Source organism: Mobula birostris, chromosome 3 (assembly GCF_030028105.1).
Source record: "Mobula birostris isolate sMobBir1 chromosome 3, sMobBir1.hap1, whole genome shotgun sequence".
Lineage (NCBI taxonomy): Eukaryota > Metazoa > Chordata > Chondrichthyes > Myliobatiformes > Myliobatidae > Mobula > Mobula birostris.
The window spans coordinates 215,057,636-215,933,954 of NC_092372.1; the positions used below are offsets into that span (position 1 = coordinate 215,057,636).

The 876,319-nt window shown below is 43.1% G+C and overlaps 6 protein-coding genes across 14 annotated transcripts; 3 read left to right on the forward strand and 3 right to left on the reverse strand.

Annotated features, from left to right (window-relative positions):
- The first annotated feature begins 325 nt into the window (after nucleotides 1-325).
- Nucleotides 326-509,204, forward strand: prkag2a (protein kinase, AMP-activated, gamma 2 non-catalytic subunit a). Of its 3 annotated transcripts, none has more exons than XM_072254087.1 (16): nucleotides 326-422; nucleotides 156,803-156,874; nucleotides 210,602-210,878; nucleotides 332,010-332,224; nucleotides 380,887-380,938; nucleotides 399,847-399,953; nucleotides 402,821-402,902; nucleotides 432,923-432,981; nucleotides 460,454-460,499; nucleotides 466,440-466,494; nucleotides 471,745-471,871; nucleotides 474,186-474,351; nucleotides 490,443-490,480; nucleotides 496,163-496,309; nucleotides 500,390-500,483; nucleotides 507,540-509,204. In XM_072254087.1, exons 1-16 carry the CDS (start codon nucleotides 369-371, stop codon nucleotides 507,569-507,571), a joined length of 1,623 nt encoding a protein of 540 aa, XP_072110188.1. In that variant the 5' UTR covers nucleotides 326-368; the 3' UTR covers nucleotides 507,572-509,204. The 3 variants fall into 3 exon arrangements, with proteins under 3 accessions (XP_072110188.1, XP_072110187.1, XP_072110190.1); XM_072254086.1 differs by lacking the exon at nucleotides 326-422 and adding an exon at nucleotides 46,519-47,189; XM_072254089.1 differs by lacking the exons at nucleotides 326-422; nucleotides 156,803-156,874; nucleotides 210,602-210,878 and adding an exon at nucleotides 285,612-286,023.
- Nucleotides 509,205-536,772: 27,568 nt separating this feature from the next.
- On the forward strand, nucleotides 536,773-629,629 carry rheb (Ras homolog, mTORC1 binding). The gene is made up of 8 exons (XM_072254090.1): nucleotides 536,773-537,204; nucleotides 573,473-573,544; nucleotides 613,490-613,557; nucleotides 616,182-616,264; nucleotides 619,033-619,089; nucleotides 619,174-619,221; nucleotides 620,780-620,861; nucleotides 628,255-629,629. Exons 1-8 carry the CDS (start codon nucleotides 537,153-537,155, stop codon nucleotides 628,345-628,347), a joined length of 555 nt encoding a protein of 184 aa, XP_072110191.1. The 5' UTR covers nucleotides 536,773-537,152; the 3' UTR covers nucleotides 628,348-629,629.
- A 46,132-nt stretch (nucleotides 629,630-675,761) lies between these two features.
- On the forward strand, nucleotides 675,762-683,592 carry LOC140194789 (gamma-crystallin N-like). Its single transcript, XM_072252072.1, has 4 exons — nucleotides 675,762-675,898; nucleotides 678,221-678,469; nucleotides 679,717-679,862; nucleotides 683,387-683,592. Exons 1-4 carry the CDS (start codon nucleotides 675,815-675,817, stop codon nucleotides 683,520-683,522), a joined length of 615 nt encoding a protein of 204 aa, XP_072108173.1. The 5' UTR covers nucleotides 675,762-675,814; the 3' UTR covers nucleotides 683,523-683,592.
- Nucleotides 683,593-718,581: 34,989 nt separating this feature from the next.
- Nucleotides 718,582-768,513, reverse strand: LOC140195560 (NEDD8 ultimate buster 1-like). 2 transcript variants are annotated; one of them, XM_072254091.1, is made up of 13 exons: nucleotides 768,458-768,513; nucleotides 767,358-767,456; nucleotides 761,435-761,499; nucleotides 760,645-760,718; nucleotides 757,246-757,377; nucleotides 749,369-749,448; nucleotides 748,503-748,609; nucleotides 741,598-741,784; nucleotides 730,406-730,513; nucleotides 728,437-728,589; nucleotides 727,095-727,205; nucleotides 723,737-723,845; nucleotides 718,582-722,412 (listed from the first exon to the last, which is right to left on the reverse strand). In XM_072254091.1, the coding sequence occupies exons 1-13, from the start codon at nucleotides 768,476-768,478 to the stop codon at nucleotides 722,252-722,254; spliced, it is 1,407 nt and encodes a 468-aa protein (XP_072110192.1). In that variant the 5' UTR covers nucleotides 768,479-768,513; the 3' UTR covers nucleotides 718,582-722,251. The 2 variants fall into 2 exon arrangements, with proteins under 2 accessions (XP_072110192.1, XP_072110193.1); XM_072254092.1 differs by lacking the exon at nucleotides 768,458-768,513 and having other exon boundaries at nucleotides 761,454-761,499; nucleotides 767,358-767,400.
- Nucleotides 768,514-775,216: 6,703 nt separating this feature from the next.
- LOC140195561 (NEDD8 ultimate buster 1-like) lies at nucleotides 775,217-818,719 on the reverse strand. Of its 6 annotated transcripts, none has more exons than XM_072254096.1 (15): nucleotides 818,567-818,719; nucleotides 811,018-811,150; nucleotides 806,394-806,552; nucleotides 803,285-803,352; nucleotides 801,745-801,815; nucleotides 799,806-799,988; nucleotides 798,414-798,493; nucleotides 795,861-795,967; nucleotides 793,520-793,706; nucleotides 793,226-793,333; nucleotides 786,340-786,492; nucleotides 782,892-783,041; nucleotides 781,388-781,477; nucleotides 779,442-779,613; nucleotides 775,217-777,035 (listed from the first exon to the last, which is right to left on the reverse strand). In XM_072254096.1, exons 2-15 carry the CDS (start codon nucleotides 811,144-811,146, stop codon nucleotides 776,872-776,874), a joined length of 1,821 nt encoding a protein of 606 aa, XP_072110197.1. In that variant the 5' UTR covers nucleotides 811,147-811,150; nucleotides 818,567-818,719; the 3' UTR covers nucleotides 775,217-776,871. The 6 variants fall into 6 exon arrangements, with proteins under 6 accessions (XP_072110197.1, XP_072110194.1, XP_072110196.1 ...); XM_072254093.1 differs by having other exon boundaries at nucleotides 811,018-811,166; XM_072254095.1 differs by having other exon boundaries at nucleotides 811,018-811,166; nucleotides 818,609-818,718.
- Nucleotides 818,720-825,213: 6,494 nt separating this feature from the next.
- LOC140195563 (uncharacterized) lies at nucleotides 825,214-855,225 on the reverse strand. The gene is made up of 2 exons (XM_072254122.1): nucleotides 854,767-855,225; nucleotides 825,214-826,304 (listed from the first exon to the last, which is right to left on the reverse strand). The coding sequence occupies exons 1-2, from the start codon at nucleotides 854,996-854,998 to the stop codon at nucleotides 825,706-825,708; spliced, it is 831 nt and encodes a 276-aa protein (XP_072110223.1). The 5' UTR covers nucleotides 854,999-855,225; the 3' UTR covers nucleotides 825,214-825,705.
- Nucleotides 855,226-876,319: the final 21,094 nt, after the last annotated feature.

Consider the following 876,319-nt stretch of genomic DNA (forward strand, 5'->3'; position numbering starts at 1 on the left):
AAAAAAAGACCAAAAATTAGATGAAGGAGAATGTTGTAGAACATAAACATATAATTTGGTCCAAATGACCAGCTTCAGCATAAAATTTTCAGATAGTATTCACCAAAATAACTTTACAAGGCAATATTTTCAACCATGTTATTCACAATGATATTTTTAAAAGGAACCCTGAATATGTAGTGGTTTGACAGTCCTGCGCTGTTGTTTGCATTAAGAGCCCCCCTACCTGCGTGTTTGTCTTTTCCCGCCCACGGCCTGAGGGAGCTTTGCGCCTGCGCTCTGGCGCCTGGGACTCTAGCTGTCAGTAACTATGTAAGAAGACTTTACAACAAAGAGTTTTCAGGATTGCTGTTTCTGCAGCGTTCATCATGGAACACAAACGTGGCTCAAAGGGTGTTCTTCTGGAAGGCGACTGCAACCAGGTACGTTCGAAACTTGTGAGGCGTAAAATAGGAGTAGTTTTTGAGTAGTTGTTGCCTGAGGAAGTGAGTGAACCACTGTCTCTGTGAGTTCGCTTCGGGGTAATTACGGGGATGATTGCAAGTCAGCATTTTTAGGTTAATATCTTTGGGGCAGGCAGCTGCGGAGTTAGAGCGCCGATACATTGAGTGCAGGAAGCACCCAGACGGCACTTGACTCCATCGGTGGGTCAGTCGATCTCATGGAGGATCAAACGAGCAAAAAAATCCTAACCGGTGCTGGATCCTGCAGTCTGTTCTCGCGGAATTCGGCAATACTGTTCACTGCCAGGTCAATAAGTCTTTTAGAGAAGAATAATTTTTTACCTCAATCACCAAATGGTGGAAAAGGATTTTTCTTCCATCCATTATCATTCAGTCACTGTCGACCTCTGTCGTTTCTTCGATGCACTTTAATCTGTCGATGCACAGTTATCCAATATCTTCACGGCTGAGGGGTCATGGCAAGAGTTAGCCCGTAATTCCAGGCTCTGAGTAAAGTGGAACAGGAGGATATTCAGCTTTCCAGCACCGTGGGGCGATCGCTTCAGTACGGTTGAACCATATAATAACTTCATTTTACCCGCTTTGGCTCATATTCCCCAATATCTACACAAGCAAATATATCTTATAGCGTTGGTCATGAAAGCACACATTGTCTGATCATTCAGAGTCTTTTGCAGGAGAAAATTCCAGATTTCTACGCTAAGTTGCATGACATGTTAGATAGTGTAGTGGTTAGCACAATGCTTTACAACACCAGCGACCTGGGTTCAATTCTCGCCACTGCCTATAAGGAGTTTGTACATTCTCCCCAGGGCCCACAATCCAAAAACCTTCTAGTTGTTAGGTTAATTGGTCGTTTTAAATTGTCCCATGATTAACCTACAGGTTGCTGGGTGGCTGAAGGGCTGCTTCTCAATCAATAAATAAATAAAAATGAGCCTTTTTTTTCAGGCTGGCAAACTAGTGTGATGCATGCTAGGGCCTCAATGATTTGCTATCTAATTGGGGACTTAAATGTAGAGGGCAAGATAAGAGGGAATTTTAGTTGGGATACTGGAAAGCCTCTCATCAACGCCTTTCATTGTAATATTGTTTACAAGCAGATTTTTAAAAATATAGACCAAAAACAAAGAGGGGGAATAAATGATTTTTTTAAAGGTTGGCAGAATGTGCTTTGTGGCGTATTGTAGGGACTATACGCTGTTACAGTTTATATAAGCAATTTGGGTGAGGGGACCAAATATCATGTTTCAGGTTTGCCAATGAAATAAGCTAGCTTGTTTCAATGTGTAGGAATGAGAATGTAAAGAGACGTTAAGCGATTATATTCTTGCAAAGTGAGAGGATAGGGATATAGCAGTTGGAATGTGTTGGGAAAATGTGAAGTTGTCCAATTCAGTGCACACACAACGATTTAGGAATAGCTTCTTCCCCTCTGCCGTCAGATTTCTAACCACTACCTCACTACTTTGTTTCTTTTTGTACTACTTATTTCATTAAAATATATATATTACTGTAATTTACAGTTTTCATTATTATGTATTGCAATGTACTGCTGCTGCATAACAACAAATTTCATGACAATATGCCAGTGATATTACACCTGAGTCTGATTCAGTGCACAAAACACAATAGATCTCTTTTTTAAACATGGTGACAGACTGGGAAATGTTGAGTTCAAGCAGACTTAGAACATAAGTGCCTTATACCTGCCTTAAAAGAGCAGCTATTTATTCTGACATAGTGCACTCTTCATTGCAGATACTTGCACTGTTAGTAGGAAAAATGTACTTGCAGCATTTGCCTTGTTAATCCTAAGATTTTTGTGTTTCATTAAGATGACCTCTCATTCTTCTAAACTGCAAGAAGTGTAGACTCAAAATGCTGGAGGAACTCAGCAGGTCAGGCAGCCCACTTGATTTCCTCCAGGATTTTGTGTGTGTTGCTCAGGATCTCTTCTGTTTATGCGTATAGAATAGACACCCTCGCCTATCAACCAGAAATTAATGCAGTGAACCATATATGTACTACAGGGAAAAATAGAAATAAAAAGTCTTCATTTTGATTGACAAATTAGATTAGTGTCTTCTCCGTGGATTGTCACCTTGTCATGGTGGAGAAGCTTGTGTGGTCCTGTGATCCCGAGAGCAATGCCGTCTGGAGCTATGTTCCTGGTAGGGTCCCCATGGCGGTAAGGTCGAGGGTGAGGTCCCTGACAAAGAACAATCCAAACAAGACCTCAACGGTGGAACAGGTGGACGAAGTTACTTCGAACTCAACGGCTGTGTAGGCGGATGAAGGCTGCAACAAATCCATCAGCTCCAATTGTCGTGGTTTCCATGCTGTTGAAATCAGTTGGTTGATTTGTGAAGTATCGTGTGCTTCTTGGAGTGCAACGTCAAGCACACGTTAAACAAATACACGCACAGGCGTCTTCGCTCTGTACGGAACGAGGACCATTATCCTTGACCTCGAGGGATAGCCACAACGACGAGGAGATTAGTGTATGATGGCAGTGGTGAAAGCACATCTTATTGATGAATGCAAGAGTGGGTGTTGGAGGTGAACCTGTGAATGGTGGTATCTTCAATATTTCTCATTCTCAAATCCCTAGTCTTTCTTACTGGCAGAGTTCATGGCTTTGGATATTTTCTACCGTTGGGGAGTCTAGCACAGCCTCAGAACAGGAGAATGTCCCTTAGAACAGAGATGAGAAGGAATTTCTTTAGCCAGATGGTGGTGAATCTGTTGAATTCATTGCCAGTGACAGCTGTGGAGGTTGATAAGTTCTTGATTAGTAAGGACATCAAAGGTTCTGGGAAGAAGGCAGTTGAAAGGGGTTGAGAGGAATAATAAATCAGCCATGATGAGATGATGGAGCAGACTCGATGGGCCAAATCTGCTCCTATGTCTTATGGAAGGTGCTGTTAAAATACCTTTGGTGAGTGGTTGCAGTGTATTTTGTTGTGGGCGCACACAAGATATGGTGCAATGATGTTGATAAAGAAAAGTGTGACATGTTAAATAGAGGCCTAGAATTTATAATTGTGTTCAGCCAGAAGTAGCAAACAGGTGATCCATCTCAGCTTTCTCCATCACAGAAGTCAGTCTGTAGCCAACTGGATCCTCTTGATATCACATCAAGAAGCTACTGAGAGCACTGGACACAAAGGCCATGGGTCCAGACAACATCCCTGCAGTTACACTAAACACCTGCACTGCAGAACCACAAATACAGGAGATTCTGCAGATGCTGCAAATCCATAGTAACACACACATAGAATGATGGAGGATGTGGGCCGAAGGGCCTGTACTGTGCAGACTGTTCTAAGTTCTATGTTCTATTTCCTTCCCTGAAGGACATATTCCAGTAGTTTTATGATTGCATTACAGAGACTAATTTTTATTTCTATTTCATTAACTACTTGAATCTGAATTTCCCAGCTGTCATAGTTCAGGCTTGTGGATGTAAACAATCACTGTGCTACTGTAACCTATGTTTTTGGATAATAGTATTATCCAGACTTTCAATTCACGATTTTATGTTGTATAAAAACAAATCTGGAACGGTATTGTCATCTTTATCATCAAATTAAAGTTAAAGTTTATTGTCATCTAACTGTACATGTATATAACCAAATAAAACAACATTCCTCATGACCATAGTGCACTCACAATACATATATCACACGTAGCACTTAGAACATGTAGAACAAAGTGCATGTAGTATGTAACACAGATAAACAGTACAGTAAATAGTAAACAGCTTGATGTCCTGGTCACAAGACCTCAGTGGCGGCAGGGTATTCATTAGTTTCACAGCCTGAGGGAACATGCTGTTACCCAGTCTGGCATTCCTCGTCCTGATGCTCTGCAAAAGGCTATGCCTCAAAAAAGGCAGCACCAGTCATTAAGGAACCCCACCACTCTGCAAATGCCCTCTTCTCATTACCACCATCAAAGAGGAGTTGCAGGAGCCTGAAGGTATACGCTCAAAATTTTAGGAACAGCTTCTTCCTCTCTACCATCAGTGGAGAGTGAACCAATAGTGAACCTCACTATTTTTTTTTCTCTTTTGCAAGTAATAAAGAAAAAATTTTTATTAGCACAGCAGCTGATTATGTTGTCAGTAGTAGTAGTGGTAATATGTTGAATTTCAGTATGTGAAAGGAGCTGGTTAAGTCTCTTAAATAATTTGCAGAGGTGTGAAGGTTATGTTTCATTAGGAGTTTGAGGAGATTTTGTATGTCACCAAAGACTCTAACAGATTTCTACAGATGTACTGTGGAGAGCATTCTAACTGGTTGCATCACCGTCTGGTATGGAGGGGCCACTACACATCTACAGAGGGTTGCATACTCAGCCAGCTCCAAAAGGGCACTAGCCTCCCTGGCATCAAGGACATCTTCAAAAGGCAATGTGTCTAAAAGGTGGCATCAATCGTTAAGGACTTTCATCACCCAGGACATGCTTCCTTTTCGTTACTACCATCAAGGAGGAGGTATAGGCAGGGCCGGATTAGGCTAGTGCGGGGCCTGTAGCATATGTTATAAAGATGCCCTAAATTTTAAAAATGCATGTAAGTATTTATTTGTCACTCATGGTTACCAATTGTGTGGAGAACGCTCATTTTCAAAACTGAAAAGGATTAAAAATGTATCAATTTCAAATGTCAAAAGTAACAAAACTACAATTTAAAAGTTACATTTTCTAGATTTAGCATGAGCAAATTTGTTGGTGATACTGGAAATGTCTGTTTCACGCAGAAGTTCACGTTCAATGCTCATTAGAGTGAGATTGTTCAATCTGTTTTGACCCATGGTGCTCCTTAGTTCATTTTTAATCCTTTTCAGTTTTGAAAATGAGCACTCTCCACTGCAATTGGTAACCATGAGTGACAAATAGATGCGCAAAGCATTTTCTACCTTTGGAAAACATGACTCCAAAGAATTGTCAGTTATCAAACGGTACAACTGTAACTCTACAAGGTCTTGTTTGGCGCCAATTTGAGAAGCAAGATCAGTTTTCAACAGTTCAGTAAACTGCACAAATTCTTCAGCAAGACTTTCTTCCAGATCTTCCGGATATGATTTAATAAGGTTTGATGACCTCTTTATGATCTCTTCAGGTGTAAATGACTGTAACTGATGAAGGAATCCAAAAACACCATTCACCTTTAGATAAGCTTTCTGCCTTTTTGGATTAATAGATTGCTTGCATTTTTCCAGTCATTAAACCCCTCTTCACTAAACTTTGATGAATATCCTGAAGTCATAACCTTGCATGGGAAACAGAATAGGCTTCCTTTGCTTTCTGAATAGCATAACCAATTTCTTGCATGTTGCTTGTTTGTAGGTTTATGAACATATGTAAAATAAGACTTCTGACAGGGCCAAGGTTTCTTTTCATTGTCATACAATTGCACGGATGAAGAGAAACCACTCTCAGCATGTTGACATTCATCACTTCCTTTGGCTATCCAATATTCACAATCACAATCATCTAGATTGTTTGGCCATTCACCAATATCATTAGAGTACTTGTTCTTTTCAGTTGTTCTTTCTCATTCAATGGACGCTGGCTGTTGCTGTGTCATGCCTTCTGCTGCACTAGTACTAATTGTTCCTATATTTCCAGCTTCAGCCGTTATAGCACCATCACCATCTCCATGAACATCAAAATATTCTGTCAACTTACGTGTTTTTGATATCACAAGTTGGTCTCTTCTTTCTTTTTCTTCCTTCGCTTTACATAGAAACATAGAAAATAGGTGCAGGAGTAGGCCATTCGGCCCTTCGAGCCTGCACCGCCATTTATTATGATCATGGCTGATCATCCAGCTCAGAACCCCGCCCCAGCCTTCCCTCCATACCCCCTGATCCCCGTAGCCACAAGGGCCATATCTAACTCCCTCTTAAATACAGCCAATGAACTGGCCTCAACTGTTTTCTGTGGCAGAGAATTCCACAGATTCACCACTCTCTGTGTGAAGAAGTTTTTCCTAATCTCGGTCCTAAAAGGCTTCCCCTTTATCCTCAAACTGTGACCCCTCATTCTGGACTTCCCCAACATCGGGAACAATCTTCCTGCATCTAGCCTGTCCAATCCCTTTAGGATTTTATACGTTTCAATCAGATCCCCCCTCAATCTTCTAAATTCCAACGAGTACAAGCCCAGTTCATCCAGTCTTTCTTCATATGAAAGTCCTGCCATCCCAGGGATCAATCTGGTGAACCTTCTTTGTACTCCCTCTATGGCAAGGATGTCTTTCCTCAGATTAGGGGACCAAAACTGCACACAATACTCCAGGTGTGGTCTCACCAAGGCCTTGTACAACTGCAGTAGTACCTCCCTGCTCCTGTACTCGAATCCTCTCGCTATAAATGCCAGCATACCATTCGCCTTTTTCACCGCCTGCTGTACCTGCATGCCCACTTTCAATGACTGGTGTATAATGACACCCAGGTCTCATTGCACCTCCCCTTTTCCTAATCGGCCACCATTCAGATAATAATCTGTTTTCCTTTTTTTGCCACCAAAGTGGATAACTTCACATTTATCCACACTAAATTACATCTGCCATGAATTTGCCCACTCACCCAACCTATCCAAGTCACCCTGCATCCTCTTAGCATCCTCCTCATAGCTAACACTGCCACCCAGCTTCGTGTCATCCGCAAACTTGGAGATGCTGCATTTAATTCCCTCATCCAAGTCATTAATATATATTGTAAACAACTGGGGTCCCAGCACTGAGCCTTGTGGTACCCCACTAGTCACTGCCTGCCATTCTGAAAAGGTCCCGTTTATTCCCACTCTTTGCTTCCCGTCTGCTAACCAATTCTCCATCCACATCAATACCTTACCCCCAATGCCGTGTGCTTTAAGTTTGCACACTAATCTCCTGTGTGGGACCTTGTCGAAAGCCTTTTGAAAATCCAAATATACCACATCCACTGGCTCTCCCCTATCCATTCTACTAGTTACATCCTCAAAAAATTCTATGAGATTCGTCAGACATGATTTTTCTTTCACAAATCCATGCTGACTTTGTCCGATGATTTCACCGCTTTCCAAATGTGCTGTTATCACATCTTTGATAACTGACTCCAGCAGTTTCCCCACCACCGACGTTAGGCTAACCGGTCTATAATTCCCCGGTTTCTCTCTCCCTCCTTTTTTAAAAAGTGGGGTTACATTAGCCACCCTCCAATCCTCAGGAACTAGTCCAGAATCTAACGAGTTTTGAAAAATTATCACTAATGCATCCACTATTTCTTGGGCTACTTCCTTAAGCACTCTAGGATGCAGACCATCTGGCCCTGGGGATTCATCTGCCTTCAATCCCTTCAATTTACCTAACACCACTTCCCTACTAACATGTATTTCACTCAGTTCCTCCACCTCACTGGACCCTCTGTCCCCTACTATTTCTGGAAGATTATTTATGTCCTCCTTAGTGAAGACAGAACCAAAGTAATTATTCAATTGGTCTGCCATGTCCTTGCTCCCCATAATCAATTCACCTGTTTCTGTCTGTAGGGGACCTACATTTGTCTTTACCAGTCTTTTCCTTTTGATATATCTATAAAAGCTTTTACAGTCAGTTTTTATGTTCCCTGCCAGTTTTCTCTCATCTTTTTTCCCCTTCCTAATTAAGCCCTTTGTCCTCCTCTGCTGAACTCTGAATTTCTCCCAGTCCTCAGGTGAGCCACTTTTTCTGGCTAATTTATATGCTTCTTCTTTGGAATTGATACTATCCCTAATTTCTCTTGTCAGCCACGGGTGCACTACCTTCCTTGATTTATTCTTTTGCCAAACTGGGATGAACAATTGTTGTAGTTCATCCATGCAACCTTTAAATGCTTGCCATTGCATATCCACCGTCAATCCTTTAAGTGTCATTTGCCAGTCTATCTTAGCTAATACCTTCAAAGTTACCCCTCTTTAAGTTCAGAACCTTTGTTTCTGAATTAACTATGTCACTCTCCATCTTAATGAAGAATTCCACCATATTATGGTCACTCTTACCCAAGGGGCCTCTCACGACAAGACTGCTAATTAACCCTTCCTCATTGTTCAAAACCCAGTCCAGAATAGCCTGCTCTCTAGATGGTTCCTCGACATGTTGGTTCAAAAAACCATCCCGCATACATTCAAGAAATCCTCTTCCTCAGCACCTTTACCAATTTGGTTCACCCAATCTACATGTAGATTGAAGTCACCCATTATAACTGCTGTTCCTTTATTGCACACATTTCTAATTTCCTATTTCCTTTACGTTTTGCACTTCCAGAAGCATAATGACGTCCAATATCTCTGCCTCTATTGCTCATTGCTATCTGCAATGGAAAAAGATCAATGAAATATGCATCGAAAAACAAATAGTTTATGTTACAAAAGCTAAGTAGCAGTATCAACAAAGACTAGTGAACAATAACAAACCTATGTGACTGTTGTGGCTATGAGCGCGTGTGGATCACATACACTCAACAACCAACTAAGAATAGTGTTCTGAAAATTATCTGTTTAGTTGCTTATTGAAGCTCATTTCAATTGGGAAATACAGGTTGAAACTCACAGTCTAATCTGATCTTGTATGTTCTTGAGCTGGTTCGGACTACCTAAAATCAGGAAAAAAATGAGGAATCATGAACTGGGTCACATGAAACTGTTGAGTCGCACATCCCTTGTCGCAGGCTCACCGCGGCATAGCACCCTCCAGCGGCGTAACAGCGCACGCTGCAGTGGCTTGGGAGCGTGGGAGACAGCACAAAGGTCACCACGACACAGCAAGGAGCCAGCACATGCCTGTACACACATACCATGCAGCATGCAGCTCCCCCGACATGAAAACAACAGCGTTGCCAGATCGTCGTGAGAATACGGTGAGATGCCGATTTGACCAGACTGCAGCTTGCAAGCATTTAGTGTGGGGTCCTCGAAAATGCGAGGCCTATAGCATATGCTATTTTTGCTACTAGGTTAATCCGGCACTGGGTTTAGCAGCCTGAATATGCACATTCAATGTTTTAGGAACAGTTTCTACCCCTCTGCCATCAGATTTTTGAATGGACAGTGAACCAACCCATGAATACTACCTCGCAGTTTTTGCTCTCTTTTTGCAATACTTATTTAATTTTAAAAATAGATTTCTCATTGAAATTTATAGTATTTTACGTATTGCACTGTACTGCTGCCACGAAACAACAAACTTCACGACATACGTCAGTGATATTAAATCTGATTCTGATTCTCGGACAGGATAAGTGAGATGAGTTGAACACTTCTACAAAGTGTCATGTAGACTTGATGTGCCAATTTGGCCCTACCATGCTTTAAATAGATCTGTAACTGAAAATTAGTCTAAACTTGCTGCTTTTTTAAAAAAAAAATCAGTATGTTAGACACAGTAATGTCACATGTATGCAGAGTAACTGTGTGCTCTGGTTTCCTCCCGCATTCCAAAGATGTACTGCTCAATGGGTTAATTGATCACACAGGTGTAATTGGGTGGCGTGGGGTTGTTAGGGTAGAAAGGCCTGTTACCATACTCTATAAATAAATAAATAGCAAATAAGTTCAATTAACTGAATAATAATTTTGTTTAGAAGATTTTAGCAGATGATCTTTTTGAGACCATAAGACATAGGAGCAGAATTAGGCCAATTGGCCTATCGAGTTTGCTGCACCATTCCATCGTGGCTGATTCATTATCCCTCTCTACCCCATTCTCCAGCCATCTTCCTGTAATCTACGACACCCTATCTAATCAAGAACCTATAAACCTCAGTTTTAAATGTACCCAATGACTTGGCTTACACAACTGTCTGTGGCAACGAATTCCACAGATTCACCAACCCCGACTAAATAAATACCTCAAACACAAGAAAATCTGCAGACGCTGGAAATTCGAGCAACACACACAAAATGCTGGTGGAACGCAGCAGGCCAGGCAGCATTTATAGGAAGAAATACAGTCGACGTTTCGGGTCGAGACCCTTCGTCAGGACTAACGGAAAAAAGAGATAGTAAGAGATTTGAAAGTGGGAGGGGGAGATTCTAAATGATAGGAGAAGACAGGAAGGGTAGGGATGAAGCCAAGAGCTGGAAAGTTGATTGGCAAAAGGGATACAAGGCTGGAGAAGGGGGAGTATCATGGGACGGAAGGCCTTGGAAGAAAGAAAGGGGGAGGGGAGCACCAGAGGAAGATGGAGAACAGGCAAGGAGTTATTGTGAGAGGGAAAGAGAGAGAGAGAGAGAGAGAGAGAATAATAAATAAATAAATTAGGGATGGGGGAGGAGGGGTATTAACAGAAGATCAGGCATGAACATTGATTTCTCTAACTTCTGTTAATGCCCCTCCTCCCTTTCTTACCCCATCCTTTATTTATTTATTCATTCATTCATTCCTCTCTCTTTCCCTCTCACAATAACTTCTTGCCTGTTCTCCATCTTCCTCTAGTGCTCCCCTCCCCCTTTCTTTCTTCCAAGGCCTTCTGTCCCATGATGCTCCCCCTTCTCCAGCCTTGTATCCCTTTTGCCAATCAACTTCCCAGCTCCTGGCTTCATCCCCTCCCCTCCTGTCTTCTCCTATCATTTCAGGTCTCTCCGTCCCCCTCCCACTTTCAAATCTCTTACTGTCTCTTCTTTCCGTTAGTCCTGACAAAGGGTCTCGACCAGAAACGCTGACTGTACTTCTTCCTATAGATGCTGCCTGGCCTGCTGTGTTCCACCAGCATTTTGTGTAAATAAATTCCTCCTCATTTCTGTTCTAAATGGACATTATTCTGAGCCTGTGCCCTTTGGTCCTGGACACCCTCAACATAGGAAACATCCACTCCATGTGCACTCTATCTAGGCCTTTCAATATTTGATAAGTTTCAATGAGATCCACCTTCATTCCTCTAAACTCCAATGAGTTAAGGCCCAGAGTCATCAAGCTTGATGACCTTCGTCTGGTCAGGGAAAGTGAGGAGGTGATAGAGAGGAGCTATAGGCGAGTAGTCACACCGGGGCCTCGAGAGACAGATAAGTAGGTAACAGTCAGGAGATGGAAGGGCAAGAGTCAGATACTAGAGAGTACCCCTGTGGCTGTTCCCCTTAATAATAAGTACTCCTCTTTGAGTACTCTTGGGGGAGGTGCTGGGAAACAGCCTACCTGGGATAAGCAACAGTGGCCGTGCCTCTGGCACAGATTCTGGCCCTGTGGTTCAGAAGGGTAGGGAAAGGAAGAGGGTGGCAGCAGTGATAGGGGACTCTTATAGTTAGGGGGTCAGATAGGCGATTCTGTGGATCAGGAAAGAAGCACAGATAGTAGTTTTCCTCCCAGGTGTCAGGGTCCGGGATGTTTCTGATTGTGTCCATGATATCCTGAAGTGGGAAGAAGAACAGCCAGAGGTTGTGGTACATATTGGCACCAATGAAATAGGGAGGAAAAGGGAGGAGGCCCTGAAAGCAGACTACAGGGAGTTAGGAAGGAAGTTGAGAAGCAGGACCACAAAGGTAGTAATCTCGGAATTACTGCCTGTGCCATGTGATGGTGAGTATAGGAATAGAGTGAGGTAGAGGATAAATGTGTGGCTGAGGGATTGGAGCAGGGGACAGGGATTCAGATTTCTGGATCACTGGGACCTCTTTTGGGGCAGGTGTGACCTGTACAAAAAGGATGGGTTGCACTTGAATCCCAGGGGGACCAATATCCTGGTGGGGAGGTTTGCTAAGGATATTGGGGAGGGTTTAAACTAGAATTGCTGGGGGGTGGGAACCAAACTGAAGAGGCAGAGGAAGGGGCGGTTGGCTCACAAATAGAGAAAGTTTGTAGACAGTGTAAGAGGGAGGATTGGCAGGTGATAGAAAAGGGACACGCTCAGACCGATGGTTTGAGATGTGTCTATTTTAATGCAAGAAGTATCATGAACAAAGCGAATGAGCTTAGAGTGTGGATCAGTACTTGGAGCTATGATGTGGCCATTACAGAAACTTGGATGGCTCAGCGGCAAGAATAGTTACTTCGAGTGCCAGGCTTTAGATGTTTCAGAAACGACAGGGAGGGAGGCAAAAGAGGTGGGGAGCGTGGCACTGTTGATTAGAGATAGTGTCACGGCTGCAGAAAAGGAGGAAGTCCTGGAGGGATTGTCTACGGAGTCTCTGTGGGTGGAAGCTAGGAACAGGAAGGAATCAATAACTCTGGGTGTTTATTGTAGACCACCCAATAGTAACAGGGACATCGAGGTGCAGATAGGAGAGAGGTACAGAGGAGATGTCAGGGTTAAGTTTTTTTACACAGAGAGTGGTGTGCCGGTGACTGTGTTGGAGGTAGGTACATTAGGGTCTTTTAAGAGACCCCTGGATAGGTACATGGAGCTTAGAAAAATAGAGGGCTATGGGTAACCCTAGGTAATTTCTAAAGTAAGTACATGTTCAGCTCAGCATTGTGGGCCGAAGGGCCTGTATTGTGCTGTAGGTTTTCTACGTCTCTATAAGTTAATCCTTTCAATCCTGGAATCATTCTCATGAACCTCCTCTGGATCCTTTCCAATGCCAGCACATCCTTTCTTAGGTAAGGGACCCAACTGTTATTGACTGTACAGAGTCAAATATATCCATAGCCCTGGTGTTGAGTTGCTGACTAGTCTGAGTTTGTTTCTTGTAGATTGCTGATGATCCTGGTTGATGATGGATACAAATGCTGTGGCTCTTACTTAAGTTTGTGTGCTCAGTTTCTGTAATTGTCCCATCAGGGATCTATCACAGATAGGCTGTTTCTTGACAATGGATTCTGTAAGTCTGGCAGAAGCAAAAACTAGCTGAATTAGACCATAAAACATATAAACAGAATTAGGTCACTCGACCCCTCAAGTCTTCTCTGCCATTCGTCAAGCTCATTCTCCACATAACCTTTGTTGCCCTTTCTAATCAAGAACCTGTCAACCTCCGCTTTAAATATACCCAATTACTTGGCCTCCACAGCCATCTATGGCAATGAATTCCACAGATTCAGCACTTTCTGCTAAAGAAATTTCTCCTCATCTCTGTTCTGAAGGGACGTGCTTCTATTCTGAGGCTGTGCCCTCTGGCCCCAGGCTCCCCTATTACAGAAAACTTGGTCTCCATTCATTTTCTATTCACTGGAGGAATTCTTTTGAAATTCAGTTTTGATTGACAAATTCTTTCATGTTGGAAGATACCTTTTGATTTTGTTTGCACTTCTTGGACTTTGAATGGTGGGGAAGCAAATAATTTATAGAACAGATTCTTCTTGATGTGGGAATATATTTAGCTCTGAAGGGCTGATGGAGTGAGGTCCAGGGAGCTTGGTGCTGAGCAATATGTTTAGCCCTCATTGAAGCGTGATAAGTATTTCTGTGGCTTTGGGGTTATTGCCTAGAAATTATCATATGTTAAATATATCCTATACAAAATGCAAATACCCGAGAGGGCACCCTGGAGATCCTTCCCTTCAACTTAGCATCTAACTCCCTGAACTCCCTATCATGATGAACAGAAAATGGTCACTGATATTGTGCATAGCTGTCAAAATAAAATGCATTATCAACGTATGTCTATATGTATGTTGCCATATACTATCTTGAGTTTCATTTTCCTGCAGGCAATTGCTGAAAAATAAAGAAATAAGTATAATTACAAAACCTTATACATAAACAAAGACTGTCAGCAACCAATGTGCAGATGAAGACAAATTATTATGCAAAAAATATATAATAATACTGAGAATGTGAGTTTTGGAGTACTTGAAAGCGAGTCTGTAGGTTGTAGAATCAATTTAGATTTGTGGTGAGTGAAGTTATCCACATTTATTGAGTATAAGAGCTGGAATGTTATGATGAGGTTGTATAAGGCATTGGTGAGGCCGAATCTGGAGTATTGTGTTCAGTTTTGGTCACCAAATTACAGGAAGGATATAAATAAGGTTGAAAGAGTGCAGAGAAGTTTTACAAGGATGTTGCCGGGGCTTGAGAAACTCAGTTACAGAGAAAGGTTGAATAGGTTAGGACTTTGTTCCCTGGAACATAGAAGAATGAAGGGTGATTTGATAGAGGTATATAAAATTATGGTGGGTATAGATAGAGTGAATGCAAGTAGGCTTTTTCCACTGAGGCAAGGGGAGAAAAAAACCAGAGGACATGGGTTAAGGGTGAGGGGGGAAAAGTTTAAAGGGAACATTAGAGGGGGCTTCTTCACACAGAGAGTGGTGGGAGTATGGAATGAGCTGCCAGACGAGGTGGTAAATGCGGGTTCTTTTTTAACATTTAAGAATAAATTGGACAGCTATATGGATGGGAAGTGTATGGAGGGATATGGTCCGTGTGCAGGTCAGTGGGACTAGGCAGAAAAATGGTTTGGCACAGCCAAGAAGGGCCAAAAGGCCTGTTTCTGTGCTGTAGTTTTTCTGTGGTTTCTATGGTTGCTATTGGTTCAGAAGCCTGGTGGTTGTAGGGTAATAACTGTTCCTTAACCTATAGCTTCTGTACTTCCTACCCGATGGCAATAGCAAGAAAGGAGTATGGCCGTGGTAGGGGTCCTTGATGATGAATACTGATTCCTTGCAGCTAAATAGTGAGGAGGGCTTTGCCTGTGATGGACTGGGCTGTATCCACCACTTCCTGTAGTCTTTCCCATTCCTGGACATTGGTGTTTCTGTACCCTGACACAATCAGTTAGGATACTCTTCACTATGCATCTATAGATGTTTGTCAAAGATTTTGGTTACATGTCAAATCTATGCAGACTTCTAAGAAAATAGAAGTGCTTTTGTTCCTTTTTTGTGACGGCACTTATGTGCTGCTCGCAGGAGATGTATAACATCTTTGTCCTTATCTTGCAATGTGCTGTCCTGCTGCTGCAAAATACTCCGTGCATATATGCCTATGACAATGAACGTGAATTTGAATCAACTCAAAAGAAGTCTCCACATGTCAGAAACAAAACAACTTTGGAAGGAGTTAAAATGAGAGGGGGAAATATTGCAATCTCCATCGTCAGTCACCGTGTATTCCTATTTCCCAAATGAGTTTCAATCCATGAGTGTCTCCAGAGCTCTTTGAGATGTCCAATTATCAAGAGGCCAGAGAACACAGCACATGTGGAACGTGGTAAATTGAGCTCTGACCAGCGACCAATCCGGACAGCAGAAGTTTGAGTGAAGGGGGTTTCAATCAGGTTGCTGACCAAGTAGAAAAAGGCAGCGAGGGATTGCGGTAGCGTAAATTGAGCTCTGACCAGTGACCAATCGGTGTTTGGGGTTAATCAGCAAGAGCAAATTAAGGGAAAGAAGGGTCATGCGCAGCGGCCTTCGTTGCAGCTCCCAACGTCTGATTGGACAGAGTTAGAATGGAATTACGGAGGCTTCAGCAGAGGCTTCATTCAGAGAAAGCAAAGAAAAGTAAAGCTCAAGGTTATATTTTTTCCTGCCCTTCTTTATATCTGCTCAGCTAAGACAGTAGAGATGTCAGGGAGGATAGTTGAATGCTCCTCTTGCAAGATGTGGGAAGGCAGGGAGACCTCCAGTGTCCCTAATGACTACATCTATGAGAAGTGCATCCAGCTACAGCTTCTAACAAACTGCATTAAGGAGTTGAAGCTGGAACTGGATGAACTTCTCTCTCTATCACCCCCTCATTCAGGAGGCTGAGGGGGTGATAGATAGGACATATAGAGAGGTAATTACACCCAAGGTGCAGGACGCAGGAAACTGGGTGACAGTCAGGAAGTGGAAAGGGGTTAACAGCCTGTGCAGACTACCTCTGTGATCATCCTGACGACACTTTTGATACTATTTGGGGGATGACCTAACAGACAAAAGTCACAGTGGTCGGGTCTCTGGCATTGTCTGCCTCTGTGTCTCAGAAGAGCAGAGAGGAGAAGAGGTACCCTGTGGTGAAAGAGGATTCATTAGTTAGGGCAAGGGACAGGAGGTTTTGTGGATGAGAAAAAGATTCCCGGATAGTATGTTGCCTCCCAGGTGTCAGGGTCCAGGATATCTCGGATCAAATCCTCTACATTCTTAAATGAACAGCCAGCAGTCGTGGTCCATGTGGGTACCAATGACATGGTAAGACGAGTGACTAGGTTCTGCGTAGGGAGTTCAGGGAGTTAGATGCTAGGTTAAAGGACAGGACCTCCAGGGTTGTGATCTCAGGATTGCTGCACGTGCCACATGCCAGTGAGGCCAGAACTACAAATATTATACAGTTGCTAAGGAGCTGTATAGGGGGGAGGCTGAAGATTTTTGGATCATTGGACTCTCTTCCAGGGGAGGTGGGGCCTGTACAGAAGGGACATTTTGCACTTGAGCTGGAGGGGGACTAATATCCTAATGCTGCATGGTGGGGTTTAAACTAGAATTGTAGGGAAAAGGGAACCAGAGTGCTAGAACAGTTAGTGGACAGGTTGTGGAAGCAGATGTTGTAAGACCGCAGACAAAATTAGGAATCGAATTGTTGAGCATGGTGTGACTAGTGCCCTGAGCTGCATTTGAAGAAGCAAGCATTCAAACTCTTCATCGTTATCTTGGCATAACAAGCAGAATATTCTACTATTTAGAATATTTTTGTGTGTGTATATGGTACTCCATCTGTTACACAAGAAATCATGTTCCTAATCAAAACGACGAACTACAGAATTATCATTCAGAGGAATTGATTTTAAAGTACTGGTATCTGTTTGGAGAACAGTGACGCACACTTCTGATACAGCAGGTATTACTAATCTTTCACCAGTTGTATGAGATTTTCCACACTTTGTGATGACGAGTGCTCACCGCCTGCAGAGCTATGGTTTTTCCTGAGTTCTAATGCCTCATCTTTTTTTTTTGTGGAAGTGCCTGCTGTACTGATGGCTGGTCAGGTCTCGTGCCTCAAGTTAGGGTGCCAGTTACTGCCCCCCACCCCGAAGAATATACTAAATATTTGGCTGGCATGGACATCCTGTGCTGAATGCCTGACTTCTGTTAATGTAATTAAATGAATATTGTCTTTTGGATTGCTACAAAACCACACAGCAACTTGTTTTTTTCTACTACATCAAGAACTCAGAATCAGGTTTATTATCACTGGCATGTGACGTGAAATTTCTTAACTTAGCAGCAGCAGTTCAATGCAATACATAATATAGAAAAGAAAGTAAATCAATTACAGTATGCATAAACGTAAGCTGTAACTGGGAAGTATAGAAGTCTTTATTCATGACAAATCTCCAGAAGGATCCAAGAGAGTCTCACTGTCTTGACATGATGTTTAATACTTCTTCAACACAGATAACAATAAACAATTATCTACAGTTTCAACTGCTGGAATCACCTACTTTAACATTTTGAATACTGATCAATTTATATACAGTATTTACAACAGCAGCCCATCCCAACCAGCAGAACCACTTTGAATATTCAATACTGGTGTCTGTTCCAAAAGCCAGAGTGCAAACAGCAGACACCAAAATATATCCCTTTTGATTCTCTGTTGATATTTGTTTATAACTTTTTACAAAAGAGAATTTCTTCAAAAACTTTTCCACTGTTGATAAACTGTACATATACCATTAGCAATGCCTCACTTTCTCACATAGTTGACTCATCCAGTTGTATCCCAAATACTGTTTCTCGTAGCTCTGTGCAAAGTTGATACTCAATGTCTTCAGTCATTTTCAATATGACAAGGAATTGATTTTAAAATACTGGTATCCATTTTGAGATCAGTGATGCGCACTTCTGATACAGCAGGTATTATTAATCTTTCACCAATTGCATGAGATTTTCCACCCTTTGCTATCATTTTGGAAATGCAATAACAAGCAATGAGGCTACTATCAAGGTCATTTTTAGCTTTCTTGGCAAATGACTTGGAGTGTGTGCAACGCTTTTCAAATGCTTCTTTCATCTTCTGGAACCGAGTAATACCATAAGTAGCCTTTTCAGGGTGTCTGTTATGGAAGTATGGTTTCATGGCTTCATTAGACAGTACAGTATTACAAGTAAGACACATGGGGCATCGCTGGTCTGACGAGAGTGAAATAAATACTCCAGGTATGTAACATTGTATTGACACACTTTTCTGCAGTTTCTTTTTCTCAGCAGGATTAGAATTCAAGGCTTCACTGCCTTCAGATTCATAGAGAGCACGTATTTATCCATCATTAATGGGGATATATCAAAATTAAAAATTAACACAAACTGGGAATGCCTGTCAGATGTTGATGATGGCAGTGAGTTGACACGGATGGAATGATGGTAGCGGCACGCAAAGGAACGGCAAGATGAAGACGATTACAACAGCGAAAATTATGTTGACCAAGATTCAGATTGGAATCTTAGTGCTAGTCAAGATAGAGTTACTGTTCGGCAAGTGACCTTTATACTATTCCAGTTAGCGCAATTGACCAATCGCGTAAAGTCTCATAATCCCCAAACATGGTTCTTGACTACACATATGAAGCCGAGGTCACTTTGAACACCTCAAGAAGAATCCTCAGGGTTGGCAGGTTCAATGATTGGTTGTATTTCACTCTTTGGTTTAGCCAGCGCTGTATCGTTACACGACCTGTTTTCTATAGACCGGTAGAGAAAGTTGAGAGGGTGTACTTGACATACCAACTGTTAAATTGCATGAACTCATTCCATGCCATGAGTCAAGGGGAACTGTTGGGCACCCTGGTTGCTAATTTATGCATCCCCAATAACGTCTGTTTGGTTGGTAAGGTCGGATGAGATTGCTGAGTTTCAGAAATGTTGCGACGACAAGTGCTCACTGCCTGCAAAGCTATGGTTCTTCCTGTGTTCCAGTGCCTCATCCTTTTTTTTTGGAAGTACCTGCTCTACTAACGGTCGGTCAGGTCTCATGCTTCAAGTTAGGGTGCTACTTACCACCTCCTACCCCCAAGAATCTTTGAACGCCCCCCCCCCCCCCCGACGACTTCTATATTCCCTAACCCTCCTTAGACACATAACTGTCCCCTTGCGGGGCGGTACCACCCCCTTTGGTATCACTGGGATAGAGTTTATCAAATGTGTTTGGTAAAGTTTCCTTCGTCAGTACATAGAAGTCCCAGCGAGAGAGTGAGCGATACTGGATCTGCTATTAGGGAATGAGACAGGGTAGGTGACAGAAGTTTACATCCAGTGACCACAATGACATTAGTTTCAAAGTAAGTGTTCAGAAAGATCCGGGTCCGTGGGTTAAGATTCTAAATTGGAGAAAGGCCAATTTTGATGGTATTGGAAATGATCTGGCAAATGTAGATTGGGACAGGCAACGGTGCATTTAAATGAAATTTTGAGAATACAAGGCTTGTATGTCCCTGTCAGAATAAAAGGTACGGATGTGTGGGGAACCTTGGTTTTCAAGAGCTGTTGAGACACTGGCTAAGAGAAAAAGAAGGTGCATTGTAGGTTTCGGCAAGTAGAAACAAATGAGGTGCTAATGGAGTACAAGTAATGCAAAAGAACACTTTAAAAAGAAATCAGGAAGGCTGGAAGAAGGCATGAAGTTGCTCTAGCAGACAAGGTGAAGGAGAATCTTAAAGAATTCTACAGATATGTTAAGAGCAAAAGGATTGCAAGGGGCAAAATTTGTCATCTGGAAGACCAGAATGGGAATCCATGTGTGGAGCCAAACCAGATCTGGGAGATCTTAAATGAATTCTTTGCATCTGTATTTACTCAGGAGACAGATACAGACTCTAGAAGTGAGGCAAAGCGGCATCAACTTCATGGACCCTGTACAGATTAGAGTGTTTCCTACCCTGAGACAAATTAGGGTGGATAAATCCCAGGGCCTGACAAAGTGTTGCCTTGGTTTCTATGGCAGGCAAGTGCAGAAATAGCTGGGGCCCTAGCAGAGATATTTAAATCATTCTTAGCGACAGAAGAGGTACCAGTGGATTGGAGGATAGCTAATGTTGTTCCGCTGTTTAAAAAAGGTTCTAAACGTAAACCAAGAGATCATAGGCTGGTGAGTCTGATATCTGTACGAAAGTTATTGGAAGGTATTCTATGGGACCAGATATATAAGTATTTGGATAGATACGGACTGATTAGGAATAGTCAGTATGACTTCATGTGTGATAGGTCATGTCCGACCAATCTCATAGAGTTTTTCGAGGAAGTTACCAGGAAAGTGGATGAAGGCAAGGCAGTGGATGTTGTCTACATGGACTTTAGTAAGGCACTTGACAAGGTCCCGCATAGAAGGTAGGACAAGAAGCTTCACTAGCTTGGCATTCAGGATGAGGTGGTAAATTGGATTTGACATTGGTTTTGTGGGAGAAGCCAGAGAGTGGTAGTAGAGGGTTACCTCTCTAACTGAAGGTCTGTGACTCGTGGTGAGTGACTGGGATTGGTGCTGGGTCTTTTGTTGTTTGTCATCTATGTCAATGATCTGAATGATAATATAGTTAACTGGATCAGCAAATTTGCAGGTGACACCAAGATTGAGGATGTAGTGGACAGTGAGGAAGTTTTTTTTATTAAGTGCAATCGTGAACAATAGCCAGATAAGAAATACTGATCAAGTCAACTAGTTCCCAAAGAGAACTCTCATAGGCCAATCAGATGGTTCACTGCTGCTTAACGATAACATGCACAAGGGTCGCTAGCCTCTGTACCCCAGAAACACATCTGAACAGTGCAGCGGAGGTATGTGCTATGCATGACCTGGTGTGAAAGCATCGTGTTGACTCATAACAGATCGTGTTCACGGTGGAACAGCTTAGTCAAGGGTGGGGTGATCAGCACAGATGGATAAATTATACCTCCACTACCCCTTCAGGTTATCATGGCTTGCAGAGATCTGCATCAGCTGGAAAAATGGGCTGAAAATGGCGGATGGAATTTAATGCAAACAAGTGCGAGGTTTTGCAGTTTGGTAGGATCAACCAGGATGGGTCTTACAAAGTGAACGGTAGGGCACTGAGGAATGTGGTAGAACAAAGGGATCTGGGAATACAGGTCCATAATTCATTGAAGGTGGCATCAAGGGTAGTAAAGAAAGCTTTTGGCACATTGGCCTTCATAAATCAGTATATTGAATACAGGAGATGGATGTTATATTGAAATCATATAAGGCATTGGTGAGGCCTAATTTGGAGTATCGTGTGCAGTTTTGGTCACCTACCTACAGGAAAGAGGTAAACAAGGTTGAAAGAGTGTAGAGAAAACTTACAGGTATATTGCCAGGTCTGGAGGACCTGAGTTATAAGGAAAGATTGAATAGGTTAAGTCTGTATTCTTTAGAACATAGACGATTGAGAGGAGATTTGATAGAGGTATACAAAATTATGAGGGGTATAGATAGGGGAAATGCAAGTAGGTTGGGTGGGACTACAACCAGAGGTCATGGGTTGAGGGTGAAAGGTAGGAAGTTTAAGAGGGACAGGAGGGGAAACTTCTTCACTCAGAGGGTGGAATGAGCTGCCAGTACAAGTGGTGCATACAAGCTTGATTTCAACATTTATCAGAAGTTTGAAAAGGTACATGGATAGTAGGGGCATTGGTCCACATGCAGGTCAATGGGAGTAGACAGTCTAAATGATTTTGGCAAGGACTAGATGGGCCAAAAGGCCTGTCTCTGTGTTGTATTTCTCCATGACTCTATAGAACAATACAGCGCAGGTGAAGTGTCTTGGCCTGAAATGCCGATTGTTTATTCCTTTCCAAAGATGCTGCCTGACCTGCTGAGTTCCTCCAGCATTTTGTGTGTGTTACTCTGCATTTCCAGCATCTGCAGAATGCCTTGTGTTTAGAGCGTAGCACAGTAGAAGCCCTTCAGCCCACAATGTTGTGCCAACCCTTTAACCCTTTAACCTGGGTTTCATCTCCTAAATTACAGAGAAAGGTTGAACAAGTTAGGTCTTTATTCTTTGGAGCGTAGAAGGTTGAGGGGGGACTTGATAGAGTTGTTTAAAATTATGAGGGGGATTGATAGAGTTGATGTGGTTAGACTTTTTCCATTGAGAGTGGGGAAGATTCAAACAAGAGAAAATGGGTTGAGAGTTAGAGGACAAAAGTTTAGGGGTAACATGAGGGGGAACTTCTTTACTCAGAGAGTGGTAGCTGTGTGGAATGAGCTTCCAGCAGAAGTGGTTGAGGCAGGTTCAATGTTGTCGTTTAAAGTTAAATTGGATAGATATATGGACAGGAAAGGAATGGAGGGTTATGGGCTGAGTGCAGGTTGGTGGGACTAGGTGAGAGTAGGAGTTTGGCACGGACTAGAAGGGCTGAGATGGCCTGTTTCCATGCTGTAATTGTTATATGGTTATATGGTTATACTCTTGGAATCAAAATCAGGTTTACTATCACCGGCATACTGCATGTCATGAAATCTGTTGTTATGCGGCAGTGCATTGTAATTATTAATAGCAAAAACTGTAAATTACACTGAGTACATATGTCTCTATATTTTAAAAGTTAAATTAAATAAGTAGTGCAAAAAGAGAAAAAAAAGTAGTGAGGCAGTGTTCATGGGTTCAATGTCCATTCAGAAAGCTGATAGCAGAGGGGAAGGAGCTGTTCTCGAGTTGTTGAGTGTGTGCCTTCAGGCTCCTGAACCTCCTCCCCGATGGTGTCAATGAGAAGAGGCCATGTCCTGGGTGAAGCAGGTCCTTAATGATGGATGCTGCCTATCTGAGGCATTGCTCCTTGCAGATATCCTGGATGCTGGGGAGGCTAGTGCCCATGATGGAGCTGACTGAGTTTGCAAGTTTCTGCAGCTTATTTCAATCCTACACAGTGCTCCCATGGCCCACCAGACCAGATGCAGCTGGTTAGAATGCTCTCCACAGTATATTTGTAGAGCTTTGCGAGTGTCTTTGCTGACATAACTAAATCTCCTCAAACTCCAAATGAAATATACCTGCTGTCATACTTTCTTCGTAACTGTATCGTTATGCCGAGTAATGGATAGATCCTCAGAGATACTGACACCCAGAAACTTGAAATTGCTCACACTTTCCTCTGCTGATCCCTTGATGAGGGCTGATGTGTGTGTCCTCGACTTACCCTTCCTGAAGTCCACATTCATTTTTTGGTCTAACTGATGTTAGGTGCAAGGTTGTTGACACCACTCAACCTGCTGGTCTATCTCACTCCTGTATGCCTCCTCATCACTATCTGAAAATCTGCCAACAATAGTTGTGTTGTCAGCAAATTTAGAGATGGAATTTGAGCTCTGCCTAGCCACACAGTCCTGGGTGTAGACAGAGTAGAGCAGTGGGTTAAGCACACATCCTTGAGGTGCACCAGTGTTGATTATGAGCAAGCTGGAGATGTTATTTCTGATCTACACAGACTGTGGTCTTCCAGTGAGGAAGCCAAGGATTGAGTTACAGAGGGAGGTACAGAGGCCCAGGGTCTAGAGCTTTTTGATCATCACTGTAGGAATGATTGTGTTAAACGCTAAGCTGTAGTCAATAACTGAAGTATTAGTATTGTGCAGGTGTTCCAAGGTCATGTGAAGAGCCAGTGAGATCACATCTGCTGTAGAGCTTTTGTGATGATGGTCGATAAGCAGGAGTTGATTGTAGCCATAACCAATCTCTCAAAACACTTCATCACCGTATATGTTAAGGCAGCTCACCCTAACCCTTCCATCCCCCATAACCCACTATTTTTATTTTATCCTTGTGGATATCTAAGAGTATCTTTAATGTATCTGACTCTACCATCACCCATGGCAGTGTGTTCCATGCAGCTACCACCATCACGTTTAAAAAAAACACCTACTTCTGACATCCCGCTTTACATTCCTCCAAACACCTTAAAGTTCTGCCCCCTTGTATTAGCAAGATCATACAGATCATAAATAGCAGGACAGCATAAGTAAAGCACTGGGGGAGCTCAGCAAATCAGGCAGCATCCTCCAGCAGTTTGTGTGCCACAGATGCTGCCTGACCTGCTGAGTTGCTCCAGCATTTTGTGTATCAGGATAGGATGCTTTCTGTAATGTGCTAACAAAAGTTGGTGATGGTCAAGGAAAACGTGCCGAATATTTTTAGCTGAGGAGGTCGAGGCGCTGGTGCACTTTCTTGGCCATGGTGTCTATGTTGCTGAAGCAGGGCAGGCTGTTGGTAATGTTTACTCCCAGGAGCTTGACCCACTCAACCATCTCTACCTCAGCACTATTGATGTATTGTGTGCACTGTACCCCTCATGAAGTCAATGAACAGATCTTGTTGTTTTGCTGATATTGAGGGGAAGGTTGTTGTCATGTCGCTAGGCTCTCTATCTCTTTCCTGTATGCCAACTCACCATTACCTGAGATCTAAGATCATAAGTGGGTTCTATAATAAGGCAGCAAAATGGATGTAGCAATCAGTCATTGGGTTTCGAACACTGGAAGTGTATGCAGCGTATACAAAACTAATCTCAGTAGAGCTTCTTATTGGATTTTTAGTGAAGATATTGGTTTGTACCTATGAGCTTCGATTTACTTCATTAAGTATGTTGTGTAACTTGTGACTTCATTTGCTGCTTCACAAGTACCAGCTCTACTAAGGTAAATTGCACCTGGGAATGCCTGCTCCCACTGGACATAATTTTACCCAGAAGTAACTCATTAGCTTTGTCTAACTCAGGCAAAGTGAATTTTTAAGTGCAATTTATACATGAGAAACAGATGCTGATGGATCCAAATTCTCGGCATCATTATTTTGTAGCATAAGCCACTCACCTGCCTCTGGTGAAGAGTAAACCTGCAACCTTGAGGACAGTGAGGAAATGGTCGGAGGAGGCTTATGAGGCGCTCCAGGTTTGTTTTGAGGTGATGGACTGGCAGGCACTCTGTGAGCCACATGAAGAGGATATTGAGGGGCTCACAGAGTGCATCACTGATTACATCAACTTCTGTGTGGACTGCAATGTTTCGACAAGAACTGTCCTTTGTTATTCAAATAACAAGCCATGGGTGACAAAAGACATTAAGGACATCCTGAACGCTAACAAGAGGGCGTTTAGAGATGGAAGTAGGGAGGAGCTGATGGCAATACAGAGGGACCTGAAAGCCAGGATCAGGGAGGCTAAAGACAGGTACAGGAGGAAGCTTGAGTGGAAACTCCAGCAGAACAACATGAGAGAGATCTGGAGTGGGATGAGGACCATCACTGGGTTCCAGCAAACTAGCAACAGAGGAGCTGAAGGCAGTGTGGACAGGGCCAACGAACTTAACCAGTTCTTTAACAGATTTGACATAGTGGCCCCTGCCCATCCCCCACATGAGTCATCTGTTGTCGGCCCCCAACCAACACATATTCCACTCTCCCCTCCTACCCCTCCTCATAGTCCCCCACCCTGCTCTCATGACTATACCCCTTCCCCAAACGAAACCACCACGGTGGGCTTCACAGCTGAACAGGTGAGAAGACAGCTGAAACATCTCAACCCAAGCAAGGCTGCAGGACCGGATGGTGTCAGTAGCAGGGTGCTCAAACCCTGTGCCCCTCAGCTATGTGGAGTACTTCGCCATGTCTTCAACCTGAGACTGAGGCTCCGGAGGGTTCCTGTACTGTGGAAGACGTTCTGCCTCGTCCCTGTGCCGAAGACGCCGCGCCCCAGTGGCCTCAATGACTACAGACCGGTGGCATTGACCTCCCACATCATGAAGACCCTGGAGAGACTTGTTCTGGAGCTGCTCTGGCCTATGGTCAGGCCACACTTAGATCCCCTCCAGTTCGCCTACCAGCCCCGACTAGGAGTTGAGGATGCCATCATCTACCTGCTGAACCTTGTCTACGCCCACCTGGACAAGCCAGCGAGCACTGTGAGGGTCATGTTTTTTGACTTCTCCGGTGTGTTCAACACCATCCGCCCTGCTCTGCTGGGGGAGAAGCTGACAGCGATGCAGGTGGATGCTTTCCTGGTGTCATGGATTCTTGATTACTTGACTGGCAGACCACAGTACGTGTGCTTGCAACACTGTGTGTCCGACAGAGTGATCAGCAGCACTGGGGCTCCACAGGGGACTGTCTTGTTTCCCTTTCTCTTCACCATTTACACCTCGGACTTCAACTACTGCACAGAGTCTTGTCACCTTCAAAAGTTTTCTGATGACTCTGCCATAGTTGGATGCATCAGCAAGGGAGATGAGGCTGAGTACTGGGCTACGGTAGGAAACTTTGTCACATGGTGTGAGCAGAATTATCTGCAGATTAATGTGAAAAAGACTAAGGAGCTGGTGGTAGACCTGAGGAGAGCTAAGGTACCGGTGACCCCTGTTTCCATCCAGGGGGTCAGTGTGGACATGGTGGAGGATTACAAATACCTGGGGATACGAATTGACAATAAACTGGACTGGTCAAAGAACACTGAGGCTGTCTACAAGAAGGGTCAGAGCCGTCTCTATTTCCTGAGGAGACTGAGGTCCTTTAACATCTGCCAGACGATGCTGAGGATGTTCTACGAGTCTGTGGTGGCCAGTGTGATCATGTTTGCTGTTGTGTGCTGGGGCAGCAGGCTGAGGGTAGCAGACACCAACAGAATCCACAAACTCATTCATAAGGCCAGTGATGTTGTGGGGATGGAACTGGACTCTCTGACGGTGGTGTCTGAAAAGAGGATGCTGTCCAAGTTGCATGCCATCTTGGACAATGTCTCCCATCCACTACATAATGTACTGGTTGGGCACAGGAGTACATTCAGCCAGAGACTCATTCCACCGAGATGCAACACAGAGCGTCATAGGAAGTCATTTCTGCCCGTGGCCTTCAAACTTCACAACTCCTCCCTTGGAGGGTCAGACACCCTGAGCCAATAGGCTGGTCCTGGACTTATTTCCTGGCATAATTTACATATTACTATTTATTTATGGTTTGATTACTATTCAATTATTTATGGTGCAACTGTAATGAAAGCTAATTTCCCCCGGGATCAATAACTATGACTATGACTAAATGCTTGATGTTTTTGTTTATTAAAGATCAGAATCAGGATTAATACAGTATATAGCTAGGGTGCCTGAGTGCCCAAGACTTTTGTATAGTACGCACTGTATTGTCAACATGGCGCGAGAGGGGTGTGGGACAGGTGGCAGAGAAGGAGAGCTCAGGTGGGGGGAGAGGAGGGGTAGCGCAAGTGCAACATGCCCAGCCCTGAGACACTGGGCAAGGTTACTTGATTACAAACAGTTGGTGTATTGACCATCATAGAATGTCTCTCTGGTGCTTCCCACTCCTTCTCCCCTCCCTTCCCCTTTTCCCAACCATGATCCCCCTCTCCCTGATCCCTCCAGTACACAGCTTTTTGCGGCAGCAGTACGGCACAATACATAAAAGACAAACTATAAATGACAATAAGAAAGACATATAATTAAATAAATAGCGGAAGTAGAGAGCAAGAATAGTGAAGTGCTCATGGGTTGGTTCGTTGTCCATTCAGAAATCTGACAACGGAAAGGAAGAAGCTATTTCTAAAACATTGAGCGTGTGTCTTCAGGCTCCTGTACTTCCTCCCTGATGTTAGCAATGAGAAGAGGGCATGCCTTGAGCAATGGGGGTTCTTAACAATTCTTGTTGCCTTTTTGAGGCATCGCCTTTTGAAGATGTCCCTGATGTTGTTGGGGAGGCCAGTGCTCATGGTGGAGCTGGTTGAGTTTGCAATTTACTGCAGCTTTTTCCGATCCTGCGCAGCCCTGGTGCAACCAGTTAAAATGCTCTGTATGGCACATCTGTAGAAATTTGCTGGAGTCTTTGGTGACACGCCAGATCCTATTGGAGTATTTCTGAATCTGCAAAGTGCTTTGAAGTAAAGAGAAATGGGGAAAAAAATGTATAGTGGTGTGTTGCTATGGTAGCTGTTACATAAAGTAGTAATGAGTAGTTAGATAATCTACTTTCAGTGAAGCTAACGTTTTAAAAATCTGTTTTTTACACATATGCGGAACCTGATTGATGGTTATTTTGCAAATGAATCATAGGGTTACTATGGGTTCATAAATTATTCTGTTTTCTTTAATGAACCAGTTGGGAGGGAACAAAAATTTGGGTTTCTGGGGTAAAGAGGGAAGAAAATGCATCTTAGCCCAAACACAGTTGAATGACGAAAAATTGGGTAGTACTGAAGTAGGCCATCAGTCTATTGGAGACTGAGAGGTGATTTCAGAGACATGGCAGGATCCTGTTTAAAACAGGGAAAAGAGAAGAAGCTTCAAAGCATCACTGGCAGCAGCTTAGTTGCCATCAGGTGCTGGAAAAAGGCCAGCAATACCATGAAGGATCCCACCCACCCTGCTCATGGTCTGTTTAGACCATAATATATAGGAGCAGAATTAGGTCATTTGGTCCCAAAACTTTATTCCATGGATGCTGCCTGACCTGCTGAATTCCTCCAGCATTTTGTGTGTGTGTTGCTTGGATTTCCAGCACCTGAAGATGGTTCTCTTGTTTGTGATTCAGCCTGCTTTGCCATTCCAACATGGCTGATTTATTATCCCTCTCAATCCCATTCTCTTCCCTTTTCCTCGTAACCTTTGATGCCCTAACTAATCAAGAACCTATCAACCTCTGCTTTAAGTATACTCAATGACTTGGCCTTCAGTAACAGATTCACTACCCTCTTGCTAAAAAAATTCTTCCTTATCTCTGTTCTAAAAGGATGTCTATCTATTCTGAGGCTGTACCCTCTGGTCCTAGACTCCCTCACTATAGGAAACATACTTCCCACATCCACTCTATCCAGACCTTTCAGTATTTAATAGGTTTCAATGAGATCCACCCTCAAACATCAATCCTAATGCCTCCTTAATCTCTTCAGCTACCTTTTTCAGAACCTTGGGGTGTAGTCCATCTGGTTCAGGTAACATATCTACCTACAGTCCTTTCAGCTTCTCAAGCACCTACTTAGTAATAGCAATTACACTCACTTCTTCCCACGACACTCTTGAATTTCTGACATACTGCTGATGTCTTCCACAGTGAAGAATGGTGCAAAATACTTACTAAGTTAGTCTTCCATTACTTTGTCCACTACCTCTCCAGCATTATATTCCAGTGGTTTGATATCCACTCTCACCTCTTTTTTTACTCTTTACATATTTGAAAAATCTTTTGGTATCCGCCTTCTGTTTATTTTTAAAAGCTTCCTAATCTTCTAACTTCCCACTAATTTGTGCTATATTATATGCCCTCTCTTTTCCTTTTATACTGTCTGACTTCTCTTGTCAGCCACGGTGGCCTCATCTTCCCTTTAGAATATGTCTTCATCTTTGAGATATATCTGTCCTGCACCTTCTGAAATCCCCCCAGAAACTCTAGCCATTGCTATTCTGCTCGTGTTCACCTCGGATTAACTTTGGCCAGCTCCTTTCTGATGCCTCTGTAATTCCCTTTACTCCACTCTATACTGATACATGTGACTTTATCTTCTCCCACTCAAACTACAAGGTAAATTATATCATATTATCATCACTGTCTCCTAAAATTTCCTTTACCTTAAGCTCCCCGAGGAGTTTACCCCACTCCCATCAGGGAAGAGGCTTTGCAGCATCCACTCCGGAAGCAGCAGACTCAAAAACAGTTACTTCCCCTAAGCTGTCAGGCTGATCAGCACCCCTAACCCCTCCGCACTCCCTCCCACTACTATTTCATCATTTTCTGTCTGTAACCTTATGCACAGATACTCCTGTACCTAGCATCACTCTATGCACATAAGCTAATCTTATGAATTTATATTTATTGTTTTTCATCATGTTCCTTATGCTTGTTTTTTGTGTTGATGCTGCATTGGATCCGGAGTAACAACAATTTTGTTCTCCTTCACACTTGTGTACTGACGAATGACAGTAAACAATTTTGAATTTTGAGTATATCATCAAAGGACTGGAGATGCAGATTTAAAATTCTGGGTAAAAGATACAAGGGGGATGTGAGGAAAACACTCTTATACATGGAGAGGACTTAAAATTTGGAAGTGTGCTAGAAATAAAGTCAATCAGAAATTTTAAAAGGCAGTAAGGGGAGTCATTTGCAGATTACGGGGAAAGGTTGAGCCGTGGGATTAATGAGATCTTTCTGCTTGCAGCCAGTACAGCGTCAATGGGCTGATGTCTCCCTCCCCTGCCGTAATGATTCAAATTTTTAAAATTTCTTATTTTATTTAGAGGTACAGTGCAGAACAGGCCCTTCTGATCCAATGAACTGCACCATCCAACCACCCACCTTTTTACCCTAGCCTAATTACAGGACAATTTACAATGAACAATTTACCATGCTAATGCTACTAACAAGCCTTTACACTGTGGGAGGAAACTGGAACACCCAGAGGAAACCCACATGTTCATGGGGAGAATCAACAAACTCCTTATAGGCAGTAGTGGAATTAAACTCTAAACTCCCATGGCCCAAGCTGTAATAGTGGTGCACTAACTACTAAATCAATGTGACACCCCAAATTGTTCATCATTCAGAATCAAAATCAGGTTTACTATCACTTTATTATACTTTATACGTTATTGTCGCCAAACAATTAGTACTAGAATGTACAATCATTACAGTGATATTTGATTCTGCGCTTCACACTCCCTGGATTACAAATATTAAATATTAAAGATATAAAAAATAGTGAAAATTAGTAAATATTAAAAATTTAAATTATAAATCATAAATAGAAAATAGAAAAATGGGAAGTAAGGTAGTGCAAAAAAACCGAGAGGCAGGTCTGGATATTTGGAGGGTATGGCCCAGATCTGGGTCAGGATCCATTCAGCAGTCTTATCACATTTGGAAAAAAGCTATTCCCAAATCTGGCTGTTCAAGTCTTCAAGCTCCTGAACCTTTTCCTGGAGGGAAGAGGGACGAAAAGTGTGTTGGCTGGGTGGGTCGTGTCCTCGATTATCCTGGCAGCACTGCTCCGACAGCGTGCGGTGTAAAGTGAGTCCACGGACGGAAGATGGGTTTGTGTGATGTGATGTGCTGCGCTGTGTTCACGATCTTCTGCAGCTTCTTTCGGTCTTGGACAGGACAACTTCCATACCAGGTTGTGATGCACCCTAGAAGAATGCTTTCTACGGTGCATCTATAAAAACTAGTGAGGGTTTTAGGGGACAGGCCAAATTCCTCTAGTTTTCTGAGGAAGTAAAGGCGCTGGTGGGCCTTCTTGGCAGTGAACTCTGCTCGGTTGGACCAAGTCAGGTAATTTTTGATATTGACCCCGAGGAACTTAAAGCTTTTGACCTGTTCCACTTGCGCACCACCGATGTAAATTGGGTCATGCGGTCCGCTACTCCTTCTGAAGTCAACAACCAATTCCTTTGTCTTGCTGATGTTGAGGGATAGGTTATTGTCTTTGCACCATGCCACCAGGCTCTTAATTTCCTCTCTGTACTCAAACTCATGATTACCCGAGATACGGCCTACAATTGTTGTGTCATCAGCAAACTTATATATTGAGTTTGATGGAAGCTTGGCTACACAATCATGGGTGTACAGTGAGTACAGCAGGGGGCTGAGTACACAGCCTTGTGGGGCACCGGTGCTCAGAGTGATTGTAGAGGAGAGCTTGTCCCCTATTTTTACAGCCTGGGTCCTGTCTGTGAGGAAGTTGAAGATCTAGCTGCAGATCTGAGTGCTAAGGTCCAGGTTCCGGAGCTTAGGAATCAGTTTATTTGGAACAATGGTATTAAAGGCAGAGCTGTAGTCAATGAAAAGGAGCTTTACGTATGCGTCTTTATTCTCCAGTTGTTCTAAGGAGGAATGTAGGGCCAGAGAGTTGGCATCTGCCATTGATCTGTTGCTCCGGTAGGCGAATTGCAAAGCGTCAAGGTTGACCGGTAGGCTGTGGTTGACGTGTGCCATAACCAATCTCTTGAAGCACTTCATAGCAATTGATGTCAGAGCCACAGGTCGATAGTCATTTAGGCATGCCACCTTGCTCTTCCTCGGCACTGGGATTATCGCTGCCTTCTTAAAACATGACAGGATCTTAGACTGAAGCAAGGAGCAGTTGAAGATGTCAGCAAACACTCCAGCTAGCTCGCTTGCACAGGCCCGGAGAACCCGTCCTGGGATGCCATCTGGGCCCGTCGCCTTCCTTGGATTTATCTTCAGGAAGGCCCATCTAACATCCTCCTCGGTGACGATGAATCTCGATGCCACCAGGTCTGGTTCATCTGGAGGGAGCGGGACGCTCCTCTTCCATTCGAATCTTGCGTAGAATACGTTAAGTTCGTCAGGAAGAGAAGCGCCACAGTTATTGATATTCCCAGCCTTTTCCTTGCGCCCAGTGATCCCATTTAGACCTTGCCATAGTCTACTGGCATCCCTTTGGTTAGCCTGGGCTTCCAACTTGGCTCGATATTGCCTCTTGGTGCCCTTAATGGCTTTCTGGAGTTCACGCCTGGATTCCGTGTAGCGACTGGTATCCTCGGACCTAAAAGCCACAGCTCTAGCCTTTAAAAGGGACTTGACCTCATAATTCATCCAAGGTTTCCGGTTAGGGAATACCTGGATCGTCTTGCGAGACACACAGTCCTCCGTGCATTTCCAAATAAAGTCCGTGACAGCTGAGGCATACTCATCAAGATTAGCTGCCGAGTCCTTGAATACTAACCAGTCCACCGATTCAAAGCAGTCATGGAGGACCTCATCCCTTTCCTCTGTCCAACGCGACACTACTTTTGACACCGTGACCTCCCGCTTCAGTTTCTGTTTGTAAGCCGGGAGGAGGAGTACGGCCTGATGGTCTGATTTTCCGAAGTGAGGTCGTGGGACGGAACGGTGGGCAACCTTGACTGCTGTGTAGCAGTAGTCAAGTATATTAGGGCCTCTAGTGGGTCAGGAGACATGTTGGTATAACTTTGGCAGTGCCTTTCTGAGGCTGGCCTGGTTAAAGTCCCCAACTGTAAATGATGTATGCTATGAAGTTTGTTGTTTTGCAACGATAGTACAAACAAATACGTAAAAACAGTACTATAAGTTACAATAAGAAATGTAAAAAAAAACGTAAGGGTGCAAGAGGAGAGAAAAATATTGAGGTAGTGTTCATGGGCTGTTCAGAAATCTGTTGGCGATGGGGAAGAGGCTGTTCCTAAAACACTGAGTGTGCGTCTTCAGACTCCTGTACCTCCTCCTTGATGGCAGCAATGAGAAGAGAGCTGGTCTTTCAGTTTGGGTTATGATGCCTTAAAATGGAAATCAATGTTGCTTTAGTCTGATCCACCACCCAAAGCAACTGATTCCTTTGGAGTCAATGGTTCAAGTTGGTTCCAGTGCTGGACTGTAATAGGTTTGACCCCCATGCACAGACTTCAACTTGCTTCTGAACAAAATTATTAATTGGAATGTCTTTCAGGAGTTCCAACTCCATTTCTGAGCTTCAGCATATTGACAGGTGTTGTAAGGAATAAATTGGATTTATTACTTAAAGACTTCTTGCATTGAGATGACTGCCTTTTTCATATGCAAAGGAAAAACCACGCCCAGAAATGTGGTATTTAAACAGCGTTGAACTTATAATCAATGACCAAGAAACTGCGATTGATCAATAGACCCCTTCATTGTAATGTTAACTGGGACAAAGCATCCAAATCTAATACTAGAGAGCATTCATTTAAGATGAATTGGGGAAAGTACGAAGGAGATGAGTGAGGCAAGTTTTTTTTTACACAGAGTGATGGGTACCTGGAACGTACTGCCAGGATGGTGGTGAAGCAGATATGAAGGAAGAATTTAAGAGGCTCTTGTATAGCAGTGTGAATGTGCTAGACATGTGCAGGCAGAAGGGATTAGTTTAGTTGGCCACTGAATTAGTTTCTTAATTAGTTCCATACAACATCGTGGGCTGGAAGTCCTGTTCCTGTACTGAACTGATCTACGTTCTTTGATTTGCTTTGTAAATCAGAATTATACATCGTCTATAAATTTGTCAGGGACACCACTCTTGTTGGCAGAATCAGATAGTGACAAGGAGATGTCCAGGAGTGAGATCGGCTTGGTTCAGTGGTGTCGCAAATTTTCACTCAGTGTCAGTAAGATCAAGGAATTGATTGTGGACTTCAGGAAGAGGAAGTCAGGAGAACACACACCAGTCCTCATTGAGGGGTCAGCACTGGAAGGCGTGACCAACTTCAAGTTCCTGGGTGTCAACATCTTAAAGAGTCCATCCTGGCCCAACATATCAATGCAGTCACAAAGAAGACATCTTAGCAGCTATATTTCGTTAGGAGTTTAAGAGGATTTGGTATGTCACCAAAGACTCTAGCAAGTTTCTACAGATGTACTGTGGAGAGTATGCTGACTGGCTGCATCACCATCTGCGATGTAGGTTCCAGTGCACGGCATCAAAAAAAAGAGCACTTTTTCCAGGTGTAATGGTGCGCTAGGCCACTAGAGGGGGATATCCTACTTCAGGAAAAATTAATCATCTTTTATCTTCTTGCCTTGTTTTTGGAGATTAATTAGATTCTCTGTGTATGTCTGTGGAGAGCCGTGTGGCTTAAATTCTTTCAGCCATGCCAATTATTAATTCTAATAGAATACTTTCAGTCTCAAAGAACTATGCTGGCTAACCTAAACTAATCCCTGTTTAATCCTGCTTTAAATGATACTACAGTTGTTTAATTTCCATAAAACAATAACTGGGGATAGACATTGCAGGCAAGTTCAAAATTTATTGTCATTATGAAATAATGGTATAAAATCCTTGGAACTCATCTAGTGAAGGGGTTGCCACTTTCTATTAGAGGGAGATTTACAGAGATTTCATATATAGAATGAAAGAATAGGATATATTTCCTACAACTCATGTACTGAAGCCATTGCCTCTGTTTATTAGCGAGAGATTTACAGGAATTTCATTTATAGGATGGAGGGACAGGATATACAAACAGTGGCCGCTTTATTAGGTACACTTGTACAACTGCTTGTTAATTCGAATATCTAATCAGCCAATCATATGGCAGCAACTCAATGCATAAAAGCATGCAGATATGGTTAAGAGGTTCATTTGTTCTTCAAACCGAACATCAGAATGGGGAAGAAATGTGATTTAAGTGATTTTGACTGTGAAATGATGGTTGGTGCCAGACAGGGTGGTTTAAGTATCTCAGAAACTGCTAAATACCTGGGATTTTCATGCACAACAGTCTCTAGAATTTACAGAGAATGGTGCGGAAAACAAAAAAAAAATCCAATGAGCGGAAGTTCCGTGGGTAAAACGTTGTGTTAATAAGAGAGGTCAGAGGAGAATGGCTAACCCCGGGTTCAAGCTGACAGGAAGCTGACAGTAACTCAGATAACCACACACATTAAAATAGCAGTGCATGGAAGAGCATCTCTGAACTTACAGCACGTCAAACCTTGAAGGGGATAGGCTACAGTAATTGAGGGCCACAAATATACACTAGTGACTACTTTATTAGGTACAGGAGGTACCTAAGACTAGGTACCTAAGATAAATCATAATGTAAGAGACTAGTCTTCTGTTTTCTCTTCTTGTTCCAGGAAGTGATGAATCAGCTTTAAATGTCGCAGTGATAATGCTAATCCACACAAGATAGCTTCTTAATAAGTCACATGGGATATTATGGTGATGATCTAGTATTGCTAGTGAGCTATGCGTTCAGCTATTCTCTTAATTCCCATTCACCAAACTGTGGACCAGGGTACTGATTTGGAAAACAGTGATTGGAAGTATTATATCATTTCACAGTCTTTATAATCTAGACCTCTCTGGTAATTGCCTCAGTCTCCATCATTCACAGCAAACTGTTTGTCCCACTCCCATCAGGGAGGAGGCTGCACAGCATCCACGCCAGGACCACCAGACTCATAAACAGCAAGGATGAGCAACAACTCCACCCACGAACCCACCCCTCCACACCCCCAACCGCTACTTTATCATTTCCTGTCAGAGTCACCTTATGTACAGACAATCCTGTGCCTAGCCTCACTTTATGGACATACATTCAATCTATGGATATAATCTTATGTATTTGTATTTATAGTCCTTTAAAAAAAAATTATCTTATTTTTTGTGCTGCTTCAGATCCAGGGTAACAAATTTTTTGTTCTCCTTTATACTTGTGTACTGGAAATGGCATTAAAAACTCTTGAGTCATGAATATATACCTGATTAATCCACAAAATGAAATCTTGCTATATCCTGTGAGCCTCAAATTTTTATGATTTTAGGCCTTCCCTATAACAGGTAACTGTTTATATGTAGTTTTTCATTGATTCTATTGAGTATCTTTGTTCTTCTGTGAATACATGCAAGAAAGTGAATTTCAGGGTAGTATACAGTGACAATAATAAATTTACTTTGAACTTTGATCATTATATGTCTGAACATCTCTCCCTGACCTCTTCTACAAATAAGCTTATTGATTTCTCTTTAAACTAAAGTCTCTTATCTACCCAATGGCTCAAAACACTGCAACACACAAGTGAAAGTTTCCATGCAAGAATATTGAGTAATTATTAACTTCATAAACTGTTCACGATACTCCAAGTGGCTTGTCATCACATTGCTGGTAGTGCAGTTTCAAATTGGGAAGAGATTAATTGCTAAAATAGAGCATTTAAGCTTGGGGCATTCTGCACTGTGCTAGCAAACAAACCTGAAAAGAGATCTCTACGGTAACGTACAGCAGGTGAACCTATGGACTGTCATAGCTACTTGGACTATACCTCCTCCCACCCTGTTACTTGTAAAAATGACATCTCCTTCTCTCAATTCCTCTGTCTCCGCTGCTGCTCTCAGGATGAGGCTTTTCATTCCAGAACAAAGGAGATGTCCTCCTTCTTCAAAGAAAGGGACCTCCCTTTCTCCACCATCAATGCTGCCCTCAACCACATCTCTTCCATTTCACGCACATCTGCTCTCACCCCATCCTCCCGCCACCCTATCAGGGATTGGGATTGGGGTCCTCTTGTCCTCACCTACCACCCCACCAGCCTCCATATCCAGCACATAATTCTCTGCAATACCCACCATCTCCCAACGGGATCTCACCACCAAGCACATCTTTTCCTCTCCCCCTATTTTCTGCTTTCTGCAGGGATCACTCCCTACATGACTCGCTTGTCCATTTGTCCCTCCCCACTGATATTCCTCCTGACACTTTCCTTGTAAGTGGAACAAGTGCTACACCTGCCCTTACACCTCCTCCCCCACTACCATTCAGGACCCCAAACAGTTCTTCCAGGTGTGGCAACACTTCACCTGTGAGTCTCTTGGGGTCATATACTGTGTCCGGTGCTCCTCGTGTGGCCTCCTATGTATCAGCGAGACCTGACGTAGATTGGGAGACTGCTTCACAGAGTACCTGTGTTTCGTCTGCCAGAAAAAGTGGGATCACCCAGTGGCCACCCATTTTAATTCCACTTCCCATTCCCATTCTGATATGTCTGCCCGTGGCCTCCTCCACTGTAGTGATGAGGCCACGTTCAGGTTGGAGGAACAACACCTTATATTCCGTCTGGGTAGCCTCCAATCAGATGGCACGAACATCAATTTCTCAAACTTCCAGTAATGGCCCCCATCACCATTCCCCATTCCCTTTTCCCTCTCTCACCATATCTCCTTGCCTGCCCATTGACTCCATCTGGTGCTGCTCCCCCTTTTCTTTCTTCCATGGCCTTCTGTCCTCCGCTATCAAATTCCTCTTCCAGCCCTGAATCTGGGCTACAAATTACAGCGGGAGATAGAAAAGGCATATAAAAAGGGCAATGTAGTAGTCATAGGGGATTTCAATATGCAGGTAGATTTGGAAAATCTGGTCAGTGCTGGACCCCAAAAGAGAGGGAATTTGTAGAATGTCTATGAGATGGCATTTTTAGAGTAGCTTGTGGTTGAGCCCACAAGGTGGAAAGGTAAATCTGGATTGGGTGTTGTGTAATGATGGGTGGCAGGATGGAGATAGGTCTGTACCAAAGGAGGAGTACGGCATTCCTTCCGTCTGCTAGTCTGCAGGTCACCCTTGGGGAAGAACCACGAGAAGACATGGGAGCAGGTGGTGGATGGTCATGTGAGCAGCTGGTGCATATCACAAGTCCTGGTTATGTATTTCAAAGTTTCAAAGTGCATTTACTATCTAAGAATGTATAAGTTGTACAACCTTGAGATTTGTTTGCTTACAGGCAGACGCAAAACAAGGAACCTGAAAGAACACTGATGCCAGGCAGACAATCTCCAAAGAGTATTAATGATGGCAAGGCTCACTTGTCTTTAAAGACACTGCTCAGAAGAAGACAATGGCAAACTATTTCTATAGAAAAAATTGCCGTGAGCAATCATGGTCACGGGATCATGATCGCCTGTGTCATACTATACAGCATATAATGATGATGTTGTGTACTGAACGAGTTTGACTAGAAAGCTTAAGGTGAAGGAAATGCTGGAAGGCAGTGATCATACTATGATAGAATTCACCTTGCAGTTTGATAGGGAGAGATAAAGTCAGATGTACCAGCATTATTGTGGAGTAAATGGAATTCCAGAGGCATGAGAGAAGAGCTAGACAAAGTTCATTGGAAGGGGACATTAACAGAGATGATGGCAGAAAAGCAATGGCTGGATTTTCTGGGGGCAACTTGGAAGGCATTGGACTGGAGAGACATATCCCAAAGATGAATAAGTATTCTGAAGGAAGGAAGAGGCAACCGCAGGTGACAAGGGAAGTCAGTGACAGCATTAAAAGCAAAATAGAGCAAAAATTAGTGGAACGTGAGAGGATTGCAAAGCTTTTAAAAACCAACAGAAGGCAACTAAAAAAACTTTAAGGAGAAAAGAGATGAAATATGAAGGTAAGCTAGTCAATAATATAAAAGAGGATACTAAAAGTTTTTTCAGATATATAAAGAGTAAAAGAGAAGGAGGAGTGTATATTGGACTGTTGGAAAATTATGCTGGAGAGGTAGTAATGGGAGACAAAGAAACGGTGGATGAACTTAATAAATACTTTGCACCAGTCTTTACTGTGGAAGCTGTGTGCCAAAAATTCAAGAGTGTCAGGAGGCAGAAATAAATGTAATTGTGTTACTGAGGAGAAGGTGCTTGGGAAGCTGAAAGGTCTGAAGGTAGATACGTCACCTGGACCAGATGGACTGCACTGCAGGGTACTGAAAGTGGCGGCTGAAAGAGCTTGTGGAGGCAGTGGTAATGATCTTTCAAAAATCGCTAGATTTTGGAATGGTTCTGGACGACTGGAAAATTACAAATGTCACTCCACTCTTTAAGAAAGGAGGGAGGCAGAAGAAAGGAAATGATAGGCCAGTTATCCTGACTTCAGTGGTTGAGATGTTGGGGTCCATTAGTAAGGATGGGGTTTTGGGGTACTTGGAGGTGCATGATAAAATAGGCTAAATTCAGAATGCTTTCCTTAAGGGAGAAATCTTGCCTTACTAATCTGTTGGAATTCTTTGAGGAAGTAACAGCAGGATAAACAAAGCAGAGTCAGTGGATGTTGTTTACTTGGGTTTTTAGAAGGCCTTTGACAAAGTGCCACATACAAGGTTGCTTAGCAAGATAAGAACCCATGGTCTTACAGCAAAGATATTATCATGGATAGAAAATTGGCTGATTGGTAGGAGGCAAACAGTTGGAATAAAGGGGGCCTATTCTGGTTGGCTGCTGGTGATTAATGTTGTTCCGTGGGGTGAAGGGGGTGTTGGGCTTGCTTCTTTTCACAATATAACCAGTGATATTAATCCTGATTCTGATTCTGGAATTGATGGCTTTCTGGCCAAGTTTGCAAATGATACAAAGATAAATAGAAGGACGGGTAGTGTTGAGGAAACAGAGAGTCTGCAGAAGGACTTATAGAGAGAATGGGCAAAGAAATGGCGGATAGAATATAGTGTAGGGAAATGTATGGTCATGCACTTTGATAGAAGGAATAAGGCATAGACTATATTCTAAATGGGGAAAAAAATTCAAAAATCTGAGTTGCAAATGGACTTGTGAGTCCTCGTGCACGATTCCCTAATGGTTAACTTGCAGGTTGAGTCACTAGTAAGGAAGACAAATGCAATGTTAACATTCATTTTGAGAGCACTAGAATATAAGAGCAAGAATGCAATGCTGAGGCTTTATAAGACATTGGTCAGATCGCACTTGGCATATTAAGCAGTTTTGGGTCCCTTTTCTAGGAAAGATGTGCTAGCATTGGAGAGGCTCCAGAGGAGGTTCATGAGAATTATTCTGGGAATGCAAGTGTTAATACATGAGAAGCATTTGAAGGCTCCGGGCCATTACTCATGGGAGTTTAGAAGAATGCTTTTGGATCTCATTGAAACCTACCGAATATTGAAAAGCCGAGATAGACTGGATGTAGAGAGAATGTTTCTTATAGTGTTTCCTATAGAGTCTAGGACCAGAGAGCACAGTCTCAGGATAGAGGGACATCCCTTTAGAACAGAAATGCAAGATAATTTCTTTAGCCAGAGGGTGGTGAATCTGTGGAATTCATTGCCACGGACGGCTGTGGATGCCAAGTCATTGAGTATATTTAAACCAGAGGTTGTTAGGTTCTTGGTTAGTCAAAGCATCAAATGTTATGGGGAGAAGGCAGGGCAATGGGCTTGAGAGCGATAATGAATCAGCCATGATGGAATGGTGGAGCAGACTTGATGGATCAAGTGGCCTAATCTTGCTCCTATGTCTTATGGTTTTATGGTCTTATGATGGACAGTGTTGTCAATCATACTATTCAGCAGTAGCTATTCACCAATAACTTGTTCAAGTTGCCCAGTTTTAGTCTACCCAAGATCACTGGCTCCGGCCCTCTTACAGCAATAGTTCTTATAGAGTCACAGAACACTACAGCACAGAAACAGGCTACTTGACCCATCTAGTCTGCACTAAACTATTGTTCTGCCTAGTCTCATTGACTTGCATCTGGACTATCCCATCCATACACTAAACTTCTAGATGCTGCAGTCGGACTTGCATTGACTAGTTCTGTTGGCATCTCATTCCACACTCGCACCATTCTTTGAGTGAAGAGGTTCCCCTTATATATTCAACTTCCATCTTTCACCCATGATCTCTAGTTCTGGTCTCACCCAACCTCAGTGGAAAAAGTCTGCTTGTATTTACCCTATCTATACCTCTCATACCTCTTTCAAATCTCCTCTCATTCTCTTATGCTCCAAGAGAAAAAAGCCCTAACCTATTCAACCTTTCCCTAGAACTCAGATTCTCAAGACCCGGCAACATCCATGTAGATTTTGTCTGTACTCTTTAAATATTATTGGCATCTGTCCTGTAGGTAGGTGACCAGAACTGATCACAATGCTCTAAAATAGGTCTCACCAATGTCTTAATTTTATTTATTTATTTATTGACTTACAGCGCAGAATTGGCTTTATCAGCCCTCTGAGCCACACCGCCCAGCAACCCATGTTTTAATTCTAGCCTAATCACGGGGCAATTTACAATTAACCTACTAACCGGTATATCTTTGGACCGTGGGAAGAAACCGTAGCACCTGGAGGAAACTCGTGCAGTCATGGGAAGAACAGAGGAAGTCCTCACAGACAATGGAAAATTTTATCTAACTCTGGTACCCAATATTTTGATTTATGAAAGCTGTTATTCACATATATTAAGAAAAGCTTTGATCATTGTATCAACCGTTGGAGAACTCAACTCAGTAGTGACTTCTAGTCTAGAAAATCAATTTTCCCCTGCTGCTCTGTTTCTTGTTTCTTAATCTATTTTCTATTCATGCAGCCACAACATCTTTTATTCCATGGCTTTAAAGTTGATAACATTTTAAAACATGTTTGGATTGTTACATGGATAGATATGATTTAGAGCAGGGGTTCCCACCCTGATGTCAACGGACCCTATGGTTAATGGTATGGAGCCATTAGTTAAAAAAAAACTAGTGGGATATTGGCCAAATGCAGGCAAGTGGCAGTAGCTCAGGTAGACAACTTGGTCGGTATGGACGAGTTGAGCCAAAGGAGCCTGCTTTCTGTGCTGCGTAGCTCTACAACCCTATGACAAGCCTATTGTGTGGAAACCTAGAGAAGTCCATAATTCTCTATCAAACACAATTTGCTTATTGACCCTTACAAGGTACAGTAGGTAGAATTGATTTACATTTAATAAAGTCTTGGTTGCTTTCTCTAATCAACCCCCAAAATGATATTTACTCAAAATCAGTGATAATCTGATTCTCGTTCACTATTGCATTTGCTGTCTCCGCAATTTAGAATCAGGGTCATTATCGCTGACTTGTATATCATGAAAAGACATAGAAGTGCAAAGACATAGAATTACTGCAGTTAATATGACACTATATTAGACCCAACTTAGACCCTACCTTACCTAGTAACTACAGACCTATTTCTAAATTTTCATTCCTGTCAAAGGTTCTCGAAAAGGTTATTCTCAGTCAATTGCTGCCCTACTTACACCAAAATAACATCTTGGAAAGATTTCAGTCAGGTTTTAAGGCTTATCATAGCACAGAGTCTGCCCTGCTGAAAGTGTACAATGACCTGCCCCTCTCAATTGACTCGGGTGACTCTGCCATTCTAATTCTTCTTGACCTCAGCGCAGCGTTCGATACTGTGGATCACGCCATTTTAATAGACCGTCTCCAATACGGGGTTGGTGTTGATGGCACTGCCTTGAACTGGTTTATATCCTACCTCAAAAATAGAAGCTTCTCTGTCAACATAGACAAATTTTCTTCTCCCCCAGCTAGTCTCTCCTGTGGGGTCCCACAAGGTTCCACCCTAGGTCCCATTCTTTTCTCTATATATATGCTTCCCCTTAGCCAAATTATTCAAAAATACAACATTTCTTTCCACTGTTATGCATAGCTTTATCTCTCCCTGAAACCAAATGACCAGTCAAATCTATCCAGCATCATGAACTGCCTTGAGGACATAAAGTGTTGGATGGCACAAAACTTCTTACAGCTGAATGAAGACAAGTCTGAAGTTGTCCTAGTTAGCCCCTCTGACTCCATCAAAGTGATTACCAACTATCTTGGTAACTTGTCCACCCTTGTCAAACCCCATATTAAATCCCTTGGTGTGATATTTGATTCCACCTTTAAGTTTGACAAGCAAGTTAGTGCAGTAGTAAAAGCCATTTTTTTCCAGCTTCTTTTGTCAAAATCAAGCAGTTTCTCTCTTTCAAAGATCTCGAGAAAGTCATCCACGCCCTTATATTCTCCCGCTTGGACTACTCCAACTCCCTGTATGCTGGGATTAGTCAGTTGTCCCTGTCCTGTCTACAACTGGTCCAGAATGCCACAGCCAGGCTCCTGACAGGTGTCCAGAAGAGGGACCATATTACTCCTATCCTGGTCTCCCCCCACTGGCTGCCAGTACGGTTTAGAATTGATTATAAGATTCTCCTGTTTGCTTATAAAGCCCTAAATGGGCTGCCCCCCCCACCTTATATTGCAGACCTTCTAACCCCTTATTCTACTTCCAAGTCCCTCAGGTCGGCCGACTTGGGGCTCCTGGCTGTCCCACGATCTAAACTTAAGCTCAGGGGTGACTGTGCCTATGCTGTTGTAGCCCCTAGACTGTGGAACAGCATTTTCCTCCCTATCAGATCTGCCCCCTCCATCGACTCTTTCAAGTCCAGGCTCAAAACTTACTTTTATTCACTGGTGTTTGAATTCTCCTGATGTGGCTGAATTTTGGATTGTGCCTAGGCCCTTGTGTTGTTTCCTTTGAGCTTATAAGCTGTTTGCCTTGTTGGTTATGTCTGTGTTTCTTGTATTTGTGATTTTATCTATCTGCTCTAATCTGTACAGCACTTTGGTCAACGTAGGTTGTTTTTAAATGTGCTATATAAATAAATTTGACTTTGACTTGACTAATAAAGCTCGGAGTTGTCAGAGTTTGGAGTTCAATTCTGACGTCATCCATAAGGAATTTGAATGTCCTACCTGTGAACCCGCAGGTTTCTTTCAGGTGCTCTGTTTTCCTTCCACAGTCCAAAGGTATACACATTCGTAGGTTGTGTTTTTCACTGTAAATTGATCCTAGGCTTGAATTGGAATTGGCGGGTTGCTCGTGTTGTATTGCTAAGTAAATAAATGCATTAATCAATAAATTGTTGGGGTGGGGCAAGAATAATAAAGTAACATTTATGAGTTAACAGACTGTTCAGAAATCTGAGGGCAGAGGGGAAAAGGCTGTTCCTAACAAAAAAAGTGTGAGTCTTCAGACTTCTGTACTTCTACCCTGGTGGTACTAACAAGAAGTGCTTGTGTGGGTCCTTAGTGATGGATGTCACCTTCCTGAGGCATTACATATTGAAGGTGTCCTCAGTGGTGGGGAATATTGTGCCCATGATAGAGCTGGTTCAGTCTACAACCCTCTGGAGCCTTTTTCAATCCTGTGAATTGGAGCCTTCATACCAGGCTGTGATGGAATCACTCAGAATCCCCTCCACTGTATATCTATAGAAATTTGTGTCGTTGTGGCATACCCAATCCTCTCAAACTCCTAATAGAGTAGAGCTGTTGGCATCCTGCCTTCAAGATTGTATAAATGTGTTGGGACAGGATAGATCCTCAGAGATGTTGACGCCCAAGAACTTAAAGCTACTCACCCTTTCCACTGCCGACCCAGCAATGAGGGCCAGTGTGTTTTCTGTCTTCTCCTTCCTCAAGTCCACAATCAATTCCTTGGTCTTGCTGCCACTGAATGTGAGGTTGTTGTTGTGACACCACTCAACCAGCTAATCTATCTCACTCCTGTACGCCTCCTTGTCACCACCTGAGATTCTACTAAATATGGTTGTGTCATCCGCATATTTATAGATGGCATTTGAGCTCTGCCTGGCCACACAGTCATGGGTGTAGATAGGTTAGAACAGAGGGCTAAGAATAGAGTAAACCTTATTGTCTTTGCTCAAGCCAATGAGGTTGCGGTGCACAGATCCTTGAGGTGCACCTTCTGTTGATTGTCAGTGAGGAGGTATTTCCACGCAAGTGTGCTGTCTTCCCTTGTCTCTGTTCCCATTGGGCAGTAGATTCTAAATACTGAGAGCATGAACCACCAGACCCAAGGACAGCTTCTATCCCATTTCTCTGTTACTACAAAACAATATTCTGAACTCTGGTTTCTTTTTACTGCCTTGGTGTAATTATGTCTGGTATGATCTGTCTGGATGGCTTTTTCACTGTTTATGAGACAATGATAAATCATCAGAATTTCTTCAGCATCTTTTCCACTAGTTGGTCATAGTTCCAGTCCTTGGACAGTTCTCCCTTGACAGCAATTTATCCAGGCAATAATGAAACTTCCCCTCCTGAAACTCTTCCTTCTGTTCTATTCTCCCCATCACCCAGTTCTGCAACAGGACATATTTTGGTGGCGGGGGAGAAGCATTAGCCTAGATTTTTTGAAGACTGGGTGAGTCTGTGGTGCGCCTCTCACATCTGCAGTGAAAGGTTAGAGACTGCAGAAGCTGGAATCTGGAGGGGCGGGGATAAGAAGAAAAACCCGAGTTCCTCCAGCAGGTTTGTGTGTTTTTTTTTGCACGTTAGTTAACAGTTTTTTTTTCTGCACTCTGTACAATTTAGGATTGGGGATAAGGTTTCCAACTAGCTGTGTTCATGATTTTTTATGTAGGAGGTGTGTGAAAGATAGGAATGTGACAGCATGGTCAGGAACACAAACTGAGCGATGAAAAGTTTTACCAAACATATCTCAGAGAGATGATGGGGAGGGGGGTGGTAGTGCGATGAGTTGCGCTGGGAGAAGTTGGTAATGGTGGTGAGGGGTGGTGTCCCAGCATTTATGAAAGTGTTTCAGATTTCTTTAAGGGTTATTAAATACTGTAACGAGTGGCGCCTCCCATTAATCGCTACGCTTCTAACATTGTAAGGATGGCGAGAAGGTGTTACGTAACGCAGGGGGTCGAAATACTAATGCGGCAGTGTTTGTGTGTTAAGGGAAGGAACGTTCTAGTGGTTTGAAATTGGCTTACAACGTTGGACTCGTCTACCGTCATTTAGTTAAAATCCACGTTGTGACTTTAAAAGGGATATTTGTTTTCTTTTGCACATTGCCCCTGAGCGTTGAGGTGATGTCGGGAGGGGTTACAGCCGGGCTGATTGGGTTGTGGAGGTGTGCCTGAATATTGGGACATGACGGGGCTTGGATAGGTCGACACCAGCCTCACCCGTTGTCGAGCGGAGAGTTCATTTCCTGAAACTTTTTTTCTCTCTCTTTCCTCCCACCGGACTGACGGATGTTTACAGTCAATTTAGACCCAAGTTTCAGCAGTTGCAATCTGTGCTGTGACTTCGCAGTTACCGATTGACAGGCGAGCGAATTCGAAAACATTAGCTATCTCTCTCTCTCAATGTGCATTTGTTTTTTTTTGGAGAGCCTCTGGATTGGGGACTATATTCACGTGTGCAGTGCGAGGAGATATTAATAAACATCTCGTCGGCGTGGAGTTGGACAGTAGGCACGGAGCTCGCACTGGGCTACGGGTCGCGATCGTGGGCAGCAGGGAGCTCCGAGACGGATGGTTGCTGCAACCCGGATTGGTTTTAGAAGTATCGTGGGACTTTCGGAAGGGGGGTGGGAGGCAACTTAGGAGTTTCCTCCCTTCGTAACCCCCGCCCCTGACCCAAGGGGTGCGCGGTGCAGCTGTCAACAAGGACGCAGGTTCAAGGCTTGGACCGTCCTCTCCGGCCACCAGGACACCTCATGGGAAGCACCGCCCTGGACAGCAGCAAAAAGAAAGGGGGGATGAAGAGAAACAAACGGCGCATGTTGCGCCTGAATATCCCGGTAGGTTTCATGTTGCCGAGCGAGGAAGGGTATTGGGTTGCGAGTCGTGGGTTTTGAGGGCTTAGGCCGGATCTCCACGGGGGCGGGCGGCGCGTCGCTGAAATAAAGGGAAGTTGCTGCGAGATGCTGATTGGGGGAGGAGGGTGCGAGAGCAACGCGCCAAACACTGGCCGCTGAAGCCAAAGTCATGTTAAAGGGGGCTGCCGAAACACCTGGGCAAAGTGCTTCACGCCGGACCCAACTCCGTCTGTCCGTTTAAGACAAATAGAGCGAGAGGTCCATCAAAACAACGACATCAGTGCATGAAACGGAATTAAGGGGACCACATGGTGGGGTTCAAATTAGCTCCCCTAATCCTTTCGCCGAAAACCAGGGGAAGACGGAAACATTAAAACAGTATTGAAAGGTGCTGAAATTTAGCAAATGGTATTTGAGAATAACATAGAGGAAATCTGATAATTTTCATTTTCTTACAGAAAATTGCAGTCTTAATTCCCTCTAAGGAGGGCGTCTTAATTCACTCTAAGAGCAGACGTTCCCAGTATGGGGTCCACGAACCCCACTGTTAATGGTAACGCTCCATGGCATTAAAAAAATCTTTGGGAACCCCTGCCCTGGAGGGAAAGGGGTATTTTGCCTTGATTGCAACGCCTCTCTTGGGGATATACAACCTGCTGAGTCCCGTGCAAATCTTAAACAAGAGAAGATTTCCAGATGCTGGAAATCAAAGTAATACACACAACATGCTGGAGGAACTCAGCACGCCAGGCAGCATCTATGGAAAAGAGTAAACAGTAGATGTTTCGGGCCAAGACCCTTCATCTGTTCTGATCTGTCCCAGCCCAAGACGTCGATTGTTTATTTTCCATAGATGCAGCTTGGCTTGCTGAGGTCCTCCAGCATTTACTGTGCAAATGTTGGTGGTGTGTAGGTGGGAAGGGCTTATCCCTTACAGCTTTCATGTTAATAGCAGATATTTAAACCAAATGCCCCTTGGAGGGAGGCAGAGAAGAAGCCCAGCGTGTTGAGACAACAGGGTTAACACAGTGACCTTTACTTTAAAAAAAATTATTCCTGATGTGTTGCATGATGCAAATTGGGAGGGGGGACGGAGTAGGAAGCTGGGAAGGAGATGGACGACAGATGGTGTTATTAATTTTCTTTCCAAGACATATCTCCATTCGCAGTGGAAGATGTATCATTCTGATTACATAGAAGATTTTCAATCCATCAGTGCATCATTGGTTTTCTTTTCATGTATGCTCCAAGAGCAATAATATAATGCTGAGGCTTTCTCGGACAGAGCACACGGAGTATTGGGTGTGCCAGAAAGGATGTACTGGCATTAGAGAGGATCCAGAGGTGGTACATGAGAATTACCCCAGGGATGAAAGGGTTAACTTATGAGGCGCTTTGGGCCTGTACTTGCTGGAGTTTAAAAGAATGAGGCGGGAGCTCACTGAGACCGCTCGAATATTGAAAAGCCTACATAGAGTGGATGTGGAGAGGATGTTTTCTATAGTGGGGAGAGTCTAGGACCAGAGGGCATAGCCTCAGAATACACGGATGTCCCTTTAGAACAGAGATGAGGTGGAATTTGTTCAGCCAGAGGGTGGTAAATCTCTGGAATTCATTGCCACAGATGCGTGTGGAGGCCAAATCACTGAATATATTTAAAGTGGGGGTTGATAGGTTCTTGATTATTAAGGGCATCAGAGGTTACGGGGAGAAAGCAGGAGAATGGGGTTCAAAGGGATCATAAACTAGCCATGAAGGATTGGCGGAGCAGACTTGTTGGGCTGAATGGCCCAAATCTGCTACTATGTCTCATAGTCTTGTAAGTCTGAGAGGTTTTGAGGCGTCTCTCTTTGCAAAAGGAGAGGGTTGTAGAGCTGTGGCCTTTCCCAATGGAGCCTGGGCGACAGCTGCACCAAGCTTTAGTGTATCCCTCAACAACAGGTGGTCTTTCGAGGGTGTGAGACTGCACATTCTGAAGTGGACAGCTTGCTGTCGCTGACCAGAGGGCAGCCTCCAGAGCTGATGACTCTTCAGCAGCAGCGCATGTTTGTTTCGGTGGGTGTTCATGGGAACAGCCTACAGAGAGCAGGAAAGCAATACAGCAGGACTTTGGCAGAGGGCAGCATTTCATTTTATTTTAACAACAATATTTATTTTCACAATCAAATTATAATCAACTTGTATTCAAAGCTCAGGTCCTAGCCACATCCTCACAAATTTCCTCTACACTCTTTCCAGCTTAATGGCATCTTATAGCAGATTGACCAAAAACTGAACACAATATTTGCAAATGTAGCCTCACAGATAATTTGTACAACTGCTTCCACACTTAGTACTCTGACTGATGAAGACCATCATACCAAAAGCCTTCTTCCCCACCCTGTCTGCCTGTGGCACTAGTTCTGGCAACCGTGGACTTGTACTTCTCTTGTTCTACAAGACTCCTGAGGGTCCTACCATTCACTGTGAAAGTCCTGTCTTAACTTGTCTTCCCAAAGAAGCAGCATCTCGCACTCCTTTGCTATTCCTTAACCAGCTCATCACTGTCTATGACACCATCTATTTCACTGTCATTTGCAAATTTACTAAACATACACTGTGCATTCTCATCTAAATTATTGATACAGATGACAAATAGCTGCTGTCAGAGATGCAGTGCTGTTTTGTTAACTTCATGTGACTGATATCTTACTGGTTCGTCACTGAAATATTTTCCATATATCATATTTTAAAATTTAAGGTAGTCAAAACTGTCCAATGCATCACTGACACCAGCCTGCTTGCCACCAAGGACACGTATATGGAAGGGTTCTGGAAATAGGCCAGCAAAATCATGAACGAACGAACCCACCTTGCTCATAGACTGTCCGCCAATCATTAACCTACCCCAGCACACCCGCACCATCGCTACGTACACATCACCCAGCGTCACTTTATGCACATAAATCTGTGTATATAACAGTTACAGTACTGTGCAAGTCTTAGGCCCATTTTCATAGTACTATAGTAATTTTATGTATTGCACTGTACTGCTGCAAAAAATAACAAATTTAATAACATATGTGAGTGATGATAAACCTGATTCTGATATGAGTCTGTATTGTCACCAGAGAGTGGGAAAAGGGCAGGAATAGAGGAATCATGGTTGGGTAAAGGGCAAGGGAGAGGAGAGGGAGCGGGAAGCACCAGAGAGGCATTCTGTAATGATCATTAAACAGTTAAATAGTTTGGAATCAACTGACGTTGCCTGGTGTCTCAGGACTAGGTGTGTCTGTACCTGTGCCACCCCTCTGCCCTGGCACTCTGCCACCATTCCCACATCCCTCCCACAGCGATCACTCTTGCCATACCCAACATCCTTTTCTCCCGCCAAATTTACAAAATTCACTTGCCACTTCATGTTGACAAACACAGTACTGTGCAAAAGGCTTAGGCATCCTAGCTATGCATGTGCCTAAGTCTTTAGCACAGTATTGAACTTGTACATTGTGTTTTATAAGATTGCTTTTATATGTATACTTATTATGTTTTGTTTTTATTGTGTTCTTTATGCTTATTGTGTTCTTGCGTGTTAGTGTTAGCGAGTTGTTAGCGTACTGTGTTGATGCTGGAAGTGTGGTGACACTTGCGGGCTGCTCGCAGCACAACCCTCGGACTCTGCTTGTTGATGCAAAGCTGCTCATTTCACTGTGTTTCAATGTACATTACAAAAAAATCCAATCTTTAATCTTTAACTATTCCCAGAGTGAGAACTAGAGAAATATAGAAAAATAGAAAGCAGGAACTGGTCGCGCAGCTATTCGCACGAGCTCCATTAGTCAGAATAATCAAGGGTGATCCATTTTTGCAGAGGCTAACTATTTCATATGCAGTGGATTTCAGTTAATTGAGCCATTAGTTAATTGGGCAGCCTCTTATTTGGGACAACTCTTAAAGAACAAAAACTAATCAAGAAAATAGTCACACAGTAGCATAGTGGTTAGCACAATGCGTCTTAGTGCCAACGAGCTGGGTTCAATTCCTGCCACTTTCTGCAAGGAGTTTGTACGTTCCTCCCATGACTGCATGGGTTTCCCCTGGGTGCTCCGGTTTCTTCCCAGAATCCAAAGATGTGCTGGTGGGCGGATTAATTAGTGATTGTAAATTGTTCTGTGATTAGGCTAGGATACAGTCTGGCATTGCTGGGTAGCGCGGTTCGAAGGGCCTATTCCACACACCAACTAGCGGGAGTATTCAAGGACATTTTCAACCTCTCACTGCTATGGGCAGAAGTTCCCACTTGCTTTAAAAGGGCAACAATCATACCAGAGCCTAAGAAGAATAATGTGAGCTGCCTTGATGACTATTGCCTGGTAGCACTCACATTGACAGTGATGAAATGTTTTGAGAGATTAGTTATGACTAGACTGAACTCTTGCCTCAGCAAGGACCTGGACCCATTGCAATTTGCCTATTGCCACAATAGGTCAACGGCAAATGCAACCTCATTGGCTCTTCACATGGTTTTAGACGACCTGGACAACACAAATACCTATGTCAGGATGCTGTTCATCGACTGTAGCTCAGCATTTAATACCATCATTCCCACAATCCTGATTGAGAAGTTGCAGAACCTGGGTCTCTGTACCTCCCTCTGCAATTGGATCCTCAACTTCCTAACCAGAAGACAACAGTCTGTGCGGATTGGTGATAACATATCCTCCTTGCTGACAATCAACACTGGCGCAGCTCAGGCGTGTGTGCTTAGCCCAGTGCTCTACTCTCTGTATACATATGACTGTGTGGCTGGGCATAGCTCAAATACCATCTATAAATTTGCTGATGATACAACCATTGTTGATAGAATCTCAGGTGGTGACGAGAGGGCATACAGGAATGAGATATGCCAACTAGTGGAATGGTGCCACAACTACAACCTGGCACTCAACATCAGGAATTCGAAAGAGCTGATTGTGGCCTGCAGGAAGGGTAAGACGAAGGAACACGTACCAATCCTCATAGAGGAGGATCAGAAGTGGAAAGAGTGAGCAGCTTCAAGTTCCTGGGCGTCAAAATCTCTGAGGATCTAACCTGGTCCCAACATATCGATGTAGTCATAAAGAAGGCAAGACAGCGGCTATACTTTATAGCAGCACAACATGCAGGTGTCCAACCTGGTGTGATGAAGAAGGTGCCAGGCCCAGAGTCACCCCATAGTGCCCAGAAGCTCCAAGTATTGCAAACTAATCCCTCTAACATCAAGTCTAACAGGAGGCAGATCAAATTGCCTGCAGCTAACATGACTTCACTGAGGAAGCAGTTTGATGAAGATGTCAACCAAATTCTGGAAGCAACGGCAAAGGGAGGGGCCAATAGGAAGCTGCAAGCCATGACAACAATCACTGTCAGCATCGCAGCTGAACGGTTCGGAGTAGAGGAGAAGGAAGGCTTCAAAACACCTTACTCGAAGCAGCCACCTCCCTGTGACCAGACATTGTCCTTGTGTCTGAGTCGACTAAGTAAGTGGTGCTGCTGGAGCTGACAGTTCCATGGGAAGATTGCTTGGAAGAGGCCTTTGAAAGGAAGCTCTCCAAGTACGCAGGACTGGTCAGCAACTGTCAGCAGCCTGGATGGAGAGCGAGGTGTCTCCCAGTGGAGGTTGGTTGTAGGGGATTTGCAGCCCGTTCCTTAGCTAGAGCCTTCAGCATTTTGGGCATCGAGGGAGAGAAGAAGAGGAGAACCATCTGCAGTACCACTGATGTGGCAGAGAGGGCCTCAAGATGGCTGTGGCTCAAAAGAGGGGAGCCATGGAGTCATAAGTAGCTAGCCATCTGGACACAAGCTGGGGTCTGATCAGCCCCGGCTGGGTCACCTGGAGGAGGTTGTATGATGTTGAAAGACCCGAAACACCCGATGATTCCAGGAACATCACTGAAGATGTGTCCAGAGGCATCAGTAGATGTATGTACACAGGAGTTTGAAGAGATTTGGCATGTCAACAAATACACTCAAAAACTTCTATAGTTTTACTGTAGAGAGCATTCTGACAGGCTGCATCACTGTCTGGTATGAAAGGGCTACTGCACAGGACTGAAAGAAGCTGCAGAAGGTTGTAAATCCAGTCAGCTCCATCTTGGGCATTAGCCTACAAAGTACCCACGACATCTTTAGGGAGCAGTGTCTCAAAAAGGCAGTGTCCATTATTAAGGACCTCCAGCACCCAGGACATGCCCTTTTCTCACTGTTACCATCGGGTAGGAGATACAGAAGCCTGAAGGCACATATTCAGCGATTCAGGAACAGCTTCTTCCCCTCTGCCATCTGATTCCTAAATAGACATTGAAGCTTTGGACACTACCTCACTTTTTTTTAATATACAGTATTTCTGTTTTTGCACATGTAAAAAAAAATTCGATATAGATAATCGACTTGTCTATTATGTTTTATTTTATTTATTATTATTATTTTTCTCTCTCTACTAGATTATGTATTGCATTGAACTGCTGCTGCTAAATTAACAAATTTCACGTCACTTGCCGGTGATAATAAACCTGATTCTGATTCTGATAAACAAGGCGTTTTCCCTCACAGAACTGCCACTGTCTGGATGCTTTTTGTTTTTCGCACCATTCTCTGTAAACTCTAGGGATTGTTGTGCGTGAAAATCCCATGAGATCAGCAGTTTCTGATTTACTCAAACTACCCATCACCAAAAATTATTCCATGGTCAAGGTCACTTATTTAGATCACATTTTTTCTTTCCCATTCTGAAGTTTGGTCTGAACAACAATTGAACCTCTTGACCTTGTCTGCGTGCTTTTATGCATTGAGTTGCTGCCACATGATTGGCTGATTAGATATTTGCATTAACAAGCAGATGTACCTAATAAAGTAGTCACCAAGTGTATGTCATTTGTGTGATAGATCATACCCAGTTCTCAAATATCTTTCTCTCCTATTGCATGATGATTTCATTTATTGTACAGTTGTTGATTTATTGCTGCATTTGTATAAGTAACATTGGCTGCAATTCAAAGTCTTTCATTTTGGCTGAAGTACTTTGAGATGTCCTGAAAATTCGAGAGAGGCATCATGAGCATCTCTCACACATTTGTGGTTGGGAACAAACAATATTCCTGGGCCAGATGCCATTTATCCTATGATGATAATGAGGCAGAGGAAATCTGCAGGGTGCAGGCTGCAGTAACAACATATTTATTAGCTCTGGTAGTTAATCTAGATTCGAAGCTAGCAAATGTAATTCCAGGTTTGGTTTGTCATGTTTTGTTTAAAACCTGATAAATAGGACCTGGTCAACAATAACTGGAAAGAAATCATAGAAACTATGCAAGGAAGGAAGTTGCATGAAATTCTGCGCACAAATGACTTGGCAGAATGAATTTTAGAAACTTGTGTTTGACAGATCTTTCACTACTGGGTATGTCATAAAGTTGCAGCGATATCAGGACTTGCAGAAATCCAAACAAAAAGCTTTGTTAAAATAAAAACAATGGAACTATCAGAAACTGGATTAAAAGATTTGGGCGGTGACTGAATGTGCTGATCTGAATATCATCTTGATGCACATTTGGACTGGATATAGAAACAGGACGTTATGCTAGTATTGCCAATGATAGTAGTTGTCCTGTGAAATTCTAAAGCCTCAGAACAATTGGGTTCACAAGACCATAAGATATACAGGCAAAGTTAAGCCATATGGCATATCGAGTCTGCTACATTCAATCATGGCTGATTTATTATCCCCCTTAACAGCACTTGCTTTTGGAGACTCTGCAGCTCATGTTCTCAGTATTACTTGTTTACTTTTACTTGAAATTATTTGCACGATTTGACCTCTTTTGCTTACTGGATGTTTGTCAGTCTTTGGTTTTTCATGGATTCTATTCTGTATATTTCTTTGCTTTCCTGAGGGTGGCTGCAAAAATATGAATCTCAAGGTTGTATATGGTATAGATACTTCGATAATAAATGTACATTGAACTTGAATTGTTTCCATGGTATTACATCACATCTGCCATTTAGGAGATGATTTTTTTTTTGTCAAATCATGGTTGGCAAAGGCAATTCTATTAACTTCATAGTTTTTGTCAGGTCTAGGAACAATTTTCGAGTTGATGGCTTCTAGGTTAAACTATTTGCTTTTCCTCAGCCAGTCATTATTATCCCGAATTTCTGATCAAAGATGGAAGCTATGCTCTCCTATTTAAAGAGGAAGAATTTCTGCATGTACTTTTAAAATTCTGGTATTTTGGCGGGACAGAAACTTTCATGTCTATTGCCTTGGCTTCCTTGTTCCACAAATTAGCTCTCTGGTTCTATCCCTCCTGTTGGTTCAAAAGTGTAGCTGGTAAAATACACTGGTTCAAGGTTCAAAATATCAAAGTAAACTTATTATCAAAGTACATATATGTCACCATAAACCACTTTGAGATTCATTTTTTTGCAGAAATTTACGGTGGGGGGGGGTGAAATACAATAGAATTTTACAAAAAAAAGCTACATAAAAAACTGACAAATATCAATGTGCAAAACAAAGCAAGTTTTGTAAATGAAAATAACACTTGCGTACATGTAAATGCAAGCAGGCTTTTCCCACTGACATTGGATGGACCTACAATCAGAGTTTAAGGAGAACATGAAGGGAAGCTTATTCATTCAGAGGGTCATGCAAGTGTGGAATGAGCTGCCACTACAAGTGGTGCATGTGAGCTTGATTTCACTGTTTAAGAGAAGTCTGGATAGGTACATGGATGGTAGGGGGATGGAGGGCTTTGGTCCCTGTGCAGGCTGATGGAAATAGACAGTTTAAATAGTTCAGCATGGACTAGGTGGACCAAAGGGCCTGGTTCTGTGCTGTACTTTCCTATGACTCTACATAAGTTGTAAAGAGTCCTTGAAAGTGAGTCTGTAGATCGGAGGATCAGTTAGAGTTTTATCCTCTGACTCTGTGCTCACATTCACGTGCCCATTCACAATAATCCTACATTAATCTCATTTCCTTTCTCCCCACGTAATCACTCAGGTGATTAACCACCCAACTGTACATCCTCAGGATGAGAAAGGAAACAAAAGCACCCTGAGGAAACCCATATGGTCAACGTACAAGCCCCACACTGAGAGTGTCGGGTGTCAGGATTGAGCCCTCATCGCTGGAGCTGAGGGGCAGCGGCTGTACTAGCTGTACCACAGTTCTGCTGAGTGCCCAGTGTGCCACTCCTCAATGCATGTGAATGTGAGAGGAGCAATTTAGCTGAGACGTTTTCAAGCCACGTTGAATGCCACACATGGTACAGTCTCACTGTGTTGTTATTCCTGACACTACCATTTTTCTTTTGTTGGTGGGGGGGGGGGAAGACATGATTTTTTTTTTGCTTGTAGTTAAACAGTTCATTAACGTCAAATTAAAAGAAAACTGGAGTAGTAATGCACTGGGTGTGGGGTGACGGGAGGAGGGGGAAGAAGCTGTCTTGGGGAAATATTCTGCCAGCTGTTACCACTGCTGGCTTTTTCCTTTGGGAAGAAACAGCAAACTCTGACCCTGAGTAGACGCATTGAAGCAGCAGTTAATAAAGAGAATGAGTCATCCAACCTATTTTCCTTCACAATCTTTTCAGCAATCACTCAGTTTATTCAATTATTTTGCTTCTGCGTTCTCCACAAGGTCATCGTGTTTCAGTGGTCAGCTAAGCTATCTGATTGTAAGTACACTCAGTGGCCACTTTATTAGGCACATAAGTGTCCACTGAGTGTATATTCGTGGTTTGCTGCTGTTGCAGCCCATCCACTTACAAGGTTCAGTGTGTTGGGCATTCAGACATGCTCTTCTGTGCACCACTGTTGTAACGCGTGGTTATTTGAGTTACTGTCGCCTTCCTGTCAGCTTGAACCAGTATGGCCATTCTCCTCTGACCTCTCTCATTAGCAAGGTGGTTTTTGCTCACAGAACTGCCACTCACTGGATGTTTTTTTTTGTTTTTCACACCATTCTCTGTGAACTCTGGAGACTGTTGTACGTGAAAATCTCAGCAGTTTACCACCCCGACTGGCACCAGCATTCTTCCATGGTCAAAGTCACTTAGATCACATTTCTTTCCCACGATGTTTGGTCTGAGGAACAGCTGAACATCTTGACCATGTCCGCATGCTTTTCAACACTGAATTGCTGCATAATTAGACATTTCTGTTAACCAAGTATGTGTACAGGTGTACATAATAAAGTGCCACTGAGTGTATGTTAGTGTTTTCCAGGTATATAATTTTCCTTCTATTTGGCATCTCTGTAATCTCCTCCAGCCATATGATCTTCAGAGATTTCCACTTTTGACCTTGTGTGCTTTCCAAGGGACAATTTACAGTGATTAATCAGCCTACCTTTTGGATCTGGGAGAAAGTTGGAGCACTTCTAGGAAACAGTTGTTCTACCTTTGTTGGCCCTACCTCTTGTTTTGTAGTCCTGCTGCTCTGAAGCTTCCTTCTCAAACCTCTCTGCTCATCACCCATCTCTCATTTAGAAAGACATTGACTAAACACCAGCAATTTATTTAAACTTGATCATAAAGTACATTTGTGTCAGCATATACAACTACATATCAAAGTACATATATGTCACTGTATACAACTTTGAGCTTCATTTTCTTGCAGGCATATTCAATAAATCCATAGTAGAATCAACTTGGGCATTCAGCCAGTGAGCAAAAGACGATAAACTGTGCAAATAGGAAAGCTAACCTACCAGAAAAATAACAATTCTATGCCCTAATCCAACATTTGTTTGGTTCATTCTCAAAATTTCTTGGTTAAGTATCTTTGTGAAGGGCATTGGGATATTAAAGGTGCTATGCAAATGCAAGCCATTGCTGTTCCTGAGTTTAAGCTGCTCTATTATTGCCATATTTTAATGTTTTTGGAGTTGTATCGGATGCACTATCTGTTCATTGCCTCTTCCCACATTCCCACTACTCAGTTAAAGTTAACCTTTGTAAGAAAGAATAGGTAACTTTCCCTCCCTGAGTTGGGAGGTTTTAGTGTCAGAAGCCCCAGTGAACAATCTAGGCTGTTGTAATGAAGCATGTCTAACATTAATTTGTGTGAGCTATTGGTATTACTGGCAAGAATAGATTAGATTAGATTATGAGGACACTCAGTCCTTCTTTATTGTCACTCAGAAACGCATGCGTTAAGAAATGATACAATGTTCCTCCAGAGTGATAACACAAAAAAAACAGGACAAACCAAAGACTAACACTGACAAGACCACATAATTATAACATACAGTTACAGCAGTGCAAAGCAATACTATAATTTGATAAAGAGCAGACCATGGGCACGGTAAAAAAAAGTCTCAAAATTCTGATCGACTCTCGATAGTCCTGATGGCAGGTGGCAAAAGGGAGAAACTTTCCCTGCCATAAACCTCCAGGCGCCGACAATTGGCGATGCATTGGAAGCACCCGACCCCAGCTGACTCTTGAGTCCATCCGAAAACTTCGAGCCTCTGACCAGCCCCTCTGATACAGCCTCCCGAGCACCGTCCTCTGCCGAGCGCTTCGACCCCGCCCTAGCCGCCGAGCAACAAGCAAAGCCAAGGACTCGGGGCCTTCTCCTCTGGAGATTCTGGATCACACAGTAGCAGCGGCAGCGAAGAAGGCAGTTCAGTAGTTTCTCCAGATGTTCCTCTGTGCTCTCACGTCTGTCTCCATCAAATTAGGATTGTGTATGGCACCCTACTTGACAGGTAACAGATATCATTCACTGGAGTGGCTGCTGCACACTGCATTGCGCTGCCATCTTCTTCTCCTCCAGATCAGTATGTATTGCCCATTCCAATAGTCTTCAAAATGATGGTAGTGGCATTCCTTTTCATTGATGACAATCCATGTGTTTTGCAGTGGCACAGCAGATGAAATGCTTGTTTCTATGTTGTATGACTCTATTTCCATAAGTTCTTAGGATGTAGAAAGAGGCCATTCATCCCTTTGAGTAGATACTGGCTCATAGTTCAATGCCATTATCCCATAATTTTCCTCTCATGTCCCCATATTAATTTCAGTTCAACCACACACTCTACACATAAGTCAAGTTCCAGTATGTTGCATTTACCAGGTATAAATGTCATGAAAATTAGCTTTTGTTTTTGCAGAAGCAGCACAATGCACCATGAGTTTGACAAAGAGAAATTACATGATCTTAAGCAACACACACAAAATGCTGGAGGGACTTAACAGGCCAGGCAGCATCTATGGAAAAGAGTAAATAGTCGCTGTTTCGGACTGAGACCCATCACCAGGACTCCACTCCTGATGAAGGGTCGTGGCTCAAAACGTCAACTGTTTACTCTTTTCCATAGATGCTACCTGGCCTGCTGAGTTCCTCCAGTATTTTTTGTTTGCTGCTTGGGTTTCCAGCATCTGCAGATTTTCCCATGTTTATGATCTTAAGTAAACTATACAGAACATTCATGATACCATAAACAAAATAAATTATAGTGATCAATTAACCTACTAACCCACACACCTTTGAGCTGTGGGAGGAATCTACTTCTTCGCATATGGTCACAGTCAGCACATGCAAACTCCTTGTAACAAGGAGCACACAAATTGCTGGAGGAACTTAGGAGGTTAGGCGGCAGCTATGGAGAGGAATAAAGAGTTGACGTTTTGGACCAAGACCCTTCATCAGGACCTTGTAACAAGCTCTAGAAGTCAGGACAGAATCATTTTTTCGGTGCTGTGAAACAGTTGTGTGCTCCTGAGATCAGTTCTGGCTGAGATGATAAATATGTTCTGACTGCCATCTTAAAAGATTTTGAAGTGAAGGGGAAGTGTCCCATGTTATTCTTTGGTCCTCCACTTGTATATTTTAAATTCACAATCTATTTGATATAAGTACATATATATACTTAATGTATTTCAGTTTTTTTCCCCCTGTGTTATTATGTATTGTGTTATACTGCTGCTGCAAAGTTAACAAATTTCACAACATATGAAATGGCTAGCATGAGAGGGCACAGTTTTAAGGTGCTTGGAAGTAGGTACGGGGGAGGTGTCAGGGATAAGTGTTTTACGCAAAGAGTGGTGAGTGCATGGAATGGGCTATCAGCGATGGTGGTGGAAGCAGATACGATAGGGTCTTTTAAGAGACTCCTGGATAGGTACATGGAGCTCAGAAAAACAGAGAGCCATGGGTAACCCAAGGTAATTTCTAAGGTAAGGACATGTTCGGCACAGCTTTGTGGGCTGAAGGGCCTGTATTGTGCTGTAGGTTTTCTATGTTTCTGTATGCCAGTGGTATTAAACCAGATTCTGATTCTGAAATGCAAATCTTTTTTAACTTGTAAGCCTAATATCTCAGACTGTGTTGGTCGTTGACACAAACTACATGTTTCACTGTATGTTTTTAAATGTTGTGATGTACATGTGACAAATAAAGCTAATCTTTAAATCTTCATCTTCCACCAGCAGTTTGTGTTTTATTTGCTTTCCAGCATCTGCATCGCCATCTTGAAACTGATATTTCCTATTTCCTAATCATTTATTGTGTCTTTAGATGTTGCCGCCTCAGGCACTGCCTGCATTTATTGCACATCTCTTGTGACATCATCTGTATGTTACAGATCCCCAACTGCTCAGAGGGTAGTTGAATCAATCCTCTTGCAATGGGCGTATAGTCACATTTAGACTTAAAGAAATATGTAAATAGTGTTCTTTTTTTTGCCAAGAAGTGGTTTGCCATTGCCACCTTCTGGGCAGTGTCTTTACAAGATGGGTGACCCCAGCCTTTATCAATACTCTTCAGAGATTGTCTGCTTGGTGTCAGTGATCGAATAACCTGGAATTGTGATGTGCACCAGCTGCTCATACGACCATCCACCACCTTCTTGCATGGCTTCATGTGACTGATTGGGGCAGAGGGGGTGGGGGGGCTAAGCAGGTGCTACACCTTGCCCAAGGGTGACCTGCAGGCTAGTGAGGGGAAAGTGTGCCTTGGTAGAGATGTATCTGCACCCTGCCACCCAATGACGGTATAATCCCCTGCAAACAAAAAATAAAGAGAAAAGTAAACAGAAAGTTTAACAATCTTCTTGGCAGAAAATCAGTGAGTGGAGAATGAATCAAATAACATAAATTAATTTGGCATAATACTATTACAGTGTCAGCAACCTGGTTTCATTTCCTACCCTTCTGCCACACCCATCCCCTGCTGTAATGAGCTTGCACAGTATGTTCTTCCTGATTCCTCTGGGTGCTCCAGTTTCTTCCCACATTCCAGAGATGTACCGGTTAGTAAATTAATTGGTCACATAGGTGTAATTGGGCTGCGCGGACTCCAACTTTTTTACCAGGCTGTATCTCTAAATGAAAATTCACTCTGTCACTTGGAAAATGTGGTCGCCAAGTTTGATTGAGAGAGGACTTACCTATCTTTCTCCACACTGACTACAAGCCCAGAAATAAAAACCCTACTGCTTCTTGAACTGATTGACTGCTCCATAATTCAGTACTGATGGAATAAAAGGAGATGAATTTTGTTTGTGTGTCAACTTGCAAAACAAATATCCACTTTCACTTGTGTCAAACAGAATTTGAGGTTAATGCTGCATTTGTTGATGGATATCACAAACTGACAGGCCTAAATTCTGTTTGTAAGGGATATTTTAGATATTTAAAGTTGGCAGTAACATGGGTTTTAAAATCCAATAATAAATTTGAAGCACAGAGAGAAAATGGCTGAGTAACATGTAGTGATGCAAAAGATGCACGTTAATTTTAGATTCTCATTTAGAGGGCTAATTTGATCTTGAACTTTCCTTGGATTGATTGCGATTAATCATAGCACTGATTTTTGAATACCATTTATGATATACTGTTGGTTCAGTGTGTGTGATTTCTAGTTGTAAGATTAGCAACATTTTTATGGCATTTGACTGTTTGCTTCTGCAGCTTGCATGTTCCCATCTCTTATTTGTAGCATTCTAAATGCTAATCTCTTTGCACCTTTAATCTTACTTGCTGCTCATTACACCACTTGCGTTTGGGGCCGCAGTGAAAGTCCTCCATCTCTGGTGGTGTTCAGGGCTTCCTTCATCGTGTCAGTGGCCTCCTCATGATTTTCACTACTGTCAGTCATGCATGTCCTGGGTGGAGACTTGGGGTTACTGTCCTCATTGCTGTTTCTGTAACAATTTTGTTTTACCAGTCAGGGTTGTTAGCCCTGAGCTGAACGGAGACACCTCTTTCTCCCTTATTAGGGAGAGAGAGAGCCTGCCTCTGGTATGTTGAATGCCGGGTGAACAATGTGGTCTTTGGGGTAACTGCAAGTCTGTGCCTTGCTCACGCTTGAGTGCTCGGTGGTGGGTGCCGATCCTTTTTTTTTTGCCAGTGGGGGGGAGGGGCAATAGTTGCTTGCTGCCACTTATGCGCGGGAGGGAAAGACTTTGGGGTTCTAACATTTAACTGTCATTTATTCTTTGGGGGCACTCTTCTGTTTTTGTGGTTGGTTGTGAAGAAAAAGCATTTCAAGATGTATATTATACATTTCTGACATTAAATATACCTTTGAAACCCCCGAATCTGGAAGATGGTGGACCAGTCTTCGTTTGGCCTCTTCCCTTTTGGCATGGGTGACCCTACTATGTGCCAAACCATAAAGCCCTGACATCAGCCAACATAGCTGTCTGGATCTTTGAGGCACTTGCACCTCCAATCCATGACAAGGTTGTGGTCCTCTTGGAGGTTTGCACCTTTAAATACAAGTTTAATTGTCATTCAACATTACAGATGTATACAGCTAAATGAAACGGTGTTCCTCTGGGGCCAGGATGCAAAACATAGTTCACACTATCACACACAGCACACATAGTTATAATAGTACATACAGTCACAAAAAATAATTAGCACAAGTTCCTGAGTGACAGGACCTGAAGATTGAAGGTGCATGGTATGTTATTCTGGAGCCACATTTCTGCAAGGACAAGTAGGCAGCAGTTCTTCAACTTTCACACTAGGGCCCGGTCCGTGTAACAGCTGAGCACACAGCTCCAACAGGGTCTTGTGATCACAAGAAAAATGATATACATTTGCACCATATGTTACACCCAGAAAGACCATTGTGACCAAGCGCGCTGCCATCTCACTGGATTTTAATTTAAAATGATTTAAGGCACATGAGATCCAATTGGATCCAAAATTAGAGTGGTCATAGAAGGAAGTGGGTCATGATGGAGGGGAGGGTTATTTAGACTGGAGACCTGTGACTAGTGATGTTCTGCAAGGGCCTCTGTTGTTTTGTGACGTATTATAAACGATATGGGTAAAAAAGTGGGTGGCTGTTTACTAAATTTGCAGATGATCCTAAAAAAAAGGTGAAGTTATGGATCATGAAGGAGGTTGTCAATGGATAAAAGAGTTTAGCTTAGTTGGAAATATAAGAGGATGAATGGCTGATGGAGTTTAATCCAGCCAAGTGTGATGTGTTGCACTTTGAGAGGAAAGTATGGAGTAAATAGCAGGATACTTAAATGCATTGATGAACAGAGCAATTCCGGAGTGCACATCACTGGAAGTATAAATACAAGTAGATTGGTACAGAAGGTGTATGGCACATTTGCCTTCATCAGTTGGGGCAGTGAGTTTAAAGGTTTGCAAGCCATGTTGCAGCTACATATAGGCTACATTTGGAATATTGTGTGCAGTTTTGGTGTCTGCATTATGGAAAGGATGTGGAGGCTTTGGAGAAGATGCAGAAGAGGTTCCTGGTTTAGAGAGTATTATTTAATAATGAGAGGTTGGACAAAGTTGAAATTGTTTTTCCTCGAGCATCTGAGGCTGAAGGGAGCCTGATAGAAATATATAAAATAATGAGGGACATAGCCAGGATTCTTTTTCAAAAATGGAAATGTCCAATAATGCAAGGGGTAAATTTAAAGTGAGTGGGGTAAAGCTTAAAAATATATTTACAAGGGGCCGATGTGCCTGAACTATTTTGTTTGGTTTTTTTTTTGTTCGGGAGGAGTGATTTGGGGGCCAATGTGCCTGATCCGTTTTGCTCAGTTTTTGTGCTGGAAGGGTGAATTGGGAGTTGATGTGCCTGATCCATTTTGTTCATTTTTTTTTGTTGTGTGGAAGGAGGAATTTTGGGGTGATGATTGTGATGCCTTTCTTTCCTTTCTTGGTTTCATGGCTACCCGGAGAAATGAAGAATTTCAGAGGTGCATACTTTGATAATAAATTAACCTTTGAATCTTTGAAATAGTTCATGTATTATTTGAGGTGTCTCTGTTCTCCTTATGATTTCCATTCAACAGTCTTTAGCTCATGACTAAGTGCAAATTAAGAAGAATTTGAAGTTCAGAAACTTTCAATAATACAATCAGAAACTGCCAGAAAGGAACTCAACAGATCAGGCAGGATATGATGAAAGAAAATCAGGATAACTTTTCACGACCTGCCATTAGAAGTGTTCTGATGAAAAGACATGGCGGATAGCATGGTGGTACAGTGGTGAGTGTAATGCTATTACAGTGACTGGGGTTTGGAATGATTAGGGTTTTAACATTGGAGATCAGATAATTTGCCATTACACTCTTAATGTAAAGCTTGTCTAAGACATCAACAAGAATCGTTCTCTTTCTTCCTGGTCTCCTGAGACTTCTCCAATGGTTGGATTTGATTCCACAATTTGTGGGGAATTGATCTACCAGTATTTCCAGCATTTTCATATTTCAGTATTCCAGTCTCTGTACTACTTTGCTGTTTGCTTTAGAAACATTCATCTAAATGCTTCTAATCAGTCACAAAAAAAAACACTTTTTTAAAAAATGCATTTTATTTCATGGAGATCTCAGAATGTGGCAATGACTTTTCAGTTCATAAAGGATTGTTTGTTACCTGCTTGATGGCTTTGAGCCATTCTGCCAGGTCATTGTGACTTCTTGGCTTGCGATTTCCTGTGCATCTTTTTTTAAAATAAATTTGCCAGCAGAAGAATAACTTGTTTGTGATAATATTGGGAATTTGCCTAAACAATAGTTGATTGAATGTTATGGCAGTCAGGAGGAAAGAGCAAGATCAAGGAACAAATTTCTTGCATTACAAGCAAGATGCATTGCTGAACAGATTGTCTGTTGGCTTTAGGATTCACTTTTTGGTTTAGCTAGCCCGTGTCAAGTCCTGGAGGCACAAAGAGGCCACAGTTGCTGGAATCTGGAGAAACACACAAAACACTCCAGGATCACAGTAGGATAGATAGCATCTATGGAAGAAGTGGAGAGTTGATATTTGGGTCAAAACTCTTCATCTGGACTGAAAGATAGAAGGGAGAATAGAAGGGAGACAAGATGACCTGGATAAAAAAAGGCTGGGTGTTATAGGGGTGGCCCTTCTATGGTTGGTGCTGTCCTACAGAATTATCGCTATTGTCCTTGCCTACTTTCATTTAACCTCCAAATTTAGGGATCAACCATCTAAAATGGAGATAAGAAAGAATTTCCTTAAATTATATTAAATCCTCTGAACCTCTGTACCCCAACTAATATATCCACGTACTATTACGCATGTCCGTCTTCACAATTCTTCATTTGCAAGTTCAAAGTAAATTTATTATCAAAGTACATTTAAGTCACAATATACAACCACGACAGTCATTTTCTTGTGAGCATACTCAATAAATCCATTGTAGAATAATAACCATAATAGAATGAATAAAAGACCGTACCAACTTGGGCATTCAGCCAATGTGCAAAATACAACAGACTGTGCAAATACAAAAAGAAAGAATAAAAAAGCAATAATAATAATAAATAAGTAAGCAATGAATATTGAGAACATGAGATGAAGAGTCCATAGTTTGTAGAAACAGTTCAGTGATAGGACAAGTGAAGTTATCCCCTCTGTTTCAAGAGCCTGAAGATTGAGGGGTAATAGCTATTCCTGAATCTGATGGTGTGGGTCCTGAGGCTCCTGTACCTTCTTCCTGATGGCAGCAGTGAGAAAAAAGCATGTCCTGAGTGGTGGAGGTTCCTGATGATGGAGGCTGCTTTCCTGCAACAACAGTCTGTGCAGTACCTTGTTTTGAGGGTTTGATCTTAAAGATAAAGATTAGTTTTATCTGTCATATGTACATCCAAGCAAACAGTAAAATGAATCTTTTGCATCAAATCAAATCAGCAAGGATTGTGCCGGGCAGCTCACAAATATAACCATGTTTGTATCACCAACGTAGCATGCCCGCAATTCACTAATCCAAACTGTACATCTTTGGATTGTGACAGGAACCCGGAACACCTGGAGGAAACCCATATAGTCACAGGGAGGATGTACAATCTCCTCACATACAACGGAGGAATAGAACCCCGATCTTTCTGCTGGTGTTGTAATAGCTTTAGGCTAATCATTATACTACCATACCATCCATACTTTGATTATTTGGTGAAGATTAGACAATTGTAATATTGTGTGTAGAATAACTTGCTGGAGGTTCCCGGTGTGTAGAGCAGCATCTATGGGGTGGGGAGGGAGAGGAGAGGGAATAGTCAACATTTTTGGTCAAATTTGCATCAGGACTGAGGATGGCAAAGAAAGACAGCTGGTATAAAGATGAGAGAAAGAGTGCTGAGGCACTGTTGTAGGATGTTGGCATGTAGAAAGATCTGGATGTCCTTGTCCATGAAACACAAAGTCATATAAAGATTCAGAAAAGTGGAACATTTCCTTTTATTCTTTTGAGTTCAAGGGCCATGGGGTAATGTTGCAGTTCTATAAAACCCTGCTTAGACCACACTTGGAATATTGTGTTCAGTTCTGATCACCTCATTATAGGAGGGATGTGGAAGTTTTAGGGAGGATGCAGAGGAGATTTTCCAGGCTTCTACCTGGACTAGAGAGCATTGTCTTATGAGGATAGGTCGAGTGAGCTGGAGCATTTCTCTTTAGAGCGAAGGAGTATGAGTGGTGACTTGACAGAAGTGCATAAGATGATAAGAGGCATAGATCAAGTGGATAGCCAAAGACTTTTTCCCGGAGTGGAAATACCAGGGGTATAATTTTAAGATGATTGGAGGAAAGTATAGGAGTGATGTCAAAGGTAAGTTCTGTACACAGAGTGGTGGGTGCATGGAATGTCCTGCCAGTAGTGGTGAAAGAGACAGCTACATTAGGGGTATATAAGAAACTCTTGGATATATTCATGGATGATAAAAAGAAAATGGAAGACTATCTAAGAGGGAAGGGTTAGATTCATTTTAGAGTAGGTTAAAAGATCAGCATAACCTTGAGGACCGAAGGGCCTGTACTGTGCTGTGAAGTTCCCTGCCACATCTAATGACTCTGTGATCTCCATCTGAGAGGTCGATGTTAAGCTGTCAAGAGAGTGAACCCTCGTAAGGCGGAAGGTCCCAATGGAGTAACTGGTAAGGCTCTGAAAACCTGCGCCAACCAACAGCCGGGAGAATTCAAGGACATTTTCAACCTCTCACTGCAACAGGCGGAAGTTCTCACTTGCTTCAAAAAGGCAACAGTGCCTAAGAAGAATAATGAAGGCTGCCTTAATGACTATCGTCTGGTAGCATTCACATCAACAGTGATGAAATGCTTTGGTCATGACCAGACTGAACTCCTGCTTCAGCAAGGACCTGGACCCATTGCAGTTTGCCTATCGCCACAGTAGGCCAACGGCGGATGCAATCTCAATGGCTCTCCACACGATTTTAGACCACCTGGACAACACAAACACCTACTTCAGGATGCTGTTCGACGACTATAGCTCAGCATTTAATACCATCATTGCCACAATCCTGATTGAGAAGTTACAGAACCTGGGCCTCTGTAGTTCCCTCTGCAATTGGTTCCTCAACTTTCTATCCCGAAGGCCACAATCTATGCGGATTGGTGATAACATATCCTTCTCGCTGACAATCAACACTGGTGTACCTCAGGGATGTGTGCTTAGCCCACTGATCTACTCTGTGTATACACATGACTGTGTGGTTCGGCATAGCTCAAACACCATCTATAAATTTGCTGACGATACAACCATTGTTGGTAGAATCTCAGGTAGTGACGATACACAGGAGTGAGATATGCCAACTAGTAGAATGGTGCCGCAGCAATAACCTGGCACTCAACGTCAGTAAGATGAAAGAGCTGATTGTGGACTTCAGGAAGGGTAAGACGAAGGAACACATACCAATCCTTATAGAGGGATCAGAAGTGGAGAGAGTGAGCAGCTTCAAGTTCCTGGGTGTCAAGATCTCTGAGGATCTAACCTGGTCCCAACATATCGATGTAGTTATAAAGAAGGCAAGACAGTGGCTATACTTAGGAGTTTGAAGAGATTTGACATGTCAACAAATACACTCAAAAACTAGTATAGTTGTACCGTGGAAAGCATTCTGACAGGCTGCATTACTGCCTGGTATGGAGGGGCTACTGCATAGGACCAAAAGAAGCTGCAGTAAAACGTTGTAAATCTAGTCAGCTCCATCTTGGGCACTAGCCTACAAAGTACCCAGGACATCTTTAGGAAGCGATGTCTCAGAAAGGTAGTGACCATTATTAAGAACCTCCAGCACCCAAGTCATGCCCTTTTCTCACTGTTACCATCAGGTAGGAGGTACAGAAGCCAGAAGGCACACACTCAGCAGTTCAGGAATTCTTCCCCTCTGCCATCGGATTCCTAAATGGACATTGAATCTGTTTTTGCATGTTTTTTTAAAATCTGTTCAATATACATAATTGATTTACTTGTTTGTTTATTATTATTATTTTTATTATTATTATTATTATCTCTACTCGGTTATGTATTGCATTGAACTGCTGGTGCTAAATTAACAAATTTCATGTCACATGCCGGTGATAATAAACCTGATTCTGATTCTGTTCTATATTCTTATTGTCTGAGGTCTCTGTTGGTGGGAGTTGACCATGGATGTTGCTTCCAAGCTGTCTAGATACACGAGCCTGGGCAGTACAATATGGAGATTAAGTTGTTACCCATGTAGCAAGGTCCCCCTCTCCATGCATCTGATGAACCCAAAGGAACAGCAGAGATTGATACAGTTTGGCACCGGCAGTGTCGCAGGACTTACTGCTCACTGTTGACCGGCTTGGGGGACTACAGTTCTGGATTTATCCCTTGAGATTTACTTCCAAAGCCTTCCCCATGAATGGATATAACCGCAAGGCAATGAAGGTTTGAGATCAGAGTTTCCCTTCTCCTAAATGAGCTGCCAACCACGGCTGAGGAACCCCATCTGCCCAAAGCAACCGGTTTTAAGGTTCCAGTTACCTGCCTTTGCCCCCCCCCCCGGTTAGTAGAAATGGTTCCACTGTGCTTTGTAGCTCAGCCAGACGTGAAGGTCAGGAGCTGGAGCTGGTCGTCAGAGACTATTTGAGGTGCATGTCATTGGGAGCATTTAGGAAGTAGTGGGACCTTATCCCCATTACCACCCCTGGCTATGACAACCTTAAAGAAGCAAATTGTAAAGAAAGTCAAATTGAAAAACAAAGACGTCTTCAGCTGTACAGACATTTGTGATACTGCACCTACAGTAAAACATTTACTTTTGGTCTTGGGGCAGTAGTTTGGAGACAGGTTAGAGAAGACTTGGTTGGTCTCTGGGATGAGAGGGGGGGGGGTAGCCTTATGAGAAAATGGTGAAGTTGGGAAGATGGATGCAGTTGAAATTCTTGATATTCAAAATGGAGATTACAAGGTGGTTGCTGAGAAAATGATTTTCCTAATTGGAAAATCTGGAACTATGAGGTCTATTTCATAATAAGGAATTGCCCTTTTAGGCTGAGAGAAAGTTACTTAATCCAAAAGAGCCTTGAATCAGAGTTGTGAAGGCTGAGACATCAAATGTGTTCCAGGATGAGATAGGCATATCTCTGGAAAAGCCTAAGGTCATGGAAAGACAGGGTCTACTCAGGCATGAGGAACCAACTGGAGACCTGATTGGCCTACCTCTGTTCCAATTCTTGGGTTCTTGTGTAACTAACATTAAACTTATTAGGAAATGTATGCCATAATTTAAACCTTACATAAAAATTAACACTTGTGCATAAAAATGGATTGAAAATAAATGTAGTCACTTGGCATCAAAAGCTGATGAATTCTCAGAGTGGAGTTTATAAACCAAGTGCTGGAGGAACTCAGCAGGTCAGGCAGCATCTATGGAAATGAAGGAACAGTCGATGTTTCAGATCCTTCATCAAGGCTGGAAAGGAAAGGGAAAGAAACCAGAATAAGAAGGTGGTGGTGGGGGCACGGAGGGGGAAAGAGTACAGTCTCAAAGGTGATGGGTGAAGTTAGGTGGGTGGGGGGGGGGAGGGGGATGAAATAAGCTGGAAGGTGACAGGTAGATAAAATAAAGGACTGGAGAAGAAGGAAACAGATAGAGTGTATCATGGGAGAAAGGGAAGGAGGAGGGTGAGGAGAAGAGAAGAGATAAGAAGGAAGCCAGAGTAAGGAATGGAAGAAGAGGGAAGGGGGGAATGGAAATATTACCAAAAGTTAGAGAAGTTGATGTTCATGCCATCAGGTTGGAGGCTACCTAAACAGAATATGAGTTGTTGTTCCTCCGATCAGAGAGTGGCCTCGTTGCGGCAGTAGAGGAGACCGTGGACCAACATGTCGGAATGGGAATGGGGGTTGGAATAAAATTGGTTGGCTACTAGGAAATCCTGTTTTTTGCAAGTGGAGCAAAGGTGCTAGACAAAGCGGTCCTCCAAACTATGTCAGGTCTCACCAATGTAGAGAATGTTGCTTCAGGAGCACTGGATACAGTTGGTGACCCCAGCAGATTCGCAGGTGAAGTGCTGTTTGGGGTCCTGAATGGAGACAAAGGAGGAAGTGAATGGATAGGTGTAGCACTTCTCTTGCTTGCAGGGATAAGTGCAGGAGGGAGATTAGCGGAGAAGGATGAATGGATGTGAGAACCAGGGAGGAAGTGATCCCTGCGGAAACTGGAAAGTGGGGAGGAGGTAAATATGTCTTTGGCGGTTGGATCCCATTTAAGATGGGATCTTACCATCAAAAATAATCTCCCTCCTTGCACGTATCACCTCTATTCAGGGCCCCAAATAGCAACACTTCTCCTGCAAATGGCAGCTCCTGTTTTCCTCTCCATGAATGCTGCCTGACCTGCTGAGTTCCTCCAGCATTTTGCATGTGTCACTCTGCATTTCCAGCATCTGTAGAATCTCTTGAGTTCATAACCAAGTGGAAGGAAAGGGACACACACAACATGCTGGAGGAGTTCAGCAGATCAGACATCATCAATGGAGAGGAAAAATGCAGTCCATGTCTTGGCCCTAAACTACTACTACTGACATCTCCCCTGTGCTTTTCTTGTATCACCTTAAAATTATGTCCACTCATATTCGCCATTTCTGATTTGGGTGAAAAAGGCACTGACCCAATCTATTTTTCTTATCATCTTACACACCTCTGTCAAGTCATCTCTCATTCTTCTCTACTCCAAAGAGAAAAACCCTAGCTTGCTCAACATATCCTCATAAGACATGGTCTTTCATATCAGTCAGTTAATGTCAAGCAAGGATAATTGATCAGACTAGAGATGATCATTCCCTTGCAGTAATGTTACTTTCCACTTATCAACTCCTGCCTGAATGTTGTGCTAAATGTGTGTAACGTTGTGCTAAAGTGTAATGATGTTGCCTGGTTTAGAGGGCCTGTGAGGTTGGACAAATGTGTGTTGTTTTCTGTGGAGCAGCAGAGACTGAGGGGAGATCTGATAGAGGTTTATAAAATTATGAGAGGCATAGATAGAGTGGACAGACAGTACCTTTTTCCCAGGGATGAAATGTCAAATACCAATTAAGGTGAGAGGAGATAATTTTAAAGCTGTTTGGAAGGATTGGACATTTTCTCGGCAGAAGGGATTAGTTTAGCTGGTCGTTTGCTTATTAATTTAATTGGTTTGGCACAACATTATGAGTGGAAGGGCCTGTTCCTGTGCTGCATGGTTCTGTGTTCTATGACTGCTTCAATTGTTGAGGAAATGCAAATGGAAATAAGCACAATGCAAAATCATCAGTAAACATCTTGACTCCTGACTTTACGAATGGAAGGAAGTTCACTCATAAAGCTGTCGATAATCATTGGGCCTGAGAAACCATTGCAGTGATGTCCTGGGGGTGGGATGATACAACTTTGTTAATCACAACCATTTTTCCTTGCGCGACACGTGACTCAAACTATTGAGGCATTCTCTCCTTGATGCTGGCCTATTTCACTTTTCCCTGGACCACAGCTTCAAATGCTGCCTTGACATCAAGGGCAGTCGCCTCATCTCTGGAATTTCAATCTCATGTTTATCTAAACCATGGCTGTATTGAACTCGAGTACCATGTGGTTCTGGCCAATCCCAAGCCAGGCATTGGTGTACAGATAACACACATCAAAGTTGCTGGTGTATGCAGCAGGCCAGGCAGCATCTCTAGGAAGAGGTACAGTCGACGTTTCAGGCTGAGACCCTTTGTCCTGACGAAGGGTTTCAGCCTGAAACGTCCACTGTACCTCTTCCTAGAGATGCTGCCTGGCCTGCTGTGTTCACCAGCAACTTTGATGTGTGTTGCTTGAATTTCCAGCATCTGCAGAATTCCTTGTGATTGGTGTACAGGTTACTGGTAAGTGCTGCCTGATGCGTGTTTTGACTAATCCAACCATGACTGGGAAAACTGAAGGGGCCTTTCCATGTACATTGACTGTTACTAATGGTGTTAAGTATTTATGCGTTTCCTCATGTGAAGAGAAAAATCTTGCATGATACCTCACGCGACCACAAGAAATGGCTTCTATCGTGCTGAACCAGTCTATTGAACTGACTGCTCATGTGTTAAAATAATAACTCCTGATCTCCCCAGTCTACCTTGACATTTATTATTTGTCTGCTTTCATGTAGCTTTCTCTGTAAATGGAACACTATATCCTGGGGTCTGTCTTGACTTCTCTGTCCTACCTTGATATGTTTAGTCATGACATAGTAAGTCTAGATGGAAAGGCAAAGCTTTTCACTATCTCTCAGTACATAAAAACATATAATGTACTGATATAAAACATATAATGGCAATGTGCAGGCCCTTCAGCCCACAATGTTGTTGCCAACCTTTAATCTACTTTAAGATCAACCTAACCTATCTAATATCAATCTACACAGCCCTCCATTTTTCTTGCATCCAGGGTTCTAATGTATCTCCCTCTACCACCATCCCTGGCAGCGCGTTCCACACATCCATCACTCTGTGTTTTTAAAACAAACTTCTGAAATACACATGACATTGATAAATATCCTAAAGTGCCTTGCAGCCAGTGAGGCGCTTTTGATAGAAAGTCTCAATTAAAACATAGCAACAGGGGCTACTAATTTATGCATAACAGGAGCCCCTGAGCAGCAGTGCGATAAAGAGCTGGTGATCCATTTTAGTTAAGGAATAAATATTAGCCAAAAGACATTATAATTATCCTTGACTATTAAAAGTTTGCCCTTCTGATTTTGTTTACCCGGAACTACTCTTGATCCACCTGTCTATGTTACGAAGGACACGAGCACTTTTTAACACTGATGCCATCAAGAGGCAAACTCTGACTCCATTAAGAGACTGAGTAAGTTCATCTGCAATATTCATTCATGTACCCACGTTCTAATTTCTCACTTGCAGCTTTCCATAACCACAGGAGGTTTTGCAAACGCTGGAAATCTTGAGGAACTCAAGTGTTGGAGGATCTTAGCAGGTCAAGCAGCATCTATGGAGGGGAATAAGCAGACAACGTTTCGGGGCTGAGAACCATCATCAGGGCTGGAAAAGAAGGGGGAGGAGGCCAAAATAAGCAGGCGGAGGGGGGAGGGAGAGGAGTACAAGCTGGTAGGTGATAGGTAAAGTGAGGTGAGAGGGAAGGTGGATGTGTGGCAAAGGTGGGGGGAGGACAAAGCACAAAGCTGGGAGGCGAAGAGCTGAAGGAAAGGGAATCTGATGGAGAAGAGAATGGACCATGGGAGAAAGGGAAGTAGGAGAGGCAATCGGCAGGTGAGGAGAGAAGGGCAAAGGGGGAGCTAGAATAGGGAATGGAAGGAAAGAGAAGGAGAAGGGTGTAGAAATTACCGGATGTTAGAGAAATCGATTCATTCACTATGATGCTTCTGCACAGTGGTGAGAGTGTGTACCATCCACATAATGTAAAAGGCTAGTAAATTCAGCTGGGTGACCCCAGCAGTACCTGCTAACCCATGACCTCTATCACCAAGGCAACAGGCACATGACATCACCTCCCAGCACCCCCGCCCCCCCCCCTCCACCACCGTGTTACACACCATTGTATGGCTGGTCCTTGATTGCCGCTGGGTCTGAATCCTGAAACTCCCTGCACTGTGGGAGTACCTTTACCAAAAGAACGCCAGCTGTATAAGAAGACACAGTAGCATAGCGTAACTCTCTTACAGCGCCAGTGACTGGGGTTCAGTTCTGCTGCTGTCTGTAAGGAATTTGTGCGTTCTCCCCTTCTGACCATGTTGGTTCCCCCCTACGTTCCAAAGATGTATGAGTTGGTAGGTTAATCAGTCACACGTGTAATTAGGTGGTGCGGGTTCATTGGGCCAGAAGGGCCTGTTACTGTGCTGTATCTCTAAATAAGATAAATAAATATTCAAAGGCATTTACAGATGGGCATAAATTCTTGTCTTGCCCACATCCTGAAAAATGAATTAGGTTGTGTAAGATTATTTCTTCATGCTTGTCATCATAAGGAATGAACAGCTGGCCATTCTATGTCAGCATGCTTTTAGATTTGGAAAATATGATCTGAGTAATCAATATATTGGCTATTTTAGTTGCTGCACCCTTGTCAAGTCAATGATAGCTGATCATTAAGGCTATGAAATCCATTTTCTGTTGAAATATAATGCTTGGTATTTTTTGTTATGGGACCCTCTCATACTCGCATGAGGGAAAATCTGTCAGGATCACTTGAGGCAAGTGGTGGTTATTCCAGAAGGTCAAATGCACCTGGAAAATTGATTGTGGACAGCTGAATGTCTATGGATGTTTTTCAGATAGAATTCCAAAAAAAAATTATTTGACAGAAGGTCCTTATAAGGGAGTCCACCACTCATGTCCGGTTAAGATGACACTATTGAACCATAAGACACAGGAGCAGAATTAGGCCATTCAGCCCATTGAGTCTGCTCCACCATTCCATCATGGCTGATTCTGGATCCCACTCAACCCCATACACCCGCCTTCTCGCCATATCCTTTGATACCCTGACCGATCAGGAAATGATCAACTTCTGCCTTAAATATACACATAGACTTAGCCTCCACTGCAGTCTGTGGCAGAACATTCCACAGATTTACTACTCTCTAGCTAAAAATAAAAATCCTCCTTACCTCTGTTCTAGAGGGTTGCTCCTCAATTTTGAGGCTGTGCCCTCTAGTTCTGGATACCCCACCATAGGAAACATCCTCTCCTCAGCTACCCTATCTAGTCTTTTCAACATTAGGTAGGTTTCAATGAGATCCCCACACATTCGTCTAAATTCCACTGATTACAGGCCCAAAGCTCCTCACATTTTAACGCCTTCATTCCCAGATTCATCCTCGTGAACCTCCTCTGGACCCTCTCCAATGACAACAATCTTTTCTGAGAGATAGGGCCCCAAACTGTCGACAGTACTCCAGGTGCAACCTGACTAGTGTCTAATAAAGGCTCAGCATTATCTTCTTGCTTTTGCATTCTATTCCTCTTAAAATAAATGCCAACATTGCATTTGCTGCCTTTACCACAGTCTCAACCTATAAATTAACCTTCTGGAGTTTTTGCACAAGAATTCCTAAGTCCCTCTGCACCTCTGATGCTTGAACCTTCTCTTCATTTAGACAATAGTCCACACTATTGTTCCTTTTACTAAAATGCATCATCATACATATCCCAACACGTATTCCATCTGCCACTTTTTTGCCAGTTCTTCCAATTTGTCTAAGTCCTGCTGCAATTGTTTTGCTTCCTCAGCACTACCTACCCCTCCACCTATCTTTGTATCATCCATAAACTTTGTCACAAAGCCTTCAATTCCATTATCCAAATCATTGACAAACAGTGTGAAAAGTAGCGGTCCCAATACTGACCCCTGAGGAACACCACTTGTCACTGGCAGCCAACCAGAAAAGGCCCACTCGCTGCCTCCTACCTGTCATCCATTCCACTATCCGTGCCAGTATCTTTCCTGTAGTGCCATAGGATTTTATCTTGTTATGCAGCCTCGTGTGGCACCTTATCAAATACCTTCTGAAAATCCAAGTCAATAACATCTGCTGCCTCTCCTTTGTCTACTCTGCTTGTTACTGATTTCTATTGATGTGACTGTTCAGGACACTTTCAACAGTGCATCTGTAGATTTTTTTTAGAATGTAAAGTGGCAAGCTGAATCTCTTTAATCTCCAGAGAAAGTAGCATGCTTTCCTAATGGTTGCATCCATATGCAGATCCCAGGACAGGTCTTCAGGTGTATTAACTCCCATGCATGTACAGCTGCTGACTATCTCCGCTGCCAATCCTCAAATGTAGACTAGCGCATGTTCACAGAACTGGAGTTAAATTTTTGTCCCGTGAAATAAAAGTGATTGAGGAAAATGGGTGGGCATTCACTGTTCAGAATGAAGTAGTGTCCCTCAATTATCCTTATTAGGGATATATTCCGATAGAAGGGGAAGAGGACTATGTATTCAAGCTTAATGATGACAAGACAAATTGGTGGTTTTATAAATATAAGAGATTCTGCAGATGCTGGAAACCTTGAATAACACAAAATTGACATCCTGATGAAAGTTATTGGCCCAAAACTTCGATTGTTGATTCCCCTCCATAGATGCTGCCTGACATGCTGAATTCCCCCAGCACTTTGTGTGTGCAGGTGGTTTTATAAGTTGCAAGAGGATACAAATAGATGGAGTGAAGCACAGTAAGTGGGGGAAAAACAGTGACAACTTTATTGCAGTGATGATGAAGTCCATTCTGGTCCTAAGTTGATTCAGATTTTGATTTATTTATCACATGTATATTGAAACATACAGTGAAATGCATCATTTGTATCAACAGCCAACTCATCTAAGAATGTGCTGGGGGGGCAGCCCGCAAGTGTAGCCACACATTCCTGTGCCAACGTAGCATGTCCACAGTGCTTGGCAGGACAACACAGAACACAACAAGCAACAAAACAACAACAGCAAAACAAGCCCCTTTCCTCTCACCCACCCACCCACATGCAAATACAGTTCTCCAGGATTCCACCTTCAGTCTCCAGGCATTAGCCATTGGGCTTCGACTTCTGGACTTCTGATCGTCATTTGACCTTCGATCTTGGGTAACAACCCCCACACTAGCCAATGATTGGACTCCGAACTCAAGGTCCTCGTGCCTTCTAGTGTATACTGCTTGCATGGACATCCAATCCTGGGACCCATCAATCTGGGACAGCCGAACATCCACAGATGTACTTCATGCTAGAGGTATCTGCATTTAGAGCAGAGATGAGGAGGAACTTCTTTAGCTGGAAAGTTGTGAATCTGTGGAATTTGTAGCCTCAAGTGTAAAGGTTGCTAGATTCTTGATTAGTCAGGGCATGATGGGAGACAAGGAAAAGGCAGGAGATAGGGGCTGACAGGAAAATGGATCAGCCATGATGAAATGGCAGAGTAGACTCGATGGGCTAAATGGCCTAATTCTGCTCCTGTATTTCTGGTCATGATAAGACAGAATCATTACAATATAGTAAAAAAGTGGACATACAGGCAGTTGAAAGAGGTTTGAAGAATTAAGTATGTTGTTAAAATACCATGGACAGACATAAAAAGTAATCTTAAAAAATCAAATGGACACAAAAAGTTCAAAGTAAATTTTTCTATCAAAGTACATAAATGTCACCAACAACAACTTGAGATTCATTTTTCTGCAGGCATACTCAGCAAATCGATAGAATAGTAACCAAAACAGGGTCAGTGAAAGATCAACCAGAGTGCAGAAGACAACAACCTGTACAAATGCAAACCTTTTTACCGGGCATCTCTAGAAACATGTCCTGATTGGTGGCACAATAATATCAGCGCCGGACTCTGGAGTGAAGGTCCCGAGTTCAAATCCAAGTCAGGTTGAGCATCGAGATAGCAACTCGGCCTCGTAAAATCAAGAATAGCTTGCTACGGAAACACCGTCAAAAGACGGTGCCCCGATAACTCCACTGCTGAGTTAAGGGCTATTCTTCTTCTTCTAGAAACATGACCAGTTAGCCCCTAGCTAACAAGCCAGTGGACTCAGCGGTGAGAAAACCACCTTTCTTGAAATCCGTACCTCTAGGGTCGATATGACTTGAGTCCCACCAGACTGGGAGAGCCAAGATGTTTTGACCACCTGCACCCCAATCTGAGTGAATACTTTGTAAGTGCTGCCCACTTGCAATTGCCCATTGGCAAGAAATAGCGTCATACACTGCATTCAATTATAAAGAAAGTATATTTACAAATTTCAGTTTTATCGAACAGTTAGTAGGAAAAAGAAAAAATAAAAATAAAAAGGCCTATTACAGTTAACCCAGTCCAAATGTGCATATAAGTTGGAGCTCATCTTAAAATTGTTTTTAACTCAAGCACTGGATCCACAGTCTGCATGAAAGCTCATATCACCTTTAGAATGTCGCTGGAAATCCATCTGGAGCAAATGGGCTCCCCCATGGGAGTTTTGGTCCTTCCTCCTTGAAGCCATTTATCTGCACAAAGCCCCTTATGCAATAGGAACAACATCCTCAGCCATTTTCCCTCCTGTTCTCTCCCAGCTTCCGCCAAAAAGACCTCAACCCACACCATTGAGTGTCACCAAAAACATCTCTGCCCAGTGTTCTTTCAAACCTTCTCCCAATTCCACCATCCTGATTGGCTGACACAACATTCCTAAGTTGAACTACATAGCTCCTTAACTTCAGCTCAAACTCAAACATGCTAAAAGCAGAAGAGGCTACTTTTACAGAACTGCTAAAATGAAAAACCTATAGTATAGCAGTAAGAATCTTAACCAGAGTGTTACATAAATAAATAGCAATAAATAATGAGAACATGAAATATCTAGATAAGGAAAAAGGACCTAGTGCTTTCCTGGCATATATGACAAATAAACTCTTCTCAGGCTTCAAGTCAGGTACAGGTATCGATTTTCACTGATGTTTCGATAACAAACTCTGCCATTTTTATCAGGGATCATGCTAGATAAGAAGTCCTTAAAGTGAGATCATTGGTTGTGGGGGACATCTCAATAGATGGGCAAGTGAGTATAGTTATCCCTACAGGGAACTGAAATTTAAACGTGTGGAAGTTTATCACCACTATCCAAAGGGCTGTGTTGACTACACCCAGAAAACGCCGAATAGTTCTGGGCATTTTGCCTTTGGAAGGTTACCTTCACATTGGAGAGACAACTTGATAGAAGATTTCGAAATGTTAAGGAGAACTGATTGTGTCTGCTGCTTGGAAATTCTTCATCTAAAAAGCCAAACCCTTAGAACCTGACCTTTCTGGAGTAAAGCTAGGAAACCTGCTACAGAAAGGCGGAGATAGAAATTTGGAACACTTTTGGAAACAGAACTGATGCTGGATTAACTTCTAATTTCTAGTTTTAAAACTGAAATTGATAGGTAATTAATGACTAGAACTTTCTAGCAATAGGTGGCTGTAATGACCCCAGCATGAGCTTGGGCTCTAGGTCATCTGCTATATGTGTGTTTTCATCAATTGGTGGAACAGGCTGCAAGAGAAAAATCTCCTGGTCAAAAATTAAGTTTTATTGCTCTTGAAAAATCCCAGATATATTCTGAATTTTCTTTTTTTTTGGTTTGCAGAGTATTCATGTATGGTTCCAAGAACCTGTGTGTACATTGTCAGAAAATCTGTTGGCATGGCTCCCATCAGCATATACTTGTAAGATAGAAAAGAGGGGGAAAAGAAAGATTTCTATGTGTGAGATTTTAGATGGTGTCTTGTTGCGTCCAAGTGTTTCAGAATGCTTCCCATAATGCACTGCAGGTTGCGACTACCCTGGCTGAGGATGTGGCTGAATCTGGGCCCTAAGGACCTATCTCTAAAGTTAGGGCAATGACCTAATTTGGGCACCCTGTTGTCCTGGGCATAGTCTGGCTGGACTACTGCTAACTGCCTTCTGTTCCAGTCATTGATTCCCCCCCACCCCCAATCACTAAGGCTACTCTAAGCCAGCAGTGTGACAAGTTTATCCTTTCTTGGAATCCAGTGCATTTGTTAGGTTCACTTCCCCTACTAACAAACCTGAGGAACATTCTCTATAACATGAGCTTATCTGACCCAGTTTAGCAATTATTCTTTATTTATTTGTGGGACATACAGTGATGCTTGAAAGTTTGTGAACCCTGTAAAATTTTCTCTATTTCTATGTAAATATAACCTAAAATGTGATCAGATCTTCATGTAAGTCCTTAAACTGGATAAAGAGAACCCAATTAAATAAATAACACAAAAAAAAATTATACTACAAGCAAGAGAAAATCTGCTGATGCTGGAAGTCCAAGGAGCATGCACAAACTGCTGGAGGAACTCCGCGGGCCAGGCAGCGTCCATGGAAAAAAAAAGTACAGTCGACGTTTTCGGGCTGAGACTGTTCTTCCGGGATGGAGGAAAAAAAGATGAGGAATAAGGTGAAGTCCTGCTGACACTTGCCTCCCTATCATCGAGGACATCTTCAAAAGGCAATGGCTGTAGAAGGCAGCATCCATCATGGAGCACCCCCACCCACCACCAGGATATGCTGTTTTTTTCCATTGGTATCAAGGAGGAGCTACACTCAGCATTTTAGGAACAGCTTCTTCCATCACATTTCTGAATGGTCCATGAATGCTACCTCACTGTTTTGCTCTCTTTTTGCACTATTTTTTTTTATTTCTTATTGTAAGTATAGTACAACTCTAAGGTCAGCAAGACCTGCGCTCTCCCTTGCCACAAGGAAGGCAAAGCGTAAGTACGCTCAGAAAATCCGCTGACACCCTTGTGACATCAGGGACATGCAGCGCGCATGACAATGTGTACAAACCATAACTGATTACAAATCCACCCTGCATGTCAACGACAGTGACTCCTCCGTTCCTGATTGGCTGAGTGCCTGTTGTGCACGATTAGATGCAATGAATGATGTGATATCGAGGAAAGTCCCCTCTGTTCCTAAGGAACAGACAGCCTGTCTGGCCGCAGCTGAGGTGAGGAGGACTCTTGCTAGGGTACACCCACACAAGGCTGCAGGGACGGAATACATATAGTACCTGGTCAGGTACTGAGAGACTGTGTGGCCCAGCTAACAGAGGTCTTAATGGACATCTGTAATGTCTGTCTGAAACAGTCCACTGTCCCTGCAAGCTTCCAGCAGCCACCATCATTCCACTGCCCAAGGGAGCAATGGTTACCACACAGTGGCACTGACGAGGTGCTTTGAGCGGCTGGTAATGGATCGTATACCATAGAGGTAGAGAGGCTTATCAAATGGTATGAGAACAGCAACCTGAGTCTCTTTATGGACAAGACAAAAGAGAAGGTTGTGGACTTCAGGAAGGCGGAGGTCGACCACTCTCCATTTGCACATCAACGGCTCTGCCGTGCAGAAAGTGAAGGGCACAAAATTCCTTGGTGTGCACATAATGGACGAACTAAGCTGGACCTACAACACCTCCTCATTAGTCAAGAAAGCTCAGCACCATCTGAACTTTGTGAGGAGACTGAGACATGCAAGGCTCCCTGCCCCCATTCTATCAACTTTCTGCACAAGCACCATCAAGAGTGTCCTGTCTGGCTACATCATTGTGTGGTACAGAAGATGCAAGGCATTGGAATGCAAATCCCTACAGAAGATGGTTTAAAAAAAAACTGCCAAGAGAGAATCATCGGGGTCTCCCTCCCCCCTTATTTGTGACGTTTACTAGGAACATTGCAGCCCAAAGCATTGTTGAGGATCCCTACACTCAACCCACAATCCCTTGGCCCCATCACCCCAGTAAAGAGGTGGAAGATCATCAGGACTAGGACTGCCAGGCTGGGTAACAGATTCTTCCCTCAAGCTGAGAGACTCATGAATACCCTGCCTACACCAAGATCTCGTCACTAGGACAGCAAGTTGTTTACTGTTTACTGTACTGTTTACATGTGCTGCAAACGACATGCATTTACATTGTATTTTAGTAGCTTATTTATCAGGTGGCTGTGGAGGCCAAGTCATTAGGCATATTTAAGGAAGCTTTAGTCAGGGCATGAAGGGATACAGGGAGAAGGTAGGAGATTGGGACTGAGAGGGAAAATGGATCAGCCATAGTGAAATGGCAGAGGGCCTGATTCTCCTATATCTTATTGTCTTATTGTGTGCTGTGTGTGATAAATGTTGTGTGGATATACTGTGGTTGGAGGAACATTATTCCGTTTGGTTGTAATATGTGCAGTCAGATGACAATAAGCTTGAGCTAGAATTTTTTGTTTAATATGCCTTGTACCGCTGCCACAAACAACATATTTTGCAATATATGCCAGTGATAATGTACCTGATTCTGATAACTGAAACCATTGTTGTGGCTAAAGACAGATAATGCAGCATCTTTTGATCTCCTCATTGTCCAAGGTCAGGCTGTTCAGTTAACCTTCTTGCCAAGGCCACCTCAGACGTGTTGCATTGTAGCTATTCGTGGACTGGAGGCTGCTAGATAGTCACAAGAAGGAGATAATGATGAATTTTTTTAGTCATGGATGGTCAACAATAAACTATTGTTAAACGACGTGGCTGAATTTGCTTAGGAAATTAGAGACCCAAGTAGTTTTTTTTTTCACTATTAGTTGAATAGGATTTTCTTTTAAAACAATTTAATTTAGGAAGGCACTGGGATGTTGTAGAACAATATGGAGTTCAACCCAGATAAGTGTGAGGTGGTTCATTTTGGTAGGTCAAATATGATAGCAGAATATAGTATTAATGGTGAGACTCTTGGCAGTGTGGAGGATCAGAGGGATCCTGGGGTCTGAGTCCATAGGATGCTCAAAGCTGCTGCGCAGGTTAACTGTGGTTAAGAAGGCATATGGTGTATTGGCCTTCATCAATTGTGGGATTGAGTTTAAGAGCCAAGAGGTAATGTTGCAGTTATATAGGACCCTGGTCAGAACCCACTTGGAGTACTGTGCTCAGTTCTGGTGGCCTCACTACAGAAAGGATGTGGAAACCATAGAAAGGGTGCAGAGGAGATTTACAAGGACGTTGCCTGGATTGGGGAGCATGCCTTATGAGAATAGGTTGAGTGCATTCAGCCTTTTCTCCTTGGAGCAACAGAGGGTGAGAGGTGACCTGATAGAGGTGTATAAGATGATGAGAGGTATTGATCATGTGGATAGTCAGAGGCTTTTCCCCAGGGCTGAAATGGCTAACACGAGAGGGCACAGTTTTAAGGTGCTTGGATGTACGTGCAGAGGAGATGTCAGGGGTAATTTTTATATGCAGAGAGTGGTGAGTGCGTGGAATGGGCTGCTGGCGGCGGTGGTGGAGGCGGATCCGAAAGGGTCTTTTAAGAGATTCCTGGATAGGTACATGGAGCTTAGAAAAATAGAGGGTTATGGGTAACCCGAGGTAATTTTTGAAGTCAGTGCGTGTTCGGCACAGCATTGTGCTGTAGGTTTTCTATGTTTCTAATAGCCTTTACAAAGCTAGAGCAATTTTTTTTCAGCTGGAAGCTGACGATTTGATGACTCACTAGGATTTGAGACTCCTGGATTGCTGGTCTGGCAATAATCACTGGGCAGGGATTCTGTACCTTTGTGAAATTTTCTGCTTGGGACACCACATACCCTATTGCCCTATTGTTCAGACGAGCAGTTTAGTGCTTGTTTGTGCTAAGTGAAAGTGGGCTTACACTGGGGGGGGGGGAGGGGGGGAGCGGGTGGATTTGGAAATTGGCCAGATTTACTTTGCTGTTACCAAAGATGAGGAAGTAAGCATTTTGCCAAGTGGCAGGAGACTGGAGATGTAAGTTTCATTACTTAAAATAAAGTTTTGCCTTTATGGAGTCACAGAATTATACAACATGAAACCAGTAAAAATAATACCAAGGACATGAGTTGTAGAGTCCTTGAAAGTAAGTCAGCAGATTGTGGAAACAATTCACTATTGAGGTGGGTGAAGTTATCCATGCTGGTTCAGGAGCCTGGTGGTTGTAGGGTAATAACTGTTCCTGAACCTAGTGGTGTGGGGTCAAAGGCTCCTAAACCTCCTTCCTGATGGCAGCAGTGAGAAGAGAGCATGGCCTTGGATGGGAGGGTTCCTTGGTCAGGAGATGGTCCATGACACAGGCTCCTGTGCACCCATCTCCTTGTTTATATCCCAATTTTTAAAAAATTAAGCAATGTCTTACACTTGCTGGAAATTGAAGTCCACAAATCTCTGCAAACTGTTACGCTCAGGTTTTACAAAAGCCCTAGTGAAAATGGCACAAATCCCTAAGAATTTTTTTGAAATAAATCTCATTTTTTTCACTAAATATCTTCACTTGCAACCAAAGTAATTTTTCTCATGCCCGAGACTAAGATTAACTTTATTTGTCACATTTACATCGAAACGGTGAAACATACAGTGAAATGCGTTGTTTGTGTCAAGCGTCCATCATTAGACCCAAGCCATGCCCTCTTCTCACTACTACCATCATGTCGGAAGGGCAGAAGCCTTAGCTCCCACAACACCACCTTCATGAACAGTTATTACCCTACATCCATCAGACTCCTGAACTGGCATGGATAACTTCAATCATCACTACTCTGAACTGATTCTATGACTTAATCTCACTTTCAAGGACCGTTTACAACTCGTGTTCTCAGTATTTTTTTTGTATTTGCACAGTTTGTCTTTTTTTGGCACTTTGGTTGTTTGTCAGTCTTTGTTTGACAAATGGGGAAAACAAAAATTTGTTTCAAATCGGGTGTTGAGTTGAAGTCGTGAGACTGGGGGTCAGATCTGAGATGGACTAACAGCGTACAAGTGCCAGTCATGGCATAGTTGGTTGCAGTCTCACCCAGGTCAGAATATAAAGGATTCCCTTGAGCGTAAAATCTTACAAAAAGTAGTGGATTCAGCCCAGTACATCATGGGTAAAACCTGCCGAACCATTGAGCACATCTACATGAAACATTGCTGTAGAAAAGTAGCATTCATCATCAAAAATCCTCACCAGCCAGGCCATACTCTTTTCTCACTGCTTTCCATCAGGTAGAAGGTATAGGAGCCTCAGGACTCACACCACCAGGTTCAAGAACAGTTACTACCCTTCAACCATCAGACTTTTGAACATAAGGGAATAACTACACTCACTTAAGGACTCATCTATCTTGTTATTTCATGCCCATTATTTATTGCTATTTATTTATTATCTGCATTTGCACTGTTTGTTTATAGTTTACAGTTCTTGATGTTTACAGTTTATTTATATCGCATTTGCAGAAAAGCATTCTAAACTCCAGGCAAAAAGATAGTTTGAAATTCTGGAGAAGCACTGTGTGGTGTCTGTAATGCCAGGGTGCCATGTTTAGGAAGGGATATGATACAGTGGTCCCCTTTGGAGTTGAACAAAGGAGCAGAAGGAGCTTTGTTTTGATCCAGGCTAGAATTTATCCTTCAACTGACTCATTAAAAGAATGCTTAAGATAATTTGATCATTATACTTGTGGATATTTGTGATGACATGCACAATCACCCCAATCACTCACCCGAACTCTGAACTGATTTCACAACTTATGGACACACTTTCAAGAACTCTGCAGCTCATGTTATCAGAATTAACTAATTAGTCAATCAATCATTTATATTTATTTATTGTTTGTTTGCACAGTTTGTCGTCGTTTGCACATTCGCTGTTTGAAGGAATGGAACCAAATAAAGCAGGAAATAAAGTCTGGTTGTCTTTTCTATACCTTTTCATAATATACTCGTGGTTTATGGTCATGTGTCAATCGGAATAAACACTGATTTTTATCTTTGGAATGATAAGGTCTTTGTGGTATTTTTGTTGTCTTGATGCTGTAGGTTTAAACCTTATCAGAATTGCCCAAAGCTAGAATATTTTATATACTTTGCTTAGTTCAATGTGGATGTGGTATAACTATTCAGCTCATTAAGTACAATAATATAACTGTTCAGCTCCCTCTATTAGAGGCCTGATGAACACGGATTGCCAATCTTCCTAGTAGACTTTGAGGTGGACAGTGCAGAAACAAGGCACAGCTCCAAAGTACCTGGTTCGATCCTGACCTCGGGCACTCTCAGTGTGAAGTGTTCCCAACTTGAGGAGCAAGTTTATTTACAATCTACACTCAGAGGCCACTTTATTAGGTATACCTGCTTGTTAATACAAATATCAATCAGCCAATCATGTGGCAGCAACTCAGTGCATAAAGGCATGCAGACATGGTCAAGAGGTTCAATGTTGTTCAGACCAAACATCAGAATGGAGAAGCAATATGTTCTAATTGACTTGGACCGTGGCGTGATTGTTGGTTTGAGTATTTCAGAAACTGCTGATCTCCTGGGATTTTCACACACAACAGTCTTTAGAGCTGACAGAGAGAGGTGCAAAAACAAAATAAAAAATCCAGTGAGCGACAGTCCTGTGGGCAAAGACACCTTGTTCAAGAGAGAGGTCAGAAGAGAATGGCCAGACTGGTTCAAGCTGACAGGAAGGGAAGGGAACGGTAATTCAAGTAACCGTGTATTACAACAGTGATGTGCAGAAAAGCATCCCTGAATACACAACAGGTTGAACCTTGAAGTGGAGAGCTACAGCAGCAGAAGTCAATGGACGTGGGATCAGTGGCCACTTTATTAGGTACAGGACGAACGTCATAAAATGGCCACTGAGTGTACATTTACGTGTCTCCATGTGGTGTTAATTCCATGTTCTGGTTTCCCCAGTTTCCTCTCGGATGCCAAAGACCTCAAATTAGCTACTGGTCGATTGTCTGCTGTAGGTTAGCCCTGGTGTGTGCATCTGTCAGGGAAACACAGGGACAGGTAAACTCGTCTCGGGCTTGCAGCCGGGTGCAAATATTGATTTTAACTGACGTTTCAGTGACAAGCTGCCATCTTCATCAGGGATGATGGCTGGGCATGTCCAGTTCAGTGATATTTATAACCCTGTAGTCCATCCCTCCTGATTGGTTAGTCCTCATCCAATCAGGTTTCCGCTCTCCCACCTTGTTTACAATCCAATTCTAGTTCTTACTTGGAGTGAGATCTTTGTCTTTGTTAAAATTCTTTTCCTTTAGTTTTATTTCAATGGCTTCCTTGACCAGGCAGTCCCAAAATCCATTGGTGCAGCACAGTAGTTTTGTGCCATCGAAGTCAGTCCTATGATTATAGCGAATGCAGTGTTCTGCTACCACCGATAACTCTGGATAACCCAAACAGATACGCCTCTTATGCTCCTTGATGTAGCTTGGATGAGGACTAAGCAATCAGGAGGGACAGACTGCTAGGGTATAAATATCACTGGATTGGACATGCCCAGGCATCATCCCTGATGAAGGTGGCAGAGTTTGTCATCGAAATGTCCGTTATAATCGATACCTGTATCTGGCTGGAAACCCGAGAAGTTTATCTCTGATATACGCCAGGGAAGCACGAGATCCTTTCTCCCAGGGACAGGTGTTGGGATGAAGGGGATGAGAGAAGGAAAATGGGATTAGTGGCTGTTTGAGGGCTATTAAGCCTTGTTTCTGCACTGGCCGGTTCTATGACTGGGAGATTCTGGGAATGAAAGAGTAATCTTCCAGGTAGAGCAGGTTCTCCAATGGGAGAAAAATCTTCCTCTCGCTGTTTTTAAAAATAAAGTTGTTTTATATTTAGTTCTCTTTGAAAAGTTAAGATTCATCTTCTTTGGGGAAACAAAACTGTTTGATTAGATAGAGGAAAATGCCTAAGACACACTGAGTGAGGAAGAAGATTTGGAAGGCAGAATTTTTTCAGAAGACACACATGAAGAATATAGAGCATTACAGTATACTACAGGCCTTGTGGCCCATAATGTTCTGCTGACCTTTTAGCCTCTTCTGAGATCAACCTAATCCTTCGTTCCCACATCACCCTCCATTTTTCTGTGGCCATGGATGCAATATACGACTCGGACAGAATATTGGACAAAGATTGTAGCAGCTCCTATGTATTAAGTTAGGATTAACCCAAATTATTTAATGAAACAGTGTGTTATAAATTATGTATATTAATATTAAGTATTTTATAAAAAGTATTAGAAGTTCCATAGTAAATAATAAACTTGAGAAACTCTGCAGGTGCTGGAAATCCAGAGCAATACACATAAAATGCTGGAGGAACTCAGCAGGTCAGGCATCATCTATGGAAATGAATAAACAGCCAATGTCCTGAAAAAGGGTCTTGGCACAAAACGTTGACAGTTTATTATTTCCGAAAATGCTGCCTGACCTGCTGAGTTTCTCACAAACAAGAGAAAATCTGTGGAAGTTGGAGATCCAAGCAACACACACAAAATGCTGGAAGAATTGAGATGGTCAAGCAGTATTGATGGAAAAGAGTGTAGTTGACATTTTGGGCCGAGACTCTTCATCAGCACTGGAGAAAAAAGATGAGGAGTCAGATGAAGTCCTGCTGAAGGGTCTCGGCCTGAAACATCAACGGTATCCTTTTCCATAGATGTTGCCTGGCCTGCAGAGTTCCTCCAGCATTTTGTGTCTATTCCATAGTAAATAGTTGTAAGCATGCTTCGCTTTGCTTTTGAAAATGCATCCACCCTGCACTGCATGGCATCAACCCAGAGAAATTGGGACACATCTCAACTCTTATTCTCAATGCGAAGATCACAAATCTCACATTAAACGCACAACAAATCTGACACAGGCAAGCACAGCGGAGAAAACAATGCACATTAATCACAGTTTCACAGCAACAAAACTGCTGCAAAAATCCAACTTCTGTTCAACATTTTACCAGCTTCAGGTTAGCATGCAAATCTTTACCAGGTCTTCGATCTTCCATCAGTGCTTGGAAAGTGCTGGCATGATGTTGTGTAGCACATTTCCAAGAAATGACACAGTAGGGAGCATTCAGCACACTGAGACCATTCTGGCTCCCAACAGAGCAGTCTCCTCAGTGTTATTCCTTTCTCTTTAATTTCTCTGTATTTCTACAATTTATTTCTTAACAAGCCCACCAAGTCCTCATTCACACTCAGTGGCCAATTCATTAGGTACCTCCTGTACCTAATAAAGTGGCTACTGAGTTTACATTTGTTGTCTTCTGCTGCTTTAGCCCATCCACTTCAAGGTTCGGCTCGTTGTGCATTCAGAGATGCTGTTCTGCGCGCCACTGTTGTAATGCGTAGTTAGGCGGGTTACTGTCGCCTTTCTGTCAAGACGAACCAGTCTGGCCACTTGCCTCTGACCTCTCCCGTTAACAAAGAGATTTTGTCCACAGAGCTACTGCCCACTGGGTGTTTTTTGTTTCTTGCACCAGTCGCTCTAAACCCTAGAAACTGTTGTGCATGAAAATCCCAGGAGATCAGGAGTTTCTGAGATACTCAAACCACCTGGTCTGGCACTAACAATAATTCCACAGTCAAAGTCACTTAGATCACATTTCTTCCCCATTCTGAACAACAACTAAACCTCGGCAGAAAACAGAGAGTGGGAATAAAGGGATCCTATTCTGGCTGGCTGCTGGTTATCAGTGGAGTTCCACAGGGGTCAGTGTTGGGACCGTTACTTTTTACAATGTATGTCAATGATTTGGACCATGGTATTAATGGATTTGTGGCTAAATTTGCTGATGATACAAAGAAAGATGGAGGAGTGGGTAGTGTTGAGGAAACAGAGAGCCTGCAGAGAGACTTAGATAGTTCAGGGGAGTGGGCAGAGAATTGGCAAATGAAATACAATGTCAGAAAGTGTATGGTCGTGCACTTTAGTGGAAGAAATAAATGGGCAGACTATTATTTAGATGGGGAGAGAATTCAAAATGCAGAGGTGCAAAGGAACTTGGGAGTCCTTGGGCAAGATGCCCTAAAGGTTGAGTTAGTTGTGAAGAAAGTGAATGCAATGTTGGCATTAATTTCTAGAGGTATAGAATATCAGAGCAGGGATGTGACGTTGAGGCTCTATAAGGCACTCGTCAGACCACACTTGGAGTATTGTTTGCAGTTTTGGGCTCCTTACTTTAGAAAGGATATACTGACGTTGGAGAGGGTTCAGAGAAGATTCGCGAGAATGATTCCAGGAGTGAGAGGGTTACTGTGTTTGGAACATCTGGCGGCTCTTGGACTGTATTCTCTGGAGTTCAGGAGAATGAGGGGGGATCTCATAGAAATGTTCCAAATGTTAAAAGGCCTGAACAGATTAGATATGGCAAAGTTATTTCCCATGTTAGGGGATTCTAGGACAAGAGGGCACGACTTCAGGATTGAAGAACAGAGATGCGGAGAAATTACTTTCGTCAGAAGGTGGTAAACCTGTGGCCTCCTCACGAGCGGCTGAGAAGGCCAAGTCATTGGGTGTATTTAAGGCAGAGATAGATAGGTTCTTGATTAGCCAGGGCATCAAGGGATATGGAGTGAAATCAGGGGAATGGGAATGACTGGATAAAGTGGATCAGCCCATGACTGAATGGCAGAGCAGACTCGATGGGCCGAATGGCCTACTTCTGCTCCTAAATCTTATGGTCTTGACCATGTCTGCATGCTTTTATACAATGAGTTGCTGCCACATGATTGGCTGTTTAAATATTTGCATTAATGAGGTGTACCTAATAGTGGCCACTTTATGTATACATTCTGCTACCTAACTACAACGAGGAATAATTTACAGCAGCTAATGAACTTATCCGTGCATCTTGGGATGTGGGAGGAGACCAGATTGTCCAACAGAAACTCAGATGGTGGAGACATGTAAACTTACTACACTCGGCACTAAAGGCCAGGTTTAAAATTGGCTCACCTCCCAATCTTCTGAACTCCACTGGGCATGGATTGATCCTATGGTCTCCTAGTAGGAATTTCTACTTAATCCAGGAGTGAATTGTTAAATCACAGTCAGAATCAGGTTTATTATCACTGACATTTAATTGAATTCCTCCTTTTATTCTGAGGGTAATTCTCAAACTTATTTCTCCAAGAATTCAAAGTTCAGGAACAGTTATTACCCCTCAACCTTCAGTCTCTTGGACCAGAGGAGATAACTTCACTTGCCCATTATTGAACTGTTCTCACAGCCTATGGCCTAATTTTCAAGGACTGGCCATCTCATGTTCTTGATATTTCTTGTTTATTTAATTATTATTATCTTTTTTTTGTATTTGCACAGTGTGTTGTCAACTGCACTCTGGTTGAATACCCAAGTTGGGCAGTCTTTCATTGATTCCGTTATGGTTATTATTTTATTGTGGACTTATTGAGAATACCCACAAGACAATGAATCCTAGAGTTGTATTTGGTGATGCATATGTACTTTTGTTCTAAGTTCAAAGTAAATTTATTATCAATGTGCAAAAGAAGGCAAACTGTGCAAATTCAAAAAAAAGAAAGAAATACTGGGAACTAAATAATAAATAGGGGATTTACGACAAAAGCATACAGATGCCAGAAATCTGAAATAGTTGGTCAGTAGGATTGAGGAGAGGGAAACACGTGACAAATGTTTCCGATCAAGAACCTTGCACAAAGCACTGAAAATAAATGAAGCCATCTTTGGATTAGTTCTCAAACTGAATAATAAGCTTTCAGTCACTTGGAAGAACCTGTATATCAAGCTTTCAAAAAGGTTTTTCTTTTATTCACTGATGGGATGTGGGTGTCCCTGCAAGGCCAATTATTTATTGGCCTGTCTACTGATGATAGAAAGCCAGGCCATTTCAGCGGGCGGTTAAGGGTCAATCACATATCCTTAGACCAGCTAAAGAGAGCAAATTACTCTTCCCTGAAGTACAACCATGAAGCAGTTGAGTTTTTGTGCGCCGACACCACTGGGTTCAGGAATTGTTATGAGCCCTCAACCATCAGGCTCTTGAATCAGTGTGCATAACTTCATTCAACTCAACACAGAACTGATTTCACAACCTATTGGCTCCCTTTCAAGGACTCTACATCTCATATTCTCAATATTTATTTATTTATTTACAGTTTGTCATCTTTTGCACATTAATTGTCAGTCTTTGTGTATAGTTTTTCATTCATTCTATTGTATTTCTTTGTTCTACTGTGAAGACCTGTAAGAAAATGAATCTCACGGTGTATATGGTGACATATACGTACTTTGATAATAAATTTACTTTGACTTGCAACAATCCAGAATTTCAGTGTTATAGTTCCCAATGCTAGCTTTATGTTCCAGAGCCATTTCTTAACCTCAAAATTAGCTTGTTGCCATGATAAGGTGTGAACTCTTGCCTTGAGATCAGTAGTCCAGGTCTGTGAATTATTTGATGTATATTAATGCATGTATATGAATGCAAGCCCCATAACAATTAAGGAGGCACAGCATGGTACGATAGTGGTTTGTGCAACGCTTTGCAGCACCAGCAATTAGGGTTCAATTCCTGCAGCTATCTGTAAGGAGATTGCACATTCCTCTCTTGACCGCATGGATTTCCTCCGGGTGCTACAGCTGTCTCCCACATTCCAAACAAAGTGCGGTTTGTGGACAAGCTACTTCGACACTAGAAGCATAGCATCAATTGCACCAAGTACATCCTGAGACTGTGCTGGTCACTGTGTTTTGATTTACGTGTGACAAATAAAACTCATCACATAAAATACTAGTTAGGCCACACTTGGAGTATTGAGTTCAGTTTCTGGTTGCCTCTTTCTAAGAAGGATGTGGAAGCTTTAGAGGGTGCACAGGAGATTTACCAGGATGCTACCTAGATTAGAAAGCATCTTTTATGAGGAGTGGTTGAACAAGCTAGGGCTTTTCTCCTTGGAGTGAAGGAGGATAAGAGGTGACGAAAGAGGTGTACCAGATGATAAGAGGCATAGACTGAGTAGATAGCCAGAGACTTATTCCCAGGGAAAAAATGGTTAATATCAGGTGGGCATAATTTAAAGGTGATTGGGGGAAAGTATTTGGGGATGGAGGTTTGTCAGAGGTAAGTTTTTTTTTTACACAGAGTGGTGGATGTGTGGAATGCACTGCCAGGGGTGGTGATAGAGGCAAATATTTTAAAGAAACCGTTAGGTCGGCACATGGATAATAGAAGACGAGGGCTGTGTAGGAGGAAAGGGCTAGATTGATCTTAGAGTAGGTTAAAAGCTTGGCACAACATCATGGGCTGAGGGGCCTGTACTGTGCTGAGGTGTTCTATGTTCTCTGGAAGGGTCTGTTTCTGTGCTGTATGACTCTGACTTTTGCTGTATCCTTGGCCTGCAAGATACTACAGGGAAGTGCCAACTGCTAAGTGTGAGGGAATTGCTGTCTTGTGGACCCTGTGTGCAGTTCCTCTTTTTCCCTTGTCCATCTCCGTGTTGTCTGTGCTCACCCTCCTTGTCTGTTACTGCTACATGTCTGATTTTTTTTTTTGTAGAAGCCTCTTCAATCTGGATGAAGTTCATCCCCACCCAGTGCACCACTCCCTGTAGACTTCAACAACTTTAAAGGAAATTTGGAAAACACTAAGCAGTAGCACTATGTGCAGCAGCTAAGTTCAAAGTAGTTAACGATTCTAGTAAACTGAGCTGTTGAGGGATTCTTCCTGTTGTTGTTCAACCCTGGTTGATTAATATTAAGTGTTAGCCGGAACATTAAGTTATAAACTGGAACCACTGATATTATATTCGTCAGTGTTATGATCTGGCTTCTCTATGTTCAGCCTGAGGATAATGGCTTTGTGCCCTTGCTAAAAATGGGGCAGTGCAGTAGTGTAACTGTTAGCATAACACGATTACAGCACCGTGACCTGGATTCAATTCCACTGCTGTCTGGAAGGAGCTTGTACATTCTCCCCATGGCCGAGTGAGTTTCCTCCAGGTGCTCCAGTATCCTCCTACATTCCAATGATGTACGGGTTGATAAGTTAATTGGTTACAGGGGTGTAATTGACTGGCACAGACTTGAAGAAGAGGATTGAAGAATTATGATGTAAAGAAAACCAAATGTCTGCCTTCAAGTTGTTGCCTAAAGAGTGTTGTAGATAAGGTTCTCTTGGTGTTGAATGGTTTAGTTAAATCCACAGAGGTGATCCTGATGGCTGATTTTGTTTTGTGTTCTTTTCTCGTTGGCATGGAAAACATCACGTCTGTAAGTGATCTTCCTGCACTTCATGTGCCTGTCCAAATGCCTTTTAAAAGCCTACTTGAAGGTCTGTACTTCTGTTAAAGCACTACATCGAATCTCTCTGTTTAGATACAGCAGCTTTCTTCTATCTACAAATATTCCATTTATGAAATAATGCCATTAACTCTAGGATATCAGATTCAGGATCAGGTTTAATATGTGAAATTTGTTGTTTTGCAGCAGTAGTACAGTGCAATTCATCATAAAGTACAATAAAAATACTGTATATAAAAATTAAATTTAGTGCAAAAAAAGAAAAAAATGAGGTACTGTGCATGGATTCATTGTTCGAAGAAGCTGTTCCTAAAACACTGAGTATGCGTCTTCAGGCTCCTGCACCACCTCCTTGACGGTAGCAATGAGAGGAGGGCATGTGCTGGGTGATGGGGGTCCTCAGTAACGTATACCACTTTTTTTGAGGCATCATCTTTTGAAGGATGTTTGGGAGACTTGTTCCCATGATTGAAATGGCTGAGTTTACAACTTTCTGCAGCTTTTTCTGGTCCTGTGCAGTGGCCCCTCTCCATACCAGACAGTGATGCAGCCAGTCACATCTGTAGAAATTTGCAAGTGGTTTTGGTAACGTACCAATTCTGCTCAAACTCTGAATGAAATGAAGCCACTGTGTGGCTTCTTTGTAATTGCATCAATATCTTGAGCCCAGGATAGATCCTCAGAGTTGCTGACACCCAGGAGTTTGAAACTGCTCACCCTTTTTACTTACAATCCCTCAATGAGGACTGGTGTGTGTTTCTTTGACTTTCCCTTCCTGAAGTCCACAATCAGTTCCTTGGTCTTACCGACATTGAGTGCAAGGTTGTTGTTGCGACACCACTCAACCACCTGACCTATCTCACTCCTGTAAACCTTATCATCACAATCTGAAATTCTGCCAATAGTTGTAGCATCAGCAATTTTACAGATGGTGCTTGAGCTGTGCCTAGCCACGCTCTATCTCTTTGATTTACAAATCTGTATGAAATTCCACTTGTGTTTTTTTTTCAATTTATAAAACTTTTGCTTAAGAAAGCCAGGTATTGCTTTCATAAAGTAGCCTTTTACTTCCTTCTCCCTTGCATATTTACCCCACTTCTCCATAAATCAAATCAATGGGGTAATGTAGTTCACTCTCATAGTAGGTACATAAAAATACCTCTAAATCAGATACTGCATGAATACTTTATATCTGTCTGCTCGATATTTTTTGGGCTGAGCATTTGGTTTTGGCCACAGTCAATAAGGTCTTTCTTACCTCACTCATAGGTGTAGTTGATCCTTAACCTCAGTGAATCTTTACCACTTGTACTGCTCTTACTAAATGGTGATTGTTGACCAGAGTAGCAGCAGTGATGACCATTATACTCTTTGTAAGGGGTGCAGTACTACTGTATACTGGCTATTGGGCACATGATCCAGGATCTTGTAGTATTGACCCAGGGGTAAGTTTGTAGCACTCTTTTGCAGCTGAGGCATTTAAATTTGCTAAAGTATACCAAACTGTAATATCAAATAGTTGGTATCTGTGACAGTAACTCCAAATGGCACAATTATTGAAAGGCCCAGGAAGAGAGGATGTTTCCAACAGTGGGAGAATCTCAGTCCAGAAGGCACAGCCTCAGAATAGAGGGACATCCTTTTAGAACAGTGAAGAGGAGGATTTTTTTAAGGTAGAGGTTGATGAATCTGTTTGATTCCTTGCCTCAGACAGCAAGCCACTGGTTGTATTTGAGGCGGAGGTTGATAGGTTCTTGATTAGTCAGGACGACAAATGGCAGAGCAGACTCAGTCAGCCAAATGGCCTAATTCTGCTCCTGTGTCGTATGGTCTTATGGGCCAGGCAGCGTCTATGGAGGGAAATGGACAGTTGATGTTTGGGGCCGAGATGCTCCTTCATTGACTTCTGGAAATCTTCTGTCAAACCACCAGTGTTGAAGTGCTTTTAGAGAAAGCAAATGAATTCTTGCCAACAATAATTTGCAATGAATTATCAAAAGAAATTTGCAAATGTTGTATGATTTGTAATTTCTTTCTGACTGGGGTGACTCCAGATTTTATCTTGGCTAGGAAAGTTGTGGGAAATAGATGTTCAGTTGTGTTTAAATCTCAGGCAGACACCATTTCAAAAGGATTTGGCAGTGAAATAAATAGATAAACTGGCAGCTTTTTAATCATAGAGAGAACTGAGAAGTGTCCTTGTATAAAGACTTATTGCCATAGTAACCAAATGAAGCGGTACTACGAGACGGCAAATCTTCTTGATGTGTTTCTGTGTACATGCAGATAAAGGTGCTTAATTATTTTTTATATGATGTTAAATAAGCCTAATCCTGCCAATGTTGTAATCAACACTACTTTGTAATCTGGCTGTTTGATCATTCAGACTAATTTATTAGGTTGTCATTGCTCTTATCTGAGATTACAGCAACTGGAAACAACAACATAATATATATCCAGAAATTCCTTGTAATGTGGTTTAATTTTGTCACATGTGCCAAGCTACGATAAAAACCTTCTTGCCATCCACATTTTATCACGTTAGTGCATTCAGGTAGTAGTATGAGGGAAAATGCTGGATATGCTGTTACAGTTACAGAGAAAATGCAGTGCAGGCAGACAGTAAGATGCAAGACCCTTGACAAGGTAGATTGTGAGGTCAAGAGTCCACCATAATCATACTGGGAAATCATTCTGTATCTTATAACAGTGCGGTAGAAGCTGTTCTTGGGCCTGGTGGTACGTTATTTCAGGCTTGTGTATCTTCTGCCTGATGGGAGAGGACAGAATGTCCAGGCGGGGAGGAGTTTTTAATCATGCTGGATGTTTTACCGAGGCATTAAGAAGAGTAGACGGAATCCATGGAGGGGAGGCTGGTTTCCGTGATGTGCTGAGCTGTGCCCACAACTCTCTGCAGTTTCTTCTGGTCTTTACCCACAGTTGCCATCCCAAGAAACGCATCCAAATGTGATGCTTTCCATGGTGCATCAATAAAAATGGGACAGTTAGTATAGATTTGTTAGTGGGAGAACCTATCGGAGTAAATAAGTTGAGTTTTTTCTTTGAACATACCTACTTACTGCCTGCTACGGCAATGGTGCTTAGGGCAACAATGAAGGTCCTCCATCTCTGTCTGTCCTTGGTCGCACACAGATATGGAAGCATTCTTCATTGCTGGTTTCATAATACTTTTTTTGACCATCAGGGTTGTTAGCCTTCAGCTGAACCTCCGAACCTGGAGGACTGGTGGCCCGCTATTAGTCTGCCGTCTACCTTTTGACCTTTTTGGTATGGGTGACCCTACCAATTCCATAATCTTCAAGAGCGATAATTTGTTCTATTACTAATTCGTCAGGACCTGCTGCCTTTCCTTTCTTCATCTTATTTATTGCATTATGAACTTCAGATGTTAAAATACATAAATTTAATGAGTTATATCACCAAGATACTTCTAAGAATTTTGATGACAAGAGCTAAAAGTAAGATACAAGCTGAACTAGGTAAAGAACAATGTGGTTTTGTGAAAGACAAAGGTACAAGAAACGCAATATTGATGTTAAGGATACTATCAGAATGAGCTATTCAAATGCAAGAAGATTTGTTTGTTTTATCGACTACACAAAAGCATTTGATAAAGTGAAGCACAATAAGTTATTTGAAGTATTACAGAAAACTCTAGATGTAGATTCGAAAGACCTCCGCCTAATCAGAAATCTGTACTGAGAACAAACTGCTGCTGTAAGAATAGATGGACAAATGAGTCAGTTTACAAAAATCAAGAGAGGCGTTAGACAAGGGTGTGTTTTCTCCCCTGATTTATTTAATGTGTACAGTGAAACAATATTACAAAAAATAAGAGACATCTTGGGAATCAAAGTTGGAAACATCAGTAATTTCAGATATGCAGATGACACTGTGTTAATTGCAAGTACGGAGGAAGAACTACAAAACTTAGTTGATATAATTGTTGAAGAAAGTGCAAAAATGGGTCTGTCTATCAATTGCAAAAAGACAGAATGTATGGTGATATCCAAAAAGAAGGAGAATCCTATCTGCAGGCTGAGAATAAACAGGGAAGACATAAAACAAGTACAGAACTTTAGCTACTTAGGAAGTTGGGTGATATCAGATGGCAGGTGTGACATGGACATCAAAAGAAGAATAGGGATGGCAAAAGACACCTTTATGAGAATGAAGAGTATACTGACCAGTACTAAACTAGGCATGACAATCTGCCTCAGAGTTCTGAAATGTTACGTTTATCCAGATATGTTATATGGCTCAGAATGTTGGACAATATCTAGTAACATGAGGAATTGAATTGAAGCAGCAGAGATGTAGTTTTTGAGGAGGATGCAAAGAATATTGTGGACGAAACGAATATCTAACGAGGATGTAATGAACAGAGCAAACACAAAAAGAGAAATAATGTGTGAGATCATGAAACGGCAACGTGACTTCATTGGACATGTGATTAGGAAAGAGGAGTTAGAATGCACGGTAATTATGGGAAAGATTGAAGGGAAAAAAGCAAGAGGAAGACAAAGACAAATGATGATGGAGACAGCAGCCAGAGAACTGGGAATGAGTACCAATGAATTGATCCACTTGACCTGAAACAGGAGTGTGTGGGTCATGGCAGTCAAAGCTCAAACTGGGCACGGCACCTGATGATGTTGATGATGACCCTACCAAGAGCCAGTGCACAAGACCCTGACTCTAGCCAGCATAACTCTCCGGATAATTGAGGCATGCAAACCCTGCAAGGTTGTGGTCCTGTTGGAGGATTTTTTTTTCTTTGAAGAGGTAACAAAACATTTTGATCAGTAAAGATCTGTACAGCACAAAAATGGGCCCTTCGGCCCACCTACACTAATCCCATTTTCCTGCATTGGGTCATTTTCATTCATGACTGCTGTCTGTGTAATGAGTTGAATAAGGGAGGGTGTGCCTTCAACACTTAGGCTAGGGTTAAAGCGGGTGCTGCTAGAAGGTATGGCTCAAAGGGCTTATTCTGCACTGTATCCCAATAAATAAATAGATTGCTCAGTCAGTCAACCATATGAAAAGCTATTGTGGGGCATTCTAAAGGGGAAGGATAAAGAGCCAGAGGTCCTATTTAACATTAATGGCATAGGGAAAGGGAGAATAAGGTCCGGCAATTTTAATCTGCCAACCAACTCCTTAAGTGAAAACACTGAATTACTTCTGGTTGATTTCACTAACTTCCAGTAATTTTTGCCCCTCCCCCTTTTTTCTTTTTCAATTCCCCATTCTGACTCCCCTTTTACCCCTACTCCTCTCCTCGCCTGCCCATCACTGCCCTCTGGTGCCTTTCCTCCTTCCCTTTCATGTATGGTGCACTCACTTCTCCCATCAGACCCCTTCTTCTTCAGTCCTTCACCTCTCAGCTGCTCACTACATTTGTGTATGTTGCTCTGGATGTCCAGAATCTGCAAAACCTCTTGTGTTTGTGACAGAAAGATCACTTTGCTAGTGATCTTCTGTAGTCAGCAGGAGATGGAAGGGCAAATATGTAGACAAATGTAAAACGTAAAAACAATGTAAAATAATTAAACAATAATGGACCTCCTGACATTAACTGAAATTATCATTGTGTGGGAGAGGGTGGAAGTTTTCTGGTCAGATTATCTGTAAGGTGGTGGCACGCTTGGTCACAGCAGCCTCTCTGGATCCTACAAATGGTGTAAATGTTTGCCCTAAATATCTTTCTTATTTATCGCAAGATATTATTAATACAAAATACTGTAAGTCCAGTTCATTAGCAAGACTGACGGCAGAGGATCTGTGTAGCCACTGGACTAGGCCCTCATACGATGGCGTTGCCTGTAACAGTCACCCTAGGAGAAGGTGCCAGAAGCAGTGTGAGAGAAAACAGAAGCCATGCTTGGTTAAAAGTCCCTTCAGGGCAGCTCTCCCATCAGTACTGCTCTCCAGTGTTCACTTCCTGGAAAGCAAACTGGATTACCTTCATCTTCAACTGACCCAGTGTGAGATGAGGAACTGCTGCATGCTGCTTCTTACAGAAACTTGGCTCCAGCACAGCATCGCACGTACCATCAATCTTCAGGCTATGCCACTCAGGGACCTGAGCTAATATTGAGCTGGATTGTAATTATACGTGCAATGTGTGACTATATGTACTGTGTTTTGCACCTTGGCCTCAGAGGATTGATGTTTGAGATGTGAGGGGCGTGCTTTTTATCAAGGGAGTGGTGGATGCCTGGAATGCACTGCCTGGGGTGGTGGTAGAGGCAGATACGTAAGGGACTTTTAAGAGGAGTTTAGATAGGCACATGAATGTGAAGAAAATGGAAGGATATGGACATTGTGTAGGCAGAAGGGATTAGATTATTTGGCCATTTGATTACTCATTTAATTGGTTGAAAGGCCTATTCCTGTGCTGCACTATTCTTTGTCTGTTTCATTTAGCTCTAAACGTGTATGATTGAACATCAATAAATAGGAACTTAAACTCTGGAAGTAGAGGCCCATAGTCTGAGAATCTTTGCGAGCCCACTAGAGATGTTGAAAGCCCAATGCCTGTAACCTGCAGGTCTGCTGGAGGCCAAAGAAGATGGCCTGTCCTGGGGTTGGAAGACTGTGTATGTGCGTGTGTGGGAGGGAGGATAGGGGTTTGTTTTGCTGTTGTTATTTTGTCGCTTGTTGTGTTCTGTGTTGTTAACCCATAAGACATAGGAGCAGAATTAGGCCATTCAGCCCATCGAGTCTGCTCAGCCATTTCATCATGGCTGATCCTGGATCCGATTCAACCCTATATACCTGCCCTCTCACCATATCCCTTGATCCCCTGACTAATCAGGAATCTACTGAGCATTGTGGACACGCTATGTTGGTATTGGAGTGTATGGTGACACTTGCGGGCTGCCTACAGCACTTCCTTAGGTGCGTTGATTGTTAACACAAACAACATACTTTTCTGTATGTTTCGATGTACGAGTGATAAATAAAAGTGGATCTGAATTTTTATAATGGGTCAAAGAGAGCTGTTTGAGCCCAAGTGCAGATATTCAGAGGTTCTCGACATAGAGTGGGTGTCTACTTCTCTGAAGATCTGTCCTGGTCCAACATATTGATGCACTTAAAATGAAGGCAAGACAGCAGTCAGGACACTTGGTATGTTATCAATGACTCTTGCAAATTTCTACAGATGTACTAAGGAGAGCATTCTAACTGGTTGCATCAACATCTGGTATGGAGGGCCACTGCACAGGATCGGAAAAAGCTGTTGAGGGTTGTAAACTCAGTCAGTTCCATCATGGGCATTAGCCTCACCAGGACACCTTCAAAAGGCGATTCCTCAAAAAGGTGGCATCCATCAGTAAGGACCACCATCACCCAGGATGTTGCTACCATTGAGGAGGAGGTACAGGGGCACTCAACATGACAGGAGCAGCTTCTTCCCCTCTGCCGGCAGATTTCTGAATGGACAATGAACCCATGAACACTACCTCACCATTTTATTTCCTCTTTTTGCAATTCATAGTTTTTATTTTTATGTATTGCATTGTACTGCTGCCACAAAACAGCAAATTTCACGGCATATGCTAGTGATAACAAGCCTGAGTCTGAGAGAGAAATAGCATGGAAATGGGCCCATTGGCCCATAGATTCCGCACTGACCATGAGGCAGCCATTTCCACTCCTCCGACGCTCAGTCCACTTCTCAATTCTCGCCACCTCCTCATCAACTCCTCACAGCTGTTTTAAGACTCCCGATGTGTGATGGGATATGAACTTCACTTTCGGAACCAAGCACAGGAAATTCATACTTGTGTTCTCATACAGCCCCTGCAGTTTAAACATACATAAAAATGCTGGTTTGTTTTTTGGTTCTGGGGAATGCGAGGAATTCCATGAAGCAGCTGCTTTGAACAGTTCTTCTGTGCCCTTTTGAGAGCACTCTGTAAAAAAACTTGAGTTTCCCGCACTCCAAAGAAGAAAGTCTTGGGTTCTGTAGACTGTGAAAGCAGTCCGAGAAGTGAGCTCATGGGCACGGGCTGATCATCAGTGGCTTTTAAAAGGGCACAGCCTTTTCCCAGTATCCTCCAGGGGTTGCTTTAAAGTACTTTGAGCAGTTTTCATACAGGATTGTTAATTGCTTCTCTCTAAACAAAACTGAACTTGACCGCTTCCATGGTAAGTTCTCACCGAAAATTAGTCGTACAAGTGGCGCAACTTGCAAAGTTTTAACTGGTGGTTGTTTCTGATTCTCGTTCTGAAAATCTGAATAGACGCGGCTGTTTGGATGGCACGTTGAGCAGTTCAGCTGGTTTCTTGTGGTTTTTGCAGTGTGCGCCGAGTCTATTTAGTTAATCTGCCAAACTCTTATTGTATTTATGTACACATTCTGAATGATCAGCTTTCACATCATGGCTTGTGGTGCAATTGGTCCCATTGACCCTTTGTTTTGCAATAGTTGCTTTTCTTTTGCTTACTCAAAACAGAAATGTGAAGTACTCATCTGATAAGTGGATTACTGAAACTTTGCACACACATAGTAGGAACATACCATTCCCAACAACAAAAAAAAGTGTCCATATTGCATAGGCCTACTGCGAAGGTTGTGCAATGTTTTTTGTTTGGTTCCAGTCAAGGTTTTTGTTCCAGCTATGAGGTGGGTGTGTGTTTGTAGGGTTGGTGTAATGCCAACGAGCATGTGGTGTGCTGAGTTATTCTATTACAGCTCTCTGTTCAATGTAATGAGCATTCATTTTATGCAGTGGCTTTTGCAGAAATGCAGATTGCCTCGAACTGAAGAGAGTGGGAAAGCACTGAATTCCATTGCCACATGGATCACTGTCTAGAATTTTTAATTTCCTAAATTAGAAGTCATAGAACGCTACAGCACAGAAACAGGTCCTTCGGCCCATCTAATCTGTGCCAAAATATTCTGCCTAGTCCCATCGACCTGCACCCGGACCATAGCCCTCCATACCTCTACCAGCCATGTACAGTACCATGCAAAAGGCTTAGGCACATATACACTGTATTTGTCAACGTGAAGAGGCGAACGAGTTTGTAAATCTGGCGGGAGCAAAGGGTGTTGGGAATGGTGAGGGTGGAACACTGTGGGAAGGGTGTGGGACAGGTGGCAAAGAAGGAGTTCCAGGGGCAGGGGCAGACACACCCAGAGACACCAAGCAAGGTCATTTGATTCCAAACTATCTAACAGCTTGCTGATCCTTACAGAATGTCTCTCTGGTGTTTCTCTCTCCCTCCCTTCTTCCTTCCCCTTTTCCCAACCATGATTCCTCTCTCCCTGCCCCTTTTCCACTCTCAGTCCACAATACAGACCTATATCAGGATCAGGTTTATCATCACTCACGTCATTAATTTTTTTTTTTTGCAGCAGTACAGTGCAATACATAAAATTACTACAGTATTGTGCAAAGTCTTAGGCACTCTAGCTTTATACACGTCTAGACTTTTGCACAGTACTGTACCTAAATTCCTCCCACAGTCCAAAAACATACCAGTTAGTAGGTTAATTGGTCACTGTAATTGTCCTTTGATTAGGCTAGGGTTAAATCAGTGGGGTGTTGGGCGGCTGGGCTTGGTGGACCCGAAGGGTCTGTTACCATACAGGGGGCCTACTAATTGTGAAGGTGTCTGAAAAGTTAGATCGATGGAAGATCTTAATCCAATTGGTTAATTGGTAGGTAAATAGTCCAGTGATTAGGTCAGTGTTAAATCAGGGGTTGCTTGTAGGGCAAATTCTGCACTGTTTCTCAATAAAATAAAATAAAAATAATTTTTTTTGATAAATCCTATGAGGGAATTCAGAAAGAACTTCTTTAATCATTGTGGGACATGCTACCACTTGGAGGTGCCAAGCAACATTGTACTAATGCCCTCAAGGGAAAGCCTGATAAATAACATAAGAGAACGTGAAAAAGTGGAACAGGAATTAGCCATATGGCCCCTTGACTCTTCTCCATTATTCATTAAAACTCAGATTGGTTCTCTGTCTGCAATACCATTTTCCATCCAATTCTGATATAACTACATTTATTGGTGTTCAATATCCTTAGTCATGAATGCACAAACCGAGTGAGCAGGCAATACCTCTAAGAGCAGAGATTCAGAATGTTTTCAGCAAAGATATTTCTCTTCACTTCTACATGGCTGACTCCTTACCCTATGTTGCCTAGTTCCAGACTCTTCAAATGGGGAAGATGACTTTTTGGGAATAGATCCATTTACTCCTCTGAGTCGTTTTGTGATTCAAACCTATCCCAAGCATTCATAAGAAGCTGCAGGACCTGAGCAGCTCTGACCCGCTGAGTCCCTCCATCATTGTGTATGTGTTGCTCTGCATTTCCGGCACCTGCAGAAACCTCTTGAGTCTATCACAAGCACTGATTTTTTTTCCAAGTCAAGTCAAGTCACTTTTTATTATCATTTCAACCATAAACTGCTGGCACAGTACACAGTAAAAACAAAACAACGTTCCTCCAGGATCGTGGTGCTACACGAAACAACACAAAACTACACTAGACTGCGTAAGACAACACAAAAACTACACTAGACTACACTACACAGGACTACATAAAGTGCACAAAACAGTGCAGGGCAGTACAATAAATAATAAGACAATAGGCACAGTAGAGGACAAATTACAATATAATAATAAATGATATGCTTTATACTTTATTGTTGCCAAACAATTGATACTAGAATGTACAATCATCACAGCGATATTTGATTCTGCGCTTCGTGCTCCCTGGAGTACAAATCAATAGTAAATATTAAAAATTTAAATTATAAATCATAAATAGAAAATAGAAAAGAGAAAATAAGGTGGTGCAAAAAAAAATGAGAGGCAGGTCCGGATATTTGGAGGGTATGGCCCAGATCCAGGTCAGGTTCTGTTCAGCAGTCTTATCGCAGTTGGAAAGAAGCTGCTCCCAAATCTGGCTGTACGAGTCTTCAAGCCCCTGAGCCTTCTCCTGGAGGGAAGAGGGACGAAAAGTGTGTTGGCTGGGTGGGTTGCGTCCTTAATTATCCTGGCAGCACTGCTCCGACAGCGTGCGGTGTAAAGTGAATCCAAAGGACGGAAGATTGGTTTGTGTGATGTGCTGTGCCGTGTTCACGATCTTCTGCAGCTTCTTCTGGTCTTGGACAGGACAACTTCCATACCAGGTTGTGATGCACCCTAGAAGAATGCTTTCTACGGTGCATCTATAAAAATTAGTGAGGGTTTTAGGGGACAGGCCAAATTTCTTCAGCTTTCTCAGGAAGTAAAGGCGCTGGTGGGCCTTCTTGGCAGTGGACTCTGCTTGGTTGGACCAAGTCAGGTCATTTGCGATATTGAACCCGGGGAACTTCAAGCTTTTGACCTGTTCCACTTGCGCACCACCGATGTAAATTGGGTTGTGCGGTCCACTACTCCTTCTGAAGTCAACAACCAATTCCTTCGTCTTGCTGACGTTGAGGGATAGGTTATTGTCTTTGCACCATGCCACCAGGTTCTTAATTTCTTCTCTGTACTCAGACTCATCATTACCCAAGATACAGCCTACAATTGTGGTGTCATCAGCAAACTTATATATTGAGTTTGATGGAAACTTTGCTACACAATCATGGGTGTACAGTGAGTACAGCAGGGGGCTGAGTACACAGCCTTGTGGGCCACTGGTGCTCAAAGTGATTGTAGAGGAGAGCTTGTCCCCTATTTTTACAGCCTGGGTCCTGTCTGTGAGAAAGTTGAATATCCAGCTGCAGATGTCAGTCTAGACACTGGGTATTAAGGAGTCTGATGGTTTGCGGGAAGAAACTCTTGCACAGTCTGGTCGTGAGAGCCCGAATGCTTCGGTACCTTTTGCCAGATGGCAGGAGGGAGAAGAGTTTGCGTGAGGGGTGTGTGGGGTCCTTCACAATGCTGTTGGCTTTATGGGTGCAGTGTGTGGTGTAAATGTCTGTCATGGCGAGAAAGGAGACCCTGATGCTCTTCTCAGTTGACCTCACTATCCACTGCAGGGTCTTGCGATCTGGGATGGTGCAGTTCCAGAACCAGACAGTGATGCAGCTGCTCAGGATGCTCTCGATACATCCTCTGTAGAATGTGGTGAGGATGGGGGGTGGGAGATGGACTTTTCTCAGCCTCCACAGAAAGTAGAGACGCCGCTGGGCTTTCTTGGCTATGGAGCTGGTGTTGAGGGACCAGGTGAGATTCTCCGCCGGGTGAAGACCAAGAAATTTGGTGCTCTTAATGATCTCAACGGAGGAGCTGTCAATGTTCAGCGGAGAGTGGTCACTCTGTGCTCTCCTGAAGTCAACAACTGTCTCTTTTGTTTTGTTCACATTCAGACACAGGTTGTTGGCTCTGCACCAGTCCATTAGCTGCAGCACCTCCTGTCTGTATGTTGACTCATTGTTCTTGCTGACGAGATCCACCACGGTCCTGTCATCGGCGAATTTGATGATGTGATTCGAGCTGTGTGTTGCAGCACAGTCGTGGGTCAACAGAGTGAACAGCAGTGGACTGAGCACACAGCCCTGGGGGGCCCTGTGCTCAGTGTGATGGTGTTGGAGATGCTTTCTGATGCTTCTTTTAGAAATAGTCAAAAATCTTACAAAACAAATTAATATTTAATAGCTTTACTTTAAGTAACATAGTGGCTAGCATAACACTTTACAGAGCCTGTGACCCAGGTTCAATTCCCTCTGCTGTCTGTATGGAGTTTGAACATTCTCCTTGTGACCATGTGGCTTTCCTCCAGGTGCTCCTGTTTCCTCCCACATTCCAAAGTTGTACAGGTGACTACGTTGTGGGCATGCTGTGTTGACACCGAAAGCACGGCAACACTCGCTGGCTGCCCCCAGCACATTCTCAGGATTGTGTCGGTCTTTTGAAGTAAACAGCACATCTCACTGTTTGTGTTCACGTGGTGGTGTCTGACGATGACTGGAAGCCTATGCAGAAGCTTTTAAAATGGGGCAGTTCCACTTTCTCGATCATAGAGTTCCCGGTCCAACAGTACGAGCAAGTGTCACAAACTGGGGTCTTCCTCGGCCGCAGTGGATGTCCATGACGTCTTCTGTGCCTTGTCATGCCCTCTGCTCTGCACGAAGCATTTCAGTACCTAGTCATTGTACCTCGCTGTAGATCTCAACCTCCCAGTCCTCTGGGGCTGACTTCGCATGCTAGGACATCCTATCTTACCGGGTTATGAGGCCTGCTGTCTACCCTCACCTGGTTTAGCTGGCCTGTTGAAGCGGTGTACCAGGCTGTGGCCGCTGTCACTACTTGGAGCCACAGGTGAGAGTTGAGTGTCTGGTGGGGACCAAAGGTGAGTGAGCTGCCCCAGAATGGACATATCAAGCCCCTTCACCAGAGGTGCTACCCGTCCTTGGACACCCCATACACCCCAAGTGTCTGTGACCATGTGACAAATAAAGCAAATCTCTAATCTTAAATTGCTTTACTGGATACTTGCTCCTTGTTAGCCGTTCCTCTTCAAGTGACAGTTGCCTGGCAATGGTATGGAGAATGTTTCTTTCAGAATGAGTCATAGAGTTATCCAACATTTCAGCCGTTTGTCAGACAGTGCAGAACAAATGCCAGTGTGTAAAGAGATGCACTTGTCATTGCTATCCCACCTGCTTCATCCATGCTGAAGGTCACACTACTCCAGAATGTAGCAGCCGAGCATCCAGTAACTCCCAGGGTAGAGAACGATGTTTAGCTGTTGGGCAGTGCTTATCAGTGTAACCTGGAAGGGGAGACACGGCGAACAGGCTGGAGCTAATTTTTCCCGGCTCTTTCATAGTCTAGCAAAATGGGCAAGAAGGGAGATGTTTACAGTGATTTATTGCTTCTGTCTGGTTGTTCCAAGACTCCTGAATGGATTCATATTCAGATTCAGATTTATTGATCACATGTACATCAAAACATGCAGTGAAATGTGTGCCATGTGTGTAAACAACCAGCACAAACTGTGGATATGCTGGGGGGGTGGGGGGGAGGGGGGCAGCCCTCAAAAACATCCCGTTGCCAACATAGTAAGCCCACCATGCCTGGCAGAACAACGCAGAACACAACAAGTAACTAAACAACAGCAAAACAAGCCCCTTTCCTCTTTTGCACCCATATATCCACACAGACAGTCCTCCAGCCCCAGGGCAGGCCTCCGGGCCACCAGTGGACTTGTGGACAACAAGCCTCCCACTTCCCAGGTGCATTTCAGACTTGCAGGTCCAGGGCTTCAGGTGCTGGGCTTTGACTTCTAGACTTCTGATTGAGCTGCAAGCTTCAATCTTTCATATCAACCCAGGACTAACCAATGATAAGACCCTGAACTCCAGGCCATGAACGCTGGACTCACGGACTCACATACCAAGGGGGACACCGGCTTTGCCTGGATGGACATCTGATCCTAGGACCCACCAGCCCTTGTCCTCATCCGTAGCATTTGTTAGCCTGACATCCACAGCTATCCTTTGTCAGACCTTCACGCCGCTGGCCTAAAGCTCTAAAAGTGAGCCCTTAATCTCTCAACACACATAAAATGCTAGAGGAACTTAGGAGGTCAGGCAGCATTTATGGAAGTGAATAAACAGTCGATGTTTTGGGCCTTGATCCTTCATCATTTCCAGCATCTGCAGAATCTTTTATGTTGTTGATCTCTCAATCTACCTTGTCATGGACCTTAAACCTTATTTGTCTTCCTGCACCATACTTTCTCTGTAATTTAACACTATTCTCCATTCTGATTTTTCCCTCTTAATACTGCCTTGATATACCCATGTGTGGCACAATCTGGATGGTATCCAAACAACAAATCTCCCTTCTGGAAAGTACTATAGAGATATTAAAACAAACACTTCACACCATCTTAAAAGTTTCTTCTGCAGACAGTGAACCTGATTAGTCATTCTAGTTAGCCTCTCCCACTCCTTCTATCTATAACCCCGGTCTCTGCACTGTAACCACTTTGAATCACGTTTTATAATGTTGTTTACATTCTAAATACATGCTGGTATTGTTGTATTTATGCACATTTTATTCACTATCCATACTTTAACGTCAAACTTATTTTTAGAGTTATAGAATGTTACAGCAGAGAAACTGGCCCTTTGGCCCATCTAGTCCACGCCACCGAGTATAATCGACCTGTAGCTGGATTATTGATGTCTATAACCCTCCCATCCATTACTGATCCAAGCTTCACTGCAGTGTTGAAATCAAACTGGCATCCACCATTTTCGCTGGCAGTTCGTTCCACACTCACACCACCCTCTAAGTGAAGAATTTCCCTCTCATCATCTCCTTAAACATTTCACTCATGGCATCTAGTTATAGTCTCACCCAACCGCCTATATTTTATTTTACATAATTATTATGTACAATTGTTTTTTCATGTATGTCACATTAACACACTGCAGCAAATTCCTAATGCACTGGTATACAGTGAATGGCATACTGGCTCGAAGGGCCAACTGGTATACAGTGAATGGCATGCTGGCTCGAAGGGCCAAATGGCCTACTCCTGCACCTATTGTCTATTGTCTATACAGTACTGGGAAGGGGCAGGGAGAGGGGAATCATGGTTGGGAAAAGGAGAAGGGAGAGGGGTGGGAGTGGGAAGCACCAGAGAGACATTCTGTAATGATCATTAAACCACCTTTCTGGAATCAAATGACCTTGTCTAGCGGCTCAGGGCTGGGTGTGTCTGCCCCACCGCTGGCACTCCTCTGCCTCCTGTCCCATGCCACTCCACCTTTGCCATTCCCAACATCCTTCGCTCCTGCCAGATTTACAAACCTGCTCTTTGCTCCATCTTGACAAATACAGCACTGTGCAAAAGTCTTAGGCACCCGAGCTATACATTTGTGCCTAAGACATACCTGTATAGCAAATAAAGTTGATCCTTGATCCTTGAAACAAAAGCTTTTCATTGTTTCTCTTCGCACATGAAATCAATAAACAAATTGCCAACTGATGAGTTCAGGTTGTTAAACATTTGGAAATGCCCCTGCTGATATCCCAGAACCAAGAAACCTTGACTTTGCCAAGATGGACGCTATTTTCTATTTACAAATACATATCCTAACAGAATGAGTGTTCTATTTTTTTTAGAGATGCTAAGGGACTTGGCTAACCTTCTAGGCTGATCTGATAGTTGAGAATGAAATCAAAGGAGGCAGGATGCCTGAAGATTTGTTGCTTATTCTGGAAAACATTTGGGTTATCTTGTCTGGGAAGTTCGTGTAACAAACACTAATTGTTCTGTAGATACCTGCAGAAGAATACAAAATAGACACTGTACACACAATTGCTGCTGAATAATGCAAATCTTACTTGTTTACTTAATTTTAATTTCACACATTTTGTACCAGGGCAAAGTTGTTCTGACCAATGCATTGTTGGTTCTTGTTTTAGCAACTTAGAACACGACTTTGCATTGTGGCACTTTATTTTGTGCTATGCTATTATTTGATCTTGTACTAGTTCAATGCAGTGTTCTAATGAAATGATCTGTATGGACGATATGCAAGACAAGTTTTTCACTGTACCTCAGTACATATGACAGGAATAAACCAATCTTAACCAACTTTTTAATCAATTCATAAACCTAAGAGATTTTACAGATGCTGGAAATTCAGAGCAACACACCCAAAAGGCTGGAGAACTCAGCAGCCCGAACATCGATGATATTTTTAAAATGATTTCTTTTTTCCATTTCCTTCCAGTGAATCTTTTACAGATGAGATGGGAGTTGGGGAAGGAGGTGTGACAGGATTGTGGTAGCCTTTTGTCGTCAGACTTCCACTTATGGCACACTTGGTTTGAATTTATTCCCATCAAGTACACTTGGACTCAAGCGAATCATAATAACTACAAACAGTAGTCCATTCGATCCCTTGTTGCTACTCTACCTTCGGTAAAGATCACAGTGAACAGCAGTCAATCATGGACAGCTCCTTTAGTTGGAAGTTGTTGTTCCTGGTTTCTTTGTGATGAAACTCAACCAAACCAGTGCACCTCTCTCCAAACCTTGGCAGTTTACAATGGTGAGTCTGTGATCATGCAGACCAGGAGGACCAGTCTCAGTATCAGTCAAGCCATGTGTTTGTACTAGAAATCTGAAATAAAAGCTGTACTGTTGAAAGTTTTTGGACACAAAATGTTCGCTGTTTTTTTTTTCCTCTCTGCTGTCTGACCTGCTTAGTGTTTCCAGCATTTTCTGTTTTATGTTGCGACACCTGTCACATTTTTTGGTGATTTTTTTACTTTTATCCTAGCTGATTTGCTTCACTCTGGTATTGTAGTTTCTGAGGTAACTGATCACAGCAAATATAGACTTTCCACAAATACATGTTGGAACGAGAATGTGGACAGAGTATGGGGTGGTGTGCTCCTGAAACTTCTGATGAGCTTCTGCATTGACTCAGTGCACTTGATACCATCTCACATGTCCTTTCTCCATTTTCAATGGATTCCCTGAAGTCTATTAAGACTGGAAGACATAGGAGCAGCATTAGACCATTTGGCCTGTTGAGTCTGCTCGGCCATTTAATCATGGCTGAACTTTCCTCCCGCTCCTCAGCCTCACTCCCCGGCCTTCTTCCCATAACCTTTGATGCTGTTCTGTGTCCATTCAAGAATCTACCAAGCTCTGCCTTAAATACACCCAATGACCTGGTCTCCACAGATGCCTGTGGTAATAAATTCCACAAATTCACCACCCGTTGGCTAAGAAATTTCTCCGCATCTCTGTTTTAAATGGATACCCCTCTATCCTGAGGCTGTGCTCTCTTGTCCCACCGTGGGAGATATCCTTTCCACATCTACTCTGCCTAGGCCTTTCAACATTCGAAAGCTTTCAATGAGATTCTCCCCCCCCCCCCACATCCTTCTAAATTTCAGCAAGTACAGACCCAGAGCTATCAAGTGTCCCTCATATGATAACCCTTTCATTCCCAGAATTATCCTGTGAACCTCTTCTGAACCCTTTCCAATGCCAGACATCTTAAATGAGGAGCCCAAAACTGTTCACAATACTCAATGCGAGGCCTCATTAGTGCCTTATAAAGCCTTAGCATCACATCGCTGTGCTTGTATTTCAAACCTCTTGAAATGAACGCTAACATTGCACTTGCCTTCTTCACCACCGACTCAACCTGCAAGTTATCATTCAGGGTGTTCTGCATAAGGGCTCCCAAGTGCTTTTGCATCTTAGAGTTTTGGATTTTCTCACTGTTTAGAAAATAGCTCCTCCCCAGGGGAATGGGAACCAGTATAATAGAGCTGAGGATGAGCCAGCAGGTTTACAAGTAGATGATGTAATATGTAATATGAATGCAAGGCAGGACAAGCCAGTGATTGGGTACAACTGCAGATAGAGCAAAGGGTTAAATTGTACCACAGAGACAAAAATTCAAAAGGGGAAAGAAAGCAGGACTGAAGGTGCTGTATTTAAATGCATGTGGCGTTCGATATGAGTTGGACAACCTCATGGTGCAATTAGAGATTGGTATGACATTGTGGCTGAAAGAAGGGCTTAGTTGGGACCTTAACATCAAGGAATATACTCTGTATTGAAAGGACAGGCAGGAAGGCGTAGGAGGTAGTGTGGCTCTGATGGTAAGAGATGGAATCACATCTTTAGAACGAGGTGACATAAGGTCAGAGGATGTTGAACGTTTGTGGGTGGAATTAAGAAATTGCAAGGGTGAAAAATCATTATGGGAATCATATATGGGCCTCTAAATAGTAGCCAAGATGTGGGTTTGAGATTGCAAAGGGAGCTGGAAAAGGCATGTAATGAGGGTATTGTCACAATTATAATGGGGAACTTCAATATGCAAGGGGATTGGGAAAATCCAGTTGGATCGAAAGAGAGGGAATTTGTTGAATACCTACAAGATGGCTTTTTAGAGCAGCTTGTGCTTGAGCCTATTCGGAGAAAGGGGGAAAGACTATCTTTGATTGGGTGCTATGTAATAACCCAGATCTTAATAGCCAGCGAACGTAAAGGAACCCTTAGGAGGCAGTCACCATAATATGATTGAATTCATACTGCAATTTGAGAGAAGTAACATGTATCAGTATCACAATGGATAAAGGGATTTACAGAGGCATGAGAGAGAGGAGCTTGCCCAGGTGGTTTGGAGGGGGGTACTGGTGGGGATGACGGCAGAAGAGAGGTGGCTGAAGTTTCTGAGAATAGTTCATAGGTTGCAAGATAGATATGTCCACAGAAGTTGTTCTCAAATGGCATGGGTAGGCAACCGTGGCTGGCAAGGAAAGCTAAGGACTGCATAAAGGCCAAGGAAAGGGCATATAAGGTAGCGAAAGTGAGTCGGAGGTTTGATGATTGGGAAGCTTTTAAAATCCAACAAAAGGCAACTAAAAAAGATATAAGAAGAAAAAAGGTGAAACATGAGGGCAAACTAGTCGATAATATAAAGCAGGATACTAAATGATTTTCCAGTTATATAAAGAATAAAAGGGAGTTGAGAGTTGATATTGGACCACAGGAAAATGATGCTGGTGAGGTAGTAATGGGGGACAAGGAAATGGCAGATGAACTTAATAAGTACTTTGCTTCAGTCTTTACTGTGGAAGAGAGTAACTGTATGCCAGAAGTTCATGAGTGTCAGGGAGCAGGAGTAGGTGCCTTTGTTATTACGAAGGAAAAAGTGCTTGGCAAACTGAAAAGTCTTAAGGTGGACAAGTCACCAGAACTAAATGGACCACATCCCAGTATCCTGAAAGAGATAGCAGAAGAGATAACTGATGCATTGGTCATCATCTTTCAAGGATCTCTTGATTCTGGCATAGTCTTGGAGGACTGGAAAATTGCACGTGTCATTCTACTTTTTAAGAAGGGAGGAAGACAAAAGAGAGGAAATCATAAGCCAGTTAGCCTAACCTCAGCGATTTGGAAGGTGTTGGAGTATATTATTAGGAATGAGATTTCACGGTACTTGGGGACTAATAATAAAATAAGCCAAAGTCAGCATGGTTTCTGTCGAGGGAAATCTTGCCTGACAAACCTGTTAGAATTCTTTGAGGAAGTAGCAAGCAGGGTGGACAGAAGAGAGGCAGTGGATGCTATTTACTTAGATTTTCAGAAGGCATTTGATAAGGTGCCTCACAAAAGGCTGCTTCACAAGATAAAATCCTATGGCTTTACGGGAACTAGACTGGCGTGGATAGAGGAATGGCTGACAGGCAGGAGGCAGTGAGTGGGAATAAAGGGGGCCTTTCCTGGTTAGTTGCCAGTGACTAATGGCATTCCTCAGGGGTCAGTATTAGGACTGCTACTTTTCACATTGTTTGTCAGTGATTTAGATAGTGGAAATGATGGCTTTGTGGCAAAGTTTGCAGATGATACAAAGATAGATGGAAGGATAGGTAGTGCTGAGGAAGCATTGCGATTGCAGCAGGACTTAGATAAATTGGAAGAATGGGCAAAAATGTGGCAGGTGGAATACAGTGTTGGGAAATGTATGATAATGTGGGTCAGTATTGCAAACCAAATGTGGAGAAAGTTCAAACATCAGAGGTGCAAAGGAACTTAGATGTCCTCATCCAAGACTCCCAGAAGGTTAATTTACAAGTTGAGTCTGTGGTAAAGAAAGCAAATGCAATGTTGGCATTTATTTCAAGGGGAATAGAATATAAAAACAAGTAGATAATGCTGAAGCTTTATAAGACACCAGTCCAGCTGCACTTGGAGTGTTATCAATAATTTTGGGCCCCGTATCTCAGAAAGGATGTGTTGTCATTGGAGGGAGTCCAGAGGAGGTTCACGAGGATGATTTTGGGAGTGAAGGGGTTAACATATGATAAGAATTTGGCAGCTTTTGGCTTGTACTCACTGGAATATGGAAGAATACGTGGGGATACCATTGAAACCTACTGAATGTTGGAAGGACTAGATAAATTGGATGAGGAGAGGATTTTTCCGCTGGTGGGGGTATCCAGAACGAGAGGGCACAGCCTCAAAATTAAGGAATGGCCTTTTAGAACAGAAGTAAGGAGGAAATTTTTTCGTCAAATCTGTGGAATCTGTCGAATGCTCTGCCACAGACTGCAATGGAGGCCAAGTCCGTGGGTGTATTCAAAGTGGAAGTTGATAGAGTCCTGATTGGTTGGGACATCAAGGGATATGGCGAGAGGACAGGTGTATGGGGTTGAATGGGATCCGGGATCAGCCCTGATGAAATGGCAGACTAGGGGCGATGGGCTGAATAGTCTAATTCTGCTCCTATGTCTTACAGTCTTATAGTCTGCACATTTATTTCTATTACCAAAGTGCATGACCATGTATTTTCCAACATTGTACTTCATTTGCCACTTTCTTGCCCGTTCCCCTAATCTAAGTCATTCTGCAGCCTACCTGTTTCCTCAACACTACCTACCCCTCCACCAATCTTCATATCATCTGCAAACTTGGCAACAAAGTAATTCTATTCCATTGACTAAGTCATTGATATACAGCATAAAAAGAAATGGTTCCTCCACTGACCACTGAGGAACACCACTAGTCATTGGCAGCCAATCAGACAAGGATGCTTTTATTCCCACTCGCTGCCTCCTACCAATCAGCCAATGATCTAACCATGCCAGTAACTTTCCTGTAATATCATAGGCTCTTAACTTGGTAAGCAGCTTCATATGTGGCACCTTGTCAAGGGCCTTCTGAAAGTCCAAATATACAACATCCACTGCATCCCCTTTATTTATCCTACTTGTAATCTCCTCAAAGAATTCCAACAGGTTCATCAGGCAAGATTTTCCCGTAAGGAAACCATGCTGACTTTGTCCTATCTTGTCGTGTGTCACCAAGTACTCCATAACCCCATCCTTAACAATTGACTCCAACATCTTTCCAACCATTGATGTCAGGCTAATTGGTCTCTAATTGGACTTCACTGATTTTTGAAAGATCATTACGAATGCTTCCATAATCTCTACAGCGGTTCATCTGATCTGGGTGACTTATGTACCCTTAGGTCTTTCTTTTTGAGGACCTTCTTCTTTGTAATAGTAACTGCTCTCACTTCTCTTCCCCCATACCCTTCAATACCTGGCACACTACTAGTGTCTTCCACAGTGAAGACATGCAAAATATTCATTTTGTTCATCTGCCGTCTCCTTGGCCCCCATTATTATTTCTCAAGCCTCATTTTCTAGCAGTTGTATATTCACTCTCATCTCCCTTTTATCTTTTATGTACTTGAAAAAGGTTTTACTATCTACTTTGATATTGTTGCTAGCTTGTTTTCATAGTTCTTTTTCCCTCCTAATGATTATTTTAGTTGCTCTCTGTAGGTTTTTAAAAGCTTCCCAATGCTCTGTCTTCCTGCTAATGTTTGCTTTGTTGTATGCCCTCTCTTTTTGCTTTTACATTAGCTGTGACTTCCCTTGTCATTTGACTATTTCTTCATTGTCACTGGGGATATTTTCTTCTTCACTTGCGCTTTGAGTACATCCGTAACTTACGAAGCTGAAGAGAGTTGTGAACCAAGGACTCTGTCCACATTTCTTGCAGCCTCATTAAAGCCATCAACATAAGAGTAAAGTCGATGTTTTGAGTCCTGATGAAGGATCTCGGCCCAAACCATCGACTCTTTACTCTTTTCCATAGGTGCTGTCTGGCCTGCTGAGTTCCTCCAGCATCTTGTGTGTGTTACCTTGTCACTCGGTATGTTCTGTTCCGCTGTGTTCCACGTTGTTTTGCCGAGCATGGCAGTATGCTATGATGGCGCTGGAATGCGCAGTGTTTTGGTGGTTAATGCAAACAACACATTTCATTTCATGTTTTCATAGTCATAGTCATACTTTATTGATCCCGGGGGAAATTGGTTTTCGTTACAGTTGCACCCATAAATAATAAATAGTAATAGAACCATAAATAGTTAAATAGTAGTATGTAAATTATGCCAGTAAATTATGAAATAAGTCCAGGACCAGCCTATTGGCTCAGAGTGTCTGACCCTCCAAGGGAGGAGTTGTGAAGTTTGATGGCCACAGGCAGGAATGACTTCCTATGACGCTCTGTGTTGCATCTCGGTGAAATGAGTCTCTGGCTGAATGTACTCCTGTGACCAACCAGTACAGTATGTAGTGGATGGGAGACATTGTCCAAGATGGCATGCAACTTGGACAGCATCCTCTTTTCAGACACCACCGTCAGAGAGTCCAGTTCCATCCCCACAACATCACTGGCCTTACGAATGAGTTTGTTGATTCCGTTGGTGTCTGCTACCCTCAGCCTGCTGCCCCAGCACACAACAGCAAACATGATAGCACTGGCCGCCACAGACTCATAGAACATCCTCAGCATCGTCCATGTACACGTGATGTACACATGATGAATTAATTTGAATCTGAATCTTTTGATCTCCAGATAAAGTGAAGGATGGGGAATTATTAGGGTGTAGAAGTGAAGTGCAGTGTACAGGAGTTGGCACCTTGTTCCAATTATTTAAGGCATTTAGGGTTAATCCAATCCAGTTCTTTTTCAATTAACCTTTGCTTTTCTTTGAGTTTATTATTCTTTTTGTTCTCATACCTGCTTTGTCAACACTGCAGTAAACTACTCTGATAGATTTATTGCATTATGAAAGGAAAATTGTTACCATTCAAAGCATGCATTGTGAAGGAGTGAGCTGAAAGTCCATGTAATTGGAATGTCACTGTCTAATCTGCTGTTGACAATCTTGAGTGTATATGGAAAAATAAATGTAAGACGGTACAAAAAAATGAGAAGGGCAGGTACAATGCCAAAGCAACTTCTAGCAGAGATATTTAATGATATTTGTTGACAAGTTGTAATACTTCCTTTCTAGGTGTATCTGACTGAAGGTCCAAAATTGTTTTCCTTTTCAGATAGGTAGGGTTGTAAAGAGAGCTTTCGGCACATTAGCCTTTGTAGATCAAGGTACTTGGTATCAGAATCAGAATCAGGTTTATTATCACCGGCATGTGTCGTGAAATTTGCTAACTTAACAGCAGCAGTTCAATGCAATACATGATATAGAAGAAAATAAATAAAATAATAATAAATAAGTAAATCAATTACAGTATATGTATATTGAACAGATTAAAAATTGTGCAAAAAACAGAAATAATAAAGATTTAAAAAGTGACATGGTGTCTAAGGGCTCAATGTCCATTTAGGAATCAGATGGCAGAGGGGAAGAAGCTATTTCTGAATCGCTGAGTGTGTGCCTTCAGGCTTCTGTATCTCCTCCCTGATGGTAACAATGAGAAAAGGGCATGCCCTGGGTGCTAGAGGTCTTTAATAATGGACGCTGCCTTTCTGAGACACTGCTCCTTGAAGGTGTCCTGAGTACTTTGTAAGCTAGGACCCAAGATGGAGCTGACTAAATTTACAACCTTCTGCAGCTTCTTTCAGTACTGTGCAGCAGCCCCCCCGCCCCCATACCAGACAGTGATGCAGCCTGTCAGAATGCTGGGATCTTATGTTGAAGCTGTATAAAATGTAGTTGAGGCCTCATTTGGCATATTGTGTTCAGTTATATTCATCTGTTCTACAGCAACGATATCAAGAAGATTGAAAGGGTACAGAGAACATTTTCAAGGATGTTGCCAGGACTTGAGAAAGGTGGAACAGGTTCGGACTTTATTCCCTGGAGCGTAGGAGAATGAGGGGAGATTTGATTAGGGTATACAAATTATGAAGGGTATAGATAGAATAAATACAAACAAGCTTTTTCCACTGAGGTTGGGTAAAACTAGTAGAGTTCATGCCTTAATGGTGAAAGTAAAATGTTGGGGAACCTTCTTCACTCAGAGGGTGATGAGAGTGTGGAACGAACTGTCAGTGGAAGTGGGTTTGATTTCAATATTTAAGAGAAATTTGGATAGGTATATGATTGGAGAGGTATGGAGGACTATGGTCCATCTCCAGGTCGATGGGACTAGGCAGCATAATAGTTTGGGATGGACTAGATGTGCTGTAGTGCTCTATGGCTCTTAAAACTAGATTTATCTCTATCCTCACATTCTGGCACCAAAGTACTTTCACTGGTGTTTTCCCTTTTCCCTGTTCACTTTTGATTTGAAATATGACCCAGTATCATGTTAACTGATCAGTTATGAATCAACTTGAAACGTTTTCTGGACAGACTATATAGGGGAGGCTGTTCCTGTTGATGGGGGAAGGCAGTCAAAGACTGCAGGTCCCTGCTATAAGGTGAAGGGGAAGAGAACTACCAGTGATGTGAGAAAAGAAGTTTTTTTTTAAACAAGGTGTGTTGGAATTTTGGAATGGAGATGCACTGGAAACAGGTTCCACTGCAGCCTTCAGTAAAGGATTAGATAAATCCAGATCGAGGAAACATTTGCAATACTGTGGGGGTGGGATGGACTGGGCAATGAGACTGTTGAGGAGCTGTCATGGGCCTCTTTTGGAGCCGTAACCATCAGTGATAAACAGAAGAGATTCTGCAGATGCTGGAAATCCAGAGTGACACACACAAAATGATGGAGGAACTCAGTAAGCCAGGCAGCATTTATGGAGAGGGAAAAGGAGTCAACAAAGTTTTGGGCTGAGACCCTTCTTTGGTAACCCTTCAATGATTCTGTATATTTGTGTCCTGTGAAAGTAAAACCTTTCAAGATCCTACTGTTCATGGCTGAAAGTGACCTAAATCTACATACTTAGCTTTTCCCCTACTGCTGCCCCTTTCCTCAGTATCTCAGAATAACTTGGTTATCAAGTTGGTTGCTGTTACCCAGCACACATGTACACCCTGTCTGAATGCCCCGCAGCCCCAAACCACATCGCTCACCCCACTCCCCAACTTACAGACACACTCTCACCCTGCACTGGTCACTTATTATTTCTGCTGTTTCACGTATTGATGTGACTTTGTTTTATTATAATAGTGCCAGTAACATTATACTGTCTTCCAGGCATCTCACACTTTATGTCATTCTCCAAGCCATGCTACTCAGGGACCTGCTAGAATTATTTTGTGGCTATATGTGCTAAGCGTGACAGTATGTACTGTGGTTTGAAACTTGGCCCCAAAGGAATAATGTATCATTTAGTTGTATACATGGGTATGGTTGAATGAAGACAAGCTTGAACTAGAACTTAAAAAAATATCTAACGCCTCAGATGTAGCATTAGCAATTGAGTCATCATTGACTGTGGTTTACGGAAGAGAGCTCCCAGCTTCAACCATCCTTGGATTCTCATACAGGACATGTTGATTCTCCATCTGTGCTGTCTGTTCATTTTAACAGCCTAAAGACTGAGATTAAATTAAGCCTTCATATTTGACTTGTTTATGCCTGGGTGGGCTGTGGCACTTAACTAGTAGCCAGCATTGAATTTTTAAGTGGAATAAGGTTAACGGTGGGGGAAGAAGCTAAATATTTTCCAAGGCCATCTGTAGAAGACCTCATTTATTTAGAGATACAGCACAGAACAGGCCCTTACGGCCCAAAAGTGTGGCATGGTAGTGTAGTGGAAATTATAGGCTGGTGAATCTGACATCAGTTGTGGGAAAGGTATTGGAAGGTACTCTTAGGGACTGGATATACAAGTAGTTGGATCGACATGGATAGTCAGCATGGGCTTGTGTGTGGTGAGTCAAGTCTAACCAATTGTGGAAAGGGTTTGAAAGTATGAATGACCTGATACTGTTCCAATGAGGACTAAAGAAAGCATATAATGGATCATTGAAGTTCATTTCTAATTGTATTTTCCTGCATTATGCACTAAATAATTCCAGCTAAGACCTTAGGCATAGGTGTAGGAGGAGGTACATTAAGGCAAAGGGAGAGGAGTGGAGGAACAAAGGGACTTCAAGTGTCTATCGATGGATCTTTGAACCCAGTAGGGTGGTTAGAAAGGCAAGTGGCATTTTTTTATTAGCCGAAAAAGAGAATAGAAGAATAATTTGAGTTTATGCTAGAACTAAATGCAACGCCAGTTAGACCACAGCTTGAATATGGTTCTGGCCACCACATTGCAGGAAAGGTGTGTTTACATTAGAGGAGTTTAGTAAAGAATTATGAGGATGTTGTTAAGACTGGTAAATTCTAGTCTAATGGAATGATTGGGGTTACACCCAAATGCTGGAGGGACTCAGTAGGTCAGACAGCATCTATGGAGGGAAATAAACAGTCGAACTTCAGGCTGAGATCTTTCATCAGGACTAGAAAGGTAGGGGGTTAGTCCTGATGAAGGGGCTCAACCCAAAGCATAGATTCTACCTGACATGCTGAGTTCCTCCAGCATTTTGTGTGTGCTTTGCTCAAGATTTCCAGCAGCTGCTGACTTTTTACAACACACATCCTCAGTTTCATTTTTTTATCTTCAGTTTCTTTTCAATGGTTGTCTGCCAGTCTTTGTTTATGTATAGTTTTTCATAAATCAAAGTTCAAAGTAAATTTATTATCTTGTCACCATATACTACCCTGAGATTCTTTTTTTGTTTTGTATTTTTTTATTTTCCTGCAAATCCCTGCAAGAAAATGTATCTCAGGGTAATATAAGGTAACATGAAATCTTGAATTTAACCCAGACAAGAAAATGTTGCATCTTGGTAGGTCAAATGTTAAGAGATGGTACACTTAACCCTTAATGGTGTTGATGAGCAGAGGGATTATGGAGTCCAAGTTCATAACTACGTGAAAGTGGCTGTACAGATTGATAGGGTGGTTAAGAAGGCATTTGGCGTGCTCACCTTTATTACTCAAGTTCAAAAGTCAGGAAGTTACCTTGCAGCTTTATAAAGCTCTACTTAGGCTGCATCTGGAGTATTGCATACAGTTCCGGTCACCCCATTATCGGAAGGATGTGGAGGCTTTGGAGAGGGTGTTGAAGAGGTTTACCAGGATGCTGCCTGGATAGAGGGCATGTGCAATGAGGAGAGGTTGGACAAACTTGGATTGTTTTCTCTGGAGCGGTGGAGGCTGAGGGGAGATCTGATAGAGGTTTATAAGATTATGAGAAACATAGATATGTAAAGTAGGCAGACAGTATCTTTTTCTCAGGTTAAAATTGAATTGAATTGACTTTGTTACTTACATTGTTCATATACATGAGGGGTAAAAATCTTTATGTTACGTCTCCGTCTAAATGTGCAATATGAAATTTTTAGTAATTTGTAGTAACTAGTATGTACAACAGGACAGTCAATGTAGTACAGAAATACAATTGTATCAGCATGAATTAATCAGTCTGATGGCCTGGTGGAAGAAGGCCATCAAAATGGGCATACATTTAAGTTGAGAGGGGGTAAATTTCGAAGGAGATATGATGGGCGAGTTTTTTTGTACACAGAGTGGGGGGAGCCTAGAATGTGCTGACTGGGGTGGTAGCAGAGGCAGAAACATTAGAAACCTTTGAGGAAAATGGAAGGATATAGGCATTGTGTAGGCAGAAGAAATTAGGTTAGTTAGCCATTTGATTACTAATTTAATTGGTACAGCTCAACACTGAGGGCCAAAGGGCCTGTTCTTGAGTTGTACAGTTCTATGCTGTATGTTGTGTGCTTTGAAAATATATATAGAAATATACACAGAACATAGAACAGTACAGATCCTTCAGCCCACGATGTTGTACTGGCATTTCAACTTATTCTACTGGTTCTTTGACCTCTACAGTTTAAATCCCATAACTTCCTACCTAACAGTACAGTGGGAGCACCTCACAGGAAGGGCTGTAGCAGTGGAAAGAGGCAGTCTGACACCAGCTTCTCAAGGACATTTGGGGATAAAAGCTCACCTGATCACTGATGTCTGCTTCCCAAAGAATGAATAAATATTTGGGGGGGGGGTGGGGAGGAAGAATTGACTTTGAAAAAACCTTCTCTGTCACCTGTCACCTGCCAGCTTGTACTCGATCCCCTACACCAATATTCTGGTTTTTGCCCCCTTTCTCTCCAGTAATGATGTAGGGTCTTAGAGTAAAATGTTGATTATTTATTCATTTCCACAAAGTATCAACTATTTATTCCCCTCCATAGATGCTGCCTGACCTGCTGTGGTCCTCCAGCATTTTGTGTGTAATATCTTTGAAAACTGCTTCAGTTTTAAAAATGTGAACACTCTGCTACTCTAATTAAAGATTCAAACCTCAAGAGAGCTCTTGGGACTGTTATTAACTTGTCAACTCCGACAAAGTGAGAGCTAAGACAAAATTACAGTGCTGGTAGATTTCAGCTCACCTCATCGGGTGTCATTTATGCCTGAGTCAGAGGATTGTAGTGTTGGGTCCCACTATATATATTCTCAAACACATTATTTATGTTGATATTCTATTGCAATTTACACTCTGTGGCCACTTTTTTTTAAGATGTGTCCTGTACCAATAGGCTGGTCCTGGACTTATTTCATAATTTACTGGCATAATTTACATATTACTATTTAACTATTTATGGTTCTATTACTATTTGTTATTTATGGTGCAACTGTAATGAAAACGAATTTCCCCCGGGATCAATAAAGTATGACTATGACTATGACTACCTAATAAAGTGGCCACTGAGTATATATTCATGGTCTTCTGCTGCTGTGGCCTATCCACTTCAAGGTTCAGCGTGTTGTGTGTTCAGAGATGCTCTTCTGCACATCACTGTTGTAACATGTGATTATTTGAGTTACTCTTTTCTTCCTATCAGCTTGAACCAGTCTGGCTATTCTCCTCTGACCTCTGTCCAAGGCATTTTTTACCCACAGAACTGCTGCTCTCTGGATGTTTTTTGTTTTTTGGTTTTTGCACCATCCTCTGTAAACGCTAGAGACTGTTGTGTTGAAAATTCCAGGAGATCAGCAGTTTCCGAGATACTCAAACCACCCCATCTGGCGCAAACAATAATTCCACGGTCAAAGTCACTTAGATCACGTTTCTTCCCCATTCTCATGTTTGGTCTGAACAACAACCAAACATATCTGCATGCTTTTATGTACTGACTTGCTGCCACATGGTTGCCTGTTTAGATATTTACATTACCGAGCAGGTATACCTAATAAAGTGGCCACTGAGCCTTTAGTAATGAATTGTTGGTGGCCTGGTCTTTGGAATGAGATATTCATCTGAGGTTGCACCTTTTAACATGTCCTTGTGGAAATCGATGTTCTTCCAGTTTGAGTAGGATAATTTCCCCAGAGCCTTGGATAATGTTTAACTCTCAAAGGGCATCACTAAAACCATATTATCTTATCATTATCTCATTATGTGTAGACCATTGTTGAGTGCAATATTCCACGTTACTTATTACATCAGTGACTGTCAATCAACAGTTGTAAATTGCTTCATAACACGTAAAGATACATTACGATTCCAAGTTCTTTCACTGATTTCTGCTGGTTATTGCGAATGATATGTAGGTATGAATGAGTTCAAGGTGATAAAATGTATCAGGGTGTCAAACTGCGCAACAGATTAAACTGTTCAATGTTTTGCTGTTTCATGCAGCAATCAATCGTGTACTGCATGATTGTCAGCAGGCAGTGAAAGTAAACATCTGTTGGACTCAGAACCATAAATGGATCACAGGATGACACAAGGTGGCAAATGTTGATTTTAGAGCTTCTGTTTGCATTTTGCATGAGGAGTTTGGCGTGGAAATTTGCAAATAACATTGATGTTAAGAAATTTGAGACAAAATGCAGTAACACATCAGTAAATCTACAGAAAATGCACATGAATTGTCCATAGCAAATTAATCACTTGCTGCCTCAGTAAAGCAGCCAGGATAATCAAAGATCTCACCCACCCTGGACATTCTGTCTTTCCCTTCCCTCCATCGAACAGAATAAACAGAAGCCTGAAAGCACATATCCCAGTCCCCAAGTCTGGATCCCTCATGAAGACAGATAACTACCGTGGTATCAGCTTGACCTGCATCTTAGCAAAGTTATACAATCGGATGATCTTGAACAGGATTCGCACTGCCCTTAGCTAGGGTTCCATCAGAATGGTTTTTGGCAGAAGCGCACAACAGTAATGCAAATACTTGCTCTCCGTAGAATCATCGAGGAAGTCAAGAAGAACAACCTACCAGCCGTGCTTACTTTCATCGATTTTCGCAAAGCTTTTGACTCCATTCACTGAGGTAAAATGCTGAAGATCCTGAAAGCTTACGGAGTGCCAGACCATCTACTGAGAACAATAGAGTCCAGCTATACCAAAACCATGGCGAAAGTTGTATCACCAGACAGAGAAACAGCAGTGTTTGAGCTCCTAGCTGGTGTGCTGCAAGGAGACACTCTGGCACCCTACATCTTTATAATCGTCCTTGATTACGCTCTGCGTCAAGCTACCAAAGATCATGACGAGCTTGGTTTTACCATAAACCAGGGCAAACCAAAAGGGTCAGACCAGTTACGCTCACAGATCTCAGTTTTGCAGATGATATAGTCCTGCTCTCTGACCAGATGGAGGAAGCACAGCAGCTACTGACAAGAGTGGAAATTGAGTGCAATAAAGTTGGACTTCACCTAAGTGCTAAAAAGACAGAGTACATGGCATTTTACTGCGACGAAGGTACTTTCAAGACCGTAAAGAATGATACCATTAAGAAAGTTTTTGACTTAAAGTATCTCAGGTCAAGAATGATGAGTTTGGAGAAGGACATAAACATATGGAAGGCACTGGCGTGGAGGGCTACGAATGACATGAAGGAAATCTGGAAGTAGAACCTGACCAGAGGGCCTAAAAAGAGGATCTTCATAGCAGTCATAGAGTCCATTCTCACATACGGATGCGAGGCGTGGACACTCACCAAGACTATGCGAAAGTCTCTGGATGGTTGCTATACACGAATGCTCCGGGTGGCTCTTGAAGTGAGTTGGCAACAGCACATGACGAACGTTGAGCCCTGTAACGACATACCGATGCTCACCACTAAAATCGAGGCGAGAAGACTGCAACTAGCGGGGCACTATCTACGCCACCCCGAGCTACCTGCCAGCCTAGTCACCATATGGGAGCCCAAGCATGGGAGGATGAACCCTGGGCGTCCTCCCAAGATTATGGTCAACATGCTCCTAGAACAGGGGTCCCCAACCTTTTTTGCACTGCTGACTGGTTTAATATTGACAATATTCTTGCCGACCGGGGGGGGGGGGGGGGTGGGATGGGGTGTTGTTCAAGTAGGGTTAAACTCACCTCAACTTGTCTTTTACAGTTAGGGTTGCCAACTTTCTCACTCCCAAATAAGGGACAAAAGTAGCAGTCAAATATGGGACACTTGTGTTTACCCCGAGAAAGACTACCATGACCATGAAGCCTTGTGCGGGCACCTGTGTGCGCATACGCGTATGTGCTGATTTTTTTTTTCCACAAATCAGTTTTGGCTTAATCTTCCCGACTACACTGTACATACATTATTTCTACTTTATATAGGCTGTGTATTTATCATATCATTCTTGCTTTTACTATATGTTAGTGTTATTTTAGGTTTTATGTGTTATTTAGTATGATTTGGCAGGTTATTTTTTGGGTCTGGAAATGCTCTAAAATTTTTCCCATATAAATGAATGGTAATTGCTTCTTCACTTTACGCCATTTCGGCACGAAAGGTTTCATAGGAACGCTCTATCTTAGTGGGGGAAATACGGGACAAGGGCGATCCCATATGGGACAAACCAATTTAGCCCAATATACGGGATGTCTCAGCAAATACGGGACAGTTGGCAACCCAGTGTTCAAGTTCAACAGTGTGTGACAGGGAATGTGGAAAGGTGCAGCTGACTCATATCGTTTCCTCGCGGCCCGGTAGCACATGCTTTGCGGCCTGGTGGTTGGGGACCGCTGTAGCATGGCTAATGTAGATGAACTGAACACACTGATGAGGGAGAGGGAGAAGTGGAGAGTCTGTCATCATGCCCAACGCTGGCCCCCTTGGCCTGAGTTGACGTAGTAGTAGTAGTGAAAGCACATACCACCGGGATAAAGGACAGGTTCTAACCCATTGGTACAAGACTGTTAAATGGGTCCCTAGTACAATAAGATGCACTCTTGACCTCTTTATGATCTTGCACTTTATTGTTTACCTGCATTGCACTTTCTTTGTTGCTGTTATACTTTTATTCTGCATTGTTATTGTTTTACCTTGTTCTACTCAATGCACTGGGTAATGATTTGAACTGTAGGAACAGTGTGCAAGGCAAGCTTTTCACTATATTTTGGTACATGTGACAATAATAAACCAACTCCATTTCTAATTTCAGCATAGTTAAGTGTGAGGTGATGGTTTTGGTTTGTAAGATGAGAAACATCCTCCTCCTTGGAAAATGACTGTCTAAGTTAGAAAGTGGGTAGGAAAAAAATCCAGAAGATGAGATTTACAATAACAAAACATGTTGGCATTAAAGTACCAACAATGCTATTATGCTTGCTTAGTGAAGAACATAATTTAAAAATCCATATATTATAAACTAATAAGGAACCTTGGTGAAGACACTCTTACAATACTGTGTCTGGTTTAGTTCCTCACATTATAGACAAGATATAAAAGCACCTAAGAATGGTTGTTCTGGATGATGTCAAAGTGAGATGATACCGGTATTTGGAAAGACAAGACAGGCAGTCATCTTTTGTTCTTTGGAGGACATAAGACTGAAAAACATTGGTTCTTAAATTTCCAAGGCTAATATAGAGAACATTTTCCATTTGTGGAATAGTTTATAACAGGCCCAAAATCTAACAAGGATTTGGGAGAAAGTGTGGCATGAGGCTAAGGATAAATCCAGGCATGAATTGCTTGGACCAAGAAAATTCATTTGTCTCGTAATTATTGTGATTACACACATTGACTCTTGATCCCTGAATTTGACTGCTGCAATATTGGTCTCTTCAATAGCCAAGGCCATAAGATCTAATATTCCCTTAATAATCCTCCTCTTCTTACAGCATACACTTTTAGATTCGGAAGACAAGTGATTCTGCAAATCTTGAACATACACAAAATGCTGGTGGAACTCAGCAAGGCAGGCGACATCTGTGGAGAGTCCTATGAAGGATCTCGGCCTGAAACATTGGCTGTTCATTCCCTTCCATAATGCTCCCTGACCTGCTGAGTTCCTCCAGCATTTTGTGTGTGTTGCTTGTACATTCTGGCCTGCTCAGCATGTTCCAGCAGCTCAAATTGTACAGCATCCTCAGAGACTTCACAACACTAACAACACATTGCATAGGCAAAGGGACTTAAACTGGATGTTCATGGCTACATCATTTCACTCTGTAACAGACATTATGCCACCCATTGCACTCCCCTACCTTCTTAGATTGAGCAACTGGCTTTCCTTGTTTCTCAGTTCTGACCTCATTGGAATGGGTCCCCCAGGTTCCCCTTATATTTTCACCTTTCACCCTTAACGTGCAACCTCTAGTTCTAATCTCACCCAACTTCATTGAAAAAAAAGCCTGCCTGTATTTATCCTATCTGTACCGTTCAAACTTTTGTCTACCTCTGTCAAGTCTCCTCTTACTCGCCTGTGTTCTTGAAAATAAAGTCCTACTCTATTCGACCTTTCCCTTTAACTAAGGTTCCCAAGTCCCAGTAACATCCTGTAAATGTTCTCTGTAATCTTTCAAGGTTACTAATATTTTTCTTGTGGGTAGGTGACCAGAACTGTATACAAATTGTGTTAGAAGGGCAGCCAAATGAATGGTTTTCAAAATCTGGAGATTGTAACTGGGCTCCAAAGAGTTTCTGATCCTATCATCATCATTGTTATGTGCTGTGCCTTATGGCAAAGACACATAATGAACTCAAGCAAGTTATTAATATGCACTGTGGACTTAAGAAATTTCTGGATGTTAAAGGAACAGAGGAATTCCCACTGGTTGCGGAATACAGGTAATGCATGCCATCATCATCACTATGTGCCATGTTGTATGACGTGGGCGATCATGGTCCCATGACCATGATTGTTCTTGGCGAATTTTTTCTACAGAAGTGGTTTACCATTGCCACCTTCTGGGTAGTGTCTTTACAAGATGGGTGACCCCAGCCATTATCAATTTTCTTAAGAGATTGCCTGGTGTCAATGGTCGCATAACCAGGAATTGTGATTATGCACCAGCTGCTCATACAACCATCCACCACCTGCTCCCACGGCTTCACGTGACCTTGATCGGGGAGCGGGGCTAAGCAGGTTAGTGGAGGGAAGGAGCATCTTACACCTCCTTTGGTAGAGATGTATTTCCACCCAGATACAAGGTGGTGGTCCTATACAAGATAGTATTCCATAGGTTGCTGTTCTGCGTGATAACGCATTCAAACAATGTGCGGCTCAATGCGCATATGTAACATTGTAATTTGAAAAGAGCTACAGGATATTCTGTTTTACTCCTAAATCCTCCTTTTTGCATGTAACTCTTACTATACAATGAACTATTTGCCTGGAATGACCTTGCTATTGATAGAGATTTCAGTGAGGCCATAATACACAGGAGCAGAATTAGGCTATTTAGCCCATCGTGTTCTTTTCACAAGTCAGGCAGCAACCTTTATGGGAACTCAATTTTTTTCAGAATTGGATTGTGCAAATTCTGCTTCCATTTCCCTGAGACTTCCTTATTGGTGTAAATAACAAGAATCTTCTTCAAAGGTTTCAAAGGTACACTTAATGTCAGAGAAGTATGTACAATATACATCCTGAAATGTTTTCTCTTCACAATCATCCACGAAAACTGAGGAGTGCCCCAAAGAATGTATAACAGTCAAATGTTAGAACCCTAAAGTCCCCCCTCCCGCGCGTGAGCGGCAGAAAGCAACAATCCCCCTTGCCTCTTCACCCTTGAGAGGATAATTATATTCACCCTGTGTTTATTTGATCAGGATTGAGCACAATACTCCAAAGATAGATAGATAGACATACTTTATTGATCCGAGGGAAATTGGGTTTTGTTACAGTTGCACCAACCAAGAATAGAGTATAAATATAGCAATATAAAACCTTAAATAATTAAATAATAATATGTAAATTATGCCAGATGGAAATAAGTCCAGGACCAGCCTATTGGCTCAGGGTGTCTGACCCTCCAAGGGAGGAGTTGTGAAGTTTGATGGCCACAGGCAGGAATGACTTCCTATGATGCTCTGTGCTGCATCTTGGTGGAATGAGTCTCTGGCTGAATGTACTCCTGTGCCCACCCAGTACATTATGTAGTGGATGGGAGACATTGTCCAAGATGGCATGCAACTTAGACAGCATCCTCTTTTCAGACACCACCGTGAGAGAGTCCAGTTCCATCCCCACAACATCACTGGCCTTACGGATGAGTTTGTTGATTCTGTTGGTGTCTGCTACCCTCGGCCTGCTGCCCCAGCACGCAACAGCAAACATGATAGCACTGGCCACCACAGACTCGTAGAACATCCTCAGCATCATCCGGCAGATGTTAAAGGACCTCAGTCTCCTCAGGAAATAGAGACGGCTCTGACCCTTCTTGTAGACAGCCTCAGTGTTCTTTGACCAGTCCAGTGCTTCTCTGTTTAATAATGCATTAAAATAATAAAAGGAGTAATTTGACAATCGTGCATTAGCAAAGTCCCTGAAGATTAATAAAATAATTTCAAAACTTAGAGCTAATGTTTAGAATGTATTATTAAGTAAAAAGTAGCAGGCAATTCAATAATTTCATACTTCAAGGTCTCAAATTCATGACCACTGTCTCCAAGTTTGAGGGCAGAATGTTAATTAGCAACGTTGTTATGCTCTCCGCTCCTCATGCCGCATCGGGCAGCAACCTTGCAGTTTCTTTAGCATTGTGAGTTTTTTTACGAGGCCGAGTTGCTAGCCTGATGCTCAACCCAGCACAGATGGAAAATATGCAAGGAGCCGGCTGGATTTGAACCCAGGACCACTCGCCTCGATGTCCGGTGCCGATGCCGCTACACCACAGGCTGGCATCTGGTTAGGTTATTTGCTAATATTTATTTATAATCTTTCCACTAATTGCAGACATTTGGATCTTAAATTGATGCCCTGTAGAAGACTTTAGACGTAATTTAAAAGTGCAAGCTACATTTCTAAGAATTCATCACAAACGTATGCAGTTCTTGTAATGTTCATGGGCTATACATATGCTTTGAGGAAACATCTTCTTTGCATTGAGATTTTTTTTTGGAGTTCAAGGTAAATTTATTATCAAAGTACAAAAATGTCACCATAAGCTCTCCTGAGATTCATTTTCTTGCAGGCATTCACAGCAGAACAAAGAAATGCCTATAGAGTTAATGTAAAACTACACAGAAAGACTGACAATGTGCAAAAGAAGACAAACTACAAATACAAAGAAAATCATAAATAAATAATTCTGAGACATGAGTTGTAGAGTTCTTGAAAGTGAGTGCATAGGTTGTGGAATCAGTTCAGTGTTGAGGTGAGGTTTTCAGTAGGATATGGGTTTAACATTGGCAGATGGAACCGGCATAGATGGGAATCGTGGTTGACAAGGTCCACATGTGCCAAAGGGCCTGTTCCATTTGTATGACTCTATGACCAGCATTCTTCTAAATTTCAGGACCATCTCCAAGACCCTGGGAGTAAACACCTCCCTCTGCAAATGGATCCTTGACTTCCTGATCAACAGATTACAGTCTGTAAGGATAGACAGCAACACCTCCACCATGATTATGCACTCCTTCTGCAAGTTTGCAGATGATACCCATAGGCTGACTAAATTTTAGTCATTCAAATGAAAGCAGGCCCTTTGGCCTGTCTGTTCCATGTGGACCAAGATTCCTGTCTATGCTGGTCCTATTTGCCAAGGTTTAGCCCATATCCCACTGAAAACCTCACCTCAATGCTGAACTGATTCTGTAACATATGGACACACTTTCGTGAACTCTACAACTCATGTTCTCAGTGTTATTTATTTACGTGTTTAGTTAAGTTTTTTTTTGTATTTGCAGTTTGTCTTCTGCACATCGGTTGTTTGTCAGTCTTTGTCAGAATCAGAATCAGGTTTATTAACACCGGCATGTGACATGAAATTTGTTAACTTAGCAGCAGCAGTTCAATGCAATGCATAATATAGAAAACCAAACAAGCTAACAAAATAAGATAATGAAAATAATAAAAGTATATCAATTATTATATATGTAGAATAGATTATAAGTTGTACAAAAACCCAGAAATGATATATATTAAAAAAGAGAGGTAGTGTCCAAAGATTCAATGTCCATTTGGGAATGGGATGGCAGAGGGGAAGAAACTGTTCTTGAATCACTGAGTGTGTGCCTTCAGGCTTCTGTACCTCCTATCTGATGGTAACAGTGAGAAAAGGGCATGCCTTGGGTGCTGGAGGTCCTTAATAATGGACGCTGCCTTCCTGAGACACCGCTCCCTAAAGATGTCCTGGGTACTGACTAGTGGCCAAGATGGAGCTGACTAAATTTTCAACCCTCTGCAGCTTTTTTTGGTCCTGTGCAGTAGCCCCCCCCCCCCATACCAGACAGTGATGCAGCCTGTCAGAATGCTCTCCACGGTACATCTCTAGAAGTCTTTGTAAGTAGTTTTTCATTAATTCTGTAGTATTTCTTTGTTCTACTGTGAATGCCTGTAAAAAATGAATCTCAGGATACTTTATGGTGTCATATGTGTACTGTGATAATAAAATTTACTTTGTACTGTGTAATGATCTAATCTGTATGAACAGTATGCAAGACGAGCTTTCCATTGTATCTTGGTACGTGTGACAATAGTAAATCAATTCCAGTTCCAGGAATCACTCCATGGCTAGTGGACTGAGATCAAAACTGCAAACATTTCTCTAAGTGATGTCTCACCAAAGCCCCGTGAAATCAGGGGAGAATATCCCTGTAGTTAAAGTGCCTTGCTTCCGGATTCCTTGCTTTGACTGCATGTATAGTATGCAGTTAAGATCACAACCACTTCAAAGGTTGCACCACTGGGCCAACTGCACTAAAAACCTGTGGATCAATAAAATGTCAAAGAAGTGAGAGAGGGAATGAGTTGGCTTGGTGACAAGGTCATGCCCAGCCAGTGTTCAAAGCTGCACCCTGCCCGTAACCTGAAGAATACACTCACCTGGTTTAAGCTTAATTGATTTTTACAGAAGCTCCTGTTTGAGCTTTGTTCATAAACCATTAAAGCACAATGCCTTTGCTTGAGCTATGAGCCACTTCTCAGTCCAGATTCTATGGCTACTTTTATGTTTATACTTGACGCTTAAAAGGAGTCTTTATGTCTCCAGGCATCATCCAATCTGGTAGATTGTGGTTCCAATGAGGCAGTAAGTCAGGAAGGAAGCATTAAAGATTAAAGATAGCATTTATTTGTCACAAATATATACAGTGAAATGTGTTGTTTGCATCAAATCAAATCAGCGAGGATTGTGTTGGGTAGCCGGCGTGCTTCCAGCACTGACATAGCAAGCCCACAACTTATTAACCCTAACCTGTACGCCATTGGAATTTAGGAGGAAGCTGGAGCATCCAGGAGAAACCCACGTCGTCACGTGGTTACAATTACTTGCTGACAGTGGCAGGAATTGAACCTCAATTTTAGAACTAGCGCCGTAAAGCATTGCGCTAACCGCTACACCTCCATTTGCCCAGATGTTTATTTATCATGACTCCTACACTGGGAAGATGTAGTTGTTGGGCTCTCGTATGAGTAGGTTCAATTCCTTCTCTTCTCCACACCTCCTATAATTGTACAGATGCTGGAATCTGCTGGAAGAACTCAGCGGGTTGAGCAGCAACTGTGGGAGGAAAGAAATTCCTGTGGGAGGTAGGGCATTCTGAAAGGGGAGGGTGAGCAGCCAGCTGTCGTGGTACATGTAGGTACTAATGATATAGGAAGAAAGCAGGATGAGGTCCTACAAGCTGAATTTAGGGAGCCAGGAGATGAAGAGTAGGACCTCAAAGGTAATAATCTCAGGATTATTACCAGTGCCATGTGCTAGCCAGAGTTGGAATAGCAGGATGGCTCGAATGAATATGTGGCTTGAGTGGTGGTGCAGGAGGGAGGGTTTCAGATTCTTGGGGCATTGGAACCGCTTCTGGGGGAGGTGGGACGAGTACCATCTGGATGGTTTACGTCTGGGCAGGGCCGGGATCAATGTCCTAGGGAGATTGTTTGCTCGTGCTGTTGGGGAGGTTTTAAACTAATATGGCAGGGGATGGGAACCAACACAGAAAAGAAGAGGGAAGTGTTGCAGAGACCAAAGCTAGAGTTAGTGTAGAAAAAAGTAAGAGCAAAGTGCATAAAAGTAAAAAGCAAAAATCGAATAGGTCACTAGATTCTAAAAGGACAATGAGTATAAGGGCACTTTATCTAAATGCCTGTAGTATTAGAAACAAGGTTAGTGAACTTGTGGCACAGATCAGTACCAAGGCATATGACTTAGTGGCCATTACAGGAACCTGGTTGCAAGGTGGAAATGACTGGGAATTAAATATACAAGGTTATCAGGTAATATGGAAAGATAGGCAGGAAGGCAAAAATGGTGGGGTGGCACTCTGAATTAAGGATGAGATCAGGGCGATTGTGAGAGACGATATAAGATCTACAGAGCAGAATGTTGAGTCCATCTGGGTAGAGTTTAAGAATAGCAAAGGGAAAAAAAAATCACTGGTGGGAGTTGTCTATAGGCCACCTAATAAAAATATTGCAGAGGCGATTAATCAAGAAATAACTGAGGCTTGTAAGAATGGAACAGCAGTTATCATGGGGGATTTTAACTTCCACATAGATTGGGTGAATCAGGTTGGTCAAGGAAGTCTTGAGGAGGACTTCATAGAATGCATCTGTGATGGCTTTCTTGAACAGTATGTTAGTGAACCTACAAGGGAAAATGCTATCTTAGATCTAGTCCTGTGCAATGAGACAGGTAAGATTAACAATCTTGTAGTCAGGGATCCTCTTGGAAAGAGTGATCATAGTATGATTGAATCTCACATACAGATGGAGGATGAAATAGTTAGATCTAAAACTAGTGTATTATGCTTGAATAAGGGAGACTACAACAGGATGAGGGAGGAGTTGGCTAATGTGGATTGGGAGCACAGGCTATTTAGTAGGACAGTTGAGGAACAGTGGAATACTTTCAAAGAGATTTTTCACAGTGCTCAACAAAAGTATATTCCAGTCAAAAGTAAGAACAGTAAGTGCTGGGAGAACCAGCCTTGGATAACTAAGGAAATAAAAGATAGTATCAAATTAAAAGCTCATGTGTACAAAGTCGCAAAGAGTAGTGGGAGACTGGAGGATTGGGAAAACTTTAAAAAGCAACAGAGAACAACTAAACAAGAAATAAGGAAAGGGAAGATAGAGTATGAAAGTAAATTAGCACAAAATATAAAAACAGATAGCAGAAGTTTTCATAAATATATAAAGCGGAAGAGGGTGGCTGAAGTCAATGTAGGTCCCTTGGAAGATGAGAAGGGGAAGTTGATATTGGGTGATAAGGAAATGGCTGAGGCATTGAACGACTATTTTGTGTTGGTCTTCACGGTGGAGGACACGTCTAATTTGCCAAAGAATGATGTTATGGATGAAGGTGGAGGTGAGGACCTCGATAAAATCACTGTCACTAAAGAGATAGTGATGAGCAAACTAGAGGGCCTGAAGATAGATAAGTCCCCTGGTCCTGATGGGATGCATCCCAGGGTGCTGAGGGAATTGGTGGAGGTTATAGTAGATGCATTAGTAATCATTTACCAAAATTCTCTAGACTCTGGGCAGGTCATAGAACATAGAACATAGAAATCTACAGCACATTACAGACCCTTCGGCCCAGAGTGTTGTGCCGACCATGTAACCTATTCTAGAAACTGCCTATCGCATAGACCTCTATTTTTCTAAGCTCTTTGTATCTAAGAGGCTCTTGAAAGACCCTATTGTATCCGCTTCCACCACCGCCGCCAGCAGTGCATTCCATGCACCCACCACTCTCTGTGTGAAAGTGATAAGAAAGTAAGATGGTGACTGTATTTCATTAGGAATATGAAGTGATTTGCTTTGTCACCTAAAATACTTGACAATTTCTGCAGATGTACCATGGAGTGCACTCTGACTGGCTGCATCACCATTTGGTATGGGGGTGCTACTGCACAAGTTGTAGCAAGCTGCAGAGGGTAGTAAAATTAGTAAGCTCCATTATACTAACCTCCGTAGTTTCCAAGACATCTTCAAGCAGCGGTGCCTTATGTAGGCAGCTTCGATCATTAAGGAACCCACCATGTAGGACATGCCCTCTTCTCGTTGTTACCATGAGGAAGTAGGTTTAGAAGCCTGAAGAAACCCACACAGTAATTCAGGAACAGCTTCTTCCCCTCTGCCATCTGATTTCTAAATGGACATTGAACCCATCAACAGTACCTCAATACTTCTTTATTTCAGTTTTTGAACTATTAATTTTAACTTAATTATTGGATAGACATATATATTTACTGTAATTCAGTTTTTTTTAATCATGTATTGCACTGTACTGCTGCTACAAAGTTAACAAATTTCACAACATATGTTGGTGATATTAAACCTGATCCTGATTCTGCTCTCAGCAGAGATGGAATAGTCATAGTCATAGTAATACCTTATTGATCCTGGGGGAAATTGGTTTTTGTTACATTTGCACCATAAATAATAAATAGTAATAGAACCATAAATAGTTAAATAGTAATATGTAAATTATGCCAGTAAATTATGAAATAAATCCAGGACCAGTCTATCGGCTCAGGGTGTCTGACCCTCCAAGGGAGGAGTCGTAAAGTTTGATGGCCACAGGCAGGAATGACTTCCTATGACGCTCTGTGCTGCATCTCGGAGGAATGAGTCTCTGACTGAATGTACTCCTGTGCCCACCCAGTACATTATGTAGTGGATGGGAGACATTGTCCAAGATGGCATGCAACTTGGACAGCATCCTCTTTTCAGACACCACCGTCAGAGAGTCCAGTTCCATCCCCACAACATCACTGGCCTTACAGATGAGTTTGTTGATTCTGTTGGTGTCTGCTACCCTCAGCCTGCTGCCCCAGCACGCAACAGCAAACATGATAGCACTGGCCACCACAGACTCGTAGAACATCCTCAGCATCGTCCGGCAGATGTTAAAGGACCTCAGTCTCCTCAGGAAATAGAGGCGGCTCTGACCCTTCTTGTAGACAGCCTCAGTGTTCTTTGACCAGTCCAGTTTATTGTCAATTCGTATCCCCAGGTATTTGTAATCCTCCATCATGTCCACACTGACCCCCTGGATGGAAACAGGGGTCACCGGTACCTTAGCTCTCCTGAGGTCTACCACCAGCTCCTTAGACTTTTTCACATTAAGCTGCAGATAATTCTGCTCACACCATGTGACAAAGTTTCCTACCGTAGCCCTGTACTCAACCTCATCTCCCTTGCTGATGCATCCAACTATGGCAGAGTCATCAGAAAACTTCTGAAGATGACAAGACTCTGTGCAGTAGTTGAAGTCCGAAGTGTAAATGGTGAAGAGAAAGGGAGATAAGACAGTCCCCTGTGGAGCCCCAGTGCTGCTGATCACTCTGTCCGACACACAGTCTTGCAAGCACACATACTGTTGTCTGCCAGTCAGGTAATCAAGAATCCATGATACCAGGGAAGCATCCACCTGCATCGCTGTCAGCTTCTCCCCCAGCAGAGCAGGGCGGAGGGTGTTGAACGCACTGGAGAAGTCAAAAAACATGACCCTCACAGTGCTCGTTGGCTTGTCCAGGTGGGCGTAAACACGGTTCAGCAGATAGACGATGGCATCCTCAACTTCTAGTCGGGGCTGGTAGGCGAACTGGAGGGGATCTAAGTGTGGCCTGACCATAGGCCGGAGCAGCTCCGGAACAAGTCTCTCCAGGGTCTTCATGATGTGGGAGGTCAATGCCACCGGTCTGTAGTCATTGAGGCTGCTAGGGTGCAGCGTCTTCGGCACAGGGATGAGGCAGGACGTCTTCCACAGTACAGGAACCCTCCGGAGCCTCAGCTTGTACATAATAACTAACCTACCCTAAGCTAACTTTATCACAACAACCCCACACCAGTTGCAGTCCAGCACCATCAACAACCATCCTCCTTCATCTAACCAACTCCTGCCATACAGTTGGCTAAATCGAGCCATGCCAACTGAACCTGACCTAATCACTTGTATATTACTCAAAGGTTCATAGGGCACCACAACAAGGAAACAGGCCATTCAGGCCATCTAGTCTGCGCTGAACTATTCTGCCTAGTCCAATTGACCTGCATTGGGACCATAGTCCTCCGTACCCCTCCCATCCATGAACCTATCCAAATTACTCTCAAATATTGAAATTGAACCCACATCTACCACCACTGCAGCTTGTTCCACACTCACACCACCCTCTGAGTGAAGAAATTCTCCCCATGTTCCTCTTAAACGTTTTACCTTTCACCCTTAACCTCTGACCTCCAGTTTTAGTGTTACCTAATTTCAGTGGGAAAACCCTGCTTGGGTTTATCCTTTCAATACCCCTCATAATTGTGTACACCTCTATGAAATCTATTAAATCTCCTTTGCACAAATAGAGTCAAGATTCCAGATTTTTCCAGTACACGTGGAACAAAGCAATTGTCACTCCGGATCCAATGCAATACAAAAACGTATACACAATAAGATAAACAGCATAATAATAATAATAAATGTAAATATAAATACATAGATTAGATTGATTGTATGTCCATAAAGTGACACTAGGCACAGGAGTGTGTACGTAGGAGGCTGACAGGAAATGTTAATGCAGTGGTGGCTGGGGGTGTGGAGAGGTGGGTTAGTGGGTGGAGGTGTTGATCTGCCTTACTGCTTAGGGAAACTGTTTTTGTGTCTGGTGGTCCTGGGGTGGATGCTGCAAAGCCTCCTCCCTGATGGGAATGGGACAAACAGCCCATGAGCAGGGTGGTTGTGATCTTTTACTACCCTTTTCAGTGTCCTGGGTGAGAGTTCCAGTTCCTCATCCACTCCTTTATTGAGAAAAAAACTTCTCTGCCAATCCACAGCTGCACCAATTTTTATAAACTTTAAACAGAATTTAGTATTTTATTAATTTTACAACCACTTTATTCTTGCTGGCGCAAACGAAAGTGAATTCTCTGGTTTTAGTGTTTTTCTTTAGGTTGAGGTTACCAACTTTTATGTAATAAAAGCTCAGCACATCAAAAAGTTTGTTAACATTTCATGTCTGGAACTCTCAAATTATTGTTGCCTTTGGGAGGCAGGGAGATTTTGCAGCTTGAATTGCCGTGCTGGGATTACTGTGAGAGGTGATCCGTAAAAAGCAAATGAGAGTAAGCGACCTAATCAAAGTTCAAAGTAAATTTATTATCAAAGTACACGTAAGTCACCATATACAACCCTGAGGTACATTTTCTTGTGGGCATAGTCAATAAGTCCATAATAGAATAATAACCATAATAGAATCAATGAAAGACCTGGTCAACTTGGGTGTTCAACCAGTCTGCAAAAGACAACAAACTGTACAAAAAGAAAAAAAAAGAAATAATGAATAAGTAAGCAATAAATATCGAGAACATGAGATGAAGAGCACTTGGAAAAAGAGTCCATAGGTTGTGGGAGCATTTCAGTGATGGGACAAGTGGAATTATCCCCACTGGTTCAAGAGTTTGATGATTGAGGGGTAATAACTGATGGTGTGAGTCCTGAGGTTCCTGTACCTTCTTCCTGATGGCAGCAGCGAGAAGAGGGCATGAAGGGTCCTGGCCCGAAACTTCCCCATAGGTGCTGTCTGACCTGCTGAGTTCCTCCAGCATTTTGTGTGTGTAATTGAGAAGAGGCAACAGAGTTCTGTGATGTACCAGCACTGACCCACTTCCCTCAGTAAACAGAATTGTGTTGGGGGGGACATCAGCAGCAAGTTTCATTTCCTGTTTACTGCTGACTTGCAAATATTATTTGAAAATTCAGTGAATAGTGGGAAACTGTGAGAGCAGAACCAAAATAAAATGATTTGTGCTTTCTCCTGGCAAGCATGATGCCTGTGGAGGTGACGCAGTGACACGACCAGTGGGGCTGCTGCCTCACAGTGCCAGGGATTTGGGTTCAGTCCCGACCTCTGCAGTTGATGTGGAGTTTGCACATTTTCCCTCTGACCGGAGATCCGATTTCCTCCTACATTCCAAGAGGTATAAGTCAGTGAGTTAAATTGCCCCTTGTGTGCCAATACCTGATAGGCGCCAAGTTAGCGTGCTACTACTAGAGCTTGGGGCATCAAAGTTTGGAATTAAATTCTGATGTCAGCTGTAAGGAGTTCTCCCCTTGACCACGTGGGCTTTCTCCGAGTATACCGTTTAACTCCCACAGTCCAAACACATACTGGTTAGTAGGTTAATTGGTCAGTGTAAATTGTCCCGTGATTAGGATTGAATTGGGGGTTGCTGGGTGGTGCGGCTCGAAAGGCAGGAAGGGCCTACTCCATGCTGTATCACAAAATAAATAAACGAAGAGAATCTGGAGGGAATTGCTGAGAATGTGGGAAGAATAAAAATTGGAACTTACACTCAGTCATCATTTTGTAAACCATACCTGTACACTGGCTCGTTTTTGCACTTATCTCAGCAGCCAATCATGTGGCAGCAACTCAATGCGTAAAAGCATGCAGACATGGTGAAGAGGTTCAGTTGTTGTTCAGTCCAAACAGTATAATGGGGGAAGAAATGTGATCTAAGTGACTTTGACCGTGGAATGATTTTTGGTGCCAGCAGGGTGGATTCTGCAGTATCAAACTTGATGAGTCAGATGAATGTAAGGACACTGGTTGTGATAAAGAGGTTAGTGGAGGTCACCAATATACTAGCGACGTGACATGAAAATGGGATTTCACCAAATAAAGATAGCAGTTTAAAGCCTCAGGTGAACCTAAACAGATAAGTTTAAATATTTATTTAAAGATTTTTAAATTCTTTTTGTTTAGGTACAGCAAGGTAACAGGTCCTTCCGTCTCAACGAGCCTGTGCCACCCAATTATATCCATGTGACCAATTAGCCTACTAACCAGTGCGTTTCTGAAATCTGGGAGGAACCCCTTGAAGTCACAGGCAGAACACACAAATTCCTTAGAGGCAATGGTGGAAATTGAACTCAGGGTGCTGGCACTGTATTGGCATTACGTTAACTGCTATACTGCAGTGGTGCTCCCTATTATTTTTGTTTTAAATTATGAAAATTTCACGTCCCATTTTATAGGATGAAGCTTGTAGCCTACTGATTTATTAGTCTTATTGACCAGAAGTAAAAATAAATTTTGATCCTAATTTCATATTTGTAACAAATTTCACGACATATGCCAGTAATGTTAAACCTGATTCTGATTCTCTACTTGATTTCTTTCTTGGGTATTTTCCATCTCATTGTTGTGTGTGCTGCCTGGTGATTACATGAATGAACAATTTACTTGTCAATCTGGTACTGTACTTTGAAAGAAGGATTTCATGCATCTTTTCTATTTCTGAAAAGCTTTTTATTTTGTTCTACACAGCTGAGCTTTTGTTATCTCACTGCTATTGTTTCAGGCTGGATTTTGCACATTCAAATTGTTACTCTTGTTCTTTGTGTCCAGTCTTGCCAAAGCTTGAAGGAGGTGAAGGAGGCCCACTTCATTCACCAGCTTCTCCTTCCAAGTTGTCATGAGAACCTGTTTGACCACATGCTGGTTCAGTGGCCACTTTATTAACTATAGGAGGTACCTAATAATCTGTATGTTTCTAGTCTTCTGCTACTGAAGTCCATCCACTTCAGGAACCTCTGTCTACTGTCCTGCCTTTTGGTAAACTCCTGAACTCCAAGAAAACTTCACCAAATTCATAAGATGATTTCCCACCCATCAAGAAGTTAAGTTTTGTGTGTTCAGAGATGCTCTTTTGCGCATCACTGTTGTATCACATGGTTATTTGAGTTACTGTCGCCTTCCTGTACACAAGTTGAAACTTTGTCACCTCCATCATGTGCACTAGCCTCTGTAGTATCCAGAGCAATGCCTCAAAAAGGCAGCATCCATCATTAAGGATCCCCATCACCCAGGACATGGCCTCTTCTCATTCCTACCATCAGTAAGGAGATACAGGAGCCTGGAGACACAAATTCAGCAATTCAGGAAGAGCTTCTTTCCCTCTGCCATCGGATTTTTGAATGGACATTGAACCCGTGAACACTACCTCACTACTTTTTAAAAAATTTTGCACTACTTATTTAATTTAATTTTATATATATACTTCTGTAATTCACAATTTTTTCTCTATTATTTTGTTTTGCGTTGTATGCTACTGCCGCAGAGACAGCAAATTTCACAACATATGCCTGTGATATTAAAACTGATTCTGATTCTGTCAGCTTGAACCGGTCTGGCTATTCTCTTCTGTCCACTCTCAATAACAAAGGATTTTCATCCACAGAACTGCCACTGACTGAATGTTTTTTGTATTTCACACCATTCTCCGTAAACTCTAGAGACCGTTGTGCATAAAAATCCCAGGAGATCAGCAGTTTTCTGAGATACTCAAACCACCCCATCTGCTACCAACAATCATGGTCAAAGTCACTTAGATTGCATTTCTTCCCCATTCTGATATTTGATCTGAATAACAACTGAGTTTCTTGACCACATCTGTAAGCTTTTATGCATTGAGTGGCTGATTAGATGTTTGTATAAACAAGCAAGTGTACAGGTGTACCTCATAAAGTGGGCACTGAGTGTAGTTGCATTATTTATGTGTGAACGATGATACCTTTTCAGCACTAATTGTCCGCATCTTGATGGGTGGGAAATCACCTTATGAATTTGGTTAGGTTTTCTTGAGGAGTTGACCAAAAGGCAGGGCAGTAGACAGAGGTTCTTGAAAAGGTCCTGCTATGATAGGTTGGTCTGGAAGGTTAGAACACATTAGACTCAGGGTGGGTTAGTAAACAGTACACAAAATTGACTTGGTGATAGGAGTAAGTGTGTGCTAATTGAGGACACCTTTCAGTTTGGAAGCTGGCGATCAGTGGAATGCCACAGGAATCAGTTGTGGGTCCCCTATTGTTTGTCATAAATATGAATAATTTGGCTGCAGAATCTAGGTGGCATGATTCGTAGGTTTACAGATGACACCCAAATTGGTGGTACCATGGACATTTAAAAATAAGGTCGTCTGTGGTTACAACAGGATCTCAATCAGCTGTGAGATTGGGAAAGGGAATGAAAAAGACAGTTGAACTCTGACAAGTGTAAATTGATGCATGTGAGGATTTAAACCGAGACGGACCATACACAGTGAATTGAAAAGCTCTGGGTAGTGTTGAACAGAGTGACCTCAGAGTGTATGTATGTTGTTCCCTGAAGATTAGAACACCGGGTGATGTGAATGGTTTGTGGTATGCTTGAGTTGAGGTACTGAGTTTAAAAAGTGGGATATCATATTCAAGTTGTGCAAAGTGTTGATTGGGCCATGCTTGTGCAGGTCTGGTAGCCTAGAAAGGATGTGGAAAAGACTTACAAGGATATTGCCTGGATTGGAAGCCTCGAGTTATTTGGTCAGATTGGATAGGCTATGTCTTTTTTTTCTCTGAAGCAAAGAAAGCTGAGAGGTAATATGATAAAGGTATATAACATTGGGAGGCATGGAAACAGTTCAGCATAAGACAGAATTAGGCCATCAAATCTGCTCCACCATTCCATCATGGCTGATTTATTATCTCTCTCAACCCAGTTGATCTATGCCACAGAACAAAGCTGTTCAGTGTAACTGGCCGACAGTTGAACTGGAAAACCAACAGGCAGCAATAAATTCAGTAATAATCATTGCATTTATACTTGATGCCATTTGGACTTTGACGTCATCAGGTACATAGACTATTCCTAATTGATAGCATAGAGAGATGCAGCAAGGGAAACCCTCTCTTCAGGCCTTTGAGTTTATTTTCATTTGGAGATATAGCATGGAGGCTTTGCTGCACAGTAACATCCATGTGACCAATTAACCTACTAAGCTATATATCTTTGTACTGTGGGAGGAACCTGGAGCCCCTAGAGGAAACACACATGGTCACGGGGAGAAAGTACAAGCTTCTTACAGACAGCAGCAGAATTGAACCCGGGTCATAGCATTACACTACCATATACCTCTGTTCTCTGTGTATTCATGTGTCCTCCTAAATGTCACTATTGTATCTGCTTCCAAAGGCTGATGACGGTTTATACCGCAGATGATGGAAATCTGAAATTTAAAAAAAACAGAAAATAATGGAAGCACTCAGTTAGTCAGACAGCACCTGTGGAAAGAGAAACAGAGATGACAATTTGAGGAAGAGACATTTCATTAGAAGTGGGGAAGGCAGAATACAAAAGGCTCGGAAGGGAATGGGTAGGATAGAGGGAATATCTCTGAGAGGATGGGGTGTGGGTTGCTGTGGTAAGCTGTTGATAGAAAGAGAGAACCTAAAATAAAGGGCTATAAAATGCAGGTTATATGTGGAGGAAATGTCCAGCAGATTTGACGGTGTCAGTGAAGAGAGAAAATGATTGGTCAGCCACAGAGGAACTGTCCAGATTTGGTGCAAATAGAGAAATTGAGTTGCCTGAAATTGTTGAATTCATTATTGTCTGGAAAATTGCAATGTGCCCAGATCAGAGAGGAAGATAGGGGAGTGGGGGAATCCTAGGGCACAGCCTCAGAATTGAAGGACATCCATTTAGAGGGAATTTCTTTAGCCAGAGGGTGGTAAATTTTTGGAATTCGTTGCCACAGACAGCTGTGTAGGCCAAGTTATTGGGTATATTTAAAGGGGAAGTTGATATTTAAAGAGAGATGTGCTGATCAACTCTGATCATGCCCTGATCAACCAGAGTAACACACACAAAGTGCTAGAGGAACTCAGCAAGTCAGGCAGCAAGAAATGAGACACTTCGGTCTGAGCTGCTTCATCAAGACTGTTCCCTGCTCAGCCAAGTTGACAGAGTGCAACCAGGGAATGCTGGGAATGTTGGCCCACGAGAGGATGTTGGAGTAGAAGTGCTGGATGCTGGTTTGATTGCAGTATTTAAGAGAAGTTCGTATAGAAATTTGGATGAGAGGGTATGGATGGGTCTATAATCCAGGTGCAGGGCAATGGGACTAGGCAGAATAACAGCTTGACATAGACCAGATGCCTCCAGCAAGAGAACAACCTTATTGTGACTTGGAGGCTTGTGTGCCTCAATGATCCAGAAAACTATGTTGGCTGGAGTCAGGGATTTATGCTTTGGCTCTTGGTAGGGTCATCTATGCCAAACAGGTCAATGGGGAGAGGACAGACTAAGAGTGGTCCAAAGGTTGGGAGTTCTGCTCAGGGCTAATAACCTTGACTGGTAAAACAAAATTGTTTTGGAAACAGCAATGAAGAATCCTTCTACATCTGAGTGTGACAGTATTCCTGCGTTTCATTTGGGACTTGCATGGTTGACAGCATTTAAAACCTTTATTTATTCCCTAAAGGCCAGTGGAGTAACAGGCGTAAAGGACAGACCAGATGGATCAAAGGTCCTGTTTCAGTCCTACAGTGCTTTATGACTCTATAACTCTTAAGTGTAGAGGTTTTTCTAGTGGAGTATTTAAACACTTTGACATAGAGTGACATTTACAAAGTGATATTCATTAATGTTTCGCACTTCTGCGTTTGTTGCCAGTGACTTGGTACAACACGTTTTATTGATGATGTATACCCTAATTATGCGAAGCAATTTATTAGCAATATAAAATAAAGTTTCTGCCTAAATTATCAACAGCTTATTTACCCTAATTTGATTTTTAAAACTTTAATACTGATAATTGTTTTTCAATCATGCCACATGGGTACCAATACAGTCTCCACAAACTCTGCCAAGTTTAGAGGGAAGACCAGTGAGTCAGCACCAATGTCACCTGGCGGGCCAACATTCCCAGCATTCCCTGCTTGCACTCTGTCAGCTCGGTTGATCAGGGAACAGTGCTGATCAGGTGTCTGGGCCCGAAACATCTCATTCTTCTTCACAGATACTGCCTGATGTGCTGAGCCCCCCCAGCATTTTGTGCGTGTTACTGTGGTTGATCAGGGCTTATCATTCATTCACATGCTTGAATCCAGTTCCCTGAAGCAGACGCTCTGTTGCAACTTCAAAAGGATATGGTCAAAATCTGTTTTGAAGAAGCTCATCATCCCCGTTGACTGCAGGGACCCTCTGGCCCATGACCATTGTAAAAGCAAACAGAACGTTGAACCCGTACATCATGAGCATGTGGAAATGGGAGGAGTATGCCAGTTCTCAAACTACTCACCCCACTGGGCACCTCCTTCCCACTTCTGATGAGACTGCAATATACACTTTGGCCTTCAGAATGCATAGAACTGGAGTGGAAGAAGATCATCACCAACTTAAGGATTTCTCAATAGCCAAACCTAAAACTCAAATTTCAAATTATTATCAAAGTATGTATCCATTGTACAACCCTGAGATTTGTCTCCTAACAGGGAGTCACCAGACAAAGAAATCCAAAAGAATCCATGAAAAGCCACGTGCAGAAAGAAAACAAATCATACAAACAATAAATACAAGCAAATAGTCCACAGAGAGTCTGACACCAGGCCATTAGTTGAGCACAGAGCCGAGTAACCATCGCAGAGCAGCGAGCTGAACCAGCCCATCCCTCGCCTCAACACCCTGACTTTCCAATCTGGCATGGTGCCTAAATCATTGTCCAAACAGTGGGTTTAGCCACTTCGATGCGTTCTGGGGCTGGACCCCATTCCCTCGATTCGGCCAGGTGCTTAAATTTTAGTCCAAACATCAGGATCAGTTGCTTTGGTATACTCTGTGGCCTGGACCCCACCGCCTTGATTTGGCCTATACCTGTCCTTTCCAATTCAACCTGGTGCTTAACTTCATCAAACATTGAATCTACCTCGCTCTCAGTGACTGTCTCGCCTTGTCTCAGTTCTGCCACATCGAATTGCCTCCAAGTCCAAAGGGAAGTAACAGACCATTGCTTGCGATGATTGTTTACCAGAAAAAGAGCGATTAGCAAAGTATTTAATTGTTTTCCTTGTTTCATTGGCCACCAGCCAGAAGTCCCTGAGATTCAGCAGCAGCTTAAAACTTATTTGTCACATGTACATTGAAACATACAGTGAAATGCATCTTTTGCGTTAGTGACCACTACAATCCGAGGATGTCCTGGGGGCAGCCTGCAAGTGCTGGTATGCTTCTGGCACCAATATAGCATGCCCATAGTTTACTAACAACCTTAACTTGTACATCGTCGGAACATGGGAGGAAAGCGGGGCACCTGGAGGAAACCCGCATGGCCATGGGAGAACGTATAAGCTCCTTACAGACAGCAGCAGAAATTGAACCATGATCGCTGGTGCTGTAACAGTGTACACCCACTGCTACGTTACCATGCCACCCTGCTACCATTTGGGGTAACTAATACCCCTCTGCCTGGTTCAGTTTCTAATCAGTGAATAGATGCAAAAATGAAGCAGGGTTGCGACTGATGTGAAAATGCTTGGATTTTTTTTAAATCAAATAAAATGTGATGGACATCACATTTCCAAAGGCATGACTTGAATTTTTAAATGACATTCTTTGGTAGTTGGTTTTATTGACCAAAACTAGATGTCATTATATTGTGGTTCCCGTCAAAATACAGCCAACTGTGTACTTTGTCAAAGATTACTCTAACCTTTGAATATTTTTTTGTCTAGGATTGATTCTGTTTTCATTATCTTACCGGGAGTGTCTTCACTTTTGTGTGGGCTTGTGTTGTCGTGAAGGACAAGCTGTTCTGTTATAGAAACAAAAAAAGTAATTGTTTGGGTGATCTTTTTTCCAGTTGAGCAGAGTTTGTTGTCTTTTACTTCTATTTTTTAAACCCTATACATCTCACACAGACCATGATCTCTCTGTGTGTTCTGCACTGTTTGAGTAGAGGCGGAGCGTGATTGTGCACGGGGCCTGTTGACAAGTCTGGTGGGTCTGGAGGGGTTGTGAGACACAGAATCTGAGGACTGCTGATCTGGTGGTTACTTTCCCCAATCACTCCACCCTCACCCTCACCGTCATCCTTGAGCAAAAAGGTAATAGGTACTAAACAGGAACAGAAATTAAATTTACAGAAGAGCAATTAATGCATCTAGGCTCAATTATTTCGAGATTGGTTAATGTACAGCAATGAGACATTAAGTAATCCAATCACGATCTCAATGCTGAAAGACGACGCTGCATCACAGCAGTGGGGAAGGCTCCCAGTTGTCTTGCATTCCATACCACTGGACCTGACCCCTATCTGTTGACCACTGTTTGGTGACTGCTTTCGTATCAACTGCCCAACATTCAGCAAGGTCACGCACAAGCATTCTCTACTAAGGGAATAAACCCTTGGGAGAACATCATGCTTGACTCGTGATGGCACAACTACTAATGGGACAATAGTTTAGTTAATGTAATATTTAATGCTCTGCCCTAAAGTACAAAATAGTTTGCAAGTTGTGTTTAATGATCTCTTTGGCAATGAAGATAAATTGCCAGCGATGTTTCTGCAACAGTTGCAATTAAATATGCTACTAGACGTCGAGTCATAGAGCACTACAGCAAAAAACAGGTCCTTCAGCCCATCTAGTCTGCCATTGCTGTTATTCTGCTCAGTCCCATTGACCCACACCCAGACCATAGCCCTCCATCCGTGTACCTATCCACAATTTCTCTTAAATGTTGCAATCAAACCAGCATCCAGCATCTCCACTGGGAGCTCTATTCACTCTCGCACCACTCTCTGAGTGAAGTTCTCCCCCCACCCCCACCCCTCCCCCCAGGTTCGTCATAAGCATTTCACCTTTCACCCTTAACCTATTACTTATAGTCCTAGTCTCACCCAACCTAGTCTAATGGCAATCCTCCTTACAGAGGTCAGGCAGCACTTACATCATGTTTAATGTAGCAACACATCCTTGGCAGTAATGAGAATGGACAGAGAAAGACTAAGAATAGGATTTGGGAAAATTAGCTTTGATGTTAAAACACGTGGGCATTATGTAGCTTGAGGAGCAGAGTTCTCCTCAACACAAGAGGTTCTGCAGGAAATCCAGAGCAACTTTCTCAAAATGCTGGAGGAACAGCCCTGATAAAAGGTCTCGGCACAAAACGTCGACTGTTTATTCCCCTCCATAGATGCTGCCTGTACCTGCTGAGTTCTTCCAGTATTTTGCGTATGGAAAGGAATTGAAGGTGGAATGAGATATAGAAAAACAAGAGGGTTGAGGAAGAGAGCTCAGGTCAAGGGAATGAATGGCTGAATGCTCTGCCTCTGATGGGATGAGTAAAAGAGAGGAGATGGGCATGAAATCTCAGAATATAGTGCAGACTCTGAAAATCGTGGGGCAGCATGATAGTGTAGTGGATAGCACAATGTTATACAGTACAAGCAATCCGATTCAGTTCCCGCCGCTGCCTGTAAAGAGTTTGTACGTTCTCTCCGTGATCACATGGTTTTCCTCCCACAGTCCAAAGACATACTGGTAGGTAGGTTAATTGGTCATTGCAAATTGCCCCGTGATTGAATGGGGTTAAATCGGGTTTGGTGGGCGGCTTGGCTCGAAGGGCTTACGCTGCACTATATCTCAATAAATAAATAAGCTGTGCTGGAAATGGGTAATGGGCGAGAAACAGGTAACATATTGGCCAATGACCGAGAGTCTGTGAGGGGTGAGAACAAGAATTTGCTGAAGAGAACCCTGGTGTGATTGAACGAGGATGAAGATATTAATATGAAGACAGTTCCAGGCTATGAACATCGTCAAACACAGGGTGACGATGTAATGGATCTTAATGTTACATGGAGTTACAATGCATGTATCAGAGATGTGGAGGAATTGAGACTTCAAGCCAGTCAATGTGGGAGGCTGTCTCAGATGTGACAGCATAACCCAACATGAGTGAAACTCATCTAATCCACGTCGCTTATGCTAACAGGACTGTATTGTCATCAGTTGGTGTTCCAGTTCAAATCTATTTTCACAGGGAATTCTGAAGGAGACCGGGGCACAGTATGCATTTCCGTTCACACTACTCTTGCATTTTTTCTCGCATTTCAAATACAAATCTGTGTGTGCAATGCGCTGTGATTCACAGAAGTAAATAAGCAATTCTATAAAGTCTCATTGCCATGCCTTAGTCCTTAATTGCTGTGTGTGTTCCGACTGTGGCATTTTTGCTTTTCTGCCCCATTGCAAAAGGGTGTGAAAGCAGGTGAAGGACCAGGCTAATTTTGGGGGTGACTACTGAGGCTTACGTGGGAATGAAGTGTAGAGAATAGAAATAATATACTAATGTAGGTGGGTAACAGTGAGGAGAGATGAAAGCTTACATTGAATAAAGCACTGCTTTAGGATTGGAATGAATTTAAACTCTTCTCAGACCTTGCATGTGTTTTGAACCATAAGACGTAAGAGCAGAATTAGGCCATTCAGCCCATCGAGTCTGCTCCACCATTCCATCATGGCCTATTTATTTTCCCTCTCACGCCCATTCTCCTGCAACTAACCTTCGACTAATCAAGAACCTGTCAACCTTTGCTTTAAATATACCCAATTACATGTCCTCCACAGCCGTCTGTGGCAATGGTCTCACAGGTTCAACACCTTCTGGCTAAAGACATTCCTCCTCATCTCTGTTCTGAAGGGACATTATTTTATTCTGAGGTAGATAGTGAGGTCAAGTGTCTATGATCATAAGAGGGAACCGTTCAAGAGCTTTATGATAATGGACTAGATGCTGTCCTTGATCCTGTTGGAATGTGCCTTTGTATCTTATGCCCGATGGGAGGGAGGGGATTAGATAATATCTGGGGTGGGTAGGGTCTTTGATTATGTTGGCTGTTTCACCAAGGCAACAAGAAGTATTAGCAGAATCTGTACAGGGGAGGTTGGTTTCTGTAACGTGCAGAGCTGTGTCCAAAACTCTCTGCAGTTTCTTATGGTCATGGGCAAAGCAGTTTCCATACCAAGCCATGATACATCCAAATAGGATACTTCCTATGCTGCATTGGTAAGGATTGACTGGGACATGTACCATTTCTTTAGCCTCTTGAGGAAGTAGAGATGTTGGTGAGCTTTCTTGTCTGTGGGTTTACATGGTTTTATCAGGACAGGCTGTTGGTGATGTACACTTAAAGCTCTCAACCCCCTCTACCATAGCACTGTTGATGTAGGCAGGAGGATGTGCACCGCCCTGCCCCTTCCTGAAGTCAATGCCCAGCTCCTTTGTGTAGCTGAAATTGAGGGAAAAATTGTTTTCATCGTACTATGTTACTAGCTCTTTATCTTCCTCATGAACTCATCTTTATTTGAGAACTGTTAAGATGGAGAAGTTATCATTTTCAAAATACAAATTATTTTCTTTGGAGTACCACCTGTAAACTAATAAAGTGGCCACAGAGTGTACGTTCGGGATCTTCTGCTGCTGTAGCACATCCACTTCAAGGTTCGATGTGCTGTGCGTTCGGAGATGCTCTTCTGCACACCAGTGTTGTAACGCGTGGTTGTTTGAGTTATTGTCACCTTCCTGTCAGCTTGAACCATTCTGACTATTCTCCTCTGACCTTTCTCATTAGCAAGGTGATTTGGCTGATGGAACTGCTGTTCACAGAATGTTACCACAGGCAGCTGTGGAGGCCAGGTTGTTAAGTGTATTTAAGACAGAGATTGATAGGTTCTTGATTGGCCATAGCATCAAAGGTTACAGGAAGAAGGCTGGGGAGTGGGTCTGAGGAGGGGAAAGACGATGATCAGCCGTGATTGAATAGCAGAGCAGACTCAATGGACCAAATAGCCTGATTCTGAGAGGAGATTTGATAGAGGTATACAAAATTATGAGGAGTATAGATAGGATAAGTGCAAGCAGGTTTTTTCCACTGAGGTTGGGTTGGACTATAACTAGAGGTCATGGGTTAAGGGTGAAAGATGAGAAATATGAGGGGAACATGAGGGGAAACTTCTTCACATAGATGGTCGTCAGAGTGTGGAACAAACTACCAGTGCAAATGATGCATGCAAGCTCGATTTCAACCTTTAAGAGAAGTTTGGATAGATACATGAGTGGTAGGGGTATGAAGGGCTATGGTCTGGGTGCAGGTCAATGGGAGTAGAGAATTTAAATGGTTCAGCGTGGACTAGATGGGCTGAATGGCCTTTATTATGACTTTATGGGCTGGATGGTTTTTATTTCCAGGACTGAGAGTTGTAAGGATTTCAAAATTAAAAGAAAATAGTCAGAAATGCAAGCACGTCAAATTTGGCTTCAAAAGCGGTGGTTCAGAGATTGGGCAAATCACTTCATGGTTTAATAAGCCTGTCTGCTTTTTATTTTGTCCCTACATTGAATTTAACACTGGCAGCTTTGTTTTCTAAAGCCTTGGGAAAGCTAGACAAAAGCAAATACCCTGATGGCTTTTGAGGGCTTGAAATGTCTATTGCTCATCCCCAACCCAATGACTGATTATGCCCCAATCTCTTACCTGCCTCCCAGTACAATTTTGAACACTTGCATAATACCTGTTTTTACTAGGACTTCTGAGATGCCTACATGTCAGGATTTGGCAGACTGGTTTATTATTGTTACAAGGTGCAATTTAAAGCTTGATTTGCATACCTGTCTAAACCCAACCCTCATATTCTGCTCTCTGTAGCACACTTCCCACTTTGTAGTTTTACTTAAGAGCATAAAGAATGCAGCGTTGGAAATTATCCACCAAAGAACCCAGTGTTTCTCATTTCCAATCTGACTTTTATTTGACATGAGCCTTTATCTTAAGAATGCAGAGTAATTCGATGAAGAAATACAAGGCATTGTGGTTTACCATTCAACAGCATGATAGTACATTATAGGCACTGTTTACATTATACTGTATGTACTCAGTGCCACTTTATTAGTTACGTCCGGTAAACTAATAAAGTGGCCACAGAGTGTATGTTCGGGGCCGTCTGCTGCTGTAGCCCGTCCACTTCAAGGTTCGATGTGCTGTGCATTCAGAGATGCTCTTCTGCACGCCAGTGTTGTAGCATGTGGTTGTTTGAGTTACCGTCACCTTCCTGTCAGCTTGAACCGTTCTGACAATTCTCCTCTGACCTTTCTCATGAGCAAGGTGATCTGGCCGATGGAACTGCTGCTCACAGGATTTTTTTTTGCTTTTCGCACCATTCTCTGTAAATTCTAGAGACTGTTGTGCATGAGAATTCCAGGAGATCAGCAATTTCTAAGATACTTAAACCACCCTGTCTGACGCAGACAATCATTCCACGGTCAAAGTCACTTAGATCACATTTCTTCCCCATTCTGATGTTTGGTCTGAACCTCTTGACCATGCCTTCATGCTTTTATGTATTGAGTTATGGCCACATGATTGGCTGATTAGATATTTGCATTAATAAGTAGGTGTACTAAATAAAGTGGCCACTGAGTGTAGTGTGTACTGTTGAAATTGGTGGGTCTGATCTGAGAGTAGCAGTGATGATCTGAATTAATAGGTTCATCAGATTATCTGATTTCATCTTGACACCAGTCCAATTACAGTGAGGAGTCTAATTAGGTGGGAATCCAGTATTTAAAACCATAAGACATAGGAGCAGAATTAGGCTATTTGGCCCATCGAGTCTTCTCCACCGTCAGATCATGGCTGATTTATTATCCCTCTCAACTCCACTCTCCTGTCTTCTCATTGTAACCTTTGACACCATTGCTAATCAAAAACCCATCAACCTCTGCTTTGAATATACACAATGATTTGGTCTCCACAGGTATCTGTGGCAATGAATTCCCCAGATTCATCACCCAAGTTCTTCCACATTTCTGTTCTAAAGGGATATGCTTGTATTCTGAGGCTGTGCCCTCTGGTCTTAGACACCCCTGCTACCTAAAGTGAGCATCTTTGGTCCTTCGTGTGCACCTTGTTCCTTAACCACCAGCTCAGTTTATTTTTCTCACCACTGTCTGGAGCCCAATAGTTCACAGCCTTGGAATCCAGTTTGGGACAGAATGTTGATTCCTTTCCACCACCCATAACTCCAGCCTCCATCTCTGTAATGGGGCCATTTGCTGCTCTTGTCATACCTCACCTGCTGCTGAAAGCATCATCCTGCTCTTGATGGTAGTCTCCAACCTCATGGCATGAACATCGACTTCCCTAATCTCCAGTGACCATTCCCTCCCCCCCCATATCCCACTGACCCAATCACTTCTTCTTTTTCCCCATCCCCTGCCTCTTGATCTGTCCATCACTTCCACAATGCTCCCTCTAATTCCCCGTCTCCTTCCCTTTATTCTGTGGTCCACTCTCCTATCAGATTCTAGCTTCTTTAGCTCTCTGTCACTTTCACCAATCACCTCCCAACTTCTTACCTTATTCCCACTCTCCCCCCCCCCCACCTGACTGTTGTTTCCTCTCCTCACCTGGATCTATCCAGCTCTTGCTCCACCCTTTTCACCTCAGTCTTTTATTTTACTGGTTATCTCCCCTCTTTCTTTCCAGTCCTGATGGAGGGCACAACCTGCAATGTCGATGGTCCATTTCCCTCCCCAGATGCTGCCTGCCCTGCTGAGTTCCCCCTGCATTTTCTGCTGCTACCATCCAACCCCTTGTTACTTTTGGACAAGACTCCTCTCCCCCTTTACATGCTTTAATACTTTAATGGCTTATTTTACTTATTTGACCAAAGGGTATTTTTCCATCCTGTGTCTCTGACATTTATAATTTGTTCCCTTCCTACTCTTACTCACACCGCTCACCTCTGAGCTCACTGACCTGCAGTGGCTGATATATGAAAACAAAAAGAGGCCAGAAACACTCAGGCAGAATCATTAGCTTTAGCTAACAGGATTTCAAACAGAATTTGTCAGCGTTTCGCTTAATATTGTGAGTTTTGCCAGCAATTTCATCAAATACTCCAGTAAGTTTAGATAGACCTCCCATCGCAGAGGTTTTTTATGTTCTTGACACTGTCTCCCTTTTGCCATCTGTCCACTTCTCATTGTTGTGCTCTGGCAGATATAGTTGTTGCTCTGTGACACACGCACTCCGAAGAAGCTTGACTTAATTTTCAGTTTGTTGCTAGGCAACCTGAAACCATGCTGTGACTGGAGGTGAGCCCACTGTTTGTCATTGTCTATATGCATCTTTCTTCTCAACAGGAATGTCTTGAAGTAAATTATGTAACAACATTTCTACTGAGAGTTTGTGCCCTATTGTAAACATGAAATAAAAGAGAAGACGCAAGAAACTACAGCTGCTGGACTCTGGAACAAAAATTTTTAAAAAGCTGCCCATTCCCTGCCTGACCCACTGAGGAACTCTGGGCCAGGCAGGGAGTGGACAGCGGAGTCCCTTCATCTGGACTGAAAGACAGAGGGGAGGCAAATGAAAATAAAATAAATAGAGGAAAATAATCCATCATCGGTTTTGACTGCGATGTCAGCCCCCCACACCCTCTAATCCAGACATGCCTTGCATACCATTTGTAAGCCCCTCTCCTATAGCAACCACAGTGAACAATCAAACTGAGGCAGAGATGTGATAGCTGGGCCCATTCCATGGAGGTTTGGTGAGAATAAATAGTGGACCAATGGGCAACCAGTCTTTCACAAGTGGGATTGGTTGATTATTGTCACATGTACCGAGACGTTTTCATGCCATGTCGGCAGGTTGTACCATACATAATCTTGTAAAAAAAAATAAAAGGAATGTAGCTACAGAGGAAATGCATAGCAGGTAAACGAATAAATTTCAAAAGCCAAGCGAGGGAGATTGAGATCAAGAATTCAACTCCAGCATGTGAGAGACTCGTTCAAGTGGGCTTGAAGCGGTCCTTAACTCTGGTTTGGGATACACTTTCCAAAACTGTGTCCAATCAGTGTTTAATGTGCTTGAAAAATAATTACGTTATGCACACATCATAAAATATTCTTCTTTTGTGTTTATATTACAAGTTTGTTTATTTATTGCTTCTACAATTTCCTAATTTGAGCATAGACATGGTCAAACTAAACATTAATTGTATATTCGTGGATACATCTGTGAAGATAGTTGCCAGAAGTTGCTATTTTTTGAGATTTTTTCTGCATTCAAATATAATCGTAAAACTAGCAAATTTGATTTATATATTATTTTATATTGTGTAAAGTAAGGTGGATTAATATCTATATGTGATTTTTATGTTTTTAGGATCTCAGTTCATTTGCTATGCCTTTCCTGGACGGAGATGTGGAATCCTCTGACAAAGATGTTTCTCAAAAGGTATGATTACCAGTGTTCCAGTGCCTCTGTGCCTAATCATGGAAGAGGTGTCCTTAAGCACTGAGATTTTCACTCAACATTTTATGGACCACTGAAATTTTTTTTTAAACGCTGCAAGTTCTTAATAGGTCACTGAGAGGGAAATGGCATTAATGTTTCACATTAGTGCTCTTTCATCAGAACGTGAGAAATGAGAAATGGAATATTTTAAATTACAGAGAAAGGAGGGGGTTAGGGGAATGGAAGGAATGTCTGTGATAGGGCACAGATTGAGAAAGACTGATTGACACAAATGGTAGCATTGCTGGCTGAGAGAGGATGGGAAGAGTTGTTACTTGTAGCTGACCTGTCTGGAAGAGGTATAAATAGAGGTAGATGAACAAATTCAGAGGAGGGAAAACAAAACACTTCTCTCAGGGCAGCATAGCAGTTAACATAATGCTATTACAGCACCATAGATCCTGATTCAATTCCTGCTGCAACCCGTAAGGAGTTAGTACCTTCTTCCCGTCACTGCGTGGGTTTCTTCTGCATGTTCCTGTTTCCTCCCACAGTGCAAGGAAGTATAGGTTCAGGTTAGTGAGTTGTGGGGACAGGGGACACTGTTTTTGCACCAGAAGCGTGGCAACACCTGCGGGCTGCCCAGCACAATCCTCTGACTGTGTTGGTCATTGATGCAAATAACACATTTCACTGTATGCTTCGATGTACATGTGACAAATAAAGCTAATCTTTAATTTTAAAAAATGCTGCGACTGTGAGATAGAAAACGTTGCAGCTGCTGGAAATCTGAAATAAAATAGAAAGAAGACCAGACGTAATAATGGTGTTCAAGTGACATGTAGACAGAGACATAAACATGAAAGGAATGGAGGAGATATAGATCACCTACAAGCAGGTGGGATTAGTTTCATTTGGCATGAAACTAACTACAGTCATGATGGGCAGAAGTGTGCTGTACTCTTTTGTAGTTTATGTAAATAGTGTAAATACCCATCGGGTCAGGCAGCAGTGGAGGAGAAGATCAGTTATGCTTTGTTAACCTGCAAGCTGCCATATCCATTGATTTTGATTGCTAATTGTTTGTTTATTTATTATTTCATTCTTTTTGTACTTGCACAGTTTGTTGTCGTTTGCGCACTGGTAGCACACCCAAATTAGTGTGGTCTTTCACTGATTCTGTTATGATTATTATTGTATGGATTTATTGAGTATGCCTGCAAGAAAATTAATCTCAGGGTTGTATAGGGTGACATAGATGTAGTTTGGTAATAAATTTGAACTTTGTACACTGCAAAAGTACATTATTAGCTACAAAAGACCAGAATGTTTTGTAGTCCTGAATCATAGAAACATTACAACAGCAGCAGATAACTGTCCAAACCGTCAACCTATCCGAGAAAACTCTTTTATTCTCATTTATGCCTTGTGAGTATCGCATATTGTTTATTTGGCTTAACCTTCATGGCTAACCTCATTCCTGTGGATCTAAGTTCTAACAACGAAACTGTAATATGAACTGGAAGGGCTGGTTATCTGAAACTGTTGAACTTGTTGAATCCTGAAGACTCTTAACATGGTTAGTTGGAAGATGAGAAGTTGTTCCTCAGGTTATAAAGGAGTTTCATTGAATAGTGTTGGAGGCAAAAGTAGAGATTTAGACCCCTTCTCATAGCAATGATTTAGGTGCGTGTAAAAAATTTTATCCTGGTTTTAAGTTAAAAAAACAGACAACATTGCTAAAGAAACTGCAAGGTTGCCACCCGTTACACCACAAGGCACAGAGAGGAACAACTAATTAAAATAGTTTTAAATTAGATCAGGTTTAATATTGCAAACATGAGGAAATTTGCAGATGCTGGAAATTCAAGCAACACACACAAAACGCTGGTGGAACGCAGCAGGCCAGGCAGCATCTATAGGAAGAAGTACAGTCGACGTTTCGGGCTGAGACCCTTCATCAGGACTTGGCCCGAAACGTCGACTGTACTTCTTCCTATAAATGCTGCCTGGCCTGCTGCGTTCCACCAGCGTTTTGTGTGTGTTGCTCAGGTTTAATATCACTGGCATATGTTGTGAAGTTTGTTGTTTTGTGGCAGCAGTACATTGCAATACATTATAATAAAAACCTATGAATTACGCTAAGAAATATATAACATTTAAGTTAAGTAAGTAGTGAAAAAAGAGTGCAGAATAAAAGTGAGGTAGTGTACATGGGTTCATTGTCCATTCAGAAATCTGAAGGCAGAGGGGAAGAATAAGTTCCTGAAAAGTTCAGTATGTGTCTTTGTGCACTTGTACCTCCTCTTTGATAGCAGCAATCAGAAAAGAGCATGTCCTGGGTGATGGTGGTCCTTATTGAAGGATAGCACCTTTTTGAGGCCATTGCCTTTTGAAGGTGTCCTCAATACTCGGGAAGCTAGTGCCCATGATGAAGCTGGCAAAGTTCACAACTTTCTGCAGCATTTTCCGATCCTTCATAGTGGCCCCTCAGACAGAGATGCAACCAGTTAGAATGCTGTCCACGGTACATCTATAGAAATTGGTGAGAGGTTTGGTGACATACCAAGTCTCCTTAAAATCCCAATGAAATATAGCTGCTGTTGTGCCTTCTTTGCAATTGCATCAATATGTTGGACTCAGAATAGGCCTTTAGAGATGTTGACACCCAGGAAGCTGAAACTGCTCACTCTTTCCACTGTTGATTGTCAGAGAGGATGAGATGTTAGTTCTGATCTGCTCTGATTGTGGTCTCTTGATGAGGAAATCAAGGATCCAGTTGCTGAGGGAGGTACAAAGGCCCAGACTTTGGAGCTTGTTGATTAGAACTGAGGGCATGATTGTATTGGGATGCTAAACTGTAATCAGTAAACAGCAGCCTGACACAGGCATTGCTATTGCTCAGGTGATCCGAAGCCAGTGGAAAACCAATTACCTTGCATGCTCTGTAGACCTATTGTAGACATAGACAAATTGCAGCAATCTCATTGTTATACTATTTGAACAAGGAATTGTAGCTTGTTGCAAGACTCCTGCCTGAATAAGGCGTCTTTGTAAACTTCATTTAATGAAAGTAATTGCAAACAATTAAATAGCAATATAGTCTTCTGGAATTAACTTACTATTTGCTATATAATTTATTTGTGGTAGCATTACTCTTGTGTATTCTGTGTGAGTTATATCTACTGTGTTGTGCACCTTGGTCCTGAAACATTGAGTGTGTGTCTTCAGGCTCCTGTACCTCCTCCTTGATGGTAGCAATGAGAAGAGGGCATGTCCTGGGTGATGGGGGTCCTTAATGACAGGTCCTTAATAATGTGTCCTCATCTTTTGAAGGTGTCCTCAATGCTGGGGAGGCTAGTGCCCAACATGGAGCTGGCTGAGTTTACAACTTTCTGCAGTTTTTTTCTGATCCTGTGCCGTGTCCCTCCATACCAGCCAGTGATGCAATCAACAATCATGCCACGGTCAAAGTCACTTCGATCACATTTCTTCCCCATTCCCCAGTCTGAACAACAACTGTACCTCTTGACCATGTGTGGACTTTGAGTAGAGAGAAAGTAAAATTAGGATAGGCAAACTTTAGATATAGAGATGGGAAAGGGTCATTTTGGAATATTTTAAAAGGAAGGATGTGGGGATAATTGATGGAGCCCTAGAGTGAATTCCCTAGGAGTGACTCTCAATGGTGGAGCAGAAGGATTGACCAGCAGCAGTGGCTCAGTGTTAGAGTAGGGCATGGTGTCTACAGTGAATCAGAAACAGGTTATCACTTGAGTCAGAAATAAGATTATTATCAGGTTTATAACGTCATGAAGTGTGTTGTTTTGTGGCAGCAGTACAGTACTATGCATAAAGCAATTACTATAAATTACAATATGAAATATATAAAAATGTAAGTTGTGCAAAAAGAGAGCAAAATATTGGTGTAGTTTTCATGGAGTTCATGGACTGTGCAGAAATTGGATGGGGGGTGTGCATTCAGACAGTGTGAAGAAGAGGAATGAGGCTGCTGGTATAATGACAATCATCCACTTTTAAACCACATCACCAGCTAGAAACAGCAGTCCAGACCTCAGTTTCCTGTACAAATCTGTTGATGTGAAGGAGGACAGGATTTGCACACAGACCAGACTGATTCTGCTATAACAATCCAGCTGTTTCCTTGGGGCACTGGTACTGATCAACAAATAACTATACCCGTTCATCTTTGACTGCGCAACAAGCATAATTCATTAAGTGCAATATGTTCTGGAACACTCTGTGGTCCTGAATCATGGCAGCATCACAGCACAGAGGAAGGTTTTCCAGTCTGTCAGCCTCTGCCTTATTTCCATTCACGGCTTGTCAGCATTACAAAGTGACTTGCTTGAGTAATTGGATAAGATTAGTGACCCTACAACTCATGTTCTCAGTATTACTTACTTATTTTTATTTGCAGCGTTTGTCTTCTTTTGCACATTGGTTGTTTGTCAAACTTAGGTGTATATTGATTCTATTCTATTTCTACGTTCTACTGTAAATGCTTGCAAGAAAATGAATCTCAAGGTAGTAAATGGTGACCTATAAGTATACTGATAATAAATTTACTTTGAACTCATGGTTCACCTCATTGCTGTGGATCTAAGGTCAAATAGAGAATTAGGGCAAAAGTTAAAGGGAAGAAGGAGTAAGGATGGTCAATTTCCTTTCCTGAAGGTCACTAATAACGCAGATCAATTTTAATTTTTAGTAGCTTAATGGATGTTAGCAAAAATGTGAGCTTTTCCATTATTATTTATTAATTGAATTTAAAATCTCTAGCTCTTTTGATGGGACTTGTGCTCTCTTCATATCAATAGTCCAGACTTCTACATACTATCGAGTAACAAAACCGCTATGTGAGTGTGTCATTTTGTATCATTTTCCCATTAGTTAGACAATTTTTTTCATGAAAGACGAGCTTGCCAAGACCAGCTGAAATACTAGATGACTGAGGAATGGACTGGAGGGCTTGAGTTATCAGGAGAGAGTGGACAGGCTGGGGACTGTTATTCTTGAAATGAAGGAGGCTGAGGGGTGACCTTGGAGAATCAGAATCTATCTGTGCCTCATTAATCTGTTAAGGCAAATGTCATTTTTTATAACTCCAAAATATAAAACTAATTGAAAGAAAAACATGGAAACCAGGAGAATGTGTCTTCGTTTTGTTTTTACTTTCAGTGAGGCACTTACTTATGACGTGGTGGGGTAATGATATATGCCATTTGTCTACTTTCACATATTACCGGAAATGAATTATGTACACAACAAAGAATGCTTAATCAAACAATCTATTTACAATGTTACTCAAATTTACTGATGTGCAGTGGCATGCAAAAGTTTGGGCACCCCTGGTCAAAATTTCTGTTACTGTGAATAGCTAAGCGAGTAAAAGATGACCTGATTTCCAAAAGGCATAAAGTTAAAGATGACACATGTCTTTAATATTTTAAGCAAGAAAACTTTTTTATTTCCATCTTTTACAGTTTCAAAATAACAAAAAAGGAAAAGAGCCTGAAGCAAAAGTTTGGGCACCCTGCATGGTCAGTACTTAGTAACACCCCCTTTGGCAAGTATTACAGCTTGTAAGTGCTTTCTGTAGCAGCTAAGAGTCTTTCAATTCTTGTTTGGGGGATTTTCGCCCATTCTTCCTTGCAGAAGGCTTCTAGTTCTGTGAGATTCTTGGGCCGTCTTGCATGCACTGCTCTTTTGAGGTCTATCCACAGATTTTCGATGATGTTTAGGTCGGGGGACTGTGAGGGCCATGGCAGCTTTTGCGCCTCTTGAGGTAGTCCATTGTGGATTTTGAGGTGTGCTTAGGATCATTAATCCTGTTAAAGAAGCCATTCTCTTTTCATCTTCAGCTTTTTTTACAGACGGTGTGATGTTTGCCTCCAGAATTTGCTGGTATTTAATTGAATTCATTCTTCCCTCTACCAGTGAAATTTTCCCCGTGCCACTGGGTGCAACACAAGCTCAAAGCATGATTGATCCACCCCCATGCTTAACAGTTGGAGAGGGTGTTCTTTTCATGAAATTCTGCACCCTTTATTCTCCAAACATACCTGTGCTCATTGCGGCCAAAAAGTTCAATTTTAACTTCACCAGTCCACAGGACCTGTTTCCAAAATGCATCAGGCTTGTTTAGATGTTTCTTTGCAAACTTCTGACACTGAATTTTGTGGTGAGGATTCAGGAAAGGTTTTCTTCTGATGACTCTTCCATGAAGGTCATATTTGTGCACGTGTCGCTGCACAGTAGAACAGTGCACTAGCACTCCAGAGTCTGCTAAATCTTATAGACATAGAACATAGAATAGTGCAGCACAGTACAGGTCCTTTGGCCCACAATGTTGTGCCGACCCTTAAACCCTGCCTCCCATATAACCCCCCCCCACCTTAAATTCCTCCATATACCTGTCTAGTAGTCTCTTAAATTGCACTAGTGTATCTGCCTCCACCAATGAAGGTCTTTTGCAGTCAAACAGGGGTTTTGATTTGCCTTTCTAGCAATCCTACGAGCAGTTCTCTCGGAAAGTTTTCTTTGTCTTCCAGACCTCAATTTGACCTCCACTGTTCCTGTTAACTGCCATTTCTTAATTACATTACGAATTGAGGAAACGGCTACCTGAAAACACTTTGCTATCTTCTTATAACCTTCTCCTGCTTTGTGGGCATCATTTATTTTAATTTTCAGAGTGCTAGGCAACTGCTTAGAGGAGCCCATGGCTGCTGATTGTTGGGACAAGGTTTAAGGAGTCAGGGTATTTTTAAAGCTTTGAAATTTGCGTCTCCCGGCCTTTCCTAACGATGACTGTGAACAAGTCATAGCTCTAACAAGCTAATTAAGGTCTGAGACCTTGGTAAAAGTTATCTGAGAGCTCAAATCTCTGGGGGTGCCCAAACTTCTGCATGGTGCTCCTTTCCTTTTTTTCACTCTAAAATTGTACAAAACAAAATGTTGAAAAGAATGTTTCATCTTTAACTTTATGCCTTTTGGAGATCAGTTCATCTTCTACTCACTTAACCATTCACAGTAACAGAAATTTTGACAGGGTTGCCCAAACTTTTGCATGCCACTGTATGTACATGCTCAAGAGGAAAGGAAAGAGTAATGATAAAAAGCCAGAGAAGTCCAAAACAACACACACAGAATTCTGGAGGAACTCGGCAAGGCAGGGAGCATCTATGGAGAGGACTAAGCAGTCCAAAGTTTTGGGCCAAAACCCTTTATCAGGAGTGGAAAGGAAGGGTGAAGAAGCCAGAATAAGAAGGTTGGGGGAGGCAAAAGAGTACAAGCTGGCAGGTGATAGGTGAGACCAGGTGAGGGGAAAGGTGGGGGGAGGGGGCATGAAGTTAGACACTTAGAGGTGATAGGTGAAAGAGGTAAAGGACTGAAGAGGGAGAGTGCATAAGTCAAAGGTTCATTTATTGTCAAAGTAAACGACTCTGAAACTCTTAAATTCTCCAGGTAGCCATGAAAGCAAGAAAGAAAAGAAAGGCAACACCATCATCAACCCCTAAATCCCACCTCTCCACGAGAAAAAAAAACAGAACAGGCACATTAACCCCCAAATCCCTCCTCCTGCACAAAAACCAAGCAAAACGGATCTGGTACATCGACCCCCAAATCCCTCCTCCTATACAAAAAAATGAACAAAACAGATCAGGCACATTGCCCCCAAATACTGCTCCCCGAACAAAAAAAAGCTGAGAAGATCGGTTGGAAAAACACAGAATATAACAACTCTAAGACTGAATAAAAGAGTGTATAGTCCAAGTCCACATCCAAAATGCAGAAAAAACCTGAGCAACACTCTCCGGGTGTAATGTCAGGCTCTCCCCTCTCCAGTACAGAGCAGCCAATCAAAAGGCAAGCAGCTGGCACTCACCCTCTGCATTTGCTTCTATGCTTCAGTCTCCCTCATCGCTTTAATTGGCAAACAATGGAAGCTTAAATCAGTAAACTGGAGCCAAACATCAGCTTGCAGCCTGCGCACTGTGACGTTCGCGCACATTGCCTCTGCCTCCCGGAATCCTCTCGGAGACTGCAGAGTGCTGGAACACCCAAACAATCTCCAAACTTCTGCCCTCACCTTGATGTTCCAGTGTCCAAAGTGAAGTGAGAAAGACAAAATCTTTGAGACATTTTGCTGATGGATAAGAGAGCAATTTTTCGACCAGGCTCAAAACTTGGAGGCAGTTGATATCAAACACTAACCAAAGTATCTTACAAATAAACTTTATGGAGAAATTCAAAGAAATGTTCTTTTCCACTGTTTTCCTCAAATAAGGTACCATTTTATTTATGTTTACTCATAATTTTGTTCTTTTATTTGGTTTACTTGCCACAAGTGTGTGCAACCACACACACAAAACCAAGACTGCTGTCTGATGATACACACAGGAAAAAACGTTTCTACTTTGGAGTCCATAGCTCACAGTCATGAATTTCAGAGACTCAATAGTAGATGCAGCAGAGAATTTTGGAAGAAATCCTCCTTGACGTACAATGTGAAAACATATGAGTGAGACAAGAATCAAAAGTTATAGTAGGTAAAGGGGGATAAAGAGTGATCTGGGGAGCAAATAGGCCTATGGGTTTGTAATCGTTTAGTTACTGGGACGATGCTTCTAGGTCAACAGTCCAGGCCTCTGGACATAAAGTTGAAATCCACCATGCCATCTGAAGGATTAATTCTATCTGAATTAAAAAGACCGTAAGACGTTGGAGCAGAATTAGGCCATTTGGCCTGGCAAGAGTCTGTCAACCTCCACTTTAAATACACTCAATAACTTAGCCTTCACAGCTACCTGTGGCAACAAATACCACAAATTCACCACCATCTGGCTGAGGAAATTTCTTCTTCGTTCTAAATGGACATTCCTCTATTCTGAGTTTGTGCCTTCTGGTCCTCGACTCCTCCACTGTAGGAAATATCCTCTCCACATCCACTCTATCTAGGACTTTCAATATTCAATAGATGTTAATGAGATGCCCCCGCCCCCACCCCAGTCTTCTAAATTCCGCAAGTACAGTCCCAGGGCCATCATATGATACACCTTTCAATTCCAGAATCATTTTCATGAACCTCCTTTGAACCTTCTCCAATATCAGCACATCCTTTCTTAGATATGGTGCCCAAAACTGCTCACAATATTCCAGGTGAGGCCTGGCCAATGCCTTATAAAGCCTCAGCATTACATCCTTGTTTTCATACTCTAGAAACTTGTGTCAAAAATGTTTCAATGAAGTAAGCATCGCTGTAAACATACAAAAAATGTGGAGGAACTCAGCAGGACAGGCAGCATCTCCAGAGGGAAATGGACAGTCGACGTCTCAGGTCGAGGCCCTTTGTCAGCACTGGAAGATTGTACCACTCTGGCTCTGGCCGTATCTAGACCAAGACCTCCAATGCTGCTGTTAGGTCTTCCTGCTTCTCTTCTAGCTCCACCTCTTCCCACCCACCCTGGTCTCCTCACTCATCACTGTAAACATGCCACCTTGCTTTGTCTGGGACTTATAAGACTACCAACGGAGTTGACTGATAACTGCCTCGATTGGGGATGCATTTGCTGTCAAATATCCTACTATCTGATTGAACTTAAAGAGAAACAGATGTCCTGGTCAGACATTATTGTGGTTTCAGATTCATCAACATCCCTGACTGTTAATTGTCCTCTACAGTAGCCTACCAAATAACAGAGTTCAGGGGATGATTAACGCCGGACAACAGGTTCAACCCTTGCCGATGATGTTCACGTCCCATAACCAAGTGAACAAAAAGTAGAATAAATAAAGTCAGTCAAATGGCCTTTTGTTTGCAATTCTGATTGTAGTGATGTTGTACTCCATGATCTATAGACCCAGACCAGGTCCATGGATAGAGCTCACTCAAACTCATCTCACATGCATACCACAGCAAGCCTCAGAAGGAAAGAGATTTCAAATCCATCATAGTGTGAGCATGAAGGAGAGGCACACTATGGTTGAAAAGTGGAAAAGAGTATGAGGTGGATAAGTTGAGGAGAGGTGACCTTGAACAAAGTTGTTGGGTTTGTGGAGAGTTTATAGGGACTGAACACAGTGACCCTGCAAGAGACATGGAGGCACTAACGTTGAGATGCCTAACAGGAGAAAGTGAGAGAGAGACCGTTACATGCAGGCAACCTTCCTCCGGCAGCAACAAGCAAAAGGCTGGGAGATGCCTTCCACACTTATTAATCTTCTTTGGTGCTTTAATTGGTGAATTTGGTGAGAAATGGAATCGATCATGGGCTCCGGCCCCGTCTCAAGGCTGCACACTTTGCTTGAAGCCTCTTGGTACCCTCTCAGAGACAGCAAATCACCAAATTGTTCAATTTGCCGGAAAACACCACAAAATGTAGATCACAGGCTTCAACACTAGCAGAACCACATTCGAAAGAAGTGAAAGTGATTTTGTGAACCGTTGGGAGGATGTTGCACTTGACCCCGTTGCTTGCTGGTGCTATCCTCTTCCGGAATACCTCTTCTGCAACAAATGGAAGCAGCAGTTGACCATTAGACCATAAGACCTGGGAAAAGAATTAGACTATTTGGCCCATTGAGTCTGCACCACCATTTCATGTGGCTGTTTTATTGTCCCTCTCAACCCCATTCTCCCCATAACCTTTCACACCTTGAAGGAGGTTTGTTAAAGGTAGGGAAAAACCTTTGAAAGTTGTGGGGAATTGAGGGTTATAGGGAACTGGTACAGAAGAGGAATTGAGGCCTGGGACAGATGAAGCATACAAAAAACTGATAATAACAAAATATATTAAAAAAACAATTCCGCATTCCCAGGACATGTTTGATATATAAGTGAAATAAATGTTGTAGTTCCAGGATACTTGTAGAGCATGGCTTCCCAAACTTTTTTATGCCATGGACCCCTGCCATTAATTGAGGAGTCTGTGGACCCAGGTTGGGAACCCCTGTGTACAGTTATTTTATTTTCCTGATGCTGTTCAAAGATAATTATGGTCATTGCTTTGAATAAGTGCACAGAAGTCTCTGCTTGTCTGACCCAACAGATGTTCTTGCATCAATGCTATGTTTAAATTTTCGAGTTTCCCACTCAATTCCGCAGTGGGGTGACTTTTTGCCAGAAGAACTGCAGTGGTTCAAGCTCAGCTTTGAACTGCATTCAGCTCAATGCCACCCCAACCTTCTCAAGAAAATTATATATTCCTTACCAGAGCTCTCAAATCCCAGGGATGAATACTTTTGTTTTGAAAGGTGATTAAATGGCAGCATCTCTAATAATCCATTTGCCACCAAGATTATATGCTTGGGTCTTTGGAACAGGTCTGAATTCATTACCTTCTGACTTGCTGGTGAGAATCGTGAAAATGGAGCCAAGCTGAGATTTGATTATAATGCATGATTGGATTGCTTTTTAAGTAAGGTCACTCTACCACATAAAACACTTTTACTATAGTCATTAGCTCTAATCTGCATTTATTGGTTTAAGGCTCAGAGTTTAACTTTTTAATTTGCTCTTGCACATTTAAGAAGGAATCAAAGGTTCACCCTTATGCAATTTCTGTAATTGAAATTCATTAAGACAAAGCTTAGAGTCATAGTGCATTGAAACAGCCTCTTCAGCCCAACTGGTCCATGTCAGTAAACCATAAAAAATAGGAGCAGAATTAGACCATTCAGCCCATCAAGACTGTTCCACCATTCCATCATTGCTGATTTATTGTCCCTGTCAACACCATTCTGCCTGGCCTGCTGCGTTCACCAGCAACTTTAATGTGTGTTGCTTGAATTTCCAGCATCTGCAGAATTCCTGTTGTTAACACCATTCTGCTGCCTTTTTCCTGTAAATTTTGACATCCTGACTAAACAAGAACCTATCAACCTCTGTTTTAAATATACTCAGTGACTTGGCCTTCTGTGGCAATGAATGCCACAGATTCACCACCTCATCTCCTCATCTCTGTTCTAAAGGAATGTCCTTGTATTCTGAGGCTGTTTCTGAAAAGTCCAACTGCCCGTAAGTCAGTATCCTGGCAAAAACTACATCATGAAGACAAAAGAGCACTCCAAGCAACTCCATGAAAAGGTTATTGAAAAGCACAAGTCAGGATATGAATGCAAGAAAATTTCCAAGTTACTGAATATCCTTTGGAGTGCAGTTAAGTCAACCATCAAGCAATGAAAAGAATATGGCACAGCTGTAATTATTCCTAGAGCAGGCCATCCTCAAAAGCTGAGTGACCGTGCAAGAAAGGGACTAGTGAGGGAGGCCATCAAGAGACCTATGACAACTCTGGAGGAGTTACAAGCTTCAGTGGCTGAGATGGGGGAGACATTAACTGTTGCCCAGGTGCTTCACCAGTAGCAGCTTTATGGGAGAGTGGTAAAGAGAAAGCTACTGTTGAAAAAACACACATGAAATCTTGGCTAGAGTTTGCCAGAAGGCTCCGAAGTCAGCTGGAAGAAGGTTCTATGGTCTGATGAAACCAAAATTGAGCTCTTTGGTCATCAGACTAAATGCTATGTTTGTCATAAGCCAAACACTGCACATCATCAAAAACATACCATCCCTACTGTGAAGCGTGGTGGTGGCTATAGCATGCTGAAGAGGTGCTTTACTGCAGCAGGCCCTGGAAGGCTTCTGAAGGTAGAGGGTAAAATGAATGCAGCAAAATGCAGGGAAATCCTGATGCAGTTTGCAAGAGAACTGCGACTTGGGAGAAGATTTGTTATCCAGCAAGATAATAACCCCAAGCATAAAGCCAAAGCTATACAGGAATGGCTTAAAAACAACAAATATCCTGGAGTGGCCAATTAAGAGTCCAGACCTCAATCCAATTGAGAATTTGTGGCTGGACTTGAAAAGTGCTGTTCACTCACGGTCCCCATGGAATCTGACAGAGCTTGAGCAGTTTTGTAAAGAAGAATGGGGATAAATTGCAGTGTCCAGATGTGTAAAGCTGATAGAGACCTATCGACACAGACTCAAGGCTGTAATTGTTGCCAAAGGTGCATCTAATAAAAACTGACTTGAAGGGGGTGAATACTTATGTAGTGAATTATTTTGTGGTTTATATTTGTAATTAATTTAGATCACTTTGCAGAGATCTGTTTTCACTTTGACGTGAAAGAGTCTTTTTCTGTTGATCAGTGTGGAAAAATAAAGCCAAATTAAACCCACTGTGATTCAATGTTGTAAAACCATAAAGCATGAAAACTTCTGGGGGGAGGGGTGAATACTTTTTATGAGCACTGTACTTTAGACACATTTTATAGTCTTCAGCACAAACATATAGCCCATTAATATCCTGTAATATCTGTACCTAACTTTCTGTTGCTATGTAAAACTTGTGTCAAACATCTGTGAGCGGATTACAGATTTAGTGCTCAATTTCTAATAGTGGACAGCTGATAATCTGCATGACACAGCAGCGTAGTGGTTAGTGCATTGCTCTCCAGCACCGGCGATTGCCGATCGGGGATTCAGTTCCTATCACTTCCTGTGAGGAGTTTGTACATTCTCACCGTGACCATGTGGGTTTCCTCCAGGTGCCCTGGTTTCCTCCCACATTGCAAAGACGTATGATTAGGTTTAGTGAGTCAGAGGCATACTATGTTGGCACCGAAAGCACGCGACACTTGCAAGCTGTCCAGCACAATCCTCCCTGATTTGATTTGATGTAAACGACTCATTTCACTGTATGCTTTGACGTACAGTACATGTGACTAATCTTTAATCTTTATGTAGCCCTTTAACATCCTGTGTCTGACCTTCTGCTGCAATGTAAAGCTTGTGTCAAATTTCTGTGTACACATTACAAATCTAACACTTAATTTTTAACAGCAGCTGATTGATAATCTGCATGAGTCAATCTATGTTTATATTTGCCTTAGACACATGATCCAGCAAACCTAATTCTTCTTGACTGCAGCGAATACATTCATGTATTGTGCAAAAAGGATGGGCTTTAATTCAGCCAGGTTGGCTTCTGCCACATTTTCAGGCTGCTTGAGTGGGTAGCTGCTGGCAAGATGAATCCCATAGACCATAAAACATAGGAGCTACATTAGGCCATTCAGCCCATTGAGTCTGCTCCTAAATTTGATCATGGCTGACTTATTATCTCTCTCAATCCCATTCTCCTGCCTTTGCTCCGTAGCCTTTAATGCCGTTAAGGAAAAAGTGCTTGGCAAGCTTAAAGGTCATGAGATGGATAAGTCACCTGGACCAGAGAGAGGTTGCTGAAGGGATAATGGATACATTGGTCATGATCTTTCAAGAATCGCTTGATTCTGGCATGGCCCTGAAGGACTGGAAGATTGTGAATGTCACTCCACTCCTTAAGGGAGGAAGACAAAAGAGAGGAAATTATAGGCCAGTTAACCTGACCTCAGTAGTTGGGAAAGTGTTGGAGTCCATTGTTAAGGACGAAGTTTCGGGGAACTTGGAGACTAATGATAAAATAAATCAAAGTCAGGATGGTTTCTGTGAAGGGAAATCTTGCCTGACAAATCTGCTAGAGTTCTTCAAGGAAGTAACAAGCAGGGTGGACAAAGGAGAGGCACTGGATGTTATTTAGTTAATTTTTCAGAAGGCATTTGATAAGGTGCCTCACATGAGGTTGCTTAATAAGATAAAATCCTATAATGTTTCAGGAAAGATACTGGCATGGATAGCGGAATGGCTGACAGGCAGGAGGCAGCGAGTGTGGATAAAAGGGGCCTTTTCTGGTTGACTGCCAGTGACTAGTGGTGTTCCTCAGGGGTCAGTATTGGGACCGCTACTTTTCACGTTGTTTGTCAATAATTTAGATAATGGAATTGTTGGCTTTGTGGCAGAGTTTGCAGATGACACAAAGAAAAATGGAGAGGTAGGTGGTGCTGAGGAAGCAATGCGATTGCAGCAGGACTTAGACAAATTGGAAGACTGGGCAAAAAGGTGGCAGATGGAATACAAGTGTTGGGATATGTATGATATTGCATTTTTGTAAAAGGAGCAATAGTTCAGACTATTATCTAATTGGGGAGAAAATTCAAACGTCAAAGGTGCAAAGGGATTTAGGAGTCCTTGTGGAAGACTCCCAGAAGGTTAATTTACAGGTTGAGTCTGTGGTAAAGAAAGCAAATGCAATGCTGGCATTTATTTCAAGGGGAATAGAATATAAAAACAAGGAGATAATGCTGAAGCTTTATAAGATACTAGTCAGGCCGCACTTGGGGTGTTATCAACAGTTTTGTGCCCCCTATCTCAGAAAAGATGTGCTGTCATAATAGTCCAGAGGAGGTTCACAAAGATGATTCTGTGATTGAAGGGCTAACATATGAGGAGCGTTTGGCATCTTTGGGCCTGTACTCACTGGAATTTAGAAGAACGTGTGGGGATCTCATTGAAACCTACCCAATGTTGAAAGGATTAGATAAGGTGAATGTGGAGAGGATGTTTCCTCTGGTGGGGGTATCCAGAACTAGAAAGCACAGCCTCGAAACTGAGGGGCGACCTTTCAGAACAGAAGTAAGGAGGAACTTTTTAGCCGAAGAATGGTGAATCTGTGGAATGCTCTGCTACAGCCTGTGGTGGAGGCCAAGTCTGTGGATATATTTAAAGCTGAAGTTGATAGCTTCGTGATTGGTCGGAACATCAAGGGATATGGTGAGAGGGCAGGTGTATGGGGTTGAATGAGATCTGGGATCAGCCATGATGTATGGTGGAGCAGACTCGATGAGCTGAATGGCCTAATTCTGACCCTATGTCTTATGGTCTTATGGCCCTGAATAATCAAGAATCCGCTTTAAATATACCAAGTGACTTGGCCTGCACAGCTTGTCTGTGGCAATGAATTCCTCAGATTCACCACTCTTTGGCTAAAAAGTTAATAAATTCTTCATCGCTGTTTTAAAGGGATATTCTTGTATTCTGAAGCTGTGCCCTCTGGTCATAGACTCCTGCACTATTAGAAACATCCTCTCCACTTTCACTCTATCTAGGCCTTTCAATATTCAATACGTTTCACTGAGATTTCACAACCCCCACCCCCCATATTCTTCCAAACTCCTGTGAGTACAGACCCAGAGCCATCAATCGCTTCTCATACGTTAACCCTTTCATTCCTGGAATAATTATTGTGAATCTCCTCCGGACCATAAGGAAAGCCCTTGTGACATTTACATAGCAACACGAGTTTCAGTGTGTTTCAAATTGAATTGGTGTTGCCTATAAATAGTGGGTATCAGCTAGACGGACCAAACAACCACCTATAATGTGGCTTCAGTCTATGATCTACTATGCTTTTTATTTTTTGAGTTTGCTTTCTATTTAAAGCAACCTCCTTTGAAGGGGATATTCAGCCTTAATGCAGTGTGACCTTCACCCTTTGCAGCGCGCTGTCAACAATTCATTCTTTAAATAATGATTGTTGGATATCAATTAGGATTTTACATTTCACCTGAAGAATTCCATTCTGCCTCCACAGTATTTAATTTTAATCATACCCCGAGATGTGGGTGTCAATGCCAAGGGCTGTACATTATGGTTACATCTGAAGGCTCCAGAGAAGATGGGGGTGGATGGTGGGCTGTAATCTTGGACTGCTGTTGTTATTTCACTACTGGATAGAGATTTCAGGATTCAGAAAGTTAAGTTTAAGGACTTGCTAGGAGAGGGTGGCGTGTAATTTGGAAAGAAAATGTTGTTGCTCATGGGGATCCTATGAACCTGCTATGTTGTGTATTTAATAGTTAAATAATATTTGAGTGATCTTGTACATATGTTGATTGATTAAGCATATTTGTTCATTTCAATAATTCATTATGGGTTATATGTATAAATATGTGAATTGCAGACATCATCACGGTACCACATGATACACGTGTGCCTCGCTTAAAGTAAACTCAAAGTTAGACCCGCATTTTCCGTTACCGATTCTTCCTTTGAATGAGTTTAATGTTTGAAGTTACAAAACATAACCTGTTACCTTTCTCCTCCTTGGTGGTTTGGGAGGTGTTAACAGAATAGCTGGAAGAATCAGTGCAAAACTACAGGGTGTGTTGATGTCGTAGACCAGGCATGGTCAGAGTTATCCAATCATGTGGCAGCAATTCAGTGTATAAAGCATGCAGACTTGGTCAAGAGGTTCATTTGTTCTTCAGACCAAACATCAGAATGTGGAAGAAATGTGATCTAAGTGACTTTGACCATGGTGCCAGACATGGTGGTTTGTGTTTTCAAAAACTGCTGATCTCCTAGGATTTTCATGCACAACAGTCTCTAGAGTTTACAGAGAATGGTGGAAAAAGCAAAAAAAAACATCCAGTGGGTTTTAGACTGCCCTACTCTGGGCTAAAGACTATGACCCCTCAAGCTTCTATAAACCTCCACAAGGTAACACCTCAATCTCCTTATCTGCATTAAAATATTCTATCTAGACAATCCAGCCTCTTCTTAAAACTCAAGTCTATCTGTTATGTTTTGTAACTTCAAAACATTAAACTATTCAAATAAAGATGGAGTCTAAAACATGGGTGTAACTTTGTCTTTTACTTTTAAGTAAGGCGTGCACATATCATGTAGTGTGATGATATATGCATGCAATGTATTTTACATATAACCCATAATTATTTAAACAAACAAGAATGTTTAATCAAACAATATATATATAAGATTACTCAAATATAACTGAAATATTAAGTACACGATACAGTGACATCTTGTAAATTTTTTTCTGCAGCCTTTCCAGCTTAATGACTTTGTTCCTTTAGCTGGATGACCAGAAATACTTACAGTACTCCAATTCTGACTTTACTGTCTTTTACATTTGCAATGTGATAACCCATCTACTGTCTTCAGTGCTGTGACTGAAGAAGGGAAATGTGTCAGATGCCTTCTTCCCCATCCTGTCTACTATGTTCAGAGTGATGGATGTGGTAAATGAAGTGAGCTGCTTTGACGTGACGTACTGAGTCTATCAATGCTGTTGAGGTGTATTCGCCCAGGCGAGTGGAGAATCCTTGAAATGCTTTATAGAGTTGGGAGTTGAGTTGGTCACTGCAGAATAAACAGTCTCTGACCTACTCTTGTAGACGCAGTATTTATTTGGCAGTTTCAGACAAGGTTCTGCTCGATAGTGACTTGGAGATGATTAGTGTTGGAAAGATTAGCCACGATCATGTTGAATTATGGACCAGACTTGAAGGGCTGAATGGCCTTTTCTACAATTTCGTAATGATAATGCCATTTACAGTATATCAAGAATTTCTGATGGTCATTGTGTGGCAATTGAATGGGGGCAAATGCTGCTTGCAACATTCAGTCATGGGTTGATTAAGTAGCCTGGAATTTGCAGCACACCTGCATTGTCCACTGAATACTGGAGTGATGGAGTGAACACAGAAAGGATGTTTCCTATAGTGTGGGAGTCTAGGACAAGAGGACACAGCCTCAGAATACAGAACAGAGATGAGGAGGAATTTCTTTAGTCAGAGGGTGGTGAACTTGAGGAATTTGTTGCCGCAGGCAGCTGTGGAGGCTGAGTCATTGGGTAAACTTAAAGTGGAGGTTGATAGGTTCCTGATTAGTTAGGGCATCAAAGGTTACGGGGAAAAGACAGGAGAATAGGGTTGATCAGGATAATAAATCAGCCATGATCGACTGACTAGCAGAGAAGACTCGATGGGCCAAATGGCCTAATTCTGCTCCTTTGTGTTACGTCCTCAGTAAACATCTGCACATGGTGACAGGAATGCTATTGATGAAGCAGCTGGAGATGTTTGGACCTGAGGAATTCCTGTGGGCAAATGGGACCAGCTCCCTGACCAATGCAGTGGGCATGAATGAGTTGGACTGAAGGGTCTGTTTACATACCATGTGCCATAACAAGCTTGCAGCATATGCTGCATGCATACATTCACACAGATGTAAGATCTATAAAGTCTCTGTTCTTTGTTTGACTGATCATTTTATTTTAATCTTGTTTGTTTTCTTTGCTCAAATAAAGAGTGCTATTGTGTACTAAACTGACTTGGTACTATTGGCGGCTGCTCAGAAGAAAGTGACAGAGACCAATCCATTGCATAAGCCACTGCCAAACCCACAGCTAAACAGACTTAATTCAACCACAGCAACCAGAAGGCAAACTCTATGGGGCGGAAGAACTTCCCAAGTCCTTGAATCTCATGTCCAACCCCACCCATCACCACAACCCGACAACTCCTTTGTGCTATGAGAGCTTTCAGAAAAGCAATGAACAAAAAAAGGCAACCTTCTAGTGAAAAGAGAGAGGATTTCAGAGGACCAGCCATGCTCTCTTATTGCTGTTGCCATCAGGAGAAGGTACAGAAATGTTAAGTCCCACACCACCAGGTTTAGGAACAGTTATTATTCTTCAGCCATCAGGCTCCTGAACCATCGTGGATAACCTTACTTGCTTCAGCACCAAACTGTTTCCACAACATATGGACTCACCTTCAACGACTCTACAACTCTTGTTCTCAGTACTTTTTTGTGTATTTACACAGTTAGTCTTCCTTTGCACATTGGTTGTTTGTCAGTCTTTGTATGTAGTGCTTCATTGATTCTATTGCAGTTCTTTATTCTACTATGAATGCCTGCAAGAAAGTGAATCTCAGGGTAGAGTGTGTTGACATTCACTTACAGTACTGTGCAAAAGCCTTAGGCACATATGTATAGCTAGGGTGCCTCAGACTTCTGCCCAGTACCGTGCTTATCAGCGTGAAGCAGAGAATGAGTTTGTATTATGGACGTAGGATGTTGGGAAAGGTGAGAGTGGAGTGCCATGGGAAGGAGGCGGAATAGATTGCCGAGAAGGAGTGTCGGGGGGTTGGGGTGGTGGGCCCAGATACACCCACCCCTGAGACACTAGGCAAGGTCATTTGATTCCAGATAATTGGTTTATTGATCATTACAGGATATCTCTCTGGTGCTTCCCTCTCCCTTCCCCTTTTCCCAACTATGATTCCCCTCTCCCTGCCCCCTTCCCACTCTCAGTCCACAATGGAGACCAATATCTGATTGGAGGAGAAGATGGTGGTGCGACACAGCACGCGCGGCCTCTCCGGTGAATGATGTCTGTAATCTGTCAAGTAGGGTACCATGCACAATTCTGATTTGATGGAGATGGACATGAGAGTACGGAGGAACATCTGGGGAAACTTCTGAAATGCCCGCTAAATGCCCGCTTCGCTACTGCCACTACTGTGTGGTAACCAGAATCTCTGGAGCAGAAGGCCCCGAATCCTCGGCTTTGCTTGTTTCGGTGGCCGAGGCTAGGTCGAAGGTGCTCGGCAGAGGATGGCGTTCCAGAGGCTGTATCGGAGGGGCTGGTCAGAGACTTGAAGTTTTCGGATGGACGGACTGGGTGTCGGCTACTTCCAATGGATCGGCAGTTGTTGGTGCTTGGAGGTTTATGGCAGGGAGTTTCTCCCTTTTGCCGCCTGCTATCGGGGGTTCAGGAGTGGATCGGGACTTGAGACTTTTTTTTTACCGTGCCCATGGTCTGTTCTTTATCAAATTATGGTGTTGCTTTGCACTGCTGCAACTATATGTTATAATTATGTGGTTCTGTCAGTGTTAGTCTTTGGTTTGTCCTTTTTTCTGTGATATCACTCTGGAAGAACATTGTATCATTTCTTAATGCATGTATGCATTTCTAAATGACAATAAAAGAGGACTGAGTGTTCTCATAATCTAATATCAGAATCAGGTTTATCATCACCCACAGATGTCATGAAATTAGTTTTTGCTGCAGCAGTAGAACAGTGCAATACATAAAATTACCACAGTACTGTGCAAAAAACTCTTAGGCGCCTCAGCTATAAATGCCTAAGACTTTTGCACAGTACTGTACTCTGATAATATATTTACTTTGAACTTTGATATGTCCTTGATAGTAGGTAGGCTGGTTTTCATAGAAACTACAGCAGCCTTGAAATAGGCCCTGACACTCAGCTCTGCAAAACACAAGGTTAATAAGTTGGCTTTTTTCCCTCCCAAAGAAGCTATTGATTAATCTGCCAGACAAGCCAGCAGTTTGTTTGCATGAGGGAAAACAATTGGCTATGGCTATATTTTTAGTAGTAAAACTAGAAGAATCAGATTTGGCTGCAGCCACTGGTGGAATAATCTTCTTGGATTAAACAAAAGAAACAGGAGCATCTGGAAACAGCAGCATAACAGCTCGGTACCCGTGGGACAGAATTTCTGGTGTCAGCAGAGCGTTTGGTACCAGAAATCCATAATCGTAGTCCAGAAACACCAGGAAATGCCAGAAGTGGCATTTATTCAGCATGTCAGGCAGCATCTGTGGGAAGAGAAACCGAGTTAATGTTTCAAGTTGAAGCTCTCTGTCAGACCCGCTGAGTGATTCCAGTATTTTGTGCCTCGTTTCAGTTTTCTGGCATCTGTAGTTTTTTTTAATAAATAGATTTCTATTTAATAGGTTGTGGGTTTGCTGTGTTGGTGCCGAAAGCGTAGTAACACTTGCAGCTGTCCAACACAAAATCCTTGCTGATTTGATTTGACGCAAACAATGTATTTCACTGTACGTTTCAATGTGCATGTAACAAGAAAAGCTTTAATTGGTCTCGGCCCGAAATGTCGACTGTACTTCTTCCTATAGATGCTGCCTGGCCTGCTGTGTTCTACCAGCATTTTGTGTGTGTTGCTTGAATTTCCAGCATCTGCAGATTTTTCGTGTTTGTGTTTTCTTTTTTTTTCTGTGTTTATGATCTATGTGAACTTACTTCTGCTCTTACCTGCAACTGTCACCACCTACTTTTATTCTCATTGCAAAGTCAAAGTCGATTATCATATGCACAGGTAGCAATGAAAAACTTACTTGCAGCAACAGCACAGGCGCCTCGCAGCAGATACACAACATTCACATGAAAAGCACGAAATAAGCGTCAATTATACACAATTTTTGCAAGATTGCAATTCAAACAAAAGAAAATTCCATTGTGGTGTAAAGTGGTCATAGTGTGCAATACTGAGATAATAATTTGGATTGTCTGGGTTGCTTTTGTTCTGATTCAGATTTATTTAACACAAGTACTGTACGTGGTGGGATGGAGATATGTCTCTGCCAAAGGAGATGCGCTTGGGCAAGGTTTGGCACCTTCTTAGCTCCTGAATAGGGTTATGTGAGGCTATGGGAGCAGGTAGTGGATAGTCATACGAGCAGCGGTTGCATATCATAAATCCTGGTTGTGCAACCACTGATTCCAGGCAGGCAATCTCTGAAGAGTACTGATCATGGCTGGAATCACCCGTTTGTAAAGGCACTGCCCAGAAAAAGGCAATAGCACACTACTTCAGCAGAAAAATTTGCCAAGAACAATCATGGTTATGGAGAGACCATGATTGCCCACGTCACACAACAAGGCACATAACAAACGAACGAACTGCACATGGAAACATACAGTGAAATGCAACTTTTGCGCTTATACATCCAAGGATGTATTGGGGGCTGCCCGCGAGTGCCACCATAGCGTGCCAACGTAGCATACCCAGCCAACATAGCACACCCACCATACTCAGCAGAACAACACTGAACACAACAAAACAGAGCACAACAAGCAACAAAGCAAATCAAGTCTCCCAGCCCCATGCACTCGCACAGTCTCCTAACCCCAGAACATACTGTCTTCTTCAGCACCCGGCCTCCAGTGGACTCACAAATTCAACTTCCCCAGTAGATTCATGTCTTTTCTCAAGTGGTCCTTTCAGAAGCACAGTTCCTAAGCACAACTATGCTTTGGCTGTTCCTTGTGGTTGCAGAAACCTCCAGTTCATCACTCAGTGGTAACAAGGTTTCTTCTGAATTCTGTTAATGCCTGCTTTATATCTATCGTTCCTAGTTCTGAATACCTCTATGCCCACTTCCCTCTCACTTCTTACTCTGCTTGTCAGCAGACTGAAACTGCAGCATTTGCTGTGACGACTGCACCCTCACATCCCTGGAAACATTCTCTGTAACAGGGAGTTCTCAACATCTATGAGCAAGTGGTTTCCTTCCCAATGGTCCAGATGCATCTGCTTGTCATAACGTTTATGGGAGCAGGAAATATTCCTTGTGTGTTCAATATTAATGTCTGCAAGGTTGAGCAAAAATAATCATACCAAAATGAGTTGTTTTCTTCTGGAAAGTTCTGTTTGAGATTCTGTAAGAGATGCACAGAAGGGGAAGCAATATGTGGGCATGTATGGATGAGTTGGACCGAAGGGTTTGTTTCCTTGCTGCATGCATCCATGACTATGTAATAAGCTATCAGAATAGGTCGTAGAGCCATATACTATTACGAAACCTTAAAAGGTGTTTGGGCAGGTACTTAGCACATCAGGCATCATCTGTACCAGGGGTTCCCAACCTGGGGTCCACAGACCTCTCCGTTAATGGTAAGGGTCCATGGCATAAAAAAGATTGGGAACCTCTAATCTATGGAAAGAAGTGATGACTAGACGTCTTGGGCCGAGACCCATCATCAGGACTGGAAAGGAAGGGTGATGAAGTGAGAATCTGGCTCCCTCCCACTTCCTTTCCAGTCCTGATGAATGGTCTCGGCCCAAGACGTCTAGTCATCATTTCTTTCCATAGATGCTACCTGACCTGCTAAATTCCTCCAGCATTTTGTATGTGTTACTCTGGATTTCCAGCACTTGCAGAATCTCTTGTGTTTATGAGCAGGTACTTGTATAGAAATGGCATAGAGCGATCGGGCCCGAATGCAGGCAGATGGGATTAGCAGAGATAAGCATCACAGTCGGTATGGATGAAGCTGGACAGGGGAGTCTGTTTCTGTGCTGCGTTCCTGGGTTTCTATAATACCTCATTGTATAATCTAGATTTAAGAGAGTTTACTTGGAGCTTCATGGCAGTTTATTGGATTGAAGGTTTGCTTTAGCACAAATTGGTACACTGGAATATAAGTCGTTTATGCAATGTAGTCACCTCTCTTAATACTGCAGCATTTGCACTGAGAGTTTAATGCAACCACTTGTGAAATCTTTTTGAGTAAATCTACTGATCTGTTTTTGAAAAAGGTGGGTCGATGATGAAAGTGGTTGGCAGTGGAGGTTTTTACACTTGTTCATCATGTAAACATGGATATGGAGCAATGCTTTGCTTTCAAATGTTTTTATTGTGAAGCAACATCAGCTTAACCACAACCGACAATGTCCTAAAGTACAATGTTTCGTTTTTCTTTTCTTATAACAACATAATGAAAGTCAAATGAATGTATGTATAGTAAACAAGCAAAAAGCAAAGGAAACCTTACCACCCCGTCTCCTTTCCCCTTCCCAGCCCTCCCCTCCCCTCACCCATCCCGTATGTACTGTTTAGGTCCTACCGCCCCCCACACTTAGTTCAGCTGTCTGTCTCTTCTAAATACAACAGTAATGGTTGATATGGAGCAATTCTAACTTTATTTTTCAAAACACCTCATTATTATCTGAATATTGATGTCTGTTCATATTTACTGAAGCAATAAAGTTGTAAAAGATAACAGTACATTAGAAATTAAATAAATAAAAATTCAAGATATGATTTTTTTGTCCTTCTGAAGGTTATAAGGAAAAAGCTAAATGTATTTTAAAGATAACAGAAGTGTTTCCATAAAATTGAAGTTGTCAAAACAAGGCAAGCAGGTTGTGTACCAGTGTGATTTGTACTTGAGATTTTATAACCCAATACAGTAAATCTTATGAAAAGGAGTGTAGTTGTTTGATAAGTGGTGGGAGGACCTTGGAATGTCTACTTTGCAGTGTTGATCCTTTCAAAAGCAAGTAACACAATAAACAACTTCGATAAACATGAAATCCCAACTGGACTTTCGACCAGTAATCATTCTGGAATGAATACTCCTAACCTTGGCTCGATGTTGGATGTTAGACAATTTGCACACTTTTTTTTTGGAGATCAGAACTTGTTGTTCCTTTTCACACCTCGATCGGCATTTTTTGCCATTTCTGTAGCATTTGACTGTCTTTTTTAGGAGCCAAATTGTTAGCTCAACAGTCAATCCAGAATGGATGGAAAATGTGCAAGGAGCTGGCAGTATTCAAGCTCAGGACCAGTCCCCTCGAAGGCCGGTGCTGATACTACCGCACCACCAGCTGGCAGAGATCAGAACTTGCTGATAAAATTATGACATTTGGACAGCGTTGTGAAATTCAACACTGGGGAGAGGTGAGGAAGAGAATCTAGTTTATTGCTCACAGAGGGTTGCTGAATGATTTGTGTTGTTTTTATTCTGGCGTCTCACGGGTATCTGTCCCTAGTATGCTTTTTGTTGGCATCAATTCCTAATCTGTAATTTTGTATGGTTTTTTGTTGCTTTAAAACTATTTTATTAAAATATCAGCTGTAATAAAACCTATTGTCCTCCTTATCCTGAATACCTCTGTAGTGTCCACAGGTTCTGGGGGAGATGGGATTGAACATTAACTTGGGGAATGGGTCAGGCATTTGGTGTTGACATAGCCCCCTCCTAACCACCAGCCTTGCCTGTGATTGGTCAACCTAGCCCAGTATGGCGACAGATCCACAAGGCTATAGACCAGATATAAATGTGGACAGAGAAATGGCAGCATTTAGTCCAGGCAAGTGTGAGGTGTTGCACTTTGGGAGATCAAACGCAAGGAGAAAGTAGACCCTAAATAACCAGACCTTTAGGAGCACTGAGAGACCTTGTGAAAGGTCATAGCTCCCTGAAAGTGGCAATGCAGGTAGATAAGGGTGGTTTTAAAATAAAAAGGCATATGGCATGCTTGCCTTCATTGGTCAGGGCTTTGAGTATAAAAGTTCGGAATTCATGTAGCAATTGATAGTCCATGTTTGGAGTAATGTGTGCCATTCAGTATTTCCATATTGCAGGAGGGATGGCAAGGCTTGGAGTATTTTCTCTGGTGCATCGAAGTCTGAGGGCAGAGGCACGGTAGTTTATCCTCCTTCGTTCCATGGGGAAAAGCCCTAGATTGCTCAACCTATTCTCATAAGACATGCTCTGTAATCCAGGCAGCTTCCTCGTAAATCTTCCCTGCAACCTCTAAAGCTTCTGCATCCTTCCTATAACCAGGCAACCAAAAATGAACGGAGCCAAGTTTCCCCGGATCCAATGCCTCCTGTCTTTCTGAATAATCCTGCCATGGGGAACCTTATCAAACACGTTAATAAAATCCATATACACCACATCCACTCCCCTACCTTCATCAATGTGCTTTGTCACGTCCTCAAAGAATTCAGTCATGACCTGCCCCTCACGAAGCCATACTGATTATCGCTAATCAGTCTATGCTTCTCCAAATGTGTGTAAGTCCTGTCTCTAACAAACTGCTTCAAAAATTTGCCTGCCATTATAAACTCACTGGTCTATAATTCCCTGGGTCATCCCTATTCCCTTTCTTGAACAAAGGAATAATATTTGCCACCCTCCAAACATCTGGTTTCACTCCTACGGCCAGTGAGGGCAGAAAGATCGTCGCCAGATTACCATCTTCTTCCTTCGTTTCCCATATTAACCTGGCATATATCCCATCTGACCCCAGTGTTTTATCTGTCCTAGTCGTTTTCAAAGTTCTGGCACATCCTCTTTCTTAATATCAACATATTTAAGCATATCAGCCTGTTTTATGCTGCGCTCACAAATATCAAGGTCCCTCTTACTGATGAATACTGAAGTAAAGTATTCATCAAGGATCTTCCCTACCTCCTCTGACTCCAAGTGGGTGTTTCCTTTTCTATCCCTGATCGGTCCTAATCTTACTCTCATCCTTCACCCATTCTTCACATATGTATAGAACACCTTGGGATTTTCTTTAATCTTACTTGCCAAGGCCATTCTTAAGCTTCTTCCTGTCTACCTTCTCAAGAGCCTAGACTGATCATTGTTTCCTAAGCTTTAAGTAAGCTTCTTACTTCCTCTAATCCACTATGGTTCATTCACCCTACCATACTTTCCCTGTCTCAATGAGACAAACCTATCCAGAATCCCATGTAAGTGTTCCTGAAACGACCTCCAGATATTTGTTTTGCATTTCCCTGAGTACATCTGTTCCCAATTTATGCTCCCAAGATCCTGCCTGATAACATCGTAATTACCCCTCCTTCAATTAAATACTTTACCATACTGCCTGGTCCTACCTTCTCCAAGGCCAGGGAGTTGTGATCACTGTCTCTGAAATGCTCTCTTGCTGAAAGATCTGACACTTGACCTGGTCTGTTGCCTAGCACCAGATCTCCACTCATGGGCTTGTCTACATATTGTGTCAGGAGTCCTTTCTAGACAAATTCTTCCCCTTCTAAACCTTTTGCATTAAGGAGGTGCCAATCAATTATCGGAAAGTTGGAATCCCCCATGACAACAACCCTGTTACTTTTGCACCTTTCCTAAATCTGCCTCCTGATCTGTTTCTGTGTCTGTGTTGCTACTGGGTTATCTATAGAATACTCCCAATAGTGTGCTTACTCCCACCCTGTTTCTAACTTCCATCCACAGTGACTCAGTAGACAATTGCTCCAGGATGTCCTCCCTTTCTGCAGCTGTGAATTAGGAGCGATAACCCAGAGCCTTTCACCAGTTAAAATTACCCCCTGCACTGCACACAGCCACTGGAACAGTAAACTTTTTAATTACTGAATGAATAAATTGATGATTTCTGTCATCTCAAGTTCAAGTTCAAATTTATTGTCGTCTGACCGTACGTATATACAACTAAGTGAAACAATGTTCCTCTGGACCACAGTGCACCCATTTTATATATATGTCACATACAGCCATAAAACTAAATATTGCCACAAAGTAGCTAATAAAATATAATTCAAAATGCATAAAAGTGTGGAGCAGAGGTAAACAGTAAACAGCTCACTGTTCTAGTGATGAGACCTCGATGGTGGCAGGGTATTCATTAGTCTCACAGCCTGAAGCTGTTACCCAGTCTGGCAGTCCTAGTCCTGATGCTCCTGTACCTCCTTCCTGATGGCAGTGGGTCAAAAAGATTGTATAATGGGTGGCAGGAACCCTCAACAATGCCGTGAGCCCTTTGTCTACTACACTGACAGTAAATGTCACAAGTAGTGGGGAGGGAGACACCGGTGATCCTGTAATCCCTTTGTCCTGTCACTATTGACACTCATGCGGCCGAGAATGTTAAATTAGTCATTGTGCAATATTTGTAATTAGATTAAAAAGAATGACAGATTATAAAAGTTCATTCCTTTTGGATTCATTTCGACAGTTGACAGAGCAATTTCCCTTTTAAGCTTAATCTTTGTTAGCTGTGGACAAATTAATAACTGTTGTCTGTGGGTATTGCGGTTGAATATTTGTGCACCTAATTAGGGTGGCTGAACTAGCAGTCATTTCAGGAGTGTGATGTACTTTTAAGAGGAGTTTTGAAATGAGTGTTCTTGATGAAGCTGTTAAGTGACTCACTGTTTTCTATGTATTAGGTAAATGTGAAATCGTCCTTGTTTGGGACTATTAGCAGGATATAGTCAACAGTGGATTAATCAGTCAGGAGTCGAGGTGTATGAGCCTGAAGACACACACTCAACATTTTAGGAACATCTTTTTCCCCTCTGCCACCGGATTTCTGAATGGGTAATGAACCCATGAATATTATCTCTCTATTTTTTGCTCTTTTTAGCCCCACTTAGTTATTTTCTTTATACGTTTCTTATTAGAATTTATGGTATATTTTGTGTTACTCTGTACTGCTGCCAGAAAACACCAAATTTCATGACATATGTCAGCGATAATAAACCTGATTCCAATTCTGATCATTTCTTTATTTAGAGATACAGAATAGTAAGGGGTCCAATGAGCCTAATTAACCTACTAACCCATACATCTTTGGAGTGTGGGAAGAAACTGGAGCATCTGGAGGAAACCCATGTGGTCATGGACAGAACGTACAAACTCCTCACAGACAGCGCGGGGAATTGAACCCCGGCCACCAATGCTTGTAATACCATAATGGGTAACCACTACAGTATCATGCCGCCCTAAACTTCGATTTTCTTCAGCATTATCTGCATGCTGAAGAAAATCAGTTCAAAGTTGTTGCTTTTCTTTGGTTCTTCAACACGTTATCTTTCCCCGTCTCTTTGGTAACCCATGTTTCCCATGCCATCAGAGACACTGCCCAAGTTAGTGTGGACTTTCATTAATTCTATTATGGTTATTATTCTATGATGGATTTATTGAGTATGCCAGCAAGAAAATGAATCTCAGGGTAATATACTTTGAACTTCTTAGTTCTTTGCTTCCAGTGAATTACCTCACACAGAGATGCATCAAATTTCTTCTATCATGAGAATCAGAATCAGGTTTATCACTGAAATATGTCGTGAAATTTGTTGTTTTGCAGCAGCAGTACAGTGCAAGGCATAAAAAATACTATAAGTTACAATAAGATAGATGGAAAGAAAAAAGAGAGAGAGAAAGAGAAGAAAGAAGAGTGGGGTCGTGTTAATGGGTTCATGAGCTGTTGAGAAATCTGATGGGAGAAGATGCTGTTCCTAAAATGTTGAGTGGCTGTCTTCAGGCTCCTGTACCTCTCCTTGATGGTAGCAATGAGAAGTGGTATGTTCTCAAACCACAAACAAGAGAAAATCTGCAGATGCTGGAAATCTGAGCAAAACGCTAGAGGAACTCAGCAGGCCGGGTAGCATCTATGGAATAAAATATGTTCGACGTTTTGGGTCGAAACCCTCTGGAAGGACTTTTTTCCATTGATGCTGCCTGGCCTGCTGAGTTCTTCCAGCATTTTGCAGCTGTGTCCTGGATGGTGGGGATCTTTAATGAAGAATGCTGCCTTTTTGAGGCATTGCCTTTTGAAGATTTTTAGCTGGAGGATGGTAAATATGTGGAATTCGTTGTCACAGGTGGCTGTGGAGGCCAAGTTGTTGGGTATATTTAAGGCAGCATTTGATAGATGCTTGATTAGTCAGGGCATGAAGGGATACAGGGAGAAAGCAGGAGATTGGGGCTGAGAGGGAACTGGATCAGCCATTATGAAATGACGGAGCAGACTCCATGAGCCAAATGGCCTAATTTTACTCTTATGTCCTCAGTGTTGGGGACTTGGTGTCCTTGATGGAGCTGGTTAGGTTTACAAGCTTCTGTGCCACTCCACTCTGCAGCTTTTTGAACATCAACATGTGGCCTCCAGGTCCCCTTTATAGTGGGCTCTCTATTAGCCAGCAACTGATTTACAGCTTCAGCTTAACCGTACAGTGTCTCAAAGCCCTGCACTGTCAGGCCTGGACATCCTCACTAAAAAGCTTGTCTCCAGACAACCTTCAGGCAGTAAAGAGGATGGTGATGTATTGACTGGAATTCAGTAAGAGTGCATTAACTACTGGAAGATTACAGTAAAAGGGCATTAATGGCAGGTGCAGTAAAAGTGTATTAAGAAGTGGTTAAACCTTTTATGTATATCAAGCCAGCAGAGAAGTAATTCTGTACAGTTAATATGTGAATGGGAATTTTGAATCACTAAAAAGAAACTTGGAATCCTTTTAAATCTGGGAGGAGAGTATCCCTGTAAAATAATACACACACACACACACACACACACACACACACACACACACACACGCATAAAATAGTAAGATAATTTTCGTAAAAGTAGCTAGAACTGCAACACATTTAATCCATTTTGCTTTCCCTCCTCACCCATCTGGTTCTGTACTCAGTGGCCACTTTATTAGGTATCTAATGTACCCAATAAAGTGGCCACTGACTGTCTGTTTATGGTTTTCTGCTGCTGTAACCCATCTGCTTCAAGGGTTGATGTGCATTCAGCACACCTCTGTTGTAAAGTGTGGTTATTTGATTTACTGTCGCTTTCCTGTCAGCCATTCTCCTCTGACCTCCCTCATTAACTAGGCGATTTTACCCGCAGAACTGCTGCTCAATGGATGTCTTTTTGTTTATCGCACCCTTCTCTGTAAACTCTGGAGACTGTTAATCATGAAAATCCCATGAGATCAGCAGTTTCTGAGATACTCAAACCACCCTGTTTGGCACCAACAATCATTAGTCATTCCACAGTCAAAGTCACTTAGGTCACATTTCTTCCCCATTCTGATGTTTTGGCTGAACAGCAATGCCATGGTAATGTAACAATAAGCGTGATGCTATTTAAGCTTGGGGCGTTCCAGAATTCAGAGCTCAATTCCAAAGCTGTTCTGTAAGAAGTCTCTGTACTTCCTCCCTGCAGATGGGTTTTCCCTGGGAGCTCCAGTTTATTCCTACAGTCCAAAAACGTATCGGGTAGGTTATTTGCTCATTGTAAGTTGTCCTGTGATTAGATTAAGGTTAATCAGAGTTGTGGATTTGCTGGGTGGCGTGGCTCAAAGGGCCAGAAGGGCCTATTCCATGCTGTATTGCTAAATAAATCAATAAACCGAAACTCTTGACCATGTCTGCATGCATTTTGCATTGAATTGCTGCCACCTGATTAGATATTTGCGAGAATGAGTAGGTGTACCTGAGTGTACCTGCCCATCATTCACACCCCTCCCTCTCCCAGCCTGGTTCCACCTATCCACTCCAGTCTCAACCCTTCCTCTCTTCTCTTTATATTGGCTGTCTTCCCTCTACATTCTGTCCCAATGCAAGGTCTCAGCCCCAAATGTTAACTGTGCCTCCACAGATGCTGTTTGACCCATTGAGTTCACGCAGTAGTTTGGTTTATTGCTCCAGCATCTCATGGTTCAAAGTAAATTTATTATCAAAGTATGTGTGTCACCATATACTACCCTGAGGTTCATTTTCTTGCATTTATTCACAGTAGAACAAAGCAATACAATAGAATCAATGAAAAACTACACACAAAGACTGACAAGCAACCAATGTGCAAAAAAAGACAAATTATGCAAATACAAAAGAAAGTAAATAAATAACACTGAGATTATGAGATTCTCAGTGAGATATAGACCTTGAAAGTGAGTCTCTACGTTGTGGAATCAGTTCAGTGTTGAGGTAGTGACATTTTCCACACTGGTTCAGGAGCCTGATGGTTGAAGGTGATAACTGCAGTGTGATGTGTGTCCATCTTGCATTATCCTTGTGGTACATAGGGACTATCAGTGCTGTGCATTGTGCATGAGACACCCCTTTCCTTAACCTTGGACAATTGAGAGTTCAACTGCACTCTCTGTATTTCTGTCAATGTAAAGAACTCTGTCTGCTAATGCAACAACCTTTGCTCAGCCTCTACCCACAGCCTTTGTTTGCTTTGTGGTCACTCTACAAGATTTCATGCAGCCAACTGTATTAGTATGCCAGCACTGGACTTAGAGTCGAGTAGTCCCGGGTTCTAACCCACCCAGCTCCTTGCATACTTCCATCCGTGCTAGGTTGAGAGCATCAAGCTAGCAACTTGGCCTCATATAAAGAAACGGACGGAAATGCTAAAAAAAAACCAGCAAGGTTGCTGCCCGATGCACCACAAGATGCTGAAAGGAACCCCAAGCGCATTGGTAGCAAAAGTAAGTCTACTATTTATGAGGGGAAGGAGAGAGATATCAGAACTATAACTTTAAACACAACAAAGTCTGCAGATGCTGGAAGCTCCAGAACAACAAAATGCTGGAGGAATTCAGCTGGTCAGGCAGCATCTATGGAAATAAATAAACAGTTGACGTTTCGGGTTGAGACCCTTCCTCAGGACTGAAAACAAAAGAGGAAGACACCAGAATAAAAAGGTGGGGAGAGGGAAGAAGGTCAGCTGGAAAGTGATAGATGAAGCCAGGTGGATGGGAATGGAAGCCATGTGGAAGAAGATGGTGGTGAAGACAAGCTCCCAGGAAGGATAGGTGGCCTATGTGGCCGTGGTAGCAGGCCTGGGTGAGTACGCGGTTGAAGAATTGGAGGGCAGCAGAGATCACAGAGGAGGAACGATGAGAGAGGGTTTCACTGAACACCCATTTAAGTGAAGACTGTAACCTGTTTGCCTGACATCTTTGATAAGAAAAATGCAAGAATCTACTATTAAAGGTAACAGAAATCTTGGAAAATAATAATGGGGTTGGCAGAGTAAACATAAAAGCTTGAAGGGAATTTGCATTTGATAAAACTGGTAAGAATGAAATTGTGACTGACAGGATAACGAGGGAGAGTCAGTTGGGAATAAAATGGTGTTGAATTCATGTAAGCGTGTGTGTTCAGTGGTCAGCATGGACTCACTGGACCAAAAGGTCTGCCTCTGTGTTGTATGAATGTGGAACTCAGAACGAACAGTACAGACTAGACGTGACATTAGGCCCAAAGTGTTGTGCTGATCTTGATGCCAATTTACACTAAATGTCCTCCTCCTGTGTATCATCCATATGCCTCCATTCCTTTCATTTTCATCTGTCTATCTAAAAGCCTTTTAAACTCCACCAAACTGCCTGTTTCCATGACTACATCCCTAACCCATTCCAGGTACCTACCACTGTTTACATTTTAAAAATTCTTGTCTCTCATTTCGCCTTTTTAAATTCATACTTAGATTTTGATTATTTATCAATCCTTGTTTATGTGTAGTTGTTCATAAATTTAATTGTATTTCTATATTTTCAGGTAAATGTCCCCAAGTAAATGAACCTCAAGGTAGTAAATGGTAACATATACATACTTAGATAATAAATTTTACTTTGAACTCTGCCTCTCCCCAAAATCTTAAAAGCACATCTTCTGGTGTTTGACGTTTCTACCCAGTGGAACAGGTTCTGACTCTGTCCTGTCTCTGCCCCTCATTGTTTTAAAAACCTCTATCAGGTATCAGATCTCTCCTCAGCCTCTGATACTCTTAAGGCTGTGCTTCCCAACCTGGGGTCTACGGACCTCTCAGTTAATGGCAGTGGGCAATGGCATAGTGGTCCATCCTTTCCAATACCAGCACAACCTTTCTTAGATTAAGGGGCCCAAGACTGCTCAGAATATTCCAAGTGTGGTCTGACCAATGCATATAAAGCCTCAGCATCACACCTTGCTTTTGTATTCCAGTACTCTCGAAATAGATGCGAGCATTACATTTGCCTTCCTTACCACTAACTCAACCTGCATGTTAACCTTTGGGAATTCCTGCATGAGGACTCTTAAGCCCCTTTGCACCTCTGATTTTTGAATTTTTTCTCCCTTGAGAAAATAGTCTATCTCTTTATTCCTTCAACCAAAGTGCATGACCATACACTTTCTTTCAATATATTCGATCTGCCACTTCTTTGCCCATTCTTCCAATCTATCTAAATCCTCCTGCAGATTCCCTGCTTCCTCAACACTACTTGTCCCTCCACCTACCTTCATATCATCTGCAAACTTGGCCACAAAGCTATCATTATGTTATTCAAATCATTGACAAATAACATGAAAATAAATAGTTCCAATACCAACTCCTGTGGAACGCCACTAGTCACTGGCAGTCAACCAGAAAAAGCCTCCTTTAATCCTATTCTTTGCCTCCTGCTCGTCAGCTAATCTTCTATCCATGCTAGTATGTTTCTTGAAATACCATGGGTTCTTACCTTGTTAAGCAGCCTCATGTGTGGCATGTTGTCAAGGGTCTTCTGAAAATCAAAGTAAACAACATCCATTGATTCTCCTTTGTCTATCCTGCTTGTTATTTCCTCAAAGAATTCCAACAGATTTGTTAGGCAAGATTTCCCCTTAAGAGAACCATGCTGAATTTGACCTAATTTATTCTATGTCTCCAAGTACCCCAGAATCTCATCCTTCCTAATGGACTCCAACATCTTCCCAACCACTGTAGTCCAGCTAACTGACCTATAATTTCCTTTCTTCTGCCCTCCTCCCTTCTTAAAGAGTGGAGTGACATTTGCAATTTTCCATTCCTCCCGGAGCATTCCAAAAACTAGTGATTCTTGAAAGATCATTACTAATGCCTCCACAATCTCTTCAGCCACCTCTGTCAGAATCCCGGGGTGTAGTCCATCTGATGCAGGTGACTTATCTACCTTCAGACCTTTCAGCTTCCCAAGCACCTTCTCCTTAGTAATAGAAACTGCACTCAACTTCTGCTCCCTGACACTCTTGAATTCATGCTTACAGTCTCTTCACTCAACTCAGGCTTGCTGCATTGCCCCTTTCCTCTGCCAGTATTACCGTCTAACTAGCCCAGTGTTACGTTTAAGCTAAACCAGAAAATAAGAGAAATATTCTATTGGTCAGTCTGTATCTGTGGAAAGATGAGCTTTATTTGTCACATGTACTTTGAAATACACAGTAAAATGTGCCTTTTGTATCAACGCCAAACACAGTCCAAGAATGTGCTAGTGCCAGCCTACAAGCTGGTAGTAGCATACCAGGCCCACAGCTTCCTAACCTAAACTATATGTCTTTGGAATGTGGGAAGGAACCGGAGAACCTGGAGGAAACCTGCAGGGTCGGGGGAGAACATGCAAACTGTGGTGGGAATCAAATCTCGATTAATGATCGCTGGTGCTATAAATTAACTGCTACGCTACTGTAACACTAACCAGACTCTTTATTAAATCTGAGGTGTGAACTCTTTCTCATCCCACAGATACAGCCTGAGTTGCTGAGTATTCCCGATGTTTTCCTTTTTTGTTAAGGATTTCCAGTACCTGAGGTTGTTTTTATTTTCATTGAGGTGATTCATTGTTACCCTTGTTGAATTTAGATGCTTAAAGAATTTGTGTACGTGTTTATTATAAGAAACTATCTTTTAAATGTTTCCAAATGCAAGAGGGGATGGAATTACTTGCTCAGTATTATTTATTTATTATAATTATTTTTGTATTGTCATAGTTTGTCTTCTTTCTTCTTCTCCTTCTTCTTTTTCCCCTCTGCCATCCGATTCCTAAATGGACATTGAACCCTTGAACACTACCTCACTTTTTTAGTATATATTATTTGAGTTTTTTGCATGATTTTTAGTCTATTCGACATATGTATACTGTAATTTATTTATTTATTTATTATTGGTTTTTATCCTTCTAGATTATGCATTGCATTGAACTGCTGCTGCAAAGTTAACAAATTTCATGACACATGCCGTTGATAATAAACCTGATTCTGATTCCTTTCACATGGGTTGCTTCTTGGTCTTTGTGTGTAGCTTTTCATTGATTCATGTTGTATTTCTTTGTTCTATTGTGAATACCTGCAAGAAAATGTATCTCAGGATAGTATATGATGACTTGTCCGTACTTTGAGTTGCTGCCACACGATTATGCATTGAGTTGCATGCCACACTGACTAGATATTTGCATTAACGAGCAGGTACACTTAATAAAGTGGCCACTGAGTGTACATTTCTCACGTTGTAAATGTTCATGTATAGCAACTTGAGGGACATACTGTAGGTTGTTAGCAAAACATACATCTCCGTCCCTTTCTCCTGGTGGAGCTTTATTTACTTCCCACAAGTTCAACGTACATTTATTACCAAAGTATGTATACTATATGTATACAAAGTATGTACTATATGTATACTAGACAGAGTAAACGTGAATAGGCTCCTTCCACTTAGATTAGGAGAGATAAATATGAGAGGACAAGGCTTTAGGGTGAAAGGGGAAGGATTTAGAGGGAACATTGGGGGAACTTCTTCACTCAGAGAGTGGTGGGAGTGTGGAACGAGCTGGCACCTGACGTGGTAAATGCGGGCTCACTCTTTAAGTTTTAAGAATAAATTGGATAGAAACATGGATGGGAGAGGTCTGGAGGGTTATGGACTGGATGCAGGTCAATGGGACTAGCGGAATAACATTTCGGCACAGACTAGAAGGGCCAAATGGCCTGTTTTCTGTGCAGTAGTGTTTTATGGTTTTATGGTTCTATGGTTCTATATACAACCTTGAGATTCATCTCAATACAGGCAGTCACAAAAAAAGCAATAGAACTCATAAAATACTTCAATATTTTAAATCCCTATTTTATATACCCATGAATACTTTTATGATTCATTTATTTGCTGAAATTATGCCTTGCAAATTCTCTGCTGTGACCTTCTGCTCAAGTTTACATTCCAGGGCTTAGGTACCTTGGTTTATGTTTACATTGCTCTGAACTCACTCCTTTTTCCTGGGAGGTAGCTCTGGAGAATTGGGGAGGAAAGGGTACCGGTATTTTGACAATGCCTACAGGTTTACTCGGTGCAAGGTATTAGAAATGGTCATCTTGTCACACCAGTAGGGTGTGCTGAGTGACAGAGCCTTAAAACAACTGTAGGTTTAAAAACAAGGAATTAGTATAATATTGTTAAATACCCATTTAACAATTGATTAAATACCAAGGCCTGCTGTATGTGTTGCTTCATATTGTTAAAATTGTGCATGATAGGAATTACTTTGAATTTTTGAACCCTTTGGGCTCAATATTCCGCCAGCAATGAGATGACTTGTTCTTTTGTTTTTAGACCCAAGAGTAAATCAGTTGAAATAGGACATGCAAGTATAGATTATATTGATCAGAGAGATTTAAAAAATAAATGCTTTAGTGCTATTTTCTCTCAGAAAAGGCTGAGGAATGGCCTGAAAGCAATGAGCACATTCCGTTATGGTGCTAGCAATCACTGATTGGGGTTCAATTCCAGCTGCTGCCTTTAAGGAGTTTGTACGTACACCCTGTGACTGCGTAGGTTTCGTACAGATGGTTGGGGCCTCCTCCCGCATACCAAAGATGTACAGTTAGTACAGTGAGTTGTAGTTATGACACTCATGAGCTGCTCAGTACAATTCTGCTGATTTGATTTGACACAGATGATGCATTTCACTGTATGTTTTGATGTACCTATGACAAATAAAGCTAGTCCTTTTTTAAATCTTTATCACGTAGCACAATGTAAACAGCAAATTCATATGTCAATGATAATAAAACTGATTCTGATTCTGAAGGGTTTGAATAAGAAACAAATCAAGATGTTGTAAGTGAGAAAAACGCACAGTGATGTAGTGGATAGCACAATGCATCACAGTACCAGCGACCTGGGTTCAATTCCTGACGCTGCCTATAAGGAGTTTGTACATTCTCCCTGTGACTGCGTGGGTTTTCTTCGGGTGCTATGATTTCCTCCCTCCGTTCAAAGATGTACTGGTTGGTAGTTTATTTGGTCATAGTGAATTGCCCTGTGATTAAGCTATGGTTAAAATTGGTGGTGGTTGCTGGGTGGCATTGTTGGGAGGTGTGGTTTGAAGAGCCAGAAGGGCCTATTCCACGCTGTACCTCAATAAATAAATAAATAAATACATACATACAGAAATAAAACTATCAAACATAAAAAATTAAAAGAGAAATTTGGAAATTCTCAGCAGGTCAGTCAGCATCAATGCAGTAGAGGCTTGCAGACCCACCAAGTTTTGTGTGGCGGGTAAGTTGGTGACTGGAAGGTGCAAGACAAATCATGAAACAATGGTACCTATCCATCCATTTAATTAATTTATTTATTCATTATTTAGCCAATCAGCCAGAACAGGCCCTTCTGGCCCTTCGAGCCACGCCACCAAGCAACCCACTGATTTAACTCTTAACATAATCACAGGAAACTTTACAATGACCTATCAATCTACTAACTATAGTCATAGTCATAGTCATACTTTATTGATCCCGGGGGAAATTGGTTTTCGTTACAGTTGCACCATAAATAATCAATAGTAATAGAACTATAAATAGTTAAATAATAATATGTAAATTATGCCAGTAAATTATGAAATAAGTCCAGGACCAGTCTATTGACTCAGGGTGTCTGACCCTCCAAGGCAGGAGTTGTATCATTGACATATGAATTTGCTGTTTACATTGTGCTACATGATAAAGATTTAAAAAAGGACTGTTACATCATTGGACTGTGGGAGGAAACCAGGGCACCTGGAGGAACCCTACAGCACCAGCTATAAGATCAGGTTTAATTCCCACCGCTGTCCGTAAGGAGCCTGTATGTGGGTTTCCTACGGGTGCTCTGTTTTTGCTCCCACATTCCAAAGGCGTACGGTTAGAGTTAACAAGTTATGAACATGCTATATTGATGCCGGAAGCTTGGTGACACTTGTGTGTTGCCCAGCACAGTCTCTGCTGACTTGATTTGCTGCAAACAACACATTTCATTGTATGTTTTGATGTTTGTGTGACAAATAAAGCTAAGCTTTGATTCTCTATCGTTAAAATGGGTGATTGATAGTCAGTGCAGCCTTGGTGGAACAAAGAACTTGTTTCTGTGAAGTATCTCACTATGACCTCCAAGAGGACCACAATCTTGTCATAGGGTTTGGAGGCTTGCATGTCTTAGTGACCCAGAGAGCTCTGTTGGCTGGAGTCAGGGCTTTATGCTTTGGCTCTTGGTAGGGTCACCCATGCCAAATAGGTCAAAGCCAGGCTAAGAGTGGCCCACTGGTCTTTCAGGTTTGAGGGTTCAGCTCAAAGCTAACAATCCTGACTGGTAAAATAAAACTGTTACAGAAACAGCAATGAAGAATCCTTCTACATCTGAGTGTGGCGGTATTCCTGAGTCTCCACCCAGAACTTGCATGACTGACAATAGTGAAAACTGATCTACTGACACGATGAAGAAGGCCCTGAACACTACCAGACGCCTTTGAATCTCTTCTGTTGTCCGCCTCTTTTACATTTGGCTTTTTTAAGATTTGTTTCGGCCGAAGTTTGTCTTTCATCCTAACAACATGACCGCTCCATCTTAGTTGGTTCTCGATGATGTAGGCTTCAATGCTTGTTGTTTTTGCTTCATTTAGCACGCTGACGTAGGTTCTTCTATCTTCCCAGCTGATATTTAAGATGTTGCGAAGACAGCTTTGATGGAACTTTTCAAGTGCCTTCAGATGTCGTCGGTATGTTGTCCAGGTTTCTGATGCATACAGGAGCATTGGGATTACCACTGCTTTGTAGACTAACATTTCGGTGTCTGTTCGGATGTCACGATCATGAAAGACTCTTGTTTGGAGACGTCCAAAAACTGTTCCAGCGCATTAAGGTCAACATTGGAGGAGAGGTGACTTCCAAGATACGGAAAGTGGTCCACGTTTTCCAGGGTTATTACACCAAGTTGAATTGATGGTTCTATCCGATTTGTCTCAATTGGTGATGGTTGATAGATGATCTGAGTCTTCTTGGAATTGAAGTCCAAGTTTCATGTATGCACGGTTGAAGGCAGTCAGAATCTGTTGTAGGTGGTTTTCTGAAAGAGCTGCAACACTGTTGTCATCTGCGTATTGGAACTCAATGAGGGAAATCGTGGACGTCTTCGTTTTGGACTTGAAACAGGCAAGATTGAAAAGTCTGCCATCTGTACTGTAGACAATTTCGATTCCTGGGGGTAGGTCATCCTTGATAATGTGGATGATTGTCGCAATGAAGATGATGAACAAAGTTGGGGCAATCAAGCATCCTTGCTTTACTCCTGATCTAACTTGAAAAGGCTCACAGTTACTGTTGCTGACCATGACTGTGGCAAGCATGCCATCGTGGAGGAGTCTCAGGATTCGAATGTACTTTTCAGGGCATCCATAGGTGGATAGGACATCCCATAGGAGTTCCCTTGATACCGAGTCAAAGGCTTTGGTGAGGTCGATGAATGTCATGTACAAAGGTTGAAGTTGTTCACGACATGTTTCTCATAGTTGTTGCATTGTGAAGATCATGTCGATTGCTCCACGTGATGGTCTAAAACCGGCTTGTGCCTCCAGAAGGATCTTCTCAGCTAAAGGCTTCAGCTGGTTGTTCATGATGCGGATAAGGATCTTTCCTGCTGTTGCTAACAGGGAAATTCCACGATAGTTTCCGCATTCGGATCGATCACCTTTTCTTTTGTAGATGGTAACAATTGCTGAGTCACTAAAGTCTGCTGGTACGTCTTCATTTATCCAGATCTTGATGAGAAGTTGATGCAGTTGATAATGAAGTGGGTTACCTCCAATTTTGTAGACCTCAGCTGGTATTCCATCAAGTCCAGCGGTCTTGTTGTTTTTCAAGGTTTTGATGACTTCCTTGACTTCTTCAAGTGTTGGTATTTTGCTTAAGGAGTCGTCAACGTTTTGGAACGTTGTTAATCACATTCCTGTCAAATGAGACGGTTTGATTTAGAAAATCTTCAAAGTGCTTCCTCCATCTAGAATTGATGCCAGCGGTGTAACGGGCAGTAGGATCTCGCTATGTCACTTTATTGGAAAATTCTTTGATAAAAAGCGATGATGAAAATCTTGGTCCAAATCATGGGTTGAAAAGGAGCTATTAGAGGATAGGAAGGCAGAGATGATCATCCAGGCTTAGTGTGAGAAGCCATAATTGTATATCTACATACAGGTGTCCCCCCCGCTTTTCGAACATTCGCTTTACAAAACCTCGCTGTTATGAAAGACCTACATTAGTTACCTGTTTTCGCTAACAGAAGGTGTTTTCACTGTTACGAAAAAAGGCAGCACGCGCCCCAAGCAGCCAAGCTCCTCCCCTGGAACTGCATTCTAGTCGGCATTGCTTAAACACGTGCCTGTGAGCAGCCATTAGCAAGATGAGTTCTAAGGTATCGGAAAAGCCTAAAAGAGCTCGTAAGGGTGTTACACTTAGCGTAAAACTAGACATAATTAAGGGTTTCGATCGTGGTGAACGAAGTAAGGACAAAGTAAGTTTGGCTTGTGGAAGTTGGTGAAGATGATGTTGAGGAGGTTTTGGCATCCCATGATGAAGAACTGATTAATGAAGAGCTGATGCAATTGGAACAGGAAAGGATAACAATTGAAACCAAATGCAGTAGTGAATGGACCGAAAGTGAAGTCATCCAGGAACTGAACATGAAGCAACTGCGTGAGATTTTCGCTGCAATGATTGCAGAAAAGTACGACTTTAATTTTGAAAGGGTACGTCAGTTTAGGGCATATTTGCAAAATGGTTTGAGTGCTTACAAAGAACTGTATGATAGAAAAATGCGCGAGGCTAAGCAGTCAAGCATATTGTTGTTTTTCAAGCCTTCCACATCAGCCACAGCAGATGACGAACCTCGACCTTCGACATCAAGGCAGGCAGACATGAAGATGACCTGCCGGTCCCGATGGAAATAGACGACGATGAGATGACACCCCAGTGTCTCACCACCCCAACCCCTGGGCCGCGGAGAACGCAGTGGTAGCCGGGATGCACCCAACACATCTTTAAGAAAAAAAGCCGAAATAAACAAGCTAATTAATTAGGTGCTGCTCGGCAAGTAATTGTCGGCCCAGATCAGAGGCGATTGCCGATTTCATCGCCTCTGATCTGGGCCGACATTTACATGCTAGCTGGCACCTAATTAATTAGCTTGTTTATTTTGGCTTTTTTCTTAAAGATGTGCTGGGTGCATCCCGGCTACCGCTGCACTGCTGCATTCTTCACAGATTGGTATCAGTTGGCAGCCTGGAGGATGGGGACCACTGCACCACCCCAACCTCCGGCAACTCAGTCTAACACACCATCATCAGAGTGCTCGGCGCTGTCTTCCCAATTCCGGTAAGTGATACTACACTGGACATACATTATTTCTACTTTATATAGGCTGTGTATTTTTATGTGTTATTTGGTATGATTTGGCAGCTTCATAGCTTAAAGGTTACTGGAGAGAGTGTTTCTGCTGAGAGCGCTTGCATGAGATTTTTGCTACGGAGAACAGTGCGGCAATGATTGTAGAAAAGTATTTCTACTTTATATAGGCTGTGTATTTATCATACCATTCCTGCTTTTGCTATATGTTACTGTTATTTTAGGTTTTATGTGTCATTTGGCATGATTTGGTAGGTTATTTTTGGGTCTGTGGATGCTCACAAATTTTTCCCATATAAATAAATGGTAATTGCTTCTTCGCTTTACGACATTCCGGCTTACGAACCGTTTCATAGGAACGCTCTACCTTCGGATGGCGGGGGAAACCTGTATAAGTTTGGCAGAGAAAGGTAGACTGCAAGTATCTTGTTTGCACTACTGTCTATCAGCAGAATAGATTAAATTGTGCATTTGCAGTTAATTTAGACACTACTTGCAAAGCCTTCGTTTATGTTTCAATTCCTTTTATGCATTTCATGCAATGCTTTTATGCATTGAGTTGCTGCCATATGATTGGCTGATTAAGTATTTAGATTAATAAGCAGGTGCATCTAAACAACGTGGCTATTGAGTGTGATACCACTCACCCTCTGGCTCTACTAGCTTTACACCTGTGACTGTGTGGCTAAGTACAACTCCAACACCATGTTCAAGTTTGCTGATGACACCACTGTTGCGGGCCATATCAAAGTTGGTGATGAATCGGTATACAGGAAGAAGATTGAAAATTTGGCTGAGTGGTGTAATAACAGCAACCTCTCACTTGGTGTCAATAAGGAACTGACTGTAGATTTCAGGAGAGGGAAACCAGAGGTCCATGAGCTGGTACTCATTGGAGGATCAGAGATGGAGAGGGTCGGTAACTTTAAATTCCTGGGTGTCACTTTCTCAGAGGACCTGTCCTGGACCCATAATACAAATGTAATTGCAAAGAAAGCACGATATAACCTCTACTTCCTCAGGAGTCTGCAGAGATTCAGCATGTCATCAAGAACTTTGATAAACTTATATAAATATGTGGTGGAAAGTGTATTAACTGGCTGCATTATGGCCTGGTATGGGAATACCAATGCCTTAGAACAGAAATCCTACAAAAGTGGTGGATTTGACCCAGTTCATCACAGGTAAAACCCTCCCAACCACTGAGCACATCTACATGAAACGTTGCCGTAGAAAAGCAACATGCATCATCAAGGATCCTCACCACCCAGGCCATGCTCTTTTCTCGCTACTGCCATCAGGTAGAAGCTACAAGAGCTTCAGGACTCGCACCACCAGGTTCGAGAACAGTTACTACCCCTCGAACATCAGGCAAAAGAGGATAACTACACTCATTCTATTTCTGGTGTTCCCACAACCCATCATCTCATTTTAAGGACCCTTTATCTTGTTATTTCATGCTCTCCTTATTTATTGCTATTTATTTATATTTTCATTTGCATATATATGGTTTATGTGATGACATGTATGCACTCTAAAAATAAATTTTACTTTGAACTTTGTGCCAGACGTGTGGCTGGACGAGTACCATACCAGCAGCGGTCTGATCAGCTGATATCAGACTTGCGCCCAATGCATGGTGTTATTAATATTTTATCATGTAGAGTAATTGGGTTCTCTCTCTTCAGTTACTGACCTGTACTTTTGGGTTGTGGTTTAATGGTCTGAGCAGGTAACTGTTGGGATCAATGGTCATGCAAGTATGTGACTGATGCTGGTGATTCCTTTACGGTTAGCTCCCCAGAACAAAGCCGTCAACCTTAGCCTGTCAGCTTTGTATGGACTCACTTCTGTTCTGAATGCTATTTGCTTTTTTATTGTTCGCACAATTTGTTTTTTTTCTCTCTGCACATAGGGTGTTTGAAGGTTTTTTTTAATATACATTCTTTTGGGTTTCTTGGTTTTTTGTGGCTGCCTGTAAAGAGATGAATATGAACGTTGTTTAATATAGATATACTTTGATTATAAATGTAATCTGAACTTTGTGCAGTCAGCCTCTCAGGATTTTCAAAGTCATTCATTGTCATGTGCACCAGTACGTGTACACACAGGTGCAGTGAGAAATTTGTTTGTAACAAGGGCATAGAGCATCAGAGTGGACATATTCACAGAAAAAAGTCTATTTTAGAGCTAAGTGATCAAGTCGCTGAACTACAGTTGTGCTGTTTGGTTCAAGAAATTAATGTTTGAAGGGAAGTAGCTGTTCTTGAACCTAGCAGTGTGGGACTCAAAGTTTCTGTACCTCCTGCTCAATGGTAGCTGTGAGAGGATGGCATAGCCCACATGCTGATGATCTTTGATGAGAGATAAACACGAGAATTTGCAGATCCTGGAAATCCAGAGCAACACACTCAAAATGCTGGAGCAAATCAGCTGGTTAGGCAGCATCTGTGGAGGGGAATAAACAGTCAACGTTTCAGGTCGAGACCCTTCAGCAGGAGCCAGAATAAGAAGTGGGGGTTGGGGGAGTGTGGAAAGGAATACAAGCTTGCCTTCTTGAGACAGTGCTTCCAGTAGATGCTACTGATGGGGAGAGGAGGGGAAATATTTTCCTGTGATGTATCGGGCAGGGTCCACTACACTCTGCAGCTTCTTGTGCATTTGAATTGCTGTACCAGACCACGATGCGACCACTCAGGATACTTTCAAGTCAAGTCAAGTCAAGTCGCTCTTTATTGTCACTTTGACCATAAACTGCTGGTACAGTACTCAGTAAAAACGAAACAACGTTCCTCCAGGACCATGGTGCTACATGAAACAACACAAAACCACACTAGACTAAGTGAGACAACACTAGGCTACGTAAAACAACACAAAAACTACACTCGACTACAGACCTACACAGGACTACATAAAGTGCACAAAACAGTGCAGGGCAGTACAATAAATAATAAAGAAGACAATAGGCACAGTAGAGGACAAATTACAATATAATAATAAATGATGTAGATGTCAGTCTAGACTCTCAGTATTGAGGAGGCTTGGGGGAAGAAACTGTTGCACAGTCTGGTTGTGAGAGCCTGAATGCTTCGGTACCTTTTGCCAGATGGCAGGAGGGAGAAGAGTTTGTATGAGGGGTGCGTGTGGTCCTTCACAATGCTGTTGGCTTTACGGGTGCAGCGTGTGGTGTAAATGTCTATAATGGCGAGAAGGGAGACCCCGATGATATTCTCAGCTGACCTCACTATCCGCTGCAGGGTCTTGCGATCTGAGATGGTGCAATTTCCAAACCAGGCAGTGATGCAGCTGCTCAGGATGCTCTCGATACATCCTCTGTAGAATGTGGTGAGGATGGGGAGTGAGAGATAGACTTTTCTCAACCATCGCAGAAAGTAGAGACGCTGCTGGGCTTCCTTGGCTATGGTGCTGGTGTTGAGGGACCAGGTGAGATTCTGTGCCAGGTGAACACCAAGAAATTTGGTGCTCTTAACGATCTCATCGGAGGAGTCGTCGATGTTCAGCGGGGAGTGGTCATTCCGTGTCCTCCTGAAGTCAACAACTATCTGTTTTGTTCACATTCAGAGACAGGTTGTTGGCTCTGCACCAGTCCATTAGACGCTACACCTCCTCTCTGTATGCTGACTCGTTGTTCTTGCAGATGAGACCCACGACAGTCGTGTCATTGGCGAACTTGATGATGTGGTTTGAGCTGTGTGTTGCAGCACAGTCGTGGGTCAGCAGAGTGAACAGCAGTGGACTGAGCACACAGCCCTGAGGGGCCCCCGTGGTCAGTGTGATGGTGTTGGAGATGCTGCTCCCAATCCAGACTGACTGAGGTCTCCCAGTCAGGAAGTCTAGGATCCAGTTGCAGATGGATCCTAGATTGCAGTTGCAATCAGGTGCTGAGGAATGATTGTGTTGAATGCTGAACTGAAGTCTATGAACAGCATTCGAACATACGTGTCTTTTTTGTCCAGGTGGGTGAGGGCCAGTGGAGGATGGTGGCAATAGCATTGTCTGTTGAGCAGTTGGGACGATACGGGAACTGCAGAGGGTCCAGTGAGGGGGGCAGCAGGGTCTTGATGTGCCTCATGATGAGCCTCTCGAAACACTTCATGATGATGCATGTGAGTGCAACGGGACGGTAGTCATTGAGGCAGGACACTGAAGATTCATTAGTAAATCTGTAGCTGTTTAAGAGTGTTTGGTAAGATTTTTTTTCTGAAATTTGTAGAAAATGTATAATAGAGATGGAAGCCACTCAGCCCATCTTGTTGTTAGATTTCCACTTCCTGGCTCTCGATCCTTAGAAATCGCGAAAATGGTAGCAAGTGGACCTTAGTCCTCTGAGACTGCAGGCTTCCCAACTAAGCTCACTTGTTTATCATTTTTTATGCCTGTCATTTATAACTTAATGGTAAAGAGAAATTAATGATTAAGTAAATGAGATGAAATAAAATCATACTCCATAGTTAATTGGTAATTGGTTTATTCTTGTCACAAATGCTGAGGTACAGAGAGTTTGTTTGCATTCCATTCAGACAGATCATGCCACTCAATAGAAAACCACAACAGAATGCAGAAATGGTACTGGTCTATTACTGTCACATGAACCAAGATGCAGTGAAAAGCTTGTTTTGCACTGTTCATACAGATCAAATGATTACACGATGCATTGAGGTAGAGTAAGGTAAAACAATAACAGAATGCAGAATATAATATAAGCACTACTAAAAAAAGTAGAGTGCAGGTTAGCGATAAAGTGCAAGATTATATCGAGGTAGATTGTGAGACCAAGATCCATCTTGTATAAGAAAGTCCCCATTCAAGAATATTAGAACAGTGGGATAGAAGCTGCCTTTTAGCCTGATGGTACGTGCTTTCAGGCCTTTGTATTTTCAACTCAGTGGGGAAGAGGAGAAGACAGAATGTCCAGGGTGAGTGCCATCTTTGATTAAGCTGGCTGCTTTACTGAAGTAGTGAGAAGTATAGACAGAGTCCATAGAGGGGACGTTGCTCTCACCTGTGAATGTTACTCTGTCTGAAAGAGCTGATTGTGGACTTCAGGAAAGGTAAGATGAAGGAACACATACCAATCCTCATAGAGGGATCAGAAGTGGAGAGAGTGAGCAGTTTCAAGTTCTTGGGTGTCAAGATCCCTGAGGATCTAACCTGGTCCCAACATATTGATGCATTTATAAAGAAGGCAAAACAGTGGCTATACTTTATTAGGAGTTTGAAGCAATTTGGTATGTCAACAAATATACTCAAAAACTTCTACAGATGTACTGTGGAGAGCATTCTGACAGACTGCATCACTGTCTGGTATGGAGGGGCTACTGCACAGGACCAAAAGAAGCTGCAGAGGGTTGTAAATTTAATCAGCTCCTTCTTGGGTACTAGCCTACAAAATACGCAGGATACCTTCAAGGAGCGTTGCCTCAGAAAGGCAGCATCCGTTATTAAGGATCTCCAGCACCCAGGAGGCGTACCCTTTTCTCACTGCTACCATTAGGTAGGAGGTACAGAAGCCTGAAGGCACACACTCAGCGATTCAGGAACAGCTTCTTCCCCTCTGCCATCCGATTCCTAAATGGACATTGAACCCATAAACACTACCTCACTTTTTTTTTATATATCGTATTTCTGTTTTTTGCACTATTTTTAATCTATTCAATATATGCATACTGTATAAAGCATACTGAATAAGATTTATTTATTATTATTACTATTATTTTTTTCTTCTATCTTATGTATTGCATTGAACTGTTGCTACTAAGTTAACAAATTTCACGTCACATGCTGGTCACTGATTCTTGAGAATTTGGATAAAACAGGTTTTAATTTTGAAAAGAAAAAAATTTAAACGTTAAGAAATCTAAACTATATGTTCATAGAACAAGGTCTCAGCAATCAAACAATATTTCAGTGCAACCTGATTTTGTAATTTTTCCATAAAATGTGTGTTTTTCCTGTCATTACTTAGTTTTTGTCAACACAGTCAGACACAATAAAAAGCTAATTATTCTTATTTACTTAGTCTTATAAAGATTTAGAGGTTTTAAATCATTGTGTCTACACCATTCAACACATATATGCTGTTAAATGTTGAATATTCACTTTTGTTCATTTTTTATACTATTTCACATGTACTCCTTTAAAAACTCTTACATCTTGCAACTTTTATCATTAGCATTAAATATACAACATAACAATTTTGGACGTTAAAAACACATTTTTAATTTCAAAGAGACAATTACTTTAATAAATCAGCTGTTTTGGAGGAACAGATTGTAAGCATATTAATTTAAAACAAGGGAAGTTCCCTCTGACGGTGCTGACTGAGACCTGACGGTAGTGGCAGTGGCCTAATTACAACAACCTCTTCACCACTCAAGTCAATGCTTCCTTGTTTAACAACTTTATTTAACAACTTGGTACAACAAATGAGAATTTGTCATGTACTTTTTATCCTTCTGTAAATATTAACGGTAAACAGCAAAATAAAAACTACAGTACAACTGCAGTGTTTAAGCATAAATATCAGAAAACACACCAGGAACTAAAAAAAAAATTCCATTCATTTCTGGGCTTGAAAATCTTCGAAAACATTCAGTCAGCTTTATCAGGAAGTAGACGATTAATATGCTGCTCCTCTATGACGTCCATGACTTCAGCAGACAGGTGGTAGATCTCCCTCATCCTGCTTACACGACCCGGTCATGATGGCTCCATCAGTTTGACCAGAATATCTTCAACTGGTACGAAGCACATATCCTTTCCACCTGGTTTTGGATGGAAGTACGTGTTGGGCCCATGAGGGTGGAAAAACTCCACTTGAACATCTTGATGATGAGCATCCACAGTGACAGTCTTTGCTAACCACCAATTTTGGTCATAAATGACTGCAAGCTAATCTCCACAATTAATGACACCAGCAGATATATCTGTCGCAGTCCCATCAGGACCACTCTGGGGTTCCTGCTCCATTTCCTCCATCAGCATTGCCGAAGGCCCTCTGTTTTTTCCCATTGTGGTAGGGCTATCATTCTCCTCAGCCTGTACCCTGGCATGTGTATTTTCAGTCAACTGAAATGCTGTTGGGCTGAAACACTGGCAAATCTGTGGCTCACTGCAGAAACATGACAATGATCTGCGATGGATGCTGTTTCCATAAGGTATGACCTGATGGATTTTCCTCGTTGCTAGTACAGGTTTTAGTGGTTGAGAAAGGAGTGCATCCTATGTCTGTATGTCACCTTCAGCAATATGATAGAGTTGAGTACTGCAAAGGCTTCTCCCAAATCTTGCCATCCACAATGTGATTCCCCCGTAGTACAAGGCTGTCTGCAGTCCTTTTCACAGTTCCCCCAATGCCATCTGGAGCTCCCTTCCCATGTGAAGTGGTGAAGAAGTTCCAGGTTGTTCTCTGGAAACCCAGTGTTAGAGGTACGTTGCAGAGGAGAGAGAAGTTCTTCTTGTTTTTATACTGCTTGCTGGGGCCATCTGAACAAAATTGAATGGTATCAACTTTTGGAAATTTTAAACAAATATCTCTGAGGACTGGGTCCATGTGAGTCCAAATGGCAGAAGCATCCTGTCGCTTGGATTCTAATACTGTACAAAATTCTGCTTTCTCTTCTTTTGTGTAGTACATGCCAATGTGCAGATTGAGTTGTGGGAGGTTCTGACTAAAATGGCATGACTGTACCTCAGAACTATATTTGCATTTCCATGCCTCAGAAAAGTCCACATGCACAATTACAGTGCTTTCATTGCAGTTCTGTATCATGCTCCTGTATTCCCTGGACTGGTTCTGAACTAAGCACACATGTGTTGTTGTTTCACTCCGGTTTGTCTTCAGTTTGATGAGCTTTGGCAGTGTGCCATTGTGCTTCACAAGTCTTGTAGTGAATTTCATCTGCTGTTTGGTCCTGAAATCATTCCCATTGCTGCCACTCAACATCGGTCAACTCTTGCTGTGGGATGGGAAGTGTGTGCTTGTGGAGACACAGGGTGCAGGAGCGCAGAAGACATGCCTCGCTTGTCTGAGAACAGCACACAAGTTCAAAACTATCCTCCAATTTGCTAGACTTGACAACACCATGTGCTCTTAGGACCTCAAACATCAGCTTTGCATTTTCATGGTATTGGCATTGGCGTGTCTTTCGATCTGATGGTTTTGGTGCTGTGACATAGAATGGACGTAAGGCACAGAGGGATGAATAACTGAGTTTTACATTTGGTTCCTTTTTGATGAACTCCCTGTGGAGGTTGAATATTGTGTCAGTCAGAATCATTCTCCAATGCTTTATTTTCTTCCGTGTTATCGTGTCCTGTTTGTCAGTCGTCATTCGTGCAGCATTATGGTAGAAATCCCGTACCATCGGGGTTATTGTTTGAACGTAAGTGGGTTTTTTGTCAGTAGTCCTTCTCTTTCGCAGTGTGTTGTATGTCAGCCCGGACTGCTTTGTCTCGTGCATTAGGCGATATTTCTTTAGAACCCTGCCTGAGAGTCAAGTTCTTTGATTTTTGAGCAGACTTGTGGGGTGACTGTAAATTATTTTTGTTTTGATTAAATTCTTGAATGAAACAGTTGTGGAAGAGCAGGGTTTTCTTGATGGAGGGGTTTTTGAGTTTGCTTCCCTGTAGCATCTGCTCTATTTTTTTTGGTGACTTGTGTTTTTTGTGTTTTTCTAGTTTGCTCTCGTCACCAACGCTTTTTCAGTCTGTTCCTATCTTTTATTATCTCTTGAAGTTTATTTTTCAAAGCTTTCATCTCTCTCAAGTATCTTGCTCTTGTTTTCTTTTTTTCCCTTTCCCCTGCTATAGACTGTGTACTGCGAGCTAGCTCCTATATAGTCTGATCCAGTGGACTATCTGAAGGAGTTTCTGGATGTTCTCTTGCACTCTCTCGACTCTTGCTGTCTACGTTTCCACGCCTTTCTGTTACTCCTCTTTTCCCATTCATTCAAATCACTGATAGTTTTTATCTTCCCATCCTCTACTCTCTTCTTCCATCTTTGCTTTTCCTTTCTCAGGTATTCCTCCGTTAACTCTGGCTCACTATATATTTTCTCTCTCCGCTTTCTTAGTATTCCATTACTTCTCCTTTGCTCCCCACTGATAGCTGCTGCCTAGCCATAACTTCCTAAAATACATAAAAGGAAGGTCAGAATTTAATAGAATTACTGTGAAATTGTGCAAAATTACTATGAATTTAATTATGTTTAATTTGATGAAATTTTAAAGTGATTGGGTGGTGCAACTAAATTCATTTATGGTTTTAGTCATTGGGGATACATATAGTAAGGAAATATTGTAGGCCTGTGTGTGGAAGAAATAAAGGGGAAATTATGTGTATTATAAATAAAGAGGTTAATGAAACATTACAAGCCATATTACTATTTAGTTTGATTATAAATTATATTCAAGCCTCCATTGAGGATGATTTGGATGTTTTTGTCAAAACCGTCAAACTATGTGTCACCACCATCAGACAGAAAACCTAACAGTTTTAACATCTGACGGTGGTCACAAAAACACACTTTTTTACATGACCTGCATGAGTTGTATACAGGAGCCATCTTGTTTTCCCTCTGTTGCTTGCTGCCTCTGGCCTCTACTTAAAATGCATGAATTTATATCATAATTTACAATAATTCTTTCTATATAAAAGAGACAGCGTTGACACGTCATGGTTGTGACGGTAGCAACATCAATAAATATGTAAAAAATATTGAAAAGATAGCAAACTTACAGGAGGTTGTTTGACCTTGTTGCATTTAGCAGATGTGGAGGGTGGAAAGGGGATCCTCAGGAATATAGTTGACCATGTGGTTGCCTGATTGTATTGCCTTTTTTTAAATAAATATCTGACGGTGTTGACAAAAACTTGGGACACATTTTGAGCAACCACAAAATAAGAGTAAATATTGTTGAAAATTCACTGCTTTTAGTTTTAAAGAGGTTTTTCACTCTACCCTTTCATCAGGGATAAATATTATACATTTTAAATGATTTTTTCACACTTTTTATCAATTTGAAATGATAATCTCTTGTCTGAGGACAACTAATTTTGTGGGTATTGGGCTATCATATAATCATATAATTTATAAAATTAAAAACAAACATATGAAAAAATGTTGCATTTGTGCAAAAGACCCTCAGATGATCAACCCTGATTATTTTAAATAAGAAAATGTTATTCATTTTCAACGGAGTTAGTACGTTTCTTAGTGGGACATATTTTCGTCCAGGTGTCAAGAATCAGTGACGTGATAATAAACCTGATTCTGATTCTGACATGGTTAGAGCATTGGCTGATTGGTAAGAGGCAGCGAATAGGAATAAAAGGATCCTTTTCTGGTTGGCTGCCAGTGACTAGTGGTGTTCCACAGGGGCCAGTATTGGGACCGCTCCTGTACCTCCTCTCTGATGGTAGTAATGAGAAGAGGGCATGTCCTGGCTGGGTGGTGAGATTCCTTAATGATGGATGCCACCTTTTTGAGGCTAGTGCCCATGATGGAGCTAGCTGAGCTTACAAGCCTCTATTTTCCAGATCCTGTGCAGTGGCCTCTCCATACCGGATGGTGATGCAACCAGTTAGAATGCTCTCCACGGTACCGCTGTAGAGATCTGCTAGAGTCTTAGGTGACATACCAAATCTCCTCAGATTGTTAATGAAACATAACTGCTGGTGTGCCTTCTTTTTAATTGCATCAATGTGTTGGGCCCAGGTTCAATCTTCAGAGATGTTGGCACCAGGATTGAAGCTACTCACCCTTTCCACTGCTGATTCCTCAACGAGGACTAGTGTGTGTTCTCTTGGCTTTCCATTCCTGAAGTCCACAATCAATTCCTCTGGCTCCAAACCCCTTGATCTTTCCAGAGTGTTGGCCCATTTCAGAATTTTTAAAATTACTCATTTCAACCCTGTTATCTATTTGAACGATTGTTGTCCCTCTCAGTTTTGCAGCTTGTTCTTGTAATATGTGCAGCTTCACAGTAGACTTGACTGTAATCAGTTCAAGCTGTGCACTGAAGTTTTTCTGTTGTACTTTGTTGCCTTTCCCTGCTCTCAGTGTCCTTCTGAAGTGCGTAGAAGAAGTAGAAATGTTTCAGAGTATCATCTCCTCAGTGGACCTTTGTGCTATGATTTGTGCTCCTAGGCCTGACTGTTGTGCCTCTCCACAGGGAGAAGACAGTTTCCACACCTGCGGCAGCCCCTCCAAAGGATTTTTTTCCCGGAATTTTTACCATCGGCCGTCCAGTCCTGTCTCCGCCCCAGTGAGAGTGAAGCAAAGCCCAGGTTCCCCCAAAACAGTCTTCCCTTTTCCCCAAGACTCTTCGCCAAGGTCTCCCCGACGAATGAGCTTCAGTGGCATATTTCGCTCGACGTCAAAGGATTCCTCTGGCAGCTCAACCTCTACCTCACCTGTCTCAATGAAGTTCTTCTCCAGGTCCAGGAAAGGTAAGACATTATTACTGATAGACATTGGAATAGGGAACTGGGTGGCGGGATCATATTCTGTCTCCTCCTCTCCTGCACTTTCTCGATCCCCACAGTTCAACTTTTTCTCCTTCACAAATAATTTCCAACCTCTTGTACACCAGCTCCACTTCTGTCCAGAACAAACTCCAGCTTCTCAACATTCAAAATTCGAAGAAAATTTATTATCAAAATATGTATATGAACCACATGCTACCTCGCGATACATTTTCTTTTAGACATTCACAATAGAACAAAAACACACAGTAGAATCAGTGAAAAGCTAAATGCAAACACCTGACAATCTGCATGCAAAAGACAAAACGTACAAATACAAAAAAAAAAGAAATAATAATAAAATAATGCCGAGAACATTGAGTTGTAGAGCCCTTGAGAGTAAGTCCATATTTTGTAGTAGGATCACAAACAAGAGGAAATCTGCAGATGCTGGAAACCCAAGCAACACACACAAAATGCTGGAGGAACTCAGCAGGCTAGGCAGCATCGATGGAGAAGAGTAAACAGTTGACTTTTTGGGCTGGGACCCTTCAGCTGGACATTCCACAGTTTGTAGATTCCCCTTTCAAATCTCTTACTAACTCTTCCTTTAGTTAGTCCTGACGAAGGGTCTCGGCCTGAAACGTTGACTGTACCTCTTCCTAGAGATGCTGCCTGGCCTGCTGCGTTCACCAGCAACTTTGATGTGTGTTGCCACAGTTTGTTGAATCAGTTTTGAGTTGTGAGTGAATTTGTCTACACTGGTTCAGGAGCTTGACGGTTGAAGGGTAATAACTGTTCCTGAACTTGGTGTAATGGGACTGGATGGCAGCATCGATAAGAGAGCATGGCCTGGATGGTCGAGGTCCTTGATGATGGATGCTGCTCTCTTGTGGCAGTGCTCCTTGTAGGTAATTCTTTGTATGAACTTGTTACAGTGGAGGTGGGTGATTTCCATCATGTTAATACTCGCTATCCTTTTTGTTTTCTATCTTGCCACACAGGCAATCTTCTTCTTTTTCTGAGGTTTTTATGGCAACTGGCAAACAGCTTTAAAGTGCATTACTGCCACCTTCTGAACTGGAGTGTGGGTCAGGATATCTAAATCCTATGTATTTTATATTAGTATCAACTTCTATAAAAAAGACTTGTGGCTTTAAGGAAATGCACTAAAACAATAATCTTGTGTTCCTTTCTGCAAAATATCATTAATATTAAATTGTATTCTGTGAAAACTTTAAAGTCAACCACCCCCTCCCTTGATTATATCTTGGACACTTCACCAATACGTGCTCAACCGTTTCTTGCTGATTACAATACTCACACCTTCCATTACTGTGGGGTGGCACGGTAGCATAGTGGTTAGCACAACGCTTTACAGTACCAGTGACACGGTTCAATTCCTGCCACTGCCTGTAAGGAGTTTGTGCATTCTCCCCGTGACCGTTTGGGTTTCCTCCGGGTGCTTCGGATTTCTCCCACAGTCCAAAGACTACTGGTTGGTAGGTTAATTGCTCACTGTAAGTTGTCCTGTGATTAGGCTAGTGTTAAATAAGGGGTTGCTGGGTGATGTGGCTCACTGTATCTCAATAAAAAATTTTTTTTTGTATTTCTTCATGAAAAGCAATGTACCATTTAACCCTGTGTGTCTAAACCTTAATCTCTGTATTATCACTTTCTCCCTCCTACCCTTTCCTGCGTTCCTCAAATATTCCACTATTTTCTGGATATTATAAAGATGTCTTCCTGTTCTGTCTTTATCCCATTGTTTTCTCCACAATTGTTTGATTTCACATCTTTCATTTCTCCTTTACTGTAATTTATTTGAATGTCTACTTCTGCTTGTCTAGTTGCCTCCTTTACTAACTTATCTGCTTGTTCATTCCCTCCAATACCAACATGTGCAGGAATATGCATAAAACATATACAGAGTCCCATCATTTAATTCTAAATAAGCTTTGTATTATCTCATACATAATGTCTGATCTTGCCTCTGAATGTAAATCTTTTAGACTCCTGATTGCTGTGCTTGAATCAGTCAATATTACAACTGTCCTTGGTCTCACTTCCACCACCCACTGCAAAGTTAGTAGAACAGCTGTCATTTTACCTGTATACACGGAGAAATCATCATTTATTCTCACTTGCTTTTTAATGTTAAAATCAGGCACTACCAATCCTACCCCAATCTACTATTACCATTTTTTAGCAACTGCTGTCTACTCCTTGTTGCAAGTAGCCTAACCCCTGTGGAACGCTACTAGTCACTGACAACCAACCAAAAAAGGCCTTCTTTATTCCCATTCTTTGTCACCTGCCAGTCGTCCAATCTTCTAGTCATGCTGGTATCTTCCTTGTAATACCATGGGCTTTTAGCTTGCTTAGCAGCTTCATGTGCGGTACCTTGTCAAAGTCCTTCCAAAAATCCAAGTAAACAAAATCTACTGACTCTCCTTCGTCTATCCTGCCTGTTATTTCCTCAAAGTACACTGGTAGTGCTGTGTCTGCTTCTTTCAGCTGATCCCTAAATTCTTTCATTAGGCTCTTTGGTGATATTGTTCCAGGGCTTTCAGGTGCCTACTATAGGTGGTTTGTGATTCAGTTCCACAAAGAAACGTGGGAAGGACTGCTCTATAGACTAAAAATTTTGTTTGGAGCTGTACCTCACGGTCTTCAAAGGCACTTTTCCATAGTCTTACACAGGCTCCACTACTCAGGCTGTGGTTGATTTCTGAGCCAGTGTCTGCCTTTGAGGAAAGAATGTTGCCATGGTGGGGAAAGTAGCTTCTGTACCTCCATCCTGGTGGTAGCAGCGGGAAAAGAGCATGACCTAGATGGTAACGTTCCTTGATGATGGGTGCTGCTTTCTTGTGGACGTGCTCCTTGTGGATAGTTCCTTGGAGAACCTTTTTTCATTGGAGGTGGGTAATTTCCATGATGTTAATACTCCACATCATTTCCTTTTGCTATCTTCCAATCATTAGCAGCTGCTGTCCGCTCCTTGTTGTACGTAGGCATTGATGGAGAAAGTGAGACTATGACTATGACTGTGTGACCCTGGGTTCAATCTCACTGCTGTCTGCGAGGAGTTTGCAGCTTCTCCCCGTGACCACAGGGGTTTTCTCCACCTATTCCTTTTTCCTCCTACATTCTAAAGAAGTGTGGTGTAGTAGTTAATTGGTCATATGGGTGTAATTGGTCACAGTTCTAGCTCGTTGGGCCAGAACTGTGCGGTGTCTCTAAAGAAACTAAAAATGGAATAAAAGCTCCAAAGGTTGTGAACGCAAGGGATGCTGAAAGTCCAGAGTAATACACACAAGATGCTGAAGGAACTCAGCAGGTCAGGCTGCATTCATGGAAAGAGATAAGCAGTTGATGTTTTGGGCTGAGGCTATTCATCTGTATTCAAATCCGTAATCCAAAGATTGTGGATTTGAAAGCCATACTTAAATATATCCATATCTAGAGCACTCATTAAACATAATGACCTTCATAGAAGCAAGTTAACACAGAAATAAAAGCATTGTACCAATTGTTTTTAGGTTCTCTTGTTACGTGATCCTGGAATTGCTACATACTTTGTGCTGGACTGCACGGATAAGATTATCTCAGGTCCATAGAGCACTGGTAGTAGGTGGTAGGAGTTGGAAGGGCACCCATTCCTTTTGAAGTCACATGGGAGTCCCCCACCAGTCTTCTTATCACACAAAATAGACATGAAGGAGGTCCTCCATCTTGATAGTGGGCGTGCCTCCTCTGATACACCCTAAACATCTCAGACCATTCTATCCTTCTTCCCTCCCTCTACTGATAAAGTTCCACTCTTCTTCCTCAGCCTACACTTGGAGTGTTGTGAGAAATTTTGGGCCCCTTATCTAAGAAAGAATGTGTTGTCATTGTAGAGGGTCCAGAGGAGGTTTATGAGAATGATCCTGGGAATGAAAGGGTCAACGTATGAGGAGCATTTGATGGCTCTGGGCCTGTACTTGCTGGAGTTTAGAAGAATGAGGGGAGATCTCATTGAAACCTATCAAATATTGAAAGACCTAGATAAAGTGGACATGGAGAGGATGTTTCCTATAGTGTGGGAGTCTAGGATCTGAGGACACAGCCTCAGAATGGAAGGACAACCCTTTAGAACAGAGATAAAGAGGAATATCTTTAGCCAGAGGGTAGTGAATCTGTAGAATCCATTGCCTCAGGAGGCCAAGTCATTGGGGTATATTTAAAGCAGAGGTTGATAGATTCTTGATTGGTAATAGTTACAAGTAGAAGACTGGAGGATGGGGTTGAGAGGGATAATAAATCAGCTATGATTCAATGGCAGAGCAGACTCGATGGGCCAATTGACCTAATTTTGCCCCAATGTCTTATAGTTTCCCAAAATCCCAAATTACCAACAAGAAACCTTTTTAACTTTGACATTCTTTTCATAATTAAACCCCTTGTGGATTTGTTAGCTGGCCCGGAAATAGAAGCAAAGCTCAGGTGTAGCAGAAGTTCTGTCTGTCCAATGTGCTGAGCAGCAAGCCTAAAAAGAAAATTGCCTACATGTCATATCAGATTCCATTTGGGAATATTTTTACAGCCTTCCCTGGGCTCTAAATTAAAACCCTTTCCTCTTTTCAAAGCTGTGCAAAAAATCTGGATGGAAAGGAATTTGAAAAAAAGTTAACTGTTTTATTAACTCCAATCGCCTCACTCTGGCTGAGAATTTTGACATGAATTGTCTAGTCTTGACTCTGATTACATGGTTGACTTCAGCATGTTTCATCTGAGTTATAGGGAAAGGTTGAATAGGTTAGGACTTTATTCACAGGAGCACAAGAGGGCGAGGGGAGATCTTATAGATGTATACAGAATTATGAGGGGCATAGATAGGATAGATACTTTTTGACCTCAGGTTGGATAAGGCTAGAACTAGAAGTCATAATTTAGGATGAAAGGTGGAATATTTAAGGGGAATCTGAGCGGGAGATGCAAGTTGGAATGAGCTGCCAGTGGAAGTGGTAGATTCGAGTTCCAGTGTAACATTTAAGAGAAGTTTGGATTAGTACATGGATGAGAGAGGAATGAAGGCCTATCATCTGGCTGCAGGTATATGGGAAAAGATCGGGCTGGCGTGGTCTAGATGAGGCATTGGGCCTGCTTCTGTGTGTAGTGCTCTGTGCTGAAGGAAATTATGTGTTTTGGAGGCATTCCTGGATGAAGCCCATGTGTGATCTTACAGTTTCAGAGAGCAGAGTTTAAGATGTTTAAAATATGAGGTGACAAATGGCTTAATGGAGCAATTTGCCCTAATTGAGACTGGTATCATTCAACATTGCTTCTCTCTTGCAAACAGCATGCCAATTAGCAATTTGTAATTAAAACAAGTCACAAGTAGTGGTACCCATGCCATCATCTTATCTCTGAAGATAGGGGATCTGCAGTTGTGTACACCGCCTAATGAAGACCTGAAGCCATTCCAGTGATTTATCATATAATCACTGCTGGTCCATTCCTCTGGGGGATCGATGTAGCATTTGGTTCCTGCCTGTCATTGTAACTGAGAAAATTGCTGTTCCCTGGGGAACAGGGCTCTCTGATGTATTCATTACATCATTTAGAAGCCAAGGAGGAGCTCCTTTTTAAGGTTGTTATATCTGGGCTTGCTTTAGCTAAAATGAGCATTTTAGAGTATTAGGATGTTTAAAGACTCAAATGGATTATTGATGTTCTTTGTAGTAGAGAATTTTTCTCTGCTTGGTCAGGGTTATGTGGTAGATCCTTAATGTCCTTGGGCAATGAACGGGAGGCATTCACTTGTTTTACCCTATCAATATAATATTAAACTTCCCCCCATAAATATTCTTGGTTCCAAGTTAGGGTCTTCCAATTTTTTAAGTTGCTCTACATAACTGAAGTCTTGTAACCTAGTGAATCTTTAGGATGTGTGAGCTCAGAATTATTCAATTGCATGTGGTCTGTTGACCAGAAAGTCAAAGATCCAGTTGCTTAGGGAGATGTTGTGTCCCAGGTCAAGGAGTTTGGAGATGAGTTTATTTGGAACTATGGTATTGAAGGCCATGTCTATCTTATCTCTGCTCACAGGACAAACTGCATCCTGCCATGGTAGACATCTGTTGTAGTTCTCCTATTGCAAATATGTGTTTCCTTAGATAGAGAGAACACACCTTTAAGCAATACACCCAATGTGGTCTCACCAGGGTCCTTTGCAATTAAGGCTTTACCTTTCTAATTGCCAACTTGATGAACCTACATAGAGCACTACAGCACAGAAACAGGCCCTTTGATAGATCTAGTCCATGCTGAACTGTTATTCTCAAGTCAAGTCACTTTTTATTGTCATTTCAACCATAACTGCTGGTACAGAACATAGTAAAAATGAGACAACGTTTTCCAGGACCATGGTGTTACATGAAACAATACAAAAACTACACTGAACTACATAAGAAAAAATACAAAAACTATACTAGACTACAGACCTATCCAGGACTGCATAAAGTGCACAAAACAGTGCAGGCACTACAATAAATAATAATAAATAATAAACAAGACAGTAGGCACAGTAGAGGGCAGTAGGTTGTTGTCAAGCCAGGCTCTGGGTATTGAGGAGTCTGATGGCTTGAGGGAAGAAACTGTTACATAGTCTGGTCGTGAGGGCCCGAATGCTTCGGTGCCTTTTTCCGGATGGCAGGAGGGAGAAGAGTTTATATGAGGGGTGCATGGGGTCCTTCATAATGCTGTTTGCTTTGCGGATGCAGCGTGTGGTGTAACTGTCTGTGATGGCGGGAAGAGAGACCCCGTTGATCTTCTCAGCTGACCTCACTATCCGCTGCAGTGTCTTGCGATCCGAAATGGTACAATTTCCGGACCAGGCCATGATGCAGCTGCTCAGGATGCTCTCAATACAACCCCCGTAGAATGTGGTGAGGATGGGGGGTGGGAGATGGGCTTTTCTCAGCCTTCGCAGAAAGTAGAGACGCTGCTGGGCTTTCTTTGCTACGGAGCTGGTGTTGAGGGACCAGGTGAGATTCTCCACCAGGTGAACACCAAGAAATTTGGTGCTCTTAACGATCTCAATGGAGGAGTGGTCAATATTCTGCCTAGTAACATCAATCCACACCTGGACCATAGCCCTCCATATCCCTTCCATCCATGTACTTAGCCAAGCTTCTCTTAAGTATTGCAATCAAACCCATATTCACTACTTCTGCTGGCAGCTAATCCCACACTCGAGCCATTCTCTAAGTGAAGACGGTCCTCCTCATATTCCCCTAAAATATTTCACCTTTCACCCTTAACCTCCAGTTGTTATCTCACCCTAGCTGAAAGGAAAAAGCCTGCGTGCATTCACTCTTTCTATATATCCCTTACATATTAACTTCCATTCGTGTACAAGGTCACCAAGTCTCTCTGAATACTGGCACTTTTCAATTGCTACTTTCACATCTTTTACAAGGTGATGCCAGTGAGGCTGCTTAACTAGATAAGAGCCCACTGGATTACCAGAAATGTACTAGCATGGATAGAAGATTGATCGACTGGCTGGAGGCAAAGAGTAGGAATAAAGAGGGCCTTTTCTGGATGTCTGCCAGTGACTTGTGCTGCAGGGGTCAGTGTTACGACCACTTTGAATCATATGTCAATGATTTGAATGAAGAGTTGGCTTTGTGTCCAAGTTTGCAGACGATGCAGAGATAGGTGGGGGGGGGGTAAGTATTGTTGAGGAAGCAGGATTTTTGCAGAAGGACCTAGACAGATTGGGAGAATGGGCAAATGATTGGAACAGATGGAATACAGTGTCGGAAAGTGTATGGTTGTGCACTGTGGCAGAAGGAATAAAGGTATGGACTATTTGCTAAATGGGGAGAAAACTCAAAAATGAGAGCTGCAAAGTGACTTGGGAGTCCTCATGCAAGATTCCCCAAAAGCTAACTTGCAGATTGAGTCAGTGGTGAGGATGGCAAATGCAATGTTCGCATTCATTTCGAGACTACTAGAGTACAAAAGCAAGGATGTAATGCTGAGGCTTTGACTGCAGTTGGAGTATTGTTAGCAATTTTGAAGCCCTTATCTGAGGAAAAAGTGTGCTGGCATTGAAGAAGGTCAAGAGGAGCTTCCCGTGAATGATCCCAGGAATGAAAGGGTTAACATTTGAAGAGCGTTTAATGGCTGGGCCTGTACTCACTCGAGTTTAGAAGAATGGGTGGTGGGTGGGGGGGGGGAGGGAAGATCTCACTGAAACCTATGAAATATTGAAAAGCCTAGATAGAGCGTATGTGGAGAGAATGTTTCCAATATTGGGGGAATCTATGACCGGGGCACATCCTCAGAATTGACGCACATTCATTTAGAACAGAGATGAGGAAAAATTTCTTTAGCCAGAGGGTGGCGAATCTGTGCAATTCATTGCCACAGATGACTGTGTAGACCAAGTCATTGGGAATATTTATTGTAAAGCAGAGCTTGATAGATTATTGACTAATTAGGGTGTCAAAGGTTATGGGGAGAAAGCAGGAGAATGGGGTTGGGAGGGTTAATAAGTCAGCTGTGATGGAATGCCTGAGAAGCCTTGATGGGTTGAATGACTTAATTCTGTTGCAACACCTAGGTTCTGATGAGAGATAACTTAAGGTTGGGTTTCTTGGCATGTAGGATAAGGTACTCAATTGGATTTAATGCAACACACACAAAATACTGATACTGCCTGACCCTCTGAGTTCCTCTAGCATTTTGTGTGTGTTGCTTTGGATTTCCAGCATCTGCAGATTTTCTCATGTTCGTGAATTGGATTTAATGTTGGCTTAGTGAGAGAAGCCAGAGAGTGGTAGTAGATGGTTGCCTGTCTGACTGGAGGCCTGTGACTGGCGGTGTGCTGCAGGGATCAGTGCTAGGTCTGTTGTTGTTTGCCACCTACATCAACGATCTGGATGATGATGTGGTAAACTGTAAAAGCAAATTTGTGAATGTCACCAGAATTCTGGGTATAGTGGACAGTGAGGGAGGCTGTTAAAGCTTTCAGTGTGATCTGGACCAGTTGGAAAGATGGGCTGAAAATGGAAGACAGAATTTAATGCGACAAGTGTGAGGTGTTGCACTTTGGGAGGACAAAGCAAGGTAGGACTTACACTGTGAGTGGTAGGACACTGAGGAGTGTGGTGGAACATAGGGAGCTGGGAGTACAAATCCACAGTTCCTTGAAAGTGGCATCAGAGCTAGATAGGGTTGCAAAGAGAGCTTTTGCCACGTGGTGTGACCTAATTTGGAGAACTGTGTGCAGACTTGGTCACCTACTTACAAGAAAGGTATAAATTAGATTAGATTAGATTATGAGGACATGCAGTCCTCTTTTATTGTCGTTTAGTAATGCATGCATTAAGAAATGATACAATATTCCTCCGGTGTGATATCACAGAAACACAGGACAGACCAAGACTGAAATAAAACTGACAAAAACCACATAATTATAACATATAGTTACAACAGTGCAAAGCAATACCGTAATTTGATGAGGAACAGACCATGGCCACGGTAAAAGAAAGTCACAAAGTCTCTCAAAAGTCCCATCATCTCATGCAGACGGTTGAAGGGAGAAACTCTCCCTGCCATGAGCTTCCAGCACCGCAAACTTGCTGATGCAGCATCCTGGAAGCACCCGACCACAGTCCGACTCGGAGTCCGTCCAAAAACTTCAAACCTCCGACACCGAGCACCATCTCTGCCAAGCACTTCGACCCCAGCCCCGGCAACAGGCAATAGGCAAAGCCGAGGATTTGGGGCCTTCCCCTCCGGAGATTCTCGATCGCACAATAGCAACAGCAGCAAAGCAAGCATTTCAGAACTTCCTCCAGATGTTCCTCCGTGCTTCTCACGTCTGTCTCCATCAAATCAAGATTGTGCACGGCCCCATATAACAAATACGATATCAATTCAGAGCGGCCGCGTGCGCTGCGTCGCGTCGCCATCTTCTCCTCCCCGATAAGATTGAGAGAGAAAATTTGCAAGGGTGTTGGTGGGATTTGAGGACCTGAATCATAGGGAGAGGATGAATAGGTGAAGACGTTATTTCCCTAGAACATAGAAGACTGAAGGGAGATTTGATAGAACCTGCAAAATTATGAGGGATCGAGATAGAGTAAATGCAAACAAGCTTTTTCCACTGAGGTTGGGTGAGACTAGAGCTAGAGGTCATGCTTTAAGGGTGAAAGGTGAAATGTTTAAGCGGAGCATGAGGGAGAACTCCTTCACTCAGAGGGCAGTGAGAGTATACCAAGTGGTGGATGCGGGTGCGTTTTCAACATTTAAAAGAAATCTGGATAGTCACGTGGATGGGAGGGGGATGGAGAGCTACGGTCTGGGTGCAGGTCGATGGGAATGGGCAGATTAATGGTGTGGCACAGACTAGATGGGCCGAAGGGCCTGCTTCTGTGCTGTAGTTTTCTGTGACTTTAGGACTGTATGGAAGTTTGGATAGATACACGGATGAGAGCAGTATGGAGGGCTATGATATAGGAACAGGCAGATGGAACTGGGCAGAAAGCCAGATCACAGCAAACTAGATGGGCTTAAGGGCTTGTTTCCATGCTGCAGTGCTCTACGACTCTATGACTCAAATTGAGTCTGTTTAATAAGGTTACCAGGCATTAGGCGCTCCTCTGACAATGCTATGGTTTCTGTGTACTTCCCCAGGACAGACAGCCCAGCTGTTGATCTCTGGTTTCTGGAGAGGACTTGGATCCACAATGTGACTCAGAATTGTGAGAGCCACTCACTGAACCACAGCCAAAACTTAAGCGCTTCAGATAAATAAATTGCTTTGTCTCATGTGGCAGAAAGAAAGTGAACGTCTCTGTTGCAAAACTTCTTTTGTCCTTTTTTGCTCCATTATCTATCACCACTAGGAGGTGCCTCAGGGTGAAAACTTGCTGTGGGGGTAAATGGGGTCACCAGAGCCAGAGTCAGTGAAACACAGCCTGATGCAGAGTTTGGGCCTAAAGTGTTGACAATTCCTTCCCCCCTCACCCCCATGGACACTGCCTGACCCACTGTGCCGATCAAGATTCCCCTGTAATCTTGTCCAGTTTGCCTGCATTTGGTCCCTGTCCTTCTCAACCATACCACTCCGTGTACCTGTCCATGTACCTTGGAAAAGTTGTTCATGTGCCTGCCTTAACCACTTCCTCTGGCAGTTCATCTCATATACTGCCACCCTCTGGCTGAGAAAGTTTCCCCTCAGGTTTCTGTTTCCCCTCTGACCTAAACCTTCACCCCCTGGTTCTTAATTCCCTGACCTTGGAAAAAAATATGTGCTCATGGACCCTCTCTGACCCCTTCATAATTTAATACACTTATTTTTGTTGTCTTGTTTTTGTTCTGCATGCACAAATTTTTATCTACATGAGTTTATCTACTTGATTTTAAATGCTCCCGGATGAAATTTGAATCAGCTCACCACTGTAGATACAGCCAAAAACCTCAGCGTTTTGTCGCCACTCTCTGTTGGACGGGGTGGTGAGGCTTGGAGCCACTGGAGGAAACTGTGAATCATTGGGCTTGACAGCTCATGAAGCAGCCCATCACTTGCCACGTAAAGAACCTACCTACAGGGAGCAAATAATGCGAGAAGAGGGGTTGCACCTAAGCCAGGGAGCCAGTTGTACACACTGACATCAAACATAATGCTGTATTGACGACTTAAGGGAAGAGGAAGTTTCCACAGCCACAAGACATCTTCACTTCCTCCCTAAGTGCAAAAACAAAAGGCTTCTGGCTTTGCATTTTATTTTTGCTCGCACTTGAGCTTGTTTTTGCAATCACTGCCATTTGTCATTGCTGCCATCAGGGAGGAGATACAGGAGCCTGAAGACACACCCTCAGTGATTCAGGAACAGCTTTTTCCCCTCTGCCATCAGATTTCCGAATGGGCAATGAACGCATGAACACTGCCTCACTAATTTCTTTGTCTGTTTTTGCACTATTTACTTGATTTAACTTTTTAAAAATATATATACTTCTTACTGTAATTTACAGTTTTTATTATTTTGTATTGCAATGTACTGCTGTTGCATAACAGCAAATTTCACAACATATTAAACCTGACTCTGATCCTGATTTTGAATGTTTGGAACTGTTCGAAGAATGACCAACAAAGACTGGCACAACTGATTAATTCTTAAAAAGTCACATAGCTGGACGTTGCCACAAATGATGGTAAGACTCAAGCATCTATGGAAAGAGAAACACAGAATATAGAATAGTAAAAGTCCTTTGCTCCATTATGTTGTGCTAAGCTTTTAACCTACTCTGAGATCAGTCTAAACCTTCCCTGTCATACAGCTCTCTATTTTTCTTTTATCCATGTGCCTACCTCAGAGTCTCTTAAATGTCCCTAATGTATTTGCCTGTGGCACCACATCTGGCAGGGTGTTTATGCACCTACCACTCTCTGTGTAACAAAAACTTACCTCTAAAATCCCCCCATACTTCCGCCAATCACCATAAAGTTATCCCCCCCCAAAAAAATAGTCAGATTCTAAAAAGGTGTTAGAATAATTTTTTTGTGTGGGAGGAGGGATTTGGGGGCCGATGTGCCTATTCCGTTTTTGTTTTTTTTTGCGGGGTGGTGGGATCTTGGGGGCTGATAATCGTGCTGCCTTTCTTTTCATGTGCAGTTTCATGGCTACCCCTAGAACTGAAGAATTTCAGAATTGATTAGTTTGATAATAAATGAACCTTTGAAGGTGTCACAGATCTGAAATGTTACCATTTATTTTTTTATAGGCGTTCTTAAACCTGCAATTTTTCCAGCATTTTCTTTCTTTACTTCAGATTTCCAGAATTGGATATTTAATTTTTAGAAACACAAGAGATTTAGAAACACAAACACAAGAAAATGCTGGTGGACGTCAGCAGGTCAGGCAGCATCTATGTAGAGAAATAAAAAGTCAATGTTTCAGGCAAAGACCTTTTACCAGGAGTTCCTCCTGCTTTTTATGTGTGTTACTTTTTATCTTTATGAATTTGAATGACAGAAATTTGAGCTCTATGAGTGGAGCTCGCTCATTGGGCAGCACAGTTAGCATGGGTAAGTCGAACTGAAAGGTCATTCCGTTTCCATGCACGGTGACTCTATGAATTTCACCTGCATATCATAGTACAGCGGGTAAACTTTCTACATCTCAGTTCCAGTGACCTAGGGTTTGCGTTGTCCCTGTAACCACATAGGTTTTCTCTGTGTGCTTTGGTTTCCTTCTACATCATCTGGTTGTGAACACACATTGCCTGTGGCTGTGAGGTGAGAGGTAGGACCAGAATCAGAGTCACCAGCCTGTGACGTGTTATCTTAGTAGCAGCAGTTCAATGCAATACATAATCTAGCAGAGAAAAAATAATAAATAAAATAAAAACAATAATAATAAATAAACAAGTAAATCAATTACGTATATTGAATATGTAACTCTCAGTTTGGCTAGTGGCTTAATATAGGGGATGATAGCCGCCCGGCCGGGCCAAACTGAAGAAATCTCGTTTGGGTGGATGCTGCATGATGTGTCCCCTGTTACAAATCAGTACCATGAAATAACAAACAGTACACAATATGTGATTAAACGATTGAGCTTTATAATTCTTAATTTGACTATATGGTTAGTAAAGAAACAAAAGAAGAAAGGGTCCATTCTCATGAAACAGTCTAATGCGCAGACGTCGTGCGTATATAGAGAGTAGAGCAGTGGGCTAAGCACACACCCCTAAGGTGCCCCAGTGTTGATCGTCAGCAAGGAGGATATGTTATCACCAATCCGCACAGCTTGTGGTCTTCCGCTTAGGAAGTCGAGGATCCAATTGCAGATGGATCTTCACACAAAGGGTGGTGAACCTGTGGAATTCTCTGCCACAGGAAACAGTTGAGGCCAGTTCATTGGCTACATTTAAGAGGGAGTTAGATATGGCCCTTGTGGCTGAAGGGATCAGGGGGTATGGAGGGAAGGCTGGTACAGGGTTCTGAGTTGGATGATCAGCCATGATCATACTGAATGGCGGTGCAGGCTTGAAGGGCCGAATGGCCTACTCCTGCACCTATTTACTATGTTTCTATGGAGGTACAGAGGCCCAGGTTCTGCAACTTCTCAATCAGGATTGCTGAGGGAGTTGATGTGTAAGTCAAGAGGATGAAATGCGATTAGCGCAAGTGGGTGTTTGATGATCAGCGTGATCTTGGGGAACTGAAAAAGCACAGTACAGTATGATTGTGGGGATGAGTCTTTCCACTGAGAAATGCAACGTGTGAAAGGGTTGAAAATGTACAGTACATAGTGGAATCATTTGATAGGTGTCTGGTGTGTGTGGGTGTGTGTAGATTAACTGCTACAACACCTGCCTCTCCAAAATTAATAATAAAGCATGCACAAAATGCCTATGAACTTACAGACCAGTACAGCACAGTATAGGCCATTTGGCCCATGATATTGTGTCAAACTTTTAACCTACTCCCAAGATCAATCTAATGCTTCTCTCATGCACAGCTCTTCATTTTATGTTCATCCATGTGTTTATCTAAGAGTCTGTTAAAAGTCCCTTAAGTGTCTGCTTCTACCATTACCCTGGCAGTACGTACTCTGCACCCACCACTCTGAAGTCACCCCTATACTTTTGTCCATATCCCACCATATCTTAAAGTTATGCCCTCTTGTATTAGCCATTTCTATATTCTATTTTCATATTCATATGTGCTTTGTGCTGTGTAAGACTGTTGGTATTGTGTTTTGCACCTCGGCCCTGGAGTGACACTATTTTGTTTGGCTCTATTTATAGGTAGTCATGTATGGTTGAATGACAATTAAACTTTAATTGGTTTGAATTGAATATCTGTTTTAACATAATGAACTTCCACCCTGGGGAAAGGTGTTTGCTATCCACTGTATCAAGACTGGATAAATCAGGAAGATACTGTGTGATGCAGCATCTTTGGGGAGAGAAACAGAGCTAATGCATTGAAGATGTATCAATGAGACTGAGAAAAACTTGAGATGAGGTATGCTTTAACTTAGAGAAGTGGGGAGGAGTGGAGAGAACGAAGGGTGGGGAGAGCAAGAGGGATTCAAGGAAAAGGGATGTGCTCTGGAAACAACAAAAACAATGGAGGGAAATGGAAAGCAATGTGGATGAAGGAATGGAAATGCCATCGGAGAAAGGAACAGAGCTTTCATAAGGGGATGAACTCAGCAGGTCAGGCTGCAACTATTGAAATGAATCAACAGTCGACGTCTTGGGTCGAGACTCTACTGATGAAGGGTCTCAGCCTGAAATGTCGACTGTTTATTCATTTCCATAGATGCTGCCTGACCTGCTGAGTTCATCCAGCATTTTGTGTGTGTTGCTTTGGATTTCCAGCATCTGCACGATCTCTTGATTTCCACAATGGGATAGCTTTTAAGTTTTTTTTAAATTTAGAGATACAGTGCAGAATAGGCCCTTCTGACCATTTGAACCACGCCACCCCTGTAAAGCCCCACAACCCTGATTTTACCCCTGTCCTAATCATGGGACAATTTACAATGACCGTTATGTCTTTGGACCTGTGGGAGGAAAGCAGAGCACCCAGAGGAAACCCATATTTTCCACGGGGGGGTATGTACAGAGACTCCTTACAGACAGCGCCAGAACTGAACTCCAAACTTACGATGCCCCGAGCTGTAAAAGTGTCACACTAACCGCCACGCTACTGTGGTCTTCATGTTAGGGTAAGGTATTGGATAAGTTCTTTATGTCTCAATTTTTAACCAAAGGCTGACTGTTTAATGAGTTATTTAAAAGAACATTCTAGAAGCCTTAAACTGAAAGCAGAATTAATTAGAGTTATTTCTAGAAGGTTGACTGACAAGACAATGTTTCTATACAACAGGATTCCCAGAGTATTAGCCTTTATTTATTCATTTCTGAATAAATTTATTAAATAATTTATTCACTTTCCCTGTTGCAGGCAAAGCTGGTGTTGATTGCTAACTTCTAATTGCCCATGAGAAGGTGGTGATGAGCTGTCATCCTGAACCAGTTCTGGTGAAGGTACTCCCATGGTGACGTTAGGCAGGCAGTTCTAGGATTTAGACCCAACAAATGGTAATGCCTTTCCATGTCAGAATGCATAGGAATAGTTTAAAAGTTTATAAAACCATAAGGAGCAGAATTAGGCCATTTGGCCTGTTAAGTCAGCTCTGCCATTTTGTCATGGCTGATCCACTTCCCCCTGTCAGCCCCAGTCTCCTGCCGCCTTCTCGTATCATCCATGCCCTGAACTAATCACAAATCTATCAACCTCTGTCGAAAATATACCCAATAACCTGGCAACAAATTTCACAGGTGTTTGCTGGCATACAGAGTTGCAGTTCCTGTTGGCCAGTGGTGGAGAGAAGGAATGTTTAAGGTGTGGATGTCCTGGAGGGTAACAGATTTCACGACATTCACCTAGGCAAGTACAGTAGAGAATACTCTATCGTAGTCCTGTCTGGCTTGTGTCTGGAGCGGTCCTGGAATACCCAATAGGTTTAGTCTGTCACTGCGGGGTGCACAGCATATTATATGTGGCTGGTTCAGATGAGTTTCTGGTCGAATGGGAGAGTTAGCGTAGATTATTAATGCATGCATGAATCCTGAGCTACACCAGAGCACCAGCAACAACAGAAGTTAAAAGAAGAAAGTTAATCTGTTGGAAGGCTCCAGGTATAATCCCATCCTCACACCCTATGACATAAAAACTGAATTTCATTAAAATTCCATTTTGAGTAGTTTTCACTTTGGAATGTCTGCCCTATTGAATAAGTTAAAAAAGGTTTTAGGTTGGGCAAGGGTGGTGTTGGTTAAAAAAAAAATAAATTACACACAAAATCCACAGTCACTGAGAAAGGGGAGTTGTTTGGCCATCGTGCAATGACGGGACAAAGGAGCGGATGGACAGGGGGGAGAAAGGAGAGGCAGTGGATGTCATTTATTTGGATTTTCAGAAGGCATTTGATAAGGTGCCACACATGAGGCTGCTTAATAAGATAAAATCCTATGTCGTTACAGGAAAGATACTGACATGGATAGAGGAATGGCTGACAGACAGGAAGCAGTGAGTGGGAATAAAGGGGGCCTTTTCTGGTTGGCTGCCAGTGACTAGTGGTGTTCCTCAGGGGTCAGTATTGGGACCATTACTTTTCATATTGCTTGTCAGTGATTTAGATAATGGAATTGATGGCTTTGTGGCAAAGTTTGCAGATCATAGGAAGATAGGTGGAGGGGTAGGTAGTGCTGATGACTTAGACAAATTGGAAGACTGGGCAAAAGAGTGGCAGATGGAATACAGTGTTGGCAAATGTATGATGATGCATTTTGGAAAAAGGAACGATAGTGCTGACTATTGTCTAAATGGAAAGAAGGCTCAAATATCAGAGGTGCAGAGGGACTTAGGAGTCCTCGTGCAAGACTTCCAGAAGGTTAATTTACAGGTTTAGTCTGTGGTAAAGAAGGCAAATGCAATGTTGGCATTTATTTCAAGGAGAATAGAATATAAAAGCAAGGAGATAATGCCGACCCTTTATAGGACACTAATCGGGCTGCACTTGTAGCATTGTCAACAGTTCTGTGCCCCATATCTCAGAAAGAATGTGTTGTAATTGGAGAGAGTCCAGAGGAATTTCACGAGGATGATTCTGGGAATGAAGGGGTTAACATATGAGGAGCATCTGGCAGCTTTGGGCCAGTACTCACTGGAATTTAGCAGAATGAGTGGGGATCTCATTGAAACCTACCGAATGTTGAATGGACTAAATAAGGTAGATGTGGAGAGGATGTTTCCTATGGTGGGGTGTCCAGAACTAGAGGGCAAGCCTTAAAACTGAGGGGTGACCTTTTAGAACAGAGGTAAGGAGGAATTTTTTTGGCCAGAGTAGTGATTCTGTAGAATGCTCTGCCACAGACTGCGGTGGAAGCCAAGTTCATGCGTATATTTAAAGCGGACGTTGGTCAGGACATCAAAGGACATGGCGAGAAGGCAGGTGTATGGGGTTGAGTGGGATGCAGGATCAACCATGATGAAATGGTGGAGCAAACTGGATGGGCTGAATGGCCTAATTCTGCTCTTATGTCTTATGGATTAGAACCACTCTGGTTATATGTAATTTGTATGGGCTGGGCTGGTCTTTACAGATGGCTGGAAAGGCCAGTCCACCCTATGGGGCTCTCCATAGAGTGACACAGTAGTGTAGTGGTTAGCATAACACTTTACTGACCTGGGTTCAATTCCCGCCACTGCCCGTAAGGAGTTTGTACGTTCTCCCCATGAGCATATGGGTTCCCTCCGGGTGCTCTGGTTTCCTCCCACAGTCGAAAGACTAAAGGCTGATTTATACTTGTGCGTACTAGCTTACACCAAAGCCTACGCAAGTGGGCTATGCTGTTGTGAGCATTTATACTTGTGCGTTGGTGTGTCTGTGTCTCTCTGCAATTCACCGCCAAAACGCTAGTTGGCGGTGGAGTTTCTATGCCACTGTGTTGAGTTTCTTCATGTTCAAACTTCAAACAATGGCGACTGAAACTGAAGGAGGGTGAATTTTCTGTGTTTGTCCAGCCACTGAGAGACATGGACGAGGAAATGCATTTCAAGTATTTTCGGATGTCGGCAGGTAGATTTGACGATTTGGTTCATCGTCTCCAACCATTTATTTCGCATCAGTGTACGCACAGTTTACTTTGAGACTGGCAATCACCATTTGAGTTTTAGCTTCAGGTGGAAGTCAACAGGCTGTAGCAGCTACAAACTGGTGTCAAGCACAGGCTCCTCTATAATTGCGGAGGTCTGTAAAGCTTTATGGAAAGCATTGCAGCCAGAGTTCCTTCCCTGCCCTTCAGTCGCCCAATGGGAAGCTATTGCAGCGTAGGAGGAAATGTGATGCTACCAAGCGGACCAATCACAGTTGTTCGGTCTGCATCGCCGCGACGCATAGTTACATTTTGGGAGAGGTGCGCATTAGGCTACGGTGTAGAGTACAGTGTAGGGTATGCAGCTATGCCGTACCTATGGCATACATTTGACACACATGTATAAATTGGCCTTTACTGGTTGCAGGATTAATTAGTCATTGTAAACTGTCCTGGGATTAGGCTAGAATTAAGTCAAAGGATTGTTGGGTGGTGTGGCTCTTAAGGTCAGAAGGACCTATTCCGCCCTCCATCCCAATCAATCAATAAGTTAGTTAGTCCTTCGGCAGTGTGGACAAAAGATGGCAGTCACGTTGGTTTGGGGGGGTTGCTGGCTCGGCCTTTCCTGGCCAGCCTACGTCTCTCTGCTGCAATTGTCCTTCCTGCCTCCTGTCACTGCACCCTTACAGAGGGAGGAGTGCCTTTCAAACCAATCCTGAGAGGTATGTTCCCATGTGTCTGGGTTGATGCCAAAGTGAAGCTTTCCAGGGGTCCTTGTACCATTTCCTTTGGCCTCCACGGGAATGCTCTCCTTTCTGTAGTTTGCTGTAAAGCAGGCAGCCGATGGTCTGGCATACAGGCTATGTGGCCTGCCCAGCGTAACTGGGACTGCATCAGGATGATGTAGATACTGGGCAGGCCTGCTTCTGTAAGTAGCTTAGTGTCAGGGATTCTGTCTTGCTGCTTAATGTGGAGGAAAGGGGAAGGGGGAATAGCTTCTTGGTATCTACAGTGACTTTGTGCCCCCTTGTGGTCAAAATTCAAAATTCAGATTTAAATTTAAGTTTAAGTTTAATTGTCATCCAACCATACATGAACACCCATGCATCAGCCAAATGAAACAGTGTTTCTCTGGGGCCAAGGTACAAAACACAGTACCAACAGTCATAGACAGCACAAGGTACATATGTCACATATAAGGTAGCAAGTAACCATATAGTCAGACAAAAAATATATGTATATAGCTCAAGTCCCTGAGTGTCATGTCCTGTAAATTGATGCTACATGGGTGTTATTGGCAAGGACAAGCAGTTCTCAGCAGTCCACATATGACCATTGGCACGCACGTGTATGTATGATTTATTTATCACATGGAAATATTGTGAAAAATATCATTTGGTTAATAACTAACACACCCGAGGATCTGCTGGGGGCAGCCTGCAGTTGTAGCCGTACATTCCAGCTCCAAAGTAGCATGTCCACAATGTTCAGCAGAACAACACAGAACACAGCAAGCAACAAAATAACAACAGCAAAAGAAGCCCCTTTCCTCCCTCCCACCCACACACATAAACAGTCCTTTAATCCCAGGACAGGCCGTCTTCTTCAGTCCCTGAGTCCAGCAGACTCGGACTCAGGCCTGCTGACATTGGCTCTGATTTCCTTCACAGACTCGGACTCAGGCCTGCTGACATTGGCTGTGATTTCCTTCACAGACTCGGACTCAGGCCTGCTGACATTGGCTGTGATTTCCTTCACAGACTCGGACTCAGGCCTGCTGACGTTGGACTCTGATTTCCCTTGCAGACTCGTTGGACCACAAATTAAATTAGTTTATTTTTGTCACATGCACTGAGATATGCTGAAATACTTTGTCTTGCAGGCTGACTGTACAGATCATTTCATTACATTGAGGAAAACAACGGAATGGAGAATGTGTGTTACAGTTCTAAGTTTACCACTGTGTTTTAGTGATGGAAGAACAGAATATTTAGCTGGTAGATGGGGCACCAATAACATGGGCTGCTTTTTCCTGGATGGTGTATAATTTTCTAAGTGTTATTGGAGCCGTGCTCCTCCAGGCAAATCGAACGTCTTCCATCAGATGCCTGATGTGCCTTGCAGATGGTGAATGTGGTTGTGGTATCTACAATACATGAGTTTATTGTTCTTGGAAAGTATTTCTACCAAAGTGGTTTGCCATTGCGTTTTGCTAGGCAGTGTCTTTACAAGACTGGTGACCCCAATTCTCTTCAGAGTCTGTCTGCCTGGTGGCATAACCAGGGCTTCTGATATGCACCAACTGTTCATACAACCATCCACCACCTGCTCACGTGGCTTCACTTGACCCTGATCGGGGGGGAAGGGGGGTTTAGCAGGTGCTACACCTTGCCCAAGGGCGACCTGCAGGCTAGTGGAGGGAAGGAGTGCTTTGCACCTCCTTTGGTAGAGATGTATCTCCACCCGGCCACCCAATAGGAAACAAGATGTTCTCAGTAATATTTTTATTTACACAGTTTGTCTTCTTCTGTACCTTGATTGTTTGACACTCCCTCTTTATGTATTGTTTTTCAGAAATTCTGTCGTATTTCTTTATTGTCCTGTAAATGCCTGCAAGAAAATGAATGTTGAGGCTCTCATTTTAACATACAGTATACGTACTTTCCTAGGAATCTCATGATAGCATAAGAACATAAGAAATAGGAGCAGGAGTAGGCCATTTGGCCGACGAGCCTGCTCCACCATTCAATAAGATCATGGCTGATCTGGCCATGGACTCATCTCCACCTACCTGCCTTTTCCTCATATCCCTTAATTCCCCTACGATGCAAAAATCTATCCAACCTTGTCTTAAATATATTTACTGAGGTAGCCTCCACTGCTTCATTGGGCAGAGAATTCCACAGATTCACCACTCTATGGGAAATGACACTTAAAGGATTGACAGTGGATATGCAATGGCAAGCATTTAAAGATTGCATGGATGAACTACAACAATTGTTCATCCCAGTTTGGCAAAAGAATAAATCAAGGAAGGTAGTGCACTCGTGGCTGACAAGAGAAATTAGGGATAGTATCAATTCTAAAGAAGAAGCATACAAATTAGCCAGAAAAAGTGGCTCACCTGAGGACTGGGAGAAATTCAGAGTTCAGCAGAGGAGGACAAAGGGCTTAATTAGGAAGGGGAAAAAAGATTATGAGAGAAAACTGGCAGGGAACATAAAAACTGACTGTAAAAGCTTTTATAGATATGTAAAAAGGAAAAGACTGGTAAAGACAAATGTAGGTCCCCTACAGACAGAAACAGGTGAATTGATTATGGGGAGCAAGGACATGGCAGACCAATTGAATAATTACTTTGGTTCTGTCTTCACTAAGGAGGACATAAATAATCTTCCAGAAATAGTAGGGGACAGAGGGTCCAGTGAGATGGAGGAACTGAGGGAAATACATGTTAGTAGGGAAGTGGTGTTAGGTAAATTGAAGGGATTAAAGGCAGATAAATCCCCAGGGCCAGATGGTCTGCATCCCAGAGTGCTTAAGGAAGTAGCCCAAGAAATAGTGGATGCATTAGTGATAATTTTTCAAAACTCGTTAGATTCTGGACTAGTTCCTGAGGATTGGAGGGTGGCTAATGTAACCCCACTTTTTAAAAAAGGAGGGAGAGAGAAACCAGGGAATTATAGACCGGTTAGCCTAACGTCGGTGGTGGGGAAACTGCTGGAGTCAGTTATCAAAGATGTGATAACAGCACATTTGGAAAGCGGTGAAATGATCGGACAAAGTCAGCATGGATTTGTGAAAGGAAAATCATGTCTGACGAATCTCATAGAATTTTTTGAGGATGTAACTAGTAGAGTGGATAGGGGAGAACCAGTGGATGTGGTATATTTGGATTTTCAAAAGGCTTTTGACAAGGTCCCACACAGGAGATTAGTGTGCAAACTTAAAGCACACGGTATTGGGGATAAGGTATTGATGTGGATAGAGAATTGGTTGGCAGACAGGAAGCAAAGAGTGGGAATAAACGGGACCTTTTCAGAATGGCAGGCAGTGACTAGTGGGGTACCGCAAGGCTCAGTGCTGGGACCCCAGTTGTTTACAATATATATTAATGACTTGGATGAGGAAATTAAATGCAGCATCTTCAAGTTTGCGGATGACACGAAGCTGGGCGGCAGTGTTAGCTGTGAGGAGGATGCTAAGAGGATGCAGGGTGACTTGGATAGGTTAGGTGAGTGGGCAAATTCATGGCAGATGCAATTTAATGTGGATAAATGTGAAGTTATCCACTTTGGTGGCAAAAATAGGAAAACAGATTATTACCTGAATGGTGGCCGATTAGGAAAAGGGGAGGTGCAACGAGACCTGGGTGTCATTATACACCAGTCATTGAAAGTGGGCATGCAGGTACAGCAGGCGGTGAAAAAGGCGAATGGTATGCTGGCATTTATAGCGAGAGGATTCAAGTACAGGAGCAGGGAGGTACTACTGCAGTTGTACAAGGCCTTGGTGAGACCACACCTGGAGTATTGTGTGCAGTTTTGGTCCCCTAATCTGAGGAAAGACATCCTTGCCATAGAGGGAGTACAAAGAAGGTTCACCAGATTGATTCCTGGGATGGCAGGACTTTCATATGAAGAAAGACTGGATGAACTGGGCTTGTACTCGTTGGAATTTAGAAGATTGAGGGGGGATCTGATTGAAACGTATAAGATCCTAAAGGGATTGGACAGGCTAGATGCAGGAAGATTGTTCCCGATGTTGGGGAAGTCCAGAACGAGGGGTCACAGTTTGAGGATAAAGGGGAAGCCTTTTAGGACTGGGATTAGGAAAAACTTATTCACACAGAGAGTGGTGGATCTGTGGAATTCTCTGCCACAGGAAACAGTTGAGGCCGGTTCATTGGCTATATTTAAGAGGGAGTTAGATATGGCCCTTGTGGCTACGGGGATCAGGGGGTATGGAGGGAAGGTTGGTGCAGGGTTCTGAGTCGGATGATCAGCCATGATCACAATAAATGGCGATGCAGGCTCGAAGGGCCGAATGGCCTACTCCACCTATTTTCTATGTTTCTATGTAAAAGCAGTTCCTCCTCATCTCTGTCCTAAATCTACTCCCCTAAATCTTGAGGCTATGTCACCTAGAACATATACACTCTTTGACAATAAGTTTATTTTGACTTTAACTTTGACATTTGATCTCCAGTCTGCTCTCGTAGCTGTTCTGTTTTTGCCATTGATCCCGATGAGTGTCAGCTCCTTGACGTTGATACAAGGGATTTATTGACCCTGAAGTCAGTGATTGTTGGAGTTGCTTAGTTCCTGGCAGTGAAGTGCCAATGGACACCATTTGTCACTTGTCAACCCAGAGTTGAGTGATATGTTCAGATTCAGAATCAGGTTTATTATCATTGACTTACTTGTTGTTTTGTGGCAGCAGCACAGTACAAGACATAAAAATTGCTGAAGTTACAATAGCACAAAGGAAGAATAGTGAGGTAGTGTTCATGGGTCATGAACCATTTAGGAATCTGACGGCATAGGGCAAGAAACTGCTTCTAAAAAGTTCACTGTGCGTCTTCAGGCCTCTGTACGTCCTCCCTGATGGTAGTGTTGAGTAGAGGATATGTCCCGGATGGTGAGGGTCCTTCAGGATGGATGCCACCTTCTTGAAGCACCGCCTTTTGGAGATGTCCTCAGTGGTAGGCGGCTTATGCTTGTAATGGAGCTGGCTGAGTTGACTTCACTTTATGAAGGTTTGCAGACAGAGTTGAACAATGTTCAGTCATCAGCACGTATCATCGCCCTGACTTCATGGTAGTAGGAAGATCATTGTTGAAATAGCTCAAGATGATTGGGCCTAGGACTCTGCTCTGAGGGACCCCTGTAGTGTCATTCCAGGGCTGTGATGGCTGACCTTTATAACCATGGCCAACTTTCTTCGTGTCATGTAGAACTCCAGCCACAGCAGTGTTTCTCCTCTCCCCTGTTAAATTCAAGATTCGGCAGGGCGTCTTGACCACAATCATGGGAAAGTTGCACTGATAACAAGGCCAGTCACGCATAACATACCTCTAGATCTCTGCTCTTTAGACCAAGGCTATGCTGAGGTCTGCAGTGCTGCCTTCGAGGTCTGGTGACTCCTCAGCATCAGGGAGCGAATGAAAATCAAAGAACTGCAGCATCTGGAAACAGGAAACAAAAGGGGGAGATGCAGCAACTGAGAGAAGAGAAGCAGCTAGTGTTTCACATCAAAGGAAATATTTCATACCTTTAAGCTGAAAGCTTAACTTTCCACTGATGCTGCCATTTTCAAGCAATCTCTGTTTTTAATTTTCAGTGAGCAAATTCTGATGAGGAAGTACCAGCCTCAGGAGTGAAGGGGGCACCTTGATAACACAGCAGTTAGCGTGACGCCATTACAGCTTGGGGCATCAGAGTTCAATTCCGGTGCTGTTCGGAGTTTTTACACCCTCCCCGAGAATGCATGGGTTTCCCATGGGTGTTGCGGTTTCATCCCACAGTCCAAAGATGTATCGGACAGTGTAAATTGTCCTGTGATTGGGCTAGGGTTATATAGGTGAGTTGCTGGGCAGTGTGGCTCATTGGGCTGGAAGGGCCAGTTCTATGCACTATCACTAAATCTATATAGTCATAGTCATACTTTATTGATCCCGGGGGAAATTGGTTTTTGTTACAGTTGCACCATAAATAGTTAAATAATAATATGTAAATTATGAAATAAGTCCAGGACCAGCCTATTGGCTCAGGGTGTCTGACCCTCCAAGGGAGGAGTTGTAAAGTTTGATGGCCACAGGCAGGAATGACTTCCTATGACGCTCTGCGTTGCATCTCGGTGGAATGAGTCTCTGGCTGAATGTACTCCTGTGCCCACCCAGTACATTATGTAGTGGATGAGAGACATTGACCAAGATGGCATGCAACTTAGACAGCATCCTCTTTTTAGACACCACTGTGAGAGAGTCGAGTTCCATCCCCACATCACTGGCCTTATGAATGAGTTTGTTGATTCTGTTGGTGTCTGCTACCCTCAGCCTGCTGCCCCAGCACACTGCCCCAGCACACAACAGCAAACATGATAGCACTGGCCACCACAGACTCGTAGAACATCCTCAGCATCGTCCGGCAGATGTTAAAGGACCTCAGCCCCCTCAGGAAATAGAGACGGCTCTGTCCCTTCTTGTAGACAGCCTCAGTGTTCTTTGACCAGTCCAGTTTATTGTCAATTCGTATCCCCAGGTATTTGTAATCCTCCACCATGTCCACACTGACCCCCTGGATGGAAACAGGGGTCGCCGGTACCTTAGCTCTCCTCAGGTCTACCACCAGCTCCTTAGTCTTTTTCACATTAAGCTATATACTGTAATACTAAAACTCTCATGCTCTGTTTGTCTGTTTGTGACCTCCAATTAGCGCAAAATGGTGCATTACAGCGGCACTTTTTTTGGCTAAATCAAATTAAAATGCGCTAACTTACAGAATGCACGCAAAGTTCAGGGTTATATATTCGTATAAAATTGCTCATTCGCAAAAATCAACAGGCGCCCTTTCAACCCGAAAGCCAATCTGCCATCATACAAATCAGGACGCGACAGCCCCACGCATGTGCACGGCCAGCCTCAGCAGCGATACCTACCGGAGCAAAAGGGCAGGGCAACTCTATTTGAAGTGGTTACATTCTGCTAATCACCATCAGCATGTGCAGGATTGGGACAGATCTAACTGCCACCCATTAATAAGAGATAATTAAATCTTATTGTAATGACGTACTTTGAGACACCTATAAAACCCTTTGCTGCAGTCAAAGGACAGCGGTGACTATTATCACGTCCATTTAGGAGAGCGCCAACCACATCATCAACAATAATCAGCATCCTTTGGTGTTAGTGCTTCGTATCTTCTATCCAGCATTAGGGTAAAAAAAATGGTCAGCCTAATTATGCCACGTGGTCAAGAGATGATGCCAAACATCGTCAGGAAGCGGCAAGGAGAGGGAGAGAACAAGAATCGGATGAGGCCAAGGCCGCGCGACTCCAGGATCAAAGAGTCAGGACAAAAAAAGATGAAAGAAGAAGAGACAGAGAAGGAGAGGCATGCACGTCTCCAGGATCAGAGACAAACAACAAACAACAGAAGAGATGAAGAGATGGAGGATGAAAGAACTGCAAGTTTCCAAAATGACAACGAGATACACAAGGGTGGCAGATAAACCAGAAATGATGCCATCAAAAGTGTCCTTCGTTAAATGAGAAGCAGCTATATTTGCTTTGCTATGTGTCGTTCTTCTTTAATAAACTGAGGTTTTCTACTTCAGTTTCCAAAGCAAAGCGATACCAGTAGCATTCAGGAAAATTTAATGTTCATTCTGGTCACATCAGACTGCACTACCCTTCTCTCAAAGGGTGCCCCAATGGGTCACTCCGTTGTCTAGTAGATACATACAAATACAGTGTATAGTATCCTGGCTGATAAGCGTTTTGTGAACTTCTGAAAGGGACACAAAAGAGAAATAGAAATGTAAATTTCTTGTGAAATAGCAGCATATCAGCAGAATGTTGTAATGCACAGAAAGAAACAGCTTTCTATTTTCTCTATCCATGTTAACAAGCAAAGATTTTTCCACAATGGAGTAAGGTGAAGCATTTTGAGACAGCAACGGGATATCGATAGGGTAAATGTAAGCAGGCTGTTTTCACTGAGGGTGGATAAGACTAGACTAGTAGTCATAGGTTTGTCACATACCCCATGATGGGAATTAAGAACCAGCAGAGATGGAAAACACTTTGGGGTCCAGTATTGCTATTAACTAATAATATTTATTAGTAACTACGCAATACAGTAATATAAATGTAGATAAATCAAACAGGTTAGCAATGATATATATAAGTACGTATATCAGTAAGTGTGGAAATATATATATGGAAAACCAAGCTTCTTTAAGTCTAGGGGTAAAAAGATACAGTCTTACGATGATGAGTGCATAGAACATAGAATAGTACAGCACAGTACAGGCCCTTCGGCCCACAATGTTGTGCCGACCCTCAAACCCTGCCTCCCATATAAGCCCCCACGGGGTTGGTGGGAGAGTTTTTAATTGGATTAAAGATTTTTTGTTTGGTAGAAAAATTCAAGTTCGGATTGGATCAGAATTATCAAAACAGTACATAGTGGAAAATGGCACACCTCAAGGTAGTGTGATTAGCCCGTTACTTTTCATCATTATGATCAATGGTGTCTTCACAAAGGTACCAGTGGATATAGGTAGGTCACTATTTGCGGATGATGGGGCCTTGTGGAAAAGAGGCAGGAACATGGACCATATAATCAGGAAACTACAAGAAGCAATTGATGAAGTGGTGGAGTGGGGTTATGACTGGGGATGTAGATTTTCAGTAGACAAAACTCAAACTGTATTTTTTACCAGGAAAAGGGTTGAGGTAGGGAAGAAGTTAAGGATGTATGGGGTTGAATTAGAAAGGGTTGCATCATTTAAATTTCTGGGAGTTATATTTGATTCACGATTAACATGGGCAGACCATATCAGGAAAATTGAGAAATGTAAAAAAGTAATAAATGTGATGAGATGTTTGACTGGTAGGGAATGGGGAGCAAGTTGTTCAGCTTTGAAGATAATGTATGTGTCTTTAGTAAGATCTGTATTGGATTATGGAAATATAGTATATGGATCAGCAGCTAGGTCTCTTATAAGGAAACTGGATGTGATTCAGGCTCAGGCCTTGAGAGTGTGCAGTGGGGCTTTTAAAACATCACCAGTGTCAGCCCTACAGGTAGAAATGGGAATAATGCCTTTGGAACTAAGAAGGATGCAACTGATGGCAAACTACTGGGCTAACTTGCAGGGGCACAATGACTCTCACCCTACTAAAGGAGTGTTGCAGGAGTGCTGGGAAAATGGGAGGTTTCAGAGGGATACCTTTAGTCGGGTAGGGAATGATATTGCGAAAGAATGTGGAGTATTTGATCTCAGGGTAAGTCCTTCAGTAGTTTATCCGGTTGTAGTCCATGGAAGCTTGTATGGCTTGACATAGACTGGCATTTGTTAGAGGTAAAAAGGAAAGAAAGATATAAAACAGATTTGGTAAATGCGTTTAACTGTCATGTGATGGAAAAGTATAGTGATTATACTCACATTTATACGGATGGTGCAAAGGAACCTGAAACAGGAGTGACAGGGTTTGGGGTGGTAATACCAGCAAAAGAAATTGGAATCAGCAGAAGAACATCTAATAAGTTAGGGGTGTTTACAGTGGAGATGCTGGCAGTGTTGGTTGCGTGGCAATGGGTGCAGAAAGCCAGACAAGCCAAAGCATTGATATGTTCAGATCCATCCTCAGTTCTAGCAAGTTTAAGGTCTTTTCACACAAACAGTCGGCAAGATGTACTTTATGAAGTCCTTCAGTTAGTTACAAGAATTGCAAATCAGGGAGGTCAGGTAAAATTTCTATGGGTTCCAGCACATGTAGTCGTGAAGGGGAATGAGAGGGTGGATGAGTTGGCAAAGAGGGCGTTAAAGAAAGAAAATGTGGAAATGCACATTAGTATCAGTAAAGCAGAGGTTAAGTGTGTAATCTGGGAAAAAGTCAACCGAATGTGGCAAGAAAGATGGGACAGGGAGGGGAAAGGGAGGCAGTTATATCAAATACAAAAGGGTGTTGCAGTTACTAGGGTAGGTAATGGAAACAGAAGAGAGGAAATTGTGTGGACTAGGTTAAGGCTGGGGCATTGTGCATTAAACAAAACATTGAAAATGATAGGGAAACACCAGACAGGGTTGTGTGAGGAATGTCAGGAAGAGGAGTCAGTAGAACATGTAGTTTTGTGTTGCAGGAAGTATGGGATACAGAGAGAGATGATGAGAAATAAATTAAGGGAGTTGGGGATGCAGGAATTCACATTAAAAGGGTTGCTGGGCATGGGTGAGAGAGCACAAGTCCGGGTATTTTTAGCATTTTTAAGGGGTACAAGGGTTTTTTTTATAGAATATGACGAATAAACAGGAATAGGATGGTCAAAGATGGGAGGGTGAAGTGTAGGTTTGTGTGTGTGTGTGTGTGTGCGTGTGCGTGTGCGCGCGTGCGATTGGGTGAAGGGATTTAGAATGTATGTCTAGTGCGCATTCTGGAGCAGAGGGTGGCAGTAATGCACCATTAAGCTGGATGCCAACCGCCGTAAAACAAGATATAGACAGACAGACAGATATAAGCCCCCACCTTAAATTCCTCCATATACCTGTCTAGTAGTCTCTTAAACTTCACGAGTGTATCTGTCTCCACCACTGACTCAGGCAGTGCATTCCACGCACCAACCACTCTCTGAGTAAAAAACCTTCCTCTAATATCCCCCTTGAACTTCCCACCCCTTACCTTAAAGCCATGTCCTCTTGTATTGAGCAGTGGTGCTCTGGGGAAGAGGCGCTGGCTATACACTCTATCTGTTCCTCTTTTATTATCTTGTACACCTCTATCATGTCTCCTCTCATCCTCCTTCTCTCCAAAGAGTAAAGCCCTAGCTCTGTTAATCTCTGATCATAATGCATACTCTCTAAACCAGGCAGCATCCTGGAAAATCTCCTCTGTACCCTTTCCAATGCTTCCACATCCTTCCTATAGTAAAGTTCAGTTCAGTTTGTAGTATTGAGTTGAGTAGTGATGGAGAGAGAGAGAGAGAGGGAGAGATTTGAGTCTTCAGGTGAGCTGACACCGTCGATCTTCTCATTGTCCTTTGAAATCCTTTAAAAGTCACCAACTGTGACCACAACAAAGGGGACCGGTTTTCTATGGTGGAGCTATCACTCAGGCGAGGGTGGACACATGGACAACTCCCCACCAGTCAACCCTTTTCCTTTTCACTGCAAGAGTGACTGATCGACCTGCCTGATTGATCCTCCAAAAACCCACTTTTTCTGCGGGCACAACAAAGTTCATTCCGTATCCATAACATGTGTCTGAGGTCTATCGTCTGACCTCCTATTTTATCTTCCTGTGCTGAGCTCCAACTGACACTCAAATAACTCCTCCTTCCTCTCTCTCTGTAAGAAAATCACAAGCAGGCGTATGTCCTTGGGAAGTATCAACACACTGCCGGAAATCATACCATCAATTGTCCATTAAGTAATGTCACCTTGGGTCACCATAGCAATTTATGAGCTGCTCGGTGCCATCTCTCTCTCCAACTCAGCAGAAATCCAGAAGTTACTTCCAGTGCCTTAAAGTGACACTCCAAAGTTAGTCTTCGTCACTCTCCCTCTTTTCAAAACAAGATATCGGTAAATACCTCTCTCTCTCTATTTCTATCTCTCTATCTCTCTATCTCTCTATCTCTCTCTCTATCTCTCTCTCTCTATCTCTCTCTATCTCTCTCTCTCTCTATCTCTCTCTATCTCTCTATCTCTATCTCTCTCTTTCTTTCTTTTCAAAAGCAGTTAATAGGGGTAAACGAGCACAGTTCATAGGGGTAATTCAGGACCCCGTCACAGGTTAAAATGAAAAGTGAAATATGTAAGAAGGCCCTCTTCAGACAGTGGTGAAGAGTGTGGAACACGCTGCCAGCAGAAGTGGTAGATGTAGGTTCGATTTCAACATTTAAGAGAAATTTATATCAGTACATGGATGGGAGAGGTATGGAGGGCTATAATCCAGGTGTGGGACTATGAAGGATAAGTTTGGCACTGACTAGATGGCCCGAAGAGCTTATTTATGTGCTGTAGTGCTCTACAACTCTCTGAAGTGAATATTCCTCCTTCAGCAAGCTGCAGTTAAATAATTGAACACCAGGGGGAGGTCTTGCTCCATGTGTGGTGAGCATTCTAACTGGTAATCTTTGAGCAAGTTTTCTGTGCACTTTATTTGTAATGAATGCTTCAACAGGATTGATCAGAACCACAAGATGAGTTACCTTTACCTGATGTACAGTTATTGTAATGCTGGTGACCGAGGATGCAATTAGAATTAAATTCCTTGTTTAAAGGCAAGAAGAGCCCCTGTGGAGAAGTTTTGTTGCTATCCTTCTGGATCACATTTTATAGCTGCCAAGTTATCAGAGGGACTCATGGAACTTTGGTCATTCTCTTGAGGCAGGGGACATGAACTTGGGATTTGAGTCATTATGTTGGTTGGACTGTACTTGGAGTTTCATGTGCAGTTCTGGTTGCTGCACTACACAGGAAGGATCTGATAAAACTGAAGTTTCACAGCTGCAGGATAGATTCACAAAAATGTTGCTAGGGCTGGAGGTGAAATTAAAATTCAGAAGGTGAAATGAAAATCAAAATCAGATTTATTATCACTGACATACAGTACTCTGCAAAAGTTTTAGGCACACATATATAACTTGGGTGCCTAAGATCCTTGCACAGTACTCTGGTAGTTTTATGTATTGCCCTGACCTGTTGTAAAAATCAAATCATGACACGTGAGGGATGATAAACCTGATTCGGGTATGGGTCTCTGTTGTGGACTGAGAGTGAGAAAGCGGCAGGGAGAGGGGAATCATGGTTGAAGAAAGGAGAAGGGAGAGGGGAGGGAGCAAGAAGCACCAGAGAGATGTCCTGTAATGAACTATAAACCGCTAAATAGTTTGGAATCAAATGACGTCGCCTGGTGTATCAGGGCTGGGTGTGTATGCATGCACGCCAACCCCCGTCCCTGGCACTCCTTCTCTGCCACCTGTTCCTCACCACCACCCCCCGCCACACTGCACCCTCGCCACTCCTAACCTGCAGCACAATACAGGCTCTTCGGCTCACAGTGCTGTGCGGAACATGTACTTATTTTAGAAATTACCTAGGGTTTCCCATAGCCCTCTATTTTGCACCTGCCAAATTTGCAAACTCGCTTTCCATTCCACATTGACAAATACAGTACTGTGCAAAAGCCTTGGGCACTCTGGGTATATATATGTGCCTAAGACTTTTGCACAGTGCTGTATGTTGTGAAATTCCGATTTTGCACAAATTATCTTTTACTGCATTTTTTGTGTCATGCACTGTATTGCTGCCAAAAAAACAACAAAGTTGTGCAAAATTGGAATATGGAGGTAGTGTTCACGGGTTCATGGATCGTTCAGAAATCTGATAGCAGATGGGAAGAAGCTGTTTCTAAAATACTGAATGTGGGTCTGATGGTAGTAATGTCCTGGATGGTGAGGGTCTTTAATGATGGATTCCATGTGCTTGAGTGTACAATTAACTGATGCCTTTAAGATTTTAACCAGAACGAGGGGCCACAGTTTGAGGATAAAGGGGAAGCCTTTTAGGACCGAGATGAGGAAAAACTTCTTCACACAGAGAGTGGTGAATCTGTGAGAATTCTCTGCCACAGGAAACAGTTGAGGCCAGTTCATTGGCTATATTTAAGAGGGAGTTAGATACGGCCCTTGTGGCTAAAAGGATCGGGGGTATGGAGGGAAGGCTGGTACAGGGTTCTGAGTTGGATGATTAGCCATGATCATACTGAATGCCGGTGCAGGCTCGAAGGGCCGAATGGCCTACTCCTGCACCTATTTTCTATGTTTCTAACCCCTGCTTGTGTGTGATATTAAACCTCCACATCTCTATCAGAGAATTCACCAGGCTGAAGTCAAATTGCATTTGGTGAGTTGCAGGAAAGATGAATTAACTGCGTCTGTCTTGAGAAACAGGACTTGAAGTTGCCTTTATGGCCACTGAAGTGTACGACTTGCACAGGGATGTGATGTGGTGGAGGTTTGCCAAAACTCTATGTGATCCATCAGATCTTCCATTAATAGCAAGAGATTACTGCCTGTTCAGTAATCTTGGGATTACTGCCTGTGCCACGCGACAATGAGTAATAGGGTGAGGTGGAGGATAAATGTGTGGCTGAGAGATTGGAGCAGGGGGCAGGGATTCAGATTTCTGAATCATTGGGACCTCTTTTGGGACAGGTGTGACCTGTGTAAAAAGGATAGGTTGCACTTGAATCTGAGGGGGACCAATATCCTAGCAACACACATAAAAGTTACTGGTGAACGCAGCAGGCCAGGCAGCATCTCTAGGAAGAGGTGCAGTCGACGTTTCAGGCCGAGACCCTTCGTCCTGACACGTCGACTGCACCTCTTCCTAGAGATGCTGCCTGGCCTGCTGTGTTCACCAGCAACTTTTATGTTTGTTGCTAACATTTCCAGCATCTGCAGAGTTCCTGTTGTTTGGGACCAATATCCTGGCAGGAAGGTTTGCTAAGGCTACTGGGGAGAGTTTAAACTAGAATTGCTAGGGGGTGGGAACCAAACTGAAGAGACGGAGGAAGGGGCAGTTGGCTCACAAACAGAGAAAGCTTGTAGGCAGTGTGAAAGAGAGGATAGGCAGGTGATAGAGAAGGGATGCACTCAGACTGATGGTTTGAGATGTGTCTATTTTAATGCAGGGAGTATCATGAACAAAGTGGATGAGCTTAGAGTGTAGATCAGTACTTGGAGCTATGATGTTGTAGCCATTACAGAGACTTGGATGGCTCAGGGGCAGGAATGGCTACTTAGAGTGCCGGGCTTTAGATGTTTCAGAAAGGACAGGGAGGGGGGCAAAAGAGGTGGGGTGTGGCACTGCTGATCAGAGATAGTGTCACGGCTGCAGAAAAGGAGGAGGTCATGGAGGGATCGGCTACTGAGTCTCTGTAGGTGTAAGTTAGAAACAGGAAGGGGTCAATAAATCTACTGGGTGTTTTTTTATAGACCACCCAATAGTAACAGGGACATCGAGAAGCAGATAGGGAGACAGATTCTGGGATGGTGCAGTAATCGTGATGTGAGATTTTAATTTCCCCAATATTGATTGGCATCTCCCTAGAGCAAGGGGTTTAAATGGAGTGGAGTTTGTTAGATGTGTTCAGGAAGGTTTCCTGACACAATATGTAGATAAGCCTACAAGAGGAGAGGCTGTACTTGATCTGGTATTGGGAAATGAACCAGGTCAGGTGTCAGGTCTCTCAGTGGGAGAGCATTTTGGAGATAGTGATCACAATTCTATATCCTTTCCCATAGCATCCTAGAGAGATAGGAACAGACAAGTTAGGAAAACGTTTAATTGGAGTAAAGGGAAATACGAAGCTATCAGGCAAGAACTTGGAAGCAAAAATTGGGAGCAGATGTTCTCAGAGAAACGTACGGCAGAAATGTGGCAAATGTTCAGGGGATATTTGCCTGGAGTTCTGCATAGGTACATTCCAATGAGACAGGGAAAGGATGGTAGGGTACAGGAACCATGGTGTACAAAGGCTGTTGAGTCAAGAAGAAAAGCTTACGAAATGTTCAAAAAACTAGGTAATAATAGAGATCAAGAAAATTATAAGGCTAGCAGGGAGGAGCTTAAGAGTGAAATTAGGAGAGCCAGAAGGGGCCATGAGAAGGCCTTGGTGAGCAGGATAAGGAAAACCCCAAGGCATTCTACAAGTATGTGAAGAGCAAGAGGATAAGACATGAGAGAATAGGACCAATCAAGTGTGACAGTGGGAAAGTGTGTATGGAATCAGAGGAGGTAGTGGAGATACTTAATGAATACTTTGCTTCAGTATTCACTAAGGAAAAGGACCTCGGCGATTGTAGGGATGACTTACAGCGGACTGAAAAGCTTGAGCATATAAACATTAAGAAAGAGGATGTGCTGGAGCTTTTGGAAAGCATCAAGTTGGATAAGTCACCGGGACCGGATGAGATGTACCCCAGGCTACTGTGGGAGGCGAGGGAGGAGATTGCTAGCCTCTGGCAATGATCTTTGGGGACGGGAGAGGTTCCAGAGGATTGGAGGGTTGCAGATGTTGTTCCCTTATTCAAAAAAGGGAGTAGAGATAGCCCAGGAAATCATAGACCAGTGAGTCTTACTTCAGTGGTTGTAAGTTGATGCAGAAGATCCTGAGAGTCAGGATTTATGAACATTTGGAGAGGCATAATATGATTAGGAATAGTCAGCATGGTTTTGTCAAGGGCAGGTTGTGCCTTATGAGCCTGATTGAATTTTTTGAGGATGTGACTAAACACATTGATGAAGGGAGAGCAGTAGATGTAGTGTATATGGATTTCAGCAAGGCATTTGATAAGGTACCCCATGCAAGGCTTATTGAAAAAGTAAGGAGGCATGGGATCCACGGGGACATTGCTTTGTGGATCCAGAATTGGCTTGCCCACAGAAGGCAAAGAGTGGTTGTAGATGTGTCGTATTCTACATGGAGGTAGATGATCAGTGGTATGCCTGAGGGATCTGTTCTGGGGCCCCTTCTCTTCGTGACTTTTATAAATTACCTGGATGAGGAAGTGGAGGGATGGGTTAGTAAATTTGCTGATGACATCAAGGTTGGGGGTGTTGTGGATAGTGTGGAGAGCTGTCAGAGGTTACAGCGGGACATCAATAGGATGCAAAACTGGACTGAGAAGTGGCAGATGGAGTTCAACCCAGATAAGTGTGAAGTGGTTCATTTTGGTAGGTCACATATGAATGCAGAATATAGTATGAATGGTAAGACTCTTGGCAGTGTGGAGGATCAGAGGGATCTTGGGGTCCGCATCCATAGGACATTCAAAGCTGCTGCGGAGGTTGTGGTTAAGGAAGTATATGGTGCATTGCCCTTCATCAATCGTGGGATTGAGTTTAAGAGCTGAGAGGTAATGTTACAGCTATATTGGACCCTGGTCAGACCACACTTGGAGTACTGTGCTCAGTTCTGGTCGCCTCACTACAAGAAGAATGTGTAAACTACAGAAAGTGTGCAGAGGAGATTTACAAGGATGTTACCTGATGAGAGGCATTGATTGTGTGGATAGTCGGAGGCTTTTTCCCAGGGCTGAAATGGCTGGCATAAGAGGTCACAGTTTTAAGGTGCTTGGAAGTAGGTACAGAGGAGATGTCAGGAGTAAGATTTTTATGCAGAGAGTGGTGAGTGTGTGTAATGGCTTGCCGGCAACGGTGGTGGAGCTGTATATAATAGGGTCTTTTAAGAAACTCTTGGATAGCTACATGGAGCTTAGAAAAATAGAGGGCTATGCGTAACCCTAGGTAATTTCTAAAGTCAGTACATGTTCGGCACAGCATTGTGGGCCGATGGGCCTGTATTGTGTTGTAGGTTTTCTGTGTTTATATGTTTCTAGAATACAATTAGTGGAATTGTGCGGAACTTCTCACCTGCAAGGTTGCACTCAGTTCTGGTCGCGTCATTATAGGAAGGATGAGGAAGATTTAGAGAGAGTGCAGAGGAGCTTACCAGGATGCTGCCTGGATTAGAGAGCACATCCTATGAGGATAGGTAAAGCGAGCTTGAGCTCTACTCTTTGGCGTGAAGGCGGATGAGGGTGACTTGACAGATTTGTAGAAGTTGATAAAAGGCATAAATTGAGTGGATAGGATAGCCAGAGACTTTTTAACCAGGGCAGGAATGGCTAATGCAAGGGACATAAGTTTAATGTGATTGGAGGAAAGTATCGGGGGGATATCAGAAGTAAGTTCACCACACAGAGGGTGGTGAGTCCATGGAGTGCCTTGCCAGGGGTAGTGGTAGAGGCAGGTACATTATGGGCAGTAAGGAATACTTAGATAGACACATGGATGAAAGAAAAATGGAGGGTTATGTGGGAGGGAAGGATTAGATTGATTGCACTGGTTTAAAAGGTCAGCACAACATTACCTGCTGAAGAGCCTACACTGAGTGTACTGTTCTGTGTTCTAAATTGGTTACTCAGGGGTGTGTACCATATCAGATCGATTGCAAGAATGTAGCAGGTGAGATCGCACGGTAAGTATTGGGCCTTCTCGGCGTGGGATGCACTCCCTTTCGGGCGCGGGCTTTCGTGTGTGCATGTTTTTGTCTCTGCGGGCCTGGTTGTCAGTCCCACACTGTGAATTGCCCCACGTGTACCATAACTAACATGACTCAGTAAAAAATTTTAGTTATATTACTCTGGCATCATTCTCGTTCCATGGGTAGATAACAGGGGGAAGGCCATTGCATTACAAGTGCACACAGTATTCCTGCTGCTCTTGGCTCTAAATATCTATTGTAACCTGTGCTGCATTTGAAAGAAGAATCTCTCTGTCCTCAATGTTCACATGCTACAGAAAAAAAAACTTCCAATATTTGTAATTACATTTTATTGAGTTTAGGTTTATAAATCTGTGGTATAATTTAGAGGCTGACTGGTCGTCAGAGAAAACAGTAAAGCCAGACACTTGGGCTTTAAAAGAAAGACTTGCATTAAATTTTCTTCACAGTGCTTCCTTCTTTTCCCAGCTTTATTTCCTTTAATTTACAAGGGCTATCACCACATGATGGTTAGATTTGTGAGTTCAAATCCCACAATGGGAAATGGGGAATTTAAGCTCAAGTAATTAATTGAAATGAAAATAGAAGCTATATCATCATTAATCATTACCACAGAGCTGCTGGATTGTTTTATGCACTCATTTAGTTTACTGAGGTCCCTTTGGCAAGAGGATCTGATGTTGCTCTATTGCTTGGCTCAATATGTCACTTCAGTCCCAAAGCAGTGACTGTAGCAACGAGCAATCTGATTCAGATTCAGATGTTTTAATATCACGTGTACATCGAAGCTTACAGTGAAATGTGTCGTTCGTGTTAACAACATGTGCTGGGGGCAGACACAGGTGTCGGCACACATTCCAGCGCCAACATAGCATGCCCGCAACGGACAGCAGATCAACACAAGCAACAACAACAACAGAACAAGGCAAGAAAACAAGCCCCTTTCCCACCCTCCTACCCACCTAACTCCTCGCACACATAGGCAGCCTTCCAACCTCAGGGCAGGTTGCCTCCAGGCCCCAGAACACACAGACTTGCAGACATTGGGTTTCAATGTGACGTCGCTGGCCCAGATTTAAAGACTCGACCTTCAGGCCTCTACCTCCTTGCTCACTGACTTTGGACTTTGACCTTTGGCTTTGCTCTCCATTGCTCACTGAACTCTGAGTATCAACCCAGGACTCATAGATCATGGTTTTGATCTTTGGGCCTCGACATTCGGACTCACACAGACTACAGACCTTTGACCCCAGTGACCTGAGGGGTGGTCATAGGCACTCGTGATTCCCCTACCCCCCCCAAACCCCATATAGGCCTCTGCTTCCGGTCTCCCCTGACCAGTGGATTGTTGGTCTCCTGAGTACCTGCCGACCTGACCTTCGACTGCAGAGTGCTCAGCGGATTGAGCAGCATCTATGGGATGGCAGCATCTATTGCCAATGTTTTGGGTTGAATCTCTGCATCAGGATACCCATTGTGTCCCCATAGTTGTATTAATGAGTAAGTGCTGGAGCCGGCACTGTTATGGTGAATATCATCAAACTCAATCTGATGCTTGTGTTAAATCTTCATTTAATTTCTGATCCTTTGTGTTTTTCTGGGAGTCAAAAATGACGAGCAGGCTCAATTACAAGATTTCAGTTTATTTTAGAGGGCAAACAAACATACAAATACTAAGCAAACTAAATAAAGAGCTGAGAAATGATGCTAAAGAGGCACTTCTGAAAATCTATCACCTTTATAGATAAGACAAATTCCTTAGATAGGAATAAATCAGTTCATAGGATACATAATTAAAGCAATCACATCACGTGGGTAATGTGCTAATGCTTAGTCAATGAAAAATGAGAAAGGTGATAAACCGTTAGTTTAGCTGCCATACCGCTTTCTGCCAGTGAGTGTGAAAAATGCACAAGTTTGTTAAAAAGTACAAATCTTACAAAAAGTATTATTTATAAAACGGTGGTTTCTACCACTTGTCAAAATCAATACAAAACTGCAGATACATGGAAACAGACCCTTCAGCCCAACTCATTTATGCCATCTATGTCGAGGTTCAAAGTAAAATTATTATCAGAGTACATAAATGTCACCACATACAATCCTGAGATTCTTTATACTTAGCAAATCTATAGAACGGTAACTGTAAACAGGATCAATGGATAACAAACTATTCAAACGCAGATTTAAATAAATAGTAATAAATAATGAGCATGACATAACAAGTTAAAAGACTCCTTAAATGGGTGCAGTTATCCCCTTTTGTTCAAAAGTCTGGTGGTTGAGGGATAGTAACTGTTCTTGAATCTGGTGGTGCAAGTCCTGAGGCACTTGTACCTTCTACCTTCTACCTGATGGCAACAGTGAGAAAAGAGCATGGCCTGGGTGGTGAGAAATTTTGATGATGGATGCTGCTTTTCTATGGTAACGTTTCATGTAGATATGCTCAATGGTTGGGAGGGTTTTACCTGTGATGTTCTGGACCAAATCCACTACCTTTTATAGGAATTTCTGCTCAAAGGCATTGGTGTTCCCATACCAGACAGTAATACAGCCAGACAGCACACTTCCCACCACACATCTATAGAAGTTTGCCAAGGTTTTTGATGACATGCCAAATCTCTGCAGACTTCTGAGGAAGTAGAGGCACTGTCGTGCTTTCTTTGCAATTATATTTATAAGGTGAGATGGTGACACTCAGAAATTTAAAGTTACTGACCCTCTCCACCCCTGATCCTCCAGTGATTACTGGCTTGTGGATCTCTGGCTTTCCTCTACTGAAGTCCTTGTTTTTGCTGACATTGAGTAAGAGGTTGTTGTTATTACACCACTCAGCCAAATTTCCAATCTCCCTTCTGTATGTGATTCATCGCCACTGTTGATACAGCCCACAACAGTGTCCTTCTGTCTAAGTTTACACATTCTCCCTGTGTCTGAATGGTTTCACTATGGTGTTCCAGCTTCCTCCCACATCCTAAAGGCGTGAATGCTGTAATATGTCCATTGTGCACAGAGGTGCTGATGAGAATTTGCAGAGGTTTAAAAAACAGGATTGATGTCAGATTAGTAATGTAAATAGATGGTTGATGGTCACCATCAATTTAGTGGGCCAAAGGGCCTTTTTTGTTACTGTGTCTGGCTGCCTGAGAGGTCAGACTGGGTCTCTGCTTAATATCTCATCTGAGAGAGGTGCTTCTAACAGTGTAGCCCTCCCCTCACTACTATGCTGGAGTGTTCACCTAGATTCTGGCCTCAAATCCTGGATCTGGATTTGAGCTAACAATCCAACAGTGTAGTACTTCCTTGGTACTGTGCTGGAAACTGCCCGCACATTCCTGGATCTGGACTTGAACCAGCAATCTTGTCTCCAGGAGGAGAGTCTTTACAGGAAAAGCGACACACACAAAATGCTGGAGGATCTCAGCAGGTCAGGCAGCATCAATGGAGGGAAATGAACTGTCAACATTTTGTTCCAAGACCCTTCAACTAAACATGACACAAAAACTTCTTCCAAAGAATCTATATTTGGATGAGTATTTGGTGAATAATAAGAAGACAGTCATTTGGCTGACTATACCCTTGCTAATACCTATGGAGAAATCCCGTTAGTTCTACATGCACAATATCCTGGAGGAACTTGGCTGGTCAGGTATCAGCTTTGGAGGAAAATGAACAGCCGACATTTCAGCCCAAGACCCATTATCAGGAAGATCTCCGCAGGTCAGTCAGCATCTACAGAGAGGAATGAACAGTCGATGTTTCAGGCTGAGACCCTTCATCAGGACAGGCCAGCCAGGCCACTGTTGATCTTCTTGTCCTTTAAGATGCACCTTCATTCCTGCCATTCAGACACCCTGTCCTGATGTTTACTATAATGTCCAGTTACATTTTACATTTGTGTCTAAGTTGCTGCCCTACACCCAACCCTGTACCCCCACACATATAACCTCTTTTGGGATCCCTGTGCTTCCTCAGTTCTGCCCCTGAATTTATCATCCTTAGCTCTATAATTTCCTGCCTCCATTGAGGAAATGACCTCTTCATCTTTCTAAGATATACCTTAAATGCTACAATTTTTGACTCAGTCTGCCCTGATGTTTACGGTAACATCCAGTATATAAGTTACATTTGTGTGTATGTTGCTGCCAAGTAAGCCTCCCAACCTTTTGGGGACTATAACTATAGGGGAAAATATTTAAGACCATAAGGTAGAGGAGCAGAAATAGGCCATTCGGCCATTGTGTTTGCTCTGCCATTCAGTCATGGGCTGATCTAATTCTGCCAGTCATCCCCACTCCCCTGCATTTTCAACGTACCCCATGATGACTTGGCTAATCAAGAGCCTATCTATCTCTGCCTTAAATGAACACAATGACTTGGCCTCCACAGCCGCTCATGGCAACAAATTCCACAGATTTACCACCCACTGACTAAAGTAATTTCTCCGCATCTCTGTTCTAAATGGACTTCCTTCAATCCTGAAGTCGTGCCCTCTTGTCCTCGACTCCCCTACCATGGGATTTGCTGAGAAATCCCCCTAATCTTCCCAGTGGAGAGTATGCTGACTGTTTGCATCACGGGCCTGCACAAATGTTCAAGAACAGAAAAACCTGCAACAAGTGGTGGGTACAGCTCAGTCCATCACACCAGGTTCCTCCCCACATCTGAGAACATTTATGAGGAATGCTCTCACAAGAAACCCTCTTCTTGCCACTGGCGTCAGGCAGGAGATACAGAAACCTTAGGTCCCACACCATCAGTTATTACCCTTCAGCCATCAGACTCCTGAACTGATGTGGATAACTTTATTCACTGTGACTCTGAATTGACTCTATGACCTACAGACTCACTTTCAAGGACTCTTTGTTTTTCATAAAATTATACTGTACTTTCATTTTTCCTGTAAATGCCTGCAAGTAAATGAATCACAAGGTAATATATGGTAACTTATCCATATGTGAATTGATAATAAATTTACTTTGAAAGTTGAAATATACAGTATTCTCTGTTACTCTGCTGACGGCAGATTTTCTTTCTCGACAACTCTTGTCTGTGATTAGTGACGTTGAAGTTGATGAATAAACACAGGTTGTTGTGGGTTAGTACCAGTTGGAGAAGCTCAATAACCCTGCTGTTTATTAAACAGGGAAGGCTTGTAGCGTAGCTAGCAGCCACTGACAGGTGGCCTCTGCTGTGTGACGCCACTGTAACCAAACAAAGCCAGCTAATGCCAGAGGGGCGAACGTGTTTTCAGGTATCAGCTCTCTCAACTGCCTCAACCCATTTACAGCATTCCCTCTAAGTTTTGTAAATCTATGCAGAACAACCATTGCTTTGAGCAGGAAACGTTTACGCGGCCTGAAAACTGTGTGGCACTTTAAATATGCAAATTATGAATATTTAAAATGAAAATTGAAAAATCCCATACTTTTGATTTTATTTATTAATTAAAGTGTATAATGAAATACAGTACAACAAAAAAACTTTCACGTTTTGTGAACTTTTTCTACCTGCATCCAATTCCAGCTGCCCAGCAACAAACACTATGTACGCGGGGGCATTTCTCTTACCACTTGGCCACGGACCCATGCACCTTAGAGGAAACAGTGCTTGACACCGGAGTACTTATTAAAAAATGATTGTTTGGAGATGCAGCATGGTAACAGGTTAGTCTGGCCCAATGAGCCCAATTACACCCATGTGACTAATTAACCTACTAACTCGCATAATGTTTGGAATGTGGGAAGAAACAGAGGACCCAGAGGAAACCCACAAGGTCACAGGGAGAACATACAAACTCTTTATGGACAGCAGCGGGAATTGAACCCAGGGCACTGGTGCTGTAATAGTGTTCAAAGTTCAATTTATTATCAAAGTAAATGTGTGTCAGCAGGAGGAAACTGGGGAGAACGTGCCATCTCCTTATAGACAGCAGCAGGAATTGAACCCTGAAAAATGATTGTTGGCACTGTAAAGCATTACACTAACTGCTACACTACAGTGCTGCAATATCCTTTGAAGGACAGCAATAAATTTTTGGAGAAAGATCTCCTGTTTTCCTGATGGAGATTCTGCGTATGCAGCTGAGGGAGCAGATGAGCCTTCATTTAGCAGGTCGAATTCCGCTGGAATGAGTCATAGAGGAGTACAGCATAGAAACAGGTCCTTCCACCCATCTAGTCCGTGCTGAAACCATTTAAACCGTCTACTCCCATCAACCTGCACCTGGTCCATAGCCTTCCATACCTCTACTATCCATATACCTGTCCAAACTTCACTTAAATGTTGAAATCGAGCTCGCATGTACCACTTGTACTGGCAGCTCATTCCACACTCTCACAACCCTCATGTTTCCCTTAAACTTTTCACCTTTAACCCTTAACCCATGACCTCTAGTTGTAGTCCCACCCAATCTCAGTGAAAAAAGCCTGCTTGTATTTATCGTATCTATACCCCCTCATAATTTTGTATACTTCTAGCAAATCTCTCAATCTTCTACATTCTAAAGAATACAGTCCTAACCTATTCAATCTTACCTTATAACTCAGGCCCTCCAGACTTGGCAACATCCTTGTAACTTTTCTCTGCACTCTTTCAACCTTGTTTACATCTTTCCTGTAGGGAGGTGACCAAAACGGCACACAATACTCCAAATTAGGCCTCATCAATGTCTCATACAACTTCAACATAACATCCCATCTTCTGTACCCCATATGTTGATTTATGAAGGCCAATGTACCAAAAGCTTTCCTTACCACCATGCCTACTTGTGACGCCACTTTAAATGAATTATGTACCTGTATTCCCAGATCCTTTTGTTCTACGACATTCCTCAGTGCCTTACTCTTCACCTACCCTGGTGGTCCTACCAAAGTGTAAAACCTTAGACTTGCCTATATTAAATTCCATCTGCCATTTTCTCAGCCCATTTTTCCAGCTGATGCAGACCCCTCTGCAAGCCATGATAGCCTTCCTCACTGTCAACTACTCTCCCATTCTTGGTGTCATCTGCAAACTTGCTGATCCAGTTAACCATTTTATCATCCAGATCATTGATGTAGATGACAAACAACAGTGGACCCAGCACCGATCCCTAGTCACAGGCCTCCAATCAGAGAGGTAACCCTCTACTACCACTCTCTGGCTTCTCCCACAAAGCCAGTGTCTAATCCAATTTACTACCATATCCTAAATGCTGAGTGACTGAACCTTCTTGACTGGTTTCTCATGCAGGACCTTGTCAAACGCCTTACTAAAGTCCATGTAGACAACATCCACTGCCTTGCCTTCATCCACTTTCTTGATAACTTCCTTGAAAAACTCTATAAGATTGGGTAGACGTGACCTACCACGCACAAAGCTATACTGACTATCCTTACTCAGTCTATGTCTATCCAAATATTTAGCTATCTGGTCCCTTAGGATACCTTCCAATAACTTTGCCACAACTGATGTTGGACTCACCGGCCTATAATTTCCTGGTTTCTGTTTAGAGCTTTTTTAAAACAGTGGAACAAGATTAGCTATCCTCTGGTACCTCTCCTGTCACTAAGGATGTTTTAAAATCTCTGCTAGGGCCCCGGCAATTTCTGTACTTGTCTCCTGTAGGGTCTGAGGGTATACCTTGTCAAGCCCTGGGGATTGAGCCACCCCGATTTGCCTCAGGATAGCAAACACACCTCCTCCTCTGTAATTTTTAGAGTCCATGAAGTTGATGCCGCTTTGCCTCACTTCTATAGACTCTGTATTCGTCTCCCAAGTAAATACAGATACAGTACAAAGAATGCATTTAAGATCTCCCCCATCTGTTTTGGCTCCACACATGGATTACCATTCTGGTCTTGCAGAGGACCGATTTTGTCACTAGCAATCCTTTTACACTTGACATACCTATAGAACCCCTTAGGATTCTCCTTCACCTTGACGGCTAGAGCAACTTCATGCCTTTTTTTAGTCTTTCTGATTTCTTTCTTAAGTATTCCTCTGCATTTCTTGTACTCCATAAGCACCTCATTTGTTCCAACTTTTTCTCTGAACCAGAGGCTCAATATATCTTGAAAACCAAGGTTCCCTACACTTGTTATCTCTACCTTTTATTCTGATAGGCATATACAAGCTTTGTGCTCTTAAAATGACTTTTTTGAAGGCCTCCCACTTTCCAAGTACGTCTTTGCCAGAAAGCAGCCTGTCCCAATCCACATTTGCCAGATCATTTCTGATACCATTAAAATTGGCCTTTTTCCAATTTGGAATCTCAACCCACAGACCAGACCTATCTCTTTACATCACACATCAAAGTTGCTGGTGAATGCAGCAGGCCAGGCAGCATCTCTAGGAAGAGGTACAGTCAACGTTTCAGGCTGAGACCCTTTGTCAGGACTAACTGAAGGAAGAGTTAGTAAGAGATTTGAAAGTTGGAGGGGGAGGGGGAGATCCAAAATGATAGGAGAAGACAGGAGGGGGAGGGATGGGGCCAAGAACTGGACAGGTAATTGGCAAAGGGGATATGAGAGGATCACGGGACAGGAGGCCCGGGGAGAAAGAGGGGGGGGGGAGAAACCCAGAGGATGGGCAAGGGGTATAGTCAGAGGGACAAAGGGAGAAAAAGGAGAGTGAGAGAAAGAATGTGTATAAAAATAAATAACGGATGGGGTACGAGGTGGAGGTGGGGCATTAGCGGAAGTTAGAGAAGTCGATGTTCATGCCATCAGGTTGGAGGCTACCCAGACGGAATATAAGGTGTTGTTCCTCCAACCTGAGTGTGGCTTCATCTTTACAGTAGAGGAGGCCGTGGATAGACATGTCAGAATGGGAGTGGGATGTGGAATTAAAATGTGTGGCCACTGGGAGATCCTGCTTTCTCTGGTGGACAGAGCGTAGATGTTCTTTGCAGATTTACTTTGAAACTAATGGCATTGTGGTCACTTGATGCAAAGTGTTCCCCTACACAAACTTCTGTCACCTGCCCTGTTTCATTTTCTAATAGCAGATCCAGTATTGCACGCTCTCTCATTGGGACTTCTACATACTGAAGAAGGAAATTTTCCTGAGCACATTTGACAAACTCTATCCCATCTAGTCCTTTTACAGTATTGGATTCCCAGTCAAAATGTACAAAGTTAAAATCATTTACTATAACAACCTTATATTTCTTGGAACAATCTGTGATCTCTTTACAAATGTGTTCCTTTAAATCCCTAGGACTGTCTTTAATATAGTCCCATTCACATGGTGATACCTTTCTTCTTTCTCAGTTCCACCCATTAACGAGGTCCTAACTTTCTTCTTTCTCAGTTCCACCCATAACGCCTCACTAGTCAAGTTTTCCAGTCTGTCCTGATGATGCGCCGCCATGATATTTTACGTGACTAGTGACGCCACTCCTTCTTTAATCCCTCCAGCTCTGTCACATTTAAACAGCAGAATCCCGGAATACTGAGCTGCCAGTTATGCCCCTTCTACAATCAAGTCTCACTAATTGGTACAACATCATAATTCCAGGTGTTGATCCATGCCCTGAGCTCATCCGCTTTCCTACGGTACTTCTTGCATTGAAATATACGCAGCTCGGGACACCAGTCGCACTATGTTTTTGATTCCTAATTTTGTCTGAGGTCTTAATGACATCTGTTTCCACAACCTCTCCACTATCTATTCTGGCACTCTGCTTCCCATCCCCTTGCAACTCTGGCTTAAACCATCCCATGCAGCAGTAGCAAACCTTCCCGCTAGGGTATTAGTTCCCTTCCAGATCAGGTGTAAATCGTCCCTTCCGTACAGTCCCACCTTCCCTGGAAGAGAGTCCAATGATCCAAAAACCTGATGTCCTCTCTCCTACACCACTCCTTAGCCACTTGTTAAACTATATATTCTTCCTGGTTCTGGCCTCACAAGTCTATTTTGGCTCTTTCCCCTCTCCCTCCCAGTCCACACTCCTGTCTTGTCCTGATATTAGCTGACCGATGATAGCTGACACCTATCACCTACCAGCTTGTACTCCTTTCCCTCCCCCCTTATTCTAGCTTCTACCGCCTTCCCTTCCTGTCCTAATGAAAGGTCAGAGCCCAAAATATAGGCGTTTTATTCCTCGACATGGATGCTGCCTGACCTGCTGAGTTCCTCCACCATTCTGTGTGTGTTCCTCTGGATTTCAGGTATCTGCAGAATCTCTCGTGGTTAAGACCAATGTTACCTGTCTTTAATTGCTCAGTGAAGTAGAACAATTAAGTCAGCTCAAATCAATTTTATATCAGTGGCTTTAGCAGAAGATCTGGTGTTTTCTTGGTCAAATGTACACTAGAATCCTGTTCTACACTGTACTACTGTCACAAAATAAAAAATCACAACATACACCATTGATTATAAACCTGATTCTGAAAATCAAGAGAGTCACACTCTGTGTGTAAATTGCTCCTCCTTTTTGGGACTTAATTATGGTTGGCAGGGTAGAGATATCTCTCCTAAAGGAGGTGTAAGGCGCTTCTTCCCTCCATTAACCTGCAGACCAGCCTCAGGCAAGATGTAGCACCTGCTTAGCCCCGATTTCCCCCCTCCCACCTGATCAAGGTCACATGAAACCAGAGGGAGGTGGTGAATGGCCGTGGGAGCAAGTGGTGCATCTCACAAGTCCTGGTTATGTCACCACTGACACCAGGCAGACAATCTCTGAACAGTATTAATAATAGCTGGGGTCATCCTTCTTGCAAAGACACTGCCCAGAAGAAGGCAATGGTAAACTATTTCTGTAGAAAAATTTGCTTAGAGCAATCCTAGTAATGGAAAGACCATGATCACTTTTGTCATATGACATGAAACACATTGTAACCTATTGACATTAATTTATTATTGTCACATTGTACCAAGATACAGTGAAAAGCTTGACTTGCATATTGTTCATACAGATCAGATCATTAAACGGTGCATTGAGCTGGAATAAGGTAAAACAATTACAATGCAGAATAACATGTAAAAGCCAATGAAAAAGTGCAGTGCAGGTAAATGATAAAGTGCAAGATCATAATGAGGTAGATTGGTAATACAGGAGGTCCATTCACGAGTTAGATAACATTGGGATAGAAGCTGACTTTCAGCCTGGTGGAATACATTTTCAGGCTTCTTCTACCTTCTGCCTAATGGGAGAGGGGAGAAGAGTATTTCTTACAAAATCCTTGCCATCATTTCTTTTTCTTTTTTGTCATGCGTGCGAGCGTGTGCGTGCGTGTCTGTGCATGTGCATCTGCATGTCTGTGCGTGCATCCGTGATGATGGATTTTTCATGGCTTTTTCCAAGGCGCAGAGCGAGAGAGAGAGAGACTGTGTGGCGCACCACTCCTCACACAGACATTTTTGCAGTATTTTCCCTTTGTTTTACGAGGTCGAGTTGCGGTCTTGACACTCAACCCAGCACGGATGGAAAGCGTGCTCGGGGGTGGACCCGACTAGTTTCGGACCTGGGAACCTCCGCTCCCGGGTCTGGCGCCAATGTCCTTGCGCCACCAGCCGGCCCCCTTGCCATCATTTCAAAGATTATTTCCTGTTCATGTGGCCGGTGACCTGGGCTCCATCCTGAACTTGGTGCTGACTGTGTGGAGTTTGCATGTTCTCCCTATGACCACGTGGGTTTACCCCAGCTATGCAGTTTCCTCCTACATCTGAAAGATATGCAGGTTAATTAGGCACTGTAAATTGGTTCTTTATTGGAAATAACTCAGAAAATATGTAGCTCGGGTGGTTGGTAGTTGGATCGAGCTGTTCTCTGATCTTGGCAATCCATTTGCAAGCATTTTGTCACCATAAAAGGAGACAGCATCAATACACTGTTAATTTGTGATGTGTCCTCCGAATGCTTGGCCTTTATATACTTATCAATTAGCTGATTGGTCATCAGTACAGAAACTCAATTGTGATGTAGGGAGGGTGTCTCATCGCTGAACTGGTTGCGTGACAAACTCCGTTGTGTTCAGGAATGTAGCCTGCATTGCCTTATAAATAGGATCGAAGTCTACATGTCTGTTTACAGAATTGTTCACAGAAAACCATGCTTCTGGGAATTCTCTTGCATGTTACATATTTGCTTTGTGATATGTGAGTGTTAGAATTTGCGAGGAATTGATGCAAATAAACATAGAACATAACAATACAGGCCCTTCGGCCCACAATGTTATGCTGACCTTTTAGCGTACTCCATGAGCAATCTAACCCTTCCCTCTTACACAGCCCATAACTTTTCATCTTTCGTACATCTGTGTGTCTATTTAAGAGTCCCGAAACGAACATAGATGAATTATCCCGGCTCTGTGTTTTTCTTTTAATTAGTTTAACATTTTGGAGTTACAAAACATAATACCATACTCTATCCAGCTCTATGAAAGGCACAACTTGAAACTGCACACACGTATGCATGTGTGTGCACACATAAAAACAAATAACTCTAGTGTCCTCCAAATAATCTTCAGTCGATGCCATCGTGGCCCTTGCACCTTATTTGTCTACCTGCACTGAAATTTATCTGTAACTGTAACACTATATTCTGCTTGTGCTTTTGCTTTTCCCCTGTGCTACCCTCGATGTACTTAAGTTTAGAATGATCTCCTCATCGTTTGTTATTATTAACCTATTCATTCCTTTTTTTGCTCTATTATTTGTTTATAATATTTTTATGTTTTTGCATTGTACTGCTGCCTCAAGGCAATAAATTTTACATTGTGGGCAGCATGGTAGCATATTGTTTAGCACAATGCTTTACTATACCGGTGACCCAGCTTCAATTCCCAGGACTGACTGTAGGAGTTTGTACGTTCTCCCCATGACCAAAGTTGGGCCCTTGAAGACGGAAATGGGTGAAATTATTATGGGGATCAAGGAAATGGCAGACGAGCTGAACAGGTACTTTGGATCTGTCTTCACTAGGGAAGACACAAACAATCTCCCAGATGTAATAGTGGCCAGAGGACCTAGGGTAACGGAAGAACTGAAGGAGATTCACATTAGGCAGAAAATGGTGTTGGATAGACTGATGGGACTGAAGAGTGATAAATCCCCAGGGCCTGATGGTCTGCATCCCAGGGTACTTAAGGAGGTGGCTCTAGAAACCGTGGACGCATTGGTAATCATTTTCCAGTGTTCTATAGATTTAGGATCAGTTCCTGCGGATTGGAGGGTAGCTAATGTTATCCCACTTTTTAAGAAAGGAGGGGGAGAGGAAACAGGCAATTATAGACCAGTTAGTCTGACATCAGTGGTGGGGAAGATGCTGGAGTCAATTATAAAAGATGAAATAGCGGCACATTTGGATAGCAGTAACAGGTTTGGTCTGAGCCAGCATGGATTTACGAAGGGGAAATTTCTTCTGGAAGTTTTTGAGGATGTAACTAGGAAAATGGACAAGGGAGAGCCAGTGGATGTCGTGTACCTGGACTTTCAGAAAGCCTTTGACAGGTTCCCACATAGGAGATTAGTGGGCAAAATTAGAGCACATAGTATTGGAGGTAGGGTACTGACATGGATAGAAAATTGGTTGGCAGACAGGAAACCATAAGACCATAAGACAAAGGAGCAGAAGTAGGCCATTCGGCCAATCGAGTCTGCTCTGCCATTTTATCATGAGCTGATCCATTTTCTCCTATTTAGTCCCACTGCCCTGCCTTCTCACCATAACCTTTGATGCCCTGGCTACTCAGATACCTATCAATCTCTGCCTTAAATACACCCAATGACTTGGCCTCCACTGCTGCCCGTGGCAATAAATTCCATAGATTCACCACCCTCTGACTAAAATAATGTCTTCGCATTTCTGTTCTGAAAGGACGCCCTTCAATCCTTAAGTCATGCCCTCTCGTACTAGACTCCCCCATCATGGGAAACAACTTTGCCACATCCACTCTGTCCATGCCTTTTAACATTCGAAATGTTTCTATGAGTCTCTCCTCATTCTTCTAAACTCCAACGAATACAGTCCAAGAGCGGACAAACGTTCCTCATATGTTAACCCTGTCATTCCCGGAATCATTCTAGTGAATCTTCTCTGTACCCTCTCCAACATCAGCACATCCTTTCTTAAATAAGGAGACCAAAACTGCCCACAGTACTGCAAGTGAGGTCTTACCAGCGCCTTAAAGAGTAGCAATTAACGGGTCCCTTTCAGAATGGCAGGCAGTAACCAGTGGGGTGCCACAAGGCTCGGTGCTTGGACCGCAGCTATTTACAATATACATTAATTATTTTGATGAAGGGATTAAAAGTAATATTAGCAAATTTGCAGATGACACAAAGCTGGGTGGCAGTGTGAAATGTGAGGAGGATGTTATGAGAATACAAAGTAACTTGGACAGGTTGGGTGAGTGGGCAGATGCATGGCAGATGCAGTTTAATGTGGATAAATGTGAGGTTGTCTACTTTGGTGGCAAGAATAGGAAGGCAGATTACTATCTGAATGGTGTCAAGTTAGGAAAAGGGGAAGTACAACCGGTTTTGGGTGTCCTTGTTCATCAGTCACTGAAAATAAGCATGCGGGTACAGCAGGCAGTGAAGAAAGCTAGTGGCATGTTGGCCTTCATAACAAGGGGAGTTGAGTATAGGAGCAAAGAGGTCCTTCTGCAGTTGTACAAGGCCCTGGTGAGATCCCACCTGGAGTATTGTGTGCAGTTTTGGTCTCCAAATTTGAGGAAGGACATTCTTGCTGTGGAGGGAGTGCAGCGTAGGTTCACTGGGTTAATTCCCAGGATGGCGGGACTGTCATATGTTGAAAGATTGGAGCGACTGGGCTTGTATACACTAGAATTTAGAAGGATGAGAGGGGATCTGATTGAAACATATAAGATTATTAAGGGATTGGACACGATAGAGGCAGGAAACATGTTCCCAATGTTGGGGGAGTCCAGAACCAGAGGCCACAGTTTAAGAATAAGGGGTAGGCCATTTAGAACGGAGTTGAGGAAAAACTTTTTCACACAGAAGGTTGTGGATCTGTGGAATACTTTGCCTCAGAAGGCAGTGGAGGCCAATTCTCTGGATTCTTTCAAGGAAGAGTTAGATAGAGCTCTTAAAGATAGCGGAGTCAAGGGATATGGGGAGAAGGCAGGAACAGGGTACTGATTGTGGATGATCAGCCATGATCACAGTGAATGGCAGTGCTGGCTCGAAGGGCCAAATGGCCTACTCCTGCACCTATTGTCTATTGTCTATTGACTGCATGAGTTTCCTGCAGGTGCTGAGGTCTCCTCTCACAGTCTAAAGATGTACAAGTTGGTAAGCCAATTAGTCATTTAAATTGTCCCGAGATAATTTCGGTGCGCTGCACCGGGGGAGTGTGGTGCAGTGTCCAGGCTGGAGTCAGTGCTGCCCCCCAGTGCCCGCTTGGCAGAAGGTAAGCTGTTTTGTGGTCGACTGCAGATTTCTGCGGCATACATGGACTCAGTTTCTGGATTATCTTTTTTGTGCGGCTGTATTTTACTGATATCGTACATGTGCTTGCTACCTTATATGTGCTGTGTGTGACTGTTGGTATTGTGTTTTGCATCTTGGCCCCAGAGTAACTCGGTTTCATTTGGCTGTATTCGTGGGTATTCATGTATGGTTGAGTAGCAATTAAATTTGAATAGAAATAAGGCTACTGTTAAATCGAGGGTTGATGGATGGAAGTGCTCGAAGGCCAAAAGGTCCTATTTCATACTCTATCTCAGTAAATACGTAAATAAAATGCATAAAACTGATTCTGAACGGTGTGTAAAACAGGACTTCTTACTGTATCTTGGCCCATGTGACAATAATAAACACTTCAATGTAAAATTCCAACAAAAATGTGGATATACACGGACTTCTTTGGGAACAGTTGCCATGGTGGGATTCAGAATGTCTCCAGATCTATAAATAGTCCGTAGCTCTGGATGCTCTTTCTTAACTTCTACCCTGCTGTATTTTAATGAGGATCTTGATATTTATTGCATACATAACTAGAAACATCCATTGCATAGAGACCTTATTGAGTTAGTTGATAATTTTTAACGGCTCTATTCAGTATTCCCAGGAGCCACGCCATTAGAATTACGAGCTCCGTCCAGCAATTTTATTTTCTAAGAGCCAAGGCTCAAGTCTCCGGCAAATTGAATGAGATGCCAATATTCATGCTGTTTGCTTCAAAGAGTTGTCAGTCTCTTTGACAAAAGTAAATCTACTCTTCTTTTAAATTGAGACTGTTGGTATCAATTTAGATCCACTATTCCACTGTGAGCCACTACATTCCATTACTGGAATTCTTTCGGTCTCGAAAAAATTGTAGCCATGGTGTTGCATATGTGATCACTGTCTATACTTATCCTCAAGTCCCTGTCAGTGCCAATGTGCCCATTGTGGTTCGATTCTTGTCCAGTGATTGGGTAGCTGAGAGACTGACACCACTGTTTAATCTGCTGTTGTAGCGGAAACGTGACTCTCCCCATGCTGCAGGGGATAATGGATGTGTGAAGGTAGACCTTTGCTCAAAGTGCAGCTCTGCTGAAGTGCATTGTGTTCAACGCTGCTGACTTCCAAACCAGCATTTCAGTAGTTCTGTTATTACACGTTCAGCTCTCCTTTTCACAAGGCTGCTAGCCAGCGGTGAAGCTGAAAGTAAGAGCGACAAGCACTACCCACTAGATGCATCACAACAAACACTTGACACATTGTGGTGTTACAATTACAGAGAACATACACTGCATGTAGACAAGTAAAGTGCAAAGGCCAAGACGAAGTAGACTGAGAGGTCAAAGATCTTTTCTTTCTCTGCAGGTGTAATTGTTGAACAGGAAAATCCTCAAGTATAAATAATTCACAAGATTGCTACATTCTACATACTTAGCATAGTTTATAATTCTAATAATATTGCCGGATTTCTCATCTGTCAGAAGTATGGTGAAATGCGATTTTATTTAAAGTGCTCATTAGCCTGCGGGAGTGTAACATTTTACAGCACCACTGAATCTTCTCGACATCCCTTCATAGCTGATTAATTATCCCTGTAAACCCAATTCTCCTGCCTCCTCCCTGTAACCCTTGAGGCCCTGACTAAATAGAACTATCAACCTCTGTTTTAAATATACTCAGTGACTTGGCCACCACAGCTGTCTGTGACAACGAATTCCACTGACTCACCACCCTCTGTCTAAAGAAATTCCTCCTCCCCTCTGATCTAAATGGATATCCCTCCGTGTCCTCTGGTCCGAGACTCCCCCACTATAGAAAACAGCTTTTTATTGATCGATTGATTGATTGACATGCAGCACGGTGTAAGCCCTTCCAGCCCTTCAGGACCTGCGGCCCAGCAATCTCCCAGTCTGATCCTAGCCTAATTAAGGGACAATGTACAATGACTAATTAACCTACCAACCAGTATGTCTTTGAACTATGGGAAGAAACCAAAGCACCCGAGGGAAATCCTCACTATCACGGGGAGAACTTACAAACTGCTACAGGCAGTGATGGGAAATGAAGCCAGGTTGCTGGTACTGGAAAGCATTGTGCTAACCACTATGCTACCATGCCACCCCAATCCTCTCCACATTCCTTCTATCTAAGCCTTTCAGTATTCGGTAGGGTACTGGCCTCGCTCCTTACATGTTGACCCTTTCATTCCTGGAATAATTCTCGTGAATCTCCTCTAGACCCTCTCCAGTGCCAGCACACCTTTTCTTAGATAAGGGCCCAAAACTGCTCACAATTCTCCAAGTGTGGTCTGACCGTTGCCTTAGCATCACATCCTTGTTCTTATGTTCTGGTCCTCTCTTAATGAAAGCTAATATCCCATTTGCCACCAATTCGACCTGCAAATTAACCCTTGAGGAATCCCGCACAAGGACAGCAAAGTCCCTTTGCAGCTTTGATTTTTGAATTTTCTCTCATTTAGAAAATAGTCTACGTCTTTATTCCTTCTACCAAAGTGCATGACCATACACTTCCCTCCACTGTATTCCATTTGCTACTTTGCCAATTCTCCCAATCTGTCTGAGTCCTTCTGTAGACTCATTGCTTCCTCAACACCACCTGCCCTTCCACCTATCTTTTGAATCATCTACAAACTTAGCCACAAAGTCATTAATTCCTTCATCTAAATCATTAACATACAACATGAAAAGAAGTGGTCCCAACACCGACCCCTGCAGTACACCATTACTCACCAGTGGCCAAGTGGAAAACGCCCCCTTCATTTCCACTGTTTGCCTCTTACTAGTCAGCCAATCTTCTATCCATTCTAGTACCTTTCCGGAAATACCATCGACTCTTAATTTGTTAGCAGCCTCATGTGCAGCTCCTTGTCAAAAGCCTTCTGAAAATCCAAATCATCCACTGACTCTCCTTTGTCTACCCTGCCTGTTGTTTCCTCAAAGGATTCCAATAGATTTGTTAGGTAAATTTTCCCCTGAAGAAATCATGCTGACTTTGGCCTACTTTATCATGTGCCTTCAAGTACCCTGGAACTTCATCCTTAATAATGGAGTCCAACATCTTCCCAACCACAGAAGTCAGGAAAAAAATAAATAAATAAATGATGTGGATTGAACAGCTAGCACAGGAGTGGCTTGTGCTGATGATAAAAACTGATAATGGAAGCCTAAGGTATTTGTGGACTAAGCCACATATGTCTGGAGTTGGACAGATGTCTTTGTGGCTCCAGTTTTTTTTAAAGATGAAGATTAACATGTGCCTCAAAACATACAGTGAAATGTATTGTTTGCATTAACAACCAAGACAGCCTGAATCTGTGCTGGCAGCGCCAACATTGCATGCACACAACGTACTAGCCCCCAACCCGTACATCTTTGGACTGTGGGAGGTAACCAGAGTACCGAGACAGTCACGGGAAGAACATGCGGGTAACAGCAGGAATTGAACTCTGATCGTTGGCACTGTAAACCGTTACACTAACTGCTGCACTGACATGCCACCCCTTTATAAGGGTAAAGCCAACAATTTTGAATCTGGAGGGTCATGAGAGTCACGCAACTGGAGTTAATGAATGCATTAACAGGAGGAATGATGGAAAGGTCACTTTCTGGAACAAAATAATGCAAACTATCATGGGATTGAAAGGGTTAACATATGAGGAGCATTTGATGGCTCTGGGTCTATACTCACCAGAGCTTAGAAGAATGAAGGGGGAGGTCATTGAAGCCTATCAAATATTGAAAAGGCTATACAGAGTGGACGTGGTGAAGATTCTCCTATAGTGAGGGATTCTAAGACTGGAGGGCACAGACTCAGACTCAGAATCAGAATCAGGTTTATTATCACCAGTGTGTGTTGTGAAATTTGTTAACTTAGCTGCAGCAGTTCAATGCAACATAATATAGAAGAAGGGAAAAAATAATTTTACAACTTTCCGTAGCTTCTTTTAGCACTGCTGTGGTTCCTCCCCCCCCCCCCCAGATCAGACAGTGATGCAGTCTGTCAGAATGCTCTCCACAGTACATCCATAGAAGTTTTTGAGTGTTTTAGCTGACAAACCAAATTTCTTCAAACTCCTAATGAAATATAGCCGCTGTCTTGCCTTCTTTATAGCTGCATCAATATGTTGCGACCAGGTTAGGTCCTCAGAGATCTGGACAACCAGGAACTTGAAGCTGCTCACTCTCTCCACTTCTGATCCCACTATGAGGATTGGTATATGCTCCTTCGTCTTACCCTTCCTGAAGTCCATAATCAGCTCTTTCGTCTTACTGATGTTGAGTGCCAGGTTGTTGCTGCAACACCACTCCAGTAGTTGGTAAACCTCACTCCTGTACGCCCTCTTGTCTTCATCTCACTTTCTACCAACAATAGTTATATCATCAGCAAATTGATAGATGGTATTTGAGTTTCCCTCTAGAACAGAGATGAGGAGGAATTCCTTTAGCTCAAGGGTGGTGAATCTGTGGAATTCATTGCCATAGATAGCTGTGGAGGTCAAGCCATTGGGTACATTTAAAGGAGAGTTTGATCGGTTCTTGATAGTAAGGGCATTAAAGGTAACAGGGAGAAGACAGGAAAATAAGGTTGAGAGGGGAAAAATCAGCTATGATCGAATGCCAGAGTAGACTTTAGGGCCAAATGGCCAGTGTCTGTGAGTCTGGCACACTGGCTCAAAAAATTCTGCAGGATGCATTTTAAAAACAGAGAGTTTCTTCTAGCCCTGTTGCATGAAGGTGACCTCAACTGATGACAGTTGTCCTTTGTGGATTTATGGCTGTAACCCGAAGTTTTAGAAGAGGTAATTGTAGGGGAGGAGTGGTCCCCAATCTAAGCTGCTGAAATGGAGGAAGGCCTTTTTCAATATCATAAGACACGACCTGGTGGTAGTCGTAGTCGTAGTCATACTTTATTGATCCTGGGGGAAATTGGTTTTCGTTACAGTTGCACCATAAATAATAAATAGTAATAGAAATAGTAATAGTAACACTACTATTAGTAAATAGTAATAGTCATGGAAATAATAAATAGTGATAGAATAGTAATAGAACAATAGTAATAAATAATTAAATAGTAATATGTAAATTATGCCAGTAAATTATGGAATAAGTCCAGGACCAGCCTATTGGCTCAGGGTGTCTGACCCTCCAAGGGAGGAGTTGTAAAGTTTGATGGCCACAGGCAGGAATGACTTCCTATGACGCTCTGTGCTGCATCTCGGTGGAATGAGTCTCTGGCTGAATGTACTCCTGTGCCCACCCAGTACATTATGTAGTGAATGAGAGACATTGACCAAGATGGCATGCAACTTAGACAGCATCCTCTTTTCAGACACCACCGTGAGAGAGTCCAGTTCCATCCCCACAACACCACTGGCCTTACGAATGAATTTGTTGATTCTGTTGGTGTCTGCTACCCTCAGCCTGCTGCCCCAGCACACAACAGCAAACATGATAGCACTGGCCACCACAGACTCGTAGAACATCCTCAGCATCGTCCGGCAGATGTTAAAGGACCTCAGTCTCCTCAGGAAATAGAGATGGCTCTGACCCTTCTTGTAGACAGCCTCAGTGTTCTTAGACCAGTCCAATCTATTGTCAATAGACCGGATTCAGCTACAGGCAGGTCAACTTACAGAAAGGTGTTGGAAAAAGGCCAGGAGTATCACAACAGATCCCACCCACCCTCTTCATGGACTGTTTGTCTCACTCCCATCAGGGAAGAGACTATGCAGCTTCCACACCAGGATCACCAGACTCAAAAACAGTTACTTCCTCCAAGCTGATCAATACCTCCACCCAGCCCCCACTGCCACATCACCAAGTGTCACTTTATGTATATACAATCAGTCTGTGGATATAATAGTTACTTGTACACTGTATTTTATAAGATTGCTTTTATGTTTATATTTACTGTGTTTTTTAATGCTCCATCTGATCCGGACGAACAATCATTTCGTTCTCCTTTACTGAAGAAGGACAATAATCAATCATGAATCTTGAGTCTTGAAACAGACAAAAAGTGAGGAGCAAGATTTGGCGTTGTCGGAGCTTGGCCTCCCTCTTACACCTCTCTGCAATTTGCCTGCATGTTCTGCTCTTCTGTCTCCTGCAAACAACTTGAGGAACTTGTAGTATACAATCAGTAACATAATTGTACATTTTTATTACTTCTGAACTCTAGCCATACAGGCAGCCCATCATCCTTACTCACAGATCCAGGCTCACAAATGCCATCTGATGTGGTTTAGCAAGTGACTCACCAAAATTATTTAACTTCCTGAATATAGCCAACCCAACTGCTGCTGTGGGACTTGACCATGTTTCAGGATCAATCATTGAGACCCTTGTATTTTAGTCAGGTGACCAAAGCACTATCATCCCACTCTGCTACTGTTAAGGAGATTATATGGAATACGCTTGTGGATTAAGGCTGTAGGGAATAGCTTTCATGGATTGAACATAATGCTCTTGATCTTAATCTTGCCCCCTGGCAAGGATTTTTTTTAAGATTTTAAGATTATTGTAGAAGTCAAAGTCAAGTCTTTCTTTCTGTGCAATGCAGAGCCACAACCACAGAGAGGGAAAGTTAACATTACATACACATAGTAGCTTTCAGGACTTCAAACATCTCAAATGATTCAGCTTCAGATTTAGTTATCACATGTCTATGGAAGCATACACTCAGAGGCCACTTTTTGAGGTACACCTGTACACCTCGTTAATGTAAATATCTAATCAGTCAATCATGTGGGAGCAACTCAATGCATAAAAGCATGCAGACACGGTCAAGAGGTTCGGTTGCTGTTCACTCTAGACATTAGAATGGGGAAGAGTTGTGATCAAAGTGACTTTGACTGTGGAATGATTGCTGGTGCCTGACAGGGTTGTTTGAACCTTCTGCTCACCTGGGATTTTCCCGCACAACAGTGTCTCTAGAGTTTAGAGAGACTGCTGTGAAAAACAAAAAAAAAATCCAGTGAGTGGCTTTTCCATGGGCAAAAGCACCTTGTTAATGAGAGAGATCAGAGGGCGATGGCCAGACTGGTTTAAGTTGACAGGAAGACAACAGTGGCTCAAATAATCGCATGTTACAACAGTGGTGTGAAGAACAGCATCTCTGAACACACAACCTTGAAGTGAATGGGCTACAACAGCATAAGACCATGAATATACCCTCAGTGGCCCCCTTGTTAGGTCACAGGAGGTACTTAATAAAATGGCCATTGAGTGTACAGTGAAATGCGTTGTTTGCTTCACAACCAACAGGTGCTGGGGGCAGCCTGCAGGTGTCGCCACACATTCCAGCACGAACATAGATTCTCACAAAACTCAGCAGAACAACACAGAACACAACAGTCAACAGAACAACACCAAAGCAAGCCCCAGTCCTCTCTCCCACCTAGGTACAAGGACAGTCCTCCGGGCCTGCAGTCTCCAAGTTTTGAGTTCCGGACTTCCAACTGACTTTTGGGCTTTTTAGCTTACACCTGCCATGTTCCCACAGGCACCAACTTGGTAATGACCAGTGAATGTAGTTTGTTAAAGATAGGCCCTTTGGAATGAGGAACCCCATGTGCTCACACAGGTGTGATTGGGTGGTGCGTTCTGCTACCGTGCTGTATCTCTAAATAAAGGCGTGCAGAGGTGTAAGACCGAAAATGTGACAGTGGAAGTTGTTTCAGTTCTCTCCATGTCAGCTGGGGTCACCTTAACAAAATAGGCCTAGAGGGAGTGACATTTTTTAAATGCAAGCTGGAGTGCCTTCTGGGCCACTGTGTTACCTGTCTTTCTGGAGAAGGAGAAGTATTGGATCTATCCTGAGGGAATGAAGCTGGGTAAAGCTTTGAAGTGTTTGTAGATGAATGGTGGGAAGGAGATGGTGTAGGATCTAAGCTGTTGAATTGGATGAAGGCTGATTTCAGTATTACAAGACAGGATCCGGTAAAGCTTCTAGCAGGTAAATCCACAACCGGCAAAAAAGTGAAAAGTAAAATTGTGAGACTTGCAGGACCAATGTGTCATTGTAAAGGTGAAAGGTTAGGAAAGTGGGTGTAGAGAAATACTAGGATGTCAAGGGATATTAGGAGCAAGACAGTTGGGCAGAAACTGCCGGGTAATCAGTGTTCACAAAACCAATCAAATCTAATTCAATTTTAATTTTCATTCACGGGGCCAAGGTACGAAACATACGCAGTGCATTCAAAATAACGAGCAAAAAAAAAAGTCATGCAAAAAAAACATACTTCATGCCCAGCTACGTGCCCAGCGACCCCAGTGCCAACTCCGCCCCCCCCATGCTGCTCAACAGGCTGAGTTCCATCAAATTCCAGATTCCAGCATCTGCAGTCTCTCATGTCTTCAGGGGGTATTAGGATTTGATAAATGGAAATACATGGAAGCATATGGCAGATATGGAGAGCTAAAGAGGGACCAAATCTGAAGAGGGATGAGAAAGCTCACCCTGAGATTTGCTGCAATCTGGAATGTCAGGAGGTGGTATCAGGTACTCTCGCAACATTTAAGAATCAGAATCAGCTTTCACAGGCATATGTCATGAAATTTGTTAACGTTGCGGTAGCAGTATGCTGCAATGCATGATAATACATTGGATGGCAGAGGGGAAGAAGCTGTTCCTGAATCACTAAGTATGTACCACCTTCCTGATGGTAACAGTGAGAAGAGAGCATGTCCTGGGTGGTGGGAGTCCTTATTGATGGATGCCACCCTTCAGAGACTCTGCTTCTTGAAGATGTCTTGGATGCTATAGAGACCAGTGCCCATGATGGAGCTGACTAATTTTACAACTCTCTGCAGTTTACTTCGATTCTGTGCAGTACTCCCCCCGTGCCAGATGGTGATGCACTTGAATCACCAAGGCAATGGACAAAGTGTTGATGAATAAGGATGAATACAGATGGGAGCCTGATGGATATTCATTGACTTTCAGCTGTTCATCACAGTGCGCAAGACAAGTACTTTGCAGCCAAAGAAAGCCTTCTGAACATTGTCCTGAAGAAGGGTCTCGGCCCGAAATGTCGACTGTTTATTCCTTTCCATAGATGCTGCCTGACCTGCTGAGTACCTCCAGCATTTTGTGTGTGTTGTTTCAGATTTCCAGCATCTGCAGACTTTCTCATGTTCTGAACATAATGTTATGATGAAGGTGTCAAGCAGGATAGGAACAACGGGCAAATGGTACATTTCTTTGCTATGATATTCATGATTTTATTGATATTCTTGTGGTGGTTCCAGTAATAGACTTGTAATTGGTTGATTATTGTTACATGTACTGAGATCATTATGCAGCGCATTAAGGTAGAACAAGGTTCTATGACCTTATCTTCTTGAATTTTCTCTCTAAATCCCTTTCTCAGTACCTTTAAAATTTCCCTAAAATCATCTTATCCCTTGTCACAATGTTTGGCTTCTTCTTTGACAATATTCTTGCAAAACATTGTGGGTGGGTTGGGTGGCAATTGATTGGTATTTATTACTCTTAGGTAAGTTGGTAAATTGGTGAATTATTTCTTACGTAGTTCAGTGTAGTTTTTGTATTGTTTCATGTAGTACCATGGTCCTGGAAAACGTTGTCTCATTTTTACTATGTTCTGTACCAGCAGTTATGGTTGGAAATGACAATAAAAAGTGACTTGACTTGTTACATTTACTGAGATACTAAAACCAACTTGACAGGGGGATGGGAACCAGAGTGAAGGGACTCAGGTTAGGATGGATGGTAAAAAAGCAAAGCTTGCATGCAGGCTGACTGTCAGGAAGGGAAGGCAGATGATAGGACAAAATTGCAACCAGCAGGGTGAGTATCAGTACATTAGGGATGCAGAATCAAAAAGGGTAGCAAATACAGTACTCAAGTGTTGTATCTCAATGCACGGAGTATAAGAAATAAGGTGGATGATCTTATTGCACTATTACAGATTGCCAAGTATGATGTTATGGCCATCATTGAATTGTGGCTGAAGGATGGTTGTATTTGGCAGCTGAATGTCCAAGGTTCACCTTGTATCAGGCTCCTTTTACCCATGCAGTTTGGAGGGATATTGGAGAGATGGAGAGATAGGAAGATAGGCAGAGGGGGTGGCATGGCTCTGCTGGTAAAGAATGGCATCAAATCAGTAGAGAGATGTGACATAGGTTCAGAAGATGTTGAAACCTTGTGGTAGAGTTAAGAAACTGCAAGGGTAAAAGAACCCTGATATAAGGCAGTTATATACAGGCCTCCAAACAGTAGCTGGGATGTGACCCACAGATTACAACGGGAAATAGAAAAGATGTGTCAAAAGGGCATAGTCTTGGGAGATTTTAACATGCAGGTCGATTGGGAAAATCAGGTTGGTAATGGATCTCAAGAGAGCGAGTTTGTTGAATGCCTACGAGGTGACTTTTTAGAGCAGTTTGTCATTGGGTATCAGCTGTACTGGATTGGGCATTATGTAATGAAACGGGGGCAATTAGGGAGCTTAAGGTAAAAGGACCCATAGGAGACAGTGATCACCATATGATTGAGTTCAACTTGAAATTTGATAGTGAGAAAGTAAAGTCTGACATAGCAGTATTTCAGTGAAATTACGGTGGTATGAGACAGAAATTTGTCAAAGTAAATTGGATGGAGTGGCTGGCACGGATGACAGTAGAGCAACAATGGCTTCAGTTTCTGGGAAGATGAGAAAGGTGCGGGATAGATGTATTCCAAAAACGAAGAAATAAATGGGAAAATAGTACAACCGTGGCTGACAAGGGAAGTCAAAGATAATGTAAAGGCAAAAAAGAGGGCATACAGCAAAGGAAAAAATTAGCAGGAAGATAGAGGATTGGGAAGCTTTTAAAACCTACAGAGAGCAACTAAAAGAAGGATTGGGGGGAAAAGATGAAATTGAAAGCAAGCTAGCTAACAATATCAAATTGGATAATAAAAGTTTTTTGAAGTATGTTAAAAATAAAAGAGAAATGAGAGTGGATATAGGACAGCTAGAAAATGAGGCCAGAGAAATAATAACGGGGACAAGGAGATGGCAGCTGAACTAAATGAGTATTTTACGTCTGTTTCACTGTGGAAGACACCAGCACTGTGCCAGATGTTGAAGGGTGTGAGGGAGGAGAAGTGAGTTCTGTTACTATTACAAGGGAGAAGGTGCTCAAAAAGCTGAAAGACCTAAGGGTACATAAGTCACCTGGACCAGATGGACTGCATCCTAGGGTTCTAAAAGAGGTAGCTTTAGAGATTGTGGCAGCATTAGAAATGATCTTTCAAAAATCATTGGACTCCAGCATGGTGCCAGAGGACTGGAAAATTGCAAATGTCACTCCACTCTTTAAGAAAGGAAGAAGGCAGCAGAATGAAAGACCAGTTAGCCTGACCTCAGTGACTGGGAAGATTGGAGTCAATTATTAAGGATGGGGTTATGGAGTACTTGGTGACACAGGACAAGATAGGAAGAATTCAGCATGTTTTCCTTAAGGGAAAATCTTCCTGATGAACCTGTTGGAATTCTTTGAGGAAATTAGATTACATTAGATTATGAGGACACACAGTCCTCTTTTATTGTCATTTAGTAATGCATGCATTAAGAAATGATACAATGTTCCTCCAGTGTGATATCACAGAAACACAAGACACCCTAAGACTGAAAAACTGACAAAAACCACATAATTATAACATATAGTTACAACAGTGCAGGCAATACCGTAATTTGATAGAAGAATAGACCATGGGCACGGTAAAAAAAAGTCTCAAAGTCTCTCGAAAGTCCCAACATCTCACACAGATGGTAGAAGGAAGAAAACTCTCCCTGCCATGAGCTTCCAGCGCCGCAAACTTGCCAGTGCAGCATCCTGGAAGCACCCGACCACAATCCGACTCTCAGTCCGTCTGAAAACTTCGAGCCTCCGACCAGCCCTCCGACACCGAGTACTGAGCACCATCTCTGCCGAGCACTTCGACCCCAGCCCCGGCCGCCAGCAACAGGCAAAGCTGAGGATTTGGGGCCTTCCCTCCAGAGATTCTGGATCGTACAGTAGCAGCGGCAGCAAAGCGGGCATTTCAGAAGTTTCTCCAGATGTTCCTCCGTGCTTCTCATGTCCGTCTCCATCAAATCAGGATTGTGCACGGCCCCTATTTTAACAAATACAATATCATTTCACCGGAGAGACCGCACGCGCAGCGTCGCGCCGCCATCTTCTCCTCCCTCAATTACAAATAGGATAGATAAAGGGGATGCAGTGGATGTTGTATATTATGACTTTCAGAAGGCTTTTGACAAGGTGCCACGCATGAGGCTGCTTACCAAGTTAAGAGCCCATGGTTTCACAGGAAAGTTATTTCTGGGGTGCCTAGGGGCAACTCGAGTAGCAGCAATACTCTCCGTGGATACGATTAAATATTCTCGTTTCAGCCTGATACAACAAAAAAGCATAACTGCTTCCAAGGTCAGTACAGTCAACAAAGATGTCTTAATGCGTTTAAATGAACTATTGCTGCTTAAAGCTGATGGAAACAACTCTAACTGTGGATGGAAGAGCCCAGGGAAGAAGCGTGGCCGTAGATCGAGGTTACAAGTGCGTTTAAGGAAAGGGGGTTTTAAACTCCAAATACCAACTACCTTGCTAGCAAATGTGCAGTCTCTGGTGAATAAATTGATTATCTCAGAGCTAGCGTGCTGAATCAGAGGGACATTAGGACCATATGTGTCCTTTGTTTCACGGAATCCTGGTTAACCTGTTTCGTACCAGATGCAGCTATTCAGATCGATGGGTTTACTGTACACTGTCAGGATAGATCTATAGAGTCTCTCAAAAGCAGAGGTGGAGGAGTATAACTCATTATCAACTCTTCTTGGTGCACAAATATATCAGTGCTGTCCCAATTCTGCTCACCAGAACTGGAATATCTAGCAGTTAGGTGCCATCCTTTTTACCTACCCCAGAATTCTCCAGTATAATCTTGGTAGCAGTTTATATTCCACCTCAGGCCAATGTCAATCAGGCTTTAGATGATCTGAGCAATGGGATCAACTTGCACGAAACAGCGCATCCTAACGTCTTCACCATTGTTTTGAGAGATTTTAATCAGTCTAGTCTGAAAAAAATCACGAAGCAATTACTTTATACTTTATTGTCGCCAAACAATTGATACTAGAACATACAATCATCACAGCGATATTTGATTCTGTGCTTCCTGCTCCCTGGATTACAAATATTAGATATTAAAAATTAGTAAATATTAAAAATTTAAATTACAAATCACAAATAGAAAATAGAAAAATAGAAAGTAAGGTAGTGCAAAAAAACCGAGTAGTAGGTCCGGATATTTGGAGGGTATGGCCCAGATCCGGGTCAGGATCCGTTCAGCAGTCTTATTGCAGTTGGAAAGAAGCTGTTCCCAAATCTGGCCGTACCAGTCTTCAAGCTCCTGAGCCTTCTCCCAGAGGGAAGAGGGACGAAAAGTGTGTTGGCTGGGTGGGTCGTGTCCTTGATTACCCTGGCAGCACTGCTCCGACAGCATGCGGTGTAAAGTGAGTCCAAGGACGGAAGGTTGGTTTGTGTGATGTACTGTGCCGTGTTCACGATCTTCTGCAGCTTCTTTCGGTCTTGGACAGGACAACTTCCATACCAGGTTGTGATGCACCCTAGAAGAATGCTTACATCAGACCACTTGCAATACCAGAGGAAACAACACACTGGACCATTGATACACCACCATCAAGACTGCCTACCATGCCTTCGGGAAGTCTGATCACCTGGCTGTGCTTCTGCTCCCTGAGTATAGGCAGAGACTGGAGACTGCAGCATCAGCAGTGAGGACCAAGAAGGTATGGACAAGGGAAGCACTGGAGCACCTACAGGACTGCTTTGAATTAGTGGACTAGATTGTATTCAGGGATTCATCTTCAAACCTGGGTGAGTATGCTGCAGTTGTTACTGAGTTCATTAAAACCTGTGTGGATGAGTGTGTGCCTACAAAGACTTACTGTACATTCTCAAACCAAAAGCCGTGGATGAACCAGGAGGTATGTCATCTGCTGAAGGCTAGATCTGTGGCATTCGAGTCTGGCGATCCAGGCCTGTACCAGAAAACCAGGTATGATCTGCGAAGGGCTATTTCAAGGGCAAAGAGACAATTTTGAACGAGGTTGTAGGCAACATCAGATGCACGGCAACTCTGGCAGGGTCTGCAAGACATTACTTCCTACAAAACGAAACCCAACTGCTGCGAAATAAGCAAGAATACATGACTTATTCCCCTTGCTCTTTCCATGCGCCCACTAATGTGACTAGTTACCATAATAAATGTGCAATACGGATTAAGGAGTAAATACAGAACAGATACGTGGCTCCTACAAAGGTGAAACAATAACAATGCCGAACAAAGTGTAACAACCGCAGAGAAAGATAACAGCTACGGAGAAGCTTGAGGATGTGTAGATAGGAAAGAGAATTACATAGAAAGAGCAATTAGAATACCCTGCAGCCCATTGAGAGTTGCAATTAGGAACATGTGCAAATGATGAACAATAGTCATCTATCTGAGCCTAACAGACTTTCACTGTGTGAAATTTACATGATTGAGTTCCCTTCCATTTACAGTACCTTCCCCCTCAGGCACATCGCTCAGCACAGTCAGATTACCAGGAGCGGCAATCACATGTCTCACTTCATGCATTCCAAGAATTCTTGCTTGTCTGCCAAAAAGACAAGATTGCGCATTGGAATCACGTTGGTTTGGGGCGATGTGGGAGTGGGAAGGGGGTGACTGTGCCGTGTGATGTAGACTAGGAAAATCATCTGATGCAAGAATGCATCATCGCTTGGGCACAGTGAAAGGTCGTTGCCTTCAGCTGCTCAGTGCCCAGTCTCCTGACTGTTGGTTCAGCAGCCAGACAGAGGCTTTAACTGATAAAATAGTCTTGAGCATCAAACAATCCGGTCCTGATGCGGTGTTTCGATCCGAAACGTTGACAGTTCCTTTCCTCCCACAGATGCTGCTCAACCTGCTAAGTTCCTCCAGTAGAGAGTGTGCACTCCTCGTTCCGGTAGAGTGTGCGCATTCCTCATTCCAGTAGATAGTATGCACTCAACACACATCAAAGTTGCTGGTGAACGCAGCAGGCCAGGCAGCATCTCTAGGAAGAGGTACAGTCGACGTTTCAGGCCGAGACCCTTCGTCAGGACTAACTGAAGGAAGAGTTAGTAAGAGATTTGAAAGTGGGAGGGGGAGGGGGAGATCCAAAATAATAGGAGAAGACAGGAGGGGGAGGGATGGAGCCAAGAGCTGGACAGGTGATTGGCAAAAGGGAATATGAGAGGATCATGGGACAGGAGTTCCGGGGAGAAAGACAAGGGGGGGAACCCAGAGGATGGGCAAGGGGTATAGTCAGAGGGACAGACGGAGAAAAAGGAGAGTGAGAGAAAGAATGTATGTATAAAAATAAATAACGGATGGGGTACGAGGGGGAGGTGGGACATTAGCGGAAGTTAGAGAAGTCGATGTTCATGCCATCAGGTTGGAGGCTACCCAGACAGAATATAAGGTGTTGTTCCTCCAACCTGAGTGTGGCTTCATCTTTACAGTAGAGGAGGCCGTGGATAGATATGTCAGAATGGGAATGGGATGTGGAATTAAAATGTGTGGCCACTGGGAGATCCTGCTTTCTCTGGCGGACAGAGCGTAGGTGTTCAGCAAAGCGGTCTCCCAGTCTGCGTCGGGTTTCGCCAATATATAGAAGGCCACATCAGGAGCACCGGACGCAGTATATCACCCCAGCCGACTCACAGGTGACGTGTCGCCTCACCTGGAAGGACTGTTTGGGGCCCTGAATGGTGGTAAGGGAGGAAGTGTAAGGGCATGTGTAGCACTTGTTCCGCTTACAAGGATAAGTGCCAGGAGGGAGATCAGTGGGGAGAGTGGGGAGGGATGGGGGGGAACGAATGGACAAGGGAGTCGCGTAGGGAGTCGTGCAGAAAGCAGAGAGAGGCGGGGAGCGAAAGATGTGCTTAGTGGTGGGATCCCATTGGAGGTGGCGGAAGTTACGGAGAATAATATGTTGGACCCGGAGGCTGGTGGGGTGGTAGGTGAGGACCAGGGGAACCCTATTCTTAGTGGGGTGGCGGGAGGATGGAGTGAGAGTAGATGTGCGTGAAATGAGGGAGATGCGTTTGAGAGCAGAGTTGATGATGGAGGAATGGAAGCCCCTTTCTTTAAAAAAGGAGGACATCTGCCTCGTCCTGGAATGAAAAGCCTCATCCTGAGAGCAGATGCGGCGGAGACAGAGGAATTGCGAGAAGGGGATGTCATTTTTGCAAGAGACAGGGTGAGAAGAGGAATAGTCCAGATAGCTGTGAGAGTCAGTAGGCTTATAGTAGACATCAGTGGATAAGTTGTCTCCAGAGACAGAGACAGAAAGACCTAGAAAGGGGAGGGAGGTGTCGGAAATGGACCAGGTAAACTTGAGGGCAAGGTGAAAGTTGGAGGCAAAGTTAATAAAGTCAACGAGCTCAGCATGTGTGCAGGAAGCAGCACCAATGCAGTCGTCAATGTAGCGAAGGAAAAGTGGGGGACAGATACCAGAATAGGCACGGAACATAGATTGTTCCACAAACCCAACAAAAACGCAGGCATAGCTAGGACCCATACGGGTGCCCATAGCTACACCTTTAGTTTGGAGGAAGTGGGATGAGCCAAAGGAGAAATTATTAAGAGTAAGGACTAATTCCGCTAGACGGAGCAGAGTGGTGGTAGAGTGGAAATGATTAAGTCTGGAATCCAAAAAGAAGCGGAGAGCTTTAAGACCTTCCTGATGGGGGATGGAAGTATATCGGGACTGGACATGTATGCATTCCTCATTCCAGTAGATAGTGTGCAATCCTCATTCCAGCATCTGCAGTCCCTTATCAGAATCACTCTTATAATCACTGACATAAGTCGTGAATTTTGTTGTTTTGTGGCAGCAGTTCAGTGCAGGTATAACAAATTAACATAAGTTACAATACATAAGTAAGTGTTGAGGTAGCATTCAGGAGTTCATGGGCTGCTCAGAAATTTGATTTCAGAGGGGAAGAGACTGTTCCTAAAGCATTGAGGTAGGAGAAAATAATACCGGAATGCAGAATATAATGTTTCAGTTACAGAGAACGTGCACTGCTGCAGTGAAACCAATGCCATGAGAAGGTAGACTGAGGTCAAGAGTCCATCTTATCCTACAAGATCCCTAACTTCTGCTTGTTGGGGGGGGGGGCGGGGAGAAGAGAGAATGTCCAGGGTGGGAGGGGTAGGGGTCCTTGATTATGTTGGCTGCTTTGCTTTTTAATTTTGTTTTGTTTTATTGAATACAGCACAGAGTAGGCCCTTCCTGTTCTTCAAGCCATGCTGTGCAGCAACCCCTGATTTAACCTTAACCCAGTCACGGGACAACTTACAATCACCATTTAACTTCACAACCAATACATCTTTGGACTGTGGGAGGAAACCCACACAGCCACAGGGAGAATGTATAACTCTTTATAGGCAGTGGAAGGAATTAAACCTGGGTTGCTGGTACTGTAAAGCATATTAACCACTAGGTTTATCAAAAGAGAGCCTGTGACTGGTTTTCATGATGTACTGAGCTGAGTTCATAACTCTCTGTAATTTCATAGTCATAGTCATACTTCATTGATCCTGGGGGAAATTGGTTTTTGTTACAGTTGCACCATAAATAGTAATAAAACCATAAATAGTTAAATAGTAATATGTAAATTATGCCAGGAAATAAGTCCAGGACCAGCCTATTGGCTCAGGGTGTCTGACCCTCCAAGGGAGGAGTTGTAAAGTTTGATGGCCACAGGCAGGAATGACTTCCTATGACGCTCTGCGTTGCATCTCGGTGGAATGAGTCTCTGCCTGAACGTACTCCTGTGCCCAACCAGTACATTATGTAGTGGATGGGAGACATTGTCCAAGATGGCATGCAACTTGGACAGCATCCTCTTTTCAGACACCACCGTCAGAGAGTCCAGTTCCATCCCCACAACATAACTGGCCTTACGAATGAGTTTGTTAATTCTTTTGGTGTCTGCTACCCTCAGCCTGCTGCCCCAGCACACAACAGCAAACGTGATAGCACTGGCCACCACAGACTCGTAGAACATCCTCAGCATCGTCTGGCAGATGTTAAAGGACCTCAGTCTCCTCAGGAAATAGAGACAGCTCTGACCCTTCTTGTAGACAGCCTCAGTGTTCTCTGACCAGTCCAATTTATTGTCAATTCGTATCCCCAGGTATTTGTAATCCTCCACCATGTCCACACTGACCCCCGGATGGAAATAGGAGTCACCAGTACCTTAGCTCTCCGCAGGTCTACCACCAGCTCCTTAGTCCTTTTCACATTAAGCTGCAGATAATTCTGCTCACACCATGTAACAAAGTTCTTGCGGTCCTGGGCAGACCAGTTGCCATACCAAGCTGTGATACATCCAGATAGGATGCATCAACAAACTTGTATCACAGTACTACAACACTGATCTCAGTGTCCAGTCAGTTGCTTGGCATTATTGAAGTTTTTGCTCACTGTAAATAGTAACATTTATAAAAATGCACATGAATCTAATGAGTTAAAAGTTATTGAGGTATAGTGTTTTAAACTGAGAAGTCTTTGATAAAGAGACAGTTGGTCTGATGATTTTTTATTCCTGTGGATTCAATCTGCAGTTACAGGGCGGCAGTGATGTGAAATGCTGCAATGGCTCCTGGAATGTGAGAATCAATTTCTGTAGTCTCCATTCAAGTGGCCAAACTGTTTGTTGGTCAGAGGTAAAACTTGGAGCTTTACTTTTGGATTTATATAAAAATTTGTTATTTGAAGGCTAGTGGGGAAATAGCCCAGGATATCATTGTAACATTTCAGCAATATCACAGAAATCCTATGTGTAGAATGTTAGGAGAGTGCTGTTTTTTGGAATGGCTAATGTACAAAGACGTTTCTGGAACTTGAGAACTTTGGAACATGATGCTAAAGGAAGAAATTATCAAATTTTAGGAAATTATGTATCAGAATCAGGTTTATTATCACTGACTTGTGTCATGACATATGTTAACTTAGCAGCAGCAGTGCAATGCAATACATGATAATGCAGAAAGAAGGGGAAAATAAATAAATATCAGTAAGTATATATGTGTATATTGAATAGATTAAAAATAGTGCAAAAACAGAAATAATAATATATTTTAAAAAGTGAGGTAGTGTTCATGGGTTGAATGTCCATTTAGGAGTCACATGGCAGAGGGGAAGAAGCTGTCCCTAAATCGCTGAGTGTGTGCCTTCAGGCTTCTGTACCTCCTTCCTGATGGTAACAATGAGAAGAGGGCATGTCCTGGGTAGTGGGGGTCATTGATGATGGAAGCCGCTTTTCTGAGGCACCGCTCCTTGAAGATGTTTTGGATACTACGGAGGCTAATACCCGAGATGGAGCTGACTAATTTTACAACTTTCTGTAATTTCTTTCAGCCCTGTGCAGTGGTCCTCCCCTCCCCATATCAGACAATGATACAGCCTGTCAGAATGCTCTCCACAGTACGTCTATAGAAGCTTTCGAGTGTTTTAGTTGACAAACCAAATTTCTTCAAACTCCTTATGAAATATAGCCACTGCCTTGCTGCATCGATATGTTGGAACCAGGTTAGGTCCTCAGAGATCTTGACACCCAGGAACTTGAAATTGTTCACTCTCTCCACTTCTGATCCCTCTATGAGGATTGGTTTGTGTTCCTTCATATTACCCTTCTTAAAGTCCACAATCACTCTTTCGTCTTACCGACGTTGAATGCAAAGTAGTTACTGCGACACCACTCCAGTAATTGGTATATCTCGCTCCTGTACGCCCTCTCGTCTCCATCTGAGGTTCTACCGACAACAGTTGTGTCATCAGCAAATTTATAAATGGTATTTGAGCTATGCCTAGCCACTCAATCATGGGTATAGAAGGAGCAGAGCAGTGAGCTAAGCACGCACCCCTGAGGTGCGCCAGTGTTGATCGTCAACGAGGAGGAGATGTTATCACTAATCCGCACAGACTGTTAGGAGGTCAATGATCCAATTGCAGAGGGAGGTACAGGGACCCAGGTTCTGAAATTTATGAACAGCGTAATGTAAGCCTCATTATGGGGGAAGCACATAGTCTCTCCAGCCAGATCAGTCTAACACTTTCCTCCCGCTCAATTTTCTTTCATCCATGTGCCTATCTCAGATCATTTTAAACCTCCTGAGTGCCTCTACCACCACCCTTGGCAGCACGTTCCATGCAATTACCACTCTCTTAAAAAAATCCTACCTCTGACAACTCCCTATAATTTCCTCCAATCACCTTAAAATTAAGTCCTTTCGTATTAGCCATTTCCATTCTGGGAACAGGGAACTAAGTGTTCTCTCAATCTATGCCTCTTATAATCTTTAACACCTCTATCAAGTCATTTCTCTTCCTCCTTCGCTCCAAAGAGAAAAATACTTGCTCACTCAAGCTATCCTCATAAGACTTGTTCAATAATCCAGGCATCCTCTCTAAAGCTTCTACTTCTCCATATAATGAGGTGCCCTGAACTGAACACGATAACCTAGTAACACAGTAACAGATTGCAAGGAGCCATTGGATGGTGCATAGTGGGAGCGAGATTTGAAAACAGCAAGTAGGGTCATTTGTGTCCTTCTGCGTTCCACAGATTCCGAGGAGCTGTTGAAACAGCACAGAAACAGGTCCTTTGGCCCATCTCATCTGTGCCAAACTATTATTCTGCATAGTTCCATTAACCCACACCTTGACCATAGCCTCCATCCCCCTCCCATCCATATACTTATCCAAATTTCCTTTAAATGTTGAAATAGAACCCACGATTCTTTCCTCTGGCAGTTTGTACCACACTCTCAACGCCCTCTGCATGAAGAAGTTCCTGCTTATGTTCCCTTGAAATGTTCTATCTTTCACTCTTAACCCATGACCTCTAGTTCTAGTCTCACCCAACCTCAAGCCTACTTGCATTTACCCTGTCTCATCTCATTTACCCTCATCATTTTATATACCTCTATCAAATTTCCTCTCATTCTCCTGTGCTCCAGGAATAATATCCTAACCTCTTCAATCTTTCCCTATCGCTCAGGTTCTCAAATCTCAGCAACATCCTTGTGGATTTTCTCTGCACTCTTTCAGGTTTATTGAGAGCTTTCCTGTAGGAAGATAGCCAGCACTACACACAATAGTCCAAAATCGACCTCACCAATGTATTACACATCTTCAACAGAACATCCCAACTCCTGTACTCAATGTTCAATTGTTTCAAAAAAGGTTTTATTAAGAAGGAACAAACACAATCACAAAACACAGTAGTTAGTTTTGGACAGATGTTTTACTCCTCAGGGTGTTCCACTGATTTTTAGTGGTTGAATACCGTAAATCAAAAGCAATTTTTATTACGAGCCTTGGGTATTTCTTTTTAACATCCCGCAGTACCTATTAATTTTCCAGAGAAAAAAAATTGGTGCTTTGTGTTACTGTGTTGACACATGCTGATTCCTACCAAACACTGACAAAAGTAGCCAGCAATCCACAGATTGCTGCGCAGGCAAGAGGCATTTTCACGGAGCTAGGCTTTGAACAACTTGCTGTCAGAGCAGCAAAAGGCTTTGGCTGTCTACCACTTGGAGCTTTAATCAAAATAGATGTGATGTCATGCCACAAGGAGGAGCGGCTACGACCAATCATCACCAAGAGTTGTCAACACAGGGAGGTTTCCTTTTACAGTCTAATCCATCCCAGCTATTTTAAAGCCACACCGTGCACAGCTGCACTTGACGATCAGCTGCGGGAGTCTCGTAACTACATTTCTGCATTTACTGTACCTTAGTCAAGCTGAAGAGTTGGAGCTATTGAATCGGATACCTTCTTCTGCCATCCTGGATGATGCTTGCTTAATGAGGTGCACTTTATTTTGTTAGCTGGGATTTTTTTTTAATTAGCACGTTGGCTGTCCTGGATCACAGCTGCGAAGATCTGCAACTCCTGAGCCAGTGCCCAGCACTTCTTGCCGGGAGTGATCCCATCATCACCTGAAATCTGGCATGACTGGCTGCCACACCTAACGAGCCCACTGCTGCTCATGAAGCGTTTTGGTAGCCTCAGAGGGAGTAAGAAACGCAAGGACCAGGAAGGCAGACCAGAGGGATGGCAGTCAGAGCCTCATGGTCTTTTAGGTAAGCATGTAATTGTCATGGGCCGTGCACCAGAAAGTTTATGACTTAAGGACACAACAATTACTCTGGTTTATCTCTGTCCGTGGGCTCCTCTACTGCCGTGATGAGGCCAGACTCAGGTTGGAGGAGCATAATCTGCCTGAGTAACCTCCAACCTGATGGCATGAACATCAATTTCTACAATTTCTGGTAATTTATCCTTCCTCCCTTTTCTCCTGTTTTCCATTCTCCAAACTGGTTGCTCTCTCTTCCCCCCTTCTCTTCTCCTCACCTGCCCCTCCTTCCCTTTCTTCCATGGGCAACTGTTTTGTCCTATCAGGTTCCTTCTTCTTCAGCACTTTACTTAATCCTCCTATCACGTCTCAACTGCTTACTTCATCCCCCACCCATCTACCTTCCCTTTCACCTGTTCTCACCTTTCAACTGCCAGCTTGTACTCCTTCCCCTCCCCCACCTTCCTATTCTGGCCTCTTCCCCCTTCCTTTCCAGTCATGATGAAGAACCTTAGCCTGAAGCATCGAATGTTTCCTCTCCATGGATGCTGTCTGATTTACTGAGTGTCTCCAGCATTTTGTGTGCATTACTCAAGATTTCCAGCATCTGCAGAACCTCTTGTGTCTCGGTCCACTCATTTTAACGGGTTGCGAAGCCTCCTTAGCTCCCCAGCCCTAATGTTAAAGCAGCATGTAGAGTTACTGAGGAAAAATCTGTCCACCAAATGCATGGTGCACAACCCTTTGTACAGCGCATTCCTGTAATCCACTGTTTGCAATGGAAGCAAATTTCAAAGTAAGGGTTCTACACACCCGTTGGCCAGTATTTGCATGTTTAGCAACCATGTTACTATACATTTAGCTGTTTTAATTTGAAGGACCTTTGATTTGCATTTCCTACTTTGCAACTGTGGCACATTCTGAGAATCACTGATATACAGTAGGTCACAAAATGTGTTGCTTTGCGGCAGCAGGACAGCGCAAGACATTGAAAAATTACTCTAATTTGCAATAATAAATAAATAGTGTGAAAAGAGAGCGTATGAAAGGAACCCCATAATGCAGAGCTTTAAAAATTCTTTAAAAATTGTCGACAAGGATCAAGGACCAACTTTATTCACCATGTACACTTACATGTATTAGGAATTTGCTGTGGTGTGTTGGCCAGGGTGCAGCATACAACATTCAATAATGATAAAGAATAAAGTAAAAAATAAAGTTAAAGGTTGAAGTTTGGATATGGAATAAAATGTGTATAAATACATAAATACCGCATATATTTACAATGTGAACAGCATTATATAAAGTGATATAAGGTGTTTACCATGCAGTACACAGCAACGGGTATAATAGAGAGCAGTGAGGTAGCTAACTAGAATGGTTGATGAGATTAATGGCTTAGGTTATCTACAATGGTTTTAACAAGTTCCAATATTATAGTTAGGAGCAAATAGACAAAAGGTAGCAAATTGGTAGCTGGCTGTGGCTGGTAAGGCTTCAGAATAGAAAATATAGACTCTTTGCTGAAGTCTCTTCATGCGCCAATACGCCAGATTTTTAACCTCCATTCAATTCACTGCCTCAACCAAGGGGTAAAGTTCAAGGCAGCTGACCTGTACACATAATGTCAGGTGCTTTGTGGTGGCCAATTTCAGGGTCATTTCACAAATGGGATCCTATCCATACTCACTACCCAGGACATGCCGCCTTCTCAGGAGGGAAGAAGTACAGGAGCCTAAAGACGCACACACACCATTTTAGCTACAGCTTCTTCCCCTCTACCATCAGATTTCTGAGCGGTCCATGAATGCATGAATACTGCCTCACTATTTTCGCTCTCTTTTTGTACTACTTGTTTTAAATTGTAACTTAAATAATTTTTTTAATGTATCAGACTCAACTGCTGCTACAAAATGACAAATTTCATGGCATATGTCACTGATAATAAACCCAATTGGGATTAATGACAGTGCACAGGAAACTAGTTACCAACTAGTTATTATCTGTGAGTGTGAGTCCCTAAGTAATCCTCATATTGCAAATCTTAGCAAGCTAAACTTCCAATTCTCTGGGGTAAGTTAGACAACAATGAAATGTGATACCTGAGATTAATGTGCTGGAAGAATATATGTTAAATTCACTAAAGTCTTCTGTTTTATCAAAATAAGGTTTAATATAATTGGCATATATTGTGAAACTTTGCGACAGCAGTACATTGCAATGCTTAATAAAAGCTATAATTACAATAAGAAGGCGTAGACACATTTATATAGCTAGGGTGCCCAAGACTTTTGCACAGTGCTGTAGTATTTTTATGCATAGCACTATAGTGCTGCTTCAAAAAAAATTGTATGACATCTGTGAGTGAAGATAAACCTGATTCTGATATAGGCCTCTATTGGTGACAGAGGACAGGAAGGGGCAGGGAGAGGGGAATCATGGTTGGGAAAAGGAGAAGGGAGAGGGGAGAGATCCGGAAGCACCAGAGAGACATTCTGTAATGACCAATAAACCAAATGTTTGGAATCAAATGACTTCTCCTAGTGCCTCAGGGTTGAATGTATGTGCACCCACGCCAACCCCACCCCTGGTAACCTACCAGCTGTCTCACACCCCTCCGGTGGCGCTCCGCTCTTGCTATTCCCAACATCCTTTGCTCTCACCAGATTTACAAACTGGTTCTCTGCTCCAATTTGCACAGTACTGTATATATTAACAAATTAAATTAAATAAGTAGTGCGAGAAGGGGGCAAAAGAAGTGAGGTAGTGTACATGGGATCGTTGTCCATTCAGAAGTCAGAAGCTGGTGTGGAAGAAGCTGTTCCTGAAACTTCGTGTGTGTGTCTTTGGGCTCCTGTATCTCTTCCTAGATAGTAGCAATGAGAAGAGGGTGTGTCCTGGGTGATGGGGCACCTTAATGACAGATGCTGCCTTTTGAAGAGGTTCTCGATTCCAGGGAGGCTAGTGCCCATGATGGAGCTGGCTGAGTTCGCAGTTTTCTGCAGGTTTTTCCGATCTCATGCAGTGGCTCCTCTAAACCAGACAGTGATGCAACAAGGTTATACAAAGCCTGTCATAACACAATGTCCAAAAGTCCTTCATGGGGAGTGAAATGCTTTAGAACTGTAGAGGAAAACTGCTCAAAAGTTATCTGAATAGCAAGGTACTACAAACTGCAGTGTGATAATGGGCAGATAATCCTCTTCTGTTGCTGTATAAGGGATAAACATTGGCACAGGGCACTGTGGATAATGGCGTAGCATTCTTCAGAAATAGTGCCGCTAACTATATCTAAGACAGGGCCATGATGTGCCGACTGATACAGTGTAGCTGTGGACAACGTTCATGTTGGCACGGCTCTGAGTACCACCCGAGGTGATGATCCAAGTCTTGGCTGCCGTGTCTCATCCACTGACAGAATTTGTAAGGAAACTACTTCATTATCTGTTCTGTGTTTGGTACAATCCCACATTGTGAAAGGAACTGTGTAAGTGGATTTCTTCATTTAAACCCCATAGTCAAGCGAAATGACCCACAGTCTTCGGAGTGTCGCACTGACAGAGCAGCGGCTGGTGTCTAAATACAGTACGGTTAATTGAGGCACATCGGGACCAGTACATTGTGGCCCAAATAGCTGAAGTTTCATAGAAATAGGTAAAAAAAAAGGTGTAAAAAGGACAAGCTACCTTTTAATTAAGTAACAATTTAATAAATTACAGAACAAATTAGAGTACCACCAATACTACTACAGGGCGATAAAACTGTATTAGTTTCTAATAGTTATCGATGAAGGAATTCATTCAATCTGCACTGATGTGTTCTTTGCTTGACTGTAAATGAACAAAATCTGCACAGACACCTGGTGCAGACAATGGACTATCTTCATAAAATTTTTGACGACTGCATCCTCCAAATCTTCATGTTTATCATAACATTCAAGATAATTGTCATTACCTTCAAATTCTTCATAGTTGCTAACTTGGCTGAGTTTGGCCATAGTTTCTCATGGTAGCGTAGTGGTTAGCACAACACTTTACAGTACAGGTGACCAGGGTTCATTTCTTGCTACTGTCTGTAACGAGTTTGTGCATTCTCCTCATGACCATGTGGGTTTCCTTCCATAGTTCAAAAATCTACCAATTGGTAGGTTAATTGGTCATTGTAAATTGTCTCATGATTAGGCTAGGGTTAAATTTGGGAATTGCTGGGCAGCGCAGCTCAAAGTGCTTACTCTGTGCTGTATGTCAATAAATGTCTGTCAATCAGTCTATCAATCAATAAATAAATAGACTGCTGAATAGCAAAATCTTCATTTTCACTTCCAGCCGTTTCTGGCATCTCCAAGCCTGAATGCTTGAAACTGCAGTGAGCAAAGCTGTTCTGAATTGCCTTACTAATTATTTCTTGCCAACTATGAGTGACAAAGATCATTGCTCTTTGAATACAAGCACAGACAGCTGAAGTTATTTGAAAACTTTGCCTCTAAGCATGCTGTAATGTCTACGGTCACACAAGTTCATGCAACTGATGCTAGTTAGAAATTGTTCAGCAACATTCTCCTGTCCCAATTAAGTGGAATAGAGTCCCAAATAAACAGAGGGAATCCCAGTTATTTTCTTGATTATTCTTTGTTCTGTCCAAAATAAGTGGCTGTTCTGGTTAACCAATGGCCCAATGAACCAGAATCTACAGTATTTGTTTAAACTTTGACTAACAAAAGCATCAACTACAAGTTTGCCTAATGAGAGATCAAAATTAATTGAAAGACATTTTGTATAATTCTGTGCAATAGCTCCGTGCATTCAAACTAGAAGCCATCTCTCTACCACCAGTCTCCCGGGACTGGGATCTCCGCCGCACACAGAGTCCCAGGACTGGGTTTCCCCTTCAGCCAGACACAATCTCCACTGCGTTCAGGGTCCCTGGACTGGGGTTCCCCTGTATCTAGAGTCCCAGTCCCAGATTCCCGGGACTGGGACCCCCCCCCACCCCCCATCCTTTGCCAAAGAGACTGAATTGCCCCATGGCCAATGTCCCAGGACCGGGGTCCTCCTCACTGAATCCTAGGACTGGGGCATTTCTGCATCCAGGGTCCTGGAACTTAGGTCCTCCCTCACCCAGAGTCCCTGGACTGAGTCTCCCTCCACCCCCCTCCCCCCAAATCCACACTGTACCCATTGTTCCCGGACTGCGATCACCACTCCTTGTCGGAAGTCCGTGGAGAGGGTTGCCCCTTCTCGCCCAGAGCCCAGAGTCCTGAGACCAGCGTCTCCCTCCCTCATCCAGGGTCCTGAGACTGAGTTCCCTTTGAGCCCAGGGTCTGGGACCATAGTCCTCACTTCACCCAGTGACCTGGCACAGGGTCCTGCAGTGGCCAGCATTCTTATACGAGTAACTGTAGAGACTGACATCCCTGGTGTTGCAGGATGAAGCAAGCTGACGCAACAGTGATGACACAGCAGACACACGTGGCTTTGTCCACAATCCTGTCTAACACTTTATGTATAGAATTGCTTGTTAATTCAAAGACAGTCATGGTCAGTGCATTCTGCAATTATTAAATATAACCCTTCCAATTCTGACCTTTTGATACTCACTGCTGAATTATGATCTCCATGCTCTCAGCTGCCAAGCTCCTAATCTCTGGAATATCGTCCCAGATCCCTCTGGATGCTATCGATACTTCCCTCTCGAATATGCTTACTGACAATGGTTTTGGTCACCTGTGCTATTCTGTTCTTTGGCCATTTTTTTTAAAAAACAATCTTCCTGTGAAGTGCCTTGGGACATACGGTACAGTGCAAATACTGAGTACATAGATATAGCTAGGGTGCCTAAGACTTTTGCACAGGACTGTAGTAATTTTATGTATTGCACTGTACTGCTGCCACAAAATAAAACAAATCTCATGACGTGTGAATGATGATAAACCTGATTCTGATATGGGTCTCTGTTGTGGACTGAGAGTGGGAAGGGGGCAGGGAGAGGGGAATCATGATTGGGAAAAGGGGAAGGGAGAGGGGAGGGAACAGGAAACACCAGAGAGACATTTTGTAATGATCAATAAACCAATTGTTTGGAATCAAATGACCTTGCCAGGTGTCTCAGGGTTGGGTGTGTTGGCACCTGCCCCACCCTCCCCCACTCCTAGCAATCCTCTGCTACCTGTCCCACACCCCTCCCATAGCGCTCCACCCTCACCATTCCCAACATCCTTTGCTCTCACCAGATTTACAAAATCCACTCAACGTTGTCAAATACAGTACTGTGCAAAAGTCTTAGGCATCCTAGCTATATATATTGTGCCTAAAAGGTGCTCTTCTGCACAACACTGTTGTAACTCATGGTTTTTTGACTTGCTATTTCCTTTCTGTGAGCTTGAATCAGTGTAGCCATTCTTCTCTGACCTCTCTCATTAACAAGGAGTTTTCACCCACAGAATTGCCGCTCATCCGGTGTTTTTTTTTCCCCACTTTTCGCACTATTCTCTGTAAACTCTAGAAAATGTTTTGTGTGAAAATCCCAGAAGATCAGCGGTTTCTGAGATATTCAAACCACCTATTCTGGCACCAACAATCATTCCACGGTCAAAATCACTTAGATCACATTTCTTCCCTGTTCTGATGTTTGGTCTGAACAACAAGTGAACCTCTTGACCATGTCTGCATGCTTTTATGCATTCAGTTGCTGCCCCATGATTGGCTGATTAGATATTTGTATTAACAAGCAGGTATAAAGGTGTAGTTGTAGCTGTTGTTTGGAAATCTGGAAATGATTATTGGAGTTCTTCTGTGGTATGCTAAAAGCTCCTTCTCAACTTCGAGTGGTTATGGGTCAGGGATTCCAAGGAACCTGTGACAAGGAAGTCAAAGGAAATAATTCAGTTAAATGCCCAAGGTACTATTAAATCATTTCCTATGACTTCTTTCAGCCAGTGTTTGGAATAGAGGAACCTGAAGACCCACTCTCTACTGAGCAGCCACATTATTATGTACACCTGCTCATTAGATTAGATTATGAGGACATGCAGTCCTCTTTTATTGTCATTTAGTAATGCATGCATTAAGAAATGATGCAATGTTCCTCCAGAATGATATCACAGAAACACAAGACAAACCAAGTCTGAGAAAAACTGACAAAAACCACATAATTATAACATATAGTTACAACAGTGCAAAGCAATACCGTAATTTGATAAAGAACAGACCATGGGCACGATAAAAAAAAGTCTCAAAGTCTCTCGAAAGTCCCATCATCTCACGCAGATGGTAGAAGGAAGAAAAACTCTCCCTGCCACGAACTTCCAGCATCGCAAACTTGCCAATGCAGCATCCTGGAAGCGCCCTGACCACAGCCGACTCTTGAGTCCATCCAAAAACTTCGAGCCTCCGACCAGCCCTCCGACACCGAGCACCGTATCTGCCTAGCGCTTCGACCCCAGCCCCGGCAACAGGCAGTAGGCAAAGCCGAGGATTTGGGGCCTTCCACTCCGGAGATTCTTGATCACACAGTAGCAGTGGCAGTGAAGTGGGCATTTCAGAAGTTTCTCCAGATGTTCCTCCGTGCTTCTCATGGCTGTCTCCATTAAATCAGGATTGTGCACAGCACCCTACTTCATAAATATGGTATCAATTTGGAGCGGCCGCGCGCGCTGCATCGCACCACCATCTTCTCCTCCCCATTAATGCAAATATCCAATCAGCCAATCATATAGCAGACTTGTTCAAGCTGACAAGATGGGGACTCAACACAAACAACCACACGTTACACCAGTGTTGTACAGAAGAACATCTCTGAATGCACAATGTGTCAAACCTTGAAGTGGATGGGCTACAGCATAGCTATGGAAAAGGATAAAAACAGACAAAATGGGAAAGTGCTTAACTGAGGAAGGGCTAACTATGAAGGGATGAGGCAGGAACTAGCGAGTGTAAATTGGAAACAGATCTTCGAGGGTGAAAACACAGAAGTAATGTGGAGGAAGTGTAGGGACCACGTGCTGGGTTCAGGATAGGTTTGTCCCACTGAGACAGGAAAAAAGTGGTAGGAAAAGGGAACCGTGGCTGATGAAACACGAGGCAACTCGTCAAGAGGAAGAAGGAAACTTATGTTAGATATAAGAATCAGGAAGCAGGAGGAGCTTATGAGAAATATAAGGTAGCCAGGAAGAAGCTTAAGAAAGGATTTAGGAGAGCTCGAAGGGGGCATGAGAAGGCCTTGGCATGTAGGATTAAGGAGAACCCCAAGGCGTTCTATGCGTATGTGTAGAATAGAAGAATGAAAAGAATGAAGGTGGGGCCACTAAAGGATAAAGAAGGCAACATGTGCCTGGAGGCGGAGGAGGTTGGGGAGGTCCTAAATGAATACTTTGCTTCAGTATTCACAAGTGAAAAGGTCCTTGATCAGGGTGAGGTCGAAATAGAACAGGCCTGTGTGCTGAACAATGTGGAGATTAAAGAAGCAGAAGTGTTGGATCTTCTTAAAAACATCAAGATTGATAAGTCCCCAGGGCCGATGTGATATACCACAGGTTGCTGTGGGAAGTGAGAGAAGAGATCGCTGGAGCAGTAGCTATGATCTTTGAATTCTCTTTGGCTGCAGGGTAGGTGCTGGAGGATTGGAGAATGGCAACTGTAGTTCCTTTGTTTAAAAAAGGTAATAGGGAGAATCCTGGGAACTATAGACCGGTGAGTCTTACGTCCGTGGTCTGCAAACTACTGGAAAGGATTCTTAAGGATAGGATCTACGAGCATTTGGAGAAGAACTGTCTACTCAAGGATAGTCAACATGGCTTTGTGAAGGGAAGGTCGTGCCTCACGAGCCTAACTGAGTTTTTTTTGAAGAGGTAACAAAAGAAATTGATGAGGGTAAGGCGGTAGATGTGGTCTACATGGATTTTAGCAAGGCATTTGACAAGGTCCCCCATGAGAAACTCAACCAGAAAGTCATGAGGCATGGGATCAGTGGAACTTTAGCTGTTTGGATAAAAAATTGGTTTGCAGGAAGAAAGCAGAGGATAGTAGTGGAAGGAAAGTATTCTGCCTGGAGGTCAGTGACTAGTGGAGTGCCGCAAGGATCTGTCCTGGGACCCCTGCTCTTTGTGATTTTTATAAATGACCTGGATGAAGAGGCGGAAGGATGGGTGAGTAAGTTTGCGGATGACACGAAGATTGGAGGGGTTGTGGATGGAGCTATAGGTTGTCGAAGGTTACAGGAGGATACAGACAGGATGCAGAGCTGGGCAGAAAAGTGGCAGATGGAGTTCAATCCGGATAAGTGTGAGGTGATGCATTTTGGAAGGAAAACCAGAAGGCTGAGTATAGAATTAATGGTCGGTTACTTAAGAGTGTAGGTGAACAGAGGGACCTTGGGGTTCAAATCCGTACATCCCTCAAGGTCGCTGCACAGGTTGAAGGATAGTTAAGAAGGCCTGTGGGATGCTAGGCTTCATTATTGGGATTGAGTTCAAGAGTAGAGAGGTCATGTTGCATTTCTACAAATCTCTGGTGAGACCACACACGGAGTATTGTGTTCAGTTCTGGTCACCCCATTATAGGAAGGATGTGGAAGCTATGGAGAGAGTGCAGAGGAGATTTACCAGGATGTTGCCTGGATTGGAAAACAAGTCTTATGAGGCAAGGTTAGCAGAGCTGGGACTTTTCTCTTTGGAATGTAGAAGGATGAGAGGGAACTTGATAGAGGTCTACAAGATTGTGAGAGGCATAGATAGGATAGATAGGGTGGATAGCCAGTACCTGTTTCCCAGGACATGAACAGCAAACACCAGAGGGCATATGTACAGAGTTAAGGGAGGGAAGTTTAGGGGAGACATCAGGGGTAAATTTGTTCATTTTTTTTAATACACAGAGGGTTGTGGGTGCCTGGAATGACTTGCCAGGGATGGTGGTGGAGACTAAAACATTAGGGGCATTTAAGAGCATCTTGGACAGGCACATGGATGAAAGAAAAATAGAGGGTTACGGGGTAGTGTGGGTTTAATACTTTTTTTTAAGGAATATATGGGTTGGCACAACATGGAGGGCCAAAGGGCCTGTACTGTGCTGTAGTAGTCTAGTGTCTAGCAGTAGAAGACCACAAACTCAGTGACCACTTTGTTAGGTACAGGAACTATCTTATAAAGTGGCCACTTATAAAACTTTGGTTATACCACACTTCTGGTATCGTGTAAAGTTCTAGTCGGCTCATTATAGGAATGCGGTTCATGTAGATAAGGACTTTAATTCCTCATGGGCCTTTTCTGCATTTGTCAAAGCAACCAGGAGCTTAACTGCATTGAAAATTGCAACAAGTGCATTTTGACCTGAGCATTTTTCTACATTCCACATTGACTCAGCTCTGCAATTCGTCTCAGAGACTTGCATTCTCAAAATAGCTTCCTGCAAGAGACAAGGGTCTGGCAAATATCAGCCATGGTCGTATTTATTGTAGGGGAGAGAATAGTGAGGGATAGTAACTAGTAAATAGGGATGTGGGTTATGCTAATGTGGTAACAGAGAACTGCAGACAAAGCCTAGGAGTAGAGACATGGAATGCAGCAGCGACGACACCCAAGTTTCAGGAACTTCACTAATTATGTTATAGCGTGCACCTATTGTTGTAATAGAAAACTGGATTTGCTGTTAGACCTGTGGATAATGAATTTTATTTTATAATCAGGATCTAGTCTGTTACTTAATTGAATCTTCCTGCAGCCACCTTTTTGTTATCAAAATATATTTTTATTGGTAATTTCATCAACTGAGAATGTAAAAGCTGTACCTAGTTCATGCTGAAGTAGAACAGCTTTGGCTGGTCTCCAGGTGTGTATCAGTTTTTTCCATAAATCACCCCTTATTTCAAATACCATCTCCATGTGGCTTTTCAGTTTAAACATACTAAATGAGGGGTAGTGTTGAGGAGACAAATGACCTGCTCCTGTTTTCTTATGTTCTTGTAATTTCATATCTCATCAAATCCCTCAGCATGACAGCACTGAATGACTTGCCCAAGCTACCAAACCCAGTGTTGTGCCTTGGAGATGAAGATGCCTCCCAGTGTGTTATGATTGACACAGTGCCTTTGGAGTGTCACCTCAAGCTCTCCCAGAGAGTACTATTTATGGAAATGCTTTGCAAATGTCACTGCTCTGAACTCAGATAGCAGACATTGACACTCAGGAAGAAGAATGACGCTAATCAGAGAACCATAGAACACTACAGAACAGAAAGCAGGCCATCTGGCCCTTCTAGTCTGTGCCAAAACTTTATACCGCTAGTCCCATTGACCTACACCCAGTCCATAACCCTCCAGACCTTTCCCATCCATGTATCTATCCAATTTATTCTTAAAACTTAAGAGTGAGCCCGCATTTACCACATCAGATGGCAGCTCATTCCATACTCCTACCACTCTGAGTGAAGAAGTTCCCCCTAAACCTTTCCCCTTTCACCCTAAAGCCATGTCCTCTCGTATTTATCTCTCCTAATCTAAGTGGAAAAAGCCTACTCGCATTTACTCTGTCTGTACCCCTTATAATTTTGTAAACCTGTATCAAATCCCCCCCATTCTTCTACGCTCCAAGGAATAACGTCCTAACCTGTTCAATCTTTCCCTATAACTCAACTCCTGAAGACCCAGCAACATCCTAATAAATCTTCTCTGCACTCTTTCAATCTTACTGATATCATTCCTATAATTAGATGACCAGAACTGCACACAATACTCCAAATTTGGCCTCACCAATGTCTTATACAACCTCACCATAACATCCCAACTCCTATACTCAATACTTATGATTTATGAATGCCAAAAGCCTTCTTTACAACCCTGTCTACCTGTGACGCCACTTTCAGGGAATTATATATCTGAACTCCCAAATCCCTTTGTTCCTCCACGCTCCTCAGTGCCCTACCATTTACTGTGTATGTCCTACCTTGATTTGTCCTTCCAAACTGCAACACCTCACACTTGTCTCTATTTTCTGGCCCATTTTTCCAGTTGGTCCAGATCCCTCTGCAAGCTTTGAAAGCCTTCCTCACTGTCCACAACACCTCCAATCTTAGTGTCATCAGCAAACTTGCTGATCCAATTTTCCACATTTTCATCTAGATCATTGATATAGACAACAAACAACAATGGTCCCAGCACAGATCCCAGAGACACAACCACTGCAACTTGTCCCTGGTAGGTCATCCCCACCAACAGTATCCAAAATGGTATACTTATTGTTGATGGGAACAGCCACAGGGGTGCTCTGCTCTTTCTGACCATTCCCCTTCCCTCTCCTGACAGTCACCCAGCTACCTGCCTCCTGACTTTTAAAAGTGACTGTCTCCCTGAAAGTCCTGTCTATTTCTGCCTCACAAATGATCCCAAGTTCATCCAGCTCCAGTTCCTCAAGTTGGTTTGTCAGGAGCTGCAGCTGGATGCACCTTTTATAGGTGTAGTCATCAGGGACAATTGTGCTGTCCCTGACTTCCCACATACTGCATACGGAGCACTCGACTGCCCTAACTGCTGCCTCCATTTAATTAATTAAAGGAATTTACCCAGCCTTACCTCACTGGGAGCAAGCTCATCCTCAGCCTCTGCTCATCGAAGCTCTCAAGCCAAAGCCTCAAAGCTCCACTCCTACCCTGAGCCACTCACACACTGGCCACTCTTCAGTTACGCCTCCTTTTATTTGTCCCTGCCAATTATCTCAAATACTCCTTCCCTCTAATCAATGAATCAACACACTGTTTAACCCTTCAGTTGCCTCAAAGCAACATTTCAACGAAGTGCAGTGCAAAAGACTGTGAGTGTTAAGTGCTGCAAGGAATAAAAAGCCTTATAGAGTTTCAGCTTCCCATTTCATACGATTTGTTTTGGTCAATAGAACAATGGTGAGGATGTGCCTGAAGTATGGCATACTCTTTTGCTTACCATGTTGTAGAAAAGAGTCATTAAACTAGAAAGAGTGCAAATAAAATTCATGAGAATGTTGCCAGAACTTGAGGGTCTGAATTATAAGGAAAGGTTCAGCAGGCTAGGGCGCTGTTCATTGGAGAGTCGGAAACTAAAGGGTGGCCTTATAGGAGTGTATAAGATCATAAGGGTATCAAAAACAAGGTAGCATGGGGAAAGATTTAAAAAGAACTTAATGGGCATCTTCTTTATGCAAAGCATGGGAGCATGCCGCCAGAGGAAGTTGTTGAGGCAGGTAGAATAACTACATTTAAGATACTTGGAGAGGTACATGGATAGGAAAGATTTAGAGGGATATCAGATTCAGATCCATCTGTTTATCATTTGTACTTCAAAACATATAGTGACATGAGTTGTTTGTGTTAACAAGCAACACAACCTAATGATGTGCTGGGGTAGCCCACAAGCGATACTACACATTCCGACGTCAACATAGTGCATCTACAGTGCTGGGCAGAACAACACAATACAGTACAACAAAGCAGAAAACAATGAGCAATAAAACAACAGCAAAATGTGCCCTTTTCCTTCCTCCTAATCGCTCTCTCTCTCTCTCTCTCTCACACACACACTCTCTCTCTCACTCACTCACTCAGTCACTCACTCCTCCAACCCCTGACATGAGCCAAATGTGAGTAAATGGAATTAGTTTCAATTCAGAATGCAAATCAGGTTTATTATCACTGACATTTTTTGTTGTGAAATTTGTTATTTTGCTTGAAAATTACTATAAGCTACAATAAATAAATAACGTGCCAAAGGGAAATGGCGAAGAAGTGAACACGTGCTCACGGACCGTTGGGATATCTGATGGCGGAGAGGAAGAAGCTGTTCCTAAAGCACTGGGTGTGGATCTTCAGGGTCATTTACCTGCTCCCTGATGGTAGTAATGAGAAGAGGGCATATCCTGGACGGTGAGGGTCCTGAATGATGGATGTCACCTTCTTGAAGCACCACCTTTGGAAAACGTCCTCAATGGTAGAGAGGGTGGTGCTCATGATGGAGAATCCCGGTGGAAAGATGAGAGTCTTCGTTGGCATGGATGAAATGGGCTGAAGGGCCTGTTTCTGTGTAGTTGCACCCTTTGACTCATTCTGCAGATCAGCCTCATCTGTACATCATGAGAATTAATGCATACTTGTGGGTGCAGGCTGGTTTAACTTGCCTGACTAGCTAAAGATTGTAAAAGCAATATATTAGAATGGAAATGTTTGGTGAGATCAAGATCAAATCTTTTGTGCAGTAGTAGTGCTGGACTTCCACTGGGAAATATCTCAATGATTAGACATGATCAATCTTCTCATGTCACCGATGCAATGCTACACTCAGTGATCGCTTTATTAGATACCCACTGTATCTAACAAAGGTACAATAAAAGGCTTACCTGAGTGTATGTTCGTGGTCTTATGCTGCTGTAGCCCATTCACTTCAGGGTTTGACATATTGTGTGTTCAGAGATGCTCATTTATTTTTTCCCTTGTAATTTTGAGGAGCTTGAAGACCCACCCTCAGTGTATTAAGAACAGCTCCTTCCCCTCTGCCATCAGCTTTCTGAATGGTCCATGAACACTACCTCACAATTCCTCTTTTGCAAGATTTATTTTTGTAACTTCAAGTAGTTTCTATCTCTTACACTGTCCTGTAGCCGCAGAACAACAAATTTCATGACATAACACCAGCGATAATAAACCTGATTCTAATTCTGATTTATATTTTGTCTTTAGCGAGTTCCTCACAGCTAAGACTTTGTAAGGGCTCACATTTTTGCTTCGTGCTTCCAGGAACCTTTGGAACATGTGGTTTTGTTAACAGCCACTCTGCTTCCAGTGTGTGGTATACAGCAGTCCGAGAGCTTCCACCCCCATCCCCCTTCCCCAGATTCCACCACTCACCTACACATTGGCCACTGCAAGTTGTCGCCAATGAACCTACCAATCTGCAACTCTTTGTGACCTAGAGGAAATATTGGGCATCCACATGGTCACAAGGTCCACACAGATGCTAGCCTTTCAAGTCACAGCCCTTTCAGTGCACATTCATGTCCTAACTTACTATCCATTTCAAAAAAAACAATACCTATATTCTAGGATGAGGTCAAGGAGTCTCTAGCACTTACCAATAATTTCCACTTGTGTAACACTTCTAACAAAACAATCGTAACTGCAGCATTACACCGCACACTGTTGGAGCAGTGCTGCCAGGATAATCAAGGACACAACCCACCCAGCTAACACCCTTTTTGTCCCTCTTCCCTCCGGGAGAAGGTTCAGGAGCTTGAAGACTCGTACGGCCAGATTTGGGAACAGCTTCTTTCCAACTGTGATAAGACTGCTGAACAGATCCTGACCTGGATCTGGGCCGTACCCTCCAAATATCCAGACCTGCCTTTTGATTTTTTTGCACTACCTTACTTTCCATTTTTCTATTTTCTATTTATGATTTATAATTTAAGTTTTTAATATTTACTAATTTTAACTGTTTTTAATATCTTTACTATTTAATATTTGTAATCCAGGGAGTGTGAAGAGCAGAATCAAACATCACTATGATGATTGTATGTTCTAGTACCAATTGTTTGGCGACAATAAAGTATAAAGTATTTTACCAGGCAAAAACATTGATACCAATTAACACGAGATCTTAATCATCTTGCACAGGATTTAATGAGTACCCTAAGGGAAGGGTAAAAATGGAGTTGAGAGCCAGGAAGGTTTCAGAAGGGAAATTAGGATATTGCCAGGCAAGGACTCAGCCATGAGTGGAGCTGTGATGAAATCTGTGGACACTCAAACTCAAATATCACTCACTAGGCAAGATATTTCTTTTGGGAATATGCAGTGCACAGGGTATCACGTTTAGAATCAGAATCAAATTCAGAATCAGCAGCATGTGTCGTGAAATTTGTTGTTCTGCAGCAGTGGTGCATTGAAGTACATAATAATAAAAACTGAATTACAGTAAGAAATATATATATTTAAAAAGTTAAATAAATAGTGCAAAAAGAATAAAAATAAGCAATGGGGTAGTGTTCAAGGATTCAGTGTCCATTCAGAAATCTGATGGCAGTGGGGAAGAATCTATTTCTGAATCGTTAAGTGTGTGCCTTCAGGCTCCTTTACCTTCCCCCGATGCTAGCAATGAGAGTTAGGGATTTATTCCGGAATTAGGGTGTGATTGAACGGTGGAGTTTAGAAGGACGAGAGATGCACATATTGAACCATGTAAGATGCTGAGAGGGTTCCTCCTTACTGGGAATCAGGATAGTTGTGGAATGTTGGTTGCACAGTTAAAAATGGATGAAAGACATTTCATTCCCTTAGTGGCATGTGAATCTTTGTACTTCTCTACCCAAAGAACAATGGAGCCTGAATCATTAAATATATGCAAGGCCAAAGCTATTTTTCGACTGTTCAAAAGATGTTAATCCTTGAATAGATTTCAGTAAGGGCCACGGGGAATGGGCAGGAAAGTGGTCAAGATTATTATAGCCATGATCTTATTGAATGATGAGACAGCATAGCCTGTTCGTCTCTCGTGTTACTACATAGTGATTTATCAGGGTCATTAACAAAGCAATAGGTCTCTGGATTAAACTGGAAAATCTGACAATATTCAGCAGTTCAAGCAGTACACACAGTGTCCACTCTATTAGATACTCCCGTACACCTGTTCATTAATCTAATCAGCCAATCATGTGGCAGCAACTCAAAGCATAAAAGCAGACAGACCTGATCAAGGGGTTCACTTGTTGTTCAAACCAAACATCAGAATTGGGAAGAAATGTGACCTAAGTGACTTTGACCATGGAATGATAGTTGGTGTCAGACAGGGTGGTTTGAGTATCCCAGAAACTGCTGATATCCTGAGATTTTCATGCATAACAGTCTCTAGAGTTTATAGAGAATCTTGTGAGAAACAGAAAAAAGACATCAGGTGAGCAACAACAACACACACAATGCTGGAGGAACTCGGCAGGCCAGGCAGCATCTATGGAAAAAAGTACAATCGATGTTTCAGACCAAAACATCGACTGTACTATTTTCCATAGATGCTGCCTGGTCTGCCGAGTTCCTCTAGCATTCTGTGTATTTTGCTCGGACTTCCAGCGTCTGCAGATTTCCTCTTGTTTGTCAGATGAGCAGCAGTTCTGTGAGTGAAATCACCTTGTTAATGAGAGAGGTCAAAGGAGAATGGCCAGACTTCTTCAAGCTGATAGGAAGGCAACAGTAGCTCAGGTATCCGCGCATTACAGCAGTGGTGTGCAGAAGAGCATCTCTGAACGCACAATACACCGAGCCTTGAAGTGAATGGGCTATAGGAGCAGAAGAACATGAACATACTCAGGAGGTAACTAATAAAGTGCCTACTGAGTGTAGCGGTGCAGTGAGAAACTAAGTTAATGTTTGAAACTGATGTCCTTACACCAGAGTAGTTCCAGGGTAAATAAAATATTTCCTGTTGGCTTTCATCCTTAACTTGTCTTTTGAGTCTGAGTCCACTGGAGGCCGGAGGCCTATCCTGGGATTAAAGGACTGTTTATGTGTGTGAGTGGGGGTGGGGGAAGGATGGGGGCTTGTCTTGCTATTGTTGTTTTGTTGCTTGTTGTATTCTAGGTTGTTCTACTGAGCATTGTGGACATGCTACGTTAGCACCAGGATATGTGGCAACACTTGTGGGCTGCCCTAGCACACCCTTAGGTGTGTTGGTTGTTAATGCAAATGACTCATTTCACTGCATGTTTTGAAATTCATTCGTTGTTATATGCTCTGTCATTGAATGTAGGCGATCATGGTCTTTCCATGACCATAATTGTTCTTGGCAAATTTTTCTACAGGAGTGGCTTGCCATTGCCTTCTTCTGGGCAGTGCCTTTACAGCATGGGTGACCCCAGCCATTATCAATATTCTTCAGAGATTGTCTGCCTGGCATTAGTGATTGCGTAACCAAGAGACTTGTGAACTGCACCAGCTGCTCATACGACCATCCACCACCTGCTCCCATGGCTTCCTCTGACCCTGCTCAGGGGCCTAAGCAGGTGCTACACCTTGCCCAAGGGTGACCTCTTTGCAGAGATGTATCTTCATCCCATCAGCCTTGTTTCATAGTACACATGAAAAATAAACTTGAATTTTGAATGATATTCATTATTTTTCTTTTCTATCCTCATGTTTTGGTTGAACCCTTGAAGTGCCTTAGATCTGAAGATCATGGACAAAGAATTGCTTAGCAAGATGAGACAGCTAGTTTGATTCAACTAGTTTGAACATAATGGGCCAAATAATCTACTTATGTGATTCTAGGGACAAAATACTGACCAGTACACCCCACCTACACCTGTGATCCTCTTTACCATTTCACCCATTTGCTGTCCTTAACTCTTCCCTTTTCTTCCTCCAGGCATGACAGCTAACCACTGAGCTCAATAAAACCACAGCCACTTTCCCTGTGCTTGTTGCACCCCAGTTCCCAGAAGGGGCCCGTTCCATTTCCCATTCTCTTTTAATAAAGAGATGAATGTTGTTGATAGTGAAATGCATCTGTGTGTGGGAAGTTAAATTTGTGTACGTGAGAGAATGAATGTATGTGTTAGAGTGAGTTTGACTGGGGTTAAGCATGACTGACGAGTGTTACATGAAGTTTCACAGAAAGTTTTATGTAAACTACCTTACATAAAATGCTTGTGTATGCATAATACGTATCACTAAATGTAAACTATTTCATAGTAATTTGATATATTCTTCCTTTCAACAAGTTGTGGGTGGGAAATTAAAGACATCAGGTATTATTTTGGATGAAGGCATCCAATTTAATGTTTAAATTCTTAGAAATTCTCCCTGCTCAGTTGGGAGGAATGGTTTGATCAATACCAGCATTAGAAACTTTAATCAGACAGTGTAAAGGGTGGTCCAATCCAGGGGTTTAAAATGATATAAAGAGTCAGTAGGGTTTTATTTCTGCAAATTTCAAAACCAGTAGATTTTGTTGAGTGTGTCAGCAGATTATAGGTTAACATTATGTAGGTGGAAGATTGGAAGATCAAGTACTTTACCCCTATTTTAAAATAGGTGAACAATGTATATTTGAGGGTGAAGCTTTGATTTGAAAGAAGGAGCATCTGGTAGTTACAGTTCGGCCTTCACTAATCCGGCACCATTGGGACCTGAGCCAGATTGGGCCAGGTTAGTGAAAATGCCGAATTACAGAAGGATCACATCAGTGCCGGATTATCGAAGGAACTGGATTACAGGTAGTCAGATTAGTGAAGGTCGACCTGTATAGAGCACTGAAAACGAAGGGAGAGGGCTTTCAGGGATTATGTAGAGTGTAGAGGTGAACCAGAGGGGATAACTATACTTACCCCAACGCTGAACTGATTCCACGCCAATGGACTCACTTTGAATCATGTTCTCGATATTTATTACTAATTTATTTACTATTCTTATTACTTTATTTTTCTCTGCTTTGTGTTACTGTTTGTTGTCTTTTGCACATGGATTGTTTGTTGTGTGCATTTTCATTGATGCTATTGTGTTTCTTTGTAATTACTGTAAATGCCTGCAAGAAAATGAATCTCAGGGCGACATCTATGTAGTTAGATAGTAAATTTACTTTGAACTTTGAACCTTAAATGAGAAAGTAGGAGGGCCAAGAGGGATTATAGACTATCACTGGCAGATAAGATTCAAAGTTCAAAGTAAATTTATTATCTTAAGTACATATACATCACCATATACTACCCTGAGATTCATTTTCTTGTGGGCATACTCAGTAAATCCATAATAGAATAAGAACCACAATAGAATCAGAATCAACGGAAGACGATGCCAACTTGGGTGTTCAACCAGTGTGCAAAAAAGACAACAGACTGTGCAAGTACAAAAAGAAAGAAATAACAAGGGAAAACAACAGAATCCACAGTCTATGGACTCACTTTCAAGGCTCTACAGTTCATATTCTCAGTATTATTTATTTGCTTCTTTTTTTTGTATTTGCACTATATTTCTTCTTTTGCACATTGGTTGTTTGGTGTGCAGTTTTTCATTGATTCTTTTGTGTTCCTTTGTTCTACTGTGAATGCCTGAAATAAAATGAATGAATCTCAGGATAGTATATGGTGACATATGTGCTCTTTGATAATAAATGGACTTTGAACTTTGAATAAATTGTTAGTGACAGAGAGGGTGGAATGCAGGCAAACAATAGGGTATAAGGCCATAATGAAGTATATACCAAGGTCAGGGGTCCACCTTTCTGTACTAAGGACTGTTCAATGGTCTTATAACAGCAGGATAGCAGCTGCCCTTGAGCCTGGTAGTACATGCTTTCAGGCTTTTGTACCCTTTTTCCCCATAACTAGAATCGTCTGAACTAAGAAACATATTGATGAATCACATCTAAAGTACTTCCCTTAAGGAGAAAGACATCACAGTTAGAGATTTCAATTAGGATAGTGGAATTCTAGAGCATGATAAGATTAAGAATGAAGTGTGGATGCCTTAGTGGACTTAAAATCTTCAGGGCCCGACTGCAATGAGAGGAGGTTGCTGGATCCCTGGTAGAGATATTTAAGTATAAGCATTTCTGCAGATGCTGGAAACCTTGAGCAACACGCACAAAATGCTGGAAGAACTCGGCAGGTCAGGCAGCATCTGAAGGGAGGAATAAATGGTCGACATTTCAGGCCAAGACCCCTCATTGGGACATTACTGGCCATAGATGAGGTGTTGAATGACTGGGAGACATCAAATATGGTATCTTTATTGAAAAGGTGCAGCAGGAATATGGTAGGATTTTACTAAACTGTGAGACTAATGTCAGTGGTATGAAAATTACTAGGAAGGTATCTGAGGGGTAGGATTAATCAATGCTTGAGAAGGTAGAGTGATTAAAGATATTTAACATGGATTTGTTGATGGGAGATCCTGTCTGGTGAAATAGTTTCATTTTTTTGAAGAGGTAAATAAATGGAAAATGCTGGGAATACTCTGAACATGTTTTTAAACTGGAAATAGGCAGGCACTGTTAATGGCGAGAGAAACAGGGATAATAACATCATCCCACTTCATCAAATGTCTCTGCCCTGAAATAATAATTTAGGCTTTTTAGCTCCAAGTTCAAAGTTCAGAGTAAATTTGTTATCAAAGTACATAAATGTCACCCTAAACAACCATTTGATTCATTTTCTTGTGGGCATACTCAATAAATCCATAATAAAATAATAACCATAATCAAATCAATGGAAGACCCCACCAACTTCAGTGTTCAACCAGTCTGCATAGACAGCAAACGGTGTAAATACAGAAAAGAAAAAAACAACAATAATAATAAATAAATAATAAATATTGAGATCAAGAGATGAAGGATGCTCCCTAATCTGTTCATTGTTTCCAACATTCGCGGTTTGTCAGCTAGTACCACTGAGTACTGCTTGAAAGGCATTTTTGTTTTGTGCGTTTTCCACTACCAGTGCATAAACATCTCTCGAAGGATAATGTTGGGTGTGTTGAGTAAATGGAACCTACTCTTTTTCTAAAACTGTAAATAAAAATACTTCAGAAAAAAGAGTTCATTACTAAGCTGCTCTTGATAGAAATTATGAGGGGTACAGACACAAAGGAAAAATGAGTCACTCTGTTTCATAGGTAGAGCATCTTTATGAAATAAACTGATCTTTTCTGTCACCTTTTCCCCTGTGACAGATCTGCAAGCTATCTCTGGTCACATTACAACATGTGATTAGGTGGCATGAACTTTGTCTTGTGTCCTACTTTTCCATTAGAGATAGCCAAAGCTCTTCAAACCTACCTGAAGCAGTCAGTATTACATTGACCATTAAGTTTTTTCTATGTATTTACAGTATACTGTATGTTCAAAGTTCAAAGGAAATTCATTATCAAAGTACATATATGTCATTTTCTTGCAGGTATTCACATTAGAACAAAGAAATACAATAGAATCAATGAAAAACTACACACAAAGAAAGACTGATAATCAAGGTGGAAATGAAGACAAACCACAAACACAAAAACAAACATATAATAATAAAAATAATTAGTAAATAAATAATACTGAAAACATGAGTTGTAGAGTCCTTGAAAGTGAGTCTGTGGGTTGTGGAATCAGTTCGTAGTTGGAGAAATTAATTATTTAGATTTACCATTTATTGAGATACGGCACGGATTCGATCCTTCTGGTCCTTCGAGCTATGTTGTCCAGCAACCCTCAATTTAACCCTAGCCTAATCACAGGATAACTTTACAATGACCAATTAACCTACCAATTGGTACATCTTTGGACTGAGAGAGGAAACTGGAACACCCGGAAGTAACTCAGGCAGTCATGGGGAGAACACACAAACTCTTTCCAGACAACAGCGGGAAACCACCCTGGTTCAGGAGCCTGGTGGTTGTAAGATAACAACTGTTCCTGAATCTGGAGGTGTGGGACCTAAGGGTTCTATACTTCCTAACCCCATGGTAAGAGAAGGAAGAGAGCATGGCCTGGATGGTGGGGGTCCTTGATAATGGATGATGCTTTCTCGTGGCACTAGCTGACAAACTGAGAATGTTGGAAACACTGAGCAGATTAGGGAACACCCTTGGAATTAGAAAGACTAAATGTTTGTTTCAGGGCAGAGACATTCGATGAAGTAGGATGAGGTTGAAGGGAGGAAGGCAGCAGAAAGGAAATTATAGACCAGTTAGCCTGACCTCAGTGGTTGGGAAGATGTTGGAGGCAATTGTTCAGGATGAGGTTATGAAGTACTTGGTGACACAGGACAAGATAGGACCAAGTCAGCATGGCATTATTTAATGAACCAGAGATGATTAGGGAGCTTAAGGTAAAAGAGCCCTTAGGAGGCAGTGATCTCAATATGATTGAGTTCAACATAAAATTTGATAGAGGGAAAGTAGCACTATTTCAGAGGAGTAAAGGAAATTACAATGGTATGAGAGAGGTGTGGGAGATGCTGGCAGGGATGAGAACAGAGCAGCAATGGCTTGAGTTTCTGGGGAAAATGAAAAAGGTGCAGGATAGATGTATTCCAAAAACGAAGAAATAAATGGGAAAATAGTACAACCGTGGCTGACAAGGGAAGTCAAAGCTAAACAGAGGGGATAAAAGAAACCAAAAATTGGTAGGAAGATAGAGGATTGGGAAGCTTTTAAAAACCTACAGAGAGCAACAAAAAATCATTAGGAGGGAAAAGATGAAATATGAAAGCAAGCTAGTAAAAATATCAAATTGGATAGTATAAGCTTTTTCAAGTATGTAAAAAATAAAAGAGAGATGAGAGTGGATATAGGACCACTAGAAAATGAGGCCAGAGAAATAATAACAGAGGACAAGGAGATGGCAGATGAACTAAATGAGTATTTTACATCAGTCTTCACTGTGGAAGACACTAGCAGTGTGCCAGATGTTGAAGGGTGCAAGGGAAGAGAAGTGAGTGCTGTTACTATTACAAGAAAGAAGGTGCTCAAAAAGCTGAAAGTTTTAAGGGTACATAAGTCAACGAACCAGATGAACTGCACTCTAGGGTTCTGAAAGAGGTAGCGGTAGAGATTGTGGAGGCATTAATAATGATATTTCAAAAATCATTGGACTCAGGAATGGTGCCAGAGGACTGGAAAATTGCAAATGTCATTCCACTCTCTAAGAGAGGAGGAAGGCAGCAGCAAGGAAATTATACACCAGTTGTCCAGACCTCAGTGGTTGGGAAGATGTTGGAGTTAATTGTTAGGGATGAAGTTATAGAATACTTGGTGACACAGGACAAGATAGGAGAAAGTCAGCATGGTTTCCTTAGGGGAAAATCTTGCCCGACGAACCTTTTGGAATACTTTGAGGAGATTACAAGTAGGATAGATAAAGGGGATTCAGTGGATGTTGTATGTTTGGACTTTTAGAAGGCCTTTGACAAGGTGTCACACATGAGGATGTTTACCAAGTTAAGAGCCCATGGTATTACAGGAAAGTTACTGGCTGATTGGTAGGATGCAATGAGTGGGAATAAACAGGTAGGCTGCAAAAGGACTTCGACAGATTAGAAAAATGAGCAAAAAAGTGGCAAATAAAATACAATATTGGAAAATGCATAGTCATCCACTTTGATAGTAGAAATAAATATGCCAACTGCTTTCTAAGCAGGGAGAAAATCCAAAACTCTGAGATGAAAAAGGACTTGGGAATCCTTATGCAGAACAGCCTAAAGGTTAACTTGCAGACTGAGTCGGTGGTGAGGAAGACAAATGCAATGTTAGCGTTCATTTCAAAAGGTCTAGAATACAAGAGCAAGGATGTGATGCTGAGGCTTTATAAGGTACTGGTGAGGCCTCACCTTGAGTATTGTGAACAGTTTTGGGCCCCTCATCTTAGAAAAGATGTGCTGGCATTGGAGAGGGTTCAGAGGAGGTTCACAAGGATGATTCCAGGAACGAAAGGGTTATCATATGAGGAATGTTTGATGGCTCTGGTCTGTACTTATTGGAATTAAGAAGGAAGAGGGGAGAATCTCATTGAAACCTTTTGAATGTTGAAAAGCCTAGACAGAGTAGATGTGGAAAGGATGTTTCCCATGGTGGGGAATCTAGGTCAAGAGGGCACAGCCTCAGGATAGAGGGAAGTCTATTTAAATCAGATACAGAGGAATTTCTTTAGCCAGAGGGTGGTGAACTTGTGGAATTTGTTACCACAGGCATCTGTGGAGATTAGAGCAACACTTACAGTACGCTGGAGGAACTCAGCAGGTCGGGCAGCATCAGTGGAAACGATGAGTCGACGTTTCGGGCCGGAACCCTTTGTCAGGACTGAAGAATGAAGGAGGGGGAAGGATTTGAAGATTATTTTGTGGAGATCGGGCCTTTGGGTGTATTTAAGTGGAGTTTGATAGTGTCTTGATTGGCCACAACATCAAAGGTTATGGGGAGTGGCACTGAGGAGGGAAAAAAAAGATTAGCTATGATTGGCAGAGCAGACTTGATAGGCCAAATGGCCTAATTCTGATCCTATGACTTATGGCCTTATCCCTGTTTCTCTCGTCATTAATGGTGCCTGCTTATTTCCAGGATAGGAATGTATACAGAATATTTCTAGCATTTTGCATTTCCACTTACCTCTTCAAAAAAAAATCGAACTAATTCACCAGACAGGATCTCCCATCAAGAAATCCATGTTACATATCCCTAATCACTCTGTCTTCTCAAGAACTGCATTCATTAAGAATAGGCAGCAACACCACCACCTTGATTATCCTCAACACTGATACCTTCCGAGGCTGTATCCTCAGCCCAGTACTCTTCTCCCTGTTGACTCATGAGTGCATGGCCAGATTCTTCTCTAAGGTTGTAGGTCGTATCTCAAATAACAATGAATCAGAGTGCAGAAAGGAGGTGGGGAGCGTAATGACATGGTGTCATGACAACAATCTTTCGATGTCAGCAAAAGAAAAGAGCTGGTTGACATCAGAAAGTATTTGGGAGGGGGTTTGTGGAGATGTTCATGTTTATATCAGTGGTGCTGAGGTCAGGAAGGTTGAGAACTTCAAGTTCCTCGGAGGCGCATCACTGTTGCCTGTCTTGGTCCAACCACATGGACACAATGGCCAAGAAAGCTCATCAGTGCCTCTACTTCTATAGGAGGCTACAGAAATTTGGTATGTCCCCTTTGACCCTCACCAATTTGTATTCCAGGAAGCATCCCATCCTGACACATCATGGCTTGGGATGGCAACCGCTCTGCCCGTGACCATAAGAAACTGCAGAGTCGCGAATGCACCTTAGTGCATCGCTTCACAGAAACCAGGCTTCCACCTCCATGTACTCTGTCCACACTTCTCACTGCCTCAATAAAGCAGCCAGAATAATTAAAGTCTTCACCCACCCTGGACATCCTCTCTCCTCCCTCCTCTTGGGCAGAAGATACAAAAGCCTGAAAGCATGTACTAACAGGCCTAAGGACAGGTTCTATCCCGCTGTTAGAAGACTATTGAATCGGTCGCTAGTGCAACATGGCAGAACCTTGACGCCTTGATCTTTATAGCTCATTGTGACTTCACTCTTTACTGTCTGCCTGCATTGTTCTTCTGTTACTGTAGCATTTTATTCTGCATTCTGTTATTGTTTTCCCTTCTACTGTGAGTTACTGTTTTCTTTCAGAGGTATTGCCTGTGGAGGAGTACACCTCTCGTTGTCAAGAAAATTGATGAGATAATTATGATTTAAAAATCCTACTTCCACTGCCGGCGTCCAACTGAAAAATGGGAAGTCAGTGATAATGCAGGAAGGAGGACTCAGTAATAACGAGCTGAAAAGTAGCTTGTTCTGTTCCTGTGTTCCCTGTGGTCTTCAGGGAAAGAAAGGAGGAAATTGGAACCATTTAAACAAGTGCATCATCTTTGTAAAAGTGGATGCCTTATTAGGCTGTCAATGGGCACCTTGGTTCATTCCGATACTCATTAGTTGGTCCTGTGCTGCGTCACTACAGAGGAAATGCATGGCTGTTCTTCAATGATTCAAAGAACATTTATTATCAAAGTATATGTACAGAATACAACTCTGAGGTTCGTACTCCCACAGGCACTTTACTCTTCACTGACAGTAGTCCTATCACTGTGAGATCGTTGTAAAGTTACAACCAATTTACCAGTGTTCTTTCTGGATGGAAATCTGGGATATTGGCAAAGCTGATACCACACTCCTCTGTCCCATTTTCTGTTTTACCTCACCTGTCCCATCCTCATGATCTGCTCATCACCCACACATTCCTCCTCACCTTCTTACAAACAAGAGAAAATTTGCAGATTCTGAAAAGCCAAGCAACATGCACAAAAAAGCTGAAGGAGCTCAGCAGAAACTGTTGAGTTCCTTCAGCATTTTGTGTGTGCTTCTCACCTTCTTCCCTTTATTTCATAGTCCTTGTCCTCTCCTATCAGATTCCATGATCTGCAGCCCTTGGTCACTTCCACCAATCACCTCCCAGCTTCTTACATCATTCCCACTCTACCCATCTCTCACCTGTCAATCACCTCCCCTCTTATCCAGATCCTCCAATCACTCGCCAGCTTCTGCTCCACTCCACCCTTTTGTACTGGCTGCCTCTCCTCTTTCTTTTCTGTCCTCATGCAGTGCCTTGACCTGAAACGTCAACTGTTTGTTCCCCTCCATTGATGCTGCCTGGCCCACTCAGTTAGAGTCATCGATAACTACTGCACAGAAACAGGCCCTTCGACCCATCTAGACCTCCAGTCCTGGCACCATCCTTCCAAATTTTCTCTGTCTTCTTTCAATCTTATTTACATCTTTCCTGACCAAAACTGCACACAATACTCCAAATTAGGCCTCACCAACATCTTAAAAACTTCAACGTAACATCCCAACTCCTGTACTCCATACTTAGAAGGCCAATGCACCAAAAGCTTTCTTTATGACCTTATCTACCTGTGACACCACTTTCAATGACTTATAGCTCTGTATTCCCAGATCTCTCTGTTCTACTGCACTCCTCAGTGCCCTACCGCTCACTATGTAAGACCTACCCTAGTTGGTCCTTCTGAAGTGCAACACTTGACATTTGTTTGCATTAAATTCTATCTGCCATTTTTCCAGTTCTTAGTGTACTGCTCCAGATTCCCAGCATCTGCAGTCTCTCCAAATCTTGCATCCTTACATATATATGTGTATATACGTACATGCAGTAGCCATTTTATTAGGTACCTCTTGTATCTAATAAAGTGGTCACTGATTGTACCATATGTTCGTGGTCTTCTGCTGCTGCAGCCCGTCCGCTTCAAGGTGTGACACGTTGTGCATTCAGAGATGCTCTTCTGCACACCACTGTTGTAACCCGTGGTAATCTGAGTTACTGTCACCTTTCTGTCAGCTTGAACCTGTCTGGCCATTCTCCTCTGACCTCTCTCAAGGCATTTTCACCCACTGAACTGCTGATCACTGGATGTTTTTTTAAATTTTTCTCACCATTCTATGTAATCTTTAGAGATTTTTGTGTGTGAAAATCCCAGGAAATCAGTAGTTTCTGAGATACTCCAGCCACCTCATCAACATTCATTTCGGAGTCAAACTCACTTAGCTCACATTTCTACCCCCTTCTGATGTTTGGTCTGAACCACAACTAAACCTCTTGACCGTGTCTGCATGCTTTTGTGTATTGAATTGCTACCACGTGATTGGCTGATTAGATATTTGCATTAACAAGCTGGTGTGCAGAGGTTCCTAACAAAGTGACCACAGCGTGTATGAGCAAAATGGCATGGACGTGTAACGGTTAGTGCAATCGCTTTACTGTGCTAGCGATCAGGGGTCAACTCCCCAGGTGTCTATAAGGAGTTTGTACATTCCCAGTTAAGATTACAGTCTTACAGTTAGGATTAGTGGGCATGTTATGTTGACGCTGGGAGCGTGCTGACACTTGTGGGCTGCCCCAGCACAATTCTCAGAATGTGTTGCTTATTGACAAAAAATGACATGTTTCACTGTATATTTTGATGACTCGATGTGTAAGTGACACAAAACTAATCTTTAATCTTTATCAGTGTGAAAGCAATAAGTAGACAGACCATCTGGATGTGACATCAACAAGATGACCTTAATGATCTGCCGGTCAACGAGTCTAATTAAAGTAGCTTTTCCTGAAGAAGGGTTGGACCAAAGCAATAACTCTTTATTCATTTCCATAGACACTGCCTGACTTCCAGCATTTTGTGTGCGTTACTCTTCCCTTGTCTGCCAAGCAGAGGGCTTCAGCCCCAAAACACAAGTGGCATTGTATGACGAGATGGCCTTTATAAACCTTCGCTCTTCTTGGTCTTCAAATAGTGTTGGCAAGCAAACACTGCAATACACAGCTTTTAATGACAGTGTGCCAACCAGCTATTGTAGGATAATAACAAATTGTCTGTAATGCAGCACCACAAATCATATAGGCCATTGAAACTTGATCAAAGGGGATTGTTGCCGATGTATTTAGCTAATGTAATACATTCAATATATGATTATTATTTTAAAAGCTCTGGTTTTGTAATTGCCACAAACCCACAGAAAAGGAGAGAGCAGTATAACTGGCATTCCTACGAGCTCAATGACTCAAGGAAAGTCTTTGCAGATTTTGCCCGTGTTTTCAATGTCTGAAACACTGCTTCCCTAGAATAATTAGTTCAGGTTCTGTGAAATGTTTGCCTGCTGCAGATGCTCCCATCAGACCTGTTAGTATTCATTGAACACCCTATCAGAAAAATAACAGTGGCAATTTCAGCTCTCAGTTTCCAATCGGTACCCGGGAGAACTAAAGCAATGGTTTTGTGCTGTATATTTCTGTGAATGTTTATGAAGTCACTTAGAATGCTTTTTATATCCTCGGGGATATTTCATGTTGCTTTCATATAAGCTGCTGTTAGAATTCCAAACTCCTGTTTCAGCAGATTTTGCAGCTCTGTATATCTCTATTAGAGTCAATGAGTCATACAGCACGGAATCAGGCCCTTCAGCCCAACTCTTCGAGGAATGGTGCTTGCAAACTAATACAGTCTTCATCTGCAATGGCACATTGTCCCTGTTGTATTGATCGCTAGGCATCCCTCAATAAACATTTCTAATATTATGAATTCATTACTATTATCAATGTGAAAGTAATAAGCCGACAAATAAGTAAGACAAATAAATAAGTTGCTCTTTTTGCACCTTTTTAAATACTTTTTATTACTGTATAACATTTAGTAATTTGTTTTAACGTATTGCACAGTACTGCTGCTGCAAAACAACAAATTTCCCGAAGTATGTTAGTGCTAATAAATCTGACTCTGATTCTGTTTATGGCAGCAGTGCTTTCTGCAATTGTTGACTACACTTGAAACATTTTGTTCCCTGCAAAATGCTTCTGGATGCCCCGAGAGGGTTTTTAAAGGAGCTATATGCAAGGCTTTTCTCCATTTCAGTGTATCCAGTTCTCTCTAATGCATTTTATCCAATTTCTATTAAATCCAAAATCTATGCACCCTCTTCACGTGATAGCAAACTCACCCAGCTCCATCACGGACATGCTCCACCCCAGCATTGAGGACATCTTCAAAACACAACCCATCAAAATGGCGACATGCTTCATTAAGGACCCCATCACCTGGGACATGCCATCTTCTTATCACCACCGCCAAGGAGGGAGCATAGGAGCTGGAAGACACACATCCAGTGTTTTAGGGACTGCTTTTTCCCCTCCACCATCAGGTTTCTGAACAATGAACCCATGAACGCCAGCTCACAGTTTTTGCACGACTTATTTAATTTTTTAAATATAATTTTTACATAATTTATAGTATATTTTAGTTGTTTCTCTACTACTGCCACAAAACAACAAATTTCAGTAAATTTCAGTATTAGTTTTGTCAACGTGGAGCAGAGGGCAACTTTGTCAATCTGCCGGGAGCAAAGGATGTTGGGAATGGTGAGGATGAAGTGCTGTGGAAGGGGTGTAGGACAGGTGGCAGAGAAGAAGTGCCAGGGGCAAGGGGGTAGCACAGATGCAGACACAGCCAGCCCTGAGACACCTGGTTTATTAATCATTACAAAATGCCTCTCTGGTGCTTCCAGCTCCCTCCCCTCCACCTTCCCCTTTTCCCAACCATGATTCCCCTCTCCCTGCCCCCTTCCTATTCTCAGTCCACAATAGAGACCCATATCAGAATCTGGTTTATCATCATTCATTTATGCCATGAATTGTTTTTTGTGGTAGCAGTACAGTGTAATACATAAATTTACCACAGTCCACAGTGCAAAAGTCTTAGGCACTTTAACTATATACAGTATATGTGCCTAACAAGTTTATACAATACTGTATGTCAGTGATATTAAATCTGATGCTGATTCTGAACTCCACATTTTACACCAATTCCTGAGTAAAGCCAACTCTCACCTTCAAAAGGATTTTCCCTCAAGAGAGCAAATAGTTAGTTTCTGCTGAAGTACCACAACTTCACTATGGATGGTCCCATGCCCAGCTGCGAAAGGAGATAGGTTGGGCATGAGATATCAACCCCATCCGTTAAAAACCCTGAGCTACAGAAATGCCAACAGAAGCTCCAAGGACTTCATCCCTGGCAGAGGAAGGATCTTCGAAGATGGACTACACCTTGGGACAACTTGAAAGACTAGCCCAGGACAGGGGACTCTGGCGAGCTGCTGTTGGTGGCCTATGCCCCAGTAGTGGTGATGGGCTTCAGGGAAAAGGCTGGAGAACTTCACACAGTTTTAGTCCCCTTTCTTGGATTAGAGTGTAATATTGTGACTTTTCTCTTAGTTTGCTTGTATTTTCATACAATCATCTATTTACATAGAATTTACGTAGCACAGCTGTTTCTGTATTTTCTGGAAACTTCTTCTGCAGCAGGTGACTCTGGCTATTTTATAAGTTATTCATTGTTACGAATGTCTTTATTTTCTCTAGTCTGAGCTAATTTTGATATAAGATGACCACGACTTCTTTGTTCTTTGTCTTTTTCTTTCTTCATTCTCATTACACTTAATAAGCAGCCACAACCAACAAGTTTAATGCCCCATTCTTGACTTCCAAAAAACCTTTGGATGGCAAAATCACCAGGATTTTACCTTTTACTTTTTACCGTTTACCCGGAATACTGTGCACAGTGTTGGTCACTTTACTGACAAAGGGATATACTGGCACTGGAGGCAGTCCTGAAGGGATTTACCAGGCTAATTTCTGCAAAATGAGAGATTCCTCATTATGAGTGGCTCCAGAAGTTGTATCTATATTCATTGGAGATTAGAAGATTGAGCTGTGATTTTATTGGAATAGGTAAGATCTTGTGAGGATGTGGCAGAGAAAATTTTGAATGATGAAATGAAGTTGCAAGAACAGGGAGCATCAATTTGCAACTGAGGTCCATCAAAACTTCTCTCGGAAAGTAGTGAACCTCTGGGAATTCTCGATACCAGAGTGCTGTGGAGGCCGGATCATTGGAGAAGGATAAGAAGGAGGCAGATATATTTTTGAAAGATTGGGGAGTGGTGGGATGTGGAGAATTGGCTCAGAAGAGGAATTGAGGCCTGGTGCAGATTAGTCATGATCACATTGAATGCTGGACTAGGTCTGAGGGGCCCTCCGGCCTACCCCTATTCCTACTCTCTTATGTTCTGCTCAACACCTGCAATACAACAGTTGATATTTGAAAATTACATGACCAAGTGAGGTCTGCCTTCCTCTTGTGTTCTTGGGGCATGTTGAGGTTTTGTCTGTCTTGTTCATTAAGACCAAAAGAGCCAAGAGCTTCAGATGTTTTTGTGACCAGCTTGACTAGTTACTTTCTGTGCTTCATAGAAGAATTCCTTTCATGCATATCTGTTTCTTTTATGTATTTCAAACTCGCATACTAACCTTTTTCAAATTGCTCCTCAGGGAACCACAAGTAATTTCAAATAGATTATTCCTCTTTGCTGAAACATGGAATATATAATAGCTCTGTAATGCATTCTATTGACTTGAAGAGCAAGTGTTCTAGCCCGCGTGAAATTAAGGTACTTACCGGATAATTCTCCATGGACATAGTTAAAGGTTCAAGGCTCAAATTTCGTATGTCACATACACTACCCTAAGATTCATTTTCTTGCTGGCATTCACAGTAGAACAAAGAAGTACAGTAGAATTAATGAAAAGAAACTTACACACAACAAAAACTGATAAACAACCAATGTGTAAAAAAAGACAAACTGTGCAAATACAAGAAAACAAATAATAGGAAGGGAGGGAAGAGTTAACTGCAGAGTTCTTTAGCATTGTGTGTGTGTGTGTGTGTGTGTGTGTGTTGTTTGACTGTCTATGTGTTGATTTTTCATTGCTTCTGAATAGTGTTTTGATAACCTTCACTGCTGGTGAACATAGATTAGCGAAATATTGGAAAAAAATCTGTAGAGCATTAGGATTCCTTACTGTAAAAGTTTTACAACATACCATTCATTTATTAACTACCGAGTTCAAGAACAGTTACTTCCCTTCAAACATTCTGTTCTCAAACCTACCTGTATGGCCCTGGTCATTTTGACTTCCTTGCATTAAAATGGAATGTTAGCTTTGTTCTAATAGTGTTTTATCTTGTAAAAATTGTTTTTAATTTATGTTTTCCTTGTGAAAAGACAGCACTGAACTGAAGTCTCTGTCGAGTTTGTGGCTCCGACTAAGTTGTTTTTGCTTAGGTTGGTAGGGGTGGTTTTGGGGATAGAGAGGAGAGTTAGGGTGTCAGATTAGGGTTTTCGGATGGGGATGTGGGGGACTTAGAAGACAGCACAGAGTCTAAGCCTCTGCTCTGCCGTTTGATGGCCAGCAACATGGACGTGGTTGGATATCAGGGTGGCAGACCAGTCAGGACACTCGGGGTCCTGTCATCAGTGAATCCATGGCTTGAGATTCTTATCCTGAGACTTCATTAGTCATCATTGGTGAGTTCTGGGTCGATACCGAAGATTGAAGTTCAGTCAGAGTTCCAGATTGAACCCTGAGGTTTGGTCCGAAGTTCAGATTGAAGTCTGAAGTTCAGTCAGAAGTCCAGATTGGAGCCCAAAAGCTGATCGAAAGTCCAGAAGTCAAGGGCCAATGGTTGGAGCATCGAGTCTGCAAAGCTCTACAACTACTGCCAGGTAAGCTGAAGGCTGAATGTCTGCAAAGCCATGAGTCTGCAGGAGGCTGGAGGCTGAAGACAACATGCTCTGGGGTTGGAGGACTGTGGATGAGAGAGAGGAATGGGGCTTCTTTCACTGTTGCTGCTTTGACCTTCATCTGTTTGGTTTTGTTGTGTTCTGTGTTGTTCTGCCGAGCATGGTGGGAATCCTATGTTGACACCAGAATGTGTGGCGTCACTGATAGGCTGTCCCTAGTACATCCTTGGGTGTGCTGGTTATTAACACAAATGACACATTTCACTGTATGCTTTGATGTACATGGATAAATAAACCTGAATCTGAATCCTACTGAAACGACATTTTGTGCCCGTGATGCTGCTCAAACGTTTTTCATTGACCCCGTGTGTGTATCTATTACTTGTGCATATGACAATAAACTTAAATTTAACTTTGATTTTGACTTTCAAAGTAAATATACAGTGCATAAACAGGAAAGCACATATATGTTATCATATTCAACCCTGAGATTCATTTTCTTGCAAGCATTCACAGTTGAACAAAGAAGTACAATAGGATCAATGAAAAACTACACACAAAGACTGACAACCAGTGTGCAAAAGAAGCAAACTGTGCAAATACAAAAAAAATGATAAATAAATAGTAAATAAATACTATTGAGAACATGAGTTGTAGAGTTCTTAAAAGTGAGTCCATAGGGTGTGGAATCAGTTCAGTGTTGAGGTGAGTGAAGTTATCCACTCTGAAGGGTAATAACTGTTTGTGAACCTGGTGTTGTGGAATCTAAGGCTCCTGTACCTCCTGCCTAGTAGTAGTAGCGAGAAGAGGTCATGGCCAGGATGGTTGGGGTGGGGGGGTGTTCTTGATGATGGACTTGACTCCTTGCTTATGGTGGAGCTCCTTGTGGGTATGCTAAAATGATGTGGAGAGCTTTTCCTGTGATGGACTAGGCCGTGTGCACAATGTTTTGTAGGATTTTCCATTCTTGTGCATTGGTGTTTCCATGTTGGGCCAATTATTCAAACGGATAATGGCAGTATGAAAGTATCTCTGGTAACAATAAAAGCAAATTTAAAAACTGCAGCTGGTGGAAATCTGAAACAAAAGTAGAAAATGTAGTTTATGTTCCTTTTATTTACACCTCCCCTGCACCCTCTAACCTTGCTGCTTTATCTAATTCTATTTTAAGCGCCATTGTATAAAGGATAGTGGAGCGCCACGGTAGCATAGCAGTTAGTGCTCGGAACATCGGATTTCAGAGTTCAATTCTGTGTCTCTGTACATCCTCGTTGTAGAGTGTGCAGGTATTCTCTGGGTGCTCTGGTTTCCTCCCACAGTCCAAAGACATATTGGATAGGTTAATTGGTCATTGTAAATTGTCCCATGGTTAGGTTAAAGTTAAACTGAGGTTGTCAGGGTTGCTGGGCAGCACTGCTGGGAGGGCCAGAAGGGCTTATTCTGCACTCCCTCTCGCTAACCTAATAAATAAATAATATGGTGTTTTCAAATCAAATTGAACTTGCTTTGATGGAACATTTTTGCCTAAAGAATTCTGAGGATCAGAATGATCGTAGCATAGTCTGCTAAACAACAGAGACCAGCACTTGGAACATCAGAAGGCTCAGCAGGGATTTGACTGGATTTATTCATTGCAAGTTAGGTTCCATTTCCATTCCTCTCACTGTAGAGGGAGCAATAAATTTACAAACCAGTTCATACTGCCTCCTCTCCATAAATCTCATTTGTTCAGCTTGAGTGCTTTTTAGGAGCTGGCTAGTGGGGGGAGAAAAGAGGTTTTCCCTGGAGAGTTTTAAGTTTGTTGAAGTTTCTCCATTGTGGCTGTTTCACAACATTGTTGCTGGTTGCATCACTTACAAATCATTATCTTTTCTTGACCATGCCTGTCCTACATAATAAGCACCGTGGATTTCTTTCAAGTAAGAGAATTGTATATAGAACATAGAAGAATACAGGACAGTACTAACCCCTCATACCATGATGTTGTGCTGACTCCAGCCAACATAGCCACAGGTCATTGAGGCATGCAATCCTCCAAACCATAACAAGGTTGTCGACATCTTGGAGGACTTTAATGATTAAAACTGAGGTTAAATAAACTGATTAAAATGAATCTTGTTTCAATCAAATTTTAACAAAATAACTTTCCTACAATGGATCCAAAATACCCATTAATTTTCCCACAAGTAACTTGGTTATTTATTTAAAATGAATATTTTTGGCCATGATGTACGACCATTGACCTGAAACTTGTTTCTCTCCTTATAAAAAGCTGTCCGACCTGCTGTGAATCTTTTAGAATTTTCTGTTTCTAGTTCCTGCTGCTACTTTTTTTTTTACTAACTTCAGGTTCATACCACAAATTGGAGAACTTTGGATAGGGTAGGGTAGCACTGTTCAGATTGTAAAGGGTTTTGAAGGAACGGGTTGAGGAAAAATATGTTCTGGGATAGCCATTAGCCGCTGCAGCAAAATATTTGGGAAAAATAATTCCCGTTGAAGTCCATGGAAGTCAAGACCTGAAGTTCAAACAAGTTCCTTACAAGTGTGGAAGTCGATGCATGAAGATAATACCCATGATGGCATCTCCAGTCATCAATGAAGTCTGGAAGGTAAAGCTGAAAACTGAAAGACAGCGAGCCTGGAGATAGAAGATAGGTTGAAACTGGAGAAGTCTGAAGGGCAAAGACCAAAGGTAGAGGCACAAAGGAGTCATGAGGTTCCAGATCACCAGGTTCGGAGATCTGTGTGAGTCGAAGTCGAGGCCCAAAGGTCGAACCCATGATCACTGAGCCCTGGGGTGAGGTCCAAAGATGTTTGCGAGTCTGAGAGTCCAAGGCCAAGGATTGGAGGCCCTGAGGTGCCCTGTCCTGGGGTTGGAAGCGTGTATGTGTGTGTGTGGGGGGGTGGGGGGGTGTTGGTAAGCAGGATACAAGGGAGGGTGGGACAAGTGCTTGTTCTTTTGCGCTGTTATTGTTGTTTTGCTTAACATTGTGGACATGCTATGTTGGCGCCGGAATATGTGGCAACTCGTGCAGGCTGCCCCCAGCACATCCTTAAGTGTGTTGGATATTAATGGAAACGACACATTTCCCTGTATGTTTCAATGTAGATAGATAGATAGTTACTTTATTGATCCCAAAGGAAATTACAGTGCCACAGTAGCATTATAAATGCACAGATATACAAATACACAAATATTAGAAGTAAGAAAGAAAACAATTAAGTTACCTTAAACAGTCTAACAGGAGACGGTGATCACTTCCACAGCTATCCTAGTGGCTGAGGGTAGGAATGACCTCATAGAGATTTCTTTGGAGCAGTGCAATTGTCTTAGACTTAGGTCGAACATGTGAAGGAGAGGCCTGCATTCTCCAAAGGACATCAGTCTCCTCAGGATATAGAGGTGAATCTGTCCCTTCTTGTACACAGCCTCTGTGTTGGTGCTCCACTGAAGTCTGTCAACCAGGTGATAACTAAATCTAAAATCCAGTATGAATTTTGGGAATAGGTGGGTGATAATTGGTGGGCTGAAGGTTCAGTTTCCATATCACTATGAATGTACTGAAGTTCCCTATCATAAATCATAGAGTTTTACAGCACTACAGCACAGAAACAGGCCCTACGGCCCAATTAGTCCATGGCAAACTATTATTCTGCCTAGTCCCATCAACATGCACCTGGACCACATCCCTCCATACATCTCCCATCCGTGTACTTATCCAGATTTCCCTTAAATGTTGAAATCTCAAACCCCCATCCACCACTTCCACGGGCAGCTTGTTCCACATGTTCACCGCCCTCTGAGTGACAAAATTCCGCCTCATATTTCCTCTTAAACATTTCACCTTTCACCCTTAACCTATAACCTCTAGTTCTAGTCTCACCCATACTCAGTGGAAAACCCTATCTATACCCCTCATAATTTCCTCATTTTCCTATGCTCCAGGGAATAAAGTTCTCCCCATTCAAACCTTCCCTATTACTCAGGTCCTCAAGTCCTTGCAAATTTTCTCTGCACTCTTTCAATTTTATTTAGGTGAGAAACCACTTCAACAGTGGTTCAACAAGTAGCGCTGAGCAACTAATGGTGGTAGCAAATTCTGCCCTCACTAGCACCATCTTCATCCTGAAAATGATTTATGTTTTGTGAAATCTGTTTCCATATTGACCCATCTCCCGATGTTCGCTCAGCGACTAGTTCCATGCAGATGCATTTCCTCTTGAAAGCCGCTAAACAAATTTCAAGCCTTGCTTTAGTAGAGTTTCCAGTTAATTCATTAACTAATAACATCTGAATTTTATTTTTGACAATGGGGACATGAGCTTCTAATACATTCTGAAAGAGCATTGTTTTATTTTAGCTAGAATAATAAGATAACAGGTTTGTTTGGCAAGCCAATATTTAGATTGCAGCCATTTGAAAAAAAAACCCACTCACATGATCACTCAAATGGTTTATATAACCAAAGTAACTCCACTGTACTGTAAATCCAGAAACTCTGTAGCTTCTGCCGTGAACCTCTAGTCCAGGAGTACCGAAGATGTTAGTCGGAAAATCTACTAGTAAGGCAACAATTTTGTTTCCTTTATTCTGATTGCCACTGGCACAATATAGTTTTTTCATCTTTGTAACACGAGGACTTCCAATTCAACTTTACACCCAATACCTAAATGTTAAACTCCTTTTATAAAATGTTAAAAACCCCATGTTAGCTAATGGTGGTGAATGGTCAGACCTTAAAAGATTTATTTTAGAGTTGTAACTTTCTAAGTGGGGATCCTAGCTTTGAACTTTCCCACATGAAGCACTTATGGGCTGCTTCAGACACAGCTCAGATTGTGTGTTGGTCATTGATGCAAGCAGCACATTTCACTATATTCTTTGATGTATATGTAACAAATAAAGCTAATCTTTAATCTTTAAAACAGTAGTTTTGGGAAATTAGAGAATTTGATTTGGGAGGTGCAAGTCACGCCAAGTTTATAAAGCCAGTCCAGATTAAGGGAATGGACCCAAAATGTAGGCTGCTCATTTTGCTTCCATAGATGCTGCCTGATTCACTAATTTCTTCCAGCTCTTTGTGTGTTGTGTTTAAAATTTTCCTCCATGTTTTCAAATCCCTCTGTGACGCTGATTCTGCAGCTGAATTACATGTGCTGCCCCCTTGACTTGAATTATTGATGCCCATGCATCCAACTTCAGAGTTCCTAAGGTCTGAAATTCACTTCCTAAATCTGTCCACTTCTCTAAACCTGTTCTCCCTTTAGAACACTCCTTCTAATCTATCCTTCGTCCAGATTTGTGGTCGACTCTTGCAGTATCTCCTTACTGTATGTTTGCTTATCATACACACTCTGGAGTATTTTTGTGAGTGATAGGTGCATAGAAATGAAGACTGATGTTGTACTATTGCATATTCCTGATTCCAGATAGTTGATTTTTGACATTGAAATGTGTATTTAACTACTTTGGCCAATGATTTACTGCTGGAGCAACCATTTGCAGTAAGTAGTTAATTATTACAGAATACAGCAATGTCACTGGCACCTGGGTCATGAAAATTAGTTGCCAGTTTGCAGTAGGGTAGTATTACACGATGGGGGGGGGGGGCGGGTTCAATTTGAAGTTTAACTAAACGGTAACATGCCTTTATGTAGCTCTTTTAATGCCTAGACATTGTCCCAAGGTGCTTAATAAAAAACATAATCAGAAAAAATTGATGTGAATCAAAAGGCTCAATATGTATTACCTAATGGCATGAACATAGATTTCTTTAACTTTCTCCCTTCTCCCCCTTCTCTCTTTTTTCTATTCCCCATCCTGGTTCCCTTCTTACCCCTTCCCTTCTCCTCACCTGAACATCTTCTCTCTCTTCCAGCATCTGCAGACTTTATTGTGTTTATTTCTAGAAGACTGGCGATCATTTATCATACTTCAGTTGTGAACAAATGAGCTTAGAAGTCTGGTTCAAGTTTAATTGTTTCTTTAGCTAACACAAATATTCAAAGTCAAGTTGACTTCAGAATTTATTTCCACCCAGATGTGTAACTTGGTTTATGATTGTCAAACTGTATGTACTGAGATACAGTTAAAAAAAATCTTCCGATATAAGCTCAAGTTCAAGATTATTGCCATTCAGTCATACACATCTATACAGCTAAATGAAACAGCATTCCTCCAGGGCAAGACGCAAAACACAGCACGTCCAATCACACACAGCACATAGAGTTATAATAGCACATATAGTCACAAAACAATATTAGCACAAGTTCCTGAGTGGAATGACCTGTAGATTGATGGTGCATGGGATGTTGCCTTGGAGCCATGTTTCTGCAAGAACAACCACACAGCAGTTCCTCATCTTGTGCTGAGTAAGCCGCAGGTGAAGGCAATCCAGCCTGTCTTCCAAAGAGCGAACACTGGAGAGCAGCACTGACGAAAAAGTATAGTGCAGACAGATAATAAGATGCAAGGTCACAACAGGGTAGATTGTGAGGTCAAGAGAACACCTTATCACACTCGGGAAGCATTGAATGATCTTATAATAGAGGGGTAAAAGCTGTCCTTGAACCTGGTCTTACGTATTTTCAGGCTTTTCCATCTTCTGCCTAATGAGAGGTGAGGTAGAAAAGAGAATATAAAGGGTGAGTGGGGGCCTTTGAGTATGCTGGCTGTTTAACAAGATAAGAGCCCACAGTATTACAGGAAAGATGATAGCATGGATAGAAGATGGGCTGACTAGTGGGAGAAAAAGAGTGGGAATAAGGGAGCCTTTTTTAATTTGCTGCCAGTGACGAGTGGTGTTCTGCAGGGGTTGGTAATGCAGAGATAGGTGGAGGGGCAAGTAGTGTTGAAGAAGCAGAGGGTCTGCAGAAGAAATTAGACAGATTGGGAGAATGGGCAAAGAAGTGACAGATGGAATATTGTGTAGGGAAATGTATGGTCTTAAATTTTGATAGAAGGAATGAAGGAATAGGTTATTTTCTAAATGGGGGGGGAATTTAAAAATCAGAGGTGTAAAGAGACTTGGGAGTCCTTGTGCAGGATTCCCTGAAGTTTAACTTGCAGGTACAGTCAGTGTTAAGGTAGGCAAATGTAATGTTAGCATTAATTTCGCGAAGACTAGAATATAAGAGCAAGGATGTAGTGCAGAAGCTTTATAAGATGTTGGTCAGACTGAACTTGGAGTATTGTGAGCTATTTTGTGTCCCTTATCTAAGAAAAGATGTGCTGGCGTTGGAGAGGGTCCAGAGGAGGTTCACGAGAATTATTCCAGGAATAAAAGGGTTAACATATATGGAGTGTTTGATGGCTCTGGGCCTATACTTGCAAGAGTTTAGAAGAATGAGGGGGATCTCATTGAAACCTATTGAATATTGAAAGATGTAGATAGAATGGATGTGGAGAGAATGTTTCTTGTAGTGGGTGAGTCCAGAACCATAGGGTACAGTTTCAGAATAGAAGGATATCCCTTTGGAGGAGAGATGAGGAGGAATTTCTTTAGCCTGAGGGTGGGGGGTCAGTGGAATTCATTGCCACGGGCAGCTATGGAGGCCAAGTCATTGAATATATTCAATTGGTTGTTGACTTCAGAAGAAGTAGCGGACCACACGACCCAATTTACATCGGTGGTGTGCAAGTGGAACAGGTCAAAAGCTTTAAGTTCCTCGGGGTCAATATCACAAATGACCTGACTTGGTCCAACCAAGCAGAGTTCACTGCCAAGAAGGCCCACCAGCGTCTTTACTTTCTGAGAAAACTAAAGAAATTTGGCCTTTCTCCTAAAACCCTCACTAATTTTTATAGATGCACTGTAGAAAGTGTTCTTTTAGGGTGCATCACAACCTGGTATGGAAGTTGTCCTATCCAAGACCGAAAGAAGCTGCAGAAGATCGTGAACATGGCACAGCACATCACACAAACCAATCTTCCGTCCGTGGACTCACTTTACACAGCACGCTGTCGGAGCAGTGCTGCCAGGATAATCAAGGACACGACCCACCCAGCCAACACACTTTTCGTCCCTCTTCGCTCCAGGAGAAGGTTCAGGAGCTTGAAGACTCGTATGGCCAGATTTGGGAACAGCTTCTTTCCAACTGTGATAAGACTGCTGAACAGATCCTGACCCGGATCTGGGCCGTACCCTCCAAATATCCGGACTTGCCTCTCAGTTTTTTTGCACTACCTTACTTCCCATTTTTCTATTTTCTATTTATGATTTATAATTTAAGTTTTTAATATTTATTAATTTTAACTTTTTAATATTTTTAATAGGGAGTGTGAAGTGCAGAATCAAATATGGCTGTGATGATTGTATGTTCTAGTACCAATTGTTTGGCAACAATAAAGTATAAAGTATATTTAAATCAGAGATTGATGGGTTCAATAGCTTAGGACATCAAACGTTATGGGCACCAGGTAGAAGAATGGGGTTGAAAGGATAATAAGTCAGCCATGATGAAATGTTGGGCAGAATGGCCTAATTCTGCTCCTTGTGTTATGGTCTTATGGTCTTTCCTGAGGTAGCAAGAAGTATAGACAGAGTTCTTGGATAGAGGCTGGTTTCCATGACGTACTGAGTTATGTCTACAACTCTGTAGTTTCATGTGGTCCCATGCAGAGCAGTTGCCATACCAGGCTGTGATGCATCCAGCTAAGATGCTTCCTATGCTGCACCAATAAAAATTGGTGAGAGAGATAGTGGACTTGCCAAATTTCTCTAGTCCCATGTGTAAGTAGAGGCACTGGTGAGCTTTCTAGGCTGCGGCATCTAGGTGGTCGGACCAGAACAGGCTATTGGCAATGTTCGCTCTGAGAAAGTGGAAGCTCTGAACCCTTTCTTGACCTCAGCACTGTTGAAGCTCCCCCTCCCCCTCCATTTCCTGAAGTCAGTGATCAGCTCTTTAGTTCTGCTGACTCTGCAGGGAAGGTTGTTGTTATGACACCACATCACTAATCTCTCTTTCTCCTTCCTGTACTCTGACTGCTCATCATCTGAGATATCACCACCGTGAGATCGCTGATTGGTGCCTCCCACAAATGAATAGTGTACGTTAAATGGTGTGGTAACTAAAAACATAAAATAAATGTATAAATATATAAATAAATTGGTTGAACATCCAAGTTGGTACAGTCTTCCATTGATTCTGTTAAGGTTATTATTCTATTATGGATTTATTGAGTTAGCCCCCATGAAAAAAATATCTCAGGGTTGTATATGGTGATGTATATGTACTTGGATAATAAATTTACATTGAACGTTCTGCAAGGTTGAGACACTTGGGTATGGCACTGTTTTACCAGTGGAAAAAATAGGTTTTTGTTGATTTTTTATCATTTATAAAGTGAAGAAAAGCATTGTTGTTACTTCCGCAAAGTTGAATGAATTTTTTGTCATTGTCGTGTGCACAAATACATCTATGCAGAGGTGCTGTGAAAAACCTGCTTGTAGCAGCATTACAGGCACAGAGCACCATTTCAGCTCCATTCACAAGAAGAACATGTTAGTCATCTGTTTGGAAAGAGGTTCTTCCTGGAACAATAATCTTATGTGTGACTTACTACAGACTTCTTGCTTTTCTTTGTGCGATGTTCTTTTCACAGCCTTCCTGCCAATTCTTTCAAACCTTGGTTCATTCAGCAGTGTTGTTTCAATGTCCCAATTAGCTTTTTCATTCCATTGAAAACTTTCTTCACTCAGGGATACAGTTGCCCTCAGAAATTTGTCAACGTAAGCTCATCACTATTGTAGTACCACATTTTAATGAATGATAATCATGGGATAATTATGGTTATTATGTTTATTGAAATAAAATTTTGAGAGGAGGATATCTTATGTTCCCAGCAGAGAATTAAATCTTACAGAACTATATAAAATACTTTATTCAAAGCTAAAAGTTACTTGCATGACTTTGAAAATCTGTCTTGAACTTAAGTGGATATCTTTACTTAATTTCACTTGCCAATCATTGAAATGTGCCCACAAGCAATGGACTCACTTTGAAGGACTTTTCATCCCTTGTTCTTGTTATTTATTGCTTATTTATTTATTAGTATTATCATTATTTCTTTCTTTTTGTATTTGCACAGTCTGTTGTATTTTGCAAACTGACTGAACACCCAAGTTGGTACAGTCTTCCATTGATTCTATTAAGGTTATTATTCTATTACGGATTTATTGAGTTAGCCCCCAAGAAAAAAAAAGTCTCAGGGATGTATATGGTGATGTATATGTACTTGGTTAATAAATTTACTTTGAACTTGAACTTTGACATTGTTTAGGTCTGGGTAACACTGACCGGCATTTATTTCCTTATAAGACGTAGGAGCAGAATTAGGCTATTCAACCCATCAAGTCTGCTCCACTATTCAATATTGGCTGATTTATTATTCCACTCATCCCCATTTTCTTGCCTTCTCCCTTACTAATCAAAACTCTATCAACCTCCTCTTTAAATATACCAAATCTCTTGGCTTCTGCAGCAGGCTGTAGCAATGATTTCCATAGACTCGCCGCCCTCTGACTAAAGAAGTTCCAGTTTATCTTTGTTCTAAAAGGACACCCCTTCATTGTGAGGGTGTTTCCCTCCCCCACCTCCCCAAACCCGGTCCTAGACTCTACCACTACTGGAAACATTCTCTCCACAGCCACTGTTTCTAGGCCATTCAATATTTGCTCTGATTCAATGAGATTCCACCCCCCCCTCCATCACCTCATTCTTCTCCTCATTTCAGCCCATCAGGTTTATGTCAGCTCACAGATCAAAACCAATTTACTGCCAATTTTCCCTGCAACCTCTCCCCTCCACACTCCCATCAACTGCCTCTGAATTTTGCCACTCACCCACACACCTGGAGCAATGTACAGTGACCCATTAACCTGCTAACTTGTAAGCATAAGATTCGCTGGAAACCAAAGCAACACACATAAAGTGCTGGAGAGACTCGGCAGGGCAGGCAGCATCTATGGAAAGGAAGAAAGAGAACACATCAGGCTCTGATGAAGGGCCTTGGCCCGAAATATTGACTCTTTAAACCTACCAACCTGCCTGTCTTTGAGAAACTAGAGCTCACAGGGCACAGCCACATGGCCACAGGCGTGACCTGGAAGGCATCTGACTCTACCCAGTTGAGATGTTGGTGATGAGCCACCGTCTTGTACTCATGGTGTTTTTTTGTGGAAAAAGAATGTTGGATTGGCTGTTCAAGGATTTAGCAAAATTGAAGGGACAGTAACATACTACAGTGACAGTGGCAGGTTCAATCTTACCCCTGATGTGTGTACCTTTTCCCTGTGATTGTGTGAGATTCCTCTGGCCGCTCCAGTTTCCACACACATTCCAAAGATATACAAATCAAGTTTAGTGAGTTGTGGGCATGCTGTGTTGGCACAGCAAGTGTGGAGATACTTGTGGGCTGCCCCCAGCACATAGTGACACTGTGTTGGTCATTGATGCAAGCGACACGTTTCACTGTATGTTTGAATGTTTTGATGTACATGTGACAAATAAAGCTAATCTTTAATCTTTGTCTTTTCTTTCACATGCTTGACTTGTGCATTGTGGATAGGGAAAAGCCTCGGGAGCATCAGGAGGTACAATCAGTGCGGGGTAGCTAACCTTTGACCTGATTTTAGAGTCATAGAGTAATACAGCTCAGGAACAGGCCCTTTGGCCCTCCTGATCCACACTGACCACAGCATCCTCCCTGTTACTCCCAGTTGCCTGTGTTCAGCCTGTAACCCGCCAAGCTTTTCCTTCCATGCACTTAGCAGAGCAGCATCCGTGGGAGAAGAGGAATTGTTGACATTTCAGCTTGAAATACCACATCAGGAATTGGCGAGATGTCGACTCTTCCCGCCTACAGACACTGCTCGACAATGCTGGTGAGTTCCTCCAGCACTGTCTTTGCTGATCAAGATACGAGTGTCTGCGGCCTCTTGTGTGATATCAATGAGCTTGTGCTACTCGATAGCACCTAGTGACACCTTTCATCACCTTTATGCTAACTGATATGGTGGTAATTGGCAAATTGGATTTATCCTGCTTTTTTGTGTACAGGATATAGATGGACAGTTTTCTATTTTATCAGGGGTAGATGCCAGTGTTGTAAATATCCTGGAACAGCTTGGCTGGAGGCTGAGGTAGTTCTGGAGTGCACACCAGTTTGGACCTTTGGCCTTTGCTGCATCGAATAAACCTGATTCTGATTTTCATGTGATTAATTGTAATTGGAAGATACATCAACTGTAATCCTTTGCTTGTAGATGTGATTTGCCCTCAGTCTCACAGTAGACATGGAAGGTTTGGGAGGTGCTGTCAGAGTAACCAATTGTCCTTCTCCTCCACCCAGCCTCGGGACTGTCTACCCCCTCCACGCCGATACAATCAACCAAGCCTGCCTTTCCCCTGGAATCGTATAAACAGGAGCCCGAACGCCTGGATGCTCGAACTCGTTCCTACTCATCTCCACCGGACTCGGGCCAGCGGTTTTCCATCCCGCCCACACCTGTGGCACCACTCAAGCCTCTTGCTCCCATTACCAGCTCCAATGCTACCTCGAAAACTGTAAGTACCATGTGTTCATTCTGTACCAGCTTGTTCCAGTTTAAACCACTGATTCCTAAAGACTGCGGTAGTATCAGCTCGGAAACCCGAATGCTGTAACATAATTCTGATTTTAATTCAGTCTTGACTATTTATGCACGGTCCGTCCAAATCCAGAGACAGATTTCCAGGAATACAGATGCCCTCCACAATACGATGTGGGTTTGCATTCCTAGAAATGGTCTGTATTGCAAATATCTGTGTGCATCATTTGTGCATGTGTCAGAAAACAGCAGTGGAATAAAAATGGATTTTGCAATTAGTTGTGTAATTTCTTACCGCGCAAATTCTGTGAGAATGAATTTAATTTCATGTCTCATATTTATGAATAGTAATGTGTAAATTCTCTAAGGGTGAACTCCCGCTACCTGTAGAGCTGTAATGTGGAAATTGCTTGTACGTTGAAGTGCACCATTAAAAAACTAAATAGGAAATAATTGTCGCCGGATATCTATCTATGCATCTTCATTTTCTTTTTAAGCCCATCACCCCTACTGGGGCATAGACCACTGACAGAAGCTTACCAGAGTCCTCTGTCCTGGGTCAGTCTTTCAAGTTGTCACCAAGTTTAGCCCAACGTACATCTTCTAGGTGGAGATTCTTCCTCTGCCTTTGGAGCTTCTGTTGGTGGTTCTGTAGCTCTGGGTTTTTATGGGATGGGGTTGCTAGCACTGTGGCCAGCTCTCCTCCTTTCACAGCTGGGCTTGGGACCATCCATGGCGGAGTTATCTTCCCATGTAGGTGTGTCCTCTTTGCTGGATACATGAGTGGCGTGTTTGCACTGTAACAATGTAACATCGATTGGAACATTCGGCCTGTAGCAGGCGTCGTCGCGTGAACAATGTTACCAGAAAGGAGTACTGGTAGATATGAAGCGGTCTTTTTCTTGGACAAAGTGAGACACAGCAGGCATCATATGAAGACTCTTTCGAAGGAACAGGTCTGCTTGACCCAATATTACACAACATTTTATATGCTAAAGATCAAAGGACAATTCAGCACAATTCCATATTTACAATACAATGCATCTACAATGCTTCCTTTGAACTAAACACAACCTTCATACCTCCATCTTCGCACCTACACTACAGACACCCAAATCATGAATTTAAATCAGCATTGTCTGGTCTTCCAGTTAATTGTGGTTCAGGGTTCTTAGAAACCTATCGTCCAGAGCTGCATTTTAGATTTAATCTACAGTCCATATTCAGGTCTGAAGATTGGTGGCTGAAGTTATTTGCTATATGTGCTAACCCCAGAAAAATGCTGTAACAGCAGGACATCGGAGATTCAACGTGTAAATGATGTATTCATAGTCAGATTCAGAATTAGATTTTTTATCACTGATTCACGATATGAAATTTGTTGTTTTTGTGACAGCAGTACAGTACAAAGATATAAAATTACTATAGTGCAAAATAAAGGAATAGCAAGTAATTAGTGGATTAATGGACCATTCAGAAATCTAATGGCAGAGGAAAAGAAGCTGTTTCTGAAATGTTGAGTTTGGGTCTTCAGGCTCCTGTACATCTTCTCCAGTGGTGGTAACAAGAGTATGTCCTAGGTCCTTAGTAAAAGAGAGACAGCACAAAACACAACATAGAATCACAGAATCCTAGAGCACAGAAACAGGCCCTTCAGCCCATCTAGTCCATGCCAAACTATCATTCTGCCTCATCCCATCTACCTACATGGGACATTAGCACTCCACGTCACCTCCCATCCACATACTTTTCCAAATTTCTCTTAAATGTTGATATTGAACTTGCGTCCACCACTTCTGCTGGCAGCTATTTCATACTCTCACCACCTTCTGAGAGAAGGAGTTCCCGCTCAGGTTCAGATTCCCCTTAAATATTTCACCTTTCACCCTTAACCTATGACCCCTAGTTATCGTGTTACCCAGCCTCAGTGAAAAAAGCCTGCTTGCATTTACCCTAACTATACCCCTCATAATTTTGTGTGCCTCTATCAAATATCCCCTAAATCTCCAGGGAATAGAGAGCAAACCTTTTCAACCCTTCCCTATAAGTCAGGTCACAGAGGCTACCAAGTCTGTTCTGACCATGAACCACCCATTTACGTTAATCCCATTTTTTGTATTCTACTCACTTTCTCATCAATGTGCCCAGGTTCTACTGCTCATCTATTCCCAATTGTCCATTGTTTGTAGTGGCAAATTAACCTACGTGCTAACATTAATCTCTGACGTTGGAGGAAACCAGAGTGCCCAGAGGAAACACACACAGTAACAAAGATAAATTTCAGACTCCACTGGCAGCACCAGAGAAGTCCTCAATATATCTTGCTGATGCCTGCAGGGAGTTTTTGACATTCTTCCTGTGACCGCATAGGTTTCCTCCGGGTGCTCCAGCTTCTTCCCAAAGTCCAAAGATGTACCTGTCAGTAGGTTAATTGATCATTGTAAATTGTCCTGTGGTTAGGCTAGAGTGAAATCGGGGATTGGTAGACGGTGTGGCTCGAAGGGCCAGAAGGGCCTCCTCAGTGGTGAATCTCAATAAATAAAATAGTAATTTGAGGTGATGTGGAAGGTGCTGCTTTAGAAGACGTACGGCTGAATCTTCTCCACGTCGTGTGGCTTCACTATTCCCTAAAGTTGAAGGCCCAATGTTTGGTTTATGTTCTTTGGATGAATACATGTCTCATCCATCTTCCTGCAGCTTCATCCCACCGACTTGGTCAGAGCCCTGTCCAGAATGATTGTCGCTCCTCTTCCCTTGAGTCCAGAAAATCAAGCAACAGTCTTCCTGAAGTATTTAGGTTAATTCATCATCATTCGTGTTTATGACATAGGTGATCATGGTCTTATCATGACCATGATTGTTCTTGGCAAACCTTTCTACGGAAGTGGTTTGCCATTGCCTTCTTCTGGGCAGTATCTTTACAAGACCGGTGACCCCAGCCATGATCAATACTCTTGCAGAGATTGTCTGCCTGGTGTCAGTGGTCGCATAACCAGGACTTGTGATATGCACCAGCTGCTCATACGACCATCCACCACCTGCTCCCGTGGCTTCATGTGACTCTGATCATATGGCGGGGGGGGGGGGGAGACTAATCAGGCGCAACACTTTGCCCAAGGGTGAACTGCAGACTAGTAGAGGAAAGGAGTGCCTTACACCTCCTTTGGTAGAGACGTATTTCCACCCCGCCACCCTTTCTGTTAATTAGACTAGAGATAAGCAAGTACTTTATTTCTGTATTTTCTTTATTGAATACTTTATTTTCTATCGCTTCCCACCTACATCAGCAGCACTTCCCATGCTCCGAATCAGAATTAGATTTAATATCACCGGCATACGTCGTGAAATTTATTAACCCTCAGTCGCCTCGCTAACTTTCACATCCCTGGCCCTGACCACCTCATTTTCACCATGGATGTCCAGCCCCTATACACTTCTGTCCTCTATCATGAAGGCTCAAAGCACTCTGCTTGTTTCTCAATAAATGAACCAACCATTTCCCCTCCAACACCATCTTCCTCCGTCTGGCAGAGTTAGTCATCACTCTCAACAATTTTTCCTTTGGCTCCTCCCACTTCCTCAAGACCCGAGGGGCAGCTATGGGCCCCAGCTATGCATGCCTTTTTGTTGGCTGCATAGAACAGTGCATGTTCCAAGCCTTCCCTGGTAATGGTCCCCAACTCTTTCTCCACTGCTTAGATGAATGCATTGGCACTGTTTCATGTACCCATGCTTAGCTTGTCAATTTCATCAGCTTTGCCTCTAACTTCCTCCCGCCCTTAAATTCATTTGGTCCATTTCGGAGAACTCTCTCCCCTTTCTTAATCTCTCTGTCTCTATCTCTGGAGACAAACTGTTGAACAACATCTTTCATAAATCTATCGATTCCACAATTATCTTGACTATACCTCTTCCACCCTATGTCCTTTAGAAATGCTATTCCCTTTTCTCAGTTTCTTTGTCTCCATTGCATCTGTCCTCAGGATGTGGCTTTCCTTTCAAAGACATCAGAAATATCCTGTCTTTAAAGAATGGGGTGTCCCTTCCTCCTCCATTGAATCTGCCCTCATCTGCTCAAGGAATGTGCTGATGTATTAGCAGATGTCCTGACAGACATTTTCAACATCTCCCTTAGTCAAGCCATTGTCCCCAGATGCTTCAAAACCTCCACAATCATCCCTGTAGCAAAGAAATCAGTTGTAGCCTGTCTGAATGATTACCATCCCGTTGCCCTGACCCCCATAGTGATGAAATGTTTTGAACGGCTTGTCAAGCCTCATATTACCGCCAGCCTCCCCTCATTGCTGGATCCTCTACAGTTTGCTTATCATCCAACTCGCTCTACGGAGGACGCATTATCCACCACACTGCACACAGTTCTCTCTCACTTGGACAACAAGGACACTTATGCCAGAATCCTGTACATTGATTTCAGTTCAGCGTTCAATACCATCATCCCGCAGGGACTAGTGGAGAAACTGTCGCTGCTTGGCCTTAACACTGCCATGTGTCGCTGGATTCTGGATTTCTTGACAGAGAGACCACAGTCAGTCCGTGTTGGCAGGAACATCTCTGATTCCATCACACTGAGCACTGGATCCCCACAAGGCTGTGTGCTTAGCCCATTGCTGTTTACACTGCTAACACATGACTGTGCAGCCAGATTCAAGGAGAACCTGATCGTTAAATTTGCTGATGATACGACAGTGGTAGAGCTCATCAGCAAAAATGATGAAACAACGTACAGGGAGGAGGTCAAACACCTAGAGAGCTGGTGCTGTGATAACAACTTGATGCTTAATGTCACCAAAACCAGGGAGATGATCGTCAATTTCAGACGGTCTCGGCCTGAGCACACACCCGTCAGCATCAGCGGCTCCACAGTGGTGAGAGTGGAAAACATCAAGTTCCTTGGGGTGCAGATCTCGGACAATCTCACTTGGTCCAGGAACACCACTGGGATTGTGAAACGGGCCCAGCAGAGATTGCACTTTCTGAGGAAGCTTAGACAAGCATCACTCCCCACTAACATCTTAACTACATTCTACAGAGGCGTGGTTGAGAGTGTGCTGACCTTTTGCATCACAACCTGGTACTCCAGCTGCAGTGCTGTCGACAAAAAAGCCTTGCAGTGCGTGGTTAGGGGAGCAGAGAAGGTTATTGGGGTCTCCCTACCTTCTGTCCAAGACCTCTTTCAGAGACGATGCCTCCAGAAGACATGGTACATCATTAAAGATCCCTCACACCCTCTCCATGAACTGTTTGTTCTTCTGCCATCAGACAAACGTTACAGGAGCATCAAAACTAAAACCACAAGGCTACTAAACAGCTTCCTCCCACAGGCCGTCAGACTGCTAAATAGCTGCTCTACCTGACTCTGCTTTGGACACTTTTAACTTGCCCCGGACACTTATAACTTGATTTTAACTGACATGTGGCTGTTGTGTTTTACTATTTATTGTTATGTTTATTATTTAGTGTTGTGTTTGTCATGTTATGATTGCACTGCTCCTGGGAAACGCTGTCTCATTCTGCCTTGCAGAGCTGATGTACGGTTGAATGACAATAAAGTTTTTTGAATCTTTGAATCTTTGAATCTCCTCCATTTCCAGGACATCTGTGCTCACCTCATCTTCCTACTGCTTTAACAGTGGCAGGGTCCCTCTTGTCCTTAACTGCCACCCCATGAGCCTCTGCATCCAACACATCATACTCTGCAACTTCTGCCATCTCCAAAAGGATCCTTACACCAATCCTTTATCTCCCCCCTCACGCCGCTTTCTGCAGGGATTGCTTCCTCCGTGATCCCTTCCAACCCTCCCAGCACTTATCCCAGCAAGTGGCCAAAGTGCTACACCTGCCCATATGCCTCCTCCCTCACCTCTATTCAGGGCCTCAAAGGTCATTCTAGGTGAGGCAACACTTCACCTGCGAATCTGCTGGGGTTGTCTATTGAATCGAGTGCTTCTGCTACGGTGTCCTCTACATTGGCGAGATCCATCATAAATTGTAGGAACACTTTGTTGAGCACATCTGCTCCATCTGCCAAAAGCAGAACTATCTGATGGCCAAACACTTTAATTCCAATTCCTATTTCTGTTCCAACACATCAGTCCATGGCCTCCTCTTGTGTCACGATAAGGCCATGCTCAGGGTGGAGGAGCAGCCCTTTATATTCCATATGGGTAGCCTTCAACCTGATGGCATGAATATTGATTTCTCCTTCTGGTAAAAAAAAATTCCCTCTCCCTCCCCTCTTCTTCTATTCCATATTCTGGCCCCTAACTTCTTCTCTCGTGCCTATCATCTCTCCTGGGTCCCCTCCTCCTCCTCTTTCTCCTATGGTCCACTCTCCTCTCCTAATAAATTCCTTCCTCTCCAGTCCTTTACCTTTCCTATCCACATGGCATCACCTATCACTGTCTAGCTATCCTCCTTCCCCTCTCCCCAACTTTTTATTCTAGCATCTTCCCCCTTCCTTCCCAGTCCTGAAGAAGGGTCTCGACCCAAAACATTGACTGTTTATTCCTTTCCATAGATGCTTCCTGACCTGCTGAGATCCTCCACACACACACACACACACACACACACACACACACACACACACACACACAATAAGCCTGCAAATTTTGGCAATTTGAAAACAAAATCAGGGCTTAATAGACGTGCTCTCAGGAGGTCGGGCAACATTGGTAGAGATAGAAAGCCTCAGGTCAATGACCTTTCATTGGAATCTTTTCACCATTCATTGATGGGTTTTGTTAGGAATGGCCAATTAATATCACAGAGCCACTACTGGTAAAGGAGTTGTCTGTTGTCCATTCATTCAGCTTCAAAAAAAGGGCAGGCTTTGTATTCCATCTTGGCAGCCTCCAACTTGACAGGATGAGCATCAATTTTTCTAACTTCAGATAACCACTTCCCTTTCTTCCCACTGGCCCTATCAGTCCACATCTTTATAAAAATAAGTCTCTGCAAATGCTGAAGATCAAGAGTCGCTCACACACACACAAACACAAAATGCTTGAGGAACTCAGCTGGACAGGCAGCATCTGTGGAGAGAAATAATCAGTCAACATTTCAGACCAAAATTTCCCCCCTCTCCCCTCTTGACCTGGCTCTCACCGATGCTTTCAACCTCTCCTCATTTTCTGCCCTTTATTCTATGTGCCACTGCCCTCTCCTATCAGATTCCATTTTCTTCATCCCTTTGTCAATTCCATCTATCACCAACCAGCTTCTTAGATCATTTCCACCACCCCTCCCGCACTGCCCTCACCTGCCTGTCAAACCCCCACACCTTCCCCTCCCCCCATCTTTCTATAACAGCCACCTCTACTCTTTCTTTCCAGCCAGATGAAGGGTCTTACCCTGAAATGTCAGATGTCCATTTCCCTCCACAGATGCAGCCTGACCTAAACAATCCTTGTGCATTGCTATATAACTACAACCCTGATTGCAGGTTGAGCTTCCTGTCATCCAGAGTTAGCCATTCTTCGTTCAAAGAAAGGCGATGATGATGTTCCTGAACAAACCATGGAAGTTCTGCCTTGCCAATATACATTAATTAGAATTAATGAGTGTGACCTTTTGCTTTTCTCATTACATGTTTCGATTTACAGTGCCTGTGACCTGGATTCAATACCTGCTGCTTTCCGTAAGGAGTTTGTACGTTCTCCCCATGGGTTTCCTCCCAAATTTCTAAGAAGGATGAATTAGTAAGGGTTAGAGAGTTATGGGATGCTATGTTGGCACCGGCAGCATGGCGACACATGTAGGCTGCACCCAGGGCATCCTCGGATCATGTTGTTGTTGACTCAAAATGACACATTTTACTGTATGTTTCAGAGTACTTGTGACAAATTAAGCTAATCTTTAAAAATCTTTAATCTTGGCTGTCTCTTCCTCCAAGCTAGTTGAAGCAAATTTAAGGCAGAGATAGATGATTCTTCAGAGAAAAAGTCTGCAGGTGCTGGAAATTTGAAACAGAATCACAGAATACTGGTACATGGGGAGAGAACACAATGCTGGTGTTACAGTTCAAAGTCCTTTCACCAGAACTGGGGAAGTGGGAAAACAAGCTTGTTTTAATTTACATAGAGTTACAGGCTTGGAGAGGGAATGCTATATACATGTGACACATGAAGCTAATCGTTCTTTTCTTTATATTTTTGTCCGTGGAAGGATGGAGAACAAATTTCTCAAGAGAACAACTAACTGTAGTTAGAGAGAGAATAGAATATAGACTCTGGAATGAAAAACCGTGTGTATGAAAAGGATAAAAAAAAATTCCTTACCTTAAATTGATAATTTCTTTACAAGCTTCCCTTCAGGTTATGAAGGGGTTAAGTGTCTTAAAGAATTCTTCATGTACTAAAAATTAATGCAGAGAGCAGAGCAGCCAACCTTTAGCTTTTTAAGGGAACATCGGCTGCTGTGGATAGTGAGAAAAGAAGTTAATTTCCTCTCTGTAACGATGGAGGTCATCAAGCCACCCAAGCTTTGACAAGCTGAAACTTACAAATCAGTGATCTGGTGGCATAGTTTCCACATGGAAGAGCATCGGTGCTCAATGTTTATCTTTAAATAACTTGTTTATTTTATAGGCTTCTTCCTGTTCACCCAATCAAAAAAAGCTTTTTAATGTTTTTATGGTCCTGTGCTTGAAGGATGGTTTCCCATCGTTCTGTTTGAGTCAGCAAAACCTTTAGGCTGGAGACTGAAGATGGATGGATAGATAGACATACTTTATTGATCCCGAGGGAAATTGGGTTTTGTTACAGTTGCACTAACCAAGAACAGAGTACAAACATAGCAATACAAAACCACAAACAATCAAATAATAATGTGTAAACCATGCCGGATGGAAATAAGTCCAGGACCAGCCCATTGGCCCTGGCCTGCCCTGGGTTGAAGGACTGTGTCTGTGCATGGGTCTGAGGGATGAAAGGGGTTTGTTTTGCTGTTATTTTGTTGCTTATTGTGTTCTGCCGAGCATTGTGAACATGCTGTATCGGCGCCAGAATGTGTGGTGACATTTGCAGGCTGCCCCCGCATGCCTTTGGGTGTGTTGGTTGTTTACACACACGCCGCACCTCTCTGTATGTTACGATAAACATATAATAAGTGGGTACCATGGTAGTACAGCGGTTAGCACAGTGCTATTACAGTGCTCAGGGCGTTTCAGAATTCAGTTCAAGCGCTGTTTTGAAAGGAGTCTCTGTGTGTCCTCTCCATAGAATTTGTTAAGTTTTCTCCAAGTTGGTTAATTGTCCCATCATTAGGTTAGGGTTAATCAGGTTTGTCAGGGGTTGCTCGAAGGGCCGGAAGGGTCTACTCTGCGCTGTATCACTAAATAAACAAATGAACTTGAACCTTGAATCTCGTTACATGACAAATCAAACTAAATGAAACCTCTTTGGTGTGTCAAAGATTAACTAACTAAATGAAGAGACAAGATTCTGCAGATGAAGGAGGGAGGTTGGGGGAGGTGGGAGACCAGTACTAAGTCCTGTGGTGTATAATGTGTCTAGGAAGAACTGTTCCTCAAAGGAATATTTGGAAACTCTGGATGGTAGAAACAGGTGAGAGAAAAGGGCAGCTGCTTAGGCAGCTCATGAGTGTAGCTGATAAGTTCCATTGTGTCAAATTGACAGAGATCTGGGTTCAATCCTGACAGCCAGTGGGGTTTCCACGTTCTGCTTGTGACTGGTTGGTGGGGTGGAGATTTGTCTCTACCAAAGGAGGTGTAAGGCACTCCTTCCCTCCACTAACCTCCAGGTCACCCTTGGGCAAAGTGTAGCACCTGCTTAGTCTCTCTCCCCTGCCGACCATGATCACGTGAAGCCGTGGGACCAGGTGGTGGATGGTCGTATGAGCAGCTGCTGTATATCACAAGTCCTGGTTATGCGACCACTGATGCCAGGCGGATAATCCCTGAAAAGTATTGATCATGGCTGGGGTCACCTGTCTTGTAAAGACACTGGTCAGATGAAGGCAATGGCAAACCACTTATGTAGAAAAAAATTGCCAAGAACAATCATGGTCATGGATAGACCATGGATCACCCACATCAAACAACATGGCACATAGTGATGATGATGATGAAGATGCTTGTGACTGCATGGGCATCTTCCCACCTCCCAAAGATGTGCAGAGGTTGATAGGTTCATTAGCCATTGTAAATTATCTCCAGTGTGTAAGTAGATGGTGGAGCAGGAGTTGAGGAGTTAGGATTGGAGAAGGTTGATGAGTATGGAAGAAAAAAAGTTAGAATATTGTATGGTACAGAAACAGGCTTATTTGTCCAACTCATTCATGCCAACCAAAATGTCTATCTAAGTTAATCCTATTTGCCTACATTTGGATTTGGCCCATATCCCTATAAATCTTTCCTTTCCATGTTTCTAACCTTTTTTTTGTACTTGCCTCTATCATTTCCTCTGGTAGCCAATTCCATATACGTACCTACCACCCTCTTTTTGGAAAAACCTGCTACTCAGGTCCCTTTTAAATCTTTCCTCTCCCACTTTAAATCATGCCCTCTAGTTTTACATTCCCTTACGCTGGAAAAATGTGAAACATTGGCTATTTCCCTCCACAGATGCTGCCTGACCCTCTGAGTTCATCCAGCAGCTCACTGATATACAATTTGTGTAAGTGGGTTGGCCCAGACTTGGTGGGTCAAAAGGTCTGTGTTTGTACTGCATGGGTGTATGGGCTCTGTATTTGTTTGATAAAAAATGAGCAGTTGTGGAGAGGGAAGACTTAATATTGAATTTTATCCTTTTACAGATAACCAGCTATGTTTTTCTCTTCACAATTGTGACTGCATATTTCAATTTCAATTTGTGCTTTCCTGTCTTTTACCAACATAGTTAAAGTAATGAAGAAGGGTTTCAGCTTGGAACCTCAACTGTTTGTTCATTTTCAGAGATGCTGCCCGAGTTCCTCCAGCATTTTGTGTGTTTCACTTTTTATTTAAAGTCTTTGTTATTTCGACAGCTTTAGGCTCCACCCTTTCACCATCTGTTTGTAATAAGGGAAATGGCGGTGAACCCAAGTGCAGAGTCTAGAATTAACTCAGACTCAGAAACAAAATAAACAAGATGACACAAACAAAATCCAAAGGTGAAATCACAAACAGTAGTGCTAGGAATGGAACTCTTATGATTGAGCACAGAGTGCTCAGCTCAAGGCATTTAAGTACAGACTTTCCATGGAGGAATGTGGTAGGCAATAATTGCCTTTCTGAGTCTTAAGGGGACAGTGGCAGCTAACCATACTTAAAGGAATTGGAGTGCCGAAAACTGGATGTCTAACACTTTTTGGTAAAATTGGCTTATTATTGTCACATGGGTTGATCATGCAAGGTGGGACACTTTATTTTGCATGCCATTCGTACATATCACTTCATTATTACAGCACATTGAGGTAGTATGAGGGAAAATGGGAAGCTGTCCTCGAGCCTGGTGGTTTGTGCTTTTCAGGTTTTTGTTTCTTCTGCGTAATGGGAGGAGGGAGAAGAGAGGAGGTCTTGATGAAGGGTCTCGGCCCAAAAAATCAACTGTTTACTCTTTTTCATAGATGCTGTCTGGCCTGTTGAGTTCCTTCAGCATTTTGTGTGTGTTGTTCTGGATTTCCAGCATCTGCAGGTTTTCACATGTTTGAGAGAACGTCCAGGATGGATGGGGCCTTTGATTCTCTCTGAAACTTGAAACTCGCTTGTTTTCTTGCACTTCCAGTTCTGGTGAAAGGCCCATTAACTCTCTCCCCGCAAGTGGCATTTGACTAGCTGACTGCTTCTGGTCTCATGGTAGCTCAATACTTGTTCAACTGGGAGCTGGGAACGTGAGTCAATGAGGTTTCAGTCAGATCTGCTCTGATCCTATTAAATCACTGAGCACATCTAGAGGGACGAAGTCACAAGAAGGCAGCATCCATCATCTAGGAGCCCCATCATCCAGGCCATGCTCTCTTCTCACTGCTGCCATTGGGGAGGAAGTACAGGTCTCACACAACCAGGTTCAGGAATGGTTTTTATGGTGATTGGAGGGAAGTATAGTGGGGATGTCAAAGATTTCAAGGCAGCTCAAAGGAAAGAGAATTACCTATAAAATTGAAGGGAAACAGATTAAAAATATGTCCATGTGAAATCAGCTTCTGAACAATAGGAAGGTAATATTGTGTTCTCCTCTTCTGGTTTTGGTTTAGTGATAATTGGTTTATTATTGTCACATGTACTGAGATACAGTGAAAAGGTTCTCTTGCATACTGTTCATACAGATCAGATCATTACAGTGCATTGAGGTAGAATAAATGCAAGTTCATAATAAGGGAGATTGTGAGATCGAGAGGCCATCTTATTGTATAAAAGGGCTTTTAAATAGTCTGATAACAATGGGGTAGAAGCTGCCTTTGTGTTTGGTGGTACGCAGTTTCAAGCTTTTATAACTTCTGCCCCATAGGAGATGGGAGAAGAGCCAATGTCCACGGTGGGTAGGATCTTTAATTATGTTGGCTGCTTTACTGAGGAACCGTGAACCATAGACATAGTCCATGGAGGGGAGGCTGGTTCTTAACATGTCTTTATCGATGTCCACAACACTCTGCAGTGTCTCATTGTATCTGTGATAGTACCTTAAGATTAAGGGTGATTTGCTCCTGTTTAAGTTCTCTCTGGGTCCGGACCCAGAGTCAGAGTCACATTTGATGATCCTGAGATATTTGCAGACAGGAAAGTTACTAATGTGGTTAGAGCATTGGCTGATTGGTAGGAGGCAGCGAGTGGAAATAAAGGTATCTTTTTCTGGTTGGCTGCCGGTGACTACTGGTGTTCCGCAGGGGTCGGTGTTGGGACCAATTCTTTTTATGCAGTATATAAATAATTTAGATGATGGAATTGATGGCTTTGTTGCCAAGTTTGCAGATGATACGAAGATTGGTGGAGGGGCAGGTAGCATTGAGGAAACAGGTAGGATGCAGAAGGGAATGGGCAAGAAAGTGGCAAATGAAATACAATTTTGGAAAATAGATGGTCATGCACTTTAGTAGTAGAAATAAATGTGCGGACTATTTTCTAAACAGGGAGAAAATCCATGAACCTGAGATGCAGAGGGACTTGGGAGTCCTTGTGCAGAAAACCCTGAAGGTTAACTTGCAGGTTGAGTCTGTGGTGAGGAAGGCAAATGCCATGTTAACATTCGTTTCAAGAGGTCTAGAATACAAGAACAAGGATGTGATGCTGAGGCTTTATAAGTCACTGGTGAGGCCTCACCTTGAGAATTGTGAACAGTTTTGGGCTCTTCATCTTAGAAAAGATGTGCTGACATTGGAGAGGGTCCAGAGGAAGTTCACAAGGATGATTCCAGGAATGAAAGGGTTATCATATGAGGAACGTTTGATGGCTCTGGGTGGAACTCAGAAGGATGAGGGGAATCTCATTGAAACCTATCAAATGTTGAAAAGCCTAGACAGAGTAGATGTGGAATGGATATTTCCCATGGTGGGAGAGTCTAGGACAAGAGGGCACAGCCTCAGAATAGAGGGGCGCTCTTTCAAAACAGAGATGCAGAGAAATTTCTTTAGCCAAAGGGTGGTGAATTTGTGAAATTTGTTGCCACATGTGGCTGTGGAGGCCAGGTCATTGGGTGTATTTAAGGCAGTGATTGATAGGTTCTTGATTGGACATGGCATCAAAGGCTACGGGGAGAAGGCCAGGAACTGGGGTTGAGGAGGAGAAAAAAAAGGATCAGCCATGATTGAATGGCAGAGCTGACTCGATGGGCCAGATGCTCCTATGTCTTATGGTCTATAATTATCACCTGTCCCCTACTTTAGATTATGAGAACACTCAGTCCTCTTTTATTGTCACTTAGAAATGCATATATGCATTAGGAAGTGACACAATGTTCCTCCAGAATGACATCACAGAAAACAGGACAAACCAAAGACTAACACTGACAGACCGACATAAATTATAACATGCAGTTACAGCAGTGCAAAACAATACCATAATTTGATGAAGAGCAGACCATGGGCACAGTAAAAAAAAGTCTCAAAGTCCTGAGTCGATCGAATCCAGAGTCCCTGATAGCAGGCAGCAAAAGGGAGAAACTCCCTGCCATAAACCTCCAAGGCACTGACAACTTGGAAGCAACCGACCACAGCCGACACCAAGTCCATCCATCCGAAAACTTCGAGCCTCCGATTAGCCCCTCTGATACAGCTTCCCGAGCGCCATCCTCTGCCAAGCGCCTTCAACCTAGCCCCGGCTGCCGAAACAAGCAAAGCCAAGGATTCAGGGCCTTCTGCTCCGGAGATTCCGGTTATCACACAGTAGCAGCGGCAGCGAAGCGGGCATTTCAGATGTTTCTCCAGATGTTCCTCCGTACTCTCACATCTGAATCCATCAAATCAAAATTGTGCATGGTCCCCTACTTGACAGATTACAGATATCATTCACCGGGGAGGTCGCACGCGCTGTGTCACGCCGCCATCTTCTCCTCCTCCTCAAGATATATGTCACCTCCCTCCTACTTGCTTGCCATATATCCTGAAATAAAGTTCAGGCCTATCAGATTCCTTCTTTTTCAGCACTTTCTCTTTTCTACCTATCACCTCCCAGCTTCTTACTTCATTCCCTCTCCCCTATCCACCTGGCTTCACTTATTACCTTTTACCCTGTACTCCTTTCCCTTCCCCCTCCATCTTATTATAACTTCTTCACCCTTCCTTTTCAGTCCTGTTGAAGGGTCTCAGCCTGAAATGTTGACTGTTTATTCACTTCCATAGATGCTGCCTGTCCTGCAGAGTTCCTCAGAGTTTTATGTGTGTTACTCTGGATTTCCAGCATCTGCAGGATTTCTTGTGCTTATGAAATGCGTTTGTAATAAAGATACCTTAAAAACGCAAGTTTCCTCACAGCAGTTTTGATTTCAGTAAAGCATTGGATATGGTTCCCCATGCAAGGCTCCTTCAGAAAGTAAGAAGAGACCTTACTTTGTGGATCCAGAATTGGCTTGCCCACAGAAGGCAAAGGGTGGTTGTAGATGGTTCGTGTTCTGCATGGAGGTCGATGACCAGTGGTGTTCCGCAGGGATCTGTTCTGGGAGCCCTCCTCTGTGTGATTTTTATAAATGACCTGGATGAAGAAGTAGAAGGGTGAATTAGTAAGTTTTCTAATGACACAAAGGCTGAGGGTGTTGTGGATAGTCTGGAAGGTTGTCAGAGGTTACAGCAGGACATCGATAGGATGCAGAACTGGGCTAAGAAGTGGCAGATGGACTTCAACCCAGATAAGTGTGAAGTGGTTCATTTTGGTAGGTCCAATTTGAAGACAGAATATAATATAAATGGTAAGACTCTTGGCAGTGTGGAGGTTCTGAGAGATTTTGGGGTCTGTGTTGATAGGACACTCAAAGCTGCTGCGCAGGGTGACAGTGTTGTTAAGAAGGCGTATGGTGTGTTGGCATTCATCAACCGTGGGATTGAGGTCAAGAGCCATGAGGTAATGTTTCAGCTATATAAGACCTTGGTCAGACACCACTTGGAGTACTGTGTTCAGTTCTGGTCACCTCACTACAGGAAGGATGTGGGTACTATAGAGAGAGTGCAGAGGAGATTTACAAGTATGTTGCCTGGATTGGAGGGTGTACCTTATGAGAATAGGTTGAGTGTATTTGGCCTTTTCTCCTTGGAGCAACGGAGGAGAGCGGTGACCTGATAGAGGTGTATAAGATGAAGAGGTGCATTGATCGTGTGGATAGCCAGAGGCTTTTTCCCAGGGCTGAAATGGCTGACACGAGGGGGCATAGTTTTAAGGTGCTTTGAAATAGGTACTGATGTTAGAGGTAAGTTTTTTACACGATTGGTGGGTGCATGGAATGCACTGCCAGTGAAAGTAATAGAGGCGGATACAATAGAGTCTTTTAAAAGCCTCTTAGATAGGTTCGTGGAGCTTATAAAAATAGAGGGCTATGCACTAGAGAAATTCTAGGCAGTTTCTAGAGTAGGTTACATCGGTGGCACAATATTGTGGGCTGAAGGGCCTGAAATGTGCTGTAAAATTTCTATGTTTCTATGTAACACAGGGCAGTACTTTGTCTCTGAAGGGAAATCATCTTGCTTTACAAATGTATGTAGCTGTTTCATTCCAGGGCTCCACAGAGAGTTATAACTGTGCACAAAGCATGTTTCTTTGATTGAGGTTATCTCGCTGAGATGTGTAAAGATGTGAGATGTTGAAGTGGTCCCCACTGATTATGATATCATTGTCGATTCCACCTCAATGCCCGGTGTTCTGCACTGAGGCAGGCAGTGGGGAATTTCCACAAGTCCATGCCCTCTTGCTGAATGAGGCCATCATCGAAGCCTCATCAGCAAAACATGGCGAACAGCTGATTGCACTTTGGGACCATTGTGTCTACAGGGAAACCCTGAAATGGTGGACATTTAATGGGAGAAATATTGTGCGCTGCATTTTCCCATAAAGTTGTATACCTGTGTTCTATTTATTTATTTAAAGAATGGGCCCTTCTGGCCCTTTGAGCCACGCCATCCATCAACTCCTGATTCAACCCCAGCCTGTTCATGAGACAATTTACAATAACCTATTAACCTAGATCTTTGGATTGTGGGAGGAAACAGGAGTGCCTGAGAAACCCACACATTCCACAGGGAGGATGTACAAACTCCTTACAGAGGACGCAAACGCAAGAAAATCTGCAGATGCTGGAATTTCAAGCAACACACATAAAATGCTGGTGGAACACAGCAGGCCAGGCAACATCTATAGGAAGTACAGTCTACGTTTCGGGCCGAGACCCTTCGCCAGGACTAACTGAAAGAAGAGCTAATAAGAGATTTGAAAGTGGGAGGGGCAGGGGGAGGGGGAGATCCGAAATGATAGGAGAAGACAGGAGGGGGAGGGAAGAAGCTAAGAGCTGGAAAGTTGAAGTTGAAAGTTACTTCCAAGCACCTCAAAACAGTGTCCTCTCGTGCTAGCCATTTCAGCCCTGGGAAAAAGCCTCTAACTATCCACACGATCAATGCCTCTCATCATCTTATACACCTCTATCAAGTCACCTCTCATCCTCTGTCACTCCAAGGAGAAAAGGCCAAGTTCACTCAACCTATTCTCATAAGGCATGCTCCCCAATCCAGGCAACATCCTTGTAAATCTCCTCTGCACTCTTTCTATAGTTTCCACATCCATCCTACAGTGAGATGACCAGAACTGAGCACAGTACTCCAAGAGGGGTCTGACCAGGGTCCTATATAGCCGTAACATTACCTCTCTGCTCTTAAACTCAATCCCACGGTTGATGAAGGCCAATGCACCGTATGCCTTCTTAACCACAGAGTCAACCTGCGCAGCCGCTTTGAGTGTCCTATGGACTTGGACCCCAAGATCCCTCTGATCCTCCACACTGCCGAGAGTCTTACCATTAATACGATATTCTACTATCATATTTGACCTACCAAAGTGAACCACCTCACACTTATCTGGATTGAACTCCATCTGCCACTTCTCATCCCAGTTTTGCATCCTATCAGTGTCCTGCTATAACCTCTGACAGCCCTCCACACTAACCACAACACCCCCAACCTTTGTGTCATCAGCAAATTTACTAATCCATCCCTCCACTTCCTTATCCTGGTCATTTATAAAAATCACAAAGAGCAGGGGTCCCAGAACAGATCACTGAGGCACACCAGTGGTCACCAACCTCCATGCAGAATATGACCTGTCTACAGCTACTCTTTGCTTTCTATGGGCAAGCCAATTCTGGAACCACAAAGCAAAGTCCCCTTGGATCCCATGCCTCCTTACTTTCTCAATAAGCCTTGCATGGGGTACCTTGCTGAATGCCTTGCTGAAATCCATATACACTACATCTACTGCTCTACCTTCATCAACGTGTTTAGCACATCCTTAATAAATACAATCAGGCTTGTAAGGCACGATCTGCCTTTGAGAAAGCCATGCTGACTATTCCTAATCATATTATGCCTCTCCAATATTCATAAATCCTGCCTCTCGGGACCTTTTCCATCAACTTACCAACCACTGAAGTAAGACTCACTGGTGTATAATTTCCTAGGTTATCTCTACTCTCTTTCTTAAATAAGGGAACAACATCTCTAACCCTCCAATCCTCTGGAACCTCCCCTGTCCCCATTGATGATGCAAAGATCATTGCCAGAGGCTCAGTAATCTCCTCCTTTGCCTCCCACAGTAGCCTGGGGTACATCTCGTCTGGTCTCGGAGACTTAATCCAACTTGATGCTTTCCAAAAGCTCCAGCACATTCTCTTTCTTAATATCTATATGCTCAAGCTTTTCAATCTGATATGTCATCCCTACAATCGCCAAGATCCTTTTCTGTAGTGAATACTGAAGCAAAGTATTCATTAAGTACCTCAGCTACCTCCTCCGGTTCCATACACGCTTTTCCACTGTCACCCTTGATTGGTCCTATTCTCTCACGTCGTATCCCCTTGCTCTTCACATACTTGTAGAATGCCTTGGAGTTAATGCATCGGACTGCCTGACCAGTACGATAGTGGTGGGTTATCATTGATATTTGCTTACTCTTGATTAACATACAAAATGCCAGAGGAACTCAGCAGGTTAGCAGCATCTGTGGAAGGAATAAAGATTCAACGTTTCAGGTTAAGACCCCTCAGCATGCCTGGAAAGGAATAGTGTCAGAATACGAAGGTGGAGGTGAGGTGAAGGAGTACAAGCTAGAAGGTGATAGGTGACACCAGGAAGGTAGATGGCTGGAGTAGGTGTGATGAACTCAGAATTTGGGAGGTGATAGGTGGAAAACATAAAGGGCTGAAGAAGATGGAATTTGATTGGGCAGGACGGTGGGCCATGGGAGAAGGGAAAGAGCAGGGGCACCAGAGAGAGGAAATAGACAGGTGAAGAGAAGAGAAGGGATAAGAGAGGAGCCAGAATGGAGAATGGAAAAAGAGAGAAGGGGGAGGGGGGAAAATTACTGGAAGATGCTCTTGAAATATAATCACCTTGACAGTGTTGAGGATATGGCAGCCAATTTGTTCACAGGAAGATCCGACAGACCTGACTGTGATAATGACAAAGAGGGCTGTACTTTGATGTGGAGGGATAAAATGTGTCCAGTTATCCAAGGAGGGCCGCCCTACTGTTCAACACTGGACACCTTCTCCATATGAAGAGAGCAGCTGAGTTTGGGAATGATGCTCCACTGGAAGTAAAGGGCCTCTGACAATGAGTGGTAACTTTGCTGCAGCATTACACTGTGACTATCAGTCTCAATGTGCTCTAGTCTGGGAGTGATGAATGTGTTGGCTTGAGAGACAGGCAGACCAGATGACCTGTAGGTGTTGGATTAAAGGGTTGTTTTGTTGGTTATCTATGCATTCCATGTGCCTTCATGTGCAAAATACCAAATCAATTATCACTGCTCTCTACTTCATTTACTTCAGGCAACAGGAATGTGTTGATCTGTAATTTATCCTGATGGTAAACTAAGTATAGTGACAAATCCATTTGTTAAATATTAAATAATCAAACTATTAAAGTACCATCTGTGCATGACACTTTGTACTGAGCAGCTTTTTCTGTGAATTGATTTTCAGGATTTTACTGTGCTAATACAGGGCCTGTACATTTGCCCTGATAGAAGGAATATTTTAACATAAAGCTTGGCCCAAAGTGTGCATGTAACATCCTTCATAGGCTTTAAATTTATAGTAACCGTTTCTTTTTGAAATCATGTCCATCGTGAATCCAGAATCCGGAATGAGATTAATTATCACTGATTTGAGGGTGGTGAATCTGTGGAATTCATTGCCACAGGTGGTTGTGGAAGCCAAGCTATTGGGTATATTTAGAGTCATAGAAAAGTACAGCACACAGAAATAAGCTCTTCAGCCCATCTAGTCTATGCCTAACCATTTAAGCTGCTTACTCCCATCGACTTTCACTGGGACCATTACCCTCCATACCCCTACCATCCACGTACCCATCCAAACTTTTCTTAAACGTTGAAATCTAGCTCGCAAGCACCTCTTGTGCCTGCAGCTCTATCCACATTCTCACGACCCTCTGAGTGAAGAAGTTTCCCCTCACTTTCCCCTTACAAGCTTTTCACCCTTAATTTCTAGTTGTAGTCCCACCCAACCTCAGTGGAAATAGCCTGCTTGCACTTACCCTATCTATAACCCTCATAATTTCATATACCTCTATCACATCTCCTCTCAATCTTCTATGTTCCAAGGAATAAAGTCCTGACCTTTTCAATCTTTCCATATAAATCAGGTCCTCCAGACTTTGCAACATCCTTGTAAATTTTTCTGTACTCTTTAAACTTGTTTGCATCTTATTTACAAAGCGGAGTTTGATAGGTTCTTGATTAGTAAGGGCATCAAAGGATACAGAGAGAAGGTTGGAGAATTGGGTTGAGTGGGACACTAAATCAGCCATCATGGAATGGTGGAACAGACTTGATGGGCCGAATAGTCTTATGGTCTATAATCCTCATTATTTTATATACCTCTGTCAAATCTCCCCTAGTTTTCCTATACCCCAGGGAATGACGTCTTAGCCTATTCAGCCTTTTCCTATAACTCAGGTCTTCAAGTTCAAGTGTATTGTCATCTGACTGTACATCTATACAACCAAATGAAACAATCTTCCTCTGGACCACAGTGCATCCACAATATATATATCACACTTATCACATAAAACAAACCTTAGCACAAATAAGTTATTAAAATATAACTCAAAACGCATGTAAAGTGCACAGCACAGGTAAACAGTAAACAGCTCATTGTCCCAGTACTGAGATCTCGGTGACAGGGTATTTATTAGTCTCACAGCTTGAGGGAAGAAACTGCTACCTAGTCTGGCGGTCCTAGTTCTGATGGTCTTGCACCTCCTTCCTGATGGTAGTGGCTCAAAGAGATTGTGGTATGGGTGGGAGGGATCCTTTGGGCCCTTTGAATACTATGCTATCACAAATAGAGGGAAGGAAGACCCCAGTGATCCTCTTGTTGGTTTTAACTTTTCTCTGAAGAGCCTTGTAGCTTCTGTACCACACAATGATACAGCTAGACAGGATGCTCTCGATGGTGCTCCTGTAGAAAGTTATTAGAATGGGGGCAGGGAGGCTTGTAGGCCTCAATCTCCCCACAAAGTGTAGATGCTGCTGTGCCTTCTTCACCAGTGAGGAAGTGTTGTGGGTCCAGGTTAGATTGTCCATTAGGTGCACACCAAAGAACTTAGTGCTCTTCACTCTCTCCATGGCAGAGTCTTAGATGTGCAATGGAGGGTGTTTGACCTGTGCCTTCTTGAAGTCCACAATTCTCTCTTTTGTCTTGTCCACTTTGAGACTCAGGTTGTTGTTCATACACCACAACAGTACGTAGTTATGCTGAGCACTGGCGCTCCCCAAGGCTGTGTGCTCAGCCCACTGCTTTTCACACTGCTGACGCATGACTGTGTCACAGGATTCAGCTCAAACTGTGTCGACAGGTTTGCAGACGACACAACAGTGGTTGGTCCTATCAAGAACGATGACGAGACGGAGTACAGAGAAGATGTGGAGCAGCTAGGGGATTAGTGTAAGACTGAAGTTGGAGAAGATGAAGGAAATCATTGTGGACGTCAGGAAGGTGCAAATGAATGATGCCCCTCTGTGAATACATGGCTCCTCCATAGAGAGAGTTACATGCACTAAGTTCCTGGGAGTTCACATCATGGATAACCTCACCTGGCCCCTTAATATCACCTCCCTGAACAAGAAGGTGCAGCAGCACCTCCACTTCCTAAGAAAATTGAGGCAAGCAAGGCTTCTAACCCCCCCCCCCCCATTTTAACTGTGTTTTACAGGAGCACCATTGAGAGCATCCTGACAAATTGCATCTCCATCTGGAATGAGAGCAGACGAGTATTGGATTGGAAGCCCCTACAAAGGACTGAGAACAGCTGGGAGGATCATAGGGGTCTCCCTACCATCCGCTGGGGACATTTATCAGGAGCGCTGCATACACAGGGCCCTTAATATTATAAAGGATCCCAACCATCTATCCAGCATCCTCTTTGACTTTCTACCATAAGGCAGGAGACTCCGATGTATAAAAACAAGAGCGGTCAAGATGGGAAACACAGAAAACGCTGGAGGAACGCAGCAGGCTAGGCAGCATCTATGGAAAAGAGTACAGTCGATGTCCTGCCAAAAGGTCTTGGTCCAAAACGTCTATAGATGCTGCCAGGCCTGCTGAGTTCCTCCAGCATTTTGTGTATGTTGATTGGATTTTCAGCATCTACAGATTTTCTCTTGTTTGAGGATGGGAAACAGTTTCTTCCTTCAGGCCATTAAGCTTCTGAACTTCCGGCTGTGTCGTATTCGAAGTGCCACTGGTTAATTTGTTCCACACCTTACAAAATTTAATTTATGCACTTTAGTTTGTTATTTATGTGTGATTCATCTGTAGGTTTTTTCCTTAATTCATTAAGTTAACGTGTTTTATGTGTGTTATGAGTACTACAGTGCTTTACTTCTGGGTTCAGAGAAATGTTGTTTCATTTCTATATACAGTGTATAGTTATGTATGTTTTATACATGTATATAGTTAAATGACAATAACTTGACTTGATTTGACTTGACACAACAGTAATGATGTTTCGTTTGGCTGTATTCATGTATAGTTGAATGACAATTAAACTCGAACTGAACCATTTGACAATCCTCTCTACCTCCTCTCTGCATGCCGACTCATCGTTGTTGCTGATGAAGCCAACCACTGTTGTATCACCAGCGAACCTGATAATGCGGTTTGAGCTGGGTCTGGCAGTGCAATCGTGAGTCAACAATATGAATAGCAGTGGAGCTGAGCACACAGCCCTGGGGCCACCGTTGCTCAGCGTGATGAAGCATCAGATATTGCTGCGGAGGTGCATCAGTTAGATCGCCATAGAACAAGGAGTTGCCTATTAAGTGGCTTAGGGGCTGTAGAATCAGATGGTGGAGATGGCCCTTTGGTCCATCAATACTTACCATCAAGTTCCAATCTATGCCAATCCCAATTACCAACATTTGGTCTATAGTCTACAGTAACATGGCAATTCAAGTGTTTGTCCAGATGCTGCTTAAATCTTGTGAGAGTACCTGTCTCTGCCACCACTCACGTTTGAATTCCAAGAGTCAGATGTCATCTGCCTTCTTCAGCAGCTTTTGCAGCTCTGGGTATTTCTATTAGAGCTGTAGAATCCTACAACATGCAAACAGGCCTTTTGGCCCAACTCATCCATGCTGACTGCATAGCCTAGCGAGCTAGAACCATCTGACTGTACTTGGCCCATAGCCCTCGGAACCTGTCTTATCCGTGTACTTAAGTAGATGGCTTTTAAATGTTGCAAATGTGCCCACTTCAACCACAATTTCTCAGTCCAGTTATGCGCCAACTATTGCATGAAGAAGCTGCTCCGGATGTAGCTTTTAAATCTCTCACATTTTAAACCTGTGCCGTCTTGTTTTTAGCACCCTATCAATGGGGGGAGAAACTGTGTACTTTCACCCTGTCTATGCCTCTCATGATCTGATATATCTCTATCAGATCACCCCTCAGTCTCCTACATTCCAGGGAACAAAGTCCTAGTCTACTCAATCTCTGCTTGCAAATCAGGCTCCCAGGTCCAGATAGCATCTGGTGAATCTTTACTGTGCTTTCGATAGTCTAATAACATCTTTCCTATAACAAGGAGACCAAATATGTGCACAGTACTCAAGTGCAGCCTCAACAATATCCAATATAATTGCGAGATAGCTTCCCAACTCCTGTACTTGATGCCCTGATTGATGAAGGCCAGTGGGCCGAAGGCCTTCTTCAATACTTCATCTACATGTGACACCACTTTGAAGAGTGTTTAATGTCACTTCCAGTACACAAGTGTAAAGGAGAACAAAGTAATTGTTACTCCAGATCTAATCCAGCACAAAAAGCAAACTCAGTTAGCTAAAGTACACAATAATAATAAAACACAATAGATATGAAAACATTGAGATGGTTTATGTATAGAGATTGATCGCATGTCCATAAAATGATGCTAGGCATCAGGTGACTCTGATAAAGTAGTGGTGGTGGGGAGAGTATGGTGGGGTGGGTTAGTGGGTAGAGGTGTTGATCAGCTGTACTGCTTGGGGAAAGTAATATTTTGTTTCAATCTTGTAGTGGAACAGACAGTCCATGAGCAGGGTAAATGAGATCCTTCATCATGTTTCTGGCACCTTTCTGTAAATACTGTATCTCCTTGATATCGAGTAGGCTGGCGCCGGTGATGTGTTGGGCAGTTTTGACTTTATGTTGTAGGGCCTTCCTGTCCATCACACTGTAGTTTCCATACCATGCAGTGATGCAGCAGGTTAGGACACTCTCTATTGCACATCTATAGAAGGTCATGAGGTGCAACATCCAGCCTTCTCAGAACGTTAAGGCATTGGTTATTTTTCCTGACTGCGTAGGATGTGTTCTGGGATCATGAGAGGTTATACAAGAGGTGCGCTTCCAGGAGTTTGAAACTGCTCGCAGTTTCCACTGCAGTGCTGCCAATATAAAGAAAGGCGTGAGTTCTCCTGAAGTCGATAACCATAAGACCATGAGATATAGGAGCAGAATTAGGCCATTTGGCCCATCAAGCCTGCTCTGCCACTTCTTCATGGCTGATCAAATTTTCCTCTCAGGCCCAGTCTCCTGCTTTCTCCCCATATCCCCTCATGCCCTGACCCATCAAGAATTTATGAACTTCTGCTTAAATATACATGAAGACTTGGTCTCCACAGCTGCCTGTGGCAAAGAATTCCACAGATTCATCATTCTCTGGCTAAAGAAATTGCTCCTCATCTTTGTTCTGAAAGGACGCTCCTCAGTTCTGAGGCTGTGTCCTCTGGTCTTAGACTCTCCCACCAGAGGAAGCATCTTCTCCGCAGTCACTCTATCAAGGCCTTTCACCATTGAATAGGGTTCAATGAAGTCACCCCTCATTCTTCTGAATTTTAACGAATACAGATACAGAGCCATCAGAGGGTCTTCACATGACAAGCCATTCAATTCTGGAATTTCCTTTGAACCCTGTCCAGTTTCAGCACATCCTTTCTAAGATAAAGGGCCCAAACTTGCTCACAATACTCCAAGTGAGGCTTCACCAGTGCTTTATAAAGTTTCAACATTGCATCCTTCCTTTTATACTCTAGCCCTCTGGAAATAAATACTAACATTGCATTTGCCTTCCTCACCACAAACTCAACCTGCAAATTAACCATTAGGGAATCCTCCATAAGGACTCCCAGGTCCTTTTGCACCTCTGTTTTTTTGTATTTTCTCTCCATTTAGAAAATAATCAACCCTTTAATTTTTTTCACCTAAAGTGCATGACCATAGACTTCCCGACACTGTATTCCATCTGCCATTTCTTTGTCCAATCTCTTAATCTGTCTAAGTTCTTCTGTAGCCTCTCTACTTCCTCAAAACTACCTGCCCCTCCACCTATCTTCATATCTATCCTCTGCAAACTTTGCAGCAAAGACATCAATTCCATCATCCAAATCATTGACATACTGTATAACGTAAAAAGGGTCAGTCCCAACACAGACCCTGTGGAAACCGCTAGTTACTGGTAGCCAGTCAGAAAAGGCTCCATTTACTCCCCCCCTCTTTGCCTCCTGCCAATCAGTCACTGCTTTATCCATGCTAGAATTTTTCCTGTAATACCATGGATTTGTAGCTAGTTAAGCAGCCTCATGTGTGGCACCTTGTCAAAGGCCTTCTGAAAATCTAAGTATACAACATCAACCAATTTTCCTTTGTCTATCCTGCTTGTTACTTCTTCAAAGAATTCCAACAGATTTGTCAGGCAAGATTTTCCCTTGAGGAAACCATGCTGACTATGGCCAATTTTATCATGTGTCTCCAGGTACCTCATCCTTAATTAATCAACTCCAACATCTTCCCAATCATTGAGGTCAGACTAACTGGCCTAAAGTTTCCTTTCTTCTGCCTCTCTCCCTTCTTGGAGAGTGGAGTGCCATTTGCAATTTTCCAGTCTTCCGGAACCATTCCAAAATCTATAGTGATTCTTGAAAGATAATTACTAATGCCTCCATGATCTCTCAAGCCACCTGTGTTGAATTCTGGGATGTACACCATCTGGTCCAGGTGACTTATCTACCTTCAGATCTTTCAGTTTCCCAAGAACCTTCTCTCTAGTAATGGTAACTTCACACACTTGATGACTCCTGAGACCTGGAACTTTCACCATACTGCTGGTGTCTTCCGCAGTGAAGACTGATGCAAAATGCTTACTTAGTTCATCCACTGTTTCATTGTCTCCCATTACTACTTCCCCTGCATCATTTTCCAGCAGTCCGATACTCACTCTCACCTCTCTTTTACACTTCATGTATCTGAAGAAACTTTTGGTATCCTCTTTAATATTATTGGCTAGCTTACTTTTGTATTCCATCTTTACCATCTTAATGACTTTTTTAGTTCCCTTCTGTTGGTTTTTAAAAGCTTCCCAATCCTCTAACTTCCCACTAATCTTTGCTCTGATATATGCCCTCTCTTCGACTTTCATGTCAGCTTTGACTTGACTTGTTAGTCATGGTTGTGTCATCTTGCCTTTAGAATAGACTACCTCCTTTGACTTGTTAACATTGAGGAAGTGGTTATTTTCCTGGCACAAGGCCTCGAACTCTTCCACCTCCTTTCTGCAGGCCATCTTTCAACGAATTGTGCACTTGCACTCTTAAATCCCTCTGTTCTATAACAGTCCCCAAAGTTCAGAGGGAACTTATTACCAAAGTACGTATATGTCACCATATACTACCCTGAGATTCATTTCCTTGCAGGCATTTACAGGAAAATAAAGAAAGAAATACAATAGATATATAACAAAGATTGACCAACAACCAATGTGCAAAAGCCAAACTGTGCAAATAATAAAAAAGTAAATAAATAATACTAAGTTAAGAGTCAGTTCAACATTGAGCTGAGTGAAATTATCCATGGTGGTTCAGGAGCCTGATGGTTGTAGGGTAGTAAATGTTCCTGAACTTGGTGGTGTAGGACCTAAGGCTTTTATACCTCCTGCTTGATGGCAGTAGCAAGAACAAAGCATAACCTGGATAGTGGGGGTACTTGATGATGGATGCTACTTTCTTGTGGCAGCGCTCCTTGTAAATGTGCTCAATAGTGGGGAGAGCTGTTCCTGTGATTGACTGGAAAAGGCAGTATCCAGCGCTTTCTGTAGAACTTTTCCGTTCCTGGGCATTGGTGTTTCCAACTGTGATGGAACCAGTCAGGATTTGCTCCACTGTGCATCTATAGAAGTTGTTAACATTTCAGATGATGTGCTGAATCTACACAAACTTCTAAGAAAGTAGAGGCACTGTCATACCTTCTTTGTGATGGCATTTACACGCTGATCCCATGACAGATCCTCTGATATGGTACCGCCAAGGAATTTAAAGACCATAAGGCCATAAGATATAAGAGTAGAAGTAAGCCATGGCTGATCCATTTCCCTCTCAGCCCCAATCTCCCGTCTTTTCCTCGTATCCCTTCATGCCCCATCAAATCAAGACTCTATCAAGCTCTGCCTTAAATATGTCGAATGACTTAGCTGCCTGTGACAACAAATAAAGTTACTGATCCTCTCCACCTCCAGTCGCCTAATGAGGACCTCCGGTTTCTTTCTCCTGCAGTCGATAATCACCTTTATAGTTTTGTTGATGTTGAGAGGGAGGTGGTTGTTATGGAACTATTCAGTAATGTTAACAATCTCCCCAAGGCCCCTACCTGGTTTGATCATCCAAAATGCAATACCTCACATTTATCTTAATTGAACACCATTTACCAATCTTCAGCCTATATACCTAGCTGATTAAGATCCCCCTGTAATTTTTTCATACTGTCCACTAGCTATATTTTAGTATCATCCATAAACTTACTAACTATGCCTTTTACATTATGTAAGAGGTGCTATATATGTTCCCTTTCACCTTGGTTTGACTCATCCCCATTTCGTAAATTTTCTTATCACACCCATTGAGTCTGTGCTGTCTCACAGAGCAGTCCCACTCCTACACTAATTTTCCCTGCCTATTCTTCCTATACTCCCATCAACTATCAACCACCTGTCTAGGTGTGACTTACTGTGGCCAATTAACCTCACAGAATCTAGGGGGAAGCTCGTGTGGTCACAGGGAGGGGATGTGCAAACTCCAAATCAAAGATCAGGGTTGGACACAGGTCACTGAAGTTGTGAGGGATTGTGCTGTTAGTTGTGTCTCTGGGCCACCCAGTGGGAGCCTTTCATGCTGTGAAAGGCTAGGATTACTCTGGAATGCTTTGAGCTAAAGTCTCTGTGGTGAGACCAGCAACCACTTGATTCAGAATTGCAAATTCTCCCTAGTGAGCCTAGCTGCTACCTAAAGCCAGACATTCAGAACCAGGGAGAAGGTGTGAATGTGTTTTTATTGCAGTAGTCTACAGTCATGGGATTGGTCTGCAGTGGCCCAAGGGTAGAATCAGATTGTTATACAGAGACGGCTGTTGGAGCCTTTCCCACCCTCAAGCAAGGAAGAAGATTGAAAATGAAATATTAACAAATTGGCTTTGCTTTGTTTTGAATCAGAGTGCCATTTAGTCTGTAGAACTAATTGTAAATGTACATCCATTCTGGTTTATTAATTTTTAATCCTAAATTCTTTTGTCTGAAGCCACAATCTCTGGTAATAAAATTATATTCATGAGACTCTAGCAGATTTCTATAGGTGTACCATGGAGAGCATTCTTACTTGTTGCATCACTGTCTGGTGTGGAGGCTCCATTGCACAGGATCGCAAAAAGCTGCAGAGGTTGCAAACTCAGCCAGCTCCATCATGGTTACTATCCTCCTCTCCATCGGAGTCTTCTTTAATAGGCAATGCTTCAAGAATCCAGCATTTATCATTAAGGACCCTCCCGATCCAGGACATGCCCTCACCAAGCACCGAGCTGAACACCCGTATTTCCCTCACCTCCAGCCCCAACACTCAGACCTTTCCAATCGGGCCTGGTCCCGCCTCAACTCTGCCTTGCCCCAGATCTGCCACTTGGAATCAGCTCCTAGCCTGCCCCAGCACTGGCCAAACATTGGCTTGTTTCATACTCTCGGGCCTGGATCCCACTGCCTTGACTCTGTCTCACCTCAGCTTGCCTCATCCCAAGTCTGTCGCTTCGAATCAGCTCCAAGTCCGCTCCAACAATTGTCGAATATTATTCCTCGCCCTGGGGCCTGGGCCCCATCACCTCAATTCAACCCATACACACCTTGCTGCAACTTCAGTTCGGTTGAAAAATGCCAAGTTGTACAGGCGGTTCAGAAGCTCATCTTGAAAGGGAAGTTAAAGGCTATTGATTACAGTGATCGTCGTCCAGAAAATGTGCGATTAATAGAATAGTTAGTAGTTCTGTTTGCTGCTGCTTCACTAGTGACTTCTTGAGTTTAGTGGTTTGCCTGGAAAGAGTAACACTTAATTGCCTATAACCTAGGAAGAATGGTGGAGGTTGAGAAAAGGAGGAGAGGGAGGAATAGAGTTACCAGAGCCCTTAAAGGTTCAAAATGGCACCTGAGACCCATGGGTTTACATATGGAGTCCATGTTGCGATGGTAGTGTCAAGTTGATGAGGGACAGAATTAGCATTTCATAAGGATAGAGGCCCAAGGGCCAGATTGGAAGTTGAGGCCTATTGGCCAGAGCCCGGGTTCTGTGAATTCTTAGGGGTCCACTGGGGCAGTCGAAGGCCCAGTGTCTGCATGCAAGTCCAAACCTGAGTCAAAGAAGGCGGCCTGTCTTGCAGTTAGAAGATTGTGTATGTGTGCAGGTGGGCGGGAGGAGCGGGACTTGTTTTTCTGTTGTTGTTTTGTTGCTTGTTTGTTCGGTTTTGTTCGGCTGAGCATTGTGGGTGTTCTGTGTTGCCCTCGGCACGCCCTCTGGTGCATTGGCTGGTAATGCAAACAACACATTTCATCATATTGTTTCAATGTATACATGATAAATAAACTTCAATCTTGAATCTAAAATAGGGTCTTTGAACTGAAAAATTGAGTGTTTCTCTGACCTGCTGTATGTGTTCTGCATTTTCTGCATTTATTTAAATGCAGCTCTTGTTCTCTAAATACTTTGTCTGTGCAAAACAGTCAAAGGTCACGACAGTGACATCTGCATCCTCCCATTACAAAATTATTCTTCGTGCCCAATCTCACAGCCCGCCCGCAGCAATTATGCACATTCCTTGGTTGGTAGTTGCACACCCCGTCTGCTGTGTCCTCTCGTCTAGAAGCTGAGCCAATTCCTCTGAATCGAGACGGCGAAGTTGTGTAACAGGTTTCACCCGTGCGGTGAGCCAGAATCGACTGTGGCCAGACGTGGAATATAGCTTAATTTCAGTATGATCATTTATCACTGCCACTAGCTTCTATCAAGATTCTGTGAGCTGTGAGTTTAAATCCAGCTCCGAAGACTTCAATGCACAGTCTTAACGAAGACTCCAATGCACAGTCTTAACGAAGACTCCAGCAGAACACAGAGTTCGGCACTATTGCAGATCATATGTTTACATCTGCTTCATTTCTGTGTCCTCACTGTGCAAATGATCTGCTTCTGAGTTGGGGGCATGTTGTATATATAAAAAAAATCTTTGGCAATATTTTGAGGGAAATTGATTGAGTTCTTCCCAATATTCTGGTCAACGTTTAATTTTAAAAGCAACACCTATGGATTTATTGAGTATGCCTGCAAGAAAATGAATCTCAGGGTTTTATATGGTGACATAAATGTACTTTGATGATCAATTTACTTTGACCTTTGAATACCTGAAGAAAAACACACTGTACTTTAAAAAAGCAACTTTAAAAAAAAGTAAATTTTCTTCCTATTCTTTCTGGAAAAGTGCTCAGAAACCAAGATAAAAGTGCCTTTCATTGTGAAGTACAGTAACACTATTTGCAGTTCCTAACATGGTAACACATACACAATTTGACACTAAATTTACATTGACTTTGACTTTGTCCTAGATCTTCCTGTTCCTCTTTTTTTAGCTCGAACACCGGGTTCACTTTACCTCCATTCTTAAGACAATAAACATGTCAATTTTTTCTCCTTCCTGCCATACTATCACTTACAGTAGACTCACACTTCAAAGTTCACAATGAACAGCAGATCACATCCACCCTCATTTTTTTTATGATTGATGGTCTTACATAATTCTTTGCTCTTTATAATTCTTGAATGTTGTTTCTTGTTGGATGTCGCGCCCCTGACCAACACACCACAGCAAATTCTCAATGGCGCCACGGTAGTATAGCGACTAGCACAACACTACGACAGCTCAGGGCATCAGAGTTTGGAGTTCATTTCCGGCATCCTTCCCAGGTGGGTGTGGGTTTCCTCCCGGTGCTCCGGTTTCTTCCCACAGTCCAAAAATGTACCAGTTAGTAGGTTAATTGGTCATTGTAAGTTGTCCTGTGGTTAGCCTAGGGTTAAATTGATGCATTGCTGGGTCTCATGGCTCAATGGACCAGAAATGGCCTGCTCCACACTGTATCTCAAAAAAAATGTAAATAAACTGTATATGGCAAATAAAGTGTATCCTTGATCCTTGTGAAGGATAATTGTTAGGAATAATCAGCCTTTGCTCCTCAGTTAATTTTGTTACATTGAGGTTAGTTTCTTCCATAGAGGGGAACAGCTCCTGTCCCTCTGACTCTAGGACATTAGATTTCTAAATGGACGTTGAATCCATGAACACTACCTCACTACTTTTTCTCTTTTTGCACTACTTACTTAAACAAACAAACAAACAAACAAACAAACAAATAAATAAATACACACACACAGACACCCTCTCTCTCTCTCTCTCTCTCTCACACACACACACACACACACTCTCTCTCTCTCTCTCTCTCACACACACACACACACACTTACGGTAATTTATGGTTTTATTATTATGTATTGCAATGTACTGCTGCCACATAACAACAAATTTCACAACACATGCCAGTGATATTAAACCTGACTCTTGATTCAGTCCCGAGGTGGTTCTCAGCTCGTTTTCTGATTGAAAGAAAATGATGTAAAGCTCTTTCACAGTTTTCATTGTTTAACAGAATATTCCTTGCTCTCTTTAGTGTGAATTCCAGTTGTCCTTTTTTTTAATGAACTTCCGTGCGGCTGTGGGTTACTAAGCAGTGAAGTGGATAATTAAATTCTGACTGCTACGCATCCTTGTGTGAATGTCACGTCCATTTTGTTTGTGTCTTTGAATGACTTGCATTTCATTTTGTTCAGTTTACAGTCTGTTTTAAAGGCTCATTGAGAAATGAATCCCGCAATTTGTTGTGCTAGGAAAGTTTAGTTGATTTTTATGTGTGAAGGACACAATTGTAAAGGTAGCATAGTGGTTAGCACACTTTGCAGTACAGGCAACCAGGGTTCATTTCCTGAAGCTGCCTGTAAGGGGATTGTAAGTGAATGTGTGGGCTTCCTCTGGGCACTCCAGTTTCCTCACTTAGTCCAAAGGCATACCAGTTGGTAGAGGTAGATTAATTGGTCACTGTAAATTGTCCCATGATTAGGCTAGGATTAAATTGGGGATTTCTGGGCAATGTGGCTCGAAGGGACAGAAAGCCTTGTTTCACACTGTATCTCAATAAATAAATAAATTGCCCCTATAATTCTCAATGGGAGGGAGATGATTGGGAGAACTATCAATGACCAGTGTCCACAGAGTGTCACTGGAGCTTTTGGAAAGCATCAAGTTGGATAAGTCACCAGGACTGGATGAGATATACCCCAAGCTACTGTGTTGGGAGGTGAGGGAGGAGATTGCTGAGCCCCTGGCGATGATCTTTGCATCATCAATGGGGACGGGAGAGGTTCCGGAGGATTAGAGGTTTGCAGATGTTGTTCCCTTATTCAAGAAAGGGAATAGAGATAGCCCAGGAAATTATAGACCAGTGAGTCTTATTTCAGTGGTTGGTAAGTTGATGGAGAAGATCCTCAGAGGCAGGATTTATGAACATTTGAAGAGGCATAATATGATTAGGAATAGTCAACATGGCTTTGTCAAAGGCAGGTCATGCCTTATGAGCCTGATTGAATTTTTTGAGGATGTGACTAAACACATTGATGAAGGAAGAGCAGTAGATGTAGTGTAAATGGATTTCAGCAAAGCATTTGATAAGGTACCCCATTGCAAGGTCTAGTGAGAAAGTAAGGAGGCATGGGATCCAAGGGGACCTTGCTTTGTGGATCCAGAACTGGCTTGCCCACAGAAGGCAAAGAGTAGTTGTAGACAAGTCATATTCTGCATGGAGGTTGGTGACAAGTGGTGTGCCTCAGGGATTTGTTCTGGGACCCCTTCACTTTGTGATTTTTATAAATGACCTGGATGAGGAAGTGGAGGAATGGGTTAGTAAATTTGCTGATGGCACAAAGGTTGGGGGTGTTATGGATAGCGTGGAGGGCTGTCTGAGGTTACAGTGGGACATCAATAAGATGCAAAACTGGGCTGAGAAGTGGCAGATGGAGTTCAACCCAGTTAAGTGTGAGGTTGTTCATTTTGGTAGATCAAATATGATGGCAGAATATAGTATTAATAATAAGACTCTTGGCAGTCTGGAGGATCAGAAGGATCTTGGGGTCCAAGTCCACAGGACACTCAAAGCTGCTGCGCAGGTTGACTCTGTGCATTGGCCTTCGTCAATCGTGGGACTCAGTTCAAGAGCCAAGAGGTAATGTTACAGCTATATAGGACCCTGGTCAGACCCCACTTGGAGTATTGTGCTCAATTCTGGTCACCTCACTACAGGAAGGATGTGGAAACCATAGAAAAGGTGCAGAGGAGATTTACAAGGATGTTGCCTGGATTGGGGAGAATAGGTTGAGTGAACTGGCATTTTCTCCTTGGAGTGACGGAGGATGAGAGGTGACTGATAGAGGTGTATAAGATGATGAGAGGCATTGATCATGTGGATAGTCAGAGGGTTTTTCCCGGGGCTGAAATGACCAACACAAGAGGGCACAGTTTTAAGGTGCTTGGAAGTAGGTACAGAGGTCAGGGGTAAGCTTTTTATGCAGAGAGTGGTGAGTGCGTGGAATTGGCTGCCGGTAACGGTGATGGAGGCGGATACAATAAGGTTTTTTAAGAGACTCCTGAATAGGTACATGGAGCTTAGAAAAATAGAGGGCTATGGGTAACCCTAGGTAATTTCTAAAGTAAGGACATGTTCGGCTCAGCTTTGTGGGCTGAAGGGCCTGTATTGTGCTGTAGGTTTTCTATGTTCTATCTTTGGTCTCTTTGCCTTGCCACCTGGCTATTGGCAGTGCTTTTATTTATCTTGGTTAATCAGTTGAATAAGAAAATGAAATATTTCTTGCATTATTATAATTTTTCATCCAAAATGAGGTTGGCAACATTTCCATGGAATTCACTCATTTATCTGTTTATGAATACTGATACTCGGAAGCCTGTGTGGGATAACTGTGGGCAAGAATTTGGGATTAGACATGTTCATTCCCATTTGCAAGATTAAGATTAACGACTAGCCTTATTTGTCACATGTGCATCAAGAGATAGAGCGAAATGTGTTGTTTTGCATCAATGACCAGTGCAGTCCAAGGAAGTGCTGGGGACAGCCGTAAACGTCACCCCACTTCTGGTGCCAGCATCGCATGCCCACAACTTACTAACACTAACCTAACATCTTTGGAATACGGGAGGAAACTGGTGCACCCATGCTGTCGTAGGGCGAGCATACAAATTTCTTACAGACTGTGGCGGGAATCGAACCCTGATCAGTAATCGCTGGAACTATAAAGCGTTACACTAACTGCTACTCTACCATGCCACCCCATTTACGTCACTGTCTTAGGTTTATAAATGTAAAGGAACCTTTTAAAGCACCCAGGTCCCTGAAAATTGATACTTTATCATTGGCTGCCGTGACAATTTAGCCTCGTTGTCTTCTGACACTTCGTCTAGACTAGAGTCCGTTAGCTTCTTGATAGTAGAACATATCCCTTCTGCTCTCCGCCCTCCAACAAGACTTCCAACGTAAGGATGATAAATGTTGGACCTTCCTCTCCTCCCGGTTGTGCCATCGCTGTCTTCTCCCAGCAGCTTCTGTCACCTGCTGTAGACACAGTATATGCACACATAGCAGAGAAACAGGACACTCAGCTCGTCGAGTCTGTGCTGACCATCAACTACCCACTTACAATAATCCTACACTGACCCCGTCAACTCCTCCCAGCCTCAAGGTTTGACCCCACACCTATGCATGAGGGACAAATCACAAATAACCTGTCAGCCTGCACACTTTTTGGCTGTGGAAGGATCCTGAAGCCCACATCGACACCAGGAGAATGTGAAGATTCCGTACTGGAATCTGCAAAGGAGAAAATGTGAACGTTTGTGATCTTGATTGATGAGAAGATACACAGAACAGGATCTCCACACACACTCTAAGCTGCTTGAACACAGGAGATAACAGATTGTCTGCTTTGGCTGTTTTAGGAACAGAGTTAATCCATTGTCTACCGGCAGCTCAGATTCAGATTCATTTATCACATGTACAGTGAAGTGCATCATTTGCATCAACAAAGGGATGTACTGGGGGCAGCTCACTTGTGTCGCCACACATTCCAGCACCAACATAGCATGCCCGCAGAACAACTCAGACACAACACAGAACACAAGTGACAAAACAACAACAGCATAACAAGACCTCTTCCTTCCTCCCACCCTCCTACACACAGGGACCGGCCTCCAACTGCAGACAGTCTCCAGTTTCCAGCCTTCAGTCATTGGACTTTGACTTCCAGATTTCCAATTGACCGTCGGGCTCTGAGTTATGGTATAGACTCCAGAACCAGACCCATGACAGGACCCTAAACTGCTCTTTGGAAGAAATAGTCAGTGTGGTCTCAGACGGTCTGTTTCCTCGCTGTGAGTCCCTCTGACCCTACGACTAGTGTGTAGTTACAGTAAGTCGTTAGAAAAGCTAACATAATGTTCTTGTTTATTTCTCAAGGTAGTACCTTCACAACATTTGCAACACATTACACAGGCCATGAAGCTGAACTCTTCATTTAATAGTTACTTAATTTTAACCCCTGACCAACATTCTCTTTATCAAAACATTGCCCTCCTCTTCTTCTCTGCCACTTTGATCAGCTTTCTCTCTTTCTCAGTTCTGATGAAGGGTCATCGGCCTTTTTCTCTTTCCACAGATGCTGCCCGACCTGCTGAGTTCATCCAGGGTACTGAAAGTGTTGCTTTGATCTTTTACAGCATCTGGAGATTATTTTGAGTTTTTCCAGCATTTTCTTTTCTTGCTTGTTTGACTGACATCTTGTGCATCCCCATCCAACCCAGATGAGCCATTACCTCGTTGACAGGGTGGTTGGAGAGAGGATGTTGCCTCATGGGAGAGTCCAAGAACCAGGGCCATTGTTAAAAAATAAGGGGTCTCAGCACCTGTCAACCCAACATCCATCCACCGAGATTGATGGCTTTCAACCACAGAGCGCTCCACCCACCAGCTCCTGCCCCTGACCTCTAACTCCCCCTTACCCCTGTTCCCAAACTCCCTGTGCTGCCCCCATACCATCCCTGCAAACCTAAAGAGCAACTAAGTCTAAGCCATGATGTCGACAGACATCGCAGTTCAGCACCGCCATTTAGAATCTGGCTTCATTAGCCACAATGAACTATGATACAAAGTCAATTAGACATTTTATGTAGAAATTGGATGGTGTTTTCATAAATAATTAAAGATTATGTGTCTAAAAATTCATTCCGGGTTGTATTTGAAATGCACTACGTACTCGTGGTTGCCAATGGAAATTAATCTTGGAGACACAACATTATGATGTTGCTGTTATATGATGTGTTCAGCATTACCAGCTGGCGATGAATTTCTGGGCTGTAGGATTGGCTGTGCTTCATCTAGATGCAGAGAGGGTATTGTTTTGGTAGCCTACTGACTTTTGCATGTCTAATAGTGCAAATTGTCTGGGTCTATATAGAAAAATACTACAAATCCAGATGATAGAAAATGCACACACTGGCCACTTTATCAGATACCTCCTGTCTGTTTATGGTGTACTGCTGTTGTAGCGCACCCATTTCAAAGTTCGAGCTGTTGTACATTCTTCAATGTTGTATGTTCAGAAATGCTCATCCGCACACCACTGTTGTAATGCGTGGTAGTTTGAGTTACTGTTGCCTTTTTGTCAGCTTGAACCAGGCTGGCCATTTCTCTCTGACCTCCCTCATTAACAAAGCATTTTCGCCTTCAGAACTGCCACTCACTGTATAGACCTACAGCACAAAACAGGCCCTTTGGCCACAATGCTGTGCTGAACATGTATTTACTTTAGAAATTACCTAGGGTTACCCATAGCCCTCTATTTTTCTAAGCTCCATGTACCTATCCAGGAGTCTCTTAAAAGACCCTATCGTATTGGCCTCCACCACCGTCACTGGCAGCTCATTCCACACACTCACCACTCTCTGCATAAAAAACTTACCCCTGACATCTTCTCTGTACCTACCTCCAAGCACCTTAAAACTGTGCCCTCCCATGTTAGCTATTTCAGCCCTGGGAAAAAGCCTCTGACTATCCACACGATCAATGCCTCTCATCATCTTATACACCTCTATCAAGTCACCTCTCATTCTCTGATGCTCCAAGGAGAAAAGGCTGAGTTCACTCAACCTATTCTCATAGTGCATGCTCCCCAATCCAGGCAACATCCTTGTAAATCTCCTCTGCACCCTTTCTATAGCTTCCACATCCTTCCTGTAGTGAGATGACCAGAACTGAGCACAGTACTCCAGGTGGGGTCTGACCAGGATCTTATATAGCTGTAACATTACCTCTCTGCTCTTGAACTCAGTCCCGCGCTTGACGAAGGGCAATGCTCCATATGCCTTTTTAACCACAGAGCCAACCTACACAGCAGCTTTGAGTGTCCTATGGACTCGGACTCCAAGATCCCTCTGATCCACCACACTGCCAAGAGTCTTACCATTAATACTATACTCTGCCATCATATTTGACCTACCAAACTGAACCACCTCACACTTATCTGGGTTGAACTCCATCTGCCACTTCTCAGCCTAGTTTTGCATCCTATCGATGTCCTGCTGTAACCTCTGACAGCCCTCCACACTATCCATAACACCCCCAAGCTTTATGCCATCAGCAAATTTACTAACCTATTCCTCCATTTCCTTATCTAGGTCATTTATAAAAATCATGAAGTGAAGGGGTCCCAGAACAGATAGATAGATAGATATATTTTATTGATCCTGAGGGAAATTGGGTTTCGTTACAGCCGCACCAACCAAGAATAGAGCATAAATATAGCAATACAAAAACCACAAACAATCAAACAACAAAATGCAAACTATGCCAGATGGAAAATAAGTCCAGGACCAGCCTATTGGCTCAGGGTGTCTGACCCTGCACGGGAAGAGCTGCAAGTTCAATGGCCACAGGCAGGAACGACCTCCCGTGCCGCCCAATGTTGTATCTCGGTGGAATATGGCCGAAGTCCAACAGCAGAAAGTTCAATATCCGGTCTACAAACACGTTCCTCGATCGTAATATGACCCGGATTGCACTATCTGTTGTTAACCAGAACAGTAAGCCCCCAACTCCTTTACGCTTACCACTCTCAGTGCACTTCCGGTCAGCCCGAACGGTCTGGAAGCAGATCCCTGAGGCACACCACTTGTCACTGACCTGCATGCAGAATATGACTCATCTACAACCACTCGTTGCCTTCTGTGGGCAAGCGAATTCTGGATCCACAAAGCAAGGTCCCCTTGGATCCCATGCCTCCTTACTTTCTCAATAAGCCTTGCATGGGGTATCTTATCAAATGCCTTGCTGAAATCCATATACCCTACATCTACTGCTCTACCTTCATCAATGTGTTTAGTCACATCCTCAAAAAAATTCAGTCAGGCTCGTAAGGCACGACCTGCCTTTGACAAAGCCATGCTGACTATTCCTAATCATACTATGCCTATCCTAATGTTCATAAATCCTGCCTCTCAGGATCTTTTCCATAAACTTACCAACCACTGAAATAAGACTCACTGGTCTATAATTTCCTAGGATATCTCTACTCCCTTTCTTGAATAAGGGAACAACATCTGCAACCCTCCACTCTTCCGGAACCTCTCCTGTCCCCACTGATGATGCAAATATCATTGCCAGAGCATCAGCAATCTCCTTCCTCGCCTCCCCCAGTAGGCTGGGGTACATCTTGTCTGGTCCCTGAGACTTATCCAACTTGATGCTTTCCAAAAGCTCCAGCACATCCTCTTTCTTAATGTCTATATGATCAAGCTTTTCAATCGGCTGTAAGTCATCCCTACGATCACCAAGATCCTTTTTGTAGTGAATACTGAAACAAAATACTCATTAAGTACCTCTGCTATCCCCTCCGGTTCCATACACACTTTTCCACTGTCACACTTGATTGGTCCTATTCTCTCACGTCTTATCCTCTTGCTTTTCACATACTTGTCGAATGCCTTGGGGTTTTCCTTAGTCCTGCTCGCCAAGGCCTTCTCGTGGCCTCTTCCGGCTCTCCTAATTTCATTCTTAAACTCCTTCCTGTTAGCCTTATAATCTTACAGATCTCTATCTCTATGTTTTTTTTGTGTTTCGCACCATTCTCTGTAAACTCTGGAGATTGTTGTGCATGAAAATCCCAGCAAGTCAGCAGTTCCCAAGATACTCAAACCACCCCGTCAAGCACCAACAATTATTCCACGGTCAGAGTTACTCAGATCACATTTCTTTCCCCATATTTGGTCTGAACAACAACTGAATCTCTCAACCATGTCTGCATGCGTTTATGTATTGAGTTGCTGCCACATGATTGCCTGATTAGATATTTGCATTAATGAGCAAGTGTTCGGGTGTACCTAAAAAAGTAGCCACAGAGTGTAGAACAGTACATTTTAGGAACAGACCTTTCAGCCCACAATGTCTGTGTTAGCCACATTTTAAACTAATCCCATCTGTCTGCACAATATCCATATCCTTTTATGAAGCAGGACCTCTACAAAAGGTGAGGCCTCAACAAGGCGGCATCCTTAATTAAGGACCTTGACCATCCAGGACAAGCCCTCTTCTCATTGTTACCATCAGGGAGAAGGTCCAGGAGCCTGAAGACACACAATCAATGTTTTAGGAACAGCTTCTTCCCCACTGACATCAGATTTCTGAATGGCCCATGAACCCATGAACACTACCTCACTTCTTGCACTCCTCATTTATTCTGGTAATATTTCTTATTGTATTCTATAGTAATTTTTATGCATTGCACTGTACTGCTGCTGCAAAACAGCAAATTTCATGACATATTTCAGTGATATTAAACCTGATTCTGATTATGTTCAAAAAGTTCAAAGTAGATTTATTATCAATGTACGTAGAATTTATTATATACTACTTTGAGATTCATTTTCTTGTAGGCACGCACAGGAAAAAGGAAGTACAATAGAATTTTACGACAGACAACCAATGTTGAAAAGAAGACAGACTGTGCAAGTAGAAATAGTGTATGAGTTGTAAAGAGTAGTTGAAAGTGAGTCAGTAGGCCGTAGAGTCAGTTCCGAGTAGTGGTGATTCAAGTTATCCAGGTCGAGGGAACCTGATACTGTTCCTGAACCTGGTGGTGTGGGACAAAAGCATAAATGCTTCTAAAGCTTTCCTATTGTATCTGCTTCCCCTAGCAGCACATTCCTAATGTGTAAATAAAAAAAACATTGCCCTGGAAATCACCTTTAACCGTTACCCTTTCTCTTACCTGCATAAGTAACTAGAAACTGTAGAAATTATTTACTGCGGTGTAATATCACTGGGTCCAATCTGAATTTGTTTTCACCCTTGTTTCCTTCAGTCCTCAATAATGATTGTTGATTCCCCTCCCCCCTCCCCTCTTCAACTATTACCTACTCTGGCCTTTTAACTCTTCTCACTTGCCTATTGCCCCCCCCCCGAGTTCCCTCCTCCTACCCTTTCTCCTATGGTCCACTCTCCTCTCCTATCGGATTCCTTGCTGCCCAGCCCTTTATCCTTCCTACCACCTAGCTTCACCCATCACCCTTGGCTACCTTCCTTCCTGTCCCCCAACCTTTTTATTCTGGCATTTCCCCCCCCACTTCCTTCTCAGTCCTGAAGAAGGTTCTTAGCCTGAAACATCGACTGTTTATGCATTTCCACAGATGCTGCCTGACCTGCTGAGTTTCTCCACCATTTTATGTGTGTGTTGGAAATGATTGTTGTAGTTTCAATTCAGGACAGTCATTAGCACATCCACCTGCTACTTATCAAGAGGTACTTCACTTTTCATCATAACAGGATACTATTTTGAGTAGTGAAATAGGTGATCTTTTTGATTGGCTGGGTGATACCTTGGACAATGAATTGTCTTCTTTTTAATATTAGGTTCACTCTATGTTGCGAATATTGCTATCTCATTTGTCTTGTGATTTAGTGACTTCAAGCTTTAAATTCAATCCACATTCCATTCATTTCATTACATGGTGTGAATGTATTGCTCTACAGCTATATGTTAGTGTAACTTCCAGTACAGCAAATCTGCAACTGGCTTCACCCATAAGAATCTGCCTTTCAGTGATATAAAAATCAGAAAAAGGACAGTTGCTGGAAATATGAATTTTTTAAAATGCCCATTACCTCCCTCTGGCGCCCCTCTTCATCTCTTTCTGCCATGGTACACTCTCCTCACCTATCAGCTATTTTCTTCTTCAGCTCTTTATTTTTTCTACCTATCACCTCCCAACTTCTCACTTCACCCCCCCTCCCCCTGAACTATCCACCTTCCACATCACCTGGTCTCACCTATCACCTTGAATTCCACCACCTTCTTATTCTGGCTTCTTCCCCCTTTCTTTCCAGTCCTGATGAAGGGTCGCTGCCCAAAATGTCAGCTGTTCATTCACCTCCACAGATGTTGCCTGACCTGCTGAGTTCCCCCGGCATTTTGTGTACATTGCTCTGGATTTCCAGTATCTGCAGAATCACTTGTGTTTAGAAAACGCTGGATATACTCTCCATTTCAGGATGCATTGTGGGAAGACAAACAGAACCCATGTTTCATCTCAAAGACCCTTCATAAAAGGGCATTTGACCTGAAATATTAACTGTTTCTCTTCCGAGATGTCGCCTGACCTGCTGACTGTCCTATCAGTGATATGTTGCATATACTTTAAAATATATCAAATAAACAAGATAAGATACAGTATGCTTCTGAGAAAGGTGACTTAGCTTTGACATTGAGTACAGTGGCACTTATCTTCAGTATGTGCAGCATGTTTATTTGGCACTTTAGAATAACTCCCGCGTTTTCCAGCTGGTTATCATGCTCAGATTAACATGAAGGTTCACCCTATTTTCTTTGTACTTGTTCTCGGCTTGCATTCTGTTCTTGAACCATCCTGCACAGCCCTAATCACTGCCTCAGTATATCAGCACTATTTATGTATTTAGTGATACAGCATGCAGTCAGCCCTTCGAGTCACACCACCCCAGCAACCCCCGACGGACCCGATTAACCCTAACCCAATCACCGGACAATTTACAATGACCAGTTAACCAACCCAGTACTGGACTGTGGGAGGAAACCGGGGACCACACATTCCACTGGGAGGACGTACAGAGACTCCTCAGAGAATGGCACTGCAGTTGAACTCCAAACTCCAGAATGCCCAAAACTGCAAGAGTGTCGTGGCCACTTTACATTGCAATTAACTTTATTTTCTTTCCTTTTGTTTTAATTGTGCTGTTTGTTATAGAGTCACACAATACTATAGCACAGCAACATCTAGTCCATACCAAAATATTATTCTGCCTAGTCCCATTGACCTACACCTGGACCATAGCCCTCCACACCCCTCCCTTCCATTTTCTTATTCAATTTTATCTTAAATATTGAAATCAAACCCACATCTACCACTTTAAACATTTCACATTATACCTTTAACCCACGACTGCTAGTTGTAGCCCCACCCAACCTCAGTGGAAAACGCCTGCTTGCATTTACTGTATCTATACCCCTCATAATTATGTATACCTCTATCAAATCTCTCCTCATTCTCCTCCGCTCCAGGGAGTAAAGTCTAATCTATTCTATTTTTCCCTTTTACTCAGGTCCTCAAAGTTCTGGCAATGTCTTTGTAATTTTCTCTGCACTCTTTCAACCTTATTTACATCTTCCCCATAGATAGGTGACCAAAGCTGTACACAATATTCCAAATTTGGCCTCACCAATGTCTTATAGAATTTCAGCATAACATCCCACCTTCTATACTCAATACATGATTTATAAAGGCCAATGTGCCAAAAGCTTTCTTTACAGCCCTATCTACCTGTGCCGCCACTTTCAGGGAATTATGGATCTGTATTCCCAGATCCCTGTGTTCTACCACACTCCTCAGTGCCCTACCCATTAACTCAAGTTCTAATCTCACCAGCCCTGTTTAAATTTACCCTATATATCTCCTTATAATTCTATATAACTCTATCAAATCTCCCCTCAATCTCCTACACTCCAAGGAATAAAGTGCTAAATATAACTCAGCTCCTCAAATCCTGGCAATATCTTTGTAAATTTTCAATGCACTGTACTGTTTCTCTTGTATAATTCTGTTTTCTTGTTAATGTCGCGTTTTTGTTTATTTATTTATTGAGATATAGCACTGATTAGGCCCTTCCAGCCCTTCGAGGCACGCCATCCAGCAACTCCCAATTTAATCCTAGCCCAGTCATGGAACAATTGATGACGACAGTGAGGGGATTGACTGGAAGTCCCTACAAAGGACTGTGAGAGCGGCCGAGAGGATGGTAGGGATCTCCGTACCGTCTACCAGTGACATTTATCAGGAGCGCTTAGTATTATCACCGAACCCTTGGTATTATCAAGGATCCAGCATCCTGTTTGACTTTCTACCATCAGGCAGGAGACTCCGATGCATAAAAACAGAACAATCAGGATGGGAAATGGTTTCTTCCCTCAGGCTGTTAGGCTTCTGAACTCCCTGCTGCATCGTATTCAAAGTGTCACTGGTTAATCTGTTCTGTATCTTACAACTTTTGATTTATGCACTTTATTTATTTATGTGTAAGTCACTTGTAGATTTATTTTCTTAAGCTATTGTGTGTTATGTGTACTACTGCGCTTTACGCCTTGGTCTGGAGAAACGTTATCTCGTGTGATGGTATACATGTGTATAGTTAAATGACAATGAACTTGACTTGACAATTAACTTACCAACTGGTATATATTTGGACTGTAGGAGGAAACCAGAGCACCCAGAGGAAACCCACACAGTGAGGGGAGAAGGTACAAACTCCTTATAGGAAAGGCAGGAATTGAACCCAGACTGCCTGTACTGTAAAGTGTTGTGCTAACTACTATGTACGTATCTAATGCTATGTGCCTGCGAAGCTGCTGCAACTTTTTATTGTACTTGAGCAGATGACAATAAACACAACTATGACTTTGCTTGAGCACAGCGCAGACTGGAAGTAGAAATTATATCAAAGATACTGAACCACCATCAGCTGCTTCCTTTTTCCAAATATGGTATGTGAAATGCTTATCATTCTGACATTTCACACTATCCAGTGCATATAATAACAGCACACTCTTATCTCACTCTGACTGCATATTTGATGTGGTCTGTGTCAGAGAAATGCAAGGCTATTTCATTATCCAATACAATGTATGTACTTGTTTCTTGGGGGCACCGCCATAGCATAGCGTTTAGCATGGTCCTATTGCAGTTCAGGGTTCAATTCATAAGAGCTGTGTACGTTTTTCCCTGTGAATGCATGGTTTAAAAAAAATTTGTTGAGATACAGCACAGGACAGGCTCTTCTGGCCCCAAATACACACTGCTGTTTGTAAAATGTCCCATGATTAGGCAGGGTTAAACACGTGGGTTGCTGGGCAGTGCGGCTTGGCTCATTGGGTCGGAAGGGCCTGTTCCATGCTGTCTCTCTAAATTAATTAATTAAACCCTGCATCTGAGGTTCAGACAACATTATTCCTCGTGTGTAGGCATCCCTTCAGTTAGTCCTGACGAAGGGTCTTGGCCTGAAACGTCGACTGCACCTCTTTCTAGAGATGCTGCCTGGCCTGCTGCGTTCACCAGCAACTTTGATGTGTGTTGCTATTATTCCTCGTGTTCTGTCATGAGCTTTTCTTCAAAGGAGTGTGTACGAGGGGTGATTGATAAGTTTGTGGCCTAAGGTAGTGGGAGTCAATTTTAGAAAACCTGACACATTTATTTTTCAACATAGTCCCCTCCTACATGTACATACTTAGTCTGCCGGTCGTGGAGCATACAGATCTTGGACCTCCAGAAAGTGTCCACCGAGGGGGTGATTGATAAGTTCGTGGCCTGCGGTAGAAGGAGATGAGTTATACAGCTCTCGTTACATGCACACGTAGTTCAACACTTTGAGTGATTATGCAGAAAGTTTGAAGTTAATAACTCATCTTCTTCTACCTTAGGCCACGAACTTATCGATCACCCCTGATGAATTATTAACTTCAAACTTTCTGCATAATCACTCAAAGAGTTGAACTGCACGTGCATGTAATGAGAGCTGTATAACTCATCTCCTTCTCCCATAGGCCATGAACATATCAATTACCCCTGCTGTGGACACTTTCTGGAACTCCAAGATCTGTATACTCCACGACCACTGGACTAAGTGTGTAAATGTAGGAGGGGACTATGTTGAAAAATAAATGTGCTAGGTTTTCTAAAGTTACCTCGTTCCACCGTAGGCCACGAACTTATCAATCACCCTCGTACATATCCTATTGGTATTGCTTTATTATTGTCACACAAAAAAAGATACGGTGAAAAGCTTGTCTTGCATACTGTTTATACAGATCAGGTCATTGCCAACCCAACTGAGCTAGAACAGGGTGAAGGAAATGACAATGCAGCAGAAAGTGTAAAAGGTACCGAAAGCATGCAGTGCAGGTAAACAATAACGAGGTGGACTGAGAGAACAAAAGTTCATTGTACTGTACAAGAGGTCCATTCAAGAGTCTGATAACAGTGGGATAGAAGCTGTCCTTGAGCCTGGTGACACGTGCTTTCAGGCTATCAATCCTGAGTAATGAGCCATATTTTTAGAACATAGAATACAGTTTGGTTGTGCCAACCGTTTAGACTATTCCAAGATCAATCTAATCCTTCACCCCCACATAACCCTCCATGTTTCTATCATCTGTGTGCCTATCTAAGAGTCTCTTAAATGTCCCCAATGTATCTGCCTGTACCACCACCCCCTGGCAGTTCATTCCATGCATTCATCACTCTCTGTGTTAAAAAAACATGTCTCTGACATCCCCCCCCCCCGCCACCTATACTGTATTTTCCTCCAATCACATTAACATCATGCACCCTCAATTTTTTCCGCCCCGGAAAAAGTTCTTTCGCTGTCCACTTGATCTTTGCCTCTAAATGTTTGTTGACATAGATTGGGTTTGGAATGGGCATTAGCTCCAATTTAATCTATCAAAATGTATTGTGCTTTACCAATTCCTTTCCTACCTTTCAATGACATTAGAACAGAGTTATAATTGACTCTACTGCTGTCTTCAGCTGTGAAGTTTGTCAGGCTGCCTGGTGAAAACTGACCATGAAATTGAGAGTATAGGTGACTGGATGCTGTTCTCTGTTGATCCGTTGCAAGTTATCCAGGTTGCTGGCATTTAGTATTGTAGGTGTGATGTCTGGAGAGCTTGTTCAGGGTTTTGACCTGAACGGAGCCTTTGGTGTTACTTTGTGTTTTGAATGCAGGGTGCACACGTAACAATGCTTGCACTCAGTGACAGTACAGTTTTTACACTTTTAATGCAGTGTGCAGCCTGCAATATCTTCACTTAGTGACAGTGTAATATTTACATTTGGACTGCAGTGTACACAAATCACAATGCCTGCATCGAGTGACAGTACAGTGGTTATGCTTAATGCTGGGTGCACATATTAAATCTAGTGGCAGTATAATGTTTTCTACTTTGAATTGTCTGGATCCAATGACAGTGTATTCTGGATACTCCGTTTGCACGTTATAATGTCCATAAATGTTGACAATGCACTGCACGGAATGCCCTCTGGATACTTTGCATTGTCTGCACCTAGTGACAGTACAATATTGAATACATTCAATGCAGTGTGTGCACTTTGTCTGTACCTAATGACAGCATATTGTCTGCATTGATGCTGTACATACATATTGCAGTGTCTACACATGCTGACAGTATACTATTGATAATGCAACAAATGCAGTGCACACACGTTGCATGGTTTACCTTCAGTGACAGTATAACATTGAATGCAGTGCGCACACATTGCATTGTTGACATCCAGTGACAGTATAACATTGAATGCAGTGCGCACATTGCATTGTTGACATCCAGTGACAGTATAACATTGAATGCAGTGCGCACACATTGCATTACCATCCAGTGACAGTATAACATTGAACGCAGTGCGCACACATTGCATTGTTGACATCCAGTGACAGTATAACATTGAATGCAGTGCGCACATTGCATTGTTGACATCCAGTGACAGTATAACATTGAATGCAGTGCGCACACATTGCATTACCATCCAGTGACAGTATAACATTGAATGCAGTGCGCACATTGCATTGTTGACATCCAGTGACAGTATAACATTGAATGCAGTGCGCACACATTGCATTACCATCCAGTGACAGTATAACATTGAACGCAGTGCGCACACATTGCATTACCATCCAGTGACAGTATAACATTGAATGCAGTGCGCACACATTGCATTACCATCCAGTGACAGTATAACATTGAATGCAGTGCGCACACATTGCATTACCATCCAGTGACAGTATAACATTGAATGCAGTGCGCACACGTTGCACTGTCTGCACCCGTTGACTTGCTTCCAGGTGAGATGCGGCTCGCACTCACGTTCTGACTGCAGCAAACAGGACCATTCCAGTGTCTCTGAATTTGGAGGGGGTGGGTGTTTATATGACTTCTAATCCTATCTTGGTGATACACATTTTAAAGTTGAAAAACAAAATAAAGCCAAGATATATTTATTCAGAATGAGTTGCTGATAAACCAGCACGTCCACAGAATATTTGTACAGTGTTTGGGGAACGGGAACTGGAGCCCTCCCCCGCCCCGCTGACCTTATTTTCAGAGGCCGGTTGGCAGCAGCAGAACGAGAGGCCGCGCAGTCCGGTGAATCGAGCAGCGCGCCGGGCAGCAAATCGAGCGGATCGCGCGGTGGATCAATCGAGCACCGCGCGGAGCGGAGGCAGTGCGCGGGAGGCCAGGGGCTCGGGGCTCGGGGCTCGGCGCCCGGCAGCGCCTCTGTCAGAGCGGAGCGGAGCAGCACAGGGCAGGGCAGGGCGGAACGCGACCTCGCTGTTAATTCGCATCTTGTGTCTGTACCCCTCTTCCTGACCCAGGTGCAAGGCTCGGTGGAAGGCATGCTGGAGAAGCTGGAGCTGGACGATGAAGGTGAGAGTCGATTTACGGCCCCGATGTGGGCATCGCCGGCAGCAGGGGCACCTCGCCTGCCCCTGAGCTGGGCGCTGCTTCGATCCACCCTCCTTTGTTCTCCTATTCATTCCCTTCCCTCTTTCATTCACCACCGTATTCCTCATTTACTCCATCCCAGTCTTTCTCATTCACTCACCCACTGTCTCATTGCGTCCTCCCTTCTCGTTCACTCCCTTCCCTCTCACCCTCTCCTCAATTACTCCCCCTCATCCTTTCCTCTTCGATCGGTCCCTCTCTTTCTTGTCCCCTCCTCCTCAATCATTCCTCCACCTCCAATCACTCCTTCACTCCTTAATCCCCTACTCCTCAATCAATCCCTCTTTTCCTCATCCCCTCCCTGATCACTCCCTCTCCTCCCCAGTCACTCCTTGATCCCCTCATCCTCTCCTCCTTGATCCCCTCGTCCTCTCCTCGATCCCCTCATGCTTCTCCTCCTCGATCCCATCGACCTCAAGCACTCCCCGCCTCTTCATTTACTCACTCTCCACCTCCTCCTTAGTCACTTGCTCCCCTTCTCAACCCCTCCTCCTCAATCACTTGTTCCCTCATCGTCCCCTCGAACCCCCCTCATCATCCCCTCGACCCCCCCTCGTCCACTGGACCCCCTTCTCATCCCCTTGACCTCCCTTCCGCTGTCCCCTTGAACCCCCCTCCCCATCCCCTCAACCCCCTCTCCCTCCTCTCAAACTCCCTCCTAGTCTTCTCGACACCCCCCACGCCCATCCTCTTGATCCCCCTCCCCCTCCTCTTGATCTCACCTCCTTGTCCCCTCGACTCCCCCTGCCCCCTTCGTCTCCTCTTCATTTCAACCCACTCTTATTTCCTCAACCCCCTCCGACCCATTGACCCTGACTCATCCCATCAACCTCATGCACCTCATACCCTTGCCCCCTTCCTTGTCCCCTTGCCCCCACCTCATCCCCTTGCATCCCTCCTCGTCCCTTCCTCCTCAATCACCCCCTCCCATCCTTATCCCTTCCTCTTCGTTCAGTCCTCCCCTCCATTCCACTTCTCCATCGGTCCCTCCCTTCAATTTATTTCGAAATACTGTGTGTAAAATAAGTGGTTGGCTCAGATTCAGGCCATGTTATTTTAGTATTGCCCATAGGTAACTCTAAAGTGAACAAGCTTTTTAAGAGGAAATTGTAGGCATTTGTTCTTCCGTTCCCTCATATAACCCTCCCCTGCCCCCACTCTCTCACACTCCCTCTTCCCTCTTCCCCCCGCACCTCCTTGTGCTTGCTATCCTCTCTTCTCCTCACCCTTCTCATTGCGTCCTCCCTTCTCATTCACTCCCTTCTCTCTCACCCTCTCCTCAATTACTCCCCCCATCCTTTCCTCTTCGATCAGTCCCTCTCTTTCTTGTCCCCTCCTCCTCAATCATTCCTCCACCTCTCCAATCACTCCTTCACTCCTTAATCCCCTACTCCTCAATCAATCCCTCTTTTCCTCATCCCCTCCCTGATCACTCCCTCGCCTCCCCAGTTACCACTCCTTGATCCCCTCATGCTTCTCCTCCTTGATCCCATCGACCTCAAGCACTCCCTGCCTCTTCAATTACTCACTCCCCACCTCTTCCTCAGTCACTTGCTCCCCTCCTCAACCCCTCCTCCTCAATTTCTTGTTCCCTCCTCATCCCGTCCTCCCCTCGAACCCCCCATCATCCCCTGGACCCCCCTCATCCCCTTGACCCCCTCCTCATCCCCTTGACCCCCCTCCCGCTGTCCCCTCGAACCCCTTCCCCATCCCCTCAACCCCCCTCCCCGCCTTCTCGACCCTCCTCTCTGTCCTCTCAAACTCCCTCCTAGTCCTCTCGACACCCCCCACCCCCATCCTCTTGAACCCCCTCCCCCTCGTCTTGATCTCACCTCCTTGTCCCCTTGACTCCCCCTGCCCCTTTTGTCTCCTCTTCATTTCCTCAACCCCTCTGACCCATTAACCCTGACTTGTCCCATCAACCTCATGCTCCTCATACCCTTGCCCCTTCCTTGTCCCCTTGCCCCCACCTCATCCCCTCGCATCCCTCCTCGTCCCTTCCTCCTCAATCACTCCCTCCCATCCTCATCCCTTCCTCTTCGTTCAGTCCTCCCCTCCATTCTGCTTCTCCATCAGTCCCTCCCTTCAATTTATTTCGAAATATTGTGTGTAAAATAAGTGGTTGGCTCAGATTCAGGCCATGTTATTTTAGTATTGCCCATATGTAACTCTAAAGTGAACAAGCTTTTTAAGAGGAAATTGTAGGCATTTATTCTTCCGTTCCCTCATATAACCCTCCCCTGCCCCCACTCTCTCACACTCCCTCTTCCCTCTTCCCCCCGCACCTCCTTGTGCTTGCTATCCTCTCTTCTCCTCACCCTTGCTCGCTTCCACCTCCTCGCCTCCCTCCACCCATCCACCCGCCCTTCCTCACTCTTCTGCATCCCAGCCACATTACAAATGTGTGTGTGTGTGATATATGGCTGGTGTAACTTCAATTCAGACAATTTGAAGTAGTGATCATACATAAACTTAACATGAGTAGTGTTTGTTGTAGTGTAGTGCATCTGCTTTCCCCCTTTCTTGTAGTTTATATTTTTGATAATTTTTCTTTTATTGTTTGTTATTGCATCTGTTCCTCCCATTCATACATTCAGCTGAGTCTGTGTCACTGAGAGTATTTAATCAATACAGTTTTTGATAGGATTATGTTACAGTTATGCTTCTGGAATACTTTGTCTATGGGTTAGGCAGAAGGACTTAGATTTACTGCTGCTCTTCCGTCTGACTTGCACTGCTGCTTACATTCTGTTAGTAATGCTGTGAACTGTTGCTAGCCATCACTGTGATTGAGCAAGGGCTGTGAATTCTAATTGAAAGGAAAGGATGTGCTTATGTGTGGTGTAAAATCATTGATGGATTAAAGGACTAATTGTGTGATTTTCTCAAAAGGAGCCTCTTACTTTTTCCCTGAAGCTGCAAAACCAAAGCAGATGACTCATGAGATGTCAGCTAGAACTGCAGTGTTTATGAAATGCTAATCTTTAAGAAAAAGGAAAAAAACGATATTTAGAAGTGCCAGATTTAATAGGAAGCCAGAATAATCATTAGCTCTGGGTCAGATGCTGGATAAAACCAGCCAAGACCTTGTCAAAAAATGCAATCTCATTGAAAAGCATGACCCCTGCTTTGCCATGTCCACTTCCTTTTAAGAGGATGGAGACATTTATTTCCTTTCTAAACATAAACCTGCTTTGTTTCTGGCTTAGTTTAGTCACATTGTTAAGTAAATTTGACATTTTACCGCAAGCCCTAAGAGTCAAAGGAGAAGCTGATACAGGATAAAAATTGGTTTTTGATCAAGATTCCCTTTCAGTTTTGAAGGATTTTTATATATCGAAATTCCCTAAGTGTGCTTGTTGGTATTAAGCAAATTCTGTCCAATATACTTGAACTTTAGAATGTGTAAGTGGAATACTTCGTAATATCTTTGTGTGTATTTGTGAATAAATATGATTTTACATTATGTATGGATGTATCTGTGTTGTGTGTGTGTGTGTATGATTTTACATGTAATCCTCATCTAGTAAATAGGCGGATGCTTTAACAATATATTTCACTTTAGCATACCATGTGCACAGAAAATTAAAAAGCAGTTGGAATAAAATGTTTACACTGCAACTTAAGTTAATTGTTAACTCAGCTATATTGATCAGGGAAAGTAAATGCCGGAGCACAGCTGTACGGGAGCTATTGATTTCTAAAATAACCTGTCTGTGGCTAAGAAACTATGTCTGCCTGTGGGTTTATTTCACATCTGAAATTCAATATCAATTGACTTGCTTTCCATGTCCAAGTGTTGTTTTACATATTGCTAATTTGAAATATTTGCATCCTTTGCTGTGGCTGTTTACATCATACTCCTCTGTTTAGCTAGTTAGGTCAGCATTCATCTGCTCTAATCTGTTCCCATCCATTCACAGAATCGCCCCAGAAAATACTCTCTTTCCATTTCTGTACTATTACCTTTAATGCCCCATGTTTCTCATTTACGTGTTACTCCTCAACAACATTATTCAGAAACATTCTGCAGTCATTTACAAAAGAGATTCTGCAGATGCTGGAAATCTTGAGCATCACACACAAAATGCTAAAGGAACTCAGCAGGTCAGGCAGCATCTATGGAGGGGAGTAAAGAGTCAACATTTTGGGCCAAGACCCTTCATCAGGACTGGAAAGGAAAGGGGTTGAAGCCAGAATAAAAAGATAGGGGGAACATAGAATATAGAACAATACAACACATGAACAGGCCATTCATCCCACAGTGTTGTGCCAAACCAGCTAAAAAGCAAATCAAAAGCACCCAAACGCTAATCTGTCTTACCTACAACATGCCAATATCCCTCCATCCTCATTACATCCATTTGCTTATCCAAACACTCTTAAAAACCTTTAATGTATTTGCCTCTACCACCATACCAGGCATCGACTGAGTAAAAAACGTATCCCTCACATCCCCCTTGATCCTACCTCCGCTCATCTTCAATACTTGCCCTCTACATTTAGATATTTCAACCCTGGGAAACAGATGCTCTCTGTCCATTCCATCTATGCCTTGCATAATTTTGTAAACCTCTCTCAGATCTCTCCTCAGCCTCTGGCACTCCAGAGAAAACAACCCAAGTTTATTTCTCCAATCCAGACAGCATCCTGGTAAACCTCTCCAAAGCCTCAATATCCTTCCTACAGTGGAGGCGACCAAAACTGGATGCAATACTCCAGATGTGGCCTAACTATAACTTTATAAAGTTGCAATCTAACCTCTTGACTTTTAAACTCAGTGCTTTGACTAATAAAAGCTAGCATTCCATAAGCCTTCCTAACCACTTTATTGAGCTGTGTAGCTACTTTCAAGGAGCTAGGAAATTGAATCCCAAGATTTCTCTGCTTAGCAGTGTACTCGCTCCTTACATTTGCCCTACAAAGGTGCAACATCTTACATTTATCTGGGTTAAACTCCATCTGCCATTTTATTGCCCATATCTGCAGCTGATCTTTTTCACTCTGTATTCTTTGTCAGCCTTCTACACCACTCTACCAATCTTGGTATCATCCATAAACTTACTAACCCACCTTTCTCATCCAGGTCAGTTATACACATCACAAACAGCAGATGTCCCAGCACAGATCCCTGCGGAACGCCACTAACTACAGACCTCCAGTTTGAATAAGTCCCTTCAACCACTACTCACTGTTTTTTATGCGCAAGCCAGTTCTGAATCCAAACAGCCAATTTGCCATGGACCCCATGCATCCTAATCTTCTGGATGAAGGACTTTTGTCAAACGCCTTACTAAAATCCATGTAGACAACACCCACTACCCTACCCTCATCAATCTCTCTCATCACCTTGATTAAAAAAAATCAAGTTGGTAAGGCATGACCTGCCACTGACATGCTGGCTCTCCCAAATCAGGCTATGGGTTTCCAAATGCTCCCATATCCTGTCCCTAAAAATTTTCTCCAGCAATTTCCTGACAACTGACCTGAGACTCAATGGACTATAGTTTCCAAGATTTTCCCTTGTTCCCTTCGTAATAGAGGTACAACATTAACTACTTGCCAGTCCTCTGGTACCTTGCCTTTAGCTTGAGAGGACATTCCAGCAATCTCGTCTCTTGCCTCTTTCAGTAACCTAGGGTAAGCAGAAACTTCCTGCAAATAAAGACCCAAGCAATTGTTTTTTTGTTCTTGTCATAGACTTCCGTCAATGACAGTCCCTGTATCAAAATGATGTCATTAAGCTGGAAAGGGTGCAAAAAGATCCACAAAGATGTTACTGGGACCATGGAGCTTGAGTTGTAAGAAGAGAGTGGGTAGACAGGGATCTTTATTTCCCCTGAAGTGTAGAAGGCTTAGGGGTGACCTAGTAGAAGTTTATAAAATCTTGAGAAACTTAGATAAGGTGAATGGTCCAAGTCTTTTCCCCAGGGCAGTGAAGTCTAAAACTGGAGGGTGTTGTTACGTACCCCGTAACTGGTTTGCCAAACCAGCAGAAGTGGATCACTCAGTTGGAGTCTGGATTACTAGAACTAAGAAAATTTTATTAAAGAAACAAGCAACACAGTACTCTAATCGAAAGGATAATGAATGCAACAGTTCAGCAATGATAAACATACATGTACACAGGATTAAGATAACAGGATCAATCAAGTTCTATCGTTGTCTAGGGGTAAGTGACCAGTTTCAAAGTGACGCAAAGTTCAGTTCAATTTAGTTCAGTTCAGTTCGCAGTAATCGTTGCCGTAGGAGATGGACAGTGTGGGGGAAGGAGAGAGAGAGCAAAAATGAATGAATATTCAAGGCTTCCACACAGACCTTCGCAGTCAGCTTTCGGGCGAGTCCTTTGTGATGTCATCTGAGGTCACCGACCGTGACCCCTCCGTTTCCAGATGCGATCGTTTCCCTGCAGTGAACCTGGCACCCAGGCAAGGGTGGACACACACCAGGTTCCCGCCGATCGTGCCTTTCCACCCTGAGCGTCTATGGCTTGTCCCACGACTAGCCGTCCAAAACTTCCCACTGACTTGTGAGAGGCGCACCGCTTCCAGGGTCCCGTTACCTCGGGGTGTCGTGTGTGTCCTGCCTTAGCGAACCTGTCCCTTTTTATCCCCCTGCTGGGGTATCGCCTGTCCATCACTTCAAACAGTTCAGGGTTCAAAGGGGGAGCCGATCTTGACAGCTCTCCTTCCCCTTCATTAACATTTCCAAATGCTGCTCCACTGTTTCCTTATCTCTCTCTCCTGAAGACAGGTGGCAGACCAACTGCTGATCCCACTGGTGCTAGCCCAGGACAGCTACATCTTAATCTATGTGTATTCTTGTCACAAAGGTGAGAGAGGAAAATCTTTCACACAGTGGTGGGTATATGGAAAAATCTGTCAGAGGAAGTGGTAGGGCCAGGTACAATGCAATGCTTAGCTATAGTTAGACAAGAGCCTGCAGAGCCTTTTTTGGTGCTGTATAACTGTGACTATATTCTGACCGTGGTTCCCTTTTACCCAAGATGAGCTTCAGGTGAAATATCAACATCTACATTCCACCTGCTGCCACCTCCTGAAGTACTGCCATTTGCACAGCTGTTCCAAGCTGACTGCAGAAATTCTCAGTCATGCAATTGTCACCTCTTAAATATATGAGACAAAAACTGACAGACTGGTTCAATGGGTAGAAAACTACAAATGGAATTTAGTACAGAGAAGTGTGAGTAATGGGAAGTGCGGTAAGGGATTACTCTGTAAGTGGAAGGAAATTGTAGGGTATGGAGGAACCAGGGGACCTTGGGCCTTATGTTCCATGAATCTTCAAGTGCAAATGGACGTCAGTAATGTGTACAGGTGCATTCCTCTGTTGCTGCATTGCAGGAAAGATGTAATTGCACAGGAGAGGATACAAAGATCTGCATGAGTGTTGCCAAGATTGAAAAACAAAGATGAGATCAACTGGGAGTGTTTCCTTTGGAATAAGGGAGGCTGAGGGGAGATTTAATTAAGGCATATAAAAAGGAGGGGCGTGGAATAAATTGGAATGGCCTGTTTTCATTAAAGGCGGACTAAAAGCCAGTGGCATAGATCTAAAGTAATTTGAAAAAAGAATAGAAAAAGGAATGACAAAACATTTTATCTGGGGTGTGGGAAGAATCTAGGAATTTACATCGTAAAAACTGGTAAGAGCAAAAACTCATCAGATATGAAAATGATTTGGAATAACATGCACAAAATGCTGCTTGACCTGCTGAGTTTCTCCAGCATTCTGTGGGTGTTCCTCTGGATTTCCAGCATCTTCAGAATCTGTCGTGAAAATTATTTAGATGTACACTTAAAGAGCTAAAATCTGCAGTTCTAATAACTTGGTGCCGGAAGATGAGATGAGATTCCATGGTTCTTTTGATGAGTGTTGGTGTAGTGGACCAAATGGCAGCTCCTGCCTCATTACTTTCCTTAGATTTACATAAAATTAAACATTTTACACTCAGTCTTGAAATGTCTTTCTTTGTTAAACTCTCTGTAATCTTGAGTCTTCATAGGTTATTAATTGCTATTCATTCTTTGCTCCCATTCCCAGTGATCTGTGTTAGTTTCTGCTTGAGTAATGCTCAAGTTTTAGAATTTCCAAACTTATTTTCAAATCCCTTTTCCAGTCTTGAGTAACATGGCCAAAACTTCATCTGTTTGTTTACCTCCATAGATGTTGCCTGACCCATTGAGTTCCTCCAGCATTTTGTGTTTGGGTATGTGTGTTGCTCAAGATTTCCAGCATCTGCAGAATCACTGTGTCTCCTTTTCTAGTATTGTCCCTTCTATCTCCACTAGTGTTGCAGCTTTCTCAACTGTCTTCTTAATTCTGTCCCGATCACCCACATTAAGTTGTTCCAGCACTGACAGCAATGGCTTCAGCTGCCAATCTTAAACTGCAGAGTTCCACCCTAAACCACAGTGTTTCCTTTATAAGATGCTGTAAAGGCCAGCACATGGGAAGCTTCTGTTTATCTGTCCTAATGTTTCTTTATGTGCCCTGTTATCAAGTTTTGATTACTAGCACTCCTGTGAGTGGCACAAGATGGTTAAAACATTAAAGATGCTTTGTATATGTCCTCCCAGGTTCCGTTCTGGAGAACTGCTTGTAACCCAAACAGTTCACAAACTGGAAATGCAGCCGCCCAAGATTATATTTAAATAAAAACACGGGTCAGCCGAGGGCAATGTGTCATTAAACCAGCCTGTTTAACCTGATCATTCACCTTTCTCTGCAAGATGCAGCATTGTTGCTGCAAACCAAGTTCCCACACTGGTGATGCAGCAGTTTTTCACATTTTGCCATGTGTGTTAAGGTTGTTTCTGAATATCCACCTCTTGACATGATCAGATCAAGTCAAGTCAGAAAGCAATTTCTGCAAAAGCCACTGAGGCTGCCAGGAAAGTATTAGACAAGGAGTGAATATTACCACTGGCCACCAAGATTGAGCAAACCCGGAGGCTGACTCCAAAATGTCAGAAGATGCCTGCAGCCTCACAGCACTCAGCAAGTCTAGCCAGTCAGTATACCAAATATTCGTTTATGTGTACAGGCTGTACTTAAGTCAGGTGTTTGTAACCTGGGGAGAACCAATACATTTATTTATTCATTATTTGAATTGGATTGAGTTGACTTATACATGAGGAGTAAAAATCTTTATGGTACATCTCCATCAAATGTGCAATTTATAATAAATAGTATGTACAACAGGACAGTCAGTATAACAGAAATACAGTTGTGTCAGCATGAATTAAGCAGTCTGATGGCTTGGTGGAAGAATCTGTCCCGGAGCCTGTTGGTCCTGGCTTTTATGCTGCGGTACCGTTTCCCGGATGGTAGCAGCTGAAACAGATTGTGGTTGGGGTGACTCGGGTCCCCAATGATCCTTCAGGCCCTTTTTACACACCTGTCTTTGTAAATCTCCTGAATAGTGGGAAGTTCATATTGCAGATGCACTGGGCTGTCCGCACCACTCTGCAGAATCCTGCGATTGAGGGAAGTACAGTTCCCATACCAGGCAGTGATGCAGCCAGTCAGGATACTCTCAATTGTGCCCCTGTAGAAAGTTGTTAGGATCTGGGGGCCCATTCCAAACTTCTTCAACCATTTGAGGTGAAAGAGGCGCTGTTGTGCCTTTTTCACTACACAGCTGGTACTTACAGACCACGTGAGATCCTTGGTGATGTGTATGCCGAAGAACTTAAAGCTGTTCACCCTCTCAACCCCAGATCCATTGATGTCAATAAGGGGTTAGCCTGTTTCCGTTCCTCCTGTAGTCCACAATCAGCTCCTTTGTTTTTGCAACATTGAAGGAGAGGTTGTTTTCTTGACACCACTGTGTCAGGGTGATGACTTCTTTGTAGGCTGCCTCGTTATTATTTCGGCTTAGGCCAATTTAGTGATGCAGTGCGGAAAAGGCCCTTCTGATCCAATGAGCCCTGCCATTCCTCAAACCACCTATTTAATCCCAGCCTAATCACAGGACAATGTACAATGACTGATTAACCTACCAACCAGCCTGTCTTTGGACTGTGGGAGTAAACCGGAGCACCTGGAAGAAACCCACGCAGTCACAGGGGAGACGTACAAGTTCCTTACAGATGGCGCTGGAATTGAACTTCGAACCCCGGAACATCCAGAGTTGTCGTAGTGCTACATTAACTGTTACCTACTCTGTTGAGAAGGAGAGAACAGGTTTGGAATGATTTGGAATCTAGACGGTGTAACTTACAATAGGATTTTGGAAATTAGCTCAAAAGCAAGTTTAGATTGTTATCAAATGAAGTTAATATGTTACAGCATATTAAGTGTACCTGAGGAATTTATTTTCTGTTCTTTTGGTCCTCCCTGATCCTCACCAAAGTAATATATGCCAGTCTTTTGAAGCATCGACTATTTAAGTTTGTAATTTCAAAGCAGCAACTTTCATAATGGTGCTTTGAGTATTAAACTTTTTTTTCAGTGCCTGTTCCTGAATTGTCCTGAACATCGCCTCTGATCTGGGCCGACATTTACGTGCTGGGTGGCACCTAATTAATTAGCTTGTTTATTTTGGCTTTTTTCTTAAAGATGTGCTGGGTGCGTCCTGGCTACCGCTGCACCCCTGCATGCTTCGCGGATCGGTATCGGTCTGCAGTCCGGACCACTGCTATACAGGATCCCCTGTATCTTGCCATCTGTACCTTTGATCCCAAATTCATCCACAGGCCTTTGATTTGTGCCATTTTGGCGATAAGTGGTCCATTATGACAGGTTTGCTGTAATAGGAAATATTTGGAGAGAACGTAGAGCAGTACAGAAAACCCTTCGGCTTACAATGTAGTACAAAACCAGTTAAATGTCTAACTGAGCTAATCCCTTCTGCCTACTCAAGGTTCCTATCCCTTCATTCTCTAGACTTTCTTGTTCAAAATGATTTAGTGTCATTTCCAGTACACAAGGGTAAAGGAGAAAGAAAAAAATTGTTACTCTGGATCCAATGCAACTCAAAAAAATGCAATAAGGTAAAGAACACAATAGCCATATAACCATATAACAATTACAGCATAGAAACAGGCCCTCTCGCCCCTCTAGTCTATGCCGAATGCTTACTCTCACCTAGTCCTACCAACCTGCACTCAGCCCATAACCTTCCATTCCTTTCCTGTCCATGTAGCTATCCAATTTTACTTTACATGACAATATCGAACCTGTCTCTACCACTTCTGCTGGAAGCTCATTCCACACAGCTACCACTCTCTGAGTAAAGAAGTTCCCCCTCATGTTACCCCTAAACTTTTGCCCCCTAACTCTTAACTCATGTCCTCTTGTTTGAATCTCCCCTACTCTCAATGGAAAAAGCCCATCCACGTCGACTCTAACTATCCCCCTCATAATTTTAAATACCTCTATCGTTCCCCCCTCAACTTTCTGCGCTCCAAAGAATAGAGACCAACTTGTTCAGCCTTTCTCTGTAACGTAGGTGCTGAAACCCAGGTAACATTCTAGTAAATCTTCTCTGTACTCTCTCTAATTTGTTGACATCTTTCATATAATTCAGTGACCAGAACTGTACACAATACTCCAAATTTGGCCTTACCAATGCCTTGCACAATTTTAACATTACATCCCAACTCCTATACTCAATGCTCTGATTTATAAAAGCCAGCATACCAAAAGCTTTCTTCACCACCCTATCCACATGAGATCCCACCTTCAGGGAACTATGCACCATTATTCCTCGATCCCTCTGTGCCACTGCATTCTTCAATGCCCTACCATTTACCATGTATGTCCTATTTTGATTAGTCCTACCAAAATGTAGCACCTCACATTTATCAGCATTAAACTCCATCTGCCATCTTTCAGCCCACTCTTCTAACTGGCCTAAATCTCTGCAAGCTTTGAAAACCTACTTCATTATCCACAACGCCACCTATCTTAGTATCATCTGCATACTTACTAATCCAATTTACCACACCATCATCCAGATCATTAATGTATATGACAAACAACATTAGACCCGGTACAGATCCCTGAGGCACACCACTAGTCACCAGCCTCCAATCTGATAAACAGTTATCCACCACTACTCTCTGGCGTCTCCCATCCAGCCACTGCTGAATCCATTTGACTACTTCAATATTAATACCTAATGATTGAACCTTCCTAACTAACCTTCCGTGTGGAACCTTGTCAAAAGCCTTACTGAAGTCCATATAGACAACATCCACCGCTTTACCCTCGTCAACTTTCCTAGTAACCTCATTAAAAAATTCAATAAGATTTGTCAAACATGACCTTCCATGCACAAATCCATGTTGACTGTTCCTAATCAAACCCTGTCTATCCAGATAATTATATATATCATCTCTAAGAATACTTTCCATCAGTTTACCCACCACTGACGTCAAACTCACAGGCCAATAATTGCTAGGTTTACTCATAGAACCTTTTTTAAAGAATGGAACAACATGAGCAATACACCAATCCTCCGGCACCATCCCCGTTTCTGATGACATTTGAAATATTTCTGTCAGAGCCCCTGCTATTTCTACTCTAACTTCCCTCAAGGTCCCATGGAATATCCTGTCAGGACCCGGAGACTTATCCACTTTTATATTCCTTAAAAGCTCCAGTACTTCCTCTTCTTTAATCATCATAGTTTCCATAACTTCCCTACCTGTTTCCCTCACCTTACACAATTCAATATCCTTCTCCTTAGTGAATACCGAAGAAAAGAAATTGTCCAAAATCTCCCCCATCTCTTTTGGTTCCACACATAGCTGTCCACTTTGATTCTCTTAGGGACCAATTTTATCCCTCACTATCCTTTTGCTATTAATATAACTGTAGAAACCCTTTGGATTTATTTTCACCTTACTTGCCAAAGCAACTTCGTAGTTTCTTTTAACTTTTCTAATTTCTTTCTTAAGATTCTTTTTACATTCTTTATATTCCTTGAGCACCTCATTAACTCCATGCTGCCTATATTTATTGTAGATAGCTCTCTTTTTCCGAACCAAGTTTCCAATATCCCTTGAAATCCATTGCTCTCTCAAACTTTTAACCTTTCCTTTCAACCTAACAGAAACATAAAGATTCTGTACCCTCAAAATTTCACCTTTAAATGACCTCCATTTCTCTATTACATCCTTCCCATAAAACAAATTGTCCCAATCTACTCCTTCTGAATCCTTTCGCATCTCCTCAAAGTTAGCCTTCCTCCAATCAAAAATCTCAACCCTGGGTCCAGACCTATCCTTCTCCATAATTATATTGAAACTAATGGCACTGTGATCACTGGACCCGAAGTGCTCTGCAACACATACCTCCGTCACCTGACCTATCTCATTCCCTAAGAGGAGATCCAACACTGCCCTTTCTCTAGTTGGTACCTCTATGTATTGCTGCAAAAAACTATCCTGCACACATTTTACAAACTCCAAACCATCCAGCCCTTTTACAGTATGGGCTTCCCAGTCTATGTGTGGAAAATTAAAATCTCCCACAATCACAACCTTATGTCTACTACAAATATCTGCTATCTCCTTACAAATTTGCTCCTCCAATTCTCGCTCCTCATTAGGTGGTCTAGAATACACCCCTATAAGTGTTACTACACCTTTCCCATTCCCCAATTCCACCCAAATAGCCTCCCTAGACGAGCCCTTTAATCTATCCTGCCAAAGCACCACTGTAATATTTTCTTTGACAAGCAATGCAACACCTCCCCCTCTTGTCCCTCCGATTCTATCACACCTGAAGCAACAAAATCCAGAAATATTTAGTTGCCAATCACACCCCTCTTGCAACCATGTTTTACTAATAGCTACCACATCATACTTCCAGGTATCAATCCATGCTCTAAGCTCATCCACCTTTCTTATAATGCTCCTAGCATTAAAATAAATGCATTTAAGAATTTTTCCACCTCTTACTCTCTCTGTTTATCACTAACGGTGCAAACAACTTTACTATCTTCTTTTTCTTCCTTCTCCCCTACATCTGTTCCTACACTCTGGTTCCCCTCCCCCCTTGTATCTAGTTTAATTCCACTGGAGCCTCTCTAGCAAACTTACCTGCAAAGATATTGTCTCCCTCCAGTTCAGATGTAAACCGTCCCGCTCCGCGGAACAGGTCCAGTCTTCCCTGGAAAACTGCCCAATTATCTATAAATCTGAAGCCCTCCCTCCTGCACCATGTCTTCAGCCACGTATTGATCTGCGCTATCTTACTATTTCTAAACCCGTCTGCACATGGCATTGGTAACAATCCTGAGATTGCTATCCTGGAGGTCCTGTCCTTTAACTAACTCCCTAAACTCACCTTTCAGGACCTCCTCACTCTTTCTACCCACATCATTGGTCCCTACGTGGACCACGACATCTGGCTGCTCACCCTCCCTCTTGAGAATACTGACAGCTCGATCCGAGATATCGTGGACCTTGGCACCAGGGAGGCAACAGACCATCTGGGATTCTTGATCTTTTCCAGAGAACCTCTTATCTGTCCCCCTAACTATCGAATCCCCTATCACTACTGCTCTCCTCTTTTCCCTCCTTCCCTTCTGAGCTGAGAGTCCCGTCTCGGTGCCAGAGACGTAACCACTGCAACTTGTCCCTGGTAGGTCATCCCCATCAACCGTATCCAAAATTATATACATATTATTGGTGGGAACGGCCACAGGGGTGCTCTGCTCATTCTGTCTATTCCCCTTCCCTCTCCTGACAGTCACCCAGCTACCTGTCTCCTGACTCTTAGGGGTGTCTACCTCCCTTTAACTCCTCTCTATTTCTGCCTCTGCCTCCCGAATGATCCGAAGTTCATCCAGCTCCAGCTCCAGTTCCCTAACTCAGTTTGTCAGGAGCTGCAGCTGGATGCACCTTTTACAGATGTAGTCATCAGGGACGATTGCGCTCGCCCTGTCTTCCCACATACTGCAAACGGAGCACTCAACTGCCCTAACTGCTGCCTCCATTACCTACTCCTAAGGTAATTAGATTAATTAAAGGAACTTACCCAGCCTTACCTCACTTGGAGTGAAGCTCGTCCTTCAACCTCTGCTCGCTGAAGCCTCTCGAGCCAAAGCCTTCCTACTCTGTCTCCCTCTACTCCATCGCCCACTACAACGTCTCCCGCTCTGTTAATCTTCTTGATTTTAAACTCTCTTGCTGCCTCACGGTTCGACTTTCACACGCTTATGCAGTCATGCCCCGTTCAACTGCCGAAGAAATGACCGACCCTTCTCAATCTTCTCGCTTTTAAACTCTTCTGCTGTCTCATGGTCTGACTTTCACACGCTTGCGCAGTTGTGCCCTATTGAACTGCCGACGAAAATAATAATGGAAAGAAAACACACTAAGTATAAATAGTAAAGATAGCTTGTATACATAGATTGATTGCATATCCATAAAGTGGCACAGGATTGTCTGTACATAAGGTGACTGTAGGAAATGATAAAGTTGGAGGTTGAAGGCGTTGATCAGCCTGACAGCTTGAGAAAAGTAACTGTTTTTGAGTGTGGTGGTCTTGGCATGGATGCTACATAGGCTCCTCACTGATGGGAGTGGAACAAACAGTCCATGAGCAGGGTTGGTGGGATCCTTTATTACGTTACTGGCCCTTTCCCTGTGTCTATCTGAGATCCTAAGTACCGCTGTCATATTTGCTTCCAATACCACCCTGGCAGTGTGTTCCAGGCACCTGCCACTCTGTGTCAAAAAATAACAACTTGCCCCGCATGTCTCCTATGAATTTACCTTAAATGTGTGCCATCTGATATTCAACGTTACGACCTGAGGTAAAAGATACCAGCTATCTACCCCATCTAGGTATCCCATCAACTTATTTGTCCTTTCAAAGTTTCCTTTAAATTTGTGCAGCCTTTGCTTAAATGTTTTGTGCTCATTTTCCTCTTTGGATGCAGAAGTTTAGATCCCAGCAACAGTGTGCTGGAGGAACTTCATGGGTTGAGCAGTGTGTGGGGGTTGAAGGGAAGGAATTGTTGGTGATTTAGGTCAAGACCCACATCGAGATTAAGAGCAAGAGGACTGAGGTCAGATCCCAGATCGTTGTTCTAAGATATGTCATGATTCCATCAGATACAGGAGTCATGCTGATCTTGTTTGCCTTATCTTTATTGAGCAACTGCCAACGTATGGAGTTCTCAGCGCAAAATCTGGCTGCTTGGTCCATCCACTTTGTGCCAGTATTTATGCTTGATATGAGTATGCTTCCATTTTAACAGCAGACCCTTTTCTTTGCTTCTCTTGTCCACTTTCTCCTGAAAGGTATCCATATTATTTGTTGAAACTACTCTGTTCATCAGGGAAAGTTTTAACCATTCCAGAATTCCTTGGCCAGACCATGCTCTCTTTTCCCTACTGTCATCAGGAAGGAGCTACATGAGCCTTGGGGCACGCATCACCAGGTTCAGGAACAGTTATTACCCTTCGACCGTTAGGCTCTTGAACCAGAGGAGATAACTTCACTTAACCTCACTCACCCCAGCACTGAACTCTTCCCACAGCTCATGGATTCACTTTCAAGGACTTGTCATCTCATGTTCTTGATATTTATTTATCTAGTTTTTTGTATTTACTGTGAATGTCTGCAAGAAAATGAATCTCAGGGTTCTATGTTCAGTCTTGCCATGGGCAAATCTGCCTTTTTTAAAGCAAAATGCAATCCTTTCCCCTGAGCCCCTGCACTGGGATCAGTGTTCTTTTTGCTGTAAACATATTTGTCACAGACAAGGTTGAACTAGAATGAACAAGTTGCACTGCATAGTTCCTGTGTGATAATTTTTTTCAGAGATACAGTGCAGAACAGGTCCTTGCGGCCTAATGAGCCGCACTAACCAGCAACCCACCTATTTAACCCTAGCCAAATCACAAGACAATTTACAATTACCTTAACCCACTAACTAGTATGCCTTTGGAATATGGGAGGAAACTGGAGTGCTGGGGGGGGGGGGGGAGGGAGCCCACACGCTCACAGGAACTCTGAACTCCAATACCCCAAGCTGTAATAGCGTCGCGCTAACCGCGACATTACCGTGGTGCCCAACTTTCTGTGATCTAAATTTAACAATTCAAGTAATCACTCTTACTTGATCCCAAGACAGCAGCTTGTTTGTGTAATTAGAATTGGATTGTTATTACATTCAGAAGTAAACCACAGCCAGCCAGTCCAGTGATAACAAACTCTACATGAGCTGTGACAATAATTTGAGATGATTTCTCTGTTCTCAAGTTCTTCTGTTTCTCCCTCTCCTGATGTTGGAAAAAGTTTCAGTCTGAAACATCATCTGTACTTCTTCCATAGATGCTGCCTGTCCTGCTGAATTCCTCCAGCATTTTGTGTGTGTTGTTCAGATTTCCAGCATCAGCAGATTTTCTCTTGTGTTTTTCCTGATGTTGACATTTTTCAATCATACCCTGCTTTCTATCCTAATTTTCTTTCCAATTAGGTTGTGTCCCTGTATTTTGGACCGTTCCACCATGAAAAGGTCTATTTCTACATAGACATTTCCATTATTTATTCCCTTAACTAACTCTTGTAATGTGAGAAATCCCCCTTAATAGTAGTTCAATTTACTATAATTTCTTCGCTTAGTTTTAATGTCCTTTAGTAGAATTCCCCAAAAATCACATTGTTTTTAGTTTATTAACAGATCTGCAGTTGATGACATTCTCATGGCGAAATTTAATGGTGCCCTTAAATAAATTCCACGCAGTTTCCCTATCCCTGTTTTAAAAAAAACCTAGAACGTTTCGCAATTTTCCTCTGAAGCTATTTGTAATGATGACTTCTGCATTCTCTGAACATCCACAACTATTTTGTTGCCAACAATACGCAGACAAAACATGATAGACAATAATGCACAGTAAGGTCCCATCAACAGCGGTGGTATGAACTGATTTTGGTTAAAGTTTAAATATCGAAAGGAGATGTTTGTCCATGACCTTGAGCTATTCCAAAACCCTTGGATTTATTAAAATATTTTTTATGTGAAACGTATGGAAGCCAACTTGCACACAGAAAATGACCATCTAACCTGTTTGTTAGTTGGTTGAGATGTAAATATTGGTTAAAAGCACCCAAACTCCATTGCTATTCTGTAGGATTTCCATTATAGAAAGATAGAAAATAGGTGCAGGAGTAGGCCATTTGGCCCTTCGAGCCTGCACCGCCATTCAGTATGATCATGGCTGATCATCCAACTCAGAACCCTGTACCTGCCTTCTCTCCATACCCCCTGATCCCTTTAGCCACAAGGGCTGTATCTAACTCCCTCTTAAATACAGCCAATGAACTGGCCTCAACTGTTTCCTGTGGCAGAGAATTCCACAGATTCACCACTCTCTGTGTGAAGAAGTTTTTCCTAATCTCGGTTCTAAAAGGCTTCCCCTTTATCCTCAAACTGTGACCCCGCGTTCTGGACTTCCCCAACATCGGGAACGATCTTCCTGTATCTAGCCTGTCCAATCCCTTTAGGATTTTATACGTTTCAGTAAGATCCCCCCTCAATCTTCTAAATTCTTCATTATGTCTAGTATCTACCGGAGAAATCAGACCAGGTCATGATAACTGATTAAATGTATGCTAGAATGTGCAAAACCCAGCATTTTCAGTGTAGGATTAAAGCAGAATATGAAAATCATTCTATTTCCAGTGGGTAGGAAAGAAGTGTGTTTGAAACCAATTTGATTTTGTGTTGAGCAGAGAACAAGCACTAATACTTGGTGTTCTCATCAGCTGGTAGTGATGTGTAGCTTCTGAATGAAGTTCAATCTCTTGCTCTAACCTTTGTTCTCCTTTTTCTTTAACAGCTGAAGAGTCTGACAGTGATATTTATATGAGATTTATGAAATCCCACAAGTGCTATGACATTGTTCCCACCAGTTCAAAGCTTGTTGTATTTGATACTTCATTGCAAGTAAGTTTTTTAAATTAATTTTGAGAGTTTATGCAATTGTGTTGTCATGTTCGGTATATTGGACCTCACTGGCATTGTTGACTGTTGTTGAAGTATCTTTACTTCAGTGAGATTGTTTTAATAAGGTTCCAATAATAAATGCCAGAATCTTAGGATGTGAGCTGAATCTGTAATGGCTATCATTATAATGTACCAGTTACCATTATTGCAAACTCCAAACATCAAAGCAGGTTCATTAGTAGCAATAACAGCAACAACCTGTATTTATATTGTGCCTTTGATTTTAAAGTGTAATAAGGTGCTTCATAGAAACACTGCCAAGCAAATAATTAAAACTGAGTCACACAAGGAGAAAGTAAAGCAGATGAAAGAGCCGGATTTTTAAAAATACATCTTAGAAGGAGGAGCAAAAATTAAAAGATGACACATTTAGAGCAGCACTTCAGAATTTAGACCTTAAGCAGCTAAAGCACGTCCTGCTCCAGTGAAGGAGTGTGAGGCCAGTGCTACATGTTGTTTTGGAGAAATTTTCATTAGTTTTCTTTATTATCAGCCCTTTAGCTTTTCTACCTATCACCTTCCAGTTTTTTCACTTCACTCCTCTTCCCCACCCACCTGGCTTCACCTATTGCCTTCTAGCTGTCCTACTTCCCCTCCGCACCTTCTTATTATTGCTTCTTCCCCCTCCCTTCTCTGAAGGGTTCCAGCCAGAAACGTTGGCTGTTTGTTTCCCTCCATAGATGCTGCCTGACCTGCTGAGTTCTTCCAGCATCTTGTATGCATTAATCTTTATTAGTTGCTGGTTTTTGATTTGGGATGATGTCTGGACTAGAGAGAAACTTGCCAAAAGGGCAGGGGTTGTAAGTAAAACTGCATATTCTACTGAAGCACACATCAAATGGTTTAATTTGCATTTTGTATGTAAATTGTAATTTTTCAAGTTATGCGCATTCTTGAGTAAAATGCCTCCAGTACATTGGGTTCCTCAAGATAAAACTTTTTGGTGAAGAATGAGTTGTTTATGAGTATATGGAAAAGGTGCAGTTGTAAATTCTGGATGACGTGTTGCAGTGTGTTTAGAAGGCTTTTAGGAGGTGCAGAAATCCTTTCTGAGATGGGCACAGCAAGATGGTTTGACACAGTGCATAACATTCATCTAAACCAACCTGTTTTTATTCCATGGAGCTTTACCATTAACCAAGGTTGGGAACCCCTGATCTAATATCATTCAACATTGGGGAAACATTAATAAAGCATAAATAGAAGTAGATTGTGACTACTTTAGATACAATAAGTAAGGGCAGCTGTTCTAATTAGTGAAGGTCCAAGAGATTTAAAGTTTTAGATCAGAGGTTAGCAAAGAACTCTAGGAAATGATCATTGGGCAGTACTGAGATCAGTAGATAAATAACTATTGAAGTTACAAATTGACAATTCATAATTGCTCTTTCAACACTCAAATATCACTGCGTGAAACAAACAAAGTGTCACGTTGATGGTATTTGCTAGATTACACAAAAACTTTTCAATAGCTATGGAGCCAACACAGATTGGAAGGAATTTCTTTAGCCAGAGGCTGATGAATCAATGGCATTCATTGTTATAGAGGGCTGCAGAGGCCAAGTTATTGGGTATATTTAAAACAGAGGTAAATGGGTTCTTGATTAGTAAGGGTGTCAAAGGTTACAGGGAGAAGGCAGAAGAATGGAATTCAGAATGGAATTAAATTAGCCATGATGGAATGGTGGAGCGGACTTGATGGGCTGAATGGCCTAATTCTGCTCCCATGTCTATGTCTTATGGTCTAACAGACTAGATTCCTAGCAGCAATTTATATGAACATTTGGAAAGATATTGACAACATTGCATGTACAAAAATTTATTGTGTATAAAGCTACAGTGATTAAGGACATTGAGCAAACTGTAATGTAATTGGGAAGTTGGAGTACTTGAAATAAATGTAATCCAGTTAAGGAGTTATTGAACAGAATCCCACAAGCGTCAGGGATTAGAATTTTTGTAAGTGAGCTGTATAATCAAAGTATTTGAATGTTTACCAATGTAATTTCATTGAATAGAACATTAGAGCAGTAGAGCATAGTGTAGTGATGTCTAGGTAAAATCTTTAAAACTAATTATAATGCACAGAAGTAGAAAGTGACAAAGGAATTGGTAAATTGGTTTATTATTGTCTCATGTATGGTGGAAAAATTTGCATACTGTTCCTACAGATGAATTAATGATAGCAGTGCATTGAGGTAGTACAAAGTAAGATAATAAAGTGTTACAGTTACAGAGAGAGTGCAGCACAGGTAGACAAAAGGTGCAAGGCTATGATAAGGTATATTGTGAGGTCACATGTCCATTTCTTCACACTGTAATTGATTTTAAAATACACATCATTCATGAGTGAGGATATGGGACTGGAATCTGAGAGATTTGTAGAAAACAGAAATGACCATGAGTGGATGGGTAAAATGAAGCCATTTTGAAAAGTTAAAAAGGGTGTGAATATTCCAGTCAGTACAGCATAACATCATCTCACTAAGAGCCAAATATGTACAAAGCTCAGTAGCAAAGTACAGATATTTATCCCGAAGCCCAGATGGTAATTATCTAATTTATTATTTACCCCCATTGTCCTAGGAAGGCGAGACTGAGCAAAATGACTGGACTCTTGTTTAGATTGTTCTGTAAGCATTGAATTTTAACTGCTGATAGTTATTACACCTTCACTTTACTTCATGTTCCTGTCTGCTGGATTTCATTTTCACTCTAATCTTTGACCTGCCTTGTTTAGTTCTGTAAGTCACATTATCTGCTTGATATGGTGTTCTGCATCTTTAATAACTTATTTATTTCTTCAGGTGAAGAAAGCCTTCTTTGCTTTGGTGGCAAATGGCGTTCGGGCGGCACCACTTTGGGAAAGTAAAAAGCAAAGTTTTGTAGGTAAGTAAATGTAGTTGTTGAACCACTGGTGGGTAGAAGCATTTAAAATATTTTTATATATTTAATGTGACAAAAGCAAAATGGTACAGGTGCTAGAAATACAAACACAAATTGCCGGAAATGCTCTGCAGGTCAAGCAGCAAATGTGGAGAATAAAGTCATTAATGTTTTGGATTAGTGACCTTTCATCATAATCTACTAAAGTGCATTTCTGATTCTTCAAACAGAAGGCAGTATCATTGTCATTTGAAATGCATTTAGGCAGCCTCTTGAGTAAGCACTTTGCAATTATGACTGTGGCTGAGCATAGCTCCAGTGCCGTATTTAAGTTCACTGACAACACCACTATTGTTGGCCGAATCAAAGATGGCAATGAATCAGCATATAGGAAGGATATTGAAAATCTGGCTGAGTGGTGTCAGAGCACCAACCTCTTACTCAATGTCAGCAAGACCAAGGAGCTGATTATTGACTTCAGGAGGGGGAAGCCAGAGTTCCATGAGCCAGTCATCATCGGCGTATCAGAGCTAGAGAGGGTCAGCCCCTTAAATTCCTCAGTGTTATCACTTCAGAGGATCCATCCTGAGCCCAGCACGTAAGTGCAAATGGAAGAAAGCATGGCAGCACCTCTAATTCCTTAAAAGTCTGAGAAGATTCGGCATGACATCTAAAACTTTGACAAACTCAGTAGATGGGTGGAGAGTATATTGACTGGCTGCATCACAGCCTTTTATGGGAACACCAATGCTCTTGAACGGAAAAGCCTACAAAAAATAGTGGATATGGCCCAGTCCAACACTGGTAAAGTCCTCCCCAACATTGAGCACAAAGCAGCATCCATCATTAGGAACCCCACCACCTAGGTCATGCTCTCTTCTCATTGCTGCCATCAGGAAGAAGGTACAGGAGCCTTAGGACTCCCACCACCAGGTTCAGGAACAGTTATTACTGCTCGACCATCAGGTTCTTGAACCAGAGGGGATAACTTCACTCCACTGCACTCACCCCATCACTGAACTGTTCCCACAACCTATTGACTCACTTTCAAGCACTCTTCATCTCACGTTCTCGATATATATTGTTTATTATTTAATTTTATCATTATTTCCTTTTTGTTTGTTTATTTTTGTACTCGCACAGCTTGTTATCTTTTGCACACCGGTTGTCTGGCCTGTTGGTGTGATCTTTCATTGATTCTTTTTCTTGTCTGGTAATTTCCTTGTTGTTGAAAAAGTTGTATTAGAGCAATGTAATAGCTTGGCAGAGTGGGCAAGGTTGACATTCAAGCGTGACGTCTACTCTGCGAAAAGTGATTGAGATTTTATGCAGGTAATTTATATGTAGCTGTTCTCCATTGTATCTGTTTAGAGAAACACTGTGCTTTTATTGAGATTTTTGTTTTCTCTGCTCTTTAAATAGACTTGGTTTTCAGAATCAATTGACTTTATTTCTTGTACAATGGACTACCGGGAATCTATACCCCCACTTCTCATGCCTGAAACACTGATGTCGGTGAAATGTACCAAGGGAATACTGCACATTGGTATTTTTTATATAAATTGACAATCTTGTGCCTGAAGCTGCCAGAGGTTTCAATATCAAATCATTCTGGCATTGTTGCTGCCAATTTTACTTCACAGATCTCTTCTGTGTGGTGCTGTTTTTCCCCATCTCAACATTCTTTGGCTTACAGAAATTAGTTTGAGGGGTCTTTTTTTCCCTTTGTGGGTTTCTTTAAACGTCATTATATTCACTTTGTGCCAGGACTGGATCCTCGGATGCACTATTTATTTCCTAAAACCAGTGGAAAGGTAAATAAAAGTTAGTTAATAGATTCTTTTAGTTTGAATGATGAGCATCCTACATCGTGTCAGTGGGGTTTGAACAATATGCAGTGTGATTTTATTTTCAAATAACTTGTTTTAATTTGAATGCATCTTTGTCTTAAAAATGTCAATGAACAACACACAATCTACACTATTAATTTGCTATTTTGCACGCTATTTGGAATTCTTGATGAACAGTATCTTGATTTTTAATATCAAAACTGAACAATGTTCTCTGGGCATTCAGATTTCCTTGAGGAGCACAGAATTTACTTTAGATTTCCACACTCTTTGCAACGCCTTCAGTCGGACTAAACTTGGAAACTTTCCATGTCACAGATTGGGAGAAAGTGCTATAATTTAAATAAGAGTAAACAGATATAGTCCATTTAACCATTTATACTGTCTTTTTGTAGCGTGCAAAAACATGCTGGATCCTCTTTGAGATTCATCTTGCTGTATGAGTCTTCCACAAAGTGGTGGTCTTTGTGCCCTGGCTTCTCGAGAGAGACATCACGATTATTGAGTTGCTTACCTGGTGCTTTCAGCATTTCATCTATGGCCAAAGAAAAAAAGGGCTGGGGGACTGGGTTTAGTCAGGCACTGGATGGCGTATTGGGAATCAAATTCTGTCTATTGTGTCTTAGATTTATCCACGTTACACATCATCTGTGTTCTTTTTACTTGCCTGCTTAATACATGTACAGTATGTAGTCTCTGTGTTCACTTACCTTCCCAGGTTTGATTCTATCCTTGGAAGCTAATAATATGATGTAAATAGCTGATACCTCTGCACTGCTCCTCACGTAAACACTCCCCACTACTAACAACTTCCCAGCCTAAAAATAATAAATCTCTTGACTTCTGATCAATTCTCTATTTATGAGAACTTATACTTCCCGCCTTGCAATTAGCCAGTGCTTTGATTGACCATTTTTATGGTGTGTTTATTGTGTTTTCTGTTTTGATGCCAAATACATAATGTTTGTTTATGTGTTAGCAGAGCAGAGTCCATGGGCAGAATAGCCTAATTCTGTTCCCATGTCTTGTGGTCTAAGTATTTCATTATCATTTCTCCTGATTCTAACCTCACCTCTGCAAGACCAGTGTTAACTTTACCTGCATTCTTCTGGATCTAGTTTCTTATCTTGCATGACTCAACGAGTTTCCAGACCATGCTTTCAACAGTGGTAGCAGAAAAATATCCTTGCTAGTTATTATGAGGCAATTTATTCATGATTTGCAAATCATGTACATATAACATGTCAAAAAAATTGAAACACCAATCAGATTGTTCGCCTTTCTATTTAAGTTATAAAGGGGACTGGTTTTAGTACTCTTTACAGCTGAACAAAGCCATGGTTGAGCCACGCCTGAACTTCAGTGTATGTAGGGCTTGAATTTTTGGCAATTTAACAAAATTGTCCTCTGGGCTTCTGTGGGAAATGGACTTTTTTCCCATCCGTATCATCAGCTGTGTGGAATTTAAATTTTTGCCCACTTCTTGACTTTGTTTACCCATGGCATGAGGATGTTAGTAAAGTCCAGAAGAAAAAGATATGAGCCTGAATGTGATCCACCCAGTCCAAATTGATCTGTGTTTTGGGAATTCAGATAAACAGTATCCATCAGAGACTGGGGCAGTGGACGGAATGACTGATCATTAGACCGTGTAAAAAGCTTTCTGGGGGAGGCTGATTGTTGAGGAAGTCAGTGTACTCCTGGGTGCTTAGTAATTTAAAAAGTGATTCCTCACCATTAGTGATTTTCAATAACTGCTTTAAGGTTTCTTTATTTTTTTTATTCCATGATGGTTAGACCATCATTGAATAAAACAAACAGCAAAGAATATATAAAGCAGGGGTTCCCGACTTGGGGCTACAGATCCCTTGCTGAATGGTATTGGTCCATGGCATAAAAAAGGTTGGGAACCCCTGATAAAAACCCAAATTCTACATGAATCAAGCCTTGATATGGTACTTTTGCCTCTTAGAACTTTACTGCACAGAAACAGCTCCTTTAGCCCAAGATGTTCTGAACTAATTAAACATGTCATTGAGTGCCTAACTAAGCTTATTCTTTCTGCGTACCTAGTGTCCATATCCCTCCATTTTCTGCACATTCATGTGCCTATCTATTGTATTTGCCTCCACAACCACCCTGATCCCACCACTTTTATGTGCATTAAAAAGTACTTGATCCGCACATCTCTCTTTAACATCCTTCTCAATTTGAATGCATCCCCTCTCATATTAGACATTTGATCACTGGGAAAATGTCTATGAATTTCATATTCTTAAACTTCCATCAGGTCTTCCCTCTACCTCCACCATTCCAGAGCAAACAGCTGAAGTTTGCCAAACTCCTGGCATGTACCCTCTAATCCAAGCAGCATTCTGGTAAACCTCTTTTGCACCCTCTCCAAAGCCTCCACATGTTGGACTTGTATACATGAGATATTTGAAGCAGAAAGGTATTTTGGTCTTCAGAATGTGAGAGGAAACTGGAGCACCTGGAAGAAACCTACGCAGTCACAAGGAGAAGGTTCAAACTTTTTACAGGCAGTGATGTAATTGATAGTCACCGGCATGGCAAAGAACCATGCTAACTACTACATTAATCACACTGTCTCTTAATTTTATTACTTTACCCAATTTTGGTTTAAGTTTGTTGACCTAAAATCTTAACTGTTTCCCTCTTCACAGTTGCTGCCTGATCTGCTGATTCCTCCATGTAGTTTCTATTTTTGTTTCAGATTTTCACCAAAAAATACTAAATGGTCATTTCTTCATTGTTCTTTGAGAAAACCTGCAAGAGTTTTTGCTCTAAATAACACTATGAAATAGTTATTATGCTACTGAGAAGCCTGGACTATGTAAGCCAGTTCATTCAAATTTAGTGACAATTACATTTCTTTCAGTATAAAATTCTGACTTGCTGTGGTTCTTAACTTAAATCTTAGTAATTTCCTTTATACTTGAGCCAATAGCTTTTGAATTGTGTTGTATATACAATCAGAGGCCACTTTATTAGGTATACACCTGTACACTTGCTTGTTAATGCAGATACCTAATCAGCCAATCGTGTGGCAGCAACTCAACACATAAAAGCATGCAGACATAGTCAAGAGGTTCGGTTGTTGTTCAGAATAGGGAAAAATGTGATCTAAGTGACTTTGACCGTGGAATGATTGTTGGTGTCAAATGGGGTGGTTTGAGTATCTCAGAAACTGCGGAACTCCTGGGATTTTCATGTACATCTATAGAGAGTTTACAAAGAATGGTGCGAAAAATGAAAAAAAAAATCCAGTGTGTGGCAATTCTGCGGGTGAAACTGCCTTGTTAATGAGAGAGGTCAGAGGAGAACGGCCAGACTGGTTCAAGCTGACAGAAAGGTGACAAATAAATCAAATAACCACATGTTACAATAGTGGTGTGTAGAAGAGCATCTCTGAATGCACAGCATGTCAAACCTTGAAGTGGATGGATGCAGGAGGTACCTAATAAAGTGGTCACCAAGTTTACATACATGAGATATTTGAAGCAGAAGGATATTTTGGTCAGTTAATCTTTGCTAGTCATTATGTCATCCAGGAAGTTTCTTGCGTTCTTGTGTACGTTCCCACTACCTTATACCATCTTCGACTTCATGCTTTTCTTTCTCCCCCCCCCCACTTTTGTACTCCTTTTAGTTAGTTTCTTTTCAGAGCAAACAACTGTTCTGCTTCCTCTATGTTGTGTGATGCTGAGCTGCATGTTCTAACCATTCTTTTAAGAGTGGAAATTTCTCTTTGCTGCTCTATTGGTTTTATGAGTCATTTGCTAGTTTTGTAGACTCTTGTGTGGAAAAATTCTGGGTAATCATCACCCGATGCACAAAGATCATCTCAACAGTTGCCAACTCCAGCTGGTAATTTGCAGTGATCCATCGATACAAGTAAATTTAGACAAACTGGTGCAGAACATTTTAAAAATCGGTTGTTAAGCAGGGAAAGAAGTTTGTTCAAACGGTTCTGTATCCCATACATTTTAGTAGCTTTTCTTAATTAGTTTCTACTTTGTACTGCTTTAGCAAGTTGAGGAAACTTCATCTGCCAGAAAACCTGTCTCTATGTCCAAGCCTACTCAGTAACACAAGTTATTTTGTAAACCTAAAACTAATTGAATTAGAATGAGCTTTTACTTAATATTATACTGAATTCTAATTAATTAATTGTATTTTCCTGTACCGTGAATATTTGCCAACCAGTGTAGTATTTGATCGTTGCTCAGCATGATCAAAGAATTAAATGCTCAGCTAAATTTTATAGTCTTAATAAATCCTCTAATCAAAGTTCAAAGTAAAATTTATTATCAGGGTACATACATGTTACCACATACAACATTGAGATTCTTTTTCTAGCGGGCATACTCAGTAAATCTATAGAATAGTAACTGTAAACAGGATCAATGAAAGAACAAGAGCATAGAAAGCAGCAAACTGTGCAAATGCAAATATGAATAAACAGCGATAAATAACGAGAGCATGAAAGAACAAGATAAAGAGTCCTTAAAGTGAGATCACTGGTTGTGAGAACATCTCATTAGATGAGTGTAGTTATCCTCTTTTGTTCAAGAGGAGTAGTATCTGTACTTTAACCTGGTGGTGCAAGTCCTGAGGCATTTGTACCTTTTATCTGATGGCCCGGGTTGTGAGGATCTTTGATGATGAATGCTGCTTTGCTGTGACAGCGTTTCATTTAGATATGCTCAATGGTTGGGAGGGCTTTACCCTTGATGGACTGGGCTGAATCCACTACCTTTTGTAGGATTTTCCTTTCAAAGGCATTGGTGTTTCTATACCAGGCCATAATGCAGCCAGACAATACACTTCCCACTACACATCTATAGAAGTTTGTTAGAAGTTTTTATTGTCATGCTGAATCTCCGCAGACTCCTAAGGAAGTAGAGTCATTGTCGTGCTTTCTTTGCAGTTACGTTTATATGGTGGGTCCAGGACAGGTCTTCTGAGTTAGTGATGCCCAGGAATGTAAAGTTACTGAACCTCTGAAGTTTTTGATCAATGGGTTGAAGATTATTTGGAATCTCTGAACAAACAGAACACACTTCACTCCATAATTCAGTTCAATTATGAGGAGAGACTGGAGAGTTTAGATCTTTTCTGCCTGGAGCGAAGGAGGTTGAACATTCAGATTCATTTATCTATCACACATAGATTGAGACATTTAGTGAAATGTGTTGTTTGAGTTAACAACAAACACAACTTGAGGTTATGCTGGGCCAGCCCACTAGCGTCTTCGAAGTCAACATAGCATGCCCACAATGTTCAGTACAACACACAGCAACAACAACAGCAGCAAAACAAGCCCCTTTTCTCCCTCCCAACCAGCCACTCATACACACAGATAGGTCTCCAACACCAGGACAGGCTGCCTGCAGGCCTCCAAATTGATTGAGATGTATAAAATTAATGAGAGATGTTGATGGGGTAAACTGCAGGAGCTGTTTCCCATTATCAGATGTAAATTAAGCAGAAGAACATGTTTAAGTAATGCGGGAAGAGATTGGGGCTACATTATGCCGGATAATTTTGAAAACGAAGTTTTTTCTTTGTTTTGACCCTCTGTCCACACTAAAATGGCGTTTTCATCCCCTGAAAATGGAGATTTTCAGAAACGGTCTCCAGGGTGAATAAATCTGAAAACAGTGTGGACGTGGTAAGCAGAGCTTTTTAAAACTACTGTCATGACGTGCCACGACAGATGGCGGCAGCGCGGCATTTCATTGTTTTCTTCTTATTATTATTATTACTTTATTGTCGCCAAACAATTGATACTAGAGCGTACAATCATCACAGCAATATTTGATTCTGTGCTTCGCAGAACCTAACAATTTCAGAACAGACGGCAACGAGACTGAAGCCAGAAGAGTTAGAAATGTACTCACCAAATACTTCAATGCATAGCTTACTGAATAAATAAGTATACTCACTTTGCCCTGTTTTCTGTCCTTGCTTATATGAAGGTAGGGACAGAAAACACCCTCCGCCACCTCCAGTTTAAATTTTATGCGGAATATTTTGGAGGATTAGGAACCAAGAACCAAGAACCAAGGTGGCTTACCTATTTATGCAAGTACTTCTCTGACAATAGATGTGTAACAGCCTAATGTAACATTGTATGGAAATACAAGGTAACACTGATGCAGACACTGATACATTTAACAAGGTGCTTTATGAATGCAACAGAGTTCGTCAGTTTTTCAATGTTCGTCATCAGCCGGCTCATACTGTCCATGAACTCTCTGTCGGTTGCCTCCATACGCTCCAGTATTTGTTTTTTTTTAGTCTTAAGTCCTGCTGCGCGAGAGCCAAGAGCAATTCCTTTAAAGTTTGTCTACTCTGTAACTGGACAAATGCGCACCAAGTATACCGTTTCCTCTTCGTTTGTTTTCTGTGTGCTCTGCGCATGCCCAGTAGGAGGAGATTCACCCAAATATCCGTTTAATGGGGACAGAGATTTTTTGAAAAATGCTTAGTGTGGATGCCTGTCGTTTTTACTCAAAACCAGTGTTTTCAAAATTATCTGGCGTAGTGTGGACGTAACCTTAGAGGGGATATAAGGGGGACTATTTCACCTAGTGAGTGCTAAATACTTGGAATGCACGGACTAAAGGTGGTTAAATTCAGGTCATGGACAGCATTTACCACGTGTCTAAACAAAAATTTGAATTGCCTAGGCCTAGAAAATGGGACAGGATCAAAATATAAATACAGGAGATTCTGCTGATGCTGAAAATCTTGAGCAACATGCAAAATGCTGGAGGAACTCTGAAAATCAGGTAGTATCAATGGAGGGAAATAAACAGTTGACATTTCAGCCCGAGATGTTTATTCCCCTCCATAGATACTGCCTGACTTGCGGAGTTCCTCAGTATTTTGTGTTTGTTGCCCTGGGATCAAAACAGAAGGGTGCCCACAGCTTGGAGTGGAAGCGTTGGGCCAAATGGCCTGATTCTGTGAGTCTTAAATTAAGTCTCATTTCTTACTCCTGTTTCATATGAAGATCTTCATTCTGTTGAGGCCCACTCCTCTACAGTGTGAGCTTATGAGCTTTCACAGATGGTTGAGCCTTTAATGAACACCATTTAGAGGAGAATTACTTTCAATATCTTGTTATTGTGGGATATTTTCCACGTTAAGAGAAAACATGGGATTTTCAGAAGAATCACTTCACATGAGTTAATAATATAGTGATATTCTGACACTGCTGGCTGCCCTTGCTGCTTGAAGGATCAAAGATAGCACAAGTAGAGACTCTCAGAGCTTTCCATCCTGCTAATGATAGAAACATCCATTTAAAATCTCTTGTATATAGCAAAAGAGTAGTGTGTTAATAGAGGTGTTCGACCATCATCTTGCTGTATGCTTGAACAGATTTAATGAGCTATTTGACCTTTTCCTGCTCCTATTTTTTTCTCTAAGAAAAAGACTACAAAATTAGAAGACCTTGAGCAAAATGAGCTAAAGAATTTTTTTTTTCTTTTGTGTTATGATCTTGCATTGTGAATGAGCCCTGTTATTGAAGGAAGTTACAGTATAAGGAATTGATACTGGTTGTACTTATTTTTTTCTTGTGTTATTTTGAAGATGTATGCCGCTGCCTCCCAGCTCCAAGCTCCATCAGTCCCGGTTTATTTTTCTGATAACAGATGGCCTAGACATAAGGAGGATAGCTTTTTTCACATTCTGACTTAACCAGCATTTGTACCTTCTCTCATTGACCACCTGGGTTTCCTTAGTCTCCTGTGGTTGGCCCCATATCCTAAAGATGTGTTGGTAGGTTAATTGACTACTGTTCGTTACCATTTGGTGTAGCCTCATGGCAAAAAGAGTCAAAGAGGAATTCATTCGTGAATGAGTTACAAGGTAAAGGGACAAAAGTGGAAATATGACTAATTAGGTTGCTTCTTTTGAAAGTGACCTGGGCCAAATGGCTAGCTTTAATATAAAGAATATTACAACAAAAGTTTTCTTCTTCAGAAGGGCAGCATGGCAGAGTAACAGTTAGCATAGTACTATTATAGCCAAGGGATGTTCAGAGGATATTTGTGTGGAGTTCTGCATAGGTACGCTCAAATGAGACAGGGAAGTTATGGTAGTGTACAGGAACTGTGATGTACAAAGGCTGTAATAAATCTAGTCAATAAGGAAAGGAAAACTTACAAAAGGTTCAGAGAGCTAGAAGATTATAAGGCTAACAGGAAGGAGTTTAAAAAGGAAATTAGGAGAGCCAGAAGGGGCCATGAGAGGGCCTTGGCAGGCAGGATTAAGGAAAACCCCAAGACATTCTACAAGTACGTGAAGAGCAAGAGGATAAGACGTGAAAGAATAGGACCTATCAAGAGTGACAGTGGGAAAGTGTGCATGGAACCGGAGGAGATAGCAGAGATACTTAATGAATACTTTACTTCAGTATTCACTATGGAAAAGGATCTTGGTGATTGTAGTGCAGACTTGCAGCAGACTGAAAAGCTTGAGTATGTAGATATTAAGAAGGAAGATGTGCTGGAGCTTTTGGAAAGCATCAAGTTGGATAAGTCGCCGGGACTGGATGAGATGTACCCCAGGCTACTGTGGGAGGCGAAGGAGGAGATTGATGAGCCTCTGGCGATCTTTCAATCATCAATGGGGACAGGAGAGGTTCCGGAGGATTGGAGCGTTGCGGATGTCGTTCCTTTATTCAAGAAAGGGAGTAGAGATAGCCCAGAAAATTATAGACCAGTGAGTCTTCCTTCAGTGGTTGGCAAGTTGATGGAAAAGATCCCGAGAGGCAGAATTTATGAACATTTGGAGAGGCATAATATGATTAAGAATAGTCAGCTTTGGTTTTGTCAAAGGCTGGTCGTGCCTTATGAGCCTGATTGAATTTTCTGAGGATGTGACTAAACACGTTGATGAAGGAAGAGCAGTAGATGTAGTGTATATAGATTTCAGCAAGGCATTTGATAAGGTACCCCATGCAAGGCTTATTGAGAAAGTAAGGAGGCATGGGATCCAAGGGGACCTTGCTTTGTGGATCCGGAACTGGCTTGCTTGCCCACAGAAGGCAAAGAGTGGTTGTAGACGGGTCATATTCTGCATGGACGTCGGTGACCAGTGGTGTGCCTCAAGGATCTGTTCTGGGACCCCTCCTCTTCATGATTTTTATAAGTGATCTGGATGAGGAAATGGAGGGATGGGTTAGTAAATCTGCTGATGACACAAAGGTTGGAGGTGTTGTGGATAGTGTGGGGGGCTGTCAGAGGTTACAGCAGGACATCAATAGGATGCAAAACTGGGCTGAGAAGTGGCAGATGGAGTTCAACCCAGATTAAGTGTCAGGTGGTTCATTTTGGTAGGTCAAATATGACGGCAGAATATAGTATTAATGGTAAGACTCTCAGCAGTGTGGAGGATCAGAGGGATCTTGGGGGTTCGAGTCCATGGAACACTCAAACCTGATGCGCAGGTTGACTCTGTGGTTAAGAAGGCATATGGTGCATTGGCCTTCATCAACTGTGTGATTGAGTTTAAGAGCTGAGAGGTAATGTTGCAGCTATATAGGACCCTGGTCAGACCCCACTTGGAGTACTGTGCTCAGTTCTGGTTGCCTCACTACAGGAAGGATGTGGAAACTATAGAAAGGGTGCAGAGGAGATTTAGGAGGATGTTGCCTGGATTGGGGAGTATACCTTATGAGAATAGGTTGAGTGAACTCGGCAGAGAATGAGAGGTGACTTGATAGAGGTGTATAAGGTGATGAGGGGCATTGATCGTGTGGATGGTCAGAGGCTTTTTCCCACGCAAGAGGGCACAGTTTTAAGATGTTTGGAAGTGGGTACAGAGGAGCTTGTCAGGGGTAAGTTTTTTTACGCAGAGTGGTGAATGCGTGAAATGGGCTGCCGGCTACGGCAGTGGAGGCGGATACGATAGGGTCTTTTAAGAGATTCCTGGATAGGTACATGAAGCTTCGAAAAATAGAGGGCTATGGGTAACCCTAGGTAATTTCTTCCTTGTTTTCTTTTATTTTCTGGCATGTGCGTGCGAGTCTGTGCGTCTGCGTGTCCATGCGTGCGTCCGTGATGATGTCTTTTCATGGCTTTTTACAAGGTGCGGAGTGAATGAGAGAGAGAGAGAGACTATGTGGCGCGCCACTCCTCACACAGACATTTTTGCAGTATTTTCCCTTTATTTTACGAGGTCGAGTTGTGATCTCGACACTCAACCCAGCACGGATGGAAAGCGTACTCGGGAGTGGACCCGACTAGTTTCGAACCTGGGAACCTCTGCTCCCAGGTCCGGCGCCACCAGCCGGCCCAACCCTAGGTAATTTCTAAAGTAAGTACATGTTCAGCACAGCACTGTGGGGTGAAGGGCCTATATTGTGCTGTAGGTGTTCTATGTTTCTAAATTATTTATTTTTTATTTATTTAGAGTTATTGTACAGCACCCAACAGGCCCCTATGGCCCAATGAGCCACCCAGCAACCCACCTATTTAACTCTAGCCTAACCATAGGAATTTGCAATGAGCAATTAACCTACTAACTGGTACATCTTTGCAACATGCGAGGAAACCAGAGCACCCAGAGGAAGCCCGCGCATTCACTGAGAGGAACGTACAAACTCCTTACAGATATCGTCAGAATTGAACCCCAAATTCCAATGCCCAAGCTATAATAGTGTCACGCTAACCGTTGGGCTAACATGCACCCAAATGTCCTCATATTAGTCATTGGCTCCCTGAGAAAAAGGCGCTGGCTGTCCACTCTACCATCTTGTACAACTCTATCAATTCACCCCTCATCCAGCTTTGCTCCAAACAGAAAAGCCATACCTCACTCAACCTTTTCCACAAGATAGGCATCCAGGGTAAATCTATATACCCTCTCTAAAGCTCCTAGATTGATGCTATAATGAAGCCAGCAGAATTAAACACAGTACTCCATGTGTGTGATCTAACCAGAGCTTTATAAAGCTGTACCATTACCTTGCAGTTCTTAAACTCAATTCCCTGAGTAATAAATGCCTTCTTAACAACCCTATCAACTTATGCAGCACCTTTAAGGGATCTATGGCCTTGGACCCCAAAATCCCTTTGTTTGCAAACTTTGAAGCCTTCAGAATTTAATATTGAATTTAACAATTTCAGATCATCTCTTTTTATTTCCCTTCGTTCTTGCTTTATGTCTCTGTTTTAATTTATTCCTTTTTTCTCCTCTCTGTCTCATAACTTCTGGTTTTGAAAGTAATTGTTACCTTGCCAAATCTGGGCATTTGAAGATGAGCAATAAACACTCACAATGAATGGAGAAAAAGTCTTTACGAGCAGAAATACTTTGTAGACGTTGTACTTGGCAATATGAATGTCATGTATATCTCAAAATAATGTATTTTTAAGATTGTTTTTGCATTGAATATTAGTAGGACTTCGGTTAAGACTATTTGGACTATCTTGGATAACATTGTTCTACCTGGGTAGTATGGTAGCGTAGCAGTTACTGCAAATTGTTTTATGGCACCAGCAATTGCCAATCAGGGTTTGATTCCTGTCACTGTGCAAAGAATTTGTATGTTCTCTCTCTGATGTTTGGATTTCTTCCAGGTGTTACAATGCTCTCTCACACTCTACACACATATGGTTAGGGTTAGTGAGTTGTGGGCATGCTACATTGGAACTGGAAGTGTGGCGATACCTGTGGTCTGCCCCCAGCACAATTCTCAGACTGAGTTAGTCATTGATGAAAAAGCCACTTTTCACTGTATGTTTCGATGTACATGCAACAAATAAAGCTAATCATTATCTTTATCGTATTGTTAATTGTCCACCCTCTTGCTTCATCTAAATTTTTAAAAACCAGCATTGAAGCGTGTCCTTCAGCCCACCCAATCCAACCAACCATAAGGACTGATTTGCAACATTCTCATTTTATTTTCTCCACTCCATTGAATGGTTCCCTGGTATGATAAGATGGACTGTTGTCCTCACCATCTACTTGCAGTGCACATTTTCTGTAGATGTTACACTTTATTCTGCACTCTATTATTTTACTTGTACCACCCAATTTATATGGATAGTATGTAGGACCTTTTTTTCTGTACTTCAAAGGCATCCATTAGTCTTGCGAGACCATGGATCTGAGCCTGGAAAGTCTTCACTCTCCAAGGCGCAGGCCTGGGCAAGGTTGTATGGAAGACCAGCAGTTGCCCATGCTGCAAGTCTCCCCTCTCCACGGCACCGACGTTGTCCAAGGGAAGGGCATTAGGACCCATACAGCTTGGCACCAGTGTCATCGCAGAGCAATGTGTGATTAAGTGCCTTGCTCAAGGACACAACACATGTTGCCTCGGCTGGGGCTCAAACTCACAACCTTCAGGTCGCTAGTCCAATGCCTTAACCACTTGGTCACGTGCCCACACTTCAATAATATGCTAATTTAACAAACAACCCCCCCCCCCCCCGATCTTACCACTCACATAAACCTGAGAGACAGTTTACAGTAGGGAATTACTTAATAACCTGTGGGTTGAGTCTGTGGTGAGGAAGACAAATGCAATGTTAACATTCATTTCAAGAGGACTGGAATATAGTAGCAAGGATGTAATGTTGAGACTTTATAAAGCTCCGATGAAGCCTTACTTGGAGTATTGTGAGCAGTTTTGCGTCTCTTATCTTAGAAAGGAAGTGCTAAAACTGGAGAGGGTTCAAAGGAGGTTCACGAAAATGATTCTAGGAATAAACAGCTAGTCATATAAACAGCATTTGATGGCTTTGGGCCTGTATTCACTGGAAATCAGAAAAATGAGGGGTGACCTCATTGAAATTTATCGAATGGTGAAAGGCCTTGATAGAGTGGGTGTGGAGAGGATGTTTTCTCCAGTGGCAGTGTCAAAGACAGGAGAACACCCTCAGAATAGAGGGTCGTCCTTTTAGAATGGAGACGAGGAGGAATTTTTCTAGCCAGTGAGTTTTGAAGCTGTGGAATTAGTTGCCACAGGCAGCTGTGGAGGCCAAGTCTTTATGTATATTTACGGCAGAGTTTGATAGAGTCTTGATTGGTCAGGGCATGAAGGGATATGGGGAAGGCAGGAGATTGAGGCTGAGGGAAAAAAATGGATCAGCCATGAGAAAATGGTGGCACAGACTCAGTGGGCCAAATGGCCTAAATATGCTCCTATATCTTATGACTTTATGGTCTTTGGGTTCTGAGAAGAAACTGCAGCACTTGGATGAAGCCCAGGTAAATCCACTTGGAGAGCATTAGAGGCCATGATTGTACTTGGATCACTGGAGTCTTGAGCTAGCAGTCTACCAACCTCATCACTTTCCTCTAATAATAGATAATTAATTGTGAATTAATCACAATTACTTTTTGATATACAGATAACTTAATTTACTGGATTTACTTCTACCCTTGATTTCTGCTTAACTTTGTATGGTTTTCCTTGCATTGGCTGAGACAGAAAGCTTCAGGATTTCACTGCTTTGTATCCGGCTATTTTTAGACCTTTCTAAAGTCTTCTCGAGTTTCGTTATTTTTCCTAAATGATTAAAGTGCTGAAATTTTTTATCTACTACATTTCTTGGAATGGATTCCACTGCATTAATCTTTAATAAGCTTGCATCAATAGTACTGCTAATTTGTGTTAGCTGCCTTATGACTCAGTGGCACAGGCGCTAAGCTATGCAGAGCAGTGAGCTGTCTTGTTAAATTCAAAGACACCAATGAGATAAATGTTATCAAATGGTTCCCATATCTCTAGGCTATGAAATTGAGGGGGGGGGGGAGTGGAGAGAACAAGCCAGTGATTCTCCCTTGTCTGGATAACTTAGCTCTATAGTCTCGACATTGCGGAAAAGCCACTTAATTGAAGTAGTGAGGTACTGGATAGCTCTCCACCTGGGAATCAAGTCCAAGTGCAAGTTTAATTATTCAATCATACATGAATATAGCCAAATGAAACAGTTTTCCTTTGGGGCCGAGGTGCAAAACACGTTACCCTCAGCACCACACACAATGGAATGCAGCAGACCAGGCAGCATCTATAGGAAGAAGTACAGTCGATGTTTCGGGCCGAGACCCTTTGTCAGGACGAAGCATTTTGTGTGAGTTGCTTGAATTTTCAGCATCTGCAGATTCCCTCGTGTTTACCCTCAGCACACTGCACATAGCGCATTTGATTATGATTGCAGAAAAACATAGTCACAAAGAAAAGTAATAATATAGCCCAAGTCCCTGAGTGGCATGACTGTAGATTGATGGTAAGTTGTCCTGGTCTAGCTTGTTCTTCCACCAAGCAAACACCGGAGGGTAGCACCAATGGGAGGGGCCAGCCCTCAACCCAGTACAGATTCCAGCACGTCCACAGAGGCCTCTGCTCTCTCCTACAGTTCCTCTTCAGACCACTGAGAAAGCCGAGCCCGTGGTGTGGGCCCAGTCCTCACCACAACCAAGGCAATGTAGCACTCCCCACCGTCAAACTCACCAATGAACCAGTGAACCAGGTTTACGGTATTCTACATCGCTAATGTCCAACAGGGTCTTGAGATCTCAGTTAAAGCATCCAAGACAGTCACTTGCATCACATGCTGTCTCAGCACAACAGTGATACGCAATAAGTCCAATTCCATCGCTATAGAGCAACTTGCTGATGGGTTAGTCCTGGAGTACTTGATGTTAGTATCCAGCAGTGACTTGTGGTTGTAAAAAAGTAGTAAAGGATGAACAAATACATCTTTGATTGGAGTGACTGCTGCACCTGAGCATGCCACAATCTTAGCGGAAGAGGATTATGATCTGTCCTCTTCTCATAGCTTCCATTCTGGAGGAGATACAGAATCCTGCAGATGCACACTCAAAATTTTAGGAACAGCTTTTTCTCCTCTGCCATCAGATTTGTAAATGGTCCATGTACCCATCAATTTACTTACTGCCCAGCATGCCTCTTGATATTTAGGATAGCAAGAAGTGTCCCCCATCTTATTACTTACATTATTATTATTTTTCTCCATCTCTGTCTGTCTGTCCTTGGCCATCTTTCCAGAAACCAATATTGGTCTTGGTCTTGGCAATGTTCAGGGCTTCCTTGATTGTGCCAGTAGTTTCTTCTTGGTTTTCACTACTGTCAATGATATGAGTCCAGGGTGGAGACTCAGGAATACCGTTGCACACAGATGTAGAAGGATTGCTGTTTCTGTAATACTCTTGTTTGACCAGTCAGAGTTGAAGCCCTGAGGTGACCCCCTGAACCTGGAGGACCAGTGGATCACTCATAGTCTGACCTCTACCAATTGACCTGTTTGGCACGGGTGACCATACCAAGAGTCAAAACATAAAGCTTTGGCTCTCTGGTCATTGAGGCTCGAAAGTTGTGGTCCTCTTGGAGGAACCCATCAACATTATTTCGCTATCCCTTTTTTTGGCATTATATATTTTTGACTTATTGTAACTTGTAATTTTTTATGAGTTCCACAGTATTGAAGCCATAAAACAAGTAATTTCATGACATAGAGTTGCAAGAAGAAATTTGTGAGCTCTTTGCAATTACCTGGTTTTAGAAACATAGAAAACCTACAGCACGATACAGGCCCTTCAGCCCACAAAGCTGTGCCAAACATGTCCTTACCTTAGAAATTACGCATAGCCTTCTATTTTTCAGAGCTCCATGTACCTGTCCAGGAGTCTCTTAAAAGACCCTATCGTATCTGCCTCCACCACCGTCGCCAGCAACCCATTCCATGCACTCACCACTCTCTGCATAAAAAAAAACGAACCCCTGACGTCTCCTCTTTACCTACTTCCAAGCATCTTAAAATTCTGCCCTCTTGTGCTAGCCATTTCAGCCCTGGGGAAAAAGCCTCTGACTATCCACACGATCAATGCCTCTCATCATCTTATACACCTCTATCAGGTCACCTGTCATTCTCCGTCGCTCCAAGGATAAAAGGCTGAGTTCACTCAACCTATTCTCATAAGGCATGCTCCCCAATCCAGGCAGCATCCTTGTAGATCTCCTGTGTACCCTTTCTATGGCTTCCACATCCTTCCTATAGTGAGGCAACCAGAACTGAGCATAGTACTCCAAGTGGGGTCTGACCACAGTCCTATACAGCTGTAACATTACCTCTTGGCTCCTAAACTCAATCCCAATTCAAAAATTCAATCAGGCTCGTATAGCACGACCTGCCTTTCACAAAGTCGTGCTGACTATTCCTTATCATATTGTGCCTCTCCAAATGTTCATAAGCCCTGCCTCTCAGGATCTTCTCCATCAACTTCCCAACCACTGAAGTAAGATTCACTGGTCTGTAATTTCCTGGGCTATTTCTACTCCCTTTCTTGAATAATGGAACAATATCCGGAACCTCTCCTTTCCCCATTGTTGATGCAAAGATCATTGCCAAAGGCTCAGCGATCTACTCCCTCACCTCCCACAGTAGCTGGGGTACATCTCGTCCGGTCCCGGTGACTTATCCAACTTGATGCTTTCCAAAAGCTCCAGCACATCCTTTTTCTTAATATCTACATGCTCAAGCTTTTCAGGCCGCTGTAACTCATCCCTACTATCACCAAGATCCTTTTTGTTCTAAATACTGAAGCAAAGTACTCATTAAGTACTTCTGTTTTGTCACACTATTCTCTCATGTCTTATCCTCTTGCTCTTCACACACTTGTAGAATGCCTTGGGGTTTTCCTTACTCCTGTCCACCAAGGCCTTCTCATGGCCCCTTCTGGCTCTCCTAATTTCATTATAAAGCTCCTTCCTGCTAGCCTTATAATCTTTTAACATCTGCTGGATGATGCTGAGGATGTTCTACGAGTCTGTGGTGGCCAGTGCTATCATGTTTACTGTTGTGTGCTGGTGCAGCAGGCTGAGGGTGGCAGACACCAACAGAATCAACAAACTCATTGGTAAGGCCAGTGATGTTGTGGGGATGGAACTGGACTCTCTCACGGTGGTGTCTGAAAAGAGGATGCTGTCTAAGTTGTATGCCATCTTGGTCAATGTCTCCCATCCACTACATAATGTACTGGGTGGGCACAGGAGTACATTCAGCCAGAGACTCATTCCACCGAGATGCAGCACTGAGTGTCATAGGAAGTCATTCCTGCCTGTGGCCATCAAACTTTACAACTCCTCCCTTGGAGGGTCAGACACCCTGAGCCAATAGGCTGGTCCTGGACTTATTTCCTGGCATAATTTACATATTACTATTTAATTATTTATGGTTTTATTACTAGTTAATTATTTATGGTGCAACTGTAATGAAAACCAATTTCCCTCGGGATCAATAAAGTATGACTATGACTATTTTAGATCTCCATCATTACCTAGCTTTTTGAACCTTTCGTAAGCTCTTCTTTTCTTCTTGACTAGGTTTACAAAAGCCTTTGTACACCACGGTTCCTGTACCCTACCATCCTTTCTCTGTCTCATTGGAACGTACCTATGCAGAACTCCACGTAAATATCCCATGAATATTTGCCACATTTCTTCTGTACATTTCCCTGAGAATATCTGTTCACAATTTATGCTTCCAAGTTCCTGCCTGGTCGCCTCATATTTCCCCTTACTCCAATTAAACGCTTTCCTAACTTGTCTGTTCCTATCCCTCTCCAATGCTATGGTAAAGGAGATAGAATTGTGATCATTATCTCCAAAATACTCTCCCAGGGAGAGATTTGACACCTAACCAGGTTCATTTCCCAAAATATCAGATCAAGTACAGCCTCTCCTCTTGTAGGCTTATCTACATATTGTGTCAAGAAACCTTCTTGAACACAGCTAACAAACTCCACCCCATCTAATCCCCTCACGCTAGGGATATGCCAATCGATGTTTGGGAAATTAAAATCTCCCACCATGACAACACTGTTATTATTACACCTTTCCAGAATCTGTCTTCCTATTTGCTTTTCGGTGTCCCTGTTACTATTGGGTAGTCTATATATAAAAAAAACACCCAGTAGAGTTATTGACCCCTTCCTGTTCCGAACTTCCACCCACAGAGACTCTGTAGACAATCCCTCCATTTCTTCCTCCTTTTCTGCAGCCGTGAAACTACCTCTGATCAACAGTGCCACGCCCCACCTCTTTTGCCTCCCTCCCTGACCTTTCTGAAACATCTAAAGGCTGGCACTGGAAGTATCCATTCCTGCCCCTGAGCCATCCAAGTCTTTGTAATGGCCACAACAGCATAGCTCCAAGTACTGATCAAAGTTTTCTGCACTAATTACTCATAAAATGTGGACTGATCTTCATTTCAATCACAATAACAGACAAACGCAATCTGCCTCAACTAATAACATAGAAACAACGGTACTTTTCATGTCTTTATTGAACATATTGTTTAATCATTCATAGTACAGGCTGGACAAAGTATGTGAACTGTTGTATTTAATAACTGGTAGAACCTCCTTTAGCTGCAATAACCTCAACCAAATGTTTCCTATGACTGCTGATCCGACTTGCACAATGGTGAGGAGGAATTTTAGGCCATTCCTCCATACAAAACTGTTTCCATTCATCAACATTTGTGCGATACCTTGCATGAGCAGCCCGCTTCAGGTCATGCCACAGCATCACAATTGGATTAAGGTCTGATCTCTGACTTGCCATTCCAAAAGACAAATATTCTTCTTTTTAAACCATTCTGTTGGTGATTAACTTTCATGTTTCAGATCATTGACTGGTTGCATTATCCAACTCCTATTAAGCTTCAGGTGACAGACTGCTACCCTGACATTCTCCTGTAAAACTCCTTGATACAATTTTGAATTCATTGTTCGCTCAATAGTTGCAAGCTGTTCAGGCCCTGAGATAGCAAAGCAGCCCCAAACCATGATGCTCCTTCCACCGTGCTTCACAGTTGGGATGACATTTTGATGTTAGTGTGCAGTACCTTTTTCCTCCAAACATAGCAATGTGCATTTCTGCCAAAAAGTTCAACTTTTGTCTCATCTGTCCACAGAACATTGTCCCAGAAGCATTGTGGAACATCCAGGTGGTGTTTTGCAAACTTGAGACATGCAGCAATGTTTTGTTTTGGAGAGCAGTGGTTTCCTCCGTGGTGTCCTTCCATGAATACTGTCCTTGTTCAGTGTTTTTTTTTTATAGTGGACACATGAACCAGAGACTTTAGCAAGTTCCAGAGATTTGTGCAGGTCTTTTGCTGTTATCCTTGGGTTCTTTTTCACCTCCTTCAGCATTGCACATTGTGCTTGTGGTGTGATCTTTGCAGGATACTGACTCCTAGTGGGAGCAGCAACAGTTATGAGTTTCCTTCCATTTGTAGACAATTTCTTTTACTATGGCCTGATGAATACTCAGGTCTTTAGAAATGCTGTTGTAGCCTTTTCCAGCTTCATGTATCTCTATAATTCTTCTGAGGTCCTCTGGTAGTTCTGATTGCGGCATGGTGCACATAAACAGATCTTTCTTGAGAAGAGCAGGCTCTGTCAGTAATCTGACTTTGTGTATGTTTGTATAGGGCAGGGTACCTCAACAACCCACACCTCCAATCTCGTCTCATTGATTGGAACACCTGACGCCAGAGAGCTTTTGTAAAAGGCATCACACCAGAGGTTCATATATTTTTTTGGACATGGACTATGATTGATTAAATGGTGTACGAAGTATTGACGTGGTGCAGTACAATTGTTTATGTGTTATTATTTTAGGCAGATTGTTCTTGTCTATTATTTTGACTTGGATGAAGATCAGGCCACATTTTATGAGTAATTAATGCTGGAAACCAGGTAATTGCAAAGGGTCCACAAACTTCCTTGCAACTGTACGTCAGTGATAATAGACTTGGTTCTGATTCTGAGGAGTCAGCATGGCTTTGTGCATGGGAAGTCATGCTTAATGAGCCTTTCAGGAATTTAGAAGGTCAGAAAAACAGATGAGGTTAAGAAAGTGGATCTTGAGTATTTAGATTTTATAAAGCGTTTGACAAGTCCTGCATGGTAGGTCTGAAAGGTTAAGTCCTTTGGAATCCTGAGAGAGCTGGTTAGGTAGATTCCAAATTGACTTGGAGCTAGGAAGCATAGGTTGGTGGTTGAAGCGAATCGTAAACACAAAATAATCTGCAGATGCTGGGGTCAAAGCAACACTCACAGCATGCTGGAGGAACTCAGCAGGTCGGGCAGAATCCGTGGAAACGATGAGTCGACGTTTTGGGCCGAAACCCTTCATCAGAACTGTAGAGGGAAGGGGCAGAGGCCCTATAAAGGAGGTGGGGGGAGGGTGGGAAGGAGAAGGCTGGTAGGTTCCAGGTGAAAAACCAGTAAGGGGAAAGATAAAGGGGTGGGGAAGGGGAAGCAGGGAGGTAATAGGCAGGAAAGGTGAAGAAGGAATAGGGGAAAACACAATGGGTAGTAGAAGGAGGTGGAACCATGAGGGAGGTGATAGGCAGCTGGGGGAGGGGGCTATCACCTACCCGGACTCCATTTTGTCACCCATAGTTCAGTCCCTCCCACCTACATCCAGGATACATCCCATGCCCCCCACCTCTTCAATAACTTCCAGTTCCCCAGTCCTTACCGCTTCATTTTCACTATGGATGTCCAATCCCTATACACCTCCATTCCCCACCAAGAGGGCCTCAAAGCCCTCCGCTACTTTCTGGATAATAGACCTCACCAGTTCCCCACCACCAATACCCTGTTCCGGTTGGCGGAACTGGTTCTCACACTCAATAACTTCTCTTTTGGCTGTTCCCACTTTCTTCAGACTAAGGGTGTAGCGATGGGAACTCGCATGGGCCCTAGCTATGCCTGCCTCTTCGTTGGTTATGTGGAACAGTCTGTGCTCTAAACCTATTCTGGTACTGCTCCCCAACTTTTCCTTCGGTACATTGACGACTACATTGGTGCTGCTTCCTGCACCCATGCTGAGCTCGTCAATTTCATCGACTTTACTTCTAACTTCCACCCAGCCCTCAAATTCACTTGGTCCATCTTGGACTCTTCTCTCCCCTTTCTTGATCTCTCAGTCTCCATCTGTGGAGACAGACTGTCCACTGACATCTTCTACAAGCCCACTGACTCTCATAACTACCTCGACTATACCTCTTCCCACCTCGCCACATGCAAAAATGTCATTCCCTATTTCCAGTTCCTCCATCTCCACCACATCTGCTCCAAGGATGAGTTTTTCAGTTCCAGAACATCTCAAATGTCCTCTTTCTTTAAGGATCGTGGTTTCCCTTCTGCTGTCATCAATGATGCCCTCACCTGCATCTCCTCCATTTCCCGCACTTCGGCCCTCACCCCATCCTCCTGCCACCACAACAGGGACAGAGTTCCCCTTGTCCTCACATACCACTCCACCAGCCTCCGGATCCAGCACATTATCCTCCGCAACTTCCGCCACCTTCAACAGGACCCCACCACTAAGCACATCTTTCCCTCTCCACCCCTCTCCGCTTTCCACAGGGATCGGTCCCTCTGTGACTCCCTGATCCACACGTCCCTCCCCACGGATCTCCCACCCGACACTTATCCCTGTAAGCGCAAGTGCTACACCTGTCCCTACACCACCTCTCTTGCCACCATTCAGGGCCCCAAACAGTCCTTCCAAGTGAGGCAACACTTCACTTGTGAGTCTGTTGGGGTCATCTATTGCATCTGGTGCTCCTGGTGCGGCCTCCTCTACATCGGTGAAACCCGACACAGATTGGGGGACCGCTTCGTTGAGCACCTCCACTCTGTCCGCCACAACAGACAGGAACTCCCAGTAGCCACCCACTTCAACTCTGCTTCCCACTCCCATTCAGATATGTCCATACATGGCCTCCTCTACTGCCATGATGAGGCTAAACTCAGGTTGGAGGAGCAACACCTCATATACCATCTAGGTAGTCTCCAGCCCCTTGGTATGAACATAGAACTTCCGGTAATTCCCCCCCCCCACCCCTTCCTCTATCCCTATGTCACTCTGCCCCCTCCCCCAGCTGCCTATCACCTCCCTCATGGTTCCACCTCCTTCTACTACCCATTGTGTTTTCCCCTATTCCTTCTTCTCCTTTCCTGCCTATCCCCTCCCTGCTTCCCCTCCCCCACCCCTTTATCTTTCCCCTTACTGGTTTTTCACCTGGAACCTACCAGCCTTCTCCTTCCCACCCTCCCCCCACCTTCTTTATAGGGCCTCTGCCTCTTCCCCCTACAGTCCTGACGAAGGGTTCCGGCCCGAAACGTCGACTCATCGTTTCCTCAGATGTTGCCCGACCTGCTGAGTTCCTCCAGCGTGTTGTGAGTGCTGGTGGTTGAAGGTTGTTTTCCGGAATGCAGATTGGTAATAAGTGGTGTGCTGCAGGGGTTGTTGGGACCCATGTCATTCATTATAGTGAAGGTTTGTATATAAATACATGTAAAATATATGGTTGATATAAAATTGGGAGGTGTTATAGTGAAGAAGGTTATCATAGATTGTGGGTTGTCGGATTTGGTGAACCGGAATCAAGTTTATTCTCACTCACGTATATTGTGAAATTCATTGTTTTGTGGCAGCAGTACAGTGTAACACACAAAAAAAAGCTGTAAATTACAATAAATAAATAGCACAAAGAAGCAACAGCAAAGTAGTGTTCTGGTTTCATGGAAGGTTCAGGAATCTGAAAGTTGAGATGTTAAGTGTGTGTCTTCAGGCTCTTGTACCTTCTCCCTGATGTAGTGATGTAGTAATGAAGAACTGGCATGTCCTGGATGGTGAGGGCTGTTAATGATGGAATCTGCCTTCTAGAGGCATTGCCTTTTGAAGATGCCCTTGATAATGGGAGGCTTGTGCTAGTAATGGAGCTACTGATCTTGATAAGTTACAGAAGTCGACCAAAAAGTGGGAACTGGATTTCAGTACAGCTAAGTCTTGGGTGATAGATTTTGAAATTTCAGATCAATATTGGACATATTCTGGATGGTAGAGCACTAGAGAGTATAATGAACTAGGACTACGTAGTTCATTGAAAATGGCTTCACAGGTAGAGAGGGTGATGTAAAAGGAGTTTATCATGTTGGCCTTCATTTATACAGGCATTGGGTATCGAAGTTGGGAAGCTCTATTGCAAATGTCCAAGTCGTTGGTGAGGCCACGCTTGGGGTACTGTGTACAGTTAGAGGAAAGATGTGCTTAAACTGGAAAGAGCACAAGAAAACTCTAGGGGGATGCTGTTAGGATGAGAGGTTGTGAGTAAAATGGAGAGATTGGGCTGGCTGGCTGGCTCTTTTATTTGTTGGAATATAGGAGAATGAAAGGAGATCTTAAGGAAGTGTTTAAGGTTACAAGAGGCAGAGTTAAGGTGATGTAACAGTCTTTTCCCCAGAGTTGGTGAGTCTAAAAGTAGGGGGCACAGATTTAACATGAGATGAGAAAGATTAAAAGAGGACCTGAGAGGCTACAGTTTCATGCCGAGGCTGGTGAGTTTATGGAATGATGTGCCAGAGTCAATGGCTGAGGTGTTGTTTAAGAAACAGTTGGATGAGCACGTGAATCAGAGAATCCTGGGGGATAAGAGAAAAAATGTAGGCAACTGGGATTAGCAGAGTCAATGCAGTGGCTTCATCTGGGAAGTCACTCTGGAGTTGCTGCTCTGGACTCTGGACTTGATTACCCAGAAACCAGAACTCGGGATTCAGTCACTCAGAACTCTGAAATCAAAACCAGGAACTTACTTTGTATCAGTCCTCAAGCTAATCCCCCTGCCCCACTCTAACCCACATTCCAGTGTCAGTCCCCAAGCAAATCACACAGGCCCACTCTCCCAAGAGCCATATGTTGGTCCCAAATCGTATAACACATCCCCTCACTCTTCCTCTGGCCTTGTATCAGCCCTCAAACTAATAGCAGTAGCCTGCTCTCTCCTCAAAGCCCTGTGTCTGTCCCCAAATTAATCTTACAGGCCTATTCTCTCCACCCCCCCCCCCCCACAGCCTTGTGTCAGTCCCAAACACAACCTCATACTCTCCTTCCAGCCCAAATGAATCCCAAAGGTTCACTTCCTTTTTAAACTTTGGCGCAGTCCGCAAACCAATTCCAAGACCCCACTCTCCCCAAAGCCCTGTTGATCCTCAAACCAGCTTAATGCCCTGCTGTCTCTCCCCACAGTGCCATTTCAGAGCACAAACAAGTACCACTGCCCAGCAGTCTTCCCACATCCCTGTGTCAGTTTACAAACTAATCCAAGTGACCCTCTCTTTCACAGCCTGTATCAGTCTCCAAACAAATGCCACTGCCCTGCGCTGAAATGTCGAATGTTTATTCACAGCCTGATCTGCTGAGTTTCTCCAGCATTTTGTGCCTGTTGCTCTGAATTTCCAGCATCTGAAGAATCTCATGTGTTTGTATTTTCAGGTTTTGTTCTGCATTTTCTGCTTTATGGAACAGAGTCCATTTTAAATTTCAAACAAGGGAGGATGATAAACTGTCCTAAATAGAAATTGCTTCCCATACCTCAGGAGTCAAACAGCACAGACAGAGACAATTTGCGAGCCTTATTTATGTGAACCATCATGTAGCCCATGACACTAATCCCATTTTCCAGTACTTGGTCTTTAACCTGTCACATGACCATTCAAAAGCTCTTCTAGGTACTTTGTAAACATGATGGTACTTACCCTCATCACCTGTTCAGGCAACAAGTTTCCAGACTTGCAACCACCCTCCTGGTGGAAACCATTTTCCTTAGTTTCCCTATAACTCTTAAACGCTGGTTTTACATGTTTTTCATTATAGGGAAAAGTTTTGCGCTATGCACCTGATCTATAACCCTCATAATTTTCTAAAGAGGGTAGAGCTAGATGAGAGGTTCAAGTTCTTAGGGGTTAAGATGATCCACATTTTCCACTGGTCTAGCCACATTGATGCCACGGCCAAGAAAATGCACTGGTTCCTCTACTTTCCTGGAAAGACTCAAGAATTTCAGTGTACACCAGATGCGACTTTCACCAGTTTTCGCAGATGTACCTTAGAAAGCATCCTATACGGGTGCATAGGGGTGTGGCACAGCAATTACACTGTGCCAGGTCCTAAACACTGCAGAGAAATATGAACACTGCCTGCTCCTTCACACAAACCAGCTTTCCTTCCACTGTCTCTGTCTACACTTCCCAATGCCTTAGGGAAGCAGCCAACATACTCAAGGACTCCTCTCAGCCAGCCCAATCATTCTCTCTTCTCCTCTCTCCCAATCAGCAGAAGTTTATAGAAGCTTAAGAGCACATATCATGGTGTTCAAAGACTGCTTCTAATCAACTGTTATCTGACTTTTGAATACACTTCTCATATGTTAATAGATGAAATTTGATCTCACAATTGACCTCCTCATGTTCAAGTTTAATTGTCAATCAACCAAACACAGGAATATAGCGAAATGAAACAGTGTTCTTCTGAGGCCAAGGTGCAAAATACAGTGCCAACAGTCACACATAGCACATATAATTATAATAGCAGAAAAACATAGCTATGATTTTTTTTTAAAAAGCCCAAGTCCCTGGGTGTCATGGCTTGTAAATTGGTGGTACATGGACATTGTCCTGGAGCCACGTTTCTGCAGAACAAGCCCGTAGCAGTTCCTTATCTTGCACAAGCACAGCTGCAGACAAACACAATCCAGCTTGTCTTCCATCGAGCAAGCACTGGAAGGCAGCTCCGAAGGGAGGGGCCAGCGCCCAACCCAGCATGAAATCCAGTGGCACATAGCCGGCCCCCTCATCTCCTTCCTCAACAGTTGCAACAGGAAACCCCGAGGCATAAGGGCCTTGTCCATGCAACAGCCAGGGCAACGCAGTTCCCTGCCTTTGGTCTCGCCAATGAGCCAGTGAAGCAGGCGTCTAGTATTCTACATTACCAATCTCCAATGGGGCCTTGCGATCACAAAAAACTCATCCAAGACCATCATTTGCAGCATCTGTTGGATCATGCATCGCCTCTGACATCCTCTTTCCCTGGTGGCTGAAGCAGGTTGCAATACGGTGTGCAACAAGTCCAGCTCCACCTCTGTCCAGCAGTGTCTTGCAATCATGAAAAAGATATAAAGGATGAACAATTACACCTTTGTTTGGACTTAGAGAGTGCGCCACCATTTTACTAGCACTTGCAGTTTGCTTACAAGAACACCAACAAATATCCATCAGTTCATCCCTTCGCCAAAAGGACAAATTACTTCAGCTGAGCAGGTCTCAAGATCTATATCAAATCACTGCTTTTCCAGGGCAGGCTCTGCATCTCAATTCTGTAATGCAGCATTTAACAGAAGTGCCCATGACTGAGAGTCTTAGAGAAGTACAGCACACAAACAGGCCCTTTGGCCCATCTAGTCCATGTCAAAACCACTTAAAGCTACCTACTCCCCTCAACCTGCACCAGGACCATAGCCCTCCACGTACCTATCCAAACTTCTCTTAGGTGTTGAAATTGAGCTCTCATTCACTACTTGTGCTGGCAGCTCATTCCAGCTCGTTATTTTTAGTCTTGGCTAATGGCCACAGCCAAGCCTACTTTTTCTCCAGTTCTCCCTATTGACATTATTTGATATAGTGATACATTAATAAGCAATTATTTCCAACAAAATTATTTATAGTAAGGCATCTCTGCTAAGCCTGAAGAGTCAGAAAGCTTTAGGCCCTTTGTCAGCTGTCACTGCGGTTGGTTTTGGATGCTTACCTTCCAGGCTTTAAAGAAAGTGCGTTGAAAGACGGCCATGCTGGCCAGTGGATCGGTCTTAGATGCCACCCTCCCTCAGTTGATTGGAAATTCGATTACTGATTGCAGAGGGTGTCGTGGGGGGGAGTTAATTGGAAACAATCCCCTTTCTTTGATACGTTTTCTTGGCCAAGCAGAGAGTGATGGTAGAAATAGCCTCAGCCTGTGTACCTGAGTTGAACTCGACCTATATCAAACCGCTGCTCTTCCGGGACTGGCTCTGGATCTCCATGAGGTAATGCAGCACTCAACAGAAGTGCCTGCCAGCACTTTTGCTCCACTTTTCCCTAAGCCCAGCTCCACCTCTGTTGTAGGATTGCTCTTGTCTATCAGCAAAAAGTGTGTCCACGTCTACTTTATAAGGTTAACTCCCCCTACCCCTCTAAAAATCAGTCTTATCACTAGAACTCTTATTCGTGTTAACTATAGTAGATTTTGCCCTCTTTGCCTTTGTGATCCCTTGAGAATATCTATTTCATATCATTTCAGAGAAGGAGGCTCCCATCAAATGCCAGCTTTGGAGCAATCATATTCCTGTTCTTACTTTTATTGTAACCTATTCAGTTAAACACATTCCTATCAGTTACCACCCACCACCCACTTATTCTAGGGGCAATTTACAATAATTAATTAATGGGACAACAAGCACACTTTTGTGAGGAAATTGGAGCATATGGGGAACTATGTTCTGCAGAGAGAGTATACAAATTCAAAGGTCAGATTTGAGCCTGTGAGACTTACCTTTCAGTTTCTTTGCTGAACTGATTACCTCCCAATCACACTTGGAGAGGTGCCTTCTGGAGTAGCAAGGGGGAATGAGTGGCATCAAGAAATGTAGTTTGAGCCTGAAAGTAAAAGTCCTGTAGCAACAGTACATTATCAGCTGAATACCGTGATAGATCAGCTTACAAAAAGCATTAAGCTTTCTTCCCACAACCTCAGTGACCCTGGTGCCAAGTAGTGGCTTCTATTCTGTTTAAGACTCTATTTTTATTCAGTGCAGTCAAGTGATGTGAGAAATTGAAAGCTCTGAGGCTTAGAATGAATGATAATCTGATACTGCAGGAGCTCCTGACTAGGCAAAATACTGAATACATATTATCCCTGGGTGTAGTAATTAAAGAAGGCTACATTATATTTGGAAATGTGTAGGACTGATGTGCTCCACCCAGCCAAGTCAAAGTCTGGAAAAAAAAACTCACTGAGCTATTTATCTTGTACCCTGCATAATTAGTTTTTAACCAGTGTTGGGGTTTGGTGTTGGTGGCTTTAATACCAGTTTAGTTGTGATGTGTGGCTTCTGAGGGATGTGGAGTTTTTTCCAGCCTGTAGTCACTCTTTGCAGTGTTTACTGCTTACCAGATCTTAATGAAACAGCTTCCACACCAGGTGACGTGTTTCAGTCATGCTGTGACATCCTGCAACCTCAATTAATAATAATTCTTTCTTTTCTTTAGGAATGTTAACCATAACAGACTTCATAAACATACTGCATAGATACTACAAGTCACCTATGGTGAGTAGTCTGAATTGTCAGCCTTAATTTTTGGGAGCTAGAATCAATAAATTGCATGAAAATACAATTATATTTTATTCATGTCGTCTGGGGTGTCTGGAGGAAATTTCTGTCCATTTTGTTCTATTGGAATTGACTGTTCAATAACCCCTAGTGAAGGCAAAACAATCATTGGGAGTCACTTAATTAATTCAACTTCATAGCAAAGTTGCAACTTGCATTTATTATTGAACTTTCGTTACAGTGTAAGGCCCCAAGGTGCTTTACAGGAGAGCGAGCAGACAAAAACCCTGTGTGTGTATAGAGGTACTGTTATTCTGAGAGACCTTGGTGTCCTTGAACGCAGATGACTGAAAGTTCATGTAAAAGTAGGCCAAGCAATTAAGAAAGCACACAGTATGTTGGCCTGTCTGGTAAGACAATTTGAGAAGAGTAGAGATGCACTCGTGCATTTCTTCCATTACATAACACTCTAGTGAGACTGCGCTCGGAATATAGCGTGGAGGTCTGGTCGTCTTACCTGAAGAAAGATATACTTGTGATTAGAGTGATCAAATCACGTACATACTGTATATATATAGTACATAATGTGTGGGTGTGACTGTACTCCCTTGAATTTAGAAGTATGAGATATGATTTCATTGAAATCAGACTAAATTATTACAGAGCTTGACAGGGTAAAAGCAAAGTTGAAGCTTGCCCCGGATGAGAAAGCGGAGGGGTGGGAGTTGGGAGGCAGAATGAAAGGTCACTATCTTAAAAGATCCAAAAAAAATCTCCACCAACCGGATGAGAATTTTTGACTCTCTCTACAGAAGGGTTGTGGAGGTTTGGTTGTCGGATTCAGATTGATTTATCACAGGTGCATTGAAATATAGATTGAAAAGCATCATTTGTGGTAACAACCAAAGAATGTGATGGGGGCACATTCCGGCGCCAACATTACATGCCCACTATGCTCGGCAGAACAACACAGAAACAAAGAAAACAACAGCAGCAAAACAAGCTCCTTTCCTCCCTCCCAAGTTGACTGACCTCAAATGCAGATCGGAGGCCTGACCTCTAACTCCCCCACATCCCTGAACCTTAACCTGACCCCTAACTCCCTTCTCTGTCCCCAAAATCATCCCTGTGGACTTAATAACAGTCTGAGCCACGATCTCAGTAGAGACTGCAGCTCGATGCTATCTTGACCAGAAGAGTTGGCTGACAGAGTTTAATATCTACACATCTATCAAGGAATCTGGACTGGTGAAGAAAAGTAAAACTGAGATAGAAGATGTTCCACGATCTTATTGATGGCAGAATACTCTGACAGGATTGTATAGCTGTCTCCTGTGTCCTGTTCCTACATATGCTGTAATCTGTGGTTTCTAAGAACAAGGCATATTTTAAAAACAAAGCATTCACTGGTGACAATGTCCTTTAAAACAAAACGTCAAACGATCATACTCTTCTGCTGTATCACTCATTTATTTCTTAGGGATTCAAGTAACTTTGCTTCCATTTTAATTATGTGGATTAAGAGGTGACAGATAAGGCCAATTGCATTTTCTACCTCGTGGAGAAGGAATGCCTGAGCGGATATGTGGGTGGGTAGTTTGTGAGGTGCTGCACTCCTGTGAACGTGGTACTTCTGTGTGCTCCCAAAAGGAGATTCTCGGTGTGGTCACACCTCCACTTCCCAGGAATCAATTGCACTCTCTCAGAGTGGATTTGAGCACATATGTGAATCTTTTTCTCTGTCCACCTGGTAATCTTTTTCCATAACAGCTCGGAATAGAACATCAGTTTTGGGAATCTGGTGTAAGGCATGGGAACAATGTGGTTAACAGATGTACCATCCCTTGGACCTTGCTGTTCCTGTACTGAACCATCATTTGTGACGGTACTGACAGTCTGCCATTGGGAGCACACTAAAGTGACTGAGCTTATTTAAAGCCATAATACTAGAGTGTTTGCCTGAGAGAAGATTCTCGCGTTTGGCTGCTTCCATCATCAGTGGATTTGGAGTTGTCAATAATTTATGGATATAATGCATGTGGTAGTTTTCCAGAAGACTGATTGTAAATAACCCAACCCTCAGAATCATATAGGTGGGCAGTAATCACTGGTGCCTGGAAGTTTAGTTACAAATTTGAGGCCTTGATCTTTAAGCTCCTTTTTCCTTGCCTTGTCAAAGGCTTTGCTGGACTTGTAAAGGTGATGGTGAATTTAACTATTGATGTTTGCCTTCTCAGAGATATGGGAAATGGCCCACGTTTTTCAGGGAGAAACTAACTTTTCGGCAGAGGCTAGAATATGAAACAAAAAGATGTATAAGATGATAAGAGGCTTAGGTATAGTGGACCCAGCGCCATTTTCCCAGAGTAGAAATGACTAATATGAGAGGTTATACTTGTAAAGTGATTGAAGAAGTATAGGGGGGATGACAGAAGTAGTTTTTTTTTATACAGAGAGTGGTGGGTGTATGGAACGCCCTGCCAGGGGTGATGGTAGAGGTAGATATACTAGGGATGTTTAAGAGACTCTTTAGCACGTGGATGAAAGGAAATTGAAGGGCTGTGTTTAAAGTTCAAAGTATGTATACTATACAATATACAACCTTCAGTTCATCTTGCAGTCACAAAGCAAAGAAACCCTATGGAACCCATTTTGTTAAAAAAAAACCGTCAGACACCTAATGTGCAGGGGGAAAGAAAACAAATCATGCAAACAGTAAAACTAAGCAGATAACATTCAGAACTGAAGTTCCAGAAAGTGCATTCACAGCCATGAAGGCAGTCACAGCCAATCCAGGAGCCTGTTAGTTGCAGGCCACAGCCTCAGTTCAATGCTGAGACGAGTAAATTTTGCAAATAGTGAGTTGAACACTAGCCTGTCCCTTTCCTCTGGCCCCAACACCCTAACCTTTTCAATTTACCTGGCGCTTAAATTGACCAAACAGCAGGCTGTTCTTCACTCACGGGCCCTGCCCTGCTGCTTTAATAAGCTCTCAGGCCCAAAGCCTGCTGCCTTGATTTGGCCTGTACCTGACCTTTCCAATCTGGCCCGTCGTTTAAGTCGGTCAGACATCAGTTTGTTCCTCACTCTCGGGCATGGGCCCCACCGCCTTGATTCGGCCCATGCATGCCACTCTACAACCACCCTGCACCTTCCAGACTTCAGTTCACTCTGCAAAAATGTCAGGTCGTACAGCCAGTTCAAAAGCTCAGCTCTGAGAGGGAAGTTTGATTGCAGTGATCATTTGTGAGAAAAGGTGTGATTTATAAAGTAATCAATAGTTTTGTTTGCTGTCAGCGAATCATTGTTATGCTTCACTAGCACCATCTTAAACCAAACTCCTGAATGGGAAGGATTAGATTGATCTTGGAGCAGGTTAAAAGGACGGCACAATGGGCCCATACTATGCCATTCTAAAAACAGAAATGCTGAGAGTGCTCAGTCAGTCAAAGAGTATATTTGGAAAGAGAACCGGTTCGTGTTTCAGGTCAGAGATCCTTCCTCAGAACATGCTCTCCTGGGTATTGTCATGACCTTTATTGTCTGTACGCAACACTTCATTCAGAGATATTCTTTATGCTGCTTCTATTATTGTTCTCATCAGCTGAAAATCGTTATTGTTTCCCTGAATCATTGCTCAGTGTATTTCTTGCTAGGCCACAAGGTTGAGTTGATGTGGAAGAGGTATAGGTAATGCAACTCGGCAGAGTAGGCGGCCTGGATAGATTATGAGCTGTAGGTAGAGGGAGGCAATCCAAAAGAAAATGTGTACAGAGGAATGCAAATTAAAGTGGATCTGTATCTGCATTAATATAATGGACGTAACAACATTTGGGAACCAGAGCCATTGGTTTTTCAGTAGAAATCATGATATATCTGCAGAAGCTAAAGCCATAACTGGGCCTGGGCCTGGATTAAGGGTGGTAATGCAATATTGTGAAGTGAACAGGAGGATCAGGACAGTAATAGAGAAAGAGGAATAATAATACTGATCATAGAGTCACAGAAATTTGAGTTGCAGAGATGCAGGAGTGGGTTATTGTGTCCATGCTAATATTCAGATTACTTTTATTCCCCAATTCTCTCGCTGGTTACATCTTTGAGTGTATCCAGATATTTTTATGAATGTGACAAGAATTTCTGTCTGAAGCAACATATTTTCAGGCCATGAGTTCCAAATTTCTATTTGTAAATCTCCAGGTTGGATGATGGGTCTGGACCTGAAACACTGACTGTGCATTTCTTTCTATTGATGCTTCCTACCCTGCTGAGTCCTCCAGCATTTTGTGTGTTGCTCCAAATTGCAGTATCTACAGTTTTTTGTGGCTTCAAATCAATTCTACTTGTTGAGATCTGCTCCCTAGTTATTGACCACTCTCCAGGAAATTTGATCCCTCTTTTTCGACCTGTCAGTTAAATCACCTTCAACTCCAAAGAATACTAGTCATTCCTAGTTAGTCTGTTGACTATAATTCTCCACCTCTGGAAAATAGTTTCTTTTTATTTCAAGCTATCACATGGGTCACAAGGTCAGTATACATCACAGTAGCCTTAACCAAAGGTTTCTAGACCAACCCTTTCTCCACCCTCACCTCTTTTGTTTTCCATGTCTCAGTTGATAAGTGCATGTGCCCAACAAAAATGGGAAAAGAGAAAAGGATGGAAGCATTCAACAAGCCAGGTGGCATCTGTGGAAAGAGAAATAGTTAACCTTAAAAGTTGAGGATCCTTTGTCGGAATTGATATGTGTCTCGCTTGCTTAGCCACTTTATGCCTGTGCTACCACTCTCATGAGTATGTGGACATCCTTCTGTTATTCTGCAGCACTTGCATCCTACCATTTATCATTCATAAACACTTCTTTTTATTCTCCTCGTTATCTCAGCTCTCTAAATTAGGTAATATTATCCTGGAGCCATATCCCATGAATTGAATTGGATACAGAGCTGGCATGGCCTCGGTGCCGAAAGGCCTTTTCCAGTGGCACAAAGGTTTTATAATTGTACCTAATCCACAGTAATCCAGAACTAAGCAAGTTAAAGAGGCAGTAATGATACTGGGAGTTTGTTGTTGAACCGTGGGAAATCGAAACGCAAATGAGGGATTAATTTGAAGCAAGTTAAGGAGACAGGAATTAACAATGTGATCAATTGAGGAGCAGTTTTCTTGAAGCTTTCCCGAACAGTTCAGCTTTGGCAAAGACACTGTTTATGCACGTAAATGGTTTCTGCTGAATTTATAGCAGCAAGGCAGAAAATGTGAGAAAAACTGCCCCCAGCATTCTAATTCGTCAAAAGTGATTAAGGGGAAAATATAGATATTAGATAGGACTAATCACTTTTGACAAATTAGTGTTGGGGGCAATTTTTCTCACATCTGCTTCACTACTGGTGCATGAGCAGGATGTCTGCCAACATTCTGCCAAAGCTGAACTGTTTGACTTAATTTTATTTGGTGTAGCAATGACAAAAGGGAACCCTGTGGCAACCAGAATACTGCTAAGAATTCAGGTCATGTTCAGGTTAAGCACAAAGGATTGATGATCAGTGATATGGATCAGCAGTGCGAAAAATTAAAATGAGTTAGTAAGGATCTGTTTCTGTGATATAAAACTGACTATGAAATGGAAATAGGTTTTACGTGTGGTTACATAGCTGAGAGCAAACCTAACCTTAAAAAGGAGCACTTAATACCTAAAATGAAAGAGAATAAAGCTACCCAAAGGAGAGGTAATCAGGGAATACAAAGAAATAAGCAAAATAGATAAATGGAAATACTGTAGCGGTGTGCTACACACAGCGCTAGAATAACCACACGGAGTCGGTGAGTTAGAGTTGCGATGAAAGAGATTTATTCAAACTTCGTGGCCTGCTTTTAAAGCCTTCCCATTCCCGCCCTCCCTGGGGCAGGATTGCTGTGGGGAATGCATATTCCCAGACCCTTTCCGCGCACGGGATTTTCTCCCTGCTGGTGAAGATGGCCTGGCGCCCTTTCTGGTGCCGGCCCTCTGCCTACGCGCACTGTTGTGAGCCAGTTCATGTGCCCTAGAAAGTGGGTCGCCACATAACCTCCCCCCCCCCCCCAGAACCGGCGATACCTCCCCCAATGTCCACCGTCTGGATCGGCCTCTGTTTGGGAGGTTTGCCCCTGCGCCGCGGTGCCTGAGCCTGGACCAGCTGTGCCAAGTCCACATGGGCTGGTTTGAGTCGGTCCACCATGAAAACCTCCTCTCTCTCCCCCCAATGTCTAGCACGAACGTGGACCCGTTGTTCCTGATCACCTTAAACGGCCCCTCGTAGGGCCGCTGTAGCGGTGCCCGGTGTCCGCCCCGTCGTACAAAAAGAAACTTACAGTTCTGCAGGTCTTTGGGTACGCAGGTCGGGCTCTGTCCGTGCTGTGAAGTGGGGATGGGGGCCAGGTTACTGAGCCTCTCCCGTAGTCTGTCCAGGACTGCTGCGGGTTCTTCCTCTTGCCCCCTTGGGGCTGGTATGAACTCTCCTGGGACAACCAGGGGTGTGCCGTACACCAACTCAGCCGACGAGGTGTGCAGATCCTCTTTGGGCGCCGTGCGGATTCCAAGGAGGACCCAGGGAAGTTCGTCCACCCAGTTAGGCCCCTCCAGGCGGGCCATGAGAGCCGACTTCAGGTGACGGTGGAAACGCTCCACTAGTCCGTTCGACTGTGGGTGGTAGGCAGTTGTGTGGTGTAGCTGCGATCCTAAAAGGTTGGCCATAGCCGACCACAGGCTGGAGGTGAACTGGGCGCCCCTGTCAGAGGTAATGTGGGCCGGTACCCCGAAGCGGGCTACCCAGGTTGCGATCAGTGCTCGGGCGCAGGATTCGGAGGCGGTGTCGGTGAGCGGGACTGCCTCTGGCCATCTGGTGAACCGGTCTATCATAGTTAGGAGATACCGCGCTCCTCGCGACACTGGCAGGGGCCCCACGATATCCACATGGATGTGGTCGAACCTCCGGCGGGTGGGTTCGAACTGCTGCGGCGGAGCCTTGGTGTGCCGCTGCACCTTGGCCGTTTGGCACTGCATGCACGTTTTGGCCCATTCCCTGCCCTGTTTACGAAGCCCATGCCACACGAACCTGTTGGCGACCAGCCGGACGGTTGTCCTGATGGAGGGGTGCGCTAAGTTGTGAATGGATTTGAAAACCTGCCGGCGCCAGCCTGCTGGGACGACGGGGCGAGGTTGGCCGGTAGCTACATCACATAGTAGGGTCCTCTCACCTGGGCCTACGGGGAGGTCTTGGAGCTGTAAACCGGAGACTGCAGTCCTATAACTGGGGATCTCAGCATCTCCCTGCTGTGCCTCTGCCAACGCTGCATAGTCCACCCCCTGGGATAGGGCCTGTATGGTAGGTCTGGATAGTGCGTCTGGCACAACGTTGTCCTTTCCAGAGACATGCCGGATGTCCGTCGTGTACTCAGAGATATAGGACAGATGTCGCTGCTGGCGGGACGACCAGGTGTCGGACACCTTCGTGAACGCAAAGGTGAGCGGTTTGTGGTCTGTGAATGCGGTGAAGGGCCTACCTTCTAAGAAGTACCTGAAATGCCGGATTGCCAGGTATAGTGCCAATAGCTCCCGGTCGAAAGCACTGTATTTGAGTTCCGGTGGTCGTAGGTGTTTGCTGAAGAATGCCAGGGGTTGCCAGCGACCCTCGAGTTGTTCCAGCACTCCACTGACTGCTGTGTTGGATGCGTCCACCGTGAGGGCAGTAGGAACGTCCGTTCTGGGATGCACTAGCATCGCAGCGTTTGCCAAGGCTTCTTTGGTTTTAACAAAAGCGGTTGCGGCCTCTTCGTTCCAGGTAATGTCCTTGTCCTTACCCGACATTAGAGTGAACAGGGGGCGCATGGTTCGGGCTACTGAGAGGAGGAAACGGTGGTAGAAATTCACCATACCCACGAATTCCTGCAAGCCTTTGATTGTGTTGGGTCGGGGGAAGTTGCGGACTGCATCTACCTTGGCGGGCAGCGGGGTTGCCCCGTCTTTAGTAATCCTGTGACCGAGGAAGTCGATGGTATCGAGTCCGAACTGGCATTTGACTGGGTTGATTGTAAGGCCGAATTCGCTCAGGTGGGAGTAGAGCTGGCGGAGGTGGGACAGATGCTCCTGCCGACTACTGCTGGCTATGAGGATGTCGTCCAAATAGATGAATGCAAAGTCCAGGTCGCATCCCACCGCGTCCATTAGCCGCTGGAAAGTCTGTGCGGCATTCTTTAGACCAAATGGCATTCGGAGGAATTCGAAAAGTCTGAACGGGGTGATAAGTGCTGTTTTGGGGATGTCGTCCGGATGTACAGGGATTTGATGGTATCCCCGGACGAGGTCTACCTTGGAAAAGATCCTTGCACCGTGTAGGTTTGCTGCGAAGTCTTGAATGTGCGGCACAGGGTAGCGGTCTGGCGTTGTAGCCTCGTTCAGCCTGCGGTAGTCACCGCATGGTCTCCAGCCCCCCGTTGCCTTGGGCACCATGTGCAGGGGGGAGGCCCATGGGCTGTCGGACCGTCGTATGATCCCCAATTCCTCCATCTTCTTAAACTCCTCCTTCGCCAGTCGGAGCTTGTCCGGGGGAAGCCTTCGAGCACGGGCATGGAGGGGTGGTCCCTGGTTCGGGATGTGGTGCTGTACTCCGTGTCTGGGCATGGCTGCCATGAACTGCGGTGTCAGTACTGATGGGAAATCCGCCAGGACCCTGGTGAACTCATTGTTGGACAGTGTGATGGAGTCCAGGTGTGGGGCTGGCAACTTTGCTTCACCCAGGGAGAACGTTTGAAAAGTCTTGGCGTGGACGAGTCGCTTCCCTTGCAGGTTGACCGGCAGGCTGTGGGCTCGCAGAAAATCTGCCCCCAGGAGTGGTTGGGCCACGGCGGCCAGTGTGAAGTCCCACGTGAACCGGCTGGAGCTGAACTGTAGCCGCACTGTGCGGGTGCCGTAGGTTCGTATTGTGCTGCCATTTGCGGCCCTCAGGGTGGGTCCCGGTTCTCTGTTGCGGGTGTCGTAACTCGTTGGAGGTAAAACGCTGACCTCCACTCCGGTGTCGACCAAAAATCGGCATCCCGACTGCTTGTCCCAGACGTACAGGAGGCTGTCCTGATGGCCAGCCGCCGTAGCAATCGGCGGCGGCTGGGCCTTGGCGTTTCCTGGGAATTTGCAGGGTGGTCTGCAGTGGCGGGCCTCTGTGCCCCACCACTGGTGGTAGAAGCACCATTGTTTTTTGGGCTCTGCTGCCGGGCCTGGTCTGGTCTGTCGTTGGGCACGCGGCTTGGTGATCTGTGCGACGGATGCCCCTCTCTCCTTCTTGGCATTCCACAGCACATCTGCTCGGGCTGCCACCTCCAGGGGGTCGCTGAAATCTGCGTTGGACAGCAGCAGGCGTATGTCCTCGGGCAGTTGCTCTAGGAACGCCTGCTCAAACATGAGGCAGGGTTTGGGTCCTTCAGCCAGGGCCAGCATTTCGTTCATTAATGCCGATGGCGGCCTGTCTCCCAAACCTTCCAGGTGCATTAAGCGGGCACCTCTCCGGAGGCGACTGTATAAACTCCTCAACTTGTGCAGCAGTCAATTGGTCGAGAGAGCTCAGCACGTAGTAGTAACGAGTGGACTCCGAGGTTATCTGCCGAATGCGGAATTGTGCTTCTGCCTGTTCCAACCACAGACGGGGTTTCCACAGCCAAAAGCCTGGCAGTTGTAACGAAACTGCGTGAACAGATGCGGCGTTGGTCATCTCTGGCCCAAATATTGTTTGGGCCATCGGGGTCACCAAATGTAGCGGTGTGCTACACACAGCGCTAGAATAACCACACGGAGTCGGTGAGTTAGAGTTGCGATGAAAGAGATTTATTCAAACTTCGCGGCCTGCTTTTAAAGCCTTCCCATTCCCGCTCTCCCTGGGGCGGGATTGCTGTGGGGAATGCATATTCCCAGACCCTTTCTGCGCACGGGATTTTCCCCCTGCTGGTGAAGATGGCCTGGCGCCCTTTCTGGTGCTGGCCCTCTGCCTACGCGCGCTGTTGTGAGCTGGTTCGTGTGCGCTAGAAAATGGGTCGCCACAATACCTTGTATCAGGATAGTGCAGGTCTGCAGGATTTGGAATACCTGTTGAGAATGAGAGAATAGTGAAATGTGAAATAATTTTGTCTTGATTTTCACCGAGAAAGTAGTTATTGAGATGAGAGCAGCATTGAAGCTGTTTGCTGGAAGGTAATTGGCCATGCATAAATCGAGAGACGCAGTATCGTAATGGTTAGTGTAACAACTAAACTCTTCTCAGGCTTCCAGCCAGGTACAGATATCGATTATAACCGATGACAAACTCTGCCATCTTCTTCAGGGATGTTGCCCAGGCATGTCTAGTCCAGTAGTATTTATGCCCCATATTCTGTCCCTCCTGATTGGTTGGTCCTCATCCAATCAGGTTTCTGATCTCCCACCTTATTTACAATCGAATTCCAGTTCTTACTTAGAGTGAGACCTTCATCTTTGTTAAAATTCTTTTCCTCTAGTTTTATCTCAATGGCTTCTTTTACCAGGAGATCCCAAAAGATATTGGCACAGCTCAGTAGTTTTGTGCCGTCAAAGTCAATCCTATGGCCAGTGCAAATGCAGTGTTCTACTACCACCGATTTCTCCGCCAGTAACTCAGGTTCAATTCCTGTCGCTGCCTGTAAGAAGTTTGTATGTTTTCCTTGTGACTGCATGGGTTTCCTCCAGGTGCTCCAATTTCCTCCCACATTCCTAAGACCTATGGGTTAATAGGTTAACTGGTCTCAGGGGAGTAATTGAGTGGCACCAGATTTTTGAGCAGATTTTTTGTTACTGTGCTGTATCGCTAAACAATTTTTAAAATAAACAAACAAACAAGAGAGATGGAGAAAAAGAAAGAAATTATCAAGTAATTTGCATGCAGGAGCATTTTCAAGACTTAGTGTGAAGGAATATTGTGCCAGAGAATTATGGGATGGATTGCATTTCTGAATAATACTTCCCAGGTCCATTGCGCTCATTGTAACTAGTCAAAGTGAGTTACATTTGTCGGAGCTAAGGAGTTTATCCATGCATCAGCATGTATGGTTACGAGCAGGAGAAAATAGGTCAAATTAAACAGGCGAGCCAAAACTAGTTTCAAATCTTTGAGCTGTTTTATTTTTATGTAGAGCAAGTAAAAGGAATAATTAAACCCAAATTTGATGCTTCAAATGAAGTACCTATCTTTGCATAATGGCTGCAGTACTGTATCCCTTCAGGCATCATCCCTGAGTTTGTCATCAAAACGTTGGTTATAATAGATACTGTTACCCAGCTGGAAGCCCAAGAAGAGCTTATTGACCTGTATCCCTTGTTGAAATTATATCTGCATTTTTTTTTACAGAGACCTGGTTTTGAAATGTGAGAGTTAATATGTTGTTTAGGTTTGGTTTTTGAAAGATGTCGCCATCAAAATAGTTGTCATCCACTCAGACTGTCAGAGGAACAGTTTCCCAATACTTCTGAACACCAAGATTAATTAGCAAATCACTTATTCTATGATCTCAGAAATAAACTACTTCTGATCAGCTCACTAAGTGCACTTTGCATTGATAGTTTTTGGAAGAAAGTTGATAAAAATGCCAGTATTTGTAAAAACTAATCCAGCCTACGTAGGAATATGGCTAGAATTTCTACAATAAATGTGCAATGAGGTTACTGTATTGAGATTAATAGAACCATGTTTGAAGGAGAAATGTGTAGCTATTACTATCTTGTGTTTTGAGCAATGGAGATTGATGTAGAAAATAATGGCAAGCAACAGTCTGTGAAAAGCAGCCACACAGATAATTGTAAGGCAGAATGAAAGGCTTTGCATGGAGGAGAGAATGTGTTGTTCCTGCTCATTTATCATACACTTGACTGAACTCAAGAAATTAGGTGGATGACATCTAACTTTAATGATGACACCAAGGCCCTGAGTTTCTCTTGCCTTTCTTCCATTGTGCTCATGTTGTTGTAAACACTGTTTACATCTACAAATCCTTTTAAAGCACTACATAAAGGGTTTCTCCAGAATTTCTGGTAATGACGACTTCTCAGCACATGCTGAGGAAATTCAAGACTGGGTTTAATTTTTATTTATTTATTGGGATACAGCATGGCTCTTCCAGCCCCTTGAGCCACGTCACCCTGGCAATTCCCTGATTTAATCCGAGCAAGCCTAATCATGGGGCGATTTACAATGACCAAGCTTGCCAACTGGTATGTCTTTGGACTGTGGCAGGTAACTGGAGGAAATGCATATGGTCACAGGGAGAACATACAAACTCCTTACAGGCAGCGGTGGGAATTGAACCTAGGTCACCTGTACTGTAAAGTGTTGCGCTAACTACTACGCTTCCGAGCCGCCCACTGGTATGGTACACTCTGTTCGGGGTTGAGTAAGGACCACAGAGGACAGCACAGGAATACATTCATTGTGGAAAAAGTGCATGCTGAGTTCAAAGCTGCAAGGTAGTTTTGCAGCCCTATAAAACTTTGGTTAGACCACAGTTGGAATATTGTGTTCATTTCTGGTTGCCTCATTATAGGAAGGACATGGAAGCTTTAGAGAGGGTAAAGAGATTTAGCAGGATGCTGCCAGGATTAGAGAGCAATTCATATGAAGATAGGTTGAGTTGAGCTTTTCTCTTTGGAGTGAAGGAGGATGAGAGGCTACTTGATAGAAGTATACAAGATGATAAGAGGCAGAAATCAAGTGGAGAGCCAGAGACTTTTATCCAGGGCAGAAATGGCTAATAGAAGGGGGCTTAATTTTTAAAGTGATTGTAGGAAAGTATGGATAGGTGGGGGTGCAATATAGAAAAGATAAGTTTTTTTTTTAACACAGGGAGCGGTGAGCGCCTGGAACACCCTGCCAAGGGTTGTGGTAGAGGCAGATACATTGGGGTCATATAAGAAACTCTTGGAAGGGTATATGGATGATAGAGAGATGGAGGAGGAAAGGGTTAGTTTGATCAAGGTCAGTACAATACTGTGTACTGTGCTGCAGGGTACTATGTTCTATATTCTATGTTTTGCATAAAACATAGAGAAGAACTGAACCCTAAATATTGTGAGTTTAGTGATGTGGAGAAGCTGAGGTTGTAGATAACTTGTACAAAAGTTTGAAGAGGACTTCTACAGGGAATGGCGGGGTATGAGGAGTGTTATGGAATAGATGGGATCAAGGAGTGCAAGTGCATAGTTCGCTGAAAGTGGCGTAGAGGTAGATAGAGTGGCAAAGAATGTAGTTGACATGTTAGTCAGGGCATTGACGAAAGGAGTCAGGAAATTTTGTTGCAGTTACATAAGACTTTGGTGAGGTCACACTTGAGTATTGTGTGCAGTTTTGGTCACCATGTTATGGGGAAGATGTTATTAAACTAGAAAGAGCGTACAAAAGATTTACCGGGACGTTGCCTAGACTTCAGGGCCAGAATTACAAGGAGAGGTTGTTTAGACTGGTATTTTCCCTGAAGTTTAAGAGATTGAAGGATAGCCTAATAGAGGTTTAAAGATCATGAGAAGCATAGACAGGATTGAAACCACAAGTTTGGTTTCCCAGGAGGGAGGGGTGTGGTTCCAAAAACAAGGGCATAGTTTTAAGATCAGAAGCGAGAAATTTAAAAGGGACATCGGGCAGTTTCTTGCAAAACGTGATGCATATTTGGTAAGAGCTGCCAGAAGTAGTGGTTGAGGACAGCACATCATCAACATTTAAAAGCCTTCTAGATAAGTACACGGATGGGAGAGGTTTCGAGAACTCGGGGCCAAGCTCAGGCAGGTGGGACTATCTTACTGAGCAACATAGTCAGCATGGATGAGTTGGGTCGAAGGGCCGGTTTCACAACTGATTACTTGTGACAGTTGACACAGACTGAATCTTGCACCACAAATGGTAAGACTTGATCTGAGGTGACAGATGACAGAAGTAGAGCATGAAGACATTTAGACGGCTATGGACCAAATCTGGGCAGGTGGGACTAAAACATGCACAGTACACACCATTTGACCCACAATGTGGTTCTGACCTTTTAACCTACTTGAAGTTCAACTTAACCCTTCCTTCCCAAATAGCCCTCCATTTTTCTTTCATCCATGTGTCTATCTTAGAGTACCCTAATGTTTCGGCCTCTACCACCAGCCCTGGCACTGTATTCCATGCACTTGCCACTTTCTGGCGGGGGTGGGGGTGGGGAAGGCTACTTCTGATAACCCCCCCCCCCCCATACTTTCCTCCAATCACTTTAAAACTACATCCTCTCACGTTATCCATTGCCGCCCTGGGAAAAAGTCTCTGACTACCCATTCTATCTATGCCTCTTCTTATCCTTTTTCACTCCGCAGTGAAAAACCCTAGCTTGCTCAATCTTTCCTTATAAGAAATGTTTTCTAATCCAGGCAGCATCCTCTGCACCCTCTCTAAGCTTCCACATACTTCCTCTAATGAAGCAGCCAGAACTGAAGCCAACACACCATATGCCTTCTTAACCACCGTCTCAGCTTGCATGGCAACCTTGAAGGATCTATGGAAGTGGATCCCAGAAGCTTTTAGTTCCTTTCCACTGATAGGAATCCTGTCATTAACCCTGCATTCAGCCTTCAAGTTTGACCTTCCAAATTGTCTCAACTTGACATCGAACCCCGATGCCACTTCTCAGTCAAGCTGTTCATCCTGTCGATGTCCTCTTGTAACCTGCAACAATCTACAGGTAGCTTACTGGACAACATGTTCAGATGGTTGTTTCTGTGCTGTGTGACTCTGACCTGAGGCATGACTAGGAGAGGGCAGTGCAGATAGATAAGACAGACCATGGGTCCTTTGTGCCAGGAGGTTTAGAGTAGTAAAACAGGAAGCGAATGTTGAACACATGTGCATGCACGGTCAACCTTGGTAGCAGTTGGGCATGATGTGCAACTTTGGAATCATTTGGACCAATCTCTGGCAAGGATGGAGGTCAGGTCTTGTTAAAGTAAAATATCCAAATACGTTAGCACCATTTTTATTATGTTAGGCCATTCACGCAATGTGGATGCTACCATCAAATTTAGTATTTATTACCCATTTCTAATTGTCCCAGAACTGAGGAAGCAATTAAGAATCAGTATTTTATATCTAGAGTTGCATGTAGGCCAGAAGAGGTAAAGATGGCACATTAGTGAACCAGAGAGATTTTAATGAAAATATAGTAATTTCATAGATACTACTAAACCAGCTTTTTTATTTTGATTAATTTATTTTGAATTAAAATTCTCCAGCTGCAGTGAGGCTTGAGTTTGTATCTCTGGATCAATGACCTTGATCTCTGGATGCTCATCCGATCAAATAAAGACCACACCAACAACTGCAGTCTCTTCACTGCAGTCGATGGTAAGGTCTTTATTTGAAGATATTTTTTGTTAGTTGGCTGAGGGACTTTATATTTTTGGCTTTTATAGAAAGTGGCTGTTACTGGATCAATGAATTATAATTCCTTTCCAATCTACAGATCTTGCCTGCCTGTCATTTTCATACAAAGATGTAAAAAAGGATATTAATACAGAGGAAAACATTTATCTCAGTCCTTGGAGAGTATTTCTGGGTGAGGATTAGCTATTATTAAAGAAGGCTTTAAGAATTTAGGATTTATTTTCCATTAGAGATGTGACCAAAGGTGTTATAAAATTAGAATTTTTGTAAAATTAATGATTGTGTCCACTCTTCTGAAGCACTGCAGCAAGAGGACATTAATCATTCAAATGTTACCGTCACTTGTTTATTGCCATTTCTTTCAGTGCAGATTCCCTATCAAAACTTGTTCCTGCTTTTTACTTTGATTATTTTAAGTAAATTTAAGACCCTCGTTTCAGGTGAAACTGAACAGTCTTAATATAAAAATCTACCATGTTATGATCACTCTTGCTTAACTACTGGATTAGTAATGAGCTCTTTCTCATTACATTGCTAGTTCAGGAGTTGTTTCATAGAACAAAGAACAGTACAGCACAGTACAGGCCTTTTGGCCCATAATGTTGTGCCAACCTTTTAACCTGCTCTAAGATCAATGTAACCCTTCGCTTCCACATAGCTTTCCATTTTCCTTTCATCCATGTGCCTACCTAGGAGCCACTTAAATGTCCCTAATGTATCTGTCTCTACCACTACCTCTAGCAGAGCTTATCACACATCCACCACTCTGTATGAAAAAATCCCTTAATTCCGATATGCCACTGTACTTTCCTCCAATCACTTTATAATTATGTCCCCTTGATATAATGATCCTAAATATTATGTGAATTTGTCTTTCATGTTATTATTACAAATTCACTTTGTCCTGATGGTGTATGAGCAAGCCCATGATTTTATTTATTTGTTTATCTATCTATCTATTTATGTATTGAGATACAGCGCAAAACAGGTCCTTCCCACTCTTCTGGCCGCGCCGGCCAGCAACCCACCGATTTAACCCTAGCCTTATCATGGATGATTTACAGTGATCAATTAACCTACCAACTGGTACATCTTTGGACTGTAGAAGGAAACTGGAGCACCGAGAGGAAACCACAGGTTTACAGGAGAACATACAGACTCCTTCAGGACAGAGGCAGGAAATGAGCCCAGGTCACTGGTGCTGTAAAGCATTGTGCTAACCACTACATTACCACGCCACCCTTGTTTACTACTTGTTACATGTGCCACTAATTTTTGGCTTTACACTATACCCAGTTCCCACCGTTGTTCATGGCCATTTGCCATTTAATATTCCAAACTAAGACACTTTACATATGTTTGCTGCCTTATCCCATCTTTTCTGGGTTTTACTGTCTTAAATGACGTGAAATTGTTTTGCGGCAGCAATACAGAACAAAGGTATATTACTATAAATTACAAAATAAATACATTGTGAAAAGAAAAGGAATAATGATGTAGTGTTCATAGGTTTAGGGACCATTCAGAAATCTGATGGCAGAGGAAAAGAAGCTATTTTGAATTGTTGAGTTTGGATCGTTAGACTCCTATACTACCTCCTCGTGGTAATGAGAGGAAGGCACGTCCCGAATTATGAGGGTCCTTAATGATAGATGCCGCTCCTCAGACGCCATCTCTTGAATATGTCCTCGATGGTTGGGAGGGTTGTGCCTTTACTGGAGCTGATAGAATCTACAACCCCTTGCAGTCTCTGCTGATTCTGTACATTGAAGCCTTCATAATGCAACCATTTTTAAAGTTAAAGTCTGTCCCAAGCCTTATGCCAGTTTCTGTAGCGTGGAGCAACTGAGAGTACGAGACTCCCCCCCCCCCCCCCCCCCCCCGAATAGGACGGCAGTCTATCGCGAGGTTAACCCCCAGCCATTTGCCAGTACCCATTTTCAGCTGTGTGTGGTTAAGTGCCTTGCTCAAAGACACAGCACGCTGCCTTGGCCGAGACTCGAACCCACGACCTTCAGATCATGAGCCCAATGCCCTGAACACTTGGCCACGTACTACACTGATGCAACCATATTTCTATGGAAATTTGCAAGAATCTTTTTTTTAGATTATGAGAACACTCAGTCCTCTTTTATTGTCATTTAAAAATGCATACATGCATTAAGAAATAATACAATGTTTCACCGGAGTGATATCACAGAAAACAGGACAAACCAAAGACTATCACTGACAGAACCACATAATTATAACATATAGTTACAGCAGTGCAAAACAATACCATAATTTGATGAAGAATAAACCGTGGGCACGGTAAATAAAGTCTCAAAAGTCCCCGAGTCCCCGATAGCAGGCGGCAAAAGGGAGAAACTCCCTGCCATAAACCTCCAGGCACCGTCAACTTGCCGATGCCTTGGAAGCAGCCAACCACAGCCAACACTGAGTCCATCCATCCGAAAGCTTTGAGCTTCCGACCAGCCTCTCCGATACAGCCTCCTGAGTGCCATCCTCTGCCGAGCGCCTTCGACCTCGCCCCGGCTGTTGAAACACGCAAAGCCGAGGAATTTGGGGCCTTCTGCTCCAGAGATTCCGGTTACCATACAGTAGCAGCGGCGGCAAAGCGGGCATTTCAGAAGTTTTCCAGATGTTCCTCCATACACTCACGTCTGTCTCCATCAAATCAGAATTGTGCTCGGTCCCCTACTTGACAGATAACAGGCATCACCACCAAAGTGTCCGCGCGCGCTGCCGTCACGCCGCCATCTTCTCCTCCTCCCAAATCTTTGTTGACATACCAAATCTCCTTAAATTCCTAATGCCGGAGCCACTGATTTGCCTTTTTTGTGATATCCTCATTATATTGGGTTCAAGCTAGATCTCCTGAAATGTTGATACCCAGGAACTTGAAGCAGCTCACCCTTTCCACCTGTGACCACTCAAAGAGTGTATTCCCAGCTTCCCCTTTCTGAAGGTGTTGTGACACCATTCACTAGGCCAATCTATCTCACCCCTGTATGCCTCTCATCGCTATTTGAGATTTTACTACCAATAGTGTTTATCAGGACTGCCCCTCCTCCATTTTGCCTATCCTGATGAACCAGATCACGACCTGGTTCACATCATGCCCTTGTATAAGCCCAAAGTACAGCAAAAGCTAGCTACTGCTAAGATAGTAAAGAAATGGCCTCCAGAGGCCATCAAGCCCTTGAAGGGCTGCTTTGAGGTTACTGACCGGAATGTGCTTCGTGAACCACATTAACGGACATTAATGGACTTACAGGTTGTATCACGTATCAGTGGCTACATCAGCTTCTGTGTGGATACTGCAATACAATCAAGGACTGTTTGCTGCTTCCCTAACAACAAACCATGGGTCACCAATAATCTAAGGACTCCTCTCAACCGCAAAAAGAGAGCCTTTGGATCAGGAGACAGGGGAATTGAAATGTGTGCAGAGGGAGCTAAAGGAGAAGATCAAGGTGGCTAAAGAGGAATACTGGAGAGATCTAGAGAACAACCTTCGGCAGAGTAGCACACGGGAGGTGCTGAAAGGCATGAAGAATATCACTGGCTTCAGTCAGCCTAGCTGTAAAGCCTTACAATGCAGCCATGAATGGACTAATGTATTAAACCAATTCTTCAACAGGGTTGATAGTTGCCCTCCTGTTCACACCCCCCTCAGCACACCAGTCCAGGTGCCGAAGCACCCAGTGCTCCCTCTGCACCAACACGTCCCCTACTCCCTCCATCCCCCTCCAATTCAACACGTGGATGAATTACACAGGCTACCACTATCTACATGCCCTACTTGCCCTGCACCTACCATCTACACATCTACATACTAACTGCTATTGTCCCAATCTTCAGCTCCGCTAGCCCACATCTCCCATCAACTCCCCAGTCATCATGGACTCCCCTTCATTACTGAGCAGGTGAGAAGGGCTCTGGGGAAACTCAGGCACGGCAAAGCATTGGGACTGGATGGTGTGACCCTAGGGTCCTGAAGGAGTGTGCTGAGCAGTTGTGTGGAGTTCTCCAGCACATTTTCAGTATTAGTCTCAGCCTGAAAAGGGTCTTGACTGTGTGGAAAACACCATGTGTGGTCCCAGTACACAAGAAGGGCCGACCAAAAGTCTTGAATGACTACTCTCCAGTGGCCCTGCCCTCATACATCATGAAGGCCCTAGAGAGTCTGGTCCTGGCTCATGTCTGACCCATGGTCAGATCAGTCCTTGATCCCCTGCAGCTTGCCTACCAGGAGCAAAATAGAGTTGACAATGCTGTCATCTACCCGTTGAACAGAGCCTACTCCCATTTGGATAAGCAGGGAAGCACTGAGAGGATCATGTTTTTTGATTTCTCAAGTTCCTTCAATACCATACAGCCCTCATTGCTGGGGGAAAGCTCTGTTCAGTGCAGGTTGGCACTTCCATTGCATCCTGGATGATGGTCTACCTGACCGGCAGACCACAGTGTGTGTGGCTTCAGAGCTGTGTGTCAGACATGGCTATAAGTAGCACTGGGGCCCCACAGGGGGCTGTATTGGCTCCCTTCCTGTTTACCCTGTATACCTCAGACTTTAGATACAACACTGAGTCATGTCATCTGCAGAAATTCTCTGATGACTCAGCAATAGTTGGGTGTATGAAAGGAGGATGGGACAATGAGTACAGAGGGCCCTGGTGGAAAACTTTGTCAAATGATGCAAACAGAATCATCTACAGCTCAACATTAGTAAGACAAAGGAGATGGTGATGGACTTTAGGAAGACTGCTCCCTGTTAATCATTGATGGGTGAGGACGTGGATGTGGTGAGGACCTACAAGTACCTGGGATAACACCTGGATGACAGATTTGAGTGGAGCACCAACACAGAGGCTGTGTACAAGAAAGGCCAGAGTCGCCTCTACTTCCTGAGGATACTGAGGCCCTTTGGGGTATGCAGGTCACTCCTTCACATGTTCTACCAATCTGTCGCCAACAGTCCAGTCTTCTATGCGGTGGTGTGCTGGGCCAATGGCATCAACACGGGTGACGCCAACAAGCTCAATAAACTGACTAGAAAGATTGGCTGTGTTATAGGAGTTAAACTGGACACACTGGAGGCTAGAACAAAGGACCCAACGGAAAATTCTGGCAATTCTGAACAATGTTTCTCACCCTCTGCATGCCACTTTGGCTGAACAGAGGAGCACTTTTAGTGATAGACTAAGACAACTGTGCCGCTCCAAAGAGCACTATATGAGGTCATTAGGCTCTACAATGAGTCAGCCAGGGAAGTGATGACCCCTTCCTATTACACCATTTGTGGTAAATTATTTTTTATTCTTTCTACTTCTCTTCTAATATTTGTATATCTGTGCACTTGTAATGGTACAGTGACACTGTAATTTCCTTTGGGATCATTAAAGTATTTATCTATCTTTTTAAAAAGTTAATTAAATTGGAATATTTATTCTCAGCCTTAATACCATATTAATGTACAGTACAGAACCAGGCCCTTTGACCCATCTTGTCTGTGCCTGTCTACATTAATCCTATTTTCCCACTTTATGTCCATATTCTATACCTACCCAAGCTAAGTACTTGTGCAAATGCCTTTTAAACATTATATCTGCCCCTGCCACCTCTTCTAGCAGTTTTTTCCAGATATTCACTGCCCTTCATGTGGAAAAACTTGCCCCCAGACCTCTTCAAAAATTCTCCTGTCCTCCTTAGACCTGTGCCTTCTAGGTAGATATATAGATACTTTTTAATCCCAAAGGAAATTAGTGTCACAGTAGGATTACACGTGCACAGATATACAAATATTAGAAGAGAAGTAAGAAAGAAAAAAGTTACCTTAAAAATAAGGTGTACAAGATTTACAAGGCAAAGATTAAAAGATTTGCAAGTTCACACTGATAAGGTAGTAGTACAAGAATTACCACAAAATTATACAGTAATGGGTGAACATTCACACCATCCAGATAAGAAGTAATGGTAGTATTGCACAGGGTGTGGTAAACAGAGCTTTAACAGAACTTAATAACAGTCTGGCAGGAGGGGGTCATCGCTTCCCGGCTATAGGTTGACTCATTATAGAGCCTAATGGCCAAGGATAAGAATGACCTCATATAGTGCCCTTTGGAGCGGCGCAGTTGTCTTACTCTTATTACTAAAAGAGCTCCTCTGTTCAGCTATGGTGGCATGCAGAGGGTGAGAAATGTCCAGAACTGCCAGGATTTTTGGGAGGGTCCTTTGTTCTATCACAGCTTCAGTATACACATCAAAGTTGCTGGTGAACGCAGCAGGCCAGGCAGCATCTGTAGGAAGAGGTGCAGTCGACGTTTCAGGCCGAGACCCTTCGTCAGGACTAACTGAAGGAAGAGTGAGTAAGGGATTTGAAAGTGGGAGGGGGAGGGGGAGATCCAAAATGATAGGAGAAGACAGGAGGGGGAGGGATAGAGCCAAGAGCTGGACAGGTGATAGGCAAAAGGGGATACGAGAGGATCATGGGACAGGAGGTCCGGGAAGAAAGACGGGGGGGGGGGACCCAGAGGATGGGCAAGAGGTATATTCAGAGGGACAGAGGGAGAAAAAGGAGAGTGAGAGAAAGAATGTGTGCATAAAAATAAGTAACAGATGGGTTACGAGGGGGAGGTGGGGCCTAGCGGAAGTTAGAGAAGTCGATGTTCATGCCATCAGGTTGGAGGCTACCCAGACGGAATATAAGGTGTTGTTCCTCCAACCTGAGTGTGGCTTCATCTTTACAGTAGAGGAGGCCGTGGATAGACATGTCAGAATGGGAATGGGATGTGGAATTAAAATGTGTGGCCACTGGGGGATCCTGCTTTCTCTGGCGGACAGAGGGTAGATGTTCAGCAAAGCGGTCTCCCAGTCTGCGTCGGGTCTCGCCAATATATAAAAGGCCACATCGGGAGCACCGGACACAGTATATCACCCCAGTCGACTCACAGGTGAAGTGTTGCCTCACCTGGAAGGACTGTTTGGGGCCCTGAATGGTGGTAAGGGAGGAAGTGTAAGGGCATGTGTAACACTTGTTCCGCTTACACGGATAAGTGCCAAGAGGGAGATCAGTGGGGAGGGATGGGGGGGACGAATGGACAAGGGAGTTGTGTAGGGAGCAATCCCTGCGGAATGCAGAGAGAGGGGGGGAGGGAAAGATGTGCTTAGTGGTGGGATCCCGTTGGAGGTGGCGGAAGTTATGGAGAATAATATGTTGGTCCCGGAGGCTGGTGGGGTGGTAGGTGAGGATCAGGGGAACCCTATTCCTAGTGGGGTGGTGGGAGGATGGAGTGAGAGCAGATGTACGTGAAATGGGGGAGATGCGTTTAAGAGCAGAGTTGATAGTGGAGGAAGGGAAGCCCCTTTCTTTAAAAAATGAAGACATCTCCCTCACCCTAGAATGAAAAGCCTCATCCTGAGAGCAGGTGCGGCGGAGACGGAGGAATTGCGAGAAGGGGATGGCGTTTTTGCAAGAGACACGGTGAGAAGAGGAATAGTCCAGATAGCTGTGAGAGTCAGTAGGCTTATAGTAGACATCAGTGGATAAGCTGTCTCCAGAGACAGAGACAGAAAGATCTAGAAAGGGAAGGGAGGTGTCGGAAATGGACCAGGTAAACTTGAGGGCAGGGTGAAAGTTGGAGGCAAAGTTAATAAAGTCAACGAATTCTGCATGCGTGCAGGAAGCAGCGCCAATGCAGTCGTCGATATAGTGAAGGAAAAGTGGGGGACAGATACCAGAATAGGCACGGAACATAGATAGTTCCACAAACCCAACAAAAAGGCAGGCATAGCTAGGACCCATAGCTACACTTTTAGTTTGGAGGAAGTGGGAGGAGCCAAAGGAGAAATTATTAAGAGTAAGGACTAATTCTGCTAGACGGAGCAGAGTGGTGGTAGAGGGGAACTGATTCAGTATGCCCAGTTTGACTCCTGTAACAGAATCAGCTCTAGATCCCGAATTTCACTCCATGTGTCATATGAGAATTTAACTTCCCTGGATTAAATTCCATTTGCCACTGCAGCACCCAACTTCCCATCTTTTGCCCTTGGTCCCTTTGTAATTGCATCTGTGTACTGGCTGTTAGCTCATACTTAGAGATGTAAATTTGCCTATTTGCTCCCCATGCTAGTTACATTTGTATAAAGGGCTTAAAGTGTTTCCATTTTACCATTTTTCCATTTAATGGCTAATTGAATGAAGGAGTCGGAGAGTTACTTGAAGAAACAGGCCTTTTGGCCCACCATATTCAAGCCAATTATCAAGTCTACTCTCTAGTAATTCCATTCATTAGCACTTGGCCTATGGCCAACTATATTTGTGAACTAGGTTCTTACTATAATTTGCCCCGAGCTACTGTCTTGTCCATTCACATAGAACACTACAGCATTGAACAGACCCTTATGCCCATGATGTTGTGCTGACCTCTTAATCTACTCTAAACTCAATCTGACCCTTCCCTCCCACATAACCCTCCATTTTCTCTCATCTATGTGCCTGTCTAATAGTCTCTTAAATATCCCTATTGAATCTGCCTCTGCCATCACCCCTGGCAGCGCATTTCACGCACCCACCACTCTCTATGGAAAAAATTACCTCTGACGCACCCCCCCCCCCGTCACCTCCAGTGCTCCAGTCACCTTAAAATGATCAATAATCACCTTAAAATAAAATTTTCTCTAACTTTTTAATATCTCCTCCCCTGAACCATACTCCTTCCAACTAACTAATTTTAAACATTATGTACCATTCTTGTTATTCAGTTTATTAAGGATCTTCGAGTGAAACCTGTGACAGGTAGCATCTTTGTTTACCCCTAGTAAACGTGCCACTACCCCACAAAATGAAATCCTTTGTTCCAACACATTCTTTGAGCTGCACGATGTGAGGTATTGTTTTTCTTCTTGTGACCTCTGGTTGCTTCTGACACACATACCATACTGTGGGCTCTTCGTGTCATACTGAATGCTGTTCCTCACTTTGAGCTATTGTGGGCCAGGGATACTTTGAGCAAATGCTGGAAACTTTTCTTAGGTCTTTTTGAAATGGAATGTGTATTTTGGACCCTGGCATATTTCTATATGGCTATCGAAATAGGCCATTTGGCCTATTGTACCTGTGTTAGGTAACAAAGCAATCCCATTTGCTTGTAATTTAGTAACTTAGCACACTTGTCAATGCTATTTATCTAATATTGTGTGCCTGTGATGCTACTGCAAGTGTTCGTTTCATTGCACCTAGGCTTGCGCGTACTAGTGCATATGACAATAAACTTGACTTTTACATTGAGGTCAAGCAGCATGAAAGGAGGGAAACGTACAGTCAATATTTTGTGTCAAGACCCTTCATCTGGAGTTGGTTTTGGAGAGCAGCAGTCCAGATGAAGGGTCTCGATTGGAAACATCAAACTTTCCATTTCACTCTAAATCTGCTGATCTGCTGGGATCTTCCCAGCTTTTTGTGTGTTGTCCAGATTCTAACATCCACAGTCCCATGTCCCCATGCTTTTGTAACCTCATTCTCTGAGATTCTGCAATTCACCTACATAAGGAGCAGCTCACACAGGCTAGATGAGTTGCAACAGCAACTGGAATTGCAGAATATTTTGTGGGTCAGCATTTGGTTATTAGCCTGAGGTATCCTTGGCTATTGAATAAATAGAACAAGAAGCTGCGGTCAAGGATGCTACCCAGGCTGTGGTTTTATTTATATGTACAAAGTTTAAAATAAGACTTGTCATGACACAGTATTCACCCCCTCAGGTTCTTGCCAACTTCCAACAGAGTTATTGAATCAGTCCCATTTCCGTTCATTCCTTGTATCCCTGCAATGTATTCCCTCTCAAGTCACCACTGACTCTCCTTTAATTTTGCCACTTTTTTAACTAAGGGAGGGTATGTGGGAGGGAATTCGGGTGCCTGGAGGAAATCAGCATTGTCATGGTGATAATGGCAGTCTCCGCCCACAGTGTTAAGGAGATCTGCACTGAATGCAGGTCACTGGAGCTGTAGTGCCTCCATGCTGAAGATGTTAGCCTTGGAGGTACCATCAATGCTTTCTTCACCAAATGTTCTAAATTCATGCAAAGGATAAACATTCTAATGTCACAGTCCTCTGCTCAGGTGGGATCCCCGCTCTGAGGCTCTGATTACACGCATTCAATTCATTGTGTAGGCTACATTATTTCCTTCCTGATGTCAGGTTCCTAATGTACATACTACTCGCAGTGACACCACAGCCAAGAAAGCTGACCAGCACCTCTCGTTCCTCACAAGGCTAAAGAACATTGGCATGTCCCCTTTGAGCCTCTCCAATTTTTATCAATGCACATTGAATGACTCCTATCTGGACACATCACAGCTTGGAATGGCAACTACTCTGCCATGACTGGAAGAAACTGCAGTGAATTGTCAACACACCTCAGTACATCATGGAAACTCTATGTACACTTCATGCTGCCTCAGTAAATCAACCAATGTAGTTCACATCGACTTTCTTTCTTCTCCCCAATCATATCAGGCAGAAGGTACAAAAGCCTGAAAGCACATACCACCAGTCTCAAGGACAGCTTCTATCCTGCTGTTGTAGGACTATTGAATGTTTCCCTAGTTCAGTAAGAGATTTGACCTCACAATCTACCTGATTGTGACCTTGCACCTTACTGTCTATCTGCACTGCACTTGCTTTGTACCTGTAACTCTTTATTTGTATTCTGTTATTGTTTTACAGTGTACTACCTTAATGCATTGTTGTAATGAATTTACCTTTATGAATGGTTTGCAAAACAGGTTTTTCCATTGTACCTCGGTTCATGTGACAATAATAAACAGTTTTATCAGCTTCAGAGTTGCACCTCAGCAAGAGATAACTAGGTGGACAGTGGGGACATTGCAAGATGTTTTTTGAAGCTTCCTTAAAAAGGTGCAAAATTCCTCACTGACTCATGGAACTCCCTGGTGCATGAATGTTGAAATTCAAGGAGGAATATTTAAGATGTCACTAGAGATCTTGAGTTTTCTTCAAGGGCACTCATAAGCCCAGCAAAAAGGCCAAAGGAATACCCCAGCTCCCTAAACATCCACTATCCAGCCCCATTTATTGCCACCTTTCATACACATGGCAAGGTCTGTGGATTCTACATTGACCTCAGCTGCCAACTTGGAATCTCCAAAAGTCATGGAAGCAAGTCCACCATTGCCTGTTCCCTAAAATTTTTTATCATATTTTAGTTTGTTTCTTAGTTCCATGTGCATATCCTAATTTTTAATCTGACGTGATTAAATATGAATTTTGCTGTTTATCATCTCACTCAGTTGCCTGAGAAGTCACAATATAATTGTTGGACATTAAAAAGGTTTCAGTAAAGGGTGCCAAATTGTGGTATTGATCACAGGAGTTGGGTTCACTATCACCATCATACTTCTTTTTCCTCATTAGCTATCCATCGCCTCACCAAAGACTGCATAAGACTATGACATAGGAGCAGAATTAGGCCATTCATCCCATCAATCATGGCTGATTTATTATCCCTCTCAACCCCTTTCTCTTGCTTTCTTCCCGTAAACGTTCACACCTTTACTAATCAAGAACTTATCAACCTCCACTTTAAATATACCCAGTGACTTTTCGTCTACAGCTGTCTGTAGCAATTTAATTCCATACATTCACCACCCTCTGGCTAAAGAAATTCCTCCTCATCTCTGTTCTAAAGCAGCTGTGCCCTCTGGTTTTAGACTCGCCCACTACCCGCTACGGGAAACATCTCCATGTCCACTCTATCTAGGCTTTTCAATATTTGATAGATTTCAGTGAGATCCCCCCTCCCCTTCATTTTTAATTCAAATGATTGACGGATTGGACCAGTAACTTTGGTCTGTTTGTTCAATATCACTCATTGCCTTACCAATTGACCAATTTTCTACATAGTCTGCTTTGTTCAGTGGTATGCCCTTGTTCAAGTAGGAGAAAAGATAATTTGATTGACACCTTTGAGAATATTTCACTGATAAACTCTGCTTTTTCCCCATTGTAGGTACAAATCTATGAACTGGAGGAGCATAAGATTGAATCATGGCGAGGTAAGAATAACATAAATTACTTTTGACTCCCATTAATTTTCTCCAATATGTCACCTAAATGAGCCATTGTTCTTGTGTGAGCAGTGATCTCTTCCCATAACCCGGGGCTTTTATAGTCAGCTGTTATGCTGCTGCTATTGGCCTGGTTCAGATCTACAAGCATGAGCAGAGTTTACTTGTGAATCGTGGAGACTGCTTAAAAACCTAATTTAGAAACAGTTTTTAGGTTTATTGATAAGTTTAGTTATGTGCAAACTTCACAGATGTTTTGTACGGCATTTGTAAGCTACATATAAGATACAACTAAAAACCTTCTGTGGATCATTTTGTTATCCCTGTTTAAAGGAAGTTTGCCTAACCTGCAATTCCTATCATTTTCGAATTTCAGTCACATTTTGTTTACAAAGAATTTATAATCTCTGTTGAGTAACCTCAGCACTGCACTTTCAACAGTTATAACCCATAGACTGAAAACAGTTAGACTTTGACCTTGCCCAGGGTAGTTAAACTCTGTTCACTTATTTGGATATAAAAACATTGTTTTATCTTTTGAGGAAAACACAGTATTGCTTAAAATGGTATGGTATGATCCTTCTGAATCTTGCCCTTTGTGTGTGTGAGAGTAACTATGTTCTATTTCTAAGTAATTTCTTTGGCGCAAATCATTTTCCTTATTGGAAAAGTGACTGAAATTGGGCATTTGATTTCTCAAATGATATCAGAAGATGCCATAATTTGACATCAGCATTGGCAATTTATACAGCTATGCATTTCAAAGTGCTCATTTCATATTTCCACATCGTTGAAGCTGTAAAGAGAAAATATTATATTTAATCATTGAAGAAAATCTACCTAATTAAAACTGAATCAGCTGTTGTTCTACAAACTGTTTCTGGCTGCCATTTTCTTTGCGACGAAATATCTTGGTCTTTAGAACATAGAACAGTACAGTGCAATATTGGCCCTTCAGCCCACTATTTTGTGCTTACCTATATAAACTTACTCCATAGTCAATCTAATCCTTCTCTCCTACAAAGTCCATAGTCCTCCATTTTTATTTAATCACTGTGCCTATTTAAAAGCTTTTTAAATGTCCCTGTTTAATCTACTAACACTCCAGGCAGTATGTTCCAGGCACCCACCACTCTTTGTATACTTTGTTTTAACAAAAAGCCTACCACTGACCTCTCCCTTAAACTTTCCTCCACTCACCATAAACAGATGTCCTGTGGTATTGGACATTGCCAGCCTGGAAAAAAGGCACTGTCTTGTATCAAATCAATTCTCATCCTTCACTCCAAAGAATTTTTTTAGCCATGGGGGGGGGTGGGGGAGGTGAATTTGTGGAATTCATTGCTACAAATGGGCAAGGAGGACAAGTCATTGAGTATATTTAAAGTAGAGGTTGATTAGTAAGGATGTCAAAGATTACAGGAAAAAGGAGAATAGGTTTAAGAAGGAAGATAAAACAGCCATGATCAAATGGCAGAGCAGATTCAATGGGCTGGATGGCCTAATGCTGTTTAAATGTATTATGGTCAAGGAGAAAAGGCCTAGCTTACTCAGCCTTTCCTCAGAAGGCATGTCATCTAATTCAGGCAGCAGCCTGTATTGAAATTGGGTTTGGAATTATTAATTTAGCTCTAACTTTTCACAATCAATGTGAATAATTATCCCGTTACCCTGTAATTTCCAAGACATCAGGGGGTATTTTGATTTATCTTTGCGATTGTAAATGAACACACAAATGCATTACACTTCACCACATAATTAAAACAAGATGCCAATGCTTTGATCTCCAATCTGATGCTGATCCTGTGTTAAGGTTACCAGTCTAACTTATCTGAATCTCAAATTACTGCAGAAGAATTTGTGCCTTTTAAAAAAAAGCATTTGCATCTTGTAAAACAAACTTCCTCAATACCTTACTCTTTGCTTATTTACATCATATCCTTGGGAAACCTGTGCAGTATCTTCCCTCTTCGAATAAACAGGTTATCATGAAACTTGACGTGGATATTTGCAAATGTAACTTGTCTTAATTCTCTTTCTCTTCCTGTATCTCCTGGGGATGAAACACCAATGCCCTTAAATGGAAAGTCATACAAAAAGTAGTGAATACAGCCCAGTCCATCACAGGTAAAGCCCTCCCTACCACTGAGCACATCTACATGGAGCATTGTCACAGGAAGGCAACATCCCACCATCCAAGTCATGTTTTCTTTTTGCTGCTGCCATCTGCAAAATAGTGCAGGAGCCTCAGAAACATGAGAAAATCTGCAGATGCTGGAAATACAAAGCTACACACAAATAGCTGGAGGAACTCAACAGACTGCATTTGTGGAAATGAGTAAATAGTCGAGGTTTTGGACCCAGACCCTTCATCAGGACAGACATAAAGGGACATTTTGATTTGGCAAGAACCTCAGGGCTCACACCACTAGGTTCAGGAACAGTTATTACCCTCAACTATCAGGGTCTTGAACCAGTGGGGATTCTCATTTATCTTCACTTGTCCCATCACTGAACTATTCCCACAACCTATGGGCTCACTTTCAAGGACTTTAATCTCATATTCTCAATACTTACTGCTTTTTTTTTCTCATTGGTATTTGCATTTTGTTGTCTTTTGCACACTAGTTGTTTGTCTACCCTGTTGGATGTGGTCTATCATTGATTCTATTATGGTTCTTGGATTTACTGAGTATGCCCGCAAGAGAATGAATCTCAGGGTTGTATATTGTGACATATATGTACTTTGATAATAAACTTACTTTGAACTTTAATACCAAAGCCAATGTGGCCAGTTACACTTTGTTAACCTCAATGAAATATTGGTACTCATCCTAAACCATCCCAGTCTCTCCTCCAATCCAAGTCTTGATCTAACCAAAGTTATTATTAAAGTACATATATGTCACCGCATACTACCCTGAGATTCATTTTCTCGCAGGCATTCAAAGTAAATATAAAGAAACGCAATAGAATCAGTGTAAAACTGCACATAAGGGTGAGCAAACGACCATCGTGCAAACACAGAAAAGAAAAAAAATACCAATAGATAAACAAACATTGAGAACGAGCTGTAGAGTCCTTGAAAGTGAGTCCATGGTCTATGAATGTAAGAATGAAAAGGCATTTTACAGTTTATTCTTGTTATTTTTTTACTAAAAATAAAGTTTATTTTGATATTAAAAAGTATCAGTGACTTCTATCTCTTTATGTGGCGGGATGTCAAGTGCTTTATTTAGCTGGGTTGAAGGGCATGGGGGGCTGAAGGGCTTGTTTCAGTGCTGTACTGTGCAATGTTCTATAACCTGATACAACATTATTTTACTTTCTCTAACTCTAAGGTGTGTTCATAAGCACAGCGGTGTCCAGGTTGAAGCCATCTACTTTTTGGATACCCCTTCCACCAGTTTTTAAGATTAATTTTCTCTGTTATGGGTACATCTTGGCTGTAGTAACAGTAATAGCATCTTAGCAACTTGTCACAGTGTTTTCATTATCTTCTAAGCCCATAGTTCCCGGAAGGAAAAGAGTATCTGATGAATGGGAATACCACCACAATATTACCTTCCATATTTTCACCATCTTGATTTGGAAATGCGTCACTGTTCCTCCAATGATGTTTGGGCAAAATCCTCTATCCCAGCAGTTTGAGTGCCTTATCTACCCAGGAGAGATTCCAAAAGGTTTCACCTCTGCCTTATCAAAAGCAGATATAAGGATACTCAATAAATAACTGCTTTCCAAGAATAATTACATCCCATTAACATATATATTGACAACAACAGGACTTGCCCATTTCAATGCACCTGCCATCGTTTTCTCATTAGTTTAAGCTTGTCCAAACTCACCATATTCGTATACAAAATCTTGCTGACATAGAATATAGAGCAGTAAGCACAGAACAGGCTCTTTAGACCACAATCTTGTGCCAACCTTTTAATCTATTCCAAGATCAATCTAACGCTTCCATTCTGCATAGTCCTCCGTTTTTCTATCATCCATGTGCCTATCTAATAGTCTCTTAAATGTCCTTAATGTATCTGCCCCTACCACCCCCACCCTGCTGGTAGTGCATCCAACCTAGAGTGGCTCCAGCTACTGTACATCAGAGCCTGAGTTTTGAAAATACACTTGTTCCCAAATTCCTCCTGAGTAATTGCCTCGCTGCATTCTCCAGTTGAAAAGCTCTACTCTAATTTTGACCTCTAACATGTCCCAGTGTTAATCGACTGCCATTGGCGTGCCTGCTTCTTCTGCTGCCACTGCCTTGAGCTCTGAGATATATAATCACCTCTGTAACAATCTCTTTAACCTCCTACCGTCAGGCAGAAGCTACTGCAGTATAAGAACAAGGACTGTTAGGCTGGGTAACAGTTTTTTCCTGCAGGCTGCAAGACTTCTGAACACCCTGCTACCACCCAGTACATATTATTAATGACTGTGCCAGTAGCATAATACTGCTGTATATTTAACTATTATGTCATACATGCACTTTATATCAACTTGCAAATCCACAGATCCAGAGGAACATTGTTTTGCTTAAGTGTATACGAATGTACAGTTGAATTACATTAAACTTGAACTTCAGCCTGATGTTCCTTCTGATGAACTTCATAAATTATTGCCCTAATATCTCCTTCTACCCTTGTTGTTAAATTCTATTTTCCAGTTTTGTTTTGAAATGCATGGATCATTTTATTATGCTAAATATATAGTTGTTAATGTGAAATTTGACCTTGGAAGTTACCAAGTGTACACGGCCACATTAGCATGGTATTAGCAATTGTATTTCATCCCAACAAATACAGGAAGGGAATGGGAATTAAAACACAAGTTCTATTTACTAATATCCATGTCAGGTTTCATGGTAACATGTTTATTAGGAGAGGGAAGATACTGCACAGCTTTCCCAAGGATATGGTGTAAATAAGTAAAACGAGAGGTCGAGAAGTCTTATTTCAAATAAGTTAGCAAGCTCCATGTAGTTTAATCTAGATTTGTCCGTCTGTACCATGCTAAGTGCTTCAACTGCTCACTGAACTAAGGTGAACAATCAGTAAAGCTTTGATTATCCATATGATTTAATTTCCGTGTTTTGGGGGACACTGACATTTTGGAAGAATTTCTTTCGGCTCCATTGCCTGTCTAGTTTTCATGTTTTTAGAAGTCTGGGCTGCTGGGATTTTGCCTGCCTTTGGCAGGATTTCCAAAAGAAATGACCTTTCCACATCATGCTCTGGTTTTGCGAAATCTTGTATGTTTCAATAAAGTCCCAGAATTTTATTCGGTTAACTCTGGTGTCTTGTACAACAAAAGCATTGAGACTTCACTGTGAGATGTCCAGAGAAAGAGTACCTATTATTTTGGCAGCTTCTTCTAAGTTCTGCTAGATGTACATCTGCTTTAAGATGAATAGACAATCGTTCAGAATAAAAAAATAACGCTGTTTCCTTATATAGGGGTTCCCAAACTAGGATAAAAGATTAGGAATCCCTGCCTTATCAGAATCCCACATTGAAAATAAAAGAGCAATTCAGTGGAAATCATTCTTACCAAAGCAGCAAAGGAAAGATTTGCACCTTTATAACCTGCTTATATGTAATTTTGATTGTCTGGTAACGCAATCTCCAAGTTACAAGATTTTATCATTTGTTACTCCCTCTATAGAACGGTCATTTATTTTTTGCTTTTCACTAGGAAATAACATTATTTCTGTCTCGTAAGATGAGATTTCATCTGGCAAACCAGAATTGAGTGGGACTTTAAGAGCGTGAATGCCAGTTAAGCATATTGCTAAAGCATCGATTTACAAAATTCTTCAGTAGTGCTGTAAATAATCTGTAGTGTGTTGGTGAACAGTCTAAATTGTTGAACCCCATGACCTGATTCTGCTGTGAATCTGACAAGTGCTTTGTTTTCTGTCTCCAGAGCTTTATTTACAAGAAACATTTAAGCCTTTAGTGAACATAACACCAGATGCAAGGTATGTAGACCACCTGGCATAATTTGTAACTCGAATGTGGTTGGTTTTGTTTATCTTTGACTGTAAAATGTGTATAGTCTCTACCAGTAGAAAAAAGATTGAAGAGCAATGGAGGGTGAGAACTGCAGCTAGAGTCTCTAGAAATCAGGGTTGGCAAATAAAAAGTCAAATAATTTATTTATTTAGAGGTGTGGTGCAAAATAGACCCATCTGGCCCTTAGAGCTGTGCCGCCCAGCAATCCCTGACAACCCCGATTTAGCAGCAGAAATAGGCCGTTCAGCTCTGTCATTCCATCATGGCTGTTTTATTATCCCCCTCAACCCCATTCTCCTGCCTTCTCACTGTAACCTTTGCTGCCTGCCCTAACCAACCAAGAACCTATCAAACTCCGTTTTAAATATACTCAATGGCTTGCCTTCCACACCTATCTGTGGCAATGAATTCCACAGATTCACCGCTCTCTGTCTTAAGAAATATCTTCTCATCTGTGTTCTAAATGGACGCCCCTCTATTCTGAAGCTGTACCCTCTGCTACTAGACTGACCCACTATAGGAAATATCCTCTATCTAGGCCTTACAATATTCGATAGGTTTCATTGAGATCTACCCCCCCCCCCGCATTCATCTAAACTGCAGCAAGTACAGACCCAGAGCCATCAAACGCTCCTCATGTATTAAACCCTTTCATTCCTAAAAACATTCTTGTGAACCTCTTCTGGACCGTCTCCAGTGCCAGCACACCTTTTCTTAGATAGGGGCCAAAAACTGCTCACAATACTCCAAGTGCGGTCTGACCAATGCCGTATAAAGTCTCAGCATCACATCCTTGTTCTTATATTCTAGATTCCTCTCAAAATGAATGCTAACGTTGCATTTGCCTTCCTTACCACGAACTCAACCTGCAAGCTAACCTTGAGGGAATCCTGTATAAAGATTCCCGTCCCTTTGCACCTCTCATTTTTCAATTTTCTCCCCTTTAGAAAATAGTCTAGACCTTTATTCCTCCAACCAAACTGTGTGATCATACACTTTCCTACATTATATTCCATCTGTCACTTCTTTGCCCATTCTCCCAATCTGTCCAAGTGCTTCTGCAGACTCTATGTTTCCTCAACATTACCTGTCCCTCTACCTATCTTTGTATCATCTGCAAACTTGGCCACAGAGCCATCAATAACATCATCCATATCGTTGACATATAACGTGAAAAGAAGCCATTCCAATACCAACCCTTGTGAAACATCAGTACAATAGTCACCAACAACCAACCAGAATAGGCCCCCTTTATCCCCCACTCCTTGCCTCCTGCCAGTCAATCAATCTTCCGTCCATATTGGTATCTTTCCTGTAATACTGTGGTCACTTATCTTGTTAAGCAGTCTCATGTGTAGCACCTTGTCAAAGGCCTTCTGAAAATCAACATTCACTGACTCTCTTTTGTCTGTCCTGCCTTTTATTTCCTCAAAGAATTCCAACAGATTTGACAGGTAAGATTTCAACTTAAGGAAACTATGCTGACTTTGGCTTACTTTATAATGTGCCCCGAATCCTCGTCTTTAGTAATAGATTCCAACATCTTCCCCAACCACTGTAATCAGGCTAACTGGCCTATAATGTCCTTTCTTCTGTCTCCCTCTCTTCTTAAAGAGTGACATTTGTAATTTTCCCGTCCTCCGGAATCATTCCAGAATCTAGTGATTCTTGAAAGATCATTACTAATGCCTCCACATTCTCTTCAGCTACCTCTGTCAGGATCCTGGGATGTAGTTCTTCTGGTCCAGGTGACATACCTACCTTAAGACCTTTCAGCTTCCTTAGCACCTTCTTCTTAATAATACTTACTTCAGCCCCCTGACACTCTTGAACTTGTGGCTTCTAAAAGCTTCTCAATCCTCAAACTTCCAACTAATTTTTGCTCTATTTTATGCCGTCTCTTTTGCTTTTATGTTGGCTTTGGCTTCCCTTGTCAGCCACAGTTGCCTCGTCCTCCTTTTAGAATACTTCATCTTTGGGTTCTCTACCCTGAGCCTTTCGAATTGCCCCCACAAACTCCACACATTGCTGTTCTGCTGTCATCCCTGTTAGTATCCCCTTCCAATCAACTTTGGCCAGCTCCTCTCTCATGCCTCTGTAATTCCGTTTACTCCACTATAATGCTGATACATCTGACTTTAAAGGTTCAAAGGGTCACTTTATTATCAAAGTATGCAGAATACAACTCTGAAATCTGTCTTCTCCAGATAGCCATAGAATACAGAAATCCATAGTAATTGAAAGACATCAATCCTCCCCCACATGAAAAGAAAAAGAAACAAAAACTCGCAAACCTCACGCGCCTGCAACCCCTTCCTCCAACAAAAACCAAGCCTCCAGCTGCGCCAATTGGCAACAAGAAAGAATAGGAGAGTACATGACAAAAACATAGAGCTACAGTCCAATCCATAAATCTCAGAATTTCAATAACATCTTCAGCAGCATCGGGATCCAGTGGGCTCATTGAGGATAACAACTCGAACCAGTGGGTGCCCCCCCCACCCAAGGGATGTGACTCAATCCAGCGACCTCTCCGAGGAAAGCAACACGAACCAGTAGCCCCTTTAAGGGCAGCAACTCGAACTAACAGCCCCTCTGAGGGCAGCAACTCAAACCCAGCAGCTCCTCCAAGGGCAGCGACTCAAACCCAGTGGCCTCTCCAAGAGCCACTCGATTTCCTCCACATTTGTCTTGATGTTTCAATCTTCCTTGATGCTTTAATTGGTGAGAAATGTGGTCGATCCTGGCCATCTTTCTCGTCTCTGAGCTCCTTATGGTAACTCGTGCTTGCATTCCTCTTCTGGAGTTTTCTTTGGGACAGCAGAGCGCTAGCTCACTCAATCAAACTATAGGCTGTAAAGTCACAGGTTTCAAAAGTTTTAAAAACAAAATTAAGATAAAAGGAATAAATAGAAGACTTAGAAAAACTGAAATGATTGACTAACTAGAAAATGTTGCCTGAGGAATCGTTATTCACTGGCACCATCTTGACCAGAAAATCTTCTCCCTCTCAAACTGCAGGATGAATGCTATCATATTGTGATCACTAACTCCCAAGGATTCCATTACCTTAAGCTCCTTAATCAAATCTTGGTCAATACATAACACCCAATCCAGAATTGCCGTTCTAGTGGGCTCAACCACAAGCTGCTTAAGAGGCTGTCTTGTAAGCATTCTACAAATTCCCTCTCTTGGTATCCAGCACCAACTTGATTTTCCCAATCTACCTGCATATTGAAATCCCCCATAACTATCATAACATTGCCCTTATTACATGTCTTTTCGATTTCCCACTGGAATTCATATCCCATATCCTGGCTACTGTTTGGAGGCCTGTATATAACTCCAATCAGGGTCATTTTACCCTTGCAGTTTCTTAACTTTACCCACAAGAATTCTACATCTTCCAATCATTTGTCACCTCTTCCTGAAGATTTGATTTCATTTTTTTTACCAACAGGGCCACCCCACCCCTTGTCTGTCCTTTCGGTACAAGGTGTATCCTTGGATGTTTAGCTGCCAACTATAATTTTTTTTCAGCCATAACTCAGTAATGTCCACAACATCACACCTCTTCACTGTGCTACAAGATGATCTACCTTATTCCATATACTGTGTGCATTCAAATATAACACCTTCAATCCTGTATTCATTAGACTTCTTGATTTTTGCCCCCATGTTACACTTCACCTCATCCCACTGACTGTAATTTTGCCTATCATCTGCCTGTCCTTCCTCACAGTCTCACTACATATTACATCAACTCATATACCAACTGCCCCATCCTTAGCCCTATCACTCTGTTCTCATTCCCCTGCCAATTTAATTTAAACCCTCCACAACAATTCTAGCAATGACCAATTAACCTATCTGGTACACCTTTAGACTGTGGGAGGAAACTAGAGGGCCTAGATAAAACCCACACATTCCACAGGTAGATCGCACAGAGATTCCTTACAGAGGACACGGGGACTGAACTCCGAACTCTGACTCCCCGAGCTGTAATAGTGTCACACTAACCACTACACTTCAGTGGCGACCTAAAATATTAAAAGGGATTGGAAGGGTTAAGATGCTTTCTGTGATGTGATGTTGCTTTGTCTTTCTCGTTAGTAGTTTGAGTACAAGCTGCTTATGTGGAACTTTTCACTTCAGTTCCCAAAACAGTTCTGAAGATACTTTTCTTTCTCCTCTTGACCCTTTACACTCAGTGGCCACTTTATTATGTACCTCCTGTACCTAATAGAGTGGTCACTGATTACATGTTATAATATTACATGTTACATGCTGCTATAACCCCTTGTCTTCAAGGTTTGACATGTTGTGCATTCAGAGAAGCTCTTCTGCACACCACTGTTGTTATGTGTGATTATTTGAGTTCCTGTCACCTTCCTGTCAGCTTCAACCAGTCTGACTATTCTCCTCTAACCTTTCTTATTAGCAAGATGATTTGATCCACAGAACTGCTGCTCACTGAATGTTTTTTGTTTCTTGCACCATTCTCTGTAAATTCTGGAGACTGTTTTGTGTGAAAATCCCAGGAGGTTTCTAAGATACTCAAACCACCCTGTCAGGCCCAAACAATCATTCCACAGTCAAAGTCACTTAGATCACATTTCTTTCCCATTCTGATGTTTGGTCTGAACAACAGCTGAAACTCTTGACCATGTCTGCATGCTTTAATGCATTGACTTGCTGCCACACGATTGGCTGATTAGATAATTGCAGGTGTACAGATGTACCTAGTAAAGTGGCCACTGAGTATATGCATTAAAGCCTGCTTATCTGTTTGCCTAGTCCTGAGGAAAGGTCAGTGACCTAAAACACAGGTGAGCTGCTAGGAAGCAGTCACACAATTTGTGAATCACTTTGAATCCTTTGGAATTAAAATTCAGTGTTTATTAGACAAATACAGTGAGGCGGTAGGTAAGTTCATTTTCATGTCAGGTTTATGAAAATAGAGCAAATAGCACCAGATTTTAAAGCGTTTATGCTGTGCTTGAGTAAGAGGTTGGTGGTAGCCTTATCAATCTGACTACTTTCTCCAATCACATTTTAAATCAAAGGCATGTTACTGAGCACCATTTATTTGTGCTCAGCTTTTCGATGTGGAACTTAAATCTGATTCAAGAGACTAGAGTGATGTAAAGTGACCCACTCTGCTTTGCCGGTAACTTGTCATGCTGGTAACACCTTTAAATGCTTTGTCCTTTCAGCCTCTTCGATGCTGTGTATTCGCTCATTAAGAACAAAATTCATCGGTTGCCTGTCATTGACCCTGTCAGTGGAAATGCACTTTATATCCTCACTCATAAAAGGATTCTAAAGTTCTTGCAGCTCTTTGTAAGTATTACCTCCGGAACTACTTCAGTTGTCTGGGTGTTGGTGTGTCAATGAAGGATTTTTTTCTTTGATACATTTGTATGTGCAGTACCTATTGAATATTGAAAGGTCTAGATAGAGTGGATGTAGAGAGGATGTTTCCTGTAGTGAGGGAGTCCAGGAGCAGAGGGGACAACATCACAATAGAAAGACACCCTTTAGAACAGAGATGAGGAGGAATTTCTTCAACCAGAGAGTGGTGAATCTATGGATCTCCTTGCCACAGGTGACTGTAGAGGCCAGGTAAATGGGTATATTTAAAGCCGAGGTTGATAGATTCTTGATTAGTAAGTGTGTCAAAGGTTACGGGGAGAAGGCAGGAGAATGGGGTTGAGAGGGATAATGCATCAGCCATGATGGAATGTCAGAGCAGACTCGACAGGCCAAATGGCCTAATTCTGCTGCCATGTATTATAGTCTTATTGATGAGAAAATGGCTTATCAAATGACATCACAATTATAATTGAAAATAACCTTTTTTCTTTGCTCATCTTAAGAGGATTACCCTTTCCAACTTCATGCCTGGCTTCCTTTTAAGAATTTATTCTCAATTTTTATAGAGGATAGAACATTAGAGCACAATACAGATCCTTTAGTCTACAATGTTGTGCCGACCTTTTAACCTACTTTAAGATCAATCTAACGCTTCTCTCACACACAGTCCTCCATTTTGCTTTCACCCATGTGCCTATTTAAGTCTCTTAAATGTCCCTTATGTATCTGCCTCTACCACCACCACTGGCAGTGCATTCCATGCACCACCACTGTATAGAAGCAATCTACCTCTGATGTTTTTATTTTATCATCTAGAAAATATCTTTACCAGGATAGTTTAAGTTCAAGTTAAAGTTTATTCTCATCTGACTCTGTGTGTGTGTGTGTGTGTGTGTGTGTGTGTGTGTGTGTGTGTGTGTGAACCAAAACCAAACAAAACAATGTTACTCTGGACCACAGTGCACCCACAAAATGTATACAGGTTGAGTACTTCTTATCCGAAAACCTCCAAATATGAAGTTTTTTTGAACGCTGACACGAGATCACAAATGGAAAATTCCACAAGGCACCGGGAAGGCTCCCAGGCGATGCACAGGTCTCTGCACATCACAGACAGTTCTGAGAAGTGGCGTCAGCATCGGAATGAACATATCCTGCTTAACGGTATGCTGATCATGAAACAAGCAAAGATGTATCATGAAGAACTGAAAATTGAAGGTAATTGTGAATATTCAGCTGGCTGGCTACAGAAATTAAAGAAAAGGCATGGTATCGAATTTTTTAAGATTTCAAAAATTTTAAAGATAAAGCCTCTGCTGATCATGAAGCTGCAGAGAATTTCATTGATGAGTTTGTGGAAATTGTTGCTGTTGAAAATCTAACACCTGAACAAGTCTACAATGCTGATTGTTTTTATACCTTATGTAAAACCTTAAAAGTGAAATACGGATACAGTGTATTGTAACCTAATCAAAACACTGCATCATAGGTGGAGACTGAAAGCTGCCATTGTTGTTGTTCAATGACAGCTGACTCAGGTATTCTGATGCTGTTGTGCTGCTTTTGTTACCATGCACACATTATATTAATGACATGTAGTAGTTTTTGCTGCTAAGTGCATAGTGTAAAACAAAGACTGCTTACTGGTAGCACATGGATTCAGAGTCAGAAAAGAAGGCGATCCCAAGGTATCTCATTATATATTCCAAAATCCAAAATCTGAAACACCTCTGAAGCATTTCGGATAAGGGTTACTCAACCTGTATCACACGCAGCACATAAAACTAAATATTACCACAAAAAAGTTTATAAAATTCAAAGTACATGTCGTGCACAGCACAGGTAAACAGTAAAACACTACAGTAAATAGTTAGCTGTCCTACTTTGCTATCCTACATAGGCAAGGATTTCAGAATTCCACTGGAGACCAAATCAGAATTTTTAAGAACATTTTTGCTTTTTATATCACTATATTTTTGGTAGTCAATTGAGAAAGCTGTGGTGTTGTGCCTTTTTCTTCAGCTGTTGTGTCTCTCATCTTGTGGACATCCTAGATATAACTGTTGAAATATTCTGAGGTATATTGTTGCAAGGTTAAGTTTCTGATCATCCCAAAAGCCAAATAAATCTTCTAGTTGTGTATTTTTCCTCTTACTAAGGGTAAGAACAGTTTAAGTAGCTGGCTTGAAATAAGTAAGTGTTAACACAGTTCGTGATTCTGACTAGTTTTGGAAAGAAAAATTATTTTGGGACTATAAGCTTTTCTTTCCTTCCCCTATAGATCTCTGAGATGCCAAAGCCTGCCTTTATGAAGAAAACACTGGAGGAACTTGGAATTGGAACGTACCTTAATATTGCCTTTATACACCCAAACACTCCTATATACAAGGCGCTGAGTATATTTGTGGACAGGAGAGTTTCAGCATTGCCAGTTGTGGATGAGTCAGGTTTGTGATAGATCTTTTACAAACTTTAAGCTCTGCTAATGATGAATGCCATGTTGAACAAAGGCAGGATTTGCCAGGGTCTGTGGTATGGACCAACAAGTAAACAAGTTTTCAGAAAAACAAAATATTATGGATGTTGTAAGTCTGGAAATACTCTGCCAGTCAGGAAGCATCTTGTGAAGAGAGGAATAGAATTGATGTTTTGGGTGATGATCTATCATTTGAACTGCTATTTATAATGAAAGATTAGACATCCCTTTCATTCTGAAGAACAAGTTATAAATGAGAAGTTCATTTTCCCTATACAGATGCATTTTTATGGCATGTGTTTTTGTTTCTACTTTATGATTTTGTTTATGATATTTGGAACTAGGCATATGCATCTTGCTCATGTCCAGTGGTAATAGTTGAAGAGAAACTATCCCTTGTAAATATTCGATATTGACCCAAGAGATCATGTTGGAAGTTCTGTTTGCAGTGGATATTGATTGAGAATAAGTTCTGGCTCCCCACTGATGGCTGTGTGCCCTGCCCTTCAGTATCTCCCCTGTTTGGATCAAGCAAGTTGTTTCTGTACTGCACTATTCTATGTCAAAATCAATAGGGTATTCAGCTGCAGATTGAACCTCAGTCAAGGCTGGCCTTGTCCCAGAGCACTACAGAACAGAAATAGGCCCTTTGGCCTATCTACTCTGTGCCGAACCATTATTCCTGCCTAGTCCCATCGGCCCACACCTGGGCCATAGCTGTACATATGCCTCCCATCCATGTACTTGTCCAAACCTCTCTTAACTTCACATCTACCATTTCTGCTGGCAGCTCATTCCAGCCTCTGAGTGAAGAAGTTCTCCCTCAGGTTCCACTTAAATATTCCACCTTTCATACTTAACCTGTGACCTCTAGTTCTCTTTTTAGCCAGGTCACTAGATACTAATCTGAAGCAAGAAACTTGGCAGGCTTTTGTGAAAGGACTGAGGCAGCAAGTAGGAATAAAAGGAGCCTTTTCTGGTTGGCTGCCAGTGACTAGTGATATTTGTCAGGGACCGGGACTCTTTGCATAGTTTGTCAGTGATTTAGATAACAGAATTGATAGCTTTGTGGAAATGTTTGCGGATGATACCAAGATAGGTGGAGGGGTAGGTAGTGCTGAGGAAGCAATGCGATTGCAGCTGGGCTTGGACGGATTGGAAGAATGGGCAAAGAAGTGACAGATGGAATACAGTGTTGGGAAATGTATGATAATGCATTTTGGAAAAAGGAACAATAGTGCCAACTATTATCTAAATGGGAAGAAGTTTCAAACATCAGAGGTGCAAAAGGGCTTAGTCCGCGTGCAATACTCCCAGAAGATTAATTTACAGGTTGAGACTGTGTTAAAGAAGGCAAATGCAATATTGGCATTTATTTCAAGGAGCATAGAATATAAAAGTTAGGAAATAATGCTGAGCCTTTATGAGTCACTAATCAGGCCACACTTGGAGTATTGTCAACAGTTTTGGGCCCCATATCTCAGAAAGGATGTGTTGTCATTGGAGAGAGTCCAGAGGAGATTCACAAGGATGATTCCAGGAATGAAAGGGCTAACGTATGAGGAGCATTTGACAGTTTTGGGCCTGTACTCACTGGAATTTAGAAGAATGCGTGGGGTCCTCATTGAAACCTACCAAATGTTGAAAGAACTAGATAGGGTGGATGTGGAGAAGATGTTTCCTATGAAGTGGGTATCCAGAATTAGAGGGCACAGCCTCCAAATTGAGGGGGGGACCTATTAGAACGGAGGTAAGGAGACATTTTTAGCCAGAGAGTAGTGAATCTGTGGAATGCTGTGCCACAGACTGCGATGGAAGTGAAGTCCTTGGGTATATTTAAGGTGGAAGTTGATAGTTTCCTGATCGATCAGGGCATCGAAGGATATGGCAAGAAGGGAGGTGTATGGGGTTGAGTGGGATCCAGGATCAACCATGATAGAATGGCGGAACAGACTCGATGGGCTGAATGACCTAATTCTGCTCCTGTGTCTTATGGACTGGAGCCTTTTGTCTAACCCCAACATAATCTAGCTTGAATATCATTCAGGAATGGAACTAGACCATCTTTAGTTTATGTTGATTGGTTTGGCACCAGCAGCCAACTGCATGTTCTTGCTGAGCTGCTGAGGTTTGTGACGAAAGAGGGTTACAAAAGTACACATAGACTAAGATGTTAACTGTCCTGTGCTAGCGCCAGTGGGATCAACAGTTGATCTGCCACCTGTCTTCAGGAGAGAGAGAGAGATAAGTAAGACAATGGAGCAGCATTTGGAAATGTTAATGAAGAGACGAGAGAGTCTAACGGAAGGAGACACTGGTCTGAATATTGTCATGACTGGCTCCTTTTGAACCCTGGGATCAACAGTTGATCTGCCACCTGTCTTCAGGAGAGAGAGATAAGTAAGACAATGGAGCAGCATTTGGAAATGTTAATGAAGAGACGAGAGAGTTTAACGGAAAGAGACACCGGTCTGGATATTGTCAAGACCGGCTCCTTTTGAACCCTGAACTGTTTGAAGTGTGATGGACAGGCGATACCCCAGCAGGGGGATAAAAAGGGGCAGGTTCGCTAAGACACCACACACAACACCACGAGGTAACGAGACCCTGGAAGCGGTGCGCCCCCACAAGTCGGTGGGAGTTTTGGAGGTTTGATCGCGGGACCAGCCATAGACGCACAGTGTGGAAAGATATGGTCGGCAGGGTGGAAAGATATGGTCGGCGGGAACCTGGTGTGTGTCCGCCCTTGCCTGGGTGCCGGGTTCACCGCTGAAGAATGATCGTGTCTGGAACGGAGGGGTCACAGTCAGTGACCTCAGAAGACATTACCAAGGACTCGCCCAAAAGCTAACTGCGAGGAATATCGAAGGTCTGTGTGGAATCCGTTTTGAATATTCATTCGCTTTCGCTCTCTCTCCTTTTCCCCGCCCAACGGCACAACAGTGATTACTGCTAACTGAACTGAACTTTGCGTCACTTGAAACTGGTCATTTACCCCTAGACTGCGATAGAGCTTGATTGATCCTGTTATCCTAGTTCTGTGTACATGTGTGTTTATTCATTGCTAACCTGTTGCATTTATATCCTTACTATTAGAGTACTGTGTTGCTTATTTCTTTAATAAAACTTTCTTAGTTCCAATAATCCAGACTCCAACTGAGTGGTCCATTTCTGCTGGTTTGGCAACCCAGTTACGGGGTACGTAACAGGTTAAACTGAACTCTTCATCAAAACCATTGTAAATAATTCGTTGTGTTTGACCCTGGTGGTTGCATCTTGACCTGCAATGCTTGGATAGTACAGCAGGGTTTCCATTTTTTTGTCATTCTGTTATTATTGCGTCAAATAAATACCCTGTTTGAATCAGAGAAGCTAAGTTAAACAAGACTGAGTGCTATCTGAAATTATTAATAAACTTACAGAATTTGAGATTCAGTATGGAAAAACTACTTGAAAAAAATTTTAAGTTTATTGTCTTTTGCACAAGTATGGTGAGGTACAAGAACAATGAAAACTCACTTGTAACAGCATCACAGACAATGCACAGAATATAAATTATATAACACGGGAAGAGAGAGCAAGAGACCGCAAAAACAAAATCTTAATACCAAAAAAAGTCAGACAATTCCACGGTAGTTCAAAAGGTGCTCCATAGTGTTTCATTGCTCAGATAAGGCAATGTGGGTTAGTTCAAGAGTTGGATGGATGTAGGAAAGTAACTGTTCCTGAACCTGGTGATGTGGGACTTCAGGCTTTCGTACTTCTTGCCTGTTGCTAGCAGTGAGAGTGAGTGTGACCTGGATGGTGGAGATTCTTCACGATAAGTACATTTTGAAGGATTCAAAGGACAAAATTTTGCTTGAGAGGTTATAACTTCAAAATATGCATATTCTGAAATGTGGCTAGCCAATGTTCTGTAAGCATGTCCCCATTTGGTGCAAGATTAAAACTTCTGTTCAAACTTGTATTTGTTGAAATGTAAATTGTTTGAAATAACTGCTTAAATATGCCTTGAGACATTTGTTTGCATGAAGCCTTTTACATAATTTGAAAACAGATTAGTAGTTCTTTCCACATTTCATCTTGCTACTTCAGCTCCAAAACTTTACAGCCACAGTAAGATTATTGTACTGATCGTGTTCAGTTAAATAACTTGCTCTGAATTGTTATGTGAAGACTGGTTGATCCCTTCAGGAATGTCATTACCTTAGGGCAGGGGTCTCCAACCTTCTTTGCACTGCGGACCGGTTTAATATTTACTATATTCTTACGGACCAGCCGATCGAGGTGGGGGGTGTTAATCACGACCGGAATATAGGTGATAAGTCAACTATAAGTCACTTATAAATCACTATATTCATTTCTAAAAGGGTTTATTTAACAAATTTAATATTAAACACGCAGTGCATATTTTCCTCGCATGAATATAGTGATAAGTCAATTATAAGTCACTTTTAAGTCAATAGCATCATACCATTTTAAGTAACGTTTGGATATTATTTGTAGAAACTACAAGTCAAGTGATTTACATTAAGGAGCTACCAGTGATCGAGACGCTAGAGCTGTGCATCTCTTTGAGTTGGGTGTACCAAAGGTGCTTATTTCGATTAGCCAGTGGGTTTGTATTGTTCTGAGTCTCCCTTTTGAGTTCTGAGTCACTGATTTTCAGTGGGGTTTGATTCTCGTGGATGTAGATGACTGTTGTTTATATGCATACCCAGAAATGAGAGGGCAATACTAACCTGGAGGTATCACAATCAAACTCAATCTTTTTCGCACTTGGGGATGATAAATCTGGCTTCTTGAAGCAATTATAAACAAAGAATTTAACTGATTAGATATCCTGGAAAGAGATTGAAGATAACTGTATTCTTCTTTGAGATAGTAACACAACTCCCTACCCAAAAGTCGGTGTGACTAGTGGTGTTCTGGGACCCCTGCTCTTTGTGATTTTTATAAAGGACTTGGATGAAGAAGTAGAAGGGTGGGTTAGAAAGTTTACAGATGACAGAAAAGTTGGTGATGTTGTGGATAGTGTAGAGTGTTGTGTAGGTTGACAGGATACAGAGCTGGGCTGAGAAATGGCGGATGAAGTTCAATCCAGAAAAGTGTGAAGTGATGCACTTTGGAAGATCAAAAATGAAGGGGAAGGTCGAATACAAGGTTAATAGCAGGATTCTTAGCAGTGTGGAGGAACAGGGGGATCTCGTGGTCTAAGTGCTTCAAAGTTGATAGGGTGGTTCACAAAGGTGAGGAAAGAGGACTGAGTCGAGACAACAGAGACTTATGGAGAAGAGGATTTTGGTGGGTAATAAAATGGACAAGTTCACGGCGCTAGCCAGGCGTCAGAGAACATTTCGGGAGTGCAGTGTTAAGTGTTTTACTGGAACAGGGCTGCACGAGGACATACCCGATCAAAACTTTTCCATGGACGGCTTCCAGACCGTTCAGGCTGACTGGAAGTGCACTGAGAGCGGTAAGCGTAAAGGAGTTGGGTGATTACTGTTCTGGTAACAACGGATAGAAACATAGAAACATAGAAAATAGGTGCAGGAGTAGGCCATTCGGCCCTTCGAGCCTGCACCACCATTTATTATGATCATGGCTGATCATCCAACTCAGAACCCCGCCCCAGCCTTCCCTGCATACCCCCTGACCCCCGTAGCCACAAGGGCCATATCTAACTCCCTCTTAAATATAGCCAATGAACTGGCCTCAACTGTTTCCTGTGGCAGAGAATTCCACAGATTCACCACTCTCTGTGTGAAGAAGTTTTTCCTAATCTCGGTCCTAAAAGGCTTCCCCTCTATCCTCAAACTGTGGCCCCTCGTTCTGGACTTCCCCAACATCGGGAACAATCTTCCTGCATCTAGCCTGTCCAATCCCTTTAGGATCTTATACGTTTCAATCAGATCCCCCTCAATCTTCTAAATTCCAACGAGTACAAGCCCAGTTCATCCAGTCTTTCTTCATATGAAAGTCCTGCCATCCCAGGAATCAATCTGGTGAACCTTCTTTGTACTCCCTCTATGGCAAGGATGTCTTTCCTCAGATTAGGGGACCAAAACTGCACACAATACCCCAGGTGTGGTCTCACCAAGGCCTTGTACAACTGCAGTAGTACCTCCCTGCTCCTGTACTCGAATCCTCTTGCTATAAATGCCAGCATACCATTCGCCTTTTTCACCGCCTGCTGTACCTGCATGCCCAATTTCAATGACTGGTGTATAATGACACCCAGGTCTCATTGCACCTCCCCTTTTCCTAATCGGCCACCATTCAGATAATAATCTGTTTTCCTATTTTTGCCACCAAAGTGGATAACTTCACATTTATCCACATTAAATTGCATCTGCCATGAATTTGCCCACTCACCCAGCCAAGTCACCCTGCATCCTCTTAGCATCCTCCTCACAGCTAACACTGCCACCCAGCTTCGTGTCATCCACAAACTTGGAGATGCTGCATTTAATTCCCTCATCTAAGTCATTAATATATATTGTAAACAACTGGGGTCCCAGCACTGAGCCTTGCGGTACCCCACTAGTCACTGCCTGCCATTCTGAAAAGGTCCCGTTTATTCCCACTCTTTGCTTCCCGTCTGCTAACCAATTCTCCATCCACATCAATACCTTACCCCCAATGCCGTGTGCTTTAAGTTTGCACACTAATCTCTTGTGTGGGACCTTGTCAAAAGCCTTCTGAAAATCCAAATATACCACATCCACTGGTTCTCCCCTATCCACTCTACTAGTTACATCCTCAAAAAATTCTGTGAGATTCGTCAGACATGATTTTCCTTTCACAAATCCATGCTGACTTTGTCCGATCATTCCACCGCTTTCCAAATGTGCTGTTATCACATCCTTGATAACTGACTCCAGCAGTTTCCCCACCACCGACGTTAGGCTAACCAGTCTATAATTCCCCGGTTTCTCTCTCCCTCCTTTTTTAAAAAGTGGAGTTACATTAGCCACCCTCCAATCCTCAGGAACTAGTCCAGAATCTAACGAGTTTTGAAAAATTATCACTAATGCATCCACTATTTCTTGGGCTACTTCCTTAAGCACCCTGGGATGCAGACCATCTGGCCCTGGGGATTTATCTGCCTTCAATCCCTTCAATTTACCTAACACCACTTCCCTACTAACATGTATTTCGCTCAGTTCCTCCATCTCACTGGACCCTCTGTCCCCTACTATTTCTGGAAGATTATTTATGTCCTCCTTAGTGAAGACAGAACCAAAGTAATTATTCAATTGGTCTGCCATGTCCTTGCTCCCCATAATCAATTCACCGGTTTCTGTCTGCAGGGGACCTACATTTGTCTTTACCAGTCTTTTCCTTTTTACATATCTATAAAAGCTTTTACAGTCCGTTTTTATGTTCCCTGCCAGTTTTCTCTCATAATCTTTTTTCCCCTTCCTAATTAAGCCCTTTGTCCTCCTCTGCTGAACTCTGAATTTCTCCCAGTCCTCAGGTGAGCCACTTTTTCTGGCTAATTTGTATGCTTCTTCTTTGGAATTGATACTATCCCTAATTTCTCTTGTCAGCCACGGGTGCACTACCTTCCTTGATTTATTCTTTTGCCAAACTGGGATGAACAATTGTTGTAGTTCATCCATGCAACCTTTAAATGCTTGCCATTGCATATCCACCGTCAATCCTTTAAGTGTCATTTGCCAGTCTATCTTAGCTAATTCACGTCTCATACCTTCAAAGTTACCCCTCTTTAAGTTCAGAACCTTTGTTTCTGAATTAACTATGTCACTCTCCATCTTGAAGAATTCCACCATATTATGGTCACTCTTACCCAAGGAGCCTCTCACGACAAGATTGCTAATTAACCCTTCCTCATTGCTCAAAACCCAGTCCAGAATAGCCTGCTGTCTAGTTGGTTCCTCGACATGTTGGTTCAAAAAACCATCCCGCATACATTCCAAGAAATCCTCTTCCTCAGCACCTTTACCAATTTGGTTCACCCAATCTACATGTAGATTGAAGTCACCCATTATAACTGCTGTTACCTTTATTGCACACATTTCTAATTTCCTGTTTAATACCATCTCCGACCTCACTACTACTGGTGCAATCCGGGTCATATTACGATCGAGGAACGTGTTTGTAGACTGGATATTGAACTTTTTGCTGTTGGACTCCGGCCATATTCCACCGAGATACGACACTGGGCGTCACGGGAGGTTGTTCCTGCCTGTGGCCATCGAACTTTGCAACTCCTCCCATGGAGGGTCAGACACCCTGAGCCAATAGGCTGGTCCTGGACTCACTTCCATGTGGCATAGTTTGCATTTTGTTGTTTGATTGTTTGTGGTTTTTGCGTTGCTATATTTATGCTCTATTCTTGGTTGGTGCGGCTGTAACGAAACTCAATTTCCCTCGGGATCAATAAAGTATATCTATCTATCTATCTAAGAGGCTGTATGGAGTGTTGGCCTTCGTTAATTGGGGACTGAGTTCTAGAGCCATGAGGTAATGTTTCTGCTCTATAAAACTGCATGAAGGGAGTATTTCATATGAGGAAAGGTTAAGTGAGCTAGGTCTTTTCACTTTGCAGCGAAGGAGGATGGGAATTGTATAAGATGATAAGAGGCATGGATAGAGTGGACAGTCAGTGTCCTTTCCCCAGGGAGGGCAGCAATGGCTAATACAAGACTTAAGGTGATTGGAGAATAGTCTAGGGGAGATGGTAGGAGAGTTAGGTGTTTTTTTTTTACAGGGAAAGTGGTGGGTGCCTGGAATGCGCTGCTGGGGGTGGTGATGGAGGCTGATACAACAGAGACATTTAAAAATTGGCACATAAATGTAAGAAAATTGGAGTGTTATAGGCTGTTTAGGATGCAGGGGTTAGATTGATCATGGAGTAGGTTTATACTTATACTTTATTGTTGCCAAACAATTGATACTAGAACATACAATCATCACAGCTATATTTGATTCTGCGCTTCCTGCTCCCTGGATTACAAATATTAAATATTAAAAATAGTAAAAATTAGTAAATATTAAAAATTTAAATTGTAAATCATAAATAGAAAATAGAAAAATGGAAAGTAAGGTAGTGCAAGAAAACCGAGAGGCAGGTCTGGATTTTTGGAGGGTACGGCCCAGATCCGGGTCAGGATCCATTCAGCAGTCTTATCACAGTTGGAAAGAAGCTGTTCCCAAATCTGGCCGTACGAGGCTTCAAGCTCCTGAGCCTTCTCCCGGAGGGAAGAGAGACGAAAAGTGTGTTGGTTGGGTGGGTCGTGTCCTTGATTATCCTGGCCACACTGCTCCAACAGCGTGCGGTGTAAAGTGAGTCCACGGACGGAAGATTGGTTTGTGTAATGTGCTGCACCGTGTTCACGATCTTCTGCAGCTTCTTTCGGTCTTGGACAGGACAACTTCCATACCAGGTTGTGATGCACCCTAGAAGAATGCTTTCTGCAGTGCATCTATAAAAATTAGTGAGGGTTTTAGGGGACAGGCCAAATTTCTTTAGTTTTCTCAGGAAGTAAAGGCGCTGGTGGGCCTTCTTGGCGGTGAACTCTGCTTGGTTGGACCAAGTCAGGTCATTTGTGATATTGACCCCCCCGAGGAACTTAAAGCTTTTGACCTGTTCCACTTGCGCACCACTGATGTAAATTAGGTCGTGCAGTCCGCTACTCCTTCTTAGGTCAACAACCAATTCCTTTGTCTTGCTGACGTTGAGGGATAGATTATTGTCTTTGCACCATGCCACCAGGTTCTTTATTTCCTCTCTGTACTCAAACTCATCATTACCCGAGATACAGCCTACGATTGTTGTGTCATTAGCAAACTTATATATTGAGTTTGATGGAAACTTGGCTACACAATCATGGGTGTACAGTGAAGTTGAGTGTCTCCGCAGATCTATCCGGATTTTGGGCTGTACCCTCCAAATATCCGGACCTGCCTCTCGATTTTTTTGCACTACCTTACTTCCCATTTTTCTATTTTCTATTTATGATTTGTAATTTAAATTTTTAATATTTACTAATTTTTACTATTTTTAATACTTAATATTTGTAATTCAGGGAGCGGGAAGCGCAGAATCAAGTATTGCCGTGATGATTGTACGTCCTAGTATGAATTGTTTGGCGACAATAAAGTATAAAGTGTTAAGCACACAGCGCATATTTTCCTCGTATGAACATATAAAATCATTGCAACACGCCAATATCGCTGAATCAGTGGGAGCCCTGGGCTTGTTTCCCTGCAACAAGACGGTCCCATCGAGGGTTGATGGGAGACAGCGATACTTGAAGGGGGTTCCTTATATCCAGTCTATTCCACAATTTAGTTTTTGTTGCATTCATTGCAGAAAACCCTGCTTTGCAGAGATATGTTGGAAATGGAAGCAATGTTTTCAGTGCTTTCATGGTTATCTCAGGATATTCAGCCTTGACTTTGATCCAGAATGCCGGCGGGGATGTTCCGTCAAACATACTTTTCAGCCCACCATCATTTGCAAGCTCGAGGAGTTGATCTTCTTCCCGCACTGACATGGATGATTCACCGGGGACATTCACAAATGGGTGACGGACCCATTCCTTTGCACGTCTTGGATCAATTGCGGTTGGGAAGTAACGCTCGAATTCTGACGACAGTGAAGATAGGTGATCACGCACCAGCTGTGAGAAGGACGGTGCAGCCTCAGTTTCTCCCAAAATCCCAGCTAATGTTGGGAACATGTCAAATATGCCCCTGTCCACTCGCCGTCCCCGCAGTTCCAGTTTGGCTTTGAAAGCAGACACTTTATCTGCTAACTTGAAGACAGTTGTTATTCTCCCCTGAAGTGACAAATTGAGTTCATTGAGCAGGTTGAAGATGTCACACAGATAGGCGAGTTTTGCTATCCACTCCTCATCACTGAAGTGTGCTGCCAGTGGTGACTTTTTTCCTGAAAGAAATCTCTGTAGCGGCTCTCTTAACTCAAAAACCCCGGCCAGGGCTCTTCCCCCTTGATAGCCACCTGATTTCAGTGTGTAAGAGAAGGCATTTGTGCCCTGCATCCATTTCCTTGCAAAGCTGCTCAAACAAATGTTAAGGGCTTTTGCTTTGATGTGATTGATAACTTCAACAACATCAATCAATATGCTGTTAAGATCAGGTGACATTTTTCAGCTAGCCAGCATTTCTCTGTGTATGTCACATTGTGTAGACTGGTATTCATATTCAACCTCTTTGACTCGGGTAGTGAAACCAGACAGCCGTCCAGTCATACCTGCAGCCCCGTCTGTGCGTATTCCAACACAGAATGACCAGTCCAATTTGCCTGACATGTAGTCATCAAAGACTTGAATAGTTCTGCCCCAGTTGTGTTGGTTGGCAGCAGCAATGCACAGAACGTATCGTTACGCACATTGTCTTGAAATATATATTGCACATAAACCAGCAGTATTGCCTTGTTGTCGACATCGGTAGACTCGTCGACCTGGATAGCATACCATGGTGACTCGTTAAGCCGTTCCAACAGCTGTGCTTCAATGTCCTCTGCTATGTCATCGATTCTCCTTGAAACTGTGGTAGCTGAAAGAGGAAACCTGTGCCACCTTGTTAGCTGCAGCTTCTCCCAACAGTTCACAGCACATGTCCTTGGCAGCAGGCAGAATCAATTCTTCACCATCAGTGAAAGCCACTAAGTAGGACACTCTCAGAGCAGCAGCATTTGTGGAGGTGGTGGCTCTCAGCACTTGCTTCTGTCCCACTTGCTCACGTTTTTTCTGCTCAAAAAAACTCAACAGGTTTGTCTTTAAGTGCAGGGTGCTTGGACTCAAGGTGCCGAAGCAGTTTTGAGAGCTTCATTGCCTCATTAGACAGCTTGTCTCTACATATCACACACAGGGAGCTTGGAGTGTGCAAGTCACCAGTAGCAATAAAGCCATATTTTATGTACGACTCGTCGTATTTTCTGTTGAAGGAAGCTTTTTTTTTTGCAGTCTTGGCCTCAGCTGTCTCTGCGTTATCATCATCATTAGGCCTTTTGTGTCCCCTACCACCTCTTCCAAAGAAACTCTCAAGCAACTTTTTTTACCCATCAAGTAGTTGTAGGTTAATGACCGACTGATGACCTCGCGTGCGTTCAAGTTCAACAGTGGGCATGACAAGGTATGAGGAAAGGCGCAGCTGACTCATATCGGCAAATCATATCGTTTCCTCGCGGCCCAGTAGCACATGCTTTGCAGCCCGGTGGTTGGGGACCACTGCCTTAGGGCTTAGGCAGTCCCTCCAGATTGAGGATGATTGCTGAGGCCAGTGTGGGACCTGCAGATTCTGCTACATAAGTGGCCAAAAGTTGCAGGAGGTTAATTTGTGACATGGTGTTCTCATCTAATTCTCTCTGTGCTCTAGCACATAGACCCATCGTGAATGCTCCTTCTACTTTGAACACTAATTGGGGATTCTCAAGAGTCTTGAGAGTCAATGGGAATGTTCAGTCTTTTTTCCAGTATACAGTGCAGTGCAGAAGTCTAAGGCACAGATGTAGATATAGCTAGGGTGCCTAAGACTTTTGCACAGTACTGTTATTTGTCAACGTGGAGTGGAAAACGAGTTTGTAAATCTGGCGGGAGCAAAGGGTGTTGGGAATGACGAGGCTGGGGTGTGGGACAGGTGGCAAAGAAAGAGTGCCAAGGGCAGGGGGGGTTGAGAGTGCAGACACACCCAGCCCTGAGACATCAGGCAAGGTCATTTGATTCTGAACAATTGGTTTGATAATCATTACAGAATGCTTTTCTGGTGCTTCCTGCTCCCTCCCCTCTCCCTTCCCCTTTTCCTAACCTCTTCCTGCTCCCTGCCCGCTCTCGGTCCACAGTAGAGAACCGTATCAGAACCAGGTATATCATTACTCACATATGTCATGAAATTATGCAGTACATAATATTACTACAGTACTGTGCAAACATTTTAGGTACCCTAACTATATATGTATGCCTAAGACTTTTGCACACTACTGTACATTGAACAGATCTGTGTTTACCTGGTAATAGCTTCCATGATAGAGATAGTAGAGCATTTGTTTTGGAAGTAAAAGATGACAAAAAATAATGGATATGGGCCAGTCTATCACAGGTAAAGCCCTCCCCACCATTGAGCAGATCTATTAGAACCTCTTGCAATTGCCATTCGAGAATCTCCAAATATTACTGGGATAACTCGGGGCTTAAAGTCCCATGAAATATCACTCTATGCTGATGACTTACTTTTATATATTTCTAATCCCCAAAAATCCATCCCTGCTGTTTTAGAGCTATTAGCACAATTTGGTCTTTTTTCAGGTTATAAATTAAATCTTAGTAAGAGTGAACTTTTCCCGATTAATAAACAACTTCCCTTATATCATAACTTTCCATTTAAATTGATTAATAATTATTTTTCATATTTTGGGATTAAAATTACTTGTAAATACAAAGATTTATTTAAGATTAACTTTTTACCCTTAATTGACCATATTATTCAACTTTCATCTAAATGGTTTCCTTTATATTTAACTTTGATTGGTCGTATTAATGCAGTTAAGATGTTTTTTTTGCCAAAATTTTTATATATATTTCAGGCATTACCAACTTTTGTTCCAAAATCTTTTTTTGATAAAGTTGACTCCAAAATTTCTTCATTTATTTGGCAAAATAAAAACCCGAGACTGGGTAAAATACATTTACAGAAAGCTAAGAGAGATGGAGGCTTAGCATTACCTAACTTTAGATTTTATTATTGGGCAATTAATATTTGACACATGAAATTTTGGTTACTTGACCAGGATATACTATCCATTCCTAAATGGGTAGCATTGGAATTACAATCTGTTCAGGGCTATACACTTGGCTCTATTTTAGGTTCCTCTCTTCCTTTTGATTTGAAATGCCTTAAACAGGTGTCTAACCCAATAGTTAAATATACCTTACGTATTTGGTTTCAATTCAGAAAATTTTTTGATCTTAACCAATTTGGGCTAGCGATTCCTATTTTAGGTAACATTTTTTCCTCCCTCTTTTACGGATCGTGCTTTTCAAATTTGGAAGACTAAGGGTATTTCACAGTTTTTGGATTTATTTTTAGATGGTTCCCTTATGTCTTTTGAACAATTATCTAATAAATATAATTTATCAAGAGTACATTTTTTTAGATATCTACAAGTTAGAAATTTCCTAAGTACTATACTTTCTTCCTTTCCAATGCTTCCTCCTACATACATTTTAGATACTATAATTAACCTCAATCCATGTCAGAAAGGTGCATCGGCTGTGATTTATAATATTATTATGAAACTTAGGAAAGCTCCATTTGATAAGATTAGGTCAGATTGGGAACAAGAATTGGGATCTATTATTTCCGTGGATGACTGGGGGCAGATTTTACAATTAGTCAATACTTCCTCTATCTGTGCTAAACATTCCCTAATTCAATTTAAAGTTGTTCATAGAGCACGTATGTCCAAAGATAAATTAGCTCGCTCTTATTCTCATATTAATCCTTTTTGTGATAGATGTCCGGGGCAGATAGCCTCTTTAACTCATATGTTTTGGTCTTGTCCTACTCTAGAAACTTTTTGGAGAGACATTTTTAATATTATTTCCAAGGTATTGCATATAGATATCTCTCCTCACCCTATTACTGCTGTCTTTGGACTACCTAAAATTTCCAGTAATCTTTCTCCTTCAGCCCGTAGAATGATTGCTTTTCTTACTTTAATGGCGAAAAGATGTATCTTACAACATTGGAAAGAGCTTAACGCTCCAACCACCTTTTTTTGGTTTTCTCAGACGATATTATGCTTGAATTTGGAGAAAATTAGAAGCAATCTTTATGACTCTTCATTTAAATTTGAACAGACCTGGAGATCTTTTATTCAATATCTTCATTTAATGTAATATATACCCTTCTTGTTTTTTTTTTACTGTTTTTAATGGAGGTCGGGATTGAGGACATGATTTTAAGTTTTTTAACTCTGTTTGGTTTCAAGTTAGTCCATTGCTTTGCTTTGCTTTTAGTTAGTTGCACGGTGGGTTTTTTTTTGGGGTTTTTTTTTCCTTTTCTCTATTGATATATATATATAAAAATTAGTATACTATTATGTCACCTTGGTACGTTATGTTTAAATTACATTGTTTGTATCTTTTTTTTTGTATTAATATCTCCTGTAATTTTATTATATTCTAACAGTGTATTAGTGCCTATATGGCTTACCTTTTTGTATACTTATTCAATAAAAAGATTTAAAAAGAAAGAAAAGAAAAGAGCAGACCTACACAGAGGACTGTTGCAGGAAAGCAGCATTCATCATCAAGGAACACCCCCCCCCCACCCACACCCACCACTCTGTGTAAAATACCTACCTCTGACATCCTCCCGAAATGTTCCTCCAATCATCTTAAAATTATGCCCTCTCTTTGTCAGCAATTTCTAGCTCAGCGGTTGGGTGGGAAGCCAGTGTATATGCATGTGCTGTGGTAAGGGAATTGAAAGAAGCATGACAAGCCTCGCCCTCGCCATCCAAACAGAAAGATCTGGAAGGAATTTGTTTTTTTTTTTATGCATTCATCAGTGTTGTGGATTTTGCTGCATTTTGCCTGTCCTGAACTATCTTTTGAGAAGGTGATGGTGAGTCAATATCACGAGCCATTTTCTCGTGAAAGTTACTACCAAGTGTTGGGTGAAAAGTTCCATGATTTTAATTAATTGGAAAGAAAAATGCTTTGAACATCTAAGAAAGACTAATCTGTGCCAGAAACAGAAGTAATACATGTAACATAGACAACTGACTCTTACGTTTTTATTGCCCTTCAAAACTACTGTTGTATTGGTTGATTAATAATCTATTAATAATGCCTTACCAATACCTGTGTCACAATTGATTTGAGAAGCATCAGTTATTGTTTGATGTGCAGAAAAAGCATCTTAAAACATGAAGAACATTGGTTCATTGACTATACTTTGAAGGTAATCGATCTATATTGGTAACTTCAGAGATTTTGCAGAGGAAGAGGAGAATTCTGTGTTCTTCACATCAATCATTCCAACTAATTTATGTTTCTTTTACAGGGAAGGTTGTAGATATTTATTCCAAATTTGATGTTATAGTAAGTACACTTCTTTTTGTATCTTACATTGTCATTGCGGTAGATTGAATTTTTGAATGCATCTATAACTGCAACTATTAATTACATTGTTGGGCAATAGCTGTGTTGTGGCCTTAGATCTGACCTTTAATATAATACACATTATGTGCCTGCATTCTTTATCATTTAAAGGTGACTCACGTAGTTTACTTTGGGCCTGTTGTAATATATGAGCTCTTGATTAAATAGTGTTGCACAATATATTTCAAAACTCAAGTGCTGTGGTTTAGTTTTGTCAGACTCAGCTGTATTTACGATTACCAATAATGTACAATCACAGCTTTCATCATCCCATTTTAAGCTTGATTACTAAAATTCAAGGCAATTCTCTTAAAAACAGAGAAAATCCCACATGACAAATATTAAACTTTGGCATTAAAAAGTTGGGGGGGGGGTGGAGAATCATGTAAATGCTGTAAATCTGAAATAAAAAACAGCACAAACAGGAAATTATTAGAAGGTCAAGCAGCATCCATGCTGATACAAGTTAATTAACCCGAGTTATTAATTACATAGTACAGGCCCTTTAGCTCACAATGTGGTGCCAACCTTTTAATCTACTCTACGATCAATCTAACCTTCCCTGCCTACACAACCCATAACCCTCCATTTTTCTTTCATCCATGTACCTATCCAAGAGTCTCTTAAATGTCCCTAATGTATCAGCTGCAACCATCACCCTTGGCAGCATGTTCCACACGCCCACTACTCTGTGTAAAATACCTACCTCTGACATCCTCCCTATACTTTCCTCCAATCATCTTAAAATTATGCCCTCTCTTTGTCAGCAATCTCTAGCTCAGCGGTTGGGTGGGAAGCATGTGCTGTGGTAAGGGAATTGAAAGAAGCATGACAAGCCTCGCCCTCGCCATCCAAACAAAAAGATCTGGAAGGAATTTGTTTTTTTTTAATGCATTCATCAGTGTTGTGGATTTTGCTGCATTTTGCCTGTCCTGAACTATCTTTTGAGAAGGTGATGGTGAGTCAATATCACGAGCCATTTTCTCGTGAAAGTTACTACCAAGTGTTGGGTGAAAAGTTCCATGATTTTAATTAATTCATCCTGAATGAATAGTGATGTATTTGTATCAGCCTAGTGTGTGTAGTGGAAGGGAGTTCTCCCATACATCTAATTGTTTGCCGCAATAAATTCCACAGATTCTCTACTCTATGGCTAAAGAAATTTTTCCATTGCAGTCTAGCCAATGCCTTACAAAGCTTCAGCATTACATCCTTGCTTTTGTATTCTGGAGCTTTCATAATGAATACTGACATTGCATTTGCCTTCCTTACCACTGACTCAACCTGCAAGTTAACTTTTAGGGAACCCTACACAAGAACTCCTAAATCCCTCTTCACCTCTGAGTTTTGAATTTTCTCCCCATTTACAAAATAGTCCACACCTTTATTCCTTCTGTCAAAAGTGCATGACCACACACTTTCCTACATTATACTCCACTTGCCACTTCTTTGCCCATTCCTCCAAACTGTCTAGGTCCTTCTTTTTCCTGAATACTACCTGCCCTCTCACCTACCTTCGTGTCATCCACAAACTTGGCCACGAAGCCAAGTCATCTAAATTATTAGCATATAACATGAAAAGAAATGGTCGCAACGCCAACCCCCACAGCGCACCATAGTTTCCAGTGACCAACTGGAAAATGCCCCCTTTATTTCCACTGTTTGCCTCCTGCTAGTCAGCCAATTTTCTATCATTCTCGTAGCTTTCCCATAATACCATGGGCTCTTATTTTGTTAGCAGCCTCATGTGCAGTTCCTTGTTCAAAGCCTTCTGAAAATCCTAATCACACATTTATCCAGAGGGCTGAAAACTCAGTAAAGCGGCCAGTAGGGACGACACAGTAGCGTAGCAGTTAACGTTATGCTGTACAGCGCCAGTGACCAGGTTCAATCCCTGCTGCTGTCTGTAAGGAGTTAGTACTCCCTGCAACCATGTGGGTTTCCTCCAGTGTTCTGGTTTTCTCCTGCATTCCAAAGATGAACTGGTTAGTCAGTTAATTGGTCACTGGGTGTACTTGAGCAGCAGGGGCTCGTTGGGCCAGAGGGACCTGTTACTCTAAATAAGTAATCGAAATACTCCACCCACCCCAATGCACTATGCAAGACAAGCTTTTACTTCAGCTTGGTACATGGAACAATAATATATCAGTGCTTAACTCTTTAAGCACACTACTGACATAGGAGTCTTCGTGCAAGACACCCAGGTTAATTCACAGGTTGAGTCTGTGGTGAAGGAGGCAAATGCAATGTTGGCATTTATTTCAAGGAGAATGGAAGATAAAAACGAGATAATGTTGAAGCTTTACAAGACACTAGTCAGGCCGCACTTGGAGTATTGTCAACAGTTTTGAGCCCCTTATCTCGGAAAGGATATATTGTCATTGGAGAGAGTCCAGAGGATGTTCACGAGGATGATTCTGGAAATGATTGGGTTAACATATGAGGAGCTTTTGTTAGCTTTGGGCTTGTACTCAATGGAATTTAGAAGGATACATGGGGATCTCATTGAAACCTACTGAATGTTGAAAGGACTAGATAAGGTGAAGGTGGAGAGTATGTTTCCTCTGGCGGGGGTATCCAGAAATAGAAGACACAGCCTCAAAATTGAGGGTGACCTCTTAGAACAGAAGTAAGGAGGAATTTTTTCAACCCAAACAGTGTTGAATCTGTGAAATGCTCTGCCACAGACTGTGTTTAAGGCCAATTCTGTGGGTGTATTTAAAGCAGAAGTTGATAGATTCCTGATTGGTTGGGGCATCAAGGGATAGGGTGAGAGGGCAGGTGTATGGGGTTGAATGGCATCCGGGATCAACCATGATGAAATGGCAGGACAGTCTTGAAGGGCAGAATGGCCTAATTTTGCTGTTATGTCTTATGGACATGGCTAGTAGATGCTTGGGGAATCGAGGAGCATCAGGGTCAGTATCAAGAGTTTTAGAAGCCTGTTTATTTCAGAGGAAATATATACATTTGTAGCAGAAATAGACCTCAAGATGGTTGATAGTATCAACCATTAAATAAAGGAACAGAATTGGTCACTCTTCCAGCTAGTACCTCTTATGATACCATCACTGTATGCCTCATGGTAACATGGAAACATAGAAAACTTACAGCACAATACAGGCCCTTTGGCCCACAATGCTGTGCCGAACACGTACTTACTTAGAAATTACCTAAGGTTACCCATAGCCCTTTATTTTTCTAAACTCCATGTCCCTATCCAGGAGTCTCTTAAAAGACCCTACTGTATCTGCCTCCACCACCATCGCCAGCGGCCCATTCCACGCACTCACCACTCTGCGTAAAAAAAAAAAAAAACAAACTTACCCCTGACATCTCTTCTGTACCTCCTTCCAAGCACCTTAAAAATCTGCCCTCTTGTGTCAGCCATTTCGGCCCTGGGAAAAAGCCTCTGACTATCCACGATCAATGCCTCTCATCATCTTATACGACTCTATCAGGTCATATCAGGTCACCTCTCATCCTCCGCCGCTCCAAGGAGAAAAGGCCGAGTTCACTCAACCTGTTCTCGTAAGGCATGCTCCCCAATCCAGGCAACACCCTTGTAGGTATCCTCTGCACTCTTTCTATGGTTTCCACATCCTTCCTGTAGTGAGGTGACCAGAATTGAACACAGTACACCAAGTGGGGTCTGACCAGGGTTCTGTATAGCTGTAACATTACCTCTCAGCTCAAACTCAATCCCACGGTTGATGAAGGCCAATACACCGTATGCCACCTTAACCACAGAGCAAACCTGCGCAGCAGCTTTGAGTGTCCTATGGACTCGGACCCCAAGATCCCTTTGATCCTCCACACTGCCAGGAGTCTTACCATTAATACTATATTCTGCCATCCTATTTGACCTACCAAAATGAACTACCTCACACTTACCTGGGTTCAGCTCCATCTGCCACTTCTCAGCCCAGTTTTGCATCCTATGGATGTCCCGCTGTAACTTCTGACAGCCCTCCACACTATCCACAACACCCCCAACCTTTGTGTCATGTCACTATCTGCCACACAATAGTAATTTTTTTTATCATCTGTAACATAAAATTAATGAGTTAAATGGTTTAATCTGACTTGAAGGTAGTTTTAAATTGCTTTAAGTTAGTTGATTTATAGACACATTACAGAACGATCAGAATTTGACTGTTCTTGACTTAACAGGCCACTGTTAGCAACACTAAATTTATTTGGAGGAACATGCCCAATTATTAGTTTACATGGTGTATTATAATTGAGCAATGTTAGCAGTGATTGTCATTAGATAGATCATGCTTACATTGTATTCTCAAAATGTTATTGTAGTTGTGTTTTGTGTATAATAATTTGAAATTTTCAATTAGTTATAACCACCCTCTGACCTCACTAACTACAAATAAAGATGAGCTTTATTTGTCACATGTACATCAAAACATTGTTTTGTGTCAACAGTCCAAGGATGTTCTGGGGGTGGTGGTCAAGTGTCGCCACACTTCCAGTGCCGGTATAGCATGCCTGCAACTTACTAACCCTCACTCATGCCTCTTTGGAATGTGGGAGCAAACTGGAGCATCTGAAACAAAGCCATGTGGTCACAGGGAGAACAGATAAACATCCTTGCAGACAGCAGCAAGAATTCAACTCCGATCACTGGCACTGTAAAGCATTATACAACCGCTATGCTACTGTGCTACCCACAGCTACCTGATTTTCCTATCGATGTAGTGAGCTTATGCAGGGATTGTAGATTAGAAGTTAAATCCCATAATTGGTGGTCTGAATTGTGAAGAATATCACCAGCAGTACAGTAGTTGCATCCAAAGTTCTGACTAAATTCTTCAGCAGGCTTCTATCTTCGTGGTGAATCCCTCAGTAGGATATTAATAATAGGGGTAGTTAAAGGAAGTTCTTGGGAAGTGAAACTATTTGGGATAAGGTTAAGCTTTTAAGATATGGTATAAGTAATTTGAATGCTCTTTGTGGAATAAAGTATGGCAGGGAAAATGGAGATGGGTGTGCTGAGGTCTAATTAAAACAGATTGATTAGCAAATTTATCAATTAATTCTTCATTGCTCAACAACCGCAGCATGAAAGGAAAGTCTTGCCAAATGTCATGCAGCATTTCTTTTGTTCACAGCTACATTCATTCCTTCTTGTTTTTAGTTCTCTGATTTAATATCAGAGAATGTGTACAATATACAACCTGAAGTTCTTACTCACCACAGGCATCCTCAAAACAAGAAAAATCCCCAAAGAATGAACAACAGAAATACATAAGAAACCCAAAGCCCCCTTCCCCCTCTCATGCACAAGCAGCATCAATCCCTCCCCCTCCCCCTCCCATAAATTATTCTAGCATACAGCATCAGTTTAGATACTTATTATTTTTAGAATTTGGCTCCGTGAAAGGCTTTAAAACAAAAAAATATTACTGGTAACTACCATTCCAACATTTCTTTGCTTTAGGATGATGTCACCCAAAGTCTGAATGTGGGTTTTGTCCAAATGAAGGAAAAGTTATTGAAAGATGGAAATAAAAGTCAGCTGAAAAGATAGGAGCTTCATTTTTTCTGAAGGCAAAGTAAAAATGTAAACATTGTATATTAATGGAGGTTATTTTTTCCTATGCTCAGAATCTTGCTGCTGAAAAGACATACAATAATCTGGACATCACCGTGACACAGGCACTGCGGCACCGCTCACAATATTTTGAAGGGGTTGTGAAGTGTCACAGGCTGGAAGCACTGGAGACAACAGTGGACAGAATAGTTAAAGCTGAGGTAAGAGCATGTTTTGTATACCATTCACAGAAGCAGACTGTTTGGACCAATTGGCCCATGCCAACCAAGTTACCTACATGAGCTAGTTCCACTTGCCTGCGTTTATCCCATATCCCCCTAAACCTTTCCTGGCCATGTACCTGCCTAGATGTCTTTTGAATGTTGTAATTGTAAATTGTACTCATCTCCACAGCTTCTTCTGGCAGCTTATTCCATATAATCAACACCTACTGTATGGGAAAAAGTTGCTCATCAGGTCCCTTGAGTTTTAGGCTCCCTTCTCCTGGAAAAAAGATCATGACTGCTCACCTTATCTGTGTCCCTCAAGATTTTATAAACGTCTTTAAGGTCACTTCTTAGCCTCCTTCACTCCAGTGGGAAAAGTCATCTCTTGTGTCTCCACTGGAACTGTACAGGTAGTTGGTGACTCTCCTTATAACTAAAATCCTCTAGTCTTGGTAACATCCTTGTGAAGCTTTTCTGTATACTTTCCAGTGTAATGATATCCTTCCTATAGCTGTGTGAACAGAACTTCACACAATAGTCACCAACTACCTGTACAGTTCCAGTGGAGATACAAGAGATGACAAATGCAGGAATGTGGTGCAACACGCAATCTGCTGGAGGAACTTAGCAGGTTGAGTAGCAGGTCAGCTGCAGTACAGATTTCTGTGACATAGGTGCTCGCACTGCATACAATCTGTCTCCTACTTTTCCCCTCTTATACTCTCATTCTCCTTTTATGAAGCCTATCCTCAAATATCTTACTCTATGATTGTTTTTGGTCCCTTCAACTATTCCTTGTGCTCCATATTCTTACTGTTAGCCAAGTAATAAGGCTTCTTCTAGATTTCTTAATTTTCCCAGATTTGTCGATGATTATCTTTCCTCCACACATCTTCAAACTCTTTCATAACCCTAAAGATCTCTATATGAGTCATTCTGAAGTTCTACCTTTAGAAAAGAACCTCCATAATTTCAATCTTTCTTGATATGTGTGAACGCTGTTAAGGTATCTTTTTGCACCTTCTCTAATGGTTCCATAATTAAAATCAGAAAGTGCTAGAAATGCTCAGCAGGTTAAGTTAGCATCTGGAAAGAGAAATGGATCCTTCTTCAGAAAAAGGAAAGTGCATAGGTTAGGAGAGGGGAAGGGGTGGGAAAAACAGAGAATCAAGTAAAAGAGCAGGATTATTTCCATTCACAGCTTGTTGGATGAATCTAGAGCTGACAAGTGTCGAGTAGTATTTGTAACCCAAAAGTGTTCATTTCCAAAAAAGCAAGTACACCCATCAATCCTTGTCATTCTATGATATTATCTTTGCTGAGCCCCACCTTCAACATCTTCAGAGTGAACGCTGACCAAAAACTTAACCAACCCAAGCATACTTGGTAGTGTGGAGGAGCAGAGGGATCTGGGGTACATGTCCACAGATCCCTGGAAGTTGCCTCACAGGTAGGTAGGGTAGTTAAGAAAGCTTATGGGTTGTTAGCTTTCATAAGTCGAGGGATAGAGTTTAAGAGTTGCGAGGTAATAATGCAGCTCTTGGAGTACTGTGTCTAGTTCTGGTTGCCTCACCATAGGAAGGAGGTGGAAGCATTGGAAAGGGCACAGAGGAGATTTACCAGGATGCTGCCTGGTTTAGAGAGTATGCATTATGATCAGAGATTAAGAGAGCTAGGGCTTTACTGTTTGGAGAGGAGGATGAGAGGAGACATGATAGAGGTGTACAAGATATTAAGAGGATATTAAGGGTGGATAGCCAGTGCCTCTTCCCCAGGGCACTGCTGCTCAATACAAGAGGATGTAGCTTTAAGGTAAGGGGTGGGAAGTTCAAGGGGGATATTAGAGGAAGGTTTTTTACTGAGAGAGTGATTGGTGCGTGGAATGCACTGCCTGAGTCAGTGGTGGAGGCAGATACACTAGTGAAGTTTAAGAGACTACTAGACAGGTATATGGAGGAATTTAAGGTGGGGGGTTATATGGGAGGCAGGGTTTGAGGGTCGGCACAACATTGCGGGCTGAAGGGCCTGTACGGTGCTGTACTATTCTATGTTCTATATAGATATTGTGCTTACAAGCGCAAGTCCAAGGCTGGGTATTCTGCAGTAAGTGGGCCACCTTCTGAGACACAAAACCTATAAACCAAGAAATCTCAAGGAGCTCAATGTCATCAAGGCCAAAGCAACGGTTTGATCCACAACATACTCAGCACCATAAACATTCTTTCTCCCCACTATTGTGGCTGCAGTATGTACCACAGATACAAATGTACTGTGTTTATTTGTGCAGCGTACTCTGACAGCACCTTCCAAACCTGCGACCTTAGCCATAAAGAACAAGACAGCAGCAACAAGGGGATGTCAACACTGGCGAGTTCCTCTCCAGAGTCGCACACCCATCCTGACTTGGAAATATTATTATTGGTCCTGTCCAATAGCGCTCTGGGAGTATATTAAATGGGCTGTAGGTGTTCAAGTTGGGAGCTGACCACTATCACCTCAAGGGGTTAGTCATGCCCTAAATATTGGCCTTGCCTACCGTGCGCACATTCCAAAAATGAACACATTAAAAAACAAGGTTATCCAGGTGAAATAATACTTTTAAGCTGCCAAGTTAATAGATAATAGGGCAATTAGAGATTAAAAAATTAGCATGTTACAACTAAGAGGGGTAGAATACAGCAGTTAGATCCAAAATTGTCTTGATAATAGGAGCAAAGGATAATGATGGAGGGTTGTTTTTGCACCTGGAAACTTGTGAACAGTGGTATGCTAGAACATGAGATTTTTATACAGTCCCGTGCAAATGTCTTGGGCACATACCTGTATATAGCTAGGGTGCCAAAGACTATTGTACAGTACTATATATTGTTTAAAATAGGAAGATGGTTGAGAAACAGAATAAGAATACTTAGATTTGTATTAGCTCAGTACTAGTAAGTGTGTTATTTGGTAACTGGAAGGACATAATATGCAGTAGTGTGCAAAGGTCTAAGGTACCCTAGCTATATGCACACACAAATACATACAATTTTTGGATATGAATGTAAATTTGATTAATAAGTTTGCAAATAACAAAAGTTGGTGGTGGTGTTAGTGTGGGGGATAGTCTTGGGTTATAGGAAGGTATAATGGCAGATGGAACTTTGAGAAAACTAATAAAGGTAAGACGTACACAAATAGAGCGAAGGAAGTACTGAACAACGGAGGGACAAGCCTAATGATCCCTAAAGACGGCAGTACAGGGTAGTATGATATACAGGTGGAGTAGAAAGAATAAATTAGAAAGACATATAACCTCATGCTGTTTCCTTACTGTATTTTCAGTCTCTTGTATTGTTTGATTCAGTTGGACTTTTATGACACAACAGTTACAAATCTTTCATTTTACCATACAACAATTACTCCTCTTTTTTTCATTTACACTACTTACTCAAGTGGTAAAAAATGTGGTTAGTAGTAAAATCTTCCGTGTCATGGCAACAGCATTCAATCCTGGAGTATGTGGTTCTTAAAATTGGCAGGCTTGAATGTGTCTGGGTCATTTTTTGTTTAACAAGACATCTATGACCATAAGACGTAGGAGCAAAACTGGGCCTTTCAGCCCATTAAGTTTGTTCCACCATTCCATCATGGCTGATCTATTACCTCTCAATCCCATTTACCTGCCTTCACCCTATATGTAATATGTGTTTATTAAATAACATAATTCATAAGTAAATACTGCAAAATATACATAATACAAAATAATTACTTGTTTACAACAATAAATTATGTTCTGGTGCAGATGCTTGTGGGAATTGCTGCATGTTATCCTTAAATGTTCAACAATTCCATTAGATTCTCAGCTCTCTGCCTGAGTTGCCACATTTTTGTTAGAATAAGTAATATGTTTAATTTTGGAAATGATTGGTGTTCCACTAAAACTCTTACCCAATCATTTTAGGTACTGTTGTTTTGGTAACTGGATTACGTACTGAAATATTTTAACAAAAAATGGGCTTGTGTTGTATTTCATCACAAATCTTTTTTGTGACTTAGCCTTTTCACAAACATCTTTCATTTATCTGCTTTCAGGTCCATCGACTTGTAGTGGTTGATGAGAAAGACAGCATAGTGGGAATCGTCTCACTGTCTGACATTCTGCAGGCTCTTGTTCTCACACCAGCAGGTATAGATGCACAATATTCCTAATCCCCTGGAGTCTGACCTCTGACCCCTTCCTGTAAGCATTCAGGTAGGGTACACCACAGCATGTTGTACCCACTCAAGCTTGCTGAATCAGTATTGCCTGCTGAAATCCCTTTGCTGCTGTCTGCTGGTTAGCCTGAACAGCCATTGGCATGGCCAAAATATAGCCGCTCTTGGCCTGTATAATTTTATTTTTGTCAGCAGAGTGAAGATCAGTTTTACATGTGAAATGTGTACAATCTCCAGGGGTGATTGATGCATTCGGACTGAAAGTGAATAATACCCTCAAATCTTGCATTTGCAATGTGCAACTATGCACCAATATTTTTTTTCTATCACGAGGTAATGAGTTATTCTAAATTATTATTAAAATGTTCATAATTCTATAACAACTTAAATTTATAAATAGTTTAAGAAGAATTGTCTATTAAGTACATGGGCATTGGCAGAGGATTAGAAGGAGGCAGTTGCACGTCAAAGTGATTTGCATCACTTCAAAGGTTTGAAGAGATAGGAAATGAAATCTGGCCATAGCTGGAGAACGAAAGCACCTGGAAGAACATGGAGGCCGTAAAGGACTAGACTACGTACCCGTTTGAAGATAAAAGTAAAATCCAGAGTTGTTTAGGATACAGAAATTGATGTATACAATAAATGCCAGGGCACTTGGGAGCACTGATATACAGAGGAATCTGGGGGTGTGTCTGTTGTTCCCGAAGTGGCAACTCAAACAGACAGGTTGCTAAAGAAGATGTATGGCGTATTTGCCTTCATTGGTTAGGGTATTAAGTATTAGAGTCAGGAAGTCATGTTACAGCTGTATAAACTTTTGGTTAAGCCACATTTGGATTTTGCATGCAGTTTTTGTTGCTACATTATAGGAAGGAAGTAGAGGCTTTAGAGAGACCACTGAAGAGATTACCATGTTGTTACCTGGATTAGAGGGTATAAAGTTGGACTAACTTGTTTTTTTATATGCGATGTCAGAAGTTAATGGTGACCTGATAGAGGCTTATAAAATAATGAGAGGAATAGCTGGAGTAGATAGTCAGAGTCTTTTTCACAGGATGGAAATGTTAAATACCAGAGGCATAGCTTTACGTAAGAACAGAAGAGCTTAAAGGAGATTTATGAGGCAAGATTTTATTCTACACAATGGTATATGCTGTCAGGACAGGTAGTGAAAGCAAATCGAACAGCATTGTTAAGAGACACTTACACAGACAAACGAACAGACAGAGAATGGAGAGTTATAGACCTTGTGTACGCAGATGGGATTAGTCAAGATTGGCATCGTGTTTGGTACAGACATAGCAGGCCAACTGTTCTATGTTCCATCAAGTCTCATTTGGCTGTCTGGATGATGACGTACACCATTGTGTTCTAGATTCAGTGAAGACGTATAGTCATTAAGTAGCAATAGGTTACAATTTTGATGACACAAGTGGACACGGGCAAGTCCCGCAAGGTTCCATACTTCTCGGCTAATCTTTACTTGGCATATGTGAAAGATGGCCAGATACCATCTGTGCTAGATCTTTCAGCATTACTCTGGAAGAGATTGTGGGATTTGTGTTTATCTATCCAGTATCATTGTTGGAAATGCAGAGACTGATTTGCACACACACTGATATATTATTTAGTCATCTACACCATACATCTTAGCAGAAATACAGTCAAGCTGTAAAAGCTGGAAAGTACCCTGTCCAGCAGACGCATTTAACTGGTATATATGGTGTGGACTGCTTGCATGGAATTACCTTAGAAACATGAATTGCATGTGTCTGTAGAGCAGTGATCTGATGCGTTCTGGAGTACTAACGTGAAGAAACGCATGGCCAGTGAAGAAGTGTGCGCATTGAATGCCCTGTTTGTATTTTAATTATTGCTCTGCCAAATCTTCAGTGTATGATGATTTGATGACTTCTTGTGCAAGAATTGAAGTTGTGAAATCTGCTTTTACATTCTGATAACAGTGACTAAGACTTTCCCTCCCAACTCTCCCCTTATCACTGTAAATTTAGTAATGTAACATCACTTTGTGTGGGTTGTAGTCATTATTTTATGGATCTGTTATTTTCGTACAAAGGTCTTTGGGCGATGTACAGAATACCTAAGTTACTGCACAAGATTATGCTGGAGGCTTCAGCCTCTTACTCTCCGTGCAGCCTTCCTGACCTTCGATAGACCCTGGGAAACTTGCTCCCACGTTTCAGACTATTCCACTATTTCTAAATGTTCCTGATGATAAGAGACACACAGTTTTAAACAGTTTACAGTTTTAATTTAAAATTGAACCGTTTTAGTTTTTTAAAAATTGAAATAAAATTTAATCTTTGAAACATTATAACATCTTCACTATCCAAGCCAACAAGCCTATTTAAACGAACAAAGAGTTTGTACGTTCTCCCTGTGACTGCGTGTGTTTCCTCCGAATGCTCTGGTTTGCTCTCAAAGTCCAAGAGTACTGGTTGGTGGGTTAATTAGTCATTGTAAATTGTCTAGGTTAAATTGGAGATTGCTGGGCGGCACAGGTTGAAGGGCCGGAAGGGCTGTTTCTCAAAAAGTAAAACATAAAATGCTGGAGGAACTCAATGGATCAGGTGGCATCTAAGGAGGGAAATGGACAATTGACATTTTGGGTTGAGACCTTACTTCAGGACCTGAAACAGCAGTGGTCCATTTTTCTCCATAGGTGCTGCCTGACTTGCTGTGTTGCTCCAGATTTCCAGCATCTGCTGTCTCTCTTGAGTCTCCATGCTCCAGCCATTGCCGCCAATTAGTCCTGCACTGATGTAAAGCTGAGGTGTCCAATATATAAAGTGTATCCACTTTATATATGCTGTTAACTCAAACCTGATGTGAGGTCCAGTGCTAACCCTACAGTGTGTCAGCACATTTAAAACAAACGGTAAATATTGGAAATTCTGCAGATGCTGGAAATCCAGTGCAACACACAAAATGCTGGAGGAACTCAGCAGATCAAGTACATCTATGGGAATGAGTTTGACTTTTCGGGCCAAGACCCTTCATAAGGACTGGAAAGGAAGGGAAAAGAAGCCAGAATAAGAACATGGGGGGAGAGGAAGGAGGAAAAGCTAGAAGGTGGTAGGTGAAGCCAGGTGGTGGGGGGGTTAGGGATGAAGTAAGAAGCAGAGATGTGATAGGCTGAAAAGGTAAAGGGCTGGAGAAGAAGGGATCTGATAGGAGAGAAGGGTGGCCACAGGAGAATGGGAAGGAGGAGGTAGGGCGGTGAGAAGACGACAAAAGTTACTGCTCCACTCCGAGAGCAGCAGTAGAGGAGACCATAGACCAACATGTCAGAATGGGAATGGGGATTGCAATTAAAATGGTTGGCCACTGGGAAATCATGCTTTTTGCACTTGGAGCAATGGTGCTCGATAAAATGGCCCTTGAATTTACAGAAGAGGCTGTATCAGGAGCACTGGATATGGTAGACGACTGCAACAGATTCGCAGATGAAGTGTTGCCTTACCTGGAAGGTCGCTTGGGGGCCTGAATGGAGGTGAGGGAGGAGGTGAATGGGCAGGTGTAGCACTTCTTCCACTTGCAGGGATGTGCCTGGAGAGAGTTAGTAGAGAGAGGTGAATGAACAAGGGAATCACAGAGGAAGCAATCCCTGCGAAGAGTGGAGGGGGTTGGGAGATAAAGATGTGTTTGGTGGTGGGGTCCCATTGAAGCTGGCGGAAGCTGCAAAGAATGCTATGCTGAATGCGGAGGCTCACAGGGTGGTAAGTGAGGAGAGGAGGAACTCTATCCCTTTTAAGGCAGCAGGACGATGGGGTGAGGGTGAGTGTTTGGAAAATGGAAGAGATGAGAGAAAATGGGGGCAGCATCAATAGTGGAGGAAGGGAAATACGTTGGGTGTTACCAATATGGAGCAGGCAATGGACTGACATATCAAAGATTCAAGATATGTATAACCCTCTCACCAGGCTCATATGCAGACTTGGCTCATTAGCTACCTCTGTTAACAGCCACGTGACAGCGGTGAGAGGGCCACCTTTCATAAACAGCACACCGCTAGGGTCAGGGTTCAACCAAACAGGAATGTCGTGATTAAAGAAACTTCGACTTGAGCAAATGCTGCATAAATACTGCCCATACACAATTACTGGTCAGCAAGAAATAACAGATTGTACACTGCATAAAATTGTAAAGGAAGTATACTTACTGATTTCAGCTTTATCAAACAGTTATTACGAGAAAGAAAAGAAAAAATTAAAAGGGCCCATTACAGTTAAACCTATCTAAATGTACACATGACCGTTGGAGCTCATCTCTTCCAAAGCTGGGTTAATTGTTACTCATGGCACTGAACCCACGGTCTGCGCGAAAACATCTGCCACATTTTTGAACTTGCCTTGAAGACCACCTCGAACAAATTGGTTCTCTCTCAGGGGCACTGGCCCTCCTCCTTGGAACCATTCATCTGCACGAAGCACTTCTGGCAGTGGGGACTCCTTCCCATGGCATTCTGTGGTATCTTCCCTCCTGCGCTGCTGCACAGCTCCCACCAAAAAGGACCCAAAACCAAACTACTGTCCTTCAGAAAACTTGCCCCAGCTTTCTGGAATCTACTCTCACATCCCACGATCCTGATTGGCTGACTCACATTCCGAAGTTGGACAACATGGGTCCTTATCTTAGCCGAAGCCAAAACACACTTTTCAGCACGGCACACTGCTTTTACAGAAAACTGCTGATATAATCTATCTCACAGCAGAGCAGTAACGAGGACTTTCCCACAGCCTGCTACGAGACAAAGAAACACCATGGAACTCATTGAAACATCAAACAGAAAATGTGCAGAGAAAATAGATAAATCACGCAGACAGAAAAAAATCCAGTGAATAACACACCCAGCTGCAGAGTCACAGGGTCCTTGAAACGGTCTAGGAATGTTCAGTTCAGTTCAATTTAGCCCCAGTCAAAATCATGCAAAATAGCAATAAAATAAGAATAATAAGAAACACATGTATTGAACTGCAGAGTCCTGTAATGAGTCCAATCCACAAACCACATCAATCAAACCTTGCCCAAGACCTAAGACTCCTGCACCTTCCTCTGGTGGCAGAGAGGGAACCCGGTCATACGCAGGGGGGTGGCACTAAACACCCGCCCATCTTCCGTTCTTGTCCTTGTTAATTTCAATTTTGCTCGATGCTTTATTGGGCGAGACTGGCGAGTAATAGATCCGATCATTGTTCGTGCTCTGCCATTAGGCCACACATTCTGTTCTCAACCTCGCCGAATTCCTTCAGAGACAGCGGAAGAACCAGATCGCTCAGTTGGCCCAAAAGCGCATTATCAAAATGTAAATTAGAGACTCCAATCACATGTAGATTAGAGGTAGCAGTACATTTAAAAGAAGTTTCATCAACTGTCTGCAGGATCTCGTCATTAGTCGCTGGCACCATCTTGCTGCAATGACAAAATGGGAACGGGAATTGGAATTAAAATAGTTGGTCATGGTAAAATCCTGCTTTTTGCACAAGGAACAAAGGTACTTGACAAAATAGTCCCCCAATCTTTGTTGTGTCTCACCGACGTAGACGAGGCCCATTAAAAACAAATAGTATATTTTCTAATCATATCCACATTCCTGAACATTTCTAAATAACAATTAACAATATCCAAACATTGTAACGTCAAATTAGAAATCTATAACCCTGAAAGGTGTATTGTCTTGCTATTAAATTTCTGATTCAAGATATAGTATAGTATATTCTGATTCAAGAATTTGGAGAATAGAGCAAGAAATGGTCTCCTACATTAGACAAATACAGTTTTAACAATTCAAAGTGATTTTAGATGATGAAGAGGGGGATAATAAAACGTTTTTCCTAATCCTCTTCTACATCCCTCAGACCAGTATAGAATAAAGCGATGTGGATTTCATGCCACGGAAAATGGGTATTTTTGGGTAAACTGACAACAATAAAGAGAAGATAGTTCAATGTTTACTCAGGAGATTGACAGTTATTGGTAGTGCTTATATTTTTAATTTTTAGCGAAAATGGGTAAATGTTAAAAACAGACAATAACTGGATGCTAGAGAAATGGCATAATAGGAGAAAAAAACCTGTCCTCAGTTTGGGATTATATGGAAATGCTTTGGCACGTGATAGCTTTCCCAATTTCATTTAAATCGTGATCAGTAAGAAAATTATTTCATTAACCTGGATTCATTCCTGTTTAAAAAGATGCTGAAGTCTCTCGCCACTGTGACTCAAAATGGGAACCTTTTGTTCCCTAAGTAGTACTTGCGTTGACCTTTAAAATGTAGTGCCATTTATTGACCATTTATTCAATAATGTAATGCTAATAAATAGTCATTTTCACTACTGGTTTTTTTTGTGTACACATTTATGTAAATTATATATAAATTTTGACAGGAGGCAAAATTATGTTTTTTTTTCACAGAATTGTGGATGTCTGAAAAATACTGCTGGGATGGTAGTGGAAGCACATACAATAGAGCTGTTTAAGAAGCTCTTAGATAGGCACATGAATGTGCAGAGAATGGAGGGATGTGAATATTGTATGGGCAGAAGGCATTGGTTCATTTGGGTATTTAATTACTAGTTTAATTAGTTTGACACAACACTGTGGGCTGAAGGCCATTTTCCTGTGTTGTAGTGCTCTGTGTTATAGGTAAGTGGGCAGTTCTTTAACATTTAGAACATAGAGATATTTGGATCTAATGTGCTCTTGTCAGAATGACCATGATCTTGTTAGTGTTTAATGTAGATAATGTTGTATGTCAACAACAACAAATATCAAACATAGTGTTTGCAATACAGCACATTTAGATACCAAGCCAAACGAGTTATCAGATGAATGAAAGCATTTAGAGATTGATTGTAAGAAACAATTTTTTAAATGATTTCATTGAGTTCTAATTATTAACTGGTTTCCTGATCTGGGTGAATTTTGTTCTTTATAACCAGTTTTATTGTCTCAGCACTGATTATCAGAAAAGCACATAATGGTTTCTGTTTGTACTTTAAAGGTTCTGTAAGAAAGGAAAGTATTTCAGAATGACAGATGACAATAGAACATGGAGGATTGCTGACAAGAATGCTTTGAAGTGTCTTATTCTGTTCTGGGCCAGATGAACACTGACTACAGCAGAGAGGAGAAGGCACAAGATTTTGAAATCACAGAAGTGAAATGGTTTAATCAAACACTGTAGCTGGATCTGAAAGGCATTTGTGACAATATCTGAAACCAAACACGTGATCTTGCTCACTGAATAGCTATACAGATACAGCTGTAATGTTGTAGCTAAAACTCTGAAAGAATTTATTTTGCAAATAACGATTAGCAACTATACCTAAAGATATTTTTAAATGTGTTGAAGCCATGGCAATTTAAATGGCTATTTATTTCCACAGTTTGTCAGTCTGTTTTTCGTGACAGGGAGTGGAAGCCAATGTGCTACGTAGTGGGAATTCTCATGAAAAACTTCAAACTAAGTTTGGACCTGCCATGGCAGTTATTTGCCCACATGTACACCACAATCCTTCAACAGGAGCATGCAATGAGAACTGTTAACTGTACTGTACTGTAAATAGGAAGCTATTGAGGGAAAATGTGCCAGAGAAAGGTATATTTTTAAGTGTGTGAAAATGTAAAATTATGTTTGTACAATTGCACATTAAATTTTTTTGTAAATTATATTGTTTTCATATGGCTGCAAGAATTGGGAGGGGGGAGCTTGGGCAGAGGTGGTGTTGTCTATGTAAATGCACAAAGGCATGAAGATGATGCTATATATATAGGTTTTCCGCTTGGAAGAGAGGGAGAAAAGGGAAGTTATTGCCACAGTAAACGTTTATAGGGCGTGAGAAGAAACACTTAAGGCAAAATATTGATAAAGTAATAATGCACTTTAAAACACGGCATTCATTGTGTAGCAAATTAACCCAAGTAACAGATAAGAAAGTTTATAGCCCCCCCCCCCCACCTCTCTACCCCAGTCACCAACTCTGCTTACAGATTTGCAGTTACTTGTTGGTGGGTAACCAGATCCTTGCACAGATCAAAATGCCAATTAAAAAATAACAGTTGGGATAGAGGCCATCTCCTGCAAACTTGATACTGATGACAGGAGGCTAGACTGCGAATCAGTTGATCTGTGACAACTGAATTAGTTGTTTGGTTGATTCTAGAACCTTGCATTCTCTTCCTTCCACCCTTCCATCACTGCCCCCTCCCCAAAAAATTTTCAAAAAAGAAACATTAATCATTGGTGGTGATTGAGTAATGTCAGTGAGTTCTATACTTTGGCGATAATAAGGATTGTGTAATAAGTAAATGGATGTGTATGTAGTATCTTGGAATACCTTGCTGAAACCTTGAAGCTAAAAATGCAGTCCTCCTCTATAACTGATGTGAATAGAGGATCTTTTTTTTAAAAAATTAGCTCATTGCAGACCAATATTAAGTTCTTGGCCTTTTGATCTGGGTTGATGAAGTTAACATCACATTGTTGCAATTCTAAGTGCCATTAAATGATTCAATCTGAAAGTGATGTGAACTGATTCTAAACGTCGCTTATTAAAACATTTCTTGTATTATACTTTGAATGCTGTCCTGCATTACTTCAGTGCATTATCTTATGTATACAGTATTGTACATTGTTAATGTTGAATAAAGAAGGTTTAATTGCCAGGTGCAACTACATAGCATTAGTCTTTTTCTTTCTTCACTTAGAGATGCAGCACAGAATTTGCCCTTCAAGCTACGACAACCCCGATTTAACCCTCACCTAATCACAGGACAATTTACAATCATCAATTAATCTACCCAGTACGTGTTTGGACTGTGGGAGGAAACCCACAGAACCTGAGGAAAACCCACACATACCATGGGAGGATGTGGATACTCCTTACAGAGGATACCGGACTTGAACAACAAAACTCTGGCATCCCGAGCTGTGATAGCCTCACGCTAACTGCTATGTCACTGTGGCGCCCAAGTGATTTAGGTGGCCATTGCCTGACTGATACAGGGTGGGTGCAACTCTACAGTGACACAGTGCCCAAAAGTATGTTGCCACTTGACTTCATATTTAGTATAAATTGGTCACAAGATTAGTACAATATTGTAGGCTGAATGCTTTTTTTTCCAGTGCTTTACTGTTCAATAGTACAAGTGCAAGGCAATATATCTATGGAACCTCTGAGAATTTTCCTTAACCTTACCTCCTAGATCTATGTCATACTTTATCTTAACGCTCCTGAACACCTTCGTGTAATCTTAATCTTTTTATAGTTATCACTTGTCCCCAAGCTCCTAAACCCAATGTATACTTCCTTTTTCTTGACCAAAGCCTCAATATTTCTTGTCAGCCAGGGTTCCCTAAAATAGCCAGGTTTACCCTTCACTCAAAAAAGAGCATGGTCTCTTAGACTTAGGATTTTTCACTCTTGAGACTTGTACTTGCCATTTGGCCCTTTCCTTCAAACAGGATGTCCCAATCAATGAGATCCTATAAATTCCTACAAAATCAGCCCTATTCCAGTTTAGGACTCCAACCTGGAGAATAAAGTTGAAGACCTCAGAGCAAATTTGCTCCGAGGGACATCAGCTGCTTGCTTTGTGCTCTGCTCTACAGAAGCATGGCTCACACCAGGAATTTCAGATGCACACTGCAGCCCGATATCTTCACTATTTTCTGCGGATACAGGACTACTCAATCTTTTGAAGGCAGAGGCAATGAAATTAATTATGTTTTATGATTAACTCATCATGGTACACAAGCATGGTGGTTCTGTCTCAGTCCTGCTCACTTGACCTGCAACATCTAGCAGACAAATGTGTCCATTTTAGACCCTAAGATAAAGGAGCAAAATTAGACGATTTGGCCCACCAAGTCTGCTCCACCATTTCATCATGGCCGGTCCAATTTTCCTCTCAGCCCCAATCTCCTGCCTTCTCCCCATATCTCTTCATGCCCTGACCAATCAAGAAACTATCAACCTCTGCCTAAATATACATAAAAACTTGGCCTGCACAGCTGCCTGTGGCAACAAAATTCCACAGATTCACCACTCTCTGCCTAAAGAAATTCCTCATCTCCGTTCTAAAAGGGTGCCCCTCTATTCTGAGGCTGTGTCCTCTGGTCTTAGATTCTCCGACCATAGGAAACTTCATCTCCACAACCATTCCTATCAAGGTCTTTCACCAATTAATAGGTTTCAATGAGGTCACCCCTCATTTTTCTGAATTCCAGTGAATACAGGCCCAGAGCCTTTCTAAGATAAGGAGCCCAAACCTGCTCACAATACTCCCAAGTGAGGGCTCACTAGTGCTTTATTAAGTCTCCACATTACATCCTTCATTTTATATTCTGGTCCTAACATTGCATTTGCCTTCCTCACCACAGAATTAACCTTCATGGAATCCAGCACAAGGACTCCCAAGTCCCTTTGCACCTCAGTTTTTTTTGTATTTTCTCTCCATTTAGAAAATAGTCAACCCTTTCATCCTTCTGCCAAAGTACATGCCCATACACTTCCCAACACTGTATTCCATCTGCCATTTCTTTGCACAATCCCCTAATCTAAGTCCTTGTGTAGCCTCTCTACTTCCTCAAAACTATTTGCCCCTCCACCTATCTTCATATCATCTACAAACTTTTCAACAAAACCATCAATTCCATCATCCAAGTCATTGACATATAACGTAAAAAGAATTGGTCCCAACACATACCCCTGTGGAACACCACTAGTCACCAGCAGCCAACCAGAAAAGGCTCCTTTTATTCCCACTCTTTGCCTCCTGCCAATCAACCACTGCTTTATCTATGCTAGAATCTTTCCCGCAATACCATGGGCTTGTTTCTTGTTAAGCAACCTCATGAGTGGCATCTTGTCAACCACTTTCAGAAAATCCAAGTACACATCAACCGATTCTCCTTCGTCTGTCCTATTTGTTATTTCTTCAAAGAATTCCATCAGATTTGTCAGGCAAATTTTTCCCTTGAAGAAACCATGTTGACTACAGCCTGTTTTATCATGTGCCTCCAAGTACCTTGAGACCTCATCCTTAATAATTGACTCCAACATCTTACCAACCACTGAGGTCAGACTAACTGCCCTATAGTTTCCTTTCTTCTGCCTCTCTCCTTTCTTGAAGAGTGAAGCGACATTTGCAATTTTCCAGTCTTCTGAAACAATTCTAGATCTAGTGATTCCTTATAGATCATTACTAATGCCTACACAATCTCTTCAAGCACCTCTTTCAGAACCCTGGACTGTACACCATCTGGTCCAAGTATCTTCAGACTTTTCAGTTTCTCTCTAATAATGGTATCTTCACACAATTTATGCCCTCTTAACACCTGGAGCTTACATCATACTGCTAGTGTCTCCACAGTGAAGACTGATGCAAAATACTTATTCATTTTCATCTGCCATTTCTTTGACCCCTTTACTACCTCTCCAGCATTGCTTTACAGCAGTCTGATATCCACTCCCATCTCTCTTTTACACTTTATCTATCTGAAGAAACTTTTGGTGCCCTCTTTTAATATTATTGGCTAGCTTACTTTCATATTCCATCTTTACCGTCTTAATGAAATTTTTAGTTGGCTTCTGTTGGTTTTTAAAAGCTTCCTAATCCCCTAACTTCCCATTAATTGTTGCTGTCTTTGGCTTTTATATTGGCTTTGACTCCTCTTGTTAGCTACGGTTGTGTCATCTTGCCTTTACAGTACTTCTTCCTCTTTGGGATGTATATAACCTGTGCCTTCCGAATTGCTTCCAGAAATCCCAGCCATTGCTGCTCTGCAGACATATCTGCGAGTGCTCTTTTCCAATCAATTCTGGCCAACTCCTCTCTCATGTAATTCCCTTTACTCCACTGTAATACTGATACATCTGACTTTAGCTTCTCCTTCTCAAATTTCAGGGTGAATTTGATCAGATTATGATCACTTGTCCCTTAAAAGTTCTTTTACCTTAAGCTCTCTAATCAATTCATTGCACAACACCCAATCCAGAATAGCTGATTACTTAGTGGGTTCAACCATGAGCTGCTCTGAAAAGCCACCTTGGAGGCACTTTAAAAATTCCACCTCCTGGAATCAAGCACCAACCTGATTTTCCCAATCTACCTTCATATTGACCCTGCCCCACGACTATTGTAACATTGCCCTTTTGGCATGCATTTTCTATCTCCTGTTGCAATTTGTAGGCCGCATCCTTACTACTGTTTGGGGGTCTGTATTGGCTCTATCCACAATCATTCAACACCTTCTGACCCTATGTCACCTTTCTAATGACTCGATTTCATTTTTTTTTACCAACAGAACAATGCCATCTGGAATGGAGGTGCCACTGCACAGGATCAGAAAAATTCAATCTGTCCTGAGTGGATATAAATTTTAAGCACTGATACCAAATACTTCCGACAGGTTTGTTGATTGAGGGCTATTGGTCAAATTCGAGTAAAAGGGATTACAAAACACAGTACCAACAGTCACACACAGTACACAGTACATAGCACATACAGTGGTAAGCAAAAGTTTGGGCACCCCTGGTCAAAATTTCTGTTACTGTGAATAGTTAAGTGAGTAGAAGATGAACTGATCTCCAAAAGTCATAAAGTTAAAGATGAAACATTCTTTTCAACATTTTAAGCAAGATTAGTGTATATTTTTGTTTTGTACAATTTCAGAGTGAAAAAAAGGAAAGAGCACCATGCAAAAGTTTGGGCACCCCAAGAGATTTTTACCAAGGTCTCAGACCTTAATTAGCTTGTTAGGGCTATGGCTTGTTCACAGTCATCGTTAGGAAAGGCCAGGTAATGCAAATTTCAAAGCTTTATAAATACCCTGACTCCTCAAACCTTGTCCCAACAATCAGCAGCCATGGACTCCTCTAAGCAGCTGCCTAGCACTCTGAAAATTAAAATAAATGATACCCACAAAGCAGGAGAAGGCTATAAGAAGATAGCAAAGTGTTTTCAGGTAGCCGTTTCCTCAGTTTGTAGCGTAATTAAGAAATGGCAATTAACAGGAATGGCAGAGGTCAAGTTGAGGTCTGGAAGACCAAAGAAACTTTCTGAGAGAACTGCTCGTAGGATTGCTAGAAAGGCAAATCAAAACTCCCATTTGACTGCAAAAGACCTTCAGGAAGATTTAGCAGACTCTGGAGTGGTGGTGCACTGTTCTACCATGCAGCTACACCTGCACAAATATGACCTTCATGGAACATTCATCAGAAGAAAACCTTTCCTGCGTCCTCACCACAAAATTCAGTGTCAGAAGTTTGCAAAGGAACATATAAACAAGCCTGATGCATTTTGGAAACAAGTCCTGTGGACTGATGAAGTTAAAATAAAACTTTTTGGCTGCAATGAGCAAAGGTATGTTTGGAGAAAAAAGGGTGCAGAATTTCATGAAAAAAACACCTCTCCAACTAAAGCACGGGAGTGGATCGATCATGCTTTGGGCTTGTGTTGTAGCCAGTGGCACAGGGAACATTTCACTGGTAGAGGGAAGAATGAATTCAATTAAATACCAGCAAATTCTGGAAGCAAACATCACACCATCTGTAAAAAAGCTGAAGATGAAAAGAGAATGGCTTCGACAACAGGATGATGATCCTAAACACACCTCAAAACCCACAATAGACTACCTCAAGAGGCACAAGCTGAAGGTTTTGCCATGGCCCTCATAGTCCCCCGACCTAAACATCATCGAGAATCTGTGGATAGACCTCAAAAGAGCAGTGCATGCAAGACGGCCCAAGAATCTCACAGAACTAGAAGTTTTTTGCGAGGAAGAATGGGTGAAAATCCCCTAAACAAGAATTGAAAGACTCTTAGCTGGCTACAGAAAGTGTGAAAGCTGTGATACTTGACGAAAGGGGGTGTTACTAAGTACTGACCATGCAGGGTGCCCAAACTTTTGCTTCAAGCCCTTTTCCTTTTTTGTTATTTTGAAATGGTAAAAGATGGAAATAAAAAAGTAATCTTGCTTAAAATATTAAAGAAATGTGTCATCTTTAACTTTATGCCTTTTGGAGATCAGTTCATTTTCTACTCACTTAACTATTCACAGTAACAGAAATTTTGACGGGGGTGCCCAAACTTTTGCATGTCACTGTATAGTTACTATTCTAGCCCCCAAACCAGCACAGATGCTCTCTGTGCTCACATCGCCTTCAGTGTCTGCTCACCTGCAGCAGGTGGACACTGTGGCATGAGGACCTGGTTTGCGCGACAACTGAAACATTACACCTACCCTGCCATCGATCTCACCAATGAACCAGTGAACGTGACTTGCAGTTTACTACATTACCAGTGTCCAACAGGGTGCTCCTTGTTAATCATCAGAGAAGCTCTGCAGGGCGGACTTCTGGCCAGAGTTTAACTGACAAGCAACTAGTGCTGGACCACGTCTAAGGCGATGGGCATTATGTCATGCATATACGACATTATTGTCAATACCAAAGACCTACGGCTAGAGATTGGAGACTGGAGGTCTGACCTGGGGTTGGAGGAGTGCCCACATTTGTTGGTGGATGGGAAGGAGAAAGGGGCTTGGTTGGTTTGCTGTTGTTTTGATGCTTGTTGTTCAGTGTTGTTCTGCCAAGCATTGTGGGCATGCCATGTTGGCAAAATGTTCTTAGATTGTCAAAGAGTCATAGAATGCAACAATACAGAAACAGGTCCTTCAGTCCATCTAGTCTGCGCCGAAATATTCTGCCTCGTCCCATCGACCAGGTTGTGCTGGTTGTTACCGCAAACCATGCGTTTCACTGTATGTTTCAATATACGTGTTTTAAATCAATTAATCTGAATCTGAGAGCAAGAAGGTTGTTTTGATGACACAGTGTAATCTGTTTTCAGATCACAAGCCTCCAGAATGAATGTTGGTATTTATATAGCACCTTTAATGCTGGAAAATCTCCCAAAGTGTTCTTTGTGTATGAAATTTCAGTTTCATTGTGTAGAGTCTTGGTGATAAAGTTATAATTACTAAAGAGATGTCAGTTTCAACCCCACAAACTGGAAAATATACTCTGTAATTTGGAAAACCTGCATTCAGAATGATGAAATCGATCACCTGTTGGAAAACCTCACCTAGGTCCTTTGGAGAAGGAAATCTGATATAGTTACCTGGTCTGGTAAGTATGCGATTCCAGACCAGACCATAAGACATAGGAGCAGAATTAGGCCACTTGGCCCATTGAGTCTGCTCCACCAGTCCATTGTGGCTGATTTATTATCCCTCTCAACCTCATTCTCCTGCCTTCTCCCCATAACCTTTGATGTCCTGACTAATCAAGAACCTATCAACCTCCACTTTAAATACAGTCAATAACTTGGTCTCCGCAGCCGTCTGTGTCAACGAATTTCACATATTCACCAGCCTCTGGCTAAAGAAATTCACCCCCATCACCATTCTAAAGGAGCATCCTTCAGTTTTGAACCTTGCTGCTTCAAACGGTGAAGGACTAAAACCAGCCGACCATCTGATATTGACTTGGGCACCAAATCAGGATACGGCAAAGCCACTCCAGCCCAGTCAACCTTAAAAGGCTTTCCTTGCAAACGTCTTCAGATCGGTGTGTAAACTGAGAGAGCAACTCCATAATGTCAGTCATGTTCATCAACAGGACAGATAACGCCAGTGTGCAATGGTGTACAGGCAAGAGTGTGCAGCTCTTGGACTCTTTGATAATGGAAACAATGCAATCAGGGACATGGAAATCTGCTGTTGTTACCTACATTTTATGCCAGACGTGAAATAAAAGTAACGGCCCTTGACTGAAAAGCAGTACTTGGTTGAATGTGGCACCAAGGAGCCCGGGAAAACTGAAGCCAATGGACATCGGGGAAAGCAATCCAAGAATTGGAGTCTCACCAAGTAGAGAGAGAGAGATGGTTATAGTTCTTAGTGGCCAGGCATTGCAGCTGTAGAACATTGCTGCAGGATTTCTGTGGGGCAGCATCCTAGATTCAACATTCTAAAGTTCAACGTAAATTTTGTTATCAAAATACATTTATGTCTCCGTATACAACCCTGAGATTTATTTTCTTGTGGGAATACTCAACATATCTAAAGGCATATTAACCATAACAGAATCAATGAAAGACCACCCAACTAGGGCACTCAACCATCGTGCAGAAGACAACAAAATGCACAAATGCAAATATAAATAAATAGCAATATATATCTAGGACATGAGATGAGGAATCCTTGAAAGCGAGTCCATAGTTTGTGGGAACATTCTGTAGCTGGTTCAGAAATTACCTTCCTTCCATCATGAACTTGGAAATGAGGAGCATTGGGACCCTTATTATTCATTATTTGTGCCAATGATCTGGATGTGAATGTCCAAGGCTCGATCAATAAGTTTGCACATGATATTAAAGCTTCTGTTGTTCGCTGATTAAAGCGACGAGGGAGATTGAAACATCAAAGTGAATGCAAAAGGTGAGCACTGGCTGCCTGTCTTTTATTCATTGGTGAGATCACTCTGCCATGGAGAGAGGAGACTGCCTTTTATTCACTGGTGAGATTGCTCTGCTACCGGAGAGGGGAGATTGCCTTTTTATTGCTGGTGTGATCACTCTGCTACGGAGAGGAAAAGACCTGCTGCTGTGCCCAGAGAATGTTACCCAGGTTTTCTGCGTTTTGGAACCGGACTTGGACTATAGACTCTTTTTCAGTCGTATCGTTTTTCATATTCTGTGTTTTTCACCCAATCTTTCTTCTTTTTTGTGTGAGGAGGAGGGAGATTTGGGAGTCGATGTGCCTGTTCTATTTTAGTTCGTTTTTTTGTGCGGGGAGGAGAGATTTGGGAGGTTGATTGTGTATAACATATCGATGTAGTCATAAAAAAGGCATGACAGCAGCTATATTTTATTAGGAGTTTGAAGAGATTATACACTTAAAAACTTCTATAGTTGTACCATGGAGAGCATTCTGACAGGCTGCATCACTGTCTGGTATGGACGGCCTACTGCACAGGACCGAAAGAAGCTGTAGAAGTTTGTAAATCTAGTCAGCTCCATCTTGGGCGCTAGCCTACAAAGTACCCAGGACACCTTTAGGTAGCGGTGTCTCAGAAAGGCAGCGTCCATTATTAAGGACCTCCAGCACACAGGGCATGCCCTTTTCTCACTGTTACCATCAGGTGGGAGGTACAGAAGCCTGAAGGCACACACTCAGCGATTCAGGAACAGCTTCTTCCCCTCTGCCATCTGATTCCTAAATGGACATTGAAGCTTTGGACACTACCTCACTTTTTTAAAATATACAGTATTTCTGTTTTTGCATATTTAAAAAAATCTATTCAATATATGTAATTGATTTACTTGTTTATTTATTATGTTTTATTTTATTTATTATTATTTTTTCTCTCTCTGCTAGATTATGTATTGCATTGAACTGCTGCCGCTAAGTTAACAAATTTCACATCACATGTCGGTGATAATAAACCTGATTCTGATTCTGATACTGTTCTTTTCTTTCTTAGTTTCTTGGCTATCTGGAGAAGAAGAATTTCAGAGTTGTACACTTAGATAATAAATGAACATTTGAACCTTTGAACATAAAATTAGGAGTTAATAATGAAGGTGGTTATTGTCGATTACAACGGGATTTTGATCTGTTAGGGAAGTGGGCCAAGGAGTGGCAAATGGATTTCATTACAGCTAAGTGTGAGGCAATGCACTTCATAAAGTCAAAACAGCATAGGGCTTGTACTATGAATGGTAAGGTGCTAGAATGTGTAATGAAACAGAGGAGCTGAAAATTAAGGAAGATATAACAAGATGGAACCTAATTCCTTTCCTTGGTCTCAGTTCAAGGATTGAATCTATTAAAATGAATATACTGCCCAGACTACTGTATCTCTTTCAGACCCTACCAATAGAGTTTAACCAAAATCAATTCAATGAATGGAACAAGGTACTATCAAGATATATATAGCAAGGTATTAGGCCTAGGGTTCATCTCAAAACTTTGCAATTAGCTAAGGAAAAGGGGGAACGGGGCCTACCTTCTCTTAGAGATTATTATTTTGCAGCACAGTTGAAAGCCATGATATGCTGGTGCAACCCATCATATGACGCTTAATGGAAAAACATTTCTATCCCCATACAGGCAATTTTGGCTGATAACAACCTAGAAAGTTACATAAATAATATTGATAACCCGTGGGTGAAATAGACTCTTAAAATATGGAAAACTATAATAAGAGAATATAAACTAGAGAGAGACATTGTAACTCCTAAATAGTGTGCATATGACTCGGATTTTACACCGAATAAACTGGATGCTAGATTTAAGGACTGAACAGCTAAAGGAATAACAGCTATTTGCAATATAATGAAAGAAGGAACGCTGTTCAGTTTTGAAATGCTCAAAGAGAAACACTTATTAGAAAAACAAGACTTTTACCGGTATTTACAGATGTGATAGTTAAAAATGTAACCAAGACAAGTACTTGTCTGATAGAGCTATTTAGAAAAGCATATAATTCAGACAATGGTAGTAGAATAATTTCAAGCTTGCATAAGGGTTTGTTAAATCTTAAGACACATTCGACTTCATACATTAAAACAAAATGGGAGAAGGAAGGAGGGATAATAATATCTGAGGAAGATTGGACAATAATATGGAGGTATCAATGGAAGTGTACCAGTTCACAGAAATGGAGCGAGTTCGGGTGGAAAAACTTGATAAGGTATTTTATTACACACTCTCAGAAATCCCATTATGATAGTAACCTCCCTGTTTGCTAGAGAAATTGTGGAAATCAAAATGCAAACCATTATCATATTTTCTGGGAATGCCCCGTTATCAAAGACTATTGGAGTGGGATACATAATGCCCTACAAGACATCTTTAAATGTGAAATACCCTTAGAAAGTAAGACCATATATTTTGGGTATGTACCTCAAGAATGGTTGAAAAGAGATAAATATTGAATGAATATACTGCTGGTGGCTGGTAAAAAGACCCTTACCAGGAAATGGTTATCACAGGAGAGCCCAACTTTAAGTGTATGGATGGAAATTACAATGGACATCTACAAAATGGAGAAGATAACAGCATCTGTTAATCATAAGCTTGAAAAATTTGATTCATACTGGGAAAAATGGTTTAAGTACGTAACACCTCATAGGCCTGATTTTATTCTCACAAGTCAATGAATATGTTGTAAAAAAAAATCACTCCCTACTTGTACATAGTTTTCCTCTTTCGATTGTCCTTTCTTTCTTCTCCTTTCTATAAGTGTATACCTCAGATAAATATTATGTGGAGATTTGTGACAAATATGATTAGATGATATATATATATGTACAGTATCTGAATCTTATGGAAATGTTTGTTTGATAATGAACTTCAATAAAAAATAAATTACAAAAAAAAGAAACAGAGGAGCTGAGGAATACAAGAGCATAGTTTGTCACAGGTTGACAGGCTGGTGAAAAAGATATTTAGCATGCAGTGAGCACAGGGGTTGGCAAGGACACACTTAGTGTTCTATTTACAGTTTTGGTCTCCATGTTTTGAGAAAGATGTGGTTAAACTGAAAGGAGTGCACATTTACAAGAACGCCATTGGGATTAGAGGGCCTGAATTATAGGGAGAGGTTGGCAAGGCTAGTTCTTTATTACTTGGTACATAGGAGAATAAGAAGGCACCTTACAGAAGTGCTTAAAGTTATGGAAAGTGTAGATATGGTGGATAGTAACAGTCCTTTCTCCAAGTTAGGGGACTCCAAAGCTATGGTGAGGTTTAGAGCAGGGGTTTAGAGCAGAAATTTTGAGAGCGCAGAATTTGTATGTTCCTGTCAGGATTAAAGGCAAGTTGAATAGGAATAAGGAACCTTGGTTCTCAAGGGAAATTGCAACTCTGATAAAGAAGAAGAGGGAGTTGTATGACATGTATAGGAAGCAGGGAGTAAATAAGGTGCTTGAGGAGTATAAGAAGTGCAAGAAAATACTTAAGAAAGAAATCAGGAGGGCTAAAAGAAGACATGAGGTTGCCTTGGCAGTCAAAGTAAAGGATAATCCAAAGAGCTTTTACAGGTATATTAAGAGCAAAAGGATCGTAAGGGATAAAATTTGTCCTCTTGAAGATCAGAGTGGTCGGCTATGTGCGGAACCAAAGGAAATGGGGGAGATCTTAAATAGGTTTTTTGTGTCTGTGTTTACTAAGGAAACTGGCACGAAGTCTATGGAATTAAGGGAAACAAGTAGTGAGATCATGGAAGCTGTACAGATCGAAAAGGAGGAGGTCCTTGCTGTCTTGAGGAAAATTAAAGTGGATAAATCCCCGGGACCTGACAGAGTGTTCCCTCGGACCTTGAAGGAGACTAGTTTTGAAATTGCAGGGGCCCTGGCTGAAATTTTTAAAATGTCGCTGTCTACAGGTGAGGTGCCGGAGGATTGGAGAGTGGCTCATGTTGTTCCGTTGTTTAAAAAAGGATCAAAAAGTAATCCGGGAAATTATAGGCCAGTAAGTTTAACGTCGATAGTAGGTAAGTTATTGGAGGGAGTACTAAGAGACAGAATCTACAAGCATTTAGATAGACTGGGACTTATTAGGGAGAGTCAACATGGCTTTGTGCGTGGTAGGTCATGTTTGACCAATCTATTGGAGTTTTTCGAGGAGGTTACCAGGAAAGTGGATGAAGGGAAGGCAGTGGATATTGTCTACATGGACTTCAGTAAGGCCTTTGACAAGGTCCTGCATGGGAGGTTAGTTAGGAAAATTCAGTCGCTAGGTATACATGGAGAGGTGGTAAATTGGATTAGACATTGGCTCGATGGAAGAAGCCAGAGAGTGGTGGTAGAGAATTGCTTCTCTGAGTGGAGGCCTGTGACTAGTGGTGTGCCACAGGGATCAGTGCTGGGTCGATTGTTATTTGTCATCTATATCAATGATCTGGATGATAATGTGGTAAATTGGATCAGCAAGTTTGCTGATGATACAAAGATTGGAGGTGTAGTAGACAGTGAGGAAGGTTTTCAGAGCCTCCAGAGGGACTTGGACCAGCTGGAAAAATGGGCTAAAAAATGGCAGATGGAGCTTAATACTGACAAGTGTGAGGTATTGCACATTGGAAGGACAAACCAGGGTAGAACATACAGGGTTAATGGTAAGCCACTGAGGAGTGCAGTAGAACAGAGGGATCTGGGAATACAGATACAAAATTCCCTAAAAGTGGCGTCACAGGTAGTTAGGGTCATAAAGAGAGCTTTTGGTACATTGGCCTTTATTAATCAAAGTATTGAGTATAAGAGCTGGAATGTTATGATGAGGTTGTATAAGGCATTGGTGAGGCTGAATCTGGAGTATTGTGTTCAGTTTTGGTCATCAAATTACAGGAAGGATATAAATAAGGTTGAAAGAGTGCAGAGAAGGTTTACAAGGATGTTGCCGGGACTTGAGAAACTCAGTTACAGAGAAAGCTTGAATAGGTTGGGACTTTATTCCCTGGAGCGTAGAAGAATGAGGGGAGATTTGATAGAAGTATATAAAATTATGATGGGTATAGATAGAGTGAATGCAAGCAGGCTTTTTCCACTGAGGCAAGGGGAGAAAAAAACCAGAGGACATGGGTTAAGGGTGAGGGGGGAAAAGTTTAAAGGGAACATTGGGGGGGGGCTTCTTCACACAGAGAGTGGTGGGAGTATGGAATGAGCTGCCAGACGAGGTGGTAAATGCGGGCTCACTTTTAACATTTAAGAATAAATTGGACAGGTACATGGATAGGAGGTGTATGGAGGGATATGGTCCGTGTGCAGGTCAGTGGGACTAAGCAGAAAATGGTTCGGCACAGCCAAGAAGGGCCAAAAGGCCTGTTTCTGTGCTGTAGTTTTTATGGTTTCTATGGTTCCCAATCTTTCTTATACCTTGGACCAACATCATTAAACAAGGGGTCTGTGGAGCCCAAGTTGCGAAATGCCGGTTTAGGGTGAGAGAGGAAAGATTTCAGTTGGACCTGAGGGACGACTTACTTTGCAGAGGGTAGTGAATGAGGTGCCAGAGGAAGTGGTTGAGGCAGGTACAATGCTATCATTTAAGAGGCACTATGAGGGCGGGACTATATGGAACTGGGTGGGTTAAAGGGCCTCTTTCAGGGATGCATTGCTCTATGACTAGGAAAAAGCAGTCCATTTGATTGGTACCCTGAATATGCATTCAGTCCATCACTGAGGCACAGTGGCTGCAGAGCGGATCATCTGCAAAATGCACTACAGTTATGACCTCACTTTTATTACTTCCAATTTTGCACTGTTCTTAATTTAACCCTTTAATACCATATATATTTACTTACTGTAATTGATTTATTTTGTATTCCCTATATTATCATGTATTGAAATGAACTGCTGCAGCTAAGTTAACAAACTTTACAACACATGCCAGTGATATTAAACCTGAGTCTGATTCTGACTCCAACCAGCGACCTCTGCTGGCAGGAGCAAGTTCAGCAGGTACCTGAAAACATTATCACAAGCAGATGCCCCTTCAAAGTCACACAATGATTTAGTAATATACAGTACAGTGTAAACGTTTTAGGAACATATACATAGCTGGGGTGCCTAAGACTTTGCACTGCACTCCTGCCACACAAAAAAAATCATGATGTGTCCAGTGAAGGGTGCAGACATTTTCTAAGTTCTCGCTTTTGGGAGCCTCTGGCACTTGAGGGATTTCTCTCTTTCCCTTTCGATGGCGAGAAAGAGCGTTTGCTGCTGATTCTTGAGTTGGAGAAACTCACAAATAAAGCGACACTACGGACTAACAAACGAAACAGCGAACTGTTGTTCTTCCCTCTCGCTGTGGCAGGAGTCATACCTCTTTCTCCCTCGTTAGTGAGAGAGAAAGCCTGTCTGAGATGTTGAAGTGTTGGGATGGGCAGTGGTTTTTGATAGACTCTTTTTGATGATTTTTCATGGTCTCTTTGGGGCTTTGCTATTGCTTACATGGTGTATGGTAGGAGAGGCAGAAGCAGGGAGGTTGATGCTTTGCTGCTGCTTGTGTGTGGAAGGGAGAGGTGGGGCTTAGGGGTATTAATGTTTTTCTGTCATTCAATCTTTGGGGTTTTTCTTCAGATTTGTGGATGTCTGTGAAGAGTAAGAATTTCAGGTTATATACTGTACACCTTCCCTGATATTGACCCATTGCAATCTGTCATATGCTGAGCCCATGACCAATGAAGATGTTACATTTCCCTAAGGATCCTTTGAGAACATTTTAAACCATTTCCTCTCTCCTCCTGTGATGTCTTACATTGATGGAGCTCAATGTCAGGAGAGATATTTCTGACATGCTTACTTGGTCTGGTCAAATTATGAAGGATGTAGACAGAGTAAATGCAAGCAGGCTTTTTCCATGGAGGGTGGGTGGGACTAAAACCAGAGGTCATGGGTTAAGGGTGAAAAGTGTAAAGTGTAAGGGGAACATGAGGGGAAACTTATTCACTCAGAGGGTTGTGAGAGTGCGGAATAAGTTGCCAGCACAAGTTGTGCATGGGAGCTCTATTTCAATGTTTAAGAAAAGTTTGGACAGGTTCATTGATGGTAGGGGCATGGAGGGCTGTTGGCCCGGTGCAGGTCCATTGGAATAGGCAATTTAAATGGTTTGGCACAGACTAGATGGGCCAAAGGGCCTGTTTCTGTGCTGTAGTTTTCTATGACTCTATGTGTGAGTGATGATAACCCCGACTCTGATACGGGTCTCTATTGTGGACTGAGAATGGGAAGGGGGAACGAGGGGGGAATCATGGTTGGGGAAAGGTGAAGGGAGAGAGGAGCATGCAGGAAACACCAGAGAGACATTCTGTAATGATCAATAAATCAATTGTTTGGAATGAAATGACCTTGCCTGGTATCTAGAGGCTTGGTGTCTCTGCACCCGCGCCCACATCCACCCCTCCTCCCCCCGTACTCCTTCTCTGCCACCTGTCCCACACCCTCCTGCGGTGCTCCATCTCACCATTCCCAACATCCTTTGCTCCTGCCAGGTTTACAAATTCGCTCTCTGCTCCACGTTGACAAGTACAATATTATGTAAAGTTCTTAGGCACACTAGCTATATTTATGTGCCTAAGAATTTTCTGCAGTACTGCATATACAGACCTTGATCATTTCTGGATCTAAACTTTGGACCGTTGTCCTCAGACAGCACTGTAGGAGCACCTTCATTAGAAGGACTAAGCGGTTCACGAGAGCATTTCACCATCACCTTCTCAAGGACTACTAAGGATGTGCAATAAATGCAGCCAACCAGAAAAGGCTCCCTTTATTCCAATTCTTTGCCTCCTGCCAATCAGCCACTGCTTTATCCATGCTAGAATATTTCCTGTAAAACCATAGGCACATAACTTGTTAAGCAGCCTCATGTGTGGCACCTTGTCAAAAACCTTCTGAAAATCCAAGTACACAACATCAACCTTTGTCTATCCAGCTTGTTACTTCTTCAAAGAATTCCAACAGATTTGTCAGGCAACATTTTCCCTTGAGGAAACCATGCTGACTATGACCTATTTTATCATGTACCTCCAAATATCCTGAGACCTCATCCTTAATAATCAACTCCCAACATCTTCCCAGCCGCTGAGGTCAAACTAACTGGCCTATAGTTTCCTTTCTTCTGATGCTCTCCCTTCTTGAAGAGTGGAATGTCATTTGCAATTTTCCAGTCTTCTGGAACCATTCCAGGATCTAGTGATTCTTGAAAGATAATTACTAATGCCTCCATGATCTCTCAAGCCACCTGTGTTGAATTCTGGGATGTACACCATCTGGTCCAGGTGACTTATCCACCTTCAGATCTTTCAGTTTTCTAAGAACCTTCTATCTAGTTATGGTAACTTCACACAATTCATGACCCCTGACACCTGGAACTTCCACCATACTGCTTGTGTCTTCTGCAGTGAAGACTGATGCAAAGTACTTATTCAGTTCAACTGCCATTTCATTGTCCCTCATTACAACTTCTCCAGCATTGTTTTCCAGCAGTCTGATATCCAATCCCACCTCTCTTTTACACTTTATGCATCTGAAGAAACTCTTGGTGTCCTCTTTAATATTATTGGCTAACTTACTTTCATATTCCATCTTTACATTCTTCATGACGTTTTAGTTGTTTTTTAAAAACTTCCCAACCCCCCAACTTCCCACTAATTTTTTGCTCTATTATATGCCCTCTCTGTGGCTTTAATGTTGGCTTTGACTTCTCTTGTTAACAATGGTTGTGTCATCTTGCCTTTAGAATACTTCTTCCCTTTTGGGATGTATATGCCCTAAGCCTTCCGAATTGCTTCCAGAAATTCCAGCTGCTGCTCTGCCGTCATCCCTGCCAATGTTCTCCAATCAACTCTGGCAAACTCCTCTCCTCTCTCAGGCCTCTGAAATTTCCTTTACTCCACTGTAATACTGATACATCTGACTTTACTTCTCAAATTTCAAGGTGAATTCAATCACATTATGATCACTTGCCTCTAAGCTCTCTAATCAATTCTGGTTCATTGCACAACACCCAATCCAGAATAGCTGATCCTCTGGTGGGGTCAACCATCAACTGGTCTAAAAAACCATCTCATAGGCACTTTAGAAACTCCCCCTCCTGGAATCCAGCACCAATCTGATTTTTCCAATCTGCCTGCATATTGAAGTCCTCCATGATTACTGTAACACTGCCCTTTTGGCATGTATTTTCTATCTCCCATCATAATTTGTAGGCCACATCCTAACTACTATTTGGGGGTCTGTATACAACTCCCATCAGGTTCTATCCTTAGCTCTATCCCTAATGATTCAACACCTTCCAACCTTATGTCACCTCTTTCAAATGATTTGATTTCATTTTTTACCAACACAGCAATGCCACCTCCCCCGCCCCGCCTTCCTGCCTGTCCTTTTGATACAATGTGTATCCTTGTACATTAAGCTCCTAGCTATAATCTTGCAGCCATGATTTAACATCATATCTGCCAAATGCAACTGTGCTGCAAGATCATCTACCTTATTCCATATACTGCATGCCTTCAGTCCTGTAAACCTGTGTGATTTCTAACCTTTCCTAGTTCCACTGAAAGGTCATTGATCCAAAACTTTTACTTAATTTCTCTCCCCACTGCTGCAGGCAGACACACTTTGTATTTCTAGCATTTCTGTTCTTTGGAAATACTTTGGAAGATGTGTACCTCATGTGGTTGATGGTTGGGTTGAGTTGTTCTCCGATCTTGGCAATTTACTTGCAAACGTTTCGTCACCATGCGTGGAGATATTGTCAGTACGCTGTTGACCGTGGTGTCTCCTCCGAATGCTTGGCCTTTATATACTTTTCAATCAGCTGATTGGACGCCATCTTGGAAACTCACTGGTGATGTGGGAAGGAAATCTCATTGCTGATTGGCTGGAAGGTGAACTTCATGTGTTGTGGTCAGGAGTTTTGTCCGCATCAGCTCATAAATAGGTTTGAGGTGCTTGCTTACAGAATTGTTCACGAAAACCCACGTTTCTAGGAATTCTCTGCATGCCCTTGTGTTTGCTTCCACCGTGACTTTCACCGATGCCCAGTCAAATTTGTGCTCCTCTCGACCTTCACGGGTAGAGAGCTGATGCAGGCAAAATTCCAGACCACAACGCATGGAGTTCGCCACACAGCCACCCAGCCACGAGATTTCCTTCCCACATCACAGCTGAGTTTCTGAAATGGCCTCCAATCAGCTGATTGATAAGTATGTGAAGGCCAAGCATTCAGAGGACACGCCACAATCAACAGCGCACTGACAATGCTCCCTCATATGGTGACAAAATGTTTGCAAGCAAATTGCCAAGATCAGAGAACAACTCAAATCCAATCATCTCTATTTTTATTTCAGATTTTCAACATCTGCAGTTCTTTTTTTGACTATCTCTATAGCAGGAACACTTAGCTCAGATTCATCAGTTTACAATATTTGAACTAAAAGTAATATCTTTAAGTATGCATCATTGATGTCCTGACTATCGATTCATACTGTCTAAAATTTCAATTTATTGTACAATTAGCATGTTTAATTCTTCTCCTTGGAGAGTCCCTTGGGATAGGGGATAATCACCTTCCCCTCCGGGTTTGTGGGTTCTCAGGTTGCTAATGAAGCTGATATTGGAATCAGAGTCAGACTCAGTTTAATATCACTGGCATTTGTCGTGAAATTTGTTGTTTTGCGGCAGCAATACATAATAATAAAAACCTTAAATTTACTGTAAGAAGTACAAGTAAAAAATAAATTTAAATATTGGTGTAAAAAGGGAGGAGAAATAGTAGTGAGGTAGCGTCCATTAATAGATCTGATGGCGGAGGGGAAGAGGCTGTTCCTGAATGGTTGAGTGTCTTCAGCCTCCTGTATCTCCTGCTTGATGGTAGTGATGAGAAGAGGGCATGTCCTGAATGACGGATGCTGCCTTTTGAAGGTGTTCTGGATGCTGAGGAGGCTAGTGCCCATGATGGACTGAGTGTACAGTTTTCTGCAGCTTTTTCCGATCCTGTGTAATGGCCCCTCTCCATACCAGACAGTGATGCAACCAGCTAGAGGCTGCAGTCCCTCCTACAGAGCAGCAGGCAGCTGGTGGGTCAGCTGTGCAGTTTGAGACCATAAGTCAAAGGAGCAGAATTAGGACATTCAGCCCATCAAGTCTGCTCCATCATTCCAAAATGACTGATTTATTATCCCTCTCAACCCTGTTCTTCTGCCTTCTCCCCATAACCTTTGACACCCTTATTTATCAAGAACCTGTCCACCGCCACTTTAATACTACCTTTTCATGGCTGGGGAGCTGCTCTGCTGCCGGAGAGGGGAGACTGCCTTTGTCTCACTGGTGAGATTGCTCTCTTACGGGAGGGAGACTGCCTTTTTACCGCCGGTGAGATCACTCTGAGTGCGGGTGAGGGGAATTTGGTGGTGGTGGTGTTCCTATTCTGTTTTTATTCACCTTTTGTGCGGGGAGGGGGGATTTGGGGGTTGATGTTCGTGCTGTCATTCTTTTCCTTCTTGTTTCATGGCTATCTGGAGAAAAAGAATCTCAGAGTTGTATACTTTGATAATATATTAATCTTTGAACCTTAAATATACCCAATGACTTGGCTTCCACAGCTGTGAGTGAGGTGGTGTGTTCTTTCTGCTGTTTATACAGAACATCTGTTCGTCCTGTGCCTGGTATAAGGATGGATAAAAAATCGTACAACAGAAAAAAGGCTCTTTCAGCCTACCTCTTCCACTTCAACCATGTTGCCTGTCTGTGCTGATCATTTCTGCTTGTATTACACCTGTTTCACACCCCACCTTTCATATCCAAGTACCTGTCCAAATGCCAATGTGATTGTATCTGCCGCTACCACTTCCTCTGGCAGCTCGTTCCAGATAATGATCATCCTACGTATTTTTTCACTTCCCAGAAGCATAAGAGATTCTACAGATGTTGGAAATCTTGACCGACATGCACAAAATGCTTGGGGAATTCAGCAAGTCAGGCAGTGTCTATGGAAACGAGTAAACAGTCGACATTCCAGACTGGTGAAGGTTCTCGGCTCAAAACGCTGACAGCTTACTCCTCTCCACAGATGCTGCCTGACTTGCAGAGTTCTTCTAGCATTTTATGTGTGTTTACTTCCTCAGATCTCATTTAAATTTCCCCTCTTTCTCCTGAAGCCTATGTCCCCTAATTGTAAACTCCTCTGCCCTTTCAGACTCTATCCTAATATCCCTCAGAACTTTATAAGCCTCTTTAATGGTGGCACGGTAGCGTGATGGTTAGCGACCCAGCTTCAGTTCCCATCCACTGTCTGTAAGGAGTTTGCATGTTCTCTCCGTGACCACGTGGGTCTCCTCCAGATGCTCCGGTTTCCTCCCACAGTCCAAAGACTGTTGGTTGGTTAATTGATTATTGTAAGTCGTCCCAAGATTCGGCTAGGGTTAAATGAGGGGTTGGGTGTTGGGGTGGAGACACGTCTCTACCAAGGAGGTGTAAGGTGCTCCTTCCCTCCACCAGCCTGCAGGTCACTCTTGGGCAAAGTGCAGCACCTACTTAGCCCCCAGTCAGGGTCACGTGTAGCCATGGGAGCAGGTGGTGGATGGTCGTACAAGCAGCTGGTTATACGACCACTGACAACAGGCAGACAACCTCTGAAGAGTACTGATAATGGCTGGGGTCACCCATCTTGTAAAGACACTGCCCAGAAGAAGGCAACACCAAACCACTTCTGTAGAAAAATTTGCCAAGAACAAACAGACCGTGATCACCCATGTCATATGATATGACACATAATGAATGAATTCAGGGATTGCTGGGCTGGGTGGCTCAAAGGGCTAGAAATGCCTACTCTGTAATGTATCTCAATAAATAAATCAATATAAACGTGGTCTCCTACATCGCAGTGAGAATAAAGCCAGCCTCTCCAATCTCTCCTTGTAACTACAGCCCTCCATTTCGAGACAACATCTTGGTGAGTTGTTTAAGCCCTCTTTATACTCTTACCACATCCTGTAGGTGATAACCACAACTGTACACAATACTCAAAGCCTGGTTTTGCTCAGCTGCAACATACTTCCCCCACGCTTCTACTCAGCCTATGAAGGTAGGCATACAAGATATCCTTCCACTACTCTGTTCCCCGCTGTCACCACATTCATGGAGGTACAGACTTGCAATCTCTTTGTACATTGGGGGTTGGTAACAAAAAGATTTCAAACTTCATTTCTTTTTGTTTTCTGATTCAGTAACATGTGTTAAAGGCAATAAAGTACTTTATTAGAATTACACAGATATGCAAAAAGGCAAAGTACTTAATGAAATAGCGAAGGAAACAAAATAATATTTATCATCCATCAGACCATAAGGCAGAGGAGGAGGACTAGGCCATTCGGCCTATCAGGTCGACTCCATCCTGGCTGATTTATTAACTGCCTCCACCCCATTCTCTTGCCCTATCCCTGTAACCTTTTACGCCCTGACTGATCAAGAACCCATCAGGCTCTGCTTTAAATATACCCAATACTGTGGCCTCCACAGGTGTCTGTGGCAATGAATTCAACAGATTCACTACCCTGTGGCTGAAGAAATTTTTCCTCATCTCTGTTCTAAGTGGATGTCCCTCCACTTAATGAACTGATCTATACAGTGCTGGAGGGAACCAGAGACAACCTTTCACCCAGCCTTTTCTCTCTACCCTGACGCAGCCTGAGGGAAGATTCCGACATGCCACTTTTTATACCCTGCAAAAACTACTAACCCTAACTTTTTCAGTAGTAGGAAGTATTTACACCTGCAGAATTATCTTTCCCTTTCCAGACAAACATGCTTTTCACAAACATCTATTCTGAAGACTGTGGACTGGTATTCAGAGAGTTCTCAAAACATGGCTGTGGACAGGTTCTCTTGTTCTTCCTCAAAACATTCTCACATTCCTGACTAACACTACAGTGGATTCCGGTTCGTTGGGCCATTGGTCATTCAGGGCAGCTGTTTATTTGGGACAATGCTTAAAGAACAAAAGCGAATCAAGACAATAACCAGGATTCTCTTTGCTTATTTGGGACACTTTGCCAGTTAATTGGGACAGGAGACTGACTGTAGTGTCAGTTGCATGCACCTGTGTAGCTGTTAGACACAATACCATGTTTCAAGCCAACAGGTTTTGAATATCGTCAGTTACGTGTGTTTGTGTTCAAAAAGCAGTGATTCTTGTCACTGATAGCTTGTGAGAAATAAGCAGTAAGATAATTCAGAACTGTTTTGCTCACTGCAGTTTCAAGCATTCAGGCTTGGCGATGCCAGAAACGGCCAGGAGTGAAAATGAAATGATTTCACCAATTCAACAAGTTAGAAACAATGAAGATATCAACAATCATCTTGAACGTTACAAGGAAAATGAAGATTTGGAGGGTGGAAGCATTGTATGAAGGCAGTCCATTATCTGCACTAGGTGTCTGCATTGATTTTGATCATTTACAGTCAAAAGAATGCAATAGGCATGAATTCCTCCATCTGTAACTATTAGGAACTAAACACAATTTATAGTACTGTAGTACTATTGGCAGTGTTGTAATTAGTTCTGTAATTCATTTAAATACATTAATTGTTACTCAGTTTTTTGTCTTTTTATACCTTTTTAACTATTTCCATGAAATGTTGGCTAATTTTGGCAGCAGCTTAATTGTACTGGTCCTGAGGTGTCCAAATTAACTGGAATCCACTGTATTTTGATTTACAAACTTCCATCTTGTGTTACACGTTTTAGCAAATATCAAGGAGGGATCAAATTTAACTCATTCCTTACTGGTTCCTAAGCTCCCTGCCACTTACTCTGTATTTCCTACCAGAATTTGACCTCCCAAAATACACTACCTCACACTTGTCTGGATTAAATTCCATCTGTCACAGTCCTACTCAACTTTCCAGGTGTATCCTTAGACAAACTACATTATTATTAACAACTGCACCAACTTTCATGGTACCTGCAAACTTATTCATATCACCTACATTCTCATCCAAATCATTTATGTATATTACAAGCACCAAAGGTCCAGGCACTGATCTTTGCAGCACTCCACTTAGAGATTTTCAGTTAGCGAATCACCTGTCCAGCACTATCCCCTGTCTCCAATCACCAAAACAATGTTGCATTTCTTCTAGGAAAAGTTGAGCACATTCTTGAATCATTTCCTCTACGGCTGGCAGTCTCTTCTCCTGATTCTACGACTGACAAACTCACTGTTTACAACTCATGCTCTCAGCATCTTTAAAATTTGCAGTGGTTGTTTGATAGAGACACATACAAAATGCTGGAAAAACTCAGCAGATTAGGCCACATCCGCGGAGAGGAATAAGCAGTTGACATTTCGGGCCGAGACCCTTCAACCAGACTGGAAAGAAAGGGGGAAGATGCTAGAATAAGAAGGTTGGGGGGTGGGGAAGGAGTACAGGCTAGAATGTGATAGGTGAAGCCAGGTGGGTGGGGAGGGGTTCAAAGATTCATTTTATTATCAAAGTGTGTATGCAGAATACAACTCAGAGACTTGTCTCTTCTCCAGACAGCCACAGAACACAGAAAACCACACAAGTAGTTGAAAGACATCAATAACAAGAAACAAAAACTTACAAACCCCAAACACCCCCAACCCCTCCCTTGCACAAAATCTAACAGATCACCCAAACCCCCAGCCTGCCAGTCCACAAAAAGAAAGAATAGGGAATGAAGTAAGAAGCTGGGAGGTTAGGTGGAAAAGGTAAAGGGCTGGAGAAAAAGGAATCTGATAGAAGAGGAGAGTGAATCATGGGAGAAAGGGAAGGTGAGAGGTCTTTGTTTAGATATAGTTTTTCATAACTTCCATTGTATTTTTTTCCTGTAAATTAATCTCAATTTTCTTGCAGGCATTCGTGAAGACAATAAATTTACGTTGAACTTTGATGAAGTCTCTGTTTCAGGAGTTTGGCGTTGTGCATGTGGACACATAACCTACCCTACACAGCCGACCAACTATAACTGAGGCCTCAGTACTGGGAGTGTTGACCTGACAGAGGACACTATTACGAGTTCATTTGTCCTTCCAGTCAAATTGAACCATCTTGTAGATCCAGAGGAAGCATTAACGCAACACTTCACCAGTTGACCACTGTGGACAGTTGAAGTTACAAAAGTGGATAGGAGGGCAGGGATTACATATTTGATAAGGGTTCTTAGCCAAAATGTCGACTAATTGTTTCCCTCTTGTGACAAGAATACACATAGATTAAGACGTTAGCTGTCCTGTGCTGGCACCAGTGGGATCAGCAGTTGGTCTGCCACCTATCTTCAGGAGAGAGAGAGATAAGGAAAACAATGGAGCAGCATTTGGAGATGTTAATGAAGGGACGGGAGAGTCTAACAGAAGGAGAGCTGTCAAGATTGGCTCACCCTTTGAACCCTGAACTGTTTGAAGTGATGGACAGGCGATACCCCAGCAGGAGGATAAAAAGGGACAGGTTCGCTAAGGCAGGACACACACGACACCCTGAGGTAACGAGACCCTGGAAGCGGTGCGTCTCCCACAAGTGGGTGGGAAGTTTTGGACGGCTGATCGCGCGATCAAGCCATAGACACACAGGGTGGAAAGGCACAATCGGCAGGAACCTGGTGTGTGTCCACCCTTGCCTGGGTGCCAGGTTCATCGCAGAGAAACGACCGTATCTGGAAATGGAGGGGTCAAGGTCGGTGACCTCAGATGACATCACAAAGGACTCGCCTGAAAGCTGACTGCGAAGGTCTGTGTGGAAGCCGTTTGAATATTCATTCGTTTTGCCCTCTCTCTCCTTCCCCCACACTGTCCATCTCTCACAGCAGCGATTACTGTGAACTGAACTGAACTTTGCGTCACTTTGAAACTGGTCATTTACCCCTAGACAACGATAGAGCTTGACTGATCCTGTTATCTTAATTCTGTGTACATGTGTGTTTATCATTGCTGAACTGTTGCATTTATTATCCTTTTGATTAGAGTAATGTGTTGCTTGTTTCTTTAATAAAACTTTCTTAGTTCTAGTAATCCAGACTCCAACTGAGTGATCCATTTCTGCTGGTTTGGCAACCCAGTTACGGGGTACGTAACACTCTATAAATGAGTTTCTCCGGATCAGAGTGTTGCGACATTTCTGGCAGGTTTCAGTAAACCTGTGCTAAATATACACTGTATCACCAGCAGGGTGCAGTAAACCTTACTAAACTGTTGACATTAAGCTGCTGCAGACGTTTATGTACACATGTTTTATACATACTGCAAAAACCATGTGGTAACTCTATATTATCACCAATGCCCATTAACTATTACACATGCAGTTTTCAAACCACACGTGGAATTGCAGATTCTGGGAATGAAAGGCGAGGAGAGTCTGATGGCTCTGAGTCTGTACTTGCTGGCTTTAGAAGAAAGCGCAGGGAATCTTACTGAAACCTATTGAACATTGCAAGGCCTGGATAGAGTGGATGTGGAGAGTATGTTTCCTGTAGTGGGGGAGACTGAGATCAGAGAGCACAACCTCAGAACATAAGTTCATCCCTTTAGAACAAAAATAAAGAGGAATTTCTTTAGCCAGAGGCTGATGAATCTGTGGAATTTCTTTGCCACAGACAGCTGTGCAGGCCAAGTCATTGGGTATATTTAAAGTGGAGGTTGATAGATTCTTGTTTAGTAAGGGTGTCAAAGTTTACAGAAAGAAGGCAGAAGAATGGAGTTGAGAGGGATAATAAATCAGCAGTGATGGAATGGTGGAGCAGACCCAATGGGCCAAATGGCCTAATTCTGCTCCTACGTTTTATGGTCTCATTCTAGTTCAATGCATTGTGATTTGTATGAACAGTATGGCAAACTCTTGGTACCCATGACAATAACAAACCATAACCAAATTTAAATATAACACAGTAGCACATTTCCAATTCTGTAAGATTAAAATTTACACATGAAAAATAAACTCTTCTCAGGCTTCCAGCTGGGTGCAGACAAAGGCGGCTCACCTTCTCTTTACACAATGATTCAAAGCGATGAATATTGCAGTGAACTTACTCCCTGTAGAGGTAAGTGAAAAAGGACCTAGTGCTTTCCTGGTGTATATGACAAACAAACTCTTCTTGGTACAGTATGCGGCTGAAAGCCCAAGATTTTATTCCTCATGTATGTCAAAAATGCACTGGATCCATACACACGAAAGTTTGCGGTACATCTTGAAGGATGAGGCAAGGAAAGAGGTTGCAGATGGGAATCGTCACAATGCAACAGTGAGGAGGACAACACTGGAAGGGCCCAGGTATCAACTACTGGCTGTAGGTTAGTCATTTTCATAATGTGCAGTTTAAGCCAATGGCTGTGTGTGTTGAATGGCATCCAACTATAGCACCAGGGAATAAGACCACTGCTCACAGCCAAGTTGAGCACCCCCTTCTTCCAATGTGTCACCTCACTCTTTTAACAGTTAACTAATTTGCATCATTGTTTCCCCAACACAAGAGGTTCTGCAGATACTGGAAATCCAAGCAACACACACAAAGTGCTGGAGAATCTCATATGGCCATGAATAAACAGTCAATTTTTCGGGCTGAAACACTGAGGACTGGAAAGGAAGGGTGAAGAATAAGAAGCTAGAAGGTGGTAGATGAAGCCAGGTGGTTGGGGGAAGGGGGGATGAAGTGAGAAGCTGGGAGGTGATAAGTGGAAAAGGTAAGGGTTGGAGAAGAAGGAATCTGATAGGAGAGGACAGTGGACCATGGGAGAAAGGGAAAGAGGAGGGGCACTAGGGGGAGGTGATAGGCAGGTGAAGGGAAGATGCTAGAGTGGGGAATTGAAGAAGAGAGAAAGCGGAGTGTGAAAAGTACAGGAAGTTAGGGAAATCAATGTCCATTCCATCGGGTTGGAGGCTACCTAGACGGGTGGTGCTCCTCCACCCTGAGAGTGGCAGGAAAGGAAGCCACGGGCAGTCATGTCGGACGTGGAATGAGGATAGGAATCGAGCTGAGGTACTCGACAGAACGGTCCACCAACCTGAGGCGGGGCTCACCAATGTTGAGGAGAGAGTACCGGATGCAGTCGACGGCCCCAACTGATTCGCAGGACTGTTTGGGGCCCGGAATGGAGGTGAGGGAGGCGGCGATTATTGGGGAGGGACGAATGGACGAGGGAATCCGGGCAGGAGCGATCCCTGCGGAAAGATGTGTTGGGTGGTAGGATCCCGTTGAAGGTGCATTCTTCCTTCAGAACCATCACTAGCTGTTTCATGTCCAAGATTTAGAAAACAAGGATTCAGCACCTCGTGGAAAAACTGTTTCGTAAAACAATAAACTGAAGCAGACTACACATTAAACTACAATTTCCAGCAACCAACGCGAGTAGTAACGGAAAACGGGGCGGGATCAGGCTATGACCGCGATTGCAACCATTCACTGAGCTAGAGTGCGATAGACGGATTCTCCGGCCAATAACAAGGTAGCTTTTAGGGCCCGTCGGTCGACTGAGCTAGACTAGCAGGGTGAAGTACCATCCCCGAGCCGCCACTGCGAAGCGCGCGCGAAGAGCGGGGGCGTGGTTGGTTGGCTGTTTGGTTGTCAACCAACCGGCACACCAACCAGCTGGCCGGCCGGGCGGATGATGAATGGCCCACTCCTGCAATGGGAAGGCGAGCACACCGCCGCCAACGCCCAACGTAGCCCAATCGGATGAGCGGGCGACGTGGGGGCGGGTTTCCGGTTGAGGCAGGAGGTGGGGGGAAGGGAGCGAGCGAGCGAGGCAGAGCGGTGCGGGTCCCGACGCTTGGATACGCATGAGCTCAAAATTGAAAATACTTCAGGCATCTATCCCCACATTTACTACAGGACGCCGCCTCATTGGTTTTGGTTCCCAAACTTTGCGTGTGCTTTTATTTTTGAAGCCAAAGCGAAACTCCACATCCATGTAGTTTTGCTTTCTGTTGGGGTTCGAAGTTCTTTCCCCTCCCCGTTGCCCCTTCGTCAGGGGGGATTGGGTTCCGTTGCCGGCCGGAGACCTTTCATTTTTCTCCGCTCACCTACCGTGAACTTTTTTAAAATACATATATATATCTTGGGGGGCGGGGTAGAGGCGCCGTTGCTAACATGCCACAGCCGAAGTCTCGGAAGGTTGCGATCCTGGGCTACAGATCAGTGGGTGAGTAAGACCGGGCTGTGCGTTAAGGACAAGTCATCAGTCTGTGTGTGTGAGGGCCAGTCCACCGCCGATCGTGGCATCTTTTACACACACACGCACACAAAAAATCCCTGCAAAGCTGCTAATGTAATGCCTGCCTTGGAGTGAAATCCAATTTGATCACTGTATGTGCTAACCTCGGGAAATGGCTGACCTTCCTCGCTTCCTCAACCTTTTTATTTTGGTATTTGACCGAGTGGTGGTGTGCTACCGGTTCCAGCATGCCAACTCAACTTTATGTAATTTTATTGATACGCAGTGCCGAATTTTTTTTCTTGGCTCATTTTCTGTTTAAGGTTAACTTCCCCCCCCCCCCCCCCGCATCCTGCGTGGTATTGTTTATTTTCATCTTTCTCCTCATCCCCCTCCCCCCTTTCTGGTTTGTTCCGGCAGTTTCGACTCACAAAGGAATTCTGTGGGAAAACTAACCCCGTGGAATTCCCGTCCTCAATTACCCTCCCCCTCCCCCAAGCCGCCAGCTTTGTTTTTAGTATTTTCACTGCCCGCTATTGTGATATAAACATTGTGAGAGTGCAAGTATTGCACATATTTGCTTAAATTTGTAATTTAAAAATAATAGGCTGAACACTAGACATGAATTGGAGTTTAATTTCATAATTTCATGAGCCTCTTGGGGGAATGTTTTCTGTGAATGCATGCCTATTGCCAGTATTTGGTTTGTAGTGTTTTAGTCAACTATTTTTAAGCAGTTTAATCTACCCTCGTATTTGTTTTCAATCATATTAAATCCATTTGATGGTGGGAAGGTCAGGTCTGCAGCACTTTGTAATGTTTCACAAAATAAATATGAAACTAGATTTATTTTTGTATGCTTTCAAGTTTTTTTTTATTGTGGTTAGATCAAAATTTGCATGATGCATGGTTTTAATATTCTGCCTGATAAAGTCTAGTGATGCATTCAGCGGGGGGGGGGGGGAACCTGCTATGTAAACTGGCTAGTAGATTATTGATATATTGAAATTTTTGTTGGTTTTGCCTCACATTCAAGGTGGGTAAATAAGAAAGTGAGGAAAGTCAGAAGTAAGTTTGCAGAGAGTTGTGGGTTCATAGAATGCCCTGCCAGGGCTAGTGGTAGAGGCAGCTAGCTCAGGGACGTTTAAGAGACTCTTAAAGATGTACCAAAAAACATAGGAGCGGAATTAGGCCTTTTGGCCCATCGAGTCTGGTCTCCCACTTTTCCTGCCTTCTCCCCATAACCTGTGACCTACTTACTATTGGGGAATGTTAGAGCAGCTAGGCACGTGGATGATAGAAAAATGGAGGGTTATGCAGGAGGGGGGGCTTAGATGGATCTCAGAGCAGGTTAAAGAGCTGGCACAGCAACAGAGGCTGAAAAGGCCTGCACTGTTATGTTCTGCTTAATCCTTTTGAGCTGCTAAGACATTTAAAATGATTGTTTTAGTTGTAGTTCCCTTTCTTGGTAGGCATTTTGCTTTATATTTTCAAAATTATGACGTCTACAGTTTGAGCATAATTCTGGATGTTGAAGCAGTGGTATATGTTTTCAGTGCTGCATGTTAAAGGAAGAGTGAATACTTTCGTTTTCTCATGATATGATTGCATCTTGCTTTATATCACTGTTATTTTCAGTTTTTTGTTGAAAGGAATTCTGACAATGATCAGAATCAGGTTTAATATCACTGCCATATGTCATGAGGTTTGTTTTAAAGCAGCAGTACAGTGAAATATATGAGAAACAAATTACAATAAGAAATGTATATATGTATGTACACAAAAAAAGAGCAAAAATATTGCAAACAGGAGAAGATCTGCAGATACTGGAAATTCAAGCAACATGCACAAAACGCTGGTGGAGCAGCAGGCCAGGCAGCATCTATAGGAAGACTGGTCTCGGCTGGAAACATTGACTGTACTTCTTCCTATAGATGCTGCCTGGCCTGCTGCGTTCCACCAGCATTTTGTGTGTGTTGCAAAAAGTGCACTTGTCCATTCAGAAGTCTACTGTTGGAGGGTAAGAAGCTGTTCCCAAAATAGATGTCTCTCTTCCGACTCCTTATCTCCTCCCTGATGGTAGCAATGTGAAGTGGATGTCCTAATGGGGGTCCTTAATGATGGATTAGGATGAAGACTGGTGTGTGTTCCCTCGACTTCCCCTTCCTGAAGTCCGTATCAATGACATGGTCTTACTGGTGTTGAGTGAAAGGTGGTTGTTTCAACTCTACTTGCCCCGCTGATCTATCTCACTCCTTGACACTTTCTCGTCACCAACTGAAACTCTGCCAACAATAGTTGTGTCATCGGTAAATTTATAGATGGCATTTGAGCTGTGTCACGGGTATAGAGAGGTTAGAGCTGTGGGCCAAGCATGCATCCTTGAGGTGCGCCAAAGTTGATTGTCAGTAAGGAGGCAATGTTACCATCTGAGGCTCTGCCAATAACAACTTCCTAGTATTTTTGTATGAAACTGATCATCTAGTGAGGATGTAACTACTTTTTACTGGTTATGTCAGCTGTTACAACACGACTAATAACATATGTTCATCAGATATCAATGCTCACATTAGTGAGACACCTTATGCAATGTTAGAACCATTAGTTGTAAATTGGAAGTAACTTGTCTACCAAATTGTTTTTCTACTAGAAATGTAGTGTATATTTGAGTGAAAAAAAAATCAAGGGAACTAACATAGCATTAAACTCAACTATGAATTAAATCCAATGTGTTAGCCTTTCTATATGCAGCTTGATTTGTCCAATTTTTGTGTGTTCTAATGGTGAGCTGATAACCCACTGTATGGGACATTAACTGAATTGGCTCTACTAGAACTAGGTTTGAATGGTTTACACTCAAATGATCACTTTATTTGATACCTCCTTTATCTAGTAAAGTGGCCACTGAGTGTATGCTTCTGGTCTTCTACTGCTGTAGCCCATCCACTTCAAGATTTGAAGTGTTGTGCATTCAGATGTTGTAACATGTGGTTGTGAGAGTTACTGTCAGCTTGAACCAGTCTGCCCATTCGCCTCTGACCTCTCTCATTGACTCTCTCACTGGATTTTTTTTTGTTTTTCACACCATTCTCTGTAAACTTTAGACTGTTGTGTGTGAAATTTCCAGGAGGTCAGTGGTTTCTAAGATACTCAAACCACCCTATCTGACACCAATCACCTGCATCACATTTCTTTTCCATTCTGATGTTTGGTCTAAACATCAACTGAACCTCTTGACTATGCTATTATGCATTGAGTTGCTGCCACATGACTGACTGTTAAATATTTGCATCTTGAGAATCTTTCCTTGTGTAACAATTATTGTCAAAGCTATGTCATGTACATGCTCTTCTCCAAGGATCATCACCTTTTTGTGGTGGAGGGGCTTGAGTTCCTGAGATCCCAAGACCAATATCGTCTGGAGCTTAGTTCCTGGTAGGGTTGGGGTGGGGGTAGGAGAGGTTACTGACAAAGCAATCCTACCAAGACCTCACTGGTGGAGCTGGAGAAAGATGACACATCACAACAGCAGTGAAGGGACTTCTGGACCCTGACCCTGATCTGTCTAGGACTGTGTAGTGGCTGCCCATGCATCAGCCTCCCCATGTTAAACAGTCACACAGGTGTATGCCATTAAGGGAGGAGCCCCTGAGGACAACATATTCAACTGGAGTAATCACACTCACATACATTCCTAGAGTACATCTGACCAAATGGTGCCAGCTATACCAACACAGCTAAACCTCTCACCATTACTCTACAGATTTATTTCCAAGGATTGCAGAGTTTTTATTTTTCAACACGTTGCTCCATTTTCTTTAAGGTCAATCTATTTTTAATGTTTCTGGATTTTATACCTTTATAAATTGGTTGAAAATCCTGCTCCACTTGTTCTAATGCATTTTAAATCCCCAGCAATACTCTTTTCCTTAATCTGTGTGGTATTCTGATGAACAAGCGCTTCTGGGAAAGAATGAATGCAGATGTGCAAGGCATATTGTTAAATCTCATAAATTGTTCCCATTTCCTCTTAATCTGGTTTGGGAGATTCAAAATCATCTGTTTTAAGAAAGTATTGAAAATTAATCTTATTAATTGTACACTATGGTGAATATTTTTTTCTGTTGTGATTCTGTTTATTTATGACCTTTCTTGTAATGCTTTTTACTTGGGTTTAGGCTTCTGATGACTTTGGTAGTTTTGTTTTTGAATCAAAATTTTGAAAATTTAATAAAACTGCAGATGCTAGAAATCTGGAATAAAAGCAGAAAAAGCTAGAAAATGCTCAGAAGGTCGGACAGCTTCCGTGGACTAAGAAGAACAATGAATTTTTCAGGTTGACTGGGATGTTAATTTTGTTTTCTAGCCACAGATACTTGTTTTCAGTATGGTTGTTATTTTGCCATAATTGGCATCTACATATCGTCTCTGCAGTCGAGCTGAAGATCTGCAAATGTCTCCTTTGTGTTGCTCATGAAAATAAAAAATGTTACTGTTCAGACCTTAAACTGCTTCGCAATCTATAGACTTTGAAAATAGGTCACTCAAAATATTCAGATTGTATAATCTGTAAGGAGGAAAACTAAGTTGTAATGGTTAAATGATAGAGATGCATCATCATTTATGCAGTCAATTAAAGCAGTGGTCACAGGTTAATAGTATTTCCCCAATCACCTCTGTATGCTGACACAATGCTGCTTTTCTCAGTTTTTATTTTATTGCATACAACATGAAATTGGCTCTTTGAGCCATGCTGCCCAGCAATACCCCAGTTTAATCCTAGCCTAATCACAGGACAACTTAAAATGACCAATTAACCTACCAATCAGTGTCTCCTTGGACTGTGGAAGGAAACCAGAACACCCAGAGGAGTCCCTCACAGTCACAGGGAGCAAAGTGCTCATAGGCAGTGGCAGGAGTTGAACCCTGGATGCTGTTCCTGAAAAGTGTGGTGCTAACCACTACGCTACTGTGCAGAGGGGAAGCATTGTGCCAGTTTGATGAATTAGTCTCTGGGGTAGTGTCGGAAGCTAATGACAGCTTGGCTCAATATAGGAGTCAGACAAAGTGACGTGATTGAGATCGTGTTTGTTTAAATGCAGCAGTTAAGTGAAGTGTTCATTTGTGTAGACATTTACACCAAATGCATTATACTGAATTGAGGAAAGTTCAAGCAAGTACAAATGCTGTGCCTGGAAGTATTTTGAACTCCTGGTTGTCTTAATGTGTAAACCATGTCTTTCTAGTCAGTGGAACTGGAATTGATTTATTATTGTCACGTGTGCTGAGATACAGTGGAAAAACTTGTCTTACATGCTGTTTGTACAGATATAATCATTACACAGTGCATTGCTGTATTTGTAGTGACAGGGAATTTAGATTTTAAAGAACAGAATGATTATTAAAGAAGTAATAAGTGGATTTCTAGGGAGCCACTTGCAGTGATTTTCATGTCCTGGTGCCATTTTGCAGGACATTATGGAGCAGATTAGGATGTTGTGAGGGCCTACTTTCAGAATGCTGAAAAGGCTGCATTTCATGACCAGTGAAGAATGTTGAATATGGAGTCTGCAAAGATGAAAGACAAGGTGAACTTGTGCTATTGATCTGGAAAGGATGGGAAACAGTGACAGTGGAATTCTTTAAATATAAACTCCCATTTGAAGGTGTGTACACTGGAGGATGCTGTTTTTTTAACCATTCAAGTTTACAACTCCAATGCTAATTTTCTGCTCAAGTATTTGGAAATGGTCTTAAGATGTTTTATGCTGGGATTCAGCAGGTTATCAACTGGATTGACAATTTAAAAGAGCTTTTCCAGGGTTGTCCGGTGGGCATTGGCTGAGCATGGGCTGTCTGTTTTGGATCCTGGTATTGATTGCCATTAGCACTCTAATCCTTTATAGAAAAACTTAGTTGTATGCTCTGGCAACTGGGTGAATGATTGTTATTAGTGGTATTTCATGAAAGACTATTCCATTTTTTCACTAGCCAGGATTGGGGAAGTAATTTTTTGAAGAGGAATGCTAGGATACAAATGCAATGAGTGTCATCATTTTCATAATCCATGTATCTTAGTTTTTCTTGTGTATAAGGTTGTTATTAGCTCTATATGATAGGACAATCCCCAGATTTTTCAGAATTAATGGTGGTTGTACTCTTTCTCTTCATTGCTGCACCTTGTCCCATAGCCAGACATTCCTACTTGATGGGGGGAAGTGATAAAAAGCAGTTAACAACTTCAAACACTTCTAATTGTTCTCTGGAACATTTTTGAGTAGAACTTCTGTTAGAACTGACTCCAGTTTGGTCTTTCTGATATTAATGGAAAATAACCCAATTTGCTTGACAGCAGAAATAGGTTCAGTTGACATTAAATGAGTTGCCTCTGTTGTGCAACTCACTCTCTGAGAGCTTTAATGAAATCCTCCCAAAACTGAAGGGAAATTAAGGTTTATCTTTGCAGCTGCCAAAAAATGTTCATGACATTTCTGATTATCTGTGCTCTCTTCACACTGTTACTGTCTGGAAGCAGGTACAGAAGCCTGAAGGCACACACTCAGCTATTCAGGAACAGCTTCTTCCCCTCTGCCAAGCAACACACATCAAAGTTGCTGGTGAACGCAGCAGGCCAGGCAGCATCTCTAGGAAGAGGTACAGTTGACGTTTCGGGCCGAGACCCTTCATCAGGACAGTAGAAATGTTCTGACAAAGGGTCTCGGCCGGAAACATCGACTGTACCTCTTCCTAGAGATGCTGCCTGGCCTGCTGCGTTCACCAGCAACTTTGATGTGTGTTGCTTGAATTTCCAGCATCTGCAGAATTCCTTGTGTTTACTTCCCCTCTGCCATCTGATGTCTGAATGGACATTGAACCCATGAACACTACCTTATACAGGTCGACCTTCACTGATCTGACTACCTGTAATCCGGTTCCATCGATAATCCGGCACTGATTATGCTTAATGTGATCCTTCTGTAATTCGGCATTTTCACTAATCCGGCACTCCTCTGGTCCCAATGGTGCTGGATTAGTGAAGGTCGACCTGTGCATTTTTTCCACTAATTTAATTTAACTATTTAATATACACTGACTGTAATTCAGTTTTCTTTTTCTATCATGTATAACATTGTACTGCTGCGGCATATTATGCTAGTAATATTAATCTGATACTGATTCCTTAATCCTTTTTCTTGTCACTCTCCCCCCAACTTCCTTTCCTCTAGCTACAAGTCAGTCACACCCATTGCTTCTCTCCTCTACTCAACTTCCTGCTCTAAACAAAATGATCATGCTAATAGCAGATTTTTAGACTAAATTCAGGTTATGTTTCTTACTTAGTACGGTATCCATAGGTGCTTAAGGCACATGGTTATTTCTTTACATTACTTGGGAGATATGAGTTCAAAAGTTCTGAGATGATCAGTCACAGACCACTGCAGCACAGAAACAGGCCCTTTGGCCCATCTAGTCTGAGCCATTATGTTGCAGCTCTGTGAAACTGGTTAGACCACTTGGAAGTTTTGTGCTCAGTTCTGGTCACTTCGTTATAGGATGGATGTGGAAGCTTTAGAGGAGGTGCAGAGGAGATTTACTGGGTTGCTGACTGGATTAGGGAGCATGTAGGTTGATCAAGCTAGGGCTATTCTCTTTGGAGTAAGAATATGAGAGGTGACGATAGAGGTGTACAACATAAGAGGCATAGACAGCCAGAGGTGTTTTCCCAATGGCTAATATGAGGAGGCATAATTTTAAGGTGATTGGAGGAATGTGTAGGAGGGGTATGTCAGCAGTAGTGTTTTTACACGCTGGGTGCTGCAACAGGCTGTCAGTGGTGGCGTTAGAGGCAAATACAGTAGGCACATAGATGAAAAAAATAGAGGACCTGTAGGGAAAGGTTAGATAAGGTAGACTTAGAGGTCAGTACAAAATTGTGGGCTGAATGGCCTGCATTGTGCAGTGATGTTCTATGTTCTGTTGTCAAATTGCAGCTGTTACTCTCTTCGACGTGATACTCCTGGTGTCTGACCCACAATTCCCATCTGGTCAAAGGTCACCCAACTATCACTCTAGTGGATTCATTGTTTCTATGTGTTTCTAGACTAGTGACTCCTACAAACTTAGGTTTGAGGAGCTGAGAATTGCTGAATTATGAATTATAGTAGCTGTAACTGAATTTCATTTATCCAGATCTGATTCAGTGCCATGACATTCTTTCAACATTACTGAAATGTTAGAATTAAGATGATCCCTGCTAATGCCTTTTATGAAGAGAATTCCTTTGCTGACTTTTCAGATCCATGTCATTGTGTTTGATTGCTACAAATGCCGGCCTTTGTCTCGATGGGTGTCACTGACAATTTATGCCACCCTTCGGTTCATCACCTATACTGCCAGTAAAGGCTTTCACAGCTCTTAAAGTATGTGCTTTAATATGAAGGCTTCTGCCTCTCCATTCATTCAGACTTCTTTCCTGCCATTTGGGTGAAAAAGTGTGTTACATCTCTCTAATTCTGCAGTTACTATGCTCTTTACGATAAAAAAAAACAATTTTTCTGTAGAAAATGACTTCAGTTTAAGCTAAGAATGAATTTCTAAAACTGGTGTTTTTTTAAAATTTCTCCCATCTCAGCCACAGAAAAAATTGCAGACACTTGGTACTGGCAATGATATTTATGTAGACTTGTATCTAAATGACATTTATCGTTATATTTGCAGTTTAAGTGAAAATACAACCATAATCATAATTTAAAACTGAATATGATGGTAATTCTGTGCAGTATTATTAAGTTAGAATAATAATTTGCCCTTAAAATAGAGCAGTTTATATGTTGACCCATGAGCTTTTAATTTGGTGGTCTATTAACTTAAAATCCTGTACACTTAATTTAGACAACACACATCAAAGTTGCTGGTGAACGCAGCAGGCCAGGCAGCATCTCTAAGAAGAGGTACAGTCAACATTTCGGGCCGAGACCCTTCATCAGGACTAACTGAAGGAAGAGCTAGTAAGAGATTTGAAAGTGGGAGGGGGAGATCCAAAATGATAGGAGAAGACAGGAGGGGGAGGGATGGAGCCAAGAGCTGGACAGGTGATAGGCAAAAGGGATATGAGAGGATCATGGGACAGGAGGCCTAGGGAGAAGGAAAAGGGGGAGGGGGGGGAAACCCAGAGGGTGGGCAAGGGGTATCATCAGAGGGACAGAGGGAGAAAAAGGAGGGAGAGAAAGAATGTGTGTATATAAATAAATAACGGATGGGGTACGAGGGGGAGGTGGGGCATTAGCGGAAGTTTGAGAAGTCAATGTTCATGCCATCAGGTTGGAGGCTACCCAGACGGAATATCAGGTGTTGTTCCTCCAACCTGAGTATGGCTTCATCTTTACAGTAGAGGAGGCCGTGGATAGACATATCAGAATGAGAATGGGATGTGGAATTAAAATGTGTGGAAATTGTCCTTTTTCTCCCTCTGTCCCTCTCACTATACCCCTTGCCCATCCTCTGGGTTTTCCCCCCCTCCCCCTTTTCCTTCTCCCTGGGCCTCCTGTCCCATGATCCTCTCATATCCCTTTTGCCAATCAACTGTCTAGCTCTTGGCTCCATCCCTCCCCCTCCTGTCTTCTCCTATCATTTCGGATCTCCCCCTCCCCCTCTCACTTTCAAATCCCTTACTCGCTCTTCCTTCAGTTAGTCCTGACGAAGGGTCTCGGCCCGAAACGTCGACTGTACCTCTTCCTAGAGACGCTGCCTAGCCTGCTGCGTTCACCAGCAACTTTGATGTGTGTTGCTTGAATTTCCAGCATCTGCAGAATTCCTTGTGTTTACACTTAATTTAGAATTCATGTTTCCCTCAGATTTTGTCTGTCTCCCAAAATGGATCTAATGTTCAGCATGTTAATTGATCTTCAAATAAAGCTGGCAATTAAATATGGCAAAATCAGTTTAATTTTGTAATGTTCGTGTAGTTGGCCTATGGTTTAGAAGAATATTTTCTGCAGTGTATAAACCATGTAAAACGATTGATCCATTGTATTCATTGTGGTCAATAGTATTTGATATTCTGTCATTAGAAGTGTTTAAATTTGTTACTTTGGCAGGATGATGGATAGAGTGAATGTTTCCAATACAGCTGTCCCCTGCTTTTCGAATGTTCGCATTAGGAAACCTCGCTGTTACGAAAGACCTACATTAGTTACCTGTTTTCGCTAACAGAAAGTGTTTTCACTGTTACGAAAAAGGCAGCGTGTGCCCCAAGCAGCCAAGCTCCTGCCCCAGAACTGCATTCGAGCCGGCATTGCTTAAACACGTGCCTGTGAGCACCTGTGCTTTATGTCGATTTATTTTCAGCATCCGTTAGCAAGATGAGTTCCAAGGTATCGGAAAAGCCTAAAAGAGCTCGTAAGGGTGTTACACTTAGCGTAAAACTAGACATAATTAAGCATTTCGATCGTGGTGAATGAAGTAAGGACAAAGTGAGTTTGGCCTGTGGAAGCTGACCAAGATGATGTTGAAGAGGTTTTGGCATCCCATGACCAAGAACTGATAGATGAAGAGGAAGAGGTGCTGCCCAGCACCTAATTAATTAGCTTGTTTATTTTGGCTTTTTTCTTAAAGGTGTGCTGGGTGCGTCCCAGCTACCGCTGCACCACTGTGTGCTTTGCAGATCGGTATTGGTCAGCGGCCTTGAAGTTGGGGACCACTGCACCACCCCAACCTCCGACGACTCAGCCTAGCACACCATCATCAGTGTGCTCGGCGCTGTCTTCCCAATTCCAGTAAGTGATACTACACTGTACATACATTATTTCTACTTTATATAGGCTGTGTATTTTTACGTGTTATTTGGTATGATTTGGCAGCTTCATAGCTTAAAGGTTACTGGAGAGAGTGTTTTTGCCAAGAGCGCTTGTGAGATTTTTGCTAGGGTGGACAGTTCGGCAATGATTCTAGAAAAATATTTCTACTTTATATAGGCTGTATTTATCAAATCAATCCTGCTTTTACTATATGTTACTGTTATTTTAGGTTTTATATGTTATTTGGCATGACTTGGTACGTTATTTTTTGGGTCTGCGAACACTCACAAAATTTTCCCATATAAATAAATGGCAATTGCTTCTTCACTTTACGACATTCCAGCTTATGAACCGTTTCATAGGAACGCTCTACCTTCAGATGGCGGGGGAAACCTGTACTGGGGGAGCCTAGGACCACAGGGCACAACCTTTGAATAGAAGAGCGCCTCTTTAGAACAGTGATGAGGAAAATCTTTAGCCTGAGTTGTTGAATCATTGTCACAGATGGCTGTGGGTCATTGGGTATATTTAAAGCAGTGATTGAATGGTTCTTTATTGGGGAGGGTGCAGCAAAGGTTACAGGGAGAAGGCAGGAGAATGGGGTTGAGAGAGAGAATGGGTCAGTCATGATGAAATGATGGAGCAATTGAGTGGGTAGAATGGCATAATTATGCTCCCATGTCTTATGGTCTTATTTGAACTTGGACAAATGTAGATATTTGTTTCATACTGAAACTGTTATTCTTTATAAGCAGCACCTCGCAATGTATACTGTTACGGTTCTTAAATCACATGTTCCCTGAATAATTGTTCTCTATGAATTAAGCTCTCCCCTAGTTAACAAAAGGATTGGTTCCTAAAATAAAGAATTTTGCAAAAAAAAGTCGTATATCAGATAGTGGATAGTGTGGAAAGAAGCCAGAATCTCATCAACCTCCTTTTAAAGATGAAGTAAATCAAAAGCAAGCTGTCTGTTTTGACAAACTGAAACTTACAAGTCATTCATCCAAAGGCCATTACTGTCAAGTGGAAGAGCACAGGTGTTTGTGTTTCCCCCTGTTTAAATAGTATGGTTAACAGGCTTCTTTCCTTTTGAGTCAGTGTTACTGGAAAAAAGTGATTTCAAAATGTGTTCTTTGCCTTTCATTGCAACAAATCTTTGTTAAATAATTTAAATGAAGCAAAACAAACCTTGTTGAACTGAAGATTTATGTTCACAAACTGCTCTACTACCTTAGTGGGACATAGCAATGTTTCAGAATAATATTATAAATCAGCAAATAATTACTTAGTGTAAATAAAGCCGTGGAGTACAGCAATTATTTAATGTGTTTTTGTAACCTGTAGTTTATATTCATATGCTGTCTTTATTCCATAGTCAGTAAATACTTTATTCATTATGAAGGCTGCATAGAGCATAGAACAGTACAGGCCCTTTGTCCCGCGACGTTGTACCGATCTTTTAACCTACTCCCAGATCAATCTGTCTGTTCCTGTCCATAGATGCTGCTTGTCCTGCTGTGTTCCTCCAGCACTATCTCTGCATTGCTCTGGATTTCCAGCACCTGCAGAATCTCTTGTGTTTATTAGTTTTAGGGTTGCTGTACAGTTGAATGTTGTAATTTTTTTTTAAAAAAAGCAGGGTTTTTAACAGCTTAATTGTCGTGGGGCCACATGTTTTTTTTAAAAACTGTGCTTGGCCCGAGTGTTTTTGTCACTCTGCTTGGCAACCGTGGTGGTCTTAATTATATCTCTATCGCCATAAGTCAACTCTAAATGTATTGAGAGCATGTTGTCTGTAGCCTTGGATCCAGAGCGGAAACAAAAATGTACTGCTGTTGCTGAATGCATAATGCTTCACTGGGAAATACATTCACAGTCTGGCGATACGCTGCTCAACAGTTAAATTCTAACTAATGATAAAACTTAGCAAGTTGCACTTGGTTATACAGGTGTATGACTTTACAATTCCAACAGAGTAATAATAATGCACTGTGGAATATTTAAATAGCTTGCTCACCTCACATATTACTAAATTGTTCTTCTGGCCAGGAGCAATATCATTACATTTGAGATGGCCTTTTGGTGCCTTTAGTGCTGTTTCCTCCGAATGTAGCTATCAGTGCAGCTATAAAGAAGGCGAGACGGACTATATTTCATCAGGAGTTTAAGGAGATTTGGTTTGTCACCTAAAACACTCCACCTTCTACAGATATCCCATGGAGAGTATTCTGACTGGCTGCATCACTGTTTGATGGGGGGGGAGGTAATGGAGCTACTGCAGTGGGTCGAAGTAAACTGCAGAGAGTTGTAAGATTAGTCAGCTTCATGGGTACTAGCCTATGTAGTATCCTAGACATCTTCAGAAAAGCGGCGTCCATTATTAAGGGCCCCCACCACTCAAACATGCCCTCTTCTCATTGCTACCATCAGGGAGGAGGTACAGAAGCCTGAAGGCACACACTCAGCAATTCAGGAACAGCTTCTTCCCCTCTGCCATCTGGTTTCTGAATGGACATTGAACCCATGAACACTATGCCACTACTTTTTTCTTGTTTTTGCACTACTTACCTTAATTTAGTTATTTTATATATACTCTAATTTAATTTTTTTCTATATTATATATTGCATTGTACTGCTGCCACAAAGTTAACAGGTTTCATGATGTGCCGGTGATATTAAACCTGATTCTGATTCTGACGTATAGCTCAGCCTTTTGAAACACAATTAGGCTGGGCACATTCTTCGGATGGAAAATGCTTGAATGACCCAAAGCAAAGTGTTTGCAGGAATTTGGGGACTGATTAGTCTCTCAATGTGGAATTAGCATGCGAGTACGCAAGGAAGTGCCACATCTCTGTTCAATGAAGTAAATACCATGGAGTTATAGTACTAAAGGTGCTTCCTTGTTCCTCATTGTTGAAACTAGTAATAGGAAATGCAGCTGTACAATGGTGGGCAAGTTCTCGAATTTGGAGTGGTAACCCAATTTTGAATCTTTTGCTTGGGTTAGTTCTATAGGAGAAGAAATGAATCTTGCTACCGCACGTGGGTTTATACTGACCTCATTAGTTTATTTTTGAACCAAGTGATTGGTCGTTGTGAAAATGGAAAATTTACTCTGCTGCTGAGTACACAAGTTCCATATGCCTTGTGAGTGCATCCAATCGGTGTGTTATCACAAAAGCTTTTCAGTCTTGTAATGTGATCTCATCAGTCAGAAGTGAAAATTTGCGACAATAGTCTGTCAGTTCAAAATTGTCAGTCCATAATTTATCATTAAATGGTATTTTCACAAGCATACTATTAACAGTGCTTGTCTTCATTGTTAGGATTTTTCAATGTAGTAAACTTTTGAAGGATTTTGTTTTATGACACCACCTCTGACTTTTTAATCTAGTAAAATGAACCTTGATAATTAAGTGCAAATAAATATTTTTATAATCTTTGTAGTTGCGTGTACACCAGTGTTCTTCAAATTGTTTCCAAAATTGCTGTAAGTTTGTTAGACATTAACGGACTAAGCTAAGAATTGAATTGACTTCCTTCACATAAATAAGGAGTAAAAATCTTTACATTATGCCTCCATCTAAATGTGCAATGTGCAATCATTGTAATTTATAATAAGTAGAACAGTCAATGTAACGTAGAAATACACTCAGATCATCGTGAGTTAATCAGTCTGATGGCCTGGTGGAAGAAGCTGTCCCAGAGCCTGTTGGTGCTGCAGTGCCATTTCCCAGATGGTAGCAGCTGGAATAGATTGAGGTTGGGGTGACTCGGGTCCCCAATGATCCTTCAGGCCCTTTTATAACACCTGCCTTTGTAAATGTCCTGGATCATGGGAAGTTCACAACTACAGATGCACTGGGCTGTCCGCACCACTCTCTGCAGAGACCTGCGATTAAGGGAGGTACAGTTCCCATACCAGGCAGTGATGCAGCCAGTCAGGATGCTCTCAATTGTGCCCCTGTAGAAAGTTCTGAGGATTTGGGGGGGCCCATACCAAACTTCCTCAACTGTCTGATATGAAGGGGGCACTGTTGTGCCTTTTTCACCACACAGCTGGTGTGTACAGATCACATGAGGTCCTCGGTGATGTGGATGCCGAGGAACTTGAAGCTGTTTACCCTCTCAACCCCAGATCTATTGATGTCAATAGGAGTTAGCCCATCTCCATTCCTCCTGTAATCCTCAAGCAGCTCCTTTGTTTTTGTGATATTGAGGTTGTTTTCTTGATACCACTGTGTTAGAGAGATGACTTCTTCCCTGTAGTCCACCTTGTTATTGTTTGAGATTAGGCCAATCAATGTAGTGTCGTCGGCAAATTTAATTAGCAGATTAGAGCTGTGGGTGGCGACACAGTCATGGGTATACAGAGAGAAAAGGAGGGAGTTTAGGACACAGCCCTGGGGGCACCTGTGTTGAGAGTCTGAGGGGCAGAGGTGAGGGAGCCCACTCTTACCGACTGCCGGTGATCTGACAGGAAGTCCAGGATCCAGCTGCACAAGACAGGGTCAAGGCCAAGGTGTCTGAGCTTCCTGTCGAGCCTGGAAGGAATTATGGTGTTGAATGCTGAACTGTAGTCCAAGAGCAACATTCTCACATAAGCATCCTTCTCCAGATGTGTCAGGATGGTGTGTAGAGCTGTGGCTATTGCGTTGTCTGTCAATCGGTTTTATCAGTAGGTGAATTGTAGGGGTCCAGTGTGGATGGTAGCAAGCTACAGATGTAGTCCTTGACCAGCCTCTCAAATCATTTGCTAATTATTGAGGTGAGTGTGACAGGACGCCAGAATGCATTTCAGCTTTTGATCCTTTTTATTTTCCTTTTTTTTTAACGAGTATATTAACATTACAAAACGTGTGTTGTCATGAAGGATGTAAAGTGGGGAAATCCACTCTAGGTGAAGACACCTAGATACAACTAGGTGAGTCCTAAGATGTGGTAAGTAAGAGGAGAGATTGCTGAGGTCTTGATTTTTTTTTTGTGTTTTTGACTGCATTTAAGGTTTTGGGAGACTGGAGGATGGCAAATGTTGCCTTTAAGAAGGGCAGCAGGGGTAAGCAATGCAACTTAGACCAGTGAACCTTGCCTCACCAGTGAGAGTGTTATTGAAAGGGATTGTGGGGGCAGGATATATTTGTTTTTGGACTGATTGGTGATGGTCAGCATGATTTTGTGTGTGAGGAAATATTTCAAAAGTTGTTTTGAAGAGGTGACCAAGAGGACTGAGAGCAGGGTGGTAGATGCTGTCTACAAGGTCATAAGTGAGCCTTTGACACATTAGGCTGGTCTGGAAAGTGAGAACAAATGGGACCTGGTGTGAGATACCCCAGTTTGATGACACCAATATTGGCTTGGTGAAAGAAAATGGTATTTTCAGTTTTGAGGCCTGTGACTAGTAGCATGCTGCTCAGTTGATATGTACTGTATATTATGCATTGGGTGAGAATGTAGGTGGCACAATTAATAAGTTTGTAAATTACACTAAAATTGTTTTTTATACCACCGTCACACCCTATAAGGTTAGAGTGAGGTATAGATTGACTGAGAAAGTGGTCAGAGGAATGGCAGGTGGAGTTCAACTTGAGCAAGGGCAAAGTAGTGCATTTTGGGAACAATTGTAGAGTCATACAGTGACGGGCAGGACGTTGGGCAGTGTTGAACAAGGAGGCCTTGGGATGCAGGTACATGATTCCCTGAAAATGGGGACATGGGTAGACAGTGTGGAGAGTAATATGTATGGCATGCTTGCCTTCGTCAGCCAAGGTATTCTGTGCAAGAATTGGTTATCACATTACAGTTGTACAAAAAATGTTGGTTTGGCCATGCTGGGAATATTCCATGCGGTTTGGGATGTCCCTTTGTAGCAAGAATGTGATTAAGTTAGGGAGGGTGAGAAAAGATTCTCAAAGGTGTTGTTTGGATTGGAGGGCTTGGGTTATTAGAGACTGGAGAGCTAGGTCTGTTTTGCCAGGAGTGAAAGGGGTTGAGAAGTGATGTATGATTGTGATATTTGAAATTACGAGGCATATATGGTCTAGGCAACTGGTGCCTGCTTCCCGTGGTAGGGGTGTGTAAAACTTCAAGGTATTAGGTTGGCACAGCATTGTGGGCAGACAGACCTGTTCCTGTGCTGTTCTGTGTTCATAAGTTTAAGGTGGGAGGGAAGAGGTCTAAAAGAAATGGGTAAATTTTGCACACTGTAGTTGGTACATGTAATCAGTTGCTCAAAGTTTGCAGAGTATAAATGCATGGGTGGAACAGTAACAACATTTCAGAGGCATCTGGACAGCTACTTGGATGAGCAGGGCATAGAGGAATATGGAATGAATGCAGGAAAATAGGAATAATGTATTCCCATGGTTGGTGTGGGTGCAGTCGGCCAACAGGCCTGTTTCTATGTTGGGCAACTCTGACTCTATGCAGGACAAAGAAATCTATTTAATTAATACATTATCCACCAGTCAAAAGAGTACATATATCTACCACCAGAATGCACTGTCTACAATGTGCACTTGTAATGCTAATTCGACAGCACTTTCTGAAGCTCAACCACGAAGGGCATGGGTAGCAAGTCATGAGCACATCAGGTCAGTTTGCAAGTTGCAGTTCATCTTGACCTGGAAAAGTGCTTGTCTTTCCTTCATTGCTGAGTCCAATCCCTGCTGTTCCCTCTTCCAAGCTACTATTGCAACGCCTTCAGCAAAAAGGCCAGCTGATCACCACCATCTCAGATCCAGAGACTCAACTGGACCCGTCATGCACATACTTTGCTTGCAAACATTTCAGTGAAAGAAATAACGTAATGCCTGTTAGAAACGGAGCAGAAAGCACAAAATATTTTTGAAACAGTGAATGATGCTTTGGTAAGAATTCTTTCTACTGAGATTAATGCATCTATCACAAGATAGTGTCTTTTGAGGAATTAATTAGGCCTCCATTATGAGCCAGGGTGAAATGTATTGGTGCTTTCTGTGAACAGGGTATGAATTGCTTAGTGTATGTTTTCATGCTCTGGAATAATAGCTGTGTAATCTGTACATCTAATAAACCAAGTGTCCGTAAGACCATGAAACTGTATTTCTAGATATGATTAAATGTCTGAATGAAAGCTGTTTTTCCACCCAGCATTCCTATCAAGTGAGTAGTTATGTAACAGACACCTTCATCAGAAGCTGGTGTTAGATACATTCTAATTCAAAACCTCGATGACCTTAAAATGGCATGCACATTTGAGTGTGTGTAATTTTTAAAAAAGGCTTTTTTCAATGTTTATGCAAAAGGCTGTTAATTTCAGCTACATAGAAGTAATTGCAGTGTATAAACTGCTGCTTTAGGCATTAGCATTAATTATTTTCACAGCATGTTTCAACAAAGTCAAGTTGGGATGTTTAGTAGAGAAGGTATTTTGCCTTTGTATTCTACTACATCAGAAATTGTCCAGGTTGGAAATTTTAAAGTTATATTCACAAATCTACTCTATTTTTAATGTCTTCTCTTGGTGTAAATGAAATTCCTGGAAAGTTTAGTGCCCAATAAGCAAGAGGAAAATGCAGAGTAAAGGGCAGCAGCTCGGAAGAGAATCTAAAGGGGTAATAAATTGGTTTATATTGTTGCACGTACTGGGGTACAGTGGAAAAAGGGTTTTATTTTTGGCCATCCATACAGATTTCATTTCAGCAGTGCATTGAGGCCATACAGAGGAAAACAATAACAATGTAGAATGAAGTGCTGCAGTTACAGGGAGAGTGGAGTGCAGGCATACAGCAAGGTGCAAGAACATGTTGAGGTGAATTGTGAGGTTAAGAGTTCATCTTGCACTAGGGGGCTGTTCGGTAGTCTTAAAATAGTGGGGTAGAAGCTGTCTGAGCCTGGAGGTAGGTGCTATCAGGCTTTTGTATCTTCTGCCTGGTTTGTGTGTGTCTGTGTTTGCTTGGGGGGGGGTGTGATGGCGGGAATGATAGGGTAAGAGAGAATTGTGGCACTCTAGAGATTAGCATTATGCTATTACAGCATCAGCATTCAGTGACCAGGGTTCAATTCCCACTGCTGCCTCTGTTTAAGTTTGTGTTTTTGGTCCATGTTCCAAAGATGCATGATTAGGGTTAGTAATTTGCAGGGATGCTGGAGGTGCGATGTTTGCAGGCTGTCCCCAGCAAGTATTCAGACTGCTGGGCATTGATGCAAATGACAGATTTCACTCTGCTTCGATGTACATGTGACGAATAAAGCTAATCATCATGCTTTATGAAATACTGGTGATAGTATTAAATCCTAGTTTGGTTTCCAGCTATGATAGTTTTACAGCAGGCTCTGATTTTAAATTGGATTCAATGTTGGCTCAGTGGGAGAAGCCTGAGAGTTGAAGTAGATGGTTACCTCTCTGACTGGAGTCCTGTGGCTAGTGGAGAGCAGCAGGGATTGGTGCTGGGTCCATTGTTTTTTGTCATCTATATCAATAATCTGGATGATGTGGTTCACTGGATCAGCAAGTTTAGACCATAAAATATAGGAGCAGAATTAGGCCTTTTGGCCAATCAAATCTGTGCTGCCATTTCACCTTGACTGATCCATTTTTCCTCTTAGACCCGATATCCTGCCTCTTCTCCCCACCTTCCCAAGCCCTTTATACCCTGGCCAATCAAGAATCTACTTTAAACATCCATAAAGACTTGGCCTCCATAGCTCCCTGTGGCAACAAATTCCACAGATTCGCCACTCTCTGGCCGAAGAAATTCTCATCTCCGTTCTAAAAGGGTGCACCCTCTGTTTTGAAGCTGTGTCCTCAGTTCTGAGACTCTCCCACCATAGATAATATCCTCTCCACATCAACTCTATCAAAGACTTTCACCGTTCGATAGGTTTCAATGAAGTCACCATTCATTCTTCTAAATTCTAGGGAATACAGGCCCAGAGCCATCAAACACTCTTAATATGACAAGCCATTCAATCCTGGAATCATTTTTTTGAACCTCATTTGAATCCTCTCCAGTTTCAGCACATCTTTTCTAAGATAAGGGGCCCCAAACTGCACAAAGTACTCCCAAGTAAGGCCTCACCAATTGCTTTATAAAGTTTCAACATTACATCTTTGCTTTTATATTCTAGTCCCCTTGAAATGAATTCTAACATTATATTTGCCTTTTTCATTACAGACACAACCTGCAAATTAATCTTCAGGGAATCTTGCAGAAGGACACTCTAGTCCCTTTGCACCTCAGATTTTTGTATTTTCTCTCCATTTAGTCAACCCTTTAATTTTTTCTACCGAAGTACATGACCATAGACTTCCTCACACTGTATTCCATCTGCCATTTATTTGCCCATTCTCTTAATCTAAGTCCTTCTATGGCGCCTCTACTTAAAACTACCTGTCCCTCCATCTATTTTCATATTATCTGCAAACTTTGCAACAAAGCCGTCAATTTAATCATCAAAACCATTGACATGTAGCATAAAAAGTATCGGTACTGTTACGTACCCCGTAACTGGGTTGCCAAACCAGCAGAAATGAAACGCTCATTGGAGTCTGGATTAGTAAAAACTAATAAAATTTTATTAAAGAAATAAGTAATACAGTACACTAATCATAAGGATATAAATGTAACAGGTTAGCAATAATAATACACGCATATACACAGAACTAGGGTAATAGGAATCAACCAAGCTCTATCGCAGTCTAGGGGTAAAATGATCAGTCTTAAGCGAAGCAGAGTTCAGTTTAGTGCAGTTCGCAGTAAACGCTGTTGTCATACCGTTGGGGAGAGAGAGAGATGCAATTTGGTTTCGGCAGACCTTTTTCTGATGTCTTCGCAGTTGGTTTCAGGCAGGCCCTTTGATGTCTTCTATCCCGCTGTGGTCACCAACTGTGACCCCTCCGTTCCGGCTACGATCGTTCTTCAGCGGTGAACCCGGCACCCAGGCAAGGGTGGACACACACCCCAGGTTCCCACCAATCGTACCTTTACACCCTGTGAGCCTCTGGTCGGTTCCTGCGAACTGGTCCTCCAAACTCCCACCAACTTGTGGGGGCACACTGCTCCTTCCAGGGTCTCGTGGTGTCGTGGTGTGTTGCGTGCTTTAGCAAACCTTTTTTTTATCCCCGTCCGTCAAACTTCAAACAGTTCAGGTTCAAAGCAACTGGTCTGTCAATATTCTGAATTGTGTTTCTTTTCTGTTAATCCCTCTCTTATTAGCATTTTGAATGTATCTCCATTGTCTTTCTTATCTCTCTCATTAGCATCAATCATCTGATAGCTTTGCTTGGCGTCACAGTACCAACACAGGCTTTTGTGGAACATCACTAGTCACCAGCAGCCAACAAGAAATGTCTCCCTTTATTCCTACTCTTTGCCTCCTGCCAACCAGCCACTGCTTTATCCATGCTAGAATCTTTCCTGTAATACCATGGGCACGTAGCTCATTAAGCAGCCTGATGTATGGCATCTTGTCAAAAGCCTTCTGAAAATCCAAGTAAACAACATCAGCCAATTCTCCTTTGTCTATCTTGCTTGTTATTTCTTCAAAAAATTTCAACAGATTTGCCAGGCAAGATTTTCCCTTGAGGAAACCATGCTGACTACGGCCTATTTTATCGTGTGCCTCCAGGCACCCTGAGACCTCGTCCTTAATAACCAACTCCAACATCTTCCCAGCCACTGAGGTCACACTAACTGGCCTATAATTTCCTTTCTTCTGCCTGTCTCCCTTCTTGAAGAGTGGAGTGACATTTGCAATTTTCCAGTCTTCCGGAACTATGCCAGAATCTAGTGATTCTTGGAAGGTCATTACTAATGCCTCAATCTCTTCAGCCACCTCTTTCAGAACACTGGTTTGTACACCATCTGGTCCAGGTGTGTTATCTAACTTCAGACTTTTCAGTTTCCCAAGAACCTTCTGCCTAGTTTTGGTAACTTCACACACTTATGCCCCCCCCCCCCCAAACACCTGGAACTTCCACCATATTGCTAGTGTCTTCCACAGTGAAGACTGATGCAACATACTTATTCAGTTCAACTGCCATTTCATTGTCCCCCATTATAACCTCTCCAGCATTGTTTTCCAGTGGTCCAGTATCCAGTCCCGCCTCTCTTTTACACCATGTATTTGAAGACAATTTTGGTATCCTCTTTAATCTTTGCCTTAATAATATTTTAGTTGCCTTCTGTTGGTATTTAAAAGCTTCCCAATCCCATAACTTCCCACTAATTTTTGCTTTATTATATTGAATTTATTTATTACATCCTTCACATAAGGAGTAAAAATCTTTACGTTATGCCTTCATCTAAATGTGCAATCATTGTAATTTATAATAAATAGAACAGTCAGTGTAACATAGAAATACACTCAGATCAGCGTGAGTTAATCAGTCTGATAGCCTGGTAGAAGAAGCAGTCCCGGAGTCTGTTGGTCCTGGAGTCTGTTGGCTTTTATGCTGCAGTACTATTTCCCGGCTGGAATAGATTATGTTTGGGGTGACTCGGGTCCCCAATGATCCTTCAGGTCCTCTTTACACACCTGTCTTTGCAAATGTTCTGAATAGTGGGAAGTTCACATCTACAGATGCACTGAGCAGTCCGCACCACTCTCTGCAGAGTCCTGCAATTGAGGGAAGTACTGTTCTCATACCAGGCAGTGATGCAGCCAGTCAGGATGCTCTCTATTGTGCACCTGTAGAAAGTTCTTAGGGTTTGGGGGGCTCATACCAATCTTCCTCAACTGTCTGAGGTGAAAGAGGCACCATTGTGCCTTTTTCAGCACACAGCTGGTGTGTACAAACCACATGAGGTCCTCAGTGACGTGGATGCCTTGGACTTAAAGCTGTTTATCCTTTTCAACCCCAGATCCATTGATGTCAATAGGGGTTAGCCTGTCTCCATTCCTCCTGTAATCTACAACCAGCTCCTTTGTTTTTGTGACTTTGAGGGAGAGGTTGTTTTCTTGACACCACTGTGTCAGAGAGATGACTTCTTCCCTGTAGGCCACCTCGTTATTGTTTGAGATCAGGCCAATCAGTGTAGTGTCATTGGCAAATTTAATTAGCAGATTAGAGATGTGGGTGGGGACACAGTCATGGGAATACAGAGAGTAAAAGAGGGGATTTAGTACACAGCCCTGGGGGCTCCTGTGTTGAGAGTCTGAGGGGTGGAGTTGAGGGAACCCACTCTTACCATCTGCCAATGATCTGACATGAAGTCCAAGATCCAGCTGCACAAGGCAGGGTCAAGGCCGAGCCTGGATGGAATTATGGTGTTGAATATCAAACTGTAGTCCAAAAACAGCATTCTCACATAAGCATCCTTCCTCCAGATGTGTAAGGATGGTATGTAGAGCAGTGGCTATTGTATCATCAGTCGAACGGTTGTGTCGGTAGGCGAATTGTAGGGGGTCCAGTGTGGGTGGTAGCATGCTGCACTTGTAGTCCTTGACCAGCCTCTCAAATCATTTGCTTATTATTGAGATGAGTGCAACAGGACACCTGTCGTTCAGGCATGTTACCTTGGTCGTTTTTGGTACAGGGACAATGGATAATTTAAAGCAGAAGGGCACTCTGCACTGGAAAGGGAAGATTAAAAATGTCTGTAAATACTCCTGCCAGTTGTGCTGCGCACATCCTGAGTACTCGCCATCTGGTCCCGCAGCCTTGCGACTGTCCACCCACTGGAAACATCTGCATGCCTCAGCAATGACCAGGTTATAGCAGTGGCTTTCCTCAGAGGCTCTCCTTGGCTTTTACGTTGGCTTTGACTTCTCAGATTAGCCATGGTTGTGTCATCTTTCCTTTTAGAATACTTCCTCTTTGGGATGTATGTATCCTGTGTCTTCCAAGTTGTTTCCAGCAATTTCACCCATTGCTACTCTGCAGTCATCCCTGCCAGTGCTCTTTTCCAATAAATTCGGGCCAAGTCATCTCATTCCTCCTGTACTCCACTGTAAAACTGATGGCTCTGACTTTATCTTCTCCTCCTCAGATTTCAGGGTGAATTTGATCATATTATGATCATTTGCCCTTCAGGTTCTTTTACCTTGGCTCTCTAATCAATTCTTGTGTACTTAACCACGGGCTACTCTAAAAAGCTACCTCATCCGCATTCTAGAATTTTCCCCTCTTAGAGTCCAGATTTTTCCCCAATCTACTTGCATTTTGAAATCCCCCATGGATATTGTAACACGGCCCTTTTGACATGCATGTTCTATCTCCTGTTGTAACTTTTAGATCATAGCCTTGCTGTTTGGGTGTCTACATCTGACTCCCATCAGGGTCTTTTTACCCTTGCAGTTTCTTAGCTCTATCCACAACCTTTCAACACCTTCCACCTATGTCACCTTTTTCTAGTGATTCAATTTCATTTTTTACCAACAAAGCAGCCTCTGCCTTCCTGCCTGTCCTTTCAATACAATGTGTGTCCTTGGACATGAAGCTCCCAGTTGTAATCTTCTTTCAGCCATGATTCAGTGATGCCTACTAATTCATACATGCCAATCTGTAACTATACTGCAAGTTCATTGACCTCATTCTGTATATTGCGCGCATTCAAATACAACACCTTTAGTCCTGTGTTCTCTTTTCTCAATTTTATCTACCTTTTACATTACAACTCATTATGTTGACTGCAATTTTACCCTGTTATCAGCCTCTCCTTGCTGGAGTCTCACTACACGTGCCTGTGTTTGTAAACCAACTACCTCATTTTCCACATTATCATTCCGGTTTCCATCCCTCTGCCAAATTAGTTTAAACCTACCTGATCACTTCAGTCAACCTGCCCACAAGTATATTGGAACCCTTTGGGTTCAGGCGTAACCCTTTCCTTTTGTACAGGTCATACCTTCTCCAGAAGAGATCCCAATAATCCATAAATCTGAACCCTTGTCCCTTGCACCAGTTCCTCAGCCATGTATTCACCTGCCAAATCATCCTATTCTTGCCCTTACTGGCATGTGAGACAGGCAGCAATCCAGAGATGACTACCTTAGAGGAACTCAGCAGGTCAGGCAGCATCTATGGAAATGTATAGTCGACGTTTTGGGCTGAAACGCTTCAACAGGACTACCCTGGAGGTCCTGTTTCTCAGCTTTCAACCTAGCTCCCTAAAATCTGTCTTCAGGGACTCCTCACTTTGTCTACCGATGTAATTGGTGCCAATATGTACCAAGATTTCTGACTGCTCACCCTCGCCCTTGAGAATATCATGGATGCGATCTGAGGCATCCCTGATCTTGGTACCATGGAGGCAACATACCATCTGGATGTCTCTATTGCGCCCACAGAACTTCATCTCTGCACCTCTGACTAAGGAATCTTCTTTCAAAACTGCAGTCCTCTTCATCTTTCTGTTGTTCTGTTAGCCACAGTACCAGGCTCAGTGCCAGAGACTCAGTCACTGTGGCTGCCCCCTGGTAGGTCATCCGCCTTAATTGTGTATACTTAATAGTGAGGCAAACGACCACAAGTATACTCTGTACTGGTTGTGCATTTCCCCTCTTTCTGCTGACAGTCACCCAGTTACATGTCTCTTGTAAGCTAGGGGTGACTACCTCCCTGTAACTCCTGTCTGTCATAGAAGCATAGAAAACCTACAGCACAATACAGGCCCTTTGGCCCACAAAGCTGTGCTGAACATATACTTTAGAAACTACCTCAGGTTACCCATAGCCCTCTATTTTTCAAAGCTCCATGTACCTACCCAGGAGTGTCTTAAAAGACCTTGTTGTATCTGCCTCCATCATCGTCACCGGCAGCCCATTCCACACACTCACCGCTCTGCATTTTTAAAATAAAAACAACTTAACCTCTGACATGACTTTTCTATCTGTTTTTGTAATTTGTAGCCCACAACCTTGCTACTGTTCTGAAGCCTGTATATACAAGTATCTTCCATCAGGGTCTTTGATTATTCCTAATCATATTATCCCTTTCCAAGTGTTCATAAATCCTGCCTCTCAGGATCTTCTCCATCAACTTACCAACCACTGAAGTAAGACTCACTGACTGGTCTGTAATTTCCTGGGCTATCTCTACTCCCTTCCTTGAATAAGGGAACAACGTCGCCAATCCTCCAGAACCTCTCCCGTCCCCATTGATGATGCAAAGATCATTGCTAAAGGCTCAGCAATCTCCTCCCTCACTTTTCACAGTAGCCTGAGGTATATCTCATCCAGTCCTGGTGACTTATCCAACTTGATGCTTTCCAAAAGCTCCAGCACATCCTCTTTCTTAATGTCTATATGCTCAAGCTTTTCCATCCACTGTAAGTGATATCTTCTCATTCTCCCATATGTTGAAGTTCATCAAGCTGTAGTTCCTTAATATGTTCTCTTAGGTGCTGCAGCTTGGTGCACTTGGTGTAGATGTGTTCCCACATCCGACACACAGTACAAAGCACTGCTCCTGGAGCCACTCTGACTATACTATGCACTTATAGATGAGGAATGAGCAAATAACAACAAGGGAGAAACTTTAAGACAGTGTACTGCGCTTAAGCCCGATGAGCCAAAGCCACTGGCACACTCACAGGAATGGCCACTCCACTTTCACTTGAATTATTCTTATTTGCCCTTTTAATGAATCCCGCTTGCTGATTGGTCGCTCCTCAACTCAGGAAAAAACTGCTTTCAAAATCTTGATTGCCATCCTGATTTAAAAAGTAGCTCTTTTCACGCACCCCTGGTGTTGATTGTCCCTCTCAGAGAAAACTGGCTTGAAGCTGTGCTTTTTAAATCTTGAATGCAGATCTGACTAAAAGGCAGCTCTTTTTGCGCACTGCCGTTTGCTGATTGGTCGCTCCTCAAAGCTGTGAAACCCTGCCTTCAAAATCTTGATTGCTACCTTGGTTGTTCAGTTTTGTAGAGGACAGCAAGTTTAGGGGAGTAACACAGTGAGGAAGGCTATCAGAGCTTGCAGCAGGATTGGAACCAGCTGGAAAAATAGGCTGAAAAATGTCAGATGGAATTTAATGCTGAAAAATATGAGGTATTGCACTTAGGGAGGACAAACCAGGTTAGGACTTGCAGAGTGAATGGTAGGGCACTGAGAAGTGTGGTAGGAAAAAGAGATCTGGGAATACAGAGCCATTCCTTGAATGTAGCATCACAAGTAGTTAGGGTCGTAGTGAGAGCTTTTAGCACCTTGAACTTAAATCAGAGTGTTGAGCACAGGAGTTGAGATGTTATGTTGACGTTGTATAAGAGGCTGGTGAGGCCAAATTTGGGGTATTGCAATTCTAGGAATGGTATCAATAAGATTAAAGGAATACAGAGAAAATTTACAAGGATGTTGATTTGACTTGAGGACCTGAGTTATCGGGAAAAGTTGAGTCAGTTAGGGCGTTATTCCTTGGAGCACAGGAGAATGAGGGGGAAACCTTAGAGGTGTACAAAATTGAGGGGTATAGATATGATAAGTACATGCATGCTTTTTTCCCCTAGGTTTGGGTGAGACAAGAACTAGAGGTCTTAAGGTGAAATATTTAAGCGGAACCTAAGGGAGAATTCCTTCATTCAGTGGTGTGAGCATGGAATGAGCTGCTAGCAGGAGTGGTCGATGCGGGTTGAGTTGCAACAGTTAAGGGAAATTTGGATAGGTAAATGAAGGAGGGCTATAGTGCAGGTAAATGGGACTAGACAGGCACGGACTAAATGGGCTGAAAGGTCTGTTTTTGTGCAGTGGTGCTCCATAACTATTTGTCTGAAGAATATTACTAAATGTTACAGAAGTCCTGGAGTGATTGGTAGTTTGGAATTTGCTTTGTGCCACTTGCTAAAATCCCAATAAGACATTGTTTCCATCTAACAACACACATCAAAGTTACTGGTGAACGCAGCAGGCCAAGCAGCATCTGTAGGAAGAGGTGCAGTCGACGTTTCAGGCCGAGACCCTTCGTCAGGACTAACAAGGAAGAGTGAGTAAGGGATTTGAAAGTTGGAGGGGGAGATCCAAAATGATAGGAGAAGACAGGAGGGGGAGGGATAGAGCCAAGAGCTGGACAGGTGATAGGCAAAAGGGGATACGAGAGGATCATGGGACAGGAGGTCCGGGAAGAAAGATGGGGGGGGGGACCCAGAGGATGGGCAAGAGGTATATTCAGAGGGACAGAGGGAGAAAAAGGAGAGAAAGAATGTGTGCATAAAAATGAGTAACAGATGGGGTACGAGGGGGAGGTGGGGCCTTAGCAGAAGTTAGAGAAGTCGATGTTCATGCCATCAGGTTGGAGGCTACCCAGATGGAATATAAGGTGTTGTTCCTCCAACCTGAGTGTGGCCTCATCTTTACAGTAGAGGAGGCCGTGGATAGACATGTCAGAATGGGTTTCCATCTTCTCGTTTTAATGCTGCGTGGTGGAAAGTATACAGGACCACATAGTTTAACACATGTCAACTCATTCCTAAGAATAGACAGCAAATTTAAGTGTAGATGTGCTATACTACACTTCCTTTGCCAAAGATAAATCCTGCTGGACATGGTCTTTATGTGCACACAGGGACAGCAGAAAAAAAGTCTTCATTCTTGTGTGTAAACAATTAATGTTAGTCTTATTTTATTGTCTTTTTTTTTTAGGTTGAAAAGAGGCATTTTTCAGTTGCATAATCCCTGGTATTTATATATCTATATTGATTACTGTATCTCCTTATGGCATTGAAGGGTGCCCATCAACTACATGGCTACACACAGCAGTCCTGTTTTCTTCCAACCCATTGCCATCAATAGCCCACAGATGAAACTGCATACCTACATTTAGAGACAATTTATAATAGAGCAGCCAATTCGCCTACTAGGCTGCACTTTATTGAGATCTAGACGGAAACAAACACCTGGGGGCTCACAGGAAGAACATTCAAATTCCAAATAGAACTGGAGATCAGGATTGATACTGGGTTGTTGGAGTTATTACTGGCTGCACCATAAGGACCACACCTGATGTTGTGCTTGTATCTACCATGATGTGTAACATTTAAAAACATCTTGGTATCATTGTGGTAGTTAACTACAGGTTGAAACTCTTCAATCTGACATTTGGCAGTCTGGCAACTCTTGTGGTCCAGCATGTAGAATTCTAAGATCTTTTCTAACCTGTGGTTAATTAACCTATTGGTACAACTATTGCGGTTTCAGCTGACAGCATTTTTGACTTGAGAGAAACCAAGTTTCAGACAATTTTTTCAACTCTTGTGTGACTTAGGAGTGTTTATGCAGGTTGAGTACCCCCTATTTGAAATGCTTGGGGCCAGAAGTGTATTGGATTTTTAAGATTTTTTTTCTGTGATGTATAATGAGATAGCTTGGGATTGCCACTCTAAATTTATATGCTACCGGTAAGTGGATTTGTCTTCATCGCACATATATGCTTAATAGTAAACATTATTACATACTATTCATATCATAGAGAAATGCAGCACAGGGACGGGCCCTTCGGCCCATCAGGTCCAGGCTGAAACCACTTTGACTCCCTACTTCCATCGACTTGTACCAGGACTATAGTCCTGCATACTCTTACTATCCATGCACCTATCCAAACATCTCTTAACGTTGAAATTGAACTCGCATGCACCACTTGGCCATTGCACACTCTCACTGCCCTCTGAAGAGAAAAGGAGTTTCCCCTCATGTTCCCCTTAAACTTTTCACCCTTAACCCATGACCTCTGGTTATAGTCTCACCCAACCTCAGTGGAAATGTCTGCTTGCATTTGCCGTATCTATACCACTCATAATTTTGTACACCTTTGGCAAATCTCCTCTCAGTCTTCTACGCTCTAAAGAATACAGTCCTAACCTATTCAATCTTGCCTTATAACTCGGGTCCTCCAGACCCAGCAACATCCTTGTAGATTTTCTCTGTACTCTTTCAAACTTGTTTCATCTTCCCTGTAGGTGGGTGACCAAAGCTGCATACAAAACTTCAAATTAGGTCTCACCAATGTCTTGTACAACTTCAACATAACATCCCATCTCCTGTACTCACTGCATTGATTCATGAAGGCCAATGTGCCAAAAGTTTTCTTTACAATCCTTTCTACCTGAGATGCCACTTTCAATGAATTATGGACCTGTATTCCCAGATCACTTTATTCTACCACACTCTTCAGTGCCCTACTTGTTAACTGTGTAAGACATACACAGATTGGTCCTACTGAAGTGCAAAACTTCACACTTGTCTGCATTAAATTCCATCTGCCATTTTTCAGCCCAGTTTTAGAGTTGATGCAGATCCCTCTGCAAGCCATGAAAGCCTTCCACACCGTCAACTATACCCCAATCTTGGTGTCCGCTGCAAAGGTGCTAATCCAGTTAATATCCAGATCATTGATATAGATGACAGACAACATGAGACCTAATACTGATCCCTGTGGCACACCAATAGTCACAGGCCTCCAGTCTGAGACACAACCCTCTACTACCACTCTCTGGCGTCTCCCAAGAAGCCAATGTCAGATCCAATTTACTACTACCTTGTCTTGAATGCCAAGTGACTGAACCTTCTTGACCAGCCTCCCATGCAGGGCCTCGTCAAATGCCCTACTAAAGTCCATGTAGGCAACATCCACTGCCTTGCCTTCATCCACTTTCCTGGTAAATTCCTCGAAAAACTCTTAAGGCTGGTCAGGCATGACCTACCATGCACAAAGCCAAGCTGACTATCCTTATTCAGTCCATGTCTACCAAATACGTATATATCTGGTCCCTTAGAATACCTTTCAGTAATTTTCCCGCAGCTGATGTCAGACTCACTGGCCTATAATTTCCTGGTTTATGTTTGGAGCCCTTTTTAAACAGTGGAACAACATTGGCTTTCTTCTAATCCTCTGGTACCCCACTGTTGCTTCGGATTTCAATATCTCTACTAGAGCCCTGGCAACTTCTGCACTTGCCTTCGATAGGATCCAAGGGGACGCTTCGTCAGGCCCTGGGGATTCATCCATCCTGATTTGCCTCAGGGTAGCAAACACCTTCCCCTCTAATCTATTAGAGGGTCAATGAAGTTGATGCTGCTTTGCTTCACTTTTATAGACTCTGTGCCCATCTCCTGCGTAAATGCAGATGCAAAAAATTTATTTGAGATTTGCTTTGGCTCCACACATGGGTTACCATTCTGGTCTTTCGAAGGACAAATTTTGTCCCTTGCAATCCTTTTCCCCTTAACATACCTGTAGAACTCCTTAGGATTCTCCTTCACCTTGATTGCTAGAGCAACTTCATGCCTTCCTGATTTCTTTCTTAAGTGTTCTCTTGCATTTCTAATATGCCATAAGCTCCTCGTTTATTCCTACTTGCCTATACCGGCTGTGTACCTCCATTTTTCTCTTAACCAGTACCTCAATATCTGTTGAAAACGTAGGCTCCCTACACTTGTTATCTTTCCCTTTTATTCTGGCAGGCATGTACAAGCTTTGTACTCAAAATTTCATTTTTTGATAGCGTCCCACTTTACAAGTACACTTTTGCCAGAAAACAGCCTGTCCCAATTCACAAGTGCCAATTAATTTCTGATACCGTCAGAACTGGCCTTTCCAATTCTGGATCTCAACCTGCGGACCAGTCCTACCTTTTTGCATATTTATTTTGAAGCTAATGGGATTGTCACTGGATGCAAAGTGTTCCCCGTCGTAAATTTGTCACCTGCCCTGTCTCATTCCCTAATGGCAGTTCCAGTATCGCATGCTCTTTTGTTGGGACTTCAGTGAACTGAAGGAAATTTTCCTGAACACACGACAAACTCTATCCCATCTAGTCCTTGTACAGTGTGGGATTCCCAGTCACTACGTGGGAAGTTAAAATCATCTCTTATCACAACCTTGTGTTTCTTGCAACAGTCTCCAATCTCTTTACAAATTTGTTTCTCTAAATTCCTAGGACTGTTGGGTGGTCTGTAATATTGCTCCATTAATGTGGTTGTACCTTTCTTATTTCTCAGTCCTGCCCATGACACCTCTAGTTGAGTTCTGTGGTCTTTTCTGACTGAGCACTGGTAAGACATTCTCCCTGACTGGTAATGCCACCCTTCCTCCTTTAATCCTTCCCGCTCTGTCAAGTCGAAAACAGTGGAAGCTTGGAATATTGAGCTTCGAGTCCTGCCCCAACTGCAACCAAGTCTCAGCAGTGGCTACGTCATAATTCCAAGTGTCGATCCATGCTCTGAGCTCATCCACCTTTCCCTACAGTACTTGCATTGAAAATGTAGCGTGCAAGGTAACAAAAGCAGCACAAGCACCTGGATATCTAAACACCAAGCAACGGCAGGTTTTCAGTCTTCACATTCGATGCCGTGTTTTTATTAAAAGGTTACAGTGTACTGTAAACACGAGGAATTCTGCAGATGCTGGAAATTCAAGCAACAGACATCAAAGTGCTGGTGAAGCATCTCTAGGAAGTGGTACAGTCGATGTTTCGGGCTGAGACCCTTCGTCAGGGCTAACTGAAGGAAGAGCTAGTAAGAGATTTGAGAGGGGGAGGGGAAGATCCAGAATGATAGGAGAAGACAGGAGGGGGAGGGATGGAGCCGAGAGCTGGACAGGTGATTGGCAAAGGGGATATGAGAGGATTATGGGACAGGAGACCCAGGGAGAAGGAAAAGGGGGAGGGGGGGACCCAGAGGATGGGCAAGGGGTATAGTCAGAGGGACAGAGGGAGAAAAAGGAGAGAGAGAGAGAAAGAATGTGTGTATATAAATAAATAACGGATGGGGTACGAGGGAGAGGTGGGGCATTAGTGGAAGTCAGAGAAGTCAATGTTCATGCCATCAGGCTGGAGGCTACCTAGACGGAATATAAGGTGCTCCCGATGTGTCCTTACCACCATTCAGGGCCCCAGACAGTCCTTCCAGGTGAGGCGATGCTTCACCTGTGAGTCGACTGGGGTGATATACTGCGTCCGGTGCTCCCGATGTGGCCTTCTATATATTGGCGAGACCCGACGCAGACTGGGAGATCGTTTTGCTGAACACCTACGCTCTGTCCGCCAGAGAAAGCAGGATCTCCCAGTGGCCACACATTTTAATTCCACATCCCATTCCCATTCTGGTATGTCTATCCACGGCCTCCCCTACTGTAAAGATGAAGCCACACTCAGGTTGGAGGAACAACACCTTATATTCCGTCTGGGTAGCCTCGAACCTGATGGCATGAACATTGACTTCTCTAACTTCTGCTAATATTTATTTATATACACATTCTCTCCCCCTCCCCCCCCTCTCCTTTTTCTCCCTCTCTCTATACCCCTTGCCCATTCTCTGGTTTTTTTTTCCCCTCCCCCTTTTCCTTCTCCCTGGGCCTCCTGTCCCATGATCCTCTCATATCCCCTTTGCCAATCACCTGTCCAGCTCTTGGCTCCATCCCTCCCCCTCCTGTCTTCTCCTATCATTTTGGATCTCCCTCTCCCCCTCCCACTTTCAAATCCCTTACTATCTCTTCTTTCTGTTAGTCCTGACGAAGGGTCTCCGCCCGAAATGTCGACTGTACCTCTTCCTGGAGATGCTGCCTGGCCTGCTGCGTTCACTGGCAACTTTGATGTCTGTTACAGTGTACTGTATTTGTATTTTACTTTTTTAGGGCTTTATATAAGGTATAAAAGCAATTAGCATTGTAGACTTGTTCTAATGTTAGATTTTCACGATCAGCAGATGCTTTAAAAATTTAATGCTATGCCTTTTCTTAAAAATTTCTGCAACTGGCCTGGTGAATATTCACAATTAACCTCAATTTTCAGTTTGTCGTGATAGATCTTAGCATGTTTCAGATCAGCATACTGTTAAACAGTTTATGTTTACTCCAACTCTGAATCCACTCTTACAATATATGCTTGAGATCTTCATTTTTCACCTTATGCAGTATTTTTCTATTTTCTCATTAACTTCTGTTCATTACATATGTAAGGTCACTTCCCAGAGCCGTTTGTGATGTGCAGAGTCCTGTGCATTGCCTGGGAACCTTCCCAGTGCTTTGTAGAATTTTTCAATTTGTGACATGTCAAAGAATTTGGATTTTGGAGTTTCAGATCAGGGGTAGTCAACCTGTACTAAAGAACAGTTCTGCTTAGAAGATGATGAAGGTAGGAGAGTTTCCGTGGTCTGGAATTTTATTTGTAGTCAGGCACGAATTGGCTTCCAAGGGTGCCAAACTAGAGAGTTTCAACCTTTAGTATCCAGAAGGTTGGGTACTGATTATGAATGTTTCCAAATAAATCACAGCAGCCAACAAATTCAGTTAAATGTAAGATTAAAAAGCTGGTATGAAACTGAAAAATTTATTTAAGAAGAGTAAAATATTGTGAATGCTGGAAATAAAACTGAAAAGGCTCCTATTCCCCGATTCAGAAAGCTCATTCAATTTCCCCCTCCATGAATATCTGACATGATTCACTAATGCCGTTTGAGGAAGTTAACCTATCAATCCTGCCTCAGATGTGACTGCAGTTAAAAGCAAAATAGTCTATCTTTAACACCTATCGGAAATTGTCGAGCAGAATTTTCAGTTGGTGGGCAATTTGGGATCAGTAACTGCTGGCCAAGCCAGAGGCTCATTTAATCCTCAATCGAACAAACAAAATCATTTTTCCACTCTGCATATGTATTCCTTTTTGTACTCGTTCATGGTATATGTGTATCACAGGCAATATCAGCTTTTATTACCCACTCTCAGTTGCTCTTGATAAGCAGGCAGTGACTCTGCTGTTTGAACCAGTCTGATCAGTGCAAAGATACTGCTACAGGATGTTAGGTAAACGATCAGCAATGTTGCTATGCATTTTGGATGGCACAAATGCCATAGTGTACCCAGATATATAAATGATTAAGGTGGTAAGGTGAAGAGTACAACTAAGTAAGCGAGCTGCTTTTTCTTGGATGCTTTTGAGCTTGTATTTTTCAGGTTGCACTAACTTAGGCAAGTCAAAAGTATTTAATCACAGCCCCAATCTGTGCTTTGCAAGGTCTTTTGATTTTAAGGAATTAGTCGCTTGTTGCAGCCCATGTAGGCTCTGAACTGCATTTTAGCTCCATGATTTGTGGCTAGTGTCACTTGAGTTTCTGGTCATTGGCAGTGCTTGGAGTATTGCTGTTCAATGTTAGTTTGAAGGCCTTGAGTTAGATTATATTTGAGATATTCATAGTCTAGAATCAGCAGTGTAATATTGGACAACATTTGGACCTGGGCTGATCATTTGAAGACACATTTGAACCACCAATACAGGGCCACTCTTATCAGATGACCACGGTAATGTGTGAACATTTCTTGTTTTGCCCTTAAGTGACTTTCTTCCCCTTTTCTGGGACTGAGATGGTTGGCCTATGACAATACGTCTTTCTACCAGGTTTGCCAACAACTAAAGGACAATTATCTCCTCCTTCAGCTGCTGATTGGAGTAGGACATGATTGCCATGATGGTGGTATATTCTGTAATGACCTCTAATTTATAGAAAGCTGTGGGAATATTTGCTGTTTCTGAATTAAACACTTTGAAAGCCGCAACCAAATACAGTGTTTCCTCAAGTAAGTAAGGTTGGTGTCGTTAAGGTTACAATGCAGATGTCAGGCTCGCAGGTGCTGCAGAGTGTTATGAAATTGGATCTTTCTCACTGATTTCATTTTTCCAAGGACTCATTGATGCAATATGATTATCTGCATTCTTCATCTCAAATCACTTCATTCCTGATGAATCCCTTCTGCACACTTCAGTTGCATTCTTCATATGGTGTGACACACAACTGCATACAGTATCCTTGCTGTGACTTAAGTTGTCCCATAGCCATCCTGTGCTTGCCTTCATTAGATACAGGATACAAGTATCCTACTGCCTCAGCTTGTTGATCTGAAACTTTTGCCTTCTGCAAATGCTGACTGACTTGGGTATTTTTATCATTTTGTATTGTAAAAGCACAAGTTCTGTTAAGAGAATTTAAAGGTCATTTTAATTGGTTTATATTTACTGCTATAAATAATTGGGAAATGCTTGGCTCTGTCTTATGGAAAGTCAGTGTTAAAATTTAAAAGCTGTGCAGAACAAAATCATCTGAGATAATGCCATAGATGTGAAAGATGCAAACTGCTGTAAGTAACAATTATCGGAAATTCTGCATCTCAGCCAAGTTACTCGGGAGCTGATTAGTTGGAAGTAGATTGAAGATGTGGCAGTTGAACTCAGATTTTAAAAAATAATTATTTACTTTAAAATCTGGTTTGTTTTGAAAGGTTTATTAGTCCTTGTCATAGACTGTAAGAAACTTACATTAAAAGCAAAAAAGACTAACGTTACTCTTGTGTTGCAGTCAAATTTAATACATGGCCCTGTAAACCAAAGGGTTCATAACTCTAGTAACTTCATTTTGAATATACTTAGTTTGTAATGTACATTTGGAGGCAAAGGGGTAAACATGGTTGTAGTAGAACTGGAGATGAACTTTAGAAACTTAAATCATTTGGAAAAATTAGTTTATTCATGTGTATCTTTTCCTCTTTGTTTAGGGAAGTCCTCATTGACTATTCAGTTTGTTGAAGGGCAGTTTGTGGACTCGTATGACCCCACAATAGAAAATAGTAAGTATCCTTTTTAATTTATCTAAAACTATGTTTGACACAATTTTAGGAGTAAATCCTAATGATTAGCACACAAAATGCAGGAGGAAGTTAGCAGGTTAGGCAGCATCTATGGAGAGGTATAAATGGCCAACACTTCAGGCTGTTCTTGAACTGAAACTCCTTATTCTTGGCCTGAAACTTATTCCTCTCCATAGAGAGGAATGTCCTTAATAGTTAGAATGCATTTGTCCAGTTTTCCTCTTGTGCTCCTTGTGTCTGCTGAGCAAAGGCTCTACAAGAAAGCTAGGTTTTGTTTGAATAAGTGAATGTAAATGGATCTGAACAGAAATTGCTCAACTCGTAACCACTGCTTCCAAAAAATTGTATGCTGTACATCTTGAAAGCTCACATAACAATTGCATTGCACTTACAATGACTAACTTTGACCAATCTGTACACAGCAGTTAGCTTGTAGGCAATAGTAGTTTGTGTGCAAATTTCTTGTGTTGCCATTATTAGGTTTTAATTTAAGTATTGGAAGAACATTTCTTTTTCTGATGGAATAAAAGGCAGAAGAAGCCAACTCTTGGATATCACACTTCCAGAATTTGAATAGAAGGAACAGCAATACAGAAGTGGCATTGAAGTTAATTTTTCTGCAAGATACCTGGACCACAATGGGACAGCCTATTACTGGTTGTACTACAAGACATGGATTATATTGAATTTGGGTCTCTGACTTGTGCAGCTGACTTGTACCTTTAAAATGGTAAAATATAATGGGAACAAATTAGAATGTTCCTTGATGCTTTGACAGAAACGTATGTTCTTATCAATTCTTCATTCAAAATCTATTGGGAAGAGCATTCAGCTATTCATTCCTTGTATTTGTGTGTGGGAGTTTGAAATACTTCCCACTTTCCTGTTTTAAGTGTAAGGTTGTGTCTCGTTTCTGTGTTCCCTTATCAGTGTAGTGTACAATTAAAACTGATCGTCTACAATCTTTCGGCATTTGGAGTCACACTTGCAGATTACGTGGACGATTGGATGTTACTCCTATAAATAATTAAACATTTTTTTCCCAGTGAATATAAAGGGTATGGGAAATGTACAAGCACTGGACTCCAATCTCACCCACAAACCTACTTGTATTTATGACCTCTGTTCTGTGCATTAGTTGCCCTCTAGACCTTCAGGTGTGGCTGCACACTTGCTTGTGCTTTGACCTGTCATTGCTTATTCCACAGTTATGAGTGAGACAGGTGCTTGAGAACTTTGAAGCAATTATACTCCAGAATAATGAGTTTTACTACATTGATAGATATAAAGGTACATATTTTCACTTGCATTTCCTCAATCTCCTGGATATCTGCTCTTAACCCTCACCCCCCCCCCCAAGCCCTCCCCCTCACCCAGATTGAATTCCATTGATCCTTGCCTTTCAACCTACTACCCTCCACATTCAGCATATCATCCCATGTCATTTTCAACAGCTGCAACAAGATCCTACCGCCACTCATATCTTCCCCTCTCTTCTCTCCTGCACCACCCCACCCCTATCCTCTTCTTTCTGCAAAGATCAATATCTCTGACTCCTTGATTCAGTCAGCCTTTTCAGTCTCTTTTGGGGGGCTGGGGGCATGGTAGCGTGGTGGTTAGTACAATACTCTGCAGTGCTGGTGACCCGGGTTCATTTCCTACTGCTGCTTGTAAGGAGTTTATATGTTCTCCCCGTAACCCCGTGGGTTTCGTCTGAGTGCGCTGGTTTCATAGAAAACCTACAGCACAATACAGGCCCTTCGGCCCACAAAGCAGTGCCAAACATGTCCTTACCTTAGAAATTACCTAGGGTTACCCATAGCCCTGTATTTTTCTGAGCTCCATGCTTCCTCCCACATTGTAAAGTTGTACAGGTTGGTAGGTTAATTGGTCATTGTAGATTGTCCCGTGATTAGATTAGGGTTAAATTGGGAGATTGCTGGGCAGCATGGCTTGATGGGCAGGAGGGGCCTATTCCATGCTGTATCTCAATAAATAGATAAATAGAAGGTTTAATTCCTCTATGCCACAGCCATGTTAACATTGTCGCATGTCACTTCCACTCCCCTTCCCTGTTCTTCTGCTTCAGATATTTCTAATGATCTAAATAATGGGGGCACAGAGACACAACTTTCATCCTGACTGTAGGTGTTGCATGTTCGCCATGCAAATATGTGGGTTCCCCTGGGCAAATTTATTATCAAAATATGTACAGTATATGTCACCATATACTGCCGTGGGATTCATTTTCTTGAAGGTATTTGCAGGAAAATGAAGAAATTGGCCTCTCACCTCCCAAAGGCATGCACATTGGTAACTTAATTGGCCACTACGTTCTGTCTAGCGTGTAGGCGAGTAAATGAATCTGTGCAGTGTTAAAACATGGAAAGAATAACAACGATTAGTATAGGATTATACAGTATATTTTGTGACTGATAATAGATGTAAACTTGAATTGCCAAAGCTTTTCCTCATGGAGTTATGTTCCTCATTTTTGAAATGGCCAGCCCCTCATCTTGTCATCTTTGACAAAAGGGTTGCTTAATAACAAAAACGTAGGAACATAAGACATGGGAACATATTCTAAGGGGATGTTGATCTTTTCTGAGGTTGTGCCTTCTGGTCACAAATTCCCCCACTATCGGAACCATCCACTTCCACTCGATCTAAGCCTTTCAGTTTGCTCCTCATATGTTCCCTTTTCATTCTTGGGTTCATTCTCATGAACCTTCTCTGGACTCTGTCCAATGCCAGCACATCTCTTCCAAGAGAAGAAACCCAAAACTGCTCCCAATACTCCCATGTGTGGTTTGACCAATGCCTTATAAAGCATCGGCGTTACATCCTCACTTTTGTCTTCTAGTCTTCTTGAAATGAATGCTAAAATTGCATTTGCCTTCCTTACTACAGACTCAACCTGCAAGTTGCACAAGGACTTCCAAGACCCTTTGCACCTCTGATTTTTCAATTTTCTCCCCAAACAGTCCACACCTTTGTTCCTTTTACCAGAGTGCATAACCATGCACTTCTCTACACTATATTCCATCTGCAACTTCTTTGCCCATTTTTTCCAATCTGTCCAAGTCCTTCTGCAAACTCCCTGCTGCCTCAACACTACCTGAACCTCCACATATTATTGTATCATCCACAAACTTGGCCACAAAACCATCAATTCCTTCATCCAAGTCATTGATATGTAACGTGAAGGGAAGCGGTCCTAACACCAACCCCTTCGGCACACCACTTGTCACCGGCAGCCAACTGGAAAAGCCCCCCTTTATTCCCACACTTTTCCTCCTACCAGTCAGCCAGTGCTCTACCCATACTAGTATCTTTCCTGTAATACTATGGGCTGTTATCTTGAGCAACACACACAAAAAATGCTGGTGAACGCAGCAAGCCAGGCAGCATCTATAGGAAGAGGTACAGTCGATGTTTCGGGCCAAGACCCTTTGTTAGGACTAACTGAAAGAAGAGATAGTAAGGGTCCTATACGGCTGTAGCTTGCCTCTCGGCTCTTGAACTCAATCCCATGGTTGATGAAGGCCAGTGCTCTGTATGCTGCCTTAACCATATAGTCAACCTGCGCAGCAGCTTTGAGTGCGCTATGGATATGGACCCTAAGATCCCTCTGATCATCCACACTTCAAGAATCTTACTATTAATACTATATTCTGCCGTCATATTTGACCTACCAAAAGAACCACCTCACACTTAATCTGGGTTGAGCTCCATCTGCCACTTCTCATCCCAGTTTTGTATCCTGTCGATATCCCGCTGTAACCTCTGACAGCCCTCCACACTATCCACAACATCCCCAACGTTTGTGTCATCAGCAAATTTATTAACCCATCCCTCCACTTCCTCATCCAGGTCATTTATAAAAGTCATGAAGGGGCCCCAGAACAGATCCCTGAGGTACACCACTGGTCACGAACCTCTGTGCAGAATATCACCTGTCTACAACCACTTTTTGCCTTCTGTGGGCAAGCTAATTCTGGATCCACAAAGCAAGGTCCCCTTGGATCTCATGCCTCCTTACTTTCTCAATAAGTTTTGCATGAGGTACCTTATCAAATGCCTTGCTGAAATCCATATACACTACGTCTACTGCTCTACCTTCATCAATGTGCTTAGTCACATCCTCAAAAAATTCAATCAGGCTCGTAAGGCACAACCTGCCTTTGACAAAAACCATGCTGACTATTCCTAATCATATTATGCCTCTCCAAATGTTCATAAATCCTGCCTCTCAGGATCTTCTCCATCAGTTTACCAACCACTGGAGTAAGACTCACTAGTCTATTTCCTTGAAGAATTCCAATGGATTTGTCAGGCAAGATTTCCCCTTGGGGAAACCTGCTGACTTTGGCCTATTTTATCATGTGCTTCCAAGTACCATGAAACCTCATCCTTAATAATAGACTCCAGTAGCTTCCAGTAACTGAAGTCAGGCTAACTGGCTTATAATTTCCTTTTTTCCTGTCTCCTTAGAGTGGAATTACATTTGCAATTTTCCATTTATCCTGAGCTGTTCTAGAATCGAGTAATTTTTTTAAAGATCATTACTAATGCGTCGATAATCTCTTCAGTTTCCTCTTTCAGAACCCTGGGGTGTAGTCCATCTCGTCCAGGTGACTTATCTATCTTCAGACCTTTCAGCTTCCCAAGCACCTTCATAATAACAGCAACACTACTTCTGGTTCTTGACAGTCTCATGTGTCTGGAATACTGCTAATGTCTTCCACACTGAGGTCTGGCAAAAATACTTATTCAGTTCGTCTGCTATTTCTTTGTTCCCCATTACTACCCCTCCAGTGTCATTTTCCAGTGGTCCTACATGCACTCAAGTCTCCCTTTTATTCTATTTATATCTGAAATTACTTTTGCTTTCCTCTTTTATTGGCTAGCATACCTTCATACTTCAACTTTTCTCTTTATGGCTTTTTTTTGGTTGCCTTCTGATGGTTTTTAAAAGTATCCCAAGCCACTTTTTTTTTCTATATTATATGCCCTCTCTCTTTTGCTTTTACTTCCCTTGTCAACTATGGTGGCCTTATCGGTCCTTTAGAATACTACTTCATCTTTGGGATGCATCTTTCCTGCACCTTCCAAATTGCTCCCAGAAACTCCAGCCATTGCTATTCTGTTATCCCTGCTCTTGTCCCCTTCCAGTCAACTTTGGCCAGCTCCTCTCTCATCCCTCTTCAATTCCTTTCACTCCACTGTAATACTGATACATCCAATTTTACCTTCTCTAACTGCAGGGTGAATTCATCATGTTATGATCACTGTCTCCTAAGAGTATCTTTACCTTGAGGTCTCTAATTAAATCTGGGTTATTGTACAACACCCAGTCCAGAACTGCCTTTCCCCAGATGGGATCAAGAACAAGCTCCTCTTAAAAAAAAAAGTCATCTCATAGATGTTCTACAAATTCATTCTCTTGGGATCGAGCACCCAACCTGATTTTCCCTGATGTATCTGCATATTGAAATTCTCCAATACTATTGTAACATTGTCCTTTTTGTTTTTGCATGCCTTTTCTATCTGTTTCTGTAATTTGTAGCCCATATCCTGGCTACTGTTCTGAAGCCTATATATACAAGCATCTCCCATCGGGGTCTTTTTACTCTTGCAGTTTTTTAACTCTATCCACAAGGATTCTACAACTTTCGATCCTATGTCACCCCTTTCTGAGGATTTGATTTCATTTTTTTTTAACCAAAAGCCACCCATCCCCTCTGCCTGCCTGCTTATCCTTTTGATACAGTGTGTATCCTTGGATGTCAAGCTCCCAACAATGATCTTCAGTCGTGGGTCAGCGATGCTTACAGCATCATACCTGTCGATCTCTAGCTGCACTTATTCTGCATACTGCATTCATTCAAATATAGCATCTTCAGTCATGTATTTATCACTTTTTGATTTTGGCACCCTGTTACACTTTGACTCATTCCACTGACTCTTATCATTTAAGCCTGTCCTTCCGCAATCTCAATACACACTGCATCTAGTTGTTGCCTCATCCTTATCGCTATCACTCTGATTCCTAGCCCCCTGCCAGATTAGTTTAAACTCTCGCTAACACTTTAGCAATCTTGCCCAGAAGGATATTGGTACCCTTGGGTTCAGGAGTAACTTGTCCTTTTTCTGCAGGTCATACCTTCCCCAGAAGAGATCCCAATGATTCAGAAGTCCGAAACACTGTCCCCTTGACCAGTTCCTTAGCCATGCATTCATCTGCCAAATCATCCATTTTTACCCTCACTGACACGTTGCATAGACAACATTCTAGGGATTACCACTCTAGAGGTCCTATTTCTTAGCTTTCTACCTAACTCTCTCTCTCCTCTTTTCAGGACCTCCTCCCTTACCAATATGTACCACAACTTCCAGCTCTGTACCCTCTCTTTAGAATGCTGTGGACCCAATCTGAGACATTCCTAACCTTGGCACCTGAGAGGCACATACCATCTGGGTGTCTCTTTCACATCCACAGAATCTGCAGCCTGCTCCTCTAATTATGGAACCCCTTATCACTTCTGCACTCCTCTTCTGAGCCACAGAGAGAAAGATTCAGTGTTGCTGTGGCTTCCCCTGGTAGGTCCACGCCCACACCTCAATGGTATCCAAAGCAGTATACTTATTATTGAGGGGAATATCCACGCAAGTACTCTGCACTGGCTGGCCTTTGTGTCCCATGTCAGAAACAGCATCAAATCTATTCAATTAAAAATGCAATTATGAACCACTTCATACAGAACATAAGTTATTGCAGATGGCATTATTAAACAACAGGCAAGAGATTAAAAAATTGCATTTTCATTGAAAATCACTTGCCACGTGATTGGTAGTGCTCACCATCAATTAAATTATTGCTGAGGGGATGTGTATTACACTCAACCGAGATTGAGCTCAAGTCTCAGAGCAGGCCTCGAGTCCACAGGCTTCGGCTGTTGAGGTAAAAGTATAGCCGATATCCAAATTGGGACATAGTATTTTTACTGAGAGCCAGAGGCTGGGTGATAAGACATGGTGATGCATACTTTGTCTTTTACTAATGGAGCTATCCATGGAATTCTTGTTCTGAATGTTATTAATGTCTTCAGTATTAACTGCATGCTCTGTCACCACCTGGGAGGTTAAAGATACAAAAGGCCAATGATGCCAGCTGCTACTGTTAAATAAATGTAATTAAGAAAATTATTTGTAGCAATAAATTTAAATGACAGATAATAAGAGAATTAATTATTAGAAAATTCTACTTTTCCTGTAGTTCTGTAGGTTTGGAGAAAAGACTTATGAGCAATATTAGGCCATTTGGCCTTGGTCTGCTACCCTTTTTGATCATGGCTGATTTATTTTTCCCCCTCAACCTCATTCTTCCTGTAATCTTTGACAGCCTTACTAATGAAGTACCTATCAACCTCTTGGTATATATCCAATAATTTGTGCTCCACAGCAGTCTGTGCTAATTAATTCCACAGATTCACCATTCGGTAGCTAAGGGAATTCCTCAATCCTGTTCTGAGTGGCATCCTTTTAATCTGTTTCTAGACTCTCCCACTACTGGCATACTTGTCCACTTCATCTCAACCTTTCAGTATTCAATTGGTTTGAGTGAGATCACCCCCCCCCCCCGCCCCCACACACACCCAATCTTTGTAAACTTCATGGAGTACAAGCCCAGAGACATTCAATGCTCCTTGTCTATTAACCCTTCCTTTAGGATCATTCTCATAAACTATCTTGGATGCACTCCATTGCCACCACATCCTTCCTTAGATATGGGACCAAAGCTGCTCACGGCACTCTAAATGTGGTTTGACCAATGCCTTATAAAGCCTCAGCATTATATTCTTGCTTTTTATATTCTAATCCTCTCAAAATGAATGCTAACCATTACATTTACCGTCCTTAATACCAATTCAATCTGCAAGTTAACTTTTAGGGAATCCTGCTCTAAGACTCCCAAGCCGCTTTGCACCTCTGATTATCTGAATTTTCTCCCCATTTAGAGAAGATTGTATGCCTTTATTCCTTATACCAAAGTGCCCGACCATTCAACTCCCTACACGGTATTTCATCTGCCACTTTGCCGATTCTTCCAAACTGTCCAAATCCTTCTGCAGACTCCCTGTTTCCCGGGGAGAAACTGCCTTTCTATTCACATTACTTGGTATCATTTGTAAACTAGGCCCCAAAGCCAAAAATTCTGTCATCCAGAACATTAACATGTAGCAGAGGGAACACCAACTCTTGCTAACACTACTAGACACTTTAAAAAAAAAGGCCCCTTTATTTGTACTCTGCCTTTCAGCCTCATGTGCTCCTTTAACATCCACCTCTGTATATGATTGTTAAAGGTCCTTCCATTTCCTCCATACCTTTGTTGCATTTGATTGCCTACAGTACATCACCTTGCTGTATACGGATTAAATGGTAACTGCCATTTATCCTTGAATTTCCAACTAACCTGTATCCTTTGACAATGTTCCTCGTTACCCATAATTCCATCAATTCTTATGTCATCTGCAAACTCACTAATCTATATCTACATACAGGTTATTGATATATATTACAAATCAGAGGCCTTAGCACCTCCACCCCTCTCTTCTAAGACCAAGCTGTTTTATGGGTCTAATTTACCAGCTTTTTACCAGGTTAAATTTTGCTTCCATCTATTAAAACTCTTGTGATTTTTTTTTTAAAATCCTGCATTTAGTTTTGTGTCCATCTCCTTATGGTAGTTACTACGGAGCAGGCACAATAGGCCGAGTAGCATAATTCTGTTCTTGTGTCTTATTGTCCTAAATTGTGTTCCTGTTTTTAGCTGCTATATCCTGAAATACTGAGTTCATTCCAGTTCATCTGAAAAATAGGACAGCTATAATCCTAGGCCACTTCTGCAATTTATATTCGATCTTGTGTTATTAAAACACTATCAACCTTTCTCATGATGGTACTTATTGTGTCCTAGTCATTGTAAATTCCCATTGTTATATTTTTGCACTTTCATTTTGTTTTTCCACAAGTTGAAAGTTGGTTCCTCATTATGACAAAATCTTGAGCGAGTCATGGTTAGATTCTTAATCCTGATTATCCTGTAGTGTGACCGTGGATGGTCCAGTCTGATCATTGACATTTGTTGCAGTTCGATAAAACTCCAGTGAGCCACATTTGGAGTATTGCTTTCACTTCTGTTTTCCTCATTGTAAGAAAGGTGTGGAGTCTTTGGAGAGCGTGATCCCTAGATTAGAGGACACGTGCTATGAGAGGTTGGACAAACTTTAGTTGTTTTCTTTGGGGAGGCAGAGGCTGAGTAGAGACCTTTTAGAAGTTTATAAGATTGAGAGGCACAGACAGACTAGACTGCCAGTATCTTTCCCCACCATTGAAATGCTTCATACTGGAGGCCATGCATTTAAGATGAGATGGGGTTCAAAGGAGATGTGTGAGGCAAGTTTTTAACCCAGAAAGTGGCGAGTCCTTGGATTGCACAGCCTGCAATGGTAATAGAGGTAAACATGATTGCTTTAAAAAAAAAGCAGCAAACTTTTGGATAGGCAAACCAATATGCAGAGAATGTTGAGATATGGGCATTACGTATACAGGGTTATTTAGCATCTAATTACTAGCTTAATTAGTTTGGCACAACATCATGGGCTGAAGGGCTTGTACTGTGCAGTGCTGCTCTATATTAATGAGATTTGATTCTGTTAAAGCTTGTCTTAATGTAATTTGGGTTAATTGAAAGCGATCAGTTGAAGGTTTCTCTGTGTACAGTACTGTTCTCCCACCAGGAGTTGGTGTTCTTAAGTGTGATGGAGGAAGGAAATTGAAATTCAGTACAGACTTATCAGAATGCTTGAGGCTGGATGTGTTTTGGATTTTGGAATATATAATGAGAATTATGTGATTGCCATAATTTCTGACTGAATTTATCTGCTACTGGTAAGCAGTCTTTGTCATGTAGTTCATGCAGTACTTAAAAGTAAAAATTATGACATGCCATTAATATAATGTGTGCAAGATAACAAAAGCAGCACAACAGCATCAGACTATCTGAATCAGCTGTTGAACAACAATAAACAATGGCAGGCTTTCATTCTCCACCTACAATGCTATGTTTTCATTACAATATGCTGTATTTGTGTTTTGCTTTACATTTATACCTTACATAAAACTTTAAAGATCATCATTGTAGGCTTGTTCTGGTGTTAGATTTTCATCAGTGATGGTCTTCACAAACTCAATGAATTTCTCTGCTGCTTCGTGATCAGCAAATGCTCTATTTTTAAAACCTTTTAAAATTTAATGCTGTGCCTTTTCTTAAATTTCTGAATATTCACAATTACCTTTAAATTTCATTTCTTCTTGATAGATCTTTGTTTCGTCATTATGGTATGTTCACACCAACACTGACGAATCTACTCTTTCAATACACGGTTAAGATCTTCATTTTTCACTTTATGCAGTGTTTTTCTATTTTTATTAACTTCTCTTCATTACATATGTGAGGTCGCTTCTCAGAACTGTCTGTGGTACGCAGGGACTTATGCATCGCTTGGGAACCTTCCCAGCACCTTGTGGAAGTTTCCACTTGTGGCATCATGTCGACGGTCAAAAGTTTTGGATTTGAGGCTTTTCAGATTTTGGAATTTTGGGTAAGGGGTACTCAACCTGTACGCTGTTAATTCTTAATGAGTGATTATTTGTGTTATATTCAAGTCAGTCATAACGTCAAAAGGCTGTAAAGTAGTTGATTTTACATTTGGAGCTGTGGGAAATTATTTGATACTTTGGGTCTCTAGAGATTTAGATTTTGCAGGCTCAGTGAGACTTACGACTAGTATAATTGATAAGAGGAGCATAACTAGAGATAGTTCAGCATTTTATTCTCTAGCTGGTGCTGCAGTAATGTTCTTGTTAATTGGATTTCATACGTACAGAAAAACAATGTAATGTTATCTGACTATAATTGTACTCTTTGAAACCTTTTTGTCCATGTTAATGACCACATTGGTTCGTGAGCAATTGTTTCAGAATTAGAAAGCTTGGTAAGTTGCAGCAGTCAGGTGTTTTAGTGACAGGGGATTCTGATAACTTGTCGTTTCAGTGTACCTCTGAGCTTGATTTGGTGTATAGAATTTGCACAGTACGTTGTTAATTCTGTAACCAAGAAATCATCCAGGAAAAAATTCATCGGGTACTCAAATCCAGCTATATTGCTGAGGGCCAAACTACTTCATCCGTTATTTATATTGACTTATATTTTTTCCATTACATTTGGAAAATGAGCTTGTTTAAACATGATTTGGATTAAAGTTCAAAGTAAATTTATTATCAAGGTACAGGTTTGTTGCCCTGAGATTTATTTTCATGTGGGCATACTCATTAAATCCAAACACCATAATAGAATCAATGAATGACCTCACCAACAGGGCAGGCAACCAGGTGTGCGAAAGACAATAAACTGCAAATCAAAAAGAAAAAAAAAATCAAATAATAAATAAATAAGCAATAAATATTGAGAACCGCCTTCTGATAGTGGCATTGAGAGAGAGCGTGGCCTGGATGGTAGGTTTTATGATGGATGATGCTTTCCTGTGACAGCACTCCATGTAAAGTGCTCTGTGGTGGGGAGGGCTTTGCCTGTGATGAGTTGGGCTGTATCCACTGCTTTTTGTAGGCTTTTCCGTTAAAGGACTTTGGTATTCTCATACTCGTCAATATGTTCTCCGCCATACATCCTCAGAAGTTTGTCAAGGTTTTGGATAACATGCCGAATCTTTGCATACTTCTAAGGAAGTAGAGGTGCTGGTGTGCTTTCTTTGTAATGGTATTTGCATGCTGGGCCCAGGACAGATCCTCTGAAATGATAACAGTAAGGAATTTTAAATGGCTGAAGCTCTCCACCTGTGATTCTCCTCGATGAAGATTGGGTCATGGACCTTACAGCTTCCTCCTGAAGTCAGTAATCAGCTTCTTGGTCTTGCCGACATTGAGTGAGAGGTTGTTGTGGCATCACTCAGCCAGATTTTCAGTCTCCTTCCTAAATGTTGATTGTCACCTTTGATTTGGCCTACTATATTGGTGTCATCGCCAAACATAAATATGATGTAGAGCTGTGCTCGGCCTCAGTCATAAATATAAAGTGAGTTGAGCAGGGGGGATCAGCACACAGCCTTCTGTTGCACCTGTGCTGATGGAGATGTTTTTGCCAATCCGAACTGACTTGGGTCTGCACGTGAGGAAATCAAGGATCCAGTTGTATGTGGGGATATTGAGGCTAAGGGCTTGAAGCTCTTGGATTACAGTGTCATTGGGTTTGAGGGAGTCCATGAAACTGCCTCCATGTTTTGATGGTCACAGTGGGCATAAAAGGAGCAAAGCCTTGTTTCACTTTGTAGGAGGTGATAGCATTCAAGCCCTGAGGTAGCTGTTGCACATCTTTCAGTGACTGTTTGGTCTGGAAATGCCACTTTGCATGTAAATTGGCTTTTTGCAAATCATACCTGGACCTCTTATATTTAACTTGGTCGTCAGACCTGAATGCCCACTAGTCTGTTCCTCAGTAGACTGCAGTTCTCATGGTTTATTTGGGGCTTCTGATTAAGGAAGACTGGCAGATTTTGTGGTGACACACTCATTTATGACTGTTTAAAGTCCATGACAACCATGGTATTTTGGTTGAGAACCTCTGAGTCTTTGAATACAGCCCAGTTTACCAGCTGAAAGCAATCCCGTGGTGCTCCTCAGCTTTCGCGACCACTTTGTTGTCCTTATCTCTGGAGTCTTGCAGTTTGGAGGAGGACAGCTAAGTGGGATTTCCAATATTGCGGTGTAGGCATGGGACAGTAGGCATTCCTAATTGTAGTGTAACAGTGGTTGAGTGTGATAGGATCGATTGCAGGGCGTCCTCAAGGGTGAAGATGAACAGCCGGAAGTGGTAGTGCATGTCGGCACTAATGAGGTCGGGAAGAGGAGGAAATAAATTCTACAGCGTGACTTCAGAGAACTCGGAAGAAGGCTGAAAAGCAGGACCTCCAGGGTGGTTATCTCCAGTTTGCTTCCAGTTCCTCGTGCTGGTGAGGGCAGGAACTGGGAGATAGGGGATCTGAATGTGTGGCTGAGGAGCTGGTGCGGGAAGCAGGGATTTAGATTCTTAGACCACTGGGATCTGTTTTGGGGTAAGGATGAATTGTACAAAAGGGACGGGTTGCAGCTTAACAGGCGGGGGACCAGCGTTTTGGCGGGCAGGTTTGCCACTGCTACAAGGGTGTGTTTAAACTAAGTCATGGGAGGGGGAGGAGAGGAAATATAAGGATGGAGTTAGAGAGAGAGAGAGAGAGAGAATAAGGAAAGTTAAGAAAGACAACAGAATTAACAGGGCAGAAAGCTCAGGAAGGGATCAGAGAGTATGGCCAAGTGCAATAGGAATCGATGTGAAAGGTGAGGGGAGTAATGGATTAAAAGTATTATATATTAATGCATGAAGTATAAGAAATAAAGTGGATGAGCTTGAGGCTCAGTTGGAAATTGGCAAGTATGTTGTAGAAATAACAGACATGGCTGCAAGAGGACTAGGGCTTGGGAAATGAATATTCAAGAGTATACGTCCTATCAAAAGGACAGACAGGTGGTTAGAGGGGGTGGGGTGGCTGTGTTGGTGAGGAATGAAATTCAGTCCCTTGCGAGGAGTGACATAGAATCAGGAGATGTAGAGTCAGTATGGATAGAACTGAGAAATTGTAAGGGCAAAAAGACACTAATGGGAGTTATCTATAGGCCCCCAAACAGTAGTCTGGATGTAGGGTGCAAGTTGAATCAACAGTTAAGATTGGTATGTTGCAAAGGTAATACTACGATTGCTATGGGGGACTTCAACATGCAGGTAGACTGGGAAAATCAGGTAGGTACTGGACCCCAAGAAAGGGAGTTTGTGGAGTGCCTCCGAGATGGATTCTTAGAGCAGCTTGTACTGGAACCTACCAGGGAGAAGGCAATTCTGGATTTAGTGTTGTGTAAGGGAACCGGATTTGATAAGGGAACTCGATGAAAAGGAGCCATTAGGCGGTAGTGACCGTAATATGATGAGTTTTAATCTACAATTTGAGAGGGAGAAGGGAAAATTGGAAATGTCAGTATTACAGTTGAACAAAGGGAGCTATGGTGCTATGTGGGAGGAGTTGGCCAAAGTTGACTGGAAAGATACCCTAGCAGGGATGACAGTGGAACAACAATGGCAGTTATTTCTAGGAATAATACAGAAGTGCAGGATCAGTTCATTCCAAAGAGGAAGAAAAATTCTTAGGGGAGTAAGGGATGACCGTGGCTGACAAGGGAAGTCAAGGACAGTATAAAAATAAAAGAGAAGAAGTATAACATAGCAAAGATTAGTGGGAAGCCAGAGGATTGGGACACTTTTAAAGAGCAACAGAGGATAACTAAAAAGGCAATACGGGGAGAAAAGATAAGATATGAAGGCAAGCTAGCCAAGAATATAAAGGAGGATAGTAAAAGCTTCTTTAGGTATGTGAAGAGGAAAAAATTAATTAAGGCCACATTTGGGCCCTTGAAGACAGAAACGGGTGAATTTATTATGAGGAGCAAGGAAACGGCAGAGGAGTTGAACAGGTACTTTGGATCTGTCTTCACTAGGGAAGACACAAACAATCTCCCAGATGTAATAGGACCTACAGTAACGGAGGAACTGAAGGAGATTCACATTAGGCAGAAAATGGTGTTGGGTAGACTGATGGGACTGAAGGCTGATAAATGCCCAGGGCCTGACGGTCTGCACCCCAGGGTACTTAAGGAGGTGGCTCTAGAAATCGTGGACGCATTGGTAATCATTTTCCAATGTTCTGTAGATTCAGGATCAGTTCCTGAGGACTGGAGGGTAGCTAATGTTATCCTACTTTTTGAGAAAGGAGGGAAGAGAGAAAACAGGGAATTATAGACTAGTTAGCCTGACATCAGTGGTGGGGAAGATACTGGAGTCAATTATAAAGGATGAAATAGTGGATAGCAGTAACAGGATTGGTCCGAGTCAGCATGGATTTATGAAGGGGAAATTATGCTTGACTAATCTTCTGGAATTTTTTGAGGGTGTAACTATGAAAATAGACACGGGACAGCCAATGGATATAGTGTACCTGGACTTTCAGAAAGCCTTTGATAAGGTCCCACATAGGAAGTTAGTGGGCAAAATTAGAGCACATGGTATTGGGGGTAGGGTACTGACATGTATAGAAAATTGGTTGACAGGCAGGAAACAAAGAGTAGGGATTAACGGGTCCCTTTCAGAGTGGCGGGTGGTGACTGGTGGGGTACCGCAAGGCTCGGTGCTGGGACCGCAGCTATTTACAATATACATTAATGATTTAGATGAAGGGATTAAAAGTAACATTAGCAAATTTGCAGCTGACACAAAGCTGGGTGGCAGTGTGAAATGTGCGGAGGATGTTGTGATAATGCAGGATGACTTGGACAGGTTGGGTGAGTGGGCAGATGCAGTTTAATGTAGATAAATGTGAGGTTATCCACTTTGGTGGCAAGAATAGGAAGGCAGATTACTATCTGAATGGTGTCAAGTTAGGAAAAGGGGAAGTACAACCAGTTTTGGGTGTCCTTGTTCATCAGTCACTGAAAGTAAGTGTACAGGTACAGCAGGCAGTGAAGAAAGCTAATGGCATGTTGGCCTTCCTAACAAGGGGAGTTGAGTATAGGAGCAAAGAGGTCCTTCTGTAGTTGTACAGGGCCCTGGTGAGACCACACCTGGAGTATCGTGTGCAGTTTTGGTCTCCAAATTTGAGGAATGACATTCTTGCTATTGAGGGAGTGCAGCGTATGTTCACGAGGTTAATTCCCGGGATGGCGGGACTGTCATATGTTGAAAGATTGGGGCGACTGGGCTTTTACACACTGGAATTTAGAAGGATGAGAGGGAATCTGATTGAAACATATAAGATTATTAAGACATTGGACACGCTAGAGGCAGGAAACATGTTCCCGATGTTGAGGGAGTCCAGAACCAGAGGCCACAATTTGAGAATAAGGGGTAGACCATTTAGAACGGAGTTGAGGAAAAACTTTTTCACCCAGAGAGCTGTGGATCTGTAGAATGCTCTGCCTCAGAAGGCAGTGGAGACCAATTCTCTGGATGCTTTCAAGAAAGAGTTAGATAGAGCTCTTAATGATAGTGGAGTCAAGGGGTATGGGGAGAAGGCAGGAATGGGGTACTGATTGTGGATGATCAGCCATGATCACGGTGAATGGTGGTGCTGGCTCGAAGGTGGCTCGAAGGGCTGAATAGCCTACTGCGCCTATTGTCTATTGATCCCTGGTGCTGCTGGTGTTATGTGATAATTGGGCAGTGATTTTTTTCAAACAAGCCTGATTGTAGACCCTGACAAGGATTTGAAAGGTGTCAGGGTAGGCTGCCATTATGGATGGATTAGGGCTCTCCTATATAATGTTCTCAGTATTATTTATTCACTTTAGAAACATAGAAAACCTACAGCACAATACAGGCCCTTCAGCCCACAAAGTTGTGCCGAACATGTCCCAACCTTAGAAATTACAGGACTTACCCATAGCCTTCTATTTTTCTGAGCTCCGCGTACCTACCCAAAAGTCCCTTAAAAGACCCTATCGTATCTGCCTCCACCACCATTGCCGGCAGCCCATTCCACACTCTCACCACTCTCTGAGTAAAAAAAAAAGCTTACCCCTGACATCTCCTCTGTACCTACTCACCAGCACCTGAAACCTGTGTCCTCTTGTGGCAACCATTTCAGCCCTGGGAAAAAGCCTCTGACTATCCACACAATCAATGTCTCTCATCATCTTATACACCTCCATCAGGTCACCTCTCATCCTCCGTCACTCCAAGGAGAAAAGGCCAAGTTCACTCAACCTGTTTTCATAAGGCATGCTCCCCAATCCAGGCAATATCCTTGTAAATCTCCTCTGTACCCTTTCTATGGCTTTCACATCCTTCCTGTAGTAAGGTGACCAGATGTGAGCACAGTACTCCAAGTAGGGTCTGACCGGTGTCCCTTATAGCTGCAACATTACCCCTCAGCTCCTAAATTCAAATTCACGATTGATGAAGCCAATACACCATATGCCTTCTTAACGACAGAGTCAACCTGCAAAGCTGCTTTGAGCGTATTATGGACTCGGACCCCAAGATCCCTTTGATCCTCCACACTGCCAAGAGTCTTACCATTAATACTATATTCTGCCATCATACTTGACCTACAGAAATGAACCACTTCACACTTATCTGGGCTGAACTCCATCTGCCACTTCTCAGCCCAGTTTTGCATCCTGTCAATGTCCTGCTATAACCTCTGACAGCCCTCCACACTATCCACAACACCTCCAACCTTTGTGTCATCAGCAAACTTACTAACCCATCCCTCCACTTCCTCATCTGGGTCATTTAATAAAAATCACGAAGAGTAAGGGTCCCAGAATAGATCCCTGATGCACACCACTGGTCACTGACCTTCATGCAGAAAATGACCTGTCTACAACGACTCTTTGCCTTCTGTAGACAAGCCAGTTCTGCATCTACAAAGCAATGTTCCCTTGAATCCCATGCCTCCTTACTTTCTCAATAAGCCTTGGGTGGGGTATCTTATCAAATGCCTTGCTGAAATGCATATACACTACATCTACTGCCCTTCCTTCATCTATGTATTTAGTCATATCCTCAAAAAATTCAATCAGGCTTGAAAGGCATGACCTGCCCTTGACAAAGCCATGCTGACTATTTTAAACTATATTATACCTCTCCAAATGTTCATAAATCCTGCCTGTCAAGAACTTCTCCATCAACTTACCAACCACTGAAGTAAGACTCACTGGTCTATAATTTCCTGGGCTATCTCTACGCCCTTTCTTGAATAACGGAACAACATCTGCAGCTCTCCAATCCTCCAGAACCTCTCCCATCCCCATTGATGATTCAAAGATGATCGCCAGAGGCTCAGCAATCTCCTCCCTCACCTCCCACAGTAGCCTGGGGTACATCTCATCCGGTCCTGGCGACTTACCCAACTTGATGCTTTCCAAAAGCTCTAGCTCATCCTCCTTCTTAATATCTACATGCTCAAGCTTTTCAGTGTGCTGCAAGTCATCACTACAATCACCAAGATCCTTTTCCATATTTCCTCCGGTTCCATGCACACTTTCCTGCTATCACACTTGATAGGCCGTATTCTTTCATGTCTTATCCTCTTGCTCTTCACATACTTGTAGAATGCCTTGGGGTTTTCCTTAATCCTGTCCATCAAGGCCTTCTCATGGCCGCTTCTGACTCTCCTAATTTCTTTCTTCAGCTCCTTCCTGTTAGCCTTATAATCTTGTAGATCTCTAACATTACCTAACTCTCTGAACCTTTTGTAAGCTTTTCTTTTCTTCTTGACTAGATTTATTACAGCCTTTGTACACCACAGTTCCTGTACCCTACCATAACTTCCCAGTTTCATTGGAACATACCTGTGCAGAAATCCACATTTGCCACATTTCTTCCAGACTTTTCCCTGAGAACATTTGTTCCCAATTTAACCTTCCAATTTCCTGCCTGATAGCCTCATAATTCCCCTTACTCCAATTAAAGGTTTTTCTAACTTGTCTGTTCCTATCTCTCTCCAGTGCTATTGTGAAGTAGATAGAATTATGATCACTATCTCCACAATGCTCTCCCACTGAGAGATCTGACACCTGACCAGGTTCATTTCCCAATACCAAATCAAGTATAGTCTCTCCTCTTGTAGGCTTAACTGCATATTGTGTCACAAAACCTTCCTGAACACACCTAACAAACTCCAGCCCATCTAAACCCATTGCTCTAGGGAGATGCTGATCGATATTTGGGAAATTAAGATTTCCCATCACGACAACTCTGTTATTATTACACCTTTCCAGGATCTGTTTCCCTGTCTGCTCCTCGATATCCCTGTTACTATTGGGCGGCCTATAAGGAACACCCAGTAAAGTTATTGACCCTTTCCTTTTCCTAACCTCCACCCACTGAGAGTACATAGACAATCCCTCCATAGCGTCAACCTTTTCTGCAGCCGTGACACTATCTCTGATCAACAGTGCCACGCCCCCACCTCTTTTGCCTCCCTCCCTGTCCTTTCTGAAACATCTAAAACCTGGCACTTGAAGTAACCATTCCTGTCCCTGAGCCATCCAGGTCTCTGTAATGGCCACCATATCATGGCTCCAAGTACTGATCCATGCTCTAAGCTTATCCGCTTTGTTCAGAATACTCCTTGCGTTAAAATAGACGCATCTCAAACCATCGGTTTGAGCGCGTCCCTTCTCTATCGCCTACCTATCCTCCCTCTCGCACTGTCTACAAGCTTTCTCTATTTGTGAGCCAACCGCCTCTTCCCCAGTCTCTTCAGTTTGGTTCCCACCCCCCCAACAATTCTAGTTTAAACTCTCCCTGGTAGCCTTAGCAAACCTCCCCGCCAGGATATTGGCCTCCCTGGGATTCAAGTGAAACCCATCCTTTTTGTACAGGTCACACCTGCCCCAAAAGTGGTCCCAATGATCCAGTAATCTGAATCCCTGCCCCCGCTCCAATCCCTCAGCCACGCATTTATCTTCCACCTCAGTCTATTCCTATACTCACTGTCGCATGGCACAGGCAGTAATCTTCTCAACTTCCTTCCTAACTTCCTGTAGTCTTTTTTCAGTATCTCTTCCCTTTTCCTACCTATGTCATTGGTGCCAATATGTACCACGACCTCTGGCTGTTCTCCCTCCCACTGCAGGATATCTTGGACACGATCTGAAACATCCTGGACCCTGGCACCTGGGAGGTGAGGTACCATCCAAGTTTCTTTCCTGCATTCACAAAATCGCCTGCCTGACCCCCTAACTATATAGTCCCCTATCACTACTGCCTTCCTCTCCCTTTCCCTACCCTTCTGAGCCACAGGGCCGGACTCTGTGCCAGAGGCACAACCACTGTTGCTTCCTCCAGGTAGGCAGTCTCCCCCCACAAGAGTACTCAAGCAGGAGTACTTATTGTCAAGGGGTACAGCCACAGGGGTACTCTCTAGTACCTGACTCTTCCCCTTCCCCCTCCTGACTGTTAACCACTTGTCCGTCTCCCGTGGCCCCGGTGTGACCACCTGCCTATAACTTCTTTCTATTGCCTCCTCGCTCTCCCTGACCAGACGAAGGTCATCGAGCTGCATCTCTAGTTCCCTAAAGCAGTCCCTTCGGAGCTGCAGCTCGACACACCGGGTGCAGATATGGCCATCCGGGAGGCTGGGAGACTCCAGGAGCTCCCACATCTGACACTGAGCACAGAAAACCGGCCTCACACAAGTAACTACTTACTTTCCGCAATTAACACAGGTAAGCCTACCTCACCTCGTCCCGTTACCACCTAAGCCTGTTGAACCAAAGCTCTAGCACTCTGCCACCTCTCACTCCGCTGCCCATTGGTTAGGTAGAATATTGTGACATGTACATAGTTTGATAATAGATTTACTGTGAACTTTGAATCGGTTGTATTGACCGATTTTGTCGGCACGCAGTGTTGTATTTTAAGGATGGATGCTTGCCCCCAGTGAACTGAAGGTATATCAAATCTATCTCCTTACAAAGAATTACTGCTGTACAAAGTCATTGCATTGTAATTAGATGCCTTAGTTAAACAGCAGAATAATTTTTATTTGATAATTGCCAAGATTTGCCATTTTCTATAGTCCTATCAAACTAAATTTTTTTTAAAAAAATTGTTACCTAATTGGGAGCAAGTGAAGACTTAACACACAATTTTAAGTTTTTGGTCTTTACCAGTAAGTTTTTAACAGAATAACTGTTTCATCTTTTGACGACAGGCTGAAATGTCAAATTGTTACAGCTGTTTTTGTCAATGTGTTTAGCTTGTGTATAATATGTTGGTTTGTCTTTGAACTATTTCACTTCTGAAATAATTTCATATTTGGATTCTGAAAACTTTGCCATGTGAGGGTTAATTTTGCAGCATGTTCCTTAGTACAATGAATGTAATGTGGAAATGTGAAGCCAAAGATTGTATGCTTTATATGCAGTTGGAGCTATATTTAGCAGCGGCAGATTGCAGAATTGACTTGCGTAAAATGCTGTGCTATCCTTGTCTGTGGGTCAGTTGCTGATTCTGACAGAATTACAATGAGGTTCAAAAGGCACTTTGATTCTGAGTATTTTCTTTCCTTCTGTTATTAAATGGTAAAACATCTAATGATGCAACTTTGTGTAGTTAAATAACATCTTTACAAAGAATTGATGTTGCATAAGTAAATACATTGTACATAGGGAGCCCTAGTTAAACTGGAATAATTCTTATTAGACACTGGCTGAGATTTGCCATTCTCAATCTGACAAATGATGTCAACTACAAACAAACATGTTAATTGGAACAATTGAATTTTTACTTATTTACTTTTAAGTAAATATAGACAGCCTTTAATCAAATCAGAATAATGTTTATATTCATTGACATACGTCCACACTTGTATGTTATACAACCTGGAAACAGGTTTTCAGCATAACTTGACCATGCCGACCAAGTTGTCTACCTGAGCTAGTCCCACTTGCCTGTGTTTGGGCCATATCTGTCCAAATCTTTCCTATCCATGTACTTGCTCAAATACCTTAAATGCTGCAGCTGTCTTAACCACTTCTCATAGCTTATTCCATATGCCCACTGGCTTCTGTGTGGGAAAATGTTGCCTCTAAACTTTCCCCTCTCACCTTAAATCTATGTACTCTAGTTCTGGCCTCACCTGGGTAAAAAGACTGCAGCTGTTCTTCCTGCTGTCTGCCCCTCATGATATTACAAGTTTCTCTACGGTCACCCGCTAGTCTTCACTACTCCAGAAGAAAAGCCCCAGCCTGGAGTCTCTTTAATGGCTCCAAGCTCTCAGTCCCGGTAACATCTTCGGTTCTGTGGATTCAGTAATGATAGACATGGGTTTGGTGGGCACTGACACAGATTGAGTAAGAAGTGCTAGCTAGGGCAGGAAGGTGGATGGTATTAGAGTTGGGCATCCTTTCACCATCCTGGTGTAGCTTTCTCCTTTATCTAAAAGGAAATCCAGTCTCTTAGTGCCATTCTGAAGGTTGCGCTTTCTTGGACTAAGAATTCCTACTGAACCTTTTGAGCTTTGAATGACTTTGAAGAGTTTCCTTTGTCTTCCTGATGAATGATCTCTTACCATTACTGAGATTGCCTTTTTTTGGGAATCTGCTCACCCAACTGATACCAATGTGGTCAACTACGTGTAATTAGTATAGCTGGCAAGACCATAAGATATAGGAACAGAATTAGGCCATTTGGCCCATTGAGTCTACTCCGCCATTCAATCGTAGCTGATCCCTTTTTCCCCTCCTCAGCCCCACTCCCTGGCCTTCTCCCTGTAACCTTTGATATTGTGTCCATTTAAGCTCTGCCTTAAATACACTCAATGACTTGGCCTTCACAGCTGCCTGTAGTAACTAATTCCACAAATTCACCACCCTCTGGCTTAAGAAATTTCTCAGCATCTGTTGTAAATGGACACCCTCTATCCTGAGGCTATTCCCTCTTATTCTAGACTCCCCCTCTCCCCCACCATGGGAAGCATCCTTTCCGTATCTGCTCTGTCTAGGCCTTTCAATATTCGAAAGGTTTTAGTGAGACCCCCCCCCCCCCCCATCCTTCTAAATTCCAGTGAGTACAGATCCAGAGCTATTGAATATTCCTTGTATGATAACCCTTTCATTCCTGGAATCATCCTTGTGACCCTCCTCTGAACCCACTCCAATGCCAGCATATCTTTTCTAGGATGAGGAGCCCAAACTTCACAATGCTCAAGGTGAAACCTCACCAGTGCCTTATAAAAGCACAGCATCACATCCCTGCTCTTGTATTCTAGACCTCCTGAAATGAATGCTAATGTTACATTTGCCTTCCTTGCCACCAACTCTACCTTCAAGTTAACTTTTAGGGTGTTCTGCACAAAGACTCCAAAGTCTCTTTTGCATCTCAGATTTTTGGATTTTCTCCCCGTTTAGAAAATTTATTTCTGCACATTTATTTCTACTACTAAAGTGCATGACTGTGCATTTTCCAACATTGTATTTTATTTGCCACCCTTTTGGCCATTCTCCTAATCTGTCTGAGTCCTTCTGCAGCCTACTTGTTTCCTCAACACTACCTGTCCTCCCACCAATCTTTGTATAATCTGCAAACTTGGCAACAAAGCCATCTATTCCATCATCTAAATCATTGATGTAGAGCAGTAGAAAGAAGTGGTCCCAACATTGACCCCTGTGGAACACCACTAGTCACTGGCAGCCAACCAGAAAAGGATCCTTTTATTCCCACTGGCTGCCTCCTACCAGTCAGCCAGTGCTCTAACTATGCCAGTAATTTTCCTGTAATACCATGGTAAACAGTCTCGTGTGGCACCTTGTCAAAGGCCTTCTGAAAATCCAAATATACAACATCCACTGCATTCCCTTTATCTATCCTATTTGTTATCTCCTCAAAAAATTCCAACAGGTTTATCAGGTAAGACTTTCCCTTCAGGAATGTTAAAGTCAAATCTGAACAAAACTCAGGAGACCAGCTTCTTATAGTTGCAACAGTTTATTGCGCACCTTCCTGCAGGAACTTGAGACCCAGTTGTTGAAGGGAAGGCATGTAAGTACTGCCACCATCCGACAAGTGGGGCTCACTTAGGTTACAGCCGTATATTTATACATAGTAAGTCCCATACATTACTGTTGCAAGATGCCATTAGAACTGGTATGCCCACCAGGTCTGTTGGTGCAAAATTTAGTTACAGATAAGGGAACCCGCTAAACCAAGGTTTAATTGCAGATGGATGTGCTGTCCAGTCCTTATCAGTTATTCCCCTTGCTAGGCCCTGACTTAATTACAGATGGATATTCATTCCTGTCCTTATGAGTGAGTCTTCCTCCCTCCCTACTCAAACAAGGGTACAATGTACAAGTTATCAAATTTTCATTGTCTCTGCAAATTGAGGCGTCTCTCTGCAAAGAGAACTGGTATAAGCAGGATTTTTTTTTGCTAACTGTTGAAGACAGTTTACTTCAGTTCAAAAATTCCTGTTCAGTCCCAATTATTCAATAAACCATGCTGACTTTGTTCTATCTTCTCCTGTGTCACCAAGTACTCCATAACCTCATCCTTAACCATTGACTCCAACATCTTCCCAACCACTGAGGTCAGGCTAACTGGTCTATAATTTCCTTTCTACTGCCTTCCTCCTCTCTTAACAAGTGGAGTGGTATCTGCAATTCTCCCGTCCTTGGGCACCATGCTGGAGTCCAATGATTTTTGAAAGATCATTAATGCCTTCACAATCTCTATTGCTACCTCTTTCAAAACCCTAGGGTGCAGTTCATCTGGTCCGGGTGACTTGTGTAACCTTGGATCTTTAAGCCTTTTTAGCACCTTCTCCCTTGTTATAGTAACTGCACTCACTCCTCTTCCCTCACACCCTTCAACATCTGGCACACTGTTAGTGTCTTCCACAGTGAAGACTGATGCAAAATACTCATTTAGTTCCTCTGCCATCTCCTAGTCCGTGGTTATTTCTCCAGCCTCATTTTCTAGCAGCCCTGTATCCACTTTGATATTGTTTGTTAGCTTGCTTTCATATTTCATCTTTTCCCTCCTAATGATTCTTTTAGTTGCTCTCCGTAGGTTTTTAAAAGCTCCCCAATCCCCTGTCTTCCCACTAATTTTTGCTTTGTTGTATGCCCTCTCTTTTGCATTTACATTAGCTTTGACTTCTTTTGTCAGCCACGGTTGTACTATTTTCCCATTTGAGTATTTCTTTGTTTTTGGAGTACATCTATCCTGCGCCTTCCTCATTTTTCCCAGAAACTTAAGCCATAGCTGATCTGCTGTCATCTCTGCCAGCACCTCCTTCCAATTTATTTTGGCCAACTCCTCTCTCATACCACTGTAATTTCCTCTATTCCACTGAAATACTGCTACGTCAAACTTTACTTTCTCCCTATCAAATTTCAGATATTGTGATCACTGTCTCATTTACCTTCAGCTCCCTAATTTCCTCTGGTTCATTATGTAACACCCAATCCAGTATAGCTGATCCCCCTTCTAGGCTCAACAGCAAACTGCTCTAAAGAGCCATCTCATAAGCATTCAACAAACTCACTCTCTTGAGATCCATTACCAACCTGATTTTCCCAGTCAACCTGCATGTTGGAATTTCCCACTACAAAGGGGTATCATAACATTGCCCCTTTGGCACGCCGCTTCTATTTCCCGTTGAAATCTTATAGTCATAGTCATACTTTATTGATCCTGGGGGAAATTGGTTTTCGTTACAGTTGCACCATAAATAATGAAATAGTAATAAAACCATAAATAGTTAAATAGTAATATGTAAATTATGCCAGGAAATAAGTCCAGGACCAGCCTATTGGCTCAGGGTGTCTGACCCTCCAAGGGAGGAGTTATAAAGTTTGATGGCCACAGGCAGGAATGACTGCCTATGACGCTCTGTGTTGCATCTCGGTGGAATGAGTCTCTGGCTGAATGTACTCCTGTGCCCAACCAGTACATTATGTAGTGGGTGGGAGACATTGTCCAAGATGGCATGCAACTTGGACAGCATCCTCTTTACAGACACCACCATTGGAGAGTCCAGTTCCATCTCCACAACATCACTGGCCTTACGAATGAGTTTGTTGATGTCTGCTACCCTCAGCCTGCTGCCCCAGCACATAATAGCAAACATGATAGCACTGGCCGCCACAAACTCGTAGAACATCCTCAGCATCATCTGGCAGATGTTAAAGGACCTCAGTCTCCTCAGGAAATAGAGATAGCTCTGACCCTTCTTGTAGACAGCCTCAGTGTTCTTTGACCAGTCCAGTTTATTGTCAATTTGTATTCCCAGGTATTTGTAATCCTCCACCATGTCCACACTGACCCCCTGGATGGAAACAGGGGTCACTGGTACCTTAGCCCTCATCAGGTCTACCTCCAGCTCCTTAGTCTTTTTCACATTAAGCTGCAGATAATTCTGCTCACACCATGTGGCAAAGTTTCCTACTGTAGCCCTGTACTCAGCCTCATCTCCCTTGCTGATGCATCCAGCTATGGTCCACTATCTGTGGTCCACGGTCCAGCTACTGTTGGAGGCCTGTATATAACTGCCACCTGGGTTGTTTTATTCTTGCAGTTTCTTAACTCAACCTACAAGGATTCAACATCTTCCGATCCTGTGTCACATCTTTCTATTGATTTGATACCATTCTTTACTAGCAGAGCCACACCACCAGCTCTGCCTACCTTCCTAACCCTCCGACACGCCGTGTAACCTTGGACATTCAGCTCCCAACTATAACCATCCTTCAGCCACGATTCAGTGATGACCACAGCATCATCTGACAATCTCTAACAAGATCATCCACCTTACTCCTTATACTCTGTGGATTGAGATATAACACTTTGAGTACTGTATTTGCTACAGTTTTTGATTCTGCATCCCTATTGCACTGATACTTTCACCCTACTGGCTGCAATTTTGTCCGTTCATCTGCCTGTCCTATCCTGAATCCCTTCACTCGGTTCCCAACCCCTTGCGAAATTAGTTTAATCCCTCCCCAACCAGCCCATGAGAATATTGGTCCCCCTCAGGTTCAGGTGCAAACCATTACTTTTGTACCGGTTATACCACCCTCAGAAGGGATCCCAATGATCGAAGGACCTGAAGCCCTACCCCCTACTCCAGCTTCTCAGCCATGCATTTATTTGCCAAATCATCCTGTTTCTACCCTCACTGCATGTGGCACAGGCAACAATCTAGAAATCAATGTCTCCCATCCACTACATAATGGACTGGTTGGGCACAGGAGTACATTCAGCCAGAGACTCATTCCACCGAGATGCAGCACTGAGTGTCATAGGAAGTCATTCCTGCCTGTGGCCATCAAACTTTACAACTCCTCCCTTGGAGGGTCAGACACCCTGAGCCAATAGGCTGGTCCTGGACTTAATTCCTGGCATAATTTACATATTACTATTCAATTATTTATGATGCAACTGTAACGAAAACCAATTTCCCTCGGGATCAATAAAGTATGACTATGACTATTACTGCCTGGGAGGTCCTGCTTATAAACTTTCTGCCTAGCTCTCTCAGTTCTCCTTTCAGGACCTCTATGCTTTTCCTTCCTATGTCACTGGTACCCATATATACCAAGACATCTGGCTGCTCTTCTCTCACCCCCCCCCCCCAAAAAAAAAGCTGTGGACACGATCTGAGACATCCCTAACCCTGGCCCCTGGAAGGCAGGATCCCATCCGACTATCCTGTTCATGTCCAGAGAATCTCCTGTCTGTCCCCCTGTCTATTGAATCTCCAGTCACTACCACTCCCCTCTTCTTCCTCTTTCTCTTCTACACCACAGACCCATGCTCAGTGCCATAACCCAGTCTCTGTGGCATTCCCCTGTTGACATTTGAACAAATGCTAAAGCTGGCTTGAGGGTTCTTGAATGGATTTGGTAGATTGTGGGGGGGAAAAAATGCCATTGGTGATGAAGGGTCTCGGTCAGAAACATTGACTGCCATGTAAACTGCTTGACTTGCTGTGTTCCTCCAGTATTTTGTGTGTTGCTCTAGTTTCCCAGTATGTGAAGAATTTCTTGTTTACATATTGGTGATGTCTCAGCTGAATTGGAGTACACATTGTTTCTGGTTCCCATCTTTTAGCCTTGGGTCACTGGTGCACAGTTGACCACGAGCTTTGTTTTATGTTAAGAGTAATGATCTTTGATTATACATCTCCAGTCAAGGCTAATATACAGTTAGCCTCTACACAAGGGGTTTCTAACCTTTTTTATTTGCCATGGACCAATACCATTAATCAAGGGATCCATGGATTCCTTGTTGGCAACCCCTGCTCTACACCATGATGCACTTGGGAATTTGGGAACACGTACATCAGTGCTTAAATCTATACTGCACCATGCGAACATTTTAACCCCTTGGAAAAAGCACCAAGCAGAAAACTGGTGAATTTAATGACAGTTTGAGGATGAATAACACAACTTGTTTGGATTTTGTAGAACATTTGTTTTATCTATCTATCTAAATGCAAGCATTTAATGTCCAACCCTAATCACTCTTGGAGAGTGTGGTGAGTTACTGCTTTGGATCATTGTTATCTTGTTGAAGATGCTCCTGTAATTCTGTTGGGGAAACTTCCAGGATTTGACCCCATGTCAGTGTAAATAGGGAGGATGGTGTATGACTTGGATGACCCAGCTGGTGATGTTGATTTCTCTGTCTATTTCAGAGGAAAAAGTCTCTAGTTTGGGAGGAGCGGAGGTAATAAGGCAAAAGTACATCTTTATCAATAGTGCATACTGAAGCCAAAGCACTACAGTAGAGAAAGGAATGCATCTTTAGTGGTGGAGAGAGTGCCAATCAGGTTGCATTGATCACAGGTGTAGTTGAATTTCTTGAGTGATTACTGAATTAAATGCATTGAGGCAAGTTGAGAGTGTACTATCACATTTCTGCTGTGCCATTGTAGGTAATGAAAAGACTGATTTGTCAGGAACTGAATTGTGGAGGATACCGAAGTTGAGAGCTTGTCAATGATGACCCAAGTTATTTATGCTGTTCATTTGAAGTTGACTGATCACTCTCCTGACAAGCTTTGCGGTGAGGGTGTTTGATTTCCAAGAACAATATTGTCTTTCTTTGTGGAAGGTGTGACTCCATTCACTTGAGAACTTCCTCGTTGATGGTCTTGGACTTGTATTTGATACCACCGGTGTGTCTTGCTGCTTAATGTCAAGGCAGGATCACCCTTCCCACTTTTGAAAATCTGTTCTTTGATCAATATTTGGACTAAGATCTATAACTGAACAATCCTAGATAATGTTATCCTTTTTTGGAGACTAAATGACATTTGATAGGCCTGTTAATATTGCTTGCAGTCACTTTTCTATCGATTTTAGGCTGGTTAATCATTGGATTTATTATGTTTTGCGTATTTATACAATACTCTAGTTGTCAAGTAAATGCCATTTCTGTAACTGCTGGTGCAGAATAGTTAGACGCAGAGTTTTGGAGTGCATGTCTTCAATGTGGCAATGAGAATTTTGTCTAAACGAAAGACTTTGCTGTATCCAATGCTGTCAGCCACTTTAAATCGTATTGTTTGTTTATTGAGATACAGTGGAATAGACTGTTCCGGCCCTTTCAGCCATCCTACCCTGCAATTCCCCAACTTGATCCTTGCCTAATCATGGGACAATTTACAATGACCAATTAACCTGCCAGCCAGTACATCTTTGGACTGTGGGAGAAAATCGGAGCATGCAGAAGAAACCCATACGGGGGGGGAAAGGCAGAGGGGTTGGTGGGTATTGCCCTTGTTATGTACCCCGTAACTGGGTTGCCAAACCAGCAGAAATGGAACACACATTGGAGTATGGATTACTAGGAACTAATAAAGTTTTATTAAATAACTAAGTAATACAGTACTCTAATCGTAAGGATATAAATGTGACAGGTTAGCAATGACAATACACACGTACACAAAACTAGGGTAATAGGAATCAACCAAGCTGTATCGCAGTCTAGGGGTAAAATGATCAGTCTTAAGTGACACAGAGTTCAGTTTAGTGCAGTTCGCAGTAATCGCTGTTGTGATACCATTGGGGAGAGAGAGAGGGGGATGCAATTTGGATCAGGCAGACCTTTTATGTCTTCTATCCCGCTGTGGTCACCAATTGTGACCCCTCCATTCCGGATACGATTGCTCTTCTGTGGTGAACCCGGCACCCAGGCAAGGGCGGACACACACCCCAGGTTCCCACCGATCGTACCTTTACACCCTGTGAGCCTCTGGTCGGTTCCCACGAACCGGACCTCCAAACTCCTACCACTTGTGGGGGCACACCGCTCTTTCCAGGGCCTCATTGTCTCGTGGTGTCGTGGTGTGTCGCGTGCCTTAGCGAACCTGCTCTTTTTATCCCCCTGGTGGGGTATCACCTGTCCATCAAACTTCAAACAGTTCAGGTTCAAAGTAACGGGTCTATCAATATTCTGAATTGTGTTTCTTTTCCGTTAATCCCCCTCTTCTCTGTTATTAGCATTTTTAATGTTTCTCCATTGTCTCTCTTATCTCTCTCATTAGCATCAATCGTCCGATAGCTTTGTTTGGCGTCACACCCTATAACAGGAAGTTACAGACTGGTCTTTACTCCTTTCTGATTTTAGATGAATGAGAATGGATTGCATTGCTACCTCATTCAATGCTTGATGCTCCTCTTAAATTGGCTGCTGAGGGCACTGACTCAAAGGGTTTGACCATTCAGGTGAGCCAAAAGCTGAAGTCATTGAAATTCTCTGCACGAGCGCTCTGGATAGCAGTTTACAAGACAGGTCTTGAAAGAATTTTCTGAGAGAGAATGAGTATAGTACTGAAATGGTTTCTTTGGTCTATCATGTCATGCTGACCATCAACCACTCTTTTACATTAATTCTACATTAATATCACTTTTTATTCTCCCTCAGTCTAAGGAAATTGACTGACATACACCTAGTGCTAGAATGTGATATTATTGTGCAAGGACCAAATAGCCTACAGCTTTCTGTTGCTGTTTTTATTGATCTCCTTGCAGAATGGCCCTGCCATTAGAATCATGTGCCAGTGCAACATAATGCTTGTCCAGGTTGTTGCTTTTGTTGCAGAGCAACTGGCCATCCTACTGCAGAATGTGACTGACTAAGGCTTCAAACAGGCAAAAATCATTTGTTTGAGAATGTAACCAATTTTGGTTACACTTTAACAAAGTTGCTTGAGGCTTTATGTACTCTGAATCCAAATTGTTTGTGATTTTTATTTATTATATTAGTGGGATTGAATTGGGTAGTGGTGGAGTAATTAAAGAATTGCCTACCATAAAAATTATACTCAGTCTTAAAAGACATTTAATAACGTAGAGCTCTGCCCTTTTGCGTGAATGCCTTTCGAATAAGACCACTCACCCTAGAAAAAGTCTGCACTGCATGCAAGAGCAATCCAGCCATCTCCATTCTTCGCACTTCATCCACTTTCTTTCAAATGGCTCAACATTGAAAGCTTTGATCAATCTGCCTCCACTCCCAGTTTTGGCAATGAATTACAAATCTGACAATGTGTTTATTGTTTAATTTGTTTCCCCCACCCCCAGTTACTCTCATACTGTGTCCCATGTCCATGACCTTAGTGCCAATTGAAATAGTCGTCTTGTCTAATCTCATCTATACCCTTCATGATTTTAGATACTTCTATGTGCAACCACAGCAGAGTATTTAAAGTACTGTTCCAAGGAGGGAATCCTCAGTTTCCCCAGTCTGTCCACATAACTTTTAAGCCTATCATCTGTAGAGTCAATCATCTAATACTTTCTGCCCCCTCTCCTGAAGCTGCCTTTGCATCTGTCTACAACTGTGGTATTCTGAGCTGGGTGCAGGACTCGTGAGCAAATGAGTTTCAGCAAGGCTCCTCTTGAACTCTATTCTGCGGCTTAAAACCCAAGAGCTGCACAAAGAGCTGGTGCCTGCCAGTTCCAGCAACCCAGTCTGATCTGTCCCCCATCTCCCCTACTCACTGTGCTGCCTGTATAAAGCTTGCATGTTCCACATGGGTTTCCACTGGGTGGCTGCTCCTGTTGTCTCCTATATCCAAAAGATGTGGGTTAGTCCCTTAATTGGCCATCATAAATAGCCCCACTATGTGAGTGAATTGTTGAATCTGGGAGGAATCAATGAAAATTTGGGGGAAATAAGGGATTAATGTTGGTGCAGGGGTTCCCAAACATTTTATGCCATAGACCCCGAATATTAACAAAGGAGTCTGTGGAACCCCTGTGTTATTGGGTGCTTGATTGACACAAGTTAGGCTCGATGTCAGGTTCTATGCAGTATGATTGGGATCTTACAGCCTCTTTTTTTTCCCTAGTCTGTGATGTGAATTTCAATGAACTATGCATATTTATTCCCTAATCTCTCAGTTTTTGTACCCCTTTTACAATTGAGTCCTTTCATTTTCATTGCCTCTTCTCGTTATTCATTCCAAAATATAAAATGTTACATTTATCAGTTTGAACCTTGTCTCTTTACTGCCATCAAGTTATCTCTAGATCCTTGGACGATCACTGGCATAATAACTTATTGTGCCTCTAAGTTTTGCGTCATATACTTAAGAGCTGTTTTTGTAGATTGCGCTTTATTGCTTTTCTGTTTGTCTAAAGCAGTCCTTTCTAAGTGTCACACAGACTGCCTGCAGTATATCAAGCTGGACCCGACAATATTCCACTGACATTTGACAATTCAGAACGAGCTCTATTTTCCCCTTAAAATTCTATGGTGAAGGAATACAGGTCAAATCACCTGTGGCATCAGTGTTTTTTTTTCTTGTTCATCTAATGGGTGTGTTTATAACATCCCTTCAGTATGAAGGTTAAGCTTTTGAAGCTGCCACAATCTGGTAGAGACCCCCTTTAGCCGATAGAATTGGGGTTCCTGCTGAAGTTCTACAGGTGTCAGTGAAGTGGAAAATAAAGAAAATTTACCCCAATTCCAATCTAATCAAAATATTTTACTTGAACTTTTCAGGTGCGATAGTGCATTAACTTGACAAAATTAGCATTGTGTTGTATGTTTGTGGTTTGCAGCTGTATGTGATATGGTTGTTTGTAGCAAAGGGTATTCTGCCTAACCACAGTTTGTGCTCCACCCTGGTTGAGTTATTTGCCTTTTCTTGAAGAAACCTTAACCATTGATTTTTTTTTTAAAACTGTCAATATATGATGTAGGCATACTGCTGAAATGGTAGTTATTTGAAGTAATTTTTTTAAAAATCATGTTCTTCATGAAAAGCTCCGTATCTATTTACAGCACTAATACATGTTAGTTGCTCCATACCCTAATAAGTGTCAAAGGCACAGGATTAATCATTCTCATGTAAGGTCTTGACCTGCAACTTCGACATACATTTTCTACTTCAGTAGTTGCTGCTTGGCCTGTTAAATTTTGTTTTCTCAGATTGATTGTCTCAAGTGAAACAGTTAACTTAACAAATATAGTTTTCGTGTTAGTGGTGAATAGAACAGGAGGTAGCTAGGACAATGTAATTACTTGAAAGAGACTTAATTCCTGAATCTAGGCGACTATGTACATGGCTGTCGTAACACCAGTATAATCTTAAAATTCATGTTGAAGTTGTTATCGTAAACGGTAATTAAAATTTGACAGGCGCATCTTAATCAGCACCCCTAAATAACCAGAATCTGACCACCAGTGAGGCAAATACGAGGAAATCTGCAGATGCTGGAAATTCAAGCAGCATGCACAAAAAATGCTGGTGAACGCAGCAGGCCAGGCAGCATGTATAGGAAGAGGTACAGTCGACATTTCGGGCCAAGACCCTTCGTCAGGACTACCTGAAAGAAGAGATAGAGACTTGACAGTGGGAGGGGGAGGGGAGATAAGAAATGATAGGAGAAGACAGGAGGGGGAGGGATGGAGCTAAGAGCTGGAAAGTTGATTGGCAAAAGGGATAAGAGGCTGGAGAAGGGGGAGGATCATGGGACGGGAGGCCCAGGGAGAAAGAAAGGGGGAGGGGAGCCCAGAGGATGGGCAAGGAGTATAGTGAGAGGGACAGAGGGAGAAAAAAGGAGGGGGGAATAATAATAAATAAGGGATGGGGTACAAAGGGGAGGTGGGGCATTAATGGAAGTGAGAGAAGTCAATGTTCATGCTATCAGGTTGGAGCCTACCCAGACAGAATATAAGGTGCTGTTCCTCCAACCTGAGTATGGTTTCATCTTGACAGTAGAGGAGGCCATGGGTAGACATCAGAATGGGAATGGGATGTGGAATTAAAATGTGGACATACAGGTGTCCCCCGCTTTTTGAACAATCGCTTTACGAAACCTCACTGTTACAATAAAAAATCAGCGCGCAGTAAAAAATCAGCGCGCGATAAAAGGCAGCGCGCACCTTGAGCAGCTGCTCTCCTCGGATTCGGAACTGCATTCTCGCCGGCATTGCTTAAACACGTGCCTGTGAGCAGCCATTTGCAAGATGAGTTCTACGGTATCGGAAAAGCCTGAAAGAACTTGTAAGGGTGTTACACTTGGCGTAAAACTAGACATAATTAAGTGTTTCGATCGTGGTGAACGAAGTAAGGACAATGTGAGTTTGGCTTGTGGAAGTTGACAAAGATGATGTTGAAGAGGTTTTGGCATCCCATGACCAAGAACTGATAGATGAAGAGCTGATGCAATTGGAAGAGGAAAGGATAACAATCGAAACCGAATGCAGTAGCGAACCGGACGTGAAGCAACTGCGTGAGATTTTCACTGCAATAATAAAGTACAACTTTAATTTTGAAAGAGTACGTAGGTTTAGGGGATATTTGCAGGATGGTTTGAGTGCTTACAAAGAGCTGTATGATAGAAAAATGCGCGAGGCTCAGCAGTCAAGCAAGCCTTCCACATCAGCCACGGCAGACGACGAACCTCGACCTTCGACATCGAGGCAGGCACTCATAGGAGAAGATGAGCTGCCTGCTCTAATGGAAACAGACGACGAGATGACACCCTAGTGTCCCACCACCCCAACCCCCAGGCTGCGGACAGATACCGATTCGCGGAGAATGCAGCGGTAGCCGGGAGGCACACAGCACACCTTTAAGAAAAAAGCTGAAATAAACATGCTAATTAATTAGGTGTTGCCTGACAGGTAATTGTCGGCCCAGATCAGAGGCGATGCAATCCCCTCTGATCTGGGTCGACAATTACGTGCTGGGCGGCACCTAATTAATTAGCATGTTTATTTCAGCTTTTTCCTTAAAGATGTGCTGTGTGCCTCCCGGCTACCACTGCTCCGCTGCGTTCTTGGCAGATCTGTATGGGTTCGCTGCCCGGAGGGTGGGGGCCACTGCACCACCCCAGCCTGTGACGACTCAGCCTAACACACCATCATCAAGCTGCCTTCCCGATTCCCATAAGTGATACTACACTGTACAAACATTATTTCTACTTTATATAGGCTGTGTATTTTTACGTGTTATTTGGTATGATTTGGCAGCTTCATACCTTAAAGGTTACTGGAGAGAGTGTTTCTGCCAACAGTGCTTGCGTGAGATTTTCTGCCAACGGCGCTTGCATGAGATTTTCGCTACGGAGATCTGTGCAGGCAATGATTGTGGAAAAGTATTTCTACTTTATATAGGCTGTGTATTTATCATATCATTCCTGCTTTTACTATATGTTACTGTTATTTTAGGTTTTATGTGTTATTTGGCATGATTTGGTAGGTTATTTTTGGGTCTGCGAACGCTCACAAAATTTTCCCATATAAATAAATGGTAATTGTTTCTTCGCTTTACGACATTCCGGCTTATGAACCGTTTCGGAGGAACGTTCTACCTTCGGATGGTGGGGGAAACCTGTATCAGAATGGGAATTTTAATTCCACGTCCCATTGCCATTCTGATATGTCTATCCACGGCCTCCTCTACTGTCAAGATGAAGCCACACTCAGGTTGGAGAAACAACACCTTATATTCCGCCTGGGTAGCCTCCAACCTGATGGGATGAACACTGACTTCTCTAACTTCCGTTAATGCCCCACCTGCCCTTCGTACCCCATCCGTTTTTTATTATTACTTTTTCCTCCCTTTTTTCTCTCTTTTTCTCCCTCTGTCCCTCTCACTGTAACTCCTTACCCATCCTCTGGGCTCCCCTCCCCCATTCTCCCTAGGCCTCCCATCCCATGATCCTCTCCGTTTTCCAGCCTCGTATTCCTTTTGCCATTTAACTTTCCAGCTCTTAGCTCCATCCTTCCCCCTCCTGTCTTCTCCCATCATTTTGGATCTCCCCCTCCCCCTCCCACTTTCAAATCTCTTACTATCTCTTCTTTCAGTAAGTCCTGACGAAGGGTCTTGGCCCGAAACGTCAACTGCACCTCTTCCTAGAGATGCTGCCTAGCCTGCTGCGTTCACCAGCACTTTTTGTGTGTGTTACCAGTGAGGCAATAGTGTTTGCAGAAAGAGATACTGCAGCTTTTCTGGGTTTGCTTGCAATGAGTGTTGGTGCTGTTTCACGAGCTTTCTTTGGAAGCATGGAGAGAAAATCTAAAGGGTTAAGGGAACATGCTTGTTCCCTGTTGCGTAGATGTATGGGGATTTGGTGAGATTCTGATTTATCAGGTAGCTGGAACCTCAAAGTTCATATGTGACGCAAATCCATGTTCAAAGTCAATTTGTTATCTAAGTATGGAGATGTAGCCATATACTCTGAGATTAATTTTCTTGTAAGCATTTACAGGAAAATAAAGAAATTGTTTATGAAAAACTGCCCATGACGGTCTGACAAATCCAGGTTGCAAAAGATGGCAAATCGTGCCAATAATAAAAAAATAAATACTGGGAACAATAAAAATGCAAATAATTAATTGATGTGCTGTGCTTTCCCTTTCTCCTTTGCTGAGCAGGTTTTTGGTTGGTTGTCTCTATCTGGGCAGTGCAGCTCCTGCTTGTTGACTTCTTGATCTGGCTCATTACTGCTGCCTATCAGTTCGGTGCATCACCAGCTATTTCCATCCGCTATGCAGATGGCTGTATCTGTGTTCCTTCGGGACTAAATGCTCGCCTGTAACACAGTGCTGACTGTGCTTAACAAATCAGCGTTTTTAATGATGTTTGATTGGAAAATATTCATAATTTTTGTTAATTATTTCATTGCCCTGCTTTAATAATCAGTTTGAAACCTTTTATTATTGAAATTCAATAAACTTGCATCCCTAATGCCAGAGTAAATTTCAAAATGGCTGAGATCCAGGACCCTTTGACAGAGTATGCTCTCGCCACAGTTCACCACAGCTGAAGGAGAACTACACCTAGGAGAGTGCTCGTCTTTCATGCGACATTTAGGCCAATGTGTACTCTGTTTCGGATGTGAATTAACACTGCTGTTGGAAAAGGGGTGCAGACTTTCAGCCTTTGTATGATGTGCATTTATCTCTGTAGCATGATAAAAAGCAAGTTAAATGGTTATTCTTTTGCTTTATCAATGTATTACTAAATTCCCCAACTTCATAGAAGTAATTACCCAAAAGTAAGTCGGACACTTTCAAATTACTTGGTGCATCCTAAAGTCATAGATGACTCTGGCAAATATTCTTCATTGTCATAACACAGTGCGATGCAATGTGGTGAGCTAGTTATATTTTTAAACTGATAGGTGTTGCCATAACTGATGTAAATGTCGTGATCCTTGTTGAGTGCGTTGATTAAGAATATCATTAATCACAGTGTGTTTCCTGTGCTTGGACAGTGGAAAATTTTTAATGATTTATGAGATATTTATATAGGATAAAGAAACATCCATGGAAAAACTGGATTTGTTCCCCATTTTATCAACTCTTAATGTTGATGGCAATCTTAGCCATAACCAAACTTATATTTGTAACAGTTTTTAAAAATGTGTTAGCTATTTCATTTGAAATCCTTGAAACTGCTAAATTAGCGAAGATTGAATGGATTGCTGTTGTGTAAATGCCTTAAACACAAGAGATTTTGCAGATACTGGAAATTGGAAGAGTGTGTGTGTGTCGCTGTTGCGCCCCAACAGCCAGTCAGCACTTCAGGCTGATTGTTCACCTCCATAGATGCTGTCTGACCTGCTGGGTTCCTCCAACATTTTGTGTGTTGATGCCTTGAGAATTTTACAGAATTTCTAGTGATATTTCAAATGTCTAATTGTATGTTTCATTTCAAAAGTTTAACCATCTACAGTTGCAAGAATGAGTTTGAGAAACCTTTGCAATTACCTGGTTTTCTGTATTAATTACTCACTCATAAAATGTAGTCTGATCTTCATTTAAGTTATAATACTAGAAAACGCAATCTACCTAAACTACTAACACACAAACAATTGTACTTCTTGTCAATACTGAGTACACCATTTAAACAATCACAGTCTAGGTTCAAAAAAGTTTGTGAACCTCTGGGGTAATGCCTTCTACAAAAGCTACTTGGAGTCAGGTGTTCCAACCAATGAGATGAAATTGGAGGTGTGGGTTGTAGAGATGCCCTGCCCTCTACATACTAAGTCAGGCTACTGACAGAGCCTGCTCTTCTCAAGAAAGCTCTGTATTTATGTGCACCAAGTCTCGATCAAAGCAACTTTCAGAGGACCTTGGAAGAAGATTGCAAAGATGCATGAAGCTGGAAAAGGCTACAAGAGCATTTCTGAAGACCTGAGTGTTCATCAGTCCACAGTAAAAGTAATTGTATACAAATTGAGGAAATTCAGTACTGTTGCTACTCTCCCTTAACAGTAGGTATCCTGCAAAGATCACACCACGAGCACAATGTGCATTGCTGAAGGAAGTGGAAGAAGAATCCAAGGATAACAGTAAAAGGCCTGCAGAAATCTCTGGAACTTGCTAAAGTCTCTGTTCACTATAAGAAAAACATGGAACAAGAATGGTGTTCATGGAAGGACACCACGGAGGATACAAAACATTGCTGCATGTCTCAGTTTGTAAAACACCACCTGAATGTTCCTCTACATTTCTGGGACAGTGTTCTGTGGACAGATGAGGCAGAAATGCATATTGCTATGCTTGGAGGGAAAAGGGCACTGCACACCAACATCAAAACGTCATCCCAACTGTGAAGCATGGTGGAAGGAGCATCATGGTTTGGGACTACTTTGCTGCCTCAGGGCCTGGACAGCTTGCAATTGTTGAGGGAACAATGAATTCAAAATTGTATATAAAGACATTTTACAGGAGTATGTCAGGGTAGCATTCTGTCACCTGAAGCTTAATAGAAGTTGGATGATGCAACAGAACAATGATCTAAAGCAACAGAATGGTTTAAAATGAAGAAAATTTGTGTTTTGGAATGGCAAAGTTAGAGTCAGACCCAATTGAATTGCTGTGGTATGACCTGAAGAGGGTTGTTCATGCAAGGTATCCCAGAAATATTGAGGAACTGAAACAGTTTTGTATGGAGGAATGGTCTAAAATTCCTCCTCTCCATTGTGCAAATCTGATCAGCTGCAGGAAACATTTGGTTGAGGTTATTGCTGCTGAAGGAGGTTCTACCAGTTATTAAATACAAGGGTTCCCCTACTTTTTCCAGCCTGTACTGTGAATGATGAAACAATATGTTCAGTAAAAACATGAAAAGTACAATTATCTGTGTTATTACTTTAGGCAAATTGTGTTTGTCTATTATTGTGACGTAAATGAACATAGAGCATAGAATAGTACAGCACAGTACAGGCCCTTCAGCCCACAATGTTGTGCTGACCCTCAAACCCTGCCTCCCATATAAGCCCCCACCTTAAATTCCTCCATATACCTGTCTAGTAGTCTCTTAAACTAGTGTATCTGCCTCCACCACTGACTCAGGCAGTGCATTCCATGCACCAACCACTCTCTGAGTAAAAAAAAACCTTCCTGTAATATCCCCCTTGAACTTCCCACCCCTTACCTTAAAGCCATGTCCTCTTGTATTGAGCAGTGGTGCCCTGGGGAAGAGGCGGTGTCTATTCACTCTATCTATTCCTTTTATTATCTTGTACACCTCTATCATGTCTCCTCTCATCCTCCTTCTCTCCCAAAGAGTAAAGCCCTAGCTCCTTTAATCTCTGAAAATCTCTGTCCTGTTGAAGAGACCACATTTTGAGTAATTAATGCAGAAAGCCAGATAATTGTTCAGAAACTTTTTCTTAAAACTTTAACTGTTTTGGAATATTTATACTTTCTGTCTTCAACTAAGTATGACGGGCTGGTTTTGGTAATTACACTCTTTCTGTTTTTAGCATTTACCAAACTGATCACGGTGAATGGACAAGATTACCACCTGCAGCTTGTGGACACAGCTGGGCAGGTAAGACTGCAGGGAAATAGTTTTACTTGGTGTTCTCGTCCAGTTCAAGCGGTGTCATAATTGTATAGCACCGCACAACTTGCTTGAAATGCAAGGTTGTAAAAATAACACCGCGTAGTTGTTAGGGTAGTTCTTTCGAATTTTGGGATGCTGTTGGCTTGGGCTTGTCTGGTTGTGGGAAAAGGGGTATGTGACTATTTTGTAGTGGCCTTCAAAGTTGGCCTCTATAAACTGAATTGTTGATTCTGTTCAGGCTACCAGTTCCTTGTGGATTTTGAATTTGTCCCTCTTCTGTCAGGCGAGTGAAATGACACTCAGTCTTCTAATGCTCTAATGGCTGTGAAAGAATCAGTTCTGAGTTTTTAGCTTCACTTGCAGGTCAGACTTGGCATCGTCCCTAGTCCTCAACAAACGGCTTGACTGGACCAGCTTAGAGAAGCTAAGTTTCCAGCAGCTGATGGTAAGATGTTGCTAGCATCTGGGGTGGACAGTGCTAAATATAATCATTATTCTTTGGTGTTGCCATCATCTGTTCGACCAGTATGCAGAGGGTTACAGCTTTTTCTTTTCAGCAGCACTTCCTGGCACTCCTGAGCCAATCAGCCCTTTCATTCATGTTAAATGAGGTTTTTGATTCCAGCAGCTGTTCACACTTGCATCTGTACAAAGGCTAATGAATTTGTACTTCAATTACTTTCAAATTTACTTGTTGGTTACACAGTTTCTGAAATCTTCTGGTCTTGGTCTAAGCATTGTTTTCCCTTGAAGTGTTGCTGCATGTTGCTATTGACGTAAGTGATTTGTAGTTGAAGTAAACTTCAGAAGAGGACAAGGTTTATAATGCCTGTCCTTGTTTGGTGAGCCTTAGGATTTTGAAATCACATGTGTTTCTGTCTCTCAGACCAGCTCAAATTGAATTCATTACTAGTCATTTTACCTTTGCTGAGCATTTGTCTTGATTTGCTGGCCTAAGGTGTCACAGACTCTGTACTCAACTAAATATTTGGACGATCTATTGCAAAATTCTGCATTTTCTCATTTCTACCTTGCATATAGATTAAGTGGAGGTGGTATTGTGTATAGGTAATGACTTCCTATAAATTATTTTGTTTTGGTCTTTTGTTCCTTTGGAACAGGAATTGAATGTCGTGGGATGGAAATGGGGAGAATGAGTGGAGTATTAGCAGACATTAAGGAAAGTTTCTTAAAATGGTATTTGTTGGTAAACCTTAATTGTGCAGTGTAGTTTAGGATTATCTTTAACTGTACTGTGCTATTAGTAAGTCGTTAATGATTTGGGTTTACACCTCCCATTTCCATTGAATTTCTCAGTATTGTTTCTAACCTGACCAAAATGCCAGGAATACCTTAGTAAAATTTGTAGGTGGCAGTTTTGATCTTTTAATCCCATATCAATTGGCTGCATTCCCATCCAAGAAGTTGAGCACCCTTTTGTGATCTCCACTCCCTCATGGTAGCTCAAGTTCCATTCTAAGTACCACTACATATTTGTCTAGGCATTGCTTTTCCACGACATCACGTGAGATGCAAATTTGGCTTCTTTATGAACTATACAGCAATATCTTATTATTTCATTTTTTACTGCGCTGTTCTTCTGTGGCATCAACTAGATGAGCTCTCAACTTTTTGCAACTTATTCTGGAAGATCAACCCATCCAACCTTCACAAGCTTTTCCAGCTACCATTTTCTCTCCAAGTTGAACGATGAACTTGTGTATGCTACTTATTCAGTGTTGAGCTGAAAGTTCTATCACCAAAATTCTGCTTAATTACATTACTTTACCACAAAAACATTAATCTATTTAACTTGTCCTCTCTGTCCTCCAAATTCTTATTCTTATCTTTCGCCTTTGGCACCCTTGCCTGACTTCAAATTGTTTAAGACTCTTGTCCACCTCCCAACCTACAGTGGATCTCACTTCGCTGTCAATTATGACCTTCAAAACCTCTTCTTTCCTCCCTTGGCCACCTTGAATGTGGCTGCCACTCTTTTAAGCACCTTGGTTGTTTCCTCCAGCTCTGCACATTTTGTTCTATCTTTACATACATGTTTAATCATGCCATCGGCTGCTAGTTATTCTATCTACATTGTTTTAAATTCTGCCTTTGAAATTATTCTTTTATCATTTACCATATTAAAGATGCCATATAAATTAAGATAACCAGGTTATAGGCTATAATTGAAATGCCTCTTACACTATCTGCAAGGTAAGTGCACAGGGACAGTACAATTAAAAGAATAGTACTTTGACCTTAAAACTATTCCAAGATTAGTACAGACATTTGAATTTCCCGCCTTCATTGTATTCATGATAGCATTGTATAATTCCCCCGCGAAAGTACTGGAATATTTTGTACAACATAAATGTACATATGTTTTAGGACAAAAACCTAATAGAAAGAAAATTAAACTTTCTGTTCAAGCTTTGTGATTGGTGGTGGCTGACAGTGCATTATGCAGTGAACTTGAATTCTTGCAGAAATCCTTCCTCAGCACAATTATCAAGTCATGATTTATACATTGCTTCTGAATCTAAATGTAGGCAATTTAATAGTTAGACTCATTGGTCTGACAACCTGATATTTGTCTTTTTAACCATTAGGATGAATACTCTATCTTCCCTCAGACGTATTCCATAGACATTAATGGGTACATTTTGGTGTACTCAGTTACATCTAACAAAAGGTAAGCATTGCCATTACTATTCATTTTTAGCTAGTTAGCTGCATTGGTTTGTGATGGCATATTGCTGCTTTAAGGTAGCAATTTGTATGTCACATTATAGTTCTGCTATTATTCAGCATAATTCAGAAAATGATGGGCTGCTTTTTAATGCAAAGCCAGAGTGCGTGGTTTTCCAAAATTGCTGGGCAGTGTGATTGCTGAGTGGTAATGTACTGATTGCTCTTGTAGAATAACATTTGCAAACTCTGAAATATCTTCGATATCTTAAACCTCTATCTTTAACTTTCCTGCATTGTGTGCTCTATATCTAACTTGCAATTTCTATTGAGAAGGACAATTTATGGGGGTTAAATAGGAAACTTTCATCTTGGCAGCTTTTTAATTGCCTTCATTACTTACAAACCGGAATAAGTCACTGATTCTGTATACCATTCAACAAGGTCATGGCTGTGTTTTATATCCTTGAATTCTGACTATGATCTATGGAAATAGGACTTTATTTCATGCATTCGCCACTATCCAGGCCATGCTTTCTTCTCATTACTGTCATCAGGAAGCCTTTGGTCCCACACTACCAGATTCAGGATCAGCTGTTACTCTACAACCAGCAGGCTCCTGATCCAGCATGGATAATTTCACCCATCTCAACTCTGATCTCACCATTCAGACCATGCTTTCTTATCAGTACTGCCATCAGGCAGGAGGTATAGGAGCCTTGCTTCCCACCCCACCAGGTTCAGGATCAGTTATTAGCCCAGGCTCCTAATCCAGTGTGAACAACTTCACCCATCTCAAATCTGATCTGATTCCAGAACTTTCAGACTCACTTTCAAGAACTCTAGAACTCATGTCCTCAGTATTATTTATGTGTTTTATTTGCACCGTTTGTCTTATTTTGTACATTGGTTGTCAGTCTATATGTATAGTTTTCATAAATTCAATTCTATTTTCTTATTTTCCTGTAAATGCCTGCAAACAATGAATCTCAAGGTAGTATATGGTAACAAGTCAAATTTATTTTTAAAGCACATTTAAAAACAACCAATGTTGACCAAAGTGCTGTACAAACCATAACAGGTAGCTAAAATCACAAATACAAGAAACACTGATATAAACAACAAGGCACACAGCTTATAGGCACAAAATAAACAACACATGAGCCTAGGCACAAGCCAAAAATCAGCCTCATCAGGAAGATTCAAACGCTAGTGAACAAGGTAAGTTTTGAGCCTGGACTTAAAAGAGTCAATGGAGTAAATTTACTTTGACAGGGCCTAAACTTTTGTGGTGATGAGTTTAAAAATATGAGCCCAAGTGAGGAGAAATGGTTTTTGCCACATATGCTTGAAATTTTAGGATTGTTTAAAAAAAAATTATTTAAATCTGCCTGTTGCATCATTCAGGAACGCTGGTTTGCAAGTGGGAGTAGCATTCATTAACTTGAGAATGTAGATCGTGAGATTTGCAAATCCATATACATTCATTTTAATATGCCCACACAGAATTTCACCAAAAGCACAATTAGTTTTGGGGCTTAATTGTTTTACAAGTTGAGACTTCCAGAATTTTAGTCAAATTACATTCACATGTACAGATCTATCATAAAGTATTGTACAGGCCACAATAATAAGCCACCCCCAATCACAATAATAACTTTGATGCTTGGGATATTGGTGGCTATTATTGAAGGTTGTCGGAATTACAAATCCATGCTGTAGACGATTTGTTTTACAAATCAGTTTGTGGGTTGGAAGTGTGGGAGCCTAGCAGCTTAAGTTAAACATAGAATGTGAGTTAAGTAAAGTTTGAAAATGAGTTATCTCTAAAACTTGAGGGGAAACTATCCATCAAAAGTAAAGCCTAATCTGAATTTGAAAATATTGTTAGCTTTGAGCATGTAGGATATGCATGGTAGAATTTCTGTCTGTCTGGAATGTGTGTTGTGGTCCGAGCGTTGGTGTAATTGAATCATAATAGGAGAATTCAAAGGAATCCAAATTCTGTTCCATTTATCATGCTAATGTTCTTGTATTAGCTGGGAAAAGATCACTTCATATGCTAGAGGTTATTCAAAATGAGCTTTTTAAATCATGATGGATCCTTTGAATCTAACTTGACTAATCTTGAAAAGAAGTTCAATGGGGAGCTTCAAGCACAAATCATTTTCTGCAGAAAATCTGCAGATGCTGAAAATCTAAGCAACACACAAATCAGGTGTCAATGAAGCTCTGCATTGAAACACACATAAAATGCTGGAGAAACTCAGCAGGCCAAGCAGCATCTACAGAAAGGAGTAGGACTGAATGCTCTGAGCTCAAAACGTCGACTATTTACTCTTTTCCGCAGATGCTGCTGGCCTGCCGAGTTCCTCCAGCATTTTGTGTGTTGTTTCAATGTGGAGCTTCATTAACACCTGATTTTGTGCCTTTCTGGCATTCCACTGCTAGGTAAGCTTAGTCAACTGATCCCTCTATGCTTATGATAAAGCCACTACAGAACTTAGTTGTGTTAAAGGTGGTCAGCTACTAATGTGACATGCCTTTGTTTATGGCAAGTTATATTTCAATGAAATATTTTGAATTTGAGTTGGTAGAATTATTTGAAGCAAATGTTTTCTTTAGTTTCTTCCTTGCATTTTGGGGCTAAGAGAAATTAAAAGGTGACGCAGAATGGTTAACGATAAAAGCCTAAGCATTAATATTTGGCTTTAGGTTCGATAGGATCGGACCAAGGTGTAATCATTTTATCTTTTTTCTTAACATTTGCAGTTTTGAGGTGATCAAAGTGATTCATGAAAAATTGTTGGATATGGTGGGGAAGGTTCAGTAAGTAAAATTAAAATTGCAATTTTCAACTTTTTCCAGATTTTACTTCTACATTAGTCATTGAGTTTGTTTTTTATACTGCAGAGTGCCCATTATGTTGGTTGGAAATAAGAAGGATCTACACATGGAAAGGTGGGTGGTTATTTCATATACATTTTGGAAATGGGATGTTCAGATGACACTTGTCAAAATGATATTGATTGATTTGTATTTAAATTAAAAGATGAATTTAGAAATCCCAAGTCTAACCATTGACTCCACCATGGATGGTCCTAACCTCAGCTGCAAAAGGAGTTAGATTGGGCATGGGGCTAGCAGCCTCATCCTGTTGAAAAACCCAGAGCTACAGAAGCTCCAAAGATCTCATCCTTGGGAGAGGTAGGATCTTTGCCAAGAAGGCGTATGAAGTCGTGTGGTGAAAGCCACACGTTTATGGAAGCATGAAATGTAAAAACAGTGCAAGCAGTGGCCAGAATGAAAGACTAACCACTGAGCTGGCATCAAAGCAGAGATTCTTCCAGTTTTCTGATTTTTGACCACCAGCCAGCCTTTTGGTTATGCAGTAATCAAACCAGAAGATGTCTGCATGGAACATGTTTGTCTCAACATTAATACCTATAATGCCTGAAAGAACTGTGTGTTTAATTTAATCTGCAGGAGTTAGCAACAGGCTTTATTCTCTACTTTCTGAGCTGGTGTTTCCTTTGCTGCTGAATTTGCCAAGAAATATCACTGATAGCTAAATTATCTCCTAACACTGGGGGAAAAAGTGTTTAGCATCAGATACATATCTTTTTGATTTGAGGAATACTACCATGCATTTGAACTGCAGAAATTAAAGTGCAGTTATTGGTAATTTTATAAAGTGACAACTGACAAATTGTTGGAAATTAATGCAATGAATTTAACCATAATTTTCAGCTGCACACATTTTGAAGCTATATCTACAATATCTTTCGCTACAGTGGATTATGCTAAGTTTGCAGGTTAATGGAATTTCAATTTTACCTCACCACTATAAATTTCCATGTGTTTAATCTTTTCTCATGTTCCAATATGATTGTAAAGCTTTTAAACTGTAATATGCGCCATTAGAACAATGCGATGTCATTGCCATAAAATAAAAGTTTTGGAAGTTGATTCATTTCATTTTTTTGTACATTTCAACCTGATAGAAAGTCAAAAATATCCATTCTAGTTGAAGATAATTAACCTGTACTATGTAATTAAAAGTTTAGGATCCATAATTAACCTGTACTATGTAATTAAAAGTTTAGTATCCATTATCTTTCAGAATGGATACTGTTTGACCATCTATCAGGTTGAACTGTAAAAAAAAAATAGTTGGAGACAGCTGGAGGAAGGGTAGGGTGATAGGAACACAAATCCCAAAGTTGGATGGTGATAATGGGAACCATTATCCTCAGTCCACCAATCACCTACTAGCTGAGACCCCACCTCATCGCTTTCCCCTCTCCTCTTCAGTGATTGTCTTCACCCTCCAGGGACTCCACCTGAAAATCAGTAATTCCTCTCTGTCCCTGCCCCACTACTCCTGTTCAACCTGTTGAGTTCCTCCTGCAGATTTTTGTTTCCTTTGATTTTTACAGATGGTTTAAAATTATTTTGGAATCTGTTCATTCTGATCCATCAGACAACTGGTATTGATTTTTTTAAAAAATATTTTTAGGGTGATCAGTTATGAAGAAGGGAAGAGTTTAGCAGATTCCTGGAGTGCTGCCTTCATGGAGTCCTCTGCTAAAGAGAATCAGGTAAGAATCTCAAAGTTATGGAGTAATTCTGAGGGGTATGAAGCAATATTGCATTTAAATTGCAAGGCGTTGGCCTGGGTTGTAACATCCAGAGTTATAGCTAAACCATCCCAGTGTACTGCTTTGATAAAGTACTTTTAACCTGCAGACTTTGATGGAAATGTGGCAACTTGCTTGTGCATAGCAAACTTCTGCACAAAATAAAAGGGTTACACATTGGTTCATCGATTAATATTGCCCAAGGCATTTGTGGAGAGCTGGTTTGTTTTGTAAAAACATGGTACAGATGTTTTGCAGAATTGATCCTTGTTTGACACTGTGTGAAATACTGCATTTCTGGTACTAAAACACTCCCTGCTGCAGCACTGAAATAGTACAGTGGAATGTTAGAGGAAGTCAGACGGAGAATGTGCTTTAGTTTCTAGCAAATCCAAATAAGGCAAGTAAAGGCTGGGTAGGTTAATTTATGGCTAAGGAAAAGTGCTGGAAGACCTTAAACTCAAATAGTTAATATAAGCTCATTGGGCTTCTGTGCAGTATCTGCCATTGAGATGGAGGAGCTGACACCTAAAACAGGTCACTTGTGTTCGAACGCATAGTCAGTCTAATGAAATATGCTAGCAGGCCTCACATTCAGAATGCCTTGCATCCTTATGGAGCTTAGTAATTTCATCAACTTGACTACCAACTTTCACCCTGCCCTCAAATTCAGTCTTTCTGACAACTGTCTCCTTCTTGATCTCCGTCACCATTTCCAGAGACAGATTATCTACCAACATCTTTTACAAGCCCACTGACTCCCACAATTACCTTGATTACATCGCTTCCCACTCATCACTTGTAAGGATGTTGTTCCCTTCTCTCAGTTCCTCTATCTCCATCCCATCTGTTCTCATGAGGTTTTCCATTCCAGAACAGCAGAGGTGTCCTCTTCAGAAAATGGGTTTTCCCTCCACAGCCATCAATGGAACCTCACCTACACCACCTCCATTTCCTGCACATCTGCACTCACCCCATCCCGTCTCCAACATACCAGGGTTAGGCTTCCCCTGGTCCTCACTTAACACCACTTGAACCTCAGCATCCAACAAATTCTTCATATCTTCCACCAGTTCTAATGGGATCCTACCACTAGGCACATTCCCGCTCACACCCCCCACCCAGATCACTCTCTCCTCAAGTCTCTTGTCCACTTTTCCCTCTCTTTCAATCCTCTCTAGCCACTTATTTCTGCAATCATCACAAGTGTTACACCTGAGCCCTACACCACCTCCTTCAGTGAGGGCCCTAAACAGTCTATCCAGGTGAGGCAGCACTTCATGTATGAGTACATTGATGTCATTGCTGTTGGTGCAGTGGCCTCTACATTGGTAAGATGAGACACAGATTAGGAATTTGCTTCCTTTGTTCTGACTGCTAGAACATCCATAATCTCCTATTGGCCAAGCATTTTAAATCCACTCCCAATTCCACATTGGCAGGTCTCCATGTTGAGACTAGATGCATATTGGATGAATGGCATCAATATTGATTTCTCTAACTTCTAGTATCCACTCTTCTATCTCTTCCCTCCATTCTGCCGTCCCCCCAACTTGTTTTTTTTATCCCTATGGCTCCATTGGCCTCACAACCTGCCTATCATTCACTCCATCCACTGCCAGCTTCCCTTTATTCCATGATCCATTGTCCTCAATCTTCAGTCCTTGCTACCTGAGTTTTTCACATTTCCAGTTCAAGTCCCCCCCCACCCCAAAACCTCTCTCTTTCCTTCTGGAATTACCTATTATAGGTCTGTTTGTCCTCCTCTGTCTCTCTTCCACCCCCCCCCCCCCAATCCCATAAACCTTTTATTCTGGTTTCTCTTTTTTCCTGACCTGATGAAGGGTGTCAGCATGAAGTATCTACTGTTCATTTCCCTCCATAGGTAATGCCTGACTTGCTGAGTTCGGCAATTATTGTTGCTCCAGATTCTAGGAGCTGCAGTCTTTGTGCTCAGTGTACCAAAGAACAGTGATCCCTGTTCTTCTGGAAAGTTTGGAGATGTGAGCAACTTTAAAATACTATTGATTCTGACTTAATTGTTCAATTATTGACAGAAGAAGCAAATGTTAATGGGTTCTTCCAGCCAGTAGCAGGACCCTGTGCTTGATGGATAAGTCGCACCAGACCTTCTAACAGATACACCACTCTGAATTCCATCGCAGGAAGAAATTTTCAGAGCAGAAGAATGTTCACAGGTATTGCCTTGGCAGTAGGGAGTGGTGAGAAAAGAGATTGTACAGATCTCACTAACTCTTGGGAAATCCTTCCCAGAATAATCAAAGGAGCATTCAATACCAAGTAATAAGTGTAAAGTAAACTTAAGACAATTGAGCTATTCTCAGTTGAGAACTGTGGAAGCTGGAGCAAGGCAAGGGTTAACTTAATGTCCAGGCAAGGTTAGTGTAAACAGGCCAGGCAAGAAAAGTTTTTGAAGAGTATAGCCTCCTTTTACAGAGCAGGGGACTGGAGACTAGAATGATACAGAAGGATTCAGTGATCACACCTGCTAACTTCAAAGTATCATCGGTTGTTAGCCGAGTGTTTCTTCTGACTTTTAACACCATTATGAATGGAATTCTGAGGATACGCAATGGTGCTAAAATCTGTAACTGTTTATCAGTTCTGGATAAAATTGGCATTTCTCTGTTTGGACTTAGAACAGTGTGGGTGACGGGCCCATGCTGTTCTTCTTGTGCACAAGGACTCTATCTATGCCATGCTGTGTGTGATATGTTGTGTGGGTGCACAGTGGTCCAAAGGAACATTGTTTTGTTGGGTTGTATGTACAGTCAGATGACATCAAATGTGAACTTGAAACATAGAAAACCTACAGCACAATACCCTTGGACCCACAAAGCTGTGCCGAACATGTCCTCCTTAGGCCGAACCTTTGGCGTGCCGAACAACGGTCAGTTATGGAACCCCGAGAGCAGGTCCCATTCCCGCAAAGAACTGGGGTCAGCTTGTATCTCCAGGTCAGAGTCTTCAAAAGAACCCTGAAAGGGAAAAATAGAGATACTAAAGATGGAAATAGAGCTGTTTCCAAAGATGCAAGCAAAGGAGTGCCGTTAGGTGCCATTAACCCTTCTAATCCCAGAACCCCCAAAACAGGTGAAACCAAGTGATCCTAGAACCCTGAGGGACTACCAAAGGAGAAGAGGTGTGGGCACGGACCTCCATCCCCAACTCGTCTCCAGCACAACTCTAAGGTGAACGGTAACCTAAAATTCTCAGATCGCTGTACATTCAGCAGCCACCAAGGTCACCTTAAGACAGCTGTTGTGCTTGTCAACACCTAGTGTTGGTGTATTATATAACATTTCAGCAGATTCATTTATGTCCTCTGGGTATTTCAACACACTTCACAACTGATTAATTACTTTTATTACAACAGTGGAACAATTCTAAAATGTAGGCAAGCAAAGACTTTTAAACGCAGTTCTGTGATTCATTGCCTAAATCTCTCATGACCTATTTCCTCCTCAGCTCTATTGGCAGCACTACCTCCACATCATTTTTTATTTTTATATATTTTATTCAGTGATACAGCAGGGTAACAGGTCCTTCTGGCCTAACGAGCCCATGCTGCCCTGTTACACCCATATGACCAATTAACCTACTAACCCCTACAACTTTGGAATCCGGAACAGCTGGTGAACACCCATGCAGATAGATACATGGATGGGAGGTCTGTGGAGGGCCATGTCATAGTCAAAGAACACTACAGCCTTTCAGCCCATCTAGTCCATGCCAAATCATTATCCTGCCTATTTCCATTGACCTGTGCCCAGACCATACCCCTTCTATCCATGTGCCTATCCAAAATATCTCTTAAATGTTGAAATCGAACCCGCATTTACCACTTGCACTGGCAGCTTGTTCCACACGTTCACCGCTCTCTAAGTGAAGAAGATCCCCCTCATATTCCCCTTAAACATTTCACCTTTCACCCTTGGCCCATGGCCTCTAGTTCTAGTTTCACCCAACCTCGGAGGCCTAATTCTGCTCCTGTGTCTTATGGTCAAACCTTCCTGCTAGACTCCCTTCAGTTCACGTACAAGCTGCCTTTTCTGAACAGGTGGCAGTTGCCCTGCAAGAGAGCCCAATGATCCAAAAATATGAAGTCCTCTCTTCTTTACCAACTCCTTAGCCACATGTTAAACTGTTTGATCTTCCTGTTTCTGGCCTCACTAGCATGTGGCATAGGTAGCAATCCTGAGATCACAACTCTAGAGGTTCTGTCCTTAACTTAGCACCTAACTTCCTGAACTCATTTTGTAGGACCTTGTCACCCCTCCTACCCATGTCATTGTTACCAACATGGACCATGACTATTTACTGGCTGCTCACCCTCTCAGTTAGGAATGCTGTGGACTTGATCCGTAATGTCCCTGACCCTGCACCTAGGAATCAACATACCATTCGGGAATCTTGTTCTTGTCCACAGAACCTCCTTTCTGTTCACCAAACCAATGAGTCCCGTAACACTACAGCTCACCCCTCTTCCCTGATTCCTTTCCAAGCAGCAGAGCCAGACTCAGTGCCAGATACTTGACCTGTGTGGCTTTCCTCTTCCCTGTCATTAACCCCCACCCCCCAAACATTATCCAAGTGGTATGCCTGTTGTTGAGGGGAGTGGCCATGGGGTGCTCTGCACTGGCTGCCTACCCTTTCTTCCTCTCCTGACGGTCACTCAGTTACCAGCGTCCTGCACCTTGAGTGTAACTACCACCCCTCACCCTCCCAGTGTTCATCCTCCAGCTCTGCTGGTTACGGTCTGTTAGAAGCAGCAGCTGAATGCCCTTCTTATAGATATAATTGTCAAGAACACTGGCTGACTTTGCAGTCCTGTGCAGCCTTTTCTGATCCTGTATGGTGGCCCCTCCAATGCTGCACTACGGAAAGGATGCAAGTAGCATTGAAGAGTGCAGAATTTCCTGGGAGCTGCTTGGAGTGGAGGCCTGTAGTTATAAAGAGATCAGATAGTCTAAAACTAGAGGGTATGGGAATGAGCGGAGGGGTGAGAAATTTTTAGGGAGATCTGAGGGACGGGTTTTTCAGACAGTGGTCATATGGAGTGAGTTGACAAGTGGTGATGAAGGCTGTTACAATGATTAAAAACAATTAGTAACTTGGATAATAAAGACATAGAGGGATGTAAGCCTAATGTAGACAAGTAGAATTAGCATAGAGGGGCAGATGGACTGCATAACTGATGATATTGTAAGCATGTAATCAAATCTCTTGCCCATCAGCTTGCAGTGAAGGATTAGGCTGCAGAAACTAGAAAAAAAACAATAACCTTCCTTTCAGAAACAGGTTTATTATCACTGACTTAATGGTGTAAAATGTGTTGCTTTGCAGCAGTGGGGTGGTACAAAGTCAAAAATTTGCTATAAATTACAAAATAGTGAAAGTAAAAAGAAATAAAGTCATGATCATGAACTGTTCATAAATCTGATGGTGGAAATTGTTGAGTTTACTGCAACTCTACTCCTGGCTCAATGCCATGAGAGTGAGTCTGCAGATTCACTGCAGCTGCACAGGCAGGCTTTAAACACCCAGCAATTTGCAGTTAAGCAGTTTAAGGACCATCTCGGTTTAAAGGCAAGCTTTGACTGGCTTCACTTTATATTAAAAGTCATGAAAAGGGATTTATTTAACATGACTGAAAATCAACTCTGGGGTAATCTGAAAAGCCATGAGTTTATGGTATTGAATTTAACATGAATTAACCTTGACTTTAGAACAGTATGGCACAGGACCAGGCCATTTGGCCCACAATATCTGTTCTGGTTAGCATACCAAATAAAAGTAATTCCAGTGTGTATCTCTATATTTCCCTTGCTGTTCATTTATCTCTTAAATGTTCCTGTCATCATTGCCTTTCATGGTCTTTTGTCATCTCTGATAGTGCGTTGCAGGCACCGCCCACTGTGTGTATGTATTTTGGGTGGAGGGCACCATGCCTTGCAAATCTCTTTCCTGTCACCTTAAAGCTATGCTGACAGTATTTGACATTCTTGCATGGGAGGGAGGATGGAAAAGCTCTTAACTGTCTACTTGATCTAGTCTTTCACTCTGATAGTGCCTTGTCTCTGACACTCCAGAGAAAACAATACAGGTTTGTCTAATCTTGGAGCTAATAGTTTTTAATTGAGAAGATGACCTTTTGTGAACCTTTCATGTCTTTCCTATTATAGGGGACCAAAACTGCACACAATACAAAATGTGGCCTAGCCAGAATTTTACACAGCAGGGTGACTTGTCAACTTGAATATGAATTATGAAGGAAGTGCTTCTAGACCCAGATTTTGTTCCCTTTTCAAAGTTAGCGCATCCCTATAATGTAATTGAATTGTTTTTTTTAAATCAGGTTTATAATTAACATGATAGATATTTTAAAATTTGCCCCTCAGCCTCACCGGTTTGTACTGTTTTTAGTGTTACCAATATTGTCTTCCACCTGTCCTAAAATTCCTTTCTCCCTCACTTGTCATGGAGCGTATAAACTCCTTACATACAGCGGTGGAAAATGAGCCCTGATTGGTGATCCTTGGTACTGTAGTACTGTTACGCTAGCCACTCTGTTACCATGCTGTATTTAAAGGGGAACAAGATGGATTTCTGGACGTAGAAGGCAGCAGTTGACTTGGGTAGATTTAATATTGAGATACAGAATGAACCATGATGGTGGAACGGGCTTGAGGGCTGATTGAATTATTTGTCTGCTTTTCTGTTGTTTGTCTTTATTACTAAGGAATCTAGTGAATGGAATTCAACCTTACGGATACACGCAAAGATAAGCAGCGCCTCACTTTGCTAAGTAAAATGCGGTGTTGTGAGTGTAAAAAGATTCAATGCTATCTTAGGCTGCAGCCAGGCAGTGATCATTATCACCATGCACAGCATTTACTTTCTGTTTCTAATTCCCCATAAGGTGCTGGTGGTGTAGCCACCCTGAAGCCTTCCAGTCTATATTAACGTCCTACGGAGTGAATAGAAGTTGGGCTTCCTGGTGTGTTTCTGCTGGGAGGGAGGCGACTGAGTTGACCATATTACTGTGGCTCTTCAAGCATAGACTTAAGTTTCATTTAGCAGTTCATTCCCATTTCATAGGTTTCATTTCCCTAAAGGACTAGAGTTCTTCTAGCAGTCTGTAGTTTCACAATCACCATTGCCAATGCTGCCTTTATTATTTTATTAACAGTGTAAATTCTCCAGTGCTGTGAAGTGATATGAACATATTACCCAGTCCAGAAATATCTTCAGCAGTTGGAGGCGAATCTCTCTCATCCCAAGAATACAAATAATCATTGGGAATCTTCAAATGTCTTCTCCTCTCTTTCAGACTGCAGTCGAGGTGTTTAAGCGGATAATTATGGAGGCTGAGCGGGCAGACGGAGGGTGTCAGCAAGCCAAATCTTCGTGCTCAGTAATGTGAGCCCTGATGGCGACGACTCTGAAACTGCTTTACTTGAAGAGGCAAACTGCCACTTTCCCTCCGAATTTAAAAACTCTGCCTTTCTTTTTACCAGTTCCACAGATGGTCAGAGACTTCCTTTTCTTTCCTCACTTATGTTGAATTCTGACCCTATTGCAAATAGCTTCACTTCTGCATTTAAAAAAAACACTTCAATTCTTATTTTTCGGATTGTATATTGTATTTCTTGATGAGCAATGGATAGTTGTTTGCCAGCATTCATTTTCCATGTAGTAGGAATGTCAGTTGGAAATAGTTGATCGTAAACCAACAAAAAATGCATATTGTTACACTACTATTTACACACAGGCTTGGATATATCAGTGTTCTTCTTCATGTGTTGTATGTAAACTTGTAAATAAAAGTTAGCAGCAAACTGATTTGTTTTTAATACTTGCTGGTAGAAATATACTAGAGTAAAAACTTGTGTTTGTACCAGATTCCCTGTATTATACAGAGCTATTTTAAAACAATCGAGATGGGTTTTATGAGACTGCATTTTGTTCTTGCTTTGAAGGCAGCTCATGGGACCCTGAAGTTGACTGACACCTGCTTTTTGTTTTAACTAGTGTATTTTCTTTGTTTTTAAATCATCTAAACCAGTGAAGGCTACCTTCATTAATTGAATAGCTTGCTGTGTGCAGATTTCTACTGTGTATTTAAAAGGGTTTTTGATGGTCTAAAAGTTGAGATTGGGGAGGTTTAAAATGCAATGCAACCAATTGTATATATTTGAGAAATTACCATTTACCTGATTATTTTGTTCCTTCGAAACATAACGTGATTGATTAATGTTGTCGACAATCTGCAGTAGCACAATTGCCTTATAATCTACATTCTAAGCCCACCACCCTACAGTCATTACTTGCATAGGCACCAATGCATAAATCTTCATATGGACTATTTTTGATTTTTGTTGTGTTGCATTAGTCAGTGAAAACAAATTAGTTTCTATTTTTCCTGCAAACTCTACTGAAGAGTTGGTAAAGTCTTATTCAAATCATTTACTAATTTCTAAATACAGGGTAACTTAAAGTGGGGTTTAATCCATGGTAGGTGAGATTTGCTCACTGCAGAAATGCAAGTATTTGTGTTAAGTTAAAGTAAGATGAAAATTTAGTTTGTCTTTAGTATAAATTTGTTGTGATTCCCAACTGATCTGTACACTTGGGCAGTGCAGTTTACAGCACATGAAAATATTGCTATGATTGGTCAGAAATGCAATAAAAATATTTTACTTTCACCTCATTTGAATGATGACAACTAATTGAGTGGTTTGATTTGGAATTGTCACAGCAGAACACTTCAGCTCTAATTTCTCACAGTGACCAGATATGAGCAGTTCAAATCAAGAGAGGGAAATCTAAAAATACCATTCAGAAATCACCAGTTCCTCAAATTGCACCGTGCCTATGATTACCTGGTTGCTTGGGGCTAGCAACACAGAGTCCACATTTCAAACTAATATTTAAAAACTCTGATTTGTGACTAATTGAAAGGGTAAAGAATTGGTACATGGGCACTTTGCCTCCATGTGGAGGTACAAAAAACCTTTATTAATATGATACACATAGAGAAACAGAAAAATGAGTCAACTGGCATTGTAAGCCTGTTCCACCACTCAATGCCATCATGCTTGATTCTGTACTTAAGTATTGAACTCTCATATCCATCATTAAATATAACCCTAATGCAACTTTGAGATTTTCCAAAGTTGACATAACTCCACTCAAAATGTTCTCTGACCCATAGGTGTATTGAAGATTTTCCACACATTTTAATATTTGAAGTCAATTTAGCCATTGACTTCAAATATTAAAATGAATTCCTCGTGTGAAAGGCTAGAGTTGGTGTTGCCCAATCATTCATTCCTCCCCTTGGTACCAGCACATGTATCTGTGTACACCAACTCCCAAAACTGTGAGCCTTGTTTACCAAGGTAGATAAAGACATCAGGCACGGAAACACTGTTGTATGCCTATTTCCCTCCCAAGTTGGACACCACTGTGACTTGGAAGTTCATTGATGTTCCCTTATTGCTGGGTCTGAATCTTGGAGCTCCCTATCAAATCACACTTGTCAAGTATCTTCCCGAGAAAGACTGCAGTAGTTCAAGTAATCCACCACTTGTAGCTTAGGGACCGAGAGCGAATAGTGGCTTTGACTGTGATGCCCTTTTCTAGAAAAGAAGAAATCCCTTCAAATGTGCACCTAGGACATTTAAATGTTCAATGCTGATATTCATCTGCCAGCATTGAAAGTTTTGCAGATGAATATCATCTGTTTTAAAATCTGAACATTTTTCCACTGCAGATTTGATGGTGGTGGGGAGCCTTTGCTTTGGACTGCTTCAATCCTTCTGGTGAGCGGAACATTCCCTGGTTTTGATGCGGAGTCTGAGAAACAATGGGGTATCAAGGGATCAAACCAAAGCATGGAGTCCAATGGTATGCCACCAGCAATGAAATAGCTGCCATCTGGTGGTTGAAGTGTGCGCCTACAGGTGTGATGAAACCAAAATGAAAGGGAGCATGACATAGCAAATTTTAATAATTGCTATAATATTGGGGTGGGGGGAACAGCAACAGTATTAAGGTGCTAAATAGTTCATTGGTAACTGAACTACCTTTCAGTCAGTAATGTCTTAGTTGGTTCATTGCATGTACAAACTAAATTTATGTGCCTTTTATTGTATGGATCGGAAACTTGATTAGGTGTCAGAGATGGTCTTTGTGGTCACTTTATCCTATCATAATGGAAATGCAGGTTTTTGTATCTAAATAATAAACATGCTTTGGTTGGGAAAAGTCAATAGTCTGATTTCATTGGATATTTATTTCATATGCAATCAGGAAAAGAAGCAAAGAAAATGATCATGTGGAGTACAGTATTCAGATTGCTTCCAAAGTAACCTGCAAAATTATCTGGTTTCAGTGGGTACGACAAAATGGAGGAAGTAGTTGTATACTGGATATTAATATCGAGTATGCACTCAGTGGCCGCTTTATTAGGTACCTCCTGTATCTTCATGGTCTTCTACTGCTGCGGTCTATCCACTTAAAGGTTTGAAGTGTTGTGCTTTCATAGATGTTTTTCTGCACCACTGTTGTAACACCAGGTTATTCAAAGTAAATTTATTATCAAAGTATATGTATGTCACCATATACTAGAACCCTGAGATTCATTTTCTTGCGGGCTTTGTCAACAAAGTCTATAAAAGAATAATAGCCATAATAGAATCAATGAAAGACTGCAACAACTTGATGTACAACCAGTATGCAAAAGACAAACTGTACAAGTACAAAAATAAATGATAATAAATAAGCAGTAAATATTGAGAGCATGAAATGAAGAGTCCTTGAAAGTGAGTCAATAGTTTGTGGGAACATTTCAGTGATGGGGCAGATGACATTAATAAAGTTATCCTCTTTTGTTCAAGAGCCTGATGGTTGAGGGGTAATAACTGTTGCTGAAGCTAGTGGTACAAATCCTCAGTCTCCTGATCCTCCTTGATGGTAGCAATGAGATGAGCACATGTCCTGGATGGTGCAGGTCCCTGATGATGGATGCGACTTTTCTGCAGCAACGTTTCATGTAGATGTGCTCAATAGTGTTACCTGTGATGGACAGGGCTGTGTCCACTACTTGTAGGATCTTTTGTTCAAGGGCATTGGTGTTTCCATACCAGGTTGTGATGCAGTAATCAATACATTGTCCACTGCACATCTATAGAAGTTTGTCAATGTTTAAGATGTCATGCTGAATCTTCACTGCCTTGTTAGCTTGAACCTGTCTAGCCATTCTCCTTTAGCCTCTCTCATTAACGAGGAATTTTTTGTACACAGAACAGCTACTCACTGGATTTTTTTTTTGTGTGTGGCTTTTTTCCCCTGCACCATTCTCAGTAAACTCTAGAGACTGTTTACGCGAAAATCCCAGAAGAACAGCTTTTGAGATACTCAAACCACCCCATCTGGCACCAACAATTATTCCACAATCAGTCAATTAGATCACATTTCTTCTCCATTCTGATGTTTGGTCTGAACAACTACTGAACCTCTTGACCATGTCTGCATGCTTTTAACCATTGAGTTGCTGCCACATGATTGGCTGATTAGATGTTTGCATTTTACAAGTAGTTGTACGTAATAAGGTGTCCACTGAGTATATAAGCAGTATTGGGCCAGTATTTATGTATTTAGATTAGTTGGATACCTGCAGTGTATTATGATTGGAGGTTCACCATCCTTCCCTAGTTCAAAAGATTATTCAGTATTATGCTGTACGGTTGCAAACTAGTGTAGATCAGGAATATCGAGACATGAGATTGCAGATGCTTGAATCTGCAGCAACACACCAAACACTGGACAACTTCAGCAACTATGAAGGGAAATGGACAGTAGGCATTTCAGTTTGAGACCCCTCAACTGGGCTGTAAGAGGTGAGATAACCAGAATAAAAAGATGGAGGGAAGAGGTTAGGGTGTGTGGACATAGAGTGATGATCATAAGGCTTTAGCCCTTCGATGCTTTCTCTGAGTGCAAGAAAAGCTAAAGTTTTTCTTTTCCTTCTCTTTATATCTGCTCATCTAGGTAGAGATGACAGTACAATGCTCCTCTTGTGGAATGTGGGAAGGCAGGGAGACCTTCAGTGTCCCTGACCACTACCACTGCAAGAAGTGCATCCAGCTGCAGCTTCTAACAAACTACGTTAAGGAGTTGGAGCTGGAAATGGATGAACTCCAGATCATTCAGGACGTTGAGGGGGTGATAGGATATATAGAGAGGTAGTTACACCCAAGGTGCAGGACACAGGAAACTGGGTGACAGGAAGGGTAAAGGGATTAAGGAGTACTCTTGTGGCCGACCCCTCAACAACAGGTATGGTACTTTGGGTACTGTTGGAGGGTTGGGGGGCAGGGGTGACCTAACAGAGGAAAGTCAAAGTGGTCAGGTCTCTGACACTGAGTCTTCCTCTGTGACTCAGAAGGGAAGGGCAAAGAAGAGGCACGCTGTGGTCATAGGGGATTCATTAGTTGAGGAATGGACAGGAGGTTCTGTGGGTGAGAATGAGATTCCTGGACTGGGATAACTTGGATCGTGTCCTCAGCATTAAGTGGGAGAGTGAACAGCCAGAAATCGTGATCCATGTAGGTACCAATGATATGGGTAGGATGAATGGCGAGGTTCTGCATAGGGAGTTAGGTGCTAAGTTAAAGGCCATGACCTCCAGGGTTGTGATCTCAGGATTGCTACCTGTGCCATGTGATAGTGAGGCTAGAACTAGGAAGATTATACAGTTTAATACATGGCTAAGGAATTGGTGTAGAAGGGAAAGCATACGATTTCTGGACTATTGGGCTTTCTTCTAGGGAAGGTGGGACCTGCACAGAAGGGACGATTTGCACCTGAACTGGAGGGGGACTAATATCCTAGCGGGAAGGTTAGTTACTGTTGCATGGTGGGGTTTAGACTAGAGTTACAGGGGGATGGGAACCAGAGTGCCAGAACAGCTAGTGGAGAGGTTGTGGAGGCAGATGTTGGTAAGACCTCAGACAAAGTAAGGAATCAAAAAGTTGAGCATGGTATAACAGAATCGAAAGGGGTGAATACAGGACTGGAGGTGTTGTAGCTGAATGTGCGCGTATACGGAATAAGGTAGATGAATCTGCGGCACAGTTGCAGATTGGCAGGTATGATGTTGTAGGCATCATGAAATCATGGCCAAAAAATTATAGCTGGGAGCTTAATGTCCAAGAATATACATTGGATGGGCAGGAAGGCAGAGGGGGCAGCATTGCTCTGTTGGTAAAAACAAAGATGATTCAACAAGATGTTGAATCATTGTGGATGGAGCTAAGGAACTGCAAGGGTAAAAAGACCCTGATGGGAGTCGTGTACAGACCCCCAAAACAGTAGTAAGGAAGTGGCCTACAAATTACAACGGGAGATAGAAAATGCATGCCAAAAGGGCAACGTTACAATAGTCATGGAGGACTTCAGTTTGCAGGTAGTTTGAAAATCAGGTTGGTGCTGGGTTCCAGGAGGGGGAATTTCTAGAGTGCCTAAGAGGTGGCTTTTTAGTGCAGCTCATGGTAGAGCCCACAAGGGGATCAGCTATTCTGCACTGGGCATTGTGCAATGAACCAGAATTGATTAGAGAGCTTAAGGTAAAAGAACCCTTCGGGGAGGTGATCATAATATGATAGAATTCACCCTGAGTTTTGAGAAAGAGAAGATAAAGTCAGATGTGTCAGTATTATAGTGGAGTAAAAGGAATTATGGAAGTCATTAAGTAGGTAAACATGGAATACAAAAGTAAGCTAGCCAATGATATTAAAGAGGATACCAAAGGTTTCTTCAGATAAAGTGTAAAAGAGAGGCAATAGTGGATATCGGACCACTGGAAAACAATGCTGGAGAGTAGAAATGGGGGAAAAGGAAATAGCAGATGAACTGATTAAGTATTTTGCATCAGTCTTCACTGTGGAAGGCACTAACTGTATGGTGGAAGTTCTAGGTGTCAGGGGGCATGAAGTGTGTGAAGTTTTTTTTTTCTTGGGAAACTGAAAGGTCCAAAGGTAGATAAGTCACCTGGACCAGATGGTGTAAACTCCAGAGTTTTGAAAGAGGTGGCTGAGGAGATAGTGGAGGCATTAGTAATGATCTTTCAAGAATCACTAGATTCTAAATGGTTCCAGAAGACTGGAAAATTGCAAATGTCAGTCCACTCTTCAAGAAGGAAGTGAGTTAGAAGAAAGGAGACTTATAGGCCAGTTAGTCTGACCTCAGTGGTTGGGATGATGTTGGGAGTCGATTATTAAGGATGAGGTCTTAGGGTACCTGGAGACACATGATAAAATAGGCCACAGTCAGCATGGTTTCCTCAAGGAAAAACTTTGCCTGACAAATGTGTTGGAATTTTTTGAAGAAATACGAAGCAGGTTAGACAATGAAGAATTGGCTGATGTTGTGTACTTGGATTTTCAGAAGGTCTTTGACAAGGTGCCACACATGAGGCTCTATAACAAGCTACAAGCCCATAGTATTACAGGAAAGATTCTAGCATGGATAAAGCAGTGGCCGATTGGCAGGAGGTAAAGGGTGGGAATAAAGGGCGCTTTTTCTGGCTGGCAGCTGGTGACTGGTGGTGTTCTGTAGGAGTCTGTGTTGGGACTGTCTCTTTTTATGTTACATGTCACTGATGGATGATGGAATTAATGGCTTGTTGCAAAGTTTGCAGACAATATGAAGATAGATGGGGGGGTCAGTTAGTTTTCAGAAAGTAGAGAGGCTACAGAAGGGCAGACAGATCAAGAGAATGGGTAAAGAAATGGCAGATGAAATACAGTATTGGGAAGTGTATGGTTATACACTTTGGTAGAAGAAATGAAAGGGTTGACTATTTTCTAAGTGGAGAGAAAGTACAAAAAACAGGTGCAAAGGGGCTTAGGAGTTCTTGTGCAGGATTCCCTAAAGGTTAATTTGCAGATTGAGGTTGTGGTGAGGAAGATGAATGTGATGTTAGCATTCATTTCAAGAGGACTAGAATACAAAATCAAAGGATGTAATGTTGACACGAGGAATTCTGCAGATGCTGGAAATACAAGCAACACACATCGAAGTTGCTGGTGAACACAGCAGGCCAGGCAGCATCTCTAGGAAGAGATATAGTTGACGTTTTGGGCCGAGACCCTTCGTCAGGACTAACTGAAAGAAGAGCTAGTAAGAGATCTGAAAGTGGGAGGGGGAGACGGAGAACCAAAATGATAGGAGAAGACAGGAGGGGGAGGGATGGAGCCAAGAGCTGGACAGGTGATTGGCAAAAGGGATATGAGAGGATCATGGGACAGGAGGTCCGGGGAGAAGGAAAAGGGGGAGGGGGGGAAAACCCAGAGGATGGGCAAGGGGTATAGTCAGAGGGACAGAGAGAGAAAAAGGAGAGAGAGAGAAAGAATGTGTGTATATAAATAACGGATGGTGTACGAGGGGGAGGTGGGGCATTAGCGGAAGTTTGAGAAGTCGATGTTCATGCCATCAGGTTGGAGGCTACCCAGACGGAATATAAGGTGTTGTTCCTCCAACCTGAGTGTGGCTTCATCTTTACAGTAGTGGAGGCAGTGGATAGACATATCAGAATTGGAATGGGATGTGGAATTAAAAATGTAAGTAATAAAGTCAATTCAATTCAATTGATTGATGATGGGGCACTTGTGCCTGTGATGGAGCTGGTTGAGTTTACAGTCTACTGCAGCCTCTTTCAGTCTGTGTATTGGAACCTCCACACTGGCCATTGATGTAATCAGAACACTGCCCACTGTACATCTACAGAAGCTGCTCTAGTCTTTGGTGACAAACTAAATCTCAAATAGCAAAAGCTGCCAGAGTGGGAAAATAAAGCTGGGAGGTGATAGGTGGAAGTGACTAGATTAGATTAGGAGGACATGCAGTCCTCTTTTATTGTCACTTAGTAATGCATGCATTAAGAAATGATACAATGTTCCTCCAGAATGATATTACAGAAACACAAGACAAACCAAGACTAAAAAAACTGACAAAAACCATGTAATTATAACATATAGTTACAACAGTGCAAAGCAATACTGTAATTTGATGAAGAACAGACCATGGGCACGGTAAAAAAAGAAGTCTCAAAGACTCTCAAAAGTCCCAACATCTCACACAGACGGTAGAAGGAAGAAAAACTCTCCCTACCATGAGCTTCCAGTGCTGCAAACTTGCCGATGCAGCATCCTGGAAGCACCCGACCACAGCCGACTCTGAGTCCATCTGAAAACTTCGAGCCTCCGACACCGAGCACCATCTCTGCCGAGCGCTTCGACCCCGGCCCCGGCAACAGGCAATAGACAAAGCCGAGGATTTGGGACCTTCCCCTCCGGAGATTCTCGATTGCACAGTAGCAGCGGCATTTCAGAAGTTTCTCCAGGTGTTCCTCCGTGCTTCTCACAGCTGTCTCCATCAAATCAGGATTGTGCACAGCCCCTATTTAACAAATACGATATCATCTCGGAGCCGTTGCGTCGCCATCTTCTCCTCCCCTCCCATTTGATAAGACAGAATCAGATAGGAGAGGAAGGTGAGGAGGGCAACAAATGGAAGGAGTGCACAATAATTAGAGAGGGGGGCAGAGAGAATGGGATAGAGTACTGGGGGCCAGATAGATCAGGTGTTAGTTCAGGAATAAGACCACAAGTCATAGAATCGGAATTAGGCCATTCGACTCATCAAGTCTGCTCTGCCATTAGATCAAGGTAGATTTATTTTCCCTCTCAACTTCATTCTCATGCTTTCTCCCCCATAAGATTTGATGCCCTTACTAATCAAGAACCTATCAACCTCCACTTTAAATATACCAAATGACTTAGCCTCCACTGCTGTCTGTGCCAATTTCACAGATTCACCATCCTCTAAGCAATTCCTTCTCATCCCTATTCTTCTATTCTGAGGCTGTGCCCTCTATGACCTGAGACTCCCCCACTATTGAAAACATCCTCTCCACTTTCACTGTATCTAAGACTTCCAATATTCGGAGATTGCTCCCTCCCATATTCTTCTAAACTCTTGCGAGTACAGGCCCAGAGCCATTCCATTATCCATTTGTACTTCTGAAAATCTGTGTAAGAGCTTCCAATTAGTCTGCACTCTTCATTTTTTAATATTTATGGAGTGGAGTGGATTGTAAGTTATAACTTCCTCCTATGGGAGTGAAGAGAATAATTGACGTTACATGCCAGTTTTAACAACCAGTTTTAAAGGACAAGTGGAACCTTTGGGGATTTGTCTGCCGAGTGTCAGATCACGGAGTGAGTTGGGGACAGTTCCTTGTGGATTTTATGTGACAGTTTTAAAAAGGCGAGCAGTGTCTGTTGCAACTTGTCTGTGGAGCAAGAGATTGCTTGAGGTATTAGTAAAGGCCAATAAAAAGCAAAAAGTAAGTGGAGCGGCTATAGTGTGAGTGGGCCAGTGCTAGAGTGGTGAGGCTTTGACTCAGATGGCTTCAGTGACAACAGGCAGAAGCTAAGGCTGTTGAGTCTTTTGGAGTCATTTAGCTACAAAGTTCTACAAAGTGATATCAAGTGTAGACAGGATGGTAGTTAAGGCAGTGGAATACTACTCCTGTATGATATGAGATTTAAAAGTACCAAACGGTATTCCTGAATACTACATCTACAGGAACTGCACCCAACTTCAGCTGCTGACTGACACGGTCAAGGAGCTAGAGCTGGAGCTGGATGCAATCAGGACCATCCAGGACATTAACAATAGACAAAACTTTACTGAGGTGGTCACACCTAGGGTGCAGGTTTCAGATAGTAAGTGAGTGACCACAAGGAGAAGTGATGGGAGTAACCAGTCAGTGCAAGGCTCCCCCATGGCCGCTCCCCTCAGCAACAAGTATATCCCTTTGGATGCTGCTTGTGGGGGTGGGTGGGGAGATGACTGCCGGGGCATAGCAGCCACAGCCAGGCCAATAGCACGGTGGCCGGCTCCGAGGCTCAGCAGGGAAGGGTAAAGTCAGGCAGAGTGATGGTGGTAGGAGACTCGGGGACAGACAGGAGATTCTGTGGCCGTGAAAGGGAAGCCAGGACGATGTGTTACCTCCCAGGTGCTAGGGTTCAAGTTGTCTCAGAGTGGCTGCAAAATATTCTCAAGAGGGAGGTTGAGCAGCCAGAGGTCGTGGTGCACATTGACACCAATGATATAGGTAGAAAGGAAGAAGAGGTCCTGCACAGTGAATAAGCGAGTTAGGAAAGAGGCCGAAGAACAAGTCCTCCAACGTACTTACTTACTGCCCACTACACCGCTGCTGTTTAGTGCAGCAATGAACCAAGGAGATGATCGTCAATTTCAGACAGTCTCAGCCTGAGCACACACCCCTCAGCATCAGCGGCTCCACAGTGGAGAGAGTGGAAAACATCAAGTTCCTTGGGGTGCAGATCTCACTTGGTCCAGGAACACCACTGGGATTGTGAAACGGGCCCAGCAGAGATTGCACTTTCTGAGGAAGCTTAAACAAGCATCACTCCCCACTAACATCTTAACTACATTCTGCAGAGGCGTGGTTGAGAGTGTGCTGACCTTTTGCATCACAACCTGGTACTCCAGCTGCAGTGCTGTCGACAAAAAAGCCTTGCAGAGGGTGGTTAGGGGAGCAGAGGAGGTTATTGGGGTCTCCCTACCTTCTGTCCAAGACCTCTTACAGAGTCGATGCCTCCAGAAGACACGGTACATCATTAAAGACCCCTCACACCCTCTCCATGAACTGTTTGTTCTTCTGCCATCAGGCAAACGTTACAGGAGCATCAAAACTAAAACCACAAGGCTACTAAACAGCTTCCTCCCACAGGCAGTCAGACTGCTAAATAGCTGCTCTACCTGACTCTGCTTTGGATGCTTTTAACTTGATTTTAACTGACATGTGGCTGTTGTGTTTTACTATTTATTGTTATGTTTATTATTTAGTGTTGCGTTTGTTATGTTATGATTGCACTGCTCCTGGGAAACACTGTCTCATTCTGCCCTGCAGAGCTGACGTACGGTTAGAATGACAATAAAGTTTTTGAATCTTCAATCTTGAAGACCTTCCATCTCTCGTGATGTTCAGGACTTCTTTCATCATGTCAGTAGTGTCCTCTTGGCTTTCACTACTGTCAGCCATGCAAGTCCAGGGTGGAGACTCAGGAATCCATCGCACTCAAGTGTAAAAGGATTCTTCATTGCTGTTTCCAGAACAGTTTTGTTTTATCAGTCGGGGTTGTCAGCCTTGAGCTGAACCCTTGAACCCGGAGGACCAGTGAACCACTATTAGTCTGGCCCTACCAAAAGCCAAAGCAGAAAGCCCTGACTCCAGCCAACATAGCTCTCCTACGGCAAGGTTGTGGTGCCCCTGGAGGTCCAAGGTAGTAATCCCTGGATTACTCCCGGTGCCACGTGCTCGTCAGGGAAGGAATAGGATGATAGTATAGATGTATGAGCAGCTGAGGAGGGGGAAGGGTTTTAGGTTCTTGGATTGTTGGAACCTCTTCTGGGGCAGGAATGACCTGTACAAGAAACATAGAAACATAGAAACATAGAAAATAGGTGCAGGAGTAGGCCATTCGGCCCTTCGAGCCTGCACCGCCATTTATTATGATCATGGCTGATCATCCAACTCAGAACCCCGCCCCAGCCTTCCCTCCATACCCCCTGACCCCCGTAGCCACAAGGGCCATATCTAACTCCCTCTTAAATATAGCCAATGAACTGGCCTCAACTGTTTCCTGTGGCAGAGAATTCCACAGATTCACCACTCTCTGTGTGAAGAAGTTTTTCCTAATCTCGGTCCTAAAAGGCTTCCCCTCTATCCTCAAACTGTGGCCCCTCGTTCTGGACTTCCCCAACATCGGGAACAATCTTCCTGCATCTAGCCTGTCCAATCCCTTTAGAATCTTATACGTTTCAATCAGATCCCCCTTCAATCTTCTAAATTCCAACGAGTACATGCCCAGTTCATCCAGTCTTTCTTCATATGAAAGTCCTGCCATCCCAGGAATCAATCTGGTGAACCTTCTTTGTACTCCCTCTAGTTGCACCTGAACTGGAGGGGAACCAATATCCAGGAGGTTCTAATGCTGCTCGGAGGGTTTAAACTAGCTTGGCAGAGCAGGTCAGAAGGTGGAGGGATGGAAAGGAAGATCCGTGTCGCAATCAGTAAAAACAGACAGGAGCAAAGTAACAGATAAAATGGGATGGATTGTTTGAAGTGTGTATATTTTAACTTAGAACATGGATCAGTAAATAAAACTATGATGTGACAATTATAGACACTTGCTTGAGAGAGGAACAAGAATTGGTGCTTAAGTCCCAGGGTTTTGATGTTGGGCCAGAGGTAAAAGGTGGGGGGAATTAGATTATGAAGACACGCAGTCCTCTTTTATTTTCATTTAGTAATGCATGCATTAAGAAATGATACAATATTTCCTCCGGTATGATATCACAAAACACAGGACAGACCAAGACTGAAAAAAACTAACAAAACCACATACTGTAATTATAACATATAGTTACAACAGTGCAACAATACCATAACTTGATGAAGAAGTCCATGAGCACAGTAAAAGTTCAAAGTCTGATTGCTCTACTAATCAGAGACAATATCACAACTGCACTCGGATGGGACATAATGGAGGGCTCAGCCATTGAGTCTATATGGGTAGGTGCAATCACTCTGATAGGATTGTACTATAGACCCCCTAGTAGCCACCAGGACATTGAGGAACAAATATACAGGCAGATTAAGGAAAGGTATAAAAACAATAGGACTGTTGTCATGAGGGACTTCAACTTCCCTAATATAAACTGGGATCTTTGAGTGCAAGAAGTTTAGATGGGGCAGAACCTGTTAGGTGCATCCAAGAGGGTTTCTCAAGTCACTATGCAGATAGTCCAACAAGAGGAGGGGCTGTACTGGACCTGGTGTTGGGTAATGAGCCTGGCTAGGTGACTGACCTTTCAGTGGGTGAGCAGTTAGGGAAAGGTAACCACAGGTAACCACAAGTTTTAGGATAGCTATAGATAAAAATAAATATGGACCTTGCATGAGAGCATTAAATTGGAGCAGGCCAAATTACAAGAGCATTAGGCAGGAACGAAGGAGAGTTAATTGAGAAAAGCTCCTTTTTGGGCAAGTCCACGCCTGATATGTGAAGAGTATTTAAACGCCAACTGCACAGAGTGCAGGTCAGGTTCCAGTCAGAAGGAAGGACAGGAAGAGAAGGTAAGAGAACCTTGGATGTGGAGAGTGAAGATCAATTTAATCAAGAAGATAAAAGAAAAGTAGGTAAAGCTTAGGAAGCTGAAATCAAACAGATCCCTTTAGGGTTAAAAAGAAGCGAGAAAAGAACCCGAGGAAGAAATTAGGAAAGCCAGGAGGGCTCATAAAAAGCCTTTGGCAAGTTGGATTAAAAGGAATCCTAAGGCATTGTATACATACATCAAGAGCAAGAGGATTACTCGTGACTGATCACGGATAAAGGGAAGAACACTTGCTTGGATGCAGAGGATGTGAAAAAGAAAAATAGTAATAATAAATAAATAAATATCGAAAACTTGAGATGAAGTTTTTGAAAGTGCACTGTAGGAACACTCGGTGATTGGGTGAAAGAAGCTGAGTGAAGTTATTCCCACTGGTTCAAGAGCCCAATGGTTGAGGGGTAATAGCTGTTCCTGAACCTGGTGTGTGTGAGTCTTGAGGATCCTGTACCTTCTTCCTGATGGCAGCAGCGAAAAGAGAGCGTGGCCTGGGGGGTGGAGGTCCTTGAAGGATGCTGCTTTCCTGTGACAGTGCTTGGTATAGATGTGCTCAATGGTGAGGAGGAATCTACCTAAAATATACTGGACTGCATCCACTACTTTTCGTTCAAGGGCATTGGTGTTTCCATACCAGGCTGTGATGCAACCGGTCAGTATCCACTGCACATCTATAGAAGTTTGTCAACATTTTAGATGCCATGCAAAATCTAAGGAGTGCTTTCTTTGTAATGACACTTACACACTGGACACAGAGGAGTTTAAAGTTGAGAACACTCTCCACTTCTGATCCGCCGATGAGGACTGGCTCATAGACCTTGGTTTAAGACCATAAGGCATAGAATTAGGCCATTTGTCCCATCAAGTCTGCTCTGCCATTTCATCATGGCTGATCCATTTCCCTTCCCTCTCAGCCTTATTCTATTATTGTGTAACATTTGGTGTATCAGCAACCATAGAAATTTCCTTACTAAATTTAAAGAAGTTTTAATCCTACCCAATCCCATTTCCTTCCACTGGGCTATGTGCAGATGAAAGAAATTTATTTAATCCGTGAGTGATGAGACTATGGATCTATTTTTGGAGTCATATGATGAGTATACAAAGGAGAAGGAACAGAGAGTTATTCTGACAGGAGGAAGGAAAGAGGATTAAGTGGAGCTTACCAATCAACATGGTCTGCTCAACCGAACAGCCGCTTACTCTGCTGTATACATCAGATAATTATACTATTCTGATAAATTGGAGATAGAATCAGTCAGTATTGATGTTACCTGAAGGAACATTTATACCGCACCCTTCCCATTCATCCTCCTGAAAAGTTAACTAAATGGCAGGTGTCAGTCATTGCTCACTTCTTGTTTTGTGCTCCTGTCCCTCCTCCAGATGCCACTTCCTGACAACTTCTAGACCATAAGATATAAGAGTAGAATTAGGCCATTTGGCCCATCAAGTCTGCTCCACCATTTCTTCATGGCTGATCCAATTTTCCTCTCAGCCCCAGTATCCTGCCTTCTCCCCGTATCCCTTCATGCCCTGACCGATCAAGAATCTATCAACCTCTCCCTTAAATATACATATTGACTTGGCCTTCACAGCTGCCTGTAGCAATGAATTCCACAGATTCACCACTCTCTCTGGCTAAAGAAATCCCTCTGCATCTCCATTCTATTCTGAGGCTGTGTCCTCTGGTCTTAGACTCTCCCACCATAAGAAGCATCCTCTCCACATTCACTCTATGAATGTCTTTTACCATTCATTAGGTTTCAATGTCACCCCTCATTCTTCTGAATTCTAGTGAATACAAGCCCAGAGACATCAAATGCTCCTCATATGGCAATCCATTCAATCCTGCAATCATTATCATGAACCTTCTTTGAACCCTCTCCAGTTTCAGCACGTCCTTTCTAAGATAAGGGGCCTCTCCTCTTGAAGCCAATAATCAGCTCCGTGGTCTTGCTGACATTGAGTGAGAGATTGTTGTTGTGGCACCACTCAGCCAGATTTTCAATCTGCCTCCTATGTGCTGATTCATCACCACCGTTGATTCAGCCAATGATAGCTGTGTCATACTTAAATATGGCATTGGAGCTCTGATTAGTTTCACAGTCATATGTTTAAAGCGGGTAGAGCAGGGACTAAGCACACAACCTTGTGGAGGAGATATTGTCACCAATCCGGTCTGACTGGGGTCGACGAGTGAGGAGATGGAAGATCCAATTTCACAAGGAGATATTGAGGCCTAGGTCTTGAAGCTTATTGATTAGTTCTGAGGGGATGATAGTATTGAGAGCCAAGCTGTAGTCAATGAACAGCACCCGGATGTACACACCTTCACTGTCTAGATGTTCCAGGGTCGAGTGAAAAGCCAATGGCAACTGCTGTGGACCTGGTGTAACGATAGGCAAATTGGAGCTGGCCTAAGTTATGTTTCATCACCAACTTCTCAAAGCAATTGTCACAGTGGTTGTAAGTGCTTCTGGATAATAGCCTTTAGGCAGGTTCCCGGTACCGGTATGATTGAAGCAGGTGGGTTCCTCAGACTGCTGAAGTGAGAGTTTAAGGATATCGGTGAACACTCCAGCCAGTTGATCAGCACAGGTCTTTAGTATTTGGCCAGGTACCCCATCTGAAATGGATGCTTTTCAAGGGTTCACCCTCCTGAAAGGTGCTCTCTCATCGGCTTTAGAGACTAAAATTATAGAGCCATAGGGGGCTGTGGGAGTTTGTGAAGTTGCCACCATGTTTTGATGGTCAAAGCAAGTGTGAAAATTATTGAACTCATCAGGGAGAGAAGCCTTGTTGTCACCTATGTTGTTTGGTTTCACTTTGAAGGAGGTGATAGCATTTAAGCCCTGACAGAGGCATAGAACATCCTTCAATGCTTCAAGTTTGGTCTCAAAATGTCACTTTGGAAGTGCAATGGCTTTCTGGAGATAGCACCTCGACCTCTTGTATTTAACTTGATTGCCAGACCTGAACATCACTGATCTGGCCCTCAGAACCCTCAGTTCATCCAGGTTCATCCAGGGTTTCTGGTGGGAATGATTTTGTGGGGACGCACTCATTTATGACTGTGTAACCGTCAGGTTCAGCTGGTGGAGTTAGTCTAGGGGAAGACAATCTCCGCCCCCCGCCAAACTTGTGAAATCTTGTTTGTGTGGATGCTGCATGATGTGTTCCCCTGTTACAAATCAGTACCACAAAATATCAGACAGTACACCATACGCAATTGACAATTGAGCTTTATAATTCTTAATTTGACTACAGGGTTAGTAAAGAAAAGAAATAGAAAAAGGGCCCGTTTTAATGAAAAAGTCTGAAGTGCGCATTGGAGCTCATGGTTTTCTGTCCTTTAGATCCCCATCGATTTCCTCTGAGCGTTGTCGACTCCCGGACCCTCACTCCAAGTCCATTCCATCCTGCAGTCTATCAGCTCGCTCTCCTCTCATGTCTTCTTTCTTTATCTCTCGCCAACAAAAGACCGCAAACACCTCCTCTCAGGCACACAAGAAAGAAACAACACTCCCCTCATTGGACGGCACACATTCCAAAGTCCCCGTTATCTCTAGTCGTAACCCAAACACTGCTGCTACAGAGAAACCATTACATTAGCAGTGAAACCTTACAGCAGTCCAGTTCAACCTGTGTATTGAGAAGCCCTCGGATCTTACCAATGTATCTAGCAGGTCTGGAGTGAGCCAAGCCTCCATGAAACAGTCAATGCAGCAATTCCTCATTTCCCTCCTTGTACAGCAATCAAGCTCTTAGGTCCTCAATCTGTTCTCCAGCAACTGTACACTTGCTAACAAGATGCTGGGTAAAGGATGTTTCATTCCCTTGGTATTTTATCCTCCCCTCCTTCCTCTCTTCCAGCCATGGCAATGTACCTTCATCCATTTAAAGATGCCATACCTGCATGCCCAAGGGTTAAGTCCATCGAGTCCTTCAGAAGATCATGAAATCACTAGTTTATTAAGATAATTCAAAAGTACATTACTTAAAGGGAAATTACAAGCTGCAAATTTTATTGAGAATAGTTCAGAAGAAGTATATTTAGAAGTTTTGTAAGCTTCCTGTGACACATTACCATGGTTCCCAGTGCCATCTTGCAATCTTCTCTTCAGGGTGGGATTTAATGCAATCCATAGCCAGCCAGCTGTGGCCTCACTAATGTTTCATTAACTTGTACCATAATCTCCTTTCTCTTTTTCTCCATACCTTCACTAGAGGATAATGAAAGAAACCGCATGCCACAGTACACTTAACAGCACCTGGGTTGATCTCACTAACCTCTTAGGCAGTTCTGTTTATAAGGCCAGACAGGGATGATTGTGTCACAAACAAGAGAAAATCTGCAGATGCTGTAGTAGTCTGGCGTATTGATCTTTAACTTGCTGAGGCCCCACGCCAACTCTCTGACATCTCCTCTTACTTACTCCTCGAACAGAACCCCACTAAGAAACACCAGGCTATTGTCTCCCACACCATCACCATCCCTATTGACTCTGGCGATCTCCCATCCACTGCCACCAACCATATAGTTCCTGCATCCTGCACCTCCCATTTCTACCTCCTACCCAAGATCTACAAACTCACTTGTCCAGGTAGACCCATTGATTCAGCTTGTCCCTGCTGCACTGAACTCAAATCTACATACCTCGACTCTGTTTTATCCCCTCGGTTCAGTCTCTTCATACCTACACCTGTGACACTTCACATGCTCTGCATCTTTTCAAGGATTTCAAGTTTCCTGGCCCCCATCATTTTATTTTTGCTGTGGATGTCCAGCCCCTATACATCTCCATCCCCCACCAGGAAGGCCTCAAAGCTCTCCGTTTCTTTCTGGACACCAGATCTAACCAGTTCCCCTCCACCACCACTCTCCTCCGCCTAGCAGAACTTGTCCTCACTCTAAATAATTTCTCCTTTGGCCCCTCCCACTTCCTTCAAACAAAAGGTGTAGCCGTGGGCACTCGCATGGGGCCCAGCTTTGCCTGTTCCAATCCATGTTCCAAGCACTACACTTCTGTCCATCCCGCACTTTTCCTATGCTACACTGACGACTGCATTGGTGCTGCTTCCTGCACCCATGCCGAGCTAGTCGACTTCATCAACTTTGCCTCCAACTTCCACCCTACCCTCAAATTTACCTGGTCCATTTCCGACACCTCCCTTCCCTTTCTCGATATCTCTATCTCTATCTCTGGGACAGCTTATCCACTAATGACCATTACAAACCCATTGACTCTCACAGCTACCCGGTCTACACCTCTTTCCACTCTGTTACTTGTAAAAACACCATCCCTTCTTTCATTTCCTCCATCTCCGCCACATCTGCTCTCAGTATGAGGGGTTTTATTCTGGAACAAAGGAGATGTCTTCCTTCTTCAAAGAAAGGAGCTTCCCTTCCTCCACCATCAATGCTGCCCTCAACCACATCTCTTCCATTTCATGCATGTCTGCCCTCACCCCATCCTCCCGCCACCCCAACAGGGATAGGGTTCCTCTTGTTCTCACCTACCACCCCAGCAGACTTTGCATCCAGCACAAAATTTTCCACAACTTCCGCCGTCTCCAATGGGATCCCACCACTAAGCACATCTTTCCCTTTATTCCCCTCCCCTGACTTTCGGCTTTCCGCAGGGATCGCTCCCTACATGACTCCCTTGTCTATTTGTCCCTTCCCACTTGTTCCGCTTGCAAGGATAAGCATCAGGAGGGAGCTAAGATCAGCATCTCCCTCTGTTGCTTATCCTTGCAAGCAGAACAAGTGCTACATCTGCCCCTACACCTCTTCCCTCACTTCCATCCAGGTGAGACAACACTTCACCTGTGAGTCTGTTGGGGTCACTTGACATAAATTGGGAGACTGCTTCACTGAAGACCTACGCTCTGTCCACCAGAAAAACTGGGATCTCCCAGTGGCCACTCATTTTAATTCCACTTCCCATTCCCATTCCGATATGTCTATCTATGGCTTCCTCCACTTTCATGATGAGGCCACACTTGGGTTGGAGGAACAACACCTTATATTCTGTTTGGGCGGCCTCCAACCTGATGGCATGAACATCGATTTCTCGAACTTCTGGTAATGAACCCCCCCTTCACCTTTCCCCATCCCCTTTTCCCTCTCTCACTTTATCTCCTTGCCTGCCCATTGCCTCCCTCTGGTGCTCCTCCCTTTTTTCTTTCTTCCATGGCCTTCTGTCCTCTCCTATCAGACTCCCCCTTCTCCAGCCCTGTATCTCTTCCCAGCTGTTTATCCCTCCGTCTCCAAGTTTCGCCTTTCACCTGGCATTTCTCTCTCCCCTCCCCCACCTTTTAAATCCACTCCTCAGCTTTTTCTCTCCAGTCCTGCCTGGATGTCGACTATATACTTTTCCACAGACACTGCCTGGCCTGCTGAGTTCCTCCAGCATTTGGTGTGTGTTGCAGGGGATGATTGGGTATTTTAGACAGCGGTGATAAAGTGCAGAGCCATCAAGTTCCTGCCTTATTTCAGTGTTGAGAACAAATAACGTGAAGTCTGTCACAACAATAGAATATCTGAGTTGGCACCCTTTGGTGTCAGGATTAAAGCTGACTGTGTTCTTGTTGATCAACATTCGATGCTGACCACAGCAATTGCAACTGATCTTTCTTCAGAGACTCATGAAAAGTTAATGAGAAGGATTTACTCTTCTAGAGCCACTGAACTGTCAGCGAGAGGTGCTCTTGCAATGACCTTTTCCACATAGCTGCTGTTTGCAATTAACCTTCCATCAGGTTTGACCTCCTGGGTCGAGCTATGGTCTTATTTTTACTGTAATGTGTTCAATGTATAACTAGTCCATCACTTCTCCAAGGATCACCACCTTGTCGTGGTGGAGAGACTTGTCACTTCCTGAGATCCCGAGGGTGGTGCTGTGTGGAGCTTAGCCCCCTGCTAGGATCACCATGGCGATAAGTTTGGGGGCGGGGGGGGTAGTGTCACGAGGGAGTAGGTTCACGGGCTTGGTGAGTGAGACGGGAGACACCGATTACAAGTAAGCATATTATTTACAGATGAACAGTAAAACATTCGATCAAGGTGCTGTTAAGTGTACTGTGGCATGCAACCTCTAGTGAAGGCATGGAGAAATAGAGAAAGAAGATTATGGTAGAAGTTAATGAAATGTTGGTGAGGCCATAGCTGGCTAGTTACGGATTGTATTAAATCCCACCTTCCTGATGGGAAGATGGCAAGATGGAACTGGGAACCATGGTGACATGTTGCAAGAAGTTTACAAAACTTCTAAATATACTTCTTCTGAACAACTCTCAATGAAATCTGCAGCTTGTAATTTCCTTTTAAGTAATATACTTTTGAATCACCTGAACAAATTAGTTACCCTAAGTTACACAAACTACGATAGTAAATATTCTGTAACACTTCAAACTCAGCAGGTACTTCATTAAGTCTCCTGAAGTTACACAAACTAAAAAACTAAACATTTAACAGATACTTTGCTAAGAGTGTGGGTAGGCCCTCTTATTTCTGCAGCATACTATCCCAATTGCTCTTCAGCGATGATCGCAACCTCAGTGTGAAGATGAGTGCCCGGAGACAAATGAAAGCCTCTGGAGCACTTGAAACCAGACACTGGTGCCATGGCTCACAAGGCCACCAATGGGAAAGAGCTGCCTCATGTCATGTCAGAAGCAGCTTTCGGCTGACAAGCAAACTAACCCTTCACTATACAAGGAGGTTCCAAAGAATGATCCAACTAATACCTCAACAGTGGAGCCGGCAGAAGATGATGACATGTCACAGAGTGTTTTTATTTTATTTTCAGTATTCCAGCAGTTCTTTTTTCAAAAATTTTGAACACATTTCCAAGTCTGTATACTGTGTTAGTGGAATTGAGAGGGAAAGTAAATCAGCCATGATCCAGTGGCAGAGCAGACTCGATTACACAGAACACCACAGTTCTTTCTGTGTCTTTTCCTTCCTTAACTTATAGAAACATAGAAATCTACAGCACATTACAGGCCCTTCGGCCCACAACATTGTTCACTTTCTCTGCTTTTTCTACAGGATTCATTTACAGTAACTGCTTTTGCTCTTATCATCTACATTGAGGAAACACAGGCCACTCCGCAATCCTTTCACATTTTCCTTTCTCTAACAAGTCTGCAGGCTCCCACTTAGCCCGTTCCATCCATACAATGTACTTCTCAACGTGTTTAATGCTTTCTGATCCATAATGTACAACATGCACACCACCAAAGTCCTTTAGAGACTTGGGAGAGGACTTCCACACTAGCATATACAGACGCACACACACACACACACACACACACACACACACTTCTGAATTCCTTTTTAAATACACACTTATCGGGCTGGACCGAGGCAATTTCTCTCACTTAACATGTTCCAACTCGGACTGAGGCAACTTCTCTACTCTTGTTTATTGTGCTCACACGGGATCTGATCTGGACCGGGCCAACTTCCTCCTGTGCTCCTGCGGAATCTGACCCGGACTATGCACCCTCTTTATCTTGAAGGTACTCCTGCAGGTTCCGAGCTGGACTGGGACAATTTCTCTCATTTAACGTACTCCTGCAAGATCCGAGCCGGACTGGGACAATTTCTCTCATTTAACGTACTCACGCGGGATCCGAGCTGGACTGGGACAATTTCTCTCATTTAACGTACTCTGGCAGGATCCGAGCCGGACTGGGACAATTTCTCTCATTTAACATGCTCGTGTGGAATCCGACCCGGTCCAGGACAAATTCTTTCCTTGCTCCTGCAGAACCTGACCTGGACCAAGACCCTCTTTTTCCTTAAGCTGCGATGTTCTTATATCGGCGACCAAGGTGTTGGTGTCCTCTGACAACACCACACAGGAGGAAAGTTGTGCTCCAACAGCAGGCTCAGTCCAGTACTCAAACGTGAGGTGTCTAGAATTTAGGACTGACTGATCAGCTGTTGGGGCTGAACTCCTTTCTCTGGTGTAATGAAGTCAAGGCTTCACCCCCGCCCCCCCCCCCCCCCGGCCAAGTAACTTTCATGGCCGATTTATTTGTGCACAAGGAGAACAGCATGGGCCCCTGTCACCCACACTATTCTGAAGTCAAAACAGAGAAGTGCCCTGTCTATACAGAATTGACCATCAGTTATGGATAATGACCGTCTGGTAAACTGACTTGCAAGATCAATTGACATTCACCACAGCGTCAGGCCAGCAGAGGCAACAGTTCCCAGCCACTACTCAGCTAACAGGAGTCACCAGCCACTCATTTTCAACTTGATGACTACTCCAGCCTGGGGACCGTGTCTAGCCAACCCCCCCCACCCCCGACAATGTAAATCGGCCCACCAGCGAACAGGGTACACTGGACCATCCCAGATCCTGAGTGCGGGCTTAGCTGGGTCGAACGGTCCATAGACAACAGGCTTGAGGCAGGACACCTGGAAGGTAGCTGTGACCTTGAGGGACGGTGGCTGCTGGAGACGGTAAGTGGCTGGATCAATGTAGTGGGTAATTGACCGATGAACCGGGCCGAAAGCTTGCGGGGATCAGTGCGTAGGGGCAGGTCTCGGGTACTTGGTCAACTGGGAAGGGTACAGCCTGGAGGAGAGGCCTTGGCTGCCGTCCAGTTTCATCTTGGATGCGTTGCTCATTGAGGAGTCCAACTGGACCCATCCGGATATCCATGGGCCAGCAGGTGCCGGCTTCTTTTTAAATTAAGTGCAATCGTGAACAATAGCCAGATCAGAAATGCTGATCAAGTCAGCTAGTTCCCAAAGAGAACTCTGATGGGCCAATCAGATGGTTCACTGCTGCTCAGCGATAGAACGCAAAAAAAAATCATATGTACAATTAAGAAACATTAAAAAATAGTAGAAATACTGGAGTCATGATGAATATGATGAAGTCTGCTGGAGAGAGATAATTATACACATGCTGTTCTCCATAATTCAAAGAGATTGAAGGATAAGGTTGCAGGGTGACAAAATGAGGCAGGAGCACTTGGAACTAAAAACGAATCCCTACCGGGAGAAAACAGCACCTGTTCCTTCCACACTGTTCTCCAGCAGTTTAAGGACTAAGCCCAGCTGGAACATAACTTACAAGTGCTCTTGAAAGTCAGGTATTAACCCTACCTACCAACAACCAAGCATTGCCATCCTGGTCCCCTTCATGATAGCTTATGAAGAAGCATGTGACTTCCCTCCCAGAGATGATAGGTGTTTGTGCACTCGACTCTTGAAGGCTGTAAGGGGGGGGGGGGAGGGGGACCTGTTAGGCCGGCACAGGCAGACGTCTCCCAGTCTCCAGTCAGTTCGTAGGAGTCACCTGCCACTCATTTCCAGCTCATCACCCTGCAGCCTACTTAGACCCAGCTTTCATCCGCAATCCCTGCTCACTCATTCAAATGAGACAGCCTCAACTGCTGTGTTCACCAGCAACTTTGATGTGTGTTGCTTGAATTTCCAGCATTGGCAGAATTCCTCGTGTTTGCGTTTTTAAATTCACTACTGCGAAGCCTCTTCCGGTGATGCCTACACTGAAGAAGTTTAAATCTTCTCCTCGACTGAGTTCAGTGAAACCATCTCTCACTGCTCCCCATCTGTAATTTCTTCGGCTCTTCAACTTTTCAACCACATTTTGACTCAGAGTCGCTATCACAGCCTCTCATATCCCTTTTGCCAATCAACTGTCCAGCTCTTGGCTCCATCCCTCCCCCTCCTATCATTTTGGATATCCCCTCCCCCTCCCACTTTCAAATCTCTTACTCACTCTTCCTTCAGTTAGTCCTGACGAAGGGTCTCGGCCCGGAACGTCAACTGTACCTCTTCCTAGAGATGCTGCCTGGCCTGCTGCGTTCACCAGCAACTTTGATGTGGGTTGCTCAACCAGTTGCTCCCAGGCTTCAGTGATCTCGTTGCCTTGTCGTGTTAAGTGTCTGGTCTCTCTTGTATTGTGTCCCCTTGTGGTTTTTAATTTTGGCGGTTTATAATTACAGTAATTGCTCACCACTAAATCATCCCTGCGTTTGGGTCAATCTCCTGTCGCAGAGGCGTTAAAAGTCGATAGACTACAAGCTAACAACTGATAATACTTTGAAGTTAGTAAAACAGTTGTCCCTTAGATAGTGAATGAGTGTGTGAGTGTGTATGTGTGTGTGTGTGTGTGTGTGTGTGTGTGTGTGTGTGTGTGTGTGTGTGTGTGTGTGTTGTTTGCGTCCTTTTGCCTTCTTATCTCTTCTCCAATAAGTGAAAATGTCTCCAGGGATCTGCTCTGTAAAGGGAAGCTATGCTCTTCAAAGCCCTTCCTGGTCTGTGCTGTCCGCCCTCCACTCGCTGTCCTGCTTATTATGTTAACCTGCCTTGCCACAACTTCCACTGGTGAATGAAGAGGGGGAGTGAGCAGGGGGTGAGGAGTGGGATGAGGAGGACGGGGGAGGATAGCGAGTGAGGACGGTGAAGCGACAGAAGATGGGGTGAATGGTAGAGTGAGGAGATGGGCATGGTGAGTGGGGTGAACAATGGAGAGAGGAGAGGAGTGTGGGGCTTGGCAGATGGACACAGAGCTGAGGAGTGTTAGGCCGAAGGCTTCGTACCTGTGCTCTATTGCTCTATGACCAGAATGCAGAGTCTTATCAAAAAGAAGCGAGATTGCAAGTATTGTACAGGGACAGCAAATTATTCTTGTGCATGAGGTATAAAATAATTTAAATGAGAGTTCAGCAAGCAACTAGGAATAGAAATGACACAGTGGTATTTAGAATCAGAATCAGAATCAGGTTTAGTATCACCAGCATGTGTTGTGCAATTTGTTAACTTAGCAGCAGCAGTTCAATGTATAGATGATAAATATAGAAAAAACAGAATTACCTGAGTATACATATATTAAATAGCTAAATTATGCTAAGTAATGCAAAATACAGAAATTAAAACAAAGTAGTGAGGTAGTGTTCATCACAAGACAAAGGAGCAGAAGTAGGCCATTCGGCCCATCGAGTCTGCTCCACCACTTCACCATAAGCTAAACTATTCTCCTATCTAGTTCCAATTTCCGGCTTTTTCCCCCATATCCCTTGATACCCTGACTAATTAGATACCTATCAATCTCCTCCTTAAACACCCTCAATGATTGGGCCTCCACAGCTGTATGTGGCAACAAATTCCGTAAGTCCACAACCCTCTGGCTAAAAAAATTTCTCCTCATCTCTGTTTTAAATGGGTACCCTCTAATTCTAAGACTGTGGCCTCTTGTCCTAGACTCACCCACCAAGGGAAACAGCCTTTCCACATCTACTCTGTCCAACCCTTTCAACATTCGAAATGTTTCTATGAGATCCCCTCTCATTCTTCTATACTCCAACGAATGCAGTCCAAGAGCCGACAAACGCTCCTCATATGTTAGCCCCTGCATTCCAGGAATCATCCTCGTAAATCTTCTCTGAACCCTCTCCAACATCAGTACATCCCTTCTAAGATAGGGGGCCGAAAACTGCACACAGTATTCCAAATGAAGTCTCACCAGTGCTCCAGAGAGCCTCATCAACACCTCTTTACTCTTATACACTATTCCTCTTGAAATGAATGCCAACATAGCATTCGCTTTTCTTACTGCCGATTCAACCTGCTGGTTAACCTTTAGGGTATGTGACGAGAATACACATAAATTAAGATGTTAGCTGGCCTGGACTGGCACCAGTGGGATCAGCAGTTGGTCTGCCACCTGTCTTCAGGAGAAAGAGAGATAAGGAAAACAATGGAGCAGCATTTGGAGATGTTAATGAAGGGACTGGAGAGAGTAACGGAAGGAGAGCTGTCAAGATTGGCTCCCCCTTTGAACCCTGAACTGTTTGAAGTGATGGACAGGCGATACCCCAGCAGGGGGATAAAAAGGGACAGGTTCGCTAAGGCAAGACACACACGACACCCCGAGGTAACAAGGCCCTGGAAGCGGTGCGTCTCCCACAAGTCGGTGGGAAGTTTTGGACGGCTGATCGCGGGATCAAGCCATAGACGCATAGGGTGGAAAGGCACGATCAGCGGGAACCTGGTGTGTGTCCGCCCTTGCCTGGGTGCCAGGTTCACCGCAGAGAAACGATCGAATCTGGAAACGGAGAGGTCACGGTCGGTGACCTCAGATGACATCACAAAGGGCTCGCACGAAAGCTGACTGAGAAGAATGTCGAAGGTCTGTGTGGAAGCCGTTTGAATATTCATTCGTTTTGCTCTCTCTCTCCTTCCCCCCACTGTCCATCTCCCACGGCAGTGATTACTGCGAACTGAACTGAACTAAATTGAACTGAACTTTGCGTCACTTTGAAACTGGTCATTTACCCCCAGACAACGATAGAGCTTGATTGATCCTGTTATCTTAATTCTGTGTACATGTGTGTTTATCATTGCTGAACTGTTGCATTTATTATCCTTTTGATTAGAGTACTGTGTTGCTTGTTTCCTTAATAAAACTTTCTGAGTTCTAGTAATCCAGATTCCAACTGAGTGATCCATTTCTGCTGGTTTGGCAACCCAGTTACGGGGTACGTAACAGGTATTCTGCACGAGGACCCCCAAGTCCCATTGCACTTCCGATTTTTGAATTTTCTCCCCATCTAAATAATAATCTGTCCGATTATTTCTTCTTCCAAAATGTACAACTGTACATTTCTCAACATTGTACCTCATCTGCCATTTTTTTGCCCACTCTCCTAAACTGACCAAGTCCCTCTGCAACTTTTCCGTTTCTTCAACACTTCCTGCTCCTCCACCTATCTTGGTGTCATCCGCAAACTTAGCCACAAAACCATTTAATCCATAACCTAAATCATCGATATGCATCGTAAAAGGAAGCGGCCCCAACACCGACCCCTGCGGAACACCACTAGTAACCGGCAACCAATCAGAACAGGATCCCTTTATTCCCACCCTTTGCTTTCTGCCTATCAGCCAATGCTCCACCCATTCCAATACTTTCCTGTAATTCCATGGGCTCTCATCTTATTAAGCAGCCTTTTATGCTCAATGCTCATTTAGAAATTGGATGGCAGAGGGGAAGAAGCTGTTCCTAAATCACTTTTGTACCTCCTTCCTGACTGTAACGATGAGAAGAGGGCATGCCCTGGGTGGTGGGGGCCCTTGAAGATGGAAGTCACTTTTTCTGAGGCACCGCTCTTTGAAGATTATTGCAAAGCGATAGATTTCAGAAATAAGTTGGACAGGGTGTTAGTGAGTCTGCATCTGTATTATTAATTATGGTTCAGGTCCCCTTATCTAAGAAAGTATACGTTAACACTGGAGGTGGTCGAGGAGAGATTTACTCCGTTAATCACTGTAATGTCAGGATTATCCTATCAGTAACAGGTGAAAATGTTAGATCGATGGGATTGGGCAGCTTAACTGGTTCAGCATGGACTGGATGGGCCAAAGGGTCTGTTCCTGTGCTGCACTTTTCTATTTCTCTATATTCTTTGGAGATTAGAAGAATGGTGGGTGATTACACTGAATGAGACAAGATCCTAATGGGCCACAACAAAGTAGACATTGTGATTCAAATTAGAGACAAACACTATAGAAACAACCCCAACTTCACCCCCCACCTCCAGTCCATTAACTGCACACTGTTCACTCAAGCATCCATGTTTGAAAAAATGCCACCCTATTATTGCCTCCAAATTGCTAACAGCTTCCAGCCACTCACTTGTATGCCATCCTCAATCTGCTGAATTCCAAGAAGCATTGGTCTCAATTATTCAGTCCATGGTGGGGCAGATCGATGGCATGACGAGTACGCATGCGTGCGCCTGCCAATTGATTGCTCAAAACATAGACGTGCTTTGGAGTTGATTCAAGTGCCTTGAAGGGACTGCACGTGCCCTCGTCAATCTGCTCCTTCGTGTTCTCCTCTGTAAGTGACTTGTTGTTTTACTGTGGCTCAGTACAAAGGACAGTGCTTGTTCTACCACACAATTGTCATTCTTACTCCATGCAAAGCCAGCACAGGTTAGGGTCCTAAACTGCAGCAGGGCTAATTTTGGGGGGAATTAGGCAGGATTTAGCAGATGCCGACTGGGAGAGCATGTTTGACAGGAACAAGTGGCCTTTATGACTCTGATATCAAGGTCCAGGGGCTGATAAAGTCAATGAATACATGGCCCTTCTTCACTGGGTATTGGAATTGGGACATTATGCTGCAGTTTATAATTTGTTGGCGAGACTGCCCTTCGCAGTAACATGTACAGTTTTGGCCGTTCTGTTATAAGAAAGACCTTGTTAAACTGGAGAGAGTGCAGGAAGGATTTGTGAGGACATTGGCAGGGCTAGAAGGCCAGAGTTAAAGGGAGGACTTGACCAGGTTAGGTCTTTATTCATTGTAATGTAGGAATGACGTTTAAAATGATGGATGAGGTTGCTGGTCACGGTCTTTTCCCCAGTGTAGGGAAGAATAAAACTAGGGGGCATGGATTTAGAGTGAGGAGAAAAAGTTTAAAAGCGACCAGAAGACATAGTAGAATTAGGGAATTGGCCATCGAGTCTGCTCTGCCACTCTATCGTGGCTGATTTATTATCCCTTTCAACATTTTCCAGCCTTCTCCCCGTAACTTTTTACATTGTTGATATTCAGGAACCTGTTAACCTCCACTTTAAATATAACAAAAGACTTGGCCTCCACAGCCATCTGTAGCAATAAATTCCATAGATTCATCACCATCTGGCTAAAGAAATTCCTCCTTATCTCTGCTCAAAAGGGGCACCCTTCTATTCTGGGACTGTGCCCTTTGGTTCTAGACTCTCCCACTATTGGAAACATCCTCTCCACGTCCACTTTTTCTAGGCCTTTCAATATCCGATAGGTTTCAATGTGATCATCCCTCATTCTTCTAAACTTGAGCGAGTACAGGCCGAGAGCTATCAATAGCTATATTAACTTTCTCATTCCCGGGAACCTCCTCTGGACTGTCTCCAATGCCATCATATGCTTTCTTAGATAAGGTGTCCAAAACAGCTCACAACTCATGTTTCTCAATAGTTCTTTCTTTTCTATCTATCCATCCATCTAAAAAAGTATCTATCTACCTTTTATCTACTAACTATTTTGTTTTTCTCTTTGTTGTCTTTTGCACACATGGTTGTTTGTCCATCTTAGCTGTATGTGGTCTTTCATTGATTCTATTGTGTTTCTTTGTATTTACTGTGAATGCCCACAATAAAATGAATCTATGTCACCAGTTATTATCCTGATAATAAATTTACTTTGAACTGCCTTCCGACCAGTGCTTTATAAAGCCTCTGCATTATATCCTTGCTTTTATATTCCAGTCCTGTCAAAAAGAATCCTAATGTTGCATTTACCTTCCTTAAACTCAAATTTATTATCAAAGTATATATACGTCACCATATACTACCTTGGGGTGCACCTACCACTCTCTCAACCTGCAAGTCAACCATTAGGGAATCCTGCACAAGGAATCCCAAGCCCCTCTGCACCTCTGATTTATGAATTTGCTCCCTGTTTAGAAAATAGTCCACGCCTTTATTCCTTCTTCCAAAATGCATGACCTTACACTTCCCTACACCATATTCCATCTGCCACATTCTCCTAATCTAAGTCCTTTTGCAAAGTAAAATTTATTACTGAAGTACATACAAGTCACCACATACAACCCTGCGATTCTTTTTCTTGCGGGCATACTCAGCAAAGCTATAGAATAGTAACTGTAAACAGGATCATTAAAAGAGCAAGAGCATAGAAGACAACAAACTGTTGAAATGCAAATATAAATAAATAGCAATAAATAATGAGAGTATGAAATAACAAAATAAAGAGTCCTTCAAGTGAGATCATTGGTTGTGGGAAGATCTCAATAGATGAGTGTAATTATCCACTTTTGTTCAAGAGCCTGATGGTTGAGGGGTATTATCTGTTCTTGAACCTGATGGTGCGAGTCCTGAGGCTCTTGTAACTTCTGCCTGATGGCAACAACAAGAAAAGAGCACAGCCTGGGTGGTGAGGATCTTTGATAATGGATGCAGCTTTACTATGAAAGCGTTTCATGTAAATGTCCTCAGTGGTTGGGAGGGCTTTATCTGTGACGTACTGGCCTGAATCCACTCACTACCTTCTGTAGGACTTTTCATTCAAAGGCATTGGTGTTCTCATACCAGGTCATAATGCAGCCAGTCAATACACTTTCCACCCCACATCTATAGAAGTTTGTCAAAGTTTTTTTATGTCATGCCGAATCTTTGTAGACTCCCGAGGAAGTAGAGGCACTGCCATGCTTTCTTTGGTATTACATTTATATGATGGGTCCAGGAGATAGTGACACCCAGGGATTTAAAGTTACTGACTTTCTCCACCTCCGATCCTCCAATGAGGACTGGCTCATGGACCTCTGGTTTCCCTCTCCTGTTCCTTGGTCTTGCTGACACTGAGTGAGAGGTTGTTGTTACAACACCACTCAGCCAAATTTTCCATCTCCCTCCTGTATGCTGATTCATCACCACCTGTGATACGGCCCACAACAGTGGTGTCATCAGCAAACTTGTATATGGTGTTGGAGCTGTACTTAGCCACACAGTCATAGGTGTAAAGGTGTAAAGAACGTACCTGGTGATATGTTCAAGGCACCTGGTGCTCTCTGTGTAAAATCTCTGAGTCTGACTCTGAGGCCTCTGTCAGTCAGGGTCAACCACAGATGTTGCATCCTCGCTGTCCAGATATGCAAGCCTGGGCAGTACGATATGGAGAGCAAGCTGTTGCCCATGTAGCAATCTCCCACTCTCCAGCCAGCAGATGAACTGAAAGGAATGGCAGAGACCGGTACAGTTTGGTACCAGAAGTGTCACAGGAGTTGCCAATCAGCGTTGAACTCAATGTAGGACTGTCTTAGGGACTCCAGCTCCAGGTTTTTCCCGTGAGGTTTACTCTCAAAGCCTTCCCAATGAGTGGGTGTAGCTGCAAGGCGGCGGAGATTTGAAATCAGAGTTTCCCTTCTCCTAGATGAGCTGCCAACCATGGTTGATGGGCACCATCTGCCCAAAGTGACTGGTTTCAAGGTGTCAGTAACCTGCCTTTGCCCCTTCTACTGTCAGTCGAAACAGTTGCACCGGGCTTAGTAGCTAAGCCACATGTGAAGGCCAGGAGCTGGACTTGGTTGCAGAGGCTCTTTGAGATGCACGCCATTGGGAGCATTTAATAGGTAGTGGGAGCTTGTCCCCATTACCACCCCCGGCTATAAAACCTTAAGGAACCATCTAAAGTAAAATCTACTTCTGACATATTCCCTTAAATGGATGTCCTCTGGTATTGAACATTTCCACCCTGGGAAAAGATGCTGGCTCTCCACTCTATCAATGCCTCGTATCATCTTATACACCTCTATCAAGCTGTCTCTCATTTTCTATTGGTCCAAAGAGAAAAGCCCAAGCCTGCTCAACATTTCCTCATGAGACATGTTCCCTAATCCAGGCAACATCCAGGAAAGTCTCCTTTGGATCCTACAGTCATGGCGTCAGAGAACACGACAGCAGAGAAACAAGCCCTTTGGCCCATCCAGTCCATGCCCAACCATTACTTCGCCGAGTCCTATCATAAGATCACGAGACATTGGAGCAGAATTAGGCCATTCAGCCCATCGAGTCTGCTTCGCCATTCCATCATGGCAGATCCCGGATCCCACTCAACCCCATACACCTGTCTTCTCGCCATATCCTTTGATGCCCTGACCGATCAGGAAACGATCAACTTCTGCCTTAATTATACACACAGACTTGGCCTTCGCTGCAGTCTGTGGCAGAGCATTTCACAGATTTACTACTCTCTGGCTAAAGAAAAAATTTGCTCGTCAATTTTGAGGCTGTGCCCTCTAGTTCTGGATACCCACTTCATAGGAAACATCTCTAAACATCCACCCTATCTAGTCCTTTCAACATTTGGCAGGTTTAAATGAGATCCCCCCCCCCTTCATTCTTCTAAATTTCAGTGATTACAGACCCAAAGCTGCCAAACACTCTTCATATTTTAACCCCTTCATTCCCAGAATCCTCCTCATGAACCTCCTCTCGACTGTCTCCAATGACGACACATCCTTTCTGAGATATGGGGCCCAAAATTGTTGACAATGCTCTAAGTGCGGCCTGACTAGGGTCTTATAAAAGCTCAACATTATCTCCTTGTTTTTATGTTCTATTCCCCTTGAACTAAATGCGAACATTGCATTTGCATAGACTCAACCTGTAAATTAACCTTCTGAATTTTGTACCAGGATTCCTAAGTCCTCCCACACCTCTGGTGTTTGAATCTTCTCCCCATTTAGATAATAGTCCGCACTATTGTTCCTTTTACCAAAATGCATTATCATACATTTCCCAACACTGTATTCCATCTGCCACCTTTTTGCCCATTCTTCGAATTTGTCTAAGTCCTGCTGCAATCATATTACTTCCTCAGCACTACCTGCCCTCCATCTATCTTCGTATCATCTGCAAACTTTGCCACAAATCCATCAATTCCATTATCTAAATCAGTGACAAACAATGTGAAAAGTAGTGGTCCCAATCCTGACCCTGAGGAAAACCACTAGTTACTGGCAGCCAACCAGAAAATTCCCCTTTTATTCCCACTCGCTGCCTCCTGCCTGTCAGCCATTCCTCTATCCATGTCAGTAGCTTTCCTGTAACAGCATAGGATTTTATCTTGTTAAGCAGCCTCATGTGTGGCACCTTATCAAATGCCTTCTGAAAATCCAAATAAACAACATCCACTGCCTCTCCTTAATCCACCCTGCTTGATACTTCCTCGAATAACTCTAACAGATTTGTCAGACAGGATTTCCCTTTACAAAAACCATGCTGACTTTGACTGACTTTATCATTAGTCTCCAAGTACCTCGAAGCCTCATCCTTAATAATGGACTCCAATACTTTCCCATTCACTGAGGTTAGGCTAACTTGCCTATGATATCCTTTCTTTTGTTTTCCTTCCTTCTTAAAGAGTGGAGTGATATTTGCAAACTTCCAGTCCTCCGGGACCATGCCAGAACCAAGTGATTCTTGAAAGATCATGACCAATGCATCTGCTATCTCTTCAGCAACCTCTCTCAGGATTCTGGGATGTCATCCATCTGGTCCAGGTGACTTATCCACCTTAAGAGCTTTAGGTCTGCCTAGTTTGTTTTCCTTTGTAATACCAACGACACTCACACCTGCTCCCTGACACCCATGGGCCTCTGGCACGCTGCTAGTGTCTTCCACAGTGAAGAACTGGGAGATGATAGGTGAAGCCAGGTGGTTGGGAAAGGAAAAAGGGCTGGAGAAGGGGAATGTGATAGGAGTGGAGAGTGGACCATAGGAGAAAGGGAAGGAGGAGGTGACCCAGCAGAAGTGATAGGCAAGTGAGAAGAGGTAAACAGCCAGAGTGGGAAATAAGGAAGAGGGTATGAGAAAGGAATTTTTTTTAGCAGGAGTAATCAATATTCATGCCATCAGGTTGGAAGCTATGCAGATGGAATATAAGGTGTTGCTCCCCCACTCTGAGGGTGGCCTCATCTTGGCACAAGAGGAGGCCATGGACCAAAATGTCGGAACAGGAATAGGAATCGGAATAAAAGTGTTTGGTCACTGGGAAGTTGTGCTTTTGGCAGGTGAAGCGGAGGTGCTCAATGAAGTGGTCCCCCCACACTTTATGACAGTTCTCATCAATGTAGAGGAGGCCACATCGGGAGCACCAGACACAGTAGATGACCCAGCAGGTTCGCAGGTGAAGTGCTCCTCATTTGGAAGGGCTGTTTGGGGCACTGAATGGAGGAGAGGGAGGAGGTGAATGGCCAGGTGTAGCACTTGGCCGCTTGCAGGGAGAAGTGCTGGGAGGGACGAATGGACAAGGGAATCGCAGAGGGAACGATCCCTACAGAAAGCAGAGTGGGGGGGAGGTAAAGATATGTTTGGTGGTGGTATATTTTTGGAGATGGCGGAAGTTGTGGAGAATGATATGTTGGATGCAGAGGCTCATGAGGTGGTAGGTAAGGACAAGAGGAACTTTACATTGTTGAGGTGGAGGAAAGATGAGGTGAGTGAGGATGCTCGGGAAAGAGAGGAAATGTGAGTGAGGGCAGCATCAATGGTACAGGAATGGAAACCCCATTCTTTGAAGATAAAGGACATTTTAGATGTCCTGGAATGGAAAGCTGTATCTTGGGAACAAATGAGGCAGCGATGAAGAAACTGAGGAAAGGGAAGCGCATTTTTACAGGAGACAGGGTGGGGTAAGGTATAGCTGAGATAACCATGGGAAATGGTAGGTTTATGAAAGATGTCAGTTGACAGTGTATCTCCAGAGATGGAGAAAGAGAGATCAAGAAAGGGGAGAGTGGTGTCAGAAATGGGCTAAGTGTATTTAAGGGCAGGGTGGAAGTTAGAGGCAACGTTAATGAAATTCACGAGCTCAGCACGGGTGCATGAAGCAGCACCAATGCGGGAGGAAGTCAATGCATTGGAGGAAGAGTTGGGGAGTATTAGCAGGGGAAGTTTGGAACATGGACTGTTCTACATAGCCAACAAAGATGTAGGCATAGCTGGGGCCCATGTGGGCGTCCATGGCTTCGAGGATGGAGAAAGTGGGAGAAGTTGAAGGGACACCACTATCCGCCAACAGCCAACCAGAAAAGATCCCCTTTATTCCATACAGCATAAGACCATAAGATATAGGAGCAGGATTAGGCCATCTGGCTCATTGCGTCTGCTCCACCATTTTATCATGGCTGATCCGTTTTTCCTCTATTCTGAGGCTGTGTCCTCTGGTCTTAGACTCCCCCACCGTAGGAAACATCCTCTCCAGATCCACTTAATCAAGGTCTTTCACTATTCCATTGGTTTCAGTTAGGTCACTCTTCATTCTAAATTCCAGTGAGTACAGGCCCAGGTCCATCAAATGTTTTTCATGTGACAAACCGTTTAATCCTGGAATTATTTTCATGAACTTCCTTTGAATCCTCTCCAGTTTCAGCACATCCTTTCTAACATAAGGGGCCCAAAACTGCACATAATTCAGTACTACAAGTAAAGCCTCACAAGTGTTTTATAAAGTCTCAACATTACATCCTTGCTTTTATATTCTAGTCCTCTTGAAATGAATTCTAACATTGCATTTGCCTTCCTTACCACAGACTCAACCTGCAAATTATCCTTTAGGGAATCCTGCACCAAGGCTCCCAAATCCTTTTGTGCCTCGGATTTTTGAATTTTCTCATTTCAAATATAGTCACCCTTTCATTTTTTCTGCCAAAGTACATGACCATACACTTCCTGACACTGTATTCCATCTACCACTTCTTTGCCCATTCCCCTAATCTGTCTAAGTCCTTCTGTAACCCCCCTATTTCCTCAAAACCACTTGCCCCTCCACCTACCTTTGTATCATCAGCAAACTTTGCAACAAAGCCTTCAATTCCATCAATCAAATCATTGACATATAACGTAAAAAGAACTGGTCCCAACACAGATCCCTATGGAACACCACTGGTCATTGGCAGCCAGTCAGAAAAGATCCCTTTATTCCCACTCTTTGCCTCCTGCCAATCAGCCACTGCTTTATCCATGCTAGAATCTTTCCTGTAATATGATGGGCTCATAACTTGTTAAGCAGCCTCATGTATGGTACTTTGTCAAAAGCCTTCAGAAAATCCAAGTACACAACATCGACAGACTCTCCCTTGTCTGTCCTGCTTGTTATTTCCTCAAAGAATTCTAACAGATTTGTCAGACAAGATTTTCCCTTGAGGAAACCATGCTGACTAAGACCTATTTTATTATGTTCTTCAAGTACCCTGAAACCTCATCCTTGATAATGGACTCCAATACCTTCACAGCCAGTGACGTCAAAGCTAACTGTCCTAAAATTTCATGTCTCTTGCCTCCCTCCCTTCTTAAAGAGTGGAGTGACATTTGCAGTTTTCCAGTCCTCTGGAACCATTGCAAAATCTAGTGATTCTTGAAATATCATTACTAAGAGATTCAACAATATCTCTTTCTTGATGTCAAAATGCCCAAACACATTAGAATACCTGACACTGATCTCACCTTCTTCTTAGTGATCACAGGTGCAAAATATTGACCTACTACTTTGCCAACATCCTCGTACTCCAAGTAGAAACTCCCTCATTTAACCTTGAACAGTCCTAGCCTCTGACAAGTTAACCTCTTGTTTTTAATGCACATAAGAAATCTCTTGTAATTCTCACTTCACTACCTCTTTTGATGGACTGGGCTGTATCCATTACTTTTTTTAAGATTTTCTGTTCAAGGGTATTGGTGTTTCCATACCAGGTCAGGACTCAACTAGTCAATATACTCTTCTCCACACACCAGTGGAAGTTTGTCAAAGTTTTAGATGTCATGCTGAAACTTTGCAAATTACTAAGGAAGTAGAGCCACTGCGCTGCTTTCTTCATAATTTCAACTATGTGCTGGACCCAGGACAGATCCTCTGAAATGATAGCACCGAGGAATCTGAAGTTGCTCCCCACCTCTGATCCCCCTCTGTTCCCCTGATGAGGACTGACTCACACACTTCAGATTCCTCCTCCTGAAGTTAATAGAGGCTGTGGATGTTGTCTATATGGACTTCATGACAAGGTCCCACATGGGAGGTTTGTCAAGAAGGTTCAGTCATTTGGATTTCACAATGTGATAGTAAATTGGATTAGACATTGGTTCTGTGGGAGAAGCCAAACTGTGGTAGTAGATGGATGCCTCTCTGACTGGAGACACGTGACTTAGTTATGTGCTGCAAGGATCGGTGCTGAGTCCATTGTTATTTGTCATCTATATCAACAATTTGAATGATAATGTGGTAAACTGGATCAGCAAATTTGCAGATGACACCAAGATTGGGGGCATAGTGGACAGCGAGGAAGACTATCTAAGCTTAAGCTGGAATCTGGACCAGTTGGAAAAATGGGTTGAAAAATAGCAGATAGAATTTAGTGCAGACAAGTGTGAGGTGTTGCACTTTGGGAGGACAAACCAAGGTGGGATTTGCACGGTGAGCAGTAGGGCATTGAGGAGTGTGGTGGAACAGAGGGACCCAGGAGTACAGATCCATAGTTCCTTGAAAGAGGCTTCACAGGTAGGTAGGGTCGTAAAGAAAGCTTTTGGCACATTGACCTTCATGAATCAGTGTTTGAGTACAGGCAGTGGGATGTTATGGTTAAATTGTATAAGACGTTGGTGAGGCCTAATTTGGAGTATTGTGTGCAGTTTTGGTCACCTACCTACAGGAAAGTCATAAATAAGATTGAAAGAGTACAGAGAAAATTTACAAGGATGTTGTCAGGACTTGAGGATCTGTGTTATAAGGAAAGATTGAATAGGTTGGGACTTTATTCCTTAGAACATAGAAGGCTGAGGGGAGATTGATAGAGATATACAAAATTATGAGGGGTCCAGATAGGGTAAATGCAAGCAGGCTTTTTCCATTGAGGTTGGGTGGGACGACAACTAGAGGTCATGGGTTAAAGGTGAAAGGTGAAATGTTTAAAGGGAACATGAGGGGGAGCTTCTTCACTCAGAGTGTGGCACGAGTTACCAGTGCAAGTGTTAGATGCAGATTTGATTTCAACATTAAAAAGAAATTTGGATAGGTACATGGATGGGAGGGGTATTTAGGGCTATGGTGTAGGTGCAGGTTGCTGGGACTGGGCAGTTTAATGGTTCAGCATGGACTGGGTGAGCCTGTTTCTGCGCTGTAGTGTTCTGTGACTCTGTGACTCCAAAGCTAGACTGGAAGGTAAAGACCCTGCCGGGGCTGGGGAGGATTGCAGCAACAGGGACCAAATCCTGATTGATCATAGAGTAGGTTTCGAGGATAGCACAGCATTGTAGGTTGACGAGCCTGTATTGGTCTACGTTTTATGTTCTCTGTTCCAACTACCATCTGGCCGAGGAACAGGCATGAAGCTGACTCAGACTCTGACTTTCTTTCCCTCGACATAGTTCTAACTAAAACTAAGAATGACAGCTGTCACCATAATCAAAGACCCCACCCACCCACTCCAGACATTCCCTCTTCTCTCCCCTCCCATCAGGCAAAAGATACAAAAGCCCGAAAGCACGTACCACTAATGGTGAATGTATGCAGAATTTTTTTCTCCTCATGTTGGCTGAGACTAGAACTAGTGATCATTGATTTAAAGTGAAAGGTGAAATGGGAACACCTCTTTTTCCCTTAGTAGGGAGAGGGAGAGCCTGTGGTATGTTGAATTACTGGGTGAACGAGTAGTCTTTGGTGTACTGCAAGTCTGTGTCTTTACTAATGCTTTGCTGCACACTGAGTGCTCGGTGGTGGGGGGCGCTGATCCCTTTTTTGCTGGTGGGGTTGTCATTGCCTTGCTCCTGCTTTTGCTTGGAAGGGGGGAGCTCGGGGGGGCTTTGGGGTTCTAACATTTAACTGTCATTCATTCTTCGGGGCACTCTGTTTTCGTGGATGTTTGCGTAGAAAAAGAATTCCAGGATGTATGTTGTATACATTTCTCTGACATTAAATGTACCTATTGATTTAACCTGGGCCTCTGGCACTGTGAGGCAGAAGTTCTATTTCAGGGTCACAGAAACCTTTAAAAGCTGAAATATGTGAGGGGGAACCTCTTCGCTCAGAGTGTGGAACAAGCTGCCAGCAGATGTTTTAAAGAATGATTCTTTTAAAAAATCATCTTTATTTATCACATATATGTACATCGTAACATACAGTGCAAATCGTCGTTCGTGTCAATGACCATCACCGTCTGGGGATTGTGTAGGGGGCAGCCCATAAGTGTCACTATGTTTCCAATGATAACGAAGCATGCCCACAGCTCACTAACCCTCACCAGGAGGAAACCCATGCATCCATGGGGAGAATGTACAAACTCCTTACAGACATTGACGGGAATGAAACTTGACTGATAATCTCTGGCACTGTAAAGTGATTGCCTTAACCGCCAGACTACATTGTAACATTTAAGGGAAGCTTGGATAGGTATATGGATGTGAGGGCCTTGGTTGGATACAGTTTTGGCACAGTTAGATGGGACGGGATGGGCTGAAGGGCCTGCTTCTGTGCTGTCTGCCTCACAGTGCCAGAGACCCAGGTTCAATCCTGACTCCTGGCGCTGACTGTGTGGAGTCTGCAAGTTCTCCATGTGACCATGTGGGTTTCCTCTGTGGGATCCACTTTCCTTCTGCATCCCAAAGACATGGTAGCTTAATTGGCTGCTGTAAACTGCCCCAAGTGAGTGGTAAAACCTGCGGGAGGTTGACGAGAATAAAGAGAAGGGTTACAGTAAATGTGTGGTTGGTATGACCTTGTTGAGCTGAAGGGCCTGTTTCTTTACTGTATCCCAGTGATGCTACGAATCCTTATATTTGCTCCCTCACCGGATCTAGTTTTGTCAAACTCCTACCCAGATGCACCACAACTTGCTTGGTATGGCAACTGCTCTGTCCACAACACAAGGAACTGCAGAGAGCCAGACTGTAGCCCAGTCCATCACATGAGCCAGCCTCCCCTTCACTGCCTCTGTCAACACTTCCTACTGCCTCAGGAAAGCAGCCAGCATAACCTAGGACCCCTCGCATGCCGGTCATTCCCTCCCCTCTGCTCTCTGCATAAATCATGCACTGCCAGGATCAGCTTCTAGCTCTTCATTATAGAGTCATACAGCACAGAAGCAGGCCAATCGGCCCAACCCATCCTTGCCAACCAAGATACCCCATCCAATCTAGTCCAATTTGTCCAATAACCTTCTAAACCTTTTCAATCCATGTACCTGTCCAACTGTCCTCAACTACTTCCTTTGGCAGCTCTTTCCACATATGGACCACCCTTGGTAAAACAGTTGCTCCTCAAATTCCTATTAAATCTTCCACTCTCACTTTAACTTATGCCCTTTAATTCTTGATTCCATAACCCTGGGAAATTCTGAGTGCATTCACCCCATCTACATCCCTCATGATTTTATATACCTCTGAAAGATCACTTTCTGAGGAATAAAGTCCTAGCCTGTCCAGCTTCTCCCTGTATCTCAGTCCCTCATGTCCTGGCAACTTCCTTGTTAGTTTTTCCTGTGCCCTTTCCAGTTTAAAAACATCTTTCCTATAGCAGGGCAACCATAAAACCAGACACATGTGGCCTAACCAGGTCCTCTAGAACCTCCAAGCTTTTGTACTGAATGCCCTGACTGATGAAGGCCAGCATTTCAAAAGATTTCTTCACCAGCCTGTCAGGACGGCTGGTGCCTGCAGGATTCCCTGTGAATCTGGAGCAGTGTACATCGGCCAGATGGGATACGTGGTGGAAACCCGCATCAAGGTATCTGTTTGGATTGCCTGGAGAAATCAGCGGTAGCAGAACACTGCATTCGCAATGGCCACAGGATTGACTTTGATAGCACAAAACTACTGTGCTGCGCCAATGGGTTTTGGGGCAGCCTGGTGAAGGAAACCATTGAGATAAAACTAGAGGAAAAGGATTTTAACAAAGACGAAGGTCTCACTCTAAGTAAGAAATGGAATTTGATTGTAAACAAGGTGGGAGAGAGGAAACCTGATTGGATGAGAAATAACCAATCAGGAGGGATGTATTACAGGGGTATAAATACCACCAGACTAGACATGCCTAGGCATCATCCCTGATGAAGATTGCAGAGTTTGTCATCGAAATATTGGTTAAAATCGATACCTGTACCCAGCTGGAAGCCTGAGAAGAGTTTATTCGTTAATGACACTGCCCCTTTTCATTATTATTCTAAAACTAACAGAACGGTGCATTGGCCTTCATCAACTGTGGGATTGAGTTTAAGAGCCCAGAGGTAATGTTGCAGCTATATAGGACCCTGGTCAGACCCCACTTGGAGTACTGTGCTCAATTCTGGTCACCTCACTACAGGAAGGATGTGGAAACTATAGAAAGGGTGCAGAGGGGATTTACAAGGATGTTGCCTGGATTGGGGAGCATGCCTTATGAGAATAGGTTGAGTGAACTTGGCCTTTTCTCCTTGGAGCGATGGAAGATGAGAAGTGACCTGATAGAGGTGTACAAGATAATGAGAGGCATTGATAGTGTGGATAGTCAGAGGCTTTTCCCTAGGGCTGAAATGGCTAGCATGAGAGGGCATAGTTTTAAGGTACTTGGAAGTAGATACAGAGGGGGATGTCAGGGGTAAGGAAATTCTAAGTAGTTCTAAGGTAAGGAAATGTTCGGCACAGCTTTGTGGGCCGAAGGGCCTGTATTGTGCTGTAGGTTTTCTATGTTTCTATGTTATTAGACTCTTGAACGGATCTCTCATTCATTAACGATGAATCCTTGTGCTCCCACTTTATCTTGTGGCGACCCTTACACTCTACCCATTTAGCTGCACACAATTTCTCTGCAGCTACACCACTATATTCTGCACTCTGCTCTCTGCTTACTTCCTTGATGTACTTATGCCCACAGACCAAAAACCTTTCACTGTATCTCAGTACATGTGACAATAATAAACCAACACCAACACCAAACAAAACACAAAGTGCTGGAGGAACTCAGCAAGTCAGGCAGAATCTAAGGAAGGAAATAAACAGTCGTGTTTTGGGCCGAGACTGTTCGACTGGTAATTCCCCCCCATAGATGCTGCCTGGCTTGCTGAGTTCCTCCGCCATTTTAAGCATAGAACGTACACTCAATGGCCTCTTCATTAGGTACATCTGCTCATTAATGCAAATAGCTAATCAGCCAATCGTGTGGCAGCAACTCAATCCATAAAAGCATGCAGACATGGTCAAGGGGTTCAGTTGTTGTTCAGACCAAACATCAGAGTGAGGAAGGAAAATGTTCTAAGTGACTTCAGTGGAATGATAGTTGGTGTCAGACAGGGTGGTCTGAGTACTTGAGAAACTGCTGATCTCCTGGGATTTTCACGCACAACAGTTTCTAGAGCTTACAGACAATGGTACAAAAACAAAAAACAAAAAACTTCCAGTGAGCAGCAGTTCTGTGGGTAAATACACTTTGTTAATGAGAAAGCTCAGGGGAAAGTGGCCAGACTGGTTCAAGCTGACAGGAAGGTGACAGGAACTCAAATAACCACGCGTTACAACAGTGGTGTGCAGAAGAGCGCCTCTGAAAGCACAACCTGTCAGACCGTGAAGCGGATGGGCTACGGCAGAAGACCATGAACCTACACTCAGTGGCCAATGTACTAGGTACAGGACGTGCCCAAAAAAGAGGCCAGTGAGAACAGAATACTACAGCATGGTGTGGACCTCTCAGCTCATGATGTTGTGCTGACCTTCAAACCTACTCTAGGATCAATCTAATCCTTCCTTCCTACATAGCCCTCTAGTTTTCTGTCATCTATGTGCCTCTCACATTTTGTGTGTGTGTGTTGCTAGAGATTTCCAACATCTGCAGAACCCCTTGTGTTAACACCAATACCAATATCTCTGTCAAATCCCCCAGGCTAACCTGATCTCAAGGTATTTTGACAAACTGACCCCTGACCCACAAACTCCAGCTTGTGAGCATGATAGAGTCACAGCAAAGAAACAGGTCCTTCAGCCCATCTCGTCTATGCTGAACTGTCATTGTGCCTGGACCCTAACCCTTCATACCCCTCCCACCCATGTACTCATCAAAATTTCTCTTAAATAATCCTCCTCTGAGCACTCACCCCATCAAATTCTGGCATGTCCCCACACCCCACCCCTCCTGACATCAGTCCTGCCAATGGATCGACGGCTTTGAATGCAGGACACTAATCCCGGAAAATTCCGGCCCTTTTGTGTGGAAATCCTGCCGCCGTCACAAAGGCCCTGAGTCAGCTGGATCTTCCCTGAATGAGTTTTGTAAGAAAAGCAGATACTTTTCAGCCCTGCTCTGCAGTTCTATTGATGTGGAACCCTCGCGAGAAATGGATTCTACGCCCCCTGCAAAATATATATATTGGGGTGTCCAACTTTTCCTCACTGTCCAAAGGGATACTGGCACTTAAGTTGGTTGGAGAGGATCCAGCAGCAGCATGTCACAATATTCTGGCAAGGTGAGTAGCCGGGTATTTGGTTTATTCTCCTCTCCTATCAGATTCCTTCTTCTTCAGCCTTTTACCTTTTCCACATCACCTCCCAGCTTCTCACTTCATCTCCCCTTCCCCCACCCACCTACACACCTTCCCACTCCCCCTCACCTGGCTTCATCTATCACATGCCAGCTTGTATTCCTTCCCCTCCCCTACATTCTCGTTCTGGCTTGTTACCCTTCCTTGCCAGTCCTGATGGCGAGTCTCGGCCAGAAGCCTCAACTCTTTCTACCAACTGTATGGCATGAACATCAACTAGATGCAGGAAGATTGCTCCCGATGTTGGGGAAGTCCAGAACAAGGGGTCACAGTTTGAGGATAAAGGGGAAGCCTTTTTGGACCGAAATGAGGAAAAACTTCTTCACACAGAGAGTGGTGAATCTGTGGAATTCTCTGCCACAGGAAACAGTTGAGACCAGTTCATTAGCTATATTTAAGAGGGAGTTAGATATGGCCCTTGTGGCTAAAGGGATCAGGGAGTATGAAGGGAAGGCTGGTACAGGGTTCTGAGTTGGATGATCAGCCATGATCATACTGAATGGCGTTGCAGGCTCGAATGGCCAAATAGCCTACTCTTGCACCTGTTTTCTATGTTTCTCCAACTTCTGGTCATTTTTCCACCTCCCCTTTCCCTCTTATTCAATTCTCCCCTCTGGAACGTTTCTTAACTCTTCTCTTCTCCTCACCTGCCTATCATTTCCCCCAGTGACCCTAATACTTTCCATGGTACACTCTTGCTTCCCTGTTAAGATTCCTTCTCCTCCAGCCTCTACCTTTCCCACCCACCACCTTCTAGCTTGCCCTTATTCTGGCATTTGCCCTCTCCTTTTCCAATTCCGATGAGGGGTCTTGGCCTGAAACATTGACTGTTTATCCATTTTCATGGCTGCTGCCTGACTTGCTGACTTCCTCTGGCATTTTGTGTCTGTTGCTCTGGATTTTCAGCATCTGCAGAATTTCTTGTGTATATGATGTGCTGGCCTTCATTAGTTGGGGGATTGAGTTCAAGAGCTGCGAGGTAATGTTGCAGCCCTGGTTAGATCCCACTTGGATTATTGTGTTCGGTTCTGGCCTCTTCATTACAGGAAGGATGTGGAAAGGTGCAGAGGAGATTTACCAGGATGAATAGTGAACATGTCCTATGAAGAAAGTTTAAGTGAGATAGGATTTTTCTCTCTGGAACACAGGAGAATGAGGTGTAACTTGATAGAGATGTTTAAGATTACAAGAAGCATTGAGAGATGGTGGTAGGCAGGAGATGGCAGAGATGTTGCTCTGAAGCACTTTTGTGCTCTTTGATGGATTCAGGGATTTGGGTGGTGGATCTCTACCAAAGGAGGTGTAAGGCACTCTTTCATGTCACTCACCTGCAGATCACCCTTGGGCAAGGTGTAGCACCTGCTTAGCCCCTCGATCAGGGTCATGAAGCCACGGGAGCAGGTGGTGGATGGTCACATGAGCAGCTGGTACATGTCACAGGTCCTGGCTAAGCGACCACTGACGCCCGGAGTAATTGATAAAAGCTGGGCTTACCCGTCTTGTAAAGACACTGCCCAGCAGAAGGCAATCGCAAAGCACTTCTGTAGAAAAAATTACCAAGAACAATCATGGTCCTGGAAAGACTGTGATCGCCCACGTCATACAACATGGCACACAGCGAACGGACGGTGGATTCCATGCCGGGGGGGGGGGGGGAGGTTGCAATCCTACCTCATCAGCCGGCAATCGCCTTACAATGCCGGCTGTATAATCTGGGTTCAATTCCTGTCACTGTATGTAAAGAGTTCGTACGCTCCCCCCCCCCCCCCCCGTCACCGTGTGGGTAAGAGTTCGTGCGTTCCCCCGTCAGCGTGTGGGTAAGAGTTCGTGCGCTCCCCCCCCCCCCGTCACCGTGTGGGTAAGAGTTCGTGCGCTCCCCCCCCGTCACCGTGTGGGTAAGAGTTCGTGCGTTCCCCCCGTCACCGTGTGGGTAACAGTTCGTGCGTTCCCCCCGTCACCGTGTGGGTAAGAGTTCGTGCGTTCCCCCGTCACCGTGTGGGTAAGAGTTCGTGCGTTCCCCCCGTCACCGTGTGGGTAAGAGTTCGTGCGCTCCCCCCGTCACCGTGTGGGTAAGAGTTCGTGCGTTCCCCCCGTCACCGTGTGGGTAACAGTTCGTGCGCTCCCCCCCCGTCACCGTGTGGGTAAGAGTTCGTGCGTTCCCCCCCCGTCACCGTGTGGGTAAGAGTTCGTGCGTTCCCCCGTCAGCGTGTGGGTAAGAGTTCGTGCGCTCCCCCCGTCACCGTGTGGGTAAGAGTTCGTGCGTTCCCCCCGTCACCGTGTGGGTAAGAGTTCGTGCGTTCCCCCCGTCACCGTGTGGGTAACAGTTCGTGCGCTCCCCCCCCGTCACCGTGTGGGTAACAGTTCGTGCGCTCCCCCCCCGTCACCGTGTGGGTAAGAGTTCGTGCGTTCCCCCCGTCACCGTGTGGGTAAGAGTTCGTGCGTTCCCCCGTCACCGTGTGGGTAACAGTTCGTGCGCTCCCCCCCCGTCACCGTGTGGGTAAGAGTTCGTGCGTTCCCCCGTCACCGTGTGGGTAACAGTTCGTGCGCTCCCCCCCCGTCACCGTGTGGGTAAGAGTTCGTGCGTTCCCCCCGTCACCGTGTGGGTAAGAGTTCGTGCGTTCCCCCCGTCACCGTGTGGGTAACAGTTCGTGCGTTCTCCCCGTCACCGTGTGGGTAAGAGTTCGTGCGTTCCCCCGTCACCGTGTGGGTAACAGTTCGTGCGCTCCCCCCCCGTCACCGTGTGGGTAAGAGTTCGTGCGTTCTCCCCGTCACCGTGTGGGTAAGAGTTCGTGCGTTCCCCCGTCACTGTGTGGGTAAGAGTTTGTGCGTTCCCCCCGTCACCGTGTGGGTAAGAGTTCGTGCGTTCCCCCGTCACCGTGTGGGTAAGAGTTCGTGCGTTCCCCCCGTCACCGTGTGGGTAAGAGTTCGTGCGTTCCCCCGTCACCGTGTGGGTAAGAGTTCGTGCGTTCCCCCGTCACCGTGTGGGTAAGAGTTCGTGCGCTCCCCCCCCCGTCACCGTGTGGGTAAGAGTTCGTGCGTTCCCCCGTCAGCGTGTGGGTAAGAGTTCGTGCGTTCCCCCGTCACCGTGTGGGTAACAGTTCGTGCGTTCCCCCGTCACCGTGTGGGTAAGAGTTCGTGCGTTCCCCCCGTCACCGTGTGGGTAAGAGTTCGTGCGTTCCCCCGTCACCGTGTGGGTAACAGTTCGTGCGTTCCCCCGTCACCGTGTGGGTAAGAGTTCGTGCGTTCCCCCGTCACCGTGTGGGTAACAGTTCGTGCGTTCCCCCCGTCACCGTGTGGGTAACAATTCGTGCGTTCCCCCCGTCACCGTGTGGGTAAGAGTTCGTGCGTTCCCCCCGTCACCGTGTGGGTAAGAGTTCGTGCGTTCCCCCCGTCACCGTGTGGGTAACAGTTCGTGCGTTCCCCCGTCACCGTGTGGGTAAGGGTTCATGCGTTCTCCCCGTCACCGTGTGGGTAAGAGTTCGTGCGTTCTCCCCGTCACCATGTGGGTAAGAGTTCATGCGTTCTCCCTGTCACCATGTGGGTTTACTCCAGGTGCTCTGGTTTCCTCCCAATTTACAAAAAAGGTTAGAAATGCAATATTAGCAAAACCTGACGCAAACAACACATTTTTCTGCGCGTGTTGATGTACTTGTGACAAGTAAAGCTGATTTGATCTTTACTGATGGGGAAGGAATTCCAGTTCCAGACTGTAGACTGTGTACCCCAAGGGCAATGGAAAGGGTTCAGATTCCCCGCTGTGATGGATGGAACATCCGGACAGCAAAGTTCTATATATCAGGATGCTCTTTATCAATTACAGCTCAGCATTTAACACCATCATCCCCTCAAAGCTGTTCACTAAACTCCAAGACCTGATCCCCAATACCCACTTGTGCAACTGGATCCTGGGTTTCCTCACCTGAGACTCCAGTCAGTTCAGGTTGGCAAAAACATCTCGTCAATCTCCATCAGCACAGGAGCACCACAGGGCTGTGTGTTTAGCCCCCTGCTCTACTCGCTTTACACCTATGACCATGTGGCTAAGTACAAGTTACTGATACAGGTTTGCTGATGACACCACTACTGTGGTCCGTATCACAGGTGGTGATCAATCAGCGTACAGGAAGGAGATTGAAATTTTGGTTGAGTAGTGTAATAACAACAATCTCCTACTCAATGTCAATCAGACCCAGGAACTGCTTGTAGACTTCAGGAGAGGGAAACCAGAGGTTCATGAGCCAGTGCTCTTTGGAGGATCAGAGGTGGAAAGGATTAGTAACTTTAAACTCCTGGATGTCACTATCTCAGAGAACCTGTCCTGGACCCATCATATAAGTATAATTTCAAATAAAGCACAACAGGACCTGTACTTCGTCAGGAGTCTGCAGAGATTCATTCATGACATCAGAAAACCTCGGCAAGCTTCTATAGATGTATGCTGGAAAGTGTATTAACTGGCTGCGTTATGGCTTGGTGTGGGAACACCAGTGCCTTTGCGCAGAAAATCCTACAAAAGGTCGTGGATTCATCATGGATAAAGCCCTCCCAACCACTGAGTACATCTATATGAAACATTGTCGTAGAAAAGCAACATCCATCATCAAAGATCCTCACCACCCAGGCCATGCTCTTTTCTTGTTGCTGCCATCAGGTAGAAGCTACAAGAGCCTCAGGACTCACACCACCAGGTTCGAGAACAGTTACTACCCCTCGACCATCAGACAAAAAGGGATAGCTGCACATTCTATTTCTGGTATTCCCACAACCAATATTCTCCTTATCTTGTTATTTCATGGTCTCATTATTTATTGCTATTTATTTAATTCCCATTTGCATAGTTTATTGTTCATTGATTCTGTTTACAATTACTGTTCTATAGGCTCGCTAAGTATGCCTTGCCTTGCGAGGAGATTCTATGGCTTTGAACTGTACTGTTTTATATTCTATGTCGTAGTGCAAAGAGATCACAGAGGTTGCTATACTGACGTAATTTTTAAAGTCTGTCACAAGCCTTTGTGGCCCATCAGGGCTTATGCCGGTTTCTGTGGCGTGAAGCAACTGGGAGTACGACACTCCCCCCCGCCTCACAATCTATCGTGAGGTTAACCCCCAGCATTTTTGCCAGTACCCATTCTCAGCTGGGTAGACTGGAGCACTGGAGCATTGTGTGATTAAATGCCTTGCTCAAGGACACACACACTGTCCGGGCCGAGGCTTGAACCCACAACCTTCAGATCACTAGTCCAAAACCCTAACCACTTGGCCACGCGCCACACATACTGACGTAGTGGTTAGGGTTATGTAGGTTGGTTCAAGAACTGAATGGGTGAAGGGAAGTAGTTATCCTTGAACCTAGTTTGGTGGTACTTTAGTCTTTTGTACTTACTGCCTGACAGTAGCTGCAAAACGATGGCATGGCCCAGATAGTGGGGATCTTGGTTGTCTCTTAGAGGCATCCCCTGATGTCATGATGGACGGAAGGGATAGGCCCATGATGTATTGGGCTGAGAGGAGGAGGAATTTCTTTAGCCAGAGAGTGGTAAATCTGTAGAATTCATTGACACAGACGGCTGAGGAGGCGAAGTCTTTTGGGTATATTTAAAGCAGAGGTTGATAGTAAGGATGTCAAAGATTACAGGGAAAAGAGAGGAGAAAAAGGTTGAGAGGGTTAATAAATTTGCCATAATGGAATGGTGGAGCAGACTCGATGGGCTGAATGGCCTAATTCTGCTTTGTGTCCTATTGTCTTGCAGAGTACATACATGTCACCAAATACAATCCTGAGATTCTAATACTCTCTGCAGCTTAAGGGCTATTCAGGACTCAGAAACAGTTAGTGGAGTATCAGGGACTTAATGGCCTCTCCTTGCTCTCAGTTTACACGCCGGTCTTCTTTCTTTCCTCAGATCATTTTCTATGAGGGGAAATATTTCACCGGCAGGAAGCTGGAGGTGTTTGGAGAATGCGGTAACTTCCAGGACCGGGGCTTCATGAACAGAGTGAACTCTATCCGGGTAGAGAGCAGTGCATGGATCTGCTATGATCACCCTGACCTCAAAGGGCACCAGTACATCCTGGAGCGAGGGGATTACCCTGACTTTCACCGGTGGAATGCTCACAATGACCACATGGCCTCCTGCCGGCCTGTCAAGATGGTATGTTAGAACTTCCCCACTCTCTCCAGTTTCAGTCCAATAGTCTGTGCCAAATTATTTAGCTGTCCAGCCCCATCGACATGCATCTGGACCATAACCCTCCTTACCCTTCCCATCCACGTGCTTACCGAAACCTACATCCACCACTTGTGCTGGCAGCTCATTCCGCACCCTCACTATCCTCCGAGTGAAGGAGGTTCCCCTCAAACATTTTACCTTTCATCCTTAACCCATGACCTCTAGTTCTAGTTTCACCCAACCTCAGTGGCAAAAGCCTGCTTATATTTACCCCATCTATACCCCTCATAATTTTGTATCTCTCTATCAAATCTCCCTTCATTCTCCTACACTCCAGGGAATATAATCCTAACCCATTCAACTTTTCCATAAAACCCAGGTCCTCAAGTCCCAGCAACATCCTTGTAAACTTTCTCTGCACTCTTTCAATCTTATTTACATCTTTCCTGTAGGTAGGTGACCAAAACTGCACACAATACTCCAAATTAGGCCTCACCAATGTCTTATACAACTTCAATGTCACACTGGAACTCCTGTATTCAGTACTTTGATTTATAAAGGCTAACATGCCAAAAGCTTTCCTTACGACCCTATCTACCTGTGATGTCACTTTCAAGGAATTATGTATCTGTATTCCCAGATCCCTCTGTTCTACCACACTCCGCAATGCCCTACCATTCGCTGTGTGAGTGCATTGCTGGTTTGGCTGATCCTAATGCGCCGAGAAGCTGCCTAATCCTGCTCCTGGGCCCAGAATTCATAGAAAAAGACCCTCCACTGAGACGCTCTGTGACCTTCTCCACCACTAAACTCTTCCAATACTTTGGCCTCTTCTGTCTCTGTCTTAAATGGATGGGAGTGCGTCATTTCCCGCCTATCTCCACTCAATCTGCAATTCTCTCCCCCACCACCATGCAATCTTTTTCTGCCCTCTCTTAGGGGCTTCTTAACGTTAATCTCCAACCAAGATTTATCCTCTTCATTTATGTGATGATCAATTTTCTCTGCAGGTGACTTGTGCTCAACTCCCCTCAGTGCTCCATCAATGGCTGTAAACAAAGCTAACACTGTGACTGAGGTATGCTGGCCTAGGAAATAGTTAGCCTAACAGGATGGGCCAAAGGGATTGATTCTTGCTCTTTGTCAAGTCAGGTCCCCAGGAAACAGATGGACTGGGACTTTCCCAAGAGTAACTCGTGCTCACCGTTTCTTTCTCTCTACCTCTTCAGCATGGTGAACATTACAAGATAGAGCTGTTTGAGAACTCCAATTTTAATGGTCAGTGTGTGGAGTTCTGCAATGATTGCCCGTTCCTGCAAGGCCAAGGCTGGACCAAGACTTGTGTCAACTCAATCAAGGTCTACGGTGATGGAGCGTGAGTAGACGTCATTATTCCACTTCGTAGCTGAGAACGTGTTCGGTTATAATCCACCCAAGGCGTTGATAAGTTGCATGGATAAAGACAGCATAATTTGGTGAAAATCAGTCGGGTAAACCTTCCTCTTGCTTAAGATAGAATAGAAAGGGTTAACATATGAGGAGTATTTGATGGCTCTGGGCCTGTAATCACAGGAGTTTAAAAGAAAGAGGGGGGGAATCTCATCAAAACCTACTGAACATTGAAAGGCCTAGATAGAGTGGATGTGGAGAGGATGTTTCCTATAATGGGGGAGTCCAGGACCAGAGGGCACAGTCTCAGAATAAAAGGACAGCCCTTTAGAACAGAGCTGAGGAGGAATTTCTTAAGCCAGAGGGTGGTGAATTTGCGGAATTCATTGCCATAGACAGACGTGAAGGCCAAATCATTATGCATTTTTAAAGTAGAGTTTGATAGGTTCTTAATTAGTAAGGACCTTAGTTACCGGGAGAAGGCAGGAGAATGGGGTCGAGAGGCATAATAAATCAGCCATGATGGAATGACAGAGTGGACTCAATGGCCTCAATGCCTTAATTCTGCTCCTATGTCTTATGGTGACCGATGCCAGCACTGGCCGAAGACAGAGAGAAAGGCAACAGAACAACACTGCCTCTTCATGGAATCATTTGGAACAGAAAGCCGTTCCTGATATTCTTGCAGGCCAGGTCTCTCAGAGAACTGTACAATTAACCCCTTTCCTCATCTAATCACCTCAGAAGTTTTCCTTTGTCATGGGCCAATTTTAATTCCTTCCCGCCTCTCTGCACATTCCCATTTTCCCCCTACTTCTGATGAAGCAATAACTTTGTTTCTTATCCACAAGGCTGTGGAGCATTTTCAGCCATTTGTTTCTATATCTACTTACAGCACAGAACATGACAGCACAGTACAGGCCCTTCGGCCCACAACGTTGTGCTGACCTTTTAACCTACTCCAAGATCAATCTAACCCTTCCCTCACACATAGCCCTCCAGTTTTCTTTCATCCATGTGCCTATCTAAGAGTTTCTTAAATGACCCTAACATATCTAATTAATCCTTCCTCAGTGGTCTGCCACTCTTAAGACCATAAGGCATATGAGCAGAATTAGGCCATTCAGCCCATCAAGTCTGCTCTGTCATTCTATCATGGCTGATTTATTATTCCTCTCAATCCCATTCTCCTTCTCCCCATTATCTTCCACATCCTTATTAATCAAGAACCTATCAGCCTCCGCTTTAAGTAAGTATACCCAATGATTTGGCCTCCACAGGTATGTATCCAATTCTCCTTCACAGCTCTCTGTCAGATCCTCTTCACCCACCTGCTCCTGCAGTGCATTCTGGGTCATGAGAACTCACTGAGTAAAAAGAAGTTCTCCTCATTTTCTTCATTCATGTTGTGGGCAGCAGAGAGCCCAGTGGTTAGTGCCGGCAATCGCGATCAGGGTTCAATTCCCACTGCTGTCCGTAAGGTGTTTGTACGTTCTCCCACACTGGTTTCCTCACATGTTCCAACGACGTACAGGTTGGGGTTAGTGAGTTGTGGATATGTGACGTTGACACCAGAACTGTGGTGACTCTTGAAGCCCGCCCCCAAAACTGACCTCGGACTGTGTCGGTTGTTGATGCAAACAGTGCATTTCGCTGTGTGTTTCAATGCATATATGGCAAATAAAGCTAATTTTTATCTCCTTCTATTTCTTCCCCCCAACACCCCTGCCCTTCCTCTGGTCTTTACACCAAGTATCTTAAACCTACTGGTGAAGCCAGGAGAGTAGAAAGATAAAGGGCTGGAGAGAAAGTAATCTGATAGGGAGGAGAGTGGAATATTGGAGAAAGGGAAGGAGGAGGGGACCCGGGGAGGTGATAGGCAGATGAGAAGAGGTAAGGGGCCAGTATGGGGATAAAAGAAGATGAGAGGGGGAGGGAATTTTTTTTACTGAAGGAGAAATCGAGTCATACCATCAGGTTGGAAGCTAACCAAGGTGTTGCTCCTCCACCCTGAGGGTGGCCTCATCTTGGCACAAGAGGAGTCCATGGACCAACATGTCATAACAGGAATGAGAATGAGAATTAAAATATTCGGCCGCAGGGAAGTATGCTTCTGGTAGATGGTGCGGAGGTGCTCAACGAAGTGATCTTCCAATTTACGACGGGTCTCACCAATGTGGAGGAGGCCATATCGGGAGCTAAGATGGTAAATCGAGTTTTGGTAGTGATGAGACAATAAAGGACTTTTGGGATATACTGTAGCAGTCCTTTCTTAAATGCTTTTCCATTAAAACTCTTTGACGCCAAATAGAGTGCCAGCAATGACTGAACTGAGTTATAGGGAAAGGGTGAAAAGCTTGGGAATTTATTCCATGGAGCACAGGAGAATGAGAGATTTTATAGAGTGAGAGGCATGCGTTGGCACTAAAATTGGGTGCCAAGGAGATTAACATACATAGTGCCAGGACGAGGGGATTACAGTTATGAGGACAGACTCTGTATGTATTGCTTACTTTGAAACAAAGGAGAACAAGGAAAGATTTAATTGTGCGCAGTACTATGAGAGAACTAGAGAGATTAAATAGACAAGGTCCATTTCCCTTATCAGAGAGGTCAGTAACTGGGGCGGGGGCAGAGACGTGTAAATCAGTAGAAGGATTAGAGGAGATTTGAGAGAAAAGCTGTTTCATGCAACAAGCAGTGAGGTTTTGGAACGTACTGAGAGAGCGATAGAGGAATAAATTATTAAATAGTACCTCATGAGCCTTAACCCGTGCGTCCATGACAAAGTGTGGGTTGTAAAATGAGAAGTCCAGTTGTGGAAGTGATGGGTTATAGGAGCTGGATGAGGTCATTCTACCCTTTTAAACATGTCCTACCTGTGGCCCGGTTAGGGCATGGCTGGTCTACACCATGATGCCATTAATTTGCCTTTACTCCACATGGAAGAGTACAGCACAGGAACAGGCCCTTTGGCCCACAGTACCTGTGCTGACAGTGATGCCAAATGAAATTATTGCCACCTGTCTACACATGGTCCATATTTGCTCCCCTCCTCCAATAACTTTTAATTCCTTTTCTTTTAGTACTCTGCCAATCTCCTCATGACATGAAGAGCTGACTCAACCCAACTACCTTTTTAGCAATATTCAAGGGACTTGAAGCATTTGTCAACCCAAGGGTTATTTAAGAAGAGCCACAAGAGACATGGATGCTGGAATCTGGAGTAGTAATCAATCTGCCCGAGGACCTGTGAGCCCAGCAGCAATGGTGGGAGGAAAGGAATTGTTGAACATTTTAGGTCAGATATTCCTTTCCCCCAGTAGATGCTGCTTGACCTGCTGAGTTCCTCCAAGATGGTTTGTTGCTTAAGAGAGTCTGTTTCTCTGAAAAAGGGAGTGGCTGATGTTCTAAAGGGAAGAAGGAAAGAGCGGTTAATGCAAAGTGTCCTCGTAACCTGGTGTTTTATTGCTTTTTAATTCTTTACCGTTTCTCCTCTCCAATGCTCAGCTGGGTTTTGTACGAGGAGCCCAATTACCGGGGGAGGATGTATATCGTGGAACGAGGGTACTACCATTCCTACACAGAGTGGCAAGCACAGAACGGCAACGTCCAGTCCATGAGGACAGTGGTCAACTACTTTTAGCAAGGGAAATTCTACCATCCATCAGTAATAAACCTAACCATCTACACGGAAATCTGAAAAATAAATCACGCCTTGAAAATAATCCTTTGTGGTCCCGCGGATTCTTTGCCATTTCAGTGATTGGTCAGTAGCTTGGGTTCGGGAGATGTTTTCTTCCCTACAGTCTGAGGGTGGGCGAGGTGTCCACTGGTCAGGGATGTGTTTCTTCTGCAGTCTAAGCAGGTGGGTGTTCTAGTACTAGTGGCCATATTCAGAGTTGGCCACTAGAAGGTGATGGCCAGCTGCCTGCCCGAACTGCTGGTGAAGGTGTCCCCAGGACTGTTGAGGAGGGAGTTGCAGGATTTAGACCCAGTGATATATTTCCAAACCAAGATGGCGCAGAACCAGGTGGGGGACCCACTAGACACAAGAGATTCTGCAGATGCTGGAAGCCTTGAGCAACGCATACATAATGCTGGAGGAACTCAGCAGGTCAGGAGGAAAATAGAAAGTCAACTTTGTGGGCGGACACCCTTCATCACGACCACCTCAAGGGGATGATCTTAGGGAGATTCAGCCTGGACATTGGCCCTTTGTGGTGACTACTGACGACCAATCTTAAATTAATTCCATTCCCCCTTCCCCAGGTTCTACCATTCACCTATACACCAGGGGTAACTTACAGTGGGCAATCAACCTAGCAACCCGCACGTCTTTGGGATGCAGGAGAGAATCACAGCCCACGTGGTCACAGGGAGAGTGAGTGAGAACTTCAGCTGGTTTGGAGGGGCCACCACAGAGGATAAGGAAAAGCTTTAGAGGGTGTAAACTCAGCCAGCTCCATCACGGGCTCTAGCCTCCCCACCATTGAGAACATCTTCAAAAGGCGATGCTTCAAAAAGGTGACATCCATCACTAAGGACCCCCACCAACTAGAGCATGCCCTCTTCTCTTTGTTGCCATCAAGGAGGTGGTACTAGAGCCTGAAGACACATGCTCAACATTTCATTTAATTATTGAGATAGAGTGCAGAATAGACCCTTCTGGCCCATCGAACCACACTGCCCAGCAACCTGGTGGTTTAACCCTAGCCTAATCACAGGACATTTAGGATGGTTCCTTAAGGTGGTAATGGGGACTAGCTCCCGCTACCTATTAAATGTCCCCAATGGCATGTGCCTCAAATAGCCTCTGACAACCAAGTCCAGCTCCTGGCCTTCACATCTGGCTTAGCTACTAAGCCCAACGGAACCATTTCTACTGACAGGAGAAGGGGTAATGGCAGGTTACTGGTGCCTTTGGGCAGATGGGGCTCATCGGGCATAGTTGGCAGCTCAACCAGGAGAAGAAAATCTCTGATCTCAAGCCTCCGCTGCCTTGCGGCTTTATCCACCCATGAGGAAGGCTTCAGGAGTGAACCCTGAGGGAAGAATCCCTAAAGCAGTCCTACGTTGAGTTCAACGCTGACTGGCAACTCCTGCAATTCCGCTGGTGCCAAACTGTATCGGTCTCTGCCCTTCCTTTGGTTTCATCAGATGCGTGGAGAGGTGGAGCTTGCTCTCCACATTGTACTGCCCAGGCTCATGCATCCAGACAACTAGGATGCAATACCCACTCTGACTGACGGAGGCTTCAGACAGAATCACAGGACAATTTACATTGACCAATCAACTTACCAACCGGTATGTCTTTGGATATTGGGAGGAAAGCGGAGCACCCGGAGGAGATCTACGCGGTCACAGGGAGAACGTACAAACTCCTTACAGGCAGTGGTGAGAATTGAACCCAGGTCACTGGTACTGTAAAGCGATATGCCAACCACTACGCTACCATGCTGCCCCATGGTAATGTCGGAACAGCCTCTTCCACTCCACCATCAGATGAATAATGAACCAATAAATATGACCTCACTATTTTTGCTCACTTTTGCACTATGTATTTAACTTTTATATATATATCTATCTTATTGTAATCTATAGTATAGTTTATGTTTTACATGGTACTGCTGCCACAAAACAACAAATTTCATAACATATCAGTGATAATAAACCTGATTTTGATTCAGCAGCTGACCCCATACTCTTGGCCTGTATTCCTTGTTGTAACCAGAGTGGAATCATGGGAAATCCAAGCCTGTGGCCCATGACAGGCCAAATGGGGTCTTGGAAAACAAGATGGGGCTTGCTCTTGTTGTTCTCCCTAAGCGGGTGCTGGACAAAGCATTAACCAATAAAGCTGCAAGTGACTCACAATCTCAAAATAAACACAGCCAACAGAGGCTTTGGTTGATCTGTTCTTACGTCCTCCTGTCAGCTTCAAACTCGTGAGTGAAAGCCAGCACACTCTGGGAAGCCATAGGCTTGCTTTCATTCACAAGTCTGTGGGAATCAGCCAACAGTCAGCACTTCTTTTCACAGGGCAGAAATGATTAATAGGAGGGTGATTGGAGGAAAATATAAGGGGGGGATACAGACTGCACTTGGAGTAGTGTGATTAGTTTTGGGCCCCTTATCTAAGGCAGGATGTGCTGGCATTGAAGAGAGTTCAAAGGAGGTTCACGATAATTATCCAAGGAATGAAAGGATTAACATATGAGTAGAGTTTGATTGCTCTGGGCCTGTGCACACTTGAAGTTAGAAGAAAGAGGTGGGATATCATTGAAACCTATGGAATATTGAAAGGCCCAGATGGAGTGGATGTGGCGTGGATGTGGAGAGGATGTTTCCAATAGTGAGGGAGTCTTGGACCAGAGATGAGGAGGACTTTCTTTAGCCAGAGGGTGGTGAATCTGTGAAATTCATTGCCACAGATGGCTGTGGAGGCCAAGTCATTGGCTATATTTAAAGCGAAGTTGATAGGTTCTTGGATTAGACAGGGCATCAAAATTACTGGGAGAAGGCAGGAGAATGGCATCTGTGCTGTAGAGCTCTGTGACTCTGTAATAAAACTTCTGCCTCACAGTGCTGGAGACCCAAGTTAAATATTTCACCTTTCATCCTGAACCAATGATCGCTAGGACCAATCTCACCCAACGTGAGGGGGGAAAGTCTGCATACATTCACCATTTTCAGGCCGTTGTATCTTTTCTACGTGCTTTCAGGCTATTGTATCTTCTGCCTGACGGGAGGAGGGAGAAGAGAAAATGCCAGGCGTGGGTGGGGTCTTTGATTATGCTGATAGCTGTCATTTTTTTGTTCTGGTTAGAACTATGTTGAGGCAAAGAAAATTAGAATCTGAGTCAGCTTCTTGGCTGGTCCTCGGCCAGATGGTAGTTAGAACATAGAACATAAAATATAGAACACAATAGACCAATACAGGCCCTTCGGCCCACAATGTTGTGTCAGCCTCGAAACCTACTCTATGATCAATCTAATCGTTTCCTCCTACATAGCCCTCCATGTGCCTACCTAAGAGTTTCTGAGAGCTTCTCAGTTACTGGGCAAGACCGCTGTAGGACTTGGTCCCTGTTTCTGCCATCTTCTCCAGCCCCACCAGGATCTTTTCCTTCCAGTGCTAGCCTCTTAGATCACAGAACACTACAGCATAGAAACAGACACATCTAGTCCGTGCTGAATCATTTAAACTTCCCAATCACAGCAACCTGAACCTACACCGTTAGCCCTAAATACCCCTCCCATCCATGTACCAAACCAAATTCCTTTTTAATGTTGAAATTAAACCCTCATCCACCTCTTGCATCCCAACTTGTATCACAATCTCACACCCCCCCTTCTGAGTGAAGAAGTTCATCCTCATATTTCCTTTAAACATTCCACTTTTCACCCTTATGACCTCCAGTTGTAGTCCCACCCAACCTCAGTGGAAAATGCCTGCTTACATTTACCCGATCGATGCCCCGCATAAGACCATAAGACATAGGAAGAGAATTAGGCTATTTGGCCCATTGAGTCTGCTCCACCATTCAAGCATGGCTGATCCTTTTTTTTCCTTCCTCACTCACTCACCAGTTTTCTACCTGTAACCTTTGATGCCGTGTCCGATCAAGAATCTATCAATCTCTGCCTTAAATACACCCAATGATCTGGCCTCCTCAGCTGCCTGTGGTAATAAATTCCACAAGTTCACCACCCTGGATCATGCATCTCTGTTTTCAAATAGACACCATTCTATCCTGAGGCTGTGCCCTCTTGTCCTAGACTCCCCCACCATGGGAAACATTCTTTCCACATCTACTCTTCATAGGCCTTTCAACATTTGAAAGCTTTCAATGAGATTCCCCCTCATCCTTCTGAATTCCAGCGAGTATGGACCTGGAACTATCAAACATTCATCGCATGATAACCCTTTTATTCCCGGAATCATCCTTGTGAACCTCCTCTGAACCCTCTCCAATGCCAGCACATCTTTTCTTAGATGAGGGGCCCAGAACTGTTCACAATACTCAAGGTGGGGCCTCACCAGTGCCTTATAAAGCCTGTCACATCTCTGCTCTGGTATTCTAGACCTCTTGAAATGAATGCTAACATGGCACTTGCCTTCCTCATCACTGACTCTACCTACAAGTTAACCTTTAGGTTGTTCAGCACAAAGACTCCCAAGTCCCTTTGCATATCAGATTTTTGGATTTTCTTCCTGAAAATAGTCTGCACATTTATTCCTACTAAGTGTATGACCATGCATTTTCCAACATTGTATTTCATTTGCCACTCTTTTGCCCAATCTCCTAGTCCAAGTCCTTTTGCAGCCTACCTGTTTCCTCAACACTACCTGACCCTCCACCAATCTTCATATCATCTGCAAACTTGGCAACAAAGCCATCTATTCCATCAACTAAGTCATTGATATACAGCATAAAAAGAAGTGGTCCCAACACCGAACCCTGCGGAACACCACTAGTAACTGGTACTATAATTTTGTATATATCAACTCTCCCCTCATTCTTCTATATTCAACTTACCGTATAACTCAGGTCCTCAAATCCTGGCAACTTCCTTGTAAATTTTCTCTGTATTCTTTCAAGCTTATTAGCATCTTCCCTGTAGATAGTTGATCAAAACTGCACACAATTAGGCTTCACTGACATTTTATACAACTTCAGCACAACATCCCAACTCCAGTACTCAATACATTGCTTTATGACCAAAAGCTCTTTTTACGACTCTATCTACCTGTGACACCACTTTCAAGGAATTATGTATCTGTGTTCTCTGATCCCTCTGTTCTACGGCACTCCTCAGTGCCTACTGACTGTGTAGGTTCTACCCTGGTTGGAGCTCCCAAAGTGCAACACCTCACACTTGTCTGCATTAAATTCCACCTGCCATTTTTCAGCGGGTCCAGGTCCCAGCGTAAGCTTAGATATTCTTTGCTGTCCATTACACCCCCAACCTTAATGTCATCTGCAAATTTGCTGATCCAATTTATCACATTATCATCCAGATTGTTGATATAGATAGCAAATAACATGGACCCATCACTGATCCCTGCAGCACACAACTAGTCACAAGCAACTGTCTACTACCACTATCTGGCTTTTTCTGTAAAACTAATGTCTAATACAATTTACTCCCTCATCGTGATTGCCAAACAACTGAACCTTCTTGAGCAATCTCCTGTGTGGGACCTTGTCAAAAGCCTTGATAAAGTCCATGTAGACATCGTCCACTGCCTTTATTGACTTCAGGAGGAAACCAGAGGTTCATGAGTCAAGTCCTCTTCAGGTGAAGAGAGGGATCAGAGGTGGAGAGGATCAGCAACTTTAAATTTCTTGGTGTTATCATTTCAGAGGACTAGTCTTGGGCTCACCACATAAGAGGTCATTATGAAGAAAGGAGGGCAGTTCCTCTACTTAGAAGTTGGCATGGTATCTAAAACCCTGACAAACCTCTGTAGATGCATGGTAGCGAGTATATTGACTGGTTGCACCAGAGCCTGGTATGGACACCAATGCCCTTGGACAGAAAATCCTAGTCCATTAAAAGGGGACATGAAATGAAAATCACAAGGAATTTTTATCTGCATTAAAAACAAGAGGTTAACTTGTCAGAGGCTAGGACTGTTCAGAGTTAAAGGCGGGAGTTTCTGCTTGGAGTATGAGGATGATGGCAAAGTAGTAGATGAATACTTTGCATCTGTGGTCACCGAGGACATTGGAAAACTGCAAATGTCACTCCAGTCTTTAAGAAGTGAGGGTGCAAAAGACAGGAAATGTAAGGCCAGTTAGCCTGTTCACTAGTTGGCAAGATGTTGGGGTCCATTATTAAGGACATTTCAGAGTACTTGGAGGCGCATGATAAAATAGGCTAAAGTCAGCATGATTCCCTTAAGGGGAATTCTTGCGTGAGAAATTCGTTGGAATTCTTTGAGGAAAGAACAGGCAAGATAGACAAAGACTATGGAAACAAGAGAAAGATGCTGGAAATCCAAGCAACACACACAAAATACCTGCATCTCAGTCCTGCTGAAGGGTCTTGGCCCGAAATATCGAAGGTACTCTTTTCTACAGATGGTGCCTGATCTGCTGAGTTCTTCCAGCATTTTGCGTGTGTTGCTTGGACAGTCAGTGGATGTTGTTTACCTGGATTTTTTTTTTGTAATTTATTTTTCATTGGAGTTCATCATCAAACAAACATTTCCATAAGATGTATTTCAGATATTGTACATATATATCATATAATCATATTTGCCACAAATCTCCACATAATATTTATCAGAGGCATACACCTATAGAAAAGAGAGGAAAGAAAGAACAAGCAAAAGGAGAAAACTATGTACGGAGTAGAGTGATTTTTTTTTAAACAACATATTCATTGATTTGTGAGAAAATCAAGCTTATGACATGTTATGTAGTTCAACCATTTCTCCCAGTATGAATCAAATTGTTCCAACTTATGATTTACAGATGCCGTTATCTTCTCCATTTTGTAAATGTCCATTGTAATTTCCATCCATGCGTTTAAATTAGGGCTCTCCTGTGATAACCATTTCCTGCTAAGGGTCTTTTTACCAGCCACCAGCAGTATATTCATTAAATATTTATCTCTTTTCAACCATTCTTGAGGTACATACTCAAAATATATGATCTTACTTTCTAAGGGGACTTCTTGCGTGACAAATTTGTTGGAATTAAAAGTGCCTTGTAGGGCATTTTGTATCCCACTCCAACAGTCTTTGATAACGGGGCAATCCCAGAAAATATGTTAATGGTTTGCATTTTAATTTCCACAATTTCTCCAGCAAACAGGGAGGTTCCTATCAAAATGGGATTTCTGAGAGGGTGTAATAAAATATCATCAAGTTTTTCCATCCAAACTCCCTCCATTTCTGTGAACTGGCACACTTCCATTGATACCTCCATATTATTGTCCATTCTTCCTCAGATATAATTATCCCTCCTTCCTTCTCCCATTTTGTTTTAATGTGTGAAGTCGAATGTGTTTTAAGATTTGACAAACCCTTATACATGCTTGAAATTATCCTACTACTGTTATCTGAATTATATGCTTTTCTAAATAGCTCTATCAAACATTTACTTGCCTTGGTTACATTTTTAACCCTCCTATTAACATACTGTCGCATCTGTAAATACCGATAAAAGTCTTGTCTTTCTAATAATTGTTTCTCTTTAAGCATTTCAAAACTGAAGTGTTCCTTCTTTCATTATATTGCAAAGAACTGTTACTCCTTTAGCTGTTCAGTCCTTAAATCAAGCATCCAGTTTATTCGGCGTAAAATCCGAGTCATATGCGCACCATTTAAGAATTGCATGCAATAACTCCCTCTAGTTTATATTCTTTTATAATATTTTCCTATTTTAAGAGTCCATTTCACCCATGGATTATCAATTGTATTTATGTACCTTTGTAGGTTGTTATCAGCCAAAATTGCCAGTATGGGGGATGGGAAGTATCCCCTCATCAATGTTTTTCCATCGAGTGTCATATGATGGGTTGCACCAACATATCACAGCTCTCAACTGTGCTGCAAAATAATAATCTCTAAGAGAAGGTAGGCCCCATCTCCCCCCCCCCCTTTTCTTTGGCTAATTGTAAAGTTTCGAGACGAACTCTAGGCCTTTTACTTTGCCATATATATCTTGATAACATTTTGTTCCATTCATTGTATTGATTTTGGTTAATCTCTATTGGTAGGGTCTGAAAGAGATATAATAGTCTGGGCAGTATATTCATTTTAATAGATTTAATCCTTGAATTGAGACTAAAAAAGGAATTAGGTTCCATCTTCTTATATCTTCCTTAATTTTTTTACATATAGGCTGATAATTGCATTCTGATAATTTTGACAAATCTTCTGGCATAATGATGCCCAAATATTTGAAAGACTCTGTTTGCCATGCCCAAGGATATCTACTTTCAATTTCTCTTGGTGGGCTATAGTTATATGAAAGTAATTGGGTTTTATCTATGTTGATCTTGTATCCTGATAATTGACCATATTGTTCAAAGGACTACATCAATTTCGATAAAGAGTATGTTGGTTGCTCTAGATAGATCAATATGTCATCCGTGTAACAGGCCAATTTATGCTCTGTCCCTTTGATAGTAATTCCCCTGGTATCTTCATTTTGTCTGATGTATTGAGCTAATGGTTCCAGATATAATGTGAAAAGTAGCGGTGACCATGCACAACCCTGTCTCGTGTAATTGTAAATTTAAGTCTCCCCCACATATCAGGAGACCTTCTGTTTCCGTTACTATAATATTAGTAATTTTCTGAAAGAAACTACTATCACTTCCTGGGGGTGCGTACACATTCAATAGAGTAACTGAATTTCCATCTATATTCCCCCTTACCAGAATATATCTGCCTTCCTTATCTCCCATTTCAAATACTTCAAAATTTAGCTTGCTTGAGATAAGAATAGCAACTCCTCTCCTATGTCCTGATTCATACGAGGAGAAAAACAAATTAGTGAAGCCCATTCTCTTTAGTTTTCCATGCTCATTATCACTTCAGTGAGTTTCCTTTAAATATACTACATGGGCTTGTTCTTTTTTTCATTTTGGATAGAATTTTACTGCGTTTGATTGGATTTAAACAGCCCATTGACATTAAAAGAAATGAATTTTACTTTGTCCTTAGCCATGTGTATTTATGTCAATATATCATTGAAATTAGCAGAATAAAACTTTCGATCTACTCCCTGAACAAATAAGAAGCAAGAAACACAAATAATTTAAAAAAAGGCAAAGAAGGTGTGATTCCAAGGCTGAGGGCTACAGCAGATGTCCCTGGGTTGAGCTAGAGGAAACGTCTAGCTGTGGGGGATAATCCCTCCACCCTGTGAGTTGGGGGCTCCCATTACAGTACCTATAAAAGTAAGTTAACAAGTTTATGTCCATTACACAGAAAAGATTTCTCTGTGTATTCCTCTCATATATATATATATATATATATATATATATATATATATATATATTCTCACTTAGGTGGGGAAAAAGGAATGAACGAATGAAAAATGGAGTAATGTAAAATCCACATTATAATAAGTATTTCTTGAAATACATCTCTTTTTGCTTCTGTTTATCTTATCAACACTTTTAAAGTTAGCCAAACCTTATGGCTCTTCTGGAGGGGGTGAGGGCTGTCTTTGGAAAACTCAGTCTCTTCCTGATATTCTCTCACACTCCTCCTGTTCCCTCTTTTCTCGGTTCTCTATTTCCCAAGCAGATCGGGATAACTGCTCAGCCAGGCTTTCCCTTGGTTTGATCATGCTGACGGGCAACCCTCCGTTCCTCAAGTCTGTAGTCGCCTCTTCCACTGTCTGATAAAGTTGCATACCATCTTCATAAAACACCCGCAGTTTAGCAGGGTACGGAGTTTGGAATCTAATCTTTCCTTGCTTTAATATTCGCTTTACTGCCAAGTATTCTTTACATTTCTGCAGGACCGCCGGGGGGGGTAATCTTGATCGAAATATATTAATTTCCTGTCAAAACACCTTATTCTTACCTCAGGCCCTTCGTAAATCTCCACCTTGGTACTGTATCGAAGGAATCTAATTACTACTGAGCGTGGCTCATCTTCTCTGTCTCCAGTAGGCCTTGGGACTAGAGTACAATGCGCCCTCTCAATTTCAAGCCCCATAGCGGAGGGCATCTCTAGCGCATCCCGCAGCAACTTTCCTACAAACTCCATCATAGACAAACCCTCTGCTCCTTTGGGAACATTGTATATCCTGATATTTTCTGTCGTGATCTTCCCTTCTGGTCAATCAGTTTACTTTCTTGTTGATTTAATATTTTAATCGTCTTACTTAGTATCCGTTCCACGTTTTGCACGCAATCTTCCACCTTCTCAATTCGAGTCTCTGCCACCGCTATTTTTTGATTGACGTTGGCGAGCTCTGCCTTTATATCATTGAGTTGCTGCTTTATATCTTTTTGGAATCCCCGTATCTCTCCCAGAATTATTTTTTTATATATCATATTTGCCGCTTCGCCTGCACAAGGCCCGTCGCCAGCCTCACCACCACGCGCTCGGGTCGGAGAGCCGCTCCCGCCCATGGCACCCCTGTTGTCCACAGGCTCCGCAGTGATGCTTTTTACAATCTCCATTCTTGCGCCCCCCCCCTTATCAATTCAGATATTTTCTAAAGATCTTATATTTGATGGACTAACGGGGCAATATGTGCGTTTTTCCGGAGGGGCTGTTGATTTAAACTGCCATTCTGGACGGTGACGCCACCGGAATCCCCGTTTACTTGGATTTTCAGAAGGCCTTTGACAAGGTGCTGCACATGAGGCTGTTTAACAAGGTAAAGAGCCCACATTATTACAGGGATAATCGATAAAAGATTATCTGACTGGCAGGAGGCAAAGAGTGGGAATAAAGGGGAACTACTGTATTTAGTTGGCGGCTGGTGAAGGGAGCCCGGGGGCGGTTGAGCGAGGTCTTGAGTGGGTGTATGCGTGAGTGTGGTTACGGAACTAGGTGGGAAGCAGTGGGATAGGGATTTGGGATCAGAGGTAGGCAGCTGGAGAGAAATGGATTATTGTGAAGGGAGAAATAAAGGGAATGAGGAAATAGTGAGGGGACGGATGAATGAAAACCGAGACAAAGGGAATAAAAGAATAAGAAATGACAGTGGAGGGAGCTCTGAAAGTGAGGAAGATGAACAAGTTCAGAGAGGTGTTGTCATAATTACATTTAATGAGACGGCTCAAGGACATATGAAGAAAATTAACCCGCTTGTGCTAACAACAACTCTGGCAAATAAGATAGGGGAAATAGTATTTGCAAAAGTCCTTAATGATGCCAACCTATCGGTAAGATGTGCGAATGAGGAACAACTTGAGAAAGCACTCAAGCTAAAAGAGATAGGAAAATGCAAGGTGGAATACACAGGGAGGGTGGGAGCACGAAATGGTGGTTGTAAAGGAGTGATCACGGGGTACCAATGAATATAAATATGGAAGAGTTAAAGAGGAATATCAAAGGAGGAAAAGTAATGAATGTTCAAAGACTGAAAACAACAAAGGAGGGAGTGAAAAAGGAAAGTGAATCAGTATTGATTGAATTTGAAGAAAGAGTGCCAAGGAAGGTGTTCCTGGGTTTCATGAGTTACCCAGTAAGGGTGTATGTGCCAAAGCCATTGAAGTGCTATCATTGTCAAAGGTTTGGACACATAGCTAAAAACTGTAAAAGGCAGAGGAGATGTGCTAGATATGGGGGTGATCATGAATATGGAAAGTGCGGAACAGGAGTGCAACCAAGATGCTGCAATTGTGGAGGAGCTCATAATGTGGGTGTGAGGTTATGAGACGGGAGAATAAAATTCAGGAAATAAGAGTGAAAAGAAAGATCACTTATGCAGAAGCTGTAAGAATGTCAAGAGAACAGAATAATGCTCCTTATGAACAGGGAGCAATAGGGATGCGGGAGATGCAACAAAGAAAAATGACAGGATTTCTGTAGACAAAAAGGCTCTTGTAACGTTCATTGCAGGAGTGATTAATAGTATGGCTGAGGTAAAGTCAAAAAGTGACAAAATTCAGCTGGTGGTCAAAGCAACAGTGAACCATTTGGGGTCAGCAGGACTGACATGGGAAGAAGTGAGGGAGAACCTAACTAATCAGTCAAGCCAGGAAGTGTCATGGTTTGATTAATACTAATTATGGTGCTTCTTTTGCAATGGAATGCTAGGAGCTTACTGGCCAATAGCCAGGAATTCAAGCACTTTATTAAAGAAATGGTTGTAAAACCAGATGTAGTGTGTATTCAGGAAACTTGGTTGAAACCAACTTTAGATTTTGTGGTATATGGGTATACAATGATAAGGAAAGATAGAAATCTAGGGGGAGGAGGGGGTTGTACTATGTTAATCAAGCAAGGTACACAATATAGGGTACTGGAAAAAGGAGATGATCAGGAATACATAGTGTGGGAGAGAGGGGAGGGAGTGGTTATAATTAACTACTACAATCCATGTAAAAGGTTGGATTTGGACAGCCTATTAAGGATACAAGGACAAAATAGACATAAAGTAGTGTGGTGTGTAGATTTCAATGCTCACAGCACAATATGGGAGGATCTGATTACAGATTCAAATGGAAAGGTAATTGAAGATTTGATGGAAGAAAGGGATCTGGTGTATATGAATGATGGTAGAGGAACAAGGGTAAACATAATAACAGGAACTGAGTCAGTATTAGATATTGCGTTAGTGTCTAATACCTTGGCTGGCGTTAGTAACTGGGGAGTTTGGACTGCTTCAACAGTAGGCAGTGATCACTACCCAGTTTTATGTTCAGTGGGTGAAAGAGTTGAAGTAAGACCAGTTGGTGGAATCCCAAAGTGGGTGTTTGGAAAAGCAGATTGGGGTAAGTTCCAGAAGTTGAGTGAAGAAGCATTGACAAAGATTGACATTTCTGGAAATATAGATGACTTAAACAGTCAGGTGACTTCAGCTATTATTATGGCAGCAGAAGGAGCTATACCCAGGAGTAAAGATAGGATGAATAGAAAACTAGTACCATGGTGGACAGAGGAATGTTGTCAGGCTGTGAAAAACAGAAATAGAGCATTCAGGCTAGTTAGAAGGACCCATTATATGAGCATTTGATTCAATATAAGAAGGCACAGATAGTGGTGAAAAGAACCTGTACGTCAAGCTAAGGGGGCAATTTGGAGGAGTTTTTGCAACAAAATAGGAAGAACAACACCTGTGGGAGAGGTATGGGGAATGATTAAGAGGATGGGGGGAGATAGAAGGGAATGAGAATATCCATTAATGATATCTGAGGAGGAAACAGCAGTCTCCTGTAGGGGCTGAGATCATGACCAAGTCATATGTACAGATACACAGTTCAGAAAGTTTGTCCGAAGAAGGAGAAGGGAAAGAACAATGAGTCAACACCCAGGTGTGTTAAACAGGAGGGAAGAAACAGATGATCTAATTGATTATCCATTTACATTGGCAGAAACGGTGAGGGCAATAAAGAGATCGAGACCAACCTCCCCAGGGGAAGATCTGATATGCTATGTTATGCCAAAAAATCTAGGAGAAGGAGCGCTCTTGAAGTTGCTGCATTTTTATAACAGAGTTTGGGAGGAGGGAAGATTGCCAAGTGCATGGAAAGAATGCTATTACAGACCAATAGCATTAACATCAAATATATGCAAGATAATGGAAAGGATAATAACAGAAAGGTTATCGTAAGAGCTTGAGAAGAGGGGAATGCTGGCAAGTTACCAGAGTGGTTTTAGGAAGGGAAGGAATTCCATGGACTCAGTGATAAGGTTAGAGACTGAAATAAAAAAGGCCCAGGCAAATAGAGTCAGTAGGTGCAGTGTTTTTTGACATTGAAAAAGCTTATGATATGATATGGAAGGAAAGATTGTTAATTAAACTGCGCAAGATGGGGGTGGGGGGGGGGGAAGAGTTCTTAATTGGATTAAAGATTTTTTGTATGGTAGAAAAATTCAAGTTCGGATTGGATCAGAATTATCAATACAGTACATAGTGGGAAATGGCACACCTCAAGGTAGTGTAATTAGCCCGTTACTTTTCATCATTATGATCAATGATGTCTTCACAAAGGTACCAGTGGATATGGGTAGGTCACTGTTAGCGGATGATGGGGCCTTGTGGAAAAGAGGCAGGAATATGGAGCATATAATCCGGAAACTACAAGGAGCAATTGATGAAGTGGTGGAGTGGGGTTATGATTGGGGGTGTAGATTTTCAGTAGAAAAAACTCAAACTGTATTTTTCACCAGGAAGAGAATTGAGGTAGGGAAGAAGTTAAGGATGTATGGGATTGAATTAGAAAGGGTTGGATCATTTAAATTTCTGGGAGTTATATTTGATTCACGATTAACGTGGGCAGACCATATCAGGAAAGTTGAGGAGAAATGTAAAAAAGTAATAAATGTGTTGAGATGTTTGACTGGTAGGGAATGGGGAGCAAGTTGTTCAGCTTTGAAGAGAATGTTTGTGGCTTTAGTAAGATCTGTGTTGAACTATGGAAATATAGCATATGGATCAGCAGCTAGGTCTCTTATAAGGAAACCGGATGTGATTCAGGCTCAGACTGAGAGTGTGCAGTGGGGCATTTAAAACATCACCAGTATCAGCCCTACAGGTAGAAATGGGAGTAATGCCTTTGGAACTAAGAAGGATGCAATTGATGGCAAACTACTGGGCTAATTTGCAGGGACACAATGATTCTCACCCTGCTAAAGGAGTGTTGCAGGAGTCCTGGGAAAATGGGAGGTTTCAGACTGATAACTTTAGTTGGGTAGGGAATGATATTGCTAAAGAATGTGGAGCATTTAAAGGTTGCATGGATGAACTACAACAATTGTTCATCCCAGTTTGGCAAAAGAATAAATCAAGGAAGGTAGTGCACCCGTGGCTGACAAGAGAAATTAGGGATAGTATCAATTCCAAAGAAGAAGCATACAAATTAGCCAGAGAAAGTGGCTCACCTGAGGACTGGGAGAAATTCAGAGTTCAGCAGAGGAGGACAAAGGGCTTAATTAGGAAGGGGAAAAAAGATTATGAGAGAAAACTGGCAGGGAACATAAAAACTGACTGTAAAAGCTTTTATAGATATGTAAAAAGGAAAAGACTGGTAAAGACAAATGTAGGTCCCCTACAGACAGAAACAGGTGAATTGATTATGGGGAGCAAGGACATGGCAGACCAATTGAATAATTACTTTGGTTCTGTCTTCACTAAGGAGGACATAAATAATCTTCCAGAAATAGTAGGGGACAGAGGGTCCAGTGAGATGGAGGAACTGAGCGAAATACTTGTTAGTAGGGAAGTGGTGTTAGGTAAATTGAAGGGATTAAAGGCAGATAAATCCCCAGGGCCAGATGGTCTGCATCCTAGAGTGCTTAAGGAAGTAGCCCAAGAAATAGTGGATGCATTAGTGATAATTTTTCAAAACTTGTTAGATTCTGGACTAGTTCCTGAGGATTGGAGGGTGGCTAATGTAACCCCACTTTTTAAAAAAGGAGGGAGAGAGAAACCGGGGAATTATAGACCGATTAGCCTAACGTCAGTGGTGGGGGAAATGCTGGAATCAGTTATCAAAGATGTGATAACAGCACATTTGGAAAGCGGTGAAATCATCGGACAAAGTCAGCATTGGTTTGTGAAAGGAAAATCATGTCTGACAAATCTCATTGAATTTTTTGAGGATGTAACTAGTAGAGTGGATAGGGGAGAACCAGTGGATGCGGTATATTTGGATTTTCAAAAGGCTTTTGACAAGGTCCCACCAGGAGATTAGTGTGCAAACTTAAAGCACGTGGTATTGGGGGTAAGGTATTGATGTGGATGGAGAATTGGTTAGCAGACAGGAAGCAAAGAGTGGGAATAAACAGGACCTTTTCAGAATGGCAGGCGGTGACTAGTGGGGTACCGCAAGGCTCAGTGCTGGGACCCCAGTTGTTTACAATATATATTAATGACTTGGATGAGGGAATTAAATGCAGCATCTCCAAGTTTGCAGATGACACGAAGCTGGGTGGCAGTGTTAGCTGTGAGGAGGATGCTAAGAGGGTGCAGAGTGACTTGGATAGGTTGGATGAGTGGGCAAATTCATGGCAGATGCAATTTAATGTGGATAAATGTGAAGTTATCCACTTTGGTGGCAAAAATAGGGAAACAGATTATTATCTGAATGGTGGCCGATTAGGAAAAGGGAAGGTGCAACGAGACCTGGGTGTCATTATACACCAGTCATTGAAAGTGGGCATGCACGTACAGCAGGCGGTGAAAAAGGCGAATGGTATGCTGGCATTTATAGCGAGAGGATTCGAGTACAGGAGCAAGGAGGTACTACTGCAGTTGTACAAGGCCTTGGTGAGACCACACCTGCAGTATTGTGTGCAGTTTTGGTCCCCTAATCTGAGGAAAGACATCCTTGCCATAGAGGGAGTACAAAGAAGGTTCACCAGATTGATTCCTGGGATGGCAGGACTTTCATATGATGAAAGACTGGATGAACTAGGCTTATACTCGTTGGAATTTAGAAGATTGAGGGGGGATCTGATTGAAACGTATAAAATCCTAAAGGGATTGGACAGGCTAGATGCAGGAAGATTGTTCCCGATGTTGGGGAAGTCCAGAACGAGGGGTCACAGTTTGAGGATAAAGGGGAAGCCTTTTAAGACCGAGATTAGGAAAAACTTCTTCACACAGAGAGTGGTGAATCTGTGGAATTCTCTGCCACAGGAAGCAGTTGAGGCCAGTTCATTGGCTATATTTAAGAGGGAGTTAGATATGGCCCTTGTGGCTACGGGAATCAGGGGGTATGGAGGGAAGGCTGGGGCGGGGTTCTGAGTTGGATGATCAGCCATGATCATAATAAATGGCGGTGCAGGCTCGAAGGGCCGAATGGCCTACTCCTGCACCTATTTTCTATGTTTCTATGTTTGATCTAAGGATAAGTCCTTCAGTAGTTTATCCAGTTGTAGCTCCATGGAAGCTTGTATGGCCTGACATAGACAGGCATTTGTTAGAGGTAAAAAGGAAAGGAAAATATAAAACCGATTTGGTAAGTGCATTTAACTGACAATATGATGGAAAAGTATAGTGATTATACTCAGATTTATATGGATGGTGCTAAGGAACCTGAAACAGGGGTGACAGGGGTTGGGGTGGCTATACCAGCAAAAGAAATTGGAACCAGCAGAAGAACATCTAATAAGTTAGGAGTGTATACAGTGGAGATGCTGGCACTGTTGGTTGCGTTGCAATGGGTAGAGAAAGCTAGACAAGTCAAAGCGTTGATATGCTAAAATTATCCTCAGTTCTAGCAAGTTTAAGGTCTTTTCACTCAAACAGTCGGCAAGATGTACTTTGTGAAATCCTTCAGTCAGTCACAAGAATTGCAAATCAGGGATGTCAGGTAAAATTTCTATGGATTCCAGCACATGTAGGAGTGAAGGGGAATGAGAGGGTGGATGAGTTGGCAAAGAGGACGTTAGAGAAAAAAAATATAGAAATGCACATTAGTATCAGTAAAGCAGAGGTTAAGTGTGTAATCTGGGAAAAAAATCAACCAAATGTGGCAAGAAAGATGGGACAGGGAGGGGAAAGAGAGGCATTTATATCAAATACAAAAAAGTGTTGCCGGTACTAGGGTAGGTAGTAGATACAGAAGAGAGGAAACTGTGTGGACTAGATTAAGGCTGGGACACTGTGCATTAAACAAAACATTGAAAATGATAGGGAAACGCCAGACAGGACTGTGTGAGGAATGTCAGGAAGAGGAGTCAGTAGAACATGTAGTTCTGAGTTGCAGGAAGTATGGGATACAGAGAGAGATGATGATAATCAATCTAAGGGAATTGGGGGTGCAGGAATTCACATTAAAAGGGTTGCTGGGCATGGGTGAGAGAGCACAGGTCAGGGTATTTTTAGCCTTCTTAAGGGATACAGGGTTTTTTTTTATAAGATATGATGGATAAGCAGGAATAGGGTACTATGATGGCCAAAGATGGGAGGATAAAGTGTAGGTTAGGGTGTGTGTGTGTGTGTGTGTGTGTGTGTGTGTGTGTGTGTGTGTGTGTGTGTGTGTGTGTGTGTGTGTGTGTGTGAGAGAGAGAGTGAGAGAGATTGGGTGAACGGATTTAGAATGTAATTCTATTGCACACTCCAGAGCAGAAGGTGGCACTAATGCACCATTAAGCTGGGTGCCAACCGCCTTAAAACAAGATGGAGGGAGAGAGAGAGGCTGCTGATGAATAATGATGTTCCTCGGCTCCTCCCCCTTTCTCCAGATTGAAGGGGTCGCCGTAGACACCCACATGGGCCCAGCAATGCCTGCCTCTTCGTTTGCTGTGTAGAACAGTCCATGTTCCAAGCCCCCCCCTGGTAATACTGCCCAACTCTTCCTCCACTATATTGACAACTGCCTTGGTGCTGCTTCATGCACCCATGCTAAGCTCGTCAATTCATCAACTTTGCCTCTAACTTCCACTCTGCCCTTAAGTTCACCTGGTCTATTCCTGACACTTCCCTCCTCTTTCTTGATCTCTCTGTCTCCAACTCTGGAGACAAACTGTCAACTGACATCTTTTATAAACCTACTGATTCCCACAGTTATCTTGACTATACATCGTCCCACCCTGTCTCCTGTAAAAATGCTATTCTCTTTTCTCAGTTCCTTTGTCTCTGCTGCAACTCTTCCCAGCATGCAACTTTCCTTTCCAGAACATCAGAGATGTCCTCCTCCTTCAAAGAACGATGTGTCCCTCCCTCCACTATTGATGCTGCTTTCACCTGCATCTCCTGCATTTCCCAAACATCTGCGCTCAACCCATCTTTCCCACGTCGCAATAGAGATAGATTTCCTCTTATCCGCCCCAAACACCTCCTCCCTCACCTCTATTCGGGGCCCCAAACAGTCCTTCCAGGTGAGGCAACACTTCACCTGTGAATCTGCTGGGCTAGATACTATTGTGTCTGGTGCTCCCGATGTGGCCTCCTCTGTATTGGTGAGACCCATCATAAATTGGGGGACCACTTCATTGAGCACCTCTGCTCCCTCTGCCCCCTCTGCCAAAAGCGGAACTTCCTGGTGGCCAAACATTTTATTTCTGATCCCATTCACAGCCCAACATGTTGGTCCATGACCTCCTCTTTTGCCACGATGAGGCCACCCTTAGGGTGAAAGAGAAACATTCCACCTGGCCCGAGGAAATATGCAGATGCTAGAAATTCAGGCAACACACGCAATGCCTGCTGCGTTCCACCAGCATTTTGTGTGTGTTGCTTATTCCACCTGGGTAGCCTCCAACCTAATGGCATGAATATTGAATTTTCCTTCTAGTTTAAAATAAAATTCACTCCCTCTCCCATCTTCCTCTATTCCCCACTCTGACTTTTTATCTCTTCTCACCTGCCTATCACTTCCCCTTGAGTCCCCTTCTCCTTCCTTTTCTCCTACGGTCCACCCTCCCCTCCTATCAGAGTCCTCCTTCTCCAGCCCTTTACCTTTCCAACCCGCCTGACTTTACCTATCACCTTCCAGCTAGCCTCCTTCCCTTCTCCCACCTTCATATTCTGGCATCCTCTCCCTTCTTTTCCAGACCTGAAGAAGGGTCTCAGCCTGAAACATCAACTGTTTATTCATTTCAATAGATGCTGCTTCAGCTGCTGGTTTCCTCCAGCATTTTGTGTGTGTTGCTGTAGATTTCCTGCATCAGCAGATTTTCTCATGTTCTGCAGGGACTTTTCACATTATATGTCAATGATTTGGATGAGGTAACTGATGACTTTGTAGCCAAGTTTGTGGATGATACGAACATAGACAGAGGAGCAAGGTAGCATTGAGGAAGCAGGGAGTCTGCAGAAGAACTTAGACAGATTGGGAGAATGGGGAAGAAGTGACAGATGGAATATAGTATAGGGAAGTGTTTGGTCATGGACTTTGGTAGAAGGAATAAAGGTTTAGACCAGGGGTGGCCAACCTTTTACATCCCATGCATCAATTTTTTCACGCATGAATTCTATATTAACATATGGAAGTGGTTTCTTCTTTTATGTTACTATGTAGTCTAATTAAAGTGGCTTTGTTGTTATGTTATAATTGAAATGGCTTCTTTGTTATGTTAACTGCTGAGAAAGTCTTCCCGCTAGCGGTTTGTTTGCATTATGTTACTGATAAGAGGGTGAACAAACCAATTGAGGTAGATGTTATTCTTTCTGTGTATCTGTAAGTTAATGTGATGCGTGGGTTTTTGGGGAGAAGGCAGGAGAGACAGACAAAGGATGGACAAGGTGCTGGGAGTTGGCTAATGGGGTTGGACCCCTATCAGGAGTCCGAGGTCCAGGGTGTTCGACGAGTAGAGGAGACGGACTCGTGTGGAGCATCTAGTCGACCACTGTTGTTGGTTCCAGGCAGCAGGTCAAGGTGGTCCGAGGGGATTGCAGGGTCTTGAGCTCCAACTGTTTGTGCACGAAGAGATTGAACTTTGATAAGTGTGGCGCCTTTTATTTTCCTTTTATATGTTATTCTCTATTAATTATATAGTTCCAGTAATATCTATAAACTGTAATTCATTTAATCGTATTTGGTGTATTGTCTGTTATTTGGGCGGGGTGGGGTACATCACACAGCATCCACACAAACTACTTACCCAGTTTGGCAGGGCCGAGGGCTGTTTCCCTAGACAACAGTGAGCTGAGCGACCCTGAGGCTGGTTGGGGGGACTACACATTTTTACAAGAATTGTGGGGGTACAAGAGTTCTGTGGCGCATCTGAACTCGTGTGTGAAAAAATTGACGGATGCAATGTAAAAGGTTGGCCACACCTGGTTTAGACTATTTCTAGATGGGGAGAAAATTGAGAAATCAGAGGTGCAAAGGGAACTTGGGAGTCCTGGTGCAGGATTCTTTAAAGGTTAAAGCAGTCATTTCAAGAGGACTAGAATATACAAGCAAGGATGTAATGCTGAATAGAGGGGCATCCTTTTAGAACAGAGATGAGGAGGAATTTCTTTAGCCAGAGAGTGGTGAATCTGTGGAACTTGTTGCTACAGGCAGCTGTGGAGACCAAGCCATTAGGTATATTTAAGGCAGAGGTTGACAGATTCTTGATTAGTCAGGGCATGGAGGGTTACAGGGAGAAGGCAAGAGATTAGGGCTGAAAGGGAAAGGATCAGCCATGATGAAATGGCGGAGCAGACTCAATAGGCCAAATGGGCTAATTCTGCTTTTGGATGAGAGAATCTGCAGATGCTGGAAATCCAAGCAACACATATATATGCTGGAGGAATTCAGGAGGCCAGGCAGCATCTACGGAAAAGAGTAAACAATTGCCTTTTTGGGCCGAGACCCTTTATCAGGCCTGAAACGTTGACTGTTCTCTCTTTTCTGTAGATGCTGCCTAAAAGCCCTTCAGTCACTGGGACACTGATGAGCAGATAAGTAGCCAGAATTTGGAAAGGTGCAAAAATATCAGGTTGTCATCCTCTTCCCTAATATTGATTGGCAACTCCTAACTGCAAAAGTTGTAGATGGGACAGAATTTGTTTGGTTTGTCCAGGAAGGCTTCCTCACGGAGTACGTGAACTCCGGGAAAGGCCTTACTGGATCTAGTACTAGGTAATGAATGTGGTCAGGTGATACATTTCTCAGTGGGCGAGCATTTTGGACGTAGTGACCACAACTCCCTATAGCTGTGGACAAAAACAGAGGCAGATGATTGGGGTAAGTATTTAATTTGGAGAGTGCTAATTACAATGGTATTAAACAGGAACTTGGTAGTGAAAATTAGGTATAGAGGTTCTCAGGAAAAGGCACAGCAGAAATGCGAAAGCTTTTTAGGGAGCAATTGCATTGGGTTATGGATAGGTTTGATCCATTAAGGCAGGGAAAGGATGGTAGAAACCAAGAGAGTTGGGACATTTAGTCAAGAGGAAGAAGGAAGCTTACTTGTTAGGGAGCAAAATTCAGACAGGGCTCTTGAGTGTGACAAGGTAGCCAGGAAGGATCTAAGGATGAGACTTTGGAGAGCTAAAAAGAGATATGAGAAGGTCTTGGAGAGTAGGACTAAGGAAAACTCCAAGGTGTTCTACACGTAAATGAACAGGAGGGTGATTAGAGTGAGGGTGGGGCCGCTCAATGATGAAGGGGGAAGTATTTCTGGAAGTGGAGGAGGTCAAGGAGGCCTTTAATAAATACTTCAGTATTCACCAGTGTAGGGACTGGAGGGGGTTACAGAGACAGGGAGGGTGTAGGGGATGGAGGGGGTTACAGAGACAGGGAGGGTGTAGGGGATGGAGGGGGTTACAGATACAGGGAGGGGTGTAGGGGATGGAGGGGTTACAGAGATGGAGGGGGTTACAGAGACAGGGAGGGTGTAGAGGATGGAGGGGGTTACAGAGACAGAGAGGGAGTAGGGGATGGAGGAGGTTACAGAGACAGAGGGGTGTAGGGGCTGGAGGGGGTTACAGAGACAGGGAGGGGTGTAGGGGATGGAGGGGTTACAGAGACAGGGAGGGGTGTAGGGGATGGAGGGGTTACAGAGACGGAGGGGTGTAGGGACTGGAGGGGGTTACAGAGACAGGGAGGGGTGTAGGGGATGGAGGGGGTCACAGAGACAGGGAGGGTGTAGGGGATGGAGGGGGTTACAGAGACGAGTGTGGGGCTGGAGGGGGTTACAGAGACGGAGGGGTGTAGGGGATGGAGGGGGTTACAGAGACGGAGGGGTGTAGGGGATGGAGGGGTTACAGAGACAGGGAGGGGTGTAAGGGATGGAGGGGGTTACAGAGACAGGGAGAGGTGTAGGGGATGGAGGAGGTTACAGAGACGGAGGGGTGTAGGGGATGGAGGGGTTACAGAGACAGGGCTGTTGGGGATGGAGGGGTTACAGAGACGGAGGGCTGTAGGGGACGGAGGGGGTTACAGAGACAGGGCAGGGTGTAGGGGATGGAGGGGGTTACAGAGACAGGGAGGGGTGTAGGGGATGGAGGGGGTTACAGAGACAGGGCGGGGTGTAGGGGCCGGAGGGGGTTACAGGTATGGGGAGGGTGTTGGACCTGGAGGGATTTCAGTGTCAAGGAGAGATGTAGGGACTGGAATATTTTACAGAGACAGGGAGAGTGGAGGGGGATGGAGGGGGTTACAGAAACGGAGAGGTGTACGGGATGGAGGGAGTCACAGAGAGGGAGGGTGCAGGGGATGGAGGGGTTACAGGGACAGGGAGGGTGTAGGGGATGGAGGGGTTACAGGGACATGGAGGGGTGTAGGGGATGGAAGGGTTACAGAGACAGGGAGGGGTGTAGGGGATGGAGGGGTTACAGAGACGGAGGGCTGTAGGGGATGGAGGGGGTTACAGAGACAGGGCGGGGTGTAGGGGCCGGAGGGGGTTACAGGGACAGGGAGGGTGTAGGGGCCGGAGGGGGTTACAGGTATGGGGAGGGTGTTGGACCTGGAGGGATTTCAGTGTCAAGGAGAGATGTAGGGACTGGAATGTTTTACAGAGACAGGGAGAGTGGAGGGGGTTACAGAGATGGAGAGGTGTACAGGATGGAGGGAGTCACAGAGAGGGAGGGTGCAGGGGATGGAGGGGTTACAGGGACAGGGAGGGTGTAGGGGATGGAGGGGTTACAGGGACGGAGGGGTGTAGGGGATGGAGGGGTTTACAGAGACGGAGAGGTGTAGGGGATGAAAGGGTTACAGAGACAGGGAGGGGTGTAGGGACTGGAAGGGGTTACAGAGACAGGGAGGGGTGTAGGGGATGGAGGGGTTACGGAGACAGGGCTGTAGGGGATGGAGGGGTTACAGAGACGGAGGGCTGTAGGGGACGGAGGGAGTTACAGAGACAGGGCAGGGTGTAGGGGACGGAGGGGGTTACAGAGACAGGGAGGGGTGTAGGGGATGGAGGGGTTACAGAGACGGAGGGCTGTAGGGGATGGAGGGGGTTACAGAGACAGGGCGGGTAAGGGGCCGGAAGGGGTTACAGGGACAGGGAGGGTGTAGGGGCTGGAGGGGGTTACAGGGACAGGGAGGGTGTAGGGGATGGAGGGGGTTACAGAGACAGGGAGGGGTGTAGGAGATGGAGGGAGTTACAGAGACAGGGAGAGGTGTAGGGGCCGGAGGGGGTTACAGGTATGGGGAGGGTGTTGGGCCTGGAGGGATTTCAGTGTCAAGGAGAGATGTAGGGACTGGAATGTTTTACAGAGACAGGGAGAGTGGAGGGGGATGGAGGGGGTTACAAAGACGGAGAGGTGTACGGGATGGAGGGAGTCACAGAGAAGGAGGGTGCAGGGGATGGAGGGGTTACAGGGACAGGGAGGGTGTAGGGGATGGAGGGGTTACAGGGACATGGAGGGGTGTAGGGGATGGAGGGGTTACAGAGACAGGGAGGGGTGTAGGGGACGGAGGGGGTTACAGAGGCAGGGAGGGGTGTAGGGGATGGAGGGGGTTACAGTGACGGAGGCGTGTAGGGGATGGAGGGGGTTACAGAGACAGGGTTGGGTGTAGGGGATGGAGGAATTTACAGAGACAGGGAGAGTGCAGGGGATGGAGGGGGTTACAGAGACAGGGAGAGGTGTAGGGGATGGAGGGAGTCACAGAGAGGGAGGGTGCAGGGGCTGGAGGGGTGACAGATACAGGGTGGGGTGTAGGACCAGTGGGCTTTACAGAGACAGGGAGTGGTGTAGGGGCCAGGTTGCGGGGTGGTGATTATAGAGACAGGGTGCAGGGGCCAAGGGGAGTTGGGGGTTAATGAGACAGGAGGTGCAGGTGCGGAAGGGGTTAAAGAGACAAGGAAGTGTGTAGTATCTGGAGTGGAGGTAATAGAGTGAAAGGTGTAGGGTCAGAGGGGGCTGTGGAGACAGGAGGGGCTGCAGTTGGTTAGAGGAGGAGGAAGATGTGACTCTGTAATCCCCCTCCCCCAGCCCCTACACGCCATCCTGACAGAAAAGTGTAACAGAATCTGTGTGTTGCTCCAGAGGCGATGCAATCGGAAATCGGCACTGATCTGGGCTGACGGTTACGTGCTGGGCAGCACCTAATAAATTAGTATGTTTATTACAGCTTTTTTCTTAAAGATGTGCTGTGTGCGTCCCGGCTACCGCTGCACCCCAGTATGCTTCGTGGTTCGATATTGGTCGGCAGCCTGGAGGGTGGGGGCCACTGCACCACCCAAACTCTGACGACTCAACCTAACACACCATCATCAGTGTGCTCGGCGTTGTCTTCCCGATTCCCGTAAGTGATACTACACTGTACATACATTATTTCTACTTTATATCGGCTGTGTATTTTTACGTGTTATTTGGTATGATGTGGCAGCTTCATAGCTTAAAGGTTACTGGAGAGAGTGTTTTTGCCAACAGCACTTGCGTGAGATTTTCTGCCGACGGCACTTGCGTGAGATTTTTGTTACAGAGAACAGTTCAGTAATGATTGTGGAAAAGTATTTTTACTTTATATAGGCTGTGTATTTATCATATCATTCCTGCTTTTACTATATGTTACTGTTATTTTAGGTTTTATGTGTTATTTGGCATGATTTGGTAGGTTATTTTTTGGGTCTGCGAACGCTCACAAAATTTTCCCATATAAATAATGGTAATTGCTTCTTCGCTTTACGACATTCCAGCTTACGAACAGTTTCATAGGAACGCTCTACCTTCAGATGGTGGGGGAAACCTGTATATGGTTTACCACAGTGAGAGAGAGTGAAAAGCTGCAGGTAGATTTTTCCCCCACAGTTCATTATTGTTTTTCCTTCTTGATATTTGCTCGGTTAGAATCCAGGCAGGATAGTTGAACGTTCCTCTTGCTAGATGTGGGAAGGCAGGGAGACCTCCAGTGTCCCTCTCGACTACACCTGCTGGAAGTGCACCCAGCTGCAGTTTCTAACAATCCGTGTTAAGGAGTTGGAGCCGGAACTGGATGAACTCCAGATCATTCAGAAGGTTGAGGTGGTGATAGAGAGGACATATAGGAGAGGTAGTTACACCCAAGGTGCAGGACACAGGAAACTGGGTGACAGGAAGGAGGAAGGGGTTAAGGAGATAGCTCAGGGTACCCCTGTGGTCATCCTGTCAACAACAGTATATCACTTTGGATACTGCTGTGGGGGATAACCTAGCAGAGGAATGTCACAGTGGTCAGGTCTCTGGCACTGAGTCTGACTCTGTGATTCAGAAGGGAAGTCGGGGAGAAAAGGCACACTGTAGTGACAGGGGATTTGTTAGTTAGGGGGACAAACAGGAGGATCTGTTGACGAGAATGAGATCCCTGGATGGTATGTTGCCTCCCAGGTGTCAGGGTCCGGGATACCTTGGATTGAGTCCTCAGCCTTCTTAAGTAGGAGGGTGAACAGCCAGCAGTTGTGGTCCATGTAGGTACCAATGACATGGGTAAGATAACTGATGAGGAGTTCAGGGAGTTAGGTGCTAAGTTAAATGGCAGGACCTCCAGGGTTGTGATCTCAGGATTGCTACCCGTGCCACGTGCCAGTGAAGCTAGAACTAGGAAGATTATACAGTTGAACAAGTGGCTAAGGAGTTGGTTGAGGTGGGAGGGTGCCAGATTTTTGGATCATTGGGCTCTCTTCCAAGGAAAGTGGGATCCATACAGAAGGGATGGTTTGCACCTGAACTGGAGGGGAACTAATATCCCAGCAGGAAGGTTTGCCAGTACTGCATGGGGGTGGGGGAGGTTTAACTGGAGTTGTAGGGGGATGGCAACCAAAGCAAGAAGAGTTCGTGGAGAGGTTGTGGAGACAGGTGTTGTTAAGACCTCAGACAAAGTCAGGCATCAAAAGATTGAGCATGGTGCAGTTACTGTCCTGAGCTGCATCTACTTTGACGCAAGAAGTATCGTAGGAAAGGCGGATGAGCTCAGGGCATGGATCCACACCTGGAATTATGATATTGTAGCCACTAGTGAGACTTGGTTGCAGGAGGGGCAGGACTGGTGGCTCAGTATTCCGGGATTCCGTTGTTTTAGACTCGACAGAGCAGGAGGGATTAAAGGAGGAAGGGTTGTGTTACTAGTCAGGGAAAATGTCATGACAGTGTTCGGTCAGGACAGACTGTAGAACTCGTCTAGTGAAATGTTTTGGGTGCATCTGAAGAATGAGAAAGGTATGACTATGTTAATGGGGCTACATTACAGAGCACACAACAGTCCCCGAGATTTACAGGAACAAATCTGCAGAGAGATTGCAGACTGTTGCAAGAAACATAAAGGTTGTTATAGTAGGTGATTAACTTTGCACATATTGAATGGGACTCCCATACTGTAAAAGGACTGGATGGGATAGAGTTTGTCAAATGTGTTCAGGAAAGTTTCCTTAATCAGTATGTAGAAGTCCCAGCGAGAGAATGTGTGATAATGGATCTGCTATTAGGGAATGAAACAGGGCAGGTGACAGAAGTTTGTGTAGGGGAACACTTCGCATCTAGCAATCATAATGCCATTAGTTTTAAAGTAAATATGGAAAAGATAGGTCTGCTCCACAGGTTGAGATTCTAAATTGTAGAATCTCTAGAAGATCAGTATGATTATCTATGGTGCAGCCAAATGAGATGGAGCAGATTTGAAGTGGATTTTTTGCATCTGTATTTACTCAGGAGACGGACACAGAGTTGAAAGCAGTGAGGCAAAACAGCAGTAGGTCATGGACCATATACAGATTACAGAAGAGGAGGTGTTTGCTGTCTTGCGGAGGTGCTCGACAAAGCGGTCCCCCGATCTGTGTCGGGTTTCACTGATGTAGAGGAGGCTGCACCGGGAGCACCTCCGCTCCGTCCGCCACAACAGACAGGATCTCCCGGTTGCCACCCACTACAACTCTGCTTCCCATTCCCATTCGGATGTGTCCATACATGGCCTCCTCTACTGCCATGATGAGGCTATACTCAGGTTGGAGGAGCAACACCTCATATACTGTCTAGGTAGTCTCCAGCCCCTTAGTATGAACACTGAATTCTCCAACTTCTGGTAATTCCCTCCCCCTCCCTTCCCCTATCTCTATTTCACTCTGCCCCCTCCCCCAGCTGCTTATCACCTCCCTCATGGTTCCGCCTCCTTCTACTACCCATTGTGTTTTCCCCTATTCCTTCTTCACCTTTCCTGCCTATCACCTCCCTGCTTCCCCTCCCCTTTATCTTTCCCCTTACTGGTTTTTCATCTGGAATCTACCAGCCTTCTCCTTCCCGCCCTCTCCCCATCTTCTTTATAGGGCCTCTGCCCCTTCCCTCTTCAGTCCTGACGAAGGGTTCTGGCCCAAAACGTTGACTGATCGTTTCCACGGATGCTGCCCGACCTGCTGAGCTCCTCCAGTGTGTTGTGAGTGTTGCTTTGACCCCAGCATCTGCAGAGTATTTTGTGTTTACTCAGGCTTGTTCCTTCTGACTTTACAAGGAGTGCTATGTTCCCAAGTTTATCCAGAAATTTATCTCTTTTGGCTTTGCGACCAAACAAAAGTATTTCAGTTTTATCTTCATTTAGTTTTAGGAAATTATTCCTCTTCCATTTGTTTATTGCAGCCTTACCAGAAGTCAGAGAAGATAGGGTGTTGTAGTCATCAGGCTCAACCGAGATATAAAACTGTTTGTCATCTGCATAACTGTGGAACTGAAGTTTTTGCTCTCCAATGATGTCTCATAAGGGAAGCATGTATGAAGAGAAGAGTAGGGGACCAAGACAGCTTCCCTGAGCAACACCAAAAGGTATATTGTATCTCTTAGAAAATTGGTCTCCAAGGCAAAAAATTGCCTCTCTAAGGTATATGAACAAAACCAATTAAGGACACGACCAAAGAGGCCAACCAGTTCTCAAGGTAATCTAGGAGAATGTTGTAGTCAATTGCGTCGAAGACAACACTTCTGTAGATCCAGAAGAACTAGAACTGAGACGCTGTTGGCACCAGTGCTGAGCCTAAGGTCGCTGAAAATTTTGGTGGGAGCCGTCTCTCTGCGGTGGGTTGCTCTAAAACATGACTCAAACATTTCCGGAACAGTGTTCTTATTCAGAAAGTTGTTGAGTTGGTTGAAAATAACTCTCTGAAGAATCTTGCCCAGGAAAGGAAGATTTGATATACATTGTAATTAGCAAGTACCTCACTATCACGATTTGGCTTTTTAAGTAGGGTTATGACAGTTGCAATTTTGAAGGCATCCAGTAAAACTCCGGTTTCGAGGGATGTGTTAATAATTTTCCTAACAGAGTTGAAAACATTTAAGATTCCTTAAAACATGTGGTAGGGACAGGGTTGAGACAGCAAGTAAGTGGTTTACTCTTGGTTACAATCTTTAAGAGTTCTGAATCAGAAATGCCGTCTTTTTATGAGGTTGGCTGTAGAGGTTACTAGTAGCTGTAGCTATACCCTCCCTAATGGAAACAATTTTATTGATAAAAAATATTGCAAATTCCTCACATTTTGTGCCAGATGCTTGACTGAGAACATTATAGGTTAGAGCAGGGTTCACCAGTTGGTTTGTAGTTGAGCACAATATTTTTGAATCGCTGCAATTCTCTGTAATAATCTTGGGAAAATGGGCTCTTCTGCAGAATGTATAGCAGTGTTAAAGGAGGCTTGGATACAGACAAGAGGGCATCAAAAATGATCAGAGATACTGGTATCAGACAGAACGACATTAATAATATTTAACGCTTCTGTCATTATTAAGTCAAATGTTTTTCCAAGTCACTGAGATCTAGACTCTCTAGTAAACTCATGAATTCAGCTGCCAGAGAGTTTGCATTTGAGAGATCATTAATATGGATATTGAAATCACCAAAGATGAAAATCCTGTCATAGTTCAATGTAATAGCGGATAAGAATTCTGAGAGAAAGCAGGCATTTCATTTAGGGAAGTGACAAATGATAATGCAGAGGAATTTTAAACAGATGTACCTCAAAACTTGAAAAATTGTCGACAAACAGTAGAATGCACCTAAAATGTTTTTTGAATGTGATGGCAAGCCCGCCACCTTGTCCGCCTTGGGGTGCTGAAACTGTTATAGTCAAGGGGACACAGCTCATTTAATATTAGCAGCACACATAAAAGTTGCTGGTGAACGCAGCAGGCCGGGCAGCATCCCTAGGAAGAGGTGCAGTCGACGTTTCAGGCCGAGACTCTTCCTTCAGTTAGTCCTGACGAAGGGTCTCGGCCTGAAACGTCGACTGCACCTCTTCCTAGAGATGCTGCCTGGCCTGCTGCGTTCACCAGCAACTTTTATGTGTGTGCTTGAATTTCCAGCATCTGCAGAATTCCTGTTGTTTGCGTCATTTAATATTAACCAGGTCTCAGTTAAGAACATAAAATCAAGATCTGTGGAGGTAATAAATCATTTAAGGTAAAAATTTTATTGGAAAGGGATCACATATTCAGAAGAGCTATCTTAAACAGAGTAGCTTGGGGTGATGCAACAGGGGAGGTTCTGTAGTTTTTAAGTGTAGAAGGCTATTTCTGTTATCACCTTTAACAGGATAGTTCAGTCTGGGGGCCCTTCCAGTGAGAATAGTCTGAATAAGATGTGTAATTGCTGGATGGTGTGGAGGAAGTGTTTAGGGAAAGATCAAATGTAATTAGTCAGACAGGTGGGTTTGCCAGAGATCAGTGGAATATGTTTGCAGATAGTATCCCTGAGCCCAGACTGTTTGGGTGAAGATGATCAGGTTGGTGAAACATGCTGCGTTCCCAAACACTCAGTGGAGCCAAAGTTCAGTGCTGTACATCGTGTCTGAAGCCGATCGCGCAGATCGAGGAGCCTGCTAAAACGCCCAGAGCCACGGTCCATCGGTGGAATTGGTCCGGAGATAAAAGCGTCTTTGCCACTGATTTTTCGAAATTCAAAGAGATCACGAGAGTCACGTTTGAGCAGTTGAGATTTTTGCTGTACGTCATTGGTACCAACACGGACTACGATCCTTTTCCCAGAGGGGTGGTCAGTTAGCAGGCAATGGAGTTTGTACATGATATCAGATACTTCAACGCTAGGAAAACACTGACACAGCTTAGACTTGAATGTTCCAAGTGATGAAGTTGTAGCGATGTGCTACACACACAGCTAGAAATAATGACACGCAGTTTGTAAGTTGCACTCGAGACTAGTTTATTCAAACTTCGCGGCACTGGCTTTTACGCAGTTCTCTTCCAGCCCTCTCCAGGCGGAAACGATGTCAGAAGTGCAGTACAAAAGTCTCTTCCCGCGCGTGGGCTTTCTCCCCTTGCGGGTAGAGAAGAAGGCCCAGCACCATTTTGGGGCTGGCCTCTCTGCCGTCACACAAGCCATTTTGTGAGCCAGTTTGCCTGCGTTGAAAGTGTGTCGCCACTTAACCTCCTCCCCAGAACTGGTGATACCTCCCCCCCACCCAATGTCCACAGTCTGGATCAGTCTCTGTTTGGGCGGTCTGCCTCTGTGCCGCGGTGCCTGAACCTCGATCAGCTGCGCCAAGTCCACATGGGCCGGTTTGAGTCGGTCCACCGTGAAAACCTCCTCTTTCCCCCCAATGTTCAGAACGTACGTGGACCCGTTGTTCCTGATCACCTTGAATGGCCCCTCGTAGGGCCGCTGTAGCGGTGCCCGGTGTCCGCCCCTTTACATGAATACAAACTTACAGTTCTGCAGGTCTTTGGGTATGTAGGTCAGGATCTGTCTGTGCTGTGAAGTCGGTATGGGGGCCAGGTTGCCGAGCCTTTCACGTAGTCTGTCCAGGACTGCTGCAGGTTCTTCCTCTTGCCCCCTTGGGGCTGGTATGAACTCTCCTGGGACGACCAGGGGTGTGCCGTACACCAGCTCAGCCAACGAGGTGTGCAGATCCTCTTTGGGTGCTGTGCGGATTCCGAGCAGGACCCAGGGAAGCTCGTCCACCCAGTTAGGCCCTTTCAGGCGGGCCATGACAGCCGACTTTAAGTGACGGTGGAAGCGTTCCACTAGTCCGTCCGACTGTGGGTGGTAGGCAGTTGTGTGGTGTAATTGTGTTCCCAACAGGCTGGCCACAGCCGACCACAGGCTGGAGGTGAACTGGGCGCCTCTGTCGGAGGTAATGTGGGCCGGTATCCCCAAGCATGCTACCCAGGTTGCAATCAGCGTTCAGGCACAGGGATCGGCGGTGGTGTCGGTGAGCGGGACCACCTCTGGCCAACTCGTGAACCGGTCTACCATAGTTAGGAGGTACCATGCTCCTCACGACACTGGCGGGGGCCCCATGATATCCACATGAATGTGGTCGAACCTCTGGCGGGTGGGTTCGAACTGCTGCAGCAGGGTTTTGGTGTGCCACTGCACCTTGGCTGTTTGGCACTGCATGCACGTTTTGGCCCATCCGCTGACCTGTTTGCGAAGTCCGTGCCACATGAACTTGCTGGAGACCATCCGGACGGTTGTCCTGATAGATGGGTGCGCCAAGCCGTGTATGGAGTTGAAAACTCACCGCTGCCAGGCTGCCGGGACGATGGGGCGCGGTTGGCCGGTAGCCACGTCACACAGGAGGGTCCTCTCACCTGGGCCTAAGAGGAAGTCTTGCAGCTGCAAACCCGAGACTGCAGTCCTGTAGCTGGGCATCTCGTTGTCTGCCTGCTGCGCCTCTGCCAGTGCTGCATAGTCCACCCCCTGGGACAGGGCCTGGATAGCTGGTCTGGAGAGTGCGTCTGCCACGAGGTTGTCCTTTCCCGAGACATGCTGGGTGTCCGTCGCGTACTTGGAGATATAGGACAGATGTCGCTGCTGGCGGGCCGACCAGGGATCAGACACCTTTGTGAACGCGGTTCAATGGTTTGTGGTCTGTGAACATGGTGAACGGCCTGCCTTCTAAGAAGTACCTGAAATGCTGGATTGCCAGATATAGTGCCAACAGCTCCCGGTCGAAGGCACTGTACTTGAGTTCGAGTGGCCGTAGGTGCCTGCTGAAGGGGTTGCTCCAGCACCCCACCGACTGCTGTGTTAGATGCGTCCACTGTGAGGGCGGTTGGAACGTCCGTTCTGGGGTGCACCAGCATTGCGGCGTCTGCCAAGGCTTCCTTGGCTTTAACGAAAGCGGCCGCAGCCTCTTCGTCCCAAGGAATGTCCTTGCCTTTACCCGACATCAGGGTGAACAAAGGGCGCATGATACGGGCTGCTGAGGGGAGGAAGCGGTGGTAGAAGTTCACCATACCAATGAACTCCTGCAGGCCTTTGACTGTGTTGGGCCGGGCAAAGTGGCGGATCGCGTCTACCTTGGCGGGCAGAGGTGTTGCCCCGTCTTTGGTAATCCTGTTGCCCAGGAAGTACATGGTGTCGAGTCCGAACTGGCATTTGGCCGGGTTGATCGTGAGGCTGAAATCACTCAGGCGGGAGTAGAGCTGGCGGAGGTGGGACAGATGCTCCTGACGACTACTGCTGGCTATGAGGATGTCGTCTAAATAGATGAACGCAAAGTCCAGGTCGCGTCCCACCGCATCCATTAGTCGCTGGAATGTCTGTGCAGCATTCTTCGGGCCAAACGGCATTCAGAGGAATTCAAACAGGGTGATGAGTGCTGTTTTGGGTATTTCTTCAGGGTGTACTGGGATTTGATGGTATCCCCGGACGAGGTCTACTTTGGAAAAGATGCTTGCCCCGTGCAGGTTTGCTGCAAAGTCCTGTATGTGCGGCATGGGGTAGTGGTCTGGAGTTGTAGCCTCGTTCAGTCTGTGGTAGTCGTTGCATGGTTTCCAGCCCCCCTGGCTGCTTTGGGCACCATGTGCAGGGAGGAGGCCTATGGGCTGTCGGACTGTCGTACGATCCCCAATTCCTCCATCCTCTTGAATTCCTTGTTCGCCAGGCAGAGCTTGTCCGGGGGAAACCTTCGTGCGCGGGCATGGAGGGATGGTCCCTGGGTCGGAATGTGGTGCTGTACTCCGTGTCTGAGCATGGCTGCTGTGAACTGCAGTGCCAGAACTGATGGAAAGTCCGCCAGGATTCTGGTGAATTCGTTGTCAGACAGTGTGATGGAGTCCAGGTGTGGGGCTGGCCACTTGGCTTCATCCAGAGAGAATGTCTGGGAAGTCTTGGCATGGACCAGTCTTTTCCCTTGCAAGTCGACCAGCAGGCTGTGAGCTCGCAAGAAGTCCGCCCCCAGGAGTGGTTGGGCCACGGTGGCCAGTGTAAAGTCCCACATGAACCGTCCGGCGCCGAACTGTAGCTGCACTGTGCGGGTGCTGTAGGTCCGTATCATGCCGCTGTTTGCGGCCCTCTGGGTGGGTCCCGTCTCCCTGTTGCGGGTGTCGTACCCTGTCGGGGGTAAGACGCTGATCTCTGCTCCAGTGTCGACCAAGAAGCGGCGTCCTGACTGTTCGTCCCAGACGTACAGGAGGCTGTCCTGGTGGCCAGCCGCTGTAGCCATTAACGGCAGCTGGCCCTGGCGTTTCCCGGGAACTTGCAGGGCGGGTGACAACGGCGGGCTTCTGTGCCCCACCACCGGTGGTAGAAATACCACTGTTCATTGGCCTCCTCACTCCTTCCTCTGGGTTGTGTGCGCTCTGTTGTCAGGCCTGGTCTGGCCTGCTGTTGGGCGCGTGGCTTGGTAATCTGTCCGACGGACGCCCCGCTCTCCTTCTTGGCTTTCCACAGCATGTCTGCCCGGGCCGCCACCTTCCGGGGGTCACTGAAATCTGCGTCGGCCAGCAGCAAATGTATGTCCTCAGGCAGTTGCTCTGGGAACGCCCGCTCAAACATGAGGCAGGGCTTGTGTCCTTCAGCCAGGGCCAGCATCTCATTCATTAATGCTGACAGCACCTGTCTCCCAAACCGTCCAGGTGCAGCAAGCGGGCACCTCGCTCACGCCGTGAGATGCCAAAGGTCCCTATGAGCAGCGCTTTGAATGCTGCATATTTGCCTTCTGCGGGGGTGACTGTATAAAATCCTCAACCTGGGCGGCTGTCACCTGGTCAAGGGAGCTCACCACATAATAGTAACATGTGGAATCTGAAGATATCTGCCGAATCTGGAACTGGGTTTCTGCTTGGTCAAACCACACACGTGGTCACCGCGTCCTGAAAGTTGGCAGTTTTATTGAAACTGCGTGAACAGATGAAGAGTCGATCATCTTTGGTCCAAATCCCGTTTGGACCGTCAGGGTCACCAATGTAGCGATGTGCTACACACAGAGCTAGAAATAACGACACGCAGTCTGTAAGTCGCACTCGAGACTAGTTTATTCAAACTTCGCAGCACTGGCTTTTACGCAGTTCCATTCCCGCCCTCTCTGGGTGGAAATTACATCAGAGGTGCATTACAAAAGTCTCTTCCCACGCGTGGGCTTTCTCCCCTTGCTGGTGAAGAAGGCAGCCCAGCTCCACTTTGGGGCTGGCCTCTCTGCTGACGCGCACGCCATTTTGTGAGCCGGTTCGCCTGCGTAGAAAGTGGGTTGCCACGAACTAACCAATTATCAGTGTTGTTGGAGGCAGGGGAGAAGACCGTGGAATCTGCGGTGGCATTGTGGCCCGGGAGGTAGGGCACAGTGGAGGCGGGGAGATACCTACTGGCAGTCTGGAGTGGCAAGCTGCTGCCAGTGGAGCCACTCACGGTTGAGCTCCTAACGCTCCGGGCGATGGAGGATAAGACAAGCCGACAGCGGGGAAAACTCTTGCTCATCCAGGATGTTGATTCTATTCTGCAGTTGTGGTGTGGGTGGAGGACTGGAGCACTCATGCCTTCCCAAGTGGGACATTTTTGGACTGAAGGAGGAAACTGGAGCACCCGGAAGAAAACCAAGCACACACACAGGAAGGAGCTTACAAACCTGCTTATAGAGGACGTTGGAGTTGAACCCTGAACTCCGATGGCCGGAACTGAGCTACCATGGCGTACCAAGGTCTTGTTTATTTAGTCATTTACCAACGGCAGACAAAGAATTTATTGAACTGCTTGAATCACCTCTTCAAATAAGTGGCCTGTTGGCATTTATAAAGATACTTAAGAATCATCAATGTTGGTGGAAGTGGCCTGGAGTCACGTATTCCACAGTACACAAGGGACGGTATGGTGGCGCAGTGGTTAGCACATCACCCCACAGCGCCAGCGACTGGGCTTCAGTTCCTGTAAGGAGTTTGTACGTTCACCCCGTGACTGCATGGGTTTCCTCCAGGTGCTCTGGTTTCCTCCCACAGTCCAAAGCCATACGGACTAGCGTTAGTGAGTTCTGGGCATGCTCTGTTAATGGCGGAAGCGTGGCGACACTGGCGGGCTGCCCCCCCGTGCAATCCCTGCGTTTTGACACAAACGACGCATTTCACTGGATGTTTCGATGTATGACGTGACAAGTAAAGCTAATCTTTCTTTACCATTGGGGCTTAGATGGCATATTTCCTTCACTTCATTGGTATTAGATAACTAAGTGGATTTTTATGATCATTCCACAGTTTACATGGTATATAATGTAACATCATTATAATTCGAGGTATTTTAATTAACTGAATCGGATTTTCCAATCAGTTGTAGTGAATCCTTAATGTTAGATCATTAGTTTAAACTGGTGAATTGCTATCTGAGCAACATAATCACTTCGCTACTGTGCAAGTTTTAGAGACACTCAGTGGCCACTTTATTAGATACTGCTGCTCATTAATGCAAATATCTAATCAGCCAATCATGTGGCAGCAACTCAATGCATAAGAGCACACAGACATGGTCAAGAGGTTCAGTTGTTGTTCAGACCAAACATCAGAATGAAGAAGAAATGTGACCTAAGTGACTTTGAATCACTTTGGTGCCAGATGGGGTGGTCTGAGTATCTCAGAAACTGCTGATCTCCTGGGATTTTAGAAATTACAGAGAATGGTGCGAGACAAAAAAAAACATCCAGTGAGTGGCAGTTCTGTGGGCACAAACTCTTTGTTAGTCAGAGCAGAATGGTCAGACTGGTGCAAGCTGACAGTAACTCAAATAACCACGCATTATACCAGTGGCATGCAGAAGAGCATCTCTGAAAACCCAACACTTTGAAACTGGAAGTGGATGAGTCAGAGCAGTCACCTCCTGTACCTAATAGAGTGGCCACTGAGAGTATTTTCCAAAATCAAAATGTTACAGGTAATATTGAAGACCTAGCACCAAGACAGAAAATGCTATAAACAGACACCAGGGCAGGCAGCAGCGTGGAACAACAGGTTCAAATGGGGAGTTGCATGTTGATTGTTTCTGCTCCACACAGATGCTGTTTGATCTGCTTACTGTTTAAAGCATTACTATTTATACTCTCTATCATCTCCCAATTATATTTGTTGTCAAATGTATTCAGAAAAGTTTCCTTGGTTAATACATAGAAATCCCAGTGAGAGAGGCTGCAAACTGGATCTCCTATTAGGGAATGGGGCAAAACAAGATGACAAAGTGTGTGTGGGGGATCTGGTGATCATATTCCATCAGTGTGAAGGCAACTATGGAGAGGGATAGGTCTGGTCCTCATGTTGAATTCTAAATTGACATGTTGATCGACCAGCCAGTCAGAATACATCACCTCTCTGATGGCCAGTGGAGAGGATGTTTTCCTGTAGTGGGGGAGACTAGGACCAGAGGGCACAGCCTCAGAATAGAAGGACATTCCTTTAGAAGAGAGATGAGGAGCAATTTCTTTAGCCAGAGGGTGGTGAATCTGTGGAATTTATTGCCTCGGACAGCTGTGGAGGCCAAATCATTGGCGGTATTTAAAGTGGGGGCTGATAGGTCCTTGATTAGTCAGGGTGTCAAAGGGCACGGGGGAAAGCTGGAGAATGGGTTTGAGAGGGATAATAAATCAACCACGATAGGATGGCAGATCAGACTCCATGGGCTGAGTGGCCTAATTTCGCTTCTGTGTCTTATGGGATTGTGCCTGGCTGCGTGAGGGGGTGCTGGTGTGCTGTAAATGTGCAGATTTTTGTTGGCCATTGCGTCTCATCAGGAACCTGGTAGGGTCACTTGCTAACAAGAGGAATTCTGCAGATGCTGGAAATTCAAGCAACACACATCAAAGTTGCTGGTGAACGCAGCAGGCCAGGCAGCATCTCTAGGAAGAGGTACAGTCCACGTTTCAGGCCGAGACCCTTCATCAGGACTAACTGAAGGAAGAGTTACTAAGAGATTTGAAAGTGGGAGGGGGAGGGGAGATCCAAAATGATAGGAGAAGACAGGAGGGGGAGGGATGGAGCCAAGAGCTGGATAGGTGATTGGCAAAGGGGATATGAGAGGATCATGGGACAGGAGGCCTGGGGAGAAAGAAAAGGGGTGGGGGAACCCAGAGAATGGGCAAGGGGTATAGTCAGAGGGACAGAGGGAGAAAAAGGAGAGTGAGAGAAAGAATGTATATAAATAACGGATGGGGTACAAGGGGGAAGTGGGGCATTAGCGGAAGTTAGAGAACTCAATGTTCATGCCATCAGGTTGGAGGCTACCCAGACGGAATATGAGGGAGGGGTTGTTTCTCCAACTTGAGTGTGGCTTCATCTTTACAGTAGAGGAGGCCGTGGATAGACATGTCAGAATGGGAATGGGATGTGGAATTAAAATGTGTGGCCACTGGGAGATCCTGCTTTCTCTGGCGGACAAAGTGTAGGTGTTCAGCAAAACGGTCTCCCAGTCTGCATCGGGTCTCGCAAATATATAGAAGGCGACATCGGGAGCGCCGGACGCAGTATATCACCCCAGCCGACTCACAGGTGAAGTGTCGCCTCACCTGGAAGGACTGTCTGGGGCCCTGAATGGTGGTAAGGGAGGAAGTGTAAGGGCATGTGTAGCACTTGTTCCGCTTACAGGGATAAGTGCCAGGAGGGTGATCAGTGGGGAGGGATGGGGGGGGGTCACTTGCTGTGACTTTGATCAGAATCTGATTCACTTTTAGCTGACGTGCTGTGCTGAGTCCGACATCTTGGTCTTGTATTCATACACAATGTCTTCCTCATCCTCCAGGGACAGGTCGATGTAGTCATCGATATCGTTAGGCAGGTAATTCAGGATTTCTCTCAATATTTGGTCATCTTCATCATCACTTTGGGCTCCTAATAATTGGGAAATAAATACGTTAAAACCACAAAGATAATCCAGGCGGTCTGATGAAACCACCTTATCTAGTTCGGTAATGCATAGGACACGTGTTTGAAGGCACTCAAATCCCTTTGCTATGCTTACTTTCTCCATATCCATTATTAAAAATATTTTAGGAAGGACCTAGGAGCTTTACAGAAGAACCTCGAGGTACAAGTACACAGTCCCCCGAAAGAGATGTCACAGATAGACAGGCTGGTGAAGAAGGCTGGCCTTCACGAGTCAGGGAACTGAGTATAGAAGTTGGCAGGTTATCTTGCAGCGTTACAAGCTGTTGGTGAGCCTGCATTTGGAACGTTGTGTTCGGTTTTCCACCCTGCTATAGAAAAGATCAGGATGGCGGGGTGGAGATATGGCCAAATAATTTTGAATGTTTAATTGGCCTCCATCCATGCAGGCTGAGTCTGTGGTAAGGATGGCAAATGCAATGTTAACATTAATTTCAAGACAACTAAAATATAAAAGCAAGGATGTAATGCTGAGGATTTGTAGGGCATTGATGAGCTGCCACTTGGAGCATTGGGAGCAGCTTTGGGCCCTCCCCTGAGAAAGGATGTGCTGACTTTGGAGAGGGTCATGAGAATGATCTCTGAAATGAAGGGATTAACGTATGAGGACCATTTGATGGCTCTGGGCCTGTACTCGCTGGAGGTCAGAAGAATGAGGTGGGATCTCATTGAAACCTATTGAATTTTGAAAGGACTGGACAGAATCGGAATCAGAATCAGGTTTAATGTCACCGGCATGTTTCATGAAATTTGCTAACTTTGCAGCAGTAGTACAATGCAATACATGATAAATATAGAAAAAAATCTGAATTACTGTAAGTATATAGATATATATATATATAACATTTTTAAAATTAAGATAACTAGTTAAAAACAGAAACTTAAAAAACGTAGTGAGGTAGTGTTCAATGTCTATTCAGAAATTGGATGGCAGAGGGGAAGAAGCTGTTCCTGAATCACTGAGTGTGTGTGGATGTGGAGAGGATATTTCCAATAGTGAGTGAGTCCAGGACCAGAGGTGAGGAGAAATTTCTTTACTCAGACGGTGGAGGATCTGCGGAGTAGGCTGCTGCGCAGGCCTAGTCATTAGGTATATTTAAAGTGCAATTTGACATGTTCTTGATTTGTCGAGGCATCCAAGGTTACGGGGAGAAGGCAGCAGAATGGGGTTGAGAGGGATAATTAATCAGCCATGATGGAATGGTGGAGCAGACTTGACGGGCCAAGTGTCCTAATTCTGCACCTTTGTCTTATGGTCTTACGGACATACCTGTTGGTGCAAGGACAGTAGGTTCTGAGATTGAAGATGAGGTTCCATCTGCAGAAGCTGACAGACTCGATCCAGCGACAGGTACGGAATTGGCACTGGTAGGTGGCTCCTGAACATCATCACAAAACAAAGTGTTTATTTTAATGCATGTCCACGTCACTTTTCATCTGAACCTGCCTGCCTTGTCTTGTCGACAGTTCATGTTCATTAGCTGGGAGACTGAAGCTTGCTCCTGTGTTTATTGTGTCTGTCATCTTTGCCAGCACATGATTATATCCGCAGGACCAATACCAGTTCCAGAGAGACGCTACTCTATTAATCCCCAGCGTTCTTCAGAAACAACAGGGCGTTCATTGTACCTTGAAACAGAGAACAGTACAGCATGGGACAGGCCATTCGGCCCATAATGTGCTGATCTATACTTCTAAAAATTTTATCATTTAGAGAAACAGGATGGTAACAGGCCCACTGATCCACACTGCTCAATTACACCCATGTGACCAATTAACCTAATAACCCGTATGTCCATGAGAGGAAACCAGAGCACCCAGAGGAAACCCTCGCAGCCACGGGGAGAACATGCAAACTCCTCACAGACAAACTCTGCACTTCATTGGTCTTTCTGGAAAGGGCTATTGAAACAAATACTTCACAACATCTTAAACGTTTGCCTCCTCCAGGCAATTAATCTGATCACCCATTCTAATTAGTCACCCCTACCCCCCTCTATATATTACAGAGGGCTCAGTACAGAAGGATATTGGGGTCCAGGTCTATACACTGGTTGATAGGGTGGTAAAGAAGGCCTTTATTAACGAAGGTATTGAGTTAAGCTGCAGTATTATAAAACTGTGATTTGTAACAAGAGAGCTATGGATGGCAGTGAACCCACATACTGAGTAAGGTCTAGAATTGACTCTGACTCAAAATAAACAAGACGACACAAACAAAATCCAAAGGCAAAATCACAACGAGTAGTACTAGAAATGGAACTCCTATGATATGGTGGTGGGGCTCATCAGCAAAAATGATGAAACAATGTACAGGGAGGAGGTCAGACACCTAGAGAGCTGGTGCAGTGATAACAACTTGATGCTTAATGTCACCAAAACCAAGGAGACGATCGTCGATTTCAGACGGTCTCAGCCTGAGCACACACCCCTCAGCATCAGCGGCTCCGCAGTGGAGAGAGTGGAAAACATCAAGTTCCTTGGGGTGCAGATCTTGGACAATCTAACCTGATCCAGGAACACCACTGGGATTGTGAAACAGGCCCAGCAGAGATTGCACTTTCTGAGGAAGCTTAAACAAGCATCACTCCCCACCAACATCTTAACTACATTCTACAGAGGCGCGGTTGAGAGTGTGCTGACCTTTTGCATCACAACCTGGTACTCCAGCTGCAGTGCTGTTGACAAAAAAGCCTTGCAGAGGGTGGTTAGGGGAGCAGAGAAGGTTATTGGGGTCTCCCTACCTTCTGTCCAAGACCTCTCTCAGAGTCGATGCCTCCAGAAGACAACGGTACATCATAAAAGACCTCTCACACCCTCTCCATGAACTGTTTGTTCTTCTGCCATCAGGCAAACAGTACAGGAGCATCAAAACTAAAACCACAAGGCTACTAAACAGCTTCCTCCCACAGGCAGTCAGACTGCTAAATAGCTGCTCCACCTGACTCTGCTTTGGACACTTTTAACTTGCACTGGACACTTATAACTGATTTTAACTGACATGTGCCTGTTGTGTTTTACTATTTATTGTTATATTTATTATTTAGTGTTGCGTTTGTTATGTTATGATTGCACTGCTCCTGAGAAACGCTGTCTCATTCTGCCCTGCAGAGCTGATGTATGGTTAGAATGACAATAAAGTTTTTTGAATCTTTGAATCTTGAATTGAGTACAGAATGCTCAGCACAAGCCCTTTAAGAACAGACTACTGATGAAGGAATGTGGCAGGCCTGAGTGGTGGTGGTCTGAGTCTTAAAGGGACAGTGGCAGCTATTCCACACTCCGGGGAGTTGGAGCACCAGAACTTGGATGCCTGTCACTGTTCATTCAGGACAGCCACATGATTAGGCCACAGCTGGGATTCTGCATCCAATTCTGGTTGCTACATTAAGGATGTGCAGGCTTTAGAGAGGGTGCAGAAGAGGTTTACCAGGATGCTGCCTGGATTTAAAGGCACATGCAGTAAGAAGAGGTGGGGTGACCTTTCCAGATGGACCATAGAAAGTATCCTATTCAGCTGCATTCCTTTCGGCAACTGTTCTGCCCAAGACCGCAAGAAACGGCGGAAGCTGTGGCCACATCTCAGCACGTCACGGAAACCAGCCTCCCCGCCATGGACTCCGTCTACACTTCCCACTGCCTTGGAAAAGTAGCCAACATAAATCGAAGTCCCCTTCCACCCCGGTCATTCTCTCCTCTCCTCCCGTCCATTGGGGAGAAGGTAGAAAAGCTTGAAAACACAGACTAGCAGACTCAAGGACAGCTTCTATCCCACTGTGAGAAGATTACCTCAAGGCCCTTGTTCCTTGTCGACCTGTACTGCGCTTTCTCTATAATTGTAACATTATATTCTCATTCGGTTACCCCTTGTTTTACCCCTTGTTCTACCCTCGATGTACTGATAGATTGTATGGGAGGCATGCAAAAGAAAGACTTGCACTGGATTTTGGTACATGAAATAATAATAAGCCAATTACCAGTTGCCAGTAATGTGGGAGTCCCTGGGCTGGTAGTGACGTAGCACTTGAGGGAGACACCTGCTAAAACAGGGATTTTACAGAGGCCAACATTGGGTCTTCAGCTTAACATGCATAATAGATTAGCCAGCTCTGGGAAATGAAAGGGTTAATGCATGAGGAGCATTTGATGGCTCTGGCAGTGTACTCACTGGAATTTAGAAGAATGGGACGAGGATCTTATTGGAATTTCAATATCGAATATTGAAAGGCCAAGATAGAGTAGATGTGGAGAGGGTGTTTCCTATTGTTGGGGAGTTTAGGACCAGGGGCACAAGGACATCCCTTTAGAACAGAGATGAGGAGGAATTTCTTCAGCCAGACGGTGATGAATCTGTAGAATTCATTACCACAAAATGGCTGTGGATGACATGTCATTGGGTATATTTAAAGCAGAGATTGATAGGTTCTTGATTAGTCAGGATGTCGAAGGAGAAGGCAGGAGAATGTGTTGAGATGTATAATAAAGCACTCATGGTGGACCAGGCCTGTTGGGCTGATTGGCCTACTACTGCTCTTATGTTATTTTATGTTCTTTATTGTTATGATGTCATAGTCTGTGACAGATTTCCGAGTTTTTACTTTACCTCTCCTGGCTGTGTTTTACTTCACCTGGTTTATCTGCTCAGGCGACCCATTCCTCTCGGGCGAGCCGCGATCTGAATTGTCTATGTCACTGGGCCTGTGGAGTCTTTGCCTTTTGCTTTTCACTGCTCTCTGCTCCTGTTCAAAATGGGAAGCGGGAAAAGCTTGAGTTGCCTGGAGCAAAGTAACTGAGGCAGTGAGAAACAGTTACCCATTGCCTTTATTTGTCGCCCATACATCAAAACCTACAGTGAAATGCGTTGTTTGTGTCAACGACCAACACAGTCCGAGCATTATGCTGGGGGCAGCTCGTAACTACCATCACCCTTCCCGTATCATCATCGGGTTTAATATCACTGACATATGTTGTGGAATTATTTGTTTTGTGGCAGCAGGACCAGATAGACAGTGGCCACTCCCGTACCTAATAAAGTAGCCACTGAGTATGTCGGTGGTCTTCTGCAACTTCGCCCATCCACTTCAGTGCTCTTTTCTCACTGCTGCCATCAGGTAGAAGCTACAAGAGCCTCAGGACTCGCACCACCAGGTTCAAGAACAGTTACTACCCCTCGACCATCGGGCTCTTGAATAGAAGGGGATAACTGTACTCACTTGCCCCATCATTGAAATGTTGCTACAACCAATGATCTCACTCTTAAGGGCTCTTTACCTCATTATCTCATGTTCTTGTTACTTGGAAGAAGAAAGATATAAATGAATTGGTGGAAGGGGCTGAGGAATGGGGCAGAATGCGGAGTGGGGGAGGATTTGGGTTAATGGATTGATGTTTCAGCTAATAGATTAGGACTAATGGGACGATTTGTTGGAAGATTCCATTATGGCATTCCCATTAACACCAGGAAAAGTGTGAAGATCAATAGATACAGTTTCAAAGTTACGAGGATATTGTTGGGACTTGAGGACCTGAGTTTTCGGGAAAGGTTGAGTAGATTCGGATTTTGTTCCCTAGAGCGTAGGAGAATGAGGGGAGATTTGACAAAAGCATTTTAATTATGAGGGGTATAGATGGGGTGAAGCAAGCAGGCTTTTTCCACTGAGGTTGGGTGAGACTAGAACTAGAGGTCATGGGTTAAGGGTGAAAGGTGAAATGTTTGAGGAGGAACTCCTTCTCTCAGAGGGTGGTGAGAGTGAGGGACGAGCTGCCAGTGGAAGTGATGGATGTGGGTTTGATTTCAGCATTTACAAGAGGTTTAGATAGGTACGTGGATGGGAGAGCTGTGGTCTGAGTGCAGGCAAATGGAATAAGCAGAATAGTAGTTTGGCACGGACTAGTTGGGCTGAAGGGCCTGTTTCTGAGCTGTAGTGCTCTATGACCTATGACTCTAAGATTACCCTTTGAGGCACCAACCTGTCTCTTTTCTTCAATGTATGACTTGGCCTCCTCAATGTTACCATCCATGGCTCGTAAAGCAAGTCGGGCTTCCCTGGTGCTGTAGCCTTCATTCACAAGGGTGGACACTGAAAGGTCGTCCACCGACAGTTGATCCAGCAGCTTTTCTGCCTAAATGTGGAAGGATGCACAGCAAGCTCGTTAGATGGTTCACCAGTATTGATAAAGCATTGAGACTTTGCTGGACTCAGCACTGAGAAACAGCATAGAATGAATGCATTGCAGAGTCTGATTTCCTTTCACCGCACATCCACAGACACCTTGATGCTAAAATTCTCGGCCGTGTTTTCACATCCAGCCCTGCTGTAACTGACCACTCCATACCACCGTCATCTCTTCCTGCCGAGATCCTGCAGCTGTGTAAGCTGTGAGGTTCACTCTCTACCTTTCTCTGTTCCTCTCAGACTTATTTTGACCTTTTTTATGCCAAAAGTACTCAGCAGGTCAGGCAGCATCCATGGACAGAAAGACAAAGTTGACATTTCAAAGGGAAAAAAACAAGATATACTACAGATGCTGGAAATCCAGAGCCACACACACAAAATGCTGGAGGAACTCAGCAGGTCAGGCAGCATCTATTGAGGGAAATAAACAGTCGATATTTTAGTCCAAAGAAGGGTCTTGGCCTGAATCATTGATGGTTTATTCATTTCCATAGATGCTGCCAGACCGGCTGAGTATTTTTATTTCAGACCCCTGCATCTATGGTTTTTTTTGCTTCTTAAATTCTTTTCCTGTCACAATAACTTGATATGTGACTTGGCCGAGTTTCGTTTGTTATTACTTCTTAGAAACCAAGGAACTTTTCTGATGTTAAAAAGGCTGGATAAATGATATTACTGTGAGAGAATGGGTACACTGAATCCATTCTCACCTGCCCCTAACCTCTTCATTCCTTTAACGCAGAACATAGAACTCTACAGCACAGTCTGTTCAACCCATGATGTGGTGCCAGCCTTTTAACCTACTCTAAGATCGATCTAACCCTTCACTCCCGCAAAGCTCTCCATTTGCCATCATGTATGTGCGTATCTTAAATGTCCCTGATGTATCTGCCTCTACCACCACTCCAGGCAGGGTGTTCCACACAACTACCACTCTCTGTGTATAAAACATTCCTCTGACATCCTCACTATACCTTCCTCCAATCACCTTAAAATTATGTCCTCTCATATTATCTAAAAAGTCTTTGGTTATCCACGAGTTATGCCTCTTATCATCTTGTACACCTTTATAAGTCACCTCTCATCCTCCTTCACTCCAAGGAGAAAAGCCCTAGCTCACTCAACCTATCTTCATAAAACAGGCAGAATCCTATTAAATCTCCTCTGCATTCTCTCGAATGTTTCCACATCCTCCCTAGAATGAGGTGACCAGAACTGAACACAATATTCCAAGTAATGGAATAAGAAATAATAAACCAAGTTACATACAGACCAAGGAGGTTCTCAGGAACACCTTGCAGAAGGTCCTTCCCTTCTTTGTGCTTGGACAAGTGTGGTCTAACCAGAGTTTTATAGAGCTACAACACTATCTCATGGATCTTAAACTCAATCCCCCAACTAATGAAGACCAATACACCATACACCACCTTAACCACCCTATCAACTTGTGCGACAGCATTATGGGGTCAGTGGACATGACCTCAAGATTTCTCTGTTCCTTCACACTGCCAATAATCCTGTATTCTACCTTCAGATTTGACCTTCCAAAATGAATCACTTCACACTTCCCTGAGCTGAACTCTACCCCTCACTTCTCCAACATCCTGACGTTGTCCAATTGACACCTATGGCAACCTTCTACACCATCTACAACACCATCAATCTTTGGGTCAAAATGCAAACCCTCCCAGCTCATCACTTGCTTGAATGAGAAAAGAGAGATCTCGAAACTTGACATTTTAACCTGAAACTAAATGCTTTACCTTGCCAAAGTCCTCCTTAGATTGGCCCAAATTGTTGTTATGGAAGAACCATACCCCCCAAAGCACCAGAAGCCGTAGGAACAGGATCCTGTGCCTTCCACTCTTGTCCTGTAGAACATAGAACGTACAAAAATACAGAATCTTTGGCCCATGATGTTATGCTGACCTATGTAAACCTGCTTCATGATCAATCTAATCCTAAATGTCCCTATTGCACCTACCTATACCACCATCTCTGGCACTTCATTCCAGGTACTCACCACCCTCTGTGTGAAAAACCTATGCCTGACATCTCCCCGAAACTTTCCTAGAATCACCAGAAAAGGATGTTTTTTAATATTAGCCACTACCACCGCATACACTCTGTGGCCACTTTATTAGGTACACCTGTATACCTGCTCATTAATGCAAATATCTAATCAGCCAATCATGTGGTAGCAACTCAATGTGTAAAAGCATGCAGACATGATCAAGTTGTTGTTCAGTTTTTAGGTGTCTGGTTTGATGAAAGACTTAACGTGGAGGGTTCATATAGATAAAACAATTGGAAAGTGTGAGAAAGTTTTAAATGTTATGAGTAGTATTGCTGGATGTGACTGGGGAGCAGGGCGGGAAACTATGTACTTAATATATCTAGCTATGATTAGATCAGTTATAGATTATGGTTGTATTGCTTATGGTTCCGCTGCTACGGCAGTACTTGGAAAACCAGATACTGTGCAGTCCAAAGCACTTAGACTCTGTTGTGGAGCTTTTAGAACAACATCAGTCCCGGCATTATGTGTGGAGATGGGAGAAGTGCCTCTGCATTTAAGATGAATTCAGTTGGGCCTGCAGTGTTGGACAAAACTAAATGGATTCAATCACAATTATTAGCAATCCTCTGGGCCTTATGGTGGATAGAAGACTTTCGATCACGTAGGGTTATCATATGTTCGGATTCTGCTGCTGCCTTAGAGGCTATAAAAAGGAATAAATCAAAAGCCCATCCTGACATAGTTATTGAGATTCTTTTAGTGTTGTTTAGAGTAAGGAAGATGGGTTGTGCAGTTAGATTTTCATGGATACCTGGGCATGCTGGGGTGGAGGGAAATGAAATTGTGGATGGCATTGCAAAGTCTTCCTTACAGAGCAGGCAAGTAGAAATTAGAGTTCCCCTAGGTAAAGTCCTAGGGGAATTTGGAGAAGGAAGTCTGAGAATCGGAGCGGGAGTGCGGAGGAAGCCATTTTTGAATTTTTCGGGTTTTTTTCCATCGGCGTTCAGAGAGGCGGGACTGCGCAGGCGTGTGACGTCGGGCAGTGAAGCGCGGAAGATTTAAAAGGCACAGAGCCTCATACAGCGGGCAGCGTAGTTTGCGGGCTGCGGAGTGAGCCGGGAGCAGAGTGAAGGCTTAAGGGCTTTGGCTGAACGGGCTTAGGCGGAAACGGGCAAGGCAAGGAAGGTTTGATATTCAGTTTTTGTTGTTATTTGAGGAGAGGGGCAGTATGAGTGTGAGGCCAGTTTGTTGTTCTCGGTGCCGGATGTGGGAGGCCCTGGAGTCTCCAAGCCTCCCGGACGTCCACATCTGCGCCAGGTGCGTCGAGATGCGGCCCCTAAGGGACCGCGTTAGGGAACTGGAGCTGCAGCTCGACGACCTTCGTCTGGTCAGGGAGAGTGAGGAGTTGATAGAGAGGAGTTGCAGGCAGGTGGTCACACCGGGGCCACGGGAGGCAGACAAGTGGGTCACGGTTAGGAGGAGGAAGGGGAAGAGTCAGGTAATAGAGAGTACCCCGGTGGCTGTGCCCCTTGACAGTAGATACTCCTGTTTGAGTACAGCTGGGGGGAACAGCTTACCTGGGGGAAGCGACAGTGGCCGTGCCTCCGGCACAGAGTCCGGCCCTGTAGCTCAGAAGGGTAGGGAAAGGAAGAGGAGGGCAGTTGTAATAGGGGACTCGATAGTAAGAGGGTCAGATAGGCGATTCTGTGGACGCAGTCCAGAGACCCAGATGGTAGTTTGCCTTCCTGGTGCCAGGGTCCGGGATATTTCTGATCACGTCCAAGATATCATGAAGTGGGAGGGTGAGGAGCCAGAGGTCGTGGTACATATAGGTACCAATGACATAGGTAGGAAAAGGGAAGAGGTCCTGAAAGGAGAATATAGGGAGTTAGGAAGGGAGTTGAGAAAAAGGACCACAAAAGTAGTAATCTCGGGATTACTGCCTGTGCCACGTGACAATGAGAGTAGGAATGCAATGAGGTGGAGGATAAATGCGTGGCTGAGGGATTGGAGCAGGGGGCATGGATTCAAGTATTTGGATCATTGGGACCTCTTTTGGCGCAGGTGTGACCTGTACAAAAAGGACGGGTTACACTTGAAGCAACACACATCAAAGTTGCTGGTGAATGCAGCAGGCCAGGCAGCATCTCTAGGAAGAGGTGCAGTCGACGTTTCAGGCCGAGACCCTTCGTCAGGACTAACTGAAGGAAGAGTGAGTAAGAGATTTGAAAGTTGGAGGGGGAGGGGGAGATCCAAAATGATAGGAGAAGACAGGAGGGGGAAGGATGGAGCCAAGAGCTGGACAGGTGATTGGCAAAAAGAATACGAGACGATCATGGGACAGGAGCTCCGGGAAGAAAGACGGGGGTGGGGGGGAACCCAGAGGATGAGCAAGGGGTATATTCAGAGGGACAGAGGGAGAAAAAGGAGAGTGAGAGAAAGAATGTGTGTATAAAAGTAAGTGACAGATAGGGTACGAGGGGGAGGTGGGGCATTAGCGGAAGTTAGAGAAGTCGATGTTCATGCCATCAGGTTGGAGGCTACCCAGACGGAATATAAGGTGTTGTTCCTCCAACCTGAGTGTGGCTTCATCTTTACAGTAGAGGAGGCCGTGGATAGACATGTCAGAATGGGAATGGGATGTGGAATTAAAATGTGTGACCAGTGGGAGATCCTGCTTTCTCTGGTGGACAGAGCGTAGGTGTTCAGCAAAGCTGTCTCCCAGTCTGCGTCGGGTCTCGCCAATATATAAAAGGCCACATTCGGAACACCGGACGCAGTATATCACCTGGAAGGACTGTTTGGGGCCCTGAATAGTGGTAAGGGAGGAAGTGTAAGGGCATGTGTAGCACTTGTTCCGCTTACACGGATAAGTGCCAGGAGGGAGATCAGTGGGGAGGGATGAGGGGGACAAATGAACAAGGGAGTCGCGTGGGGAGCGATCCCTGTGGAAAGCAGAGGGGGGGGGAGGGGAAAGATGTGCTTAGTGGTGGGATCCCGTTGGAAGTGGCGGAAGTTACGGAAGTTATATTGGTGAGACCTGACGCAGACTGGGAGACCGCTTTGCTGAACACCTACGCTCTGTCCACCAGAGAAAGCAGGATCTCCCAGTGGCCACACATTTTAATTCCATATCCCATTCCCATTCTGACATGTCTATCCACGGCCTCCTCTACTGTAAAGATGAAGCCACACTCAGGTTGGAGGAACAACACCTTATATTCCGTCTGGGTAGCCTCCAACCTGATGGCATGAACATCGACTTCTCTAACTTCCGCTAATGCCCCACCTCCCCCTCGTACCCCATCTGTTACTTACTTTTATACACACATTCTTTCTCTCACTCTCCTTTTTCTCCCTCTGTCCCTCTGAATATACCCCTTGCCCATCCTCTGGGTTCCCATTCCCCCCCTCTGTCTTTCTTCCCGGACCTCCTGTCCCATGATCCTCTCGTATCCCTTTTGCCAATCACCTGTCCAGCTCTTGGCTCCATCTCTCCCCCTCCTGTCTTCTCCTATCATTTTGGATCTCCCCCTCCCCCTCTAACTTTCAAATCTCTTACTCACTCTTCCTTCAGTTAGTCCTGAGGAAGGGTCTCGGCCTGAAACGTCGACTGTACCTCTTCCTAGAGATGCTGCCTGGCCTGCTGCGTTCACCAGCAACTTTGATGTGTGTTGCTTGAAGTTCCAGCATCTGCAGAATTCCTGTTGTTTGGGTTACACTTGAATCCTAGGGGGACCAATATTCTGGCAGGGAGATTTGCAAGGGCTACTGAGGTGACTTTAAACTAGAATGGTTGGGGGGTGGGAATCAAATTAAAGAGACTAGGAGAGAGGAGGTTAGTTCACAACAGGGGGTTGGGAACAAGTGCAGAGAGACAGAGGGGTGTAAAATGAGGATAGAGGCAAAAAGTAGTAAGGTGAAAGGTAAATATGGCATGCCGGCAAATCCAGGGCAAAAATCAAAAAGGGCCACTTTTCAATATAATTGTATAAGGGCTAAGAGTGTTGTAAAAGCAAGCCTGAAGGCTTTGTGTGTCAATGCAAGGAGCATTCGTAACAAGGTGGATGAATTAAAAGTGCAGATTGTTATTAATGATTATGATATAGTTGGGATCACAGAGACATGGCTCCAGGGTGACCAAGGGTGGGAGCTCAACATTCAGGGATATTCAATATTCAGGAGGGATAGACATGAAAGAAAAGGAGGTGCGGTAGCATTGCTGGTTAGAGAGGAGATTAACGCAATAGAAAGGAAGGACATTAGCCGGGAAGATGTGGAATCAATATGGGTAGAGCTGCATAACACTAAGGGGCAGAAAACGCTGGTGGGAGTTGTGTACAGGCCACCTAACAGTAGTAGTGAGGTTGGGGATTGCATTAAACAGGAAATTAGAAATGTGTGCAATAAAGGAACAGCAGTTATAATGGGTGACTTCAATCTACATATAGATTGGGTGAACCAAATTGGTAAGGGTGCTGAGGAAGAGGATTTCTTGGAATGTATGCGGGATGGTTTTTTGAACCAACATGTCGAGGAACCAACTAGAGAGCAGGCTATTCTAGACTGGGTATTGAGCAATGAGGAAGGGCTAATTAGCAATCTTGTCGTGAGAGGCCCCTTGGGTAAGGGTGACCATAATATGGTGGAATTCTTTATTAAGATGGAGAGTGACATAGTTAATTCAGAAACAAAGGTTCTGAACTTAAAGAAGGGTAACTTTGAAGGTATGAGACGTGAATTAGCTAAGATAGACTGGCAAATGATACTTAAAGGGTTGGCGGTGGATATGCAATGGCAAGCATTTAAAGATCGCATGGATGAACTACAACAATTGATCATCCCAGTTTGGCAAAAGAATAAATCAAGGAAGGTAGAGCACCCGTGGCTGACAAGGGAAATTAGGGATAGTATCAATTCCAAAGAAGAAGCATACAATTTAGCCGGAAAAAGCGGCTCACCTGAGGACTGGGAGAAATTCAGAGTTCAGCAGAGGAGGACAAAGGGCTTAATTAGGAAAGGGAAAAAAGATTATGAGAGAAAACTGGAAGGGAACATAAAAACAGACTGTAAAAGCTTTTATAGATATGTGAAAAGAAAAAGATTGGTTAAGACAAATGTAGGTCCCCTACAGACAGAAACAGGTGAATTGATTATGGGGAGCAAGGACATGGCAGACCAATTGAATAACTACTTTGGTTCTGTCTTCACTAAGGAGGACATAAATAATCTTCCGGAAATAGTAGGGGACAGAGGGTCTAGTGAGATGGAGGAACTGAGGGGAATACATGTTAGTAGGGAAGTGGTGTTAGGTAAATTGAAGGGATTAAAGGCAGATAAATCCCCAGGGCCAGATGGTCTGCATCCCAGAGTACTTAAGGAAGTAGCCCAAGAAATAGTGGATGCATTAGTGATAATTTCTCAAAACTCTTTAGATTCTGGACTAGCTCCTGAGGATTGGAGGGTGGCTAATGTAACCCCGCTTTTTAAAAAAGGAGGGAGAGAGAAACTGGGGAATTATAGACTGGTTAGCCTAACATTGGTGGTGGGGAAAATGCTAGAGTCAGTTATCAAAGATGTGATAACAGCACATTTGGAAAGCGGTGAAATCATCAGACAAAGTCAGCATGGATTTGTGAAAGGAAAATCATGTCTGACGAATCTCATAGAACTTCTTGAGGATGTAACTAGTAGAGTGGATAGGGGAGAACCAGTGGATGTGATATATTTGGATTTTCAAAAGGCTTTTGACAAGGACCCACACAGGAGATTAGTGTGCAAACTTAAAGCACACGGTATTCGGGGTAAGGTATTGATGTGGATAGAGAATTGGTTGGCAGACAGGAAGCAAAGAGTGGGAATAAACGGGACCTTTTCAGAATGGCAGGCAGTGACTAGTGGGGTACCGCAAGGCTCAGTGCTGGGACCCCAGTTGTTTACAATATATATTAATGACTTAGATGAGGGAATTAAATGCAGCATCTCCAAGTTTGCGGATGACACGAAGCTGGGCGGCAGTGTTAGCTGTGAGGAGGATGCTAAGAGGATGCAGGGTGACTTGGATAGGTTAGGTGTGTGGGCAAGTTCATGGCAGATGCAATTTAATGTGGATAAATGTGAGGTTATCCACTTTGGTGGCAAAAACAGGAAAACAGATTATTATCTGAATGGTGGCCGATTAGGAAAAGGGGAGGTGCAACGAGACCTGGGTGTCATTATACACCAGTCTTTGAAAGTGGGCATGCAGGTACAGCAGATGGTGAAAAAGGCGAATGGTATGCTGGCATTCATCGCAAGAGGATTCGAGTACAGGAGCAGGGAGGTACTACTGCAGTTGTACAAGGCCTTGGTGAGACTACACCTGGAGTATTGTGTGCAGCTTTGGTCCCCTAATCTGAGGAAAGACAGTCTTGCCATAGACGGAGTGCAAAGAAGGTTCACCAGATTGATTCCTGGGATGGCAGGACTTTCATATGATGAAAGACTGGATCGACTAGGCTTATACTCGTTGGAATTTAGAAGATTGAGGGGGGATCTTATTGAAACGTATAAAATCCTAAAGGGATTGGACAGGCTAGATGCAGAAAGATTGTTCCCGATGTTGGGAAGTCCAGAATGAAGGGTCACAGTTTGAGGATAAAGGGGAAGCCTTTTAGGACCGAGATGAGGAAAAACTTCTTCACACAGAGAGTGGTGAATCTGTGGAATTCTCTGCCACAGGAAACAGTTGAGGCCAGTTCATTGGCTATATTTAAGAAGGCATTAGATATGGCCCTTGTGGCTAAAGGGATCAGGGGGTATGGAGGGAAGGCTGGTACAGGGTTCTGAGTTGGATGATCAGCCATGATCATACTGAATGGCGGTGCAGGCTCGAAGGGCAGAATGGCCTACTCCTGCACCTATTTTCAATGTTTCTATGTTTCTAGCACAATTGAGAAGTAGGATTAAAAAAGGTATAGAGAAGAAGTAGCAGGGGGATTGGAAAAATGAATTAAGGGGCAGGCATTATTTTTCTAGTCACCCACTTGTTAAAAAGGTCTCAGACTGTTACCTTTTAAGTCGTAGAGATATGGTGAAATTAACAAGACTTAGGTTAGGGCAGTGTGGGTTAAACTATTATTTAAAGATAATAGCAAAACATCCTGCTGGATTATGTGACTGTGGTAGTCCAGAGACAGTCCAGCATGTTTTGCTGAGCTGTAATCGACACAAAATTGAAAGAACCATGTTGTTCAAGAGGCTATCTGGCTTAAATTTATTTTGGTTTTCTATTAAATCTTTGTTTGGCCATCAACATCTGATTGAAGAGTTTATTATTCAGTTTATACGTGAGACTAGGTTATATTCTAGAATTTGAGTTCCTTGAAGTTCTATAATTAATTATACATCCTGCAGAGGGCTGTAAAGTGCCTAGATGCATCTAAACTGCCGGAAATAGAAGAAGAAGAAGAAGTTGTTGTTCAGGCCAAGCATCAGAATGGGGAAGAAATGTGATCTAAGTGACTTTGACCGTGGAATGATAGTTAGTGCCACATGGGGTTGTTTGAGGATCTCAGAAACTGTTGATCTCCTAGCATTTTCATGCACAACAGTTTCTCGAGTTTACAGAGGATGGTGTAGAAAGACAAAAATCATCCATTGAGCGGCAGTTCTGTGGATGAAAGCACCTTGTTCGTGAGAGAGGTCAGAGGAGAACGGCCAGACTAGTTCAAGCTGACAGGAAGGCGACAGTAACTCAAGTAACCACACGTTACAACAGTGGTGTGCAGAAGAGCATCTCTGAACACAGAACGTGCAGAACCTTGAAGTAGATGGGCTACAGCAGCAGACGACCATGAACGTACAGGAGGTACCTAATAAAGTAGCCATGTGTGTAGATAGAGCGGGCATACAGAAGCTGCATCAAGGGTTCTTTATTCAATTATGTTAGTTATTTCTGGTACATCTTGTTCAAAAAGTCCAACCTCGTCGATTATTGAACACTCAATTTAAAGGTTAAAGATTAACTTTATTTGTCAGAAGTATATCGGAATGTACAGTGAAGTGTGTTATTTGCATCAATAACCAACGCAGTCTGAAGATTGTGCTGGGCAGCCCGCAAGTGTTGCCACGCTTCTGGCGCCAACATAGCATGCTAACCGTAATCTGTATGCCTTTGGAATGTGGGAGGAAATCAGCACACATTGAGGAAACCCACATAGACACGAGGAGAAAGTACAGGCTCAATACTGAAAGCTGCAGGAATTGAACCCTGATTACTGGTGCTGTAAAGCGTCACACTACAGTGCCATCTACTCTGGATCAGAGACGAAGTGGAGCGGGAGGAGAAGATGGTGGCGTGACGCAGCGCGCAGCGGCCACTCCGGTGGTGATATCTGTTATCTGTCAAGTAGGGTGCCGTGCACAATCCTGATTTGAGACGTGACAGCACGGAAGAACATCTGGTGAAACTTCTGAAATGCCTGCTTCGCTGCTGCTGCTACTGTGTGGTTCAGAATCTCGGGAGGGGAAGGCCCCGAGTCCTCGGCTTTGCTTGTTGCTCGGCGGCTGGGGCGGGGTCGAAGTACTCGGCAGAGGATGGCGCTCGGTGCTTGGTGTCGGAGGCTTGAAGTTTTTGGATGGACTCGGAGTCAGACTGTGGTCGGGTGCTTTCAATGGTGCTGCATCGGCAAGTTTGCGGCACTTGGAGGTTCATGGCAGGGAGAGTTTCTCCCTTCTACGGTCTGCGTGAGATGATGGGGCTATTGGGACTTGAGACTTTTTTTTACCGTGCCCATGGTCTGCTCTTTATCAAATTACAGTATTGCTTTGCACTGTTGTAACTATATGTTATAATTATGTGGTTTTGTCAGTTTTAATCTTGGTTTGTCCTGTGTTTCTGTGATATCATTCTGGAGGAACATTGTATCATTTTTTAATGCATGCATTTCTAAATGACAATAAATGAGGACTGAGTGTCCTCATAATCTCTAAGTGAAGTCAACAGATCTATTAAGTTGTCCAGTTTAGGCTTCAGCAGGACTGTTGTCTATGGACTTCATCCAGGTATGTAAATTCCAGAGGTGATGTGAGAGTGATTGACTCTTGACCAAGTACAAACTTCAAGGACAAAACTATCTGATAGTTTCATACTATAAGACCATAAGACATAGGAGTAAAATTTGTCCATTCAGCCCATTGTGTCTGCAATGGCATTTCATCATGTTTGAGCCCTTCTCAACCCCATTCTCTTGCCTTCATCCCGTAACCTTTGACTCCCTCATTAATCAAGAACCTACCAACCTCCGCTTTAAATTTTAACTAATGACTTTGCCTCCATAGCTATCTGTGACAATGAATTCCACAGATTCACCACCCTCTGGCTGAAGAAATTCCTCCTCATCTCTATTCTAATGGGATGTCCTTTTATTCTAAGGCTGTGCCCTCTGTTCCTAGACTCTCCCACTATAGGAAACATCCTCTCCATACCCACTCTACTTAGACCTTTGTTGGAGGTTACATATCTCAACCCTTTATAAAAGTACCCTTGACCCCACCATCTTCAGCAGCTTCATTTGGGTTCCAAACTAGGTCAACAGCAGGGAAGTCCACTAAGGCTGAATCAGGTCAATACGATTTACCGCTCAGGAAATGGAGCAGGTCAAAGCATAGGCACAGTCGAAAATGTGTCAGACATGACTACTCCCAGCAGGTTAAAATGTCAGTTCTCATTAATGGAGACCCCATCACCAAAACATTGGTAAAGTAAAATTTGTAAATTGGTCGGTTATTGTCACATGTATTGAGGTACGGTGAAAACTACACGCCATCCATACAGATCAATTCATTGCAACAGTTCATTGAGGTAATCTGTTCCATCGTTATATGCTGTGTTGTACGATGTGGACAATCATGGTCTTTTTATAGAAGTGGTTTTCCATTCCCTTCTTCTGGGCAGTGTCTTTACAAGTTAGGCGACCCCAGCCATTATCAATACTCTTCAGAGATTGTATGCCTGGCATCAGTGGTCACATAACCAGGACTTGTGATCTGCACCAGCTGCTCATACCACCATCCACCATCTGCTCCCATGGCTTCACGTGACCCTGATCGGGGTTGGGTGCTAAGCAGGTGCTACACCTTGCCCATAGGTGAACTGCAGGTTAGCAAAGGGAAGGAGCACCTTTCACTTCCTTTGGTAGAGACATATCTCTACTCCACCACCCGAGGTAGTACAAGGTCAAACAATAGAGTGCAGAATGAAGTGCAGATACAGAGAGTACGGTGCAGGTAGACAATAAAGTGCAAGGCCATAAAGAGGTAGATTGTGAGGTCAGAAGTCCACTTTATTGAATGTGGATGGTTTAATAATCTTATAAAAGTGAGATACAAGCTGTCCTTGAATGGTTACGGGGGACCGGAAAATTGCAAATATCACTCCACTCTTTAATAAGGGAGAGAGGAAGAAGAAAGGAAATTATAGGCCAGTTAGTCTGACCTCAGTGGTTGGGAAGATTTGGAGTCTATTATTAAGGATGAGGTCTCAGGGTACTTGGAGGCACATGATAAAATAGGCCAAATTCAGCATGGTTTCCCTAAGGGGAATTCCTCCCTGACCAATCTGTTGGAATTCTTTGTGGAATTCTTTGCCCTCAATGTTGTACCAAACCAATTAAATTAGCAATCAAATGGCCAACTAAACTGATTCCTTCTGCCTACACAATGTCCATATCCTTCCACTTCCCTCACATGTGCCTATATAAACGTCTCTTAAAAGTCCCTAATGTGCCTGCCTCCACCACCACCCCAGACAGGCATTCCAGACACTCTCCATTCTCTGCAAAAAAAATCTTACCCCTCACATCTCCTTTGAAATTATCTGCTCTCACCTTAAATGCATGCTGCCTGGTATTAGAAGATAGTATTCGTGTGCTTGCAAGGATTAGAACCACCAACCTTCTGTTCTTGAAGACGATGCTGATTTTCTCCAAAACACCTGTTGAAATATGCCTGGGCATCTTCTAACCTCCTTCCGGCCTCTGTATGACGCTGGATGCTGTTCAGCTGGAGGTAGCACCAGGTTATGTCTAGATTCAGCACTCCATAGTTGTCAACGCTGTTCAACAGCTCCTCCTTACATTGTCTGTAAAATCAGCATGCACATCAAATCAATATGAAGAGGAACAGTCTAACAACCCCATCGCCTCAGGACCAGCTCGTCTCCTGGTGCACGTGGAGTTTAAGCTGATATAGGCTGGTGTGGTTAGTGTAATCGCTTTACAGTGCCAGTGAATACCAGTCAGAATTCACATGGACCTCAGAGTTGCATGTGGTAACATGCTGTATATGCACTTCGATAGTAAAGTTCCTTTGAGCTTTGAATTCCTGCTGCTACCTTTAGGGAGTTTGTATTTTCTCCTTGTGACCATGTGAGTTTCCTCTGGGTGCTCTGTTTTCCTCCCACGTTCCAAGTACAGCATAGAAACAGGCCCTTCAGCCCATCTAGTCTATGCCAAACCATTTAAACTGCCTACGTCCACTGACCTGCACTGGGACCATACCTCTCCCATCCAGGTAGCTACCCAAACTTACCCTAAGTGTTGAAATCCCAGTCCCGGCAAAATCCTTGTAAATTTTCTCTGCACTCTTTCAACCTTATTTACATTTTTTCTGTAGGTAAGTGACCAAAACTGCCCACAATACTAGGTAGGCATCACCAATGCCTGACACCAATTCAGCACGACATCCCATCCCACTCTGGTGCCAGACACGTGGCGGCACTTGTGGGCTGTCCGCAGCACAATTCTCGGGCTGTGTTCTTCTTGATGCAGAAAGTACGCATTTCACTGTATGTTTTGGTGTTCTGATATACATGTGACAAATAAAGATAATCTTTTTTAAAACACAGAAACATAGAAAACCTACAGCACAATGCAGGCTCTTTGGCCCACAAAGTTGTGCCAAACATGTCCCTACCTTAGAAATTTCTAGGCTTACCTATAGCCCTCTATTTTCCCTAAACTCCATGTATCTATCCAAAAGTCTCTTAAAAGGCCCTATCGTATCCGCCTCCACCACCGTTGCTGGCAGCCCAATCCACGCACTCACCACTCTCTGAGTAAAAAGCTTACCCCTGACATCTCCTCTGTCCCTACTCCCCAGCACTTTAAACCTGTGTCCTCTTGGGGCAACCATTTCAGGTACCTGGGATGAAGCCTCTGACTATGCACACAATCAATGCCTCTCATCATCTTATACACCTCTATCAGGTTACCTCTCATCCTCTGTCGCTCCAAGGAAAAAAGGTCAAGTTCACTCAACCTATTCTCATAAGGCATGCTTCCCAATCCAGGCAACATCCTTGTAAATCTCCTCTGCACACTTTCTATGGTTTCCACATCCTTCCTGTAGTGAGGCGACCAGAACTGAGCACAGTAGTCCAAATGGGGTCTGACCAGGGTCCTATGTAGCTGCAACATTACCTCTTGGCTCCTAAGTTCAATCCACGATTGATGAAGACCAATACACCGTACGCCTTCTTAACCACAGAGTCAACCTGCACAGCTGCTTTGAGCGTCCTATGAACTTGGACCCCAAGATCCCTCTATTCCTCCACACTGCTAAGAGTCTTACCACTAATACTATATTCTGCCATCATATTTGACCTACCAAAATGAACAACTTCACACTTATCTGGGTTGAACTCCATCTGCCACTTCTCAGCCCAGTTTTGCATCCTATCAATGTCCCACTGTAACATCTGACAGCCCTCCACACTATCCACAACACCTCCAAACTTTGTGTCATCAGCACACTTACTAACCCATCTCCCCCACTTCCTCATCCAGGTCATTTATAAAAATCATGAAAGATAAGGGTCCCAGAACAGATCCCTGAGGCACTCCACTGGTTACCGACCTCCATGCAGAATATGACCTGTCTACAACGACTCTTTGCCTTCTGTGGGCAAGCCAGTTCTGGATCCACAAAGTAATGTCCCCTTGGTTCCCATTCCTCCTTGCTTACTCAATAAGCTTTGCATGGGGTACCTTATCAAATGCCTTGCTGAAATCCATATACACTACATCTACTGCTCTTCCTTCATCAATGTGTTTAGCCACATCCTCAAAAAATTCAATCAGGCTCGAAAGGCGTGACCTGCCCTTGTCAAAACTATGCTTACCATTCCTAATCATATTATACCTCTCCAACTGTTCATAAATCCTGCTCTTAGATCTTCTCCATCAACTTACCAACCACTGAGGTAAGACACACTGGTCTATAATTTCCTAGGCTATCTCTACTCCCTTTCTTGAATAAAGGGACAACATTCGCAATCCTCCAATCCTCCATAACCTCTCTCGTCCCCATTGATGATGCAAAGATCATTGCCAGAGGCTCAGCAATCTCCTCCCTTGCCTCCCACAGTAGCCTGGGGTACATCTCATCCGGTCCCGGCGACTTATCCAACTTGATGCTTTCCAAAAGCTCCAGTGCATACTCTTTCTTATTATGTACATGCTCAAGCTTTTCAGTCCGCTGCAAGTTATCCCTACAATTGCCAAGATCCTTTTCCGTAGTGATTACTGAAGCAAAGTATTCATTAAGTACCTCTGCTATTTCCTCTGGTTCCGTACACACCTTTCCACTGTCACACTTGATAGGTGCTATTCTTTCACGTCTTATCCTCTTGCTCTTCACATACTTGTAGAATGCCTTGGGGGTTTCCTTAATCCTGCCCGCCAAGGTCTTCTCATGACCCCTTCTGGCTCTCCTGATTTCCTTCTTAAGCTCCTTCCTGTTAGCCTGATAATTTTCTAGATCTCTAATATTACCTAGCTCTCTGAATCTTTTGTAAGCTTTTCTTCTTGACTAGATTTATTACAGCCTTTGTACACTACAGTTCCTGTACCCTACCATAACTTCCCTGTCTCATTGGAACGTACCTATGCATTACTCCACACAAATATCCCCTGAAGATTTACCACATTTCTTCCATACTTTTCCCTGAGAACATCTGTTTCCAATTTTAGCTTCCAATTTCCTGCCTGATAGCCTCATAATTCCCCTTACTCCAATTAAACACTTTTATAACTTGTCTGTTCCTATCTCTCTCCAATGCTACTATAAAGGAGATAGAGTTGTGATCACTATCTCCAAAATGCTCTCCCTCTGAGAGACCTGACACCTGACCAGGTTCATTTCCCAATACCAGATCAAGTACGGTCTCTCCTCTTGTAGGCTTATCTACATATTGTGTCAAGAAACCTTCCTGAACACACCTAACAAACTCCACCCCATCTAAAACCCTTGTTCTAGGGAGATGCCAATCAATATTTGGGAAATCAAAATCTCCCATCATGACAACTCTGTTATTATTACACTTTTCCAGGTTCTGTTTCCCTATCTGCTTTTTGATATCCCTGTTACTATTGGGCGGCCTATAAAAAACACTCAGTAAAATTATTCACCCCTTCCTGTTCCTAACCTCCGCCCACAGAGATGCCATAGACAATCCCTCCATAGCGTCCACCTTTTCTGCAGCCGTGACACTATCTCTGATCAACAGTGCCACGCCCCCACCTCTTTTGCCTCCCTCCCTGACCTTTCTGAAACACCTAAAACCCGGCACTTGAAGTAATCATTCCTGTCCCTGAGCCATTCAAGTCTCTAGTGGCCACCACATCATATCTCCAAGTACTGATCCACGCTCTAAGCTCATCTGTTTTGTTCACAACACTCCTTGCATTAAAATAGACGCATCTCAAACCTTAGGTCTGAGCGTGTCCCTTCTCTATCACCTGCCTATCCTCCCTCCCGCACTGTCTCCTAGCTTTCTCTATTTGTTTGCCCACCTCCTCTTCCCCAGTCTCTTCAGTTTGGTTCCCACCCCCCCAACAATTTCTTTAATTTTCAGTTATCATAAGACCATAAGATATAGGAGCAAAATTAGGCCATTTGACCCATTGAGTCTGCTCCAACATTTCATCATGGCTGATCCAATTTTCCTCCAAGCCCCAATCTCCTGCCTTCTCCCCATATCCCTTCATGCCCTGACCAAACAACAATCTATCAACCTCTGCTTTAAATATACTTAAAAACTTGGCCTCCACAGCCGCCTGTAGCAACAAATTCCACAGATTCACTACTCTCTTACTAAAGAAATTCCTCCTCATTTCCATCCTAAAAGGATGCCCCTCTATTCTGGGGCTATGTCCTCTGGTCTTAGACTCTCCCACCATAGGAAACATCCTCTCCACATTCACTCTATCAAGGCCTTTCACCATTCAATAGTTTTAAAGGACGTCAGAATGGTTTTAATGCTGGGTACTAATTTCTTGCACCAATCAGCTGTTGTTAGTCCAACGTTGACCAGCTATCTCTTCAATCACCTTGGCATCGCTTGTGAGTTCTCCCCTGCATCCTACTCAAGGCCTCTCTTTAAGATGCTCCTCCATCTTGGAACAAGAACTTGGTCACCTCATCTGAAATGTACAATAACTGTCCAAATTCCTTCTAAACACCATAGTGTACCCCCCATCTACCACTTCACCTTACAGCTTGCTCCATATACTCACCAAGCTGTGCCCCTCAGGCCCCATTTAAATCTTAAAATGTATACCCTGCAGTTTTGGACTTCCTTACCCTGGGGAAAAGACTGTGGCTATTCATTTGTTGCTTTGTCCCTCATGATCAGCTTTACTTGTCATATGGACATCAAAACCTTTTGCCGGCCGGTGATGCAGTGGCATTCTCACTGGACTTCGAGGCAATTGGTCCCGGGTTCGAATCCGGCCGGCCCCTTACACACTTCCCATCTGTGCTGGATTGAGTGTCGAGCCGGCAACTTGGCCTCGTTAAAAAAACAGTCAAATACTACAGAAACGGCAAAAATGCTGCCCAATGGACCACAAGGCACAGAAAGGAACAACAACACAAAAATGTACAGTGAAATGCATCGTTCAGTCTTCTTTCTGGCTCCTCTTTCATCCTTTCTCTCCTCCTCACTCTCCTATCAACCCCCCCCCCCCCACCCCGGTGCCTCTCCACTTCCCCTTTCTCCCATGGTCCACTCTCTTCTCCTATCAGATAGCTTCTTCAGCCCTTCACCTTTTCGACCTATCACCTCCAAGCTTCTTACTTCACCCCTCCTCCCCACCCACACACCCACCTTTCCTCTCACTTGGTTTCTCCTATCACCTGCCAGCTTGTGCTCCTCCTCCTCCCCCACCTTCTTGTGCTCCTCCCCCTTCTCTTCCAGTCCTGAGGAAAGGTTCTCGGACCCAAATGTTAACTGTTCACTCCTTTCTATACGTATTGCCAGGAGCCCAGTAGCCAGTGCCCTCTATAGCAGGCTACTGTGCGGTTCAGGAAATGAAAAGAAATGTGGATCAGTCCTAGTTAGACAAATGAATTGCTCTTTGTACAAAATTGTTTTATGTAGAACCATTATTCCCAGTACCTCCTCCTCAAGGCTTTTCCTCCCTGTAATTATTTCATATAATTTGCATCTGACTGAGATTTTGCTGGCATCCTTTCCTTGGTGGATCCTGACATAGGATCCCCAGTTAGTACCTTAGCTGCGTCTTCTGCATCTGAGGATGGGATTTTGTGTACATCTCCAATCGCTCCTCGCAACCTAGAAATTACTCTTCACCGTGTGCGGAGAATCTGTACAATTCTCCACCCCAGAAGCTTGTAGAGGCTGGATCTTTGGAAGTATTTAAACAGGAGGTAGGTAATTCATTTCTAGAGGAATAGAGTATAGGAGTAGGGATGTGATGTTGAGGCTCTATAAGGCGCTGGTGAGACCTCACTTGGTGTACTGTGGGCAGTTTTGGTCTCCTTATTTAAGAAAGGATGTGCTGACGTTGGAGAGGGTACAGAGAAGATTCACTAGAATGATTCCGGGAATGAGAGGGTTAACGTATGAGGAACATTTGTCCGCTCTTGCACTGTATTCCTTGGAGTTCAGAAGAATGAGCAAAGACCTCATAGAAACATTTTGAATGTTGAAAGGCATGGACAGAGTGGATGTGGCAAAGTTGTTTCCCATGATGGGGGAGTCTAGTACGAGAGGGCATGACTTAATGATTGAAGGGCACCCATTCAGAACAGAGACGCGAAGAAATTTTTTTAGCCAGAGGGTGGTGAATCTATGGAATTTGTTGCCACGGGCAGCAGTGGAGGCTAAGTCATTGGGTGTATTTAAGGCAGAGATTGATAGGTATCTGAGTAGCCAGGGCATCAAAGGTTATGGTGAGAAAGCAGGGGAGTGGGACTAAATGGGAGAATGGATCAGCTCACGATGAAATGGTGGAGCAGACTCGATGGGCCGAATGGCTGACTCCTGCTCCTTTGTCTTATAGTCTTGTGGTCTTATGGTAAGTGCAGTTGATTTGGGCCACTGGTTAATCAGGGCAGCCATTTATTGGGACAACTCTAAAGGAACAAAGTCTAATCGAGAAAACAGCCGGGATTCCCTTTGTTTATTTGGGACAGAAGACTGTTGCTGAACTGGTTCAAACTAGCACAAGATGCGTGCACTTGTGTGGCCATTAGACGCTACACCATATTAGAGCAAGCAGTTTTTAAATGAGAGTTGTGACACTTGCAGACTGCCCCGGCACAGTTCCTGACTGTGCTGGTTCTTGACGCAAAAGTAGCATTTCACTATATGTTTCGCTGTTTCCACATACATGTGACATTAAAGCTAATCTTTAAACTCTAGTCCTAATTTTCACATGTTAGGTCATGTGAAGGCTGAAGATGGTTAACTTAAATTAGAACCTTCCACCCTTATAATTCACCACCTTGGTACATAAGGATCATAAAGGACATTTAAATGCAAACTCGATCACCTGAATTCTCTCTCAGCGTGATTTAGAAAATGAAGTGCCTGTGGATAGTCACTGTTCTTCATATTCCATCGACCAACCTCATGCAGAATCAAGGCTGTTAGAAAACCCTATCACCAAATAAATGCAGAAGTTAAATCAGCAAAAAATGGAAAATCTGTCTGCAGATGTCACAGGCGGTTGGAACCGGAACTGGTAAACTGGTCTAATGCACTGAGAAACTTGTCTTGCATACAGTTCATACAGATCAGATCATTACACTGTGCATTGAGGCACCAGCATCAAAGTCCCACTCCAGAGGTCAGAGCAGAAGATCCAGGCAGTGGAGGACGGAGAGTCTCCTGAACAACCTTTGGGCCTGTACTCGATGGAGTTCAGGAGATGACAGGGGGATCTCATTGAGATGTACTGGCTACTGAAAGGTCTGGATAGAGTGGATATAGAGAGGATGTTCTCCTTAGTAGGAGAGTCTAGGATCTGAGGGCACAGCCTCGGAATAGAGGGACGTGCTTTTCAAACTGATAACAGGAGAAATTCCTTCAGCCAGGGCGTGATGAATCTGTGGAATTCATTGCCACGGAGGGTAATGGAGGCTGAGAATGATAAATTCTTGATTGGTAAGGGGGTTAAGACCAGGGGAAGCAGGAGGGAGGATGGAGTTAAATGGCCTATAAGTGCTCCTGTATTTCATGGTCTTATGGACGTTGTGTTGAAGTCTCTGAAGAATGTGTTCTACTCAGCTCCATTCTGGATCACGCTTCAAAGGAAATGCACAAATGCCCTTTAAACCAATAAGTTCTTTAGTTCTTAGTAATGCCCCACACATCAGGTCAGAAAGGGTTTAGTGTATGTTTTTTCAGAATACTTACCACCTTTTCACTTTCAGGGAGATCAACAATTTCTCTTATGTGGCTTATTGCATTGAAGTATTTCCCTTCAAAATCTTTATCTGCAACAGGATCAAAGATGGGTCTCTGAAAAGTCATGTCCACAAATGTGAAACTTAAGTCAGTGATGTATCTGGCTTGCACTCTCAGCAACGAGGACACCAGTCTCCTCGAGATCTGCTCCCATAATCCGTGCCTCAGGAACTCAGGGGCCCTCACTTCCAGGAGTCACTCCAAAAAAGGGCAATGCACCCATTATTTACTTGTTTATTTTTTGAGATACAGCAGAAGGTCAACTGGCCGAATTCTGCTCCTATGGCTTATGGTCTTATGTCAAGACCCCCACTACCTGGGACATGCCGTCTTATCATTACAACCATCCTGATGAGGTACAGGAGCCTGAAGGCACACACTCAATGTTTTAGGAACAGTTTCTTTGCATCTGTCATCAGTGAATAAGCCCACACGGTTAGGGGAGAGTTTACAAATGTCTTACAGACAGCAGTGGGCACCAAACCTAGTCTTATAGCTGCAACACTGTCTGCTACACTACTGTGCAAACATTGTCATATTGCAAACCTGTATAAAGTCACTTCTCAGCAGCCCCCCCCCCATGCAGAGGGGAAAATGTACAAGCCTATCCTGCTTCTCCCTATAACTCCATAAGACCATATGATATAGGAGCAGAATTAAGCCATTTGGCCCATCAAGTCTGCTCCACCATTTCATCAAGGCCGATCCAATTTTCCTCTCAGCCCCAATAGAAACATAGAAAACCTACAGCACAATATAGGCCCTTCGGCCCACAAAGCTGTGCCGAACATATCCTTACCTTGGGTTACCCATAGCCCTCTATTTTCCTAAGGTCCATGTACCAATCTTCAGCCTTCTCCCCGTATCCCTTCATGCCCTGACCGATCAAGAATCTATCAACCTCTGCCTTAAATATACTTAAAGGCTTGGCCTCCGTGGCAAAAAATTCCACAGATTCACCACTCCCTAGCTGAAGAATTTCCTCCTCATCTCCATTCTAAAAGGATGCCCCTCTATTCTGAGGCTGTTTCTCTGGTCTTAGACTTTCCAACCACAGGAAACATCCTCTTCACATCCACTCTAACAAAGCCTTTCACCATTCGATGAGTTTCAATGAGGTCTCCCCTCATTCTTCTGAATTCGAGTGAATACAGGCCCAGAGCCCCAAATGCTCTTCATATGACAAGCCATTCAAATCCTGGAATCATTTTTGTGAACCTCCTTTGGAACCGCTCCAGTTTCAGCAATTGTTTCTAAGATAAGGGGCCCAAACCTGCTCACAATGCTCCAAGTGAGGCCTCACCGTTACATCCTTGCCTTTTTATTCTAGTTCTCTTGAAATGAATGCTAACATTGCACTTGCCTTCCTCACCACCGACTCAGTCTGCAAATTAAGCTTCAGGGAATCCTGTACAAGGCCTCCTAGGTCCCTTTGCACCTCAATTTTTTTGTATTTTCTTTCTATTTAGAAAACTGTCAACCCTTTCATTTCCTCTACCAAAGTGCATGACTATAAACTTCCTGACACTGTATTCCATCTGCCATCTCTTTGCCCTTTCTCTTAATCTGTCTGTCCTTCTGTAGCCTCTCTATTCCTCAAACCTACCTGCCCCTCTGCCTATCTTCATATCATCCGCACACTTTGCAATAAAGCCATCAATTCCATCATCCAAATCATTGACATAAAACGTAAAAAGAATTGCTTGCAACACAGACCCCTGTGGAACACCACTAGTCACCAGCAGCCAACAAGAAAAGGCTCCCTTTATTCCCACTCTTTGCCTCCTGCCAATCAGCCACCGTTAGAATATTTCCTTGGTATGCAGCCTTATGTGTGGCACCTTGTCAAAGGCTTTCTGAAAATCCAAGTGCACAACATCAACCGATTCTCCTTTTTCTATCCTGCTTGTTACTTCTTCAAAGAATTCCAACAGATTTGTCAGGCAAGATTTTCCCTGGAACAAATCATGCTGAATATGGCCAATGTTATCATGTGCCTCCAAGTACCTTGAGACATCCTTAATAATCAACATCTTCCCAACCACTGAGGTCAGACTAACTGGCCTATAGTTTCCTTTCTTCTCCCTCTCTCCATTCTTGAAGAGTGGAATGACATTTGCAATTTTACAGTCTTCCAGAACCATCCCAGAATCTAATGATTCTTGAAAGATCATTACTAATGCCTCCATCATCTCTTCAGCCACCTTGTTCTGAACTCTAGGGTGTACATCAACTGAGCAGGGTGACTTATCTAACTTCAAACCTTTCAGTTTCCCAAGAATCTTCTCTCTAGTTATAGTAACTTCACACACTTCATGCCCCTGACACCTGGAACTTTATCACACTGCTAGTGTCTTCCACAGTGAAGACTGATACAAAATACTTAGTCAGTTCATCTGCTATTTCGTTGTCCCCATTACTACCTCTCCAGCATCATTTTCCAGTGGTCCGATATCCACTCTCTCCTCTCTTTTACACTTTATGTATCTGAAGAAACTTTTGGTACCTTCTTAATGCCTTTTGCAGTTGCCTTCTGTTGGATTTTAAAAACTTCCCATTAATTTTTGCTCTATTATTTGCCTTCTCTTGGCTTTTATGTTGGCTTTGACTTCTTGTTAGCCATGGTTGTGTCATTTTCCTTTAGAATACTTCTTCCTCTTTGGGATGTACAGTATATATCCTGTGCCTTCTGAATTGCTTCCAGAAATTCCAGCCATTAATGCTCTGCCAGTGTTCTTTTCCAATCAATTCTCTCTCATGCCTCTTTAATTCCCTTTACTCCACTGTAATACTGATACATCTGACTTTAACTTCTCCTTCTCAAATTTCAGGGTGAATTTGATCAGATTATGACTACTTTCCCCTAAGGGTTCTTTTATCTTAAGCTCTTTACTCAATTCCAGTTCATTACACAACCCCCAATCCAGAATAGCTGATCCTTTAGTGGACTCAACCATGAGCTGCTCTAAAAAGCCACTTTGTAGACATTCTAGAAATTTCCCCTCCTGTAATTCAGCACCAACCTGATTTTCCCAATCGACCTGCATATTGAAATCCCCCATGACTAACAATGTCCTTTTGGCATGCATTTTCTATCTTCTGTTGTAACTTGTAGACCACATCCTTATTACTATTTAGGGGTCTGTATACAATCCCTGTCAGGGTCTTTTTATCCTTGCAGTTCCTTAGCTCTATCCACATGATCCAATACCTGCCAACTCTGATTTGATTTAATTTTTTTACCAACAGAGCAATGCCATCCCCTCTGCCTTCCTGCCTATCTATTTGATACAATGTGTATCCTTGGGCATTAAGTCCCCAGCTATAATCTTTCAGCCATGACTCAGTGATGCTACCTGCCAATCTGCAACTGTGCTGCAAGTTCATCTACTTTATTCTGTATACTGTGCAGATTCAAACACCTTCAGTCCTGTATTCTCTCTTCTCGATTTTGCCTGCCTTTTACATTGCAACTCACCCTGTTGACTGCAATTTTGACCTATCAACTGCCTCTCCTCACCACACATTGCCTCTGTTTGTAAGCCAGCTACCTCATCTTCAGCACTATCATCTGCCTTTCCTATGATACTTCTTGCATTTAAATATAGGCTGCTTAGGACACCAGTTGCACCATGCTCAGCCTTTTGATTCCTAACTTTGTCTGAGGCTTTACCAACATCTGCCTCCACAAACTCTCCACTAACTGTTCTAGCACTCTGGTTCCCATCCCTCTGTAACTCACCATGCAGCATTAACAAACCTTCTCGCTAGGATATTAGCCCCCTCCAGTTCAGGTGAAGACTGTCCCATCTGTATAGGTCCCACCTTCCCTGGAAGAGAGCCCAATGATCCAAAAATCTTACACCAACTTCTTAATCACGTATTAAACTTCCTAGTTCTAGCCTCACTGCCATGAGGCATAGGTAGCAATCCTGAGATCACAACCCTGGAGGTCCTGCCCTTTAACTTAGCACCTGACTCCTGGAACTCCCTATGTAGAACCTAGTCACTCATCCTACCCATGTCATTGGTACTTACATGGACCATGACTTCTGACTGTTCAACCTGCCACTTAAGAATGCTGAGGACTTGATCCGAGATATCCCGGACCCTGGCATCCATGAGGCAGCATACCATCTGGGAATTTCGTTCTTCCCCACAGAACCTCCTGTCCGTTCCCCTAACTAATGAATCCCCTATCACCGCAGTGTGCCTCTTCTTGCCCCTTCCCGTCAGAATCACAGAGGCAGACTCAGTGCCATAGAGTCAGAGGCAGACTGTGACTTTCCTTTGTTAGTCCTTCCTCAACCAACCCCCCCCCCCATCTCGACAGTATCTAAAGTACCATACCTGTTGTTGAGGGGGATGGCCACAGCGGTACTCCGTAACCCCTTTCCCCTTCCTGACTGTCACCCAGTTTCCTGTGTCCTGCACCTTGGGTGTAACTACCTCGCTATATGTCCTGTCTATCACCCTCTCAGCCTCCTGAATGAACCGGTGTTCATCCAGTTCCAGCTCCAACTCCTTACACAGTTTGTTAGAAGCTGAAGCTGGATGCACATCTTGCATTTGTAGTCATCAGGGACACTGGAGGTCTCCCTGCCTTCCCACATCCTGCAAGAGGAGCATTCAACTATCCTGCCTGACATCTCTACCTGGATGAGCAGGTATAAAGAAGAGAAAGAAAAAACTTGAGCTTTTCTTTCCTTTGCTTCCTCTTGAGTGAAGCCTCTCTTCACTGAATCCTCGAAGAGCTAAAGTCTCAAGATCACCACTCTGACTCTGTCCACTCAGATGACTCCACTGCACTTGCCCCTGCCTGCCTTTAACTTGCTCTTGCTCATCAATCCCGGATGCCAACTGGTCACTGGTCGAAGCTCTATTATGCTGTTGTGACCTGCTCCTGCCTTTTATCCTCAGACAGTGAACCTGATTGAAGTCCCTTCCTCTCCAAACTTCTGATGTCCAGATTGACTGCTGGCCAAAACTCTGTTCCTCAAACCCTCCTTTCCCAGTAACATCCACATAAATCTGTTTTGTAGCCTTCCAGTTTAATAACATTTTTTTATATACAGGGTGACCAGAACTGAACATATTGCCCCAAATGTGGCTTTATCAATGTCCTGCAAAACTATAACATGTCATCCTAACACATTCACTCCATGTCCTAACTGATGCCTTGGAGCTAAAGTAATTTTAACTGAGGCTTTACAAGACATTGGTCAGACTGGGCTTGGAGTACTGTGAACAGTTTTGGGGACCGTCGTCTATGAAAGGACATCCTGGCACTGGAGAGGGTTCAGAGGAGATTCATGAGAATTATCCCGGAAGTAAAAAGGATAACGTATGAGGAGCATTTGATGGCTCTGGGTCTGTACTCACTGGAGTTTAGAAGAAGGACGGGAAGGGATCTCATTGAAACCCATCAAATATTGAAAGGCCTAGATCAAGTGGATTTGGAAAGGATGTTTCCTATAGTGGGGGTGTCTAGGACCAGAGAGCACAGACTCAGAATAGAGAGATGTCTACTTGGACAGAGATGAGGAGGAATTTCTTTAGCCAGAGGGTGGCAAATCTGTGGAATTTATTGCCTCAGACAGGTGTGGAGGCCAGATCATTGGGTATACTCAAAGCGGAGGTTGATTAATCAGGGCATCAAAGGTAACTAGAACATAGAAATCTACAGCACATTACAGGCCCTTCGGCCCACAATGTTGTGCCGACCATGTAACCTATTCTAGAAACTGCCTAGAATTTCCCTACTGCATAGCCCTCTATTTTTCTAAGCTCCACCTACCCATCTAAGAACCTCTATTGTATCCGCCTGAACCACCATTGTTGGCAGTGCATTCTATTCACCCACCAGAAGAAGGCAAGAGAATGGGGTTGAGAAGGAAAATAAATCAGCTGTTTTGGATTGGCGGAGCAGATGCGATGGGCTGAATAGTCTAATTCTGCTCCTATATCTTATAGAGATCTTGAGAATGCTGGAAATCCAGAGCAACACACACAAAAATGCTGGAGGAACTCAGCAGGTCAGGCAGCATCCATGGAAATGAATAAACAGTCAGCGTTTCAGGCTGAGACCCTTCTTCAGGACTGAGAAGGAAGGGGGAAGATGCCAGAATAAAAAGTTGCGGGGGGGGGGGGAGGGGAAGGAAGACTTGCCAGAAGGTGATAGGTGAAGTCAGGTGGGTGGGAAAGGTAAAGGCTGAAGAAGAAGGAATCTGATAGGAGATTCTTGTTATCTTATGGTCTAATTTTGCCAACCACCATATATCTTGGGATATGGAAATGATATCAGGCAGACACTCCAGAGCAGAGCCTACACTGCACAGGATGGGTGGCACCGCTCCTACAGTCAGAGGTCTGTATAGGGCCTTGAGACACCGTGTCTGAGGAAGATGTAACGCAAAGCTCGCGGAGAGATACTAAGATACTTCTATCTTACAATTATGTTTGGTGTAAGTCAAACACCGCACATCATCAAAACCACACTATCCCTACCGTGAAGCATGGTGGTGGCTGCATCATGCTATGGGGATGCTTCACTGCAGCAGGCTCTGGAAGGCTTGTGAAGGTAGAGGGTAAAATGAATGTAGCAAAGTGCAAGGAAATCCTGGAGGAAAACCTGATGCAGTCTGCGAGATAACTGCGACCAGGGAGACAATTTGTTTTCCAGCAAGACAATGACCCCAAGCATAAAGTAAAGCTACACAGGAATGGCTTAAAAAGAACAAAGTTAATGTCCTGGAGTGGCCAAGTCAGAGTCCAGACCTCAATCCATTGAGAATTTGCGGCTGGACTGGGGCTGTTCTCTCCCAATCCCCATGCAACCTGACAGAGCTTGAGCAGTTCTATAAAGAAGAATGGGGAAAAATTACAGTGTCCAGGTGTTCAAAACTGATAGAGACCTATCCACACAGACCCAAGGCTGTAATTGCTGCCAAAGGTGCATCTACGAAATACTGCCTTGAAGTGGGTCAGTAATTATGCAATCAATTATTTTGTGTTTTATAATTGTAATTCATTTAGACCAATTTGGGGAATTTGTTTTCACTTTGACACTAAAGAGTCTTTTCTGTTGATCAGTGTCAAAAAGGCCAAACTAAATCCAGTGTCATTCAATGTTGTAAAACAATAAAACATGAATACCTTGGGGGGTGGGGGAAGTACTTTTTACAGGCTCTGTATATACTTAGTGGCCACTTTATTAACTACACCTGTACACCTGCTTGTTAATGCAAATATCACATCAGCCAATCCTGTTGCAGCAACTCAATGCATAAAAACACACAGATATGATCAAGAGGTTCAGTTGTTGCTCAGACCAAGCATCAGAATTGGGAAGAAATGTAATCTAAGTCAGTTTGACCGTAGAATGATCGTTGGTGCCAGACGGGGTGGTTCGCGTATCTCAGAAGCTGCTGATCTCTTGGGATTTTCATGCATTTTCTAGAGTTTACAGAGAATGGTGCGAAAACCAAAAAAAAATCCAGTGAGTGGCAGTTTTGTGGGCAAAGACACTTTGTTAATGAGTGAGGTCAGGGAAGAATGACCAGACTGGTTCAAGCTGACGGGAATGTGACAGTAACTCAAATAACCATGCGTTACAACAGTGGTGTGCAGAAGAGCATCTCTGAATGCCCAACACATCGAACCTTGAAGTGGAAGGGCTACAGCAGCAGAAGACCATGAACGTACACTCAGTGGCCACTTTATTAGGTATAGGAGATTTCGAATAAAGTGGCCTCTGAATGTATGTGTACTTTGATAATGGATTTACTTCAAAACTTTGAGTGGATTCTGGAATCTGTAATACTCACCTCGCTTTGCCAACAGTTCTGCCCCTTTAATAATTCTGGAGGTAAGTGCCTCGTGCTTTCTTTGTTCATTATTAACTTGAGTGAAACGAACAATCCCTTTATCCTTCACATCTTGTTCACCAAGGGTCTTGTCTGGAGAGGAGCAATGAGAATATTGTTATTGTCCCTTGTGCCAAGAGAGAGTGAAAAGCTGGTCTTGCATACTGTTCATACAGATCAGATCATTACACCGCACAGCAAGTTATACATCGTGAAGCAAAAACAGAGTGTAGAATAAAGATTCAAGATACAAGATTGTTTATCGTAATTCTTCAGTGTAAAGGAGAACACAATGATTGTTACTCTGGATCCAGTGTAGTATAAAAAAATACAATAAGTGTAAAAACACAATAAATATAAAAGCAATCCTTTAAAACACAATGTACAAGTAACTGTTATATACGTAGGCTGTCTGTATGTACATCAGGTGATGCTAGGTGGTGGGAGGTGGGTTTACAAGGTAGATGGTGAAGTCAAGGGTCCATCTTTTTGTACAAAAGGTCCATTCAAAATTCTGATAACAGCAGGGTAGAATCTGTCCTTGAACCTGGTGGTATGTGTTTTCAGCATTTTGTATCTTCTGTCCAGTCGGAGAGGGGAGAAGAGAGAATGCCTGGGCTGGGTGGGGTCTTCAATTATTCTGGCTGCTTTACTCAGGCAGTGCTATAACAAGAAAGCAATAGACCAGTGCTCATCACCAGGAAAATGTACAACCCACTTGGTGGCAGTACTCACAAGTGCCTACTCAATGTGATCACCTCTGTTCTTAACGTCGAGTTTATTGTTGCTTGCTTAAGTATGTATGCATGAGGAAAAATAAAACACTTACTTGTAGCAGCATCACAGGCACACAGTGTCAAACACACAACATTCAAGAAAATATTATCTTAAGGTTAAACAAGAAAGACCATAATTGGAAAAATAACCAAAGTTCAAAATGATCAAAGAGGTCATAGGTTTTCTTGTGATTAGCTTTGTGTCAGTCGGTTTAAGAACCAAATGGCTGAAGGGAAGTAGCTGTTCCTGAGCTTGTTAGTGTGGGACGTTGGGCTTTTGTACCTCCTGCTGCGAGAAGATGGCATTGCCCGGATGGTGGGGATCTTTGATGATGGATGTTGCCTTCTTGAGGGGGAGTGTGAGGGTGATTGGCAGATGCAGAGGGTGGAGTAGGGGAAAGAGATGGGGTTATGGAGGCAGGCTAGGAGTAGTGCAGCCAGGCTGTAGGCTAACCAGGAGCCTTTACTCTAGTTTGTCTTTAGCCTTACCCTGTCACTGGAGGAGGCCGAGGGCAGACATGTCACTGTGGGAATGGGGAGAGGAATTAAAACGGCTGTCATCCAGGAGGTCCTGATTGAAATGGCAGACAGAGCGAAGGTGCTTAGTGAAATGGTGGTCCAGTTGGCACTGAGTCTTATCAATGCAATGCCTGATTCTTGTTTTACCTTTAACATAAGTTCTGCACTGTACAGGTCCTTCAGCCCATGATGTTGAGTCGACCTTTCAAGGGTCAATCTAACCCTTCCCTCCCACATAACCCTCCATTTTCCTATCATCCATGTGCCCACCTAAGAGTCTCTTAAATGTCCCTAATGTATCTGCAGCAACCACCAACTCACCACTCTCAGTGTAAAGAATTTACCTCTGACATCCCCCCCATATGGCAGGAGGAGAAGATGGCGGTGCGATGCAGCGCGCGCAGCTCTCCGGTGAAATGATATTGTATTTGTTAAATAGGGGCAGTGGACAATTCTGTTTTGATGGAGACAGACTTGAGAAGCACAGAGGAACATCTGGAGAAATTTCTGAAATGCCCGGTTCGCTGCCGCTGCTACTGTGCAATCGAGAATCTCCGGAGGGAAGGCCCCAAAATCCCTGGCTTGCCTGCTGCTGGCGGCCGGGGCTGGGGTCGAGTCGTTCGGCAGAGATGATGCTCGGTACTCGGTCTCGGAGGGCTGGTTGGAGGCTCGAAGTTTTCAGACAACTCAGAGTCAGACTGTGGTTGGGCATGGCAGGGAGAATTTTCTTCCTTCTCCCATCTGCGTGAGATGTGGGACTTTCGAGAGACTTTGAACTTTTTTTGTTGTGCCATGGCCTGTTCTTCATCAAGTTGTGGTATTGTTGCATTGTTGTAACTATATGTTACAATATGTGGTTTTTGTTAGTTTTTCAGTCTTGGTCTGTCCTGTGTTTCTGTGATATCACACCGGAGGAATATTGTATCATTTCTTAATGCATGCATTACTAAATGATAATAAAGGAGGACTGCGTGTCTTCATAATCTAATCTAATGTGCAACCTATCCTCATAAGACATGCTCTCTAATCCAGACAGCACCCTGGTAAATCTTCTTTGCACCCTCTCTAAAGCTTTCACATTCTTCCTGGAATGCGGCAACCAGAACTGAAGATGATACTCCAAGTGTGGTCTAACCAGAATTTTATAGAGCTGCAATGTTATCTTGTGACTCTTGAAGTCAATCCCCTGAATAATGAAGGCCAATACACAATGTCTAATTTGTAATGACCAGTGTGTGCAAAAATATTGTGCTGGCAATTTTATACCCAGTGACAACAACAGGTGCGTGCTGAATAATTTCTTCAATAAAAACAGTATAAATAAATCAGTTCTAAAATCTGCAGACATTGCAAACTCCATGTTGTCAACACTATCCACATCAGAAACCAGAAAAGGAAATGTGATTGCGCAGGTGCGTGAAATATGCTTACCATGCCAACGAGGTAGAGGGTGACAACGTTTTGTCCGCAGTTAAGTTCCTTTGTGCACTTGAAGCAAAAAATGTGTGCACGCATGCACACGTGCAAACCTTAGAGGGAATATTACCAACACACCACATGTCTTCTTAACAATCCTATCAACTCGCATGGCAACTTCTCGGATCTATGAACGTGAATCTCAAGATTCCTCTTTTCCTCCACACCATTAACAATCCTGCCAGTAACCCAGCATTCTGCCTTCAAATTCGATCTTCTAAAGTGAACCACTTCATGCTTTCTGGGTTGGACTTCATCTGTCACTTCTTAGCCCAGCTTTGCATCCTATCAACATCTTGATTTTTGCTTTTTTTCTCCCCTCACCACATCCTGAAGTGACACAAGCGATGTGTCAAGGAGCAGCTTGGGAACCAAGGTTTAAGGTTGCCCGTCCTTCTCAAGCACTGCATGTCACACGTTAGTTTACTCTTCAACTGTATCCTAGTATGATATTACCATTCCAATTATATGAACATGTATGTTTGGAAGTATCCATCATTGGGATTCTATGAAGAATTGTACGAAGATTGCAGTGTGATGCTGAACGTTTGCCACTATTTATAATAAGGCAACTAAAATTTGTACTTACCCAAATTTATATTCTTGCCTTTATATATCAATTGCATGTTCTCTGCTTTGATATTCTCTAAGTTCTTCGCAATTCTGTAAAATGTAATTCAGCTAGTTACAACATAATAAATCACAAAGCATTAGTGTTGGACACGGAACAATTGGAGCTCCACCTTCACTTAGCGGAGAGGGATGCGAGCACTTTATCCTCTTTACCGGAGATAAGAGCCCCATAAGGTTCATAAAACATAGGAACAGAATTGGGCCATTCAGCCCATTGACCCTGCTTTGTCATTTCATCATGGCTGATTTGTTATCCCTCTTAACCCTATTCTTTGCCCCATAATATCTGATGCCCTGACTGATTGAGAATCTATCAACCTCTGCATTAAATATACCCAATTACTTCGCCCCAACAGCTGTCTGTGAAAATGAATTTCATGGATCCACCACACTCTGACTAAAGAAATTATTCCTCATCTCCATTCTAAAGGGCATCCCTCTATTCTGAGGCTGTGCCCTCTGGTCCTGGACTCTCCCGCTATTGGAAGCATCCTCTCCACATCTACTCAATCTAGAGCTTTCAATATTTGATAGCTTTCAATGAGATCCTCCCTCATTTTTCTAAATCCAGAGAGTACAGGCCCAAAGCCATCAAAAACTCATACGTTAACCCTTTGATTCCTGGGATCATTCTTGTAAACCTCCTCAGGACCCTTTCCAATGCCAGCACATAATTTTGTAGATAAGCATCTCATAACTGTCGTCCTTCACAATTTTAAAATTAAATATTATGATCTCTTACTTACTCATTACACAGTTCCGCACCTGTGGCATCTCGAGAGATCTTGATCTTCATTTTCTTTTTTTCTCTCTGCAAGGTAAATCTGACTTTAGTTCATAAAACATAGAATAGTACACACAGGAACATCCCCTTTGGCCTGTCATGTCTGCAGCCAACATGGTGCCATTCTAAGTCAGAAGAAATGGGAGAGGTAGTAATAAAAATACCTTAAATTGGTTTTCACTAAGGAGGAAGACATGGAGGGTGGAAAGATCAGGGAGGGGGTGTGCTAATGTTCTAGGGCACATTGATGTCAAAAAGGAGGAGAGATTAGGCATTTCAAAGTACATCAGAGTGAATGTCTCCAGGGCCTGGTGGGACCTATCCAGGGTTGTTCAGCGAAACAAGAGAGAGAATTGCTGAGAACTGCAAACAAAATGCTGGAGGAACTCAAATCAGAGAAATTCTGCAGATGCTGGAAATCCAGAGCAATACACACAGAATGCTGGAGGAACTCAGCGGGCCAGGCAGCATCTATGGAAAAGAGTACAGTCAACATTTCAGGCTAAGACCTTTCAGGAGGACTAGAGGGGAAGAAAAAGGTGAGGGGTAGAGTTAAAAGGTGGGGTGGAGAGGAGAGAGAAATACAAGGTGATGGGTGAAACTGGGAGGGAGAGGGGTGAAGTAAAGAGCTGGGAAGCTGATTAGTGAAAAAGATACAGGGCTGGTAAAGGGAGAGTCTGATAGGAGAGGACAGAAGGCCATGGGAGAAAGAAAAGGGGAGGGGAGGAGCACCAGAGAGAGGCGATTGGCAGGCAAGGAGACAAGGTGAGAGAGAGAGAAAAGGGCAAGGGGAATGATAAAGGGGAGAATTACCAGAAGTTAGAGAAGTCAATGTTCATGCCATCAGGTTGGAGGCTACCCAGACGGAATATAAGGTGTTGTTCCTCCAACCTGAGTGTGGCCTCATCACGACAGTGGAGGAGCCCATGGATAGATACCTCAGCAGGTCAGGCAGTGTCTATGGAAATGAATAAACAGTCGACATTTCAGGTCGGGACCCTTCATCGGCACTGGAAAGGAAGGAGGAAGAAGCCAGAATAAGAAGGTGGGAAAGGGAAGGAGTACATGCTGGCAGGTGATAGGTGAAGCCAGGTGAGGGAGAAGGAATGAAATGAGAAGATGGGAGATGATAAATAGAAGAGGTAAAGAGATGAAGAAGAAGTAATCACTGGGGAAAGGGAAGGAGGAGGGGAACCAAAGGGAGCTGATAGGCAGGTGAGGAGAAGAGAAGAGGTGAGAGAGGACCCAGAATGGGGAATGGAATAAAAGGAAAGGGGGGGGGGCAGAAGAAATTACCACAAATTTGAGAATTTGATGTTCAGTTTGGAGTCTACCCAGATGGAATATGAGGTGTTGCTCCTCCAACCTAAGAAATGCTGAGTCTTAATACAAGTGATTTGAATGCAAATGAACAAAGCATGTTTAACACATTTGAGAAAGATACTAAATAGATGTAGATAATGTAGACGGTTATGGAAAAATTACCAGGGAATCTTGATCAGCTGGGTATGTGGGCTGAGGATTGGCACATGGCCTTCAATCCAGATAAATGTGAAGCATTACATTTTGGGAGATCAAACCAAGGAAGGACTTGTACACTGAATAGTAGGGTCCTGTATGTTTCATGAAACGGAGGGGTCATGGAATGCAAGTTCACTGAAAATTGAGTCACAGCTAGATAAGGTAGTGACAGAAGTATCTGGCATGCTGCCCTTCATCAGTTACTTGAGTGTTGGAATTGGGAAGTTATGTGGCAAGATGTTGGGAGGGTTGCTCTTGGCATATTGTGAACGGTTTTGATCGTCTGTTACAGGTAAGATGTTATTAATCTAGAAAGAGTGCAGGATGTTGCATGTACTTGGAGGCCTGAGTTACAAGGGGAAGTTACATGGGCTAGGATTTTATTCCTTGGAACGTAGGGGTGACCTGAGAGATGTATATAAGATCATGAGGAGCATAAAGAAGGTGAAAGTACCTAACTCTTACCCCAGAGAGGAGGTGCTAAAAACAGGAGAGCATTGGTTTAAGATTAGATGCAAAAGATTTAAAAGGGACATCAGGGGCAGCTGCTTAATGCAAAGGTGGTGTGTGTTTGGAATGAGCTGCCAGAAACGTGTGGTTGTTGCAGCAGGCACATGAACAACATTTAAAAGCAATCCAGATAAGGACATGGATGGGAGATGCTCGGAGAACTCTGGGCTTACTTCATGCAGCAGTGACTAGCTGACTGGGTGATGCAGTGGGGCTGAAGGACCTGTTCCCATTCTGTATGACTCTCTGACTGTACGGATCTTAACAGAGATCATTGCATCCTCCTTAGTCACATGTGGGGTCCCAACGGACTGGGACATAGCAAATGTGGTTCTTTGCTTTAAGATGGGGAATCGGGACAAACCAGGAGGTAATCAGTCGCTGAGCCTTATGGAAAGGAAGATTCTCAGGGACAGGATCTACTCACATCTGGAGAAGCAAGGACGTTGAGGATAGTCAGTATGTGGAGGTAGGTCAGATTCTTGAGGTAATGAATTCATTTCAATTCAAGTTTAATTGTCATTCAACCACACACGAGTACTCATGAATGAGACAGTGTTACTCCAGGGCCACGGTGCGAAAACACGTTGCCAACAATCACACACAAGAACACATTCACAGGATAACCTGATGCTGCCTCCCGTCACTCCCCGCAACCTTTGCACACACTAGTCAACAAACCCATATAGAATATAGTCCAGACCCCCCAGCCCACCTATATCATCTGATGACCGGCCCTGATACCTGATGCCCCCAAGGCAACACTGCAGCTTAGAGGCCCAGACCTCGCATCTACAGTCACATATAGAATATTACTAAAAACACAACCAGTCAAATATATATGTATATATGATGAAAATGATTGATAGGGCAATAAATGCTGTCTACATGGACTTTAATAAAGTACCCTCGTGGTAGGCTGCTCCAGAAGATTGTACACAGGGTCCATGGATTTCAGATTCATTTATTTCGAGTCGTAGATCACTACAGTACAGAACACTGCCCTTTGGCCCTTCTATTCCATGCTGAACTTTTATTTTGCCTACTCCCATCAATCTGCACCCGGGCCAGAGCCCTCCGAACCCCTCGCATCCATGTGCCTATCCAGATTTCTCTTAAATGTTGAAATCGAACCTGCATTTACCACTTCCACTGGCAGCTCGTTCCACACTCTCACCACTCTCTGAGTGAAGAAGTGTCTCTTCATGTGCCCCTTAAACATTTCACCTTTCAACCATAACCCATGACCTCTAGTTCTAGTTTCACTCAACCCCAGTGTAAAAGCTTGTTCCCATTTACACTAATTTAATATTTATTTATTTATTGGTAGACTTTATTCAAAATTGGTTTGGCCAAAGAAGTGTTGGAAGCGTGTTATACTGACTGTGATCAGTGGTGTTCCACAAGTATCAGGGTTGGGACCTCTGTTTGTGATAATAGTAAATGATTTGGATGAAGATTTAGATGGGGTGACTAGTAAGTTTTACAGGTGACACAAACATTGGCAGAGTTGTGGATGCTCAGGAAGGTTGTCACAGTAGGACCAGTTGGAAATATGAGCAGAGAGGAATAATTTGGACAGGCGTGAGGTGCTGCACTTTGGGAAGTCAGCTGTAAGAGGAGAGTGTACAATATACCAAGACAGCAGCCCCTCTCATTAAGAAACTCCTCCATCCAGGCCATGTTCTCTTCTCACTCCTGCCATTGGGAAGGAGGTACAGGAGCCTTAGGTCCCACATCATTAGGTTCAGGAACAGTTATTACCTTTCAACCACTAGGTTCCTGAGCCAGAGTGGATAACTTCACTCATCTCCTCTCACTTTCAAGGACTCGACAACCCATGTCTTCAATATTATTTATTTATTTGTTTGTTTATTTGTTTAGTTGTTATTATTATCATCCTTTTGTATTTGGACAGATGTTTTCTTCTGCACGTTGTCAGTCTTTGTGTGTAACTTTCATTGATCATATTGCATTTCTCAGTTCTATTGTGAATGCCTGCAAGAATGTTCCCACAACCTATGGGCTCTCTTTCAAGGACTCTTCACCTTGTGTACTTGATGCTTATTGCTTATTATTTGTTTAATATAATATATCTTTCTTGTATTTCCACAGTTGAGTTTTTCTTGCATACTGGTTGAATGCCCAAGTTGGTGCGGTCTTTCATTGATTCTATTATGGTTATTATTCTATAATATATTTATTGAGTATGTCAGGAACAAATCTCAGGTTTGTATATGGTGACATGTACAGCATGTACTTTGATAATAATTTTACTTTGAACTTTGAACATGGAACTTTAATTCCATGAGGTAATTTTGAGGTAGGCCTCAAAATCCCTGGCCTTGCCTGCTTTTGGCGACCGAGAAGGAGGTCGAATCATTTGGACAGAGATGGCGCTCAGTACTCGGTGTCGGAGAGCTGATCAGAGCTCGACGTTTTCGGATGACTTAGTCGGATTGTGGTCGGCATGGCAGGGAGAGTTTTTCTTCCTTCTCCCGTCTGCGTGAGATGCGGGACATTTGAGAAACTTTGAACTTTACTGTGCTCATGGACTTCTTCATCAAGTTATGGTATTGTTGCACTGTTTGTAACTATATGTTATAATTATGTGGTTTTGTCAGTTTTTTCAGTCTTGGTTTGTCCTGTGTTTTGTGATATCACATCGGAGGAAATAATGTATCATTTCTTAATGCATGCATTACTATTCGACAATAAAAGAGGACTGCGTGTCTTCATAATCTAATTGGCAGGACCCTAAGGGGCATTGGGTACTAGTCCATAGTTCCCTGAATGAGGCTACATATAAATAAGGTAGTAAAGAAGCTGTATGACATATTTCCTTTCATTGCTTGATTATAGAAGTCACGTTGCAGTCATATTTGGACTACTGTGTGTAGTTCTGGTCAGTCACTACAGGAAGTAGGTAAAAGCTTTGGACAAAACTTATGTTAGGCCATATCTGGACTATTGTGTAGTGTTCTGGTCAGCTCATTATGGAAAGGACGTGAAGGATTTGGAGAGACTGCAGATGTTCACTGGGATGTTGTCTGCGTTTGAGAGTATGAGCTATGAGGGGAGGCTGGAGAACATTGGATTACCTTTCTTGAACCGCTGAAGGTCGATGGGGCGTAGGGTGACGTGATTGGAGCTCATAAAGTTATGAAAGGTTTAAATATTGTAAAGAGTCAGAATATTTTTTTCCCCTGTGTAGATATGTTACTAAATTGAGGACATAGGTTCAAGGTGAGGAGGTGAGAAGTTTAAAGGATATTTACAGGGCAAGATTATTTTAAACACAGAGTGATGTGGTCTGGAGCACGCTGTCAGGGAAAGAGTGGAATCAGATATGATAGTAACATTTAAGAGCAAGTCATATGAGGCAAGATTGAGCACGCTAGGGCTTTTCCCTTTGGAGCAAAGGAGGATGAGAGGTAACTTGATGGAGGTGTACATGATGATGACAGTGGACAGCCAGCGCCTTTTACCCGTTCGAAAATGGCTTGTACTAGAGGGCATAATTTTAAGGTGATCGAAGGAAAGTATAGGGGGGGATGTCAGAAGTAGTTTTTTTAAATATATGTAGATCACCCTGCCAGAGGTGGTGCTAAAATCAGGTACGTTAATGACAAAAAGAGGCACATGGATGAAATAAAAATGGAGGATTGTGTGTGAGAGAAGGATTAGATTGATCTTGGAGCAAGTCACAAGTACAGCACAACATAACGGAGGGGCCTGCACTGTGCTGTACTGTTGAATAGTCTATGTTCTATAGTCTTGTGGGTTTCCTGTTCCTCTGGCATAGAGCAGTCCTGGGTCAGAGGGCAAGAGCTTTTCGTTGAGGCTGATCTTACCTGGAGTTGCTGTGGTAACTGAATGTTAAGCAGTAGATCTCCAGAGCTGGTGTCCATATTCTCTGCACAATCCATCATATTATTGGCATCTGTGTCTTGCTGTGTTGGGAGAGTACAGACAGCCATTATCACCGTGAGGTTCACTTTCTTCAGAATATTCACTGTTTCAGAATCGCCGATACTAATGGGTTACAGGGTCATAGAAATAGTCCCCTCGAGCCTGTGGGCACCACCCAGCACCCATTTCAACTAACTTTTACTAACTGTAAGTGTCCGAGAGGTCACAGGGCGAATTTGCAAACCCTGCCAGAGGTTTATATGGACCACAGGGCACAGGAGCAGACGGTCTCTTCATTACCGTACCTGCTTTGTTACTGTGATATTTGCAGCATCACTGCAATGCCTGCTCTGTTATGGGAATATCTGTGCCATCACGGTGATATCTGCAGCTTCACGGTGATATCGGAACCAACACTGATATCTGGACTGTCACTGCAATACCAGCAACATCAGTGCCATACCGCTGCCCCCCCCACAGCAAGGTTCACTGAAAATGCAGTTCAGTGTCAGCTTTCACTTTCACCAGTGTTGCAAGGGGGTTTACGAGCGGAAAGCCCCAGCCAACAAGCTCAGATAGCACCCCTGCAGGGGGTGGGGTGAGAGAGGGGGAGATGCACAGATACAGAGGGAAGCGCACAGTGTGACAAACACACCCAGATATTAAGATCCACAAGCATTCTCTCTCTGTAGGATCACCTTCACCCAATTTACAGCATCAAAACTACAAAGTGCAGTTTATCCCAAGAAGCTTTGAACTTCGATGGTAACATTCACCTCTTCCTGTTCGGAAATAAAATTTCCCCTTAGTAATGTTTCTCTGCGTCTCCCATCCCGCTCTGGATGAATCAAATCCCTCCCCCACCCCCACCCCGACAACCATTTGTCGTTTAAAAAAAATAATGATTTTGAGATTACTTAAGGATCCACTCTTTGATCTTGACATTGAATTACATTCTGAGAACACTTACAGTACACCCTGTGGACCCTTTCTTACTCAAGTGACTAAGAACCGGAGCAATTTAGATCACATTTCAACTTACTGGCTGTCTCCCTTCTGCCATGGTTTGTCAGCTAGACCTGCTATGTCAGAAGACACTTTACAAGAAAGTGAAACTAAAAGTACTCTGCGAGGTTTTTAACCCACTATTTTTTTTTCTGTTTTGGAGTGAACAACTGTTTGACGCTTTGTACAAAGCAGGTTTCAGACTAACCAGCTCAAGAAGCCAAGGCTTTATGTATCATTTAACTCTTTTGTGGCAGATTAAGATATTGGACTAGTTTTATTTGTCACATGTACGGCGAAATGTGTCGTTTGGATCAACAATACAGCCCAAGGATTGTACTGGGGGCAGCCTGCAGGTGTCACCCTGCTTCCGGGGCCAACGTGGCATGCCTACAATTTACTAATCCTAACCCGCACGTCTTTGGAATGTGGGAGGAAACCGGAGCTGCCAGAGGAAACCCACATGGTTACAGGTAGACCTTACAGAACTGAAACCAGATCGCCGGCCAGCATGGAAGTGTTGCACTAACTGCTACGCTACTGTGTCCAGGATGTGAGTTACTCTCCTGAGACATCTAAATCCATCAACAGCTGGGGCAAACTTAAACCTCTGGGAGGGAGACGCACCATTGTCACCTTGGATCAGTTTCCAATTTGAGACCCTCCTTATCATCACCTACAACACTACCAGTCTCTATTTCTAGCCTCTTTTGGGAAAAGCTACAACAAATATCTTCCTCTTCACCTACTCATTTCAACATGGGAAAGAAATCTATTCAGTGACCCTCCTCCATCTTTCCCTGGTCTTATTATGCAACCAGAGATGGATCATTTGACCATCTCCTTTGCAGGGTTCCACATCCCAATGAGTGACCACCTTGCACATCTCTGTTCAGTCAGCAAGCAGAGCTCTGAGTTACTGATTATCTCTCACCATGGTTGGTTTTCCTAATCCCCGTTCCAACCTCTTCATGGCCTCTTCTTTTTACGTTGTACAACAACGATTTGGATTATGGAATAGATGGCTTTGTGGCTAAGTTTGCTGATGATACAAAGATAGGTGGAGGGGCTGGTAGTGCTGAGGAAACAGAAATTCTGCAGAGAGACTTGGATAGACTGGAAGAATGGGCAAAGAAGTGGCAAATGAAATACAATGTTGGAAAGTGTATGGTTATGCACTTCGGCAGAAGAAATAAACAGGCAGACTATTATTTAAATGGGGAGAGAATTCAAAGTTCTGAGATGCCACAGGACTTGGGAGTCCTCGTGCAGGATACCCTTAAGGTTAACTTCCAGGTTGAGTCGGTGGTGAAGAAGGCGAATGCAGTGTTGGCATTCATTTCTAGAGGAATAGAGTATAGGAGCAGGGATGTGATGTTGAGGCTCTATAAGGCACTGGTAAGACTTCACTTGGAGTACTGTGGGCAGTTTTGGTCTCCTTATTTAAGAAAGGATGTGCTGACATTGGAGAGGGTACAGAGAAGATTCACTAGAATGATTCCGGGAATGAGAGGGTTAACATATGAGGAACGTTTGTCCGCTCTTGGACTGTATTCCTTGGAGTTTAGAAGATTGAGGGGGGACCTCATAGAAACATTTCGAATGTTAAAAGGCATGGACAGAGTGGATGTGGCAAAGTTGTTTCCCATGATGGGGGAGTCTAGTACGAGAGGGCATGACTTTAAGGATTGAAGGGCGCCATTCAGAACAGAAATGCGAAGAAATTTTTTTAGCCAGAGGGTGGTGAATCTATGGAATTTGTTGCCACGGGCGGCAGTGGAGGCCAAGTCATTGGGTGTATTTAAGGCAGAGATTGATAGGTATCGGAGTAGCCAGGGCATCAAAGGTTATGGTGAGAAGGTGGGGGAGTGGGACTAAATGGGAGAATGGATCAGCTCATGATAAAATGGCGGCGCAGACTCGATGGGCCGAATGGCCGACTTCTGCTCCTTGGTCTTATGGTCAAAGCTCAACCTAACCAGACACAATAATCCTCCACAAAGTTCAACTACTCCCTCTGTTATCATAAGGCCCGAAGACACAGGAGGCCATTCATCCTTTGGGGTCTGCTCCACCATTCCATCACGACTGGTTATTATCTCAATCCCATTCTCCTACCTTCTGTCTGTAACTATTGACACCCTTAATAATGAAGAACCTATCAACCTCCACGTTAAATATATCCAATGACTTGCCATCCACAACCATCTGTGGCAATGAAATCCATCCTCTGGCTAAAGAAATTTTTCCTCTGTTCTGTTCTAAAGGGCCATCTTTTATTCTGAGGATGTACCCTATCGTTCTAGATTCCCCACTATAGAACACAATGGGATGCCAGCGACAGTGGTGGAGGCGGATATGATAGGGTATTTTAAGGGACTCCTGGATGGGTACATGGAAGTTAGAAAAACAGAGGGCTATGGGTAACCCTAGGTAGTTTCTAAAGTAAGTACATGTTTGGCACAGCTTTGTGGGCCGAAGGGCCTGTATTGTACTGTAGGTTTTCTATGTTTCTCCGTCTACTTATCACCATGCTCCTGTTATTATCTCACCATTTACTTATCATGATTCCACCTCAGCAGTCCTCTGGGATTAATGTAAGATTAGTGTAAGTGCTTGCTTGATGGGGTGTCCAGGGAAGGGTAGCATCTCTGGTGAAGGAGTTTGTTGTGTCCATTCCAGGGAGGTTCACTCACCTTTGGTCTCCACCGGACACGCAGCTCTCACCTGTGGCTCAAACCAATGGCAGCCACAGCACGGGACACCACTTCATCAGGTGGCCTCATACCCTGGTGAGATAGGGGCACATCTACCATGAAAAGTCAGCTCTGGCAGACTGGGAAGATGAGATCCACAGTGAGAACAAATGGCCAGGAAGGTGGTACTGCGACGCTCCATGGAGAGTGAAGGGCATTACAAGGCACAGAAGACCTCACGGTCATCAGCAGCAACCAAGGAGACCCCAGTCCGAGGCGCTTGTCCATACCACTGGACCCAGACTCCTGAGGCCGAGAGAGTGGAACTGCCCCAGTAAGGTGGCTTTTCCACTATAAAATCCCCCCACACAGATTTCCTTTCATCGTCAGACAACCACCGTAGGCTGGTTGATGGTCAGTGTTTATGCGGTGGGCCAAATGGACTCTTCTGCCTTGAAAATGTAATTTTTCCTTGAACATTTTTCAGCTCTGTTAAAAGCCTTTCAGCTGAAAGGTCAACTTCCACTCCACACTGACTGACTGCCTTAACTGATCCGTCTAGAATTTTCCATTTTCAATTCTGACTTCTCATGTCTGTTGGAGAAGCTGCAGGGAAATTCTGACTTTTTTTTCTGGACAACTAAACTTCCTGCTAGGCTGGCAGGAGCCAACGCTTTACTGTAAACAAAAGATAAATATGGCCATACGTCAGTGGGCGGACAGCCATTAGGAACTACTAAAAGTGTTTTAGGGGAGAGATTTCCACACTGCTGCATTCAAGTGACATCTTTGGTTCAGTGGAATTCATAAATCACTAGGAAAAATTCCAAGGAGGTAAAAATACTCACAGAATGGGCATCAATTTTTTTCCTTTTCAGCTTTATATTTTTGGACTCGATGATGTGGATTGATGTTATGGAAAATTACAATACACATTGAGCACCCCTTATCTGAAGGTCCAAAATCTTTTGAGCGCGGACATCACGTCACAAATGGAGAACTCCACAAGCTGCTGGGAAGGCTCCCAGGCGATACACAGATCTCTCCACATCACAGACTGTTCTGAGAAGTGACCTCGCATATGTAATAAACAGAAGTTAATGAAAATTAGAAAAAACACTGCATAAAGTGAAAAATTAAGATCTCGATCGTGTATTGAAAGAGTGGATCTGTCAGTGTCAGAATGCACATATGCTGCTTGACTGTATGCTGATCATGAAGCAAGCAAAGATCTATCTATACTTGTGAATATTCAGCAGGCTGGTTGCTGAAATTTAAGAAAAGGCACACCATTAAATTTTTAAAGATTGTGGCGATCTGCTGATTACTAAGCAGCAGCAGAGAAATTCATTGATGAGTTTGCCAAGATAGTTGCTGATGAAAATCTAACATACCTGAATGGTTGCATCAGTAATTGTATGATGAACATATGTAGAACAAAGTCCACCCACCAATAACACAAAGTCAGAGTCAGGAATGACAGCCACTGGCCATTCACGGGGCTGCCACAGTAGTGATAGATTACCTTCGACGGTTCAATGTACATATTGTTTCATGCACAACACTATTAAAATATTATATACACAACTATCTTCAGACCAATGTTCCCTTTAGGGTGTGCGAGTGCACCTGCACACATCTTTTGTTACTAGCCCACAAAGGAATTTACACTGCGCACAAAAGATTATCACCTTCTACCTCATTGGCATGTTAAGTATATTTCATAATTGTGCATGATCACATTTCCTTTTCTGGTTTCTGGTATGGACAGTGTTGACAACATGGAATTTGCGATGATTTATCTGCAGATTTTAGAACTGGCTTATCTGGACTATGGGATTAATGGATTTGTGGCTAAATTTGCCAATGATACAAAGAAAGGTGGAGGAGCAGGTACTGTTGAGGAAACAGAGCCTGCAGAAAGACAGATAGTTTAGGGGAATGGGCAAAGAAGTGGTAAATGAAATACAATGCTGGAAAGCGTATTCTCATGCACTTTGGTAGAAGAAATAAATGGGCAGACTATTATTTAGATGGGGAGAGAATTCAAAATGCAGAGATGCAAAGGGACTTGGGAGCCCTTGTGCAGGATACCCTAAAGATTAACCTCCAGGTTGAGTCAGTTGTGAAGAAGGCAAACACAATGTTGGCATTCATTTCTAGAGGTATAGAATATAAGAGCAGGAATGTGATGTTGAGGCTCTATAAGGCACTTGTGAGATCACAGAGTATTGTGTACAGTTTTGGACTCCCTTATTTTGGAAAGGATATACTGGCATTGGAGAGGGTTCAGAAAAGATTCACGAAAATGATTCTAGGAATGAAAGGTTTATCGTATGAGGAACGTCTGGCAGTTCTTGGGCTGTATTCCTTGGAGTTCAGGAGAATGGGGGGGGGGGGGGAGGAATCTCATAGGAACATTGAGTGTTAAAAGGCCTGAACAGATTAGATATGGCAAAGTTATTTCTCATGGTAGGGGAGTCTAGGACAAGAGGGCACAACTTCAGGATTGAAGGACGTCCTTTTAGAACTGAGATGCAGAGAAATTACTTTAGTCAGAGGGTGGTAAGTCTGTGGAATTTGTTGCCACATGCAGCAGTGGAGGCCAAGTCATTGGGTGCATTTAAGTCAGAGATAGATGGGTTCTTGATTAGCCAGGGCATCAAAGGGTATGGGGAGAAAGCAGGGGAGTGGGGATGTCTGGAAGAATTGGATCAGCCCATGATTGAATGCTGGAGCAGACTTGATGGGCTGAATGTCTTTCTTCTGCTCCTATATCTTATGGTCTTATTTACAGTTTTTAAGTGAAGAAATTATTCAGTGCACACATGTTGTCAGTGGGCAAAAAAATTGCACAGCACAAGATTTTTGAGCACACTAGTCATTACAAATTAGAGGGAACATTGCTTCAGGCTAAATGTATAGCTGCATATGTATTGTAGCTACATATGTAATGTTTAGACTTGGATCCCTCACTATATACAAGCAAGTATCCCAAAATTCAGAAAAATCCCAAATCTAAAATACTTTTTGCCCCCAAGCATTTTGGATAAGGGTGCTCAATTTGTATTCTTTTTAAAAATTATTTAGAGATGCAGCACAGCAACAGGCTATTCTGATTTAACAAGCCCACACTGACTAATTAACAATATTCTCCCACATTCCAGAGACCTGCAGGTTATCAGAGTAGCCAGAGAAAACTGCAGTAATGGTGAGAACACAAACTCCTTACAGAGAGGCAGCAGTGGGATTTGAACTCGTGTCACTGGCGCAGTGCTAAGTGCTACACAACTGTGCTGCCCTCTGGAGTCACACCCACCCCACCCCCATGATGAAATCGCCTGTAGGTAGTGCTGCCAAGCACAAAGGTATGTGAGAGAAATGATGCAGTGGTGGATTTTTACAAGGAATTCATCATGGTTCCTGGCACATTGCCACTGAGGTTAAAATACATCTGGGCAGCTGGTAAACTTTGGGTGGGTCTGTAAATTTTAGGAACATGGCTGGACATAATCCAGACATCCCACCCTGCAAAAACTGATTTCAGGGAGGTAGCACCATCAATTTGCGGGAGACTTCCGGGAGAGGTGGGATGTCTGCAATAGAGTAGCTCCTTAGCAGCTAGCCAGCTAGTTTAAATAACGTTAGCTATGCTAATGAATGAATGACACCTGTTAAACTCACCTCAACATGTCTTTTACAGTCTTAACCCACCATGGGCAATAGAAAAGTCACTGTTGCAAACAGTGCAGCGAGCAACACTATCATTATTTTTGACCCCTATTAGGCAGGGGTACACTTTAGTGTAGTCTGGGGTGACGTACATTTTATATTTTTTTTTTGGAACACTCTGCCATGGTGTGCTCTCGCTTTCTCTCGCTTGCTCTCTCGCTCACTCTCAAAAAAATTGATTTCTGTGATATTGTATATAATTTGCGGGGATCAGGGAACCACTATTCAAATGCGGGAGACTCCCGGAACTTCCGCGAGAGTTGGGATGTCTGACATAATCCTTAAAGCATTGATAAATTAACATTGTCAAAACATTTTTCCCCTCCAAACAGCTGTTAGCTCTAAAATATCAACACAAAATCGAAACATGCATTTCTCAGTATATTTTATTTGAGAATTTTAAACTCAAATTATGTTCAAAAAATTATACTTCTAAGAATAAAGGCAATGGATTAATTTTTAAGGAAAAAAAAACAAGATGGTTGTCACTAACAGAAAGAAAATAAAACAGTAAAGGGAGAGGGATCTAAGGTTTGAAGTACAACCCCACAAATGGATTTGGAAAAAAAAGTGACACATATGGCCAGGCTGGTAAATTCAGAACGTGGTCATTTGATGAGAGTCTGATAAACAGTAATTGATTTTACAGTAATTGATGGAAGCCCACGTCCAAGAACTCTCAAAATGCCTGCCTCTGTCAGTGTTTTGCAAGCAGCTCTAGTGAACAGTTAATTCAGTTTTACTGTACAATCCAGAAATAAGTGCTAATGAAGCATTTCCCTATAAATTCATCTCAGTTATTGCTGAAAATTTGACATTGTACACAAATTGCATTCCAGTAATAGAAAATACATTTTTTCAAAAATAAGGTTGCATACAATTTCTATTTTAACTTTTCTGCCAAGTTTAAAGAAGATTTCTACTTTTACAACTTTAAATATCCATCAATTTGCAGCAGTGCCTTTCAAGAACTGCACTCATTTATATTTAATCAACTGATATGGTCCTGCCACTCAAATATAAGCAACTCCAGATGTCTTTTGTTAGAATATGCAGAGACAGTAGCAGAAAATTTTCAGATACAGCCTTTGGGTCAGCAATCACAATCAGGCTACTGAGGAAAGCATGTGATACATGCAGCCCTCAGTACTTGAAACATATGGTTAAACTCCACATAAACAAGTCCAGGTGCTCCTATTCATTCTAGGAGTGATTACTTTGCCTTGCAGATCTCCACAGATCAACTTCTGTACGAGACACGGATAACCCTTGAATATACACGTGGACTGTCCTGTGCATTATGTCCGATTAAAAATACTTAACCTGGAAAATACCATCCTCCATTTGCAGGATGCTGTACAGTCAAAACTAACACTGACTGGTGCATGAAACCAGAGCATTACATGTCATTAAGTACCCCTGACCAGAGAAAACAATTTTTAATACTGATCCATATCTATTTTGTATTAAGGGTTACAATTAAATGTTGTGCTCTCAAAAACTCAATGACTGCTGCAATTCAGCATTTTCATGGCACTATTCACTGTCTGACTGATTAAATTGAAATGGACAAAAGCATCTTCTGCACCACCAATCTTGGTGAGTTAACACTTCAGTATACGTGTTACCAAAATCCAAGAGAAGTCACGTGAATGGTAACTGAATGGCCAAAGCCAATCACTCAGTACAAATGGGAACCACACCAATATCCATTTTACACACCAGTACAGAGTCTGGAAAGGCTCAATGCTGCTAAAGCAGATGTCTGCACTTGCTGCAAAAGGTACAAGAGCAAACTGTCAGTTTTACTAATAATTATTCAAAAAAAAGCACATTTGATTAAAAGGACACCAAAGGGCCCTTTTATATATATTTTTAATATAAAAATGAGTTTGGCAGTCAATCATTGACAAAGTTAGAAACTAAAGCTGACGGATTGCCCCAAAAAGGCAAATGTTTGTAAAGGGCATGAGGCACAATTTAGAGACCAAGGTCCAGTACTGATTGCTTCGATGCTTGCCAATTATGAGGTAGATTGCTGTGAACTTTGTAGCCAAGTCTTGTACTTGATAACGACCTCCCTTTCCTCTTCTAGGGTCACATCAAGGTAGTCTTCTTCATGTTCCGGGATATCGGCCAAAACCTCTTCCACAATTTCACGTTCTTTTTGTTTTTCCTCCGACGGATCTAAAAGACGGAAATGAAGAGCACAAGTCTCTTACAGCATTGCAACTGTGCCTTGGTTATTCTCTGAACAAAGCTTAAAATTTTCTGGATTTAACTGCAAGGTTAAGAAAAAATCCATGTTATATTACAGATGCATGTACCTCAGCAGGACCTTTGCCTGGTTGCTATCAGTAGCCACAGATAAATTTAGAACAGGAACAGTACAGGCCTTTCAGGCTTGATGTTGTGCCAATCTTTTAACCTACAATAAGATCGATCTAACCTTTTCCTGCCACAAAGCCCTCCATTTTTATTTCATCCATTTGCCCAGGAGTCTCTTAAATGTCCCTAATACTCTACAAACCCACCACTGTGTAAAAGCCTAATATTTGTATATGTAATGGGATAACATTACTGCGTCTTGGAGGTAAGGGATCACAGATAATTCACCTGCCAAATGACTGTACCCAAGTTCACATAGCAGCAACACAAATTTCTTAGCCTTTTGGCTAATGGCTCCATGAAGGATGAGGTCAAATCCAAAGTGGTGTTATAGCAACTGAGTTATGCCAAAACAACATGAAATAGTATCATATATAGGTCAATAAATATTTATTTGGTTGTAAAACACTGTGGAAAATGCCAAAATTGTGAAAAATGTATAAAACCAAGCTTACATACTTTCTATTAAATGCATGTGATACTTGCTTGGGCAATGCAGGTGACCAGTGTGATCTAAGACCACAAAGCATGCACTGGGATTGCTTTCAAGTACAGAATAATTCTCAGGGCCGGAGGTTTGAGTTGACACAGAATTACAGAAAAGTGCCAGCGACTGAACAGTCAGAGAATAGAGTACTGTAGATGGTGCAAAGAGGGATTCAGGTTCCTGGACCTTTGGGGCATGTTGACCTGAACAAAAGGGACAAGTTGAACTTGAACTAGAGACAGACCAAATGGTTCAAAGTAGATTGTCTAAAATACAAATTCAAATGCTTAGTCTTGAGAATTATTCTGTGCTTTAAAACAACTCCGGGACACAAGTGTTCAAAGTCCATGCAAATATTATATGTATTCAGTAGAAATTCTCTTCTCACTGCTGGAAACTGAGAATGCAGGACAAACAGGATTGGTACAAATGAACGGTTGACAGCAGGTGCAGACCTAGTGGCTGAACGATCCACTTTCATGCTATATCTTCTTAGGACACCATGGCGTTACAAAATCAGCAACTGCAGATAGTTGAAATATTAATTTAAATAGAAAACTGCTGAAAATCAACAGGGATCAGGCGTAATTTGTGGGCGAGAAAGATGTAACTTTTCAGATCGTTATCTTTTCATCAGGATCCATAGTGCACTCAGTATTTTACCACAATACCAGTGGTGGAGAGATTCAATTTGGGGGTGATTACAAGAATTGAATTAGAGGATTGGAGATAATGAGGGGCTGTAGGAGAGGTCAGGGCAGAGAGAGAATAAGGACCAAAATTAGTAAATGGATATTTTATTGTCACTGAGATGCAGTAAAAAACTATCTTACATGCTATCAGTACCTTTCATTTCATCAGATCAGAATATCAATGTAATACAAGGGAAAAGCAATAATGGAATGTATAAAGCGTTAAAGTTACAGAGAATGTGCAGCAGAGGTAGACAATCTGGTGCAAGGCTTTGATGATGTAGATTGAGGTTGAATCCATGTGCCTTCTAGTTCGGGATACCCCCACCATAGGAAACATTCTCTCCACATCCACCCCATCTAGTTCTTTCAACATTCGGTAGGTTTCAATGAGATTCCCACGCATTCTTCTAAATTCCAGTGAGTACAGGCCCAATGCTCCTCGTGTTAACCCCCTCAATCATCCTCGTGAACCTCCTATGCGACGTAACTGGAATGCTCTGGACTATGGAGCACAGGATTAGTTTATGGAGATGTTGGAGTAGTAGGACCAAGTAATACATATGGATGAGGGATTCCAATAACAGGTGGACTGAGGCAGCACACAGTGGCACCATAAAAGAAATGGGAATAGTAATGACCTGGATGCATTTTGTGCAGCTCACCTGTGTACACAGAAAAGTACAGTACAGGAATAGGCCGTACCATCAACATTGGCATTCCAAACTAAAATAGTCATCAAATTCCCAACTAAACAATCTCTTCTGCTTACACAATGTCCTTTCATTTCCTGCACATGAATATGCCTATCCCATAGCCTCTTAAACACCTCTATTATACTTTCGTTGCAAGTAGCTTGCTTGTTTCCCCTTCACCAAGAGTGACACAATAAAAAAACAATTCAATATTGGTGAAAGGGTTTAGAGGTCATGATCATAATGCCTATTGATCCTTCTTTCAATACTTTTATATATTCACTCTTTGCCAAGCATGGTTCAGCTTTGTCAGCCAATGCATCATAATCACCTTCGACCTCCATATCCTCGGGTGACGATGATGATGAAGGGGGTGAATTAAGCAGACTTGAAGGTAGGTATCCACCGTGATTCATTAATGCCTGAACAGCACGTTCAATATCGCCGTTAAATCTCCTCAGGGCGATCTCTGCAGCAGAGTGATCGAAACCCAAGAATGCCACCTATATATATTTTTTTGAAAGCAAAGACAGAAGATGTTACCGAATGGATTACTTGTAACTACCTGCAGTCAGTAATATCAGCAGGATCAGGAATTAAAAATAACTTTCAGATCTTCCCCAGCTTATTTGTGTTTCTATATGCGGCTATCACTTTAATGGAACTGCATTAGAATCAGAATATTAGAGCATTGAACGAGACAATTTGGCACATTGTATCTACAAGCCCCTAAATAATAGATGATCCTGACCTCTGCTTTCTGCGCCAAGTATGCACTCTCTCTGACTCAAGAGTTTCTCCCGGGTGCTCCTGTTTACTCCCATACAAGGCAGAAATGGCCCTTCAGCCCACCATGTCCATCAGTAACCATACTAATACCATGTAAGAATAGTTGGTCCAACAGCTTTCTCTTTGACTTGGTGATTTGAATGTTCATCTAAGTGCTTCTTAAACGTTGAGATTTCCTGCCTCTACCACCCTGTCTCGGGAATCAAATCTCAGTGCTGTATATGGTGAGATATGTGTACTTCAATAATAACTTTACTTTCAACTTTGAGGTTGCTGGATTGTAATAGTGTTACACTAACCACTACTCTATCACACACTAGTTTAGTTGTTGACTGGTGATTCCCTCAACTCCAATTCAACATTACTCTGTGGAATAATCATCTAAAAGCCTTGCAAAGGGTGGTTAGGGGAGCAGAGAAGGTTATTGGGGTCTCCCTACCTTCTGTCCAAGACCTCTTTCAGAGTCGATACCTCCAGAAGACACGGTACATCATTAAAGACCCCTCACACCCTCTCCATGAACTGTTTGTTCTTCTGCCATCAGGCAAACATTACAGGAGCATCAAAACTAAAACCACAAGGCTACTGAACAGCTTCCTCCCACAGGCAGTCAGACTGCTAAATAGCTGCTCCACCTGACTCTGCTTGGACACTTTTAACTCGCACTGGACACTTATAACTTAATTTTAACTGACATATAGCTGTTGTGTTTTACTATTTATTGTTATGTTTATAATTCAGTGTTGCATTTGTTATGTTATGATTGCACTGCTCCTGGGAAACACTGTCTCATTCTGCCCTGCAGAGCTGATGTACGGTTAGAATGACAATAAAGTTTTTTAAATCTTGAATCTAAACAGTTGCTCAATCATTGGCAGTCAGACGATATTGCTACTACTTACAGCATACACGCACAAAGCTCTACACTCAAGTAAACTTTGTCAACTGCAGCATTAATGTTATCTTCAATTAAAGTGCCAAGGTTCAGAACCTATCCTGCTTATAAGCATCAATAGGATAGAGAAAAAAACAATTGTGGGAGGTGGAGGAATATCACATTGTGGCTTCTCTTCCCATTATAGCAATGAAAGGATTAAGTTAAAATACGAAATGAAGAGAGAACATGATGCCTTCTTCCTTCAAAAGGGTCATAAGAAAGTAGTTACAGCCATATAACTGAACCCCAGAAGGGGAAAAATTAACTAAGAGTGGAAACTAAGTAACAGTCACTTGTATATTATATTGTATAGGATTGCTTTTATATTTATTGTGTTCTTTATGTTTATTACATTTTTTTATGTTGCATCTGATCCAGACTAACAATCATTTTGTTCTTCTTTACACTCAGTACTGAAGAATGAACAATGTTGAATCTTGACTAGGAATATGTGATGTGGTTAAAACAGCAAGGGCCTATTGCAGATTCAGAAGTAAACAATAATTCCACTTGCTTGTGCAAATTATACAAAATGGGAAACAGAAACAGACCTGATTAATCATTTCATCAGAGATTTGCACACTGTTACTTGGTCCAGCTTCATCCTCTGCGTAGACGTGCTCAGAGCTGTATTGAAGTATCTGAGAAAATACATCGACAATTTTGAGGACCCTTCAAAATTTTGCAACATATATAGCGATGGGAATTAAACTCTCAATGATCGCTGATGCTGTGAAGTAATTATGCTAACAGCCTTGCTACTGTGTCACCATTCACTATATCTCATTCACTACAGACAGCTCTGTGCACTTTGTAGCATGCTAAAGGCAAGTGCAGGTATTGGGCCAGATCTTCAAACAATAAGGCCCATAGGTTGCAGCGATGGAGCTGAAGGACGGCCCATGTACTTCACCTGGCAGGATCAGTGTTGTTTCTGCAGCCACTCTGCTCATTTCTGACCGACACAGTAACCAGAAGTGTAAGCCTCAACGTTTAGTCTATAACACAGAAACATAGAAAACCTACAGCACAATACAGGCCCTTCGGCCCAAAAAAGCTGTGCTGAACATGTCCATACCCATAGCCCTCTATTTTTCTGAGCTCCATGTAGCTATCCAGGAGTCTCTGAAAAGACCCTATTGTACCTCTGTCGCCGGCAGCCCATTCCACGCACTCACCACTCTCTGCGTAAAAAAAGTTACCCCTGACATCTCCTCTGTACCTACTTCCAAGCACATTAAAACTGTGCCCTCTCGTGCTAGCCATTTCAGCCCTGGGAAAAAGCCTCTGGCCATCCACACGATCAATGCCTCTCATCATCTTACACCTTGGCGTAGTCGGCAGGATAAGCCCAATCAGGATACAAGCAAGCAGCACACACACAAAATTCTGGAGGAATGATAGAAAAATGGAGGGTTACATGTGTAGGAGGGAAAGGTTAGATTGAAGGGTCTCTACTGTAATGTTCTATGTTCTATGAACTCAGGTCAGGCAGCATCTACAGAGGGGAATAAATAGTTGACATTTTGAGCCAAGAAGTTTCTTCCACCTCCTCTTCTGCCCTTCCAACAGCCAGAACACCTTTGTGTGCACAATTACAACAAAACTTTTCCAGAGATACAAGGCACAGATTAAATTGTGTTTGGAAAAAGGCAGGAATTAACATGTGATTGTCACAGCATGTTTTTTTTGGGGAGATAGCCAGTCCGACCAACTTGAATGAGTTTTTGAAGTGGTAAAAAAAAAAGTGTATTGATGAGAGCAATGGATATAGTTGACATCAATTTCAGCAATGGCCATGACAAGATTCGACATGTGAAACTCCTGATGAAGGTTCTTGATCCAAAACGTCAACCATTTATTCCCTCCATAGAGGCTGCCTGACCTGCTGAGTTCCTCCAACACGTTGTGGCTGTTACTCTGGATGTCTAGCATCTGCAGAATTTCAGAATTTCTCCAAGCTTTGGGCCCAGGTTAGGAAGAAGAACACAGTGCATCCTTTTCCCTCCCATGTACGAATGAAATATAGTTCACAACACAGTGGGATTGACTGACCTCCATTGCACGTTCCAAGTTATTGTTGGCCGATCGAAATGCTTTGGTAGCAGCTTTTTCTGAAAAGCCCATGGCAATGAGGGAATTTATAGCTTCTTGCTTTCTCCTTTTCCTTTCTGCTCTCTCTTTTCCTCTTATTTCAGCTTTCTCCTACAAGATACACAACATACTATCAAACGTCTCATGCCCTTAAGCTAAAACAGAAGTTCTTAAAATCAAATTTTGGTCATTCAAAGAAAAACAAATGGAAAAAAAAAGCATGAATTAAAAAAAAGAGAAAATTGGAGGAAGAGATGTCTATGGACAGTGGCCCTGGCATGGGGTGTATTCAAACCATGATGATACAGGTGTGGCTAGGTGTAATGTTTCCCAGCAGACCTGCAGTAGTGCTTTTAAGCTATCAATGTGTTTGCCCACTTCCCAAGCAAGCGTTAATGTCAGTGGATAAGCTAAATACTGTACCTGATTAGATCTCTAATTTTACTTGCTGTGCTCATCTAAAAGTGAATGGTTCTTATTTGGTCTCATCACACGCAAGGACATGACTATGTTTCTACTAATCTACCCATTTTCCCTTTAAGATGATATCAAGGAACAAGTTTATTGACCATATACATTTATGAATTAGGAACTTGCTATGGCGTGTTGGTGCTGCATGGAGAAAAAAATGACAATATTCATTTATAAATAAATATAAAAATAATTTAGTTATATATTATATACAAATGTTATAAAATTAAATGAAAATAAAGATATCACTATAGTCCTGATCCCATTGTTGCTCTGTATCAAATTATTAAATAGAAAATTAATCAACTGTTAACTCCAATAAATGACACCTGATTGGTATTCTAGAACTTTCTGCTTTTATTTTTCGTTGTGAATAGACCAACTACCTTGGAGAATACCAAAGAAGTATGCCAAAGGCACATTCAAAATACAGGGTTCGATAAAACCACATGTCTGCTATGCCAGCCAGCGAGGTACACCCAAGTTGTGTCTATCACAAGAATGGTTACAAAATGAAATAAAATGATGCCCAGCCTGTTGAGTCCACATCCATCTTTTCCTAAGCTACTCTGACAGTCTTGTAATTTCTCCTCCTTACCAAGTATGACCTCAAGGCAAGGATGTAATATTGAGACCTTATAAAGCACTGGTGAGGCAGTATTGTGAGCAGTTTTGGGCCCCTTATCTTAGAAAGGATGTGCTGAAACTGGAGAGGGTTCAAAGAAGGTTCATGAAAATGATTCCAGGATTGAATAGCTTGTCACATGAAGAGTGTTTGATGGCTGCGGGCCTGTATTCACTGGAATTCAGAAGAATGAGGGGTGACCTAATTGAAACCTATCGAATAGTGAAAGGCATTGACAGAGTGGATGTGGAGAGGATGTCTCCTATGGTCAGAGAACACAGCCTCAGAATAGAGGGTCATCGTTTTAGTACAGAGATAAGGAGGAATTTCTTTAGCCAGACAATGGTGAATCTGTGGAATTCTTTGCCACAGGCAGCTGTGGAGACCAAGTCTTTGTATCTACTTAAGGCAGAGGTTGACAGATTCTGGATTGGTCAGGGTATGAAGGGATTTGGGGGCGGTGGGGGGGGGGGGGGAAAGAGGCAGGAGATTGCGGCAGAGAAGAAAAATGGATCAGCCATGATGAAATGGTGGAGCAGATTTGATGGGCCAAATGGCCTAATTTTGCTCTCATGTCTTGTGGTCTCAATGCATGTTGTGAAATGATCTGTATGGATGGCATGCACAGCAAAGCTTTTCCACTGTATCTCATTATAGGGGCCAATAAACTAATTGAATGGTCAGGACGTGGCATGCACAGTAATGGAGCAGATAGTACAGAGGGAAAAACAATAATAAAATACAATATAGTCAAAGTAATATTATCAAAGTACGTATATTACCATATACAATCCAAAGATTTATTTTCTTACAGGCATTTACAAGAAAATAAATGGAACAGAATTTACAAAAAACTATGCAAAGATAATCAATGTGCAAAAGACAACAAATTATGCAAATAAATTAAGAATACTGAGAACACATCAACAATCTGGATGATAATGTGATTAACTGAATCAGCAAATTTTGGGAGGACACCAAGATTGGCAGTCAGGAAGGCCAAGGTTTGCAGCGGGATCTGGACCAGCTGGAAAAATGGACTGGAAAATAGCAGATGGAATTTAATAGAGACAAGTGTGAGGCGTTGCACTTTGAGGACCAACCTGGGTAGGTCTCACACAGTGAGCAGTAGGGCACTGAGGAGTGCGAGAGAACAAAAGGATCTGGGAATACTGGTCCATAATCCATAATCAGTTGAAAGTGGTGTCACAAGTAGGGCCATGAAGAAAGCTTTTGGCACATTGGCCTTCATAGATCAAAGTACTGAGTACTGGAGACGGAATGTTATGTTGAAGTTGTAAAGACATTGGTGAGGCTTAATTTGGAGTATTGTGTGCAGTTTTGGTCACCTACCTACAGAGAAGATGTAAATAAAATTGAAAGAATACAGAAAAAATATACAAGGATGTTGCCAGGAGTGGAGGACTTGAGTTATAAGTAAACATTGAATAGGTTAGAACTGTATTTCCTAGAATGTTGTGGATTGATGGGAGATTTGATAGAGGTATACGAAATGATGATGGGTAAAGATAGGGTACATGCAAGAAGGCTTTTTCCACGAAGGCTGGGTGGGCCTACAACCAGAGGTCATGGGTTAAGGGTGAAAGGTGAAATGCTTAAGGGAAACACAAGAGGAAACTTCTTCATTCAGATGGTCATGAGAATGTGGGACAAACTGCCAGCACAAGTGGTGCATACAAGCTAGATTTCAACATTTAAGAGAAGTTTGGATAGGTACATGGATAAGAGGGGTATGGAGGGCATTGTCTAGGTACAGGTTGATCGGAGTAGGCAGTTTAAATGGCTTGGCACAGACTAGATGGGCCAAAGTGCCTGCTTGTGTCATAGTTTTTGACTGTAGCACGAGTTCATAAGAGTCTTAAAAGTGAGCCTGTCGGTTGTAGAATCAGTTCATAGTTGTGGTGTAAAGTTCAGGAGCCCGGTGGCTGTGGGTCTAACTGCTAAGTTATTGAGAAAGTGTAGAGCAGGCAGGCAGTAAGGTGCAAGGCCCATGACGAGGCAGACTGAGAGATCATGAATTTTATTTTTTGTACAAGAGGTCATTCAAGATTGCAATAACAGTGGGATAGAAGCTGCCCTTGAACTCAATAGTGGGAGCTCTATATCTTCTGCTGATGGAAGGAGGGAGAAGAGAGAACAATTAGGGGGTGGGAGGGGAGGGAAGAATATGGTTTTGATTATGTTGTCCAACGCAGTGTGAAGTGTAATTTAAACTTCTGAACCAATGACAAACAAGTCAACAATTAGAAACATGTTGGAAAGACTACTAGAGACTCCTAATATTATAGTTACCTCTCTCCTCTGGTAGATATGAGAGGCAGCCAAGTTGATATCATCATCACAGGCTCGCAAACCTAACCGTGCTTCCTGGGCCGTGAACCCAAGACTCATAAGTTGTACAACCTTTTTATCATCCACAGAGAGCTTTGCCAATAATACTTCTGCCTGAAGAAAGAAAACCAACAGCTGAATTATGAATGAGCATTGTTAAACACAGGATGAGATGATACTTGGGTAGCAATCAAACTGATGGTGCAAGTTCAAGTTATTGTCATTCAACCATGCACATGATATAATGAACAAAACATTGTTCCTCTGAAACCAAGGTGCAAAACTTAACACATATAGCACGTGGTTACAATCCACATAGCCTCACACAGATCAGTTACAATCCAGCACAGACACTCACAGACCGCACAAAAGAATTACAATCCACAGACACATACACAGATCACACAACAGTTACAATCCAGACACTCACACAGATCACACAACAGTTACAATCCAGACACTCACACAGATCACACAACAGAATTACAATCCACAGACACAGTTACAATCCAGCACAGACTCACACAGATCACACAACAGAATTACAATCCACAGACACATACACAGATCACACAACAGAATTACAATCCAGACACTCACACAGATCACACAACAGAATTACAATCCAGACACTCACACAGATCACACAACAGAATTACAATCCACAGACACACAGTTACAATCCAGCACAGACTCACACAGATCACACAACAGAATTACAATCCACAGACACTCACACAGATCACACAACAGAATTACAATCCACAGACACTCACACAGATCACACAACAGAATTACAATCCACAGACACACAGTTACAATCCAGCACAGACTCACACAGATCACACAACAGAATTACAATCCACAGACACTCACACAGATCACACAACAGAATTACAATCCACAGACACTCACACAGATCACACAACAGAATTACAATCCACAGACACTCACACAGATCACACAACAGAATTACAATCCAGACACTCACACAGATCACACAACAGAATTACAATCCACAGACACTCACACAGATCACACAACAGAATTACAATCCACAGACACTCATACAGATCACACAGAATTACAATCCACAGACACTCACACATCACACAACAGTTACAATCCACAGACACTCACACATCACACAACAGTTACAATCCACAGACACTCACACAGATCATAGAACAGAATTACAATCCAGACACTCACACAGATCACTCAACAGTTACAATCCACAGACACTCATACAGACCACATAGCACAGAGTTATGATCCAGCACAGACAGTCACAAAGTAAAATTAGCACAGGTCCCTGAGTGACATGGGCTGAAGACTGACAGATTGATATAAAGTGCAAGGTGCAGGTTTATGTGAGACAGTATAATGTTACTGGTACTATTATAAAAGGGCAAGCAGTCATATAAATATATGAAACAGCAGCAAAAGAGGATGTAGCGGCCAATTCAGGATGAGTGTGTGTGTGTCTGTGAGTTAGGGTGGGGGGAGCAGGACATTCAGACATGCTTACATGTGTGCTGAGTGTCAGCATGGTGTAAAGCAAATGGCAATGAGTTAACACATCAACCATGAAAATATTGGCATTTAACTAGCCACACAGCAGAAAAGGCAACATGGCATCTTTTTCATTTAAACTGGCCCACATTTTAAGTTTATTGCATTCAAGGTAAGATTTGGAGCACAGGTAATTTACTTCTTCATAAAGATCTAACGTTAAAAAGACATGCCATATACTCAAGCGCAGTAGAGGCCAACAACTTGCCATCCAACTCTCTGGAACTCTGGATGGTTCAGTATAGAGCTTAGCAGGTAATGCTTGCCACATTCCCTTTCATTTCAGAGGCCCAGGATGCCACACTCCCCTCTGTCTCACTGGGGCCCCAAGTTCCTGTGCTTTTGTTCGACTCCCCAGTTCCCTAAACACTAGAGATTCTGTAGATGCTGGAAACGCAGAGACGCACGCACACACACACACACAAAATGGAGGAACTCAGTATCTGAGGTGGAACCTATGGAAATGAATAAACAGTTGCTGTTTTGGGCCAAGTGCCTATATCAAAACACAGCCCTGATGAAGGGTGTCAGCCCGAAACATCAAATGTTTATTCCCCTCCATAGATGCTGCCCGACCTGAGTTCCTCTAGCATTTTGCGTGGTTCCCTAGTTCCCTGTAAGCTGACCACCAGGGTCTCATCTAAAGTGTACCTTTTTAAACTTCTAAGTTCACTGAGGAAATACATAATACTGCAAAAATCCAGAAGTTAACAATTCTGTTGGGGTATTAATGGCATTTGGTAGTTCATAAAATCTGACAGTCCAACACCAATAGGGACAGAAACTGGTCTGTATTCAAAAGAAAAATATAACAGTTGTACTTAGGTGGAACTTGCAGACAATTCTACATGGTGCAGAGTGTATTTTGAATTCCAGACAAACAGAGAAGTGTGGAATTTAGTGAATGAGTTCTGCTGACAACTTTCTGGATGCTGTCTGCTGCTGTACACTAGGAAACTGAGAGGTGTTCACATAGAGCATAAAATCATGAGGAGGCATAGATAGTGTCAAAGCACTGAAACAAGCCTATCATCCCAACTGGTCCACAGTGACCAAGATTCCCAGCTAAGCTAGGTCCAGTTCCCCGCATTTGGACCATATTCTTCTAAATCTGGGGTTCCCAAGTTTTTTATGCCATGGACCCCTACCATTAACCGACAGGTCCGTGGACCCCAGCTTAGGAACACCTGCTCTAAATCTTTCCTATCCATGTATCAGTCAAATAACTGTTTAAATGTGTTAATGTAATTGCCTGAACCATTCCCTCTGACAGCTCACACCATATTCTGACCCCCTCTGCATGAAAATGCTGCCCCTCAGATTCGTATTAAATCTCTCCCCACTCACCTTAAACTTGTTCCCTCTGCTTCTTGATTCCCCAACACTAGGGGAAAAAGGTTGTGCACACTGAACTTATATACACCCCTCTTGACTGGAGTGCATGGAGCAGGCTTTTCCTCCAGATTTGGGAAATCATGATGTAGAGGGCAAAAGGTTAATATGAAAGGGGGAACGCAAACATGAGGAAATCTGCAGACGTTGGAAATTCAAGCAACACACGCAAAAATTGCTGGTGAACGCAGCAGGCCAGGCAGCATCTATAGGAAGAGGTACAGTCGACGTTTCGGGCCGAGACCCTTCGTCAGGACTAATCTAACTCCAAGCTGATGGCATGAACATTGACTTCTCTAACTTCCATTAATGCCCCACCTCCCCTCCATAGCCCATGTCATTTATTTATTTTTTCTCTCTCTTTTTTCTCCCTCTGTCCCTCTCACTATAACTCCTTGCCGATCCTCTGAGATTCCCTCCCCCTTTCTTTCTCTGCAGGCCTCCCGTCCCATGATCCTCTCACATCCCTTTTGCCAATCAACTTTCCAGCTCTCAACTCCATCCCTCCCCCTCCAGTCTTCTCCTATCATTTCGGATCTCCCCTCCCCCTCTCAAATCTCTTACTAGCTCTTCTTTCAGTTAGTCCTGACGAAGGGTCTCGGCCCGCAACATTGACTGTACCTCTTCCTAGAGATGCTGCCCGGACTGCTGCGTTCACCAGCATTTTTTGTATGAAAGGGGGAAGATATAATAGTAACTTAATTGATAATTTAAAAAAACACGTGTGAACGTGGAATGAGTTGCCAGAGGAAGATATTAAGGCAGGTATAATAACATTTAGAAGACAGCTTGACAGGTATAAAGATAAGACATGGTTATAGGCCAAAAAGCAGCAAATAGGACTACCTTGGATAACAAGTTGGGCCTAACAGCCCATTTCTGTGTTGTATGACTCCACAGATTAGGAGTTCCCAACTTGGGGTCCACAGCTTCCTCGTTTAATAGTAGGGGTCCATGGCATAAAAAAGCCTGGGAAGTCCTGCCATAGATTATGGCTGCTCTGATCTCTAGAACTTCCCAGCACTAATGCTGTCAGTGCCCAGACCACACATCAATTAGACTTCTCATTTCAATTAGGGTCTACTATTGAGAAAGCATAAGGTAATCAATTTTGGTTTAATAGAAAATGGAGTTTGCAGAAACATACTTGGTGTTTTAAACTTCAGGTCTGAACTTCGTGATTCATACTTTGTGTTTTGACACTAATTTTTTTTTAAAAATCACTTTAATAGAATTGAAAAACCCATAACAGTTTGGAAAGATAGCAATTTATCAAATCCTAGCACTATCTTCACTACCTTTCCCAGCTTCCACACCATCAGGCCTTGCTTTTGTAAGAAGAATAGAAGACAAGGGGTAGAAATCAGATGTTACTGATTGGTGCTCAATACACAACCGTGATACTTCTGCCAAGTTTAGTTCTTTCCCCACTATTAACTTTGGGAGAAACTAGATGAGCTTTCTATGGACGAAGGCAATTGGCCCCAATTTCAGAAGTAAGGTACAGCAGAGCCGCTTCACGTGCACAATTTTCCTGGGTAACTGAGGGGGAGCTTCTACCCTAATGTAGATTGCTGCTAAATAAAGTAAACATCACTGTGGGATCCAAGGAATGAAAGGGTTAACATACAAGGAGCACTCAATGGCTCTGGGCATGTATTTACTAGAGCACAGAAGAATGATGGGGATTGAATACTAAAAGACTAGATAGAGTGGATGTGGAGAGAATGTTTCCAACAGTTGGGGAATCTGGAACCAGGATCAAGGGTGTTTAGAACAGGATGAGGAGGAACTTATTTAGCCAGAAGACAACTAATGACAAAATAAATCAAAGTCAGCATGGTCACTGTAAAGGGAAATCTTGATGACAAATCTGTTAAGAGTTCTTTGAGGAAGTAACAAGCAGGGTGGACAAAGGAGAGACAGTGGATGTCATTTACTTGGACTTTCAGAAGGCATTTGATAAGGTGCCACACATGAGGCTGCTTAACAAGATAAAATCCTATGGCATTACAGGAAAGGTACGAGCATGGATAGAGGAATGGCTGACAGGCAGGAGCAGCAAGTGGGAATAAAAGGGGCCTTTTCTGGTTGGCTGCCGGTGACTAGTGGTGTTCCTCGGGCTCAGTATTGGGACCACTCTTTTCACATTGTTTGTCAATGATTTAGATAGTGGAATTGATGGCTTTGTGGCAAAGTTTACAGATGATATGAAGATAGGTGGAGGGGTAGGTAGTGCTGAGGAAGCAATGCGATTGCAGCTGGGCTCAGACAAATTGGAAGAATGGGCAAAAAAGTGGCAGATGGAATACAGTGTGGGGAAATGTATGATAATACATTTTGGTAAAAGGAACAATACTGCAGAATATTATCTAAATGGGCGGAAAATTCAAACATCAGAGGTGCAGAGGAACTTGGGCCTCCTTGTGCAAGACTCCCAGAAGGTTAACTTAAACGCAAACAACAGGAATTCTGCAGATGCTGGAAATTCAAGCAACACACATCAAAGTTGCTGGTGAACGCAGCAGGCCAGGCAGCATCTCTAGGAAGAGGTGCAGTCGACGTTTCAGGCCGAGACCCTTCGTCAGGACTAACTGAAGGAAGAATGTTCATGCCATTGACTTCTCTAACTTCCCTTAATGCCCCACCTCCCCTTCGTACCCCATCTGTTATTTATTATTATTATTAATTTATTTTTTCTCTTTTTTTTCCTCCCTCTGTCCCTCTCACTATACTCCTTGCCCATCTTCTGGGTTCCCCCCCCCCCCTTTCTTTCTCCCTAGACCTCCCGTCCCATGATCCTCTCATATCCCTTTTGCCAATCACCTGTCCAGCTCTTAGCTCCATCTCTCCCCCTCCTGTCTTCTCCTATCATTTTTGATCTCCCCCTCCCACTTTCAAATCTCTTACTACCTCTTTCAGTTAGTCCTGACGAAGGGTCTCGGCCCGAAACGTCGACTGTACCTCTTCCTAGAGATGCTGCCTGGCCTGCTGCGTTCACCAGCATTTTTATGTGAGAGAATGTTGAACCTGTTAAAGACACTAGACAGGTTCCACTTAGCACCATATCTCAGAAAGGATGTGTTGTCATTGGAGAGAGTCCAGAGGAGGTTCACAAGGATGATTCCAGGAATGAAGAGGTTAACACGTGCAGAGTGTTTGGCAGCTTTGGGACCTGTACTCACTGGAATTTAGAAGAGAGTGGGGGGGGGGGGGGGGAAGAAACCTCATTGAAACCCACCGAATGTTGAAAGGACCGACTGATTGTTGGAAGAGTGGATGTGAAGAGGATGTTTCCTATGAAGTGGGTATCCAGAACCAGAGGGCACAGCCTCAAAATTGAGGGGTGACCTTTTAGAACAGAGGCAAGGAGGAATTTTTTTAGCCAGAGAGTAAGAAGTGTGTGGAAAGCTCTGCCACGGACCACGGTCGAGGTCAAGTCTGTGGGTATATTTAAGGCAGAAGTTGTTAGTTTCCTGATCGGTCAGGCCACCAAAGGATACGGCGGGAAGGCAGGTGTATGGGGTTGAGTGGGATCCGGGATCAGCCATGATGGAATGGCAGAGTGGACTTAATGGGTTGAATGGCCTAATGCTGCTCTTATGATCAATCTGTGGAATGCATTGCCACAGATAGTTGTAAAGGTCAAGCCACTGGGTACATTTAAAAGAGAGATTGATAGATTCTTGATTAGTAAGGGAGTCAAAGGTTACAAGTTCGATGGCAGAAGAATGGGGTTGAGGGGGATAATAAATCAGCCATGATAGAATGGCAGTGCAGATTCGACAGGCCAAATAGCCTAATTCCGCTCCTATGGCTTATGTCTGATTAAACAGAATGTTAATGATTACAAAGAAATGAAGACAGATAAAAGCCACACCTCATTCAGATGATTCCTTGCCTCCTGCAGTTTTCCTTTGTGAAACAGCACCACTCCCTGAAGTAGCATCAACCGCAAGTACAGCACCTGCTCATTGGCAGTGCTGCCCTGTGAAAAACAACATGGGCAAGTCAGCAAGCCTACAGGAGGTCTTCCCCCAGGCAACGTTCACAAACGGCATTGTACAATTTTGCCTTAAGCAGCAAGTTAAGATGGGCACTGAAGTAATAGATGACTTCTGACTAAGTAGAGCAAGATTATCCAACAAGTTTAAAAAATAGATGGAGAATAGACCTTAAGGTTATAAAGTCGCTCCAGATTCTCCCCATAGCAGTTATTCAGCCGAGTTTGGGCCCGTTTTAGTCTCTCTTCTGCATCACGAAGACAGTCGAGCTGCTCCAGCTGAAGAAAACACCACACGATTTCCAGTTGCAGAACTGCATGGTTATCTACCGTGTTCAGGAGCTCAGACCGACACTTCCTAAGATGCAAGTTCCATGTCAATACTTCAATTACAGGAAAACATTACAGCTTGAAGTCTGCTTTGTTAATTACATGTTTACAATGGGAGGGATACTTAACATTTCAATAGCAACTGCAGTTTAGAGGAAAGTACTTAGGATGTGTTTGCATCATAAACGGCACTGTATCACTATATAAATGCTTTTCTGTACAAACATAATACTTCCTGCATCAGGTAACACACAAAACTCTGGTTGAATGCGGCATTTATGTAAAGGAATAAAGAGTTGACATTTCAGTTTCAGGCTGACATCCTTCATCAGGACAGGAGAGGAAGGGGGAAGAAGCCAGATTAAGATTTGGGGGTGGGTGGGGGGTGGGGGGGGAGGGGAAGCAGTACAAACTAGGGGATGGTAGATGAAACCAGTTGAGGGAGAAGGTAAGTGGGTGTGAAGTGAGAAGCTGGGAGGTGACAGATGGAAGTAGTAAGGGCTAAAAGAAGAAATCAGAGAGGAGAATGGACCATGGGAGAAAGGGAAGGAGGTTACCAGAGGGAGATGATAGGCAGATGAAGAGAAGGGACACAAGGGAAACCAGAAGGAGAAATGTTAAGGGGGGGGGCAGTGGGAAGAAAGAAGAAATTATGGTTAGTTAGAGAAATCAATGTTCATGCTGTCAGGTTAGAAGCTACCCAGATGGAATATGTGCTGCTAACATCAGACTCAGATTTACTGTCACTAACAAATGTTGTGAAATTTGTTTTGTGACAGCAGTACCGTGCAAGACAAAATTACTGCAAGTTACGACAATATAAAATAGTGAAAAAGAGCATAAGTATACATTGTGAAAACTAGCAGCAATTGAGCATGAATATTTAGTAAGCAAAGCGCAGTACGAAAAAATGGTGTAATTGGAAAGAAGGAAAAATAGAACTGACAGGCAAGGAGAAAAAAAAACACTATTTTTGGGTAAAGTTAATTGTGTATGGGGGAGCACAATGTGATCAAGCAAAAATTGCTAGGTATCTAACACTGGTTCTGAAGTAAAACACTAATTTGCTGATTTTAGTAATGAGTTTCTCTCCCCAGCTTAAAATTGCTCACTAGTAAAAATGTCTGTCTAGAATGTCTAGTACTAGAGGACATGTATTGATGATTTGGGGCCGGGGGGGGGGCGATATAAATGACACATGAGAGGCAGGTTTTTTTGTGTTTTATTATCTAAACATGAGTGGTGGGGCCTGGAATGCACTGCCAGGAGTGGTGACGGCAGATAGCGTGGAGCGTTTAAGTGACTCTTTAACAGGCACATACATAGCTGCCTGTAAGGAGAATCTCAAGGGTGTATAAAATATACATACTTTAATAAAATGTACTTTGAACTTTTGAATATGCAGAGAAAGAAGGATATGGTCAACGTCCAGGCAAGAGAGGTTGTTCCTCAGGACTTGTACCATCAGATTACTACCCATTGACCATCAGGCTCTTGAACCAAAGAGGATAACTTCACCTGCCCCATCACTGAAATATTCTCACAGCCAATGGACTCGCTTTCAAGGACTCTTCATCTCATGTTCTTGATATTTACTGTGATTTATTTATAATTACTCATTTTTTTTGTAATTGCAGATTTTGTCCTCTTTTGCAGACTGGTTGAATGAACAAGTTGGTACAGTTTTTCGTTGATTCCATTATGCTTACTGGATTTAGGAGAACACCCACAAGAAAATGCATCTCAGGGTTGTATATGTACATTGATCATGAATTTACTGTGAACTTTGTTCTGCTGAGCATACTATGCTGGCACTGGAACGTGTCATGACCTTGCCGGCTGCCCCAAACACATCACTGGATATGCTGGTTATTAACACAAACAATAAACTTTACTGTATGTTTCGATGGTATATGCGATAAATAAATCTGAATCTGAGTCATTGGTTTAACATTGTGGGCCAAAAGGGCCTGTTCTGTGCTGTACTGTTCTATGTACTCTGGGCAAAAGATTGTATCAAATGCTGCTGTAGTTGATGCATGCATATTGAAATATTCTGGCAGCCTCAGGAATACAAGAAAAAGAGTCTGTGTGGGCAACAGCTCTGAACGACACAGTTAGTGAATCCACAATATTCTTTAACGCCAATCATAATAAAAATGAAATTAAAAGAAATATTCACCTAAATTCTTCATCAGCATCCAACAGACATAATAACGCCGATGCATAATCTCTCTTCTTCATGACGGCTCTGCCTTTTTCATGTAACGTCATGGCTAACAGAAGTGCCTAGCAAGAAATGAAACTTTTTTTCAAAATGTTGAAATGGGGTAGCTTTACTTCCCACATCCCCAGAGTGACTAGACTGGAAAAGGACATTAGCAGCTTTAAATCCTGAGAATGAGAAAAACAGACTAAAATGCAAGCATTGTATTAAGTTATGTTAAAGCCACAGGCAGTCACATCCCTGGCTAATATGGATGGAGCTTCTAATACAAGAGAGAGGATGTAACGCTGAGGCTTTAGAAGGCATAGCCCAAACATACTTCTATTATTGAGAGCAGCTTTGGTCCCCATACTCAAGGAGGAATGTGCTGACATTGCAGAGTGTCTAGAGGAGGTTTACGAGAATGATCCCAGGAATGAAAGGGTAAATGTATGAGGAGCATTTGATGGGTCTGGGCCGGTACTCTCTGGAGTTTGGGGGGGGGGGGGGAGAACCTCATTGAAACGTAATGAATATTGAAAGGTCTAGATAGAGTAGATGTGCAGAGGACATACAAAATCTTGGGAGAGTCTACAAGCAGAGGACACAGCCTCAGAATACAATGACATCCCATTAGAAAAGAGATGAGGAGGAATTTCTTTAGCCAGAGGATGGTGAATGTGTGGAATTCCTCACCACAGACAGCTGTGGAGGACAAGTCATTGGGTATATTTAAAGCAGAGTTTGATAGGTTCTTGATGAGTATAGGTGTCAAAGTTATGGGAAGAAGGCAGGAGAATGGGTTTGAGAAGGGCAATAAATCAGCCATGATAGAATGGCAGAGCAGACTCGATGGGTCAAATGTCCTATTAATGCTTCTATGTCTTATGCCACTAAGTGCATGTGGAGGAACAGCAGAATTAGATACTGGCAACTAATCCTCCATTACTGTTTTCCACAAGTGGAGAAAGAAAACTCATCCTGAAGCACTGAGATGCTCTTTAGAACTGTTTAGCTTTGATGAACTTCTTTTATAAAAGCAAGGAATTAATACTGATACTTCCTGAGGTGAAAGGAGAAACCAAAGATACAGATAAAAATGCTTTGCTCTGGCCCCTTCCTTTTCATAAAAGCAATTTATTACCATGAAAATCATCACAATTTGCTATGTAGAACAAAGATTGGGTAAAATTCACAATTTCTTCTCCCACATTATCCATCACATGTATTAATTTTAAAGAGTTACAGGTCATTTTATGAAGGCACTAAAGGTACAGTAGCAAGAACCAAACAGCATCTTGAGAGCACCAATAGCATAAATACATTGAAAGATTTATTACTTCTCCTGTCTCAGGAAAGTGGAAATAAAGATTAATTCCTTATATACGCTTGGAGAAAGTTCCTTTAAATAATTTATGGATAGAATGTAGACAGACTTGTGGTCCAAGTTCACAGATCCCTCAAAGTCGCTGTGCAAGTTGACACTGCCATATGGAGTACTGGCATTCAGTAATTGTTGGATCGAGCTCAAGAGCCGTGAGGCAGTGCTGCAGCTCTACAAAACTCTGGTTGGACCACACTTGGAGTATTGTGTTCAGTTCTGGTCACCTCATTATAGGAAGCATGTGTAAGCTTTAAGGGAGCGCAGAAGACATTTGCCAGGAAGCTGCCTGGATTAGACAGCATATCTTATGAGGCAAGTTTGAGCAGGCTTGGGCTTTTCTCTTTGGAGCAAAGGAAGATGAGAGGAGACCTTATAGCAGTGAACAGGATGATAAGAGGCATAAATAGAGTGGACAGCCATCATCTATTTCCTCCACACCCCACATTTCCCAGGGTGGCAATGGCTAATGCAAGACACAACTCAAAGCTTATTGGAGCAAAGTATGGGTGGGGAGGGGAATCACAGGTAGTTTTCTTTTTTGTACACACACAGAGAGGGGCAAGTGCATGGAACACACTGCAGGGATGATGAAGGCATTTACATTAGGGACATTTAAGAGACTCAAAAAATGGGAGGGAGGGGCTAAGTGGAAGGAAAGGATTAAAAGGTCAGCACAACATTGTGTGCCAAAGAATAGTGCAATATAGTATAGGCTCTACAACTTTTGTGCAAATTAGTTCCACAGATTTCCCTTCTACATTGAATCATTTTTTGGTGGCATCCGTTAGTCTCGCAAGACCATGGATCTGTGCCTGGGAAGTCTTGCCTGTATTGTGCCGTCGCGGTAAGGTGATGCTGGAGTGTCCTCTCCAGGGCACAGGCCTGGGCAAGGTTGTATGGAAGACCGGCAGTTGCCCAAGCATCGAGTCTCCCCTCTCCACGACACCGATGTTGCCCAAGGGAAAGGCAAGGGCTGATACAGCTTGGCACCAATGTCATCACAAGAGTTGCCAGAACAAGGTTGAAGGCAATGTCAGACTGCCTTAGGGATTCCAGCTCCCTTACTCTACATTTAATTGTAGGGATAGGATTAGAAAGTTCAAGTATGATATTTTGAAACTTATCCATCAGTACAAGCAATGTACCTTTTTCTCCACAGCTGGAATAGGAATGGGTCTCCCTTTCTGGTCTGCAATTTCTAGATACGGAACGTTACTGTACTCGCCTGGTGGGGGGGGGGGCAGAGGAGGAGATATAAAATCAAGTTAAAGCCAAATTTAGACCAAAATAATCACAACTGTATAGAAGAGAGTTAAGAATCAGAGACCACAACAAACAGGCAGGAGAATGGGGTTGAGAGGGATAATAAATCAGCCATGATGCAATGGAGGAGCAGACACGATATGCCAAATGGCCTAATTCTGCTCCTATGTCTTACGGTCTATTGGGAAATCAACAATATGACTATATCCAATTCAATCCAAATGTACCAGTTGAGGTTGCTGGCTAGGTATCAAGATTTCATTCCAAACCTATTTAACGCATGGCTGGCATCGCAATGGCATAGAAAAGGATTGAAATGCTGCCTGCTTCCTCAACCAAGGTCAGAATGGCAGAAGAATTGTTTATAATGTTTAAGATATTGCTTGAATTGATAAACTGAACCAAAATATCTTCTTCACCAATACCAGTATCAAGAATTAGGCATTTACAGTACTGTGCGTAAGTCTTAGGCACCCTAGCTATTTGTAATGTAACCAAGACTTTTGCACAGTACTGAATGTACTAATCCATTCAGGTAGAAGCTTAAAAGTAGGGTAGCTAAATTTGCAAAGTACGTGAAGTGATTGATAAGTTTGTGGCCTAGGTAGGAAGAGTCAATTTTAGAAAACCTAGCACATTTATTTTTCCTACATTTACACACTTAGTTCAGCGGTCATGGAGCATACGGATCCCTTCTTTGTAGAAGTCAGTGTCTTGGACCTCCAGAAGTGGTCCACAGCAGGGGCAATTGATAAGTTCGTGGCCTAAGGTGGAAGGAGATGAGTTATTAACTTCAAACTTGCTGCATTTTCACTCAAAGAGTTGAACTGCATGTGCATGTAACAAGAGCTGTATAACTCATCTCCTTCTACCTTAGGCCACAAACTTATCAATCACCCCTGCTGTGGACCACCTGGAGGTCCAAGACGCTCTTGTTACATGCACGTGCAGTTCAACTCAGTGATAATGCAGAAAGTTTGAAGTTAATAACTCAACTCCTTCTACCTTAGGCCACAAACTTATCAATCACCCCTGCTGTGGACCACTTCTACAAAGAAGGAATCCGTATGCTCCACGACCACTGGACAAAGTGTGTACATGTAGGAGGGGACTATGTTGAAATATACATGTGCTAGGTTTTCTAAATAGACTCCTCCTACCTTAGGCCACAAACTTCTCAATCACCCCTTGTACTCCTGTTTCAGATGAAAGATCCATTACCACGAGAGTGAAGGGCCTAAAACGCTATTCCAATTCTGTTTAGGTAAACTTACCATATTGTGCCAAAATTTCAGCCCCCTTCCTGGTCCTAGATATTTTGGCTTTCCGCTCATCCTGTTCCTTTAGCTCTTCTTGGAAGACCATCTCCTGCTCTTTTGCTTCTTCCTCGGTGACAGTTATTTGCATAACCATGATCAGCGAATTATTTCTCACATTCTGCTCAGCAAGAGATTGATCTGGAAAAACAGTCAGATAGTTTTCTAAAAGAACACAGTGATTCACTTAAGATTTATGTCTAACCACACAGCATTTATGGGTAAGAGACAAAACAGGATTAACTAGCCTCGTTTATAGTTAAGAAGCAATGTGGTTATTTAGAGACCTGGAACACTAATCTGGATTTGAATCCTGCCATGGCAGCCGGAGAATTTCATCTCAAGTAACTAAAACAGAAATATTAAAAACTGTAAATGTGAAACTACTGAACTGTTGTAAACATGATTAATTCAGGGAATAAAAGTTGGTTAGGTTTCTCATGACCATCTCTTCAAAAGCAACTAGGGAAAGGAATTAGATACCAATTTTGCTAGTTCCATATCCCAAGACAAAATTATTTTCCACAATAGTGTTTCACTGTTCCTTAGTTCTAATTATGGTCATTATCTATTGGTTGCAAGGACCCAATGACAGAGTAGTGCTGGCAAACCTATTCAGAGCATGGACCAAAATTAGCAATAATGTTAAAAAATTCTCTTGCATGCCATGGTAATTTTGAGTCAAGATTATCATTCGTTAATGAACCGGTAATAATAATTAATGAACTTTTTTCCATAATGCGGAATGAGTGTTGCTCATTTTCATTTATTCATTGTTTTACTATTAAAAAAAAGTAACAAGAGAGATTGAAATGAATGAATCACTCTTAAAAAAACTTAAAACTTAATATTAATCTTTTAAAAAGAAATGTGAAAAATATTCATGGTGGCACAAAACTGCAGACAATATTTGACTATTTTATCATTGAATTTCCAATTTTCATTCATAAGTGACTGAAGAAAAAAAATAAGCAGAGCATAGCCAATGGTCAACTGTTTAATATCCAAATACTGATGTGTACACCAGGTCCATGAGGATTTTAAACTACATCATTTAACATCATGTGTTTGTGCAACTGCCTTGCTAGTGCCAAGCTGGCGTGAGGTGTGCCCTAAGGAAACATCTCACTGCTCGTGTTGTTAAAAAAAATCATTCACTGCTTCATTTAGCAGAAAAGATAATTATATGTCTTTTTAATTATGCATGGGGTTTAAAGAATTGAGGGGCAGCACTGCATGCTGCGTGCCAACAATTTTTTCCACTGTTCTTTAGTTCTAATCGGGTAGTGGCTCCATATATCACTACTGCAGGGCGTGACGACCCTGCCTTACACGAATCCCGGGCTCAGCTGGCTCCAGCTGACTGTACCCGGTATGGGCCCCTATCCAGGGTTACCAATCCCACTGCCTTGCAGGTATCTTCGGGAGAAGAGAAGAGAAGGCTAAGGAGTAAACTCTACACAAATCCGGAGTGGAGCCCCTAAGGTGGTTGGATGATGTATCACGTCACCCCCCCCCCACCCCCCCCCACCCGGCAGCTCTTGCAGCCAAGCTGATGCCAAATGTACTGCTTCGCATTCCTTTGGACCACATCCGCGAGGCCGAGAGGGGGATCTTGATGTCTGGGCAGCCCAAGATCTCCATATTCATCGTCCAGGTGCGTGCCCCGAAAAACCGGGCACATCTATTGGCTACTTAGACAGACGGGGCCATTAATTAATTAATTCTAATCATGGTCATTATCCGTTGGCTGCAAAGATCCAATGATATAGCAGTGGGGCAAACGCATTTCAGAACATGGACCCAAATCTTGGACAGAGTTACATTGATTGGCATACCATAGGGTTGCCACCCCTGCTGGAGTAGAGCAATAATATTACTATAGTCATCTACTTACCCATTTTAAGAACTTTAGAGTTCATGATAAGTTTTAAATGTCCTTCATTCATTTCTGTTAATTTTGCAATTCTGTACAAAAAGGAAAAAATGCAATCATGAAGATTTTTCTTATGTACAGTATACAGGAATACAAAAGAAAATGATATATTTTTCAAATGCAAAATAGTTCTCTCCTCCGATGCCAGAGTGAGGAATTACAGGCTGGAATCCGGAGTGTGCAAACTGGGCATATAAAATATCTGCAACACACATCAAAGTTGCTGGTGAACGCAGCAGGCCAGGCAGCATCTCTAGGAAGAGGTACAGTCAATGTTTCGGGCCGAGACCCTTCGTCAGGACTAACTGTTGGAGGCTACCCAGATGGAATAGAAGGTGTTTTTCCTCCAACCTGAGTGTGGCATCATCTTTACAGTAGAGGAGGCCATGGATAGACATATCAGAATGGGAATGGGACGTGGAATTAAAATGTGTGGCCACTAGGAGATCCTGCTTTCTCTGGCGGACAGAGCATAGGTGTTCAGCAAAACGATCTCCCAGTCTGCATCGAGTCTCGCCAATGAATAGAAGGCCACATCCAGAGCACCAGACGCAATATATCACCCCAGCCGACTCACAGGTGAAGTGTCGCCTCACCTGGAAGGACTGTCTGGGGCCCTGAATGGTGGTAAGGGAGGATGTGTAAGGGTATGTGTAGCACTTGTTCCGCTTACAAGGATAAGTGCCAGGAGATCAGTGGGGAGGGATGGGGGGGGAACGAATGGACAAGGGAGTCGCGTAGGGAGCAATCCCTGCGGAAAGCGGGGGGGGGGGGGGAGAGAAAGACGTGCTTAGTTGTGGGATCCCGTTGGAGGTGGCGGAAGTTACGGAGAATAATATGTTGGACCCGGAGGCTGGTGGGGTGGTAGGTGAGGACCAGGGGAACCCTATTCCTAGTGGGGTGGCGGGAGGATGGAGTGAGAGCAGATGTGCGTGAAATGGGGGAGATGCGTTTGAGAGCAGAATTGATGGTGGAGGAAGGGAAGCCCCTTTCTTTAAAAAAAAATGTACATCTCCCTCGTCCTGGAATGAAAAGCCTTATCCTGAGAGCAGATACGGTGGAGACGGAGGAATTGCGAGAAGGGGATGACATTTTTGCAAGAGACAGGGTGAGACGAGGAATAGTCCAGATAGCTGTGAGAGTCAGTAGGCTTATAGTAGACATCAGTGGATAAGCTGTCTCCAGAGACAGAAAGATCTATAAAGGGGAGGGAGGTGTCGGAAATGGACCAGGTAAACTTGAGGGCAGGGTGAAAGTTGGAGGCAAAGTTAATTAAGTTAGTTTGGTATTGTTAGGATAATGGCTTGTACTCCTAACCTCAAAAATCTCAAAAGCCCCCATCCATCATAATGGATTTATTGAATCATGAAGTGTAACACCAGTATCAATAACAGCTAGTAAATGTTAACCTTGTTAGCAATGGGCATGAGAATGAATATTCACATTAATTTCAATCTTTATCCTAAAAATGTAATGTTTCAAATGAAAATGAAAAACATACTCAGCTCTTAGATCACCAGCTGAAATATTGAGTTTGGTTGTCAGCTTTGTTTTTTCTTTTCGCTTTCCCTGTAATATTAAAAACAGCCCACTTATTTTTTTTTACATTAAAGGCATATTGCAACCACTAATTATTTTCTAAGAACCAGACCACAATTAGTTTGGAAGGAAACTGCCAATATCTGAAAATGTTTGTGAAAGAGGTTTACAAGACTGGCTGATTATCTCCTCACAACCTGCTCGGGATTAGTTTCAAGTTGTGAGTTTATTTGCCACATGTATATAGTGAAAAGCATCATTTGTATCAACCAACATATCCGAGGGCACGCTGGGGGCAGCCCATAAGTGTCACCACACATTCTGATATCAACTGGATTACAAGTGAAATAATTCTGCAAAACAATTACATATAATGTCCACAAACAACAAGGTCACGCTAATGTATTTACAACCAATGAAGAAATAAAAGACTACGTCTTCACAAAAAGACAGAAAATGGCCTTCAAGTAAGCATCATTTGATAATACCCTCGAGTCAGGTGACTTGCTTCAAGGCTCTCGCTGGCTTAATCAAATACAATATATTTAAAGTCATTATTACCAATACTGTGTACTGTGGGTGACAAAATAGCATAGTGGTTAAGGGCAGCATAGTAACACTATTACAAGCAGCAACCTGAGTTCATTTCCGCTGCTGTTTCAAGGGAGTTTGTACGTTCTCCTCTCCTCATGACCACATGGGTTTCCTCTTGGTACTCCATTTTCATCCAAAGGTTAGCAGGTTAATTAGTCACAAGGGTGTAATTAGGTGACATGGGATCATTGGGTTGGAAGGATCTGTTATTGTACTGTATCTACTAAATAAAAATTTAAATAGAGGAATACCTTGCATAGAATTACAACTTGCAGTGGTGGCAATTCCATGGTCCATTTACACCAGGAGACCAGAAGATATAGGAGCAGAATTAGGCTTTTTGGCCCATCAAGTCTGCCTTTCATCATAACCAATCCGTTTTTCCTCTCAGCCCCATACCCCTTCATGTCCTGACCAATCAAGACATATAGATATATTCCACAGATTCAGCAAGCTCTAGCAAAACAAATGCCACCTCATCTCCGTTCTAAAAGGAGGCCCCTCTATTCTGAGGTTGGGTCCTCTGGTCCTAGACTCTCCCGCCATAGGAAACATCTCTCATTCCAATGAATGAATGTGATCTCCCTTTCCACTGCGAGTTACCTGGTGTGTAGATGAGTGATGAAATGTGGGAAGGGTTGATGGAAATGTGGGGAGTTCATGTGTATTTGATTAATCAAAAGGTCTGTTTCTGACCTGTATAACAAGGCTGAGACATTCCTAAACATTACATGCCATCTACAAAATGGACCATGTGAGGACATGGCAGCATAACGTCCCACTCTAAATGTACACTATCCTACCTTGGAAATATTGTTTCACATAGGCCATGCTCTCTTCTCGCTCCTGCCATTGGGAAGAATGTACAGGAGGCACAGGACACTCACCAGCAGGTTCGGGAGCAATTACCCAACTGTTCCCACAACCTACTTTCAAAAACTCTTCATCTTATGTTCATGATATTCATTCCTTATTTATTTATCCACTCTGGTTAGGCCTCATATAGTTCTGGTTGTCCCACTATAGGAAGGATGTTTAGGTTTTGGAAAGGGTGCAGAAGAGGTTTACCGGGATGCTGCCTGGTTTAGAGGGCATGAGCCATCACGAGAAGCTGGAATGGCAGAGGCTGAGCGGAGATCTGATAGAGGGTTACAAAATTATGAGAGCCATAGAGTAGATAAGGAGTATCTGATTCCCAGGGTTGAAATGTCTAATACTAGAGGGCATGCATTGAAGGTGAGAAGGGATAGGTTCAAGGAGGATGTGAGGGGGCAAATTGTTTCTTTTAAAAACTCAAAATGGCAGATGCCTGGAATGCACTGCCTGGTATGGTGGTAGTTACAAATACAACAGAGGCTTTTAAGAGACGTTTAGATAGGCACATGGATGGAAAGAAGATGCAAGATTATAGACATTGTGTAGGTAGGAGGGACTAGTGTTTGGATGTTTTTGATTTGCTTTTTAGCTGGTTCAGCACAACCCTGTGAGCTGAATGGCCTGTTCCTGTGCTGTGGTGTTCTATTATCCTTATTCGTTTGTTATCTTTTTGTACTTAGAGTTTATTGTTCTTTACACATTGACCATCCTGTTGGGCGCGGCCTTTCATTGATTCTATTGTTAATCTTGTATTTACTCTGATTTCCCTCAAGAAAATGAATCCTCAGGGTTGTATATGGTGATATATGTACTTTAATTATAAATTTACTTTGAACTTTACCATCACTGGGTCTAAATCCTTGAATCCTCCACCCTCTAACACTATGAGTACCTTTATCAGAAAGTCGGCATGGTTTAACACCAATTTATTATCACCTCTTCAAAGGCAATTGGGGACAGCCAATAAATGCTGGCTTCAGTCGTATCTCAAATGAAATTAAAGCATTTCAGCACAACAGCACAACTCTTGTAAACCAAGAGTGAGATACTCAACTAATACAAATATACTTACACAAATAGGTGTATTGTCAACTCCTTTTAAAAAGTGAAAAAATCTTACAATAAAACAGTTCACCATGAACTTAGACATCCATAGTTTTGTTACATTTCTTAATATTTTGCAAATTAACAGCAGCCATGTTAAAACTGTTCAGCTCTAGTGAATAGTTTATTTTTAGCCATAGAGCCCATTGCAGTTCATTCCACTCTACCACTCTCTGAAGTAGTTCCCCTCTCATGTTCCCCTTTCACGCACAACCTTTGCTTCTAGTCTCACCCAACCTCAGTGGAAAAAGCCTATGTATGCCTGATGAATGTTATTTGAAATTTGCCCATATTAATAATCTCACTGCCACAGATTCAATTTAATTACAGGAGTGTAACAGCCAATTTTCAAAATATATTTAAGTATTTCATAAAAGGGCACTAATTTGGCAAACATTCTTGATCTAGAATTTAGTACGCAGCAAACAATAAAATATTTGGCAGGTCAAATTTCATTAATATGTTGTTCAATTAGGGAAGAATTATGAGCTGCTTACATTACTAGTGTAATTAATACGTATTGTTGCGAGTCCAGTGTCTTCAAATGTCTTTTTTGCACTCAAGCCTTGCAGTGCATTACATCTCAAACCTTCAAGGATACTTTCCACATTCCTAATGTCGATGCACAACTGCAAAGCATATTTCTCAGCCAAAACCTTATTTGGGAAAAGAAAAATGCAGAGATCAGTTTTAAAGTACTTTTTATTCTCTGTAATCGTTCACATCAAAATTTAATCACAAATATACAAAGTTGTTCCAACCACAGCACAAAAGCTCTTTTTTCTACCAACCCTGTCCATCCTTTATCTGATGAAATACTCAAGTAACCTGTGACCTAGCTTTTATCCATTCTCCTAAGTATCAACTAATTTTCATTTGAATGTTTTTCTCGAAGATACTTGCATTATTTTAGGCATTGTAATCTAAATTATATTTACACTCTGCAATAAAAAGATTAGCATCTATTTTAAATACACCATTACTAAAACTGTTATTAAAAATGTTACAAACAGCCCAGCAGATAGATGTAAACTTTGCAACAAAACCATCAATTCCATCATCCATATCATTTACATACAACTTAAAAAGAAACAGTCCCAATACAGACCCCTGTGGAACGCCACTGGTTACTGGCAGTCAGCCAGCCAGAAAAAGCTCCCTTTATTCCCACTCTTTGCCTTCTGCTGATCACCCACTGCTTTACCTGTGCTAGGATCTTTCCTGTAATACCATGGGCTCGTAGCTTGCTAAGCAGCCTCATGTGGGGCACCTTGTCAAAGGCCTTCTGAAAATCCATGTCGACAACATCAACTGATTCTCCTTTGTCTGTCCTGCTTGTTATTTCTTCAAGGAATTCCAACAGATTTGCAAAGTAAAATTTTCCCTTGAGGAAACCATGCTGACTACAGCCCATTTTATTACGAGCCTTCAAGTACCCTGAGACTTCATCCTTAATAATAGACCCCAACATCTCCCCAACCACCAAGGTCAGACTAACTAGCCTATAGTTTGCTTTCTTCTGCCTCTCTTCTTTCTTGAAGAGTGGAGTGACATTTACAATTTTCCAGTCTTCTAAGACCATTCCAGAAACTAGTGATTCTTGAAAGATAATTACTAATGCCCCCACAATCTCTTCACCCACCTCGTTCAGAACTCCAGGTGTAGACCATCTGGTCCAGATGACTTATCTAACTTTAAGAGCTTTTAGTTTCCCAACAACCTTTTCTCTAACTAGCACACTTCATGCCCCAACATCTGGAACTTTCAGCACACTATTAGTGTCTCCACAGTGAAGACTAATACTTACTCAGTTTGTCCACTATTTCATTGTTCTCCCATTACAACCTCTGCAGCATAGTTTTCCAGCAACCCGATATCCGCTCTCCCCTTTCTTTTACACTATCTGAAAAAACTTCTGGTATCCTCTTCAATACTATTGGTAGCCTACTTTCATCTTCCATCTTTACTTTCTTAATGACTTTTTCAGTTGCCTTCTATTGGTTTTTAAAAGCTTCCCAATCCTCTAAAATGCCACTAATTTTTAGAACATAGAATAGTACAGCACAGTACAGGCCCTTTGGCCCACAATGCTGCGCTGACCCTTAAACCCTACCACCCATAAACCCCCCACCTTAAATTCCAACATATACTTGTCTAGCAGTCTCTTAAATTTCACTAGTGTATCTGCCTCCACCACTGACTCAGGCAGTGCTTTCCACGCACCAACCACTCTCTGAGTAAAAAAAACCTTCCTCTAATATCCCCCTTGAACTTCCCACCCCTTATCTTAAAGCCATGTCCTCTTGTACCGAGCAGTGGTGCCCTGGGGAAGAGGCGCTGGCTGTCCACTCTATCTATTCCTCTTAATATCTTGTATACCTCTATCATGTCTCCTCTCATCCTCCTCCTCTCCAAAAAGTAAAGCCCAAGCTCTCTTAACCTCTGATCATAATCCATACTCTCTAAACCAGGCAGCATCCTGGTAAATCTCCTCTGTACCCTTTCCAATGCTTCCACACCCTTCCTATAGTGAGGCGACCAGAACTGGACACAGTACTCCAAATGTGACCGAACCAGAGTTTTATAGAGCTGCATCATTACATTGCGACTCTTAAACTCTATCCCTCGACTTATGAAAGCTAACACCCCATAAGCTTTCTTAACTACCCTATCTACCTGTGAGGCAACTTTCAGGGATCTGTGGACATGAACCCCTAGATCCCTCTGCTCCTCCACACTACCAAGTATCCTGCCATTTACTTTGTACTCTGCCTTGGAGTTTGTCCTTCCAAAGTGTACCACCTCACACTTCTCTGGGTTGAACTCCATCTGCCACTTCTCAGCCCACTTCTGCAATCTTCTCTCTGCAATCTTCGACAATCCTCTACACTATCCACAACACCACCAACCTTTGTGCCGTCTGCAAACTTGCCAACCCATCCTTCTACCCCACATCCAGATCGTTAATAAAAAAAAAATCACGAAAAGCAGAGGTCCCAGAACCGATCCTTGTGGGACGCCACTAGTCACAACCCTCCAATCTGAATGTACTCCCTCCACCACCACCCTCTGCTTTCTGCAGGCAAGCCAATTCTGAATCCACCTGGCCAAACTTCCCTAATTTTTGTTCTATTATACGCTCTTTTTGGCTTTTATGGTGGTTTTGACTTCTCTTGTTAGCCGCAGTTGTGTCATCTTTCCTTCAGAATACTTCTTCCTCTCTTGGATATGCAGTACCTTCCAAATTGCCTCCAGAAATTAAAGCCATTGCTGTTCTGCTGCCATCCCTGCCAGTGTTCTTTTCCGATCAATTCTGGCCAGGTCCTCTCACACCTCCTGTAATTTCATTTACTCCACTGTAATACTGACACATCTGACCTTAGCTTCTTCTTCTCAAATTCTAGGGTGAATTTGATCATATTATGACCACTTTACTTATTATTATTTTATTTTTTTCTTCTATACTATGTATTGCATTAAACTATTGCTGCCAAGTTAACAAATTTCACCAGACACCGGTGAGAATAAATTTGATTCTGATTCTTTCCCCTTAGGGTTCTTTTCCCTTAAACTCTCTAATCAATTCTGGTTCATTACGCAACACCAAATCCAGAATAGCTGATCCCCTAGTGGGGCTCAACCACAAACTGTTCTAAAAAGCCATCTCGTAGGCACTCCAGAAACCCCTCCTCCTGAAATCCAGCACCAACCATATTTTCTCAGCCTATCTGCATACTGAAGTCCTCATGACTATTGTAACATTGCCTTTTTGGCATGCATTTTCTATTTCCCATTGTAATTTGTAGGCCACATCCTTAATGCTGTTTGGGAGTCTGTATACAATTCCCTTCAGGGTCTTTTTACTCTTGTAGTTCCTTAGCTGTATCCACAATGATTCAACACCTTCTGACCCTATGTCACCTCCTAATGATTTGATCTCATATTTTTTTTTTACCAACAGAGCAATGCTGCCATCTCTGCCTTCCTGCCTAGTCTTTTGATACAATGTATATCCTTGGACATAAAGTACATAGCTATAATCTTTCAGCCATGTTTCAGTGATGCCTACAACATCACATCTGCCAATCTGCAACTCAGCTGCAAGTTCATCTACCTTATGTATTCAACAGACTTGCAAGGAGGAAAGTTCAACACTACCCAGGAATAAATACTCAATTTAGGTCATAGGAGCAGAATTAGGCCAGTTGGCTCATTGAGTCTGATCATGGCTGATTTACTACACCCCTCAACCCCATTCTCCTGCCTTCTCCCTGTAACCTTTGATACTGATAATCAAGAACCTCTCACACCACCCTAAGCATTCCCTTCAACACCAGCACATGGCTACAGGTGTACTGCAGTTACTCACCTTGGCTACCCCAACAGCACCTCTCAAACCTTTGACCAACACAGTCAAAGAGGACAGCAGAGTCATATGAACACCACTACCTGTTGGTTCCCTTTGAAGGCATGTACCACCATGATTTGGAAATATATTCCTTTTCCAGCATTATTGGTCAGTCTAAATCCTATATCATGAACCTAGAATTCTACAAACACAGTCTTCAGCCCACAATGTTATGCTGACATTTTCATCTACTCCAAGATCAATTTAACCCTTTGTCTCTGACATAACCTTCCATTCTTCTATCATCTATGTACCTATCTAAGAGTTTCTCAAATGGCCCTAATGTATCTGCCTCCACCACCACCATCCCTGGCAGGGCAATCTCCATATTCACCACTCATGGTAAAAATAAATAAATATATGAATAAAATTACCTCTGACATCCCGCTTTACTTTCCTCCAATCACCTTAAATTATGCCCCATTGTATTAGCCATTTCTGCCCTGGAAACAGTCTCTGGCCATCCACCCATTCCATGCCCCTTATTATCTTGTACACCTTTGTCACATCACATCATGTCTCATTTCCCTACTTAACAATACTTTGGGAATACCTTTACCAGACGGATTAAACAATTTCTGAAGTGGAATCGCAACCACTTTCAAGTGCAATTGGAGATACATAATCAATGCTGGCAGTTAAGCCCAGCCCTGGATACATTTAAAAAAAAAGACAATTGCCTCAAAATGCTATTGAGTTATCTTGCGCCATACTTTCAGCTCCGGTGCAGCATCTTTATTTTCAGTTGTGTACGGAGGCTCCCAGAGTTTGATCTTTTCATTCTCCAGCAGTGATCTAACTTGGTCCTGGACCACATTCTCTGGAGGGCCGTCAGTCGTCATGCTTCTGGATGAAACACAAGCTTACAGAAAAATATAATGCAATTTGATAACCAATACTTACTAATAAAAGCCCCAAAATAAATATCGGAGAAAAGAGGCCAAAGGGTAGAATAATCTACCAGTTTTAATCCTATTTTACTCTAAATACAACTGACATCACAAAAATTCTTTCACAAACCCAGCAATTAAACTAGAAGAAGAAAGCCTTTGACTCCACTTGGAGTTATCGGACGCCGTCATGACGACGTTTTTTTTTTAGCAGGCTTTACTTTTACAAGTCCGAGCTGCTAGCTCGACACTCAATCCAGCACGGATGGAAAGCATTCAAGGGGGCTGGCTGGATTTGAACTCGGGAGGCTTCACTCCGAAGTCCGGTGCTGATGCTACTACGCCACCAGCCGGTCAAATTAAACTAGTTACAAACAATTATAGATGAACACCTAAATACCAATCTAACTACAATCGTGCAATCTGCAGTTGTCATACATTAAGAACGATAGAGAAAACCATTAAGGTGAAAACACTGTCTGATGATATATTAGTTTTTTTAAGAAAGGAGATGATCCAACATCCCTGCGTATATAGCATCTAAACAGATGAAAACAGTTACTGAATTAATTTATTCTGGGATGCAACAAGTTAGAATGCTTATCTACACAAAGGTCTTATATCTTATATCTGAAGGAGTGCCTTACACCTCCTTTGGTAGAGACATACCTTTTGTATACCTCTATCAAATCTCTATCAAATTGGACAGGCTAGATGTAGAAAGATTATTCCCGATGTTGGGGAAGTCCAGAACGAGGGGTCACAGTTTGAGGATAAAGGGGAAGCCTTTTAGGACCGAGGTGAGGAAAAATTTCTTCACACAGAGTGGTGAATCTGTGGAATTCTTTGCCACAGGAAACAGTTAAGGCCAGTTCATTGGCTATATTTAAGAGGGAGTTAGATATGGTCCTTGTGGCTAAAGGGATCAGGGGGTATAGAGAGAAGGCAGGTATAGGGTTCTGAGTTGGATGATCAGCCAAGATTGTACTGAATGGCGGTGCAGGCTTGAAGGGCCGAATGGCCTACTCCTGCACCTATTTTCTATGTTTCTATCACTACATAAGCATTCCATGTTTCCACTCTGAAAACCTAATGTGAAAGTACAGCAAATTAGCTGGCTAAAGTGACAATGTTCAATTACCCTCATCAATACAAAATGCTACACATTTCAAAACAGATATCTCTGGGCTTATAAAATTTATGCTGAGGATTTCAATATTGAGTTTTTGTTCACTTTGGTTGTCCAAAAAGTTATACACAGATCACTGGCTATTCCAAGTAGCAATGATGAATACATTTCCTTTCCCTTTTCACTTTACTCATTAAATGTATTGAAAACCCATGTTATGACTGGTTAACATTAAATTAAAATTAGATTGACAGATTCTGGGTTCCAGTTTATCAGTTACCATGTCAACACCATACTATGGAGCACATCAAGTATTCTTAAAAGACACCTGAGAAACATGCAGAAGCCATATTGTGAGCAACTATACACCACAGAACACACAAATAAAACCCCTCAGAAACAACTACAATCACTTTTGTCTCTCAATATGCCATTTTTAATCCTATTTTTAATCTAAATGCAACTGACATCACAAAAAGTCTTTCAAAGCCAGCAACTAAACTAGTTGCAAACATAAAAGCATGGACCAAAGACACAAAAGTTTAGTTCATGCATTTGGTCACTTGCCTTACTGTCTCCATCTGTTAGATATAAATGTTAAGAAATATTTTAGATAAGGAGAGGTACAGGGGAAAATATTCCTCAGCTTTAGAGCTTTGGCTGCCTGGTAGAGCTGCCAGTGTTGTTTGTTCCTTTCCGTGGCTCGTGGCACACCAGGCAGCAACCTTGCTGTTCTTTAGCATTTTTGTCTTTTTTTTTTACGAGGCTGAGTTGCGAGCTCAACACTCCAGTCAGCATGGATGGAAGGAGTGCAAGGAGCCAGCTGGATCTGAACCCAGGACCACTGGCCTCAAAGTCCGGTACGGATGCCCAGAGCTGCCAGTGGAGGGGAAGATTACATTCTGGGATGAGCAGGAGGCCACAACTGGAGGAATGCAGAGATCACACAGAGAAGGAGGAGTGAAAATGTAGAAAAGAGGAATATGAAAAGTGAAAGAAGAAATTTTAAAAACTCGGGTACTGCTTAACCACAAGCCAGTGTTTATGGTTACGGTTAATAAGTTTAGTGACAAAGGAGAAAAAGATCAATTTACAAAATTACTATATAGCTGGGGTTTTCCAAATGTTCATTGCATGATCCAACTCCCAGCATCACATGTTCTAGAAAATTTCCGCACTCATGGTAGTTTCCATCTTGGGTATTATTGCTAATACTTATTGTAAAGTTAATTAGATTCAGAAAAGAAAGACAACTAGTGGAAATGTTTCTTTCTTAATAGCTTACATATCAATAAAATCACCAAACTCTCAACTCTGGAGAAAACAACCTCACCCATGTAGCCTCTACTCAAAGATTCAAGAATGTTTAATGTCATTTCCTGTGCACAAGTATAAGGAGAACAAAATGACTGTGATGAAACACAAGCACCAAAGTGAAAGAACACAATAACAACACTAAAAACACACAATATAAATACACAAGAGTGTATGTACAGAGCTTGATTGTATGCCCATGACACTAAGCTGTATATAGGTGACTGACAGAAAACAATAAAGTAGAGGTGAAGTTAATGGGTGGAGGTGTTGATCCGCCTTACCACTTGGAAAAAGTTAACTGTTTTTGAGTCTGGTGGTCCTGGTGTGGATGCTGCGTAGCCTCCTCCCTGATGGGAGTGGAACAGACAGTCCATGAGCAGAGTGGGTGGGTTCCTTTATGATGTGTCTGGCCCTTTTCCCAGCACCTTTCTGTATCCATGTCACTGATGGTGGGTAGGCTGGTACCAATGATGAATTGGGCAGTTTTGACTGTTGTAGAGCCTTCCTGTATGCCACACTGTAGATTCCATACAGGACAAGATGCTCTCTACTATGCATCTGTAGAGTGATGTATGAATGAGCGAGGTCCAGCTCTCTTTAGCCGCCTCAGGAAGTAGAGGCATTGGTAAGGTTCCTTGACAGTGTGGAATGTGTTCTGGGACCATGAGGGGTTCTGTGTGATCTGCACTAAGTTTGAAACTGCTCACAGTTTCCATGGCTGCGCCGCTGATGTAAAGGGAGTGGAGCATGACTGGTGCAAGTTGATAATATAAAAGGAACCAAAACTGCAGATGACTTCATATCTGTGCTGGCTTTTCAAGATGCCTGATCTTTTATCTCAGTACTTTCTTGTACTAACACCACACTTCTCAGTACCATTAATACACGACCACAAGATATAGGAGAGAATTAGGCCATTGAGTCTGCTCTGCCATTTCATCATGGCTGATCAATCTTCCTCTCAGCCCCAATCTCCTGCCTTAACCCTATATCCCTTCATACCCTGACCAATCAAGAACCTATCAACCTCTGCCTTAAATATGCATAAAGACTTGGCCTCCACATCTGCCTGTGGCAAAGAATTCCACATATTCACCACTCACTGGCAAAAGAAATTCCTCATCTCTGTCTAAAAGGACACCTCTCTATTCTGAGGCTGCGTCTTCTGGTCCACCATAGGAAACATCCTCACCGCATCCACTCTGTCAAGGCCTTTCACCATTCGATAGGTTTCGATGAGGACACCCCTCATTACTCTGAATTCCCGTGAATACAGGCCCAGCACCATCAAACACTCTTCATATGACAAGCCATTCAATCCTGGAATCGTTTTTATGAACCTCCTTTGAACCCTCTCCTGTTTCAGCAATCCTTTCTAAAGTAAGGGGCCCAGACCTGCTCCCAATACTCCAAGTGAGGCCTCACCAATGCTTTATAAAGTTTCACCATTACATCTTTGCTTTTATATTCTAGTCCTCTTGAAATGAATGCTAACATCGCATTTGCCTCCTCACCACAGACTCAACCTGTAAAATAAACCATATGCAAACCCTCTGCACCTCAGTGAGTCCCTTTGCACCTCAGTTTTTTTCCATTTTCTCTCCATTTAGAAAACAGTCAACCCTTTCATTTGTTCTACCCAAGTGCACGACCATACACTTCCTGACACTGTATTCCATCTGCCGTTTCTTTGTCCATTCTCCCAATCTAAGTCCTTCTGTAGCTTATCTACTTCCTCAAAACTACCTGCCCCTCCACCTATCTACATATCACCTGCAAACTCTGCAACAAAGCCATCAATTTCGTCATATAACTCAACATGAATCTGTCCCAACACGGACCCTTGTCGAACACCACCAGTCACCGGCTGCCAGCCAGAAAAGGCTCCCTTTATTCCCACTCTTTGCCTCCTGCCAGTCAGCCACTGCCTTATCCATGCTAGGATCTTTCCTGTAATGCCATGGGCTCATAGCTTGTTAAGCAGCCTCATGTGTAGCACCTTGTCAAAGGTCTTCTGAAAATCCAAGTACACATCAACCAATTCAAAGTACCCCAAAACCACATCCTTAACAATAGATTCCAACATCTTCCTAACCACTGAGGTCAGACTAACTGGCCTATAGTTTCCTTTCTTCTGCCTCCCTGCCTTCTGGAAGAGTGGAGAAACATTTGCAATTTTTCAGTCTTCTGGAACCATTCCAGAATCTAGTGATTCTTGAAAGATCATTACCAATACCTCCAAGATTTTTTCAGCTAAAATGTCTTTTTTATTTATTCTCATTCAAATGTACAATACTTATACAGGACTTGACATAGATACAAGCCTTGTGGTCCCATGCCTGAGTGTATAGAACAGCAGACACAATTTCCAAATAAGGTGCCTGTAAATGAGGATGCATAGGTAAAAATCCTTCACTTGGAAGCTAGTGATTCCACAGTCTCTCTCCACGCGTCGTCCCCCCCCACCCCCCACTCCCCGGAGATGCTGAGTTGCTAAGTACCTATAATTTTTTTAAAAAGAGAGATGAATACTTCCCTTCATCAATCAGGGCAGTGAGTAAAGGAGCTGGGATGTCACATTACAGATGTACAAGACTTTGATAAGCACACATTTAGAGCAGATCTGTCTCCCCTGCTAAAGAGGATGTTATTAAATTGGAGAAGATGCAAATTATATGAGCGTACTATAACCAGGTCTGGAGGACTTGGATCATGAGGAGAGGTTAGATTCACTTGGACTTGTTTCCCTGATGTGTGACACTGAGGGGTGACCGTATGGTAGTTTATAAAACCATGAGGGGCACAGATAAGGTGAAGAGCCAAAGTCTTGTTTCAGGGTAGGAGAGTTCAAAAGTAGAGGGCTAAGTTTAATATCAGAGGTGAAAGATTTAAAAAGGGACCCGAGGGGCAACTTTATTTTCCACAAGAGGATGATGAGTATGTGGAATGAGCTGTCAGAGAAGTGATGGAGGTGCGTACAAATATGACATTTAAGAGGGTATTACAGTTACATGAATAGAAGTTTATATGGATAGAGGCCAAATGCAGACAAATCGGACTAACTCAGCAAGGCAACTTGGTTGATATAGATACGTTGGGGTAAAGAGTCTGTTTCTCTGTATATAGCTTCTGCATCCTAAAGACAATTGAATTACAAGGCTAATGGGTCACTGGAAATTGTCCAGGTGCATAGGTGGGTGGTAGAATCAAGGTGTCGGGCATAGTAGCCATAGTCATACTTTATTGATTAAAGGGGAAATTGGTTTTCATTACAGTTGCACCATAAATAAATAGTAATAAAACCATAAATAGTTAAATAGTAATATGCAAATTATGCCAGGAAGTAAGTCCAGGACCAGCCTATTGGCTCAGGGTGTCTGACCCTCCAAGGGAGGAGTTGTAAAGTTTGATGGCCACAGGCAGGAATGACTTCCTATGACGCTCTGTGTTGCATCTCAGTGGAATGAGTCTCTGGCTGAATGTACTCCTGTGCCCAACCAGTCCATTATGTAGTGGATGGGAGACATTGTCCATTGTGCTGAGAAAGAGCACAACCATGATACTGAGAAAGAAGTCATGGAATTAGCGGACAATAAAACGGGGTTAATGTAAATGGGGATTTGATTTCACTGGGCAGGAGGCTCTGTTTCTGTGGAGGATATCAAAGAAAATAATAAAACGCAATAAAGATATCTCCTATTTCAGTTTGCAAGGCAAATACACAGGCTGGCAAACTTAAAGTGAAACTCAAAACTGAAACAACTGAACAGGCGGCTCAGTAAACTAACCTCATACTTTAGATGTTTTACAACATAAACCACACAAAGTAGTCAGTAACGGAAATGCACTCCTAAACATTCCTCTTCCTTTCTGATTACCTACCTGAAGGGGGCAAAATATTGCAGGTTGAAACAATGTTAAACTGCCAATGTTACGTTACAATGCCAGTTTATTTCATCTTAAGTTAACTTGAATTCCAGGAACAATATTGTACTCAATTAGGAAACTCCCTTGAATCGCTATTCCTGGACTAAAATGAAACATAGTCGCTCAAACACAAAGAAAGAAATCTCCGTTCATACCCTAAACCAGTAACTGAAACCGAAAGGAATATTGTTAATAGCCACTAACTGCTATAAGACAAACTTTGATCATGTATGTACTCACAACAACAGCGAACACACTTCAACAGGTGGATCCTGATGAGGGGAGGTTAACGAGATAATACTGTAACTGTTTCTTTTTTCATAGGAGTTGCCCACACAGGAGATGCCTAGTATCTATAACTTCCGGTAATTACTGTCTCTTTCCCCATTCTGGTTACCCTCTCACTCCTCCTCGAGCCTGCCTATCACCCATCTCTGGTTCTCCTCCTCGCCGTTTTACCAAGGTCCAATACTGTCCATTAGATTTTTTTTTCCTTAGCTCTTTACGCCTTCCACCTATCATCCCCCCCAACCTCCCCTTTCATTTGTCATCAGCTTGTACTTCTTTCCTTCTTATTCTGGCTTCTGTCCCATTGTTTCCCCTGTCCTGAAGTTGGGTCAAGCCTGGAAATGTCGACTGTTTACTCCCATCGACAGATGCTGCCTGACCCTGACTTGCTGAGTTCCGCCAGCAGTTTCTATGCTGCTGAAGATTACGAGCATCTACAGAATCTGTGTTTACCATCTGCCCCAGCAACTGAGTTTCTGACAAAGTGTATTTATGTTTCTTTACCTCAGTCGTCACCGTCGGAGCTGAAGGATAACATTGAACTGCAACAGTTCGTCCCTACCCGGTCCTAAACGTTCCGCCCCCCTCTGCCCCTCCTCCTCCACCAGCCGGGGCGGGGCTAAGACTATGCCCGGCAGCCCGTACCGGACAGCGCTCTGTAACTTTAAAGAAAGCTTCCCATGTCAGGGACGAAGGCCCGAACCATGTTACCTGGACACGCCGCGACAGAAAGGCCTCAATACGGTATCTCACCGTTGCTCTGACCACACACGTGACCCAAATACGGAAGCCGGACGGGCTGACGTAACGTCAGGACACAAAGTGCGTAAATTCGCGATGCTTGGAGCGGACGCTGAAACCCGAAACCTGCGGTCCGTGCCGTCATTGCGTCATGGTCACGTTTGAACGGCAAGCGCCGCGTGCGGATTCATGGCCACGCCCCTTCATCCGATCCCGCCCATTGCCATTCTCTACCAGTCCATGCCCCGCCCAATCCCAGCATCTGGCCCCGCCCACTGTTAGGATTCTGGCCCCGCCCATTCCTAGATGATTGACCCTCCCTCTCCCACCAGGTCCTCTGTCCTCTCCCTTCTCCAGATGGATTCTGCTTAGCCCTTGACCCCTTCGGCTTATCACTCCCAGCTTCTTTCTTCATTGGCAATACACACAAAATGCTGGAGGAACTCAGCAAGTCAGTCAGCGTCTATAGAAAGGAAAGTTTTGGGCAGAGACCCTTCATCAAGATTAGATTAGGTTTAACTTTATTGTCATTGTGCCAATGGTCATTGAGACAGTTCAATAGATGCTTAGCAATAGTTGCAGCTTTCTGATCAGGCAATTCAATTAGATCTAAAAACATAAAATGGGAATCACCTTCCTTATCACTTTCACATTTCAGATAAACTATTAAGGCGGTCTTAATGCTCAGGCCTGTTGATTCATCAATGAGAACAGAAAATTTGCTTATCTGCTTGATAGGCTGGCAATTTTTCTTTTTCATATTGACGGCTATGTGATTAATTATCTCGGTAGCACTAGTGCGGGAATGCAGTCCAATTCCAATGTCAATACCGTTTTTTTTGAAGTTCCAATAAGCCAAAGTGATCAGAGTATGGTCTGTCATTCTGAGCTAAATAATGTGCAGAATGAAAAATTGAACAAGTTGCCTTTAGGTGCGAAGCATTCACGGTGTCACATAATTTTCCAAGAGCATCTTCACTAGCTGTATTTTCAACACTTAGAGCAGCAGTGTGAGCTTTTGATAGTCTGTGATCAACAATTTTTTTCTGAGAGACTTCAAGCGTGTACCTCGATCGGCTCCGTAATCGGATACTTGGTACATCTGCCATGTCGATTCTCCCGTGATCTTTAAGTTATTGGGGCTGTAGCGCTTTACATAGCCAGCCAGCCATCCCTTAACAGCCTTAAGCTCCTTCCTCTCGCTCTCCTCAACCCCCTCACAGTAGTGCTGATAGAGGCTAAGTGCTTTTTCACACAAAATTTTGCCATCAACAGGGATATGCTTCTGTGACATGCCCTCTAGCCACACACTTAGTGCTTTCTCAGTCTTTGCAAGCACTTTATCACGAACCAGAGAGACCATTTTTGCCATTGTAGGGGTAGCACTAACACTTCCACGAATTTCAGCTTCTTTCTGCTTTATTGTGCGAATGCTCGATTCGTTCTTACCGACATTACAGCTCACTTCGGCAAGCGACGTGCCACTTTTCAAAAGATCTAAGATTTTTATTTTCTCGGCGAACAATGCTCAAACAACGAGTGCTGCAGAGAGACTGAGGCTCTGTGAAATGGCGGGAGGCTACAGCAGGGTACGCTGGGACAACCGGTCGAGCAAGGAGGAATTTCACAAAACAGTCACAGCTCCAGGATTTCACCAAAAACTATCAAATATCCTAATGTTATTAGTGGTATTTTCCCCACCAGCCACCACCCCATCTCCCCAACCCTCGCTTCCGTAAAATTCCCTCTATTTAATATGCGGCCGCTGTTAAATTTCCCGCCTGTTTATTTTGACTTTTTTTTACAGAGGTGCTGGAATGGTGTTCCGGTGAGCTCCGGCAGCACTGCACCCCTGAGGATTAGACAACACAGCCTTGGAATAGAGATGAAGCAGAACATTATGGGGAGTAACTTGGGGAATGGGATTGAGAGGGACAATAAATTAGCCATGATGGAATGGTGAAGCAGACATGATAGGCCAAATTCTGCTCCATGTCTTATGGTAAAAGCAATACCAGACTATTAGTAGCAATGTTGTACAAAAACAATGGCATTAATGTTAAAGATGTTGTATGCGTCTATTAACTTTCCTGTTTTTAACCTAACTTTAAAATGAAGATAAAATCCTTTCTACTGTTACACCTGTGACTTATCTGACATACAAATGGCGCCCTGCCCCCAATATTCTGCCTCTTTGCAAGGTACTGTAAAATAGCCAAACATTCACGAACGCTTTACAAAGAGGGGTGCTTCAGGGAAAGTGTGATGGGGGTAGCTGGAACTTTGAAGACCCTTCTGAAATGGGAGAGATGTGGTGTTTGCAATGAAACTTTCAGGAAGCAGGGAGTGGGTTCAGGATGGTGGAGGAAGACTGGAAGGTATGAGCCGTGTTGTAGGCTTGGAGGAGATTATTGAAAGAAGGTAGCGCAAGGTTAAACAGGGCAAGGCTGTTGGATATAATTACATTGCATTTTCTCAGCTGAAATAGTTTCTTTAGCCCAGCTGCACACTCCACCCTGACCTGATTCCACAACCTATCAAGGACTCTATAACTCACTACTATTATTTATTCTTTTAAAATTATTTACATGATTTCCAGTAGTTTGGGTTGAAGACTGTAGTAAGGTATTTGGGTCTTTTTTTTGCACATTGATTGCTTGTTAGTCTTTGTTATTTATAATTTTTCATAAATTCTATTGTGCTTCTTTATTTCCTGTAAATGCCTGTAAAGAATCTCAAGGTTTTAAGTAGTTTGATTATAAATTTACCTTGAACTTTGAATTGGTCTGTGAGATTCTTCATCTCCCTCACAGTCCTCATCCATATAAAATAACCTCATTCTAATTTTCTTAAGTACCCTGCAGCATTCTTCACCACAAAGCTACTGGAAGATGTTGTGAACGTGTTGAATAACCTAGCTAGCACACCAGAGGGCAGCATATACAGAGCGAGTCCTTCCCTTCAAATCGAAAGCTAATGTACAACATGTACAGTATTTAAACAGGTTCATAGAACATAGGACAGGTTCATTGACGTAGGAGAGATGGAGGACCTTCATTGCTGCCTTAAAACAACCTCTCCCTCAATGTTGCAAAAACAAAGGAGCTGGTTGTGGATTACAGGAGAAATGGAGACAGGTTAACCCCTATTGACATCAATGGATCTGGGGTTGAGAGGGTAAACAGCTTTAAGTTCCTCGGCATCCACATCACCGAGGACCTCACATGGTCTGTGCACACCAGCTGTGTAGTGAAAAAGGCACGAGAGTGCCTCTTTTCCTGAGATGGTTGAGGAAATTTGGTATGGGCCCCCAGATCCTAAGAACTTTCTACAGGGGCACAATTAAGAGCATCCTGACTGGCTGCAATACTGTCTGGTATGGGAACTGTACCTCCCTTAATTGTAGGACCCTGCAGAGAATGGTGTGGACAGCTCAGCACATCTGTAGATGTGAACTTCCCACTATTCAGGACATTTACAAAGACAGGTGTGTAAAAAGGGTCCAAAGAATCACTGGGGACCCAAACCATCCTATCCACAATCCATTCCAGCTGCTACCATCCAGGAAGCAGTACTGCAGCATAAAAGCCAGGACCAACGGGCTCCGGGACAGCTTCTTCCACCAGGCCATCAGACTGATTAACTCACGATGATTTGAGTTTACTCTATATTACACTGACTCTTCTATTTATTGTAAATTATTATAAATTACTATGATTGCACATTGCACATTTAGATGGAGACATAATGTAAGATTTTTACTCCTCATGTATGTGAATGATGTAAGAAATAAAGTCAATTCAATGCAATTAAATGCAGTAAGTAAGTATGGAACACAAAAGCTTATGACACAGTACAGGCTGATCAACCCACGATGTTGTGCCGACCTTTTAATCTACTCTAAAGTCAATCTTCCCTGCTGCATAGCCCACCATTTTTCTATCAACCGTGCGCTTATATATGAGAGTTTCTTACATGTACCTAATATTTCTGCCTCTACCACCAGCCATGGAGCTACCACTCTCTGTGTAAAGGAAATCTTACCTCTGACATTCCCCCCCCCTTACTTTCCTCCAATTAACTTAAAATGATGCCCCCTTGGATTAGTCATTCCCATCCTGGGATAAAATATCTGGTTCTTCACTTAATCTATGCCTCTGCACCATCTTGAAAGCTTCCACATTCTTCCTACAATGAGGCAACTAGAACTGAACACAATATTCCAACCTACGCTCTGTCCGCCAGAGAAAGCAGGATCTCCCAGTGGCCACACATTTTAATTCCACATCCCATTCCCATTCTGACATGTCTATCCACGGCCTCCTCTACTGTAAAGATGAAGCCACACTCAGGTTGGAGGAACAACACCTTATATTCCGTCTGGGTAGCCTCCAACCTGATGGCATGAACATCGACTTCTCTAACTTCCGCTAATGCCCCACCTCCCCCTCATAAACGTTTGTATATATATATTCTTTTTCTCTCTCTCCTTTTTCTCCCTCTGTCCCTCTCACTATACCCCTTGCCCATCCTCTGGTTCCCCCCCCCCCTTTTCTTTCTCCCTGGGCCTCCTGTCTCATGATCCTCTCATATCCCTTTTGCCAATCACCTGTCCAGCTCTTGGCTCCATCCCTCCCCCTCCTGTCTTCTCCTATCATTTTGGATCTCCCCCTCCCCCTCCCACTTTCAAATCTCTTACTAGCTCTTCTTTCAGTTAGTCCTGACGAAGGGTCTCGGCCCAAAACGCAGTCTGTACCTCTTCCTAGAGATGCTGCGTTTACCAGCAACTTTTATGTGTGTTGCATACAGTATTCCAAGTATGGTCTAACCAGAGTTTTATAGAGCTGCAACATTACCTTGTGTCTCTTGAGTCCCTAAGGCAGTTTTACTTTGAGTTCAGCGATGACTGACAACTCCTGTGATGCTGCTGGTGCCAAATGGTACCGGTCTCTGCTTATCCTTTGGGTTCATCAGATGCTTGGAGAGATGGAGCTTGCTCTCCATATCGCACTGCCCAGGCTTGTGTATCACGTGGACAGCAGGGAAGCAACATTCATGGTTGACCCTGACCAATGGAGGGCCTCACCCTTAAATGAAACTCCTCTTTCCCCTGACTAATGGCCAACAACCATATGCCTTTTTCATCACTCTATTCCCAGATGTTCAATGTGACTGAAGTGTTTTAAATAAGGAAAAAGTCATTATGAATGGTGTGCTTATGGGATGGGGATCGGTCTTTGTGATGGAAAATCTACCAGCTACCATCTGAACAGTCTGATTCAGTCTCAGTTTTGCATCTTATGTAGAACAATACCCTTGAATGGGTTCTTTAAGGTTGTTGTAGCCGGGGATGGTAATGGGGACAAGCTTTCACTACCTATTAAATGCTCCCAATGGCGTGCGCCTCAAATAACTCCAGCTCCTGGCCTTCATGTGTGGCTTAGCCACTAAGCCTGGCGGAACCATTTCTATTGAGAGGAGACGAGGCAAAGATGGGTTACTGGCACCTTAAAACCAGTCACTCTGGGCAGATGAGGCTCGTCAGCGGAGGACGGCAGCTCATCTAGTAGAAGGAAAACTCTGATCTCAAAGCTCGGCTGCCTTGCGGCTATACCCACTGATGGGAAAGGCTTCAGGAGTAAACCCCAAGGAAGAATCTGGAGCTGGCAGTCCTACATTGAGTTCAATGCTGACCGGCAACTCCTGTGACACCACAGATACCAAACTGTGTCAGTTCATTTGAATTCATCAGCTGCCTGGAGAGGGGAAGCCTGATACATGGGCAATTTTTTGCTCTCCACATCGTACTACCGTGGCTTGCGTAGCGCGTAGACGGCTGGGATGCAACACCCATGGTTGACCCTGACCGACCAAGGGCCTCACCCTTAAACAAAGCTCCTTACAAGTTAAGTTATCCGGCCTGTGGTGTAGTGGCATCCGCACCAGACTTTGAGACGAGTGGTCCCGTGTTCAAATCCAGCCATCTCCTTGCACGCTTTCCACCTGTGCTGGATTGAGCCTTGAGCTGGCAACTCAGCTGTGAAAAACAGACAAACGCTAAAGAAATGGCAAGGTTGCCCCCCCCCGCCCCGCCGATGCGCCACAAGGTGCGGAGAGGAAAACGACAAGTTAAACTGAGGAAGCTGTTTTGAAAGGGTTAATGAAGGAGTAGCATAAATGTGCATTGAGCATTCAAATAATGATATCCAATGATTCAGTTTTATTGGTCCGATGTGTTTTAATCCACATTTTAATTATCATTTGAAGCAGTTTTGATGGTTGCATTATTGAGTGTTTCACCTTAATAGGAAGGATAATAAAAATCTTAATTCTAGAAACTTTTTTTTTATATAGGCATCCGTTAGTCTCATGAAACCATGGATTTGCACCCTGGGAGGTTTTCAGAGCGCAGGCCTGGGCAAGGTTGTATAGAAGACCAGCAGCTGCCGATGCTGCAAGTCTCCCCTCTCCACGCCACCAATGTTGTTCAAGGGAAGGGCATTAGGACCCATACAGCTTGGCACCGGTGTCGTCACAGAGCAATGTGTGATTAAGTGCCTTGCTCAAGGACACAACACGCTGCCTCAGCCAAGGCCTGAACTAATGACCTTCAGATCACTAGACCACTTGGTCTTAACTACTTGGCCACGTGCCAACACTGGAAACTATGCCCCAATTAAAGCAAGACAATGTACAAACGTAAGGAAGCACAATAAACTGTAGAATTATTTTTTGCATAGCACAATAGTTAATGTTTATTTTATTACATAATTTACATAAATTATAATGACACTTTTTAAATAAAACTACTGACCCACTCATGGACTTTTTGAAATTCTTTGGACTCCACTAACACACAGATCTGGTTTATGAGGTTTATGATCAAGGGAAGTAACCCCGCAATGTGTTGCCTGTCCTGGCACCACTGTGCCAGAGATTGACTTTGTTTACTTAGTAGCCTACCTTAAAGAGCTATTTTATTTTTTAAATAAATTGATTCCATGAAGTTTCTAAAGAAAGAGAAACAACAAAATTAAGTTCTTGGAAAGGAGCAGATGTTGTTTTCACTTGTATTTTGCATTTCTGAGGGAACTGTAGTTGGAAATATTTTAATACTTGTTGTATAAACCAAGGCCCTTGGCGGTGTCAGATTTCCTAGGAGTTTTCATGTGAGGGAATGGGTAATAATCCCCTTTTGCAATCGGTGATATTCTGGTTACGTGACCATTTTTGCTTGCCCATATGTTTGACCTCTCATTTGGAAATGAAAACCTTTTGTTGATCTGTGGGATATGGTGATTATAGATGTTGAATGAATGGAATGTCTTCTTTAACTCATCGGCTTTGCAGGTGGAAACCGTTGTGGCATCACCATTGGATTTTTGGTCGTCATCTGATGTGTCACCCTCACCAACTGAAATGCCTCTGTTCACCACAGGTAATTGGGGGTTTTGAACATCTGACCTCTCATCTTCCTCCACCTGACTCTTTTGCCCCATTTTCTGAGCCAGTAGCACACGGTGAATATCTAGATGAATGTGCCATGGTGTTTCACTATCCCGGATATAGTCTTTATTTGGAAAGGCAAGCATGATATTGTTGACGGGAAGGTCTTCTTCAAGTGCTGGAGGTTTATTGACTGGGCAGTTGACCGGCACAGTTTTGATAGGTAGGTTGAACAATTCTCTTCTGGCTTGTTTACTTACACCTGCAATTTGAAGAACATAAGAAATTCAATTTATGTTCATATGTTGAAGTTCAAGTTTACTGACATTTGGCTGTACATATGTACAACAATGCATGGTCTGAGTATCCGAGGCGAGGATGGGGGATAGCCTTGTAGGCTCCACGACTGTGGGTATAAAGCAGGTCTAATATACCCTTGCCTCTGGTTGCGAAGTTGACAAGCTGGTAGAACTTGGGCAGGACTCTTTTTAAGTTGGCATAATTAAAGTCACCAGCAACAAAGAAGATAGCATTGGGATGAGTAGCTTTGAGGCTGCAGATTGCACCACAAAGCAGCCCCAGTACCAGCACAGGGGGGAATATAAACCGGCAGTGAACTCCCTCGGTAAGTAGAAGGGCCTGCACTTCACCATTAAAAACTGTCTACGGTGAGCAGTGGGCCATGACTACCAAGGCGTTCACACACCAGTTACAGAGATAGACACGGAGACCTCCTCCACAGGTCTTGCTGGAGATCACAGCAGTTCTGTTCACCCAAAAGGAGGTTCAGCCTTCTAGCTGGATGGTCAAGTTTAAAATTAGTCAGCTCCATCATGGATACTGGCCTCCATTGTATCCAAAACATCCTTGGGGAGCAATGCCTCAGAATGGCAGCGTCCATCGTTAAGGACCCCCCATCACCCAGGGCATGCCGTCTTCTCATTGTTACCATCAGGTAGGAGGTACAGAAGCCTAAAGACACACACTCAGCGCTTCAGGAACAGCTTCTTCCCCTCTGTCATCCGATTCCTAAATGGACATTGAACCCATGAACACTACCTCACTTTTTTTGCTTTTGCACTATTTTTAATTTAACTATTTAATACACACATATATACTTACAATAATTGGTTTAATTTTTTCTATATTTATCATGTATTGCATCAAAATGCTGCCACTAAGTTAACAAATTTCACAATATATGACGGTGATATTAAACCTGAATCTGATTCTAACGTTCCATGCACCAACCACTCTCTGTATTAAAAAAAACTTCCTTTGACCACCCCCCCCCCATACTTTCCTCCAATAATGTTAAAATTATGTTGTCTTGTATTAGCCATTTCTGCCCTGGGAAAAAGGCACTGGCTGTCCACTCTATCTCCAACTCTTATCTTATACACCTCTATCAAGTCATGTTTCATCCTCTGCTCCAAGGAAACCCATGGTGATTCAGTCTGCTATACCTTGCAATGTTTATCCCTCATCTCCTCAAGCTCTAAGAATTTTGTATAAAATGAGTTTATGCTTTTTCAATCAATTTCTAAGTAGAAATAGAGAACATCAAATACATGTTCCCATCTGTTCTCAATATGAAGCTTTTCATTCGAGAACATCTGAAATGTCCTCTTTTTAAAAAAAAATAATGGTTTCCCCCTCTACTGAAAGGCCAGGATAGAGTGGACATGGAGAGGATGTTTGCTATAGTGGGGGAGTCTAGGGCCAGAGGGCACAGCCTCAAAATACAAGGATGTCCTTTAGCACAGAGACAAGGAGGAATTTCTTTAACCAGAGGGTGGAGAATCTGTGGAATTCATTGCCACAAATGGCCGTGGAGGCCAAGTCATTGGGTATATTTAAAGCGGAGGTTGAAATGTTCTTGATTAGTAAGGGCACTGAAGGGTAAGGGGAGAAGGCAGGAGAATGGGTTTGAGAGGGAAAATGATAGAATGGTGGCGCAGACATTATGGCCTAACTCTGCTCCTATGTCCTGTATGTCTGCCCTCACCCCATTCCCCTCCCAACGTAATAGGGATAGGATAACCCTTGTCCTCACCTGCCATCCCAAGAGCCTCTGCATTCAACATAGATTTCCCCACCACTTCCGTTATTTCCAACAGCATCCCACCACCAGGCACATCTTCCGCTCCCTCCTGCCCTCCGCTTTCTGAGCTCATTCTCTCTGTGACTCCACTTGTCCATTTGCTCCTCCCCATTGACTCCCCCCCTCCAGCCGTATATGCAACTGTGCTAACTGCTACATCTGCCCCTGCCACCTCCCTCACTCCATTCAGGGCCCTAAAAGTCCCTCCAGGTGAGGCAGTGCTTCGCATGCGAATCCATCGGTGTCATTTATTTGCATCCTGTGCTCCTGTGCGACCTCTGCTACATCGGTGAGACCCGATACAGATTTGGGGACCGATTTGTCGAGCCCTTTCACTCCGTCCACCACAGCAGCCAGGAACTCCCATTGGCTGGCCATTTTAATGTCACCTCCCATTCACATACTGGCATGACTGACCATGGCCTCACAGAATCATGGACTGATGCAGCATTAAAACTATCCCTTCATTCCAACTCATCCTTGTGGTGCCCACAAAAAAAATCTTGCCTCCCATATCTCCTCTAAATTTCCCCCTCCCTTTAAAGTAATACCTTCAAATATTTGACATTTATCAAACTCCCAGTTCTATTGTAATTTATTTTTACTTCATTCAATGCCTCTGCCATCTTTGTAACATGCAACCAAGTATATTCTAAGTTCAAGGGCAACTTGTCAGTTTCTTCAGTACAATCCAGTTCACCTTGTCTGTATGTTTTTGTGTCCTTTCCCCCAAAGGAATGATTAAATATACCTGTTTTTTTTTACGATGACCAGATAAGAATCACACAGCATTCACTTGGTATATATGGCTGAGGTCCACCACCACCAAAGATCTCCAGTCAAATGGACATAAACACACAAACTCTCTTTTCTACCTTGGAGTAACTTGACAATGCTCATGTCGTCCCTCTCAGCTACTGGGGACTCCAGGCAGTATTGACTTTAACTTGCACCTGATCTAAATTTCCCATCTGGCTGAGATCTCTGTGTAAGCTGTCAGAAGTATGGGGATGATATTATGGGGCATTTAAATATGCTCCATTTAAACATATGAATCTACAGTTGAGTCAAGGCTATAGATAATTTCTGTGGATGTGAGAGTGTCCCTTCCTGCATATTTCACATTACACTATGGGGGTGTAGTGGACGGCTAGGAAGGCTAACATGACTTGCAGCTGGAACCGGACCAGTTGAAAAAATGGGCTGAAAGGTGAGGAGGGGAACATGAAGGTAAACTTCGTCACTCAGAGGGTTGTGAGAGCGTGGAATGAGCTGACAGCACAAGTGGTGCATTTGAGCTCGGTTTCAACATTTAAGAGAAGTATGGATGGTAGGGGTATGGAGGGCGATGGTTGCAGTGCAGGTTGATGGGAGTAGGGAGTTTAAATGATTTGGCATGGACCAGATGGGCCAAAGGGCCGGTTTCGGTGCTGTACTTTTCTATGACTCTATCCTGGAATGTTAACTCCATGCATGTTACATGTCACAGAGTTGTACTACACTGAAACAGGCCCCCTTCAGCCCATCCCTCCCATGCTGATCAGGTTGTCTACCTGAGCTGGTCCCACTGTCCTTTTTTTTGGGGAAATATCCCTGTCTAAGTATCTTTTTTCTGCTGTAATTGCATCCATCTCGACAGCTTGTTCCATATGCCAACTACTTCCTATGTGGAAAATGTTGCCACTTGGGACCCTTTCAGGTCCTTCCCCTCCCATCTTAAACCTATGCCTTCTAGTTTTAGACTCCCATGTTTATGTGGCTAGGCACATCAAATGCTGTCTATAAATTTGCTGACAACGCTATTGCTGGCAGGATTTCAGATGGTACTGATGAGGCATACAGGAGCAAGGCAGATCAGCTGGTTGAGTGGCGTCACAGCAACAACCTTGCACTTCACATCAGTAAAACCAAAGAATTGATTGTGGACTTCAGAAAGGGTGAGATAAGGGAATACACTAGTCCTAATTGAGGGATCAGAGATGGAAAGGGTGACCAGTTTCAAGTTCCTGGGTGTCAACATCTTTGTGGATGAATAAACTTTTCTCGGGCTTCCAGCCAGGTACAGGTATCAATTTGAACCAACGTTTCGATGACAAACTCTGCCATCTTCATCAGGGATGTTGCCTGGGCATGTCTAGTCCGGTGGTATTTATACCTCTGTCGTCTGTCCCACCTGGTTGGTTGGTCCTCATCCAATCAGCTTTCTGCTGTCCCACCTTGTGTACAATCCAAGTCCAGTTCTTAGAGCGAAACCTTCATCTTTGTTAAAATTAAATACCAGCCATCCTGAGTCCCAGTTCATCTTTGACCCGTGTAAGCAGTGATTTGAGCTTCCTTACAGGCTTGTGGATGATATTAATCTGGTATTTCTTCAGGATCCTGGGGATCCTTCCAGAATCCATAGAAATACAGGGAAACAGGGCAGTGGCGACAGGTTCCTTCTTGTTGTTAGGTTTCCTGGTTTTCCTGTCGGCCATTTTAAGGGCCCGATTGATTTCCTTCACCTTGTAGCCATTCTGTAGGAACATTGTGTGTAATTGTCTCATTTTCTTGTGGAGACTCTCTGGGTTAATCAAAGTAGAAGGAACTGCTCTACGTTGTGAGGCGTGATCATCCAGAATCTGTTGGACTTTCCTGTGATATTCCTCTGAGAACATTAGGGCTGTCACAGGATAGACAGATCCAGGATAGATCTTTGAGGAGCTATCCTCGGTCCAACTTATCAATGCAGTTACAAGGGAGGCACAACAGCGGCTATATTTCATTTAGAAGCTTTAAGAGGTTTGGTATGTCACCAAAGACACTCACAAATTCCTACAGATGTACCGTGGCTACATCACCGTCTGGTATGGGGGTGGGGGAGGAGGCGGTACTGCATAGGATTGAAATGAGCTCAGTCAGCTCCAACGTGGGCACTAGCCTCCCGAGCGTCGAAGACATCTTCAAGGAGCAATGTCTCAAAAAGGTGGCACCTGTCATTAAGGACCCCATCATGCAGGTCATGACCTCAGCTCGTTGCTAGCTTCAGGAAGGAGGTACAGGAGCCTGAAGACACACACTCAACGATTCAGGAACAGCTTCTTCCCCTCTGCCATCCGATTTCTGAATGGACACTGAACCCATGAAAACTACCCCACTACTTTTTTACTCCTTTTGCACAACTTATTTTATTTAACTATATAGAAAAGTCACAGGTTTTATTATCATGTATTGCAGTGTGTTGCTGCTGAATAAGAACAAATTTCACTAAATAAGCCAGTGCTATTAAACCTGATTCTGATTCCCTACCCTGGGGAAAAGATTGTGACCAACCACCTTATCTATGACCCTCTTGACTTTATAATGTCACCCTTCAGCCTCCAGTACTCCAGGGGAAAGTAGTACCGGATGTCCAGGCTTTCCTTATAACTAAAGCCACCCAGTCCTGGTAACATCGTTGTGAATCTTTTCTGTACCTTTTCCAGCTTAATGACCTGATGGCATGAACGTTGACTTTTCCAGCTTCAGGGTAAGATTTCCTCCTCCCCCTTCCTTTGTCTTCAATTCCTCACTCTGGCTCCCCTCTTACGTCTTGTCTTCTCCTCACCTGCCTATCACCTCCCCCTAGTGACCCTCCTCCTTTCCTTCCTCCCTTGATCCACTCTCCTCTCCTATGAGGCTCCTTCTTCTCCAGGCCTCTACCTTTTCCACCTATCAGTTCCCGGCTTTGTTCTTCATCTCTCCCCCCGCCCCAGCCACCCACCTGGCTTCACCTATCATCTTCTAGCTTCTCCTCCTTCCTCTGCCCCCATCTCCTTAGTCCGGCTTCTCCTCCCTTCCTTTCCAGTACTGATGAAGGGTCTCGGCTCAAAATGTTGATTGTTTATTCATTCCCACAGATACTGCCTGACCTGCTGAGTTCCTCCAGCATTTTTTGTGGGTTTCTCTACACCTCACATTTGCCTGAGTTATATTCCACCTTAAAGTAGCTTTATTTGTCACACGTACATCAAAATATACAGTGAAATGCATTGTTTGCGTCGACGACCAACGCAGTCCAACAATGTGCAATGCCAATGTCTGAGTGAAATTCCATCTTCAAGATTAACTTTATTTGCACAGGTACATCGAAACATACAGTGAACTATGTCATTTTGTGCCAACATCCAACACAGTCTGACGATGTGTTGGGGGCAGCCCGCAAATATCACCAAGCTTCCTGTGCCAACATAGCGTGCCCACAATTCACTAACCTTAATCCGTATGTCCTTGGAACGTGGGAGGAAACTGGAGCATCTGGATGAAGCCTACATGGTAACAAGAACAACGTGCACCCTCCTTACAGACTGCAGTGGGAATTCTTTGGCCATTTTCACCTATTTCCCCAGTTCAGAATCAGAATCAGATTTAACATCACTGGCTTCTGTCATGAAATTGGTTTCCCTGAATCACTATCCACTATACCATCAATTCTGGTGTCATATGCAAACTTGCTATCCATGCCAACTACATTCTGATCCAAATTGTTAATATAGATGGCAAACAACAATGAATGCAGCTCTGATACCTGAAGCACACCACTGATCACAGTCCTCTAAGCTGGAAAACAACCCTCTGTTCTTCTTCCTCCAAGTCAATTTTGTAACCAATTAGCTAGCCTGCTCTAGATCTCATGTAGTACATTAGGTTTTTGCAAATAAAAACCCAGGGGTATTTTAAGTTTAAGGGAAATGATAACAACTCCTTTATTGTCCTCCAAACACAGATCATAAAGCCCAGTAAAAAATTTCACATGATTATGTCATCACGTCAGACCAGCCTCTTAAAGGGAATCCCAACTCAATGTCAGTGGTTGTGAATTATACATGTTTTCACCCATTGCATTACCCTACAGGATAATCTTCTGGACTAACATACCATGTGAGACTTTTTTGACCTTGATAAAGTCCACGAAGACAACACCTACAGTATCATTCAAATTCCCATGCAAAAGCCCCACTGACTATCCCTGCAACACACATCAAAGTTGCTGGTGAACGCAGCACGCCAGGCAGCATCTCTAGGAAGAGGTACAGTTGACGTTTCAGGCTGAGACCCTTCGTCAGGACTAACTGAAGGAAGAGTTAGTAAGAGATTTGAAAGTGGGAGGGAGAGGGGGAGATCCAAAATGATAGGAGAAGACAGGAGGGGGAGGGATGGAGCCAAGAGCTGGACAGGTGATTGGCAAAGGGGATATAAGAAAATCATGGGACAGGAGGCCCGGGAAGAAAGACGGGGGGGGGGAACCCAGAAAATGGGCAAGGGGTATAGTCAGAGGGACAGAGGGAGAACAACGAGAGTGAGAGAAAGAATGTGTGTATAAAAATAAATAACGGATGGGGTATGAGGGGGAGGTGGGGCATTAGCGGAAGTTAGAGAAGTCAATGTTCATGCCATCAGGTTGGAGGCTACCCAGACAGAATATAAGGTGTCATTCCTCCAACCTGAGTGTGGCTTCATCTTTACAGTAGAGGAGGCCGTGGATAGACATGTCAGAATGGGAATGGGATGTGGAATTAAAATGTGTGGCCACTGGGAGATCCTGCTTTCTCTGGTGGACAGAGCGTAGGTGTTCAGCGAAGCGGTCTCCCAGTCTGCGTCGGGTCTCGCCAATATATAGAAGGCCACATCGGGAGCACCGGACGCAGTATATCACCCCAGCCGACTCACAGGTGAAGTGTTGCCTCACCTGGAAGGACTGTCTGGGGCCCTGAATGGTGGTAAGGGAGGAAGTGTAAGGGCATGTGTAGCACTTGTTCCGCTTACAAGGGTAAGTGCCAAGAGGGAGATCAGTGGGGAGGGATGGAGGGGACGAATGGACAAGGGAGTCGCGTAGGGAGCGATCCCTGCAGAAAGTAGAACAGGAGGAGGGAAAGATGTGTTTAGTGGTTGGATCCCGTTGGAGGTGGCGGAAGTTACGGAGAATGATATGTTGGACCCTCCGGGCTGGTGAGGACCAGGGGAACCCTATTCCTAGTGGGGTGGCGGGAGGATGGAGTGAGAGCAGATGTGCGTGAAATGGGGGAGATGCGTTTGAGAGCAGAGTTGATGGTGGAGGAAGGGAAGCCCCTTTCTTTAAAAAAGGAGGACAGCTCCCTCGTCCTGGAATGAAAAGCCTCATCCTGAGAGCAGATGCGGCGGAGACGGAGGAATTGCGAGAAGGGGATGGCATTTTTGCAAGAGACAGGGTGAGAAGAGGAATAGTCCAGATAGCTGTGAGAGTCAGTAGATTTATAGTAGACATCAGTGGATAAGCTGTCTCCAGAGATAGAGACAGAAAGATCTAGAAAGGGGAGGGAGGTATTGGAAATGGACCAGGTAAACTTGAGGGCAGGGTGAAGGTTGGAGGCAAAGTTAATAAAGTCAACGAGCTCAGCATGCGTGCAGGAAGCAGCGCCAATGCAGTCGTCGATGTAGTGAAGGAAAAGTGGGGGACAGATACCAGAATAGGTACGGAACATAGATTGTTCCACAAAGCCAACAAAAAGGCAGGCATAGCTAGGACCCATACGGGTGCCCATAGCTACACCTTTAGTTTGGAGGAAGTGGGAGGAGGCAAAGGAGAAATTATTAAGAGTAAGGACTAATTTCCCCTTGCCCTCCCACTTTCAAATCTCTTACTAACTCTGATGAAGGGTCTCAGCCTGAAACGTCGACTGTACCTTTTTCTAGAGATGCTGCCTGGCCTGCTGCATTCACCAGCAACTTTGATGTGTGTTGCTTGAATTTCCAGCATCTGCAGAATTCCTGTTGACTGACTATCCCTAATCAGTCTTTGCCTTTCCAAATGCTGGTAGATCCTGTCCCTCAAAATCTCCTCTCCATGTTAGGCTCACCAGCCTGTAGTTTCTCTGCCTTGTCCTTACAGATGTTTTAAATAAATGCACAATATTATCCACTTTCCAGTCTTCTGCGCCCTTACCCTTGCCTGAGGAGGTTGCAAATGTCCCTGCTGTGCCACTGCAGTTTCTCTCCCGGCTTTCCGAAGGTCAAACTTGGCCAGACCCAGAGATTTTTTATTTAGAGATACAGAACAGAACAGGCCTTGTCGCCCAACAAGCTGTGCTGCATAGCAATCTACCTATTTCACCTTGGCCTAATCACAGGACAACTTACAATGACCAATTAACCCACTAACTGGTACATCTTTGGACTGTGGGAGGAAACCGGAATACCCAGAGGAAGCCCACGCAGTCACAGGGAGAACATACGAGTTCCTTACAGACGGTGCCAGAATCGAGCTCCAAACTCGATGCCCTGAGCTGTAATGGTGACACCCTTACTCTTCGCACCCCCCACAAACCCTGACTGTTGAGTCTCTTAGGATTCTCCTTTACCTTACCTATCAAAGGTATCAAATGTCCTCTTCGCCTTACTGTTTTTCCTCTTATTCTGCTCAAGCGATTTACTTGATCCCAGTTTGCCTATGCCTGTAACACGCCTCTCTTTTTCCAAACCCAGAGCCTCAATATCCCTTGTCCACCAGGGTTCCCAATCCTGCCAGCCTTGCCTTTTGCTCTGACAGGGACACGCTGTCACTGAACTCTTCCCTGTCTCACTGTGAAAGACCTCCCACTTGCCAGAGGTCCCTTCACCTGCAAGCAGCCTCTCCCAATCAAACTGTGCAAGGTCCTGTCTCATTCCTTAAAAAATTTCCTTATCCCAATTCAGGATTTTAACTTTTGCACCCGACCTATCCTTTTCAACTTCATTCACCCTGTGCATTTACATGTGTTAGGAATTTGCTGTAGAGCCTTGGTCAGGGTGTGACATGCAACAAAAAACAACATTCAACAGTCATAAAGAATAAAGGATTAGTAAAAAATAAAGTTAGATGTTAAAGTATGGCTATAGAATATAATGCATATAAATACCAGGTTGTATTTGCAATGTAAACAGCATTATAAAAAGGTGGTTAAAATGTTTACAGTTCACTGACAGGAGTAATAGACAGAAGGGGTGGGGTAGCTAACCAGAATGGTCGATCAGATAAATTGCCTGTGGGAAGAAACTTTTAAAATGGCATAAAAGTTTTGAGATGTTCCATAACAATTTAAAATCTAACTGGTCTCAAAGTACCTGTCACTCTTCTAGGGGTTAGGTCTATGCTCGTGTGTCTGTGGAGAGAGAGCAAGCACTGCCACTGTCCACGGGTACACCTGGGGCTTTCTGGCACTGATGGGTACCACAGATGCCTGAGTGTATTCTGGAGAGAGATGACAGCGTTGTAACGTGAAACTCTTGACTGTAAACAGTGTGAATCATAGAATGCTGTAGTGTCGTAATGATGTGATGCTGTAATCGCTGAATAAACCTCTTTTAGAAAAGGAATAGAAAAAGCTCCCCCCCCTCACTGACAATCACTCGCCCTGCCTCATTTCACAAAAGGAAGTCCAGTGCTGCCCCCTCTGTCATGTGTTTACAAGTGAGTGGTCGATGCCTACTGAATTTCCCAGTGGCCACTAATTTTAATTCTACTTCTCATTCCCTTTCGACATAAACTGCTCTACTGCCACAATGAGGTCACTCTCAGATTGGAGTAGCAACACCTCACATTCCATCCGGGTAGCCTCCAACCTGACGGCATGAGCATCAATTTCTCACATTTCCAGTAATTCCTCCCCCTGTTGGCCTGAAATAACTACAATCTGCACATCAGTGGTCAGGAATGAGGTAAGGGCAGTGAAAACCGACAAAACAAAAGTCTTTGTGTTGGTCATGTGGTGGCAGGAATGGAGGTGGCCATTTTGTGAGACTGTCCTCGCAGATGCCATTTTGTGAACTGGTTGGTGAATTGATTCAGAGCAGTTGAACGTGGACACAAAGAGTTTCTGCTAATGATCTGCTATCCCTGAGACAATTCTCAGGTAAAAAAAAACTGTTTATTATGTAAAATAGGAGGTTGCAGAAGGAACAGCCTGTAATCTGGTGGGCTGGGCCCAGTGAATGGGTGACCTGGTTAGAGTGGAGTGAACCAGTCTGAATTGGACAGAACAAAAGGCACAAGGCTGAAGGAAATAGCCATAAAGCAATGTTGTTTGTAGCCCTGACACAGGTCAGGCAGATAACCTCAAGCCAACAAAATTGAAACAGTCCTGCCGAAGGGCCTCGACCTGAAACATCGACTGTGCTCTTTTCCATACATACTGCCTGGCCTGCTGAGTTCCTCCAGCATTTTGTGTGTGTCGCTTGGATTTCCAGCATCTGCAGATTTTCTCTTGTTTGAAATTGAAACATCATTGATTGATCTGATAAGGAAAAGAATAAGAATGGAAGATTTGGGGAGCACAGGCAGCGACAACTCTCCGGAGACTAAGCACCATAGATATGGAGGATCCCGCGCTGGACATGTGGGGATCACATTGGAATCATGAGGCAGCGCAGACTTTTTCCTGGGTATTACCTTTTCTCTTCTTTGACTGTCCATGGAGAGTCAGGGAAATCTTGTAAATATTCAGTTGTGTAAATTCAGGTGCTTGTTAGTTGGGACAAAAAAAGTGATTACCAGTAAATGCATTTCTCTCTGTGCCTAACTGATAATTATTATTGAGGGGGAATCCTTATAATGGCCCTCAATAATAATTATCTTTTTCCATTCCTCATTCTGGTTCCCCTCTTACCCCTTATCTTCTCTTGATTCTCCTGAAAGGGCGAAGAATGTAGGAGTGAAGGTGCTGTATTTAAATGCGTGTAGCGTTTGGGATAAGGTGGATGAATTTGTGGCGCAATTAGAGATTAGTTGGTATGACATTATGGGCATCGCTGAGTTGTGGCTGAAAGAAGGCAATTGTTGGGACCTTAAAATCAAAGGGTATACTGTGTATTGAAAGGACAGTCAGGAAGGCATAGGCGCTGGTGTGGCTCTGTTGTTAACAGATGGAATTACATCTTTAGAAAGGGGCGACATATAGTCAAAGAATGTTGAATCTTTGTGGGTGGAGTTAAGAAATTACAAGTGTAAAAAAAGCATTACGGGAAACATTTATAGGCCTCCAAATAGTAGCCAAGATGCGTGGTTAAGATTGCAAAGGGAGCTGGAAAAGGCATGAAATAAGAGTAATGTCACAATTGCAAGGAGTTTGGGAAAATCTGGTTGGTGTTGGATCACAAGAGAGGGAATTTGTTGAATGCCTACGAGATGGCTTTTTAGAGCAGCTTGTGCTTGAGCCTACTCAGGGAAGGGGCATCTTAGATTGGCTGTTGTGTAATAACCCAGATTTTATTAGGGAGTTTAACGTAAAGGAACCCTTAGGAAACAGTGATCATAATATGGTTGAATTTATTCTGCTGTTTAAGAGGGAGAAGCATAAGTCACATGTGTCAGTATTGCAATGGAATAAAGGGAATTACAGAGGCATGAGGGGAGCTTGCCCAGGTGGATTGGAGGCGGATACTGGCTGGGATGACGGCAGAACAGAGATGGCTGAAGTTTCTGGAAATAGTTACAAGGCGCAGGATAGATATGTCCTACAGAGGAAGAAGTTCTCAAATGGCAGGGGGAGGCAATGGTGGCTGACAAGGGAATTTAAGGACTGCATAAAAGCCAAGGAAAGGGAAAATAAGGTAGCAAAAGTGAATGGGAAGTTTGATGATTGTGAAGCTTTCAAAATTGAACAAAAGGCAACTAAAAAAAGCTGTAAGAAGGGAAAAGATGAAATAATGAGGGCAAACTAGCCAATTATATAAAGCAGGATACTAAAAGTTTTTTCGATTATATAAAGAGTAAAAGGGAGGTGAAAGTTGATATTAGTAAATGATGCTGGTGAGGTAGTAATGGGGGACAAAAAGACGGCAGATGAACTTAATGGGTACTTTGCATCTGTCTTCACTGTGGAAGACACTAGCAGTGTGCCAGAGGTCTGTGAGTGTCAGGGAGCAGGAATGAGTACCATTGCTATTACAAAGGAAAAAATGCTAGGCAAACTCAAAGATCTTAAGGTGGATAAATCACCTGGGCCTGATGGACTACATCCCAGAGTCCTTAGAGAGGTTGCTGAAGAGATAACAGAGAGAGAGGTTGCTGAAGAGATAACAGATGCATTGGTCATGATCTTTCAAGAATCACTTGATTCTGGCATGGTCCTGGAGGAATGGAGAATTGCAAATATCATGTCACTCTTTAAGAAGGGAAGAAGGCAAAAGAAAGAAAATTATAGGCCAGTTAGTCTAACCCCAGTGGTCAGGAAAGTGTTGGAGTCTATTACTAAGGATGATATTTTGAGGGACTTGGAGACTAATGATAAAATAAGTCAAAGTCAGCATGGTTTCTGTCAAGGGAAAGCTTGCCTAACAGATCTGTTAGAGTTCTTCAAGGAAGTAACAAGCAGATGGACAATGGAGAGGCAGTGAATGTCATTTACTTGGATTTTCATAAGGTGTTTGATAAGGTGCCACACATGAGGCTGCTTAACAAGATAAAATTCTATAGCATTACAGGAAAGATACTGGCATGGATAGCAGAATGGCTGACAGGCAGGAGGCAGCGGGCAGGAATAAAAGGGGTCTTTTCTGGTTGGCTGCCAGTGCCTAGTGGTGTTCCTCAGGGGTCAGTATTGGGACTGCTACTTATCACATTGTTTGTCAATGATTTGGATAATGGGATTGATAGATTTGTGGCAAAGTTTGCATATGATACAATGATAGGTGGAGGGGTAGGTAGTGCTGAGGAAGCAATATGATTGCAGTAGGACTTAGACAAATTGGAAGAATGGGCAAAAGCATGGCGGATAGAATACAGTGTGGGGAAATGTATGATATTGCATTTTTGTAAAAGGAGCAATAGTGCAGACTATTATCTAAATGGGGAGAAGGGTCAAACATCAGACTGAGGACTTAGGAATCCTCGTGCAAGGCTTCTAGAAGGTTAATTTACAGGTTGAGTCTGTGGTAAAGAAGGCAAATGCAATGTTGGCATTTATTTCAAGGGGAATAGAATATAAAAGAAAGGAAATATTGCTGAGCCTTTATAAGACACTGGTCAGGCTGCACTTGGAGTATTGTCAACAGTTTTGGGCCCCCTATCTCAGAAAGGATGTGTTGTCATTGGAGAGAGTCCTGAGGAGGTTCACGAGGATGATTCCAAGAATAAAGGGGTTAACATATAAAGAGTGTTTGGCAGGTTGGGGCCTGAACTCACCGGAATTTAGAAAAACGTGTGGGGATCTCATTGAAATCTACCAAATATTGAAAGGACTAGATAAGGTGGATGTGGAGAGGATGTTTCCTATGGTGTAGGTATTCAGAACTGTACTTGATCTGGTATTGGGAAATTAACCTGGTCAGGTGTCAGGTCTCTCAGTGGGAGAGCATTTTGGAGATAGTGATCACAATTCTATCTCCTTTACCATAGCATTGGAGAGGGATAGGAACAGACAAGTTAGGAAATTGGAGTAAGGGGAAATATGAAGCTATCAGGCAGGAACTTGGAAGAATAAATTGGGAACAGATGTTCTCAGGGAAATGTATGGCAGAAATGTGGCAAACATTCAGGGAATATCTGTGTGGTGTTCTGCATAAGTATGTTCCAATGAGACAAGGAAAGGATAGTAGGATACAGGAACCGTGGAGTACAAAAGCTGTTGAAAATCTAGTCGAGGGGAAAAGAAAAGCTTACGAAAGGTTCAAAAAACTAGGTAATGATAGAGATCTAGAAGATTATAAGGCTAGCAGGAAGGAGCTTAAGAATGAAATTAGGAGAGCCAGAAGGGGACATGAGAAGGTACTGGTGAGCAGGATTAAAGAAAATCCCAAGGCATTCTACAAGTATGTGAAGAGCAAGAAGATAAGACGTGAGAGAATAGAACCAATCAAGTGTGACAGTGGAAAAGTGTTTATGGAACTGGAGGAAATAACTAAGGTACTTAATGAATACTTTGCTTCAGTATTCACTATGGAAAAGGATCTTGCCGATTGTAGGGATGCCTTACAATGGATTGAAAAGCTTGAGCATATAGACATTAAGAAAGAGGATGTGCTGGAGCTTTTGGAAAGCATCAAGTGGGATAAGTCTCTGGGACTGGATGAGATGTACCCCAGCCTACTGTGGGAGGCGAGGGAAGAGATTGTTGAGCCTCTGACAATGATCTTTGCATCATCATTGGAGATGGAGAGGTTCTGGAGGATTGGAGGGTTGCAGATGTTGTTCCCTTATTAAAGAAAGGGAGAAGAGATAGCCCAGGAAATTATAGACCAGTGAGTCTTCCTTCAGTGGTTGGTAAGTTGATAGAAAAGGTACTGAGAGGCAAGATCTATAAACATTTGGAGAGGCATAATACGATTAGGAATAGTCAGCATGGCTTTGTCAAAGGCAGGTCATGTCTTATGAGCCTGATTGAATTTTATGAGGATGTGACTAAACACACTGATAAAGGTAGAGCAGTAAATGTAGTGTTTGTGGATTTCAACAAGGCATTTGATAAGGTACCCCATGCAAGGCTTATTGAGAAAGAAAGGAGGCATAGGATCCAAGGGGACTTTGCTTTGTGGATTCAGAATTGCCCACAGAAGGCAAAGAGTGGTTGTAGATGGGTCATATTCTGCATGGAGGTTGGTGACCAGTGGTGTGCCTCAGGGATCTGTTCTGGGACAGATCTTCATGATATTGATAAATTACCTAGATGAGGAAGTGGAGGGATGGGTTAATAAATTTGCTGATGACACAAAGGTTGGGGGTGTTCTGGATAGTGTGGAGGACTGTCAGAGGTTACAGAAGGACATCGATAGGATGCAAAACTGGGCTGAGAAGTGGCAGATGGAGTTCAACCCAGTTAAGTGTGAGGTGGTTCATTTTGCTAGGTCAAATATGATGGCAGGATATAGTATCAATGGTAAGACTCTTGGCAGTGTGGAGGATCAGAGGGATCTAGGGGTCCAAGCCTATAGGACACTCGAAGCTGCTGCGCAGGTTGACTCTGTGGTTATGAAGGCATACAGTGCATTGGCCTTCATCAACCGTGGGATTGAGTTTAAGAGCCAAGGGGTAATGTTACACAGTTAAATAGGACCCTGGTCAGACCCCACTTGGAGTACTGTGCTCAGCTCTGGTCACCTCACTACAGGAAGGACGTGGAAACATAGAAAGGGTATGGAGGAGACTTACAAAGATGTTGCCTGGATTGGGGAGCATGCCTTAAGAGAAAGGGTTGAGTGAACTTGGCCTTTTCTCCTTGGAGTGGTGGAGGATGAGGGGTGACCTGATAGAGGTGTATAAGATGACGAGAGGAATTGATCATGTGGATAGTCAGAGGCTTTTTCCCAGGGCTGAAATGGCTAACACAAGAGGGCTGTTTTAAGGTGCTTGGAAGTAGGTACAGAGGAGATGTCAGGGGTATGTTTTTTATGCAGAGAGTGATAAGTACGTGGAATGGGCTGCCAGTGACAGTGGTGGAGGCGGACATGATAGGGTCTCTTAAGAGACTCCTGGACAGGTACATGGAGCTTAGAAAAATAGAGGTCTATGTGTAACCCTAGGTAATTTCTAAGGTAAGGACATGTTCGGCACAGCATTGTGGGCTGAAGGGCCTGTATTGTGCTGTAGATTTTCTATGTTTCTAACTAGAGGGCACAGCTTTAAAATTGAGGGATGACCTTTAGAACAGAGGTAAGGAGGTTTTTTTTTGCCAGACAGTAGTGAATCTGTGGAATACTCTACCACAGACTGTGGTGGAGGCCAATTCCATGAGTATATTTATGGCAGAAGTTGATTGTTTCCTGATCAGGCAGGGCATCAAAGGATATGGTGAGAAGGCAGGTATATGGGGTTGGGGGGGATCTGCGATCAGCCATGATGGAATGGCCTAATTGTGCTCCTATGTTTTATGGACTTATGGTCTTCTCCTCACCCTTTGGTGCCTCACCTCTTTTCCTTTCTGCCATGATCCTGACCTATCAGATTCCTTCTTCAGCCCTTTAGCTATCACCTCCCAGCTTCTCACGTCAGCCACCCCTCCCCCTCACCTGGTCTAACCTATTACCTGACAGCCTGTACACCAAGCCCTCCCCCACCTTCATATTCTGGCCTCTTCCCTCTTCCTTTCCAGTCCTGATGAAGGGTCTCAGCCCAAAACATCAACTGTTTATTCCCCTCCATAGATGCTGCCTGACCTACTGAGTTCCTCCGGCATTTTGTGTGTGTTGCTCTCGATTGCCAGCATCTGCAGAATCACTTGTGTTTGTGATTCAGCGAAGATGTGAGGTAGATTTTTTTAAATCAGTGGGTGATTATAGTCTTGTATATAAGGTTCTTTGGTAAAGAACCTTTTGTAAAACTCAAAAAGTTGAAAGTCAAGTTTATTGTCGTGTACACAAGTAGATGCAATGGAAAGATTACCTGCAACCGGATCAAAGGGTATCAGAGAAGGAATGTTCACAAGAAAACAAACTGTACAAAACTGATCTGAGAAAGAACATCATTAGAGTCCTTTGTAGTGCAAAGTTGCTGCACAGAGCTGTGCTTTGGAGCATTGCCATGTGCACATAGGCTTGTTTTCACTGAATTTGAAAAATAATCAAATTGCTTGCACCAGGAGCTGGATAGCAATGCAAAGCACCTTGTGGTAATGTTAAACACTGCAGAATATCCACACCCACTGAATTCAATTTGTGACTTTAAATGACAGTACACTTTGTAAATCCTGGAGGTCACATCCAGCCAATATTTCTCATTTTATTGTTGCGTTATCACAAGCAGACACCAAGACAAAGGCTTTAATCTGGGTGTTTAATATTGATTCTACACTAAAGAAATAATTACACCATCAGTATTTCAATGTCAAGCTGCTTTAAAAATGATTAACCCTAAAAAAACACAGTTCTGCAGATTGACATGAAGGATGTTAATGCCAGGGAATTACTAACAGTGACTATGCTTCAAAAATCAAAGGTTAATAATGGGAATATAGATCATAAGACCATAAGACATAGGAACAGAATTATGCCATTCAGCCCATCAAACCTGCTCCGCCATTCCATCATGGCTGATTATTGTCCCTCTCAACCCCATTCTCCTGCATTCTCCCTGTAACCTTTGATACTGTTACTAATTAAGAATCTACCAAACCCCGTTTTAAATAAACTTAATGACTTGGCCTCCACAGCCGTCTGTGACAATGACAGATTCACCATTTCGTTTCATCTCTTTCTAAAGGGACATCCCTCTATTCTGAGGCTGTGTCCTCTGGTCCTAGACTCTCCCACCATAGGAAACACCTTCTCCACATCCTTTCAATATTCAATAAAGTTTGGGGTAGGAATTTACACTGAATGTAAACCTGTTTAAAAGGCCCAGTATGTGAGAGTCTCATTCTAATGACTGGCCTGCTTACAACTAAAGTGTAATCAAGTTCATCTTTGATGTATTTGTTTGTACAGCCTGAGAGCCCAGAGGACCAGCTGTTATTTGGAATATACTGTATGAGCTTAACAAGGTTATGAAGGTAGCCTATTAACTGTCTCCATGGCAACAGTAAAATTGAAACCTTCTTGGCAGCCAAATGGCTATGTTCTGAATTAAGGTGTCATTGAAGATGAGAGTACATCTTAACCCTGGGTCTATAGTGAGATCTACAGGAGTTCTGTGGGCAAACTTTCACCAGGTGGACTGCTGCAGTTCAGGAAGGAGGTTCATCCCCACCTTCTCAAGGGCAATTAATGCTGGTTTCGGCAATGACGCGCACATGCCATAAAGCATGCAAATCTTCCCCTGGCCAAGTACATTGTAACACACACAAAATGCGGGAGGAACTCAGCAGGTCAGGCAGCATCTATGGAGGGGAATAAACAGTCGTGGTTTCAGGCTGAGAGCCTTCAATCCTCATCAGTCTGGTTAGCGTGATGCTTACAAGCACCAGAGATCAGGTCCAATCCGGCCGCTGTACGTTCTCCCTGTGACTGAGTGGGTCTCCTCCTCGTGCTCCAGTTTCCTCCCATGTTCCAAAGACTGAGGGGTTATGGTTAGTAAATTTTGGATGTGCTATGTTGGTGCTGGATACGCAGCGAGACACGTGGGCTCCCCAGCACATCCGCAGACTGTTGGTAATTGATGCAAACAACACATTTCACTGTACATTTCAATGTACCTGTGACAAATAAAACTAATCTTTCTTTCTAAGACACCTTGCTCTTCAGTCTGTTTCTCCATAAATCCCTTCAACCTTGAGCATCAGGTGGTCAGGAAAACCTGTTCAGCCACCTCTCTGTCACTACCTTATAATGATACACTTTCTAGTCATAGAGTCATACAGCATGGAAACAAGCCCTTTGCCCCAACTCAACCATGCTGACTGTTTTGACACTGAGCTAGGCAAATCTGCCTGGGTATTTCATCATCATCATCATCATTACATGCATGTGCCTTGTCATATGATGTGGCCAATCACGGTCTATGACCATGGCTGTTCTTGGCAAATTTTTCCACAGAAGTGGTTTGCAATTACCTTCTTCTGGGCAGTGCCTTTACAAGATGGGTGACCCCAGCCATTATCAATAGTCTAAAGAGACTGCCTGCCTGGCTTCAATGGTTGCTTAACCAAGACTTGTGATGTGCACCAGCTACTCATACGACCATCCACCACCTGCTCCTGTGGCTACACGTGACCCTGGTCGAGGGGGAGGGGCTAAACAGGTGCTGCACCTTGTCCAAGGGTGACCTGCAGGCTAGAGGAGGGAAGGAGAGCCTTACACCTCCTTTGGTAGAGATATACCTGTATCTCCACCCCAACTTGGCCCATAGTCCTCCGAACTCCTCCTATCCAAGTAAATATCTAGATGACTTTTAGTTGTTGCTGATGTTCCTGCCTCTAAAGCCATTTCTGGCAACTTATTCCAAATACGCACTACCCTTTGCATGAAGAAGTTGCCCCTGATGTCCCTTTTAAATCTATTGCTTCTGATATTAAACAATGCCCTCTTGTTTTTAGCACTTCACTGCCTCCCCTTTCCTTGGGGGGAAAATGATATGCTTTCATGTGGTCCATGCCCTTCGAGAGCTTATTTATCTCAATCGGGTAATCCCTCAATCTTCTACAGTTCAGAGAATAAAATCCTAGTCTATGCAACCTCTTCTTCTAGATAAGCCAGATTTCAACCATCATCATAATTTGTTTCCATGGCCATTTTCTTTACAAGTGTGCAGCATTAAACCATTTGATTAAAAAAATGACAATTATATGTTCTAAATCCTACCTAATAATCTAAACTACAACAATCTCCGTTGTAAGCAGAGGAAGGGCGAGGATCCAGAGGAGGTTCGCAAGAATAATCCCGGGAATGAATGTGTTAACATACCCTTTCAGGAATGTTTAATGGCTATGGGCCTGTACTTGCTGGAGTTTAGAAGAATGGGGGTGGGGGGGATCTTACTGAAACCTATTGAATATTGAAAACCCTAGATAGATCGGATATACAGAGAATGTTTCAAACAGTGGGTAAGTCTTGAACCAAAGGGTATAGCCTTGCAATACAAGGAAGTCCCTTGAGAACAGAGACGAGGAGGAACTTCTTTAGCCAGAGGGTGGAGGATCTGTGGAATTCATTACCACAGACAGCTGTGGAGGCCAAGTCATTGGGTATGTTTAAAGTGGAGGTGATAGGTTCTTGATTAGTAAGGGTGTCAAAAATTACTGGGAGAATGGGGTTGAGAGGATAATAAATCAACAATGGTGGAGCAGGCTCGATAGGCAAATTGCTTAATTCTGTTCCTATGTTTTTTTTTCTCAAGAGATATTGAGAAAAAGAAGGAGGTGCACAGCAGGTATAGGCAGGAAGGACCACTTGAGGTACTTGGGGAATATTGGACATGCAAGGGAACACTTAAGAAGGAAATCAGGAGGGCTAAAGGAAGGCATGAAGTTGCTCTAACAGACAAGGTGAAGGAGAATTCCAAGGGCTTCTATAGGCATATTTAGAGGAAAAGGACAGCAAGGGACAAAATAGGTCCTCCAGAAGATCAGAATGGTTATCTATGCATAAAGCCATTGGATATTTGCTTCACGGTAGAAACCAGAGAGTGGTAGCGGATGGTTGCCTCTCTGACTGAAGGCCTGTGACTAGTGGTATGTCACAGGGATTGGTGCTGGGTCTGTTGTTGTTTGTCATCTGTATCAATGCTCCTGATGATACGTCATAAACTGGATCAGCAAATTTGCAGATGACACCAAGATTGCAGGTCCAATTTCAACATTTTATTTATTTATTTACTTTTTATAGCCAGGGGAGTAAAAATATTTATGGTGCGTCTCCATTGCAATGTACAAGCAATAAAGGGGAAATGTGGGAGGATATTGTTCAAATGCTATAATTGTATACATAAATGTTTTGTATACATGTGTGTACACTCAGATACACAATCAGATTAACGTATAGTTAGATATGCAATCAAATCAATGTGTATTGATAAATCTGATAGCCTGGTGAAAGATGCTGTCGCAGAGTCTGTTGGTCCAGGCCTTAATGCTGCAATACCATTTGCCAGACGGAAGCAGCTGAAACAGTTTGTGGTTAGGGTGGCTGGAGTCCCTGTTGATCCTCTAGGTCCTTTTAACACACCTGCTGCTATAAGTGTCCTGAATAGAGGAAAATTCATATCCACAGATGTGCTGGGCTGTCTGCACCACACTCTGCAGTGCCCTGTGATTGAGGGTAGTACAGTTCCCATACCAGGCGATGACACAACCAGTCAGGATGCTCTTGATGGTGCCCCTGTAGGAAGTCCTGAGGATTTTGGGACTCATGCCAAACTTCTTCAGCCATCTGAGGTGAAAGGGGTGCTGTTGTGCTTTTTTCACCACACAGTTGATATGTATAGTCCAGGTGAGATCCTTAGAGATGTGTATACTGAGGAACTTGAAACTACCCATCCTCTCAACTACAGTTCCACTGATGTCAACAGAGGCCATTGAGAATAGGGGCTAAGGGAAATTTGGATAGATACATGGATGAGAAGGGCATGGAGGGATTTGGTCTGGATAATGGTTGACAGGACCAGGCAGATTAATAGCTCATCATGGACTAGATGGGCTGAAGGGCCTGTTTCTGTTCTGTAGCATTCTTTGACTCTATGCCTTATTCTCTCGTGGATTTAGAGGGGATCAAAGAAGGATCTTTTTCGCCCAGAGAATGGGAGTGCCTGGAGTGCACTGCCTGAGAAAGTGGGGGAAGCATTTGAGATGTGTGTATACGAGCACCTGAATCGCCCAGGGCACTCCCAAGTGTTTTAAAGCCAATGATTTTCTTTTTGTCGTGATTGATTGTTGGCAAAGCAGGAAAAGCAGTAGTCAGTTCACATCTATAAAATTTGCTAATAGTGAGGTAATAATGGCCTGGTATGGAAACTCCAATGCCCAGGAACCAAAAAGTCGAGAGAAAGTGGTGGACACAGCCCAGTCCGTCACAGGCAAAGCCGTCCCCACCATTGAGCACATTTACAAGGAGCGACGCCACAGGAAAGCAGCATCCACCATCGAGGACCCCCGCCATCCAGGCCATGCTCTCTTCTCGCTACTACCATCGGGCAGGGGTACAGGAGCCGTAGGTCCCACACAACCAGATTCGGGAACAGTATTTACCCTTCAACCATCAGCCTCCTGAAACAGCATAGATAACTTCACTCACCACAACTCTGAACTGATTCCACAACCTACAGTCTCACTTTTGAGAACTCTACCACTTGTGTTCTCAGGATTAATATTATTACTATTATTTGCACAATTTGTCATCTTTTGCACATTGGTTGCTTATCAGTCTGTCAAGATTTTAATAAATTCCATTGTATTTCCTGTAAGTAGTTGCAAGAAAATAAACATCAAGGTAACATATAGTGGCATACGTGTACTTAGATAACAAATTGACTTTGATTTGGAGATCCTTCGTTCTAAACATTGTTTGAGGTATTAGAGTTGGTCATGCAACCAATATCTTCCCCTTCTTCAGACAGAGGTTGGGGAGACGGGGAAGGAGGGAGAGATGAAAAGAGGAAGTGACGGAAGGAGCAAGGGAGAGAGAGAGATTGAGAGAAAGAGAGAGGGGTGGGAAAGAAGCAAGTGGGAGAGAGGAAGAAGGTGGGAGGGAAAGGGGTAGAGAGATATAGAGAGAAGGAGAGAGAGATAGAGAGGGAGAGGGGGAGGGAGGAAGGGAGAAGGAGAGATCGAGAGAGAGAGAGAGAGAGAGAGAGAGAGAGAGAGAGAGAGAGAGAGAGAGAGAGAGAGAGAGAGAGAGAGAGAGAGAGAGAGAGAGAGATCTGCTGCTCACAGTGCCAGAGACCCAGGTTTAAACCTGAGTTAAGGAATTCAGTGGGGTTCCTCCAAATTCCAATCAACTTCAGAGTTTAAAAGAAAATCTTTCTCAGATCCTTTCTGAATCTCTAACACAAGAGATTCTGCAGATGCTGGAAATCTTGAACAACACAGAAAATGCTGGAGGAACTCAGCAAGTCAGGTAGTGTCTATGGAGAGAATAACTTGTCCCTCCCCACTGATATCTCTCCTGGCACTTTTCCCTGTAAGTGTGACAGCTTATTGTCTTATTCTCTCATGGATTTAGAGGGGATCAAAGAAGGATCTTTTTTGCCCAGAGAATGGGAGTGCCTGGAGTACACCGCCTGAGAAAGTGGGGGAAGCATTTGAGAGGTGTGCATACGAGCACTTGAATCACCCAGGGCACTTCCAAGTGTTTTAAAGCCAATGATTTTCTTTTTGTCATGATTGATTGTTGGCAAAGCATGAAAAGCAGTAGTCAGTTCACAGTTATAAAATTTGCTAATAGTGAGGTAGTAATGGCCTGGTATGGAAGCTCTAATGCCCAGGAACCAAAAAGTCTGGAGAAAGTGGTGGACACAGCCCAGTCCATCACAGGCAAAGCCGTCCCCACCATTGAGCACATTTACAAGGAGCGACGCCACAGGAAAGCAGCATCCACCATCGAGGACCCCCGCCATCTGATCTTCTGGAGGTGCCCCCATCACACCTCCTCCCTCACCACCATTCAGTGCCTCAAAAAGACCTTCCAGCTGAGGTGACAGTTCACTTGCGAGTCTGTGGGAGTCACCTACTATGTAAAGAGATTGAAGCAGATTTGAGGACGGCTATGTTGAGCACCTTTGTTTTGCCTGCTGAAAAAGGCAGGATCTCCCAGTGACTACATCCTCAATATTCTTAAATGGGAGGGTGAACAGCCAGAGGTTGTGGTCCATGTAGGACCTAGGACCAATGACATAGGTAAGAAGAGTGATGAGGTCCTTGGGTTTTGGCCCGAAACGTCGACTGTACTTTCTTCCATGGATGCTGCCTGGTCTGCTATGTGTATTGCTCGGATTTCCAGCATCTGCAGATTTTCTCTTGCCCGTACAGAAGACATGGTTTTCACCTAAACTGGAAGGGGACTAATATCCTAGCAGGAAGGTTTGCTACTGCTGAATGGGATGGTTTAAACCAGAGTTGCAAGGGGATGGGAACCAGAGCGCCAGAATAGATAATGGAGAGTTTGTGAAGACAGATGTATTTAAGACCACGGATAAAGACAGCAATCAAAAGGTTGAGCATGGTGGGACTAATGTTCTGAGCTGGGTATATTTCAATGCAAGAAGTATTGTAGGAAAGGAAGGTGAATGCAGAGCATGGATCAACACTTGGAATTATGATATTGTAGCCATTAGTGAGACTTGGCTGCAGGAGGGGCAGGACTGGGGCTTTGGGGCTCCGTTGTTTTAGATGCAACAGAGTGGGAGGGATTAGAGGAGGAGGGGAGGCGTTACTAGTCAGGGAAAATGTCACGGGAATGCACAATCAGGACAGGCTGGAGAATTTGTCTAGTGAGGCATTATGGGTGGAACTGAGTAGTAAGAAAGTTATGACCATGTTATTGGAGCTATATTACAGACTTCACAACGGTCCGAGGGGTTTAGAGAGACAAACTCATAGAGAGGTCGTAGACTGGTGCAAAAAGCATAGGGTTGTTATAGTAGGTGATTTTAACTTTCCACATATTGATTAGGACTCCCACACTGTAAAAGGACGAGGTGGGATAGAGTTTGTCAAATGTGTTTAGGAAAGTTCCCTTCATCAAAACATAGAAGTCCCAACGAGAGAGTGTGTGATACAAGATATGCTATTAGGGAATGGGACAGGACAGGTGAAAGAAGTTTGTGTAAGGGAACACTTTGCATCTAGTGTTCATAAACGCCATTTGTTTCCAAGTAAATATGCAAAAAGATAGATCTGGTCTGTGGGTTGAGATTCTAAATTGGAGAAAGGGCAATTTTGATGGTATCAGAAATTATCTGGCAGGTGTGGATTGGGACGGACAGAAATTATCTGGCAGGTGTGGATTGGCAAAGGTGTACTTGGTAAGTGGGAGACCTTCAAAAGTGAAATTTTGAGAGAACAAAACTTGTGTGTGCCTGCCAGAGTAAAAGGTAAAGATAACAGATGTAGGGAACCTTCGTTTTCAAGAGATATTGAGACCTTGGTTACATAAAAAGGAGGCGCATAGCAGGTATAGACAGGTAGGAATAAATGAGCTGCTTACAGAGTACAAGAAATGCAAGAGAACACCTAAGAAAGAAATCAGGAGAGCTAAAAGAAGGCATGAGGTTGCCCAAGCAAACAAGGTGAAGAAGAATCTTAAGGGATTCTACAGATATGTTAAGAGAAAAAGGATTGTAAGGGACAAAATTGGTCAGAAAGATCAGAATGGTAATCTATGCATGGAGCCAAAAGAGGTGGGGGAGATCTTAAATGATCTCAAATGATCTTGAATGATTTTTGTTGTATTTGTATCTACTCTTTAAGTTCCTCAGGGCCAATATCACAAATGACCTGACTTGGTCCAACCAAGCAGAGTCCACTGCCAAGAAGGCCCACCAGCACCTTTACTTCCTGAGAAAGCTAAAGAAATTTGGCCTAAAACCCTCACTAATTTTTATAGATGCACTGTAGAAAGCATTCTTCTAGGGTGCATCACAACCTGGTATGGAAGTTGTCCTGTCCAAGACCGGAAGAAGATCGTGAACACAGCCCAGCACATCACACAAACCAGTCTTCTGTCCTTGGACTCACTTTACACCACACGCTGTTGGAGCAGTGCTGCCAGGATAATCAAGGACACAACCCACCCAGCCAACAAACTTTTTGTCCCTCTTCTCTCTGGGAGAAGGCTCAGGAGCTTGAAGACTCGTATGGCCAGATTTGGGAACAGCTTCTTTCCAAGTGTGATAAGACTGACCTGCCTCTCGGTTTTTTTTTGCACTACCTTACTTTCCCTTTTCTATTTTCTATTTATGATTTATAATTTAAGTTTTTAATATTTACTATCAATTTGTACTCTGGGGAGCGTGAAGTGCAGAATCAAATATTGCTGTGATGATTGTATGCTCTAGTATCAATTATTTGGTGACAATAAAGTATAAAGTACTCAGGAGATGGACACAGAGTCTATAGAAGTGAGGTAAAGTGGCATCAAATTCATCGACCCTATACAGATTACAGAGGAGGAAGTGCTCACTCTCCTGAGACAAATTAGGGTGGATAAATCCCTAGGGCTTGACATAGTGTTCCCTTGGACCCTATGGATGGCAAGTGCAGATATTGCCAAGCAGAGATATTTAAATCATCCTTAGTGACAAGTGAGGTAGCAGAGGATTGGAGGATAGCCAATGTTGTTCTGCTGTTTAAGAAAGATTCTGAAAATACCAGGAAATTATAGGCTGGTGAGCATAACATCAATAGTGGGGGAATTATTGGAAGGTATTCTAAGGGACTATATGTATGAGTATTTGGATAGAAATGGACTGATTAAGGGTGTACTTAATAAGCTGAATACTACTGGACTCCTGGTTTGATGTTTGATATTCTGTGTGTTGTCGGCTTGCTTTATTACCGTTTGCTCAATTTGCCCTTTTTTCACATGTTGGGTGTTTGATGTTTTCTTGAAGGGGTTCCATGGTGTTTCTTTGTTTCGTGATTACCTGTGGGAGTACGAATCTCAGAGTTGTATTCTGTATGCATACTTTGATAATAAATGTACTTTGAACTACTAACTGGATACACGACTATTCAGAGAATATAGAGATTTGGATCATGTGAGGGAATTAGTTTGATTTATTGTCTTAGGCATAGACACCATGAATGGAAGAGCCTAGACTTGTGCTGTACCCTAAACCTACGCCCTCTAATTTTAAACATCTCTACTCTGAAAAGTTTTCTATTATCCGTCCTCATGTGCCAGATCCCCTCAATCTCCTCCACTCCAAGCGTTGAGATCGGACATAGATGTTCCCTGAATAGATGAGTCCCCCCCCCCCCACCCACCCACCCCTGGATTCCCTCTGTATTTCTTAGTCAACATCCACAAGCTGTTAGCGTTTTTTTTTTGCCATGCGCACAAATACAGCGAGGTACAAGCATTGTTGCGTCTCCGCCAGTTGTCAAGCTGATGGGGTGCGGGTCTCTATTTTGTTCCATTCTCCCTAGCAACGTTGAGCTCGACAGAGTAAATTGGCAGACCCTCATCTCGTAGCAAATTTACACCAGAATTTCCAGGGTCATAACTGGGGGACATGTTTACACTTACTGCTGAATTACCACAGGGAAATAAGGCGCGCAGGGCATTGTAAAGACGCACATTATCTGAACGAGTGTGAGAGCAGATTCGGTAATCATATGCAACCGGGCACTGGGATAAATGAAAATACATAGGAAATTGGAGCAAGAATAGGAGATGTGGCTCCTTAAACCCGGCCCAACTTTCAATATTAAAAGTTTGCACACAGCTCCACCTCTTCCCTTAACTTTACAATCCAATCAAAATACCATAGGCGCAGGATACATTAGATATATTACATTCCATTTATTCGGGACTTTTTTTTCCGAGGTATACTATCTACTCCCACACGCCTTGGATAGGTGAACCCTTATTAAGCTATGCTTATAAACACAAGATTCTGCAGATGCTGGGAATCCAAAGTAAAATGCTGGAGGAACTCAGCAGGTCAGGCAGCGTCTATGGAAATGAATGTTCCGGGTCGAGGCCCTTCACCAGGATTGGAAAGGAAAGGGAAGAAGCCATTCTGGTGATGGCCCGTCCTGATGAAGGGTCTCGGTCTGAAACGTCGACTGTTTATTCCTTTCCATAGATGCTGCCTGGCCTGTTGAGTTCCTCCAGCACTTTGTATGTATTAAGCTATTGTGAGGGGAACCCGTTTGAAAAAGGATTGGTTATGGGAAAGAGCAGTGGGATTTGGATAGGTCGATGGGAGAACAGCCGCGTGCGGTGCAATCTAATCGGATTGCCCCAAACTAAACCATATATCAGTGCATCGACGTTTTAGGAACAGACTTTTCCCCTCCGCCACCGGATTTCTAAACGGTCCATGAACCCATGAACACTATCTCGCTATTCCCTCTTTTACACTTGTTATTATTGTAGTTTTACGTAATGTTTTTAAAAAAGTCTTGCACCGGACTGCTACCACAACACAAATTTTACCGGCATAGGTCGGCGAAAGTAAGCGAGATTCCGATTCGGAAACGCGCAACGTGCAGACTCGGGATCTCGGACTTCTGTTCGGGAATGTCTCAGGACGTTGGCCACGTCCACGGATTCAGCAGCTCACCTGAACCGAAGACAACATGGGTCCGTTCCTTCTGCCTCTGCCGCATGGAATCATACTGCTCCACAAGCTGGTTAATATCCATCAGCACCGAGTGATCTCCCGAGTCGCTTATCCTCCCGTATCGACCAGCAGTGTGATCACACACGCCTGTTCTGTCATCTGGGCAGACCTCAGTCCGATCCACCTGTCCCCACCCGCACTTCAAGTTTGGACAGCAGGGAGATATCAACATCCTGGTTTGTTTAAAAGTTAAACACACAGAAGCCACATCAGATACGTAGTGGCGGCCAGGATGTCGAACCTGGAAACCACAGCCCTGGCTCGGCTACACGTTGACTGAATGGGGGAAAAAGACTCACACACCTCCCATACTCCAGAATCAAACTCGGCTCGTAAACGCCGAGCAGTATCTTGTGTACCAAAAGCAGCGCGTTGCAGTTTACTTTTGGTTTAAAAAAAAAGAAGCCATGCCAAATAAGCAGGGTGGGGGGTGGGGGTGGGGGGGAGGGTAGAGGTTGTACGAAATTAACCCATTCCTTCCGGTCAACGTGTGATCAAACTTCACAAAGCGAAACCAAACAAGTTCTCTCCCGTGTCTTATTCGGGTTTCTTCTTGAACAGAATACTGAAGAGCAAATAATGGCCAAGTGAGACTAAGGCACAGGATATATTGATGTTTGTTTTTATTCTCCCTTGATTATTTGGAAGTTTAAGATGTAAATTAGGAGGTATGCATCAAAACAAAAATAAAACATAAATCTAAACCAAAAGCTTATGTGAGTTGTTTAGGAACACTCAGAATAAGGAGAATGTTTAGGAGCAGAGTCTGTGGACTCTTGATCTCCAAATCTATGTCAATATAGCCCCCCCCCCCCCACACGCACACATTACTTGTCTGGCTGCACTGGACATTCTCTGTAACTGTAACACTACATTCAACATCTTTGTACTTATGTATGGGATGATCTGAATGACATGTCTAGGAGGTATGAAAACAACAGCTTTTCATTGTGGGCTGCTCCCAGCACATCCTCAGACTGTGTTGGTTGTTAACCCAGACAACACATCTCACTGTATGTTTCGATGTAGATGAGATAGGATAAATAAATCTAAATCATTAATAAATGTGGATACTATAGAGAGAGTGCAGAGGAGATTTACAACGATATTGGGATATTGCCTGGATTGGGGGGCATGCCTTAAGAGAATAGGTTCAGTGACGGAGGATGAGAGGTGACCTGATAGAGGTGTGTAAGATGATGAGAGGCATTGATTATGTGGATAGCCAGAGGCTTTTACCCAGGGCTGAAATGGCTAAAATGAGGGATTTTAAGTTTTAAGGTGCTTAGAAGTAGGTACAGGCGGAGATGTCAGAGGTAAGTTTTTCACAGAGAATAGTGGGTGCGTGGAGTGCACTGCCAGTGATGCTGTCACAACCACGGATTCAGCAGCGCAGCAGATTCAGTCAATTGCGCTGTTGAATATGCACGTGTCAGCTAATTATTATTTCATTGCGATAGTATTTAACTCCATCTATTCCGTCGTAGAATTTGTTGAGACTTGGATACAGTACAGCAGCGCTTCGCTGCCTGTTTGCATTCAGTCTTTCCTGAGAAATTGGACAGTCAGGTCAACTGACTCTAAAGACTAACAGTATTTGTTTTATTCTTAGTTGTTCTTTTCAGCCGCTGTGTAGGCTTTGTTCACCATTTGAGAGCTTTAGCTAATGTTCCTGTTTGACCTAGTGTTTATTGTTTTCTTTTCTCTTTAACACTGTTCACATTAAAGTCTGTGAAATATCGACCTGCTTCAGTGTCTCTCACTCCGCACTTGGGCCATATCTGAACTCGGTGACAGATGGATACAGTAGGGTCTATTAAGAGCCTCTTAGATAGGTACACGAAGCTTAGAAAAATAGAGGGCTTTGTGGTAGGGAAATTCTAGGCAGTTTCTCAAGTTGGTTACATGGTCAATACAACATTGTGGGCTGTATAGAACACAGAATAGTACAGCACATTACAGGCCCTTCGGCCCCCAATGTTGTGCTGACCCTCAAACCCTGCCTCCCATATAACCCCCCACCTTAAATTCCTCCATATACCTGTCTAGTAGTTTCTTAAACTTCACAAGTGTATCTGCCTCCACCACTGACTCAGGCAGTGCATTCCACACACCAACCACTCTCTGAGTGAAAAACCTTCCTCTAATATCCCCCTTGAACTTCCCACCCCTTACCTTAAAGCCATGTCCTCTTGTATTGAGCAGTGGTGCCCTGGGGAAGAGGCGCTGGCTACCCACTCTATCTATTCTTCTTATTATCTTGTACACCTCTATCATGTCTCCTCTCATCCTCCTTCTCTCCAAAGAGTAAAGCCCTAGCTCCCTTAATCTCTGATCATAATGCATACTCTCTAAATCAGGCAGCATCCTGGTAAATCTCTGTACCCTTTCCAATGCTTCCACATCCTTCCTACAGAGAGGCGACCAGAATTGGACACAATACTCCAAGTGTGGCCTAACCAGAGTTTTACAGAGCTGCATCATTACATCGCGACTCTTAAACTCTATCCCTCGACTTATGAAAGCTAACACCCCATAAGCTTTCTTAACTACCCTATCTACCTGTGAGGCAACTTTCAGGGATCTGTGGACCTGTACCCCCAGATCCCTCTGCTCCTCCACACTACCAAGTATCCTGCCATTTACTTTGTACTCTGCCTTGGAGTTTCTCCTTCCAAAGTGTACCACCTCACACTTCTCCGGGTTGAACTCCATCTGCCACTTCTCAGCCCACTTCTGCATCCTATCAATGTCTCTCTGCAATCTTCGACAATCCTCTACACTATCTACAACACCACCAACCTTTGTGTCGTCTGTATGTTCTAAATAAACCTAAATCTAATAACCCTTATTAGATATATCTTATCAGAATATTGATGCCAAGTGTCTGTGAGCCCAAGTCCACTGGAAGCTAGAGGCTGAAGAATATGGCTTGCCTTGGCATTAAAGGTCTGCGTGTGTGGGTGGGTGGGTGGGAGGAAGGAACGGGGTTTGTTTTGCTGGTGTTGTTTTGTTGCTTAATGTGTTCTATTTTGTTGTGTACTGTGTTGTCCTGCTGAGCATTGCGGGCATGCTATGTTGGAGCTGAAGTGTATGGTGACACTTGTGGGCTGCCCTTGGCACACTCTCAGGTGTGTTAGTTGTTAATGCAAATGACACACTTCAGTGTAGGTTTTGATGCACATGTGATATATAAACTTGAATCTTAACTTGATTACCAATTACGACGTCTTTCTGTGTTCCTCTGATCTTGACAGAAACAGAGGCAGAGTAGGTAATGGGGAGTTTGTCGAAGAGGAAGGATAATATCCTTGTAGGCAATGAAGGAAAGAGATTCCCTGAAGAACTAAGAGGGTTTAACATTCATCATTCTGTGCTTGGCTTTTGCTTCTTGGCAGAATTACCATTCTCTGGAGGTTTAATCTGGAACTTTGAGTAACCATAGAAACATAGAAAACCTACAGCACAATACAGGTCCTTCGGCCCACAAAGTTGTGCCGAACATGTCCCTATCTTAGAAATTACCAGGTTTACCCATAGCCCTCTATTTTTCTAAGCTCCACGTACCTAACCAAAAGTCTCTTAAAAGACCCTATCGTATCCGCCTCCACCACCATTGCCGGCAGCCCATTCTACGCACTCACCACCCTCTGAGTAAAAAACTTACCCCTGACACCTCCTCTGTACCTACTCCCCAGCACCTTAAACCTGTGTCCTCTTGTGGCAACCATTTCAGCCCTGGGAAAAAGCCTCTGTCTACCACACGATCAATGCCTCTCATTATCTTATACACTTCCATCAGGTCACCTCTCATCCTCCGTCGCTCCAAGGAGAAAAGGCCGAGTTCACTCAACCTGTTTTCATAAGGCATGCTCCCCAGTCCAGGCAACATAAAACCTGGGTGTATTTGATGATGGGGTGGCACTGGGTGGGTGGATGAGAGTGCAGGAGGTGTTCTAAAGTCCTTTTGTTTCACTTTGTATGTACCTTCATCTTCCTGGCATTTTGCCTCAGAGATCACATCAATAATTCACTGCTTAAACTTTCAAATAATCAAGGGAGCGTGGAAACAAACATCAATAAATCCCGTGCCTTTGTCTCACTTGGACATTATTTTGTCCTCAGTAATTTAGTGAGGTTCTGGCATGCTGAGATTATAAAAGTCGAAGGAATAGGGACTTCACCATTGGGCTGGATCCACCATTCAGTAATATTATAGATAGTCTCTTATTTCAGTTTTTGTGCATTAGTCTGTAAGAGATGGGAGCAGAATTAGGCCATTTGGCCCATTGACTGTGCTCTGCTATTCGTCATAGCTGATTTATTTTCCCTCTCATCCACACTCTCCTGCCTTCTCCCTGTAACCTTTGACTGCCTCCATAACTCTCCTCCCCATATCCCCTCTTACATTAATATCTAAGCACAAGCTTGTGATCTTTGCTGCTTGGTTCTGATGCCAAGATGGCCATGGACTAATTCAGCATGGATCATAATGGACAAGCCTGATTTTATTTTGACCCATCGCTCAAACATGCAGGTTTCCAGCAGAAATGGCGGAACTACGTTTCCAAGTTCAAAGTAAGTTTATTATCAAGGTACATACACTCAGTAGCTACTTTATTATGTACACCTGCTCATTAATGCAAATATGCATAAAAGCATGCAGACATGGTTAAGAGGTTCAGTTGTTATTCAGACCAAACATCAGAATGGGGAAGAAATGTGACTTTAACCATGGAATGATTGTTGGTGCCAGACAGGCAGTTTGAGTATACTGGTTCAAGTGGACTGAAAAGCGACAGTAACTCAACTAATGACATGTCAGAAGCGCATCTCTGAACACACAACATGTTGAAACTTGTAGTGGATGGGCTACAGCAGTAGAAGACCACAAACATATACACAGTGACCACTTTATTAAGTACAGGAGGTACCTAATAAAGTGTCCACTGAGTGTATATTACTTGAGTATATAGAACATAGAACAGTACCACACAGGAACAGGACAGCTACAAAATAAATCAACCCCCCCCCAAGCCAATCCCTCCTACCTACACCATGTCCATATCCCTCCATCTACTTCACATTCTTGTGCCTACCCGAATGTCTCTTAAAAGCCTCTGATGTATTTGCCTCTGCCACCATACTAGGCAGCGCATTTCAGGCATCCATCACTTTCTGAGTACATACCCTTTGAACCTACCCCCTCTCACCTTCAATGCATGCCCTCTGTTATTCTGTTATTAGAAATTTCTACTCTGGGGAAGAAGATGCTCCTGGTCTATACTATCTCTGTCTCTGATAATCTTATAAACCTCTGTCAGATCTCCCCTCAGTCTCTGCTGCTCCAAAGAAACCAACTTGAGGTTGTCTAGCATTGTGATATCCATGCCAATTCAGAGCCTGATGGTTGTAGGATACAAATAAGAGATTCCGTAGATGCTGAAAATCTAGAATACACCTACAAAATGCAGTAGATCAGGAAACATCTCTGGAGGGGAATTATGAGCAATCTCAGCCTGAAACTTTTACAGTTTATTCCCCTTCATAAATGCTGCCTGACCTGCTGAGCTCCTCCAGCATCTTGTGTGTTCTCCAAGTACAAGGTTCTTTTGCTTAGTCCACAAGCTGTATAGTGACATCAGTCAGAACGGAGGCAGCTATGTAAATCCCATGCTAATCATATCTGCAGAACACACTGTTTATAAAGTTATAGCTGTACAGCATAGTAACAGGCCTCCAGCACAACTCAGTCATGTTGACCAAGATGCCTTTCTGAGATTGTTCTATTTGCCTAAGTTTCATCCACAGCCCTCTAAGCATCTGGTATCCTTGTACCTGTCCAAATGTCTTTTAAACATTCTAAATATCCATCACTCTCTGTGTGAATAAAGTGTTCCTCATGTCCCCTTTAAACCTTTCCCCTCTCATCTTAAACCAATGCCCTTTAGTTTTCGGCTTCCCTACTTCGGGGCATCCACCTTAATGATTTTATAAATCTGTACAAGGTGATCCCTCAGCCTCATTCACTGCAAGGAAAGCAGTCCCTGCTTACTTAGTCTCTCCTGTTGCAGCCGACCAATCGCAGATGGTGATGAGTCAGCCTACCAGAGAGTGAGATAGGACACCTGGCAACCACAACCTCTCGCTCATTATCAGTAAAACTACAGAGCCAATTGTTGATTTCAGTGCATATGCACCTGTCTGGTTTGGGGGACTAGCTGGTGGAGGGATTCAGCAGCTTTAAATTCCTGGGGTTAACCTATCAGATGACCTGTCCTGCGCCCAGCACATAGATACAATCACAAGGAAGGTGCGCCAGCGACTCTACTCTCTTGGGAGGTGAAGTAGATTCGGCTCGTCACTGAATATTCAAACAAAGGATTACTGTGAGCATCCTGACTGGTTGCATCATGTCTGATACAGTAATTTGAATGTACAGGAATGTAGGAAGCTGCAGAAAGTAGTGAACTCAGCCTGGTACATCCCTCCACACCACCGAAGGTATCTACAGGAAATACTGCCTCAAGAAGGCCACATCCATGTAGGGTTTCTCAGTAATGTTAACTGCTAAGGCTAATGTAATGGCTTCTCTGTAGTGTTAAGTGCTGAGGTGATGGTTTCTCTGTAGCAGCAATGTTTGGGTTATAACTACTGATAACAGGTGGCTAGCCAATGGGAGAAATATTATTCTTTCCTGTATGTCTGGGAACCGGGGTTTTCGGTCGAGGAGAGTGAAGAGGAAGGACACGTGTGGAGAGCTCTGGTAGACCACCGGACAGCATATACTGGAATCCGAGGGTCACTGAAGGTTGTTCGTGGAGGAATACCTGCTGCGTGAGCTCCAAAGTATTTTGAAACTTTAACTGTGGGCCTTTTTATTTTTGTTTGTTTATTTTCATACTAACCCTATATTCGAAGTAAGATTCATAAAGTTTATCATTTGATTGTATATGGTGTACTGTCTGATAATTTGCACTGTAGGTTTGTGACAGGAATACACTACACAGCATCCACCCAAACTTGAATACCCTGTTTGGCGGGGCCGAAAGCTGATTCCCCCAGACAAACGTGAGCGACGAGCCTGGTGGGTTACATCCATCATTAAAGATCCCCACCATCCAGGCTATGCCATTGCCTTGCAGCTACCATCGGGTGGGAGGTACAAAAGCCCAAAGTCGCTCACTACCGATTTTCAGAATAGCTATAACCCTGCAGCCAGTTGTTTCTTGAACCAATCGGCACAGCCCTAATCACTACAGATTAGCAAATCTGTTACTATTTTTATTTATATACACACATTCTTTCTCTCTCTCTCTCTCCTTTTTCTCCCTCTGTCCCTCTGACTATACCCCTTGCCCATCCTCTGGGTTCCCCCCACCTTGTCTTTCTCCCTGGACCTCCTGTCCCATGATCCTCTCATATCCCCTTTGCCAATCACCTGTCCAGCTCTTGGTTCCATCCCTCCCCCTCCCATCTTCTCCTATCATTTTGGATCTCCCCCTCCCCCTCCCACTTTCAAATCTCTTACTAACTCTTCCTTCAGTTAGTCCTGACGAAGGGTCTCGGCCTGAAACGTTGACTGTACCTCTTCCTAGAGATGCTGCCTGGCCTGCTGCGTTCACCAGCAACTTTGATGTGTGTTGCTTGAATTTCCAGCATCTGCAGAATTCCTGTTGTTGTTTACTATTTTGATCACCCTGCATTAAAATGGACATTGTTGCTTAATTATGCAGCATCTATGGAGAGGAATAAAGAGTGAACATTTTGGGCCAGGCCCTAATAAATGGTCTCGGCCCAAGATGTCAACTCTTTATTCCTCTCCACAGATGCTTCTTGGCTTGTTGAATTCCTCAAGCATTTCCTCTGGATTTCCAGCATTTTCAGAATCTCTCGTGTTTTTATATTTAATTTGTAATAATTGTCTATAATTTATCTTCTTGCGAATGCTGCTTACTGATGAAGCTGCTGCAAGTAGGCTTTTCATTCCACCTATACAAAACGGGTACTTGTGCTAATGACAATAAACCCAGTATAGACTTTGACTTAAAACTCAAGCCCTCCAGTCCTGGCAACACATTTGTGAATAATTTCTGCACTCTCTCTGGATTAATCACATCCTTCCTATAGAAAGGTGTCATGGTCTGGTCTGTAAAGTCCACATTCCGGTTCACGGTCTGGTCCACCGATCCTTGTTCCGGGTTTTCCTGTTTTCTCCCTTGTTCTGTTGGGTGCCTTAATTGAGGCACCTGATTCTCATTTTGATCTGGCACATAAATACCTCTGCAAACCAGGGATTGGTTGCTGGACTGTTCCCTTCCCTTCCCCTTCCTTCTGAAACCTTCGCTGCCAACCTCGTCAAGTTCAACCGCCGGAGTGAGACCGGAGCCCTGCCACGCCAAGAGAAGGAACTATCTCTCGTTGAGTTTGGAACTGTCTCTTTGTGTCCCCATGTTTAGTGTCCGTGTTCTGTGTATGAGTCCCAGCCCTACGTCCTGTGCTTCCCAAGGAGGGGTCCTGACTCTGTGTTCCCTGTTCCTGTGCTCAAGTGCAAGGCTCTGTGTTCCTGTGCTCAAATCCAAGGCTCTGTGTTCCAAGACCAAGTCCAGGCACTGTGTTCCAGCCCTGTCCAAGTCTGAGCTTCGTGTCCTCATCCAGTTCTGGTGCCTCGCCCAGCCCAGTGCTGGAGAATCCTCGTCCAGTGCTGGATCATCCCTATCCGAATCTTCGGCAGTCATCCTGGCCCTGCATCCTAGAAAGGGTCCCGGCCCTGCACTCCTAGTAGGAGTCCCGGCTCCGTACCCAAGAGCCTAACCAAGCAAAGTCCAAGAGCTGAGCCAAAACTAGTCCAAGAGCCTTGTCCTGCCCTGGAGTGCCTCATCTAGTCCAAGAACCTTGTTCTGTCCAAGTCAAAGCTTTGTGTTCTCGTCCTGTCCATGTGCCTCATTCTGTGCAGGAGTTCCACATCTAGTCCTGTAGCCTAGCCACGTCCAGTCCTGTAGCCACATCTTGTCCTTGCCTAGATCCGGGGTCAGAGTCTGAGTCAAGACCCAGGTTCCAGATCCCTGTCCAGTCTCTGGCTCGGAGTCCTAGCCCAGGCTCCTAGTTCCAAGTTCTTCACTTTCCTAGTCTTAGTCCTAGCCCAGGCCTAGTGTCCTTGTCTCATTCAGGGCCTGTGTCAATGTCCAGCATCGTTTCTTCCTGATTCCCCTTGCTTTCTTGACAAACCTAATCCTGTTCCTAGGGCTGCAGTGTCTGTGTCTTGTATTTGGGTCCGCCTTCAGCGCCTCCCCCCTCCCCCCCATGACAAAAGGTGTAGACAGGAGTTTGGAGTACGTTACAGACAGATCATTAAAGGTCTTATTAAAGACCATCTGGACTGCTCCTGATCATAATTTGCATATTGGTAGAAAGCTAGAGATCCGCAAAGAATTCCTTAAATTAAAATGAAGTCCAGAAGCAAGGGCTTCAACCCGAAACATTGACATTTCCTTTCTCCTCACAGAGCTAAGTTCTTGCAGGAGGTGGAATGTTGTCACTGATTCCAGCTTCTGCGGTCTCTTGTGTCTTGATTGGAAATGTTATTCTTTTAAGAAGCTTTCATTGGCACAAAGACAATCGGACTTTGATCCTAAGTAATTGTTATTAAGGGGGTGAACCTGTCATAAATTCCTTTAGTAAATTTAATTTCTCAGAAGTTTATTCAGGCAAGACCATGTTGTTCACAAGTCTACTTGCCAAACTAGAAATGTTTGTCATTAAGCATATACCTAAATAGCACTTTGACATTCAGGGCATAAAAGTGTTTGTAAGGAGTTGGTTCAGCAAATATAATATTTATTGGCCTGCAGCATGAAAGGTTACCAGGAAAGATGAAATAAAATATCTGCAAAAGTCAATGTCAAGGTTGAGTTTATTTTCATCTGCACAAGTACACGTATGCACAGGTGCACTGAAAAACTTACTTGCACTGGTATCACATGCACATTGTATCCTTAAGCAGTATTCACAAAAAAAATATAATTTAAATATAAATTATATACAACTTTACAAGAAAGAACACAATTAGGATGGAAAAAGCAGGAAATCTGAGATTTTAAAAACAAAATGCTGGATATTCTTAGCAGGCCAGGCAACATCAAGGGTGAGAAAAAAGTTACTAATTCAGGACAAAGACACTTTAACAACTTTACAAGAAAGAGCACAATTAGAACGAAGAAACAGCAAAGCAGAAAATCTGCAAGGAAATGAGAAAATACTGTATATTCTCAGCAGGTCAAGGTAGGTAGTTGGGCATTGGAAGCAGTTAACTGACAGGCTGATTAATGATTTTAAGGTCAATAATGAATTTCTTTTTCTTGGGGAATAGTTTAAATCAGGGACATTTGGTTAATCATTTAGTGGCAATTGGGAAACTAGATTTCAAGCTCAGTCTGTAATTAGTTTTCTGCACCATCAAGTTCTTGAACTCATCTGCACAAATCTAATCATAGCTCAGCATTGGAACTTGTTTCACTTCTGCTGGCAGCTCGTCCCACACTCTCACCACCCTCTGTGAAGAAGTCTCCACTAAGGTCCCCTTAAATCACCTTTCACCCTTAACCTATGACCTCTAGTTCTAGTCTAACCAAACTTCAGTGGGGGGAAAACCTACTTGCATTTATCCTATCAATACTCATAATTTTGTTTACCTCTATCAAATCTCCCCTCATTCTCCTGCTCTCCAAAGACGAAAGTCCTAAGCTATTCAAGCTTCGCCTCCAAGTCAGGTCCTCAAGTCTTGGCAGAAACCTTGTTAATTTTCTCTGTACTCTTTCAATCTTATTGATAGCTTTCCTGGAGGTAGGTGACCAGAAATGGATACATTACTTCAAATACTTCACCAATTTTAACATGACATCAAATACTCTACAAGTATGTGAAGAGCAAGAGGATAAGATGTGAGAGAATAGGACCAATCAAGTATGACAGTGGAAAGGTGTGTATGGAACCGGAGGAGGTAGCTGAGGTACTTAATGGATACTTTGCTTCAGTATTCACTGTGGAAAAGGATCAGTGACAGCCAGGAAAGACTGGGTGACAACTGCGAAGAGTGGTGACGACTGGAGAGTCGGTGACAGCCCGAAGAGACGGCAACTGGGGCAGAATTGGCTGGCGACCCAATCTGTGTCCTCTGAGAGGAGGACCCCCACAACAGCTACGACGAATCTAAGGGAAAGATACCGCTGGGGTGCTCGGGTGGGGGTGGGGGAGGATGAGCACCCCAGTCGGTGGACACAATGGCATCAGACCCACACAATGAACAAACGACTTTGAGGAAGAAGTGTGCATGTGGCAAAATCTGCAAGAACGATCGCAGCTTGAAAATCCACCAAGTGAGGATGAAGTGTCTGGCGGGAGCAGGAGCAGCACAATGCGCAGGTATCCAACCTGGTGAGGTGAAGGAAGTGCCAGGCCCGGAGTCACCCCATAGTGCCCGGAACCTCCAAGTGCTGCAAACTAATCCCTCTAACATCAAGCCTAACAGGAGGCAGATCAAATGGCCTGCAGCTAACATGACTCCACTGTGGAAGCAGTTTGATCAAGATGTCAACCAAATTCTGGAGGCAACTGCGAAGGGAGGGGTCAATGGGAAGTTACAAGCCATGACAACAACCATTGCCAGCATCGCAGCTGAACGGTTCGGAGAAGAGGAGAAGAAAGGCTCCAAAGCACCTCAGTCGAAGAACCAAAGAGTGTTGAAGATCCACAACATCAGGCAGGAGATGAAAGTGTTGAAGTCCTAATACAAGGAGGCAGGAGAAGAGGAGCGCATTGACTTGGCCCAGCTGATGTGCATACTACGAAAGAAGATCAGGGTCCTCCGCCGGGCAGAGTGGCATTGGAGACGACATCGTGAAAGGGCCCGAAAATGTGCTGCCTTTATCGACAACTTGAGGAAGGACATTCTTGCTATTGAGGGAGTGCAGCGTAGGTTCACAAGGTTAATCCCCGGGACGGCAGGACTATCATATGTTGAAAGATTGGAGCGACTGGGCTTGTATACTCTGGAATTTAGAAGGCTGAGAGGGGATCTTATTGAAACATATAAGTGGCCCCCGATGCATTTCAAACCAGCCAAGTCAAGATCGATGGTGCTGAGGAAAGGGAAGGTGGAGAACAAGTTCCGGTTCAGCATCGCAGGCACAGCCATCCCAACTATCACAGAAAAGCCAGTCAAGAGTTTAGGCAAGGTTTTGACAGCTCTTTAAGGGACACGACATCCATTCAGGCGACCTGCACCGAGTTGGAAGGCTAGCTGAAATCTGTGGACAAGTCTGGCCTACCTGGGAAGTTTAAAGTCTGGGTGTATCAGCATGGCATTCTTCCCAGAATCATGTGGCCCCTCCTCGTCTATGCAGTTCCAATCTCGACAGTTGAAACCTTAGGGAAGAGGGTTAGCAACCACCTCAGGAGATGGCTGGGGCTGCCAAAGAGTCTGAGCAGCATTGCACTCTGTGGACACCACAACAAACTGCAACTGCCCTTCAAATCCTTGGAGGAAGAATTCAAGGTAACAAGAGCCAGAGAAGTTCTACAGTATAGGGACTCAAATGATCCAAAGGTGGCTAGAGCAGGGATCCAAGTGAGGACTGGCAGGAAGTGGAGGGCAGAGGAAGCTGTTCAGGAAGCAGAGGCGAGGCTGCATCACAGGAGGCTGGTGGGAGTGGTGACATGAGGCCGAGCTGGGCTAGGATCCTTTCCAACTCCCCAAATGGACACCAGAGGGAAGGAAAGACGTCATCTAGTTCAGGAGGAGGTGAGAACTGTAGTGGAGGAGATGAGAACCTGCAAGGCAATGGGAATGAAGCAACAGGGAGCTTGGACAAGATGGGAGAATGCAGTTGAGGGGATAGTGACCTGGGCTGATCTTTGGAAAGCCAAACCACAGCGCAATCAATTTTTCATCCAGGCAGTGTACGATATGCTTCCAAGCCCATCAAACCTGCACACATGGGCCAAGACAGAGTCATCTGTGTGCCCACTGTGCTGCAAGTGAGGAACCCTGGAGCACATCCTCAGCGGCTGTGCAAGGGCACTTGGTGAGGGATGGTACCAATGGAGGCATGATCAGGTCCTGAAGACCATCGCTGAAGCCATCAGCGCAGGAGTTGAGTGGGCAAAGCGGTCCCGACCCTCCAAACAGACCATTGCCTTTGTCAGAGCTGGGGAGCAGCCAATACCCGCCAAAAGAACATCTACAGGCATCCTGACCTCTGCAAGGGACTGGCAGCTGTTGGTGGACCTCGAACGGCAGCTGAAGTTCCCCAACCACATCGCAGTCACCACACTGCGACCAGACATTGTCCTGGTGTCTGAGTCTACTAAGCAAGTGGTGCTGCTGGAGCTGACAGTCCCATGGGAAGATCGCTTGGGAAGAGGCCCTTGAAAGGAAGCTCTCCAAGTACGCAGGACTGGTCAGCAACTGTCAGCAGGCTGGATGGGAAGTGAGGTGTCTCCCAGTGGAGGTTGGTTGTAGGGGATTTGCAGCCCGTTCCTTAGCTAGAGCCTTCAGCAATTTGGGCATCGAGGGAGAGGGGAAGAGGAGAACCATCCGCAGTACCACCGATGTGGCAGAGAGGGCCTCAAGATGGCTGTGGCTCAAAAGAGGGGAGCCATGGAGTCATAAGTAGCTAGCCATCTGGACACAAGCTGGGGTCTGATCAGCCCCGGCTGGGTCACCTGGAGGAGAGTGTATGCTGTTGAAAGACTTGAAACACCCGATAATTCCAGGAACATCACTGAAGATATGTCCAGAAGCATCAGATGTATATACACAGGTGATTGTAGGGATGACTTACAGCGGATTGAAAAGCTTGAGCATATAGACATTAAGAAAGAGGATGTGCTGGAGCTTTTGGAAAGCATCGTTGGATAAGTCTCAGGGACCGGACAAGATGTACCCCAGGCTACTGTGGGAGGTGAGGAAAGAGATTGCTGAGCCTCTGGCAATAATTTTTGCATCATCAATGGGGAAGGGAGAGGTTCCGGAGGATTGGCGCTGTGCAGATATTGTTTCCTTATTCAAGAAAGGGAACAGAGATAGCCCAGGAAATTATAGACCAGTGAGTCTTACTTCAGTGGTTGGTAAGTTGATGGAAAAGATCCTGAGAGGCAAGATTTATGAACATTTGGAGAGGCATAATATGATTAGAAATAGTCAGTGTAGTTTTGTCAAAGGCAGGTCGTGCCTTACGAGCCTGATTGAATTTCTTGAGGATGTGACTAAACACATTGATGAAGGTAGAGCAGTAGATGTGGTGTATATGGATTTCAGCAAGGCAATTGATAAGGTACCCCATGCAAGGCTTATTGAGAAAGTAAGGAGGCATGAGATCCAAGGGGACCTTGCTCTGTGGATCCAGAATTGGCTTGCTCACAGAAGGCCAAGAGTGGTTGTAGACGGGTCATATTCTGCATGGAGCTCGGTGACCAGTGGTGTGCTTCAGGGATCTGTTCTGGGACAGATCTTTGTGATTTTTATAAATGACCTGGATGAGGAAGTGGGGGGATGGGTTAGTAAATTTGCTGATGACACAAAGGTTGAGGGTGTTGTGGATAGTATGGAGGGATGTCAGAGGATACAAAACTGGGCTGAGAAGTGGCAGATGGAGTTCACCCCAGATAAGTGTGAGGTGGTTCATTTTGGTAGGTCAAATATAATGGCAGAATACAGTATTAATGGCAAGACTCATTTGGCAGTGTGGAGGATCAGAGGGATCTTGGGATCCGAGAAAATAGGACACTCAAAGCTGCTGCGCAGGTTGACTCTGTGGTTAAGAAGGCATACGGTGCATTGGCCTTCATCAACTGTGGGATTGAGTTTAAGAGCAGAGAGGTAATTTAACAGCTATATAGGACCCTGGTCAGACCCCACTTGGAGTACTGTCCTCAGTTCTGGTCACCTCACTGCAGGTAGGATGTGGAAACTATAGAAAGGGTGCAGAGGAGATTTACAAGGATGTTGCCTGGACTGGGGACCATGCCTCATGAGAATAGGTTGAGTGAACTCGGCCTTTTCTCCTTGGAGCGACGGAGGATGAGAGGAGACTTGATAGAGGTGTATAAGATGATGAGAGGCATTGATCATGTGGATAGTCAGAGGCTTTTGTCCAGGGCTGAAATGTCTAGCACAAGAGGGTACAGTTTTAAGGTGCTTGGAAGTAGGCACAGAGGAGATGTCAGGGGTAAGTTTTTTACTCAGAGAGTGGTGAGTGCGTGGAATGGGCTGCTGGTGACGGTGGTGGAGGCAAATATGATAGGGTCTTTTCAGAGACTACTGGATAGGTACATGGAGCTTAGGAAAATAGAGGGCTATGGGTAATCCTAGGTAACTTCTAAAGTAAGTACATGTTGGGCACAGCATTGTGGGCCAAATGGCCTGTATTGTGCTATAGGTTTTTCTATGTTTCTATGTTTCCTGCATTCAGTACTCTGATTAATGAAGACCAATGTGGCAAAAGCTATCTTCTTGACCCTATCTTCAATAACTTGTGATACATTTTCAAGGAATTATGGACCAGTACATAGAATTTGATAATGCAATACAATACTGAACTTAAGAGTTAATTGTTGAGGAAGGCAAATGCAATGTTAACATTCGTTTCAAGAAGTCTAAAATACAAGAGCAAGGATTTGATGTTGAAATTCTATAAGCTACTGGTGAGGCCTCATTTTGAGTACTGTGAACAGTTTTGGGCTCCTCATCTAAGAGAAGATGTGCTGGCATTGGAGAGGGTTCAGAGGAGGTTCATAGGAATGATTATGGGAGTGAAAGGATTATCATTCGAGGAATATTTGATAGCTCTAAAGCTGTACTCGCTGTAATTTAGAAGGATGAGAGGGGATCTCATTGAAACCTTTCAAAAGTTGAAAGGCCTAGACAGAGTAGATGTGGAAAGAGTCGATGGACCAAATGGCCTAATTCTGCTCCTATATCTTGTGGTCTTATGGAAAGGATGTTTTCCATGGTGGGGGTGTCCAGGACAAGAGGGAACAGCCTCAGGATAGTGGGGTGCCCATTTAAAACAGAGTTGCAGAGAAATTTAAAAACGCAAACACAAGGAAATCTGCAGACGCTGGAATTTCAAGTGTGACAAAAATACACATAGATTACGATGTAGCTGTCCTGTGCTGGCACCAGTGGAATTAGCAGTTGGTCTGCCACCTGTCTTCAGGAGAGAGAGAGAGAGATAAGGAAAACAATGGAGCAGCATTTGGAGATGTTAATGAAGGAAGGAGAGCTGTCAAGAGCGGCTCCCCCTTTGAACCCTGAACTGTTTGAAGTGATGGACAGGCAATACCCCAGCAGGGGGATAAAAAGGGACAGGTTTGCTACGGCAACACACACACGACACCCGAGGTAACAAGACCCTGGAAGCGGTGCGTCTCTCACAAGTCGGTGGGAAGTACCGGGCCATAGACGCACAGGGTGGAAAGGCACGATCGGCGGGAACCTGGTGTGTGTCCACCCTTGCCTGGGTGCCAGGTTCACCGCAGGGAAATGATCATATCTGGAAACGGAGGGGTCACGGTCGGTGACCTCAGATGACATCACAAAGGACTCGCCCGAAAGCTGACTGCGAAGGTCTGTGTGGAAGCTTTGAATATTCATTCGTTTTGCTCTCTCTCTCCTTCCCCCCACTGTCCATCACCACGGCAGCGATTACTGCGAACTGAACTGAACTAAATTGAACTGAACTTTGCATCACTTTGAAACTGGTCATTTACCCCTAGACAACGATAGAGCTTGATTGATCCTGTTATCTTAATTCTGTGTACATGTGTGTTTATCATTGCTGAACTGTTGCATTTATTATCCTTTTGATTAGAGTACTGTGTTGCTTGTTTCTTTAATAAAACTTTCTTAGTTCTAGTAATCCAGACTCCCACTGAGTGATCCATTTCTGCTGGTTTGGCAACCCAGTTACGTGGTACGTAACACAAGCAACACACACATCAAATTTGCTGGTGAACGCAGCAGGCCAGGCAGCAGCCCTAGGAAGAGGTACAGTCGACATTTCGGGCCGAGACCCTTCGTCAGGACTAACTGAAAGAAGAGCTAGTAAGAGCTTTGAAAGTGGGAGGGGGAGGGGGAGATCCGAAATGATAGGAGAAGACAGGAGGGGGAGGGATGGAGCCAAGAGCTGGACAGTTGATTGGCAATAGGGACACGAGAGGATCATGGGACAGGAAGCCTAGGGAGAAAGAAAAGGGGGAGAGGGGAAGCCCAGAGGATCGGCAAGGGGTATAGTGAGAGGGACAGAGGGAGAAAAAGGAGAGAGAGAAAAATAATGTGTGTATATAAATAAATAATTAACAGATGGGGTACGAGGGGGAGGTGGGGCATTAGCAGAAGTTTGAGAAGTCAATGTTCATGCCATCAGGTTGGTGGTTACCCAGACAGAATATAAGGTGGTGTTCCTCCAACCTGAGTTTGGCTTTATCTTGACAGTAGAGGAAGCTGTGGATAGACAAAGAAAGCAGGATCTCCCTGAGGCTACACATTTTAATTCCACGTCCCATTCCCATTCTGATATGTCTATTTTCTATTCCCCTTGAAATGAATGCCAACATTGCATTTGCCTTCTTTACCACAGAATCAGCCTATAAATTAACCTTCTGGCGTCTTTCATGAGGACTCCAAAGTTCTTTTGCACCTCTGATGCCTAGATTTTCTCCCCATTTAGATAATAGTCCTCACTATTGTTCCTTCTACCAAAATGCATTATCATACATTTCCCAACACTGTATTCCATCTGGCACTTTTTTGCCCATTCTTCTAATGTGTCTAAGTTCTGCTGCAATAGGATTGCTTCCTCAGCACTACTTATCTCTCCACCAATCTTCGTATCATTCACAAGTTTGGCCACAAAGCCATCAATTCCATTATCTAAATCAATTGCAACCAATGTGAAAAGTAATGGTCCCAATAATGACCCCTGAGGAACACCACTAGTCACTGGCAATCACCAGAAAAGGCCCCTTCTATTTCCACCTGCTGCCTCTTGCCCGTCAGCCATTGCTCTATCCATGCCAGTATATTTCCTGTAACACCATAGAGTTTTATCTTGTTCAGCAGCCTCATGTGAGGTACCTTATCAAATGCCTTCTGAATATCTAAATAAATGATATCCATGCCTCTCCTTTGTCCACCTTGCTTGTTACTTCCTTGAACAACTCTAACAGATTTGTCAAGTAAGATTTCCTTTTACAGAAACCACGCTGACTTTGACTTAGTCTCCAAGTACCTCGAAACCTCATCCTTAATAATAGACTCCAACACTTTCCCAACCACTGAGGTTAGGCTAACTGGCCTATAATTTCCCTTCTTTTGCCTTCCGCTCTTCTTAAAGAGTGGAATGACATTTGCAATTTTCCATTCCTCTGGGGCCATGCCAGAATCAAGTGATTCTTGAAATTTCATGACTAATGCATCCGTTATCTCTTCAGCAACCTCTCTCAGCACTCTGGGATGTAGTCCATCTGGTCTAGGTGACTCATCCACCTTAAGACCTTTGAGTTTGCCTGGCACTTTTTCCTTTATAATAGCAATGGCACTCATGGGCTTCTGGCACACTGCTAGTGTCTTCCACAGTGAAGGCTAAAGCAAAGAACCCATTAAGTTCATCTGACATTTCTTTGTCTTCCATTACTACTTAACCAGCATCATTTTCCAGTGGTTTAATATCAACTCTCACCTCTCTTTTATTCTTTATATAACTGAAAACTTTTAGTATCCTGCTTTATATTACATAAGAACATAAGAAATAGGATTAGGCCATCTGGCCCGTTGAGCCTGTTCCTGTCATTCAATAAGATCATGGCTGATCTGACCAGGGACTCATCTCCACCTACCTGCCTTTTCCTACCCTTAATTCCCCTACTATGCAAAAATCTATCCAACCTTGTTTTAAATATATTTACTGACGTAGGCTCCACTGCTTCATTGGGCAGAGAATTTCACAGATTTACCACTCTTTGATAACATCAGTTCCTCATCATCTCTATCCTAAATCTACACCCCTGAATCTTGAGGCTATGTCCCCTAGTTCTAGTCTCACCTACCAGTGGAAACAACTTTCCTGCCTCTATCTTATCTATCCCTTTCATAATTTTATATGTTTCTATAAGATCTCCTATCATTCTTCTGAATTCCAGTGAGTACAGTCCCAGGCGACTCAGTCTCTCCTCATAGCCTAACACCCCCATCTCTGGAATCATTCTGGTGAACCTCCTCTGCACTACCTCCAAAGCCAATATATCCTTCCTCAAGTAAGGAGACCAGAACTGCACACAGTACTCCAGGTGCAGCCTCACCAGTACCCTGTACAGTTGTAGCATAACCTCCCTGCTCTTAAATTCAATCCCTCTAGCAACGAAGGCCAACATTCCATTTGCCTTCTTGATAGCCTGCTGCACCTGCAAACCAACCTTTAGTGCTTCATGCACAAGCACTCACAAGTTCCTCTGCACAGAAGCATGCTGCAATCTTTTACCATTTAAATAATAATCTGATCTTCCATTTTTCCTTCCAAAGTGGATAACCTCGCATATACCAATATTGTACTCCACCTGCAGACCCTTGCCCACTCACCTAACCAATGTATATCTCTCTGCAGACTCTTTGTATCCTCTGCACAATTTGCTTTTCCACTCAATTTAGTGACATCAGCAAACTTAGATACACTACACTCGGTCCCCTTTTCCAGATCATTAATGTATATCGTGAACAATTGTGGGCCCAGCAGCAACCCCTGCGGCACACTGCTCACCACTGATTGCCAACCAGAGTAACACCCATGTATTCCAACTCTCTGCTCTCTCTGTTAACCAATCCTCTATCCATGCTAATACATTACCCCCAACTCTATGCATCCTTATCTTATGGATAAGTATTTTATATGGCATCTTATTGAATACCTTCTGGAAATCCAAGTAAATAACATCCATCTGTTCCCCTCTATCCACTGTGCTTGTTATATCCTCAAAGAACTCCAGTAATTTGGACTTGCCTTTGCTGAATCCATGCTGCGTCTGCTTGATGGATCCATTTCTTTCCAGACGGCTTGCAATTTCTTCTTTAATGATAGCTTCAAGCATTGTCCCAACTACAGATAAAAAACTAACTGGCTTATAGTTTGCCTATATCCTTTTTTGAACAGTGGCGTGACATTCGCCTTCTTCCAATCTGGCAGGACCTGCCCAGAGTTCAGCGAATTTTGGTAAATTATCACCAAAGCCTCTACTATAACCTCTGCCATTTCTTTCAGTACCCTGGGGTGCATTCCATCAGGACCAAGGGACTTATCTATCTTTAGGTCCACAAGTTTGCTCAGCACTACCTCTTTAGTGATAGCTATTGTATCAAGGTCACCTCCCATTGCATCCGTATCATCTCTCTTTGGCATGTTAGATGTGTCTTCCACGGTGAAGACAGGCACAGATTAGTTATTCAAAGCCTCAGCCATTTCCTCATTATTCAATATCAATTTTCCCTTCTTGTCCTCCAAAGGACATATGTTCACTTTAGCCACCTTTTCCACTTTATATATGATTATAAAAACTTTTACTATCTGTATTTATATTTTGTGCTAGTTTATTTTCATAATCTAACTTCCCTTTCTTTATTGCTCGTTTTCCCAACCTTCCAGTTTCCCACTACTCTTGGTGACTTTGTACACACAAGCTTTTAGTTTGATGCCTTTCTTTATTTCCTTAGTTATCGATGGCTGGCTCTCCCCACCCTTACTGCCCTTGTTTTTAACTGGAACATACTTTTGTTGAGCACCATAAAAAATCTCTGAAAGTTTTCCACTGTTCCTCAATCTGTGTTCCCAGTCTACCCTATCCAACTCCTCCCTCATCCTGTTGTAATCTCCCTTGTTTAGACATAATACACTGGTTTTAGATCGAAATATTGCACCCCCCCACATTTGTATGAGAAACTCACTCTTTTCAAGAGGATCCCTAACTACAGGATTGCAAATTTTACCTATCTTATTGTACAGGACTAGATCCAAGATGGCACTTTCCCTTGTAGGTTCAGTAACATGCTGTTCCAGCATCACGGATGCATTCTATGAAGTTCTCCTCAAGATGGCCTCGACCAACTTGATTCACCCAATCTATGTGCAAGTTAAAGCCCCCCATGATAAATGCTGTTCCATTCTTACATGCCTCAGGTATTTCTGTTTATTGCCTGTGCCACTGTAATGTGATTTTCTCCCCCTTACTATTCCTAATCTCTACCTAGATGGATTCAACATTCTGCTCCTTAGATCTTATATCATCTCACTATCACCCTGATCTCATCCTTAGTTAAGATGTTACCCCACCTTCCTGCCTATCCTTCTGTATTCCCTGATATCCTTGAATATTTAATTCCCAATCCTCTCCTCCCTGCAATCATACCCCTTTGTACTGATTTATGCTACAAGTTTACTGACCTTGT

Coding starts and splice junctions, on each gene's coding strand:
- prkag2a (XM_072254086.1), top strand. CDS start 47,106: ATGGGAAGCACCGCCCTGGACAGCAGCAAAAAGAAAGGGGGGATGAAG. Junction 47,190..156,802: donor TGTTGCGCCTGAATATCCCG/GTAGGTTTCATG, acceptor TTATGTTTTTAG/GATCTCAGTTCATTTGCTAT. Junction 490,481..496,162: donor ATTCCAAATTTGATGTTATA/GTAAGTACACTT, acceptor TCCTATGCTCAG/AATCTTGCTGCTGAAAAGAC.
- rheb (XM_072254090.1), top strand. CDS start 537,153: ATGCCACAGCCGAAGTCTCGGAAGGTTGCGATCCTGGGCTACAGATCA. Junction 616,265..619,032: donor TCAGTTACATCTAACAAAAG/GTAAGCATTGCC, acceptor TAACATTTGCAG/TTTTGAGGTGATCAAAGTGA. Junction 619,222..620,779: donor AAGGATCTACACATGGAAAG/GTGGGTGGTTAT, acceptor AAATATTTTTAG/GGTGATCAGTTATGAAGAAG.
- LOC140194789 (XM_072252072.1), top strand. CDS start 675,815: ATGTGGGTAAGAGTTCATGCGTTCTCCCTGTCACCATGTGGGTTTACT. Junction 678,470..679,716: donor CCTGCCGGCCTGTCAAGATG/GTATGTTAGAAC, acceptor CTACCTCTTCAG/CATGGTGAACATTACAAGAT. Junction 679,863..683,386: donor AAGGTCTACGGTGATGGAGC/GTGAGTAGACGT, acceptor TCCAATGCTCAG/CTGGGTTTTGTACGAGGAGC.
- LOC140195560 (XM_072254091.1), bottom strand. CDS start 768,478: ATGGCAGAAGGGAGACAGCCA. Junction 761,500..767,357: donor AGTTACCACAGCAACTCCAG/GTAAGATCAGCC, acceptor TTTACCTTGCAG/AGAGAAAAAAAGAAAATGAA. Junction 749,449..757,245: donor AGAACTGTTGGCAAAGCGAG/GTGAGTATTACA, acceptor ATCCTGTTGCAG/ATAAAGATTTTGAAGGGAAA.
- LOC140195561 (XM_072254096.1), bottom strand. CDS start 811,146: ATGACGACTGACGGCCCTCCAGAGAATGTGGTCCAGGACCAAGTTAGA. Junction 798,494..799,805: donor TGAAATTTTGGCACAATATG/GTAAGTTTACCT, acceptor CCCCCCCACCAG/GCGAGTACAGTAACGTTCCG. Junction 793,334..793,519: donor AGCGACTTTATAACCTTAAG/GTCTATTCTCCA, acceptor TGTTTTTCACAG/GGCAGCACTGCCAATGAGCA.
- LOC140195563 (XM_072254122.1), bottom strand. CDS start 854,998: ATGTTGATATCTCCCTGCTGTCCAAACTTGAAGTGCGGGTGGGGACAG. Junction 826,305..854,766: donor CCATGTTGTCTTCGGTTCAG/GTGAGCTGCTGA, acceptor TTCAAATTGCAG/GTGTAAGTAAACAAGCCAGA.